The sequence below is a fragment of the Peromyscus leucopus genome, chromosome 16_21 (assembly GCF_004664715.2).
Source record: "Peromyscus leucopus breed LL Stock chromosome 16_21, UCI_PerLeu_2.1, whole genome shotgun sequence".
NCBI classification, from domain to species: Eukaryota; Metazoa; Chordata; class Mammalia; order Rodentia; family Cricetidae; genus Peromyscus; species Peromyscus leucopus.
Window position 1 is genome coordinate 48,423,342 of NC_051084.1, and position 982,500 is coordinate 49,405,841.

The 982,500-nt window shown below is 44.5% G+C and overlaps 11 protein-coding genes, 1 non-coding gene and 2 pseudogenes across 54 annotated transcripts in view; 6 read left to right on the top strand and 8 right to left on the bottom strand.

The window, feature by feature from the left end:
- Arhgef4 (Rho guanine nucleotide exchange factor 4) overlaps positions 1 to 127,362 on the bottom strand; it is a 148,041-nt gene extending 20,679 nt beyond the window's left edge. For 2 of the 4 annotated variants that reach the window (XM_037199701.1, XM_028865338.2), the window contains exons 1-4: positions 127,269 to 127,356; positions 75,419 to 78,967; positions 66,976 to 67,281; positions 53,844 to 53,970 (exon numbers count right to left, since the gene is read on the bottom strand). In XM_037199701.1, coding sequence (XP_037055596.1) covers positions 53,844 to 53,970; positions 66,976 to 67,281; positions 75,419 to 78,967; positions 127,269 to 127,307 — 4,021 coding nt within the window. In that variant the 5' untranslated portion in view covers positions 127,308 to 127,356. Of the gene's footprint in view, positions 1 to 45,117; positions 45,573 to 53,843; positions 53,971 to 66,975; positions 67,282 to 75,418; positions 78,968 to 127,268 lie in introns of those variants that run through there. The other 2 variants (XM_028865337.2, XM_028865339.2) reach the window with 2 other exon arrangements.
- Positions 127,363 to 176,073: 48,711 nt separating this feature from the next.
- Amer3 (APC membrane recruitment protein 3) lies at positions 176,074 to 187,303 on the bottom strand. Its single transcript, XM_028865347.2, is given in 3 exon segments — positions 176,074 to 177,984; positions 177,986 to 180,382; positions 187,148 to 187,303. Coding segments are annotated over 2 exon segments (2,529 nt in total). The 5' UTR covers positions 180,364 to 180,382; positions 187,148 to 187,303; the 3' UTR covers positions 176,074 to 177,833.
- A 17,803-nt stretch (positions 187,304 to 205,106) lies between these two features.
- On the bottom strand, positions 205,107 to 207,833 carry LOC114690576 (annotated as a pseudogene).
- A 5,919-nt stretch (positions 207,834 to 213,752) lies between these two features.
- Positions 213,753 to 224,862, top strand: LOC114690577 (serine protease 40-like). Of its 4 annotated transcripts, none has more exons than XM_037200002.1 (5): positions 213,753 to 214,099; positions 214,834 to 215,025; positions 218,533 to 218,677; positions 220,400 to 220,569; positions 224,353 to 224,862. In XM_037200002.1, the coding sequence occupies exons 1-5, from the start codon at positions 213,845 to 213,847 to the stop codon at positions 224,686 to 224,688; spliced, it is 1,098 nt and encodes a 365-aa protein (XP_037055897.1). In that variant the 5' UTR covers positions 213,753 to 213,844; the 3' UTR covers positions 224,689 to 224,862. The 4 variants fall into 4 exon arrangements, with proteins under 4 accessions (XP_037055897.1, XP_037055898.1, XP_028721245.1 ...); XM_037200003.1 differs by having other exon boundaries at positions 213,876 to 214,099; positions 218,403 to 218,677; XM_028865412.2 differs by having other exon boundaries at positions 214,003 to 214,228; positions 214,863 to 215,025; positions 218,403 to 218,677.
- An 8,278-nt stretch (positions 224,863 to 233,140) lies between these two features.
- LOC114690554 (cryptic protein-like) lies at positions 233,141 to 239,641 on the bottom strand. Its single transcript, XM_028865404.2, has 6 exons — positions 239,514 to 239,641; positions 239,212 to 239,261; positions 238,932 to 239,102; positions 238,228 to 238,342; positions 238,030 to 238,139; positions 233,141 to 233,439 (listed from the first exon to the last, which is right to left on the bottom strand). The coding sequence occupies exons 1-6, from the start codon at positions 239,564 to 239,566 to the stop codon at positions 233,333 to 233,335; spliced, it is 606 nt and encodes a 201-aa protein (XP_028721237.1). The 5' UTR covers positions 239,567 to 239,641; the 3' UTR covers positions 233,141 to 233,332.
- Positions 239,642 to 268,682: 29,041 nt separating this feature from the next.
- On the bottom strand, positions 268,683 to 274,369 carry LOC114690555 (serine protease 40). 4 transcript variants are annotated; one of them, XM_028865405.2, is made up of 5 exons: positions 273,654 to 274,369; positions 272,791 to 272,953; positions 271,638 to 271,912; positions 269,738 to 269,907; positions 268,683 to 269,152 (listed from the first exon to the last, which is right to left on the bottom strand). In XM_028865405.2, exons 1-5 carry the CDS (start codon positions 273,832 to 273,834, stop codon positions 268,829 to 268,831), a joined length of 1,113 nt encoding a protein of 370 aa, XP_028721238.1. In that variant the 5' UTR covers positions 273,835 to 274,369; the 3' UTR covers positions 268,683 to 268,828. The 4 variants fall into 4 exon arrangements, with proteins under 4 accessions (XP_028721238.1, XP_037055905.1, XP_037055904.1 ...); XM_037200010.1 differs by having other exon boundaries at positions 272,791 to 272,982; positions 273,654 to 273,863; XM_037200009.1 differs by lacking the exon at positions 273,654 to 274,369 and adding an exon at positions 273,485 to 273,536.
- Positions 274,370 to 280,685: 6,316 nt separating this feature from the next.
- LOC114690578 lies at positions 280,686 to 282,060 on the top strand (annotated as a pseudogene).
- A 10,725-nt stretch (positions 282,061 to 292,785) lies between these two features.
- Positions 292,786 to 313,402, bottom strand: Ptpn18 (protein tyrosine phosphatase non-receptor type 18). 3 transcript variants are annotated; one of them, XR_005090086.1, is made up of 16 exons: positions 313,238 to 313,402; positions 310,042 to 310,150; positions 309,691 to 309,767; positions 309,508 to 309,603; positions 309,375 to 309,413; positions 300,594 to 300,662; positions 299,171 to 299,233; positions 298,753 to 298,895; positions 297,960 to 298,026; positions 297,800 to 297,877; positions 297,616 to 297,705; positions 297,320 to 297,408; positions 296,515 to 296,726; positions 296,053 to 296,127; positions 295,601 to 295,849; positions 292,786 to 293,521 (listed from the first exon to the last, which is right to left on the bottom strand). XR_005090086.1 is itself a non-coding variant. In XM_028865349.2 (15 exons), exons 1-15 carry the CDS (start codon positions 313,328 to 313,330, stop codon positions 295,782 to 295,784), a joined length of 1,368 nt encoding a protein of 455 aa, XP_028721182.1. In that variant the 5' UTR covers positions 313,331 to 313,402; the 3' UTR covers positions 292,786 to 295,781. The 3 variants fall into 3 exon arrangements, 2 of the variants coding, with proteins under 2 accessions (XP_028721182.1, XP_037055551.1); XM_028865349.2 differs by having other exon boundaries at positions 292,786 to 295,849; XM_037199656.1 differs by lacking the exons at positions 292,786 to 293,521; positions 295,601 to 295,849 and having other exon boundaries at positions 297,333 to 297,408; positions 313,238 to 313,373.
- A 12,188-nt stretch (positions 313,403 to 325,590) lies between these two features.
- Imp4 (IMP U3 small nucleolar ribonucleoprotein 4) lies at positions 325,591 to 330,618 on the bottom strand. Its single transcript, XM_028865352.2, has 9 exons — positions 330,514 to 330,618; positions 330,260 to 330,368; positions 328,172 to 328,255; positions 327,573 to 327,682; positions 327,365 to 327,497; positions 327,137 to 327,291; positions 326,957 to 327,051; positions 326,795 to 326,868; positions 325,591 to 326,702 (listed from the first exon to the last, which is right to left on the bottom strand). Exons 1-9 carry the CDS (start codon positions 330,514 to 330,516, stop codon positions 326,590 to 326,592), a joined length of 876 nt encoding a protein of 291 aa, XP_028721185.1. The 5' UTR covers positions 330,517 to 330,618; the 3' UTR covers positions 325,591 to 326,589.
- A 395-nt stretch (positions 330,619 to 331,013) lies between these two features.
- Ccdc115 (coiled-coil domain containing 115) lies at positions 331,014 to 334,702 on the top strand. Its single transcript, XM_028865353.2, has 5 exons — positions 331,014 to 331,219; positions 331,304 to 331,407; positions 331,490 to 331,572; positions 332,322 to 332,453; positions 334,066 to 334,702. The coding sequence occupies exons 1-5, from the start codon at positions 331,109 to 331,111 to the stop codon at positions 334,176 to 334,178; spliced, it is 543 nt and encodes a 180-aa protein (XP_028721186.1). The 5' UTR covers positions 331,014 to 331,108; the 3' UTR covers positions 334,179 to 334,702.
- Positions 334,703 to 336,298: 1,596 nt separating this feature from the next.
- Positions 336,299 to 336,370, top strand: Trnae-uuc. The gene has a single exon. It is a non-coding gene; the product is annotated as a tRNA-Glu (tRNA).
- A 99,434-nt stretch (positions 336,371 to 435,804) lies between these two features.
- On the bottom strand, positions 435,805 to 872,017 carry Dst (dystonin). 25 transcript variants are annotated; one of them, XM_028865354.2, is made up of 104 exons: positions 871,751 to 872,017; positions 871,132 to 871,166; positions 805,131 to 805,334; positions 762,901 to 763,108; positions 676,383 to 676,444; positions 645,389 to 645,478; positions 644,740 to 644,838; positions 643,225 to 643,302; positions 641,870 to 641,962; positions 622,504 to 622,670; positions 604,969 to 605,081; positions 604,765 to 604,871; positions 602,607 to 602,726; positions 600,258 to 600,353; positions 600,039 to 600,166; positions 596,176 to 596,269; positions 595,736 to 595,890; positions 593,592 to 594,054; positions 593,380 to 593,508; positions 593,158 to 593,235; positions 592,896 to 593,057; positions 592,699 to 592,803; positions 591,108 to 591,203; positions 590,059 to 590,184; positions 589,308 to 589,460; positions 588,970 to 589,124; positions 588,684 to 588,810; positions 587,313 to 587,496; positions 586,232 to 586,389; positions 585,817 to 585,995; positions 585,258 to 585,396; positions 583,097 to 583,290; positions 581,302 to 581,464; positions 580,555 to 580,638; positions 579,775 to 579,882; positions 578,425 to 578,523; positions 568,438 to 568,566; positions 566,333 to 566,421; positions 565,423 to 565,555; positions 558,976 to 564,387; positions 558,693 to 558,842; positions 558,014 to 558,229; positions 557,692 to 557,841; positions 556,487 to 556,720; positions 555,050 to 555,202; positions 553,216 to 553,449; positions 552,514 to 552,780; positions 549,475 to 550,020; positions 548,183 to 548,359; positions 540,635 to 540,758; positions 537,621 to 537,829; positions 536,729 to 537,046; positions 536,150 to 536,316; positions 534,444 to 534,600; positions 533,508 to 533,634; positions 530,994 to 531,056; positions 529,111 to 529,352; positions 527,588 to 527,717; positions 523,646 to 523,845; positions 521,704 to 522,199; positions 518,193 to 519,664; positions 503,810 to 503,971; positions 502,250 to 502,420; positions 498,540 to 498,706; positions 496,562 to 496,721; positions 496,044 to 496,370; positions 495,255 to 495,339; positions 493,950 to 494,191; positions 493,030 to 493,236; positions 489,370 to 489,489; positions 489,110 to 489,217; positions 487,619 to 487,837; positions 483,661 to 483,864; positions 481,852 to 482,083; positions 480,585 to 480,811; positions 479,447 to 479,569; positions 479,217 to 479,318; positions 477,091 to 477,192; positions 475,470 to 475,643; positions 474,932 to 475,087; positions 472,907 to 473,104; positions 472,432 to 472,560; positions 469,911 to 470,081; positions 469,150 to 469,305; positions 468,611 to 468,817; positions 466,095 to 466,214; positions 462,399 to 462,568; positions 459,146 to 459,305; positions 457,490 to 457,684; positions 456,879 to 457,007; positions 455,104 to 455,247; positions 454,201 to 454,389; positions 452,668 to 452,797; positions 451,177 to 451,340; positions 450,217 to 450,379; positions 449,493 to 449,647; positions 449,273 to 449,347; positions 448,016 to 448,033; positions 444,776 to 444,893; positions 443,159 to 443,230; positions 441,967 to 442,169; positions 441,405 to 441,515; positions 437,879 to 438,002; positions 435,805 to 437,095 (listed from the first exon to the last, which is right to left on the bottom strand). In XM_028865354.2, exons 1-104 carry the CDS (start codon positions 871,929 to 871,931, stop codon positions 436,833 to 436,835), a joined length of 23,379 nt encoding a protein of 7,792 aa, XP_028721187.1. In that variant the 5' UTR covers positions 871,932 to 872,017; the 3' UTR covers positions 435,805 to 436,832. The 25 variants fall into 25 exon arrangements, with proteins under 25 accessions (XP_028721187.1, XP_037055744.1, XP_028721188.1 ...); XM_037199849.1 differs by lacking the exon at positions 448,016 to 448,033; XM_028865355.2 differs by lacking the exon at positions 443,159 to 443,230.
- Positions 872,018 to 872,497: 480 nt separating this feature from the next.
- Bend6 (BEN domain containing 6) lies at positions 872,498 to 939,506 on the top strand. 2 transcript variants are annotated; one of them, XM_028865377.2, is made up of 7 exons: positions 872,498 to 872,703; positions 899,692 to 899,902; positions 908,529 to 908,706; positions 926,451 to 926,671; positions 927,922 to 928,114; positions 928,945 to 929,064; positions 938,520 to 939,506. In XM_028865377.2, the coding sequence occupies exons 2-7, from the start codon at positions 899,783 to 899,785 to the stop codon at positions 938,531 to 938,533; spliced, it is 846 nt and encodes a 281-aa protein (XP_028721210.1). In that variant the 5' UTR covers positions 872,498 to 872,703; positions 899,692 to 899,782; the 3' UTR covers positions 938,534 to 939,506. The 2 variants fall into 2 exon arrangements, with proteins under 2 accessions (XP_028721210.1, XP_028721211.1); XM_028865378.2 differs by having other exon boundaries at positions 928,945 to 929,036.
- A 40,822-nt stretch (positions 939,507 to 980,328) lies between these two features.
- The window catches only part of Znf451 (zinc finger protein 451), a 64,342-nt gene continuing 62,170 nt past the window's right edge, over positions 980,329 to 982,500 (top strand). For 4 of the 7 annotated variants that reach the window (XM_028865380.2, XM_028865382.2, XM_028865379.2 and 1 more), the window contains exons 1-2: positions 980,329 to 980,597; positions 981,151 to 981,234. In XM_028865380.2, the coding sequence (XP_028721213.1) occupies positions 980,577 to 980,597; positions 981,151 to 981,234 (105 nt within the window). In that variant the 5' untranslated portion in view covers positions 980,329 to 980,576. The remainder of the gene's footprint in view (positions 980,598 to 981,150; positions 981,235 to 982,500) is intronic. The other 3 variants (XM_037199882.1, XM_028865381.2, XM_037199883.1) reach the window with 1 other exon arrangement.

Here is a 982,500-nt window from a genome sequence, read left to right on the forward strand (position 1 = left end):
GACAAGGAGACGCCAGGGTTGGCTGGGACACATCATCCAAGAACTCTCTGAGCTCAATTAAAAGCCGTTTACCAATGTGTATAAAGGGCCGTAGAAGACCGAAGAAAAACGGTTACTCTTTGGGAGCCCCTGACATGGCTTATCCAGTTAAGGTCCTCACTACCAGTCCTGACCACCCAAGTTCAGTCCCTGGGATCTATATGGTAGAAGGGAGAACAAACTCCTATAAGTTATCCTCTGACCTCTACATGTATGCCATGGGCCATGCATGCACACGTACACACACACACACACACACACACACACACACACACACACACACACTGTGATTTTTTGAGGCAAAAATCTACCTATTTCTTGTTTATTTTTGAGATTATAATTTAATTATAACATTTCTCCCTTCCCTCCCTTTTCCTCTCTCCAAACCCTCCCATCTACCCCTCCCAGCTTGCCTTCAAATTCATGGACTCTTTTTTTCCCCACTAATTGTTATTACATGCATATATATTTATGTATACATAAATGTATATATGTTTACATCCATACTAAATATAACCCATTGGGTCCACATAATGTTACTCGAATGTATGTTTTCAGGGCTGACTGTTGGGCCCTGGACAACCAATTGGTGTGCTTTTCCCTGGGAAAGATCACCTCTCTCACTCACAGCTTTCCTCGGTTGCCTGTAGTTCCTTGTGTAGGGCTGAGGTCTCCTGGGCTTTTACCTGTCCAGTTTGGCATGTCTAGTGGTTCCATCCTTGTTCAGCTCACGTCTGGGCAGTCATGTGAGACTTTATGGGTGTGGACTTAAGGTCGCTTCTATCATTACTAGAAGACAACCTCACAGCCAACTCCCTGATCCTCTGGCTCTTACAGTCTGTCCGCCTCTCTTCTGCAATGTTTCCTCAGCCTTAGGTGCAGGAGTGTTTTGTAGATGTATTCCTTGGGACTGGGCTCCACAACTCTGCATTTTGATTGGCTGTGATTTTACAGGCTGATTTGTGTGGTAGTTTGAATGTCATTGGCCCCCATAAGCTCACAGGAAGCGGCACTATTGGGACATGTGGCTTTGTTGGAGTAGGTATGGCCTTGCTGGAAGAAGTGTGTCACTGTGGGGGTGGGCTTTGAGGTCTCATATATATACTCAAGCCATGCCCAGTGCCCCAATTTGCTTCCTGTTGCCTTTGGATCAAGATGTAAGCAAGAACTCTCAGCTCCTCCAGCATCATATCTGTCTGCATGCTGCCTTGCTTCCCATCATGACAATAATGAACTAAACCTCTGAACTCTAAGTGAGCCATCCCAATTAAATGTTTTCCTTTATAGGAGTTGCTGTGGTCATGGTGTCTCTTCACAGCAATAGAAGCCCTAACTAAGACAATTTGTATGCTGCCCTTTTGTTGAATTTGGTTAAGAGCTCTTTATTAGTTCCTAGCATTCATGTTGAGTAGCTCCCAATGACCTGTAACTCCAGCATGCAGAGAATTTCATACCCTCTTCTGGCCTCCATGGGCACTGCACTCAGGTGCACGTACCACCTCCCATAGTTAAAAATAAATAGACCTTAAAAGAAAGGATACTCAATGTCACTAACCATTAGAGAAATGCAAGTCAAATTACAGTGATCTCTCCCACATCACATCTGTAGGGGGTTGTTATAAAAGCAATAACAATAACAAAAGATGGAAGAAAACTGAGGAGGATGTGGAGTAGCTGGACCCTTTCAATGTTTTTAAAAATTATACATAGCTGCTGGGGAGACAACTCTGTTGGTAGAGTTCTTTCTGTACAGGCATGAGGACCTGAGTTTGATCCTCAGGAACCATGTAAAATAAAGAAAGCCAGGTATAATAAATATAATAAAGAAAGAAAGGTACATTCTTATAATCCCACTACTTGGGAGGCAGAGGCGAGTAGATACCTGACTAATTGGTATGCTTCAGGCTCAGACAGAGAGACTCTGTCTCAAAAATAAAATGGAGTGATTGAGGAAGACACTTGACATCCACCTCTGGCCTCATAAGCACATGTGTATGCCAACACAAACACATATACCACATACATGCACACAACACATAAAGTTCACATATAATCTGTGGTGATATTTTGTGTACCCTAGTAAATTTACATGAGGATCAGAGGACAGAACCAGCCACTAGATTAGACATAGAGGCCAGACAATAGTGACACACACCCTTAATCCTATCACTCAGGAGGCAGAGATCTGTCTAGATCTCTGTGAGTTCAAGGCCACACTGAAATCAGAGCCAGGCAGTGGTGGCACACACTTTTAATCCCATTACCGGGAAGCACACACGCCTTAAATCCCAGGAAGTGATGCCTGGGCAGAGAAAGGTATATAAGGCGTGAGGAAACAGGAACTCACTCTCTTTAGACTGAGGATTTTGTAGAGTTAAGAACCTGTGGCTGGCTTGCTCTGTTTCTCTGATCTTTCAGCTTTCACCCCAATATCTGGCTCTGTGTTTTTTTTTTTTTTTAATTATAAGACCATTTAAGATTCTTGTTACAATAATCTCATGTATACCCTCTGTCATGGTTGGTTTCAAATGTCAACTTGCCACGATTGAGAACCACCTGAGCGAGGAGCCTCAGTAGCAGAGTTATCTTAACTGATGTGGGAAGACCCACGTCAAGTGTGGGAGGAGGCGTTGGTAACAGCCCAGATAAAAGGGGGCCTGGCAGAAGATGATTCACTTTTTGCTCCACTGGCCTTGCCTGTGGCAGATGAGTTAATTACCCTGTGGCTGCTGCTGATTCCTTCACAGATCTCAGAAACCAGCTTTTCCTGGGCCTCTCCAGGAACCCTCCAGGTTATCGGTGCCAGATTGGAAGTGTGGAGGCACGCAGGCTCCTGAGCTGAGAAACTACCGCACTCTCGACCTCTCGGAAGCGAGACAGCTGTGTTGCTAAATTGACTGCATTGCATAAGCCAATTTAATAAATTCTTTACAGTCATTCTATCGGTTCCATTTCTCTAGAAAACCCTGACTAACACAGCACCATGACATCAGAGATGTTGATGGACACTGGTATACCAGTATCTGTGACACCATTATTCCAGATAGCCCAAAAAGGGAAACAACTCAGCTCCACACTGCAGAGGACTGGGCGTGGGCAATGAGCACACAGGGCAGTACTGTGCAGCCTGGAGAAAAAATGAACCTTGAAAACGCCATGCTAAGTGGGTTCATTGGCACACGCACAAGAACCCATACTGGATGACTGCACTTAAAGACAGGCAAACCTGTTTATTTATTTTTATTAAAAAAATATTTTTATAGCCTGACCGCTGTTTCCCCTCCCTCCTCTCCTCACAGTCCCTCTCTCCCCTCCCCTCTGCCCCCCCATCTACCCCTCCTTTGTTTCTCTCCAAAAAAGGCAGACCTCCCATGGATATGAACCAAATATGACGTATCAAGTCGCAGTAAGACGAGGCACCTCCCCTTGTATTAAGGCTGGGCAAGGCAACCAAGTGTGAGGAAAAGGGTCCCAAAAAAACAGGCTAAAGAGTGAGAGATAGCCCCTGCTCTCACTGAGTCCCACACAAAGACCAAGCTACACACTATAACATATATGCAGAGGGCCTAGGTCAGTCCCATGAAGGCTCCCTGGTTGTCGGTTCAGTCTCTGTGGGCCCCCATGAGCTCAGGTTAGTTGATCCTGTGAGTTTTCTTGTGGTGTCTTTGACCCTTCTGGCTCCTACAATCCTTCCTCCCCATCTTCCTCAGGATTCCCTGAGATCTGGACAGGCAAACTCTTAACAGCAGAAAATAAATAAGAGTCCACCAGGAAGTATGGGACGGGAGAACAGAGAACTATTGCTCAGTAGCCACCAAGCTTTATGTGTATGTGCATTTTCTGTGTGTGGACATGTGCGTATTTGAGTGCTGGTGTCCTCAGAGAGCAGAAGCATCACATCTTCCAGAGCTGGAGTTACAGGTGGTTGTGAGCTCCTTGATGGGAACTGAACTCAGGTCCTCTGCAAAAACAGCAAGCACTCTTAACTCCCGAGGCATCTCTGGGGCTCCAAGTTCATGTCTGAAGACATGAGAAAGTTTTTGGAAATATGTAATGGTGATGGTGCTGCAATATTGTGACAATAATTTGTCATGCAGAACAGAACTTAAAATGGTTAAACGCCCCACTTGCCTTAACCACCCTGTCCATGACCTCCCTTCCTGATGCCGCTGTCTGCTTGGTGCCATGTGTGAAGAGCCTGGGAATCGAGTTCCAATCTTGTAACACGAGGCTGTAAGGCCCCAACTACTTCATAAAGTAATTTCAAGGACTGGGGTGATGACTTAGTTGGTAGAGTACCCGTTGCCCAAACATGAGGGTCTAAGTCTGATTCCCAGCACCCACATAAAAAGTCGGGCACAATGGCACACACCTGTAATCCCAGGGCTGGGGAGGTGGCGACAGGTGGATCCCTAGGGTTTGCTGGTCAGCCAGCATTGATTAGGTGATAAGCTCCAGGTCAGGGAGAGAGCCTGTTTCAAAAAACCATGGCTGGAGAGACTGGCCAGTGGTTAAGGGTACATATCGCTCTCACAGAAGACCCAAGTTTGGTTCCCAGCACCCATGTCAAGAAGCAACAATTGCCTGCAATTCCAGAAGATTCTAATGCCTCTGGCTCTGTGGGAAACTGCACTCATATACATATAATACCCCACCTCCCGGACTAAAAATAAAAAAAAAATTAAAATAAAAAAAATGCATGTGGGGGCTGGGCAGTGGTGGCACATACCTTTACTCCCAGTACTTAGGAGGCAGAACCAGGTGGATCTCTGTGAGTTCGAGGCCAGCCTGGGCTACAGAGCAAGATCCAAAACTACACAGAGAAACCCTGTCTCAAAAAAAAAAATGCATTTGGAAAGCTCCCAAGGAACAACACCCAAAGTTGTCCTCTGGTCTTCACATGTGTGTGCACACACATACAGGAGTACCTATGTACACATGTACATGGTTACATGAAACACACACACACACACACACACACACACACACACACACGGAGCCAGTGGGAAACACCATACTCCTGTAGTAAATGTAGCAAGATTTTGGGCACCTGGGAATTTTAGGTTTGGCAAATTCGGAGTGCCAAGGACGAGAACAGTTATCTCTGTGGTGCAAAGTCTGGGTCGTGGCTATGATTTTTTCGCTGAACAGAAAGCGCTGACCTCGGCACAGTATTCTAGAGCCCATGCCTGTGCGGTACAGGGAAGTCCTGAGCTTACCTAATTACAAGCTCCAGCCAACAATACAGTGCTCTGTGAGGACGCGCCAGGCCATGAGATCGCTTGATGAACATTTCCATTATTTATACACCATGCTCGGCAGTGCCACAAAGCATGTCCCAGTTATTTTGATGACAGATTTTTATGAATGAGTGTGTGTGCGTGCATGCGTTCGTGAGTACGTGCGTGCATGTGCGGGTGTGTGCAAGTAGGCCTGAAATGACCTTGGGTGTCATTTCAGGAATCTAGCCATCTCCTTTGAGACAGTCTCTCAATGGCCTGAAGCTCACTAAGTATCCTAGGCTAGCTGGCCAGCAAGCCCCAGGGATCTCTGCCTCCCCAGTGCTGGGATTACAGATGTGTGCCGCCACACTTAGCTTGTTAATGTGCGTGCTGGGGTTTGAACTTGGGTCCTTGTGTCTGCTATCTCCCCTGCTTCTGTTTGATTTTTCCTGATGTCCACAGGACACTTGGATCATGTGACCCCTCCACTGAGTACCCACAGTCACACACACACACACACACACACACACACACACACACACACACACAGCCTGCATCTCCCCCTTCTTTCATGCCTTTTTAAAATTTTGTTTTGTTTTGAGACAAAACTGACTGTTCTGGAACTCACTCTGTAGACCAGGTTGACCTTGAACTCACAGAGATCTGTGTGTCTCTGCCTCCCAAGTGCTGGGATTAAAGGCGTGTGCCACCACAGCCTGGTATGTCCTCTTTTTGTTAAGATTCCAACGTAAAACTTGTCTCCCTGGGTCTGGTTGACTTCGTTTAACACAATGCTCTGCAGTTCTACTTACTTTTCTATAAATGACACGATTTCGTTCTTCTTCTTCTTTTTTTTTTTTTTTTTTTTTTTTGGTTTTTCGAGACAGGGTTTCTCTATGTAGCTTTTGCACCTTTCCTTGGTAGCCCAGGCTGGCCTCGAACTCACAGAGATCCACCTGCCTCTGCCTCCCAAGTGCTGGGATTAAAGGCGTGCGCCACCACTGCCCGGCCAACGATTTCGTTCTTCTTAATGGCTGGGTCTCTCTAAATAAGCCAGGCTGTCCTTGAACTTTCAACTGCTGCTCCCTGAGTCTCCTGAGTGCCAGGAACTCAGGGGCTAGGATTCTGGCCCCCTCTTGACCCCTCAGGCAGAAAGTCACAAAAGCAAAAACTTCCTAACTGTTGTCATCTCCTTCTCCTTCTCTTTCTTCTCCTTCTCCTCCTTCTCCTTCTTTTTTTGGTTTTTCAAGATGGGGTTTCTCTGTTTAGTCCTTGCTGCCCTGGAACTCGCTCTGTAGACCAGGCTGGCCTTGAACTCAGAGTTCTGCCTGCCTCCTAAGTGCTGGGATCAAAGGCATGTGCCACCACAGCCTGGCCAACAGTCCCCTTCTATTCTCTTTCCTTTCTTTTCCTTCCTTCCTTCCTTCCTCCCTTTTCCTCCCTCTCTTCCTCCTTTTCTCACTTCCCCTCTTGCTGCTTTAGATACCAGCCCTTCCCCCTACCCCTTCTGCTCTCCTACATAAGAGAGAAACGTGCAAGATTTGCCTTTATCCTTTAGAGTGGCTTATTTCCCTTACCACAATGACCTCAAGTTCTGGAAGTTACCCTTGACTCCCGTCACATTCTCACAGTTCACATCCATACCAACGAGCAAATCTTCCAGCCCTCCCCTTTTCTAAAATCCAGAACCTAACTATGTCTTATCCTCCCTCTGCCAGCCTCTGGAGCAGGTCATGTCATTGTCTTCAGTGTATCGGAGAGCCTTCCAGCCGGCGTCCCCACCGAGCTGCTGTCCCACTCTACAAACAGCCTGAATGTCTGTCATACACAGCTGGACCATGCAATCTGAAAGCTCCATTTATCTAAGAGTGTAAGTCTTTCTCATGACACCCCACGAGGGTTGCCAATGTGGCCTCCTTGCCCTCTGCACCTGTTCATCCCACTTCGGCTCCACAAGCTCCCGACCAAGCTGAGTTCGTCAGTGTCGATGGAAGTCCGAGCAGCCACTATTGTGGCTAGTGTATGCGTTAGGGATGGAGATTCGAGTGCCTGCTTAGCAGGCAGGCATCCCTGGGTTCAGCTTCCAGCATAGCGTTAACTGGGTATAGTGGTACAGGGCGACAACTCCTGCACTCAGGAAATGGAGGCAGGAAGCTCAGACGTCCAAGGTCATCCTTAGTTCTTCAGAGTTCAAGGCCAGCGTATGCTATACGAAACACTGTTTCAAAACAGTAACAACAGAGCCAATGTTCTCCCAGGGGCGGCACTGAGGGATGTGTTCGTGGTCCTGATTCAGGGAATACAAGCCCTCGGATACATGCAGAAACATGCAGGATTCACACAAACTGCATCTTGCTCATCCACTCCCCTCCCTTTCCTTATTGACTCTGACGCTGTCTCTTCAATGGGTGCATCCTTCAAGATGAATGAAGCAATTTGCTCAGGGCCGTTTTTGTCTCCTTGTCAAAATAGTTCTCATCACTCTCCCGCGCATGGCGATGAACAGTGAGGAGACTCAGACCAATTCTCCTGCCCAAACTGAGTTTGGTTGGGGTGCAGGGCTAGTGAACTCCAGGGTGAGAAAGTACCAGGACTATTAGTTCCACTCTTAGGGGAAAAAAAAAATCAAGAAACAGGTTCCTCTGCCATCCAATTTTTGTTTGTCCTCATTTTAAAAAAGAAAAGAAAGAAAGAAACAATTGAAGCTGTAAAGGCTTCCCTGGGCCGTGGAGGAAAGGGCAGGAGACTGATACACACCTGGGTCCAACACACACAAACCTCTACTCTCCGAGTCTTTTGTCTCTGGTGTGACTGTGTGCGTGTGTGGCATGTGCACATCTTCATGCATGTGTGCACATGCATGTGGCGACCAGAGGACAGTGTTGGGTGTCTTCCTCAATCACTCTCTACCTCAGTTTTGAAACCAACAACACACGATTCTCTTGTCTCTGACTCCACAGTATTGGGATTATAGGCACACACTGCCAGGCTTGACTTTTATGTGGGTTCTGGGAATTGAATTAAGGTCCTTTATCATTTCAATAATGAGTAAATAAATAAATAAATATCATTTCAATAATAAATAAATAAACAAATAAATAAATAGATTTTTTTAAAAAGAATAACATAACAGAATCCAGACACTTTATAGTCTGTCATTCAGTGACTAAGACATAGTCCCGTAGTGGCCATATGAACAAACAGGAAAAGATGGTGGGTAAGAGGGATGTACTTCAGTCATTCAGAAACAGCAGGGCTGAGCACAGTGATACGCACATGTAACACAGCACTGAAGAAGCTGAGGCCAGCCCAGGCTACATCGTGAAATAACGCTCTGTCTCAACGAAGCAAAAACAAGTGTCTAGGGAGATGGCTCACTAGTAAAATGCCTGCTGTTCAAGAATAAAGACCTGAGTTTGGGTCCCCAGCACCCATGTGCAAATCTAGGAATGGCAGAGCATGTCTGTAATTCCAGTACTGGGGAGGTAGAAACACCTGGATGCCTGGACCCCCCCCCCCCTGCAAGACTCACCACACCCACCAGCCAGCTCTGGGGTTGGCTGATAGATCCTGCCTCAGTGACATGCATGGTTCCTGACATCAACTTTGGGTTTCCACATGCATGTGTGCACAGACCCACATATATCCATGTATACCCCCATACATGCAAATGTGCATATCCACACATGCACAACACACATACATGAAAATGGAAAAAGAGAGGTAGAGAGCAATGCCCAATGTTGATCTCAGGCCTTCATGCACACATATACACGTGTGCACCCATACATACCAACATATACATACATGAATACCATACACAAACTGCTACACATAGACACACACATGGGCACCACCCTACACATACACACACAACAAAACACAGCAGTGCTCAAATACATTAAAAACAAAACAAAACAAAACAAAACCCCACAGCCTTCCAGAACACAAAGGAAGAAGAAATAGCAAGGAAACTGATGCTGTAACCAAGTAGCAAATGAAAATCCCAGAGCTGGAAAACACAGCTTCCGTGACGAAAACACTCACTGCACAGGCGTGACAGCAGACTATTAACAGGGGAAGGAAGCCAGAGGTGGACCTGGCCCTGAGGGTGTTCGGCAACTCTGTGGGATAAAGATCCCTTCCTCCCACTACGCTGATGAAGATGCCCCTTCCAATCATTGGAATTTGGGGGTTTAAAAGGGTGCATTCAGTCAAAACTGCTTGTTCATGGTTCTTGGACAAACTCGCGGATCACCACTGCCCACAGCCGGTTCTGTTCCCCCTCATGAAGCCCATTAAATGCACGGATGTCTGCTTCTGAGAGACTGGTGTGAAAGCCATCAGTGGATGGACATACAACTGTGCCCGGCATCGCATGTCAGGCTGAGCCGTCACATGGGGCTTCCTCCTCAATGTTTCCGCATCTTAGCACTGGTCTAGCTGCTGTCGCAGACTAGCCCAGTCGAGGCAGACTGCTGCCCAGTCAGAGGCTAGCCTAGTCTTGACACCAGAGTCTGCATAGTCGGCGTCGGCATGAGCTCAGAGGCGGATGGGTCATGTTCTTTCTCCCCAGCCGGTCAGTCTAGCAGAATGATGGCTAGACTGCTTTACCCTCCTGCCCTACAGCAATTCAGTCTAACGCCGAGTCTCATCCATGAGCGCGCACTGAGTGTCCTGGCCAGGACTCTGCTTAGAGCTGCAGAAACAGTGGGAGGTGGCTGGGGAGATGGTTCACTCAGCAAAGCGGCTGCTGTGTGAGCATGAGGAGCTGAATGTGGACCCTCAGCACCCATCTAAAAGCTAGGGTGCACGCCTGCAACCCCAGTGCTGGAGAAATTCTTACCGGTCAGCTAATCCTGCTAAATGCCGGGCCCCTGGTTCAGTGAAAGACATCATCTCAAAAATCAGTACAAAATAAATCACAAATGATGGCTCCCAGACTGGAAAGCAAGGAGAAGCCAGCATCTAAACAGAGATCATGATGCACCAGGCATTCCCTGTGTGTCATTTGCTAGAGTGCCGAGGCTCAGAATACTCACATATGACAGCATGACCTTGACCTTAAGGCACACAGTGCTATGCCTGACAGTCCTTGGTTGCCTGGTCTCCCCATCATCTGCAGCTGATGCTCGAGGCAGAACTGAATGTTCACCATTAAGGGTATGCTCACCAGCCCCAGTCACTAGAACCACGATACCATAGTGATGCTGCAGGCTGGCCGAACGAAGGGATATTGGCTTGCTGCACCTTGGGTCCCCTGGCCCCTCTACTAATGTCTTGCATGGAGTTGGGGTATGAAAATATCTACTTTGCAGAGGCAGTCATGAGAAGCCCTGTTTGTTTATTCATTAAGAGTTCTCCAGAGCTGGGGCTGGTGGTGCACACCTGTTCTCTCCGCCCGCCGGGGGCTAAAGCAGAAGGATCGTGAATTTGAGGCCCAGCCTGGGCTACACAGGAAGAACATGCTGACAAAATAAACAAACAAAAAGGAAATCGCCAAGACACCCCAGATCGAAAGGCTGGGATGGCCATTCTAAGGACACACTAACCCGCAATGCTGACAGTCAGGCGATGTTGAAGGGCTCACTCCGTGTGTCCCACAGCAAAGGCCGACATCATGAAGAACTCCCAGGGCTTCAGTGACGCATTGCAGGGGTAAGGAGACATGGATGAGCTGGGCCCAGAGCTTTACATGCAGAACAATGCCTCAAAGTTTTCCTTTTTTTTTTTTTAAACATACTTTAAGCATGCAAGTTTTTAAACAATGAAGCCTTCTGTAAGTTTCCTATGTACCTTGTCCACTACTGAATTCCAGCCATCCGGCAGAGGCCCTGACAGACAGCAGACACCAAACCGAATTAACAGAAACTAAACACTCGGAGACACATAGGAAGGACGACACTCCCATGTAGCCGTCACAGAGACTAAAGCAGTAAGTACCCAGTGAACTCTTTTAGAACCATAAAACAAACAAAGCCTCCAATCTCCGAGCATTTGAAAGCTACCATCAAGCTCTCAGTGGCCCAATTGGTTCAATACTGCATCCCAGTCTACAATAAGGCATACCATTAAGGGAATCTTTTGAAAAACAGGCTTAAAGTGGAATGTTTTCCAAGTTGATCATTTGCCTTTGTGCCAGTCCATTTTTTTCTGATGGTTTATATATCCTAAGGTTTAAACCATTTCCCTTGAGAGCTAACTGTAATTTCAGTTTCTAATTCGCTTCTAAATATGAAAAAAAGAACAACAAAAAAACCCTACCCAAAATGAATCGATGCCCTAAAATGTGTATAAAATAGAGAAGTTACCATAAGAGAAAAATGTAAGCAAATCAAAAAATGAAAATGGTACTAAAAAAAAAAGTCTCCTTAGGGTCTGGGGAGAGGGTTCTGTGAGTGGCCTGAGCTTGACCCCCATGTAAAGCCCGGGCAGGGTAGCACACATCTACAATCCCAGCATCCCTTTGGTAAGATTGGGAGGTGGAGAAGGGAACGTGTGGGCCAGCTAGCCTGGTGAATGCAGTGGCCAATAACAAGAGGCCTTGTTTTAAACAAGGTAGAAGGTGAGGACTGATACCCAAGGTTGTTCTCTGACCTCCACACACATAGGCACACATGCATGCATACAAGGAGGTGGGGAGGGGAGGGAGAGAGACATTAAAAAAAGAAAGAAAGAAAGAAAGGAAGGAAGGAAGGAAGGAAGGAAGGAAGGAAGGAAGAAAGAAAGAAAGAAAGAAAGAAAGAAAGAAAGAAAGAAAGAAAGAAAGAAAGAAAGAAAGAAAGAAAGAGAAAAAGAAAAAGAAGCTCCCAGCACTTTTGGCTCAGATGATTTTGTGTGGGAGGCTAGCAGTCTTTTAAAGGATAGTTCCAAACAGACAGTATTTGAAATTTCAAAACCATCTACACAACAACAGAATTCTTATAATTTAACCAGCACCAACCGGCAGCAATCTAGGTGTTAAGTGCTGGACCGAAGGGCAAAATAGGGTGGGGTGCCCACGGCGAGCAGGACTGGACTGTGCCTGGCAACACAAGCAGAAATGTGAAGTACAGCAGATCTCTGCCCGTGATAACGGCAGCCTATAATTTAAAACTCCACTCCTGGAGGCTTGACACAGTGGAACACGCCCTTCATCTCAACACCTGTGGAGGCTTGCAGATCTTCGTAGCTCACAGCCAGCCTGATGACCTATATAGCAAGTTCCGAATCAGGCAGGGTTACATAGTGAGACCCTGTCTACAAAACAAATAATCTGCTCATGAAGAACAGGAAGAAAAAGCTGACATGAAATATGTGTGTGAAGGGCTGGGGATGTAGCTCAGTTGGTGGGAGGTATGAAGCCCTGGGTTCCAACCCTAGCACTTTGTGAACTGGGCTCAGTGGCATACTTCCTGCAATCCTAGTGGTCAGAGGTGGTGGCAAGAGTATCTGAAGTTTGAGATTATCCTTAGCTAAATGGCCAGCCTGAGGCCAGCCCGGAACACAAGAGACTTTTTGTCTCAAAATATACATCCATGTATTTGAAGTCATGAGGAAGCCATAGAGATTCAAAGAAATTCAGAAGACATAGTCAGGCATGGAAGCCAAGTGTCCATGGTCATCATGATATAATTTTATGAAAACCTCTCTTGACACCAAAAGACTGAGCTGCTGGGCTTCACAGCCACGTTAGCAACACACCTTCAGATCACTTAAGACTATGTACCTAACCTGCTACCCCTACTGATTAAGCTTCATCTGCCCTTAGGAGAACAACGTAAGGCCTTGGGTTTCCCATGCAATCACTTTTATAGCCCGAGTCAATGCACAGCTTTAATCTTAGGTTATGTACTTTTCCATGTCCCTGACCCAGAGCGGCATGTGTGTATGTGTGCTGTGGTACTCATTTGCTGAAGGCAGCCAACAGGTTGGAACCAATCTTACACCATAAATATCCACCATAAATGTTGGAAACAGCACACGGGTATCGCTTGTATCAGCTGTTTGCATACTGCTTGCTTTTCTGAGCGCCTCAGGGTCTGCTGATGTCAGTCACATGACTTCTTCTCTTGTAAAGCTCTGTTCATGACTTTAGCAAAGCATCCCTCATCCTTTCCCCATGCCACGCTTTCTGTGTTAGTCAATAAATACGGAGCAACGCCCTTTGATAGGGACAGACATGGGGACAGTCATCAGCATTCAGGCAGGCATGGACAAACACAACTGACAGGCGGCAGATCGGCCAGTAACCCCAACCTACAGATAGAAGGGACTGGGAGAGAACCAGAGAGATCAAAATTGGGCTCACTCTTGGTCAAATTGCTCCAAGAGGAAAAGCTTTGTTTTCATCCCTTAATGTGTCATCAATGCACTTTGGTGTTCTCTGAGGTACTCTTGGAATATGATAATCAATGCACACGGCTGCCCCTCCCCGGGGACAGAGAATTCACATGGCTGCCCCTTCCTGGGGACAGAGAGTGCGGATTCCTTATTAAAAACCAGAGGTGAGGCTGAGGGACTGAACAGACTTGTAACAACTTAAGAAGGATGTTGGAGAGAAAGGAGCTTGATTCAAGAGTGACCTCCCCACCCAACCACCCAGGGACAAGCATAGAGCACCTTGCTTTGTGTTAGGACCGAATGGAGATCAGTGGGGAGTTTGGTTAATGAAGGACCTGCTTAGCTCTGGGTCCTGGGACACAGAACTAAAGGAACCCTAACCACCAGTTACTTCACAAAAGCAACTATGAACCCTCTCCAGAGAAGGAAACTAATATCCAGAGCCATAAATTACTTTCATAAAGTATTTTGCAAACACTTTGCTCATCCTTTAATACAGAATGAACAGGTGCACATGGAGGAAAGGCACCATGATGAAAAGGACAACTCCAGTATCTACAGGTCCAACCGAGTCCAGGCAACAGAAAGAAGAGGTCCTGGCCATAACAATGGGTTTCATTTAAGTAGATAATATAGTCTGAGCACCTTCCCTCTATAATCTCCATGAACACTTTGCTCTCTCCCTCTCCATCTTCCATTCATCATCATCTGTTTCCATCGACGGATTTTTCTTCTACATTCATGTCATGTATACATACCTGGTTTTATATATCTATATGAAATCTAGGATCCATAAGTGAGAGAAAATGCATGATATTTGTTTTCCCAAGTCTCCCTTAATTTGTTTAATCTGATGGTCTTTGGTTGTATCCATTTTCTTGCAAACAACATAACTTTATAGCTTCTTTATAGCTCAATAAAATTCATGACATAAAACATACCTTTTTTACCCATCCCTCTGTTAAAGGATGACTGTGTTTATAAAACTAGCACAATAAAAATGGATGTGCAAGTAGCTTCTTGGTACATTGACTTTGAATCCCTTCAAAACATACCCAGGGGTGGGATATCTAGGTTGTATGTATAAACAAGAATTCCTGGAAAGAAGCTGTGTCTGAAAAGGCTGATTAGAATTTCAGTGATGTGGAGAGGTTGGAATGTTGCAGGTCCAGAGCCTAATTGCAATTTATCTTGGGCCATCATTAGCCCACTAAATAGCCGCTCTTTGCTTACCTCTGCATCTAACCCAACACCTTGTGAAAAACAAAAACCTATGGAATGTATTAACTAAATAAAACTCTAGTTTCCACCAATCAAAGGGCTAAGAGTGCTATCAGACTGTATCCACGGCCTATAGCAGAGCTCTCCCCTTCTTGCTATAACCCACCTCTCCAATGTGCCCGCCAATGTATTTGAACAGGAACATGCTTTATGACTTTCTTTGTTCTATTACTACAAAAAGCTCATGAAATTACTACCTCATTGGAAAGTGGTATTTGGGGAGACCTAACAATCTATTCCCAGGCCATGTTCATTCATATTTGTTTCCAGAATAAACTGTATCTTTGAAGCAAGAGCTATTTCATTCATTCACATATAGTAGGTCTTATTTTTAGTTTTCTGAGGAACCTCCATATTGATTTCCATAGAGAACTAGTTGATACTTCTACCAGCTACAGTGAATGGCCACTCCCCATCACAAGTACTTGTTATTACCTATTTTCTGAATGATTCCATTCTGATTGGGATAAGTGGGAATCTCAATGTGATGGGGTCTTGCTTTTGTTTTTGCCTTCAAACAGTATTTTCTTTATGTTCTATCTATTTATGTTCCCTTTTGTGGAATACTATTTTAAGATGTGCTATATTTGTTGATGCTGTGGAACATTTGTTTAATGATGCAAAGATGTGTTGTATTCTTTTATGTTGCATTTGTTTAACTCCGTGAAACTGTGTTACTTTGCCTGTCTAAACACCTGATGACCTAATAAAGAGCCGAATGGTCAATAGTGAGGCAGGAGAAAGGATAGGTGGTTCTGGCAGGCAGAGAGAATAAATAGAAGAAGAGATTGAAGAAGACGGATCTAAGAATAAGGAGAGGAGAACTCTAGGGGCCAGCCACCTAGCCAGCCACCCAGCCACCCAGCCACCCAGCCACCCAGCCACCCACCATGGAGTAGGACTGACAGTAAAATTACAGAAGTAAGAAAAGGAAAGAGCCCAGAGGCAAAAGGTAGATGGGATAATTTAAGTTAGGAAAGCTGGCTAGAAACAAGCCAAGCTAAGGCTGGACATTTATAAGAAAGAATAAGACTCTGTGTGTGATTTATTTGGGAGCTGGGTGGTGGGCCCCCCAAAGAGTCAAGAGTAAAAAACAAACAGCTACATTTCACTTATGGCTAATGATTCTAGCTTCAAGAGATGAAAGGCAAAACGGATATTTTCGGTAGAGAGGTGAAGCCAAATGGAACAAATGGAAGCTTTGGAGCAGAAGAAATGTCAGTAACCAGAGGGGGCAAGATGGTCCAGTAGCTAAGGCCACTGACAGCAGAAATCCACACAGGGAAAAAAAAACCACTCCCAGCAGTTGTCCTCTGACCTCTGCATGTGTGCTGTGGCATGTATGTGTCCCCACATAAGCACACAAAATAAATACATGTAATTTTCAAAAATTCAGTAATTCGAATCAATAACTCAATGAATGTGATTTTTAAAATACAGGCTCTCACTCTGTAGCCCGGGCTAGCCTCACACTTGCAGGAATCCTCCCCCTCAGCATCCTGATTATTGGGATTACAGGTATGAAAAAGCATGCTCAGTGGTCAGCGGATGTGTTTAACCATAGCGTGGATGGTTTAAAAGAGAGAGAGAGAGAGGTCCAACTGGAGTGTTCAGCCTGAAACAGAGATAGAGAAAAGGATGTCAAGTGCGGAAGAGGGAGGAGCTGCAGCCTCTCTGGTTCACTCAGAAGGTGTGGTATTCGTTAAAGTGTCAACGGGACACACTTAGAATCTCCTGGGAAGGGAATCACCATGAGGTATTATCTTCATTGGGTTGGCTTGTGGGCATGTCTGAGGAGGACTGCTTAAGTTAATTGATATGGGAGGACCCAGCCCACTGTGGGCAGCACCATTCCCTAGGCAGGGAGTCCTGACCTGTCTAAGAGAGGAAAAATCAAGCAAGCAAGTGAGCATGTGTGTATTCATTTCTCTGTCTTGACTCAGAGGAAATGCGACCAACTATTTTGAAGTTCCTGCCCTGACTTGCCCCCAATGCTGGACTGTAAACTGAAAATGTAAGTTAAAAATATTCCTCATCTCCTTACTTGCTTTTTTGTCACAATATTTTATCACAGAAACAGTGAAACTAGAGTAGAAAGTCTATATGAATTCAAGCCCCAAAAGAAAGAGAGGAGGGGACCATGTTGGCAGTGGTGGCTGGAAACTTCCCAATGCCAGGAACAGATACCATGCCTTTAATTGGGGAATCCATAGAACTTTACAATGGTTAAATTAAAACCCACAAGTGAGGGCTGGAGAAACAGCTCAGAGGTTAAGAGCACTGGCTGCTCTTCCAGAGGACCTGAGTTCAATTCCCAGCAACCACATGGTGGTTCACAACCATCTGTAATGAGATCTGGTGCCCTCTTGTGGCGTGTAGGCATACATGCTGGCCGAACATTGCATGTGTAATAAATAAATACATCTTAAAAAAAAAAAATCCCACAGGTGAACACATGATTGATACTAAAGAAAAACAGGAAGAAAAACAGGAAAGAGAATATACTACAAAGAGTCTGAAGAGACAATTTGACTTCCAAAGTGCAAAAACTGAAACAGCAGCTGTTTTTTTTTTTTTTTTTTTTTTTTTTTTTTTTTTTTTTTTTTTTTTTTTTTTTTTTTTTAAACAGGAACAATAGAAACTGTACGACAAAGCAACAATATTGCTACAAACTGGCTCCTGAATGTTCCACAAATGCCCAGAGTTAAAGGCGAGGTTCTCAGCCTGTGGTGCTACTAGGATCTGGGACCCAATTGGAGATGTTAGGTAACTGGGGGCATGCCCTTGAAGGGGACACTGGAGCTCTGGCTTCTCTCTCCCTTTCTGGCATATATGTTCCCACCATGATGTGTCTTGCCATAGGTCCAACTAACCAGAGGGCAAGTGTAAGCTTAACCAGACCTCTCCCCCTTTCAGGTGTTCACCTCAGTTCATATGTCACTGTGACAGAAAGCTGACCAACACACGGTTGGTGAATGTCAACAGGCAGACTGAGGAAATGAAGGGATTTAAGTAAAAACCACTTTCAGGCAGTCTGGGAGAACTTGGCATCAGCAGATCTGCCACAGAGAAAACACTAGACCTGGTTATTCTGACTGACCGTCAAGGATCACAGATGGGAAAGGCAAGCTGGAGGAAGGAATAAAGACAAGGAAAATACACATCTCTGGGGGAATATAAAGATACATGGACTCTACAAAGCAATAATGTTTTGTTGAATTAAAATAGACAAGAGAGGGTCTGGGGAGACGGCTCCATGCTGAGGAGCACTGGCTGCTCTTCCGGAGGAGGAGGACTCAGGTTTGTTCCCAGCACACACACAGTGGCTCACGACTGGTTTGTAACTCCAGTTCTAGGGGATCCAATGCCCTCCTCTGGCTTCCTCAGGTACCAGGCACACAGAGGTGCACAGATGTACGTGCAGGCAAAACACCTATACATATAAAAAAAATACACAGAGAAAAAATATACACGAACAATTGGAATATATAACATCTATGGTCTGTAAGTTGGAGGAGAGAGTGGATGCATCATCTAGGAAGATAATAAAAGCATTTACTTATATTAGACTTATTTGAAATAGTGCAGACTCTATGATGTAATCTCAGTAAAAAAAAAAAAAAAAACTCAAAATAAAGTAGAATTTTTGGAAGTAGGGATGGTTCCCAAGGCCTCGCATACACTAAGTATATGGTCTACCACTGAGCTGTTCCATTGCCCGAAAAAGAAAATATTCTGAATGATAGTTTTAAAACCTTAAGAATGAAAGTGTGTAGGCTTTAGATTTTGTTAGAGAGGAGAAAGAACAACAGCATTTTAATTTTAGCTGTGCTTATTTGAGTAAAGAATTCTTAATACTCTATTGTTCCATTATCTTCTAGATTCCACTCATCTGGCTAATTAGTAGGTTTCAGTGTCACCGCCCCATTGTGTCTCCCCCTCTGCTTTCCCCTCTGTCTGCTCCTACAGTCTCGTGAGTGGGCACTGTGGCTGGTGCGGAGAAGATCTGCATCTTCCAGCAATTTGGGAAAAGACACAGACATCCATTTTTTTTCAGCGTTGCCTCTTTGTACAGTCCCATCTCCAATATCAACTAGACTGTGAATGTTTTTCACTTTTCCTGGGTTATCATGAAACAGGATATGATTCTTAGGTTAATTCCTATTTTATAGTCTGAGTAGATGTAAGTTGGACCCCAAATCAAGGCAAGGCATGGCCTTGATTTCTTTCTTTCTTTCTTTCTTTCTTTCTTTCTTTCTTTCTTTCTTTCTTTCTTTCTTTCTTTCTTTCTTTCTTTTTTTTTTTTTTCGAGACAGGGTTTCTCTGTGTAGCTTTGGAGCTTTTCCTGGAACTCACTCTGTAGCCCAGGCTGGCCTCGAACTCACAGAGATCCTCCTGGCTCTGCCTCCTGAGTGCTGGAATTAAAGGCGTGTGCCACCACCGCCGCCGCTGCCGCCGCCGCCGCCGCCACCACCACCACCAGGGTGGACCCTGATTTCTAACCCTCAGCAGGACAGCAGAGTCTCTGTGGGTTGAGTGGAATTGAGTACCCTTTCTGCACCCCCAGCACAACTTTTAGAGGATTCTAGTCTTGAGTAAAAGCTTCAGTTCAACCTTGAGGTCCCAAACAGAAGACAAAACTCCAGCTGCTGCTTCCCAAGCCAAAGACTCCTCTCCTCCCCATCTATGAGTTTTACATCTCTGAAGCCAACCATCTATGGATGAAATATATTTGGGGGAGAAAGAAGAGAAAAGCTTCTATCTGTACTGAACAAAACACACAGCCTATTATTATTGCCATTGGTTGCCCCCCAGAGGTGGAAGGTGAGTTCCTATTGCTGAAGACACCATGCTCTTCAGAAATAGGGCCCAGAGACTCCTGAGCTGGAACTGACCTGAATGTGTCCTCGCTAAGGACTAGCTTTCGTGGTATCAGAATGCAACATGTGAGTTTCCAAAGGAGGGAGGCAACCAACAGTTCTATGTACTATGATGCCTGTGGACCACATCAATGACCAGCAGGCCAGACAGCCCTAAGGGTGCAGCAGCAGCATGCAGACCTTGGTGGTACCCAACAGCTCTCTAATTGGACTTAAGACCTGCTTGCCGGGCAGTGGTGGTGCACTCCTTTAATCCCAGCACTGGGAGGCAGAGCCGGGCGGATCTCTGTGAGTTTGAGGCCAGCCTGGGCTACCAAGTGAGTTCCAGGAAAGGCACAAAGCTACACAGAGAAACCCTGTCTTGAAAAACCAAAAAAAAAAAGACCTGCTCAACAAGAGAGACCATACCTGGTACTGAAAGCCTAACTAACTACTCCGTGCTAAATTGTGGTTATTGGAGGAGAATCTACAACCACTAATTTGCTGAACCAGCATAATCCCTAACAACAATCTATAAATATTTGTCCTTCTATTCCCAGATAAGCGAAGTCTTCAACCCTCATCAAGGAAAGTTCTCTTTGCAACAGATGGAGACCACCACAGAAAACCACAACTGATCAAAATTCAAGGTTGTGGAGTCCAATCCTAGTGGATACATAAAGGAAACATTCCTGTACCTAGGGCTCAAGGAACATTATGGAAGAGGGGTTGAAAAGGTTTTGGTTGGTTGGTTGGTTGGTTGGTTGGTTGGTTTTTCAAGACAGGGTTTCTCTGTATAGCTTTGGAGCCTCTCCTGTAACTCACTCTGTAGCCCAGGCTGGCCTTGAACTCACAGAGATCAGCCTGACTCTGCCTCCCGAGTACTGGGATTAAAGGCATGCGCCACCACCGCCCAGCCAAGTTGGAAAGATTTTAAGGGCCAGAGAATTACAGAGTTTCCTGTGAGACTGCGTCTCCTAGTAAAGTCAGACACACCCAGAAGCTCTTACTGACATGACTGTCTAAACATGAGTTGAACATGGACAAAAACAATAGACATGCCAACGTGGAAGGGGGAAAGCCCAGGAGGCCTCAACCCTACACAAAGAACGACAGGCAACTAAGGAATGCTGATAGCAGGAGAAACAGTCTTTGCTGTGCATTTAGCAGCATATGAGAGTGCCAGTGTGTATGTGTGTGTGTGTGGGGGGGCTTTAAGTCCTCTCAGGTCACTGTCCTATAAAATTGAAGAAGATAATTTCATTAATGCCAAGAGACAAAACACAGTTGAACTGCAGATCGTGGGTAGCATGCACCCCAAGAAGCTAACAAAAATGATTTAAATCTCCACTTTAACAAATAAATCAGAGGATCTTGCTCTGTGGAGTGTCAGATTGGACAACACCTCCTCTGCCCTAACCACTACCCCCTATGATGTGAAGCTTCTCTGACCAAGGCTAAGAGCAGCACAAGTCTCTGAATAGAGACATCTAGAAGGGAGTTTGACTACATGACCATTTAGGAAAATAACACCAATAGGTTCTCCATATGCTGCTCCAACCTTGGGTTTGACCATATTTCAGTACCGTGAATATTTTCTTTAAAAAAAAACCTTTATAAACATTGTATTTTTTTATTTATGGGGAGGTAGTAAGTATGGGTGTGTATATGTCACAGCATGAGTGTGGAGGTCAGAGGGCAGCACACAGGGATCTGTTATCTTCTTCCACCCTGTGGGCCCCCAGGGATCAAACTCGGGTCATCAGACTTCACAGCAAGCTGAGCCCCCTCGTTCCTCTCCCCTCCTCCTTGTCTCATCCTCTAGAGTGCTGGATTACAGGTTTGTGCAACGCGCCCTCCTGTTCTTCTTGCCCACACCCAAAATACCTCTCTTTATAAACATGCTACAGGTATCTTTAAACAGTTTAGAAGAAATGCTTTCTCCTCGGCCACAGACTTAAGGGAAAGGGAGAGAACAGCGATAAGTATAAAGTACTCTACATTTTGGATATGGTCCATTTTCATTAGAGAGAAAAAAAAACAGGTAATAAAACAAACTGCTACAAGGCTTTGTGCAAAGCCTTCACTTCAGTTCCTTGTTCGGGGGGATGTGGATTCAAAGGGTTTAAGGTGAAAGTATTGATTGGCCATGATAACCAGGTGACAAGACCCTAGTGCTGAAGACACCACAGACTTTGGCTGCAGGACATAGGGGAACTGACCTTAAACTAGCCAGGAAACTTCCTCCCTGCTGGCTAGCTTTCACGCTGCTGGGAGGTGCTATTCAGGCTGCTGGGGAAGAAAAGACATCTGTTGTCTTACCCAGTGATGGATCCTGGATGCTACACTAGAGACCTAAGAGGTGAGATGTGCTCACCTGTGTAATGGTGGTACGACCGTTTACGGTGGTAACCAACTGCTCTCTTGGTTGGATCTGAGGCTTCCTCCACAGGAGGGAACTCAGACCTGCAATTGAAAACATGGTCAGAAACCTAAGGAGGAGAAGTCACAGGCCGAAAGGGGGGAACCTACTGATGTTATTTTCCTAAATGGTCATGTAGTCCAACTGCTGTCTGGATATTTATGTCTCTATCCCTAGATTTGGGCTGCTGTCAACCTTGGTCAGAGAAGCATTCTCCTATAGTGGGTGGTTCATGAAGAGGGGGTACTGTTCAGAGTGCTGAGAAAAAGCAATGGTATCAACCTTCCCCCACAAGGCCTAGGAAAAATTAAGGGGACAGAAAGAATATGAGAGCCGGAGGACAGGGAGGAGGCCTGTTAAATGCTGTTCTACAGACATGGCAGGGCTGCTCTACTCAAACTCACAGCGGACGTGGTGCTCTGCCTATGACCTGTACAAGGTCAAGCCAACGGAAAATTCCAGCACAGAGAGGGGAGGGTCTCCTGAGTTCCCTCATAACTGAAGAGCTACTGGCTACTGAAGGTTGCTAGGGGACAAAAGTCACTCCTGGTAGCTTCCTGGTAGGCTGCCTACGTCCCCTTGGACGATCCCGCATCCATGCACATCTGGACAGCACAAATGGGACACAATGGGTTATAACAACACAAAAAGAAGGGGACATGACGTTGCAGGGGGCACCCACTCCAAATGGAGTTGGAGGGAGGGAATAGGGGAATGGATATGATCATGAGACATTGTGTACGTGTGTGCAATTCCCAAAGAATATTTTCTTTCACTAAAGATATAACCCTTACAATCAAAACACAAAGAATCTGAAATGCCCCTATCTTGATTCATCTGAGCTGTATGCATAGGGCACCAAATACACACACAAAAATCTTCCCAACACTACCAAACCCTTAAAGCTCTCAAGAAACCCCCATACTCTACAGCCTGGCCTCAGTAAATCAGGGCAGCAGGTGAGCTCATTGATGGGGCCTAACAAACTGTCTGAGGACCCCACAAGGCCTGCAGAGAGCTTCCAGAGAAAGTGGGACTGCTCTGGACCAGCTAACTGCAGGGGATGGCTCCCCACCCAGCTAACCCCAAAGAAGGCCTTTTCCTTTGCTTCTCTGACTCTTCAGTGTCCTCAGAGGGTTTCTAAGGGAGCATGTATGGTGCCCACACCAGTGCTGTGTGGTGTGGGGACAAAGTGTGTCTATCACTGCTAAGCTACAGAGACAAACCCTGGCCCACTGCAGGACACAGGCATCACACCACTATAACTCCCGAACTCTCTTTAAGAGAACAGGGCGGAAAACAGGGAAGGCAATACAGGAGGCTCACACCCATGCATTCATCCAGGGGCAGCTTTGCCTCAGAGCACTGCCTGCAGAGCCTCCTCAGGGTGATCAACAGTGGGGGGCTCTGCAGGGAAAACTCGGGGGTCCCGGGTGCTTACTGGCACTCAGAGTCCCTCGTCCACGGCAAACAGATCTGCCTCATCTTTCTCTCGGAAATCCTTCCACACACTCCATGAAATTATTATCTGCCGCCTATATGCCAGGCATGAAATTGGATGCATTACACATATAATCATGAGCTCCCCCCCCAACACCCCCCCTCCCCCTGGCGCTCTCGCTTGCCCAGTATCATGCTATAATGTCGATTTCACAGATGAGAGGTCTGAGTGCAGAAATCAGGCCACTTGTCGAATTGTCACAGTAAGAGGTATGGCTGGGATCCAAGGCCAGTGTCCGTGTAGCTCCCAAGTCCAACATCTTCCCTATATTGCTCCCTGAGCAAGCATGTTGGCTACAGCAAGGTCGGTGTCTACAATGAGTTACTTTGAGACTACAAGCAAAGCTCTGCTACCAGTCACCTAACAGAGCCTACGGCGGTACCACGGCAGGTATAACAAACGAAAGAGAAGTGGGAAGGAAGGGAGAGAAGAGACGGCTCAGTGGTCGAGGGAGCCAGCCGCAGAGGCAGGAGGACTTGAGTTCGCATCCCAGCGCCCATATGAAATTTTGGACACGGTTTCTCCTGTGCCGGTAATGCCCGTGCTGTGGGAGGTGGAGACCGGAGGATTGCTGGGACTTGCTGGATGCCAGTCAGGTTCAGTGAGAGACTCTGTCTCAAGGGAACCTGGCGGAAAGTAATAGAACATGACACCAGACATCCTCCTCTGACCTCTGCCAGCGTGGGTGCAGTCATGAATACACATACACGCACAAGTGCATACACACACACACACACACACACACACACACACACGCACGCACGCACGCACGCACACACACACACACATACACACACCACTACCGCCACTATCACCACCACCACCAGCAGCAGCAGCAGCAGCAGTTACAATATCAAATAGAAAATTCAGAGAGCTCACTGGGCTGGGAGAGACGTGATGGCACATTTAAGGATGCTGAGTTCCTAGCTGCTATTCAGGAAAGACCTAGCTACCTCCAGCTTTACCTCCCCAGCCTCCATGCACGTCCCGAGGTTCTCCTGATGATAGACAGAGACAGAGAGAGAGATGTCCTAGAGCCAGCTGGACTATAAAAGTGGCAGCAAGGGAGGTCCTGGGTGTGTGTGTGGGGGGGGGACTGGAGATATTTTCTCTGACCCTCACGTCTCATCTCTGTGAAATCCCATTTTCCAGGGTGGGACTGGAGATAGCTGCGGTACGGAATGAATGAATGAAGCAGAGGCCCTGATGAAATGACGGCCCTGGAGGTGAGCGTCACTCTAAGCTCTGCCCCGAGGTCACCATAACAACCCTTTGCTGCCTCCTGTGCACATAATAGCTGTGCTCCCACCCCCATGAGGCTCACACTCCTCCCAGCCAACTGCCAGCCCGTGCTGTTCAGTACAGTGCCTCTCCTATTTCAAGGCTTCAGCACTGTGTCTGGGCTTCGCTGTCTACAGTCTGTCTTCTCCCCTTCCCCATGTGAGGAGTGTTTGAAGATGAAGCAAGCTGTGCAGCAGATGCCTCTGGGAGAGGAGTCTGGCTGGCTCACAAGGGGTTTCAGAAGACCACACACAGTGAGGCACCAAGGTCCTCCCCTGGGCTCTGGAGTTGGAAGGAGACAGCCTGGCTAGGTAGATAAGACTTCCACAGCTGGCCCTGTGCACTGCGAGCTTCCCCAGGTAATCTGAGTGACTGTTTTCCAGAGAAGGTGGAGACGTGGACAGAGAGAAATCAAGAAACACACACACACTCACACCTATGCACAGATCTAACATATTCATGTGACATAAACATCACATACATTGCACATACATGTATGCCATAGATACATACCACCCATTCACATCACATATGCATGCCCATTACCTACACATGTACACACTACATGTGCATGCACATACTATACACATGTACATGTATACATTACACATGCATACAGCACATACATCACATCTACCACCTACCCACAGCACACGCATCAGACACATTTGCATACTATACATTTTGCATTGCACACACATATACCACACATGCATACACACACACCAATTATACCACACAGCTATATCACACCAACCTATGCACACCACACACATTACTTATTACATACACATGCATACATACTACACATACCTCCTCAGACCACATATACACATACAACCACTAAAACTTTCTGGCTTTCTGTGGCAGGCAGCTCTTCTGTTTTCTTACATCATTGTTCCCTTGCTGTGGACTTCTCCCCTCCTGACTACTGTACCTCCCATTTTACCTTCAGTGTGTTTTACCTTCAGTGCATCAGGCTCTTGGGCCCAGAGGGAGCTGTGTGTTTCTTTTGCTGAGCCTTTCTGGAAGGAGGATGCCTCCACGCTTCCTCCCCGCTCACAGGGAGTCATTTGCTGGCGGATTTTCATGCATCATTAGGAAGCCTGTCAGAGTCTATCACCTGCCTGCATAACTGCTCCTTCCCCTGGGCTGAGAGCCACAAGGAGGCATGGGAACATGAAGGGAGCTAGCCCAGCATTTCCCCATGTGTGCCCCAGCGTTCTGAGACACATGCACCCTCACCCAGGATGTCTGTGAGCAGATGAATCTTCAGAGCCTTCCAATGCACGTAAGAATATTACAGGAGCCAAGCCACTTAACTTACATTCTCAAACGTATTGACTCGTGGATCCCTTTCCCCACTCAACACCTCTGCTAAGATTAATTCATCTATTAATCGTAGGCTCCCGGGACCCTGCGGTGAAAGGCATGGTCTGCAGGGGATATTGCTGGCAAGCAGTGAAACCTTTAGGAGAAATGGCCTTGTGGGAGGCCCTTGGATGATGGGTTCTTTAAAAAAGACTGTGTGATTCCCTCCTCCGACTTCCTGCCTGGCGACCTCAGCTCTTCTACTTGAGCATTCCCATCATGGTGTGGCCCTACTGTTTGCTGCTCTCACCAGTAACCAAACGGGGTTAACCAGTGTTGGACCCTGAACCACCCACACATGGCTCAGCAAGCCCTTTCTCTCTGTAAAGCCTGCTGCCTCGGCCATTTTGATACACTAGGGCAAGGCTTGGCACCACGCTCCTTGAAGATTCGTGCTTTGAGTTACACACCCTCGTTCCGCCTCCAAACTCTGCCTAACTCCCTAAGCACTCATTTCATTAGGTTCCCTCAGACAGTAATGTTCCAAGGCAGACAGGACAAAACACATAGAGATCGGGCAGAGTCACAGTCAAATCTCGGCGACTGGACCAACAAGCTCTGGTGAAGTGACGCCATAGACGAGTCCCTTCCTCCCCATGTGACAGTCCCATAAACAGAATCAGAGCTGCAGGGGGGATGGAGACACAGAGTCATTCTAGGTACCTCTGTCCCCTCCCACTCTACGTGGCTCAGTGGTGCAGTAGTGTCCTCAGTGTGGAGTGCTAGGGGCAGTGTTCTAGGGAGAGGCCCAGGGCCAGCCTGGGAAGCCAAGATCCCTAGAGCAATTACCTGCAGGGTAATCAATGCTTTTGAATGACCCAGGCATTTCTTTCTTTTTCTTTTTTTAAGGCGGGGTTTTCACTTTGTGACTCATGCTGGTCTGGAACTTGCTATGTTCAGATTACAGTGGAGTACCACTGTACTCACACGCCCACCTCTCATCCAGGTCTTTTTTTTTTTTTTTTAAGCAGGGTTGGTAAGAACATAGGTTAGTAGACGCAGAAATGACTGTCATGAAGTCAATGACTGTCATATACTCTACACCCCTCAAACAGGAGACAAGGGATGCTGCCAAGGGCCACATGAGAAAGCACCCAGTGAGCCAGAAGACCAGTGTGGGATAATGCAAAGAAGAACCATCCTTGGAAAGGTGAGGTTGGGTAGGGTAGGCCCGTTCATATGGTCTAGTCTGATCATGTCAGTGGGCTGTGAGCCATAAGGGCTCTCTAGAAGTCTGAAATTTCACTGTAGAGTCCTTGGGGGCAGAAAGACAGGCTCAGCACAAGTAGAGTCCACCAAGGGAGTGGGTTGGGGCGCAGGTTGTAAGCTGGTTGATTTGCATGGAGTTATGTGCTGCGGTGGATACTTGCTGTCTCTAAGAATTAGCCCCCTCTAGCAAGGCTTGACGTTGTTAGAGTGCCATGAAACACACAACATTCAAAACAGATGAGCAGAGTCAGCTCTTCCCGATGACCCGGGGAGAAGAGGGTGAGGGCTTGGGATTTGGCTCAGTTGGTGGGTTGACTGTTTAGCATACACGAAACCTTGGATTTGATCCCCAGTGCTCCATAAGACTAGGTGTGGCAGTACCCACCTCTGACACCAGCACTCAGGAGGTAGGCGTAGGAGAATACAAGTTCAAGGTCATCCTGGGCTATCTAGTAAGGTTGAGGGCAGCCTTTAAGAGACAGGAAAGGAAGGTAGAGAAGAGGAAAAGGAAAAAGGGGGAGGGGAAAGGGAAGAAGAAGGAGAAGAAAAAAGAGGGGAAAAGGAGAGAAGAGGAAGAAGAGGCAAAGGAGGAGGAAGAGGGATGATTAAGTCAATCTCCAGGGACAATCACATCGCACACTGTCAACACAACCAAGCAAAGCTCAGCACTCTCCTCCCCCAGCTTGCTGGTCCTGACTACATGTCTCAGTGAGCGTCTCCACCCCTCAGGCTTCCAAGTCAAATCCCAGGAGCTATGGATGTCTCTACACTCTCTTTGAGGCTCCTTGGGCCCCTTTGGGGAGGGCTGGATGCTGTGAAGCTGTGGTGGCCAGGCTTCACTAGGATCCACTTCCCGTCTTGGTCTGCATCTGATGGGGACGGAGAAAGATGGGACCCATAGGCTCACATATTTGAATGCTTGTTTTCCAGTTGGTGAACTGGAAGGATTAGGACGTGTGGTGGCCTTGTTGGAGGAGGTGTGTCACGAGGGGGTGGGTTTGAGGTCTGAAAAGCCCACAACAGGCCCAGTCTGGCTTGCTATCTGTCTCCCATCTACAGATCAGGATGTAAATAAACTCTCAGCTACTGTTCCAGTGCCATGCCTGCCTGCCTGGCTCCCTACTCCCCGTCAAGTTGATCTTGGACCAACCCTCTGAAACTGTAAGCAAGCCTCCGGGATTAAATGTTTTCTTACATAAGTTGCCTTGGTGTCTCTTCACAGCTAATAAAACAGTAAGGAAGACAGAGTCAACTCTGGAGGGCCATTCTCCCACCGTGGCACCCTGGGGAGCTGGCCTTAGGCTGCGGCTAAGCTTCTCCCTTTGTGCTGTGGGATTCCTTCTCTCTGGCTCACAGACAGAGCTTTAACACACCCTCCACTCTGGTTCTGTCTGGTCTGTTCCCTGGGAAACCTCAACCCATCACTGATCGGCCGACACCACCACCTGGCAATGCCAACACATTGTTGAAGTCTCTCTCTTGCTTCCCTCCCACACCATGCTTGGTATATAACCAGGACACTGTCCTACAGTGACTGGCCAAGGCTCAGACCTGGCCGGCTGGGCTCTTACACAGCTCTGCACTCCTGGCAGAGGTGCCACCTGCAGGGGCCTCTCTGCCTGGGGCTTTGGCGTGGTGGTCCTTCTTCCTCAGGTATCTCTAAAAGATCACATCCAGAAGATGGAGAGAGCCTTGAATGCCAGCACCCCCTCCAGTCCCCTGTGCTTTGGTGCCTGCATCCCCTCCCCTGGTCCCATAAAATGGCGGGAAGCCTTTGTTCAGAGCACCCTCAGCAGGGAGAACATGCCCCACTCCCTACAGATATATCTGACCTTTGCCTGGCGCTGTTCTGTCCTATAGGGACAAAGGAACAGTGGAAAAACTTTAGCACTTCTGTCTTCTGCCTGCACTGTTGTCACGAGGGGTTTGAGGTTAGACCATTACCAGTCACATACTCTATGGGAAGGTCTTAGAGCAGACCACAAGGACTACAGTGCCTACAGTTGCAGTGAGGGGGTTGAGGCTAGACCATTACCAGTCACATACTCTACAGGAATGTCTTAGTCAGAGCAGACCACAAGGACTACAGTGCCTACAATTGCAGTGAGGGGTTTGAGGCTAGACCATTACCAGTTGTGATGGTTAACACTGACTGTCAGCATGATAAGACCTAGAATTACCTAAAGCATGCCTCTGAGGGATTATCTTGATTAGGCTAATTGAGGAGGGACACCCTACCTTAAATGTGGGCAGTGGCATTCTTTGGGTTGGGGCCCTGGAATGAATACAAAGGACAAAGCTATCTGAACTTTGGTATTCATCGCTCTCTCCCTCCCAAATGCAGGTGTCATGTGACTAGCTTCCTCCTCAAACTCCCATACCACGACTTCCACGCCAGGCTGCACTGTACCCTGGAACTGTGGACCAATAAGCCCTTTCTTCTGTCCATGGTTTCTTTTGCCAAGGTGTGTCTTCACAGCAACAGAAAAGTAACCCAGACACCGGACACGCCGCAAGAGAAGGCCTCAGTCACAGTGCACACTGCAGGTATCATAGTGGTCTTGTGAAATCGTCATGGAGCTGAAATCTCTCTTTGCCCAGGGACACTGCCGTAGCCACTGTGATAAGAGCCAGAGAGAGCTCAATGCGTCACTTGAAGTTTGCGGTGACCCACTTTGATGCTCAGTTGATAGACTCTATCAATGGATCACAGACTACACCGTGCTGGATAACGCTGATAAAGCATGCCGCTGCTTCCTTCCGTACTTCCTTGTATGTGTTTCCGTGTTACTCTAGAGTGGTTTCCTTCTGCTCATGAGCAGTGTTGACCTCAGAGCAGCATGTGGTGTGGAGATGATGCTTTTCCCCTGCTGTACTAGGCACTGGACACTCAGCAAGCATCCTCCTCCTCAGCCACAGCCCTCTATTTGCTTTTTATTTTGAGTCAAGGTCTCCCTAAAGGGCCCAGGCTGGCCTCCCACTCACTGTGTAGTCCACGCAGACGTCAGTGTTCTCTCGGCCTCTATTTCCTGAATAACTAGAATTACAGGCCTGCAGCACCAACCCTGGCATTACCACGACTCTTAATTGTGGTGTTTCTTTTTGCTTGATCGAAATATTCATTTTGATTTTTCAAAAAATTTGTTTAAAAAATTCCCATACAATACAACTTGATCATATTCTTCCCCTCCTCCAATTCCTTCTAACCAAAAAACATAATGTTTATTCTCCCTCCCTCCCTCCCTCCCTCCCCCTCTCTCCCCCGCCACACCAAACAGGAAAACAACAAAAAATCAAAACAGGCAAACTAAAAAAAAAAAAACATGTAAGACAAAACAAACAAACAAAGCAAAACACACACACACACACACACACACACACACACACACACACACAAACAATCCCACAGAATCTGTTTTGTGTTGACCAACTGCCCCTGGGCATGGTACTGGCCCTGGAGTGTGGGTGACATGCACAGTGACATTCCACTGGAGAAAATTGATTTTCCATTTCCCAGCAGGTATCACAAAAGGTTTATTTTGATTTTTAAACTTATGCAGATCTCTATATATAAGCATGTTCTCAATGATGCCTGCAGGGGCCAGATGAGAGCATGGAATCCTCCAGAGCTGAAGTTGTAGGAGGTTGCAAACCAACCAGTGTGGGTGCTGGCAACCATTTTGTAACAGCAACAGTGTTTTTAAATGCTGAGCCATCTCTCCAGCCTCTCTAATCTTGGGTTATTCTGTTCACCATAGTGCTAGAAGCAACAGACTATACTATACATGTGATCAACCACACCACATATAGACACATACAGACATACAGTACAGCCTAGATTTTTTTATGTATGTGCAGAGGGTGAACATGTATGTGCATGTATTTGCAGGCATGTGTGCAAACGCATGTGTGTATTGGCCAGTCTTAGGCATCACTCCTCAGGAGTATGAGTTGCACACCTTGTCTTTTTAGACAGGGTCTTTCATGGTCTTGGAGCTCGCCAATTAGGCTAGGGTGGCTGGCCAGCAAAACCCAGAGATCCTTTGCCTCTGCCTCCCCAACACTGGGATGATAAGCACATGGCACCACTCCAGCATTTTTACATGAGATGAAAGGTTTTAAATCAACTGTCTATATCCACATACTGGGATGTAGTGGGTAGCCATTCCAGCTTTGATCTGGAAGTTCCAACCCCCATTGAGGCTTTGGTAACTGTCATGCCTACAAGGCAGGGCCAAGGGAGGACCATGAAGACCCGAGATGCGCCAGCTCTCTTGGTTCCTGGACCCTGGACACTGGAGGTAGACTGAGTTCTCCAGAGAACACCACCGGACTGCATCACACCTTTCCCAGACCCTGTAAACTATCCCTTCACTTGTAAGTTACCCACAAAATAAACCTCCCTTTTAACTATGTGGAGTGGCCTTAATAATTTCACCAACACTGGGAAAACAGAGAAGTACCAAACAAACCCAAAGAATGAGGAATACAGAAAGCAATAAAGGTTAAAAAAAAAAAAAAAAAAAGAGGTCAGTAAAACTAGAGCTGGGAAGGACGCTCGGTGGGTAAGGTGCTTGCTGTACAAAATGGGAGCCTAAATTCCGATTCCTAGCACCCACATACAAAGTCAGGCATGGCAACATGGACCTGCGACCCCAGCAGCGGGAAGAGAAGATGGTGGTTCTCAGGGGTTCACTGGTCAGCCAGCCCAGCTGAATCAATAAGGTCTGGGTTCAGTGAGAAACTGTCTCAATAAGATAGTACGAAATAAAAGAAATACCTGATATCAGCCTCAGGCCTCCATATGTGCCTGCATAAACATGCATACTCAAGCACATCTTCATGCAAAACCCCCCACAAAAGACATTCGTGAAATTAAAAGCAGAAAACCAACAGAGGGAAAAGTTGGCTTTTATATGGAAACTTACTACTGTAGTAGTTTCTTAAAACACACACACACACACACACACACACACACACACACACACACACACACACTACCTATATAAGTCTCCCTATAAGGAGGGGAAATACCCCTAAAGTAGATACCACATGCTAGCAAATAAAAGCCTCAGTACCAGGATTGGGTTACATAATTTTGTAGCTGTTGGTCATATGTTTGAATGCTCAGTTACCAGAAGTAGCATTATGTGAAAGGACTAGAAGGATTAGGAGGTGTGGCCTTGTTGGAGGAAGTGTGGCCTTGTTGGAGGAAGTGTGTCGCTGGGGGTGAGCTTTGAGGACATGCCATACCCAGGTTCTCTCTCTCTCTCTCTCTCTCTCTCTCTCTCTCTCTCTCTCTCTCTCTCTCTCTCTCTCTCTCCAGATCAGGATAAAGCTCTGAACTACTTCTCCAGGACTATACCTGCCATGCCTGCCACCCGGCTCCCCACCGGGATGACAATGGACCACGCTTCTGAAACTATAAGTAAGCCTCAATTAAATGCTTTCCTGTATAAGAGTTGCTGTGGTCATGGTGTCTCTTCACAGCTACAGAACAGGGACTAAGACAGGTCCCGTCCATAGACTCCCAAACACCATAAGGCTATTGCCATTACTCTTAGTTATCTTCCAGACCTTGACAATAAGACCCTAAGGCTGAAGACACCACAGATGACTTGACTCATAAACATGGCAAAATCAAGTGGGTACTAACCTGGAAGGTTCTGCCCTAGGGACTAGCTTTCATGGTGCTGGGAGGTGCAATCATGCCACTGGAGGACACAAGTAATCATCAGTCTCACCCAACTGTGAGCACTATGAGCTAGAACAATGACCAGCTTGGCTAGAGATACCCATGGGTGCAATAATGACGTGGATGTTATGTGAGTAACAACGCTTTCTGATTGGATTTAAGGCTCACTCCGTGAGATGAAAGCCATACCTGGCACCATTAAGAGGGTCACAAGCTCATGGCTAGACAGGTCAGAGACCCCAGGGGAGAATCTACTACTATTAATGTGACAAATGCACATAGTATTAAAATGACTCCTAATGACTTACTGCTCTACCCATAGACCAGCACATTTCTCAACCCTCATCAGAGAAGCTTCTTGCATCTGGCAACTAACACACAGACCCACATCTGGTCAATGTGTAGAGATTAATAGACTCTGGAATGTTCAGCCCTAAACAGGACATCTATACTACATCTCTCCTCCCAAGAGCAGAGACTCTTTGCAGAAAAGAGGGTACAAAGATCTGAAGAGCCAGAGGTGGTAGAATTCAAGGAAAGAGTGTTTTCTGGACATACCAGGGAACTGCACATAAAAATGCACAGTGATTGTGAGCATGCACCAGACCTGCTTAAGCTCAAGGCAGGAAAAAAAAATCCCAATATGGAGGGCAGATGGAAACACAATCCCTTCACTGATTGACATCTGACAGCAGATGGGAGAGGGAAAAGTAAGTTTTCTTTAATGGTATGACCCCTTGCAGACTGACCATATTCCCAGGAATGGTGAAAACTGCCTGTCATGAAAGCACTTGGGAGGCAGAGGCAGGAGGGTGCAAGCTCAGTGTGGCTACAGGAGGTCCTGCCACAAACACACACCTTTAGACTCCTGTCTACAGCCCTCAGGTAATGTCCTCTTGGCTCCTGGCTGCGCCCATCCTGTCCTGTGTTCCGGACTCAGATCCTGAGGCCTTCCAAGCACATGGCTGTTGGACTTCTTTTGGATTTGTGTCCTGAACGGCTGGTGATCTCTATGAACAGAACAGTTGTTCACAGACATGTTCTTACCAAGTGAAAGATGCAGAGAATCCAGAGTTTGAGTTGTTTCCATTTGTCTGTCTAGAGTGCAAATCAATGAACAGTCTTGTGCCTACCAGGAAAGTCTATCCAGGCAGGCGAGCATTCTGTGTTCACAGAGGGGCTGCGGTTGAGACTACATTGAAGCTACACACTTTCTGTGACTGTTGTTTACATGTCTGCAATTCAGCAAGGCCTCTTCCTCCCAGTGAACAGTGGTGGAGCAACTTCCTCATTCCAGGTAGTATCCCCAAATTTGATATAAAACCCATCACAGGCACACTGTTCCAAGTGGTGTGCAGATAAACAAGTACTTGGGCAAAATGAATATTCTTAAAATTACCAGGAGTTAAGGATATTGATCTTCAAATGACTAAGCAGGGAAAACAAAACAAAACAGAGAAAGTGTGCAAGAAATAACTTGAAAAATTTAATCACTTTGTGGTCACACAGTTTACTTAAAATGTTGATGAAAAGACTAGTTTAATTGTCAGTTTAACAAATACTGCTGTATCTTGTAATTTTTGTGTGTATGTATATAGTATATATGTGTGTGTATGTGTTTGTGTGTACATGCGGAGGCCAGAGGTTGATGGTGGGTCTCTTCTGCTACTGCAGTCCGCTCTTCTTTTCCAGACAGGGCCTCTCACTGAATCTGTTCACCAAACAGCTAGACTGTCTGGCCAGCAAGCTTTAGGGATTGTGTTGGCTAGTTTTATGTCAACCCGACACAAGCTAGGGTCATCAGAGAGGAGGGAATCTCAACTGAGAAAATGCCTCCATAAGATCTGACTGTAGGCAAACTTGTAGGGCATTTTCTTAATTAGTGATTGATATGGGAGGGTCCAGCCCATTGTGAGTACTGCTATTCCTGGACTTGTGGACCTGGGTTCTATAAGAAAAGCAGGTTGAACAAACAATGGGGAGCAAGCCGGTAAGCAGCACCCTCCATGGCTTCTGCATCAGTTCCTGCCTCCAGTTTTGAGTTCCTGTCCTGACTTTATGATGAACAGTAATGTGGAAGTGTAAGCCAATGAAAGCCTTCCTTCCCCAACTTGCTTTGGTCATGGTGTTTCATAGTAGCAGTAGAAACCCTAAGACAGGGATCCACCTCTCTCTCCCTGCTCCCAGTGTTAGGGTTACAGGTATGTGCCACTATGCTTGTCTTTTATGGGGATGCTAGGGATTTGAACTCAGGTCCTCAAGCTTGTGCAGCCACCTCTCCAGCTCCTCATCTCTGGTTTACTAGTGATGAACATATTTATAGATTTTTTATTCTACGTGCATATGTCCTTCTTCAAGTTATACGGGCTTTCTCATGGAATAAGCTAGAATTCATGCTTATGATTATAAAATGAATATTTATGTTTAATCAAACTGAATCATCATCCTGGCAAACCTTCCACGGTGAGGTAGAAAGGCAACTTGGAAGATAATTTCCGCAATTTTCAGGTAAATTAAAACTCTGTGCTAACTAATGAATACAGAACAGATGCCAAGGTCATTTCAAAGATAAAATCCCGAGCTGCTAATTACTAACCATATTTTTTCCCACACTCTTTCCACTGTCCGAATGTTGCAGGCAGGCTGTGTGTTCAGTCAGTTAACGAATGTCTTTACCTTTTTTTACTTTGAGATGTACTGGGACAGCTGCAGAAACATGAAAGTTGTATAGTTCTCTCCAGAGAATTATTTATTATGCTCATACCTGCCCACAGCTCAATGAGTATTTATTTATCATTCATTTATTTAGGCAGGATGTCACTAATGCCCAGGCTGGCCTTGAACTTGCCACTGTCTTCTTGCTTCAGCATTAAGTGCTGGGGTTGCAGGTATGTAAATCACTGCCAGCCCAGTGAGTTGGTAAGTAATGTTTTGAAAAAAAATTATACTTAGTATTTATTTAGCATTAAATTTAGTATTAATATTTAATATTTAGTATTAAATGCTATATTGGTTTCAAATGAAAGAATTTGACTTTTGCTCTGTTAAAAGTAGAATTTCTCTGTCCCTAATACGCAGTGGTAAATTGCTGTTACTTTCTGTTTAATAATCTCGGACACCAAAAATTCAGAATCATCTCTTGGCTCTATGTTGATCTTGTTATGCTCTTTATAATTAAAACAAACAAACAAATAAGCAAAAATAACCCTAGAAGTTCCTGGCTTAGGAAAGAGTCGAGATCCTTTACAACAACCACATTTATTTAAAATATTTTATTGTCAAGTTGGTTAAATAGGTAAACAAGGTGATGACTGGGTGAGCAAGTGTGGTTGCTGCCTAGGTACGAAGATCTGAGTTTGAATCCCTAGCACGCACATAAAAAGCTGTGCATGAGCCTATCTTAGTGGTACTCTGGGTACAGAGACAGGAGGACCAATGAGTTTTGTTGGCTGCCAGCCTAGCTCTTGGTTCGGTGAGAGACCCTGTCTCAAGGGAATACAGCAGGGAGCCATAGAGTAGGACATGCAACATCTTCCTCTGACTCCTGCATGTGCAGAGGTACACATATTGCCATACACAATCACACACACACACACACACACACACACACACACACACACACACACACGGCAGTTGAGCATTCTTTGTCACTCCTGACCCTATCTCAATCTGTGTTCAAACTTGACAACTTATTCTTTCACCCTGTAAAGGAAACTAATACTGAAATTTGTGTGAGGTGCCACTCTTGATGGATGGCCTGGGAAGAGATGCTTAGCTTTTCCTAGGATGAAGCTGGATGGGTAAAGTGATCAATATTTCAGGAACTATACAATCTAGTATGTTTCCTGGACACATGGGGGTGTCCTGGCTGTCCATGAGATAGGATGTCACTTGCCAGAGTCCTGGTGCTGCTGTGGGTGGCATCAAATAAAGGAACGGGGTCATCAACCATCATGTCACTCACTTGCAAAATACTGTCTGGGTCTCAGCTTGGCCTCTTTAAACTTGAGTCTAGCTTTTTTACCACTCAGTGGTTTACCATAGTGAGTTCCCGTCACTTCCCTAGAGATTTCGAGGGCACACAGTTGTTCAGCCTCATTCCATCCTCACGAAATCTACAGCTGCCCTTCACATCGTGTTAGTGTGTCCTGACCACATGTGTCCTTGCATATTCATGACATAGCATGGTTTAACTTTCTTCAGAACTTTCCATTTGAAATCCACCATTGTATTTGTTGTTTTTCTGTTGCTGTGATAAAATACTCTTTAAAAAGTAGGTAGGGGGCTGGAGAGATGGCTCAGAGGTTAAGAGCACTGCTTGGTCTTCCAAAGGTCCTGAGTTCAATTCCCAGCAACCACATGGTGGCTCACAACCATCTGTAATGAGATCTGGTGCCCTCTTCTGGCCTGCAGGGACACGTGCAGACAGAACACTGTATACATAATAAATAAATGAATGAATGAATGAATGAATAAACCTTTTAAAAAAAAGTAGGTAGGGAAGAAAGGGTTTGTTCTGGCTTACGGTTCCAGAGAGGGCTCATCACAACCACACCCAGGGAAAGCATGGCAGCAAGAGTGGGAAGCTGGCTGATCACACACACAGAAGTCAGGGGGAAGGAACAGGGAGCAGGGCAAGGTTATACAACCTCAAAGCTCATCCACCAGTGATGTACTTCCTCCAGTAAGGTTTCGCATCCTATAGGTTCCAGAACCTTCCCAAGAAGGTTTGGAGATCAAGAGCTCAAACCCAGCCGGGCGGTGGTGGCGCACGCCTTTAATCCCAGCACTTGGGAGGCAGAGCCAGGTGGATCTTTGTGAGTTCGAGGACAGCCTGGGCTACAGAGTGAGATCCAGGAAAGGTGCAAAGCTACACAGAGAAACCCTGTCTTGAAAAACCAAAAAAAAAAAAAAAAAAAAAAAAAAGAGTTCAAACCCATGAACCAGTGAGGGACTCTTCTTTCTCAGATGGCTACAATGACTAACAAGTTCATTACAGCCACTGACATCCTTCATGCCTCATTCATAAAACAGCTGCCTTGCTCTCGTCTCATTCTGAGGCTTCAGTTGTCAGCTTGGACGTTGATCCTTCCACAAGAAGATGGGCTCAGAGCTACGTGAAAAGGATCCTGCCAGGGGTTTTCAGGTGCAGGCTTCTAACTAAGCTAGGAATTGGAGAATTCTAGCGGAAAATTGATGGCTGCAAGCAGGATGGGGCTGAGTAAGAATTAAAGAAGACCAAATGACGGGGTTGAAGAGACGGCTCAGTGCGTAAGAGCATTTGCTGTGTAAGCATGGGGATCTGAGTTCAGTTCCCTAGCACTCACATAAACAAACAAACAAACAAATATACAACAACAACAACAACAAAAACCCAGGCATGGCGCCATGTGGGGGCAGTATCAAGGGGACCATGGGGCTGGCTTGGCCCTCCTAGCTTGAGATTCAGTAAGAGACCCTGTCTCAAAGGAGTGAGAAAGAGAACAGTAGTCCTCTGGCCGGGCATGTGCGCCTGCACACACATGCTCACATATGCACTCCACCTCTATGCACACGCACAAGGAAAACCAAGGAGCTGAGAAAGGATGACCCTGGTTTTTATTTAGAATACTCTTGACATTTCAACGCAGTATTTCTGAATGCACAAAGAGCTCATTTTAAAAATGAATTATCTTTAACTCACCAACAGCCATTCAGACCTTGCTTTTGTAAACGGAAACCAGCATTTGTCTACATGATACGTTTTCTCTCTTCTTTACCACCCCCAAGCCAGAATTTGGGAATTCTTCTTGACTCTCCTGAGTTTTGTGAAAACATAATTATAGGTTCAGTAAGAAATCTGTCTTCCCTCGTGAGTCCTCACATCTCCTCAAGGGTCTGTATATAGTGAAAGGTAGCTGGGGGAAGGATGGATGTTTTCTTCAGTGCTGTGCACAGCTCACCAGCCCTCTTGTAAGCAGCCTTAAAACCATCAGATCTCACACACACATACACACACACACACACACACACACACACACACACACACACATACACAAACACACACAGAAAGGCAGAGAGACACACACAGAGACACAGACAGACAGACAGACACACACACACACACACAAATTGTCATGAAAATAGAAAGAAGGCTAATTAGAAAGAAGGGGATAATGGAAGTCGGGAGTGAATAAAAGAGAGTAGGTAATGGGAAGAATACGACTGAAGACATTGTCCATGTGTATAAAAATATCATAGGCCGGGCGTTGGTGGCGCATGCCTTTAATCCCAGCACTTGGGAGGCAGAGCCAGGCGGATCTCTGTGAGTTCGAGGCCAGCCTGGGCTACCAAGTGAGCTCCAGGAAAGGCGCAAAGCTACACAGAGAAACCCTGTCTTGAAAAACCAATATATATATCATAATGAAATCCATTGTGATGTATGCTTGATAAACACCAATGTTTAAAAACAGTCATGTTCTCCTTGTTAAGAGGACATCTACGGAAGACACTGAATACACAACCCAAGCTGAAACAGCGTGTTTGAGAACGGTGCTCTGTTAAGTAAAAGCACTCGGGTGGGTGTAAGCCACTCTAGCAGCCGTTCCCAGCCTCACAGGTTCCCAGCTTCACAGACTAGAAAAGAAAAGCCACGCTTCCTAGCAGGCTGGGAGAGCTTAGTGTATTTTGGAAACACCAAGAAATGAAGAATCTTGGCCTTGAGATGGCTCAGCTGATAAAGCTGTCTACCACCAAACCCAAACACCCGAGTTTGATCCTTGGGGTCCACATGGTAGACGAGAGAAAGACCCCTGCGAGTTGTTCTCTGACCTCCACACGCATACCATGGCAAGCGCATGCAGAGGTGCACACACAAAATAAATAAATAGATGTAATCTTTTTAAATGAAGTGTAAATACTCAGAATGTTGATCTCAAAGCAAGAACAAATGGAATTTACAAAGATGTATAGGTGCTGCAGTTGGTGTCTGGAGGGAAGTTCTTGGCTTGGCTTCCTACCTGTAAACGGGAAGATTCCATATTGTCAGGATTTCAGTTTTTCCTAAACTACTTCACAGGCTAAGTGGAAATACCCATGGAAAGATTAAAAAAGGTACAGAATAGCTGAAATAATATGGAACAAGAACAAACTGAAGAACCATACTCCTACAGGGCTTTTTTAGTTATTTTTTTCTGTTGCTGTGACAAAATGCTATGAATAAAGACAACTTAAGGAAGAGTTTATTTTGACTTACGGTTCTGGAAGGATCAACACCCACAATGGCTGGGAAGGCATGGCAGCAGAAAGCTGAGAGATCACATCTCAACCGTACACAGGAATCAGAGAGAGTAAGCAGGGAGACAAGGCTATACAACACCCTCAAAGCCCACCCCAGTGACATACTTCCTTCTTCAAAGCTCCACATCCTGAACATTCCTCGACCAATCCAAACACCACCACCAGCTGAGCAAGTGTTCCAATACATGAGCCTCTGGAGGACACTTTTCACTCAAAACACAATAGGTACAAAAGGAATCAGTGTAGAAACGATCTCTTCCTTCCTGCTGTGGTCTCTATGTAGCCCAGGCCGCCCTCCAATTCTCAATCCTACAGTCTCAACCTCCAGTGTGCTACCATACAGATGTATGCTGCCACACCCAGCTGAGAACAAGAAGTGGTTCTACCATCTCCAGTGTCTACGGTGTACCCTGAGCAGGTATTAACACCACCATTGATGTGTCAGCAAGCAAGGGCCTGGTAAACATCCACCTGCGCCAGGCATGCAGCTGGAGTTTGCAGAAGAACATGGAAGAAGCGTGAGTTCCCTCTGCAGAGGAAATCACACAACGCAGGCCGGGTCTCAAAGCCCACGAGGTGAGTCGGTCAATCTGCCCAGCCCTGGCGGAGAAGGATGTTCATCAGATGACCTATCCAGAGCAGGGATGAAAAAGCCACAGCCAAGTGACAATGAGGTGACAGCTGAGAGCTCCGGAAGCTGCCGGGATGGGGGTGGGGATAGGGGCGGAGAGGAGGGGGCAAAAAGGGGCAGTGGGAATTCCACCCTGGAATCCACATTCCTTTCTCAGATGCTTCTCATGGGGTCTCCACAGGACGACTGGGGACGTCTCAGTGGAAAATGTCTACACTCGGCACTTAAACTTTGGGAAATAAGAAGGTCCTAAAATTCCTACGTGTTTTCATCAGTAATGCCATCTGCACTCACTAGTCAGGTGCAAATCCAGGCTCCAGTATTATTCTTACGAGTCTTTCTGGGAACTGCCAAAACCAATTAGCAATAATATAATTGTGCGCGGTGGGTGTTTTTTCTCTTTGAGACAGAGCCTTATGTAACCCAGGTCTGCCTCAAACTTACCAGACTTGGAGTGCTGGGGATCAAACCCAGGCCTTAGTGCATGTTAGGTAAACACTCTACCCACCGAGCTACATCCCAGTCCCTGTGATTAATCTGAGGATCTGCTAAGAAATTCCTTCCTGGCAATTGTCTTTCAATTATCAGGCACAGACTTCGTCACAGAGCCGTACAACCAATCAGAAAACAGCAGGCAATGAGTAACAGCTCTGTGGGAGTGTCCAGCACAAATGGACACCTCTACTCTCAGTCACGGGGCTTCACAGAGTTTAGTGGGAAAGGCTTATGGAGCCTTGAACGTGAAACGTCCCTCGAAGCCTCGTATTTTGGACACTCAGTGGCGTATAGAGCTACTCTGGATTGTATGGAGCCTTTTGGGAGGTGGAAAGGGGCCAGAGGAAGAAGTTCACTGGGGGCGGGGTATGGGAGGGGGCTGGGAAGGTTATATCCGGCCACTGTTTGCAGCCTGCTGGCTTGCTTCCTGGCCAGCTGTGATGTGAGGAGGCTTTGCACACACTTCACGGCCATGTCCTCCTACCGGGACATCCATCTGCCATCACGAACCCAAATAAACCTTTAGGTTGCGTCTACCCACGATGTTATCACAGAGACACAGGAAGTGACTGACATAGCATCGGGCGTTTGTTGCCACAATCTTAAAATCATTTATAATTCATTCCTTATTCTCTCTGCCCTTGATTCTATAGAAAACCAGTGACCAAATGAACACCATACTGAAGGAACCAGGTCAGGTCAATGTTTACTGTAGTAGGGGGGACAAAGTGAGTTCATCTGCTTAGTTAGAGAGAGCACCACCAACCAGGTCTTGCTCAAGCTAAACTGTGATGTTGCCCCGCCCCCAAGAAAAAACCCAAAGGGGAGGAGTCATGAACCTCTTCCCGAGGAACGAGGAATGGTAGGTAGCTAGTGATTGATGGAGGAAGCAAGACATTTTTTTTTTCAGTACTGTAGTCACTAGTAAGGGGCCCATAACCCTGTACCCATGATCCTGTGATTCGGTGAGCAATCCTAATCAAAGTCATTGGTTCATTGCACACACACACACACACACACACACACACACACACACACACACACACTGGTTAAATCCCCCCATCTTTTTGCCTGTCTCTTCCATCCTGATATTGATTTTCTCCTCCCCACTTGAGACATAAACACAGACAGTGATTTCAAATTCTGTTTTGTTGTAACTGCTGAATTCATAACCGTGGAGAATGTGTGAGCTGCCAAAAAACACAATTCCAATGTGCCTACTAAGCCTGCTCCACACCCAATGGAGACCCATCACATCACATCAATCCGGTCTCTTAACAGTTCAGACAGCCAGTCACTGCCGTTCACTGATCCTGTGCAGGGCTTGAAACATGCTAATTCCTCTTTCCTTCTCCCGTCAAGTGCTGCTCCCTAGCAATCTTCCTCCAACCAGATCTCTTCATCTAAAATGAGCATCTATAGCGCATTACTGAAGGGCATGTTTTCTCAGTTCTTCCCAAGGATGGCACATAGGTAGTCACACTGTAGGCGGGAAGAGAATTAATTCACTGAGTTCTGGGGCTGTCTCTGCGATCGGGGGAAGTTCTGCCTAGGAATCTAGATGAGCAACTGTGATGCTTGTTGTCAACATTTCGCACAGATCCAAAGCATCCAGAGAAGGACCTTCTCATTTTAGCTCCCATTCCAGGTCGGGTGAGGCTTGATCACCACAGCAAGGAATAGGGAGTGGGGGATGGAAGTGGAGCAGGAAGGATGTGAAAGTGACTAGAAACGCCTTCCCCGGAACCTCTGGATGCTGCCTACATATGCTGTCTTGTCTACATACCTAGCAACACCTTCCCAGATACCCCAGTGGTCCTGTGTCATGTGGGGGATCTGGCATTTGCTTCTGGGTCTCAAACAACCCTGAAGCATAATGTGGCTTTCTACTCTGCTGTCACATGTTGCTGGACAGCTCAGAACTGCCCCACCACCACCACTAGAAGCAGCCCTGTGTCATGGTTTACCTTGGACCCCACTCCTGGCCTTCAGGTCGATGTCACCACTGTCTCTGAGACTCATCACCCTGCCCTAGTGTTCCAGACTGGACTTGAGAGCCCTCGGATATCAGGATGCCTAACGCATCCTGCCACCTCTGCCACCCCGTTCTGTCTGACTGGGATACATATGCCTGAGACAGAAAGACAAGGGAAGGGGCTCAGGGCAGCCCGAGTCACTGGGTCATCAGAAAAAGAGTCTGGGCTGGTTCTGCAGTTCTAGAAACCAGAGGAAACATTCCCGTCCAACTTCAAAAGAGGAGATATGCTTTGGGGTAAAGACAGCAGAAAGGGCTGTTTGCCAAATTGTTTAAAATCTCTTTTAGGTTATTATCTACCTTGGTACTCTCAAAATAGGTTCTATTTAAGCTCCAGAGGACAGAGAGTTTCTGAGGAAGTCATCAAGGCATAGGAGGCCATCACAGTAGAAAGTGTGAAACCTGTAGCCGAACACACCAACAGTTGGGATATCAGACTTTTCTGAACGACATGTGTCTGTTTTGGGAGAGCACAGATGGGAGTCGTGGAGTCCTAAAAACAAAGGTCTGTACATCTTTCCTTCCCTTTTCCAAGTCTACTAGCTACAGAACGAGGATCATGTCCCTCCCTCACGGTCTTACCACTCTGCTCCGGCAATTTTTATTCCACTCCTTCCCAACACCGTCCTTGCTATGTCCTGGAGGTGGGGGTGGGGGTCGGGGGGAAAGGGGGGCCCCCGCTGCCCGCACTGTCCCTTTGCTCCCATCTGGCTTCAATGCACACTTCAGTCTCATCCCTACACCTGGGTGGGGCCAGCAGTGTTCTCAGGCTGAGTGCTACCGGACAAGGAATAACGGGCACACCACCTCCCTGATTTCCCAACAGCCACTGTCTTCCTTCACAGCACCACTCACTGCGGAGTGTGCAAACGCTGAAATAAAAAGAAACCGACCCAACAATTAACCAAAGACAGATGACCACCATCCACGAAGTCGCTCTGGACTTTCTCACTCCTTACTGAGGTCCAAACTCTTCCTCCCTGTTAGTACCCAGAATTCTGCCCTCCAGGTACATCGGGCGCACTAGGGGGCACACAGGAAAGGGAGACGCTAGAGAATCCCAACAGGAGAAACTTCACTCTTGTTTCAGAGCGCCCAAGATGCACCTGGCTGGGCGACTCCATCTGAGATTGGGACCTACACTCTCCCCAGCAGGTGGCTGCCCACACGGACAGGGGGCAAGGGGCTGCAGTCAGTCAGACACTTGCCGTTCAAGCTGGGGTCTAGACGAACCAACTTCCAGTCTCACCTTAAGCACCCCTGTCGGCAGCTGCAGCAGGGACGGGACAAACAAGGAGTCCCCTGCTGGAAGCTGGTCAGAGAAGGGACAGGTGGTCGGGCAGCCATAAGCAAAAGGCTGCAGAAGGGTAAAAGCCATGGGGAAGTGGGGGTCAGGAGATGGGAGGGGAAGCTGAGAAGGGCGAGGGGAGGCTGCGGCGAGGCCGGAGGGTGCGGGAGAGCAGGCGGCGCCCTTACCCGCCGAGGCCGAGCGCAGGCTCTCCAGGCTCCGGGAGCGCGACGGGGCGCCGCGCATGCCCGCAGCGCGGCCGCCGCACACCACGCCGCTGCTGTCCGAGTCGGAACCGGGGGAGAGCCCCGTGCTGCTGCTGTTGCTGCTGCTGCTGCTGCTGGTGCCCAGGTCGCCACTGGTAGGACCGCTCGACTCGCTAGGGCAGCGCGGCGCCCCAGGGCAGGCGGGCCCGAGCTCCAGCCACAGGCCGGCGGGGTCCGGGGCAGCATCCCCGCCGCTGCACGGCCGTGGCTCCGGGCCACCCGACATCGCGGGGCTCCGCCGAGCAGGCTCCAGGGCCGGCCCCGGTGCGGGCGCAGGACCCGTGTGGGCGCTGCCGGGCGGCCACCCCGCAGGGCGCAGAGCGCGTGGGCCCCGCTGTGCGGGTCGCCGGCCGGCCGGGCGGGCGGCGCGCTCTCGCCCGCGCGCACGCAGACCTGGGGCGCGGACGCGGGCCCCGGGCCGCCCTGGGTCCTCACCGCGGCCGCCAGCACCGGCGCGCGGGCGTCGGGGAGGAGGCGGCGCCCTGCTGCTTTGCGGGCGAGCGCGAGGGCGGCTAGCTCCGCAAAAGCTAGCACGCTATCTGTGAGGTGCAGTCAAGGGGCCCCCCGCAGCCCTAGATGACACCTGGGGCCCCACAGCTGCGCACGCTGGCCTGGGGACGCGCTCGCTGGGCGCGCCCTCGTGCACAGGTGAGCGGGGACCGCGGCCCCACTCCGGACAGCAGGGGTGACATGAATGGGCCCTTTAAAATAGTGTTACAATTCGTGCCAAACAGTTTGACATCGCGGGAGCACGGTGGCATTTTCTCAGACACTCTGGGGCCTTGCGTGCGTTCTTGGAGTATGCCTGGAGGATGAGAAGCCTTCACAGCAATAACTAATTACAAAATCAGAGGCAAGATGGTGGGAACCACGTTGGTCTCATCTGGAGGCTGAGAAGTGTGAGGGCAAGTCCTGAGAGAGGTTGATCATAGCTATTGACTCTCTCATCTCTTTCTCTCCTCCCTGTCCTCTCAGCAACATTCTACGTTCTTGGGAACTAGATCTACTCCAAAGTTCTACAGGCATTTCAGATGAGGACACAAGCAGGTTCTTGTCCTTGCATCGGAGGCCGTATTTCTTGCGGCCACCTCCGTCCCTAATTGGCATGTGCTCTCTGCTCCACACCACCAGGAACCTTGTATGTTCACAGATCCCAGTCGCAATGCCCTGGACACTCAGGGGTGGCAACCTTTGGGGGTTCTAAGTTACTTACCAGCTCTGAACGATTCTGGTGTTCAACTTCACTTCATGGACATTGGAAAGTGTCTTATCCATGTCTCTGGTCTATTTGACTAGTTTGGGGGATGTGGGGAGAGCTTGTGCACTCCCTGGTCCCTTTATACCCAGCTCTCATACCTCAGACCCTGCCTCCATCCGTTCTTGACCTTGGGAAGAGTAGCTTCTTGCTTCCCCAGTTCAGCCTGTCTGCACGGAGAATCGCCATCTGTGTTCTCCTAGGCTGTCCTCGGAAGAAATCGACAAGAAGGGCCCTCTGCTGTCCTGTCAGCATGAGTCACCCTCCCTCCACGTTGCCATCTGTGCACAAGGCTTGCGGTTCTACCTCTAAGGTGGAGGCTGGTTGTTTCTCCATTACTCTACTGTGTGTGGACTTCAGCTACAGGCTAACCCACAGAGCTGCCAGAGGGAGCCTGAGAATATAAACCACATCAGGTCATTCACCTGCACCAGTTTCTTCCAAGGCTTTTTTTTTTCTTCACGCCCCAGATGACCCCCTAAGACCTACATGCTATGGCTGCACTGATTTCTGTACTACCCCCACCCCATCACCCCTGTCCTTGACTCTCTCCGCTCCAGCCACAGTGGCTACCTTGCTTGTTCTCTTTGCCTCTGGGCTTTTGCACATACTGGAGTTGAGTTGCTCTTCTCTCTGCCGTCTATGGTATTGGTTCCTCCTCACCTTCCACATCTTGGTGCATATCCTTCTTCAGCTAGATGACAATAAACTTGCTCCCACTGGATAGCCATCTCCTGTTTATCCCTTTTCTGACACAGGGACATGACACCTTGCCCAGTAGTATGCCCAGAGCACTGGCCACAGGCTCCATGTTCCATGAGCAGCTGTGGAGGGATGGATGGGACCTGGAGCTGGGCAAAAGGCCAGCTAGGTAGGAGAAGGGGGGGTGTCTTTACTCTTTCAGGCCAAGACTTTGAGGAGACTAGAGTATATTCTTTGAGTGTATGGTGCCAAGGATGCATGTCAGGCGGCAGAAGCTTGAGTGGTCTAGCTTATATAAGCTAGCAAACACCACATTCCCTACAGGGAGTCCAGTTCCATTTTAGATCTCCCTGAGACCTTAGTGGATTTCAGGTGGCCAGTCTCAGTATGGGGTGCCTTTGAAAGTCTAGGAAGTCTCCAGTCCTTTCCTGCTTCATGTCCACTGGGGTCCTCCTCCACATGCTTGTGCCTCGATGATGCTCTGCCTCCCACCCGGAATCCGAGCAGCCAAGGATTGAAATCTCTGAAACTGTAAGTAAAAATAAGCCCCACCCCCTTCGGTTGCCATGTCAGGTCATTACTGAAAGTCTGACGAGCCCTTTGACATCTGTCAGTCTTATAGGCTTCATTCCCGATAATGTTAAGGTGGATGGGAAAGTCCCTTGCCATTGCATAGTAGGTCTACAAATTTTTCAATGATACATGTGGATAGTGTGTTCGTGCATGCGACTACATTCATGTGTATGTTTATCTGTCTGAATTAACAGTGACATCAGCATGCATCAGAAAGCCCAACACAGAGGGGCCGGTATGGCTTGATGAGGTGAAAGATGGAAACAGACAAGGTCAGAACCTGTCTGAGCCTATAGGTCCATTTCTGTCCGGTCTCTCTCACAGCTAACCCAGTGTGTCGGTTTCCGCTGGTCAGAAAGAAGCAATCTGGATTTCAGTCTGGGCTGACTCTTCCTGGCCTTGACCTTGGGCAGATCACTTCACTTTCTGGATAGCAAACAGATGTGTTTTCTAGCAAGTTCTGTGGGATAGCTGTGGGACTAACTGGGATGATCTGTGATAGTTTATGATGGTTGTCAGCTTGGCAGGGTTAAAATCGTCATGGAAACCAGACTCTGGACGTGCCCATGAGGGTTTTGTAGATTGGGTTAATAGAGGTGGGAAGACCCCGTCTAAATGTTGATGACACCATCCCATGAGCTAGAGTCCCAGACTGAATAAAAAGGAGAACACAGCCTGAGCACCAGCCACCGTGGCTCTCAGTTTCCTGACTGTGAATGCAATATGACCAGCTGCCTCACACCTGCTGCCATGCCTTCCCCGCCATGATGGACTGTGCCCTTGAACCGTGATCTAAACAAGCTCTTCCTTAAGCTGTTCATCACCAGGCATTTGCCACAGAAATAAAAAAGTAACCGATCTTAAATGTGCAACACCTGAAATATTGTCTGGCATTTAATAAACATATATTAGGCACGCTCCAAGGAATCTCCACAATATTACCCAGTAAGTACTATCATCACCCACGTGTTACAATTAAACTTAAATGAAATGGTGAATAAGCAAAGGTCATGTTCCCAGGGAGCAGTGGAATTGACCCAAGACTTCCCACCCTTACTTGGACCATTGTAACTATTATTTCCATTCTTTTCCCCTTGGAGGATTCCCAGACCCTGGAGTATCAGCACCGCCACCACAGGCAAGTGTTAGTGTGCATCTGATGTGGGCAGCACAAAGCACAGCCGCTGGAGTGATGACCAAAATGTTAAGATATGGATTTAGACAAGATGTGACGAGCATTGCCATCCCATTCATTTCCTCTGAGAACCTCAGGTTGTAAAAAATAGGAGACTGGAGCCAAGTTCAGGGCAGCAAGCAAGAGTAAGTTCTATGACTCTAGTATAAAAGTTATTATAAACACCTATATAGCCTCTGGAGTGGTGGTCGGGGAAATAAAAATAAAGAAAACAAATTCAAGACTATCAGTTGACAATTCAGTAAGGAAGGTGCAGTCTGTGGTACCTGAACCCAAACTACTCCTTCCTTGCTGTTTGTAACTCAGTGAGGCTTAGCATTTGGTGGTGGGCCTGCCTCAGCCCACAGCAAAGGTTCCTCTAGAAGCAGGATGTCAGCATTTCCCAGGCTCTTGCAGCTGCCCATGGCTGAGTCCAGAGAGAGTGAGTAAGTAGTGGGATTTCTTCTTTGGCCCATAGAGAATACATAGCAGGGCTAGTTAGTTCCATGCCAGGAAAAGCAAGCTCCGAGGATTTCAGCTACTGCTGCTCCCCTATCCCCTGGCTCTGAGCGTATCACTTAGAGAAGCTTGCTGCTGTGTCTGTTCCTGTATCTAGAGCCCTGGCTCCAAGATGTTTCTGCCTTGGGGGGAAAAGCTGGCTATTTAACAGCACCATGCGCCTTCCCAAAGGGACTGATTGCATTTGTAACAGAGCAGGGGGAAGTTTAAGTCTAACGGTGCCTTCAAGAACAGTAGAGGTTTTGTGGAGGGGTCTGGGAGTTCAAGGATGCAATGAGATGGACTAAACTAACTCCACTAGAGAGAACTGGATCAAGACAGCTAGAATGGTCTGCCTGGAGTCAAACACCAAATCCTGACCCGAGAACACATTCTTTCAAACAAACTAGAGTTTGATTGGATGATTTAAATAGTATTTGTCTTCCAGGAATGATACTGGAAATAATAGAGCAACCAGCTGCCACTTAGCAGAGTTTAGTAATTTGGTAGAGTCTGAGAAGAGAGTGGAGACAGCCCCAGCCAAGCCACTGTCATCTGGTAACTGCGGGCACATGAGAGCTGTACCTCCTGAGCCTATCAGAGGCTTTGTGCTGTGGGAAGGGAGAGAAAGGTCCCTAAAACAATCCCTAGTTATTAAGCAAGGAAATGACAATATCAGGTCTAGTCGGAGAGCAGTGCTCAGCGTTGGAACAACACACTGCTTTAAATGTCCCGTTTCCAACCAAAAAAGGAAACATGTGAAGAACAGGAAAGTACGACCCTAGTGAGGAAAAAGCATCCAGACTACTGACACTTCATGTGAGAGTGGCCACATATCATGTGTCAGGAAACCAAAAACCAAAAACCAACAACAACAACAGCAAAAACCATGCAGCCATTGTAAATCTGTCCACAGAACCAAAGGAAACCATAATTAACAGAAGATGATGTCATGTCACACTGATGCTCAAACAGAAATTGTGTTAACAGGACCAAATGGAAGCTCTGGAGGTAAGCACAAAAGCAGCAATAAATTCACAAGGAGGCTCAACAGGAAGTCTGACCAGCAAGAAAGTTCCACTGGCTGTTGAGAAGAATGTGCATACTGCAGATGTTGGAGGGAATATGCTGCGGTGACTTTTAAATCATTTGATCTGTGGTGCAGACTAATTCTGAAGGCTCTTAGCTGATTTTTTTTTTTTTTTTTTGGTCTGGATGGTCCAATGTTTGATGAGAGGTGGGTATTGATTACCTATGGGGATTATATCTGGATCTATTTTGTTTATTTGTGTGCAATGGCATTTATTTCATGAAATTGGCTGTAACAATGTTGTGCTGTATAATGTGTGTGTGTGTGTGTGTGTGTGTGTACGTACTTGTTATATCAGGGGATGGAGAGATGGCTCAGCAGTTAAGAGCACTAGCTGCTCTTTCAAAGGACCTGGGTTCAATTCTCAGCACCCACATGCATCTCACAGCTGTCTGTTACTTCAGTTCCAGGGGAGCTGACACCTTCACACCAATGCATGTAAAATAAAGTTAAATAAATTATAAAGAAATTGTTCTATCATTGTGATAGATTGACCCCTTTTGATGTATGTAATAGTGATCTGTGATTCTTCTAACTACTTTTAGTTTGCCGCCTGCATGTCAGATATAAGTACAGATACTCCTACTCATTTTTTTTTTTTTTTTGTATTGCTACTGGCCAAGAATCCAGTGGTGGAGAAGGATGAGCAAATGGCAGAGTTTCACCTACTCAGGCCAAGGAGGTGGTAGTCAAAAAAGTGCTTACTATGGAAGCTAGAGGACCTGAGTTCAATCTCCAGCACATATAAAAAGCTGGGGGTCATGGCATGTGTTTAAAGTCTCAAAATGAGGAAGGCAGTGATAGGTAGACCCCTGGGGCTTACTGGCCAGCCAGCCTTACTTAAGGGGTGATTTCTAGTTCCCAGTGAGAGATGCAGTCTCTAGATACAAGGTGAACAGCAGACAAGAAATGATAGTCAAGGTTGACCTCCACATATACGTGCTTTTGTACCCACATCCATGTGTATAAGTCTGTGTGTATGTGTGTGTGTGCGCACACACACATACCACGAAGCTTTTGGAGAGAGAACTGTGAGAAAGAAATAGCCTTTCTCTTCGGATAATTCAATTTCAAAGCTGGCCCTAACATTTGAACTCATCACCTTCTTATACACTGAAAGCTTCATAATCGGCAGGTATTTCAGAGCATTGTTTGAATTCCTTGGCAGATAAATTTGTGCAGAATAAAAATAATTAATGTTGTTGTGACATGGGTCCCTACCTTGAGCACACGCCAAAATAATAATTGTGGAGGTTGGAGAAATGGCTCAGTGGTTAAGAACACTGAATGATCTTAGTCTCAGGATCCAACACCCTCTTCTGGCCTCCAGGAGCACCGGGCACACACGCAGTGCACAGACATACACACAGGCAACACAGCCATACACATCACAAACCAATGAACTAAACAATAATTGTCATAATGAAGATGATAACAACGGTGATGCTGGAGCTGGCTATACTCTGTTGGGCGAGAACTTATGCTTCATATCTCTCTCTCTCTCTCTCTCTCTCAGTTCACAAAGGAATGATGCTTCAGCCACCTTGTCTCACAGTTAATGTGGGAGACTCTTGGGTCTCAGGATTTAGCTTAGCTAAGCTTTCTTTTTCTTCCCTCAATTATTGCTGCTCCATTTCTTGCTTTTCTGCCTTCCAAACCACACACTGTTTAACTCCTTTTACATCTTTTTTCCTCCTCAGTCCTGGTGGGAGAATTTCTGTTTCATCTCCTTTTCCTTTTTCTCCTAGTCTTACCTGTGTTCTCTGCCCTCACAGGACTTGTAATTCATGGTCTAGTCTCTAACTTTCATACATACTTTCCAGGGCCCTCCTGGAGCTTAAGGATCGCCTCTTGCTCGTGGTTTTTCAGCTAATTTTCAAACTCATCTGCTCTTTTGATGGACAGGTTTACTTTTCATTGGCTTAGGGCTCACCAAGTAGGCTAGGCTGGCCGGCCAGTGAGCCCCGCTGTCTCTGCCTCTCCGATGTGAGGATTACAAGTGTGTACAACCACAACAGGCTTTTCACTTGGGCCTCAAACGCAGGTCTGCACTTAAGTACTTTACTCAACTGATCCATCTCCATAGCCCCTCCCACAGTTTCTAAGTAAGTCCCTAACTTTACAGAGGGATCATGAGAGAAAAGGGGCTTTTCCTTAGAAGGCAGATAGCAGATACTTTTTTTTGTGACTTCGTTTGTTGTGAGTTGACGATCACAGCCTCCACTTCACAATGCAGTCTCAGCAGACCCCTTTGCTGACAGAAAGCCCAAAGCTTGCCAGGGACCAGTACCCGGCATGCACACATTGGGTTGTGAGCTCAAGGCCTAGGCCTGCTCGACAGCTGTCTCCTCAGCCAGCTGTGGGCTCCTGTGGGCAAATGCTACTTATAGGGTAGACCACCCCTCACTCTCAGTGGCCTTGACTAGTGGCCTGGGTGCCCCCCACCCCCGCCACACCTGGCAAGAGGGAGTGTGCTGTTTTTCAAGTGTTTTTGTTTTGTTTTGCTTTTTAACTCTGCTTAGAACTTTGCCCTGATTGATCCATCTTACAGACCTGCCTCCCTGGAAGCCAGCTGGATATTTCTGATTGCATATAGATAACTTGCACCTGCTTAGGACTACAGACTTTAGAGTCTGTCCGTCTGTCAAGAGCCTGGGAGCATCTCTTAGCACCCAGCCCCTGCCTGCAGATATGGTTAAGGAAGATGGCACTTGTGCTGAAAAAGGTTGGGCTTGGCTCACTTGGGGCCCTCTGCCCTTTTTTATGATTCAGCCCTTTTGTGGATGAATATATGATGTGATGCTCTTCACTGTAGTTTTGGGAAAGGAGCCAAGAGGCTGCTGATGTAAAACTCATGGAAGGGAGGCCCCGCTGGCTAGATTTGAGACAGCACACTGCATGGGTGTTTTCTCTATAAATGTTTACTGCAGACTACTCACCAACCACATGGCATGGAACTCCCCCCCCCTTCCTCTGAGACCTGTAAGAAGGGACCCTTGCTCTGCCACATAGGTCTCTCCCCATAGCCCCCACCATGGTGTTTTTTCCCCCTGATGTTAATTACTCTTCTAATACATATCTTTACCCCAAAGAACAACTCTGTGTTCCTCTTGAAGCCAAACCTAAGACCTTTCAGAGCCAGGCCTGGGGACTCAATCATAGCATCTGCACAATGCTGACCATGCCCCTTCTTTGGGTACCAGGTAGTCCTTGATAGTTGAAGGGATGAGATAACCGTCCATCCCTCTCAACCTTAGAGCTGCTTCTCCTGACAAATAGACACAGCTCTCACAACACTCACCCATGTCCTTGACAGCACACCCAGGGATATGACAGAAGAAAAGCATAAAGCTCACCAGTATCAGGCACGGGCTCTGGCCAGCCTGTGTAGTCCAGTCCCACTGGGGCACTCTGGGAGAGCAGGTGGCTTCTTCTAGGGAGGTGCAGAGACTCTGGAGAGGTGACGATTGTCTTCCTCCAGCACTGGGGTAGGAGGCAAGAGGCAGAAGGCAAATGAAGAGACAGACCACAGGCTAGTATCGCCAATTCCTAACTTTTTTAGCTGCCTTGACTCTTTCCAGTGAGCAGGGTCCACAGCCAAAATGCACAGTACTGTAGGAGGTACAGTTTATACCAAATCCGTGGGGGAGGTAACTTCTAGAGTCTGAGGTGCGTGAGAACAGATCTGCAATGCCTGGTGGGACAATTGCCTTCAACTATGTGGAGGCAGGTTTGTAGAGGAGGCTTCAGATACCTACAAGCTGGCCAGCCAGCCAGCCTTATATTTCTTCCCAAACAAAACTGATGATTTTACTAAAAGCATGTTCTTTGGGGTTGGGGGGGGATGTTTAATAAAATGCAGTTCATAGGGCTTGGCAAGATGGCTCAGTGGGTGTCTCAGTGGTACCGCAGGCACTTGTAGACTTGGTCTGACGTAGCAAACACCCAGTCAAGGCCAGCGAAAACATGTGGTCTGAACTTAACTGGGTCAGTTTCCAGAACAAGAGCAGAGTCCCCTAGCATAAATGCTTGTGATATCAACCGCCAGCTTGACAGGTCTAGAACCACCTTGGAGACAAATCTCTGGGCATATCTGTGAAGGATTTCTAGATTGGGTTCATTGGGATGGGAAGAACCCCCCTAAATGCAGCCATCTTATAGGTTGGGGCTCCATTCTGAGTAAAAAGGAGGAAGCAAGCTGAGCATTGATTTCTCTCTGCTTCTTCGCTGTGGGCATAAGATGACCTTAATCTCCCATTGCCGTGCCTCCCCCTCCATAGTGGATTTCTTTCCAACTTCAAGTGGAAACAAATCCTTCCCCTTTCAGTTGCTTTTATCAGACATTTAGTCACAGCAGTCCTAGAGGAGAGTGAAAAACCTGATGCGAGAAACTGCCAAGAAATAATCGCTAACACCATGAAAGTCACTGTGGTAGTTCCTCAGAAAGCTGGGAATAGATCTACTTCAAGATCCAGATATACACTCTTGAGCATAAACCAGATATACCACTCTTGAGCTTACACCCAAAGGACTCTACATCCTACTGCAGAGGTACTGGTCATCCATGTTCATTGTTGCTCTATTCAGAACACGCAGAAGGGGAAACAGCCTAGATGTCTGTCAGTGGATGAATAGATAATGAAAATATAGTACATTTACACAATGGAATATTACTCAACTGTTTAAAAAAATACATGAGGTTCTCAGATAAACAGATGGAACTAGAAAAAAGAATCATCTTGAGTGAGGTAACCCAGACTTCAAAAGATAAATATGTTTGGGCTTTTTATTTTTTAACATCACTGGCTCTTTGTATATTATGGTTTCCAATTTTGAGTTTTGGGGTGGTGTGTGTGTGTGTGTGTGTGTGTGTGTGTGTGTATTTCTTATGCTTTCTTAGTTTTTGTTTGTTTGTTAGTTTGTTCCTTTTATCCTTGTTTGTTTGTCTTTTATATTTACATGTTCTCTTAGGAGAGAGAGAGAGAAAGAAGGAATGGAGTTGGGGAGGAGCTGGGAGGAGATGAGGGAGAGGAAACTGTGATCAGAATATATTGTAAAATAACTCCATTTTCAATAAAAGTAGAATAAGAACGATGTATGGTAAACACACACACACACACACACACACACACACACACACACACACACACACAAAGAAATAATGACTAAAACCTTCCCAGATGATATAAAAGACATTGACATATCAACACAGGGCTCAGGAAAGTTCAGCTAAGAAATACCAGTCTGTCAGTTCCAAGGGGCACTGAAAGCAAGCAAACAGCTTCGGAGACTTATTGGTTTATGATTTAATTGGGCGTGTGTGTGTGTGTGTGTGTGTGTGTGTGTGTGTGTGTGTGTGAGAGAGAGAGAGAGAGAGAGAGAGAGAGAGAGAGAGAGAGAGAGAGAGAGAGAGAGAACAAACTTATATGCATGCAGATGTCTGAGTAATCCAGAAGAGGACATTGGATGACGTAGAACTGGAGTCACAGACAGTTGTAAGCTGCCTTATATGGGTGCTGGGAACCAAACCTAGGGCCTCTGCAAGAGCAGCCAGTGCTCTTAACCACTGAGCCATCTCTCCAGTCCCTAAATAAGCAACTTTGAAAACTAAAGACAAAGACCTTTGAAAGCATTTAGAGGCTGACCAGCACAAAGCAATAACCAGCCCAGTGATGATGAAGTCTTCCTGGAGGGCAGGCTAACTGCCTTTATAAATGAGTCTTGGGGGACATTTCTCTAGGCTCCACTTCCTCTCTTGCTTGGAATGGGCTCCAAGAGGACATTTCATCTCCAATATCAGCGATATTCATTCCCTTCATCTCTAGACTCACAGCTCCTGAACTGCTTTCTAGACTCATCTATTTGTGTGAACCAGAAGTGCCTTGGAGCCGGTGAATGCAAAACTGAATTTTCAATTCTAATCCCAGTCCACATCCCAGGTACAAATTGTTGTTGTCCCTTCAAAATTCATCTGCTCAGGTCTGGTGCCACTGTGCTGGTGTAGGGAGCGAGCAGAGCTGCTGAGAGATAACCAGGTCAGCAGAGTGGAGTCATCTTGGATGAATCTGGATCCCTATGAGAAGAGGCTCAGAGAGCTAGCTGTACAATAATACAGTGAGAATTCAGCTACCCGCAGCCCACAAGAGGACCCTCATAGCAGTCCAGCTATGCTGGTGGGCAGAAGAAGCTTGCTCTCTGCAGGGAGGGAGGGGACAAGCCTCTGGTGAAACTGTGGGCTGCTCACAAATGTTGCAGTGAGAAGAGAGGAAGAGCTGAAATGCCCAAGTCTAGAACGCTGAGGAAGGTGCATGTGAGCTGTAGCTGGGTGTGAGGTAACCAACCAAGATGAACCGAGAAGAGGAAGGATGAGGTTTGGAGCCAGTGACGTCGGGCCAGCTGCCCCCACTGAAGCCCTTGAGGAACACATGTAAGGCACCACTGTCCTTTCTTTTTTCCTGTCCACCAGCAAAATGTTTATTGTCTTTTTGATATACCCATTAATGAGGGAAAAAAACTATTCTTGAGGCAAGATCTCTCATTGCAGCCCTGACTGTCTTGGAACATTCAGAGATCCACCTGCTGGTATTGAAGGTATGTGCCCCTATGCCTGGATTGAAAAACAAAACAAAACAATTCTTTATATATCATGTAACTGGTGATTTCAGGGGAGGGGCATGAGATGCTCATGTGAGGTCATGCAGGGCCACAGTCACTTCCAACAGTGGAGTCCAAGCCAGCATAGCAGACTGGGTAGAAGCCAGGGCCAGACCACACCCTGGCTTACAGGGGTCTTAATAATATGGAGTTAATGAAGTGCATCTGGGTTTTGTATGACTCAAGTTTGCTAAGAAGCAAGTGTCAAAAACAGAATGGAGCGTGGTTCTTCATTTTCTTAGTCTTGAAGAGTGAGACTAACAGTTGGATTTTCTTTTCATTATGTGTGTTTGTGTGTGTTATTAACTGGATTGAACCTAGGACCTACTGCATGCTAGGCAAATTCTCTACCACTGAGCTATAACCATGTCCTTCTTTTTACTTATTTTGAGGCAGAGTTTCACTAAGTTGCCAAGGCTGGCCTTGAACTTACTCTGAAGCCCAGGCTGACCTTGATATATATCAACCCTTCTGCCTTAGCTCTCTGATTCACTTGGATTACAAACCAGATTGGTTTCCCTGTTCTCCCTGTTCCTTCCTAAAATGCAGACTCATAAGGATCAGTCTTGAAGACACAAACTGACCAATAGAGAAGACAGCTCAGACAAAGGGAACAAGTACAGAATCCAAGATCAAAGAGGAAGACAATGTACAGAATTATATGTCCGTTCAAATATATACTAACATGACTTATCTATGTAAGACATGGCTGAGACACTGAAGAAACCATGCAACAATGTTTAGCATTACTCCCCCCCCCCATGCACTTTAGATTAAGGATGACAATATGAGGAAATGGAAAGAAGAAATTATAAAATTTTAAACAATTACAAATGAAATTCAAGGATTGGTGGGGGGGGGCAGGGAGAACAGGGATCCTGCTCTCTCTCTCTTCCTTCCCCACTAATCTTTTCCCATCCAGTCATCTGCACGGCAGCCTAGAACTGAGTGCATGGTCAGGAGATGGGTACATTGACATGGCCCTTCCCCTGACATGAGCATCAGTAAACCTGCCAGTCATGCTAACCACATTGGGATCTGTGCGGTGAAAGGGCGAGAGAGACCGCAGCAGCATCTAGCTTTCTTGTGCGGTCCTCACCCTGGCTCTCCCTGCCATTAACTAAAAGGTGGCAGTCAATAAGATCCAGGACAAACTGTGGATAGCTAGATTAACGATTCGGGCCACCAAAACCACCTTGTCTCGCATTTGTTCGTCGGTCGGCCCTGGAAAGATGGAGTTCTCCCTCTGCCTCCCCTAAGCCTTCTTCCCAGCCTCCACCGCGGCGAGGTCATCTGCCAAGAGCCTGCTGCCGAGGCTGTGCAGTCCCTAAGCCCCTGAGACCTTTTCTCCTTGCTCCCTAACAATATGCCTAGCATCTCATTAAATCCAAAGCAGCCTCCATATGGGCATGACCCAACCTGCTTCCTCAAGCCCATCCACTCTGACGCCAGAGCAGCTTTGCGGCAGCCAGGACCGAACTGGAGGCCCAGGAAAGAGGGTGGCGTCAAAAAACCTCCATGCTATCTTCTTCAGCCCCACCCCCATTCTAGGAAGACTAACACACACACACACACACACACACACACACACACACACACACACACACACACACGAGATTCTGTTGCCTGAATGTATGATCCTCAAATCCCAGACTTTCTCCTTGTATTACATATGTTCCTAGTTTTACAGAGTGGAGGCTTGGCCATGGGCCTTCCTCATTTTTGGTTTTATGATGAACAGCATGGTTAGATATAACCATGGTTAGGTATAGGATTTTTGAGTCAGAATTAGCTTATGCACATTTGAATCTGTTTTAGAATCTGTTTTAGAGAAGCTAAATGACCCTACCAAGGCTATACATCCATACTGCTAAGACTGAGTGGAATTAGAGCCCAAATATTTTGACTTCGAAACCAGTGCTCTTTCCACTAACCTATAATACTTTCAAAAGCAACACACTGGAAGAGAGACAGTATCCATTATTCGTGAATAATGTTCATCAAACTTTATAACCCTTGATAACCAGGACAAACTTTTAGAGGTAGCTGGCAAAGAAGGCAATGGAGACACTGTAGGCAAGCAAATCCCTTTCCTTTCTGAAAAATCCTTTTTTACTACCTCTCCCCATGATACAGCACAGAGCCCTAAGGGGCAATACCCTTAGGTACACAGAGAGTGTGTCTCTCTCCTTCTGTCTTTCCCAACATGTCATCTCAGCCGTGGGACACTGAGACTGCCACACTGCTCCAAGACTCAAGACTGTCCAAGGAATTTATCCGCCAAAAGCAGGGCTCACATCTTACGTGTCTCACCATGGAAAAAGTCACAGCATTACCGGGTCCTGATCTTTTCTATTTCTGGGTCCCTACCTGGGTTCCAGTGAGGGTGTACAAGTTTCAGTGTAACCAAAGAAATGACCTCAGAGAGCCTGTCCAGCTGGCAAGCTGAGCTCTGACAGGTAGGTGCCTATTTCCTTGCCTAAAATATATAAAAATCCAGACTGGGAGGGAGAAGGGGCTCACGGTACCCCGCAAGCTTGCCAGTGGTAAGGGGGGGCTTTCTATGGTGCAGAGCCTGTGGGGTGGGGGTGTGCCACCAGTCCCCAGGTTCTTGTCCTGTACTTGGCAGTTGCTGCTCCTCCATGGCCTTGGCCATGTTGTCTCCTGAGTCAAAGCACATTCCCCCTTTCTGGAGTTTCTTCATGAGGGCATTGGAGCCTCCAGACTTTTGTCCGAGGCTTGGCTCTCTGGCCTTTTAGCTCTGCCTCCTCAGCTCTCTCAGGGAGAATGCCTTCTTTTTCCCGTGAGGCCTGTTTCTCCTTGCCAATCTCCTCTGCAGGGTTCTCTTGTTATTTCTAGGGCACGGTAGGACCAGGACTATGGAGTCAGCTGAGAAGGGGAGGGGGAGAGGATGTGGGGACAGTCTTAGTGGCTGCTCCCACTCCTGTCACTGTGGTGGCCCAGTCCCCCATTGTCTTTCCTTCCTCGTATCTTTGCTTCTAATGAAGCCAATTTCAATAGACCAAGATATCTTCACACAAGATTCCTCCACCTAGGAGACCATTCCAGACCACCCCAGAGACAAGGAGCTAAATAGGATGTAACCAAGAACAGCTTCTTTTGGTGGCCACCAAGAACAAAGAGCGCTTAGTACAATTAACAGCAGACACCTGCAAGGTCAGAGGGGGGTAACTCCAGCCAAGAGACGGACAGCTAGCAGACAGTCAAGGCCAACAGCAAATGAAGTCATAGTCGGAGATGGGCAGGCTTGGGTACCAAGCAGCCCTAACTGGGTGGATAGTTGAGAAACATGGTCAGGATCGTCCCCCTGGTTGGTGGGAGATGCGTCGAGTGTGGGGGCCCTCTGTTGGCATGGCCCACAAGGATGAACCAATCTCAAAGTTTCTACTATGGCCCTATAAAAGCTCCCAGGCACAGAAGCTCAATGGTTGTGTCCATCTCCCTTTCTCAGGAGTTCCTCTCACTTTCCCTTAAGTTCTCACCTTCATTCAGTTCTCACTTTCTGTGATTGTCCTTAATAAAGCCCGCTTCCGCTTAGCGTCAGTCTCCATTGGTGTGGGACAGTGAACTTGAAGCCTCTGTCTCAGGTCAACCTTTGATAACTTGAGTATTCAGCATCCTAGGTCCTTAGGTTATGCACAATGGTGCTGTGAAAGGACCCATCACACTAAAAGACCTGGTATCACTGGCACTCTGCTTCTGCATTTCTAGCCTCCAGAGGTAACTGTCTATGGTGGTTGGAATGAGAATGCCCCGCCCCCCACAGAGGTTCATATATCTGCATGCTTAGTCCCCAGGTGAACTGTTTGGAAGATGGCCTCGTTGGAACAGGTGTGTCCTTGGAGGAGGTGTATCACTGGGAGTGGGCTTTGAGCTTTCAAAAGCCTATTCCAGGCCTATAGTGCATGTCTGTCTGTCTGTCTGTCTGTCTCTCTCTCTCTGCTGCCTGTGGATTAGGATGAAAACCCCTTAGCTACTGTGTTTCCAGTGTCATGCCCATCTGCTTCCTGCCATGATGATCATGAACTAACCCTCTGAAACTGTAAGCAAGTCCCCAATTAAATGCTTTGTAAATGAGAGTTGCCATGGTCATGGTGTCCCTTCCCAGCAGGAGAATAGTAACTAAGATACTGTCTGTTGTTGGGAAGCCACACATTCTATGGTGCCATTGTGAAGCAGCCCAAAGCCTGCGACACCAGGCCCTGTCTACCTTATCTCAGAAAGTGACATCATGATTCCTCTGCTCAGCTGAGAGTCCAGCTGGTAGCCAAGGACTCATTAGATTCTTTCTACCACTCCAATGGCCAGTCATGGTCAAGTCCTAAAGGCTAATTAACAAATACCAGACGAAGATCGTTTAAATACATCTGTGCATTTAAGATGAGAGAGGCTGTATCACATGGTGGTTAAAATGTGGACCGAAGCCAGACTTCCTTGGTCTGAATCCTGCCAGCAGTGTCTCTTGTTATTAATGTTGAATAGTCATTTCCTTCACTGAAGCATTCCTGCACAGAGCAACTTAGAAGATTCAGGAATATGAAGGAAAAGTTCTCATTAGTTATGAGACCATTACTGCAACATGAGTCTGTTCCTTCTTTTTCCTCTTCTGTGTTTATCTGCTTGCCTCTGTGTGTGTATGTGTGTGTGTGTGTGTGTGTGTGTGTGTGTGTATAGATGTGCATGCGCTCATTTGCACAGGTGCACATACATATGTGTGTGGAAGCCAGAGGTTGATGTTAGCTGTGTTGCTCTGTCACTCTGAACTTAACTTGTTGAGGTGACGCTGCTTTGCTGATCCTGGAGCTCACAGATTGGCTCCACTGGCTGGCTGGAAAGCTCTTCGGATTTATCCGTCTCCACCTCCTCAGCTCTACAGTTACAGACATGTGTGGCCACACCTGGCTTTTTATGTGGGTGCTGGGGATATGAATGTGGGGATCATTATGATTGCTTGGCAAGCACTTCCCCCACTGAACTATCTCCTCAGCCCCATGGGAAGAGTTATTTTAAAACGAAGTTAATAAGTGAGCTACAACTGAATGTAATAGGTTTCTGTCCACCTGTAGGGTGACCCTGACTTAGGATGTTCCACTTTATAATTGTATGAGAGGGATGCATCCATTTAGTGGAAACAGCCTGTGAATTGAATCTGGATCTTTCAGTGGGCTGGTGGTAGGCAGCACGACGTTCTCTGGTGGTCACAGGAGAACAGATATGCCTGAATTCCCTGTCACTGCCTTGAGTACAATAGACTGGAGGGGGGGGGCGCTTAGTTGCCATTTTAGAGGTGTGATGGGCTATATCATGATGATCTCATCTAAGTCAAGAGCCACGTTCATTCCCAAAGTCCCTGACATCTTCCTGGAGGCTCTGGTGTCCATCTGAGTTATTATGTCCTAGCTGTGGGCTATAAGGTCAAACACTGGATCGGTGAGGGCTGAGCTGTTGCTGTGAGGGGGAGGGAACAAGGACCCAGCGGGTTTCTGGTTGTACTCTGGGCCCTGTGAACACCACGCACTCACTCTCCTGTGAGCCACAGCATCTCTGTCCCAGGAGCACTTTTGTAGTTAAGATGCTATTTGTCTTACCTGCGTTCATTGTTAGCATCCTTCTAAAACAAACCGACATCATCAGCACTGAAGATTCCACTTGCCACATAACTGTTGTCCCGTATAATTCTTACTGGTTTTTAGCTACCATTTTTTCCCCATCTATATCCTCAGTTTTACTTATCCTTTCAGTCACATAATGAAATGGAAGCCTTAAAATAAACACACACACACACATCACCTTGGGAATCTGAGAATCATGTATTTGGTTTCTTTTCTCACATGTATTTTGGTTTGCACTTTCTTCTAAAACAAATTTTAAAGTGATGCTGGAGAGATGCTCAGTGGTTAAGTGCACATAATGCTCTTGCCGAGGACCTGAGTTCAGTTCCCAACACCCATATCGGGTAGTTCACAAACACCTGTACCTCCAACTCTATGGACCTGAAACCCATTTCTGGATTCCAAGGGTACCTGCAAATACACACACACACACACACACACACACACACACACACACACACACACACACACCACATACAAACATAATTTTAAAAGAATAATAAAAATATTTTGAAATATTTTAAAGTATTTACCTGAAAGTTTTCCTTGCACATATCTGTGTGATGTAAAGTGGCATCAGGGCTTTGTTTTCCAGTGCTGAAGGTGGAACCCTTGCACATGCAAGGTGAACACTCCACCACCCAGCTTCTTCCCCAGGCCTGTGTTTCCTGCCGGGGTCTCACTATCAGCTCAGCCTGGCCTCAGACATCTGACACCCTGCTCAGCCTTCTGAGCGCTGGATTGCAGGTATGAGGCGCCATGCCCAGGCTGATGTTAGGTTTTGAACAGAATGTAAGATGATTAAATTCAGCTAATTGGCCCATCTAGCACCTCGAATATTTGACATTTTTATGGGAAGAATATTGAGGTTTATTTTATTTTTTTAGTGACACTAGACTTTCTGGCACCGGGGGCTGGCAAGGTGAAGGCACCTGCTGCCAGACCAGTGAGAGCTGACTCCTGCAAGTCGTCTTTGGACCTCCACATACACAGCTTGGCACATGCCTGCATGCCCTAAAGAAATATATGTAAAAATTTTAAAGCAACGTATGACACCCAATTATTCACTGTGCTGAGCAGGAGATATAAAAATCAAATTTATTCTTCCTATATAACAGGATGTGTCCCTTGGATTATCCCCTCTCCAGTCCTCGCAGCCCCTTCCTCGCTGGTGACCATCATTCTGTTTTGGGCCTCTATGATTTCAGCTGCCTTGGCATAGACGTATATGTGAGAACACGTGGTATTTGTCTTTAGTGTTGGACTGACTTCACATCTCATATGGTTCTCCAGTGCAGTCCTTGATGCAACTGACATAAGTCGCTTCCTTTTCAGAGGAACAATATTCCATCGTGTGAACGGGCCACCTTTTCTGTATCTGTTCATGTGTTGAAGGACATTGAATTTCCGATTTGTCTACTGTGACTGCTGCTGCAGTGAACAGTGGTCTGCAAATGTCGGCTGAACAATCTGATTTCAAGTCTTCAGGTAAATACTAAGAAGTGGGGGTTTGACTCAGGCTTTGACATAGTTCTATTTTTAGTTTTTTTGTTTGTTTGTTTGTTTTTGTTTTTTTTTTTTTTTGAGGAACTTCCATCCAGTGTTTCATGGTGGCTGCCTAGTACAAATTTTTACCAACAACATTCTCGCCAGCACCTGTTATCTTTCGGCAACAAAACAAAACAGAAAACAAGTTGCAGTGAGGAGAACCTGAGACCATGCAGCCACTAGTGAGAGTGGGAAGGTAACAGTGCGGCCAAAGTGTCTGTCAGTCAGGCAGTCTACCTGAAAGGTAATCACAGAATTCCTATCCAGCCCAGGAATTCTACTGCTAAGAACAGAAAAACGTGTATTCAAACAAGAGCTTGTATACCGTTCCTGGAAATAATATTAATAGTAGCCAAAAATTGGAACCAGTCCAAATGTCTATCAATGAATGAATAAACAAACGTCTACACATAATAAAATAGTCAGCATAGAAAGGAATGAAATCCTGATAGGCACTAAGACTTGGAAACACCTTGAAATCATTGCATTAATGAAAGATGCCAGACATTCACATATCATACAATTCCATTTCTATGAAATGCCAGGATGGACAGATCCATAGAAATGTGAAGTAGATTCGTGCCTCTCAGGGCTCAGGAGAGGACAGTGGGCACTGACTGCTCAATAAGTATGGGGTTTCCTTTATGATAATGAAAATATCTTGGGAAAAGATCCTATATTTTTGGGAAAACGGATGGATCCAGAAACATAGTGAGGTAACTCAGACAGACAACCCTGTATGTCTCTCTCATCTTGTGGACCTTAGCTGTTAATTTATGTATGTGTTTGTTTATGTGGAAATGAGTATGGGCAGAGGCTGGGGAAACTAGAAAGGGGCCATGAGAGGGGGAAGTGGATGTTAAGGGAAGGAGGATGGAGGGTAGCGGAGCAAGCCGGATATGAAAAGGGAAGGGGGAAAGCTGGGTAGTGGTGGCTCACTCCTTTAATCCCAGCACTCTGGAGGCAGAGGCAGACTGATCTCTGTGAGTTCAAGGCCAGCCTGGTCTACAGAGTGAGTTCCAGGACAGCCAGGGCTACACAGAGAGACCCTGTCTCGAAAAACCAAAACAAGACAAAATGAGAAAAAAAAAAGAAAAGAAAAGAAAAGAAAATGGAAGTGGGAATTCTAAGGCAAAAGGGCACGGCAGTGGGGAGGGAGGTTCGGGAGAGTGGAGAAGGGGTGACCCGAAACAAAGTGTGCTTGAGAATGGCATGATGGAACCTATTGCTTTGTGTGTTAATTCAGAAACCAATTCTTTTAAAAAGCAAACAATAAGCCTTGTGTTTAGACAGAGAAATACTTGCAAAAACACTGTGAGTGGACTAAGCCAGACTTCAGGGATGTGTGCTTCACAGATACATGACAACAATCTTATTGTTTTATCAAGGGAAAGAAAAAAAATCAGCAATATTGACAATCGAGAAGGTATGTTGTAAAAGACTGTGAAGTCCCTTTTTTTAAAAAAAATTGTCGCATTTGATTTATTTGTCCTGTGTGGGGAGTTCTGAGGACTGGCAGGAAGCAGTTCTTCCTTGTACAATGTAGGCCCTAGGAAGTGAGCTCAGGCCATCATCAGGCTGGGTGGCAAGGGCTCTCACCTGCTGAGCCATCTTGCTGGCCCACGTGACGTCATTTTTAACAGGCTGTCAGTTGTGTGTGAGTATGTATGGGATCAAACGCTGACCACTGGACAGGGACAACTCACAGAGGAGGAATATGGAGCAGTGTTTTGGGAACTCTGGAGCAGCTCCTGCTGGGCGGCGTCTTTTTCCACCACTACAGCTCAGTCTAGAATGTCCTCAAGTGCCTGTGTGTTCAAAAGCTTGGTGGTCCTCAGCTTGGAGAGCGTGGAACCCTTCAAGAGTCAGAAGCCAGAAGGCTTCATGAGGGATACCTACAAAAGGGAATACGGGGCCCCAACCTTGTTTTCTACCTCTTCCCAGCTGCCACGAGTTCACAGGGTTTCCTCTGCCGTGCACTCCCACTGTGATATACTGAGCTACCACAAACCGGAAGCAACAGGGACTGAGACCTCTGCGGAAATGGCAAAATAAAACTTACTTTTTTCGGTGTGCATATTTGTGTGTAGGCATGTATGCATGTGTACATGTTCGTGTGAGTGCACGTGGTGTGTGTGTGTGTGTGCGCGCGCGTGCACAGGGGTACATGTGTGTGTGTACATGTGTCTAGGGGGCCAGAGGACAACCTAGAGTGTCATTGCCCAGACATTTGTCCATCTTGTTTTTTGTGACTGGGTCTCTCACTGGCCAATGTGGCTGTGTTTCCTGGTGGTCAGTGAGCTCCCAGGAATCCACCTGTCTCTGCTTCCATGCAGCTGGATTACAAACATGTCACCAAGCCTGTTTTAGTTTTTTTTTTTTTTAAATGTGAGTTTTGGGAGTTGAACTCAGGTCCTCAAGCGCTTTACTGACTGGGTTATCTCCCCAGCCCCAACCCTCGTGTCTTCATCTATTGATTTCCTTATCTCAAGCATTTATGACAGTAATGGGAAGCCAGCTAACACACAGGTTCACACTGGTCAGCGTCTGTGACTCAGGGGACCACGGGTGACAAGTGTCAGTGCGGGACAGGGTCAGGAAATGGCAGGCACCCGGGTCATGTCAGGAGATGCCCGGCCTGTGGCTGGCTTACCTGAACTTGGTCCGAGTGTGCTGTCCCCGTACACGTCTTTCTCCTGAGCTGCAGCTGCTTCTCCAGCATGCTCCTCTGCGTCTTTTCTATCCAGAGGTCATCCAAGCTGAAGGGAGAGTGCCGAGGGGCCCTCGTGAGCTGTGAGGGGACCTCTCTGGGGACTTGCTCTGTGGAGTTGGAGGGTAGGGTCCATGTCACTACTTCAGTGGCAGACACCAGCCGCTGAGTAGGCTCTGTAGAAGAAGTTTCCTGATCACAGGAACAACTGGACTTCTTGTCTGGAGATTTTTCCTGGGCGATGTAGCTCTGGAGAACAGAGACCATGTTGTCAGAGATCACAGCAAGGGTCCGTCAACTGGGGATGCTGTTCTTCCCCCAGAACCTTTCAGATATAATGCGTTGTTTTGACTTATTTTCAAAGTAAAGGTTATGATGAGATACTTCATTCACAGTCATTTTGAAAAGTATTAAGATTAGACACAAAAATAAATCTTGTTACTGTTTTAATGTCTACTTGCAAGACCATTTCAAACAAGAAAGGCTTCTGATTTGATCAAAGATACTTGTTAAAGTACCTAACGGACTTGGCATGCCCATTAGAAATAACTTGTGTGTGTGCCCACACACATGGGCATGTGAATGTGGAAGTCAGAGGTCAACTTCAGGGGTCACTCCCTAGAAGTGGTCACCTCGTTTTCTGATACAGGGCCATCACTGGAACCTGGAGCTCACTGATTAATCTGGGCTGACTGGCCAGCAAGTCCACTTCCCTGGTGTTGAGATTACACATGCATGCCATCATACCTAGCTTTTGTGTGTGTGGGTTCTGGGGACTGAATTCAAGTCCTCATGTTTGTGACAAGAGCACTTTCTCAACTGAGTCATCTCTGTGTCCCGGAGCTCTGGCTCAAGCTGACCACATTCCAGGCACAGTTCTCACCTCCCAGCCTCCTCTCACAGGCTCAGTTCGGGGCTGGCATTTAGGCATCACAGCCTCAAAAGAGAACCCGTCCGCAACAGAGGAATAGTTGGAATTTGTGTTCACATCTCCACCATCTGTTCTTTGAAATCAACCCATGACCACTGGGAGAAGCAACTATTTTATTCTCATGTTCATAAAAATGAACCATTAAAAGAAAAACTCAATCAAAAACTCCCTGTAATCGGAGTTACTCTACACAGGGGTTTATACTTCTCCCAGAAGCCATAGACTGCCAAATACAAAGCCATGTATCAGACAAGGGCTGCCTCCCCTCAAGTTGTTAGAGGTGTCCAGAGACCTCCAAACAATGTAGGCTATCACCATGGCTCTTTGTTGCCCTCTTGATGTTGAGACCCTGTTGCTGAAGATACCACACAGACTGGTCACAGTATACGTGGAGAAGTCAAGTTGGTACTGACCAGAGGCTCCCTTCCTGCTGGCTAGAAGGCACTACGCAGGCTGCTGGGGAGAAGAGTCATCAGCAGTCTTACCTGTGACCTATCCTAAGGACCAGTGTGGCAAAATATGCCCATGGGTCCAACGGGGGCACACATGTTATGGGGGCAACCAACTGGTTTCTGATTAGACTTGAGATCTGCAGTACAGGAGGAAATACGTGACTGGTACTGCAAATATGGCCAAGAACCCATGGCTGAGGCGTTCTCTGGCCACTTACTATTGTTACTTCACTAAATGGACATAGAATCACACACTGCCCTCTAAATTCACATCTCTCTACCCGTCAATGAGTGCAGCCCCCCCCAGACTTTATCATATGTTTCTTTGTGTAGTGGCTGGAGGTTAATGCAGAAATACAGCTAGTCAGAGCACAGAGAGTGTCAGAAGAATGTTCAGTTACAGATGGGACATCTATATCACCCTCCAAGGGCCATGGACCATCACAGGAGAGGGAGCAGAGGTTGGGGAGGTCTAGAGCCAAACCATATCTTCTGTACAGGACAGGGCCACCGCTCTCATGAACTCACAACAGCTGTGGTTGCCCGCACAGGACCTGCACAGCATCAAGCCGATCAACGCTCCGGTACAGAGCAGGAAGGGGTTGTGAGCCCCAAGCCTGGCTGAGGGCCTATGGACAACAGATGATTTCTAAGGGGGAGAGAGTCCGTTTCCTTCAAGGGTGTGGCCCCTGACAGATTGATCACACTCCCGTGGATGGACCCACACCGGAGAGTATCTGAGCAGCACAAAAGGGATTCTTTGGATTATTAAAAGAAAAGAAGAAGATGAAGTTGGGAGGGGTCTGGAGGTGGGGGGAGAGGAGGATCTGGGGTGAGTTAAACTAAGGAGGGGATGAATATGAGGAAAATACCCTGTATCAAATTTTCAATGAATTAATGAAATATATCTTGAATTACATGGAAATTAAAGGGAAAAAAACTTCATCTGTGGGCCTGGAGAGATACTTAAGAACACTTACTGCTCTTGCAGAGGCCAAATTTGGTTGCCTGGGTGACTCTCACACCTGCCTTTAACTTCAGCTCTAGAGGGCCCAGCAATCTCTTATAGACTCACATATGCATACCACACACGTATACACATAATTTAAAACCATCCAGTTAACTGCTTCAACTCCAGTTTCTGCTGGATGTTGGGAACACTGGGTTTGATGATGTCATCTCTTTTCTTTGCTATTTATTCCTTTACTTGGAAGCCTCACCCAAGGGGATGGGGGGGGGGTTGCTATACTCTGCCCAGGACTCTTGAAGGGGAGCTCCAGCTGGCTGCCTTAAGGAGTTTCCTCAGTTGGTTTCAGCTGGATGTTTTAAGTTCCTGACTTGATGCTGTTTCTTTTCTGCTGATATTTGTAAAAAAAAAATCTGGGCAAATAGAGCAGAGAGCCCTTCTCCAGAGATATTGAGTTATGTTTGATCCTGAAGCAAAAGTTATTATACTGATAGAGCTCTCATTGTACATGAAGGAATTCTTTCAGGCATTTAGAACAGAAGCAAGGGTGACTGAAGGGATTTCAATGAGGCAAAGTTTCTCTGCCTCACATCACTTGGTGAAATGCCTATACTAGGATACCAGTAGACTGGCAAAATGTATGTATACAACGTGATGCCTGGAGCTGTCCTTTAAAAATCAAATATACTACATATATGTAAAATCGAACTTTGCAAAGTATTCAGGTGGCCCAGAGACCTTCAGAAGAGACCAGAGGAGTGATACACAGAAAAAGTAAAGTGGAGACATAAGCTATAGTCCATGAATATTTTAATTTGTGTGTGGTGTGTGCATCCATGGTACATGTACACATGTGTAAGTGTGTGGACCTCCTCTAACAAGGCCACCACACCTGCTCATTCTTCTCAAACACTTCCACTCCCTGGTGACTGAGCATTCAAATAGATGGGCCTATGGGGCCATTCTTATTCAAACCATCGTAGATATACATGCAAAAACCCTTTAAATACTAGCTAAGGTAATTTAACAGTGTATTGAGAATCATATGCCACAGTTAAATGGGATGTATCCAGTACTCAAAGGGAAGGTCAGTATTTAAAAAATCAGAATGGTACACATTTTAATAGGTCAAAGAAAAATCACATGAATATATCGATAGAGGAGAACTAACGAAAAACAATACCTACTCAGGTTTGAAAAGAAAACTATTAATGAGCTAGGAAAAGAGGGGTGGTCCTTAACCATGATGAAGGATATCAACAAAATCCTACTGCAAACATGGCTGGTCTTGAAAAACTGGCTGCTTTTCTGCTCTGACTAGGGACAAACCCTCTTGCTCCAACCACTGTGCTTAACACAGTATTGACCCTTCTAGCCATGGACATAAATAAGAAAAAGAAATAAAAAGGAAATCTGTCTCTTTTGTAGATGACATGCGGTACAAGCTGAACACACATATCTGTTACCTTTCTCTATATCAGCAATTAATATGCATAATCGAAAATTTAAGATACAATGCCAATCACATTTCAGTACAAATAAAATATCACTATAAATCACTTCAAACTTATGAAACACATATAAATAAATCAAACTAAACTCTAAATTGAAACTAAATTGAAAACTATAAGACACTGAAATATCAGAAAAGATCTGAATATGTAGAGACACTGTTTTATCAATTAGAAAATTCAGCATAGTAAAGACTCTGTTATGTCCCAATTCACACACTGCTTAATTCCATTCCTACCAAAGTCTGAGCAAAGCCATTTGCAGATGAAGTTAAGATTTTCTAAACTTTATATGGAAATGCAAAGGAACTAGAATAAAATAATTTTGAGGAAGAGAAAGTGTGAGCAACCAATTTACTAGGTTTTAAGACATTATTCAATGACAGTCACTAGGATACTGTGGAATTGGGGACATGATGGACACAGATCAAAGCAACAGAATAAAAACATATGAGTGTAGCCTCATAAGTACTATTCAAGACCTGTAGCTAATGTTGTAAGCAATTCAGTGTTGGAGCAACTGACTACCCACAGGCAGAGAAATGAACTTCTTCCTGAATTTCAAACCTTAACAAAATTTTCTCAAAATACAGAAATCAGTATGGAGGTTCCTCAAGAAAACAAAAATAGCCCTATCCTACCATATGACCAGAAGGATTCCAAGCCAACATGTCACAGAGACACCTGTGCCTCAATGTTTATTAAAACACTGTTCACCAAAGCTAAATCAGGGACCAAACTGTCCATCAACAGAGGAATGGATAAAGAAAATGTGGTTTGCATGCACAATGGAATTAAATCAAGACAGACAACAGTTTTGTGTTTTCTCTCCTCTGTGGGTCTAGATTTTGTACAGGTTTATAAAATCACATATGAACAGATGACATGAAGGTAGAAGGGAAACTGTTTAGGGGACAGAGGGGGCTAATGGGGGGGGACAAGGGAGAGGGGGGTAGCTGGGCATGGACGGTGCCATGTGCTCATGGTACATTACGTACTTGCATAAAGATTGTGTATGTAACCCAGTACAATAAAATACAAGACTAAAAATTAATAATAAACTTCAATGTGAGAACAGAAGAATGCATGGGAAAAATCATTTGGGAGTCTCAGGGGTGGTTAAGAATCCTAAGACATTATACTAAGAGCATGACCTAGTTTACATGATTGCACCAAAACTAAAGCTGGACTGCCTCAAAATTAAAAGATTTTAGCTGGTTTTTCCCCCACTGGCTTGCTTTTTTTTAAAAAAAAAATATATATATATATATATATGTGTGTGTGTGTGTGTGTGTGTGTGTGTGTGTGTTTAACTGAAATAAAATTAAGTTACTTTCCCCCTTCCTTGAAAAGGTCTGTTTGTAAGAGATTCTATTAGGAAAACAACATGACCAATTGCAGAGAGAGAGAAAGTTGGAAATCACATATAAGACTTGAATCAAATATCAGCATTTCAGAAACTCAACTGTCTAAACGACAACAACGTAACTAGAAAATGGGCAAAACACATGCGGAGATATTTCTCTCAAGAAGGTAGATGTAGCTGGATGTGGTGGTGTAACCCTTTAATCCCAGCACTCGGGAGGCAGAGTCAGGCAGATCTCTGAGTTTGAGGACAGCTTGGTCTACAGAGCGAGATCCAGAGCAGCTAGAACTATACAGAGAAACTCTGTTTCCAAAAATTAAAAAGACAAACAAACAACAACAACAATCAAAACGAAGGTAGATGTATGGTAAATAAGAGAGAGAGAAAAAAAAGTTCAGCAGCCTAGCCCTGGTGACAGGCACATGAAGATCAAAATGAAGCCCCCCTGCATGGTGATTACAGTGGCATGGTGATTAAAATGGCATGGTGATTGGTTTCACACAGCGACAAGAGCAAGGACAGCAGCATTTTTCGTTCATTGGTGGTGATGTTGGGAGATGTCACAGCCCCTCTGTCAGGTCACATAGGCAGGAAACATGACTCTCTGAAAACATACCTTCCAGGCAGCAAAGCCCCAACCCCAGAAGGCCACAGGCAGGGCAAAATGACACACATCTCCACGCCAGGCCCGGAGGCAGGCAGACCACTGTCGTGTAGAGTAAGTCACACACTGACTAATTCCGTCATTTCTCCTCCAGATGTCCCTGATCTAGAAAATGTCACTGGAACCCTCCAAACACCCAACTCAGTCGGGAACCACAAAACATACTGTCCTTTACTCTGATTTGATGGTCGCCTGTCCCTGAACCTACTTCCTATAGCACAATGACCCCTCCCTCCTCCCTCACAAGGGACCGTCTAAGAACAGGCTTCGCTCTCCCTGGAGGGAGGGGCCGAAGCTTTACCTCAGTCCCTCTGTCCATCTGCATGGTCATAACAAACCTCTTGTCCACAGGAGGATCAGACCCTAAGCCTCTCTCAAGCCTTGTTGCTATCCTCAAAAACCTGACACCCAACAGCTCAGCAATTCTTTTCTTCTTTTCAACTGTTTGTGGTGTACATGCATGTATGTATGCATATATGCATGCATGTTCGTGTGTAGATGCACATATATGTGGGGATACATGTGAAGGGCTGAACTGATGTTGGGAGTCACCCTTGGTCACTCTCGAATCACCTTATTCGTGTTCTTTTTCTTAGTGTGGGTCTCTCATTTAAACCCAGAGCGTGTGGATTCAGCTAGTCTTACAATCGGGTTTGCTCCCGAGGTCCCCTGTCTCTGCCTTCTTCCAAGGCTGGAATTTCAAGTAGGCCACCACACCTGTTTGGCCTGTCCATGGTTTCTGGTGATTCAAACTCCAGTCTTTATGCTTACACTTGACCGGTCGGCCATCTCCCTGGAAGTTTCTTAAAATCTAAATACGTGCTTGTCCTGTGACCTGACAAGCACACCACTGAGCTTTCAACCTGAAAATGAAAATACGTGTCCCCCAGAGTGCTGTGCATAAATGCTGGCAGGACGTTTACTTGTGATGTCCCAAATCTGAAAGCAGCCCAAATGTCTTTTAGTGGATGAATAGTTAAGGATAAAATGTTACTTAGCCATAAAAAGGGATTATTGGTAAATGCAACAAATTAGGCAGATTTCAAAGGACTTGTGCTGAGTATGAGAAACCAGTCTCCAAAAGTAACATTTTTGAAATTTAACCATAGACTAGTGCTTGAAAGGAGCTCAGCCAGGGTCACAAGGATATGAATATAAAGGAGTTTAACCCAAGGCAAGGAATTGTGTGTCTTGCTTATGATAGTCCTTACATGGCTCTATCCATGGTGTAGAACAGAAACTGTGGAAAAATAGATTGAACACCCCTCATATGAAACCAAACATCCCAAAAGTTACAAAACCTGAAAGATTTGAATCCTGATACTATGTCTCAAATGGCAAATTCTGTATCTGACCTCAGGAAGTCACAACACAAAGGAGCACAAACAAATGAATGACCTCCAGGTTGTGTGAGTCGGCCATGACACCACCGAGTTCTGTGCTTTTCATTTTATTGTATTTAAGTGTGTTTATACACGCCCATGCAGGTGCCCTTGGAGGGCAGCCGAGGGCTTTGGATCCCCCCAAAGTTATAGGTGGTTGTGAACCTCCTGAGGGTTCTGGGAACTGAACACCAGTCCTATGTCGGAGCAGCAAGTGTTCTTAAGCACTGAGACCTCTCACTGGCCCAGCCTTGAATTTCAGCTTGGGTGTCATCCTCAAGCTGTCTCCTTTATGTAGAAGGCAATATTCTAAAACCACGAAGGTAACTGAACTTTGACATACTTTTTGTGTCCTTACTGTTGACTTTTCAACCTTATTTGTGTGGTGTGGTGTTGTTCTGTTGTTGGACACCACCTTCCAGATTCTGTGTTCTTCCTTGTGCTTTGTTTTCCCTGAAGCTTTATAATGCCGTATTATACTTGGTATTTGAGATTAGTGAATTACGTTTCCTAACTCTGTCTTTTAGTACTTGAATATTTTTTTTTCAGTTTTACTGTAAATCTAATACAAGTGTGTCAATATACCAGATCTAAAGGGCGGAGGAGAAGGTTCAGTGGCTTGAGGTGCTTGCAGCCACGCCTGACCACCTGAATTCAATCCCTGAACACTGGGGAGGGGGAGAGCTGATTGTCCTTCGATCTGAAGCATGTTACACACACACACACACATACACAAGACATACACACAGACACAGAGACACACAGAGAGACACATACACAGATACATAGACACACAGACACACACAGTCATACATAGGCATACACACAGACACAGACACACACATACAAAACATACACACAGACACAGACATAGAGACACACACAGAGACACATACACAGATACATAGACACACAGACACACACAGTCATACATAGGCATACACACACAGACACACACACATACACAGACACACACAGGGACATACACAGACACAAACACACACTAAATAAATAAATACATTTTAAAACCATGACAACACTAACCCCAGGGATCACCCCTCCACTTGCCTAAAGAGGTAAAGAAAGAGTTGCTCTCACCAACAGCTCACTTACCTCACTCCCAGGAAGGTCCCTAAGGAAGGGCGCTGTGCCCAGGCCGTGGTGACACTGGCATGTGTTTGTGCTGTCTTCCTTCTGGTCGTTCTGGTTTAGAGTTTGTAGAGAGAGTAAGAGGCTTGCCCTGGCCTTGCCCTTGGGCCGTTCGGAGACCTCTGAACATCGGTTGGCGTCCCTGTAGCTTCTGAGCGAGACCATGGAGACGGCGCTGGTCCTGCCCCCAAGGCAGAGATCTACCCTCTGAGCCCCAGGCATGGGGCTGGTGGGCTTGGGGCTCGTGGGTCTACAAGGCATGCCTTGGTGTTCACAGGCCAAGTGGCAGGCGGAGCTGCAGGGGAGTGTACAACCGATGCCAATGGGCTGGGCTCCAGGGCTGGTGGGGGAAGGCAGCCAGGACGGCTCTGGGAAGATCCCCGAAGACAGGCACCGGCTGCTTTCCTGGGTAGCAGTGGGTTTAATGGTCGGTTCGCTTTTCCTCCTGCGTTCCGGAGAAGCCAGACAGCAGGAGGGCGGAGTTGCAGGAGACTGTAGGGGTGTCCAGGACTCCACACACACATGGCTGTCGGTGCCAACTGTCCACTCTTCACAGTGGCCTCTGGTTGCCGGTGGGGGAGAGCAGAGGGGTTCGGGAAAGTCCGGTCCCGGAACCCCACTCACTAACGAGGGCCTTTTGGAGCCTTCCACATCTTTGATTCTCAGAAACGTGCGCCAAGAGCCCTGGCCTCGCCTGCGCTTCTCTTTCTCGCCTTTGCCAGAGCCGGCGTTCGTTTTCTCTATAACTTTGGCCTCAAAAAAGTTGGTAAAGGTCTTATGGGCTAAGGCCAGCCTTGCCCTGATCTTGCTCTCCGTTGTTTTCAGTCTCTTGAGGTTGCAACTTTCCGGGGAAGGTCCTTCGCCACCGAGGCTCCCTGATCTCCCCACTCGAGTCTCTTGGTGTGTACCAACAGAACGGGCCTCCGGAGGCATGCTCTGGTGCACGTGGTGCAGAGGCAGCTCCACCTGGCGGGCTGCGAACCATGGACTCTGGGGCACACCTTCCTCAGGACTGGGGCAAGCTGGGTTCAGGCCCTCTGAGGTCAAGACCGGGCTGCAGGGTGTGTCCCCTCCGGGGCTCTCCTCAGACCAAGACCTGTCCGTCCTTAAAGGGGTCATCTGGACAAAGGCAGGGTGCTGCTCTGAGTCCTGTGCACCCTGCTGAAGCCGGCCGCAGGGTCCCTGGAACGGCCTCATTGTGACTTGGGCCGAAGTCAAGACTCCTGAATGGGGGACCTCTGCCTCACCGGCCCATGCACCGGAGACTTCTGCGTCCTCCGCAAACTCCCCTTGTTTGAGTTCTGGGCTGGGCGACTCCTGGTTCCCCTCGGGGTGGATGCCCAAGCCCGAGTGTACACACTCAGACCCCAGGCTCGAGGTTTCCCCGAGCAGCTTCTCCTCCAGCGTCTCCTCTGAGCTCAGCGTGTCATCTGAGGCAGCCCTAGAGACCAGAGCTCTCACAAGCTCTATGCCTCCTCCGGTCAGCAGCTGAGGAGCCCCATCACCCGGCCCTGCTGCGGGGCATCCTGGCAGTTCACACTCACCCCCGCACATTGGCATTTCTGAGGCCCTGGGAGACTCACAAGCTGTGGTGCCGGCGCCTTGTGGAGAGTCGCGTCTTTCCTCTGGGAAATCACAGGACTGTGATTTTTGACCACAGCGGGCCTTCCTCGTAGAGGTCTGCTTGTGTTCCTGCTTTACTGCTATCATAATGAGTTTGCAGCTGTGCTTAGAGGTGCCATGGACTTTGGGCACCTGCTGCTGGCCAGAAGTGAAAGGCTCCTTGCCATCCCCGGTTCCCTGTGCACACTCATTCCCAGGGCTGCAGTAAGATATTTCCACAGTTGGGAAATCCAAAAGACTCTGCAAGGCATTTCCCCTGCACGGGAGGTCTAGAACCACTGCGCCGGCTGCTTCTGGAGGATCAATTACACTTGGTCTCGGAGTGGTCTTTGGGGCATAGGCACTATCCCTCGCTTCCGAGGAACCCACTTCGTTCCACATAGGCATCTCACTGTGGCTGCCGCCGTGTGGGAAGGGGGAGGCCCTATCTGGCGGCTTTCTCTCCTCATTGAGAACGCGCTTTGATGAGCAGGTCTTGGTCTGGTTTCCTGTCTTGGCAAGGATGTTTTGCAGGCACCTTTGTTTACTGATAGCATCATCAGGCTGGACACCTTCGGGCTCCTCAAGTCTGCTTTCTGGGCCGTGCCCTGGCTTGCTTTCAGCGGGTCCAGGCACTTCCTCTTGGCTGCCAAGCTTCAGCAATTCTGAAATAAGGTGGGAAGGGTCTGGGCATGACCTAGAAGCCTGTTCTACCTGGTTTTCCAGTGGGAGACCTACACAGGGTGTGTCTGGAGATGTCCTTTTAATGCTACAATCACTCGGCTTGTGCTCTTCCCGCAAAGGAGGGACCCTGCTTGGAGAAGTGGAAAGGAAATAAGACCGCTGGGTGGGCTCAGGGGAAAGAGGGTTAGGAATGATTGGGTGGTCTGGTTCTACTTCTGTCCCTTCCTCCCTCAAGTAGGACCCAAATGTCACACATTTCCGCTTCAAAGGCTCCTTAAGGCAGCCCAAAGGAAATGCTGCTATAGAATGAGCCCTAACCAGGCTCTTCACACGCTGGCAAAGGTGTCTTTGAGGTGTCCTGCCATTGGCACCAAGATTTTCTGGGACGCTATGATGACATTTGATGTCTACAAGGCAAGGTGTGCCCAGTCGTGGCTGGCAGGCTACATTCAAGCAGGAATGAACCCAAAGTAAGTCTGTGCCCACTGTGGGCCTGGGGCCAGGCCCCCTCTTTGTCCTGTTCCACAGAGGGAAGTCATTGTCCCGTGGGCCTATGTGAGGTAGCTCTGCTGCGCCAGCCCTGCAGTGGATGTGTGGCCAGCTCTGACCTAGTTCACAGTGTTGGAGCAAGCAGGGCCAGACCACAGGGACATCCAGATAGCCCCCAGACCTGGCCTTTTGCAGCTGGGGACTGCTGCCGCTGCTGGTGGCCCTCTGGGAGAAGGACTCGGCCGCTGGCACAGACTTCCGCACCAAGCTGGTCACACAGTCACAGAGACTCTCTTCATGCTGTTTTTCAGCAGCGGCGGCAGCCGCCGACATGTGCAGTTTGCTTTGGTGAGACTCTTCCTTCAAGCCTGAGAGTAAATCCAGCTCTTCCTCTATATGGAGCCCTTCAACACAAGCTAAATGCTGCTCTTGAGGAAATCTCGCTGCTGAGCCACCAGGGCATCCCCAGCCTGCTTCTCTATCTGCAGAGGGGCCACATGGAGAGGAGCAGACTCCATCCGTGAGGTCACCAGGCAGGGACTCTACCTCAGAAGCGCTTTCAAAGGGGTCTGTTTTTGTGTCTGATCGACTTTCACTCTTGTGGGATAGTGTCTCAAAATCCTCAGGGTCTATTTCCTGGTGCCATTCCTGGTCCTCTGGGTCTGCAGGGGGCGGGTGGAGTTGGTGATCCTCTTCACTCCCACCTTCAACTGGAGGAGGCGCATCTGACTCTGCAGTCTAGAAGGACAAGAAGAGAAGAATCAGAGAAAAGCCCCCAGGACTTTGGCACACACATTTACACCATCATGCATGCCTAGGAGGAAATATCCTTCATCCTCTCCCACATAGCCCCAGGAAGGAAGGGAAGTGGGACCTTGTGTTAACACAGAAAAGAAGCATGAAGGGCTGAGGAGAGGTCTCGGTGAGCAGAGCTTCCCATGCAAGCCTGGCAACCCCTAGTCTGGATCTCTGGGACTGATAGAAAAGCCAGGTGCAGTAGCTCAAACCTGTCATCCCAGCATGCCTATGACAAGGTAGGAGGCAGAGGCAGGGGAATAGCTAGAAGCTCAAAGTCTAGCTAGCTTGGTGTAGGCAACAATTAATAAGAGAGACCTGATCTCAAACAACGTGGAAATTGAGAACTGACACCCAAAGTTGTCCTCCAACTTCTTCATGCGTACTGTGGTACACACATACCCTGGCCCCAAACACGAACACACAAATACACAAACATGAACAATCACTGTGCATTAACACTGTACGTTAGTGCGCGCGCGCACGCGCACACACACACACACACACACACTAACATACAAATACAAACATGAACATGCACATTTAACACACACACATATAAATCTCTCTCACATATACACTAATGCGTACACACACTCACGTTCACACATACACACAAACATGCACATAGGAATACATAAACATATATACATCACACACATATACACACACTAATGCATACACACACCTATATGCACACGCACACACAAAGATGAGAGAAGAAAAAGTAAACAAGGAATGAGGCCAGACCTGAACTAGGGGGAGAAAATGTCGCACAAGTTAAAACAAAGCCATCAAAAGGCAGCGCAGGCCGTGAGAGCATTCGCAGCTGAAGTAAGCAAGAGCATGCTGTATGAGTCACGGCGAGAAGCACCCTTCCGTGTGGGGTATCCAGCAAGAAGAAACAGAATACTACATGTCTAGCCTTGGTTCTGTTGGTTCTTGTGTAGCCCGGTGGCTTATAGTAAATGCTCTTACATTTAGAATTGTTTCTTAGGTTCGCATAGCTAGAGGGGGAAAAAGAAAACAAAAGAAGCCTTGAGAATGACTGAGACTACAGACATGGGATGTTGTGTATGCTCAAGGCAGCTTTGAGAACAAGAAAGAGAACTTGGCAGAAGCGGCAGAACCACAACCTCCCCCCTCCCCCGCCGTGTCTCTGTCTCTCTGTCTCTCTCTGTCTCTCTCTGTCTCTCTGTCTCTCTCTCTCTCTCTCTCATTCATGTGTTTGTGTGTGTGTGTGTGTGTGTGCTACATCTGGGATCCACAGGTAGGTGTCATTGCTTGGCTTTTTGTTTAAGGCAGGGTCTCTCACTGGCCTAGAACTTCACCCGGGGAACGTCCATGGATCTGCTTGTCTCTGCTCACTACACTTGGCTGTGTGTGTGTGTGTGTGTGTGTGTGTGTGTGTGTGTGTTTCTGGAGAATCAAACTCAGGCCCTGATGTTTACAAAGGAAGCACTTTGCTGACTAAACCATCTTCCCGGCCCTCTAGTTACACCCCCACCCTCCCTTTAAAGACAAGGTCTCATTATATAGCCTTGGCTGGTTTGGAACTTCCTATGTAGATAAGGCTAGCCTCAAACACAGAGATCCCCCTGCCTCTACCTCCAGTGAGTGCTGAGACTAAAGACATGTGCCACCATGCCCAGCCTATACACTTCTTAATCCACTTTCTAAGCCATGAAATCCTGTGCATCCATTTATAGGGTACAGATATGAGTTGTGAAAAAGGAATCTGCCTACAATGATCTATTTCCCCCTAAAAATCCCTGTTCCTTCCCAGCCAATATTCTCCCCTTCCCAGTCCTTCCGAGGGCCAGGGATCTGATTTCTGTGAGTCTTGATTAATCTGCCCTGGAGTTTGACATGGACGGATTCTGTGATATATCTTTTGGGGCCTGGCTTCTTTCCCTCAGGGGGGCAGCCTGTATCAAGTGTATCCAACCCGCAGCCTGTAGGCTGCACATGGCCCACAGTAGCGACAAATGCAGCCTAACACAGAACTGTAGAATTACCTAAAACACGAGATTTGTGTATGTGATTTTTTGAAAATGTAACTGGACTCCATCGTTCTCAAGCATAACTTTTGTAAATGGCATCATGGGGGGATGTCAGAGTACATGCAGTAGCCTCAAGGGGTGAGGGTACACTGGACTCGGCACTCAGCCATCCAAGTTTCCGTCATGTCCCCAGGCCATGAGTGGCACAGGCACTCATTCCTGAATCTAGTCGGGACTCCTCAAATTCTGCACTCTTCCCAAGCATGGTTTTCCCCAGGACGTGTGTGTGTGTGTGTGTGTGTGTGTGTGTGTGTGCCTGTGCACCTGCATGTGGAGGTCAGAGGTCATCCTCAGATGCCTTTCCTCCAGCACCTTCTACCCTTTTTGACAAAAGCTGTCTCCCTGGCCTTGGCCTCACTGATTCAGCTAGTGTGGCTGTCCAGCAGATGCCTGTTTCTGCCTTGCCACTGTTGGGATTTTGACTACAGGCACCATGCCCAATTCTTTATGGGCATTGGATTTGATCTCGGGCCATCAACAGCACTTCGCCAGTGAAGGTATCTCCCAGCCCCTGAAGATAGATTTTTTAAGATAATTCCACCTGGGGCTGAGGAGACGGCCATGGAGACCCAAGTCTGGGTCCCCGGCACTCACATAAAAGAGACTCAGGGATAGACCTCATCTCAAGGGAGTAGGGCACAGACTAATAGAATAGGACACTAGACATCCCCATCTGGCCTACACACACACACACAAACACACACACACACACACACACACACACACGTAAAATAAATACATCCATCTGTTGCAATTTATACACTTTTCTATAAATATGTATAAACCACTTCGTAGTTCTCAACATAAGTTAATTAATAGCAAAATTATAGAAATAAAAATCACAAAATAAAAACTATTGACTCTCATATGAAATCTAGGCTATGACCTAGGAATGATTGTAAGTCAATTTTAGAGGCAAGAAATATTCTTTTGACTGTGAGGCTCAGAATGTTCTAGATGGGGGAGAGGATCAGATTCAGATGGTCTTTAAAAGGCAGGCTCTCCACTTTCTCTTGGGCAGTGTACTGCCTCAGACACTAAGGCCAGAGTTTGCCTTTTCTCCTTTCATGAATGCTGAGCTCTCGTGAGTATTTGCAGAGCTGAGCTGAGAACATGATTTCATGGAGGTAAGAGTGGTTGTTGGGGGACAGCGGGGACGGGGACTCCAGCCCTCCCCCTCCCCCACCTCAGCTTCTTCACAGGGCCTCTCTCCGGATGGCACCGGAGACACACCTCCCTTCACCCGACATGAATCCCACCACATCTCTCCTCATCTCAACTCAAACTACAGTGACTTTTTTAATCTCCACACTTCCTCATCTACCACTTCCTCTTTTTAAAAAAAAAAAAAAAAAAAACGTAGTATTTTCAGATACACTATTCCCTCTAAACGGCAATTTCAGCTGTATGTACAGGTGATGTGTACTGGTGCTTGGGATTGAAACTCACGACCTCTTGCTCGAGCGGCAAGAACTCTTACCCACAGAGTCTTCTCCCCACCCCTGCAATCCAGTAGCTGCAATGTAAAGTATTTCAATGAATTCAACAACTGTAATTTTTTTCCTAATTCCCATTATGATGTCCTATGTGACCCAAGATTTATTAGAAGAAAATTTTAGTAGTCTTTTTTGGTTTCTGGTTTTTATTTAATACACTGTGGTCTGAGATGTTACCTGTATGATACAAATATTCTGAAATGAGCTGAAACCGGTTCTACCGCATGGTGCCAGGCCTAATGTCTTAAAGGCCCAGAGGGTTTTGAGGAGAATGACTTGTGTAGAAGTTCACTGCAGCGCTTGCTAAACGCTCATTAGGGGAAGCCTGTTGGCTGCATGTAAATCCCCGGTGACTTGACTAGTTTTCCTCTGCTATGAAGAATGCTGAGTGAGGATCTGTCCATTTCCTCTTTCAACCCTGTCATCATTGATGTGCATACTGCAGCCTTACCTCAGTCAGTAGGGACCAGCTCAGCACAGTCACATCTTCCTGGGACCTTATTCTTTAGTGCACTTTCTTGTCCTAATAGTGGCTTTTCCTTTAAAGGCTGCCTTCCCATACCGTAGTTGGCTTTCTACTTCCCTTAAGTGTGTTTTTTTTTTCATAACCACATACAGCTAGGTTTCCAAAATTCAACTTTTCAGTCACTTTTTAAAATTACTTATTTTTTTTTTATTTTTATGTACGAGTACTCTGTCTGCATATATGCCTGCGCCACAGACAGCGTCAGATCCCATTAGAGATGTTTGTAAGCCACCATGTAGATGCTGGGAATTGAACTCAGGACCTCTGGAAGAGCAGCCCGTGCTGTTAACCACTGAGCCATCCCTCCAGACCCCATTTAATCACTTCTACGCAGAGTTTAGCCATGAGGACTTATGGTGATGACTGACATGTCTGGATCATGGTCTCCATCCTGTTCCTGCTCTCTGAACCCCATCTTTGTCTGTCCTAGGAACACAGAGTGGATGCTCAACAATGATGGGATAAAAGGTTGAGTTTTAAGGGATACCGTCCTTCATCTCAGGTCTGGGTGCTTTGCAGCCATCTTGTTCTCAATGGTTCCAGAATCACAAGTTCCTGCTCCTGCAGACATTGAGTTGCTTTCTGGTCCCTCACTACAGGGTCAGCTTGCTGGAGCTAATGACCTTCATATCGCCAAGTTGAAGGCCTTTAGGTCTTTTTGCTGTCTCTTCCTCTTGCTTGTGTGTGTTGTATTTGGTGTATGTGTTTATGGATGTGTGTGCATGTGTGAGGGTATGCATGCACCTCTATGTGTAAAGGCCAGGCGCTGACACAGGTGTCTTTCTTTTTTCAAGTTTCCACTTCTGTTTTGTTATTGTTGTTGCTGTTATTGTTGCTTTGGGGGTTTGGGGGTTTTTGTTTTGTTTTGTTTTGTTTTGAGACAGGGTCTCCCTATGTAGTCCTGGCTGTCCTGGAACTCACCATGTAGACCAGACCGCCCTCAAACTCAGAGAGATCCTCCTGCCTCTGCCTCCACCCTCATTTTTGAGATGAGATCTCTCACTGAACCTGGAACTCATAGATTCGGTAGCTGGTCGGTGAGCTACAGAGACCCCACTGCTCTGCCTCCCCGCACTGGAACTGTAGGCAAGGGCCTCCACACTCAGCTTTTGATGTGGGAGCTAGGGATTTGAACTCAGGTCCTGCTGCTGGCACCGCAAACACTTTACAGACGGAGCCGTCCTCTCAGCCCTCCTTCCTCATTTAAACTATGGAGACATAACTGGTATAAGGAAACCACACAGATTGCAAGTTTTAACCCTCACTTGGGAAGCTCCAGCTGATTAGTGCTGGTTGTTAATCGTTCCCTTTAGTCCCTCTGTGGCCCTCCCTGAACGCCCCGGCTACCACCCCCAGATGTTCTTTGTATGAATTCTGCCACCACAGGTCACTTTGTTGTATAGAAATGTTGTCTTGCAGCCTGCATTTGAGGGTGGGAGATGGGCTGGTCTTTCCTACTCAGCACAGTTATCTTGAAATGCATCTGTGTTGTGACACAGCTCAGTATACTGTCCCTTTTATCGCCAATTCATTGACTCCCCCCACTGTGTGTGTGTGTGTGTGTGTGTGTGTGTGTGTGTGTGTGTGGTCTCACGTGTATGTATATGCATATGCATGTAAGTGCATGCACAGGAGGACTAAGGTTGATGTCTGGTGTCTTCATCCAACACCCTTTGCCTTAGATGGAGGCAGGGTCTCTCAGTTGAACCCAGAGCTCATTGATTCTGCTGTTCCGGCTCGTCAGCTTGCTCTAGCAATCTATTTCCACCTCTCGCTCTCTGGGACTACAGGTGGCCAGCATGCCTGCCCAACATCTGCTTGGGTTCTGGGGATCCAGAGTCTAATCTTCCTGGTTGTGGGTGCTGCTTTCCCCACCGACCCACCTCACTGGTCTCTCTAGGTCACTTCTGTGTTTGTCAGACGAATAAAGTGCCAACCTGAGATCACCAAGATTTCTCCCTTCATTCTTTCGAGGCTATTTTAGGCAAACGAATGCCCCCTCTGTCAGAAGACAGTTTCATCTTAGTTCCTGAAACCTGCGATCTTACCTTTCATGGCAAAGAGGGCTTTGCAGAAATGACTAAAGGACCCGGAGGAGGAGGAAGCTAACCTGCGACGTCTCTGTGGGTCCTTATGAGGGAAAGCAGGCAGGAGTCCGGGGAGGTGTGGCGACGGGAACAGAAGCCTGGGTGTTCAGGGAAGGGCCGTGAGCCAGAGAACATGGGTGGGAACATTCCTAACAGCCGATGTTTCACCCCAGAGCAACCAGAAGGGAACAGCCCTGCCTACACAGTACTCAGAGAGACACTTGTTGGACTGTCTGACCTGCAGAACGGAATGACAATGAACTTAAGTTGTCTGAGGCAACTACGTTTGTGGAAACTTGCTACTATCACAATAGGACATTGACAGGTAGACCGGCCATGGTCTTGCCTTTATCTGTTCTCCCTTGGTCTGTCCCTCTCCCTGCCCCCACTGTGTGTGTGTGTGTGTGTGTGTGTGTGTGTGTGTGTGTGTGTGAAGATCTAGCTATGTAGCCTAGGCCACCCTTGAACTCTTGACCGTCCTGTCTTGGCGTTCCAAGTCTTCTGCCTCAGCCTGCCCCAGCGAACTCTGTCTCTGCCTCGCACAGTGACGGAGTTACCGGTGTGTGCAGTCACGCCTGGCTTTTTAGATGGGTGCCGGCATCTGAACTAAAGGCCTCATGTTTGCACAGGAAGTACTTTTTTTCCCCATTGAGCCTCTCACAGTTCTAAAAGTGTGATCTTCTTGAAGAGATTAAACACAACAGAACAGAAGAGATTCCTGTAGAGGGAAAGACCGACAGGGTGAAATTCACAGTGTTTGCTCTGTAGAGCGTAGTGTGGGGCAGATGAAAGGACAAACTGAAGACTGGGTGACATGTGTACACATGTCTGTATGACCAAGTTCTAGGGTTAACAATATATAAAGAATACCTAGAACTCAATAACAAACATAAGTGATTCGGTTTCCATTTTACGACACGTGATGCATAAGTGGGAATAAGCACATGAAAAGATAGTCGGCTTTGTTTGCCAAAGAGAAATCGAATTAAAACCTCACCTCCACTCATCTGCCGGAAGGGCCAAAATAAAAAAATAAATAAATAAAACGGACAACATCAAAGTGGGTGGGAAGGACTGGGCTGCCCACACACCTCTGGGGGCAGCTGTGGGGGTACTTCTCCCTCCTCCTCTCTGTCTCTCTTCCCACACCTCCAATGACAGCCGCAGACCTTGGGGCTCATGTGCAAGCTGAACAGGCTGGAGGAATGTAGTCCAGCTCCTGAGAACCAGGAGGCAAACATGTCAGCCTGTACGCTTTGACTTAAAAGAAGGAGGCCATGGGGACTTAGCTCACGGTACTTCCTATGCAAGCAAGAGGACCAGAGTTCAATCCCCAGAACCCATGGAAGAAAGCTGGGCATGATGGCAAACTACTTGTAATCCCAGTCCTGGGGAAGCAGGGCCAGGAGGATCTCTGGGCCCCCTGGCCAGTTTGCCTAGCCTTCTTGACAAGGTCTTGGCTAATTCTAGGCCTGTCTCAAAAAAAAAAAAAGAGATTGGTGGCTCCTGAAAAATACCACCCAAGGTTGACCCCTGACCTCCACTGGCACCTACATGCACAGTGCAGCAGTAAACAACCAAGAAACCCTGCACTGAACAAGGTGGGAAGGGCAGGACCAAGGCCTCCACTGTTGTAGCGTGTGTGTGTCACACACACACACACACACACTCACACACACTCACTCATGACAGTAGCCAATAGAAGGCCCTGGTGCTGCTGAAGACCCACCCCCTCTGACTCACTTCATTTCTTCTTCCAGGGATGGTCTGATGTCACCCCATTCACAGCATGAGGTGGCTCATAGGAGCACTCAGTCACCACAGCAAAAGCCATGAGTCAGGAGTCTAGGGACCCTAAGGCAGGGCCAGCAAGTTAAAATGCATACACCTCCTCACATGTCTTCTCTTAATTTCCCCACTTTTAAGGAATTTAAAGTATAAAGAGTTTGCAACGGGAAGTGCAAATTCTGTCAATTCTGTACATTTTCATCGGATATAGATGGCTGTTTCTTTCAGCAATTGGAGAACACTTGTTTTTGCTCTTGCCTCTGGAGTCTTAGAAAAGCAATCTGCTATCATGTTTTTGAGGGATATTCGATTATGAGGGAGCTTTGTTAGGAATAAGAAGGAGCTTAGCTGGAAGGGTATATAATATAAAAATATATATTTTATATATATGATTTAGATATATAATTTTGAAAGAATAAATACATTCAAATTAATAGATAAAAAGAAACAACAAAAACCAAACATTATTTAAAATGATCTTACTTGGAATGCTGCTGTTTTTGCTGTCTTTAGTTTGTGACACTCAGTCATAGTCCATCACATTCCAGTCTGCTCTTTCTCCGTATTTCTGCTCTTACTCTGTCTTGGCACAGAATTCTTCTTGTTTCTCCTATTTGGGGTTCAATTAACTACTCTAATCTATAGCTGTATAACTTTTGTTAAACTTAAGACATTTTCAGCCATCACTGTTTGAATATTTTTGAGCTCTTCATTCCAGCTCTCCTTGGAGACTGAGGACACGTGAGACCCCTGCTGTGATTCCCGTGCACACCGCTAATGCCCTTACGAGCTCGTCCATTTAGTTCAGGCTGGACAGATTGTATGGATCTTCCCTCACAATCACTCAGCCCATACCTTCCCCACACTACCTCTGAAGTCATCAGCAAGGGTTTTGTTCTATCCTGTATTTTAAAGTTTTCAACACATTTTTATTAGAAAAAGAGAATATCACCTCTGCTACCATTTTTTGCTAGGGACAGAGAGTAGATTGGGTACATCCTTCTGGAGGTATGTATCCTTTGCACACATGGATTTATTGTCTATTTTTTTTTTTTAAAAAGACACAGTCGGAACACTCCATTCTCCTTGCTTTCATCTTTTAACAGTTCACAGGGACATTTCCATAGCCACACGGCCAGTGCTGCCTGGTCCTGTGGAGGGCCGCTAGGATTCCCCTGACGGCGACAGCATCATGTTCATGCCAACTTTTCAAAAAGAACCCTTAAGTTGTTTGCAATCTTTCATTATTACAAAGAAGGACACGTGGAGAATACATTTCTGTAGAGAGAATTCTCCAGCCAGATGAGAAGTGTAAACTTTTCGAGCGGCAAAGTAATTAAAATATACAAAAAGTGCACAAAAGTAACATTGTAGTGCACACAGCATTAACCATCTCAATAAAGATAATCACATTTAGTAAGAAAAAAGGAAGAGAAAGTAATAAAGAATGAAATAAATAAAAAAGAATTTCTGTTTTTCTATTCCTTGTATTTTCTGTATTTTCTTAGTTTCAAGAAAATCCGTAAGTGCATGTGGATACATTTCCCAATGGCTTTTTTTTTTCTTTATGGTTCTGCAATTGAATTCAGGGCTTTGCCCACGCTAAGCAAGCATTCTGTCCCACTGAGCCATGCTCCCCGCTCTCATGACACGTTTTAGCTGGTCTCGCATTCATCTAGGTGGGGTATGTATTCCAGGGCATTTGGCATTTGGGGTACTCTATGATATCATAGACAGTGGATCTTTTTTTTTTTTTTTTTTTTTTTCTGGAGCTGAGGACCGAACCCAGGGCCTTGTGCTTGCTAGGCAAGCGCTCTACCACTGGGTTAAATCGCCAACCCCTAGACAGTGGATTTTAATTAATCTGATTTTTAGCAGGCGCTCCCCAGTTGAAGTGTACTACCAGAGCCTATTGGTTTCTACGTTCAACTTCTGGGTGGGTCCTAAGGACACAGCCCAAGAAAAAATGGAGCCCTGATTCATTCTGCCATTTTGCCTGGAAGTGAAGCTGATGCAGGGAGAGGTGGAGTTGCGGGCCCCATCTTGGCCTTGAAGATCACAGACAAGAGGCAAGAAGAGTGCCGGCCGGTCCCTTCTCCATTCTTGACTACTCCCTGATTGTGAATGAGGCAAGAAGGAGGGTGCAGGGCACAGTAGTGAATCACAGTGGGTGTTAACGCCACATACCATCTCCTCTCATTAAGCCTACTGTAGTCGGCTGAGGGCAAGGCTCTGGTTCCTCTGTCCCTGCTGACGCTCCCTGTGCAAAGAAGTCAGAGTCCACTAGCTTCCACCCAACTGAGCAGGGGGTAAGACCCTGACACTCCCACAGGGGAATGCCCTTAGAGAAGCACACGGGGCACTGCCTGCTTCCTGGGAGAAGATAGAATGTCAGCTAGGTTTTTGGTCCTGCTGACATTCAGATTCTGGGGCTCGCTGGCCAGTCAGTCACTTTAGCTAATCACATTGCACCTGCAGCCAGGAAGCTTTGAGAGATGTTGGTGCGCAGCTCTCTTTCTCCTTTTTATTCAGCCAGAGATCCCAGCATCTGGGATGGTGCCATCCACAGTTAGGGTGGGTCTTCCCACGTCAGTGAATTTCATCTAGAAACCACCTCACAAACATGCTCACAGGCTTGTCTCTTTAATAATTCTGGACCCTGCTGGGCAGTGGTGACACACACCTTTAATCCCAGCACTGGGAGGCAGAGGCAGGTGGATCTCTGTGAGTTCAAGGCCAGCCTGGGCTACAGAGCGAGATCCAGGATAGGCACCAAAACTACACAGAGAAACCCTGTCCTGAAAAACCAAAAATAATAATAATAATTCTGGACCCTGACAAGTTGACAATCGATATTAACCATCACACTCCATGAACATAATTTATTACTTGACCAAAAAAAAAAAAAAAGACTTTGTAGATATCATTAAGGAAATGATTCTGCTGGCCTTAAGATGAAGAAAACACCTTGGATGACAGGAGTGGCCAGTTGTAGCCACTGTGAGCCCAGCTGGCTCTCTTGCTACAGCATATCACAGTGCTCCAGGAAGAATAAAACCCTACTCTACTCTCAAACAGCAGAAGTATGGAATTCACCACAGCACCATTTTTGCACACAGCCTCTTCCACCTGAGCCAGCAAAGGTGGTTAGAGCGTTGCCACAGTTGGAATCTCTAGCTTCTGTCACATTGGACTGCCTTTGAGCATGTGATCAGCTTGGCCCCACCCAACAAATCCAGAGTGAGCTTTATCTTAAGGCCAGGTGATTAGTAACTTCAATTACACCCGCAAGATGCTCTTATCTAGTATATCATACTCCTGGGCATGATATTGGGAGGTAATGAGATTCCTGTGTATCATGGCAGGCAGCCACGATGCTGATGTTGACTTCACATCCAAGGAGCAGACAAAGAGAAATACTAGCAGGCAGTTTTAATAGCATGGTTAAGTGTCTGCCAGTGAGGCTGGTTCTTAAAACCATCTTGGAGATGGAGAGGACACCTCTAGGTATATCTGTGAGGGCATTTTGAGTAAGAATCAAATGAAGCAGTAGACTGGACAGATCTAGAATAACCTAGGGATAAGTCTTTGGGCACACTAGGTGGGAGTTTCTAGATTAAGTTAATTGAAGTAGGAAGACCTGCCTTCGCTGTGAGCAAGGCTACTCCAGAGGCTGGAGACTTGGACTGTATAAAATGGAGAAATGAACTGAGCGTCAGAAACACTCTCCTTCTGCTTCCTGACTACAGATGCAATGTGGCCTGCTGTCTCCTGCTCCCGTGCCTTCCCCTTCCGTGATGGGCTGTACCCCAACTCTGAATCAACAGAAGCCCTTCCTCATGCTGCTTTTGTTTGTCTAACGTGTTTCCTCCTTACAGGACACTGTTTATTAGGAGTTCTGTAGTACTTGCAGGGAAGAATGTGCATCCTGGGGTTGGTAGACGTTTCATGCTTCTGGGTCTTATTTTGCTCTAGCCTCCTTAGGTGTTTGGTTTCCCCCACATGCTTCAGGTTTGGGCTCTGAGAAGCTTGCGGTCCGTGCTCTCTCTCCACCACTGTCCACACCCACCGCCTCTCTGTGCCCCCGTGAGATCTGTAAAGCGGAGGTGGTACCCATCAGTTGCTCCGCGGGGTAACAGAGTGAATGACTAGCATGGAGCCTGGTGCTGAAGGAGTTCAATTGAAGTTAGCGCTTAAAATTTCTCAACAAAACCCCTTTCTCTCCCTCTGGTTTGCCATGCATTGATCATTCTAGTTGAAGTCAGCGCTTTTGACTGACTTTTGATTTCGTCCCACCAGTGAGAAAAATAACCCATACACGGCATCATACCAGAAGGCCAAAGTTCTGCCCTGAACGTCTCTGCCGCCTTCACATCTACTGATGGCGTCAGAACTGCTCCTGGGCAGTGATAACCAAGATGCCGCTAGGTAAGAGTCAATACACAGTGCTGAGCAGCTCTGGTACTGTCGTAAGGCAGTGCAGTCCTTCCCAGGGCCACTCACTCCTTAGTCCTGAAAAGGGTGCAGCTTCAGTCTATAGTGTCTCTTCTGCCTGTCACCTTCCTGTCCTGCCCACTCCCTCATTCTCATGGAGACCAAGGGGCCTGACGCACGATGTTTGATGTGATATCCAACCAGGACACTTAACACTGTTCCCTGACTCTTCTCCTTGACTACCAGCTCAATAGCTGAATCCGTGCCGTCCCCCATGCGGCCCTCCCAGCCTAGAGCCATGCTCATGTGCCCCTTCTTTTAGAATATGTCTGAACAAGTAGTCACTGTCTTGTGTTGGGTCTGAGCTCCATGCCAGGCCCCGAGGCACTAGGGGCATAAGCCAGATACAGGGTCAAATCACATCTTCACTCTCAGCTTTCTGACCTTTGAAAGGACATGGCCCTTCATCTCAATCCCAAACCTCAAGGTCCCCATGACCCAAAGTAAAGGTTTGGAATGATGAGTGTAAACACATCAGAAAGATCCCAGTACACTACCTATATCTACCACCACGCCTGTAACAGACTTCAGAAGACCTATCCTATTCCTGGCTTAGCTGAGGATTCAAACTGAAGATTGTAACAATACCATCTCTAAGCCCGTGGACCAGGGAGAAAGTATGAATAAAACAAACAACTACTCTACAAACGACAGAATATTTGCTTTTCTGATTTGTAGCATCTTTAAATATTAATTACAGCCTACGCAGATGTAAGCCTATTTTCGTCCTGCCCTTGTATACATCTTCAAGCGTGTGTGCCAGACAGCACAGAGGAGCACTGGGTGTTTACCCCTGAAACGCAAACACAGCTGCAGGAAGCCTTGTGTTCACTGTCTCATCCGGTCTCCCCCTGGCTCTATGTGCTATCTTCATCTTTAGTCCTTAAATAGCAGCCATATCGTATCTCAGAAGAATTTAGACTCTTGTGGTGGTTTGAATGAGAATGGCCCCAGAGGCTCATAGATGGAATGCATGGTCACTGGGGAGTGGCACTATTTGAAAGGATTAGGAGGTGTGGCCTTGTTGGAGGAGATACATCACTGGGGGTGGGCTTTGAGGTTTCAAAAAGCCCATTCCAGGCCCAGAGTTTCTCTGTTCCTGCAGTTTGTGGACCAAGATGTAGGACTCTCAGGTCCTTCTCCAGCACCATGTCTGCCTGCATGCTACCATGTTTCCCCGATACGCTAATGGACTAGACCTCTGAACTGTAAGCCAGCCCCAATTAAATGCTTTCTTTTATAAGAGGCTTTGTTTGTTTGTTTGTTTGTTTAATAAAAAAGTCATGCTATCTCTTCACAGCAATAGAACACTGAGTAAGACAACGCTAATGTTTAGAAAGTCACCAGCCAGCGGTGTGCCTGTGGTAAATGTGTAGCTCACCTGAGCCTTCCTATAAACTGAGAGGAGAAAATTCTACGTACAGTTGTAAGTAAAATGAGCTAGTACTGGAAGCCAGGTATGTTGGCACACGCCTTTAATCCCAGCACTTGGGAGGGAAAGGAAGGTGGATTCCTCTGTGTTCCAGGCCAGCCTGGTCTGTAGAGCAAGTTCCAATACAGCCAGCCAGGATTACACAGAGAAACCCTGTCTCAAAAAACAAACAAACAAAAACAAATTGATGAACTACTAGATGTAAGACAGCCTGCAAGTGGTGTACACTCAGCAGCTCTTAGAGCTTTGCCCCTTTTCTTTCTTTCTTTTTAGACATTTTAAAACTTCATTTTTTTATGAATGAATACGTGAGTGAATGGGGATGGGGGTGAGTGTGTGAGAGCGCTATCTAATGGAAGCCAGAGGACGAGTTGCCAGGGTCAGTTCTCTCATTCCAGCCATGTGGGTTCTGGGGGCTCGAACTCGGGTCGCCAGCCCTGGTGGCAAGTTGCCTTCCCCTGCCGAGCCATCTCATCATCCTCCTCTCTTCTCTTTAGACTAGCACTGTGATGAAGCTTGGGACAAGCTAGGCAATGGAACGCAAGTCCGTGTCTCTGCCTTCAGCTCAGGGGCCGTCATGCTCCAGCACAAACACCCCAGCTCCACACCTGAGGCCTCTCCTCTGTTCACAGAGAAGTGTTCCCTTCGGTCGGTCAGAGAGCGACGAAAACTATTTTATTCCAAATGAATCTGGTCGCACAAGTCAAACACCTTTAGACCTCTAGACAAGCAGCGGACGGACAATTCACGAGTTAAATCCAGCCTGACACCTTTTGTGTGAATCTAGTTGCATCGGACACACTGGCGCACATGCTTTTTGTACGTTACAGCTGCTCTGGCCACTTTTCAAACTAAACTGCCACCCCTATCCCACTCCCCACGATTTCTGTGTTGAAGCCCTAACTCCAAATGCGCTTGTATTTGGAGGTAGGGCCTTCAACAAAATAATAAAGGTTATCCTCATCAGGTGGGGCCCCAATCTGATAGGCTTGGTGTCCCTATAAGAAAAGAAAGGCCAAGGATGTTTGTGCACAGGCTAAAGGCTGTGCAAGGATACAGCGGAAGGCGTTATCTCTACATCAGAAAGAAAACTGTCACCAGAAATGGTCCCTGAATAGCATCCCAACCCCAGACCTCTTGTGTGTCTGGGCTGACCCGTCACTTCTTTACTGACTGAGACAGACTACAGAGGCAGGGCTGGAGCGCTATGAAGACATCCCGTAGTCAGCAAAGCCTACGAGGTTTCTTATCTAGCCCGTCGCAGAGCAAGCTTGCCAATCCTCGATTTCAAAGTTTGTCGTTAGGAGCTGGGGAGACGCCTTGGTGGGCCAAGTGCTTACTGTGCAAGCGTGAGAACCTGAGTTCACATCCCTGGCACCAAATGGCACGATGGCACGTACGTGTAGCCCCAGCACTCAGAGGTAAAGACAGAGGGATCCATGGGGTTCACTGGCCAGTCAGGCTAGCCAGTTGTTAAGTTCGAGGTTCAGCGAGAGACCCTGTCTCAAAAACTACGGTGGAGAGCAAGCGGAGAAGATACTAGCATCCGAGTATGACCTTCTTATGTGCATGAACTCAAACTCACACACATAAAGTTCATAGTTAAATTTCAATATACACTCAGAAAACAGTAATCAGGTGTGTTTCTTTCCATTATATTATAGCTTTCCATCAGTTCATTCCTTTGTGTGTGTTTGTATGCCAGCTCTGTAACCAGAATACCAAGTCACAGCCATCAAATATGTGCTGAGTATTGCCCTTGGCATGTAGTAATGGGGACACGTTAGAAGCAGTCCCTGTGTCCAAAGAGCCCATGGGAAGTCACCAAGGCTTCTGTGAAACCCCATTATTCTGTGTACTGGGGCCCAGAGGGGCTCTGAACAGCACAGTTCATCTCTCTGTAGAAGCCTAGTGTCTTGGTTTCCTGTCCAGTTGCTATGACTAGCCCAACAAAAGCAACTTAGGGAAGAGAATTTATTTGGCTCCTGGTCCACGTTACAGTCCATCGTTGCAGGGAAGTCAAAGCGGCCAGGATTTGAAACATCTGGTCCCACTCTCAGTCAGGAGCAGAGAGAAGATGGATGCATGCATGCTTATGCTGAGATCGCTCAGATCCCTTCCTCCTTTTTATACAGGATTCAAACCCAGGGGACAGCACTGCCCACTTGAGTCTGTGTTTTCCCTCCTCCGTGAATGCAGTCAAGACAATCCCCTACAGATGTGTCCACAGGCCACAGCCTCATCCTCACTGAGACTCCAGATGATTCTATACTGTGTCAAGTCCCAAGTTAAAATCAATCGTCACACCCAGCAAGGACTGAGTCCAAAGCTGTAGCTCCAAGATGGTAGAAAAGGGAGGGCAGTCTAAAGGCACATATGTGGTCCTATCCCAGCAGTACAATGGTACACCATGATCCTGGGGGTTTAGACACACTGAAAGTGCCTGAAATAAAAATGAGTATGCTTATGATGCTTGAAGAGACAAAGAGTGGGCTTACAGAGCCACAGGGAATGGGAAGGTAGCAACTGACCCCCAGAAACTAAAAATGTTAGAAATGAAGGGTACAATAAAAAGCTTAGAAATGCAACACAGGGATTCTCCGAGTAGTTTTGGAGCCTGTCCTGGGTCTCGCTCTATCAACCAGGCTGGCCTCGAACTCACAGAGATCCGCCTGGCTCTACCTTTCAAGTGCTGGGAGTAAAGGCTTGCGCCACCGCCACCACCACCACCACCATCCAGCGTAATACACGGCTTGAAAAACAAATTCACTGAATCAAGATAGGCTGAAAGAAACTTACAAGTTCTCGTGGACAGAGGAAAGTGATGGAAATGGTGGAAGAGAGGGTAAGAGAGAAAAAATGGGAGAAGCTGGAGTCAGCTCAGGCGGGAGTTCCAACGGAGAGGGAGAGAAGACGGCAGGACCCACCCTTGGAAGGAAGGGCTGAGGGCTGAGAATTTCAGACAGCTGGGAAAGCACACCCATTCGTACGTTTACAAAGCCCGACGAGTCTCAAGCTGAATCAGTAAGGAAGGAAATCTATTTCTAGATAAACAGAGGCAGGAGAGAAAGGCGGAGTACATGTGGGAGACCTGAGAAGAGAAAAGGAACCCCCTCACTCTGGAATCGGGTCGGAACCGCTTGCCAGCAGCCAAGCGAGAACGCTGCCAACACAGTCAGTAACCACTTCCAGCCGTTCTCACGTCCCAAGCTGCAAACCTACGATTTTCGAGGAATCTCATCAGAAATCCCATGAAACAATATGTGCCTGGTGGCTTCTGGCTTTGTCTTATCGGATTATAAATCCATGTAAAACAACTTCAGCGCTGCCTCATGTATCTATCAAAGCCAGAGCGGGTGGACGGGGGTTGGGGGTGGGCAGGGAGACGATGACATAGAGGGAAGAAGGATTCTTGCTTTTTGAGACTTTTGTTTGAGAAGCCACAGTCACACTTTGAGGTGCGCCTGACTTTCTTATGCGCCCCTTTCTCTCTCTTAACGCCCCTGCTTAAGCATTTACTAGTGTGCTAAAATAGGGCTGCAGAGACAGCTCAGGGGTTAAGAATGCATACCGCTCTTCTGCCTCCTGTTTGGTCCCCAGTATCCCCACATTGGGTGGCTCACACAAGCCTATAACTCTAGCTCTTTGGAATCTGCAGGCATCTGCACATACATGGCATGCACACACACACACACAATTTAAAACAATACACATATTAAAACATATTTAATAAAAATCTCCAACATATAAACCTGCTAGTCCTAATTTATTTGTGGAGAGTAATAGTTAAGGCTACAGATCCTGGATTGGTCTGAGTCCAGGTCTTTAAAACTCTAGGGTAGTAGTTCTCAACCTGTGAGTTGTGACCCCCGGGGGATGGAACGACCCTTTCACAGGGGTCACATATCAAATATACTGCATATCAGATATTTACATAACAGTAACAAACATAACAGTAGCAAAATTACAGTTATGAAATAACAACAGAAATAATTTTATGTTGGGGGGGGTCACTGCAACACAAGGAACTGTATTAAAGGGTTGAAGCATTAGGAAGGTTGAGAACCATGGCTCTAGGAGAATCTTCAGCCTACCGACGGAGCAGACTGGAGCTGTGTCTCTATCTCCTTGTTGCTGACAAAACCAGAGCAAATACGAAAAAATCTCAAAGGAGTAGGTGGTCAGGGCTGAAGTAGATGGCTCAGGGATGAAGAACACTCCCTGCTTTTCTAGAAACCTGAGTTCAGTTCCAGCATCCACACCTGGCAGCTCACAATAGTCTTTAACTACAGAAACCCGATGGGCACCTGAACTCATGTGCACATACTCACATGCAAACACACACACCTACACACCATTTTAAAATAACTAACAATAAGTCTCTAAAAATGTTTTAAGGGGGGGGGGCTTCAAGGCATCACGGGGCAGAGTAGGAGGAAGAGTACTTGAAAAGAATTGGCTCAAAGCAGCAGCAGCAGCAGCAAGAAAAGAGGTAAACGTCCACGATGCTGAAAGAAAATAGCTACCAAACAAGATGATGCTTGTTGTAGCTTCACTGAAAAAACAAAGTCCCCTATAGCTCATGTATGAATAATTGGTCCCTAGTCAGTGGAACCTTCTTCCTGTTTGGGGAGGTTATGAAATCTGTAGGAGGCGGAGCTTTGTCGAAGAAAGTATACCACTTCCTGAATTAACTCTTTCTCTCTCTTCCTCCCTCCCACTCTCACTTTCTCCCTCCCTCCCTCTTCTTCCCTCCCTCCTTCCCTCCTTTCCCCCTCTACACTTCCTGTGTGTGGATAAACATAATCTCACTGTTTCCTGTTTCTGTTACCATACCTTCCCTGCCGTTATGGACTCCGTTGCTTTGGAGCCTTAAGTAAAAATAACTCTTCTTTAAGCTGCTTTTAATCATGGTATTTTATGACAGCAACAGAAAAGTAACTAATACATAAATTGGTACCAGGAGTGGGGTTTTGTTTTTGTTGTTATTTTTGTTTTTTGCTGTTAAGAACCTGACTATGCCAGGTGGTGATGGCACACATCTTCAATTCCAGCACTCAGGAGGCAGAGGCAGGCAGATCTCTGTGAGTTCAAGGCCAGCCTGGTCTACAGAGTGAGATCCAGGACAGGCACCAAAACTACACGGAGAAACCCTGTCTCAAAAAACAACAACAACAAAACAGACACACAAAAACAACTCGACTATGTTTTTTGTTTGTTTTTCATTTTGTTTTTTGCAATGTGGAAGACTGTGGGACTTTGAACTAAAAAACAAAAGTCTGTTGAATGCTGTAAGCAGAGCTTAATGGGTCATTCATTACACTAGCTGCCTGGAAGACAGCAGTACTGAGAGTAACATGGATGGTGAAGGCCTGGCTTGTGAGGTTTCAGAGGGGACCAAGAACTCTATTAGCAACCGGGGTAGAAGCCATTTGTGTGATACGTTGGCAAATAATTTGGGTGTATTCTGTCTGCTGTGGGATGGTCTGTATGTCAAATCTGTTGCTCTGATTGGTCAATAAATAAAACACTGATTGGACAGTGGCCAGGCAGGAAGAAGTATAGGCGGGACAAGGAGAAGAATTCTGGGAAGTGGAAGGCTGAGTCAGAGTCACTGCCAGCCACCACCAAGACCAGCACCATGTGAAGACACCGGTAAGCCACAAGCCATGTGGCAAGGTATAGATTTATGGAAATGGATTAATTTAAGCTATAAGAACAGTTAGCAAGAAGCCTGCCACGGCCATACAGTTTGTAAGCAATATAAGTCTCTGTGTTTACTTGGTTGGGTCTGAGTGGCGGTGGGACTGGTGGGTGACAGAGATTTGTCCTGACTGTGGGCAAGGCAGGAAAACTCTAGCTACATCTGTCCATGTCTTGATAATTTATATAGGGCAAGACTATCTTTAATTACAGAAAGAAAAATAGCTTCCAAACAAGAATGATGTATTTACAGTGAAATTACCTTTCAATAATAATTATTAAAAAATGAACAAGCCGGGTGGTGGTGGCGCACGCCTTTAATCCCAGCACCTGGGAGGCAGAGGCAGGCTGATCTCTGTGAGTTCGAGGCCAGCCTGGTCTAGTTTGAGGCTAGCCTAGTCTACAGAGTGAGTTCCAGGATAGGCTCCAAAGCTACACAAAGAAACCCTGTCTTGAAAAAAAAAATCAAACAAAACAAAATCACTGATGAAATTCAAACGTAGTAGATTTTTTTACCAAAGGATACATGTCATAGGAAGACAGTCGCCACGGATGAGAGATAATGAAGGAAGAACCAGCAAACCAGAGACTGAATCAGTACAAGTGAGCATGTCATAGAGTATATGGTGCAAACTATATATATACACATAGTTATATAGTATAGTATATAGTGCTAACCATATATATTTAGTTATATAGTTATATAGTTATATAGTATAGTATATAGTGCTAACCGTATATATTTAGTTATATAGTTGTATAGTATATAGTATAGTATATAGTGCTAACCGTATATGTTTAGTTATATAGTTATATAGTATATAGTATAGTATATAGTGCTAACCATATATGTTTAGTTATATAGTTATATAGTATAGTATATAGTGCTAACCATATATGTTTAGTTATATAGTTATATAGTATATAGTATAGTATATAGTGCTAACCATATATGTTTAGTTATATAGTTATATAGTATATAGTATAGTATATAGTGCTAACCATATATGTTTAGTTATATAGTTATATAGTATATAGTATAGTATATAGTGCTAACCATATATGTTTAGTTATATAGTTATATAGTATATAGTATAGTATATAGTGCTAACCATATATGCTTAGTTATATAGTTATATAGTATATAGTATAGTATATAGTGCTAACCATATATGTTTAGTTATATAGTTATATAGTATATAGTATAGTATATAGTGCTAACCCATGGAAGTATTGAAACCTTGGTGGCGGAGAAGATGAGTCCGTGTAGAGGAGCAATGCTGTGCAAGCACAGGAACCTGAGTTGAACGCCAATCACCCCCGTGAAAAGCTGCCTGTGGCATGTGCCTACTGGAAACCCCAGTGCTTTGGGGGGTGGGGGCAGAGAATCACGGGGCTTGCAGATGGCCCGACTAACTCCAACTTCGGTGGAAGATTCTTTCTCAAGGGGATAAAGCAGAGAACGGTAGATCACAACAGTGTTGTTCTCTGGCCCTTGTGCAATCACATAAGCATATGTATGCACACACGCACTGTACACATACACCACATATCACACCATACCTACCTACATACATACATACATACATACATACATACATACATACATACTTACATACATACATACTTACATACATACATACATACATACTTACATACATACATACATACATACATACATACATACTTACTTACTTACTTACTTACATGCACACACACCAAAAAAGAAAAGAAAAAGAAAACATAGTTGTAAAATATAACACAAAATCACAGAAGTCAGCAGAGATGTGGAGTGAGTGAGATGATGACTCCCTTCATAATTTGATAAGAAAAACATACACATTGCAAGTAGTTGAACTCTTCCAGTATGGAGGAAGGCTCCTTAAAGCTGAGAAAGTTCTAAGTTAAAACATTCTCTCCAGGGAAAATGGGATAGGCTCACGGGACTCAGGCAGTCAATCACTTAATTCTCAAAAAGATGCCCAAACTAGCAAGATACCCTGGGTCCTCACCCCTGGGATAGAAGCAGTAAACAACTGCCAGGAAGTGAGACTCCCAGGAGAGCTGAGCTGCCTGGAAGAGCTTCCTCGACCAACCGGCCTAGCTGCCTGCAAGTTCTTCTGGAAGCCCTCAGGTTGCAGCCTTTGTGAGCCATCACCTGTGGGGGGCGGGCTTTTCATCGATGGGAGCTGAATCTGAGTCTTCCCTGCCTCTGTAAGTAACCCTTTACTTATAAACTCTTTGGTTCATCACCTTGGATCTTAGTGTAATCACTGCTTTGGCCTGTGCTTGGTTTCCTATCTGGGGTGAGTAGACACGTGTGTGTCTTGTCTCTCTGGAAAAAGTCTCACTCAACACAAATTGGGGCCAAACACTAAAGGAATAGTGGAACTAATCTCTAACTTCTAAACAACAACAGAAAAATATTCAATGATTGCAAAATTCATAAGACTGACATTATGTGGACTATGTTCTCTGATCCAATCTAATCAATCAATAAAAGGGACCACCCGTTTGTGTGGGGGTGGTGTCGGTGTGCATGTGTGTGAAGATTTCTAGAGGCCAGAGGTTGACATTTAGGGATTTCTGGAGGTTAGATGTTGACATTGGGTGTCTTCCCCTGAGTTGGTCTGTAGATCAGCAGAATATTGGCCAGAATTCTGGCAGGCTTTGAATTTGTAGAAATTTTAAGGAGATTCTAAAGTTTATATGGAAATATAAATGTCTTAGACTAGCTAAATCAATACTGAAAAGAAAGCATACATTTAGGGTACCACTCTGCCTGGCTTGGGGTTTTCCAGAAGAACTATAGTGTTCAAAGGAGCATGATTTGGTGTGGAGACATTAAATGGAGCAGTGGGGCCAAATAATGGCCCAAAATTAAGCAGTGTAGATTTACAAATTGTTGGCACCAAAGGAATTCATTAGGGAAAAGTGTAGTCTTTCAATTGATGGTAGAAGAGATACTACACATATACTTTTAAAAAGTTTATCAACTGACTTAACCACTAACAGAATTAAGCCAATATTGAAATCTTTGGAGCATTTGGGAGGCTGAGGTAGGAGGAATTCGAAGGCAATCTGGACTACATATCAGAACTCTGTTTCAAAATCCCAATAGCTCAGTGTGAGCGTGCTTGCCTGGCATGGGCCAATCCCTGGGTTCAACTCCTGGAACCACAAAACAAATACTGAAAATACCATTTTCTGCCAAGGAAACTTCTAGCTATTTTTGTTGTTGTTGTTATTTTGTTTTGTTTTACCAGCCATTCAAGAGATAAATAACCAGAGCCTTATGAAGTTACTGAACTTAAAGCTCATGGATTCAGCTAGCATGAATGGCCAATGAGTTTCATGGATCCGTCTCTCTCTGTACTCCCTCCTCCTCCCCCCAACACACCTGGGTGACAGGTACATGCTGCCACATCTAGACTTTAAAGGATGCTGGGGAACTGAACTCATGTCTTCGTGCTTGTATGGCAGGCACGTTATGAACTGAGCCATCTAGCCATCTCCCCGGTCCCTGTCTGTGTCATTATTCCTCAAAGAGTTTAAGTTGATAATAAAATGGTCACATTCCCACACGCTAGCTGATTGAAACCCTCCAAATAGCATCCTTTAAGGAAGTTCTCATTGGCCATGTAAGAAAGAAAAGACAAGGAAATTCAGAGAATTATCTGATCCCCAATGGACAGAGCAAGCTATGGCCAAGCCACTGGCTAGGACCACGGGGAGGGCCATCACACCAGAAGCACTGGATAGCTACCAGCTCTCAGCTGTGTGCTAACCTGTGCCCATTAGGGTTCCTTGCTTCCCCCCACCAACTTGAGGAGAAAACCAGAGGACAGGCTGCTCACACTGCCACCTTAAGGCCAGTCTGCAGAAAACAAGAGAGAAGAGAATGAGACCTGAACAGAATGCAGTGATTTGAACCTCTGGCTTGCAGATCTCAGGGAGGCAGGGAACTTGCTGGCCCCCGAAGAGTAACCCACTTGCTGATTCGTAAAAGGAGAGCAAGGAGAATGAATCTGTGATTCTGGGCGAGAGGTGCCGGGAAGACCAGGACAGAGGCAGACAGCAACATCAGCATCCTCCATGAAGTTGGAGTATATATTCCAAAGCAGCTTCCTCTAGACTTTCACCTCATGGGGCAAGTGCCTAGAACAGCTTATCACCACCAGAGGGCGCCAGAGCTCTCACAACAGCTGTCATTTATTGGGGAAAACAAAACAAAACAAAGCAAAACAAAACAAAAAAACCTTGCTGAAGGCTACCCTGGAGAACTCTGGCTGTGGGGAGTCCAAGGCAATGTCACCCTGTAGCCAACACACCACCAAATGCCCTACCTTCGCCCTAGCTGCGATACAGCTGGTTTCTGTTGTCTGCTCATGTGGGGCTCACTTTTTCTGATCCCAAGACGTGGACTGGAATATTGAAGACTAACTGAAATCACATTCATGTCCCAGTTAGCTCCACCCTCTGAGGCTAAGGAGAAAGTGGCCAGTGCCAATCTCTCTCTCTTTCTTCATGAAATGGGAGCAATGGTAATGGCGGTCTATGTTGTACCCACAGCAGCTCACTGAGAGACCCACAGTACCTGCCTCTGACATATAGGAAGATGAGGCTCAGAGATCTCCCACCTTATTCTCTGTGTGTAGTGTATCCATCACTCTCCGCCTCACTCCTTTCAGACAGGGTCTCTCACAGAACCTGGATGTTGCTGGTTTTCTAGTGAAGCTGGCTGGCTAGCAACTCCCAGGGATCCTTTCGCGCTTTGCACGCTGCCACTAACACTGGAGTTGCAGACACATAAGGCCACACCCAGCTTTTCCACCAGTCTGGGGACCTGAACTCAGGACCTCATGCTTGCTCATGAAAGCTCTTCTCTACTCACTGAACCAATCTCCCCAGACCCGTTTTATCTTTTGAAAACCAGTTTCTTACTGACCTTGAAGCTTGCTGATTTGTCTGGACTGGTCGATCAGCATACCCCACTTATCCTCCAGTCTCCCCTTCTCCGGCCCTGGGATTACAGACACGCACCACCATGCCTGGCCTCTAAGTCTGACTTTTTTCTTTTTAAATTAATGTGGGAGCTAGGAATCAAGCTCACCTCCTCAGCTTGGTTTGGCAACCGCAGTTCACCAACTGAGACATGGAGATGTTTTAATAACCAGCAGAGAACGGGCTAATTCTCTTTACTGACAACGTGAACTGACGGAAACAGGCACCCACTGGTCCTTCCGAAGCAGAGCCCACTGCCTGCTCTGACTAGCCTTCCCTGCCGATACAAACCAGTGTCACATTGTTGCAGTTGATGGTTTGCATCAAAGCTGATGCCCAGGACAGGCTGGGACTCTCCCAGGGGCTAACACAGCTGGCAGGACTAACAAGGTCTGATCTGAAATCACAGCTGAGCGGCTCCCATTGCTGGGCTGTTCTTCTTTGAAGGTCTAGTGAGCAAGGGAAGATGAATGAGCCTCCTAGCCAGAAACAAGGTCGCTCTGTTTCCTTTGCTCCAGTAGCAGATGCGAGAAAGTGATTTTTCATTCATGGGGCTCTGGGGGTCTTTTCCCAGGGTCTGGGAGAGCGGGGCTCAGTTTGCTGGGACACTGGCGTGAGTGAGTTCCTCAAGTCGGGGTTTAGAGAATAGGACACACGAACAGATATCTGTCAGGAGCCTCTGGAAAACGCCACAAAGTTAAGTAGATTTTTTTTTTTCTCTACGGACTTACTGAAGCTTTTATTCATGAAGGAGGTTTTTGTTTTGTTTTGTTTCCTCTGGATATAAGACACTGAGGTTTAGAAAAGTCTCCTGTAGGCTGGGAGATAACTTAGTGTGGGGATGAAACATTTGTATGAAGATTTGAGTTTGTCCTCAAGTCCACATGAGAGGAAAAAAAAAAAAAAAGCTGGGTAGCAGTAACTGTTACAACGGTACGTACCTATAATCCCAGCACCAAGGAGGCAGGAAAAGCAAATGCCTGAGACTCACTAGCCAGCCTGTCTAGCACACTTGGTGAGCTCTGTACCACCAAGAGACTCAGTCTCAAAAAATAAAGTAGAAGGTATCTGAAGAACAACAGCCGAGGTTAACCTCTGACCTCCACATTCACACACACACACACACACACACACACACACACACACACATCCATACACAATTTTTATCTGAGATAACCAACAAGGCCACAGAGCCTCTTCTTGGTCCCCATTTCCGAACAGCATCCTGGAGCTGGGGTCTGGGACATGTTCCTCTTCATCTGAGTGGTCTCCATCCCTGCCATGATCATTTCGTCTTATCCACTTTGACGTGCCCCTCCTTCCTTCTGAAGTGCCTGCCGCTTCTTGTCCACTCAGCTCTTCCTTGAGACCCTGCTCCTCTCTCAGGTGCGAAGTCTCAGCCCATCAAAGAGGAAGAACTGTGTTTACCTCCTATGAGCTGGGGAGGAAACACCACGCCAGAGGGGGAGAAGCACCAATAATTCTGGAAGGAACCGTGTGGCAAGCCTCCTTACACATAGCAGCAGAGGACGACGCTTCTTCTCAGAGGCATAGAGACTTTCACATGCCCTCAAATTCCTCTTCAGTTGAACGTTCCCAGAAAGGTAAATAATAGCTTCCCAGCTGCTGCCAGGCAACCTGAAGGCCGAATGGTTCCCGTCTGCCAGATTAGGTTGCTAAGGGGGAACCTCCTTCAGGCTTTCTGTGGACGCTCATTGAGACTGCCAAGAAGCAGTGCCAGCCCCAACTGGAGCCTCTGATCCCTGAGGTTGATGAGCGAAAGAAAGCACACACGAAACATTCTGTACCCTTTCTCTCGAGGCTTTGAATCAGTAAGACGTGGTCCTTTCCAGCCTAAGACGGACTATGAATACAGCGCCTGAGCACCCTCCTCGGCCAGGGACAATGCATTCCCTGGAGCTTGCCCACCCACCTAACTTCCTTCCCTTCTCCCACTTTGCTTGGATGTAAAAGCCGTCGTTGGGGCTGGGGACATAGTTCCGTTGGTGCTTGCCTCATATGGGAAGTCTGAGGACTCCAGTTTGATGCCCAGAAGACACGGGCACACCCACGCAAAGCCAGGTGTGGTGGGACACATTTTGTAATCCCTGCGCTGGGCAGTCTGAAACAGGCAGGCGGATCCCTGGGGCTTGCTGGGCAGTCAGCCTGGTCTACTTGGTAAGTGAAAAGGCCTGCTTCAAAAAACAAATTCAACAGTGCCTGAGGAAAGCCACTCTTTATCGGCCCCCGGCCTGTATACATATGTGCACACATCTGTACGTTTGTGCCTGCATTCCCTCTCCTAGAACACACACACACACACACACACACACACCACCACCACCACCACCACCACCACCACCACCACCATCATCATCACCATCATCATCATCATCATCATCATCATCATCATCATCGTTCTCTGCTAACTTCCAGGCACTTGTAAATTCTAGACACAGCTCTAAATGGCCACTCCATCTCCACTGATTAGTTATTCTAGTAAACTTGGTACAACCTAGAGTCACCTTGGGAAAAGGATGACAAATAGAATTACCTCCATCAGATTGGCCTGTGGCTATGTCCATGGAGCACTTAAATCCATCAGTGATTGCTAATGGATTTAAGAGGCCCCAGCCCACTATGAACATCATCAGTCGGTAGGGGGGTCCAGGCTGTGTAACACAATCAGCTGAGCACAAGCCAGAAGGAACAAGTCAGGAAGCAGCTTTCCCTCCATGGTTCCCCCTCCGCTCCTGCTTGAGTTCCTGCCCTGACGTCCCTCAGTGACAGACTGCGGTGTGGAACTGGATGCCAAGTAAACCATTTCCTCCCCAAATTACTTTTCATATTATCGCAGTAATAAAAACAAAAATGAAAAACTTCCACATGTCAGGCAGGACTGAACAGCCAACACCCATCGCCTCCCCGGAGTAGGGACCAACTGCCTACGAGGATTCCTTGCTTATCTCGTGATGTTTCCTCATCTGATCAAAACAGGCACCATCCACCCAGCCAGTGGAGGCAGAACTCAAGCCTTTCTTGTCCATCCACATGCTGACTGCCACCCGGCCCCCAGTGCTTTTCCACTGGAACCTAGATCTTCCTACAGCTTCCCCACTCTACAGACCTCCAGCCTTACCCACTAGCCTTCCTTGTTACCAGACAGACCTTCTTAAGCCCCAAACCTGGCAGTTTCCCTAATATATCCTCATCCAATTGATACCTGTAAACTGCTTGCTTGAGATAACCTGCTTCATGACTTCCTAGTTATGGTTTTTATTGCTATGATGAAACACCATGACCAAAAGCATGCTGAGGAGGAAAGGGTTTATTGGGCTTACATTTCCACATCATAGTCCATCACTGAAGGAAGTCAGGACAGGAACTCAAACAGGGCCAGAACCTGGAGGCAGGAGCTGATGCAGAGGCCGTGGAGGGGAGCTGCTTACTGGGTTTCCCTTCATGGCTTGCTCAACCTGCTTTCTTATAGAACCCAGGACACCAACCAGGGATGGCACCATCCACAATGAACTGGGCCCTCTCCCCATCACTCACTAATTAAAAAAATACCCTGCAGCCAGATCTTATGGGGGCATTTTCTTAACCTAGGACACCTCCTTTCAGGTGACGCTACCTTGTGTCAAGTTGACATAAAACTAGCCAGCACAATGACCCTCCAGGATGACCACATCTGAGACCCAGAGCCAGAGTTACCTTTCATGAGAATAGGGATTTGGGACTGCGGTTCCTGAAATGGAAGATGAGCCTGGATATCTACAAAAACCCCTAGAGGACAGATGAAGGGTCCTTGGAGGCTGATGAAGGGGTAGAAGTGGGAAGACATGGTAGGATGTAAGAAGCAGAGAGTGAGGATGTGGTCAGCCATACACGGAAGCCCATCAGTGGTCAGTAGAAAAATGAATGTGGCAGGAAGTGGATTCTCCCTCAGAGCCCCATAGATGTCTGGACTTTAAACTTAAGACTTCAGATTTTTATCCTTCAGAGTTCTAAGAGAATACACTTGTTTTCCACGGCATTGCCAAATCTGTAGTAATGTGCTCTAGCAACCCCAGGAGAGTAATTTATTCTACATAGAATCTGCAATGAAATTCACACACAACAGAATGCATGTGTCTGACTCCTGCTGGCCCATATCACCTCTATGCTCTGTTGTATATAATGCCCCAAATGCATAAAGTCCTTTGATTCTGTTCCCTAGAGATGCAGACTTTGTCATATCTATAATACCCTTCCTTCTTTAATATCCAGTTAAGAGACAGCAAAGTTCTAGTTCTCTGGGAACCCTGGCTTGCTTCCTCTTACCTGCCACCACTGCCAATATCTAATGCCCAGCGTACATGACTGTTGTATAACAATTTTCTCTGAGTTGTAACATTCCATCCTGAAGAGAAAATCATGAAGACTCCAGAAGTTTGGGACTGGAGATAAGGTTCAGTGCATTTGCTAGTTTTCCAAAGGACTGGAGTTTGGTTCCTAGCTCCAACACTGGGTGACTCACAACCATCTGTAATTCTAGTTTCAGGTTTCAGGGGATTGGTACCCTTTTCTGGCCTCCACACACATGGCACACATACTCGTGCGCGCGCACACACATACAATTTCTTTAATGACTCAGGAATTTCTAAAGGGAGGTTCATTAAGATTTAAGACATAAACAACTCACAAGTCTTAGGAAGTCCCTGAAACTGACCAGATGCACAAGGCCTCTTTCTCCCCAAGGTTCTGAAATAATAAGAGAAGAGACTCTGCAAACTGGAGAGCTGCCTGCAAGTCATGCAGAAAGCTCCAAGCTTGCAGCCTTCATGACTCACCTCCCATGTTGGGTTGGGTTTTCAGTGACACAGCTGCCTTTGAGTCATCCCTGCTTCTGTAAGTAACACTCACACTCCTGAAAGTAACCCCAATAAGTTCGCTGGGTCATCAAGTTGGACTATAGTGGTATCATTAATTTGGCCTGTCATTAGTGCCCTATCTAGAATGAATAGATTTTTGTTTACATCTCCCCAGAAATAGTCACACAACAGTGACCACCTGCTGTCTCCAGTTACTCTGATTGTATTTTTTTTTATCAGAGCCTTCTGTATTGAGATGTACCTGGGACATAAGTGATTTGTGTGTGTGTGTGTGTGTGTGTGTGTGTGTGTGTGTGTGTGTGTACATATGTACATGTCGTAATTTTTAGATAAGATCATGGGAGCTCTGTCTTAATCAGTGGTTTGATGAGCTGATGAGTTAAATATCTTAATAAATGATTGAGAGATAGTAGAAACTGTACAAAGTGGAGCCTGGTTGGAGGAAGTAGGTCACAGGGGTGTGTCTTTGAAGGGCGCATCTTGCCTGGATCCTGCCTGTCTTCACTCTACTTCCGGAGAGCTATGACACAGGCAGCTCTGCTTCACCAACCTCGTCATGAAGAGCTGAAATCATGAGCTAAAGTGAACCCCTCACCCTTTTCACTCTCCCAGGCACTTGGTCACAGCTACAGAAAAGGAGTAAACAATGTACAAAATCACTAGCATGGCAGCTAATGTTGGTTGTCAACTTGACCACAGATGGAATCAAGCCCAAAGAGCTGCTTCACACCTATGAGGGGTTATTCCTGGTTGGATCATTTGAGGTGGGAAGGTCTACTCAGATCATTTGAGGTCAGAGGACCCACCTTAAATCTGGGCTACCCTTCTGGGGGCAGCCCAATGAGAGGACACGGAAGAAGGAAGCTTTTGTTTTTAGCCTGCTTGTTCTTAATCTCACAGGCAAGTTCATCTCTCCTGCTGCTGGGCATTACTTTTCTGGCATTAGAACCTACTTCTTTGGGATACCAATGAATACTGAAGACCAGCTGAGGCATCCAGCCTGGTGGATTAAACAATTATTGGGTTCCTGGCCTTTCCAGCAGGAGACAACCATTGTTGGACTAGCTGGACCACAGACTGTAAGCCATTCTAGTAAATCCCTTTTAAGATAGATAGATAGATAGATAGATAGATAGATAGATAGATAGATAGACAGACATATAGGTAGATAGATTTATTGTATCAGTTCTGTTTCTCTAGAGACACCCAACCAATACACCTGGCATCTGCAAGGGTCTAGGTTCAATCTTCAACACAGAAAAAAAAATCCTCATGGAAGCTCTGTCTCCAGGTGGAGATGGAGTAAGCACACCCCACTCTGCCTCTCTGCTGAATGTGGCTATGAAGCTGAATGCTCTTCAAAGTAAATAGCTAGAGGAGGCAGAGGACTGACCCTATAACACAGAGAAAGAATAGGTGAATCTGGTTCTCATTCCTGTGATTCCTTATGTCTCAATAGAGGTCACAACTGAAATTAGAAAATATTTAGAAACAAATGGATACAAGAATAAAACACATGAAAAAGAGCCAGAGCCAATGAGATGGCTCAGTAAAGGTACTTGTCACCAAGGCTGACAAACTGAATTTGTTACCAGGGATCACATGGTAGAGAATCAACGCCCAAAAGTTGTCTTATGACCTCCATACTCACTGTGGCATGTTTTTGCCAACACACATATGCACACACATACAGCAAAACAAATATTTATAAAAACAAGGAGCCATACCACTGATATCATAGATACAAAAAGAATAATAAAGGTGCATTATGAATATGTCTGTACCCATAACTTTAATTACTTAGATGAAGTCCTATTTAAATGGGCACAAAGATAACATATCTGTATCAACCCATGCAGAGAAAAATGTCATATATAAATGAGCATTACAAAACATCACCACGCCCAGATAGTTTCACCAATGAAGTCTAGCAAACATTTAAGAAACAAATGATACCAGTTCTTTACAGTCTCTTGTAGATAACAGAAGTAGAGGAAACACTACCTAACATCCTATGAGGTCAGCATTACAAAGTCAGAAAAGATGTCATCATAGCAAAAATCCAGAGACCATTATCTTCCCTGTACACAGATGCAAAAGTCCTCAATAAAAATTAGCAAATTGCCGGGTGGTGGTGGTGGTGGTGGTGGCGGCGGCGGCGGCGGCGGCGGCGGCGGCGGCGGCGGCGGCGGCGGCAGCAGCAGCAGCAGCAGCAGCAGCAGCAGCAGCGGCGCACGCCTTTAATCCCAGCACTTGGGAGGCAGAGCCAGGCGGATCTCTGTGAGTTCGAGGCCAGCCTGGGCTACCAAGTGAGTCCCAGGAAAGGCGCAAAGCTACACAGAGAAACCCTGTCTCGAAAAACCAAAAAAGAAAAAAAAAAAATTTAGCAAATTAAATCCACTAATGTATAATAGGAATTATACACCATAACTGAGTGGGATCTATGTCAGCTATATAAAGCTATCTCAATATCTAAAACTCAACTAATGTAGCCCATCATATCAATAGGCTGGAGAAGAGCAACAAGATGATCATGTCAGTGGACAGAGAGAGGGAGCATTTGACAAAATTTAACATCATTTCAAGTGAAAACTCTCAACAATCAGAACATAGGCATTTCCCTTAAACTTGATGAAAAACAAACAAACAAATAACAACAACAAAACACCTATGGGCAACCTACAGATAACATCACACTTGAGAAATTAGAAGCTTTGCTCCTAAGAGTAGAGTGCCAACCATTAATAAATGGGACCTCTCAAAACTGAGAAGCTTTTGCAGGGCAAAAGACACAGTCAATAAGACAAAAAGACAGCCAACAGATTGGGAAAAGATCTTCACCAACCCCACATCTGACAGAGGATTGATCTCCACAATATATAAAGAACTCAAGAAACTAAACATCAAAGCACTGAACAGTCCAATTAAAAAATGGGCTAAAGAGCTAAACAGAGAATTCACAAAACAAGAACTACAAATGGCTGAAAGACATTTAAAGAAATGCTCAGCATCCTTAATCATCAGAGAAATGCAAATCAAAACGACTCTGAGATACCACCTTACACCTGTTAGAATGGCTAAGATCAAAAACACCAATGACAACCAATGTTGGAGAGGATGTGGAGCAAAGGGAACACTCCTCCACTGTTGGTGGGAATGCAAACTTGTACAACCACTGTGGAAATCAGAATGGCGGTTTCTCAGAAAATTAGGAATCGAACTACCTCAAGACCCAGCCATACCACTCTTGGGCATATACCCAAAGAATGCTGATACATACCATAAAGATACATGCTCAGCTATGTTCATAGCAGCACTATTTGTAATAGCCAGAACCTGGAAACAACCTAGATGCCCATCAACGGAAGAATGGATGAAAAAAATGTGGTACATATACACAATGGAGTACTACTCAGCAGAGAAAAACAATGAAAGCATGAAATTTGCAGGCAAATGGATGGAACTAGAAAAAATCATCCTGAGTGAGGTAACCCAAACCCAGAAAGACAGTTATGGTATGTACTCACTCATTGGTGGATTCTAGATATAAAATGAACAATCAGACCACAACCCATAGAACCATAAAGGCTATATATATATAGCATGGAGGTCCCTAGGAAGACTGTGGCATATAATAAATTTCAGTTTTACTCAATTATTGAAAAAAAAAAATAGCCAAATGAATGGAAACACATGAACTATGAACCAAAGGCTGAGGGGCTCCCAGCTGGATCAGGCCCTCTGAATAGGTGAGACAGTTGATTGGCTTGATCAGTTTGGGAGGCATCTAGGCAGTGGGACCAAGTCCTGTGCTCATTGCATGAATTGGCTGTTTGAAACCTGGAGCTTATGCAGGGACACTTGGCTCAGTCTGGGAGGAAGGGACTGGACCTCCCTGGACTGAGTCTACCAAGTTGATCACAGTCCTCGGGGGAGGACTTGTCCTGGAGGAGGTGGGAATGGAGGGTGGGCTGGGGGTAAGGGGAGGGCGTGGGAGGGGGGAGAATAGGGGAACCCATGGCTGATATGTAGAACTGAATGGTATTGTAAAATAAAAAATATATATCAAAAAAAAAAAAAAAAAAAAGAGTAGAGTGCCTGGTCATGTCAACAGTGGCTACTTCTCCCCTTCCTATTCAATACCACATTGGATCTTCCAGCTAATGCAACAAGGCAAAGAAAGGAAATAAAAACTCATAGAAATGGAAAAGCATGAAATTAAACTTTTTTTCACAGTTGTCATGATGGTTTGCACAGAAAATTCCAAAAATACTAGACAAAGTTCCTAACAAGCTAGTTTGCAAGTTAATGAGATACATGGCCAACAAAACTAAAATCAAAATAAAACAAAAAACCTATGTATTGTAATAGCAATATATAACCAGAAATGGACACATAAACAACATTCGTGATGGCTACCAGAAGCGTACATGGACAAATAGTGCCACAGTCCCGGTCACCCTTCCAGGTTCTCCTTGTGTTCCCAGAGCAACAGCTCCACCCATGGCCGTTGGTTACACCTCCCCATTCCTTCTGCTTCCTTCATGGATTCCTTTCCCAGTGACAGCTTTTACCTGGGGGGTAAGGGGCGGTCAAAGCAAGATCCAGATGACAATAATAACTCCAGCATCGTAGTTTTAACAGGGCTCCTTAGTTGAGTTCTGCTGGATGTTGTAAACATCGATTTGATGATTTTCTATGTATCTGCTGCTTCTGTCTATTACTCGACACCAAAACCCAGGTCATGGTAAACAACTCTATGCACTGTATAAGTTATAATGACTTTTCATGTTTTATAATAAGGTTTGCCTGTAAACTTACAAACCCTCACAGTTTAACAGTATATACGCAGGCAATATTAATCCATTACATTCTCCTATGAATATATTGGATTAAGCTTTCTTTTATTAAGGTGGCTTTGAACAGCACTACTTTCTAAGCCAAACAACTGCCATCTTCATAAGACCAGCTGTGTCTGCTTATAAAAGATCATCATGGCTGGTTTTATTGGTTGCTGATGTTCCTTTATAGAAGGAGGGGTCAGGAGGGTCATCAGAGCCTCACCTGAGTACCCAGTCATCCTTGCAGCCAGCTGCCCTCCATGCTGTCTGTCTTAATTGCATGTAGCCTCACAGTGTGGGAGGAGCCAGAGTCTACAGGCTGTAGAAGGGGCTCCACCCACACAACTATGAGGAAGCCATCAACAATAATGGGTGAAGACATTCCAGTAAAGCTGCTTTTGAGGCACCCATACCTCTGTCAGTAACTCCCCTGTGAATAAGCCCAATAACTTGCTGGGTCCTCAGGGTGAACTTGGGTGGAATCAGATTTTGTTTTATCATTGGGACCTTATGCTTACTCACCCACCCACCCACCCACCCCAGAAAAGATGGTAAATTTGTTAACTGTTCTCACATCTCACAGAATTAAAAAAAAAAAAAAAAAAACAAAACAAAAAAACAGTAAGTGGAAGGAAATGTAAGTAGGATGTAATAATGGAAATTCGTTTATTGTTTTTTCTGAGACAGGCTCTCACTATGTAGCCCTGGCTGTCCTGGAATGCACTATGTAGACAAGGCTGGTCTTGAACTCATAGAGGTCCACCTGCTTCTGCCTTCCAAGTGCTGGGATTAAAGACATATGCCACCACACCTGGCTAAGAATGAAAAAGTTTTTAGTAAAAAGGGAGAAAAATTAAGATGGGTGGAATGAAAAAGAAAGCTGAATCATTTAAGCAAGTTACAAAGGTCTGAGCAAGCCCCACAAAGAATGAGAGTTTATGTATATGAAGTTAAAATTTCTAAGGTCAAAGTGCAATTCATCAATATCAAACTTTTGCTTAAGTCAGTGGAATTACTATTCTGCTCTTCCTAACAATTATGAGGATTGGCTTAAAGAATCAAAATTTATATTTAATCAAAATTTTTAAAAAAGTGTTTGAGATTTTTTCCATAAACTTATCTAACTATTATATACCAATTAAAAGTACCAGAAGCTGATCTTCTGCATCTTATATAACTGTACACAGCCAGAGGAGTCAAAAAACCAGGACAATGGTTTGCCTCTTGCCCACTGTAGTGGTTTGAATGAAAATGGCCTCCATAGGCCCATAGGAAGTGACACTATTTGGAGGTGTGGCCTTGTTGGAGTAGGTGTGGCCTTGTTGGAGGAAGTGTGTCACTAGGGGGTGGGCTTTGAGGTCTCAGATGTTCAAGTCAGGCCCAGTGTCATGCTCACTTCCTGCTCTCCACCGATCCGGATGTAAAACTCTCAGCTCCTTCTCAAGCACCATGTCTGCCAGCATGTCCCCCCCATGCTTCCCACTGTGACAACAACAGACTCAACCTCTGAACTGTGAGCCAGACTCAATAAATGCTTTCCTTTATAAGAGTTGTGGCGGTCATGGTGTGTCTTCACAGCAATAGAACAGTGACTAAGACAGGGTCTTTTAGATAAACCCAGTGGAGGGGTACGCTGACTGCCACATCTGACACCCCCTTTCAGCTGAGAGAAGACACAATGGTAGTTAGGGTTACCTCTTAGGGGTGGGGATGATGAAACAGGAGTTTAAAATCAGCTAGATGGTCTAGGGTGAAAAGATCCCCAAAGAAGAGCAGCCAGTTTGTCTCTTGACTGAAAGCCAGGAATGTTGGTAGGTCTCCTTGGCAGGATCATCCTTGCCAGACATCGGAGATGTCGACAGTGTTTTGTGGGCTCTGAACTCTGATATGGCTTCTAAGTGACTCTAAGGTTACCCTTAAAGAGGGGACGTATTATGGTAATAAGGATAGCAGTGAAGGCCTATTAAGAGAAAACTCCTGCTCAATAGAACAGAATCTCTGGCCTGGTAGAGGTCTAACATTCCAGGTAGGGTAGGTCAGTTGTCTGGCCAAGGGACACCCCTCACCCCACCAGGAAGGCAGGATCACCTTAAGCCATGCTAAAGAGATAGCTAGATTAATTCATTCTTCAGGTTAGGGGCTTTCCCAGGGACTCCCTGAAATGACTGTCACCAAAGAATCTTGTCACTTACTGTTACCAGAGACTTCAGGAAGTCAGGATATGCTAGCCGAGTTCGAAAGGGTGTTCGACCATAAGTGGAACCATTTTTGTGTAACCTGAAAACCATTGCGTGTTACTTGGAATAATGTAATGCTTGCAAGATAAGGAGCCAGCAACAAGGCAGTTCCAATAGGAACCAAGCCTACGGCAGGCTCTGATATGTTAACGAACCAACCCTGCCATAACTCAGTACATTAAAGAATCATCCCTGAGCTTCAAGCCCAGATAGCACAAAAAAAAAAAAAAAAAAAAAAAAAAAAGCTAATGCCCATTGGAACAATGCAAACAAAACAAAACAAAACAAAAAACTCTGGAACTTTGGAGGCGGCTCCAGGGTGGCACTGCTGTGCTCCTGAGACACTGTGTCTCAAGTCTCTGTGCCGATCCTCAGAAGCAAGGGGACTGACCACTGTCTGACTCTAGCTCCTATGACCTTCCGGTTTCTGGCACCCTCGCGGAGTTCACACATGCCCGTCTGTTAGGGTTAGCCACTGGCTAAAGTTCAAGGGTCTTCTGGAGCTTCCAACAGTGCCATCTTCCTGGCCTGCCACAGCTGATGGACCTCCCTGCAGCCAGACTCAAAGCAGTTCAAACTCCAAAGTGTTCTCACAGGACAGGGATAGGATTCCCTAGTATAGACTGTGGCATTTCCTGCCAACTTTTCTGGCTTGGTGAAGCATCTGGTTACATGAGACTACCGTAATCTTTATAATAGCCCAGTATTGAGAGGAATGGTCGAGTGACTATAAATATGGGTGACCAAGCATATTCAAAAGGCAAATCTCTTGTGGCCATCATAATTGCCAACCCCCTTATAGTCTACTGACCACACTAGTCACAAGAGGGGGAAATGAAAATTGCTTGCAGGGTTATTTTCTCTTTTGTGTTCCTTTGTGGGTCGATGGGAATATTTTTTTTTTCTATCACTACTAAAAGAAGAAGGAACAAGAATTTAGTTGGTGTGAGTCCACCATATTAGAAGTGCCCATGGCTACTTAAGGTCTCAGGCAGTTTCTCTTGGGAAATAAAAAATCAGACACTCATAGGCAGACTCTCTAGGCAGGGTTTCTGCCATTTTCTTTTTCAGCAACTGGGAGGAAGGGGGAGAGGAAGGAAGGGAGGGATGGGGACAAAGAGAGAGCCCTACAGGTGAGCATTGCCTGAATGATCGCTAAATTCGGTATCAGGAGCAGTAACCGCTGACACACCTCTCCAGCCCCATTCACCTTGTTTTGAAACAGGGCCTCACCCCTTCACCTGGAGCTTGCTGATTTGGCTAGGTGGGCTGGCCAATGAGCCTCAAGGATCCGCCTGTCTCTGCCTCCCTTGTAACTGTGTGTATAAGCACTCTCCATTATACCTGGTGGGGTGGTTGGGGAGGGGGGAGTTTCTGAGCATTTAATTCAGATCCTCACACTCATGTGGCAAGCATTTTACCCTCTGAGCTATCTTTCCAGCCCTTGACACTCACTTTTTAAGCGTTATAACTTATTGAACTATAATTCACATGTTGAACAAACTGCCCATTTCCGGGCACTAACTGGTTTAAATAAGTTGACAGGCTTGTACAGGCATGACCTTAGCCTGCTTTGGAATACTTCCACCGCCGCTCTGTACTAACGCCCAGACCTAGCAACTGCTAGTCTGCCTTTGCGTCCGTCTGTTCTGGAAAGTTCCTACAAAAGGAACTACGCATGTCGTTACTGGCTCCGGTCAGTAGCACTGGGTTATTTTTGAGTCTCCTCGGTGTTGATACGTCTGTCAACTCGTTCCGTTGCTAAAGAGGATTCCATTGTATGGAGGTGCCACAGTCTGCTTATCTTCCTCACTGCTCAAAGATACACGGGGACTCGCGAGACGGCTCTGTGGTTAAGAGCACGTGCTGTGTACACATGAGGACCCGAGTTCAAATCTCCACCCCCCGATAAAAGCCCGGCACAGCTGCAGAGAGCCCCGCAATCCCAGTGCCGTGGCAGGCAGAAACAGGAAGATCGCTGGACCTTTCTGGCTGATAGCCTGGCTCCAGGCTCAGTGAGAGAGCTTGTGTGAAGGGATTAAGACAGAATGACGGACGCCTGACCTGAACACACACACACATATACCACATACAGGTCAAAATGCACACAAAAGGCACTTGAGCTCTTCACAGTTTGGGACTCCCCTTGCTGAAGTAACTAAGTATCCAGGAACAGGTCCCTGTGGACATATGATTTCCTTTCTCTTGGCTAAAATGGAATGGAATAGATCTGCTTGGTCGAGGGGTAACTTTGTATTTAGCTGGTGAACTGTTTTCCAAAGTGCACGAACCATCTTACAAAACCCACCAGGAATGTGCAAGGCTCCCAACTTCTCTACAAGGTACCAACAACTGCTGGTGTCTCCATTACAGCCATGACAGAGGACATGGAGGGGCATCTCACCATAATTCTTGTTTACATTTCCCAGTAACATATGACCGTGAAGGAATATCTTTGTTTATTAGTCACGTGTATGATGTCACTGCAGAAGTGTCTTCTTAAATCTCTGCCTACTTTTAAATGGAGCTGTGTTGTTTATATTCTAGATGCAAGTCCCTGTCAGATATAGTAACTGAAAAGATTTTTCTCCCACTTAGTGGATTGTCTTTTAAGTCATTTTATAGTGTTTTGTGTAATGTGTACTTTTTAAATTCAAGTCAAGTCCACATCAACTTCATTTTTATTTTCGTCATTTCTGCTTTTGTGTCATATCTAAAAGCCATTGTGCCACCCAAGTCACAAACATTTAATGTTTTGTTCTCTGACGCCGGGCTTTATTAAGTTTATTTTAGCTATTTAGTGTCACTGAAACTACATGTAAATTTTAGAAATTTTTTTTTCTACCTTAGACAAAATCTATTGGGATTGAAGACATTGTATTGAATCCCTGCAGCACTCTTGGAAGTGTGGACATCAGTCCTGGAGCACTGAAACGGGTCAGTGGAGCACCCTAGGCAGTGATGATGTCAGTCTGTAGAGCACCCTAGACAGTGATGTGTCAGTCTGTGGAGCACCCTAGACAGTGGAGCACTCTAGACAGTGCCAACGTCAGTCTGTGGAGCACTCTAGACAGTGATGATGTCAGTCTGTGGAGCACCCTAGACAGTGATGTGTCAGTCTGTGGAGCACCCTAGACAGTGGTGACATCAGTTTTTTGAGCCAGGCAGTCCTGAAGTCAGTTGGTAGAGCACTCTAAGTGGTACTAAGGTGAGTTTGTGGAGTACTCTAAACAGTGATGTCAGTCTATGGCGCATTCTCAGCAACCCTGACATCTCAACAATATTAAGTGTCTTCATTTACAAACAAAATGCCTTCCCATTTATTTGTGACTTGGTAAATTTCTTTTAGCAAAGTTTAATTATTTTCGGCGTATAAGTCTTTGAAACTACCCCCAGCTTATGTGGTGTGAGATACAATAATTATATATAATATATAATATTATATAATAATATAATGTGGTATTCCTTAACAGTGGATCCAAAGGAAGGGTACACTCATGTGCTGCGCCCTGCCACCATGTCCCAGCATCTAGAAGGTAGCTCTCCTAGGACAGTGAAGGACAAGAGCAGATGTGCCTGCTCCTGGAAGCTTGTTACCCACATGTCCGGCCCATATGTACCTCGCCCAGGTGACAAACTGAAGCGCAGACCTGGTTAGCAGACACAGAAGTTTCTCTCCTAGTCCTTATGAAACTCAGGTTCAAGACCAGCCTTGGTATGTGGTACATGATTGACAGCTGGGGAAAAAGTCCTGAAGCCAGTATGACACCGTGAAGCAGGCAGTGCATTCCAGAGAGAAGGCCGAGGCCAGGCTGGGCGGTGCAACGTGCCTCATGAGCATCCACCTCATGGCAGCAGGGGGGACTGGCACTCCTTATTCAGCCCTGCTCTGGGCTCCGCCTGCAATGCTGAATTTTCCATCCCCACTGCAAACTACTGTGGGAGGATTCTCAAGGTGGGCCTTGGGATAGGTGCAGGACGCTCCAAGGGACTTTTGTGGTGCTGTGCCAACCTGTATCAGTGGGAAAGGCTAGGCAGGGCTAAGGGCCTCTTGAACTAAAGAATGGACTACATATGGCACTGATGCCTCAACATGGCTGTGGTGACCCAAGCTGGCAGCCCTGACCTGGAAGCATTAGGCTGCTGACACAGGACAACTCTTTCCAGGAACCTAAGTCGCTTCTCGGGTTGTCCTGGGCAGGCCCAGAACCTCCAGAGGCAGCAGCCTGCTTTAAGCCTAGGAGGCCTTTATGGCATTGCCCTGGCTTCTGAGAATTTCCCCTCTCCAGCTCTACCTGTTTGTATCCAGCTGCTGCCGAGGTCTCGGCTCACAGAAGGCATGGCCTTAAACCTTGGTGCCCATCAGCTGTGACTCAAGTCGCAACATAATCCACACCTGACCTGTACAACCCAGCGCACCCCAAAACACACAGCTCAGTTCACCTTCGAGTTATCGCTTCCACAGCTTAATTCCTGCCCAGCTCCTCTAGGGGTCAAGCCCAGCCCTGTTCTATGCAGAGGATATCCTTAAGAAACTCTCAAAAGAATACAAATTGTATTTGTATTCTAGAAGGACTGGTTTGTCTCATTATAAAAATGTCGTTGGTGATTGGATTGATAATGGACCATGTGCTTAGCACCTGCCCTGCACCCTTCAGACACTCCTTAAGTGGCACAGTTGTGGTGGCCTATCCAGGTGTGTCCAAGCTGCAGCCTGCAGGCTACGTGTGGCCCGGCACATGTGAGGATGGTAATGTCCTATCAATCTCAGTGTCAAAGGCTAGACAACCCTGCATATGGAAATAGAAGCTTAAAGAAGTTAAGGGTCTTGTCTAAGCTATCCCGTCACGGTGTTGGGGTTTGGACAGGGGCTCTTGGCCTCACATTCTCAGCATACACACATTAACTCCTGAGTCTCAGAGACCCGGAAGACTCCTACCAAACCACACAAAGACCCTGAGCACATCTCTTGGCTGTCGTTTCCAGTGGTGGGGACCGAACCTAGGGCCTAGTGTAAGCGAGGTAATAGCTCTACCTGCACCACCGCCCCTGCGTTCCCTGCTGGTACTGACCTGGAATCTTGGAGACAGTCACCTGCTCAGGCTTACAGAAGAGCAGATGATGGTAGCAATCTGAGGGTCATAGTCCCCAGGCAACGTCACCCAGCTTACTTGTGTGACACCCAAAAGGTGTCAAGCTCTGATCTGTTGCTTTTTAATCCAGTCAGGAGGACCCCAGCTAACCCCACTTCACTCTTTTGGCCCAGAGACAGCCACAGCCTCCTCCAGGGTTGACAGCGTCCCCACAGTACCCCCACAGGGTGAACGTGATCTGTCTAGAAAAACCAGAAGAAGACGCCCTTGGCCCTGCTCTACAGGAAGTGCCAGCTGAGAACACAATCGCAACCACAGCACTTCCTAGGTGCTCATCTCCCTCAGCCTGGAAAGACCCAGCTGTTTGAGAACAATGCTGTGCAATTTACTAACCAAACCAGAGCTGGCAGGGAGCTCCAACCTAACAACTGCTTGTGGGCACACAATGCCAATTAACCAGCTACAGAGGCAGGCTCTGCTTCTCAGGTCACAACCATCCCAGCCCCTAGGCCACCAGAGCAGGAAGAAGTCATCCCATTTCCTGGCTAAGAGCACCCTTCCTTCTCTAGGTACAACTCAAGAGCACAGGTCAGTGGCCTACATCTCCCAAGCCCTCGGCTAGTTCATATCCATCTTCCCCTGCCCACCATCCTGTAGGCACCCAGCAGGGGGTATCCTCCAGCTGAGTGCCGCAGGGAAGTCTTATGTACTGGTAGACTACAGGCAGAGACTGGAGTGCATCCACCTGCATAGGGACAGAAGTCTCTTTCTCTATCTCTGATTATCCATGCTCCATACAGGCACACAGGCCAGGGCTCTCACTGAAAGCCTGGACATCCAGGGCTCTCGCTGAAAGCCTGCTCTGTGGGAAAGGAATTAACACCAACTCTTGTTCCACCACTCTGTGAGACTCTTTCCCCTCCTGGTCTCAGCCCCTGTCTACAGAGTGAGGCCCCAGTTACAAGAGTTTTAAAGACAGGGTGCATGCCCGTGTTGTGATGAGGCGTGGATGTGTTCCCTGTGAGGGCTGCCTACCCCATTCCATAATCTACCACCATCCCACATACACACGAAACTGTATTTGGTGGCCCCGCATGGTGAGAGTCTTGTGTCCTTGCCACAAAGATGTATTGGGTCAAGTTGACGGTGTCTCGTGGAGACTTCCTCTAAACTGAAATTTCCTCAGAACTGAAGCAGGAGAGAGGCTCCTCAGACTCCAGAAGGAAGAGAAACTTGGAAGCTCAAAAGGTGCCAGGATCCATCCAGCAGGCCCCACCAGAGGTTACAAAAGCAGTAAGTAACTGAGGGGGTGGGGACACTGCCCGGCTGGTCAGGTTGTCCCTAGCTGTTCAGGGAGCTGCAGGGATGCAGCTTTCACGAGTTGCCACCCACACTGGTGTGGGCTTTTCAGGGATGGCTTTCAGTCACTCGCGTGTCTGGAAGCAACATCTCGCTGGTACTCCTTCCTGTAAACAAGCCCAGTAAACTCACTAGTTCGCTGAGCTAGACCTGGGTGGGGTCGTTTCTCTGGCCTCTCCTATCTGGGGTGAATAGATGTTCTTTGAACTCTCCCATTGTTAAGATTGGAGTGTGAGGATCCATTTGCGGCTCCGGCCATACCTTGCTGACGCTCTTGCCCTCCCACACATGCCTACAGGCTCCCTCTGAGTCCTCAGCTAACTGACTTCTAGTCTCCCACCTGGGGAAGTGAGTTGACATTAAAGTGGGTATGGGGGGGCACATAACCTGTTCCCCACCCACATTCCCTGCCTCCTGCCTGGAAATGAGAGAGATGGCTTGAGGCTCATCCTATGGAATCTCCCCCATGCCCAAAAAGGTGTAAGAAGAGACCCCTCCCCCACCTCTGTCAAGTGGGCTCTGATGTCCTCCTCAATTAAATCCTCTTACCTCCACACACACACACTAATAAAGATAACTAAAAACAAAACAAAACAAAACCCAAAAACTACATCTGGGTCTGGACCCCCAGTACCTACATAGAAAGCCAAGCGCAGTACTGTGCTTTTAACTCCAGTACCGCTGAGGAGACAGCGGAGTCAGGAGGACCACACCCAATGCAGTGCTATCAGTGAGCTCCGGGTTCAAGGAGAGACCATGTCCCCAAAAGTAAAATGGAAAGCAACCAAAGAAGTTACCAGAAGTCTATTTCTGGCCTACACACACACACACACACACACACACACACACACACACACACACACGAGAAAAATGTAAAACAAAATCCAAACTAGTCTTGGATACCGTCTCAGTGACTAGAATGTGTGGTACACAGCAAGTGATCAACATATATTTGTTGCGAGCTGGGTAGTGGTAGTGCACGCCTTTAGTCCCAGCACTTGGGAGGTGGAGGCAGGCAGATCTCTGTGAGTTTGAGGCCATCCTGGTCTACAGAGTGAGTTCCAGGACAGCCAGAGAAACCCTGTCTCGAAAAAAAAATACAAATTAAAAAATATATGTGTTTATTGAGTAAACTCCACTACCCTTATGCAAGTTCCTGACCTGACTCAGAAGACTCAAAGCTCCTTCCTGGGGAGTGATGGGTGGGGTGTGGGGGGAGGAGCTGTGTTGTAGTTTGGAACGGGACTGTCCACTGAAGTCCCATTTTCAAAAGGACTGTCCTCCGACTGTTGCTAGAGGGAGGTGACAGAGCAGTTAAGAGATGTGGTTTAGAGAAAGGCTTTAGGGCATCCTCCTTCAGCCCCACCTATGATGCGCTGCATGGCTGCCCCACACACGCTGTTTCACCACAGCCCCAAAGCAACAGGATGAACCAATCACTCACGGAAAGCCCATACCCTCTGTCTTTAGAAGCTGATTATCTCAAGTATCTTGTTTCCATGACGGAAAGTTGGCTTGCACGTATGTACCTGAGTTAGTATCATAGGCACAACGTAAATCTTCCAAATGTCTATACAGAGAACTTATAGACCTTTTGGGGAGCATTTAACATTGGTTCGGAGCTAATTCCTGGCGACTCAGGGTGTCACCGAGTTCCAGCATCAGGAAGAAGGGCTCAACGGATGCAGAGGCAGACAGGCACAAAACAGAATCACATCCCAAGTCCACCTCCTAGGGACCATTGAAGTCCTGAGCCTGCCCTGTGGTGACTTCCCTGTCCTGTGTTGAGTTGACAAAGGCATGATCAGCAGCTGACAGGAACTCCGTCCTGCTCCCTGACCCTTGGTGGCTAACCGAAAGCCTCAAAGCCTCAGGAGCCTCTCCAGTCCCAAACAGTGACTCACTGCCAGTCCCTCAAACCTAGCGACGAAAGTCACCATCTAGCTGTCCCTGCTCCCTTCCCATGTAGCCTGCCTGCTGGGTTTGTGCAGCAGCCGTGACGAACGAACGCTGTAGGGGGCTGGCGAGATGGCTGATGACCTGAGTTCAATCCCTAGACCCCACGTAAAGGTGGATGAAGAGAAGTGATTCCACAAAGTTGTCCTCTGACTGGGCACATGCACCATGCCATGCACGTGCCCCGCCATTATATGTACATATATACAATAATTAAGAAGCCAGTGGGCTGACCTATGGGAATTCACTCATCCCCATGTGGCCTCCATACTGGAACACGTGTGCTTTTACAATCTCTGGCACTCATACAAAGTAATTTTTTTGATGGCGTCCTCTTGCATGTACCTGTGTGTACACACCTGGATACAGACATGCCTGGGAGACACAATCATATGTGTGTGTGTCCTATTGTTTATGTGTGCATAGGAGCATGCCAAGGTGCATGTATGTGAACAAGCATGCCAGTATGCATATACCATGTGTGTACATGTCCCTAGGAGCATGCTGGTATGCATGTGTGTGCATAAGCAACAGTCAACAGATATCTACTTATGGCCTACATACATGCACACACAATATCTGCATGTGTGTAAGTATGCCAGTGTGCATGCATATGTGCATATACAAGAATGCTAATGTGCATGTGTATTGTACACCTGAGCACATTGGTGTGTATGTGTGTGTGTATGTGTATATGCTATGTGTTTATATACAGGTATACACAGGACCATGCCTGTATATATATATACACATGTGTGCATAAGCTTGCTGGTGGGCATGCACATGCATGTGCAACATGAGCATGCCAGTGTGTGTGCCCTATGTACAAACATGTATACACAAGCATATTGATATCTGTGTGCCTATGTGTGCACGTGTGAACACAAGCATGCCAGTGTGTGTTCCCGTGTATGCACACAGGTGCACAACATGCCGGTGTGCATACATGTGTTTGGGAATCAATAGAAACAGATCACACTCCCAGGACGGGGGCCACACAAACCTTCGCCACCTTGCCCACTAACTCTGTGCCACCCCTCAGCTGAGACATTTGTGTCCTCAAGAGCCTCTTGATGGTCTACAACATTGCATTGTCAGGCCTTGGGTGACAGTGAGTGGCAAGCCACCCTAAATGTTTGGCCGTTGTATTAGACATAGGACACATTTAATGAAAACAGAGGGATCTACCACTTCAGTGGATAGCTGGGACACCCACTTGTCTGTAACACTCTAGAGTACTCCCGTGAAAGGGACATGCATGACTGTGGCCTGCATGGACGGGGCTCCGGCCTCTTGAGACAGCACACATCCCTCCTGGTACCACCAAAGGTTGTGTGCCGTGGGGGCCCACAGCAAGCGTGAGCCCTCTGTCTGGTCCACTTGAACTCAACCGTGTCTTGCATGCTCATAGCTCGGATGAGTGCGCCCCCCCCCCCCAGAGTCTGAAGACAGCCCAGCAGAAGCCTCATCTACCTGGGCTTTGGGCATCTGAGGCACTGTTCCTCCTGGGACCCAGAGATTAGCTGGGTGTGGCTCTGTTAACAATCCAACTGAGGTTGACGATCAGGTACCAGCCACTGGAGTCAGGGGCGCCCATCACCTCCCACCTGACCAGTGTCCGTGGAAGTAAAATTGTGATCGGCATTCACAGGTGGTGCTGTAAACTGAATCTGCACAGCTAGAAGTGGGTGTGGTGGCCTCCAGCTCCTCACAGAGGAGTGCCTCCAAGGCACGGTGACTCTGCCTTTAGTATGCGCAGAGTGGGGTAAGAGGGTCTGGGGACAGGAACAGTGAGTAAGAGGGGAATATGAGGACATCCTGTCCCCAGTTCCCAGGCTTGGTTAGCAAACAGGCAAGCTGTCCCTGAGCTGACAGCAGCCTTCCCATAGGCTACATTCTGCCTGTTCCATGAGCTGAGGCAAGCAAGGCCTGGAGACTGCCTCGCTGGCTTGCCACCGAGGCCACCTGTTGCTTACTATTGCCTACAGTCATAGGTGAGGAAGAACCGAGGTCCCCGGGCTCACAAAGACACCACCCACGTGTTGCATAAGATCAGTCACCTGAAAGGAGCAAAATGAATCACCCACACTTCTCCAAACTGGAAAACAAAACCCAAAGTGGTTAAATGGGTATTCCAAGATCATATAGCTTGGGATTCTGTGGCAGGGTCATCATTCCAAGCATCTGGACCCCCAAAGCCAAAGTCTGGACAGCAGCCCAGCACACTCTCCCTGCCTCACCTCAGTGTGCAACCCTGGAAAGCACCCTTCCTCACCCCCTCACACCCCTACACCCTCCCACACCCACACCCCCACCCCCGGCTTCTTGAGAGTGTTGTAGCCACCTTGGTAGTTACAGGTAAGCAGGCTGCCCTTCCAGAAGACAGAGGCAAAGGCTGAGGTCAGGGTTCCTTCCAGCAGGTCTGAGCCTGGGTCACTTGTCAGAGGTCTCTAGGCTAGGGGACTCTGCCTCACTCTTGCTTATGGACTCCCAGAAGGCAGCCACAGAGCTGTGACAGCTCCTCCCAACATCACCTGTCAGCCTAACCCTGGGCTTCCTCCTGCCGGCCTCCCGCTGACGCTTCCGGATTCTTGAAGCCTTGGTCCTGAAGTCAGGGCACATCCCCACCTCCCACACTGCTCACCTGGAGAGGTGGAGCTTGGCAACCTGCAGCCAGCTACCCCTCTGCCGGTGCCCTGCAGGCGGCTGCCCACCCCGAGGTCCCTGTGTAGTCAAGAAAGGTGGTAGCATCCCAGTACAGTGGGGTCTCCATGATCTGAGAAGCTCCTCCAAGTTCCCATTCTCTACAGTGTCTTAGGCACTTGCTCACGCTGGTGCCCCAACCCAGATTCTCCATCTGATACATTCAGCCCAGGTAATAACAATAGCAACCACTTCCTGAGTAGCTCCAGGCCAACACCAGCCAAGGCTGCGAGGAACCCAGGAGCGCTGGGGGCCCTTGCCAGTCTCACCAACCACCCACCCCCCCCCGTCAAGACGGTCTTCTCTGAGCCCCTCTTCCCCTATGTGCCTCCCCGCATCCGCCGCCCCACCCCCACCCCCGCAGTTCCCGCTGTCACCAGGGCCACACTCCCGCAGGCCACTGCCTCCGGATCCAGAACTTCAAGAAGTTGTGAGTGCCGCACTGATCGTACTTGGGTACCTCGCAGCCACACGGATAGACAAGCCCGGGCGCAGCAGTGTGCGCCGCTGCCCGCCCCCATCCCCGACCCCTACTATAGGCTGCAAGCAAGCCCGGCTTTGGGTCCCCGGGACGATGATGTCTCTCACCTTGAAGAAGCTGCGAAGGAAATGCACCACGCCGAGCATGGTGCAGCGCAACGGCCACCCGCTGCTCCTGACCGCTCCGACAGCCAAGCTCCAGACCCCACCCCGCGCCCCGCCCCATGGTCCGCCCTGGACCGCCGAGGCGGCGCCTCTGCAACCCGGCCACTCCGGGCACGTGCAAGTCCGCAGGGACTTGTCCAAACACTGGTCCTGCCCGCCCCCAGCCCTCGGCAGGAACCACACACACACACACACACACACACACACACACGAGATCCTTGGACGTGGCGGGCAGGGTTCTTGAGCCCACTAGGAATAATGAACTTAACCTAAGTAAGAAATGGGCAAGGGAATCCGCCGCGGTGCATCTGCGACACACTGGCTCGCGTCTCCGCCCTTTGGTCCCCTAGGCCTGTCTGGCACGCAGTGCTGTGACTGACTAGTGCCTGGCCCAGGTCCTACTGGAAACGGCCGCCTCCCTTTCTCCCTTAGAGCTTAGTCAAGCTTTGAGAACTTTCAGAGATGTTAGCGCAGCATTTTAGCAGGGGAGGAGACAGGCTGGGCAGCTGTCTGTACCCACGCAGATTGCAAGGGGGCAGTTGAGAACTCGAATCCCTGTGACCTAACTCTTGAAGCTGAGCTCACTTTTGGCTCCCCCTTCTCTACCTTTTCAGGTATGCTCTGACAGGTGGAAGTGTGGAGGGAAGGTGATGGGTGTCCTGGAAGATGGTGACGATGGTGTGGAGAGAATGAAGCAGGTGAGGGCTTCCAAGGCCACAGAGGGTCTCTAGGGCCACGTTCTTGACGAGTTATAACCTTTTTAGCTCCTTTCGTGTATTCAGGCACAAGCACACATACCACAGGAGAATGTTCCGGGTCTTCACTATGGCTCCTCGCCTTTCCCTGCCTTTCCCCCTTGAGACCGGGTCTCTCTCGGAATCTGGAGCTAGTTTTTCTACTCGAAGGGCTGGCTATGAAGTCCTGGTAACTCAATCCTATGTCTGCCAGCGTCCTTGACCCAGGAAAGGAGTTCTGGCTAGATGTGGCCACACCCGGCTTTTTATGTGGGAACTGGTATTCAAATTCAAATCCTCACGCTTGTACAGCAAGTGCTCTTAAGGACCAGGCCATCTCCCTGGCCTCTAGTACAAAAAGAAAAGGTTAAATGCACTAGTAGCAAGGGCAACCTGAGTTATATTTATCTTTATATAAATGCAGCTGTAACACACTCAAACCTTCACACACACAGTAGTTGTAAGACAGAATAGAGTGTTGTAGTTTTCTGCAGGAAAATACAAAGCCAAGAGTTTATGTGCATGGTACTGCACTGGATGGGATCACATATTGTTAATAAGTTGCTAATGACACCCTCTGCCCCATGCCACCGAAACCACACATGAAAACCTAGTCCTGGGATCAGGACCCGGGCCAAGCACTTCATGGCTGAGGGACAGATAGACCCTGTGCTGGAAGTATTCCATGGAAGATGAGCATCCCTCCACACTGGCTTTGGGCACCCCTGCCCAAGCCTGCATCCCTCATTCAAGTCCTAGCCCCACCCACCACCCTGATTATTAGCATATCACCATGGTGCTAGGTAGAGTGTTGTGCGTTTTTCCCTCTGCTTCTCTACTTCTCAGGTCCCAGGGCAGCCCAGACCAGACTGAGACAAATGCTTAGAACTCGGTGGGGTCAGTTACCTCAGGAAGGCACCTGGAGAGTATATGGACAGGCTGCATCCATCACCTGCCATGCTATCCAGCTTGCTAGAAGCAGATCCCGGAGTCACACAACAGTGGGAGAAAAGAGCTGGTATTCAGAACTGGACTCTTGCCTGGGTGGGCTCTGTGTATTCAGTCTTAGACACTGGCCCTGAACCTGTGTTCCTCACATGGGAGAGGAATACTGCTTGGAAAGGAAGTGACTCACTATTGCAACTTTCTTTTCTTTTCTTTTCTTTTCTTTTCTTTTCTTTTCTTTTCTTTTCTTTTTCTTCCCCCCCCCCCCATGGGTTTTGTAGCTTTGCGCCTTTCCTGGAACTCACTTTGGAGACCAGGCTGGCCTCGAACTCACAAAGATCCACCTGCCTCTGCCTCCCGAGTGCTGGGATCAAAGGTGTGCGGCACCACCGCCCAGTTGATGCAACTCTCTATAGGGGGTCTGTTTCTATTCAGCTCAGATAGAGACAACCAGGGACCAAAGGAAGCATTCCATGCAAGTCCATCGTGGTGAACCATTGAGTTTATTGGGGTACTTAGAGTGAGGTAAGGGTTTACTTTCAGGGGTTTGGGTGATTCAGGTAGCTACATCCCTGAAAAACCTACCCCTGCATGGGTGAGCACTCTGGACCCCCGAGGAACTGGCTTGAAAGTCTCCTCTCCCCCAGCAGTGGCTTGCGCTTGAGTTCAGCCCCCCCGGGAGGAACCTCTTGTGAGTGTCATGGCCTCCAGGTTCTCTGTAGGACTGAATGCTTCAATCTGGAGGAGGTGGCTGAGCACCACCCACTAAGCCTCCCAGGTGCTGACCATGAATTCTGGCTTCTTGGAAGGCTGAGTGCTAAGCTTTCCCAGAAAAGGGTGGGATGGTGGGATCCACAGCAAGTGTCCACACCTGGCCACTTGTTCTGCTCTTGTCTGACTAGCGGACTGGCCCTGGACCACATAACCACCTGGAGGGCATATCAGGAGTCAGCCTCCAATGCCATCCAAAGTTTGTAAACAGTTGGTCTGGGGTGAAGCCTGATAACTTGCATATTAATAAGCTGCTGGGGACACCCTCCTGTGTGTTAACGAGTTGTGAGTGACACCCTCTGCTCTCACATCTCTGAAGCCACACATGGAAACCGGGTCCTGGGAGCAGGAGCTGGGCCAGCCACCATGGCTGGGGAGCAAGCAGACCCTATGCAGGAGAATTGCCATCCTAACGGTTTCCGCCACCAGGTCCTTTCTGTGTCTCAAGGACCCTCGCTGTGACCTCGCTTCTCAGCAGTCTTGAAGGAGGTGGCATCCAATGCTCAAGAGAAAGTTAGTCAGAGATAGCCTTATGTGCGACTCCTCCTTGTGGGGAACAGGATTTCAGGAGAACTTGATTTGCATGGTGATCTCTTCTTGCATTTTTGGCATTTAAAAAAAATTAAAATAAAAAGTAGGCTTGTTTCTGATGCAAGGTTTTAGGTTATCTGAGTGCCCCCCACACCTTTAAATACACACCAACATCATATCTGTTTTGTGTGCTACCACTAAACACAGTTCATAGGAAAGCAGGGGGGCGGGGTGCATAGCTGGACAAGAAGCATCACAACAGATGCTAAGAAACAGAAAAGATAGAAACCGACAGGCAGGCTCATGCCCTGTACTCCCTGTGCCCAGATTTCCTGGGCACACATAGATGAGCCTATGCCACCAGCCTAGAAACTTCCCTTGATTGACATGGCAGGAAAGACGTGTTTGGAAGACTATGGACTTGATCACAAATCCATAGGAAGGCTGCTGACTCAGAGCAGGCAGGAAGTGGAGGAGCAGCTGCCCTAGTGGTAGCCAGAACTCTGGCTGAGAAACTGCTGAGGAGGCTGAGGCTGGAGCTGAGGCTGAGGTTGTGCTCCTGGACTCTGGGCTCCCTCCCACAACCTCTGCCAGCAAAACCCGGGCCCCTTGGCCCTTGATAAATTCTTAGGTTATAAAGTACAGGACTGCCTTCATCCCTCATAGGCACTGCGGGCAGCCTGGAAGGGAGGACGTGACTTTCAGCTTCCCTGGTCAGAGGCCAGCCTGCCTGAGCTCCTGTTACGAGTGGGAGACACATCATGGACATTTGGGAATTGAGTTTTTAAAAAGGGCTGCCCCGCCAGGCGGTAGTGGCCCAAGCCTTTAATCCCAGCACTCGGGAGGCAGAGCCAGGCGGATCTCTGTGAGTTCGAGGCCAGCCTGGTCTACAGAGCGAGATCCAGGACAGCCACCAAAACTACACTGAGAAATCCTGTCTTGGAAGTAAAAGAGGCTGCCCCACAGTGGGGTGAGAGCTCCAAGAACACAGAGCACAGTGGGATATTGGAGAAATTATTTTGGCCACTCCACGTAGTTAAAAGGATATTTATTTAATGGCGTAACTCACAAATTAAGTAAAAGGTAGGTCGCAGGGTCTGGGGAAGGTGTATCGCAGTCCAGCGGTGTTCTCCAGAGCTCTGCACAGTCCACCTCCACTGTTCAGGGTCCCGGCACAGAGAGAGCGCTGGCCCATCCAGCTCTCAGGTCTCCAGGCGCCTCCTCTGGCCCCGCCTCATAGGTGTGACAGTTGCCAGAGTCTCAATGGAGGTTGGAACTTCCAGATCCAAGCTGGAATGGCTACCCACTACAGTGGGATGGGATGGTTGGCAGGGGTGAGGAGCAGGGGAGGTGCCAGGTGGCGGAGCAGAGCAGGGCCAAGCCCTGGAGTGGAAGGCCTTCAGGAAGCTGCACAGAGTCTTAGAAGGAAGAACTCCAGGAGGAGGAAGACTGGAGGCTGCGAGTGTCCGTGGGGCCCTGCTGCAGACACTGGGCTGGCTGGACCTGGAGAGCAGCAGGGTCAGGAGGAATGGAGACCTCTCTGAAAGTAATGGCCACTGGAGAACCTGTCACCTCTGGCACCTGCTAACACCTGATGAGCACGCAGATGCTGAAGAGAACACTGCTGGGGAGAATTTGAAGGCAGAGAGAGTGGTAGGCAGAAGAGCCCAGGCCGGGAGGGATACCCCAGAGATCAGCAGAGTGGACACTGGAAACCATCCGCCTGCCAGCATTTAGCCGTCCCTGTTTCTTCTTCAAGTCATAGACCCGCATCATTTGTGATACGTTCAGACCACCTGGAAAATGCATCAGTTAAAGAGGTACTTCCTGTACACCCATTACATGCCTGTCAGCTTGGGGTTAGGGGACCGATCTGGTTTGTTTGATGTGGCGGTTAATGATGGTTGTCAACTTGATGGGATCGATAAACCCCTAGGAGACAAGCTTGGGGCCGGGGGGGGGGGGTCATGTTGTGAGGGCATTTCTAAACTAGGCTAATTGAAGTGGGAAGACCTCATCCTGAAAGAAGGCAGTACCTGCCCACGGGCTGGGGTCCTGGACTGACCACAAAGGCCAAACCAAACTGAGCGTTAACATAAACGTTCATCTCTCTCTGCTCCCTGACAGTGAATGTGATGTGACCAGGACCTTACGTTCCTTCTGCCCTGCCTTCCCCACTATGATGGATTGTATCCCCTGATGAACTTTTCTTCCTTTATATTGCTTTTGTTGGGTATTTTGTTGCATTAATGGAAAAAGCAACCAATAGGCCCATCCTCGGTGGACTCTTGCCAATGAATCATCAGACAGAATAGTAGGAACTAGATCAAGGATGTTCAGGTAAAAAGTGCAGCCATAGGGAAGGGGAGAGGTGATTTATATTGTCAGAGAAGATCTTTCTGAGCTCTGGACATGGAGAAGGGGGCGGGGGAGTGTCCAGGGGTAGAGGGTCCTGACAGAGGCGGAGCTAGAGAGGGTCAAGTGCAAAGGCCCCAGTGGCCATGGCAACCTGGGGGGCAGGCAAGAAGAAGCCCTACTAGATGCACCTCAAGGAGCACAGATGAAAGCTGGAGATGGGAAGATGGGGTGGAATATGGGGAAGGCAGAGACAGGGAACCCTGAGATGGAGAGGAAGAACTTGGATTATCACGGGGCCGTGGGAAGTTGATGGCCTGAGCACGGAAGATGCAAACTCTTGAGACACATTAGCGTCTCAGAAGAGAGGGGCAGGGAGGCCTGAGGGTGAGGTGCAAGTTGGAGGTAACTCAACAGGAAGTGCTGGCAAGTTGGATGTTAGGCTTTGGGAAGAACAAGAGCTGATCTGGGGCCTGATCAAGCGGAATGTTGTTAAAACAGTTACATGGGAAGAGCCCCCGGGAAGGCAGTCATTGCATGGATGTGAGGGGCTAGCGTTTGGTCCTGAGTCTGCATCAAACATGAGGGGACCTGAGTGCCTCCGAGCAGAGTCGGCACGAGGGATGCTCGGGGGTGAAGGAGAAGAGGATGGAGGCTCAGCCTTAGGCCCCTGGAGTCTTGGCCTGGCTGACACTGGGCTTGCAAATGGTCTTGTCCTCCTCTCTGAAGGTGCTCACTGCTGCAGACATTTCTCTCTGTTTCCTCCTCCTGAAATGTCTTTTCACACCACTAGCCAAATATGTGCATTGTTATAGGCACGGATCGCCTACTGGAATGTCCAGGTTCTTTTGTCCTGAAACAAAGAACTGGACTAGGAACTTTTGAATATTGGCAGAAATTTAGAGTGCTTACTAAGGAAGAGGAAGTCTTTGCCAAGAATGGAAATGGACCGGAGAGCTGGGATGGGCCAAGGCTCAGAAGCTCTGCCCCCTCATCCATGACATAGCATCTGCCTTTTCCTGTATTTGGAGATCCTGGGCTTTTCTCACATGTGATCTGTTTTTGCTACATATATCCTACAGAGAGAGACAGACACAGAGACAGAGAGTTCTGTCATGGGATTTTTTATATCTTAACCTTGATGATCTCTTTCCCTGTACTCTCCTTTCCTGCCACTTGATGGCTCGTTCTGCTCAGCATCTAGCCTTGCACCTAACCGCCCACCCTCTCAGACACAGCTGGACCTGCTCTTAGACAGGAGCCCCTCTTCTTTGCTCTATGCAGTACTGATTTCAGTTTTCTGGCAGGACTTGGGGTGCCTGGGTACAGGATGTGTCCAACCTGAGTTAGAGATGAACGCAATCCAGGGCAACCCTGAGTCTGTCAGCTGGATTGGGATACAAGTAGAAGGTGGAATCAATCCCCAAGCCTCAGAGCCAAGCTAATGCTCAATTTAATTTCACTCCTGAAATTATAATCCTTTCTTTGGGTATGGCAGCACACAGCATTAATTCCAGCCCTTGGGAGGGAGAGGCAGGTAGATCTCTGTGAGTGTGAGGCCAGCCTGGTCTACATGTGATTTCCAAGCCATCCAGGGCTATATATTGAGACACACACCTCCTCTGAAAGCAAGCAAACCTGTCTCTGTATTTGCACGTATGTACACACACATGCATTGGGAGGTCTGAGGTTGACATCAGAGATCTTCCTCGGTCACTGTCTACCTTGTCTGAGACAGTCTCTTACTAGATCTAAGACTGATTGACGAAACTGGTCTGGCTTGCCCACAAGCCCCTGAGATCTTCCTCTCTCTGTCTCCCCAGGCTGGGATTTCAGGCACAGGCTGCCAAGCCCAGCTTTTTGCATGGGTGCTGGGGATTTGAACACAGGTCCTCACATTCTACAGCAAGCATTTTATTGACTGAGTCATCTGCTCAGCTATACCAACCCTGTCTCTAATAAGGCCTGAGCCTCGCCACCTATCAAGGCATCAGAAATTCCGGGGTCCTCAGAAAAGCCTGCTAAGGTGGAGCGGAAGGTGGTGAAGGCTGTGTTGGGATGAGGGGGAAGAAGCACATTTATTCTGCGGTGACTCTTTCCAAAGATGGTTGTTGTGGTTTTTTACCCTTTACTCTTCGTTCTTTGAAGGGCCCGCCACCCAGCTCCCAAATAAATCACACACAGAGACTTGGTCTTACTTATGAATGCCCGGCCTTAGCTTGGCTTGTTTCTAGCCAGCTTTTCTTAAATTGTCCCATCTACCTTTGGCCTCTGGCTTTAACCTTTCTCTTCCTTCTGTAATTCTTACTTTCACTCTTACTCTGTGGCTGGCTGGGTGACTGGCCCCTGGCACCTTCCTCTCCTTCTTCTTGCTCCTCCTCTCTTGCCAGATTTCTCCTTCAATTTATTTTCTCTGCCTGCCAGACCCACCTGTCCTTCCTCCTGCCTTGCTATTGGCCCTTCAGCTCTTTATTGGACCAATCAGGTGTTTTAGACAGGCAAAGTCTAACAGCTTCACAGAGTTCACAAATGCAACACATTTTCGTATCACTAAACAAATGTTCCACAGCCTAAACAAATGTAACTCATCTTAAGATAATATTCTACAACAGATGGCGGCTTTGCAGGCCCCTTAATTGGATGCATTATGACTGGGGGCATGCCAGCAGCTCTTCAGGATCTCAATGCCCCTCACATCAATCAGAACCTGAGTCCTCCACCACCACCTGCTGATATTATTATGAGGTTCAGAGTGTCAGCCAGCTGGCCTCTCTGAGAAGAAACAAGAGGCCAAGGCTCCAGTCATGTGGTGAGTCATGCTCTCAGTCAGGCCTCTGGTTCACCCTGTGTCCAAGCCCCCTGAAGGACCAAGGAGGCTATCACAGAGGAGGCAACCCACCCCAACACAGATGCATGCAGCATGCATAGCAGTGCAAGGCACACACCCCTCACCTGCACATTCCTATGATACCTGAGGGCCATACACACTCAGCCTAAACTAATGGCATTTCTGATGTACCTGGTCGATGGTATATGTACCAGAACCTACTTGCCTCCCATTCTGGAGATAACTACTCCCTGCTGTGGGGGGATATGTTTCAAACAGGCTTTGTGTGTGTGTGTGTGTGTGTGTGTGTCTATACCTATGCGTATGGAGGCCAGAGGACATGTGGGAGATACCAGCTGTGGTCCTGGGCTGTATAAGAAAGCAAGATGGGCAAGAAGCCATGGAGAGCATATATCATTCCTTCATGGTCTCCACTACAATTCCCGCTTCCAGGTTCCTACCCCAACTCCCTTTAGTGATGGACACTACTCCATTTAGGACACATTTAGGACAATTACCTGCAAGTGTAAGCTGAAATAAACCATTTCTTCCAAGTTGCTTTTGTTCATGATGTTTATCAAACTTAAATAGAAATTAGTACCAGAGACTATTACAGACCTGACAATGTTTTTTGTTTGTTTTGTTTTTTGATTGTGGACGGAGTTCGGAACTTTGGGCTGGAAAAGGCCAATGAGTTTTGAGAGCTTAATGAGCTATTATGTGGTCTTGGAAGATGCTGAGAGAGGTATAGATGATGGAGGCCTGGTTATGAAGTTTCCAAGGGCAGCAAAAGCCTTTGCTTTTGTTTCTGTGGTAATTTGGGGTTAAGCATCTGTGGAAATGAAACCTTTGCTTTACTAGGACGGTAGATGCTGGTTATCTGGGGCTGAGAAATCAGTTGTGATTAATAAGAGATCAGCATCATTGAGCCAAAATATTCTGGGAAGTATTTCCTCAGGGTCAGCACACGGAAGCTGTAGTCTAGAGGGGGTCCGGTCTGCATCTCAGGCTGGAAGCTGAACTTGGCAATAGGTAGGGATTTCCCACACGGTCCTGCTTTTAGTGACACAGAGGGGTCATGGGGAGCAGCCTTTCCCTGTCAGAGGCCGGGAAAGGCCATTGATGAAAGTTGGAGTTGCCAGGACAGAGGGGTGACCACCAAGAACAATGATAGGTGTGGAATAGAGCTGGCTTGAGCCTACAAGACAGTCTGCACGTGTTGTGGATGGCAGAGCTGGAGAGGTAGAGCTGTGTAAGCTCTTGGGGGCCTAGTTGATCATGAGTGAGTCCCAGGTGTCAGATACTGAGCTACAAGATTTGGAGCTACACTTTTGGACTTCTCTTTTGCCAACCTTAAGTATGGTTGTTTTCATGCCCTGGTCCTGGAGGAAGAAGGTATTTAAGTTAATTTTGGTTTCACAGGGACTTTGAGTTAAAATACTTTGGATTTCTTTAAAGAGAGTTTGAAATTTTAAAGTGTTTGAATTTTTAAAAGACTATGGGACTTTCAAAGTTATGCTATGCTTTATATTGTGATGTTAACATGAGATCTTGGGGATAAACAAGAAAGAAAAGGTTATGGTTTTTGTATTTTGACACATTTTTGTATGTGTCAAATTGACAAGGGATCGGTTGTGCTGATTGGTGTTTTAAACTTGAGACAACCTAGAGTCTTCTGGGAAGAGGAAACCTCAGTTGAAGAATTTTATCTACCAGATAGACCTGGAAAGGCCACATTTCAGAGAGCAGAATCTATGACTCTCTCCCAGGCACCTGACTCCATGATAGAGCTGCAGGCTCAGAGTCCTTAAGTAGAAGGACGTGTCATTTCCCACATAGACACAATCACTGGTCCCAAGGGAAAGCTGGGCCTAGGCCATAGCTGGGACGAAGTCACATTTCCTCAATGGCCAGAGCTACATGGCCCAGGCTATGACTGTGGCCCTCTAGGTCATGGCTACAGGAGTAAGGATGAGGTTTGGTGTCACAGGCCCTAAAAAGTGGAATATTTAGCAACAACATGACCGGTTCAGTATGTTAGCAAGGAGCCGTCTCCTAACTCAACCCCTCAGCCTGAGAGAATCTCAAGCCTGCCTCTGTGTGGCTTTCATTCAGGGCAAAGAACGACACCTGCCCGTTCTCACCAGGACAGCAGATTGTATGTCACAAAGGGAAAGAAAAGAAAAGGAAAGGAGAAAGGGAAGGAAGAGCCAGCAGGCTTTATTTGGAAACAACGGGGACCTTATTTCCATCTTTGCTGTTGAAGACCCTCACCTGGGAGCAAGGGAATATCCCAGAGAACCTTATACCTCTGCTGCCACCACAGTGGTCCTGCCCACAACCGCCCCCCCCCCCCCGAAAATTCCCAGAGAATTAAAATCATGGAAGGGGGAGCTATTAGAGAGCCTGAGCAGATTGCAGGTGAGCTAGAGCTGATGAAAGATGTTCCTGGGGGTGGGGGTAGGGTCAGGCTTGGGATGTCATGTCCCCTGCAGTTTCTGTTTATTGGGAGAGGTTGAAATGGAGAGAGAGATGGGGTCTGCTGGAGCCTGGATGTGCAAGAGTCTCCTCCCTCATCTCACCTCTTCCAGCTACAAGGCAGCCTGGAATGACTTTTCTGTGGCCTTGCAATGCCACACCCCGCCTCCACACTTCCACTCTAGTCTCCTGGAACAAGGACTACTACTTGGCATTTTTTTTTTTAGAAGTTTTTATTTGTAGTTTTAACCATGTATATGTGGGCATGTCTCTTTTGTGGATATGTACTTATGAACGCAGATACCCACGGGGGCCGAAGGTCTCAGGTTCTGTGGAGCTGAAGTTACAGGTTCTCGTAAGTCACCTGAGGTGGGTGCTGGAAATTGAACTTATTGCTCTCTCTCTGAGAGAGCAGTGCACATTCTTAACTGCTGTCTTGGAGCCATCTCCCCAACCACCTGCTGAACATTCGTGTCATAGTCAGGCACCTTGTTTTTCAGTGGAAAGTATTGCTTTAGCATAGATAAAAAACATATCCAAGAGTGGGCTGCATTTGAGCTGGGGGCCTGAGGGACTCTGAGTCAAGCCCTAACTAGACTGTTTTAATGGTGGGTCTGAGGTGGCCACACTGAATACTGCCTGGGGGGCATGGCGTCTGAGGTCCCTTGGCACTGACTGTGTGGCTGGAGGCAAGATTCTGACCCTTTTGTGACTCCATGGCACCTGTCTCCTGGCCTGTTATGATCCAACCAGGAGAAGACATGAGGGTGTCCATGCGGCGGGGGGTAAACAGTTCTGCTGGATGAAGCCCCACCCCCAGGGTCTGGCCTGGAAGAAACCACGGCAGCTGGGTTGACACCTTAAGTGCTGGGCTTTTCCTGTACCACAGTTTTGTATGCTTGACATTCATTGTTCCAAGAAAAGAAGGAGGGTCCAGAAGAAAAGCAGATGAGCCCCCTGGCTGGGCTGGGACTCTCTACACAGCCCTCCTCTGCCGACTCTTTTCCACCCAGAACTGCCCAGCTGAGCCCAGTAACTCCCAGACAAGAGAGGCCATCATGGAATACTTCTGTTAAGCCCCACACCAAAGGAGTGTCATGATTAATGTTGACTATCAGCTTAAGAGGATCTAAAAAATCGTGGATGAGACATGCTTCTGGGCATATCTGAGGGATCATCTAGATCAAGTTCGTTGTTTGGGGAAGATTCACCTTGAATGCGAGCTGCACCACTCTGTGGGCTGGGGTCCTGAACTGCCTAAAAGTGAGAGAGTAGGCTGTGCATCGGCTCCCATCATCCCCTGCTTCCTGACTGTGGATGTGCTATGACCAGCTGCTTCAAGCTCCAGTTGCTATGACTTCTTCACCATGGTGGACTGTATCCACAGACTGTGACCCTGAATAGACCCTCCCCTCTCTTAAGTTGTTCTTATCAGGTTTTCTGTTGCAGCTATGAGAAAAAGAACCAATCCAGGGAGCTTCCTCGGTTCTAATGTCGAAGTGAGACTTAATGTGTCAACATGTGAGGCAGTTGGGAGCCATGACTGGCACCCACAGCCTGTCACATCATGTCTCCTGTGCTTCCATGCTCTATCATAGGTTACCACCACACAGTGGCGTGATATTCCAGGAGGAGCAATGTGCTCATCTGCTACCAAGCACCCAGCAGGCTTGAAGCATGAGCTGGGGACTCATGGGGACTGACTCTGGGAGCCCCGAAGGACTAGAGAGAGAAATGCTGGTGCAGATGGTGGGCAGGGACAAAGTGTTGGCTGCTAAGGATTTGCCAGGGGAGCAGACATGGTAGAGCCATGCTGGTGCTAGCAGGGATACTGCAGGAAGCAGAGTATGTTGGACTTCAGTCTCAGAAGGGAAGCCAGAGCAGGGGCTTAGGGTCACTGGGCAAGGCTCCAGGCAGCCTGGGAGCCAGGGGGCTGGGCTGATACAAAAGAGACCGCCCAAGCTGGAAGGCGCCAGTCTCCAGGGTGACACTGGTCTCAAAGAGAGGACAGAATGGGCTTTTGTGTGCAGTAGATGGGGTTGGGGGGGAGGTTGTCCCAGGAGAGAGACGGTTAGAGGAAGGAATGAAAGGGGCCATAAAACATGGCGGAGATGCCCACTTTGTAAGCTTGCTAGGCAACAAATGGCTTTGATTTTAGGCAACCTAGACAAGGAGAGACTGCATGCTCTGAATAGGGACCTGACTGGAGCGGGGTGGGGGGGGGATGGGGAGGTGGGAGGGAGACAGGGGAGTGGGCAGAAGGGGGATTCTGGAACCTGAGAAGGTGTGTCCAGTTCAGTGTGGAGAGGTCCTTGCCTTGTCTGTCCAGTGGAGCATGACTGAAGTTCATTGGAGCCAAATGGCTTGGTTCTCACAGCAGGGTCTTGTCCCTTCTCCCCAAAGGCCAAGAGCACAGCAGATGTCAGATGGAAGAATGAGTGTTGTCTCCTGAGCCTCAGTTATACCACTGCAAGTGGCCATCCCCAGGCTGAGTACTCTATTCCCAGTGGACATAGACCTGGCCATGGAGCAAGTGCCAGTTGCTCAGTCCTATGCCTGTACCTGGCCGCAGGCATGTGCCCATGCTTCAGGGTTGGGCCCAGAGGAGTTCAAGGACCTTCTGATGGGTTGAAAGGATGAGTGTGGTCCTCTTGTGAGGAAGGATGCTGTTGCCAGGGGTGTTAGTCTAGGTTAACACCAACATAAGACCACCTGTCTGAAAGGGAGGACACAGGAGGCTGTGGGAAGTCTGGGGACCTATGAATATCTCCATGATGTCACAGTCAGTCTCAGAATAGGTCAACTACGTGCCCAGTCAGCCTTTGTGGAATAGGGATCCCCTACCCATGTCTCCCTTCTAAGAGAGTTTACAGATTTCTAGGAAGTCCAGGGGCTGAGTACTTCCCTGCCAACAGCAGCCCCTCTCCTGGAGAAGAGGCCTTGGCGGGAGATGGGATGGAAGCCCTTGCAAGATTCTCTCCGCCATGTCTGCTGCTGTGCTTACCACACCCCCAGCATGAGGTGGCCCCAGTCACCCTATTTGAAACAATCCAATCCTGAGGCCCACACAGCTAGCAAGATGGAAGTTGGGCCCCTGTGCCTGGGAGCCAGGCCAAGGCTGCTCTTAGCAACAGGGTGTTCAGGGAAAACTGTGCTCACAATTCAGGGCATGTGCGGCTGTTTGCCATGGAGACTGTGTGCCTGTGTGAGGAGCCTGTACAAAAGAACAGTGTGTGTGTGTGTGTGTGTGTGTGTGTGTGTGTGTGTGTGTGTGTATGAATCACTTCTGCTCACACACAAGATAGAAGCACTTATACAGAACAAAGAGCTGAATGGAGACAAATCACTAATCAGCCACTACTGGCAGTGGGAAACCAGGAAAAGACCTAGGGGTTCCTGCACAGTGTGCATTTGTAGTTGTAAGAATCAATGACTTTGCACAAAGAAATGTTCAGTGTTCAAAGTGGGAAATGATGGAGCAGATGTTTGCGCATCAGCAAGAATGTCTTGTTTTGCAATGAAGAAATGGGTGTGCTGTGGCTGCCTAGGATGTCTTGGCCTCGGGCATGTGTTCAGGTCCGCGTATCATTCTCTCAAGGTGCTGGCTGCAGGGTCTGCAGAGACAGGACATGCAAGCACTGGCTAGCCCCAGGAACCACCTGACGGCCATCTTCCCAGGGCCCAGAGGAGTGTGGCCTGTTGTAAACTAGGCACAGACTGGGCGAATAAGCCAATGAGTACAGACTGGGCGCATAAGCCAATGGGCACAGACTGGAAGCATAAGCCAATGGGCACAGACTGGGCACATAAGCCAATGGGCACAGACTGGACACATAAGCCAATCAGTGGTCCATTTTATAGATGAGGAAAAGACGCTCAGATGTCACACCCTTCAACCCATGAATGACAGGGTCAGGACTTGATCGATTTGAAAAAGAGGATCCAGCTGTGTCTTGAATCTACTGAACCTGTGGGCGGGTCCTTTGGAGAGAAACTTAGAGAGGCCTTGTCAGGCTTGGGAGGACTCAACTAAGACTGAACAGCTAGAGGAATTACCCAGGGTTCCTCAGTTCCTTTGGCCCCCAGCCTTTAAAAGTCAATCTTGTAGGGTTCAAGAGAACAGAAAGACCCAGCCAGGGTTTGTGTTCAACACTAAGTCCTTGGAGAAAGACCAGCCTGGAGTGGGCTTCTCTTCTATGGCCAATGCCTCAAAACATGCCCCCACCCTCACCCCCGAGCCTGGGCCATGGAATAAACGTGTGAATGAGGCCATGAAAAACAGAACCTCTGGGCTTGATTGTCCTGGGGACCCAACTTGGCCACTCTCCCCAAGAACTGTATCCTAATGCTTGGTGCCAAAGAATATTGCTTGATCTGAGTCCAGAGAGCCAGACTAAGGCAGAGCCAAGACTTTTAGCACAGCCAACATGACCCCCAATGGCTATACTTGATGCCAGAGATGGAGAAGAGGGAGAGCTAGCCCAGCTTTGGCAGTTTCCAGGCAGAGACATCAACACTAGCTCAGTGGCGGGGGAGGGGGCAGAACCAAGGAAAATTCTGCGAGGTTCTCTATCCACACATATCCAGAAGAGCAGTGACAGCAACAGACCCCTACCCAGCAGGAGCGCTTTTCAGCCCCTGCACAGGGAGACTGAACAGCCAGCTCAGACCAAGGTGGATTAAGTGGGGTAGCCTCCTGTCCTTCGACACCAGACCCCAACTCCTAACCAGATAGGACAGCCTGTACTATCAGCCTACCATAGACCTGCTCCAAGCTGGCTGCCAACCAGTTCCTATTAGGGTGTCAGCAGCTGGTCCAGGACAGCAACAGTTCTTGCCCTGTGGGCAACTACAGTTGATATGTTTCTGGGCACAGGGTCCAGGGGACCTTATTCCAACAGCCTCCCTTCCCTTTCACCCCACCCCCGAATCCCATCCTTATGCCCCTCCACTTCTCTTTCTTCCCCAGCACCTTCCTGCTTCTAATCCTAGACACTGAACCCCTTCCTCAGTCCCTCCCCGAACTCAGTGAACGCTGCCGATTTCCCATTGAGATTGTATCTGTCACGAGACTAGTGACTTCATTAATTGCATTAACTGGCCAGTTTCACATTCGCAGTTTCTTTCTTTCTTTTTTTTTTTTTTAATCCCCCCTCTCTGAGTAAGTGTGTGCGTGCGTGCGCGCAGACTAGAAATTGATGTAAAATGTCTTTCCCAGTCGCTCTTTGCCTTATATTTTTTTTCCTGCTTTATTTTTTGAGATGCTGAACCTGGAGCTCACCAATTCAGTTAGACTGGCCAGCAACAAAAGCAGTAAGGCTCCTTCCTTTTTTTCTCTGCCTCCTCAGCACTCGAGTTACTAGTTGTTTGCTGGTCAGTGTGTGTGCGTGTGCATGTGCGTGCGCGTGCGCGTGCGTGCGTGCGTGCGTGCGTGTGTGTGTGTGTGTGTGTGTGTGTGTGTGTGTGTGTGTGTGTAACTGTAGCCATTCTCCTGGGTGTGAAGCAGTAGCCTATTTCAAAACTTCTCAGTTTCTAAGTGACGAATACCATTGAACATCTTTTCGTGTGCTTCACATATTCTTAGACCTTCTTAGGAGACATGTCTGTCTTCTTTTCTTGCTGTTTAGTTTTTTATCTCTTTGCTTGCTTTTGGATGGGACTGTTTAGCTTTCTTGTAGAGTTGTGAGAATTTATGAAGCGTGTGTGCTGAAGGTGTAGCGCGTAGCAGACCCCTGGTTTGCAAGTGGCCTCTCCCGTCCCGTGGGTTGCTTTTCGCTATATTGGGTGGCTACTTGGAGACATGAACATTTTAGTGTTGATGAAGTCCAGCTTATCCAACATTTCATTTGTTGTCTGTGCTTTTGGGGTCATAGCTGAGAAATGACCATTACACCAAATATCATGTAATTTCCACTGTACTTCTTTCTAGACATAAGTTAAGTGCTTTACATTTAGGTAATTAATTCATTTTTATGTCCTTCTTCCTGTTTCCCTGTCCTTAGTATACTCCCCCACGTGTGTCCCCTGGATTTCTACTTACGTAAAAGGCACATCTCCAGGAGTTCCCTGGGGGTGTGGTGCATCTCCTCACGGGTCATACTTTGCACCCCACCTCTACAGACCTGCTGGACTTGAGCCCTTTCATTCTAGAAACTAAGAGGGTGGTGGGTGTGTCTGTTTCTCTCTTCAGCGCTGTGATAAAACACTCCAAGAGAAGAGAATTAAGAGGAAGCCTTTCTCTTGGCTCGCACAGAGAGTGTAGAGTACCAAGGCAGGGAAATCACGGTAGCATGAACGTGAGGCAGCTGGTCACATTACATCCACAGCCGAGAAGGCGGAGCAGTGAACCTTCTGGCTCCACTAGCTTGCTCCTTTTAATCATTCCCTTCTTTCATGGAGTTGCTCCGCTTGCAGTTAAATTGGATCTTTCTACCTCTATAATCATCATCCATGGACTCCCTCACAGGTGCACCCAGAGGCTGGCCTTATCTCAGTCATCCCTCAAGATGTGCCCAGAGGCTGGCCTTATTTCAACGGTCCCTCCCAGGTATACCCCTAGGTGTCTCTCCCAAGCGATTCTAAGTGCTACCAAGTCGACAACCAATATTAACCATTACATGGGGCATGGGTCTTGAGGAAAAATCAGTGTTGCTTGCATAGCAACTGCCTTGGGGAAGGCTATACCTTTTTCTTGAGGCAGCTGACTCCCTCCGATGGCATGAGGTAACAACTTCTGCCTCTGGAGAGGTCTCAGCCAGTGCCCACTCCTGTTCAAACCTCCTCTTGTGGGTGTTTCATGGAAGGGCAAGCAGAGCCATGTTTGAATCTTGAAGGTAGGTAGAATCCCAGTCTATCTCTCTCTCTCTCTCTACCAACAGATCTAAGAGGAGGAACCACAGGCATGGCAGTCAGCCAAGGTGTAGCCATATCCAGAGACACCCACGTCTACTTGCCCAGGCTCCCAGCCAGTGGAGGCTTGCCACCTGCACTGGTGGAGGCACCTCACACCAAATCAAGCAAGGGTGAGTAGAGAGAGGGTGCCTGTGAGCTGTCCCATACAAGCCTGAGGCCATGCCGTGGGGTTTCCTTGGAGCTCAAGTCATCTAAGCTAGTCGGCCATCCAGTGAGTTCTTGGTGTACATCTGTCTCTGCCCCAACTCCCCAGTATTGGGATTATAGACATCTGGTATTGTGCCTGGTTTTTGTGTGGGTGCTGAGGACCCAAATTCCAGTCCTCCTAATTGCCTACCAGATTCCACCTCCAGTCCCCAGTCAATCTATTTTCTGTATGTTGAGAAAGAACTGATCCCCCTTGTCTTCATTACTAAGTAATGGAGATTTAGCTCACGTTTTTCTTCTAAGGGTTTTGTGATTTTTAGCTTGAATGTGTGTCATTAATCTAGAGTTTTTTTTTTTACATGACATGAGGCAAAGGATTCAAATGTATTCATTTTGATGTGGAGCTCCAGCTATCTCCAGGTGAATTGTTGAAGAAACTGTTTTTTCCCATTGAATGTACATGTTCCTCTTATTAAAAACCCATTGGCCATAGTCATAAGAGTTTCATCTAGACTCTCAGTTTATTTCACTGGTCTGTATGTCTCTCTCCTATTGAGTTTAAGGACTGATTTCTTTTTTGTAATTTTACTAGGGATTGTACTGACTACAAAGACCATGTAGGGTAGTGTGGCTCCTAGACACTAAGTCTTCCAACCTATGATAGTGAATTATTTCCACCTGTTAGATACTCTCAAGCTTCCATAACAGTGTTTTGTAGTTTATAATATCTATGTATTCTACCTTCCTAGAAGCGAGAGGGCACCATCTGGGTGGTCCTTGTATGGCTCTGGCATTCTTGCACATTGAAAACTGTGATGAAAGCTAGAAATAAACCAAACCAAAGACAGTGCAAGCGAGATCTGCTTAGCCTCAACCGTCACCTTGACACAGCCTAAACCCTTTGAGGGAGTCTTGACTGAGGGTTTGACTCAATCAGATTGGCTTGTGGGCATGCTTAGGAGGCATTTTCTTGGTTGCTGATGGATGCTGAAGTGCCCAGTTCACTGTGTACATCTCTAGACAGGGTCCTAGGTATGTAAGCAGTTAGGAAGCAAGCCGGTAAGCGGCATTCCTCCGTGGTTTCTGCTTCCGTTCCTGCTTGAGTTCCTGCCCTGACTTGGAAGTATAAACCAAATCAATTATTTCCTTCCCTGAGTTGCTTTTGATCAGAATATTTACCACAGCGACAAAGAGCAAACTAGGACAGAAACTGCTACCAGCAGTGGGGTCGTTGCTGTGACAGACATGACCACGTTGGGATATTTTTATTTTATTTTAAGATTGTGAATGTGTTTGGAACTTTGAGCTGGAAAGGATGTTGAGTGCTCAGAGTTTCCTTGGGTGTTCTAGTGGGAGTGTGGAAGATGAGAATGATGAGAGAAGGCAGAGAATGGAAGCTTGGCTTATGGCATTTCAGAGGAGAGCAAGTACTCTGTCAGGGTCATTCATGTGAGATATTTAAATTCAAAGTCCGGCATGATGGTGCACACCTTTAATTCCAACAGTCAGGAGGCAAAGGGAGGTAGATGTCTGTGAGTTTGAAGCTAGCCTGGTCTACATAACAAGTTCCAAGCCAGCCAGGGTTACAGAGTGAGATCCTGCCACAAAATAAATAAGTAAATAAGAAACTTTAAAAAATCTGTGGTATCTGGCCAGCTGGGGCTAGAAAACCAGCTGTGTTAACAAGAGACAAGTACCACTGAAGTAAATCTTGGCTTTGCTGGGACGATGGATGTTAGTTATCTGGGAGAAAAAAAAAAAACCTAAAAAACAGCAGCAGCAACAACAACAAAAAAAAAAAAAACAAACAAACAAAAAAAAAGGGTCAGCACACAGAAACTGTGGTCCAAAAGGGGCCAAGGCTACATTTTAAGCTGGAAGCCTAACTTGGCAAAGTCTAAGTCTCTTGTGTCGTTTGAAAGAAAATGGTCCCCAAAGGGAGTGGCACTATTGGGAGGTACAGATTTGTTGGAGGAAGTGTGTCACTGTGGGGGTGGGCTTTGAGGTCTTTTTCTCAAGCTTCACTCAGTGTGACAGTCAGTCGACTTCCTGCTGCCTTCTGGTGAAGATGTAGCCTGCACCACATCTGCCTATATTCCGCCATGCTCCCCATCATGATGATAATGGACTGACCCTCTGAAACTGTAAGCCACCACCTCAGTTAAATGCTTTCTTTGTAAGAGTTGCCCTGGTCATGGTGTCTCTTCACAGCAATAGGAAGCCCTAGCCAAGACATCTCTCATGTGGTTTTGAAGGCATGAAGGGATCATGAGAACAGCCGAGGGTTGGCACTATGTGGCAGGGTGGGTGTCCATGAAGAGAAGCTGGGATAGACCACTGGTAAAGGCAAAGTCTTAGTTGTACTGGATACCCCAGATGTTGGGGATACCAGACCCCTAAGGAAGCCTGCCAAGGACAGCAGCAGATGCAGAGGACCCATCTGAGACTCCGAGACAGGCTGAGTGTGCTGTGGATAGCCGTGCATGAGAGTGGAACTGCGCAAGTCTTCTGGAGCCCAGAAGATCAGGACTGAACTTCAGATTGTTCCAGCTATTTGCATGGCTGGACTTGCGGTTTTGCTTAAGTATGGTTGTAACTATGCACTGGTTAAGTATGGTTGTAACTGTGTACTGGTTAAGTATGGTTGTAACTATGCACTGGTTAAGTATGGTTGTAACTGTGCACTGGTTAAGTATGGTTGTAACTGTGCACTGGTTAGCTATGGTTGTAACTAAGCACTGGTTAAGTATGGTTGTAACTGTGCACTGGTTAAGTATGGTTGTAACTGTGCACTGGTTAAGTATGGTTGTAACTGTGCACTGGTTAAGTATGGTTGTAACTGTGCACTGGTTCTCTCCTCTTGGAGCATTTAATTGCTTTTGAATTTATGACAACTTGTAGTTAAGAAACTTTAGATATTGGGGCTAGAATGATGACTCAGTGATAAGAGCACTGCTTTCTTTCCCAGAGGACCGGAGTTCAATTCCCAGCACCCACATGATGGCTTACAGCCACCTCTAACTCCAATTTGAGGGAATCGTATGCTTTATTCTGGTCTCTGGGGCACCAGGCATGCACACAGTGCACAGACATGCTTATGGGCAAAACACCCACACACAGACACAAAAATAGTAATGAAATAATTAAAAATAAATTAATTAATTAAGACACTGGATATTTTAAAGAGACTTCAGAGTTTGAAAGTGTTTGAATTTTAAAAAAAAACATTATGGGATCTTTTCTTAAGCATTATTCTTTACTGGTTCTTTGGAAATTTCACATCATAAACCCCACTCACCTCCTAGTCCCTCCATATCTGCCCCTCACTCCTGCAGTATGCCCCCCCCAATTAATTAAAAACAAAACAAACAAAAACCCTGCCTCACCCCTCCATCTCTCCAACACCTCTTCATTCATCCTCGTGGCATCGGGAGCTGTGATGTGTCATGCAGTGGACCCTTTTGTCCAGTCAGCCCTTCCTGCAAATGTTCATTGCGATGAGTCATTGGTCTGGTTCAGGGTCTCTGGTTTCTGGTACACCATCATCACTGGGCCCTCATCAAACTCTTCTCAGATATCTGTTGTTGCCCCAGTCATAGAGATATTTTAGTTATCATTCTACAGGACCAGTCCCCTCGCACACTCCAGCAGGTCATAGGTGGGGTAGATATTAGGGTGGGCCAACCCAAGGCCCAGGATGTGGGTCTGGGTGGTAGCTGAACTGGTCTGTCCAGGCCATTGGGACCACCCCCTCAGGTGAGGGGCAGAGCCAGATCTCCTAGGCCCCTACCATCGGGGCCAGCACTCCCATGCCTGTGGTAAGGGGTGGGGCCATCTCTGTTTCAGTGTCCATCGAGGGGCAGGGTCAGCTATCCTGGGGCCAGTGAGGGACAGGGCTGGCTCAGCATGGCCCTAGGGTTTCAATATGCATGGTTCCTATGACCCTCTGTGGTAACTCAAGAGGTGCTGCTGCTGTTGGGCCACAGACCCAGACATGGCCCATTGCAGCAGCCCAGCCCAGCCCCATGTGGCTGTGCAGGCCACTCAGATTAGCCTGGTCCCCATGGCAGCAAGGCCCTCAGACACCAACATATCCACAGGTGGGAGCCAAGACCCCTGGCATCCGCAAGGCCTTCGATGATATCATGAACCACAGACATCAAGGCAGACCCTAGCTGCAGTAGGGCCACAGACTGAGACATGGCCTTCAGTTGCATCCCTGACCCAGACACTACCATGGCACCTTAGGGCAATGCAGGTCACTCAAATCTGTATGGCCATGGCTGCAGGATGACTTTCAGATCCCTACCTGGTCTCAGGTGACGGCCCAGACCCCGGGTATTTACATGTCCTTCAGTGGTATCAAGAGTTACAGACATCAACACAGACCATAGTTGAGGTAGGGCCAAGACATGGCCCCTCGCCACAGCCTGGACTCAGATGACATCAGTTGACCCATGGCCCTGGGTGGCAGTACAGGCCATCCAGATTAGCATGGCGCCAGTGGAAGCATGGCCCTCGGAGACCAACATGGACTCAGGTGTTTGACCAGAACCTGGTCATCCGGATGGCCCTTAGTGGTTACTGAAGCCATGGACATCAACACAGACCCTGGCTGCTGCAGGGCCATGGACCCAGACATGGCCCCCGGCAGCAGCTCAGGCCTGGACATCACCCCGGTCTTGGGTGGCAAGCAGGCTGTCAACATCAGCCCATTTCCCCCAGCTCTCGATTCTTCGAAACTGCCTCTAGACACAGCACATGAACCTTTCTGCCTCTCTTCCTCTCCCATTTCACCACCATATACTTGCTCATTATATTGGCACCCAACTGCCTGGTGCTACAAGGTGCCGGGCAGGCATGTGGATGATTCAGGCAGGCTGGATGGAGAGGACCCAGGCTGCCTGTGGGTGTCTTTTGCCCACCTGAGCCGCATGGCATCAGGGGGCCTGTGGATGCTTCAGGCAGCCCCACATTATGGGACTTTTAAGGTTAACAATGTTTTGTATTGTGATAATAACATGAAATCTTGGGGATAAATGATAAAGAGAAGGTTATACTTTAATAGTGATGTGTTTATGTGTCAAAGTGACAAGGGATCGACTGTTTTGGCTAGTTTCGTAATCTGAGCACTTGGGAGGTGGAGGCCAGAAGATGAGGAGCTCAAGGTCATCCTGAAGTCCATCGGGAGGGAGTTTGAGGGCATCCTCGTCTACAGGAGACCTGTTGAGTGACACTATCCCTAGGAATCAATGAACAAGGCCTACTCACCCAAGACAAATCATTGAAAACAGAACCAAGTAATGATACCACTAAAGTCCAATTTGGTGAATCAGTGAATTTATTGGGGGTCACTTAGAGGATTATGGGTAAAGCGTGACTGATAAGAAGTGACTCAAAGGCAGCTGCGTCACCAAAGGCCACCCAGCATGGCTGACATCTCACAAAGCTGGAAGTCTGGAGCTCAGTGCACATCTTGCAGATACTTGCACATGCCAGAGAGGCTCCTTTTCTCAGCTGTCTTTACTGCTTTTATAACCTTGGGGAGGGAAAGGACCTCCCGAACATAGAGTTGTTCTTGAGCCTCATTTTAGAACTTCCTGGGTCTAATGAGCTTCCCTCCAGGGTGGAATGCTTCAATTCAAGGGAAATTGCTGTGAGGGAGATTCTGTATCAGTAATAAATAAGTTTTAAAAGATATTATTCGGTATACTAATTGTGGTTTAGATGTGAATGGTCCCCATAGGCTCACATGACATGTTTGAATGCTTGGTCCCTGGTTGGTGGAACTGTTTCAGAAGGATTAGGAGGTGTGGCACTGGGGGTGGGGGCTGGGAGGTTTCAAGTCTTGCTCTCTCTCTCTCTCTCTCTCTCTTTCTCTCTCTCTGCCTGCAGATGAGGATTTAAGCTTGAAGCCCCATGCCTCCCTGCCATGATGCTCATGGACTAACCATCTGAAACCGTAAGCAAGCCTCTGATTAAATGCTTTCTCTTATAACAGTTGCCTTGGTCATGGTGTCTCTTCACAGCAATAGAACAGTAACTAAGACACACCCTAAACAAATTAATTTTAAAAAAATAATAAAAAGGAAGTAGCGTTTAAATATAAAGATAATAGCACGTCTCATTGTCAGGTCAACGCTGCGAAGGAGCCAGCGGTCCTGGGACTTTGTACTGTTTCCAGGCCCTTGAAGGTAAGCTCAGTTGCAGGCCATGGGCAGAGTGACAGGGAAGAATCCACGTTGTCTGTCATGGTGGCCCCTACAGAACGTGGGGTGAGGGCTAGGGAGGAGACATCTTTGGGAACGTACAGGACTCCCCGGCTACACTTTCCCTCAGTTGTACCCACATCCTCTGGCTGACCACTGACTTCTCCTCAGCATCTTGCCTTGCTGTGTCCATGCCTCCCCTCCCCCAACCCCAGCCAGGCTACCTCCTGGGCAAGGCTCTCTTAGGGAGATTCATACCTTGGGGGCCAGTGCCAGTTAGTGTTTGAAATCCATCAGCTCTCATTGTCTACTTCTCTACACACAAGGTCTCCTCTCACCGTAATACCAGCTTCGGGCCCTTCTGCTCCATGGCTTTCCCAAGGAAGCTTGTCTCCATCCTCATCCACCCTCAGGTCCAGGCATTATCTTTCTGTCTTGGGTGTGTGTGTGTGTGTGTGTGTGTGTGTGTGTGTGTGTGTGTGTTACTACTCTGCTCGCCCACACAGGGATAGGCCTGAAAGTTCAGGAGCTGGGTGGTATTGCAACATGGAGCTGGGTCTGGATAGCCTGCGGGATGGAGGGGAGGGCTCTAGAGATGGGTGAGGGTGAGCGCCCTCTTGTCTCTGACTAAACATGGTTCCAGAGGAAGACGCTCAACACTTCCAGAACGGGGAAGCGGTGCCATGGTGCCAGCGGTGGTGCCAGTGTTTTGGGCTCTGACAAGCCCTTTGGGGGGACATTGGCAGTGTAGAGTTGTCTGCCGGTTCACAGTGGGGTAGCCTTGTCAACATCAAGGTGTTCCTTCCATAATCTCTGTCATTCTATGGTGAGGTCACGGTGTCTGCCCGTTGAACAATTAAGGCAGCGCTTGTGTGTGTGTGTGTGTGTGTGTGTGTGTGTGTGTATACACATATTGGGGGGGGAGGGTCTCACGTAGCCCAGGCTAGCCTCAAACTCCCTAGGTAGTCGATGATGACTTTGCATCTCTGATCCGGCTGCCTTCACCTTCTGCCTCCTTGGCTTGTAGGCCTGTACCACCACACCCAGCTCTATGAGGAGCGGGATGGAGACCCGACCTAAGGCTTCCCCGCAGACTAGGCAAGCATCCTGCCAACCGATCTTTGTGAGATGGAGCTTTTTTTTTTTTTTTTTTTTTTTTTCCAACTTTTAAATCTGACAGGCACTTAACAATGTGATTAGCTGATCTGTGTGAATGATCTTGTCCTGGAGTGACACCCTGACCGAAGGACTCCTCGATTGCACAAACTCCCCCAACCTGACCCCGTGAATCAGTTCCTGTGCCTGGGTCCTAGAACGGCAGAGTCTAGGTTGTGGCTCTCTCCCAATAGGCACTCTCCTAGAAGATGTTGCAAGCTTTCCTCCTCCACGCCACAAAACGGGAGAACATGTAAGTTCATGTTCTCTGCTGTAAACTCATCCGAGTTAGGGCCCAAGGGACGTGGGCCTGGGGATGAATCAGCGCCCACAGAGAGCTGCATCATCGGCCTCCACCCCGTGGCATTTGCATAGTCACCTTCATTTCCACTGGGCCACAGCTCCCTCGTGCGGTCCTCCGTGGAATAGCAAGCGCTTGATGCCTTTTCCTGGGCTGTCTTCAGAGTCAGACTGCGCTTGGGCATCTGTGACTGGGGAGCTCTACACACCAACTCACAGTCAGCGCTTGGTGTTTACTAAGCCCAAGGGAGCGGGCCACTTTGTCCAACAAATAAAGATGTATGGCTTTGGCCTCTGCAGCTCTTCAGACCTCAACAGCCAACTGCGTTGCCCTGTGGCCCTGCCAGGGGAACTGATAGCCCTGCTGATTCGTATAGTGGCCTGGCCCAGGTCCTCCCGGCCCCTGGAAGGATATGTCCCAGTCCTTGCTGACATAAAACAGGCAAGGAGAGAGACCTTTTCTTTGATGATTCAGGTGCCACCTGAATCCTGATGGCGCCGTGAGCCATTTGCTCAATGAGTTTTGGGAGGCTGAGGCGTTGAAAATGGAGAACTGCGCAGTCTCCCCAGCCAGGTGAAATAAAGAAGGTAAGAAGAGCAAAGGCTGGGATGTGTCTGTTACTGGGTTCCAGAGATTGCGCACTCGCTGCCATGGCTGACCGAGGTTGCTAGAAACGACCCAGAGTCTGCAGTTTTGACATTCACTGATGAGAACCATCATGACACTCCTGAGCACTCGTCTTCATGCTGGCGGGTCCCAGAGGGTTTCTGCAAAAAGAAATGGCCCACCCTGCTCTGAACAGAAGGCAGAGTGGCAGTTCCCAGGCATGGACCTCACAGGATAGGGAGTGCAGGGCTCGCCTGCGGAACATGAAGGTCTGACTCCGAAATCTGGGGCTAGGCAGGCCCACTACTTAGCCTTCCCCCAAATCATTGATGGAGTTGGGACAGGCGGCTCCCTAGCCACCAGCCATGACTGACAAGCCTGGTGCCAGGTTCAGGATAATCTAGTCCTGGAGAGGCAGCCTCAACAATTCTCACTTGACAGGAGAAATAGCCTTTCGGAGTGGGCTGTGTGTCACTTAAAGTCTTAAATGAAGTTTTCTAAGAAGCCAGATGTGGGGGCCTGGAAAGATGGCTCACTCTGACATGCTTGCCACACAAGCATGGGGACCCAGTGTGATCCCAGTGTGCCTTACAGTGGCAATTCTGGGGAGGCAGAGGCAGGGGGACCCTGGGGGCTGCTGGCCAGTCAGCCTGCTCTAACTGGTAAAGTCCAAGTTCAGTGCGTGTGTGTGTGTGTGTGTGTGTGTGTGTGTGTGTGTGTGTGTGTCAAACAGCAAGGTGGATAGTGGATGAGGGAGACACCTAGTGTTGACATCTGGCCTACACACACACATACACACACACACACACACACATACACACACACACACACACACTTTCTCTCTCCCCCTCTTCTCTCTCTCTCTCTCTCTCTCTCTCTCTCTCTCTCTCTCTCTCACACACACACACACACACACACACACACAGAGGCTCTCTCTCACATACACACAGATCTCTCTTTCACACATACACATACACACACTTTCTCTCTCCCCCTCTTCTCTCTCTCTCTCTCTCTCTCTCTCTCTCACACACACACACACACACACACACACACACACACACACACGCACGCACATGCACGCACATGCACGCACAGGCTTATACTCACAGTAAACATAAGGAAGCTGAACTGGAACACCAGAATGAAACCCACGGCCTGGCACATGGAGCTTGTTCTAGGTTCAAATACTCACTCTCTTAAGAGAAAATGATGTGATATACAGAGAAATGGAAACACAAATGTATTTAGTTTTGGCTGAAACTGGGAAGAGAGAGAACTATGAACCTGTCTCTCTCTTTTTCTCAGCAGTATTGCAACTTAGGGAATAAAAACACACGTAGAGACAGGATAATCCTCCTTCTGGTACCCGAGCATGGGATTTCCTGGAGAAATCCTATTTCAAGGGACATGGTAAGAAGAGGCCCTAAGGAGGGTCAGCCTGGTTCCTGGGGCCCTGAGAGGGCTCATCAGAACATGAACTTTTCTGTGGGCAACCATACACACCTGAGGTAAAGCCTATGATTTGGGGGTAGGCAGTCGAGTGAACCTGCAGCAGGACACTAGGAACCTGAGCTGAAACATCAAGATTAATACAGAAAAGAGAAGCCAGCCTGCAAAAGACTGGAAGCCTTCCTCACCCGGGCTTCTTAGAACAGAAGTTGGATGAAAAAGCCTTCAAAATACAAGCAGGGAATAGAGGAGAGGACTGTGGGTGATCTTTACCCGTACGGCAGCATGCATTTCTGCTCTGTCCTCAGCTCGAGTCCATACTCATTCTTGGGAGCACCCTTCCTTTCTTAATAAGCTATCTCTGTCTCTATTTCTAATGGTGTTCTCCAAGAAACTTATTAATGAGACTAAGACCCAAGAAGGAAAACCCCAGTTTCCCTGGTGACAATCCTAGGTCCCCAGCCAACAGACCACCCAATTAAAATGCACATACCCCTTAGAAATTGAAAGATTTACTTTGCCCTGGTATATTTAAATAAGAATCACGCTGATCTTGGCAGCTTTGACAGCACTTTGCCTTCCTGCTAACCGTGTTTTTGTTATGACTGCTTTCATTATCAAAGCCCCAGTGTTTTACTTAAACCAAATCTTCATGCTTTAGATCTCATTAACGATTCAGTTAATCTCATTGATGATTCAGTTCAAGACTCCTGTAACAGTTCCTATGTGCCAAGCACAGTTCTAACCCATTTAGAAAGGACAGTTTGTGGAGTATGGAGGTGGGGCAGAGATTGAGGCAGTGCCTCAGTTAAATTTTCTATTCCTGTGATAAAACACCATGACTCGGGGGGGGGGGAGGGGGTTTAATTCTGCCTACAACTCTCAGGTCGCACTCCATCACTGAGGGATGTCAGGGCAGGAAGTCAAGGCAGAATATGAAGCAGACTCCTTCTGGCTAGCCCAGGTTACCCTCGGCCACCTGCCCACAGGCCAATCTCATGGAGGCATTTTCTCACCCGAGGTCGCCTCTTCCCAAATGACTCCAGCTTATGTCAGGTTACCCTAAAACCAACCAACACAGGACAAAAAGATTTAACTCATCCAAACTGCATGGCCAATAAGTGACATGCTTAGGATTCAAGTTCCAGAGTTTTTAAATATGTTTTTAAATATGATGCTTCACCTCTCAGCTTTTTTTTTTTTTAAAGTCACAGGAATAACTCTCTCCCCCTTTTTATGTACTAGGGGGAGAAAGGCCTGTGGAGGGAGCGGTATTTCAAGAAGAGGGGGAGGGGTGGAAAACTCTTTACAAATGTGCATTGCAAGAACGGATAGTAAATACTAGAAAGTGTAGCTAGAGTTTTCCTGCCTGGCCCACAGTCAGGACAAATCTCTGTCACCCACCAGTCCCACAGCCGCTCAGACCCAACCAAGTAAACATAGAGATTTATATTGCTTACAAACTGTGTGACCATGGCAGGCTTCTTGCTAACTGTTCTTATAGCTTAAATTAATCCATTTCCATAAACCTATACCTTGCCATGTGGCTGGTGGCTTACCGGTGTCTTCACATGCTGATGGTCATGGCGGTGGCTGGCAGTGACTCCCTCTGCCTTCCTGTTTTCTCAATTCTCCTCTCTGTTAGTCCCACCTATACTTCTTGCCTAGCCACTGGCCAATCAGTGTTTTATTTATTGACCAATCAGAGCAATTTGACATACAGACCATCCCACAGCAAGAAATCTATTCAGGGCCGGTCCCAAACTCAAATGTGAGAAAGAGGCTGCACTTTTCCACAAGCAAGGATAACTGACAATGCTAACAGAGACTCTGGTACAGCTCGGAGACAATGGTGGCCACTTGAGGCTCGGGCTAGTGATCGATGAAGATTTTACAGAAAACCTCAGTTATGGAGAATAGCAAATGGAACTTGCAACCTAAGACACTGTAGCTTATGAGCCCCTGGTCCCAACCGCATGAGTCTCTAAGGTGTCCCATATTATAGCTCTCTGGGCTGGGAAAGACCCTAAATAAAACTCACGTCTCCAACAGGAAGCTGACAGCACTGAACTGGTCTTTTAGTCCCTCTCTGGTTGTTATGTCAGGAACGTCATGGGAGTTTTGCCATAAAATCTCTGGAGTTCTGATTTTTCACAAGCCTGGACTGCCATTTCTACCCTGCTCTCTAATGGTTCTGAGTATATTGACTTGGGACATGTGGTAGTTTGAATGTAATTGGCCCCCATAATGTCATAGAGAGTGGCATTATTAGGAGGTGTGGCTTTGTTGGAGTGGGTGTGGCCTTGTTGGAGGAAGTGTGTCACTGTGGGGGTGGACTGTAAGGTTTCCTATGCTCAGAATACCACCCAGTGTCTCAGTAGACTTCCTGTTGCCTGAAAGATGTAGGACTCTCAGCTACTCCTCCAGCACCATGTCTGCCTGCACACCACCATTCTCCCTGCCATGATAACAATGGATTGAACCTCTGAAACTGTAAGTGAGCCACTCCAATAAAATGTTTTCCTTATAAGAGTTGCCATGGTCATGGTGTATCTTCACAACAATAAAATCCCTAAGACAGAAGTTGGTAAAAGGGACTGGGTTACTGCTGTGATGGGCCTGGCTGTTTTTGTTTAGAGTAATATGGACTTTGGGACTGTGCATTACAAAAGCAGTTGAATGTTTTAAGTTAAGCTTAATGGTCTATACTAGTAGGAGCATGGAAGACTGATAATGATTTGAAATGTCAGGAGCTGGCTCAAGAGGTTTCAGAGAATTTTAGTATGTTGCCTAGAAATCATTCTTGTGATATTTTGGTAAAGGACGTGGCTATCTTTTGCCCTTGGCCAAAGAGTCTGTCTGAGGCTAAAGTGACTTTTGGATTAATTCCATTGACAGAAGAAATCTCAAAACAGTCTAGTATAGACTCTGTCATGTGGGTATTAGTGGTAACTCTAATGAAGATTTATAATGAAAAGGAGCAACCCAAACAGAGCAAATTACAAAAAAAGTAAATTTTGAAAAGAAAAAGAGCACCAGAAAGTGGAATAAAGCTAAATTCTGTGTTCAAGTAGATAAATGGATTAAGAAATGGAATAATGGGAGTGGTGACCTCAGGGCAAGATCCCACCCAGCTAATTTTCCAACTTGTGAAAAGAACTAAAGAAAAGCTTAGAGCCAGGTGTGGTGGGGCACACCTTTAATCCCAGCACTGGAAAGGCAGAGGCTGGCAGATCTCTGAGTTTGAGTCCAGCCTGATCCACAGAGCAAGTTTCAAGACAGCCAAGCTTAGGCAGTGAAAGACAGAAAGCTGGTGAAGATGTAATTGAAGGAGAAGGCCATATTCCAGCCAGAGCAAGCAATAGAACTTGGCAGCTTCAGCCACATGGTCCTGGATTTGGAGTTAAGGATAGAAGAAAGGAGTTATGGAATAAAGCCACTGAGGCCAGGCATGTCTCAGGGGTGTCCCTGAATGGAGGCCTAGTAGAGAGGCCATTGCTTGAAACTGTGAAGTTGAAACCTGGATTGCCTTGGAGAACCCAAGATGTCGGAGCTGCCAGAATCGTGGGATACCTGCTGAGGAGAACTGCTCACAGGGAATGGAACCAGCCCAAGAGAAAGAAGTGTGTTGCAGTCAACAAAGCTGAATGGAATTGGAGATCTGAAGAGTGTTTTGACATCAGACATGGACATGCACAGTTTGGAGTTTACTCAGCTAGTTTTTGGTCTTGCCTTGGTCCAGTATTTCCTCACTATGCTCCCTTCCCTGCATTTTGGAATGGTAATGTATATCCTGTGCCATTATATGTTGGAAATATGTGATCTGCTTTTTTATTTTGATTTTTACAGATGATTACAGTGAAGAGATTGCATGAATCTCAGACGAGACTTTGAACTTTGGACTTTAAAACATTGTTAAGACTGTGATAGACTATGGGGACTTTTGAAGTTGAACTAAATACATTTTTGCATTGTGATATTGTTACAAGCTTATGGAGGCCAGGTAGTGGAACATGGTTGTTTAAATGTAATTGGCCCAATAATCTCATAGGGAGGGGCACTATTAGGAGATATGGCTTTGTTGGAGTGGTTATGACCTTTTTGGAGGAAGTGTGTCATTATGAGGGCAGGTTCTGAGGTTTCTTATGTTCAGATACCACCCAATGCCTCAGTCGACTTCCTGTTGCCTGCAAGATGTAGGACTCTGAGCTACAGTACCATGCCTGCCTGCATGCTGCCATGCTCCTCATCATGGTGATAATGGGCTGAACCTCTGAATTATAAGTGAGTCACTCCACTAAAATATTTTCCTTATAAGAGTTGCCATGGTCCTGGTGTCTCTTCACAGCAATAGAAACCTTAACTAAGACAGGACAATTTTGTTAGAAAAGAATTTAAAAATGATTCTATATTGCTGTCTTGTTTCTTCTGAAATACCACCTTCCGTTTACTTGCTCAAACTGGAATCTGGTTCAACACTGAGATGATGATGATAATAATAATAATAATAATAAAATCAAGTTGCTTTCCACAAATAAGAGTCACAATAATTTAGCTACAGAAGATCAGTCTTTCTTAGAGTTAGAACCAGTCACTCAATGTGAGTTTACAGTAATGGAATAAAAGTAGTCAGAGGAAAAACTAGAATTAAGAGATAATTCTTCCAAATACTCCAAATACCATATAAAATACTCCCTAGCGTACAAATAGCTATCAACCCGGGAGGAAAGACACAGTCAGCCTGGCTTCTGGTTAAAGAGTGGGAGCGTCTATCCCGAGGGGCTGGGTTCTTTAGGAGCCTTCTCCATCATTTCCTACTTCTACTTCCTTAGGCCATTCTGTCCTCCTTTCTATTTTGACTTTAGGTATTTTTCTATTATATGTCAGACCCAGAGGGCAGAGAAAGGGGGAAAAAAACATACCTAGATCATAATGGGTAGGAATATTGATACAGCACACTGTCTCAATTAGGGTTTTTATTGCTGTGAAGAGACACCATGACCACGGCAACTCTTATAAAGGAAGACATTTAATTGGAGCTTGCTTACAGTTTCGGAGGCTTAGTCCATTATCATCATGGCAAGAAGCATGGCAGCATGCTGGCAGACATGGTGCTGGAGAAGGTGCTGAGAGTGTTAACATCTTGATCCACAGGCAGCCGAAGGAGAAACTGTGTGTCCCAGTGGGTATAGCTTGAGCATAGAACTCAAAGCCCAACCCTACAGTGACACATTTCCTCCAACAAGGCCACATCTGCTCCTAACAAAGCCACACCTCCTAATAGTGCCACTCCCTACCTATGGGCCAAGTGTTCACATACATGAGTCTGTGGGGGTCATTCCTATTCTAACCATCACACCCCAGGACTTCTTCCTTGATGAGGTAACCAGCCTTTTCTTCTTCTGGAAGATTGCTCTGCCCACTCTGCTTCATCTCTCACATCCCAGGGATGAGCCTTCTCAGTACTGGGGGACACAAAATAACACTGATTTTTGCATGCGCGCACACACACACACAATGGTTCTTGTCTAATGAGGAGATTATCAACTGAAGTTCCTGTGGTAGGAGGAAACATATGTATATTGAAGACTCTCTCTTGATGACTGATTGATTAAAGTTTTGTTAATCTGGTGTGTGGTTGATCAGGGGACAAACTACCTTGAGCTATCATGTATCATCCCTTTCATAGCCATCAACTGAGCATCTCTGAGTCTGACTTATTGTCATTGTGACTATGAGGCAAAACCTTCAGTGTGTAGTCTTAGCAGACCATTAGCTTCCACCAACCCAGAGCTAAGATGCCATCAGATAGCATCTGAGGTTAATAATGGAGATTTCCTGCTTGACTGAAACCCGTCTGCCTGGTGTTCCCATCGACATATTTGGAAAATGCCTGGCTCGTGACTTTTTTGTTTGGTAACTTTAAAAAAGTTCAGAAAACCACTTCTGAGTTAGAGCATGTTATTTGGGACAAGCTGCCATGTGTAACTGTCCTCTGAGACAAGCGGCTGTCATCTTGGGGAGTTTAGCTGTGCCCTCCCTCAGCTGGTCTGCACCCCTTCCCAGCAGCTCAGCTGGTTTCTGCTCCTCTTCCAGGCAGGTCTGGTCTCAGACTCTTTTTTGCAACTTGGCTTATCTGGGAGTCACTCTCAGCCGTCTTATTATTTACTCTTGGGAAAGAGGGGCCTCGTGAGTCTGGTCAATTTCAGGGACTTCCTGCAGCTGTTTTGAGTTGTTTACCTTCTGGCTTGAGGACCTTCCCTGCAGGATGGAATGGTTCCGTGTGGGAGGAAACTGTTACATAACAGGCAGCATTTCCCGTTTCCTAAGCTAGTGGGGGACAAATAGATCTCACTGTTAAAAGTCTTATATTTTTGGTTGTGAGCCTAGCCTTTAACGGCTGAGCCATCTCTCCAGCCCTGGTGGCGCACGCCTTTAATCCCAGCACTTGGGAGGCAGAGGCAGGCGGATCTCTGTGAGTTCGAGGCCAGCCTGGACTACCAAGTGAGCTCCAGGAAAGGCGCAAAGCTACACAGAGAAACCCTGTCTCGAAAAAAACAAAAAAACAAAAAAAAAAACAAAAACAAAAAAAAAAGTCTTTATAAGCTGGGATATCTTTTGGGTAGTACTGAATAGACTTCATTTGTAACCCCATAGGGTGTGAGAGTCAGTCAGCTCTTCCAATGCTGTGTGAGTTTAAGGAAATGTTCAGGCACCTCAACTTCAAGAAGTCAGGAAGGAGATGTCTTTGCTGAAATTGGGGGGGAGGGGGGCCACTGCCCATTTCTGCTCTTCTGCTCTGCCCTGACTTCACCTTGCCATTCTTATCCACCTGTGCACTGCCTCCAAGCAGCCCTCCTTGTGCCTAAATTCAAAGCTCTTGTGCTTACCCTTCAGGAGTCTTCCTGGGACCTCCTGTGTGTTAGATCCATGCCAGGTACTGCTCATGTCGCACCCACCTGCAGCTATCTCCCTGCCCTCATGGCTGACTTCGTAATTCTCTCTGCTACAGGGAAATGACAGGCACCCCACCGAGAGCCTGTCTGTGAGTCTACAATCTTTTTTCTCTTAAAAGAGTCTAACAGGCATCCTAGGTACCCAGACTAGAAAACTGACAAGCACCCTCATATGACTCTGTGATCCTCATTTTCCTCAGTGGAAGTTTACCAAGCTCCCCTCAACACCCGGACCCCAAGCAATCAGAGGCTTCAGGTAGCACATCCCATATGATGGATATAAACTAGGTAAAGGGCCAAATATTTCCCCTTCCCCTGCTGATATGGATGGCGTGGGACCTTCCTCAACTCTCTGAAACCCCTAAGAAACCTGTTTCGAGGGCCTGATTCTCTTCAGAACCCCCACTGGGCATGATATCAAGAAGTCTTTTAATAAATCTAATACCCCTGCCATGCTGCCCACCCATGGTGTTGGGGATTCTTCTACAATCTCTGACCCAAAAGGACAATCCTCTCAAACTCCTCCCCTCGAGGAGAACTTGGCCCTTCTGGAATCTCTGGACTCTCCTCCGGAGTTCCTTTCCTCTCTGCTTATCATTCTGTTTGGGGACAAAGGAGGAGAATGTCTTCCATGGCCAGCGCCTCCTTAAATCAAGAACTATCTACAACTCATTTGCTGTGATGTTAGCTCCAGCATAGCACTGGGCCAGACAAGGCCGCTGTGTGAACTTTTCCTGGGAGGTGTAAACATCTACTCCCCAGACAGGGCTCAGGGACAGGCAAAATACAATTCCACCGCAGTCCAACTTGGGGAACCAGTGAGTGTATTGGGCTTACGTTACCGGATCGTAGGTGACTCCATAGCAGCTCTTCCATTAGAACGGTTTGCCCCAGCGTGGATGATGAGGTCTCCACAGCTGCACAGATGGAATCTCCACTTCCACAGGCCATATACTCTTAGTACTGCCCAATGAGGAAGACCCCCATCCAGCAAGGGCTCCCTCCAGGACCCCGGATGAGGCACAACACCCAAACACCTGTTTTCACAGAGCGATCCTTTATTAAGTGGGGAAGAAAAGTTAAAGTGGCTGTTTTCTGACTCAGGGAGAAAAAACAGCAACAAATGACCTTGCAGGTGTAATTTTAAGAGGAGAAAAATGGGAGGTCTGTGTTAGCATGGGCTGGGATGTGGCGGTGTGTTTGATTGGCTGTGTTAATTAGGTGAGCCAAAGCTGGATTTTGAGTCCTAACTGGACCTTGATAGCTGGACCTTGGTAGTCAGCCTCAGGAGGAGGAGGTGGCTAAATAAGGGACTAGACCTTGGTGGCTAGCTTCAGGAATGTAATCTAACTGCTTTAGCAAAGCAGAGGGAATTGGGGGAAAGGGCAGGGCCTACCAGAGCCATGCTGGCCATGCTCAGGCTGGCCAGAGTCCCTTTTGATGTATGGCATATCCATATAATGGAATATTATGCAACCCTACAAAAGAATGAAACATTGATCAGTGCAACATCCATGAATCCTGAAAGCTCAAGCTGCCTGAAGTGAAATGCTCATAAAGGGCCATTGGCTGTGAAATTCCATTGACATAAAATGTCCAAAATAAGCAAATCCACAGGGACACAAAAATCGAGTGGTGACTGCCAAGAGCTGGGGTAAAGGGATGGGATTTCTTTTTAGGTGAAAATGTTCTAAAATTGGGTAGATCATCACATAGAAATGGGTCTGTGAAGGTGAATATGATTACCCAGCTTTGAACATTATACAGCATGTGTACCCATGTCAACATCACATGGCACCCCAGAAATATGTGCAATTTTCTATGCTAATTAAGAAAATAAACTTAGGGGCATGGAGAGATGACTTGCAGTTAAGAGCACTTGCTGCTCTTGTAGAGGACCTAAGTTTGGCCCCCAGCACCCACATCGGGCAGCTCACGGGCACCTGCAGTGAGCCAGAGACCCTCTTCTGGCCTCCATGAGCACCTGCCCAACTCGGAGTAGGGTAGAAAGCCTTGTTCACTCCGGAAGGATAAGTTTTATGATATGCAAATTCTCAGGGAAGCAGGGTCAAGTAAAACCAGTTCAGAGCCACAGCCTCAGAGGCTGTGGGGCAGGGCAGGTATTCCAGGAGGCCCGCCAGCAGATCTCTCCCAGAGTCTACAATCCTTCAGGCTGGCCAAGGTCAGTGGTCACATGTCAGGCCAGGAGACACCTGGGTGGTGAACCCTCCTCACCACCAAGGCTTGCCTGCTGCATTCTGTGACGGATGAGAAGTTCAAGTGGCCGAAATTATTCATTCACTGCCAACTCCCTGCCTAGGGGCTTCCTCAAGAAGAACCCTCGGTTTGATTAGTGGTCTCAGCAGAGAGGTGGCCATGTCTCCATTTTCTGGAGCTGCAGCCTCGTCCAGCATGCACTGTGTTTCCTGCATGGGGAAACAAGGGCTCACATAGTGGGTCATGCTTCAGTGCTCATGGGAAACTCTTCTTTCTCCTTGGCTGCTCAAGGCACTGATCTCAGGTGGCAAGCAGAGGCTGCACCACCCTCTTCAGTCGGAAGTTAGCTGATGAGTTTCTTGGCTGAAGGAGCATCAGGGGGCTGGGACATTTCTCTGACCTGGGCTCCCAAACCTGTGTGAGATAGAGACCAGCATAGCTCCCTTACAGGGATGCCTTTAAGGGAGAGTCAGTTCCTGCTCAGCACTAGACACAGGGAAGGCATCCAATACAAGAAGGGGCCATAGTATTCCTACCAGGTATAGGGAGTGGAGGAAGCCCTGAGTGAGTGAAGTCCTGAATAAATGAACATTTTGACATGGGCACAGCCATGTCCAGGATGCCCAAGTCCTCAGATTCATGGGTCAACTGGCAAAGCTGTCACCCATAATGCTCAGGCTCAAGAGACATTTAGAAGCTTTTCTTCGTGTTTGGGAAGGATTGGTCAGAGTGTACAAACAACGGCAGGTTCTTCCTCCCAGATGTTTACAGCCCACGGAGACCTCCTATCAAGACCAGCTAACCCCTCCCCTGAGCTGTACCTAATAAACGGGCTGCATCAAAATCCCACCTGATCCCAGCTTCACAGACACTGCATCTGTCCTTTCTTCATGTCTTCACTGTCCCTAGCCAGGGTTCCAGGACCCAAGCCACATGGGTCACAGCAACCACAGTTTTCATAGGACAGTATCTTAAATTCTTGCCATCCTCTAATTCAAAGGTTCATCATCTTCTCAGCTCTCATACCAAACTCACTGTGTGGGGAAGATCAGAACGTTGGCCCTGCTTAAGGCTTCAGGAATAGTTAGGTTCAGCAAACTACGTGGTTTTGTTTCTTAATGTGATGTACCTGTCCAGCATCCACAGGTGCTCTCTTTTCCTCCCCTGGTACCAACCCTTTCCATTCTGTAATGGTTTCTACGGCAACGAATATCGCTAGCCATTCTTTATTAATCAGATGTGCCACGCTCAGGTAGGTCAAGGTATTCTATAGAGCAGGGCAGGAAACTATGATATGAATTATTTCCTACATCTTCCCTGTCACCCTAATGCTGAGTCGTCCCCATTATTCAGCTCTCATCCTCTATCAAGCAGAAAATGGCAGGAGTTAGAGGTGTCCACTTAGAGAAGCTTGGGGCATCCATGTGTGGTGATATTTTTATCTGTGTCCCCCAATAACGTTTATCTGAGGATCAGAGGGGAAAGCCAGCCACTATAGGAAACATAGAAGTCAGGCAATGGTAGCACACGCCTTTAATCCTGTCATTTGGGAGGCAGGGATCTGTCTGTATCTTTGTGAGTTCAAGGCCACACTGGGAACAGAGCCAAGCATGGTGGCACATGCCTTAAATTCCGACACTAGTTAACCATAAAGGTCTGGAGGTCTGTACAGACAAACAGGAAATGACAGAGCTGGGCAGGAAGAAGAAGTGATGTAGCTGAACAGAGAGAGCAAATGAGATAGCCAAACAGAAAGGCATACAGCCATGGGTATACAGGAAGTAGGTCTCTTTGGAAGCTGAAGGTCAGTAAGGTGAGGTTGGCTTGTGGATTTTCCTATTCCTCTGATCTCTCAGGTTTTAACCCCAATATCTGGCTCCAGGTTTTTTATTTAATAAGACCTTTTAAGATCTGTGTTACATCCATAAAACAAAGAAGTCACTTCCCACATTAGTAAAGAGAGAAAAGGATGTATGAGAAAAATGCCATAAATTATCTCTGGGTATTTTACCAGATTCCTCTAGTTATGCTTCTCATGAGTGTATTCAGAACATTCAGCTTTTATTTCTCTATTACTATTCATTTATCATCTGCCCATCCATCAATCTACTTACACATCTATCCAGCCAGCCATCTACTTATACATCTATTCATCTATTCATCTCTTCATCCACCAGTTCATCTGTCCACCCACCTGTCCATCATCTACCCATTCATTCACATATCCATCCATCCATCCATCCATCCATCCCATCCATCCATCCATCCATCCATCCATCCATCTATCCATCCATCCATCCTTCCATCTACCTACCTATCAAGACATCCAACATCCATGTTCTGTGTACCATTTCAGCTTGGTCCTGTTTGTGGGTAGTTGAGGGGCACTTTACAGTGTGGATATGTGCATGTGACAATATATAACAATCTTGTGTAGCGTGATGTGACGAGCTATGAACAGCTAAAAACAAAGTGCCATTGGCACTGAAGCTGGAGTTGGGATTGACGTAGGGAACCAGAAAAGTTTAGGACAGGACATGTAGTGTAAATGGGAAGAGACAGGCCCACATGAGGGGTGGGTTGAGGGAGGATAGTGTTCAAGAGAAAGCAAGTTGAGCTAGGGGCCACAGCAGAATGAGCTTCTCTCAGAGGCCATCGCTGGACATTTCTCTTAGCCAGGCAGAGTATTGGCAGCTTGTCTAGCTGTATCTTCGTCATCCTATTTAGCATACAGGGTTTTGATTTTACCTCTGTGTCAGGATCAGCCAGCTTTTTCTGTGAAGTGCCAGAGAGTAAATATTTTCATTTTTCCAGGCCATACGGCCTCTTTTTGCAAGTGGCTGTTATAACAAGAAAGAATTCATACATATTCTCAATGAACGGCTGCATCTGTATTCTGATCAAGATTTATTGTAGGGCACCAAATTCCAAGTTTTCTAACTTCACATGTCATGAAATAATCTGTTTTATTTTTTTCAACCAGTTTTTAAAAAAATACAAAAACCACATGAAGCTTGTTAATCACACCAAAGAGGCTCTCAAGGAGGACTCTGCTAAATCAAGTGCCCATCAGTTCATCTGGGTTCCTCTGCTAATGCCTGCCTGGGAGGCTCAGGTGAAGCTGACTCCTGACTCAGGTATCCTGGGGCAGCTGGCTCAGACCTGAGCATTCAGATCAGCTGAGGCTGGCTAGAGCTTGACTCAGTGGCCCCAGAACAATGAACAACAGGCTTGAAATGTTTTGTTGGAGGCAAAAAGTCTTGTCAGAGACTTCACCCAAGGGTCTAAGGCACAGCATGAGAAAGTCTCGAAGCAGAGGTGCTGAGAAGGGAGGAGAGTGGAGAGAGAGAGAGAGAGAGAGAGAGAGAGAGAGAGAGAGAGAGAGAGAGGAGAGAAACAGACAGAAAGACAGAGAGAGAACAAGAATACTGGTGGAGCAGAGAGCTTGTCAGGACGCAATGCCTTGGACTGTGGGAGCTAGAATGCCTTGTGAGACTGTTCCCAGAGTTCTTAGGGTCAGGGCCTGTGCTTTGGCTGCCCTAACAAGCCAATTAAATAAGCAATAAGAGTAGAAAACAGGACAGGAGTGCATTGAATATGACCACACTGGTAAGAGACAAAAAGATGTACAGTGACACACACCCCCGCCCCCCATCGTCAGGAGTTCTAGGTCTAGGTTTTAGTAGAGAGCAAGAGGTAGCTAAGCAGTCCTGGTCAAAGTGTGGTCCCGCCCACTACTGATCCATTGCTTTCTGGGCTTCAGTCTTTGCTGCAGAGTTGCCTGTCTATCAAGTTGTCAGATCTTTGTCAAATCTCTTTCCCAGAGGACAAGTTCCTCCTCTGGCTGTCACTGGGCTTCAGCCTTCTCCTTCTGCCATCATGGAATTCCTGGTCAAGGGATTCCAATGTCTTGGTGTTCATTGTTTAAATAGTCAAATAGCCAAAGGGAGGGCACAAGGGTCCCTTTAGAATATCCTCATTCCTGTCAGGATGGTTATAAAACAGGCCACGGGAGCAGACTATAAATGAAGGCATTGAGTCCAGGTGGAGACACTCAGAACATGACGGAGCCTGTGGGTTAGCCTTGCATCAGAGGCCTTGAATGCCATTGTGAAATATTCAAGTTCTTGATATGAAGAAGCAACGTGGTGAAGTAGAAGTTTAAAGAGGGGTTACTATCGACAGGGTTCGGACATTCAGGTGATATGCTTGTTTGGTGGCTGGGGATGTGATCCAGATCATGTGGTGCCGCCCAGAGCTATCCAAGGAAGATGGGAAGATGAGCTCCTTTGGTATGTGTGTGGACAGGGGTCAGTGTCAGATGTATGATTTGGCTGAGCTTCAGGGACCCTCCCATCTCTTCCCTCCAGTGTTGGGATTACAAGGATACTCCTAGGCCTGACTTTTCCTCATGAGTTCTGGGGCATTGAACTCAGGTCCTCGTATTTACACAGCAGATTTGCGCTTCGCTGACCAGGACATAACCCCAGCTCTGAGTTCCTTTTTACAAGGGAAAAGCATTAAGTAACTCAGATAAATTATACTCAACTCGCTCATTTGTCGTGCCCTTAAGGTGGGGCCACTGTGAGTCTGGCCAGGAGATGACAGCTATGTGGGACATGGCCACTGGTTTCACCTTGCATTCTTTGAAGACTAGGGGAGAGACCGGGCATGTTCCTGTCCTGCAAGATTCTGTATTCCTTTGCCTTTTCCACAACTCCCTGATTAGCCTGGTGTTCTTGTATTCCTCTACGGTTGACAGTCATGTGCCTGAACCTCATGGTGTCTGTAGCTGGACTTGCCTGCTGTGTGTTAGTCTCTCATAGCTTATAGGCCATGTCTGCTCTTCCCTGGCTGCTCACTGCAGGCTCCACATTAGGACCCAGTTTGATGGAACTTCTCTCAGCCTGCTTGGTAGTGAGCTGTCTCAGCCTGTAATCAGTGTGGTGGGTTGGTTGGGAAGATCCAACCAACTGGTTGGGTGTTCTTGTGGGAGCCTGTGGGTGCCCACAAAGATTCCAACTTGTGGTTTGACTCAAGGTCAGAGAGTTGGAGTTTATGTTGCTCTCCAAGGCTGCATGATAGGATGCAAAGGCATGGTTACCAGGTGTCTTATACTTCAAGGCCTAATCGCAAGATGCTTTGCTGTGGGGCATAAAGGTGTTTTGAAGGGTCTACACTTGGTTGTATGTTGTGCTTTGATCTTGAAAGGGGGCGTTCTTTTGCCTTTCCCCTTGCTCGAGTTAGAAATAAACTCAAGGCTGCTGGGTATTGACTCAGGGCCCTCCCCAGGCTATCCTGTGTCTCTATCATTTTTTTCTTTATCTACTTCTATATTTCCTATCTAGCATTTCCCAATTCCTCACTCCCCCCCTTCAAGGGACCCTTTGATAGGTTGGGGCTGAACTCCAACACTGGTCCCCTGGCCCCTGGCATATTCTACAGTGAACAAGGGAGTTGATTGGCATGGCAGTTGTTACTGAATTTACATTGATGTCCCTTGGCCTGGAGCTCACATTCTTCAGACCTGACCGAGGGAAATACATGTGTCAGAACACAGTACCAACTCGCTCCAAATTAGCACCCCTGCTTGTCTTTGGATGTTGAGTTGGCTCACCCTCAGCCTATGATCAGCCTCCTAACTATCACCCCAGCATTCTTGCCATAATTCCTTTCTTCTGGATAGAAACAGTGTAAATGTTCCTGGGCCTTAGGAAAAATGCTTCCCTTTTTCTTCCTGCCTCCTTCTTGAACTAATAATAATTTTGTGGTTTTAGATTCTCATTCTAACAATGAGAACCTCCATCTCACTCGTTATTTTTCACATCTAAGCGGCATAGATGCCTCTGTTTTCTTCCTTCTGCAAAGATGTGACTGGCTAAGGAGGCATACAAAGGAACATACACATGAGCAAGGGTCTGTGAGGGCAGCAACCAGAGGGCCATCTGCAAGCCAAGGGAAGAGGCCTCAGGGGAACCCAACCTACTGATACTTGACCTTGGACTCCAGCTCTCAGAACAGAAGACCCGTAAATTCCTGTTGTTGAAGGTGCCCAGTCTGGGGTATTTTGATGCTACAACCTGTGAGAATACAACTACCCAGAATTTGTCCAAGAAGCACATGGAAACCATGAGAAATGAATATTTCTTCTAGAAAGCATGGGTAATTAGGCAAATGTATAAATAAATAAATAAACAAACAAACAAACTCCCAGGACTGGGAAGATGGTCAGTTAGTAAAGTGTTTGTTGGGCAAACATGAAAATATGAGTTAAGACCCAAATTCAAACAAACAAACAAAGTAAACCAGAAAGCTGAGTGTGGCAGCTTGAGTCTGTGATTCCAGCACTTGGGAGCCAGAGACAGATCTCATGCTTGCTGGTCACCCAGTCTTGCTGAATTGGTGAACTCCAGACCCAGTGAGAGACCCTACACCAAAAGATTATAATGGTTGACAAAAGCACCTGACAACTTCTGGCCTCCAGGGGGGGAGGGGGGAAAACAACCACAGGTGTCCTCCTTGGGAATACTCTATTTTCTTTGAGACAGAGTCTTTCATTGGCCCAGAGATCACCAACCAGTGAGCCCCAGAGATCTGTCTCTCTCTGCCTCTTCTGCAGTGGGATTATAACCACATACCATGCCTGGAAGTTTTACATGGGTTCTGGAGACTGAACCCAGGACCTTGTGCTTGTAAGTCAAGAGCTCTACAAACTGAGCCATCCTCTCGGCCCCTCATATCCCCTCCCATCTTCCTTTGCCCCTGGGCTCTCCAAGCTTTCATCAGCTGTCTCCAGTGGACACTTGAGGGTGGAACCTACTTTCTTCTACCCTCCCTCTGCAGAGGCTGGTTGTTCCTCTGTGTCTGGGGGTCTTTGAGCTCAGGAAGGGACTTTACTTGTCTGCGTCCTTTCTTCTGGGCCCTAAAGCTCAGGGTAACTACTGGGCTCACACCCTCTGGAATCTGTTCACGGAAGAGTTTCTAGGTCACTCTTAAAGGAGCTGTGATATACAGTCTTTGATATGAAAAGGCCCCCTGGGACTTTAACTTTGGCACAGTGGCTGTGCCTTAATATACAGCTATTTCAGCCAGCAACCGTGACTCCCGCAGTTACCAGCCTGCTTCTTTGGCAGTGTCCCAGTCACTCAGGCCACAGCCTGGCAGGAATTCTCTTTCCATAGGCACTGGCTCTGCCTCTGCCACTAAAGGTAGTTTTAACTAAATCTCTAGCATTCTGTTTATAAATAAAACTTGAGATTCAAAGGCTGGGTGGGGTGATATGCTAGCTCAGAGAGGTTGGGTGGCACCTTCTCTCCTTGCTGGCATCCCCCAAAGAGAATGTCCTTCCACTCCGACAAACACACACACACACACACAAAAGGCCTCCTCACCACTCCAAATCCCTCCCTACTTCTTCTGGTGTGTCTGTCTCTTCCAGAAGCCCACTGATGCTCTATGATTACTTTCTGTTAAGCAGTTGCTAACTCAGCCTCTTAACCCAAGGTTAATTTTATTTAATTAACACAAATGCAAACTCGGGGTTTATAGTGTGATCAAATATCTCCCAACAACATCCTAGTCCAGAAAGCCAAGAACATGGCAGATAGCTAAGGTGAGTCACAGATGTGCTAGGATATATCCCAGCAACAAAAGCATTCCAAGGCCCCCAACAGGCTGGGATGACCCCACAAACATAGGGGACTAGTGCCTTTGAGGCCAACTGGATGACTAAATGCTGAGTAAAGGGTTATTCCTCCCTTCTTTACACAGTTCTCTTTTATAGAACAACTGTAAAAAGGCACACATATTAGGCAGGGTCCTTTAGAGGCACATAACCCATCAAATGTATGTCTATTGTGGTGGTTTGAATAGGAATTGACCCCCTTCAAAGGCTCATCTATTTGAATTCTTAGTCGTCAGGAGCAGAACTGTTTGAAAGGATTAGAAGGATTAGAAGATGTGGCTTTGTTGGAGGGTATGTGTCACTGGGAGTGGGCTTTGAGGTTTCAAAAGCCCATGCCATTCATGTCCAATCTCTCTCTCTCTCTCTCTCTCTCTCTCTCTCTCTCTCTCTCTCCCTGTAGATCAGGCGGTAGAACTCTCAGCTACTTCTCCAGCACCATGTCTGTCTGCATTCCACCAAGCTCCCCACTGTAACGACAATGGATTAACCTCTGAAACTGTAAGCAAGCCCCCAACTAAATGCTTTATTTTATAAGAGTTGCTTTGGTCATGGTGCTTCTTCACAGCAATAGAAGAGTGACTAAGACACTATTATAAAAGGAGATTTATTAGATTGATTTACACAATGCAAGCTGGGTAGTTCAGTGATGGCCGTCTGAATGCTCAGAAGACTGAGAACCTCAGTACACGAAGCTGGAGGCCTCAGCAGCTCCAGACAGTCAGTGAAGGCCCAGAAGGTTCTTGTAGAGTGTCTGGTCTTTGGTCCATGTTGAAAAGCTGAAGAAGCTCAATACAGTGGAGGATGGTAGCCACAGTGACAACAGAGAGAAGTACCCAGCAAGATGCAAGGCAGGAAAACAGATGGCACTGCTTTTGCCTGGACCTTTCTGTATTTGCACCACCAGAAGGTGCCACCCACTCAGAGGGAAGAATGTCTCCCTTCTGTTAATCCTCCAGGTGAGTCTCTTAGGTCATTGCAGGTCTTGTCAAGTTGACAAGTTGGCCATTGCAGCAGACACAGCCTACCGATTCACTGATGTTCTGGTATTTGTAGGGAGTATCTTCCTGTGACCTTTACAATGTCCGTACATTTTAAGTGAGCTTATTCCAGACAGCAGGTAGAAGAGTTTTTTTAAAATATTTTTATCTTGTCTTATGAGGGCTTTATTTAGTCTGGTGTTCCTATTTAAAGTAACTGAGCATTGTTGGAATAAATTTTATTTTATTACCATTTTATTAGTTCACATATGAATTTTGTTCAGGGTTTTTAAAAAGCTTTCTCCTCTCTCCTGTTTTCTTTGATTTTAAGTACTTTACATGATTCTATTTTTATTTCTATTTCATCGCATCACTATAACCCCTTTAATAATGCTGATGGTTGTCTTCCTCCTTTTTCTTCTTCTTCTTCTTCTTCTTCTTCTTCTTCTTCTTCTTCTTCTTCTTCTTCTTCTTCTTCTTCTTCTTCTTCTTCTTCTTCTTCTTTTGAGACAGGGTCATTCTGTATAGCCCTGGCTATTCTGTAACTCAATTTGTAGACCAGGCTAGCCTAGTCTCAAACTCAAAGATCTGCCTGCCTCTGTCCCTCTGCCTCCGCCCCTGTGCCCCTCTACCTCTGCCCTCTCTCCCTCTGCCCCTCTGCCCCTCTGCCCCTCTTCCCCTCTGCCCCTCTGACCTCTGCCTCTTGAGTGCTGGAATTTAAGGCATGAGCCACCATGCCCTACTAAAATGCACTTCCAACTTGTCAATACCCTGCCCCTAGCAACCAACTATTCATTTTACAGGACCCATAAAAATCATCCTTCGATGTAACCTGGGGCTCTTTAACAATCTCATTACAGCCCACTGCTCCCTTAGAATGCAATTACCTTGTTCTTTTATTTGAATAAAACCCCTTTGCTACTTTGCCATCGGTGTGCACCTTTTCAATTCTTTGAAAGAAGACATCAAGAACCTGAGGTACAACTGGTCCAGCCAATGGCCACTAATAACACAGGTGTCAACAGCAGGACCTCAAGACAACCAGGCAGGGTCCAGGAAGCCTGTGTACTGCTTATTTTAAAATAATTAAAGTATGTTATAATTTAAAAATACGTTTTGGGGTTAACAAGATGCTTGAGAGGGTAAAAGAGCTTGCTACACAAGCCTGGCTACCTGAGTTCGATTCCTAAAACCCACATGAAAGATGGGAGGAGAAGGCCAATTCCATAAAGTTGTCTTCTGACCTCACACTGCAGAGGCATAAAGGGGTGTCTTAGTCACTGTTGTGGCAGTGAGGAGACACCACGACCAAAGCCACTCTTATAAAAGAAAGCATCTAACTGGAGGCTTGTTTACAGTTTCAGGGGTTTAGTCCATTATCATCATGGCAGGGAACCTGGCAGCCTACATGGCACTGGAGAAGGAGCCGAGAGCTTACATCCTGATCTGCTGGCTGAGAGGGAGGGAGGGAGGGAGGGAGGGAGGGAGAGAGAGAGAGAGAGAGAGAGAGAGAGAGAGAGAGAGAGAGAGAGACTCTGGCCTTGCCATGAGCTTTTGAAACATCAAAGCCCATCCTGAGATCCTTCACCCTTTTCTTCTTTCAGGCTACAACATTTCCTCCAATAAGGCCGCACCTCTTAATCCTTCTAATCCTTTCAAATAGTGCCACTCCCTGGTGACTAAGCATTCCAAAATTACATATAAATATATATATATATATATATATATATATATATATATATATATATATATATATATATGCCTACGGAGGGCGGGGGGGGGGGGAGAAATACCACAAGGAGGAGGGATAGAAATTTGCTTGTTACTGTTTTCCCATTTGTGACTTCCAACTTTTTACCCTGTGCATTAATTTTTTCCTTTTTAAGATTTTATTCTTAGTTTCCGTTAGGTGAATGCAGGTGTCTGTGTATGGGTATGTGCACCTGAATGCAGGTGCCTGAGGAGGCAGATGCCACAGGCTTCGGATCCTCTGGCATTGGAGTTACAAGTGGCTGTGAGGCACCCGATGCGGGTGCTGGGAGCCAAAGTCAAGTCTTTCACAAGAGCGATATGTGCTGTTAACAGTTGAGCCACCTCTGCAGCCTCTCGTGCATTTATCTCTTTCCCATGAAATAAAACAAGAAAATCGGAAAGCAGGAGGGTGAGAAGAGCTCCCTGTAGGTGCCCTCTCCTTGTCCTGCCCTCAGGCCTTCTCTTGCTAAGATCTCTCAGACCCCTTCCATACCCTGCACCAACTCACTCCGCCCTCTCCTCTCCCCTAGGCCTGACTCACCCTGCCCCTTCCCCATACCTCTGTCTGCATTCGCCCTCACAAAGCTGTATAAAATCCACAGCCATGCATGAACGAGATGGACAGGAATGGCCAGAGAGAGGCTGCAAAAACTTGAAGACCTGAGTTTGAATCCCTACCACCCGCATAAAAATCTGAGTGTAGCCACATGCTCCTGTATGAGCCATGGCAAGCAGAGACAGGAGGACCATTGTTGTCAGCCTAGCACCAGGTTCTGTGAGAGACCCTGTCTAATAGGAACAAGTGGAGAGTGAGAGAACAGGACAATCAGTGTCTGCCCTGAGTCTGTCCCCGGCTTTCACATGCGCACACATGGGCACATACACCTGCACACACAGCCATACATAAAAGAAAAACAAGAATGAACAGAAAGTTCAGAAGAGGAGGAGGTGGCAACGGATTTCTTCCACTTCCAGAACTTGGTTAACACCTTAGCTGGCCCTAACATCCCCTCCCAGTGGGTCACCCTAAAATCCACGGAGCCTGGCTATGGTGGCACTAATATGGTGCCCAAGAGAGGTCATCCTGAGGTTTAGGTGTGGAGAAAGATGGTCCAGAGAGAACTCACATTGCCCTCCTCCATTCTTCCTGACCCTGGATCCACTACAGACCCTGAAGGGAATCCTCAGGGGTGCTGGGATTGTGTAGAGTGCTCCCTACCCAGGGACAGAACCACAGCCCTGGTTTCCCACGGTTCTGTTGCTGCACTAATGCAGACCACCCTGGGTCTGGGACCACGTTTTTGCAATGTGTAGTGCTCTGAGTCGGGATGGTTTGACTCCATCACTTCAAACTGATGCTTCACAAGCCGTGGTAAACGAGCACTGTCCTCTGCTTTGGGAAGAGCTCTGGTTCTCAAGCAGACTCCGTGTGTGTGTGTGTGTGTGTGTGTGTGTGTGTGTGTGTGTGTGTGCGCGCGCGCGCACAGACACTGAGTTTCAGGTATGCACCGATCACCACTCTCTGTTCCTTTGCCCAGGGTTGGGATTACAGGCCCACACGGCCGTGTGAATGCGGGGGGTCTGGTTTCCAGTCCTCACACTTGTGTGGCAGGCACTTTATCCATGAGCCACCTCACTAGCCCCAGGTTCCTGTTATACCTCAAGACTGTTTCTCTCTAAATATGAGACTGAGAGTCACCGAGAAAGCAGAAAACAACACGCAACACCTGGAGACTACATTCTTTTTCCAAAAAAGCATTTACTGAGCACTTTCTCTGTCGGGTACAGTACAGAGCCCCGGGGCTGTGACTGGGATAGGGTGACCTCCTTACTGAGCTCTCGGCCTGCTTACAGAAGACATGTGGTTGGCACCCCAGGGTGCCCAAGCCATCTGTGGCCTGAAAGAAGAAAGGGGTGAAGACTCTGGGAGTGTCAGCTGAGGGAAACCAGTGGAATGTTCCAGAACCTACTGCATAGCAGAGCTTTTGTGGTAGGGTTTGGAGGGGATCTGCACACACTGCGTGCACATGTCTAAAGGAAGGTCACACAGCTGTGCCCAGTCCCCAGGTCTGAAGATGAGCATAAGATTTACCTCAGACTGCTGCAGGGGTCATGTAGGATGTTCTTCTATTTGTCACGTCTTCACAGCCAGGCTCAGGGATGTCCTGATGGAGTCTGGTCACAGGAGGAGAAGATGTGGGCTTCCCAGGTGAATGGCCCTGTGCTTCTCTGTGTCTGGGTTCACACAGTCACAACCTCGATGCCAGTTTTAACCTATGGTGTGCGGCCCTCACCTCACACGCGGCAGCCTTAGAGAGCTGTTGATGCCAATGGCCACGAGAGCCTTTCTAGCCTAAATGCTGCCTCAGGCACTCAGGCACTGAACGTGTACTACCCATGGGACCACAGTGTTTGCCTGGACCTCCTGACCGTCTCTATAGAAGCTGTATCTGAAGTGTGACCTCTCCAGCAGCCTATCTACCATAGAATCCCAGTAACAGATATTACAGCTCCCTGTCCTCCTCATCCTTTGGCTGCCACTGATTGTTTTGGCTGAGGTAGAATCAGATCCTTGACAGTGAGGATGGGCCCTCTGTGCCTGCCCTCATGCTGGTTCAGAAGAGATGCCGATCCTTCCCGGGGACACCAGCCACCAGGCCCTTTCATGATTCTGAATGCTTGGGTGTTGTTCATGTGTTGCTTTCAAGTTAGGAGTGGTGAGCACAGCTCCATTCGGAAGGTTTCCTGGAGAAGAGATGGTAGGTAATACTGACAGGGTGAGAGGGACAGAAGCCAAGACCTTTGCAACTCCAAGGCAGAACAGCAGAGGTGGGAAGGAGAGTGGGCGTGTTCCCACCCAAGGCCTCAGAGAACGAGTTGAAAGAAGTCATTGCTTGCACAGAATGACCTATGGCAGAACTTGGTGGTTCTGGCCAGCCCCGACAAAGCTGCGCACATGCGCCATGCTGTCTGGCTTCCGGCCTGTGGCTGAGGCAGGGCTGGTCCTTGTGATTCCTAAAGAGAAGCACTGTGACAACGCAGTGTCCTGCAGACTCCGGTCCTGTCCTGGGTAAAGAGTAGGTTTGGATGAGGCCAGTGGGTCTTTGCGAAGTCAACCCCCATGGGGTTCTCTGCTTCTTGAGCTATTGGCCCTCATCCTTTTCGTAGACCTCAAGCAGAGAGATTGGCTACCCCAGTCTTCATTTACAACATGAACTGCTTTCTGGCCATCAACCTCTTTGCTCTGTGGCATGAGGGGCAGCTAAGCACATACGGCTTCCAGCAGCCCTGGGCTCAGACAAGGATTCCTTCATCTCATGCCCTCTCCCTCCCCCACGTGCCTGAGCCCTGTTGTCTCTACCCCACACACAATCCTCACATTGGGTAAATGAAGATGGAGATCCTGGTCCTCGGTTCTCCTGAATGAGGTCATGCAGATGCAGCTCCTGCAGAAATACAAGCCTGTCCTGTGGGTGAGCTTGCAAGCCCCCACTTTTAGTTATCCACAAAGAAGTCTGTGTCGAGCCAGAAGGCCATGGCAACTACGTGAAGGAGCGACTTGCCACTGTGTGCTGTCCAAAGAAAGCCCCAGGATTTCTGGGCAATAGCCACAGAAGCTGTACTGGGCAGCAGGGGCCCAGAGGGGCTCAGGACCCCACTGAGCCTCTATCTGGAGCCCTGGGGCTGAGCTGCTGGGGCTGATTGTCCACCGAGGCACAGACCTGGGTACCTAGCCTGGAAGGTTCCAACTTGAGCTGGCTCAGGTCTAGGAAAAGGTCATGACATCTCTGGTCCTGTGGGTTGGCCGGGGAGGAGAGGCCACAGACAGCTGCTCCATCAGGAGCATTGCTGCTTGTCGCTTTCTTTTGCACAGTGTTGGGACCCCAAGCCTGAGGCTTCCAGAAGAGCCCATTGCCCCTATCCTGTCTGGGAGAACGGCTGTCTGGATAGATTTGCAGGGCTGCCACGTGGGCCACGCAGCCTACAAGCATGGACCCTGGATCAAGAGTACTTCCCCCATGCCCTGGTCTTAAGGGGTCTTGAGCGTGCCTCTGGCTCGCAGGAGTCCCCAGTTCCTTCCGAGAGCTAGCACAGGTGGCGGGGTTTAGAGCTTTGCTTTTCCTGGAAATGCCTGTTGTCATGGTAGCTGCAGAGGAGGACCGGCCTTCCAAGAGGTCTTGTGTTCCTTCCTCTAGAGAGCCATTCTTAGATGGGACACTAACACCCCTTGCAGGTTCCCCTTGGACCTCACGCTCTCTTATAAGCAAGTCTTTGGTTCCTAGGTGTGCCCAGGGCTCCTCTCTGCTGGGTGGCAAGCATGTCGTGGCCTTGCCCACATCTAAGGCCTGGTCTTCCCTGCCCTCTAGGCTGTCTGTTGGTCCCCTGAGGGCTCTATGGGGGTCAGGTGGGGCAACAGGCTCCCTAAGGACCAGGGCAGGGGTAGGGGCAGGGGCAGAAGCAGGCGCAGGGGCAGGGGCGGGTGGCATCCTGCGCAACCAGTTGACAATGCCCATGGTGATGGCAAGTTCTGTGTCACAGAGCTTCAGCAGGCATTCCTTGCCCTTCCAGGTGCTCTGCAGGAAGCCCTGGCTGAGTAAGTCAGGGCCGGGCGCTGGGGCCAGGTTCTCCTCAGCTCCCACATGGAAGCTGCACATAGACAGCGGGGTCCCCAGGGCAGGCCCTGAAAGACTCTCAGACACACACAGGTCATCATCCAGGATTGGGCCAACAGGGGCCTCGCTGGGGTCATAGAAGAGTTCGTAGAGGGCATCCCCACTGTAGCTGTCCCTGGGGAAAGTGGCTGCAGATGTCCCAGGGCTCACAGCTTCCTTTTTCTCCTCCTCAAGGCCCGGCGAGAAGGAGTCATAGTAGCCTTCGTCACTGGTGGACACAGATTCTGGCTGTTCACTTTTGGGGGTACCTGTGTCTATGGAGCTGGCTTTGGAGCCACTGGGGGGACCCCTGCAAGGCAATAGGGGCAGTTCAGCTAGCCCAGATGCATCTAACCTGAGCGGGTCTGTGTCTGTCCCCTGGGGACTCCTCAGCCTTGGGCCCAGCAGGGCGCGCTGTTGCTGCTTCACGGAGCGATTCACATTGTCCCAGAACTTGGTGAAGTCTGACGCTTCGTTCTGGGCAGGAGATGCCAGTTGTTCCATACTCCCCTGGGAGGGACCACAGGGAGTTTTGCCGTCCAGAGCTTGGGGCGAATGGGCTGGGCTCCCCGGACCTTCTTTCATCTCCACGGATGGCACCGAGCTCCCGTCTGCAAAGATCTCCCCACAACCGGTAAGCGAATCGAAGCTTTTGAGGGAGGCCACGTCCTCACACAGGGCGCTGCAGAGGTCAAAGGGCGAGTCAGGCAGAAACTCACTGTCAGACAGGTCCTGGCATAGGCTGTCCAGCCCCAGCCCCTCCCCCATGGAGAGGAAGGGTTTGCCTTGCTGCGCTGCAGCACCCAAAGGGGCCCCAGGGGACGACAGGCTCTTCCCCTTGGCTGATAGTGAGGCCAAGTTCTCAGTTTTGCTCCTGCGGATGTGAAACAGGTTCCGAAAGCACTTCTTGGACCTCTTCAGGGAAATCCTTTTTCTTGGGATGCTCTTAGCCACCGCTGGCACGAAGGGCATCTGGGGCACAAAGTGGCGATAGTCAATCATCCGCTGACCCCCAGGGGTCTCTGGGAAGCTCACGCTGCCCACCATCTGCCCCGTGGCGGCGGCTGCCTTCGCCGCCCCCGGCACGCTCTCGTGAGTCTTGCTCTTCCGCACCAACTTGAAGGTGGTTCCGCAGAGGGGCCCGGGACCCCCTTCAGGATCAGACTGGATCTCTTTGTTGGGGCACTGGCCACACCCTTGAACACGGGGACTAGTCTGGGAACTCTTCTCTCCATAGGGTCTCGGCTGCTCTCCTAGTGAGAGCGACCAAGGACCTGAGTCCTCCTTGGCTGGTGCGGGGGCTGGTGGGTCTATGAGTTTCTCGTGGGAAATCTGCACGCTAGATTTGATGAAGGTCTTGCCTCTCCTCAGCTCCATGGTGCCGGTGTTCTTGCCACTGTGGAGGAAAACAGAGGGCATTTAGTGTCCGTGATGATCACCCCTCTGGCGTCAGTGTGACCGGCTTCAGAATCATCATGAAAACACTTCTTTTGGTGTGTCCCTGAGAGATGTTTTTAGAGTAGGTGAATTGAGATGGAAAAACACACCCTGAATTTGGAGAACAACAGGCTGAGGCCCCAGACTAAATGGAAAAAAGGAGACAGACTGAGGAGTAGCCGTAGACTCTTTTGGCTTCTTGATTGTGGCTACCACGTGACCAGCAGCTGCCTCTTGCTTCCCCACCATGATGGATTGTATGTATCCCTTCAAACTGTGAGCCAAAGCAGCCCCACCCTTAAGAAGCTTTGGGCAGGTATATTGATACTGCAACAAGAAAAGTAACTATTACAGTAGCCAAATGTGTAAAGTCAGTGGGCTCTGAAAGGCCTGCTCACCCATGCTCACACAGCTCACCCGTGCTCACACAGCTCCTCACCCGTGCTCACACAGCTCACCCGTGCTCACACAGCTCACCGGTGCTCACACAGCTCACCGGTGCTCACACGCTCACCCGTGCTCACACAGCTTGCTGGAGTCTGGTGCTTTAGCCCTGCTGGGTTCTCCATGGAAAGGGAAAGAGGAAAGGGAGCTGAGACAACACCACCCTGCCATACAGCTCTGCTTAAGTCCCAGATCTGTTAAGTCCCATGCCTAAAGGAACATGGTAAGAACCAAAATGAGAGGTGACTGGGGTCTGGACATGGCCCAATCCCTGCATTTTCAAGTTGCCCAAGCACTCTCTAAGCTCACAGGTCAAGTCAGATTCCCATCTCCAGGCTCAGTCATTCAACAATACCACCTCTATCTGTTAGGTAGCTATTTCTTCTCAACTGAAATACTCTCTCCTGGGGAGTCCGGAGCTCCTTAAGCCATAGGAAGTAAACAAAACAAAACCCACAACATCCTGAAATTTACAAGATACACACACACACACACACACACACACACACACACACACACACACACACCTCTGGGTTATATAAGTCATCTCTGACCCGCTGAACTGCCTGCAAGTTGTGCGAGCCGAGTTGAAGCCACTGCAACTCCTGAAAGCGACCCCTTCCCTACACTGTCGTCAGCCACTCCAATGAACTCACTGGTTCACTAAGTGAGACTGCAGCGGAACAGTTTATTTGGTCTGTCTCTGGTGCTCTAACTGGTGAACAGACGTTTGTCGGGATCTCCCTAAGAAAAGCCACACAACACCCTTACCCCATCCTCAGGAGGAATGTATCAGCCTTCTGAGTGCATGAAGGACTCCATGAAGTAGGCTGCCTCCCAGGCCTGAGGCAGCCGATCATCCGTGGGAGGACCAGGCATCTGCTGGGGAAGCTAAGACTCAATCCGTACAGAGACCCTCAAGCGAGAGGCAGCCAAGAATTTCACAGGGTTTGCCAAGTGTGAGCCGGGTGAAGAGAGAGCCTCGTGGCAGCAAGATATGACACATGTCACAGAGTACCCCGAGCCAAGAGAGCAGGCGGCTGACACTGACAGATACTGCCTGGAGTCCATCTAGGGATGGTGTCTGATGACCAAGCTAAGTTCATTAGGAAAGATGCTAGAGTTGGCATTGGGAGTGGCGAATGTGCTCGTGACTCGGTTGTTCTATCAAAGCTGGGCCTCATTCCAGGTTCCCTGAAGCGGTATTTGGGTCTTCTGGTGAGTGGGTGGAAGCAGGGACATTAAGAAGGCTGGTGAAGATGGCCTCATAGAATCAACGAGGAGAGGCGAATGGCAAGAGGCTGACCAAAGGGGCTGAGAGTGGAGTAAGGGGAAGGCTGTTCTGTAAGTGAAGTTAGAGGGTCTTCCAAAGGAAGAAACACCGGGATTCAGCAGACACATCGGAAAGGGGCAAGAAGAGAATCCTGACACTGGAGGCCAAGGGGCCTGCACCAGGAACTGGCTTGAGGGAGAAGAATCTGGTTTAGAACATGCTGCTGCTCTTAGGGTAAATGTGTAGAGTCAGAGAACCCCAGCAAGGAATGGCAAGGCCAGAGCATGGCTGGAGGACATTCTGAGCTCTTTCCCTAACCCCAGCAGGAAGTCTCTCTGCCTGTCCCATCTTTCTTTGGCAGTAGCCTGAAGGTCAGCCTCTGTCAGTCTGGCTAGAGATAGCGAAGCTGAACCCCTTCACTCCCTGGGGTTGCTCTGTGGTCATCCCCTGCATTTGTTCACTCCAGTCCCAGCCCCACAGGGGGCGGGTGCTGCAGCAGTTCAAAGCCCACGGATGTGCAGCCCTGGAAACTGCCCCTAGAGATGCCTGCCAGTAGACTCCAGATCGCAGCATGGCAGCCGTCAGCTGACAGTCAGGGCTGGCCCGAGTCCCTGAAGTGCTCCTGCATGCAGCTCTGAGTGGTCAGGAGGGCCTGCCTCAGCTCTGCCGGCAAAGTCACAGAGACTCGTGGGCACACTGAGCTCTTACCACCTGCTCACACCTGTGGGTAGCACTTCCGCCCCTCCAAGTGACATCTGGGACATTTGGCTGGGGAACAAGAAGACAAGTAGTCTGTGCGCTCAGAAGAGCCACAAAACCTAGGCTTGGCCCTCCTCCTCCCATTTGGCTACTCTAGTCACAGAACACCAGCTCGTGGGCACAGTGCCTCAGGTGCCATGTTGGCTTTTCAGCCTACAGGGAGATGGCATGGCACAGTGCCTCGGGCATCTTGGTATCTGTTCAGCTTGCTGTGAGATGGCATGGCTCAGTGCCTCAGGTACCGTGGTGGCTTTTCAGCCTACTGGGAGATGGATAGGCTCCGTGCCTCGGGCACCATGGTGGCTGTTCAGCTTGCTGGGTGATGGCAAGTACCCAAGCCTTTCCTACCCCAAACCTGCAGATTTCTACTCAAAACATTCCACCCCACACATTCCTTTATGGGTCCGTTGGGCTCTGATGCACATGGCAGAGTATTTATTATGCAAGGACTGGTACTTGTACATTGGTAACACCCACCTGCCCAAGCAGAAAGCTTGGCCCGTAAGCTTGTAAGGGACAAAGTACTGTGGTCATCACTTTACAGAGTATGAATACAGGAACTGAAGAAATGGCTTAGAGGTTAAGAGCACTCGCTGCTCCCTCAGAGGACCAGAGTTTGGTTCCCAGCATCCACACTAGAGAGTTCACAATTGCTTATAACTCTCAGCTTAGGGGCAGGGGGAGGGGAATATGACTCCCTTCCGGCCTCTTCTGGTACCTGCACTCACGTGCATGTGCACACACACACACACACACACACACACACACACACACACACATTAAAAATAAAAGAAATATTTTTCAAAATTCAGCTTCAGATAAGCCAATAAATGGACCCATCAGTGGTAAGGCTGGGACTTGAACCTGTGAACCAATGACTCAAGGTCTCTACCTCCCTCCACTTCATCCCCCATCACTCAGTAGCCCAGGCTGGTGTCATGCTCCTGCCTCAGCCTCTGGAGTGCTGAGATTACAGGTTGTACACTACCACATCCCACTAAAACCATCTTTTGTGAGAAACCTTAAAATAGATTCATAAATGGGTTCTCATGAGGAATTTCTGAAAATACAATGAAGGTGAAATCCACGGGTTCCAAGGATAACTCGTCCAAATTTAGAAAAATGATAATTGAAAGCAGTGTAATTTTAATGGATATATTCGTTATGAGATATCTAGTTTACTCCTGCTTTCCAGCATTTGGGGGGAGGGCTATTTTAGTTACTGTATCCCTGGAAATAGTCCCATCGGGCCATAATAAAGATTATTTCCCTGTATGTAAAAGTTTGCCCCTGGAAGAACTAAACTGTTTGGACAGAGATCTCTTTCAGAAAATCTGCTGGTTTCCAGCTCCCAGAGCGGCCAGCTGAGCTAAAATCAGGAAAAGACGGACCGTTCATTCCATTCTGAACGTAAAGAGTGTGATGATTCTGTACGATAATACAAAGGATTGGACTCCGCTACAGTGATACGGACGAGACTGCTCTGGGTTTAACTGCACTCCACATGCGGTACGAACAAGTGAGAAAGTTCATAACCGTCCGCTGGAGACGTCAGCGCTGGGCAGCGACCTGTCACTTCAGGCACTTTGCACATTAAAATGTTTAATCCAGCTTGTCTCTTTGGAAATGTGGGCGGAAGGCCTGGTGCCTGACGGGAGCTGTCGCCTTCCACACGGCCTTCAGGAGCAGAGTGGGGTTTGCTCCGATGGCCAGATGCTATGCCAGCACTGCCTGAGGGCAGAGGCTGACCGTGTGTAGGTTCTCAGTCGGAAAAATGCACACTCAGTTTGGTAAGCCTGTGGCTAACGGCCTGTCATGGGAAATTCATGACAGGTCCTTTCCCAACACATGCCATATCACTGTCTCTCTTCCCCAGGGTTTTCTCTCTCATGGTCTGTGGAATTCAGCCACCACTGATTTTTTTTTTTTTAGTCTAGTGCTTGATACTGCTCCAGAACAAGGTTTAAAGTTTTTTTTAAAAAGCCCAGCACTGCAGCAGACAGCGGTATACACTATTGCATCTCTCTCTCTCTCTCTCTCTCTCTCTCTCTCTCTCTCTCTCTGTGTGTGTGTGTGTGTGTGTGTGTGTGTGTGTGTGTGTGTGTGTGTGGTTTGAGGAGTGATATTTTCGTGGGCATGGGAATCAGAAGTCAACTTCAGATGTCGTTCCTCAGGTACCATCCTCTTTGCTTTTGAAACAGTCTCTCACTGGGACCTAGAGCTTGCCAAGCAAGTGAGGCTGACTCCCCACAGTGAGCCCCAAAGATCCACCTGTCTCCCTAAGTGCTGGAATTTGAAGTACATGCCATCATGACTAGTTTTTTTGGTTTTTTTTTTATTATTATTATTATTTAATGTGATTCCTGGGCATTGAACTCAGGTCCTCACACTTGCATAGAATTTTTAACAAAACTTGGATCACTCATTTGTGCGAGTATGTGTGCATGCACTAAAGTACCAAGATGCATGTGTAGAGGTCAGAGGGCAACCTGCAGCAATCTGTTCTCTCCTTCCACTGTGTGGGTCCCTGGAATAGGACTCAGGTCACCAGGCTCAGCAGCAAGTGCTTTTACCCCAGAGGCCCTCCCAGCAAGTCTTTTGCTGACTAACTTTCCTCCTCAACCTCCATGAAAAGTCTGTAAGGCTCAGATCTTCAACTCTAGTTGACAGTTAAACATGAGATTACTTATTTAAATGAAGTGTTTTAAATATTTGAAGCACTCTGACCCTGCATTTCACTTGATGAAACATCATGCATCTCAGTTTCCTAAAGAGGACGCTGGTCTGGAGATTTTAATTCTACAGATGCAATTTATCCTAATAATTTTCTAAGACAGCCTCCCCCCCCCAAAGCACTAAAGCTAAGCCTCTCATCTAAGATGAACCTTCAACCTCGGTGAGATCAGAAACCATGCAGTGTATTTATTTAATCGGTTCTGTTCCAGGGATGTGCTGTTTAAATGGAAACCTAGAAGACAGCAGAAGACATTCCGTCAAAAAAATACAGGAAGCATATTCCAGCCCCGTGGACACACCCTGCAAAAGGCCCCCAGGACAAGGGAGAGAGAGACGTGTCTACAAGTGGATGCAGTCATCAGGGTAGCGGGAATGGGTCCAAGCCAGGAGACCATATCTGACCTAGGTCCCAGGAAGGGCCTATGAGGAGCTACAGGTGAAAACAGAAAATCGGGAGAGAGGCCAAGAGGAGGATGGATGTGAGACTGCCCCAGGGGCAGCAGAAAGGCGATCACAGAGATGTTTATCTCTGCTTCTGATGTTCAGCACACCAGGGCGAGACTTTACTACAAAATGAACGCTTTATGAAGTGACCCCTCTAGTCTTTTTCCATTTAATGACTGATTTTAGATCAGCTACCTAGGATTTTCTTTTCCCCTTGGAAGGTAATCCTGTGCCTTTCTTTCTCTCCGTGTGTGTGTGTGTGTGTGTGTGTGTGTGTGTGTGTGTGTGTGGTGTGTGTGTGTGTGTGTGTGTGTGTGTGTGTGTGTGTGTAAATGATCTTACAGAGCAAAATTAAAAAGAAAGCAAACCCCCAAGGCACCACATAGCCGGGAGTTTTGGTATTTGAAATGCCTCTCCCGTGTCTGCCCCGCCCCCACCCCCACCCCACATCCCCACAAGTCACATCAGGCAGTGAACTATGCAGAGGTGTTTAAGGAAGAGCAGGTCCAGGTGAGGTGTCTTGCCCAGCGACTTCCCTGGGGTTGGGATTTGGGTAGCGGAGGCTAGGGGGCAGTGGTTTGTCTCTGTGGCAGTATGCCTTGTTGCTGGCGTGGTGAAGGCCCAAGTGTGATGGAAAAGCCCTGGTGTTCTGCGGTGGGGGTGGGGTCGGTAATAAAGCAGAAATAGAATCTGCGGCGAGAGCCACCCACGAGTCCACACTGGGGAGACAATGGGCCCTTTGGGTGGAGGTCCTGGCCCACCTCCTCCGAGGGAGCCCCGGCCAAGTGGACAGATGGACCACTGTAATCTCACTCCTTCTTCCCCAGACCCCTCGTCCGGCGCGGTGACAGGGTTTCTCCCGTCACCTAAACCAGTCCCCACACTCAGCCCCCCAGGCCCCGCGCATCCTCGCTGGGCGCCGCGGAGTGGAGGGAGTGCCCATCTCGGCCCCTTCACTCAACCGCCCATCGCAGGGAGCGTTCAAACATTCCCGGGGTCCCCCCAGCTCCCGATGAGGACCGGCGAGGCAGGGGACCTCCGCAGCCTCTCGGGGCCTCGGCCACTTACCGCTGGGGCTGGGGAGTGTCGCAGGGCGCGGCCGCGCCCGAGTCAGGCAGCGAGTGCGCGCCGGAGCCTCGCGTCAGCACCACGGCCAGCTCCAGGCTCCGCGCCGCCGTGGGGGGCGGGCCTCCGGGCACCCGCGCGCAGTACCAGCCCCGCTGCTCTGCACTGCTCGGAAGGGAGGGAGGGAAGGAGGGAGGGCGGGGACGGGAGGACGCTGGCGACCTGCGGAGGAGTGCGAGGGGACTCAGCCGCCGCCGCCACCCAGAATCGCTCGGCTTGCTGGCTTTGTTCTTTGGTTCTTTCTCTCTCTAGCTTTCTCCCTCTACCCACTCAGCCGCTCCCATAATGCTGTGTGTATAGGGTTTGCATCCCTCAAGCCCTGTGGTCCCCAGTCCGGGGGGTCCTAGATCCCCGGAGACTACAGGTGTGGGTGCCCCGCTCCCCTGTATCCCGGAGGTCCAGGGCCGGCTCACTCCTGCTCTCTCCAAAAGGCGATGTCACAGGCAGCCTCTCTAGCAGTCCTATTCAAGATTCAGGATTCTGAGGCTTGGAAAGAAGGGGCAGGCCAGTGCGGGAAGGCAAAGAATCTTCCTTATGTACCCTTCTTGGAGCTGATTACATTATGACCAAGGGGGCGGGGGAGAGGCGTTTCCCTTCCATGCACTTACTGCTGGTGCTGTCCCCTGGCGCAGCCTTGAAGAGGAAGCATAAGCGATGTGGGGAGCCTCTTCCGCAGAGCTGAGAACAAGGGTCCGAAGGCTGGGTTCAGTGTCCAGGGCTAGGCTGGCCAGCAAAGATAAAGGGTGGAGTAAACTGCGCTATGATTTAGGTGGTTTTGTCCCCCTCCTCAGTGGAGCCAAGAGTGGGCAGCTCAGTGCTAGTGTGTGTGTGAAAGGCTGATCTCAACAGGGGGCTAGCCCAAGGGTGAGTAAGCACAGGCAGAAAGAGCAGTCGCAGAGGAGACAGTTAGGTTTGGGCTGAGGACCAGGGAAAAGAGGGCCTGGTGACTGACAAGGGCCACGCCTTTCCTTGAACCAGCAGGCTCCCTCTCTGTCCTACATATGAAAAGCCCCAGCAAGCAAGGTATGCCAACCCTTGGGTCTGCAGTGCTTTGGTAGGTCACAGCCAGTTGAAACTGCTCTATAATTAGTCAACAGAGTCCAGAGGGACTCCCTGACAAGATTTGACAGCCAGAACGACCCTCCACTTCTAGATGAGCTGCACAGTTGAATCTTCTTTCTACCCAGTGACTAACTTAGCTACACACACCTCCCTTATGTGTGTGGTGTATGTGTGTCTTCGTGTGGATGGGTGGATGCACATGGACATGAACTGCATATGCCCATGGAGGCCAAAGACTGAGTGTCTTCCTCAAGGACTCTACATTGTTATTATTTCGGGACAGGGTCTTTCACTGAACCCCTGGACAAGAGCTCATGCATTTAGTTGGACTGGATGGTCAATGAGCACCAAGGTTCGTCCCATTGCCCACCACCACCCCCAGCCATGGTTACAGACCTGCACTGTGGCACCTGGATTTTATGTGGGTGCCGGAGATTCAAGCTCAGATCCCCATGGATGTGTGCCAGGCACTTAAGTGGCTGAGCTGTCTCCCACACCTTCTGCTCTATTTGAACTGTGACTGTATCTGTGTTCTCTCTTTTCTTTTCTGACACTGGTTCCCTGGTGACTTGACTGTCCTCAGGGACAGTTTTCTGGCCATTCTTCTTTCAGATTTCCCACACCGTGAGACCAGAAGTCTATAGCACTGGTGGGGTCAGCTGCATGGGTGGAGTTAGAGTCCAGGTCTGCAACCAGTTCCACTTGATAAGATTTTGAATTTTTATTGACAGTTAAGTGAAGAACCAGCCCGCCTCCATCTTAGGCTTAAAAGCCATCTTATCGTAAAGGCAAACTAGGTTCATTCCTGTTTATAATTAAACCTTTGTTTCTCAAAGATTGGGCCATACCCCGCCTGTAATCTTAACTACAAGTAGGTCTGTACTGCCTGTTCCAGGAAACAGCAGCCATGTCTTGGTTACAAAATGCTGTTTATAATGATCTTGCAACCCTATCTTTGTTTAAAAAAATTTTATGACCACCTGTGACTACCTTCTTATGACTACCTGTTGTTATGATTACCTTGTTATGCCCACCTTGCAACCATGTCTTTATTTCAGAAAGGACTAAATTGTTATGCCTATGTTCTGCTCCTGTAATCCCACCTGTTTTGCCCAGCAAATCCCCCATTCAGAAACTCCCTACCTCTGAGTTATAAAAAGCTTTGTCTTCCTCATATCCAATACTGACCTCTTGAACCCCACCTTAGGGGAGGCAGCCCTTGCACATGAATAAAAAAAAGCATGCTTTAATTAATTTGGCCATGATGATTCAGATCAGTGGATATTCTCCTCCCATCTTTGGGTTTAACATAAGTATGTGTGTATTTATTCCTAGGTAACATGCTTTGATATCATTAAATATTATAAATAAATTGACATTACACACTAAAATATTTCAGTATTTATTTTAAAATAGTATTCTTATACTAACAATATTCCTAGAGGCATCTGCTATCAAAATCCACACAGTCGGGGCTGGAGAGATGGCTCAGAGGTTAAGAGCACTGCTTGTTCTTCCAAAGGTCCTGAGTTCAATTCCCAGCAACCACATGGTGGCTCACAACCATCTGTAGTGAGATCTGGTGCCCTCTTCTAGACTGCAGGGGTGTGTGCAGTATACATAATAAATAAATAAATCTTAAAAAAAAAAATCCACACAGTCAAAGGGGGAAAAATATAAATAAATTAGCAATAGTATATTGATACAATGGAATAAATTTTGCTGAGTGTTATTTTTTTAATCTATACACGCAGACATAAACATGAGAAAAAGCTAACAATTGGAATGTCAACTAATAGTGGGAACTTTGTTTTCAATGTTTTCTCAGGTTCATTATTAAACAGAATAACAATGTCTTCTTTCCACAATTTTCACAAACTTCAAATTCACAGGCACAAGGTCTACACATCATGTGGTGAGGATCCTTCTCTGTCCTTTTTTAACATAATTTTTTATTGATTCTTTAGGAATTTCCCATCATGCACCCCAATCCCACTCATTTCCCAGTCCCTCCATGTCTGCCCTCCACCCTGTAGCCTCTCCCTAAAAGAGAAAATAAAAATAAGTAATAAAAAGTAAAACATTTTGGGGGGCTGGAGAGATAGCTCAGAGGTTAAGAGCACTGACTGCTCTTCCAGAGGTCCTGAGTTCAATTCCCAGCAACCACATGGTGGCTCACAACCATCTGTAATGAGATCTGGCACCCTCTCCTGTGTACATAATAAATAAATAAATCTTTAAAAAAAAAAAAAGTAAAACATTTTGTTCCTTCTTCTTTTCCGCCTCTCCATCATAAATTCTTTTTGTCCTACTGGCTTTGGGAGCTACAGTGTAGCACACAGTACACCCTTTTGCCCAAACAACTTCGCTTGCAGATGCTCATTGCAGAGTTGTTGGTTTGGATCAAGGGCTCTGGCTTCCAGTACACCATCAATACGGGACCCTCACCAAAACTTCTCCCGGGAAACCTGCTGTTGCCCCAAGTCATGGAGATCCTGCAGCTATGGTTCCACAGGACCAGTCTCTCCATGTGCTCCAGCAGGTCATAGATGAGGTAGATGTTGGGGTGGGCCAATTCAAAGTCCTGGATGTCGGCCTGAGTGGTAGCTGAGTCTGTCATTCTAGGCTTCCACGGGGATCAACTCTTTCAAGCAAGGGTCAGGACAGCTCTTCTGTGCCCAGACCATTGGGGCCAGCTCTCCTGAGCACATGGTGAGGGGTGGGACCAGCTCTCCCATTGGGGTGGTCGGCCAGGGGGTAGCAGTTCTCCCAGAGCTACTACCCCCTGGAACACCATTGGGGCCAGTTCTCCTGGGAGAGGGGGAAGCTTTCCCGCTGAGGTGGCTGGTTCTTCTGTGCCCAGGCCACTAGGGCTAGCTCTCCCTGGCCCCCGATGATAACACAGGCCATGGACATCATCCCAGACCCCAGCTGCAGTAGTCCCATGGACCCAGATATGGTTCTGGGCTGCAGCTCAGGCTGGACATCAGCATGACCTCAGGTGGCAGCATAGGCCACCCATATCAGCCTGGTCCTCACCACTGTTGTGTCTTCAGTTCTGTCTCTCTCCACAGTACAGGAACCACTCCACCTCACCTTCTCTCCATTTCTCCACCATATACCTGCTCATCATAGTGGCACGTGCCTGCCCCGACCACAGGGCCCTGGGTGGGCCTGAGACTGTCTTCCCCCTTCTCTGTCTCTTATGAATATATGTGCCACACTGTTTAAGCTTTGACAGTGGTTTGTATTTGCTGTATTTATACACCACTCAAGAATTCCTTTTTAAATTACTTCTTAAATTTTAATTATAATATAATTACATCACTTCTCCCTTCCCTCTTCTCCCCCCAACCCCTCCCATATGCCCTTTCCCACTCAAATTAATGATCTCTTTTTCTTTATTATTCTTACACACATAAATATATAAGTACAACCTGCTCAAACTATATATATGTGTGTGTGTATATATACATACATATACATACATACATGCATACAAACATACATATATATATTTGGGTTTTAGAGACAGAGTTTCTCTGTGTAGCTTTTGGAGCCTGTCCTGGAATTCACTCTGTAGACCAGACTGGCCTCAAATTCACAGAGATCCCCCTGCCTCTGCCTCCTGAGTGCTAGGATTAAAGGCATGAGCTACTACTGCCTGGCTAGACTGTTTATTATTGCTTGTGTATCTATGATTTCAGAGCTGGCCATTTGGTATTGGATAACTGATTAGAAAGCTCATCCCTGGGAAAAATGAAGTCTCCCTCTCTCAGTAGTCACTAGTTTTCTGTAGTTCATCACTTAGGGGTAGGGCCCTGTGAGATTTTTCCCTCGTGTTAGCATATCAGTTGGTATTTTCATTGTTCTTGCTTAAGCAGCCCCACTTAAGTTATCATGGGCATAGCTTTCCTATCATTTCTAGTAGACCATCTTATAGAAGATTTCCTGGCCCTCTTGACTGTTAAAATCTATCTGCTCCCTGCTCTTTGATTTTCCCTGAGCCATGGGCACAAAGATTTGTATTGTAGGTGTATTCCTTGGGATTAGCCCCTCACCATCAGTCAATCTATGCATTTTGGCTAGTTGTAGTTTTCTGTAATGGTCTCTGTTTTCTGCAAAGAGAAGCTTCTTTGATATGAAGTGAGAGCCACACTTATCCATAGGTATAAGGGTACATTTTAAAATGCAATTAGGAATGTTGTGGATCTAGTAAAATGATGGTGATAGGTTCTCCTTTAAGATCCATGACTTCACTGGTCTTGAGTAGTCGATTATGTTTCCAGTACCAGGCCTGATTCCCCTCCTGTTGAGAGGGCCTTAGGTACAATTAGTCAGCTGCTGGTTTCCCCCAAGATATGAGAGCCACTGCTGCACCTTGAGGGATGTCTTGCCATGCTGGTCATAACTGTTGTTGTTGGGAATCACAGCGAGGTAGTATTATTGATTGCCCCCCTCCCTTGGTAGTTTGCACAGGAGGCGTTCAGGTGAGATGTCAAACTTTCTGAGTCCTATGTTGAAGTATGTGGTGTCTTCCACAACAGGGACTTACTGTCAACCTCTGGGAGGGAACCAACGGCAGCAGCAATAGCCGATGTTGTTTTATGAGTCTCCCATGTCTGGTTCTGGGTTTTGTTTGATAGTCTGTGGTTCTTGTGGGAAGCATTGTCAGCCCAAGTGAGATAACTTCATTTAATACACACACACACACACACACACACACACACACACACACACACACACACATTTGTGTAATTTAATTGGCTGGTTTTGCTAAACATCTTGCTCTGGAGATTTCCCTCACTTCAGCCTCTATGCTGGAATTACAGTTAACAACCCCAGCACTAACGTGGGTTCTTTATATATTTTAGACTTTAATATTCAAACATTACAATCAAGTGGATTGTGTCTTTCAAGGAACAGAAGTTGATTTTAGTGAATCTCAAGTTATCTCTTTTATTATTTGTTACCTTCCTTCTGGTGTTACATCAGAGAAACCATTGCAATCCAACCCCATGAACATTTCCTCCCATTTTCTTTTAAGAGTTTTTATGGTGCCGTTTCTTAGTTTTAGGGCACTTGTGCATTCTGAGTTGATTTGTATTGTGTAAGGCAAACAGACTGGTTCTTGCTTGCATGAGGAAATTGAGTTTTCCTACCACCATGTTTCAACAGAATGTGTTGTCCTTTCCCTATTGAGTGGACATGACCTCCTGGTGAAAAATCATTTGACTATATATAGAAGGGTTTATTTCTGGGCTGCTTATTCTATTTTATTGGTCTGTGTATCTGTCATTTTGCAGATACTATATTGGGTTGATTACTTTATCTTTGCCCCAGTCTACTTTGGCAAGCATGCAAATATTTTTATTTTAAAACTTCATGTCTTGGCTCTAAGGCTTAGCTATATTTTTTATCAGCTTTGTTGGCTTTCTTATTTTTAGCACCCTGATTAATAATCATACCATTGTAACACTGAGAATAAAACTCAGAGGTAGAATACTTACCTAGGAAATTGGGTTATATCAGGGTTAGTTACAGGAGTATAGGAGAAGGCTTACTTAACAGGAGTAGAAATGGCTCAAAGACAGATGCATCACCCAAATCCCGCCCCAGCATGAAACAACTCATGAAACCTGGAAACATGGCACACACTGCAAAGCTTTCAGACAGCTCAATGGGTTGGAAAGTGTCCTTTCCAGGCAGATTAGCTGGTCTCTGTCTATTCTAGACAGCTTGGCTGGTCTTTGCTTTTTCTAGAGAGCTTGTCTGATGGCCTGTTGCAGGTGGCTTGTCTGATCTGAGTTTCTTTCAGGCAGCTCAGCTAGTCTTAGAGTGTCTCAAAGCAGTCCTTACTGCTTATATGTGCTTGGGGAAGGAGGAGCCTAGGATCTGATAAGTTTCTGGGACTTCCTGAAGCCTTTTGAATTGTTTACTGCCTTCAGTTCAGGAGCCCCCTTGTAGGATAGAACCTTTCACCTCCCTTCAGAACATTCTTTGTCTTAATGAGTTTCCCTCGAAGGTTGAAGGTATTGTTGGGAAGGAAACAACTACACAATAGTGGGGGAATTGGATGACTTTTTTTTCTAAATTTTCATGAATCAATATGACTATTACAAAATTCTATGTATTCAGTTGTATACACACAAATATATACGACATACGTCAGTGTCTAATCTGAACATTTTTATACATAGATTTAAAACTGGATTGATGTGTCTAAGTGTATCTCTACCCATTATAATATGTTTCCTATTTGCCACATTTCTGATTCCTGACTCGCCTTTGCTTTCCATTGAATTCATATTTTTTCCTACTGCCCATTTTCCCTAACAGACATTGATTCTGTTTGACATTAATGAAATTTTGGCCTTACTTAAACAAAACCCTTCAAATAAAGAGGAGAAAGAACTGAGCAATGAGAACTTAAAATCTTTTTTTAAAGGAGGCTGAAGAAGACACTGGATGATAGAAAGACTGCCCATGTTCATGGACTGGTAGAATTATAATGGACATCCTACCAAAAGCAATTTACATAGATCTGATGCCCTCTCAATCAAACTCTTTATGACATTTTTCACAGAAATAGGGGGGAAAGTCTTAAAACTCATATGGCAGCACAAAAGATATTCAAAACAGTTCTGAACAAAAGGAACAATGCTGGAGGGCTTACCATACCGGATCTCAAGTTATAATGCAAAGCCAGAGGAATGAAGACAGCATGGTGCTGGCATGAAAACAGACATATAGATCAATGAAACAGAATAGACAATCCAGTCTTGTGTATACACAATCACAGCCACCTATTACATCACAAAGAAAATGCATGCTGGAAGAAAGACAGCATCTTCAAAAGTGATTGGAAAACTAGATGTCCACAAGCTGAAGGATGAAATTAGACCCTTATCTCTCATTCTGCACAGAAGAAGTCAACTCCAAATGGATCAAAGGCATCAATGTGAAACCTACAATTCTGAAATTTCTAGGAAAAAAAGTATTGGGAGTGCTATACAGGATACAGAGACAGGAAAGAGCTTTCTGAAAAGGACTCCACTCAGTCAGGAATTAATGCTGACAGTTGACAAGCGAGATCTCATCAAACTAAAAACTTATGTACAACAAAGCAAACACTCAAAGAGGAAGACCACAGAGTGGGAGAGAATCTTAGCCAACCACTTCTAAATTCTTGTTCTTGTACCCAAGATAAGTGCAGATCTCACCCCTCATCAAGGAAGCTTCTTTTTACAACAGACAGATAACATTACAGAGAACCAGAATTGGCTAAAGTACAGAGACTAAGGAACTATGGAGTACACATCCCCAAATGGGACATCTATAATACGACCCCTACACTCAAGGTTCAGGAAATACCATGAAAGATTCTAAAGAACCAGAGGGCCAGGACAACTGCTGTGAGTTAGGGTCTTCTGGACATAACAAGGATGTTACACCCATCAACTCTCAAAAATATGGCTGACTATACAAGACCTGCATAAAATCATACCAGTCTTTATCCCAGCATGGAAGGGGAAAGGCTCACAAGGCCGGACTCCAAGTTGGAGAGATGCAGGTATTCAATAGTTACTGAAGGAGAAAGAATCTGTTTTCTTTGGGGATGTGCCCCCTGGTAGGTTGCCCATGCACAGTGGTCATCCTTATGCCCATGTACATATAGGCAACATAACTGACATAGTAGGGTGTGTGTGTGTGTGTGTGTGTGTGTGTGTGTGTGATAATTATAGAAGAGAACATGAATTTGAGATGGGTGTATGGGGGAAAATGAGTTGGAGGGGGAGAGAGTATTGGGTGTGATAAAAACATATTGCAGGCTGGAGAGATGGCTTCTCTTCCAAAGGACCCAGGTTTGATTCCCAGCACCCACATGGCAGCCCACAAATGTCTGTAATTCCACTTCCAGGAGATTCAACACCCTCACACAGACAAATGTGCACATAAAATAAAAAATATATATTGTACTCATGTATGAAATTCTCAAGAAAAACAAAAAAATTAAAATAAAATTTTTGGCTTTAGAACATTTTATTTGCATTGTTCTGTTTAAGGAAATATTCCAGTTTTGTAAAACAGTATAACTTTTAGGATGCATAAAAACTGGAATTACCCTCCTCTTTTGTTCTAGTTAGGTTTCTTTTGCTGTGATAAATCCCATGACCCAAAACAACTTGGGAAGGAAAAGGCTTATTTCAATTTATAGATGTAGTCTATCACTGAGGGAAGTTGGGCCAGGAACTCAAGACAGGAACCTGGAGGCAGGAACTGAAGCAGAGGCCATGGATGAATACTGCTTACTGGCTTGTTCTTATGTCTTGCTTACCTTGATTTTTTTATATATTCAAGGACCACCCAAATGCACATGTGCACACACCCATGTAAACATACAAGTACATTACAAACACATCACCACCACCACACACCAAGAAGAAAAAAAGAAAAGAAAGAGCCGGGCGGTGGTGGCACACACCTTTAATCCCAGCACTTGGGAGGCAGAGACAGGTGAATCTCTGTGAGTTCGAATCCAGCCTAATCTACAAAGTGAGATCCAGGACAGGCTCCAAAGCTACACAGAGAAACCCTGTCTCAGAAGAAAAAGAAAGAAAGAAAGAAAGAAAGAAAGAAAGAAAGAAAGAAAGAAAGAAAGAAAGAAGGAAGGAAGGAAGGAAGGAAGGAAGGAAGGAAGGAAAGAAAGAAAGAAAAAATTAAAGAGAGAAAGAGAGAGAGAAAGAAAGAAAGAAAGAAGAGAGAGAGAGAAAGAAAGGAAGGAAAGAAAGAAAGGAAGGAAGGAAAGAAAAGAAAGAGAAAAAATATAATGAGTTTTCATGGGCATTAACTTCCTGCCATTCCTTTCCTAATTCCTTCAATGCTGTTGCATCTTAGTTACTTTTCTATCACCATGGCAAAACACTATATCAAAGCAACTTATAAAAGAAAGCATTTAATTTGAGACTCACAGTTCCACATGATTAGTCTATGACCATCACAGAGGGGAGTGTAGCAGCAGGCATCATGATGCTGGAGCAGTAACTGAGAGCTTACATCTAATCCACAGGCATGAGGCAGAAAGAAAGAAAGAACTAACTCAGAATGGCATGGACTTTTGAAACCCCCAAACCCCCTCCCCCCACTGTACCACACATCCTCCAACAAGGCCACACCACCTAATCCTTCCCAAACAGTTCCACCAACTAGGGACCAAGTACTCAAATATATGAGCCTATAGAGGCCATTCTTATTCAAACTGCCACGTGTTGCTACCTGTGATTTTTAGTTGCATCTTATTTGCTCTCAAATGTATTTGGTGTAACATCATCATGATTGTGTGTGTGTGTGTGTGTGTGTGTGTGTGTGTGTGTGTGTGTCTAGCTCAAGAGGTTCCAGAGGAGAAGAGTATTATCAGCTGGCCTACAGACTGTTCTTGTGGTATTTCAACAAAAATATAGCTGCCTTGTCCTAAAAATCTGCCAGAGGCTAAACTGAAGAATCTTGGATTAACGTCATTGGCAAAGGATATTTCAAGACAGCCTGGTATTGACTGTGCCGTGTGGTTATTAGTGTCACTCTTATGAAGATCTACAATGAAGGGGAGCAAGAAGGGCAAAGAGGAATACAAAATGCACAGTTTGAGGAGAAAAAGAGCACCAGGAAATGTAATATTGGAATCTAATCCTATAACTCAAGAAGATAAAAAGTTTAAGAAATTTCTGACTCAAAATGGAATAAAAGGAGTGGTTCCCTCAGAGCAAGATCTCACCCAGCTAAGCTTGCAACTTGTAAAAGGGCAAAGCAGCAAAGGAAGCCATCAACAGTAGGTAGCTTATGCAAATGTAATTCAAGGAGGGGACCAAGTTTCAGCCCTAGCAAGCAGAGAAACCTGGACACTTTGGCCATGTAGTTCAGGATTTAGAGTCAATAAGGACACAGGAAAATGGCTGTGGGATCTTCCTCCATGGTTAAGGAAAGCCACTGAGGCCAGGAGTGTGGCAGAGAAGTCCCTGTATGACATCCTGGAGAGGCCATGGTTTGAAGCTGTGAAGTTGAAGCCTGGATTGCATTGGAGACCCGAAGATGTTGAAGAGGGTAGATCCATGGGTTACCTGATAGGGGAGCTACAGACAGGGTGTGGAGGCAGCCCAAGAGAGGGAAGTGTGTTATCATCAGCAAAGCTGTGTTTTCCTCACTATGCCCCCTGTCCTCCCTTTTGGAGTGGTAATTTGCATATTCTGTGCCATTGTGTGTTGGTAGTACATGATGCGCTTTTTTATTTTGTTTTACATGGAATTACAGTTAAGAGATTGCCTTGAGTTTCAAAAGAGACCTGGACTTTAGACTTTGAAACAGTATTCAGACTGTGAAAGGCAAAAGACTTTGGAAATTGGACTAAATGCATTTTATGGAAATTCTATGGAAACCAAGGAGTTGAATGTGATGGTTTGTATGATAATGTCCCCAATAAGCTCATATATTTGAATGCTTGGTTCCCAGTTAATGGAACTGTTTGAAATCGATTAGAAGGTGTGGCCTTGTTGGAGTAGATTGGAAGAAGTGTGTCATTGGGGGATTGGCTTTGAGGTTCCAAAAGCCCATGCCAGACCCAGTCTCTCTCTATCTCTGTCTCTCTGTCTCTGCCTGCTACCGACAGATCAGGATGTAAAGCTTTCAGCTACTGCTCCAGCACCATGGCTACCTGCTTCACACCATGATGATCATGAACTAACCCTCTAAAACTATAACTAAGACCCTCCTGGGTATGAGGTTTGTGGCCTTCAAATAGTTGTAGAATATTCTCAGGCTTCATCTCTGCAGAAGTTGCCTCCCCTCCTTTTCTATATTTTAATATATATTCTGTATTTTCCTTCTGAAGTCTCTGTTACAACTCCTCATTCACTCCTTGGTGACTCTTCACGTATCTCAAAATGCTTTTTGTTTTAAGTTAATATATTTGGGGGAAGGGTGCTGGTGAGGTAATTCAGTGGTTAAGAGCACATGTTGCTCTTGCAAAGGACCCACATTCAGTTCCCAGCACCCACCTGAGGACTAACAACTGTCTCTAACTCCAGCTCAAAGAGATCCAATGCCCTCTCCTGGCCTCTGTAGGCACTACATGCACATAGTACACAAATACACAGGCAAATACCCATGCTCATAAAATAAAATAAATAAGTCTTTTTAAAAAATCTTTTTGAACTGAGTTACATATAATCTTTCATTTCCTTACTCTTTTTGTGATCTTTTCTATGTTTTTGCTGAAATTTAAACATTAGTTATTGCATGATTCATTTCTAGAAGTTTTGTTTACTTGTCTTTATAGTCAGCAACTTTTTTTAAAAAATAAAATTATCTCTCTTTGTATCACTGGGGCTGGAAACTAGGGCCTTATGTGTGCTAGGAGAGTGTTGTACCACTGGGCTGCAGCCTCAGCCTTGTCTTTTTGGTTATTCATGTTTCTAAGCCTCAAACAAAACCAAAAATTTTTGATGTTAAACTTTTTGCTGTGTGTCTGCTTTGAAGTCTTGGTCTGCTTCTGCTGTCCACTTTTTTTTCCTGGCTTTCCATTGCTTCATAATACTTTGTGGTCAGTTTTGGGCTATAAATAAATAAATAAATAAATAAATAAATAAATAAATAAATAAATAGCTGCCTGAGGAAGCATCAGAATTGATTTCTTGCAGGTTTTCCAGGGCCTCTGCCAAGCTAGGATGGGGTGTGTGTGTGTGTGTGTGTCTGTGTGTGTGTGTGTGTGTGTGTGTCTGTGTGTGTATGTATACACACATGTGTGTGCATTACATGTGTTTATGTGCATGAGTGAATGTCTGTGCACTTATTTTTTTTTTTTTAGACAGGGGCCCTCATTTAACCTGGGGCTCATCAGGTTGTCTTAGCTAGCCAATGAGCTCTAGGGATCTGCTTTTCTACACACACACACACACACACACACACCCTTTTGGAGTTACAGAATGCACCACCTGTGCTGGCCAGTCTTATGTCAAGCTGACACAGTGAGAGTCATCCAAGAGAAGGGAGCCTCAACTGAGAAAATGCCCGTAAGATCCAGCTGTAAGGCCTTTTCTTAATTAGTGATTGATGGGAGAGGACCCATCCCATTGTGGATGGTGCCATGCCTGGGCTGGTGGTCTTCTGTTCCATGAGAAATCAGGCTGAGCCAGGCAGTGATGGTGAACATTTTTAATCCCAGCACTCAGGAAGCAGAGGCAGGTGGATCTCTGTGAGTTCGAAGCTAGCCTGGTCTACAAAGTGAGTTCCAGGACAGGCTCCAAAGGCACACAGAGAAACCCTCCCTTGGAAAACAAAACAAAAAGAATGCTTTACTTGGTGGATTTTGTTTTGTTTATTTGTTTGTTTGTTTTCCCTAAATTTATTTTCCTTTCTATTTGAATGCCAAGTTTCTCTTGTGGTGTTTTTTGGTGTTTTGTTTGTTCGGGATTGTTTTTTTTTTTTTTTTTTTTTTTTTTTTCTGAAAGCTCCTCACAGATGTTAGGGTGATCCTGCCTTGGTTGATTCTTCTTATAAGATCTCTTCCTTAACTCGTGAGTTCTAGTCTGTTTTATTTTCTTTTCACTTATAGGGATTGAACCCAGAGCTTCACATACCTAGGCAACTCCACCATCAAGCCACACCCTCACCTTCCATCATGGATCCTGTATCTTTTGTTCTTTTTATAGCAGAAATTTCAGCCTCCTAATGCTCCTACCAAGTCTGTTTTCTACTTCCTCTGAAGTATTTGTTTCATTCTCTCTATTCCACTTTGAACGCTTCTTAAATACTGCATGGTTGTCAAGCTTTAGTTTTATTTTCAGTTTTGGCACTAGCCTGGAGAGTACACTTAGGTGGGTCAAGTCTGTGGAAACAGATAATTGTTGCTTTGTGTTCTCTGACCCCCTCTGGATTCAGCCCCTCAGAGAGAATGCTAGAAGCTTTCTTTTTATTTTAATTAATTTATGTATATGAGTGTTGCCTACATGAGTTTATATGCACCATGTGTGTGAAAGTTCCAGCAAAGGCCAGAAGAGGGTGTCTGACCTCCCAGAAGTGATTGTGAACCACCTGATACAGGTGTTAGGAGTGGCACTCCAGTCCTCTGCAAGAGCAGGAGGCCAAGCACGCTTAACCACTGAGCCATTGCTCCGCCCTGACTCCTGTTAATGTCTTATCTCTCTCCCTGAGCTTGTTCGGGCTCACCATCCATCAGTTTCCCTCTGGGGCTCTGGTGACAAGGTACAGTCCTGGAGATTATCAAGAAAGACTAAGGAGTTCTCTCAGGCTCCAGGTCCCAGGCAACCTAAGAAGCAAACTAAGAAGGCAAATTTTCTCCCTCTTTGTGATGACAGTGGAAAGAAAGCTCTCCTTTCCATGGAGAGGGCATGGCCCCCAGTCAGTAAGCCAAGCCTCTGCGCTGCTCTAACAAAGTAGCAGACGAGGGAACATCTAGGTTGTTCTGCCTTTGAGGTTGTTTGACACAGCCTGGGTACCTATCAGTCAGCCTAGGATTTTGTCCACTGCACGCTTACAACCATGCCCCTTCAGGAAGGCAGAGAGCAGTTGGATGCCACCAGCTTAGCCCCAGCTTTTCAGGGTAACTGTCACGTGACTGCTGAACAAAGCCTTTGACTTGTCCACAGGCCGTGCCTACAGGCTAACTCTAACCTGGTACAGCCAAACAGTGACTGCAGCTTTAAGTCATTCACTGATACCACTCAGCAATCTGACCTGCCCCTGTACCTGGCCCATGCCAGGTACCCAGTTCTTGAATGACCCGCTGGATGCCCCACCTCCTGAGCATCAGTGATGAGTGCCCCAGCTTATATTTCCTGAATGGCAGCTGTCACTAAGAGAAGTTCCAGGGTGGCCAACGCAAAAGGAGAAAAGGGACAGCCAGAAAAAAACAGAGCTGGTAAAAGATTCAAGGAGCCACACGAGAGACCCTGCAGGTCTTGGTTGTCATAAGAGTTCCAAGAGCTATCAAGTTCTCAGGACCAAGGGTCTCTGTGACACTAGCCTATTTCTAAGGGCAGAGGGTCCCAGTATTGAGGACTACATAGATACTATAATGTAACACTAGGAGGCACCACTTGCTGATGATGATGATGATGATGATGATGATGATGATGACGATGATACATGTCCACCTACTGTGGCCACTCATGGCTGCCAAATTCTGAGAAAACAGAAAACCACTGAGACCAGCATTAAAGATCTTACCTTCTTCTCTTCTAACCAGGTAGAGCAATAGAATCTTCAGCCAGTGAATGGTGCCAATGGGAAACATTAATCTATTGCTAGCTAGTCACAAGCATAGGCAAACCAACATGGGTGGTCTTGAGGACATAGACCCCCAGCCTGTGGATCTAATTTTGCTACCAGTTAGGATATGAGAACAGAATTACGTTAGAGAACGCCCTGCCGGTGTGTGAGGAAAACGCTCACGCCTGTTAGAACATGGTCTCACAGTACAGTGGAAAATGTAGAGCTTGTTCTTTTCTCTCCAGGCTGCAAACAGAACAACTGTTCCAGCTGAGGGGGGGGATGCACTGTTGCCAAGGTGACACAGAGACACGTGACAGGAATCAAGACCAGAAGATCAATACGGTAGGAACAACCTAACTGCAGCTTCAAGGATGTTTAACCTTGAGAGAGAGCGTTCTGAACATAAGGAGACACAGCTACCAGGATCCATGTGCAGTGAGCCGCTGACATAAGCCCTTGCCTACCCAGTATCACTGCCATGCAGGGTTCCACCTGGAAGCATGCTCTCACCGGAGTCTGAACTGACTTGTGTGGATTTTCTATGGGCTAGAGATATCTCTGCTACTATTTCACTTTTGTTTAAATTTTATATAAATATGGCCTTGAGGTCAGAGACAGGTGGCTTTTACATTTGTCAGATAGCCTATGTAGACTTGTGTGTGCCTATTTTGCCTACTTGTGGGTCTGCCTGGGCTGCCTCAGTGGTTGAGGAGGATACTACTCACTGGACATTTACAGAGTCTTTTCTTGCTGAGGCTCTGTTCACTGCAGCATCAGGACCAGGCTTGAGGGTCAGAGATTGGGAAGCTGGTGATGGCTAGATGGCTGAGTCCATTCCAACAGTATCCATTCACTCAGCTGATCCTTTGGACAGCTTTCAGCCAGGGCTGTCAGGTCAGCAAGGATGATCTAGAGAAGGGCTCTTGGTCTCTTGCCATAAATGCAATGTCACTTAGGCTTGTCACCTAATCAGGGGACAGGAACGAGACAAGGAAGGAAATCTGCACACCTGGATGCAGGCACACACAGCCAGGGTGAAGTTAGGAGACAATGCATCAGCTCCTGTGTGCCATTGACTTAGTTATTTTATTTATTATTTTATTGCTGTGAAGAGACACCATGACCACGGCAAATGTTTAAAGGAAATCATTAGCCAGGGTGGCTCGACTACAATTCAGAGGTTCAGTCCATTATCATGGTGGGACATGGTGGCAGTCAGGTGGTGCTGGGGAAGAGCTGAGAGTCCTACACCTGGCAGGTAACAGGAAATGAGCTAAGGGTCACACTGAGCAAGGATTGAGCAAAGAGACCTCAAAGCCCACCCCCACAGTGACACACTTCCCCCAACAAGGCCACACCTACTCCAGCAAGGCCACACCTGCCCTATAGTACCACTTCCTGTGAACTTATGGGGGTCACTTACATTCAAACTACCACGGTCATGTACTTTATCCATGTCGTCTCATCCTGAGGAACCCTAATGAAGATGAGGAAATTTAAAGTACATTTGTGGCTGATTAAGTTTCTCCCGGCCACCCAGGAAATCAGTGGCCTAGCGTGGATGGGTCTCACCCCAAATCTTGTGTTGATTTTTTTGTCTTCACTGCATTGTCTTCTTGCTTCTGCCTCTAGAAGGGTTTGGAACCATTAATAATAATAATAATAATAATAATAATAATAATAATAATACATTAGCATAACAGCATAATATATTAATAATATCTATACTCCCATCACCATCTCAGTGAACACATCTTCATCATTATTAGCCTGTGTCATAATCATCATCATCATCATCCCGATCCCATCTCCATCATCAACATCTTCTTCCTCCTCACCACATCAGCAGCAGTTACTGCAATTAACACCATCACTGCAAACACTATCAACATCACATTGTCAGTTTGCTGCTCCCTTTTTTTCTTAAATCTTGATAAGATTTAAGCAAATCCTGATAAGCCTAAAATTTTCTTCACTTATTTCAATAGTTTAAAAATCAAACTAAACACAGTATTCTCTTAAACACCTGAAGCTTCAACCCAAAAGCACAGCAGCAAAAACCTCACAGGATGCCGACGCCCATTCACAGGACTGAGGGAATCCTTCGGGTGGGGATCTGTGTTCCTCCCAGATACCATACCTGTGGTCACTCCTGGTGTCAAAGGCTTAGGGTACACGATCCAGGGAGGTTGTCGTCAATGTCCTTTTCCCGAGTTCAGAAGTTCCTTCCATCAGAATGGAAAAAAAAAAAAAAAAAAAAAAAAAAAGCAAAACAGCTAAACTTGGATCCTTTCACAGTGTTCCAGCCCCATGTGGGGGAAACATCTATAAATAATAGTTGTGGGGCCAAGTCATGGTGGCACACACCTATAATCCCAGCACTCAGGAGGCAGAGGCAAGTGAATCTCTGAGTTCGAGGCCAGCCTGGGCTACAGAGAGAAACCCTGTCTTAAAAAAAAAAAAAAGAAAAAAAGAAAAAAAAAAGTCATGAAAAAAAAAAAAAAAAAAACCTGGTTCAACAAAAGCATGTATTCTTCATACAGATCTTTAGGGCACTGTATCTCCAATGTGGGGGAAAAGCAACCTGGTGGGTTTACCTAAAAAATTACATCGCCCACGGTGCCTCTAAAGCACCCGCACACACAGCTCACCAGCCTCGGGCTCCAGCTCTTAAAGCCTCCACATTCATTTGCTTTAGCAACAAGCTCCCTTGCTTGATGGTGTGCTGAGTAAGCCTTTTCAGTCTCTTTCCACAGTAAGATACCACCAAGTCCAGAAGACCTATGGCACCCTCCATGGCAGACCTCTTGTGTCTGTGTAGAGGTCCTTAAAAAAAAAAAGGCGGGGTGCATGGGGTAAGGACACTGGTCTATTCTACCATTTCCTTCACGTCTTCATTTCAATAGGAAAGTGCTCACACCTGGGTTCAAAGCAGTTTACAGCTATGAATATATTTCCCGTCTACTCAAAACTCCAGATCAGCAGGTTCTGGACTATCAAGTTCTTTCTTTGGTGACTCTGTAACTGTTAAAAGTCTTCGCGCTCTTCAGACAGAAGGCACCTCGCGACAGCAGAGCGAGCAGAACAGGAAAAGCATCATCAGTCGCAGGGGAAGCGGGTCAAGTGGGGAGAATCGCTGACCGTCTCTGGCGTTGGCCGCACATGTACACATGCAGGCACTGGGTTTTGGCAGCAGGTGTGTGGGTGGAGCGGCAGGCTGACAGTCCTTTCTTTCCCACCAAGATACGTGCTGGGCTCAGCAGGTTATTTTTATTACCAGTTCCCAGCCGCCTGTATGTATTAGCTCCCCAGGCAGAGAGCAAGCTATAATTAGAGTTAGTGCTAGGGTATGTCATCGCTATAAATAATATGGTCCACATGCATTCGGGGTAGAGTTGCTACTCTCTCTGGGGTCAGCCAAGTTGCCGTAGTCTCTCAAGCCTATCTGCTCATTTCCACTGGAGCCATATACCTCACCAGTCCAGAACAGCCATGAGTGATGTATGACCATAGGCAATGCCAACCATCCTCTTAGTATGTAGCTGGTTTGGAACTTATAGCTGATATGCTGTAGATCCTGATCCCACGTGGCCACGGTAGTCATAGCCCCAAGCAAGCACTTCTCCATCAGCTGCTAGAGCCGTCCAACAATGTGAGGCACAAGCTAATTCAGTGACCTGTTTGATCAAGACCTTGGTACAGACTCGGACGGAAGCAATGCCTTCGTTGGTGGTGCCCTTCTCCAGCTAGCTGTAGCCATTATGGCCACTTCATTCTTGGGTCTTAGGAGAAGTGGGGGCCACTTCCATAACTAAGCCTTTTGATCTTGTTTTTACACAGGGTTTCTTGAGAACCAGTGTACTCTGGTTATCCCCAGTTCCTAGACAGTTACTGCAGTCCAGTCCAAACACGAAGACCTCATCACTGTCGGTGACATAGATCACCTCACTGGCTGAGTTGCCACGGACACATGCTTTCCTAATAGATGCAGTTTCCTGGGGCACCGACTACTTTCCTACAATCACCTTGACTCTGGTTTCAGGCAGTTCCTACAAATAAGCTGACATCTGCGTTCATTAAATGAACCTCTCACTTTCCCCAGTGTCCAATCCTTCCTTAACCTTCAAACCCAGGTCTTTTCTCTCTGTTTCTAAGGGGAACCCAGACACAAGAGGTGGACTCTAGCCCCCACGGATGGTGGCAGAGCAGAGGCCTGCCTTGTATGATGCTTCTGCACTAAATAAAGCACTTCTTTCTCATTTTTGTAATCAAAATTTCTGGAATTTGTAGATGAAATATTCATGAAAGGCCTACATGTTAAAGGCATAGCCCCACATCTATGAGGTCTACTGGGGGGGAAGTTAGGTCACTGGTGATGTCCCCTGGAAAGAGGCGGGGACACATCCTTCTCCTCTCTTTTTCTTTGCTTCCTAGCTAGCACAGAGTAAGCACACCTGTCAGCAGTGCAGGGTGCAGCCCAGCGACACTGCTTCCCACTGCTGCATGACTGCTTCCCACTGCTGCATGACTGCTTCCCACTGCTGCATGACTGCTTCCCACTGCTGCATGACTGCTTCACACTGCTGCATGACTGCTTCACACTTCTGCATGACTGCTTCACACTGCTGCATGACTGCTTCCTGAGGCTGCACAACTGCTTCACACTGCTGCATGACTGCTTCCCACTGCTGCATGACTGCTTCCCACTGCTGCATGACTGCTTCCCACTGCTGCATGACTGCTTCACACTGCTGCATGACTGCTTCCCACTGTTGCATGACTGCTTCCCACTGCTGCATGACTGCTTCACACTGCTGCATGACTGCTTCCACTGCTGCATGACTGCTTCACACTGCTGCATGACTGCTTCACACTGCTGCATGACTGCTTCCCACTGCTGCATGACTGCTTCCCACTGTTGCATGACTGCTTCCCACTGCTGCATGACTGCTTCCCACTGTTGCATGACTGCTTCCCACTGCTGCATGACTGCTCCCCACTGCCACATGACTGCTTCCAACTGTTGCATGACTGCTTCCCACTGCTGCATGACTGCTTCACACTTCTGCATGACTGCTTCCCACTGCTGCATGACTGCTTCCCACTGCTGCATGGCTGCCTCACTCTGATGCATGGCTGCCTCACTCTGATGCATGGCTGCCTCACTCTGATGCATGGCTGCCTCACTCTGCTGCATGCCGCAGTCTGAGTAGTTCAGAGGCCTCTGCTCAGATAAAGCTGGGTCCTTGACTTCCTTGCAGAGTGGAGTCTCAGGGTAAGCCATTCTGAAGCAGAAATGGAGTTTACTGAAGGGAATGTTAACATAGGTTTAAGTTGGGAGAAGTTAATGGAGAGACAACACGTCATGTCTTTACAATAGTCACAGGGTATGGGTGGGTTGAGGCCATTATCTAAGAGCTGATGATGACTTTCGGTGAGATGAAAGGGTGTCTCCTAGTTACTCAGACAGGACTATGGTTGATAAGGTAAACCCTAGATGAGGATGGGAGAGGTTAGGATATCTTCATTGTAAACCAAAGGTAATAATCCTGTTTGCAAGATTCCCAGAAAATATTCAAGAAAGGAGCAAGGCCCTAACCCAGGTTATATATGTGCGGGCTGCAAGCCTGACTCATTCCTATTTTAAGATTTTATTTGAAAATGTTTCTGTATTTGAAAAGTATTGTCTATGCCATCAACATTTATAGACAATGTTAATTGTGATAATATTCTTGATTTTCTACTGGCCAGAGGCTTCACCCAGACTCTAGAGCAAGGGACTCCTCCCCCTCCTTACGTCTCCATAAATTCCCCCCTTTTTAGAGCCTGCTTCCTACCCACATGATACACTCTGCCCCACCAGCCCCACACAACAGGGCCAAGTGACCACGGAATGAGATTCCTTAAACTATGAGTCAAAAGAGACCTTCGCTTTAGTAAGTCAATTAAGTATCATGTCACAGTGGTAGAAAGCTGAGTACCAGGGGCTGGAAAGATGGTTCAGCAGTCAAGAGCACTGGCTGCTCTTCCAGAGGACATGGGTTCAATTCCCGGCAACTACATGGTGGCTCACCACCATCTGCAGTGAGATCTGGTGCCCTATGCTGACCTGCAGACAAACATGCAGGCAGAACACTGTATACATAATGAAACATTTTTTTAATCTTAAAAAAAGGAAAAGAAAGAAAGTTGAGTACCACACAGAACGTCTTCTATGCACAAGGCCCAGGATCCCCATTTTGTCTTGGTCCATTTCCATTCCTTACGTGGTGGATGACCCTTGTTACCTTGGGCCATTTCTCTCTCTTTAATCCATCTGCTCAGTTACATCTTGGCTCAAGTAACTGTTCTTCCAAAATGTCCCTTGACCCTCAAGACCCCGGTTCCCGGGCTGGAGAGATGGCTCAGTGTTTAAGAGCACTGGCTGCTCTTTCAGAGGTCCTGAGTTCAATTCCCAGCAACCACATGGTGGCTCACAACCATCCATAATGAGATCTGGTGCCCTCTTCTGGCCTGCAGGCATATATGCAGGCAGAACACTGTATACATAATAAATAAGTAAATCTTTAAAAAAATCTAAAAAAAAAAAAAAAAAAAAAAAAAAGACCCCGTTCCCTTCTTCAGAGTAGTAGACTGTCCTTCATTCCTTTTATAACATCAACCCAGCATTCATCTCAATGCCTTCTTGTACGGTTCATTCCTAGCTTTGCTGACAGGACCTGCTCAGTGAAGGCAGAGTTGACTCTGTCCTGCTCTACAGTACATCCCAAGTGCCTGACACAGAGAGGTCAGTGTCAGAGTGGAGCTTAAGACGGCTTGTTCTCAAGGCCAGTGCGTGAAAACAGGAGCCAAAGATGAGCAGCAAGGGCTGGGGAGATGGCCCAATGGTGGAGAGCACTGGCTACTCTCAGAAAACCCGGGTTCAACTCCCAGCACCCACATGACAGCTCACCACGGTCTGTAACTCCAGTTCTAGGGGATCCGAGGTACCCGCTTCTTTGGACCTTGATGGACACCAGGAACACACATACATATATTCAGGCAACACATCCAAACACCTCAATAATAAATAAATGTGTTAAAAAAAATGGGAAGAAAATTCTAAGGGAAAGGTTGTATTTTTGGAGCAGAGTTTGAGAAAGGCCTGACATTGGGGCTGGAGGGCTGGCTCGGAGGTTAAGAGAGCTTCTGCTCTTGCAGAGAACCCGAGTTCAGTTTCCAGCACCCATGTTGGTAGTTATCTGTAACTTCAGTTCCAGGGGATCCCATACTTTCTTCTGGTCTCTGTAGTCACTGGCACGCTCTCCTGTACACACCCACATATATGCACATAGTTAAAAACAAATAAAATCTTTTTTATTATTTATTTAAAAAGAAAGGCCCAATGATGCCCATGAATCACATTGGCTCTGGCAGGCAGGATGGAGGCAAAGGTGACCTAACTTCCAAGCAACAAGATCAAATTTAGTGCTCAAAAGCATGGACCAGGTGCCTAAAGGGCTGCTGGGCTGGAGGAGGCCTGGAAGCAGAAGTTGTGTGGTTCTGTTGGTCCAGATGCAGGGAGAAAGGCTGCTCTCAAAGCCACAGGGCGAGCTCCTTCGGAATATGAGAGACACAATATTGTGCATTGCCTGAACTGGTCTGGAAACTGGTCAGACCTTCGCTGCCTGGGTGCCTTTAAATCACCAGGTTTTCTGGGTATGTTAAAGAAAGTTAGAATGTTAACTTCATCTGCTGACTAAAACTTAAGGTTAATATTTACTGCTAAAGACAAGTTAATTCTGGCAGCTCACAAATCCCATCACAACCTTCTCTCACTCCCCCATCTCCTACTCACTTATTCACCTCTGGATCCTCCATACGCTGAGCTCTGCTTCATTGAAAGCACCCTAGGATTTCATGTAGGTTCCTAAGCAACTCTAGCTATTCTATCTTCAAATCCCACCAGCATGGTATATGTGGCTAGTGTCAAGACAAGGAGGCAGGTCTCCTCTGTGACAAACCCACACCTGCATCTCACTGTCTTGCTGATGATCTTTATTTTAACCTTTGTGATTAAAATTAAAAGTCTAGATTAAAATTTCTTTTCATAAACTCCAACTTGGCTTCAGACTGACTTATGCTGAAATTCTTTTTTTTGCAGCAAAGTCAAGAATCCAATTTCTAAAGATTAAAGTCCTCCAAAGATTAAGAGGATTCCTCTGCATCTGAGTAGTAGCATGGAGCATGTCTCTATCCCTTCTGAAAGTAAAAAAAAAAAAAAAAAAAAAAAAAAAAAGAGGGAGAGAGAGAGACATCAGGTATGAAAGAGAGATGCAAAAAGTTACAGGTATGAGTGAATATCTTCAATTAAAAAAAGTAAAGGAAAAACACATTGCTTTTGGATAAGAAGAGATTTTAGATTATAAATTAGTTTTGTCATAAAAGTAAAAGAAAGTTCTAAAATGAAAACAGACAAATGAGGACAAAACCAGAAAATTAAAGTATGTCATAAGATTTGTGAAAGATATAACTTACAGGTGATACATATATGATTAAGTTTTCTATAATTAAAAATGATTTGACACTCCTTAGGTCAAAGTTAAATACACTGATAAAAGACTAACACATAGTGTTCTGCTTACAACAATAAGGTCTTAACAACAAAACCCCAATGGCTTAGGGAAGGAGGATTTTGCTTTATATGTACCTAGTGGAACATTTCAAACCCGACTGCTACATATCTAAATGCCTCTGTCTTAGTTAGCATTACTATTTCTGTGATGAAACACCATGACCAAAAGCAACTTGGAGAGGAAAGGGTTTATTTCACTCACAGCTCCATATAACAGTTCATTCTGAAAAGCAGTGAGAGCAGGAACTCAATCAGGGCAAGAATCTGGGGGCCAGAGCTGATGCAGAGGCCATGGAGGAGTGCTGCTTACTGGCTTGCTCTCCATGGCTTGCTCAGCCCACTTTCTTATAGAACCCAGGACCACCAGCTCAAGGTTGGCACCACCTCCAGCAGTCTGGGCCTTCCCATACCAATCATTAATAAAGAAAATGCCTCACAGACTTGCCTCCAGACCAATATTATGGAGGCATGTTTTTCAAATCAGAGTCCATCTTCCCAAATGACTCTAGCAAGTATCAAGTTGACATAAAACTAGCCAGTACAGCCTCCAACTTGAAAACGCGCGCGCGCACGCGCGCGCGCACACACACACACACACACACGAAAAATAAAAACACAGTCTCGTCAGCAGGAATTTTTTATTAGAAAGACTGATTCCTACTTGGAACATTTCTGCTAAATTATACAGTAATCGCAGAACTCACTTTAAGGACCACACATGATCTTCAATCCTTTAAGTTGGTGTTAAATGAGTAATTGGCACTAAAAAGAACGTATTCTCAAAGATGGCTAGAGACTTTGCCTTTCTTGGCCCAAGGCACTCACATTGACTCCCCTAAATTCCTAAATTAAGACCTGTCCTTTTGGGAAAGCATCAGCTCCCTCCTTATATGGTCATCAGCAGCTGATAAAAATGAACAAAAGACCACATTGCCATCTCTGACAAAGGGAGGCACAATTACAAGGGACTTAGTTGTTATTTTAAAAGTAATAACTAAACCCCAAGAGTTGGCTGCAGAGCTTTTCAGAGTGAGCCCCTGGGAGATGAAGACTTGAACAAATGAGAACTGAATACAGGGGATTCTGCCAGTAACTGAAGACTCCACCTGTGAGACCGCCTTCCGCGCGGGCGGATGGGACCCAGAGCAGTGCTTCCAACCACCTTCTGTGCTACATGCTTCAGGACATGAACTTCGGTTCGTATTTCTCACCTCCAATGTGTGCCAGCATCTGCTGAATGCACTTCTATGTGGATTAAAAAAAAAAAAAAGTTGAGTGATATGTCCCTTCAACAACAGCAAGAACTGAGTACCCCAGGTGCTAAACTCAAAAGCCCTAACGTCATGTCTACGAATGCTCACCCTTTTATAACACGCTCCTTAAACCCCCTTGGATATCTTAAACATGGTCTAAGATGGGCTTTTCCCTGGCATGTTTTCCTGAGTGATGGGAACTGCAGACGAGAAGGGTTAATGACATGTAATGATGACCGTTTGCTTATCTATACCTCCTGCCTGGCCTGAACCAAGTCTTCATGTTTTAAAGATGCAAAATTTTCAGTACCCTCCTAAAGTAATTCTCTCATTAGTCATCGTAATTTGGATTCTCAAGTCCTATTTTTAAATAAACAAACAAACAAAAAAGCTATTTCAAATCTTTCAAAAGGAACTTGATTCTAGAGTGCTTCTATTTGGATCCAAATGCCTAGAGCCAAAAACAATAGAACATTCTCATACTAAGAAGAAAGGGAAAATATTACCTGGGACCAACTGGTTGGATTAATATGCTGCTATTGACATAGAAAATGTTAATTTGGGGGAAGGGGGAAACTAAAAATGACTATCATCCAATTTCTTCTGTAATTCGAATTTCCATGTTCTTCCTCTGATGCTAATAGTAAAGTAATAAGATAGATGAGATTATCACAAACAGGGCTTACAAAACTTTAGATATTGGGACTGGGGTGATAATTCAGTTGGTGAAGTACTTACTTACCCTGCAAGTGTGAAGACCTGGGTTCAACTCCCAGAGACTAGAAAATTAAAAAAAGAAAAAGCAGGGCTTGGTGGCATGCTTTATTATCCCAGCAGCCATGGAGGCAGAGACAGGTGGACCCCTGGGATTCGCTGGTCAGTCTGCCTAGCCTTCTTGGCAAGTTAACAGGCCCAATTTTATCTGAGAAGCTGTTGGCAGTTGATGATTGCTGTGGAAAAGAAAGTCACTTTTCTTTAGGAGTGTGGCCACTGGTAACTTCCCCATGTCCCAGTAGACAACCCTGCATCCACGGGCCATACTCATCCGATAAATAAACGAGTGAGGAGAATATAAAGTTGGGAATTCCCTGGAGGGAACTGAGGGTGTGTATGAAGGGTGAATATGACCAAGATCATTGTGTAAATGTATGAAAATTTCAAAGACTCGGTAATTTTTTTGTTTGTTTGTTTTTGTTTTTTGTAGAGCTGTGGTTAAGAGGGCTCGCTGCTCTTCCAGGGGACTCAAGTTTGGTTCCCAAACATCCACACTGGGCAAATCACAACTGCCTGTAACTCTGCTTCAGGAGATCTAATGCCCTCTTCTGACTCTCTGTGCTTTGGACTGGTGAGATAGTGACCTGCGGTCTGGGTGATGAGACGGTGCATATCCTAACAGAACAGACACGGGGAAATTCTGGGATGCGGTGAATGCTTTTCACCTCCAGGGGGAGCCAGAGAAGAGAGCCGAGGACAAAACTTGCTCCAGTGCTGACGCCCTCCCGTGGACCTAGGTTTTTCAGCTCACTTGCTCTGCTCCGCGAGGTGGGGTGGACAAGAGATGTCCCCCAGAGGCAGTTTGCCGGCGTCAGCGGTTGTCAGCACGTGCTTTCGGACCTGTCTGGGACCCAGGGGCAGGCTGGCCAGATGCGATGCAGAGCGCCAGGGCCCAGCCACCGGGCCTGGGTGGGTATGGAGCCTGCCTGCTGGCTGCTCTGCTCTGGCTCAGCCTCCTACCCCAGCATGCCCAGGCCATTAGCGCTACAAATATAACGACCACCCAGGCCACGGAGACTACTCCATCCCTATCTCAGAGTAAGGAGGCAGGGGCAAGAGTGACCCCCAAAGTAGGAGGCAGGTTTCCGGTGGGTTGTGTCCCCTCCCCTCTCCTTGGAATGTAGGCAGTTGGGAGGACCTGCAGACCTTTACATTGAAAGGGAGGAGCTTGAGACTGGGGGCCTTATACCTGATGGCCCTCTCCTCTGCTGGCTCTTACCCATTGATCTCAATTCAGGGTCAAGGTTGTCTTGCGGCTGGCTGTACCACGGTCTTCATTGGGTTGAGGTGGGAAGGCTTACCCACTCAAAATGACCTGGGGCCTGAAAAATAACGGCTTCTGCCAGCCTTAGTTTCTCCCTTAGCTCCTGCCTCTTTAGAGCTGGGCTCCTTAAGTTAATGAGGACTGAGGAGAGCCTGGCAGCCCCCTCCTCCTTGCCTGCACGTCTGTTCTCTGGGCCTTGCTGAGAGGAAGCGTTGGGCTAATCCAACCCCTCTCCCTGCCCTTTGTCGCATGAGCCACGCCGCCCCACTCTTGACCTTGGCTATGCCCACCTGAAAAGGGAGAGGAGACGCCATGGCGTCCCCCTGGGACCTGCTGATGCTGACTTTTGGCGTACCAAGCACATGCATCCTGAATGCAGGTGCCTCGCGGCTGGGATTGTCTCCACAGTATGTGGCAAGACCAGTTTCCAAGGGAAGATCTTTGGCGGTCAGATGGCAAAACCTGGGCGGTGGCCATGGCAGGCCAGTCTGCGCTTACATGGCAGGCATATCTGTGGAGCAGTCCTCATCGACAAAAACTGGGTAGCCGGCGCTGCCCACTGCTTCCAAAGGTGGGTATGTGTTCCCTCCCTGGGGCCCTTCTGCTGGGAGGGGGTGCAGGAGGGCGTCACTAGGAGGGAAGGAGAGAAGGAAGGATGCATATCAGCCATTTCCTTCTAGACCGTGTTCTGGGCTAGCTGGCTGCCAGCAGGAGTCCTCTGTGCTGTTGCCCGGCCCCTGGGTGTCGCCCTCCACCCGGACTGCCAAAGAGACTGCCAGAGAGACAAAGGTCTCATATCTTGTCTCTCGCCCTGGGGATGTCCTCTCCCCCTCTCCGAGACCCAACTAACTAGTGTGGTTGTCACAGTGATATGCACACCCAGCTGTAATCCCAGCTAACTTAAAATGACTTCCCCTCGGGCGTAATTAAATTAGTGCTGGAGAATAGTTCTGAAGTGGTCACCTCCAATCCTTTCTTTTCTCTTTCATGAATGCTAGGGATCAAAACTTTGTTTCCTTCGAGTATACTTCGGTATCTGACACCTGCTTACCTCTAGACAGTCTCTGCAGATGGCAGCAGACCTGGCTTCTCCGGGAAACCGTGGGCACTGTGTCCTGACCTAGCTAGACAGAGCACAGGCTCAGTGCTTAGAGAAAGTGACAGTCCCAGGATCCTATTCCCAAGACTGGATACAGTCGGGACCTCTGTGGACAAGCATCTGGCATCCTCTGGCCAGGGCTCTCTGCAGGCTTTATCCGGGGCATGTTTATTGGAAGTTCATTTGGGTTCAGGCCACTCTTACACTGGAGCATAGTTCTCCCGAGGCATCCTGGTACCGTGGGGGCGGGGTGGGGGGTGTTTCTATCTCTCCTGTAATGGGGGATGTCACTCTTCCTAGAGTACATGATCTATGTACTAGTAAAGTCAAGCAGATGTATCTGGGCTAACTGTGTGCCCAAAGGAAGTGAGGAGGACAAATTACTGCATATGGGATCCATTTACATATACAGCACCCATGTGTGCCAGACCCAATGTGGAGGGTCATGTGGAGGATGTGCGAGGCCCACCTACCAGGAAAATGAGGCCAAGGCCACTTCCCAAGGTTGTAAATCATGAAGGTATGTCAAGGAAATGCCATGAGTCATATAGCTAAAGGTGCCTTTAAGGAAGGAGATTCAGGAATGTGGAGTGGACATGAATGAGAGCCATATTAGTGGACATGTGGACTAGAATATAATTTGTGTTCCAGAAATAGTAAGCTTTCACTTATTATTCTATTTCCTCCACAAATACTTCTTGAGTGCCCTTGGTCAGATAGGAATGCAATATTGAGAGAAGACAGTGTGTGAGGATTGGGGTATAGGTCATGCCAGACAGTGGGGGGGGGCAGTCTTTGAGAAGGTCTGTAGCTAGAATTTTCCTGCCTTGTCCACAGTCAGGACAAATCTTTGTCACCCGCCAGTCCCACAGCTGCTCAGACCCAACCAAGTAAACACAGAGACTTATATTGCATACAAACTGTATGACCGTGGCAGGCTTCTTGCTAACTGTTCTTATAGCTTAAATTAATCCATTTCCATAAATCTATACCTTGCCACATGGCTCGTGGCTTACCGGCATCTTCACATGCTGCTTGTCATGGCAGCGGCTGGCAGTGACTCCTTCCACCTTCCTGTTCTTTCTTTTCTCCTCTCTATTAGTCCCGCCTATACTTCCTGCCTGGCCAATGGCCAGTGTTTTATTTATTGACCAATCAGAGCAATTTAACATACAGACCGTCCCACAGCAGTTCCCCTTTTCTTTCTTTCTTTCTTTTTTTTTTTTAAGAGGAAGGTTTTAACTTTTACACATCTCCAAAGCTAGCTTGGTATATTTGGGAATTTGGACGTAGCTTCTCTTACTACTTCCTGCTGGAGTGGGGTGCTGTATCTTATGGGGACACAAAGAAAATTTTAGGATTATGCAGTAGTCCGTGAGGCTGTATCGTCTGAGCCAGTTGCCTTGAAACGGTTCTGGATGTTGGACCATCTGGGCCTTGGTGTCATCGGAGACATTTCAGGCGGTCTTGGCTGGTCAAACCTGATGTATCTTAATCTGGAACAAATCCATAGCCTCTGGCTTTCTGTGGAAACAAAAGCAGAGCCTCCTTTACAAAGAAACATATTCTTACATCTAAATTTTGAAGTCAAGGTACCTTTAAAATATACATTTTGGCATAACTCAATAGCTTTTGCAATCAAATGTTTTTCTTCAGTTATGAATATCAAAGAGAACATAATCCAGATTCTCTGTGTGGTAGCCATCTTTACGTAGCTTATTTTTTATATTACCTTGAACCTATTGCTTTAAACTGCAGCATTCTAAGACTGAAACGGCGCTGGCGCTGTGGCTGCTGGCTCTGCCCACTTCAGCTTCCCAACATGGTGTTGGTACATTTTCCTCCAGCTCTGGGAGCCATCAACTCTCAGAAATAGTGGGTCTATGCTTCTATCAAAGCAGCGTGTAGACCAGAAACCTCTTTTTGTTTTGTACTAACAAAGGCTAAATCCACCATGCAGCTTAATGTGCCACTTGCAGAGGCCTCATTCCCACCAAACTGCAGGTCAAGCACACTCACCAGAAACCCTCCATAGTAGCTCAAACACGCAAGCTGCCACTAACTTGAGAGAAACAACTAGGAACTGTTTTTAGCTCCGTTTTAGAATCTTTTTTCTCAGGTTTTAGGTGGAAACTCTTGCCAACACGTTGGGCACCATTTGTAGCTAGAGTTTTCCTGCTTTGCCCATAGTCCGGACAAATCTTTGTCACCCGCCAGTCCCACAGCTGCTCAGACCCAACCAAGTAAACACAGAGACTTATATTGCTTACAAACTGTATGGCCGTGGCAGGCTTCTTGCTAACTGTTCTTATAGCTTAAATTAATCCATTTCCATAAATCTATACCTTGTCACGTGGCTCATGGCTTACTGGCATCTTGTCATGGCGGTGGCTGGCAGTGACTCCTTCTGCCTTCCTGTTCTTTCTTTTCTCCTCTCTGTTAGTCCTGCCTATACTTCCCACCTAGCTACTGGCCAATCAGTGTTTTATTTATTGACCAATCAGAGTAATTTGACATACAGACCATCCCACAGCAAAGGTCATATAGTTAAAAGACAGATCCCGGCAGGGCTCAGTGAGTCTTTGCTCCTCCAAGATGAAGGGGTGCAGTCTGATGTACCTCTGATGGTTCTACCCAGTCATAACATTTACAGCCCCATGGATTCTGAGGTGCCAGAAGCCTTCAAAAGATCTGTATTCTTAAGCCCATGTGTGGTCATCCTGGCCCTCAAGAGGGGGAAAAAAAACAGTATAAGGAAAGGAGGCAGTGCTTGACATGAGGAAGAGACAAGGTCTGGCTGCCTCAGGAGTGGGAGGAGCGGACACTTACAGATCCTCCCCTTGCAATAGGTCTCACAACCCAAGAGACTACAACATCAGGCTAGGGTACACCAAGCTGAGCAGTCCCACCACGTACAGCAGGGAGTTGTCAGTGTACAAGCTCATCGTTCACAAAGACTACGACAAATTCTACCGCCAGGGAAGCGACATCGTCCTGATGCAGCTGGAATCGCCGGTGGAGTTCAGTTCCCACATCCTCCCAGCTTGTGTCCCAGACAAAAACACAACAATCCCCAGTCACAAGGCCTGCTGGGCAAGCGGCTGGGGGCATCTCAGAGAGGATGGTGAGTACACAGAACAGGTAAGAGCAGGGAGGGGCAGGAGACTGTGGAGGCCTTTTTCCTGGGGTTGTGAACCTCAGTTTCTGGTTCAAAAGCCGATCTCCAACTTCCAGATCAGAAGTGTGGGCTCTTTGACTCCAGAGCCCCGGGTGTGGCTGACCCTCCACACCGCAAGGCTCTCACCAAACGGTGGTTGCTCTGCCCGGGCCAGGAAAGACACCGGGTGTCCTTCAGAAGATGAGAGAGACCAGGCATGGGGCAGGATGGGGTGTTTACCTGGGGAACACTCACCTCTGTGAACCTCACTGCCCAACCCTCAAGGCAGGGGAAGACTGCCTGTTCTACCAGCTCGTACAACCTGTCTACATGTCGTTCCGATCCATGAATCTGTGGATCCAGTCACCTGTGCACTAAAAGCCTTAGTGTTGGGGAGTGACATTCTCCTTGTCCTTGTTCCCTAAACAATACGGTATTGTGACTATGTGTATCCCATTTGCCCCGTGTCAGAGAGTGTCATCTAGAGATGATTTCAAGTGTGAGGGAAGATATGCACAGGTTCTCTGCATCCACTATGCAGCAGGAATTCAGTGTCTTCAGAGTTTCGTATCCTGGGCCACAGAAGAGCCTGTTGATGACAATAAGGGATGACTGTAGATGCTTAGACTGAGAGTACAGGGATCCTTGGCAAGGATTTTACACTGGACTGAATGCTTTTGACTTAAGACAGTATAATGGCAAGTGAAATAGAGTGAATATAAATTTGACGTGAAACTTAGGGTCCCAATCTGGCAGAGCAGCCCCGAGGAGGCTTGCAGGCAGATGTTTCTCTGAGGTCAGGGCTAGGGTCCCATCCCTGCTCCTAGGCTCTAAGTGTCAGGCTCACCAGCATTAGAGGGGATGGTCCTTCACTATCTAAGCCCAAGTCAGGGCGATAGGGTCTCCAGGTCCGGCCAGGGGATGAGAGTGGGAACAGAGAGGGAAGGTGTGGGCTGGGGCAGCGCTCAGAGCAGAGAACCTGGCCTCCCTAAGAGCTGGACCTTCACCATCTTCTGTCATGCCCTCTCCTGACCATGGCTGCTGGGCCTGGGGGCAGGCTTGGGTCTGCTACTCGCAGGCAGCTCTGGCCACCCTTGAGGGATGTGCACAGTGGCCCCTGCCTGAAGTGCTGCTGTCACTCGGCTCCCATGAGGTGACCCCAGGCCAGATCTGTGAGAGGACCTGGAAACGGAACTCATGTCTCCAGGTCCAGTTGCTCCTTGGGATTGGCCAGTCTTCTTGTCACGCTCTTAAAGGTTCCTGGCCCATGTCCTATGTCGCTGCTGCATGTGGGCTCCAGTGTCCCCGTGTCCAGCTTGGGCCCCACAGAGCAGCCAGAGCTGTTTGCAAGCTGAGCTCCCCTTCCTCGGCTTCTGCGTCCTCAGGGTGCAGTCTCAGCCCCCCAGCCTGGTGAGGAGGCTCTGCCTGGGGCCCCCACACTGCGACCTTTGCAGTCACCCCGATTTCCAGCCTGCTGTGTCTCCCACAGCCCTCTGCTTGCCCTTGAATGCCATTTCCCCTGGTCACTGCATGCCTGTGGTGACCCCTTCCCCGCCACTGTGGCCTAGAGTGGCTCCTCCCCCACCCCCCACCCTCCCCACCCCTCACCCCTGCCAGCAATCATCCTGGAAGGGAGCTGGCGTCTTTTCTCTGCTCACTCTCCCATCTGACCCCCCCTCCCTCCCACAGTGCGCCAGCCTTTACCTGACGACCTCCATGAAGTACAGCTTATCCTCATGGACAACGAACAGTGTAAATCGTTTTTCCCAGCACCATCCCCTGGCTCCACCAGAAGCTACTACATATATGACGATATGGTGTGTGCGGCTGACTATGGTATGACAAAGTCCATCTGTGCAGTAAGTGGAGCCTGCCCAGATGCTCGCCTGTGGCTGGAGTTTTCCTGCCTTGCCCAAAGTCAGGACAAATCTTTGTCACCCACCAGTCCCACAGCCGCTCAGACCCAACCAAGTAAACACAGAGACTTATATTGCATACAAACTGTATGGCCGTGGCAGGCTTCTTGCTAACTGTTCTTATAGCTTAAATTAATCCATTTCCATAAATCTATACCTTGCCACGTGGCTCGTGGCTTACCAGCGTCTTCACATGCTGCTGGTCATGGCGATGACTGGCAGTGTCTCTCCGCCTCAGCCTTCGGCTTCCCAGAATTCTCCTCTCTCCTTGTCCCACCTACTTCCTGCCTGGCCCCTGGCCAATCAGTGTTTTATTTATTGACCAATCAGAGCAATTTGACATACAGAACATCCCACAGCACTCGCCCTTATACCCTTATCTTGTTTCAACCCCTTCCTTCTGCGTATTCTCTGGGCCTTGTCTCACCCATCTGGTTGTGTCTTTCAAACACATCATTTGAAGAACAGCCCACTAGGAAATGGGCAACACCTGCACTGCCTTTGAGATTTTTAGAAATTAACTCAATGGGCCCATGAGAGGGCCAAGTGCATAGAGGTGCTTGCCACCAAACCTAATGGCTGAAATTTGCCCACATACCTACTTGGTAGAAAGGGAGAACCAACTCCTGCAAGCAGCCCTCTGAGTTCCATACCTGTGTCTTGAGTGTGGTATACGTGCTCACAGACACACACACACACACACACACACACGCACGCACGCACGCACGCACGCACGCACGCACGCACGCGCACGCGTGCACACACACGTACATACACAGATGCAAAATGAATGAATAACATTTAATTAAAATAAGAAATTGTTGCTCTGATGTAAACAGCACCCAAAGTGTCTTCCTCAAGCTCTTGCCTTTCCCTCACTCCCAGAACTGTCCGACCATGGCTTTGGAAGCCAAGACTATGGCTTCCTGTTGAGACTCTACCTGAACATGCTTCTGCCTGACTGCTTTTTAGTCCACAAATGCTATCCAGCCATGCCACTATATGGATACACTACCCTCTTCCTTATCTGTTCTCACCCTGGTGGCACTTGGCAGTTTCTATGAGAGGTCTTTGCAATGGCTTTGTCCTGAACATGTTTTAGGGGTCATCATGCTAGTAGTAGAATCATCTTGCCATGAGATACACATGTGTTCTTGTCTTACACATACTCCAGGCAGCTCTCCAATATGGTTGTCCTGATTTGTGTTCCCAACATGGAAAGTTCAGGTTACTCCACATTGTACCAGTTTTTTGGGTTATTTCATTTTAACCATTAGGTATAATCTTTTCTGGAACTCACTCTGTAGACCAGGCTGGCCTTGAACTGTGAGTTCCAGGACAGCCAGGGCTACACCGAGAAACCCTGTCTGGAAAAACAAAACAACAACAACAACAAAAAGAAAAAAGAAAAAAGAAGGGAAGGAAGGAAGAAAGAAGGAAAGAAAAGATTATACTCTCAAGACCGTGAGGTTGTTTTGGCACCAATGGTCATGTGTCTTCCACAACGATTCACAGGAACTCTTATATTTGGGACATGAGCTCATCACTAGTTGTGTGCAGTCTGTATTGTTTACATTTAATAATGGGGGGGGGACTGAACCCAGAAAGGAAGTGGGCACCTAGAAGTGTCTCCTATGGCCTCTGCTTGTCCTGGTGTCTGTCTGCCTTTCTCTTCCCTGATGGGCTGTCCTCTTGGCTCAGAAGCATATGACTTTGCATCTTATGTATACTTACCCTGCTCCTCAAGAATGCCCGATAATTCTCAACACCTCCTTCCCAGCCATGCTCACCCTGCAGTGTGAGCATGCGCCCTTAATGCCCCCAACCCTCAGCTAGCCTAGTCCATCACGTGCTCCTCCTCACCTGTTCCTTTGTTCTTTTGTTCCCTTATCTCCTCTTTCTGACACTAGTGCTCACAATCTATCTTCCTGTTCTTGCCTTGAATTTTTGTTGTTGCTGCTGGTTTTGTTTGTTTCAAATCTATTTATCTATTCACCTGTTATCTGTCTGTCTGTCTGCCTGTCCATTCATCTATCTGTCTGTCTGTCTAATGTATCGATCTATCATCTGCTTGTTTGTCTAGAAATGACCTTACTATGTAGCTCAGGTTGGTCTTGAACTTGGAATCCTTGTGCCTCTGCCTCTGGAGTACCAGGATTGCATGCATATAGTACCCAGCTTGCTTTGCATTTAAAAATAATCAAGTAATTTAGTCTACACCCCTCCCCCCCCCGGTGTGTGTATGTGTGTTTGTGAGTGCGTGAGTGCACGCACACCCAGGAGGTCAGGGGGCAACTTAAGGGCAACGTAGTTGTTTCTCTCCACAATGCGGTTTCTGGAGATTGAACTATCTCACTTGCTTTGCATTTACAATAGAAAAAAAGGGTCAATCCTGTGTGCTGAGTGGTTCCACCCACTGACCGCCTCCCTGTTTACTGTAACCTGCCCAGACCAGGCCTGCAGCCCTGTCTCAGAAGCTCCAGAACTTTCACCAGGGCCCCTTGCTTCCCTGCTGAGCAGCTATGTCTCTGCCCACAGCTTGCCACAGTCAAGCCTCAATAATTCCATCCAGTCTTGATGCAGAGAAGTCCTCTTATGACTTGGCCATCCCCTCATCCCCTTGGGGGTTCTTCTGTCACCTGGCAACTCATTATCCCTATGGAGGTTCTTCAGGTGTGTGCCCACAATCCTGAGCATTCTGTGAACAAAGACGGTTCTGACATGTGTTTCAACACAAGGTTGTTGGGGACTGTGTTATTTTGCCTCCTGCCTTTTGGTCTGAGATAGGAGTGTTTCTACCCATGATCCCAGGGACCTTCCCATCTCGAGGCCCTGCTGTGCTTGGAGTCCCCACCTCTCTTCTGGAGCCTAAGAACTCTTCATGGTTCTATCCCGGCTGGGCTCCCGCGACAGCTCCGCACATCCTACAGCTTGGCATCTTCTAAAGGGGCTCAGCCAAGGAACTGAAGAATCACTGGTCATGTTAGTAAACAAAACACAAAGGTCCATGTGGGATGCTGTGCTGGGACAAGGGATTCAACCAAAGATCACAGGCCATGCCTCCAGGGCAATGAGTCAGTCACCAACTGTCTTCATTGGGGTTTCTATTGCTGGGAAGAGACACCGTGACCACAGCAACTCTTACAAAGGAAAACATTTCACTGGAGTGGCTTGCTTACAGTTCAGAGGTTCAGTCCATTATCATCATGGTGGGACATGGCAACATGCAGGCAGACATGGGGAGAAATAGCTGAGGGTCCTGCATCTTACAGGCAACAAGTGGACTGTTTCAGTGAGTGGCATTTTGAGCATATATGAGACCTCAAAGCCCGCCTCCCCAGTGACACACTTCCTCCAACAAGGTCACACCTTCTAATAGTGCCACTCCCTCTAGGAGCCATTTTCTTTCAAACCACCACCCTGACCATTTGGGACTTCAAAGACATCTCCCACATAGACAGCAGGGCAGAGAGCAGATGCTCAGCTCCTAGACTCTCCACCAAATGGTATTCAGGGTCTCCTTGGTAGCTTTGAGGAATAGGGCCCCATGAAGATACTGACCCAAGAGGCCTCCTGTGCTTAGATTTTTTAAAAATTGCTCCGATGGTCCTGATGGGCACCATTCAGACAGCAGAGACACCTGGTGTCGGTTATATTCACTCCATCCTGGTCAGTGTGTGTCCCTTCTGGTATCAGACCTGCCCTCTGTGTCCTCTCTCTTCTCAGGGAGATTCCGGGGGCCCCCTCGTCTGTTTACTGGATGGCTCCTGGTACTTGGTGGGGCTGACCAGCTGGAGCGCATCATGTGAGACCCCGATCGCCAGCCCCAGTGTCTTCGCCAGGGTCTCCTACTTTGACAACTGGATTAAAGAACACAAGAAAGCATCGCCAGATCCAGGGCCACAGGGGCCCTACAGGCCCCCTCCGCATCAAAGACCCCCTCCCTACAGGCCAAGACCCCCTGGGGATGGGACTCCCTGGAACAGTGACAAAGACCAAGGCACTATCATCTGCATGGCCCTGCTGTCTTCTCAGGTCCTCCTCCTCCTCCAGCTGGTTTAGTTCAGGAACATGTCATGGACCCACAGGGCCTTCGACAACCAGCATTTCTGAGAGCTCCTCACTGTGTGTTGTTTTTCATGCCTCCATCTGGGGCTCCCCTGTCCAACTGAGGCCACACTTGCCCTAAGTCAGACAAAATACAAAAAGGAAAATAAACAAAAAGAAAAAACTAAAGAGAGACTTCTGACTTTTCCTGCCCCCCCCCCCCCCCCAGTACCACTCCTCATATCCTGCAGGGTTTCCAGCTGCTCAGTGCCAGTTGAGGCAGCCAGGGAGCTGGCCTACCGATGTAGGAGCCGACTCTCTCCCAGCTGGCTTCCAGAGACTACAGTCCACCCCTGCCCCCTTCTGTTCTTTCAGAAGAATGAGCCACTGGATTGGGCCAAGCCCTCACCAAGTAGCTGCAGCAGCTTGTGTTCCTGGAGCAAGCCCCAGCTGAGGCCTGAGGGGCGTCTTGCAAGCCCAAGATCACAGCGGTGCTTCTAGAGAGTTCAACAGCAAGCTGGGAAGGTCCCCGAGGTCTGACATCTCAATAGCAATCCTCAAAGCTCTTCTGCAAGGGTCAGCGACCACTCTAATGTTACACCTCCATCCTCCAAGCCCCACCCCCTTGTCTGATAAGCCCAGCCCACAGTCCTCATGGGCTTGCTTCAGCCTGCATTGGCTGAGGCTGGGCAGACCTGAGTGACTCTGTCGCACTGAGCTGCCCCACAGACCCATCTGTGCCACCACATCCTATTCAGTCTGCATGGGAGCTCACTAGGGCTCCACCCTTCAACATCAACTGTAGATAAGGGAGCCCCTGGCTCTTTGCAGACCCAAGACACCCTGGGAGAAATGCAGGTGCTTTGAGCAATCCTCTCCAAGCCTGTTTGAATATCCCAGGCCCTTCCCAGCAGGTGGGAACAAAGTGACCCTTAGATACATGATCAGCATGCTGTGCCCAGTTCAAAGCCCTCTGCTGCTAATGTCGAGATTCCCAGTGTGCATCCTGCCCCTCCTTCCCTCTCTGCAGGTCCTCCTCTGTCCTTCCCTCCCTTCCTCCTTTCTTTTCTTCCTGTGTCTAGAATTCCCATTCTGGCTCTATACTAAGTTTCCACCACTGTGACAAAATGCCTGAGGAAATCCATGTAAAAAGCGGCCAGGTTGTTATTCTGGCTCATGGTTTCAAGAGTTTAAGCCCTTGGGGTTGTGTTTTGCAGTGACTGGAGGGCCTCAGAATGCCAGAAAATCACAGCACACAGCAGACCTCACGAAAGATTTATTGGGGGTGGGGCGGTGCATATGGAAAAGGCTGCCTCTGAGCAGGGACTGGAAAAGACAGAGCAGGCCACGAGGACAAGTGCGGACTTTAGAAGGGGCGTGGCGCATTCACGTAGGGAAAATACGTGACCGTGACCGGAGACAGGGGAGACATTTTGCATTGGCTGCTAGTGATGATGGAACTGCTAGGGCAGAGTCATTGAAGGTGGGGTGGGGGATGGGGAACCACCTGGTTCTGGAATGTGGGTAGTTCTCACTTTACCAATGTTCCTCCCTCCTGTTAATTATAAAAGGCAAAGAAATAGGAGGGGTGGCTGCTGAGGCAGGAATGGGGGTGCTGTGCTCTTCAGACTGCTTCCTGCTGTCTGGGGGGAGTCAACATCTTTGGGGCACTGCTGATCCTCACTGTCAGGACATATTGGGTAGTCAGTCCTAAGGCTCCAGCTCTGCGCCTAGGGGTCGATAGGCCTGTAACAACAACTGATTAAAGGGTTGTTTGTTTGTGTTTTTTTTTTTTAATTTGTCATTGAAGAAACGTAGAGAAGAAATTGATAAAGCAGCGTGCAATTAGTAAAAGCAGGAAAAAGAGAAGGAGGAGCATCATCAGGAAGGGCAGTATCCAATTCCATATGGGGTTCTCAAAGGCCCAGGGGCTGGAGGCATGGCGATGTTCCTTACATTTGGGGAGGGCTGTTTGGAGTTGTTGGGTTTTGTTTTTTACTGTATCGAACTAACGGACATAAAGGCAGCATTATGGTGTTGGTGGCTCACTCCTTTGATCCCAGCACTTGGGAGGCAGAGGCAGGTGAATCTCTGTGAATACAAGGCCAGCCTGGTCTACAGAGTGAGATCCAGGACAGCCAGAGTTACACAGAGAGACCCTTCTCAGAGGAAGAGGCAAAGGGGCAAAGGGGTCTCTTTTCAGCTCTAAGGAGATCTAGTCCCCTTTGGTTTTGGAGTACCACCACTGCCAAGGAACCAATTCGTCCTTGAACAGTGAGTATGGTTTGACCCACCATTGGAGGTCCTGGATGCACTGGGAAGAAAACTGGTGATACCTAATCAGAGAGGTAGTCAGTTCCACTGGTGATGCCCACAGTTTATTCCTGCAATGGCCAGAGCAGCAGGATTTGAACTACCCTTTTATTATGCGGGGCAGCTATTGAGTCCACAAAACTGTCCATCACCTTTCAGTTTGGGAAACCGTGCAAACTCCTGACTATTTGGCAGGTAGGCAAGGATAGACTTGAGTGAAAGGTATTTGTACCCCACTATTAGGTTTCTCCGCCGATGCAATAAGCCAGATCAAGCCAAATTAAAAGTAAAAGACCAGGTTAATTGGACAAAGCACTCCCGGATGACTTTTCCAGCCCCAGAGATGAGGCCAGGGAAGGGGACAGGAAAATTCACATGGCCGTTCTGAAGGAGAGGGCTTAAATACCCTGTAGGCACAGTCTTGAGCGGCTAGGAGCTTCTGGAGAGGAGCCTGGAACTTTGTCAGTTTTTCTGAGAGGGCAGAGTTTGGAGAGAGAGAGAGAAGTGGGGCGGAGCTGAAGGTTCTAGCCGAACAGTGAGTACTGTAGAGAATCAACGCATTATGGATGCTAAGGCATTGGGGCTGAGGGCAGATTAGAGCTGGTTGTCCAGACAGGTTGGCACCACCGGGAGGGAATGAGTGAGAGAAACACCCCCTGAAAATGCAACTGAGTGGTGGGGGCTGGCAGGGTTGGTAAGCTGCTGCTCTGACTGTGGTGGCATAGTGTATCACAGGCAGATCAAGAGGGCCGTGAGGCTTGCTCACTGCATGGTGGCTGAGGAGCAGGGGGAAAGAGGAAGGAGCTGGGATCCTGGGGCTCCCAAGATCTCCTTCAAGAGTTATCCTCAGAGTGGCCCAACCTTCTCCTACTAGACCCCCATCTCCTACAGGTTCCATGACCCCTCAACAGAGCCACAAGCTAGGACCAAGCCTTTAGCAGCCTATTGTTTTTTTCTGGAACATTCCAGACACAACCCCTGGCCTTGGCCTTACGACATCAGAATTTTCTTTTTGGAAGTGAGAAGAGAGCATTTCCTTCCTTGTGGTAAACATGGTTATAGGTTCCACAGTGGAGTGCTGGGCCCTAAAGTGGGGAGCAGCGTTGCTCAAGTCAGATCCAGAGCATCTGTCATCCACCACCCCCACTATTGCTTTCCTTCAGTCCATGATGGCCTTGTCTGGGCTGGACTGGGGTACTCTCACATGAGGACTTCCACTTCGTCAACAGGAATGTTCCTGTGTAAATCATGGAATTTTCCATTCCCAGTGTGCACTGAAGCACGTGTCGATGTTGAAGAACCATCTACTTGACTTTGGCCGATTAGAACATCACAAGTGTGGAGACGGAATGTTGCAGATCAAGACCTAAAGTTACTTTCAACCTCTGTATCAGACCTAGTGCCCTCACGACCTCTAAATAAAACTTGAGCTGGACACGGGTGGCTCAAGCCCTTAATCCCAGCATGTGAGAAGCAGAGATAGGTAGATCTCTGTGAGTTTGAAGCCAGCCTGGTCTACAGAGTGAGTCAGGACAGGCAGGGCTGTTACACAGACAGACTCTGTCTTGAAAAAACTAAAATGAAAAACAAACAAAAATCTCGAAATATGTCCCAAGGACTGGCAGACCCCCTACTCTCTATCAATTCTAGCACTAAGAATGCTATAACAGGGGCTGGAGAGATGGCTCAGTGGTTAAGGGCCCTGGCTGCTCTTCCAGAGGTCCTGAGTTCAATTCCCAGCAACCACATGGTGGCTCACAACCATCTGTAATAAGGTCTGCTGCCTTCTTCTGGTGTGCAGGCATACATGCAGGCAGAAACTGTATACATAATAAATAAATCTTTAAAAAAAATGAAGTGGGAGAAAGAGCACAATTTATTTAAAAAAGAATGCTATAATATCTAAGGCACACAGAAAGCTTCCACATCCTTTAGTCCACTTACCTCATGACCCCAAAACATAACTGCTAAATGTATTGATTTGACTGTCTTTTGTTCTGTGCCTAGAAGGTTTCATTCTACTTCCTCCAGGATGGAACATGTCATTCAGAATGACATGAAGATGCCACAGGCAGAGCCTGAAGATGACTGAGAATGGAGAGTACATACTTCAGAGTGAAGCATTAAGTTTTCAGAGTCCAGGCCTGTGATCCAAGTCGCAGCACCAAAAATGTGTTACTGGGCTAGAATCTCCCCTTAGTTCATGTTTTAGTTCAGCCAAGGCATGGGGTGGTTTAAGCAGGACTTTACTTAGCAAAACAAAGCATAGAACACTCTGGAAAGTGTGGAGGGTCTGACCTAAGAAGATTAGCCAGCCCACTGGGTTACGCATTATAATGTTTTAAGTTTTTAATGAATGCTTATGAAGTAGAAGACAATTGCATTGGGATAATGTAATCATCTTTTCTGTCCCAAATCATGGTGGATCCGAATTTTTTCTTGAAAAGCCCACAGGGTAGGTGTCTTGGTTACTTTTCAATTGCTGTGAGAAAACATCATGACCTTCTCTCTTCACGTTGTCTCTGAACACCTGGTGTAGCATGAACTGGGGAAATACTTCTTATTCTCAAATTCTCCAAGCACCACAGAAGCAGGGGGCTGATGTCTAACATCAGGGGCCTGAGGTTCTGTGTTCTCTTCAGAGCTGAGTTTTTAGAGGTTTCCCAGTTAAGCAGTAGATCATCGACAGGTCGATGGATCGGTGAACAGATGGATAGATGGGTGGACGGGACTTTGGTTTTCTTTCTTAAAATCAAAGCAGTGAGGGTGCAGCTAGCTCAGTGGTTGAGTGCTTACTTATGGGCGAGGCTCTGGGTTCTCCCCCAACTCTGAGAACACACACACATACACACACACACACACACACACACACACACACACACACACACACACACACACAATGAGAAAAGGATAGTGCCTGTGGATGTGAGGGGGGAATCTACTAGAGAGATCCACACTTCTGTTTCTTAATTTTCTACTTCAAGGTAAGAGCTTTAAACCTAATTGTTCACACCAATAAGGAGTGACTTTCTGCCACCCTTGTAGCCACTCTGCCTGATATAAAACTTGCTTAGCTCAGTTTCTGAATGAAGCTATTAAAAATGAGACAGCAATGCCGGGCGGTGGTGGCGCACGCCTTTAATCCCAGCACTCGGGAGGCAGAGCCAGGCGGATCTCTGTGAGTTCGAGGCCAGCCTGGTCTACCAAGTGAGCTCCAGGAAAGGCGCAAAGCTACACAGAGAAACCCTGTCTCGAAAAACAAAAAAAACAAAAAACAAAAAACAAAACAAAAAAAAAAAATGAGACAGCAAAAGAGAGGGGGGGGGGAGCATGTCTTTTCCCCTAGTATACTTTCAGCTGGTATAAATGCATAGAAATCTTGTCAACATGAATTTTACACACGGTAGGAAGGTATTCATAATGGTTCTTAAGATAAGTTTGCAGTTGTCCCTTATTTATTTCTGTGATTGTTCTAATTACTTTCTGCTGCTGTAATAAACATCATGGCCAAAACCATTTGGGGAGGAAAGGGTTTATTTGGCTTATATGTCCCAGTCATAGTCCATCACTGAGGGAAGTCAAGACAGTAACTCCAGAATGGGCAGAAGCAGGAACCTAGGACAAAGATGCTCTTTGGCTTATTGTCTCTGTCTTGTGTACAGCCAGCTTTCTTATATAGCCCAGGCCCACCTGCACCACCACCAGTGAAATGGATGCTCTTACATCAATTAGCAATCAAGAAAATAGCTCACAAACATGCCATAGGTCAACCTGATGGACACAGTAACTCAGCTGAGGTTCTCTCTTCCCAGGTGTGTCAAGTTGACAATGAAAATAAACCATCACAAGCCCACTCATCAGCTTGACATATAAACATGTCACTGTTAAATCATAACCTTTCCTTTCTTGTTTGTCCCCAAGATCTCATGTTAACACAGTAATATAAAATACAGCACAACCTTAAAAGTCCCACGGTCTTTTAAAAATGTCAATGCTTTAATAGTCTAGTCTCTCTCTCTCTCTCTCTCTCTCTCTCTCTCTCTCTCTCTCAGTTCCATTTTTTTAAAAACTCTATTTTTTATTTTGTGTTCATTGGTGTTTTGCCTGCATGTATGTGTGAGGATGCCAGATCCCCTGGAATTACAGACAGTTGTGAGCTGCCATGTTGGTACTGGGAATTGAATCCTGGTCCTCTGGAAGAGCAGTCAGTGCTCTTAACTGCTGAGCCATCTCTCTAGTCCCAGTCTAGGCTTTCTTTATAATATCTAGAGACACAAGGCATGGTGCATGCATTTCATCCCAGCACTTAGGAGGCAGAGGCAGATCTTTGTGAATTCAATGTCATTCTGGGCTACAAAGGAAGTTCCAGGCCAGCGATGACTACACAGTAAGACCCTGTATTAAAAAAATTTTTTTTAATATCTAAAGCCTCTTAACTGTGGGCTCCTGTAAAAATCAAAAACAAGTTAAATGCTTGACAAGGGACAGGGCTTCATGTCCACACCTCCTCCTCCATGCTGGGATTGTGTCTGACTTGAGCTTCTGTGGGACTCATGCATGCTGTCAGTCTCAGTGAATATATATATATATATATATATATATATATATATATATATATATATATTCCTTTTAGATTCACATATATACAGTCTATATATATACACATATATACAGTCTGTCCTAAAAATGCTGTTTCCTAGAGGTCATCTCCCCATATCTGGCTCTTACAATCTTTCTGCCATCTCTTCCACATGGATCCCTGAGCCTTCAAGGGAGGACTGTGATATAGACATCCATTCAGGATTGAGCATTATTCTCTGTACATTGTCTAGTGGTGGATCTCTGTGTTGATTAGCATTAGCTACAAGAAGAAGCTGTTCTGGTGAAGGTCGAGGTGTACACTAATCTATGAGTATAGCAGTAGGTCATTATGAGTTGTTTTATTATAGTTTTATGGCTATGGTCCTTCAGTAGAATAATAGTAGCAGGTTTCCCCTTAGGGCTTATGACCCTATCTAGTCTCAGGTTCTTGACCTTATTTACAGTGTCAGATCTATGAGTATATCAGTAGGTCATTATGAGTTGTTTTATTATAGTTTTATGGCTGCAGTCATTTAGCAGAATAATAGTAGCAGGTTCTGCCTTAGGGCTTATGATCTATCTAGTCTCAGATTCTTGACACTATTGACAGTGTCAGATATAGGTTCCATCTCATGGAGTGGCTCGTAAACCCAATTTAAGAAAAGAGGTTGGTTACTTCCGTGACATTTTGGCCACATTTGCACCAGAGGAGAGTATTTCTTGCTAGGCGGGTCATTATTGTTGTTTGAGGGTTCCTAGCGGGGTGAGATTGATAGCTTTTCTCCTCCAGTAGCATGTGCAGCACCTTCTAGCCTGTGAGCACTAGCCAGTAGCAGTGAAGCTTCCAGGTGAGTGCCAGCTCGATGTCTCCATGTTCTATGACATAAGAATGGAGCGTCTTCAGCAGTAGGGCCTTACCATCGAGTTGTGGATGGTAACCAATGGCATTGCCAATAGCCTGTAATGTTTGGGGATGTTTTTATGGGATCCCACTGACGAACAACTCAAAAGATGTAACCTGTTCCTGGTACTGGGGGTCTTATTTGTTATCATATAATATCTAGCTGGGGTATCCCCCTCGATAACATGTTAACTCCATTTAAATGCCTCCTTTTTACATATGCACATATCTTAGGGAGATGCTGTGAACCCCCTAAGGATGGTATGATTACTGTTAATGAGAAGGAGGCAGGTGCCAGGATGTTTCCCCTAGTCCCTCTGTCTTCCTTTCAATACCCACACAGCATGTTTCAGTTGGCTGGTTTTTGCAAAACCCAGAACAGTGTTCAGGACGCACCGTCCCTCTCCCATGGGCTCAGAGGTCAGTGGAGAGACTGACAGTGAACACTGGGTGACAGGGAGCCTCAGCAGTGAGGCATACAGAGAAGGGTCCCGGCTGTTCAGAGTGGCTCTTACCTGGGAGGGACCACTTGTTTGGGGGTCTCATTCAATCCTTTTCAGTGCATATTCAGAAACCTTCAGAAGGGGATTCTGGGTTGAACATGCTGGGCTCCTGAATTGAGGTTTGCCTCCATTGGAGACCTTGAAAAGAGGTTCAACAAGCAAGGAGGGCTCGCTGTTGAACATGTTTATTGCACAGCACAAGGATCCATCACATTTCAGAGATTCTGTTATTTATAACATACAACATTCAACAACAACAACGCCCACTGCCCAGCTTTCCTGCTGGGATGCTGTGGTGCCATGTGCAATCAAGGGTGACTCCTCGGGGCCCCAGGAGAGTCTGTCATTGCACGTAGGAGCCTCAGCCTTCGCCAGCCACGCCATGAAGGAAGAGACAGAGCAGCAGAAGACTCAGAGCACTGCTTGCACTTGACCCTCTGGTCCCTGAAGAGAGGAAGCCTCTCAGGTCTGAAAAAGAACACAGAGAATCCATAAAGCGCAGAGCTGCAGGCTTGGCTAAAGGAGCATAGGGGTGCCCGCACCCATTCTCACTGAAGTCCTCCTCTGCCGGCCTCTGAGCCTGGCCCACCGTGTGTGTGTGTGTGTGTGTGTGTGTGTGTGTGTGTGTGTGTGTGTGTACCCATTCTCACTAAAGTCCTCCTCTGCCAGGCTCTGAGCCTGGCCCACCGTGTGTATGTGTGTGTGTATGGACTGGAGAGATGGCTCAGAGGTTAAGAGCACTGACTGTTCTTCCAGAGGTCCTGAGTTCAATTCCCAGCAACCACATGGTGGCTCACAACCATCTGTAATGAGATCTGGTGCCCTCTTCTGACCTTCAGGGACACATGCAGGCAGAATACTGTATACATAATAAATCTTTTATATATATATATATATATATATATATATATATATATATATATATATAGTCACAATATTCAACCCTTGGTTAGCCTGGAACTCACTATTTAGAGCAGGCTGGCTTCTGGCTCAAAGAACTTCCTGCCTCGGCCTCCTGAATGCTGGGACACAAGGTGTGTACCACCAAGTCCAGCCATCTTCATTCTTCTGGACTGAATGACAGAGCTCTTGCCTAGCATGTGTTCAAAACAAACAGGTGAAAGACTTGTTTTTCCTGCATTTTTGCGGAACACTGAAAGCTGAAGGGAAATGCCACCGTCGTTTTCACAAGCGAACAACCAGTCCTTTCTGTAGCCTAACTCATTTAGCTCATGAGCGGGAGAGGGAAGCCTGTGAGAGTATCGTACATGATTCAACCAGGGCAAATAGAACTGATGTAAAGCAGTTTGCAGCCACCTGTGACACAGATGGCCCAAACTCTCTGTCCGGATTAGTTCTTTGTGTCTTTGTCTATGTGCGGGCATGTGTTCACGTGCATATACAAGGTATCTGCCTGCTTGTGGAGGCCAGAAGTCAACCTTGGTTGTTCTTCAGGCACCTTCCAGATTTTTGTTTTCTTGAGACAATGTCTCTCACTTGGACCTGGGGCTCGAAGATTAGGGTAAGCTGGTTAGCCAGAGAACCCCAAGGATTGCTTTATCAAAAAAAAAAAAAAATCCTAAAAACAAACAAAAATCCACACAAATGAACAAAAAGTGTTGATATTGGGGGGTGGGGTGGTACACATCTTTAATCCTAGCTCTTAGGATGCAGAGGCAGGTGGGTTCCAGGACAACCAGAGAGATACAGTGATACCCTGCATGTCTCAAATAAGAAGGAAGATGGAGAGGGAGGGCCAGGAAAGGAGGAGGAGCAGGAGGAGGAGGAAGAGGATAGCAATTGATGAAGATTCCTGACGTAGATCTTGGCCATACACAGGTAAATGCACATGGCTTCAGGTAAAGACAGGGTCACCTTCTCTGAGAGAATGAAGGCCACAGGGGAAGATTCAGGCCCCTTAGGCAGTTGGATCTCCACACACAAACTACAAGTTCAAATACACAGGTTTGGCAGGCTCCATGAAATAAACAACCTGGGGTCCCAAACTGGACCTGTGACCACTGTGGTGTGCTTCCGAAGGAGATTCCTTGATATTAGAAAGAAAAAATTAGAACACCACTGTACATTTAGATAAAAACTTTAAGTGTTTTATTAATATTTTATGCTTATTGAAAATCTACATTTCTTATTCTGTGAACCCCCACCATTCTATGTGACACCATGGGAGAAAAAAATTCCCGTTACTAGTGGATGATTTATTACTGGCACCTGAGATCTTATTATACATTTATCAAACGGTCTTCTAGATTTTTTGGACATGCCTTGACCATTACTTTTAGCATATATGAAAAAGAAAGAAAAGAAACCAAGTTTGACCACTGGTTACCTGTCAATGTGCCTTTATTGCTGAACAGACAACAGGATCGAGATTTTGTTTTTGTTTTTAATTCTTGGAGGTTTTAGAGACTTCTGTGATGAGGAAAACATGCCTCACTGTGAGAACCAGACTCTGATGGAAGCCCCTTGGAGTCAGTTATACTTATCCATTTATTTGTTGGCTTGTTTGGTTTTGTTTTGTTTTTATTGTTGCCAGACGCACTGTTTAAAGGAAAAGCCGAGGGCTAGAAAGTGCTCCATGGTTAGGGGTGCTCCCTGCTCCAGCAGAGGACCAGAGTTCAGTTCCCAGCACCCACGTCTGGTAGCTGACAACAGCCTGTAGCTCTAGTTCCTCAAGCCCTCTTCCAGCCTTCATGGACACCTGCACACATACATGGCATGCGCACACAGACACATATGTACACATAAATAATAAATGAATGTAAACAGAAAACTGAAATTGTAGCAGCTTGGTCTGGGTCCATCTCATGTTCAGATTACCATACCAGCAGTCCCCCACACACACCCGCCAATACACACATACCCATGTTTGATGCTAGAGATTAAATCCAGGGTCTAAAACATTCTAAATACATATGCTATCACTGTGCTACACAATAGCCAGTTGATTACTTCTCCTTGTGTCTCTGGAGATGGAACTCAGGGCCCGGCATATGCCAGTCAAGGGCTCTGATGAGGAGTCCCACCTCCAGCCCTTCATTAGTGTGGGTGCTCATGAGCATCTATTCTTTCTTGATGGCTGCTCTAACCGGTAGGGCTTCACTAGCTCCAACCTGAGCTAGATGGAAGCTTTTTATTCTTTCGCTTAGAGGACCCAGTCAGAGCAAGGAAGCTCCTAGAGATCTTTAGCCTGAGGGCTGCTGGGGGAAAGACATAACTTTGTAGGATGGTATCTATTTGTGATCCTTCCCATCCATAGATAGCATATCAAAGTATTATAATTATCTCAAAAGTGGTTTTTCATGTTGACTTCAAAACCATCATGACACCTCATGAAGAGATCTTAGAAAAAAAAATGTTTCTTATGTTTCTTTGGGGTTGAATTTCAAACACGGCCACTTTTCAACACTCTAAAGAATGCTATCATACATGATGACATTCTTTTCATATTGACAACTGTTCTTACAGGAAAAGGCACGTGCGTGTGACTCAATGGTCTATTAGCCACCAGGGGGAGTTTTCATCCCTAAATTTATTTTCCTCAAACAGAGAGGCCATGGATTATGATACCTACTTCATAAACTGGTGGAATCCAGTGAGATACGTGGCCGGAGCACACTGACTAAGAATACAGTCAGCACAACCACAGGAGTGGCCCTCCTTAAACCCCATGACCACCGGTCAGCTAGAGAGCTTGAACAAGGTATTCTCTGTTTCTGTCATCGACCATTTGCATTGGGCCCTGAAGCAGGATCAGTGGGTCAAAGGCAGTCACCCTGGAGGAGGATCTTGCTACTTTGTCCAACTTTTGATGAATGGAAGCATTTTCAGAAGCCCTTGTAGCTGACCTTGGCAAGATAGACAGGAGTCTCAGCCCTGAGTGTTTCCAAGGATGTGAAATAGTAATTGAATATCCTGACACTCAGATGCTGACCTTGCATGGGAGATTACTAAAGACCCCAGAGAGTCCCTTCCCCCTATTCCCAGGCAAGAACTGCTGGTAAGAATTGACCTCACCTGTGAGACCACCAGATTACCTTGTAAATTTACCCTGATTCCCAAAATTTGTGTCCTCCAACCTCTGGGACTCAGGAGTAGCAGCTGGTGAATCAAGAGATGCAAACCCAAAAATTGAGATTGTTTGGGAGAGAAAGGGCTTTGGGGATGCTCAGTGAGCAGAGGGAAGGCATTGAGTAAGTGGTTGGCTGAGCCTGGAGACACCCCTGGTGCTCCACAGGAAGGGGCAAGGGGACTCAGGAGCTAAGCAATCCCTGACTGTCCTCCTCTACCAATGGCCTAACCCAATGCCATGGCCAGAGGGTGGGGCCAGGCAGTGCAGGTGAGGACCTTCCTCTGCTCTGGCACTGCCCTTCCTGGATTGCCTGAGGGAGGAGAAAGGGACCAACGGGTCAGTGCCACATCCACTAGAGGAGGTCAGGACTGCCCGGAGAAGGGCAGAAAAATGGCTCAGGGGTTTCATTTCATGCAGTGTTCCTTGGACACAGTGGACATCCAAACCACCCAGGAGTGACAGAGGTGGAGGAGGGGGGGCACGGGGCTGAAGAGTGAACCTTTGCTGACTTGTCTGCCATGGGGAATACAAGCCAGCTCCTGTTAAAAGAAGGAAGGCTGTGTGGTACAGGACATGAGGTGGCAGTGTGCCACCCCCTCCCTTCCTGCTCAGTGAAGTCCCCATTGTGACCTGCGGAGCTAGCTGGGCTCCCAGGTTAACTCTGCTCTGCATCGTGCGGCTCCTGGAACCCCAACACTCTGAGATACTGCTCGCAAATCACCGTAGACCCAGCAATCCCCACAAGGAAAGTGGAAATGACGATAAATTTCACTGCAGATTCACAATGATTAGAACTCTGTTGAGCGACACGGATCTAATTTGCTCTCATTTCTGACTCCTGGAACAAGCAGGTGACCTATGGACTGGTGTGCCATCCACTACCAACAAAGACACAAAAGTACAGGTGTGTGAGGTCGACTGTGTGTGTGTGTGTGTGTGTGTGTGTGTGTGTTGGGGTGTGCTCTTACCACAGTGGCCGAACGCTTGCCGTGGGAGGCAGTACAGGGCTGAGAAGATGCACCTGCAGAGGCGGCAGCTGTGGAGGGTCCAAGCTCCATGCTCCAGGGCGCCACAATCTCTGCAGAGGCCGGGACAGGTCAACGTGGTGTCAGTGTACCCCTCTCCCCCAGGCCGGTCCCCGCCCAGCCCACTTATGCTCCACCCACCTGCGCCTCTGGTCGTGCTCGCAGTAGCGGCCGGTGAAGTGCGCCGGGCACACGCAGAAGCTGCCCAGAACGCAGGTGCCTCCGTTGTGGCAGCAGCGGGATCCAGGGACCACACCTGCAGGATGACCTGGGTCAGCAGCCGTAGTGGCCTCTGGAGCTCCCCTAGTCCCCTCCCGCAGAGGGCAGGGCGCCACAGCCTGGGAGGGGACCGTGCCTGCTGAGTGTGTTTGCTCGGTAAACCTCACTCTTTAGCTGAAGGCTGAAAAACAAGCTCGCAGGAATGTGGGCGGGGTCCGGGACAGCCCTTGACACCCACACTCCAAGTTGCTGCTTTTCACTCTCCCTTCCACAGCTAAAGTTGGCCTGTGACTTTGTGGACAGTGATTAACCACAGGCCTCCCAGGCAGGACCACCCATGGGTGTGATGACGCTAGCGCCACCTGGAGCCCCTGGGCATGCTGGAGTGGCCCGAACGCTAGGGAGGAGCCTGTTGCCTTAGCGACAGAGGAAAGCCGCTCGTTTTGCCAATGAAACCGTGAAACTTCAGAGTAAACGCATCACTAAAGCTTCCTTTTTATCGCTCTTAAAACTTGAAGGTGAAAAGATGCTCCCTGCGGTGTCCCCCTTCCCCCCATGGTTTATCCCATTTGCTATTCTCGGGACTCAGGACCCACTGCACAGGATGGCACAGAATTAAGACTTACTCTCTCCCAAAGTCCTGGAGTCCGGAGGGGACTCCCGTGGGCGCCACCCCTCCTGGCCGCCGCCGTTCTCTCTGCTGGAATTACTCAGAGTGCCGTCCCGTGTCGCCCATGGAAGCTTTGGAGACAGGGTAGGGCTGACTTCTCTGGCGCTGTCTGGTTCTCTCTGATAGGCTTTGAAGAACAACAAAGTAAGAGACTAATAAAGAGGAGGACACGGGGATTTTGTGACTTAGGACTGAAACTCAGAAGAAGAAGAAGAAGAAAAAAAAAAGTTACTTACTGTTCCCCTGATCGATGAGCAGTAACACTACAGTCGTCAAGAACAGAGGCCTGGGATATTTAAAGGAAATTGTTGAAGTTTCAAGCAAGCATACAGTCGGTATAAGCACAATTCACACATCAGTCAGGCTATAAACTATATAGAACACTTATAACTTAACAAAAAACCACAAGCGTTGTAATCACTGTAGCACTTGTAGATTTTGAAGATACAATTAGTCAGAAAGGTTTTGAGATGAAAAATGCCTGAGAATGTTAACCCCCTAGCCTGCTTTCTAGTACCTGGGTAAATTCTGTCCTTACCTGGCTTGGTGCCTTTTGCAACCAACACCTAGGGTTGGTGAGTCCCCTCTCATCTGTGCTTGGGAATCAATAGCCACAGGAGTTGAAACTCAACGTCCTAGCCCTGGAGGAGTCCTTCCTCCAGGCCTTAGAGTCGCTATAGCAGGTCACAGGATGCACAAGCTTGCCAGACAGGGATGTCCCTGCCCTCTGCCTAGACCAGAAGACGGCAGGGCTGGAGGAAGATCTGTGAGGCCAGATGCTGAAGCCCTCAGTCCAGGGCTGCTATGCTATCCAGGCTTGAAGGGCTGTCCCTTAGAGAGTCCTGCTGCAGAGGGGGTGGGGTCGGGGTGAGGGGGGGGGGGGGGGGGGGGCCAGCCTACCTGCCTCCCCAGTGCCATTTACAGCTATGACAACAGCAGGGTGGCCAGCCCCTGGTGGAAACCATGGGGGACCCAGACAACAGGCCTCCTTAACCTCACTAGAAAACAAACAAGAAAGTGAAAAGGTTGAAATCCCAACACGAACCCAAGAGCTTTCCAGGAGATAGGACACGGAGACTATTGGACGGTCCCTGTACTGGGAGATTTGGAAGAGCTCAGCTGGAGAGGAGAGCTGGTCAGTGGGACACAGCAGCTGAGGAGTGCTCCCATGTGTCCTGTAAACTGAACAGGAAGGCAAAGGGGGCTCTGCAGGCTCTGCCTCCTGGGGGGCTTATTTGCTTGCACACAGGGAGCCTCCTCTGCCCTCTGCTGTACACAGCACTCTCTGGGGGAGACAGTGTTCTTCCCTGATGTCACAGGTGAGGAAGCTGAACCTTGAGTGGTTAAGCGCTTGGACAAGTAGATCATTGAGAAAAAGAACCTGCAGACGTTATGATGAGCCCACATCATCTGTGGCTGTGCATGTCTGTGCATGGTCCCTTTACCTGAGCAGAGATGCTGCAGGCTGCAGCCTGAATCACCAGAGTGGATGACCTGAGACTGCTGCTCCTCAGGTTTTCTATCTGCTAAGATAGGACCTGAGCCCTATCCTTATCATAAAAGAGGACACTTTGCAATAGACGTGGTAAATTCTTCTGTGACTTTAAGGTGGAAACTCATTCTTAAAAATGTTGTTTCCTCCACAGTTGCAATAGCGCTCGACACTGACTTCACTCATTTTTTCCTTTCAATGTGAGCTTCATCAAAGAGGCTGTTAACCCAGGAAGGAATTGGTGAGCCTCCTCAGCCTGTGACCTCCCAGTGCAGGGCTCTGTGAGCTTCCAGGAGCAGACAGAGACTGGCAAACACAGTGAGCAAAACCCACAGAGAGCATGGGACTTCAGGGAGACACAAAAATTCACTTTTAAATGCGATGTTTATTACTGGTAAAGAACACAGTTCAAATGCATGTACAAAACATGGACATTTTATTGTTTCACACCAATACAAACTTCTACATAATCCATACACTAAGGAAGTGAGGGTATTTCTTTGCAAGAAATGTAAAGAAAATTTAAAAATGGTTCCTTGTGCTGAGTTCTGAATCCCAGCACTCAAGAGCAATAGGCAGGCAGATCTCTGAGTTTAAAGCTAGCCTGGTCTACAGAGTGAGTTCCAGGACAGCCAGGGCTGCACAAAGAATCCCCATCTCAAAAAACAAACAAACAAACAAACAAATAAAATTGTTCATTGTACAGAGTGCCATGGGGACTTCCTGATAATACTCAAGGTTTAAGGAGCCATCTCAAATCCAGTCTCTCCTCCATACGAATTCTTTTACTAAAAGTTTTATAAATACATTTCAATGCATACATGAGAGCTGGGGAACTGATCCAGTAAATTCAGACTCACTATGGAAGTGTGAGCCTGGCCAATCCTATTGCCTCCTGGGCTCAGTTTTCATGGAGTTACAAACAGCAGTTCCCAGACACTGTGGCACCCACAGGTCTGTCCTCCTGTTGTTTACCTGTGGCTGCTTGCTTGCTAGGCAGGAACTGTACCACCTGAGCCAATGTCCAGCTGCTCAGAGGAGGTGTGGAAGATCCACACTTTATTGATGGAAACCACATGAAGGAAGGAAATGCCTCACCTGGCAGACAGGAGTGAGAGACAAGGAGCAGCATGGGAGGCCCCACCTCCTGTGTGTGCTTGGGGTCCAGGGCCTGAGCAGCATCAGAGGGGAGGCCCTGGGTGACAGAACTGCTGATAAACTTTCTCACTCTCCTGTCACTTGCTCTGCAGCAGGCCTTTGTGGTCCAGGCTCAGCCATTTACTCCCCTTCAAAGGAGTTTGGCATGTCACCTCAGACAGAGCTGCTGAATGTCTGCCACCAAGGAGAGCCAGCAGGCAGAATGGCCTGGCAATGGCTGACTGGGAGAAGGGACTTGTCTCTTGCTATCAGTTGTAAAGAGATAAGGCTGGAGCCACCAATCCCGCCTCCTGGGGGGCATTCTAACTCACACAGTGTGTGGGAACTGGGACCTCCCTGGCCCAGGACAGGATGGCTTGCTGTCCCCAGCCCTCTTCTCAGCCCTATCTCTGAGGAAATGACCTGATACAGAGGAGGTGTGAAGGATTCTCTGAGCTTGGGGTCAGAGGGCACGAAAAAAACTTGGAATAAATATAACCAAGGAACTGAAAGACTTATACAATGGAAACTTCAAAGACATTGAAAACAAGAAATTGAAAAAAACACCATAAGATGGAACGATATCCCACGCTCATGGATTGGTAGGATTAATGCTATAAAAATGGCCATCCTACCAAAAGCTGTCTACAGATTCAACACAATCTCTCTCAAACTCCCAATGCAATTCCTCACAGAATTGAAAAAAACAATTCATATAGAAATGCAGAAGACCCTGGATAGTTGAAACAATCCTGAACAATCAAAACACAATAGAGTAATCACTATCTCTGATGTCAAAATATAACTACAAGGCTATAGTAAAACAAAACAAAACAAAACAAAAAAAAACAAAAAAAAACCATGGTACTGGCATAAAAACAGACACACTGACCAGTGAAATAGAATTGAGGACCCAGATACAAGCCCACATCCCTATAGGAACCTCATTTTTTTTTTACAAAGAGATTAATAATAATAATAACCGCATTGGAGAAAACACTGCTTCTTTAGCTTCTTTAACAAGCCATGATGGATGACTGACTATCCAGATGTGGAGAGCTACATGTAAAAGAATGGAATTTGATCCTCAACTCTCACCTTGCCAAAACTGAACCCCAGATGGATCAAGGACCTCTGCATAAGACCTGATACCCTGAATCTGATAGAGGATAAGTAGGAAGTAAGTTTCAACTCATGGACCCAAGGAAGGACTTTTTGAAGAGAGCTCTGGTAGCACAGGCATTAAGACCAACAACAGGCTAATGAGACCTCATGAAACTAAAAAGCTTCTTATAGCAAAGAGCACCATTGTTCAAGTGAAGAGGCAGTCCCAGCCTCCAGAATGGAGGAAAGTCTTTACGTGCTATACAGCTGACAAAGCGTTTGTGTCTAGACTATGCAAAGAACTCAGGAAAATAAACATCCAGAAAACATACCACCCAGTTAAAAATTGGAGTGTGGAACTAAACAGGAAGTTCTTAAGACGAAACAAAAATGGCTAAGCAATCTTTAAAAAAAAAAAAAGTTCACTACCCTTAGCCATCATTCAAATTCAAATTCAAACTACTTGGAGATTTCAGCCTCTCACAATCAGAGTGGCTAAAATCAATAAATCAAATGACAAAAAATGCTGGCGTGGATGTGGGGAAAAGAGAACCTGACTCGCTGTTGTCAGAAGAGTGAATTGGGAAAACCACTACAGAAATCAGCGTGGCAGTTCCTCAGAAAGCTGGGATTGGATCTATCATGTGATGCAACTATATCAGTCCTGGGCATGTTCTCAAAGGACTTTAAATCCTACTACAGAAATACTTGGTCATCCATATCCATGTTCTGCTCCAGTCACAACATACAAGAAATAAAAACGGCTTAGATACTCATCATTGGATGACCGGGTTATGAAAAAAATGTGCTTCATTCACACAAGGAAATGTTATTCCACTGCGAATAAAAATGAAATCATGAAATTCACGGGTACACAGAAGGAAATCAAAATAATCATTTGGAGTGAGGTAAAACTCAGAACCCAGAAAGGCAAATGCCGCATGTTCTCTCGCATATGTGGATCTAAATTTAAATAGTTAGATGTTGTATGTTTAAAATTAAAGTACTCAGAGAAGGCAGGTTTCAAGGGGAAATCAAATGTAGGAGGTAGAAAGAGGTCAGAGAAATGATAGGACAGGGAGGAGTGGAGGAGTCAGGGAGGGGAGGGAATGTGGGAACAAATACCACTAAAAACTTTTGAAAATTCCATATGGAGATCTACTACTATAGAAGCTCCTAAAATGTACACACACACACACACACACACACACACACACACACACACACACACACACACACACACACACGGGGTTTCAGTGAAGTTACACACTCGAAAAGATTACAGGCCGTTTCCACAGTTCTTGGTCACTCTCTAGACCTTGATCAGGGATCATCATGGAAGGGAGGATGGAAATTCTAAGAGCCAAAGGTTGTAGACATCTGTAGCCACAGGGAGCTCATGAAGTCCCACGCCTACCTGAGGGGCTTGATTGAGCTTCTGGAGAGCAAGAGTTAGTTTTCTTCCATGACTGGGTCTCTGAGGGGCTGTGCTCCAGCAGATAGTTTGACACCCATGCACATGCAGGCAGCCCTAAATGGATTCAGTGGGCATTTAAAAACGTTTTTTGAGAGTGCACACGAAGTTGGGATGGAAAAGCGGTGTGAGGTGGGAAGGAATCAGAGAGAGGGGATGAGGCATGGGTTTTACTAAAACACATTATATGCATCTATGAATATTAAATGATGTTTTAAAAAATATTTTCAAATATACTTGCATGCAAATACATGCATTTGTTTTCTTTTTTCAAATGTATCTTTTATTTTTAATTTGTGTGTGTGTGTGTGTGTGTGTATGTGTGTGCACACTAACATTTGGGTATATATACATGAGTGCAGGGGCCCATGGAGACCAGAAGCATCAGATCCCCTGGAGCTGGGATTACAGATGGCTGTAAGCCTCTTTTTTTTCTTTTTTTTCTTTTTTTTTTTTTTTTTGGTTTTTCGAGACAGGGTTTCTCTGGTTAGCTTTGCGCCTTTCCTGGAACTCGCTTTGTAGACTAGGCTGGCCTCGAACTCACAGAGATCCGCCTGCCTCTGCCTCCCAAGTGCTGGGATTAAAGGCGTGTGCCACCACTGCCCGGCTCGGCTGTAAGCCTCTTGATGTGAGCCTGGGAATAAAATTTGAGTCCTCTGGAAGAGTGTCAAGTGCTCATGACTCCTAAACCACCTCTCAATCTCCCTTCATTCTTTTTTTCTTAAAGAGGAATTAGTTATTTTAAATTATGTGTATATGTGGGGCACTGCACACATGTGATGCACAGACATTCATGTAAGCAAAACATCCATACACGTAAAAAAGAAAAGAAAAAAATCACACGTATATGCGTGTGCACAAACATGCAGGTGCCAGTGAAGGTCAGAAGAGGGTTCAGGTCCCCTGGAGCTGGAGTTACAAGTGATTGTGAGCAACACCATGTGGGTGCTGGGAACTGTATTCCAGTCCTCTGCAAAAACAGAAAGCACTCAGGCTGGAGAGATGGCTCAGCGGCTAAGAGCGCTGGCCGTTCTTTCAGAGGACACAGGTGTAATTCCCAGCACCCACATGGCAGCTCACACTGTTTGTAACTCCAGTTCCAGGGAATCTGACAGCCTCATGCAGACATTCTTGCAAGCAAAACATCAATGCACATACAATAAAATTAAATAAATTTAAAAAAATAAAACAGCAAGCATGCCTCACCACCAGACCATCTCTCCAACCACATTTGTTTTCTTTTGCTTTTAATTTTTTTAATGACTTATTTTCATTTTATGTGCATTGGTGCTTTGCCTGTGTATATGTCTGTGTGAGGGTGTTACATGCCTTGGAACTGGAATTAGAGACAAGTGTGAGCTGCCATGTGGGTGCTGCAAATTGAACCTAGGTCTTCTGGAAAAACAACCAGTGCTCTTAGCTGCTCAGCCATCTCCTCAGTCCCACATTTATTTTCCTAACGTCTGCCAAAGCAGACTAACACTAGATGGAATCTCAATGTAGTCTTAATTTGCATTAAGAACGTTGAATGCATTCATACATTAACCGCCATCTGTGAATCAACTTTTGAGAACTGTTGGCTCATTCATTGAGTCCATTTGGATTGTTTGATTTCTTCTTACAAGTATTTTGAGTTCTTTATATATGGTAGACATTAATCCTCTGTCAGATATGAGCCGGCAAAGATGTTCTCCCATGTTACAGGCGCTATTTCTGCTTGCGTATTTCCTTCCCTGTCTGCAAACTTTTTTTTTTTTACAATTATTTCAGAACATCCTATTTGTAAATTGTTGGCATTATTTCCTGGGCAACTTAGAAAGCCCTCTCCTATGCTGGTTTGTTTGTTTTTTTTTTTTTTTGTTTGTTTGTTTGTTTGGTTTGGGTTTTTGGTTTGTTTTGTTTGTTTTGTTTTTTTGTTTTTTCTGGTTTTTCAAGACAGGGTTTCTCTGTGTAGCTTTTGGTGCCTGTTCTGGATCTCACTGTGTAGAGTAGGCTGGCCTCAAACTCACAGAGATCCGCTTGCCTCTGCCTCCCCCGAGTGCTGGGATTAAAGGCATGTACCACCACTGCCCAGCCCTATGCTGGTATTTTAAGTGCTGGTTCTTTCCCCTACTGTTTCTCAGTTCCAGGGTTTGAACTGATCCATTTGGATTTGATTTTTGCACAGGATGACAGACAGAGATCTGGTCTCAGTCTTCTGCCTATAGCTGTCCAATTTTCCCAGATTTGTTAGAGAGGATGTCTTTCTAGTGATCTCTATTTTTTTTATGTCTCTATCATAAATCAGGTGGCCTTAGCTATATTACTCTCTGAGTCTTTTGTTATTCTGTTGATGTAGATGTTTTTTTTGTGTGTCAATAGCTTATTGTCCTTGTTACTGTATCTCTGTAATATAAGTTGAAATCCATTATGCTGCTACCTCCAGCTTTGGTTTTGGTTTGTTTTTTTCTCCAGACTTCTTTGGCTATCTGGGATCTTTTGTGCTTCAGTAAGAATTTCAAGATTGTTTTTCTATTTCTGTGAAGAATGACATTGAGTTTTGATAGTGATTATATTGACCCTATTGATTGATTTTGGTAGTCCATCCATTTTCAAGATGTTAATGCTTCCAATCTATGAGCCTAAGAAGTCTTTCCATATTCTAGGGTTTTGTTCCATTTCATTCTTCATTCCCTTATTTAGTTTTATTCAAACACACTTTATGGTTTTTAGGCAACTGTGAATGAGAACGTTTCCCTAATTTCTTTCTCAGCTCTCTGTTATTGGTAAACAGACAGCTATTTACATTTATGTTAATATAAGATATTAATATAAAATAGTTACAGTTGCTATGAAAGTATGTTAGTAGTTTAATTTCATGTACTGCCTCTTTGCTGACAGTGTTGATCCATGCTAAGAGTTTTCTGGTGAAGTCTTTAGTGAACAATATCATCCTCAATTTAGGTCTCTGACTTCTTTTCTTATATGTGTCCCTTTTACATTCTTCTCTTGACACAGTGCTCCAGCAAAGACTTAAGTGCTGTACAGAATAGGAGCAGAGAGAGCAGATGCTCTGATCTTACTGTGACTTTGGTGAAAAATTCTCCATTTACTACAATGTTAGGTATAGGCTTGTCATATGTACCTTTTGCTGGTTGAGATATGTTCCTTCTATTCCTAGTTTCTTCTCATCATTTGTTATAAGTCAATGTTAGACATTGTCACAATCCCATGACCTACTTCCTCAGAAGAGGCTCCACCCTACAGATTCTATAACCTTCCCAAATGGTGCCACCATCCGTCAAGCACAGAAGTCCATGGGAGGGGGGGAATTTTATTCCAAACCACAAGGGGTTCTTCCTTAACTAATTGAGCTAATTTGAATTACTGAAATTTGTTTGACAAGAAATCTAGGTTGTAATTTGTATAACAATTAAGTTAATAAGTGTAGCATCTTAGTGTCCCTGAAGGAGAATTCTAGGTGACTCATCTTATAAACTTATAATTTGTACAAGAATGCACTTTGAGTCACTGTAATTGTTCTTCTGTGTTACTTTATGTCTAAAAAAGCAGAGGGCAAGAGTTAATCAGTCTGGAAGTCCTAAAGCTAACTGAGGAGCCAATTGGCAGGCATATCATTTTTTTTTAACTTACTGGATGCTAAAATTGCTGAACAAAGACAGCTAGAGCAAGTACCATTAAGGGTACTGTTAAAACCTAATAGAGCAGATGCTTTCTAAAATACACACATATACAAAAGTGACCTAAATGAAATCACCAAATAATGGGGAGACAGGGCCCCATGGGCCATCTATTGTCACCATATGAAGCTCCCAATACCAGGACCGGGTTACATCTAATTGAGTTATTAGCCCAAGGGTTCCATGGGAATCCCCAAAGAATCCAGGCTGTTGCCAAGACTATAGGCTGCTCTCCACAAACTGATGGCAAAGCCCCATTGCTGAAGGCAGCACCTACACAACTCATTGAACATGGAGAAGGCACTCAGCATACTTCCAAGAGAGAAACACCAACCCAGACACAAACCCTTTGATCCACACTGGCGCCCTACCTACTAGACATGCTGGTGCAGCAGCAGCACAAAGCTTGTGGGGGTAACCAACTGTGTTAGCCACTGTTCTATGGCTGTGAAGAGACACCACGACCTTGTAAGGCAACTCTTACAAGAGAAAGTAGTTAATTAGGGGCTTGCTTACCGTTTCAGAGGTTTAGTCCTTAATCATCACGGCAGAAAGTACTGCGGCAGGCAGGCAGGCAGGTGCTGGAGCAGTGGCTGAGAGCTCCATCCTGATCCATAGGCAGAGAGACTCTGGGCCTGGCATGGGCTTTTGAAACCTCAAAGGCCACCTCAGTGATTCACTTCCTCCATTAAAGTCATACCTTCTAACCCTCTAATCCTTTCCAACAGTTCCATTCCCTGGCAGCTAAGAATTCAAAAACACCAGCCTATCGGTGCCATTATTATTCAAGCCACCACACCAACCAATATTTGATCTGACTCCAAGCCTGCCACTGCTTAGATGACCTAGAACCATGAGACTGGGGAAGCATGCAAGCATGCACAGGGACTACATGGCTGTGCACCAGATGGGGGCCTGAAGCTGAAGTGAGAAGTGGACACACAACTCATCCCTAACCCAGAAGCAATTTCCAACTGATAACCACCGGCAAATGAAAATTTAGTCTCCTCCAAAGAAGTCTCACTGGGGAAACAAGCTGCTCTTCGGGGTAGGCTGCACGCCCAGCAGCAGACGCCAACAGAAAATGAGCTCGGCGGCATCTTTGGAGGTTCCTTGCTTCATCATGTTGTCAGGGCTGAGCAAGGCACTGATCTATGAGTATAGAAGAGTGTCATTAGGAATCATTTTACTGGTTTTTTAATAGTAGTATTTGGTATTTTATTTTAATTTTATTTTTCATTTTTAATACACATATATGTATAAAAATTTGTAGAAATATACATATAAGATATATATGTGTATATATATTCTATCCTTTTGCCCTACAGGTCCTTTGTGTATATATTCTAGTTTAGTGGGTTTTTTATTTTATTTTTTATTTATTTATTTATTTATTTATTTATTTATTTATTTATTTTTGGTTTTTTTCGAGACAGGGTTTCTTTGTGTAGCTTTGCGCCTTTCCTGGAACTCTCTTGGTAGACCAGGCTGGCCTCGAACTCACAGAGATCCGCCTGCCTCTGCTTCCCGAGTGCTGGGATTAAAGGCGTGCACCACCACTGCCCAGCTTCAAAGTGGGTTTTTTTTTTTTTGTTTTTTGTTTTGTTTTTTCAAGACAGGGTTTCTCTGTGTAGCTTTGTGCCTTTCCTGGGACTCACTTGGTAGTCCAGGCTGGCCTCGAACTCACAGAGATCCACCTGGCTCTGCCTCCCGAGTACTGGGATTAAAGGCGTGTGCCACAACTGCCCGGGTTCAAAGTGGGTTTTTTAAAATATTTATTTTATTATGCATGCAGTTTTCTGCCTGCAGGCCAGAAGAGGGCACCAGATCTCATTACAGATGGTTGTGACCCACCATGTGATTGCTGGGAATTGAAATCAGGACCTCCGGAAGAGCAGCCAGTGTTCTTAACCTCTGAGCCTTCTTTCCAGTCCCTAGTTTAGTGTTTTTATAGGCTTCCTGAGTGTGTATAGGAGTGGGTCTCAGTGTCTATATCTGTTTCTCGTGCCTTTTCTTAGATTCTTTTTGTTCTATTTTGTCCTTTCCAATGTGTTAGTTTTTGTTTTTATCTTATTTCATTTTACTATTATCCCTTAGAAGCCTGTTTGTTTTCTAATGAGAGACAGAAGGGGGCGGGGGTATGGATCCAGATGGGAGGGGAGCTGGGAAGGAACTGGAAGTAGAGGGAATGGACTCTATAATCAGGATATTTATGTAAAACAAAAGTCTGTTTTCAATAAAAGGGGGAAAATTACTGTTCAAGGTATGCTCAAACCCAATCTGAAACTTGTTTGTATGTATTTCTATATTTCTTTTCTGGTTTGGATTTTTTTTTTTTTTTTTTTTTTTTTGAGACAGGGTTTTCCTATGTAATAACCTTGGCTATTGGGGAACTCACTTTGTAGACTAGGTTGGCCTCTAACTCATAGAGATCCACCTGCCTCTGCTCTGCCTTGAGTGCTGGGATTAAAGGCGTGTACCACCAAGTCCAGCTAAAGATGTATTTATTTTTAAGTACAAGTGCTCTGTCTGCATGTACACCTGCATGCCAGAAGCAGGCATCAGGTCTCATTCTAGATTGGTTGTGAGCCACACATTGGTTATGTGCTGGGAATTAAATTCAGGACCTCTGGAAGATCAGCCTGTGCTTTTAACTGCTGAGCCATGTCTTCAGCCTGGTTGTATGTAATTCTATGAATGGGGGTATTTCGAGCTGTGGTCTCTGGTTTAGTTCTATGAATGGGAATGTTTGGAGCTGTGGTCTCTGGTTTTATTTCTTTTTCTTCTCCTTTTTACCACTGCCTCTTGAAAAGGCAGTTATTCCAGGACTTCACCTTAGCCAGGCCAAGTTGAAATACAGGCATTCAAGAGTTAATTGTAGAATTTGGTACTGGTAATACAAGGACTTTATGTCAGTCAGATTTAACAAAAATGTAAATATTGAAATACAAGGTTTGTGTTTCCTAGTAGAATAGTTTGGATATAGTGCTTCTAACTATTAATTTAAAACTTTGTTTCAAAAATTAATTTTGCTGTGGACTCACAAGAGAGATTATAAATTTATTTGCAATCAAGATTTGAAAACAAATAATCGCCGGGTGGTGGTGGCGCACGCCTTTAATCCCAGCACTTGGGAGGCAGAGCCAGGCGGATCTCTGTGAGTTCGAGGCCAGCCTGGTCTACAGAGTGAGCTCCAGGAAAGGCGCAAAGCTACACAGAGAAACCCTGTCTCGAAAAACCAAAAAAAAAAAAAAAAAAAAAAAAAAGAAAACAAATAATCTTGCCAGGCAGTGGTTGTGAATGCCATTAATCCCAGCACTTGGGAGGCAGAAGCAGGTGTATCTCTGAGTTCAAGGCCAGCCTGGTTTACAGAGCAAGTTCTAGGACAACCAGGGGTACACAGAGAAACCATGTCTCAAAAAACAAAAACAAACAAACAACTTCAAAACAAACAAAACAAAAAACCCAGATAATCTTAATTTACCATGTAGTCAGAACTTAACTGTTCAATCAGTTATATAGTGTTTAAAAGTCTGATCAATCTATATTGATCCCAACCTTAAGTATCTGAAACTTTATAAGCCCATTAAAATGGTCGGAGTCTGCTAAATTATGATTTATAAAGCAGTAAAATGTTTTAAATACAATAAGAAGACATATCCGATTCTCAAACAAAATACTTTAGAAAGAATAGCATTTCACATACTCTACTAAAAGTATATTGTTTACATAAAACAGTATTTATTTGGCCATAAGCCAAGTTTTGCTAAATTATAAAATTTATATTGTATACATAGATTTGAAAAAAGATTTTCTTCTAAAACAGGGGCCAGTAAGATGGTTCTCCAGGAAAAGTCACTTGCTACCAAGATTGGTGCCCTGCATCTAATCTCTAAAGTTCACGTGCTGGAAGGAGGGAATCTACCATCCCACAAGGTGACCTCTGACCTTCACACATGACACTCCCATAAAACAAACAAACAGTTTCCAAAATGTTAAATATGGCCAAGGGTAGTGGCTCAAGTCTTTTGTTTGTTTTTTGTTTTTGTTTTTGTTGTTTCCCTGTCTGTACTGGAACTCACTCTGTAGACCAGGCTGGCCTCAAACTCAGAGATCCACTTGTGTCTGCCTTGTGAGTACTGGGATTAAAGGTGTGTACAACCACCAAAGCAGCTCGTGCCCTTAATCCCAGCATTCAGAGGCAACAGCTGGCAGACCTCTATAAATTTTAGGCCAGCTTGGTTCCCATGACAAGTTTCAGGTAAGCCAGGACTACATAGTGAGTAGTCTCAAAATAAACAAATAGACTAACAGACAAATCAATAACTATTCTTTTCCAAATAATCAAGGGTAACCAAAAATAAAGAGGAAATAAAAATGTTTTGTGTTAATCAAAACACCTCTAACTAATGTACATCAAAATCCTTTTATTACATTATTGCTGTGGGTTTCTTTTCCAAGAATAGACATATATGCAATTGATAAACATGAGATTTTTATCAAGGCTGCAATGGACATAAAATAATGTGTAATAAAGATCTTTTTGTTCAATTCCTTTTCTGTAATGGAACTAGAAGAGAGCAAACAGCGACATCCAGGAATTGAGCAAGCTCACTCGGCATGTGATAAAGTGGGGGACCTAGGTCATCAAATCTTCCTCAGAAGAGACCTAACTAACATTTGATTTTAAAGGATGATTAAACTTAGGTTTTGTTAAACACTCAGAAAAATATATAACTGCTTTTTTTTTGCAAGGCAGATATAACATGCAAGCCTGAGACTGGGCAGAGCCCAGCACTGTGGCCACACTGCCAACTCTGACAGCAGGAAGCTCAATCCGGACTCTCATTAGGCACCTGCTGAAGTGCACATCTGCCTCATGTCCTGGAAAGAATACGCAGGTGATAGAGAACAAAGCCCACGGTCAGATCCTAGGAGGGTTTCCTGAACCAGGCCATGCCATGACTAGAGTCCACTTCAAAATCTGCAGTGAGTTTCATAGCCTGTGGCCTTCTGTGGCTGTTTGGTATGGTGGCTTCCCTCCAGAGAGCAACTACTTTTTCTTGGGGGACTTTGTAGAGACCATCTGCCTGCTGTTAACCTGTATAAGAGCAATTACCGCCTGAGAATTTCCTTCTGCATCATGAGAATCGTGAGGAATGGGCCAGCATCAACCATTATCTACATAGTGGATGGATCGGTTGTATTGATGGCATGCTGTCTTGAGTCTCAGCGCTCCCTCAAGCCTGCACATTCCCGGGAACGCGGAATGTTGCTATCTTTTTCTTTTTTAATGAATCAGCAATGGCATACACTCCTTCCTGTACGTGCAGTCACTACAAGCGGGGTCCTGGCACTTCAACTGTATTTCAGGGCACTGGCAGGACAGGTTGCTGGTGTGAGGGTTGCGTGGCTTCAGGGATGGCAGCCAGGCCCTGGGACAACCCATCTGGTCTCTTGAATAAAGGTCAAAGCTGGATTCTAAAATAAGTAAATCAACCTCACAAATGTAAGAGATAAATGATAAAATAAGAAGAACTGGTCTAAATGTAGAGAAGCTTTTTTTTTTTTTAAATGCTTTGTTCCATCTGAAAGGCATTTTGTCACAGTTGAGTTGGGCTAAATTTGTTCTTGGAATGATAAAGGTGCTACTCGACATTAACAATTGATCTAATGTAACAATGTAAGAGATAACAATCCTGTTGTAAATAATGCTCTGAGATTGTTAAAGGAGCTCACTCTTCCCCAGTGAGAAATTCAGAAGTAGAGATAAAAGGGCAGACTCTCACTGGCACTACTGAAGCCTACTGCAGCTGCCAAGGAGGTCCACTGTGACAGGTACACGGTAGCTTCCACAAGGCAGGCAGCATTGTCTGTGTGATTAGTGTGGTCTTTTCATCCCCACCCCAAGGGAGACTTTCTCCAGAGCTGAGCAAATTTTACCAAAATTGAGATCTCAGGTTTCTAGTTGAAACAGTTTTATCTTTAGTAAGCAGAATTTACTGCCTATACTCTTTTCCAGGAAAAGAGGAAGGGACAAGCAGGCACACACAAGCAGAAGTCAGCAAGGTAGTTTTAGCTCTGTGGTCTCAAATTGGAGTGGAGTTCCTTACTCTGTGTTCTTCTTCCTGTATCTCCCTAAGTAAGTGCTTGTTAGTAAATTCATCTTATTCCTATTTTGATTATTAAAAAACATGTCGGTAATTTCTTCTCATTATCAAGAGACTTTAATATCTAAATCAGCATGCATGTACATTATAAAATTGTCAAGATAAAACAAGCATTGTTCACCAAAAAAAAAGGACAATGTTAAATTTAGAGTCTCTGTGCTTGTTGAACTCATTAGACTCAATATTTATGTTTGTAATAGAAAGTCGTGGGCTCAGCCAGTAAAGGCACCTTCTACCAAGCCTGAGAACCTGAGTTCAACCCCTAGAACCTACATGATGGAAGGAGAGAACTCCACAAGTGGCCACAAACACACACACACACACACACACACACACACACACACACACACACAACTATTGTTTGACACTACTCCTGGGGTAACATGAACAAATGTCTACTCACCCCAGATGTGGAATTGACCACACACCAAAATAAGGCTATCGCCAGTGTCCAACCTAGTGAACCAATAAGTGGACTGGTGTCACTTAAAGAAGTCCAGGTGAGAGGTCACTTACAGGAACAGAAATGATCACAAACTAGCTGCCACTGCCCAAAGCCCACTCCAGCATGGGTACAACTTGCAGGCAGCTGAACAGCTTGGAGAGTATCTTTTTCAAGCAGCTCAGTTGGTTTCAGAGTGTTTCCCAGCAGTCCTTGGGGAGGAAGGAGCTTAATGAATCTGCTCAGTTTCGGGGACTCCTGAGGCTTCTGAGTGGCTTATTTTCTGGGAGTCTTCTTTCTTTAGAACAGCCTGAGTTTCAGTGAGCTTCCTTCCAAGATGGAATTTTTTTTTTTTTATCTCAGAGGAAAGTGCTGAACAATAATAAATAAATAAATAAACAAATAAATAAATAAAATTTAAACAAGAATGCTTTCATTTTGATTTGTTTTTTTAAATGGTCTTACCATGCAGATCTGTCTAGCCTAAAATTCACCAGGTAAATAAGGCTGGCCTTGAACTCACGAGTGATTCTCCTACTTCTGCTTCCTGAGTGCAGTGTGTACCACCACACCTGGAAAAAATGTTCTGATGGTGTAAGCAATATAATGTTACATAAATAAGTCTCTGACATATTTAACATGATAAAAATGACATTAGAAATTGTGCTTGTTTTGTAGTTTTCAGTTATTTTTAATAAATATGCAATGTCTATAAATGACAACTATCATCTGTCTGAAATATAAATACAATTTATTTTTTTAGGTCCTTCAGTTTTTTTTTTATGTTTTATAAAATCTTTATTGACAAATAATTCACAGTTCACATGGTATACAATTTGCCTGTTTTCACAATTTGATAGATTTTAGTTAAGCATCTTCATAGGCCCATGACACCACTCCCTATTTAGAACATAGCTGTCTTCAATTTCATACACACATAAATGTATGGTGATTACATTCCACCTTATTTTTTAAAATGAACATAATGTTTGCAGTTGTAACCATTTTTAAGTTCACAATTCAGTGGCATGAATTAAATTCAAGATATTAATTACACTCATGATATTCATTAGTTATACTCATGATATTAATTACATCTGTGGTATTCATTGATTACAATATTCATTCAATAACTATATTTATGACATTCATTAAATACATTAATTGTAAATACAATTTATATGAAGCTTGTAAAAATAAATCTTTTAAGAAAATATATGTAAATAGGTTGACCATAATCAAAATGTCATTTTTGAGAGTTCCCTTAATGCTTTATAATCAAAGCAATTGGACTTGCTAAGAATGTTGATCTATTGGTAGTAAAATTTGAGAAGGTATTACTTTAGAAAACAGGGTTTCAGTTTTTATTAAAAAAATAATTTATGGCCAGATGTGGGGGCGCATGCCTTTAATCCCAGCACTCAGGAAATAGAAGCAGGTGGATCTCTGATGGGTCAAGGCCAGTCTGGTCATAAAGAGATCTATAGCAGCCAGGGCTACACAGAGAAACCCTGTCTCAAAAACCCAAAACAGCAACAAAAGAAATCATTTATGATTTCTGCTGATTTTATATGTTTTTTTTTTAACAGGATTGGTGCTCATTTAAATTTTTGTTTAGGTTAAAATGTGTTAATAGCCACAAGACTATTAATATTTGTAAAATAAAAAGTTTCCAAATAAAAAAGTGAGCCTGTGAGTTGGCTCAGTAGGTAAAAGTTCTTGCTTCCAAGCCCAATGACCTGAGTTCAATTCCCAGGAAACCATATGGTGGAAGGAGAGAACTGATTCCCACCAGTTGTCTCTGACTTTACATGTGCACTGTGCCATGCATATATGCCAGCATGAACACGTGTGTGGTGATATTGTATTTGTGCTGAAATGTGGTAATATTTTATTTGTATGTTAGTAAATAAAGTTAGCCTGGAGATCAGAGGTAACAGCAAGCCATTAACACAAAAGTCAGGCAGTGGTAGCACACGCCCTAAATCCTGATCACATGGCAGGCAGGGTCTCTGTATGTTCAAGGACACACTAGGGAACAGCCAAACGTGATGACACATGCCTTTAATCCCAGCACTAACCACAGGGACCTGGAGGTCTGTATGGACAGGCAATGACAAGGAAGTGAGGTAGCTGGGCTAAGAGCCAATGAGAGGGCAGAACAGTAAGGCAATAAAGGCATGGGTAGACAGGAAGTAACTCACCTTTTGGCAGCTGTAGGGCTGGAGAGGTAAGGTTGGTGGCTCTCACTATTTCCCTGATCTCGAAGGCTTTCACCCCTATATTTGGCTCTGTGTTTCTTATTTAATAAGACCATTTAGAAATTTGTCTACACACAGGCACACAAACCTGAATGCACTCAAACTAAATGCACACTACATTTTACAAAGCAAAATATAAATTTAAGGAATTTTTATAAGGTCAAAATTTAATACAACAATGTATGACTAGAATGTAATTCTCTTGTTGAAAACAAAAAGGCTTTCTTACAAATATCATTCTGCTCTTAGTAACATGTATGAAAAGGAATTCCCTTAGAAGACAAGCATTGTTGTTTTATTAAGATAATTGTGAATATTTTCTGCTAGTATTTTTAGGCTTTTGACTACCTAGAAACCAGTTCTCAAAGTGGAAAAAAATTAAGAAAGAAAGAAAGAAAGGAGGGAGGGAGGGAGGGAGGGAGGGAGGGAGGGAGGGAGGGAAGGAAGGAAGGAAGGAAGGAAGGAAGGAAGGAAGGAAGGAAGGAAGGAAGGAAGGAAGGAAGTCTATAGAGATGGCCCCAGAAGATGGCAGAGCCATGTGATACCTGCCAAGCAGACCTGCATACAGGGAGCAGAAGCATCCCAAGTTCATCCCAAGCTGGCTGTTGAAGGGGTGGTCGATTCTTCCTCTTCAGCTTCAGAGAATCACTGAGAGCAGGAAGTGTGTGACAGGAGAGTCCCTGCATGGAGGCCCTGAAAGGCCATTAAACTGTGACAGTAAAGCTTGGGTACATTAGACACACCAAGAGCACCGGCTGCTCTTCAGAGGACCTGCCTGTTCTCCATTCCAGCACCCACAGGGCAGCTCACAATAGTTTGTGATGTCATGGGATGTCTGCTAAAGGAAAGCTACACACACAGAGTGGAACCAGCCCAAGCGAAAGATGTATGTTGCAGGCAGCAAAGCTTTAGCCCTGGGTGGCCTGGAACTCGATGTGTAGATCAGGCTAGCTTCGAACTCAGAGACAGTTGTCTGTCTCTGCCTCCCAAGTATTGAGATTAAAGGTGTAGGCTATGACGGAACTATAGTGCGAGCCTGTCTCACAGAGATCGGCTTGCCTCTGCTGGGATTAAAAGCATGCGCCATCACTGCCTGGCAACAAACTTTTTTAAAAAATTATTTTTCAATCAAAATATGATACTACTATGTTACATCTGTGTTAAAGCAGCAACCAGCTATCTCTATGTTATTCAAACTTCAACCATAAGTGTAAAAATTTTAAATGTTACAAGTCCAAAGCCAACCTTGTCTTGGACTATCTTAGCCTTTTTGATATCTAGTCCTATTGCTTTCCTGTGTGTGTAACAAAATTTTGGGCTCCAAAGCTAAAAAGCTATTTAAAGGAATTAACTTTAAAAAGAAAAAAAAATGTTTTGAGTCTAGATAGCCCTGGCCGATCTAGAATGCTTTATGTAAATCAGGCTGACACCAGACTCACAGAGATCCATTGCCTCCTGAGTGCTGGGATTAAAGCGTGCTCCGCCACACCTGCCTTTAAAAGGAAATCTCGACAACCCTATTCAAACATATATTTCTGGCAGGAGGTGGAAAAAAGGTCATGCCTTTTAAGTTAGGCATGGAAGAGAAATAGACAGTTGATTAAGAATGAAAAGTCAGCCAGGCTGTGGTGGCACACGTCTTTAATCCCAGCACTTGGGAGGCAGAGCCAGGCAGATCTCTGTGAGTTTGAGGTCAGCCTGGTCTACAGAGGGAGATCCAGGACAGGCACCAAAACTACATAGAGAAATCCTGTCTCAAGAGGGAGGAGGAGGAGGAGGAGGAGGAGGAGGAGGAGGAGGAGGAGGAGGAGGAGGAGAAGAAGAAGAAGAAGAAGAAGAAGAAGAAGAAGAAGAAGAAGAAGAAGAAGAAGAAGAAGAAGAAGAAAAGGCACCCAAAGAATGGAAGCTGGCTAGTGGACAGAGGAAAGAGCCATCCCCCAAAAGCACTTGGCCATACAGCACAAAGCCTTTGACAGAACACTCCCTCTCCTTCTCCTCTGCTCACATTCTTCTGGCTGGTTGGCCCCGCTCTGCATCTCAGATGACGCCCCAAGAGAGAAAGGCTTCCAATCTCCCTCAGGACCTGATATATAGTCCTGTCACACACACACACACACACACACACACACACACACACACACAGTGATATGTTCTTCAGTAGCGAAAAGCTGTGGCATTCTGATGCGCACTACAACATGCACGAAACGAACAGCATTCTGCAGCCTGAAGTGAGCCAAGCACAAAAGGACAGACATGGGCAGAAGACTGGGTCACACGTGAGGCCCTGGGCTCATGCTAAATGTCACAAAAAGAACCCAAAGGGCAAACACAGTATGCCAGATAGACAGAAAGTAGCTCAGGAAAGCACCCAGGAGTTTGGATAAGCCACATTTTTCTGCCCTCTGACCCCAAGGAACTCTAAGCCACACTCAGAGAATCCTTCACACCTCCTCTGTATCAGGTCATTTCCTCAGAGATAGTGCTGAGAAGAGGGCTGGGGACAGCAAGCCATCCTGTCCTGGGCCAGGGAGGTCCCAGTTCCCACACACTGTGTGAGTTAGAATGCCCCCCAGGAGGCGGGATTGGTGGCTCCAGCCTTATCTCTTTACAACTGATAGCAAGAGACAAGTCCCTTCTCCCAGTCAGCCATTGCCAGGCCATTCTGCCTGCTGGCTCTCCTTGGTGGCAGACATTCAGCAGCTCTGTCTGAGGTGACATGCCAAACTCCTTTGAAGGGGAGTAAATGGCTCAGCCTGGACCACAAAGGCCTGCTGCAGAGCAAGTGACAGGAGAGTGAGAAAGTTTATCAGCAGTTCTGTCACCCAGGGCCTCCCCTCTGATGCTGCTCAGGTCCCTGGACCCCAAGCACACACAGGAGGTGGGGCCTCCCGTGCTGCTCCTTGTCTCTCACTCCTGTCTGCCAGGTGAGGCATTTCCTTCCTTCATGTAGTTTCCATCAATAAAGTGTGGCTCTTCCACACCTCCTCTGAGCAGCTGGACATTGGCTCAGGTGGTACAGTTCCTGCCCAGCAAGCAAGCAGCCACAGGTAAACAACAGGAGGACAGACCTGTGGGTGCCACAGTGTCTGGGAACTGCTGTTTGTAACTCCATGAAAACTGAGCCCAGGAGGCAATAGGATTGGCCAGGCCCACACTTCCATAGTGAGTCTGAATTCACTGGATCAGTTCCCCAGCTCTCATGTATGCATTGAAATGTATTTATAAAACTTTCAGTAAGAGAAATCGTGTGGAGGAGAGATTGGATTTGAGATGGCTCCTTAAACCCTGAGTATTATCAGGAAGTCCCCATGGCACTCTGTACAATGAACGATTTTGTTTGTGTTTGTTTGTTTGTTTGTTTGTTTGTTTTTTGAGATAGGGATTCTCTGTGCAGCCCTGGCTGTCCTGGAACTCACTCTGTAAACCAGGCTAGCTTTAAACTCAGAGATCCACCTGCCTCTGCCTTCTGAGTGCTGGGATTCAGAACTCAGCACAAGGAACTATTTTCAAATTTTCTTTACATTTCTTGCAAAGATATACACTTACTTGTTTAATGTATGGGTGGTTTTCTTCATGTAGAAGTTTGTATTGGTTTGAAACAATAAAATGTCCATGTTTTGTACAAGCAATTGAACTGTGTTCTTTACCAGTAATAAACATTACATTTAAAAGAAAATTTTTGTGTCTCCCTGAAGTCCTGAGACCCCATCCTCTATGTGGGTTTTGCCCACTGTGTTTGCCAGTCCCTGCCTGCTCCTGGAAGCTCACAGAGCCCTTCACTGGGAGGTCACAGGCTGAGGAGACTCACCAATTCCTTCCTGGGTAACAGCCTCTTTGATGAAGCTCACATTTAAAGGAAAAATGAGTGAAGTCAGTGTCGAATATTATTGCAACTGTGGAGGAAACAACATTTTTAAGAATGAGTTTCCACATTAAAGTCACAGAAGAATTTACCACGTCTATTGCAAAGTGTCCTCTTTTATGATAAGGATAGGGCTCAGGTCCTATCTTAGCAGATAGAAAACCTGAGGAGCAGCAGTCCCAGGTCATCCACTCTGGTGATTCAGGCTGCAGCCTGCAGCATCTCTGCTCAGGCAAAGGGACCATGCACAGACATGCACAGCCACAGATGATGTGGGCTCATCATAACGTCTGCATGTTCTTTTTCTCAATGATCTACTTGTCCAAGGGCTTAACCACTCAAGGTTCAGCTTCCTCACCTGTAACATCAGGGAAGAACACTGTCTCTCCCAGAGAGTGCTGTGTACAGCAGAGGGCAGAGGAGGGAGGCTCCCTGTGTGCAAGCTAATAAGCCCCCCAGGAGGCAGAGCCTACAGAGCCCCCCTTTGCCTTCCTGTTCAGCCTACAGGACACATGGGAGCACTCCTCAGCTGCTGTGTCCCACTGACCAGCTCTCCTCTCCAGCTGAGCCCTTCCAAATCTCCCAGTACAGGGACTGTCCAATAGTCTAGGCATCCTGTCTCCTGGAAAGCTCTTGGGTTCCTGTTGGGATTTCAACCTTTTCACTTTCTTGTTTGTTTTCTAGTGAGGTTAAGGAGGCCTGTTGTCTGGGTTTCCACCAGGGATTGGCCACCCTGCTGTTGTCATAGCTGTAAATGGCACTGGGGAGGTAGGCAGCCTGGCTCCACCCCCCAACCCCCCACCCCCAAACAGCTTCAGCCACTACTAGGACTAGCCAGTAGTGGTCCCCAAGAAAGAAGCATAAATACTCATGAGCCCTTATAAGTAATGAAAGGCTGGAGGTGGAACTCATCACTAGAGCCTGTGACTAGCAAATGCCAGGCCCTGAGCTCCATCGCCAGAAAAACAGGAAAAAATCCAGTGCAGCTCTGTAGGACAGTGATAGCATATGTATTAAGAATGTTCTAGTCCCTGGGTTTAATCTCTAGCAACAAACATGAAAAAAGAAAAAAAAAAAAGTGCTGCTGTGAGAATCTGAGTCTGAGATGGACCCAGGCCAAGCTGCTACAATTTCATTTTTCTCTTCACAATTATTTATTTCTTATTTTTGTACACATGTGTGTCTGTGTGCACATGCCATTTATGCAGGTGTCCACGAGAGGGCTTGAGGAACTAGAGCTACAGGCGGTTGTCAGCCACCAGACGTGGGTGCTGGGAACTGAACTCTGGTCCTCTGCTGGAGCAGCGAGCACTCCTAACCATGGAGCACTTTCTAGCCCTCAGTTTTTCCTTTAAACAGTGCGTCTGGCAACAATAAACAAATAAACAAATAAAACCAAACCAGCCAACAAATCAATGAATAAATACCTGTGGGTAGACCTAGAGGTACCTGTGTCTAAGTGGCTCTGACCTTGTGTGTGTAACCAGTGTCCAACTATCCCCGGACATGCACTGTGGGAGGTTTTGTCTTGGTGGGCACGCCTCTTAGGGCAGAAGAGGAAGCCATTGGAATCCTAGGGGTTTCCCCCACAGGCTGCAGATTGGAGATTTCAGGAACACTGAATCTGTCCTTCACATTGAAAGGTGATGTTGTCCCCTCCACCATGCTCTCCAAACCCCTCAACAGTAGTAGTAGTTGCTGTTAATTTTAATTAATAATAATAATAATTTCAGCCTGTTGCCTCTTCAGCAGTAGAGACAAGTAGCAAGTGGTCAAACTGGGTTTCATTTGTTCCTTTCTCTTACACACATGCATAAGAGTAATGGGTTAGACAAAGGTCTCTGGTGGTGCCCAAAATTCTAGCTGTCAGGAATCTTCCTCAATCATTCTTCTACCTTCTTTATTTTTAATTTTTTAAATTAAAAAAAAAATTATGTACACGGGTAGTTTGCTTACATTCACGTTTGTGCACAATATGTGTCCCCATGGAGATCAGAAGTGGGCGTTAGAAGTTACAGACTGTTTTGAGTCCCCAGGTGGGTGCCAAGACTCCAACCCTGATCCTCTGGAAGAACAGCCAGTGCTCCTAACTGTTGAGCCATCTCTCTAGCTCATTCCACCTGATTCTTCAGGACAGAGACTCTTAATCAAACCCAGAGCTATCCAATACAAGTCATACTAAGCCAGCTTGCTCCAGGATCCTGTTTTTACCTTCTGAGCTAAAATTATAGATGAGTTGCCGTGGAATGTCTTTCTGTATGCTGTGAATGTGTGTGGCTCCCATTGGATAATAAATAAAGCTGTTTTGGCCTATGGCAAGAAAGCTTACACTCAGGCGGGAAATCCAAGCAGAGACACAGAGAGAAGGGCGGAGAGCAAGAGACACCAGCCGCCATCCAAGGAGCAACAAGATGTCAGCAGATGGGTAATGCCATGGCCATGTGGCAACATATAGATTTATAGAAATGTGTTAATTTAAGATGGAAGAGCTAGCTAACAAGAAGCTGAAGCCCTAGGTCATACAGTTTGTAATTAATATAAGCCTCTGAGTGATTTTTTTTTTAATTTATTTTATTTTCCTTTGTAGTACTGGGTATTGAACCTAGGGTGTTACAGGTGCTAGCCAAGACCTTTACTACTGAGTTACAACCCAACTTACTTTTTTTTTTTTTTAAGATTTATTTATTTATTATGTATACAGTATGTATGGCTGCAGGCCAGAAGAGGGCACCAGATCTCATTACAGATGGTTGTGAGCCACCATGTGGTTGCTGGGAATTGAACTCAGGACCTCTGGAAGAGCAGTCAGTACTCTTAACCTCTGAGCCATCTCTCCAGCCCCCATCTGAGTGATTATTTTATAAGCAGCTATAGGACCTCGGGTGGGAGAGATTCATCCAGACTGCTGGGCAAGGCAGGGCTGAAGAAATTTCCGTCTATGATGGGCAGTTAACAAGTCCATCTGGTATCTATGTGGATGCTGACAGTCCAAAACTCTAGTCCTCTTACTTGCATGGCTAGTGCTTTTAATCTCTGGTCTGTCATTTTATACACACACACACACACACATACACACAAACACACTCATCCAAGTCTGCTGGATATATACTTAATGGGTTAAAAAAAAAACTTTATTCATTTTTATTTTATGTGCATTGGTGTTTTGCCTACATATATATGTAAGGATGCCAGATCCCCTGGAAGTGGATTTACAGACAGTTATGAGATGCCATGTAGGTGCTGGGAATTGAACCCCAGTCCTCTGGAAGAGCAGTCAGTGCTTTTAACCTTGGAGCTATCTCTCCAGCCCCTTTCATGGGTTTAAGCATCCATCAATTTCTCTTGAGCCTCCCTTGGTTCAGGTGTAAGGACCGTAGTTGGGGTTCTGGCATGCTAGAACATACCACTTTCCCTAAGGAGCCAATATCGAGGCAGCACTCAGGCCTGGAGGGAGCCTTGCCTTAGCCCCAAATGGAGTTAGCCTCTGAGCCAGTTCCTTCCGCTGCAGCCTCCCTTTGAACGGAAGTGGGGTGTCCCTGACAAACTGCCGCCTCATCCTCACCCTCCACTGTTCTGTGATCACAGCAGGGAGCAGTCAGGGCTGGGTGGAAGTGGCTAGGCTGTCCCGAGTGATCCTGGCCACTGGAAGAAGCCAGCAGAAGAAGCTCCCTATGGCTGGGCCCCACCTCAGCTTCCTGCGCCACTAACCAGCATCCAGCTGTGGAGCTGACGTGAGAAGACGTGGGGTGGGCGGGCGTCATGCCTGTGGGTCTTGCTTTTTCACATAATTCGCCACTGGGGACGTTAGCCAAGTTCCTTCCTTGTTGGAACTTGAGTTCCTCACCACTCAAGACATTGCCCGTTAGCTGCTCTAGGCTGGGGTTCCAGACATGGGCAGAGCCAGCTTTGGGGACACAGGACTCAGATGAATGAGGCCTGCAGTCGAGGACCACCTGGCGTAGGGAGGAAAACAAGAAGATTGACTCCTGCAACCCAGTCCTGGTGACGATGGGCTGAACAGGCCAACCAATGAGTTCAAGCCTCATGGCCAACGATTCTGAAACTCAGAGTCATTTTGCACCACTCCCCCTCCCGCCCCGAACTCTGTCCAAGTCTGTTCTCCATCCCCAATTCAATCCCGGGCCTGGAGGGCAGAAACTGCAGGGGTTCAGCCAGCCAGCACCTCTTGGCCCCAGCCTAGTCTAGCTGACCACCTATCAAAAGAACAGTGTAGACAGTGCCTGAGGAAGGACATCCAAGGCGACCTCTGTAAGGACTACTCTGAGGAAAAGGTGTTTTGTTTTTTCTCCTTTAAATCCCTTTATTTGCTCACACACAACAGTCACAGCCACTCACAGCTGCAGAGTCACTGAGGACTTTCCCTTGTTCCTACAGCTGTCCTCCTGCAGCTGCAAGTCCCAGAAACCCAGGTGTGTCCGACGACCCGCAGAGAAAGAACTGTTGTTGGTTTTGAATTTAGAGCGCGCCCACCGCTGCACCGCCGGGTGCGCTGCACCGCCCCTGCACCGGCTGCCATTGGGTCTTCAGAGGACCCTGGCCCAGGGCACGGACGCTGTGCCACCCTCTCCAGTGCCGCTCAAGTGATCGTGCCGGGGGGGGGGGGGGGGGGGCAGTATCACTACAATTCCCAACACATCAGCCCAAGAAAAGCCACACCTCTTAGTACAGCTTCGTCTCTGGGAGACTCTCCATTTGCTCTCTCTCTCTCTCTCTCTCTCTCTCTCTCTCTCTCTCTCTCTCTTAGTTGGGGTTCCTGTTGCTGTGAAGACACCATGACCTCGGCACCTCTTATAAAGGAAATCATTTAATTTGGGGAGGCTCACAGTCCATTATCATGGCGGGAGTCATGGCGGCTGCAGGCAGATGTGGTGCTGGAGCAGCTGAGAGTCCTACATCTTTCAGGTAACAAGAAGTCAACTGAGACACGGGGTGGCAAGAAATACCCCCAAAGCCCACGCCACAGTGATGCGCTTCCTCCAACAAGGCCACAGCTCCTAATAGTGCCACTCCCTAAGAGACTATGGGAGCCAATGACATTCAAACCACCACACTCTCCATATTCAGTAAGCATGAACTGAAGAGCCGAAAACTCTGTCTTCATGGGGCTAACCTGCGAGCGTTTCCTCATTTAACATTGGGGAATATTGTGATGGTTAAAGAAACTCCGTTTTATGCTAGGCATCCATCTTGGTACCCACTAGCTGATTCTCTGACTCCAGTCCCTAGAAGATAAGTTCCCCATAACCCCAACTCAGGGAGTCCCACCAAACAATGTACAGCCACAATTATCTACTTATGATATGACTGCTTTATTTTTTCTTCTGTAACTTGTTCATGCAGATACCCACAGATCACTGTGAGTAAGTAGCCTTAACTGCTTAACTTGGCAGAACAGAACGGTTTTTGCTTGCTTACACAGATATTGAAGGTCTTCTTGTGGTTTTCCCCTTTAAAAATCCTTCTCCATAACCCTCCTTCAAAGCAATATCACATTTGGCTCAGAGATTGTTTCGCTAGCAGCTAATCAATAAACCTTTTAATTATAATTGGATGGAGCCTGTGGCCTTCTCCCAGGGGTCACAAACTCCATAACAATTCCACTAGCTGAGCTATTTTTAATACAGCCAGACCTTAATTTCCCCTGTACAATCTCATCTATTAACCCCAGATGAATTAGCAGTCCCCACAGAGTCTTCCTGCTTTCTCCTAAATCTTAGTTTACCGGGGACAAGGGTTCATACACCCCTCTAAGAGTGACTGGGCCTCCATGTTAAGGGTTAGGATAAGTCAGATGGTAAAACTGAAGTCTAATCCCCCACTGCCTGAGTCAGCCAATAGAGCTGATCAGTGGTGTACTTGGGTGACTGAAGGTCATCTGCCTGACCTGTAGGTTCATGGGGCCCCGTAGGGTAGCCCCTACTGTTTGACCCAGTCAGAGAAGACCAGGACTCCATGAACTCTCCACACTCTGTTCACCCCCCTCACCTCAATCTCTCCCTTTCTCTTTCTCTCTCTCTCTCTCTCTCTCTCTCTCTCTCTCTCTCTCTCTCTCTCTCTCTGTTCTCTGCAATTGCTTCTTCCCCAGGCCTGGTTCTTTTGTCCCCCCTCTCCTATTAATAAAGCTCTGATACTGGGTTTTGTCGTGGCTCGTGCCTCATGACCTTTCCACACGGTGCTGCCTATTATTTTTAAAACAACAGCAGGTCCACCTCTGGTTTTCCAGAAAAATGACCCCGAATCAAGCTTTTCGGGAGCTTAAGAATGTCAAACCCACAGTTCACATTTCTCATCAGGTCCAGTCAGGAGCAAGCATACATCCTGACGTATTCCTGCCTGTGAACCTCCCACCCACACGTGATCAAGCACATCCAGTGTAGATGGGTCAAACAAACTTGTTTAGGGGAGTGAAAACATGTGACTTGTTATCTCCCATAAACAACAGCCTCCAGCATTTCAGGAACTATCTGTCCTTGGGCAAGGGGCTTGCAGATGGGAGGCATTTTTGTTTCATGGATCTCTAAGGCATAGTGATTAAAACTTAAAACATAACTTTGGCTCTCACGCTGCCTGTGGTATACTACAGTCAGAGTGACAAGCCAACACACCAAGGGCTGAAACTTTAGAAACCATGAGCCAGAATAACAACCTGGCCGCTTTTTACATGGATTTCCTCGGGCATTTTGTCACAGTGGTGGAAACTTAGTAATAGAGCCAGAATGGGAATTCTAGACACAGGAAGAAAAGAAAGGAGGAAGGGAGGGAAGGATAGAGGAGGACCTGCAGAGAGGGAGGGAGGGGCAGGATGCACACTGGGAATCTTGACATTAGCAGCAGAGGGCTTTGAACAGCATGCTGATCATGTATCTAAGGATCACTTTGTTCCCACCTGCTGGGAAGGGCCTGGGATATTCAAACAGGCTTGGAGAGGATTGCTCAAAGCACCTGCATTTCTCCCAGGGCATCATGGGTCTGCAAAGAGCCAGGGGCTCCCTCATCTACAGTTGATGTTGAAGGGTGGAGTCTGTGGTGTGGAGCCCTAGTGAGCTCCCATGCAGACTGAATAGGATGTGGTGGCACAGATGGGTCTGTGGAGCAGCTCAGTGCTACAGAGTCACTCAGGTCTGCCCAGCCTCAGCCAATGCAGGCTGAAGCAAGCCCATGAGGACTGTGGGCTGGGCTTATCAGACAAGGGGGTGGGGTTTGGAGGATGGAGGTGTAATATTGGGGTGGTCGCTGACCCTTGCAGAAGAGCTTTGAGGATTGCTGTTGAGATGTCAGATCTCATGTTATTCATTAAGTGGCACTGTTTACCATGTGAGAAAAGCCTTGAGGTACAACAAAACCCACTATAAGAGTTTACTAGGGGAACAGAAGGGATGCACATAGGCCTACGGGAATGATCGTGCAGGAAGAGGGAGAAGGGATAGATGGAACCTGCTTTTGTAGGTTCCCCCTGCACATGCGCATATGGGCTCACATAGCTACGCCATGCATGCACATAGATTACGGGATCACGCTGCACACAAATTACGTGGTCATGCAACGCATGGATTATGTAGGACGTAAGGCCCTGGGATGGCTAAACCTCTTGCGTGGCTACTGGACAGTGCATGTGCGGTCATGTAGCTGGGGGAGTGGCTAGGAATTCTAACAGTTGACCCTTGCAGAAGAGCTTTGAGGGTTGCTGTTGAGATGTCAGACCTCGGGGACCTTCCCAGCTCGCTGTCAAACTCTCTAGAAGCACCGCTGTGACCTTGGGCTTGCAAGACCCCCCTCAGGCCTCAGCTGGGGCTTGCTCCAGGAACACAAGCGGCTGCAGCTACATGGTGAGGGCTTGGCCCAATCCAAAAGAACACACAGCCTTAGGGGGCGGGGGTGGACTGTAGTCTCTGGAAGCCAGCTGGGAGAGAGTCGGCTCCTACATCGGTAGGCCAGCTCCCTGGCTGTCTCAACTGCTGTGCCAGCCCAGGGAGGAAGTAGCCTTCTGATACTGAAGAACGGGAAGCCTGATGGGACTTAGCGGGTGGAGTGTGCTGATGGGACACAAGAAAAGGGATCCAGAAGTTTCTTCAGTTGTTTTATTCTGTCAGGCCTGGAGCAGGGATAGCCTCAGATAGACAGGTGAGTCCACAGATGGAAGCATTTGGAGTGGTGCTCAGTGAAAATGCTCACAGACCATGATAGCTGGCATGGATGGTTCTGTGGGCCCATCACAGAATCCGGAACCAAATCGATTGCAGGAGGAGGATTTGAGAAGACAGCGCGGTTACGCAGATCCTGGGTTTGATGGTAGTGCCTGTGCCAAAACTCCTCCAGCCTATCAGCGTGGGGGCTTTCTCCTCCGGGGGTGCCGAGAAGGGGTCGGGGTCAGGTGTTTCTTGCTTTTTCTTCTTGATCCAGTCGGAAAAGTGGGAGACTTTGGTGAAAATGTTGGGGCTGGAAACTGACTCTAGACATGCTGCGGTCCAGCTGGCCAGCCCTATCACATACCAGGAACCATTCAGTAAGCAGACAAGGGGACCCCCAGAATCTCCCTGAGGAGAGAGAAGACAGAGCCAGTAGGTCCAGGAAAGAAGGAACACACATTGCCCAGGGTAAGGACTTGCTGGGGACCAGAGATCTCTATAGCTATCTTGACTGGTGCCCTTTGGGTCCACGGAAGCATGTTTTTGTTGTTGTTGTTGTTTTGTTATTTATTTATTTATGTATTCATTCATTCATTTGGTTTTTTCGAGACAGGGTTTCTTTGTGTAGCTTGGCCTCAAACTCACAGAGATCTGCCTGACTCTGCCTCCCGAGGGCTGGGATTAAAGGCGTGTGCCACCGCCAACTCAGCTGTTTTGTTTTTTAATTAAAACACAGGACACCTCTCCTACATCAGTATCCTCAGGGCAGGGTCATAGAATTCTACTCAATCAAGCTGCAAAGGGATCTTGTACGGTACCTACCTGGGGCAACCGTAGACTTCTAGTGTGTGGATGGACAACTGAACATCTGCTGTCTGTCCCGCCACCCGCATGGGGGGGGGGGGAGCCACTAAGGACACACGGGGTGGCCTGCTGCCCAGGGCTAGGGAGAGGCCTGGGCTCCACAGCAGTGTGTGAGCCACCCTCGCTTACTCGGCAGATGTACTTTCCACTCGCGAAGTCCACCGCACATATCATATCGTCTTTTATAGCTTTATACTGGAAGGTGTTGACTTCTGGGGTCTGGAAAAAGGCTTCACACCGCTTGTCATCCATCAGGAAGACCTCTCCATCCTGCAGAGGGAAAGGTGCCGCCAGGAACTCTGTGGGAGGGAACTCTGTGCATCAGTTGTGAGAGGCAGCTGACTGGAAGACACCAGCTTCCTTCCAGGATGATTGCTGGCAGGGGTGAGGGGTGGGGAGGGTGGAGGGTGGGGGAGGAGCCACTCTAGGCCCCAGTGGCGGGGAAGGGGTCACCACAGGCATGCAGTGACCAGGGGAAAGGGCATTCAAGGGCAAGCAGAGGGCTGTGGGAGACACAGCAGGCTGGAAATCGGGGGTGACTGCAAAGGTCGCAGCGTGGGGGCCCCAGGCAGAGCCTCCCCACCAGGCTGGGGGGCTGAGACTGCACCCCGAGGACGCAGAAGCCAAGGAAGGGGAGCTCAGCTTGCAAACAGCTCTGGCTGCTCTGTGGAGCCCAAGCTGGACACGGGGGACACTGGAGCCCCCATGCAGCAGCGACATAGGACATGGGCCAGGAACCTTTAAGAGCGTGACAAGAAGACTGGCCAATCCCAAGAAGCAACTGGACCTGGAGACATGAGTTCCATTTCCAGGTCCTCTCACAGATCTGGCCTGGGGTCACCTCTTGGGAGCCGAGTGACAGCAGCACTTCAGGCAGGGGTCACTGTGCACATCCCTCAAGGGTGGCCAGAGCTGCCTGCGAGTAGCAGACCCAAGCCTGCCCCCAAGCCCAGCAACCATGGTCAGGAGAGGGCATGACAGAAGATGGTGAAGGTCCAGCTCTTAGGGAGGCCAGGTTCTCTGCTCTGAGCGCTGCCCCAGCCCACACCTTCCCTCTCTGTTCCCACTCTCACCCCCCTGACCGGACCTGGAGACCCTATCGCCCTGACTTGGGCTTAGATAGTGAAGGACCATCCCCTCTAATGCTGGTGAGCCTGACACTTAGAGCCTAGGAGCAGGGATGGGTCCCTAGCCCTGACCTCAGAGAAACATCTGCCTGCAAGCCTCCTCAGGGCTGCTCTGCCAGATTGGGACCCTAAGTTTCACGTCAAATTTATATTCACTTTATTTCACTTGCCATTATACTGTCTTAAGTCAAAAGCATTCAGTCCAGCGTAAAATCCTTGCCAAGGATCTCTGCACTCTCAATCTAAGCATCTACAGTCGTCCCTTATTGTCATCAGCAGGCTCTTCTGTGGCCCAGGATACGAAACTCTGAAGACACTGAATTCCTGCTGCATAGTGGATGCAGAGAACCTGTGCATATCTTCCCTCACACTTGAAATCATCTCTAGATGACACTCTCTGACACGGGGCAAATGGGATACACATAGTCACAATACCATATTGTTTAGGGAACAAGGACAAGGAGAATGTCACTCCCCAACACTAAGGCTTTTGGTCCACAGGTGACTGGATCCACGGGTTCATGGATCGGAACGACATGTAGACAGGTTGTACAAGCTGGTAGAACAGGCAGTCTTCCCCTGCCTTGAGGTTTGGCCAGTGAGGTTCACAGAGGTGAGTGTTCCCCAGGTAAACACCCCAACCTGCCCCATGCCTGGTCTCTCTCATCTTCTGAAGGACACCCCGTGTCTTTCCTGGCCCGGGCAGAGCAACCACCGTTTGGTGAGAGCCTTGCGGTGTGGAGGGTCAGCCACACCCGGGGCTCTGGAGTCAAACAGCCCACACTTCTGATCTGGAAGGCGGAGCTCCGCTTTTGAACCAGAAACTGAGGTTCACAACCCCAGGAAAAAGGCCTCCACAGTCTCCTGCCCCTCCCCGCTCTTCACCTGTTCTGTGTACTCACCATCCTCTCTGATCATCCCCCAGCCACTTATCCAGCAGGACCTATCAAGGGGCACCTTCGTGGTGTTCTCTGGGACGCAGGCTGGCAAGATGTGGGAGCTGTACGTCACAGGCTTGTGCAGCTGAATCAGGATGATGTCGTTCCCCTGATTGTGGACCTTGTTAAAGTTCTCGTGCAAGATGAGCCTATTCACTGTCATCTGTCGGCTGTACTCGGTGGGACTGCCCAGCTGGTGGTACCCTAGCAGGACCCGGTAGTCAGATGGCTTGCGGGACCTAGGAGAGGGCAGCATCTCTGAGTGCCAGGTGGGCACTGTCAGCTTGATTGCCACCCGCCCTGCAGGCAGCCATACCACGTGTCCCATCATTTCAGTGCTCCCCTCCTAATACTAGGATGGTCCTTCTCTTGAAGGGCAGGATGACCTCCAACAGCCTGAGGACTTTGGTCCTTTGAAGGCTTCCAGTCACTTCTCCAGCATACCCTAGTGTCCAAGGAGCTGTGGATTTTATTCTCATCATTATATATATATATATATATATGATTTGAGGTACATTCAACTGCTCTGCTTCATCTTGAAGGAAAAAAGACTGCTCCCTTCCAGCCCTGACCAGATCCCTCTTAGGGCTGCATGAGAATTGTTTGGGGTTTTTCTGTTTTGTTTGGTTTGGTTTGGTTTGGTTTTTTGAGACAAGGTTTCTCTGTGTAGCTTTGCACCTTTCCTGGATCTCACTCTGTAGACCAGGCTGGCCTCGAACTCACAGAGATCCACCTGCCTCTGCCTCCCGAGTGCTGGGATTAAAGGCGTGTGCCACCACCGCCCGGTGAGAATTGTTTTTATTTTTATTTTATTTTATTTTATTTTATTTTATTTTATTTTATTAGCTTCTAGGAATACATAAAAGGAAAAAAATAGGTTTCCTAACTTTGGGCCTCTCCTGTTGTCCCTTTATTTGAGGATTGGCAGTCCCGGTGGATGGCGACACCCAGGGGCAGGGCAACAGCACAGAGGACTCCTGCTGGCAGCCAGCTAGCCCAGAACACGGTCTAGAAGGAAATGGCTGATATGCATCCTTCCTTCTCTCCTTCCCTCCTAGTGACGCCCTCCTGCACCCCTTCCCAGCAGAAGGGCCCCCGGGAGGGAACACACACCCACCTTTGGAAGCAGTGGGCAGCGCCGGCTACCCAGTTTTTGTCGATGAGGACTGCTCCACAGATATGACTGCCACGAAAGAGCAGACTGGCCTGCCATGGCCACCGCCCAGGTTTTGCCATCTGACCGCCAAAGATCTTCCCTTGGAAACTGGTCTTGCCACATACTGTGGAGACAATCCCAGCCGCGAGGCACCTGCATTCAGGATGCATGTGCTTGGTAGGCCTAATGTCACCATCAGCAGGCCCCAGGAGATGCAATGGCCTCTCCTCTCCCATTTCAGGTGGGCAAAGCGAAGGTCAAGAGTGGGGTAGCCCATGAGCCTCCTGGATGGCAGGGGCGGGGCGGGGCGGGACAGGGGTGCAGTGTCAGGCTGAGAGCCTCTCAAGCAAGGCCTGCGGAACAGAGAGAGGTGCAGGCAAAGGGGAGGGGGCCGCCAGGCTCTCCTCAGACCTTATTAACTTGAGGAGCACAGCTCTGAAAAGCGAGAAACTGAGGCTGACTGAGGCCATTATTGTTCAGGGCCATGGTCTTTCGGATGGGTGTGGCCTCCCATCTCAACCCAATGAAGAGCATGGTATAGCCCTCAGCCAGCCTAGTTAGTGCATGACCTGGACCCTGAACTGAGGGAGGGGGTCTGGAGATCAATGAGAATTAGTCAGCAGAAGATAAGGGTATATCCTGTATTGATCCCCACCTTCAAAGCTTCACGCTCAGTGTAAAAGCCTGCAGACCCCACATCTACCCCCCTACTCCTCCAACCACCCCACCCCCCCCACCCCCCCCCCCCCGCCAACTGCCTATGTTCCAAGGGAAAGGGAGGGGACATGCCCATCTGAGACCTGCCTCCTCTTTCGAGCATTTACCTTCCGCCTGGTCTGGGGGGCCTTTTGGTGTGGGCGGGACGTCCAGTGTGCCTGGGGCTCCTGGCGTGGGCGTGTAGTCCTGGGCATGCAGTGGCAAGAGACTGGAACAGAGTAGGAGAGCGGCCAGCAGGCAGGCTCCTCTCCTGCCCTGGCCCGATGGCTGGGCCCTGGTACCCGGCATCTTGCCGGCCTGCCCCTGGGTCCCAGACAGGTCCGAAAGCACGTGCTCACAACCGCTGACGCCAGCAAACTGCCTCTGGGGGACATCTCTCGTCCACCCCACCTCGCGGAGCTGAGCAAGTGAGCTGAAAACCTAGGTCCACGGGAGGCCGTCATCACTGGAGCAAGTGTTGGCTCTTCTCTGGCTCCCCCTGGAGGGCAAAAGCATTCACCGCATCCCAGAATTGCTCAGTTTCGTTCTGTTACCCTATGCACTGAAAACAGTCTCACCACCCAGACTAGCACGTCGCCATCTCATCAAAGTTCACACGGTTATCGGCTCCCTCCTCTGATGGTAACCAGCCATTACTGCCCTTGAGCACAGTTCTAGAAACTAAACGTTCCCAACGTGCCTGCTTGGACTAGTACTGGTAAGTTATGTTCATATGTGAAAGGTAGGTAGGGTAATGAGGAAAATACAGGGAAGGTTCTGGTTTAGAGTAGGTTTTATGCCCTATTGGGCAAACCCATTGGCGATCAGGGCCTGAGGAAGGCATTCCCTGGGACTCACAGCTCTGCCCTTGGGATTCTTAACTAGTTTTCCTTTTTAACTTGTTATTGTGTGTCTGGTCTGGTTTGGTTTGGTATGTTTGTTTAAATCAGAAAGCAGCACACATTTGCTTGTGGGCACTTCTATAAGCTCCCTGCCATGACAATCAAGGCAGGTTGGGACAGGATGTGTTTTCTCTGTGCTCCCCACTGCTTGCAGGGGGAGTTTTCTGTCGCCATAGCTGTCTGAAGCACTTCATGGTCATTGGGTGTGTTTCTTGAGGCTTTGCTTCATCAGACAAAGCAGCCGCCACGTATAAAACATTTCCTCCTCGGCCTTGGCCACCTGAAGAGGCAAGAGGGGGCCAAATGCTCTGAGGCATACCCCACGCCTTGGACTCTGATGGAGACCTGCCTGTGAGGAGCACTCACTCTCTTGAAATGTGTAGCTAGAGTTTTCCTGCCTTGCCCACAGTCAGGACAAATCTTTGTCACCCGCCAGTCCCACAGCCGCTTAGACCCAACCAAGTAAACACAGAGACTGATATTGCATACAAACTGTATGGCCGTGGCAGGCTTCTTGCTAACTGTTCTTATAGCTTAAATTAATCCATTTCCACAAATCTATACCCTGCCACGCGGCTCGTGGCTTACCGGCATCTTTTCATGCTGTTTGTCAGGGTGGCGGCTGGCAGTGACTCCTTCTGCCTTCCTGTTCTTTCTTTTCTCCTCTCTGTTAGTCCCACCTATACTTCCTGCCTAGCCACGGCCAATCAGGTTTCATTTATTGACCAATCAGAGCAACTTGACAAACAGACCATCCCCCAGCACATCCAAGTGCAGACCATCTCAGACACCTGCACTCAGGCTTGTGGTCCTGATCATCCTCTATGCGGACCTGCTGGGTAAAGCCACGAGGAACCTGAGAACGGGCTCCCACAGGACATACAGAACATCCCACAGCAGAAATGTTTCTAGAAGAGGCACTGAGAAACTACTTTTACCAGAAAGCATTCTGTAGCTCCACCTAGTAACTGAGCTCTCGCTACACAAAGAATGAGAAGTAGTTTATTCCGAAGCAAGCATCCCTTACTATGGTCTAGGGACCCAGACTCAAGTTTCCCTAAATGACATGTCCCATGGTAAAAGACGTTGCATGAACTTACCTCACGGTCACAAAACAAAAACTAATACACCAATGTGTTTACTAAATATAGAGGGAAGAATATTGGGTAGTCATTGTAAACTGAAGTTCCTAGGAAAAGCCACTTCAGTGTTAGAGTCTACAAAGCTGATTGTGTTGTTTTTTGTTTGGTTGGTTATTTTGTTTTGTTTCATTTGTTTTGGGTTTTGTTTTGCTAACTTGACACAAACTAGACTCATGTAGGAAGGGGGAAACTCAGTTGAGAAAAAAAATGCCTCTGTTCCATTGGTCTGCAGCATGCTTGTGTGGGGTTTTCTTGACTGTTGATTGGTATGGCTGGGCTCAGCCTACTGGGAGCAGTGCCACTCCTGGGCAGGTTGTTCTGGGAAGTACTAACCATGACCCTGGAAGCAAGCCAGCAAGCAGCATTCCTCTATGGTTCCTGCCTCTCTGCTCCTGCTGAATTCAGTTCCTGCCCTGGATTTCTTCAGGGATGGACCATGATCAGGACACATAAGCCAAATAAACCCCCAAGTTGCTTTTGGTCATGGTTTTTATCACAGCAATGGAGTACCAGACTACTATATTGACTGATAGATTCGAACTTCCAGAATGATTTCTCTAGTAGTCACAAGGATGTTAGGTCAGACACAGGGGTGGCAAATCAGTGACTATTAAGAGGGCTAAAGATAGCCCAAAATGGTGCTCTCAAATTCAACAATTTAAAGTATGCACTGCTCTTTCAGAGGACCAGTGTTGTATTCCCAATACCCACACGGGGCAGCTCACAATCTATAACTTTAGCTCCAGGGAATCTGACACCCTCTTCTGGTCTCTGCAAGCAACTACACTCACATGTACATAACCTCACGCAGATAGACACACATGCATACACATAATTAAAAGTACATCATGATTTTTAAAGATTTTATTTTATGTGTATGAGTATTCTACCTGCATGTATGCCTTTATGACAGAAGAGGGTATCAGAACTCACTATAGATGGTTGTGAGCCACCATATGGTTGCTGGGAATTGAACTCAGGACCTCCAGAAGAGCATCCAGTGCTCTTAACCACCAAGCCATTTCTCTAGCCCAAGTAAATCATAATTTAAAGAGAAAAATACCTTGGTTTATTAATTTTTTCTCTACAACTCTAAAAGCTTTCATGAAATTGTTACCACAATTGAATGTAGTATTTGAAGTAACCTGAATAAATCCATGTTCTTGAGCCATAGTGACTCACATTTGGTTCCAGGATAAATTCGTGTGTGTGTGTGTGTGTGTGTGTGTGTGTGTGTGTGTGTTCTGCTATGTAGTGTCATTCTTGTAACAGGAATGAGTCCTGGTCAGCAGGAAATTCAACCAGGTGCTCAGGTGGAAAAGGAGAAACTCTTTATTAGAAAGATGAGATGGCCCAGTTGAGTCCTATGCTCCAGAAAAGACCAGACCCGGGTTATAAATTCATACAGCATATAGGTATTAGTGCTTACTGTAACAGCTTCAGCACTGTTAGATTCAAACCGTGGTCCTCACAGTCCTCTACAGGTGGTCCTAATACCTCATGGCCACTGAAGGGAAATCCCATTGCATTTAGGCATGTTTGTAGACGTGAGATTAATGATGATTCTGTAAATAACTTCATTTACAGAAGCAAGCAAGAAAGTAGAAGCAGAACTGAGCATTCCTTGTCCTTGACTATGTTCAATTTAGACTTTTAAAATGTAAGACAGCAGTTTGATTATGGCAGGTATGTATTAAAGGTAATAAATATGTAATGTATGTAATGTATGATAGCATCCTTGGTTTTTGGGCTAATGGAAATGAATGGCCTGCCAAGATAACACCTTCAAAAGATTTTTCCTAACCATCAGGACATTTGTTCACATATAGAAGAGCTCCAGGGATCCTACCCCTGCCTCCCCGAGGCTGGGATTACAAGCTTGTGTTATCACCCCTGGCTTCTTAAGTGGGCAGTGGGGATTGGAACTCAGACTCTCGTGCCTTTGCAGGAAGCAATTTTTCAGCTGAGCTATTTTCCTAGTGTAAGCAACAGGAAAAAAAATTAGTCTTTTCCATCAAATACTGTAAAAACCTTTGTTTATGAGAGGAATTCAAATTGTGCTATCACCCTCACTTTGCAAAACAAGTATGGCAATGCTTTAATCCCCTCCCTCCAATAAACTTTCATTTACACAAAATTCCCCTCGATCCCCACTGCCCAGGGTGGGCACCACCCCCAGTGGCCTGGGCCCTCCCATCACGAAATCATTCATCACGAAAATACCCTGCAGAGTTGCATCCAGGCAATCTGATGGAGGCATTTTCTCAGTTGAATTGCCTTTTTCCAGATATGTCTAACCTGTGTCAAGTCGACAAAAACCAAAAGCAAAAAAACAGCCAGGACACCATCCCGGTGCTGGGGTCCTGGACTAAATAAAGGAAAGTAATCTGAGCGGCACTGACTCGGTGTAAACCAGCTGTCTCCAATCACCATGCCTTCCCTGCCTGCCGCCCTTCCTTTGCCATCACCATTGAGAGATTCCCTCACACCGGAAGCGGGAATAAGGTGTTGTTCCCTCAGGTGTTTCTTGTCCAGTGTTTGGTCACAGCAAACTGAGAAGTAACTAATACACAGATAAGCCTCAGGCATCTCACTCCACGGTCTTCCTAAACCTGTCACAGCAGGTTGCCTTGGAAACCAAGAGTCTCCCACAAGCGCTGCTCCGGTCAGGTCATCGGAACTTGGGTTCTGTCTCTCGACCTCACCGCAACCCCGTGAAGTTGGCAGATCTATGAAGTCCATGTTTTCCAGATGAAAAATAAATTGAGCCCTAGGGAGAGACGGTGTGTAGCCAACAGGATTGTGGGGCGTTTGCCCACCAACCCCACACTTCCCCAGAGTCTTCTTGAGTGTGAGCAGCAGGAAATATTAGATAGGATTCATATGGCGGAGATAAACAGCTAGAAAATAAAGAATATCCTTGAGAGGGCCTGGAACCTATTCCAACGGGCCTCAACTGTCTCTGCCCCAGGGTTTTTATAGAGACGCCAAGGGGTGGAGCAAAAGACCTCCTCCCCCAGCACAGCCAAGTGCAGACCATCTCAGACACCTGCACTCAGGTGCGTGGTCCTGATCATCCTCTATGCGGACCTGCTGGGTAAAGCCACGAGGAACCCGAAAACGGGCTCCCACGCAGGATGCTCAGGAATGCGGCGGGGCTGGAGGCATGCTGCTGGTTGCAACTTTGCCACCGCTACCCAAGGGAAGCTGCAAATGAAAACAGGCTGTGAGGCGCACGCGTTTCACTGAGTTCTGAAAGTTCAGTAAACTCAAGTTTACTGAACCAAGTAAAACACACAGCTAATAAGTCTATTGATCACATGGCTAAATAACCATGCTCTCAATATGCCGGTTTATAGATGGGACATTATTGAAAACTGGTCTCATATCTGTGGTACTTTGTAATGTGGGTGCTGGGGGAAAAAATCTGAAACAGTGGGTGCAACTCTTTTTCTAGCGGTCAGTGCTCTTCTGAGGCTGCCTCTCATCCCTACATGGCACCGTCTCAGTCCAGAGGATTAGAACATTTCTGTCTACTGAGAGGTTTGGGGTTCTAGGCCTTCCATTATGGCTTCCTCCACCCACTAAACTGCGTAATTCTAAGAAATGTGCTTAATAGGGCCGAGATCAAATTTCCTTACCTGCACACTGAAGGAAGGACATATCCACACTACAGACCCGCTTCAAGAACCATCGTGTGGAAGGCACCTGGAGCAGAGGTGGGTACTGAACTTGCCCTGAAGGTAAGTTGGCTAGCCTACTGGCCTGGCACCACCTGCTGGCCTGGCACCTCCTGCGCTGAGCTAGAGCAGACAACTCACTGATGCCCCCAACCGGGAAGTCAAGAAAGGATGCGTTTTGCGGAGAGATGGCCGCAGCCACTGGGTGATGAAATCAATGGAAGAGGGAAGGAAATAGTTAGCATCTTCCAGCTGGGCGAAGAATTGTCCTGACTTCTTGGTGGCTGAGATCCAGCGACGTCCGGGAATTGGTACGAAACATACATTATTTAAGGGGCTATGAGAGGAGCAATTTACACACTGATAAAGGACCCCCAAGTAAGTGATGAGCAAGCGCAAGGCTTCAGTGTTGCCAGGAAGGCGGCTGGGGGTTCTGCACTGCGTCCCTGAAGGAAGCACTAGCCCGGAACAGGCGGGTTTGGGGTAGAGCCGAGACAAGGTTGCCTGAAGGACCTGTAGGAAAGCAGGCTGCGGGAACCGCCCCTTCCCTCGGCCCCGCCCCTCACACCTGCCTGTCTTCTTGTCCAAGACGTTAGACAACCTCCTTCTTAGTCCCACAAGCTCCCAGCTGTCCACTCCGCCATCCAACCACTCAACCTGGAGACAGAAGCTGCGAAAGCTTCCCAGGTTGGGGCCGATAAACTACACTTTCTCCTTTCGAGCTGCAGGTCAGAGCTTTCCTGCAGATGCTCCAAATGTGTCGAGGTCTTGGTTGATCAGAACACAACACAGCCTGCTGCAGTTTGCGCTAACTTGAGACTGAAACTGAGGATGTCTTTATTAGGAGACTGAGAATGTCTCCATTCGACTGTTAGACACGGAGGAAGCCCCTTAGCACCCAGACGGTTAGCTAATTAGTTCTCGTATATTTCTAATTTATTTCTAAATAAGTATTAGTTCTCATATATTTCTAAATCCATTTAGTAAGATGGCCTGGGAGCTAAGTTCAGTCGGGTAGAAGTTCTGGTGAGCTATTGGTGCAGTCGTGTGACTGGCTGGGCTTGAAATTTTAAAACAGAAAAGATTTTGAAACATTTCACCATCTAGAAATGATAACTGAAAAAATTAACACACTTAACCTGATTTAACATCATGCAATATACACAGGTATTGAAACCTAGCATTGGTCGGGCGGGAAACCCTGTCTCGAAAAACTAAAAAAAAAAAAAAGAAAGAAAGAAAAGAAGGAAGGAAGGAAGGAAGGAAGAAAGGAAGGAAGAAAGAAAGAAAGGAAGGAAGGAAGGAAGGAAGGAAGGAGGGAGGGAGGGAGGGAAGGAAGGAAGGAAGGAAGGAAGGAAGGAAGGAAGAAAGAAAGAAAGGGAAAGAAAAAAAGAAAGAAAGAAACCTAGCATTAATATATATAATTTTATGTTTATATGTGTCTATTAAAGGAAAGAATTTTGAAGCGCAGTCGTGGGGCGGGCTGCAAGCGGAATCTCAGGGATCCTCATCCCTGCCACATCCCCCTGCCTGTCGCCACGGCGGCTTACAAGCTAGTGCTGAGAGCCTGGAACCTTGAGAACCGCTTCAGCAGCTGGTACGACTCCGACCTGAGCCCAGCGGGTCACTAGGAGCACAGCATACAGGTGTTGGGGGATGCTGGCTATGAATTTAACATCTGCTTCACCTCCGTGCAGAAGAGAGCCATCCGGACCCTCTGGACAGTCCTGGATGCCATTCAGGTGTGGCTGCCAGTAGTCAGGACTTGGCACTGCAATGAGCAACACTATGGGGGTCTGACTGGTCTCGTTAAAGCAAAAACTGCTGCTAAGCATGATAAGGCTTCGGATAAAGATCTGGAGGCAATCTCATAATGTTCCCCCCCCCCACCTCCCGCCTCCAGTGGAGCCCGATCTTCAGCAAGGATCGCAGGCATGCAGACCTTACTGAGGACAGCTGCCCTCCTGTGAGAGCCTGAAGGACACTACTGCCAGAGCACTGCCCTTCTGGAATGAAGAAATTGTCCCCCAGATCAAGGAGAAGAGTCCTGATGGCGGCCCATGGCAACAGCCTCCGGGGCATCATTAAGCATCTGGAGGGTCTCTCAGAAGAGGCCATCATGGAGCTGGACCTGCCAGCTGGCATCCCCATTGTCTATGAGTTGGACAAGAACTTGAAGCTCGGTCGAACCCATGCGGTTCCTGGGAGATGAAGAAATGGTGCGGAAAGCCATGGAAGCTGTGGCTGCTCAGGGCAAGGCCAAGAAGTGAAGGCCAGCAGGCCGACTCCTTCCCCAGTACCCTCCTCCCCGCCTGTTTATGTCTCCGGCACCTTCCCCAGCACCTGTCACGCTGACATCTTTAGGATCTTAAGTTTAAGTTGTAGCTGCAGACGGGGACCCGTGGCTCTCGTTTTCACTTTAGAATTTTATGCCCTGCACCCACTCCGTTCATAGAATCTAGTCGGAATAACACCTCTGGGTGCAGGTTCTTGGTCCACATCTGGACAGCGCCTCTTACTAGGAGAGTTGAGAGGTAGTAATTACACTTTTTCTTAGTGCTTTGTTGACTAAGGGTCTGTTTAAGGAAACCGTCAAGGAGGAACCATGCTGGGGTGTGACCAGTAAGAAGCTGCAGCCTAATTTTGTCCCTGGAGCCTGTCCTGCACCCTTCCAGGGGAGGGTGAAAGTGCGTGGTGATTTAAAAGACACCACCTTCCTCTGACTCTAAAGGAGCTGCTGGCCCCAGAAGGTTGAGATCAATCCTGTCCAATCTATGTGTTACATTTACTTTTACAAAAAAAAAAAAAAAAAAAAAAAGGTACATATATATTTATCAGCACATATATATTTATCAGCCCATAAAAGCCCCTCTGAGGTTTCTAGTGGTGACTGAAACAGTCCCATGTGGTCACCAGAAAATAAGCCATTCCTCCCATCAAATGGGATAAACTCCTTGTCCGCAAGGGGCAGGAGTGCCTCTTGCTGTGTTCTAGGATTCCTCTGCCTTGTCTTGTAGAGGTGAAGTACCCCTTGATCATGTCCAGGTTTCTGTCTTTCACTGTCTGAATCATGTTCCGGTTGCTTGACCCTATCATGTGGGTGCAGAACTGGTTTGGTGCGTAACTACTAAATCTCTTTCCAGATCAGTATAATAAAAGAGTGATGTGCAATTTAAAAAAAAAAAAAAAAAGAATTTAAGCAAAGAAAACATTATTTTTGAGTCAAGAAAATCAAATCATCGACCACAGTTTCTCTTCTCACACCCATGACTGCTGTGACAAATTTGATCTCAAGTCTTCCTGAACTCTTGGGATGTCAGTGTTTCTCACCCTGTGTCCCTCCCAAGAGGTGATGCTGTGAGCAGCTCCATGGAGACAGGATCTCTCCTCACATCACATGTGCCTTCAGAGGCCAGAAGAGGGCATCACATCCCCTGGAACTGGAGCTAGAGATGGTTGTAAACCACCATGCAGACTTGAGTCCTCTACAGAAACAGCAAATGCTCTTAACATCTGAGCCGCCTCCCCCATCCCCAGGTGGGACTTTTAAGAAGTTATTCATGGGATTATGCATTCATTGACTCATTGGGTTCTCTCAAGAATGGATAACTGAAGAAGCCAGTTTGACTCTGTCTGGTCTTTCTTTTGTGTCCCATTCACCATACCATGCCTTACCTCACCTCAAGGCTCTGCAGAGACCCCACAAGCAGAAAAGGCCTTACCTGGACCTTGGCCCTTTTCTGCCTCTGAAAACTAAATGACCCAAATAAACCTTTATTCTCAAGACATTACCAGTGGGGTATTTGTTGGATTTCTGAGGTTGCTTAAAGAGACAGGGGGCAGAAAGATGAGTCTGCTTATTTCAAACAGTGAGAGGGAGACACAGCATGAAAGGGGTGTCTGCTAAAGGGGAAGGGGATGCTTGGGGTTAATATAAGAGCTTCAGGAAATGGGAAATTAAACTCAACTGGGGTGGGTGGAGTGCTAAGTGAAAGCCTGGGGTTTCTCCTTCCTGGAGTTGTTTGTCAAGATAAGGGCTCTTTTATCTTTAGAAACTGCCTTGCCAACTCCCCCCCCCCCCCCCCCCCCCCCCCCCCCCCCCCCCCCCCGCCCATCATGATGCAGGTGTTAGTGGGAGTCTGAGTTAGGCAATGGCAGTGAAGGGGGAGGAGCTAGAGAAGGGGGAGGAGCCAGAGTTTCTACGTAGGGCCTCGGTCACGATCGGACAGGGGTGGCTCAAGGTTTATTCTAACGATATTCAGTTACAGTAACAGAAAACAGACCGAGAGAATCAACACAGATATCACAAAGTTGTGCAGCTGTGGCTGAGGCTGGGGAAGCGGCGGGTGTGAGGGGACCTTTGAAGCTTGATGTGCAGCCCAGGGGACAGTGTATTTCCAGGGGAAGAGTCCCAGCTTTTCTCCTCTTGCAGGGACGCCCCCCGCCCATCTCCTGATGGCTTTGCTGATTACCGTTAGCGGTGTCTCCCGCTGTTCCGTCTCACGCCCATCATTGTTTTCGATTTTCCATACTCCCTTCCAGGAACGGGTCATTTTCATGAGGCTCTTAGCATATTTTTTTCTTCAGCCGTTGTTATTAGGGAGCTGCTTTGCCTGTGGCTTGCTGCATTCAGAAGCGGTCCACATAGTGCGCAGCCTCAAAACAGTTTCACTTTCAACACTGTTTCCATTTTTTTTTAAATGAAAATTATTGGGTACATAGCTGTCCCGTTCTGTTGAAGACTCAGTTCTGTTCAGAGAGTAAATTCTTGTAAGTGGGACAGTGGATCAAAGCAAGCAGACATTCACCTTGCCAGTTGCCCACCGTGTCCAAGACGCTCCCTACCTGTAAAGATGATAGTGACCTTTGTTCTTAATATGCAAAAAAGATGAAAACCCCAATGGAGAAATAACAAGAGATATGAATGTCATCATCAACATTGAAACCTGCTCAATTTCACTTAGAATTAGAGGCTTGGAAACCCCAGCAAATAAAGAAGCCAGCATAAAATCACAAGTTTGCCCCACGCCTCACAGAAAGTCAAGGGTGGAGAAACAGCCCCTTCTGGTACTCTTTGAAGTGGGATTGTCAAGAGTTAGGGGAGGGTAACATAGAAACTGATGTCATAGTTTAAACTGTTTGTGCTTGTTATGTGTTTTGGGAGTGATATTCACTGGGAGAATACTTGCTTATTATGTGGAAGACCCTGGGTTAAATCCCCAGCTTTGAAAAAGTTACATGCAGCCAAATCTCAGCACTTCAAAAGCAGAGGCAAACCCGGGTCTACAGTTCCAGGATAGCCCAGGCGACACAGAGAAACTCCGTCTCAGGGGGAAAAAAAATTACATGCCTTTATTTTGTTTCTGCACTCAAAAATCTTTCTATACAGCCTAGACAGATTGGCTTCAAACTCTAGATCCTCCTGCCTCAGCATCCTGAGGGTTCAATTACACCACCACACCCTGTGGGTTCAAGCCTCTAAGTTTTCTTTTACATGTGTGTATTTATGGTGTGTGCTCATGTGAGTAGGTCCAGGGGTGGATGCCAAGGGTTGGCATCCAATGTCTTTTTACGCTCCACCTCATTCACTGAGGCAGGGTTCCTTGGTGGAACCCAGATCTCACTGCTATGGCTAGTCCGTCTAGCCGGCTTGCTCTAGGGCTCCCCCATCTCCACCTTCCAAGTGCTGGAATTACACGTGTGCCGCCACAGGCCCTCAGCTTTCACATGGGTTCTGGAGATCCAGACCTCAGATGGCATGGTCGCTGAGGGCGGCGACCAGCCAGGAGGGGCAGCGCCGCGGCATAACTAACACTCAGTCCTCACGATTGTACCGGAAGTGCTTTCACCAAGGAGTCGTCGCCTCAGCCCTGAACATGCCTCGACCAGGCATTCCACACCCACGGCTTCATTTCCCGGATTTCTTTATGAAAATAAGATAAAGGAACGACTGTGTTGAACTGTAGGGAAGAGGTGCAACGCGTCCACTTGTGTTTAAATGATAAGGGGAGACATCAATGGCTCTTCATTTTCTGTCATAGGATTTGAAATTTGGACTCAAATGTTGTCTTATATTTTAAACATCAAAGAAGAGGAGAGAGCCAAGCAGTTGGTGATGGTGCCCACCTTTAATCCCAGCACTGGTGGAGGGAGAGGCAGGTGGATCTCTGTGAGTTCAAGGCCAGCCTTTTCTACAGAGCAAGTTCTAGAACAGCCAGGGCTACACAGAGAAACCCTGCCTCAAAAAAAAATCAGAGAAGAGAGAGAGAGAGAGAGAGAGAGAGAGAGAGAGAGAGAGAGAGAGAGAGAGAGAGAGAGAGAGAAATATGAAAAACAATTATTAAAACGTTTTTCAAGAGCACAAAGAAAAAGTCACATGACAAGTCATGACAAAAGGACCATAGTGGTTTGTGTCTTATGAAACTTTGCTGGTGGTCATGTTTGTTCTCTCTGGGACAGTCTGGGCAAATTATCAGAAAATCAAAACGGTTCCTCTCATTGAATTGTCACCAAGCTGCTCCTTACTGTGCCAGGATCTGGGTGAAAAGGGCAAAATCATAACATTTAGGAAGAAAAATAATTGAAGCCCAAAGAACTTAAGCAAGGACACAAGGCGCCAAGTAAAGGGAGCTATGGCAGGGCCAGGGTCACGCCGCACTAGGCTCCTTCACCTCTGCTGCCTGCTTCGGGAGGCAGGCCTGCGTGTCCACCTCAGCAGCAATCCTGCATCTGCCACGGATCTGACTGTCGTCACAAGAGCTCAGATTCAAGCCCATAGGAGTGTGTGGACGCTGTGTGTTCCAAGCCACATGACTGACATCCCAGATCAGTGCCTACCAAGCCTGGCTGACCTCCACAACATCATCCAGCAACATTTTCACCATTTTGGAAGGTTCTGGACTCATGTCCACCACAGCTTCCAAAAGCCACCTGTGCTTACCCCACACCCAGAGTGTGCAACTAAGAGGGTTTTTTTTTTTCAATTTTATTTCATTTTAATTAATACAGATACCCACATGACCACAGCAGCTCCTGTATTAGAAAGTGGCTCTGTAGATGCTGGACATAAAGAAGACCATTAGCCTATGATAGGGATGCTCTGACATCTCTGACAGATGCTATAATGAATGATTGTGTAGCAAACCACCTGATGGAGAACTGTGTGTGCAACACAACACAAGGAACACATTTTGTCATGGAGGCACACAATGGTAAGCCCCAGCAATTGGAGACAGAGGCGGGAGCCTTGAAAGTTCAAGAGCAGCCTGCCTGGGCTGCAAAGCAAAACCTTGACTCAGAAAACCGAAGGTGTCTGTTAAATAAAAAGCAGAACCTACAGTGTTTGCAGCTGTCTCAGGAAGGGCATGGGCAGTACCTAGGCCTGTGTGAAGTTGCACTGAGAAACAACCCTAGAACATTTTTATGACTGCGTAGTCAAGCCTATCAGAAGCAGACCATTTATCTGCTCCTTCCAAGTGTATTAAACAACACACACACACACACACACACACACACACACACACACACAATTTTTAAAACTTTCCACTAACCTAAATACCATGTCCTGAAGTCCTTATTAGAACTAAAATTATCTATCCATCTAATACTCAAGAGTTCAGTTGCTCAATAGAACAATGAGATGGTTGGGAAATTGCATGTGTTAATAAAATTATTACTAGAGGGGAAATGTGACATATTTGATGTTGGGAAAGTTTGGGGTTGAAGAGGATAGAAGAATGAAGGAGCATTGTCCTCTTCTAACAAATGAAAAAGTCGTCATAAAATTATACTCATTACCCTTCAAAGAGAGACCCCAGGGAGTAAATCTAAACTTCCTTCTAATAAACTTTCAATTAGAATCGTTTTGAAAATATAAAATTCTGAAAACATCAAAATGTATCCTTTCTGTGAAAAGAGATGAATATAATTGAATAGCAACCTTGTGTGTGGACAGTAAGGCATAGGGAGGTGCTGGCCTCAAGCTAGTGACTCTCAAAGTCCCTTTGCAAATTCGGTGTCAACCATTCTGGGCAACTCAACTCAATGGTGCTGTTGTCCAGGAAATGGAGATAAACTGAGAATGTGGGTAGGCTAGTTGCAAACACCTTCAAACTCTTGAGCTCCACCTTCCCTTGCAAGCTCAGAGTGACTCCACACAGCCTCATGTAGAGCACCTCCTGCACGCAGGCACCCCGCACATCATCTCCCTAAACTCCATGCTGCTCTGTGAAGTGGGCACGATGGGTGATGAGAGAGAAACTGAGGCCCAGGATTGGACAGTCTAGTGTTTTGCCAAAAGTCACATTTCAAAGGGGTCATGGTCCATAGGAAGTCATCTTTCTGAATGTACAGAGTCCTTCCTGCTGTGGCTCCCTGATGGCAGCAGAACAGGAACTGCTCATTGTGGCATCAGGACAAGGCTCAGACTGGACAGCTGGCAGTGAGCCGGTGACGGAGACAACTCCAGCAGCGTCCACTCACATGGCTGCTCCCTTGGACAGCTTTCTACCAGGGCTATCAGATCAACAAGGATAACCTGGAGCAGGGCTCTAGATCTCTTGCCAGAAATACAGTGTCAACCAGACTTAGCCCTGGTTCAGGAATGAAGCAAGGAGGAAAATCTCAGCCTCTGGGTCCTCACTGCTGCTCCTCTGGACGCATGCACACACAGCAGGGGTGAAGCTCGGGAGACAATGCAACAGCTCATGTGTGTTATGTGTTTCGTCCAAATGCTGCTTCCCTTTCTTCCCCCAGCACCCACTACTTTGCTTTCCTATTACCTCACTACTTCCTGCCTCCCTTAAGATCACCCCCTCATGATCACCTTTTTGGTTTCATGACCTACAAACATACATACATACATACACACACACACACACATGTCATTTTAAATGTAGGCTCCACATATGAGATACACGTTATTGTCTTTCTGAGTCTGGCTTCATTTCAGTAACATAGTAAGTTCCAGTCACAATCACACCCTGCAAATGTCATACCTTCATCTTTCCCTATGATGGAATTGAATTCCATTGTGCGTGGGAGCCACATTTTTAAAACACATTCATCTGTTGATGGACAGCTCAACTGCTCTAGTTCCTGGCTATTGTACACAGTATGGCTACAAACCTGGATGCTCAAGTGTCCATAGCATGTTGACTAAGAGTCCTTCCAGTGTGTACCCAAGAGTGGTATAGCTGGGTCATTTGGTAGTTCTATTTCCAACTTGTTGAGTTGCCTCACACTAATTTCCATAGTGGCCATACAAGTTTACATTCCCACCCACAGTGGACAAAGAGTTCCTTTTTTCCCATATCCTCATGGCCACTGATCATTTGTTTTCTTGATGCTGGACATTCTGGCTGAGAAAAAATAAGTTCTCAACGCGGTTTTAATTTGCATTTCCTTAATAGCTAAAGATGTTGGACACCTTGTCAAGTATTATCTTGGCTATTTGTGTTTCTTTTTATTTTGTTTAAATTAGAGCATGATCTGCATCACTACATGAAAAATGCAGAGCCTCCCATGGACATATGTTCATAGAGGTAAATATTATCAATACATGTATTTCTTAAAGTGTTGTCTGGTAAGGTGGCTGAGCAGGTAAAGGTAATTGCTTCAAAGCCTACAACCTTAGTCTAGTCCCCAGGACCTACATAATGGAATGGGAGAACCAACTCCCACAAAGATGGTAGATAGATAGATAGATAGATAGATAGATAGATAGATAGATAGATAGACAGATAGAGAGAGATAGATAGACAGATGGACAGACAGACAGAGACAGGCAGACAGACAGACAGATAGATAGATAGACAGATAAAGAGAGCTCATACCACTGGAGTAACTCAGAAATTCCCCAAGTTGAATATTAAGGCTGACAGATTCATGAATATCCTAATGCAACTTTTTCTTTTTCAAGACAGGGTTTCTCTGTGTAGCCCTGACTGTCCTGGAACTCACTCTGTAGACCAGCCTGGCCTCAAACTCAAGAGATCCTCCTGCCTCTGTCTCCCAAATGCTGGGATTAAAGGCGTGTCTACTACTGGCCCTACTCCTAATGCAATTTCTAAGGAAAGAAGAATAAACATGTATTTGAATGAAATGATACAAATATTTTTATAATGGTACCCGGTACATCACTGGTTCTTCCATAAAAAGTATCTTCCTTTGTCTGTGAGTCAACTTGAATGAGTAACAATTTGGTAAAGAGCACTGCTGTAAACAGAGTTGAAACATTTAATCTTCTCTAGCTACATTTCCCTCCAGAACGTAGAAAGGCTTACGAGGTATTCTTAATTCCATTATGATTTACATAAGTTCCACGAGATTCCTTTCTCATTTTTAGAAGACATCATGGGAAACTGGATTATGGTGTTCAGACTTCGGCTGAAAATTCTCAGCTGAGAATGATGTTGTGATAGTTAATACTGATTATCAATACGACAATGTCCAGAATTATCTAGGAGACGGGCCATGGGCTGGGGCATCCCTACAAGGGATTATCTAGACTAAGGTAGCCTCTGCCTGCCTCTGTGATGGAGGTTAGTCAAGGTGAGAAGCCCCACCAGTGGGCAGCACCATCCCAGAGCCTGGCATCCTGAACTGAATAAAAAGGAGACAGGATGCTGAGCACTAGCATCCATTGCTCCCTGTTTGCTGACCGATGATGCAACACGACCAGATGCTGCAAGCCCCTGCTGCCCGGACATCCCTGCCACGGTGGACTGTACACTCACACTGTTAGCCAAAGAAACCTCTTTCTCTCTTAAGTTGTCTTTGCCGGGGTATTTTATCAAAGCAACAGAAAAGTAACTAATATGTGTTTATAGAATCAAGCTCTGAACAGAGTTGAGGGTCCATAGTGAACTTTGCACAGCCCTTGTGGTAAAAACCATCCTTGAACCTGGTGTACCACATTGCAGGCCTCAGGATGAGAATGGGCGATCACCTCTTGCTCAGCCCAGGAGCCCCTGACAATCTCAAGGGAAGAGGAAAACGGAAGTCCAGTAGGCAGTGTAGTACTGAAGGTGAGCTCTTGTCCTTATGAGAAGGGCAAAGGGACAAACGAGGTAGGGAACAGGGTTTGGAAGAAATAGTTTCCCTGACAGGAACCGCTGGACCAGTGTGTGTCAATCACTGTTTTCTAAAGACAGAAGACTGGAGCAATGGTGCAAGAGAAACCCCTGGCAGAAATCACCTTTGCTCCATTATCACAGGGACCCCCCACGCTTGCTGGAGATGAGAGATGAGATGCAAACAGATGCTGCCCTGCCCTACTCTGCATGAGATGACAAGGTGCACCTCTTGCTGAGGGATGGAAGTAAGCAGGTGGCACCTGTATTCAGAGAGTCTCCCTGAGTTTACCCCCAACACTTTCACGGGGCCTCCCTTTGCTCTGTATAAACATTGCATTTGAATCTCTTGGCTAATGCCACTAGTGGAAAGTGTATAACAACTTGGCTTTCCAACCGACATATCCTTAGAAATCTAATGAGATTCCTCAAAGAAAAGCTCCAGCGATGCCATCAAGTACTGCTTGATGAAAACATATAAATAATCAAAGCAAATGTAATGTGTCAGACAAATGTCCTAAGCAGGGACCACACAGGGGTATACTGGAAAATCTGATGTTTCAACAGAAAAGCACAGCCTATTCGACGGTCCCTTCCCAGACCTGTCTGTGGTCTTGGTTCTGTTTTCTGCCTCTCTGTAAACCAATTATTTTCTGCCTTGCATATTTTCAATCCTTGCCGAAGTCTCAACCCCTCTGCTTTCTCCTGATATTTGCTTATAAATCTCCAATTGAGTTTCTGCTTTTTCTCACACTTTCTTGACTTGGGGTCACTGAGGATTGGAGACTAAAACCCATCTTTTCAGGTTCCCATCAGAACTCTGAAGGAAGTGTCCCTCCTTGGCTCCAAGAAATAGTCAGGGCTTGGCTGGTGACACCCATATCATCAGCCTAAGACCTACCATTGCCAACCAAGAAATGCACTGATGAAGATCTTCTGCCATCTTCCTTCACCACCCAGAGATGCTCTGAGGGGTCTCCATCTGGAAGCTATCCTCACTAGCTATCATGTTGTCTCAGATTTGGATTCCACCATTAACTTGACTTTCACTTTGATTTTCATAAAAATTCTCCTCCCTAGATACCTGACTAGTCACGAAGCCAACAAATACCCTCTTCTACCAGGTCTCAAAAAGTGGATTAATAGTTGCTTAATGAAGGAGGAGGAGAGGAAGGAGGAGGAGGAAAGAAAGGAGGAGGAGAGAAAAGAGGAGGAGGAGGAGGAGGAGGAGAAGGAGAAGCAGAGATTATAAACTGAAGATAACCAGGTGTGGTATCGTACACCTTTACTCCCAGCACTCAGGAGGCAGAGGCAGGCAGATCTCTGAGTTCAAGGCCAGCCAGATCTACAAAGAGAGTTCCAGGACAGCCAGGGCTACACAGAGAAACTCTGTCTGGTAAACCAACCAAACAAACAAACAAAAGAACCTCAAGATATGTATGGGCTAAAGAATGAGTTCAAGGCCAGATTGGGCAAGTTTACAGAGACTATTTCTCGAGATAAAAAGTAAAAAGTGAGTCAGACATGATTATAGGTATAAATAATCTCAGAATTTGGGAGATGGAGGCAGGAGAATTGTGAGTTGAAGGCCAGTCTTGGCTATAGAGCGATTTCAAGGTCAATCCAAGCTACATGTTTCAAAACACTAACTAACTTAATTGTCTTAGTTAGGGTTTCTATTTCCATGAAGAGACACCGTGACCACAGCAACTCTTATAAAGGAAAACATTTAATTGAGGTGGCAGCTAAGTTTCAGAGGTTTAGTCCATTACCATCATGGTGGGACATGGCAGCTTGCAGGCAAACATGGCTACTGGAGAGGTAGCTGAGAGTTCTCCATCTTGTTCAGGCAACAGAAAGTGATCTGAGACACTGGGCGTTATCTTGAGCATATATAAGACCTCAAAGCCTGCCCCCACAATGACACACTTCCTCCAACAAGACCGTACCCCCTAATAGTGCCACTCCCTTTGGGGGCCATTTTCTTTCAAACCACCACACTAACCAAATAACTAGGGGCTGGAGAGATAACTCAGTGAGTGAAAGCACTGATTGCTCTTCTACAGGACGTGGATTTGGATCCCAGCACCCAATCGGAAGCTAACAACCATCTGTAACTCCAGTTCTAGGGGATCTGATGCTCTCTTCAGGTTTCTGCAGATGGTGCAGACATACAAGCAGGCAAAACACCCATACATACAGTTGTTTCAATTTTAAAAATAAATAGTTAAAAGATGGCTGGGGATATAACTCTGGTAAAGCAACAGGCTACCATGCATGTTGCCTAAGGTTTAATCTCTAGTGTAACAAAACAAACACAAAGCAAAAACAACAACAACAACAACAACACCCCCATTTCTTTGGAACAAGATCAAAGAATGCCTAAGACTTTCTTCTGGACCAGATTTTACTTCCTGTCTCAGTGACTTTTCTAATATTGTGACAAAACACCAGACTGAAGCAATTTAAGGAAGGAAGGTTTTATTTGGGGTCACAGTTCGGGGTATAGTCCCTGACAGTGAGGAAGTCAAGGCAGGAGCATGGCAGCTGGTCCCATTACATCTGCAGTCAGGAAGCAGCGATGAATTCCAGTGCTCAGCTTGCTTTCTTCTTATTACTCAGTCCAGGACCCCAACCCATGGCATGGTGCTATCCACACCGAGGGTGGGTCCTCCCACTTTTATTAACCCAATTTATAGACTCTCTTACAAAGGTGTGTGTTTCCTAGGCAATTCTAGATTCTGTCAAGTTGACATTCAATATAACTATCATTCAGGGTTCAAAGCAACAAGCCTAGCAGGCTGGCATTTTATCCTGAGCAAAAGGGGGATAAGAAGAAGCTTAGGAAGGTGGCTGCAGAGTCCAGTTGGGAGAGAGCAGCAGTCTGACTCAGGGTAGATTTCCAAGGTAGAACAGACGGGACCCGCCAATACCCGGGAGTCTTCCTATTCAGCTGATCCTACAGACATGCTCTCTTGCTCAACACAGTCACTTTCTTTCTACTCAGACCGGGCAGCTAGGATCTGCACAGTGTTCGCTGAGCTCGGAACTGACCCTGTCAACCTCAGACTATCCTGTCTTCTGGCCTCCAGGAGAGAACTTTGGTTGGTTTCTCTTCCGTCAGGATGAACTGTTCTTCCTCTTCCTGCAACAGTTCCCTGTTTCCAGGAATTTACTGCTGTCCTTGCTGGTCTCTGGGACTGAGGAAGTCAACAATAGTTCTGCCTTTGAGATTAACCTACATGCCAAATGACACCCTATCACCCCTCTGCCCTTTATTTCTTCACTTCAGGGTGGTCATTCCCAGCCCGTGCTCTGAAAATGGCACCCTGACCCTTCTCTGCTCCAAGATCCCTCTCAGCATGATCAGCCCCAACTTTCCTTAGAGTTTAGATTCAGCTGAGGTGTTGAAGGTTCCCAAGGTTTCCCTGTCATCCCTGCTTCCTGTTGGCAGAGCTGCTCATGGCATAAAGATCTCCCAGCACTTGCCAGTAGACACTGTGACCAAATAAGACATGTTTCATACTCTTTTTTTTTTTTAACCTGCCCTTCATTGAATTCTCACAATAATCATTTTAGTGATGTGGGCCTAGCTAAGCAGATTTCTAGTAGGAGCCTTCATCAAATTCAAGACAGCTTTTCCAAGAGCCTGAAGAAGGTACTATGTCAGAAGGCACAGCCAGAGTGACTTATTTGCGGACATCATGGTAGGGGGTGGGGGAGGGTCAGGGTTAGAGCATTATGCATATGTTTATTCATGGCTTTCCGTCTCAGAGAATCTGCTCATCTGCATCTCAAGAAAGAAGGTTTGAAGTTCTGTCTTTCTGGATGGTGCACTATTTATCTGACTGGGTGATGCATTTCTGTGACCAGCCAGAGATCTTTCTAGCTCATTGAGAGTTTACATGAGGGTCTAGCTATAGGTGTCTCTAGCTGGAGGTCTGTATGTCAACCCAGGCAGGCATCTGTCTGAGGGCTTTGTCAAGGCAGGACTCTGTCTGGGGTGCACTTTCCAGAGAAGACCTCTATCTCATTAGTCCTCCAGCTCGTGACTGGTCTGCCACTCTGGGGTTTTGTTTGTTTGTCTTATTAGGTCAGAGGTCTATGTAGCTGACTACAGGTGTGTCTGCCAATGGCCGCCTGGGTATATCTGTCTATTCTACTCAAGGCTGACTGTCTAGCTACACTCCGAACAATGATGTTCAGTATGTTGGACAGGTCTTCTGCCTCCCCAGGGTCCGTCTAGACAGAGTCTAATTTGTTGGGCCTCCACCTGTATTGCTGGAGATATATATATACTCATTTGGGAGGTTTGTTGGCTCATCTAGAAGATCATCATGTCTGACTAGTTGGGGGTCCACTTGGCAGTCTGGCTAGCTTTATGTCTATCTATCTAGCTTGGAATTTGGCTGGCAAATTTTGACATGGGATCTAGCTCTACCTGAAGGTAGTTATTCACCCGAAGGTCCACCTATGGGTTTCTACCTAGATGAAGGCTGGTAGTTCATCAATCTGCTAGCTGGGGTTCTGCCTGAGAATACACTAGGTCAGCCTAGCTGTGCATGGTCTAGATACATCCCACTATCCAGACCATGCATGCCCAGCTAGGGATGTAGACCTGCTCCAAAAGGAGCGACATCAATGTGTCCACCCAAATAGGAGCTCTATGTAGGAGAAGCTCCATCTGTCTGGATAGTTGGGAGCTTAGCCATTCTGTCTGCGGCTGGAAGGTCAGTCGGTCTTCCCAGTATAACTGGGATGTCTGTGTACTGTTCATCTGGAAATTGTTTATGACTGGAGTTCTGTCTAGCTAGGAGTCCATCTGGCTGTCTAGCTGGCAGAGTGAGGGTCTGACTTTGGGGGACTGGTGATCACTGGCTGGGGCTGGTCTTAAAGGCTATTGGTTGATCCATTTCTCTCCGGCTGAGGTCCATCTGTTTTGCCATAGACAACCCCTCTGAATTGAAGGTGTGGGTGTTTAGGGATCTGGCTCTATGTCCAGATTTGGTGAGCCATATCTTTGCCTATCTGAAATCTCCTCCCCCCCCCCCATCTCTCTGTCTCTGTCTCTGTCTTTCTCTCTCTCTCATCTGCCTGTCTGGGGTCAGGTCTAGCTGGCTCTAGCTAGACTTGACTTGGATCTATCTGAACAGCAAGAGGTCCAGCTACCCATCCCCAGCTACCCCATCTACCTCATTCCCCTGTGGTCACTGAGGATACACCTCTCATTCTGTGGAGAGGGGAGCTGCCACGCCCACTTCGGGTGATCTCGCACTTACCTCTCCAAGTCTCCGGGTCTGATTGCTATAATCACTGGGCCAAAGCCCTTATTTTTTCCTCCCTGAGAAACTTTTATTTTGATGCAGAACCACAAGTCCCATTCCCAACACAGTGCACAGCAGCATGTCGGCTGCAGAAGTCCAGCCACTACTGAGAGACAGGCCGTAACTGGCGCAGCACTCACACCCGTGTCCACTCCGCTGGAGGATCCCGTGGCCCTTTGGGCTTTCCAATGCGCAAGTTGAAGCCTGAGAGAAGAAGGGCGCCATGCAGAAGCTGAGGCGTGAACAGGTAACCTCTCCCAGACCACCACCACCACCATCACCCCCTCCCCGCAGGCGCGCCCCTAGGTCCTGGTATTGAAGGACCTAGCCAGAGTCCCGCGCCCCAGTCCAAACTCCCAAACTCCTGGAGCTCTCCAAAGCTGCACCCTAGGTTCGAACTGACTTACCTAGACCACCAGTCTGCGCTCCATTTGTTACTTCTTCATAGGCATCAGGCCCGGGAGGGTTCTGATCCGCAGGAACTGCAGGCGGGAGAACCCCTACGGGTCAGCTCGTGCAGCCTTCTCGAGTCCCAGGGACTCCACCTAGAGCGCAGCTACAGACTTCCCTTCCCGAGGTAGCCGGTTGGAGGCGGAGCCATGGGCGTGGCCAAGTCCGGAGGTCTGTCTTTGGGGCCCGACTTAAACAACCCAACCTCTCAACCGAGATCTGACCTGGGGTTCATTTTGGGGCTTGCACCCCGACCGTCAGGATCCCAGGGACGTGGCTAGACTGGATCGGGAGCTGACCTCCGCGTGGCCGCTTAGACCCCACCCCATCCCACCCCGAGCCTTAGTAGGGTGGGGAACACGCAAACAGGTGCGCGCAGGTCGCCTTCGGCTCCGCGTCCCGGGCGGGCCCCGACTCACCATGGCCCAGTGGCGTCGTCCCCCTGTCGTCCTCGGTGTGTGTCACCAGCCGCTGGGAACGCGGAGCCACGTGGCTGTAGAGCGTGGTGTCCGCGCTGCTGGGCACCCGCGTCCCCGGCCCTGTGCCCGCGGGGGCGCCACGCTTCTGCACCACAGCGTAGGTGTACGTGTCGGCCATGGGGAGGGTCGGGGGCCCGGGCACCGAGATGCTCCTGCAGCGAGCAGCAAGCAGAGGAAGTGAAAGCGCCGAGTACAGGGAGAGCAGGGGAGGGAGCAAGCTCACCCCAGGGTGCGGGCTTCCTTCCTGCCTGCTTGCCCCAGTCCCCAGCGCAGGAAAGGAGGGAAGGGGCGGGCCACCCGAGGGCTGAAACCGGGGTTCCGCGTCCCTAGTACCCCTACAGCAGGAGGGACAGGAGGGACAGATTGGCAAGTGGAACTAATGAAGACCCATGTAAGGCCAGACTTGGTCGTGTGTGTCTGTAACCCCAGAACTCCTACGTGAGCTGGGAGACAGACAGGTGAATCTCCCAAAAGCCTGATGTACACAGCGAGACTAGATTGTCTCAAAACATGTGGAAGGTGAGGACCCATACCCAAGGTTGTCCTCTGACCTCCCAGTAATGTACACACACACACACACACACACACACACACACACACACACACACACACACACGAGGCGGGGTGGAGAGAGTCTAAAAACGTATTTGCCTAGTTAATTACCATCTGGAAGAGCAAGGGGAAGGCTAACCCACAAGGTTAGCTGTCCAGGGGAAGAGTGAGCTGTGAGTGGCTCAGCCAGTACCTGAGAACCCCACCTGGTGGGCGGGATGAGGCAGGCAAGGCTGGGGAGGTCCTGAGGGACAAGGCATCCTTGCAGACTGGGGCACAGTTCTGCGGGGAAAGCAGGCGGGGGAGGGTCGTGAGGCCGTGCCCCTTATGCTGGTCACTGTGGGTGCTGAGGTAAGGGGACAGCCTGAGGAAGGGGTCCCGAGGAGGCAAAGGAGCCTTTCACAGTGAGTCAGTTGCTGTTCCCGGGAGGAGCATAAGAGTGTCGATGGCTGACAAAAAAAAAAAAGAGTCGAATTGGGGGTTCTGTACCTCCTTGAGGTTCTGATGGTGGGGGCTGGTGTTCTGGAGAGTACGGGAGAAGAGCTGGGCCACTGTGTGGTACAGGAACCTGTACTGCTCCTGTCGGGGCGAGTGGTCATTGAGACGGGAAAATGGTGAAATACAGCCGTCTCCCCGTGTCCCGGGGAAATGGGAAGACAGGCCGAGCACACACCTCCGTCTGCACTGCGGCGGGCCGCTGTTTCCGCATCTCAAGGACCACGTCGAAGAGGCTGAAATTGGGTGGGATTGTCTGGGACAGAGAAGGGGGAGTGTGAACAGGCCCTGGTGGGCAGGCGTGGGACACACTGCCCACGGAGAAGACGGCGCCATACCTGGGTCAGCAGCAACTGCCTCACGTAATCCACAGCACACAGGACACCGGTTCGACCGCAACCAGCACTGACAAGCAAGAATCAGAGCAGGCTCCATCATGGCGTGCTCACAATGACCTCTTCCCTGTTATTCCGTTCTTGCCCTCCTCCCCTTCCCAAAGGTCTTTCTGTGTTGCCCAGGCTGGCCCCGACCTCTTGATCCTCTGACCTCAGCTTCCTAAGGGATGAAACGTCAGACCAGCCCAATATCTGTGTACAGATGTCACAAGCCCTCTTCTACACGGAGAATTCGGAGCTGAGCTGAGGGAGATCCCCTGCAGTATCTCTTACATTGCAGGATCCCTAGATTATACTTTCAAATAAAGCCTTACTAAACTGGGCACTCACAGATTGGCTTGACTGGCTGGTTAGCAAGCCCCATGGGTCCACTTGCCTACCCCTCCCCCAAACCTGGGGTTACAGGGGCAAGCCACCATCCTGGCTTTTCCTGGGTGCTAGAGATCTGAACTCAAGTTCATGTACAGCAAGTACCTTGCCCACTGAGCTATTTCTTCCAAAACCTTTTTTTATTTGCTTAGACTTTCGAAGTACCAGTTAGTTATATGCTTACTCCCCAGTCGGCAGTCTGTGCTCAACAAATGCCAACGATTCCAGCTCTCTGTGTCATGAACATACGGCCAGAAGTTTCTCAAAAGAGGCAACTGGAAAGGGAGGCTGGTTCCCAGCCATAACCTCTCTCCCTGGTTTTTCTGTCTCACCCTCACCAGATCCCCATAAAGCCTGTTCCCTAAACCTGCAGTGGACACAGAGGGGTCCAGGGCCAGCTCCTCGGAGGCGATGGGCCTCCTCCACCATGGTGAGAATGTGATCGGGATTGCTGGGAACCCCGTGGTCTGGCCAAGACATATACTGTAGCTGGTGCACAGAGCGGGATTCCTGAGACAGGGAAGCAGAGAATAGAAAAGCATACATTTATTGAGCACCGACTACAGTTCTAAGCATACCCCATTTAAATCCACCAGATAAGGCTCAGTGGAAGAGCATGCCCAAGTCTGGGGGCTCCATCCCCGGCACCGCGAGGAAACACAAGCCCACTGCATCATAACTGAGGGGGATGGAAACTGATCACTGTCCCGAGTGTCCCATTTTACAGAGGTGGAAACAGCTCCTCCCACGCAAGGGTCCCTTCACCTTTTGTACATTCTCAGTACCTTCTGGAATGCAACCTGGAGGGTCCTGAGAACGACGTCTGCATTCACTGGTGTCTCCTTTGTCTGGGCATGTGAGAAGAGGAAAGAGAAAACAAAAGAGAAACAGAGATCTTCAAGATCTTCGGTGACACATTTCATATTTCTAGAAAGCAAAGGGTTGAGTTTTGTTTTTGTTTTTGAGACAGGTCTTGCTAAAGAGCCCAGGCTGGCCTCAAACATGAGATCCTCCTGCCTCGGCTTCTCATGTGCTGGGAGGACTGGTGTGTACTACCATGCCTGATGGAAGCAAAGCATGTTGATAAAAATCAAATACTAAAGACATTTTTAAGATCCTTTGGCCTGAAGTGCTGTTCTTACATTCCTGGGATCACAGACTTACTTCCCATGTAGTTGAGGACAATCGAGCTTGCTGGGCATGTCTCACAGTTCAGACTTTGCTGGACTAGCTTACATAGTATGTCCTTGTCACAGTTCCCAATCCTTAGTGTACTTATATTTTCTTGCTTCCTTGGACATTCTCATTACAATAGTATTTTACTTCAGAAGAATACCTTTAAATGGTTTCACAGTCAGCTAGGCAGTGGTGGCCCACACCTTTAATCCCAGCTCTCAGGAGGAAGAGGCAGGTGGATTTCTGTGAATCTGAGGCCAGCCTGGTTTACAGAGCTAATTTCAGGATGGCCAAGACTACATAGAGAAACTCTGTCTCAAAAAAAAAAAAAAAAAAAAAAAAAAAAAAAAAACGTTTTCACAGCCAATGATGATAAAGTCATATATTCTTAATTCAAATGAATTCCTGTACTGATAATATTTTTAGATTTTCCTTTGGTCCAAACTTCTCCCAAAGCTTTCAAGGAAACTTTTGTCAGAACAGGGAAAGAGGAATGACTATACAAACCAAATTAATCCCTTTACAGTGAACACAGAGAGTTCTATTGTTCTGAAATACAATGGTCCACTGCATCTGTTAATGGCTAACTATCCATAGTTATTTCCTCCAGTGCTCTGGACGTGGTAAATAAATATGAATTGCAGAAACCTGAAGAGGTACAATTTGGTTACAGAGGTAACAGTAATCATAATCAAAAGTACTAGGGCCTGGGAAGAACACTTACATAGCATGTGTGTGAAGCCCTTGATTCTCTTTCCAGCAAAACACACACACACACACACACACACACACACACAAATGATAATAATAATAATAATAAAAGTGAAAATAAATTTTAAAAACTTTTAATTGTGTTCTGACGGTTTGCATGACAACCCCAAAGAATTCTGAGTTTTCCATAGTGTAAGGGAGCTGTGAGAAAATGCCTCATCCTTCCAGGGCTTCTGCTTCGACGACACATCTTCCTTGAGTTCTCCCACACTACCCGAGGCCTGCAGAAGCCACCTTGTTCCCATCCCTGCCCCAGCTTACCAGGGTGATGCAGAAGGGCCCGGTCTGCAGTGGCTCCTGATCCTGGGCCCAGTACCGTTCACACTTCTTCTGCAGAGGGAGGGAGGAAAGGCAAGAGTGAATGGGGGAGGTCACTTCCAGAGTGCCAGGACACCCAAGTGCGACACGTGGAAGGGCCAGCAGCTGTGGCTGGAATGGAGGCCAGCTGCAGAGAACGACATTAAACACATGCACACTCCACAGAGGCAAGCTTTTTTATTTTGTTTATTTATTTATTCATTCATTCATTCATTTATTTTGAGACAGGGTTTCTCTGTGTAGCCCTGGCTGTCCTGGAACTCTCTTTGTAGATCGGGCTGGCCTCGAACTCATAGAGATTCACCTGCCTCTGAAGGGCAAGCTTTTGATTATGCTGGGGGGAGGCAGTTCAGGACATCCTCCTACTGCCCGGAGTTAGAGCTCAGTGCATGACCCACGGCATCTCGTCACAGACACGTGCACTGCAGGGCGTGGTCACTAAGTGGACCACCTGGCCTGCTGCCTCGACATGTCACCGAGCTGTAGGAACTAAGGAACCCCATGATTCCAACACGCTAAAGAAGCACAGGTCACGGCCCAAAGAGGGCAACACAGAATTCTCAGGGAAGAGAGAGCTGTGCAAACAGAAACCAGGGAAACAGAAAGGGCCGGACGATAAAATATCCAAAGGAGACTTGGCCACCTTCCTAGAAAAGTAAACCACTTGACACACTCTTTAATGAAAGTCAACACAATCTAACCCTGAACTATGGACACTTAAACCATCCACCCAATAAAAATGTCCCTGACATACAAAGGTGTAATAACACATGACTTGTTCCCAGGGGAATAAATAATCAGGGGATAGAAAAAGATCCAGAAGAGACAGAGGAAGAGGCAAAGACCTCAAAATAGCAATATAAATAGTCAAAATGGAAACACGAATGTAACAGAGGATGATGTATAAGATGCAAAACCAGTCCTAAATGGAATTCCTAAATACTTGAAATTCACTCATAGCAGGTTAAACCCCCAAAGAAAGAAAAGCCATGAGCATGAAGATACTGCAGCAGAAACAAAGCAAAGAGAGAAGACAGGAAAACAGGAGAATCGGACCTTTGTGGGACACACCAAGTGGTACCTGGAGCCCAGAAGAGGAGAGATGGAGAAAACAGAAAAACGCTTTTAATTAAAATTTCTTTTAATTTATCATCTTATGTGTATGGGTGTTTTACCTACATGTATGTCTGGACACTAGGTGCATGCCTGGTGCCTGAGGCCAGAAAGGGCATTGGAACTGGAGTTACAAATTATTGTGAGCCCACATGTCACTTCTGGGGATTGAACTTGGGTCCTCTGGAAGGACAGCCAGTGTTCTTAACCACTGAGCCATCTCTCTAGTCCCAGAGAGAAGGGAAATCATACTGGAAGAAATAAAAGCTGCAAGTTCCCCAAAGCTGATGAAACTAGAAATTAATAAAGCCAGTAATCTGTATTGAGGGGGAAATACATAAGAAGACAATGTTGAAGCACACCACAACCCACCTGATCAAAAAAGGAAAAACAATAATAATAATAAAAAGAAAAATCTTAAAAGCAAAACACAATTTCTTTCAGAAACTCTGTAAGCCAGAAGGCAGTCGTATGATATCCTGAGAATACTGGAATTAAAAAAAAAAAAAAAAAAACCTTGGTCTAGACAACTGGAGTTATTCCCCAGGTCCCACATGGCCAAAGGAGAGAAGTGACTCTTGGGCAGTTATTCTCTGACTCATACCCCCCAGCCCCAAATAAATTAATAAAATAGAAACCTTGTCACACAAAACTAGGCAAATTTATTGCAAGCAAATCTGTAAGGAGACGCATCTCATATGAATGGAACAGGACACCAAAAGGAAGCTTGAATCTACAGAACACAGTAAGGAACAAAGACAAAAACAGGTTACATTAAAACAGTTCTCTAGCTGGGCTGCAGGAGCACATGCCTTTGATCCCAGCACTCAGGAGGCAGAGCCAGGCGGATCTGTAAGTTCGAGGCCAGCCTGGTCTACAGAGCGAGATCCAGGACAGGCACCAAAGCTACACAGAGAAACCCTGTCTAGAAAAACCAAAATAATAATAATAATAATAATAATAATAATCTAGTTACATTTATTGAACAAATAAGGCAGAATTAATACCAACCCTTCACACATCCTTGAAAAAAAAAAAAACCTGAAGTCGCATGAACATGACTCAGCACACTAAAGTCAATTAATGTCCTACCCAAACTAGAGAACACAAGAAAAACAAAGTATCCACCAATGTCTCATGAACTTAGAGCACAAATTCTCAAGAAAATACTAGCCAAGTATTATATGCCATGACCGAGCAGGATTAATCCTAAAAATACAAGGTGTTTTGACAATGAAAATCCATCAGTGTCAGAGCTGGGGAGAAAGTGTGGATACCTGAGTTTGGATCCCAGGAGCCCATGAAATGCTGCACACAGCTGAGTATGTTTATAATTCTAGCACTCTTTCAGGACAGGAGGCAATGTCTCTGAAAGCCTGCAGGTTAGTACCAAAACAAGAGACCCTGTTTCCAACAAGGTGGGGGCCAAAGTACAATACCAGAGGTTGTTCTGTGACCCTCACACTCATGCTATGGCGTGAGTGCACATGGATGGACACACACACACACACACACACACACACACACACACACACACACACGCGAGAGAGAGAGAGAGAGAGAGAGAGAGAGAGAGAGAGAGAGAGAGAGAATTAAAAACAACCCATTGGTATCAGGTATCGTATTAATAGATGATATCATATTAATAGATAATAACAAAGCAAAAATCCAGGGTCATGCAAATAGATGGAGGGGGGAAAAAAACTTGACAAACCAACATAGCTTCACCATAAAAACATGAAGAGAATTAGGAGTAGAAAGGAACTCCTCAACAATGCCCAGAGCATCTACGAACTCCACAGAGATGCCCGGTGGTGAAATTTAGAAGCCCCGGATGGAGACAGAAGCCTGTCAGTTCCACCCCCACCCCAGCCTGCGGCGACACAACTGGGAAAAAGAGAGAATCTGAGTGTGGAGAGGGAGGAAAGGAGATGAGGAAGTGACGGAGCAGGGCAGGGAGGGTGAGGGGGATGTCAGCGCACAGCCTGGGAAGGAAGAAACGAAGCTTTGATTGTTATATATGAGATGACTGGTTCCTATGGAGGAACTCCTAAAGAATTCGTACCACACACACCAGGTGACTAAGCTCAGCTAGGTTGCTGGGAAAGATCGATGTAGGAGTATCAGTTTTGTACCATTACTCAGTATAAACTGTTCGGAGTGCACAAATTAAAACAATCCTGTAACATCAAGTATAAAATATATGCCATAAATTTTCAAAACTGTAGTTTTTGTTTTGTTTTTCGTTTTTGAGACAGGGTCTCAACTATGTAGTCTTGGGTGACCTGGAACTCACTGTGTTGATCAGGCTGGCCTAGGACTCACAGAGATTCACCTGCCTCTGCCTCCCAAGGGATTAAAGGCATGCGCCACCGATGCCTGGCAAGTACAAGTACCATCTTTTTCACTGACCCCTACAAGGCATTTGCTGAAAGAAAAGGTCAATGCAGGTAAGTGGAAAGGCGTCTATGTAAAGATGGCGGCACAGTCCAAACACACAGCCATGGTGCAGTCCCTGTGAAAACCCAGCAGTTGAAAGTATTTTATTATTACGTGCATGTCTGATGGGGCAAGGCATGAGTGCTAAGGCACACATGTGGAGCTCAGAGGACAACTTTGTGGAGTCAGTCTCTCCTTCTACTTTTACATGGGTTCTGGGGATCAAACTCAGGTCGTCAGGCTTTGTGACAAGGGTTTTACCACTGAACTGTCTCTCTAGCCCCCGGCAGATTTTTGATGTTACTGAAAAGGCAATCTCAAGATGAAAAGAGAAGTGTAGGTGTGGAGGGCTATGGAAGAGCAGCTCTGGTGTTGAGAGTTTACTGGGACAGACGGGACTCAGCACACCGTCGTCCTCATGGGCACGACTCGGTCCAGTGAAAAGACACAGAATGAATTCAGCACAGGGAACAGGGATGTGGCTCAAAGCTGCTCACCTAGGGCGGTTCCCAGGATGAGCTTCATTACCCCAGCAACAAGCTGTGGCAGAAATGGTGACATGTCAACCCAGTGAAGCTTGACAGGGGGTCGGTTCCCTGGGAATTTTACTGGGGACTTGTCAATAGCATAGATATGCTAGGCGTCGTGAGCCATCCTTACACAAAAGCCTCAGAATTCATCCAAGAGCCAGGTTCATAGGAAGGCCTTTCTAAACATGAGCACTATGCTGGCCTTGTTCACTGTTTTGCACAAGGTCCATAACCAAAGCCATCTTCTAGAACAGACAAATTCAGTGATAGGGAGATAGTTCAGACAGGAAAGTGCCATTAGGATCCCTGGGCTCACTGGCCAACCAGTCTAGCCAAAGCAGGGAGCTCCAGATTCAGTGAGAGATGCTGCCTCAAAATAAGGCAGAGAACAATAGAGGAATATACCTGAGGTCATCTCTGGCCTCCACACACATGTCCATACATATGCACACGTACCCTCCCATCCCCATGCATGCACATATACCACACAGCACACCCACACAAACACACAGAGATAGGACAAATCAGAGGACCCACTTCCTTACTGGAAGCTTACAGGGCTATGGATGTAGTCCAGGAGTAGAGAGAGGACTTGCTTATTAAGGAAAAGACTCTGGGGTTTGATGCCCAGCACCGGAAAAAAAAAAATCTCAAAACTTGCTACAACAGTACAGTAATCACAACCTTGTTTTGCTAACACAAAGACAGACTAATTTATCAATGGAAGAATTTGAGAGCTCAGAAGTAAGCCCTTATAATCACTTTATTTTTCAATAAAGATGCTGTGGGATTAATGGAAAAGAAATGGTCTTCACCAATAACATAGGAATAACTGAATACATATGAACGAACTTTGGATTCCTTTCTTATCCTGTATACAGAAAAATTAATTCAAAAGAATAAGAAATCTAAATGTCATATAGAAAGCTATGAAACACTTAGAAAACACAAAAGTAGATCTTTATGCCTTCGACAGTGACTTCCTAGATGTGAAAGGAAAAAGACTAGCAGAATGATAGATGAGAACCCAAACATGTAAAGCATATCTGTGCCTCAAGGGTCACCATTGGGAAAGGAAATGACAATCCACAGGACGGGAGACACACTGTCAATCACATGCTGAGAAGCACTTGTATCCAGAACTTCTTCAACTTAGTAATAAAGACAATAGCCTGGTTTTAAAATGGGACCTGAATAGATGTCTGTCCAGAGAAGACACACAAATGGAGAAATAAACATGAAAAACAAAACCCAAATGAGTGGTTTTCTCTTTTAAAGATTTATTTTTGCCAAGTGGTGGTGGCACACGCCTTCAGTTCCAGCACTAAGGAAGCAGGGGCAGGTGGATTTCTGAGTTCAAGGCCAGCCTGGTCTAAAAAGTGAGTTCCAGGACAGTTAGGGCTACACAGAGAAACCCTGTCTCCAAAAAAAAAAAAAAAAAAAATTATTTTTATTATTTTTAATTGGGGAGGTCATGTGCATGTAAATAGGGGTACCTTCAGAGGCCAGGATTGTCCGGTGCCCTGGAGCTGGAGTTATAAGTAGCTGTGAGCCACTTGGTGTTGGTGCTAAGAGCCAAATTCAGGTCCTCTGCGACAGCAGAATGCACTGGTAAGCACTGAGCCATCTCTCTCTCCCGGGAAATGGTTTTCTTAATGAGTGGGAAGTACAACATAACCATTGAGCTGGGGAGATGGTTCGTGGGAAAGAGCAGTTGCTGAACAAGAATGAGGATCTGACTTCAAACCCCTAGCCCCCGCATGGAAGGACAGGGCCGCACCTGTAACCGCAGCACTGTAGGGGCGGAGGCAGGAGGATCGCTGGGACTTTGCTAGCAGCCTAGCTCCAGGCTAAGTGGAAGACCCTGTCTCTAGGGAAAAGGGCAGAAAGTTGATAAAGCAGGATAGCTGACATCCTCCTCTGGCCTCTGTATGTGTGTGCAAGAGCACACCACACCACACCACACACACATGCACACCCAAACACACATATGTGTGCACACACATGTACAAGCATACGCACGCACACAAAATAGCAAGTATTGGTGAACATAGGCATAAACTGAAACCCCCAGCTGGTGGAATCATTAAAGGTATAGCCACTGTGGAAAACAAACAAACAAACAAACAGCAATTCTACTGCAGATTTATATTCAAAGAACTGAAAAACAAAATAGGGGTGCTAGAGAGATAGCTCAGCAGTTACAGGTGCTTGCTGAACAGCCACAAGCGCTGGAGTTCCGATCCCTGCACCCACATAACAGGCCAGGCGCCCTCTGCATACCTGCAGCCCCAGCTCAGAGGTGGGCAGGGACAGGAAGATCTCTCTGGTGTTTGGTGACTTCCAGGCTAGCTGAGGAAATCCAAGCACAGAGTTCAGGGAGAGATTCTGCCTCAAAAGGAGTAAGAGAGCCAGGCAGAGTGTCGCAAGCCTTTAAACCTAGCAGTGTAGCAGGAGCAAGGGGCAGGGATAGGTGAACTCTGTGAGTTCAAGACCAGCCTTGTCTACACGTTGAGTTCCAGGCCAGCCAGGGTGACATGAGATGTGAGATGTATGCACACAGGTACACACATCTATAACCACATGTGTGTGTACACTGACACACAGACACAAGTACACACACTGACACACACACACACACACACACACACACACACACACACACACACAGTAAAACAAAAGCCTAAATCAAGCAGATAACTGTTTACCAGTGTATGCAAGCAGGGTTATCCATAGTAGTCTAAAAGGTAGAAGCAGCCCAAAAGTCTATCCGCACATGAATGGGTGAAGGAAATATGACACAAAGCAGTCTGAAAAAAAATGAAATTCTGATACATGTGACAACATGGACACACCTTGAAAACACCAAGTGAAATAAACCAGAAACAGAAGGACACTTACGTTATAATCCCGTTTACATGATGTAAGTAAAACAGGCAATTCATGGAGACAGAACACAAGTGGCCAGGACCAGGGACCTTATGCCTTTTAGTGTGTGTGTGTGTGTGTGTGTGTGTGTGTGTGTGTGTGTGTGCTAAATGTGTTCGGGTGTCCAAGGAAGCCAGAAGAGGGCATCAGATCGCTCCGGGGCTAGAGATACAGGCAGTTGTAAGCAGAGTTCAGGTCCTCTGTAAGAGCAACAAGAGCTCTTAACCTCCAAACATCTTTTCAGACCTTTAAACGGCAATTTTTATGTTTACATATATTTTTTATATGTCTTAAAAGACCCAATTAAAGACTCCTTCACATTCCCAACAATGGTTACACACACACAGAGAAGCAGGGAACAGGCAAGATGGCTCATCAGGCCTAGGCACTTGTCATCGCCAGACTGATGACCTGGGTTCAATCCCAGGAACCCACATGGTGGAAAGAGAACCAGGCCCCAGAGTTGTCTCTAACCCCCACCCCCACTGCTCAGTAGGCACGTGCACATGCCCCCACACACAAGAAGTGCAATGTTTTAAAAAAAGAGAACAACAAGTATTGGTGAAAATGTAACAAAACTGGAGTTGTCCTGCATATGGCTAGAAATGTAACCTGATGCAGCTACTATGGAAAACAGTTTGTCACTTCCTTAAAATAGAGTTAAAAATAGAGTTCCTCCATGACCCAGCAATTCCACCCGATATATACTCGAGAAACGAAAGTTCATGTCCACTCAAAGGCTTGCATATGAATGCTCAAAGCAGTGTGATTCACTGAAACCGAAATATGGAATCAACCCAGCATCTACAAACTGCTTAGAGGAATGAAATGTCGAAACATCCAGTGGGGTGCTATTCAGCAACAAAAAGGAGTGAGCTATGAAGAGGTTACCAAAAACACAGAGAGAAGAAGCCAGTCACAAAAGACACATCTGCACAATTCCATTTTCCGTGAAACACACAGAGTAGGCAAATCTGCAGTCACCAAAAGCAGACCAGGGGTTGTCTGTGACTCTAAACATAAGGTGTGACTGCTAATGGGGTGATGAGAATGTCGGTGGTCCCTAAGTTGCCCAGGCTGGCCTCAAAAGTTTTCATCCTCTCACTTTGGCCTCCCAGGTCCCAGAAGTACAGGAGGGAGCAGCTACGCCTGGCTGAACAGGTGAAGTGCATTCCAGTAAAAAGGCATTCAGAGGCAGAAACAATAGCTTGTGGAGTACAATCACACGATTGTGATGTGTAGTTCCCATTTAGAATTACCCGGTGTGCTGAGGTGGGTAAGAACTGTTGAGGGAGATGAGAAACGGAAAAACACAGGAAGGAGTCACAGGTGCTGGGGAGTAGGAAGCCATGTGAAGGTCCAGGTAACAGAATGAGCAATTGGAAAGTCTAAGGCAGAGGATGGCCATGGCACAGGCCCTCTCTGGCTCATCTGAGGAATGGCCAAGACCAGCATAGGTCGAGGGGAGTGTGAAAAACAGCGAGGGCTACAGAAAGACCAGAGTGGAAACTCTACAGCGCAAGTCCTTGGCCACGTCGTGGGCTGGCAGAAAGCCCGGGCTGCCGGCACTGAGGGGACAACCCCAGGATCCAAACGAAAAGATCAAGGAAAACTAGGGACTGGTGGCTTTTGCAGAGCGACAATGGAGTCAGCCAAGGACTGGGCTCAGGGTCCTAGGGATGAGAAGGAGAAATGTGAGGCTGAGGATACATACCCGTCCATTCTCTGTCTCTTGACAGGCCATCAGGATCACCTAGACGAGGGGGCAAGGGAGAGGGAGGCCATTGGTAAGGAGAAACAGGAAAGAGGGAGACTCAGAACCACGCCCTCTGTCCCTCAAAGCTGACCTTGACCCCAAACTCCCAAACCAGGCGCCAGAAGTCCAACAGAGTGTGAGGCAGGGGTCCTTGTGTCGCGATGTAGGCCTGGCTTCCATCTGTGCCCTGGGAAAGGCCCGTTCATTAACAAGATTCTGAAGCCCACCCTCCCCACCCCCCGAGAGGCACCTCTTCCCTGGTCACTAGCCTGACCCGGATGAAGTTGGCATTGATGTAATCTCCGTGTCCCTCCTCCTGGAGCAGGGAAAGGATAACGCGCGTCTCATCATCTGCCAGTGGGTGAGACATGTGGAGAGGTGTGTGCCAAGTATCTGACAGCTTCCCGGGCGAAAGCAAGCAGGGTAACAGAACGCCAGTGTGTTCTGCCCCTTGTGGCTTCGGAGAGTAATGCAGCTGCCTCAAGTATGGGAAGTAGAATGCTTTGGGGGAGCTCTTGCCAGCCCCCCCCCCCCGCCCCGCAGTGGGTAGCCGCTGCCACCCGGGCACTACCACCTAGCATTTGTGCAAGTGGAGCCGACTCCCTAAAGACACCCACTGACTTACATGGCACCACGTCTTTGTAGCGGTTCTTCTTCGCGTTCCCAAGCCCACTGCCGACCTGAGTGGAGCACACACCTCCAGTCTTCCAGGCCAGTGAGCGGGCCTTAATATCCTGGAAGAAGGCACCACGAGCCAAAGGCAGAGAAGAGGCAAGAGAGAAGAGGAAAGACGCCAGGTCAGAGTGTTGGGACGCTGAACCATCCCAAGAGTTCACCAAACCAGGACAGACTAGTGCAGACCCATCAACATAAGGATCTGTGTAACAATATCCAGCAACAGCAAGTGAAAAACACGCTCAGTGCTAGGTGACTCAGTCATCCTAAGCGGAAACTACCCACTGTTCCCGTTGTGCAGACGAAAGCTGGTGTAGGAAGTGGTGGAGCAACTCGCCAAAGGTCCCACAAGGAGACTGACCTCTCAGACCTGCACACTCAACCCCTATTATACTGGACTATAATAATACAATACGCATTGTCCAGACCCAAAAGATTGCTCGGTGGGTAAAAGCACCTGGTGTTCAGGCCTGAAGATTTGCACTTCATCCCCAGATCCCACACCATAATAAGGAGCGAGAAGCAATACCGGAACGTTGTTCTCTGATCCCTACATAGGTGCTGTGGCATGCCCAAGACTCCCACCCCCACACAAATGAAACCGAGGCGAGGGAGGTGGCTCAGTGAGTAGAGGTACTTGCCACCAAGCCTGATGAGCTGAGTTTGATCACCAGGATTCATAAGGAAGAGGGAGAGAATCAACTCTCATAGTTGTGCACACACACACACACACACACACACACACACACAATTTTTTTAAAAAGTTCAAAATCATCCTTGGCTACATATTAAGTTCAAGACCTGCCTGAGCTACATGAGATACTGTGTCAAAAAAATTTAAAATGGGCGTTGGAAAGATGGCTAAGTGGTTGAGTGCTTTCTGCTCTTGCAGAGGACACAGTTGGTTCCTAGCACCAGCACCGGCCAGCTCACAATGGCCTGCAATTCCAGCTTCAGGGGATCCAACACCCTCTTCTGGTCTCCAAGAATCCCTGTGAGTGTGTGTGTGTGTGTGTGTGTGTGTGTGTGTAACACACACACACCAAACAGAATTTTTAAATAAATGCTTTGTACAAGATACAACATGACAATACACCATATATATATGAGTTATAACATACAACATATAAGAAGATGCTATAGGTACTTTATAACTGGTACATTATTATAATTAGTGAAGAATATTACTCTAATTATCAGGTGTTCATAACTGCAATGATAATAAACACCTATCAAGGTGCCATTGTGTTCGGGCCACCAGTCCAAGGTGCTTGACTTATGTTGATTAGGTTATTCCAGCCCCTAGAGACACCTTCCTATAGTGGTGTCACTGTTGGAATTTCAATCAGAGGTAGCATCTTCTAATATGTTGTATGTTATAACTCATATATATATGGTGTATTGTCATGTTGTATCTTGTACAAAGCACACACACACACACACACACACACACACACACTCACAGGGATTCTTGGAGACCAGAGGTAGGAAAATCAAAGCCCTGGAATGAGGGAGTGAGGGAGGGAAGGAGTTAGGGAGGGAGGGAGTTAATGAGGGAGTTAGGGAGGGAGGGAGGGAGGGCAAGATTCTGCATGGAGCTCTCAGAACTGCTCTCTTCATCAGCCTGAAGGATACACCACATACGTATTTATGCCCATTTTCATGTTTATAAACTATATATTTTAGGCCAGGTGGTGGTGGTACACACTTTTAATCCCAGTACTCAGGAGGCAGAGGCAGGAGGATCTCTATAAGTTTGAGGTCAGCCTGGTACACAGATAAACTTTGTCTCAAAAAAATATGCATATAACACTTATACATTTTTAGTTATAGTATTTTACATGTATAAATTATTAGATTTATATTTAATTTACACATGTTTGTTCTGTATATTTACTTACAAACTTAATAAATTTGGTTTTTATTAATGTTTGTTGTACAGATTGTGGTATTGTCATTAGTTTTTCATTTGGTTATTTTTTTGTCTTTTTTTTGACACAGGGTCTTTCAACATAGCCCTGGCTGTCCTGGAGCTCTGTGTAAACCAGTCTGGCCACAAACTTACAGAGATCTGCCTGCCCCTGCCTCCTGAGTACCGGGATTAAAGGTGTGGGCCACCACAGTGTTGTATTGTTAGTGGGTTACATAATGGTCTTTGTGTAAACTACCTTTTCCTTTCTTGGAGACAATCTCACTCTGTATTTCAGAGTGTCCTCAAATTGTGGAACTCAGGCTGGCCTTGAACTCACGGTCATCCTCCTGTTTTAGGCTACCAACTGCTGGAATTACAGGCATGTGCCACCATGCCAGGCTGTAAGCGGCCATTTAATACCTGTTTTGATATATCTATAATACATATTTCTAAGTTTGATAGAGCGTGTTTACATATTTGGATCGTGTCACTATGTTTAAAATACTTCATTACGTGTTATATGCCATGCCTGCTGAGTGCTGTTCCCCTCTCACAAGTATGACTGACACTACCTGATGTAACATCTAGAAGTTTTGTAAGCCATGTTAAAGGCACCTATCCAGTGAGTATCCAACATGTGCTAGGAAGTGTTTCTACCAAAACCACCTAATTTCTCAGACCAACTTGGGTTTTAACATTCACATTTTCAAAACAGTTGAAATTGAGGTCGGACCTCCCAGGACCGCAGTTCTGGAAGGCCCTGGGCATAGACTGAAACTGGAAACTCCGGAGCTCAAAGGCTAAACTACAAAGCTTCCCTGTTCCTCTTTCTGCGGCCCCAAGCCACTTCCTCCCAGGGATTACAAGGTGACCTAGGAGTGGCCCGGGTCGGGAACTGGAGTCCAGCGCAGGTGTGCCGCCTCCTTCCCTAGCGGCAGCCACCGCCCTGCGAGGGAGAAGGGCCGCTCCGGGAGAGCGACACGGACGCCTGAGTGTGTCCCGCTCCTCCCAGAGAGCCGTGTACTTCACCCTCTGGGCACCTGCGGGCAGAGTGAGAAAAGCTGAGAGAAAGTGTGGGAGCGCGACAGAGGTGCTGGGAATGAAAACCAGAGAGTCGGAGGCGGCAGGAGACGCCCCGGGAACGGAGAGAAACAGGCAGAGCTTTCACACTGCACAGGTGGGCAGCGGTGGGCGCAGCCTGGCTGCGAAGCTCGATCGCTGGAATGTCACTCACGCTGAACTCGCGGGCAAGGATTGCTCCCTCCCGGCGGTCCCGGGCCTCCAGCTGCTCCAGGAAGCTCCGCACCAGATCCAGGTGGCGACTCATGCTGCGACCCGCCTGCGAGGTCTCTGCACGCCGCGCTCCGACCCCCGAGAGTTTAGACAACTGCGGGGCGGGGCCTCCGTCCCAGCAGCCAATGAAGGCCGGTAGTGGCTGGCAGGCCACGCCCCTCGGCCAATTGCATTAGGAGCTCACTCTGCTTCGCCCCGCCCACAGGCGCGGGCCGCAGCCGCTGTAGCACGTCCTGTGGCTGTGCGACTCGCAATTCCTCGAAGTAGGACGTCCTGTAGACGGTCTGCCGCTGTGAGACCCGCATTGTCCCGATGTAGGATGTCCTGTAGACGTCCTGCTGCTGTGGGACCCGCACTTCCCCGCTGGCGCCTCAGGTGCTTCGGCTGCAGTGCAGCAGCGGTGGAGTCCTCACGGAACGCTCGGACCCGCTTGAACTAGTCCCTTTCCCGGTGGACGGCTGCGATCTCAATGTCGCAGGCCAGGTTCCTGAGGCTGCACTGGAATCGAAAGGAGTAGCGAGGCCACCCAGCCTGCAGCACGCGGACGTCCACAGCTGCGCCACCGCTGAATATGAGGCAAGTCGGGGAAGGCAGGCTTCGGAGAGAAATACTGTCCTGCCACTGTGCTTTGGGAAAAGGGCCATTCCTGAGGGTCTTTCTCTTTCTGGAACCTGTTGGAAAAGCGGGGACACCAGGATCTTAGTCCTAACATGAGGCTTTTAATCCGCACCTCTCTTCAAGGAAGAGAATTAAGGTACTGGAAATGAATTCACGGGAAAACGGGTCTCAACACTCAACACGGGAGACAACACCCTCTCAACTCCATCCCGTATTCAGGAGTTTGATAAACAACCGCCACTAAAAGCTCTTGGGATCCTGGAGACTAAAGACTAGAAAAGGGGCCACACTAAGGTTGTAGCTGAATTGGTAGAGTGCCTATCTAGTATGATGGAAGCGCGGGGTTTCATTTCCAGCACCCTGTAAGTCCCCAAATTCAAAAGGTGGAGGCAAGAGACTCAGAAATTCAAGGTCACCCTCGCTTACATTGTGAGTTCAAAGATAGCTTGTGATACATGAAACCCTGTATCAAAGTTAAAAAAAAAAAAAAGGAATGTATTTTTCTTTTAATGATGGGGGACTGGTGAGATGGTCCCGTGGGTAAAGACACCTGTCACCATGCATGATGACCCGAATTTGATACCTAATACCCGCATGGTGGCCTGAGAAAACTGACTCCAGAGACTTGTCCCTTGACAACTACACAGGTTCTTTAGTGAGGGTTCATCCTCCCGCCCCGACACAGAATACAATAAAAGGGGTGGGGGAGCTGCCAGAACACAGGCTTCCGGTAGATGGCCTAGTACCACCTGTAGGGTAACCAAAGAATTCCAAGGGTTGCCAGCCCTCCACTGGGGGAAGGCTCAGAGGACATCAGCTTGGGGTTAGGTGTGGAAGGGTAGGACTGAGGGCAGGAAGTGCTTTGAGTCACTGAAAGATCAGTGGGGTCATTGGCGATAGGCTATCAACTTAGCGGTCATCACAGCGTTTAAGTGAAAGAATGGATAGCATCTTGAAAAGCCTGACAAGAACGGGTTTGGGCTTTATTCTTGATCTCTGTCCTATGTGCACTTCACTTTGCCAGCACAAAAAAAAAAAAAAAAAAAAAAGATACTGGGGGGGCCGGGGGGGGGGGGGCGTGACACTATCTACAAAACATTTTCAATGAATGGGAGAAGGGGCAGTAAGATGGCCCAGCAGGTAACGGTCTTGCTGCCAAGCCTGTCAATGAGTTCCTTCCCTGGGACACGCATGGTGGGAGGAGAAAACCACTTCCATGAGTTGTCCTCTGACCTCCACATGCACAGCCTTGTGCATAAACACACAAATAAATGTAATTTAAAAAAAAAAAAAACCTTAGAGGGGTTGGAGCCATGGCTCAGCACTTAAGAGCACTGACTGCTCTTCCAGAGGACCTGGGTTTGGCCCACCATCCACCTGGTGGCTCCCAACCATCAGAAACTCCAGTTCTTGGGGATCCAATGCCCCCTTCTGGCCTCCACAAGCACCAGGCATTCACAAGGCACAGATATACAGGCAAATTAAACACTCTTATACATAAAATGAATTTCTTTTTTAGAGACAGAGTTTCTCCGTGGAGCCCTGGCTGTCCTGGTCCTGGCTGACCAGGCTGGCCTTGAACTCACAGAGGTCTGCTTCCTCTGCCCCCCTGAATGCTAGGATTAAAGGTGTGTGCCACCACTGCCTGGCCAAATAACTTTTTTAAATGTTTTAGAAACTGCATTGACACCAATCCTTGGATTTCGTTACAATTTTTAAAATTTGTGGTTTGCAGACTCTAGTCTGCTGGACCTAACTTAAATATTGGAGATGAGAGTAAAAAACCAAACTGGTTGAAGTACTGAGGCTAAGTGACTATTGAGTGTTCAGCCCTGAAAGAGACATCTGTACAACCCTCTCCACTGCAGGGTGGGGTGGGGGCAGAAAGAATACAAGAGCCAGAAGATGAGGGGTGCCATGAAACACTGTCTTCTGGATATGACGTAGCAGTTGTATCCATGAGTCCATAACTCCGGGCCCATCAAAGTGCCATCATGGATGAGAGGAGCACAGGAGACCTCAGCCCTCCCTGAGAAGGAAGCTATAGGCAGTTAATAGTTGGGGGGGGGGGTCATATTCCTCAGTGGCACAGCCATTGATAAGTCAAGTCTCCCTCACTCAAGTAAATGACCTCTCCTACCCATGCCTGTTCAGGCAACCCCAGTTCACTGCAGTGGGGGACACACACACCAAAGACAAGAAAGTAGGAGGGGGACTTGCAAAGAAGGGGGTTCATAGGAAGAGGAAGGGATCATAGAGGACAGTAAGAGGGTCAGAGTACATTACATACGTATGCAACTGTGGAGGGATAAATTGTTTTAAGCCTTAAAAAGCAGGGATCTAGACTCTTTATTGTGAGTTACTGGGGAGTCACTGTTCATACTTGTGTGTTCTAAGGGGGTCAGCAGGGGTGACTGAGGATGGACAGTAGCTGTGGGTTCATTGGAGGTCAGTGAATGTTACTAACAGTGATTGGGAAGTTGGTGTCATTTGGGGCAGGGTGAAGGTTGATGAATCAACTGAGGAGCCACAGAGACTTGGAATATTGGTTCCCAAGGAAGCAGAAAGTGGTCAGTAAATGCCTGTGGGTTTGCTGATGCCTGGTGGATGGACTTGGGTTGCTGGCAACTCAGGGAGGCAGGACATAGGTCTTTGGACTTGGTGAAAATAGGAGGAGTCATAGAAGCTGAGTCTCCGAGATGATTAATGGCAGTCATTCCAAGCCAGGCGCTTCCAGAACAAACGGAGGGGTGTCACTAAAGGATCGTGAAAAGTCTATGGAGAAGCAGTAGATATCACTGGTGGGCAGCAGTCACTGGATACTCTTGGTACCCAGGAGCAGCGGCAGCACTGAGTCAATAGGTCAGCTACAGTAATAAGCAGGGGACAGGAAAGCTGGCCAGTGCCTGGTGAGTCTCTGCTTTGGTGGCTGGAGATCTGTCCAAGCAGGAGATGAGAAGCCAACTGGGAGGTCCAGAAGGAGGTATCTTCTCTGGAGAAAAGGAGTATTTTTCTTATAGGCTCGTTTGGCTAATAAGTAGGTCTGACCACCTGAATGCTGACTAGGAGGGTGAGGTGGGTCTCCACTGGGGTAATTCACTTGGTGGAGATGTTTTGTCCTCTGCTTGGCTGGGATTAACCTTAGTCAGCAAAGAAGGGGTGGTTCTATTTCTCCAGGACCACTGATCTGTCTAGATATCTATCTTCTCATCTGTCCAAAACTCTGTCTGGCTGTCCAGACGGGAGTCTGTTCTCTAGGGATTCTGTCTGTCTTGGTGGTTAATCTTGATTATCAACTTGGCACACCTGAGAAGAGGGAACCTTGGTTGAAGAACTGCCTCCATCCCATCAGATTGGCTTGTAGATATGAATGTGGGTGTATTTTTTTAATTGCTAATTGATGTGGGGTCTGGGCCATTGTGGGTGGTGCTACCCCGGGCAGATAGGTGGTCCCGGGTGGTATAAGAAAGCTGGCAGAAAAAGAATATTATTTGAAGAAAGCTGACTGTGCACAAGCAGAAGGAAGCAAGCCAGTAAGGCAGCATTCCTCAGAGGGCTCTGCTTCAGTCCTGCCTCCAGGGTCTGCCTTGAGTTCCTTATTCGGCTTTTCTCAGTGACAGACTGTGACCTGTAAGTCAAAACCTCTTTCTTCTTCCCTTGGATAGGGTTTCTATTACGTGATCATCATGACCACAAGCAAGTAGGGAAGGAAAGGATTTATTTCACCTACGCTTCCAAATCACTTTATCATCAAATGAAGTCAAAGCAGGAACTCAAGGCAGGAACCCAGTAGGCAGGAACTGAGCCAGAGACCACGGAGTGTTCCTACTGATTTGCTCAACTGCTTCCTTAATGCACTCAGGGCCAGCAGTCCAGGGATGGTACTAGTAGCCCATAGTGAACTTCGGTCCCCCCACATCAACCATCAGTCAAGAACACAGACCACAGGCAAATCTGGTGGAAGCACTTTATCAGTTGAGGTTTCCTTTTCCCAAGGTGCCTTGGGTTTGTGTCAGGCTGATCTAAAACTAGCCAGCACACTCCCCAAGTTGCTTTTGGTCACAACGCTGAAACTGCTTTTGGTAACTGCTACTGAAAACAAACTAGATCAGAAATTGGTACTGGGAGTGAGTTTTTGCTGTGCTGAATCCGACAATGTTGATTTGGGGGAAGACTGTGGAGGACTTTGGATATTTGGACTGGAAAAGCCAATTGAGTATTAGTGAACTGTTCTATAGGAGATGATGGAGACTGGCTCACAATGTTTCTGAGGGAAGCTTGAGACTCTTTCTCAGTTCCATTTGTGTGGTATATTTGAATTCAGAATCTGGAAGTGAAACCTTCTTTTTTCTACTGGGACAATGGACACTGAAAAGGCAGCGGCAATTAGTCAGAGGCCAGCATCATTGAGGTGAAATCTGGAAATTATATCTTATGGGTCAGTGTACAGAAGCTGTGGTCTGGGCTGGTGCATCTCAAGCTGGTAGCTGAGCTTGGTAATCTGTAAAAGCCTCCCACAGGGAATTGGTTTGTAGGCACGAAGGGGTCATCAAGAGCAGCAAAGACTTGGCACTGTGGCAGGGTGCCAGTCTCTCTACAGAGAAGCTATTGGTAAAGGTGTAGGACTGAAGGGGTCATGGAGAGAAGCTGAAGCTTGGCACCATGTGAAAGGGTCAGAGTCCCTGAGGAGGCTGAGAAGCCTTTGGTGAAGGCACAGTCTTCTTAGCTACAGTGGAGACTCAAGCATATTGGAGACTGGGATATCAGCCAAGGACAGTTAACAGAGAGGAGCCAGCCCGAGCGTATTAGACAAGCTTGGTGTGCTGCAGATAGCAGAGGCAGAGAAGTGGGACTGTGTCTTACTGTTCAATTGCTGTGAAGAGCCACCATGGCTGAGGCAGCTTATAAAAGAAAGCATTTAATTCAGGGGTTGCTTACGGTTTCAGGGAGTGAGTCCATGACCATCATGATGGCGGGGAGCATGGCAGCAGGCAGACAGGCATGGTACTGGAGCAGTAGCTGAGAGCTTACACAGCCTCAAGCAGCAAACAGAGAAGGCAAGACTGGGTCTGGTATGGGCTTTTGAAACCTCAAAGCCCACCTGGTGACACCTCCTCCAACAAGGCCACACCTCCTAATACTTCTTAAGCAGCCACCAACAGGGGATCAAAAGAGCCCTTGGGAGCTATTCTCATTCAAACCACCACAGGCTGCCCATCCTTTGGAGCTCAGAAGATTGTGAATGAGTATGAATGAGTACCAGATGTCAAACATTGAGCTGCAAAATTCGAGCAATACTGCTGGACTTGGGTTTTGCTTCGATCTGATTATAACTTTCCCCCGGTTCTTCCCTTGTGGAATAAGCAAGTATTAACATATACTTTCCATTATAATTGACAGTAACTTGTAAGCCAAATAAACCCTCTCCTCCTCAAACTGTTTTTGGTTATGGTGCTTGTCACAGCAACCAAAAGCAAACTGAAGCAGAAATCCGTCAAGGTAAAACCAGCCTGACTGGTTGCTGGTGAAGAGGGCAGGAATGTTTAACTCTGACTGAATCTGAGGCTCTATAGAGATAGCACTCGGGTCCTTGCTCCACAGGCCACTTGAGACTCGAGAGCTGAGGACTGGGTGTAGACGGTGCTATGAGGGGCCCAGCCTGAGCTGTTGTTTCAAAGGGGAAAAGAAACCACAGTGGAAAACCTGGGAGGCAGTGCTGCGGGGAGATTCTTGGACGCTGATAGCCCAAATATACAATTATTCTCTAGCATTCTTTTCCACTAGACCAAAAAATTCAGCCAACACCCTCCCCCACACATACACTTCACTGCTTTCACTGTTTAAAAACGCTCAGGCTTCGCAAGCTGTCCCCCTGGCCACCTACAAGCTTGGCATCTGGCAAACAGAATGCACATTCATCTGCAAGCAGGAGTTTGAGCCCAGCAGTGCCCAGGGGCTCAGGGCTTTTGCAGAGCTCCTTTGGGGCTCCCCAATCTCCTCAGAGGTTTCAGTATTCTGAGTTAATGATTCCTCCCTTGGAACAAGACCAGCATCCCGAGGCTACAGGTCCGCAGCCTAAGGAGAAAGCCATTCTGCACTGCAGCGCTCTCTGGAGGCTGAAGAGTGATTGTACAACTGTGACCGTGACCCGATCTAGACGTACCTGGGAGGCAAGCCTTCAGGCACACCTGTGAGAGATTCCTTAGCCTCTAGACCAGTGATTCTCAACCTGTAGGTCGCGACCCCACCCCCACCCCTGGCAAACTCATCTCCAACAATATATACACTACAATTCCAAACAGTAGCAAAATTACAGCTATATATAAATATAAAGTAGCAATGAAGATAATTTTATGGTTGGGTGACTGCAACATAATAAAAGGATCACAGCATTAGGAAAGTTGAGAAAGTACTGCTCTAGACAAGCCGGTGAGGCATTATATAAGCCGAGGCTAGAACCACCCTAAAAGTAGCAGCATTCCCCAGGCTTAAATCCTGCACTGAGTAACAAAGAAGCCAGCTGATAGCAGTGTTCACCACTCTGTGCTTCCTATGTTACTTAGGCTCTTGCTGCCATAACTTCCCTGACTTGAGGGACTGAGAGCCAAAATTCATCTTTCCTTCCGTAAGCGACTGGACTGCTCAGGGTGTTTTGACAGACACCGCGACTGGGCAGTGGGGCTGCTGCTGTGCTGCCGGACCGTGGGTTTGTAGACCCACGGGAATCTGTTTGGAGGAATGAGAGGCCTTTAGAACGTTGGGCTGGAAAAGCCCCTGAGAACTGCCAGCAGAGCTTGAAGGGCTCGAACTCGTGTGATCGTCTAAGAATCTGGCTTCATTCTGCCCATGTCCTGAGAACTGGAGTGAAACTGAATTTAAAGTGAACGGACACAGACAGGAGGGTAGTCAGGCTGGTGACGAGGATGCTGTTAAAGCAGTCAGCACCTCTAAGGAGAAGCGTCTGTCAATGCACTGGGATTACAAGAATGGGGTCCTGAGGGCAAAATCCCATCTACCAAAGGCTCCAACCTGTGAAAGAGCAAACGTTCGTTTGTAACCTGAACTGACACTGGAGAGGGTTCCCTGTTCCTCGGAAGGAACTACTCAGTCAAGTGTTCCCCGGAGTGAGCACCAAAGTTCATACAGCTGTAGTTCAAGGACACCAGGCTACATCTTATCTTAGCAGAGGAACTCAGCAGCACCATCTATGTGGGTCCTGGATCTTCAGCCATGAAGGATGCAGGACTGACGGGTTCAAAGAGTCATATTCCATGGTTTCAAAGAGCAGACAAAGCCAGGCCATGTATGGCAGGGTAGCAGTCCCTGCAGGTTTGGAATGAGAGGCCACCAAATGAGGCTGTGAAGGCAATGCCTAAATTGTAATGGAGACTCCAGGATACTGGAGATACCAGGACCATGAGATTAGCTTTGAAAATGACATCTTCCCAGTGGTGGTGCACACCCTTAATGCCAGTACTCAGGAGGTAGAGGCAGGTGGATCTCTGTGAGTTCAAGGCTAGCCTGGTCTGAAGAGGGAGATCCTGGATAGCCAGGGCTACACAAAGAAACCCTGTCTTGAAAAAGCAAACAAACAGGCTAAAATGACATCCTTTTTTTTTTTTCCTTTGGTTTTTCGAGACAGGGTTTCTCTGTGTAGCTTTGCGCCTTTCCTGGAACTCACTTGGTAGCCCAGGCTGGCCTCGAACTCACAAAGATCCACCTGGCTCTGCCTCCCGAGTGCTGGGATTAAAGGCGTGCACCACCACTGCCCGGCGACATCCTTTTTTTTTTTTCTTCCGGTTTTGAGACAAGGTTTCTCTGTATAGTCATGGCTGCTCTGGAATTCCCCCTGCTCCCGAGTGCTAAGATTAAAGGCATGCATCACCATTGCCCTCAAAAGTTTTTATTATATTTTTATTTATTTTGTGCGTAGCGCACATGTGGAGGTCAGAGAACAACTTGTAGGTTTGGGTTCTCTCCTTCCTTTATGTGGGCTTGGGGACTGACCTCAGGTTGACAGAGTTGGCGGTAAGTACTTTTACCTGCTTAGCTATTTTGCTGGCCCCAAAAATGACATCCTTAAAATCCACATACTAATCTTTCCCCTGGACTCTCACCTTTCCAAGGCAGGCCTGGGCACCTGCCTGACATTCCCTTGGAGGAAATAAACTCAGACAAGTGCTCACACATGTTCCTGGTAGCACCAGCAGCTCTTAATGATGGAGCCCAGACAATAATCAATAGGATGACCAAAGCCCACAGTGATGAATGTCACCAAATTTTGATCAGGATTGCTTAGCTAAGCATACTTTTGGTCCTCTAAACCTAAACCTCCTATCAGGACCCAAAGATGGACCTGGGGTGGAGGGTCACAGGACCTCTTGGTTGTTTTTCCCTGTGTAGCTACATTGAATTTCCTTTCCATACTTTTCACTATAACTTATTTAACTGGCCTATTGAGGACATGTGGCACAACAGATTGTTAGGTCTGCCAGAGCCCAGGTTCTAATCCCATCAGCTCTGTAACAGTGAATGTGAGGTTTCTCTTTAGGGGGACAGAAGTAACTAAAGTCATGGTGGTGATGGCCGCACAGCTCTGTGACTATCATTTTAAATACCACAGGGTTCCAGCTCACCATGAGTGGTTAGATAGTACACCCATGCCTCTGTGCAGCTCCAGTTCATTTTTAGCACTAACTCTGGTTCCCCAATAGTGGTCAGAGCACACACAGATCCTCACCATTACCCCACTAAGTCAGGGAGTCATCAAACAGAACGTGGCCACACCGTCTCCACCCAGCTCTTCCTCTCTACAACTCTTCCTGACTTACAGGATACCCAAGGTCAACTGTGCAGACCACCTCAGTCTCTGGTTGTTTGCACCTTTTATATATTTATTTAATTTCCCCCTGTATCTTATCTTTACCTTTTTCTCTCCCAAAGAACACAGGCTGCCCTGGGTCAGTCTCTTGTAACTCAACCTCTCGAGAGATGAGACTGGTTATTATTTGAATATACGTCTTTGAGATTTCCTTTCAGCTTATTCTTATAACCCCAACTCCCACATCTCACCTCCTATTTCAACCATTCCTTCTTCCACATAAGCCCCTCCCCCACTTTACAGTGACCCATGAGTCATTACCAATCTCACTGTGGTCTTTTGTCCTTTTCTCCCCACTTATAACCACAGTAACTAATACACTAACTAGCACACACAGTGCAATTGGTGGCCCTTCAGGCCCCCTAACAAGTTGTATTTAAGGAATGCTTGTTTTGTAGTCAACTGACACTCTGTTTTCACGGTGGGTTCACTGCTAGACAGTGCCCTGAACAACAGTCTAAAATAAGAAAATGTCACCTCAACCTACTGGTCTTTCCTGAACTCTGAAAACATTCCCACTAAAAGCAGAAAGGCAACCTGAATTTAAATTTTAAAAATTTAATAGCTGTGTGGTGATGGAGCATACTTTTGATACCAGCACTTAGGAGGCAGAGGTAAGCAGATCTCTGTGAGTTTGAGGCCAGCCTGGTCTACATAGTGAGTTCCAGGACAGCCAGGGCTACACAGAGAAACCCTGTCTCTAAATAAATGAAAATATTAACAACAAAAAATACTAACAAACAAGGATGGGTATGTCCCAACACAAAACCCACCAGGAATGTGAAAGACTAAAATAACTTGTCTCCTCCAAAAATGACCAATCCCACAGTTGTGGCCCCCAATGAAAATGATTCACACGAAATTTCAGATACATAATTCAAAAGAACAATAATAAATGTGATCCAACAACTCAGAAAGGACATGGATATACTTACTCGAAGAGAATAAAAACAGCTGAATGGAATAAGGAGGTCAATTCAGGCTGTGAAAATAGAATTTGATAGAAACATTGAAGAAAACTGAACTGAGATGAAGATGGAAAGGAAAAATGCAGTAGGTCAAATGAAGCTCAGTGGGAACCTTCATAAATACAAAGGCTCATGTATAGGATGGAATTCCAGGGCTTCAAAACAAGGTAGAAGAACTTCATCACCCAGTCTAGGTCAATGATAAATTTAAAAGAACATGTGGCCAGGTGGTGGTGGCACACACTCCCGGCACTCCAGAGGCAGAGGCAGGCGGATCTCTGTGAGTTCAAGGCCAGCCTGGGCTACAGAGTGAGTTCCAGGACAGGCTCCAAAGCCACACAGAGAAATTCTGTTTTTTTTTTTTTTTTGGGGGGGGGGGAGCATGTGAATGGAACATGCAAGATCTTTGGGACAGCACGAAAAGGCAAAATTTATAGACATACAAGGATAGGAATTTCATGCCAAATGAACAGCAAATATAATTATAGAAAAATTTTCCCAATTCTAGACAAAGAGGTGCCCAAAGAGATACAAGAGGTCCACAGAACACCAACTGGGCAGGACCAGAAAAGAAACTCTGCATGTCATATCATAACTAAAAAACTAAACACACAGGACAAAGAGTATGGAGAAAGCTGCAAGAAAGAACAAATTCATATATAAAAGCAGACTCAGTAAGAACACTACATGCTGCCAGGTGGTAGTGTCAGCCCACACCTTTAATCCAAGCATTCAGGAGGAAAAGGTAGGTAGATCTCTGAGCTCTAAGCCAGCCTGGTCTACAGAGCAAGTTCCAAGACAGCCAGGGCTACACAGAGAAACCCTGTCTTGAAAAAAAAAAAGTACACTAGATATTCTTTCAAAAAGACGGAGGTACAATTTCCAGCATCCATATGGTGGCTCAAAATTAACTCTAGACCCAGGGGATCCTACACCCTCTTCTGACCTCCTTAGGCAACAGGCATGCAAGTAGTACACAGGCATATATGCAGGCAAAATACTATTACACATAAAATAAAACTTAAAGTTTAAAAAAAAAAAAGACACCCTAATTCTTAGAATCTGTAACTATGAGTCCATTTGAAAGAAGGGTCTCTACAGATATAATTAAGTTCAGAATGGTATAAATAAGATCATCCCAGATCGTGGGCTGTAAACACTGACAAAGGTCCTTCTAAGACAAACATTGAACTTTGGTAGACAGAAAAAGTGTGGCAGACAAAGGCTGGCACTGAAGTGCTATAGTCAACAATAAGGAATGCCAAGGGCTGCTGGCAACCATCACAAGCCAAAGTGCTGTGGGATGTCCTGTATGTCAAATGTGTTGCTCTGATTGGGTAATAAATAAAACTGATTGGCCAGTAGCCAGGCAGGAAGTATAGGTGGGACTAACAGAGAGGAGAATTGAGAGAACAGGAAGGCAGAGAGATACTGCCAGCCACCGCCATGACAAGGAAGATGTAAGGTACCGGTAAGCCATGAGCCATGTGCAAAGTATAGATTAATACAAATGGGTTAATTTAAGATATAAGAACAGTTAACAAGAAGCCTGAGTCATTAGGCCAAACAGTTTAAATAATATAAGCATCTGTGTGTTTATTTTATAAGTGGGCTGTCGGACTGCCAGGGCTTGGCGGGACCGGAGAGAAAACTCTTTAGCTACACCAAAGAGCAAACAGATCCCCATCCCCAACACACTCAGCCTCAGGAGGGAGTGAACACCCTGACCTTGTGCCATGACCTCTAAAACTAACAAATTTCTGTTAAATTACCTGGTCCACAGTAATTCCTTATGGCAGTTTTAAGAAATAAACACAGGACATCACATTTTACTTGTTTTAAAAAATTTCAAGAACACACACATAGGTTTATTCTTCAAGACTGGAGCAAGCCATGGCAGGATTCCAGAGGCCTTGCAGAGGGAACTGGATTCATGAGTTGTAATGGTGGTCTCATCCCAGGCTTTTCAGAACACTGGCCTCCGTGGGTCCTATGTCTCCCTTTCAAATATTCTTACTGGACCCTGAGGCCTTTACCTATGTCATCCAGATGGCTTCTGTTCAGTTTTCATTCTATGCAGACATCTGCCTTATCCTATGTCTTGACAGGCTTCCTCAGAGGCCTCCTAACTGCATGATGATCTCATCACCAATTCTCTCTGTAAACTCTAGGGCATTTGCTGGGCCTTGACAACCACTCTACATAAACCCAGGAACGTGGGTACAGAGAGTTGGGAGAGGCTGGGGCAGAGTTAGAATCTTGAGGTACCTCCCTGTGTGCTGTTGGGCAGGCCCATCTACAAGAGTTAGAGGAACAGTAGACAGGCTGTTGGCATCACCACGTCTTCTGTGAAAAGGAAGGATGCACCTGCTTGGTAGAGGGACCCCGTTGAACTGACAAGTTAGGCTGGCACTCAAGTGGGGTCAGCTTGCTGCTGGTGAAGAAGACTTATCCTAACACCAAAGTAAGTGTTCACAGGGCCCAGCTCCTGAGGAGACAACCATTCACTTCCCAGTGGGGAATTGGGGAATCTGCAGCACCATCCCCAGCCTGAGAGGGACTGTTTCTACTCCACATAAACCTAGGCCTGAGGACACTCCACTCCTTAGGTCTTCAGACCACAGACACTCCAGGGGCTTCATCTTTCAGGTCTGGCCTGACAGAGCGTAGGCCCACTCTGACCAGTTAGAGGCAGCTGGGTAGCATGATGACAGAGGGTTTATTGAGATCCTCCAGTCCCCACTTGGGATTAGTCAATCTGTCTGTGACAAGGCCCTGCCCCAAGAGTCCAAGTCTGCAGCCCACTGGCCAGTAGCAGCTCACAGCTCACTCAGCGCTCAGGAAGACCCTCTTGCGGGCAGTGTTGGTATAGGGGTGCCAACGCCACTCTACGTCTGCTGTGGCCTCCTGCTCCAGTGTGCCCAGGCGAATCATGTACACTAGGGTCAGGGGAAAGAGACGTCATCCCATGCACAACCAAGCCCCTCCTCTAGCCCCCCGCCCCCAGCATAAACTAAAGGCCCAAACTCACACTTCAGCTCAAATCGAGGCCCAACCTCAGTCAACTCCACATTGCGGTGGTCTGTCTTCTTGTAGACATGGTGCCTGGGGAGAAAGGAAGCAGAGACAGGAATGTGGGTCAGCCAAAAGGCCACAAAGGTCATGATGCCCCCAATTCAGCCCAGAGACCCACCGGAATGAAATGTAGTCATCCTGGTTTGCAAAGGTGATGACCCGATGGCTGTCGTCCTTCGGCACAGGAAACAGGTAACGGAGGATATCAGACACCTGGGGCAGAGGAAAGGCGAATCACAAGTGGCTGGCCTGATCCTTACTGCCCTTGGCCCGCCCCCGCACAGGTTCCCATACTTACCCGCTTGCCCAACCGTGAGGTAAAGCCATGGGTGATGAGGTGAGGCTTGGCCTCTGACATGGTGCCCAGGTCAGGGATGTCATGCCGCATAACCACATTGCACAGTGTGAAGTAAGCCGTAGGACCGAAGGGCAGATGGCTGACAATGAGCCCCACTGTAGGTGACAGGCTGTCAGACACTCTGCCATGAGAACAGCCCGAGCTCCCTTTCCCTCTGGCAGGCCTTACCAGGTGTGCCTCGATGCTCATGGACAACCAACAGATCGGTGACCCCATTGGCTTTGCAAGCTCGCACCAGCGCACCAACCTCATGCCGACCTCGGTTCATGCGCTGGGCACCTGGGAACACCAGCTTCAGTTCCTGCCCATGGACCAATGTCAAATTAGAATTGAGGCCACTGGTCCTGGGCATTCCCTCTTCCCCACCCCCTGGTACCTTTGCGAACATCTTCAGGCGAGAACTGGGGTCTCGGGAAGTAGTGATCATGATTTTAGGATCTTCAACACCAGCCCATCGATATTCATCATCTACGTGGCTGGTCACACCTGTTAGAAGAACAAGAGACAAGAAAAATGCTGAGTCTGCTCAAGAACTTTCACTGATGGAAACACACCTCTGGTGGCCAGGGCAGCTACATTGGTTACCAAGCACAACTGAGCAATAACATAGTCTATGGTCCCAAAACTCTGAACTGGTAAAACAAGAGGTGAGAAGACTCCTTCTCCTCACAATAAACATCTATCATATCTGTGATTCCTTTGCTGCTTATTAAATAATGCAGTGAATGAGACCTCTGGGTACCCGTGCCAAGGACAGTGCTCTGCTCAGCAGGCAATCCAGTGAGGGAGAGTCAGCAAAGAGTAAAAGCCTTCACTTGGGGAGAGCCCCTGTGGAGCTGGGGATGGGTACAGAAACAGCGCGTCTTGACAATTCTGTCAGGTGGGAAACTGCCCAGTGTGGCAGAAGAGGACGAGAAGCCCAGTGAGCGGAGAAGCTGGTTCAGTATGGAAGAGGGCAGCACGGCACAGTTTTACCTTCACCGCCAGCATCGTCAAACTCCAGGGACCCCTGTAAGGCTAGAGCCTCCCGGCGTAGCTCAGTGGGAATCAGCTGGTTTTCTGCAAGGAAAAGACGGGGCAGAGTGAGGCACAGCAGGGTCCCATCAATTTATAGAATACTGTGTGGTTTACTAGTCTGCACAAATTTGATGGAAAAGCATTGTGCTTCTTTCTTAACGAGTCAGTACAGAAATACAGGAGAAAGAGAAGTAATAAACCAGCCACTTTACTCATTTCATAAATAAGCACTGCTTTAGCTTCTAACTTGACATTATAGGATGTGACACAACACCCAGTTACCAACTTCTTTTCACCTCACTGTCAACTTATGGCACCTGGGGAGCTCATTTTCTAAAACACTTTATCATTTTCAATATGGATCATTTTTATAACCAGACAAAAACTTAATGAAGTTTTGGTAACTCAATGGTGGGCAGTTTGCTTACAAGTCTAAGATCCTGGTGCTATGAAATACCACAAAAACAAAAGTTGCCTTTTTTGAAAGAAACAGACTGCTCCTTACATAGGAAGGCAGACCAGTGACCCCGAGAAGTCTTCACACAAGGACATTAAACCGGGTGTGGTGGCCCACGCCTTTGATCCCAGGGCTTCGGAGGCAGAGGCAGATGGATCTCAATGAGTTTGAGGCTAGTCTGGTCTACACAGTGAGCTCCAAGTCAGCCAAGGCTACAAAGTAAGACCCTGCCTCTAAAACAATAATAGCAAAACAATATAAAAAAGAACATTGCCAGACTTGATGCACAGAACACTTCAAGGTGAGTGGCCTCAGCTGGTTGTGGGTCAGAGATTTCTTCTGTGGGCTAAAGTGGGGTAGCCAGGGGCTAAGCTGTGGTGTGTCCACTCTGGAAAATAAAACACATTTGAGCAGGCCATCCACAGGCCCACTTCTGCTCTCCAGCATGTGGGGGTAGAGGGCAGGGTCCCTGCAGCAGCACTCTTTCTAGTACCAATTGAAAATAAGCTCCTATCTGCCCAGGAATAGGATTCTCCCCAGGGGTACTCACAAGGAATGTCTAGCCATACCTTTTGGATCTTAGAAACAATACTGAGTGCCCCCACCCAAACAAATAAAGCAGCCAAACACATATACTAATATAACAAAAATGGTTCCTTTTAACGCAATATTTAATACAGTGATCATTATAAATGTTAATATATCAATTATTTTTTTCTTTTTGTGTATGTGTGTGCCTGCCTAAGTTTACACATGTGAGGATGGCTGCTGCCAGAGGACACTAGATCCCCTGGAGCTGGGGTTATAGGCAGTTGTGAGCCATTCCATGTGGGTACTAGGAAATGAATTTGGGTCCTCTGTAAGAGCAGTAAGTGCTCTTAACCCTCGAGTCATCTTTACAGTCACCTCCATTTTTTTAAGTTATGAAGATGGGTCACAGACCCTTAACATTATGATTATACAGCCCAAGCTGATCTGGAACTCATGCAGCCAGAGCAAGCCTTGAACTCCTGATCTGCTTGCCTCCAACACCCCAGTTTGGGATTAGAGGCATAGGCTACCAGGCCTAGTTTAGTCAGGCTGGAGGCACAATCCAAAGCCCCTCTCAAGTTAGGCAAGCAGTCTAACAAAAGGTGCGATCCTAGCTCTAACATTATGCTTCTTAACACATATATACTTTACAGTCATAAATCTTAGGAACTGCAAAATGAGAATTTAGTCAGAGGTACCAGAGGTGATGTGTTATCAGATAGGCACAAAGCTCCTTGGAAACAGAACCAACAAAATAGGGGTAAATATGACATTTCCAATTAAGTTTTGTGATACAGAAACTTCATTTAATGAGACAAATGGAAGTGTGGACAAAAGAAAGGCCAAGTTTTAAACTTCTGTAAGCAACACTAACAATCAACCTGTAAACATACAGGGCTGCGGCACCAATAGCCACACCACCATATCTATCTGGTGGGACCGACCATTCAGAAACCAGTGAGAGGTCCTACCTAACAGGCAAAGAGGGGAACGACGTTCGGCCACACTAATACGCGACGTTCAAACGCGTTTGCACCACCAGACTAGAGAGGCATTACCTTCCAGAGCACGCTTGACTCGCTCCTTCTTCTCCTGAACCGATCTCTGCGCATCCTCCCGGGCCTTGCGGTACAGGTACTCGCGGCGCAGGCGAGCCTCCCGGCGGAGCTGGGGGGGACAGACCGGGTCGCTATCTACTTCCGACCACCGAGGACCACAACCCAGCAACCCAGCCCTCCATTAGTCCCCCGTTCCCTCGCCCCCTCGTCCCCACGCGCCCCGTCCAGCCAAAACGCGAACTCAAACACCCTACCATGCTGAACGCCGCTCCCACACGCGTCTGGGATCTTCAGGCAACTCCGGCACCACGCAGCGCTCACTTCCGCCCTCAACCAAGATGGCCTCGGGAGGCGTCGCCACTCGACCCGACTGCCGTCCAGAGGGCCCCATGTTAAGATGGCGGAGGGCGTCGCCAGGCTATTGGTCAGGCCGGCCGCCAACCAAGTTCCCGGATGCGGAAGGTCACGTGGTCTAAGACAGCCCCAATGAATGAGTCGGCCCGCGGCTTCACTAGCCCGTGAGCTGTTCAAACCGCCGGCGCGCGAAGACTGGAAGCGGACAACGAGATGCATGGCTTTCTGGAGTCAAGGCCCGACTGTTCATAACCATCCGCTTCAGGAAATGCCCCACTTCGGGCGCTAGGGCCGGCGTCCTGGTGCCAGGCGTGCCCTGGCCGTTGATCCGGGGGACCCGGATGTCGTAGCTTCTGACTTCCGGGCCAGGACTGGGAACGCCCCCTCAAGGCGGGTCTCGGGCTCCGATTGGCTGGCACGCACATGCGCTAGCGGTGGGTAGGCGGCTTGGGAGGCGGTGGCTTAGCTCCTCCGCGTCCCGGGAGCGGTTGGGCTATGGCGGTCCCAGCCCTGCGAGAGGAGTTGGACTCGGTGTACCTGCAGCTGCTCAACGACCTGGAGGAACTGGAGGCGAAGCGGGCGGCGTTGAACGCCCGGGTGGAAGAGGTGGGGCCACGGGACTTGGAGGGAGGGACAGAGGGCGGGGCCCGGGGAGGGACACCGAGTCTGAAGTCTCTCCTGCCTCCCCAGGGATGGTTCTCGCTTGCCAAGGCTCGCTATGCCATGGGCGCCAAGTCCGTGGGGCCCCTGCAGTATGCCTCGTGTATGGAGCCTCAGATCTGCGTGCGCGCCAGGTGAGGCGCCCTCCAGGTAGACTGGGGTGGGCAGGACGTAGGCCTGCGTGTCCAGAGAGATCCATCTTCCTTTCTCCTACAGCGAGGCCCAGGATGGACCCCAGACCTTCAGGGTGATCAAAGCTGATGCCCAGACCCCCGAGGAAGTGGGACCCAGCGAGGCATGTGAGTTCTCTTTCCCCGTGTCAGCTCTTAATGCTAAAGGCAAAACTCACCGAACACTCAGGATTACTTTTATTTGGGATCTGGTTAATGGAGCGCGTCTCAGCTGGAGACAATTGGAATGTCTTAGGACGGCTCTTTCTTATACTTTGATAGGAAGTTATAGGCGGGCCGTTTTATAGTGAGATAGGTTTTGCAATCAAAGGAAGTCTCATCAGCTGAACGGAAAATGTGCATCTCTGTAAGTGTTCCTTGGAAATAAACCTCTAATCCTAGTTAATCATTCCTGAGACAAAGAATGGGGAATTTCAGGGTCTTCCAGAACATTTAGGGAAAGGGGGCAAGGTCAGTCTGTGATCTTGTTACCGGCAAACAGAATCATCCCTTCTCGAAGTCAGTAGACACACAGTCACCTGGATTACAAAAGGAAAGGTAGTACTATTTCTAGACACAAAAAGGTTGGGGGAGATTTCTTTTTCTTTTTGTCTTTTTTCTTTTTTGGTTTTTCAAGACAAGGTTTCCCTGTGTAACAACCCTAGCTGTCCAGGTACTTATTCTGTAGACCAGGCTGGCCTTGAACTCACAGAGATCCACCTCCCTCTGCCTCCTGAGTGCTTGGATTAAAGGCGTGCGCCACCACGGGTTGTTGGGGGAAATTTCTAACCTTCATTGTTTTCCAGAACTGTGAACTTAGATTAATAAACTCACTGTGGTCATGAAGACTGTATGGCCTTTAACCTTTCTTTCTCCAGCTCTGCGCAGGCGCAAGGGCCCTACCAAGACCCAAGTGTCAGGGACCTCCGTGGTCCCTCAAGATCCCTTGAACTGGTTTGGAATCTTGGTTCCTCACAGTCTTCGGCAGGCCCAGGCCAGCTTCCGGGATGGTGAGTGGACCCTGTTGGCTTTGTAGCCATGTACTGAATTCTAGCCCTTTATCTACAGGGAGCACTTGCTAACACCATGTGAGGACTCTGCAGGTTTTCACTGTAGCAAACTGTGTTGCATGTCTGCTGGGGGGGTTCCCCAAAAGCATTCACTGGCTGCCCTTAGCATCCTGGGTTCGTGTTTGTTAACTGCTAAGGCATATAATAGCAGCAGGGAGAAAGTGGAGTGTTTATTCTGTGTAGGAGAAAGACCGTGTATACATAGATAGGCAACAAATAGACTTTTATTGTAGTTCCAGGCTCTGAAAGTCATGAAAAAAGTAACATGGGAGGGGGTGGGCTGGGGAGCTGGGTCATGAAGATGGGACAGGAAAGGCCTCTCCGAGGAGACAAAGAGCTTTGTGAGTGATCTGGAGGAACTTAGCTAGAATCTGTTCTAGCTAAGGAGACCAACTAGGCTCTGGCTGGTCTAGTTACTAGGGCAGAAGCCCTGGGTAGGGGGGAATGTGGCCTGGGGAAAAAGCAGAGGAGGCCAGAGGGCTGGAGTGGAGTCAGCAGAGCGGGATACCAGGAGCTGGGGCCAGGGAGCCAGGCTCTGGTGAGGTTCCGTGGGTGGATCCAGAATCAGGGTGAATCAGTAGGACGAACAGAGTAACAAGAATCCTTGGGATGCCGAGTGGGGACAGACTGGAGAGCAGAGAGCAGGCAGGTACCAGGATTGGCCAGCCGTGGGATGTAGGTAGAGGCATTGGAATGGAGGTAACAGGGGGAACTTGCACACGTTTTGAGAATGGAAGCCCCAGTGTTTGCTGACAGCTTAATTGCAGGAGTGAAGGAAAGAGAGGAGTCCTCTCCGAACTCTGGGAGGATAGAGCTGTTCCTCCTGTGGGGGTGGGCAGCCTACCAGGCAGCAGCCGAGAGAAAGCTGAGTGGCAATTGTGTGCTGGTTCTGGTGGTTCGGCACCGGCGTCTGTACTGGAGAGAGATTTGGAATGCCAGGATGGAGTGCTGGCGTTGACTTTCCCAAGTTGTCGACAACGATGCACAGAGAAATTGAGTTGAGGGCCAGGGGATACCCAAGAAGAGACTGCAGGCCAGGACCCACAGACTGGGGTCTCCTAGAATCTAAGAATTTTGAGGAAGCGTTCCCTGGAGGACTGGGGACATGAGTCTTCAGTTCTGCTGCCCTGAGGGTAGAGACAGGACGGCCTGGCCTGCTGGGTGAGGTAGAGGGATAGAGAGCAGAGGTGGGTGTAGCCTAGTGGTGGGTTGAGAGAGTGGGTCACGCTCAGGTGCAAAGAAAGTGGGGGGGGGGGGGCAGCTCAGAACAGTGAGGGTTTGCAGGACCGAGGAAATGAGACCATGAGGTTCGTGTGATCGATCTGTGAGGTGCTCATTCCTGGCAAGCACGGTGAATGGGGGGGGAGGGGTTTGAGGAGATGATGGTTTAGCGCAGATGAGGTGCTAAGGAGGTGAGGGTATGGACCGATCTCATAGCTGGAACACTTAGACTATTGTAGAGGCCAGAGAGGGCTGATGCTCCTGTGGTCCTGAGGTGGGGGTGGCTAGGTCCCTGTGTCATACCATGGTGACATTCTTCTTTTCTCCCCAGGCCTTCAGCTGGCTGCAGATATAGCCAACCTCCAGACTCGAATCAACTGGGGTCGGGGTCAGGTCCGGGGCCTCCAGAAAAAACTGAAGGAGTTGGACCCTGGACCCGCCTGATCTGAATCTACTGTCAAAGGCATTAAGCATAGCCGTCTTGGGTGTCGCTGCCTTACTCAGGCCATCTTTCATAATAGCCCCATCTCAGCTACTGCCCCTCCTAGAAATGCCCTTTGTCTGTATTGTTTCCAGCCTTGTGAATTAGGAAGTTAAGTTAGGAAGTTTGATGAGGCAAGCTGTGCAGTGTTGAAAGCAGCTTGGATGAAACCTCTTGTAGGTGCACGTTCTCATAGGGCCTCCCTCCTTGTGGACAAGTCCGTGAACAAAGGAGGAACCTCGGCAGAGCCAGCATGCATGGTGCAGGGAAGAAAAGGAATCTGCAGACCTAGGCCAGATCAGGACAGTTCCAGTCAGTAAAAATACCTCTGCCTGGGCATGTGGTCCATGCTTATAGTCCCAGCAACTCTAGAGGCCGAGGCAGGAGGATCACTTAAGCCCTGGAGTTAGAGACCCTTTAAAATTATGTAAGACCACACACACACACACACACACACACACACACACACTCTCACACACACACACTCTCACACTCACACATACACACACACATACACACACACTCTCACACTCACACACACACACTCACTCACTCACTCACTCACTCACTCACTCACTCACACACACTCCAGAGCAGACTGTCAGGTAGGAGGGGGTATTCTATTATAAAAGGAAAAAAAAACACTTTGACATTCTCTCAAGGACCTTGGAAGGACCTCCCACTTTTGTTTATAGAAGGATAGTCCAGCCTCTTTGCTTCCCGAACTTGTATTCTTGTGTCTGGGAACTGTGTCCTGCTGCAGTTTTCTGCTGAGCTAACTTGAGCAGTGTCTGGAGACTTGTGTTTGAGGAGGGATGTAACCATTTATTTATAGGGTGTAAATACTTCTTCCTGATTTAATTTTCCTTATATTGGTTTTTCTACTTCTTAATTGTAAAAATACGTAACACTGTACAGAAAAATTAAATAAAGTGAAAGCTAGGGTAACTGTCCCCAAGCTCTTTCATTTCTTAAATCAATTTTATTTGTGTGTATGGGTGTTTTGCCAGCGTGTGTGCCTGTGCACCATGTGGTTGCCTCACGCCCTCAGGCCAGAAGAGGGCAATGGATCTCCTGGAACTTGAGTTACAGATGGCTGTGAGCTGCCTTATGGGTGCTGGGAAATCCTGAGTCCTCTTGAAGAACAGCCAGAGAGTGCTCTTAACTACAAAGCCATCACTCCAGACTCTCTTAAATCAATCATAGTTTATATAATTTTTGGATCTGGGATTGTATTAATGTGATAATAAAGGAATCGTAATTTACTGTGGTTTCAGCTGGGTTGTTCAGTGAATCGTGTGCCCAACTTTTCTATCAAAGTTCATGCTGTAAATTTTTCTGGCTGAGTATCTGAAAATTATTTAAAGGTTGTTACCAGCTTTTTATGATAAAGAGCAAAAAGACTAACAGCAAATTACAAGCCTGTGTGAGATGGGTAGTACCCGCTCCCCTTCCAGATTCTCTGGGGCCTGTATGCTTGGGGTTATTGCAACTAAAGAGAAAAATGGTCTTCTGCCCTTCGTTTTGTTTTTAATTTGAGAAGGGCAGTGTGTAAACCAGGAGGGGTGTGACCTACAAGAACTGAGCAGTTTTTGCCTTCCGAGTTAAAAGCATTAAAGACATCCACCATCACGCCAGTCGGCTGAGTTAACAAAGCGACATCTCTGCATGCAGAGAGGACAGAACTCAGTTGTGATGGCCGTAAATTCTTCCTGCGGGAGGACCTCTCGTGGAATGCTGATCACGCCAGTGTCCACAGGATTGAGTCTAGGTCGAGCCCACAAAGGCATTTACCGCGGGCCTGGGCTTGGGTTGTGCCGGGCTCTGGTAAGCGCGACACTACTGCCATAGGGTGAAAACAGTGCTCAGCAAACTGCTGTTGACTGCTGACTTCCGCCCCATTTCCATTCACAGCGAGCTTCCCTCCTTCCGGCCACCAGACTGGGGCAGCCGCGGGATCCCCAGGAAGTGAAGATGCTGAAAAATCGAAGGGGTGGAGTTTGGGCGAAGGGGTGGAGTTTAGGCAAACGTCCCTGCTGACGTAGATGACATAGTAGACAAAACAGAGACACCTGCCGTCAGCTCCCATATGGTCTAGCGGTTAGGATTCCTGGTTTTCACCCAGGCGGCCCGGGTTCGACTCCCGGTATGGGAACAATATGACATTTTGTTTTGTCTCTTAACACTCCGCCCCGAAGTAGCGGAGTCGACTCTAGTTAGCTGAGTCCAGAAGGCTCAGGAGAAACTATGTGCTCCGTGAGTCTGCGAATTGACCTCAGCCTTCATCACAGCACTAACTGCTTATATCAGCTATTCACATCTGCTATTATCATTCCAGATGCGAAACTACAGATACTGGTTAAAAGAAATATTTAATTTTTTCAAAATAACATTGTGGGTTGTGAATACGGAGGTTCCTTCTGCCGGCCCCTTCCCGGATTTCCTGGCCTTGAGTAGAAGGAAAATACGGGTTAGAAAGAGTAAAGCCGAGATCTGGGGACTGAGGGGAAAGCAGGGAGGGGAGGGGAGCAGACGCGGCATCCTCCAGCAAGAATTGCTCACTGCGCGGGGCTGTGAGCAGCAACTAACTGCAAGCCAGCGTCTTCCTGGATGAGTTTTGTCTGTCTTATCCGTCTGTCGGCCAGTGTTCCTGCTTTCTCACCTGAGTGTGCTGGGCTTGATTCCTCCCTCCAGACGTCTCCGTCTGAGATGGTTCCCTGGATGTGTCCTAGCCCGGCCTCTAACTCACCGTCCTTTTGTCTTGCTTCCTGATTACAGCTGGGCACCACAGCACTGGGCTCATGTGACCACCACTGGGTCTACACACGCAGGGAGGGCCAGACCTACCAACACCCGGTCAGAGGACGACTCCCCCAAGTTCCTACCCATTTTCCTTTGTTAATCCGGGAAGGTTTAATGCGGGGTTGAGGTGATCTGCTCCCGGGCATTGGAGATGGAGCTCGCGCTCTCTGTCTGCACTTCTATGTGTGAGTTTGCCTCTTTCCACTGCGCCCGCCTGGACGGTCCCTGTGCCCTGCGCCCTCTTGGGCTCCTCTTCTTTTCTTAACAATCGACCCCCAAGATGGTACCCACTCGTTGCCCTTCAAGCCATATAGCGTGACTTTGCTACCGTCCCATCAAAGTTCGAGACTACTTTGATACTTGTTCGAACTGCGTGCTTGGCATCTCCTCCCTCTCGCCTGGCCTTGCCTTGCCTTTTGGAAGCAGCTTCGGCTCCCTCCAAACCGTCCCACCCAAACCCCCGTCCCCACCTCCCTCCGGGGAGCCTGTGGCTCAAGCTGTCTTGTGCTAGCCTCTCTGGGTCACCTGACTTTCCTATGCACCTCTCAAGTGTCCTTTCACGCGCCTCCTCTCTTCCCGTGCTTGGAATATAGACTGTTTTTCTGACACTGACTCTGTCCTTCAGGACCTGTAGGCAGCTTCTACTCCCATCTACTCTTAGTCTGGCCTGAAGCCTGTGGGTAGATAAAACTCTGGAGCCGCCTGTCTGCCTTTAGCGGCTCTAGAGCCTAAAGCGTCTGAGTTCCGGATTGGTAGTGTGTCTCCATCAGAGTTCCTGGCCCATCCGATCCTTGCTATCCCATCTCTTTGTGTCCCGTCCCCCCCCCCCGTCCCCCTCCCCGTCTTCCCTGTCAGGTCAAGTTCAAAGGCATGTATAGGTTTCAGCACTCCAGGCCCTTTGTGAACACACAAGGCTGCCTGTACTGTGTGTACTTGGCTGTCCCAGTCATCAGGCCTCCCAAGAGCCCCGTCAAGCAGGTGAGCTTGTCTCTCAGCTACTCTATCTAGCCAGTTTGCTCTGGGGATCTCCTGTGTCACCTCTCAAATGCTGACTTAGGTAGGATGCCATGTCTAGCTAGCGGTTGTGTGGGTGCTGGGGACCCACACTCTGCTCCTAGTGCGGAATTAATATCACTTCTGCTATCATCTCCCCGGCCCTCCCCTCACAGTGATTCATTTTTTAAAAAAATTATTCTCTCTCTCTCTCTCTCTCTCTCTCTCTCTCTCTCTCTCTCTCTCTCTCTCTCTCTCTCTCTCTCTCTGTGCTTGCCATGTACATGCAGGTGCCCTCAGAGGCCAGATCCCGGAACAGGAGTTCCAGGCAGTTGTCATCCGCCTGAGGAGGGTACTAGGAAGCGAATGCAGGTCCTCTGGAAGAGCAGTACACGCTCCTAACCACTGAGCCATCCCTCGCGCCCTGCATAGCGATTTTTACTGCACTATTTACTGGGTGTAAAAGGCTTGTTCGTCCGGGCGGTGGTGGCGCACGCCTTTAATCCCAGCACTCGGGAGGCAGAGCTAGGCAGATCTCTGTGAGTTCGAGGCCAGCCTGGGCTACCAAGTGAGTTCCAGGAAAGGCGCAAAGCTACACAGAGAAACCCTGTCTCGGAAAAAAAAAAAAAAAGGCTTGTTCGGAGCCACAATAGAGTTGTGTTTTCTTGTCACATCCATTGAAGTTATTTACTGTAGAGTACCCTTATTTCCAAATTGAACACATTCTCGTTCTTTTAAAAAATCATGTATTTATTTCCTTATTTATTTATTCATTCTTTCAAAAATGTCATACATGTATAAAACATATCTCAATCATACCTGTCCCCTGCTCCCGCTACTGCCCTCAGGGTCTTCCCCAACGCATCTCCCTCCCAACTTTTTGTTTTGTTATATGCATACAGAAATTAGTCCATTTCTTTTAGATTTTCCAGTTTAGTGGAATATAGATGTTTATACACTTATGATTTTCTGAGCTTCATTGACATGTATTGCAATATTTCCCTTTTCATTTCTAATTTTGTTGATTTGAGTCTTCCTCTTTCTTTTTGGTTATTTTGGCAAAGAACTGTCCATTTTATTGATTATTTGTGTTTTGTGGTTTGTTGTTTCATTTCTACTTCATTAATGTCTGCCCTGAATTATTTTTCCTCATCTACTACTTTTAAGTCTGGATACATATAAGACCTTTGACAATTAAACCACAATTAAATAAATGATTTAAACAGATCTATAACAATGTATTTGAAGCAACAATTTTTTAAATGCCACCTTAAAAAAAAAAATGGACCAGAGAGATTCACTGGCCTTCAAAGAAGAATCAAATTATTCTATAAAACAGAAAAGGAAGGAGTTCTTCCAGTCTTCTGTATGAAGCCAGTATTTCCCTGATACCAAAACCAAATAAGGAAAAATATGAATAAAATTGTGTGTCAGTTTTCCTGATGAATATAGATATAAAGTCTCAAAAAAAAAAAAAACCACTTGGAAACCTAATTCAAATAACATCAAAAAGATTATTCATCATGATCCAATTGACTTCATTGCAAACATGCCAGGATGATTCACCGTACTTAGATCAATAAGTGTAATTCATATATAGATAGATAGATAGATAGATAGATAGATGATAGATAGATAGATAGATAGTCAAAGACAGGAATCACATGATCATTTCAGTAGACACAGAAAAGGCCCTTTACAAAATTCAACATTCCTTCATGATGAAAATCCTGGGGAGCCTGTGCCTGTGACTCAGTTGGGTGATGAGGTCAGTTGCTAACTCTTAAACATACAATAAAGCCCTTTAGCTGTTTTTAGCCAGATAAGGTGACTCATACCTTTAATCCCAGCACTGGGGAGACAGAGGCAAGTAGATTTCTATGAGTTCAGGCCATCCTGGTTTCCTTTTTTTTTTTTTTTTTTTTTTTGGCAGGGGGTGAGATTGTGCGTTGAGGGGAGAGACAAAAAACATTTCAATTAATTCTACTTTTCTTTTCTTTTTTTCTTCCTTCCTTCCTTCCTCCCTTTCTTTCTTTCTTTTATTTTGGTTTTTCAAGACAGGTTATCTGTAGCTCTGGCTGTCCAGGAACTAGATCCATAGACCAGGCTGGCCTCGAACTCAGAGATCTGCCTGCCTTGCCTCCCAAGTGCTGAGATTAAAGGCATGGGCCAAATTCTGAATATTTAAATTTTGGTTTTAAGTTAAATAGCAGGTTTAATAGATGTGGACTCAGGTGGCTGAGTCCTGAAAAACAGGAGATCACAACCTTATTAAAAAAAAAAAAAAAAGTCTGCCAGGCATGGTGGCACATGTCTTTAATCCTAGCACTTGGGGGGATCTCTGTGAGTTCCTGGATAGCCAGGGCTACAAAGAAAAACCCTGTCTCCAAAACAAACAAACAAACAAACAAACAACAACAAAAATCCATTCTTCACATAGAAAAACAATTAAAATTTATTTGGAAGAACAAAGGACCAAGAATATCCAAAACAACCCCAAACAAAAAGAATACTGCAGGAGGTGTCATGCCTGATTTCAAACTATACCACTGAGCCATAGTCACAAAAACAGTATGGCGCTGGCCCAGAAATAGATGGAATAGAATTGAGGACCCAATAATTCTACATATAATTTTACAGTCACTTGATTTTTGACAAAGATGCTAAAAATACACAATGGAGAAAAGACAACATCCTTAGCAAATGGTTAAGGGGTGGGAAAAGTGAAATTCAACACGTAGAAGAATGAGACTAGATCTTTATCTCTCACGCTGCTCAAAACTCAACTCTAAATGGATCAAGGACCTCAAACATAAGGCTTGATAATATGAAGCCATGTAGGAAAGTAAAGAACACACTTTGACGTATTGATAGGTACAGATTTTCTGATAGTACTCCAGCAGCCCAGGAAATAAAACCTAACAATCAACAAATGGGACCCAGGAGACTAAAACACTTCTGTACAATAAAGGAAACTGTCAGGCGAGTGAAGAGGAAGCCCACAGCATTGGAGAAATGTTTTGTGAGGTATTCATCTGACAGAGATTTAGTGTTATAAGATTTAAAAAAAAAACAAACAGACAGACAGACAAACAAACAAAAAAACTAAACATCAAGGAAACAAACCATGTAATTAAAAATGAGTGACTGTGTGGATGAGGGAAGGGTCCCCAAGGCTCCATCCTCATGGAGGAGCTATTGGCTGTTGAGGGAGGGCGAGTCACTCTCCCTTGGGACATGGCCAATGGTAGGTCACCCGTGCCCATGCCCTGGTCAATGGATCCGTACCTGTGTGGATATGGGAAGCATTAGCTGCTCTCGGGGGGTTGTTAATTACAATGGAGAAAAGAAAGAGGACATGAAGACAGAGACAGACAGACTAGGGGTACTCTGGGGACTTAGGGAATTAGTGGTACAGTCATGACAAAACAAGACAGTAAGACATGGGAATGGGAAGAGGACTTGGGCGGGGAGGAAGGAGTTTCATGGGGGCCAGAAGGAGACCATAGAGGGTGGAGGGGCGAGTGTGACCACCATGCTTGGCTACAGTTAAGTTTTTTTTACTTACATTTATAATGTGCTGTGCGTGAAGGTTCACAGGCCACAGTGTGTGTGTGTGTGTGTGTGTGTGTGTGTGTGTGTGTGTGTGTAAGTCAGAGGACGATTTGCAGGAGTCAGTCAGCTCTGTCTTTCATATGGGTCTCAGAGATACTCTTTAATCATTAATTCATTTCTAAAATATAACATTTGGTCTAAAGGTTATTGCAGAGCACATCAATTACTTTCTATCAAAATTACTCTATGGGAGAATTTGCATAATATTCTGCCAAAATGACTTCAAGTATATGGATAAATACTCACCCAGTAGCCTTATTAAGAATGTTTAAAGTTAGCCCTCTGTATGGTACAGTTCCCCAATACTCCCGTCAAACTCTGGAAGTCCAGAGCTGGATTTGGTTCTGTATGAAGCTCCTACTGTGGGTCTCCCTTTAAAATGAACCTCTAGGCCGTGTGTCTGTGGTTGAGAAGGTACGCCACTAGAGGGCAGCAAAGCCCCACAACACTTTTCCCCAGCTCCGCTCACTAAAATCATAGGTAGTGTCCTGGGTAGTGTCATCACACAGCACAGTGATGTCATTTAAGGCCCCAGACACAAAGCATTTGTTGCTGGCTATTCTGAAGGAGATATCTGTGAGCACATCCCAGATCCCTACTTAAGAACAGTGTTCTCAAAAATAAAAAAAAAAAAAAAAAAAAGAACAGTGTTCTCACTTGTGAGTCATGTTTAGGATTAATATATTAACAGAGAATGGTAGATAAAAAGATTTTTTATTTCAACCAAGAAGCCTGTTAAATTAACATCATTTTTTTTTTTTTTTGCAAGATTGATATTTTGTTACTGGAGGCCAGGAAGCTGCCTCTGAAATCCTAATGAAAGGAAGTGGACGATACTCCTTGGTTTGATTTATGATCTCTTCCAGTGTGAATTTGTTACAAAGTGAGGAAGAGATGACGTGCCCAAAACATCACTAAGGGATCGTTTTATTTGCATAGCAAATAATGGAATATAGGAGAGAATGTATGCGGACCGCACAAAAGATGGGCAGCGGACTGGTGTTCTGCAGCTCTGATTCTTTTTCATGGGATTTTAAACACATTTTCCTAGAACTGAAAGTCCTTATAAATATAATGAGAATACATAAAGCAGGAGCTAATAAAAGTGCCAACAGGAGGATAGAGGAATTTGTTATGTTTATCACATAATACTTTGACCACACACACATTAAAAAAAAAAAAAAAAAAAAAAAAAACAAACCCTCAGAACTTGAAAAAGCTTGCTGACAAGTATCACAGCAGCTGTTTTGATTTGAGACTGGTGTGGTGGTGGGGACCAGTTTGAAGGTTACCATAGTGGCCATCAGGACTGGACCATCAAACAGAAGCCATGCCATAGATCCCGAGGGCGCATCATACTGAGACTACTGCCACCTGCTGCCAAACATGAGCAAGCCTTTTATTAAATGCAAACAAAACCTATACATCAACAGAATTTGCAAAGCCAAGAATTCATATCGATGATATGGCAGCAAGCATTCCCAAAAGTTAAAATAACAGGAAGTGGGAGAAGACAATAATAGCACCAGGAAACATCCTGGCAAAAAGTTGGCAGCATGAACTTAGAGGTTCAAATAACAACGGTGTAAGGCTAAAGACAGCAGATGCCACAGTACCTTTTAATAATAATAATAATAATAATAATAATAATAATAATAATAATAATTCTATTAGCACCTGATGGAATTGTTTTTCAAGACAGGGTTTCTCTGTGTAGTCCTTACTCTTCTGGAACTCGCTTTGTAAACCAGACTGGCTTCGAACTCACAGAGACAGATCCTCCTGCCCAGTGCTGGGGATTAAAGGTGTGTGCCAACTTCAGATGGAATTCTTGAGTCAGCAACAGCTCCCGTCCTCTCTCTCTCTCTCTCTCTCTCTCTCCCTCTCTCTCTCTCTCTCTCTCTCTCTCTCTCTCTCTCTCTCTCTCTCTCTCTCACACACACACACACACACACACACACACACACACACACACACACATTGGGTTTCTCTGTGTAGTTTTGGTGCCTGTCCTGGATCTCGCTCTGTAGACCAGGCTGGCCTCAAACTCACAGAGATCTGCCTGGCTCTGCCTCCCGAGTGCTGGGATTAAAGGCGTGCGCCACCACTGCCTACCTCTTGTTTATATTTTTAATATTCTTTTCCTTTGTTGTTCTGGGCATTAGACTCTGGGCCCTGCACATGCTAGACAAGTGCTCTATTACTGAGCTACATTCCTGGATTTAAGAATTGGATTTAAGCCTGGCAGTGGTGCCACACACCTTAAATCCCAGCACTCGGGAGGCAGAAGCAGGTGGATCTCTGTGAGTTCGAGGCCAGTCTGGTCTACAGAGTTCTAGGACAGCCAGAGCTACACAGAGAAACCCTGTCTTGAAGAAGAAAAAAAAAAATAGATTTAAATACGAACCAGGTAAAGGGCACAAGACAGGAAGTAAGAGGCCTCTGGTTTCAATTACTTGATTTTCATATGATAGGAGGGGCAATTCAGCTCTGTTGACTGTAAATTTTCTCTAGGGTAGAATAAGAGGGTGAAAGTTAACTGTGTCCTTCCAACTTAGCCTGTCTGTGGCTATCTCCTGAGTTCCAGCTCATGCCCATATCAGAAATGAATAACCAGGCCACACAACTATTTGCTTTATGTTGTTTTACTTGGGAGACAGTCTCAGGATTGCTGGTCTCAATATCTTGGTCCTATTCTCTTTGACTCTCATGTGCGGGGATCATGGATGCATGTCACTGTACTCAACTTTTATGTTTAACATGATCAATGTCACTTGAAACAACCCTAAATTTGGGACGACACAAAATGCTCACGGACAAGGATTTTTTTCTCATTATGATGATCTGATCAACGACTCTCCATTTGAAGTTATGTAAATAATCCAGTAGCATGCGTATGCGTGTGTGCGTGTGTGCGTGCGTGCGTGCGTGCGTGCGTGTGTGTGTGTGTGTGTGTGTGTGTGTGTGTGTACACGTGTGCATGTGTACTAGGTTGCTATAAGGAGGAAGAAATTCAAAGTACAGTGCTCACACTTTCCTTTTAAGAAATAATGGCCTCAAAATGTTAACAATATTAAACCCTGATGGGTAGTATGTAAGGGAAGAATGAGAGACTTGCCTGGCCCATGCCTGTGTTCCTCAGCAAGGGCTACCTATATAGCAAGACTCAGTTTCCTCAAAACAAACAAAAATCTAGAAGAGTCAATAAAAATTCAAAAGCCACTTCAGTTGTCTTTGATTTGTGGGGAGACTGGTGTGCACGGGTGTGTTTGTGCTTTTCTATGGCACGCAAGGCGCAAAGACAGCCGGTATTTTTTAAAGATTGAAAAGTCCCATTTCTACAGTGAATAAAACTTCCTGGAAGGAGCTGCACTTTGCATTGCGCTTTCTGCAAGACTGGTTAACTGAAGAGACTGTCAGTGATCGTGAAGAGTGTGGATCTTGCAAGTGCAGAGCTAAGCTGCCTTGGAGACAGCTTTAGCCCCGTTACAGACATTCATTGCCCTTTTCTGTACCGCATCCAACATCTTTGTGGACATTAGGCAAGGCCTTTGGAACATACAGAGCACTAGTTTCTAACCAACCGAAGGGCTAAGAATGCTCAGGTCACATCTGAGGCTGTAACAGGTTTCCCTGCTTGCTCTAACCCACCTATCTAAGGTTTCCACCAATGTAGGTGAAAAGTGCCTTGAATCATGATTTTCTTTAATCTGTTACCATAAAAACTTCACCGTCCCTGGGAGAGGCTAATTCTACCTCTTCTGGCAGTCGTTATTTGCCTGTAACTCTTTGTGGTGGGAGGGGGTGGTGAGACCCCATGAGCTCTCCCCCTTCTGACTTAGTATGTCTTTTGATACCATCATTGTTCAGGTCTTGTTTAGGCAGCCATATTGTTGAGGTATCCTGGATACAATTTCCCTGTCATTTCTAGGAGACACAATCTCACAGCAGATTTCCTCATCCTCTGGCTCTTACAATCTTCCTGCTCCCTCTTCCCAGATGTTCTTTGAAACTTGGGTGCAGGAGTTGTGTTAAAGATGTATCCACTGGGGCTGGACTCCCCACAACCACCTGGTCTCTGCATTAGGATGTGGTTTTCTGTGATGATCTCTGTTTGCTGTAGAGAGGCTTCTTTGATGCAGGGTTGAGACCTACACTTATCTGTGGGTATAAGGATAAGTTTAAAGTGGCCGTAGTATGTTCTCTTCTAAGACCCATGATCTCAGTAGCCCTGCCTGGGTAGTTGGCTAGGTTTCTAGTATCAGGCATGAATTTCCCTCTTATTGGGTGAGCCTTAGGTCTAATTAGATAGCTGTTGGTTACTGCCAAGATATGAGTGTCATTATTGCACTTTTAGGGATATCCTGTCATACTAATCATTCCAGGGATGAGACCCCTAATTGGTTATTTAATACAAAATGGTCAGCCCTGAAAATCATATACACACAAGCCACACTAAATGGACTCAGTAGGTTGTATTTATATATTTGCGCACTGGCACACACGTACATATATATATATAAAAGAGGCCATCCTGTTGTCCTTTGACTTAATTGTTGCTGCCTTTTAAGCCACGGCTGTCCGAATGAGCAACTGCACCTCTGCTGCTACTATGAGAGCCAGCCTGAGAGAATTCTGTTCCCTCAGGCTCCGACTCTTTCCAAGCTGTGAAGGAAACTTAACTAAATCTCTGTCCCTTTAAAGAACCAAGATTCAGAGGTTAAGGTGGAATTCTGCTCCTCAGAGAGGCTGAATAGTAAGTAGCTCGCTTCCTCTCCTTCCTGGCATCCTCCAAAAGGCCCTCAATTTCCTCCTCCTTGACCCTCCTTTTAAAAACCCTTCTCTACCTTGCTCCTCCCTACCATTTCCTGTCATCTAGTTGCTGACTCAGCCTCCTGACCACAGGTGAATTTTATTTAATCAAACACATCTTTGCATCATTTGTGAGACCAAAATGAGCCATCTTAGAAATAAGACCAAAATGCTTTCACCCTAAAATTAATGCCTAAGATTTCTCCTTTTGAGAACAGGCCAGAAGTTACTGAGACCAGTCAGTTCAGATTCCAGAAACCAGGAAGTGTAAAAATACAGAGTCACAAGGTAGTCAGGAGGTAATGGCTGCCTGACTATGGAATGTCCTCTCCCTGGCCCCCTAGGCAACTGCTTGACCATAGAATGTCCCAACCCTAGTTTCCATAGTGACTGTGTAATCACCAGATGCCCCCATCTGAGGGCAGCCAATGAAAAATGGTGGTGGGCAACTACTTCCTTAGAAGGAAAACTGAATTGTGATTTCTGGAATTCCTAGAAGCGAGCCAATCAGAATTCTACCCGTACTAGCACCCCTAAATGATGTAACCTTGTGACTTTTCCCTTTAAAAACTGAGCTTGCAGACAGGTGGGTGCTTCCTCCAGCCTCCACTGCGTTGGATGCATTGGACGAAGTCCCTGCCTAGGCTTGTATTGCTTTTGGATATCCAGAATTAAACCTTGCTTTTGCATTCCGGCATGCTCGTCTTTGGTGGTCTCTCTGGGGGTCACAATCTGGGCACAACATTTGGGGGCTCGTCCGGGATCCCCAGAGACCCCCCGCCGGGACACCTAAGAGCTCCGGAGGTTCATCTGCACCGATCGGTAAGAGCGCTCAATTTTCTTGTCTTTGCTTTCCTTTTACTTTCATTTTCTTATCCGAAGCCGGCGACTGAATCTGACAGGCTCACCTTGGCGGACGCGCCTGTAAGGTGACCTGGAGGAGTTGGAAGACGTTCCAACCCCTCATCAGGACGCGGGGGTCCTCATAGGTCCCCCCGTCATAGGACGCCCGAGAGGGGTCCGTCTGTTAGGATGCCCGTGAGGGGTCCGTCTGTTTGGATCCGTCTGGGGATCGGGAGATGCCCATGAGGGGTCCGTCTGTTTGGATCCATCTGGGGATCGGGAGATTGTCCCTGTCCCATCTGTAGGTCTTTGGCATTATCGAGGCTCCCTCTCCGGACTCTCGTCTGCCTGGACCATCTGTAGGGCCCTTGTTCTTCCTTTTTGTCTGCCTATCTTGTTTGTCAGTGTTATTTGTTATACCTTCATAAATGTATAAATGTGTGAGAACTGTGGCCACATGTGTGAGTGTTTTATGCCTGAGCTTGTGTTTGCATTGGGACTTGTGGGCCGGATTGCCAGCGGAAGGGATGGAGACCCCTTCGGTGGTTGAACTGGCACAGACTAACCTAACATTGCTTCCTTACTCTCTCTGACCAGAGCACAGGCAGCAGGCAGCAGAAAGCTTGCTGTGAGTCCAGCAGGCAGCGGCTGCACAGCTGCTACTTCGGGGACCCAGGGCGCCGCTGAGAGGGCTAGGTGGCCCGTGAGCATCACGGGGCCTAGATGCAGCGGGTTCAGGGCCCCAGCTCGCTCAAAAAGCTGTGGAGCAGAGGCTTGGTTGCGTGAGAACTAGGCATGGCTTTGTGCTAGAGTGGGCTGTGAGCACTGTGGGGCCCAGATATGGCCGGCAGGTTCTGGCTGGGCTCCTGTGTGGACATGGGGCAGAGCTGGCGGGAGCCAGCAGGAGCCTCAAGGAGCTTAGTGTGGGGGCTGGTGGAGACCTAACTGCCCCTCCAGGGTCACAGCTGAGGAGTGACCTACAGGTCTGTGGGCCCAGCCAGGGCGTGGAGTCACTTTCAGTCTGCCGTTCTCGTGTACTTGAGGGTCTGAGGTTAACAACAATCTTTTGTCTCCATGGTGCATGCCTTCCCCGTTCTCTTCCATGCTGTTGGGTGGGGCTCCCAAGACCTGCCCTGAGGCTAAAACCTGATCAAGGTCTGGCTCCAAGAATGGAATGTCACCAACAGTTTCTCGTCTGTGGTACAATGCGGATGCAAATTGAGAGTTATTCTTGTTATGGTATATGCATGTATTTCTGTTCTTGTTTAAAATATTGTAACTTTACAATATATTCTAGAGTACTGAGGGAAATCACAAGAAAGACTTTGGTAAGAGTTTCTGTTTTAAAGGAAAAGAAAAAGCAGAATTTGTCTGGAGTAAATGTCTGAGGGATCAAAGGAACGGACTGAGGGTACATGGAAGGTCGTAGAAGGTCAGAGGGGAAGTGATGTAAACTGTTTGTTATGGTTTCTTATACCTGCAAATACTGAATTTGAAAGTTAATTCTTGTTGGTTTTCATCTTAAAATGGCTAATGATTCTGCAAACTGCTTATGTGTGTATGTATACAGGCATGTGACTTGAAAATGTAAGCAAGCTTTAACTGTATGTATGTATGTGTGTAACTTGGATCCAACTGTGTGTATGTGTACAAGTAATTATTGTTTAGAAAAACGAGCTTTAAACAGCAACCACGTGGCTCTCTCCATCTTGGCTGGTGACCTCATGGGCAGCCATGTGGCTGGTAGCCATCTTTTACTAAGGTTATAAAGATCTACTCGGGTTAACACCTAATACTTATGTCTTTACCAAGTGTTCAACAGCAAGTTTCTAGAGAGTTTAAATAGATGGCAACATATGTTTATTTGATTAATATTAAAGCTGCACATCAATGCTTTTATACACAGGAATATACCTTGCTCTGGCAGCCAAACTTTGCAACATAAAGGAATCATAGGAAACAGCTGAGGTTTGCAAATGTATGGCAGGACTAGAGTTCCAAAAAGAGTCTAGTTGCAGTGGTGGAAGACATTTGAGAGATCTCAGTCTTTTAAGAACAGTTTTTATAGTTAAAAACCAATGGCTTAAAAAATGTTTCTTCTTACCCAAGGTACTTTCAGGCTTAAGAATGTTGTATAATGATATTTTGTTTTGGTTTCCTCACTGAACCTGTATTTGATGCTAGAAGAGCTTCAACTTAAAAGCATTGTTTTTAGGCTCTTTATTATAGACTGTTAGAGAACATAAATAGTCAGTCATAAGTAATCAAGTTTTTTAATTGTAGTCAGGGTAAGTAAGTACTGATGTAAGTTTACTCATTTACTCAGTCTCTTGCATATGTTTTTAGGGTTGAGCTTGAAACAAGTAATTAGAAACAAAGTTTGTCTATTCAGATATACCTGGACAGCCCTCATACTTCAGAGATCTGAAGAATATGGCATTTAAATGTTGATCTAAAAGCTTACTATATCAGACAGGCTTCCAGATCCTAGCAGTGACCCAAGGTCTCCAAAGAAGATTATGTATGAGGCACCACAATGTCTCTGCCTGAAATATGACAACGCTGACCACAGGGCAAGATGCCCCAGTACAACGCCTGCCGCCAGGACCCAGCCCAGACTGTGGACAAGCAGTAGGACACTGGAATTGATTGCACCCTTTTGCCTGATCAAGGTCAGTCTTCCATGTCCCTATTCCACAGGAAAAATACTCTGCCTTATGGACCTGATGGCGGAAGAAGATTGATGCTGTTCTGATTGGTGCCTCCAACGCTATGAAGACCTGGGTAGGGATTGGTCCCTGTAATTTATAGGATTGGAAGCTTCTTGGTCTGCACTCAGATATAGTTTATCCTTCTCAGATTTCTGATAGTACTGATGGCTGGGCTAGCTCTAACTTTGTCAGCATGGCAGCATCAACCAGATCCTCATGCAAGGCCATAGCTAGCTTGTTAGCTCACTTTTAGGAAAATATTCTAAGATATAAAAGTTTAAGTAAGTCATAAAGGTTCAGATATGAGTCCAAAATGAGATAAGTTTCAGATTACTCTTCTGGTCTATGGTTCAGAGCTTAACATTTAGGAGTCCTGATGAGCTGGTAGAGCAATGACTACTTACTGTTCAGTCACAAGCTCAATATTTTGGATTTGTTTTAGATGTCATATTTAAATGTAACTTGTTGGGACTCAAAGGTATGAGTCCAATTCTGCTGTTTTATAAGATACCCATTATCTGCTTTGTCTACAATATGGATTTCAGTACAGATTGGTAATACTAATGTATCTAAAACTTCTATGTCATTTTGTAAGTAGGCCTCAAAGGATCAAAAGAGCCATAAAAACCTAGACCCACTTCACAGAGGTCAAAAGGACCCCAGATAAGTATTCCTAAAGATGGTATTTTTCCTCTCTCCTGGTCTTGGGACTACTGCTTTTCCCATTACTAAGGGTATGGACCTAAGGGTTCCAAATAAGTTCATAAATTTTAATTTCTGTTCCTAGTTTAAATTTGTCTCAACAGATTTCTACTCAGCTGGCAGTCACCTCCAGGTTTCAGTCGCTGACTCCACTGCTCCAGATGACTGTGAGCTCCAGACTTGCTAAAAGCTGACGTGGACCAGCCCAGCTAACATGGTTCTTCCCTGTCTGTCCCTATGGGGTCAGGCAGCTACATGCTTCTGACAAATGCCCCCTTGCCCAGTCTTTGACTAGCTTTTCAGCCTTTTGGGGCCCCCTGACATCGGCGCCCCAATGCCAGCTCGAAGCAGTTCCAGAAGAGAATACATCACCCATATTCCCTGTTCAGGAAAGGCTGAAATGCTGAGTCAAAATGAAACTCCCTGGCATAGAGACAAGATGGCTAACTATACATGGCCATTATTAGAGAGGGATACTTAGGAACTAACTGTCCAAAACCCATGATTGGGTTCCATTAGGCACATGAGAAGGGGGAAATGTGAGACCAAAATGAGCCATCTTAGAAATAAGACCAAAATGCTTTCACCCTAAAATTAATGCCTAAGATTTCTCCTTTTGAGAACAGGCCAGAAGTTACTGAGACCAGTCAGTTCAGATTCCAGAAACCAGGAAGTGTAAAAATACAGAGTCACAAGGTAGTCAGGAGGTAATGGCTGCCGGACTATGGAATGTCCTCTCCCTGGCCCCCTAGGCAACTGCTTGACCATAGAATGTCCCAACCCTAGTTTCCATAGTGACTGTGTAATCACCAGATGCCCCATCTGAGGGCAGCCAATGAAAAATGGTGGTGGGCAACTACTTCCTTAGAAGGAAAACTGAATTGTGATTTCTGGAATTCCTAGAAGCGAGCCAATCAGAATTCTACCCGTACTAGCACCCCTAAATGATGTAACCTTGTGACTTTTCCCTTTAAAAACTGAGCTTGCAGACAGGTGGGTGCTTCCTCCAGCCTCCACTGCGTTGGATGCATTGGACGAAGTCCCTGCCTAGGCTTGTATTGCTTTTGGATATCCAGAATTAAACCTTGCTTTTGCATTCCGGCATGCTCGTCTTTGGTGGTCTCTCTGGGGGTCACAATCTGGGCACAACAATTAAACAAATGTTCTTGAGCATAAACAAAAGTAACATATCTTAAAATAATATTCTACAACATTTCCCCTTTTTTGCCTAAACAAAAAAAATGAAGTTTTAACTTTAACATGAGGCTGTACACAGTAAGAACAATTATCAAGTAAAGATTACATTCACAATGTAATGATTCCAGTTCATTACTGTCTGGCAAATGAAAAGAAAACACTCCATTATCTATGCTATCTTAATGAATCTAAAGTTTTGTACCTAATTTACTCTCTCTCATAACTAAAGAAAACTGTAACTATAACTATCTAGTCTCCACCAAAGACTCTAGAAGGATAATATTGAGTAAACAAAAAGTTACATTGCAAACAACTTCCAAAACTCCAGCAATGACAGAGAAATTTGACTGTCTGGACACTGTCCATTTGAAAGAGATTGAGGGGGAAGAGAATGGGTGGTGTTGGAGGGAGGTCAGGGAATAGTCAGGGAATGGGGAAATGATGTAATATCATTTTAATTAAAAATATTATCCCATCTCATAAAAAAATAAAACCAAACTTCATCAAACTGTTACCACAATGAAACATGGGATTTGGGTAACCTACATCTGCATCCCTGGGCTGTAGTCACTCATATTTGGCTCCAGCATCAACTCTCCTATCCCTTCTGAGGTGAGAACTGTATTTTTACACTGAGATTACTGAAAACAGCAAGGAAGCGTACTCCATTTCACCCAAGAGTACTGAGCATTGTTTCCTAACAGATGTAACCTTTGCCTTTGTCTCACTGGCTGTTTGTCCTCCCACCAAGAGTCCACCTTCCTGGTCCCTAAGCGGATATGAATCAGGTCTCCAGGTCAATAAAATACAATGGGCACTTACTCCTGGAGCTCTGATCCGGCCTGTTTCTAAGACCCATCCACCACCTCTGAAGTCCCTAATGAACTAACAGATGGCAAATTCAGCCAAGCCAGAGAGGGCCCAATAGTATAATTAGTTAATACATATTGAAAAATGAAAATGACATGTATTTGTACATAAATGAAAAAAATGAAACATTTTCATTTACTTTATTATTTTTATTTTTGCTGTTTGAAAGAGAGCCTCACTCTGTTACCAAGGCTAGCCCTGAACTCAAAACCGTCTTCTTGTTTCAACCTCCAGAAGGTTGAGATTACAGAGATGAAATTACAATTCTCAACTCTCATTTATACCAGTAGCCATGTCACGGCGGGGGGGGGGGGGGGGGGAGAGCAGGTGATGATTGAAGTTCAGGGTGCTGGCCCACCAGGAGGCAACTCCCCAGTGGATCATTCTGGGGATAGGCAAGGCTCTGGAGACCACAGACCCTGGAATGTCTTTTGCTTCTGCTGTGCCTTTGAACGTTTGCTGTGGCTGTCTCTCTCTGACATCTGGAATGGCTGAATTGGGTGTTGGGAAATTCCCCACTGCCTGTAAGGTAATGTGTTTATCTCATGGAAACTTCCTGTTCTACTGGGCATTTTTACCTGTGAATCATTATGGAGATGATTTCCTTCCTAAGCTGTACGGTCTAATTGATAATAATAACATTAGCTTATACAGAGCTTTGATGAATAAAAGTATACACAAGGATATGTTTCACAGCCTAGGACCTCTGGGTTCCACCTAAGGAGCTGCTTTAGATCACAGCTCAGGTTAATGATTAAGGAGAACAATTGAATTCCCTGGAAGCCAGGCTGGCCCTAATTATCTTAAGGCTAAAAAGAAAACAGCTGAAGATCTCGGTGTGCATCATTTGGCTGAAACAAAGCCTTGTAATAACTTCAGGTTAGAACAGATGCTTTGACAATAGCTTTAAGATGAAAAAAAAAAACCACAGAAAATAATCTAATATCCACAAGGACACATAGCTGAGGTTAAAAATACAAAGCCACCCAACTGTTAAGGTTGATTGACGATCAAAGGTGATGATTAACTCCTTATACCCACCCATCCCTGCCCTCAATCTTCTGACATAAGAGGCTATTGATAAAGGGGTATACACCCTTAAGATCTAAAGTACAGCTGACTATGAATATCTTTTATGTACAAGAGTTTAGGTTTGTGATTCCTTTAGGATTCCTTGTAAGATTAACTTTCTAGATAGACAGTAGAATGGTTGATTCTTTCTTTGTAGCCATAGTATTGGGCCTGCAAGCAAGGGAGTTGGCTGTGAAAAGATGTTCTCTGTCTGCTCATGCTCTGTTGATCTTCAATAAGTTACTTAGATGTAAATGTATATGGGATATTGGGATGACTTTGTTTTTAATCACCTGGGGAGATGAAAACCATGTTACCTGCACTCTGTGGGAATTTAGCAAAATCACTGTATGGGATAGAGATTAAAATGAACAGATGCTTTTTTAGAAGTACCTTGACCTTGAAGATTCCTTGTGGAAAACAATGATGGTTTTGCTGAGGGAGCCTTGCGGCCATCCCATGACTTTGGCCACAAGACACTTGAGGCACACCTGGGGCTTTTGTATTATTGTGCATTGCACACAATGATGAATGAAGGACTAGAGTCATGGAGGCATATGATGCTCCCCTTCAGTAAGACATGTAAATTACGGTTAGGGACCTTGGTATGAGGAAATACTTTATGTAACAATCTATAAATATGCTTTTGTATGGCTTCCCCCCAAAGAAGCCAGTCAAACCCAAGCCAGCCAAGTCCAGCCCAGTCAGTCCATCAGAAGAAGCTGATGAATAAAGAAGGAAACCTTCAAAAGAATGTGAGTGTCTTTTTCCTAACTCCCTCAAGATAGAAAAGTAACAGTTGGGCCAAAGCTGTGGATTCCCTTTGAGGCCTGAGCTGCCTAGAGGCTGGTTCCATTAGACAGCTATACATTTAGTATTTCCTCTTTGCTTGTTTTGTCTTTGAGTTTTTTGAGACAGAGTTTCTCTCTGTAACAGCCCTGGCTGTCCTGGAACTCTCTTTATAGACCAGGCTGGCCTCGAACTCACAGGGATACTCCTGCTTCTGCCTCCCAAGTGTGCCAACATTATCTGGCTATTTAATATTTCTTAAATGTATAACAAGAATAGTAGTCATGTTTGAAGGCTATTCCTCAAAGGGTTAATCATGACTATTTTCTCTATGTGGTAGAATTATAAAGTGTGCTTATTTTCGCTTATCCCTCTTCTAAATTTTCTACGATAACTTTGCTCTCTCTTATAATTTTAAATTAAATGTGTTAATTTGTGAATTTAGCCACCCAATACATTAGGATCCTTCATTTGTAAATGCACTACTATAGCTAAAAGACTGAGCGAGAGCAGGGCATGGTGGCACACGCCTTTAATCCCAGCACTTGGGAGGCAGAGGCAGGTAGATCTCTGTGAGTTCGAGGCCAGCCTGTCTGCAGAGTGAGTTCCAGGACAGCCAGGGTTGTTACACAGTCAAACCCTGTCTCAGGGAAAACAAACAAACAGAAAAGATGGAATGAGTTACACTACTTTGACTTTATCATATTTGTTTAATATATTTTTCTAGATTTATTCAAGTAATATAGTACTCCAATGTTTAGTGGAACCATTGTCCCCACATCATGTCATCTGGGATTTGTGCAGCTTCTCCAGACCTCTTTCAGCTGAGACACCTTTCTCTGCTTTCCATATGGGACACAGCCTTCCCAATGGGACACAGCCTTCCCATTCCTGCGGAGTTTTATGCTCAACTTGCAGGGATCAGGCCTCCTCACATCCATCACCCGATTCCCTCAGACACCCCTCCTCCCAGTGAAGCAGCTCAATATCTTAGCCTGCTTTGTGAGTCCCTGGTTATCTGTAAGGTTGAGCAAATACCTCAGGTCAGAGCACATTCGCAGGCTTTGTGATTGTCCCACAAGACAGAGTACTGAAAAACAGCCTTCCCCGACATGGTCCCTATTGTCCTCAGGACTGAGTACAGTTAGATCTTTCTCCCAACTTCTGGGAAAGTTCTCTGCCCAGAATCCTGCACAATGAAGAGAGAGAGAGAGAGAGAGAGAGAGAGAGGACTTAAAGGTTGTTAACTTGTGTGTGTCATTGGCGTGAGAAAAATGAAAGCTTGACCTCTCTTATATACATTATATACAGCCTTATATAAACACGGGTGTAGCTAGAGTTTTCCTGCCTGGCCCACAGTCAGGACAAATCTTTGTCACCCGCCAGTCCCACAGTCGCTCAGACCCAACCAAGTAAACACAGAGACTTATATTGCTTACAAACTGTATGGCCATGGCAGGCTTCTTGCTAACTGTTCTTATAGCTTAAATTAATCCATTTCCATAAATCTATACCTTGCCACGTGACTTGTGGCTTACCGGCATCTTCACATGCTGCTTATGATGGCGGTGGCTGGCAGTGACTCCTGCCTTCCTGTTCTTTCTTTTCTCCTCTCTGTTAGTCCCGCCTATACTTCCTGCCTAGCCACTGGCCAATCAGTGTTTTATTTATTGACCAATCAGAGCAACACATTTGCCATATAGAACATCCCACAGCACTTTCCCCCCCTTTTTTTTCAAAAAGGAAGGTTTTAACCTTAACATAAAATTACATAAAATTTGGGAATTTGGGTGTAGCTTCTCTTACTACTTCCTGCTGGAGGGGGGCGCTGTATCTTATGGGAACACAAAGAAAATTTTAAAATTATGGAATAGTCTATGAGGCTGTATTCTCTGAGCCAGTTATCTTCAAACCATTCTGGATGTTGGATCATCTGGGTCATGGTGTCATCGGAGACCTTTCAGGGGGTCTTGGATGGTCAAACCTGATGTATCTTAATCTGGAACAAATCCATAGCCTCTGGCTTTCTGTGGAAACAAAAGCAGAGTCTCCTTTCCAAAGCAACACATTCTTACATCCAAATTTTGAAGTCAAGGTGTCTTTAAAATATACATATTGGTTTAACTCAACATCTTTTACGATCAAATGTTTTTCTGCAGTTAAAAATCCCAAAGACAACACAATCCAGATTCTCTGTGTAATATTCATCTTTATGTGGCTTATTTATTATATTAATTTTATTGTCTCTTTAAAGACTTTATTTTTTAAAACTATGTATTTGTTTATATAACTGTATATATCACCTTTTTTTGTCTCTTTCAAGCCTACATATATTTTACACACATTGTAAACTATACATCTGAATCTGTCTTATTGTAAATCTATTGCTTTAAACTAAAGCATTTGTAAGACTGAAATGGTGCTATGGCTGCTGGCTCCGCCCACCTCACCTCAGCTTCCCAACATGGCAGTGGTATGTTTTCCGCCAGCTCTGGGAGCTGTCGTGGGTCTATGCTTTTATCCAAGCAGTGTGTAGCCCAGAAACCTCTTTTTTTTGTTTTGTACTAGCAAAGGCTAAATCGACCATGCAGCTTAATGTGCCACTTGCAGAGGCCTCATTCCCGCCATACTGCAGGTCCAGCATGCACGCCAGGAACCCACAAGTAGCTCAAACCGGCAAGCTGCCGCTCATTTGAGAGAGACAATTAGGAAGCTGTTTTTAGCTCCGTTTTAGAATCTTTTTTCAGGTTTTAGGTGGAAACTTTTGCCAACTCATTGGGCGCCATTTGTAGCTAGAGTTTTCCTGCTTGGTCCACAGTCAGGACAAATCTGTCACCCGCCAGTCCTACAGCCGCTCAGACCCAACCAAGTAAACACAGAGACTTATATTGCTTACAAACTGTATGGCCGTGGCAGACTTCTTGCTAACTGTTCTTATAGCTTAAATTAATCCATTTCCATAAATCTATACCTTGCCACGTGGTTCGTGGTTTACCAGCGTCTTCACATGCATCTTCACATGGCATGGCGGCAGCTGGCAGTGACTCCTTCTGCCTTCCTGTTCTTTCTTTTCTCCTCTCTGTTAGTCCTGCCTATACTTCCTGCCTGGCCACTGGCCAATCAGTGTTTTATTTATTGACCAGTCAGAGCAATTTGACATACAGAACATCCCACAGCACACGGGTCCTACTGTTACCAGGGAAGCTGGGGTCCCCTTTTGGGTTCTTAGTGTCATTAATAAAGAACTCTATAATTACTTCAGAATAGGCTCAAGGACAATTTTATTCATGTTTGAGAGAATACACTAGGCCAAGCAAGTTGAAATCCCAGCAGCTGCCCAAGGGAAGGCATTTCTGAATAAGAATGGCCCCTATAGGTGCTCAGGTTTCAAAGCTTGGTCACCAGAGAAAGGAATTATTACATGTGTCCTCTTTGGAGATGTAGACTTGCTGGAGGAAGTGTGTCACTGGGGGCGGGATTTGGGCTTTCAGAAACCCAAACCAGGCCCAGTGGATCTCTCTCTCTTCCTGCTGCCTGTGGATGTAGAACTCTCGGCTCCTTCTCCAGCACCGTGTCTGCCTGTACGCCACCATGCTTCCCGCCATGCTGATAATGAACTAAACCTCTGAAACTGTAGGCTAGCCCCAATGAAATGTTTTCCTTTATAAGAGTTGCCTTGGTCATGGTGTCTCTTCACAGCACTAGAACAGGGACTAAGACACCAGTTTTTTTTTTGCTGATGTGGAAACTGGGATTACTAAGCTTAAACCATTCAGCAAAGGTCACACCACTAGGAAACAGGGGATGACTCTTAAATCCAGGTTTTTTGGGGTTTTTTGTTTATTTGTTTGTTTTTGTTTTTTAAACTCAGGCAGGCGATGTCAGCTCCAAAGGAAATTCCAGTTCCCCAAACTCCAAAGGGTAGTGCATATCCAGAGATATATATCCATACATCCAGAAATGACAGTCTTGGCCCCATTCAAGCTGGACTATAGCAAGGTATCTGGTTAGATAAAAGCCAGAATGCTGCAGGAATTTGTGAGTAAGCTTTTCCATCTGCCAAAAGGAATCATTTCCCTTGCCTCTGGCAGAAGGGACTTATGACTTTCCATTGATATAGACCTGTGGTTGCATGCCAGAGTCCAGGCGGACTTCCAGGCTGCCTCAGGCCCTACTCAGTTACGTGTTATATGTTTCAAAGCACCCACACTTGCCTCCCTGTCCTCTCTCACCCCCTGCCTCCACCTCAAACTCCCAGACCCACTGAAGTCATGGGCTTCCCTCCCAGCAGCTACTCATCCTCCTTAAGACCTGGTATTCTCTCTCTACTAGTCTTTCTCTCGCTGTTTATTGCTATTCCAAGTGTTCTCTCTTCTCTGCTTTGCTAGCCCTGGCCATGGCCCGCCTGTTCCTCTTCCAGTCTGCTCCAGACTCTTCCAGATGCCTCTAGCTTCTCTCTCTCTCTCTCTCTCTCTCTCTCTCTCTCTCTCTAATGGAGCAGCCATTTTGGTAGTTTCTTTACTGTTTCCCCTCTCAGGCAAGTGACTCTAACTTGTACCGTAGTTTGCTGTGGGAGCCGTTTTGATGTCTATTACTTTGTGGCACTACCACACTGAATGTCCGAATGTCTCAGGAGGTGTGCTGTCAGATGGGAATATGTGGAATTCCTAGGAGGAGCCAACCAGGCCTGTGAGCTAGACCTTTGAAACACGTCTTGGACTCCCTTAGGACATTTTGGGGTGGGGCAATGTTTTATGGGACAGATCAATCCTAATGTGTTTCCGGAAGCTTAGAAGGCCTGATTCTTGCTTACTTAATGTCCAATTAAGACAATCCAACATGCTCTCTCATAAATGTCTCCCGCCCACCCTGCAACAATCACTTCAGGACCCTGAGAACCTCTGACTTGAACAAAAAAATGCCTGTGCTGCTAATAGGTGACAACTCCGAGGGACAATGAGATCAATTGGAAGGTAATTATTGGGGCACGGACTGACTCAGAGGTTGAAGCGGGCAGCAGATCTGAGGATTGATGCAATCAGCAGCAGTAAACAGGTCGGGTGCACAAGCTAAATGCATTATGAACATAATGAATGTGGTATGCTTATGCTAGAATGGAAAACCAAATATCTACATCTTTGAAGGAGTATGTTGCTCTCCCCGGTGTCTCTTGAGCTAGCAATGGGGAGCAATTTAGTTGTCCAGACCCTCATTAATGCTCAATTCTTTCTAATTGGTAGAGGCAGCCATCCAGACGGCACTAATGGGTCCTGGCAGACGAAGCCCTGTCGGGTGCTGTGAATGGGAGCTCCTAGGCAGCAACGTTGCAGCAAAGGCTGCCTGAGGATTCAGCGCCACAATGGCTCCTTCACCTCCATGGAAACGCACAGCTTCTGTTACCACGCACAATGACCTGCCACAGATAGCATCTTCAAGGGCCATTTTTCTCCTGGAGGTTGTTAGCAGATAAACGAGGGTTTTCTATTGGACTAGAAAGAGGACTGTGTGCTGGACCCTTTGGGGAGACCCCTCCCGTAAATCCTACTTATCTGCATCCTTAGACAGCCATCTGCAGAACACAGACCCTGGTGAGCTCTGTGCCCATCACAAGTCCTGGCTGGGTCTCACAGCGGAGCTTGGTATCCGTGTCTTCTCCAGGCTGCCTCCAGGCTGCAGTTTGCTTTTCTCTAAGTAAGAACTGTAACATAGCAAGAGCAGTTCAGATTCTACCCAGTCTGTTAGACGTGATCTAAAGAGCCCAGCAAGAAGATATCTAGACCCTGAAGCGATCTTTTCTCTTATTCAAAAGACATAGTCTCTTTTTTATAGCTATTACTGGAGACCTTTGCAGGCTTATAAAGGGGGATTAGAGAAGCTTCTAGAAAGTGTTCTGATCTCTGTTTTTGTTCCCGAGGCTCCATAGGAACCTCATAGAGATGTGTCAAGTCCTTTCTCCAGCAGAGGACACTGAGATGCTTGTGGCTTCTCCAGAACTGTGCTTCATGGTTCTCAAAGTGTCTAAGATCAAGGCAGCTGCCTCCTGTGACTGCCAAACCATCAGACATAAACTGACCAGAAGAAAAGCAACTACAGCCCCCGACCAACCTCTCCCTAGTCTTCTTCAGTCTCGGTCTTCAAGAGCTCTTCAAAGTGCTCTTAACTACTGGGCCATCTTCCAGTCCCCTTTTACATCATCTGAATCATCACCGATGAACCAGCCTGTCTCCATCTTGGGCTTGAAAGCCATCTTACAATAAAGACAAACTAGGTTCATTCCTGTTTATGATTAAATCTCTGTTTCTCAAAGATCGGGCTATGCCCCACCTGTAACCTTAACTACAAATAGTTCTGCTCTGACTGTTCCAGGAAATGGCAACCATGTCTTTGCTTCATAAAGTTGCTATGGCTACCTTGCAACCATGCTTTTGTTTCAGGAGGTCATTATGACTGTTTTCCAACCCTCCCTTTGTTTCAAAAGGTTATCATGACCTCCTGTTGTTATGATCACCTTGTGTTCTGCTTCTGTGACCCCACCTAGCTGACCACCAAATCCAGTTTGGAAACCCCCGTCCCTGAGTTATAAAAGCCCTTATCTTGCTGACCTCTTGAACCCTGCCTTAGGGGGATGCAGCCTGTTGCTTTAATTAATTGTTTTCTTTAATTAATTTGGCATTATTTGGGTTGGTGGTCCCTCTCCTTCCATCTGTGGGATTAACAGTCACTTCTTCTAACCCCATTTTCATTTTTCAGTAGTTTCCTCTCGTAGAGTAGAAAGCCAGAAAGAAGAATGTGAATGCTCTCGGGATGAATTCTCATCCCCAGCAAGAGAAAAAAACAAAAACAAACAAAACCCTAAATTCAACAACAGCAAACTTTATTGGCATCTATTGAAAACTGAACATCACAATTAGCTACACATACCCTTTGAATTAGATTGTTAAGTGTAGAACTTCAGAGGGAGGACTAATACACCAAGCATGCACACACACACACACACACACACACACACACACACACACACACACGTGTTGGTGAGCTTGTTGCATTCCTCTTCTGAGCCTACCTTTGATGGGAGGGAAGGGACAGAAAGGAGTCGATAGGAAAAACTCAGCAGGAGGGAGGGTGGAAACGCAAAAGACCAGACGGTGAGATAATCTGACTCAGCGCACAAACCCTTGGATTGCCAAGGCAGAGCCTGTGTGGTGTCCGCATTCCTCCGGTGACTCCCAACCCTGTCAGCGGCAGAGACCATGGGACCCACGGACAGTTGACTGTTAGCTTTGATTGGCCAAATCCTACATCAGGAAAATCTGACCCGTGTCTGGCTGACTTCATGTCAGTTCTCAGAATCTGAGAACAAGGAATGAGATTACAGAAACATCCCAGTGTACAACCAAGTGCAGGCAAGCAGACAGAGGAAGATGTCATACGAAGTCATCTTTCTCTTTTCTTGGGGAACCCACCCCGCCTCCCGTGTCAGAAAGGAAACAAAGGGAGAATTCTCTACTCTTGAGCTGGTGGCAGTAGCCATTCCGTTGATGGCATTTGTTCAGAGCTCAAGGCTCACACCTCTTAAAAGGACAGAGGTAGGTTTTTTTCTCTCCCCAGATAGTGGTTTCCACCATTCTGTGAGCGGAAAATTGTTTCATGGTAAGAAAAGAGTGAAGCACTTCCAACAACATTGGAAGCAAGGGCTTCTAAGCTGGATTCAGTCCCAGTCGACCCGTGTGCATGCTCAGAGGACAGGAAAACGGTGAAAGAATGAGATTTAAGTGTTTGTGTTGTTCTTTGTGATCGTCAAAACGCACGTGTATGAACGTTACCTTTATCTGTTTAACAAAGAAATACAATCTTTTGTTTTGTTTTGTTTTTGAGACAGGGTTCCTGCGTAGCCCTTGTCCTGGAACTCAGTCTATAGACCAGGCTGGCCTCAAACTCATTGAGGCCTCTGCCTCCTCTGCCTCTGCTGGGATTAAAGTCCCAGCTAGAGACATACATTTTTTTTTTTTTTAATTAAGCATGTATTGGCTCCCCGCACTGTAGCATGAATCTTAAAAGGTCTTATTAATAAAAACAAACCCAGAGTCAGGTATTGGGGTGAACGCTGAAAGATCAGAGAGACAGAACAGGCCACAGCTAACCTCATCTTGCCCATTCCTCAGCCGATCCAAACTGGAAGCCTCTGAGTCCTCATCCGGAATGAATCTCAGCTGAACTGCTGCTAAAAGCCTAAAGCTTAACCAGGCTCTAGTTTCTGATCCTGATGCCTTTATATACCTTTCTGCTTCCTGCCATCACTTCCTGGGATTAAAGGTGTGTGTCACCATGCCTGGCTATTTCCAGTGTGGCTTTGAACTCACTGAGCTCCAGACGGATCTCTGCCTCTAGAATGCTAGGATTAAAGGTGTTTGTGCCACCATGTTCTGGCCTCTATGTCTATCTAGCAGCTGTTCTGTTCTCTGACCCCAGGTAAGTTTATTAAGGTGCACAATATATTGGGGAACACAATATCACCACAATACACCATATACACACTTTTTTATTTTTATTTTAAGACAGAGTCTCATTATGTAGCCCTGAAACTCTGTATGTAGACCAGGCTGGCCTCAAATTCATAGAAATCTACCTGCCTCTGCTTTCCAAGCCCTAGGATTAAAGTCATGTACCACCATGGTTGGCATATTTTTTTTTTCTCTTTTTGAGACCAAGTTGGGGGTCTCCTACTTCCAGGCTAGTCTTGAGCTCCCTCCTCACTTCATCCTGCTCTCTCAGCTACCAAGTCTAAGGCACAGGCGTGCACCATTACATTACATCCCTTTCTTAATTGCTAGTAGAACTTCCGTTTGCTTTGCAGGCTTACACCTTCCCCATGTGGCTCCAAATGTGAGCCCTGATTAGTTGAAGTATACCACAGTTATTTTATTATCTTAGTCATGGATTAGTTTAGGACTCAATGTCCAGATCAGGCCAATGAGGCCTGAGAGGAGGTCTATGGGTGTTCTTGCTTCCTCTCAAATGGGAGAGATTGTCAGGTCCAAAGCAAACTCCAATTCCCCAAACTCCAAAAGGCAGTCCAAATATCCAGAAATGAGCTCAACCTGGACTGTAGGAGGATTTCTGGAAGTCACATAAAAGCCAGCATTCCTCAGGAACTTGGGAAGCTGGTTCTTGTCTACCAAAAGAAGTCATTGTTCTTATCGCCAGCAAAAGGAACATAGGACTCCCGATTGGCATCCTAGCCCTTCTCACTTCCTCCTCTACCCTAAAACCCCTCCAGCTCATAGGATTCCTTTGCTATAGCTACCCACCCTTCGTATGGCCCAGCTGTTCTCATTATCCACTGCTCTGGCTCTCACTGTTCTCTCATCTCTAGTCCTTACTATTCTCCTCTTTCTTACAGATGTCCCTGGCCATGTCCAGTCTTCTGGCCACGTTCCATTTGCTTCTTTCTCTCTCTGTTCTGGACCCTTCCAGATGCCTTTGGCTGTTCTCTCTCTCATATCCACAATTAAACCTTCCCATACCATGGAGCGCTCATGTCAGCAGTTTATACAGAGATAAAGACATTTCCATCATCTGCCTTATAATATTGTGTCTTCCAAGGAATCTTGGAGACAGTGACAATAGAGGACTATGACCAGTCTTTTCCAAGACTCTGAGAGTACAACCATGAGGAGCTTACTGATCTGGCCAACGAATTAATATGCTATGGGTCACTTCTGAGCCATACGATAAACAACAAAGACAGAAAATATCCATAGTTCACTATGACTTAGAAGTGAGGTTTACTGTGGTGGTATTGTGTTCCCCAAAATATTGTGTACCTTCATAAACTTATCTGGGATCAGAGAACAGAAAAGCCACTAGTTAGGCAGTGATAGCACACGCCTTTAATCCTAGCATTCCAGAGGCAGAAATCCCTCTGGATCTCTGTGAGTTCAAGGCAACATTGGAAACAGCCAGGCATGGTGACTCACGCCTTTAATCCCAGAAAGCGAGCCTTTAATCCTAGGGAGTGATGGTAGAAAGCAGAAAGGTATATAAGGCATGAGGACCAGAAACTAGAAGCATTTGGCTGGTTAAGCATTTGGCTGGTTAAGCTTTCTGGCTTCTAGCAGCACAGTTCAGCTGAGAGTGATTTGGATATGAAGACACAGAGGCTTCCAGTCTGAGGAAACAAGACCAGCTGAGAAGTTGGCCAGGTGAGGTAGCTGTGGCTTGTTCTGTCTCTCTGATCATCCAGCATTTCACCCCAATACTTGGCTCCGGGTTTGATTTTATCAATAAGAACTTTTAAGATTCCTGCTACAGTTTACTTAAGGGTTTATTATAAATGCCTACAGATATGTAAGGTATCATTGTTTTCATTAAATAACTATGCAGTGAAATCAAACATTTCTAATTTATGTTGGTCTCAACACTTTAATTGGCAATTGCTCAATAGTCTCTCCTTTGGTTCAGAGAGAGAAATAGAAAGGCGGTATTTGTATTTTATAAATGATTCTAAAATTTAAGATAAACTATTCTAGAAGAAACATCCTTGTGAATCATCCCTTAATTTGTTGATTTATAGTGTATGATTCATGGACCAGACAAAAATTTAAACTTAAATATCTGCATATATTTGCACATCCAAATTGGATGTAGAGAGGTGAAGGATGAAAATGGTGTGTTTTTAAAAGTTTTTTTAATGGATGATGAAATATGTAGACCCATTCACTGCTGGAGGAAAAAAATTAAAGTGCTAACTGGTTAGACTTACCTATACCTACAAGGAAATTGGTTAAGACATGGGTTCTGGATATGCAGGGCAATAAACACTTTGTTATTTGGTTAAATTTCCAACTGGTATGAATAAAAACCAAGTCTCCTACCCCCCCCCACCCCTGCAAAAAATATATATATACATTTTCTTTTGCTGATTCCACTAAAATTCGTTTAGACTTCCATTGTTTCAGAATTATCTATCTTCAGCTGCCAGGGAAAGTTGTTTATATTTCTTGGGGGCTAAGCTTCAAGGTCACTTCCTGCCATTAATTGCCTGTTAGCAAGTGTTTGGAGGCATTTCCTGTTCCCATTCTCAGCCGTGCTGACCAGGAGATTCTGGATAGTTGCTGGTGCTTAATTCTCCAGAATGGTTTTCATCTGTGACTGTTTTGGTAGCGATGGGTCACTGTTGCTTCCCCAGAACAAATCCAGTGTGCTTTCTGATGACACTGTCTGTAGAGTGGTTGAGAGTATTTTCTTCCGTCTTGGGAAACAAGCTAGTCTCAGGAAGAACTGCCCAGTTATCTGTATCTGTAAGTACTAGGTCTGAATCCAGTGTGCCTACCACAGCAGGATATAAGAAACAAGTGCGGTGCCCTCTTCATTAGTGAAAGCCAAAGATACTTTGATTCAACTAAACAATACTTAATCCTTGGTGGTTTTATAAAGAAGAAATGTATTAAAATAATGATTATTTTCAATTTCTGGATAGATTTGTTAGGATCAAAAAATGATAATTGAAAATTTTTCAGCAAACATGAATTATGGAAAGCTTAAAATGTCAATTGTGGATGATACATCTGAGAAAAAGAATTTTTTCTAATTCCTACTTTGATATTGTTCAAGAATAGAAACAATTCCATTTTTTCAATAAATGCTTAGAGTATCTTAAGAGGTCACAAACTACTATAAGCTATTGTGTTTTATTTCATCATAGCTGACGTTTGTTTGTTTTGTTTTTTTAAAGTTTTATTTATTATGTATGCAGCAGTCTGTCTACATGCATGCCTGCAGGCCAGAAGAGGGCACCAGATCTCATTACAGATGATTGTGAACCACCATGTGGTTGCTGGGAATTGAACTCAGGAACCCCTGGAAGAACAGCTAGTGCTCTTAACCTCTGAGCCATCTCTCCAGCCCCCTGTTTTTTGGTAATCCCCCTGGCTGTCCTGCAACTGTCTCTGTAGACCAGCTGACCTTGAACTCGGAGATCCACCTGCCTCTCTGCCTCCTGAGTGCTGGGATTAAAGATGTATGCCAGCACCTGGAATCATTTCTGATTTCTTAAAAACATTGTTAATCTATTTCCATAGTATATCACTTGAAGATTTCTATTAGGAAAACTATAAATGTAAATATTTTTAAAGCCATTTAAAAGAAGGGAGATAAACGGGATGCTTCTGAGAGGAAAATTCTCCAGACAATATTTGATCAAATGAATCTTAAATTAATCAGAAAAACTTAACTAGGACAAACAGCCAAGCAAATTCTGAAATGATAATGAAGAGAATAGATTTACCCTACCAGATTACTACAGTAAGGTATAATGTTATCTTAGTTCAAACAATCTGATGATGGGGGAAGAGAAGGTAAAACAATTTAAAACATAAGCAAGTTATGTTTTCATACATTCAGAAGTAGTCAAAAGCCATCACACAGACAAAGAAACCAAGCCATAGTAGAGTGCTAAATCTAACGCAGTGTCCAAGGATAAATAGGAAGAAAACAAGAGGAATAAGTGTCTGAGCTGGGGCCTGTGGTAGTTTGAATGTAATTGGCCCCATAATCTCATAGGTAGTGGCACTATTAGGAGGTGTGGCCTTGTTGGAGGAAGTGTGTCACTGTGAGGGTGGGCTTTGAGGTCTCCTATGCTCAGGACACTGCCCAGTGTCTCAGTTGACTTCCTGCTGCCTTCTGGTCAAGATGTAGCCAGCACCACATCTGCTTGCACACTGCCATGCTCCTCTTCATGATGATAATGGACTGAACCTCTGAAACTGTAAGCAAGCTACCCCAATTAAATGTTTTCTTTATAAGAGTTGCTGTGGTCATGATGTCTCTTCACAGCAACAAAAACCCTAACTAAGACAGAATCCAGAGACATCTCTGGGCACAAAAGCTTATAACAATATCAAGAAAAAAACCAATGTATGTAGTTACATATGATTACAAATTTTTCTATTAAAAAAATCCTAGGCTGGGAATATAGCCCAGTTGGTAGAGTACTTTCTTAGAGTGCACAAAGTCCTGGGTTCAATCCCCCAATACCTTGTACACCAGGTATGATAGAGGGCGTCTATAATCCCAGGACTTGGGAGGTGGAGGCAATAGAATCAGAGGTTCAAAGTCATCCTAGGCTATATACCAAGTTCTAGGCCAGCCTGTACTTCATCAGTGCCTGTCAAACAAAATAAAATAATAGAGATCCTCAACCAAACGTAAAGACAAACAATCCTAAAGCCTTTCCCAAGATATAATAGAGAGTTGATATGGTTATAACATAGAGATGGCCTTTTAGATTTGAAGTCACTAAACACTACCCATCCCCACCAGAGGGTCCCCCCACCAGGTGGTTTGCCGAGGATGTAAAAAGATGCACAACTTTCATGACATCCAAACAAACACAAATTAACCACTATGTACATTTACACAAGCATACAACTGTTAAATGTAATCACATAAGCCACTAACACCTGTGCCACTGGAGTTACAGGCAAGGGAAACATTGGGATGTATTTTTAATTGCAAGAGTACATTGCAAAGCAGTTTACAATGTTTATTGTTTAGAAATAAGCATCTTATGTGTAAAAAGTTAGGAAACTTAAAGACTTACAAGAATTATCTTCATGTAGTGACATAGTAGGTCATTTTAAGGGTTTAAAATTTTTTTAATTGTGTATGAGTGTTTTGCTTGCACAGGTCTGTGTACCTTCTGCATATCTGGTGCCCACAGAGGCCAGGAGAGGGCGCTGGATCCTCTGGATCTGGAGTTACAGGAAAATGTAGGAGGCCTCATGGGTCCTGGAAATTGAACCTGAGTTCTCTGAAAGAGTAGTCAGTGCTCTTAACTGATAAGCCATTCCTCTGGCGTTGTAAAGCTTGTATTTGTCTCTTACTTTATTCATTAGACAACAGAAACAGAGTCAGGCTCTGTGGTACAGGCCTATAAGCCCAGGTACTTCAGAGGCTGAGAAAGGCTGATTTTGAATCCAAGTCCTGCCTGAGCGACTGAGCAAGTCCAAGGCCAGCTGTAGAGGCTCAGTGAGGCTATTTTGAAAAAGAAAACAGAAATGCTGAAGACATAGTTCAAAGGGTAGAGCACTCACTTAACATTCGCAAGATCCTAGGCTTAATTCTTTGGCCAAATAAGCAAATAACTAAGTAAATAAATATGAATAAAAGCAAGTCCCCAATCAACACTGTATGTGCAGCCTGCTTTCTGACTTGCCTGCCTGTGTTCACCCTTCCAGTAGTGGTCACTTGAGGACACTCAGCCTCCTGGTTTACATAGTTCAGGCTGCCATTTGAAAACTACCTCTGTTTTTCCAGCTTTCTCAAATGATTCACATGCTCTAGGCTTTGCATCCTTCTCTGAGCATATATAGTAAAAACTAATCAGAGCTTTTCTGTGAAATGCAAGAATTATCTAATACATGAAAACTAAGCCATAAAAAAATTGACACACCAGCTAAATATAAGTGGTGCTAGCTAGCATCCAGTTTAAAATAACTTTGGTCCTCAGTGGAGGCCACTCCGCATGATTGACATGGAATTTACCCAACGGCTAGCACTAGTCCTGCATTTTTCAAATCCTTCTGCTTTTTCAAAATAGGTCGTTGAGTTGAGCTTTATGTGCTTATATGGCAAAGCTCCCCTGTTTACTGTCACAAGACCGAAGCATAAAATCTAGTTAAGGGTTCTTGCCAAAACATGAATCAGTTGCAGCATAATATTCTGAACTCTGTTCTTTCTTTCCATTCCCTAATATTTCTTCCATCGCAACCCAAACAATTACTCATAATTAAACTGAGTAGAGGGAATGGGCCCTGGCAAGAAATGTGCTTGGCAAGGACCCAAAGCCTCTTCATTGTCTTCCACACAGAACAATTACATCAGTTCCTTCCACCGTCAGAGGGAGAAAAATGGATTTTACAGAGCAAGAGTTGAAAATAAGGGGAAGGAAACAACTTATTTACATATTCCTAATCAAGCTAATGCATAATCTGTTTATGGGAAGAGGAAAGGCCTTGGAGAATTGAATGGTTATTCTAAAACCTGCTTTCACTTCCTATACCACAAGCTCATCAGCACTGACCCACCAGCCTCTTGTGTCTTCAGGCTCAGGCGGAAATCCCATTGGTAAGTGTAATAAAACCCAGAGTCCAGAGGCTTCAGGAGAAATGAGACGCCATCCACATTGTTTGAAAAGTTAGAGTGCTAGTCACTCAGTAGCGCCTCTCCAAATCCTAATGAAGGTGAAAACCTAGAGTCTAAATTTGTAATCTTGTAAGCTGTCTTAGTTAGGGTTTCTATTGCTGTGATGAAACACCATGACCAAAAAGCAAGTTGAGGAGAAAAGGGTTTATTTGCCTCACACTTCAACATTGCTGTTCATTACTGAAGGAAGTCAGGACAGGAACTCAAATAGGCAGGCTCCATGAGGAGTGCTGCTTCCTGGCTTGCTCTCTATGGCTTTCTCAGCCTGCTTTCTGACAGAACCCGGGACCAGCAGCCCGGGGAACGCACCACCCTCAATAGGCTGGGCCCTCCCCCATTGATCACTAAGAAAATGCCCTGTATCTGGATCTCACCGAGGCATTTCCTTAACTGAAGCTCCTTCCTCTCTGATGACTCTAGCTGTGTCAAAATGACACCCCAAACCAGCCAGTACATGAGTCGCTCAGACTCAGTTCATCTGAAGACCAGCGATCACAGTGCAGTTGGTTCTTGCACCCTAGGAACATGATGACCAACAGTGTGTTACTAGTTCACGGGCATTCCAGGTGACTCAGTGTCCAGCCACCTTGGGGGCTACCAGGCAAGCAAAGGCCAACCTCTAAACTAGATTCTTCCATTCACTGGCTGCCCCTGGAACTTACTAGTGTCCCCTAGGACAGGGGAGTATGGGTTAAGGGATCATTTTCCCAACCCAAGAAGTACCAGAGACTTCCAGACTACATTTCTCAATGACATCAACTGAGAGAATCATTGTCTCCAGGAAGTCTGCAGCCATCCTTGAGAAACAAGCTTTGGACTCTAAGAAGAAATTAGACTTCTCATTCATCCCTTGCTCAGGCTCCCTGAATCTCATTTATTTTCCTGGATGAAAACCCTAAAGGCTGAAGTTCCCTGGGCCATCATAGAGTAGGAGGCTGGTGGGCAGGAGCATCTAGCTCCTAATCCACAGAGCTGGATGACTCTAAGAAATGGGGAGGACAGAGGTGTCTGGGTGGAGGGGGACAAGCCACAAGTTACTCTGAATTTTTAAAATGAGGGGACAGTTCCAAAATGTTCATTTCTGAAAATAATAAATTACCAAGATCCACCCTAGAGCAGAAAACTAATCATGGGTTAATCTGACCCCACGTACCAACTCCTTAAATCACATGCTGACCTGTGGTTTTTGGTACCAAGGTCACACATTTTAGAGACAAAGTGGCTACCTTGCCATTGCAGTTGGCATGGAGGATGTCCTGTGTATGCTCTGTGTCTGCTGACGGTGATGTTCTTTGAAATGCAGACCAAATGGCCAACAGTGCAGAGAATCTGGGGATCTACACAGGCCAAGGCAGAAGCTGCTGACCAGCAAGGCTGGGGGATGGGCACAGTAGATTCCCCTCCTCCCACCGGCATGTCTATGTACCAATGCATCAAGAGTATTCAGGAGGCACTGGCAGAGGAAACTTTGGAAAAATTCCCCAAGCAAGTAGCAAGAAGGTCTCCACAGGAGTAATACAGCTCCAAACAAGGCAGGACTCTCTTGTTGACAAGTGACAGGCAGTCAGTTCAAAGGAGAGTGTGGACCGTGGGCCAAAAATACCATATCAGCTTATATAAACAGGCTAGGGTTCAAAGACCAAGGCCAGGGACATGCTGATTCAGAGGTACTATAATGTGATTTGGGCTACATTTCGGCTTTTCTCTTTCTGTGCAGGCTTGCTTCTGTAGGCCAGTTCTCTCAGACACCAAGGCATTGGCTGTTGTAAGGGTTGGGGCCATTGTTTTGTTCTGTGGCATCTGGAACTCCTCTCTGCACTCAGGAAAAGTGTCACCTCCGAAGTTTCTGGAACACATGCCCTCCCAGGATAGAAGCTGCACATCAGCTGCCTGAGATATCAAGCAGACTCAGAACTGACATAAGAGCAGACGCTCTGACCTTGCCTTGGTGAGCTCACATTCCTGGGGCGGCCGTGGCAGCTACCCTAGGGACTCCATATGCTGCTCAATACCCTTTTAATTTGTTTCCTTTCTCGTGAAATGCAAGCAGCTGCCTAGATTCACACAGCTCCCATTCAGCAACACCATTCAACCAGAGGCTTCCTTCCACTAATGAGCCTGCCAATCCAGAATCCGGGCAAGGATGGTTTGGGTTTGGGTTTCCTTCCTTTTGTTGTTGTTGTTGTTTGTTTGTTTTGAGAGTGGGGTCTTGCTCTGTTGCCTCTGCTGGCATTGAATTCAAAACTCTCTTATCTAAGCCTTTCAGTTCACAGGAATTATGGTCCTATGCTCCTCACCTGCTTCAGCCAGGGACTCTTGTTGATGTTCTGAGGGTACCTGGGTGCCGAGCACACGCCCCCTTCCACTCCCGATTTGTCATTCTAGGAAGAAGCCTCTCTTTTCAGTCCAACCTGTGTGAAATGTCCCTTTCTGTGACTAAAGATAGTGGAGCTCACAAAAGACAGTGTCAGAGACCCTCTTATGGAACTAAAGGGGCGCAGCATCCCAAAATAAGGAGAGGTCTATATGACAACCACTTTCATTTCTTATAAAAAAATTTCCCTGGTTTGTCACTCATTCCTTTAAAACCCATAAACACTAAACTACAAAGGCTTGAAAGAATAAGTCTTAACATCCAGTCACAAACAAAACACGAGATCTTAAAGTAAGAAAACAGTGACATGTGGTGAATAGAAGGGGTCTCACTGTGGAAGTAAAAGAAAAAAGATAATGTTTTCTTGTCTCTAAACTTTGGAAAGTTCATAGAAAAAATTTCCAGTAATAGTCAAATATTATTAAACCATTGCTTCCAGGCAAAAATCTCTATTCTACCCTTTCTTCCAATGAGTGTCCCGTTTCCAGGCCTAGACTTGGTAAGATGCTTCTAAATCCTATTGGAAGATGAATCTTCTGCTGGAAATTTGCCAAGAACTCAGTTTTTACTGAGGGAAATGAACTATCACCTACTTTGTCATTGCTTTGTCCCAGGAATCAGGAAGCCCAAAAAATGCCCCATAGTCCTTCAGGATGCCAAAAATTTGGGGACCTACAAGCTTAACCAGAAGCAGAAGGACAGTTGGAAAGGGAGATGAAGACAGCTCCAAAGGGAAGGAGACAGGAAGAACACTAGGGTCAAGAGATGGAACGTTCGTGGACTTATGTCAAGGACAGCAAACCTCAGCTGTATGCTTGGTGGAGGAAATCTTTCATGATGTGTCAGCGTTCCCTAAAGGAACAGAACTTATAGAATGAAACTATCTATCTATCTATCTATCTATCTATCTATCTATCTATCTATCTATCTATCTTATTTGTTGTTGTTTTGGGATATTTGATTGCACTATGAAACCCAAGACTGTTAATAAAATCAACCCTGGATTAGGGTGGAGTCAGCAACTAGTTGACAGGAATAGCCCTAGAGAGTATGGAGGAGCCAGGGAGATGGATAGAGACACACAGGAAGGAGTAGGAAGGGACTTGAACTTTTTTTTTTTCAGTCTGTTTGGTTTGAGATGGCTGGAGAGACGCTCTCTTGCTGGGTGACCAGCTAAAAAGGAAGGTCAGCTGGTTGCTTCTTGGCCTCTCTGAGCTAGCAGGTTTTCACCTCAACCTCTGACTCCCAAGTCTTTTTTGGTAAATAGAACAATAGAGACTTAGTTAAAAAACTACATTTGGTGGCAATGGCAGAACCAGGACCAGCAGGACCTGAAATCTTGTCAGGCCATGGCCTGAGCAGTGGGGTGCTAACTTCGGGGCCACAGATGGTAGTTAAGCTGACAGGTGTAGTCACTAAACTGACAAAAATAAAACCCAGATGATAGATAGATAGATAGATAGATAGATAGATAGATAGATAGATAGATAGATAGATGATAGATAAAGAGGATTTATTAGAATGTCTTACAGGCTGTGGTCCAGCTAATCCAACAATGGCTGTCTACCAATGGAAGGTTCAAGAATCCAGTAGTTGTCCAGTTGTTCAGTTGTTGAGTCTGGATGTCTCAGCTGGTCTGCAGCTTACACTGGAATCCCAAGGAAGTAGTCTCCAATGCCAGTGACGGAATGGCATTAAGCGAGAGTGAGAGCAAGCAGGCAGAGAGAGAGCAAACTCTCTTCTTCCATGCCCTTTATAGAAAAGTGTGTCCTAGACTGAAGCTGTATCTTCCCACCTCAAAGACCTGGATTAGAAGTGGTTCTTCCTATTTCAGATGATTTAATTAAGAAAAAAAAAATCCCCCACAGGTGTGCTCAGCTGCTTGGGTTTTAGTTTTAATTCCAGATGTTGTCAAGTTGACAACCAAGAATTGCCATCGAACATGGAGAGTTTCCACTTGGTCTTCCAGGCCTGCTCGCCATCCTTCCAGAGCCAGCTCTCCAACAGCATGACAGCATCAATCAGCATCCTGTCTTCTTGATTCCAGTGGAGTTCAGCCAAGCAAAGAAAGCGGTGGGAGCTGAAAGGGTGGGAGGGAACTGAGTCTGAGACTTCTCTTCCTTGCTTCCCTCCCAGCCAGATGATGGCTGCTGTCAGACAGGCTTCTCTCTCCAGACACATTCTCTAGGCTCTCTGCTCCCCTAGCAGCAATTGTTTCTGTTGCTTTCTGGTTTCTAAACCCCATCCACACTTTATAATTAGTCCCTCCACACCACAGTGGAGGTTTAAAATTTTATTTATTTAAATTAATGTATACGAATGCTTTGCCTGCATGTACATAGGAGTACCATTTACATTTGTCGGATCTGGAACTGGAGTTACGGATGGCTGTACCATGTGGGGAAGCCAGGTCCTCTGTCAAAGCAACAAGTGCTCCTGACTGCTGAGCCATCTCTCCAGCCCATACACTGTGGCTTTCATATTTCTTATTCACATCATGTGAGCATGCCATCAAGTTCCTGCTGGGACCATGATACATGCTAAATCATAATATTCTCTGAATACTGTCCTAAACGATCACATGTGACTTGGGGTAGACACAGAAAGGAACAGATGGCGAATTCAAAGGCATGAAGAAAGACAGTAGAATGGAAGTGAGGACAGACATGCATTTCTCTCTGCTCAGATGTGCCCCATGCTGTACCCACATGAAGATGTTAAGTATATGCTTAGGAAGGAAGGTTCATCTTTAGAGATGGAGGGCTCCAATCACTCACTAAGAGTCACAAAAATCACTCTAGCACTGAATGCAGAAAAAGAATTGCAAGCATGAGGCTAACCTGTGCTACATAGGGAAACCTTAACTTACTCCCAAACTCCTGCTGCACCACCACCACCATCAAAAGAAAAAGGGAAGAGAGAAAGAAAGAGCAAATATACTTCCTGGTTGTGGGTATGAACCCAAGAACAGGTCTTTGAAGATAAAGATTGAAATGTAGCCATTTGCGACAACATTTGAGGAGACAGTTACAGTCTTCACCAGAGCAGTTTCCAATGAGTGGGACTGTGGACACCAAGTCATTGGGAATTCCACAGTGAAGAAAAAGAAGGTATTGAAGCAAGTGAGGAGGTGTGCAGCCAGTCATGTAGTGGAGAAAAGACCAAGGAAGACATGGAGGTAACCAGAGAAATGAGAGTCGAAAAGGGATTTTTTTCTTTTTAGTTTTTAAAAGACAAGGCCTCATGTCATCCAGGCTAGCTTTGAACTCCTGATTTTCCTGCCTTCACTTTCCAAGTGCTAGGATTGCAGGAGTTTTCCATCAAGGGAGGATCTTTAGATGAGAAAAATGTGAGAGACCTTGCACTTGGGGGGGGGGTGTAATTCTTTAGCGAGGGATAGTTTCTAGCAAAGAGGCAAGAAGACTCCCAGCAGGTTGGAGTTGGGTATTCAGGATCTCTTCCTTGATCTGTAATGGGAACAGTGAGGCTACATGAACATGTGGATGAGATAGTGATCGAGTTAAGACATTTTACCACCTCGAATTTCTGAAAGAGTTAAGAAGCAGGAACTTTTATGAGGGGTTGAAAGAGGGTATGAGTCATGAGTTTCAACAGGGACAGAGGAAAAAAGGTACAAGTGTGTGGAAGTACTCTGCAACTGGTCTAACAGGATGAAGATTCAAGGCTTGTGTAATGGAATCAGGCACAAAAGTGTGTGGTCCCCACCAGCCAGATAAAGACTTCAATAACTAAGCTACAGATGAACATAAATAACCAGACTAGGGCAAGATAATGCACACTTTCTGCCAGCCTTCTCCTGTGTCCTGAAGTGTGTATTTATGAAAGTTAAAAAACATCAGCCGAGAGAAGGAGGTGGTGGGGGAAAACGCAATGGTGTCAAGTATACAGATGTGATGATGTGATATTTTGTGAACGTTGACTAACATAAAATAAACTGGAAATCCCAAAAGTGTGAAACTTTGTATGTCATTTAAATTGTAAACATATGCACAGTAGCAGCATACTGCACACACACACACACACACACACACACACACACACACACACACACACATTTAATTACTGAAGACTGAACCCAGGGTCTCACACAAGCTCTCTACCACTAAGCTATATCCCTACACTGGGCATGATTCTGTTGATGCTATACTGGAGAACAAGGCCAGGGCCTTGGGCATGCCAGACATGTGCTCTGTCATTCAGCTATGCCCCCAACCCTACATACTTAAAAAAATTCAACATCTTTTCAATATATTTTAATGAGATTTTACAATGTTATATGTTCTATGGTCTCGCTACACCTTTCCCCCTGTAAAACAGAGAGTTATTGATTTAGGCATGGTAGTCCATACATGTAATTTTAGTCTATGGGAGGATGAAGGCTGGAGAATTATGTGTTTTGAGTTCAGTCTGCTCTAAAACATCAAGTGTAAGACCTACCTGGTCTACATAACAAGACTTTGTCTAAAAAAAAAAAAAAAACAGTTGAACAAAGCAGATAAACATTTAGGCTGTTTTCCTGGACTTTTGCCTGTTTGATGATGCTATGGTAAGAAGTATTGTCCACTTTACATGGCTGGGCAGAGGCCGACAGCTAAGACACCTGTACTCGGATTGGTTGGGCATAAAGTTCATTTGATTATTATTAACACCATACCATTTTCCTTCCCATCTCTGCAATAAAATGTTTTAAAAACTTTACCTTTGCTTTGCTTTGGTGGTTTTCAAATGTCATTGCAGTAATTTTTAGTTTAAATGCGTTGTTCTTAGGAGAAAGATTAAACATCTCCTCTTATAATTAGGAGGTACTTTTCCCTGTTTTGAAATCTCTCCATTATTTGCATTTCTATTTTTCTATTGGCCCTTTCTACTGCTTTTACAAATTATATGCAACCAATACTCATTATGTGTAACTTCTATTTTTTTTTTTTTTTAAAAATCCACCAACTTTTTAAAGAGTTGTCTAACAGGATCTCATGAAAATAAAAGGCTTCTGTTGTGGAGGAAACAAAGGTTTCCTAGTGAGATCTGAGCTGGCTTTACCCAACAGGGCTGCATTAGAGGATTGTTTGACCATGAGTGTGGTTACCAGGTGATTTTGGAAAGGGTCTACACTTGGCTGTGGGAGATCTTTTGCTCCATCCCTTGGCGTTCCTATAAAAGGCTTTAGAAGAGACCGAAGGGGCCGGTGGATTAAAATCCAGGCCCTCCCTAGCTATCCTATGTTTCTAACTCTCTCTCTATATATATTTCTATCTACAAATTTCTCACTTCTCCCTACTCAAGAGTACCCTGGGTCATAAGAGTGATGGCTGGTCCGCCACACACAACCAAAAATATAAGAACTCAAAAAGCATATATTAAGAAAATAAATAAGCCGATTAAAAAGTGGGCCATGAACTGAGAGTTCTCAAAAGAAGAAACATAAATGGCTGGTAGATGCTTAACTGTCCAACATCCTTAGCCATCAGGGAAATGCAGACTGAAATTTTTTTGAGATTTCATTTTATCCCATTTGTGATGGCCATCATCAAGCACACAAATGTTAATAAGTGGATATGTAAAAAGGGAACCCTTACAGACTGATGGTGGGGGTGTAAAATAGTACAGCCAGTGTGGCAATCAGTCTGGAAGTTTCTCAGAAAAACTAGAAATAGAACTACTAAATGGCTCAGCGGTGTCACTTATAGGCATATATTCAAAAAACTGTTGTCCTGTTACAGAGATATTTGCATAGCTATGTTCACTGTTGCTCTATTCACAAAACTAGGAAATGGAATCAGCCCAGGTGCACATCAGCTGATGAATGGATAATGGAAGTGTGGTACATTTACACAATGTAATTTTATTCAGCTAAGGAAAGTGAAAGTCGTGTGAAGATGAGTGGAACAGGAAAACACTATACTGAGCAAGGCAACTCAGCTTCATTAAGACAACCACCACATATGTCTTCCCAAATGTGTCATAGCTTCAAACTTATAACTTTGCTTCTTTGACTTGGAATATCTGCAGAGACCTGAGAGTAAGGCAGGAGCCGTGGCAGACTGGAGAAGAGGCTGGAAGGGAAGTAGCGATAACAGAACACGTGAGTGTCAAGATTTCAACAGGGATAGGGTGCCTTGACTCACATGGTTTAGGGACCTAAAAAGGGCAACAGGGAACTTAAAAATGACAGACACACGTGCAGAAAAGCTAGGATCCGGCTGACCACGCCCTCTAATGGAGACACACTACCAGCAGCCTGGAAACTCCGTGTGTTTATTTTATACACATGAGTTAAAGGGGTGGGTTTACTGTCGACAGCTGACCAGGAAGGCAGGGTTAGCTAATCTGGGTCGGAGAAGTCTCAGGCTGTACACACCGGGGAGAGGGAAGCTGCAGTGGACACTTTTTGCACATGGACCAGGGATGGTTTTGATGTTTCTCTGAGCCTGACTCAGGGAAGGCTTTGCCATCCTCACAGTCTGAGGTATTGGGGTTCCTGACATGGCTGTGCTCATGCCAATAATACACATTGACTCAGGACTTCATCTGCTCCCCACATAGATGTGGAGAACCCGGGAGAAGACAGGGTGAGGCAAGGGTTAGTCCAAACTAGGGATGTATGAAGAAGCTGCTGTGCCTACTACTTAGGAAGATAATTTAAAAAGCATAATTTAAAAGCATTCAAACAGAAGGACCAGGCGTGGGTGGATAACACTGATCCCAGAGGACATGGGTTCTTATAGGACAGTCCCAGTGTCAGTTATGACAGTAGGAGTTGCTGGCCAGAATGGCCTCAGAGATCCCCAAAACAATGCAGTCTATTCACATTCCTCTCATTGCCTACCAGAACTGGATGGTAAAACCATAGTGCTGAATATGCACACACCTTGGTTTCGGAACACAGAAAACACACAGAACTGAGCTGGAGGCTTCCTCGTACTGACCAGCCTTCACAGTTCTGGAAGTGGCCAGGTATGCAGCTGGCGAAGAAACGTCAGCGACGATCTCTCCTAGATTTCAGTCTAGCGTGCTACAAAACTAGTTTTCCAGGCAGAGATGCCTACTGGCACAATAGTGTCATGACTGTGACGGAGGTAATCAACTTATTTCTGATTAGATCAGAGGTCCACTCCACAGGAGGGTTTTATGCCCTGTACTGTGTATTTGGTAAAAGGTCCATGGCCGTAGACCTTTACCAAAGGCTGTGTGGGTGAATCTACAAGTGTTTATATCCTAGAGCGGTGCTGCTTTGATCAAAGAAACTTCTTTTTGCAACAAACAGCGGTTAATGCAGTTAGTCAAGGCTGGTCCAGGTGCTGAGATCAACTGACTGCTGGGGGACGGAGACTTTGTGAGGATGAAGGAGGAAGGCGGGGGTTGGGCAGTGAGATTACTCAGTGTACAAAGGCACCTGTGGTATAGCCTGGTGGGTTATATCTCAAGGACCAACATGGTAGAAGGAGAAAATCAGCCCTGGAAGTGCACACACACACACACACACACACACACACACACACACACACACACACACAAAGAAGTACTGTCTTTAAGGCAAAACAAAAACAGAGTGTGGGAGATAAGCACAGTCAGAATGTAATTATATACATGCATAAAACTGGCAAAGAATAAATTAATAAAATGATTTGTCTTCAAATCAACTCTCAAGGGCTCCCACCATTCAAATACTTGCACACAGCAACAACTGTTAGTTACTCCCATAGACACATCCCTAGCTGAGGTAGATAAGGCATACTCCACCTTTTTGTCTCAGTTCTGTAAACAGCTATCCTTTTCACAGTCTGTTTAGTGGCAAATTTCCCATAATTTTGTTCTTCCTTTTAAAAATATTTATTTATTGATTTAACTTTTTGAGACAGGGTTTCTCTGTGTAGCCCTGGCTGTCCTGGAACTTACCTCATAGACCAGGTTGGCCTTGAACTCAAGAGATCCATCTGCCTCTGTCTCCCGAGTGTTGGGATTAAAGGTGTGTGCCACCACCATCAGCTATTTTGGTACTTTTTTATTTTTATTTTTTTGGTTTTTCAAGACAGGGTTTCTCTGTGTAGCTTTGCGCCTTTCCTGGAACTCACTCTGTAGCCCAGGCTGGCCTTGAACTCACAGAGATCTGCCTGCCTCTGCCTCCCCGAGTGCTGGGATTAAAGGCATGTGCCACCACCATCAGCTATTTTGGTACTTTTTTAATTGGTCATTTCATTGTCGAATAGCTGATAAGCTATTTGGGGGCTGACATGTTATTTAGTATTCCTAGAAACAGAAAGATTACAGTGAGCCTTATTGGGGAAAACTAAAATCTGCCTTAGTTTGGCTTTGTTCAGGCGTGAGTTTTAGTGCTTTTGGACACCAGTAGGTTAAACAAGATGTCTCTAAACATAAACACACAAACACAGTGGTATGGACTGATTGGCTAACAAAGATGTTATGAACAAGGGGGTCACAAGAAACTAATCAGGTATGTCCCCTAAGCACAATAGTTCACAGTGATTTTACTGATCGTAAGAGTTGCAATTATTTTCCATTGGCCATTGAATTTTAGTATAAACACACACATAAACATACACACACACCTGTATACAACCCCACACACCTCTCTCCCATACACCTCTCCACACATACCCCCTCCATATCTCCATATACATGTACCCACATAACCATAAAACTGACCATAATTTATAAGGTCAGTTTTATGGTTATGTTTACTTATAGCATATGTTCATGTTCATGTAGCTTAATTAAAAAGGGATCGGGTATAAAATTAAAAGTTAGCTAAGATGAAGGACAGGAATAAACACCTGGCTCCGGATCCGGGCAATACCAGCCATCTGGTCTGTGCCTTCTGCCCCAGCAGAAACAAGCTCACATGTCATCTACTCAGATAGAAGCCACCTGGTAGGGAAGAAAGGCAAGGTCATATGACTGCTACTCCAAGGAGAAACAATTAGACTGCCAGGGGTACCGTTTCACTTTATTGTTGAAATATTTATTGGAGGATAGTGCACGCCCCTAGCCTGAGTTACAAAGATACGCTTGGAACCTTTTACTGTTTATTCTACAAAGTCTGCAGTGGGATTATTGTTATATTGTTGGTGTCACATAAGCTATCTGAGTCACTTTGGGCCATCACAACAAAACTCACCTTCATCAGGCTTGGCTAGGATCATATCCAGATGAATGAGAATCTTTAAGTGAAATGAGAGGTACTCTGGCAACTCTTAGGTGAAATAATCCATAGCTGTATTTTTAAAAGGAGCTGAAAGTGGCGATCTAAACCGGAAGTCAGGCTTGGACATCTCAGGTTGTCAAATCTCAGGTATCTGGCTTTTAAACCCTGATAGCAACAGCTCTACACAACGGCACCAGACAAAGGCTTCTTCTGGTCACAGTCCTCAGTGCCAGTTTTGTGAGGACTTCAGCAATAGATAGGAATCTGTGACCTACATGCAAATTGTTCCTGATGACACCGACAGTGCACTGTGATCGGTACCACTAGGGAAAGCATCCAATCTGAGAAGCACTAGATTGACCACTGCGGGGGGGGGGGGGGGGAGCAGTAAGCGGTTCCCACCATCAGGGCTGCGGAGTCATATTGTGTGTGGTGTGTACAGTAATGCCTTTGAGTAACTGGGCACGTGTGAGCTCAAGTGCCCTGGAACTGCATCGGAGATGCACAAGTCTTCCTATTTATTTTATGTGTATGAATGTTTTGGCTGCATATATGTAGGCACACCGGTGTCCAAGGAAGGAAGAAGAAGGTATTGGGTCTTCTGGAGTAACAGATGGTTGTGAGCCACCATGTGAATGCTGGGACTCGAACCTGGGTCTTCTGCAGGTGCAACAAGAGCTCTAAGCCACTGAACCATCTCTTTAGCCCCCAAAGTCTTCTTGTTTTTACTGCTGGTTACTACAGACACTTGTCCTTATCTGAAACAAGAGTTCTGTATTACCTCTACAGTCCAATAATTATATTTGAAATGTCAGATGGATATCTATTGTTTTAAAGTGTATTGATAAAGCAATGCTTATAGGTGGAGGTGAGTAGAGAAAAGAATTCTCTGCTCTTGTCTCCTTGTCTCTCTGTCTAATATGGATTAGATGATGATTCTTCTCTCCCAATTTTACATACTATTCTTTGTCTCAAAGCAGCAACAAAATGTCTGAAAAAGAAAGAAAGGAAGGAAGAAAATTAAGGAAGGAAGGGTTTATGTTGGCTTACAGTGAAATGACCGTCTTGTTCTGATCTTATCCTGACTCTGTTTTGTCTGCTCAGGTACTTTTCTGCCTCTATCTCCCAAACAGTCAACACATTCAGGACTTCCCACAACTCTGACCATGCCCAGATGTACCACTGAAATATCTGCTGAGTGTACAGCCCAAACAAATGCTACCAGGTCCCCTGGCCTATACCTGATAGTGATGTCGTTTTGGTTCTTGCCTTTACAAATGCTGTACTCCTGATCTTGGTGTCAAGCCGTCAGTCACCAGCTAATAAAAGACTCTAAGTTGGCTTTCTACGCACAGCGGTCTGTAACCTTCTCACCTGGACTATGACAGGAATGTAGTCCATGGTGGCAGGGGAGGTATGGTGGCAGGGGACAGCTAGTCATGCTATGTCCAGAGTCAGGAAGCAAAGACAGATGAATGCTTGCTTTTCTCCTCTTTATCCAGGCCAGGACTCCATTCCATGGAATGTTCTACCCACATTTAGGGTGGGTCTTCCCATTTTACTCAACCTAATTTAGATATACCCACAGATCTGTTTCCAGGGTGACTCTAAATTCCATCAAGTTGATAAGCAAGATTAACCATCCCAAACTCTAGAACACTAATCCCCAACATGACTGTGTTTAGAGACAGGGATTTTAGGAGACAGTTAAAGTAAAATAATAGAGGTGTCTTCGTTACTTTTCTAGTGCTGGGACAAGACACCAAGGCAACTCACAAAAGGAAGCATTTAGAGTATTTAACAGTTTCAGAGAGTGAGCATATGACTCTTGTGGCGATAGGCAGGCAGGCAGGCATGATGCTGAAGCAGTAGCTGAGAGCTCATCCGATCTACAGGAGAGAGAGAGAGAGAGAGAAAGAGGGAGAGAGAGAGGGGGAGAAAGAGAGAGAGAAGGAGGGAGGGAGGAGGGGAAGGAGGGGGAAAAATCTCATTGACTAAACTCCTTTTTCTGCTTTCCACTTTTAGTTTGGCTCTTTTAATTGGTTTATTGAGAATGGGCAGCCAGACCCTACTTGGCACCATTTGTGACCCTCAAGCTTGGTAACATAAGTAAGGGCCCTTTCCCTTCTTGGTGTTGGTGTTCATCCTTACTGGACTTCTCTTTCCCACCATCCTCTGCCACAATGTTGCTCTGGCAACAAGATGCCACCTTAGAATACCCATCTTAGGTAAGCGCGCTCACTTTCCCCATCCGCTCACACCCCTCTTACATTCCCTCACTGTCAAGTCCCACTCTTTCCCCTAGAGTGCAATGCTTTTATCCATTTATTAATGCTCAACCTCCATTCATACGTTCAACAGTGTGTGACATACAAACTCAGTCTTTCTTTTAAAAGGAAACTAAGTCCAACAGTCCAACTCCTTGTCTCTTTCCCTCCGAAGCACCTTGTTAGCACAGCTGCGCCAGAATCCAGGAAACAAAGCGGGCCACGAAAACCGGAAGAAACACACTTATTTGGCCAGTTCCTCCTTGTAAGGGCCGAGGACCTTTTTCAGTGGTGCTCTTGGTGAAGGGTTAAAGAACTAAAAACTACAGATGGGCTGAGAAACTGGACTTGACTGATAACACTCATGGCTGCTGGATTGCAAGAAGCTTGTAATGAGATCAACACCCCGACCTCCACTGATGTTTACGTTGAGCCTTCAGGGAGCTGACCTGCAGATGGACTCTCCCACCCTGAAAGTTCTCTTTTCTGCTTTATAAAGACCCAAGTCCCTGGCTTCCTGGTGCAGTCTCCATTGCAGCAGAGAGGATGCTGCCCTTCATAGTTCTGAATAAAGGACAACCTGCTCCTAAGGAGGTCAGTTTCCTCTTTCAATTACACATCACCTCAATCAATCCCAATCTAACACTTGACATCTCATTAGCCAAGTACATTGCATTTCCTTTAAAAAGGCATCTCTGCTGCATTAGGAATCAGCATCTAAGAGAAAACGGCCATTTGCCTCCACTTCCCTTCTCTTGGTTTTGCTAATAGCCCGGGTCCTCATGTAGATCTGGAGGGCACGTCATATTTAAAAAAAAAAAAAAAAAAGTTCTAGTCCACAAACAACAGGTGCTGGACAGAAATAGATGATCCATTACAAGGCAATTTCCTCTCTGAATCGTATTTGGCAGCTGGGGAGAGCGCATCCGCGGCAGCGGTTTACAGCCTTGAAGGCTACTGAGGAGGCTACCCCCTTACGCTTGACTTGTACTCCCCCTTCCGTTTCCCCGGTAACACCAGAGAGGCAAACACCAGCGTTCCTATTACTTCAAGTTACCAGATGACGAGGAGGACATATCTGGGCTTTGTTGACATCCATTCAAAGAAGCTATTTCCTTCCAGTCCAAAGGACAGAATCTAAGCCTCACCTCTGGTCCTTGCAGGGATATGCCATGCTAAGCCACCCCAGGCATTACAAACTGTTGTCTCCTCCCTTAAAGAGACAATCCAGCTGGGCCTGTCAATCACCTGGTCAGGTCCAGCCCCCGGAAAGCCGGTTCACCTGTAGACATACTAAGGGCTGATAGCCGTCAATGAGACAATGTGCTGGTTCTTCCCAGGAAGGCAGACACTCAAGCTTTCATCATGCAGCACTGTAGAGCCTGCTGGCCTTTCTGAGTTATTCAGAAAAGTCGAACTTTTCTTTTCCTTCTTTCTGGCTCTTTCAGACACTGGCCCCAAATCCCAAGCACGTTTCCCCTCACTCTGGGCTTTCTTTCTCTTCCGGTGAAGCCCCCTCCTGTAACTGCTTGCCAGTCTCCATTACACAAGGCGTGATGCACTCTCTGCCTCTTCAACACCTCCTCCAGGCAGATGCCCATCTTAAGAGCTTGCTGGCTCTGTTCTCTCTTTCTTAAACTCTAATAAAATTTTCCTTGGGCTTTCTTTGGAGTTTGCCTTACATTTTTGTTTTGTTTTGTTTTGTTTTGTTTTTGTTAAATTAATGAGACTAAGATTCCAGAACACCTTTCATTTTCCTGGTAACACTGCTCTAGAAACCACTTTGTTAATCTTACTGGATGAGAATAAGACCACTACTAATTTTTAAGCCAAATTTAAAGCAAGCTTTATTAAATACTGGCCAGGCCCATACCTGGGATTCTCAGAGAATGGCCATCAATTACTTTCGTCAGGTGCTCCTGAAGGCGAAACCCACAGGACTCCGTACTTCCCACCTCCATCCAATCGGGGGCAAGCATCCATCTGGATGTACTTCCTGCCTACATACCTCCCACCTACGTGTGCTCAAGTACATCCGGTGCAGTTGGGTCAACCAACCTTGTTTATAGAAGTGAAAACGTGGATTGTTATCTCACATGAACAACAGCCCCCGACATTCCAGGAAGGTCCTTGGGCCAGTGGAGCTCACGGGTTAGAAGCATTTTGGTTTTGTAGATCTTTCAAGCACTGTAATTAAAACTTAAAACATAACTTTAGCTCTCACAATTTCAACTCTCTGGACTAAATTTTTTCCATTTGTTCTTTCAATAAACAGTTAAAGCAGTATTCCATGCAGGCATCTTGGGGGGAAATATGGCATCCGTTGGGAGGCCTCAAAGATGGGCCTTGACCTCAAGGAACACAGAATCAGTACACACAAGGAAGAGAAGAAAGCAAAGGAATTTAAAAAACAGTTATATTTGTGGGATTATAAAAAAGGGAGTGGGCAAATCCCATCCCAGTCCTTACCTAGAAAATAAAAGGCGTGGGTCACTGCTACAGAATGTTCCAGAGCCAACATTAATTTTTAATAGTGGCCTCTAACAGAAATGAGAGACATTTATCAGACAGAATTTCCTCGGGCGCCTTGCACTTATTAGCTGCTGATAAAAATGAACCCCTCTCACTCCCAGCACAGCTGAGACAGGGAAAATGAACGCGAAAAGAATTATTTAAAAATTCATTGTTAACTCATTTAAGTAATTATTTCTGACCAAGGTAGCCTCTAAATATTGTCATTCAGCTTTGCATTTCACAAAGACCAGTGCCACAATTTGACACAGTGACTAAGGTTATTACCCTGCCAAAATATGAATAGCACTTCTAACGGGAATTAGTTTGAAAGTTGGTGCAATGGAATTTTGTATAGAGCATAACTCCTGCCTATGAAAGACCAAAGTTACATTAGAATTAAAAGATTTTAACAATATGTAGTTTTCTCCATTCTTACAGAAAAAAAAATGTAAAGTTGACTTCCTCCAAAATTCACTTTTGACCTGACCAAATTAGAACTCCAACTGTTTCAGCAAGAGCATTTCTTCCAAGTTATAAGTGCATCAATAGAAGCTGCTTACTATACAATTCTTTAAAATTCAGGGTTGAATTTAATTCATAGAATAAATTTTGGTGGTATATAAAGTCAACAAGTAAGAACTCCATTTACTTATTAAAAGTAAAAGTGACCAGAGACAGGTGGATCTCTGTGAGGTTGAGAACAGCTTCATCTACATAGCAAGTTGTAAGGCCTGCCTAGGCTACACGTAAGACACTGTCACAGTTAAAACAACAGAGTGGTATCACCAGAAGGGGGAGGTAGAGGCAGGAGGGGTGTCACTTAAGGCCATCCTTGGGCTACATGGCAAGAACCTACAAGCAGTAACAAGGACAAGGAGACAAACAGGGCTGGTATGCAGCCAAGGAGCTCGGCACAGAAGTGCTTGAGAACCATGCACAAGGTCCTGGGTTTAATCCTTAGTGCTGGGGAGTGTGGGGAAGCTCAGTTTGTTATCTGTGTTACCGCTAAATAAATATAAGTTGTGACTCCCTGAGACTTCCAGTGAAGCGAGAGAGGCTAGAGAATTTATTCCATCACCAGAACCATTGATTTAGTCAATCCTGTGTGCATAATGAAACCTAACCACTAGACTTCAGAGAGGTTCCAAATGAGTGGGCACATCCTTGATTTGGAAGAATGCACACTGGCCCCTTGGGGACAGGCGTTTCTGTGCCCCAAACCTCTCTAGTCCTTGCCCTGTGTACCTCTCTCTTTTGACAGTCCACTTGAATCTCTTATTTTAAGATGTACCTGGTCAGGAACATGTTGGCTATGGTTATGCATACTCATGTTGGGGCCTTAGACCTTGTTCCACTGAGCTGCATGTCTGTTTTTTGAGTTAGTACCATATTGTTTTTTTTGTTGTTGTTGTTGTTATTGTTGTTTGTTTGTTTGTTTGTTTAGTCACTACGGCTCTATAATATGTCTTGAAATTTGGAATGGTAATCCCTCCAGCAATTTTTTTCTTTTTGATAAGGAGTGTTTTGGCTACCCAGGAACTTTTATGATTCCAGATGGATTTTATGATTTTGTGTGTGTGTGTGTGTGTGTGTGTTTCTGTGAAGAAAGAGATGGGGGATTTGATTGGGATTGCATTGAACTTATAAATAGCTTTTGGTAACATGGTCGTTTTCACAATATTAATTCTATCAATCCATGAGCATGGGATGTCTTTCCGTTTTCTAGTGTCTTTATCTCTTTCTTAAGAGGTTCAAAGTTCTCATTTTAGAGGTCTTCACTTCCTTGGTTAGGTTTATTCCTAGATACTTTGTTTTCTTTGAGGCTGTTAAAAATGGGAGCATGTCCATGGTCACTTTATCTGGATTTGTATTGACGGTGTGTAGAAAAGCTATTGGTGTTGGAATATTTCTGGAACAAGTCCTCTAACATTATTGATAATGGAAGAGAGATGTTACCGGTGGACCAAAATGAGGGTAGTTCCTGAAAGACTTCAGTTTGGGGTCCAGTTTGCCTTCTCATTTTATATTCTAAATCACAAGATGAGGTGTGCAAGCAAGAGGGATTTTACAAAAGTGTAAGTGACAGCCAATGCGTTGTTAAGGGCAATGACCCATTATTTTAGCTAATTCTCTGGGTCATTTTGTTCCAGATAGCAAGTCATGCTTGGCAAATAGGCAGTCAATCACTGCTTTAAGTAAATCACTAAATAAATCAACAAATCAGTATCTAATAGTTGGTCTTTTCTACCTTATTCTATTTATTGTTTTTGCAAGTTGATTCAGTATCCTGCCACATTGCTGAAATTGTTTATGATTTCTAGAAGCTTTATGGTAGAATTTTTGGAATCTCTTACATATAGTATAACATCTACAAATAATGATTGAGTCTTTTTCCATTTATATCCCTTTAATTTCCTCCTCTTGCATTTGCTCCAATTAGTGATTTGAAAAGAAGTGGGTATAGTGGAAAGCCTCGTGTTATTCCTGGTTTCAGTGGGATTGCTTCAAGTTTGTCTCCATTTAGGATGATGTTGGCTGTTAGCTTTTATTGTGTTGAGGTATGTACCATCTAGTCTTCCATTCTCTAGGACTTTTATCATGAAGGCATGTTGAATTTTGTCAAAGGCCTTTTGCGTCTATTGAGATGCTCACATGATTTTTGTTTTTAAGTCCAATTACACAATTTGTTATATTTATGACTTTTATGTGTTGAACTATCCTTGCATTTCAGGATAAAGCCAACTTGATTATGGTAGATAATCTGTTTTGTGTATTTGGTTTACAAGTGTTTTAATAAGAATTTTTAGATCTGTGTTCATCAGAGATATTGACGTGTAGTTTTCTTTTTCTTTTTGTTGGGTCTTTACTGGTTTTGGTATTAGAGTATACTAGCTTCATAGAAGGAATTGGAAAGAAGCGTTCCTGTTTTACTCTTTTGAATAGTTTAAGACAGGATGACTGTAGATCTTTGAAAGTTTGGTAGAATTATGGGCCTGGACTTCTTTTAGTTGGAAAGTTTTTTATTATTGTTTCAATCAATATGGGTCTGTTTATGTTGTTTATCTCTTGTTTAATTTTTTTTGGGGGGGGAGTTTGGCTGAATTGAGATTGTTAATTCCTTTTAGATTTTCCAACCTAATGGAGTATAGGTTTTTAATATATTCCCTTATAATATTCTGAATTCCTTTGGTGTCTATTATAATGTTTCTCTGTTCACCTCTGATTCTGTTCATTTGGGCCCTCTCTTCCTTTCTTTTGGTTAACTGGGTCAAAGGTCTGTCAATCTTTTTGATCTTCTCAAAGAACCAACTCTTAGATTTGTTAACTCTTTGTATTGTTTTCTTTCATTCTATTTCATTAATTTCTGTTCTGATTTTTATTATTTCTTGCCAGCTAGTGAGTTTGAGTTTTGTTTGTTCTTATTTTTCCAAATTGAGTTGCATCATTAAGTGATTTGCTTGTGCTCTTCCTGGTTTTTGTTTTCTAATGCAGGCACTTAGAACTATAAATTTCCCTCACAGAATTGCTTTTAATGTGTTTTGTTATGTTGTGTTTTCATTTTCACTTAGTTTCAGGAAATTTGGCTTCCTTATTGATTTCTTCCTTGGTCTCTTCATCATTCAGCAATGGAGTTGTTTAATCTCCATGAGTTTCTGTGTTTACTACAGATTTATTTGCAGTCAATTTTAAGCCTATTGCCTTATAGTCTCCTCTGCCTCCTGAGTGCTGAGATCAAAGGTCAACATTCTTATTTTTATCTTATTTCATTTTTCATGATACTAGAGATTAAATCCAGTGTGTCTTATACATCTTGGGCAAACATTCTATCATTTAACCCAAAACCCTTTTGTTTTAAATAAACGAGAAATTCTAAAATTTAAATCTAGATTTGCCCAGAAATTTGTCCCCACTCTGAAGGACTAGCCCTCTAGTCTCTGGGATTTTACCTAAGTAATTTCTGAGTAGAAAAATCACCTTGGAGTTATCTAAAAGATCCAATTCTCCTCTAAACCAATGGTAAGCATGCAATCGCTGTTTAACTTGTAAATGAGGAAGCCATCCCGAGGATAATGCTGGTTCAGAGGAAGACGGGAGGGACTGGCATCCAAGGCAATGGAAGAAAGCCCTGGGATCAAAATCGGAAGCGTTTATGGAGGTGAATAATGTCCCCTGACGCAATAAAGCTTAACAAGTGTGATGACCTATTTTTAGAAATTGTTTATACTCTCCCATCCAAATGTTACTTGAAATGTAACTTGTCTGCTACAAGTTAGCACCACGTGTCATAGGATCTGGCTCTAGATCAATAACTAGAAACCAAACATGGATACATTCATAAAGAACTAGATGGCCCTTGGGTAGGGCTTCCAGATGCTGCTCCATCAAGACAGGCGGCCACCATTTTTTCTTATTTCTGAGTTTCAGGTAATTTTCCTTAATGGGCATCAAGTGTTTAGCTCGGGTCCTGCTCCATAACAAGGCTCAGAAGGTGGCGGCCCCTTGTTTGTTATTTCTATACTGGCAACTCTGGCGTTGACGCATGCGAACTGGAGGGTTTCTGTCAGTGCGTTCTTTTTTTAGCTCTATATTTGTAAAGTGAGGATGATGGAGATTTCAACCTTATAAGGCTATCAGGAGGCTTACGTGGGATTCCATACACGCTAAGCACTTAGAGTCTGGCGCATGGCGATCACTAAGTTAGTTAAATCGATGCTGCCGTGCTCAGGGCATTTGATGGCACACTGCTGCTGACATTTTTACAATATAAGGAAATAAAAGGGGGAGAAATCTTTGTTGCAATAGCAACAGGGTGGCAGAGACAGTCAGCAAGCTCAAGGACATTTGGCAGCTTGGATTCAAGCTATTTATAGCTAGGCTGGGAAACGAGTCCGCTGTTCCCAAAACATTGAGATGGATGTATTCCAGGCTTCTGATCCCAAAGATAAACTGCACACTCTTAACTGGTTTGGGTCTGCTGTGGTCCTGTGCATGGGCAGTGGTAAATATGTAAATCACCTTCCTAAGGGACTGCAAGAGGAGCCTGATATTTCTAGATCAAATCTAACCAGTTGTGCTCATGATGGCATTCCCCTGGGCAGGAACACGTTAATTCTTTTTGCTACAATCAGTTTTCCCAACTTGTTGGACTGTCTTCATTGATACAGATATATAAAGCAAATGTTACCAACCAATCAGTCTGCATAATCAAAGCACAATTGCTTTTTATAATCTCACCTTGCATTATGCAGAATGAACACATGCAATGTATGCAGAGAACACTGATAATCTTCTGGCATTCATGAACAAGGGACCACATTTTATGTTGGCATAAATAAGACATTTGATATGTATATGTGCATATGTATGTGTGTACTGGCTGGTTGTGTGTGTCAACTTGACACAAGCCAGACTCATCAGGGAGGAAGGAGTCTCAGTTGAGGAAACGCCTCCATGAGATTCAACCATAAGGCATTTTCTCAATTGGTGATCAAGCGGGGAGGGCCCAGTCCATGGTGGGTGGTGCCATCCCTGGGCTGGTGGCCCTGAGTTCTATAAGAAAGCAGGTGGATGCAAGCCAGGGCAAATAAGCCAGTAAGCAACTATCCTCCATGGCCTCTGCATCAGCTCCTGCCTCCAGGATCCTGCCCTGTTTGAGTTCCAGTCCTGACTTTCTGTAATGATGAACAGCAATGTTGAAATGTAAACCAAATAAACCCTCTCCTCCCCAGTTGGCTTTTTGGTCATGGTGTTTCATTGCAGCAATAGAAACCCTGACTAAGACAGTGTGTACATGTATATGTATCTTTTTGTGATGTAGATGAAAAAAAAACCATGATTATAAATACCCAGATATATCCCAGTTTTTCCAAAAATACAACTAATGTTAATGAAAATAAACTGAATTAATAACAATTTTGGAGGGTTAAATTACATGAGGCCATGGTTCTGTCCTCCCCAAGTTCTATTTCCTAAGCTGAGAATGCAGCAGGCATGAAACCAGACAGCACACAGTCACAGAAGGTGCAAACATATGTGTATTTCAGGAGCAAGATGCAGTGTATGTATCACCATGGAAACAGACGATCAGAGTTAAGTTTTTATAACCTTTCTCAGAAGTGATTCATCCTTCCCATATTCACCTACTCAGCTATATGCACACTTATTTCTCCTGTAATTATAGACACAGTGAATGTATCACAGTTGCAGATAATCCATACATCACAGGGATAACCCACATCCCCATGGTTCTACAACCTCTAAGTAATTCTGCCAACATATTTTTGTTTTATGCATTTATAACAGCATCATGTATAAACAACAAAGAGAGAGATTATATATATTATATACATGGTTTGTGAGCTGCCTACGTGGTAAGAATTTTGTAAAGATTTGTTCTAGCTACCTAAGTCTGCATAAGAAATCACCTTAAAACTTGACAGCTTTAAAAACATCGATTTTATCCCCCAAATCTGCAATTTGAGCAGTTCTTGATGGTGACAGCTTACATTCGGTTCACTCAGCATCATGTAGAGCATGAAAGACTTGCCTCAACATTTTCCCAGCTCCCTTGCCACATGTCCAGTGTCTAGGCTAGGGCACTGAACAAGTGTGATCCTGCATTCTCTTTTGCTTTCTACATAGTTTTTCTTCCTGGTGCCTCCAGCAACGAAGCTCCGAGAGAGCCACACTCTTATGTGACAGTTTATATGTCACAATCCCAAGGATTGTATTGTGACAGAGAAAGAAAAGAGAGGAAGAAAAGGCTGTCTCGTGTGTGTGTGTGTGTGTGTGTGTGTGTGTGTGTGTGTGTGTGTGTGTGTGTGTGTGTGTCCTACTCTTGGAATTATACCGCAAGCCTCACTCCCACAATGCTATGTGTTAGAAACAAGCCACAGAGCACAGCCTGCAGCAGGGGATGGGAAACCAGAAGCGACCTTGTGGGGACAGCACCAAAGAGGTTCTACTACTGAGCTGCATCTCCAGCAACTCCCATATGATTGTTATTGAAATATATTTATTACCTAAAATGAATACTGTTGCTATCAATAAACATTTGTTGGCCAAATAAAGTTAGGAAGTAATGAATGTTTTCTCATGTCAGTAAAGATTTTACAACACACATTTCAAGACTTGAATTATTGATACATCATAATTTATTTGATCAGTTTCATTATTAGATACATGAATTATTTATTTTGTTGTGCAGATAAGCTCTGTGACTAACATTTTGAAACAGAATCTGTTCTTTAAAAGACATATATTTTTTAAAGTAGATTCACAAACAAAATTTTAGGGTTGGGCTGGGGTTGGAGCATAGTGTTAGATTGCTTGCTTAGCATGCAGGAGATATTGGCTTAATCCCCAGTACTGACAAGAAAACAATTCGGGGTGAATGGGCACATAGTTTTAAGGTTTCTGAGTAGCTAATGCAAAGATGCCCTAGATTTATGGCCAAAGCATTTACTGATTAGCCTGACAAGCCAAGATATAAATACAGAGTAGAATGTCAATAACATTCTGGCAGCTGATACATAGAGACAGATGTACATTATACTGTATTACATAATAAAATATTCTTATAGTTGATGGCCCCCCTGTTCAGTAAGAGAAGAAAAATCATAGAAGTAGAAATGAAATTCATTCAAAAATGGAAAGCCACAGAATTATCTATTTTTTTCTTTTTTAACAATAGGCCACCAAATTGACTCATCACTTCCCAAGATGTGAGAAAACAGCAATTATTAACAAACCCCAAAATATCCTTAAGATAAAGCCAGACTGGAGGCCCAGCAGAATTCTGCTGCCAAGACTTGAGAGAACCTTCTCTCATGGTTTCTGCAAAGACACTGTGGAAGCCAATGGAGGACACTTGACTAGCTCTTAACCGACCACCTCTGTCTCTTCAGTAATATTTAGGTTGGCCACAGAACCCTAGGGTCAGAACTAAATGCCAATGCGCCTTAAGGTGATTAGAACAATTCTTGGCACATACATGCTCTCTGCATGCTAGCTATGGCATCAGAGGATAGACAGCAAAGCATTATTAGTTCAGAAACAGGTCTGAGTCATCTGCCCAAATTCAGATTCTGATCCACCACAGCCTAATCATTGAATGGCCTCTATTATGAACCTCAAACATGCCATACCAGCTAAAAATAGAGATTCTATCGGTCATGAAACATTAGCTGATGATTATCAAGCATTCCATGGAAAATGTAGGTTACTCCAGGGCCGCTCTGCAACAGATCTCCGCTGTAAGCAGATAGCATCACAACAAATCCTGATACAGTGAAATCAGTCAGGAAGAAGACCCACTGCGGAGCTCAGGTATAGAACTCTCTGATAGCACATCAGAAAAGACCCAGAGGTCAAAAGTTGAAAGAATTGACATGCATCCAGCCAGAAAGTGAAACCTATACCAAAATTATTCATGAATGTCACCATTTTTTAAGTCACCAAACCCACAATGCTAACCATTGGATGAACTCTATTATGAACCCCAAGCATGGCCATACTTGCTAAAATAGAGATCCTTTCACTGTTTCTCAGTGTGCTGTTCTCAGTGTTCAGTGGGGGAACTAAACTCTCCATTGCTTTCTTGCTGAAACCTCAGCTCACAACAGTTTCTGAGTGATGTTAATTTTGTTAGTTTTGGCATATTCCTTATTACAAAAAGAGATATAGAGGGACTATATCTTGGAAATACTTGTAATTACTAAATATATTATGATAGACTACCTCTATTTATATTCTTGTAAATCATAATGAATATTGTTATACATATTAAACAAACACAATTAAATATTTAGAATGTATTAAAATATTGACTCTACAGCAATAGAATCATATCATGATGTGTGTATATACACACACACATATATATATAGTCATTCTAACCACATGGTTTTAATTCCTCATCTAAGAAGTCATGAACATTTTCAATTTATACTTTTTTGGAATATGATTCCAATCTGATAGCCAAGGCAAAAGCTACAGAAAATATGGTTAAAAACAATTTAGAAACACAGAGCCAATGTCAGACAAAATGTTCGTTCTGATGGCATTTCCTATCAGATGTACTTTCTCACTCTAGTATAAATTAATTTTTTTCTCTATTAGCTGCTTTGCTGTAGGTATTTCTTTTTAAATGGTGCATCATAATCTTTAGTACAATGGAATGATTATCAAGTTCATCTAATTTTAATATTTTCCATCTGCTTCTATTCTTTGGAACAAATCCCTTTCTACTGATCTGTTTGTGACATGTTTAAAAGCATGGCCTCGTCGTCAGATGTGTAAATATTTGTGCTGGAATTAAAAACTTTGCATCTCAATCCCAGAATTCTTGGACTCTGCTTTCAGTTAAAGTTCACGGTCACCCTTGTTGACCCTGTTGGAGAGGCATCACATATAACCAAATCCGCACGACAGCCACGTCACAGGTACTTTTAGTTACTTGAATTCTAAAATTATCCCTTTGTCCCACATCTGGGGAAATCATGTGATAGTCATCTTTTTCTTAGCCTTTCAAATGCCCTGTGAGTTGTTAGCGTGACATAGAAATCACCCTCAATGGCTCTGAAGAGAATTTTATCAAACATTTTTACTTCTGGCGGCAGGCTTTCTTGTCATATTCAAATGCGGAAAGTACAAATCTATACTATTATTCAGCTTTACTTACTTCTAGAAGCACAAGGATGTTTGTTTATACATAAAAAAGAAGAGGAGGAATGATTTCTTTAGAATTCTTTTTTCCCTCTGTCTCTCATGGAGAGAGAGAGAGAGAGAGAGAGAGAGAGAGAGAGAGAGAGAGAGAGAGAGAGAGAGAATTTTACTTTATGTATGATCTCTGTGGTCATAATTGCAGCATAAACTAGTTTAAACAAGAGAAAATTTATTTAAAAATTTGTACCCAGAACATACAAGAGAGAGTTCTTTGAGTCATTGATAAACTCAGCGTCTCCATCACTAAATACACCAAGACTCAATCTTCCTGCTCTTCCCCTATTTCCTTTCATTCTCAAGCATTTGCCTGCAAAGGGTCATCACTGCCTTTGGCCTCAGAGCTGACAGTGAGACAGACCATTCTTCCTGCAGATGATCCATGAAAGCTCTGGGCTGCACTGTACTTGACTTAGATCAATTGCACATCCTGAAACAACCTCTGTTGTTCATTGCTCAGGGCAAGCCATGTGTAACCCCTGGATTCAGGAGTTGGGTCAGGCCTGCCCAAAACATTTAGAAAGATAATAGAGGTAGAACAGTAGTTCCTGGTGTATGTATACAACCTATTATTAAAACATGGTAGATGGTTTGGAGCAGGTACAGAACATGGATGTCCACTATACTTGCTTGATGGTTTGGAGAATCAAATATCCCCAAATACAGCTCTGACTCTGCCCTTCCCGCTCAGTTGCTATGCTTAAATAAACAAGGTAATTCAATTAGCAAGTCAGATTAGTGGCAATCACCTGGACCTTGGCCCTGTGTTGAAATCTGAGGACTCCCGGTTTGTCCTTTTGAAGAGTTCTGTTGTAATTCTGCACACACAGCACCTGTGAGCCAGTTAACTGTAGTCATCAGAATCGATGGAAGAGGAAGAGTAAAGTCCTACCACTGGAGTGACATATTACTCATATCTCAGAAATTTACCATAAGGGCAGGCACTCTTTTTTTTTCTTCTTTAATCACAAGTTCATTGCTCAAAGAGTCATAGAAAAGATGGTATAAAAAAAATAGGGAAGCTGGAAAGCAAATGTACAAGACTCACGAAATCACCAGATAAGCATGGGGGGGTGGTCCTAGAGGCAAGGTGGGGGGGTGAGGGTGGGGGACAAAATAAAGCAGAAAGGCCTTCAAATTTAGCAGAATCAAGTGCAGGTCATAAAATTCACTGTCTGTGTGTGCAAAGGTGTAGGGCCATCTGCTGGGGCATGGGTGGCCTCTCAGGGTCAGCATTCCTAAATAAAACCTTCTCCCTACCTCAGCAGCCATCACTTTCTAATAGCTCCTCAGATAGGGGCGGGACTTCATGAACCCCTCCCTCATTCAGGCTGTGCTTTTGGCTGGCTTGATCTCCTGCAGGTCCTGTGCGCATGGTCACAGCTTTCTGGGAGTTCCTATGCACAGCAGTGCCATCATGTCCAGCAAGTACTGTTTTCCACAGACGCCCACTCTGGCTCGTTCAGTGTTCTTGTCCCATCTTCTGGGATGGTCCCCAAACTTTGAGTGGAAGGGATATGATAGAGCTGTCCTGTTTAGAGATAGCACCCACAGTCTCTCATTCTTTGCATGTTGACCAGTTGTAAGTCTCTGATTTAATAACATCTGCTGCAAAAAAAGAAGCTTCTCTGATTAGGGTTGAGAATTCCACTAATCTATACATATAAGGATAAGACCTTAGGAGGCAGTTTTTTATTATGCCCATTTAACAGAGTAACAGTATTAGGTTTCCCCTGGGGGGGCCTTTGACCTCGGAAGTCACAGGTATTTGGTACAGTTGGTGGTATCGGGCATGAGTTCTGTCTTTTTAGAGTGGGCTTTAAATCTAATCAGGAAGTGACTGGTTATTCCCATAACACTTAGGTCACTATTCTACCAGTGGGTGTATCTCACCAGTCATTATTCTAGCTCACGGGGTTTACAGATGAATAAGACGGTTGATGACTTTTCTCTCCCCGTGGAATACAGAGACCCTTCCAACACCATCAAAGCTAGCCAGTAGGGATGAAGCTTCGAGGTCAGTACCAGCTTGATTACTCCATGTCCTCTGTCTCAAGTTGTGGTATCTCTATCAATAGGAGCTTGCCATCAAGTTCTGGAGGGTAACCAAGGGCAATGATAGTGAAAACATCTCAGGTAAATGGATGGAGCTGGAAATAGTCATTCTGAGTCAGGTAGCACAGACTCAGACAAACGCCACATACCGTCTCACACATTGATGCTAACTTTGAATATTTAGATAAATGTATTTAAATTGGGAATATCTATAGAGGTCATATAGAAACCAGTAAGGAGCCACTGGAGGGATTTCATGATGTAGAGGACAGAGCACATAACAGAACTGGAGGGGTTAAATGGGATGGAGGGCAGGGCGGAGGAGTGAGTATGGAGAGGGATGACAAACAATGAAGACCTTTGGAAAAGCCATTTGGAAACACACTACTGTAGAAGCGTCCTAAAATATATGCATACACACGTATAAGAAGGAGTGTAAATGGAGTTACCCTGTAACTGAAGGGCCATGTCTTTCTCAGTCATTAGATGCTATTAAATAACAGGCTAGGTGTGGGTCACCTTCTTCACAGTTGTTGGTCAGTGGGTGTCTTAGTCACTTAGTTCATTGCTGTGAAGAGACACCATGACCAAAACAACTCCTATAAAAGAAAGCACTTAATTGGGGTCTTGCTTATAGTTCCAGAGGGTGAGTCTGCTATCATGAAGCAGGGAGGCACAGACAGGCCTGGTGCTGGAGTTGTAGCTGAGAGCTACAACCTGACCCACCAGCAGCAAGTAGAGAAAGAAAGAGACACTGGATCCAGAGTGTGCTTTTGAAAACCTCAAAGCCCACCCCTAGTGACACATTCCTCCAACAAGGCCACACCTCCTTCAACAAGGCCACACCCACTCCAACAAGACCACCCTCCTTATCCTTCTTTGACAGTTTTCATCAACCAGGACTAAGCATGCAGTTATATGGGGGCGTCAATCTCATTGAAACCATGACAGTAGGGTACCATTGGTCCCCTCCACATTACAGACTATTGCCATAGCTCTTGGTTACATTCCAGTTGTGAGTGTATGTTTATTTTTTATGAGATTTGTGGAGAAATATCCACCCACTTGGACATTGCTAGTAGCCCAGGAGCAAAAATTTGCTTTTATCTTTAGATGTGTTAAAATTCTAGACTGTACCTCTAGCATTATCACTAGCATGGTTTTTGTTGGTGTTGTGAGTTTTGTATGTCCACTTTCTTTCTATGCAATGGTGAATATTGATTTTCATTGAGCCTTCAGCAAATATTGTTCATACCAAATTCCTTTGAGGTCAGTACCTCTAACTAACTAATTATTGATTAGGACTTTGGATTTGTATAAAGGACAGATTTATTTTTAACTGATGATACTTCCGTGCAGGGAATGTCTCCCTCCTGATACAGAAAGGCTAGCTGAGGTGAGGCCAAGGATCACCACACTGTTACTTAGCATGAAGTCCTGCTTAAAGTCTTCCATCCCTTGTTTCTGCTGTGTATGCTTGACAGGGCACTTACCGGTTTGCTATTGCCAGTCAATGCAGAGAATTAACTAAAGTATTTCCTTGTTTGCCAGATAAAATAGGGAGAAATGATAGAATGATATATTGGCCACACTTCAATAGCTTTTAATAAAAACCAGTGGCCACTAAAGAGAATAAGTTTAAGAAGTTCTCTTTATTATGTCATCAAATAATTTTAAAATCCCAATTGCAGCAAACTTATTTGCTGTATTTATCTTACGTTCTTCCATAAAGTGATTATTCCTAGAAAATTAATTTTGATTAAACTGTATTACAGAGAAAAATAAAAACATACTATTAACATAATTTGCTGAATTCTAAATATGTTTTTTTCCCCCACAGTGCTAGGAATCTATCTCAGGATCTTGCCAGGCATGTGGTGCTCCACTGAGCTATGCTTTCGGCCCATATGAGAGTCTGATGCACAAAACCAGAGACCAAATAAAAGCATATTGACTAAATTTGAAAGATATGTTTTCTTTACGGACAGTTTTAAGTCTTTTTTGTTTGTTTGTTTGTTTGTTTTTGTTTTTTCGAGACAGGGTTTCTCTGTGTAGCTTTGCGCCTTTCCTGGAACTCACTTGGTAGCCCAGGTTGGCCTCGAACTCACAGAGATCTGCCTGGCTCTGCCTCCCGAGTGCTGGGATTAAAGGCGTGCGCCACCACCGCCCGGCCAGTTTTAAGTCTTAATGGGCCTGTTCCAAACCCATTTTAGAGATCAGCCATAGACCTAGAGAGATGGCTTAGCAGGTAGGAGCATTCGATGCTCTTGCAAAGCCCCTGGGTTTGATCCACAACATACACATGGCAGCTCATAACCATCTATAACTGCAGTATCCGGTACCCTCTCTCGCTTCCATGGTCACCAGGCATACTTGTGATACACACACACACACACACACACACACACACACACACACACACAGGCAAAACACTCACTGTCTTAGAGTTTCTATTGCTGTGGAGAAACATCATGACCATGACAACTCTTATAAAGAAAAACATTTAATTGAGTGGTTCAGAGGTTCAGTTCATTATCATTTGCTGCAGGCTGCAGGAATATATCATAAGAACTCAGCTGGTTATGGCAAAGTCACTACCTGGAGGGATCAGAGAATTCCTCCAGAGGAAGCCAAATTCCAAGGAGCTTTTGGTGTTACTTGGCTTGTTATATATCAGCTGTATTCTGTTATGAAAATCATGTGTGCCTTCATAGTTTTTCCAATTGACTTTTCCCTAAGAAGGGCTAACAGTGTGGACTGATCACTCTCTGGACATACACATTCCAGGTATTTGGAGAACAGCCTCAGGAAAGGATTCCTCTGGAATCAGATATCTTCCTTAGTTACTTTCAAGGACTAACAGTGATAACAGTCCACATGCAAGTCTCCTGACTTAAGGAAATCCCACAAGGAGGCACCTAGGCTGCCTAGGTCAGGTGGACATTAAATAATAGCTTTACACAATTTAGTTCGGACCCTCCTTTCTTACCTTCCTCCTTTCCCAAACTTTCTAGATCTCCCTTTAACTGTCACCAGAGGTATCTAGCTATACACTAGGGGCTGAACACACCTTACCCTACCCTGCAGCTAAATGGCAGATAGCTTGGACAAATAAGAGCCACAGGAAAAAAGAAGACAGTTTTATTTTCTCCCATTGACCTAGCAACTTATAGATTCTTAACATTTTCTACTAATCACATTTAAGACTATAGTTGAGCACATAAGATCCCTCTTCTTAGATATTACCCGAATCTAGACTAATGAGGATAACTCATATCCCCATTGGTCACTTCCCTTTGGGTTTGCAAATGATAATTAATGCTTATTGCCTCTCTATGTGATCTTATCACCCCTCTGTTTGACCCTGGAAGCCTGGCTTTGTACTGCTAAGGGAATACTGCTTGTAAGGGTATATATACCGGGACTTCCAGGGCACGAGGTAGGGAGAAGAGAAAAGAGAATGGAAGAACTAGATGGGTAAGAAATTGAGAGGAACAAACTGAGATGAGGAAGAACTAGATTGAAGGGCTAGAAGAGAGTATTAGAGGAACAAGTTGGAAGATGAGGAAGAGTCAGATGGGGAAGTCCTAGCTGGGTAAGAACAAGGGGAAAAGGACCGAGATGAGGCAGAATCAAGATGAGAGAATTAAGATAGAACTTAAGAGGGAGCAGTAGATAAAACAGAGAGAAATCAAGCAAGAAAGGAGCTAGGCACAGAATAGAACCAAAGCTGTGTATATAAGATGTTATGCCAGAGGAATTAAAGCAAGTGGACTATAGCGCTCGGTGTGCTGAGATTCTATTTCCCTAAAATAGTCCTTGCCGTTAGTAGTTCTCTCTCCTGAGCCCCTGGGATGTATAATGTTAAGGCTGGTCCCGCTAATATTATACAAGAATCATGGACATGGCAGTGTGCAGGCGGACATGATGCTGGAGAAGCAGCTGAGAGTCCTACATCTGGATCCCCAGGCAACAGGAAGTGTTCTGTCTCACTGGGCATGGCTTGAACATATATGAGACCTCAAAGCCTGCCTCCACAGTGACACACTTCCTGCAACAAGGCCACACCTCCTAACAGTGCCACTCTCTTTGGGGGCCATTTTCTTTCAAACCACCACAATATATACATACATACATTCAGACAAAACACTCACAATAAAATAAAAATAAATACATCTTAAAATTCAGCTGCAGCAGTAGACAGTTTGCCTGAAGATGAAGTCTTTGAGTTGCCAGATTTGATTTGCCAAGCGCTTTGCCAAATGGAGCTCTAAGGCCTGCCAGGTCTTCCCAACTGTTCCCTCATCAGACAGCTTTCTGATAGAATGTCATGCATTACCATTCCTTTCTGTTGGAGTAATGCACGTTCCTCCATGTGCCAAGAATAAAATGTATTTTAAATCAATGTCAGCTGAAGTCAACACGTGCAAAAACAAAAGCCATCCCTTTTCACTTATAGTATACAGAATGTGGGTTTACACTCGTGTCTCTTGTTCAAGATATCTCACTACAGAATATCAATGTGGCATTGACGTTCAGAGTGCTTGCTCTTCAGACATGCTCAAGTGAGTCTTCAGAAATTCATACACTAAATGGAGAACGGGAGCAGTTTGTTTATGTCTACTTTGACTTTTCATCAGTAGGATGAAAACAGTGAGATGTTTCTTGTGTATTGAAAAAAAATTCATTTAGTAGAAGTCAACATCGAACAAAAACCATTTATGGGGATGGAAAACATACATTTTTTTTTTTTTTTTTTTTTTTTTTTTTTGGTTTTTCGAGACAGGGTTTCTCTGTGTAGCTTTGCGCCTTTACTGGAGCTCACTTGGTAGCCCAGGCTGGCCTCGAACTCACAGCGATCCACCTGGCTCTGCCTCCCGAGTGCTGGGATTAAAGGCGTGCGCCACCAACGCCCGGCTGAAAACATACATTTTAAAATCAAGTTTTGTTTTGTTGCTCAGATTTAGAAATACAAATCTGTTTGCAATGTTGTATTTTATATATCATTTTATCAAGAGATAATAATCTCTATTTGTAAAAATATATTTCAGAAACATTTGTTCTACATAATAATTTTATCTCCACCAAGTTAACTTCTATTGGTAAAACACAATTAGTGGGATATTTTAAAAACTTCAAAAGCTCGGCATTTCAAAAACCATTTCAAAGTGCCAATTCTAAAGAACCTAAACTGTTAACAGCTGTTGTTAATCCCACTGGTCACTAAAGATTGCTACCATAACTTTGAGCCAAATTTGAAGCAAGCTTTAATTAAATACTGGCCAGGATGATAGACTCTGGCCAGATCTGTTCCGGGATTCCCAGAAAATGGCCACAAGCTACTCTGGCTAGGTGCTTATAAAGGCAAACCCACAAGGTCACATACTTCTGGCTTACGAGTTATCAAGCACATCAAGTGCAATTGGGTCAACCAAACTTGTTTAGGGAAGTGAAAACATGTGACCTGTTATCTTTTGGAACAACAGCCTCCAGTATCTTGGAAAGTACCTGTCCTTGGGCAAGTGTTGGTTTTAGCGGCACTCTTACCCTGCGAGGAAAAGTCACGGAACACAACAAAACCCACTAACGAGAGTTTTATTAAGGAAAGGAGAAAGGGACAGATGTGTTCAGGCCTGCTGAAAGGAGGGGGAGGGGACATGGGATCCACATTTTAAGGACCACCCAGGGAATGCGCACATGGGCCCGCGTGGCTACTCCACACATGCGCATAGATCATGTGGTCATGCCACATGCAATTTATGTGACCATGCAGTGCATGGGTTAAGTAGGACTTAGGACCCGGAAATGACTAGGTGGAAATGACTAAGTGTCTCCTGCTGGGGCATCAATAGGGGCATGGCTGGAATTCCTATCAGCGAGGGGCTCACAGGGTAGAGGCATTTTTGTTTTATGGATCTCTTAGGCATGGTATTTAAAACTTAAAACGTAACTTTGGCTCTCACACTGTGAGTGTAAGAATAATGTGTGCATGTGCAGTGTGCGTGCGTGTGTGCGTGTGCATGTGTGTGTGTGTGTGCATGTGTGTGCATGTGTGTGTGTGTGTGTGTGTGTGTGCACGTGCGTGTGTGTTACTTGGGACTGGATCACAAGCCTTTATGAACTAGCTAAGCTCTCTATCATTGAACTATACTCAAGAGCCCGTGACATTTTAAAATGTCCATTCCCCAAATGTTTATCACCCACAAGGCCTTGGATGCGAAGTTATCAGAGACTAAGTTCTAACAAAACAAAGGAACTGGTCAACAGAGGAAGACAGAAATCATCAAGCTTCATCTATCCAGAAGAGGACTAAAAGGAGCCCACAGAGGCCAATGAAAGCAAATCAGAGTCACAAGGTGCCTCCAGGAGTGACTCCCCAAGAAATAACAGGTGACATCTACGAGATGATTTAAATATCTGGAGGAACATTTGGGACAAATTAGAAAAGCTTATCCCTGAAAGCTATCTTAGGACGCTTTCTAGAACACACACACACACACACACACCCCAGATGCTAGCTACAGTAGAGACAAAGATTTAAAAAGAAAACATCATTGCATACGGTGTTACGGAGCTATGAGTAAAGTTTACACGGGCTGACCACATACTATCATGCAAATATATCAGAGGAATAGGAGAGCGAAAGTTGTGTGAGTGTAGAGAAACCCATGCATAAGTATCTGCAACACCTGAGGCCTCTTTGGGAGATGGTTAAGGGTGTTACATTTGCATCTTCTGTAAGTGGGAAGTGACCAGAACACTAATGCTGCAAAACCCAACTTGTTATTAAGAGATACACAGATAAAGCCAAATCAGTCTGGCAAGAAAGGCGCAGGTGAGTCACTGCCTACGTGAAGCAGAAAGGGAGCCAGGGTGCATGCTACACCTTCACAGTAAGCAATAATAACAAATAGGGAAACACTTGACTATGAAAACATAGAATCTTAGTTATAAATACAAGCACTGCTTTGAAAAAGAAAAATGTGAGAAAAATATTTTCAGGATATACTCAACCTTAATTGCTATTTAATTTTTCAGTTCTACACAGGAGAGAGAAATCTTATAACAGAAACTGAAAATGTCTTGACCATGTGATGTTAAAAGTGAAAATGAAGCTGGGCGGTGGTGGCGCACGCCTTTAATCCCAGCACTCGGGAGGCAGAGCCAGGCGGATCTCTGTGAGTTCGAGGCCAGCCTGGGCTACCAAGTGAGCTCCAGGAAAGGCGCAAAGCTATGCAGAGAAACCCTGTCTCGAAAAACCAAAAAAAAAAAAAAAAAAAAAAAAAGTGAAAATGAACCTGTACAGCAAATCAGTGATGTTTTCAGAACCAGACACCAACTAAAGCCTGTCTACCAAGAAAAGTGAAGTTGAAATTTCATAATTATTCTTCTCCAAACCCATGCACAGAGCCTTCTCACACTAAAACATAGAAGGCCTTGCTTTGAAGAGAATAATAAACATGCAGACGTAATGTCAAAGCCTGGAAATGGGCTAAATGAAAATGCTTTCTTCATTCATCTGATTGAGGGTCATAACATTGGCTCAGACCGCATCTTTCCTTACAAGTCTGTGGTCCCAGGCAGCTTTCAAGTAAAGCCAGCCTCTGAGATGATTTCCTGTGCTGGCTGGGTCATAGGACCAATCGGAGGCTGATGTTGCTCTCCTGCGTGGAGCAGATTTCTTTATCTCAAAAGTGAAAGGCATCATTGGAGAGTGGGCTGTGTAGTGTCTCATCCAACAGCCGTGCTTCCTTTAGTTAGAAAATAAAGGCTCCCACTTCTATCTCCTGGATGCAATTTACCCATAAAAGATTAAAGAAACCCAAACCAGATTCTTTTCACATTAAAAACGATGAAAGATGCGAGGAATTTGGCATATGAATGTTTGCAGTTAGCATCTGAAAGCCTTCAGAACACGGTGAAGACGGATCAGAATTGGCTAGGAAAGCTTATTTTCCTTCCAGATTTGAGTCATTTGTAGGTGTCCGTTTTGGCACTTTTGAGACTCCGTAGAAGACATGCAAAGCAGGAAACCATATTAAGAAGTAATAGTCAAGCTAAGGACTGGCTGGGTGTGGCCCAGAACTAGTGATCTCTCACAGTGGAATCGAACTTCACCCAATGGCTCCCTTCAGTATCTGTAACTCACATGCTCCCTGTGCCAGACTTAAAGACTGCCAAGGGACATTAGTTACACAGCGCAAATGTGACTGTTTCGTGCTGGCAAGTCTCCTGACCCAAAAGAAAGAAATTAGTAAGATTTTGCCAGATGCGGAAGGAAAAAAATTGCTTCTTCTTGAGCTGTTTTGTAACGTGGCTGAGTTCCTTTTGTTTAGGAGGAGAGGGTGGAATTATAAAAGACTACCTCAGAAAGTACTAATTTTCCATATTTGGACTTATTCAACTGAATTTCACCAAAGCCTTTACAGTACCTTCACTCCGGGAACAAAAACCAAAGCCAAAAAACAACAAAACAAAACAAAAACAAAAACAAATTTGTTGACAGGAATATTAAAAATTATTTTAGGTTAAGAAGACTCCATTTCGATGTTTTCCCACACTTAACAAAGTTCAAAGTCTCAAAAATAAAAGTTAGGATAAATGTATATGCCAGCCACACACACATACTGAAAGTATGGGGACGTAATCATCCACCCAACTGCGATGGTAAGACCCAATTACCAAAGACCACACACATGGAATACCGCATACAGATAAATCAAGCCCCGACTAAGATGGGAACATCCGCCCTGCAGGCTGATGGACTAGAAAAGGCGCCAATGGTCTTACCCGGCTGTGGACCCTGAGTACTGTGGTACTCGGGTTACTTCTAGGCAAGATGCTCCCGCTGGTGGACTAGTGATACGATTGTTTCCGGGGTAACCAAACACATCCTTATGGGATTTCCTGCTCCTCCCATGAGGCCTGCTTCATGGGAGGAAATACCTACCTGGTACTGCAAACCTGGGTAAAAGCCCATGGGTAGGATGTCACAGGCCCTACAGAGTAACTTTCCTGCTGATATTAAGCTAAATAGATATGTAGCCTAACTGCCTTCTAAATGTTTTGTGTGTACCTGTAGACCAGTGCTATTAAAATCTGCTCTTTTTGCAGTGGGCAATAGTTAACACAGAGACCCATCACTAGTCAAAAAATACTAAGAATGGATGACTATTGAGTGCTCAGCCCTGATCAGGACATCTATATTGCCCCCTCCAAGATCCAGGGAACATGATGGGAAATGCGGAAAGCAATATTTAAGAGGTGAAGAATGGAGAGCGTCCTACAATACACTTCCCTCTAGATATGATATAGCTCCCATGCTCATGGATACACAGCAGCTATTGCTACATGAACAAGATCTGCATAAAAAATGAGACATTCAAGTGGGAGGGGCATTCACTGGGAAGCAGAAAAGGCCCTATAGTGGGAGGGGGAAGAGATGGCAACAGAATGAATGTATTTATGGTACATTGCATGCATGAATGAAGTTGCCAATAATTAAATTTAAGAAACCATTTAAAAGAAATCCAAAAGTATAGGGATATAGTACGAGAGGTCAGATTTTCCCCCACATTAGAGGTGTTTACCCTAATAGCAACTCAGAGGAGAGGGCCTGAAGCTAATTCTTATAACTTGCCATCACTAAAATCTTCAGACGTTTAGCTTATGACCAGGCTGTTTCTTTCTTTGGCCTAACTTTTCAGGAGATTTCACCTTAACTACAAGCCAGGCTCATCTAGATAGCCATTTTAAAATTATCAGCCATCTTTTAAATAATCTACCTTCATACCCAGAACAGGATAGTTAATAAGGCTCACCGAGAGCAGGTATAAATAGTGGGGATGGAGATGGAACACACAGGTTAATTCACTTTTTTTTTCTTTAACCGAAACAAGGGTTTGCTTTGTGGTGCTGTGTAGTTGAGAATGGCCTCAATCTCATAGCCCTCTTTCCTCTGCCTCCCAGCTGCTGGAGTTACAGATGTGTGTACCACTTCCTCCCAGGTGAGCTCTTCTCCTCTTCTCTCACTGATCTCACTGCTGTCTCCTGAGAACCAAAAGCTTCCGTATGTGCCTGTGTCCTGGATGCTAACTATGAAATGGATCAGTTGCAGCCCAGCGTGAGTTACAATTCCCTCCCAGATAGCACGCCCCCAAATAAAGCCCATTTCCGTCCTGTAATGTCTGTGTTTTATTTCCTCTATACTCCAGATGTTTGGGAGACTACCACTTTCTGCCCTTTGGGTCCATACTCACCCACTTGGAACAAGCTAAGAACCTAGTTTGGCATTTTTACCGTTCAAAAGTCTCCCCTTCAGGGTCACAGAGGAAGTTTTGGGTCACCTGCTTTGAAGCCGTTGTTCTGGTCATCACAATATTTATCTTGATAATTTACTTCCTCCAGAAGCTACAGGGGTCACCAAGCCACCATGGCCATCCTATCCCACTTGCTATTCACTGGTTTAGGCATTCTCTTCTGATACCATCCAGACCACTCTCCCCTGATGGACCTGATGTCTACTCCAACATAAAGGAGCATCATTCTTTAGCACCAGAGAAGACCCGTACTTTCTTTGAAGACATGCTCATGCACAAAAGTAACTTCTGCAACTTTTCATTCATTCCAGCCTAAGGAGAAAGCCATGCTCAAAGTGTGGCAGGGCAAGGGGATCAGAGAAGAATCAAAAGAGAGCCCAACTCATCCTCCCGTGGGTGTCTTGCTGTGTAAATAGTGACTCTCTTATGCAGACCAGCATAGCACAGGTTTTCTGCATCTCTCAGCAAATGACAACCCAACATTTTCAGACAGTATCCTCAGGAGCCTCACCTGAAAGATGCTTTTCTTTGGTCAGCTTGTTTCTTTGCTAGCATTTTCCACAGTCCTACCCAAGGGTTCTCACAAGCAGCAAAATAAGCCGGAGGGAGAAAGACACACAGGACAGACAGAGCCAGATATTCTAAATAGACTCTCAAGATCTGCTTTGAAAAGTTATTAGGAACTACACTATAGAAATCACTTATGGAATAGAATAGTGCCTTCATATGGTGAGCTTGTGAATGATAACTATTTGATCAATTCTTTCCATTCATGGTAGGGATTTAAAGTTTAAAAAAGTGAAATTTCATAAAATATGCAAAAATTTTTCTAAAGAAACATGGATGAAGTTGGCAGATATAAACTGAAAATAAAGGTCAATACTAAATCATAAGATAGAGTTCTCCCTAACTATGGGATTTCTGGCTTGCTCAGGAGAGTTTACTTCTTAGTTGTTAATTTTTGTGTTTATGTTTATATGTATGTGGCTGCATGCATGTCACAGTGCATGCATAAAAGTCAGAGGACAACTTGTTGGAATTAATATTCTTCTAATACATGTGTCCTGGGGATTGAACTTGGGTTCTCAGGCTTGGCAGCAAGTGTCTTCTTCACCCATGAGCCATCTCTTTGGACCAGGAGAGTTTTTTTTCTAAGTAAACCATTTTCTAAAATCACAAATGAAGAATGCTAATAAACTTACTGCCAGTTACATTGTCCATGTTAAGGTCTATAATTCAGACTCCTTTAAGGGAGTCACTGAACACTGTAGGAAAAAAAAAAATGAAAGAATGCCAGATATCTGGACTTATATTGATAGGTAAGTTTTAAAAATGAGATAAACATGTACAGGCACCCACAGTTGGGAGTGCCGGGCTTCTGTGGACTTTGTTCATGGCTAACATCGCATAACACACAAAGTTAGGGACAAGGGACAGTGATCCCGCAAACTGCCCGTGTCTTCATGCACATCTGGGTGGATACCATCCCGCTTTCTTTCAAAACGGCGAAATTGGCTCCTCATCTGGGACTGATAGAAACTCAAAGACTGAGCCTAATGTGGTAAGGAACTGCTAGAGGATTAGCACAGTCTCTGAGGGAAGAGTAATTATGCTGAATTACAGACACATCTGCCACACACTCACTAAACTATCAGAGAGGCCAGATTTTCCTCACGTTCTACTTCTTGGATGTTTTTCAACTTTCAAAAAGGCTACAGTGCTCTAGTTAATGCTGACGAGCATTTTCCTTAAATACACTTAAAACAAAGCTTAGAAGAACGGAAATTGTTTCCTGGAGACTCCTCTTCTCTTCCTCCAGCCAGTTATCTAGCAGGAAATAAAGGTAACATTTATTCTCTGTAATATTGGAGGATTTATTAAGGCAACTCCACGTAGTTAAAAACAAAATGCAATGGGACACAGGTAAAGTCACGGAACATGTGGCGATACATAGATTAATAGTTGTGGGCTAATTTAAGATATAGGGCTAGCTAGCAAAAAGCTTGAGCCATGGCCGTGCAGTTATAATTAACATAAGCCTCTGTGTGTTTACTCGGGGGATGAGAGTGGGAGAGATTTGTCCCAACCACCGGCAGGCCTGGGACACAGGAAACCTTCTGACTACACCGTAGCATTTATTGCTACTTCCCAGAATTCTCTATGGGCATTCATCTGACAAATACCAGGCATTAATACATTTGCATAAATTCATCTGATAAAGAACAATAGACTTGGCAAGCTTCTTTCAGCTCTAGTCTGTAAAGATAAGAGGAGGTGACTTTGTGTCTGCCACCTCACTCATTCAATGGGATTTGATGTCCAGTGTGTGCCAATCATGGCTTTAAACTGTGAGAAGGGAAGTGGAGAGATGGCTTGCTGGTGGAGAGCACCAGCTGCTCTTCCAGAGGACCTGAGTTGGATTCCCAGTGCCCACACAGCAGCTCAAAACCACTGGTAACTCCAGTTCTAGGGGATCTGATGCTTCCTTCGGGGCCCTAAGGTCACCAGGCACGCAAGTGGTACACTGAATAATAAGCCCAGCTTTATGGTGGGGTGATACTTTATTTGTACTGAAATGTGATTTTATTCGTATGTTAATAAAGTTGCCTGGGGGTCAGAGCTATTAGCAAGCCATAGCAGAAGTCTGGCAGCGGTAGCACACGCCCTTAATCCTGATCACATGACAGGCAGATCTCTGTGTGTTCAAGGATACCACCAGCATGGAGACACACACCTTTAATCTCAATACCAAACATAGAAGACCTGGAGGTCTGTATAGATGGGCAGTGACGAGGAGGTCATGTGGTTGGGTTTGCAACCAATGAGAAGGCAGAACAGAAAGTCTATAAAAAGACAGATACACAGGAAGTAGCGCACTTGCTGAGGGAAAGGACAGCAGCGGCAGTGAAGGGTAAGCTCAGCTCTCAGCTACTGCTCTGACCTCTTGGGCTTTTAACTCTGCAATTGGCTCTGTGTTTCTGATTTAATAAGACCGTTCATCTACACAACTTAAAAAATTGAAAATAAACCATAAGAAGGCAGCAGTACAAAAAAGATAAAATCACTGTCCTCATGGTGCTCTCTTTCTCCAGAACACAATAGAATTTTCTTACAAAATTTCCATCCAGATATAGAGCCATTGATACCTAATAGCTTTGGGTTTTTTTTGTTTGTTTGTTTGGTTTTTTTCCCCTGCATCAATGTAGAAAGACATTTAAGGAAATAAAGTATGGCAAGAGTCCAAAATTATGATTTCATTTTTTTTTTCAGTTGAGAAAAGTTACTGTTTCAAGTATGGGGAAATTTTATCAGCTTACCATTCAGCAAATCAACCACGCCAGGCTCCTCTTCAGGATGACTCAAGGAAGAGAGTGGACTCCCTTAGCTACGAAGTGAGGGCATCAAAGTGTTCCTCATAGTCAGGCATGGCCCACAGTACTCATGACATGCATAAAGTACCACATGTGATCTCATCAACATGCTCACACCAACTCCCAAGAATCCAGAGCAACAGAGAGTGAGAGTGTTGTAAAACTGCTTTGCAGGTGGCGTGGCATAAGGCGTGGCATGGTGGAAAGTTATGCCACGCAGACTCCACATCCATGTGGAAAGTTTTACTATTAAAGGGGGAGGGGAGAGAGAGAAAAAGAGGGAAAAAAGTGGAAGTGCACACAACCTCAAGGAAGGAGAGAGAGAGGAAGGAAGAGAGAGAAGGGGGAGGTTTTTTCTTTTTTCTTAAAGGGGACTTTATGTCACCTTAGGTGATCAGGACGCTGGGCAGGTCCCCAAGGGGCGGGTCTGAAAGCTGACATTCCCTAACAGAAAGTGCACAAAGAAGAGAGTAGAGAGATGAAAGGCTTGAGTCCAGAAGCACAGATTCTGGTCTCCATGGCTGCAGAGACAGTATCTCTCCGCCTCCCTGACCCCCATTGCATCTTGCTGGTCTTAAGGACCACAACAAACATCCCAGTTTCAAGAAATAACCAGAAGAACATTTTTTTTTTACCTCTTCAGTGGACTTCTGAAACACTATACCTGAGAAGCCCCGCACCTGGCACAGCGGGGAGAACGGGAGGACATGGAGGCTGGGGATGATGCTGTGTGCTTTGCCTGGGGCTTCCAACTGTTCCTCATGGACCAGAGCCTGCAGAGATGATGGAGATAGGACCGTGACCAGAAAAGCTCAGAGACACACAACTCAGGGTGGTCCTGCCTTCCTCTGTGAGCATAGTTTGTTGAAACCTGTATGTGGAAGCGGGCACAACAGAGGCAGAGAGAATAAACAAGCAGGAAATGAGGCTCTCCTTTGGGAGAAAAGATTGTTTCTATCCAGGTCAGCTCAGCAACTTGGAGAGCTACTTGAGTCCTATAGTCGTTTCTCCTATTTCTCCATAAGACAAAACTTTTTTAAAAAATTAATTAAAATATAACATCACTTCTGCATCATCTCTCCCAATGCATATAAACACATCAACATACAAATACAGCCTGCTGAGTCTTTGCAGTGTTATCTGCCTGGGTATGTTTCTAGGGATGACCGCTCCGTATTGGATCCCCAGTCAGGAGGCTCATCCCTGGAGGAGACTAATTTTCCCTCTCTCAGTAGTTGTTAATTGCTCACAGCTCTGCATCTAGTGATGGGGAGAACTGTGAGATTTCCCCCATCTGCACTGGGATGTCAACTGTTGCTGGGATTATCCAGGTCTTCTTTAGGCAGCCATGTTTGTTGAGATTTTATGGGTGTGGCTTCCCTGTCAATGACAATCTCACAGCAGACTTCCTGGTCCTCTGGCTCCTTTACCAAAATTGTTCTTTGGTTTCCTTCTCTTAGATTTTCTTTAGTTACTAACTCATTTACAGTTAGCATTCCCAACACCCACCTAGACGCTTCTGGAGTTCCATGGCTGCACATGCGCTGTGAGCAAACTGTCTGGTCACCCCAGGGTCGTAAGTCCCACATAATCTATGTGCATTTATGACATGGCTACATAAGCCCCTATAAGCTTCCCTTGAGGTCACCTTTAACCGTGGACTCCACCTGTTTCCTCCCCTCTTTCTGCCACATTTCCTTCAGCAGGCCTTCCCATTCTCCCTTCTTTCCTATCCCCCTAATAAACTCTTAAAGTGGGTTTCATTGTATTGTTATGCCCAGATCAGGGGTACCCCCAAAAGACCACCACAGAGACCGAATCCTGTATGTAAAAGCAAAGAGCCTTTGATTTTCAAGCTCAGAACTTGGGCTCCGTCCCACCCAGCAGTGAGTGCAGAGAGCCCAGAGCCCAGGCAGGGTGTTTTTTGTTTTTTTTTTTTTTTGTTTTTTTTTTTTTTAATGATGGCAAAGGTTGGGGTGAGGGGATTTTTAGGGTTCAGGTCCCTGATTGGCTAACATTTGTCTAGGGGTACAAGGAATGTTTGGAATGTCAGGTATTTCCTCTTAGATGCAGGCACCACTGAGTGAAGTCAGCTATGGCTTTTTTGGGGTCCAGGTGTTGCCTGCCAGAAGCTGTGTCTGGGCCTCTAAGCCTGTCATGGCAGCTGTATGGTCAAGCTGTTTTGGTTCCCAACCCTCCCCCACCTCCAAGTATCTCGTGGTCCATTCTCACGGCCGGTAAATAACATTTACCAGATCACACGGTCAACAATTAGAGTTTTCACGTTTTCTTACTGACCCTGGTAGACATATGATGAAGCTCCTTTGTATGCTTTTTAATTTAAAGGTAACTTCTTTGAGGCTCAGCAACAGGGATGCGTCAAAGGCAGACCATGGTCGGGCTTGCAGCAGTCCTGCACACTATTACCCCTGCCCCTTCCAAAAATCCTTCCTGAGAGAATACTTTTCCGTGTTTATAGCTGGCTCCAGTTCTGCTAATAGAAATGACCATCTGCTGAGCAGGACTCACTGCTGCCCGGGACCACCCTAATCCTTGATGCTAAAGGCAGTCTTAGCGGCACAATTTGGCTGTCCGGGCTGATGAATGTAAACTGTGTCCAAGTTCTGTCTTGGTGTATGATCTGGCCGTTGTCTGTTGGTCTGCAGTCCTCACACTGGAGGGACCTGGCAGCCATCTTTCTCCTCCTCAGAGAACTCCAGCTCTGGCTCTAGCCTCCTACTTCTTGCCTGTAGGCTTTCTTCAATTTCCCCAAGAGCTGGAATGCTAGATAAGATCTTGCTGTGTGCCAAGTAGCTCTGACCTGCAGTGTGCATCAGGGACCCAACTACAGCCACAGCCTTTCTGGTTTTAGAAAGGAATCCCGTGAGGAAGCCAAGAAGACTCATCTGGTGTCAGGTGGGCGGGACCAGCTTATCAGTATAAAAAGCTAATGACAAATGAAGAATTACAAAACCCTCTTAGTCATGGCTTAGCATCCATCAAGGGATGAGAGCATGCCAAACCTCAGGGGGAATCAGTTGCCCATGTCCACAGTCAGTCATACACCCACGTACACATGAGTAACACTAATTGGACTCAGGAGTATATGTGAAATCACAAGTTTTAGAAGGGGATGTAGGGAGACATGGGTGGAGTTTAAGGAGTGAGGGAGGAATATGATGAAAATAGATTGTACGTATGTATAAAATCCTAAATAAATAAATAAATAGGTTCATTGCCCTCCCCAGAGTAAAGTGGAGGGGGTGGGCACCAGATAGTCCTAATGGACACGATTTCACAGACAAAGCATTTGCGTATCATTTTAAGTCCTGGTTGCTGAGCATTTCAGAGGCGAAGGAAGGCAGGCCTCACATGGACTTCGCTCTTATAGAACGGATTCTTTCACCCCTTTCCAGAAAATTCTCTCTCATACGCAGTTCTTCATTGAGGCATCACCTGGTCCTGGAGAGTCGATTTCCTCGGTACACTTGGGATTATGACTACTGTATATTTCTGTACCCACAGGAGCTGTTCAGAAATTAAATCACAAAGGGGATTTCATGGTGTTCAAAAGAAAAGTCAGATGCTGATTACGGGAAGCCTTGGCAACAGCGTCCTCTCTCTGCAACATTCCTGTGCAGACATTTGCGTTGCTGTGGTTTGTTTGCCTCTTTGAATTTTCCATGTGCTAATGACAAGCACTTAGAAAGCAATCACTGGATAGGCATCACAAAGGCCATGCTCTGCTACCACCTCCATCATAAAACCATGGAGTGAGAGGCACAAGTGAAATCCCTCCATTATAGGTCACAAGTCACCAGAGAGTATTTCATAATATAGTCACTGCCTGTCCATCAGCTGTGCATTTTCTAGTTAATACAGAGGTGATGGTGGAAAGATTATTATGGATAACCCCTTCTGGAGCTAACGAACATTAGTAAGAAAGATGCAGTACTGGAATGACTAATCTGACCCAGGACCCGTCTTCCTTAGCTCACTTATATCAATTTATTCAGACTGATGTTAACTCTCAAAAACAGCCAGGTAACAGCAAGTGGACCCGAGAGGGTTCCCACCGTCACCCTAAATACTGAAGGTTGATCGTCCTTCCTCCTGCAGACAGCAGTTAATCCTGAGAGAAGCCCCGGACTCCCGACAGTTCAGTCCTTACATCAGATGGGATGCAGGCAGGCAGCTTCTTTCCCGTAAATGAGATGCTATCTCACCACACCTGTTATTCTAGTCCTGGAGAGGAAGGAGCCTTGAACACCACTCAACCCAGCTGTCCTTTCTTCTTTCCTTCCAAGTCATACAGATGTGGCCGAGCTCTGGCCCCATGACCCACTCCTGGGGTGTGGGGGGTTCCACTGTCTCTCTGAGTCTTTGTTCCACTTCTACCGATGGGCAGCAGGACTGTGTAATATTTTGTGCTGAAGGCCATAACTGAAAAGTAAAAAAAAAAAAAAAAAAAGCTCTTACTGTTAGGATTCTGGTGTCCCTCCAGCATGCGCAGTAACTAAGGGGTATTACATCATCAGCGTGCTGCGTCACGCAATTAGCGCATGCGTGGTGTAGCTCTGTAAGCCCACCTGCGCATGTACATGGGAGCATGGGAATCCTTAAAGAGCTGGACACAGACTCCTCCTCTCTCTTCTCTGCTCTCTCCTCCCCCACTATCTCTCTTAATCTCTCTCTCTCTCTCTCTCTCTCTCTCTCTCTCTCTCTCTCTCTCTCTCTCTCCCTCCCTCTCTCTCTCTCTGCACGTGCTGCTTCCCCAGGCCTGGTCCTTTTTGTCCACCCCACCCCCCAATAAAGCTCTGATACTGGGTTTTGTCGTGTCTCATGACCTTTTCTGCCCAGTAACCAGCACTGCTTGTTATTTTTAAAACAACAGCTACTGTGAGCTTTCTATAATAAAGCTCTGGCCTATGAATTGTCTATAAAACACCATAAAAGCAACTCCTTTTAGACCATACCAAGAGCAGTTTCCAGGTTACTTGGAGTTTTTTAGCGTTGTCCCCGAGTTTGAAGGGCACTGGAAGAGCAAAGGTAAAAATCAAAAATCAACATTAACCACAACCTTGTACCACAGAGCCATCTCTGGCCCAGACTTCAGTGTTCACCAAACAAGACTGCCCTCGTTTGTGTGGAGAGAGCTAAGTCTACAGAGTGGGTTCTCCTAAATGGAACCTCCACATTTGACCAGCTCCTGCGAGGCGCTCCATTCTCTGCCCTGCTGGCTGCCTCCTTGTTGTGTGCTCAATACATCTGCCTTTTCCTATTCTGAAGAAAAAACCAACACTCTAATTATAAAAGCCTGTTTTCCTTTGTGAGTCTATCTACCAGCCCATGGGGGGCGCTTGGGTTTTTGAGAGGGTGGTACTTGGCTAATAATCCTTTAGGGCTGTGTGAGGCGATGCGTGTGCCTCTCCCCTCCCCCAAAGTGAGCTTCCAGGGAACAGCAGATCTGTAAGGCAACCTTGGCAAAAGCAGGGGAGGGACTGGATGCCAAGTTCAAGGGGTCAAGAGCTGTGTGGCACACACTACCCCATTGCGATCTATTTGTGGAAGGCATAATTTGGATCCTGTTAAAGGACAATCATACTCTAAGGAGCTGCAAAAGACAAATAGAGTAAACACAGGAGGAAAACTTCACCCAAAGAGAACGGACTTGAAAGAAGATGGGTGAGAGCCAAAAGGCAGCTCGATGTCGTCAGAATGCTTGACACAGTAGACAAGTCACACAGCTTTCTCGAGTGGCAAATCCCTGAAGAACAGGACCCTGCTCACACTACCCGTTTACTACCCAGTGAGACACAAACGTATCCAGGAAGAGCTAAAACTGTGTCTGGAGATGAACTAGGCAAGTCAGTAAAGATAATCCATCACTTTCTGGAGTAGATACCCAGAGCTAAAAATAAGAAAGATGGTACAGCACAAGCCAGACGCTTTACTGGACGGTGGCTCCAGATGAGTAGGAAAACGACACTGTTAACTTTCTATTTATAGGACTCCAAAAATGTTTAACTGAACCTTTTCCTTAATGTTTGCAGGGATTAGCCAGACAAATGGCTAATGCATTGAGACCTTATGTTTTTGTGCCTTCCGGAGAGGAAAAAAAAAAATCAACGTACCCAACCATGAAATTGCATCTGTTTTCTGGAAGTATCCAACACAGAACAAAACCATGCTGACTTGGGCTCTTCTCAAAATCACCAACACAGGGCCAAAGCTAAAAGTCTTAACACCTCACTTAATGAGATGCACCACAGTTCCCTATGGAACGAGGTCACCCTCACTGCAACACCCTGGCACATTCCAGCTTTCTTCCATGTAGATGCGTGTGTCTCAAGGTCCTCGGTCATAAGATATGAATCCTAGCATAACAGAAGTGCTAGCGTGCTCTCAGCTGTGTGTACCCATAACAAAACAGCAGTCGGAGCAATCCCGAGAAACACTTTGAAGACCTGCTTGCTTTCAAAGGGGTTTGAAGAAATATCATGCCTCTACGGAGACTAAAGCTCAGTCGACCTTTCCTCTTTCCTTGTCCCTCACACTCTCAGGTAGGAAAGTCGATGGAAGGAGGATGGATCAGTTCCCAGCCACTGATTGTACAAAACTCAAAGACTGGAAGAGGCGACAGCAAATGAGATTCCTGAAAGATGAAATAAATCTACTCGACGAAGAGCTGAGCTGGGGTAGATACGGAGAACAAAAGGAGGGTCTGTAGCAGCTGGGCTGCGAGGGGCCGAACTGGGAAACAGATCATCACAACCTCCAGAGTCCATAGCAACAGCTTCCATAGCAACAACTGGTCCCAGAAGGTATTATGGAGATGACTTATGATGATGTGTGATAATGGGAGGAGCAGGAAATAGGAACATTGGGCTAATTGAAGGCAAAGCCTCTGCTTATGTATTTGCAAAGCCTCATGTAAGGAATGGGATATCTGTGTCCCAGAAGTTGTCCTGGATACTGTGGGAGGCAAGCTGACAGATACCCACAGGAATTCTCTCCAGTACAGTAAGAAAATGAAACACAAGAACTCTGCAAGAGTCCGGGTCACACAGGAATTATGACTGCTGTACAAGCTGAGCTCTAGAATCTGTGAAAACTTCACTTGTTTAGGGGCTGGGTGTCTCAGCCGTTAAGAGCACTTCCCGCTCATCCACAGGACTCAGATTAGAGCCCTGGCATCCATAGGGTGGCTCACAACTTTCTTTAACTCCAGACCCGGGGATTTCAAAGCATTCCGACCTCCAAGGGCACTGGGCATGCATGTGGTTGACAGACATGTAGGCAAAACACCCATATGCATAAAAAAACAAACAAACAAATAATAAAAAATGTTCTCATTCCTTGAAGGAAAATTTCACCAACTTAGCTGGGAACACTTAATTCTCGAAGTAACACACTTGAGACTGAGTCACCTAGAGCCTCCCATCATGCATCACAACAGTGCTTTGCGTTAGTAGCTTCATAGGCATAGGCAGTAGTGTTAACATCTTTGCTTTATTGCATTCTAATGCTCTCATTCCTTGGTTATATAAAATTTGTGTGTCCCTTTTCTTTAAAAAAAAAAACCCAAAGAGGTAGGGCTGCCGAGGTGACTCTATTGGCTAAGAGCGTTGGTTGCTCTTCCAGAGGACCTGGGTTCCATTCCCAGCCCCTACACGGTGCTCAACAACTGTCTGGGGGATCTGACATCCTCTTCCGGTCTTCGTGGGCAGGGTGGGCATGTGGCATACAAACATACATTCGGGCAAATACTCATACACATGAAATAAAAATAAATAAAGTCTTCAAAACAAAAACCAAAAGAGAGCCAGATATAGCGGACCATGCCTGCAGTTAGAGCTCTTCTAGAAGTTGAGGCGGGAAAATTATTTGAGCCCGGGAGATCAACACTAACTTTAGCTAAAGAGTGAGAGACAAGGGGATGGGAGTGGAGGTAGGGGGTGGGTGCTTATCTGCATTAAAAAATCAGTCAGACCAACTTTTACATCTAGAATATTCTTAAACACCGTGTCTTATATTTTCTTCTTGTTTTTATGTGGAGAAACAGGGTGGTTAGAGCCAACAGATGCTCTATGGTATTTGTGGAAATCAACATTCCTGCCTCGTAAACCAGATTTCTCTAGGATGAGAATCTGAAGTAATTCTAGAATTTCACTCTTGTTTTTCACAGTAATTTTAAATAGCTTTACTCCAATTAGGGGTACATGTAATATTATTGATATTGATGGTACATTTGGAGGAAACGTTTCTTTAAACAAATTATTTAATTCTAAAATGGAAGAAAGGCAGGAAGGGAGGGGAAGGAGAGAGGAAGAAAGCTTAGTTTCCTCTGACTTCCTCTTAGTTTCCTCGTTTCCTCTGGTCTTAGCTCCAGCGGCTGACTTGGTTCTTGTGTCCCAAAAGAAAATAATTCAGGTAGGACACAGTAGCAGCCAGTCAGCCCAGAGTCTAATTAGAACAAGTGAGGAAGCCAGAACACATTCTAGAAAAAGAATGGGCTGAGCCAAGCATCACTGCCCAGACCCTGGCGGGCCAGGGGCCTTGCTCTTCTCTTCTGCTGCGCCCCCTCCCTCTGCTCTGTCCGTGCGGGCGCTTCCAAGAGAACAGCCTGCTTCCCTCAGAAGCCATTTCATCCAGCCTGTTGTAAGTAAATGTGTGGGATGCAGGACCACGTGTGGGGGTTTAAGCACCCCTAAAGCAGCAAAGCTCACTAGGGGAAAGGGTAGGCGTCTCTGCTCATGCTCAGGCTCCCCTAGAGGGGGAGTCTTGATGTTACTTGAATCTCATCCAGCTTGTGCTGTGGCCTGCACAGCTCAGTCATCTACCTAACCCGGGTGGTGGTGGTGGGTGGTGGGGGTGGGGGTGGGAGGGACGGGGGAGGGACAGGGGGCCAAGGGGAGGGAGGGACAGGATGTATAGAAAAGGGGGATCAGGTGGGCTGTGTGCTTTGATGAAGAGGCACCAGTAACAGCCTGGGAGATCAGTGTGTTTATTATATACCACCGAGCAAGGAGGAAGACATCGGCATGTAGACCAGTCTTTGCCACTCCCGTGGGTCTGAAGCATTGTGGTCCTTGACATGGCCATGTTCACGTCAACAACATACATTCACTCACTCAGGACTTTCTCCATGTCCCATGAGCTAGAATGGACTATCATGACCCATCGTCCCTTACATTTATTTTGGGGACTCTGAGCTGGCCCATCTAGAGCTGATCACTTCCATCATCATGTTCTTGAACTGTCATACCCATTGGTCTTTAGGTCCTCTTCTTAGGGTCTGCTGGCTAACAACAGTTGGTTGTGCATATAGCTCGGTGGTACAGCACTTGCCTAGCGTGGGTTCGAGCCCAAATACTGAAAGGAAAATGCACAGCTAGCCGGTGAGAGGAGCTTATGGGTGTCTGCCATTTACACAGAGAGTTGTCATCCAGGTATGTGGTGTCTGAGGATTTGGAACTATTCTGGTTTTCTTCCTGTTCTGAACTGGAGACTAATAAGCAGGATTCCCATCTCCATTGGTCATTATCTGGAGACATCTTGGTGTCACAGTTGGTAGTACCGACGTTAGGAGGTTCCAATGAGGTAATGCAAAGAATAGTCCCACGTCATCTGAGGAAAAACACCAGAAGCCTTGAAGCAAAATTAGCTCTGAATCAAAACAATCAAATAAAAGAAGTTCCTACTGAGAGGGGTGCCTTTCAGACTCCTTGGGGAGAGAGCCTGCGTAAAATTGAGAAAAGCTAATTAGGCCTCGGGGGTGATAAGGAAACCAAGCCCACACAGGACAAGAAAATCGAGTTTAGATATTCCTCGAGTCTGCAGTACATTTGCCAAGTTGATCTAATTATTGGGAGTTCTGTGGATTCTGTCCTGTTGCTGGCCTGCTGGAAGGAGGAAAACTCAATTTCCGTCCACCCCAGAAATTTGGTAAGGACAACCATCTACTGAGCTGTCCTTGTCTACTCAAAAACCTAGGCTGCAGAACGAGAAAATGCATCGTCTGAGATAAAACAAGGCCTCTAAACCCTAGGGAGTCAGAATGTCTGCTCATTAATACCTACCACATCATCCAGGCTAAAGGTGAGCCATTGACCACACATTCTTTGTGTGTGTGTGTGTGTGTGTGTGTGTGTGTGTGTGTGTGTGTGTGTGTATAAAGGTGAGGGTAGCTATCTGGAGAATTCCAAGTCATGCTAGGTTCAATACAAAGTGAATAGGTATTCTGATGTTTTAGGATACTGACTTTTTATTTGAATATGTGCATATATGTGTGTGCATGTACATACACATGTGAGGAAGTCAGATATCAATGTTGAGTGTTTTCCTCCATCACTCTCCATTTTTTTTAAACAGGATCTCTACTGAACCTGGAGCCCATGAGTTCAGAAACGCCAGCCAACCAGCAAACCTCAAGGGCCTGCCTGCCTCTGCCTCCCCAGTACTAAGATTTCAAGCACTTACAACAGCACTCGGCATTTCACATGGGTGTTGGGGATTCGAACTCAGGTCCTCACGCTTGTCCAGTGGGCTCTTTACTGACTGAGATGTTTACTAATCCCTGAGAGAGAAGTGTTTCAAAATTATTATCAGGGGTTGTGGGTTGCCTGGTTCTTTTGTTTTGGTTTCATATAGTTTAAGGATATACCCATTAGATATACACACACATTCAGAATTATGGTTTTAAAAATTTTTTAAATTAGTATACAGAGTAAAGTTTCCATATGGAGTTTCCGTGTTTTAGGGGTTGATTCTCCCCGCTATCCCATATCTTTGTTTCTCTGATCCCTCCACCCAGAATTCCCTTTTCTACCTTCGTATAGTGTGTATTCTTTTACCTTCCCACCCACTCATTCCCCTCTGCTCACTTAAAATCTCTTTCCCCTCGTGAGCCTCTTTTTAGTTCCCTGTCTCAAACTGCATGCCTCTCTTATTTTTATTTGTGACTATAAAATAGAAGCTAGGATCCACACGTGCTAGAGAACACACACCACGTGTCTTTCTGAGCCTGAGTCACTACACTTTCCAGTTCTGTCCATTTTCTTGCTAATTTTATTTTTCTTTACAGATGAATAAAATTCCATTTAGCATATATAGATCACAATTTCATGATCCTTCATCTGCTGGTGGGCATCTAGGCGGGACCCATTTCCTGATATTCAGAACAGAGCGGCATAAACACAGATGTGCACGTATCTCTGGGGTAGAGTATAGCATCCTTTGGTCATATGCCAAGAAGTCACACAGCTGGGTCACACGCTAGTTCTACATTTAGTTTTGAGAACCCTCCATGCTGATCTCTGCATAGTGACCGTACCAACCCATATTCTCATCAACAGTGGTATACATACCTCTTTCCCCACATTCTTGCCAGATTTTGTTATCCTTTGTTTTCATGATAGCTATTCTCACCTTTTGCTGTTCATGGTCTTTTGAGTTTCAATATATGAATTTTGGGATTGTTTTTCTAGTTCTGTAAGCAATGTCATTTGACTTTTGGTGGAGATTTAATTGAATCTGTAGATTACCTTTGGTGATATAGCCTTTTTCACAATATTAACTCTGCTAATCTTGGAGCATAGAAACTCTTCCTATCTTATCGTACCGTCTTCACTTTCACTTTTCAGCATCTTAAAATTTTCATTGTGAAGGTCTTTCCACTCCTCGGTTAGGTTTAGTCTTGGATCTTTTGTTTTATACATTTGAAACTATTGTGAACGGGATACTTTTCCTATTTTTTTTTCTAGGCAAGTTCATTACCCTGTTCAGAAAAGCAATATATATATTTATGCATATCAACTTTGTATCTTGCACCTTGGCTGAAAGTCCTTATCAGATATAAATGTTTTCTAGTAAAGTCTGTAGGGTCTTGTAAGTATAAAATAATGCCATTTCTGTTTGTATCCCTTTTATATCTTTCTCATGTCTTATTGTCCTACATAAGACTTTGAGCAGTATATTTAATAGGAGTAGAAAGAGGATCTGACCTGAGGCTCACAGGCACAGGTGGTTCCACAGCTCCTAGTCGAAGTTACAGACCCACATAGGAGGCCTGAGATGACCTGGGTAATGGCTGCCAATGATAACTATTTGAAAAAAATCCACAGAAAAGGATCTTAAAGTATAATTGGAGCTATATCAAAACAAACGAACAAAAAGCAGACATCAAAACGTGAAAGCATCCCAAAGGTAAACAAAAAGAACTGAATAAAATGAAAAAAAAAGTCAACCTATGATTTTAAAATTGAATTCAATAGAGAATTGCCGAGGAAAAACCAAATTGAATTGATGCTGTACATGAAACACTTAATATGCCAAATCAAAAGCTCAGTGGAAAGACTTGTCAACAGAGTAGATTATGTGGAAAACTGTATCAGATTTGGATAACAAGGTAGAAGAATTGGATCATTCATTAAAGGTCAGTGAGAAAATTTAAAACTATGTTAATGGAATATGGGAGTGTTCTGGGATACCTTGGAAAGACCAAATCTTCAAGTTATGGGCATAGAAGGAGAAGAATAGCATGCTAAGAACATAGAAAATACTTTCAATAAAATCATAGAAAAAACAATCCAAAATCTAGAGAAAGAGATGCCAGGTAGGTACAAAATGCCTATAGAACATCAACTAGACCGTACATGAAAAGAAACTCCCCAAGACATATTATAGTTAAAACACTGAGAATAATCTTCCCCAGGTTGTGTTGGTCATGGTGTTTCATCCCAGCAACAGAAACCCTGAGACTAGAGACAAAAGGAGGGTATTGAACGCTGAAAGACAGAAAGGGTGAGTCAAGTACGAAGACTAGCACCTGATTATTCAACAGAACACGTAAAGACGGAAGGTTCCGAGAAGATCTATCCCAAGCTCTGCAACCTAGACTATCGCTTAGAACTGAAGGAAAAATAAAGACTTTCTGTGACGAAAATAGACTGAAGGAATTTATGACCACTGAGCCAGCTCTCTAGAGGATATTGGAAGGAATATGTCGGCCTGAAGAGAAGGATAAATACACTAAAGATGTTCTAGTGTTAAGTAAATCATACCAAAACAAATAATCAAGGGAAGTCTGAGAGTACATTACAAATTCAGCAAAATAACAGAAATCCATACACATTTTTCAATAACAACTCTGAATATTGATGGCCTCAATTAAAAAAAAAAAAAAAGGATATGAGAACTAGAAGACTGAATTAGAAAACAAGATCTATGTTTTGACTGCTCCAAGAAGCCCACCTCACCACCAAAGATAGATACCACCTTCAGGTAAAAGGATGGAAAAGGCTACTTCAAGCAAGTGGAACTAAGAAACAAGCACAGACAGCTGTTCTAATGTCTGGACAAAAAAAAAATAGACTTCACCCCCAAAATAAAAGAGATTCTTATCAAGGGAACAATTCTTCAAGAGGACATTCAAATTCTGAACGTATCTGCACCAAATAGCAGGGCATCAAAGTTTATACAGGAATTACTGCCAGATACAGCCGGCGAGTCTACCTAATCCTTGGCTTTCCTTTGCAGGGAGACTTAATTATTGCTTCAATTTCACTGTTTGTTTCACATCTAAGTTGTTTGCATATCCTAGCTTTAATTTTGGTAGATCATATCATATTCATTTAGACATTTCCTTCAGGCTTTCTAGATTTTTGTACATGTTCAAAGCATCCTCTAACGTCTTCTAGATTTCATCATGATCTATTGTAACTCCTTTTGTATTATTAATTTCATTAACTTTTGCTGGCTAGCTTCTGCCTCAGTCTTTATTTTTATCTTGCCATGTGCAGCATTTGAGTTTGTCTTCTTGTCTTTCTGAAGTCTGGAAGTGCATCATTAAGTTATTTATTTGAGATGTCTTATTTTTTAATTATTATTAAATTAAATTCATTATTATTATTATTTATTATTATTATTAGTGTGTGTGTGTGTGTTCATGCACGTGCACGTGTGTGCATGCATCATGAGTGCCACAGCACATATGTAGACACAAGAGGACAAAGATGTGGATTTGGTCTTCTCTGTCCCCTGTTGTGTGGCTCCTGAAAGCTGAGCTCTGGTCTGGAGACTGAGCATCAGGCTTGTACAGCAAGCTTTTAGCTGCTGAGCCTTCAGGCTGTTCCCTCTCTGGGTTTTGTTTGTCTGACTGTTGTTTGAAATTAGAGCTCTTACAGCTACGATCTTTCCTCTTAGCAGAGCTTTGGCTGTTCCCCAGAGCTTCTGGTCAGTTATTGTTTTCATTTGATTACAGGCATTTTTAAATCTCCTGCCTGACTTCTTCAATGATGCACTGTTCACTTAAAAATAACTGTTTGTTTTCCAAGGGTTTGTCTAATTTCTGTGGTTATTCTTGTCGTTGATTTCTGGCTTTATTCTACTGTGGTCTGATGGGATGCAAGGAATTATTTTGATATTTTTGTATTCACAAAAGCCTACTTTTTGGTCTTTAATATGACCAATTTTAGGAAAGGTTCTATGAGCTGCTGGAGAACACACATTCCCTGTATGTCAGGTGGAATATTCTGTTGATATCTATGAAGTCCAGTTGATATCTGGTATAATTCAGCCTTGCAGTTTCTTTGTGGAATTTTAATTCAGACTAGAAATGAGAACGTGGTTTTGAAGTCGTCTCCCACTATTTCCGTACCAGGATGTACGCAGCCTTTTGTGCCTTTTAGCATTTGTTCTATGAAGTCAGGAGTGCCAAGACTGAGTGCATAATCATTTGCAGTAGTTATATATTATTGATTAATTGTTCTATTTCTTAATATGTGGTATCCCTCTTTATTTTGTCCGACTAGCTTTGGTTTGAGATCTACCTTATCAGATAAGTAATATCTAGTCCAGCCTGCTTATGGATTCCATTTGCTTAGCAGGTTGATTTCTAACCTTTGAGTCAGTGCTTGTCACTTGTGTGAATTTGTGGGAGACAATAAGTAGTTCAGTCTTTTGAAAAAAATATATCCAATCAATTAGTTAATTGGCTAAGGATAATTTCATTTAAGGCTATTAGTGAGAGGTATTTTCTTTTACTGATGTTTTTGTTAGTTGGTTTATTAGTATTTCTTTTTTTCTTCCTCCATTGCTAGTATTAGAAGTTTACTGTGTTGGACATGATTAATCCTTCCCAGATCTCTTCCGTTTATTTCTCCCTGTGGAATGTAGTCTTTCCTGTGTTCTCATGGGTGAACGCTCCAAATTCTTCCTCTGTGTACAATGTTCTCGAAAGCACGTTCCATGATGCTTAGCCTGGTTGTCATGACTTACCTTACTGTTTTCTTGTCCTGAAATGTTTTTATTTCTCCAACTCGGAGACAGCTTTGCTGGGTATAGAACTCTTAGTGCACAGGCATTTACTTTCAGGGCTGAGACACCCTCCCCTCTCCCTGCTGGAATATTGACTGGCCCATCTTGTGCAGGTCTTGCGTAGGCAATTACAAAGTGCTGTGAGCTGGTGAGTGCAGCAGCGCTGTCAGCTCCAGAAGACACGGTTTTTGCAGCTCTCTTTCCCAATATTTGGCTCTTAGGCCCTTTCTGTCCTCTTTTATACGATGATCCCTAAGCCTTGAGGTGGGGTGGGGTTGACTATTCCGTGGTCACTTATTCTCTATACTTTGAACAATTGTGAGTCTCTATAGTAGCCATCGTCCACAGCATAAAGAGGCTTCTTCAGTAAGGGGTGAGAGATGCACTAATTTATGGGTATGAGGATAAGTACTTATAGGGTGGTTTGATACTGTCTCAGTAGCTAAATAATAGCAGTAAAATTTCCCCTGGGACCTACGACTTGCCCTGCCACGGGTCCTTGGCCAGGTTTGTAGTACCAGGCATGAATTCCCTCTTGTGCAGTGACTCTTAAGTCCAACTGAAAAGCTGTTAGTTGCCCTCATGGTGTTCATGCCACCAAAACACAAGTGGACATATGTTGCCGGGCTGGTCATTGGTCAACTCCTAAGGTTCACATCAGGGTAAGACTGTTGATGAGTTTTCTCTATGAGCAGCCTACCAAGCACTTTCTGGGCCCATAAAGCTAGCCAACAAGGAGGGAGCATCTAGGTCAGAACCAGCTTGGTTTTTCCATGTTCTGTGAGGGAAGTGTGAGGTGTTTTCAGCGATGTGGATTTACCCTCACATTCTGTTGGCTGATCAGCAGCAATGGCACTAACTAGCCTGTGTTGTTTGGGGAGTCTCTGGGACCCGTGTGACTGACCAATAACCTGAAGGAGGTATTCGACACCTGTACTGGACTTTTTGTTTGATGAGCTTGGCTTCTGGAAGGGCCATTGTCCCTCCATGTAAGGTAACGCCAATCAAACTCAGATAGATAGACATTTGGATGTTATAAAATAGTAGGTTTCCGTATGTGGATTCTCCAAGCATTTTTTTCCTTTTTAAAAAATTATTATTATTATTTACATTATTTACATATTATATTATTATTAATATGTGGTGTTTGTCCAGGTCTGGGCTATCTTAGTGTGTTTTTTCCCCAGTTAATCCATTTATGTGCAAATTTCATTTTTCCTTACAGCTGAATAAATTTCCACCATGTATGCGCAGCCCCTTTTCATTGTCCATTCATTTTTTGGATGGACATCTTGGTTGTTTCCTGGTGGAATAGAGTTTCTGGTAAACAGAGCAACAAGCAGCATAGTAAGCAAGTATCTCTGGAGTAAGAGACAGAGTCCTCGGGGTGCGTTCCCAGTATTGACAGGACTGGGTCTTGTGGTAGATCTTCACAGAGCTCACAAAAAAAGGTGTTATTCTTAAACGTTCAACTCCTTAGTAGTGAGGGGAATGTAAATTAACACTGCTTTGAGATTTCATTTTTACCTCTGTCAGAAGGACTATGATTAAGCAAACAAATTTAAAACCAAGGCTGTCAAGAACGTGAGGAAAGAGGAACACTTGTTCACTGCTGGTGGGACTGCAAACTGGTGTGGACGCTATCTCTGAACATCAGTGTGTTGTCTCTCTTTTGGTTAGTTTCACTGAGGGTCTGTCAAGCTTGTTTATCTTCCAGAGAACCAACTCTTCCTTCCATTGTGGTCTTTGTTTGTCTGTGTGTTTCCATTGCATTGATTTCTGCCCTGATTTGGTCCCTTCTCCCTCCCTCCTCCTCCCTCCCTCCCCCTTCCCTCCCTTCTAGTGCTTTTTGGGCTTGTCTTGATCTTATTGTAACAAACTCCTAATTTTAATTAATTAATTTTTTGTGTGCTTTCTGATGTGTGTGTGTGTGTGTGTGTGTGTGTGTGTAGGTAGGCATTTAGAGCCATACATTTCCCTCAGAGGACTGTTTTCTTTATATCTCAGAGTATATTATATTCTCATTTTCATTTAATTCCAAGTTTTTAAAGTTTCCTTCTTAGTTTCTTCAATGGCCTGTTTGTCATTCAGTAGTTTGTTGTTTAATCTCCATATTTTTTTGGTGTTAATTTCAAGCTTTATTCTATTGTCATCAGATACCGTACAGGGTGTTATTTCCAATTTCCTATATTTATTTGTTGATACTTGCTTTGTGTCCTACTAGGTGATCAATTTTGGAGAAAGTTCCATGGTGTGGAGCGCACGGCCAGTGATCTGTACAGTGTTCATCAATCACGATGTTCACAGATTTATCTTCTAAATATGCTGTTTATTCACACAAACATTTCTTATAATATATCACATGAATACAAACGTTAAACATCTCATCAAGTGGGAACAGTTACAGGAGGATCTCTGTGAGTTTGAGGCCAGCCTGGTCTACAGATCAAGTTCCAGGATAACCAGGGCTGTACAGAGTGACCCTATCTCAAAACAAAAACAAAACAAACAAACAAAAAATGCAAGGGAACAGTTATTTGGACAGAAAACGCTGCCGTAGGTTCCACTTCAGAATCTTCTCCAGCGAGAGTGCTTTAAAAGCTTTACGTGCTCAACCCACGTACAGAGTGACGTCCTTCAGCTGTGGCAGGCCCATAGAACGGCACCAGCAGATGTCCAGGAGGTCCTTGGGTATGGTGGCCAGCTGCTAGTGCTGACAGGTGGGCATGTGTGAGCTCAGTAATCATGCTGAGGCTCGGGCCACACACAGAGGCCAGTCTCAAAGTCCTCTTGCCAATGTATATCAACAAGTCCCAGCAAGTCTCACGCTATGGAAGAGAGTCTGACTTGAAACCCGATGCAGCAAAACTGTTGTGACTTGTCATTTGTCAGCATGGCTGTTTCTTATGGTTTTCATGTGACAGGTCATTAATGCCACGTGCTAAAAGCCATCCATTGAAGAGTTTTCACAGAGCCAGGGAATACAGCTCAGTGGGAGAGTATGCATTCTTTGTAATGTAGGAGGCCCAGAGGATTCCTGCAACACCAGTTGTATCCAATATCTGACCAGAGATCTGGCATGCCTTCTCCCTCAACGTGCTGAATGAGAAGACAACATGGTTTCCAGCACAGAGGTGCTAAAAGAATGCAGATTCCGGTTAGTCCTAATCGAGTGGGTTCGGGCAGAGGAGTCAGAATCTTCCATATGACTCCAAGACTCTTTTGGCTTTTTTTTTTTTAAGGATCAATAAAAAGTGACAAGCAGCTCAGTATGGATAGGTGGTATTTCTAACCTATGAGAAACTCCATCTCAGCGGTTGTTTGTAGATTACCATCCAATCACAGGCAGGCTGTTTCACAGCTGCTGTGAACCCTCCTTGCAGAATGGCCTCAGCATTTATAAAAACCCTTCGGATGCACTTTGAAGTGCACAGAACAGCACCTCCTCATGAAGTGTTTTGTACGCTTCAGATTTCTAGAGAGCACAGTGAAGCGTTTCTCGGAAGAGGAAAGGAAGCCGAGTGGTGCAGCTGGAAACCAGCCAGAATGCCCACAGGAGCAGCAGAGGCCACAGGAGAGCTCAGCTTTGTAGAGAAATACTTGGCTTTGGTGGATACTATGTAAATGCTATTTAGGATTAGACTGAATCATGGTTCTGGGGTTCGGGGGAGCTATCCGATGCCAAACCCCAGCAATCTTGGCTTACGATTAGCCACCTCTTATCTGAGACACAGAACTTAAGTCTCTCAAGATCAAGGATGGCCTTAGTCTGTTTTCTGTCAGCTAGAAAGTGATTCTCCAATTATAACTGTCAGTGCCAGACGTATAGCTGTAAGGATTATGTCCTAATTACGTCACCAGCCTGCGACGGAGTCCCAGCCTAAAAAGCGGGCATGTCCTCTCTATGCTCTCTTTACACACTCTCTCCATCCGTATTCTCTCCCCTCTGTGCACTCTTTCTCTTCCTTCCTTCCTTCCTTCCTTCCTTCCTTCCTTCCTTCCTTCCTTCCTTCCTTTCCTTTTCTTTCTCTTCCTTCCTCCCTTTCCTTTTTTCTTTTTCTTTCTCCCTCTCTCTCTCTTTCTCTCTCCCTCTCCCTTTCTCTCCCAATAAAGCTCTAGAAAGGTACCCATGGTTCGTGATTCTTCCGTCACCCATACATCCAGCACTCTCCTCCGTTGGCAGAGGCAGTCTTTTGTGACCCCCCAATCTCTCCCCCCTCTCCCTTGTTCCCTTCTGCTTCTCCCTCTTCCTCTGTCTCCTGTCTTTGTCTCTTATTCCCTGCCCTTTGTCCCTCCGGGACCAGTAAATCTCCTTTGTGCTGAGAACTTGGTTTTGGGGCATTTTGTGCCAATAACAGTCCCTTCACTTCCTGTCTTGTGTGTTGGCTCTTCCCTGTGCACCCTGGAGAAAATTCTGTCTTGTCCAGATACTTCAATTGGAATGGTGGTCTCTTTCTTTTCGAACCCCCAAGAGAGTGCCACAGTAGTAAAACAAGATTCCTGTGAGGTTACAGATGACTTTGCTCAGCACAGAAAGGAAAATCTGTTGGGTCTGCCTTGCCTTGGGCAAACAATTCCAGGAAAGACACTACAGAGACATGAGGGCTGGGCTATGGCTGCAACGATTCCCTTATTCCCAAGCCCCTCACCCTGCCTTTAGAAAGGGTCACAGCCAGCTTTTTCCCTGGCAGACCCCTCACGTTCGCATGGAAGAGAGGCCGTCCCTTGTGTGTGCTAATAAACACAGTCCAGTCTATTTAAGGTCAGACCCCAGTCACCTTCCTTCCTGTTGTGTGAAACTTTTCCTGGGGAGTGTTGAACTCCTAGCCACTCTGCGCACAGTGCAATCACGTAATCTATGCACATGCATGGCGTAGCTACGTAAATCCATATGTGCGGAGGCGGGGAACCTATAAAAGTGGGTTCCACCTATTTCTTTTCTCTCTTCCTGCACGATCATTCCATAGGCCTATGCACACCTTTTCTATTCCCTTCCCTTAATAAACTCTTATAGTGGGTTTTATTGTGCCTCGTGTCTTCTCTCATATGGTAAACAGCGCTGCTTAATAAATAACAGGGAGATGCAACACAAATGTCTACTCACCACAACAGACCAAAGTATGGACAATACCAAAGTTCAACTTGGTGAACCATGAGTTTTATTGGTGTTACTTACAGGTATATGGGTGAATGGTTACTTAACAGGAGCAGAAATGATTCAAAGACAGATGCATCACCAAAGCCCACCTCAGCATGGGTGACAGTTCACAAAAGATGGGAACCTAAAGCACACTGCACAGCCTGCATCCATCTCAACAGGTTGGAGCGGTCTTTCCCAGTGACTCAGTTGGTCTAAACCTCTCCCAGGGGCTGGTTCCTGCTTCTTGCAGGCAGCTGGTCTGGTCTCAGTCTTTGCAGCTTGGCTCACTCTTCTGAGAGGAACTTTCAGCCTTTATTACTTACTCTACAAAGGGGCCCAGTGAATCTGCCTGACTTCAGGGACTTCCTGAAGCTAGGAAGTTGTTTAAGTTGTTTACTTTCTTGCTTAAGGAGCTTCCGTGAAAGAATGTTTCAGTCTTGGAGGAAGCCACAAATACAACACCTCCTGCATGTCTTCACCCTCGTTATATGACACTAGATTTGAGAAAAATCCAAACTGGAACATTGAAACATGGGTGGACACCAACGCTGCTAAGATAAGTGTCACCTTAATGAGACTGGATTAGAGAGCTGATAAAAATGACAGAACTGAAAAAAAAATCTTAGAAGAAATTCACATACAAATTGTTAGGTAGCTGGGCAGACATTAGCAGGCCTGGAGACTGTTGGGGTTGGACCCCTATTTCCACCTGTTTCCCTGGTAGCACTGAACTGAGAGGGATCAGTTTTACCCTTAGTTAAGATTTAAAATACCACACGCAAAGGTTATCAGGGCTCCATTAAGGCCTATAAAAGGAAAGAGATTTCCTGCTATACAGAAAAATGGGCCGGGTGGTGGTGGCGCAAGCCTTTAATCCCAGCACTCGGGAGGCAGAGGCAGGCGGATCTCTGTGAGTTCGAGGCCAGCCTGGGCTACCAAGTGAGTTCCAGGAAAGGCGCAAAGCTACACAGAGAAACCCTGTCTCGGAAAAACAACAACAACAACAACAACAACAACAACAACAACAAAAAAACAGAAAAATGGAATGAGTTCTACCCCTGGCCCTGGGGAGGGGGATATGATATTCTAAGTTGCCCCAAATATAGTCTTCTTCCCCTTTAAGATCCAATTGGGCTTGTCAATCACTTGGTCAGGAGACCACCCCTCAGGAAAGCAAAAATACCAAAAGAAATGCTAAGGCGTTGGAGGGAATAATAATCTGAATGAGACAATGTACTTATTTTTTTTGTTTTTCGAGACAGGGTTTCTCCGTGTAGTTATGGTTCCTGTCCTAGAGCTCGCTCTGAGATCCACCTAGCTCTGCCTCCTGAGTGCTGGGATTAAAGGCGTGTGCCCCCCCACCCCCCACCCGCGACAATGTACTTATACATACCAGGAGAAGCATAACTTCCCGCCCCCACCTCTTTGGGGCAGTTATCTGTTGATCCTCACCAAGTCTCCTCACTTTCCTGACTCAGAAAGTGTCACGTGTCCCCTCCCTGGCCCTTTGTCAGAGTCCCTGTTCTATTGCTGTGGAGAGACACCAAGGCAACTCTTACAAAAGGAAGCATTTCGTCGGGGACGTGCTTACAGAGGTTTAGTCCATTATCATCGGGGTGGGGAGCATGGTAGCACACACAGCTTTGGAGCAGTAGCTGAGAGAGCCATATCCCCATCTGATCCGCCGTTGGAGGGAGGGAGACACTGGGCTTGGCATGGGCTTTTGAAACCTCAAAGCCCCCCCCCCCCAGTTCCTCCAATCCTTTCAATAGTGCCACTCCCCGTGACTAAATATTCACATCTATGAGCCTACTCTTACTCAAATTACCACACTTCTCTATTTTTTTAATAGTTGCCAAAATCCTAAGCATGCTTGTCTTCACACTCTGGGCATCTGCACTTCCTCTGAGGTACTACTTCGTGAAGGGTTAAAAAAGGGCAGTGCAAGAAAACTCTGGCCCTGAGACCAGAGCCAAAGAAACACACCCTGCCCCTAACCAACTCAGGAACTGAAATTCAACCCAATCACTGAGCATGAAAACCAACCAATCCCAGAGCATGAAACCAACCGATCGCTGAGCATGAAAGCTACCCATCTGTGCACTTGTTCCAAGCTCAGGAATTGAGATCCTACTAATCCCCCACCCTGAGAATCTCCACCTTGGAAAGCTCCGCCCCTAAGAAATCCTATGTAAGCCCTGTACCTGCTCAGTTTGGGGCCGCACCTTTTCTACCCTGGCAGAGGCCGCCACTCTTCTAGGTTCCTCCCTTCCAATAAATCTCGAGTGAGGTTTGCTGCAACGGCTTTCTTTTGCTAGAGGGGAGTGGAGCAGAGATGGAACAACTTTCACCAGAACAGAGCAGAGCTGTAACGGCTCTTGATGGAGCAGAGATACAACAGCAACACTTTGGGGAAGCTTTCCCTTGCTGGAGCCAAGTGTCACATTCCTAGAAAGCACCAGAAGCCGGGCTCTGTATTTTGAGGGAAAAGGGAAAATGAAAAAGTAGGGAGAACAAAGAGAAGAGAAGGGCTGTGTGCAGGTGTGTGTGTGTGTGTGCAGGTGTGTGTGTGTGTGTGTGTGTGCGCGTGTGTAGGGGGTATTCTGTGCTCAGGACCAGAGTGCTCAGTACTCAGGTGGAGAAAGGAAACTCCCAATGGATTGAAGAGGTAGGATGCTTAAGCCTTCTCTCGACTACCTTAAGCCACCCATCTTCTTCAAAAAGCTTATTTTACCAGTTAAGAAGACCCTAGCTTTTTAAATTGTTGTTACTTTATGAGTGTTTGCCTGCATGTATCACGCATGTGTGATGCCCGACAAGGCCTGAGGAAGGCACTGGATCCCCTAGAACTAGAGTGACAGATGGTTGTGAGCTGCCATGTGGGTGCTGGGAACCAAACCCAGGTCCTCTGCAAAAGCAACGAATGCTTTTAACTGCTGAGCCATCTCTCCAGCCCCAAGACTCCTTACCTCTTTAACAGGGGTAGTTTTCGACAGATGAAAACAAAATCATTCCTTTAAGTTTGTCTTTAAAATAAAGACCCAATTTGTATAAAACACTGAAGGAATAGCCATTTCAGCTTCCTTTTTAGATGTGTGTAATCAAATGCACGAGCTCCCATATCGTCTCATGGTCAGAATTATCTTATCCACGCCTCGACAAGAGGGCAGAGGCACTGTAGACAAGGGACCAACTCTCACCAATGATACAGCAAGCATGAAAAAAAAAAAAAAAAAAGCCTCTCTCCACGTACCTGAACAGCAACACATTACCCTTTCCTGAACTGTGTTCAGCTAGAGAGGGTGTTGTGATCCATCATGCCCAAAGGAGCCACCTGCCATCCCTCTGATTATATATCCTCCTGCTGTTTTCTTACTTAGGAAAACTGTGTAATTTGATTTAAAACAAACGAAAAGCTCACACAGATGGTAGAAAAATATCATAATACTATTGGTGAGTCATCTTGTTGGATGGCTCACTTCTGTCCATGCTTTTTAGTGATTCATCATGATTCCATGAGGCCAGGACCACCGCAGACTAAGTATCCTTAACATTAGTGGGCTTATAACTAGAATATATTAAAATACTTATAGAACAGGTGGTTTGAACTCATTCTAACCTCCTTTTACATCTCCAAACCTTCCCTGTCACACTACTGGTATATCCTTTAAAACAAACAGAAAAGCTCACTTTAAATAATCAAGTATTCCATATATTCAAGTGAATATGTTTTATTAAATGCATACTAATATCTTTCTCTAGTATGTGAGTATACATAATAAATTAAAATGCATATTTATTAAATATAAGTCGATATAATACCAGAACATGATTATTCCAGATGAGAAATCAAAATAAACCCACTTTTAAAGTATCTTTTGGTCACTCCAAATGGATACTGTTCATAAAAAAATACACCAGTTTTCCCTGGGGAAAAAAATTAATTCCATAGCAATGAAGTTAAGGGACATGTTTTATTTCATAGCTTTCTTTCTTTCTTTTTTTTTTCTTTTTTGCAAGCGAAATTGCTGTTACAAAATGAGTTCAATGATACAGGGCTGCTGTCCACCCAAGCAAAGCAAATCTCACGTTTATACGAATGCACTTGGCATCACATTCTTACAGTGTAGGTGGCTGATACCCAGGGCGCGTCTGGCTGCGTCTAAAGCAACGGATCAAGGATGCTGAGAGGTGCTTGCACACCCTGGTACCCGCGGCTGCTTGGAGCAATCTCCTGTGAGTCTCTGTTGGTTCCTGCTTGAAGAACTGGGTGTTGATGTGTTTTTCCTTTTACTTTCCTTCTCATTTACAGTTAAAGCATCTCAAAAAAAAAAAAAATTTCCCTGCTAAGTCTGTCAGATGCTCAGAATTTTCATAGGGACGAGTGTCATGAGGTAACCCTTAATGTCAGCTGTGTAGCGCTGTGGCTGTCAGCGAGGATGTAGACTTACCTGGAGGACAGTAACGGACTTCAGTGTGTGGTCTACACGTGACAGTGCAGGAACACTAGTTCATGTTAAATCCTTTCTTCCTTATCACATATGATGTGACTTTTACCCCCAGAAAATCTGACCAAAAAGTGATACAGATCAAATAAAAAGACAAATACACAAATAAGGCCATCTGTAGAATTTAAAACTCGCCTCCTGCAATATTTCACAGTAATCTCTACATCGTATTTTACATCATTCACTTAAATAATAAATGCTCAGGGAAGGAAGGGCTGGCTGGAGCCCAATTGCACTATCTCTTTGAAGACTTGTCTAATTTGCTGGCAGGTGACTTCCTCTGGGGCGTGGGGATTTTTGAAGGCTTGGCTGTGGATGGCCGAGAACCTGCTCGGGGCACAGGTCTGTGCGGCTGTGGGACAGTCTCCACGTCTGAGCACACAGACTGGATTTCGGAAATGTCAAAGTCTGACGCGTCACTGCCTCGGCGGCTGCTGGCCCTGCTGCCGGCTTTGCTTCCGGCTCTGCTTCCGGGGCGGCTGGGAGTCTTCCTGGACTCTGAGGGGAGAAGAGAGAGAGAGAGAGGAGTCACCTGTGTTACCTGAGTCACCTCCAAACGAGTCTAGAAAACTGAGCCGCCACGGCTAATCTCAACGTGCTTCTCTTGCACTCAGTAGTCACATAAGAATACTTTGGTCTTGCGGCTTTTCATGATCACACAAGGGTAGGCAGCCTCATCCTAGTGTAGACATTACATATCAACACCTAGATAGACATTCCAAAGGAAGTCTGGACTTACTCCATTTAAAACTTAAGACACTTCCATTATAGACAGACACCAAGAACACCCCTGCTGCTGGAGGTGATGCCCTCGAAAGCCTGGGGCCCACAGGCTCTCAGGTATAAGTCTTGCCTGAGGGGAAGTGTCTTAAATAATGTGAGAAGGGTCCCTCATACTGAGCTCAGAGGTTGGCATTGCTGGAGTGTCCCTAAATTCATGATTCTTTGAAGGGATTACTGATGGAAGGCCCAGTTACCGGAACAGTTTCCCCAGTAACCCGGATCAGCTCCACGTGCTCCCTGAGTGACAAAGGAGGTTCCCAGAGTGAAGGGCGCCATGCTGGCGTCTGTTTATGCCCCAACCTTCTCTGGTACTTTCCAAAAGAGACGGCTTAGACACTTGTTCCTAGGATTCATTTATCTCCTGTCTTTGTTGGAGGATTAGGGCTTCGATTCATTTCAAAAGAATACAGCCTTGTCACGACATTTCTTTTCAAATCAGGAAGAGAGGGAACTTTAGTCCTGAGGTCACCGTTAAAGAAAGAAATGGCCCGCACTCACCAGCGAGCTGCGTTCGGACTCGGGCAGCTGCGGCCGTGATCAAGGCTCTGTCCTCCCCGGAGTGGAAACCTTTCCCTGACAGATACCCCGGAAGTCGCAGCTTGCTTCCCTGGATTGGAGTTCCCTGTGTGTGACCAGTGCAGAGAACACGTTAGACTTTGCCCGCGTTTCGTGATGTTCCACACTGACAGACTTTACTCGGGGCGGGACATCTAGACACGTCCTCTGGAGGGGGTAGACAGGCCTCAGCTAAAGCAGGGCGTGTGGCTCTCTCTCGCTCCCCCCCTCCAGGCTGTTATTATTACTCACATAAAGGAAACCTTCTAAAGAAATGGCTCCACGATGAAAGAGAAAACACAGGACCCCCAGTCCCCCACAGAACACAAAAGCCATGGGCAGGCAAACAAGACAGATTAGGCTGTGGGAATGTTAGTGTCTCAGACTGTCAGTGTTACAGTGTTAGACCGCCGTCCCCAGGATGGGGAGTGTGCAGAGGGGAACAAACCCTGAGTGAATGAACGTTCCTCTGTCCTTAGGAAAAGGAGGCAGACGTAAACACAGAGACAGAATGGGGAGATGAGAAAAAAATACCTGACGATATGACAGCTTGGAAAAAGCTTAAAACTTTCCACAGCCTGTGCTCACTTCCCGGCCTATCCCTTTTCTTCCTTTCTGCTCTTTATTCTTTGTGGTACTGGCTCAACCATACCAAATTTATAGGCAATACTTTTGGGATACTTGCTTAAAACTCTTAACAGTCACTTAAGGAAAATGTAAGGGGCAATTTTCCTGAAGTTAAAAATAAAAAGTATGGGATTTCATATTTGTCAATGAGCATGTACCCAAGGAGCCATAGAGAAAACAAATCCATAAAAATGAGGACTATATATTTTTTTAAACAATCTTCCCATTAGAGTCTAAAATTCTTAGTGAAGCATATGCACAACTTTTGGTATTGATGTTATCACTCAACATTACATTTACTGATGTTAGTATTTGATTCCTAACTTTTATCTACCTATGTGTTCTATACTCATAGCTGAGTGCAGGTAATTTATTTATTTTTTTTATTTTTTTATTTATTTTTTTTTTCGAGACAGGGTTTCTCTGTGTAGCTTTGCGCCTTTCCTGGAGCTCACTTGGTAGCCCAGGCTGGCCTCGAACTCACAGAGATCCGCCTGGCTCTGCCTCCCGAGTGCTGGGATTAAAGGCGTGCACCACCACCGCTCGGCTTTTTCTTTCTTATTTTTTTATTTATTTCTGCTTTTAAATAGGCATGTAGCCCACGTTATCTCAAACTTATTGTGTAGCCATGGCTGGTCTGTAACTGATTGTCCTTTTTGTCATAGTCCGAGTGCTGGAATGACACCCACACTGAGCTCCAGCAAAGCCCCTTTGTTGTTGCTGTTGTTTTGTTTATTTTTGAGACAGGGTTTCTCTGTGCAGCACAGGCTGTCCTGGAACTCGCTCTGTAGACCAGGCTGGTCTCGAACTCATAGAGATCGGCCTGCCTCTGCCTCCTGAGTGCTGGGATCATAAAGGCGTGTGCCACCACTGCCTGGCTCCAGCATATCACTTATATATGCTTTATATAAGTAAACACTTTTGAGCTGCTTTTATATACATTAGCCACAGTTAAGCCCCACCATCATCTCACCACTCAAGATTTGACAATGTGGATCTAGTGAAATTCCTCATTTAAGAAGAATCTCAACTGTCCACAGGGATCAACCACTGATTATGAGTGAAGCTATCACCCAGGGTTACAGAAGACAGAGTCTTGTGAATGACAGGAGCACCTTCATTACACTCCGGCTGTCTGGACTTCAACACACTGCTCTACGGAGGCACACTGCTCTTTCCTTCCTTTTTTTTTTTTAATTTTGTGAGGTTATCCCTTAAAATGAAGTAGACTATTGCGTCAATCCAACTGACATACTTAAGACTTACATACAGGCGTGGGCATGCACATGTGAGTCTGTGTGTGTGGAGGCCACAGGTAGATGTTGGGCATCTTCCCCTAATGCCTTCCACTTTTGAGACGGGGGTTTCTTAGCGATTCCCTAGCTCGTTTCCGCCCCCCCCCCCAAGGACCTTGCTTTTAGATGGGTCCTGGGGATCTGAACTCAGGTCTCTTGTGTGCAGAACAAGTGCTTTAACAGCTGAGCCCTTTCTTTCCCCAGCCCCTACTTTAATTGGGGCAGTCGCTACTTTTATAAAAATGTGAACATAGAAACTTAGTCCCAAGTATTTAAAACAAACCACTGATCTGTCCCTGGAGGTCCATTCGGAGTTTCCCAGGTTTTACATAATAGATTCCAACAACTAACAGACCTTTCTAGATGCACTCTATCTGTGGTGCTAGTATTTCCCACTTTGAGGGGACAAGTGGGACTCGGGAATGAAGAGGAAACAAGGACTGTTTAAAGGGAGCCGGTGTTTGTCTCAATTCTTCCACTTGGCTACTCAGGGACTGACCCTGAGAACAGAAGACAGGAACTTTCCTCTGCCCACCTACTGTCTAATGGGAGGGACCCAGTAACAGGGTCGGGAAAACCATTAAGGGCTCTAGAAGGTATGGTATTTCTTTCAGACAACGGCTTGAAAGCCTTAAGTTGGCTTTCAAGTTAGACTTAACCACTGAGCCAAGAATATCTTTTTATTTCCAAGAAAAGATGTTTAGGGACCCCTCCTCCATTGTTGTGGTTTTAATGAAGTATGTGAAATGGTGTCTTCATTGATCAATTCACACAAGTTTCTTTAACAAATAGATGGTTGCTTTTTAATTGAATGTGGACAATCTGAGATGTGAGTTAATCTTGGCAAATGTTGTCTTAAATATTCTAGATATCTTCTTCTTACACCAGGTCATTTTGAGAAGTTACAGAATGCTCAAATAATATTCGCTACTAAAATGTAGTATAGACACCTTTTGAAAACAACAGCTAGCCCCCTACATTCCTACACTCATCCCGATGCCTGCATTGAGAACTGAGTCATGCCTGGCCAGCAAGGACGAGCAGAAGTGAATGCCACAGATGTCCAGAGGGACCGTCCACGGTGAACACTTACTAAAATTCTTTAAGTAAGTTTCTTAAAGTAAGTTTCACAGTCTCATCTAAGGGACTAGGCTAAGCTTCTTGCTCAAATTAACTCTATTAGCCAAAGCATTCAAGTAAAACTTTCATAGGCCTGGATATACGCTTTGTGTTTTATTCTTCCAAGAGATACACGTAGAATTAAGTATGAGCGGGAACAAAAGCCACAGCTTTTGTTACACAGCCTGATGGTGTGAACGTGCCAAGCTGCCGCTGTCTTTTCTGATAACACCTTACTCCCAGGTCCCCCGAGGGTCTTTTCTGATAACCCCTGACTCCCAGGTCCCCTGAGGACCGTTTTCTAGAAGGTGACAGGAAGATGGAGGATTATCAAGAGTCCATAGCTGAGGTCGTGGGGAAGCAGTGTTAGTAGGTGCAGTGTCAGTCACGGAAGGCTGTTAAGACTGGAGTCTGGGGCCTTACGGTACCTCTGCAGACGACACGGGACAGTCTGAGCACTCGGCTGCTTTACAAGGAGTTGACAGTTTGCTGTTTGTCAACCACGGTTTACCGTAATTGCGTGTTAAAGGGTGGAGAATCTGCGTGGAACAATGGCAAATCAAAGGTGAAGGACAGCAGATAAAAAACAAACCCACGGGGAAAGAGGGGTTCACAGCGGAGTCACGTTACACAGGCAATGAGGATAAGAACGGACAGAGCTGACGACAAGTCAGACATAGCAAATAAAAAAAAAAGGAGAGAATGAAGCTTTTAAACAGAAAGTTCCATCTGAAAGATGACACCTGAGGCCCTAGACAGGCAACCCTGTAGTACAGACAACTGCTTCATGGGGCACTGGGCAAAGCATCATCATCATCATCATCATCATCATCATCATCATCATAATAATAATAATAATAAAAAAAGCATGGCGAGGAGAGATAGAAATGGATGTGGCTGGTCCTACAGATTCCAGAGCGGTAAAGCACCTGACAGTATGCTGCAGTATGAGTGCCTTGGGAGCAGAGAGGGCCTGGCCCAGAGTCCTACCTTGGGTGTGCTGGCGGCAACAGGCACCTGTGGGGAGGCTGCCTGGCCAGCGTGGCTGGACATGGAAGTGGATCTGTTGGGTGAAGCCCCTCGGGATGAAGGTCGTGATCGGCGGCCTCGTGGCCGGAAGGCAGCCATGCCCTGACTGGCACCCTCTGCTAGGATGAACTTCTCACGGAGCTCCATGTTGGTCCTTCCTTTAGCTGGATCACACACGTCCACAAAACGCACAAAAAAAAAAAAAAAAAAAAAAAAAAAAAAAAAAAAAAAAAAAAAAAAAAAAAAAAGAAGAAGAAAACACTCAGTCTGCGTGGGGGGTCAGGGGGCATGGGGGGTGGGGGCACCCGACACCAGAGAGCACGCTGAGAATTTCGAGGACATCTTTTTGCCATGCCAACTCCAACTCAGCATAACAAGAAGTCAAATGCATTCCTTCACAATGCATTCCTCTCGGATACAGGGCAGCATGGAGATGGGCAGGGGTGTGCTTTCTCTACCACTAGACACCAGCAAGAATAGCCAGTGTGCGACAAAGTCGGCATGAAAATGGAAAGCTCATGCTCCTGTTAATCCACCAGCTACTGATGCCCACGCACTCGGTCACCCTCACACCACACCGAGGAGACAAGTCAGGAAGGCAGGGGCTGTGTCTTTTGCATGTATTGCTGAGGTCCGGAGAATGCCAGTATTTAACACTGGGATTAAACAATTACACAAAATCGGAGATGGCTTGTTAGTCATGAAGATAACATAAAAACTTCCAGAATTTTCACTGAAGTGAGGAGACTAGTAGTTTAATTTTAGGCCTTAAAAAAAAAAAAAAAAAAAAAAAAACACACAAAAACCCAAACTGTTTTACTGACATGCAGAACAAACACCAGACCCAGGAATCCACGAGGCAATCAGTGATGGAGCACTCATACAAACACATATGCACATGGAGAACGCTCCACAGGGACCCGATGGGCAACGTGTTAGCATGTGCTTGATCACTTGTATAACACTTGCATTTGCAACATACTAGGAGTGTGTCGCATTTTCAGAATTTAAGATTAGAAGCCCCAGCTCGCTGGATGTAAGTTAAGCCATACACGTGAATGAAGCATATTATAGTAAAACAAATCATGAAAGCAAGAATGTAAAGGTAGGAAAGAGAAAAGGAAGAGGGGAGAGCCAAAGAGGGGTTGCCAACCTATAGTAGGCTGAGTAGTAGTAATTGAAGAGTTTGATTCCGAACGTAACATTTTACTCCCATGATGATGAACTAGAAAAAATGACACAGGATACCAATCACATTAAAGAATACTGTTAGCAGAGAAAACAAAGTACAGCAGTCGGATACGCAAAGAGTGCTCAGATCCAGCCTTTAGCACACATTTAGGACAGAAGCTGCATCAGGAGAAGAAGCCCTGCAAGGTCCGACTCCACCGGGAGGAAGCAGCTGCAAAGCTTGGCCAGTCGCGCTAGCTTGTCCTCTGCGATCCACTGAATGGTGTGCATCTGCATCGTCGTTTCCCGGTTACAGCTGCGTTTACCTTCGGCTGCATTCTTTTCAGAGTACAGCCGTGCACCGCAAACAGACAGTCTGCTTAACAGCAGGCTTTAAGGGAGCTGGGAAATTCCTATCACCTGTTTGATGTGGTAGCCATCTCAAGGGCATGGTCTTTGTGGCGAGAACAAGCCGACTGCAATGCCAGTCAGAGAAAACCGTGACACGGTTACAGATAGGACACAGCGCTCCAACAGTGCTAACAGTGTCTGTCCCTGTTTGCGCGTTTACCGTATCATGTTTACTATTAGAGCACGTTTCTTCTACCCGTAAGAAGTTTCTGCAGAACAGCACGCTGTGCCAGACCAGCGGCAGCCCGCCCTATGCATCTTATAATGGCTGCATTTCTTGGCTGCATAATTTTACCCTGTGCTCGATTTAGACTCACCTTGCTTTCTTCATCATGGCTTTTGGAGCAACAGGTAATATACCAAACACACACACACACACACACACACACACACACACACACCTCAGATACTCTTGGTGTGTAGGACATTATTAATACACACACACACACACACAGAGAGTAAAAAATAATAGTGCAATCTTAAAAAGAGAAAATAGGACTATTAGAAGCTGAGTTAAAACTTCTGGGCTTGTAGAGGTGAAGAAAGCTACAATATAATATTTACATTTCCAACATTCTGTCATTCACCTTCAGAGTGTTCGCTTTTGTTGTTATGCACTGCTTTCCCCTTCTCTCCCCTCATTTCATAAAAACCTGACTTTTAAACGTTTACTCTCCATTAGTTTCAGACTTTATCATGTGAATTTTCTTTCAACGACAGACAGAAGTCTGCCTTGGTGAGTGGAAATGTTCATTTTGAAAATTGTAGACAGGAGGGTCATACACAGAAATTCTAGACTAGATTTCCTACCTACCTGTCTCAAATTCATTCCATTAGTGGAAAGAAGAAGAAGAAGAGGAGGAGGAGGAGGGGGAGGAGGAGGAAGGGGAAGGGGAGGGGGAAGAAGAAGAAGAAGAAGAAGAAGAAGAAGAAGAAGAAGAAGAAGAAGAAGAAGGAGGAGGAGGAGGAGGGGGAAGGGGAAGGGGAGGGGGAAAGGGAAGGGGAGGAAGAAGAAGAAGAAGGAAAAGGAGGAGGAGGAGAAGGAGAAGAAGGAACGAACATGTTTTATAGGCCCATGTGAAACATCAGCTGTGGGATTCTAGCTGGGCCCAGTATGCCTTCAGTGCGGGCACACTCGGCACTACTGTGCGTTCACGGTGCTGACACCTTGACAAAAGCATCTCCTTACCCCTGCATGGATCATTTTTCACTAAGAACTCATCCAGAGCCATCCATCCACCTCCAACACGAACCATCACCGTACTTCGCAGGATCCGCACGAGTCGCAGCTGCTGGGAGTCTCCAAACTAGGCAGTGAAGAGAGAGAGGACCTCTGATTGTCAGTACCGACTCTGAGTGGGAGGGTGATGAGCAGCTTGCGGTGGCGTGAGCAACCAACGTAACTTAGTTCACAGTGATTCATTAGTGAGCTCTCAAAAGGGGTGTGTAATGATCTACATTAGACTGCCGCATGCCGATTTAGCTCAAAGGAAGCAGTTGGGAAAAAAAAAAAAGATCACAAAGGTTAATCGAGTATAATGTTGAAGCTTTGTTCTAAAGTTACAAATTATTTTTCTTTCTTATAATAGGAACAACACTCGAAAGGCAGGAACTGAAAAGATCCCTAGACATTAAGCACAGCCATGAACATAAGCACAGGTCCACTTGCCCGGGACTTACACAAAATAAGGTGTAAGGACTTCATCAAACTGATTTGGGAAAACTGCCTCTGAAGATAAAACGACTTTCCTGTGAGACCTGTGAGGAAACCTTAAGCTCCTCCGTTTTCCCTAGGACTTAACGACTAACGGACGTTCCACACTAAAATTTCTGGATCCCTAATGGTCTGGCAAACCATTGGCTAGAGGTTGGATTAACATGCCACTTTATATATGACTGCAGCCTTAAAACAGGTACTGGCATACTACTAAGACACAGCTCTCAAATCTACAAGGGCTTTCCTCAGAGCGGTTGGTACTGGGGGTGCTCCCTCAGTGACTCGCCAATCATTTGGATGTGCGCGGAGTCTGCAAGTCTTGAACCAACACGAGGCCACAGGTAGTTCTGGTCATACACAGGCTTACTTGTTTTGAAAGTAAGAAATCATTCTGTACCTGGAAATCATTTCTAAGAGGCTCACATCCAACTGTGAAAACCACCACCCTGAGTCCTGAGCTTATCAACTCAGTGAGCGCCACAGAGAACGAGCTGGCAGTTCGTGAGATGCCAACGGCTTCCTAGCAGAACTGCCCGGGACCGTTCCCTGCGCCTACTACGGTACGTAGAAACACCCTGCTACTTCTCTATGATCTTTAACGCTGGATTTGGGGGGTGAGAACCCTAACAAAAAGTCAGCCAGACTCCATTCAGAAACCTAAGCTCAGACGGGCACAGAAGCGCACCAACAGGAACTCAGTCCTTCACAATCACATCTCTGGTCAGAACTCTTCCTAAATTTGATTTCTAAACACTGAAACTTACACATTCCTGTGGGTGAGCTGCCTCTGAAACGTGAATTTGAAAATTAAAACCTGTCTTTGTATCGTTAGAGACAAAATCTGGTGCTGCGATTGGTAAGCAAGGGAAAAGAGGGGGTGAAGAAAATTACTCTTAAGGAACCAGATAATGGGCTCAGGCGAAGTTTGTTCAAGACCAGGCTCAAAATCAGACCCAAGGAAACAACTAAACATGCTTCATCAAATGGTATTTTGGTTCTATTAAATATGGTGACTTTGGTTGTTACTTTAACAAGGTATTCTCCAGCCAACTAACAGTGTCTCTAGAATTCCTCTAATTTTCTCAAGGCTAAACCATGAGACAAGAAAAACAGACCCACATTGCTTTGTATTTTCAGCACATAAAATCTTTGAAGGTAAGAATTTCTCTTATTTTCTCCAAAAATAAAAGATATTACCCTACTTGTTGACTCAGAATATACCAAGCATGAAAAAGTAACATTTTATCTGTTATAACAAATAGGTATGTTACTCTGATTTTTATCCTTGCATATTGTGCTTATGTATTAAATTATCACACTCTTTCCATATATAAAAATATGTATATTATATAGATATTTAAAACTAGTATATAACAATTAAAGCATTTCTTGGGAAAATTCTATTCAAAGTAATGGTGTCATTTTACTCTACACTTTTTTTTTTGGTTTTCCCTTTTCTTTTGTTTTTTGAGACAGGGTTTCTCTGGGTAGCTTTGGAGCCTGTCCTGGAACTTGTTCTGTAGACCAGGGTGGCCTTGAACTCACAGAGATCTGCCTGCCTCTGCCTCCCAAGTGCTGGGATTAAAGGCGTGCGCCACCACCACCTGGCTTACTCCAAACTTTTGATTGAAATTTGCAACTTAAGATCTAGTGTGGCCAGAGAGGGAAGCAGCAAGCACAGGCCGACCTGGGGCTGCACCAGGGCCTCTGTGTATATTTTATAGCTTTCAGTTTAGTATTTTTATGGGACTCCTAAGTGTGTGGATGAGTGGGTCTCTGATTCCTGTACATTCTCTTGGGGCTCTTTTCCTCCTGTTGGGTTGCCATGCCCAACTCTGATATGATAGTTTTTTTTACTTTATCTTATTATATTTTATTTTGTCATATTTGGCTGTTTTCTCTTAGAAGCCTGTTGTTCTTTTCTGGTGAGAGATAGAAAGGGAGTGGATCTGGAGGGGGAGGTGGAGAGGAACTGGGAGGGGAAAGTGTAATCAGGATATACTGTATGAGAACAGAACCTATTCTCAATAAAAGGGGGGAAAAGACGTCATGTGACGTCCGATGGGGCAGTGGTCCCTACCTAACATAGTCTGTCCCTGACAGAAGAGTGCAGTCAAAAACATCTTCATCGTGCGTCCATTAAAAATGTAATTTCTCCTGTGCGTAGTTTTAAAATCCCAATCATGCTACAGCACTACTAAGCAGTCCATGTTAACTGGGATGCCAACGTAAACATTTGGCTACGGGAGCACCAGACATGACCTGGCACGCACCGGGACACTAGTAACTCGGGACAAGTTGGCTACGGCGAGCACGCATTATCACTTATGGCTACTTTGTCGCCTTCCCGGGGCCACTCTTTGATGCCGCTGCCGGCCGTATGGAGAATCAAGTTTGTGTTCCAGTGACCACTTGCACAGTCCTCTGTTAATGGTATTGGGAAAAATGGGCCTTGAACCTTGTGTGCGCAACACTGGCGCCAGCTCATCAGCTGCAGGTCATTATCTGGTCTGCTTAAGAGTAATCTCTTCATTTGAGACACAAAGCAATACAGGAGCCCCGGGCCAAGACTGCGCTGACAGGTACAGCACACCAACCAACACTGTAGTAGCTAGCAAGACAGCATGGAAGGACCAGCCATGGCAAGCTTGAATGGCTATGAATTCAAGATTCAAAAACTCATTGGGAACTCGAGATTCCACTGGTTTATACCTGATTTCCCAGGAAGAACTGATAAAAAAAAATGAAAAATGGAAGAAAGACACAATTAGTTCAACAGGAAACGTTCTATATGGCTCAAACACACACACACACACACACACACACACACACACACACACACACACACACATACACTCACTCACTCACACACAGTCTCTCTCTCACACCAACTCACCTTCAGTACACACATACAGACACACACACCCTGGACTTCTGGATACAGTATCTAGTTTAGAGATGTGCAGGTACCCTTTTGTTCTGATTTCAAACCAAACTTTTGTTGTTGTTGTTGTTTTTACAAGTTTATTGGAAAAATCTTATAATTTCGAATCGAAGTTAAAAGTTTCAACAGCTGGATGGACATGTTTTACAAATGAAAGTTCACTGTGTATGTGAGTACCATGCTGTCTGTGTTAGGGAAACTCAGCACAGTTTCCTCCTAGCTGCTAATTAAAAGATGTTTCAAAGAAGAGAAAACCAAACCAAACCAAACCAAAGACAGAATGATAAAATCACATGGTTCTGTTTTGAAAGTGAGCCAAGTTCATTTAGATTTTGAATAGAAGCAAAAAAAAAAAAAAAAAAAAAAAAAAAGCTACATAAATGGAAAAATGCTGCATCCTTTTCATATTTATAAAACATGTCTGTATTTTTAATTTCTAGACAAAAAGAAAATGTTAACTTCATGATTTTGGTTTGGAGTACCTATTATTTAGAAGCTTGACACTTAATCTAATCATCATGAAATAAGAAGTAATGTGGAACAGCCTGAATATATGACTTGAGTATTTACTTTTAGTCATTTTTCTCCTTAGAAGTGATGTGTGTGTGGGTGAGGTCACTCAGATGGTAAGGGCTCTGCCATCGAGCCTGAGGACCCCAGTCAGTCCCTAGAATGCATGCAGCGGAAGAGCTCTGTCTCCCACAAGATGTCCTCTGACCTCTACGCATGTTGTGGCATGTGCACACACACACACACACACACACACACAGACAAATGTAAAAAAAGACTAAAGGTTATGTGCATGTCATAGATGTTAAAAATACGGCCTGCTATTCAAGTGCAAGCTATCTACATAACATACACAGTCTGTAAATTTGGAATTTAATATCATTGAAAATGAGAAAAACTGTGGAGTTTCATACACTGTGACATTCTGAGACGATGTGAAAACAATGTCGGTCTAATGGATGCACACTTCAACGTCTACTCTCGCGGGAGCTGAAGCAGTCGCCTGGCACACTCACCCTGTATTTGTTGTCGCCGATTTGTTCGACTTGGAATCGCTTTGCACATTTACACTTAGCTACTTGCCTCGTGACCTGTCCAAAGCAAAGGTGAAATAGTCCCTTTAATCTGAGCACGTCGTAGTGAGACCCTCAGAACGGCTGAACTGGTTGTACGGGTCACACCCACCCCCTGCAGCCCACCCGAGGACCGCTCCCACAGAGGGCAGACGAGGCGTACCTCATCTTCAATTTTGTCGGCGTCTGTGATGGGCTTGTACGCATCTTTGTTTGGATGCAGAGCTGCCACAAACTCATAGTAGTCGATGTATCCGTCACCATCTCTGTCAAAGATGTCTGCCACAGCACTCATCTCCAGGCGACTAGTAGGGAACTCTGAAATGGACCAAACCATGCTGGTAAGGGAGTTTGTTAATTACACATGAAGACATATTTTGACTGTGAGTTTTATTCTTAATGGGGCTCGTCGGGGTGATGGAACAGCTAAAAAAAAAAAAAAGCCGCCCCATTTGCAGTATAATAAAAACACAATACAAATTCATCTTCGAGAAGGATGAGGGCTGCATGACGCAGTGGTCAGCGGCACTTGCTGCTTTTGTACAATTGCCAAACAAGCTAACAGGGCACTCATGTTCAATGAATGTAAACATCAGAATTATGAGCTAAAATGATAAAGAATTCAGTATTTGTTGATCTGCTACTGTATACCAGGTAATACACAAAAAAACGTTTAGAATCAAATATTGCTAATTTACTTATACTAATAACACAGCTTGAGGAGAGTGGAAGAACATTCTTGTGGCCATACAAAACTGTGACCTCCTAGCCAACCTAGAAGGCAAGGCTTTCTTAGCGACAGGCGTTCATTAGCATCACTAATCAACTGTGGTTCTTTTCTGCACAAACAAATTCCTCTAGCTGTGGTCATCTGTCTTGGGACTTACTTGAGGAAAGGATTCCATCAATAAATTCCTGCCGCGTGATCTTTCCATCCTGGTCCTTATCGATTCTCCTGAAGAAGTCCATCACTCGAGATTTCTTATGATTCATCCACCTCATGTATTTTTTACGCCAGATATCAAAATCGAAGTTAGCAAATTCCCTCAGCTAAAAAAAAGCAAATGTTTTTTTTTTTTTTTTGCTGAGTCAGTGCTGTGCTCCAACTATCTTAAAACTTTCGTCTGTACTCTTATTATAATTTTATACATGTACACAATGAAATACCACAGTATCAACTCCACATTCTCCCTTTCAACTCTCATAGGCCCCCTAACACGCCCTCTCCCAACTTCATTTCTTTCTTTCTTTCTTTTTTTTAAATAATATCCACTCAATCTGCTCAGTGATGCCTATGTCTGCACAGGTGTGAACATCAACTTCTATTTTCTATGAGCAAATAAAGCCACTGATGATGATCTAATTCCAGGTGATACATCTCTCTCGAGTTTCAAAGAAAGCCATGGTCTTACAAATGGCTTTTTATTGCATTTATTCTCTACGTCACCGATTTTTCTTTGCAAACACAATCTCTACACTGAAGACTGCTCATGCCACCTGTCATAGAAATGTGTGCCCAGAGCGCTGGTTAAGGTGCAGGCCTCGGCTGTCCTCCTGCCCTTTCACAACATAAAAAATAAAAACCTTCCACCACAGGGTACATGTTACCCCATTAGAAAGCCCTTCTTGGGGTTGGAGAGATGGCTCAGCAGTTAAGAGCACTGGTTGTGTTTTCAGAGGTCCTGAGTTCAATTCCCAGAACCTACAGGGTGGCTCATCATCATCTACAACTGTACTCTCAAGGAATCAGATGACCTCTTCTGATGTGCAGACAGATGTACATGCAGACGAGGCATCCATATACATAAAATAATCAATCATGGAGATGAAGGCACACTTTTCCTGACCTCCTCCAGCCGGTCCAAGGCGTCGTTGAGCTTCCTCCTCCTCTCCAGAGCCAGGAGCCACACCTGCTGCCACTTGCTCACCAGCAGGTTCACCCTGGGATTCTTCGTTTCGATCTGTGTCTGCGGTCCAGATGGATACAAGCCTGAGGCTGGGAAGCGTTTCCCTGTGAAAACAGACTCCAGTCAGGATGGCTCAGCGTCCAGTGTGCTGAGGACTCCAGTCCCAGCCAAGACTGACTTTAACTACCGTGTACTGCACAGAAAATCCCAACCTAGTTATTTTTACCCATTAAGGTTCACATTCCAATCTTACGCAATGTAGAAATGTGTCTTGATGGGGTCCCTCAGATATTGAGAATTCAGTAAATCTAATGTTTAAAACACTGTCATACTTAAATTCATGTCATTTCAATGATGAGGTGGCACAGTGAGATGCATGCTAGGGTAGGTGTCAGAAAAGGCACCCGCCCTTCTTAGAGAACAAGGCTGAGAAGTGGCCGTCCCCGGAATCAGAGTCAGATGCTTCACAAATGAGATGCCAAGAAGACATGTGGGTCCCCCACTTCTCCTAGACCCGTTCTCCACTGAGTGTGTGTGGTTCCTCTCCTATGAACACACCCACGCTTACTGAGTCGACTTTCTCCTTTCTGGCTGTTTTTAAGTCTCCACAGCAATGCTCACAACCACATTTCCCCCATCTAACTAAATGGCAAAATAGGGCCTAGAAAAATTACTGGGCTAAGATCATATTGCATCCAGTCTCAAATACACGAGGGTAACTACATGCTTGAAAGTCTGCAGTTGCTCCACATGCACCAGCTCACTCGGTCCAAAGAGGTTACAAAGCATCCCCATTTTGCAGATGAGGAAATCCTATTGAACACGAGGTTAATCGTTCAATATGAAGCCTCCCAGCTGGTTGCTGGTGGGGATAGCAAGGAGCCCCAAGTATTCCAGCTACACAGTCACCTGGTCTCCAGCTCCGCTCCCACTTAAAAACTAAGACACCATTCAAAAAGACACAAAGTGTTCAACGTAGACTGTGCTCTGTAACATTCTCGGAGATAACTGCTACCGTTTTGAATGCTGTTTTGTGGGCTAGGACTGGCTGTCAATCAGCAGCCCCAGGAGAAGGAAAGGTGGGATTCCATTCTTCACCCAGACCATGGTCAGTTTAGACTGCTCAGCTTTAATGCTATTTATATAACAGGAGGAAAGTGAACTAAGGATTTACATTCTTATAACTTTCCCCAATTTCTTCTCAAGTCTGCAAGGTATACTTTAAACAAAGTTAAGGAGAGACACCAGAGTACACCATTTATTTCACTTAAAAAATTAGCTAAATACTTAAAGTCCGCATTTTCTTTATGAAACCCTTTTAAGGTTAAGTGACTCCTGAGGAGTCACCACTTTCTCTCGGATTTCAAATGATAATTCAAAAGGAAAAGGAACTGGTTTGTCCAGCCATCTCTAAGGGATTGCCCCGCTTACTTCCGGCCCGTCCCTTGTCCAAGACTGGGATGTGAGATTGCAGAGCGGAAGGGTCAGCTGCTCTCCTCTTGTAGGTCTTGGTAACTTTGTCGACGTCCGGCTGTTTTCTGGTCATTTCTTCCATGAAGGTCTGAAAGGAAAAAATGACATCAATTAAATCAAGGCACAGATCATATCAGCATTATTAGCAAGGAACACAGGATGACAGGACCGTGCTGCCATTTTTAAAGACTCATCACCATAAATGCCTAGAATAGTGAGTGCTTTTACTGATTTCCAAAGGATGCAAAAAACGTCCACCTGACCAAATTAAAAAAAAAAAGCCAACTCCAATGAAAAACAAAACTGCCACTTTTCAGTTTGAAAACAAGGTATGCAAGCGGTCACAACTATCTGCACCAACTCGGTTTGAACTTCCAAGCTCTTCCTCCAGGGATTTTGGTGAGCACCTTCCTGCTGTGGGACATTCCACCCACACAGTTTCAACACTGCAATGACTTTGCACACCGTGGCAGAAGGGACTTTAAAAGGGGCTGAGGTAATGAAGTTAACGCTGACTGCAGTCACATTGAAAAGGCTCACTACACTCTCCTGCCTTCCCTCTGTGTCTCCCTGGCTTGTTATTACTGACTGGTCCCTACATGTGGGGTATGCAGCAAAGGCTGAGGACAGGCAGAGGCTGCTGGGAAAAGTGATGGGGGAAAGGTGAGGTAGACAGGTAAAGACGAGGCAACATGCTCCTGAAATAGTTATCATGTTGGAAGACGGGCCACTGTGACGTCTCTGCCCACAGGGAACATTCACTGAGATATTTTTGGACCACGTAACATTTTTAAATTTTATTTTTAGTTATGTGGATGTGTGTGTTGCTGCTTGTCAATATGCACAGCACCTGTGTGTAATGTCTGCAGTGGCCAGAGAGGGTACTGGAGTTTCTGAAACTGAATTTATAGGTGGTAGTTTGCTGTCCTGTGTTGTTCTAGGAACTGACGTTAGGCCCTCTCCGAGTGCTCTTCACCTCTGAGCCATTTCTCCAGCTCCAATAATTAAGCAAACTATGAATCAGAACTCATAAAAATGCCAGCATTTCAGAGTTTAAAATGAGTCAGGTAGATGGGGTAAATAGTCACCCTGAGGAAGAAAATGCATGCCCTTTTATGTAGGCTGCATCTGGCATATTCGTGACTGGTCATCTGAGGAAGCAGAGGAAATGAAAATATGAAACAATAAAGCAATTATCAGGCAGAGTTACAGGGATGGATGAGGATGCCCAAAGAGGGAGCGGAGTTAAAATACGGGAGCTGAGGATAAAATGGAGGAGAGGGCTGAACTGACAGTTCAGTGGTGGCTCAGGAGCCACAGGAGGCAGAGGAGTACTTCACAAGAGCAAAGGAGAGGTCCAGAGGTCCTGGGAAGAGACGCGCTGCAGGCTGGGGGACACTCGGGAGCAGAGGCGGCAGCAGCAGCAGCAGCAGCAGCGTCCTGGAAGACACCCGAGGTGACAGCCGATGGGTAAAGATCAGGTTTCTTTACCTGGTGTTCCGCAATGAGGGTTTTCACTTCTTCAATTTCCTGTGGGAGGACTTCCTTATCTTTCTCACTGAGGGTAGTTTCTGCCCACTGCAACCACTCCAGCAAAGTTTCCAACAATTCCTGCTTAGCAATGAGCCCGGCCAGGGCCCCCGCCAACCTCTGCTGATGCTGCTTCGCCCAGGCCAGCACCTGTTGGCAGAAGCACATGGTTCACTGAAGTCCTTCCAACTCGGGGAGACAGGTTCACTAACATAAACACATAAGCTACGTCAATTTTAAATGTGAATCAGGATCATGCTGGGCTAGACCTATGAAGTTTTCTTCCACTCTAGACCCGGCGAGTGGACCACGGTCTAGCTCGAGGAAGCACCGGGACTCCTTTTAAGGGTGTTTGTCACCACCAGGACACTAGTGATGTAGACAGCATCTGGGGTTACCCCTGCTTATTCTGTGCGCTTTGTCAAGTTTAACTAGTCCTTCTCTAAAGGACCAAGGGTGCTCATTCCAGGCAGCATTCAGAACACAGTAGAATCTAAAGCGCTAAGATCTTAAACAGGAATTCTATCCCCGCTGTGTTCCTCAATTCACTCACTCCACAAGCACACACGGCCCCGAAACACTCCTCGGTGTGGCATCAGTCAGCAGACACGATGAAGAGGTGGGACAAAAGCCTATGGTGAACCAAGCACCTGCCTTTTAGGGTGGCAGGGCCCAGCTGCAGACGCCGGAGCGTTTGTAACCGAAGGCACCTTCAGGGGCTGGTGTGCAGTGGGCAGGCGACAGGGCGCTTTCCTGTGAAGGCCTCTCTTCCACAGCTGTGGTGCACCTCCACTGTGGAAGTTTCCCACTTCCCTGCCCCAACTCACAGCCGCCGCTACCAGAGACGACGGGAGACACACTGACCTCTTCAAACCGGGCCTGGATGATTGTTATCCAGTGCTTAATGGTGGTGATGGAGTCAGGGTGGCAGATGGCCAGAAGAGCGTCACCCATGTCAGTGGCCTTATTCAGTTCCGTTCTTTTCTCTTCCAGTTTCTTCATGAACTCCTGCAGCAGAACAGACACTTCCATTAGCGGCCGGTACTTGCTGGGCACAAGGTGTCGGTGACATTCATTGACTGTCAGGGTTACAAACATGAGTAAGAGTTTCAATCTGGGTGAGGGATTTGATGCTGGCTGGCTGTCAGCCCACAGTGATATACACTAGATTTCTAAATACTGAGCTCAATCTAAAGTTCACCGTAAGCCTGCCACCCTTTTCCTACTCTTTTTTTTTGGTTTTTTGAGACAAGGTTTCTCTGTGTAGCTTTGCACCTTTCCTGGAGCTCACTTGGTAGCCCAGGCTGGCCTCGAACTCACAGAGATCCACCTGGCTCTGCCTCCCGAGTGCTGGGATTAAAGGCGTGTGCCACCACCGCCCGGCCCCTTTTCCTACTCTTACAGTCTGGCCTCACATGGAAACAGGGGACAATGCATTACACCCCTCCAGGTAATGCCACGCAGGCCTGCATCATTCTCAACAGTAAGGCAATGTTTCCTTGCTGTAGCCAGCTAACCGCTCCCCGAGGAAGGGCAGTCATCACAGTACGAATCGGATGATGTGATGATACATGCTAGGCTAGAATGATGCACTTCCAACATGACCTCGGAAGGCAAGGTTATTAGGTGGTGTTGAAGAAAATCTTCCAAGTTAATCGGAAGTGCAGACATCAATACTGCACAGGGTGTGAGCAGTGCAGATTCCTGACCGTCCCTGACAGTCCTGACACTCAAAGGTTAGAACCCGTCTGTTATGTGGATCACTCTTGGGAGGTTCGGCCAAGTTCCAAGCACAGCTGCAGAAACTAGCTCAGCTGGGCTTGATAACTCGATGGCTACAGTTTTGCCTGGTTAGTTGTTTAACACTATGGAATTAATGCTTTGAGTTTATAATTTAAATGCAGGTGAGTTCTTATAAACATTTTTATAAGGCTCTTGATTAAAAATGAGAAGTGGGCCCGGAGAGAGTACTCAGTGAGCAGAGTGGGGGCTTCAAGCCTGAAGCCCTGAGTTCAGGCCCCAGAATCCACACGACAGAAGTTAAGAACAGACTCTTTCAAATTGTCTTCTGACCTCCGTAAGCACAGGGTGGTCCATGCAACACGCGAGATATAAATCAAGTCAATAAATAAAATAAATTAAACCACCAACATGGAAGATGCTTAAGAATAATATTCTAAGGCTTTAAGTGAGTTGCTTATTTTGGACTATAAATGCCAAAATTATTAATGTACAATTCTAGTGGGATGCTTTGTAAATGCCAAGCTGTTCATTAAGGAAGCTTCATTCTTGAAATACACATAGAAGTGTGACAAAATGGACTAACTCTGGTCAGAATCCAAATGATCCTCTGGAAAAATCAATGTGCAGCCTAGAGAGAAAACAGAGTGCCTAATTCTACAATGACCCCTTTCTTTAAAAAGGGAATGGAAAAAGCCAGCTACCTACCTAGTTGTGTAGGTCTATGGACAGGTGCGTAAGCTGGGATGATAGGGACACGTTCTCAAATGGACCAGATGGTCAATTTCTTCTCAGGAAGGAAAAAAATTCCTGCACTTGCTATGTGCAGTCATAGACTTCTTCTCTTTATCTCCTTCATTTTCTCATGTTGTTTTACTCACCAACTGGAAATTACTCACTTTATGCTGATCAATGAGAGTCCGGAGAGCATCCTCATCATCCGGGAGAGCACCGTGGAAACGCAGCGTTTGCTCTGCTTCCGCCAGCCACTCCAGGAGGGCGTGGACCACAGAGTGAAATTCCTCTGCCTAACAGTTAACACACACACACACACACACAAAGCAAGATATCCCATATACCTGTTAGTAACATTTACAGAACTGTAAACATGCCCCCTTCCATGACAAAAGTCTTAATTACGCACATTACTCCCGTTAAGAAAATAGTGACAAATGTCACCGTATTTTACAAATATCAGGGGAGATGTGATACACCAAGAAGGCCTACAGGAAGACTAGCTCACCATCTCTGAAGCTTAGCATTAGTTGAGTGGCAGCTAGTCAGGCTTCCAAGCTGAGACATCACTCAAACAGGACTAAGCAGAGATTAGCAGATACCCCTGCTAAGTACTTTAAGTTTTTAAAGTAGGAAGCAGGAAGAAGGGTCCAGACTTCCTTGATGACCAATCGGGAAGAGGATGAGGATGGGACCCCTGGTCTACCAGAGCTGTCCTTGATGAAGTTCCTGGATTTCACTGACTACACCTAGCTATCATTTATGTGGACTTTACCTGTCGCAGGGCTGCTTCTAACCGCGTCTGCTTTGATATAGAAAGTGCACACACAGTCTCCCAGCGGGTGCTTAATTCCTGCATCTGGACCTTGACCCAGGAGGAGTCATCCCGGCTGCCTTCTATGAGCTCTCTGGCTGATCGCTTCAGTGCCTGCACGCTGCTGGTCCTCTTCCCCAACTCCTTTTGGAAGACCTAAGGAAACCACATTAACTTTGACCAAAGTTCACTTTTAATTACAGAACCCAAATGGCAATGCACTGTTGTAAGATACGTATGTATATAAAACACCACATATACAGGCCTATAGCCTCCAGATGTATATGACCACATTTTTGGCAGACTCTTCACAAGGTAAGAAGTAACTCATGGCTCCTCTTTGAGGACTTAACACTGTCTCAGATAGATGTTTTTATAAGCAGTAACATTCTCATAAGGGAACAGGATTTTTTTAAATGGCATATATCAGATGTAAATAATGGCAATCTGCCTTCTCAATTTCAATTACACACACACACACACACACACACACACACACACACACACAGCAGCAGCATCAGCAGCAATTCCTTTTTTTTCTGAGTCATATAGTGGAGGATCCCAAGTCCTCTCAGGTCATCAGTGTGGCTGCCACAGCATGCATGCCAGCTACCTACTGTTCTGAGAGACAAGTGACAGAGACAGAGGACATATTACTGGGTCCAGAGAGAATAATGAATCCAACAGTCATGTGGTCCTTTCTTCTATTAACTAGCCTTTTCCCTATAGCACCTTAAGCATCAACCCATGCTTTCACAGTTTAGGGGACTAAATTATGACCTGTTGCCTCAGTGGGAAGGCTTTGGGGGCTCCTACCTCCTACTAGGGATAGTTAAAAGTGACATGCCATTAATAAAGCATGGCTTCTTTGTGCCACTCTATGACGTGAAGTTGAGCCCAGGACTCTTCATTCTTTAACCTAAGTGTCTGTATATAAAACCAGATATTCAGATAACCAGTTTTCTATCTACAATGAAATTGTTTTATTTAAAAAAAAAGAAAATCATCCCCAGAGGGAGCTTATCCAAAGCAATCCAAGCAGATTGTGGTGAACAGTGACAGGCTTCGGTCTGACAGTGTTCAAAGGTATGCAGCTTCAGACAGACATACACACGATCAATACACACAGAAGGCAAATATCTACATATTCACTCGGGACAGGACTCTCCAATAGTTTCAAAGTGGACTTTCCAAGGTCCTTTACAGAGTAAATTTATTTAAAATAAATAAATCCCCCTTGGGAGTGTCCCAGATCTGCACACCTAGGCGATGACTTCCTTACAAGTCACTAAATGAATGGTTTTGAATTTTATCACATAATTGTTTGAATGAAGATCTAAAAAGGGCCATGAAATGAAATTACATTTCAAGTCTAAGGAGACATAGATCAGGTAATTAAAAGAAAAGCATTTCATTGATTAAGTGACTGCCTCCACCTCCATCACTTTTAAAGAAGGCTTCCTGATCTGCTCAATCCACACATTTCAGTAGGAAGAGAGTGATGTAGTAAGACACTCTCCCAGTCTGAAAAGGCTGCTATAACTGCTTGTAGTCTTTTCAATACTGTGAATAAATAACTAAACAACAGAATAAAAAGAAAGCTCTGGATTGCAATACCTTGTGATTATCAATCAGGTTCATCACTAAATCAATGTCTCCATGGACAGGCTGGTCTTCTGCCAGCTGGGGCTCAACTCGATACAGCCAATCAATGAGGGCCTGCAGGGCATCTGTGAATTGTCCAGAAAATAATAGGGCCTCCTCCAATTTGTTTTGTCTGGGGAAAAAAAGGAGATAAATTAGCTTTCTGAAGTTCCGCAATGATGGTGGGGGGTCCTGAAGCAGAAGAGTGAGTGGTCTTCACTGTTTCCTCTGCTCTCCTTAGAAAATACTTTTCTCTTTTATTCCTTTAATAATGATATATTAAATCATTATTAAAATGATTTAATAATAATATTCCTTTAATAAATACATGCCTGGCATCTATTCCAGGAAAATTCCCTTAATCCCATCACTGTAAATCACTGATCCTTCTAGAGTCTAAATTAACACATGCATTTTAAAAAGTTTTATTTAAAAGGATTTGTTGATTTACTTGTATGTGTGGAGCCGCCTAGAACAGGACCTTCTATTTCATCTCGATACAGGCTGAAAATCTATAATCCACACTCCAAAATTAAAAATGTCCCAAATCTGAAAATTTTCATCACCAGCACGATACCACAGAATCCCATACAATAAAACTCTACACCATATATGCTTTTACTAAAAACTGAAAAAATTGGCTTTCTAATTTTAGTCCTGTGGCCTTGGGATCCTGTGAGGAAGAAACATGGTGGAAGATCAGCCTCGGAGATCATGACAAGAATGAGTGACTCCATACTGTGAGTCAAACCCAGGACTGCTACCTCCCAAAACACATCATCAAGAGAAAGCCACTAAGGAGGCTGTCACACACCACCATAAAAGACACCCATCCCAACAGACGAACAATTCTCAACAGAGAAATACAAGAAAAATTAGTTGGCAGCCTCAGTAACAGATTAGATCAGGCAGAAGGAAAAAATAACAGAGCCCGAAGACATGTCTTCTGAATTGTTAGTGTCCAACAGAAAGAACGAAAGAGAAGTAGAAAACCGTGGAGAGAAAATGCAAGAGCTCTGGGATACCCTGGAAAAATGAAGTGTTCCAGTCATGGCATAGCTGAGGAAGAACAGCTACAGGCCCGGGACACAGAAAACCACTTCAGTAGAACGACAGCAGAAAACGTCCCACACCTTGGGACATGGACATCCAGGTACAAGAAGCATTTAGAACCTCAAACACACATGACCACAGAAGTACGTCACTGTGACATACTACATTTAAGTTGTTACAAGGACAAAGAAAGAATATCACAATCTTCGAGAGAGAAATCTCTAGTCACACGTAAAGATAAATACAGTAGCCTAACAACAGAATTGTCAGAAGGACTCCAAATGCCAAGAGGGCATGACATGGTTTATTTTGGGTCCTGAGAGAAAATAACCCACCAACCAAGACTGTTGTACCCAGCAGGTTTGTCCTTCACAGTCAAAGGAGACGTCAGGACCTTCTGTGGTAAGGGAACTCACCACTGCTAGACCAGAAGCACACCAGATGCTTAAGGGAATCCGGTACCCAGAAACAGAAAGAATTTGGTAAACACCGTCACTGAGAACATGAATAAATCCCGCTAGGAGAAGACACGTGCCAATGAGGAAGAAAGTAATACCTGTATACAGTAACACGTACAAGGGAAAGAGGAAGAAATAAGCAAACGACATTCAAAGCTACTAGGAGAAAACCAGAATGAGATGTAAGTTTATGTGCCAAGTGTTGGAACAGCACCTGATTTTCTAAAAACCAAACACGACTAGACATAAAAAGGAGATTTAGGCCCCACTGCAACAACAGGTGACTTTAACACCAAGAACAGCTTTGCATAACAGGAGAAAACATCTCCAAATCACACAACAGCACAAACGACTTCATGTATCCCAGGAAACCTAAGCAAAACCACACTGGAGCCAAAGCAAGCCATCAAGATAAAACACTTCAGGATGCTGGCACAGGTGGACTTCCGAGATAAGACTTCAGAAGCAGAGAAAACAAGAACAGACACCTGGTATTACATCCGAGGTTCTGCCCAGCAAAGCAGACAGTCTTCACCCCCTCACCTACAGAGCGAAACAGTATGTACTGGTTTGAATGAGAATGGAGCTCACAGGCTCTTATCTCTGAATGCTTGGTCCCTAGCTGGTGGAACTGTTTGGGAAGGATTAGGAGGTGTGGCCTTGTTAGACCTGTGGCCTGGCTGGAGGTGACGTGTCACTGGCAGTGGGCTTCGAGGCTTTAACAGATATTCCCGGTGTACCGCTCTCTGCCTCCTGCTTGTGGTCTGAGATGTGAGCTCTCAGGGTTCCTGATGCCACGCTTTTGCCCCACCATCATGTACCCCATTCCTCTGAAATTGAAAGCCTAATTAAATGCTTTCTTTTATTAAAAATACAAAAAAATAAAAAAAAATCACCCCAGGTTATATATGAAACATATGATTTCAAATTTAGACTAGATTCTCAAGATATTTTATGGTATATATTCAAATATTCCAAAATCTGAAGGAAAAAAAAAAAAAACACTGAAATCTGAGTATTTCTGATCTCAAGCCTTTTGGATAAAAATACTCAACTTCTCTGACAAAAGTAACTAGAACTAACGGCCAATGAAGAGTCTGAAACGCAGGGTGTTCGAACTTTTATACTACTATTGTACGTTCTTAAACAGACCTCACAAAAGTCATTGGGACAAAGGAAGGTTGGACGTCTGAGGGAATGCTGGGTCAGATCAGCGCTGCCTTGCATGTCACCTTACGGAGCCCGTTTTATGATATCCAAAAGCAAGTTCTTACAGGGAATGAGAAAGAGAAATGATAAGGCTCTCACTTATATTCTAATATAACTATTCTATGAGTTATATGGAAATTAAAGGAGCAAACACAGTCGATCTGGGAGTCAGGCACGGGGGTACTTGTCTGCAATCCTGGCACTTGAGAAGCTGAGAAAGGAGGAACAGTGTAAGTTCAAGGCTAGCCTGGGCTACACAGTGAATTAAGAGGCCACTAGAATGCAGTGTGGGGCTGTCTGTAAGCAAGCAAGTAGACCTAGTTAAAAATAAATAATAGCCGGCCAGCCTCTTCAGTACAGGTGCTGTGTGAGTGGGTATTTAGGAAAAACAGACATTCCTCACCCAAAGGACTCTGAGGTCCACAGACTACCTCTGCAAACCCCCTACTGTGCATCTGAGGCAGGCAGGTCTACAAAGTCACCAGCTGCCTGAAGGAACAGCCTACCTTTCCACAGACTTTCCACATATGGTGTCCCATTTGTCCCTGAGTTCACTCAGCATGTTGTCCAGCTTCAGGTTGTCATCAGCCAGTGAGGTTTTCTCCTTCAGGGAACGTCCAGTTCGATTGGTGGTATCATAGACAGAATGTTTACCTCCGAGTGATTTCTGAAACTCCTACATATTTAACAAGAAAAGAGTAAGTTTCTGCTTGGAACTATTTGTTTACCAGTAGGTAAAAAGTGTTAAGAACAGGATCTTCTTTAAGTCTGGGCATTTGGTCATTTGTTCCCAGCATCATGACCAGTCATGAATCTCCACATTAACTGTCATTCACTGCAAAGAGAAGCTTCTTTGCTCAAGGCTGAGGGCACTGCTAGCCTTTGGGTATAAATACAAATATTAAGGAAGCACTGTGACATGTCCATTTAATGAAACAAATGTAGTATGTTCATCTTTTATGTCTATGACCTCTGAGCCATGGGTCTTTGACCAGTTCCCTACTAAGAGACCTCATATCAACTCTCAACTCCGCTGGTTACTCCCATACCAGTCATACCACTATGAAGATAAGAGTATAACCAAAATGTAGTGTAGAAATGTTTGAAATAACCAAAGCACAAATCACTTTCGTTTAAAGAGGCATCTCTAACAAATGGAGGCCTGGCAATGGAAGACATCAGCAGGCAATCAAGCCTGATAACAACATTGTTTTGTGCAGGAATATCCCAGGACAGAACAGAATCTTAAGCCTGACAACCCAGGGCTTGTTCTTTCTCTTAGAAGCTCAGGAACCCTAAGAGTATCTGTTATTATCGAGAAAATTTCAAAGCAAAACAAATCCTTTATCTTTTTGTTTGTGGAGATGGAGATTTCTAAAACCAGGACCTTGTGCAAGGTAGTTGACCATGGAGTTACTACATCCTCAGCCCAAATATTTTTGGAGATATAAACCATAAGCTCTGCAATAACTGTGATAAAATGGAATTGCCAATCAATGACTAAAAGGTTTCAGAGAGAAAAACGTGGCCACCTATGCATGAGTCCAGCCTGGACAGGGCGATCAGATAATGTAAACCTAGTATAGGTTTATGTTGTTGTCAGGCATCCTTGTTACCTAATGTGGATAGTCACAATGAGAATACAGGTAATTTTGTCTGTGAGCTAGGAAGTCAGAACTGCCGTTCTAGGGTCTGATGGTTAGACCATTTGGAAAACCTTTACCTGTTCTCTCCAGCTGTAAAAAGTCTTATCTCCATCTTGAAAGAGTGTTAGATTACTTTTCCAGGATCAAATAGCTATCATGCTGTGGTCATTTGAATGTAATTGGCCCCATAATCTCATAGGGAGTGGCACTATTAGGAGGTGTGACTTTGTTGGAGGAAGTGTGCCATTGTGGGGGTGGGCTGTGAGGTTTCTTATGCTAAGGATACTGCTCAGTGTCTCAGTTGGCTTCCTGATGCTTGCAAGATGTATGATTCTCAGCTACTTCTGCAGCACCACATCTGCCTGAACGCCATGCTCTCTGCCGTGATGATAACAGACTGAACCTCTGAAACCATAATTATATGTTTTCTTTATAAGAGTTGCTGTGGTCATGGTGTCTCTTCACAGCAATAGAAACCCTAACTATGACATGTACTAATGTAACATCTATTTGGTACCACTCTTTATCTGTTAGTTATGGCTTTCATGTGTGTATGTATGTATGTGTGTGTGTATGTATGTATGTATGTATGTGAGGAAATGAATTATATTCTTTCCACACAACTCAATAGTACTTATAGAACCAGGACTGTGTTTGCGGGTCTCTCAGTGCCATTTCCTAGCTAGCAGGTATTTGTAAGTATTTACAAAAAAGAGTAGAAAAATGAGACCACTGCTGCTGAAGGTGCACTCTCAGGAATAAAAAGAGAGAAAGGTCCACTTCGTGCAGACTTTCTAAGCTCATGGGACAGCAAGGTGACACCAGCAGAGTGACTTTCAATGCTGGCAGCACACTGGAACCACACCGGATTGTGAAGAGCTAGGTAATAGGTGCCACCACCCCCTATAGCAGGGGTCCTGAACCTTCCTGATGCTGTGACCCTTTAATACGGTTCTTCATGTTGAGGTGACCCCCAACCATCACTAAATACAGCAGTAGTATTTCACTGCTACTTCAAAATTGTAATTTTGTTACCGTTATCAATCATAATGTAAATATCTGTTATGCAGGATGTCATGTGACCCAAAAGTTGAGAACTGCATCAAATCTGAAGGTTATAACTACCCAGTTCATTTTTATTGCATTTTAAAAGCTACTCTTTAAATGTTTTCAGACAACCAAATTATTTATTTAGTCTAGTAACAGGCGGTCAACGCATCAGGAAAAATTTAAGAAAGAACACAATTATAGTATCCCACTATTTTTACAATTTGCTACCAGTGAAGACTGTGTTTCCGTGTTATTCTGAACAGAATGCTTGTGTTTAGAATCAAGGCGTTGACATGGATGGCCTCCACACAGCAGACACATACTAAACAATTTATTCGAGTACAGACAGACTAGAGCTTTCGAATGACAGAAGACCTCCAATGCTGGTTAGGAAGGTTTTTCTTTAAAATTGTTTTTATGGACTGTCTTAAGATACGTCTTGGAGAAACGGTAGACAGTGATAATAAATAACGTTGGGTAAAATGGAGACTCTAATATTCTCTGCATATTCTTTTTTTCTGGGTTTCTCTAGCTTTAAAATGCAATGCCACTTTTAAATTCAAGTAAGGCATTTTATTTTGAGCAGAAGACTAATTTTTCCATCACAGGAGTATGTACGATGCTGGCCGCTGTGGCAGCTCACAGGAAGAAGCCATCAGCAAAATGAGCCAATCATAAAGCCTCGTCTGCCAGAGGGCACGTGTTTCCTCCTCATCCCCTGATCACGACTCTCTCAGTCGCGATTCACAGAACACATGTGAAGTCGATGTCTAGATTTTTTGAGGAAGATAAATCTTAAACTATCCTACAATTTTCTAGTCTTTTAAAATGACCGTGTTCTTCTAAGCAGTAATTTACATGTAGAGGTCTGAAATTGTAACACTATTCACAGTAATGAGGCTCAGCTGCTCACCCCACACCTTCACCCGCATGGCCAGTGGCCACTTCATAGCACATAGGCACAGACACAAAGGAGCCGAGCAGAGGAGGTAGAAACACTCTTTGAATGACTCCCGGAAGGAGTACAAAAGGAAAATATTTTTTGAAACACTGTTTCTACTTTCTTCTATCTCATAAAGAAGCTGGTAAGTCTTTGAAAGAAGGAATGGAGTTTTACACACACACACACACACACGCACACGCACACGCACACGCACACGCACGCGCACGCACGCACGCACACGCGTGCGCACACACACGCACGCACACACGCATGCATTCTTGGATACTGTCAACTTTTCCACACACCTCTGCACCTGACTCTGTACACCTTAAACTCCAGATTTTTCTCCGAGGTGGGACTGTTGCTTTAAAGAACGGTAAGTTAAGAGGGCCACCACAGAAAGCTGAAATGGCGGTGCTCAAGTGGTTCTGAACCATAATGTCAATCTTCTTTTTTTTTGGGGGGGGGGGCGGTCTCTTGTGATGAATACACACACGGACAAGGAAGAATTAATGGTGGTCTTGAAATGCACACCGAGTGTGCTTTTTAAACAAGAAACTCACCTTGTGCTGTGCCAGCTGTGTTTTTATTTTGTCTGGATCATTGGCGATTTCCAGTTCAGAATCCAAACATTTTTCTGACTCGTCCAGCCACTCCATTAGTTTACTCCAAGCTTCGTGGAACTGGTAAAGAGACCCACGTTTACTCAGAAAGTGGTGAAGTACACAAGGGTTGAAATTTAGTGTATTATACGACAGAACCGATCACCAATGGATATACTAGAAATCATCAATTCAGACTTTCCCCTGAAGGCACTGGGTAATGTGTCATTAGCCAACTGCACAGTGGCCTGCTCCACTGGACACGTGACTGTGGCCTGCGGTCATGCGGCTGTAATTCAGTCAGCACACCAGCTTACTGAGTCCAGGAAAGAGCCAGACAGTTAAGGAGCTCTGGGGACCCCACCACCATACTGCCTCCTTTCGCTCAACAGTTAACATAAACTCTCAGGAAATATCTGTCTTGATTTTTGTTTCTCTGTCTCTTTACATATCTTGAGATTTTTCTGTGCTAAACTCCTATGTTAAGAAAAAGAAAGAAAAGAAAAAAGTCCAACACTTGTGAATTATTCTTTAAATGTGGCAAGAACAAAAAAGGCCATCTCCCTTCACTCCGGGGGCGCAGACTAACAAACCACCCCTGCTCTCAGTGCTGACCCACCCATGTGGACAGATACGTACGCACAGCCACTGCCACGCTAGCATTCTACCGATGTTTAATTCTGTTTGCCAACCAGGCGCTCGAAAATGTCCTGGGTCAGCACATGTCTGATCCCAGCCGGTTTATCTTCTGTTTATCTTTCAGAAGAGCAATCAGATACAAATTCTGGATGCCAGTTACGGAACTGGTCACACGGCATTTCTTATAATAAATTTAAATAAAGAGCTACATAACGAAAGCTAAAGAAATAAGCATCACATCCCCATACACCCAAACCCACTGATAATGAAGTAACAAAAGCTGTACAACCTACAACAAAGATGTGTGAATTAATGCCACCTCCCATAGCCTTCTAATTAATTTAACTACTCTAACTCAGAGCGGCACGAGTCACATGGACTCACAGGCTGCAAGAGTACACTAGAGAGCACACATCACAGACTCGGCCTCCCTGCCCAGCACATCCCTCACATAGCGCCAATCAATTTAAATGTGAAGGGAAAAAAAAAAAGAGCCAGGACAAACTCATGATAGTCAGAGAGCTACAACCAGTACATGAGTCAAAACTCGGAAGAGGAGAGGCATGACAGGAACAGCCTCATGGGATGACAGGTAGTTTGGCTCTCAAACAGGTGTGCAAACAGCTGCTGAGTGGTGTAAATACACGGGCCTGGATGCTCACTCAACCTCCAAGGTGATGCCCAAGCCCCAGAAATAGGTCAAAGGCTACCCATTCGCACTGGAAGCAGGAAAACAGAAAGCTGGTCAACAAGAGGAGACCCTAACATTGGTTAGAGGGAGAAATGGCAAGCGGCGACTAGCATCCGGCAAGGCTTCGTAAATTAGCCGTTCATAACTCCAGAAATACCTTCGGAGAGGAATATGTCGGGTTCAGAACTAACATTGTCTGGCAGAACCATTAGAGACTGATTCTATTTCAGAGACCAAACTTCTCACTCAGGAAGGGCTTAAGACATTTCTAAAGCCTTTAAATTCATACTGCTAGCTTTAAACACCAAAGGCCAGAATCCTGTAAACACCCTTCGGCATCACCAGTGATCCCAGCTCTCCAAACAACACACTCCAACATTACCAATGCCGGACAACAGGAGCCGGATGAGGCAAAGGTAGAAACCACAAAATTCAGCCTCAGTATTACATCGCTTCTAGGAAAAAAAATTAATTAAAAAATTCTCTGCCAAATAAGGTGGCTACATCCCCACTGGACAGAAAGATGTGTAATTTTCCTCTTGTCTGTGGTTAGTTCGGATGAATGTTAGTTAATGACAGGTTAAGAGAGAATGGAAAGCTCTCGGTGAGGTTTGTGAGAGTCCCTAAATTAAACTAAAAGCAGCCCCCAGAGATTCAGATAATTAACTTCAAGTGGGATGGAGCTATACCAAAATCTTTGGGAAGAGAGGGACGTCAACAAGAGTGTGTCCCTCAGGAGGCACTGGGGAGGCCGTAGGTCTGGTCCTCAGCTCTGATGTGACGGAAGCTTGGCTTCTAGAGTCTGCAATAGAAGAGGGTCTGGTGCCCCTGTCTGAGTAGGAGACTAGGGGTTGAAAGGAAAGGGAAAAAAATAAACATACTGCAAAACAAAAAGCAGTAAGTTCTTAATGGGCCTTGATGATCATCTATGAAGTTGAGCTACTGATAGCTTCTCAAGATGAGTCCCCATGGCCCAATGTGGCTGCCAGGACAAAAAGGTGATGTCGTTGAGAGTCCAAAGGCAGGCCCATTTGGACTCGAACACCACAGCTTCTCAATGTTACAGTAAAAGCCCCGCGATAGCACATTTTTCACAGCTTCAGCTCCCTGACTGCCAAGGTCAGAGAAAGTCACCCAAGGTCACTACCTGCTTGGCCCTCTTCCTTGCGTCGTCCAAGGACCTTCCTCTCTCCACTAACCGCTGGACCACCTTCTCCCACCGACTCTGCACGCTGATGAGCAGGTTCTTGATGAGTACCACATCCTGTTTCTGACTGAAGTACTTCAGGTGGGTCCCAGTTTTGTCTAGCTCTATTATCTGCTCACGGTGAGAATTCACCTCATTGGCGAAGACCTTTCCCCACACAAAAAAAGGAACATAATTAGAAACAAGGGGAAGCGGATTGACTTTGAAAGTGTACGCCTGTCACGATGCTTGCGGTAAAGGACAAAAAGAAGTTCTCAGGTGGGGAGGGTGAGGGGTGAACCCAGGAGGAACGCCCCCCCCCCCCCCCGCAAGCGCATAGGAATGTGATCAAATATGCTGCGTATCTGTATGAAATTCTCAAGGAATAAAAAAAAAATACATCAAAAAAGAAAGTTTTCCAATTACTAAATGGATGCTTCTGACAGGAAGGCAGACTGGTCTCTGGATGTCAGGCGCTTCCCATCTGAGTTCCCACGTACCTTGTGCTCATCGATTTGAAACAAGATTGTGTCCAAGATAAGACTTGGCCGAGAAGCCACATTCAGGGTTTGTTCGGCCTGGGTAAGCCAGTTGATGAAGTCCTGGAGGGAATTGTGGAAGTCCATCGCTAGGTGGAGGGCCTCTTCCAATTTAGTCTGTAAAGGAAGATGGTTTAGTATTTGGTGCTCATCGTGGTTTGCTGTGTTTCAGTTTAATCAAATGGCATTCCTGGTGGGGGTCGCTGCCCTGTGAGGACATGGCATATGTTCCATCAGTGATGGCTACAATCTATTAGCCAACTGTTTTTTGCTGCATTAAGGAAAATTCCTGAGATTCCCTAGATTATTTTTCTATTGTTTGAAAGAATGATAAAATGCATACAATTCTCATCCGTTTTACGTGAGAGATTATAAAACCTAAGCACAATCCTATCATTCTCTCTCGTTTAATTTGTGATTAGAATACAATTATTTGTAACCTAGAACTTGAGTGGTTCATATTTTAAAAACTGCCAGCGTACAAACCGAGTAACACCTGACCTGCAATAAATCTTTATTTGTGCTGTATCTCTGTTCTCTGGGGTAAGAATACTTGTTCTCTGGGGTAAGAATACTATGTTTAACTTCATGGAACACCGAGTGTATACCAAAAATATGGACACAAATCATGAAAATGCCACTTGTGGTAGCTCAGAATAAAACCCAACCCAAGAGCTAGCGACAGGCTAACTCTGCTCTGTTGTACCCCTCCAGGCACATACTCTCTTCTCGTTGAGTTTGCTCTTCACCGATTCCCATTTCTCTTTCAAGTTGTTTATGTCTTGGTCAATGTTCGTCTCTGCAGATTTGGGGCATCTTGCGAGCATCTGCTGCCCTTTCTGCATCAAACTCTTGTACGTTTCTTCTTTGATGTCAAAGGCAGTGCAGACTTCCTAAAATGAGATGCCCCCATGTCACATGACTTGCCAAAGAACAAAATCTAACAGTTACATATATATATATATATATTTTCATTTGTCAAGAAAAGATTTACTTGTAATGCGCGTGAGTGTTTTATCTGCCTGTCTGCACAAACGTCACGTGCATGGCTGCTGCCCATGGAGGTCAGAAGAGGTCGAGTGAGGGTGTCAGGTCCCCCTGGGACCTGGAGTTACAGATGGTTATGAACTGTCATGTAGGTGCTTGGAAATGGACCCGGACCCTCAATAAGACCAATGAGTGCTCTTCACCACTGAGCCGCAGTCCTCAGAGTTTTTTTTTTTTTTAAAAGGTCCATTCATTCTATGCCTCTTATCACATGTTTACCTTTCTGCTTACAGAGCAACCCTGACAGACAGTTGCACTCTACTCAATACTGAAATAGCACGTATGCTTATAGCCACACCCTGTCTCCTGAGAAATCTATCACTGCATGCTGCATGCTAAGGCCTCAAGCAATGGCTGACATGCTGTCAAGAGGGGTCTCGCTGCACACTAACAAGTGAGATCCGCGGTACTGCGCCAGCAATTACGTTTCTCTGAGTATTTCCTCCTCTGGAAACGGAGGGAAACTTCTGTGTCCTTTTTGCCATGATAAAATAACTGAAAAAAAGTTACTGGTACAGTCTAATCCTGTACTCGGGAAACATGTAATGGACAGAAAAAAAAAAAAAGAATCAGTACAGAAAGATGCACACGTTGATATAAAGATTCCCAGATTACTGGAGCCACATCTGAGATACCATTTTCATTTATAAATTCTTAAAGTTGCCGATTAGAATGCTGTGTATATCCTCTATGGTGAATACAGGAAAGTATTGCTAAATTCAAAGTATAACACCAATGAAGCAATAGTTAGAATTCGTTAAAAATTAAAGAACTCAATTTTTAGCGAATTGAATTATAACGTGGGTTGAATCACAGTTCTGATAGAAAGTTATACACTCCACATTTTACTGATATTTTCAGCTTAGTAATTTTTTAAAAATCGAGCCAAGTTTTATAAAATTAACCATTTGAAGTAGACTATTTAGTGATCTGAGTGTAGTCACAATGCTCACTAACTACATTTTCATATTCCTTCGTCCCTGAACACATCGCCAGTTTCACTTTTACAGGAGCATCACATCCTGAAGCAGCCCCAGGATGTGGCTACTCCACATTTTCTCATCTTCACTGCTAGCACAACCAGAAGGAAAGAAAACTACTGCCACGGCATTGCAGCTTTAGCACTTGCCAGGAAAGATTGGTTTATTTATTCATTTACTTGGTTTTTCGAGACAGAATTTCTCTGTTGTAGACCAGGCTGACTGGCCTTGAACTCATAGATATCCTCCTGCCTCTTCCTCCCTAAGTGCTGGAATTAAAAGCGTGCGCCACCATGCCCAGCTTAATTTTTAAATTTACGTGTACACGTGTGGGTGCATGTGCACCACGTGTGAGCAGGTGGCTGAGGAGGCCAGAAGGTGTTATCTGAAACCCCGGAACTAGGGCTACAGGTGGTTGTGAGTGGTCATGCAGGTGCTGAGACATGAACCCTGGTCCCCTGAGAGAACAATAAACAGTCTTTACTACTGGCTTATCTTTCTAGGCCCTCTTCAGACTGTAGTCAAGGGAATCATACAGGGTTATACAGAGTTCACTTTGTGTATCCCACCCGAACTAAGTATTTTATACACAGTTGTTTTCTGAAAGTTCCTAAGATGAGCTCTCTGCTTCCAAGTTCTTGTATGTTTTTTTTAAGTGTAACACTCTGAAGATAGAATTAATTATTAATTAGTTAATAAGTTATGAACTGTATGAAAGCTCTGTAAGCATTTCCAGGGAAGCAAAGAACTACTTGAGTTCGCTGAGCTATTAAAAGTCACTCATGGTTTCACAAAGATGAGCAATCTTAGGTTACGAATCAGTAGGCAAGACAGCTTTGTCATCTAGTAAATGGGTCTCGCCCAGTCACAAGGGGCAAAACCAAACCATAGGGTCACAGGCATATGCCAAGTCTAGTCTGATCATTTTAGAGATGTTTCTTCATACTGCTTATAATGTGGTGTGTGTGTGTGTGTGTGTGTGTGTGTGTGTAAGAGAGAGAGACAGATAGACAGACATATAGACAGAAAGTGAGTGTGTGTTACTCAAAACTGCTAGACTTTTTTAAATCTTTTTTTTTTTTTACTGCTAAATGGTGCTATCTCTGGCATTTACACACAGCGATTTCTGCCACAAAACCTAATCTTTCAACCATATCTTCTTCCGTTACTTTTCACGCATTACCAGGGCGAGAGCTGTAGAAAATACTGTACATACCATATGTGCGTTAAGCTGCTCCTTGGCTGTTTCTGGCAAACCTCCCAGGGGTTTGGATGCCAAGAGATGGCGCTCTGTGTCAGTCAGCCACTGTTGCAAATCCTCGATCTCACCATGGAACCCTTTGGCCTGCAGTGATTGGGAGTTTTAAGTTTGTGTCACAAGAACTATCACTATCACAAGGTCAAGATGGCCCCAGCCGGCTAAGCCTCTCTCTGCATGGAGTAAGAAAGCCAGGTACCAGGACCAGAGGCTCACCACCTGAGCACTCCATCAAGAGAGCTCAGGACGTAAGAGTATTATGATAAGAACTGGAGCGCTATCTTCTCATCGGCTCTATTCTTTATCCCACTTAGTTTTACTCCTCTCTTTAAAGTATCAGCATGAAACCCCCATCTGTGAATTAGCGAAGCAAATCCACATGACTTTGGACTTGAGCACCAGAACGAGCCTAAGGCTCAGTCTCTTCATTCACCTGGCGCAAGGCACTATCCAGCTGCTGCTTCCTTCGATCGGTTTTTTCCAAAATATCCTGCCAGCGTTGATTTAAAATTTTGAGCTTGTACTGGAGGTTGCTGGCTTCTTCTCCCGCACTCGACGCAATGAGGTCATTTCCTGCTTTGTTGACCGCTTCCACGGTGGACTGGTGGGCTAACACGTCGTTTTGGAGCACCTGAAAATGTTAACAGGATCGTTAGCTGGAAACACAGTAACGGCACTTACAATGCTTGCTTTCCTTTTTCTTTTTAGGGTGTGGGGTGGGGTGGGGTGGGGTGGGGAGAGGGTCTCGCGTATCCCAAGCAAACCTTAAACTCAACACATAGCAAAGGATGACTTCAGACTTCTAATCCTTTTTCCACCTCCTAAGTGTGGGAATACAGGCGTGGAATACCACATCTAGTTTGAGGCACCGCTGAGGGATCAAACCTACTCTTCATGCATACTAGGTAAAAGCCCTACAAACTGAACTACACCTCTAGTCCATCGGACTTGCTTTATTTTCTGGTTGTGAAACAGCCTGAAACAAAAACCTCATAACAAAGTTTCAATAGCAAGTTTTAAAGTGACAGACTTCCTTTCCTTCAATTTTGGGGCTTCCTAGATAAACAGACCTTTAGTTAGATACACCAGCAGCCCCAAAGAGACTGTACAAATGCTATGTGATACTCTCACTAGAATGGCCTTATAATTGATGTACTACATACTTTTGTAGTGATTATAATTAGATGATTAAAACATTTTCATTGATTCAAGTCCATTTTAATTTAATTTTAATGTTTTAAGAGATATTTTTACTCCAATATATTCATTTTCCAAATATAAAATTATCACATACTTTAGACATATATTTCATAGTAACTGTTTTGAAAGAAGAAATATATTCCTTTATTCTCTCATTGAAGGGATGCTAGGACTACTAATTTGAAAGGAGTCCTTTCCCTTATGCTAGTTAAGAGGTCAGTAGAGCCCTACCCTACCACTCACTGATGTATGCTTGGCAGTAATAAAGAAAAGAATGTCATCTCTTATCCTATGCAAGACATCATGCATCTGGAGGGGAGTCCAGACCCGGGAGGCTTTCCAGATAAGGGAGACAGCCCCTGGAATACTGCCTTTCTGACTATTCAATCTGTTTCTGAGGTATCCGATGAGTCAGTGTTTTCCAAAGGCACAAGCCCAACTGAGTGAGGAGTCACATTCTAGAAAGCACGCACTTTGACATGGTAACATCAGGAAACACTTCCTCAGGGCCTGAGAGTTCAACACTGCCAGGGTCGACATTTACAGGACAATTGTACAAGATTCCTTCCTCTAACGCTCAGAGGCAGGGGGAGACCCCAGGCAGAGGGTAGAAAGTTTCTTTTAGCGTTGGTTTGGGCAATCCCTAGTCACTACATATTGATCTTTCAAAAATGAAGGGCAAAAAGGCCTAAGAGCTATGTCTAACTAGTCAGATGAACGGAGTTCAAAGGTTCCTACAGATCTCTCGATTAAATAACTGGATTGGGTGTCTTATTTCCTACCTCTATTACACACAGTTCTGATCACTGATGTAGGCAACTTTTAAGACAACTGCCAGATTTCCTACGACGTAAAAGCTTCTATACACTCACACCATGAGAACAAACATACTGTGTTTTTATGAAGAGTCATTCTGGCAGGCCACTGTTGGTCAGGGACCAGAGGCATTAAAAGCCATGATAGAACAACAGCATTTTCAGCCTGGAATTTTTTAGGCCATTCCTAACCTTGAAAAATACGGGGAAGTTAACTCAATGACAGGTATAATGAGGGACTTAAATCTTTGCTGTTTGCCACGCAGCCCTATTAAAACATAGCCTTGCTACATTTGATAACTCTTGCCCCACACAGTGAGGAAATATTTTTATTGTACTCTCTTAGGCAGCACATGTCAAGCAATTTAATGCCAAATAATCTCTTAAAATTGTAAACTTGAAAAACTCAAACATAACAAAAACAGGCGGTTAACAGTACGTACATGATGCTTGGCAAGTTCAATTTCAATGGCCTTCGGGTCTCCTCCAACAGGTTTCTGTTCACTCAGCAAGCCCTTTGTGTGCGCCATCCACGCCAGGAGCTCGTCCAGGGCGTGCTGGAACTGACCCAGCGCCAAGAGAGCACCCTCCAGCTTGTGCTGCCAAGGAGCAGAGAAGAAGAAAGTCCACTTAGACTCTGCCGTCATGAATGGTGTGCCCTTACAAAACAAGGGCACATCACCAGCTGTTGAATGCTGTCCAAGTCCATGCTCACGGCTCATGAATCCAGTCCTGTCAGTCAACAACTCTAGTTTGAGATATCACACACACACAGACACACAGACACACACACACACAGACACACACACACACAGACACACACACTTGTGGTTAAATATGGTGCAAACAATTTTAATAAGAAAATTTAGATGCCTCTAAAGGTTATTGATAGTAACTGCTAATTTCACTTTTAGTGGTTGTTTTATATTACCATCTGAGAGTGTCCGTGTGTAATGTCTGGACACAAGTCTTGGCCTTTACCTGTCTGCTGACGATTCTTTCATCCAGGCTATCCCATATCAATTTCAGCTCCATCAACGGGTCTTGAACAGTGTGCTTGTCAACCTCTTCTGTTACTTTCTTCAGCAAAAGTTCTGCTTGATGGTTCAGCCTTTCCATTTCTATCTGCTGTTGATAAGCCTCTGACTTAAATTGCTATTAAAAAAAAAGGAACATTTGAAAAAAAAATCAGCAACTTTAAACCAAAATATTCTAAATTTCACGTTTCTTACAGAAAGCAAAGGAGGTAGGAGTTTCTCTCCTTTATTTAATGTTTTATAAAGTTATCATTTTGGTGTTTCATTTTTATTCTGTACAATAAACTTTAATAAATCCCATGGAGAAACTTCTTATAATATTTTATATGATTTTATATTAATGTATATGAAATATGACTAAGAAATTTAGTAATTCCTGTTCTCAAAAAAGCACACACTATGCATTCCCTCATAACTTTTATGTTTTTACAGCTGTTTTATATCATTAATAATTATTTCTATGTCTCACTGTTGATGCAAACTGATTATTATTACCACAAGCAAGAAGGGCTCTTGCTGTGTAGCTCTGGTTGGCCCTTTATCACTATTTTGCTTAGGCTTGCCTCAAACCCATGGCAATCTTCTCGACTCAGCCTCACAAGTATGGGGGACTACACACCCGAGCCATCACAAGTGACTTTAGAAGAACACCCTTTTCCCTGGTCTTTCCTGTATGACTCACAAGCACTTCATGACCTTTGTTTTGCCAACCAAACATTTTCTCAACAATAGAAAATATTTATTTGAATCTCTGATGTTAACTAATGGTTAATATTAGAGTAATATATCAATATTACAATGGACTACTGGATAATAAAGCACATGATAAAAGCCTCAATAGTGCCAGGTGGCGATGCTGCACGCTTTTAATCCCAGCACTTGGGAGGCAGAGGCAGGCGGATCTCTGTGAGTTCGAGACCAGCCTAGACAGCCAGGGCTGCTTCACAGAGAAACCCTGTCTGGAAAAAAACAAAAAAGTCTCAATAGCACAATCCAAATTTGGCCCTCCCCTCTACATACACATACCCTTTTAAGATATGGGGATATCTGAAGGGCTGTACATCAAATCCTAGGCATAGTTGCTTTTAAGTATATAGCTTTTGGAGTGAGTTACAAATCCTGTTCCCCACCCCCTTTTTTGCTCATTTGTCATTCTATAAAGAATAGGATTAATGAAAATAAAACAATCTCTCATTTTTAAAAATAAACACTTCTGTAGATATCATTCTGAAACAGTTGTAGGGCCTGTGAAATACCTCAGTGGGGGAAGAAGCTATTTGCTACCAAGTCTGACGACCTGAGCTTGATCCTCAGGACCCACGTGGTGGGAGGAGAAGGTCGACGACCACAAGCTATTCTCTGCCCTCCTTACATGTGTGGCACACTTGCGTGCAAACACACACAAACACATAAATAAATACATGGCATAGAAATAAATAGTACAATTTTGAAGCCAATATATAATGTTTTAATTATGTAAACTAAACAAACCTAAGTGAGAAATTTGGTGAATCGGTAACTTAAAAATTTGGCAGGCCTATACCAACGAGGAGACCCACACATACCTTCAGCTCTTCAATCTGCTGCTTGACGGTCTCAAGATCCGTTCCAATTGGAGTCATTGAGGCTAACTTATTGCCTGCGATATCAACCCAGTCAAATATTGCCTGAAAGATACATTTCCCCTGTGTTATAACAGTAGCTCCGAAATGGCCATGGGTCTGGTGTTATGGGGAAAGGCAATAACTAGAAGAAATTATAAAAGGCGCCTACTTTATAAAACTAAGATAGTTCACCTGAATAAAAGCTTTAATAATATAAGCCAGCTCTTCAAATGCCAAGTAAATGTCACCTCCAATTCTGTACCAAAGCTAGCCGAAGAATCCTATTCTTAAACTATCAAGCACTTTCAGAGAAAAGTTCATTTGAAAAAGTTTATATATTCAATCACAGAAGTGAAAATTCCCATTTGCTTATATAAAAAGATCAGGAGAGGATCCAAATGTATCAACTTATTCAAATAACCAAGAAGGTCACTGCGGGTCACCTAACCTTTCTATACTACTCAGGTTAACATTAAAATTCTGCACACACATGTGATTAAGATTATCATTACCATGAACTGCAACAGATTTCAGAGTCCACTAGTTTCTATATTCTTTCTAGGTTTCTACACATTTTACAAAGGCCGAGCACACATTTTTTTTTTAAAGATAACGAACTGAATTAAAGGTATAACCAAATTATTTTACATTTTAATGAAGATGATGGAAGAAGAGAAACCTTATAAACTATCGGGTAATATTTAAATGACCATTAACCAACCCTAATTACTTAAGCAGCAACTTGGGAAGAAAATGCATCTCATCTTTTAATCAAGCCTTGACCCTTATATAGTACCTAGCACCATATTATAGCTACAGCCATTTAGTAACCCAAGTTGCCATTTATAACCAACAGGACCTATGATGGACCTTATGTCTCTTGCTGTTGGTAAGGAGTATGTGTCAAATCATGGTGTCTTGCCTATGGCTCTCAAGTGACCTCACATAGTAGCAGTACCATCTCTAGCCATGGAAGACAATGCCACCCAGAAGAATTACATTCTGATGCAGCCTTACACACAAAGATGGGAGCCCCAAGTGGCTATCATTGGCCATTGGTTATTTAAGCAAAAAATCGTTACTTTGCTTGGGGTGGGGTGTGTGAACAAGTATATATACACATGTATAGGAGTTATAATAAGGTGTTTTTTATCATGAAAAATTTCATGCATTTCCAAAGTTTAAAACCCTTTCTGCTGAGATAAAGCCTGGCTGGTGACATTTATTTTTACAAATATAAGATGAAATGGCATAATGAATAAGGAAAAAATGTTCTCATATGAGCTTCAAAAAATAATATTCACTTAAGTGTTATGGAAATACTTAAGAGAGGTTTTTCCATGCGGTAAGGAGTCTGGGAGATTAAACTCCTGCCAACCTGTTAGGAAATAGGACAAGGAGGGAGGAAGGGAAGAAATTTCCCTGAGCTGGCCTCAAGAGAACCCTAATATTAAAAGAACAGTTTCTATCTGGCTAATGAACTGAATGAGAACCTTGAAGAGACATGAGAAACAACTATTTTAACAATCACATATACGGAAAAAAGAAAGCACCTTGATACACCCAGTTATGAGCCAATAAAATAAAAATCTATTTTAGTACACAGAGAAAACACTGGCTTCATGTCAGGTCTCTTAATTCTGACTTCAGTTAAACTTGGTGGTATTTTTAGCCCGTGTTTATTTCTTTCATTTTATTTCACTTTAGAAGAGAACTCAGACTCTGTTCCATGTTACCTCACTGCCCGGTGCTCAACTGTTTTTGAAAAATACTGTGTGGGAATATTTACTTTCGCTTAAAGAAAAAAAAAATTAGACTACTTCTTTTCAAAGTAAATTCCACTGATGTGTGCACAAATCCATGTTTACATGTACTTATAAATCCGTATGTCCGATAGGTAAGAAATATCTTCTAAAAAGGTTGAGTCAAACTAGCTGTGGCAATAACAGGATTTGTAAAAAACAGATTTGTCTGCAACTGCACACACAGTCACAGGATTGGGCTGGCTGGTCCCAAAGCATCAATGTACATCAATAAGTAAGATTCCTGTTTCCAGCTAAAATGAGAGGACGTGGCAACCACCTTACCTGCAATCCATCTTGGTACTGAACGGCAGCCTGCATGGCCTCTTCCAGTTTGTCAACCCGGTCTTTCCAAGCTTTATTTAGAGAATCCCAGGCTGAATTTAACTACAAAACAAAGGGTCCAATCCTTTGAGTGTCAAATTTGTAATTTAAACTATTTGTGACACACAAATGTTAGTTGCTAAGTCTTGAGAAAGGCATTCTTATGAAAGTGGAAAACAAGTCATCGGTACCTCATCTATGCTTTTCTTGACAATGGGCTTATCAGGGTCCCCACAGGCAGCGATCAGCTCAGAGCCCAGTGTGGTGACCAGGTCTAGCTCCTCTTGCAGGCCATCAAATTCCTCTCTTATTGCCTAGAATTCAAAACAGAGCCTCAGAACACCATGTAAAACCAAACCAAATCCAAGAAAAGATGTCACACAGAGCTGGCACAGGGATTCCTAGGTGAAATTAGCATCATTTCATTTTCTCTCATTTCTCAAGTTCTTATAGTCATCTTCTCAACAAGAAAACAAAAGAAATACTTTAGAGAAAATAATATCCTCTAATGCCAAATCTTTACTAATAAAGACAAACTACCAGAGCAATTTAAAAAATACCCCAAATACGATAAAGCACGGAAAGACATTTTGTTTTTCACTGCTAGTTTGCCTGTATGTTCTCAAAACAGACACCAGTAAAACATGAGCACAAAGATTTTATGCAAAGTAATGTATCTGCTGGGAAGCTGAGGATAAGCGAGCTCTGGAGTTCCTTGTATGTCATCACCTTAGCCATCACCTGCCAACTGCTGGGATAGCACAAAAGCGATGAAGTGGCCTACCTTGCTTTTCACTGTCACGGTTAAACACACCCACTCAGCAGTGAATATTTAATAAACACGGACAAAGCCCTAAACCAGACACTGGACATGGAAATGTCAGCCTAGCCTTCTCCAGGGACCCACAGCCCAGCAGGTAGTTGAGGTAAACAGACAAGACAGTAAGTGTATGGGGTGGGTAACAATCGAACCAAACCCTGAAGTGCATCACAGCGGTGGTGGCAGAGATGACATGCTGAGGTAAGGAGGAAGACTGTAAGGCACCGTGGACACTCAGAAGAGCACAAAGGAGGAGGAGGAGGAGCAGAACGGTGCACCTATGGCCACACGGGGACCATCTGGGGTGTACAAAGCCGCACACCTGCCCTGCCAAGTCAGGGTCAAGCATGAGCAGTGTGGGTGCAGAGAAGAGATCTCCGGAACAACCTCCAGGTGGGATCTGCATGCCCATTACATTCTGGTACTCACGGCGCATCCCACGTTCAGAACCGAATACCAATCTCAACGGCATAATTTTTCAGTCACACACAGAGTCGGTGCTATCTTACCTCCGCTGCTTCCTGCTGCTGTTTAACTACTGAGGGGTCAATCCCAGGGTCTTCCAGGTCCCGGATGAAATCTTGAGTGTCTTTTGTGGTAACCACCAATGACATGTGGTCACACCAGAATTTCTCTGCCAGTTCCATAACATCCAGCAATCTGGCCTCCCTTTCTTCTACCATCATGTGTATGTTTTCCCAAATGAAAACCATTTGGTCCAGCTTGTCCTGCACGGCTACACAGCAAAACCATGTCAGCGAAGGTGCCGGTTATCGCCTTTTCAGCGAAAGCAAAACTGGAGCTCATACAGCGAGCAGTTACTTGATTTGCTAAATACCCAGAACCAGGGACCCGGTTTTCACCGACTGCAGTCTATGCGTTACCACTGGGCCAACACCTATCACAAATCATGCAAAATCTAGGGGCCTGCTCCGGCTGAACCAAGACTTTTCCTTACCAACGTCGATGCTTAAGGCTACATGGGCTCAAGAAGACCCAAGTTTTCCGAGTCTTAAGTTCATGAAGCTGGCCTTAGTCCCAAAGGCAGTAAGTGGTTAACCTAAGACATATTTTCTTATGCTCTCCAAGGATGAAACTGCTTGTTCAGTCTCAGGAATAGGACAAGGATGTGTACTTCTGACTTGTCTCTGGAATACTCTTATTTCTGCTATGTACACGCCCTTCCTTTGACTCATAGAGCACAGCTCTAACCTGAGTGGCTCTGGCTACCATTCCGGTGGTTATGGAATAGAGCAGGCATGCTAGAGAGGACACTAAACCTGTATCCCCAGCTTTGGCTGATTAGCATTAACTTTGCTCTGAGAGCCCAAGAGGCTCAGAGGACAGACACATGGTCTCCAGAGAACCACGTTTTGTCTTCAGCCAAGGGACCTCACAAACTGAGGAAGCCATCAAAGGACTTGTGTACAGGGGCACATGGCCGTGCAAGCTCTTCGGAAACCTGGCAGTTTGCTCCACAGTCACGTGCACAGCAAACAGCGTACAAATCTAGAGCTATTTTAAAAGTCTTGTTGAGGCCGGGTGAGGTGGCGTGCCCTCAATCCCAGCACTTGGGAGCTAGAGGCAGATGGGTTTCTGTCAGTTTGAGGCCAGTCTGGCCTACATAGAGAGCTCCAGGCCAGCCAGTGCTACATAGGGAGAGACCCTACGTCAAAAAAAAAAAAAAAAAAAAAAATCAAACCAACCAACCAACCAACCAACCAACCAACCAAATAAGGGAACGCTGAATTTCTGCCATTGCTCCAGAATGAGTACCTTTGGCAGAGATGTCTTTCTCGGTGCCCTCAGACCGGGCAATCATCTCCTCCCCCCTCTGCCTCAGCGTCTCATACAGTGGCTGCAGCTTCTCCATGTCCACAGACACACTCTTATTTTCACCAATCTGTTCCTTGATCTTTTCAACCTCCGCGGAGATGGACGGCGGCTGCCTCAGACGCTCCATGATGCGCTCCAGGCTCTCGAGGATCTGGTTGATCTTGTCATGAAACTATGAAAACAAAACAAAACAAAACAAAACAAAAAAACAATGGGGTCATTGTAACGTCGCCTGTAAAATTTCCCTCAGTTAAGGACTAAGGACCCTTTGCCAACATTTTCATGCAAAGTTACATCCAGCTGGGGTATGAAGCCTAAGGTCATGACCTCTGTGCACTTCTGTGACATGAAGAGAATACCGAGTTTCCCATCTATAATTGAATGTATTCATTAAGTATCGCTCCTTGGCAGCAATATGAATTTTAACCTGTTGCCTAATTTTACATTTCAACTTCTTTTTTTGGGGGGGGGTGGTGGTGGTGGTGGTGGTAAGTTGCACATTTTTGCTGTCAAAACTGATCATTCATTTAAAATGATCATTTTGAAATCCTCAAACATTATACAAGTGCATGCAAAATTCATAGGTGGTTTTGGTGAGATTCAAGGGATTCCTTGAGTTATATATTTCTTGAATTAAAAAAAAAAACCGTAAAATTAAACAAAATAAAAATATGCCCAAGGTTGTATCCAAAGTTTGTATCTAATTCATGGTCAAAATACAATTAGAGATAGGAAATAATTTTAATTTTATATTTATGAAAGCATCATCCACAAGGTCATAAAACCATGTTTACTGTTACTTTCTCTACGAGCCTCAAAGTTGGGCGAGGCAACACTGTCCCAGGAAGTTTGACCTGTCAACTGACACACCCTAGAGTCAATCTGAGAAGGAAGCCTCACTTGAGGGACTTCCCAGAGCAGACTGGCCTGTGGCCATGTCTATGGAGGACGGGCTTCATTGGTAATTGATGGAGGAGGGCCCAGTCCATCGTGAGTGGCACCGTTCCCGAGCAGATGGTGCAGGGCTGCGGGAAAGCCAGCTAAGCAGGGCCTCTGAGGAGGCCGCCACGCTGTGTTCCTCCCTGGGTTCTGTTTCGAGTCCCACTCAGCTCCTGCCCTGCCATCCCACCATGAGGACTGTGACCCGGAAGTGGAAGATGAAACAAAGCCACTTCTCCCCTGTGCTGCTTCTGACCAGAGTGGTTTCCCGTAGCAACAGCAGGGGCAGGCACGAGAACATACACTCAGGGTTACAGAAAACGCCACTCCAATGCCAGGATCTAATGACAAAAACCAAAACCCGACAGGTATTCAAAGAGTCAGTTTCTTAAAAAGTGGTTATTTACAAAAACTGTTGCCTACTTAATATTCTTATCTTTATTTATCTGGCTTATTGCTCAGGACCTCCTCTAAATGCCTTCTTGGAAATATTCTACCATTAACGACTGAAATACTTTCTTTTCTCTCCCTAGTGTCAAAGACTGTGTTCCACTTATGATGGACATGGGAGCAAGCATCTGACCATTGCTGCAGGTAGGTTTCCTACTCGCTGAAATTTCCTTTTTATTGTACCCTGGAGCAGGCAGAGAAACCCAAGAGTTGACTGCAAGCCAACACTACTTCTGAGAGAAAAGACACTATACTCAGAGACAGTATAGTCCATACATCACTGAAGATGAAATTCATCAGAGGATCCAATGCTTTGTGTGCCTGGCTGTGCGGAAGAAATTAATTTTTTTCCTGGGTTACCTGAGTTGACTGGGAAATGGCTTCATCTAGTACCACGGCTCGTTTTTTGACATCTTCTTTAATTTGGCTGTAAAGGGTGTCGGCTGCCACATACTTTTCTTGGATATAGACGCCTTCCTTTGGGCTCAATTCCAGTAACTGCGGCCCAGTCTTGTTCATCTTATCTATGTGAGGCTTGTGCTCGGCTATCAGTTCTCGCAGTTGCTATAATAAACCAAACAGCTTCTCAGTATCTCAGAGTCACACCTCCATGTTACAACCCATCCCACCTCCAATGCATGCAGCTGACAAGAAATGCTAAACAATGCCCTCCCTGCTGCAAGGCACGTATCCCTGTCTCTGCAAGGAGGAGAAAGTCCAACACAGGACGGGACAACTGTCCAGTCACGTGCCTTTTGGGACACAGAGGAAATGGCACTAAAGGAAACGGTGACTGTGCATGCCACAGCAAGAGTTGCCCATTTTCTTTTCTTTTTTGTTTGTTTGTTTTTTTTTTGAGACAGGGTTTCTCTGTGTAGTTTTGGTGCCTCTCCTGGATCTCACTCTGTAGACCAGGCTGGCCTCGAACTCACAGAGATCTGCCTGCCTCTGCCTCCCCAGTGCTGGGATTAAAGGCGTGCGCCACTGCTGCCCGGCGAGCTGTCCATTTTCACGAGAGCATCATCAGCTGCAGCAGAGGAGTCTGAGCTCCTTGGCCCAGCCATAGCTTAGGGTGCTACTTTCCGCATATTCGTAATACATACAGAAATGACTGGGGGAGAGGACGTCTAGACTAGGAAGACTCTCAGTGGGGAAGAAAGACACAATACCAGGATTTAAAAAAACTTAAGAGAGGTATGACAGTGACCTAAGCCCACAGGCACTCCATTCACACACATGTGAACCAGTATCGGATGCTCATATATGTTACATTATGACATATGTATATAGAACTTATTCCATATATACATGACCTACAGACACTAAATGTATCAATTCATTTCCATTAGTTAATTTATTACATTTATTTATGTGTAGTTACAGGTAAGGTGGTGAGCTGCCATGTGGGTGCTGAGAACGTAAACCAGATCTCTCTAGGAGCAGCAAGTGCTCTTAACGGCCAAGCCATCTCTCCAGGCCCCTGTTTGTTACTGTAAACTGTAAACGTTTCAAAGGTAATGGATTTATCAAACACACAATAGATGTTGAGCATTATTATAAGGCATAGTTAAAGAAAATGTGTATCCTAAGAAATGTCGCTGAATTGAGAGAGACCTGCTGTTTACACTGTCGAGCAGAGCTGAATTCAAGTGGAGTCACTCCTGTCAATCGGCTGAGGTACTGGGAGCCAAGACAAAGCTGGGACCTCTGAGGAGCAGTGCTTCCTGGGGCCACTCCAGAACCATTCCCACGGGAACCCTTTCTTTAAGAGTCTCTCAGGCCAGCCTCTAAGTGGAGGGCTTGCACTTGGCCCTCATCGGCAGGCCCTTGTCCTTACCCAGTGTATCCCCAATCTGTTTGCACTACAGCCTCCAGTAGGAGCTTCTGAGAGGGCTGACACTCAGGAAAGGCAGTCGAGAGACAATTTACAGGTGTTTTGCTGCTTTAAAGTTGTTCTGAAAGCCTACTGAAAACATTTCTACACACAAAGTCAATTATAAAAGTGGCATGTCTAAGCTAACATGTTGCATGAGAGAGCATGGACAAGCCACAGTGGCAATCTACCTCATGCGTGTTCTGGTCTAGATCTTACTTTCATTCTATATTCCTTGTGCTGAATCACAGACTAGAGGTGGTAATGGCTCCATCAGCCAAAATGAAATCACATGGTAAAAAGAGCTGACGAAGTTACACGTATGTTCTACTTTTGTATTGCAGACGGCAATGCTTGAAAAATAACTCTAAACTCAATAGCCAAGACCCTCAAGGGAAATGCAAGGGCCTGGCTGAAGTTTCTTGAACTGCCTGGCCAGCTTGTCTGGCAGTGCTGCTGAGGTGACTTAACCTGGGGGCAGTGTGATGAGCCTTTTATATGGCATCCTGTGACAGGCCAGAGAACATTTATTAGGTGTCTACTTGGACGTGTGTGTGTGTGTGTGTGTGTGTGTGTGTGTGTGTGTGTGTGAACAAACAGCCTTTGCCTGGATGTGGTGTTACACACTTGTAATTCCAGCAGTCAGGAGGCTGAGACAGGAGGATGGTGAGTCTGAGGCCAGTCTGGATTACATAGGGAGAACTTCTCTCAGGGGTGAGGGGTGGGGAGTGTGGAAACCACATGCCTTTGCCTCACATGTGGCCAAATAATTCTTGAGGTCATTATGCTGGAGAAATCTCATATGACTTAAAGGCCTACAACACTTGATCACACAGCCTCTGGAGGCTATTATCATTTCCAGACAGGTCTTCTCCCTAACCGGCAGATCTGGACTTAGAAAAGAAATGCTTTTGGAGGGCTGCAAAAAACTATTTAGTCTGAACAGTTTGGAGACATATAAGGCTATAAGAACTTTGTCTTTCCCTTGATATGTGTAATCATATGTTTGTTTTACAAGTTCAGAGATTATGCAAAAGAGAAAATCAATTCTATTTTTAAGATTTTAGCTAATGAACCATTTCTTACCACTAGGTGTTATTCTAAAAGCAGTTGTTTCAAATCACTTATGATAGAGACCTTTATGGTCCATTTTACACTAAGAGTCATTCATTGAACAACGACCAGGATTCTGAGACAACACACCTTTATAGTGGAATTGAATTCAATTCGACACCATTTGTAAGTCTTTTGCTAGTTGAATGGTTTAGATGAAACTCTGTAAAAATTCAGTGTGGCCATAAACTGTTCTTCTAAGCTCTCATGGGAATAAGTGCTTCAGCTAGACAGCCTTCCATGCCCATGTGCTAAGGAGGTAAAGGAACAAGATCAACGGGCAGGAGCCGGGGAAGCGACTCTGTGGATAAGAGCATTTGCTGCTATTGTGAGGACCTGGTTTTGATTCTCAGCACCCACATGGCAGCTCATTAGCTGTTTAGAACTCCAGATCCAGAGGATACAATACACTCTCCTGGCCTCGGGGCGCCGTACACACGTGGTGCAGGCAACAGACCCAAATATACAGAATAAAAGTAAGTAAATCTCTAAAAGAGTACTAAGTTCATCATATCTTCTACAAGATGTTGTAGCACGTCCTGGGTTGATTCCCACCCTCTCCTGATCAGTCTCTGACTTCATCATGGACAGATCATGGACAACCGGGTTCTCAAGCCCGCAAACATGAAGAACTCCAGATCTTCTCCAGAGACTCGAACCCTCTCTCAACCAAACTCTTGTAAATGTCAAGTGATATCAACAGTTAAGTGACGGCTAGAGGAGCGGTTTCATAATGCCAGAGTTCCACTTCCACTTCATATGATTAGGTCACCTCGGCACTCTTACATAGTGGAGGTAGTGACGGCCCTAGCATGGACTCGATGGCCATGTCTCCTAGCCACCAGCATATGTTGATACCTCAGCCGGTTTCTGTCTCATAGCTTTTGTGACACTGCCGTTTCGACAGATGCATGCTCGTGTACATTTCCTCCAAATTCAATGGCTGTGTATGTATGATGGTTCTTCTGTACACCTCTACTCTACTTTTCAATGTTTTAGATGGCTCTGGTCACTACACATAAAGCATAGAATGTCTTCAACATACGTACACAGAACATCAACATACATAACTGAAAGCATCTCAAAAGCTCATGCCACTAACATTTTAAAATGGTATTATTTTTCCTTCCCAGACAGGCTGTAGTATGTACGCACTACCATATGAAAGTTGTGATGTATGCAGTGTGTGGCAGCTCACCAGCTGTGAGGGAGTGCAGACATTTATTATTATTATTATTATTAAAACGCCCCGATTCTGTACGTGTCTAACAGCTCTTTACACACACCATCAACACCACTACCCTGGTTAGTGGCTCTCTCTCCAGCTCTCACCCGGTGCTCTTCCTGCTGCCGTCTCAGAGTTTCATATTCCAGGGCCGGGGCAGGCAGCTGGGCGATGATTCTTTGTGTTTCTGTCAGCCACGGCCAGAGTTCCTCGTACGTCTCCCAGAACTGGCTAACGAGGGACTGTGCCCGCTCCAGCTGCAGGTGCCTCTCTGAGTTTATCTGGCAGATGGCATCATAGTTCTTCAGTATCTTATCCAGTTTTTTCTAGACAAAGAGATGAGGAAGGGTGTTTGCCGGGCTGGACGTTGTAGTTCAGGATGCTTTGACTAGTTCTGAACGTGTGTGGCACAGAGTAGGGGACACAACAAATGTACACGAGATAAATAAATAAAAGGAACCTGTTCACATTAACTGTTTCTGTGCACACACCCATGTTAAATTAAAGAGGACACTCGAATCGTTACACAAGTATCACTGAATTCTGCAGACACAAGAAGCAGAATTCTCCAGTACTCTTATACTGTTCCCAGGGTTAGAAAGTAAGTTTCATACAAGTCTACCAGCATTGGCATTATTACCTGGGGGGAAAAGGAAGATTATCTTTTACAAATGAAATCATAAGAACAAAAATCAATTAAAAATAGAATCAATCACATGCATGGGAATCAACGTAGGCCACCGTGCTACACACTAGTGTTGTGAGGTATAGTTATCCCAGAGTGCAATGTGAACTCACAATACAGTAAGAGGAGGAGAAAGGATAACAGCCTGATAAACTACAAGTCAGAACGGAAATTATTTCATGGTGATCTGCATTTTCTATTTCTGAATTCTTAAAAAAATAATTCTTAGTTATAGACTAATAACCTGCCCTTGTACAAATGAAAAAGAGAAAATATCATTATACTATACAGTCTGTAATTTTATCTGTGATCTACCTGAAAAGGAATGTATTTTATGTAAAATGTAATTTAAGGCATGGATGTCTGTCTATCGTTATTTGGGGTCACACACTTACCTGGAGGTACTAACACTCAGCCATTTCTTTAAGGTACTCAAATGTCTATTAAAGTTGAGCTAACAACTCCTACCTGTGGAAGGTTTTCTACCAATCTGGAGAACTATTAAAACTACATATACCCACTGCTTCCTTAGCCATTAGATCACTGTTCCTATTGCCTTGGAGTAACTTTAGACAGAATGAAGATCTATGTGTTTTGGATTTTATTTCAGCTTAAAAGTTGCGAATGTTCCCGAAGTGTACGGCCCAAAGCTGACATATCCCCTAAGCATCATAACAGTAATACAGCTAATACTGATTAGATTGATTGAATGCTCTGTGTGTGTCTGTGTCAGTTAATCAAGGAAACTTTTAACAGCTCAGATGCATTAACACAGACTGTCCCGGTTTAAATGTAAGGATTCTGTCACTTAAACAGCAGCTGCAGATACAGAGAAGGTGACCTTCCGGAATTCAGTGCTCAGTAGATGCTATTCATGTGAGGCTCACTGCCTAGCACACGGACAAGGTGGTACCTTCATTGACTGCTTTTCCTCTTCGCTGGATGTGGTCATGATTTTATGTCCAGATTTAACAAGTTCATCAACAATATCCTTGTGTCTCAAAATATCCATGGTGAATGCCTGTGATTTACCAAACAAAGACAAAACACAAAGCTGAAAATAGCAAGTTACCCTGACAGGATCTTGGGAAGCAAAACCATGTGAGTGTATTTTCTAGACTCGGAGCCTGGCGATGCATAACTTGGACAGCAACTGAAAATGTATTTCCTCACCTTTTGAACCTGCAGCTGAGCAGAGGTCTGGTCTTGCTCAAGCCTGATGTCACCCAGAGACATTAACTTCTTCTCTATTTCAGTAATCCAGGATAACTCAGCCTCTGCTGCTTGCTCAAACTAAACAAAAGATAATAATTAGGTCAGCAAGTTCCTGTGGCTGGTGCCAGAAGAATTACCTATTTACGTTGCTTCTAAATACTCCCTTTCCTAATTGGAGACTCTCGGTTTCTCGTTTCATAGCATGCTAAAATAAATCACGAGTGACTGAGTGAGAGAGCGAAGAACTCTGTCCACAAGCCCTTATGCCCTGCAGTGTGGTAACAGAGCATGGAGGCAAGGAGAGCTGGCTCTGTGGCTTCTGCTCGGGCGTCTCAGTATCCAAACATAACTCTTTTAAAAGCTGACAATACCATACCATTTTAAGTTACTTTTTCCTGTGACTTCAATTCTCAGATGGGTAGGTAGCACTGTGCCATCAAAGTCCCTGGCTCCTGATAAAAGAATGAAAGTTTCCCATTTCTTTATTGTATGTGCACACATACATACATACATACATACTATATATATGTATATATAAATGCATGTAAATAGCTATATCTGTGTATGAAGAATATACTCAAACCATTCATGTAAACATCTCATTTAATGCTGGACTTTAAACATGTACAAGATGTACAACATTCAGAAATGTTTCAGTTTATTTTCCTCGCCGTAACATTAAATCATAGGCATGGCAGAAAATTTTAAAGCATAGAAAAATAAACAGAAGAAAATTAAAATCCAGAGTTCATATTGTTGAAGTGGCTGGGAAAGTCAGACTTGTAAAATACCATATGGACACTTCCACATTCGGCTTCTCTCATTTATTAGGAATATTCCCCACATTTTGTTTTTGACCTTTGTGTTCTCAGTGTCTTGCATCAGATAAACTCTTAGTGCTGTTCTGAACTGAGCAGGGATCAAAAGGTGGAGGAGTGATACCATCACCCCCACAGAGAGATGAGAAGCACAAGAGCCTCAGCTGGAGGAATGGACGGGATGGACACCTCCTCAGCTGGAGGAGTGGACGGGACGGACACCTCCTCAGCTGGAGGAATGGACGGGATGGACACCTCCTCAGCTGGAGGAATGGACGGGACGGACACCTCCTCAGCTGGAGGAGTGGACGGGACGGACACCTCCTCAGCTGGAGGAATGGACGGGATGGACACCTCCTCAGCTGGAGGAATGGACGGGACGGACACCTCCTCAGCTGGAGGAATGGACGGGACGGACACCTCCTCAGCTGGAGGAATGGATGGGATGGACACTTCAGCTGGTGGAATCCAGCCCTGCCTGAGTGTCCCACTTTCCAAAGTGGGAGCAGAAGAGGACAATTAGGTAAGAAAAGAGAAGGGTGGGGCTGAAAAGTAAGTCAGAAAATAATTCTACCTTAAAGAGTCTACAGTGTCACAATGTAAACACACGGGAAAATGGAACAGATCAACTTTCCTCATCCCAAGGCAAGTAGAACCCAGCATGACATACAGAGTGCTCCTGCAACATGAGGAGGGAGACAGAGCACCTTGGACCTTGGGCCCCGGGGATCAACACCCCAAGGGTGGTATTTCTTTGCGTCTCACCTACCCAAGATGAAGTACAGAACAAGAAGCTCCCACACACCAATGGATACAGACGCAGCCCCGGAGAGTCCTGTTCTCCCTAGCCAGAGGACACAGGAAGGGGAGGGCAGCCTAGCAAGGCAGAAAACAGACAATACTCCCTCCACGTCAATTGTACACCACGGAGCGAAATAGCAGCCCCCGTCACTCATGCCAAGAGGAGCAGCATGAGGAGCCGAGGATTTCGCCCTCGAGTCTGCGACACTGTTCCTAATATCCCCTTCAGGATGAGGTTAAGCAGGAGCCCAAGCTCTATCCCCAGGGACTCAAAACTAAGTTCCCTCCTACAGTGTAAAGGGAGGAAGGTACTGTGGAGTCTGGAGTCACTCTGTCGGGTAGTGATGAGGCACTCTCCTTTGCTCCACTCTGGTGGCGTCATGACAGACCAAGTGAAGAGACAGAGTTCTGCTCGTCACCATCATGGCCTCCCTCACGGTGCAGAGTGGGAAATGACCAGTCCCACACGACAAAAATGAGTCATGTGCCCTAGAGCCCGAGGGAACCTGAGCTTTCACCTCCCCTGGCCACACTCCTGGTGGCTTCTGCCACACTGAAAACGGGTACAGACAGATGAAATCAGAGCTTAAATCCATATAAAAACTAGAAAGATTCATCTGCTCCTGCCTCCGGAGTGCTGGGATTAAGGGTGTAGGCCACCATGCCTAGTCAATATTGTTTTCTTTAAGGATGGATATGTTAATAGTTTAGGTTTAGGAACAGTGACATTAACCTGATTAAGCTTCAATGCATGCTAACCAATATGAACTCAACTTGTAATTCAGCCTGTATCTGCTTCATATCATTCAACTAACTGAACACAGTCAACTGCTCAAGAAAACAGTGCACCCAAAGGACAGAATATTTGTCTTTTTACTCAGAGAAGGCTTTGGTGCCGGCCCGGAGATGTTCGGATAAATTTTAATGAAAAAAAAAAAAAAAAAAGTCAGTATTTTAAAATAGCTGAATAAACTTCACAAATAAATATGCCCACATTCCTACAACAATGCGGCATACAAATGCCTGAGAACTGTAAACTAGGCAGGCAAACACATTCCTCAGGCATGAATGCCCCTCACAGAAACTTCCTAGGCAGGGCCTTGCTATAGCGGTCTGCCGTCAGCCTTTGTGATCCTCGACTATTAAAGTAAGGGCAGAGCATGGAGCTTCAGAACCTACAAATTACAGTTACACAATGCTAGAAAACCAGCTTTGGAGACTCTCACCCACAGTCTGTCTGTGCTTCCTGCTTCTGCCTGGTGTGACTGAAGAGGTTAGCCACCCATCTCCCGCTTGAGGTATCCTACAAAATCATATAGCCCCATACGAAGTTTGTCATCCAAACCTGATGACTTAATGTAAATAGCCACAGAGATTTCAACAGAGGCTTAACTATGCACAATCAACGTCTAAGCCCGCTTCACGGCCCACCATTTCCCACAGGGCTGTGGCTAACAGCAGAATTCTCTAAAACTTGGGAGTAGAAACTGTGTAAGCCACAGGCAGGTCAGAAATTATCATTTTTTCCCTTTTAGTCATCTTTGGAAGAAAATTCTACGTCACCAAGAACTCTTTCCTTTCAAAATACAAAGATTTTTTCTTGCTGTAGCAGCATGCCAGCGCACAGTTAATACGGACCTACATACTAATTCAAACTATTAACTTACAGATACATCAGGTTAAGTCTAGGCACTACGCTAGTATGAGCCACATGCACATATATAGATACAAAGCATTCGGTTTGGAAAGCAGGGCTTGCCTGTGTGTGGCAGAGTGCTGTCTATGACGTAATGGGGGCAGATGGTTACTGGCAATATGCAGATTAGCAGTGCCCTGGTGCTCAGACGTAGCCCAGCAAAATTATATTAAAATCCCTGAGTTCATTTCTGAAGCACAGCGGTCAGAATGGAAACGCAGCACTAGACATGCTTATTCAGGCAAAGACCCTGGGCAGTTGGAGAACGTCTGTGGCCCAGAAAACAAGGTACTGGGGTCCTACCTGCTGAGACCGCAGAATGGCAGCATCGATCTCTTCCACTTTCTGAGTGATGGTGTCGCTCACCAATCGGTAGCGCTCGTTGTCCTCAGCTACCATTTTCTCGAGTCCTTCTCTCGCCCTCCAGGGTACCAGTTCCAACAAAGCGCCGCTCACTTCGTTAAGAGAATCCAGTAAGGCTTTGTTGCTCTTAACTTCTTTCTTCAGTTCCTTGAAAACATACGCACATACCGGTAAACGTCTGGGCAGGCTCTCCTCTGTTCTTGGGGGTCCTCTGCTGGCTGACAAAGCTGTACTTGGCCTGGCTAGATCCAACTGAGCTAAATAAACCTCCATGATGTGCAGCTATTTTGCAAAAATGAAAGTGTTTCCAGAGAAGTTTAGAGAACAGCTCATTTGTCAACATGGCAAGATTGTATCTTTGAAATGGAAAATAAATATTTACAGTTTGGAAAAACAAGCCCAAACAAATTATTATGTAAGTGATCAGGTAACAAAAATAAAACAAGAAAGCTGTTGCTTGCAGTGAGGACGTGCTGGTGTCCACCATTGCAGCCTCAGAGTCCCTTCCACCCCTGTGGGATCTGAAAAGAATGCTTGGAGAGGCAGTGCATTTTTGTGATGTTGCCAGAAAACCCACCCGGGCTACCCATCTCTGATAGAAATGCTTTTCCAACCAAATTACAAATCTCTGAAACAATGACCATCTTCTCTTTCTGTTTTTCCTTCTTTATCATTCTATCTTGGGCAGGACACTCTATTTCCAGTCACATGAGTGTGACAGCAAACTCCACACTCCATCTGAACAGTCACCTCACTGCCTGTTTCCACCAGGGCCCACCCACCAAGACAACGATAACTGGAATCCTCACACATCCTCCCCTCAGGGGTAGCCGATGTGTTTGAGATGCACAGAGGCGTACTTTCTGTCTCTCTTGGACTTGGCTTGAGGCTTCTCCTTTCAAGGCCTGCGTCTCGTAGGAGAGCAACTCCACCTCCACCCTGTCCAGCCAGCTGCACAGCTCCTGGTGCGTGGACTGCAGCTGTCTGGCGAGCTGCAGAGCATGTTCCAGAGTCTTGGCTACATCGGCACTCAGTTTGGTGATGTCTTTGTACCTTGCTTTAATGGCTTCCAACTTATCCTGAATTATTAAAACTTCATCACCTAAAATTTCAAAAGATACAGGATTTCTTACAGACAGAAGGATATGAGGCGAGGGCAGAGGGTTTCTTCGGGCACTACTGATGATATGCTTTGGGGGAAAGAGGAGACATTTTCCTAAAGATGATCTGACCCAAAAGATGTCCTTACTTCCTCCCCAGGATGTCTAGCCATGGTATTATCGCTAAAAACAGAAATGTAAATGGCTACAGAAACCGGTTAGGTGCAGTGTTTTATTTACCTTACAAAGCTTTCTGTCTTCAAAGAGTGAGGGCTAAACTTGCCTGCACTCAGGTCACCGAGAGCGTGGCCTGTGAGTGGGGTTACGTCAGGCAGGATATTTAACCTTCCTGTACTTGCTCATCATTACTCACTTTCACACTCCCGGGGATCTTTATCTGCCTCTACTTCCTTTTCAGACAGACATAAATTACGCCCTAAGCCTCAGACTTCCAATTCAAAGTTCTAGATACTTTATCGCATGTCCTTAGCCACAATGAATGATAATTGCCCCGCGCACACACATATTGCGGAAATAGATAAGGACTTCCCTACAGCCAAGAGAATTGCTAAGCTAACTTATTAGTTCTCTGAGTTGCTCAAAAGCCTCTCACAGAGGTATTAAGCCAAGCATCTGTTTTCTTGGTGGCTCAAGCTCGGAAGAAATTAAACCTGTGGACTACGCGAACAAGCATCACTGCCATGCATTCTACCCTAAAGCAAAGCAAACTGTCTAAGCTCGTGTCTTCTCCAGTCTTCCAACAGTGGAGGATTAATATGGCTGGAGTACAGGCGTCTCCGACCGGCTCCTATGCCAAGTACTTTATGCTATGAGTAATACACACAGCGTCCACCAAGAACACAGTGAGATCATGAGAAAAAAAGTGAGATCACATTTAAAGTCTCGACTGACCTTGAAAACATTCTGCAGGATGAAGTCTTAGAGCTGCCTCAAAAAGTAGAAGATGTTTTGTCTTCTCCCCCACCCCCCCACCCCTGTCCTTCAAATACCCCAGAAGCACTGTAGGATGCCGTCTGTGGACAACCCGAGCCAGAGGCATCTCACCTGTGGTTTGCTTGAGCAGCTCTAAACCATTCAGCAGTGCCTGATCGACATTCTGTTTCCTGAGGAGGATGTCTTCTTGTAGAGCCTAAAACACAGGCACCACTTACATGGAAGCAGGGGAAAACCAATTTAAATCAGCAGTAGCACTCATTAGCCTCAGAGAACTTTCACTGGGCTCTATGGGCAGATCTACAGAAACACCGGCCACCGGCCACTTTTTTCTTTTCTTTTTTTTTTTTTTTTGGTTTATCGAGACAGGGTTTCTCTGTGTAGCTTTGCACCTTTCCTGGAACTCACTTGGTAGCCCAGGCTGGCCTCGAACTCACGGAGATCTGCCTGGCTCTGCCTCCCGAGTGCTGGCATTAAAGGTGTGCATCACCACGGCCGGGCAACACCGGCCACTTTTAAATGTCCATTTACCATCCCCCTCCCCCCCCTCCACCCACCCGTGTTCCACACCCCGGGCTCATCTACTATGATTTGCGGTACTCCCCTTTTAGAAGACACCCAGGGCCTTATAAAAATTGCCTTTGTGGGGTTACTGAGGTACTGGTTCATTATGGGCCCTTGAATACAACAGTAATCACATTGACTAAGCAGTGAAAATGTCGGCTAAATGGATGAATTCAATGACGTGTCATTAAAAGCACCCTGCATACACAAGAACGAGTCTATCGTGAGGATAGTGAGTCATAATGGACATAAAATAACACACAACTAATAAAAATGAATAACAACAACTGAAACTGAAAAAAAAAAAAAAAAGATAAACGAAATAAATGAAGGTACCCGGAGTTCGGACTGCTGTTTCCATAGCGCTTCAGCGCTGTGATCCTGGACTGAGAGCTTGCTCAGTTTGCCATGCACCTCGTTCAGCCAGTTCATCAGCTCCACTTCATCTTCCCCAAAAATCTTAGCGTTACACAGGGCCTGCTGGAGGAGCTCGGACCTGCTGTGGCTCTTCTCCTGAACCTCAAAGTACCACACTTGAGAGAAGTCTAGTTTACTCTGCACCATATCTTTATCCTCCCTGGAGCTCAAAATCTTTAAGGACTGGCCAATGCTAATAGCCTGGTGCAAATGTTTATTGTGATTGATGATGTCATCTTCTAAAGCCTAAACAAAGTTCAAAAAGGGAAAACAAAACAGAACAGAAAGGAATGGACAAATGAAAACGTAAACAGAACCAAAAGGATGATTTTAAAATGGATTTAGTGTTGCAATTATGCTTAAAATAACAAACACATGACATATAAGCCATGGAATAAATGAAAAGCCGAGCCCCACTGACACGTGACGCGCCTTACTTTGTGCTGTGCGATCTGCTCCTCGAGCTTCGGGGCCTGGGTTCCGATGGGCTCAGAGTTGGCCAGTCTCTTCTCGATGGCCGTGAGCCACTCATTCAGCGGTTCCAAGGTCTCGTGGAACTCCTGAGCTACCACTGAGATACCTTCCAACTGGCGGTTCCTGGACATTCGCAGAGACAGAGGTCAGTTGGGGAGGCAGAACATGTGAAATCGTCAAGGAATGTTTTCAGTCATGCCCCTCCAGTCTATTCTAAACGTGGCTTTAAAGAAATCAACTGAGACTAAGCTTTAAAACACAGATTTTTCAAGGACATGTTAAAAGAGCTCTAAATAGCTGGGTGGTGGTGACGCATACCTTTAATCCCAGCACTTGGAGGCAGAGAGAGGCGGATCTCTGTGAGTTCGAGGCCAGCCTGGTCTAAAGAGTGAGATCCAGGACAGGCACCAAAACTACATGGAGAAACCCTGTCTCAAAACACAAACAAACAAACAAAAACAAACAACAACAAAAATAGCTCTAAATAAGTAAGACTAAATAAGATATTGAGTACCTGACCATGGTAAAGGGTGAAAGCCACCTTCCCTGAGAATATGGATGTCAACTGTAACAATTTTTAAAGGCAGCAGCAACAATAACAATGACAAGAAGTGCTACTGGAGACACACTGTATGCTCGGTCTTGCTATCAGCACTCTGGATATGAACTTCAAGAGAAGCGGCAGCCAATGAAGTTGTTCACGGCAAGACGGTCAGAAGTGGATTTTAAAACTTGAAGAATTGTGACTGCTATTAGAAAAACACAACATCGAGTGTGTTTGTCAGACTACTTTGTGGCTTAAATGTCAAAAATAGGCGAGTTCCCCGGATTCATTCGCCAGGTGAAGTCCTTTCTGGAGCACACGGACGGCCGCAGTGGGGCATCCAAGTACCCACTGTGCTCCTGCCGCTGTTTTCCTCGTGGGCCAAGCTGCCAGTCCTCTGCTGAGATCTGGCTTCTGCCCTATCTTCCTAGCATGTTGACTTTTTCAGGAATAATATTATCCGGGAAATGAACTTCCTATGAAGCTGAGAGGAATTACAGAAATTGGCAGCGGGGACAATTTCCATGTCCTTTTTTTTTTTTTGAGACAGGATCTCATTATATAGTCTCGGACGGCTTGCTATGTAGATCCAGGTGGCCTCTAACTCACAGATACTCACCTGCCTCTGCCTTCAGAGTGTTGGGATTAAAGGTGAGTGTGCCACCATACCAGCTCCATGTCATTGTATCACCAGTTGTGAGCATACAACATTTAAAAATCTCCCCCCTTTATTCTGGCTCTGAAGAAGTAGGAATTGATGCAGTTATTTTACTGTGAACCCGATCGCTCACTCTGAGTGACTACTCTTTCATGTCACTATTCCTCGTCAGTTTCAAGCACAGTAGCACCACTGCACGCAGGAGAGGCTGCACTGGTTGCCGTTCTGTAGTAAGAGCCCGGGAGAGCCACATTCCAGCTCTACTGTCCTCACGGAGGGAGAGCATCACCTTGTGCTTCCTTCTTAACTACCTCCTCCCTGAAAACCAGGCCATCACTTCCCTGTCTCCAAACTTCCTCCTATTGCCTGCGTCCACCATGCCATGCATTTTTCCTTTAAAGTATCACACCCGCCATCATTTTTCAATGGCCTTGGGTCTATTAGTCTGTACTCTGCGGGGGCAGAGGTGATCGAGCTCACCCTCATGACCCACCATGCGCCTGTGCCTGACTCATGGTAGGTAGAGAACGGCTGGCTGTGTAGTACACAGATGAATGCATTCCTCTCAAGGGAAAGGCTTTAAGAATGAGCAGGGATGTAGCTGGTGGCCACACGACATGAGGAGACGTGCACCACAACCCTTGTAGACATGACGAATACACAAATGTAGAGACGGGGGACTTGAAGGAAACCCTGCCCCGCGAGCAGCGCTGCCGCCTCCCGGGGAACACAGCGGTACCTCGCTTCAGCCCTGCTGAGCAGAGCCTCCCACCGGCTGTCCAGGAGGCTCAGCTGCCGGCACAGCTTCACTCTGTCTGCAGGTTCGGCCGAAGCAGCGATTTTCTCTCCTTCACGTTTGATCACCTCCACCGTGGACTTCCGGTCTTCCAGTAGTCTTTGCAGAAGCTTCACACAAAAACATGCAGCATTTTAAGAGGCAAAGAATGTTTAAATAAATAGAAAGTGTTTACATCTTATATATATTATGCACTTTTGCTAAGATATATATACATATATATATATATATTGTATGGATCTACATGAAAAAAATATGATTATTAGGGTTTTAAAAATAATCCATTTGGGGCCAGTGAGATGGTTCGGCTGGTCAAGGTGGCTTGCCACTGAGTCTGATGACCTGAGTTTGATCCCGGGGACCCACATGGTGGAAGGGAAGAACCAACTCCTATAAGTTGTCCTCTGACCTCCATCCACATGTACGCTGTGACACACGCAGACCATATAAATAAATAAATGTCATAAAAAAAACTTCAAAAAGGAAAGAGAAAAGCATTTGGTTGAATGATTAGCTACTGCAATGCCAGGCACTGAGGTGTGGCTTTCACAATAGACAGCTCTCACAGATAAGGCCACTGTAATCTTTACAGAGGATAAGCACACAGGCTAAGCAGAATGAGCCACGGGAAAAGTAAAACATCCTCCTTACTTTCATAACACAGGAATGCCCTAAGCATCCAACAGTTATCAACTCTGCCAAAATAAAAGAGTTCCATAAATCACGAGTGTTTTCAAAACGCCTTCCAACATGGAACAATGCATTACAGGCAGGCAGGTTACCATCAGGTCAAGTCCACAAGTCAGAGGCTGCATGGGAGGCTTCTGGCCTTCCACGGGGCAGAAGCAGCATTTCAAACCCCTCATGAGGATGAAAACTTAAGCAGAGCTCTCAGACACCCCAAAAGAAGGGAGTGTGGGGTGTACTGGGAATTTGAGAGCAGCCAAAAAGATTAAGATTTCAAGACTTAGCTGTTAACAGGAAATTCAGTTTAAATCTAACTGAAGGCCAGATTCAGGGTCACCTTGCCCTAACTAATCAAAACAAATCATCCCTGAGCAACAGTGTGTATAAGCACTGTGCTCCAGCAACGAGGTGCAGGAGCTCCACCAGACGGGCCTCTGCTTCCTTACTCTGATCCTGAGAGATAGTTAAGGAATAAGAATTCAACAGCTACCCGGAAGTAACATGATAGAAGAACACTCTGAGATTCAGACCACCAAGCAGGGCATTAAAGGGAATGCATGCTTTCAAAGGAGGATCACAGATGCTCTTGACACGGTTCAGGACATGGCGTAAACAATAATGAAGTAGCAAGCTTAGGTAGCCAGGAGAACTAATTGGATACTTAAAAAAAAAAATTACATTTACCGTGTGTTGTATGTTGTATGTTGTGTGTGTGTGTGTGTGTGTGTGTGTGTGTGTGTGTATGTGCGCGCGCATGTGTGCACTTGTAGAGGCAAGGGGACAACCAACTTGGGGGAGTCAGTTCTCTACTGCCTCCGTGTGGATTTTGAGGACTTTCGGTTTTCTGGCTCATTGGCAAGCCCTTTATTGGTAGCCCAAGTTGGTTACTTTTGGTGAACCGAAACAGCAAAACCTTTGGCAATTAAAAAGACAAAGTCAATAGATGGATTTTATTGACTAAGCATCATTAACTAACCCTGGGAGAATAACTTAAATTAGTTACCAGTAGCAGTTATATAATTAAAAACCAGACAGATACAATGGGTTTCCAGTATGTTTCCTTAATCCTCCTTTTCTGTTGTCAGTAAGGAGCCTGAACCAGCGTCTCACGTATCCCAGGCAACTGCACTATGATTACGTCATATCCCCAAGCCGCTTGTTCATGTTTAATTTCCAGACAGGTTCTCACTGAGCTGCTCACTAGGCTGTATTCCTGCAGGCCGAGAACCTGTGACCCTCCTACCTCTACCTGCCAAGCAGCAGGCTACCTGCCTGAGCCATAAGGCCTGGCTTTATTTCTCATAGAACTTTCTAATTGGTTAAAGTTTTCAGAGAGTTTTCAAAGAGCTGATACAGAATATAGAATTAAAGGAAACAGTACATTGTTAAAAATCCGGGGCCAAGATAAAGGCTTTAAAAAAGTTTAATCTAGCAAACAGTGTATGTATCTACAGGTTACAATTGAATGTTTTAGTATATGTGTACACTGTAGAATGATTTAATAAAACTAATTAACAAAGCTAGTACTTCCTCTGCTTACAATTTGTGTATATGTTGAGAATATTTAAAATCTTATTTTGAAATATACAATAGCCCAGTGGTAAGGCACTTTCCTAGCATGGCTTAAGTCCTAGGTTCAATTCCAAGTAACTCGTGGACACACACACACACACACACACACACACACGCACGCACGCACACGCCCGCGCGCGCACACACACACACGCGCGTGCACAGAGAATATGCATTATATTATTATTATTATTATTTATGCCTGCTAACTAAATTAAACCAGGGCTAGAAAGATAAATTAAAACTTGGTTAAAGGGGTTTTGGGGAGATGGCTCAGCAGGTACACGTGCTTGTTCTCCAAGTGTGAGGACCTGAGTTTGAATCCCCAGGACACACATAAAAAGCCAGACAGGACTGTATACGCCTGCAATCCGAACATTCCCCAGTGGGTGGGTGGGGACAGACAGACAAAGAACCCCGGGCCAGCCAGTCAGCCAGCCAGCCAGGCTGAAGTGCAAGACTCTGGTTCAGTGAGAGACCCTGCGTAGAGGAAACACGGTGAGGTAGATGAAAGGGAGACACCTGATGTCCTGTGCTAGCCCTCCATTCATGTACTCACTTGCACACCTCACACATAGTTTTGATTGAAATTTTTATATGTAACGATTAATTGAATTTCAAATAATCTACTCCCCATTTAAAAAGTTATACAGGAGAAACCTTACTAAATACACCACTAAATACACATGCCTTTTCTTGTGTGTCATTTCAAACATAGCTGCTACATCACTGGAAACGTCATTAAATGCTTCACGTCTGACCACTGCACCATGACGAACCCAGTACTGTACATGTTGTCTCGGGCAGCTCGCTGTCCATCAGCATCAGAACATGCGGCAGCACAATTCCCAAGCATGTGTGACCCGAGGATTAGCATCCTAAGTGCTACTGCTAGTATTTATTCTACAAAAGGACAACTCGTATGGATAAATCTTATGTATCAGAGAGCAACGATATTTCTGTCCAAATGCCACCTGGTCAGTGAAGGGTTTCTTGGCTGTGGCTCCCAGCATCCCTCTACTTCAGGGCTTCCTGCCCTGACCCCTGGCTCTGTCACTTCCAGATTCCCACCTCCTCATCCCTGCTTTGAAGTCCCTCTAAGTGACATACTGACTTTGTGTACTGGCTTTTCAGAGCCTTTCCTCCCCCGCCCCCCCAGACTTTATGTTCAACAAGGCACTCTTGCAGTTTTCATTCAGGGCTGCATTTCCTGCAGCTCAAACAATGCCTTGACCAGAGTAGGCGGCAACCAGTAGGTGCTGGTTGAGCAGCTGACAATATCCAAAGAAACAAGAAACCGTTGCTATGACCTCTGTTTAGCATAAATAAGGAGGTACACTTATTGTCATTTTAAAGATTTCATACGAAACCACATGAAAACATCACTAATTTACCTTTTGCTCTTGTATCTGGGCCTTCACCACTTTGAACTCAGCGGATGGAGGCTTCTGATTGGCCACAAGTTCCTCGGTGTCTGCCATCCAGCTGAGCAGGGACTCCAGGGCGTCCTGGAACCTCCCACAGTGGAGTAGGGCCTCCTGCAGCTGGGCTGCTCTCCGAGCCACCTGCAAAGTTCCAGTTGTTTCAACTTATTTACCTGTTTCATCAAAAAAACGAAGGAAGGAAGGAAGGGAGGGAGGGAGGGAGGGAGGGAGGGAGGAAGGAAGGAAGGAAGGGAGGAAGGAATCTGCACACTAGACCCTACTTCTCACAATTATTTCCTAACTTGGCCACATACATTCCCCTTCCCTCCCTTTCCACACGTGTATGTGTGTGTGTGTGCAAGGCCAGAGACGGGCTTTGTGTGTCTTCTATTACTTTCCACCTTAATTTGTGAGACAGTGTCTCACCAAACCAACAGCTTGCCATTTAGACAGGATCCGTCAGGATTCCACCTGTCTCCATCCCCCAGGGCTGGGGCTACAGGTCAGCGTCACCTGTTTTTAGGTGGGTGCTGAGGTTAAACTCAGGCAGGTACTTTACCCACCATCTCCCAGCCCTTTTCTTGGTTGTGTGCCTGTGTGTGCCTGTGTGCGCACACATGTGTCCTATGGTGCTTTCCCCTCTGTTCACAACAAGTTGCCATTCTTGGACTTTGCCACTGTCGCCACAGTAAGCAGAGCACGACAACACAGTGGCAGCCAGGTCTATGATGATGGTAACGGAGCTACGGACACTCCCTAGGGAGGTCTGGAGATCCTACTTGGGGTCCCTCCTACTATGCCACCCCCAGCTGCAAGTGATCTTGGGTGATGCTAAACTATATAGAAGTGAAAGGTTAATGCCATCCATGATGGGGTGGGTCTTCATGGTGACTTAGCTATTCAGCGGTGTGTGTGTGTGAGTGTGTGTGTGTGTGTGTGTGTGTGTGTGTGTGTGTGTGTGTGTTACTCATGCTCTAGTAAGTAACCCCTCACTTATACCCTGTTGTTTTTTTTTTTTAAAAAAAATCAAACTCAAACTCATTGATCTCAAAAAGGTGGACTTCAGTGGAATCCCACTTCAGTCAGTTGTTATTGCCTATCTGGGTGAATGGATGTTCACATGCGTCACTCCAAGAGAAGTTAACACAAGAGGGAGCCTGCATCCCTACAAGTCTGTGAGTCACAGGGGCAAAGGAGCTACCCTGCCAAGAGAGACAAAGGAGCTACCACGGTATGAGAGGCTTGAATGCTCTTTCAACACAGGGCCATCCACCATGGCTGCCTACAGTCACACCTGCTGGGTCTGCAGCCAGGTCTCTGCAGCTGAAGTTGAGATAATGGCAGGGAAAGTCCTGTCTCGACCTATGAACTTCTGTCATTCACGCTCCCTGTCTGCTGCTATTCAGTGTACGGCAACATGAAAAGGGGAAGCGTGCTTGGGCACGTGCAGCTACTAGTACAAATACAACTACTAGTCCCCAGAGATGACCGTGGGCAATCACGGAGGGGTTCAAGGGACCGGGCAATTACCTTCTTATTGAGAGTTTTCCACCGCGCGTTGACATCATCCAGGTCACGCTCCAAACCCTGAGTGCAGGTGTTTGCAGCTGCGCTCTGAATGAGGCCTTGACCTAACCAGTTCACATCTTGCTGCTTCACCTGCAAGGGTTCAATTTCTTCTTTCTGGAACACCTGCAGGTTGGGAGAACCATACTGTAAGAATTATATTATCCAACAACCACCAAATGTATAAAGACCATGTTCCTACTCATTACTTAGTAGAAGCTAGCAAGTGTCACTCAAGTGAAGGGAACCACTGTTACCGAGACATGGTTTACTATTACTTTGTGAGTATGAAATACAAATTTGTGGCACCTAACAATATATCTTACATACATTTCATAAGGTCACTTACAAAACCAAGATAAGTATAATGGAATTTCCTATCAGCACAATTTAACTCTATGAAAAAAAATAGATTAAAAAAAAATGCTAAGGAGCAAAGGATAAGATGCCCCTTTGGAGTCAAGGGATCCTCATGGGGCAACTGAAGCTTGACTCAAGTTACAAGGGGAGACTCACTGGCAAGACAGCAAAGTAGGTCAAGAGGCCAAGGGCATGCCGACCCAAAGGGCCCAAATACAAGAGCAGCGAGTGGAGAAGGCAGAGGCATGTGGACACAGGGCACACGGGGGTTCCACAACTACCACAGGGGAACGCCCAAGGTGACTTGGTAAGACCCATAGGCACAGGGTGTTTCATGGCTGCCAGTGGCAGAGAGGAGGCAAACCTAGAACCTGACCCGAAGAGAAAGGGTAGGGCTAGAGCCTCTGGCCTTGAATCTCAGTTGCCCAGAGGAAAATTACACCTCACGCCTACTATGACATAGTCCTCTCCTGAACACTCTAAACATCTCCACTGAAAGAAGGGGTACTTGAATTTTAATCATAAAATACGAAAGGAAAACTCAGTTCGCCAGATAATTTCAGGTGCACAAGCTCTGGTACAGAAACAAGGATAATGTGAAAAACCAGGATGACACGTCTCTTCCCAGCATGGCCAGTCCGTATGTAATGGCTTCCAATGGGAACAGCCTGGAAGAACCCACAGTCAAAGAATTTGAAAGAACGGTTAAACTACGTTCAAACAACTCAGAGAGGATATGATGTACCCCAAAAGTACAAAAACAAAGATCCGAATGAAGAAAAAGAGGATTTCCAAAATATGGTAACAGAATCTAACAGAGACATAGAATTGCTGCAGAAAACTCAAATTGAAATGACGCTAGGAAAAAACAAACAAATCAATAAACCAAATTAAGACATCTTAGTGGGAAGCCTTGCCCACAGAATGGAACGTGTAGAAGACAGAGTAGGAGTTCCTGAGGACAAGGTGGAGGAATTAATCATTCAATAGAAGTCAACGACTGAACAGGAGAAAGCCTTGGGATACCATGAAAAGACCAAGTCTTCTAATGACAGTAGAGACCAAGGAGAAGAGCTCTACACCAAAGGCACAGGAAAGATTGTCAAGACAGGCATGACGGAAATGACGCCCCCCCCCCCACACCCACGGCCCCTCATCCCTGGATCTGGACCCCCACACTGGCGATGGTTCTCTCTGTTCGATACTACCCATCAACCTGCTGTCACCAGTTTCCTAGCACTCTCTCCCCGCTGTCCATCCTATCCAACATACGGTCGACCCCCCAGCTGCTTGTGGCTTATAAAAGATGTTCTATATTAGATTAAAATACAAATTCACAGAAACAGCAGATTGATGGGTAGTATCGAACAATGACGGTAACACACCATTTTTTTAAACAGGTAATATTAATATTTATAGTGCCGGGTTTGGAGACTGCTATGAGGAAAAAATCAATTATTTTTAACTCACTGATGAAAATTTTACACAGATATTAAGGAAGAATAAGGTTTGGGATTCTGAGTCATTACACTGAAGGACGCCAAAAAAGTCATTAATGGCTGGATAAACAGAACATATGGAAACATAAGAAAGGCAGATACATTAAAAGAGCACTTCAGGAGAAAATTATAGATAAAGTGTGAAAAATGACTGTGAAGGATGTTGGGGCCAAGGAGACAATTCCCCAGCCCTGGCCCAGTGCTGAGCACACAGGATAATTCTGTGTTAACTGTAAGAGCGAATGCATGGGCAACAGCAAACAAACGAGCCATTGATTCCTCTGAACGTCCCCGTCCCCGGTAACAAAAAGTTCAAGCTGCTTTTTCCACTGGAAATGCAGAGAGACACTTCTGTGCTGGCGAAGGAGTTCTATGTCAATTAGCAGCTCTAAGAAACACATACTGCAGACAGCAGCAGATCCCCAATCAGTGCGGAGAAAACGTCACTGTCCCAGTCTCCTAAGCCTCAAAAAAGGTGTGACTCGCTAAGTATGTCAACAGAAAGCTGCAACAGGGCACTGCGATTCTGTTTCTTTTCTACGGAACATTCTAAGTTACTTAGCACTTCCAGAAGCTAAGTAAGGGGATGTTCAACAATCGACAAAAAAATACTCACAGGGTCAAGAAAACGCCTGCACTCCTGAATGTTATAAAATGTTTCAGGGGAAAACTTTTACTTCTCTCTGTTTTCAGGACAAAAAAAAACCTTACTGATATAATGTTCTAGTAAACCGTCTGCAACCCTGATCTTGGTTAAATCAAGGGTTTGTGATCAGAGCAGGTCTACATGAGTCTGTGATCATTCTCCAATATTCTTGAAGATGACCGCACCAACAGCCGAGTTAGGGGGAAAAGCCAACGTCACACATCAGCTATGAAATCCTTTACAGGGAAAAGGTCCTTTGCTAAACCTTTAAATGAGCAGAGCAGGTGCTGTAGGCTCAAGGAAAGGTGTGGACACTGGGGCACGGAACACGCAGTGCTTCTGGTATGTTTAGTTTCCTTATCTCCGAGTGCTAACAAATACCCATAAAGACCTGCCCCTCCCACCCCCACACCTCCCCCTCCCCTCTCATAGCACACAAACACAGAGAGCCCTAAAATAAAATGAAGTTAACTCCGAGGCCAAGTTTACCAGAAGAGCTTAGGGGAAGCACCAAAATAGCCACCTTGAATCTGAGTGGGAAGACAAAAATTACAGGCTTGATGGACAAGCTCCACTTATTACAAGGCTGCACCCTTTACTATCTTACCTCATCTGCAGTCCTGAAGAGCGAGGGTCTGCGAGGCCTGCACAACCACACCAGCTCCTCTCCCCTCCCACCCAGGGCCCCTGGAAGCTGGTGGGTGGGGTGCTCTGCAGACCACAACAATGTACTACTGTGTCTGTACCTTACGACAGCCTGTTGCTGCTTAATAGCCTCAAAACAACTGCCCTTAAACGGCACTATTTGAACCCGCAATGTGTGCAGAAAATGGAACATTAACCTACATTAACAGTGGGGGAATTCTGAATGGACTGCAACAGCCACTGTCTGTATCCCCACAGCCACCCCCCTCCCCCAACATCTGGGAATGATCATTCCCCAACGATCCCTAATTAATTTGTTACACCGATGGATTTATCAGTTGCTGGCATCTGGCAGGGTGCTAATCAAAGCCCTCAAATGAGTGACCGAATTTGATCATTACCACAATCATTCTTGACCAGTCTGAAACAGAACCACAGGCAGCTGCCGCTGTGGTTTTCCAATTCCGTTAATTACCTGGGCCAACTGGAGGCCATTGCAGACCGGGTCCAATGTTCCTGCCTGGACCCCCGTTTTTCTGGGCCCTGTTTTCTTTTTTACTGGTGTGAGTTGGCGGGAGCCTTTCTTCTGGGTCACCCCCATCTCCTGGGCAGAAAAGGGGGCCTCTACGCCACCCTTGGACGCCATGTTGCATTCGGCTGAATCATACTGGGTCAACAGTATCACATTTTCTAGCAAACCTGTGTTACCCAAGTCTACATGCCGCTCTGCTAGGTCTGTGGGAGAGAGTTCTAAACTCTGAAGGGGTTCCTTCCTACATTCCCTACTGTGTGCCGTGATTTGGGACTCCCCTTGTCTGAAAGCTGTCTCCTCTTCTTCAGAGTGGGAAGTCCACTCGTGTTCTCCACCTCGAGGCAGGACTAATGCCTTGCACTTTGTATTCTCTCTCAACTGGCTCTGCACACAACCATCTTCACCATGGAGTGCCCTTGGACCATTCACACATTTGTTCCCCTGGGGTGAAGAAACATCCTGCAGAATCACCTGGACATTGTCATTGGGGTGGGGACTTCGACATGAAAGCAGGGGGATCTTCTGCTCACTGATGGAGTTAGCAGAAAAAAGTGGCCTATATTGCTCTGATATGTGAATATCTTCAGCAGAAGACAGGCTTCTAATCTGTGGCTGGTCTCCACTTAAAGTGCCCTGTTTTTCTTCTTTCTCTGTGGGGGGACTACACAAACCGGAGTCATCTTCCTCTGAAGTCTGAGAATTAGTGCCCCATCTGCACTTGCTGGCCTTGGTAACAGCATCTAACTCGTCAGTAGGTTCAACAAAAGGACTTTCACTTTTGTTTGCATGATCCATAAAATTGGCTGGAACAAACATCCGCCATGACCTCCTGTGCTCTCTCTTTTCTGCTTGAGACTTGGGTTTGGGCGGACCGGTGTTTCGAATGACGTCACTATTGAGTTTGAGGGCATCAAAGATCGCCTTTTCATCTAGTTTGTTAGCTTCCCGACCTCTCAGCTCGAATATACTGGAAGAGGAAAGGGCACCATTGGAGCACAAAGAACTACCATCCAGTGTCCGGTGACTGTAGGGCAAAGTCCGCTCTGTAAAATGCCTGGATGACAGGCTCCCTTTGGAACCTGAGTCGATCTGTTCGTTCAGTCTAACTGTGTCATAGATCGACCGCTGTGGGACGTAACAGTCCTCAATGTTCAGGTCCTCTTCCTCCTCACCCTTCCCGACACATGGAGGGTTCTGGCGTAAACAGTCTGGTCTGCTGAGTGGCTTCCCCATTTTCCAGAGAGTCAAAACAAATATTGCAGCTTCTGACACCCGAAGGAAGAAATACAGTAAAACGTTTTCCGAGAAGGTCTACTTGTGAATAGAGCTGGGGTGCGTCCAGCATAGAGGCATAAATAACAAGGCATAATGACTGAGGTGTTCACGGTCCTCACCAGTGCATCCCTGTAAAACCTGCTTCTAAGAAGTAAAGTGCAACAAGATCCCGAGTTTCGCTCCCGCCACCTCCTGCAACTCTATCAGCGCTCCCTTCACGCACTCCCAAGCCCATAAAAACAAGCACACAGCTAATGGTGGCTTAAACACTCAGAACATTCCACTCTGAGTCCATTTCTCCTTTCAGGCTAATTTTGAGTGAGGTTTCCAGATTAAAGTTTCCAAACCAGCAAGCATTTTAACAGGCTGAACGTTAACTTCGGCAGAACTCTGGTTGACTGTAATCCACTTAAAAGATGGCTTGCAAAACTCCATGTCCTTTACAGACAAACTTCAGAAACACAGACAAACACAAGAGCCATGTATTGTTCAGATCGGAAGGCACAGAACGGATTCTCGGAGAAAAATAAGTTAAGTTTGATGTTGTAAAAAAGTTAAATTTTTCTTTTAAATGGGAGGGGGAGCCATATATAAATAAACTCGACCCAACAGGCAGTCTTTCTTCCCATATTAAGCTTCTTTGAGGTTATCCAGAATTACCCAAAAGAAAAAAGGTCAGGGCAGTAAAACCCAGCAACCATTAAACCGTCAAAAAGCATGTCCAAAGCTTCTCTTTAAAATTTTTTTCCCCGGGATTCTTATCTGGTCTTCCCGAAGAAGGCTTCTTCCACCTGAGGCGGCTGCAGCTCGAGCACCGGGCTTCCTCCCAGGCAGAGGCAGTTCGTAGGCAGCCGAAGCCCCAGCCGGGGCTGCCCTCTGCCGGGGCAGGCTGCGGCCGCTCCCGCCGGGGCTCGGGCAGCGTCAGGGCAGCGGGGCCTCGCAGCACACCCAGCCCCGGCGGCATCGATCTGATCCGGTCCAGGGCGCGAGTCCCAGGCGGCCGCTCCGCTCCGCTCCGCTCCCCGCTACGCCCTCCCGTGACTTAACTTCGCAGTCATCCTGCCCACTCGGCTTCTTCCCCAGCCCAGAGCGGTTTCAGGGGGAGGAATCTCCAGGCCTAGAGGCTTGCAAAGCAACAGCTTGGTGACATCAGCAGGGAGCCAGCCGGCCGGGTTCTGCAGCTGGGAGAGGGCAGCCCGGGTTCAGATATCCCAAAACCCCTCCCGGCTTCAAATCCCGGAGGGACCCGAAGGGCAGCGGCGGCAGAACCTGACACCGGCGGCGGCGGCGGCTCAGGGACAGTCATTCCCACCGCGGGCTCACGGCTAAATGAAAGCTGGGGGGTGGGCTGGGGAGCGGAGTGGGTGGGGGCGGCCAGGTCCCTGTCCTTCAGCTGAAACCGCTCTCCTGCGGTGACGAATCAGTTACTGAAGCAGGACCAACAGTACCACTTTGAAGTCGCGTGTTTTTTATCATTCCTCTTTAAAGCCCAAGTTCAAAACTGACTGTTCTCCACAGTAATGGACCCCTGAGGGCACCTCGCCCCAGCACTGTTGACATGAATATTTGTAGTTACTAATATCCACACACAAACCTCTTGAGATTAACGCAAGGCCCAGGCAAACAGGGAGCCTAGAAACTGACTGGCTATTTAATAAAATCAGATTTTTATCTGTTCAACAAATGTTCTTACAAAAATACTGTTCAGCAAGCCAAACCTTAGCCTTTTTGGCAGAAATGACAAGAATTATTTAATAAACTCTATCCATTCTTGTATGAAATAAGCCACGCTGCCAGAAAACTACCTAGCTACAAAGGCAGGCAGACTCTTAAAAAAAAAAAAAAACGAAAAACAAAAAACAAACTCATAAAATAATCATTCACAAACAAAACAGTGCTGACTCCCAAATGAAGAAAGCAGTTGTGGTATATCTCTGGGATTTTTACAAAAATGATGGGTGGGGGGTAACTTCTGTACCTTAGGTATCCCAAAAATATTTCATAAGCCTAAGTTGAATTGAAATATCTTCACAACTAGAACTCACACCTAACAATTACTAGATGCAGCTCAGGATGTGGTTATCATTTTAAGGTGAAAAGCACATTTATGCAGACATTCATACAGAAAAATCAGGTCTAAGATGCCCATCGACACCCCGACATTGATGCCATGGTCCGGAACTGAAAGGTTTCAACGAGCACATGATTCTGTGGTGTCCAAGCACAGAGAAAGGAAAAACGTATCTACAGCTACCATGCTGGAGCACCACACTGACTCCAAGGCTGGGAGCGAGTAGAAATCAAGAGCCTTGTTCTCAAACTCCTACCACCTTAGAAGCATAGAATGCTATCTACCCAAAGAAGCAGGGATCATTTCCATGAAATCCGGGACAGAACCTTTCTCCACACTGTAAGGTCCCTATCAACTTTTCATAAAGAACGGCCCTCACTCAGCCCACCTTGGGCTGAGTCATTAGCACAGTGTTAACCCATCCTTGTGAAAGGCTGAGCGAGACATATAAACTTGCCTTTGAGACAGGCAGTGCATTGTAAGAACTTCATAGATAATTCATCGCTAAATTCAAGCATTCAAAGCAAGCGCTGGGGAAATGACGTCATATCATCACGGCCCGTCCCCATCTTAAAGCGTAATGGGAAATAAAGACAATACAATGGGCACAGCACAGTCTGGGAGCAGGAAGCACCTCGGGAAAATGTGCACCAGCAGATTATGTGTGAGCGTGAATTCTTATCACCTTAGTGATTTCAGCTTATTGTATTCTGGTTCCAGTTAATTACTGTATTATTTGCAGTATTTTGAGATGTCTAGCAATAATTCACATGTATGTGTTACCTGAGATCACATGGAAAGCTACATCTAGACTAACATAAAGGTCAAACACTGGCTCGTCTTTCACCTTCTATTTGTTTTTATGTAGCTACTTCAAAAGTGTTTGTCCCCACCGCTGATGAGATCAGGACATGTTACGCTGTCCTACATACCAATCATGAATCGTTAGGGCACTCACATTTTCATGAGAGAAAAACACACTGGGTAAGAGGGCTTTTCTAAACAGTCAACACCGATAGCTCACACACAAAATCACAGTGCCGCTTTCAAGATGGAACTTGGCCACGTTATGTCTCGAGACGACCCCGCTGGATCCCCTGCTGTCCACTCGGACACGTCTACCATCAGCGCTAACTGAACCATAAGCCAAACAGCACCCTGCTGTCCCTTCATACTTCTCAAGTGAAATCCTTTTAAAGGCAAGTCTTGCAAGTGATCTTATTACCAAGTGCCACAAATCACTTTAAGGGAAGTCATTAAAGGCTAATTTTATAAACTTAAAACATGGAAATTTTAGACCTGAGAGACTGGAGACATTATGTTTACTACACCACGAAGCGGAAAATATGTAAATACACACTATATTATCTAGAAAACCTGACCAAATTCTCTCTTGGCCCAACAGTTCCTGAAATCTGGTTAAGAACCCACATGAGGAATAGGAGTTTTGGGCTACAGTTCTGAAACAGGCACGGAGAGCAACAGTTTCGTATTGTTCTTTCTGAAGTAGACAAGCCACTGGCTGAAGAAAGCTGTGAGTACCCTCCAGTCCCTAAACTCAAAACCACCACACAAATGACGGCAGTGCCTGAGCACAGTCCTCCAAGTACGCAGCAGCCGTTTATTCCTTGGAAGCTAATTCACGGTCAACAGGAAGCAGCACAGAGGAGTACAGAGGAGGACGTTGCAAAGTGCTGTTTGGTGTCTGATTTGATGCAAACTGTCCACAGCCTCTTTAACAAACGCTCATCATCCTTCCCATAACAACTGCAGCATTGGCAGCACACATCTGTCCCACCTTCAGTGAGGTTCCTAGGTGCTTAAAAATATTCTGCACAGAAGACAGTGATCTATACATAAATCTTACTAATTGAAATAAATACGCGAAATATCTAAAAGCTCACGTTTTCAAAGGCCGTCAAGCAAGCAAAACCAGCACACACATTAATAACCTTATTCAACTTCCTTCAGAGAGCAAGAGCCACGCAAAATCTGAAAACACTTTCCCTATCAAAATGGGGATAAGAGAAACAATGTAATCTTGCCCTTCAGACGATTACAGGTGTGTGTGTGTGTGTGTGTGTGTGTGTGTGTGTGTGTGTGAGAGAGAGAGAGAGAGAGAGAGAGAGAGAGAGAGAGAGAGAGAGAGAGAGAGAGAGAGAAAGAGAGAGAGAGAGAGAGTCGGTCCAGACATTTTCAGCTGACACGCTAGGTTCTCTTCTGCTCATTTGCATACCATCTATTAATATTTACTCAGTGATTAGAAGGCTGGAACTGAGGTCAGGAGTACAGGGCTAACCTAGCATGAGACACCGTACCCAGCCACATGATAACAATTTTTAAAAAGTTTGCCCATAAAAATTTCTTATCAAGAAGCAGATATATAATAATTCCATATTAAAAAAGCAAAAGCATATTTTCTTGTCTCTTGTTCACTTGGATACACACACTCAGACTTAAGCAACTTCCCACTTTAAATACTTATGGAGTTCTCCTTTTATTTAAGGAAGGACTACAGTGACTGTAGTGGGTAGTTTTTATGATCACTCTAAAGTTAGAAGAGATATTTCACTTAAAAACAAAAACAGCAAAATGAAAACTAAATCCTGTTCTGGAAAACCCTGGCTGAAACTGTCTTGAAAAGAAGCTGCTTTTTTCCTTCATCTTTAATGAATTGACAGAAGAGAGCCATGTGCACAATCACGGCACCATTGGCAAACCTAGGAGGAGGCCCCTCCCTGCCAAGCTCCTTAAACAAAATTACGGTGTGTGTGTGTGTGTGTGTGTGTGTGTGTGTGTGTGTTCCTAAATATATAAATACAACCTGTAAAATGTTACTTATACATGTGTTTTCTGAGCGGTGCATGGGGAAGAGATGTGATTCAGCATACATGTAGAGGTCAGAGGTTATCCCATGAGAGTTGGTTCTTCCCTTCACCATGTGAACTTGGGACACCAGGCCTTGGTGGCAAAGGCCTTTCCCAGAGCAGCTCTCTTGCCAGCCCTCAAGCTCCCTTTGACGGTCTGTCCTGTGCTGTGTGTTCCTTACGTGATGGAGGGAAGAGGGCAGCCATGTGTTAGGCCCACTTAGGGTGGATCAGAACACGGAGTTTGGCAAGACTTCATCAGCTCAGACGTGAAAGCGTGATCTCTGCACGGGGGTTAGGGGCTTCGGTCTTGCCCACCAGAAGTGGTGTTCTTTCACCCTAAAATCATAAAGGCTACTTTGATGTGGCTAATGAGTATGATCTTCCTGTAAGCCCGTTCGTCTAGGTAGCTCCCATTGTGAAAATGTTTTCAGCTTTGTAAATACTGACGGAAGGCACACAGCCTGCTGGCCGACAGTCTGTAATAGAAACCAGTCCACCAAGACATGTCCCTTACCCCAAACCTCTCCTAAACCAGAGTTATCTAGTTCCCCTTGTTCTCAACAAAAAGGGGTAGAGTATCCATCTCTGATCTCTACTAACAATGTGAATACAACTATTAAAACACACTTTCTGGACATTTTAATTTTACCTTTAAAAATAATGGTGACATCACAGTAGTTGTATGGGGGCCATTGAACCAGTATTTTAAGAAATCTGTGTGCAGACTTCCTGGTGTCTCTAGTGCCATGATATTTTGCATTTTATTTATCCAATATTCAAATACTGCCTGGGTTAGATAATGCCTACACCTGGACCAGACTAAAGTTATTATAGCATAATTGCATGTTCTGGTCTATGTCTCTGATTTCAACTTGACTTAAAAATTCTCTGTTCTATGAAATGTTATTTCCATTTTGAAAATAGAATTGCCAGTTCATATCCACTTGTACCAAGGACACTTGTGTGGAAAAAATAAATTACAAAGGATGCAGCAAGAGCAGCCATAATGAACAGGAAGCAGGGTCTAAGTGTTTTTTTGTTTTATATCATTTTGCCATGGACTAGAGAGAGGTAGGGGTCCAGAGTTGGCTAAGGTGGGACACTATATATTAATTGTTCAGTGTCTTTGATCTTCACTGAAATCAATGTGAAATCAACAGTTCATGTGGTGATACTGACTGTGATGATGAGAGGATCTGACTGCTGATGACATCACAGGGACCACTGTACATACTGTAGCCAGTTACGTAACTGTTTCATTAAACAAAAATGGGAATGCTGGGCGGGGGTGGCACACGCCTTTAATACCAGCACTCAGGAGGCAGAGGCAGGCGGATCTCTGTGAGCTGGAGGCCAGCCTGGTCTATATAGCGAACTCCAGGCCAGCCAGGATGACAGTGAGACCTTGTCTCAAACAGATAAGTAAATAAATTACACACACACACACACACACACACACACACACACACACACACACACACACAAATGTGTGCATCTATATTACCTAACATAGGTTTCATTTGAAAATGATCCCGAGTTAGGGCTCTGCAAGCAGGACTGAGAAGAAGCAAGGTAGCTTTTTTTCCTCCTTCTGGGAGACAGAACTGAACTGCAGGAGCAGAGAAGCACGGGAGGAAAACGATACATCGAATTCCCAACAGTGGAAAAAGGACCTCACTCTTCAGACTTTAGTCCAATGACTAGGCAAACAAAAGGCCCAAGAAATCAAATAGGTAGTTTACAAATTGGCACTAACTAAAGAGGCATCAGTCTTTTGTCAATTTTTTTTGGAATCTTCTTTTGATTGATAGTGGATTGGAATGTTTGATTTAGAATAACAAGTTTTAAGTCATTATAGTTGAGTTGATATTTTTACCATAAATAACTTTTGCCTTTTTAAAAACAAAGTCAAAATTAACAGCAATTCTTCAGCTCTACTTGGGGGGAGTGGACAGGGAGCTCTGTACTTCAGTCTACATTACATGAGGTGAATGTCTGGGCTCCCCACTGGAAAGTCATGTGGTAATTAATGACCACTAAGTTTCCGTCCTGCTCTCAAGCAGTGCACTGTGTGCTGAGAAAAACCATCACAGGATTTTATCCGTGACATCAGGGTGAAGAAGGAAAGCCGCTTGGTGGATTAATGTCAAACTGGATTATATTTGAAAGTTCATAATGAAAATAGGCCCTGCCCCTCAGTGCTTTTCTGTTTCATTCTTGGACATTATAATGACTGGCTTTTCACGCAATGTAAATTATTCCACTGAATTGGTTTTTAAATTTTCAAGAAATATATTGAAAATAATTCCACAAACGACTAAGACCCAACAGAAGCTAAATTAAGATCTGCATTAGAAGCAGGGTCCTTTGCCGCTTTAATAGAGACAGAGACAAGCACTAAGGGGACACGCTGTCTGGATCCGCCTCACCCCCAGCACACTCCCTGGGATGCTCATTATCCCAGCCCTCGCAGCGTGGACACCACACCAGCTTCACACACACTCAGTTCACACTGTTCTTAAGTGGGGGTTCCTGATGTTTTGGACCAAAATGAACAGTAACAGTGGCTTGTTACTCAGGCTCATAACTTAGGCTACAACAAAGTCAATATGAAAATTTTGCAGAGGAAAATCAGGCCTAAAACACAAAGAATATAGCTGACATATGGCATTGTATGACTTTTACCAAAATACCCAGGCTGTGATATTATCACCTGTGTGACTCTGTTCAAATCACCAACATCCATTGGCCTATATAATTTTTAGGGATGAACAGCATCTACTTTGCATGGCTGATACTACAATGTATTTGACACAGACCAAAGCTAAGGTACACACCTGCTACTTGCTGTCAATTATTACTTTTTTAGGGTACACACAAACAAATGACATGTATGTTTGTGTCTCCTCAGTTCTTAGAATTACAGATTTTTAAATCCCAAGTGGACTGCGCTCCCAAAGCATGCAATAAACTGTGGAATAGTCCTTTAATACTGTGTGAATATATGCCACTGTGATTGGTTTAATAAAGAAGCTGACTGGCCAAGAGCTGAACAGAATAAGGTTAGGTGGGAGAGCCACACTGAGAATGCTGGGGGGGAGAAGGGCAGAGTCAGAGAGTTGCCAGCAGATGCACAGAAGTAAAATGTGCATGCTGTACTGAGAAAAGGTATCAAGCCACATGACAAAGCATAGATAAGAAATATGGGTTAACATAAATGTAAGAGTTAGCTAGTAACAAGCCCAAGCTATTGGCCGAGCATTTGTAATTAATATGAGCCTCACTGTGTTTATTTGGGAGCTGCTAGTGGGACAAAAACGTCTGCCAACAATAAACAGCAAGTAGTGGTTATAGATATTCAAAGTTATTTTCAGAGTTCACTCACTTAAGCCCCATTACTAAAGACAAGCAAAGGAAACAGTTTATCAGATGTAACAACAACAACAGAGTTTGGAAGTCCACTTAATTTCTATTCTTTCCATGGGAAACAACTGAACTTGAGCATTGAACACGAGGTCTCTCATATGTTCTACATTGAGAGCCCAGCCTATAGTTTTACATATCTTGGTTCTGTCTGGTCTTCCTTTATCATAGGATAATGGTGCAAAATCCCTGTACTAGTCTTTGACAGAAAGTAAAACACATCTCATAAACAGAACAAGACCCATGACAACTTCAAAAGGTTTGTGGCACACAAACAGTACATGCTTGATAGTTTGTTAAGGATACTTGACATCCCTGTTTCCAGAAATGAACCTATCTTTATACCATGCTTCTGCTTTCACTGGCATAAATGGACCCAAGTCCAAAGACACTGAAACAGCCAGTGTTTTAATGTAGTATTCCATTTATTAAGTATCATTGAGGTTATCACGTGGCAGATATGACTTTGTCCAATCAAAAACAATTTACTTCTAATCACATCAGGCATGAGCCTAAGATCTGTATAAAACTAGGATTACAACATGAAATACCATACTGCCTTTAAAAAATATAAACTCCTACAAGAAAAAAAAGTTTGAAGAAATTAAATTAAGGGGGATGAGAAGACTCATTTAAAAGAGAAAGAATGGGAAAAGACTGTAATTTATCACTAGAGACAATTCTGGGAGACAAACATCTGAAGTCTAATTCAAAACGCAGCTCTGGTCACTACACATGTCAGCTATAAATGGCATCAGAAATGACTCCACTGAGGTCAGGTCAAGCTTGCCTGGAACTTCTTCAAGTTCTCTTTGACTTAGTGATACCGTCTAGGCCTTGGGACCGTCCTGCAATATCTGATCATAATCATATATACTCATCCAGGCTTCTATACTATATGCCAGTCATTCTAGAAGGTTAAAATAACAACAACAACAAACCCAGAAAATTGCCTTTCCATACTAATTAGAAGCTTCTTTTAATAATAAAAACATTCAGGGGAAAAAAAAATGTAAACTTCCCTACCTTAAACATGTCAAGCTGCTGGTTAATTGTCTCTGTTTCCGTCCCCACGGGACCTTGTGACTCTTCGTGTTCTTCGGCCTTCCGGAGCAGAGTGGAGAACTCTTCCAGTCTGCGGTAGAACTCTTCAAGCCGTTCAGTGGCACCTTCCACCTGCTCTTCTCTGGCTTTTGCTCGGTCTAGCAACTTGTTGCACTGTTTGCTCAAGGCTTCTAAGTCCCTTTTGATTCCAACGAGGTCAGGAGAGGTTTCTTCTGTGGCTAGCATCATCTTGCAGGTTTTGTTGGCATTGCTGTTGTTTGCCATGAGGGCTTCCAGTTTCTTCAGGAAGGTCTGTATGGCTGCCTTTTGCTTTTTCAGTGTTTCTCTCTCTCTCGCCACTGGAGCCATGCTATCCAGCTCATCGTCAAACTCTGTAAACTGAGAAAACATCTCTCGGATGGTATTCTGGAAGTGGCCAATACCCTGCAGCTTGGTTTCCAGGAAAGAACACTTCTCGTCCACTTGTTGGCTTAGTCTTTCATGCTCTTCAGCTAATGTTTCTGCTTGCAACAGAATGTCAGTGGTTCCCTTTGAGGCTGCAGCTTCTATCACGAGGTCCTGGGCGAGCCTTTTTGCCAAGTCTACCTGATGCTTCAGGGTCTGGAGTGACTTCTGCTGAGTCTGGAGCATGGTCAGGTGCTTGTTACTGTAGGCCTGGGGCCCTAGGGAGTGGTGGACATCCAGCTGTTCTTTTGCACACAGGAGCTGCCTTTTGGCTTCTTTGGAGACTTCCTGGAAGTCTTTAAACTTCTGGGCCATGTTCTCCAGGGAGACTTTCTTACTCTGAAGCTGTTCCGTGACCCTGTCTACCTTCTGGATCAATGCCTTATTCTCATCTGTAACCACCTCTTTATCTACCTCACAGACACTGAGTAGGCTATTGACTGTGTTGTTGAGTAGCTCCACCATACCAAAGTGGTGGTCCATTTCCTTCTGCAGAGACTTTAACTCGGCGATGGAGTTCTCTGTCTCAGCAGGATCCAGGCAGAACTTGACTTTGTCCAGACTCTGATGACATTTGTCTACCCACGGCTGCAGAGTTTCCACCTGCTCTCTGTACTTGAGGGCTTTTTCCAGTGAGTCTTTCAGTTTGTCCTCCCTCTCGCTCACCTGTTTTCTAAATCGGTCCCAGTTGGTTTTAATCGTGTTAAGCTGTAACTGTAAGGCTGCTTTCTCCGCCCCCTGTGTTTTTAATAACAGGTTTTCACCTTCCGCAATGGTTTTTTCGTAAATGTTAGACTGCTCAGTAAAAGTTTTGCTGAAGTCTTTCTGAGCTTTAAGTAATGACTCCAAGACATCAAATTTGGCTGATATTGGGGGAGAGTTTCTTTGTTCTTCCTTCTTTGTGTCAAGCCAAGCCTGAAAATCCTTAGACATTTGCTGAAATTGGTGAGAGCTTGCACAGGCTGATTGAAGGTGCTGAACATGATTCTCTGAAAGGGAAACCGCAAATGTATTATTTTACATGACGTTCTTAACATTATCTCTAAAAAGTCAACGAAAATCTCCAAGTGATGGTATGCAATTATCCTAAAGCAGACTTTAGCACTGACTCTGGGAACTGTAAGTGAACTTGAGCTACTGATAGAGGGGAAAAGGAGAGACAAATACAGTATGAGGCCACTAGGGCAAGAAGGCAGCTATTAGGTGAAAACAAAAGCCACGGGAATAGTAAAAATGAAGGTACAAAGTGTGGACATGGCATACCAGGCCTGTTCTCAGAATGCCTTCTCCATGTCAGCGTGAGACAGATCGACAATGGTACAGTTCTGGATGTCTTAATCATTCACTTCTTCTTTTTTTTTTTTAATTTTATTTAAAATACCTTTTCCCCATAAATATATTTGGATTATATTTCCCCCTTTCCTAACTCCTTCCAGATCATCCCCACCTCTCTACCCACACAACTTCAAGCTCTTCTTACTCTCTCTAAAATAACAACAACAATAATAAACAAACCAGGAAAAAAGAAAATCAGTAAGACAAACACCCCCCCCCCTACACACACACACATCCATTGACTGTTTTTTGTAGACAACTACATCCAGGCATGGGCCCTGCCCTGGAATGTGGTTGATTTACCCAGTAATACTCCGTGGTAGAAAACGCATCAGTTGCAAACAGCTTCTTGGTGAGGGGAGGACTGTGTGTACACATTCCCTTCTCAGCACTGGGCTTTTGTCTGGTTTCAACCTATGCAGGTCTTGTGTGTGCTATCAATAAACTGTTTCATATCAAATACAACTTTCCCCCATTTCTCTGACTTTTCCACATTCTTGGTTATTAAACTCTTTGCCAGGTACTTCAGTTCTGAGATTGAGCCAGAACACCAAGACATGCAGATTCTATCTACTATCCTATGCTGTCTGTGTGTAAAAGAAGTCTGAAATGGTTGCTATAATCAATAACAAAACTGAACCAATTAAAAGACAAGTCAGATCCCATTAGAGGCAAGGCCTAGAAACTAGTGGACTTCTGGAACAGAACAAACCAGTGAATCTTGTCCTTTGGCAGGACCCTTCATGAACTCTACTCTGTCTAATAAGTGGCCATAAGTCTGTCACAGAATTATTGCTACAGGTGAGTGAGGAAAAGAGAAACCCACACATTTCTCTAGAAAAGCTTTCTGTGACAGCATCATACAAATTAATAATAAATGAGCTAAAGACATAAAGCGTTGTATGATATCTTGTTTGTGTTCTGACAAATAAAGCTTGCTTGGAGATCAGAGGGCAGAGCCAGCTACTAGTTAACTATAGAGGCAAGGCAGTGGTGACACACACCTTTAATCCCAGCACTTGGGAGGAAGCAGGAAGATCAGGAGTTCAAGGCCATTCTGGGCTACATAAGATTGAACCAGTCTAAAAGAGAAACAGAGTAGGGCGGTGGTGGTAATCCCAGCACTAGGGAGGTGGAGATAGGAATAAAAGGCAGGTGGACAGGATATGGCTGCCCATTCATTCTGAGGATTCGTAGAGACAGAAAGAATCTCCATTCCGTCTGAGATTTCAAAGAGGTAAGAAGTATCTGGCTGCTCTACTTCTCTGATCTTTCACCTTTTACACTAATATCTGACTCTGGGTTTTTTATTGTTAAGACTAAATTAGGATCGTGCTTCAACAAAGCTTTTCAAATAACTATTCATCTACTTTTCCGATGAAGTAAGATAATATAACACAGTAGAAGTGTCTACGTATTTAAAAGATCAACTTGGAACACCCAGAGTTAGAGCATTTGCTGTGTGTGGACTGTGTGCAGAACATCTCTCTGATGTGTGCGGATGCTGTGTGTGTGTGTGGACTGTGTGCAGAACATCTCTGATGTGTGCGGAACTTCCGTGGAACTCTTTGTGTACCTGTACCCAGGGGAGCCGGGTCCATTCCCAGTCATGAATTATCACCAAGAGCTCGGAACAGCAATTCAAGGTACCAATTTCTGACCAGGAAACAGGTATATACAAAGAGGGACAAACCTGTTTTTTGTTCAATATCCTTAAACGATTTCATGACGCCTTCCAGTTGCCTACTCAGCTCTGCTTTCAAGTAGCTTTCTTTGACCAGCGCTGACAGGTCCTCACAGAGTGCCTGGGCTGCCCTGAGCTGTGGGGTTTGCTGCTCTATTTCCTGCTTCAGTTTCTGGGCCGCCTCCAGCTGCTGGTTCACAGCATCAGGCAGTGTGCCCACAGTGAGGCTGCTGCTGAGCCTGTCATCCAGCTCACTCAGGGTAGTGGAAAGACTTCTCAGGAGGCCCTGGTACTGGGTGCTTTTGACGATAGCCTGGTCAATCCAGTCACACCTGTCCCTCAGTTGTCCCGTCAGGTTGTCCCACTTCTGGGTCACAGCTACCAGTTGCTCGTTCACAATCCCGTGTAAAGAAGGGTCTTCCCCGGGTCTGCTCAGGATGCCCCGGCCGGCTGCTCTGAGCTGTTCATATTGAGGTTTCCGAGTGTCGAATTCTTGAAGCAGAATCTAGGTTAACCGTAGAAAACAAACAAAGGGTTGTATAATTAGTTAGAGAAAACATAAATTTAAGCATCCAAACACATAGAAATGGGCCTAACTTCTCTAGTTTGTTTTGAATTTTGTTTAATGTTTTTGAGGACAGTGTGATTATCCGAAACCAATTTAAAGAGCCACGGTACTTCACAGTTAACAACTTGTTAAAATAAAGGTAAAAAGAATGACATAAACGTAGCATCAGCAAATGAACAGATAAATGCTCATTCACACTTTCCAGATACCCAGGAGACATCGCTACTGGGTTCACATTACCAACGTCATGTTTATCTTGCCTGAATCATCTTTTCTTTTTTGCTAGCTTAATACTTCCTAGCATTCTACATTGAAGAAAATGCAGTGTTAACCGCTTATTATGTTCAAATGCTCTTGGCTAATGAAAGTTTTTTTTTTTAATAGTGGACTTACTGACATTTACAATCTTTATCATTAAAGCTTTAGAGATAAAATTTTATTGCTCAGAATGCAGAGGCTCATCGTGACTGTCATTAGAAATGACCCCCCAAATGCCTTCCTTGGGGTGTACTTAATCTTTTATTATTTTATATTTTTAATCTATGTTTATATTTATTTACTCTTTTCAGACCGCTAAGATGACAAGCAAATATTTCTCCAGATACTTTCTTTTTATCTTTTTGTTTTCTTTATATTATGAACAGTTATGAACTAGAACACATAACTCTAACCCCCTGAGACCTGGGGACACATCTGGCTTAAAGGCGCTCCTCCTCCTCCTCCCTGCTCTGAGGCCACCCCTCCCCCTCCCTTCTCTGAGGCCACCGCTCCTCCTCCTCCTCCCCCTCCCCGTTCTGAGACCACCGCCCCCCTGCTCTGAGGTCACCCTCCTCCTCCTCTTTGCTCTGAGACCACCACTCACACCCATGAAAACACAACAGGAAACACAGCAGACCTTGTGCTCTTCTGACTTAAATGTTATGTTTTTTTTCCCTTGTGGGCTTATCTGTGAATGACTAAAACTCTTAGGTCCTGAGGTTCCCTCTGTCCCCTCAGTCTCTGTCCTTGTCCCCACTTTGCTCTGTCTCCTGCTCAGGACCTCTTACTGCATGAGCTTTCAAGTTTCCGCCAAAATGAATGCAGCCTCAAAGGATAATTTTATGAACGATACAAAACATCTATCAGCATCGCCATCACTCAGGCAATCACGTTCACCCTTCGGAGACCCCTGATGTTTAGTGGGTCTGCAACAACAATATGACCAAACAGTAGGCGGAGGGTTTGCGCACATGCTGGCTCAGGGGAAATACTGTGGCTGTCCCCCTGCTGTCTATGCCCCACAGCAGGGAGATACACACTGGCTGCACTGACGTGTTTACACTGAAAACATTTGCCTTGCTAAGTCAAGGGGCTGCGCCCCAGCTGTTCCCAGATCACACTCACCTGCACCTGCTGCCTCTGTGTGTTCAACATATTCGGGTCGATGGATAAGGGTCCAAGAACACTGACCATCAGCTCTTTCTCCACAAGCCACTGCTTTAACTGGGCCTCTGTGGTCTGGAACTGGGTTAGATTATTGGAGGATTCTTCCAGCTTTTGCTGCCTGTCAACTGTTAACTGGTTGAGCTCTTGCCACTTGGTATCTGAAAGAATAAGGATGACAGTGGCATTTGGTTTTTGTACATTTAATGTCACCACTGGAAAACTGTAATCATGCGATTCAAAATGATATGTAACAGATGTCATTCCTTTTCCCCCTCTGTGGTATTAGGATTTAGACCCAGGGCCGTAATATTAGGCAAGTACATTCCCAGGAAACTACATCTCCAGTCCTCGTCCACATCTTGTAAGTTTCCTGCACATTAGTTCTAAGTGTGTGAGACCACACAGGTATTCCGTATTAGATCCTGAGCCTGCCATTCTAGGAAGCTGGTCACTGTGAGATGAAGTCTGGAGACCTCGGCCATAACCACCTGCAGTGGTTCTGACTTGAGACAAGGACTGACAGCCCCTGCTGGGATCACACAGACCTCAACAGGTTGGGCTGGAGGGAGTGTGGGGGAGCAAGCCATAGTGCGCCAAACTCTAACAGTCAAAACATCTCCTTTCTACAGGGGCTCTTTGTCTGAAGGCCCGATTCCCCTTCATGTTGTCCACAGCAGCTCTCAGAATAATGCCTGTAATGCCTGTAATGCTCTCTCATCTCAAGGTCCTGCCATGTCATGTGGGTTCTTCCCATCTGTTGTGATGATGTTCAATTCCCTCCAATGCTCTCCCCCACATCAAGGCCTGATCGTGGTCTCCATGGTCCCGAGGCTCTCTTTCCTAATAATGTTCACTCTAAATGATAACAGGTCCCAGCTTCCTTCTCCACAAACCAACCACACCTACTGTTTTAGTCTTTGTTATAACATTATGTATCTAGTGATTGTGTATTAAGTCCAGTATAAGTAAAACAACTTGAACTTATTTTAGAAGGCAAAAATATTAAAATTCCTCAAAACAATCAGGTTCTTGTGATCTCTCATTCTTTCCAAAAGTCCTATACAATCAATAAAGAGAGAGAGAGAGAGAGAGAGAGAGAGAGAGAGAGAGAATGAATGAATCTCAAGTTCTCTTATTACTGAGCCACACCACAACCCCAAATCTTTAAAAAAAAAAGTCCTCAAGTATTTCTAGGCAAATGGCTTCCAGACTTGCATATTTACCCTCAAGTATTCTAGTAAATTCACTCAGTATCAACCAACTGCTACAAAGGTACAGTACGAGATCTCAGCAGTTCTGTGAAGGCCAGTCTAACCTCATGACTGTGGCATGACACTGACTTCTAAGAAGTTCACACTTGAGGACAGGACAATGAACTGGCAAAGAAACACAGAAAAAAAACAAAAAAAAAAACAAAAAAAACCAAAAACCCTCATCATGATTTTGGGTTGTACTGCATTCATAGCCATCACAGGGACCATTAATTATGTCCCTCTAAAAACTGATGCTTGTTCCTGTTCTTGTATTTCTTTCAAAGGCCATCCTCTCTTCCTTTTCACTGAGATGCAGTAATTCATAATGATTTTTAAAAACATCTTATTTTTAATTATGTGTGTGTGTGCGTGTTATGTGCAAGTGCAGGTGCCCTCAGAGGCCAGAAGTGCTGGATCCTCTAGAATTGGAGTTACAGGTGGTTGGAGCTGCCTGATGTGGTGTTAAGAACTCTGAACTCAGGTCCTCTGCAAGGGCAGTCTGTACTCGTAACCCCTAATGCTCCACAGTGACTTCTGATGCCCTCTGACCTCTCCTGCTATGCCATCACGGCCTCAAGCCCCGTGGATACGCTCAGTGCTGTATTCTGCCATGGTCCACACCTTACTTTTCCTAGACCCCAGTGCTTCCCAAACTCAGTTGCTGCAGAACCACCTGGAGGGACTGTTAACCCACAGGGGCCTGGTGCAGTAGGTCCCAAGTGCAAGTGCAGAGGTGTATGGGGATATGCAAAGAGCACACTCCGAAACTACAGACAGAGCTTAGCACTCACGTAACACATATCCCTGCTATTCTCATATAATTTCCCTCGAAAACTACTATTTTTTAAACATATCACTTCCCTACTCAAATCCTTCAATCAATAACTTTTCATCATTTAGGTGAAAAAATCTGAAGACATTTGTCCAAAATTCAGGGCCTGTCACACACAACTTGACCCTGGAACACTCATCTTGTGTTTATATGGACATGAATCCTCTGATCTAGCCCTTGTAATCTGAATGTTCTCACCAAAGCAGCTCATGCTCACATAAGCCATACCTGGGCATTTCCTTGCAACATCTCCTGTCCATCATTTCCAGTCCCACAGGCTCTTACCCTCAGCCAGGGAGCCTTCTTGCTCTCCTAGTTTCTACAGAGCATACCTCTTGAGGTAAAGCATTAGTTATCAGAGCACCAAGTCAAGCACTTAAACCCATCTATCACTCCATAAACAATAACTACGTGGTGTTATCAGTTTATTTCAGGTGTTGTTGTTGTTTTTAATGTGTTTGTGTGGGTACACATGACACATATGTATACGTGTGTGGAAGTTGAGGACAACCATCGCTTCCGTTCCTGGAGCTGTGACCTTTGTTTGCTTTGGGTTTTTCTCTATGAGACAGGGTCTCTCACTGGCCTGGTCCTTGCCCAGTAGAGTAGGCTGTCTGGGTAGTCCCAAGGATCTGTGTGTTTCTGCCTCCTCAGCACCGGGATTACAAGCTTGTGCTACCACTCTGGTGCTCTGACATGGGTTCTGGGCACTGAACTGTCCTCAAGCTCATGTGTCAGCAAGTACTTTACTGACCGAGCTGTTTCCACTAGCCCCAAGAGATTCTTTTTGGTGGTTGGCACAATATACTAAAGGACAAACTTGAATAGGACACAGTAGGTGACTTTTACTTAATGGCACCCCTCTGTATGGCAAGTTATAATCCAATACAATCTGACTAGAGACTGTTAGCAAAAGCAGACAGGGTGGACAATCACCACAAGCATCAGGAGGCATGTTAGGAAACGCACACTCCTCACTCCCACCTCTACTCTGAAATGCCTGGCAACACCCTGCTCCTGAAGTCAATTGGGTATCCAAAGACGGCCACCGACTTGGGAGGAACTCTAACGCAGAGGGAGTCTTGAGAGCCGGATCCTGTCTACCTCTGCACATGAAGAACACTTTGTTTCTGAGCTTGTGACGCCTGACACTGAAGAGAAGAAGGTCTGAAATCAACCTAGCGGGATGACGGCAAGTCAAGTCACCCCTAGGATCCACGGCACACAGGCATACACTGTGGCTCCAAAGAGACAGACCTTAACTTGAGGAAACCTCTGAACAACAGAATCAAGTGAGAAAAGTTTCCTTCTTAGTCTTCTCAGCTCACACAAACTGAAGAGTTCTTTGAAGGGAAGTCTGTTCCTACCAACAGTTTATACAAAGACAGGCTGGGAGGGTCACACAGTGTCCCTTCAACACCGGCTCGAGAGAAAGAAGAGCTACGAGACAGGGCTGGAGGAGGCCTCACAGAGGGCCTCACGGAGGAGAAGGGAGCCTGCCTTTTCCAGGTGAATGAAGGAAAGAAAACCTAACAAGGGATACCAACCATGAGCACAAAGCCAATATAAAGAAAATAAGCATTGGTGAAAACACTACTCAGTGCCTAGCATTTTATTATCAACCATCCGACCCACCTTTTCATAAAAACAACCGAATGCCGGTTCTCAGAACAATGGACTTGGAAGTCACAGTTTTAAATATTCAAAAAACAGACGTGGAAACATTTAAAGATAATCCAAGAGCAAAGGAGATGACTGGATGTGTTCTGCAAAGCACTCAGACATCTGTGGGCTGCGGCACAAGGACACACTCACCCATCTCGGTCAGCGTCTGTTTCCAGGTGGGGACCTCGGGGGCCTCCGAGTTCTCCTTCAGCAGCTCTGTCAACGTGTCTTTCAGCTCTTGTACCTTGTTTACATTCTGCTTCAGTTCTGCCTCAAATGACTGACAAGAAGGATAAAAAAAACCATCATTCACCGCAAAAAACTATGACATCAAAGACAGAGAGCACAGTGATGATATAACATTTCCTCCCCTCTGGGAAGACCCAGAGAGGAAAAAATCCTAAGTTAAATGCTGGGGTGGGTGGGTGAGGACCTGGATTATGCAGCTGACAATTCTCGTTATCTCTTTGCCCATCTTCAACTGTGAGGTCCAGGAAACCCTCAGAGGAACACTCTGACTGTGGAGGCAATGGCCGACTCTGTTCCTGAAGGGAATTTTCTACTTTCGAACTGCCATGGAGAAACGCAGGCTGTTACAGCGAGACTGTAACTCCAGGCAAATCAGCCTTGGTCAAGGCCTCCAGAATTGGGAGGCCCTGGGAATAAGCACATGGTGGAAGTCAAACACAGGTTGATGATTTGCATTCATTTTTGCCATCACAGTGCTACCATGGGAAACTACTTTCCCAATTTTGACAACTACAGAAATACCGTCCATCAAAGAAGAGGATGGCATTAGCTAACCCCTTTTATAATAGACAAAAAAGGCCCTTAATATCCCTTATTAAGGGCTATTTAGTTAATAGCCCTTAACTAAATCCCCAAAAGTTAACTAGTTGATATCCCAGACTGAGGTGGATTTAACAATGGCAAAGTTACTTTTTATACTGTTCGGTCCTTTTTATAATGTCAGAGGGCAGGAAAAGTGACCATCAATGGCCCCGCTCTACAGAAAGACAGATGTTAAAATCTCAAGTCCTCTGTTGAAGGGTCTAGATAGAAAACAGAACAGAGCTCATGACCACCAGGGCTACTTCTGAATTTCAGTCCATTCTCTCTGATGTCTTCCTTCTGTGTGCCTAGTGTAAGCACTACAGCTCGGAAGGGAAGGTGTCCTGGCAGTCGGAAGCCAGTGCTACTCTCCAGGAAGCTGAGCAGAGCTGTAACATTTCTCGGGAGCAGCAGAGCGGGGCAGAGCTGTGACAACTTCCTAGGGGAACCCTCCCCTGCTGGAGCAGTTACTACCCTTGCATTAGGGAAACCTTTCCCAGAGCAAGGACGGTTAACACTTTGATGGGGAAACTGTCCCCCACTGGAACAGAGCTGCAACACTTGTGTTGGAATACCTTTGCCTTTTGAGGCAAGGGTAATCCTTGGCTGTCTTAGGATTTCTTTAGGATTTCATTTCCAAGGTGGAGGTTTTTTAGGATGGGGATTGGTAGGATTTTAATTCCTGAGCTTGGGACGAGCTCAGAGATTGGTTGGATTTCTTGCTCAGGGACTGACTGGTTTTTCAATTCCTGAATTTGTTCGGGGCAAGGCGTGTTTCTTTGGCTCTGGTCTTAGGCCAGAGAATTCTTTCACTGGCCCTTTTCACCCTACACCCAGCCCACCTTATTCTGCTCAACTTGTATCTTCACAGATTCGGTGTCTGTAGGTGTTGGTGTCTGGTGCCATTTGTTTGCAGTTTTGTTCATTTTCTGTAACCACTGCATCATCGCGCTTGATTCTTCCTGGGCCTTTTGCAACTTGGAGAGTTTCGTGTTCAGTTCAGCTATTTTATCCTTGAGTAAGAGGCCAAGGTCTTCATAACTGTGGCTTATGTCAGTCATGTCCTTTTTAATAGATGTTAAACCTAGGAGTGGGAAGGAAAGTGTACCAATGCATGTTGAGGGCTTTGGAGAAGTTATAGAATTAAATTTATACTACATAGTATGTCCTTCTACTTTGTCACTATTAAGCTACAATAAACCACAGACTCTTTTAGGAACAAAGATCAGGTCATACTGCTAATTAATGATAAATGACTCAGAATAATAGTAACACTGAATAATAGTAAAATGTAAGAGTTAGCGTAATAGAATTGTAAGCTTAAAGATTACAATATAGTTCTTCGGCACCAAACAATAGATTGATGCTGCAGGCCACAGGAATATATCATAAGAACTCAGCTGGTTATGGCAAAGTCACTACCTGGAGGGATCAGGGAATTCCTCCAGAGGAAGCCAAATTCCAAGGAGTTTTTGGTGTTACTTGGCTTGTTATATATCAGCTGTATTCTGTTATGAAAATCATGTGTGCCTTCATAGTTTTTCCAATTGACTTTCCCTTAAGAAGGACTAACAGTGTGGACTGATCACTCTCTGGACATACACATTCCAGGTATTTGGAGAACAGCCACAGGAAAGGCTTTCTCTGGAATCAGATTATCTCCCTTAACCACTTTCAAGGACTACAGGAAACACCACCCAGGTGGGCGCCCAACTTGGAGGACTAACAATGATAACAGCCCACATGCAAGTCTCCTGACTTAAATTCCACAAGGAGACACCGTCCAGGGGGCACCCAACTTCCAAGGACTAACAATGATAACAGCCCACATGCAAGTCTCCTGACTTACGGTAAATTCCACAAGGAGACACCGCCTAGGAGAGGTGGACGTTAAGTAATAGCTTTACACAATTTAGCTCGGACCCTCCCTTTATATACTGGGACTTCCAGGGCACAGGAGAGAAAAGAAAAGAGAATGGAAGAACTAGATGGGTAAGAACTTGAGAGGAACGAACTGAGATGGAGAAGAACTAGATTGAAGGGCTAAAAGAGAGGACTAGAGGAACGAGATGGACGATGAGGAAAAGCCAGACGGGGAAGAACAAGATGAGGAAGAGCCAGATGAGGGAGAAGGAGATGGGAGAGGAGCTGATAGGGGAAAGAACTAGATAGATGAGAACCTAGAAGGGACAGAACTAGATGAAGGAATTAAGATAGAACCTAGAGGGGACAGTAGATAAATATAGAGAAATCAGGCAAGAAAGGAGCTAGACATGAGAGCAGAATAGAAGCTGTGTAGAGAGAGAGAGAACTATCACAGAATAATAAAGTGTATGAACTAAGGAGTTTCGTGTACATAGATTCATTTCTTTTCATCAAAGATTAATTATCAGCTGGTTGTAGATTCTTCCCGGACCCTGGGAGGGGACTATCGAGGGGCTGGACCCCTTTAGTCCCCAATAGATTGATAGATCAAATGCTATTCCAAGTAGATATCTATATTAAATTAACAAGAGGGAAGTAAAATTGAGTACCAGAGTGAAACAATAAAGCTTTATTAATCTCAGGTGGACAGTGTTTACAGGATATTGTACCAATATATCCATGGAGACTGTGTCTACTCTAATTCAAGTTTAAGATTTCAATATAACTACTTCCCTCTAAAAGGAGTTCCTCAAAAGCAGCAAATTCCATTAATCATGGACCAGATAAGGTTACTATTCACCTTTATTTGCCAAGAAATCCTGAGTATTTGTGTCTGTTCCTTCACCATTTAGCATTACTCCTCCTGCAAAAAACAAACAAACAATGAGGTAACCTTAGTCTGCCTTAGTGTTTCTGCCCGCTAACTGTAGAAGGCATTACACAAACCGTCATGGAGTGGTCATTTATGAATGCCATCGTTTATTCTTAGTGACCGGTGTCTTACTTTCTTCTGCTTATCTGTTAATCAAAGTTAATTCCTAAATGTTGTAGCTAAGTTGTTTTATGCTAAAGTCATTTTAATGATTAAGCTACTGAAGTTTAGAAGGTCCCAGCACGTATATACTAAATAAACTAAAGTAACCGAGAAGAGACTGTCTGCTTTACCCGATGACTGAAAACTGTCTGTTTACACGATGTTATTAGAGGCTTAATGAAGGCACGGTGATTTAAAGAGACAAGAAGGAAACTTCTGAAAGTTAAGCTGAAACAAGCTAAATCCACATATGTTGAAACAGAGGACACAGTGGTGGTAGTGCTGGGCCTGGGATAGGACTCCTGAATTTAAATGTCAGCTCCACTAGTTCTTAGCTGTGTGCCTAGATGAACTAATAAATAAAGCTGATGGGTACCAAGGTAGCTAACCTGTAAGAGCACTATGGGGACCACAGATAGCTAACCAATTGCCTATCAAACAGAAACTCCTTAGTGGGTCATAATAGCTATTTGTCTTTTATTATCATATCCATCTGGTATTGGCATGTTTCCATAACCACACAGTTAATGAAATCCAACTTTCTCACGCTAGAATCCACTGGCTGTCTATCACAGCAGAGATATACCCATATAAGCACAATCAACAGAAACATTTAAACATCTGAATGTTGCTCTCTCTCTCTCTCTCTCTCTCTCTCTCTCTCTCTCTCTCTCTCTCTCTCCCTCTCTCTCTCTCTCTCTCTCTCTCTCCCTCTATCTCTCTCTCTCTCTCTCTCTCTCTCTCTCTCTCTCTCTCTCTCTCTCTCTCTCTCACACACACACACACACACACACACACACGGCATTTTACATGGAAGTGAAAGCATCCGAGAGTCTCCAAACTAATTCTTAAACGTCAAGCAAAGAAAACCAAGCAGAGTACAGATTTTTATTATAAATAAGAAGACCGGAGGAACTAAGATAAATTAAAGACAACAGAACTCCTCTTCTTAAGGAAAAGCAACTTGGCATCTCAGGAAATCTGACTGGGGTGGGGAAGGAGAGATCACTGCAGCATATAGAGTGGGCGTCCCCTGCAAAGGGATTAATAGAGTGGGATAAATGGCTGGTGGAGAAAAGTGCAGCTGGAACATGGTGTCACTCACAATAGGGACAGCTGGAGGCCTGGTCAGACCAGATAAACCAGAGGACACTCAGAAACCCACAACGGAGACATGAGATCAGCCTTCTGTCTAGTCTCCAACTTAAAAGAAAACACAACCAACAAAGGAACAAAACACACCTCAGTAAAGCATGCTTTACCTAAACACTATATTCGTATTAAATCAGCTTGGGAATCGCCATTTGTATACAACTCCCTTCTCTGGCCCAGGAGGGTGGGGTCAGCCAGGGCTCAGGCTGAAATGCGCATGTGCAGGTGAACAGGCTGCAGAACCCACGGCATTGGGAGCAATGTGCAGACAAGCAGACAGGAAGAGAGTGAGAGAGAACACACACACACTTCTTTTTCAGGAAGCCAAATTCATGTCTTTACTACCTAGTATAACGAGACTAGAAACAGCACGGAGAGAACGTCCATGTCTCCATGTAATGACAGTAAAAGGCAAACAGACTGGAACCCGGCCGGCCCCCTTCCTCAGTATCACCTTCTTATCCTTACATGCCAGTGTGGTTACGTTCTAGATGGAGTAGTTAATAAAAGCCAAGCATGGGATTTAAACTGGATTAGAACAGGTATTTTTCCATGACGGATTTGTGTGTGTGTGTGTGTGTGTGTGTGTGTGTGTGTGTGTGTGTGTGTGTGTATACGTGCTCCTACGTTTGTACGTGCACATGTGCAGGTGTACATGAACGTGTCTGCTCCCACACACTGAGGCCCACAGCAGATGTTGGGCATCTTCCACAACTGCTTTCCCCTTTATTTTCTGAGGCAGGGTCACTCATCAAAGCCAGAGGTCAAGGGTTCAGTGAGTCCAGCTGGTCAGCTTCCTAAGTGCCTGGACGACAGGCAGGCCACCACAGTGCCCACTCATGTATAAAACACAGGGGTGTGTGTGTGTGTGTGTGTGTGTGTGTGTGTGTGTGCGCGCGCGCGCGCTGGGGACTTGGACTCCCATCCTCATGCCTGCTCACAGTCGATCCACTGAGCCATCTCCCCATCTCTCCGTGATGAATTTCAATGTGCTTTTAAAAATCATTTGTCTTACCTCTTTGACTTTGTATTGCTGAGGCGCCTTTTTATTTTAATGAATTAAAAATAGACAGAATCGACAGGAGAGCTCTGATTCTTACCGACTGGTCACGGAAACGAAGCGCATACCTGATCTGACGGCTGTGATGGCCTTGGCAGGGGTGGTCACTGCGCTTATCAGGTTACATAGTGAGACCCCACTGTTGGTGGCTCTCTGAATCTCGGGTGCTTTCAAACTCCACTTTTCTTGTAGTTTCTTTAAACACAAAACCACATTATCCTTCAGTCTTCTGAGGATCTTCAAAGTTGTACATTATAACCGAACTTCTTAAGCATATTTCAAAGCAACAATGACTGTGGGCCCAGGTGACTGTTAACACTGTTGGCGGAGAACGGGGCAATGCCCATTCTGTGTTCTGCCCCCAGCCACAGTGAAAGCCAGGCTGTGTCCTGGTGCTACGGGAATGTTCCAGAGTAACTGTCAACTGTAAGTCTGTAGGGCTGTATCAGGTGCAGGCACATCATTAGGTATGTAACAGGACAATAAAAATAAACACGGGCATACAAAATTCCAACTCACACTGAGTGTTAACTACCAAAATTTCAGTGAAGTTGTAAAGACAGTGATTTCACTCTAAGGAAATCTGACAGAATTAGCCATAACTTTTATGACTTATGGCAGACAATAAACTCCATATATACTAGTTATACAAGAGATTCAAAGAACTTGTCTTCCAACCCTGGTTACCAAGCACATGAAGAAAAGGGCTCTCTCTTACTGCGTGGAGGGAAGGGATAATAAAAAATGGAACTTAAGTTGTGATTTGATGAAGAAGGAAACTTCAATATTTAGGGGGGCCAATGGCTCAGTAACACATCTTTTTTATAAATCAAATTAACAAAGAGATTATGTCCTTCCTTGAAAAGATCAGCTAATCCCATTACTGATTTCCACCGATCCTACAGGGCATTTCTGTGACGAGCCCACATGACTTTAGACTAAAGGGTTCGATGCTCATTACTAACACAGGCAAGCAGAGGTTAGTAGCAGGTCTAATGAGCCACCTTGGTTTCTTCCAGAGATTTCCCCAAGGCCTCTGCACCCAAGGAAGGCTTCACGACGGGAACCTGCTTTGCTGTTTCGTTTATCCAGGACTTCAGTGACTGAGCAAGGTCTCGGAAAGCACTCAGCTGCTCCTGACAAGAACTTAGAGCTTCTTTTCTAATGAACAAAGGCAAACCAGAAGTTAAACTGCAAAACCAGATGCTCCGAAAGGCCAATTATTAACCAATGGTCATCATTCCCAAACTGGGCTCAACTTTAACAACCAGCTTTGGTGCACAGAGCAACTCTTCAGTACCAGGCTGAAGTTTGCCCGTGTGGAAAATGCAATCAGCTGAGTAACTACTTGTTGATTCTTTAAGCAAAGCTCATAGACAAAGAGAGGAAACAGTAAAAAAAAAAAAACCTGTAACCCGTACATAACAATACTCTATAATGCTACATAAATTCTAGGAGCTTTGATTGATCCATTTTATACAATGTTTAATGTCAGCCAGCAAAGACCCAGAAAAACAAAACAAAACAAAACCCAAACAAACATGTATACGCTACTGACCTGAGGAGAACATAGGTCACGTTAGTGAGTAGATGACTTAACCTAGCACTTTGGACTGATGGCATTTCTACCTCTCCAGAGAGATGTAACCCAGTGACTGGGGAGTTTTAACAGGTGCTCCTCCACCCCAGCGCACAGGTAGCTCCATTGTGAACTCTATGGACCTTTCTATATGCCACACACATGACTTAAGAGCACCGTTACACTTGACATGTGGATGACTTACGTGCACATATGACTCCAGATGCTGGAGATAAAGATGTATTACAGCTGGACTAATTATGGGTGACTATATGGTTTTAATGTTTTTATGGACTAGATATTACTTGAATTTAATATTGGAATATTTAACCTAGGTTATGTAAGAAAGCCAAGAATATTTCTTCTGTGAGAGGTTCAGAAACAGAACCCAGAAGTTTTAGGTAGAGAATTCTGAGGAAATAAAACTAGATAAAAGAGAAATGATCATTCTAAAACATCTTTTTGGGGCTCTTCCATATAAACATCATAAAAATAGGATGTGTGTTCTAAACTTGAGATAGGAAATGGGAAGATGTGCCCCCAGGACTCATTCCCACATAGACTCACAGGTCAAACTGGGCCCACTGCCCTGTTCTTTATGGATGTGTGCCTCATCCACTCATGAGAGCAGTGAGCTGTTATATTAAAAGGGCTACTAAGAACCGTACTGAAATATGCATAGCTTCTGAACTGAGTCCCCAAAGCAAGAACCATTGCTTTTCAAGGTTATTTCTGTCTTTGCAAATAGAAAGGCAATATTTGCCAAAGAAACCATAGGCCTTGGTGAGCTTAATCATTTCAGTAATAGTCCACCAGCACCACTGTGCTTACACAATGCTTCTCACTTTTACACAAGCAATGTTCAGTTTCCCACCTCAATATTTCAACAAATAGTAACTTGATGTTTTTGTTGTTGTGTTTTGCTTCTTAAGACAGGGTCTTACTACAGCCCAGATTAGGGCCTCAAACTATAGTCCTGCTTCAGCCTCCTAAGTATATTTAAGGCACAAATACATCAGCAAAGACTCCACATTTTGGAAATCACCTCAGTCCTATACTTACATAAATAAAAGCATTTAGCTATTGAGTACCACCAAGTGGAATAAAATACATTCCGAATGAGGTGCTTACTTTTCTTGGATAGTATCCTCCAGTTCTTTGAATTTCTTTGACAAATTATTTGTTTTTTCAAACACCAGAGCTTTGTCCCCTGGTAAGCCATGGCTGGATATCTCTTTCAGGAGGCTGTGCAAAGCTTCGAGATCTTTCTTGTGTTCTAAGAATTTAGTAGTGGATTCCTGCAAAGCATTGAGATCAGTCAATATGAATGTTGCTAGATCTCAGAATCACATTCCAGCAGAAGTGTGTGTAAGAGCAGAATACCTCCAGCTGGGGTTGCATGGAGTACATCTAGTCTGAGCACTCCAGAGACTGATTATTAATGACCAGGTAGGATGCAGTGAATGTTTCACTTTAAAATGCACGTATTTTTGCTTCTCTATGGTTTGGGCATGCACAATGATACTGTAACGGCTATGATATGTGTGGTAAATGTTTTATTTCTATTCAAAAGAAAAATGCTTCAAGGAGAAACCAGTATGAATCAGTTAGAATGATGACTGGTAGGTAGACTGTTGCTGCTAAATGTATGCATGAGCTTGTCTTAACCGGTCTACATGCTTGGCATTGTGGCTAACGAGGAATACACACCTGCATATGCTGAGACAGCTCCGGAACATCTTTCCCTGGCATGTCCACCTCAGTGAGTGCCTGGCTCTGGGTCTCCAGAAACACTTGCAGCTTTTCTGAGAGTTTTTCAAACTGCTCTACTTTGGCCTTCAGCTCCACCATCTTGGCAAGCTTTTCTTTATGTTTCTGACTTGCTTCGGAAAACCGAGCAGACAGGTCCTTCATCTTCGCTTGCAGTGAGGAGGCAGTGGATGGGTCTGTCGTCTCCACAAATGTCTTCACTTTTTCATTCATGGCATTCAGGCTGCTCTGACGACCTGCAATATCCTGTTCCAACATCTGAAACACAGCCATCATTGTATGTATTTTGTAACAATGTCTACAAATAATGCCACAGAGTTTTGAAAACAATTCTTCACAGCAACGTAAGCTTGAACAACCTGTGACTAAAGGCTAACAGTTGGAAATGAGCGACGTGTTTGATTTTTCCCTTGAGGAAGCCAATTCCAAAGCTCTTTAAGGGAGTGTGGAGAACAGCTGGCTGGCTACTTGAAGAAGGCAGGGGGTTGTTGCTACCCAGCAACCCCTGGGATCTAATGCAGCCTGGGGATTAGCCATGCTCTTAATTTTTAAAAGGCTTGGCAAGAACAAGATTGATCTGATGAACCCCATGAGCAGCTGGCTGAAGTAAAGATAAATGAGATAAGATACAGTGTAGGTTTAAAAAGAGCACAAATCCCTTTCTCAGTGACATCACAAAATCATTTCCACATTCGTTTGTACAAGCGCTGCTTGCTACTTGGTTGTATTCAGAAGCATCTCTTCTCTGTCTTTAAGCCTACCTGTTCCTGAAGGCAAATAACTTGCTTTTTAACTGCAAGTGGCATTCCTTCCTTTAAAAAATGGCACTCACAATGTTTTTACTGATGAGATCCTGAAGAGCTGTGGAGTTCAAGGGCACTTGACCTTGCGTGACCAGTGAGCTCTCCACACTTCCCATCCAGTCCAGCATCTCATCCAAGCCGTCCTGCACACTCAGAGAGCGGGTCAGTGTTATCTGAAGCTTCTCATTCCGTTCATTCACAGACTTGGACAGATCGTCGTATCTCCCAACAATGTCATCTGCTCCACACAGAGAGGGGACCAGTAAGCACCAAGTTCTGTTTACCCTTTCCTTTTCAAACGCACTCCAAGGTTAACATTAGGTTTTCATACAAGAAAGTTTAAATGATGCGTTTCTAATGAATAATCAGATCATGTATAACTTTTTATGAAGACACAGACAGTGAAAAGTGAAACAGTGAAGAAGAGTAATTCAGATGCCTATCATGTGCAGTGAGTGTCTCAGAGAGATAGAAGCATGGTCTAAACAGTGGGTCATGCAATCGCTCTCATGTCTGACTGGTATGCCAATACGTATTGATAACTATTTGGGGGTGGTGAATGACAATCCCAGACAACTACTCTCAAGAGACAATATTCTGCCACACACATACTCATGTTCAGCTTTTGTCATAGAGAGAGGCTTCAAATGCACAGAAGACTCAAATGCAGTAAGAAAACAGGATAACAGAGTAAATCCACTTAAAGTTATGACCGTGCTTCTAACAGATAAGCAACAGAATTCACCTACAAGTTTAATAACAGACGAAAGGCAAAAATGAGTTTAGCAGAACAACTTATCTCCCATGATATACTCTTTATTTTCCATTCTAAAGATTTAAGGTGAAAAGAAAGAAAAAAAGAAAAATGCCACCTTCTTGCCTAGTTTTCTCTTGAATACAAAATTCTCTATTTTGACATTTGACATTCTATACCGTGGGCCAGCGACAGGTTCAAAGAACAGCGTTACTAAATTTCTAGTTCTCTCTCTGGAACACAACTTGTTTTTTAATCATGATTTTAAGAACTCATTTGTTACACAAAGACTCAAAAAAGTATTTCAGTTCTTTCTGAACTGAACATAGGACTAGAAGCTGTGGCCTAAACAGCTTCATAAGCTTGTGTTTGGCCTAGGGCTCAGGATTCAATAGCAAAACAATTTCTTTTAAGTTGTTGTAATGCTACAGTATGAGAAAATAGCTTGACAAATTCTCACTGAATTGGAAAGTTTGCATGGCTGAGACAATCGGGGCCCTGTTGCTAAAATACAATGAGGCTGAAGAGAAGGCTTAATGGAGAGAAGGACTGCGTTTACTGTGTTACAAGCCGAGGAGTCAAGTGCCACATTCCGGTGCGACCCCTCTCTAGAAGTCCCCAGAGGCGCTGCTTTAAATCCCAGCTGTGACTGGCGGTGGAGCCGTTCCTCAGGGGGCAGTGCTTAGACATCAGCATGATGAGTGACACGGTGGGACCGGCGACCTGTTCAGCTATGACACCTAACTTCCCATGCCAAATCAATGAGCTGCTTTCAAAGCTGTAATACACTGTGGGTGCGACTGTTTGCTATGGACTGCATGTCTGTGACCCTTGACCCCTGTACTCCCCCCACCCCCACCCACCTTTTATTTTAGGTCTAAGGCTTAAAATGGTGGAATCTGGAGAGGACTTTGGAATTCCGAGTGCATGCATGTGTATGGTTTGATCAGTTTCCTACATACAATTTTAATCTTTTGTAATTTCCTAAGCAATAAAAGTACTAGAAAAATCTTTGTTGTGGTATTTTTCCTTTGGCCCCAGTTCCTCACACAGAGTTTTAAAAGTGTTTAGCAAATCCTTTATGAGTTCAAGGCTAGCCTGGGATACACAGCAAGCTTTTGTTTTGTTTTTTAATCAACAAACAACCCAATATATATATATTTTTAAAAAAGCTATTGTTTTTCTTAGAAATTAAAAAAAAAGATCGTATGGAAATTGTTTTTGTATCATAAATTGTTTCACACATTCCTAGAAAATGGTGCCATGATCTGAAGCATTGAAGGAATACATGAAATAACGGGCATCTAACATTAGGGAAAGCCCGGCATGGCAGCTCATGCCTGGAGTTTGGCCTTCAGGAGGATAACACGAGAGGACTGTCTTGAGGTCAAGACCAGCCTGGGCTACACAGTGATTCTCAAGCCTACCTGGGCTATAGAGCAAGATTTTGTTTCCAAAAGACAAACAAAACAAACAAAAAACAAATATTAAAAAAAAAAAACATGGAAAACATCAAAAATGCCTCTTCCAATGACAGAGCCACAGTGAAGGCAGTGTTTCTGCTTCACACCTCCTGGCTCAGGTTCCTATGGTGATGGTCGCTAACATGGGTTTACAAGATGGTCTATCAGAACAGAAGAACAAAATCTTAGAACAGCACTTCTCAACTTGTGGGTCGCAATCCCCTGGGGGGGTGTCGAATGACCCTTTCACAGGGGCCACCTAAGACCACTGGAAAACAGGTATTTACATTATTATTCATAACAGTAGCAAATTTACAGTTTCGAAGTAGCAACGAAAATAATTTTATGGTTGTGTTCACCACATGAGGAACTGCATTAAAGGGTCACAGCGTTAGGAAGACTGAGAATCACTGCCTTAGGATCTCCATTCATACTTTCTTCCTATGCTTTGAATTTTTGTAGTTTTGTGTTTTATAATCAGATATGATAATGTAATAGAATGCACATGTAATTCATAAATACATGTGCCTTGAAATGACTTATCGATCAAAGTACATGATCAAGAACACTTGCATGTCTCTAAGAATAGAGAAGAGTTCACTTTGTATGGAGTGGCTTTCTCCCCACAGAAAACTTTACACAGATTTTAATTGAGCTCTGTTTGGAAGAAACATGAATAGTCACCTGGAAGATTTTTTTTTTTCTGTTCACACATGCAGAGATCACAAATCATACAACATACATCCGTGAACACTTTTTCTCCTTATCTATAAAATCCCTCCATTTCAAAGGTACCCGTGAGACAGGAAACGAGCTAAGACCTTACCCAGTGTCTTCTGGATGTCATTCTTGGCGGGAAGTAAGGAGCCCTTGGCATCCAAGAGCACTTCTGCCGTTTTTTTCAGCTTCTCCACAGCCACCTGCTGACTTGATATCTGTCCTTGCAAAGCCTGTGGGATTAAGTCCGTGTCAATTAGATTCAGCAGGACTACCAGATTCCCAGTAAGAAAAACAGATAAATTAACTAGGCTAGAATAAACTACACAACATACAAACTTTCATCATTGAACTTCTTCTGGACTTCTGAGAAGAAAGTGTTGAGAGAGAGTGAGAGAGTGAGAGAGAGTGAGAGAGAGTGAGAGAGAGAGAGAGAGAGAGAGAGAGAGAGAGAGAGAGAGAGAGAGAGAGAGCGCAGCAACCAACCGATCCAGACGGCGAGCTCTGACACACGTGTGTAGGCTCTTAACAGTCTTCCTACTCGCGACTTGAACCCATTACTGTTTTCCCCGAATTTCCACTTTGATGTTTTGTATAACACCCCCACCTCCAAATCCCAAACCCCAATACAGCAACAAAACTAAAAACCAGAGAAGCCCCAGGACTATTTCTGACTCTAGGTCCTTGGCTTCGTATTGTGTCATCTGTATAAATCAATAAGTGACTGAGCATCTAAAAATTCAAAAAGCTCTGCTACACTCTATAGAAAAAAAAAATAGATGCAAAGCTTACAAGAAGGGCTACATCCTGAAGGCCAGAGATGCTAGTGGAAGGTGAGCTAGAGGAGGAGCAGCAGGGACGTGAGTGAGGACCATGGTTTGCAGTGATGATGCTGGGCCCTGAATAAACTGTAGAAATGGAAAAGCAGAATCCTCCACAGAGCGGACAGAAAGCACAGAGACGGGGGTGGGGGGTGGGGGGTATGATAATGAATGAATAAATATGGCTGCAAAGGTCCCGAATGTTAGGCTTGACATTCTGTCTGTTAGCAATGGGGAATTACTGAAGGCAGGCTTTGAAGAACGTGCTAAGGGCATGCATACAGCAATACAGGGGGGAAAAATAGTGAGAAAGAAATGAAAAGCCTAGTTGGGAGTAACTTAAGTCAGAACAAGGCAGCCAGGACTTTAGCAAGGTCTGAGGCCACTTCCTCTACTCAGACTGTCTGGACCACCAAGTCCAGTACGGTACAGGGATGAGAAGAGTCAAGAGGACTTGTTCACATTATCTAAAGCCATAATACCTAATACAGTATGACCTACTACACGTGAATTTTACACTAGAATCAAATAAAGTGAACAAATTAATTCCTCAGCTGTATCAGCCACGGTTCTTCAGTGACTAAGGCTATGCTGCTGGGCAGAGCCAGGACAGAAAGGCTAGTCATCACAGAGGGCAAGGCACAAAGGGTGCAAGAAGACAAAAGGAAAGAAACAGGCTGGGTTCTATTGAGCTCAGGTAACTACCAGAATGGATCAACTCAGGTGCGATCAGACTTCAGAGTGCAGAAGACTTGGTTTTGGCGTGCATGCTCTTAGAACAGTGCACAGGAAGGAACCGGCAAGCTGGCGACGGACGGGACTATACAAACGGAGCTTTGCAGAAAGAACCGCAACCGTAGGAGGAAACGGCTCCTGCCGACAGAGCAGCAGCATCAGAGAAGGAAAAAGCATGGAAGAGGTTGACACTGCGACGGGGAAGGGAGAGAGAAATAACGTGATCACGGAGGTAAAAACAGCCCGGAAGAATTCTGTACCCAGAGCTGAAAGAGGGGAGACCAGACATGAGTTAAGTGTGATAGGTGACTCACGCGGATAGCGTAAACTAACAAGCCCTGGGGGGGTGGGGGAGGCTCCTACAGATCTCGGGGTGAACAGGTGCAGCTCCACACTGGGAGTGGGGAAAAAAAAGAGGGGGTTGGAGGCTGCAATTCCTAGCACCCCCGATATTTCTGCCCATGTAGACTTGTCCCAGCCTCACAGGCTTGACAATGATTTCAAGCTCACAGAGGTACCACAGCTCTCCTTATAACGCTGCTTATCCGTCCATATCTGAGACTCACATGTCTGGGCTGGGGAGAGGATTCAATGGAGAAGGTGCTTGCTGCAAGCATGACGGCGGCGCTCAGATCCCCAGGACCCACCTTGAGGCTGGGTTGGTATGGTGGTGACCCTTCTGTAATCCTAGCACTTGCAGAGCCAAGACTGGGTCCTCAGGGCAAACTGGCTATGCCGTCTAACTGAATACGTCAGCCCGTAACCAGACCTCAGAAAGGCAGACAGCAATCCAGGGAGACACCTGACATCAACCGCCGGCATCCAGGTGCACATAAAAGAAAGAACACCTGCACTCACGTATGCTGTGGAATATTTAGCTATGAAAAGATGTTACATGAGTTTGTGCTGTGGAATATGACTTTAACTGTGTAAGGGTGTGTTACATCTGTTTCTGCCGCATTTGTTTAACGATGTGAGGATGTGTTACACTTGCTTATGCTGCGTTTGTGTAAGTATGAAAAGATAATGTTGCTATTTCACCTTGCCTGCCTAAGGTACCTGACTGGTCTAATAAAAAGCTGAATGGCCAATAGCTAGGCAGGAGAGGGACAGGTGAGGCGGGCAGAGAGAATAAATAGGAGAATGAGAGGAAGAAGAAGAGAGAGGCAGGGGGTGGGGGGGGGGGGCGGGAGGGGAACATGGCACACTCAGGGACAGAAGTCTGGCAGCTGCCAGCAAGCCATGGAGACAACAGGAAAGAAAGATATACAGAAAGAATGAAGGTTAAAAGCTCTGAGGCAAAACATAGATAAAGAGAAACAGGTTAATTTAAGTTAAAAGAGCTAGCCAGAAATGAGCCCAAGCTAGGCCGAGCATTCATAACTAATAAGAATTCTCCGTGTCATGATTTGGGAGCTGGTTGGAGGCCCAAAGAAAAAGCCTGGTACAATGTAAACACACACACACACACACACACACACACACACACACACACACACACACACACGCAAAACACCATATCCTAAACACTGAAGAATGCAACCCTGGCCATGGGTCACAGTTTTAAATGCTCTTTGAATGTTTCAGCTGAGTGGAAATAGTGACCTTAAAACTCAAAACAGCAAAATCTGAGATCTCATTCTCCACACCGGTGCTTCCTCTCGGGCTTACATCTGAGTCCCTGAGTCCTAAGCCTGAGGCTCCTCATAGATCCGGTATGCTCCCGATTCTTCTCCACATGTCAAAATAACCAACGACCCTGCCACTTTCCCCTCTTAAAGCTTTTACTTTTTCAAATCAAACTCTGCTCTGTATTTCAGAGCACATGGTATTCTGAAAAAAGATTCCCACCTGAGAGCCTGGCTTCCAACAGCTTGTCAAACACGCCCACTCACCTGTTTTACCTAGAACACATGCATGACTGTAGACCCTTGCTTCTGTTGAAACCAAGAGCTAAGACTGCACCATGCCATAGAGGGGCCAATGAAATCTCTATTCTAGGTCTCACGGCTCTTCTCTTTCTATCGCAGCGACAGCCAACAGCACACCTACTCCTTGCTGTTTGCTGAACCCAGTGCCTTCCTATCTCTACATACCAACCTTCACATGCTGCCTTCAGGCTAGCTCCTACTTAGCCTGTACGTCTACCTGGGAAGTCTCTACCATTCTCCTCATCTAGCCGTGTGAAGAATTACCCTTGGGTGTCTATAAATAAATACCCTGTGGATAGTGTTCATCCACCTGTCTCCTTTATCAGTTTCTCTTCTTGCCCACTAGGGGTCCATCCTAATCAGCCTTCTATTTTTCATGGCTTGCTCAGTGTTTGAACATACAGTTGGCCTTGATGAAAGTTTCTGCAATGAATAAGCAAGTGACTAATAAGTGAGGATGTCAGGAGAAACAGCAGAATGGAGCCCTTTCCATGTCAGCTTTACTTGTTATTGTTACTGAAAACAAATGCCTAAAGTTGATGGCAAGTATTTCCTTGACTGTGATAAGCAACCGTGATGCTGCACAGGAAGCACAGGTGTAGACCGGAAGGCCCAGTGGCTAGCACGAGATCCATGACCTGAACGGCATCCTACAGATGCTCCCACACATGGCTGCATCAGAGTGGATCAGTTAGTTACAGAAACCTGAAGGAATCCTCCAGGATGTGAACTCTGCCCACAGACTGAGAAGTCCAGGACAGCATATGTACATCCCTTATGTACAAGGGATGAAATAACGTTTAGGGTACCCCACACCTATTTTTTCTTCCTTTAAATCATGAGTTTCCTGAGGACAGAGTTACAATAGGCCCTGGCTGAATATATGTAAAAGTTAGACTAAGCCTATAAAATACCTTGTATCACATATGTCTCTGACTGTTATGACCCAGGAATGGATTATGAAATAAGTATTTTCCTCTTCTCCTTAAGGAACTCTATGCTTTGCTCTCTATAATTATACCCAAGAGAGTTACAGTTATAATGACATCATTATCATTGAATGATAGTGATAATCTATCATTGAGGCAAATACATAAACTGTTCAAAAGTAGCCTTTTGAAAATATATTATCTTGAGTAGACTTATATGAAACTGAAGTGGGAAGGAAGTATGGTTCCAAGATTGCGACCCTGGGTCTTCTTAGCTGCACCAGGAAAGGGTAGTCTCTATGGCGATGGGCTCTTATTCAGTGCATTGAAGTTTCCTGACTTTGCACCATCCGGAAAACCACCACAAGCCTCAGAGGTCCACACCATCTGACTATGGCCTCAGAGGTCCACACCATCTGACTATGGCCTCAGAGGTCCACACCATCTGACTATGGCCTCAGAGGTCCACACCATCTGACTATGGCCTCAGAGGTCCACACCATCTGACTATGGCCTCAGAGGTTCACACCATCAGACGGTGAGATTCAGAGCTGGCTCCAGGCTGGGTGCACACACCCTTCTTCCGTATCTCTCATGAGGCGGAAGTCTTGTGTAACCTGTGATTCCCTGTGGAGTCCTTATGGCTCACTGACACCAGATGGTCAGCAGCACAGCTGGTGAATATTTGAACAATTCATGCTAACAATCGGCCACGGGACACAAATATCCTAAATGTACTAATTAGAAATTCATTTATGACAACAAAATACAACTGCAAGGTAAAAAGTTAATGTAGAAAATGCCGAGTTATATGTTTATATTATTAAAATAAAAGAATTTGAGATAGGGTCTTATCCTATAGCTCAAGCTTGCCTGGAGCTCACTACACAGCAGGCTGGTCTCAAATTCCCACCAATCCTCCTGCTTCTGCCTCCCCGGTTCTAGGACTGCAGGTGGGTGCTGCCACTTCCAGCTTAATAACTGTTAAACAATTTAATAAAAGGAAAGGAATGAAGACTACCTAATCACCACAGAAGTTTAACCTTATTGCGTACAGAGATCATCTCATACCCAGGGACTAATCTGAGATTTACTCTTTCGTTACACTATGGCTTAGCTTCAGTTCATTCCCTAGGCTGTCTCTGCCTTTGCATCCCTGGATTCTGCTGCAGCACCTACCACGTAAGCTTTGCTGGGCCAAAACCCATCTGTCCCTGTATCAGTTTAATTAAAAGCTACAGGGTTCTTTCAAGTTTCCTTCCCCTCTATTTTTGCTCTAGTTCCTAAAAATTTACCTATATAGGATAATTTACACAGAGCAAACTTGACATGTTTTATTTTCCTGTAATTAAAATACTTCCCTTCCTAATTAAATGTAAGTCAATCTTAATAATTATTTTAAACTCCTGGCATTTCTTAGCAAAATCATGGCCCTAAATGTCACAGTATCTCCTCTGATATCACCATAGTCTGTCTCTGAATGCCTAACCAAGAGGAACTAAACACTTAATAAGACAGGAAGAGAATAAAGAAAACAAAAGGAAACAAATTAATAACAGAGCCAAAAGTGCACACGGGAAGGCAGGCAGTGGAATGGAGCTGGGGACGCTGGCCTAGCCCTGGTGCCCACTACAGTGGTGGCCAGCAAAGCTCCAGCTCCGGGAGACTGTGCCTACCCCGCTCTGCACTTCCAGACTTCTTCCCTCTCCCTGTCCTTGGCTGCTGACCCCGAGAGAGCCTTTGTGGTAAACTAACGACACCTGTACTGTCTTGGCAGGGATGAAGATGTTCTAGAGACGTCTGTGGCTCTCCTTTCAGTTCTGAGACCATTCCCACAATGGGCCCCCAAACATGGGAATCTCCCCAGGAATCTCATGCTGGGAGAAGGAGGAGGCTAGGGTCAAGAGGCAAGCCCAAGAGTGAGCTTGTTTCCTAGAAAGAGATCTTACACAGTTCCCACAGCTTTGTCGGACCACCTGAGACTGAAGCTGAGACAAGGACGGGCCAACAATGGGAGACCGCACCCTGACCGCACGGCTTAGCTGCGAGCATCTATCTCTTGCCTTCCGTTAAACTTGAAAGCTCAGATCAAGACCCCGAAGACAGGTCTCTCTGCTTCCCTTCACAACGCAGCCACACTGAACACATCTCTACTTTCACTGTCACTTGGTTCTATGACTGGCCTACTGAGGGTGGTCGCCAAGCCTAGCTTTTTAAGGCCGCCAGGGCTCTGGCTCTGACCCTAGCAACACCAGTGAGTAGCCCCACCTGCTAAAAGAAGCCATTTCTAGAGCAATAAAACTTTCAAACTCCCATTTTTATTTTATTATACCTAGCAAGAATGAAGAATTTTAAAAATTATCTATCCTTGCTTTTAAAAAGTGTTTAAATATGCTTTGTATTAAAAAAGCTAGAGACTAACTTGCCAGCTGTCAGACCGAGAGTTGGTAATCACACACTTAGGATGATGTCAAACCTGCATTTCTGAGAGGGCAGGAAGATGTTCTGTAATGAGGCATTAATAACACCTGAAGTCTGCATCTCTCTCCACCTTGAGGGAACATACCAGGCTCTCCAACACTGACTCTGAGACACTGAACTCCACAGTAACATTCTTCTACATTGTCCACTCTTGAACAAACACTCATTGTGCATCTGGGCCAGGTAACCCTCTAGATCAGTGTTTCTTGACCTCCCTAATACTGTGACCTTTTAATACAGTGTCTCATGTTGCGGTGACCCCCAATTATTTCATTACTACTTCAAGACTATAATTTAGCTACTGCTATGAATCATAATGTAAATATATGATCTGCAGATGGTTTTAGGAGACCCTGTGAAAAGGCTGTTCGACCTCCATGGAGGTCGTGACCCACAGGTTGAGAACTACTGGTCTAGACACTGGGAACACAGCCCTGAACAACATAGACACGAACACCCACCTTCACAGAGCTGAATTCTAATGGAAAGGGGAGAAAAATTAAGAAATACAATAGTAAATAAGAGGCCCGGGCCTTGAGGGCAGGAGGTGGGTGCAGTCAATGCAGGCAATAACAGCAACGTCAGACCAGTTCAGAACAGTGGACAAACGGTATGGGTCTGGTTGGAACCCCCCTGGTGGATAGAATGCTTTCCACATGTTTTGTGGGCCCCAAGTAAAACTACCACACAGGTGCAGAGAATGGAAGGCCTTCAATGGGACTACTGAGGGGCAGTTTCCCCCCCACCCCCCTTTCCTTACCTTGGTCTCTTCTAACTGCCTCTGCAGGTTTTTGGGGTCCACAGCAATGGGCTCCAGCAGATGTTTGCTCGCTTTGGCCTCGCAGGCCTGCAGCCCGGAAAGAAGCCCACATGAAGCGTCTTCGTAGTGTTGGTATTTATCCACCAGATCTTTCAGGTTATTCCCGAGAACATTGCACTAAAAAAGCCAAAGAAGAGATGGGGAAAGAGACTGAAACCTGTTGTTTTATTACACGTCACATAATCTCAAGATGTGGAAGCTGTGAAACTCAGGGAAAGAATAGACTTCAACCGAAGTTGAGTTTTTTTCCTTTGTGTGGAGAAGTCAAAAGGGAACCACAGAAATGAGATGTTTCTAGACTTTTAATTATTAAAAAGCATACTGGTGGCTGCTCTTAAACGAGAATGAATCACCGGTCGAGGCAGACTTACCGGGGTCTATCTCCTGGGCTTTCAGACAATATATAGAGAGAAATTCAATGAAAATAGTTTTACGGTGCCTTATAAATCATTTCTACATGTTGCACAAGATTAACACAATGAAATCAAATAACTTACATTAAAAGGAAGCAAAATCCAAGCCTCAAAGCTACCTTTCAAATCATTTATACAGGTGGGCTAAATCTGAGCAGCTTATGTAGCAAGCAGGGAAATAGGTTCTTGTGTCCCCTCCTCTCTATTTTGAGACAGGCTGACCCAAATTCACTCCCCTTCCTTAGCATTCCCTGCAGGAGGAGCTGGAGAAGTTTGACGCTGACTGTAGTGAGTTTGAGCATTGCATGCACTACCACTCCTGGCTTACAGTCTTTGTTTTTAATAAGACTCTCTATTTTCCAGAGTAATACACGAAACGACACAGAATGTTCATCATTAATAAACATTAGTTATTAATAATGAGCACATACCGATCAGATACGTCTGTATGACAAACAGTTCTGTAATATATGGGAAGGGGATTATCTAGCCTACACGAAAACTTCAGTTGGCAAGACTAGAGGGCTAGCCCCTCTTTCAGCTTAGCTCATGTACTCCCTCTGGTGGTCACATTTGGCACTGCGTAATTAGAGGACCAAAAACTTCTGGTAAACCTCTCTCAAAATTAAGTAACTTGAAGTTGCTCATCTTTAAGAGACATTTTCCAGAAGTAAAGGAGATGAATAAAACTACTACTTTCCCCCGTGTCGGTATAGATATATATATCTTCTACACCCAAAGCAAAGGTGAAGAGGGAAGACTGAAAAATACATCACAGACTGACCTCTACTCAAAAAAACGAAAGGAAAATAAAATTACCTTGGAGTAGAGAGACCGGAAGCGCTGTGTAGCCTGGTCGAGTTTGGTCTGAACCTCTCTGTGGGTTGCGGAAGTGTCCACGTTGTCCCTGTCGTTCCTGTGGCCGTCTCTCTTGCTGCAAGACTTGGCGGCTTCTAACACCCTGTTTCCGGAAATGGTGATGTACCTCAAGTCACCTTTGTGTGAGATGACGTCTTCGGAGAAACTCTTCTGCCTGGTCAGCTTGTCCGTTAGCCCGCTGAGGTCGTCGGCACCCGCCTCCAGGTTCTCCAGCTCTTGTTCCGACTGCTGGAGCCAATGCTCGAACTCGCTACAGTCAGCGTCAAACTTCTCCAGCTCCTCCTGCAGGGAATGCGTCAGCTTCACCTTCTTCTCGGACTGGGCCAGCGCAGTCTCATAATGCGCTTTCAGCTCCTGCATGTCTGCCTGCAGCTTCTCCCTTTCTTCGGGTGACAGGTAGTGGCCCTGTTTCTCAAGCAGTACCTGCGCAGACTGCGTGGCTAAGATGACCGCCTGGTGCTGAGCCATGATCTTTTCGTGCTGGGCCTGTGTGGAGAAGACAAGTGAATGGCAGCTTTAGAGCTGTTGGGAACACTGTGACCTTAAGGGTGACCCAGCTTCCAAAACCCAACTCACTTCTCAACGCGCTTTTCAAGCCACCATATATATAATCCTCTTACCGGTCAATTTAAAGACGTTAGAGAAGTCGAGCAAGAGCTAAAGGAGCAGACGTGAGGGAGAAGGCATTGGTGACATCTGGTTCTTACAGTGAACACGGAGGCGGTGACCTCGGTGCGTCACAGATTTGCTTTAAGGACCATCTCAGCTCACATACAGAGAATCCCTCCAGAACCTGGCCCAAGCTAGGAGTTCAAGGCCACTCCGAGGCAGCAAGGCAGACAGAGCTCCCGGGAAATGCTGCTGCCAAGAGGTCAAAGGTACACAGAGCCACCTGCGGCCTCTATTTCCAGGGAGCAGGTTGGCCTTAAGGCACCTTAAGTTCCTTCCTCTCCATCTACAAGAAGTTTCTTCAAATATTCTACCCAAATATGGCAAATAAAGGTTAATAAACCTTTTGAGCAATTTTCTCAGTTTCATGGCGAACACGGGCCTGATCTGGTTTACACCGCAGGACTCTTTCAGCTACACCTGGTCTCTGCTTGCTCCCACCTCTACCCCCACCCAGCTGGGTAGGTATCTTGGTCAATTTTTTTTCTCCTTGTGTTTTTGCCAGGTGGCAGTTCCTTCAACAGACACCCACACAGCTGCCTCCATCCCCTTTAAATATCTGCATAAATTCCATCGAGATGGTTTTGTTGGTTACAACATGGTTAACTACTTGATTTACACACTAAAAAAGGAACCACACCACACTACATTACTCTTGACCGGCTTACTAAGATTTCTCTCTCAGCACTTACTACCTTCCACCAAACACCTAACTTAGTTACTGGGTGCCATGCTGTCCTCTCCCCTCGGTAGGCGAGCGCCCCAGGCAGAAAGAGAATAATAACAGCAGTCAAGGTCTTAGAATCATGGAGAGGCCACGCCCCGCTCACAAGCTGTTCTCAGCCAGGCAGCAGAGTGCAGGCCTGTCCACACCTGCACCCTCACTATCTGCAGCAGTGCCCAACACCTTGTGTGCCGCTGGTGAATATTTTTGTTCAAACAATTTTCTTCCACAAACTGGGTCCTTGGCATTTGAATCATCTTCCAGTGTTTCTCTCCAGCAGGGCTTTGCATCTGACAGGATGGACACTCAGAATACCTTACGTCATCAGATCAGTATCCCTCCTCGTCTATAAGGAATCTCAGGCCGAGGGGAGGAGAGGGGCTTGGCTGACCCGGGGCCCGGCACCGCTGCAGAGGGCGGACATGGCTAACTTGGACCCTCTGGCTGCATCCCTACTCAGACAACAGATTGCTTCTTAAGGATTCTCAACCTCAGAAGTAAAGATAGCAGAAGGAAAATGCCATGCTGTGGTCTAAAGCAATGGCTGGTTTAGGTGACTTCTTCATATTAAAGTATGCTCACTGATAATTCTTACTACTTTGGTTAACTTACTACCTTTTCATGGCTTTTTTTGTCATAACTCATAAAACCAGGGACAGTGATGTCCTATTTCCAAGCTTTTTGAGAGTGTCATCAGTGAGTACCCCACTCTTTGGGCATAAGTTACATCTTCTAGAAAATCTCACTGAGAGTACCCCATTGGATTCTAGAAGAGTCAGTCGACCTGCAAAAGCCTCTCAAACCCTGTCATCCAGCACTGGATTCCAGGCACCGAGACAAAACCATCAACTCTGGGACACTTTTAAAAGAAATAACGGCTACTCCCTTCAATCCTGCAGGATTGAAGGCTGCCACTGCGCCATGCACCGGGCTTTCATTCTCCACAATGGCCCGCACTGCCTCAGAGGCTCAGGGTAGAATGGATGCTCCTCAGGCTGCACGGCAGGCCAGTGTGCATGGCAAGCCAGTCTGCAAGCATGCAGCAGAGAGATCCACCCATCAACCAAAACCATGGCTGAGGTTAAAGCCAATCTCTAGCTCTCCTACATATGCAACAGGGGCAAGCTGCTTTAGGTATGTAAGTTGCCACTGTCTTATAAAATGGAAATTTAAAACCTCAAAGAGTGGCCAAGAAGACGAAATGAAGTGCCTGGCCACTGGAGAGGTCCACTGCCAGATTCATTTTTTAAAATTTATTCATGTATGTCTGATATGGATGACCTTGGAGGACAGCTGTTGCTACAGGCAGTTGTTAATTACCTGATGTGGGTGCCGGGAACTGAACTTGAACTCCCGGCAAGAGTAGCAAGCTTTCTTAACCACTGAGCCAACTCTCCAGCCCTCTCTTATTTCTTAAACAGGCTTCACCTATGCCCAGAAGCTGTGATTTCCTCCTGAGAACGTCCACAGTAATTTATATTTGACATACAAGGAGCCTGGGGTAGGGAAAGTCTTTCCTCTCTGTGGTTGTATCAAGCTGACTACTGACCTTGACTAAGGTCAGTATCACTCTCTAAACCGCACACCTTGACTCTCTGGTACTGCTGGTTCAGATTCTCCTCCGTGGTCCCGGCGAGCTCCTCAGCATCTGTCTCCAGCAGGTTGCCATTGACTTCGTCCTCCTCACCAGCTACTGACTTGCCATCACCGTCATGAGAATGGGTTCCATTCTGCTCCATCATCTGCGTGTGCTTCCCGCCTGCCCCCTCCGAGTCCTTCTCCACATTCGACAACCAGTCCATAAGGTTTTCTATTTTGGTTTTGCTCTCTTCCAGCTGCCTCACAGCTGCGACCTGGGTAGGGAAGGTTCATAAATATTATAGACACAGCCTAGGCTTAACACATTTAAAAAGTACTTAGGCAATCCTGAATTATAAAAACTAACACATATTAGAAACATATGGGAATTAAACCCTAAAGCAACAAGCAGTTACTCTGGGTCTATACTGCCTTCAAACATATTATTTTGAATTTTTAACAATAATTGACAGCACTTCTTACATCCAAAGTCTCTCAGTCTGCTTCTACTTAGGAAAGATTAAGCAAAGCCAATTCTTCCAATCTTCGTTTGTATTTGGCAACTATGTGCCCACAGTCCCAGCATTTTCGCTCTCCGAGCTAATCACGGCTCACTACCACCTGATACACGTAACAAAAAGCGAGCAGCTACCACGCTGTGTTAGCCATCTCCTGCAAGGCAACCGTGTACCATGCGCTTGGACAGGTACCTTTTCAGCCTCCTCCTTGATGGCTGACGTCACCGCTTTATCCAGCTCCTTTTTCGACTGTTCTGCCTTTACATTCAGCTGCTCGCACTTCATCTTTGCCTCGCTCAGTTTCTGCTCGATCAAAGCTTTATCTTCGCGGGACAGCTCGTCGCCACTCTCTTTTAAAAAGATTTCCGTGTTCCTCACAAGGTCCGCCAGTGCCTGTGTACTGCCTTGCATCTCTCTCTGCAATTCCTTAAAACACACATACACACGAGGAGAAAGGATTCTAGTAGATCATTTCAATTCCTGCAGAACTGTAATTCTAAGAGAGTTATTGTAGGCAGAGACTAGCAAATGCTGCTGAAAAAGCATACAGAGTATGGGAGTGTGAGGTGGCTTGACTGCACTTTAATTTTCATATAATTTGAAATCTCAATATTAAGAATGTATGAGTTTTTCATGCTTAAGAAAAGACCATTTGTGAAACATTGAAAATATTGAGGCACTGAGCACACGAGCCGTACAAATTTGTATGAGCTTTATATAAGCCCTTTTGCAACATAAATTTGGGATGATATTTAGTCTATTTCTAAACACCAGTACATACTTTTTGAGACTGGGTCTCACTATGTGGCCCAGGCAGGCCAAGAAAGTGATGCTCTTCCTCCGCCTCCCCAGTGTTATGCTTACAGCCATACACTACCCTCACACCAAACTGAACACTGATTTTAATACATACCTATTCACTCAAGAAAGAAAAGAAAATAAATAGTTCCATCAGTGAACTGAGACACTTTCTTTTTCTAACACCAGGTTATATATAATGTAGTGGGTTGTGGTTTGTTTTTATTTTTTTTTTAAGGCAGGGTTTCTCTGTGTAGCCCTGGCTGTCCTGGATCTCACTCTGTAGACCAGGCTGGCCTCGAACTCAGAGATCCCCCTGCCTCTGCCTCCGGAGCGCTGAGATTAGAGGCGTGCGCCACCACCATTTGGCATGATGTAATGTTTGCAACCTAGCTCTGGCCGTTAGGGCACTCGAGGGAGCTCTCCCCTCGGGAGTTACAGCTTTCCTTTGCCTGGGAAGTGGAAATTTCCCTCTGTGATCTTTTCTCTTAAAAACAAAGGAATCCTGTTTTTACGCATTTTTATTCTTTAAAATACACCAGTGCGTTTTAAAAACACCTTTGTCCATACTCTGCCTTGAGGCTCCTCCAGGTTTTGAGTGTTTGACTTGCATGAGCGCCTGTATATAACATTAACCGTGGGAGTGACTTGACTCATGGTTCCTCGGCTTTAATAAGAATGTGGCAAGAGAAGTATACTCAGTTCTTACTGAAGGAAACTGAGACCCAGAGGCACGACTAACACTGAATTTGAGTCAAAAGCTACACAGAATGAGGCTCTCTCTCCCGACACCAAAATACAGATTTTTCTTATCTGGCATTTTTGTTATTTTATCCCTTTCCCTTCTAAAATAAAAAAAGAATGAATTATAGGAAAAGACAAGAGGAAAAGGAAGAGAAAGTACTGAGTACTGAGAAAGAACTCAGACTGAAGGCTATTTCTCCTGATTTGCAAGTGAGTCAGCTGGACATAAAGGGCTCACATTGTCAAGTATCATTTACGCCCCCCCCCCTCCCATGAAGTATGTCACCAAAGAAGTCTAGACAATGAGGTGGCCTGCTTTAAGTGTGAGTCTAGCTTTCAGTATGAAGTTTAAAGCTCTTTTTCAGGGCCTCTGGGAATGCCTTGCTTCTGATACACCTGATCTGTTTTCAGCAAGCCCAGGGGCCTTCCAGACACTGTAACCAGACCTAATAGGGACACACAGCTGCTGCTCCCACAGGTCTACCTCTTGCTTAGTCTGGTACTTCTTTAACTCCACCGTGCCATCTCCAATCACAAAGGCTTCTTGTTGACTGATGAGGCGGTTTTCGGTTTGGGTGAGGAGATCACACAGTCCTTGGAGTTTCTCTTTGTACTCTTGCTGACGCTCTGCCACAACCTAAGATGGAGAAAACCCAAAACACCTTCAAGGGGTGACCTTCACCTCGCTTCTGACCAAGCCTCTTATCAGAAATCACTTTCCAAACACGCTCCATTAAGCTTTTTTAAGTATGCTGTAAACACGATAGCATTGGAGTGCCAACCGAGCAAGGACAGACAGAGAGTACAGTATGAGCATGTCCCATACACACGGAAAGAGCCTGTTTGGGTGAGGCTGCTCAACAGAATACTGGCCATGCATATGTGTAAGAGATGGAACTTCTGATCGACAGGAAGAAACATCCCATGTTCTTAAGTTCTTGAACCCTGCGACCCACAGAATTAATTCTGCAAAAGGACACCAAAAGAGAAGTTAGTTGTGATTGGTCAGTAAACATATGGATATGTATATACAGGTTATCATGCTACACACAATGCCCGGATGCTTCAAGAAAAACAGGAACGTCGCATGCATTACTTTGACTCTGTCCTTACGTTCTTTGCTCATTACAGCCACTGCACGTACTGAATCCATGAAATCTGAACGATTAGTAAGTCAAAACTTGTACTTTTATTTTCCTCTCCCCCAGACACACTTATCTGGCCCACAGCGACGGTAAACACAGCTCGTGTTTACTGAAAGCACAGCGCCGGTCAGGCACAGGGCTGCTTCATATGAGTCATTTTATCAGTGCTCATAATATTACCAGGTAAGCACTACTATTTCTAATTTACCAGCGAGCAAAGTGAGGGTAAGTCACTTCCCTGAGCCACACAAAGCAGATAAAGTAGAGCATTTAGGATTCAAATTTAGGCAATTCAGCTCTAGACGAGTACTCCAAAGCACAAGCTCCAACTCTGTGCCTCCCTCCTTCTTCCAGGGGAAAATCGTGCTCTGAACTCCAGAGCTAAACCATTATCAGTTACTCCTGCACATGTCTGCATGCGTTCTAGTTCCCATTTTCGGGGAGAGAATTCAGACTCTCGCCTAACAAATCACTGCTAGAGAACGATGAAAAAGATCAACGGCATGGCAGCATCAACATGAAAACCACGCTGTGTTCTGCTGCAAGAAATCTGATCTGCACCCATTCAGGCCGCCCAGAGCCCCTCCCTAGACCCACTGCAGAAGTCACCCTCCACACCCACTCAGGCCTGCCCAGAGTACTTCCCTAGACCCACTGCAGAAGTCACCCTCCACACCCACTCAGGTCCGCCCAGAGCCCCTCCCTAGCAGGCCACTATTTCTGGTTTCACACTGAACAAGGCAAACAGTGAGCCCAGCTCCACAAGACAGGCAGACCTTCTGATGACCGAGCTCCTGCTCTAGGTGTAGGTGAGTCTCTAACTGGTCTGCCTCCGTGGTTGCCAGCTCCTGCACATCAAGAAAACACTTCTGGGTTGTATTTAAGAGTCTCAGCAGCTGTCTGCTTTGGTTGGGAGACAGATCTTGAGCATGGTCGGAGATGAAGGACTGTATGTCAAAGGCCGCCGTTTCCAGCTGCGCTTTGGTGTGTGTAAGGTCTCTTAGCACATCCTGTGAAGAAAGCCGTACAAGTTGCGGTGTCGAAGCATTAGTGATACAGATGTGCGTTATCCCCCAACTTAACACGGAATCTAGGATTTAAACTCAAATCTGCATGCTCGCGCAGAAAGTGTGGCAAGCCATTTATACACTAAGCCACTGCTCCATCCCAATAATAAAGCATTTAAATATGACAGTAGTTAACACATATACAGATAAGTAACCCCAAGAACGGTCTGTCTTTGGTATATCCTATTTAAAATGTAACTGACACCAGGCGGTGGTGGCACACGCCTTTAATCCTAGCACTCGGGAGGCAGAGCCAGGCGGATCTCTGTAAGTTCGAGGCCAGCCTGGTCTACAAGGCGAGTTCCAGGAAAGGCGCAAAGCTACACAGAGAAACCCTGCCTTGAAAAAAAAAAAAATGTAACTGACAAAAAACAAAAACAAAAAACAAAAAATGAAGATCCCACACAGGTTCATTCATCACAGTGAAAGGCACATTAACATCACAAAGTAACTGCTCACGTTTCCATTAGCCTTTCAATTGTGATCACACACAACAAGACCACAAACAACACAAAATGTGAATTCGACACACGACAATTTTAGTTTTCTGATTCTGAGACAAGGAGCCTAACTGTGTTCATGGGATTGTTGTTCAAATTAAGAGCATGTAAAAAAAAAAATTTCACACCAAAATTATCTAAGTATGACTTATGCTCCCATACTTTTGACTAATTTATGGCTATCTTGTGCTTACATCATTCATTTATAAAAAAGACAAGCACACAAATGTCACTTTGTCAGTGGTACGGTGTATGGGATAGCTTCCAGAGTTAGGGCAGTTATGAAAGGTATCTCTTCAGGCCAAAGACAGGCTTGAAGTCCCTAGTAGTCTCAGGAAGGTTGTATTTGTCCTGAACACGTCTTACCCTAAATCTACAGGTCTTATACCTTGTCATATGGACTTTGATACTTGCCTTAAGAAACTTCACACTTTCTTTTACAAGTTCAGTATCTTGGATGTTCACAGTTTGAATATCCTTCACAGATTTGCTTTTCTCTGATACCCAATCTGAATATGACGTAAGTTTATGCAGGAAGTCTTCATAAACTTCTGTGAGTTTAGACTAGAAAACAAAATTACATGTTCATTTCTGTTTGTCCCCCAAATTTCGAAGTCCTACAATGATTCTGTTTGAAGAGTTGAGAACTGTAAAAATGATAATACTTAAAAAACCCACAAATTTTTAAATAATTAATCACATTTTATTCAAAATTCACCCTTTTATAAAAGCCTACCATTTCAGAGTCGATGGCAAGCATGAGCCGTTTCTTTCTTTCTGAGGATGCACTGCTGAGGGATGAGAAGGCACTCTGTAAACCTTCGTGGCTTTTGCTCAGTTCCTCTCGATGTCTTCTGGGAAGGTCACTAGGAAAAGACTTTAAGAACTCTTCTGCCAACTTTAGATCTTTTCTCAAAAACACAGCAATTGGAGCAAACCCCAACTCAAATGTCTGCAAAGAAATATATTCCACATCTATTTACCGCTCAGCAAAAGGCAGAAACCCAAACACAGAACATAAGGGCAAAGCATTCCACATTTCGCAAATTGTGCATGACATGGTACCATCCACGAACCACCCAATACGGCAGCTGGGGTCTGAATGTCTCCCAAGGCTGGTGCTCTGGACCTTGGCTTGGTGCTACAGGGGAGGATTAGAAACTTTAAGAAGTGGACTTAAGAGGAGAACTTCAGATCTCAGGGCTTGGGGGACTCTCAAAGGGGACAGGGGCACTATGGACTCCCTCTCTTCTGCCTTTCAGTATGAGGTGATGAACTGCCTTGCCACAAAACTAAAGGTAACAGGACCAAGGGGTCGTAGGTCAGAGCCTCTAAAACTACGACCCCATACAGACCTCTTGCTTAACTTGATTACTGATGGAAAGCTGACAGGCACGTCAGTAGATTAAACTTACCTCTAACTGCTTAAGCTGATTCTTCAAGGCTTCTAGACTGTTATCCTCAGACGGCTGACTTTCTAACGGGGGTTTCATGTCTCCAAGCAAAGCCAAATACTCATGCATTTTCTCAGAATGCTGTAAACACTGCTGCAACTCACTGGAACACTGAAAACAGATTTGGACACAGTAATTAATAGCCTTTATGAAAAAATATTAAAGGAAACAAAAATGCATGGGATTATCCCCACGTGTTTGATGCTGGAATTGTCATGGGAAAAAAACGACTATGTCAACTCACTTTTTCCACCGAGTTGTCACCAGAGGCCATTTCTTTTGCTGCAGAAACACGTTCCGAATGACCCGGAGGCTCACTGCACAGCTCTTCAAGCTTCTTGTCTCCTGCCAAGGCTGCTGTGTGCACAGTAGAGAGCTCTGCCCCTGTTTCTCCCACAGTTTGGGGGTTCGGAGAATGGCGAGTTCCTTCTTTGCTTTTCAGACCACCACAGATGTACGGTTTTTCCTCCACCACCTCAGAAGCAGCCCATGGTTTTTGATTCGAGGCTTCAGCCTGTTCTCTTTCAGCGGAAGAGTCATCCGAAAGCAGCTTGTACAAAGCATTTTTAAGTTGTGGTGGAAATAATTCAGATGCAATGCCTCTTTGCTCTGGATCCCACTCCATTTGAGTTAACACTTTCATCAACTCAGATGTGCCTGGGGTTTCTTGGGTCTGTTGTTTTTGCTTCAGTATATCAAGAAGACTTGCAATGCAGAGAGGATCCCCTCCACTCTCTGCCTTCGGTTCTGATGAGTTATTCATGGGGGAAACGCCAAGACTGGGCACATTAGATACTTCATCCGGCAACTGAGGCAAGACAACTGTTTTAATGAAGCTCTGAATTGAAATTTTGGTGCCTGTGCCAGCTGAGGGGTCTCCCCCCTCTTGGAGATTGGTATGACCTTCTTCTAACATGCTTTTCAAGATGGCCTCCCCACCATTCCCAAATGCCAGAGACAACTCGGGAACATGAACCGCTCTCTCTTGGAGTCTTGGAGCTAAGGCTAGTTCTGTGTGTGGCTCTTTCTCAGTGCTTTCTTTCTCCCTGCTGCTTCCTAATGGTGAGCAGCCCCCCTCCAAAGTGTTGTTACTGGAGGCGCTGTTCACTCCATTCAGATGGAGCTCAGACCGCTCAGAACTGGTATTTTCTCCACAGTCCTCCACACTTTTAAGAGGCAGGGGTGACAGTGTGGTGTCCTTATTTTCTGGAGTGAACTGAAGGCTTCCTGTTTTTCCTTCTGAGATACTTTCTTTGGTACAAGTATCACTTTGCTGGATCTTGGCACCTGGAGGCCAGTCTTCTTGGGGAAGGACTGACGTTTCCTCTGCATTACTTACTGTCCATAAATCATCCTCCATGAGAGGAGAAACTATTGAGGCAGAGCTTGGGATGTTTTTGTTTGGTTCTGGTATATCCACTTTTATATGTTTGTCAGAGTTTTCTAAGGAAGTAAACGGATCACTCTCTGTCTCCAGTCCTTCTGTGAAGGAATCTCCTTCCACGTGGCTCTTTCCCTCAGGGGATGTGACATCTGAAGTAAAGTAGGCACGAGTCACTTCAGAAGCTGAGGTGTCAAATATTTCTGCCAGAGCCTCAGACGGAACAGGACTTTCACTGACATTTTTGAGTTCACCTCCAAGAGTCACCGTCGCTGCTTCCAGGCCCCCTCTGTGAGTGAGTTGCTCGGTGTTCGTCAGTGGATGGGGAGCCTGGCTCTCGACCATACTGAGGCTCTCTGGTGCACTTTCATTTGGAAAGGGGTCGAGACACCTTTCTTCTTCTCCTGAGCCTTCTAACGACCCTTCCCCTTTACCCGAGCCCACTTCCCGAATGGATGTCTCGTCCACCAGCTGGTCGCTTTTGCCGTCTCTACCTTTAACCAGACCTCTTCCACTTTCCTGCTGATCCTTGTCACTTACGCTGGATGACAACTGGCTTTCCCCAGAAGGTCCTCCTAGTAACTCAGTTTCAGAACAAATGATTTCCTCCAAAGATGGACTGATTTTGGGTGATACATTCTCAAGATACTCGCCTTCAGCCTTTAGAATATTTGTAGATTCCGGCCCTTGAACCAACTTGACTTTTGTGCTCATCACATCACTTTCTAATTCGGAAATCAAACTGGCATCGTTAGATAAAATACTTTCAAAGCCAAAGACTTTTTCCGAGGCCTGGTCTTTAGCATCAGTCAGCGACACATCTTGAGTTGCCACGTGACCAGCCGGGCTGACTTTGCTCTCCTCATCAGCTTCCGTCGTAAGTTCTGGACGGCTGCTTCTTTCAGTGCCTTGACTTTGCTTCCCAGTTGATTCTGGCTGCAAAGCCCTGGCACGGTGCTGCTTTTCTAAAGGACTGTCATGGTGCATTTCATCCAGGAGAAGCATGGGACTGGTACGTCGGTTTTCACCTCCATGCTCCTTTCCAGGGGTGGTGGCACACAAACGGGTATCTCCAACGTGGTACATGGGCTTCCCGTTCTCATCCTCCACTCCTTGTCCCCCTCCTCCTCCATCACTGCTGTGGTCCCCACTGGGAGTGTCTTCGTCGTCGTCATCCTCATCTGTGTCACTCACGTCACACACAGAGTGCCTGGAACTTTCTCTACTTGGTGTGGAACCTACCCGATCATCATCAGACTGGCTTTCTTGGCTAGTGCCACACTCCTCTCCTTTCCTTCTCCAACCCTCATCAGGTGTTACAGAAGCTCCTGAGCTCTCTTTCCTTCCTGTGATTTCACCGTCAGTCAATGAGTCAGAATCCTTCTGGTCAAGGGCACACGGGCTTTCCCTTTTGGATGTAGGTTCTATTAACTGTTCATTCACCTTGTCTGAGGCCACTGAATTTAACTGTTTCTGGTCAACTAAATGTAATCCAGCGTTCTCTGTACCTACAAGAAATTCCTGAGAACAGTGTGCTCTGTTCTTCACACTTAAGCTATCAATGATTCCTCCTTGGGGAAACAAAGGACTTTTCTTCTCTTCTGAAACATCATACAGAGTATCAACAGGAGGAGGGGTCCCATCATTTTCCTCCTGCAACATGTCATAGTCCTCAGGCTGCAAACCATCACGGTCATCACCTTGAAGAACTAGAGAATCGTGGTCATCATCTTCAAACAAGGGGGTATCATAAAAATAATCATCACTCTCAGTGTCTGTCCCTGAGTCACTCTGCTGATCAGCCAGCAGTGATGTCTCATAGTCACCAGCATCAATGGCTCCTTTATGTGACAATGTGCCACAAACAGAGGTGTCGGTATTGTGTGAACCATCCCCAGGGATCATGGTACAGGAGTATTTGTCCACCTCAGACCCACTTTTCTCATTTTCATCTATTTGTTGAGTATTTTCACTCTCACCTGAAACATCTGACAGGTATTCATCACTGTGATATTGTACTTGAGGATCGCTACACCCAATATCTAAAGATTTCTGTCCACAGTGCTCTCCCTGGAAGCTGATGTTAATAGCTGCGATCCCCAGAAATTGGTCTTGGAATTTTTCTCTTGTACTTTTATCAGCTGACACACTTTGGTCACTGAACGACAATGGAGAAGCTTCACATATATATCCCGTGTTCTGTGGGGTTTGTGATTCACTCAGACTGCCCTGACTGTGCCTCAACTCATCATGACTTAACAGGGCACTCAGCTGGGGGGAGTAGTCAAAGACAGACGGGTCCTTCTGCATACTCTCCTCATTCTCTCGTTCATTCCGATGACCAAGTCTACCAGTTTTTGATGTCAAAAAATTACCTGCAAAGTCTTGAGTGCTTTTAGAATGATTACATTCATCTGGATGTGCCTTTGTTTCAAGCTCACATTGGTCCTTACTGTCTTTCAGTATGTCATCAGAATCATGTCTGAGCATGCTCCCCCCTGCATATTCAGGCTGTGTTGAGTATGATGGAGGTTTGGGGACACACCCGCTAGACGGACTGCTGGCTTTATGAACAATTGCTGTTGTATTTGTTAGGTTTTCTGCCCAATACAATTCACTACTGTTGTCATTGTTTCCCGTTCTACAGAACTCTTTATTTATGGCACACTCGCTGTTTTCAAGAGCCTCTTTATGTTCCGGTTGTCTGTAAGGACATTTAGCAGAACCAGCTGCTGACGTTGAACACTCATCCTTTTCTTTCCTTGAGGCACAATTAGGAGAGGCACCAGGGATGCTTAGGACAGAGAGACTTTCTTTTACGGCTGTGTCGGCTCCAAGTTCTGCACCGCAGCTTTCCAGCAGCATGCTCACAGCCTCGTCCAAGTCTCCATCATAGAGCAAAAGCCTCTGGCCCGTGTTTGCATCCATGTAGCTGTTCACCATTAAATAAGAGAGGAATAACTTTTTAGTTTGTTCTGAGCTCTGGGTTGTCACTGACTCTTCACCATCAGAACCATCCTCTTCTTGCCTGTAGTCATGAACTGTAGATGGCTGGAATTTACAAAAAGAGAGCCATCTTTTGGCATTTTTACAAGCTTCTAAATCTCCCAAATCTGGCATTTTGTCTGGCAGGGTTATATTTTTTAAAATGGATGCTGTGTTATTATCTATAATCCCCAGCTGCTTAGCAACATCCAAATCAATGACCTGAGAACTTTCTGGGATATAGAGAGCAGCGATTTTCTGTCTCCCGTTCAGAATTTTGTAGGCTAATTCGTTTGTGATCAACTCTTGCTGTAAGGAAGAAGATGTGGGAAATATTTCACCGGAGTGGGGCCAAATGAGTCCAACATAGCCCCGCTGAGCCTCCAGAACCAGGAGCGCACTGCTGGACGTTATCAGGTCACACTGCACTGCTTCGTCCACCGTTAAGCGCTTAGCAGGGTTGGAGCGCAGGATCCCACCGGTCTGAAGCTGATAGGTGAGGATACTGCTTGCAGTGTCCCTGTCAATCATTCCCTCTGCCACGGCTTCTTCCACAGTCATTCTCTGCCCAGAGTTGCAATCGATCAGACCACCAGACAGAAGCTGTGCACCTAACAACCTAAACATGGTTTCACGGTCTATGAGCCCTTCGTGAGCGGCTCTTAGGACGCTGACGTTTCTTCCGCATTTCAGTGTTATTCGGCCCGCTTCCTGTGGTCTCACGGGTAAAAGCCAAATCCCGGTATTTTCCTGCAAAATGCTTCTTTGGACCATGTCAGTTAAAGATACCTTCTCGGAAGTGCATGGGTCAATAAGATCTTTGCATGTGTTTTGCCTTTCAAGGACTTTAGAAAACAATGCTGAAGAAATCAAATTTTGCTGGAAAGCCTTTTGTAGGGTCAGGGGTTCACCTGTGGCTGGAGCCACCAGAGCCCCTGCAGAAAGCAGTATCTCAAGAACGCGGATGGCCATGGATTCTGTTATCATGCCTTGAGCCAGACAGTCCAGCACGGGAATCGCAGTTGGCGAAGTAGTGGAAATGATCTGCTTTACTTCATTTAGCTCTTTCAGTTGGCACAGAATTTGTTCATCAATGAGGCCATGGCTTTCAGCATCTTGGAGGTCAAAACACTTTCTTGATTCTGGTGAAATCAAACCAGAAATCACCAGCTGTGCCTCAAGCAACTTGATTCCTGTCTCATAGTCAAGAAGGCCTCTTAAAACCGCCTGGAAGATGGAAAGGACCTCTCCAGTTGACTGAATGATGGTGCCCGCGATCACTTTATCCAGCTGGAAGGAAAATGCAGAAAGCTCGGGTCAGTCTGGAACCCAAGGCCGTTTCCTACCACTTAGGTGGTTTTGTTTTATAATAATAAACTTGATCATAAAAAAGTCCTCTACTTACCAGGGCAGCTTGTGAATGTTAGGCAGCTCAAATGCACAAGTGACCTATGTCAGTGATCTAGTCAACAGCACAGGATGTGATAAAGCTTTGAAAACGACATGCATCTGTGAATTGAAAACTCAATATCTGTGTATACTAACGAGGTTAGTGAGGACATGGAGTAGGTGTCGACAGAGAGAAAACAGAACACATATCTAGAAGGCAAATCATGCTTTCTGCATCCGAGTGAGATTAGAGTCTAGTGACATGAAAGAGCATCAAACTCCATGCTACCGATGTTTACAGCATACAGATTTTCCCGAGGATAGTAAAAAAAAAAACTAAGGAGCCAGAAACCTTGTTACATACCCCCAAAACATGACAAATTATGTCAAAGTATTCCTAGGAGTCATGGAATTAAAAATAACAAACACTTTTAAAATATCGGGCATTGTGTTGGGCACATTACTATGAGCCAGAAAATTTTTAAATGATTTCTGCTATTTTTTTTTTTTTTAAAGATGTGAGTATTCTCACTTTAAGATGTAGCCTCCCATCACTCAAATAATTTTCGTGGGTATCTCTGACAATCAAAAAACTCCATAGCATATCAACTGTAGATGTAGAGATGGCCCATGCACGGGCTCTTTTCTAACCATATTTTATAATAAAATACCTAACATAATAGTAAAAGAATGGCTTTGAAAAAGAAGAGTTAGAAAATGAACGAGTCCTCTTACACCATGCAAGGCAGAGATTAAGAAGGCAGAGAATGATGATCAGCATATGTGAGATTGTACTTTATAAACACAGAGGCCTCCAAACTCTCCACCTCTCTCCATGTATTTCCCACCTATAAACCTTGAGGTACATTACCATACATTTTCAGCCATGCACAGACCAGACTCTTGAATGGACCTCACATCAGTGAGCAACGTTACCTTCTCCTCTGCCTTCGTATCTCCGGAGGGTTGCGGTTCCTGCTGTTTCAGGGATTCACTGAATAATAAATTATAACCTTCTTGAAGAGCTTTCACTTGTTTCTCCAATTCCTTTCTTTCTTCATCTGTCAGTCTACAACAGGCATAAAGTATCCAGGGATAGTGTTAGCCTTCACGTGTAAAAGTTTGTAACCTGTCTCCATGTCTCTGCTTCACAGTCTTCAAATAGAGTGTGACTATTTCTCAGGTCTTGAAATGATTATGTATTGAAGTCAGGGGCCTATATAAAATACCCAAGATTCTTTCCTTTGACTAAGAAAGAGACTAAAGAGTTAAACTAGTAAGTCAGTGCCCTCCCAGATAAAAACAAACAACAACAAGACCAGAATAACCACTCCAAGTTGATCAGAGAAAGATTCTTCAAGGAATAACACAAAATCATTTCAGGGTAACCATGAAGAGGACACGCCAATAGGATTTAAGATGGGGGATGATGCCTTCTTTGTTCAAATCACTGGTTGAGATATATAACTTGTGAAAAACAGGACTAGAAAACACAGACACATCCATTATGTATGCATGTGTGTGCGCGCACATACACAGAACACATTTAAGAAGTTCCCCCAAAGAATTAAAACCTGACTTCGAGCCTGCCCTGCCACTCACTGGCTCCTCATCTTCAACCTGTCTGAGCCAGTTTACTTGTCAGTAACAGATGAGGATGAGCACACTGTAGAACAGTGAAGACTGGGGGTGGCGGGTCGCTAAGTTCATGATCTATTGAGTAAAGTGTGGTTTGTTAGTGTTCCACTGTTAGGATGTCAGGTAAGACACGCTGCCTTTTGTCTGCTGGATGGATTTCAGGACGTGACCCTACACCCAACGAAAAGGCCAGTGAAAGCCAACATACTTGTCTCCATGTTTAGCCAAAAAAAGCTGTGTGGCTTGAAGAGCTTCAGAGAACTGATCCTTTTTGGTTGATATTTCTTTACTGGAAATCTGTAAGGTAAGAAGGCACATTCAAACTCTCCCCCAACAAAATGAGTATTAACTAATAATTAAAAATGTATGATTTTAATCAAGACAAAAGTGACACTTGTATTTTCCGGTGACACACATAGCCTATCAGCTGTGAGCAGTGTACAGGCCTAAGAGGTCAGCTCTCCCCAGCAGACACAAGTGCAGAGTCCTCTAGGTGTCATGGTGCTATCATCTCAATGCAACACCACATAGTTCCTGCATCTGTCCTGGCTCACTAACACCCTTGTATGTCACCGTTCTCAAAAGGACACTGTGACTGTGGGACACTACTTCCAAAGAGGATCTTCCTTTCATAAGCTCCTTTTATTATCGTGAAAGTAGGCCTGTAGATCAAGAGATAACTGCCCCAGGCTAGCACACTCCATCCCAAGTCATCTGGGGCAACCAGAGTGGAAAACCCATTGATGGAGGAAAAAGGGAGTTCCCCCAAGACTTTTCCTTAACCCCTTCCATTTGATCAAAGCTTCCATTCTTGTAAATGAACAGGAATGGGAAATACTGGGCCAATGAAAAGATGCCAAGTATACTCCTTAGTCCATTGACATCTATTCTGCATGGCTGTAGGTAATCATGAAGGTAAATGGAATCTTTGAGCACTCACTCATTATGTCTATCAAACCACTTTCTCCTTTAAAAGAGAAAGAGCAAGTGTTCTGGTAGAATTCCAGGTTAAGGCCACAATCTTATTTAAAAGTGTCTGTGTATACTACATCTAAATCTTACTAACGTTTTAGAGAATGTGTAACTATAATGTGAAGACACCAGGTGTTCTTCCATTTGAATGACACACACCATGCAAGACCATGAGCTAACCGACTCCATTTTTAAAGAATAATATTTTAAGTATAAACTTCTCAAGAGAAACCCCAAATCAGATCTATTTGGCCTTATATCAAAAGCAAGATTAGACAAGAGTTGATGCCTTTCCTGACCACTCCCCCCACGCCCCCCCACCCCCCCATCCCCGGTGTCAGGGTCAATCAAGTACTAAGGCGAAGCTAGAAGAGACACTCAACACTGAGACTGAGTGACAGCTCTAAAAACTACAATGTCAGGCAAGGGTAGGAGCTGGCCTCCTGTGGCAAAAGTATTCCTTATGCAAAAGCTTCTCTTGGTGTCAATGTCCAGGCATGATGGCACATGCCTTTAATCCCAGCACTCAGGAGGCAGAGTCAGGTGAATCTGTGAGTTCGAGGTCAATCTGGTCTACATAGCGAGATCCAGGACACCAAAACTACACAGAGAAACCCTGTCTCAAAAAAAAAAAAAAAAAAAGAAAAAAAAAAAGAAAAGAAAAAGAAACTAAGGAGTTCAAGGCCAGCTGTGCTGCACAGCAAGGGTGAGACTAGCCTCGACTTTGTCTCCCCAAAACAAGACCAACCCAACAAGATAGAATCTAGAAGGAATTCCCACCACCAATAACAGCACTAATAGAATTTATAGCTTAATGTCAATGTCCTGAGCTTCAAGTGGTACACTGTGGGGCAAAAATACCTCCCTTATGCAGTCTCCCAACTAACACTAAGCAACTATTTGCTTGTGAAACAGAAAAGATTCATAATGAAAGAACTACTAAACACTCAACAACGTTCACATCCTAGATGGTATTCTCCATGTCTTTCTGATATGGGTGGCATGGAGGTCTGGTAACTTCATTGATCACCAATCCTAGTCATTCTAATGGGGGAGTGGATGTATAGAAGATGTGATGGGGGAGGGGATCTACGTAAGTCCTATAACCTATTGGCTTGCTGAGAGTGGGGCCAATGCAAATGGTTCTGGCTGTGGAACAGGATACCCTTTTCCAGCACATTCTAACTATGACTCTTTGGGCAAACTGACTAACGACCCAACCTCTTGGATCTTCATTGTAAAAGCCTGTAACCCAGGGGGGAATTAAAGTACTGATTTGTGCTTTGTAGACTGTATGATTCAGTAAATTCCACCCATCAGCATTAGGACCTCTGTGAATACCTGTTGCTTAGAGAAGAGAGGCTTCCCAGCTTTCTCCCCATCTCTCATTGTCTTGCTGATATTTGATACCCATTTCTGCAGTTCTTTAGCTTTGTCAACATGCTGTTTCTTCTCTTCTTCCAAAGACTTCTGACGGGTACAAGTGGTTAAAAAAGAGAAGGTACATTCTAGTAAATGACTGATGACCGAGCTTCTCAACTAACCTATCCTTTCTGCTGAACATCAGAATGCAAAAAAAGTTTTCCCATCATGCACATGGGTTACGGAGATCTTTTATTCATTCACTTAACTATGTCCACCATGTCACAGCACAGATGTCTAGGGTAGCTAGGGAAGCTTTGACAATCTTTATTCACTGCTCTGACCACCCAGCTGCTTCATGAGTAGGACAAATAAGCAAATTCAACTTTATTCATGAGACTGAGAGATTGGGGAATTGCTGCCTTTACATTAGCATTACAATCATGAACGCCTCCACAGAAAGCTCTCAGACAATAGGAAGCAAAAGGAGAGAGAAGGAGGACACAGACACACAGATGATCCCCCTCCTCCAATACACAATGGGCTTGTTAGATTTTAATTCCAAAGTCTCAACTAAAACAAGAGATTACAACAGACACTTTAATATGTAAAGAACATCACAGCCTACAGGAAGCAAATCTCCAGCCTCATGGATCTGGAGCACATCTGCCTGTTCTCTTCAATCCCGCGGTGCTCTGTGAGGTACTCTTTCAAGATGCACATTGTTCCACGTCATTAACATGCTGAATCTATTCAGTGAAAGAACTCTGAAGAAGGACTGAAGAAATTGAGTCTGTGAATGTGTGGATGGTCACCATGCTTATACCATTTTCTAGATAAAACCCATTTATTTAAGTGAGATAAGATTTCTTTTTTAAATGTAACTATTTTAGGGGGCAGCCAATCTTGTGTTATTTTCAATTCAAGAATGGCCGTGTTTTCTGAGCAGGGAGCTATTTCTAGCCTACAAGAAATTCTCAGTGCTTCGAGTTTGGGACACAGTTCCTAGACTGCACATTTAGCAGACACCATCTGCTCTGAACAGATGGCCGGGAAGCAGTCGGCATTGCCTCTGCATGGAGTTACTTAAACGCCCTACTGGGAAGAATAGTAGAGGCTGGAAATCCCTGTCATCAAGGGTTCAGAAACTTCTAACAGCTTAAGTCCTGTGTGGAAATCAAAATCAGCTTTCTCTAAGGCTTCTTTATACGTCAACTTTCTTTTAGTCTGAGGACATATTATATTCCTGATGTATGATTTTTGATCCTTGAGTCTGGTAGCGATGAGGACATCGATGATCCCTACCTGAAGGGCCTCTTCTATAGACAGCCTCGAGCGAACCTGCGGCTCTATCAGGCCGCCTGTCAAGTACTGGAATTCCAGGCATCGGATTCCCATCTCTTTACTTATGATATTTGCATTCACAGCTTCCACCACGGACATCGTTTTGTTAGTGACAGGATGGCCGATGCCCGTGATTACTAATTCACACTGGCGCAGCTGCTGGGCAAAGCCCTCATCAACTAGGCCTCTATGCAAAGCCTCCGCTACCCTGTATTTCTTGCCAGTCAGAGGATCAATTATCCCCCCTGTACTGACTTGGGCTTCCAGGCATCTGAGGGCAGTAATCCTATCAACCAAATTTCTCCGGGAGGCTTTCAGTAAGGAGATCCGTTCCCCACTAGCAGTCAGCCAGTAGCCTGCAATGGGACTATGCAAATCCTTCTTAGGAACTAGCTTGCTCAGCAGAGAGTCGGCCAGTTCTGTTAGCGTGGTAAGGCCTTCCTGATACTTTTGGACCAAGGCTTTGTCTAGTGTTCCCTGCTCTACAGCCTCACTAATATTGAACTGCAAACCAGTTTTGATATCAGTCAGCATGTGAGAAGGATGTCCATAGGAGTCAAAAAATGTGGCTTCCTTCCATTGGTACTGCTGCCCTGAAAGTTCAAGGTAAATACTTTTGTCGATCAGGTTTCTCTGGAAAGCCTCATATGCGGTCAGCTCTGCTCCTGCTTTCGTATCCACCACAGAAATTTTATGAGTTTTCTCTATGTTGAGGTTGGATATGTCCCTTTCCCCAAAGGGCAGGAGAAAGCACTGGCAATCTACATCAAACACACACATCTGCAGCAATTCCGCATAATAGAGAGCCTGCTTGTTGTTGGGGTTAGGAAAAACTCTGGTGTTGCTGGACGGCTCGTGCAGAAACTGTAAGATGGCATTGTTCAGCAAGCCCTGCTGCACAGCAGTTTCTGGAGGGACTCGGATGCCTCTCACAGGGTCAATGACGCCCCCACTGGCAATCTGCGCTTCCAAGATATGTTTCCCTTTCTTCCTATCAAGCATTCTATTTTCCATCGCCTGGAACACTGACAGCGTCTTAGAGGAATGTGGATATCCCAAAACAGCCTTCTCTGCCTCCAGGAGCCTATTCCTGAATTCAGGATCAACAATGCCTTGACGAACTGCATCTTCAACACAGTAAGTCTGACCAGAAATGGGGTCGATTATAAAACCTGTTGCAGCCTGAGCTTCTAAAAAGGCTAGAGCCATCATTTTGTCTATTATGATTTTCTGGGCTGCGGAAGCAAATGATATTTTTTCTTTGGAAGACTCTAGATAAAGTCCTGCAATGGAGGTGGCTTTGGTCAAAAACTTGCTGAGACTTTTCTGAACTTCGTCAACAGTCTTCAGACCGAGTCGCAGCTGTTCGACTGTTCTCAGGTCCAGAAGCTTCGCTTCAGCCAGCTGCCTACCAGACACAGTGTGCCTGAGCCCTTGGAACTGGAACTCATCCTCCCTAACTGAACATGCTTGGTTAAGGTCAAAGCTCTGGGAAGTCTCTGGCTCTACGCTTTTCTTAAGGAAATCTCCCTTGAGTCCACCAGATGTTCTGGACCCTTCCAGCATCCATCCACCAGCACTGGAACTCAGCTTCTTCTCCTGTGTTAAGGTTGTGACTTCTGTATGCATACCACATTGTTTGTTCTTAGCTATCTGCAATAGGAATGTTTAAGATGTTTAAAGTTGCCTAAAGAACATGATGACATTTTATCAAATATTCTCGGCCCAAACATAATCCCTTGAATTATAAGTGAGTGAAGAATGGCAAACCAAGGGTAGAGGAGAATATTTTGAGAGACTCAAGTTTTAGCAATTAAATACAGTAAAGTAGTGAATAAAATGAAACCTGGCCACAGAATACGCTAGAAGTTGAAAATAATATTTGGTTCTTCTAGTTCCCTCCCCCCCAAAGTGCTAAGACTCTGACCCAGGGCCTTGCACATGCTAGGGAATTCTTCTACCACTGAACTGCATGCAACACAGCCATTCTTTAGATTTTTTAAAAAATATAATCACCATTAAAATATATACTCCTATAGATATATCAGCTTACTCACCACATTTATGGACAATCTCAAGCATTCATAAATCAGTGGTCATTTATAGTAAAATACAGCCAAACTGATGGAAAATTAGAGTATTATTTTCCTCTCAGGACGGCTATACTATATAGCTTGGCATTCAAAACTGTTAAAAATGTAGCCTTGGAGAAAAAAAAAGAAATAAAAGAAGCCTGGCCTGATGTAGCTAAGAAGGTCGCAGAACAAGGTATACCTCCAAGGGTGTCAACAGCTTCACCAGTTCCATTTCGAGCTTGTCATCCTGATACCTGACAGGCGGTCTGGAAGTCCTTGTCAAGGCTTGGTCTCTCATCTTCTCCAGCTCAGTCAGTCTCGGAATCGGGTTTTTCTCATCAAACGTTATCTGCAATTCAGTGCTTGTCTGCGAAAAGTACTCCGAGTAGCATGGTTGGCTGCTCTCCGTGTCCAGGAGCGTCCCTGGCTGTCGGAACTTGACTTCCTTTGGGATTTGTTCAGCAACCCTATGCTGCCATTTTTCTTCTGCCTGAGGTTGTGGTTCCGGAGTCCATCTCGACAGGGGACACCTGGCCTTGAGGTTCAGGTGTCCAGAGTTCCCAGAGCAAGTCTCTGTGGGGCGGTGGCACTCTCTCCCTGCCGTATCAAAACCTGATGTGGAGGTATGATCTCTGGCTGTACTCTTTTCTTGAATTTCACACTGGAGCAAAGCTAACTGGTGCTCATGCTCCTTTATCTGCTGATCCATCCTCTGCTTGAGGCTTTCGACCTCCCGTCTCTGGGCGACCAGCTCCTCCTCGAGCTTCCGGCATTTCTGATAATGATTGGCTTCCACGTGCTGCCCCTGTTGCATCTTCTCGCGGTAGCACTGCAGCTGCCGCTCGAGCTCTCTGATGTTTGTCTCCCACTGCTTCGCGTTCTCCTGGGCGCGGCAGTTTTCCCTCTGAAGGGACACGAAGTCATGCTTAATGCCGGAGATGTCATTTTCAGTGATGACCTTGGACTCCATCAACTTTTCCATCTTCTTCCGAAACTCGTCCGCTGAGCGCTTGAACTTGTCCGACTCCTCCTGGAGCAGGACCATCTTCCTGTGGGTCATCTGCTCCTCGATGGTCTTCAAGTGCAGCTCATCCTGCACCCTCTTCAGCCTGTCGTTCAGCTCTTGCACCTGAGCTCGCTGCAGCTGGGCTTTCTGCTCCTCCCGACGCTTCTCCTCCTTGGAAGCACTCAGCTCAGCACTCAGGTTCCTCACCTCCTTCTCCGTATTCTGGATGATGATGTTCTGTTGGTCACATTTCTGCTTAAATTCGCTCACCAAATTCTGGCTCTGGGCTAGGTCATCCTCTAGGCTTTTAATCTTCCTGTGGAAGTCCTGCTCTGTCTTGGTCTGTTTGTGCAAGTGTTCGTTGGTGTTCCGTAACTGATCTTTAAAACCGTCGGCCTGAACCTGCAGCACTTCGCATCTTTGCTGGATCGCTTGTTTCTCTCGGACGATGTTCTTGGACTCGGCCTGAATTCTCTGCATCATTAGTTTGGTTTCATTATTCTGCCTCGTGAGCTCGTCCACCCTCTGTTTGAGCATTTCTGCACACTCGTTGCTTTTCTCCAGTTCTTCATTGAGCTTTCGGATTTTATCGTTATTTTCTTTCTCCGCTTTAATATTCTGAAGCAACTGTGCATGGCTCTTCTCAAACTCTTCTTTCAGATGATCCGATTTTCTCTGGCACAGCTGTCTCCTTTCCTCCGAGAGTTCCTTCTCATTCTGTGAAGAATGAACTTGGGAATTTAAGTGCTGAATGTTCCTCTCAGCTAGAGCGTGTGCCCTGGTGATCCTGTCGACTTCTCTCTGGAGTTTTCCTTTCTCATGATGGAGAGATTCCAGTTCTAACTGGTAGTTGTGCTTTATCTTCTTGAGATCGTTAGCTTCCTGCCTGACCTCTTCAGCCTTGTCTGTCGTTTGGTTCAGCTGCCTGCCAAGTTCTCTGAGCTGTTGGGAGTAGCGTTCCTGGACCTGATCCTTCCTTTCCAGCTCCCCCTTGAGGCACTTGAGTGTGTTATTCGTCTCATCCAGCTTGTCTTTGAGCAGCCGCGCCTTTTCCTCAGAGGAAGCCTTTTCAAGCTGGACCGCACTGAGTTCGTACTTGAGCTCCCGCATCTCTTTCTCGGCCTTCCTGTTGGCCACAGTCAGCTCGTCCACCTGCTGCTTAAGTTCCTCCTCCTTCTGTCTGTCCTGCTCCTTCGGGGGGCCCGCCACAGTCCTACAGGCTGGCAGCCCATTTTCTCTACACGAATACTGAATTTCGGTTATTTTTCTCCTTGCTTCCAATTCGATCTTTTGCTTCTCCTTCAGCTGCTTCTCGGCCACCTGTTTCTGGAACGCCAGGTCCCTCTCCATCTGCTGCACCAGCTTCAAGAGTTCCTCCTCGTGGTCTCGCTTTCGCCGGAGTTCCTCCACTAACGCCTGTTTCTGCTGTTCCAGATCGCTGAGGCTCGAGTCCTTCCTCCTCAGATGATCTTCGAGGGTTCTCCTCGTGAAGGTGTGTTCCTCCAGCTGACTCCGGAAGTTGCGGAGGTTCTCCTCCACCGCGGCTCGCCGGGCCTCGGCCTCGGAGGTGAGCAGCCTTACCCGCTCCAGCTCCCGCTCGGCGGCTTCCTTCTCCCTCACAATGGTCTCCAGCTCCCGGCGGTACTGCTTGGCCTCGCCCTCCGCCCTGAGCTTCTGCAGAGCGATGTCCTCCACGTTCCTCTGTTGCTTCCTCAGTTCATTTTCCGCAGCCTCCTTAACTTTTGGAAGCTCTTCCTCCACCCGAGATTTTTGCTTCTTTAGCTCAGCTACCATTGTTTCCAACTCACTGATCTTGCCTGTAAGTTTGCTATTTTCAACCATGGTTGCTTTCTGACGCTGCAGCAGATCTGAATACGCCCCGTGCTCAGAATTCTCCTTAGACCTTTTCATCTACAAGAAACATTTAAAGTATCAAAGCCGTTCTACTGAAACAGATTCTGGATCCTCTGAAGCAGTGCTCATGTACTCACGAGACCAAGGGAACTCACGTGCAGAACAAGTAGTAGCCACCAGCCCCAGCACCAGTTTCTTCAGAGCGGAAACCGTAGAAAGCCGGCAGGGAGAAGACAGGTCACCTAAAGGGTGTGCGTCCCAAAGAATCCCTTTTGCCCCTCAGGAGTAATTTCATATAGAAATTAGCCGGGCGTGGTGGCGCACGCCTTTAATCCCAGCACTCGGGAGGCAGAGCCAGGTGGATCTCTGTGAGTTCGAGGCCAGCCTGGGCTACCAAGTGAGCTCCAGGAAAGGCGCAAAGCTACACAGAGAAACCCTGTCTCGAAAAACCAAAAAAAAAAAAAAAAAAAAAAAAAAAAAAAAAAAAAAAAAAAAAAAAAGAAATTAGCTGGCTTGCTGTTGTGAGGCAAGAAGAGACTACCGAACATGAAGCGGGGCCCTGAACTTTTATAGATGTAAAAATTAAGCTTTGGTCATGATATCCACTCTGCTCTCACAATTCAGTCACGTCAGCTTAGAACAAAACCACCACGTAGGAACAAAGAACACAGATTTAGTTTGCAATATCAAGCCCAGTGGAAATTAAACATGGTACTCACAGTGCCATGTTTAGGATTAAAGAAACAGAATTCCAGAACAGAGAGCCGGATTCAGAAGTAACAGTTTTAACAGGGGAAAGGAGAATTACATGCATCTTGACATTTCCAAGTCACTGTTTCCGATGGCGAGTGTGACAATGACAATGATGGGGATTGCTAATGTAAAGGCAGCTCCCGTCCCTTCCCTGGCCTTAGAGGAGGTGATACTGACGCACTCCCAGACTTCACTGCTGCTGGCACTGGCATGCCTCAGCTGAAATCCATTTTGTCGAGTACCTTCAGATACCCCAATACAAATGTTTTGAAGGTATATCCACCTTATCAAATAAAAATAAGAAAACCTTTCAGCAGGGGGGAGGCCTGAGAAACTTAATATTAAACTGAAACTCTACATGCTTGGACTGGCTTCCAGACAAGCCTAGTTCTCTTAGTTAACACTGCGGTGGTAGCTTTGTATCCACTCAGAGTAACTGCAGTAAGAATTCAGTAGGAATACAGAAATCATTCTGTAGAAATCATCTGTTTTCGCGGGGATATATGGGAGTTTCAAGAATGTAATTCACAACAAAGCTTTTCCTTCCTCTACTTTCCTGATCTTTGATCATTTGGGGCTTAACAAGCTCAGCTTCCTCCATTAACGCACCCATGGTTGTTAGCACAACTCCCTGGGTAAGAAAGCCTCATCACAACTGGTATGCTTCTTTGAATTACGTGTCCAAGTCAACTCTCTGTCGCACTGCAACGTTCTGTCTGTCTCAAGTCCTCTCAGGGCACAGCCCTGCACCCCTGAGACCTCAGTACTCAGACAGGAGGACATGGAGTTCCAGGCCATTCTGGGCTACCCAGAGAGCCACTGTCTCAAAAACAAAAATGCGAATTTTAATTTTTAATAATTCTTTCTAAGAACCAGTTTCTTACCAAATCTTACTTTGAAACATAGCTTAGCTTTGGCCAAGGTATTTGAGCCTTTTCCTCTTGGTCAGATTCTGCTTACCTCAGCAAAAAATAAAATTAAAGGTAAAATTTAATGATGAGTCTTCAATATCTTAGTCATTGTGGTGGTTTATTAATAATTCTATGTTATCTGGTTGGCTAGGATTTTTTTCACACATGCTTAAAATTACTTGAAATAGTTTAGGTCAATTACTGATTTTTCATCTTGTAGACAACAAACTTACTCATAAAAAACCATTCCTTCAAAGGGTCTCTTTATGCAGTGAGATCAATTTCTAGAGCTGGGTCTTTGCATTGGCTACAGAATTCCTTCTTGTATCAAATATAGAGCTAAGCCAATGTCCTAAATTCCTTTGACATATTTGGTTACTTCTGAAATTTACACAGATCTTTGCTTATATGCTGACTATGAAAAATTCTGCTCTCAGGGCAGTTTATTCTGTGGCTCTTCAAGAAGTTTTCAGAAGTACTATTCTCTGGGGTCTAAAACTCCATATCTTTTAAAGGACAGTTCATTAATATTAATAAACAGAAGGGTATTAAATTTTATTATAAATTATAGTCTTTGTGTGTCTTCAAAACTATATTGTTTGTATTTTCAACTCTCTATAACTCTTCAGTGCTTCAGTAACAATTAGTACTGAAGTCTTTGAAAATCTTTGTTTCTGTCATCTTCCATCTTATTGCAGGAATTGAGCTGAGTGGCCCACATATGTACAATTCGATATATACCATGAGAATAGAAAAGGACTTAAATGATTTTATGTTTAACGACTGCATGTAAGATTTAAAAGACATGTACACTATTTAAAATGGAATAACATCTTTCAAAATGTAGTGAAAATAAGAAAGTTCTTTCACACATAAGTGCATTATATTTACTAAAGGAGCTACAAGCACTCTGGGCTCCTTGGAAGCATAAGGGAGGTGGTTATAAATCTTTAAGTATATACATTAGTGGGTTAGTGCAGAAAAAAGTTGACTCCCAACAGACTAAAATAGTTTATAGGAGAGTCCCAATTTCAGAAGCTAAGAAAGTAAGCACCATCTCCCAGGCACTGGTGACCTTTTGTTCTTTCAATACATAAGTAACACTCGATCAGGTAGCGACACCTGCAGAATTTCAACAGTCCAATTACGATGGCCAGGCCCCAAATTTAACTATTTACACATTTTAGCATTCTTTAAACTATTTTTGTCTGTTCTGGGACGAGGAAAAGAAAGGCCATCCAAAGAATTGAGCACAGTATAATCCCTTCTAGATCACAATCAATGGGCTTTCAGGTTATATACTTTTACAGATAATTTCTTATTCTTCCTATTACTCAACACAATTTTAAATTCCGGATCAAAGCTGCAGGAGTCCTTCAAATCGGAACCATATTTACCCCTTCCAATCACGTATAATTTTTGGGCAAAAACGCAAAGGGTAAAACTCCACCAATTCTTAAAAAGTCCATTCTTTTATGTAAGTATCTACTACTGTTTTTCTTTTTAATTAATTGTAATAATCTTAATTCTTAAAGATGCACATTAGTTCAAATGCATAACACACACGTTCACATACTGCATATCTACAGACTGAGCAGCAGGTGCCATTGAAGGAAATAATTTCTCAGCCGTGAGGAAGATGAACAAAATTCTGCCCAAATGCCAAAATCTTCCAGTTGAAACGGAACCATTTATGACTCTAACTCTATCATGTTAGGGTTCTAAAGGACCTGCTTTTGAGGTTTTGGGGATCAAACCTAGAACTAAAGCATGGTTAAGCAAATACTCTAGTCTACCCGAAGTAAAAATTTAAAAATGCTTTTCTGTTTTGGAGAATCTAAAAAATAAACAAACAAATAAATGTCCAAGGCTTTCCCTCTTTCCCAGTTTAAGCTTCTAATTAACTACTGAGTATTAACTATTGACCATTTTAGAATGAAGCCCATTTTTGCCTTCCCCAAACATTACAGTTACTGCTCCAATCTAGTTCCTGTTTCCTTGGAAGTCCACTGTTGATGGTTACCTCCTCCTCTTCCAGCCTTTTCAGTGAATCACCAGCAAATTTAATATACTGTGTCATGAGAGTGACCAGGGCAGTGTATCGAGTCCGCAGGTCCATGAACTGCAAGGCAGAAACGATATGAACGTTATCTCTGTTCCTAATGAGTTGAGTGAACTCTGAGTGATGCCCACACTTCCAACTGGACTTTGAAGAACAAAGCACACACTTATCCAACAGTGAGTGGCACTATTTCAGGAGTAATGAACTTGTGAGTGGCATTTCAGGAGTAATGAGCTTGTGAGCGGCATTTCAGGAGTAATGAATGAGCTTGCTACTCTCTTGTATACCACATTAAGCCATAACTTGTAAGTTTAATCATGAAGTACATTTTTTTTCTGCATTAATAAATCATCTTTAGCTGGGCAGTGGTAGCATACACCTTTAATCCCAGCACTCAGGAGGTAGACGCAGGCAGCTCTCTCTGAATTTGAAGCCAGCCTCGTCTATGGAATGAGTTCCAGGACAGTCAGGACACAGAAACCCTTTCTCTACCCCAACCTCCCTGGCAAAAATTTAAACAAACAAACAAACAAGCAAAAAACTTTATTTTAAAAGGTTTTTTGTTGTTGCTTATTTTTTTTTTCAAGATAGGGTTTCTCTGTGTAATAGCCCATAGAGATCCACCTGCCTCTGCCTCCTGAGTGCTGGGATTAAAGGCCTGCGCCACCACCACCCTGTAAGAGTTTTTTAAGAGACTTAATAAAATGCAGTGTCATAGGACTTTCTGTTGTAGAATATCTGTTTACACTGTGTGAAGATGTGTCACTATGATAGGTTTAATAAAGAGCTGAATGGCCAATAACTAGGCAGGAGAGACTAAGTGGGACTTCCAGGCAGAGAGAGGAACTCAGGATGAATCTAGGCACGGGAGAGACTCCAGTGAGACAATGAAGAGCTGGACATATGGTAGAGAGGAGAGGTAACTGAGCCACGTGATAGAATGTACATTAATAGAAACAGGTTAATTTAAGTTATAAAAGCTAGTTGGGAAAAAGCCTAAGCTAAGGCCAAGCTTTCATAATTAATAATAAGTCTCTGTATCATTATTTGGGGATTGGCAGTCCAAAAAGTCTAACAAGAAAGTCCAACTACAACTTTCTGTAAGGGATGGTTTAAAAAAAAAAAAAAAGTACTAGAAGTGAATAGTGATGAATGTACAAAATTGTGATATACTATAATTCCATTAAATCACTTAAAAATAATTAAGACAGCCAATTTTATATAAGGTATGTTTTACTGTGATAAAAGTAAAACTGTTTTTAAAATGTTTCTCTCTTTTCTGCCTGACCGCTGCTCTTCTCTATTTGTTACCTCTTGAATAATGAGGTCTGCTGAGCTCTGTATCCGCCGGCGTTTCACTGGAGACTTCTGCTGTGAATCCACCATGGCCCTGTAGGTCATTGTTTGCAATTCATAGTCCTGCATCCAAGAGTCAATATGAGAAAATTAATGAAAGCAAAGCCTGAAGGCTTCATTCCACAGTGACTGGCCCCAGAGAACTGGAACATAGTTCACTGAATTAAGTTTAAATAAAGACATAAATGATGAAAACTACATCTTTAAAATCTATTTGGTCCTAGAAATTCTTGTAAGGTGGTGACATCAACAGAGACATGTACAATGCTCAGCAAAGACCCCATCTGTCTTTAGAAGCCACAAAAGCATGTACTTCAGAGTACTCCTGGTAGAGGCAGTCCCCACTTCTTCCACACCGACAACAGAGCTGTGGAGCTGGGAAGCTAAGACTGTCAATAGTAGCCTCTAAAACTATGACAGCATCTCTCAAGTACAAGTTAAATGTTCCCTCAATTTAAAAGGAAAAAAAAAATAAGCAAGTTTCAGTGCTAGGGTCTAGGGTGTGCATACATTTTCATGCATTCATGGAGACAGTGAAAATGAGCCAGTCAGGGCTGTCCCAGGACTCATTTCTTAAAGAATTATTAGCTAAGTATAAAAAGGCCTGAATGAGGTTTGAAAAAAGATCTACATGCTCTTTTAACACAGGATGAATGATTTGAATTGCTTTAAAAATATGCTACAGCACCATATACCTAAATACTAAATTTGCCTCAAGTAAGTGACTTTACTCACCTTTACCACGGCTGAGTACTGCTCGGAATATTTCTGACATTCATCCATTTTGCTCTGTTTCACCTCTATTTCTGACACCAGCATCTGTAAACACAGTTTAGAGGAAAAGAGATGGGAATTCTACACCATTCCCCCTCATGCTCAGGAACTGGAAGATGTCCCTGTCACTCCACGCTGTATGCTTCAGACCTCACATGTGCCTTGATGTACGGATAAATAGCACACTTCCAGAATAAGACTCCTAGCGGTTAGCCTCGTGAGGCTGTCACAGCAGAAATGAGAATCATGCAGAGCAGATGCGGTGTCCTTCATTACACCCACCCCAGATGAAAACAGGGTTAGATGTTACTGGCTCCTAATGATGAAACAAAAACCTTCAAACACTCAATTTTCCATCAGGTGTGACTGGGCTTTTGTCTACTACCTCTGGCCACTTTTATTAATTCAGTAAGCATAAAACTATGTTGTTAGAACAGTGTCAAGAAAATTAGACCCAGCCTATGAAACCAGGAAGATGAGGTATGTGAAAACTACCCCAACACACTGTTCATTTTCTATGCCTTCAAAAGTGACTTCCAGGAAATAACAATAAACGAAGGCAGGTTTGGGGTAGAGAATCCTCATACACATTGTTATTCCCTATGGTCTTCCAAGTAATTGCCCTTTCTTCCAACAGAAGAGAGGAAGATAAGGCTCATGGCCAACCAAATGCAGACAGAACCTCAGTACAAGGATTTCTTGGTATACCTTCTGTTGATTCAGCTGTAAGGCCAGGGCTTTGCTGTTTTCTGGCTGGTTTTCCTGCATCTTTCGCTGGGTAGTTTCTATTTGCTGGATCCAATCATCCAGAGGGTGATAGGAATCTCTGTAGTACTTCAGTGATTTCCCAATTCCTTCTAAGTCCCGAAGCCTGCAAGAACAACCGACAGTCAGACTCCAGCAGGGGGGGTGAAGAAGGGTCTGGGAAGAGGAAACCACAAGGTGAGACCCAAGAGCCACTAAGCACAACAGGGTAGATGGGCGGCAGCAGCCTGAGACAGATTCCTGGGGCACCCCAGACAGCTCCGGGAGCTGTGAAGTTCACTGGTGCTGCTGCCCTACTATAGCACTAAGATTAAAGCTGAAAAAGAAGGAAATTAGCCATCATTATAACCAGTCAACATGTCCTGAACAGCTGAGGCTTGCCTCAAATCATAGTTCACCTTTGGAAGAAGAATGCTATTCAATGGATGGTTGGTTCAATATGGTCTCAGAGAGTGTCTTCCAGGAACTAAAATTAAACACCCATTTCTATGATTTTTAAAGTCACCACATTAAACAAATTCATTGTGTATCTCCCAGAGAAAAAATACATATGACTATAACTTCATTTCTTGAATCGTACTATGTCATAAAAGCATTTAATTTGTATTAATATAAACATAAAATGAGTAAGAACGGCCATTATTTATTTCTTTTAAGATAAAACCTAAATCAATTCCATTTTCTTCTGGGTTTTAATTCTCATTGAACAAATGATTCCAGTTGTCTTACAATGTCATAGAAAATGAGTAACAGGTCACTTCAAGTCCTTCACTTCTCTTAGGTCCAGCAGAAATTGCTATGCAGAGCCCAAGAAACAAGCTTATGATTTGTTTTGCTAATTCATGGTTATTTGAACACTGTAAGTTCATAATAACTTTTAGAACATATTATTGTCTTTTAAAAAGACAGATTATACAAACGTGAGGTATTGGTAGTTTGAATGTAACTGGCCTCCATAAGCTCAGGGAGTGGCACTGTTGGGAGGTGTGGCCTTGTTGGAGAAAGTGTGCCACTGTGGGGGTGAGTTTTGAGATCTCCTTAGCCCAAGCTATGCTCAGTGTGGTACACAGTTTACATCCTGTTGCCTGTGAATCAAGATGTAGAGCTCCTTCTCCAGCACCATGCCTGCCTGCATGCCACCATGTTTCCCACCTTGATGATAATGGACTTAACTTCTGAAACTATAAACCACTCCAATTAAATGTTTTCCTTTATGAGAGTTGTCATGGTGTCTCTTCACAGCAATCGAAACCCTAAGACACCAAGATACATCAACATTTTTAATTATACATAGTTGAAAATGTTATTTTTCTGGAGCTGGAGAGGTGGCTCAGCATTAAGAGCACTGGCTGCTCTTACAGATGATTTAGGTTTGATTCCCAGAACCCAAATGGAGGTTCACAACTGTCTGTACCTCCAGTTCCAGTGATCCAATGCCCTCCTCTGGTCTCTTCAGGCACCAGGTATGCATGTGGAACACAGGCATACATACATGCAGGCAAAACTCCCATACACATAAAATAAAAACAGAACTTAAAGAAAGAGAAAAGAAAATGTTTCTTTCAAGTTAAATGTGTTGTTAAAGTGCATATGTAAGAAAGAAATGTAATTAGGAAACAGTTCTGCAATTATCATATTAGCTATGGAATGTCAGTTAAAGCCTGTTAAATTTAGACTTTGCCCTCTGTACACAAAGGGGATCCAACCCCCACAGCCACTGAACAGAAAGGGGACCCACCTGTTGTCAATCTGCACATGGACATTCTGCCACCTTTCAACCAGCTGGTCTGCCTTTTCTTTGTGCCAGTCAAAGTCAAGGTCCCGCTCTTTGTGTGCCTTAAACATCTCGTCACTGATGGCTTTTGCTTTCTGCAACTCGTCCTCCAATGCATGGAACACCCCTCTCTTTTCATCTACTTCTGATCGCCATTGCTAAAATACATGCGTCGGTGAGCATCACAAAATGTATCCACAAGTCATAGAGTAAACACATAATTTACCTAACGTTACAATTGATTCATAACTATGTGATGTACAACCAGAGAAAGAAAAACCTATGATATTGAAAATGTATCAGGTATAATCTTATACAATGACAATTATCTAACTGTGCTTTGATCTCTGAAAAAATAACATGTTACTGTTAGAGACACTTATGTCACTTAATGGGGAAAAGGGAGAAGGGGGAGGGGTAACATTTCATAGAGATGTGTCAACACACACAAAAATCAAGCATGCTTAATTCATATTTCTCAATTAAAGATTACAAAAACCTAAAAGAAGTCTATAAAATCCAGCCTAGTAGAATTTATGTGTCAACAAAATTTATGTGCCAAAAAGAGTATTTCATAAGCAATACTATGCCACAATAAGGAAAGTCTTTTTTTATTGTTTTTAAATGCTTCCAATTCCATTGTTTAAAAATTAATGCAAGCTTAAAATGACTGAAATAGCTTCAGTGTTTTTGTAACAGCTTTGCTAAATGCTTTACATACAGAAATATAGATAAAGGGGCCCGTGAGATGTCTCATTGCTTCAGGGTGCTTGCTGACATGCTTTATGAGATGAGTTTGATCCCCAGAACCACAAGGTGGAAAGCGAGAACTGATTCCTGCAAAGTCTCTTCTAACTTCCACAATCATGCATCATGGCATTTGAGCGAGACACACACACACACACACACACACACACTGTAAATTTTTAAAAATAAAAAATAGAGAGTACAGTAGTAAATATTTTTTTCTTTCTCAAAATAACTTCTGAGGCTGGAGAGATGACCAAGTGTTTCAGACCACGGGCTGCTCTTCCAGAAGACCCAGGTTCCACTTCCAGCACCCACATGGTGGTTTACAACCATCTGTAGTTACAGTTCTAGGGGATCCCATGCCCCCCTCTGGCCTCCATGAGATTTGGCTCATAGACATACAAGCAGGCAAAACACTCAAATACATAAAATAAAAATTTAAAAATATTAATAAAATATTCCTTTACTTCTTTGATGTCTTAGAATAACTGCCCCTTTTAAGCAAGTCAATCGGCTACAAGCGATTTAATTTTTAGTACCAACTCATCTTGCTGCCAATACAAAGCCACTCAGAAAAGCTACTGACAGAGGTTCAGATCTCAAACAAGAACACCCCTGGGGTGGTCTGAATAAGAATGGCCCCTAAAGGTTCAAGTATTTTCAATGCGTGGTCCACAGCTGGTAAAACTGTTTGGGAAGGCTTAGGGGGCGTGGCCTTGGAGGAGGTGTGTCACTGGGGGTGGGCTTTGAGGGTTCAAAAGGCCAAGCCTGCTCGCTCGCGCCCCCCCCCCCTCTCTCTGCCTTGGGCTTGTGGATTAGATGTAACTTCTCAGCTACTGCTCCAGCGCCATGCATGCCTGACTGTTTGCTACCACGTTCCTCACCATGATGATTATGGACTCTACTCTCTACAATTGTTTTTTTTTTTTTTTTTTTTTTTTTTTTGGTTTTTCAAGACAGGGTTTCTCTGTGTAGCTTTGCGCCTTTCCTGGAGCTCACTTGGTAGCCCAGGCTGGCCTCGAACTCACAGAGATCCGCCTGGCTCTGCCTCCCGAGTGCTGGGATTAAAGGCGTGCGCCACCAACGCCCGGCAACTCTCTACAATTGTAAGCAAGCCCCCAAATGAATGCTTTATTTTATAAATTGCTTTGGCCATGCTGTCTCTTCACAGCAACAGAACAGTGACTTATGATAAAATGACTGATATACTTACTTACAGGAAGTTGTAGAATTAGGAATAGGAAATGGAGATGGCACATTCAGAAACATATTCTACATCAGATGCTTAGTGTTGGGTGTTTGGAACTTGGGCTCTGTGCTAGAGAAGTATTTAGAACCATGACCTAGAAAGCATGTCCAGAAGTGAGACTCTTACCTTTAAAGTACTCATTAGATTCTCAATATTATTCTTGTCAGCTATTACTGCTTCTTCTTCACACAGTTTGGTTTCATAGAGTTTGACGAGGGCTTCTGCCTCTTGAGTGTTTTTTAATACCAAATTAACTGTTTTCAACCTTTAAAAGAGAAATAAATATTAGACCATGCTGTTTAATGCTTGTCCTTTTTTCTTTCTGGCATACTGTAGTCTTAAAGCATCATTATGACTCATGGCATGGGAACACTGGCTGGTCTCCTGTAAGTCTGGCATTCAGTTGACTCTCTTCCTAATAGACACCACCCTATGCCCCACCCCCAGGTAGTATTTACAGATTCTAACAGAAGACGGTTCCTCGGTCACACTACCCATGAGAGGAAAACCAGGAAGGCTACCGACAGTGAGCTACAGAACAGAAATGTGGGGGACAGTAATCTGCAAGGTAACTAACTCCCCCTTGACATGAGAAACATCATCAGTCCAGTTTCTGATGATAAAACACACTGTTCATAAAAACCAGTCAGAGTGACGGTGGCATGCAGATGTCATGTTAACATACTTCTCTATGTAGGTGGAAGACATGGAGTAGACCTGGGTCATGCTCTGAATGACCACATTGAGTTCTGACCGCAGAGTGGGGACAGATGGGGAGTCTGCCGCTTGACTGAAGAATTCTTCACACTTGTTAGTGATCGCTCCCAAATCATCTTTAAGCCGTTCCAGCTCTTTCTTTAGTTTCTAGTCAAGAGAACAAATGGAGATTACAGGTTATCACCCCCAAGCAGGTATGTTTCTAACAGCTGCTTAAAAATAGATTTTAAGTCATGGCCAACGTAACATAAGCATCCATATAACTTTTTTTTACTGAATAAACAGAAGCATGACATTCCAGCTTTAGAATCAGTAATGTCTTTATTGTTCATTCCCTTGACCTAAACCTCCAACTAGGGTTTTCTAACACGTGTAACTCTTACCTCCTGTTCCGTGATTCTGAACATGCTTTCGTGTAAGTCGTCTCTTTCCAGGGGAGTCCGTATCTGCCGAATTAAGCGGTCTTCACAGCTCTCCAACCGAAGCCGGATGTTCCTCACTTCCGAGATGTAAAGATTATACACTGACTCCTCTTGCTCCTCTGTGAAAGCAAACATGTTCAGCAAGAGGCCTCTCCTCCCTAGGGAGCTCTTGTGTAAGGTTCAATACACCAGCTTTATTCTTCCTGAGGCAAACCACTCTTACCACTGTTCCTATTAGCAGAAATCCTAAAGATACAACCTTAAAACAGAAATCTTAAAATGGGAATTTTAAAACTTAAAAATTACTAATCAAATTTCCAAAAGGCCATTTAAAGTACCAAATTATGATGCAAATATCCCAAAGAAGCAATATATTATTCTGTTTTATATTCACAAAAATATGAATTATATGCTGTCAATTAAGCATTAAACTGAACAAAAATCCAAAAGTAAAAAGCAGGTAAAGAAAGTGTTACTGTTTTAAGATTTTAAAAGACTAGTACTAATAAAGTCATTTGCTTTTAAATAGTATTAAGAGTTCAGACTAAGATTTATAATGAATAAAAGTTAACTAAATAAAGTATTTATTTACTAACTAACTAAAGTATTTAACTACTGTGTAAAACTAAACTGAGAAACTAATCAAATCTTTTATGAGCCTTAAGGACCTTCATTCTGAGTGTTGCCCTGAAAAGCAGGACAAACACTAAAACTCAGATGAGATAAGAACTCCTCATCTGTTTCACTGCTTGGCTGGCACCTTTAGTTACTTCATCATTTAGAAATTAATGATCTCTTCTAGCATCTTCTTACCTCAAAAGCTTTGTTTGTTGGTGGTGGTGCTGGGGACTGGACTCAGGGCTTCACACATGCCTGCTCCTGAGTTATATGCCCCGCACACACAAATTTCTATAGTGCTCAGTAATCTTGCTTACATATCACAGCCCAGTGATGCACTATACCTAAGACTGAGATTTCCAAAGAGTAGAAAAAAGCCTTGATGAAACTCCTGCAGGGAAAATAAACAGGCACCCCTTTTTACCTCTTTCTGCAGACTTGAGAAGCTCTTGATAATACTTCCTACAAACATTCACCTCCTTTTCTAGCTGAGATACATCCGAGCCTGAAAATATTTGGGATTCCTGGCTATCCTCCAGAAAATCTTCCAAACGGGATTGGAGATTACTCAGAACCTGCTGGTGTTCGCCAGGCAACATTGTCTTGATCTGCAAGAACAAAGATCCTTTGATTAATGACGCAGTGCCCAGGGTTACATCTGAATGGGTTGGATCACAATTGATATCATGGTATACTTCAGTTTATTCACAGGTAGAGGAAACATCTGAAATTAATATTCTATTTATTTCAGGTTTGCACCCTATAGCAGAGAAATGGAACCAACCTAATTTTCCATCAGTAGATGAATGGATAATGAAATTAAGTAAATATATAAAATGTAATAAAAAATTGTACAAAATGGGAAGACATATAATATTAAGGGAAGTCATCCAATCTCAGAAAGATAAAAGTTCTCCCTCATGTGTGGGGCCTATCCTATAATACATATGTAGATAAGAAAACAATGTGCACGTGTGTACAGTATACCATGTAGAAAGTCGAATAAGAAAGGGTAAATACCACAGATGAGTGAGGACTGAATGCAGGCAAAGGACACTGGAGTCAGGAAAGAAGACATAAAGCTGCTTGGTTCTCTGTTTCAACTCTGTCATGGTTTCTTGGGTTTTGTGATGGGTAAGTGAATACAGAATAAGTTTGATGGTAAAGAGTGAAATTCATTGTGAAGTTCCACAGCTTCAGAATGGCTATTCTAACCATACAGAAGTTCCTTGAGATGTATAGACTTTGGGTGTGCTAATTTGGGAGTATGACTTTTTTCATTTGCAAGTTCTTTACAATAAAGTTTTAATTAAAAGACAAGTAAAAACATTGATAAAATTCAATAAATGAAATTAAAATATACCCACTCTGTCTGTCTGAACACCTAATTCTAATTATTATTTTTTCTTCCTCCTCCTTTTTTGTTTTTTTTTCCAAGGCAGGGTTTCTCTGTGTAGCTCTGGCTGTAGACCAGGCTGGCCTCAAACTCTCAGAGATCCACCTGCCTCTGCCTCCTTGAGTGCTGGGATTAAAGGCGTGTGCTACCACTATCCAGTTATTTCTGATTTCTTACCTTCAGTAAGCACCAAGCAGAGAGAGCATGAGCTCCAGATTTCTCTCACCTGTAGAGTGTGCCTCATCTACGACAGACCCTAACAAGAACTCACTGACTGCCTGAATGTCAGCATCTGCTGGGCCCCATGCTTTTCCAGAGCAGATGCCAACTTGACACCACACATGACAAGGCACCCCTCATTTGTAGATACACTGGGTTAATGTGCACACTTGTACTCACCGAAGCCACGTTACTGGCTCGAATTCTGTCAATCTCATTCACTAGATAATGCCAGGAGACTACACTCTTCATGTTTATGTGAGATTCATGCCAAAGAGTGAGGACATTCTGATACTGCTGCTCAATTCTGAAAGACAGCAGGAAAAAAAACATTCTAAGCCTTTTTACTCCTTCTGAAAACATGCTGCCCCCGATGGACCAGCTCTAGAATTTTCCAGTCCTGTGGGTATCTGACAAAGTACTGATTGCTTCTTTAACCTTCATAAAGATCCCAAACTATACAAACCTGTTTGCAAAGTCAACTGCTTCTTTGTTTGGCGGGGGAACAGTAAAACACACAGATGGGACCATAGCCTCGTTCCCAGTAGGACTGATGACCTTCCACTTGGCGCGATGAGAATTGTTTGCCAGAACACATTCATCATCTTTGTAAATGGTTATCTGGTTTCAAATGAAAGAGACAAAAAACTGAGGTCACCAGTCACTCATCTTCTGTAAACAATCTTGGGAATTATTGTTTTTAGGAGGCAGAGAAAAGCCTTATAACTAGGAAGCATTATGACCTCCTTTTTTAAAATACGTGGATTAATGGCAGAATCTGGCCTGCTTTAAGAAGGACCATACCTCAATCTGTCTGTAGTCACAGATGGCTTTGATGGGAATGGAGGTTTTGAGTGGATTGTCAGGACTCCTGGGCTTCAGCTGTACTATTGTCTTTGCTCTCCCCATGAGGCCGGCCACCGAGCTCCGGTACTGCAGAAGCTCTTCCTTTTCCTCCTAGTCAGGAAACACAGCAGGCTTTTAAAACGAATGATTCAAACTCTCCTCCATTCCACAGGGATTTACACAAATGAAACTTCGTCACCAAAGCATGCCCTGACCACTGGGCTACACTCTCTACATCGAGGCACCCTGTCGTGAATCCCTCAAATTTGTCTGGTCAAAATCCTCATTTTGCCTGGTTACTTCTTTTTGTCTTTGGCATTATTATTATCCAACATTCTCCATACATTTTGTTCATTGACATATTACTGTGCAGCTGCCCTTTCACATCTAGGCACCACAAGGGAGAGCAATTCCTGCCTGTTTTGTTCATGGTTATAATCTCCAGAACTGAAAACAGGCCTGGGCCGACACAGAAGGTGTCCACCAAGGATCTCCTTGTGGGGTTACTGACTACACACATCACTGCTAAAGCAGTTTTAACAACACCATATAAAGTACACTACTATTTTCAAAAACTAAACCAAGTAAAGGCTTAATTGAATGAGCTACTAGTGTTGATGAACTATAAATCTACACATACAGACATATAATAAATCACTAATCTACCCCATTACATATAGGACACAATCTACAGTTTCCACATCAGTACCATGGACTCCTGAACGAGGTCTTCCAGTTTGTGAATGCTGCTGGATCGGTCACAGCTGTACTTGCGCTGAATGGCATCCTTCAGATTCCTTAGGTAATCAGTGGCTTCTTTGGCATCATTGAAAAACTAAGGAAAGATAAAACTTGACAGCTGAATTACGCTGAATGCCAGGAAAGCAGACAGTGGTTCAATCTGGGTGCTCAGGCCCTCTGTGTGTCCCTGACTAGGGGGAACAGAATTAAAGCACAAAGGAACTTAATGCAACATCCTTTGTGGAATTGAAAATAATCTTTGAACTTGAATGGCTACAGATGAATATTAATTATCCGAACTGTACATGTATATTATACTTTGGCTCTGTATTATTTTGATTGGATGTTTGTTTTACTTTAGGGCTCAACCAATCTTTTAAGTAGGTGTGGAACTGCAAAGAATACATTAAAATTTCTAAAGAATAAAATGAAGTCATTATTTGGTTGACTATAATAACTTCCCTTAATGTAAGGAAAATTTTTAGAATTATTTTTACAATATTTAAAGGTCTTATAAAAGACTCGTTCTGTATGGGCGTGAGTGTGTGCGTGCGTGAGTGTGTGCGTGTGTGCGTGCGTGCGTGCGTGTGTGCGTGCATGTGTGTGTGTGTGTGTGTAAATCAGGTGTCAACAACTGGGAGCTTTCTTCACTTCTCTCTCCCCTATTTTTTGAGATAAGGTCTCTCACTGAACCTAGGGCTCTCTCATTTGGCTAGACTGGCTGGCCAGGGAGCCCCAGGGATCCTCCTGTCTCTACCTGCCCTCAGCACTGGGCAGCTCACTTTTTTTTTAAGTGTGGTTTCTCGGGGTTGAACTCTGGGCAAACAATGTGCCAGCTGACCCGTCTTCCAGCCCCAGGATCTCTTCCTTAACAGCTAACCTTTCCCCTCTAAGACAGGAAACCAGCCCGGATGTCCTGTAAGGAAAGTTGACGCCCCCATGTGTTAGGCGCTTGCTTCGCGATAGTGAGATTTCTGCACCTCAGCCCAGAGGGCGGCTGCAGTCCAACTCACACACCTCAAAATAGGCAGTGTTCTCCTTGATGTGCTGCTCCACACACTGGCAGAGCTGCAAGATCCAGCTCCACTGGGTCTGCATCGCTGCTCTGTATGCCTGACGGGAGAGAAGACACACGCTGAAAGCCAGGGCAGAGAACTCAGGTACATACAGAGCGCTAGTCTGCCTCGACAGCCGAGCATGCACCTTGCATGCAGAACATCTGTGGTGTGATGCCCTGCACAGCAACTACTGATGCATTTATTTATTTATTTTTAGTTTTTTTTTTTTTTTTTTTAAGACAGGATGTCACTTAGCACAGGCTATCCTCAAGCTTGTGGCAATCCCCTTGCCTCAGCTTCTCATTACAGGCTGGAATTATAGGCGGGAGCCATCATGCCCAGCTCAGGGTGGATGACTTCAAATGACAAACAGATGGAAACAATTCCTAATGGACTCAACAGTGAAAACCGGGGTAGATTTTCTTATATGAGAGCCTTCCTTATGTGATGAGTCTTAAAATTTGTACACAATTTTAAAATCAGTCCAGATGAATTTTCTCAAATTTCTAATTTCTTGATTTTTTTTCTTAGAATGAGGAAAAATTATGGCCATTTTATATGAAAAATTTACAGCTGAAATAAATGCAAGCTACTCCCTTTTCTTACTCTTTGCTCACTAACCCTGACACCTGATTTTGAAAATACTAAGTATGCTTTTCTCTATGGCATCCCCAAACTCCCCATTTCTGGGTTTTTATATTACAGAGCCATACCAGGTATGTGTTAACACAGACACACAGAAGCTATACCAGGTGTGTGTTAACACAGACACACAGAAAGCCATACCAGGTGTGTGTTAACACAGACACACAGAAGCCACACCAGGTGTGTGTTAACACAGACACACAGATCTGTAGTTTCCTTCTGTGTTTTGATGAGGGAGACTTAGGGAGGGTAGAGAAGGCAGCATACACTCTCACATCAGTGCAACTATGGGGTTTAATACTATTATAATAACAGAAATTTAGACACTCAGCTATTTGAATGTTTATTATTAAATACAAGCATATCTTTCGTGAAGTTAACTGTAGAAAGCACACCTAGATCCTCATGAATTATAAAACTCAGTTTTATAGAAGGTGCAAACCCCTGCCTCCCAGGAGAGGGAGCTCCGTGTCCATGGTGTGTTCAGCCTGTCCTTTCTTCCTCCTGGAATGACCCCAGGGCTTCTGAGTTGTGCTCAGGCAGGCTTTTCTGCAGATGTGCAGTTGGCCCTGGGAATCTAGCAACATGCGATATTATTTGCTTCCTCAAGCTAAGCTACATTTCTGTCTGTTACACACGGCAAGTACACACTCTACCATGGAACACCCTTTCAACCTCATCGGATGCATTTACTCAAAGCAGCTTCACGGGCCCTAGAAAAAAAAGCTGCTACCTTGATCCTAAGGGACGATGAAGAGAAGCAGCAGCAGGATTCACTGGGAAAGTTATCTCTGAGCCAGACTCTAGTATAAACACTTAGTAGTTGGATTTTTTTTTTTAACGCGTGAAAGAGGTTTAAGTTGACAGACATGTGAGAACTCAGTCTAGACCTCTGAATTTCTTACCTCTATAGTCAAGCGGGCTGGGTGATTTTCTAGAAGCAGCTGCTCTGCGATCTCCTGGACGGCTTTAATACTTTCCTCCTTCTGCTCGAGTTCTCTCATGAGCTCCTAGTGAGGAAGCATCAAGAAGTGTGTCAGAACAGCTTGCGGGCGGTGAGCTCCAGGTCCAGCTCTGGCTCCCGAGCGCGAGGCCGACTCACCGCATGGTACCCTTTCTTTCGAGCCACGCCGGTGTTTCTCTCGCTCCAGTCATAAGCAACTTCTTCCTCTTCCTTTTCATTCAGCCAGATAAGTTCATTAGTTGCCCGTGTTACAAAATTATGGAGCGTATCAAGGTGCCGCTCCTGGTTTCTGGATGTATTCTGTTTAAGAAAAAACATTGTTAAGCATCAGATGGTCATGTAAACAGGCATGATGGAAAGAGAGAGTTTAAAGAAAACAAATTAAAAAAAAAAAACTTACCAACAGTTTTGCGTATTGACTCTCTAATCTGTGCAACTTATCTGTGTAAGTTAACTTAAGAGGCGCCGTCATCTGAATCTAAAATAAGGTAGGAAAACATGGATGTTAGGAATCTTAAGTTCTGACTAATACTTAATATATTAATCATCGAGTTATAAGGTTTTTATGTAAAAAGGAAATAATACCCAACTACAATAAAATATTTTTAAAAATTTCACAGACCTCACTAAGTTTAGCTTCCTTAAGGCTAGTTTCAAATTCTTCAATGGCTCGGTGAACATTTTTATGGTTTTCTAAATGGCTTTCAACACTTGGCAAGTCTGAGCCCCATTCAGTGCGGTCCAGCTGCACCTTCAAGAGCAAAATACCAGTTTAAAAAAAAAAAAGGAGAAGTTGTCACAAGAGTAAGACTAGGAAACTGCAATAAACCTTACCTGCATCTCATCAACCCAGTTCAAGAGATCCTGAACGAATTTCATATTGACTTCCTCTTCTGTCAAATTCTGATCCAGCAAAGACGACTTCAGCAGGGGCTTTCTGATCTGCATTAGCTTCAGAGTCTGTAATGAATTTGGCTCTACTCCTAAACTGAAATTTGGAGCTACCACTGACGGGAGGCCAGGCGTGTAAGCCGGAGTAACGGATGGAGTCAGACGGGAAGTCATCCCTGATGACAAGCCAGAAGTCACACTGGAAGAGGTCAAGGAAGGTGTTAAACTCTGGGTTAGCCCTGAGTTCAGACTGGGATGTAAGGTCTGTGCAAATCCTGAGTTTAAACTTTGACTGATTCCTGATATCATGAGTTTCGTCTGCTCTGTGGTCAGCATGCGTCCTTTGCTGTACACTGAGGAACACTCGTTCCTTAAGGCCATAATTTCGTCGCGCAGCTTTGCAACCCTGCAGAAACATGGAGAGGGATAAGGCATGACTGAAGAGGCAATGTACACTGCTGGCTGTAGCTGATGCACCAAGACTGGCTGTGCAGTGGAACCAGTCATGTACCACTACCACCAGCCTCTACCGGTGAGGGAGCCCAAGCACACATACAGGAGTTCTGCTTTCCACTGTTGCTCTGCAAACCTACACTGCTCGAGAAATACCTATTTGGTTTTAAAAACATCACTAAAACCATCTTGGTAAAATTTTGCCTGATGTTTTGTTTTCACTGAATATCAGACTATAAAAACTCTCCACATTATTAGTCTTTATAACCATCATTTACAGGGAACATAATTATGTACCATAAGGTGATGGTTCTATTATTTGATATTAAGGATAATAAAATTTCTTACAAAATACTCCTGGCGTGAACATAAAGTTGTCCAATTGTATTTACTTATTATCCACATAGAGAAGAGCTCCTAACTCCTAGAAGTGAAATGATTGGCTCAAACATGATGAACAAAGTTTGTTTTCTTATGTTCATATATATAGAGAGACTACAGCTTGCCAAGTTCTATTCTCTCTGCCCCCTCAAACTTCTCAGAAATGTTTTCGTATTTGTTGTTCACTTTTTCCTCCTTGAGACAGAGTATGGCTATGTAGCTCTTGCCGGGTTGTGTATTTGTGATTCTTTTACCTAAGCCTTTGGAGAGCTCAGAATCCATATAGGTGCCACCATACACAGCTTTACCATTTTTTTAAAAATTAAAAAAAAAACATATTTTATTATTAAGAAAAAATTTATCATTCATTTTACACATCAATTAAAGATCCCCCTCTCCCCTTCTCACGTCCCCCCCCCCCAAAGAAGGCAAGGCCTCCCATGGGGAGGCACATTTAGTAGAGGCAAGTCCAAACCCTTCCCCCTGCCTCAAGGCTGCATGAGGTGTCCCATCATAGGTAGTGGGTTCCACAAAGCCTGCTCATGCACCAGAGATGGATTCTGATCCTACCACCAGGGGGCCCCTCCAAAAATTACTTATTTTATTTTTATGTGCACTGGTGTTTTGCCTATGTGTATGTCTGTGTAAGGGTGTCAGGTACCCTGGAACTGGAGTTACAGACAGTGGTGAGTCACCATGTAGGTGCTGGGAATTGAACTTGGGTACTCTAGAAGAGCAGTCAGTGCTCTTAACAGCTGAACCATCTCTCTGGCCTCCATGCCTTTACTATTTTATACTCATATATTTTTCTAATATTTGGTTCTGACCATGTTTACAACAGAATAAACACAAGACTAACTGAAGATGAGAACTTTTCTTACACTTTTCCCTTTTCTAATGTTGCAAATTATTATTATTATTATTATTATTATTATTATTATTATTGTGGTATTGGTCTGAGGATCAAATCGAGGGCCTTAACTATGCTTAGTTAAATATTCACTCTGCCTCTGGGTCACATCCAAAGATCTACATAAATATTTTACATACTTGGAAAATATAGACATTTAAAATATTCATTTTAATGACTCCAGTATTTACTATGACAGTAAATATTATATTTATTGCAGATATTGATTCTACTTATTTTTGTCAAAATATTACAACTCACAAATAAAACTTGATTTCCTACTATACATTCCCATCATGCTCTCAGGAAACAGTTCCTGAGAGGAAACAAGGAGCAATCTTACCTCTGCACCAGCTGGTCTGCCTGGTAATATTTCCCATCGATCAGAATCTGTACATCAATCACATGCTGGCGTAAAAGGTTCTCACATTCAAGTATGTACCCGGCAATTTCTGCTTCGTTCTGAAACTGCACTCCTGATTCTAATCTTTTGGAATCCTATATTTAAAAGAACTAAGCATTAATTCTGTAAAGACAAATGTCAAGACTAGCTTTAAACTCCAAAATATTAGAAGAGAAGCTTATTTGGTCTTTATTTATTTTAATTCAAATATATGTTTTTCTTTCACTCACTACCTCCCAAGAGAAAAAAAGTATCAATCATAATCTTTCAGAGCTTCTGCAGGGAGTACCAGGAATCGATCAAATGATACAGAAGGTTCCGGTTTACCCAGGCACACACCACCCCTCTACAGCAAGCCCTGGCTCCTGAAACCAACTTACAGACTGGAGAGCATTTCGGGCTAGGATCAGTTTGTCTTCACAGATGACACTGTCCCTCTGAACTCGGACAGCAATCTGTTGCAGCATATCCAACCTAAAAGAGACAAAAGGGGGGGAAAAAAAAGTCCTTCTTTTTGAAGTCAAAGAGTTCACCAGTCGTGAAAAAACGACCCTGCCACCAAGGAAGAAAAGACCGACCGAGTCACACCGCCGACTCCATACCTGTGACCATCAAAGGACTCATTGCCGAAGCTAATGCAGGAGTTGATCAATGTGGGGCCACAATGAACAGACAGAAGATTGTCGTTCGAATCGAGACTAGTCCGAGTGCTGGTCGTGTTAGTAAACACAGAGTCACTGCTACGATAACTGTAGCTACTGCTCTGCATGGTCAGCCCTGGAATGGGGTCCTAGGACCATGAAAGTAGGGCTGGAGAAAGCTCCACTTCTACCCGGTGAGAAGTGGCCTCAGAGGAGAGACACGGCTTTCATGGATCCTTAAATATGCTTCAACATGCATATGCAATACACTGCAAATACTATCCTGATAGCTATTCAGAAGAATCACGCCTGAAGCCATTCATTTGCTTGCTGAGGTTTGCCTTTTGTAACCTGCATTAAAGCCTTGCAAGTAGAGACAGATCAGGATGATTGGGCGTCACTGGAAAAGATACGCCAAATATTTTCACTGAGAGTCATCCAGCTGCAACCACCTAAAAAACAACTCCAGCACCAGGAACCCAGGAACCATCACCAGCGAAGGCAATTCTATCAATACCAACCACCAACCAAGAGGACACAAAGATTACATTATAGCCGGACTTCTGCAAAGAGATGCTGTGTGCTGGATAACACAAGGCAAAATGCTGGAACCATCACGAACACACAAGCAAGCAGAGTTAATGAGAAACAAATCGATTTCCATCTGACTACCATGTCATTTGTTCATCATATTAAATTAACTGGAAAAACATTCAGTTACTTTTCTCTGTATGATGGACTCCCTCAGTAATCTTACTTCTAAACTACTACAGTTCAAATTTGAAAAGACAAAGAATCCAAGTAGAATATTGGCTCAATAACTGCAAATGTGTCTAGACTTGCTCCCCCTTCACACACACTAGTGGAGGGTCTAATTCTTTCCTGTCTGTCTTCTCCACACTCCAAGCCACATAGCTACCATAATTTATAACACATAGCCAGGGCCAAAAAAATCTGTGTCAAGAAAAATAGAACAATTAAAAACAGGGACAGCTGTACCTTACACTTACTATACAGTTGTTACGTACCAGAGAATTAAACATTTTTACACATATAACCTCACCTCATATTCATAACCACTAAATGTGGTAGGCATTGTTACATCCGGATACAATGAGAAAATAGGCCTAGATATTTAAGAACTCTTCTAAGATCATGTGACTTCCAAGCTGAAATAACAAACCTCATCTAGAACGGACAGGCTCCTGAATCTTGAACTCTCAACTGCTCCTTTCAGCATACTGTTGTGGTTGGATGTATTCGTGTTGGAAGCATGATCCCTGGTGTGAAGTGCTTAAGAGCGATTAGATCATAAAGGCTCAACCCTCATGAATAAATTAATGCCATTATCTCAGGAGTGGCTTGGTTACTATAGTACCAGCGGGTAGACGGCCATGCTGCATCAGTGAGCGCCTGCTCTCTCCCGCGCCTGTCTGCTTCCCTAGCCGCCTGTCTGCTTCCCTAGCCACCACGGAGCTCCACTCACCTCCCCTGCAAGGCCTTTCCTCCACCTACCAGGGGAAGGAAGGCCCTCACCGGGTGCCAGCACCGGCATTTCTCAACTTCTACAACTCTGAGCCCCCATTTCCTCATCTCTTTTTCTTTCCTCAAGCACAAGACAGTCTTTATATAGTCTAGGCTTTCCATGCCCCTGATGTAGCTTCCCAAGTGCCGGCTGACAGTAGACATGTACCACTGCACAACCCTCGATAATAACTTCTTTATGTTATCCAGTCTGCAGCATTCTGTTGCAGCAGTACAAGATGATTAAGACTCGTTAAAATTCAGCTACTGATGTAGTGACTAAAATTCTTTATATTTTCTCTATATTTTTAATTCAAATGACTCGTTTAACACCCCATTTTAATCATTAGGAAGAGCTGCAGCCCATGCATTTAAAGCTCATTTTGATTCTTACGCTCTGTTTATATAGACATGGTAACTTTATGCTTTAACAAGAGTGTAACTAGTAATAAAGGGCTGGCAAGCTGAACTTGCCTTTGTATCTTAAGTTCATGATTCTGTGTCAACTCTGAAGTCAGTGTGGGAGACCATAAGAACACGACTATGCTGGGCGTCCTCTGTTATGTGCCTGGCACTGTGCGAAAACACTGGTAAGGGACACAAAATAACAGCTTGTCTCCACGTTATTAGAGCTACTATCTAAGAAACAGGAGGCTTGAACGAAACATGAATAAATACGAAATTACCACCAAGGCAAGCATTCTTGAAAAAGACTTTATATAAATTATTAGTCATAAAAGAAGGCAGGTAACCCAGCCTGGGACACTGCTGGAAGGAAGAGGGAGGCTGAAATCTGAGAAGGATTAGGAGTAAAGAGAAACAGGGATGTGAAATGGATTCCCTGCCAAAAGAGCAGACTACACAAAACCCCTGTGAATAGAGGCTGGAACACAGCCCAGGTGAGCTCCTAAGAGACAGCCAGAGCACCGACCGCCTGACCGGTCACACGTGCCTTCAGCTGTGAGGAGGGACACAGAGCACAAGTCTTACACACTGCAGTAGGGCTGCAAAATAACGACCATATGAAAATAAATCCATATAACATGGCGGGGCATGCAGCCCAATGGTAGTGTACTTGCCTAGTAAGTTCCAAGGCCTGGCTTAGAACCCCAGCACTTGGGTGGGTGGGTGGTTCCTGAAGACTGAGCAGTGGGGTACAGTTGGAGCAACAGAATAATAAGCAGTCAGTGATATTTTCACAGACTAAATACACAGCAGAATGGGAACCCAGACTGACATTCACTGCCTGTTTCAACTGTTGTTGCTACTTGAGGCAGGGTCTTGGGTAGCACAGGCTGGCCTCTTACTCACAACATAGCCAAGGGGGAATAATCCTGAACTTCTAACTCTTCTGCCTCCACTTCCCAAATGCTGGAATTACAGGCATGTGCCACTGCACCCAGTTTTATATGATGCTAGGGATGGAACCCAAGGCTCTGTGGATGCTAGGCAAAGGCTCTACTAACTGAACTACACGTTCAGCCTCCATTGCCTTTTCAATGAAAGTACTTCCGCTACCTCTAGAGAAGGAGGCTATATTAAAAACTTTAGTAAGAAACAAAACAGTTAATTTCTAACTTACGAGCTTCCTAACTTGGGTCCTGGTAACAAGGTTATTTTAAGAAAGACTTCTGGGTGCTTTTTTGTTTTAAATAAACACGTTATTAGATGAGACTCCACACAGCCATCCAACCTACCAGGTCCTCTATGTAGTTAATAATTTACTCTTTAAGAGTTCTTGCTACCAATGCTAGACAAGGAAATGGAGGGGCAAAAACACTAAGAGACTTATCCAGGGCCATACAAACAAGTAAATGGAAAAATGCAATCTGTGCGAGTCTTAGGTCTCTGTGAAGACCATGTCTCCTAAAACACAGTGGGCAGTTCCTGAGGAAAGACCAAGGTTGAACTCTGACCTCTACATCCACACAAGCACCCAGGAAGACACGAACACATCACAGAAAGAACAAAGGAACCAACAAAACAAAACCAACCAACAAACCAAACCAAAAACCAAGTTCTAGGAGGAGAATGGAGAGCGCCTGGCCGCGAGCACTGCGACGGGACAGCTTCCCTACCTCTCGACCTCGGGTCGGAGCGCCTTCTCCCGCTCCAGCATGGCGATGATGAGCTTGCCCCACTCTTTCTCAATGTCGTTTGGATGATAACCTTGAAGGAGCTTGATGCGTCCAAACTCTATCCAGATCTTAAGGAAACAAAATAATTCATAAACAGTCAAGACTTGAAAGCAATTCAGAAATTATGCTTCAAAGTACCACAAAATAATTTTGGCTTACCTCTAATAATTTATATAGTCGTTTAATTTTTGATTTCTCTGTCTCCTTTGGTGGGATTTCTTTTTCTTTGAACTGTAAATACTGATTATAAAGTGCCTGTAATGAAAAAGAAAATAAATCACGGCCCACCTTCGAAGCCTGCTCTCATCCTCTCACAGGAAAGGCCATTTCCTGTGCCATGAGCACTCAGTAGAATTCTTTTATGGATGCAACGATCCAGCTGCCAGGCAGCTAGCTGTGTGCTGGGTTGCATAGGACTAGATGAGGGTTGAACTGCTGATGTGAGCCCTGATTCAACATGTGCCACACAGGAATCTGAACAATAAATGATGACCAATGCCCAGCACTCAAACACAAAAGCACGTCCTTGAGAGGCTCAGCTTCCCAAACACCACACACTGGTTTTCAGTTTCTAGAAAACAGTTCGAAGAAATTTGCACAAAGGAAGGAAAAGACTTGCTCCCTTGCATTCCATGGTTCTATTCTGGAACCCCATAGCAGCTAGGTAGGACTAACATGTGCCCTCACCATACCACTGTCAAGTTCAACAGCTTTTTTTCTTTTTAACTAACAAAGGAAAGCAAAGGAAAGTGGATGTTATTAGTTGATATTACTATTACACACACACTCCAATCATGTAATGATTATCTCATTTGTGAACCTCTTAAAATGTTATAATATTCATTTTACAAGACCTTTCTAAAAATTGCATAAATAAAACACTTTCACATTTAACAGCTGTATACTAATCAAATTAAGCTTATTTATGCTACATTAAAATAGATAGCACATTTCTATAAGATTCTAAAACGGTCTGTGAACTTGTAGAAATATTTGCTAATTCCTAAGGATATGTTTTCTCTCCTACATTACCTACTAGCAAGTAACCTGTGTGAATACTCAGACGCCGACAACTTTTAAAGAGCTGCAGAAGTCAGACATCAGCACAATTAGACAATGGTCAAACCAAACCAAACAAACAACCCCACCCCAGGAATTCATTTAGAAGTAACTGTATTTGTACATGAAATCCAAACACTGTATTGAACCAAAAGCAAAATCTTGTTGGTTGCTATCGGTCACTAGTCACCAAAAGTCACCATGTGCAAAACACTGTGACACTATGTTGCAATAGAAGGGGCCAGTCTTTGGTGCCCTAGAATAGTTCATATCCACATAGGGAGGCATCTTACAATAAGACCCTATAAAAAGCTCCTTTCCGGGGGGAAAAAAAAAAATCAGCCAGGTGACGGTGGTGCATGCCTTTAAACCCAGCACTCGGGAGGCAGAGCCAGGCAGATCTCTGTGAGTTCAAGGGCAGCCTGGTCCACAGAGCAAGATCCAGGACAGGCACCAAAATTACACAGAGAAACCCTGTCTCAAAGAACAAAGACAAAAACAAAAACAAAAACAAACAAACAAATCAACAAATACTAAGTAACTTTGTGCCAAGGACAAACACCCTGCGGTAATGAGAAACAGAGCCGTGCCACAGATGTTCTGAACAGATGTGTGAGAACAACAAAGAACTTTCATGGGGCCTATGCTGTGTTATTACAGCTTTTGTGATTCCAGTCTGAGAGCTGAAACAAAGCTTATTAAGCCAAAGAAGTAAGGCTACTCTGTATTAATATTTATATTACTGATATTCATATTAGTGGTTTATTAATAATAAACTGCTTTTGCTATTTCAAATACAAATGTACAAAATGAGACAGGTTATTCTTTGAAAAGCTGTGTATTCATAATGACCTTATTTTGCTGTGATATCTCCATCTCAATGACCTTACCTAACATTAAAGTATTAGCAAAGGTTTGCTAAACCTTGGCCATGAACACTAGGCTACGAGCATTGATTTCAATTCACTTGCACTGCAGTTGGATCCGTATTTTGAAATTCATAACATACAGGATGTGCCTTGTACTCTACAAAAGAAGTCCTCGGGGCAGTTTCTCGCCTGACTTAAGCAGAGGCATGTTTCTGATCACTGCTCTGTGTGTGAGCGTCCCACTGATCTTCCTGTTCCAGTATCCGGTGGACTCTTAGCACTTCCCACTCATTATGTAAGACTTGGCAATGTTAGCTTCAGAAGCTCTCAATTTATACCTTTACTTCTCAACAAATTAAAGCTCGGGGAATGTAACTTCATAAAGATGCTGTTGCTATAACTGTCTTAATATTTACCTCGACTTTCTCTTTATATAAGGAAATAGACAATAAAAACTTTGTCTACTAAAATACATGGCTTGCCAATGTCAATTTATCCTGAACGCTAAGATAATGGGATTAACCTAGCATTAGTTTAAAGTTTTTGAATCAACCCTACTGAACTTCTATGATATACCAACCTTTAGTTCTACAGGATTGTTAGGAAATGTTCTCTCAGACATTGTGACCACGTGGTGTCTAATCCACTGGATGAGGTAGTTCACCATATTCTGGTATTCGATCCACTTGACTTCAACATCCTAAGTAATGAAACAGAGGGAAAAGTTTGTGTCATTCATAACGACACTCATCTGCAACACAATGTGTCAGGCACATTCCTGTGAGTCCAGATGACCTGAAGCTTGACAGAGAGAATCAGGTAAATGTTTTCTTAGTTTCCACTCAGCTACAATTCTTTCCATACACACAACATTAAAAACAGGCTATTAACATATGGCCACTAACCCTGGCCCAGTGAGTGTTGATTATGGTCCCATAACAGTGGTTGTCTGAAGCACTGCATCGAAGAAGCTTCTGAGGCTTCAAAAAATGCTGTGATCTGGGAGGTTTTCCAGGGCTCAACTTAAGGGGAGCAACAGCTTGCATATGGCAGGCTAGTCATCTCTGCTGACCACTGTGCATCTAATTTTCCTAATATCTGACAATCAACAAAGTCACAGGGGATTTAGGGACCAGACAGGGAAAGGTTGGATATGATGGGATTTTCAAGTACTCATTAAACAAACTCTTGTAAAATGAAGGAATCAGAAGGCTGACAAATGCTGTGTAATTAATCTTCTGAAGATTGCTTGTTAAGTGGCAGGATTACACTCACTGTTACAATAAAAAGAAAAACTTTCAAAGCATAGTATCTATAGTCTGGAGTCATTGTCTTACTAGGGATCAGAGAGAATCATTGTACGAACAGTTAAGCGCCATGGTGGGCAGTGCCTAATTAAGTGTTCCAGTGACTGAAATGGGCAGCATAGTCTAAAAAACAGAGGGAAGGATACACACGTGCCTTGCAATGGGCACCAGAGACTTCCTGGGAAGAAAGGTGGGCCCTGAGCAGTACTGCAATGAACAGTGAGCAATAATATGGTAGGAGCAGGCTGCAGAGAGCCGGGAAAAGATAGGAATCCCCAAGAATGCAGGACACTGACAGGAATGGTCTACCTATAAGTAATTGATCAATACTACAAAACTGTAGATGGGATTGTCAATAGTGATCACTAACATGCAGTTCTGACTACCAAAACATCTGAATGAATTCAACCATTCAACCTGCAAACCCTAAGACTAAAGACGCCGCAGCCTACAGAAATTAATTTGGCACGTGCAGAGTTAACGCAGAGATGGAAAAGCATAAGCTATTATCAAGCCCAGTTCTACACGGAGAAAGAGGTGGTGAAACCAGGGTGACTGTGGCAAGAAGGAAGAAGGAAGGAGGAAGGAGCCAGACGAACCATTCTGCAACAGCAGCCAGGGGAAGGGAAATGGAAGCGCACTGCCAGGACATCCAAAAGGTTAAGATCTTTTTGTGAAAGGCGAGGGGAAGAGAACAAAACTAGATCTAGAAATAATTCCATAGTGCAGTGGCATAAGCCATCGGAAAAGGGAGCACAAAGCTTCCAAGTAATGCAAATATATCTGTGTCTATCATCTATCTGTGAGAAAGAAGGGAGCGGCCTGAGGTAAAGGGGCACACCCCTCTAACAAACAGCTTCCTGTTCACTTCTAGACATAGCGTTTGTTCAGCACAGCGGGGTTCAATTCCACAAGCCTCTGAGAAAAGGTGATTCTAGGGCGGTCACAATAGCCAAACTGTGTGTGGGAAACCTAGCTCTGGCCACCTGGTCAAACACAGAGACCTTCATCTAGACAAGTCAGAAAACAACTATCTAGTCAACTGACTTCACAGGGTCACCAGAATCAACTTTAACTTGCGTTCCACAGTGAGATGGCCTAGCTACACAGAAGGACAGGAGAGCCAGCGGTTGTAAAAGGGCAGCAAGTTAAAAGGGAAAATATTTACATTCCGGTCACTCATTACTTTCATTCACAGATGTGCCGCGGCTCCCAAGTAGTTTCTTTTATTTGTGACACAGGACAACTTTTTTAGTGACACTTCAGTTTCAATGGTGGGAAGATGCTGTGAGGTGTACGTACAATCAGAAAAATGGCACATTAGCTCAGACATTTAAATCTCTTTTTAAAGCCCTGCACTAACGAGCAAGCAGTTCAATTGCTGGTCACCTACAACCCAACAGCTTTAAGTGCGGGACAACCAATACTCACGTTTGCACCAATGCCTTCACCGCCTTCGGGGACTTTGGGAAATGCATCATACAGGGAGGACACATAGGTTATTACTGACTTCTCATCAGGCGAAGAGACATCCACATCTACAAGCAGCAAGAGACGAATTATTTCACAATGCTAACATGACTTCTGGTGAGATGTGCATGGCAGCACAGGTTAAGAGTCAAGAAAACAACTCACCTTCGGGGTCCAGAAGTCTTATAACACCGATTTTTTCAGCTACATAAAAAGCATGCTCTAAATTTGCAAGGTTGCTTTGAACAGCAACAGTATTCATGTCTATCAGGTCCGGCCTAGGAAAGAGTGCACTGTGTTAAGTTTCGTCCATGCCAATTCAACAGGACAGGTGCATGTATTAGCCACCTAAGTAACACATTTACAAATACTAGTACAATAGCGATATTAAAACCGAGGCCTCCTTCAAACACTGGCGTTGCTTGTCTCAGAGGCTTGTATGGGCCAAAAGAAACAAGAAAAATATAAAAAGCGAGCCTGTGTAGCTAGCTCCCCAGAGTCTATAAATGCCCTATAACGGCATCTTAGGACTCTACCTGTCCTACTCAACTGACTGAGGCTCTTCTCTTCCTGTGTCATCCTTCTAAACCAGCCGGCATCCTCTCAGGTTCTCCCCACATGCCAACGTTCTGCCTTAGTTAAATGGCAAGCCGGCCGCACCCTCGCTCAGGATGTCCTATGTGGTGGTGTTGGGTACAAACCTTTCTCCTTCCAAGTGGAGTTGGCCCACCTCCTCTACAGGACACTCGCTAACCTTCCCAACCCATCCTGTCTGAGCGCCTTGTGCTCCTAGGCTGTACTCTAAGTAGCAATAGGGTATTTCAGACTTCTTTACCCTAGCAATCTATAGTTGGTTTTTCTTTTCTTTTCTTGCTTTGTGTGCGCACGCACACGTGCACACGTGTTTGTGTGAACATCTTGTTTTTCTCAATGGTTAACGCCAAGATATCAAGGACCAAGTCCTAATAAACTTCCAGAGTTTATCCTCCTACTGAAACAAACATCCACTAGTAAATGTCTACAGGCATGTGAGTGAGTAGATTGGTTAGTTACTAATTTGACTCGCAAAATTTCATTCACCTGTGCACTTATAACCTTCCTCATAGTCAGTCTTTCTTCTACACACACACACACACACACACACACACACACACACACACACACACACACACACACACAGACACAGACATACATGTACACATGCATGCACACACACACACAAAGACATACATGCACACACACACACACACACACACACACACACACACACACGCACATGCTCACACAACTTCATCCCTTTTTAATTTGTAAGACATGCTGCCTATACTAGAGGGATACTCTGAAGCTAGTTCTATCTACAGGAGGAAAAAATTCTTGAATATTCTTTGTTTTAAGAATGGTGGAACATTCCCCATTCCACCCTCCCCACTCCCTGCAGCACCCACCCCCCACTCCCTGCAGCACCCACCCCCCACTCCCTGCAGCACCCACCCCCCTCCACTCCCTGCAGCACCCACCCCTCCACTCCCTGCAGCACCAACCCCTCACTCTGCAGAATCCATGCCCTCAGATCTCTTCAGAACTTTCCTATTACTTTACAGAGGAAGCCTTTCTATAATCCCACAGGCTCTCAGGGACACACACAAACAGTGTGCTCCAGGTAATGTGGGAGGAATGTGTAGTAAGTTACTGGAACACTGTTTAGCTGCCATTTGCACAAGAACTCAAGTACATCACCTGTGTTCAGAAGAAAGGCAAACACAAATGTGTTACACACACACACACACACACACACACACACACACACACACACACACACCCTGGCCAGAAGAATCTATGCATACTTTTATTAGGGCTTGGAAGAGAGTGTTCATGAACTGGAAATGTAGCTCCACTTCCTATCTGTTCACATTCCAGAACATCCTCACCAACTTCTCACTGGCGTCCACATCTACCAGTGTGATCACCACAATTTACCACTGACAGCAGTCCAGGTAAGGGGCAGCCCTCTACAAATAATACTTTTTTAAAAAATTCACAGACCCATGACATCTACTGATGTCAAGAATACTGAACAGGTATGTACAAAAGTCTAGACCAAGTATCTAAAGTTCTCCCAATAAAAACATTGTTTTGCTTCCAAAAATTTAAATTTCCTGGAGAAATAAAAAACCAGACTCTGAGTCTGCCAATCCCTGAACAAGAAACAGCATGCTATTATGAGAACCCTGCCATTAGCAAAGAGCGTAAACACTGAGTAATCCCAAAGGGAATGAATAAAGTCATTGAAGAATGAAGTTTTTTGACCAAGAGAATAAAACACAAAACTTCCTTAGGAATGATGTCATTTCAGAACAGAAACAGCTGCACAGTACAGTGAGTCTGAACAAGCCCCCTCTTCTTTCTTGAACTTAACACTTCACCACAGCAGTAAGTACAGTGCTTGGTCCCTACCAAAAGTGTGGAGTGGACAAAGTAAATTAGGTAAGCAAAAATAGAAAAAGGAGAACACCAGAAACCACTGGGAAAAACAAAGACCTTAGGAGTCTTCAAAATTATACTGCTACCCTGCTTCGTTGGCCCTTTCTAGTCTTTCAGAGGCCTTCTTCCTCTGCCCGGAGCACCCAGAGGCCTGTGCTGGGTTCTATCCACCTCCTCCTCTCTTGATAATCCCATTGGGATAACACAGTCCTTAAAAATGTCATCTGTATGGGGCTGGGGAGATGCCTCAGTGGGAAAAAACAATTGTTTTGCAAGCCAGTGTTTTTGTTCAAATCCCCAACACCCAAATAAAAGCTGGGCACAACTTTGTGTGTCTGTAACCTCAGCATTGGGTGGCAGAGAGAGATGGATCCCAAGAGCTTGGCTGGCCAATGGTGAGCTTTAGCTCAGCTCAGCAGAGACCCTGTCTCAAGGCAATAAGGCAGACTCCAACAGAAGATCCCCAAGATCCTGCTCTGGCTGCTACATGCGGCTCAAGGGCACACACCTGTATACCACACACATCATGAATACACACACACATAGACACACAGATACACACACACAGACACAGACAGACAGACAGACAGACAGACACACACACACACACACACACACACACACACACACACACACACACGCACACGCGCGCCATACACACAAAGAAATTTAAATGCTTTCCACTTATTGGCGATTCTTAGTCCCACTGTAAAGCTAACATCTCACTTTTGCAGATTGTTAGCAGGAATTTCATTTTCAATCTGGTTTAAGTACGAAACAGCATCAGACCACACTGCAGGCACATGAAGGCTCTATGTCCCTACATTCCACTGTAAGGTGCTGAGCACTAACTATTATAATTCCCCTATTTTATAGATGATTTTCCTAATCATATAAAGCAATCCTGGCAAAAATATATGCTAGATTTCTTTTCTATAGGAAAGTGTTTTTTATGGGCAAGCTCTCAGTTGTTTTTATTACTTTACGATAATTTAATTTTTCCAAATGACTCAATCACCATAGACAATATTTTTTTAGCACCATACTCCATCTTTTCTTTTAGAAATGATTGCAATCAAAGTGAAGATTTGAGAAAACTACATAAATTTTAAATTGAAAATATAAGATAAAAAAGGACATAAAGTCAAGTTGAAAGTGTGACCAGAAAGTACAGACCTGCCAGATGTGGTGGTACACAACTTAAATTCTAGCACTCGGGAGGCAAAGATGGGAAGATCTCTTGTAATGAAGCCAGCCCGGTCTACATACAGAGTTCTAGGCCAACCAGGGCTACAGTGAGACCCTGTCTCAAAAACAAGGGCAAACTACTACACATGCTTAACAGCCCTAATATACTGTGAAAATATAAAGTAAAAACGTATGTAAAAGAGAGCACTGGTTAGTGAGTTAGTTTGTTTTCTTGATAAAAGCGAGAGTCATCAGGGAACAGGCAATGTTAACTGAGGAACTGCCTCCATCGGGTTGGCCTATGAGTAAGACTGTGGGAACATTTTCTTGATCAATGATTAATATGGGAGGATGGAGCCTCCTATGGGTGGTGCCATCCCCGTCAGGTGGTCCTGGGTGGTATAAGAAGTTGAGCAGAGCGGGCCATGAGGGCAAGCCAGAAAGCAGCAAGCTTCCCTGGCCTCTGCATGAATTCATTCCCTGATGTCTTTCAATGCTGGCCTGAAAACTATAAGAAGAAATAAATCCTCTCCTCCCCAAGTAGCTTTTGGCCATAGTGTTTAATCCCAGTAACAGAAATAAATGGAGAAATAGCTATTGCCATAAGTTTAAGTGTTTGAGTAAAATTAATATTTAAGAATCTGTATAGTACCTATTTTTAAAAAGCACCCACTTTAGACAAAAATGTTTACAATTACACACATATGTACACATATACACACATGAGACTTATGTACATGTAGGAACATATATGGGCATTACATAATTTCAAAATATCTCTAGTAATAGCCAAAGCTTTCTGAACACTAAAATTCCACAAGAGATTTTACTTGGGGCAAGGGAACAACCTCAATATTATTTTCCAGACTCCAGACACTTCGTCAGTATATTACCTCATATGAGAATTAGGTAGGATGCCATGAAGAAATTTCCAATGCAGGGCTTTCTACTTATATAGCAATTTCCTCTGAAGCTCAGGAAGCAAACAACATAGAAGTCTCAGGAATTCCTGAAACAGACCAAATCCTCTGCTCTCCTCCTTCCCCGAGGTTTCACAAACAGAAAGAGTAACTACAGGGACAGAGCAGCTGAGGAGCCTGGAAGGATGCAGACCAGCCAACCTGCTTAAAGGCACTCTGCAACCTGTTGACCTGTTTGTATGCCCTGCAGTGAGCTGCAGACTTCAGCTTTCATAAGCTCTCACCATGCTGGGTTTGGTCTTCTGTGATGCAGCTGTCTTTGAGTCATTCCCGACTCACCCATACTCTTGTTGGTAGTTCCGGGGTGTGTGTGTGTGTGTGTGTGTGTGTGTGTGTGAGAGAGAGAGAGAGAGAGAGAGAGAGGGAGGGAGGGAGGGAGGGAGGGAGGGAGGGAGGGAGGGAGGGAGGGAGGGAGGGAGGGAGGGAGGGAGAGATCTCCCCAGGATAGAAAGTCTCTCACAGAACGCTACTCAATCTGGATTAGGGTTCTAACTATTCTGTCAGTGAGAAGCATTGGTATAACATCCTTTATGTGATAAGGTTTTAGCCTAAGGTGGCCTTCTAGTCTATTCTCTGTGCAGTCAGACTATGATCGTCCTTTGCAGCTATCCTAAGAGGCAGGAACCATCACGTCCAGCTTTATGTGGTGCTGAGGATACCTCTTCCAGCATAGATTCTCACTGTGCGATTCTTACCCGAGGTCCGAGAACTAAGCATGTTAGCATTGTGCATCTCTAGTAAGTTTAATTTCCTTTTGAAGTTACAATCTTTCCTAAAACTTATGTCTTATTTTGCTCCTTTAAAATAAAATCACTTTATTCCCATTAACTCAGAAATAAAAACAGCAGATAGTTGTTTTAAGGAAGCCCCTCAAATATTTCTTTTAATTAGCACAGAACCTCACAGTAGAAATGAAAACAGACTGGCGGTGGTGGCTCACGCCTTTAATCCCAGCACTCAGGAGGCAGAGGCAGGTGGATCTCTGTGAGTTCGAGGCCAGCCTGGTCTACAGAGCGAGATCCAGGACAGGCACCAAAACTACACAGAGAAACCCTGTCTCAAAAAACCAAAAAAAAAAAAAATAAAATAAAATAAAAAATGCAAACATAAAGTACACACAAATACTAACATTTCCTTTTGCTTTCTCTCCTCAGTACAACACAGAGACTGTTTTTTAATCTTTTCCAGTGTTTATTTTTATTAAGTCAGAAGTGAACATGCAGACTATTGGAGAGGTATGTGGATGGGTCTAACTCTAAAGTTATTGGTCTAAAGTACATAGTAAAGTTGGAATTAAAAAAAAAACAGTTAAAACGGTGGTTTGAAATGATATGATCATCTGAAAAGACAGTAGGGAACAATTTCCTCTATCAACTTAAAGTAGCTACTAGCTGCTGGGGGAAGATCCTTTACTGGGTCACAGGCAGTCACAATGACGGTTCCTTTAATTGTCAACTTGACACAAGCTAGAATGACCTGGGTAGAGTCCCAGTGCAGACTGTCCAGATCAGGGTGGCCTGCAGGCATGGGGGGAGCGTGTTGTCTTGATGGCCTTAACCGAAGGGGCAGGAGCCAGCTTTAGAATGTCCCGAAACTTGAGTGACGTTCAAACTAAAGCCAATGGAACTGCTTTACTGGCAGGTCAGGGAGCGTGCAGGATGTGGGGGCGTTTAGGCTGAACTGAGAAAGCAGCCGTGAGAGCTCAGAGGGTCTGGAGAAACCCTCTGTGTGGAGCATGGACAACAGGAGGGATACCCTGGGCAAAACCCTATTGGAGGCTCCACTTGGTGAGATATCAACTCCCTTAAAGGAAGAAATCCTCAAGGGTTCCCTGCTCCTGGGAGGGCTCAGCACACAAACTGATACGACCGTGGTCTAAGGGGGCCAGGCAACATCTCAGGCCGACATCAGTATTCAGCAATCTCAGAAGCACAGTCCACCTGGTACTGACTTTAAAGGCACAAAGGACACAAGACTGAGGATGGCGGTAGAGAGAAGCCAAGGCCTGGAGCTGTTGGGCATCCCTGAGGAGAGTCCCTGAGGGACTGTGACATGAAGCTATGGAGCAAAGCTTCTGGTGGGACGGAGACTCCAGGACATTGCAGATGCCAGGGCTGTGGGGTTCTGCCACGGAGAAGTACAGGTGTTTTGGAATGGGCCGCTGTACATGCTGCAGGTGGGCAGGGGCGGAGGGACACAGTCACCCAAACCCTCTGGAGCCCCGCTGACTGACTACATGACGAGCCCCAGCAGCCTACAAGGCAGCTGCAGGCAGGACCTGGCATTTGCGCGTCCAGATTTTACTCTTGTGTTGATCTGATTGCTCCTATGTCCCTGTCCTTCACTTCTGGAATACGAGTGTTTACTCTGGGCCATGACATTTTGGAAGTATGTATCTTGTTTTTGATAATAGGAGCTCACAGTTATGAGACTCTGAACTTTCAAAGTGTTGAAATTTTAAAGACTTCAGGGACTTTTAAAGGTGGACTACATTTTACAAAAAACAAACCAACCAACCTGAGATTTGGGGTATTGAGGGTGAAAGGTTATAGCTTAAAGTGATGTTTTATGTGCCAAGTTGACAAGGGGTGGAGTTGCGATACTTTTATTTGTCACCTAGACATAACTGAATCACCCGGGAAGAGAGTCTCCATGCAGGGTTGGCCCGTGGGCGTGTCTGTGGGCAACTGTCTTTATGGCCTTCACTGGTGTGGAAAGACCCAGCTGGAAGGAACATGGTCCCATTCCCTGAGTTTGGATCCTGGCTTGTACCGGAGTGAAGAGCAAGCTGAGCAGCCAGCGCGTCTGCATGTATTCTCTCCGCTCTCGACCACAGATGCGATGTGACTGGCTACCTCAGGGGCCCGTCACTGTGGCTTCCCTGAAATGCTGGACTCTATATAATCTAGACGTGTAGGCAAAATCAACCCTTTCTCCACCGATGCTTCTGTCAGGGTGTTTTATCACTGCAACAGAAACAAGCCGGTCGTACAAGAGGCAGTGTGTGTGTGTGTGTGTGTGTGTGTGTGTGTGTGTGTGTGTAGTGGTGATGGTCACATAACAATGTACTTAATGCCACTCTCACTTAAAAGTGGGTAAGATGGGGCATTTTATGAGTCTCTTATCACAGGTTAGTCTTTTACTCATTGAAAGACAGTTTTAATATAATCAAGAGAGAAGGCCATGTTAAGGTAAAACAATGACTACAACAAACCACACAGAGCTTCGATGCTGGCGTCCTCTGACCTCCCCCTGATTCGTTCTCTGCTTCCTCAGGACCCAAATGCTGCACGACTCTACTAGTGCAACTGGAAATCAGGAGCCACACAAGCTTGGACAAAATCATCTAGAACTCCAGTTACACCTATGGAGCACTGGGAAATGTGGTGGCTGTGGCAGGTGGGGGATTCCCACCTGCCGCTGGGACAAGGCTCAAGAACAACCCATGTGTGTTTCCCAAGGTCTTAGGATGATTTGGGAGAAAGCAGTTGTAAAACCAAGCATGAAGGACAACGTACACAGGCTAAAATGTACCTATTGTCACAGAACAGGGCCATGGAAATGCAACCAGAGAAGAGGTAACTCGATGCTTCTGGTATTCGAATACATAACTCTTCCCAACAAACAAAGCAGCAAGTCTACTCCTTCACACACACGGCACTCAACGTGATCTACCACCTTCCAGGCGACAAGATGCTGAGAACAGTCACGGGGTATGTGGAGAACTAGCGGACATCAGGAGGTCCTCATCCGGCAGTGAGAACACAGGAGAAACCCCGTCTGTAACTCTGGTGGGGGGAAACATGAGCGCAGGCGGCCCAGGGAGGGCAGGAGCAGCAGCTGGGGAGCACGGTGAGCAGCGGCTGGGGAGCACGGTGAGCAGCGGCTGGGGAGCGCGCTGAGCAGCAGCAAGGCTGGCACCAGCAGGGGGCCAAACTGAGGCCGGCTCCCAGGAACTTCCTACTGGACTGCAAACTTTCTTCCCTAGGAACTACAGAAAGCCACTGAAGTGCATTCACTAGGATTATAAGAGATTAAACGATCAGATCTGAGAAATTAAAGTGGTTCAGATGTCCTCACAGAATTTAGGCTGCAGGGGAATAGCAGCAATGGAGAGAGGAAGCGGGACCAGAAGAAGACCCTCCCCACAGTCCTGTGTTCCGTAATGCAGCCTGCAGAAACCAAAGCTGTAAATATGGCTGAGACACAAGGGGAAGGGAGAGGGCTGGACCCACAACGGTCAAACACTTCAATACAGCAGCTAAGAGGGAAGAAAAGAACGCTCAAGAGGCCAACGATGACAAGGAAGACCAGGCCTGCAACTGCACAGATTCAGCCACGTGGAAGTCACCAAGGCCCTGCACGTGTTTGAGTGGATTATGAAATCGGAACCAGAGTAAGCACAGTGGAGAAGTATCAACTGAAAAAAAAATTAAGACAGACAGCTCTTCCAAAAAGACTAGTCATGAATGAAAAAAGTACCCCCCCCTCGCCCCGTGCTGGTGTGTGCACACGCTGACACACACAAACCATGGGGTTGGGGCAGAATATTTCTATAGATTCTTTAATTAGCAGAAACTACCATCGTGCTTAAAATCCACTGAGAAAGCCCTACTGGAGGGAAAAGTGGGACACCCAGGAGAACGGAGGTGAGAGGAGCCACAGCAGGGGCTCTGGTCAGGCGGAGGAGGGGTCTGCACTGCACAGGAGCAGAAGAGATGAAGGCAGATGCATGGAGGTGGGTGTGTATCAGAGAGAGAAGAAAATCTTTATTCTCGCGGGTGTCCACGTCCCTGGACGCAGACACCAGCTCATAAGTTAAGGGGTAAGGAGGAGAGGGGACAAAGGAAGGAAGAAGCACACACTACGGACAGGGGACCAATAGCCAGACATGCCAGCCTGATCCCGCTCAGGCCCCACCCTGATGTGTGACATTCCGCGGTGTGCATCACAGCTTAGGGACAGGCACAGACAAGGCGGACGGCTGAGCTCATGCAGGAGCAGGCTTTGCTGGGAAAAAAAAAAGACACAGGCTCAGCAGGCTGCAAAGAGCCCTCAAGGGATTCATTCCATGGAGTTTAAATATAAGGACAAAGAAAACCCCACTCCAATTACCCAGAGTCCGGTCCTAACACAAACTCTGCTCGAGAACAGAGGCCCCACACAAAGACACGTGCAGCAGCGCTATGTTACACAACATCATCCTTTCAACAGATCACACAGTAAGAACACACATTCCCTATGCCTCCCTCGCTCCTCCCGGGACGGCACAGCAGTAACCATAACAAATTCCTGAAGATGACTGTTTGGATCAAATCATGTTCAGACTTCACATTCTCTAACTGTTCTTATTGGTGCAAACAAGCATCTCACCTCCCCCTCTCCCTCCCCACCCCCAAAGGCCTGAGAAGCTATTTCTTCCCCTCCCCTGTCCCCCAGCAAATAAATATGGGCTTGCAGAAGAACCCCACAGAGTTATGTAACAAGGGTGGAGGCATCCCTTTAGGCTCATATTTGGGCACACGTATTATTGAGAATCAAAGCCAAGAACCCCTAGGTAGCAACAGGATTATGAAGATAATTTTCTCTTATTCTTAAAACTAGGTGGCTTGGAATTTATTTCAAATATTCTTCCTTTTCTCCCCTACAAAGTACCACTCCGTTAACAAGGCGGAGAACAAAGATCAGAGGCACTGTAATTTAGTGCAAGCTTTCTTGGTGCTCCAAGATTAAAATCTAACAATTGTAATAATTAAAAGGCAATTAAAGAATTAGGACTTTCAACTTACAAACAATAACTCACTCCACACTGTCTCCTAAACCTGAGTAAGTCCAGAGAAAATTTCTGGCTTTAACCCAGAGGGGCCACCTTCTAGTTCCTGCATGTTCATCCTGAGAGAACTGCTAAAATCTTAATCTGTGAACGATAAAAACAAAAAACAAACAAACAAACAAAAAAAACCCAAACCTCCCCCACATAGGGAGGTGAGAATCAACTTTATTTCACTGTGCTAAAATGAACAACTTCAATTACTTCATATAGTACAACAAGATGAGAATATGAACCTATAAACAAGACAATATCAAAGAAGTTCTGAAAGAAACAAATTGGCCTAGGGAAGAATAGACATGCCAGGCCCTGGCTCCTCTGGTGTAAGAGGATGAGGAAGGGAAAAAGATGAAGAAAGGAGTTCAGAGGCAGTGGGAGGTTTGAATCAGCATCCATCTGTGGCTCCAGTCAGTGCTCGATTGTTACAGGCTCCACAGCAGCTCACAAGGAGAAGGGGGACCAATGCTGTCACAGGCTGCCTAAGTCACAGTCGGCACACTTGTATTGTATTGTGACAGCCTCCACTGCTGGTATTCTAGTGCGCGCGCGTGTGTGTGTGTGTGTGTGTGTGTGTGTGTGTGTGTGTGTGTGTGTGTACACATGTGAAAGCGAAGAGGACTGTGGGAGTCTTCCTCTACCCCATTCTACCTTCTTCTCTAAGACAGGGGCTGTTAGTAAGCTGGAAGCTCACCATTTCAGCTAGGCTGGATCCAGGATTCTCCCAGGACCGACCTGTCTCCATCACCTCCTGCCAGGGTTATTGGCACATGTAGCCATGCCTCACTTTTATGTGGGTGCTGGGGACTTGAACTCAGGTCATCTTGCTTTCACAGCAAGCACCTCTGCCCACCAAGCCACCTCCCCAGCCACCTCCCCAGCTTTTGAAATGATCCCTCTACTCTGAAATCTGTTTACCTCACTTTCCTTCTCTCGACCCATAATACACCTGCGTTTTGATGAACACCTTGAACATCAAACACAGAAAAACGTGCCTACGATTTCAGCTTCGGGGTGTCTTTAAGAAACCAATATAATAAAGAATTTAGTGAATAAAGGGGTAAAGTGGAGAACAGGAGAAAAGGTAGTTAGACCTAGCAGAATGCAACTGAAAAATTGGGAAATGTTTCTTTCTCAGAAGCCTCATGAAGGGAAATGATGCAGACCTAGGTCCTTATTCTACACAGATCCACACATTTCCCCAAAACACAAATTAAATGCAACGCGTTGATGGCAAAATCAAAAGGGTCCATTAATGATGCATTTTAAATACAATCCATTCCGTTCCCAGAACAGAACCCTGTGGGGCACCTTAAAGGAGATCACAGACAGAAGACGAGGGGACAATGTCAGGTGTGTCTACTGCAGACTGCCAAGGCTTGTCAGGCTTCTATGCGGGCAGCTGCACGAGCCATCCTCTTGCGACGGCAATGAAACACCTCAGTGTTCTGCCTCAAGAATGGAAGCCAGAGAACTAAGGTGGCAGCTTACTTCACGTCCCCGAGGATCTGTTTTCCTTCTAGTCCAAGGCTCATCACTGGGCCTTTCTGTGAATTCATCTGGGCAAGAGGGCCAGGAACACAGAAACGAAGTACAACAGGCTGGAATTTCCTCTGATACTTACTTGACAAACTATACCCCCCAAATTACGTGTAAAAATAGATGCAATAAAAATGGCAACCAGATTTATGTCACTAGCCATATTCCTTATTTGGACACGAATGAATTCCCTTCCAGGCAGTGCACACTGGCCCTTTAAGGGCTTTAAATGTGTTAACAGCAATGACCAGTTTCTTCTCGGAGCATAGCCATTCCGAGTTCATTTGTATACAATTCGGGTGGCTTTACAAAACGAAATACTTTGGTTGCTGTTGTTTCAGCATTAGTAACCACCCATGTCTATGGCCACAGGAACCAGAGCCTGTAATACCCAGGTGTGTGCACATGTGGATACACACCCTCCTGTATCAGGACTCTGCAGCCCGAGGACAACGGGAAGGAACTACCCAGTCAGTACCAGCCCACCTTCCTCTGAGAACATTCAAACCCCGAAGGGCCTCCTCCCAGTATTACACCAACCCAATCCAGTTCAGCTTCTAAGTGGGGACAGAATCCAAGTCTGAGAGTGACTCACCAGCCTGCAGGTCATATGATTAACAAGATGACTCTGACCACAGACTTCTGGGAGAACTTACCCAATTAAAACATTGTTAAACTTTTATTATGATGAAGCACAGTGGTCCCAATAAATTTTAATTGAAAATGCAAATTATGAGCAAAATAATTAATACTAAATTATGTCCCCCTTAATAAGAAAATAGTTTCAACTATTGCCTAAAGTTCCCAATCTTAATTGGCTAATATATTTAAAACATGCCCATGGAAAGAATGCAGAGACTTAACAGGAGACTGAAATAAATGAGTGGATGAATTAAAAACAAGAGCAGGACAGGCAGAAACTAGTAAGCGGAAATAAGCTCTCCCAGAAATGCGCCCCTACACCTAGCTTTCTAGTCCCGATATCCTGAACTTCTCTCTATTGCCCTGAAATGTCTCAGGGCCATGCGGCACTCTTCCATGCTCGCTCCGGATCTACAGGTTTACATTCATTCTCATGCCTAGGCGGCTACGTTTTCACACCATGAGGCCAGTGCGGCCATGTGGATCCCGGCTTTCAGGAATTCTAGGGAACTATCCACGTGGAGAGACTGACTGAAGGTAGCTCAGGAGCAGAACTTCAAGCACACAGTCAGAGCTTTATCTCCCTTGGACAGAGCCAGGCGAGCAAGGTCAGCAGGGTACTCTGCAGCCTCCACCCTAACTCTCATCCTGTTAGAGAACACTCCCAGGATGCCCTGGCTAGAGGCTCCTCCCCGGTCTACCTCAGCCCCTCTTGCTAGTAAGCTTACTCATCAAATGTTTCTGTGACACTCTTTTGTCTAAACTCATCAAACCCAGTCAGTCTTCCCTGATACTCTTGTGAGTGACAAAGTTCTGAGCTTATTAATGGGGAGGCATGCTTCAAATACTGTCGATCAAGGAGCGTTCCAGTTATCTGAACGGAACAAACAAAACAAGCAGGCAGGTGGCACTTTCATTATTTCAACTCTTTCCCCTGAGAACTGAATATAACAAACAGAAGTTCCTAGAAGGAACTGGGAACAGCAGCAAATTCCAACAAGATTTAATTGGGGGAAATTAATTGAACCGTAATTCATTTAAACAAAACCCAAGAGCTGTTCTTTATAATCTCCCTACCTTTTCATTGTTATTACCTGGACTATAATCCAGGCTCTTTATCTCTTCCAGATAACATGACTGACATATTAACGTTATAGAATTGTGATTTTGCTCTTACTTAAGTATTTTAATATGCTTTAATTTTTAATTTAATCACTTTTAACATGTTACATGGTTTTCATTGTTACCCAATCCTAAATTAAGCAACCAGCATTGTCCGTCAGTAATTTATAAGAGGAAACAAAACCCTGGGTTGGCAGTTACACATGCACATTTTCAGCTCCCAAATTCACCAAGAATTCCCACGGATCTTTGCTAACTGTCATTAGTCTTTAGGGACGCAGGACTGCATTGTGCGGGTCAACACTTCCATCTCTTAAAATCGTTAGCAGACAGAAATTATGTCAGTCATGACAAAATCCAGAACAGTCACATTCATTATTTCTTCAAAGGCTTATGATGTTGAGGATATTAATCAGCATCTGAAGATTTTTATTATTGATAAAAACGAAGGCACAGTCTATTTCATGAGACTTTGTTTATTTGTTTGTTTTCTTTGTTTTGTGTAGCCCTGGCTGTCCTGGAACTTGATCTGTAGACCAGGCTAGCCTTAAACTCAGAGATCCACCTGCCTCTGCTTCCTGAGTGCTGGGATTAAACATGGGTGCCACCATGGCCCAGCTGAATTTTTTTTAAAACTAACATATTTATTTTTGTTATAATACAGATTTCTGCAAGAGCAGAAACATCTACCTACATGGTTAACATTCTGTGTGTGTTTGGTGAGTGCTTATCTTCTAACACTAAGTCTTTCTTACCTCCATGGATAATCTGAATTTACATAATCTATGTTAAAATTCCTCTTCATTTAATTTCACATAATAGTTCTTTGGAGATAAAAATTAGAAAACTGAACTATGTAAAAACCATACTGAACTGTTAATAGCATACTGTTTACTTAGGTTAGCAAACCTGTTTGTTTTCAAATAGTCTAGGTACAAAACTAATCAAAATTATGGTAGGCTATCCAAAACAATTTACTTGACCAATGGCTTTTCATAAGGTAGCTCTTATTAATCCAAAACTTTGAATACTTGTGTGATGTGTGTGTATATGTGTGAACAACAGAACCTAGCCACCGCAGCCATCTACCCCAGCCACTCAGCCATCTACCCCAGCCACTCAGCCATCTACCCCAGCCAACACAGCCATCTACCCCAGCCACTCACTCATCTACCCCAGCCACTCAGCCATCTACCCCAGCTACTGCAGCCATCACTTTCTCTAAAGGTCCTCTAAAGGTACCCATTTGTTTAGAAAACAGGCCCATGTGCCAGCTCAGCTAAGTTTTATTACTGAAGCAAAATGAAATCCAATAAATAGTAAAGCTTCTTATCTAAATAAATACAAGAGACGAAACCATACTAAACAGAGGTTTCCACAGAAAACTTCACTACATTAAAATTGTATGGGAATAGATAAGTAAAACCAACTATAAATGAAACACTGCTCCTAAATTATCATGACTGTTAATATCTAAAACCCCACTTATATTGATACTCTACTGGTTTGTGGCTTTGTCTATTTGGTCTTTGGAGTAAATGAAGGTTTTAAGAAGTAAGAAATGTGTGCAAGTCAAGCCTATCTGCTTAATTCTTACACACACTGGAAGAAAAGCACCCAACTGCTTTATTAAGAAAGGCCCAAAAGCTTTACAACACCTTACAGACTGAAGGCTTCTTTTGGCAAGAGAAATCAAGTACAGGACACAGAACACTGTAACGTAACTTCAGCATCAGAAACCCTGCGTGCACTCAGAGCTGGAATTCAATTTTACCAGAAATTCTAGAGAAGGAAACAGCTACAATTCCAACTTCTGGGCTGGAGAGGGACGGCTCAGTAGCTCTGAGCAGGTGCTACTCTTCCAGAGGATCTATACCCATACAGTGGTTTGCAACCCTGTTCTGACCTCTGAGGGCACCATGCTAGTGGTGTACACACACACACACACACACACACACACACACACACACACACACACACACACACACACACACGTAAAACACCTATACACATAAGTTTTTTTTTAAAGATCCCATTTCTCACCAAAAGCAATGACAGTGGATTTAATTTCTCTTGAAAACTGTAGGATCTCTGATGTACAGTGACTTACTTAAGTACTTGGGAAAAAATACACAGATGTATGCCAATTTGCTCATATAATCCTTAATGAGTACTGAAGAGAGCAAAGAGGGAAACAGAGAGAGGGGAAGAGAAAGGGAAAAGAAGAGACAGAGAAAGAGGAAGAGAGAGAGAAAGGAAGAGAGAGAGAGATAAAGACAGAGGAAGAGAGAGGGGGAAGAGAGAAGAAGAGAGAGAGAGAAAGAGGAAGAGAGAGAAAGGGAAAGGGGAGCGAGAGCGAGAGCGCGAGAGAGCGAGAGAGCGAGAGAGCGAGAGAGCGCGAGAGCGAGAGAGAGAGAGAGAGAGAGCGAGAGCGCGCGCGAGAGAGAGAGAGAGAGAGAGAGAGAGAGAGAGAGAGAGCGAGAGAGAGAGAGAGAGAGAGAGAGAGAGAGAGAGAGAGCGCACACTTATTTATCCACCATCTATCCATCTAGCTACCTATTTATTTATAGACAAGGTCTTGCTATGGAACCTAGGCTGGTTTCAAATTTGTGAGCCTCCTGTCTTAGCTTCCTGAGTGCTGCCATTACAAGTACGGGCTACCATGACCAACACAGATATCAATAATTTTAAAGCAGATGATTTTAGAAAAGCTAGCCTCTAAAAATGTTTTTACATGCCTAAAAGGTTTCTGAGAAAGAGCTCCATAGTCTTCCAGTGTTCAGTCCCTGGGACAGGCAGGGTAATAGTGGACATGTCTGGGTTACTGTGCTCAGTATCTGCACTGGGCTCTGAACAAGGGCAGGTAAGTTGACCCAGGTTTTCTTCTTAATTCAGCAACCTCCACTGACCTCTATCTAAAAGTTGTCCCATAAAGGAAGGAGGCTATCAGACTATTTAAAAATAGGGGCTGATGAGTGTGGATACATGAAGAGTTCATTACCAGTTTTGTATAGTTTTTATTATAGTCAATACCTTTTTCAGCTTAATAAGTTTATAGCTTACACTTAATCTATTTGTGAATATATTTGGTTCTTCAATATGACACAATCTTCATAAAATCAAGGCAAATAACTGAGGTTAAACCCATAGTTTTCAATAAACATTTTCTGTGGATTTAATTTCTAGTGAGAGAGCAAAAGTAAAAGCACAGACCCAAGAGCCAGCCTGCCAGGTTTGAATCCCAAGTCCACCGCCTGCTGGTCTTGTGACTAGGCAAATATTTACCCAGTGTCTAGGCTTTGTGTGTAACTAGGGATGACAAGAGGGAATGTTGTGAGAATTAAACTAACCATTGCTTAGAACAAGGATAGACAGTGTTAACTCAAATGTTAACAGGAAGACTTAATTTTCATAGGAAAACTGCTCACCAAGCCCAGATCAGCTGTCCAGTCACTCTTTATTTTGGACCTGGCAAACCCCTGGGTTGTTAAGTCTGTGAACTACAGACCTTTGCCTCTCTACTCACCATTTCCCTATAGATAAACTCTAGATCACTGACAGACAGATTGTAGGCATCAGAGCTTAATGCCTGCGAGGTTGTAGAAAATAAATCCAGACATAATACAGCTCTGTCGCCCTGTCACCTTCTGTCTACTGTTATCTTCCTGTGTGTGTGCCTGCCTGCCTGCCTGCCTCCCCATGTGTGTGTCTGAGTGTGTGTGTGTGAGTGTGTGTATTACAGTTTAGAGTACTAACTCGGGACTGGGCCTGCGCTATCTTTCATTTTATCTGGAATTTTTCTCTACACTGCACATGGACTTCATGTTGTGCTTCTTCCATAGTAACATGTTACTTAACGTGTTAGAAATGAAAGGATGCCCGTATTTACATGAAGGGAAAGCACACACACATACTCCATACCTGTATTTATGGATGATGGCGTTGAACAGTTTCCCATCTCTCCAGCAGGTAGTGAAATTTTCACACCGTACCCCGGCATAACCTTCTGTTGCCTGCTGTGTCCACAGCAGCAACCTCTCTTTCGCAGACATGTCCTCGGACTCTCCAGTTACATGGATGTCAGATATCTAAATATAACAGAAGCATTGAACCATTAGGAAGGAAGCAAGCTGAGAGAGCACAAGTCTACTATGTGCCAAGTAGTTACATCCGATTTTCCATAATCCCTGTAACTCTTCTTTTTATACTAAATATATTTCTCCTGTTTTATAGAGGAAAATTGAATTTCAAACAGGCTTTCAGATTGACTTGTCTGTATCCAACTTAAGAGCATCTAACATATTTTTTTTAATGTAAAACACACTAATTTTACAATCTTAAAAAGATAAACAACAATAAAACCCTGACAGGCAAAGGGATCCAGACCACTCCAAATTTAGGCAGCACAATGAATTGGTATTGTACAAGAAACAAGTAAAACAGAATTCACAGAAGTCTTCATGGAACAGCACGCTGACACACAAAATACATAAAATACTGTTTGGGCTTTTATTCTTCTTGTACTTGTAATAAATTATTGACCTTCTGTTTAATGCATTTGCTTTAGTAAGCTTTCTCTGTTTAGCAGAAGTCAGACAACTACACACGTGCTGTTACTGTACCCGGAGAGTTAGAGTTCTCATCTCAAATCAACAACTTGCTTTTTACCCACTCTTCTATATAGTTGTTCCTGGAAACAGTAACTTTTGAGTGGTTCATTTTAGTCAACACAGAATATTTTACAAGCATGATTTATATAAGATGAAACTTATATATATATGTGTGTGTGTGTGTGTATGTGTGTGTGTGTGTGTGTGTGTGTGTGTGTGTGTTTGTACTGTTTAAATTTATTTAGTGGGGACACCACAAACTAGGTGGTCCATGTGACACAACACGCTGTGGTGACCCTCATGCTCACCCCACTGACACTGCCTTGCAGATCTGTTTGCATGCCAGGAGTGGCAGTGCGAACCTGCTTGTGTATTATACCAAAACTCAGCAACATTAAAAAGTCTACATTCTTTGCTAATGAGGCCTCTTAAAGCAACTTAAGTGCATTTTTTTTCCAGATGAAAACAGATGAGAAGTAAAAGCTATAAATTACTCTATGCAGAATTTGATCCAACAAGTATTCCATGTCAAGAATAAGAGAACAGGGGCTGGAGAGATGGCTCAGCGGTTAAGAGCACTGGCTGTTCTTCCAAGGGTCCTGAGTTCAATTCCCAGCAACCACATGGTGGCTCACAACCATCTATAATGAGATCTGGTTCCCTCTTCTGGCCTGCAGGCATACACGCAGGCAGAACATTATATACACAATAAATAAATAAATCTTTAAAAAAAAAAAAAAAAGAATAAGAGAACAGTGCCCTCTCTCATTTTTAACTATATTTTGTAACATTTTTGGCTAACAGTCTATAAATGTTTTATGACTTCCTGTTCAGTTTTAGTAGAATTTTCATGTGTATTTTATTTGTTTGTACAGTTCTGAGAACTCCTTCCATTGAATGACAGAAAAGAACATGGATCTCCATGGTGTGCACTGTCCCAAGAGCAACTCTTCCATCTGGATCCTTCTTGGCCTGATGCTAACTATAAAGGGTGCAAAGTGACTTCACCAGGGTCTCCTCAGTAGTTCCACAGCTGGGATGAACATTAATATATAACTGTTTCCTCCATCAGCAATGTTTGAAACCAAGAAATGATGAAGAGTAAGCAAGCCAGGACCTGGAAGAGATCTGCAAATAAGGAGGTGTGTGTGTGTGTGTGTGTGTGTGTGTGTGTGTGTGTGTGTGTGTGTAAGTATAAGGAGAGAGGGGGAGGTCACAAATTGTTGTGGGATATTTGTACACCGTGTGAAAATGTTGCCGTTATTAGTATAATAAAAAGTTGAACAGCCAATAGTTAGAGAGGAAGTCTAGGTGGGATTTCTGGGGAGAGAAAGGAAGAGGAGGAGAAATCTAGGCACGCAGGAGAAGCCAGGAGACATGGAGAGGAAACAGGAGGTGCAAGATGGAAGAGAGGTAATGCCATGTGACAGAACATAGATTAATATAAATGGGTTAATTTAAGTTATAAGAGCTAGTTAGGAACAAGCCTAAGCTATAGGCCGAGCTTTCATAATTAACAAAAAGTCTCTGTGTCATTATTTGGGCGATGGCTGGTGGGACTGAAAAAGACTCGTCACAACAACCTCCCCACCCCCCTGCAACAGAGACAAAGGCGCAGACCACAGCAATGAGATCTGCTTCTGGTCTGAGAGCCATCTTCTTTATTTATAAAATGAGGAGGTAGGAGGCTGTTGAGAAGGTTTAAGGCCTCTTTCTACCTAAAATCTCCCTAAGACACTATAAACACAACAAAGAACTCAGAGGTCAAATACAGAGTCAAACAACTGAAATAGGAGAACGGGACAGTGCCAGACTCAAACAGGAAGTCCCTTGTTCTTCCAAGTGACCACAAGAGCCGGGACATGGCCACGCCAAAGACCTGAAGCAGAAAGGCTGAGCACAAACCCTCTTCCCAGGCTGGCAGATGCTACCATATCTGCTGGTGCAGATGGAAGGCAGGGCTCACTCCCTCTTCACCTAGGGTCCTACAGAGGCAGTCAGTGCTCGGTGGAGCTCCAAGCTGAGCAAGTCAGAAACACTGGCCTTAAAATGTCTTGGATTTGGAAGAGAAGCACTGTCTCCATTTTAATCATCTTTCCTAGGAATCTGTGAAGATCTCCACAGCCTGGGAAAGAATTATGTGCATGGACATATCACATAACATACAGAAGACTTTTGTTTTTATTTTTCCATGTGGAAAACAACTACTGCTCTTTTCTACTTAACTACTTCCAAGCATGTTGAGACATAGTTCTGTTAGATGACTAAGTGACACTGCCCACACAAATTTGCTTCTTCATGATTACGAACTCAAATCATGTAGCTGCTTAAGTATGTTCCCTCCCTGGTAACATTATGAGAGTTATTACACTGCGTACGAGAATTCCAAATTAGCATGGTGTGATCATATCGTGCACACAGGAAATACACAGTCAGTGTCGGCTGGATATTTTATTCAGCATTAACATGGCTTATTAACATTTGGCACACAGGAAATACACCTTGAATATATTTTATTTGTCATGTTATTCCTTTTTACAAAGAAAGGGAGAAGCAAAAACCTGCACTTCATATTTTTTCCCAGTTCTTGATGTATAGAGGATTATTTCTGCTGTCTCTAGCTGATTCCAGAATATTCTGGGTCAGTCTGGTTACAAGAATAGTTGTCCATTAACTAGGAAAGACAGCACACTTCAGTGATGAGGTGCCAGTGTAACAGGTGGGAGTGCTGGTCTACCTGAGAGGTGCTGAGCATGAGTTCACAGATCCGCGACAGTTACAGAGGAAAACAAGGTCTGGTTATTAAATCACTTCCAACACATGAACTCCAGATTGCCACTCACACACATACTAGTTCAGACTATCACACACATACACACTATTTTTTTAAACTTTGATTAAAAACATGCACATTTAATTATGTCATGAGCCACGGTTTCCATCGAAGACTAGCACACCGGCTTATTTCCTGCTCCTCTGGCCACTGGCAGTGAACTGATCCCCCAGTTGCTGAGCATTTCCACCTGTGCTGTGTGTTCGCCTCACTTCTCCTACTCTGCCTCCCACAGCTCCAGACTTACCAGAAATCACATCCCATGAGAAACAACATCCGTTAAGGACCTTGCATCACTCCTCACTTTCGAGTTTCAGGTCTCCCCCACTGAAATAACTCAGCTTCAGCAAAGTCCACTAGGCCTGCAAGTATGTTTTCCTAACCAATGCCTATGGGTACAAAGACCTCAGCTTTTCACATTATAGGACACTTCTCAAAAATGACGTACACGCAACTGTTGTACACTTGAGCATGTCCACAAGCCCAACCCTCGGCTCCACCTACTACAGAAAACTCACAGTCCTTTCTTTTCGCTCAAATTCAGCATCCTTGGTATCAGCTTGAAACAAGTCATGCCTGCCTATCTCAGAAAATAATTTCTGGCGTACACTCTCCCACTGAGCTCCACCCCCACCCTGGGATGCTACCGCCCTTAACCACTGCGATGCACATCCCAACATTTAAAGTTCAGTGTGCGTGACACTGAATTTCTCTTGCCCCTCCATGTACTCCTGTGTGCATTCTTACCGCAGAGAAGGGCCTCATCATCTGCCCAGTCGCCCCACATCAAAAACTCTGCCATCCATGCTGCATCTCCAACCTCTACACCCTCGTGCATGGATTCTCCCCCACCTCTAATCCTGACCCTACGGAACTCTCACACCATGAGCAATGAACAAGAACTGCAACGTCTCTTCAGCTCAGTACCACAGAGCCATGCACTCCCAGTTCTCACACGGGGAAATGAGTGAGGAAGGTCCTTGTGCTCACAGATAAAAGCACCAGAGGAACCAATGATGCTAAACACACAGGGCTGTCCCTTCAAAGGGAGGGAGTGTGTGACCTGTTCCCTGCTCCAGTCTCACTTCCGATGTGAAACACTGTTCAGGTGGCCTTCCGGTGATCTTGGCCAGAGCAAAACTTCCACCATCTTCCAGAATGGAATATCCCTGTTGATGGAAATCTGAGGGTACGAGGTGTCAGGTCTTCATACGTTGCTCAAAAATGTCTTATTCACCAGTAACACCAGGCCTTAACACAAGGAAATGTTCCTTAACTTTTCAACTCAGCAAATTCTCTGAGCTGTTATCGCTTTTCTGCTTCAACTGTGAAAGTTCAGACGTTAATCACAGATTCTACTCAAATTCATTATCACTATAAGATCTAATTAGTTCCACTCACACACCAAATTTTAACCCATTAAGTATATTCCTATTGAAACATCTTGTGGTTAATTTGAATGTCACTGGTCCCCATAAGCTCATAGGGAGTGGCACAACTGGGGTGTGTGGCCTTGTTGAAGTAGGTGTGGCCTTGTTGAAGTAGGTGTGGCCTTGTTGAAGGAAGTATCTCACTGTGGGGCCAGGCTCTGAGGTCTCTTATGCTTAAACTTCGCTCAGTGTCACAGTCCATTTCCTGTTGCCTTCTGATCAAGATGTAGCCAGCACCATGTCTGCCTGCTCCCTGCCTGTTCCATGATGATAATGGATTAAACCTCTGAAACTGTAAGCCACCACCTCCATGAAATGTGTTCCTTTATAAGAGTTGCCATGCTCATGGCGTCTCTTCACAGCAATAGAAACCCTAACCAAGATACATCCCAACCACTGTGTGCACTTTGCTGTTCACACATGGATGATCAGGACAAATCCCAACATCACAGAATGAACGGGGAAGTGCTACCTGCTCCTCACGGAGTGAACCTATCCCAGGGCAGAGTCGTGGCCCAGCAGAGTGGGCAGGAGCAACTGCCATCCCCACCACACTACATGTACCCCTTCTCCAGGACACACGATCCGAAGTTGGAAAGAAGATCTTCAGGAGATCTCCATCAAATACAAACGCTTTCTGGAGCCCCAACAAATGCTGGGTTATGAAGACCACACCACACCCAGTTACTAAAATGCCCACAGATTAGTTAACAGCCGTCCAACTACACTGAGGCTTTGCCCTCCCTGCGTGAGCGCTGCAGCTTATCCTCTTTGTTTTTTGTTTTGTGGGGCGGGGTCTCACTGTGTAGACCAGACTTGTCTTGAACTCACAGAGATCTTCCCGTCTTTGTCTCCAAACTGCTGTGGTCAGAGATGTGCGCCACCATGCCTGGCTTAGTGTACTCTTTCTTCTACATCCACAGTTAGCCTCTGCTGAACTTTCTGGAATCGAGTGATGCCCCTGATTTCTCTGCGGATGAAACCGCACGAACGCATCTGGCTATCGCACCACCCCCTCCTTCTCTCCAGGTTTGTGAGTGACGTCTACCTTTAGAACGTTCTCTCCCCATCTGCCTACCACAGACCCAGCAGGTACTCAGTAGATGACTACTGAGTGAGAAGGCATGGATGGAGAGGGTGGAGACCAGGTGTGCATCAGAAACACTGCGTGCTGCCCTTCCGACCTCTGCAAGCCTTGCCATTGTAGGAAACTGGGTGAGTGTAGTCAGCACTGCTTTCCAGGAGAAGCAGACAGACTGACCACTGCCCTGCAGGGAACAGTACCAAGCAGAACTTCACCTTCACCATTGAACTTCTTTAAAAACAAACCAAACCAAAACAAAACAGTCCCAAACTTGACAGGACATAACTTGGAAATGAAAGAAACCCCACTAACATATCTGGGTTCTCGGATTTCATGGACAGTTGATTGCTCAATGGCCCATTTGCTGGGAAATGAGTAACAACAGTGTCAGTGTGCAGTCAACGGGATCTGGAAGTGAGAAAGGGCTCTGAGCAGAGCCAACACCAGCAGACAACTGGGAAAGAGGGACACTCTATTTTTACAGATGCTGTCACCATCATGGCATGCACACAGCACAACTGATTCCAAAACTCCCAACACTCCCTGAAAATTTATTCACATTCATTTAACTTGGCTGTGGTATGGGAGAGTGAGCTCCAGACCACATGCATGTTATACAAGCATTCTGACACAGAGGTCTATCCTAGCCTCAGATATACACATTGAAAACATATGTGCATTTAATATTCCACACAAAAAAATCCCAGTTTTTATTTTTAATATTTAAAAATAATTATGTCATTTCAAAAGGTTTATCAAATTGATAATTACTAATGTGTACAAAAAGTAGAAAAGCCAACCTAAGCTATTTCTTGTAGGTGAGGCTATAAATAAAAAGATCAAGGAATCACAGAATTCGAACTGACAGAGCAAAGACACTTGGGGAAATGCCATCCCTTTAGTGGCCCCCAACAAACTGAAAGTAAAAGAAGACACTGTGCCCAGGGTCTAACATCTTGCTTACATCTAGGTTCCCTAAACTCTAGCTCAGGGTTTCTGAGAGTGAAATTCCTCCCTCATGTTTAGAAAAACAGATTATCACTGTAACAGATGAATTTGTTTTCCTCAGCAGCCACAGTGCATGCCACTAACTCAACTGCTTTAACTAGCTTCACCTTCCAGTATCGACAGATACCAGGCCCCTGTTGGGGAAATGACTGCTTCACAGCCACCAGCCTATAGGGCCATCCCTTTGCTCCACCTCAACATCCACTGCAAACCTCTCCTTCAGGGGAGAGTGTCCGCTTCAACAGGGACGGTGGGGCTAATACACAGAAAATCACTGAGGTACCAACACACATTGGCTCTCTCCCATAAATAGGAGACAGAGGGCTCATTTGAAAAAACAGCATCCAGTAAACTGGGTGTGGTGATATGTGATGACTCAGGAGGCTGAGGCAGGAAGATCACTTGAGTCCAGAAAGCCAAGGCCAACTTGGAAAACATTCCAAGAGATTTCATCTTAAATAAGTTGTTCCAAAAGACAAATGAACACGTTGTTACCCTCCCTCACTGGCAGTCTTCCTCCCCACACACCTGCCTCTGGGGTTGTTTTCTTTCTCTCATAGCCTAGGGACTTCATGCCTTTGAAGGGAGTCCTACCAAGTTGTAAATAAACAAAGGCAACCTCAAGAACCACTTTCTCCCAGGAGATTTCTATTTGAGTAAGTTGCAGCTTAGGCTAACTCTGGGGTTTGAAGGTGAAAACCCACTGATCTATGAAGAAAGAAGTGAGAAGATGGGAAATGAGGAGGAGGGGAGGACACAGCATCCTTCCTCTGTTATGTAAAGCGCTTCACAACTACAGGACAGCAGGAAATGTCTTCTGGAAACTCAGAGCTCTTTGCTTCACAGGATGGTTAGAAGCCCCCACCCCCCAACCCCCATCCACAGGAAAAGACAACAAACGGGTAAAGGTCATGACACACTTTGCATCCAGTCTACTTCTCCTACTTCACCTCATTAAATACAAGGTCGCACACCCATTTTAGAGATGTGGATAATAAAACCCTTAAGTTTTCTGACTGAAGGTCTCTTGTGTGTTCTTTATTCTACCACACCTGCAGGAATTCTACAATTTCCTAAGAGTTTTAGCCAACGATGAACCATCTCATTCTGCTAATACAGGGCCTCACATCTGAGCCAGATGGCGAGGTGGGAGCGACAGCTAGTTAGAGCATCACCTACACAGAACACAAAGTCCTTAACCCCTTAGACGGTTTTTACTGACTAGTCGCGTGTCATTTCGACATGAGCTAGAGCTATCTGGGAAAAGGACGGCCAGTTGAGAAAATGCTCCTGACTGTCCCGTGGGCAAGGTTGTGGGGGCATTTTCTTGATTGAAAATGGATGCGGGAGAGCTGAGCTCACTGTGGGTGGTGCAGTCCCTGGACTGCTCGTCCTATAAGAAATCAGGATAAGAAAGCCAGTAAGCAGTGTTCCTCCGGGCTTCTGCTTCCACGTTCCTGACCTGACTTCCCTGATGATGAACTGTGAGGCAGATGTGTTAAATCAAATAGACCCTTTCCTCTCCAGGCTGCTCACCGTCATCATGTTTTACCACAGAAACAGAAGAAACCCCAAGACAGGGTTAGATGGGAAAATGCTATCAAACAAAAATTACATTTCTTAGCATGCTGTATCAGAATAAAACATTCCATGTGAGAATTTAGGCAGTATTAAGAAGGGAAGCCACCGCCGGAGGAGAATGAGCACAGGACGGTTCTTCTAACCCAGGAAGTTCTTCACCCAGGTACGAACCACCTGTTTCTCACCTAGGCCACAGCTGCAGAGGCGGGCAGCATGCCGCCTGTCTCACCCTTCCCACCCAGTGGGTTCCTTCTCTGGACATCAGTTTCCTTCCGTATAAATGCGGAAACAGCAGCACCTCACAGAGGCCTCAGGACACGAGGTGCTCCAGGGTAAACTGAGGTCAGAGTACAAGGGGAAGTGGCACTTAAACTCCGATTTACACCACTGCCGTTGGGCAGAATCTGATCCCACACTGAATCGTCAACACATGCACATAGTCTCGAGTTAAGATGTTGCTTCTAAAGACATTTCTTTCAGAAAGAATTTGACTATTTTGGCAGAAATAAATGTAATCAACACATTTTTAGTGGCTGCTTCCAAGTTAAAAAAAAAAAGTGTTAGAATGCTCTACAAACTATTTTAAGTGAAAATGTTGCTCACACATCATGAAACTGTAACAATTACAAACCGCCTACATGAAAGAAAAGACCGAATGAAAGACACAAGTGATTTAAACATTGGCCAAAAAAAAAAAAAAAAAAAAAAAAAAAAAAAAAAAAAAAAAAAAAACAGGCTAAGGTCGTAAGTCAAAAAAGAAAACCTGCGAAGAATAAAGTGCGAAAGCTAAACTGAAAACCACTTCAGGCAATTCCCTCATTTTTGCTCAAACATAACAACTACCCATTTCTCTGGTAGAAGAAAGAGAGGATTTCAGGCTTTTATAGGTTCTCCATCGAGTTTAAAAACTGGAACACTGCAAAGCTGATCGGGGTCCAAATTCTATTACATTTTCATTAATTAGATAACTATAGTCAGTCAAAAATCAATAAACACACTATCATTAAAAAGAGATAAAATGGTTCGGAAAGAAACAAATTACTCAGCTATAGAACAGATGACCTTTAGCTTCGGGATGCAGAGTTACCCTATCACAGGCCAGAAGATAGACACTCTGAGTTCCTAACAGTCCTATGAATTCTAAAGAAACAAATTACTCAGCTATAGAACAGATGACCTTTAGCTTCGGGATACAGAGTTACTCTATCACAGGCCAGAAGACAGACACTCTGAGTTCCTAACAGTCCTATGAATTCTGAAGCATAAAGAAAAATAACAAATGCCCTTCAGTGTGACTGATGCTACCGTGTCCCTCTCACACTCTGGGGTGGCTCCAAATTGTTTTTAAAGCACGAAACATAAAAGTCAATGTGCTAATAGACTCTCTCTTCATTTATCTGGAGACCACTAGTGTCTCTACAACGGCCACTTCTCACTTTTCATCCTTCCTTCAATGATGACTCACTAAAGTCTGTCCCACTGACTGGCAATCCGTCAGTGACAGAAAGGCACACGGAAGTATTACTTTCATTAGTTAGTACATCTGGCTTGTGGGAAGGAGGTTCAACCCCACCGCCATCCAGAAGCCTGCGTTTCGAGGACTTAGGCTAATACCCTGGTCCCCATTTGTGGCATACAATGGGCTGTAACATGCTGAAAGAGTGTTCTACTCAACTCAGTGTCTTTTTTTTTTTTTTTTTTTTTTTTTTTGGTTTTTTCGAGACAGGGTTTCTCTGTGTAGCTTTGCGCCTTTCCTGGAACTCACTTGGTAGCCCAGGCTGGCCTCGAACTCACAAAGATCCGCCTGCTTCTGCCTCCCGAGTGCTGGGATTAAAGGCGTGCGCCACCACCGCCCGGCAGTGTCTTTTTTTAATCCAACATACAATACATAGTAACTGTTGGATAAAGGAAGGAAGTGGGGGGAAAATCATTGAAAATCAATGTGTACATTTACACACGAGAATTCACAGACATGTAAAACTGGAAAAGGCGTGGGCAGGAAAAGGAGGCATGTATCAGGCAAACAGCTCAGCTTGGACAACTTCAGGTCAAAGTGAAATTCTCATATGTGCTAGTCAAGTGAGTTGAGCAACCCTCCTGAGCCTCACCATAACCACCTCACAGGTGTCCTCTGAAAATGAGTGTTGTGGGGGAAGTGCCTAGCATATGGCAGGACCCAAAGAATGACATTATGATTAATAGAACCATGATCTGCTCCAATAGCGTCTGAAAGAATATGAAATTACAGAACTGATAATGCCTAAGTCATAATATTTTCATTCTGATGACTGTAAGAACTCAGACCTTCACACACACACACACACACACACACACACACACACACACACACACACACCTTGATTTGCTGCTCTGACCACTAGAATCTACTGTAGAGTACAGCTATCCTCATTTATTATATGAGAATCACTGAAAATGACATACAGGCATCAATATTTTCAAAATCTTCCCAGATTCCTCTAACATATGATTAGGTTAGGGAATCCAAGGTCCATAAATAGAAAAGTCAACTTTCTTATTGGCATCCACCTAACAAGACTGGGAGGAAGTGGGATTTGTGAAATTGAAGAAAGAAGAATGTTGTGGGAAGGGCTAAGGGGTGAAGGTAGAGGCCATGCCACAGGCTACAGACACGAGTGTGCACAGCAGGTACCGTGCCACGGGCTGCAGGACACATGAGTGTGCCCAGCAGGTACCGTGCCATGGGATACAGACACATGAGTGTGCACAGCAGAGTCCCTCAAAAAGCAGACACAGAGACAACCTGTCCACAAGGACTACCTACGCGTTCCTTCTTGTATTCATCATCCCCACCCTTCATAGACGATCTTATTTGCGTCAGCCCTTGCTCTCGTCTCTTGGAGCAGTTTTCTTCAGTCGTTTTGCTTTAAATTAAAGAACTGTGGTCTCACTATGCTGCCCAGCATAAAGGACAGTGGCTACTCATGGACACGACATGAGTTCTGATCAGCTCCATTTCTGTACTGGGCTGGCTTATTGCTCCCTATGCCACGCAGTCCACATCCGCATTTGGGCATGGTGGACTATTTCCTGGAATTCCTGAGCTCAAGCAGAGCTCCTGTCCCAGCCAAGTAAGCACTTAGGGCTATAGACTGGCAACCATGCCCAGGCAGAACTTCTCTGACAATGAGATGTAACAGATACCATGCTACTGTCTAAATCAGCTAGTTATAATAACTGTATTATCTTAGAACACATTGAGTGATAGAACTACTAATGAGCTTTCTTTTCTTCATTCTGTATGAGAACCACCTATTTTCACTATTTCATATCATTGCTGGGGGGTGATACAAAGCCACAGCATGTCCTAAAGCATTTTCCAATTTAGCAGCATCATACAAATCTGTTACCCACCCACCTCCTTTCAAATCCACCCTCTTGTCCCAATACATGTGTGTATGCTTATGAGACATACTCATCAGGCATGTATGGAAGGGGAGCCCTTAGGCTGGACTGCCTCTTAGCATATTACTGCAAGGATTTAAAGGAGAGGTAGGCTGGTCATCTGCACAGAGTATGACCAATGTCACAAGACCAAGGGAGTTCAAATCAGGTTAAGAGGAGCTCCAAGAATTGTACCATATTCTACTTCAAAGCTACTTCAAAAGCCCTCAAGGCCAACCCTGCATACAACAGGAGTAAGGAGACAAACACCAAGAATGACTTGAGGCAGATAAACAACGGTTATGTGACTAACAAGCTATTTCTAAGGGGAAAAAAAATACTAGTAAAGGGGTTGGGGCCTGTCACCTACATCTAATTATCCATGAAAAGTGGAGTCCACTGTGACACAGAGTTCGAGAGATCGTTCTAATCAAACACATTTAAGCAAACTGAGGCGGGAAAACACCTGTAACGATACAGGAAGAAGGACCCCAGACCACAGCCGAGCTGCTGGCTCTCTTTCTGTATCACAAACTAAGCTGCTCGGATAAAAACCTAGCTGCCTCCTTCTCCTCTGATCCACAAGACACTACACTTAGTTACACACCGCCGTAGCACAAGCACTCAACAAACCTAAGCGGCAGGCTGATGACTTACTTCCACATGTATTTTCCAACAAAACTTTTAAAAAACGCATTTGATGTAACAGATCACAATATACTTGGCATGAAGATAACAAAAAAGGCTTATGTACACTTAAAGAAATAGGTTTTAATGGTTTTCAATGACGAAAAGAACCAATAACAAAACACATAGAGCTTACTTGAAGCCAAATTATGGGGGAAATAAATCTAAGACACTAAACCAAGCTAAATTCCTAAGCACAGGGTGGCTGATTTGCTTTCTTCTGCACTGGCCTTTATGCCAGATCTACACAGATAATGCCACAACTGGATGCTTTCTTTATAAATGCAACCGCTGCAAAATATAAACAGACCTTCATGAAGCAAACATTGCTTGGCAAGGTCTGTGGTGAACATAAACAGGAACTCAGCCACCAAGGTCAACGATGACTATGCACACCAACCCTAGTACAACTCCTTTCTGCCACTGTGCCCGGATCTAAACCAATGACACAATGACCCGCGCGTGAAGTCAGGCATCACGAATACCACTTGCATTTGGATGTTTTGGGGTAAAAGATAAAGTTAGGAAAAATTTACAGAAAAAAAAAAAAATCAACCCTGCATCAGTAGCACGGAGAAGACATTTAGGTAATGAACTTCCCAGGGAAATAAGTCACACTGATTCAATTACATTTGAAAGACAAGTAATTTGTCCAAAGCTAAATATCAATGTTAGGGGAAAAGATGTCAGCTTCCTGGAAACCTGGGTCATTCATATCCCAGTCCCAATGACATGCTGCCCTAACAATTTCTGACGTCCAAACAGGGCCATGAAATTTGGGTAAGTTGGTGTTGGGGATTGAGCTGAAAGGTAGAACACTTGCCTAGCAAGCGCAAAGCTCTGGGCTCGGTCCTCAGCTGGGGGTGGGGGGGAGCGGCGGGAGGATTTGGGTAAGTTAATCTGTGCCTCCACCTTCAACACACAGAATAACTCAAAGCAATTATGTCAATGTTTTGTGCATGAAAACTGATAAAAGAACTGGAATTTGGCCTCTTGGACTATGGAACAGAAAGTCAGAATGCGCAGAGTACTGTTCTGTGTCCCATATTGTCCTACTTATTACTTATAAACAAGTCTTTATATTTTAATTGACATACAGTAATTGAATGTATTTGGGAACTATAGTGTATGTGTGTGTATGTGTATGCATAACTATCAATGATTCGATAGGCATATTTGGACAATCTATTATCTCAAATACTTGTCATTTTGTGTGTGTGTGTGTGTGTGTTCGGAACATCAAAACCCTTTATGCTATCTACATCGAGATACTCAGCTGTCCTAAACTGTTTTCTAATTTAACTTTTACCTGCCACAAAGCTAAGTTTCTGCAGGCTATTCCAAAAGAAAAATCAAGAGCCATGAATTGGAGAAATTAAAGCGAAGTATTCTGTTAAACCAGGGCTTTCCCAAGTTATGGGACAACAAAACGTTTATGTTACTGAAGTTAAAAGTGAGGAGAAGAATAAGTGACGTAGCTAACACACCAGATAAAGCTTCCGTGTTGACATGCGAAAACTCTTAACTTGCACACAAGCTGGTGTGGAGATGGCACTTTAGAGAGACACACTACAACACTGAGTCCTGCGTGAAGGGGGAGCATTCGTCACTCTCGTCTCACTTACCTCACCTCCCTCATTCCCAGGTGCGTCCTTGGAAACGGAGGGCACACTGGCCCGGGGGAAATGCTGCCTCCTTTCTATACACTGAGGACGGTGTGTTTCATGAGAGCGAACTCTCTCAGTCCTGTGGTACTCTTGGATACTGCTATAACTCTTTGATAGGTTTTCCACAAGCCCATTGTTTCCGGGTGATTTCTCCGGGACACAGAGAACGGAACTTAAGCTGGCTGCCTTCTGGAAAGTAGAAACATGGTCTTTTCTCTGGAATGCTCTCTGTTTTGTGTTGACATCATCTACATGTCTCTGCCTCTCTGTGCAATATGGAGGGCTTTCTTCTTCTGAAATCGTCTTGTCCGGAGCGCTGACTTGTCCTTCTGAGTCGTTGTGCTGGGCAGAGGAAACTGTCACTCGGCAGGAGCCACCGTCCACAGCACTAGGCGGAGGTTTCTGTTCCCTGGGGTCCGCGGCCACCGTCCTCCCTGGCTGCACACTGGCCTCCGGCGTGGGGCTTGTGACGGGGTCTTCTGGCACCAGTTCTCTGGATGACACAGCAGGCTGCCCCCTGGCTGGCTGACCGCCATCCTTCTTGCCTCCTCTTCCACTGCTGTGCCCCACAGGATCAGTGTCACCTACAGCTTTCTGGAACCGTTTTCTTCTGAAATATTTTCTTCCGGGAGAGGATTTCTCAGGGCTCAAGGGAGTTTTGGCAGGATCAAAATACTGTTCTTCTTTCTCAGCCCGAACACAGCCACAGACATTCCCCATTTGATCCACAGGCACTCACGGCTCCACAAACTCACTCATTTCAAAATCCGGGGCTTCCAGGGCCGGCTCCAAGTCCCGAGTGAGATTCCACTCTGACCCGTAATCCCTAGCAGACTGAGTGACCATCCTCTTCAGCCTGAAGCCATGTTGCTTATGAGAAAACCACTTGCAAGAAATGCCGTGGCACCCTGCCAGCTGGTCTCTGTGTCTTATTAGGCACTGTGGCTTATTCCTGGCCACCAGTCCTCCCAGACAAACATGACTGCTCCCGGTCAAATCAGACACCAGTGAGCTTCCAAGGCAAACCCCGAGACTCACTCCAGAGACCACGGCCCACAGATGAACACAGCGCCTTCCGAAATGCACACACACTATCACCACTTGCATTAACCTCTGAGGCTGAGCAAACAGAAAGTAAACACAGCCAGAGACTTATTGGTCAAGTGTCCTTCAAGCTCCGTCCCAAAGTGCCTTTCAAACTCGAGTTCCAAAAAACCTCTCCTGTGTGACTCCCCCTACCCCTAAAACTCACCAACTAATTTTAGGGCTTACACACAAAGCTTAAGAGTCTATGTTAAAACTAACTCAGAAGAAAAAATGGAATAAAACGAGGATTCAACAATTGGTTGAAGGGAGGACAAAACACTGAATGCCAAAAATACTTTAATCCTCTCTAAAGTCAGTCCTTTAACGCGGCTGGAAACAGTTTCAAATAATAACTCTCTAAGGTATCTGCTCATTGACACTGTCACATGAGCAGATAAATACATGGAGTGATTTAAAGGTGGAACCCTTAGCCAAGGGAAGTGCCCGCACACTGGACACATACATTAGGGCAGTTAAACTTTATGCTCTGTAATTGCTCTTGGGTTACATATTAAACAGCTTTAGTAGGGTCCCGGTGGAAACTGAAGGAATCGGTGGAGACTGAGACTTTGAGCTGTGCATATTTCTGACACTGAGTCATCGACATGGTGCAGAGGAAATCAGTGACTGACACACAGGCCAAAGTCACTTGGAAAGTGGATGACTCCACCAATCAAAGCTGGAACTTATTGTATTTCTCAGAGGAGGACTAGCCACTGAAATTGTCAAGTTCACACAGATGTTGCAGATGTCTGTCAGTAACACAGCTGTATTGCAAGGGTTTTCTTAATTATTTAAAAGGGAAATTAAACATTATCCAGTGACAGTCTTGGGTTGGTTTGTCCTTCGGTTTCCAATGTCTTCAACGGCAATGGAACAGCATTTAAATGTAGGATGGCTGCTATTTGTACTGACAGGGTGGAGAAGCAACCCGTGATTGGCACTCCCTCCACCCTTCCTCCGGCCCTGCCAAACTAAACAACTGTCCATGGTTAGGTCACATGTTCCAAAAATGGCTCAGCTTTTGCATCTGCCTGGTAACTGGTACCTCTCACTGTCTTCTTCTCTAATACCCTGCCAGGCCTGGAACAGCCTCTCAACTTCTCTTCCTACACTTCAGCTTGTATTTTTATTGCCAATGGACGCATCCCCCTTGATTACATTTAACTTAAAACAATACTTTAACAGATAGCACAACACACCTCATCATGATCTAGCATACAGTGCTTTAGGACATGAGACTGTCGGGAATATAATTCCTGCCTTCCGAATGCCAGACTGAAAAACAGGCTCAATTTGTAATGCTCAACAGCAGCATTTTTAAAAACAGACCACTGGTTCTTCTGAAAATCTTGCCTTATTTATGCAGCGAGTAGAGGAAATAAGAGGCTATGCCACCCTGGGCGAGGGTGCTCACCACTCTTCTCTCTGGGCACAGCCAGGGGTGTTCAAATCTTCGATTAGCACAGCACTAAGAAAAGCTTTATTTCATTTACATTTCACCCACAAAACCATATTCAAACCCTTGATCCTCCTGCCTCTAATCCCTGATGCTGAGATACAAGCAGGTACCACAATGGCTGCCTTGACATGTGATTCTTCTTAAATGACCCCTTGCCTTACGTGCCCGCACATACAGAATCTATACATGCTGCTTCTAATTCCTGCTTGCCCACATTCCCGTCTGTTATTTTCTTGTTTCTGCTGCAGGCAGCTGGGGAATGTTTTCCCCACAGTCTCTGGTGGCACTTCAGACTGTCAACTATCCTTTTCTCCTCTTGTTCCCTTCCATGGTTTCACCAGTTCATTTCCTGTTGCTTCACACGTCTCTCTGAATAGTCATTCCTGTTCCGTTTCCTCAGCAAGACCCGCTCCCGCCCGTCATCAGGGGCTCTCCACACAGGGGACCCTTTCTCTCTAACCGTCAACAACCACTTTCGTGTCGATAAATCCCTGTACCTTGACTTCCCAGGTCTGCTTCTGCTCAGCGGACTGGCACACAGGCTAGCTCACTTACCCTTCAAACCCATGCAGAAGGTCAACCATTTTCCCCCTACTGCCAACCCTAGATCTCACAATTTGTTTTCTGATGTCTTAAAGAGTTTAACCTGAGCCCTCATCTCCATTTCCTATACCCTGTGGCCAAATGTCTTTCTTCCTTTTTCAAAATGTCACCTCTTGGATATACGTTTCACCGCCACCTGGCCGATATCCCTCCCTCTGAAATCACTTCTGTATCTTGGGTTTTCTCCCTCACTATGACCACCTAGTGCATTCCCATCTATTTTACAGAGAATCAGAGATTTAAAACATCATCACATTCTCTTTCTTAGAGGGGGTGCACATGTTAGCGTGCACCTGGAGATCGGGGACCACTGACGTGAGTCAGTTCTCTCCTTCCACCACGTGGGCTCCAGGAATCAACGTCAAGCCTTCGGGTCTGTCAACAAGAGCCTTCACTCACTGTGCCATCCCGCTAACCTATCAGGTGTGATTTATTAGAACATTTCTTCCCTCAAGCCCAGTCAGGGTGGCCATGACAAGAAAGAGTACAAGAAGCCAAGAATGCAGTTCTGTTTCCCTCCTGTGAAGTCCTCTGGACTGCCCCCACGGTGACCACTAGTGTGCTATTCGACTTCAGACACAGCCTGCCTGATGAAGTAGCTGGTCCCCTCCATCAGGGCCACAGACTTGTCCACCTGGGTCCTCGCAGTTTCAACCCTAATTTTAAAAGTCCTGGACCTAATGCACTGAGCTCTAGGAGATAACAGCCAAGGCACTCTCCATGAAAATAATTCTTGGATCACTTCTACTTTATATAATTCTGGTAACACGGTCTGGCTTGTGTCCCACATGCAAAGCTTTGTCTTGGTTTAGTGCTGAGGACTCTTAGTTCTTTTCAGGGTGGGGTCTTCTGGTAATGACGACCCTTAGTGCTCTGGAGTCTTGGCTTGCACTGAGTTATTTCCTGGGTTGCCCTGACTTCACAACCCAGGTGACTGGACATCATTAGCTGTCCTAGAGGCAAGCTGGTTAACATTGTCTCCACTTGCCCGGCTGCCTCGATTCCCTACTGCTGGGACAGTTCAGCTGCCTAGAAGGCCCTGGGGCTTCCTTCCTAGAAGGATTCTTCCTCTCTAGAACTTTTCATATGGCTCAGATCCATTCCCAAAGGAGCTCCTTTATTTTCCATTATTACTTTAATAATTTTACCCCCTCCCCCTTCAAGATTTAATTTAAAATCCTACTTCCTTTCTAAAGCTAGGAAGGCCTTTATTTTCTTTCTTTAAGATCCTTGAAGCACAGTATTACCAAGGGTTGACAAAAATTTTGTGAGATGAGCAGCTAACAAACTAAGGCAAGTTACAAAGGTGAGTCACCGTGAATCCAAGTACAGATTTCTTTCAAAATGTATCACTGTCCTCAGATCTACATAAGGCATGGCTGCCATGTGATACTTTTCTTCTAATCTGGCTTTCGGGAATACTTCTACTGCCATCTAGCGTCTACTAGAGGAAATTTGAATTTATTTACAATATGGATAAAATTATTTTAAGTAAGGATTTGAGTCATAAAATCTTCACATAGCTAAAATAAGAAATACTGCCCAAAGAGCAAAAGAAATAAGTGTTCATTTAGGAAAAAGAGATCTCTATCTCTCAAATCTAAGATTACAAGAGAAGACCTTTAAAGGCAAATACAGAAGCTCCTAGAGACCAGGAAACAAGACGCCAGGCTCACAGTGTTACTAGGAAGAATAACTGAAGTGCTGTTATGAAATTTGCTTTCCACTCAGAGGACATAAAACACCTTCCCGAGAACCCCCTGAGAACCAGCCGCAAGGCAGAGAAACAGCGACGGAGACAAGCTGGACTTACCTGAAAGTGCAAAATTATTGTCCATATTAATCCCAAAGTCAGCTTAGGATTTCCATCTGTTATGTCATCGTTTCTAATATTCACTAACTTCACCTGTTTTATAGATGAAGAAGAGAGAAACAGTTTATTATACACTCGGCAGGAGCTCTCTTTACCTACAAAGGAAGTGCTAAACCATGCAAAGCGTGCAAAGATCACCGAATACTGTTCACCCTCCCCTTCGGTGGTCTAGAAAACAAGCTTCAGTCTAAACTGGGTATTGCTGTGGTTTTCTAGAACAAGTGCCCACTTGTCAAAAATGCAATTCAAACAATGGGGCCTGGGTAAAACTTTGTGATCTTAAAATCAGGGGGCACTTTCTTTGGAAATGAGCTTGTTTCACCCTTACCATCAAGCAGAAAAAGACCCGAGCCATCAACAACTTCAACAGCTTGTACGTCTACGACAGAGGACTTTTAAAAACTACTTTCTAGAGTAAGTATTTAAATCGCTGAGCGTCTAGAAGCTGAGCAAACATCAAAGAGCAGTACCACACTCAGGACCGAAGCTTATCAACTGCTCAACCGGACATTCAGGTACATACATGTAATGAGCTCAACACTGGCTTCTTATACAAAGAGCTAAATACCAAGACATGCCATCATGTTGAACAGTGTTTCCTTATTTGATAGAGAATGATGAAGCAAGGGAGATACTTTTCTACCTCTGTCCCTTCTGTCATGTGGGAATACAGGCCGCCCTTGCCAGTGCCAAGTGTTATTGTCTTGACCTTCAATAGCCAGCCTCTAGAGAGTCTAGAACCACAAGGGATGAATCCTGTTCTTTATGAATTACACAGCTACTCTATGATGGAAGCACAAAGAAGGCCGAGCCGGTTCTCTACTTACAACGAATAGAAGATTGCTGTACCACTAGTAAGTAGAAACACCACTAGCACTGTTTCTAGAAGTAGGGTGTAAACGATGAAAATATTCTAACATATGCAGTGCAAAAAGTCAAGTGTTGCCTCACCCCTGCCTGGAACTGTCGCATTCACAGGCATTCTTGACATCCTGTTGCTACTCAAATGTCCCTAACCACCTAGGCAGAAGCATTCTAATGCCATCAGGGAGAATCGGTCCTTCTTATTCAAGGGGAAATAAAGCATGCCTCACTCTTCTGAGCTTACACTCAATACTAACTTCCTTTCCTTAGAAACAGATGTTCGAAAACACCATTAAACATCTGCCTCAGCAATGGGCAAGATGATTACCATAGTTCAGGCCCAATTAAACCTTTGCATTCCCTGACATAGTCTTATGCAGATTTATTTGATCTCTTATGTTCACAAGGCTAGAGTCTAGAAAACATCATACCTGGCGTCTTTTCAAATAATCCAGTGCAATCTGTACATTCTGCAGTCTGTGAAAGCGCATCCGACCCTTCTCTCTGGGCTAAGGATAGAAAATTGAAGGCGTAAAAATACTACAGTTTACAATACCTCTGACCATGCTAATTTAAATATTTTATCCATTCATCTTAACATTTCTAAACTATTTTTTGGTAGACTCATCCTTTTTTTTAAAAAAAAAAAAGAAGTTTTTGACTCTTCTCTATCATCTTGGTCTGAATTTCAAGACTGAGGGACTTTTTTAAAATATATTTTAAGCATATGCTTTATTCTAAATGCTTCATTTAAATAAAAGGAAAACCACAGACCAAGGAGACCTTCTGTGTTCACTAACAGTACAATCCTGGCCAACTGGGGCTTAGCTATAAAAATAATAAGTAATAACTCTCCATTTTACCTTCTTAATACACACTATCAACAAGACAGTTTTTCTAATTGTATTTATGGATTTATGAAAATGAGGTAAAACAGCATGCAAATTAGTATTAAAAAATGAAAAACAAAAACCACCAAGGAGAAAGACAAAAGGTTTGTTTAGCTGTGACTGAGGAGAGGAAAAAGCAACTTACACTATGCAATACTTTTCCTCTGTATTTATTTCAGCTTTTACACAAAGGTGGACTTAATATCAGGCAGAAAAGACCTGTACTTTTGTGTTCACTGGATGTGATGCACTTGTTTTCCTAGTCCCAGAAAAAGTGTCAAATCATAGTGTTTTGTTTTGTTTTTTTTTAGTGCCATTTTCCTTAGGAAATGGTATACATTATCAGAGGGAAAAAAGGAACAGAGCTGGAAAACCCTTAAGGAACATACAAAGAATGGGGCTGAAATTTATCACATGAAATAGTCTAACAGCAAGAAGAAGAAGCCAACGTCCGCCTTCACTTCCAAAATATAGGCCATTGACATTCAAGGTCTTGACAAAAAACAGCAGACCATATACAGGAAAAATAATTTTGGCATCAGGGTAGAAATGATGCTGAAAATTCACAAATTTGATACTATAGAAGCACAATTTCCAAGGAAATCAGGGTGGGATGCAGATGACCAGAGCAGCTCTACTGTCTCTGTGAAGGTAGCTGGCCCATGTCAGCTAAGTGTCGGTTAGACGGCCCCATGATTATATGGGCTACAAGACTTAAAATCTTGCCCCTCTGCATCCCACGAACAGGTAAGATTTAAGGAAACTGATAAAAGTCTCCCTATGCTACCCCCCCCCAAAGTTATCATGTTTGAAATATCAATTCCAGAAGGAAATGAATGTGCATAAAAATTAGTATGCTAGTTATCAGGATTCTAAATTTATAAACAGTGTTTAAAAAAAACAAACAAACCCTAACATCTAAATAAGTCAGTCATTTCAGCTCTGAAGATAACTTTAAAGAGGACAAAATATTCCCTTTGTCCAGTTTCTTCACACACGCCCGCCCTGCTCTAGGGTTGGGTCCCTGGCGGGTTAGTGAGTTACGGGGACACCTACCCCCTTGTCCTCATCCTCCACCTCCTCATGCTGCGCACACTCGCATGCTGCTGTTGCACTCACCAACCGTAAGGTCTTCAAAAAGTCTCGCTCCCTTGGCTAGTGAATATAACAGACAGAAGACAGGACAGCGGGGAGACAGACAGACCGGGAATGAAAAGAAGAGCATGAGCAGAACGGAATGAGGGAGAACGGATAACCGAGAAAGGGAGCAAGGGTCACACAGGAGAGAGACGACACCTGGGTTACCCCCTTCTCAGAACGTGAAGTCGGGTTCCTTGCTATGTACGAGGCTTTCCAGGTGTGCTTGTGTTGTGCATCTGACTTCTTTTAAAGCAAAAATAAAAATAATAATAATAAAAAAAAACAACCCAGAGGTATTTAAAAGAAAAAGAAGAAGCACAAAGACCAATGGTATGTTAATTATCGAACCTATCACAAAAGCAAAGACATCTCCAGGTCCACATTCACATCACGTGAAGATGGGATGCTGCAGCCTCTGGCCAGACCTCTTTCCTTCTGGCTGAAGTTCATAATTTGAAGAAGAAAAAAATGCTACAAAAACCTAACATCTATGCTGCAAACGCCCTGGTCACGTGTATACAGAATTGCAGGCTCAGCAAAATAAATTAGAAAGCCTCTAACTTACCAAGGTGTCTCCAGAAAGGACCTCCAGAAGGGAGATCAAATTGTGCCCGTCCCTCAAGTCTTCATAGAGATCATTCACATGTTTCCGAACCTACAGAGGAAAACAGCACTTTAGTCCTGGAGCTCAGAACCAGCCTTCCCATTCCTAACCAAGCAGGGCCATTCACAGAACCATGCTTCATGTGGTGTTCACCAGTGCATCTATTTTTCATTTTTATTCCCTCATTACTTAATTTAAATGAAAATTTAATTTAAATGTAAAACCTAAAAAAAAAAAACTAATAGAGTAACAATTCATAAAGATGACCAGAACTACTAACTTTTCAACACCTCAACAGACTAAATATCATCATGAACTACTTACTATATGGGCTTACCAGTTTTAAATGAAAATTGTATCCTAACTTTATTCATGATCCCTGACACACTGGTACTGCCTTAACAGACTTGTGTTTTTTACCTCCACTTGCTCTTTATACTAACACAGTGGTTCTCACCCTTCCTAAGGCTGCGACCCTTTAATACATTTCCTCATGTTGTGATTGACCCCTGGCCATAAAATTATTTTCCTTCCTACTTCATAACTGTAATTTTGCTACTGTTATGAGCTGTAATGTAAATATGTGACACGCAGGATATCTGATCTGTGACCCTGCAGGTTGAGAACTGCGGGCCCAACACGTAACCAGTCAAGGGGCACTGTGTAAAAACCGTAAGCTGGAGAACCGTATACAGAACTCTGTGTGCTGTGTCTACAGCCTTCTCTCAGCCTCTACTTTAAATAACAAAGAAAGAAAGAAAGAAAGAAAGAAAGAAAGAAAGGAAGAAAGAAAGAAAGAAAGAAAGAAAGAAAGAAAGAAAGAAAGAAAGAAAGAAAGAAAGAAAGAAAGAAAGAAAGAAAGAAAGAAAGAAAGAAAGAAAGAAAAGGAGGCCTCTATGCAAATCGTTTTCACAATGTAAATTTTGTGGCAGAGAATCTAAATAACTCGAGCATGAACTTGGCATTGAGCCTGTAATGGCTTCCTCTATTCCCCAACCTGCCCGGAGCCTGTGACTTTAGGACTAAAGGAGGTGGCAAAGGATCCAGGAACACCCTGGCCGGCTCTCCATCTTTACAAACTGGAGCTATAGTTTGATCTCCTAATTCCCATGGAATAGCACCGGTATTGCAGATCACACCACATAAAAGGAAGTATTAAAATATCTTCTCCTGTACAGAAAAATGTGACTTGAAGATAGATAATTTTAGGTAATATTTATTTATAAAATCTGTAATTATCCAAAGCAGTTATAAAAGTGTTACTGTTCTGTTAACATAATGACCTCAAGATATCTTTGACAATCCCCTCAGGGTCTTAACTGTAATTCAGAAATGAACCCTTATTTAAGGGCCTTTTCAGGAACATACATGGCACATACATGATGTACACACATCACCCTATATGACACACACACACACACACACACACACACACACACACACACACACACACACCAAGGACTTTTGTGGGAACATACATGACATACACAGGCACATCTCTTAATGAAATGAAAGCAGTATATTATTTTCTATTTGCACATTAGAGCCCTATAAAGGTTCTCAGTCTCCTTCCAACGTAGACTTGGACTTGTAAGGCCTACTTGGTGCTCGGCCTGCCCACTGTGCATCTAAACCTGGGCATTTTCACTGTATCTCCGGTGTAGCCAGGAAGCAGCCTCACTATAAAGAGCCTGACCAGGGCTATGCAGAGAGCAGAGTTACACAGTAACATCATATAACTACTGATGCTCAGCCAGTTGCTTCAACTCTCAAAATAAATGAACTTGTTGTGCAAATCTGACATCCTCCGCCCACAGGACAGTGGTAAACACGCATATCCTCGGGACAGAACTCCCAAGGGCAGTAACACAATGCAGAGGGTCCTGAATCCTGCCAGACTCGGGTCCTCCTACATTCCATTTCCTGTCCTTCTCCTCCAGGACAGTTTAAGCCGGGGTGTGATTTTGACACTTCTCTCATAGAAAGGCAATTTCACAACTTGCCTTGCTAATAGTCTGCACCAAGCCCTCCTCACCAGAAAACTTCTCAGAATTAAATGTCTTACTATTGTATTTATGCTACAATAAAAAAATTGAACATACTTCAAAAGGAAAATATTGTATCACATAAAACCAAATTAGGAAAAGAAGAAACTAAGTCTGAAGGAAAAGAAAAATTTAGAACTTGCATTTTAATTTTGCTTCTCACTCTGACCCCATTGCCAAAGCAGATAGGGCCACTTTAAGATAAGCAGAGAACTAAACAGTTAAGACTAAACAGAAGGCTTGACTGTTTTATTTCGTCCAAAACCTGAGTCATAGACATTTGGCCTGGTAACTTCACAGACAGCTGCTGTAACTGCCAATACTCTTCTGCTTTCCACTTAAAATTAAATGGAGTTTCTCCTTTCTTTGGATAGTTTTCCCTATGAGGCAAAAATCTGTCTGAATAAGTAAGAGTCAAGGAAATGATGAGCAACATAAGAGCACTGAGAGGCCTGAGGACAAGTCATCCAACCCGAGTTATATAACTAAGGGAAGCACCTTCTCTGCATTCCACGCCATCTTCCCAGAATTCCCCAGGGCTGGCTCGCTCTCGCGCTCGCTCTCTCTCTCTCTCTCTCTCTCTCTCTCTCTCTCTCTCTCTCTCTTCTTTCTTTTTCTTTTTCTTTTTTGTTATTGTTGTTTTTTGAGACAGGGTTTCATTGTGTACTCCTGGCTGTCCTAGAACTCACTCTGTAGACCAAGCTGGCCTTGAACTCAGAGATCTTCCTGCCTCTGCCTCCCAAGCACTGGGATTAAAGGCATGTGCGACCATGCTCACCCGGCTTCCAGTCTTTCTAAAATGTGTGTACTGCTTGGAATCTATTATGTACCCACAGGGGTCAGTCACGCTAATCTCGTTCTAAAAAGACTAACCTAAGGAAGGAGATAGATAAGTAGACAAGAAAACAGTAAAAGGGAGAAAAACTCAAGGGGCTGGAGGTGATCTAGGAATGAACAGAGGTAAACATGCCAGACCTGTGTTAGCCACACAGGGATTCGCCAATAAAAAGGCACAAATGGAAAAACCACAAGGCCAGTACTCAAGAGCTCCAAGTTGTTCAACTTCTACATAAATTAAAACTCAAGCCCAACTCTGGAGAGAAGGCTCTTCATATACCTGCTTCTTCTCTATTCAAAACGGGCTTTCTCAGAAGTTTGGCATCGTATTAATTCTTGTTAACAAAAAACTCCACAAGAATTTTGAATCTCATACTTGTGATTCAAACACTTTTGTGGCTAGGAGAAACACGCAAGAGAAGCGGTGAAAGGAGCTAAGATTTGGGATGGAGACATGGCTCAGAGGTTAAGAACACTGGCTGCTCTTCCAGAGGTCCTGAGTTCAATTCCCAGCAATCACATGGTGGCCCACAACCATCTGTAATGAGATCTGGTGGCCTCTTCTGGCGTGCAGGCAGAACACTGTATACTTAATAAATAAATCTTTTTTTAAAAAGGGGAGGGAGAGCTAATATTTACTGTTACTTGTGGTCTCGAGGCTATAGTTCATCACAGCAGGGAGGGTGTAGCAAAACTAAGCACATGACATCATGAAAGCCAGGCAGCATTGGGAGAGCACCTATGAAGGCGGGGAAGCCATGGATGGGCTCCAGCCTTTTGGAATGGGTTGCCCACAATCAGAGCTGGTCTTCCCTCTTTTGTCTCTGGAATTGCCCTTACGGATACACACAGACTAATACGGTAGGTATATCTCAATCTAATCACCAGGTCAAGATGAACCATCATAGCATATGTGCAGCTGCAGTTCGGCTCACTAGGTATGCACTGGACATTCACCACTGGCTAAGACACCCTGAAGATGGAGAGAAGCACCCAAGAGAGGGCTGTCTCCTGGAGTCTACAGTCTGAGATGACACAGTAAAGAAACTGCAGCTCAAATGTACAGACTCGCATTACATGGAGCCCCATCCTGTCCTGGCTCTAAGACCTCTTAGCAAAGAAGATAGAGTTTGTCAGGTCCAGAAGAGAGAGGGGAAGGACAGGTCAAAGACGTTCAAAACCGTGTAGTAGGTACCGAGGAAAAGGAGGCAGCTGCCCACTCAGAGAAATGTGAGGTGGAAGTTAAGGCAGGAAGGGGACCACGAGACATAGCAGCTTCATACTTTACACATTAAGAAGCTCTGAAGGCCATTAAGCAAATTAGGGAGCCAGAAAGCCTGGTCCATACATGTAAGGGACACTGAGCTGAGGACAATTAGGGTGCAGCAGAATCATGAACAATCTCTGCCTTCCTTATTTGAAACTTAAAAGCAGGTCACAGAGTTATAAGACAGAAAGCATCTCCTAATTCAACCAGAGAGAAGAGCACCGGCCACTGAAGACTCTTGCACCTTACTGAGGATGGTAAACACAAGTCGCTACAAGAACACGCTTTAATAACTAGCCTCTGCCTGTCACTTATGTGCTGTTCCTGAGGTGCCACCCTTGAGACCCGGGGATTTATGTCCATCTTGTCACTTTAAAAATCGACCCTTCTCTGCTGAATATGCTCGACAAGCTGGAACCCAAGCTCCCTCACTCCCCACCCCATGTGTACATGAAATATGTCAATAATTTTATTTCTTTCTAATCTTTCGTTACAATGGTTGGTTCCAACTAAGACCCACTGAGAGTTATTCTTCCCTACACCATTTCTCATAAGTTTCCTGTAAACCGTCATCTTCAGTGAAGTCAGATCACAAAAGCCAAAGGCCAGATCATTCAGCCCTGACAAGGGCTCTTGGGAAACAGCAAACCAGAAAGGACGTTGAGTCAGTGAGCCCTGGATACAGCGTACACAGCCCAGAAGCGATGATCACCAGATAAAGGGCCCAGTCTTCCCTTAAAGGACACAGGATCCTCAAACACAATCGGCCATCTTTCAAAGGGCATAAACGATAAAAGAAGGCTTGTCCCGAGAACTCTTCGCTGCCTTGTACTAACTAGTGAAAAGGAGGGGCCGGCTGGCTTTAGTGAAAACTATCAATTAAAACGCTTCGATTCCTTTTTTAGCTTGCACAAATGCATGAAAAATGGGCCAGCCAGTCCTCCCAGGCCAGCTCCTTTAAAACCCTTTTCCAAAAGAAGTTTAAATATTAATATTGCTCTATGAATTATGGATCCTTTTAAAATACACAGGAGGGCTTAAAAATATTCTCAGGAAGCTGTCTGAGTTGTTGGGTGAATTACAAATTTTAGTGTTATTTCTTTAAGAATTGTGAAAGAATAAAATCAACCTCCCGATTTTCCCTGTTATTATGAATTCTAAGTTGGTATATTTAGTTATTTTGAGGAAATACCCATTTGATGTCATGCAAATTAATGCCGGCAACGAGACAATGGGAACAGCATAGTTACACCATAGTGAACTCAAGTAGTTCTTTGAGGGGAAAGGTTTCTTTTTCCAACTTTCAAGAGCAGTATCAACTAAACAAACAGAAGTCTTCTCCCTTCTCACCACCAGGTGGAACTGTGGTAGTTAAAAGCATTAACAGCATTGACAAACGCTAAGATTCAGGGGCTTTTAGTCAGTGTTTACAGTAATCATGTACATGTCAGGAATATCTCTCAATAATTTAACTGTAGTCTTAGAAAACTTAAAATAAGATATTTCTCTTTTTTTCTTTTAATCAAGTAACTCTTCTGAACCAGGATGGGATTTTTTTTCGGTAATTATGTAAAGTTTTGACTTTGGTTTTTGTTTGGATTGGGTAGTTCTTCCTTTTCCTCTAGCTTTTTCTTTTCATATATAGGAAAGCTGACAAAAATCGACTTTGCATGAGTTTTCCCTTAGGTCTACATATCTTTTACATAGCTATGTGGACCTTGGTGATGAGAAATTTTAACTGAAAGAGAAAAATCAATTCAGAAACCAACATGCTCTGCAGGCTAGCATCTTTCCTGGTCCCTGTCCGCCTTCTCTGGAGCGGACACATATTATGGATATGTTGTGAATGTGCTACACACTTCAGTGTGAAACACATGAGCACTGCTTCACAGAGACAGGAAGGGGGTGGGAAGAGGGGTGCGGGGTAATCGTCAATCAACATGATTATGCCATCTTCACAGAAAAGAAGTAGAGGGCATTTTAGGAAAGACGGTCCAGCATTCTGTGCTGAAGACTGACGCCCCACCATATTGGGCAGGAGGCTAGGTTCTCAGCTTGTAACTGTTTCTTCAGGTATCTTCCTAGCTCAGTCCCCCTACAGATGTTTCTGTCAAGTGCTTCTGTCCAATCACCATGGTGAGCACTACTGTGTCAAACTCAGTTTTAGATGACCACTTAAGGGATCGATGAGGAATCAATTACTGGCATGTTCTGTAACGTCTTTCACATTCCTCCCAAGTTCTTACCATATGGACCCTAAAAAGAAAAGGTTGAAGAAAGGGGAGCCATGATCACTTCACACTCTTAATAAAGAAACACTAGGCTACTCAGCAAAATGGAATTTTGCTATAGAAGAAATCCTGTGGGCACAGGAACATGACAAGACAAATGAGGACAACCTAGGAGAACGCTGTAAGAAGAGCTAACGTGCTCCATCTGTGTCCTAGAAAACGACGCTAGAAGGTACGCGGGGTGGCACATGCCTACAGAGCAAGAGCAGCCTGAGCCCCACTGTGAGAAATTTTCCAGATGAGGAAGAGGAGGGGGAGGGGAGAATCACGGCAGTGTCACAGCCCTGTCATTGAACACCAACTTTTCAAACAGATCCCCCTGCAGTTTCAGATATTCGCTCTTACTGAAATTTTTTTAATTTTATTTTATTTTACAATACAATTCAGTTCTAAAATTTTTTTCTGAAACAGAATCAAGTTTTACAGTAAAAAATCACATAAAAGCGAAAGAATTTAAATTGCTTTTACTTAAAATATACTCATGACCAAAATTCGAAACTGGTTAATAAAACATGAATCTCTTCAATAAATTCCCATATTACTCGGTAGTAATAATACATCAACTTTATGAATCGGGTCCAAATTAATTACTAGAAATTAGAGGTGAGCTTAGGCAAGTCCACTCAGTTCTTCTCTGGTGAAATGGGCAGCTTTGCCTCTCCATACAAGGTCGCTTCACCAGCCTGCCTTTGCCCTTCACAACTACTTATCAGAGAGTCAAGGAAATCCGGCTGGCACCAAGGTAGGGCAATGCAGAGGAGAAAACCCAGCAGCGCAGGGCACGACAGGATTCCAGAATAAAGGAACCCAGTCCGAAGATTCCCGGCAGCTGCCGAGTGGGCCCGAAAAAGAGCAAGCTTGAAAAACACGGGTCATAATCACTTTATGTTCCTAATACGCTACTCCACACACAAAACAGATATAAACCAATTTTGTGATCGCGGTACAGGAGAGGATCATGGAGAAGCAAACAGTAAGGATTCTAACTAAGAGCAGTGCCCGCCCATCACAGAGCTGAGTTTGGTAACTGTCTGAATACTGCTTAGTCGAGTCACCTCTAGGAGCTTTGTCAAAGGAGCTACAGGATGTGGATGTCTACCTGCCACACAGGAATTCAACAGTGAAGTGGATCCTTATCCCATGTAACAATCTTTCTGGTGTTATACGACATCCAAGGGAGAAATCTTACCACATATCGCACACTTGGAGATTAATAAAGGCTAATAATCTCTTTACTATAGCTCATGCCCAGCTCTGGCTAATGCCCAAAGAGGAGTTGGGCAGAATAAAAGATTTCAGAAACTTACATACACCTTAGGCTTAGGCATTCCACATACACTGCCATTCTTATGTCTCTCTCAGGGCTCAGGCCCAGTTCTCACTTTGAACAATTTAAACACAGACGGGAGTCTGCAAGTCTGGCCACTTGGGCAAACGGGATTTACAGAGTCTAGATACTGCCAGAATGATTTCTTACGTGTTGCTCTTTTTTTGAACAGTTGTTACCTCGGTTCATCTTGCCCGTGGCAGAATTAATGATTTTCCTTGTAAGAGCACAGGGGACTAAATGACAGACCAGGCAGGACTCAATGTCCGTGTGACCTTGAGCTGCCCTTAGAGGCTGGTCCTTTGGGAATAGTCCTAATGGCTGGTTGTAGGTGAGGACTGTCTCCTTTTGTTACGGGAACTGAGCCTAACTGGAGGTCAATCTTCGTGAATAAACAGAAACTTTCTCAGCCACTCTAAACTTAGGGTACAGGAGTTTCTTTCCTACAGTTTCTAACAAGCCTGATCATGAGCCCAATTACCTTCTAGTCATATGTAGGCAGTGCTCCTTGAGCTAAATTCTACTGTGGATAACAATATTTTCTAGGCAAGTTTATCGGCAAATCCTTTACAGTACCTGTTTTACTATTTCCGGTTTCTGCTGCATCGCTCATACTACTTAGGTCCTGACCTGGAGAATGGCAGATCTAAGTGAAGGGGAAGCCTCATACACTGCTAGTGGGAGCACACACCAGGGCAGCCATGATGGAAATCAGCATAGAGACAACTCAAGAGATGAACAATAGAGCAACCATATGACCCAGCTACACCACTCCAGGGCATTTGCCCACAGGACTCCACATCCTACCACAGATATACTTGCACATCAATATTCATTGCTCTTCTAACAACAGTAACAGGGGAATGGAATTCACCTAGATGTCCATCATCAGATGAGTGGATAAGGAAAATGTGGTGCATGTAAATTTTATTTAGCCAGAAATAATAATAGAATTTGCAGGAAAATGAGTGGATGGGAAAAATAGTAAGTGATGTAACGGAAACTCAGAAAGACAAAAAGACATGTTCTTTCTCATATGTAGATCATAGCCTGTAGAAGGTGTGTGTGTGTATAAATGTGGGTAAGGCCTAAAACACTAAAAAAAGAGCCAAAGAAGGTAAAAATAAGTGCTAAGGAAGAATAGGCAAAGGGATACATGACATGAAAGAGGAAAAGAGACTGGGGGTTATATAAGGGAGAAGGAGAAAATCCATAAAAACACAATTTCATTAAAAATGCCACAATGATATCAAATATCGTGTGTGCTAATTTCAAAAATGAAAAAAGCTGATCTACTGTAGCACAGTTGTTTATGGTGTAGAGTAAGCTATACTTTCAAGGCACCCCACAACAAACCCAACTTTTCCTGAGCCCGCAGACGTGAGTTTCATGTACAGCCTAGATGATGTGGAATGGGGATGCTCTGCTGGTCTTCCTGCACACGGAGCCACTAGCTGGGATGGCTGCGTAGTGAGTCCAGGCTCAGGAGGAAGCTTGCCCTCACAGAAAAGGCAGGTGCTGGGTAGACAGGGCCGAAGAATGGCACCTCTGGCCACTGCAGGGGACACTTCCCCAAGAGGTGACTTCATCTCTCTCTTTCTTTCCCTTTTCAAGTCTAAAGCGTAGAAAGACTAGAGCCCCCTGAGCACCATCACTGATGACCTCCAGGCCTTCTTAGCATTGACGCTTCCTGGTGTTTATATTTGAACTGAACTTATGCCCATTCCTCCGGTCCTTACAAAGAAGCAGCTAGGAACAATTGGATACATCTTCTATTAAACTTATTAAGTACCCAGGACTACGATCAGGACAGCTGGTGCAGGGAGATGGACATGAGAACTATTTTTAAGGAATGTCCAGATAACAAGATCCCGTGGCTTCTGCCACACCCAGCTCCACTGTTTCAGTGACCTCTTCTGGCTGTCAATTTTCTTTCCACAATGAAGCCAGCAACCCAGAAACTCAGTTCCATGATTTATATTTTCTAAAGCCGTATCTGAGGAACTGATGTTTGGAATTATATGTAAATGTATGTTTTTTTAAAAATTCCTTTTTCAAAATAGTGGATGTGGATGTGCGGCGTGCTTGTGTGAAAGCACGATTTTATTAAATGAATTAGTCTCCATGGCAGACATATCCTTTCTGTAGCAGAATCAAAACTTTCAAAGATGTCGTGAACATCTTTGACCTCTTCACAGGTGACATCCCAGCTATAACAGCTTTCCAGACTCCAGTGGGCTCAACAGAACCCATAGGTCACAAGTGCTTGCCAACTAAGTCTTCCAGTTGTGCAGAGCTGAGTCAGAAAGGATATGCCTTTGGTCCTATAATGAGGCTTCAATCTTAATTCCTCCCCTGCCCTTGTTGAGTGTGCCCTCCCACCCCCAATTTTCACAGGAGCAAGTGTCCCCAAGGGTGGACTTGAAGTAAGTAACACTTAGCAAATCAGAGGCCACACTTCCACAAGTGAACCATGCAACACGACCATGGGCACACTCTAAGACCCTTAGCCCCATGTGGACAGTAGAACTTCATTTCCAATCCTGAAGGCTAGGACCATTAGAGAAGAGAAATGGCCTTACTGAATAGCTAAGCTGCCGCTCTCCTATGAGTAGACTCGGGCATTCCTTTCTTCACCATGCATTCTGTTCCCACTTCTCCTCTGGCTCTCCAAATTGTGTCTTCATTCAAGTTCTGTGCTATCATACTCCTTGGTTCTGGATGTTTATCATCATTCTCCTTTAGAACAGTTTTATGTTCACACTACACATTAATGCGAACACCTTAAAAGAACAAGATCCTAATTCCTAACATAGGATCTTTCAGAAACACAAAGAAGACTAGTTGAACATCAGTCACTGGCACTTTGCAATTAACCTTGGCTGTGCTCTCAGCTGTGAACCTTGGGTGCCTGCTCAACCGACACAAAAGAAGAGAAACTCAAGAAACAGATGCAAAACCTATCAAGCCTCTTCCATGATACAGAGGCCTGGTGTTTGCTCCCAGAACCCATCATGGCATCCAGAGTGGATCTGTATAAATGCTGCTGAGTCACTGACTTCACAGAGAAAAGTGTCCATGTTTCCCTCTGCATTTTCTATTACCTATCTACACTATTTTAACAAATGATGAGCAAAGAGGTGTTTAGAAAGGGTCTGGAGACAGACCTCAGCAGTAAAGTTAACAGAATAGAGTTTGACAGTAATCTTTAAAAATATATTATATATGCAATATGACATATTTTTAATAATATGGTTTTCTGATAAAATAGAAGCAATTTAGCAGAGGGGATTCTTTTCAGCAATGATGCTTAGACAAGACTCAGTGAGTAACCACATGCAAAAGGATTCATTTGAAGCTTTTCCTCAGAACGAACCATGCACTAAGCTACAGTCGCTAAAATTACATAATTACTAGATTAAATTACAGCAGTGCATTTGGTTCAGGGAAGGCTATTTATTTATTTATGATAAGGTCTTGCTATTATACAGCCCAGAATGGCTTCATACTCTTGATCCTCTTGTCTCAGCATCCCAACTGCTGGGATCACCAGCAGCGATCACCATGGCCAGCTAGAAAACTGCTTATATATGCCAAGAAAAGCACAGATGGCAAAGAAAAGCCATCGGAAGTGTGCCTACCTCCAGTCACAGGCAAATACATGAACAAGCATTTTGTCAGAGAACAGAGACAAATGGATAAGAAGCACATGAAAAGATGTTTAACATCATTAGTCCTTAGAGAAATAGAAATCAAGATCACATGGAGACAGCAACTCACACACACACACACACACACACACACACACACACACACACACACACACCAGAAGGACAGTGAAAATGAGATTGCAGAGTAATTAAACCCTCTCACACTGCTCACGGAAATTCGAAATGCTACAGCCACTCTGGGAAAACAGTTCCGCAGCTCCTTAGCTGCTAAATTAGATTTACAATATGACCCGGCAATCACACTCCTAGGACTGAAAACATATCATTCACAGGATGAGATACACATTTATGTTCACAGTGGCATATTAGTGCCAGAAAGAGGAACCCCAAATGTCTGGCCACTATTAATAGGTAAACTATGCCACATATACAGGTTGGATTACTACTCACAAACAAAAGGGAACGGAGAATTATTACACGCTGACCCTCAAAAACTGTTACTTGAGAAAAGCCAAATACAAACGCCATTATTTTACGTATTGGCCAGTTTTATGTCAATTTGACACAAGCTAGAGTCTTCAGAGAGAAGGGAGCCTCAAATGAAAGAAAAAAGGGGGGGGGGGCTCCATAAGACCTGGCTTTATAAGCAAGCCTGTAGGTCATTTTCTTAATTAGTGATTGCTGAAGGAGGAGGACTCAGCCCACTGTAGATAGTTCATCTCTGGGCTGGTGGTCCTGGGTTCTATAAGAAAAGTGAGTTCCAGGACAGACTCCAAAGCTACAGAGAAAACCTGTCTGGAAAAATAAAAAATAAAAAAGGCAGGCTGAACAAGTCATGAGGAGCAAGCCAGTAAGCAGCATCCCTCTGCATCAGTCCCTGCCTCCAGGTTCCTGCCCTGCATGAGTTCCTGTCCTGACTTCCTTTGATGATGAAGAGTGATGTGGAAGTGTAAGACAGATAAATGCTTTCCTCCCCAAGTTGCTTTGGTCATGATGTTTCATCACAACAATAGTAACCCTAATTAAGACATTCTATTTAGTCAAAATGTAGAAAGGCAAATCTAAAAAGAAAGAGTTCAGTGATTGCCTGGAGCTCAAGCCAGGCATCCCAGGTGGGTCAGGGCAAATAGATGTAGGGTTTATTTTCCAGGTGACAGAAATATTTTAAATTGGACCATGGTGGTGGCTATACAATTGTGAACCTATAAAAACAAAACAAAACAAAAAAACCCACCTGTCAAATCACATGAGTTCAAACAAGTAAATTTCATGAATGTAAATTATATCTTATGAAAACTATGTTTGTGTATTAAAAAGTATGCGAGCAATGCATTCACATGGATATTCATATAGACATGTGTATGTATACATATCAATATATGTATACATATGAATATGAGTGTGTGTGTGTGTGTGTGTGTGTGTGTGTGTGTGTGTGTGTATCAGAATCCAAGAGCAGTAACAGCAGTACCTAGGTTCATAAAGCACATGGACCCAAAAGGAACTACATTTTAAAAAACACATGATTTGGGCCAGGCATGGTAGTGCAAGCCTTTAATCATAGCACTTGGAAGACAGTGGCAGGTGGATCTCTGTGAGTTTAAGGCCAGCCTGGTCTACAAAGTGAGTTCCAGGACAGCTGGCTAATATACAGAGAAACCCTGTCTCGAATCCCCCTCCCACCAAAAACAGAAGAAAAAAAAAAAAACATGGTTTGGTTTACTGAAAAGGGTGCCATGTTTACACATTAGTACTTAAAAGATCATAATATTGATTAAAAATACAAAAGCTGTGTCAATCACTATAAACCTTCAATCTAGACCTAAGAGGGGTCTATGGCTCAGAGTGAAAGTAAATGGACAAGCTGTGTCTACAAGGTACCAAGGTCTAATTTAAGTAAAGGGGGAAATGTCTGCTAAGGATTGTTCCACAGACTCCAAACTGGATGCTTGCTGAAATCTTAGTTTGGAACCACTTTTCACTGATTCTACACAGGTAACCATGCATTCTAGCTTGCTTCTCGATGGCTATGATAAAAACACCGACCCAAAGCACCCTGAGGAGGAAAGGGTATTTCATCTTACACTTCTAAGTGACAGTCCAGCACAGACACACACCAAGACAGGGACTGAAGCAAGACCACGAGGAACACTGCTCACTGGCTTGTTCTTTGTGGCTTGCTCACTTTTCTTTCTTTGAGAATTTTATACACTAGTACTGTACCTCTCTCCCCACCTCCAATTCCTCCCATGTCCACTCCTCCCTCTCAAATTCATGGCTTGCTTTTCTACACACACACACACACACACACACACACACACACACACACACACACAGAGATACAACCAGCTGAATCCGTTCAGTGTTGTACATACATCTATATGTCATGGGGCTTGGCCCTGAGGGGGACTGATTTTTCCCTTTCTTAGCTGCCAGTAATTCCCTGTAGCTCTTCCTCTGGTGGGGCTTGTGATCTCTCTCCATTCACTTTGGCAAGTCAACTGGTGTCATTATTCGGGTTTTGTTTAGGAGACTATGTCGTTAAGATTTCATTAGTGCAGCTTTCCTGTCTCACAGCAGACATCGGGTCCACTGGCTCTCACAATCCTTCTGCCCATTCTGTTTCCAGAGCCTAAGGTATAAGGGTTGTGTTGTAGATTATCAACTGGGGTTGGGCACCCCATGGTCAGTTGTTCTCTTCATCTTGACCAGTTGTGGATTTCTGTAAAAGACTGCTTGCTGTGAAAAGCAGCTTTTTTGATGAAGGGGGAGAGCTACACTTATCTGAATATCAGAATGCAATTGAGAATTATAATATCATTCATAACTGTTTCTCCCCAGGTTCAAACATTCCATCCTTCAGGGAAACTTTGTAACCAGAAAGATAAATAATTCAAGATAGCATCAGGAAGTCCCTGAAATTGACCGGATTCACTAGGCCCCTCCCTGCCAGAGTAAGCAGTAACCACTGAGTGTCCCCCAGATGAAAAGAAGCTGAGCTGCAAAGAAGACTCTCAGAGGAGAAAAACATGCAAAGAAGACTACAAGACCAGCTTCCTAGAAGCAGCAGAAACCAGCCGAGCTGCCTGGAAGAGGTTTAGACCAACTGAGTCACTTGTAAAGGACACTCTCCAACTTGCTGAACTGACTGCAAGCTGTGCAGCGCTGTGCTGCCCGCAGGCTGTGCAGTGTGCTCCAGATTCCCAGCTTTGTGAGCTGTCACTCATGCTGGGGTGGGCTTTGGTGATGCAGCTGTCTTTGAGGCATTTCTGCTCCTGTAAGTGACCCCTCACCCATATTCCTGTAAGGAACCCCAATAAAATTCACTGGCTCACCATTGGACTTTGGTAGTTTCTGTACTTTGGTCTGTCGTGGGCTCCCTATCTGGGGTGAGAAGACATGTGTTTACCACTAACTTATTCTGTCACACAACAAATGATTTAGTGGTAACTAGTAGGTTCTCCTCTGGGGTCCATGACCTTGCCCATGGGTAGCTAGCTTGCTTCAGAGTACCAGGCATGAAGTCCTCATATTGAGCAGGCCTTAAATGTAATTAGATGGCTGTTGGTTAGCCCTGAGATCTAAGTGTCACCATCATACCTTTGAGGATATCTTGTCATGCAGGTCACTGTAGTGGTTCACGGGCATCACAGCTGGGTAGGACTAGTGAATGCTTTACTCCCTAGGCAAACTGCATAGCACCGTCTGATATATAACCGCAACAGTATATCCTGTTTTGAGAGTCTCTTGACTAACAACTCAAAGGAAGAGAAGTTTCCTATTGGGTCGTTACATGGTCTGTGGTCCTTGGTGAGAGCATTATCACCCAACACGGCTTAATGTCATTGAAGCTATATGTATATAGTTTATAAAACTATGTGTACATATAAAACAGATATATACATATACACTTATTTATTATTTTAAGTAAACATAAATAGTATGTTTTCTGAAAATCTTCAGTGTTATTTACCCTCCTTTCTCCCCTCCCTAGTTAAAGTCCCCACCCTGTGTTTCCCATTTCCCCATGTTCTATCATCCCCCTCTCTAGACCCTATACATATGACCCCACTCACACATACCACCACCACTCTAGCTTGGTTTTCTTTACAACCCCAAACCACCTGCCTAGTAGTGGAACCACCCAGTGAGCTGGGCCCTGCAACAGCAATCTTAATCAAGAAAACGCTCAACAGACCGGGCCACAAGCCAATCTCAAGGAAGCAGTTCCTCAGATGACTCGAGTCTGTGTCAGGTGACAAGCACTAACCAGCAGACCATACCTTGTCTCAAAGGGGATGACACAGAAATACAATTTTACCTAAGCAGCACACCAATGTACTGAACTGGCATGTGTGAGGAGAACTCTGGGAAGTAAACCAAAGGGGAAGGACTGTTCAGAAAAGCAGCCACAGTAGAACTCCACACTCTCGTAGGAAGGAAAAGTCTCCTTTACGAAGGAATTCTGGAAACACAGAACGTGATCCCTTCCTCACTACAGAGGCAAATGTACACCAAACCTTGTCCCAAATCTAATACAAAACCCTATCCTGAGACACAGAGAGAGAGGCCAGGCATGTAGTTAGTCCAGTACAGAGCTTGCCTGGCATGCACAAGGTCCTAGGTTCAATACCCAGGACTACAAAAAAGAGAAAAAGAAAAAGACAAAAGTCGGGAAACTCACTTTATGAAAAGTCAGATTGGAAGTGTTTGAGGGGTTGAGGATAATACAGTATGACAATACATAATGAGTACTGCGCTGGAGTTTCATTTTATTCATCAACACTATACTTCAGGTTTTATAAATTTTTCTCATGCATCATGAAATACTCTTCATTTTGTTTTCAATTGTTTGAAAATCTAAAAACTATTCATTATTCAAGACCCACATCAGAAAAGAGGCTGTGGCAGGCTTTACTCCACAGCCCACAGCATGCTGACCTCTCTCCAAACAGCCTTGGGTTGAAACAAGAGATAGCAATAGACAGATAGATGGGAATCATTATCAGCGCTTACCTCCATCAAAGCAGATGAGCTTTCCCATTGTTTCCTAGCACCATGGGAAAGGCAGAGTGAAAAAGACCAAGTTTCCACAAAATAACAAAAAGAACAAAATTTTGTTCTTTCCGTGTGTGCACACAGACACATACGTACGTACGTATGTATGTATGTATGTATATAAACATACATATTCTTTTTAGAGTGAATGAAGAATAGTTAAGTCTTAAGCACTGTCTAAAGCATGGCAAAAAACTGCCTAGTGTGAAAAGTCAACAGCTCCACATGGGTGGAGGTAGGAGGATGAAGGTCAGAGAGGAGGATGAAGGTCAGAGATAACATAGGATTAGCTGGGATCACTATTCTGATAACTTCCCTGGTGCTCTGACCACACGGCTGACTTTCCTCCAACCTTAACTTCAAGTGAACACGAAGACCAATGGAAAAAATCTCATAAAAATGATATAAAATGTTTTATCACATGTAGAGATTCTGTCTCAAAGCAAGCAGACTGGAAAAAAAACAACAAAATAAACATTCGTAGTTGTGTCAGGAAACACCAAAAAATAGATGTCCAGGTTAAACTGTGGGGCAGAGAGGGGTGCATTTCCAATGCGGAGAAATGACAAATGTCATGAAGAAACAGTCACTTTGATCACAGCATGTGTGGACATGCCCTGAAATGTCACACTGTGCCCCTACGTACACATACTTACTATGTGTCAATTAAAAAGATCACATGTAAGTGAGACAAGGGAGACAGAACTGTTTGATTGACAAGGGGCAGGGGACGGCGTCTTCAAATACTAAAGAGCTTGCTCTTTAAAGAGTAGACAGAGGTCTACTACCATCAACGGGGTCTGGGGTCTGCCCGGGAGAGGGAGGAGAAGGCAGAAAAGGCAGATTGCAAACAGTGACAGAAGTAGCTCAGTGACAGTTCAGGTGTGAACTACAGTAATGAACCACAGAAAGGGGCGGCGGCACAGCATGGCCGCAGTGGCTGTCAGAATAGCCAACTGCAATTCCAGACTCGATTCCTTTGCAAGCCGTCACTGTGAAGCTCTCCCAGAGCCTTTCCCAGAAGGATGCTCACAGCTCCCGTCAGACAACAAGCAAAGCAGGCTTGAGAAACACTGGGTTCTCCAGTTTGTCTTCCCGAAGGATTCGTCAGTCTTTCACACGCTAAGATGTAGCACAAGTCTTTCAACTGGAAAATGTTTCTCTCCAAATTCCTCTTCTGCAGATGGACACTTTTTTATCTCCTCCCCCTTCCCTCCCCCACCTGGCTCGCCCAGTGCTGGTTTCACTGGGAAGGTGATTTGGGAAGGGCTGCTCATGGGTGTGTGTGCACTTGCACTGGAGTGCTTGGTTGATTTGCCAACTCCAGGAGGAAAAAAAAAAAGTCAACAAAGTAGTCATCGGAAAGTTTAAAAAAAAAAATTGAAGACAGAGAAGATTGAAATTCAATGCAATTACCTAGAAGAAACAGTAAATCATTATATACAATGCTCATTAAAACAAAAACGTGAGCAGAGCTTGAGTTTATATAAAATACAGATGTTTTGGAAACAAAAGCAAACCGTGATAAACTAATACAAATTATTAATACTCGTTAACTCAGACAACAGAGCAATGACGATCATTTCTACCTTTAGAGCACACAGTAACACCTATTGATATTTAAATCTAACATTATTTAAGAATTCAGGAGGCTGTGTGTGATGTTTTCAGAGATCTAACACACCAAATTGGCAGTGGGGAGACTCAATTTTTTTTAACCGGCCAGTGGAAACCCTAACTCATGTAGGAAATCCTAACTACATCACATCGCCACAGTCTCTGCTCAGGCAGGAGGCCAACGCGGCCTGCATGCTGTGGCTCTTCCAGGCTGTTACTCTGAGAAGTCTGAGGCTAAGCTCAGCCTTGACACCATGGCTCACAGCATCTCACTGCAAACTGTCGTGGTCATGTGATGGGTAAGCAGTGTTACCACAGGCCTTGTCCAGACTATGAAAGACACTTTTCTAATTTAGAACCCACCATTTAACTGGTATGATTTACTGTAGTATCATTATAAAACCACCATAGCTGGACATTATGAGCCAGCTCCTAGTTCAATATCTAAGCAATGGTACTCAAACCCATTTAAAAAAAATGTTAAGACCATAGCTGCCATTGCTATGGAAAATAGGAAAGTGTAAAGCTTTTGGGAAAATGAGTTTAAAGATCTACAGTTAAAGGGAATAAACCAGCTTATTTTACGTGAGTATACATAAAAACCTTACTATGTATCAGACATTGGGTTTAAAACTTTACTTGCATTATTTTATTTGATATCTTTTTATAACTATAATAAGAAGAAATGGTTTTTAATCTTTGCTTTACAGATAAGATGGATATCTACAAAAGGTCCAAGATCATACCACAAGAGAGCAGTCTAGAGCAGTGGTTCTCAATCTTTCTGATGCTTTGACCCTTTAATACAGTCCCTCGTGTTGTGGTGACCCCCAACCAAAAAAATTATTTCATTGCTACTTTATAACTGTAACTTTGCTACTGTTATGGATTGTAATGTAACTATCTGATATGCAGGATGGTCTTAGGTGACCCCTGTGGAAGAGTCATTCAACCCCCAAAGGGGTCGACACCCATAGTTTGAGAACCACTACTCCAGAAACTGTCCTCATAACTACTACACTGTACCACCTTTGCTGGGTTCTGGGGCATAGTGAGAAGAGATGCTACACAGAAGTAGACACCAGCTCATGAAACAGACTACTGGGGTCCATCCAGCTGGCTGGCTATGTCCAGGCTCCTTCTAACCCACAGGTGCCTTTTTTCTTGCAATGTCTGAAGTTCCACCAGAGATATGCTTTCCAAGAGGATAGCTAGAGTGCTCCATAGAGACTATGACGGATGGATTAGGTTCCCCTCACTGTTTACTATCAAGTCTAAAACCATACTTGAATTCAATATGAACTCTCTGAAAGAAAGGCTCAGGAGGAGAGATAGATCCATGCAGGCAAAACACCTGCCCTGGACCTCTTCCAAGACAACAATGTTGAGAAATGAACCAAGAAGTGCAGTGAAGCATTTGAAACCTGAACCTATTTAGAGATGAAGGGATGGGACCTGTATTAATTAGAATTTTCTAGTGTAACAAAATAGATGTAATAGAAATATTTATTACAAAGGGAATTTATCAAGTTGGCTCATATAATGTGTCATGTCCAACATGGCTGTGTGCACTCTGGCTGTCTGCACACTACAGTAAGAACCTAGTAGCCCCTCAGTCCAAAGCTGGATACCTAATCATTGCTGTTGTGGGATATTTGTACACTTGTGAAGGTGTATTGCTGTGACTGGTGTAATAAGAAGCTGAACAGCCAATAGTTAGGCAGGAGGTATAGTTGGGATTTCCAGGAAAAGAAAGGAAGAGGAGGAGGAATCTAGGCGTGTGGAAGATGCCAATGAGACATGGCGGGAGCCGGACATACAGAATGAAAGGCTAAAAAGTCACATGATAAAATGGAGATTAATAAAAAGCAGGTTAATTTGAGTTATAAGAGCTAATGGGACAAGCCTAAGCTAAGGCTGAGCTTTTATAATTAATAAGAAGTTTCCATGTCATTATTTGAGTTGGTGGCCCAAAGAAAAATTCTATTATACATTCCCAGTCTGGCAACTGAGGCTAGAGCAGCATGGTCACCTAAGACTATCAGAAAATACGGATGTTATGTTACAATTCATAACAGTAGCAAAATTACAGTTATGAAGAAACAGCAAAAATGTTATGGTTGGGGGTCACCACACCATGAGGAACTGTATTAAAGGGTCTCCACATTAGGAAGGTTGAGGACCCCTGAGCTAGAGGGTTCTTAGAGAGCCAGAGCTCTTCAGTCCATGTGTAAGTTAGGGAAGACAGGTTCCATGTCAAGAGAGGATGGCGACAGCGGAGGCAGAACAGGACAGATACACTCACCCAAAAAGACTGAATTCAGGAAGCCGAAGGAAGGCCTCCTTCCCCCTCAGACCTCATTCTATCTGGGCCAAAGGCTGAATGAAGGTCTCTTCCATGGTGAACATACATACACGCAGGCAAAATACTCACCTGCACAAAATACAGTAGATAAATCTGGGAGATTAAAATAAAGAGAATCTGAGCACTGAGGTGAAGGAGGGTGCAGTCTCTCCCTTCTGTTACTCCTTCTAAGAAATACCCTCACAACAGGGGCTGGAGAGACGGCTCCACAGTTAAGAGCACATATTGTTCGTGTAGTGGGCCTGAGTTTGGTTCCCAGCACCCATGTTGGATGGCTTTCAATCATCTGTAAATGCAGCTCTAGAGGAGGGGCCACCTTCTTCTGGCTTCTGTGAGCATCCCCTGCACATGTGTGCATGCACACCACACACACACACACACACTAAAATAAGTATTTTTTTAAAGTAACATCCTTACACAGCCATCTAGTGATGTGTCTTAAACTGATCCCAGTACCATCAAGTTGACAGCCCAGATTAACCATTACTGAACCCCCTTTTCTTCTCTAGTCGGTGGGTTCTTGCTCCTAGGGATTAAGCGCTTAACATTTGTAAAACATAATATGCATCAAGTAAGGTCAAGTGGGCTATCCTGTAAACAAACCAGTATTAATTTTACTCACTGAAAGAAATGAAAACTGGGGCCTCTAAAAATGACTTAAAAAAGTTTCCATTCATATATTTAAGACTATATATTCAGGAGCAAAACCTCTACTGAATTTTACCATCATATTAAAAGTTCCTCCTTAAGCTGCAAACAAGAATGTCCAAACAAGTGTGCTTTAAAAGTACTCTTCAGCCAACTATCCGTCAGCAGCTGCAACCTCTCTGACCTCTAGCCATGCTCGACTTTGTCATGTCTTCCTCCATCAACTCTTCTTGTGCTACTCTCTGAGGTCTCCTGAAGTCTGCAGTACAGCAAACCCTGACTGGAAAGAGCCTGGAAACATGTGCGCATTTGACTGTATGGAAAGGAATATCCCAGTCTTTGAAAGAAACCCGGCTCCATCTGCAGTAGGATAGCAGAGAGAGAATCTGCCAGATTTATCTATGCAGCAGCAGAGAATTTCCAAATAAGAAGAATTTAGTCTTGCAAATATTTTTCTAAATTCAGAACTAGTGAAAAAAAGCAACACTCATTAGTAAATGTAGACAAAGCAAGTCACCACATGTGTAAAGGAGTGAAGCTGGAGACCCTGGAAAGTTCATGGAAGCGGTCAGACCTCCAGCCTGGCCCTGCTGCCTTGACCTCCTTCGCTCCAGTACTTGGTTTCTTTTCGATTTCTCACCTAGGTTTATTCATTTTTATGCATTTGAGTGTTTTGCCTGCATGTATGTATGCGCACCATGTGTGTGCAGTGCCCACAGAATTCAGAAGCCGGCATTGGGTGTCCTGGAATTGGAGGTAAGGATGGTTGCTAAGTCACCACCATGTGGGTGCTGGGAACTGAACCCGGGTCCTGTGCAAGAGCAACTACTGCTCTTCACTACTGAGCCGACTCTTCAGCCCAAGGGTGCTCAGTCTCTAAGCTATTACGATTTGGACATAAAATACCCCGAAGTCCGTGTGCTAAAGTCGGGAGGACTGCTCAGAGTGGACAGCTCTCCAAGAAACAGGCCCCTGCCTCTGAAGGGTTATCTCGTCCCCGCTCCATTTCCTCCTGTGTTCTGCCCCTCTTCTCCTCCACGATTGTCAGGAAGGAAGGAAGGAAGGAAGCAGCTTTTCTCCCCCATGCCCTCCCATCACAATGCTTCTGCTTTGCCACAAGCCTAAATGCAACGGATAAAGACGATCATAGGCTGAAATCTCTAAAACCATGGGTTCCTTTACGTTGATTTTCTTGGGAATTTTGTTCTAGCAACAAAAATGTGACTAGAGTGAAATGAGCCTTTTCGACTTTAAAAGAAGGAACTCATCATGAGTTAGTCTCCTGGTAGACCCTGGGCTCACTCCCAGCAAACCAACCCCCCATAATTCCGTGTTGTAACAGTTCTACTTCATAAACTGGATATAAGGAGGATTAATTTGGTTTCTCCTTCATTCATTAAGCAAGACATTCTTCAGTGTGGGGGAAGGGTCACAGCAGTGTATCTGGCAGCACACTAAGTGTTGGGGATGCATGCACTGTGAAATGAGACAGCAGTACCCCATGCTCATGCAGTTCAGAGTCCAGCATTAATAACACGCCAAGTCCTCCTCAGTTCACCAACTACAGAGTGCTCAGACTTCTGGTGGAGAGGGCTGAAGAACAAGCTTTGGGACCGGTAACACCATTGATCACCGTCTATTTTTTCTCGTCTTTGAAAATGTCTTGGTCCTTACCTGTCTCTAGCCAGGAGACTGACCTTCAGGAATGCTGCCTGGCTTCTTTGCATACCTTTATCTATAGCTCTAGATTCTCGTAAAGTATACTGATTAAAGAAGAATGCAAACACAAGTCACGGCCTCACAGACAAGCTCTTCGGAGTCGGAAGAACCTGCTATATCCCAGCTGGGACACATCCCAGCTCTGTCGTGTCAGATAACTAACTAACTGTCTCCTCCCACGAGCCTCAGTTTCCCCGTGGTACAACGAAGACTGAGTGACATGTCTGCTGCATGCTAACCGCCGCAGCACCTGGCACTCAGCAAGGAGAAAGAGCAGTGGTAATAATGACAATCATGAAACTGAAGAAAAGGAAAATTAAAATCGACAAACATGAACCAAAATTATCTGACTACATCCTGGAATAAAATGTTGATGCTCTTAGTTTAAAACAGTAGTCTACAAATATTATACTCATTTAAAAGTCCTTAAATCACCCTAATAGACAGAAAGAAAAGGCAATCTTCATGTCACAAGATGATTTTACATTCAGAATGTATTTTATAATTCACACATTTTCCATACTATAAACCTCTAACAGGATTCAGAACAGAGACAGGTCCCGGGGCTTTCTGCCAGTAGGCAGCTTTTCTTTGCACAGGCCCAGCTCAGTGGGCTCCCATCCAAAGGCGAGCCTGAGCACCACAGGGCGTCCATACCCTGATACATACTTTTAGCCTACTCTGTTCCCCTCACAGAGCTTCGGTCTGTGACACTGGAGCCACAGGAACACGTAAGACTGGCATGCAGACACAGATACTGATCAAGCCCTGGGTCTCCTCTTTGTCCGAAGAGGCCCTTACTGAAACCTATATTCTATAATACACTTAGACATGTTTTATGTCTACACAAAGGCTATTAACCTTTTTCTGGTTAAACCACGTTAAAGGGAAGTGACTAAGCACAGTCTCAGTGCTGGACTGGATCCTGCCCTGAGAGAAAAAGCTACAAAGGACCAACCAGCAATTCACATAGTTGATTACCATGTGGCTACAAAGACAAATTCCCATATTCTTTCAAGTGTTTAGAGGTAAACAGCCAGGATGTATATAACTTTTCTTCCAATGATTCACATTATTGCTTTTTAAAGAATACACACTGGAGCTAAAGAGGTGGCTGAGTGGCTAAGAATACCCAAGTTCAGCTCCCAGAATCCACACAGAGGCTCACAGCCATTTGTAACTACAGTTCTAGGAGATGTGATGCCCTCTTCAGGCGTTTTATGGCATTGCGTGCAAGTGTTACATATGCATACATGCAGACATTCATACACATAAATAAATAAAATGTTTAAAAATATGCTCAAAACACAGGAGTCAATAGCAGACAAAATAATGTGACATTAACAAAAGTTTGGGTTGCGTAGAGTGTACCAGTGTTACTTGCATGTATGTAAGTATATGTACATCTAAAGGGCAAACAGGTTGCCCAGACTCCATTCATCCTTCTCTTTTTATCTTTGGTCACTCAACTCCAAATTTATCCTGAAGTATTTAGCATGGTAGGAAGAACAAAAGACTCAAGTTACAATTTTCACTTTCTCTCCAGCCCTTTGGACACCTCTTAGCCTTATGTTTTCACCATCCTGTGGATTACTTGGGAAATTATAGGGTCTCTATGTGTATGAGTTTACCATCTGCAATACAAGGGTAAGGGCAATCACAGTGTGTCCACAATTACTGTCGTGAGAATGAAATACAGTAAGACATGAAAATAACTGGCCCTAGCATGTGGCCTCAACCAACGTTAGGTAAACTATGACTAACATTGATAATAATGTGGTAAAGCAACACATAGACAGCTGTATACCTCTACACCTGGGGAAATCAATAAAATATAGCTATTATTTCTAATATATATTAGCTATTATTTCTAATATAGCTATTATTTCTAATCACTATATTTTCTAAATCAAAGTATTTATGAATATGCCAGATGTGTCCATGTATGCAGCTTCTCAATACCTTTCATAATGAAGACTCTTGACGGGATAGTATGACGAAAAGTAAGAGAGGAAAACACTCACCACTGCTCTCTGGCCCTTGCAAACACGTGAACAAGCATGCACACCCACACGCTCACATGGCCATTTGCATACTGATCCATTTATCCACGGCAGGTTCTAAAAGCACCGCCCCAGCCCGGCAGCTGCAGCATTTGGTCAGCAATGGACATTCAGCAACTTGCTAGAAATACTATTTTTCAGGCCTCATCCCAGGACTAGTGATTCATCTATTTTAACTGCCTGGTCAGTGAGTCTGGGGCAGTTGGCATTTAGGAACAAAGGGTGTTGAAGAAAATCTCATCAGTAGATTTTAAGAATCGAAATAGTGTAGTTGCTGTATTTTCACTGGCCCTTTATAAAGTCAGTGATTAAAAAAATCTCTGTCCTAACTGAAATGTTCAAGAACATGATCAAACAGTTTCTGTCTGTCCGTTGCCTGTCTGTCTGTCTGTCTCTAGGTAACTCTCTCTCTCTCTCTCTCTCTCTCTCTCTCTCTCTCTCTCTCTCTCTCTCTCTCTCTCTCTCTCTCTCTCTCAGCTTAGGGGTTTAGATGGCCTTCCTTCCACCAGACAATACACAAAGAGTAGACAGATTGCTTCCGTGGAGCCACAAAATCACTGACTTCTCTGTGGCAGAGGACATTCTTGTGTGAGTGAATTCAGCTCTGCAGAGACATGACAGAAGGGAGGTGAAAATGTGCAGTCACTCCCCTGTGTCCCACGCAGCAGCCCAGCACATACAAACACACACAGTGTGGTCCATCCCTGGAACCCAGGGGCTCTTCTCCAAATAAACCAGTCAGTTAGGTATCAATCAATGAAAATTTGGAAAAAAGGCATTCCAACAAGCATCTTTTGCACAGTACGGTTTAACTGTGGATCCCGAGGAACAACTTTCCCGTGTAACTGGCAGGGCCATGGACCCTAGAGAGAGCACATCGCATGGAGCACGGGAGACAAGTCTTCTGAGAACTGTTGCCCCTTAAAGCAATCCTCCAAGACACATCTGCTCTCTCCTGGCTCAGGTCCTACTTCTGGGGCCAGGTCCACATGTAAAGAGAGCGATGTGACCTCTGAGACAGCTCCATTGGGAACAAACGGCTTCCTTCTTTCCATAGGCAGAACTAAACTGTATGGTGCTTGAATCTTTGGTGCTGTTTCTCAGATTATTGTCCTATGAGCTTCTAGATAGCAACACAGCAAACGAACTTGCATGTGACCAGTAATTACATGTAGTTAGTTATATGCGACTTCCAGGTTACAAAAACACAGAGTACCCTAGACAGGGTGGTCACAGACAAAAGGCTGTAAATGAATTCTTAAAAGAATGCCAGCAATTTTGCATTTTAAAACAATCCTCCAGGTAATGTAGCTAAATAAAACCACAGTACTTTCAGGAACGACCATTTTACTCATGTTACAAAGCTGAAGTTTAAATTATGCTAAAAACACAGATAACTACTCCCAAGGTAAACAATTGCAGTAGACAGGAATGTGCTGACCAGATTTTGTTCCTTTAAGTGTTTGAAAGAATGATGAATCAGAATAGTCAGTGAGCATCACACATGGTCATTCACACAGTGAAGCATGAGACCTCTAAAATTCAAGTGTATTTGGACAGACACTGCTCCCCAGCAAGTAAGCTTCACCTCATCTGTCCATTTACTTTAAACAAGAATCATTTTAGTTTGAGTAAATGTAAAAAATAAGCCTAAGAAAAACGGTGATGGTCTGAATAAGAATGGACCCCATAGGCTCATATGTTTGAAAGCCTAGTCACCAGGAAGATGAACTCTTTGAAAGGATGGGAAGGATTAGGAGGCGTGGCCCTATTGGAGGAAGTATAACACTGGGAGTGGGCTTGGAGGATTCAAAATCCCATGCCAGATCCAGTCTCTCCCCACCTCTCTGTCTGTCTGTCTGTCTCTATCTTTTTCTCTCTGTTTGTGGATCAGGATGTAGCTCTCAGCCACTTCTTCAGCACCATGCCTGGCTACCAACCACATTCTCTATCATCATAATAGACTCTGACTCTGAAACTGTAAGCATGCCCCTATAAGAAAATGCTTTATGAGTCGCCTTGGTCATGGTGTCTCTTCACAGCAGTAGACTAAGACAATTACTTATGGTGATATTTTAATTGTACTGAAATGTGATTTTATTTGTATGTTAATAAATAAAGTTGCCTAGGGGTCAGAGCTAATAGCAAGCCATAGCAGAAACTAGGCAGTGGTGGTGCACACCATTAATCCCAGCTCTTAGGAGGCAGAGCTAGGCAGATCTCTGTGTGTTCAAAAATACAGCCAGCATGGAGACACACGCCTTTAATCTCAATACCAACCATAGAAGACCTGGAGGTCTGTACAGACAGGCAGTGACAAGGAGGTCATTGGTTGTAAACCAATGAGAAGGCAGAATAGAAAGTCTATAAAAAAGACAAACAGACAGGAAGTAGCTCTCATGCTGAAGAGGACAACAGCAGCAGTGAAGGGTAAGGTTTTAGCTCTGACCTCTTGAACTTCCATCTCTGCATTGGCTCTGTGTTTCTTATTTAACAATACCGTTCATCTACAATTACTTTCTTCAGAAAACATTTTAAATCCTCATCAAACATCATAAGGAAAAGAAGTCTCACACATGGATGCAATAGTAACAGGCATTATCAAGTAAAGCTCCATGACGCTTACTTTCGCAGTATCACACGCTTCTGAAGACTGACCGTGCAAGATAATTTCTATCATCTCATTTTTAATATTTGCCCTTTTCCTTATCCCTTAAATAACATGATTTGATTTTTATAAAATCTTCTCCAAAGTATACTTTTCATTAATTTAAGAGGGCTGAAAAAAGCAAGAACAATACAGGGCCTCCCAGCCCCCACTCCAGTCCTACCCTGAGATTATCCAACATGTACAGTGAAGAAAGAAGAAAGTCAGCAGAGGACTAGTCCCCCAATATCAACATGGTTTTCTAACCAAAACCATACACTTGCTTTATAGCTCCTCCTAACTAAATTATGATGGCACAGCCACTTCAAGCAGCACTCAGCCCAATGACAGGAACAGGTTCACCACCCAGCACAGCGCTCCTCTCATCCAACCTTAGGTGAAATCCAGACAAGGTGGTAGAGACAAACTGCCTCTACTTAGCGGGCCCGAATGTTTGTGGTTATTTCTTTTTCTTCACTTCAGGATAATGATGTGACCTTTAGAGAGAAATAAAAGTGTATGTGTGGGTGGGTGGGTGGGTGTGTGGGTGGGGGCTTGTCTTGAGGTTGGAGTTTGACATCCGCAGCCTCAGTTCATAGTTCTCAGGACTCTAAGAACAGCCCAGCGTGGGCTGCTCAAAACCCAGTTGGTGGTGAGAGTCAGCCAAGGCCACATTCCAGCTTCCCACCTCCCCAGTGTGACTCTACATTAAACAGGAGATCATGTCAATTTAAGTTTGTTTTCTTTGTGAGCTTGAGCTGGAGCCCAAGGTCTCAACAAGCACTCAACCATTGAACTCTACCCACCCACGAGTTAATTTAAAATCCTGACCTCGGGGTTGGGGATTTAGCTCGGTGGTAGAGCACTTGCCTAGCAAGCGCAAGGCCCTGGGTTCAATCCTCAGATCAAAAAAAAAAAAAAAAAAATCCTGACCTCTAACGGATTCCACTAAATAAACTAGCCTGCTCTTACAGCATGAAGCAGCTGAACAGGCATCAATCTACCAGCTATGTAAATTACTTACTTTACATGATGCAAAATACTTATTTTGTCAAGTGTTACTATATATAGCACAATTCAGTCTTAAATCTTTGAGATTTTTTCATTTTATATACAAGAAAGTCAAATATTCTAGCCAAAGTTAAATGTTCTAGGAGGTAGCCCTGGTGATCTATCAAATTCTAAAGGTTATGTATGTGAAATCAGGAGACTAAGCCACGTCACAGGGCTCTCTGCAGGAGTGAATGATTTAATACATACAATGTTTACACAGAGGATACGTGTTCTAGCCACACACAATGATGGGGCTTAAGAATGAGTCCACAAAGTACTTCACTAATATTTGGATACTTTTAGCAAAATGTTCTTATACATCATCATCTAGCTTATGATGAGTGCTCATCTGTATGATGAGTAGCCCCAGTGCAGCAGGCCTGGCACACATGAGCTCCCCAGAATGACCTGTCTAGTGCCAGGCTTTGGTCCCCTGGATAGTCATATGTTTGTACTTCTCTCCGACATTGGTGTGACTTGATTATCAACATGGAACATCTCCTATAGCTCTCTGTGTTCCAGAAGATCTGGGGAAACCTTCTATGCCCTACACCCTTATCCATCCCCAGATCACCACACCTTTGGAGAGCCGCTTCCATGGCAACCGCTCTGCGATGGAAACTGGTAGCTTGGATGAGAATGGCACCCATAGACTCATATGTTTGAATGCTTGGTTCCCAGTTGGTGGAACTATTTGGGAAGGATTAGGAGATGTGGCCTTGTTGGAGCAGGTGTGTCACTGAAGCAGGCTTTAAGGTTTCAAAAGACTCCCAGAATCAATCAATGAATCAATAAATATCTCTCTCTCTCTCTCTCTCTCTCTCTCTCTCTCTCTCTCTCTCTCTCTCTCTCTCTCTCTCTCTCTCTCTGCCTCATGGCTGTCTCAGGATGTAAGCTTTCAGCTACTACTCCAGCACCATGCCTGCCTGCCTGCTCCCAGGCTCCCTGCTATGATGGTCATGGACCTAAGCCTCTGAAACCCTAAGCTCCAACGTAAAGGCTTTCTTTTACAAGTTGCCTTGGTCATGGGGTCTTGTCACAGCCAACAAAAAAAGTAACTAAGACAGAAATCCTCTTGGAGCTTAAGCTCGAAAGTTCCATACTCCACACCTGACTGACTGCAGCCCATCCCCGCCCTGTCCTAAGGAAAAGATTCCACACAAACTTAGTGCCTGGTACACACAGGATGAGCCGAAACCTTGGCAGATGGCAGATAAAGCTCCTGGTCTCTTTCACCAGCCTGTGATGCATTTCCTCACAAAAGTATCATAAAGCAGGTCTCCACCTCTACCTCTTGTCAACACAGCAGGTTCCCTACCAAGATGACTCCCAACTAGAGAGCGAGTGACTTGCTCGCTCTGAAAACGATCATCAGACACAGGGTGCTGCTGGGTAATGGGAGAGGAGGCAGTGACTAGCAAATCTCTCAGATAATTCAGATATGTCACTGAAATTAAAATTCCTTTTAAAAAAAAGCAAACAAACAACAACAGCAGGGTTCCAATATGCAGCCCTAGCTGGCCTGGAACTCACAACATACAAGAAGATGCCTTGGAATTTATAGAGATCTGCCTGCCTCTGTCAGCACACACAAATTCACGAGTACTGGGCTCAAAGGTGAGCACCACCGCGTCTAGCTAAAATGACTTTTTATACTGTTGTTGCCTCTGTTACCCTGTATGATAGTTTAAATGGTAAAACTCTTCCCACCCAGAAGAGTTTCCTATTGACATTCCAGAGGTCCTTAGAAAAATAGGGGAGAAAGTGACCAACAGTTAATTCTGAAAGCACATGGGCTTCGGCGGAACTCAACAACTCTGTAAATAATAAGGAAAATCCTGTGTGCTTTTCTAGAGTGTCTATCAGAGTCTCATGGTGACACATAGCTCACAAATAATCTTAATCTAAGTATCACAGCTACTTCTCAGAGCAATAAAGATACAATGTCGAGGCACAAAGAAAATGATTCCCAACTTCTCTTCACAATCCAATTTCCTTCTCACCTGACCCCCTACTATCCAAAAGAGTCTGATTCCAGAACTGGAGTCCTGAAAGAGACAATTTGTTCCAGAATGCAGCATTCCCAATCCAAATAAGTGATATGAAAGATTCCTTGAACTGCTAATTTTTTTTTTGCACCTAAAAATAAGAGGTTTTACTAATGTCACGAAATACGCTGTCACTGGGGATATGTACCTTCCCACCTCCACCATCATCACCTACAAGTCACAGCCCAGACAGCACAAGTGCCTCAGATGCCAGGTGCCGTGGGCACACGTTAGCAGTGTGTGACACCCACAACTCTGCCCAGTGCAAATCAGCTCCGGGCTGTGAGCGAGTAACTCACCTTCATGAGGTGCTGATTTATCCATTTCGTGAAGGTTTTCTTTTGAACTTTGTCCCGCTCATCTGGAAGATAAAAAAGAAAACATAAAGTAAGGTTGGTATGACCCATGCACAGGAAACTTCAAGTCTTAGAGATAAACAAAAATAGGGTATTCAAAGGATATCCTCCTGTGCTCACGCTACCCCAAGGTGCTGGTACCTTTCAAATGGAAGCCAAGGCCTCGCGCCAGCACCAGCACAGACAACGCGCTTGGGAGAGGGGGTCCTGCAGGGCAAAGTGAACGATGGACAAATCACGAACTGTGGAGGCCCTGCACGGCAGAGCGGCTCCCACCTCACAGGATCTGCTGTGCTCTCTCAGCCCCCAGCAGCAAGAGAACAGCAGACATGACGTTCAGATCATCCCGTCCAACTAGCAGCCGGGGACCCTAATAGTAAGCCCTCTAGAAAACTGTTTTTAAATGCCTTTTTAAAAACCTGGGGCTTGGCGTGTGGCTCAGTGGAGCAAGACCCTGGATTTAAACTTGAGCACTGTAAAAAGAAAGTTCAAGGTTCAAGAAAAGGAAGCTTCCATATTATGTTACAAAATGAAAACTTAAGGAATTCCTGTAGCGCTCCTCTAAACTGTATTGATTTACCTAATCTTCACATAACAATAGGAACTCCTACAATATCATTAAATTCAATGTACTATGTGTTTCATGTTAAACTCTTGTTCTCTTGGGTATGAATGGTGACCAAAATGGGATGTCTAGTTTTCTAAATTAAGCAAATACCAAGCATACAGGTTAAGAAGCATGAACAGGAAGAACCTAGGTCCTAAAACTGGACTGGCTGACTTCTTACACAAATGGTCTACCCGGAAAGGTAGTTTAACAAACCACTTTACTTAGAGACTATAACCGTCCCCAGGGGCTGACCCTAAGTGCTGCACAGTTGATGGGCAGGCTCAGAAGCACCACTGGAGACCGAGGTGATGCTAAAACCTCCAGGAACTATGATCCACAATGAAACGCACGGGAGAGGTGAAAGACCAAAGCTCACCTGGTGATGTGTACCACCTGGATTCTGCGGCCATCCTCTAATGACAGCAGCCCAAATCTTGTCTTAAGTCATGGTAAACCTAGATGCGCCTTGCAGTACCCAGGAGACCCTCACCTAGAAAGGCCCTGCAGCAGCTTTCTTCAAGATAGTAACTACCCTGCAGTCAGCGAAGAACTTAAGCCTGGGAAGAACGGGCAATTTTACCCCCTTATGCATTATTTCAAAAGGGAATCATTTTAAAAGGGAGTATGCCGGATTACACCATCTAATTTTCCAATTACAAGTCTCATGGTGATTTTCCTCGTTTTAGTCAGAGATGCTTAACACTGAGATTTATATTTAGGGCACTGTTGCCATGACAACAAAGAGGAGGGCCATCATTCCTATGTATTAGCCAGATCTGTCGGTTTTATGCACTGCCCAGTTAGTACTCTAAATCAAGTTTTATAGCATTCCTCTAGTTAAAATTATCTTATTTACAATCAGCCTTAAATGAAAACATACATTTATGCTCAAATTATGAAGTAGAAAGTAGTTGAAAATATATAAAAATACCTGAATACAAATAATAATAATAGAATTTAAGAAAAAAAATCACACAAAGAGCAGTTATTACAGCTCACCCTGTTCACATTTCCCAGGAAAGAGCAATCAAAGTTAAAAGTACTTAGTGCCGCACACAGCAAATGTCAGTGCTACATAAAGACTTCTCCTATGTGAAACTATACGAAGCAAAGTCCTCCTAGGCAAGCGAAAAGGTGGTCCAGAGTCTACCCAGATGCCTCAAGGCACTCCACCGTCACCAGCTCTGCCCTGCAAGCCAAAGCTGGTAGCACAACTTTCCTTTCCAGGTTCCAGAATATGCGAGAGGCGTGGTGGGGCGACTGTACTAACCCATACAGCACATCAGTCCCACCAGCTGGGCGCTCCAGTCCTGACCACTTTTCATAAGCTGCCCCATCATTCTGGGGGAATCGGTGCAGACGGGTCCTGGACACTCTCGTCCCAAGTGTGATGTGTCAGGGCGCTGCTAACTTTCTCCGCAGAAAGGAACGCTCTGACTAGACACTCCTCCTTGCAGCGGAAACTAGTCAACACCCCCTTTTAAACAAACATTAGCAAGCCAGAGGTCTGTGCAACTGTGACTGCAAACAGGCTAAATTGCCTGCTTCTCTCCCGAAGGGAGCCATCAGAAGTCTCTTTAAAGACAGAGTCCTTGGTCTTCTCCCCCCCCCGCCCCACCCCTCTTTACTCTCTCAGAGGGGACAGTGAGGCAACTAAGAGGTTGTTCGGTTTTGCAACAGAAGCAACTGAATACTGCTTTCTAACCTGGCAAGCAGGATTCCCTTAGAGTCAAAAGCAACACCCAGCTGGCACACCTCACCCTTGCTACACACATGAGATTTGGAAAGCTCGCCTGTACAGGCCAGACATACTCTTCAGGGAGAAGTGTCACCATCAAGAATTTCTGTATGTATTCACTTGAATTTCAAAGCAAGTCTCGGAGTGGGGAGATACTGTAAACTTTAAAGCTGCAGAACCAATGCACACCTAGGATTACCAGTCTGAGGCCAACCAGTGGGATAGAACAGAGGAGGAAGGAAGGGAGCAGAAAGGAGGGAGAAAGGGAGAGAGGGAGGGCGGGAGGAGGGAGGAAGGAGAGAAGAAAAGAAGGGAGAGAAAAGGAGAGGCCTGAGGGAGATCTTAAGTTTGATCCTAAAGCTTACTTTTTTCTTGGTCAAACAACAGAAGCCCTAACCTTACAACTCAAGAAGACATGGAATTCTGTTTCTCAGAACCTCACTTCTAAGCATGAATAAATAATGTCAAGAAGTGAGAAGCCTTGTTCTGAACACACGAGAGACCATCAGCACCTCCATGCTTATGTGAAACATCAAAACGACTTTCCCAAACAGAAGCTATACAAACAGTAACTCCAAAATAAGTAAAAATGATCACTCATACTTATTTTCAACAATAGGGAACAGCGAATCTGGTCATGAAAAGATACTCCAATATTGCTAGACTACTCCTGCTGGGATGTTCTGAACATCCTCAGATGCTATCTAACTCCATCCTCACCAGACTGCACAGGATAAATGGTGATGGCTGCCACTGAGAGTTCAAAGCGCATGCCCGGAACACAGCACTTTACTGTGTCTTTCCTTTTCCAAAAGGAAAAGAGACCTTCTTCCTGGACAAAAGGCGTGTGGAGATAGAGGTCATTTCCCTAGACAAATGGCATGTGGATACAGGTCAGAGGATCCTTCCAATAAAGATATGGGTACATAGTCAAGTACTCTGCTACTCAAAAATGAATATAATGATCATTTTCTTTTCTTTTTTTAAATTTTGTTTTCTTTGAAATGGAGGGTCTCAAGTAGCCCAGGCTGGCCTTGAACTACTCATCCTCTTGCCTCCTTGTCTGGACTGCTTGGGTTACCAGTGTGTGCCAACACACCAGGCCAAAATAAATAGAGAGACATACAGATAAATAAGCAAACTTTATGCTGTCATAAATTTATGAGAATGATTAACAGCAAATGCAGAGAAATGGGTAATGCTTACCCTACTATCATATAGATAGGTAGATTATAGCATTTAGCAGGGTAATTTGGTAGTTTGTATCATATATTTAAATGAATATACTTTCTGAATCAACAATTCTACCTGCAGGAACTGGTAATGAAATGCTTGTGTATAGTGTGTGACTGCCTCACAAGGATGTTCACTGTGGCCTAACATTTGAAACCATTTTAATGAATAGGAGACTAGATAAATGAGTCATAATTCACTCATGCTTTGAAACTTCAGTTTTAAAAACTGGCACATACTGACATGAAAAAAGATTTCCAAGACAGAGACAAAATGAAAACTAATCAATGTTGAGATGCACGTATCTACAGAAGGCATGTAATAAAGTTATCAGAAGATGTGGAAGGTGCAAAGAGGGTGCTGGTATGCTGACACTCATGTCTCATTCCAAGTATCTCTGCAGTCAGTGACGATTTTATAAGAAAGACACTTCTGCATCATCACTGATACTAACTGGGAGGAAAGGGTGGGAAGCTCCTTTACTCACTCATGTATTGAACAGCCTAGCAGACTGCATAGAAGACACAGGAAAAAGACCAAGACCAGGCCCCAGTGCCCTGTTCAGGTTTAAAGGCGGGTCGGCATGAGGAGAGGGCTGGAGAGGGAGGAGAAGAAGGCTTGCATAGAGCAGCAGACAGCAGGAGTAGCTGACAAGAGAAAGGCTGACCGTCAGGGGTACAAAGCTGCAGAAGGCCTCTGCAGAGAGAGTCTGGAACTGAGAACATGTGCAGACATTACCCTGCTTGGAGGGTTTCCTTGTTTGAAGTGTGGTTACCACATACTAAAATACAGTATGGTTGCACAGGCCTTTGTGAGGAATCCAGAAACAGGACATAGAATGTGCTGTGTAAGCTGAGAGGCTGAACAGAAGCCTAAAGCTCTCTCGACAAATGCTTTTGTGTTTGCCTCTCCCGGACTGATGATCAGAACACATGCTTTCCTGTCGGCGCAGTTCTGGCCCCACGGTACTAGAAGCCGGAACAGAGGTATTAGGCTCTGTTATGAAGAGGGATTTACCAGTTCATATCTGTTCTTATGATTGACCAAAACATTAATACAAAACTCCAGGAATCTGCTCTTTAATCTACCTTCTCCTACTAGGGCAGACTATAAACATACGAGCACAAAGGGACTTCTAATTATTGTTACATTGCTCCACTTAAAGATCACACAAGATCTCTTTGCCATCCCAGCCCATGTTAAGGACAGAGCATGTTTACGACTCTTTATCTGTGTTATACTAACATTGGCTCACACAGTTTGCTCTAAAATTCAAATGACGTAAGAGACTGCAGGGTAAAACCCAGGAACTCACACACAACATGAACACCAGGACTCCAGTACACCTCGGCAGGACAGCGCTCGCCGACCAGGCTCCGGGCACCACAAAGTGCCATGCTCTGCAGAATTTCACATTGCCACCAGTAAGCCTACGACTATACTTACCAATCTTCATTGTACCAATTAAAAAACCAAAACCTAACTTTCCAAGAACTAAGTCTGGCCAGAGGTTTCTGTCAGTGAGAAAGCAGGGGAGCTGGGGGATTCCACGAGTCTCCACTGCCGTTCCCACTGTTCAGGAACAAGGCAACGCCCACGCGTGTAACGTGGAGAAACCAGGATGGACAGGGAAGTGCTTTAATTCTTCACTACACCAATTCCAGAGAAGATGAAAAAAAAAAAACCTTCTGCCTGTGAAGGAATCCATCTTTCACCAAGCTGAATACGGAAAGCGGGAAATGATCCCGAGTGATTCTTCACTCAGCTCCAGACGGGAGTGCAAGTCAGAGAGAAACTGAGAGCTCTTGGTTCTAGTGCAGCTGAAGCCTGCACAGCCATACTCTCCCCTGACTCCCCTGAGGATACTTTGTCTTTCCTGGTACTAACGGGTATCATGAATTTGTCAAAAAAGCCAAAAGAGTAAGTCCTAATATGCTTCAGTTCGTGGTCTACCACTCACTCATCTAATAGATTTTCATTTTTCATAAGGCACACTGACATGGGATTCCTAACAAATCCTTTCACACTGGTGTGGCCTCTTGTCACCAGGTTGTGACAAAGTTCTCAAGGCAGCGGAGGTTACAGCCATGAGTCATACGTATAGCACTTTTCACTCCAATAAACACAAAGGCAGCCACAGAGTGAGTCATCAGCAAGGATGCAAGGGTGGGAACACCAAAGACATCTATCTGAACCACTGGAAAAAGTGATGGGCCTGGGCTTGCTTCCTAAGGAAAGCCTCCCACCCCACATTTCTTATGTAAATGCAGTTTGTAGCTGGCGCAGACAACTGCCTACTTGCAGAATCACCAGGCATGCCCCTGTGCCACAGAAGTCACACCCCAGCTCACCTGACAACCCTATCCCAGAGCCCTGTCCCAGCATTACCTCCATTACTGCGCTCACCCATGAGCACTGATGGGAAAAGGCGCACAGACTAGTTAGAGGGATGCCAGGTGCCAGGGGACATCTTTCTGGGGCGCACTTCCTCTTGGGAAAAGAGATCTTCTATGTCCATCCTGAGACTCATTCTCCCAACCAACTCTGACCCAAAGTATGAGATGAAAACAGAGCTCTGATCAGTCACAGGACTTCCCTGTACATTCACCCTCTAGAGAGTTTAAGCTAAAGTCAACTGTCTACACAGCTAATGCTTTAAAGCAGTAGTTCTCAACCTATGGGTCGCATCCCCTTTGAGGACTGAACGACCCTTTCACAGGGGTCACATATGAGATATCCTGTATATCAGATATTTACATTACAATCCATAACACTAGCAAAATTACAGTTATGAAGTAGCAATGTAAATAATTTTATGGTTGGGGGGTCACCACAACATGAGGAATTGCATTAAAAGGTTGCAGCATTAGGAAGGCTGAAAACCACTGTTCTAGAGAATGCTGACCTTGTCTACTTGCAGTTTTAAAATTCATCTAATTTTATGTCTGACATCTAATGATTGAAAACCTCAATGAAAATCTCCAAAACCATATAAGCTCAGTCTGTGTTTTCATATAAAAACCTTTGTAAGTTAATAATGGCTCAGACTGCAAATCCTATGGAAACTTAGATTTATATATACATAAAAGGATTAAACAGTTTTATGGATGTATGGGCTTAGATGTTTGTGTGGGTGTGGGCATATGTGTATGCACATGTATGTGTGCAATCATGTGGAGGTCAGAGGTCAATGTTAGTTCATTTCTTTGGTTGCTTTCCACCTTATTTTTCTGATACAGGGTCTCTCACTGAACCAGGAACTCATCAATTCTGCCAGAATGGCTAACCAACAAGCCTCGGGGGTCTTCCTGTCTCTGCCTCCCCAACACTGGAGTTTTATACACACGTGCTGACTTGGCCAGGTTTTTAATTTGCGTATTGGGGAGGTACTTTACTGATGGTACCCTCTCTCCAACCCCTCATCATTGTTCTTTGAAACAAGCCCATCTTTTTAAGACGGCAGCATGCCACTGATTCATCAAGACATACACTGAGAACTAACTAAGCCAAGTGCTAAGCACTGGCCATGCAGAGAATAAATCACACATCTTGCTCAGTCCAACAGAGATCTAGAAGCCATAATTTGCATGACAAGACTTGAAAAATGGGCGCTACAGCCTAAGAGATGGCTTGGCATGCAGTGAAATTCCCTCCTCATGCGATCTGACGGGCTGGAACGCGCGCATCTAACCCAGGCCATGACAACGTCAGAAGCATCTATGAGGGCTTCAGCTAACTCAAAGTAGTCTACTGATCACATGAAAATAGATCAACAGGACCTCCAGCAACTCATTTCCATTACGTTTACCAAATTCCTCTAACAGAAACACACACACACACACACACACACACACACACACACACACACACACACACACACAGGACAACTATGAAAATGAGAAAGCAAGAACAGCACAGGTACCAGGTACGCACACTCACAAGCCAGACACTCGTCACAACTGCCACTGACGGGAAAGACGGAAGTCTGGTTGCCCAGCTACGGTAACAGAAGAGCAGCTGCAAGAAGCATGGCAACCAGCTGCGCCAGGGCACTCTGTTCACATGACCTAAGTCACCCAACCCCACTGCTGAGGACACGGCCAGTCCAACAGGATGCCTGCCCACCTCAGCACGAGGAACGAGAAAGGAATGATGAAGGAATTCAATATGAGAACCGTGCAACCTGTCTGTAAATGCTGACCTTTTAAAAAGGGTAGACGAAACACCCTGACCTCATGGTGATGGAGGGTTTCTATCCGACACGGGACAACTTCCTACACCATCTTAATTTCTGTAGATGTGGCCCGTGAAACCGACTCTTCTAAAAGTCTCCTTCATTTGCCGTTTGCACCTCCTACTAGGGTCACCTGATCTGAACACGGACCATGCTTCTTCCCACATGATGTGACCTGTGAACAACCACTGGCCACACACACACACACACACACACACACACACACACACACACACACACAATAACACACACACATACACACACACAACACACACACACATACATATACACACACACACACACATACACACACTGAAATCCGAAATGGCGTAAGTACAATACCAAAAGATACATTCCCCCCAAAGGTCCAAAAGCCATGACTACCCAAATAAAAAAGACCATTTGCTAGATTTTAATTCAAACAAATTCAAATTTTAATTTAAAAGATGCACTGAGCCATGAATATTTGAGTGTGATCAAAGAAATGATTTCATACTTCTAAGATAAATTTCCTAAATATAAAGATTACGCCTAGAACTAGCTATGGAAGAAGTATTTAAATTAAAACTTATGTTCTTTATTTCATAAACTTTGAATAATTTCAGCTACTTGCAAGTTACTTAGAGGAGAAATGCTTTTCAGAACCAGAAAAAGATAAGATAGAAAATAAGACTAAAGTCAAAACAGTTGGGAGAAAAAATCCTTTCTATTTTATTAGAGTATAGTAGTACCATGCAATGCTGTTCTTCCCTATTCTTAAATACGTTCCAGAGCTACAGAGAAGCACTAAGCATATAAAAGTGCTTTAGAGCCACCACATGGCCTTTCAGGCCTGAGAGAGGTGCCAGGTGGGGCTCTCCTGAAGGCTGTGGAAGGGGACCCGGAGAAGACGAACAAGACAATCCTGAGTACCAGGACAGCCTGAGGGGCACACGGGAGGAGCTGTACACCGAAGGGGAGGGAACAGCAGGATCGCACACAAATGGAATGAGCATGGCAGGAAATGGGAAGCCAGCATCAGCAAATCACAGGACATCCCATAATCACCCAGCTTTCTGATCATGTGGACTTTTGACCTGTAAAGATGAGGAAGATGAGGGACTTGAAATTGAGAACAATTTATTCATCAGCTAGCGGGTGAACACAGGTCTATGATCATCCATCTTTTTCTTGCTAAACAATACCAGCAGGAAATTGCAGAGATACAAAGCTCAAAAAGATAAACACTTTGGCTCACCTTAAAGTACACATAATGATATTCTGAACTGTGTTTACGTATTGCCTTTGGCTTTCAGTATAACTACATGAAAAGGAAATTATAGAAATGTCACAGAAGAGTGGTGGTGCACGCCTTTAATCCCAGCACTCAGAAAACAGAGCCAGGCAGATCTCTGTGAGTTCGAGGCCAGCCTGGTCTACAGAGCGAGTTCCAGGACAGGCTCCAAAACTACACAGAGAAAGCCCGTCTTGGGGGGGGGGGGGGACCAAAAGAGAAAGAGAAAAAAGAAAAAAGAAAGAAATGTTGCCAGGTGGTGGTGGCGCACCCCTTTAATCCCAGCACTTGAGAGGCAGGCGGATCTTTGTGAGTTCGAGGCCAGCCTGGTCTACAGAGCGAGATCCAGGAAAGGCACAAAGCTAAACAGAGAAACCCTGTCTCAAAAAAATCAAAAAAAAAAAAAAAAGAAAGAAAGAAAGAAAAAAAGAAAAGAAAAAAGAAATGTCACAGAAGATGGTTTAATTATTTATGATTTCAAAACAGAATTATTCAGCAAGACTGTGCAGCTGTGCTGTGGGAGAATTTCCCAAAGTGTTTTTCACTCCTGCCTCCCCTCACTGCCTCTGAGGGCCCTGAAGAACCTCTCCTCTAGGTCTAAAAAGACAGCCTGTCCTGTTGTGACAGAAGAGCCATGGTGCTTGCAGAGAGCAGCAAAGGATCTGAAGAAAGAAGATAAAGGCGTTGGCCCCCAGCACGCTGCGTGAATGGCAGGCGAGAGCGCTTGACTCTGCTTCCTATTTGGTACCCCAGGCAAGTGGTCAGGTGCCTGGTTCTGCCTGGTACAGACTGAAACACAGAATTCCCTATGAGTCTGTCTGAGGCATCTGCCAGATGGGTCTTCATAGCCGGAAATGGGTTCTGGAGCAAGCACAGGCCACCGAGGAGGTTACCTGGTTCAAGTGCAAAGGAGCCTCCAAGTCAGACTAAGGTAAATTGACTCAGAATGGGCCTGTAGCGGTTAATTTTCTTATTGCTGTGACTACACACTGGACAAGAGACAGCTCAGGAGAAGGGTTCATTCCAACTCATCTATTTCAGGAGTAGTCCATCATGATGGGTTGGCAGGGGTGGTTCTCCCCTGTGGAGTCAGGAAGGTGAGGTAGCCCCCTACTCTCACAAAGATGGACCAGGAAGCAGGGCTGGACTGTAAATGTGAAGGCCAAGCCCAGCAACCCACTTTCTCCAACTAGGCCTGAATTCCAAAGGTTCCACTATCTTGCAAAACAGTGCCACCAGCTGGGGACCGAGTATGTGAATGCTCACACAAGGAAAATCGAATATCCAAACTATACCGCTCCAAGTTTACTGGGTGCTGTCTTGAGAACCAGTGGACCAGGAAGAAATGAGGCAGAACTCAGCCAAGGGCAGTGAAAGGCAGAACGGGATGAAGACCACGGGAGGTTCAGCAAGTACCTCGACTTTAATCAGAAAGGCACAGCCACAGAAGCCACATTCCTCCCCCCCCCGCCCCCAGGTGCCTGGAGAAAGAAGGAGAGCAGGCCAGTAGGAGGAACCACGCATGTCCAGCCCAGAGACATAGAACAACCACGAAGACCTCAATTCACCTCATAGGCTGCCGTACCATTTCAGTATGTTTTCTCTATTATGCCAACCAGAGGCTGCGACTCCTCTAGAAAAACCAAAGGAAACATTCCTGCACATTTCTAAGGTCATCAGTGAAACCTTTCAGTGCAGGGCAGAAAAGCTGGTGGTAGTACACAAAGAAGAGTCTCATACCTTTTATCGAGAGACTCAAGTTCTACAAGAATTGGCATGACACGGAACAAACCATGCATCACAGCAAACCCCAGCTCCTCCGGGAAGGCAACATTTGCCACGGGCCAGCTCAGCTGTAAAGTGAGAAATAAAAATACTTCTGGGATCCAACCTGTGTGTACTTTTAGAAAAGCAGATCCCCCATCAGGCAACGGCAGCAGATGGCCCTACTATGCATGTACCAGAAAAGGAACTGCTACTGCCCGGGAGAGAGGTTGAGCGCTGAAGTGAGACACTGGATACCTGTCCATAGCAGTGGGTCTCTGCCAGCAAACAGCAAGTGTTTCTTACAACCCCAGGAGCTTATAATAATTACGAAGGTGGAGCTTATGTTAACATACGTAGAAATTACTTTCTTAAACCTACATGTAATTTCTGGGGTTTGTTGTTGTTGTTTTTGCTTAAGGTGCAACATGTAATGTAGCAGAGGTTGGAAAAAACAAACAAACAAACAAAAGACAAAACTGAACTCTCTTCAAAGCAACAGTGCGGCACCGCTGGCTGTGCACTTGCCAGTCCTCGGGACAGAAATGCTCACTCTCATGGGACACGGGCGAAAATAAAAAGCACACTTCGGCCATGCTGTCAGGGAGGTATGGCCAAATGACAACACTCGAGCAAAGGAAATCCAAGGAGAAGCACTGTGTGGCAGCTTCTAGAACCCTTCCTTCTCCTGCTTTCCTCCCTCCTCTTTTCTACTGGCCAGGAGGCAGGCCTGAGAGATGGAGTCATCCTAGGCCACAGGCGGCAGCTGAGAGCAAGCTGTAAGGAGCCTAGGTTACTCCTGATGGGGCATCTATCTAGGCTGGCTTTGCAGTGCCTTCTGCTGGGATTTCCTATCTTTTAAGATGCATTGTGTGTGTGTGTGTGTGTGTGTGTGTGTGTGTGTGTGTGTGTGTGTGCGTGTGCGTGTGCGTGTGCGTGTGCGTGCGTGCGTGCGCGTGCGCGTGTGTGTGCGTGTGTATGCGCGCACACAAGAGGGTACTGGATCCCCTGGAACTGGGAGTTATGGGCGGTCGTGAGCCACCTGACGTAGGCACTAGGAACTAAACTCTGGTCCCTCACAAGAGCAGCAAACATTCTTAACCTCTGAGCCATCTCTTCAATCCCTGAACTTTATGTGAAGGAAAATATAGGTGAACGTTCCCTTTAAGCCATTATGATTTGGTTTTACATTTCACACTAGTATTTTCATTAGACAACTGTAATCCTACCCCGAATATGATGTTTTCCAGCAAGTCTGCCTCTGAAAGCTTGGGAGAAACGCAGACACCATTTACAAATCAAAGATAAGTAACTCGCTATTCTCAAGCCAGCACAGGAACAGAAAGCACACACTTTACCCATGCATATCAATTTCCCTCTCTCAAGGAAACAAATTCTCTAAATCAACTAAAGGAATGTTAGCAGGCTCATACACATGTTTCTCAGCCTTCCTTGAGCAGACATGCTCTGCCTGAGTTCTGACTCCCATGATGTGAACAAAAGTGATAGTATGATTTCAGAGAACCGTATTCACAGGGAAGGACAGTTCCTAGCCTGTACTCTCACCCAGGAGGGCTGGCATGCAGTACATCCAAGAACCATGTGGGGGCAAAGCAGTATGAGGGGGGCTTGGGTTCCTCCAGTTACTACTGCTGTGTAACAAAACACCCCAGAACTTAACTGTATAAAGCAACCATATTGTTACGAATATAAATCCTGTATATCAGAAATTCAAAGTAAGGCACAGTGAGGACAGCTTATCCTGTGCTGTCAGGGCCTCTCTGGTATGGCTCAGCAGCGAGAGCTAAAACCCTCTGCAGGCATTATGACTCACATGTCGAGTAGTTGACACTCACTATCAACAGGGACACTGGGGGCAACAGAGCCCTCACAGTGTCTGTGTGGCATGACTTCCCTAGACAATGAATGGCAGCCTCAGGGACCTCAGCCACAGGTCCCAACCACAGGAGCTTCCGGACCTTTCCTGACCTAAGCCTGGAAAACACAGAATGCCACTGATCCTCTATTCCACTAGATAGAATGACAGGAATACATGATCAAATTCAAGGGGAAGGGACAGCAAAGACACTCCACGCATTTAAAAAGCACAGGCCTCTGTCTCAGTGTGAGCACTGTGTCCCCGTGATGAGAGCATGGACTGCATGCGCCCCTAAACTCCCTTCTCTGGACTGCTCCATGAATGGAACTACCGCTGTGATCTTTTAAACCACCCTTATTGTGGGTCTCTGTAGAAAATTTAAGTATCTATATAACTCCAGTATTTAAAAACAAATCATCAAACAAAACTAGCAAACATATTCATCCCAAGAAATTAATTTTATAATAAAAATGACTCTGTGGTCACAATTTATTTTAATATGTCAGCTGCTGGCATATTTCTTCCATTCAAAATATTAACGAGTATCAGAAATGCCTAATGTAATTAGGCATTTGCATGCCAGAGATTTCCCCTCCCTGGCTTAGTACATCAAAGAGATTTCTGAGCGGAAACAATAAATGTGCTGACATGGCCAAAAAACCGTAGTACAAAAATTAACGTTCCAGATGTGCTGTGTGCATCTAAGTGAATATGCCTAGAGCCACCCATGTCACAGCAACGTCCCCCACAGACAAAGTGCCTGAAGTTCTAAAGTGAAGAAGCTAACAAGCTCACAGCACAGTTCCTGTCTCATCACTCACAGTACACTGGACATATCATCCTTTCTGGTTTTTAAACTAACACACAGTGCGGTTTCTACTACCTCACACTCTGTCACAGTTAAAACAAGGAGGATCCTTAGTTCCTTCAGGCAGTAGAAATCAGTTTGAGGGCACACGAAACTAACAGGAGATTGTAAAAGATTGTATTAAGCATCTCCAAATACGTCCAAAACCTGAAATCTATGAAGTAACACGCACAATTCAGGAAAATAAGGGCTTTGGAAACAAAGAATATCAAAATTCAAGTTCTAGAAATAACCAGCTCCATAAGCCAGGGAAAATTACCCTTCCTCAATGAGAGTCCACCGTGGAACCAAGAGCCAATAACCACCACAAGGATTAAATACAACACCTGAGCCCAAGCAGATGTGGCACACACTGAAAACCACTCGACCACTCAGTGGGCTTGTGGGCCACCCAATCTCTCTGCAGATCTCTGCACACATCACAAACCCCCAGTTCCACTTCCCAGAGGCTGTGCACGACTGTGGTGGAATTTGAACAAAGAGACGACAGGGTGTGTTTATTTAATGAGAAGAGGCACGGGTCCCCTGTTATTAGACCATCCTACAAGCACTGATGGTGGGGGAAGCATCCTCAAGAGAAAGAGCTTTCTCTTTCCTGTCTTCCAAACCACAGTCGGGGCCTGGCACTGTGCAATACAGTTTGATCCGCAGGCTGGCATGGAGCACAGTGACGGCCACAGTGTGGTGACTGGAATCAAAAAGGTCCTCCGCACAGGCTTGTATTTGGACACTCGGCACCCAGTTGGTAGCGCTGTTTGGGAAAGTTACAGAACTTTAAGAAGCAGAGCCCTGTTGGAGGAAGTAAGTCACTGGGAACAGATTGAGAGTATACAGCTTTGCTCCACTTCCTGTTCCCCCTCTCTGCTCCTCCTGTGTACATGGGGGGAAAAGTGATGAGCCAGCTTCTTGCTCCTGCTGACATGTTGTGTCTCCCCGCCACCAGGGACTCTATCCCTCTGGAACTGCAGGCCAAAGTGAACCCCTTCTTCCTTGGGTTGCTTTAGGTCAAGGAATTTGACCACCGCAGCAGGGGAACTAGGCCAGGTGGCCAGGCGGCCAGGTACCGACAGCACTGTTTCCCAGGTGACTGCACCTGCACAGAGCAGGGAGAGCGCAGGTTGGGACTGTGGTCACCACAGCCCCCCTCCACCCCCAGAAGGAAGGGCTGACCTGCAGGACCGCATAGTTAGCAGCTTAGGAAAGGTCTTAACATCACTCTTTTAGGGAGTTTCTTATTCTGGAAGAGCTCAGCAATCATCAATTCATAATCTTCTATTTCTAGCTCTCTTCATTTTTCCCTGCTGTAAATTGTTTGGAAGTCAATCACAGACAGCTCAATGTGTCACAGCAAAAACTGCTTAACATCATGGGGAAAGTGTCTCATCTCCACCCAGTAACCTATTCCACTTGTGGTTTTTGTTTGCCTCTGCATTCCAATGAGGTCAAATGCCTCTAAGTCAACTTCTAAGTCTCTTTCAGACTACAGGCTCCCTTCCCTCCCTCCTCTTCACTGACTCTCGTTGCCCTCTATTTGCTGAAGTCATTGGATCATTTGTCCAGTGGTTTCCCAGTCTGAATTCTGTGACGACAGACCACAAACTGTATGTGCTATAAAACGGAACTTAGGTGAACAATATGACTCAGGCACACCAAATAAGGTTTTCCTTTTTTCTTCTCTAAGTTTTAGATTTTTAACATTCACATACTACTTCTATGTATAGTATCAATATAGTTTTTGAGATACAGTTATGCTGTAGATTTCAGGCTAGTCTCGGAGTCTGATCTTCCTTCCTCCGGCTCCCGAGTGCTGGGACTGCAGGGGTGTGTCAGCATGCCCAGCTAAATCTCATTCATCCTCACGCTCTCTCCCTCCATCTCCATTAGCAATCATGGCCTAGATAGCGTTAAATGTTATAAAACAGTAGGTCCTTTGTTTATCACTCTTTCTTTGCTTAACCCTAGACTATTCTGTAAGGAGAACATCGCATCTTTTCCCTCCGCAGAGCAGGTTCAGGCCTCACAGGTAAATGTCTGATCCTTCCCAGTTTAGAAAATGATGAGTTGTTTCCTGAAATCCTCCAGACTAGAGAACAAGAGACAGCGGGGAGAGAAAATGACAACAGTGGGGGACGCCTGAGACCCCCAGATTTCTAGACTGACAGCCGTGTTTCGAGTTGAAGAAAACACAGGAGAGGAAATAAACAGTATGCTTAATTTTTAATACATCAAGATTAAATAGGAGGATGTAGTAGTCTAATTTTCTTTTTTATATTTCTGCTTCTTGGTTCTGGTATAATTCCTTTGGCTTGTAACTTAAATCTTTGATAAAAACAGACGCTGTTAAAAAAAAAAAAAAAAAAAAAAACTTGAGGAGACTTGGAGAAAAACAATTTTTTCCCTTTTAAGAAAGAACATGTATTGTCCACATTAGAGAGAACTCCACAGCATCAATAAGAGCATGACCTAATATAGTAAGCAAAAAGAATTCTTTACAGAACCAAAATAATCTTATTTAAAAATAAATAAATAAATAAAAGCACAGAAGCACAAATACATAGCTGCATATGTCTGAAGAGCACAGAGAAAGGTTGGGATGCCGAGTAACAAACTGCTAAAGCTGATAGGAAAGGAAGAGGTAGATGCAGAGGAAAAGAACCAGCATCAGTTCTCTGTCCCAGGGTATCTGTGCTGCACCCTAAGCTGCACCCTAAGTTGACTGATGGCCGGAAACTGACAGCTCCTTTACCTAAGTGAAACATTCCCAAGGTCCAGTGAAGATTCGGATTCCTCTGTTCCTGCCCAGAGACATGAAGACACGGCAGAGCAGCAATGAGGAGGCAGAGGAAGGTCACATGACAGAGCAAAAATGAACACGAAAAAGAAGGTCGCCAAGTCCTTGTCGGGCACTTCTGAGGGAATAATTACCAGGAAGTGAGAAGACTACAAAATCATGCCCTTAGCCATGAGCAAAGCAGGCTGGGACTATTGATTAGTTAATGCCTTTAACTCTCTCCCTACAAGCCACGGAAGGAATAACAAGCTTGGACTTTTCATTCTGTGCACAGTAGCCACGAAAGGAATAACTGATTTATTTTAGGAAGGCATCAGGATATTTCATTACCAAAAAAGTATGCACCACAGTTCTGGAATTCTTCTGCTCATTTATATTGTTATACCCTTAAATTACTAAGTGATTTTGGTAACTTATTTCTATTTTTAAGGATAGAGCATTTCATGACTATCTAACTGGCTCAGCCAGAAAGCTATAATCACTGGTTTTGAGCTACTAAAGGAGAGTGTTACAGAGACAAGGCAATGCCAAACCATGGGTAATACAGGCTGATGAGGCCACACAGGGCCCGCCACCCTCCTGGCTCAGCATCTGTGAGAGGAAGAAAAATGAGGAAAGACTACAGCAGCTCATCAGACCTTCAGTTATGACAGTGTGGATATAAAGGAAACTTTACTATCAGAAAAAAAAAGGTGAATATTAATTCTGAGCCTTCCAACATGAATATTTTCAATGAAAGTGTACTAATAAACAATTCAAGTGTAAACACAGCCTGTAAAAACAAAATTCAGATTTAATCGTATAATGCTTATTAACAAATCTATTGAGTGAGAGTGCAAACAGTACAAGGTGTCAGCCCCTTCCTAAAGAAAACACAGGCATGATTAATGAAATAAGGATGACGTCCCAGGAGTGATGTGTCAGGAGCTGTCCACTAAGTCCCGCCCTCTCTGTGTCCCTGTTCTTTCCATCATAGCAAGAGTCTAAGTGAAGGACCAGCCTTCCTAGAAGCCACAATGATTCCTTTTGGGTCCCAGGAGCCAAGCTACCTGTGGATTTCCACAGAAAATAAAGGCTAAGAGACTGGATATAAAGAAGCCAGGCACACAAAGGTCACATATTACATGATTCCATTTATATCGATGTCTAGAACAGGCAAATCTCTCCGAACAGAATATAGCTCAGTGTTGGGAAGAACTAACAAAGGGTGTAGGGTCTCTAAAATGCACTGTAGGAGCGGTGTATAGTTCTGTGTCATCTGAACAGCTCTGTAAAGTTATAAGGGTATCACTTATTAAGTTATAAAGGTATATCACTTATTAAGGCATTGTTATAGACTAGAAACTGTGCTGCATACTTTTCATGCACCAAGTCACTGAATCCTCCAGTAACAACATGGAAGGGTATTATAATTGAATCTCTCTTCTGTGGATGAGGAAACTAAAGCACAAACATTTAATAAAATTAGTCAGGCATAGTGGCTCATGCCTGTAACCCTAGCAATCATGAAGCTAAAAGAAGAGGCAGCCTGTGAGTTTGGGGCCTGAACCTTGGGACTACAAAGTGAAATCCTGTCTGAAAAACCAACCCACCAACCAAATAAACCAACAGAAAAATCCATAAAATTTAATACAATACACACAAGTGGTGTGCTCCTAAAATATGTCCATAACTTGGTACATCTACCTTCAAAGAGGATTTATTCTAATCTCCAGGAGTGTGGGGGCTGTGACCATGAAACAGGGCTGGTGTGACACCCTGAAATAACATCACAAAAAGCAGTGTGGTTTCCTCTCGCTCTCAGGGCCATTCATTCTGAAAGAAGCCAATCACAGAGTCTTGAAAACACTTAAAACAGTACTCAGGAAGGCTCAAAGAAAAGGGTCCCTGCCGTGGTCCATTCATGAGTCAGACTGGAAGCAGATCCCCTAACCACAGTCAGTCTTCAGATGACTGCAGACCTGGGTGACATCTTGGTGTCAATCTCACTCAACTTGCTCCCAAACTAGTGTGTGTGTGTGTGTGTGTGTGTGTGTGTGTATAAACATAGATAATAAACAGATGATAGATGATTGATAGAAGACAGGTACATCAATAGATACTCTAGTGCTATAACTTTATGAAAATATTTCAAACTCCAAGAGACTGGAATTTAGGTAGACCTCACAGCAAAGTTAATAATATGCTGAGAGATCACTTAAGGCTTTACCTCCTAACATGTACTTTTAAGTTTAACCTGCCTTTAAGAGAACAATGCAAACAGCCTTCCTTGCCTTGGATTTCCTATGCAATCAGCATTTACAAGCTAAGCTAACGCAAAATCTTATGTGCTCCCGATCTGGAGTAATGCATATATGTGTTGGGAATATCCACCAAAAGCCGCCAAAAGGTAGAAAACAACCTTACACGACAAAAACATTCCCCATCAGTGTTGAAAACAACATATGGCTATAGCTTGGTAAGGAATGTCTGCTGCGCTGTTTGCTTTTTCTGAGTGCTGCAGAGTCAGTCACGGTCGGCACAATGCCTTTCCTTGTAAAACTCTGCTCAAGATTTCTGTAAAGCATTCCTCATTCCCTTCCCATGCCATACTTTCTGTGCTGTTCAATAAAAACAGAGCACAGCCTTTTGTCAGAGACAGAATACACAGACATGAGACAGCATTCAGACAGGCACAGGCACACACAACACACAGACTACAGACAGTCCAGTAAACACAAGCTACAGACAGACGAAGATACAGGGAGAGAAGTGCAGAATTTGTTTTCGCTCCTTAATGCATTAATCAATGCAAGATGATTAAAGTTTATCATTGACAAAAAAGATGGCAGACAGTGCGGCTCATGCCTGTCACTCTACCTGTGTGAGAAGCTATGGTAGGCCCTCAGTTCTGGTGAACAGTAAAATCAGCTGTCCAACTTCTGGAAGACCAGAAGCCTGGAGTTCCTTCTGACAACCGAGGATTAACCAATCTTCACGGGCTGACCGCTCAAGTCAAAACCGTACGTCACAATCACTTTTTAATAATCACACAGACACCAATTGGTCAGTTTGGACTTTACTTTTGGTCAAATCCTCTGTGTTCCCTGCTTGCCTTCCCTGGGCCCAGAGAAGAATGAAGCAGAGGTGAGTTTCAGGCAGAGGTGAGTTTCAGGGGTAGCTCACCCAGATCCCAAGATCTCTGTTGTGGAATATTTCTTTACACTGTGTGAAGATGTATCACTGTGATTGGTTTAATAAAGAGCTGAATGGCCAATAGCTAGGCAGGAGAGAATAGGTGGGATTTCCGGGGAGAGAGAGAACTCTGGGAAGAAGAGAGGCAGGGAGACCCCTGGGGAGGCGGAACAAGTTGGACATACAGAAATGGAGAAGAGGTAAAAAGGCTTTGTGGTAGAACATAGATTAATAGAAGCAGGTAAAGTTATAAGGGCTAGTTGGGGACAAGCCTAATCTACGGCCAAGCTTTCATAATTAATAAATCTCCATGTCATTACTTGTGAGCTGACGGTCTAAAGGAAAGTCTGACTACAGATCCCCGCAGGTGTTGCCCCCTGGCCCCTGGACACAGCTGCTCCAGCTGTGGGTGCTGCAGCCCTGGACACTGTATGCACATCTGCCTCCTCTTCTTATGAACTCCTTTAAAACTCCTTTGTTCTCCCACTCCTCTACCCTCTCCCTAATTTTGTTTCGTTCCCAGCAGCGTTCTGCTACACAAGTCCCCTTCCCTCACCTCTGTCTCACTATATACTTTCTCTCTGAGGTTTCGGCTTTTTTAATGTGAGGCCTTTCATTGTCCGATGAGTTCTGCTGAATTCACCCAATATAATAACAAGGATATATTTTAACAGCTACTGTGTATGGAACCATGAACAACACAGTAACGTCTAAGATGGAAGTTTCTAGAGTTTACCTTCGGAATTTGCTGTTCATAGTCACATCTTCCCATTACATATTCTAAACTATTCACATAAAGGAATGCAGGCTCTCTCTTTCCACACAATAATCAACATGTCTGCTCTGTCTGCCTCAACCCATCCCATCATATCCTACTTTTTCTCTACCATCAATTAATGGGGGAGGAGGGAGAGAATGAGTATCTGAATGAACTCGGAGAGGGGAAACACTCAGTTTCTCTGAACAAAGTACCATTTACCTCAAGGAATGGCAGTCCAGCCTCATAAGGCACTTAAGTGACTTAGCACCTACATTTTCTACTCCTGAACAATGTGTTTAAGATGTAGTGCCTGGATACCTAAGGCTCAGAAACATTTTTGTGACCTGGCTAGCAAGAGCTCCCGCTAATAAAATGGTACACTATAAACAGATTAATATATAACTCAGCATAGCAGTAATTATAGCCTAGTCATTACTACAGAATAAGAAGTACCCAGGATAAAAGAAAAGAAGTATGTGTTCCTGAGCACCCTTCTTTTATAGGCAAAACCTTCTGTAGACAGACAGACACAAAGACACAGACACACAGACACACACACACCCTGAGGACAGGTTGTCTCTCCACCGGGAGATGCTTAGATGCTTTCCACCTCCAGGGGCCTCTGAGAGCTTCACTACCCAGTGTTCCTATGCTCCCAAGTGGCTGAAGGGAAAACTGCAAGTCACCACCCAGTCCTGTAGGATCACCTCCTTCCAGAGGCCCTCTGGACAAACCACTTTAACACAGACATCACTCATTAGGTTTTCTGGCAGGTAGCCTTTGGTTCCTCCACCTCCTTTAGTGACTTTCAATAGTCTGGTCCTTGTGGTTCCTCCACCTCCTTTAGTGACTTTCAATAGTCTGGTCCTTGTGGTTCCCCTAAGACAGTTTGACTTCTCTAATACACGTTATATTGGTATACTGTCGTGTGCTGTTTAAGTTTATTAAAAGTGAACCTGGGAGTGAGAAAGCCCTCCTCCTGTTTCCTCCAAAATTCCTGTCATAGGCTGGTCCCCTAACTCTGTAACTACAAAGAAAAACTGCTAAGGATATTTAAAAACCAGATCCTTAAAAACAGCTAAAATGTAAACTGTTCCCAACTGAGGTTGCTATTGTTTATCCTATGATGTAACAATGTTGCAGGAGGATGGACCAGGAAGAGGGACGTTCAGCCAGGAGCTCATCAGTCCGGAACTCCAGCTGACTGCAGCTCCCCGGGTCAGACTATGAGCGGATGACTGCAAAAGCCTGGTATGAGGCTACCTTTCTGCTGCTGTCTGTTCTGTTACTGGGAAGTCTCACTGGAGAGGATGCCCTGAGTTCATTCCAGAGCTCCAGATAACAGCCGCAGTGAGGCTTCCCAGGATATTTCTTGCTGGATGTTTGGAGTCTCTGATTTGGCAGTGTTTTGCTGTCTGTTACTCCCTGATTATTCTTTTACTTACTTAATAAACTCTCTCATTCAAAACCATAACTATTGTAGACCATTCTCTAGACTACACAAAACAACTTATGTTCCCATGGCAACAGCTGCCTAAGATCCCAGGCTGCAGGTCAATTTCTCTGCAAGAGTCCAGCAAGCAGACTACCCTCAAAACAATTCAACAGCAATTACCCTTTTTTATTTTTTATCCTTGCATTCCTAGCATTGAGCATGCTACCTAGCAAAGAGGAGATATGCAGAAGTTTATGAGAGAAGAGGAAAGGAGTAGAAAAGGAAAAACACTGGGGAGAAGGGTATTAAAAGGAGGCCTGGAAAGAAGCAAAAGACACTAAATTCATAATCAGAACACTGGCATGTAACTACCAGCCACTTGCTAGCTACATTAGCAGAGAACTCCAGCAGTCCCAATTTCCCATCTGTAACACAAAAGCTTCAGACTTGTAAACATTTCACTGTCCAATGAACATCTGTCACGCTTGTAAAAGGCTCTGTGCTGGCTAGACTTCTGACAACTTGACACAAAACAGAGTCATCTGAGAGCAATTAAGAAAATACATCCCGGGCTGGAGATGTGGCTCAGAGGTTAAGAGCACTGACTGCTCTTCCAAAGGTCCTGAGTTCAATTCCCAGCAACCACATGGTGGCTCACAACCATCTGTAATGAGATCTGGTGCCCTCTTCTGGCCTGCAGAGATACATGCAGACAGAACACTGTATGCTTAATAAATAAATCTTAAAAAAAAAAAAAAGAAAAGAAAAGAAAAAGAAAAAACATCCCTAAGATCTGGAGGCATGCAAATCAGTAGGGCATTTTCTTCTTGATTAACGGAGAGGGCCCAGTCTATTGTGGGTGATGCCATTCCTGGGCTAGAGGTCCTGGGTTCTATACGAAAGCAGACTGAGCAAGGCATGGGGAGCAAGCCAGTCAGCAGCACTCCGCCATGGCCTCTGCATCAGCTCCTGCCTCCAGGTTCCTGCCCTGCTTGAGTTCCTGTTCTGACTGTGGTATGGAAGTGTAAGCCAAGTAAATGTTTTCTTCTCCAACTTGTCTTTGAGTCATGGTGTTTCATCACAGCAACAAAACGCTAAGTGAGACAGTACCTTTCCCCGACTGTGGTGGTCTGAATGAGAATGGCTCCCATAGGCTCACAGATTTGGATGGTGGTTGGTCCGGTCTTCTGCCTCCAGGTTCCAGCCCTGTTTGAGTTCTTGCTCTAGCTCCCCTCAACAATGGACTAAGATGTGGAAGCAAAATAAACTCTTTCCTCCCTGTAGTTGGTTGTTTTTTACTCTTGCAATTTTGGGGGGGCCGCCACCCAGCTCCCAAATAAATACACATGGAGGTTTATTCTTTCTTATGAATGCTTAAGCTTGGCTTGTTGCTAGCCAGCTTTTCTTAAGTTATCCCATCTACCTTTTACCTCTGCGATTTTTCCTTTTCTTACTCTTATATCTTATTTTCTTTTCTTTTCTTTCTTTTTTTTTTCTTTTTCTTTTTTTTGGTTTTTCGAGACAGGGTTTCTCTGTGTAGCTTTGCGCCTTTCCTGGATCCCGCTTTGTAGATCAGGCTGGCCTTGAACTCACAGAGATCAGTCTGCCTCTGCCTCCTGGGTGCTGGGATTAAAGGTGTGCACCACCGCCGCCCGGCCTCTTAGATCTTATTTTCACTCTTACTCCATGGCTGGCTGGGTGGCTAGCCCCTAGCATCCTCCTGTCCTTTTCTTGCTCCTTGATCCCTCTTCCCAGATTTCTCTTATTTATTCTCTATGCCTGCCAGCCCCACCTACCCTTTCTCTGCCCAGGTATTGGCCTTTCAGCTCTTTACTAGACCATCAGGTGTTTTAGACAGGCAAAGTAACACAGCTTCACAGAGTTAAACAAATGCAACATAAAAGAATGCAACACGAGTTGGAGAGATGGCTCAGAGGTTAAAAGCACTGGCTGCTCTTCCAGAGGTCCTGAGTTCAATTTCCTGCAACCACATGGTACCTCACAACCATCTGTAATGAGATCTGGTGCCCTCTTCTGGTGTGGTGTGCAGGCATACATGCAGGCAGAACACTGTGTACATAATTAATAAATCGTTTTTTTTTTTTAAAAAAAAAAAAAAAAGAATGCAACACATCTTTGCATCATTAAAACAAATGTTCCAGCACATAAACAAATGTAACACATCTAAAAATAATATTCCACAACCCTTCCCCCCCCCCAGCTTGTTTTTGGTCACAGTATTTCACTACAGCAATAGAAACCCTAAGACTAATATGAAACCCTAAGGCCCTATATCAAATGCTGTTTTCAATGAGATTTTCAAATGAGAAGCTTCCGCCTCCTTTACTGTTTGGCAGTTTCATTCACCATTCCTTTTATTGCCTAGAATTCCTGGACTCAGAAACTCCTCCTGCCTCAGCCTCCTGCGTAGCCTGGACTGCAGACTTGAGCCACCACTAATTCCAGGCTTCGGGGTGTGTTTAGGGTTCGTTACACGTGGACTTTAAAGGGTAGTGAGTAGAACTTGCCAGCGCTTTCTTCAAAGCACATTGGAGAAGACAGAAAAGTCACTGCAGGAGGAAGTCCACTCTGAACTCTACCTTCAACAGAAAGAAGGAGTTCTACACATTTTGTAGACACAACTCAGGAAACAGGCACAAAGGGCATCACCAAGGTGCAACCATGTATCACGTGAGGCCGTGAGCCACGTACATGCCAGGGTAGCTATGAACATATTTAGATGTCAAAAGGCTGAACACCCCTGTTAGAGAAAAGCACAATACACAGATTAGGTGTACAAACATTTCAGTCTGAATCCTGAGGCAGATGAAATGAAAGCCAGGCATAAGCCAGACTCTGGCTCCTGCCTGTCATGTATCCCCAGTCTGCTAAAGTTTGTCCTTCATCATGCATAGATAGACTCTCTCTGTGATTGCTGCAGTACCTTCATCAGCCCGGATTCTGCAGGAAAACTCCAATTCCCATAACCTACAAGCGCAAACATACATTTTAAGAACCTGGTAAGGGCTGATGCTGGGATGTGGCTTGGTGGGAGGGAGTGTGCTCAGGCAAGACACCAACTCCATCCACCATTACTACACTGTCCAGAGTCAGTGTTTTGTTTTGTTTCTCCTGTTTTGACTTGGTTGGTTTCCTTAAGCTATTCATCAATAACAGAGTGAGGAAATCTATTAATACCACCACATTTAACTTGTCAATAAATCAATCTATTTTCCAAAGCATCACCTTGGCTTGGTTTAAATTATGACTCCATCTTATAAGGTCTTAGGTTTTAAGATGAAGTAAAGTATAAAAGCTTAGCACCCAGCATAGCACCCTTCCACACTATTAACCCTCTAACAGTCACCAACACTTTCATTTCACTATTTCATTTATCATTTGGGGGACTTGGGTTGGGGGCTGAAACAAGGTCTCATTATACCGCCCAGGGTTGGCCTCAACTCACAGAAACTCCCTGGTCTCAGCCTCTCAGTGCTAGTATAAAATAGCGCACACTGCAAGACTCCAGAGACACGGTCCTCTGGAAGACACAAAACCACAAAGGAAGCAGCAAAGAGCAGCCAGTGCTTGCCAAGAGGAAGACGGAAGGACAACTGGGTTCCTTGTCTGGAAGAACCTCGGGTATTAGTGAAACTCTTCTAATCTGTCCTGTAATGGGGGAGGGGGGAGGGAGAGCAGTGCGCCCGCCAAGATCTGGAAAACAGTGCAACACCCTAATATAAACCATGCATTCCCATTAATAACGACGTAAGAGTATCAGTCCTTACTTCAAAACAATGTTCTGTATCTACTAAAAATGCTAATAATAGAAACAACAGCAAAGAAGAAACACAAAGGGACCTTTTTTTTTTTTAACTTTCTGCCCAATTTTTCTATAAACTTAAAACTGCATAGAAAGCATGCTAATCACAAAAAACTTTCCTACCCTCGCAAAGCTTGTATCATCACTATGTCTTAGCTAGGGTTTCTATTGCTGTGAAGAGACACTGTGACCACGGCAACTCTTATAAAGAGTTCATTTAACTGGGGTGTCTGGCTCACAGTTTCAGAGGTTCAGTCCATTGTCATCAGGATGGCTTAGTGATACAATGACTGCCACTGAAATGAAGCCGCCCCTCCCCTAGGGACGCCTTGGGTCAGAGTGTTCTATCACAGCAGCTAGAGGAAAGTAAACAGCAGGTAAGCTGGGAATCAGCTTCCCTTACCCCAAAGGGAAGATCCTAACTCTGCTCCTTTCAAACCACTTAACAAGTTAGAAGTCAAGAGCAGAAGAGTTCCCATTTTATTCAATGCAAAAACTATTATAAAAATACCTCTTTGGGTCAAGCTAAACACAACCTAAGGGCTAACCATATCCCAGAGTAATGCAACTGCTAAAAAGCAAATCGTTCAATTAGTAGGAGGAATGTTTGTTTGTTTGTATGTTTGTTTGGTGACAGGGTTTGTCTGTTTTCCCTGGAACTCCCTCTGTAGACCGGGCTGGCCTCAAACTCAGAGATCCTCTGCCCCCTGAATGCTGGGGGTAGGAGGACTCTCAACCATAATTCCTATCTGAAAACACGCAACCTGCACATTACCTGAAGACACCAGGAATCACTTTAAAAGTTCACAAGCTCCTTAAAGTGGGGAGGAGGGAGGCTGACCTAGTAAAGCTGCGCCTCGCACTGCAACTGTCTGCAAGGGGCAGGTGCTCCAGGGGCATCGGAGAGAAGCGGCATCATTCGAGGGGACATCCTAGCTCCTGTGTTGAACGCAGACTATTACAATCATGCTGTAAAGCTCTTGCTTCTAACATGACTGAACGTACATAAATCACCGGCAAGTAAGTGTAAAGTTCTGGGTCAAAATACACAGGCTTACACAATTCCATGAGAAGGCCGCATCAAAGCACTGGTGTCGTCGAGTATTAATATCCCAGAAAGAAAAACAAATGCCCAGCAGCATTATTAATAAAATGCACCCCGAAAGGGCCACAGCGACAGCAGGAGGGAGGAGAAGCACCCTCCACGAGGACTCAGGCTATTCCAGGCATCAGGGCTGAGTACGGCAAGAACGCTGGCACGTCAAAAGCTCGACTTTGGAAAATACGTATATTTTTAGCCCATTTTTGGGCAGACTTCTGTTATGTAAGTGCTTCATCATCCGGTAAAGTCCAATGTCAAGTTCATATGTAAAATTACATAATAGGGGCTGGAAATCTGGCTCAGCAGCTAAGAGCACATATTGCTCTTGCACAAGGCTGGAGTTCAGTTCCTAGCAACCATGTCACCAGCTTACAACTGTCTATAACTCCAGGGCGAGTGAACGCCTCTGACCTCTGAGGTTGCTTGACCTCAGGTGTACATACGCACATGCACACACACACACACACACACACACACACACACACACACACACACTCTCTCTCTCTCTCTCTCTCTCTCTCTCTGAGGTTACTTGACCTCGGGTGCATACAAACACACACACACACACACACACACACACACACACACACACACACAGTAGCTGAAAGTTTTCCAATGTCCTGCCGGGTCTACATCTGCTCAGACCCAAGTGAACACACAGAGGCTTATATTAATTAAAACTTCTCAGCCATTACTCAGGCTAACTACTAATTAGCTCTTACACTTAAACTCAGCCCATTTTTGTTCATCTATATGTTGCCACATGTTCCGTAGCTTTAACTGTGTGTCATTACATGCTGCTCCCTGGACAGCAGACTGGCGTCTCCTGACTCAGCCTTCCTCTTGCCAGAATTCTCCTTGTCTGCTTATCCCACCTATACTTCCTGCCTGTTACACACCAAGCAATCTGATATACAAGGTATATCAGGGTGTCGACATGGGGATTTGTACCCCATGTGGTTAACTTGTCAATCACATCACTCAGTCTGGTCACAGATGAACTCATAACTTATCTCCATTCAGAGCTGATGCTGCACCGTCAGTGACGGCTTCATTCGGGGATGTACCCGACACACAAGAAGAAAGGAAAGAAGTTCCTACAGGGACCAGTGTGGAGCTTGGGAGCAAGGATGTGTGGTCCCAGACCTCCCAGCACTGATGCCTGGAGCAGCAGCAAGCTACTGTGAGAGGAACGCTCTGACTGCGACTCCTCCAGAATCAGGTCGCTGCGGGGTGGGGTGGGCCTCTAGGGAGATGGCAGTTGTCTACACAGTAAATTCCCTTCCTCTAAAAGGTTTCTGCTTAATCAGTCAGAAAGGATCTCTCTTCGGCATGACAAGAGACGCAGTTTCAGAAGGCAAATTAAACAGGAATTCACAAGCCAAACTTCATTATCCTCTAGCCAGCATCCATCCATCCAACTCTAAGGAATCTGACAGCACAAGAGAACAGACTTCAAGATTCTGTCCCAGTAGAATTGCCAGGCAATTTTTTATCCCAAAGGGAAGGGAAGAGTTGATGAGCACACCACACTGAGCACCCACAATTCCACTTTAAATGTGAGTGCACAGTCAAGAAGGGACACTGAGCAAAGCCACTAATGTGAAGAGCTAAGGCAAATAACAGAATTTTCACTAAAAAGTCATTTAAAGAAAACAGAGCTGAGAAGGCATATAAAACTCAGTAAAAATAAAATTAGACCACGCCCTCATAAAAATAAGAACAAGATGCATATAGTGCTGTGTATGGGGCTCAATGCGGGGCACTGGCCTAGCCTGCACAGGCCTGGGTTCCATCAGCACAGCAAAGCACAAGATGCATAAGACAGAACCGAGCTAGGCAGGGTAGCACATATATGCCCACAATGCCAGCAACTAGAGCACAAAAATTAATCCTTGGAATAAAAAAAATAGGAAAGTCAGTGAAAGGATTCAGAAGATTAAAAATCACTCAGAAAACAAACAAAAAAGGTTTAAAATGCAGACAAGAAAAGATGGAGAAGAAAAGTAGAAACTTTTAAATTTAAGGTCATGAATTCCTAGGCTACAATGGATTGAGGGCTTACATTAGGGGTGAAAAAGGCCCACATCACAGTGCACCACCCTGAAATTTCAGCACACTTCAGACAAAGACCTTCAGACAGTGTATTTCGACTCTGATTACATGTTGAGATTATCCAAGGAGCTCTTCAGAAATATCTCTACCTGAGTTCCATTTCAAACCAATTACTTCAAAATCTCTCATACCAGAATGTGATCAATATCATCTCAGATGATATTAAGGTGAAGCCTGGGTTGAAAAATCACAAGAGTAACAAAATTCTAAGAAAAGGGGGGGGGGTGAGAGGAGAAGCACTGACTTTGAGATTTCTTAATGGCAACACTGAGAATCCAGAAGAGAATTGATTCAACATTCTAAAAATAATCTTGTCTAATCAAAATGTTTATGAATTCTTTTCTTTCTTTCTTTCTTTCTTTTTTTTTTTTTTTTTTGGTTTTTCGAGACAGGGTTTCTCTGGGTAGCTTTGTGCCTTTCCTGGAACTCACTTTGGAGACCAGGCTGGCCTCAAACTCACAGAGATTCGCCTGACTGGGATTAAAGGCATGCGCCGCCGCCGCCGCCACCGCCCGGCTTATGAATTAATTCTAAGGAATGTTATTTTTCCAGAACTCTGATAGCTCATGTGATCTCTCTTCCAGGAATCTTTCTCCAGGGTGCCGCATTAGAAGGCAGTTTACCAAAACACGGCTACAAACCAAGAACATGGCACCAATGAATAGGGGTCTAGCATGCAAGAGGTGAAGAGGATGGTACCCTCACAGCAAGTCACCTGTCCCAGGAATGGAGAACAGCCACTCAGCAGCCCAGCTCCAGACCCCCAAATGTAAGCACTTGATCTATCTGGGTGCTCCTAGACAATGTTCACAACCTCACTACAGTTGCAGTCGTGTACAAGAGACTCAGCAAAGAAGCAATGAGATACTGACTCCAGAGAAGGCACAAAGTTGCAAGAAGAGAAGACACTATGTTACAATCACGTCTAGACTGTGAAGAGCATTTGACAAATGGCAACAATGTAACACAGGATACAGCTGCAGACCCATGAATGACACAACCACCGTGTGAAGACAGAAGGCGGGGACAATGTGTGACAAGGGATACAGCTGCAGACACATGACTGACACAACTACAGTGTGAAGACAGAAGGCGGGAAATATGACGAGGACTGAAAGGGAGCTGCACACACATCTTCTAGAGGAGGCAGGCGGACAATCATAAAACAGACTGTTTAGAATTGGCTCCAAAAATGGCTGTAGTGATGACTTTACCACCAAACGCCACAGGCCAAAGTCTGTAGCGAGTAGAGAGGCTGGAGCTAGGGTGAGGACCAGTGACGACTGCTGCTGCTTCCACTTCTTAAACTATTCGTGTGAAGACCTTGACGAAAATTCCAACTACACCACCACCAAAACCAAAACAGTGTAATAACGTAAGAGTATTAAGACAGATTTTTTTTTTAAAGAATAAGTTAAGTGGGGTAAATCCTCCTCTTTTAAAATTACAGTGCAGCTGTTTTAGAGAGATCAAAGTGACCACCATCCACATGGCCCACAGGAATAGGGTAAGAGATGGGAAAAGGGGAAAGTTGCTCATTTTTACTAAAAAACCTTCACTGTCACCTAATTGTATAGAGATAGTATAAAGTTTCAAATTTCCAAAATTCTAAAAATTCAAAGATTGTGTGTAACTTGATATTTTTACTAATACTTTTACTTCATTCTATTAATACAATTCTAGTTTATCCTTTAAAATGACATGGAGTACTGACTGCCCAATTTATCCATTATGATACTGACTTGGTATTAATTTCTAAAGTTTCTCTGATTAAAAGCATGGGGGAGGGAGGCGGCAGGATAGCTCAGGCAGGCAAGGTACTCATCCCCAAGCCTTCACGCCTGAGTGAGAATCCCAGAACACATGTGGTGGCAGGAAAGAGCCAACTCCTGTATACTATCCCCTGACCTCCACAAGTGGACGCTGGCATGCATGCATGCATGGCCCCGCCCACAGCCACAAACATACAAAATAAATAAATTAATGTAAAAAAAGAAATTGTTAAAGTACTCTTGGGACTGGAGAGGTGGTTCAGTAGCTAAGAGCACTTGATGCACATTACTGAGGACTCAGATACCAATACCCACTTAACAAGCAGGGTACAGCACCCTCTTCTGCCCCCCCCCCACATACACACCCGTTTTTGCTCATGTGAATGCACACAAAGGAATAACATAAATATATTTTAAATACCTTTTTCTATTTCTACAATGAGACAATTTTTCTTCTGCCTTCAAACTTTTTGCCTTATTTTCCTCTAAAGAACGCTACCCTTACACGTGTATAAAATTAAACTGCAGACTTAATCTGGATTTGACCAGTTTCTCCACTAGCATCCTAGTTCTGAATGTAGCACATTGACACTGTCACATTCCTGCAGTCTCACAGACTGTTCCGTTCACACGCAGAAGATGCTTAAAGCAGTGTCAGCTGCAGAAACTTAAGCAAAACATTTTTTTAAAAATTACTAGTGCATATTAATTTCGCAGAGAAGTTCACTGTGGCGTTTTCACATGGGCAGTCATTGTGTTCCCGTGGCATATGCTGTCTTCTGGCCTCCCTGGCTTTCCCCTCAAGTCTATTCCCACCGATGATAAACATCCTGCTACTTTCAGGTTGAGCCTTTTTCTGTTCTTTTTCTTGTTTCCACAGAGGATAAAAACAAAGCCAGGCACTTCACCTGCTCTGCCCAGTGATGATAACAGTGGAGGTTCCTTGTCCGGGAATGAGGCAGGTTGAGGGCGAGACGGGGTCTATCCCTTTGCCTTCCTTGTGGAGTGTGTGCGCTTTCATTTGTATAATGAACTAGCTAATCCACGATCAGAAATGTCTTCTCTTACAAGACACAGGAAGAGAATTAGAACTCTCACTCAACCTAGGAAGATGCAATTTTCTCTTTGTAATTACAGAAAAAATGCCAGTTCTTCACGTGGTCATACACAACCTGCACATAAGAATGCTTGAAAAACTCTTGCAGAAAATTCTAAGTTCACAGAGGCAAAGACACAAAGTTTACCATATGCTCTGACCTTATTGATGATTAGGGGAAACTCAGCCTGGTTTCTAACTACCTAACACTTCCATTTCCACTTATTTATTTTCCATTTATCTATTCAATTTATAATTTTAGGAAAAGATTTAAAGACAGTGTTGTAAGCAGACTGAATGGAATTAGTTCATAGTACAATGTTACATATTTAAAGAATAGGAGCATATCATCATTAAAATTATATTTTCAGACCTTTGCCAACAACGAGCAAACATTCTCTTGTCTTTACAGATTTATGGACCACTTTCCTTCAAACCTTTGAGGGAACGATTTCAGCCAATCTTTTAAACTTGGAGGCAACAGGAACCTCTTAGCAAATACCACCTTAACAAAACGCAGATGGAGAATTTACCATACATTTTTATATGCACTTCTCTGCTACTAATTTTTTTTAAACAAATTTATAACATCAGATAGACAGGATTCAACTACTAAGAATTTTATTAAACACTGATGCTTAGTGCTAGCTACCCTCTTTAAGAGGGCCTCAAGACAAAGACATCTTTTAAACAAAACATGAGCTCATGGGAACATACCGATTCATCTTACATAGCACAGTGCCCTACTTTTTAATAGTAAGACCTTTCCCTTGCTCTACACACATAACACCCATTGATGTCCATGGGAGCCTGATGTCCATGTGGCCTCTTGTAAAGGGAAAAATTTATGTCTGCTGCTGAATGCTGCTTGCACCTGGCTGCCAGCCAACCCAATATAAACATCGGCATTCATCAAGTGTTGGATAATTCCTTGTCTTCCATGAATTCCAGACTTTTGAAAAGGTCAAAATTCAATTTGAGAAAAGAGAAATCGTTATACTTAAGAAGGCACAGAAGACACAGAGCATTTCATACAGTGAAGTGCGGTATAATACTGGAAAATATTCTAGCGTAGTTGATGTGGAAGTCTATGGACTAAGAGTTGCCATTTAGGGTTGTTTTTATACACTTAATCCTGAACTACACATCGTCCCACTGCGGTCTCAAAAACTCCTCCAAAGAAGCACTATTTATTCTTTACAGGTGGGGAAAGTGAAACCACACTGTAAAACACTTCTCTCAAGTCAGATGGAAGGAAGCCTCCTATTAAACTGAGAACAGGGCAGCAAGGGTGACCGGGAACAGCCGTCCTTGGGAAATCACCTTCTAAACTCAATGGTAGTGATACCATTATTAAAATACACCTCCCGTCTTCCTAAGACGTCAGGGGAATGCAAACTATAACAAAGAATTGTAGGGAAGTCTCTGAACAATCTGAATGTCTTTTATAAAGACAAAAATTGTCACCATCTTTTGATATAATGACCAAACTTTCCCAGAACCATTTCCCTCCCTGTCAGAAGCTGAGCTCCTCCCCCTAAGAACCTGTGAACTGCTGCCATGTCCACCCTGGCCTGCTCCTCTGCCCAGGGCTGTAACCTCATTTCTCCGATTCTCCCAAAGTCCTCAATACCAGCCTCTACACTTTAGCTAGGTTATTTCCCACATGCATTGGAGTAGGCATCTTCTGGAGTTAATGGTTTTCACTGATGAAATGGAGATACAGGTTCTGTGTATCTACACATCAAAGCATTCCAAGCCCCCAACCACAGTCATATTTCACAGCTGGATTTTTACTTAGATGCCATATCCTTGGTGGTCAGATCATCTGCGATCCTTCCATCAGAAAAACATAGACAACTGATGATTCTGAACACCAAATCATTGCCGTGACTTTGAAATAGAGTTCTGGAGGAAAAGGTGAAATTAAACAAGATTTTAAAAATTTAAAAAAAAAAAGGTAGGTAAGGCCACAGTTAATCAGATGAGGATAAATGATCTGATACAATTGAAATTTCTCATTGACACACTAAGAGAAGGAATATTATATTTCTTTCTCTTAAAAACTCTCCATTTCCCAGAACTTTTAAGTATTTATTTATTTATTTTCCTTTGAGTCTTTTGAGACAAATTCTCATTCTGTAGTCCAGGCAGACCAGCAACTCATTATGTAGCCCAGGATGGCCTCAAATAATGGCATCCCTCTTGCCTCAGCTTCCAGAGTGCTGGAATTACAGGCTTGAGCCACCACACCTCACTAATTTTTTAGTCTCTTTAGACGATTAAATTTTGATGAGGCAAAATTCATCTAAATTTCCATTGCAATGATACATTTCTTTAGGACTGCATGATAAAACAGACAGTGTTCTCTGATGGTCACACCAACCTACCTCCATTAAACACACTTTCACAGCAGACAGGGACATAATCTACTAAAATCAAACTCAGCCCTGCCCAGGTCCTATCAGAGTACGCCTTTCATCCCAGAGACAGCCATTACCAGTGACTCCTTAGAAAAGAGTATGTTTGCCATTCCACACAAACGCTTCAGAAAAAACAACAGAATGAATGCAGGTGTAGGGGCTCATGCCTGCAATCTCCACCCTCTAGAGGCTAAAACGGGAAGATCTCGAGTTAAAGGTTGTCTGAGCAACAGTGAGCTTCCAGCCAGTGAAGGTGGGCTACAGACCGAGAGACTGTTTCAGAAACAAGAAAATAAATTAAGAACCAAAGTTAAAAAGTTCTATTGCTAGCCAGGCAGTGGGGGCGCACACCTTTAATACCAGCACTCAGGAGGCGGAGGCAGGCGGATCTCTGTGAGTCAAGCCAGCCTGGTTTACAGAGCGAGATCCAGGACAGCCAGAGATAGAGAGAAACTCTGTCTCGAAAAACCAAAGTTTTATTGATGCACTTTTGCATGTAAAAACCAAATTTTGTTTCTACCCTACTGCCCCACATTGCCTTTAAACTTTTCTTTGTTAAATGTTTTATGCAACAGCATTATATTTTACACTGTTACTTTTTCCCCAAGCTCTTGGGTTCCAAATGTGTCTGATCCGCTAGTCTGATGGTCTTTGGTAAACTGCAAGGCTTTAGGCCAAACACTACAAGCTGACACTGAGCAACTGAGTTTTAGTTCACTGAACAAAAGCAGAAACCGCATGGACCATTTTAAATTCTCATTTTTTTTAAAGCAAACTTCCTTTGTGGCATATTCCACATTTTTAATGTTATGATTTTAAAGTATTAAGTACATAATTGATTAAATTAAGTAAATATCTAATAAATACATACTTATTATTGAGTATTTGAGTCACTGACATACTCAATTACTTTTCCAGATTTGAAACAAGTTCCAAACAAGTGATGGAGTTCCTGTGTTAACTTGCCCATAATTCATAAATAATGTACATTATACAGTTTCTAAGGAAACCGAATCACCTGGGACTAAAGAAATAAACCAGGAGGCCAAGAGTCTTGATTTCCTGTTTAGCTTTGCAAATTGAATACCTTCCTCCTGACTCGGATCATTTATATAGAAAGATGTTAAACACAGGGTCTCTGGAATTCAGATTCATTATTTTACAGTAACATTCCCATGTTTGAGGGTGAGTTTCTATGTCTGAAATGGAGCCTCACTGTGTGCCTATGGAACATGGAGGCTGGTCTCCAGCTCACACTGATCCTCATGCTCTGCCTCCTCAATGCTAGGACTATAGGAACAGGCCATGCAGTGTTAGACAGGGCTGAGGATGGCAAGGGCCTCTGGCAAGCTAGGCAAACACTGGACCACTGAGCTGCATCTCTCTCCTCTCCCTGGTTTGTTGTCGGGCTTTTGGGGGTTTGTTTTGGTTTGTTTGTTTTTGTTTTGTTTTGTTTTAGACAGGATTTTTCTGTGTAGTCCTGGCTATCCTGAACTCCCTCTGTAGATCTGGCCTTGAACTCAGAGATCTGCATACAGGATTAAAGGCATACAGTTCTATTCCCTGCTTTTCTATGTTATCTTACAAAGCAAAACTCGGTGGACATGAGGGGTACTTTGAAATTTTTATCACCGCAGAGTCACAATACTCTCTCTGGGCTACAATAGTTTTACCACCTCTTAAGGAAAAGCATCTCCATTTTAAACACACACACACACACACACACACACACACACACACACACACACGCCACACACATCACACATTCTAACTAACCATAATGATCAAAGGATGCAACAAGTGTGAGAGCAAAACAGGAAAAATATACCTTGCAGATTAAGAGTTCTGTTTGCAGTTAAGAATAAGTTCCAGTTTGTTTGACCCATCTGCACTGAATGTGCTTGATCACATGTGGGCAGGAGGTATGCGGGCAGGAAATATGTCAGATTGTACTCTTGCCCTTGGCTGGATGTAGGTGGGGGGTATATAGGCAGGAAATAAGTCAGGATATATGCTTGCCCCTGATTGGACCTAATGGGAAATATGGTGGCCTTGTGAGGTTGCCTTTTTAAGGCTCTGCAAGGCATGACTCATAGCCATTTTCTGAGAACCCAGAGATGGACCTGGTTAGTATTTAATTAAAGTGTGCTTCAAATATGGCTTTAAACTGTGGTAGTGGTCATATTCTCGACCGGTTGGATTAACACTACTTTAAACTACCCATTGGCTAAATGATTTGTACAAAGAAGGGTTATAGGCTGTCACTCTTCAAAGAACCAGATTAAGTAAGCTGCTCACATTTACTGAGTACTATTCTAGGGTATCATTCCCAGGTCAGATATAAGGATGGGACCATGTTGTGCTCAGGGCTAACTGAGTAGGAAGCAACATATCTGTTCTAAACCCAAAACTGAATAAAATGTAATGGCTGGTGATTCAGAAAAGAGAATAATTTTAGAGTCAAATGCATAATACTCCTGAAGCCAAACCACAGCTATAGAAAAGTACAGCCGCCCTGAAGACCAGGAGACCCAAATCCTTCCATAGTAGCCATTTGGTATTTCCTTGCAGATTCCAAGAGGGACAGTCTGACCACCAAAACGGGGCCACTAGAGAGGGCAAATATAGGCTGTGATTTCAGAACTCTGGACTTTCTGAATTCCTAAGACTGGGGACAACAACTGAAGCACAAGCAGATTCAGGCAATACCAAATTCTTTTCACATCTCATCTTTACAGAACTTTAAAACAAAAACATCACTCAGTTTAAAAACCAGGTCCTGTGGAAGCATTTAAAGCACACGGTCCTAGTCAACCTGTTCGTCCAACCAACAAACTCCCAAAAATGTGTGACTGTAAGGCAGCCTCAAACTCCAAAGTTGCACTCATCAAACAAATAGAAAAGACACCAGACCTGCAAAACAGCTCTCAGGACATCTTGCATGCAGGAGGAGGCAAGATTGGACACCCAGAGAACAGACTGAACAGGAAGGGGAGCAGCGGCTCCCCAAACCATGCTATTAGTGCAAAGTCTGCTTCAAGGAACAGCACAGCTGGAAGTCGTTCCTATGGAGGAGAGCAAAAGGCACAGACGGCAAGAGCTGGGTGGTACTCAACCAGGCTGGCCAGAAAGGGGGCCTGTGCAGCTGTTGCAACCCGTGTGGCTGGCCAGACAGGAATATGTACTTGGCAGAAGCAGAAGCAGGCTTCAGCAGGGCTGAAGATGATAATGAAGGCCATGGCAAGGATGGTGACTCCTACTGGGCACTGTATTTTTTTCCAGACACAGTACAGGGTCTTTACATACAGTATTTCACAACCCTCACACACAACCAATGAGCTATAATCCCTATTTGATGGATTAGAAAACTGCAACTCACAGACTTGAAATTAACATGCCCACGATCACTCAGAAAGTAAGAAGCAAAGTCATAATATGAACCCAGATCAGAGTCCAAGGCTGTGTTCTATTGATCACTGCAATACCATACCCACAAAGGTTATGATGAGGAATTAAAGGAGACCTAAATAAGTAACAGGCTCCTAGACCAGAAGACTCAGTCGTAAACATGTGGCTTCTCCCCAAATGATCTATGGCCTGACTACAGTCACCACCAAAACAACATCAAAAGCCTGTACAAACCAATAAGATTGACTTTAAAATGTGCATAGAAAAATTTAAAACTAGAACTGTCACACGTAGTTTTGAAGTCAGAGAACGTAGTAGGGCTCACGTTCTCTGACTTCAATGCTCGAAGCTATAATCATCCAAATGGTAATAATATAAAACTAGCTACATAGGTCAAGGGAACAAAACAGAATCCTGACGGGCCAGCCTGTGACCAGCAGATTCTTAACAAAGGTACCAAGGTAATTCGATGGGGGAAAGACAAGTCTTTTCAGTCCCAACTACTAGACTTTCATCTGTAACTAACATAGGAACCTAGCATCACAGACAAAAACTAAGGCAAGATGGCTGACAGTCCTGAAATAAAAACCTCTAGAAGAAAACAGAGGTAAACATCTTCTTTATAACCAAGTTAGGCAAAAACTCTGAGATATGCACCACAATAGAAAGAAGAAACTGGCAAACTAACCGGACATCACCAAAATGAAACACATCTCTCTAACTCCTACTACCATGCACAAAATGGCTTCTTGGACAGGCTTTAAGGTGTAGCAGGACCGTCCAGTCTATTTTTCAGCTAGTGCATTCTTCTCAGTGTGTGTGATAAATCAACATTATGGCTAACACATCAGTCACCTCAGAAATTGTTTGCTTAGTAAGGGTCAGTCTTCCTAAGGGAGGTATGCTAAAATGACTCAGCTTCTTGGCCCATGAAGCAAACCAGCAGAGCCTAGGCCACTAGGACTTTATCTGAAGGATGGCACTGCAACTCTTGGGCCACCTGTACAAATCCCAGCAAAGTCTCATACCTATTCAAATTTATTTAGGAAACCAGTACCATACTAAAATAAATTTAAAAATTCAACTGTGGCTTCATATTGATTTATTTTCAAATATACATATCATTTGGGGGACTCCATAGGAACAGTATTTGCTTTACTACATACTTCAGTATAAAACTTGTAAACAAAACTGAACCATTCAGAAGCATGGTTTGAAATGAACTAATGATGAAAAAAATCAAAACATTGTTTTTAAATCTCATGAACAAAAAAAATTCAAGGAGGAAAATAATGATGTGCATTTAACTAATTGTTTATCATTTCATAAATTTAAATGAAAAATACATATTATATATTTTTAGGTTTCATCAACTTCCTTTTCAATGAAGAAAACGGATATGGCTACTGATAACAAACAGGAAATGTATTAATTGCTATTCAAATTAAATTTGGATGCCCATAATCAGTGATACTATTCTATAATTTATTTTCTCTCAAAAAAAGCTTCAGTTGAGAGTTTCAAGCCAATGAGCTACTAATACTTCTACAATTAGCAGACAGAGCACAGTCTAATAATAGCACTGGACAGCACTCTCCACCACCTGCTGGTTGCCAGTGTTCATTAGTCATTGATGAGGATTTCCGTAATTTCTGAATACTGGTGAGCTAGCAGCTCCGTCACAGAAGGCTTAACATGATGATGGATGCAGACTGTCTGATGTGGGTCCTGTGGTATTGCACAGCTGTCCCAACCACCCACAGCCCTGCCCCTGCTCCAGGGTTTCCTGTGATGTTCAGTCACTCAGCATCTGATGCTGAAGCAAGAGCTGAAAGGCAAGCCTGTGAAAGGACACCCCCCATCTCCCACCCTGTCCTGCTGCTGGGGGCTGGAGGGTGGCTCCCCACCTGCTTTTAATCCACAATCTTTTGCCCTGGGATTTGTTTCTGTGTTCTCCCCCAAGGCTCCACATACTGCCCCACCCCAAATTCCTTCTTTCTCCAACCCCAATTCAGCCTCATCAGTCACAAATATTTAAGGAATGGAGTGGCCATCAGGGAGCAAATCTTGGCTGCCCCTCCCAGCATGGAGCTTCTAGATCTAGGGCTCATAATTTCTTTTTCTGTCAGAGTGTGGGTGCTGCCCAGAGTCTGAAAAGAAATAGTCAATGGCATTAAAGGATCCCAGGCCACAAGCCAGCTATGTGGGTGGTGGCATACGTTAAATGTTTTAAATGAATATTGCAATATCAGAAGTGTTATAATTAGTGTGCAGTAAAACATGACAAACCTCAGACACTGGAGCCTTCAATCTGCCATCCCTTATAACTTAGTTCAAAGAAAGAAGTGTAATTAAAATACTTTAAAGTTGGTTGCTGGATGTCACCAAAAAATTAAAAACCCCATCTTCCACATAAAAATATGATAAGCATAAATCACAGTAAATGCTTCCACTAATAAACTGCAGTCAGATATTTAAGAAAGCCAATTAATTGTCTCCTAAATTGAACTAAAAAAGAAAAAGACTGATGTGTTTTAAGTTTTGAATCATATGTATAATTTTTTTAAAATCTTTCTTCTTCATTTTAAATATAAAATACTCCAGTTTTGACATACCAATGATTAGAAATGAGCTGCTTCTTGTTGTTGTTTGTTTTTGAGACAGGTTTCACTGTGTAGCTTTGACTATCTTGGAACTAAGTCTGTAGACCAGGCTGGCCTTGAACTCACAAAGATCTGTCTGCTTCTGCTTCCTGAGTGCTGGGATTAAAGGCGTGCATGGCTGCCACCTGGCTTTTTTTTAATAGAGCATTTTAACTTATTAATAATGACTTCACTTCCTTGAGCTTCTGCTATGCAGTGGCACTTGTGTTAGGATATAGCAAATACAAGAACAACCTGTACTTTCAGTAAATAGCCAAACAGCACATTTTAGGTGCGATATTATATTTAGGCATAACATGACACCAGCCCGCCAGATACTGTGACACTTTGTTAATAATACACCAAGATTCTAATGTCACTTATTCATAACTCATCTAGTCAGAAAACACCCTAGTTATAAGGGGTTTCTTATTCAATCGTAGGTAAAAAGGTCTTTTATTTTGTTTTTTGTTTTGCATATACTAATTCTGTTTTAACTTTGACTTTATTGCTACAACTTTGCTACTTGAAGCTAGAGCTTCATAATTTGATCAGCTGTCACAGTTTGAACAAAAAGTGTCCCCCACCGCTCAAGTGTTGGAATGTCTGCCCCCCCACCCCCACCCCCCCCACCCCCGTTGGTGGTCCTGTTTTGTCAGGCTATGGGGAGGTACACTTGCTGGAAGAAGTATGTCACCAGGGCCTGAGGGCTCACAGCCCGTCCCACTTCTAACTCCTTGTTCTGCTTCCTACTTACTGTTGAAGATTTTGTGATCTCTCAGCTTCACATTCCAGCCACCTGCTGCCAGCCATGCCTCCCAGACCACTATGAACTCACCTTCTGGAACCAGAAACCAAAACAAATACTTCTATAGGATCCCTAGCCTGTGATGTCTGTCATAGCAAGAGAAAAGTCACTAATACATCAGATAGCAAGTTGCTGTAAATTGCTTGTTCAGAAGTACTCACCAAGCCACTCTGAATGCAGAGTCAGGATCAGAAACACTTGACTGACCGACGGCTTTTTATTCCCTAAATGAACTTGGAACATGCTATGGATGGCACAGTGTATTCTCAATGGACAGCAATACAGGGTGATTTTGTCACACAGACTAGCTTCCATTTAGTTAAGTATTTCTGGCTGTCTCAACTGAGATACATGTGTTTACATACGGAGCTGCACTTGAGCCTTCTTTGGGAGCAGCCTTAGGTCTGCAGTGCACCAGACAGTTGTCTCTGTTTCCCACGCTGCAGAGATGCTCTGTACCAACATGCTTCTCGACCCAGCTTACAATGTCTTCCTCCTCCTTTTGAAGCACCATGTCCTGCATAAACATGATATTCCAGGCAGTTCCTTGCCTCCTTATATACTCTCTGCAGCCACCCCAATAAGTGATCTCTGACACCAACCACGGCAATATTATTCCTCTGAACATAAAAATAGGTAGTGCCGCTTCTGACTCGAGTCTGCAGCGATTTGTCCAATTCAGTCTCTTCCTGGATTTGTTTAAGGGACCCTGCTTTACTTCTAGTTGCGTACTGAGAACTCTTTTGCTTACTGAGCTCATGAATAAATTCTCCAACAGGGGCACTGTACTCTTTAATTACTTTGACCACTGACCCTACTACTAATATGGTAGAGAAGGTATCTGGGATAATCACATGTCTTCCTTTAGATAGACAATACATGATAGTCCCAGTTCCAGGGGCACAGGGTCCTATTGTGTTAGTTTTAGAATATAAGAGAACTAAAGAATTCCTCAGGAATCAGCGCAAGCTGTACTTTTCCCCCTCTTCAGGAAGAGTGGTAGAGGGGTATGACAAGGCTGGTCAGAGCTCCCTACTGTCTGTAATACCCGGGGTCCCAGGATAGCTGTGACTATACTCTTCAGACTTGGGCCACTGTGTCAGCCACAGGAAGCACCATCCAGAAGAACATGATCAGTGAAGATCCAGGTACTGCTGCTGGCATCCTTGTGCATGAGTCTGTATCTCTTTATCTTCTGATAACCATGGAGCTGGAGAATGGCTCAGCTGTAAGGGGCATTTGCTGCTTTTCCAGAACCCACAGTGAATGACGCCTGATATAGCCTGTAACTCCAGCTCTCAAGGAGGCAACGCCCTCTCTGGCCTCTGTGGGTACCTGCGCTCATATGCCCATACTAACGCATGCACTCACACTGTTAAAAAATAAACCCTTCCTTTAAAAAAGAAACTGATCATTTTTATTCCCCCCGCTCCCCGTAAAATGTGTGAACATTTTATATATAATGTTAAGGCGATGATGAACAACAGAAGTAAACAACCTTACGCTATTTGCCATCGTTATCGACGTCTCCCCATCCCTTCACAAAAATAAATAACGAGCTGATAAATAATGCCCAGTGTGGTACTGAAGGGAAAGTGCAGCCTCGGGCTAGCTCTGGATACTCAGGCTGCATGTGCATTGCTCCTACAACACCATGTCTTCACTCAACAGGGGAAGTTAGTGTGGCGGACATGCACCGTGACAGGGCTGCACATCACTCACTGATGGAACACCGGCCTGGAATGTTCAAGGAGCTGAATTCTGGCCCCAGGACTGCAAAATTAATAAAGTGAGTAACTCAATATCTTTAGCCAATACAATTATATTGAGACTCCAGCTCACACATCAGAACGGTCATCATCAAGAAAGAAGGGGCCAGAGAGGCAGGTGGCTCAGTGGCTAAGAGCACGCCCATCAGGGACCCAAGTTTGGTTCTCAACACACACATAGGGAGGCTCTCGAATGCCTGTCACTCCAGTTCCAGGGGGTCCACTACCCTCTTTTGGACTCTACATGCATGACCACAGAGAGGCTGGAATGCTGTAGGTCCAGCACCGAATTATAATTTATCCTGGGCTATCTTTTGAAATTTTAATAGCCATTCCTTGCCCACCTCTGTGTCTAACCTAACATCTTTGTGACTAAGAGGTAAAAACCTTTCAGAATGCATCAACAGCTGACCACTAGCTTCCGCCCACTGGAAGCCTAAGAATGCGGTAAGGCAGCCTCTAGGACCTTTCACAGCAGCTCCTCCACTTTAACCTGGCTCACCCGATGTCACGACCAGGGGACTCAAAATTCGCTTTGGTTGATGAATTTCTCTGTTCTGTTACTATAAGAACATCAGGAAGCTAACACCTCTGAAGTTGAAAGATGGAATTTGAGGGTAATCTGAATCTTGGTTCCTTGGTCATGGTCACTCACACCGGGTTCTAGAATAAACTCTCTCTTAACCCGTTTGGCATAAGAATTGTGTTTCTGTACCAAAGGGACATGGAAGAGGGGAGGGGAGAGAACATGTATAAGAAAGAGAAACAGGGGCCGAATGTGATCCAAGTACGGATGCATAGGGTGACAAGGAAGCCCCTCAGGCTGGAAGACCTCTCACACAGAACCCTGCCCAGCGGAAGCCCAACTGCCCCTGCTGAGGACATGTGACCAGGCATGGCAGACCAGGAGGTGGAGGCAAGTGTTTCCCAGTCCCTGGTGTGTGGCAAGATCTCATCTCAACACGAGGGAGGACCCCAGAGAAAAACCAGAGCCTCCCCCTGGGCAACCAGAATTGCATGCTGCATTTATCCAGATCTCTCTTTTTCTGAAGGAAAATAGAGGACACATCTTCCCCACAGAAACAAAACCATGCAGGGCACTTGCTTTCTAACAGCACTGGCTAATGAAATATGCTGTTAGGAGGTCCAGAAAGTTAAGTTTAAAACTATGGAACAAATACAGCTATACACCGGATATTATTCATCACTTACAATTAAGAAAATCAAGAAAAAAGAAAATAATGAAAAAGAAAAAGAAAGCTTAAGAAAAAAAAAAGAAAAAATGTAGAGATAACAAAAACTTTTTACATGAACTACTTACTGTTGCTTTTCTGTCTACGTGGAGGAAATACACTCCTGACCTGTCAAAAGCCTTCACTCTAGCAAGCCAAGACCTGGCCATATGTTTTAGACACCTTGATTTAATTTGGCTTTCCTTGTTTGCTTAAAAGTGAAATTAGTCTCAAATATTGTTAAGAACATATGTGAAACCATTTTGTGTAACTTGAAAACCATTTTCTGTGACTGAGAATAATGCAGGGCCTGCCTCAAGGCAGGAGGCCCCAGAGGCAAGCTCTGGTAGTTGATGAATCAGCCACAAGGCAACTCAGATGAGTCAAGTCCAGGCCTTGACATAATACTAAACTAACCTTAAGGTGGCACTGACAGGTTAGTGAACCAGCCCTGAGCTGTGAGCTCCATTACCAAAGCTACCTCCGCATGAAATGATACAAACATCCGAACTTTGGAATGAGTCTAGTGCCATGCTCCTGAGATGCAGCACCTGGAGCCTCTGTGCTCATATCCATCCGGAGGACTTTGAGACTGGCCTCTGTGTGGCCCTGGCTTCGGCAGCCTTCAACGTCCACTATTACCCTATTACCTAAACCACACAAAGATTCAACAGCGAGAGAGAGAAAATTATAGACCAATACCTCTTATGAACATGGTCATAAAATTCCTCAATATAATACTTGCAACCTAAAGTCAATAACACATCAAAAAGATCATCCACCATGATCACGTTGGCTTCATACCAGAGATGCATGGAGGGTACAACATATACAAATCAATAAACCCAATACATCACATAAACAGACTGCAAGACAAAGACCACATGATCATCTCATTAGATGCAGAAAAGGTCTTTGACAAAATCTAGCACCCCTTCATGATAAAAATCCTGGAGAAGACTAGAGAAACAAGGGACATGCCTCAATATAAGAAAGGAAGTTCACAGCAAGCCCACAGACAACAGAAACAGGAAGAAATTCAAAACATTTCCCCTTGAATAGGGAACAAGACAAGGATGTCTACTCTCTCCATACCTAGTCAATATAGTACTTTACGTCTTAGCTGGAACAGTAAGACAACTGAAGATTGAGAGGATATAAAGAGGAAAGGAGGAAGTCAAAGTATCTTTATTTGCAAATGATATGATTTTATATATCAAACACCAACAGGAAACTTCCACAGCAGATAAACACTTTCACCAAAAGTAGCAGGGATACAAAATTAACAGGCAAAAACTAGTAGCCTTCCTGTTTGGCTGGAAACTCCATCTGGAAACTCCTCCTCAGCCCCACTCCTTGTTCTCCAAACACTGCCCCCTCAGAAAGACTGCCAAAAGTCCAGGCTCCTCCCCTGAAGCTCAAGACCCCACCTACAGGGTACTTAAGCTCCTATGTAAGCTCCGGTCCCTAGATCTGCCAAGTGATTTCTCTCCAGCTCCTTTTCCCGGGAGTGCTTTGCTCAGGTTAAACCTGGTCCTTTACTTTTTAATTCAGCTTGATCTGGCTTACTGCATGGGCAGGGAAACCTATGACCAGATAGCTAAAATACCCATCACCTCCTATGTACAAATGATAACCAGTCTGAGAAAGAACAGGAAAAAAGTGTCTCAAAACAAATAAAATATCTTGGGATAACACTAATCAAGCGAGTAAAAGATTAGTATAATAAAAATTTTAAGAAATTGAAAAGGACACCAGAAGAAAAGACCTCCCATGATCATGGATCAGTAGGATTAATATTGTGAAAATGGCTATCCTACCAAAAGATTCAATGCAATCATGTTGAATTCCAAAACAATTCTTCACAGAAATTTAAAAAAAAAATCAACCTCATATGGAAATACAAAACAACAATAAGTAAACATAAAAAAAAACACAAGATAGTTAAAACAATTTCAAGTTGTACTACAGACATAATAAAACAGCGTGGTATTGGTGTTAAGATACGTTGATCAATGGAATTGAATTGAAGTCCAGACATAAGTCCATACAAATATAGATGCCTGATTTTTGACAAAGTGGTAAAAAAATACACACTGGAGAAAAGACAGCATCTTCAGCAAATGGTGTTGGTCACATTGGATGGCTATATGTGGAACAATGCCAAATAGATCCATATTTATCACCCTGCACAAAACTAAACTCCAATGAATCAAAAACCTCAACAAGATACCCTGAATCTGAAAGAAGAAAAAGTAAGGAATAGATTTACGCCCATTAGCATGGTAAAGAACTTTCTGAACAGGACATGGTAGCACAGGCACTAAGACCAACAATTAATAAATAGGGCCTAACGAAGCTGAAAAGCTACTTACGTCAAAGGAAATCATCATTCAGGCAAAGCAGCAGTCTACAGAATGGCAAAAAGTCTTTACCAATTATGCATCTGATAAAAGGTTAGTACTAAAGTACAGAAAGATGGACATTGCACGCCTTTGATCCCAGCACTCGGGAGGGAGAGACAAGCAAATCTCTGTGAGTTTGAGGCCAGCCTGGTCTACAGAGTGAGTTCCAGGACAGCCAGGGCTACATAGTAAAACCCTGTCTCAAAAAACAAAAACCAAAAAAAGTGGACATTAAGAAAACAATCCAATTTAAAATAATGGGGTACAGAACTAAGCAGAGAGTTCCCAAAAGATAGAACACAAACGGCTGAGAAACACTTAAATGTTCAACATCCTTAGTTTTCAGGGAAATTCAAATTAAAACCTCTTTGAGATTACATCTTAGAACAGCCAAGATCAGCAAACCAAACAAGAGTTCATACCAGCAAGGATGTGGGGAAGGGAGAATACTCATTCAGTACCGGTGGGAGTGCAAACTTGTACCATCACTATGGAAATCAGTGTGGTGGTTCCCCAGGAAGATGGGAATAGATCTGCCTCAAGATCCAGCCATCCCACTCTAGGACACATAAATAAACACCCTACTGCAGAGACACTTGAGCATCCATGTTCATGGCTGCTCTACTCATAATAGCCAGAAACTGGAAACAGCCTAGATGTCTATCATCTGATGAATGGATAAGGAAAAGTTGGTATAGAATATTGCTCAACAGTTATGAACAGTGAAATTCACAGGTGAATGAATGGAGCTTTAAAAAAAAAAAAAAATCATCCTGAGTGAGGTAATCCAGACCCCAAAAGACAAATACTGTATATTTTCTCTTACATGTGGATATTAGCTTTCAAGCCTTAGATGTATGTACTATAATCTGAATTAACCACAGAGGTTATATACAGGACTATATAAGGGACTAGGGAAGAGGTGAACACAAGGAAAAGGAAATAGAACATCTTGTTATAAAGAGACAAAGGGGCGCTGGGCGGTGGTGGCGCACGCCTTTAATCCCAGCACTCGGGAGGCAGAGCCAGGCGGATCTCTGTGAGTTCGAGGCCAGCCTGGGCTACCAAGTGAGTTCCAGGAAAGGCGCAAAGCTACACAGAGAAACCCTGTCTTGAAAAACCAAAAAAAAAAAAAAAAAAGAGAGAGAGAGAGACAAAGGGGAAACTAGGAGGATTAAATAAGGAGGAATGAGAGAGAAGGGTAAAGAAGGAAATATGGGAGAGACAACCAACACTAAAAGCATTTGGAAAACCATATAGAAACCTACTACTGTAAACACTCCCTAAAATATATACATATATGAAAGGAATTTAAATGGAGTCACCAAATCATAGGGGAGACAAAGCCCCAAACAGACATTTTCTGCCCCCAAGTAAAACATCCAGTGCCAGATATGGGTAACATCTTGTTGAGATGGAAATCCGGAAACAGTAGAGGCTTTTGCTAGGCTACTGGTTACTCTCTACAACCTGAGGGATAAGGCCTTACTGATGAAGACATTAACTTAAATTTGTCATCAAACAAAGAGAAGTCAAGCCAGGACCTAAGTAGAAGCTTCATTCCTGTGGTGGTATTGTGTTCCCCAAAATATTGTGTACCCTAATAAACTTATCTGGGGTCAGAAAACAGAAAAGCCACTAAGTACTTAGGATAGGCAGTGGTAGCACACACCTTTAATTCCAGAGGCAGAAATCCATCTGTTCAAGGGTACAGCCAAGCATGGTGACTCACGCCTTTAATTCCAGGGAGTGATGGTAGAAAGCAGAAAGGTATATAAGGCGTGAGGACCAGAAACTACAAGCATTTGGCCTGGTTAAGCATTTGGCTGGTTAAGCTTTCAGGCTTACGAGCAGCAGTTCAGCTGAGATTCATTCCGGATAAGGACACAGAAGCTTCCAGTCTGAGGAAACAAGACCAGCTGAGAAGTTGGCCAGGTGAGGTTAGCTGTGGCTTGTTCTGTCTCTCTGATCTTCCAGTATTCACCCCAATAACTGGCCTTAAGTTTGATTTTACTAATAAGAACTTTTAAGATTCCTGCTACACACTCCTACTGACCAGTGCTCATGATACTGGAAGGTACTTTGCTTCCAGTATCGCTCAGCTACAATCCCTGTGACCTTCAACAGTAACCGGCCTGCAAGACACACTGGTGCAGTAGTAACACAAATATTACTGGAGTAACCAACCACTTTCTGGTTGAATTTAAGGCCCACTCCGTGAGATGGAATCCATACCTAACACTGCTAAAGTAACCAAGAACCTGAGACTAGATAGGTCATGACCTTGGAAAAAACTAATACTATCACGCTGCTAAGGGAACACAAGACGGAATGACTCTTACTGACATGGCTATATTCACAGATCAGTGCCTCACTCAGCCCTCATCAGGGACGCTTTCAGCAGTAGACGGGAACTAACATAGAGACTCACAAGGAGACAATGTACAAAGAGTGAGAGCACTCAGTCCTACGTGGGATGTCTTCCTCACAGCCCACCCCTCAAGGCTCAGAGATCTATGAGGAAGAAAAGGATGAATGATTTTTAGAGTCAGAGGTGAAGGATGACTCCAAGTAAACAGTGTGTTCCAACACAGCAGTACTGATGCACATAGGAACTCACAGAGACGCGTCAGAACATACATGCCAGTCTGGGTTCCCACACTGAGAAGAAGAACTAGCCATGGACTCCCACACCTAACCAAGAAACTATCTGCAACTGATACTCACTGGCAAAGGAAATGCAGTTTTCTCCAATAGAGTCTTGCTGGGTATATTCACCGCATCTCAAAGCAGGACTCACACCCAGGAGTTGTTGGCCAACATAAAACAAATTCAATGACATTTTTATAGGTATTTTGCTTTGGGCATTTTTGTCTTTTACTTGTTTATTTTGACTTTCATTTTTGGGTGCTTTTTTCTTTGTGTTTCTTGTTTTTGTTGTCTGGGTTGTTTTAAGAGAGAGAGAACCTAAATTTGAGTGGATAGGGAGCTAGTGAGGATCTAAGAAGTGGAGGAGGAGGAGAACATGATGAAAATATTATATTAAAAAATCTTACTTTTTTTTTTGGGGGGGAGGGTGTTTCAAGACAGTTTCTCTGTGTAGCCCTGGCTGTCCTGGAACTCAGTCTGTAGATGAGGCTGACCTTGAACTCACAGAGACCCACCTGCCTCTGCCTCCCAAGTGCTGGGATTAAAGGTATGCACCACCACTGTCAGGCATTAGGGGGGAAAAAAAACTTCCCATAAAAAAGTTTTTTGAAAATAAAACCCCATAGTATAGCTTAAAAAAAAAGTAAGAATGCAATGAGATCCCAACACACAGAAAAAAAGTCACATATTGATTGTGATTCATTAATGACTATTTTACAAACAACCATATGTTCACACAAGGAAGGAACACTCCTATGTGGCTCTATTTTAAAGTGCAAAACTCATGTGTCTGAAAACTAAGCAAAAAAAACTTCACTTTGTTAAATGTTATTTTTATCATTACAGAGTATTTCTGTATGAAATATGATGCTATGCCTCACTAAATAAACACGAAGCAAAACAAAGCTGATCAAAATCCTTCCCCAGATGGGAAGAGTCAGAGAATGTCAGAATGCTTCTATTTGGAGAGGTCACTGCACTGAAAATTAGCAGAGACCATCCTGCTAACAAAAATAGTGCCTGCCACTACCAGTCCTTCCCAGCAGAACGAGGCCTGCAGAGCTAGGACAGACCCAAGAAAACCCTTAAGTGACACAGATCTCTGCCCCTGCTCACCAAGCAGAGCAGCGGTCTCCCCCAGCACATACATCCAAGGGATCTTTACAGTCTAGTTCACCACACAGCAGAGTCATCAAAAGAAAATCCTGCAATCTGGCTTCCCTTCTCTCAAGAGTTTCCCCAGGACTTGAAAGCGTTGCAAAGGTAACGAGATAGTAGAGTGCCTTGACTGACTTGAAGGGACTGTGGCATGTGTCCTCTGTGCCACCACTTCCTCATCTGTAAAATGAAAATGGGGACAGCTACCATGAGGTTATTGTTCAGATTTACGGAGCATGCACAAAGCATTTAAAACAATACTTACAAGCAGTCAGTTCTATAGAATGTTAGGCAAAAAGGAATGGTAGAGTGAACAGAAGGCAGATCAGTGTTCAGAGGCCTGTGATGGCGCATGATACACAGGTCTGGCTCTTACATTACTGGTGGTGACCCATCACACGTGCAAATGGAAATGTAAACTAAGTGTCGATGCCCATTCTGTTCTCCTAAAAAGGACAACTTTCATTTACATGCCTGCGTTGGTCAGATTCATTAAGCACTGTGCTTATCCTGCAGTGCCTGCTGCCTCTTTCCAAGGAGTAGGACCAATTCAGGCAATTCTGAAACCACAGCAGAAGCGCTCCGGTTTTAGAAGTGGGTGAAAGGTCTGTCTGTGTGCATGCCCTTTAAAGATGATCCCCATGAAGAGAATGGACGATACCTCTGAGGCCAAAACCCCAGCACTCCGCCTGAACCCCCACCCCACCCAGCCAGGATTCGGAGCCTGACACCAGCAGAGCAAATGAGGTAACAGTGAAACAGCTGACTTTAGAAGCAGATTATAAAATACCATGAACATCTGATTTCCTACCTTATCATTCAAAGATGACTCAAACGGTATCAATATATAGAATGAAAAGCAGTATAAGACATGAAATTTGTATTCACTTATCAACAAGTGCTTGCTGGCATCTAAATAAAGGAATGTTGAAGACACAACAATTACTTCATACAATAATAATAGTAAGTATAATGAAGTTTATGGTTTCACGTCCTGAATGAAAAAACTAAGAAAAAATAATTTACTTCATTGTTCTTTCCTCAGCTTACCAGGAAGATTCAGGACTGTGACAGAATGTTTGTACAGCCTGAATTCTAATCAAAGGGACTGCCTGACTCCCTGATACCATAATCCTTTCTCCCTTAAACTGATGGATGTGGCAGGAGCTTACCCAGAACACAGGGAGGCAATGAGAAATCTATGCATGTGTGTGCACATGGGACTCTGTCATGACCCCTACACACAGACCACCCCACAGGAGAGTCTCCATGAAGGGAGGCAATGAGAAACCTATGCATGTGTGTGCACATGGGACTCTGTGATGACCCCCACACAGACCACCCCACAGGAGAGTCTCCATGAAGGGAGACAATGAGAAATCTATGCATGTGTGTGCACATGGGACTCTGTCATGACCCCCACACAGACCACCCCACAGGAGAGTCTCCATAAAGGGAGACAATGAGAAATCTATGCATGTGTGTGCACATGGGACTCTGTCATGACCCCCACACAGACCACCCCACAGGAGTGTCTTTGTGTAAGGGAGGCAACAGGGCTCAACTTCGAAGGGGAAGTAAGGAAGGGCACATGAGGTAATGTCCTGTAGTGCTTGGGGCTCAGTCTTTGTGTGTGAACCCTCTAAGCCAGGGTTGGCGCAAAGAAATGCTGCTTCCTGGCGGAAAGCCTCCGTGTCCCATGCCGCTATGTGAGTCTCTCTCAACACTGTCAGCTGACTGGTCCCACTTTTATGTCCCCACTTAACGGATTCAATTAAAAAATACGAGGTGAATACAATCACAGGAAGTGAGCTGTTAAAAAACTGAGGAACCATGAACCTACAGAAATTGCTCAGGAAAAGCACACACACACACACACACACACACACACACACACACACGCACGCACGCACGCACGCACGCACGCACGCGCACACACACACTGTAAAACTACACTAATGCAATAGTCCTTCAGAGAATAGTGATACCTGTGTTTCCACAGCTCCCCTAATGTGCCTCACTGTACACTGGGGTGTTTGTGGTCACGTCATGTGGATCCAAGAGTCAGCAGGGCACCTGTACACAGCCACACATCTACATCCCTAACACATTACAAGACTGTCTCAGAAGTCCATTAAAAAGCCTTATCTACAGACAAGGCAAGAAGGAACCCCTGTCATGTGTATGGGTGAGAGAGGGTCTGGCAGTTAGCAGGCAGGCCTTGCATTCCCAGCTGGAATAGTCTATGTCTCCTTTAACTTACAATTCCAGATGTTCATAAACTTATTCTAAGTAGGAGAAAGCTCCTGTAACAATAAACTTTTGTTTTGTTTTTGCGCTTACATGCTTTTCGGGGTCTTCTGACCACATGTAAGTGTGGCTTGTTGGAAATAATGTTCATATTTAATTTTTAAAATTCTCTCGCACCAAAAATCTCATCCTCGGACTGTTCTGAAAACCAGTACTCAGGTGACCTGAGAAGCCCTGTGCCTCTGAGTGTGTCAGACTCCTGCCCTGCAGAAAGTCCATGTGAGGAAGTGCGGTTTAATTCCACACTTTCGCCAGCTAGGACAAAGGATCGAAGAGATGGATTCCTAAACGAAGGGCACAAAAAGAAGCTAAAACTACTTGGTAAAAACCATAGCAAAGACTATCAAGTTTTCACTGAAGATGGCGTCCCTTTGGGAGCTTTCCTTTGAAGGAACAAGAGCATCAATGGTCCTAAGACAACTCCACAATGGAAATCATCTCAGAAAACAGGACCAACTGTTCCATGAGAACCTAAGAAAGCCCCCAGCCCCAAAATTTAATCTCACCTTCTTACCTGAGGAAGACAAAACAATGTTCTTTCCATCTGTGTGAGACAGCCATTTATGACCTCCCATGGAATACTGTGGGGGAAATACTTGGTTTTTTCCATAGCCTTAGTGTTTTCTTACAAAGCTGCATTGAAAATCTCTAAGCATTATTTCTTTGAATATTTTCTCCCTTTCTTTATTCATAATAGCAAAATAGAGATCTGTCAAACTTGTCCTATTTTGTTAAGTCGATGTTTACAGACTGAAGGAAACCATGGTGATTTCTCTAAAGGGCTCTAATAATACCTCTGGTCTCCATGAGAAGCCAGCTGTGCTAAGTGGTGCTTCACCAGAAATCACTATGACACTCTGTGGCAGGTAAAATAAGTTTTCCTAAGACCTCCAAACCTTAAATCCAGAAGACTTACAAACATGTGATCTTCAAATGGGTTACTACACATGGCAAAAAGGTCCTTGCAAATGCAATTAAAGCTACAGATCTCTCAATGGGGAGATGCCTGGAGGATCCTGGTGGGCCCGAAGTAATCTCAAGGGTCCTCATAAGAGGAAAGGAAGAAGGTACCATGAGCAAAGATCTGACAAAGGGGCAGAGATAGAAGATGTGACCATGAGCCAAGCAATGAGTCATTTCTAGAAACTAGAAAGCCAACCTGTAACTGCAGAAGGAACAGTGTGCATATGGCCCATTCTGGACTCTTGCCTCTAAACCATAAGATAACGAGTCTGGGTTGTTCCAGGCACCAGGGAGATGGTAAGTGGCAGCCACAGCAGTAGGAAGCCAATACCATTTCCTTCCAGAGAAACCTGCTGATTTGAAAAGAACTACTGCTTTTATGTAAAGAATAGAAGGAAGAAACTAAAATTTCAGTAGGTAAAACACTGCATTTTCATCTTTCAGGAGACAGTTCCATAGAAGAATATTGTAGCCTGGCTTTTCCTTGGGCAGCCAGCTCACAAAAAATAACATGGAGACTTATTATTAACTCTGAAAGCTCGGCCGATAGCTTATGTTTGTTTCTGACTAGCTCTTATAACTTAAGTTATTAATTGACTTCCTGCCTTGTGGTTTATTACCTCATCTCCGCAGTGCCCATCCTGCTTTCTCTGCGTCTCCTGGCATCTCTGCCGTCTTCTTCCCAGCATCCTCTCTGCCCTGAAAATCCTGCCTAGCTACTGGCTGTTTAGCTTTTTACTAAACCAATCACAGTAACACATCTTCACGTGGGGTAAAGGAATATTCCACAACTGAACAGAGGACTTGAAACAGCAACACACTTCCTCTGTCTAGGATCAAACACCCGTGGTAATTCCATCTTCATGGCTCCCATGGTTTGAAAAGTGTGCCATCTCTCAAATTAAATGCATTCAGAAGGTGACAACTAATTCTCCCGGATTAATTTAAAACATACTGCACTGTCAATCAGACATGCTGACCCTCCTCCAACTCAGAATTCACTAATGCAATTTCAGCCCAAACCAGAAAAATTTGATATTCTGGCTAACTTTCTTTGGGATGCTTTTACACAGAAAGGAGTCCTTATCCTAGAGGTTTGAAACACTCATATATATAAAACTACTGACAGCAATGTGACTGTGTCTTAACAAACGGCTAGTTCTGTAGGTTCACTACCAACTCCCCCAAACTCTTCTCAAATTGCTCAATAAGAACACATATACACACAGTACTGGACCTGAGGCTGGTCAGCATCTAATCAATGACTGCTACCTTCTCTCCTTCCCTCTTCAGAAGGAAATACGACAGTGGTCTTAACTATCCATACCAAGAGGTGACGAGTCTATTAACATGACTGACATACCATTGTCAGAACAAGTGGAATGTCTCAGAACAGGAAACACAGTTCAGTTGGGTTTGTTTCTTCTCCAGGTGTGGGAGGCATGGTGGTCCTGCGCTCACCAATGAGCACTAGGGGAACCAGAAATGTTAAACACACAGGATTGTCCCTTCACAGGGAAAGATATGCACCCAAAGGCTGGGAATGGATATGGTTAGTAGCCTGGCAACCTTTGCTCTATCTGTATGGCTGAGACCACACCAGATCCTCTCCCAGACCCTTATAGTGAGCTTGTCAATCTACAGAAATTATCTCTATGGAAGGTGCCACATATAGGCAATCTATAGAAGCCAAGTTTATGGAAGATGTCACATTTACTTTACAAAGAATTCCAATGTAGTCACACCTTAAGCTTTATTGTGCACACAGGCTTGAGATAATTTATCACCAGGCAAGTTTTCATCAAATTGTGCTGTGCTTAAATATGCCTAAAATAAATTACTCAGGCTCCCAAAGTTTGAACCTACACTAGCTACTGAACCGAACTATCTTCTTGCCTCCTGAGGACCTTTACTCTGCTGGCTGTGGTAGTCGCAGAGATCCCTGCATCCAGGTAATTCACAAGATGCGTCAAAAGCACACGTAAGTTCCAAAGGGGCTGAAACAACATCTGCAGGGTAGAGGAGGAGATGGCAAGCCGGGCAAGCCACAGAGAAGTACCAGACTCTAGGAGACACTGCTATTCAAGGAGAGGGTAGTGAACAGCTCAGGGCACTAGACTGCCACTGCTTGTGACTTAAAAGCTCTCGATCATACACAGAAATTCTCATAGCTCTCTTAGTTTCCTGTTTACAAATACCAATTTTACTTAGTGTGTGGTGATATTATGTTCCCCAAAATATTGTGTACCCTAATAAACTTATCTGAGGTCAGAGGACAGAACAGCCACTAGATAAGGAGGCCAGAAAATGGTGGCACACACACCTTTAATCCTATCACTTAGGAGACAGAGATCCATCCGGATCTCTGTGAGTTTAAAGTCACACTGGAAACAGCCAGGCATGGTGACTCACACCTTTAATCCCAGAAAGTGAGCCTTTAATCCCAGGAAGTGATCCCAGAAAGCAGAAAGGTATATAAGGCGTGAGGACCAGGAACTAGAGCTTGGTAAGCATTCAGGCTTTTGAAAAGCAGTTCAGCTGAGATTTATTTGGATGAGGACTCAGTGGCTTCCAGTCTGAGGAAACAGGATCAGCTGAAGAATTGGCGAGGTGGGTGGCTGTGGCTTGTTCTGCTTCTCTGATCTTCCAACAATCACCCCAATACCTGGCTCCTGGGTTTGATTTTATTAATAAGAATTTTTAAGATTTGTGCTACATTAGTGAACTGTATAAAACAACATATACTGATACTTAGTAAGTAAGGAAGCAATTAGACCCCTTCATTCTTGCTTGAACTTAGGATTGTTTTAATAAAATATCTCTAACAATGTAAGTTTAAAAAAAAAAAGCAAAACTTTTTTTATAACTCAATTCTTTAAAAGCTATATTAGCCTTTAATCCTAGCACTCAGGAGGCAGAAGCAGGAGGATCTCTGTGAGTTTGAGGCCAGCCTGGTCTACAGAGTGAGTTCCAAAATAGCCAAGGCTACACAGAGAAATCCTGACTCAAAAACGGAATGAATGAATGAATGAATGAATGAATGAATGAATGAATGTTCCATTACAAAATAGACTAAAAAAGAGGACAAGAACTCTTCACACAATTCTCACTAAGTGTGGACTAAGCTGTGGGCACTGAAGTCGTGTTGGGGACCTCTGCTTGCTGGGTGCCGGGCCTTCTGTGAGGGTTGGGTCAATGTCTGAACGAACAAAATGAACACTGTCCTTGTCTTCGGTGCTCACAGGCCATTGTTAGTTCTTCTCTATGAACTGCCTATTGAAGTCCGCGGTCTGTTGTTCACCAAAGACAGAACACTATTCTTGCAGATGTATGTAAACACTTCCTATACTGAGGACACTAACAAACATTCTATTACGTTAAAACTGAAACAAGTCGCAAAATAATTCTAAAAAATGAGTAGTTTGCCTCAGTTTGTCATAGCTACTACTGTTTCATACTCCATACACTTGAAAAGCAGGGTGGCTAGGTGATTAAGAAGAGCACAGAGTCGCCAGGCAGTGGTGGCACACACCTTTAGTCCCAGCACTTGGGAGGCAGAGGCAGGTGGATCTCTGTGAGTTCAAGGCCAACCTGGTCTACAAAGTGAGTTCCAGGACAGCTAGAACTGTTACACAGAGAAACTGTCTTGAAAAAAAAAAAAAAAAAAAAAAAAAGCACAGGATCAAGCCAGGCATAACATTAGACACTAAAACCTTAGCGCCTAGGAGGCTGAAACAGGAGGATGGCATGTTTGGGACCAGACTAAGCTAAGAAGTGGGTTTCAGGAAGCCTAGGCTAAACAGTAAAACTATATATCAAACCCAAACATTTAAAGCTTACTGGCCCTAGAGAGCCTTGTTTTGGATCTCAGCTCTCAATTCTCAACTATGACCTTGGGCAAGTATTTAAATGCTGATGTAACTCAATTTATCAAGTGCAAAGTGGGAATAAGGATATTTTAAGGATGGAGGAAGACATAATCTATAAACAGCGCTTAAACTATGTTTAGCAGGTAGTGTATGTCCAATAAGCATATGTATTTGCAGCGCAATGCTAGAGCCAGCTTCTAAAAACTCCAGAGGCTCGCCAAACTACCAGGACCATGTCAGCCCCTTGTTAAACACAGACATCATTCAAAACCAAACAACACAGACTTATACTTAATGAGCTACATTAGAAACGATGATACAAGTGCAAACCCACCGACTAACTGTTTTACTGCCTGTCGGGTGGCATCTATCTGTCCTATCTGTATGCTACAACACTGCATGGCAGCAGCCTACTCTTAGTTGGTGGTTAAACTGAGCTGTCTGAAATTGGCCACAGTAAAAGTATTTACACAATAAAAATGAGCAAATGCCATACATCGAGATGACTTTCCATGAAGAGGTGGCTATCAATATTCACCAGCACAACACTGCCTATCAAAGTGAACATTATAATAAATACTCTATTGTTTTTTTTTTAATTTCTCTCTTTTTCACAAAGGGAAAGTTGGTAGAGGTGAGGGCAAACCCAGATGTTATATTGACTGACAACTAGAAGTTTCATTTTTTCCTGTGTTAGTTTTGTCTTGTTTTAAGACAGTTGGCATAGTCCAGCCAGACTCTGGCTCCTTCTTTCTGCCTTGGACTTCCGACTACTAGGATTACAGGCCTACACCCCCATGCCCAGCTAATCTCAGATTTTATTTCAAAGCCATGTCCCTAAAGGACCACAGAACTTTGGCAATAGCTGCACCAGACAATGGCTTTGCCTATTTTTTAATCGCCAAGGTCTGAGACATTGGGTATTCCTTATAAACAAGGCCAATCAGCCAGGGATCAATATGAAGGCCACCTTAATAAATAAAAGATCAGTGCTAAACTGTCATTAGATATAGTCCACATATCTCTCCAAATTGTTTGGACCTTCTGACATTTTTTTAAGAGTCCTGTTTTCTTTTTTTTTTTCTTTTAAAAAATGATTTTATTCATTTTACATACCAACTACAGATCCCCCTCTCATCCCTTCCTCCCGCTTCCTCCACCCCCACAATCCCCCCCAACCCATCCCTCATCCCCTCCTCCAAAAGGATAAGTTCTTCCATGGGGGGACATTGAGGCAGGATCAAGCCCCTCCCCTCTGCATCAAGGGTGAGCAAGGTATCTGACCATAGGTAATGGAATCCAGAAAGCCAGCTGGTACACCACCTTCTGACCTTTCTTAACCCACATCAGTATCAAACAGGCCTGTAGTTACTCCAGCTGAAACACAAGATTAACTTTCAATATTGGTCAAGCAGCCAGCTGCCTTCCATTGGCTTGCTGCATGTCCTGTCAGGACCTAATACAATGCATGAATGTGTTCAAAGTGACCAGCTAAATGAATGCTTCAGTTCACAACACAAGTGTGGCACGACAGCGTTTCTAGACTCAGAATGAAGCCTGAAAGGAAAGAGCCGACTGGACCTTCCAGACTTATTGTATTTATTCAGAACCATGAAGATAAGATAGTACAACCATGTGTCTGGGTGCTTCAGGGATGCAAGGACTGAGGGCCGCATAACTAAGTACAAAAGCATCACCCTAGAGATGAAAACACGTGGGCTACAGTTACAACTCTGGTGCCAACAAGTTCCATGAGCTTAACTTTCTGACCCAAGAATGCAGGCGCTAAAACACGTGACCCCAGCACTGGCTCTGCTGCGATCTGAACAAATGTACTACCACCACAGTCAGAACTACTGCTCTGCCTGCCCTACTGTGACGACAGAGCTTTATTAAACTGACCCAAGTTTAATGATCACACAAATAGAAATATTAAAATCAGTCACATTTCCTAACCTAATGCTAAGGTGAACGCACACACCCCTTACCGCGTCCTTGCCAATATCAGTTCAGAGCATCCACTAAGCTGAAAGAACAGCTAGAGAAATTATATATTGAGGGCTTTAAGATCAAACCAACATTTCTATAGCCCACCTATTAATAAAAGAATGTCTGGTAGGTGTGTGGTGGCGCACACCTTTAATCTCAGCACCAGGGAGGCAGAGGCAGGTGGATCTCTGAATTCGAGGCCAGTCTGGTCTATGTAGTGAGTTCTGAGACAGCCAGGGCTATACGCAGAGACTCTTTCTCAAATAACAAACAAACAACAACAAAGTAAAGAAAATCTACGATTTTATGTGTGTATGAGCCTGTTGACTTTTTAAGAGCCTTTTTTTAGAAAGAAAGAATGCTTCTTCTATCATGGGTAAGACAGGGTAGCAGGTACTAGATTGACTGTTCTTTAAACAGCTATGAATGCAGGCAGTATACATGGAGCCATAAACTTTGGACAGTGGACAACAGAAAGCACAGATGATCTCTTAGAAAAAGGAAACGGGCAAGCTTGCCCTGCTATTACCCCAGCTGACTCTCTGGGGAAACTGAAACTCTGGGGAGTTTCCAGACTCCAGTAGACAGGAAATATGGGGTAAGGACACAGCGGGGGACGGCAGTCTCCCTCAGGTGAGCAAGACAGTTCATCTGAATGTGCCAGACAGAAAACCAAACCAACTGCACAAGAGCCAGCGTCACAGACTTGGGAGGAGCTGTGTCTTCCACACGGGAAGATGTGCACAAACCTGCAGGCAGTGAGAGAACCACCTCGCCGCCACAGGCAAGGGCCCTACAGGGAAAGGGGAAAGCTCAGAGCAGCAGCAATTTCCCACACCCTCTTATCCTTAACATGGAAGAAAGAGAGTATGAAACTTGAGCTTCTAGGCTGCTGTGTCTGTGCTGCCCCGAGCACCACAACTCCAGACCTCCCCATGTTTAAAGGAGCCCGAGTATCTGGCAACTGCTTGACAATGCTAAAGGACCTCCACACAACGCTGCTGGGTATCAGGATTCTCTGCATTACCAACAAATGCGTAAAATGTGTGAGCCAGCTTCTCCGTGACCTTGGCTGCTGTCTAAGGGTACACGCCCACTCTGTGGTTCTGGCATTCTGTTATTTCTATTTAAATCGAATCTGTCTTTTGCTGATTTCACTTCTCATCCACTGTGGCAGTGGTTCATTTTGCTTATTTTCCTATATGATAAAATTATGTAAAACAAAGTGGCAAAAAAAAACTTATATGCAAAATGTATGCACCAAGGGAAGTAATCTGTAGACTTCTTACAAGTTCAAGAAGCTGCTGCGTATCTGAACTTGGCAGTTTTACAGCTGACAGTTGAGTTACTGCACTTAAACTTAAAGCAAACTGCGTTAAGAAACCTTCATTAGAAGAGATTCACTCACTCGGCTTTTTAAAAATATATATTGGACATTTATAATAGACCAAGGACTAAGGTAGTAGTGGACACATTTAAGTGATTTACATATTTCACATGGTTTCTCCAACTTCAAGAGTATCCCATCCTCTATTTCATAACACAACTTTTAAGTGGAGAAGGAGCTTTCCCCTCTCCCTTCTGTATTTCTACATCATCTCTTAAATCAGGTACCTTCCCTACAACTCTGTATTTCTACGTCATCTCTATTCCAAAGGAACAACACAGATCTTCTAAAATTCTTTCATTCCTTCTCGTGAGAGCAAAGCTTTAGTAAGCTAGATATGGGTACAGACACACTGGCCTCACAAAGGGTCACAGAAAGTTACTCCTGGAGTTTTATTTTCGTTTTTTTTCCACTCTGCATGTTCAGCCCAGTTACTGTCCCACTATTTAATTTGCAGCAAACCTCATGAGAGCTAAGGAAAAACAACATCAACTCTGTCCATCTCTGTGGCTTTTGTGGTGCTCCAAAAATGACTTAGATAATTTTTAAATATATAAATGAAAAATAAAGTTAAATAAGCAAAATAACCAAGCGTTTTAAGAATGGAGTATCTTAGAAACGACATGACATGTTGTCTGCTTCATGCTCAAGTCAGCATCATCTCAGCATCCTAGGTGACCTCAAAAAGAGCCAGGGAGCAAGTCACCAAATCAGACCCTGACCATAACAGTCGAGGCCACTGACGACCCCCTCAGCTGTAAACAAGCACACAAGCCAGAGGGTGGCAAATTGTTATGAAGGTGCCAGGTGGTCTCTTAAGTCAATGTCACTTAGCACCATACCCTGCTTACAAACTGTACCTCTCAGAGTCGCACGAAAGAGGGTGGGAGATGCCTCAGTGGCTCAAGGGCTTGCTTTGCAAGCACGAGAACCTGGGTTCGGACCCCCCCACCCCCACCCCCCCGCACCCAACTATTAACAGTGCTTAGCTCGGGGATGAGAGTACTTTTTAATCTCTGTATTTGACATTTTAAAAAATATATCTATTACTTATGGAATAAATATAAATACCTCTGCAAATCAAGTAGGAAGTTTAAAAGAATTATTATTTATGTACACATGGCTAGCCATCAGCAGATTCCTTCATGTGATTCTTGTGTGTACAATTAATGTGTGTGTATGGAGGCTGGTGTTGGGTGTCTTCCTCAGCCTCTTATTTTTTTGAGGCAGGGCCTCTCACTGAACCCAGAGCTCATGGGCAAGGAGTTCTAGAGTCTGCCTCTTTTCACTCCCTCAGGCCTGGAGTGACAGACATGTGCTGCTGTACCTAGCTATAAGAGCTTAGTAACACTTAAAAAAAATACTGTTTCCATTTTTTCCCCTCAAATTCTGTGAAGTTTTCCCCCTAAAACTTCCCACTGTCAAAAACTTGCCAGTTGCCTCTAACCCACCAACGGACTCTGCAGTGGAAATTCACTAGAAACTGCAAATAACCCTTAGAAGTTCACTTTCAGGGGCTGGAGAGATGGTCAGTGGTCATGAGCACTTCCTGCTCTTTCTGAGGACCCAAGTTCAGTTCCCAGCACCCAACTGCCTGGAACTCCAGATTTCCACTTCATTTTTCAAGATGGGTTTTCTCACTGAACCCAGAGCTCATGGGGTTCCCATTCCTCTGGACACTGTGGGTACTGCATGCATGTGCACAAACCCAAACACAGACGTACATATGTACGTAATTAAAAATAAAATGGAGCCATCATGAACCTTTGAAGGTCTTTCTCCCAACTACCGCCCCGGAAACAGCAGGAGATGAGCTCCACACCCCTTCTGCGCTTGCTTTTCCTCTTCGTGCTCCACCCTACCTGCACACACACCTGCACACACACACACACACACACACACACACACACACGCACACGCACACGCACGCGCACGCGCACACACACACACACCAGGCACGTCTGAAGTGAGCACCAATCCAAACCATCACACCCTTCCCTGCTCTCTGCAGTGTTAGAGTTCAGGCGAGGGATTATCATATTCCTTTCCAACATCCTCCTCAGTCCAGTCCTGAGCCAGAAGGGAGGCATTCAGGTTACAGCAGGTCCTCAGAAGGCAAGCTATGGGGAGGAATGACATAATGGGAGTGGCCAGTGCCCTGGACACGCCTCCTGAAGCCTAGCTCTCAGTTGGAATGGGAACAGCCACCCCCATCAGAGAACTACAGACAAACTGCCACTGGGTCGTGAAAAGTGGGAGCATTTTTAATTGCAAGTCATAATTTCTATTTATATTGAAATACAATCTATGCTTAGGGCTCCAAAACACTGATAAGCCTGCTGCTTGCAACTTGTCACCCATGGTGCCTTAACCACATCAGCATCACATGGACGCTGAGCCTCAGTGCTGCTCTCACGGAAAGGGAGGGGAGGGGAGGGTGGAAAGAAAGGATGGAGAGAGGAAAAGATGGGAGAGGGGAGAGGCTGGGAGAGAGGAAGGAACAGGAGGGAAGGGTGTGGTGGTATTGTGTTCCCCAAAATATTATGCACCCTAATAAACTTATCTGGGGTCAGAGACAGAACAGCCACTAGATGCAAAGGCTAGAAAATGGTGGCACTCACACCTTTAATCCTAGCATTCCAGAGGCAGAAATCCATGAGTTCAAGAATACAGCCAAGCATGGTAACTCACGCCTTTAATCCCAGAAATCAAGCCTTTAATCCCAGGGAGTGATGGCAGATAACAGAAAGGTATATAAGGCGTGAAAACCAGGAACTAGAAGCATTTGGCTGGTTAAGCTTTTAGGTTTTGAGCTGCACAGTTCAGCTGAGAGCCATTTGGATATGAGGACTGAGAAGCTTCCAGTCTGAGGCAACAAGATCAGCTGAGAAGCTGGCCAGGTGAAGTAGCTGTGGCTTGTTCTGTCTCTCTGATCTTCCAGTTCACCCCAATACCTGGCTCAGGTTTGATTTTATTAATAAGAACTTTTAAGATTCCTGCTACAGAAGGGGAAGGGAGAGAGGATATGAAACGAAGTAGATTCTAGAAGAGAAAAGGCTGAGTTGAAGATCTGGAAATAAGGAGACCTCAGCTTAGACTTTGTTTTTTCCTTTAGTAAAATTTCCAGGTCTTACCGTGTTCTCAAATGTAAAATAGTAGGGCTAAATATCACGCACACAAAACACCACATTTAGATAACATTAATGCATACAATGAGAGTTGGGGAAATTTTTAATGTGACTTTTCTCCCAAAGTTCTACTTCAGTGTTACAGATAAATCTAGTCCCCCAAAGTACTCCTTGATTCACTAACGTCCACTACCTTGAAGACGAAGGAAAATAATGAAAAAACCTTTTAACACCCCAGAAAAACTTTTTTTTTCTTTCTTTTTTTTTTTTTTTTTTTTTTTTTTTGGTTTTTCAAGACAGGGTTTCTTTGTGTAGTTTTGGTCCCTGTCCTGGATCTCACTCTGTAGACCAGGCTGGCCTCGAACTCACAGAGAGCCTGTCTCTACCTCCTGAGTGTTGGGATTAAAGGCTTGTACCACAACCACCCAGCTCCAGAAAACATTTTAAAGGTCTCCTTCCTCCTCTCTCTGCACCCTCTGTTCTCTCTCTCCCTTCCTCCCCCATTGTGTGTGTGCGTGTGTGCGTGCGTGTGCGCACGCGCCTGCGTGTGTGAATATGTACATTATGTGTGCCTGGTGCCCGGAGACCCCCGGGAACTGTAAATGGTGGTTCATCCTGGAATCCCAGCATTGCAGGAGGCTGAGACAAGAAGATCACTGAAATTTCAATGCCAGCCTGGGCTACATGAGAGCCTGTCTCAAAAACAAAACAAACAAGCTGGGTTTCAGAAGAAATCAATTTTAATTTCTGATGGAATATTTAAAAACCAAGGCTGGAGACTTGGCTCAGCAGTTAAGAGCGCTGGCTGCTCTTTGCCTGAGAGCCAGGTTTGTTCAGCACACACGACGGCTTACACCATCCATAACTCCAGTTCCAGGGGATCCAATGCCCTCTGCTGGCCACCACAGGCACAATGCACACACACGGTGCACATACATATATGTACACGCAGACCAAACACACATATACAATTAATCTAAAATATTTTTAAATATTAGAAATCATGAAGCTATATATGGAAACCTATTACTTTATACATTTCATATATATGTATTATTCATATAAAAACATTAAATTGACCGGGCAGTGGTGGCACATGCCTTTTATCCCAGCACTCGGGAGGCAGTGGCAGGCAGATCTTTGTGAGTTCAAGGCCAGCCTGGTCTACAGAGCAAGTTCCAGGAAAGGCACAAAGCTACACAGAGAAACCCTGTCTTGGGAAGAAAAAAAAAAAAAATTTAATTGGATACTCCCTACACAAAGCTTTGCTCCAAAGCTGTGAGTTGACAAATAAAATGCCCAGCTGGGTGTGGGATATTTCTACTTGGTTGTTGGTCAGAGAGGTCCCAGAGACCCCTCCCCATCTCTCAAAACATTACAAGCTATTGCCACTGCCCTTGGACGCCCACTGGAACTTGATAAATAAGATCCTACTGTTGAACATACCACATAGATCACAGAACACAAATCAAGTTGGTATTGTACAGGAAGCTTACACTGTGCTACCCGGCTCTCATGGTACCTATAATGCTAAGCAGATCATCCACACTCTTACACAGTGGTAAACCCTGCCAGCTACAAAGACTGGCATGGCTCTATATGCCCATGGGTGCAATACTGGTAAAACTATTAGGGGGTAAGCAACAGCTTTCTGACCAGATTTAAGGCCCACTCCATGGGAGGAAGTGCACGTCTAGCATTGTAAAACTGGCCAAGACCATGGCTGGGGAGCTCACAGGCCCCAGGGGGTGGACTTGCTACTATTATTTTTCTAAATGGACATAGTATCAAACTGCCCTCTTAATTTATATCTCTATATTCACAGGGACTACAGCCTGTGGAGGGCTTCATCGAGAAGTGTCTTTGTACAGTGGACGATGGTTAAGAGAGAAACTCAAAAACTAGCCCCCCCCAAAAAAAAAAAAAAAAAAAACTAGCCCAAGTGAAGAGAGTATTTGTGGAGTACTCGGTCATAAATTGGCAGAAGTGGGCAAAAAGACTCTAAGAAACAGGCTCTAGGAGAGCCAGAATGAAACAGTGACTTCTGGGTACGACAGGAACATTGCACTACGAAGTCACAGCAGCTGTGGTTGGCTGCACCAGTCACCATTCCGGCGAGGAGTGGGTAGTTTCCAGAGTTCCAATCCCTAGCAGAGTGGCTACTGACAGTTGGTGGCTGCTAAGGAAGCGAGTCACTTTCTGGAAGATTGACCAAGCTCCGGTGCAGCACAAATCGGACACAGTGAATTACTTTTTTAAAAAAGGATCAGGCTGGGCGGTGGTGGCGCACACCTTTAATCCCAGCACTCGGGAGGCAGAGCCAGGTGGATCTCTGTGAGTTTGAGGCCAGCCTGGGCTACCAAGTGAGTTCCAGGAAAGGCGCAAAGCTACACAGAGAAACCCTGTCTCGAAAAAACAAAAAACAAAAAACAAAAAAAAAAAAAAAAAAAGGAGCATGAAGTTAGGGCGGGGAAGAATCCAAAATACATTGTGTACAAGTATGAAATAAAAATATTACATTAAAAACAAGAAGATAATATACATTTCCAAATGAAAAATGAGGAAGGCATCATAAATAACAAATGCAAAAGTTATCTCTAAAATTGATACCAAAGATCACTAAACAGGTCATACTGAAAGATCCAAGAAATGAGTAAATTCTAAAATAATTAAGGCATATATACATTAAGTATACATTAAGAGCCTTAGCAATCTTTCATTGGAATTTGTAAGCCACCCAAGACTAATTAGTTTGTAGATAAGAAATAAAAAGTCAGATCTCCTCTTTATTAGCCACAGCATTTTTTTTTTTTTTTTTTTTTTTTTTTTTTTTTTTTTTTTTTTAGAATTCAAAGGCGTCAAAATTTCTAAACTGAACATATAACTCAAGACTCCACTCAAGGGCTGGAGAGATGGCTCAATGGTTGAGAGAAGCCAGTTTCAGTTCTTGGTACCCACACCAGATGGTTCACAACTGTCTGTAACCCAGTTCCTGGGCTTCCACAGGCACCAGGCACACAAATGGCACACAGACGCACATGTAGGTACACACACATACACATACAAAATAAAAACAGTCTATTCTGAAAAGACTCAATCACAGAAGCTGGAAAGATGGCTCAGTGGTTAAGAGCACTGACTGCTTTTCCGGAGGACCTGGGTTCAATTCCCAGCACCCACAAGATGGCTCACCATTGCCTATAACTCTAGTTCCAGAGGACATGACACCCTCTTTGGGCCTCTGAGAGGACCAGGTGCACACATGGTACACAGACATACACGAGACAAAACACCCATAAACTCTGAATCAATCAATAAATAATCTTTTTTTATTTAATCAATCCTGAACTAGGCAGTATTTTATTTAAAAAAAAAAAAAATCAGTGGTTAAATGGCTTACATAATCCACATGACTACTTTCTCTCTTGACAAAGTTTTGTTTCTGAAGCATGTAATTAGATGAAAAGATGATAGACAGTATCATAATATTAAGCAAGACCATCAGGACAGAAAACCATTTCTTAAACATTCATGGTACTGTTTATTAACACTACATAATGAAATGCATGCACCAGTTGTTAAACATGTTTTGCATTAATATCTTACAGCAGTATGTGAAGCTCCAAGATGCACTAAGGGGACAAACAGGTCAGAGAACTTCATATACAGTGGCCCACGTTGTTAATGTTACATATAAAAGGCAAAAGTGTAAACGGCACACTGTCAGAAAGTTAATTTGCATATTCATAACAGAACTTCAGAACGCCTGTTACTCCCCTTTGTGTGTACACCCTTGTTTTCTAAAAGGTTACAAGTATGGGCTACAGGTTTCTCCCCACATTCCCCAAAGTCCTCAGATAGTTCCTCCTTTAGCTTCGAGGATGACAGAAATGACACCTTTCGTCAATGGGATCAGGTTCTGTCTAAATATGAAGGTCTACCACTTGAAGGGCTGCCTCAATGAACAATAGAAAGAGGACATAATGAAGTCTTCCCTTGAGTAATTAGATCCTCAGCAGTCAGCAAAAATTTTCACCTAAGCATATAGATTCCAGTAGCCAAAATCGCATTAAACAAAGAGTAAGCCATACTTCTTTCTTAAACATGGGCCCCTAGCAACAACTCCAGAACATTCCAATGCCATGTGTTCAAATGGAAGCTATCCACCCTACACGTTATTTACAGTCTACACTGGTAACAGAATTAACAACTTTGAGTGTAGATAATGATGGGCCACGATTACTTACAGGAAGAAAATGACCATGCAGCCAGAACCCTCCCTAGTCCCCAGCTAGCCACTAGTCAGTACACATGACAGGAACCCAAGTCCCTTGGCTCTGAAACTTTGGCCCTTGCACCAAGGCGCTCCTGTCAGGGTTAGGAGGCACCGTATATACAGTGGCATAGCAGTAAGTACAGAATATGCTACGGTTACTGTGCCCACTAATGCAGACAGACAAGGCCAAGTTAAAAATGCCTCATGCCATCTCTACCATCTCTACCTGTTTGCTGCACCGCGACCAACAGCTACTTCTCATGACTAAAGCCTCCGATCTGTTCACGGATCTGTGGCATAACAGCATCCTTTAAAATGGAGCGTCTTCAGCTCAATACTGACTGACAAGCAAAATTTTCCTGCTTTCATAAAAATATTGACAAAAACACCAGGACATTATTTCCCTACAATGGAGGAGTGAAGTGTAGCATCATTCTGTCCAAATTAAATGAGGAAAAACGTCTGTGCCTCCAACAGCCCCGCACACAGGCAACACAAAGCCTCTCCTGCCCACTGAAATTCTGCCTTCCTTCAAAGGTCAGCTCCACTATGGAACCCCAAGATTCTCAGGTCCCACCCCATATGGACCTGGCCCCTTTCTCACCAAACTCAGCTCTAGTGAAGAGGCTCCTGACCTGTGATCCCCTTCTGTGGACTCCCCTTCCTTGGCACAGCCTTTAAGCTTAGGAACGTAAGTATCAGAATTATTTGCAGGCTCCAGTTTGGTGAGCAGCTCTTGTCCCTGTTCCAAGTGTTTTGTTTCTTCCCAGGCTTTCTACAGAAATATCAAGTATAAAATAAAATGCACTAGAGAAGGGGTTCTATTATATGCTAATTTGTTCACATGAAGCATATAATCAATTAACTCCTGACTAGAATTAGGAGAAAAGTTGGAAGCAATGTTCACTGGCTGTTTTCAGAGGAAGACTAATTATAAAAGTCACTACATTTATCACATCATTTTAATTCTGCTGAAGCACAGATTTAAATTTATATGCAGTTTTCTAAATTAAAAGGGATTGGTATTTAAGTATGCGTGTATTTCTCCATGAAACAGTTACATTATCTTGGTTCTTGTAACTTTGTTTCTTCTTTTGAGACAGGATCTCATCACCATGTAGCCCAGGCTAGACTCAAACTCAGGATCCTTCTGCTTCAGCCTCTGGAATACTGGGATTATACAGGCATGGGAAGGGGGGATCACATCCCAGACAATTTAGATTCTTCCAATCCTGCTTTACACCCACCAAAAACATACAAAGGAAAAGTATAAAGGTCACAAATTATCAGGACAGCACCCAAATAACACTGTAAAATGCATTCATAACGGTAAACACTCAAAGATCAAACAGCATGCAAAATCAAACCCTGGGGCCAGCAGGACGGCTCAGCAGGGAAGGGTTATCTGCTGCCAAGTCCGAGAACCTGAGTTCAATCCAGAGCCCACAGGACGGAAGGAGAGAACCAACTCCTACACGTTGTCCTTTGACCTTTAGAGTACTCGTGCAGCGGCCCACACGCCCACACAAAGTAATATAAGTAAGTAATGAACACACAAATGAGTGGAATAAAATCTAGCCTTCACTCGAGCTTCTCCTGCACGACTTTCAATATCCTCACCTGTCATATGTCACCACAAAGATCACAGACGAATACCCAGCTACTGCTTTGATTGTTCATCCTTTTCCCAGCAGTCCCAACACTGATAAATACTTAAGGACCAAGGTTCTACTCAAATTGGAAAACTATCGTAATTGTTCTCTATCTCAATTCAGATCTTTAAAAAAAAAAAATCAAACATGATCATTACTGAAAAGCATTATCAACTGTAAGGGGCAACAGCATAAAACTCTGGGTTCTTAGGACTCTTCGTACATTTGTGTATACATATGTACACACACATATTCAGGCTACTATCTAGTAACGACAATGAAAACATTCCCAAAAAATTAAAGCAAGCTCTCTTCTATACAACTCTACTTCTGATTACATCTTAAAAGCCGGAATTGGGCATCCCAAGAGGTGAACATTCGTGTTTCATAGGACATGGACGGCTAATTTCAGTCTGCCCTTAAAATAGAACAGTTCAACTAATATTAGACTCAAGTGGGACATGGCATCAGAGCTGCCAACTGACTGGATGTCTGAAGCGCTCGCTGCAGCCGCACACGCAGACACCAGAGCAAACTGTCAGAGTGCCGAGCACTGAGCCCACACGCGCTCTCTGAAGTAGGCACAATGCACAGTGTCCTTAGCAGAGACATAACACACAGTGCACAAAACACTGTGACCACACGGAAAAGAAACAGACGGCCCTTCACTCACGTTAAAAACACCTCCCATAAAACAGTCATTCCAAACCATCGGAGGGGGGCTGGGGAGACGGCTCTGCGGGCAGGAGTGTTTGATGTGCAAGTACGAGGACCTGAGTTCAAATCCAAGCACCCACACAAAACACCGTGTGTGGCTTGTAATCGCAGTGTTGTGGGCAGCAGAGACAGGGGACCACTGAAGTTCACTGGCTGCCAGTCTATTTCCAGATCAGCGAGACTCTGTCTCAAGGGAACAAGGAAGAAAGGACACAGGAGAACACACAACACCCTCCCGACCTTCACATGGAGGTGTGTCCACCTGCACGCACACACGCACACACACACACACACACACACACACACACACACACACACACCCCTCACATATACACAGAGAGGTGGGGTAAGTAAAAACACTTTTTTTAAAAAAAGACCTGGAAAAGAGATTAGGATGCAAGGGCCACTGATCACTGCAAAGCACTGGTTCCCAGAACAGATGGGAAGATCTCTTAAAACACAGTAAGAAAATAAAAACAACCTAAGAAGAACTTGAGATACTGCGGGCGGGGTCAAGGTGCAGCTAGGTGATACAGAGTTTACCGGGCACAGTAAGCCCCTGGGTCTGGTCTGATTGCCTGTACCAGAGTCCCACCCAAAGAAAAGAGGGAAAAGATGTAAACAGACACGTCTTCAAAGGAGATGTAGAAGCAGCCAGGAGATACATGGAAAGATGTTCAAGGTCATCTGTTAATGGAATTGCAAATTAAAACCAACAATGAACAGAGCTCGAATAAGAAGGCGCAGTGGCACCATGGAGGTTTGACTATAATCCTGTTGAAGCTTCGTTCCCAGCGCAAAGGTGTGGTGCGGGGAGGTGCAGCCCCTGCAGGTGAGGAGGCCACGGGGCCACTGCCCTCACTGGTGGACGAAGTAGGTGGGGCCACTGCCCTGACCTTCTTGAACAGTTCCTCCCTTCCCACTGCTCTGCCATGATCTGAGAGAGCATGGAGCCCTCCCCACAGACAGATCAGATGCGGCTGCCTGAACTTGGGCTAGAACAGTGAACCCAAACAGACCTCTCTTTCTAATAACTTCTCCAGCCTTTTGCTACAGCAACAGAGAATCGACTAAGACAAACATCGGACGCGGAGGTGGGCCTGCAATGGCAGGTCCATTCACGGCTGGTGGAAACAGAAAAAGGCACAGCCATTTTAGAAGAAAGCTTAGCTGTTTCTTACAAACCCCAACCGATACCTTAAGATCCACCAAGATCCATCATTCCTCTACCTAAGTGACTGAACATTTAAGCCATCCATACAGATGTTAATGGAAGCTTTTGTATGTTTTGTTTTGCTTTGTTTTGTTTCCGAGACAGGGTTCCTGGAACTCACTCTGTAGACCAGGCTGTCCTCGAACTCAGAGATCCACCTGACTCTGCCTCCCTAGTGCTAGAATTAAAAGAGTGCGGCCCCACCACCAGGCTGCAGAAGCTGTTTTTCAAAGTTCAGAAAAACAAAAATGGAAAGCAAGCAAGATGCCCTCCATTGGGTGAATAGATTTAAATGATGGGGCATTAAACAAGGGGCTATCACTCAGCAATAAAAAGAGATGGTACATTAGACCATGAAAAGGCGTGTGCCAGGCCTGGTAACCCACACCTGTAGTCTCAGTGCTCGAAAGAAGAGTGAGTCTGAGGGCCAGCCTGGGCTACATGCTGAGCTCTTTTATCTGAAAACAAAACCAATCAACCAACCAAATAAACAGACAGAAGATATGGGACATCACACAGTGAAAGATGCTCGTACGAACAGGATGTACACCATATGATTCTAGCTATATCGAATTCTTAAAAAGGCAAAAATAAAGAAAGCAGAAAGATCAATGTTGTCAGGGCCTCGCAAGATTCTTTTTTAAGCAGTAAACCTAGTCTGCATTGTTCTGTAATGGCAGACATATCACATATTTGTCAAAACCTGCAGAACAAAAACTACAACTATGGATCACAGTTATAACACATGTAATCATACATGTCAACCAAGCAAACTCTGGAGGAGAGGGCAGCATGTGCAAAGGTGTATTTTCCGCTCAACTTTTCCTTAAACCAAAATCTGCTCTAAAAGCTAGTCTAGTGATTTTTTTTTTAAGTCACCGGCCCAGGACTAGCCAAAGACTTGAGCTCTTGGTTACATGCCACCCACCACTCTGCGGTCAGAATAGTTCACTCTTTTATCTTCCCTGCTGGGTTAATAAGGTGGGATAAGTAAACTACAAAGGACTATTTAGGCCCCAAACCAAGAACACATATAGTCACCCTGGCCTGAACAGCACAGAAAACCGGAACACTGAATACATAAGAACGTGTTTTTAATTCTCTGACACAATAGGAGCTTTGTACAGGATATTTAATACTGGGATCCACTGAGAATATTTTCTCCCACTAGGAAAAAGAAAATCGAGACTTTGTCAACTCTCTTGGACAATTCTATCCAGGAAACATTTCAGGCATGTATCAAAGCGGCCACATGTAGCGTTGGCATTTACCAAAACTTAGTATTTTCCGGTGTTGCTTCAATCTGAGCATACACCAGACACACATTAAAGGTTGTATTAAAATTTTCTCATTTTCATACATAACTAATTAGAGTTTATAAGCTGAAATAAAACAGCTCAAGTTCTAAAATCTATCTAGCATTTTAATTGAAGTAACTTCTACATATTTTAAACTACTGTCATTTCATGCCATGTAACAACACCTCAGAAGTTCTAGCTTCACTCAAAATCAGGTCCTCAATAAAATAATTCCATAAAAACAATCTTGTAACACTTCTTGTCAAGGTAATGACGCTCAAAATGCAGAGGTCACGTCAAATGTACTCTTGATAATCAAGTGCCAATGCTCTCACGGGAATGCCCTCTCGGGGGAACTGACTGCACTGAGCCTCTGGTTTTTCTGTCTGTGAAATGGCAATGGCTGTAAAGTGAGCTGTGGGAATCAGAAATCCAGAGACTCCGAGTTTAGAAATCATCATTTTAGAGTGCCCTCTCAACCTTTCTCCCCTCCCTCTTTGTCATCCAACCCTCCACCTTGCTGTCACTCACCTGGCATGTGGCTGCTGAGGATCATTAGGGTCCTACTCTCTATCTACAAAACTGAAGGAAATACATGGTCCTTGGTCCAGCATCCAAACCCCTCTTCAATCTGATCCACACAAGCCTCCCGTCAATCAAAACCCTTCTCGGTGGACTCCAGAGTCATGTCCATGGCTACCCCTCGTTCCTCCCTGCTGATGGTACCTTGCCCAAGAGGAGCATCTCATCCGACCTTAAATATAAAGCTTTCCCTGAAACACGCTCTTCTGGGTTGAGGTGATGGATGGCTCTATGAGATAAAGTACTTGCCTTGTATCCTCGTTAGCTTCTCTGTGGCTGTGATAAAACACCAACCAAAACCAACTTGGGGAGGGAAGGCTTTGTCTGGCTTAAGGGTTTCAGTCCATCATTGGGGAAAACCAGGGCAGGAAATCAAGCAGGAACTGGGAGACAGGAATTGAAGCAGGGACCACAGAGGAGCACTGCTTCCTGGCACATGTTCAGCTACCTTTCTTATACAACCTGGGACCACCTCCCAGAGTGGGCTGGGCCCTCCTCCATCAATCAATAAAATACCCCACAGACATGTCTACAGGCCCATCTAACAGAGGCAATTCCTCAAGTGAGGTTCCCTCTTCTCAGGTGTATTGATGACTTTGTGTCAAGTTGACCAAAACTAACCAGCATGTCACTCAAGCATGAGGACCCAGCACCACATGAAAAGCCAGGTCCAAGAGCATGCCTCCTAATCCCTGTGCTGGTGAGGGCAGACACAGGTAGATTCCTCGAGCTTACTAGCCAGCCAGTAGCCTAGCTGAATACAAGAGACTACAAGGTGGATAGCACCATAGGACGACCCCGCCCACAACAAGCACGCACAGAAACACAGATGCTACACATCAAAATAACAACAACAACACTCAGGAGAGTAGGGGGACGAGGGCCATTTGTTCAGTCACCTGAAGCAATGCTGGACCTCAACAAAAGTCTGATCCTCATCTTTGGAAGCCGGGAAAACATAATCACAGGATCACTAAGAGCTAAGAAGTGGACACAGAAGTCTGTCCTGTGTTTGTCCTCCCAGTCCTTACAGGGAGAAGCGTTCATGTGTGTCACAGAGGTGCCTGGGTTCTTTCTAGTTCGTAAGAAATCATAAGCACTCTAAGAGACAAATTGTGTCTTTTGCAGGGCTTTCACGGGGTAGAAAGCTAGGGACTGTGCTGCACGCTCTCCCTTTTCAGACTCAGCTTTGGAACTAAAGCAAGTGAACGGACAGCCGAGACACTCCATCTGTGTGCGGCCTCCATGACTTCAGATGTTTTCATAATCTCCAATTTCATGAAGAGGCTTTGGTCCAACACTTGAGCTCCTCAAACAGCCCAGCTACTGGGACCCGTCAGACCCAAAGGCAGAAATACAAAGGCTTCATTGCCTCACTGTAAAACAATGAGGCAATAAACTGTCCTCATCACTTCTCCTCATTGTCACTGCCCACATAAAACTGGTGGGCCAGAAATTAAGCATGGCCAAACTGCCCAAACGTAAACAAAGAACCTAAAAGGTCTTAAAAGCATGAAGCTTTCTTTTTACAGTACCTGGCTATAAATGTTGAGATGACCGTTAAGTCAGAACAAAAGAAACAAAACCAGCCAGTGTGATGGTAGAAGTTCAACGTTCAATTTATTAATAATATCTAATAGGTCCTTACATTCCTGAGCTGATCCACACTTCTCATGTCGTAAAGCAACAGACAAGTTCTCTGACCAATTCAAATACGCTTTCATCCATGTGATAACATTTTCATTTCATCTTAAAAATCCTCAGAGTTCCACGACGCTCTCATATATTCCCACCAACGTTGCTGACGTCTGATGTACTGTGTCACGGTTGTTAACACGCAGCCAAACATACAGTGTCCAATAGCACAGACATTTTACCCTGTGTACTAGACACAGCCGGGTGTAAAAGCCAGTTGCCAACTGTACAACTATAACTTCGATTCTGTTCATGGCACTAGAGGAATTCGGCCAAAACAACAATAACAAACACCTACGCTTCCTTACTTGCAGATAGGGGTGGCTGGAAGATGAAACTGAGACAAGAGGGCTGGAAGAGGAGTGACCATATTGTAACTATTAAAGGAACACATCATAGACTCTAAGTGGCCAAGCAGCAAGAGACAAGTCTGTATCCCTTCAGGCAAATGGAGATACTCTAGCCCTGATCAGCCTGCCTTGAAACTCTTGGTACCTAAAGAGAGAACACTCAACAAATGAAGCCCTTTTTTTTTTTTTTCTCTGTGTAGCTTTGCGCCTTTCCTGGAACTCACTTGGTAGCCCAGGCTGGCCTCAAACTCACAGAGATCCGCCTGCCTCTGCCTCCCGAGTGCTGGGATTAAAGGCGTGCGCCACCACCGCCCGGCCTAAACCCATTTTTTTTTTTTTAACAAAACACAGACTAACACCAACTAACTCAATGTTACAGTGTCAAGGTGTAGCATAAAATTCACTTATTACATAACTGTATGCCACAAACTCAGCATGAACACAGGAAATCTGAAATCAAGGTTTGCAGAATCCTGAAGCCATTTGAAATCTACTACGCAAGATCATCACAAAATGTGCTATACACAGCGGAGAACTTCCCAGTGCATTCGCCCTAACATCCCACTTTACTGGAGTACCAGAACTGGTCTCCAGAAAAGAGAGCATATATCTACCAGCAAGATCATCACAAAATGTGCTGTACACAGCGGAGAACTTCCCAGTGCATTCGCCCTAACATCCCACTTTACTGGAGTACCAGAACTGGTCTCTAGAAAAGAGAGCATATATCTACCAATCACGTGTCTCTGTACGATGTCAAACTAAACTGAAATCAACAACTACTGTACTCTCGCTTCCTTCTGTCAGGATGAAAACAGTAATTGTACAAATACCTATGAAGACAGAAAACTTCACCTGTGGTCCAAATTAGAAAAGGTTTTCTTAGCAACACTGTAGGTAAGAACCAAACTGTTCACCAGTTCTCACTGAGAATGGTGTTCCTGCTGCAATTGTGTGGGGACAACAAATAAGTTCCAGATCACTGGAAGAATCAGCGTCATGTTAGACCAAGAAACTTGAACAGTTTCAAATTAATTCTCAACTAGACTGGCAAGATGTCTCAGCTGACGCAGACAAGACAAGCCTGGAAACCTGAGTTTGATCTCCAGAACCCTCACAAAAAGCCATCTCTGAGGGGAGGTGGAGGATGGGAAAGAGAATGAAAAAAATAAACTGTATGAGCTGGGCAGTGGTGGCAAATGCCTTTAATCCCAGCACTCAGGAGGCAGAGGCAGGAGGATCTCTGAATTCAAGGCGAGTCTGGTCTACAGAGGTAGTTCCAGGTCAGTGAGGGATACAGAGAGAAATCCTGTGTCAAAATAAATAAATAAATAAAATAAAAAATTACATTGTAATTAAAGTCTTTAAGAATAAGTAAAAATAGCCGGGCAGTGGTGGTGCATGCCTTTAATCCCAGCACTCGGGAGGCAGAGTCAGGAGGATCTCTGTGAGTTCGAGGCCAGCCTGGGCTACCAAGTGAGTTCCAGGAAAGGCACAAAACTACACAGAGAAACCCTGTCTCGAAAAAAAAAAAAAAAAAAAAAAAAAAAAAGAATAAGTAAAAATATAAGTAAGTAAAAAACTAGATGCCATACCACAGATCTGTGATCCAGTGCTCCTTTTGGGAGATGGTAGGCAGAGACAAAGAATGCCCAGAAACTCAGCTGGCCAGCTCCTGGAGCAGGCTGCACAGCACACTGCCTGCGTTTGCCTCAACGGGGTGGAAGAAAGAACTGACTCCTCCCCAAAGTTGTCTTCTGACCCTCACACATCCAGACATGACAGACACAAACACACATCACATGCATACTCACATACATACATACATACACACATCACACACATAATTAAGTAAAAAATACATGGAATAAAGTATAATGATTCCATTAACATTTTCACACTTACCATCATATAAAAGTATCTGTGTCGGGAAAACACGATCAACGACAACTGAACAGCAAGCAGCACTTCACAGATTAATGTGACAGCTAGCTAAGTATTTATTTATAACATTAATTTCCCTATACTTGAGAAGATGAGATCACTCATCTACCTTTTATACTAAGCTACTAAAAATCGTTCGTATCATACAGGGAATATACTGGATAATTTACTATAGACAGAAAGGTGCTGACAATGGGCAATTTCAAATATATCTAATATATTTGAATATTAAATATTAAAGAATTACGCTTTTTTTAAAAAAAAAGATGGCTTTATTCACTCTGATTTGTTACCAAATGAAATAACCCAATTTTAAATTCAGGAATATTTTAACCCGGAATGTTTTGGGCACGAATCTATTTCACAAATAACCAGATGAGAATATGATCCAGAGAACACGGCACCCTTCTTTGCAGCAAATAAATCCTGGTGTTATTCTAGTTCAGTAAACAGTTGCCTATTTTTACTCTGGCTTCAAGGACCAAGGCCATCCACAAGAATAGAGCACACCCCGAGAACGAGGAGCTTGCTCACCACCACCCCTGTCTCGGGTGGGCCGGTGCGAAGTCCTTCCAAGGCTGCAGGAGGACTACAGCAAACACAGCTCTCGACCTCCAAACCCTTCTGATTCCTAACGTTAGAGACAACTGCAACTCTATACTCTGACACCAGGCTCCTTCTGAATTTGCTCCAGTTGACGCCACCGCTTACACCACTCAACAGCTGGGCATACGCTTGGCAGCCCCGTCACTCTGCGGAGGAGAGCAAACGCACTCTGGAACCCGGGGCTTCGACAGAAATAAAAGTCAAAACAACCTCCCTTCAAACTAGAACATAAAGTGTGTTGAACAATGCATTATTTCAGAAAACTGAACTTGGAAAGTTTTGCAAACTGGCACTCCCTATTCAAAGCAGACAATTCTTTTCTGATTAGGTCAGCCCCCATAGCCAGCCATTGGGATAAGTGTTGTAGTGAAGTCATCGTATTGGTCACTGATGGGAAATCAGAACTGGCTTCCAAACACATCAGGAAACAATGGGTTCTCCAGGTCTCCAGCTTTTCATAGAATACACGGGCCCACAAGCTTCTTTTCCTCTCCAGGACTAAATGAAATTCAGAACATCTGTACAGCCAAATGCAATCTGATGACCTAAGCATTTCAAAACCACAAAGAATGAGGGAAATACCCCCCCCCCTTGATTTTTGTCTGTGAAATCTTGGGCAAAATGTCTTAAATTTATGTTTGAGTGCATTACTGGCAGTACTATTAATATCAAAATGAAGTAATGAGAGATGTACAGTGGTTACATATATTCAATTTTCTGTTATTTACTAGGACAAATAAGACAAGCTTTTAAACAGGTCTGCTTCCTCAGGACTGGCCAAAATCAGCATCCAGTTATTTCTTTTTCAGTCATTTGAAATTACCCACTAATCACTGATGTTGAACTTGATTGGACAAAAAATACATATATTAAAAGCTATATTTTCTTTCCTAAGTATAAGACATATACATTGTAGCCCTTCTTGATTTTTTTTTCTGAAATTATACAGCTTACAGGTCTATACTGCAGTATTTCTCGTTTTTAACTTTCTAAAAACAATTGATCAAGAACATCATTTTAAATGGGAACACAGAAGCAAACTTCAGCACATTACATACACAAGCAAATGCCCACCCAGATAGGAATTAGCTTAAAATATCAGTACACTTGCTCAGAGTGGTATTATTCACAATAGAGCTTTGGCACAAAGGAATTCCAGTTGTGTTTACAAAATGATATTCAGAATCTAAGAATCCCAGTTACAGAACACATTCTAGAAAGGGATAAAACATAATTGCAGGAAGACTCTGAGCTACAGGGAGCTTGAAAATTCTGTTAGTTTTAGATTATATTAGTAACAGAAAACTATACGCATTTTATTTAATTTGCAGAAACTGAGTTACTAACCCCAAGACAAATATTCAAGACTTGGGTCCATCATATGAAACACCACTATTCACTATTACTATTTACACACATCTGTGAGCCATCACCACACATATGTGAATGTGAAGCGTCTGTGAAGTCACAATAACATCGGTCTAAGCACACTTAAAAATGTATTTCTGGAGACATAAAGACTTAACATGGGAAAGTATAATTCCCATTTTAGCTTTCATGTTTAACTTTAAAATCAAAGTAATCGTAACACTTAGATATCCACGATAATCAAGTTAGCACAAAATTTCCCGGACTTAAACGATCAGTAGAAAAGCATCTCAAAATAGACTTCTTTATATTTAAATATACAGCCAACTCTCTGATTAAAGTCTTCCTTTTATCATAATATGAAATAATTTTGGACTGCATCAGTTAGAATATAATGACAAGTGATAACTTCTTCAAATAACTACAATTTTTCGAGAAAAAAAAATGATGTGGTGGTGGTGTGTTCAATACAAGAACCTTTATAGGTTGGCCAAGCCTATCTATGCCAGGCTTGGAAACCTCACAGAGAAGTAAATGGTATCCACCCTCCCAGGAAGAATTATGGCTATGCTTGGCGCTTAAGAGCTTCTACAAAGGGAAAGAAAACGCAAAGTGCTTCTTGGAAACAGACCTCCCCCGCCCTCCATTCCACCGCCTACCCTTAGGGCGTCTCCGAACCCTCTCCCACCCAGCTCTGCTCTGGGGGTAAAGGATTTCATCCAGAGCATCCGGCGGTCCCCAGAGCTGGCTCCGGCTGCTGTTTACCTGTACCCACGCGGGGGGTGGCTCTGATTTGGGAAAGGTAAAACGGTTCCCATGGGCCCTGCCCCGCCACGCAGCCCATCACAGGGACCTCGTACCTTTGTACCTCTCCAGGACGTCCTCGTAGGCCTGGAGGTACTCTTGCTCCTCCACGTACAGGTAGGCGGCGGGGGACAGGTACCCGGCCATGCCGGGGTCTGGGGGACTGGCCGCGCCCGTGGGCCCGCGACCCGGGAGGAGGCGTCAGCAAACCCAGGCTGGAGGGACAGCGCGGCGGCAGGCCCGGGGCAGCGTCCCCAGGGAAGGCTTCGGGTGGCCGCGGGCGGCGGCGCGGGGCAGGCAGCCTCCTGACCCTGCGCCCCGGGCCGCGGCGCTGCGGAGGACGGCGCTGCCCCGCCGGGATGCGCCGCGCTTCTGCGGCATCTCCGGGCTGCGCCGCAGACGCCCGCCCGGGAGGAGGAGGAGCAGCCGCGCCGGGCTCCGGCACCGCCCTCCGGCCCGCCCACCGCCCGCCGCCGCCGGTCCCAGCGCGGTTTCTATTTGGGACCCACAACAGGTGCGGGGGAAACAAAGCCCCGGGTCTCGGCCCTACTGAAGGGGCTAGAGACTCTCCCCGAGGAAGGGGCATCGTCGACCATGTTGGAAGTACTTTCCCCAGACCATCTTAGGGCAGCAGAGGACCAGCTCACTGTAACGGGGCACGGAGGGGACGACCCGTGTGCCATGAGAACGCAGGGACCTGGCAGCCTCCCTAGGTGGCAGGGTGCATCAGGGCCTGAGAGCGCCGCCAGGGTCAGAGCTGCTGTAGAGCAGCCGGCGGCCCCTCCCTTCTGCCCCCCAGAGCCTGCTGGTGCATCTGCCGCTGCTCTAGGAGGGACTGTCCATTCACCACAGCCCAGATGACGGTCACCTCCTCCTTCCTCCTATTATTCATTGCACATAGTACCCATATCCATTGAGTAAAATGGATATGGTTCTCTTAAATTTTGTTCGTCACATGCTAAAATAAGTAACTTTCAAGGACCCCGAGATGAACCAACTGGTACTCCGGCTTGTAAATGGATGTTTTTCAAAACACTGACTGGAGTCCAGCGGCTGTGGATGGAATCTTGGATCCTCGCTGTGAGTCACCGGCAAGTAACTGATTCTCTTCATGGGCAAAAAGGGGAGATGGTAACTAAATGAAGTTCTGAGTATAAATGGGTTTTTTAGTGTTAGCTACCACTATTTCCACGCCTAGAAATCCCACTCATTAACAACCATCTGGATAGATGACATTTGCCTCTAAATCTTCCATCCCCTATTTCCTCCTTCTGTGTCTACTGGCCTCTCCCCGATTGACTCTTCCTTTCTTTGTTGATGTTTAATGTTGTGGAATTGGAACCATTTTCTGTCAACTCTGTATGAGGAAGAAATATGCTTGAAACGTGATCTCTGTTAGAATCAGGGCAGGTAACTCCTCCTCGGCAATTGACCTGCTTTTATTTCTCCAAAATAAAGCAAGACTTCATCTCTCTTCTCTAGCGTGATCACTGGTCTACGGTCTGAGTTTGATCCCTGCATATAAATAAAACTCAATGTGCCATTCATGTGGACGTTAGTTTACGTAGCAACCTTGGGACAACTTCTTGAAATGAAGAGTTAGCAACGAGTTCCCATTTACACACCTCATTCATACAGACTGGGCCTCTCTGAATACACAGAAAGGCCACTGAGAGGGGAAAAGTCTGAGTCTTCATCAGCAATTGACACCCAGTAGCATCCAGTTTTATGAATACAGTCAGCACATATTTTAATGTTTTTTAAACTGTCTGTTTAAAGAGCCAGTCAGAACGAACAAAAGTAGCATCTGGGGTTCAGCCTTTGCCCCAAGCATTCTGGAAATGGTAACAGTGGGTGGGTGTGCTAGTAGTAACAGTATAATCCACAGGGCAGTAACAAAAGCATAGTGACAAAGAGCCCGGCCTTGGAGTCATGACTGCCTTCTCCTAACTGATGGCCTCGGGATGCTTCTACTCACTGAGAAATCACAGTTCCTATTAGATGGGGTGCTTGCAGGCCTCATGAGATGTATTTGTACCTGCTTAGAAGACACCTCACTATGCACATAGCTACCACCTACTCTATAGAGTAGTTTCCATGTTGCAAAACGTTTTATGTTCTCTGTTTCTACTTTACATGTCTCTCCCTATCCTATTCATCACCACAGTCATGACCCTTCAATTAAGAAACAGGAACTAAGAAAAGTTCTGTAGTTGTCCAACTAAAACACAGCTCGAGGTGGGCATGGTTATATACATCTATAATCCTAGCATTGGAGAGATGGAGGCAAGAGGATCAGGATTCATGGTCAGCCTAGGCACACTGACAGAAAACTTGTGCTGACTGAGAGCCTGTCTCATAAAACAGCAACGACAAACTTGGAGACAAGGGCAGAGGAGGAATTAAATCCAAACTTTCCTACATTCAGAATCTGATCCCCCAATCCAGTGGTTCTCAACCTTCCCAATGCTGTGACCCGTTAATACAGTTCCTTATGTTGTGGAGACCCCAGCCATAAAATTATTTCATTGCTACTTCATAACTGTAATTTTGCTACTATTATGAATCATAATGTAAATATCTGATGTGCAGGATATCTGATATGCTACCCCAAGAGAACCACATGTTGAGAACCACTGCTCCAATGAGCCAATCCTAACTGTAAAAATTCTCCTTTTTGGAGCTGGAGAGATGGCTCAGAGGTTAAGAGCACTGGCTGCTCTTCCAGAGGTCCTGAATTCAATTCCCAGCAACCACATGATGGCTCACAACCATCTGTAATGATATCTGGTGCCCTCTTCTGGCGGGCAGGCAGAACACTGATAAATAAATCAAAAAATTCTCATTTTATAACATTATCACTGAAGAACCAAGTATGTTTACAGGTAATTTCAAGATGGAAAACCTAATTGACAATACCCCACAGCTAAGGACAGCAGATCTGTACTAGTCACATATAAAATGCATTTATATAGTAAGTGTTACAAAGCCCCCCTCTACCTATTACTCAATCTCACTGTGATCCTGGGAAAGAGAAAGTGAATTCCTGTAACTGCAGATTTTAATATAATAAAACTATAGTAAATATTGTTTTTCAGTACTGTGCATCAAACCAGGGCCTTGGGCAACCAAGGCAGATGCTCCACCACTGAGCTCTCTGTAGGCAGAGATTAATAAAGTGTCAGAAACATGTCACCATCCCCGCTGACTTCCTAGCACACAAACCTGATTACATCACAGCGCTGCTTCCAAACCTTTCTGAGATTCTCCACTGTGCACGGAGGGAGCAGCCCCAGGGGCTCAGGCCAGCACCAATGTACTTTCTACCACTCCTTGCGATCCCTATGCTCAGCTAGCTGCACTTTTACACAAGTCCCCAATCTTTGTCCATGAAGTCCCATCCCTTTGAAGTGGCCTCCCCTGTCACCCTAATTCTATCAAGCTCTTTTGATCTCGGATCAAGTGGTGCTTCCTCTCAACACCCTTCCAGGAGCCTCCCACATCTCCCTTCTCCCCAAGGTTAATTAGACTCCTCCGGGTTCTTTTAATATTAGGTGCGTCCAGCCATGAGGGCTAATCTCTGCAAGCATGTTGTTACTGTCTGGCAACCCACTTATTTGTCACATTCACTAAGACTGTTTAAAGGCACAACTGTGCTCCATTCTGCACTTTCCTGCAGAAGCTCAACGACTGTGTTAACTACAGAATTAAGCTATCCTGCCGCCTGCGTGGCTTTCTGACTCAGGGGACATTTCACAAACAGCTCTACCTTTTTAATGGCCTTAAAACATACGGTGAACTCTTACCTCTTTTACTACTAAAATGAGCACCGCAGACTTCTCCCTGTTCCTGAACTGCACTTGAGTTTCAAGAAGAGTGTAAAATGTGTTGTACAATTAGAAGTGGACGTCTTAGTGACACGCTTTCCAACTCTCCCTACCACCTGGTTCCCTTGGATAGACTACACCCTCATTGCCATGGGTACACGGTGGCCAGTCTGATACATAATATACCTGAATCTCCTCATTTAGACACACAAGCGAGTAAAGAGACATTGTGGACGGGCCTCCAACTCTGCCCTCCATGTGGGATTGTCATTTATGGTTTGTATAGCAAATGTAGTTTTATCAATATTTTAAAAAGCGGTCATGTGCCTCTACACTTCCATACCGTTTGTTGTTCGCTTTGTTTTATTCTATGTTTGAAGAGTTTGTATGATTTTAGAAGCAGACGCTTCGACGCCTCAGGAACCCACCTCAGACTCAGTGGGCATTTCACAACGAACAGCACTGGCCTCTGCCCTCAGGTCTGCAGCACTACTGTCCCCAGCCCCTCCATGTCTTCTCCACCCTCAGTGCCCGCTGGTGGGTAAGTGACACAGGCCTGGTAATATGTTCTGCAGTATATGCAATCACATCACCACGGACAAACACCTACCTGCCTCTATCTATCTCATAAGCTCCTTCCGCCCGACACAAACGAAACATCCACCTCCTGCAAAAACTACATGGTGTCGGGTGTGGTGGTGCATGGCTTTAATCCCAGCATTCAAGAGGCAGAAGCTTGCAGATCTCCAAGAGTTTGATGCCAGCCTGATGGACATCCAGAGTCCCAGGCTAGCCAGGGCTATACAGTTATCAAAACAAACCAACAAAAACAAACGCACAAAAAACAAAACACCAACAGAACTGCACAGAACAGGCATCCTGCTCTGGTACCCTGGGCTTGCCACAGGCCCCGAGAGCTTGCACACACCTTCCCTTCACCTCTGTCCTTTGGGTCTGCCAGTGTCCCTCCCCTCCCTTGAGGGTCAGAGCTGCAGGGGGCTCTCCACAGGACAGAGGCGGGCCTGATGACTAAACCCTTCCAGACAGGAGGGCAGGAGAGCCCAGGCCCAAACCACCTCTCTCTCGCTTGGCTTCCAGCTGCCATCCTCCCCCATCCTCTTCCCCTTCCTGCCCCACCCCTCCTCCTCAAAGGCTGGGTGACACCAGCCAGCATCTCACAGCAGAAGCCAAAAGAAGCTCAGGGCTGTTGCCCCAGAAACCCTGACTACAGAGTGACTGGCCAGGCTGTTTGTTTTTCTTATAATCAAAAAATTCCCACTGGGGGTACCCTATGGAGGCTCTAGGCTGCCGGGGCGGCTGAAATCAAAGCCCCAGTTTTGCATTACCTGGGAAGGAAAAGCAGAAGAAACTATGAGCGCACAGCCCCCAACTCCTGCCTAGTTACAACTGGGGACGGGGAGAGAGAAGCAGGCCTGAACATCTGGCCTTTGGCCTTTGGCCTTTGTAAGTGAATCTCCAGAGACATACCCAGTCCATCCAGCCCTATTACCATTTCCAAGAAAAAAAAAAAAAAAAACTGTTAAAGGAATGCAGAACTATCCACCCGGAAGCCACTCTCCTGCCCGAGGACCCGTACATAAGCACAAGCCCCATGGGAACTACAGGGCCTGAAAGCTGCTTTCCTGGGTGTTCTCAGTTTTCAGCTATGTAAAACAAGCTATCCCTCTCGTTCGGCTTGTATGGCCAATGCAAGGGAACACCCCACAACACAGGGCAGAAACACTGGCACCTCCCCATGCATTCATTAATCCGGAGTACATGATGGCCCCCTCACAAACACTAAGGACACAAAGCCCCTATGGCCACATGATGCTCACAGAAAAGCTACATAAAAAAAAAAAAAAAAGACATCCAAATTGTTGGGTTGTGCCCAGCATCCTAGGTACCAGAAACCATGAGACTTGAGTTAGACCTGCGTAGCTCTGTGCCCTTGGGCAGGAAAAAAGAAAACCAAGGCTGGCCTCCCACAGCCTCTAGCAAAATACTCCAGAAAGTCAACGGTATTAGCACTCTCAGGTTGCCTTGATGGTTAGTGTGCATCAACAGCAAACTTGAACACAGATACCTGTAAATATCTGCTTGCTTTAAGAATCTATCGATTCATCCAACCAGAAAGCACAGCCAAACAGCTTAGTCACCAGCGCAGGCAGGCAAGGCGCTCCGTGAAGTAAACATGGTCAGTTCCTCCCCCACCTGAGACAAATTTCTACCCAGTGCATCAGCTTGCAGATACAGCGCCAGGGAACAGATGGGGGAATTTCTGTCACCCCCGATCGCCACTCCATCCCCTCCCCCACTTACCTGCTATCCGAAGCACAGCCCTCTCAGCCGGGTCCAGCACCGAGCCCCCTTGAATCTTTCTTTTGGACCTCTCATGTTTAGGCAAATTCCAGGGTAAGGTGTCTCCAGGAGCTGGAGATGCTGAGCCAGATTTCTGGCTGAAATCATCCTCATCAGAGAAATCCGCAGAGGAGGACATGGAGCAGCGGTAGGACGCGTTCCCGGAGCTCTGAGGAGGATGACACAGGAAAAGCATTAGCGACAGAATGCTCACAGACGATCCTCGCTCACAAACGATCATCAATTACGCAGGAAAAGCATTAGCGACAGAATGCTCACAGACGATCCTCGCTCACAAACGATCATCAATTACGATAACTCGGCCCCCTCCCCGCCACCAAACTGCTCTGCCCCCCAGAGAACACACACGCAAATAAAAACAAGACGGACTCCGGGGCTCACCATATTCTCTTGGCCAAGTCGGCTCCAATAGAAACAATAAGCAAGCAGTCCCAATGCATGAAGACCAGAAGGAAGAAGTGTGTGGCCTGCGCTCCAGCCACCAGCTCAACAAATGACTGGCCCAACCAACAATGAAGCCAGAATCAACAGCCTTCCTGTGACAAATCTACAGTATCTGGCTCCCCCACCAGGACGGGAGAAACATTTTCCATTACTAGCCTTCTGGTTAATTCATTACGGCAACTAACTTTAAGTTTCAAAAACAAAGCACAAATGCAGGATGTTGGGTCCCACCTCCTTTCCGCTTCAAGCCGCTGCCGGGGCTCAGGAACCTCCTTTTAACCAGTTTTTGAGCCCCGGGTCCTCTTTATTTAATTTGCTGCATGAGACTGAAGCAGGTTCCCAGAAAAGGGCGAGGAGGGAGGGAGGGAGGGCTGATTCTGAGAAGAGCCTTTTCTTAAGACTGGGAGAACACAAAAGCCTGTTTTCAAAAGCCGAAGGCAACGCCAATAAACAAACATCTGAACTCAGTTTAGAGTTCTTGAGATAATTTAGACTTCCAGCAGGGAACAACTGCCAATAATGTAAATGAGAAGGGCACAGGGCAGTGACAGGAAGCCCAGCTCTTCTCAGCCGCAGCCATCACAGAGTAAGATGAGAAACACAGACTTTTACCAAAAACACTTTGCCTAAAGGCTATCCCTCCCGGATTCAGCAGGAGCTTGGTACCCACAGGCTCGGGATTTTTTTTTTTTTTTTTCTCCATAAAAAGGCCCATGGTGTTATTCCTTTTTTATTAGATTGTGTCTGAGACAGCCTGCAGCTCAGGGAGAAAAGATGCCGAATATCTGTGCTGTGGACTAGATTAAAAAGTCTAAAAAGTACTGAAGGGGCAAGTGTTCATTTGCCTCTTTGCTGAGGCTCAAGGTGAAGATGCCAGACGCGCATAACTTGAATTCCTAGAGATGCAAGTTGTAGCCATGGATTCCCAAGCAGCAAGCGGCCGGCGGAAATCAGCTGGGTGTAGCAGGCTCCAAGTTGAGGCAAAAACACTAGCAACTGCGCACCAATGGGCTGTGGAAGCAACATCCAGAGCACCCACCCACACACGGCTTGTGAAACAGACGATAACCGAATCAGGACCACTGACCTGACCGCCTTCCATTCAAACCACAGCTGTTGGTGGCCAAAGCTACTATTGTAAATGTTCGTACAGCCCTACAAAACGAGACATGCTAGGATTTATTTAGTTTATGTTCACTTTCCTAGTAATAGGCAGGCAGTACGCAGACCTGAAGAAAGTAAATAAATAAAGCTGAATTTCTGTATTTTAAGCTACCGCCCATGGAAAGAGCTGTGTGTGGACTTTGGCAGTTACCAACCCAATTTATTTCCCCAAGCTTCTCTGAAAATTCAGCTTGAGTTAGATATCTGAGGTTTGTTGTTGGTGGAGTCGAAAGGGAAGGGTGACACTCTTAAGGACTTTGCAGGGATACTGGGGTTCTTTGGTGGCCCTGTGTTCCTCAAAAAGGCTTCCTACTTTCTTAAGGTCATCCTTTATCTCTGAGATTCTACGTCCACACTATCTAGTGAGACCAGTAATTGGTTAATCTCTACTGAGGTAGAAGGGATAACTGCTCCTTTCCAAAAACCACGGGTTATTGATTTTTGCAGAGTAAATTTTTTTAATGGTCAGAGTCTCAGCTGACTGAACAACAAAATGTGATTTATGCCATGACACCAACACTATTAATCACCTACAGCCAGATGGGAACAGTTAGTACCCTGGACCCAAGGGTGTTGACTGGCACAGCCTCTAATCAGCTCATGTCCTTGATAACTAGATGAGAGAGAACAGTGAGAAAAGAATAACCAGGACCAAGTTTACTATAGGGACACGTGGACCACACACATTTATGTCCGACATGTTTATAAGCAGTAGTGTCCCTTCCTGTCTACAGGGTTCAAGACTTTTGACAGTTAGAGCATTATACTTTTTTCCAAACACACACACACACACACACACACACACACACACACAATCACTTTTAGAACTGGAGGTGCACTCTACAAAATTAAAGCCCATCTGAAAGCTGAAAATTGAGACTATATTTAAATGATGCTACTTCAAAGTGGAGAGCTCATATAAATTTTTCTATTCCTTATTGATCTGCAATGACTTGCCAAATCATGTCACTACCTCGGGGCTGGAGAAATAGTATGAGAACGAACATTACTGCGTTTTACTTGTTTGGAGGAAAGTAAACAGTTCTCTGACCCAAACCTTTGATGGGGGCTTCAAACAGTAGGACAAAGGAAAAAGGCTCCTAGGCGCAGCAAAAGCCCCAGGTTCCTATTTCTTATTCTACTGGTTGCCTAAAGATTGACTCCTATCAGAATACAAATATCCATGTGCATCCAAAGAGGATTAATTAAATACTCTGTATCTACCCGATGGGTTACTCTGCAGCAAGGAACCAAAAACGTTCATCTACATTTAACAAAGAGGAAATAATTCATATATAATGAAACCTTGAAAAATCCATACACATATGTGTACCCACTTGTGTGTATAAAGACTGATGATATAGTATTATTAAACAGTGGTTATCTCTGGGCAATGAGAAAGCATCATGTTTCATTTGTTTCTTACAATTTTTAAATTCAAACAAAAAAAATCACCAAAAGGAAATGTCCAGAGAAAATATCAGATATGGAAACTCTTACTTTGGGGCTCATGAGCACCACTAAAATGTAAGCGGAGCCCACTGAAGCCTCCTCCCAGGGCAAAGCAAACAAACACTGACACTGAACCGCATTAGCAAATGTATAGGATTCTCTGGCCCCCTGACCCCGGGGTTAGGACTCCAATTCACAGCCCCCTCTGTCATCACCATTTGCTGATAACATGCGGACTAGGAAGGAAGTAGTTCACCAGAAAGGGAAAGGGTGACTTGGGCTGTGAAGACAAGGCTGACATTTTGTCTCCCCCTCCCCCATAAATGGGTGGGCACTACCTCTGTGCTCATGTAGAGTCACTATAACCAAAATAAATAAAAACACCAGGCTGTGATAAACAACCCTGAGCTGTGTCTTCTACAACCTGGGAAACTAAACCAATTTTAACAATCAAATTAGATCACTAAATGATTCGCTCTAACTTTCCTGATAGCCAGTTCATTTACGTGGTACAAAAACAACCCAACTCTTCTAATGCCGGGATAATTACATAATGTGACATTTTAAAATGAACAATAACTTTTTAATTGAAGTCCCAGGACAGTGGTACTGCCTAACTGGATGCGGCCCAGCCTGCACAGCCTGGTCTGTGAAAAACTGCCAGGAAATTGTCTTGGCACTGGGTACCCTCCAAAGGCAATGGGCTATACAGCAAGAATTACCTCAAAAGACAAAGGTATGAAAATACAGACATCAAAGACTAGTTTATATTTAAGTATCTACAAGTAGACTTTTTGTAGGAAGAACATTTTAAATAATTTACCAAAAAGAAAAGCAAACACATCTCTGAAAAAAGCCCCACAAGAGAAACAAATCGTAACCACAAACTGAAATACAGAGACACTTCTGCAACTAGACAATACTTAATCTTGCATTTTACGGTGATGTTTGTTTTTGTCAGTCAGTTAAAAATCTATCTTACCTATCTATAGGCTCCTTCCTTGAAGGAATCTGAGAGCTGCCGGAAGTACAGAGGGATAAAATAGCAGACTTACAAGTAAGTATCTGTCCTTACAAATTCAGCTTCAAATGTATCTTCTGGGAATACTACAGCAACACTCATACAGAAAGTCAATTACAAGGGAATCATGGACTCTGACTGGACCACCAAACTCAAACTGTAGCACGGCACAACTCTGGGAGAATGCTACCCAGGATTGCCAAGGGCTGGCAAAGGTTGGCGTAAGTGGGTGTCCTGGGGTCAGTCTGGCAGGCTTTTAGGCTTTTTGTTTATTTGTTTGTTTTTCTTTTTTCTTTCTTTTTTTTTTTTTTTATGTTTTCCGAGACAGGGTTTCTTCTCTCCGTGTAGTTTTGGTGCCTGTCCTGGATCTTGCTTTTTAGACCAGGCTGGCCTCGAACTCACAGACATCCACCTGGCTCTGCCTCCTGAGTGCTGGGATTAAAGGCGTGTGCTACCACCGCCCGGATAGCCTGGCAGTTTTCAAAGGCAAATTAATTGCAAATATTTAACACTAAGGAGACTTTATATGAAAATTCAGGTGTGGAACACATGAGCTTTTCATTCTGACACAGTCTTCATCTGGCCCTTTTCCTTTCTTTAATGATACATTGGTATGAGAAGTCTGTCATTAATTCATTGTATTCAGAGAATAAAGGAAAGATAAAGGATGGAAGGAAGGAGGCACGATGCTAAGCAGCAGAATGGGAGGGAAAGTGGTTTGGTTTGTTTTGTTGTTTGTTTGTTTTTCGTTTGTTTGTTTTTTCTGAGACAGGGTTTCTCTGTTGTTTTGGTGCCTCTCCTGGATCTCGCTCTGTAGCCCAGGCTGGCCTCGAACTCACAGAGATCCCCCTGGCTCTGCCTCCCAAGTGCTGGGATTAAAGGCGTGTGCCACCACCGCCCAGCTCCAACTGTTTTTTTTTTTTTTTTTTTAAAGATTTATTTATTTATTATGTATACAGTGTTCTGCATGCATGTGTCCTTGCAGGCCTGAAGAGGGCACCAGATCTCATTACAGGCGGTTGTGAGCCACCATGTGGTTGCTGGGAATTGAACTCAGGACCTCCGGAAGAGCAGTTAGTGCTTTTAACCACTGAGCCATCTCTCCAGCTCCAACTGTTTTTAATAAAACAGAAACTATAGAGGATGAACAGAAAAAGACAAAAAGGAGGCAGCTATCAAATATTTCAGTTAAATGGGTATCCAATAAACACCAGGTGACATCAACTTTCTCTAAGTGCTGAGTTAATCTCCTCCATTACAGTAAGTATCTTTAATTCCCAGGAAATGTTAGAGAACTGTATGAGACTACGGATGCTGGCTCATGCTTCCCAGGAATCTCCCTGGACACCGACTGGCTTCCTGCTGGTTTGAATTCACCTGCATTTACCCACCTACTCAATGTCACGAGAGAGACTTTGATTCTAAGTACTACTTCATAACCGGGATGTGGGTACGGTTCCTGTTAGAAAGGAGATAAGGGCTCTGGTCACATCTTGTGTACACCCTGAGGCATAAAAGCAGCCCCTTGGCAGAGACCACAGCCCATCTGCCATCTACGCTGTCTCGCAGAAATCTGAAGTTGCATATATTAGGGCAGGGTGAATGCTGGCTAATACCCGTGTGACCTTGAGAAAATTGCCTGGCTCCCGTGGGCTTTCATTGTTTCATCTGGGAAACAGGAAACACCGCAGTGCTAGTGTGCACAGTTGTAATGGCGGCAGAAGAAAGGGCGTTCTTTACATCTTAGCTGTTAGGTGATGTTACCTACTCCTGCTTCCTTGATCCAAGAGCGGTAGACTGACAGCGGGAACCAGGATGACTGTATGACTGTTGCAGTCTCTCAAGAGACAAAGTCCATCAAATTCCCTATTCTGTCCTTTCCAGACTTAGCAGTTAAAACGTTCTGCTGTTTGGGGATACCCTTGTGTCTTTCCAACATACTCCTTTTTTTTTTTTTTTAATTCACTGTTTCCACTACTAGAGATAACAGTAAAAGACTAAATGTACCAGCATAACAGCATTTTTAAAACTGTAGATGCTTAATTGTTCCCTACTGACATGTAAGGAAGGTTGTGTCTTTATGGGTCCTTATGCTTCCATTTTCATTACCTGTTTTCCTTAATGAAATTGCAGAAAATTGCTTTTGCTAGCAGCTTTCACAAACTGATGCTCTCACTTGCAGCAGTTATTAAGTCAAGAATCACTTCTTCATGGAAACACACGCACAACTTTTGCTATTGCACTGAAACAATGCCTGAAACGTCGGGACTCAGGAACCTCACTTCCCATTCAGAAGGAAAAGCTGCCACGTGTGCATTAAGAAGACAATTCTGCCACTTTAAACAACGCTTGACTGGAACCTAGTAACTAACCATGGCTGGGCACAAGGAGACGCACTGCCTCTGAGCTAGTGTGGTGGAAAACTCAACCTAGCAGGGGTGCTGAACTCTAGGCCAATCCAACCACACATCACCACCACCAAGCCCACCAGGACGTTCATGTTAAGTGCATTCTAAATCCCTTCACCAGCATTTAGTTTCTCCCTAAGATGCGCCAGTCAGATCAACTCAGAGATCCAGCCAGATCAACTATGGCTGGCTCAAAGCCTCTGCATCCAGAAGGGCTGCCTCGTTTCTCCACATCTTCGCAATAGATCTTTCTCTCATAAAGTAACATGGGCTCCTCCCTCCCTAGCTCTCCCTATAGAAAGTATAGGACAGGGCAGGGAGCAAAATCAGCCTGCAAGAGAACACCTGTTTTTTAATGTTTACTAACCTTGACCTGTTAAGACTAAAACTGTACACAGAGGTGCAGGTCTCTAGACGAAAACAGGTTCCCCAGCCCCCTAAAAACCATAAAGGTACCCTTAGGCTAGGGGGAGCATCTGTGGGGCCTCAATTGAGAACTTCTAAAGTCCTAGAAACAGATCCAAAGAGGAAGGGCTATTGAGTGGAACAGAGTCAAATTTTCAAAGGCTACAGGGATCAGATCATAACCCAGAAGCAGTCTAAAGGTTCTACGGAGGAGGTCACGGGGAATGGAGCCCAGGAGTCAGGCACAACCCGAAGCCACAAATGTCTGCTCCCATTCCTTTATACTTTGGCATACACCTGATGGGACATTACAACCCTCCACAGTGAAGTGGAAGAAGTGGGGGCCATTTTGAAAGCCATAGAGTTCTAGAAGTTAGAACTTGAGTTGAAACAAAACCAAAAATGAATAATATATCTCACACCACAGTGTCTCATTGTCTAGACCGTAGCTGCTCCTCATGCACATTAGAACCCCGGTTCTTGCAGCGTGGCTTTAGCAGGTGGGACCCATGTCCACTGGGATTCAAGGAGGAACACTTTCCAACCAGAGCTAAAAATGCCTCTTTTTCTCCCCCCACCCTGCACTATTTTCTTATTTTTTAAGGTTACTTTGGGGCCTGCAAGATGGCTTAGCAGGTAAAAGCAGTTGCTGTGCAAGCTGGATGACCTGAGTTTGATTCTCAGAACCTATGGGAAGGGGGACCAACGCCCCGAAAGCTGTTCTCTGACCTCTACATGCGCACCATGGCAAGAGCACTCATGCATGAATAGTAGTAGCAGTGGTAGTAGTCATTTTTAAGGTTATCTGGAATTATTCTAAAGCCAGGGAAAAAGAGAATGCATTTGTGTGCTGCTCACTACCACCTGCTTGTTACCAGGTAGTAAGATAATTACAGAAGGGTAACGAATAGACCCGTTGGGCAATAAATACTGAAAGCTTGAACTATATCCCCGAGATTAGCGATGGAGGGGAACGATGGAACGGAGAAATATTTAGATAACAGAAAAAGGAAAACTGAGTGGAAGGCTGGCTGAGCTGTGGCTGACAGGGTAGTAAAGGAAGGAATTTCACTATGGCCAGTGAGAACATTGGAAATTAAGCAGAAATGCGTAAGTACGGGAGCCAGAGAAGAGAGAAGAGCAGGTGGGTCCCAAGCAATCCACACAAGGAGCAGTCTGGAGGCTGGAACTGTGAAGGCACATGGTCATTCTAACTGCCTTAAGACGAGGTTAGGAAGACGGCGACCTCCAAGGGACAGTGACAGGCCCATGGCGAGCTGTGGCTTACAGAGGCCGGAACAGTCAGCAGCGTGCCGGACCTGGACAGGTCACAGCACGCAGTGACAGTCCCACTGAACCACTCAGTCCTCTGTCCTCTCCTCACGTAGACAGAGAACGAAGTGCATGGACCTTGTGTGCACTGCCACCTTTCTCACGAGAGCTGTATCGCCGACCGTGACAGGTGTGTCACGTTAATATTAGTCTTGCAGCAGCTTCGGAGCCATGATATTATTATGCTTAAAAACACAAAACAACAATACCGTATTTCTTCTGACCCTTTACTGATTCCTTTGTGCTCATAGAGCGGATTCCCTCGTTCATCCACAGCACCCACAGCCCAGCCCTGCTCACTTACAGCCCTCTGCTCCAGCTCGGAGCCGCCTGGCTCTCCTTGCTTGTTCCTACCATGCATGGATGAGCTGTGTGAATTCCAATCCCCAGACCTTCCTCCCCTGCCCGGCAGCCCTCCTGACCCTGAAATATTGCCTGTTTTGTTTTTAATCCTCCTTTTCTCATCAAGGGCTTTCCAGCTGGTGTAAGGCTCCCTCTAACAATAATATAAGCAAAGAATGTGTCAAAACACATCAGGACTGGTGAGCTCACAGAGCGTGTGGCCCAGGTTGAAGCAAGACAGGGTCCCAGTGCTGAGAACTCAGAAGCTACCCGCCACTGTCACCTCCTCGCAGAGGAAAAGTTAGTTTTCTCCAATGGAGCCTCACTGGGTATACAAACCAAGCTGGAGATGCCCAACACGAAAGGAACTCAATGGTACTTTCATCTCATATTATTTTATATATATCACTTTGCTTTGGGCATTTTTCGTTGCTGTTTTGCTTGTATATTATGGGTTTTTGAGTTTATGGTTTTTATGGGTTTTCTTTATGTGTGTGTTACTGTGCTTTTTCTTTGTTGTTTTGTTTTTACTCTGGTTTGTTTAGAGAGAGAGAAAGAAAGCCTGAGAGTTGGATGGGTGGAGAAGTGAAGAGATTCTAGGAGGAGTTGGGGGAGGGAAAACTGTGATCAGAATGTATTGTATGGGAAATTATTTCTTCTCTTCTCCTCTTCTTTTTTATTCTTTTTTTCCCCCTGAGACAGGGTTTCTCTGTAACTGCCCTGGCTGTCCTGGAACTCACTTTGTAGACCAGGCTGGTCTCAAACTCAAAGATCCACCTGCCTCTACCTCCCAAGTGCTAGGATTAAAGGTATACACCACCACCACCTGGCCATATTAAAAAAAAATTATTTTCAATTAAAAAAAGAATGTGTCAAAATGTATGGCAACATCAAAAAAAAGAGTGATGCATTTTATCTGAAAAACAAACACTGTACAGAATGAAAGAAAAGCTGAACTGGCCCTGTGTGTCCATAAAGAAAAATGTGTGATGTGGTTAGGCCACAGTACCCAGTTTTGGGTAAAACATCAGTGTAGATATTGTTCTCCTATCATTTAGACCAGCAGACATCAATCAGAAGGAGGTCTTGTGAGCACACACTCAGGTTTCCGGACGTTTCCGGAGGGCTGCGACACAGATGCCCTACTTGAGTTTTCAGTGTGATGCAGAGGTTGGGCTCACGACTGTTAGGCCAGCTCTCTCCTGAGTTTCCAGGCTGCCAGCCTGCCCTACAAATTTCAGCGCTGCCGTTCCCACAGTCTCTTCAGCTAACTTCTTTTTTAAAGATTTATTTATTTATTATGTATACAGTATTCTGCCTGCATGTGTCCCTGCAGGCCAGAAGAGGGCACCAGATCTCATTACAAGTGGTTGTGAGCCACCATGTGGTTGTGGGAATTGAACTCAGGACCTCTGGAAGAGCATTCGGTGCTCTTAACCACTGAGCCATCTCCCTAGCCCCAGCTAACTTCTTAAATAAGTTAAGTCTGTGGATCCACTTGTGTGTTTGCGTATGTGTATGCACAGACATGTGTGTTCCATAACCAATGTGTCTAACTGGCTCATCTCTGATGAGCTGAACTTGGACAACTGGCTTCCCCATGATGCTGCCAGGTGTTTACGAATCCCCTCAACTACATTTTAGAGACGCACAAACACTTGCTCTGGTTCCTGTTTTTCAATTGTAAACAGTCTGCAGGAGCATCTACCTGCCTGAGTTAAGAAGCCACAGTGCTTCATCTCCTAACTAACTCCCACAAGGGAAGAGTTTGACCTCTCCCCACAAGCTCGCACTCTGAATGTGGACAACCACAATCTTCACTGGATATTAGACATTATCCAAGTGATAACAATGAGCCTCTAATAAAGCACAACACTAAATATGTTTCTCGGCACTTCATTTGAAGATTAAAAAGGTAATATGAAACCCGTCATATCACATTGCACAGTATGCCCTTTATTCCAGCAATAACAATTCATTCTATATATATAAAGCTTTTTATTTCTAATCAAACATTAAGAAATATGAGTCATTCGTATTTGAGGTCATCAGACTATATCCTGGAAAAATATCTTGATAGAAAGAAAAGGAACCGAGGCTTGTTGGAGAAAAGGAAGAAAATGTTGCCTACTTCATATTTTTCCCTAGAGTTATTTTCACCAACACAGAGACAGAATTTATAATGACAAGTAAGTCCTTTCCTAAGAGAAACCCAGGCTGGCTCACGTCAGAAACTAGAGAAGACAATGTTCTTCTGCAGCCTGGAGCACCAACTTTGAATCTGTGGGTGAACATGCCCGCTTCTGCCCTCCAGTTCCCAGCACTCCAGGTCATCTCACCTGCCCCTCCAGTTCTCCGGAGGGAGCAGGGTCCTGATGTCATCTGACAGTCGGAAGATCTGCCACCACACACTGGTGCCACCACGTCTGAACTGCTCCATTAGAGTGCCTCTTTCCATGCTCCCCTGCCAGTGACGGGCTTGTAAAATGCACACACTGAGAAGAGGGATAAATAAAGTGTGGATATGCATCTTAAGTAATTAGTAACTTGTCAGCAACTTCCTCCAAAGAGGAGGTGTGAACCATCTGAAAGGGATTAGAGGGAGAAAGGGCAAGAGAAGTACAATTTCTCACCATTTTATAAAGCCTTTGTCTTCTCATCAAGTAAGCGGGCCACGGTTAAAATTCTCCCTGCCAGAATGGAAGCCGCAGAAAGAATTCTGGGAAGTGTTAAGGTGTGACAGGAAGAAGAAAGGCTTTAATGTGGGGTGTTTACAGGGTTTCACTCCCAATTCTGTCTCACTCTAGCTATGTGACTCTGGTATACATAACTCACAAAAATGTTTGTGAACCTTGAATTACTCATCTAAAAATGAGAATAAATGTCTCCCGTCAGAGCAGTGATGCAGATCAGATTAATATATGCAAGCGTTAAGACCAAACCTAGCATACAATGGAACACTTTAAGTGACACCTGTCATCTTGAAAAGCTGTGCCAAAGCTGCCGGTTTCATAGAGCGCTCCTACACTCTCAGCCGTGGACCCCAAACCACTTCCTAAGCCACTGGAGCCGTTAGTCCTGTTAAGTGGCACACAGGGACAATCGGCCCACTGAAACTAATAGGAGGGGCACCCATAAAGTACACAGTGGACATTCAGCAAGTAAGAGCCACATTCCTCTTCTTCCAACTCATGTCTAAACTCCAACTGGTCTCTCCTCACTTCTTTCCTGGTCCCCACAGTCATTCTCACAGAAGCTAGACTGAATCTTTAAAACATAATTAAAACGACAGACAGCCCTGGCTGGCCAGAAGCCACCCGAACCCCGCCCAGGATACGCAGCCCAGGGTGGGCGGGCGCCACTGCAAAGAATAAATAAGCCATGGAGAGAGAGGTGAAATATACAAAACTGGAGCGGAGCATGCGCTAGGGACAGAGGTGGAACTGGAGATGTGCTGGCAGTGTCAGGAGAGAGAGAGAGCTGAGGTCCACATGCTGCTGGGGCCCAGCAGGGTCGATGAGATGGTGTTCAACAGCCTGGGGCTTATGCAGACGCAGACTCAGCCCCCTAACCTGCTGCCCAGCTGCGGGATCCCCCTGACTCTGGGCAACTCTGGAGGCCGGAGATGAGGAAAGGTTCACTTTCTGGATTGGACCTCCTAGAAGGACCACCGAAGACCATGATACCACCGGAGGCCATGTAGGTGTCAATGGTCCATGCTGCTGCCCCAGGACGTACGTACGCAGTCTGGCACCACTACCCAATGCCTTGGTGATGTCCTCAGGTTTTCTACCTCGGTTAGCCAGGCTGATGTGAGTGGCATGTGTAACCATCTGAGACCACGTTGAGGCTCATGGCCCGTGCAAGCGCTGAGGGTCATGAGTGGGGTCAGTGGCCCTGATATGGCCAAGGGCCATGTTGACGTCTGCTGCCCGTGTTACCATAAAAACCCATGTGGATGCCCACAGTCGGGGCTGCCGCCTGAATCTATGTTAATATCCTCGGGTGGGAAGATGTGGCCCCGCCCCTCTCGGGAGAGCTAGCCCCGCCCCGCTCTGACTACCTCTGGCTCTCCTCAGCTGATGGCTTCTGGTGCAGAAGATGGTTGGCTGAGAAAGACTCATCCTCCCTTAGGGGGCTGGCCACTAGGAATCTGCCCATGTTCCAGTGAGTATATGGGCAACACAAAATGAACTTTTTTGGGGGGGAGGGGGGAGCCACAAGGGAGGAGGGACGGACATGGGAAGACTGGGAGGTGAGAGGGCGCATGATCTCAGATCCCAAAATAATCAATTAAAAAACTATTTTAAAAAACCCAGTTAAAACGAATTCATAATCATGCATATGCTAAGGTTGAATGCGGCCCGAGTGTGGCAGAGCTATGTGAGCTTCCTGGCCCAGACTCACCACTGACTGGCAAAGCGACTCTGAAGCTTTGGACAGGCTACTTAGGCTTTTCGAATGTTGGTTTTCTAATGCAGAAAGCAATCTACCTGTTAAGATTAGACAAGCCAATCCTGTTACTGCCTAAACCCAGTGCCAAACTCACTGTATTTACTAAACGCCAGCTGCTATTATTATCACGGGCAGCCAACGGAAACGCCGCTGACACGAGGCGATGATCACATCTCTTTCCCAGTCTCATTTCTAGACTCCTCTGGAGCTTCAGGGCGCGAATCAAGTTTCCACAAAGTCTTTACATTTAAAAAGAGGAAACAGTGGTGGTCGCTGGTTATAAAAAGCGGTGCTCTCCCTTCAGAACAGGCTGCTTCTCACTTCCTTGGTATCCAGACCCACCTCCGTGTCTCAGACTTCCTTTCCTTCACTCTGCTCAACAGAAAAGTCTGCCTGAGTCACAGGGATTGCCCGCACATTAGAAATGAATTTCAGAGAACTGTGTTGCCTGCTCAGTGCTCCTATAAAGGCCGAAGATTATTAATTTTCTAATATAAAATGTCTGAGTTTTATAAACTAATTTTGACTCCGTCAAGGTCATTTCTTTTTAGAAAGCATATAAATAGAATACATATACTTTAATTTACAGATATAAGAAAACGAGGTGTGTTTGGCTAAACACAGTCTGAGGACGGGAAAACAGCGTGCGCAGAAGCAAGTGTGTTCAGCCAGCAGGTCGTGTCACCCTGTGTGGCACCACTGTTCATGGCCCTTCAGACTGTTCCCTCACAGTGACAACCAAGAAACCAGTGCTGTTCTTAAGGCTCTGTAACTACTCACAAAGCCTTTCTTTACCTTGAAAGGCCTTTTGACGTCCAGATTTCATATCAGTAGTATTTCCTCTTCCAAATAATAGTCTATTCATATACTGATTCTGAGTTAAGTTTAAATGCTAATAAATTAAAGATAAAAATAGAGCTATGTACTGAATAGTACCCATACAAAGGGGACAGCAAATATCCTCTTAATCCCAGCCCTGAAAAAAAAAGCAAATAATTTAATTATTTTTATTTATATGGTGATACTACTTTTTACAAAGTTGTTCACTGCCAAAAGCAAATAAAAATGAATGAATAAAATAAAGGTAAAATAATTTGGTGACCACACCTACTACTTCTTCATTATCTCATAAAATACCACATGAACATTTTCTTTATTTAAGGTGGTTTTATGTTCAACCCAGACCATAAAACACTGTGATTGGAAGGCTGATCAGCTTCATTTATGGATTGCATATGCTGGAAGTTGGGACTTGAAAACCAGCAGCTACAGACCTTCCCCGTCCCCTGGGCAGGCACGCACACCACTCTACATGGGCAACAGAGGGGCTGTGCCATCTGTTTTAATACGAGGGGATGAGGAGCAGCTGGCCAAAGGGACTGCACAGCCCACACGGAAATAAAACCACACTGGGACCCAAAGCAACATCTTGGCAGATGGGAGCTAGCATACTTTGACACGATGCCTTTTTTTTATTATTATTAACTAGAGTAGTTCTAGGAATGGAAGCCAGAATTTGGGGGGTACCACGGCTTGACCTGAGCTACCCATTTGGGAAATGTCCTTAGCCATACAAATACAAAACGACGATATTTCAGATATATTAGACTTAACATCCTAAGAGGTCCTCCTAACCTATTGCGTAATAACTAAAAATGGTGGATAAAATAACAGTAATATGTTTTTTAAATGCAGAGCAGCAAGAAGGTATAGAATCCATAGGCTAGATAGAGAAACGCAAGAGCACAGAAATGTCATGGTCACCCCTGGCTTCCTCTGAGCCTAAAGCTTCGCTTGACATCCAAGCACCTGCTTGGTGAACGGAAGACCAGGCCAAAATGGTCTAATTTTAAAAGCCTGGACAAAGCCAGGGAAAACATGAGCCAGAGGAACAAAGCAAGAACATCCCAGTGTACTGAGGACACTTGTCTGCCTCCACTTTGAAGCCAGATAGAGCAGGAAACAAAAACTTCATAGCCTCAGGCTGGTCCTCACATGCCCTCCATGGCCCGCATTCATGCCCCCTCATCATGAAAAGCTCTAAAGTTAAGAGTTTATTTTTAGACTCCTCTTGACTAATTGAGGTCTGGCAAAATGTACCCTCTTCGGAGAAATGTACCTTCAGTCTGAACCTCAGAAAATTACCACAGATGAAACACAATCAAACATAAGCTCCTAACAGAGTCACCAAAGACACAGTGGTACAAGCGCCCTGGTGTGTGAAACCAGAGTCACAGGCACAAACACCCATAAAAGCCTCATGTAAATAAGTACCAGATATATAACACAAATTATCCAATAATATAAGTAAAAGCCAGTGAAAGGAGAATAAAGAACTTATACAAATCAGTAAGGAAAACAGGAACAACCATCTAGAGAGAAAACGAGATGGAGAGGCATCTGTGGAGGTAACACAGGGCTAATGGCAGAGCAATACACAATGTACGTGGGAAATGTTCCATATGTCTATGTAAAGTACGAGAACTCTCTGTGCTAGGTTAAGAAAATGAATATAGAAGACTGGAGTTTTTCAGGAATAAACAGAGATGCAGTGTAATCTGTGGAAACAAAAATGTGTATGCAGGAGCATGCTTCAGACGACAGTCAACCAGAATAGGAAGACAGGCCACTGGAAAGAAGGAGGCCAGGTGGGTAGATGTGGCTTACTGACAAGATCCTGGCTTTTGTTTTAAGTAGGGGGTAGGGGGTAGGGGGAGGGATGGTTCAGTGATTAAGAGCACTGGCTGCTCTTCCAGAGAACCAGGGTTCAATTCCCAGTACCTACAAGGCAACTCAAAACTATCTGTAACTGCACTCTTCCAACACCCTCTTCTAGCCCCTATGGGCACTGCATACACATGGTGCTCAGACATGCATGCAAAATACCCATCAACATAAAAATAAATAATAAAATTAAGAAATAATAAAATAAAGGAGAAGACATATCACGTAAAAATAAATGAATGAATGGAGGGTTAGGAGCTGGAGAGACAATTCAGTGGTTAAAAGTGCTTGCTGCTCTCACACAGGATCACAGTTCAATTCCCAGCACCCACATCAGGTGGCTTGGAAGCATGTCTAACTCCAGCTTCATGAGATCTGACACCCCCTTCGGGACTTCATGGGCATCCTCACACATGTACACATAACCACATGTGCACATACCCATACATGGACAAACACACACACACACACACACACACACACACACACACACACACACACACATACTCACACACTTTCACAGAAACAAAATAAAATAAATGGAGGCTTAAAGGTGTTCTGACACCCTCTTCAGGACTTCTTGGGCATCTTCACACATGTACACATACGCACACATGACACACACACACTTTCACAGAAACAAATAAAATAAAATAAATGAGGACTTAAGGGTGTTTATCGCCTGGATCATCAGATGGTAGACAAAGAAGTAGATTTATGAGAGCAGGTAATGCATGAACCTTAAGCCCATCATAATCTCTTTCTTCAACCCGCTTACTCTCTACCCTGCCCCCTGAAAATTGCCAACCACAACTACATTCATAGCTCCGAAGTCCTTGTCAAGGACATTCCTCAACTAGGTGTCTATACTTCCAGATACCAGAAGGATGAGGCAGGAAGATCACGTGTGCCTATGAATAAGAGGTTACCCTGGATGATACAGATATAAAGGCAGTGCATCTACCTCAACCCCTATATATCTCAAAATGTGATATTTTAGCAGTCTCAAAGATACAATAAAATCAGGTCTCAAATCACCAAAAGTAAACACCAAAATTAATACCCTTGAGAGGGGAGATTCCCTGAGAATCGCTGATCCCTCCAGAACCACCTAAGCAGGTGTACGTTAACCTTTACTGGTACCATCTTCAACTCCACACAAATACACTCCTCGTAACAACTGCAGGCTGAGGACCTATCTGCAGCCCACACCAGAGATGCTTTAAGATGCTCACAGAGCCCTGAGCATCTGAAATCTGTAAGATTCCCTCATGTCACAGAAGACATGTGATGAGACATACGCGGTACCTTTTCCCATTAAGTGTGTAAGAGGGCTTTTATTAGCTTAATTTTAAATCTTAAAATTATTTTTGTATAGTTTTACACTTTGCTAATGTACAATTAAATAAAAATTCAACTGCAACTTCTCACTTGGAATGATATACATTGTAGTCATTTGATTATAGGTCATTTTAAAAGTTTAAACTCCAAACTTCTTTTGAAACAATACTAGCTTAGGTCCTAGTCACCCCTAGAGGCCATTGGGGAAGTCATGGACTCTAGTACAAGCCAGGGTGTCTAAGGAGACACAGCACCTGGCTAGAAGCGTATCTGCGAAGGAAGGATCCAGGGCTGCCTTAGCAGTCCTCAGGATCCATCCCTGAACTTGCTGGGATGTTCAGAGAGACAGGCCCATCAGCACAGCACAGGTCCAGCTAACTTGAACTCTCTTCACAACCATACCAACCTGCTGCTCCGTTCCCCTCCTCCTCTGCTGCGCTCTCTGCCTCTCTCATCTCCCTGTCAACAAGCTTGACTTCCTTGCAGGAAACATCATCTTGACTGCGTGTCTTACGTTAATCGTTCCACACACACCGACACTTGCTCTCCAAACCTTGACATCTCTCCCACAGACTGAACCTCCTAGTGTACATCCCAGGAAATGGATGCCCATTGCTGTTCCCTTCTTCCCCTGAATGGTTACTGCCCTGACCACACAGCAACTGGCCGGGATGTTAGCCTCTGACTCACTGCTTTTTCTCTATTTTGAAGGCTGTCACCCAGTGCATCTGTTTTCATCTTCCATCAGCCACTCCAGGCTTCACTCCTGATGATGACATCACCAGGATCTGAAAAATTCCAAAACTGTTCTGCCAGTCCAAGAGTGTGACCACCAGTGTGATCTCTGGCTCTCCAGTTCTCTCCTCTGCAAGCTAATCCTGGCCTCCACTCCTTTGTCCCTTGGCAGATCCACTACTACCGTTAAGATTTCCTGTCCTTATCCTCCTCCACCCTCAGGCTGCATTACTTCAGCCATTCTCTTGACATCAATACCCAGCAGAAGCTATCAAGTCCACCCTCCATCTGGTACCAGCTGAGACATTCACCTTAACTCTTAATCCTAGACTGCTGGAATCTGCATTAGAAGCATCATCAACCAGTCAGCTTGACCCTCAACAAGTGCACACACACCACGTCTCTGTCAGATGTCTCTGCGAATCCTGTGTCCTCTTTAGCTTGTGGACTATGTTCCTTAGAACCTTTCTGAGCAAACTTTAGAAAATGTGTGTGTGTGTGTGTGTGTGTGTGTGTGTGTCAGTTCTCTCCCAAACACAAAAGAATATACTTTCTTTCTTTTTTTTTTGGTTTTTCGAGACAGGGTTTCTCTGTGTAGCTTTGCGCCTTTCCTGGATCTCGCTCTGTAGACCAGGCTGGCCTCGAACTCACAAAGATCCACCTGCCTCTGCCTCCCGAAAGAATATACTTTCTTCTCTGCACCTCATGGAACTTTCTCCAAAATTGACCACATACATGGACATAAAGCAAGTCTCAACAGATTCAAGAAAACTGAAATAACCCACTGCATCCTATCAGGCCACCATGGACTGAATGGGGATTTCAACAATAACTGAAACAACAGAAAGCTTGCAAACTTGTGGAAATGGAACAACTCTCTACTAAATGAAAAATGGGTCAAGGCAGAAATAAAGAAAGAAATTAAAGACTTTCTAGAATTCAATGAATCCAGCATCAACTTATGGGACACAAGGAAAGTGGTGCTAAGAGGAAAGTCATAGCACTAAATGCCTACATAAAAAAATTTGGAGAGATCTCATACTAGCAACTTAACAGCACACGTGAAAGCTCTAGAACAAAAAGAAGCAAGTGCACTCAAAAGGAGTACACTGCAAGAAATGATCAAACCGAGGACTGAAATTAATAAAATAGAAACAAAGACAATAATAAAAAGAATCAATGAAACAAAGAGTTGGTTCTTTGAGAAAATCAACAAGAAAGACCAATACTTATCCAAACTAAGTAAAAGACACACAGAAAGAGAGCAACCAAAGTAACAAAATCAAAAATAAAAGAGGAGACATAACAACAGACACCGAGGAAATCCAGAGAATCATAAGGACATACCTTAGAAACCAGTGCTCCACCAAATTGTAAGATCTAAAAGATATGGATAATTTTCTCAATAGGTACCACTTACCAAAGTTAAATCAAGATCAGATAAACAATTTAAATAAACCTATTAAAAAAAAAAAAAAAAAAAAAAAAAGCCCAGGGCCAGATGAGATGATTTTGGTGCAGAATTTTATCAGACTTTCAAAGAAGAGCTAATACCAATATTCCTCAACTCCTCAAATTATTCCACTAAATAAAAACAGGAGAAACATTCATTTTACTTACTTACTTATTTATTTATTTATAGATTCATTCATTTTATAAAGTAATAGTTATCCTGATACCCAAACCACATAAAGACACAACAAAGAGAGAGAATTACAGACCAATTTCCCTTATGAATTTCCCTTATAGATAGATGCAAGCCGCTGGAAAATGTATGGAATCCAGCTACTATATCAAAAGCTACTTCTTGGAAAGGTCAAGGAACTTTCCGAAGGTCAAGCTATGCCTTAGGAAGTCTTGGTGATATTTTAGCTTTTGTATATACATTAGCTGGTTCCTACAGTGATTTTCTTGTATGCTATGTGTGCTTCCAAGAACTCCTAAGAGTGTATTTATCAAAAATACCTATCAAGCATCCAAGGCCAAATGATCTCCTGAACTAAGGTAGCACCCTTATAGAAACAATCATTGTCTCCTAGGTCAGGTGATAGCTTTATTTCTTGTGCAATTTAAGCTAAGACCCTCCTTTCTTATACAGCCTTACTAACATTATAGACCCCTAACATTTTTACCTAACCACTTCTAGGAATGTAGATTGAGCACATAAATTCCCTTTCTGATATACTAACTTATCATTAGTTCTCAGCTGACTTCCTCCTTTACCACTCTCCTTTTGGGTTGTAAAAGAAAGCCTGATGGTCACTGCCTGAGGAAAATTCTTATTTGCCTCTATGACCCTGTAAGAATTCAAGCCTGGTGACCTTGCTCAGCCAGAGGATTGATATTGCTTCAGTTTATAACTGAATACTTGAGAGATGAGAGAACTAAGTATAACGATACTGAGAAGAGAGAACTTGAGGACGAGATGGAAGATGAGGAAGAGCCAGATGGGGAAGTACTAGATGGGTAAGAACGAGATGAAAAGAACCTAGATGAGGCAGAATTAAGATGAGAGAATTAAGACAGAACTTAGAGGGATCAGCAGATAAAGGTAGAGAGAAATCAGGCAAGAAAGGAGCTAGGCATGAGAACAGAACTGAAACTGTGCAGATAGGATTTTATCCCAGAGGAATAAAGTAGACAGACAAAAAACTTGGTGTACTTAGATTCATTTCCCAAAAATAATTCTCACCATTTATAGTTTCTCTTCTGGGCCTCTGGGAAGAATATTATTAAGACTGGTTCTATAATAATTATTCGAGAATAGATCCAAAAAATACTCAATAAAATACTTGTAAACCGAATCCAAGAACACATCAAAATTCATCCACATGACCAAGTAGGCTTCATCCTAGAGATGCAGGGATAGTTCAATACAAGAAATTCAGTAAATGTAATCCACCATATAAACAAACTAAAAGAAAAACGGCACATTAGCATCTCATTAGATGCAAAAAAGGCCTTTGACAAAACCCAACATCCTTTCATGATAAAAGTCCTGGAGAGATATGGGATACAAGACATACCTCAACCTAATAAAGGCAACTTACAGCAAGCCTATAGCCAACATCAAAATAAATGGAGAGAAACTCAGGCAATTCTACTAAAATCAGGAACAAGATAAGGCTGTCTTCTCTCTCACTATCTATTCAATATACTATTTGAAGTTTTAGCTAGAGCAATAAGACAACTGAAGGAGATCAAGGGAAAAGTAAGAAGTCCAAGTATTGCCGGGTGGTGGTGGCGCACACCTTTAATCTCACCACTTGGGAGGCAGAGCCAAGTGGATCTCTGTGAGTTCGAGGCCTGGGCTGTAGATCGAGATCCAGGACAGGCACCAAAACTACACAGAGAAATCCGGTCTCGGAAAAAAAAGAAGTCCAAGTATTGTTATTTACAGATGATATGACAGTAAAAATAAGTGACCCTAAAAAATAATACCACCAGGGAACTCCTACAGCTGATAAATGTTCTCAGCAAAATGGCTGAATACAAGTTTAACTCAAAAAAATCAGTAGCCCTCCTATATACAAATGACAAACAGACTAAGAAAGAAACAAGGAAATCAACACCTTTCAAAAATAGTCTCAAATAATAAAAAATATCTTGTTATAACTCTAACCAAGCAAATGAAAAACTTGTCTGATAAAAACTTGAAGACACTGAAGAAAGAAGCTGAACAAGATATCAAAAGATGGAAATATCTCTCATGCTCATGGATCAGTAGGATCAACAGTAAAAATAGACATCCTACAAAAAGCAATCTACAGATTCAATGCAATCCCTGTCAAATTTCCAACAAAATTCTTTACAGACCTTCAAAGAACAATTCTCAACTTAATATGGGGGAAAAAAAAACAGGACAGCTCAAACAATTCTAAACAATAAAAAACTGCTGGAGGGGTGTCACCTTCCCTGATTTCAAGTTGTACTGCAGAGCTATAGTAATAAAAATTGCATGGTATTGGCATTAAAACAGGCATGCTGATCACTGGAATCAAACTGAAGACCTAGACAAAATCCACACACATATGGACTCCTGAGTTTTGATAAGAAGCCAGAAATACACACTGGAAAAAAGAAAGCATCTTCAACAAATGGTGCTGGTCAAACTGGATGGCTGCTTGTAGAAGAATGCAAACAGATCCATATTTATTGCTATGCACAAAACTCAAGTCAAAATGTATCAAAGGCCTCAACATAAAACCAGATACACTGAACCTGGTCGAAGAGAAAGTGGGGAATATTCTTGAATGCACTGGCCAGGAGTCAACATTCTTAACAGAACACCAACAGTGCAGGCACTAAGATCAACAATTAATAAATGGGACCTCATGAAACTAAAAAGCTTCTGTAAGGCAAAAGATACCATCAATAGCACAAAACAGCAGCCCATAGAATGGGCAATGCACTTCACCAACACCACATCTGATAGAGGACTAAGATCCAAAATATGTAAAGAATTCAAGAAACTAAGTATCAAAAAACCAAATAATCCAGTTGAAAAAATGGGGTATAGATCTAAACAGAGAATTCTCAACAGAGGAATCTCAAATAGCTGAGCAAAGCTTGAGAAATGTTCAACATCCTTAGCCATCAGGGAAATGCAAAACAAAACTTACTTTGAGATTCCATCTTATACTTATCAGAATGACTAAGATAAAAAATACAAGTGACAGGTCATTCTGATGAGGATGTGGAACCAAGGGGAACACTCTTCCATTGCTGGTGGGAGTGTAAACTTGTACAGCCACTATAGATATCAATATGGTGGTTCCTCAGAAAGTTAGGAATCTATTTACCTCAAAATCCTGGGTATATATCCAAAGGACACTCCATCCTACCACAAGGGCACTTGCTCAACTATGTTCATTGTGGCTTTATTCATAATTGCCAGAAACTGGAAATGTCCTAGATATCCCTAAACCAAAGAATGTATAAAGAAAATGTGGTATGTTTATACAATGGAATATTACTTAGCTGTTAAAAACAATGACATCATGAAATTTGGCAGCAAATGGATGCAACTAAAAAACAAAAACAAAAAAAAACCATCCTGCCTGGCGGTGGTGGCGCACACCTTTAATCCCAGCACTTGGGAGGCAGAGCCAGGCAGATCTCTGTTGAGTTTGAGGCCAGCCTGGTCTACAGAGCCAGGACAGGCACCAGAACTACACAGAGAAACCCTGTCTTGGAAAAAACAAAAAAACAAAAAAATAAAAATAAAAATAAAATAATAATAGTAATAAAAACCATCCTGAGAAAGGTAACCCAGACCAATAAAGACAAATATGGTATGTACTCACTTATAAGTGGATATTAGCTCTTAAGTCAATGGTAACCAAGCTATAATCCATAAACCCACAGAGGTTAGGTAAAGAGGGCTCTATGGCAGCCCTTTCACAGGGGTTGCCCAAGACCACCGGAAAACACAGATATTTACATTATGATTCATAACAGTAGCAAAATTACAATTATGAAGTAGCAACAAAAGTTTATGGTTGGGGTCACCACAACATAAGAAACTGTATTAAAGGGTCACAGCATTAGGAAGATTGAGAACCACTGCTCTAGGGGACATGCATAGATCTCCAAGGGAAGGGGAAATGAAATAGATTTGGGGGGTAGACTGAAGGCAGGTGGGGACAGAACAGGAGGGATCGGGTGTGGGGGATGCGATGGAAGTAGAGAGTGTGGGGAAAGATAGCTGAAATTGGACAGTGTTTGGGGTCAGTGTGGAAACCTAACACAGTAGAAACTTCCTGGAATCTAGCAGGGTGATGCCAGTGAGAACTCCCAGTAATGAAGAATAAGGAATGTGAAACGGTCATCTCTTGTAGCCAGACAAGGTTCCCAGTGGCAGGACTGGGCTGCATTTTGTAGAGCTGTTGGCCAAGGTGTCTCTTAGAGATCTCCAAACAACTCAGGCTAGTGCTAGGTCATAGGGCCACTCTCAGCAAACTGACAGCAGGGCCTCCCTTGCTAAGGACAACATCCATACAGCTCATTGAACATGGAGGGGTACAGCTGGTACCTGAATGGACCTTTGCCCCTATGTTCTAATCTCTTTGATCCAGGAAGGTACTCTCTCTGCAGGCTATCAAAAGAGAAGCAAGGACACCAACCCAGCCACAAAACCTTTGACCTACAATCTGTCCTGCCTGCAAGGTGTGCTGGGCTAATGGTAGCACAGAACTTGTGGGAGTGGCCAACAATGTCTGATTTAACTTGAGGCCCAATCCACAAGAAAAGAACCCATACCCTACACTGCTTGGATAGCTAGGAACCTTGAGACTGGCCAGCCCAGAGACCTATAGTAGAACCAAACAAGACTGGTCTAAAACAAGCAAACAAACAAACAAACAATGAAATGTTTCCTAATGATATTCTGCTATACTCATAGATAGCTGCCTTGTCCAGTCACAATCAGAGAGGCTTTCTCCAGCAGCAGATGAGAGCGAATGCAGAGACCCACAGCCAGACATTATGCAGAGACAGAATCTAAACTGAAGGTCTCCACTGGATCTTTCCCAGTGGAACTCAGGGAATCCCATGGAAGAATGAGAGGAAATATCATAGGTGTCAGAGGGGATGGAGAACACCAGAACATGGCTGACTAAATCAACTAATCAGGGAGCACATGGCCTCACAGAGACAGAAGCGGCAAGCATGGGGCCTGCAGGGTTCTGCACCAGATCCTCTGTGTATATGTTGCTAGCTTAGTGTTTTTGTGGAATTCCTAACCCTGGGAGCGGTGTGTCGCTGACTCTTTTGCCTGCTCTTGGGACCCTTTTCCTCCTGCTGGGTTGCCTTGTCCAGCCTCGGTGTGAGGTGAGGGCTTTTGCCTTGTCTTATTGTATTTTATTTTGTCATGTTTGGTTGTTGTCTCTTGGAGGTCTGCTCTTTTCCTGAAAGGAGATGAAGGGTGAGTGGACTGGGGGACAGGGGGTGGGCGTGGGGCAGTTAGGAGAAGTAGAGGGAGGAGAAACTGTGGTCGGGTTTTTTAAAAAAAGAATAACTGGATATTGTCCTAGAACTACAACTGGTTGGCACTTGCCTCACTGAAGAGACCACTGCAGGTGGTGCTGAATTCATGAGTCAAGTCGCACAGGAAAGAGCTGTGCATAGGCCTGTGGCAGAGAGGAAATGTTTCTCCCCATAGTGTGTGGAAGCACTGTGCTAAGCCCTCTGTGAAGACCAGGTTAAGTGAGTGTGGCACCAGTGGGAGAGCAAGCACATCACCTGCACAGGAGGAATGCAAAGCCAGAAGCCACATCAGTCACTGCTCTGGAAACAGCTACTGATGAATCAGGCGTTTCCTCCTGGAATCGGGGTTGCGCTTACTCTGGCTTGAACCAATGGAGAGGCCACGGGGTACCTCATGAAGGGTCAAGCCTGTCTCCTCCAGAGTCTAGAAGCTGCAGGACTAGACTCTGATTCTCATCCTCGGAACCCAAAGGTAAAGCCTGCCTGGAACTGACATGCCCTTCCACGGTGGGCAAAGGACCTGCTTCAGGGAACCCCAATTTGAATCCTGAAGAACACAAGCCAGGGCACCTTCCCACAGGAAGGAACCAACACACTGGTAAAATACCAATGCCAGGTCCCCACCATCACCATATGAGCTGTGTAAAACTAGGCCCTTGTCACTCAGTGACCCTCTCTCCTTACACCTGACAAGGACTAGCCAAAAACAATGTCTGGAGTGCACAGGAAGAAACAGGAATGTCCTCTGCACTTGAGCCTGAATCCAGCTCCAGGGAGAGGAAATGTTGATTCTGAATATGGAGCCACAGCGACACAGAACACCAGGCTGGGAGTGCATCATTATACCAGGCTAAAGTCTTAAGACTTGAAAGTAATTGTAAGAGTGTCCATATCTAAGAATACCAGTAAGAAACCTGCCTTGAGATCAGAGTGAGTTAAATGACAACTGATGAGAAAGAATACAACTGACTTCTCCTTGTTCCCCAAAGCAAAACTACCGGTCATACGAGAGAGGGTGATCCTCTGACAGTTTTCATCACATACACACATTCAACCATGTTCACCCCATTTCTGAAGGAACTTGTCTTATAATTCTAAGTAAAGTGCACTCTAGTCTATAGAGTTCCCAGGATAATAAAGACTATATTTTCTATATGCTTTTTACTTAAACCAATGTTTTGTGATTTCATAATGCCATATATGATTCACTGACGAATTAAATTTCCTAGTTTATGAAAACCCACAAATACATTAGTCTACACTGTAACAGGAGTTATGACCATATTCCTATAGCAGAGGAAGGTAAGTCATAGATTCCCCAAAGTACTGGGCTTTTGAGATCTGAGATTGGAGTCACAATCACTTCAGGTGGTGTTGCCCCGGAATGCACACTCAGCCACAGCTAAGAGTGTCCACCACAGTGCTCAGGTTTGCTAAAAGGTTTGGCTTGGCTCACTGGTCCTAACCGTTGAATAAAACAATCACTGTACCATATGTGAACACAATTTAATTTCCAATGCCATGGTAATTGCATAGCATTCAAAAGAATACCAGGAAAGGTTGGGCGGTGGTGGCGCACACCTTTAATCCCAGCACTTGGGAGGCAGAACCAGGTGGATCTCTGTGAGTTCAAGGCCAGCCTGGGCTACCAAGTGAGTTCCAGGTAAGGTGCAAAGCTAAACAGAGAAACCCTGTCTCGAAAAACCAAAAAAAAAAGAATACCAAGAAAGATATTTGGAGCCTATAAAATACAACTGACCTTGGCAATCTGTACCCACAGTTGAGTTTCTAATTTTCCTTCCCACTCACCATCACACTGACTTCTCACCTTACAACTTTCCCTTACTCCATAAAAGCTCGGCAGTAACTATTCAGAAAATAGATAAGAGACTCATGATTAAATATTTATTACAATCCCACAAGTCCTTGGGGCTAAAGTTTAGAAAACAAAGCAGTCTCTCTCCTGTAAGATGAAAGTCGGAAGGAAAGAAAGAAGTACGATGAAAAAATGAGTATGGACAAAACAACTTCAATGTGTTTTTAAAACAGCCATGCTGCTACGTTTTCAACTCACTTGGCTCTGTAATTGGCCCAAAAGACTGGAAAACATCAATAAATGGTGCACTTACTCAATGCCTAGCAATGCAAATACTATCCTACTCAAAGTTTCATACACCTAAAGAACCGAAAGGGCAAATAAATAGCCCCCCAAGACTGTAGAGCAACAGTAAGTAACTTCCAGAGCTGGCAGAGGATGCCGGGCACCCAACTGACTACTCATCTTTACATTGCACTTCCTACCTTGCAGACCCATTTTTGTTTTGTGTTTTTTGTTTTTGGTTTTTCGAGACAGGGTTTCTCTGTGTAGTTTTGATGCCTGTCCTAGATCTCGTTCTGTAGACCAGGCTGTCCTTGAACTCACTGAGATTCGAGGGATTGAATCCCGAGCGCTGGGATTAAAGGCATGCACCACCACCGCCCACAGCAGACCCATTTTTAAAAGAAATCCAGGTGTGGGTTGTTTTTATTTGTTTGCCTGTTTTAGATATTTTGAGACAGTGCTCACTATGTAGCCCAGGCTGGCCTGAAACTCATAATGCTCCTGACTCAGCCTCCCAAATGCTAGGATTACAGATTTGCACCTCCAAGACCCAGGCCTACATATTTTTTTTTTAAAATAGGATTCAAAATTCTACTGTTCAATCATACGCAAGAATTTACTCCTAAGGAAGAACAATGTGATGCCTCAACAATCACGTAGATAACCCACGTGGCTTCTCCGTGGGAGGACCACTGCTTCTCTAACTGGTCCCCAGGGGAAGAAATCAAACCTGACTCTAATCAGACCGGATTAAATGGGTGGTGGATTTTCATGTTGCGGAAGAAGAAAAGGGTCCCACGAGAAGGAGGGTGAGGGAAAAAGATGGCAGAATCCCAACTGATGTTTCAACACCTTTTCCACGAAGCTGAAAGAAGCAGAGAACTCCACTTCGAGGCGTGGATCCAGGGGGAATTTTTGACTTTGGAGCACCTACGACAAAAGTTGATGCTCCATAATTTTAACTTCTTTGGGATATGGAATGAGGACAAAAAGCTGAAAATGATATGTCACAACAACTGTCACCACAGCACAAGGGAAATGGGTAACCAAAAATGGACTCATTTTCAACACTTAGGCTGCCCTTTTTAAAATGATCTTTTTTTTTACCAGGCAATGGTGGCACACGCTTTTAATCCCAGCACTCTGGGGGCAGGGGCAGGCAGATCTCTGAGCTGGAGACCAGCCTGGTCTACAGAGTGAGTTCCAGGAGAAAAACAACAATAACAAAAAAACAAATCATTTTTATTACAGCATGGTGGAACACGTTTAGTCCCAGCACTGGGGAAGCAGAGGCAGCAGATCTCTGTGAGTTTGAGGCTATTCCGGTCTACATAGAAAGTTCCAGTTCAGCCAGGGATATACATAGTAAGGTTATGTGGCTGCCAAGTCATGAAAATTATAAAAGCCCATGGCCTGCAAGCAGCTCACTGTTTCTTAAGGACCAACACACAAGTATTTTGTTTTAGAGAGGGTAAACGCATCTGGAAAAGCACCTTAAAAAAATTGTGTGTGTGTGTGTGTGTGTGTGTGTGTGTGTGTGTGTGTGTGTAAAACACTCAACTATTCATGCCATTTCTAATAAAGATAAATAATACAAATAAAATTCTCAGACAAGCATTGGGATTTTAATTAAGCTTTAAATAGAGCTTTAAAAAGAAGTGTGTGACTCATTCTCCAGCCAATTGATCAGCAAAGGACACGTAGAAATACGAGCAGTGAAATGGAAGGAAATAATCCACCCTGTGAAATGGTCTCCTGAATAGAGCCGCATAATGGACGCAATGCCAATATTCAAGATAGGCTCGGATTGATTAGGCAACTCAATAGCTTGCATTTTAGGCGTCATTAAATTTTCATGTGTTCTGTGGGCAGAGGGAAATATAATCTGCAAAGATAAAGTAGTATGGGAATACAATAATTCTACTTACTAGGGAAAAAAATTGTTCAAACAGGTACCATCTGCCTTTTCACTAGGTTTTCTGAAAGTATACCACGCACTGTCTTCCAAGTTTGTTGGTTTTAATAGTACTTTTTAATTTTGTAGTGGTAAATATGCCAAGAATAAAAATTCTTTTGGGGGAAGAATTCATGTTTAGATATTAAAATAGAAATACCATGCTTACACAACTCCTTGTTTATTTACATTATTCAAATTTTAAAAAATACACACATTCTATATGCCATTTGCTAATATGTTGTTTAGGCTTTTCCTAAGGAAAAAGTTAAATAAGCAAAGAGCTCTTGGTTTGAAGAAAGTAAAACTCTTCAATGTCAAAGGACAGCAGTGATAATAATGTTCCCTCTGTTTTCTAAAACCTCATAATAAGAATCTGAAATCTAGAAGGTTCTTCAGAGAGTCAGGCTTACTTTAAGAAAAACAAAACCTTGCTGAAACAAGGAGTACATGGTATAAACTACAAATAAAGGGGCTGTGAGTGCTTGTTGTGGTTTTATTCCAGTTTACTTATGTCCTGAGACTGCCTGGCCTAGAACTGACTTTGTAGTCCGGGCCAGATGTCATCTCTCAGAAATCCGACCTGCTTCAACTCCTCATGCTGGGATTACAGGTGTGAGCCACCACATCCAGCTTGAAATTTTCTATGTGAAAAGGTTTAAGACATTAGAAACCAAAAAACTTTTGTTTGAAACCAGATACAGATTGTTTCAAAGACCATCATAGGGGTGTTATTTCATTAGTAGATATTTTAGTAAACATCTCTAAAACAGTTTTTGTTTTCTCCAAAATCTCAATACTATGGTTAGCAAAACATATTAATTCAAAAGTAAAAACGTCTGTATCTCCCTAGATTTCTCAAGAAGTCCTTTGTGACAAGGGTGTGTTCGTCCACATACTGCATGCATGGTACCTATGGTTCACAGATCTTGGAGTCTCTTTCTCTGCAGGTTAATCATTTATTGGTTGAAGGGATTAGGGGTTTTGTCGTAAAACTTTCTGCAGTATGATTTTGTCAACTATATTTTCAACTGTAGCAAATAACAAATGCTTCTGTCCCTGGATTTCACGTATTGAAACTACTGGTTTATATCAGGTATGCTGAGACCTCACCATAGTATTCTTTTTGTTCTGAATTGTCTTGGATATTCTTGGCCTTTTGTATTTACACATACATTTTCTTTTTCTTTCTTTTTTTTTTTTTTTTCCCCCGGAGCTGAGGACCGAACCCAGGGCCTTGTGCTTGCTAGGCAAATGCTCTACCACTGAGCTAAATCCCCAACCCTGGTTTTTTTGTTTTGTTTTGTTTTGTTTTTTTCCTATGTCTGTGAGGCAACCCTGGAATTTTTTATTAGGATTGCATTAAATTTTAGATTGCTTGGTGGGATGGTAATTTCTACAATATTATTTCTTCCAAGCCATGAGTATGAAAAAAGAATCTCTGCATCTACTTATGTCTTCCTAGTTTCTTCCTTCAGTGTCTTAAAGTTTTTTTTATCATAAAAGCCTTTCATTTACTTTTTTCAAGGGTGTATTTACTTATTTTGATGTGTATGAGTGTTTTGCCTGCATATTTATATGTGCACCATGTACACACAGTGCTAGAAGAAGGCATGTGGGTGCTGGGAATCAAGCCTGGGTCCTTTGAAAAAGCAACAAGTACTCTTAACCACTAGGCTATCTCTCTAGCCCCTTTCATTTCTTTGACTAGGTGTTGGTCATTGAAGCTCTAGAGGACCCCAAAACAGTACTGATCTTGCCATTTCTCTTGTTTGCCCACTTCAGTTAGATTATGAGCATTCATTACAAGACACCATGGGTGCATGAAAAAGAGAAATTAGGAGGATCCTGAGCATAAGCTTCTCCCTACTAGCTAGCTTTCATAGTACCAGAAGGTACCATACACGCTGCTGGACAAGAAAAGGCATTGACAATCCTACCCAGCTGTGAACTATAACCACCAACCTATCAGGCAAGATGGGCTCGCTGGTGTAACAGTGCCATGGCTGTTACTACTCTCTGGATTTAAGGCCTGTTCCACAAGAGGAATTCCTGCCTAGTACTGTAAACCCAGTCAAAAATGTACAGCAGAGGACATCTTAGGGTGAAATTTCCACAGTTGTTTTGCGAAAATGATGTGGCACCAATCTGCCTTCTAGATACTTATATTTACCCTCAGACAAATGCTGCATGAGGCCTTAATTAGAGAAGCTTCTCTTCACGTTGAATGGCAGTGAACGCAGAAGAGGTATGGTTGCTCAAGATGCTGAGAACAGTGGTGGTCAAGGGCCTCAGCAACTCAGAGTACATCACAGAAGAAGGGGCAGACATAGCATAAGGGCTGGAAGAGAGGGAGAAGGGCTGTAAAATGATGACATCCAGCAGAGTCAATGCAATCCTGATCTCACAGCAGCTGCACTTGCAGCTGCCTGCAAGGGACCTGCCCAAGACTCGACCTGTCAACAGTCAATCACAGTGAAGGAGTATTCCCTACTGAACACTGGCCACTGATGGACTCTGGAAGAGGGGCAGTTATCCTCTTCAGTTGTCTACCTATTGATGAGGCTAGCCGGCTCCAATCGATAGTGCCTAGCATTTCAACTGAAAACAAAAACAAAATATAACACAGCTAGCTACTTGTTCAACTAATTCTAAATCTCATGCCTGGCAGAACAGAAGTTAGGCTCTCTCTTCTCCATATGAATGCTCGGATTCCTAAGGAACAGCAGCCAGCTTGATTTCAGGAGCTTCTGGAGGGTGAGCTACAGAAATAAAAACTATAGTAAGTTTCTCCTTTTCAAAAGAGTAAAAAGGGGGCTGAGAAGATGGCTCAATTCCTAACACACCTACTGTGCAAGCATGAGACCTAAGTCTGGATCCCCAGCATCCATATAAAAGCTGAGTACAGCCATGAAAGTCCATAACCTCGTTGCTGAGAGAGGTGGACACAGAAAGATCTCCATCTCCAGGACTCATTAGCTAGCCCATCTAGGACAATCAGTGAGCCCCAGGCTCAGGGGGAAGTCCTGGCTGAAAAAAGAGCAGATGAGGAAACAGTCAAGGAAAGCGCTCTGTATCAACCTGTAGCCTCCACATGCATGTGCACACGCCCACACACATGCGTGCACAGACACACGTGCTCACACTCACAGAGATTTTATGGGATATCAGATTGTGAGCATGTTAGAGAATTATTCATTGTCTCCAAATGTTCAGTGCACATTTTTTTTAAACAAAGTAATTCTGTGTTCAAGTTGTTATTTCTAATTCAAGCTTTGAATTATAAGGATTCTTAAATTTTTTCTGATTTTGTATCAAATTTCCTTTCCCCTGAAAAACCTCATTCCTTATATCTCGTTACCTATTTTCTAAATAAAATCTTACAATTTTTTTTTGCTGTAAGAATACAACATGATCATGAAATAATATAATCTTTTGAACTGATATTCAAATTTAATTGTTGCATTAATATTTTATGCCATAATGCTTTAACTCATACATAAATGGCACCATAACACTTAAAACTTCAACTAAAAGTTTACTATAAGTAGATTCTCTTGCTTTATTGGTAATAATGACATGTCAACTATCATTTCACTCATATAATTTTATACCATGTCTTTTCATATGTGATTGTTTGAATAAGAATGGTCCCCATGGGCTCATACATTTGAATACTTAGTGTTGAGTTGGTGGAACTGTTTAGGAAGGATTAAAAGGCATGGCCTTGTTGGAGATGTATCCCTGGGGTGGAATTTGGGGTTTCAAAAGCCCATTGCATCCCCATTTAGCTCTTTCTACCTAGTACTTGTAGATCAAGGTGTGTGCTCTTGGCTATGACTCCACTGACTTGCCTGCCTGCAGCCACACTCTCCTACATCATGGCCATCCTCTAAAACTGTAAACCTAACAAACTCTTCCTTTTAGAAATTGCCCTGGTCATCGTGTCTTCTCACAGCAATAGAAAAGTAACTGAGACATCATCTGCTATTCAGTCAGCCATGCCCACACTGGATGAAGAAGGAAGTGTCCTCCAGTAGCAGTGGCCTATGACTTAGCATTTGCTTCCTGGAATGACTGCCTGTACAGTCTATGCCTTTTGTGCTTGAGAACAGTTTCATTTTAAAATAAGCTAAGTGTGCATCATCATGTTCTTACTATTTGCGATCTTTATTCAACAAATGTCCTGACTCCTCTGTTATAGTTGTCCTAATTAAATGTAATTTTCTTAAATTCCAGTAAAATACACACAACAGAATTTAGCTTCTAAGAATAGAATTCAGAAGTGCTCAGTATATTCATATTTTTGTGCAAACAATCTCCAGAACTCTTTCTCCCTTTCAAAACTAAAACCTCACCCATTAAACAACTCCCATTACCCATCTACACACCTTGTGTCTTTTGTAACTCAGCATTATAGCCTCAAAGTATGCTCATACTGCAGCATGCCTCAGAATTCCTGTGCCCTTTAAGACTGGTGTGTGTGTGTGTGTACGATTATGATATTGGAGTCATCCATGAATCCATCAATGGACACAGAAGTTGTATTATTTCTAGTTACCATAAATGACACAGCTACAGGAATGAACATACACTACCTCTTTATAACCTTTCAATTCAGTGAGGTGTAATCTAGAAGGGGATTACCTTTTCTTCTCTTTTTTAAGAACTGTCAGTTTTCCAAAGCTACTGTACCACTTGACTTTCCCAACAACAGTGCACAGGGATTTAAACTTAATTTTAAGATCAGATTAACCTAGGTACCTGATCCTCACCCATCTTGGTGATGCAGAGCTGCACAAGTGGACGGATCAGTGCTGGTAATGTGAGTCTCGCTCGGTGCCACCCCCAGCACCGGGGATGACTGCATAAGTTACTATGTGATATGTGAGTGTGATGATGTGTGGAGTCTGAGGCGTGCCCCTCACATCCTTCAGCAGAGTGGACTTACTAATTCTAGAGTGTCAGCCCACAGTAGCCCTGAGGGGCCAGCAAAGATTATGCAGGCCGTGATCTGGATCTCAAAGATATATAGGTAGGTACTTCTCAAGAATGAGTCACATTAGAAGATGACTAATTGCCCTACCCCCATCCATCTACACTCTTCTCCCCTAAATCGCTCAGTCCCAATTTCCCAAGTCTTATCTGAGGGAGAACTCCTCAAAACACATCACAAGGATGGGAGATGTCTGCCTCTATCTGGCAATATGACCTCTGGCCACTCCCTACTCAGTTTTATGAAGTCAGTAAATAATGTAGTCTACCCAACGTACAGGGTGACTTCAGGCTAAATAAGATAATGAATATGAATAGATTTCGAAAACAGCAATTGCTACTTAACTACCAAGAGCTACTGCCAAGAAATAATTTTCCTGAAACACTACTGTCATTTCCAGAACTGACCTCTGCTCTTCCAGGGCTCATGCTAAATTCTGTTTGGATATGTTCAATATCCATACTTCGATGTTCTTGAACCACATTATCACCCCAGAACTGGAAAGGGGTAATACTGAAAGAAGTCAGCCCTTTAGAGTGGCTTAGAGGTGTTGAAGTAGGTAATATATGAAAAGTTAAGAAATAGACATGAGAAAAAAGGTCCAGAGATATAAAACCGAATGCAGAAAGGATGATGCCTTGTTGTGAAGTACGGACACCTTACACTAACTATAGCTCTAAGAGGCTAGGTACTAAGAGGCCTCTGTGCCTCAAGTCCTGGAAAAGAGAATTTGGAAGTAGGTGCGGACAAATCCCAGGACCTCTCACATTCTCGAGCTCTGTAGCTTTTGAATCATGAGAACCAAGAACAACACAGAGGGGCTAAACTTCATCCACTTTACTGTAATACAAGAAATTATCTTAATCTTTAAGAACCCAGTATGATCAAATCTCAGGTAAAGATGGCTATTAAGCCTTTAACAGCAAGATAAAAGAGAATCTGTGGCTATCATCATTTTAAAAAAAAAGGGGGGGGGGAGAGCTTGAGACTCCTCTTCCCAGAGCAGTTTGCCAGTCATTCTGCCTGGAGGTAAAATGATGAACCAGGTCAGCTCTGAAGGGGCCTTTCTTTTTAGCCTTTTGATCACAAAAACTGAAGTGTACATTGTTTGATCACAGCTGTCCACAAAAACGGAACTGTACATGACAGGGTGTTCAAAGTTTATTTTGCTTAGCACTTACGGAATATTTTTTAAGGTAATAGGCGGCCCTGAACACAAGGAAAACAAACAAACAAAGGACAGGAAGCCTTGCCATGGTCAAAATGTTCCAAGAAGTAGCATTTCCAAGCTATGACTCTGGTCTCTAAGTGAAGCCCATGAACCCCTTTACCAAGCACATTTGGGTTTCGTGAATAGTTTGGGAGACTAAAGAATGTATTTGTTTGCACTGTTGATGGAGTAGAACTTGCTTGTCCTGCATGCTGTACAGCAATTATTTACAGACTTTTGATAGCCTTTTCAGATAAGTGAAATCTCTTAGAAATATCTATTAATTACAAACCTGAAAAGTCTAGCATAGTAATGAGCGACAAAAACTTGGTAAACTGATTGGGCATCATTTAATGAGATTATTTTTAGGCTCGGTGGCTAAGAGCACTTGCTGACAGAATCAAGGTTCAGTTCCCAGCACTCACTGTAACTCCAGTTCCAGATGATCTGAAGCACTCTTCTGGCCTGTGCAGGCACTGTACTCAGAGTCCACAGACAAACATACAAGTGAAATGCCCAACGCATAAAATAATTAATAAATAATAAATAAATCTTTAAAATGAAAATTCTTGTTAGGCCCTTACCAAAAGAAATTTTGATTTCTCCCAATAAATGCATTCCTTAGAAATGCAAAAAGGCATCCGGGTGGTAGTGGCGCACACCTTTAATCCCAGCACTCAGGAGGCAGAGGCAGGTGGATCTTTGTGAGTTTGAGGCCAGCCTGGTATATAAAGTGAGTTGCAGCACAGCCAAAGCTATTACACAGAGAAACCCTGCCTTGAAAAACAAAACAAACAAGAGAGAGAGAAATGCAGAGGCCAAGTAAGCAGAACCCTGTACTTGCTGATTAATTACCAAAGTATGGACTGAACAGTCAAGCCTCCACTGAAGCGGAAGTGTCCTGAGGTTATGCAAATAAAGCTGCCCAGTCCTGTATATTTGAAAAGGAAAGGGAAAGGGAAGTCCACTTAATATAAGCAGGAAAAGAACAGAGAGACGACACCCAGCCACATTTCTAAAACAATATAATAAAGATCAAGGACCTGTGCTTGGTCGGCAAGCCTGACCAAGACGTGCTAAAATCTTACGAAAGTTTGAGACTATGCAATGTTCCAAAGCACCCTGTAGCCGACAACCACCCAAGGCGCAGTGCAGTCAAACAGGAGGAAAACATCCTGAGGCGTCACAGCAAGCCACAGAAAAGAGGAGAAGGCAAGGACAGGTTCACAGCGGACACAGAAGGAGGCAAGGAGTAATCAATGTGCCCGGAAATCCTCTCCTGCCACGTGGTCTCTACCTGAATGGCCTTTCTTGATCTAATACGATATTCTGAAATCAAAGTCAAGAGCCCTGGATCCATCCCTGCTTAAGCTATTTCTGTTTCCAGAGTCGGGGGGGGGGGGGGGGAATTAGAGGTTTTCCGGGAATCACACTCCTGTTACAAGAACAGAGTAAACCAAATCTTTTTTTTCCCCCCCGGGAGGAAGGTATAAGATCTCACTATGTAGCTCTAGCTGTCCTGGAACTCATTATATAGACCAGACTGGCCTCAAACTCATAGAGATCCCCCTGCCTCTGCCTCCCAAGTGCTGGGATTAAAGGCCACCACACCCGGCTAAGAGCAAAGCAAACCGAACCATAAAAAGCATTAATTGCAATTCCAGGGTCAAGGTGCCAGACAGAACTGATTCATGATGTTTCTTCTGTCACATGTTCAGGTTCTACTTACAGCGGAAGAAGATAGAATGGATACAGAAAGGAGAGTGAGGTACAGGAACCAGCAATTACCTTGTTTGCGTCTGATCTGGAAAGCTGGCCGCCTGTCACTTCCTGGAGCTCCTCAGTGTGACTGGCTGAACTCTACTTCTTACATGGATCTCTCCACGTAAGCTAAGTGAAAGTTCACTGTGTACAGAGAAGCCTTTGAAACAAACTGAAAACGTATTCGGAAGCAGCTTTCGGCCAAGCTTAATTCAGTTTAACAACTCTCTTCCCAAACTCCCACATCAGACACTCAAACTTTAGCTTGTCCTTCTTTCTCAGCGTTCACTTCCTGGGTCACCTAATCCAGGTCATGCATCTGATTGCATCTTTGTACAAATGTTTCCCAGATCCAGACTCACATCTTCTAAGACAGACATTCATTAGGGGATCCTGCAGTCATTGCAAACTTAACATTTTCTCTTCCCCTTGGGCCTAAGCCTGCCTGTTTCTTCTCTGTATTAACCAACCTCTGAATCAAAATGTTCACACTCAATAAAGCAGTTTCTGGCTTGTGGTAGGAGCTCAGAAGTAAGAAAAAAAAGGGGAGCTCCTAGCTGATGTTCCTGCCAGGTGGGGGAAGCAAGCTACGGCTTAGAGGATGAAGCAGGAACATCAGCAGCTAGGTGCAGAGAGGTCTAATTCTAAGCCAGAAATGGAGGCACTCCTGTTGCAATACTGAAAAAGAACTAGACTCTGCGGAATAGATTTATTTTTTTTTTTTAATTCCAGACCCTTTATGTCCCTGTGACTGAGAGCTGTCATATCTCTCAAAACCCATTTCCTGGGTTCCCTGTCACCGGAAGAGCGGGCCAATAAGATGCACAGCAAAAATGAGGTTTAGGGCTTAGTAATTGCTTTTAGCATCATTTAACAAAAGGTTTTGGCTGATCAATTGTCTCTCTGTCTGTCTGTCTGTCTGTCATTTAACAATAGGTTTTGGCTGATGCAATTGTCTGTGTTTCTGTCTGTCTGTCATTTAACAATAGGTTTTGGCTGATCAATTGTCTCTCTGTCTGTCTGTCTGTCTGTCATTTAACAATAGGTTTTGGCTGATGCCATTGTCTCTCTGTCTGTTGTCTGTCATTTAACAATAGGTTTTAGATGATGCAATTGTCTGTCTGTCCGTCCGTCCATCCGTCCATCCATCCATCCATCCATCCATCTTAGAGGCAGGGTTTTTCTGTGTAGCCCTGGCTGTCCTGGAACTCAACTCTGTAAACCAGGCTAGCTTCGAACTCACCGAGATCCACTTGCCTCTGCCTCCCGAGTGCTGGGATTAAAGGCGTGCACCACTACCGCCCGGCTGACTGATGTAACTGTTTAAAATCCAAAGATTTCGTGTATAAGCATCGGTCATTGTGCCATAGAAACACTGAAACCTGCTGTGGTTAAAATATTCAGGGGAGTTGATCAGAAATGTGGACATGCAGAATTTCTCATTTTTTTCCCTTCAACACTCTCAAGTCCAGAGGACCTGGGTTTAAATGTCAGCCCTACTTTCTACCAGGTGCATAAGCTTGGCAAGCTTCTTTCTCTGGAAACTGAGCACTTGCCCAGGGACTGCTGGGAAAATTAAGTGAGAAGAAAAGCAGGGAAGAGCTCGGGGAACACAACCAGGAACCAGGAGGCAAACATGGAAGGATCCAGGTCTCCCTCGGCATTACAACAATGAAACCCGCTATGATTTGAATCTGGAACGTCCTCTACAGAATCCTATGTTGCAAGTGCAGTGCCTTGCCTGTGGCTCTGTCTGAAGGCTGTGAAGTGTAGGAGGCAGGGCCTGGCTGGAGGAGGTGGTTCACTGGGGGACTAGCCTTTGAAGGTGCTGCCTGCCCTGGCTCCAGCCCGCACTCTCCTTCCTGCCTGAGCTGTGTGAACATGCTCCCACCGTCAACGACTGGGCTGCTCTGCTATGCCTCTCCCAGCAATGGAGCACAGGCTTCTGAAACCAGGACACAAAATACAGCCTTCCCCTCGTTTCTATTGGATACGTGGTTCACAGCAACGAAAAAGTGACTCATGCAGTGCTTAAGGACTCTAGCATTTAGAAATCAAAAGGTGTTTTGTGCTGTCAAAAATATTAAAGCACAAGAAAGGAGCTAGATCTAGTTGTCTTTCCTGCTCCAGCGTGGTTCAAGATCTCTAAATATGGCAGTGACAGACCCTAAGATAGACAATAAATCTCAAGACACATCTATGGAGAGAAAATCAGGATAAACTGGCTGTCTACTCAGCTTTAGAGACATCTAATTTCCCAAAGGAGTGGAGTAAGAAGTCCATGTATTATTAATTAAGTTTCTATTAGTGATCCCCATTATACAGCTTATAGGCACACTTAAGTATAAATTATGAATTCAGAATAAGCCAGTCTGTTACTGCAGTCAAAGGCCACGAAGGGCAAATGCATTCCACATGACAGGTCATCAGGAAGTCAGTCCTACTACAAGCTGGCAGAAATGGCACAGTCATGGCTTCCTTGCCTCCTCCTTGCATGCTGGAGATCAAACCCGTAGCCATGTGCAAGTCAGGCAAGCACCTGACCACTGAGCTATACAGCCTCAGTCACCGTCACATTTTCCGGTTCTTCTTTGAAGTCACTTTGCCCGTCTTTCTCATTCATAGGTCTTATTAAAACTACTACTAGAAAGGCCTGGAGTGCTTCACCTAAAAAGCCACCCAGATAATCCTGGCTCACTAGGCAATCTCATCTGATGGGATCTCACTGCGTAATCAACCTGATGCAATCTCATCCCACCTCCAAGCCACAGCTAGACTGTTTGGGCAGCGACATGTGGCAGCACCGGCTTTCTCCAAGCGTAGAAGTGAGAAGAACAGGTTTGGGCCCGCGGTGAAGAGGGTGGCTGTAGCAGGTACTGCTGACTGCAGCTAACCAAACCCATTAGAGGACACGAACCATTCAGTCTACAGATGACATGAACACGGGGAAATGTTAGCAGCGGCCAGCCTGCTTCAGAAGTTTGCACAGAAACCATATGAAACCAGGAGCCAACAGTCTCCTCACTGCCCCCAGACAATGTCTGGTCTCCTAGACAACTTATTAGAGATGTAATCAGATGGGGGAGGATGCATCACCAGGCTGTGGGTAGCCTCCGCTATTCACTCACCTCCCCCTCCTCCAGTCTCCCTCCCTTCCAGCTGCTCCTGCAGAAAAGAGCCCAGTGAAGGCCATCCTCAGGTTTCCTATATTCACAGCAATGTCAGAGTTGAGGCCTAACACCTAGACTTCTGTGGTAGTCACTGGTCTGCCCCAGCCTACTGCCCACACTGCCCATTTTCAATCTTCCTAAAATCATTATACTCACCTGGCTTTCTCTGTGAAGTAAATCGAGTTTAAACCAGTGGTTGTCTGGAACTGGTGTGGCCCCAGTTAACCTCTCCAGTTTCCTTTTGTACGTGTTTCTTTTATGAAAATCCCCACACATTCAAATAGTTCTCTGTACTCCTCTGTCTCTTCTCGATAAACACATCATCCCCCGCCTAACAATCCTTCTGTATGCTGTAATCACCAATAACACATCCCTATCATTAAGCAATGCGCTTCAGTGCTTCTGTTGCAAATGATTCATTAGAAACAGGACCCTTCTGCCAGCCTCATCACTAAGCCGACTTCCACATGTGCCTGCCACCCAGTGACCCCTATGGAATGGCATCTGTGTTTCTATGGTTTGCAGAGGCATTATCAAGTCAAATCTTGACGGTTCCCTTAGGTTGTCAGCACAGGAAATGGTAATAACAGGCTCAACATAACGTAAGGATGAACCACGAGAATGTACCTTTTAATCCTAAAACAATACAAATTTATTGCAGTTAAGAAATATTTTTACTTTTCAAATAGCATTTCCCATGGCTCAAATCCTTAATTATCACAGTGTTGGTCAGGAAAAAATCCATGTGTCAGAACCCACCAAGACAAAACCATCAGAGCACCTAGAACAATGTGCTGAGAAAATGAGGAGGAGATCAGCCTCCAGCTGAGCCCCAGCACTCCAGGGGAGGCAGTGCTGATGTCCACAGACATACAGGACACTTGGTTAATGTCTTAGTTACTTTTATAAATTTATATAGTGACAAAATATCATGACCAAGGAAACTTATAAAAGAAAACATCTAATTTGGGGCTCACAGTTCCAGAGGGTTAGAGTGTGTGATCACTGCAGGGAGCATGGCAGCAGGCAGGCAGCAGGCAGGAACTACACTGAAGTGGTAGCTGAGAGCTCACATCCTGAGACAACCACCACCAGGCACAGAGACAGCTAAACGGGAATGGCTTAGGCTTCTGAAACCTCGAAGCCCATACCCAGTGACGCACCTCTTACAACAAGGCCACACCCCCCAGTCCTTCCCAAACAGTTCCATCCACTGGGGAACCAAGCATTCAAATATATGAGCCTATGGGGGTCATTCTCATTCAAACCACTACAGTTAGGGAGAACAGAGTGCCTGCCTTCCTACAGCTGAAAGGCCACAGTTAGAAGGTCTTCCAGAGTTACCCTGAGCTGGCTTTACAGGCAAACTGAACCTTCTTCCCAGCCCTAGAGACTCCTGGAAGGGGATCAGCTACCTCCACAGAGTCCAGCTCCACCTCCCCTTCAGTGCTTCTCCTGTCCTCATGATCCAGGCTCTACCATTGCTCTGATGTCATTAACACACCTCAGCCTGCTAACTCTGGAGCCCCCATCCTCACTCTAGACCACAGCTTCAAGGGCACCGGGAATCCCCTAGGTTTTAGATCAGGTCTGTGTGACACTGACCTGTTCTTGCCTCTGGCAAGGCTCTCTCCAACACCTTCTCAGAAACCCTATCCCTTCCTTCATGTGAACACACAGTCACTCCATGGGGGTAACAACAGACTAGCCTAATTATTTGAGAGAGTGACTTCGCCATTTGCATGTGTATTTAACACTCTTACAGAAGACTGCTGTGGGATAGTCTATATGTCAAATTGCTCTGATTGGTCAATAAATAAAACACTGATTGGCCAGTGGCCAGGCAGGAAGTATAGGTGGGACTAACAGAGAGGAGAACTGAGAGAACAGGAAGGTGGAAGGAGTCACTGCCAGCCGCTGCCATGACAAGCAGCATGTGAAGCTATGAGCCACGTGGCAAGGTACAGATTTATGGAAATGGATTAATTTAAGATATAAGAACAGTTAGCAAGAAGCCTGCCACGGCCATATAGTTTGTATGCAATATAAGTCTCTGTGTTTACTTTGGTTGGGTCTGAGCAGCTGTGGGACTGGCAGGTGACAAAGATTTGTCCTGACTATGGGCAAGGCAGGAAAACTCTAGCTACTGAAGATAGCTCTCTACTTACAGGCCTCCTGGTGGAAGCACCTTGAACGGACTGATAAAATTCTGGCTGCACTCGGCTGTTTTTCTTGATTCTTCGCTTCTTCACGGATGACTCCTGTTCACTCTGGTGGTGAGCCTCCACCACGGGCTTCACTTCTTCTAGCCGGGCAGCTGCAGCTGCGGCAGCAACTCGTCTCCTGATGTGCCGAGGGCTTGCTCGGAATCCCTGTGGCAGGAAACAAACACACATGAATTTAGATTTTCACCAAATGTGTATAAATATTTTCTGCAATTAGTTAAACTAGGTGCTCTCAAGTCCCCCTGGTCACTGAGATCATTTACATCTGTGAATACATTTACACTGCGAATACATACTACTCTCATTGGTTAATAAAGAACTGACCGACCTATAGCTGCGCAGGAAGATCTTAGGCAAGCCAAACTGAGAATGCTGGGAAGGAGAAGGGTGGAGTCTGAAGTTGCCAGCAGATGTAGGGAGAAGGAAGATGAGCATGTCATACTGAGAAAAGGCACCAAGCCACTTGGCAGAGTGTAGATAAGAAATATGGGTTAATTTAAATGTAAGAGTTAGCTAGTAACAAGCCTGAGCTATTGGCCAAGCATTTACAACTAATATTCAGCTTCTGAGTGGTTTTTTGGGAGTGATGTTGGGACAGAAAAACTCGACCTACAACATTCTCAACTAAGTGTAAGAGGTTCAACATGCATGTAAAATTTATCCACAGGGCTCAGGGCACATCTACCTTAGAAAATGGTCTTAAGATCCAGTAAATTGCAAAATGACCAATGGGGACCCTGCTCTGCTTCTATATTGTTCAGATGAGTTATGAATACACCTGATTAAACATGGATCAGAAAATGGTGTAGGAAATAGAATGCCAGGCCAGGTAGACAGTTAGTTTTAAATGACACAATCTCAAATCACCTGGGAAGAGAGTCTCTGTGAAGAACAATCTAGAGCACATTGGACTATGGGCATGTATGTGAGGAATTGTCTTGACTACATTAACTCAGGTGGGAAGACTTGCCCATTGTGAGCAGCACTATTCCCTATGTCTGGATCCTGGAGTATATAGTATAGAAAAGAGACTGAGCACAAGTAACCATGTATGTATTCATTTTCTCTCTACTCCTGACTGTGAATATAATTAGATGTTTCAAGTTCACGCAATGATATTCTAACAACCATGGACTGTAAACCTGGAATTGTAAGCCAAATAAACCTTTCCTTCCTTAAAGTTACTTTTGTTGATGTACTTAACTTACTACATCAACAGAAATGATGGGAAAAGAACCCCTCTGCACTCTTGAGAGCAGACTCTCTTTGGAGAGAAAGTAGGAATGCAAAGCATCATTACAGCACACACAGGGAAGAGCCAGACTAAAGCAGAGGTCGGGTCGTGAAAGGGACATGAGCTTGGGAGTGATAGGTCTAGGTCCAAATGCCGACTTGCTATCTAAAGCCACACAATTTATTAAACATTTCTGACCTCAGCTGTCCTAATCCAGAAATGTCTACATTCTGTTCACCAGACTTTTAGGTTCTAAATAAAAGGTATATGCAAAATTCTAAGTAGCATATCTAGAAAGATGCAGTGCTTGATAAAACGGTCAGGTGTGTTCTTTCTCTCTTTAAGTAAGGAAAATATAACTCTTCGGACAAGGACACAAGTTCAAATAAGCCACATCACGAAAACAGTTTTGGAAGGTATCAAAGATGGCCTCAGTCCTCTTGTAGCAGAAAACAACAAAAGAATGTTACAAAAGTCATTTACACTGAGTTCACACACACACACACACACACACACACACACACACACACACACAGGCAAAAGTGGGCAGGCAGTTCAGTGCCCTTGGTGGTGGCGGACCTCAGGGAAGGAAGTGAATGGAGCCGAGAGCACTCTATATTTGGCTTAGTTTAGTGGGTGGCAGGCAGTTGAAGACTAAATAGTACTTATGTCCCAGGCAAGGCAAAGAACCGAGGAATGAATGAATAAGTAAAATGGCAGGTACATGCATGAAATATTTCCAAGCAACGCAGATACTCTTTGATGATGTGCCGGCCAGCAGAGTCAAGTATGGATGGAAATTAAAGGGGTAAGCAACAGATGTTCCAAGGGGAGCCTGTGTTTGTGATTTGTCTGAATTCTAGAAGAGACAGAAAAGACTTGAGACTGCAGTGAGGGAATACTGAATGGGGATTAACGACACCAACGAAAAGAAGCAAGTTTTAAAGGTCTGATTGTGTATGTGCAGAGTTCAGGAAGACTGGTGTGTGCAGGGGACTTCCCACTGAAGAACCTGGAGATGGGTCGGCATTTGATTGTGGAGAACTTGTGCACAAACTGGAGGATGTGAAGAAGAGGAGGGTAAGGGAGGACTCACAAAGTCACTCCAAGGTCAACAGAAATGAACAAGGAGGAAATGCAAACAGATTTTCAAAACTGGCATCACAGTCAGGACCAGCTCTTCTCACATCAGCCTGCTCCCACCCCGCCCTGTGTGAGAGCTCAGCTGGCCCTCTTCAACTCAAAATAGTCCCGGAAGATCTCTGCAGCCCCCATACAACCCAGGAGGTATTACAGCAGCTGCTGGGGAAGAGATTAGGGACAGGGTTGGGGTCACCTGCAAACCAAGTAGAAAGCAGAGGCTGGGTCACTCAAAAGAACCGGCTATCAGGCAACCATGCACATGCCAGACTCCAAGCACACTCCCTTCTTCCTCTGAATTAGACTCACTGAGGATAGTTTCTATAGTTTGCAGACTAAGGAAACACAGCTTATTCTAACCACTAGGTGGCATTAACTATCACTGCTAGCTCCTGCAATAATGGAGTGAATCAAATGTTTTATTTGATTAAATTGGGAATTCTCTTCTTAAGAGTAATAAGCAGCTGTCTTTTGCTCGGTTCTCATTATTACTAATGTTCCTCAGTGTTACAAATTGTAGAAACACTTAGGAGGCGAACATTGCTTAAAACTCTCTTAAAGTCACACACACACACACACACACACACACACACTATTAGAGCATAATTCCGCAGCCCTTCTGGAGAACAAGAATCCATGCACTCCACCTCCCTCTATCCAATCTACAACAACCAAGACTGCTCAAGAAGACACTCGATGGAAAATTTGGATCTTTATTTGGGTTTTGGTTGTTTAAAATGTATTTGTGTGTGTGTGTGTGTGTGTGTGTGTGTGTGTGTGTGTGTGTGTGCGCACGCGCCATAGTGCACCTCTAGAGATCAGAGAACAACTGCAGAAGCTGGCCCTCCTTCCACCACATGGGTGCAGGACTGAACTCCGGTTGTCAGGTTTGGCCGCAAACACCTTCATCTCCTGAGCCACCTTGTCAGCTCACAGAATTGCTTTTGATACCCAAAGTAGAAATCAACTAAAGCAGTCTTTTCCTAAGCTTTCATCCAACCTGAACAGTTTTCTTTTTTAAATTGATCTTAACTCTGCCATGCAGATCTCTGTAAATTGTATTCTGTCTAAACATAATTGTATTATTTTAGAATCAAATTTTCTAAGCATTAGAGTATGGCACTCAGATTCTACATCCAGACTATCTGGGTCCATTACACAGCTTCCGTTATTCCCTACTCGTGTGCTCTTGGCTAGTCACTTAACTATTTCCCTACCTGTAAGACGAGCATTCAAATTAATTACTCCACCGGCTTGCAGAGGCAATAATGATTTCACCTATGCAAAGCATTTAGAAGAGTGCTTGGCACACAACAGGACGGAAGTGTTGGCTATGATTACTACATATTACTCGTATAAATAAAATATATTCTTGAATACAGCCAGATGTGGCAGGAAAATGAGTGACGCTGCCAGTGTGTCTTCTTGAAAACACGAGAGGTGCTGATCCCTGGGTGGGGGCTCTTGGCTCGGTGAATCTAACCGCTGTGCTCAACTGCTAGTCCTATTACTCAGCAGGTGACACTGCCTACTGTTTTTCCGTGTTGCAATGTTTGCATCTGCCAAGAGTATGTGATACAACTCGTAGAGATTCATGGTTGTGTTTTAGGAGGAAGTCCACATAGAGCACTTAGAGGAGGACGTATCACATAAACAGTAATTACTTAGCATCATTATCACTATATCGCTTACTTTCTGGCTCTTGCACCAGCAAATTTCATGCAGGTTCAGAGCTGTGATGGACAACACTATAACCACGAAACCATCACCCGGTAGTCAGCTTTATTTCCCTGAGTCACTGAGCATTTCACAGTCCTTGGTTTATGATACACGCTGTCCTACTCACGATAAAACATGAGCCGTGACCTAACAGAAGGAAGTTTTATTTTAAGACAGCAGGGGGTGCTAGAAGCTCTTTTTTGGTGTTGGAATTAGAGGGATAGAGTCCTTTTCTCTCTGTTCATTTGACCTTGTCTAGGTACCACTGGGAGAGATGGAAGAGTCCCAAGAGGCCGGTTAGTACTTTCACGCACTAACATTCATCAAGGAATCCTTAAACCGCCTGTTACTGCTGAGTTAAAATGAACTAAAAGAACAGCTTGGGCCTTAACCTGGCCACACAGCTAAAGGATGAACTGGCGATAATACAGTTAGCTGTCCCCTCCTGACCTCAAACTAACAAAAGGCACAGCTAAAGGATGACAATAAGTACCATGAGCTGTGCATCTCTACCACAAGGCTAACAAAATCAGAAGTGTGAATGGTCAAATCAGACTCCACAGTGTGTGTGTGTGTGTGTGTGTGTGTGTGTGTGTGTGTGTGTGTGCGCGCGCGCAAACACTTGCACTTTCTGTTTTGTTTTAGGAGGGAGCAAGAACATGGAGTTGCATGGGTAGGGAGGTGAGGGAGGAGTTGTTGGGGGAGGCGAAGGAATATGATCAAAATGTATTGTATGAAACATAAACAAAACAAAACAAAAAACTATACGCTGGGTGGTGATGCACACCTTTAATCCCAGCACTCAGGAGGCAGAGGTGGGTTGACTGCTGTGAGTTTGAGGCCAGCCTAGTCTACAGAGCGAGTTTCAGGATAGTTAGGGCAATACAGAGAAACCCTGTCTTAAAACAAAACAAACAAAAAAACTACAATTGGCTCTCTCCTACCTCAAATACTCATGCTGAGTTTGTGGTCACAGAACATCCTCTCACTGGACAGTACAGGAAGGACAGTAATAGAATGCAGTTTGCTAATCCTCAGTTGGCCTGAGGAGGCAGAGTGCAATTTACACACGTTGATCAAGTCATCCTGGGCAGACTTAATAAAGCCACGGGAAGGTGCTGCGTCTGTGTCTCTCTGGTCTGCCCATCCCCCTTCCCTCACTGACCTACTCTTTCCCTGAACCCCAGTTTTGCATCTTTCACCTTTGTATTCACGCTTGGTTTTTTGCGGGAGGCTCCCTATCCTTAGGAGGCTCCACTCAAGCATGGAGACTATTTCCTGTTCCCTGGTAAGGACACCTGTGTTGGGTGTTTTTGTCAATTTGATACATGCCTAGACATACGGGAGAAAAGGGAATCTCATTTGAGGAACTGCCTCCATCACACCGGTCTATGGGTATGTCTGAGGGGGGATTTTCCTGACTGCTAAATGATGCAGGAGGGCACATCCCTGGGCAGGTAGTCATGGGCTATATAAGAAAGCAAGCTGAGCAACCTGGGAAAGCAGCGTCCCTCTGTCCCTTTGCCTCTGTTCTTGCCTAGAGCCCCTGCCCTGGCTTCTCTTGATGATAGACTATAACTATAAGCCCACTTTCCCCAAGCTGTTTTGGTCTGTGTTTTGTGGAAGCAAACTAGAACACTACCATATTCCCTTTGAATAGGTGGGGGGCATTTAGAAGTCTCTGCTCTCTATGCGGACTTCCGCTATTTTTAAGGCCATTCTAATTTATTCGCACGTTCTGGGTAACAACTTCTCAAGACACAGTCTTCAGTTGTGTGTGTGTGTGTGTGTGAGTGAGTGAGTTCTGGGGAAAAGACTGAACATGAGATGACCTCTCTCAGACTTTAACTAAGTGCACAACAGAGTACTGTTAAATGTAGGTAGGTACACTGTTGGACAGAAGGTCTCTACTCTATGACTACCTTCTCTGGGCTCTGTTACCACTGTTTCAGTCTCTGAATCTGGATTTCAATCTTTCAGGAACTTCATGATCTTTCTGTGACTACATTACTACTGTTAGCATAATATCCCCAACATCCATCCATGTTGGATACACCATATGGATTTCTTCTCTTTAACATGATAATAGTCCACTGTATCTATGTGCCATATTTTTTTTATCCATTCTTAGGGTGATTGACATTAGGTTATTTCTATATCGTATCCATTTTAAGAGATGTGTATAGAATATGGGAATGCAGATATCTCAAGATCTTCATTCAGTTCTCTTGAATAAATAACTGGAAGTAGGATCATGGAGTTATCTGATGATTCTATTTTCATTGTTTGAGAATCACTTGTTCCATAGTTTGCCATAGTTACTCTATTACTTTGCACACCTCAAAACAATACAGGGCTGTGATTTGCCTACATCCTTGACAACATCTTTTAAAACACAGATAATTATTATTACTGTATGTACACATATATTTGTGCATGTGAATTTAGTGCCTGTGGAAACCAGGAGAAGACATAATAACCCCTGGAATAGGAGTTATAGGTGATTGTGAGCCACCTGACTCGGTGCTGGGAACCTATCTAGGTCCTCTGGAAGAGCAGTAGAGGATCTTAACCCACAAGTCATCCCTCCAGCTCCTGAAAACGTGTTGTTCTTATGAAAGTCACTTAACTGTGATGTCTTGATGATTGGTGTGTCTCAATACAGAATTACACTAAGGTGCTTCACAGTACCTACAGCTGGCCTATTCATAATTTGATATAGCTCCCAGGCTGGCTCATGGCTACCCTCAATGAATTAAGGTCCCTGTGTGTGGCCTTGGAATATTAAACGGGCACATAAAGACTGAAAACAAGTTAAGAAGAACTCAGTAGCTCCCGTATCTAAAGACCTTATGAGGCTGCCTAGTTTTTGTCTGATTTAAGCAGTGAGACTTGACTATGAATTCTACCACATATTTGTAATTGCTTTTGGTTCAAGTCAGGTCTGTCATCTGTAAACAAAAACCTTCAGTATAGATCTGGGGGAGATTGTCTTTATTAGGTTAACTGAGGTAGGAAGACCCGCCCCCTCAAAGTGGCGCCAACTCCGGGCAGGGGATTCTGGGTTGTGTAAGTGTGGAGAGAACAAGCTGAGTGCTAGCATGCATGCATTCATTCATTGCTCTCTGCTCTTCAGTGTGGACATCATGTGACTTACTGCTTCAAGCTCCAGCCGCCTCGACTTCCCCACAGTGATGAACTGTAACCTGGAACCCTCCCTTTCTTAAACTGTTTCTGTAAGGGTATTTTATTACAACAACAGGAAACAAAACTAAGACATGCATCAGAGATGGAGAAATACTGGGGCCTGGGAGTCTGTGTTTTTAACAAGCTGCCAGGGGATTCCAATCCTGTAGGTCTGCAGAGCAAGCTTAGCGTAGCAATACAAGACTGACAGAGGCTGTGTGCCCCCCCCCCCCCCCGCCATAGGCTGAGGACATCGGCACAGAGATGGTAAGATAAAAGAACAAAAACAACAGCAATGGCTGGTCCGGGCCAGGCGGGTTCTGCCCGTGGCCGCTCAAGCTCAAGACTCCAGTGTGGCTGTGCATTTAGAGTTGCATGAAACATGCTCCTGTGCCCCCAGAACCCAGCTTCGCTCTTAGAGTTCTATCAAATCACTCATGCATAAGACCCCGAAATACAGTATGTATCTGATTCTGCACCCCAAGACCACCTGAGACAAAAAGCATAGACTACACAGTTTAAGATGTAAAAATTAAAATTCTACAAGGAGATGTTTGAGTTTGGAATTACTTGAGATATTGCATCTTCTTCTCTAGAGACACAAAGTGCTTTAAAATTATAAATATAAGGTGAGCTGTGGCAGGGACCACAGGGTGTACTCACAAAGCGACCCCATTTCCCTCCTGGCTGACCTTTCTAGTCCACATGAGGGTTTAGTTTACTCCCAGAATCTTGTGCAAATTTTGTAATGTTTCTAGTTATTGTCCCGTAACTAAAAGTTCTCTATTTCTATTTACAAAAATAGCCAGGTGGTGGTGGTGGTGGTGGTGGTGGTGGTGGTGGTGGTGGTGGTGGCAGCGGTGGCGGCGGCACACGCCTTTAGTCCCAGCACTTGGGAGGCAGAGGCAGGGGGATTTCTGTGAATTCGAGGCCAGCCTGGTCTACAGAGCGAGATCCAGGACAGGCACCAAAACTACACAGAGAAACCTTGTCTTGAAAAACCAAAATAAATAAATAAATAAATAAATAAATAAATAAATAAATAGTATTGTTACAATGAGGTCACATCACGCTTCAGGTTTCCAAAAGATCCATAATAAATACTCATACATCTTTTGCCCCAACAAATTCTAAATCAGACTGTTTGAAATACAACCATTTCTCCTCAGACTACTTTTAATAACTGATCTGCCAGTCTGTGCCTTCTGGAATCATCACACATGATCTGGGACCAGCTTTGACACAGGTTTCATGGATGAAGGCAAGTTTTCTCAGCGGTCTCTCTAAAGTTGCTCTCATTACAGTTAAGAGGCTTAGGGTGGGGCTCAGTGCAATATAAGAAAATTTCCTAATCTCTGTGACCTACCCAACACCATAGCTACTAATCATGTGTGGCTATTTTTATTTATTTATGCTTTTGGTTTCTTTTCTTTTCTTTTTTGTTTTTGGTTTTTCGAGGCAGGGTTTCTCTGTGTAGCTTTGCGCCTTTCCTGGGACTCACTTGGTAGCCCAGGCTGGCCTCGAACTCACAGAGATCCACCTGGCTCTGCCTCCCGAGTGCTAGGATTAAAGGCATGCGCCACCACCGCCCGGCCGCTTTTGGTTTCTTAAGACAGGGTTTCTCGGTGTAATTGTCTTGGCTGTCCTAGAACTTGCTTTGTAGACTAGGCTGGCCTCGAACTCAGAGAGATTCCCCCTACCTCTGCCTCCCAAGTGCTGGGATTAAAGGCGTGCACCGCCGCCACCGCCACCACCACCGCCGCCGCCGCCGAGCTGTGTAACTATTTTTATTTAAAATTTCTTTTTCTTTTTTAATTTTTTTCAGAATGTTATGAATAAGTACTGTATTTACATCATTTCCAGTTCTCCTTCCCCTTCCTCCAATTCTTGCTGTGCCCCCTTCTCAAATCCATGACCTCGCCTTCAATTATTGTTACATATACATACACACACACACACACACACACACACACACACACACACGTATACATGTATAAACACAATCCACTGAGTCCATTTAGTGTTCATCACATGTGTATTTGTTTATGGCTGACCACTTTGGATTACATAAACTATCTGGGGCTCTTCCCTGGAGAAGACTGATTCTGTCTTAGGAAGCAATGGCCACCTGTACTCTTCATCTAAGGGTGGAACCATGTGAATTCTATTGCTATCTGTTGTAATGTCTCTCTGTTTATTTCTAATTCTATTAATACGGGCAATCACTTTCTTTGTTTTAGTTAGCTGGGCCAAGGGTTGGTCAATCTTGCTTACCACCTCAAAGGACCAGTTTTTAGTTTCACTGATTCTCTGAATTGTTTTCTTCGTTTCTATTCTAATAATTTCTGCTCTATTTTTCATGTCTTGCCATCTACCAGATTTGGTTTTATTTTGTCCTTGTTTTTTCAAATTCTTGAGTTGCATCGTTAAGTCATTTATCTGTGCTCTTTTAATGTAAGCACTTAAGAGTTGTAAGTTTTCCTCTGAGGGCTGCTTTTGGTGTGTCCCAAAGGTTTTGCAAGGTTTTGTGGTGTTGTATATTTCTCTTTTGTTTAATTCCAGGAATTTAAATTTTTCTTTCTTGCTTTCTTCTTTGTATTATTTAGTATCTGTGAGTTCACATAGTTACTAGAGATTCTTCTACCGTTAATTTTAAGTTTTATTGCATTGTGGTCAGACAGGACACAGAGTTATTTCAATTGTTCTGAATTTGTTAAGATTTGTCTTGTGTTCTAATAGGTGGTCTATTTTACAGAAATGTCCATGGGCTGCTGAGAAGAGCCCACGTTGTTTAGGTGGAATATTTTATAGATATCTATTAAGTTTATTTAATGTAGTTTGGTGTTTTCCTGTTTAGTTTTTGTTCGGGTGACCTGTCTTGGAGAAATTGGGCACTGAAATCACTCACTGTTATTGAATTAGAGTTAATATGTGTCTTTAACTGTTATTGAATTGGAGTTAATATGTGTCTTTATGGAATTAGGTGTGTCAGAATCTGATGCATGTTTATGATTATAATATCTTCTTAGTTAATTGTTCCCTTAATTAAAATGATGTGCCCTTCTTTAGTTCTTCTGCTTTATTTTAGTTTGCTGTCTATCTTGTCAGATATTCAGATAATGAGACCTACTGGCTCCCTGGTTCCATTTTCATGGAATACTTATTTTCCATTTCACTTTAAGGTCACTCCTGTCTTTGAAGGTAAGATGGATTTCTTTTACACAGCAGGAAGGTATATTTTGTTTCTTAATCCATTAGGCTAACTTGCATCTTTAAATTAGGAAGTTGAAGTCATTAATATTTAAAGTTATTGGGAAGTGTGTGTTTATTGGTGTTACTTTGTTGGTTTCCTTTGAAAGGTCGTTTGGTTCTTGTTAAACTGTTTTACTGTTTGTGTTTTTAGTGCTATGCTGTGTTTCAGTAAGCTTTGTTTTCTTTCTCTGACCACCTGAAAATGCCAATTCCTCTCTTCATTCAAAAGTATTGCTTCTGGTACTCTCTGCAGGGCAGGTTTGATGGACATGAGTTCTTTTAATTTGTTTATATATCATGGAAAGGTTTGCTTTCTCTTTCAACTATGGAGGATAGCTTTGCCGGGCACAGTAGTCTAGATTGGCATCCATTGCTCCAGGTTCTTCTGGCTTTTAAAGTTTCCATTGATAAATTGGCTGTTATTCTAATAAGTTTCCTTTTATACTAAACTTGTGGTTTTTCACTTTCAGCTTTCAACACCCTCTTTGTTCTGTACAGTTAGTGTTCTTACAGTAATATACCATGGAGAGTTCTTTTTCTGGTCCGGTATGTTTGGCGTTCTGTGTGTTTCATGTATCTTCATGGGTAGTTTTTCCTGAATTGGGGGAAGTTTTCTTCTAGGATCTTGTTGAAAATCAAGTCTACTTCTGTGACCTGAGATTCTTCTCCTTCATCTATGCTTATAATTAGAAGACTTGGTCTTTCTATGGTCTCCCATAATCCTATAGGCTCCGTGTGTGTGTGTGTGTGTGTGTGTGTGTGTGTGTGTGTGAGAGAGAGAGAGAGAGAGAGAGAGAGAGAGAGAGAGAGAGAGAGAGAGAATGTTTTCTCTCCATATTCTTTGTTTGAATGGTCTAATTCCTCTACTTTATCTTCAAGTTCTGATACCCAGCTTCTCCTTGATCCTTTCTAGATGTAAGGCTTTGACATTAGCTACTTTTCTGTTGTTGTGATGACACCATGTCCAGAGCAACTTATAAAAGGAAAAGTTTATTGGAGCTTATGGTCCTAGAGGGGTCTGAGTCCATGATGGTGGAAAGAGGACTTAGCAATAAGATGTTCCTGGTGGCAGAAACAGGAAGCTGATACCTCACATCTTGAATCACAAGTGTGAATCAGAGAGTACCAACTAGAAGTGGTGTGGAATTGTTTTGTACATTACTGAGACATTTTTGCAATCCCCTTAAGTTCATTGAGCTGTTTGTTTGGTTTTTTGGGTTTTTTTTTTTTTTGGTTTTTTGTTTGTTTGGGTTTTTTTTTTTTTTTTTTGATTTTTTTTGTCTTCTTTAAACTCCCTTGATGAAGTTTATTATTGTTTTCTTAAATTCTGTGCCCTGAGGTTCATAGGTAATTCTCATCCAAGAACCTTTGAATAGGATTAGTGGGTTGGGGCGGCATACTATCATAGCTTTTCATATTGTTTGTGCTTTTATGACATGGTCTGGATATCGTAACTTCTTTCCTTGGTTGTGTGTCTGATACAGGATTCTAGACTACCTCAGGCTGGGTCAATGAAGATTCTGTGTGACCAGAGCTAGGTTTAAGAAGTTTGAAGAGGGTACAGGTAGCCTTCATTTTGGGGGAACAGGTGGCCTTGTTTCTGGGGGGAACCTGCTAGGGAATGTTGGTGCTTAAGGAAAGCTATTGCTTAAATTGTGCATCCATAGCTAAGCCTGAGAATGCAAGATCGTGTGTGTGTGTGTGTGTGTGTGTGTGTGTGTGTGTGTGTGTGTGTGTGTGTGTGTGTACGTACATAGCTTGGTGGACTCACCCAGAAGCTAGGCCTAGGGATATCATTTAAATTTTAATTAATGTACATTTAACTTCACATTCATCAGGCTTCTTCCATCTGTGATTCTTTAGGTCCTTGATGTCCTCTCCACCTTGCTGATTTATGAAAAAGAGCTAGGATTATGGGTGGATGGTTTGGGGGAACTATAAATGATATACATAATTTCTCACATTTACCCAATTGCACAGCCATCACCTATACTTGCAAGAAAAGAAAAAGAGAAGAAAAAAAAAAGAAACAATAACAAGGCCTCATATCATGAAGGATATAACATAGATGTTATACAAAAGCAGAGGACTACTGGACTCTGGGACAAGTCCCATGTGGGAAACCAGCTCCCCTCCCCAGCAATGTGAGCCTTCTGACAACTCTTAGGGCCTCAGATAAAATCAAGACAAAATAAACTGCACTTGCACAACTTACTACACAGCCAAAAGTAATCTGAGTTTACTTCTCTAACATTTCTCTAGTACTGTTCAGCTTTGAATTACACCCAATTCTCTCTCCATATACAGTAACAGGGCAACATCTAGCTCTCAAGCATCTCCAAAGGTCCAACACTGTGCATGAATTATCTCACTCATTACCTAAGACATGAATGCTCTTTTGATGCCCATTTTTACAGGGATGGAAATACTCAGGATTTTGCTCAACACTTAAAAAACTATCTAATTCAGTACTGAAGCTCAGGCAATCTAACCAACAGGCTGTGGTTCTCCAGCTACGTGTCTTTTTTTTTTTTTTTTCAGAGACAGGGTTTCTCTGTGTAGTTTTGTTTCCTGTCCTGAATCTCGCTCTGTAGACCATGCTGGCCTCAAACTAACTGGCTCTGCCGCCTGAGTGCTGGAATTAAAGGCGTGAGCCACCACCGCCCGATACGTCTGTCTTATAACACGTTGAAAATGTTCATTGGAATGCAGCCATGTCTACCTGTCTGTATATTATTTATGGGTTCTGTGCTTAAAAGCAATGGAGATGATATGGCCTGTAAAGTCAGAAATGCCTGCTCTCTGGCCCTGGACCGTGGGGGACATGCTGCTAATCCCTGCTCTCCAGCATCTTGAAGGGCCTTGAGCACTTCTACCATAAACTGAAAAGTAGTTCTGCCTCGGTGTTTTGATTTGCTAATCTGCATTCCAGTCTGTGAAATATAAGGTCAGTGAAACTTCCCTCTGGCAGCCATGCCTGCTCCATCTGTTTGTAGTTGCTTAGGCAGATTAAACAGCATCTGTTAGGATGTTTTTCCAAACACATAGATGGTACTACCAAAAATGCATTTGCATTAGTTTTCTAAAAATGATTACACTTGATCCCTGGTGAATTATTATACTTAGATTATAATACTGAGGAAAAAAAAGTTTGCTCAAATTAATCAAGATGACTGCATTTCACAGGTTTTAATCACTGACCTTTCCTACCTTGGCTTTTTTGGTTAGGTCAAAACTCATTAGCCACTGAAAGACAGGGAATTTTTCTGGATAGAACGTCTCCAGCATGGCTTACTGTGCTATTTTTAAGCTTAAATTCATCAATTCCATGTTTCATTTTTTGTTTTTAAATTAAAATGAGCCAAAAAAGAGAGAGAGAAAGTAAGTATTTTGGCCTTTAAAGACTCTTGAATATGGCACTAATATTGCATTGCTACTGAAGTTAAAAGCAGGGTAGGAAGTGCATGACACGTAAACTAGACAGGAGTAGCTCTCTGGATGTTGTGAGACTCCACCCAGATTCCCACCCCTACTCTACCGAGAAATTCCTTCAGCCCACTAGCTAGCTGCTGCTGATATCACACCCTTTCTCCGGCCTTCACCCCGCCCAGGCCGGACCAGTCAATGGAGGTGGAGATGGCTTGCTTCCATCAGGACAACTCCTGATATCTTCTATGAGATAAATGGGTGTTCTTGCAAATGAACCATAACTCAACTTCCCTCTCACTCTCTTAAGAGTACTGCTCCTCAGAGACACTCTCCAGTAAATCTGCATGAAGCTTCCATCTCAAATCACAGTCTGTGTTCTCCAGAATCTGCCTGAGACATATGAAATCCAAGTTCCTTAGGAACCTTATTTAATAGTCAAAGACACAAATAATCAGCTTCTTCAAGGACAGCAAATCCATTAATACAAAGAATAAGAACACCCCCAGTGCCAGGCAGTGGTGGCACACGCCTTTAATCCCAGCACTCAGGAGGCAGAGGCAGGCGGAATACTTAGTTTGAAGCCAGCCTTCTCTACAGAGTGAATTCCAAGACAACGATGGCTACACAGAGAAACCCTGTCTCGAAAAACCAAAAGAAAAGAACAAGCTGAATGTGATAGTGCACACCTGTAATCGTAGTACTTGGGAGTCTGGACCAGGAGGCTTGTGAGTTCAAGGCTATCCAGGGCTACATTTAGGAAGACCCTATTTCAAGAAAAATGAAAGAAAGAGAATAACTGTACAACACTGGCCAAAATATACATCTCAAGTAGGTCCCAATATGCTGCAGACACAGTAGCCATATGGAATAGCAAAGTGGGTCACAGATGAGAATTCTAGAAGCATGCTAAGACGCCATGCAAAGCCGAGGACAGTGAGGAGGGAAGATTGCCTGCAGACTGGGAGCAGAGTCAGTACAATCTGCTCTGGCAGCAGCGAGGTCTCACAGCCTCGGGCCCAGACAGTCATGCGCAATGACAGGCTCTATAAATAGCCCTGCCACAAGCAAATCACAACCCAGCCTTTGTAATTACAGATGAATATGAGTGCAATCTGTCTGCACGAGGCCCTCTTCAGATTTAAACACTCCCTGACAATAATCCCTAGTCTACAAATAAAAAGTCACAATCGTAAAATGTGTACATAAAAAAAAAATCCTTTCCAAGACAGGAAACCAGGAAAAATGAATGAAATAAGCATATCTTATGCAAGGTTTACAACTTCCCAACTCTAGACTCCAAGGAGACAAAAGCAGTGTTTCTATGGTGAGCTGTGACTATATATGACAGATGATACTTAGAAAAGGACACGTAGACCAGGCAGTCACAAGAGAGCAGGCAGTGAGAGAGGCATTATGGGAAATAAAAAGGATCACGGGAGAAGCCAGGAAGGAAGACAGCAGAGAGGCAGGGCAGGGAACAAAGACAAAGAGCAGGAGGGGGCTTGGGAAATTTAAGTCATGGTCAAGTCCTAAGTGCCTCTTGAGTGTCTCAGTGGCAATCCCTATAGCTTTTCCAATGGTCACGATAAATTCAGAGTTTTTAAGACACACACAAAAAATAAGTTGACAAGGCAATGCATAAGAAACAACCCAAAATAGAGGAGAGGACATGGGTTAAGAGATAGAGATCAAAGAAAAGACTTAAACAGAGATAAAAACTGAACTGCTAACATATACAGGGCAGGGGTGGTGTGTGTGTGTGTGTGTGTGTGTGTGTGTGTGTGTGTGTGTGTGTGTGTGTGTGTGTGTGTGTATAAACAATCTCACAACTACAGCTTTATCAATAGCACCCTCCAAAATCCGTTCTCAAGGAACAGCTCCATCTAGAGGTCCACCTATTTGTGTTCTCAAGTACTGTTTCTGTAAGAGGTTCCTGCGAGGCAGATGCAGCCACAAGGCGGTAGATGGGACCGCAGAAGCCCACGCGGCAAACAGACGAGGGTGAGAGGATGCAACAAAGTAAGTCTGCACATGCCAAGGGCCCCTGGGTCTGCACAGCCACCTGGGGCAGCTCTACATCAAATACATACCAGGACCTGGGCAGTAATATGAGATAAAAGTCCCAAGACCCCAGAGTGCCCTTCCGCAGCATCCTGCTCCTCGGTGCTCTGCAACCCGCCCCAGATCTAGCAACTAAAAACAATCACTCCGTATGTCAATAACTTCTGGTTGTTAAACATTTTATACGTCAATATCTCTACCAATGGCATGAAGTCAATGCTACTGAAGAGGTGCTGGAGGCTCCACGTAGGACTTCAAATCCCAAAGCTAACCAACGGTAGTAATGTAAGATGTAAAGCAAGGCAGCAGGAACCAGGCGTAGATGTTTGCCAAGACTCCCTCCTTGTCAAGCCCCAGCCTGGCTGCCTATACAGGAAGACTAAGAAGGAACCGGGGAGCAGAGGTCCCCTCCTACACGGCGGTGGTCAGAAGTGCCTCCAAACAGCCGGAGCCTCCACCCCTGGGCACAGAACAGGAAGGACTGATGCTCCTGACCACATGATGGGAGTGAGCTTTGGCCCCTGCTGAGATGACGTGTACCTTTGGTCCGTGTTCAAGACTTAAATGCTTTTCTGGCTGTACATTCTCTTTCAAAAATCTGCTTACTCTGGAAGTGTTCTTACCAGAAAGCAGCAGGGCAAAAAAAAAAAAAAAAAGTTCCATGACCTCAAAGCCTCAGATAATGTATGCTAAGTAAAGAAAAGGAACAGAGCCCAGGATCCCAGGGGTCAGAGGTCAGTGAGGTTAGTGCAAAACGCTGTGCAGGCAGTTTGTGGTCGCAGCATCTTTCGGTGTCTAATTCTCCCTGCGCTGTTCCTGTCCCATCCTCACCCCTGCGGAGCCGCAAAGGCGTCAGCATAGGCTGCATCAGGGTCACCTTGCACGACTCCTACCCTGGGAGGATGCCAATCAATCTGGAGCAGCGGCTAAAGCTTTGATGAGGTGGGCTACGGTCCTTTTCCTCTCCCAGCTACTGGGGCAAGAACTACGGACTTTCCCATCCCCGTCCCTGGATTCTGGCTGACCTCCCCAGTAGGAGAACCTGAGTGGAGTTTCTGTAGCATTTATCGGCCTGACTTACACAAAATTCACTCCTGGCCATGAGGACTCTCCCTGCACCCCCACTGCTGGGTCCTGTTTCTCCTACCTATGGTGAAATGTTCAGAAAATACTGATCACAAACATAAGTACTCCTATAACTGTATTTTTTTTTAACTGGAAATATGTCTGAATGCCTCTGCTCTGCCTTTCTAGAAACATCCTTCCAGATCAATCACTAGAGTTAATACAGCTCATACTCATCTTCCTGTATTTACAGAGACTTAGCAAGAATTCAGATAGTATTTCAAATGCACATTTTTCTACCATATGATTGTTCCATACTTTATTCTATTACTAACTAAAAACTGACATATTTTAGGTTTTCTAATTTAATTTTTTTTAATTTATTTATTATGTATACAATGTTCTGCCTGCGTGTACATCTGCAGGCCAAAAGAGGGCACCAGATTTCATTATTGATGGTTATGAGAAACCATGTGGTTACTGGGAATTGAACTCAGGACCTCAGGAAGAACAGCCAGTGCTCTTAACCTCTGAGCCATCTCTCCAGCCCCTAATTTAATTTTTAAAGAGTAATTGTATGAAGTACAAGAAGCATGATATATATGTATGTGTGTTTACCTATGCTAGTTTTCTCTCTCTCTCTCTCTCTCTCTCTCTCTCTCTCTCTCTCAACTTGGCCCAGGCTTGAGTTACTGGGGAAGAGGGAACCTCAACTGAGAAAACTGAAAATGCCTCCATCAGATTGGCCTGTAGACAATCCTTAGGGGCATTTTCTTGGTTAATGATTGATGTGGGAGGGCCCAGCCCATATGGACAGTCCTGGGAGGTAAAGGAAAGGTAGCTGACCATGAACCTGATGAGCAATCCAGTCAGCATCATTCCTTCAGCTCCTGCCTCCCAGTTAAGCCAAATAAACCCTTTCCTGCCCAGGTTGCTTTTGATCATGGTCTTTATCACAAAAATAGAAAGCAAACCAGGACATCACCTAAATCTTTTTTATTTAGAAGTAGAGTTACCATACCATTAAAAGTTCGCTGTTAAGATGGTTCAAAAGGACCCACAAGGTGAAATTGACTCCCACACATTTGTCCTCTGGCCTCCATAAAATGTGCTGTGACATGCAATGCACTCTCACAAAAATATACATATGCACACTAAATAAATAAATGTAATGAAAAAAAATAAAATAAAAATTACATTGCAAATTACATTGTGAAAACTACCATTATGAAAGCCCATTTTAATTCCATCTCATCAACACTGAATAGTGTGAATCTTTATCTGTTGCCATTCCTGGAAGCAAAACACCACTCTTCCCTGGCGACTGTTTATCGGTAAATGCAGAGAGTCTCTCATACTTATGTAAACCATTTTGTTTTAATTATCCACTCATAACCTCTTTGCTACATTTGCTACATAATCTCATTTTTCTACAGTTTATACATAGCCCTTATTTACTTTCTAGAAGACTTGTATGTCTTGAATAAAAGTATCTGCCACATATATAGCAACTTTTCCGGCAACCTATCCTTTCAGTCTCCTATACAGGAAGTTAGAATTCTTCGGTGCAAGCTACCACTCTTTCCCTTTATGGCTCCCAAATATTTTTTCCTAGAATATTTCTTTTAACTCAGTGGTTTCCAGTGATCTCCCATATCTTCTTCCACTCCTCTTTTAAGACATAAACGCCACTTGACATCTTGAGGTAGCAAGGTGGAGAATTCTCCTTTACTTGTGGGGTGAAGGAGGGGATGGCATGATGGTTGATCGTGATTGTCAGCCTCATCAGATTTAAAATCACCATGGAAACAAACAACTGGGCACGTCTGAATTTCTAGAACAGGCTGAGGTGGGAAGAGGCCTCTGCAGTCCTGAACTGACTAAAAAGGGAAGTTCCCTGAGCAGCAGCAGCAGCCTTCACCTCCCTCTGCTTCCTGTCTGGGGGTGTGAAGTGTGACCAGCTACCTCATGCCCCTGTTTTCACACCTTCCTGTCTTGATGACTGGAACCTCAAACTGAGAGCCAGCGCCAACCCTTTCCTAAGCTGCTCTGTCAGGAATGTTACTGCAGCAACAAGAAAAGCCACAGACACAGACGGCCACTCTCTTTGGTGCCTCTAGGCCAGTCTGCCTTGGCCCGAGTCCCCCAGAATGTTCCCTCCCTTCAGCTGTTTTGCCCAGGCGCTTTGGTCACAGTGATGAAAAATGTATGCATGCATATATGCATGTATGTGTGTATGCATGTATATATGTATGTATGTGTGTATGCATGTATATATGTATGTATGCATGCATGTATGTATGTATGTACATACACACAGAACCCAGTTCATATGAAACAAAGAGGATTCTATCTTGCTGACATGATTTATGTTTTTTTAAAGCTCCAATCATCGTGCACTCACAGTTCACACTCTACTCCACACAGGCTCCATGGGACAGAGAGGAAGACACTCACGCTGCTGAGCACAGGTAAGAAAGAATGACCCTTCTCTATCATAACAGTGTATTTTATCCGAAATACCTATCAAGCATCCAAGGCCAAACAATCTCCTGAACTAAGGTAAATTAAGCTCAGACCCTCCTTTCCTATACAGCCTTAGTGGTATTTATACTAACATAGACTCCTGACATTTACCTAACCACCTCTAGGAATGTAGTTTGAGCACATAAATTCCCTTTTTCTGATATATTAACCGATTTTAGCTCATAGTTGACCTCCTCCTTTACCACTACCCTTTTGGGTAGTAAAAGAAAGCCTGATGGTCACTGCCTGAGAAGAACTCTTATCTGCCTTTATTACCCTGTAAGAATTCAAGCCTGGTGACCTTGCTTTAGCTAGAGCACTGCTATTGCATGGATATATATATGTATGTATGTATATATCAGAGACTAAGGGAGGATTTTAACTGGAGAACTAGAAGAATGAGATGGAAGATGAGGAAGAGCCAGATGGGGAAGAACGAGATGAGAAAGACCAAGATGGGGCAGAACTAAGATGAGAGAATTAAGATAAAACTTAGAGGGGACAGCAGATAATTCAGGCAAGAAAGGAGCTAGGTATGAATGAGAACAGAACTGAAGCTGTGTAGACAGGATTTTATCCCAGAGGAATAAAGTAGATGAACTAAGAGCTCAGTGTACTTAGATTCTTTTTCTGAAAATAATTCGTGCCGTTTGTAGCTTCTCTTCTGGGCCCTTGGGAAGAAGATTATTAAGGGAGGTCCTTAATAATAGTAAAGACTTACTAAAAGGGATAAACATTTCTAGGGTAAGGTTATAAAATCAGCAAACTTACATTGTCATCATTCATATTTCTCAAGTTGGGAGTGGTGTGAAACTCATAAAAGTAATTTTAACTATTCATGGGTCTCAAGTGTATAAAATCATACACGTGTATACAAAACTTTTAAATTACCCCTACCTACATAATACAGCATAACAAACCCACAATGATTTATCAAGAAGAGAAAGAAAACACATAAGTTATCTATCTAGAGCCAGGTGTAGTGGGGCACACCTTTAATCCCAGCACTTGGGAGGCAGAGGCAGGTGGGTCTCCGAGTCCAAGGACAACCTGGTATACATAGTGAGTTCCAGGGCATCTAGGGCTACACAGAGAGACCCTGTCTCAAAAAACAAACAAAAATACCTATCTAGAGACAAGATAGCGAATGCACACGTGAATTAAGATATGTTATAGGTGGGTAACATTCTTGGAGCAGTAAGAATGGACTGTAAGGATCACAAGGATTCAAATAATGCTCATAGCAGGAATGGCTTGGGGATTCTGAATTCATTCTTCGTCATCCACAGACGGCCAGTTAAATTTTTTTCCACAGCTGAAGATGGGGAAACATTCAAGCAAAACATAATCACAGGTGCTGCGGGTAGGGTTCATAATTTGCAGGTAGGAGCTTGAAAAACAGTCCTTATCTAAAACCTCCTATTTAATCCTCTGGTTTCAGACCATCTGCCCTCAAGCCAGCAGCTCTAATTTTAGCATCCTTTGTGAATCCCTTTGATTCCCTTACTTCTGCTCTCCTCATTTCCCAGAGGATGAAGGATAAGCACACACTCCCCAATACAAAAGCTGAATTATTATGAATCTACTAGAGTATTTCAGACTTCCGCGGCTTTGGAGATGGTGCGTCTGAGTTATTCTGAGATGCATCTTTTATGAGGCACATTTAGACAACGTGGTGCCAGAAAAGAATCTACAACGTGAACATAAATCAAATGTAAATTCAACTACTCTGAGCGAACCATCACGCTTATTTTTCACACAAGATTTTCAAACCTTCCCTCGGGATGTGGGGTGCTGCTAAGACCCCTTGGAAGATTATTTATCCATTCTGTATTCAGCTTTGTTATTCTATATTTTTTTGTTTTCTGTTGGGGGGAGGGGTTGGTTGCTGGCCTGGAACTTGTGGTGATCCTCCAGCCTCAGCCCCTCAGGTACTAAAATTACAAGTGTGAGCCACCACACCCACTTTCTGGTGCTCCGTGTTCCCGTGGGTTTCACGTATTCAGTAAGTCTGATGTTGTTCTTGAAATCATGTGGCGCTGTGGGCAAGCACCGGAAACAGGACAGAACAAAAGAGAACTCAGACTCTGGAGTAACCAGACAAGTAAGGGACCCAGACCTGTAGCAAATGGTGCAATAAGGATAACACGGAGGAAGTCAGCTCAGGACACAACCCAGAGACGCCCAGGAGGTGACAGCTTTATTGGAGGAAAGGGAAACCACCATAGGAGGGAAGCCAAGGTCACTGCTTAAAAACCCAGTGAGGAATCAACAAGGTCAAAGACAAAGAAAGAGCTGCTGGGCCAGGTGAAGAGGCCGTTTCAAGGTAAGCACTGAAAATCCGTCACAAGGCAGAGAAAGCAGAATAATGAGGCGGCGCTGGCCTTTCTCCACACTCTAAAAAGAACTACACAGAGACCCTGGGTTTCCCCCCAAGGGCTTTAGGTACAAAGCTCTAAGGCCTGCACTGGAGTACTCGCTAGGCTTCAGCTCAGGCTAGCTCAGTGTACCTGGAGCTCCCCAAAGGCAAGACAGAGAGGGAACAAAGCACGAAGACCCTACGATAGTAAAACAGCGCTGGGGGGTGGCGCTGGTTACCAGCGAAACAGTCACGGGCCAAGGCCACGACTACCAAAGTTAGAAGGAGCTTTATTAGAAAGAAGCCAGGCCTGGAGAGAAAGGAGATGGCGGGAGCAGAGGGAGAGGGGTGGGGGTCCTCCTCCGGCTTTTGAAGGCGGGGATTGTGTGACCGCTCGGCTGTACTAGTCGCCAACGCCCCTTAATGACGTAAGATGCCAGACCCCAAGCTGTGCATGTGCCAGAGTGAGAGCAGGATCCTAACACCCAAGACCCAAGATTCTTCCAGGATTGTATTCAGGACTCTGATAAGAAAATGAAATACTTCTCTTTAAAAAAGGCTTATTTGCCGGGCGGTGGTGGCGCACGCCTTTAATCCCAGCACTCGGGAGGCAGAGCCAGGCGGATCTCTGCAAGTTCAAGGCCAGCCTGGGCTACCAAGTGAGTCCCAGGAAAGGCGCAAAGCTACACAGAGAAACCCTGTCTCGAAAAACCAAAAAAAAAAAAAAAAAAAAGGCTTATTTATGTTATTTTTACTTAAGTGTATGCATGTGTGTTAGTGAACGCCACATATGTATGTATAGGGTGTAAGTGAATGCCATGTGTGTGATGATACCCAGAGGAGAGAATTGTATGTCAAATCCCTTGGAGCTAGAGTTAAAGATGGTTATGAATCACCCAACATAGATGCCAGGACTGATCGTGGGTCCTCTGTAAGAGCTCTTAGCCACTGAGTCACCTCTCCAACCCCTGAGTGAAACATTTCTATGGAGTCATATCTCAAAAATGGTACTGGTTAGTCAGTAAGCAACCTCAGTAGAGACAGGCAGCAGAACAAGGAAAAGAGGAGCAGGCATGGGGGGTTAACTGGAGACATAGGGTAATAATCACAGTTAGGAGGGCACACTGCTTGCTGCTTGGTTTAAACAGCACCTACAGCCACAAAGGCCACTTTCAATCAACCTTGTTCTCCAGACTAGAGGAGCATTTCATGTGTTCATCACTTCTGATTCACATCATGAAACGGATTCCCCCATTACCAAACCCACTAGCTAGGGTCTCTCAGAGGAATGCTATGAAGCCCTTGAAAACAGAACCAACAAACCAGTAAGTACTGCACCAAAGAGCTTAAACAATAAACAAGTGAAACAGATTTCATAAAGAAAATATTACAGCACAAAAAACCCTCAATGATTACCCCAAAAGAGAAAACTTCCCCTAGTGTCAAGCACAGAAAATGATGCAAAGATCTACTTGAAATATCAGCAGATGTAACTGGTGTGGGGACAGACACCTGTAACCCGAGCACTGAGGAGACAAGGCAGGAGGGTTGCTGTAAGTGTAAGGGCTAGCCTAGGCTACAAAGCGGCCACTAGGCCAGCCAAGGGTTCATATCAAAACCCTGTCTCAAAAAAACAAAAATCAAACAAGAATGTGTGTGAGTGTGTGTGTGTGTGTGTGTGTGTGTGTGTGTGTGTGTGTGTACCAGCAAATATAATCAGCCGCCTACAAAAACCGTACAACATCAGCAGGAAGATTTGTTACAGGAAGCCAAGAGAACCTTCTGTTATAAAGGAAGCACCAGGAACATTGCTAGGAAAGTCAGGAACAACAAAAGGCAGCCGACACTACCCTTCTCTGTCGACCGGGTAAGCCAAGAACGAGCACTGGAAACCGCCACAAACAGTAGGTACAGGAAGTGAGGCAGAAGAGTAGAGGATTAGGGGAACGAGACTGACCTCCACACACAGGAATCCCACACAGAAGGTGTCATAGACTCACCTTGACTCATCAGCAAGAAGGTACTAGAAATAATCACTACAGGACATGGAAGAACCACATGAAAAGGCTTCCACAGAAGACAAGCAGAACAATTAGGAAAGCAATTTCATCTCACAAGAAATCTACACTAATAAACATTCGAGTTCCTCTAACAGAATTCACATTTAACACAGTCAGGAAAAACACTGTTGGTTTTTTTTTTTTTTTTTTTTTTCCTTTCCATTAGAAACACAATTGGAATATTGGTTATTGTTATCAGAAAAAAAAATAGCCACACTAAAGAATAATCTTGCTGGGCGGTGGTGGCGCACGCCTTTAATCCCAGCACTCAGGAGGCAGAGCCAGGTAGATCTCTGTGAGTTCGAGGCCAGCCTGGGCTACCAAGTGAGTCCCAGGAAAAGGCGCAAAGCTACACAGAGAAACCCTGTCTCGAAAAACCAAAAAAAAAAAAAAAGAAGAAGAAGAAAAAGAATCTTAACAGAAGAGAACTATGGCCTCAATGACAAAAACACCCCATTATGAAGGGTCACAAAACAACATTTACTCAACTGAAAAAACAAATCCTGGATCTTATGATTCTATTTCTGGGAGCTGATCTCAGACACGGTGTTTGCACACATGTGTGACTAAGACAACACATTACTGCAAGGCTTGTGATAATAAAAATTAGGAAATCGTAATACATTAAGAAGCAGTATTTAGTGCATGCACTCACGCAATGCTATGAAGTTGGGTAAGTAGAAAGTTGCCCAAGTGAGTAAGACAAGGGGCAGGAGCATATAGAGTAAAGAAGGAAAGAAAATGGGATATTTTTATTTCCTCACGTGAGGAGACATGCATGACAGGATCTGTAGAAACTAAGAAGAGCGATGACTTCAGCAATCTCGTGTTCTAAAACAGGGAATAAGAAAGTGACAAAGAGTTCCCACGGTGGGTGTTCACGTTAACTTTTTAATCAACAGAATGCTTTTTGCCTTTTCAAAAAAAAAAATGTAATGTAATCAATAATAGAAGACGCTACCAACCACACCTTTAATTCCTTGAGGGAAGAGCCACCAGCACACAGTAAAGTGTTTCCACTCTCATTTTCCACTCCACAATTCCATTACTAAAACCTTGTGTACAAATAAAGTAGAAATCAAGTTGGAAGATTAAAGAATTGAGGTAATAGAACTGACATCAGAACCAAGAGAAAACACAACAAAACATCAGCAAACCAAACTTACCCTTCAGTTTTTCAAAACAAGTATAGAAAATTCTCAGGGAAATGCAAGCTTATAAATATCAACCTACTGTTGATAACTTACAAGCTTACCACACATCACTGTAAGCAAGTGGAGTGGTGCCCTGAACATTATTTAACTTGGCTCTACTCCATCTGCATGTCTGACAGATAGGTCTATGTCAATCAGGTATGCAAGGCATGCCTTCAGAACAAAGGTCCAGGGTGAGTGCACCACGTCTCTGGAGAGGCAAGGTCCAGTAGTGAGAACTGGCCACCAGGGCCATATCACAGTAACTGCCCAAGCTGGACCACACAGGCTTTGGTGCTTAAGATTCTCGTAGAACCCTACAGGGGAGGAAGGTTTGTGGGGCAGCTGCCCTCAGCTCAAAGGCCTTAGAGCCCCCTCACAGTGCCCAGGCTACCCCCTAGTTTATCAGGGCCCTTGACCTGGAATCAAATTTGCACCAGAGCTCTCTGCTCCCTGCCAACTGCTGGGGGGGGGGGGCACAAGAACGCCAGAGCAACACCTTGATGAAAACCCAGGTACATTTTCTCTACACAAAAATGTTGATACCAACAACAGAAAATGTGCAAAAATCTCATGAGAACCTGGCTTTCAGTGCCCAGAAACTAAAGTATAGGATGTCTCCCCTAGTGCATGCAGTTTGAGGGTAACAGTTTCAGAGTGTTTTGCATGTCCTTTGCTTCTGGCTTTCTCTCCTACCTAATAAAAATAGATTCCAAGTAAGCTTAACTTCAGTGAGCATCCACTTGAGACTAAGAATTTCTCCTTTTGGCTCACCCAATTTTTTAATATATTTATCTCAGGTGAGCTGCTATATCAGACTTATTTTCCTCATCACTAACATTAGCAGTCATTTCTCTAATATTCATTCAATTATATGAGATATAATGAAGCAATAAAATTTTCAAGTTATTGTAAAAACACTGCTGAACATGAAACCATGCTGCTAAAAGCTGGCTAGAGACACATAGCTCTCTAAATAGTCCTTTGTCAAGCCTGAACAACATAACCCAAAATCTTGGCATAAAAGCTGATTTAAGATGGCATTAATATACCATGTGGAAGAACAATTTCAGGATCAAAAACTCAAAAACCAAAGTCTCAAATACTTCCTACTGTTTCCCTGTTATAGGTTTGTGGCCTGCCCCCAAACTGGTTTGGAGCGTTCATTCCCCAGTAACAGTCATCCCTTGAGGGACTCACTTCTCAAAGCCACTGGCACCCCTTAGGTACCAAAAGCCTAGATGCCTAGATGCCCGTGTTCTCGTTCTCTCTCTCTCTCTCTCTCTCTCTCTCTCTCTCTCTCTCTCTCTCTCTCTCTCTCATATACTCTGAATCATCCTTCACTTACTTTCAATGACTGAACAGTATACAGTGTGAACACTGTATGCATACCTGTGCTGTACTATTTAGGGATCAATGACAAGGGGAAAGGGTCCACATATGTTCATATAGACCCAAGTTTTTTTTTTTTTTGTGGATTTGGAACCACTTGTTGCACAAATCCTAAATGGTCTTATAATAAAAACCTGGAGCCAGATATTGAGGTAAATGCTGAAAGATCAGAGGAAACAAGCCACAGCCACTTCTCACCTCACTAACTCCACCAATCCTCAGGCTGAATGCCTCTGAGTCCTCAGCTGAAAACCTCTAGTTCTCCTCACTGGGGTTAAATGTGTGTGCCACCACTGCCTGGTGGTTCTGTTTCTCTCCTAGACTGGATCAGTCTCATGTAGCCCAGTATGGCTTTGAGTTCAAAGACATCCAGATGGATCTCTGCTTCCCAAGTGCTAGGATTAAAGGTGTGTGCCACCACTGCCTGACCTCTATGTCTAATCTAGCGGCTGACTCTGTCCTCTGATGGTCAGGCAAGCTTTATTTCTTAGATTACAAATATCACCACAACCACTGATACCAAGGGCCACCTAAAGACAGGATAGCACCATTTCTGTTTGGAAAGAGCCTTTTGAATCTGGAGTTGAGGGTAGGATTTGGAAGAAGAAAGAGTGTTTTAGGAACTCAGGAGCACTTAGGGATAAGGAAAGCCTACATAAGGGCTGAGTGCTGGGGATGTTTTTCCGTATGCTGTGAATGTGTTGCTCTGATTGATTGATATATAAAACGCTGATTGGCCAGTAGCCAGGCAGGAAGTATAGTATAGGTGGGACAAGCAGGGAAGAGAATTCTGGGAGGTGGAAGGCTGAGTCAGGAGATGCTGCCAGCAGCCACCACCATGAGAAGTAAGATGTAAAGTACCAGTAAGCCACAAGCCATGTGGCAACTTATAGATTAACAGAAATGGGTTAATTTAAGATATAAGAACTAGGTAACAAGAAGCCTGCCACGGCCATACAGTTTATAAGTAATATAAGTCTCTGCGTGTTTACTTGGGTCTGAGTGGCTGTGGGCCCCAGTGGGACTAAAGTTGTCTCCAGCTACAGCTGAGGAAGGTGTTTGGTGAAGTATAAGAGCAGGTGTGTGAAGGGAAACCTGCCCACTTGAGCATGTGGCTCTGGCAGGCCTCACCCTTCTTCTCATTCCCTCTCCCTCGCTAAAGACCATTAGATTACATTCCTAAAGCTAGCCCAGAGTCTATTCCCTTATTTGGCCACTTCCTCCTCCTGAGGCTGATGACCAAATTCACCTAATTAACATGCCCAATTAAAATTAAACACCTCATCCTAATATGGGGTTTCCCCCTTTACCTTTATAAACCTCCATTTGCCCATGTGCCACGGCTGTCTCCTCTCTATCCAGAGGCTGTCCTTTGTCCTGCTGGGACAAATATCCCTGCCTCTTTCCCTTGTCCCATTCCCCTTCTTCCTCATCCCCTATCTCCTTTACCACTGTTCCCAGCCCATTCTAATACAGGCCTCCCCTTTTCTCTTCTTTTTTTTTTTTTTTTTTTTTTTGGTTTTTTGAGACAGGGTTTCTCTGCGTAGCTTTGCGTCTTTCCTGGAGCTCACTTGGTAGCCCAGGCTGGCCTCAAACTCACAGAGATCCACCTGGCTCTGCCTCACGAGTGCTGGGATTAAAGGCATGTGCCACCACCGCCCCCCTTTTCTCTTCTTAAGAACAAGACCCACAAGGTCATTTGCTGCTGTTTCCCCCCCCCCCCCGAGTCAGAAAGCAGCCACTTTAACTTTTCTTCCCCGCTTAATAAAGGATCTCTCTGTGAACACAGGTGTTTGAGGGTGGTCTGTGCCTCATCATGGTCTGTAAGGGAGTCCCCCACTGTGCAGGAGTCCCCTTCAGTATGAGAACAATCCAAATGGGCAACAGAAGATGAGAAAAGGACAGCAAACAGCAAAGACACATTTCAACCATGTTGTGTTTTCTCAAATGTGCCTGGTGACTCCAGTTATCTCACCCACATCATCCCATCAGTGCATTCATCCTGTGTTTGTCCTGCATCAAACATTCAGCAAACAGTTAAGTATCTCTTCCACGCCAGGTGCCACACAAGGTTTTGGAAGATAACAAAAATTATTAAGTACCTGCCTTGGGAAGACAGATACATATCTAAGTCCCCACCCCATATCCTTTGCCCTCACCCAGTCTCAGAAGACAAAAGTGTTTGTATAAGGATTACGGGTAGACTGAGAGATCAAAGTAGAAAAGAAAAAATGTTTTACTCTGATTTGGAAATATGAGCAGAAATTGGTCACACATAAAAAAAAGTGGAGTGGAGGAATTCCGGCCTAGGGGATGGCGTGAAAACAGAAGGGGACAAGGGAGGGTGAAGAACTGATCCTGCTTTGGGTCAGGGTACACGCACATTAGAGATGTGCCAAGCTCTCCTCCTGTATGAAAAGGAGGCCGTTAAATAAGAAGGGGTTCAGTCCTGGTTATTCACAGGGAGCTCTCCCAACAGCTTACTAAAGGAGGAACTGCAAGCCAGACCAAGGAGACCCAGCCACAGGTACCCCAGTAGTCAGCCCTGTGCTGTCCCTGGCTAGGAGCGTTTGTATTTGTCGCTGTTCCTTTGTATTTCATTAGCTGGTACTTGATCTCCTATGCGCTGCCCTTACCAGGTGACTGTGCATTTCTGTTCCACACAGAGGCTTTTCTGAAGCCTGAACAGAAGCACAAGTCAGATGGGATGCTAAAACAATAGGCATAAACTCAAATTCTTCTAGGCGAAAAATGAACAATAAATCTGCCCATGACTGGGGGTGGCTGACACAACACACACACACACACACACACACACACACACACACACACACACACACACTCACTCACTCACTCACTCACACTCACACACGTATGCACAACAATTCTTGTTTTTCCATTTTGGCTTTTATTTTCAATTTGGAAGGCTTAATATAATAAATTGCCTTTTGCCCAATAATATATTAAACTGCTTTAAAAATGAATTTCTAGCATGCTGGTTTGTAAATGCTTGCACTCAAGAGGGGACTAGATTACTAATTTATCAGTCATCAGTACCAGTGTGGCAGAACAGTCGATAGACGTCAGACAGACGGATAGATGGAATGAACACATACATGAACCATCGTTCTTTGAGCATCCTCCCACACTGGCCACCTCCTGCAATTGAGAGTTCCTCTGGGTTAATCCTTAGACTCATCAGCTAACATGTACATTTTAATGTTGACCTTTAAAAACCATAATGGGGTGCCTATATCACACAACCCAAAGCCAAATGGCAATATCCACTGAACAGTTTATCGTTTCTTTTAAAAATAGAGGTAACAGAGAGATATCAAATCTATCTAAAATGAACACTTTTTTGGTTTCTGAATTATGTTCATGTTCTCGCCCTATCGGTTGGCAGCCTCTCTGTGCTTCTCTAAGCTACACACACTACTTCAGCTTTAATTAAAAAGCTGGTTGCCATAGTTTCCTAGAGCAGCTCGAGGCATGCTTGAGTCTGTTATTTTCTTGAGGTTTCTAGAGAACCTGTTATCGATATAGCAGTAGCTAGCCAACACTGCCCAATTTTATTTCCCACTTACTACAGACAGACAGACAGCGAGGTGTTTAGGGGAATTTAAAGGCGTATAACAACCAGGAATATAACTTAAAATCCAGCATTTGGCTCTTCCATTTTGGCACACTGGTGATGTATCCAGCAGACGGTGGCTTAGTCAGACAGGAGGCAGGGGCAACAGCTTTGCACACACCCTGACTGCAGCGGTGGAAAACACCGACGAGCTTTTCTGTCTGATACCATGGGGAAGACATGCTGCACTTCCATATAATACGTGATGCATATTATTATGAAATAACAATCACCTGCCTCACAAGATCTGACTCAGAAATGTGAACACTAGGAAATGTTTGAAAAGGGAACACCCAGAAAGAAATTAAACAAAGGAGATTCATTCCTTTAAGGATTTCAAAACATTTTAAGTGACACCCAAAGAATCTTATTCCTCAGAATTAAGACTCCATTCCATGGAGTCCTACCTTGCTTTGGGGTGACAATTACCACCACCTCCCAGGCCCAAGGAGCAAGCTCAAATTCTGTTCTGAGTTTGCAACCTCCAAGAATGTAACACTGATCCCTACCTGTTAAGTTTAGAAAGGCAAACGCCAGTCCAGCTAGTTGTACCTCAGCTTCCTTCTCTGCTTCAAGTGCCTACAAGCATGGGCTGCACCAATGGGAGGACTAGGCTTTGGCCAAGTGATGATGAATGAGATGGTCATAAGGAAAGATGCCTGGCATAAGGAAGTACTCAGACAATGGCAGCTTGTATCGCTTCCCTGTAACTAGGCCATCTCCGGACAGGATGTAGGGCAGGACGACATCTCACCGTTCTCAGAAGTGACTGAAGCCACTCTGCTATCATTCACAGACTCTTTAATAACTAACATAAGAACACTCAGTGAGTAACTTTTCCAACTTTATTATCACACAGATCACTTGACTTCTTTGTATTCTGAATGACTCAACTCTCTCTCTCAGTCTCTCTTTTGTAGACAAGATGAAGAGATTCTAAAAAGCTTGAGATCTAGAAGGACTGTATTTCCAGGCAGCCACAGAGAGTAGACAGGGAATGTGAGATGCCATGAGCCTGTTAGATTTGAATTATTCACTAACAAATGAAAGTATGATGTATAAACAGTTTCTGCTTTGGGTCAGCTATTAGGCTAGATACCTATATTATCTCCTAACTTGATAGGTATTCACAAAGGGAAAAAGACTCTCAAAAATCATTAAGGTCCAGCCCTAATAATCTTCTTCCCAGGGGCCCAGAAGAGACGCGACTAATGGCAGGAATGATTTACAGGAAAAGAATCTAAATATGCAGAGCTCTTTTGTCCATCTGGTTTATGCCTCTACCACCATAATTCTGCCTGGTCCTCTCGGGAAACCAGTCTGTATCTCACCAAAACAGTAACACTCATATGTTTACAATAGAAGACTTGTAAGGTTCCTACCAGAACGCTCCTGATCAACCTCATTTGCAACCCAAAAGGGGAGTGAATAGAGGTGGAGTCAGATAATGGCTGGAATAAATCAGAAAAGGAAGTCATGTGCTGGAAATATATTCTTACAAGTGGTTAGGTAAAGAAGTCTATAAGTCACTAAAATAAAACTGCCTCTGTTTTCCTATGCTATGGTTTTTCTCACAGGGCAGGGGAGGAGTACTCAATAGTCAGGTAGCTTGTCACACAGCTTGAAGCACCTGGTATGAAGAAAACCTTTTTGTCCTAAGAAGTTGCTCTAAGGCTGTGAGAGGAGGGGAGATCTGAGCTTGATTTGCACAAGAAGAAAAAGCTATGCACCTAGGAGACAGGTGTGTGGCCTAGGAGACAGGCTGTGTCTCTGAAAGGATGTTTACCTTAATTCAGGGGCCTCAGGGGCCTAGCTAGTGTTCTGACCAGCTATTGCCATTTGTCCTTGGATGCTTTGTTTAGAGCTAGCCCTACCTTTGGATGCTAGCTAAAGGGGATATTTGCAGAAGGCAGATATCCAATTCAAATGTTAAAAAGGGAGCAGGGAGCCTGGAGGCAAAAAGCCTCATCTATGTGACCTTATCCAGGTACATTAAACATATATGCCCAAGGAATGGTCCATTCACATTGTTATAAGTTCTTTGGGAAATTATGGGAGCACAAGAAATTCATAGCAGGAAACAGCTGATATATTAAAAGCCAAATAACACCAAATATTCCTTGATATATGGTTTCCTCCAGAAGGATTCCTTGATCCTTCTAGGTATAGCTTTATCATATACAGCTGAATCTCTATTTCATATTCTTGTGGCCCATGGAAAAAGACATGGATTATCTCACTGATGCTCAAAGGGTGAGGAGAAATGCTGCATGTTCCAGTTGATCAAAAAAGAATGATCAACATTTAAGTGATTTACCCAAAGTAAGCTAAGACCCAACCTAAGTTAGGATCCACCTCAAATCTCACATGGTCCCATCACTGTGTGTGGAGAAGGGAGGGTGAGAAACACACCCCAAGACAGTTTCTATAGCCCCATCGAATTCCTGAATACATGCATTTTCACTACTAAAAGAAGCCTTAGGCCTCTGGGCCTAAGCACCCTCCACCTCCACCTCATACTCCCCATATGGGGCAGGAAGAAGGTCTGACTTGGGATTTCAAGCTAGAGACTAATCAGGGAGACTATGAATTTCTATGTTTCCAAATGTAATAGGTAATTAATATACAGTTACCTACAATGTCACATACCTGAAGCAGAACAGTAACTTAACCCTAAACTGACCTACCTAAAGCATTTTCTGAGACAAATTTTTACCTAGTAGAGATGTCTTTTTAATTTTTTTCCGTGTGTGTGTGTGTGTGTGTGTGTGTGTGTGTGTGTGTGCGCGCGCGCGCGTGCTGTAGAGAGTGTGTGTAAGTTAAAGATCAACTTGCAGGAGTTAGTTCTCTTCTTGCACCATGTGAGATCTGGGGATTGAACTCAGGGTGTCAGGTTGAGCAGTAAATGCCTTTACTTGCTCTGTGCCACCTCATCAGCCCCAGGTTGGAGCTTTTTAAAAGGATCCCAGGACCTGGTATAGGCAGCTGGGTCTAGTAGAACAGTACTTAGTTCACACGTATCAGGCCCTGGGTTCCATCTTCAACACCCCAAAAGAAAAGGGGACCTCTAGTCTACTTTGCATGTAGAGATCTGTCTTTCCTGGACACGGATGTAAGCAGAGTCTTTTGGAGTCTTTTCCACTGGGCTTCTTCTTTCATATAGCTTCATGGCTTGGTTTGGTTCTGTTTGGGGGGGGGGGGTGTTTGTGTGTGATATAAGTGTGCGTGTGTTATATGTGGACATGTGTGTGTAGAGGCCAAAGGCTGGCATTAAGTGTCTGCTTTGCTTGCTCTCCACTTGACTTAGGTAGAATTTTGCCCTGAACCAAGAGCTTTCCAATCTGGCTAGTTTAGGTAGCCAGTTTGCCACTGAGATAAGTGTCTCCACACCCCAAGCACTAGGATGCCAGGCAGCTGCCGGGCCTACTCTGGTCCTCACAACTAACTGGTTTTATCTACTGTGCATCTTCCCAGCCCCACTTCAGGTTTTTGGGGCTCATCCATGTTGGGCATTGCCAGTTGCTTACAGTGAAGAGTAGCTCAGCCTCTGAATGCCTCATTCTTCATTATCACCACATGGTGACTGCTAGCATTTCCCCACCACTGTGCCATCATGCCGGCCCAGATGCTGAACACCCTTCATGCACTTACTAGCTGTTCACAGACCACCAAAGGTTTGCCCATTTTAAAATTTGTTTCTCTTCTTCTTAACGAGTTTTGCGAGCTTTTAACTACTGGATACAAGTCTTTTAGTGGATACATAGTTCCCAATTATTTTCTCACCATCTGTGGTTTATCTTTTCCACTTATTTAAAGATGGGTCTTCTATCTTTTCTTTGGTCAAACTTGGGATCAAACTCATACATGCCGGACAAGCCCCATGTCCCGTCCCCCCCCCCACACACACACACTTAATGGTGTTTTTCAAGTGCAAAAGTTGAAAACTTCTAATGATTCCAATTTATCCTTTTGCTGTGAGTGTGTGATTTTTGGCGTAATAACTAAGAAATCTTGATCTTGCCCAAGACCATGAAAAATTTTTCCCTCAAAATTTTAATACGGGTTTACATTCTGTTTATGACTCATTTCAGTTTTCATTTTCCAACTTTGTGAATTATTGATATTAATTCTTTTTACATATTTGATTATAGTTCTCCCGTGAAAGCCATTTGGGGCTGGCTGGTATTTTCTTTTAGGGAGATCTGAGTTATCAGTTCATTTCCTTTACTCTCTGGATGTCTCCAGATTTCCTTCTGGAGCTGCTTTGGTGACCCATGTCTTTCTAGAAACTGTCCCTCTCTGCGGTTCAGTTTGCCGATTTAAAGACGCTCACACCGCTCGCTTTGCTCCCCCTGGTTTCTGGGAGGCTGAGAGGACTGTCAGATCCCTCTTCCGTGTGTGCATCCATCAGATTGGGTCTATCATTCTCCTGTCCTGTTACCTACTTCTGCGATGCAAACATTCTCTTCAGGGCCAAGCGGCAGCTGACAGACATAGAAAACAGTGATGAGAGTTTGTCTGTTCTCTTGGGATTAAAAAAAAAAAATCAAGTTTTGGTTTTTTCAGCTTCTTTTGGGATCTGCCTGTGGTATTACTTGAGTCTTGGGGATTATGGAGAAGAAAAAATGAAGAGTTTCTCCATCTTCCGAATCTCATAAATTACCCTTTACTTCTCCCCTCAAGACAGAATCAGGTGCTTCTCTTGGAGTTCAGTACCCACCCCCAGGAGTTAGGTTACCTTGCTGTACACTGCCTTGGGTCTGGGGATGCTGTAGATAAAAAACAGCAAGTTCATGGCCAAGGTATGGTGTTTAGGTTTCTGACTTAGTAGCTTCAATCTATCTGTTACTGTGAACGTTTTTCTTAGAATTCACTGGTGGATGTTGAGCGCATTCTGCGCTCTTTTCAACCTGTGTTCAGTGGGAGGAGCGTTTATTTTCACCTTATGATAAGCAGCCCATCTCCCTACCAATGGAGCCTATGTGTGAGATGCCACAGAGGTGCACACTGCTCCACAGAACCCACACTACTACAGATTCTTAGTTACCAGTACACAAAGTTCTCAGGAATCTCACCTCAGTGTGTTTTCCATTCAGAAAGTTCCTACAACTTCTGAAATCAATCGGACTGAGATTAAAGAATGCCTTGCAGACTGGAGAAAATGATATACAGTCTGTCATGATGACTGATGAGTTTACCCAGGGTAGCTGAACAGTCACACAAGGAAAAAAAATACAGAAACCCAACACTCAGAAGGGAAAGGTAGGAGGATCAGAAGCTCATGGTAATCCTTGGCCACACAGGCAGTTTAAGGACAGCTTGGACTGTATGACAGACTATTTCAGAAAAATAAGAATAATTAAAAAGTAGTCGACCATTAACAAGTTTCAAGTTTTAAGTAAGCTCCTGACCAACTCCAGACAGTAATTTCAAAAGCATTCAATAGGTGAACTCTTCAGTCTTGCTGTGTAACAAGCCGCTTGGAGAGGCAGCAGGTGTGTGCAAGCGTGGCAGGTGGATCTCGCCGTTGTAAGTCGTTCCAATACAGAGCAAGGAAGTCCTCCAAATGTGGTGAAATGCTCAATCTTTTTTTTTTTAAAAAAAGTTATCATATTTTATTTAGTTAATCAAGTTTAAATAAGCAAATGTTAGTCAACACTGCCACTTTTGAATGAAGTGTGTTTTACAGGATCTGCTTCCTCCCATCTCCTCCACCCCCTGCTCCCTTCTGGCTCCTGTGCATCCCTTGCCCATCTCCTTGCCCATCTCCTTACTCTTTCATGCGCTGTGTCCTTCTGCCCACCCTCTACCCTTCCTCATCCTCTCTGAGTCTCCTTTCTGGAGTTTTAGATTTTACCCACATTTACACAAGTTTATTTATGCTTTTTTTTTTTAATGATACAATCACAAATAGAAACTTAAAAATTAGGGAGGCAGAGCCAGGCGGATCTCTATGAGTTCGAGGCTAGCCTGGGCTACCAAGTGAGTTCCAGGAAAGACGCAAAGCTATACAGAGAAACCCTGTCTTGAAAAACAAAAAAACAAACAAAAAAACAAAATTGTTAAATTAAGAAACAATGATATCTAATTTCTACTTCTCTTGAGAGCTTTCAGAGAATCTCATAAAAGCCCTGGTTCACACTTCTGGGAAAACATATCAATACATGTTCTTGTTCGTGTGTGTGTGTGTGTGTGTGTGTGTGTGTGTGTGTGTGTGTGTGTGTGTATGTGTGTATCCACGGGCACACGCGCTCCTCTGTGGGCATGCAGGGTACAGACAAACCTAATTAAGAACTCTGATAGTAAAATGACACATAATTTTGTCTAGCCACATGATTCTACTTATGCCAATGTCCAGAAAAGGCAGACTCATACAGACTGAAAGCAGATTAGGAGTGCCAGGGTGAGAACAAAGGATGACTGCAAACATAAATTATCTTCCTGGAAATATGAAAAATATAAAACAGGATGCTGTACCTCAATAAAATTGGATGTGAGATGAGATAAGCATTCATTTTTATTAATTGTTAGTGTACAAAATAATGGATTTTATTACTTAATAAAAATTTTAAATTGTTGGGTCTAAAAAAAAATTCGTAGTAAGTTCCCTGTATGTAGAAAACAGAAAATTAGAAAACATTGTCTAGGAGAAAAGTAGGAAACATTTGTCAGTGATAAGCCTATATCTAAGAGGTCTCCTGAATTCAACTCTTTCTCCTTTTTGCACCCAAATTTAACCATGTATGATCCAAACTGTGTCAGCTTGCCAGCAAATGAGGGACTGCGTGGAAGAAACCCGAGTGGGTCACAAGTAGCTCAAAAACACATTAATGAGCAGCTGCTGAGATCAGCCAAGACTGACCCAGGTAAGAACAACTTCCTGGCTCGGCACTGCCCAAACCACCAGCAGACAGTTGGGAGCCGAAAGGCTAAGTTCCAGGGCCACTGTTTTAAGTGGCTCATTCCAGTCAAGCTATGTGCTAGCCTGTGAGCATGGAGATGACCGCTGGATAACACAGAGATCAGCATCCGCGCCGTGTGCTGTTGTCCAGTGCACTTCGGGTCTCCTGTGCACAGACCAGAAAAGGAATCAGTGAGGCTGGCCCAAGTCTAGTGTCTGTCACAAGTCAGAAGAACTGAACTTAGGAGAGGGTTAAGACTGAGAAAGTTTTTCTGCAAGAGCAATCTAAGGGTCCATATTGAGAAAGACGGGGAGTTTGGAACTTAACAAGGTCTACATGGTAAAGGCTTGGTACTCAGCATGGCGCTACTTGGAAGTAACGAAAACTTTGGTGTGGGGTCCTAGGACTCTTGTATCTCCCGTCCTCCCTCTCCTTTTTTATGAGCATAGGTGAGCACTTGTCCTCTGACACACACCGTTTCTAAGATGTGCAGCAAGGAAGGGCCCAAAACCACACGGCCAACTAAGGAGTTGGAGCCTCTGAAACTGTGAGCCAGAGCAAACCCTCTCTCTTTGTAAGTTGATGTAGTAGCTGTGAGCCAGAGATAATCCTCTCTCTTTGTAAGCTGATGTAGTAGCTGTGAGCCAGAGCTAACCCTCTCTTTGTAAGTTAATACAGTATCTGTGAGCCAGAGCTAACCCTCTCTTTGTAAGTTAATACAGTATCTGTGAGCCAGAGATAATCCTCTCTCTTTGTAAGCTGATGTAGTAGCTGTGAGCCAGAGCTAATCCTCTCTCTTTGTAAATTGATACAGTATCTGTGAGCCAGGGCTAATCCTCTCTTTGTAAGTTGATATAGTAGCTGTGGGCCAGAGCTAACCCTCTCTCTTTTGAAGTTGATGTAGTAGCTGTGAGCCAGAGCTAACCCTCTCTTTGTAAGTTGATGTAGTAGCTATTTTTCTTCTTCTTCTTCTTTTTTTTTTTTTTTTTTTTTTTTTTTTTTTTGGTTTTTCGAGACAGGGTTTCTCTGCATAGCTTTGCGCCTTTCCTGGAACTCACTTGGTAGCCCAGGCTGGCCTCAAACTCACAGAGATCCACCTGGCCCTGCCTCCCGAGTGCTGAGATTAAAGGCATGCGCCACCACCGCCCAGCTATTTTTCTTATTGCTAGGACAAAGTACTTGAGAAAAGTGACTTCAGGGAGGAAGGGTTTGTTCTGGCTCATTGTCCAGAGGAATGCTGACCATCATGGCAGAAAGGATGGAGGCAGGAGCATCTTGGTCCAGGGTACCAATGAGGAAACAGAAAAAATGCTAGAGTCCAGCAGGTTTCCCCTTTCTCCATTTGCTTCAGTGAGGATGGTGCTGCCACATCAGGGTTGGGTTGATCTCCCTCTTGGTCAGTCCTCTCTGGAAACACCTCTTTACCTTCACTAAAAAGGTGCCCTATGGTAATATTTTATTTGTGCTGAAATGTGATTTTATTTGTATATTAAGAAAGTTACCTGGAGATAAGAGCTTGCTCAGAGCTAAGAGCAAGCCATTTAGCAGAAGTCTGGAGGTGGTGGCACATGCCCTTAATCCAATCACATGGCAGGCAGAATCTCTGTGTGTTCAAGGACACAGCCAAGTGGTGACCCGAACCTTTAATCTCAGTATGAACCATGGAGACCTGGAGGTCTGTATAGACAGGCAGTGACAAGGAAGTCATGTGGTTGGGTTTAGAACCAATGAGAAGGCAGAACAGAAAGGCAATAAAAAGACAGGACACAGGAAGGAGGTCTCTCTATCTCAGGGTAAGTGACGGCACCAAGTGGTAAGATAAGGTGGTCTTAGCTCTTGGCTACTGCTCGATCTCTGGGCTTTTAACTCTTTATTTGGCTCTATGTTTCTTATTTAATAAGATCATTTAGAATTATATCTACAGTGCCTCTCACTCATGGCCTAGGTATTTACTACTCCAATCAAACTCACAATAAAAATTAACCATCACAGTTGGCTATCTCAAGCATTTGTTGTACTAATACAAAACAGAACAAGACATTCATTAAGAGCCCAGGATGTCTCACAGAATCAGGAGAATATGTAGTCAGAGAAAGAGGTCAAAAGTCAAGATTGGAAGAGTTGGAGCCACTCTGAATCATGAGGAAATACGAGAGAGGGAGGGATGCAGAACTATGGACAAATGCACAACTCTCTAGAGAAGTGAAACTATTGATATAAGATTAGGTAGCCCCTCCCCACTTATATCCAGGCTTTCTCTACCGCCCTTCCAAACTGGATGAGCCATTTTCATTACTCTTGCCCTTTATTTGCATTTATTTTGTTTGTACAGCTATTTCCTCCAAACTTAAACATTCCTTCCTGGAGTGAGGAGGACGTTTAGAAGACTCAGGAAATAAATAAAACTTACAAAGCTCAGAAAGTTCCTATAACTTACAGAATTTACAAGGCCCTTTCTCCCCTGTATTATATAACAGTAAACAGTTGCTGGGGACAGAAGGCTGCTGGAAGCTGCCTGCAGGTCAATTCATGAGTCATCATCTCCCTGGGATGGGCTTTAGGTGATGAAGTTGCTTTTGAGTCACCCAGGCTCCTGTGAGTATCTTGAATAAACTCCCTAAGCTAACCATGTGAAATCGTTGCTTTGGTCTGTCCTTGGTGCGCCACCTGAATAAACAGACATTTGTTACATCTCCTTAGAAAAAGTCACACAACAATTCCACAAACTTATTTTTACAGATGTTTTCAGATCTCCCAAAAATAAGAAAGAAATATGTGCTGGGCAGTGGTGGTGCATATCTTTAATCCCAGCACTCAGGAGGCAGAGGCAGGTGGCTCTCTGTGAGTTCGAAGCCAGCCTGGTCACAGAGTGAGATCCAGGACAGGCACCAAAACTACACAGAGAAACTTTGTCTCAAAAAACCAAAACCAAAACAAACAAACAAAAAAAGAAATATGTAAGTCTAATAAAAATGTAATCGGTAGAGATAGCTCAGAAAATGAAGAGCACTGGCTGCTCTTACAGAGGACACAGGTTCAGTTCCCTTTACCCACATGGTGGTTCATAACCACCCATAACTCGAAATTCAGGGGATCCAATGCACCCTTCTAACCTCCACCGGCACCAGACACAGATGTGATGCAATGCACACACACAGGAAAAACACTCTTACATGTATAATAAACAGATCTGAAAAACTTTAAAAAAGAAATGTAATAGAAACTTTCAATCACACTGTCAAAACTGCCAGTCTTATGAAAGAGTCAGAAAATGTTTTTCACACTTAGAAACTTTTTAAAGAAAAAAAGTTACAGTCATACATACATATTATATCTATATTTACTATCACATTTGCTGAGCTATAACAGTGCATAAAATGCATCTATCTAAAGTGGCAATTCTTAAAGTATGGTTCATGGACTCATGGCTACAAGATTCTTGGTGAGGGGGTAGTCTTTACAAGCGAAGAAACATGTTAATAAAAGCAAATTGCAAGGGCTGGAGAGATGGCTCAGAGGTTAAGAGCACTGACTGCTCTTCCAGAGGTCCAGAGGTCCTGAGTTCAATTCCCAGCACCCACATGGTGGCTCACAACCATCTGTAATGAGATCTGGCACCCTCTTCTGTATACATAATAAATAAATAAAATATTTTTAAAAAAAGAATGGATAGTCAAGGCCTTCCTTTAAAAAATAAAAATTAAAAAAAAAATAAAAGCAAATCACCTTAGTATTGGCATTTTTATTTTATCATTTTCAACAAGGAATTTTTAAAGAATTTCATTGCATCTAAGTTCTGAAGTCCTTGGCATGAATGAACACAGTATATTGGCTCTGTCATATCCATGGGTGCTGTAACTATAAAAGGAAAATCCCCTTCCCCTAAAACTAAGGCCCTACACTGGGCTCAAAGGTCCAGGAAGCCAGCTATTTGTACAGTTCCCAGAGGCTGCAAAAGAAGAGCAGCTGACCCTAGACACCCTGCAGCTGTACATCTGCCCACTCCCTGCAGTTCCAAAACCAGTTTAACCAGAGAAAACAGCTCATTTTCCAATGCTGCCCCTAAGAAAACCCTCTTCCCCCTTCTCTACCTTTAGCAACACCCCCCATCACACTCCACCTCCACCCACCCCACCCTGCTCAAAAGCCCTGCAACCCGAATTCTCACTCTGGCCACAGTGCCTCTGGGTTTGCACCCTGGTCACAGTTTAGCCAAATCTTCTGGCGCCCTTCTTAGGCAAAATCAAGTCGGTTCCTGCTGTTAAAGTTGCCTTAAATTTTCATTCTTTATTTCTTTCTACAAATCTAAATTCTTAGAACCACAGTCCCCCTTTCTTCTGTCATATCTGAGTGATTTCATCAGCACAGCCAAACATTATAAACTGATCTTCTCAGACAATCAACTATCTCTTCACTGCGTTTACTGTGTCTTTTCTCTCTCGTCCACATCTGCACTTCTCTCCTTTCTTCTTTTTCTCTTTGGATTTCCTTTGCTCCACACTTCAAACAATTGAGCGGTTCTAGAGTAATTTTAGCCCTTTCTTGTTTTCTAATATAAGCAAATTGAACTTGAATTTTCCCTCTAAACGTTGCTTTGGCTATACCCCACAATTTTAAGATACTGTGCTTTCATTTTTATTTAGCTCAAACATCCTCTTATCTCCTTTACAATTTCTATTTTGATGCAAGAATTACACAGAAGCATGTTATTTATTTTATAAATATTTGGCACTTTTCTAGAAATCCTGGTACTGATTTAAACTTGTTATGAACAAAAATTAATCTGCAAGATTTCAATTCCTCAAAATTACTACATGTCTTAAATGAACATGGTGACACACATCTTTAATCTCAGCAATTGGAAGGCGAATCTCTGAGTTCGAGACCAGCCAGGACTACAAATCAAGTTCTAGGATAGCCAGAGCTGTTATATTAAAAAAAAAAAATCTCAACACCCCTATCCTATCCCTAAAATTAATATATGTCTTAAGGCCCCAAATTTACTCTTTGTGAATGTGTATGTGAGTGAGATTAACTCAGCCATCTTCTACCTGGATATTCTACCAACTTCTGATAGTTTACTAACCTTTTTGATGATCGCCTATTACATGTCATCATCTATTATTTCTCCATTTTTTTTTTGTTTTGTTTTTTTAGGTTTACTCCATACTTGTAGAGGTTGTTACAGGGTATGTACACATTTAGGATTATGTCTTCCTAATAATTATCCCTTTCATCTTTATGAAACATTTCTTATCCTCTATTAATATTATCAGTCTTGATTAATCTATGTAACCTAACACTATTAGAGCCATTCTAATTTTATGTTCAACTCATGCACTTTCAATGTGTTTTTGTTTTTCTTTTCCATTTTTCTTTCATACATTGTCTCATGTAGCCTAGGCTGGTCTCCAACTTGTTATGTCATTGAGAAGGCATGTTTCCATCTCCTAGAGTTATAGGCAGGCACCATCGCACCCAACTTATGCAGTGTTAGGGGCCCATGCATGCTAGGCAAGTAGTTTACCAACTGAGCAGTATTACCAGGCCCTCCGTGTTCATTATATTTATTTATGTAGAGTGTGTGAGAGTGTGTGTGTGTGTGTGTGTGTGTTCATGTGCATTGTGTGAACATGTGTTCATATTCATATGTCACAGCTGGCATGGGGAAGGCAGAAATTGTCGTACCATTAACTACCATTAACTAAGGAGGACATTGAAAAATTATGGACAGAAAGTGAACCTTGGCAAAGAGCTTGCAGTAATTTTTTGGGAGAAATTAACAGCAAATATCCCAAAAGCAATAGAGTTGATCTTATAAAGAGAGCTGATTGGATCTTGCCTCGAATTGTACAGCAAAAACCCATATCTGGAGTTCGTACATTTTATACAGATGCCAACAAAGAAGGAAAGGCAGGTTACAAATCAGAAAATTTAAGTAAAGTGGTTCAAAGTCCGTATAATTCAGTTCAAAAATCAGAATTGTATGCTATTCTGTTGGTATTAATGGATTTTTCAGAACCTCTCAACATAGTAACTGACTCTCAGTATGCTGAAAGAGTGGTGTTACATATTGAGACTGCAGAATTTATCCCTGATGCTTCAGAATTAACTTCACTATTTATTCAATTACAAGGTACAATCAGGAAAAGGAATCATCCTTTATATATAACTCACATTCGATCCCATACTGGTCTGCCAGGCCCTCTAGCACAAGGCAATGATGAGATTGATAAATTATTGATAGGAAATGTGCTGGAGGCCTCAGAATTTCATAAAAAACATCACGTCAATAGTAAAGGCTTAAAAAAGGATTTTTCCATAACCTGGCAACAAGCCAAAGAAATAGTAAAGAAATGTCCTACTTGTTCCTTCTACAATCAAACGCCATTACCAGCAGGATGTAACCCAAAGGGTACTCAGAGAAATGAAATCTGGCAGATGGACGTGTTTCACTTTGCAGAATTTGGAAAACTGAAATATGTACACCACACCATCGATACTTATTCAGGATTTCAATGGGCAACTGCTTTGAGTTCTGAAAAAGCTGATTCTGTAATCACTCATTTGCTAGAAGTTATGGCCATCATGGGTATACCTGCACAAATCAAAACTGACAATGCTCCATCATATGTCTCTGTTAAAATGAAACAGTTTTTTGCTTATTACAATATAAAGCATATTACAGGCATACCACATAATCCTACAGGTCAAGCAGTTATAGAAAGATCAAACAGAACTCTAAAGGATATGCTAAATAAACAGAAATGGGTAACAAAAACCCCCAGAAAAAGACTGCATAATGCTCTTCTAACTTTGAATTTTCTGAATGCCAATGAGAAAGGAACAACAGCTGCAGAGAGACATTGGATAATAGAAAAAACTACAGAATTAAATCAGCCTATATACTTTAAGGATGTGCTGACCTCAGAATGGAAACCAGGGTATGTATTACATTGGGGACGAGGTTTTGCTTTTGTTTCTACAGGAGAAGATAAGCTGTGGATACCATCAAAATTGATAAAGGTTCGATTTGAACAAGAGAGACCTCTTAATTAGAGGAGGTGATAGTTCATCAACCAGCATGAACATCCAATTTAAACTAACTGGTATCAATAACACATGCCTTTTCATTTAATCAGATAATAACTTGTCCAAAGGAAACATCCCCAAAATTAGTCTTGGGGAAAGGTTTTTGTTTTTGTCTTTTAGGAGAATGAAGGTTAAGGAATTTGAAGAACACTGGACAAATGAGACAACTGAAGAAAAGGGACAAATCATCTATCCCAAGAAACAGAGTGAAACGGTGTATGGGTATATATTATCTAAAAAATTTTATGTCTTCCTAAATGTTTGTTTCTGCTTTTCTCTAAAGATTTAACACTATTGGTCTTCTAATAGTCCCAGTTCAATTAAAATTTAAAGCTGACTTTGGAGTTGGAGAATGGCTCTCTCCTTCTTTAAAATCAAGCATGTTGTTAAAAGGAAAATGCAAACTCCCTGTATCATGCCAGAATAAAAGAGCCATCTTCTGCTATGGTACAGGACAAAAGCAAAATTAATTAACGGACTATTCTATTACTAATCTCAACTCTTTGATTCTATTCTGATTCTTTAAACTTTTCTTAAAGTATAAATTTTATATCAAAATTTACAAGATTAATATATATATACATTTTAAACTTTGTTAAGATATGAATGGTCATATAGAGTACTAACTAATTTTAGAAAAAAGGCTAGCTGCATATATATGTTTTTGTGTTCGAGTCTCTTATCAGTTTTCTGCAGGAAATCACGGCCAGGCCTAACATCAACTGATGTCTCCAGGAAGAAGATGGGGCCCCACAACAACAACAATTCCACGTGGACAATAATAATATCATTAAGCTGACAAACATCATCCACAGATCAGCTTTGAACTACAAGGTGCTCAGAGCAATTTTGAGATGACTAGCTGAGATGATCCAGTCTCAAAGACTACTTGAATAAGGACTTGAGATAAACCCTGAACTTTGGCATTATACACAGACTGGATAATGAAGGATATAGTTACCTCTCCTAGAATTTGACAATTAACCTAAAATTTTTCTTTCAGGATAAAGAAAACTTCGCCCATACCCAGCAGGAAGCAATTTTAAGAATACGACGCCCACATTCCCAAAGAGGTGGTGTGGGGCGGGTGGTTTTTTGGTCTTTTTAATGGGTTTTGGTTCTGGGATAATTTTCAGTGTTTAGGGGGGTTGGTTACAAGTTATTTTCAAGGGTTAGGAAAAAGGCTAAGCAAAGGAGATTAGATTTAAGGTTCTTGTTTAAAAAAAAAAAAGAAAAGAAAGAAAGAAAGAAAAGAAAAAGACAATTACTAATTTTAAATACTTTACATTGGATTGGATTGTTTTATATTGTATACAAATTTGAAATTGATATTGTTAGAAAATGCTATATGTATATTTCTAATTGTATTCATACCATTCATTTAACAATGTAATGCAAATTTCTGATCCTTGAATGTTATTATTACCAACTATTAGGATATAAAGAAATGAAAGTTAGTAGTTAGACATTACAATAGAACTTGTAGTCAGATATGTTTTAAAATTGAGCAGAGATGTTTTAGACAGGTCATCTTCAAACCCTTCAGAGAACTACAGAATATGGCATTTAAAATGTTTTAATAACTTAGAAAATTTTTCTTTTTTGAGACATGTCGGCTCCTGGCAGTACCAATCTACTTCAGAGAAAATATGGGCATTGAAGAAACTGCATATGGAATCAACTTTCATTTTGGCAAAAGTTAGCCACTGGACAACAAAGTATCCTCGAATCAACAGGACAAAATGGACAGACAGAACACGAAACAAGGGACTACTGATTCTTGCCAAAACAAGTGTGGTTATGGCTTTATCAAAAGGCATCTTCTGAGGCCAGGACAATATGGCCCCATCCCTGAAGTGGCCTTCGCATCCGGAAAAGGTACAGTGCCCTTTTCTTCGAAGGCAGCTTAACAGGCAGAGGGCCGATGGATTCTGTTGTACAATGGAACAGCAGCTGAAAGCTCATGCCTCTCAAAAGTAGACTGGCATTTAATAGAGGGATGTGAAGAAGGGGATGCTGAGATGAAGCCATATATACACAGCCAAGAAGAATGGACAGCTGAATTTAAAAACTGTCAACAATTTCCAGAATTTAAAATCCTGAATCATGACAGGACACTAGTGGAATTCAGGTGTTTCTGGTACGTGGACTGCTCTCACCCAATGTGAGGTTGAACTGTTGACCTTGTATACATCCTACATCACAAATGAGTCTGTCAGATACGCTAAGCCTATAGGCTGAAGATGATGCCCCAACACTGCGGAGAAACCTCAGGTGACTGCCCAGGCAGCTGGCTGTTTCTGTCAACTCACAAATTTTTTGAAGTTGCTTGCATGCACTTCCTGTTTTTATTTTTGTTAGCTAATATTATTCCCTTCTTGGGTCTCTGAGGGAGTTGAAGATTAGTTAGTTATGGTTGAAGATTAGTTAGTTATAGTTGAAAATTAATTAGGATAGAAAGTACCTTAGATACATCTTGGAATTACCAAAATAGGATAGATAATGGAATTATTTTCTCTGATTTGTCAAATACCTGTTTAGGTATTTATTACTTGTATATATTGTATATAGTTATTGTACTTTTGTATATAGTTTTTCTTTTGTTAGTTTAACCTTTTGCTTTTTTTCTTTTTATTAAAATAGAAAAGGGGAAATGTGGTGGTAATCTAATTGTACTGAAATGTGATTTTGATTGTATGTTAATAAATAAAGTTGTCTGGGGGTCAGAGCTATTAGAGCCATAGCAAGAGTGTGGCGGTGGTGGCACACGCCCTTAATCCCATAGATCTCTGTGTGTTCAGGGATATAGCCAGCATTGGAGACATATGCCTTTAAGACCTAGGGGGCTGTACATTCAGACAGTGACGAGGCAGTCATGTGTTTGGGTTTACAACCAATGAGAAGGCAGACAACATACTATAAAAAAAACGAACAGACAGGAAGTAGGTCTCTTTTCGCGAAGCTGGGACAGCAGGAGGAAGGGTGAGATTTTAGCTCTGAGCTCTGACCTCTCGGCTTTCTCCTTTACATTGTTTCTGTGTTTCTTATTTAATAAGACGGTTAGTTACATCTACAGATTGGTCAATAAATAAAACACTGATTGGCCAGGAGCTAGGCAGGAAGTATAGGTGGGACTAACAGAGAGGAGAAAAGAAAGAACAGGAAGGCGGAAGGAGTCACTGCCAGCCACCAACATAATAAGCAACATGTGAAGATGCCGGTAAGCCATGAGCCACGTGGCAAGGTATAGATTTATGGAAATGGATTAATTTAAGTTATAAGAAGTTAGCAAGAAGCCTGCCATGGCCATACAGTTTGTAAGCAATATAAGTCTCTGTGTTTACTTGGTTCGATCTGAGCGGCTGCGGGACTGGCAGGTGAGAGAGATTTGTCCTGACTGTGGGCAAGGCAGGAAAACTCTAGTTACCGGGCAGGGGTGGAGTGGGGTTCGGTTTGGTTCTTGAGATGAGGCTTTACTTTGTTGCCCACATGGGTCTGTAACTCAGGAGCTCCAGCCATCCACCCACCTCAGCTGTCCAAGCAGCTGGACTGCATACATGCACTTCTATGCTCAGCTCTAGCCTCTGATTTTTTTAAAGTGTGGCCTCTCCCCTGACTTCCTCAGGTCATTGAGACATATTTTTAAATTCTACTTGGATTTACCTACTGGCTTTTCACATTCATTTCTGTTGGTTTTTCTTGGGCTGAAATCTGCATCCTTAACTTTTATTGTACTTTTTAAAATAAAATCTACCCAATCATAGAAGGAGCTCATTGAATTTGCTATTTTCTACATTAATCATTATATCCATATACATCATTAACTCTGCAAGAAGGTATTATAATCTGTGCTTTAAACAATTATTATGCATTTTAAAGATAAGAGTAATAAAGTGACATGTTAAATTTATTTTGATATTTGCCATTTCTGATGTTCTTCATTCAAATATCTCAACACACCTCTCAAAACTATTTGAACAGATTACCAAGCATAGCATTGGGCTCTCAGCTAGCATAGATGTACATAATATGCATAAAAATTGTCCCTCATCATCTCCCTTAAGATCACATGTAATATACCTTGGCATGAACATGACTATAAACAATACCTAAATCCAGGTACTAGAACTGAATGATAATATCAGCTAAAAGACAAACTGCATAAAAGACAAATCAGTTTATGATATAATATATACTTACATGGGTTTTTTGAGGTTACAGTTTAAAATAAAAGCATTACATACTAAGCTTTTCAAAATTCCTACACTATAAAAATCCCTCCAATTAAAAAAAAAAGGTCGGGGCTTTTCAGGTGGACACTGAGTAGTTCGTCACATCATATCTAGTGGCTTCAACAGATTATAAGACAACATGGCAGCCCAGAGGAAGTAGATCCTAGAGGGAGTAGATCATAATGGTGTCATGAGAAGCCATTTGAATAAGGTTACTGATAAATCTGATGACATAATTTAAAAGAGTCAGGATTAATCTCAGATTAACAATTACAGATTAATCTCAACCTAGCTATGTAGTCCAAAGCTGGCCACTACATCTTCTAGCATCTTCCTCAATTTCTTTCTTACATGGTTTGACGTTTTCCTTGTAGAGCTTCTTCTCTTCTTTGGTTAGGTACATTCTAAGGTATTTTATTTTATTTTGAAAGTACTGTGAATGGGTTTATTTTCCTAATTTCTTGCTTGGTATATTTGATATAGGTATATAGGAAAGCTACTGATCGCTGTAAATTAACTTTGTACCTGGCCAACTTGGTTGAAAGTGTTTACCAGATCTAAGAGTTTTCTGGTGGAGTCCTTAGGGTTTCCTAATGTGTAGAGTCAACAACCTCCCCCCACCCCCCCCCACCCCCCGCAATGAGGATACCATGCTTTCTCATCTGTATCTTCTTTATTTGCTTCTCTTGTCTTATTGCTCCAGCTAAGACTTCCAGTACTATACTGAGGAAGGGTGGAGAAGTGGGCTATCTCGATTGTTCCAGATTTTAGTGGAAATGCTTTGAGCTTTCTCCTACTTAATATAATGCTGACAGTGGGTTTTTCATATGTAGCCTTCATTATGAAATATGTCCCTTTCCAAGTTTCCTCCGGGGAATCCCTTCCTCATGAAGGGGTACTGGATTTTGTCAAAACCTTTTCTGTGTTTATTCAGATGTTATTTCTTTCCTTGAGTACATTCATGTAATTCATTTATTGATGTACACATACTGAACCACACTCACATCTCTAGAATAAGGTCAGTTCTCTCATGGTGCATTGTCTTTTAGATATTTTCTTGAAAACTTTTGTGTCTATATTCGACAGAAAAATTGGTCCCTGATTTTCTTTCTTGTGGTGTCTTTATTTGGTTTTGGTATTAGTATAATACTGCTTCATAAACAGTTAGGTAGCATTTCTTCCCTTTCTACTTTATGGAATCTTCTCTTCTGAGACTCATTGGTGATGTTCTTCTTTGAAGTGCTGATAAAATTTACCATAAGCTCATCTGGGCCTGTGATTTTAGTCAGAACATTTTAAATTACTGTTTTAATCTTGCTGCTTATTATAGATCTTTAAACAAATGTTTAATGGTTAGTTTTGGTAGGTCATATACATGTAAAAATGCATTCATTTCTTTAAATTGTCCAACCATTTTTACAATTTTATTGGCATCTGTGGTAATGGCTCCCTTTTCATAACCAGTTTTATTAATTTAGCTCTTCTCTTTTGTCTCAGCATTACTGTTGCTGTGATAAAATATCCTGTCAAACACCAACTTGGGAGAAGAGGCTCATTTTAGCTTACAATTCCATGTTACAGTCCATTATAGCAGGAAAATCAACTTGCTTGAGCTAAGCTCAATCAGGACCTCCTGACTAGGGAATGGTACTGCTCACAGTGGGTTGGGTCTTCCCACTTCAGTGAACTCAATTAAGATGATCCCTCTGGATAGGCCAACACAGTGTAAGTAATCTTTCATTGAGACTCTCTTCCCAGGTTAATCAAGGTTGTGCTCAGTTGATAACTAAAATTAATCACATTTGTTCTGGTTAATTCAATTAAGGGTTTGTTGAACTTATTTTCTTTTCAATGACTAACTCTTTCTTTTGCCAGTTCCTTATACTATCTTATTTATTATTTCCATTTCACTTATTTCTACAATGATTTTCATGACTTCTGCTTACTGACTTGTTATTGGAGCTTGTTCTTTTACCAGCAACCTAAGGCATACCATTAAGTTATTTATTTGGTATCTTTGTGATTTCTTGATATACACATTTAGAGCTATGAACTTCCTTCTTAGGGTTGTTTTCCTTATATTCCATAGATCTCAGTATATTGTCTTTTAATTTTCAATTCATTGCAAAAAAAAATTTAATTCCCTTCTTGGCTTCTCCTAGGACTCATTCATTATTCAATAGTGATGTCTCTAATCTCCATGTGTTTGTGTTTGCACAAAGGTTTCTCTTTCTGTTTGTTTTATTATTCCATTGCAATCGGATAGAATACAAATTGTTTTAATTTTCTTATATTTGTTGAGACTTACTTTATGTTCTTATATATGACCTATTTTAGATAAAGCTTCATGGGCTGCTGAGAAGAATATATATTCTCTAGTGTTTGGGTGGAAAGTTCCGTAGATATCTGTTAAGTCCATTTGATCAAAAGTATCATCTAATTCAGATATTTCTCTATTTACTTATCAGGGTGGCTTGTCAATTGGTAACAGTAGGTTATTGAAATTATTCATTAGTATTGTGCTGGAGGTTAATCTGCTCTTCTATGTCTGGTTTTCTAAATACCTCTTGCATCTGAGTTGGCATTTCTTTCTCTAATTCTGGGAACTTTTCTCTTAGGATTCTTTTGAAAATGTTTTCTATGCCTTTAGAGCCAGTTCTTCACATCTTTTTATACCATTACCTATAGAGTTTGTCTTTCCATAGTGTTGTGTATGTCTTGTAATTACCACTTGTACATTCTTATTATTCTGTCTTTATCCTAGACAAATTGATGAATTGTTTCAATTACTCACTTTGTCAAGCTCAAATATTCCATCTTGTCCTTGATCCATTCTTTTGGTAAGACTTTTCAGGAACTTTTTAATTTGAATTTTTTTTCTTTCATTTCCAGCATTTCAGATTGGCTTTTTTTTAGTTTACCTTTATTGATTTTTCTTTTATATTACCTTCCTTATTTCACTTAGCTGTTTGTTCATATTCTAGATCAGTAATTATTTTCTCCTTTGATTCCCGTGAATATTTGAATAATAATTATTTTGAATTCTATGTCTAGATTTATATATTACCCACTCCCATTGGATGGCATTAATATAGGATTAGTAACTTTTGGAGGAGTTTATATTACCTTGGTTTTGATCCTAATATTGCAGCACGGTGAGTGCTGGGATCCTCTGTTCAGCAAGAGCAAGCCCTGCACTCAGAACAGTTCATTGCACAGATGATAGAAGGTGGGACGCACTCACAAACATTTCCTCTACCGTACTTCCAGAGAAAGTCTCCAAGTCACAAAGACTCTTGTTTTTATCAATAACACAGTTTACTGTCACACCTTCGTCCCATATTGATATCCTCTGGAAGTAATTTTTTTTTTATGATTGATAGGTGTATTAATCCTTCAGGGCATAAGGGATCAGGCTTGACCCTACTGGACTCTTTCCATCACACCTCTCTCCTTCCTGGGCATTTCACAATGCACAGCAGAAACTGAAGACAACGGCATGCATTTTTTTTCCCAGTGAGCCAGTCCACTGCACTTTTAAATGAGAAAAATAATAGCTTTAGTAATAGTCAGAACCTTGTATAAGCCACAAAGTATGCCTAAAATCTATTCCCCCCTTCCAACGTTAATATAAAATTGATCCTTTCAAGGGCTAATTCTTCCTTATTCACTAGAATTTGAATTCTTTCATCTATTGCATTACTTTGCATTGTGTTAAAAGCAACAGAACCTGAATACTTGTATTTAATTTTGGAAGAATCTCATAGGCTTGAGCCTTAAACTCCTGGCTTACTATTTTATGTTCTGCATCTAAAGCAAACACTTGGATCCATTTTGGAGAAACATATATTCTGTTTAAAACATCAATTATTCTTCCTGACCTTCTAGCAACAGTATGTGGTGCTTCATACTGTAGCTTCTGAATTTCATTTCATCATTCCAACAATTCAGATATAACAAGTAGCTTATATATAGTCTCCAGAATTACAATTTGAAACTTTAATATATGAAATAACAAATAGCTTTCTGCTGAGTGGCTGAAGGCATCTCAAAACCATATGTATACAAACTGTATGTGGTAATCCATGTCTGCAATCCCAGCACTCTGGAGGATGAGGATGGAGGTCTTCCCATGCTCATGAATTAAGAAGAATCAGTTCTGAGAAAAGCAATCTACAGGTTCAATTCAATTCCAATCAAATTACAACTCCATTCTTTGAAGAAATGGAAAAACAACCAGATATTCATGTAGAAACACAAAAGACCTTTTCACAACCAAAGCAATCCTAAAAACCAAGAGTGCTGCTGGTGGTGTTACCATATCTGATTTCAAGTTACACTACAGAATCATCATCATAATAACAGTATGTTACTGACAAAAAAACACAAACATGTATCATTGTAATAGAAGAGCCAGATAGAAGACCATTTTTTATTAAACTGCTTTTTACACAGAGGCCCAAAATATAGTATCTTCAACAAATGGTGTTGGAAAAACTGGTTATCAACATATAGAATAGTAAAACTAAATCCTTCTCTATTACCCTTCACCTAAGGGGGGAATCTCCAAATGAGTCAAAGACCACAACATAAAAGGGGTGTGAGTCTCCAAATGTGTTAAAGACCACAACATAAAACCCGAAACTCTGAAACTGCTAGAAGAAAATGTAGGGAACACACTACAAAGATATAGACGTGACAGCTATTCTTGACTATATCTGGATTAACCCAAGCTCCTGGGTATATATATGGGGGGGGGGTGTTATTGACAGAACCATTTGAAATGGGAAGACTCACTTTAAGTCTGGGTCACACCTGGTAGCAGCCTATGCAAATAACATGGAAGAAGGAAGCTCTTGATTCTGGCCTGCTTGCTCTCACCCTCACTGGCAAGGTCATTCTGTCACTGGTATTAGGGCCTATTTAGTCCTTCCAGATTCTGACATACGCTGAAGACGAGCTGAAACAGCTAGCCTTGAGGACTGAGCAACCATTGGAATTTTTCACTTTCCATTGGGAGACAGACATTGTTGAAATAGTTGAATCATAACCTGTAAAACATAACCTATAAATCACACATACACACACACAACCAGCTGTGTTTCTCTAGAGAACCCTGACTAAAACAAGAGACGTATGTAAGGACTTTCTGACTGGAACTCCACTTGCTCAGAAAGTAAGTAATGAACAAATGGGATCTGATGAACTTAAAAGGCTTCCTTACAGCAGATGCAACTGCATTTCAAGTTAAGAGGCAGCCTACAGAATTGAGGGAGGGTAGGCTGTCTCCCACATATATCCCACAGAAGATCAATATCTAAAGACATCAAGAAACTATGCATCAAGAAAATGAACAACACAATCAGAAAGTGAGTTATGAAAGTGAACACAGGGGCCTCAAAAGAAGAAACACAAATGGCTAATAAGCATTGCAGAACGAACTCAACACCATTAGCTACCATGGAAATGCAACTTAAAACTACTTTGGTATTCCAGTTCCCCCTAGTCAGAAGGGCTATTGTCCCCAAAGCAAATGACCCTGTGGTAAGATGGCTCTGCAAGAAAAAGCTCTTGTTATGTAAACCTTGAGGGTCTGAGCTTGATCCCCATAACACATCAAAAGCCAGATGGGGCTCACATCTGTAACCTGGCATTGATACAGCAAGATGGTAGTCTGAAACAGAAGAATTGCCTGGAAGCTTGCTAGTCGCCCTGGAATACACAGAACAACAGAAGCACAAGAGACCCTGCTTCAACAAGGTGAAAAGAGACCACCATGCTGCATCATAGCCTACACAACATCTGTATGCACACACCAGAACACCAAACAAATGAGAAAAAAAAAAAAGTGCTTCCTACAAGGATGTAGGAAGAAGGAATCCTTATATATTACTGGGATGTGTCAGCCTGTGCAGTCACTAGGAAAATGAGTGTGGCAGTTCTCAAAAGCTAAAAATAGAAGCACCATGTGACCTACCTCTACCACTCCAAATCATATACCCAATGTACTGCTACTACAGAGATACCTGCCATCCATGTTCACTGTTGCCTAGTCACAATAGCCAGGAAATGCAAGCAGCCTCAATGCTCATCAACAAATGAATGGACGATGAAACTGTAGTACAGATGAAAACTGAAATAACTAAAATTTCTGGGAAATGGATGGAACTGGAAACCACTGCCTGAGAGAACCCAGGACCAGAAAGACAATATCCTCTTTCATGTGCTGACTCTAGCTTTGAATTTTAGATTTTTGTGTTTAACTTGGAGTGTCTATAGACGCCAGGAAACTACAAAGGGGCCCTGAGAGGGGAGGACAGATTTCTCCTCCTATTTATTCTCTCTGCTTTCCAGCCCTACCAGTTTCTCTCTCCTGCCTTGCTAGTGGACGTTCAGCTCTTAGACCAGTCAGGTGTTTTACACAGGCAAAGTAACACAGTTTCACAAAATTAAACAAATGCAACATAAAAGAATGCAATACATCATTGCATCATTAAACAAGTGGTCCACATCATAAATAAATGTAACACATCTTCAACTAATACTCCACAACACCAGAGGATTGGGAATACTGTGAAATGCTGTCCTCTGGCTATGACATTATCCTTGCATTTGTAAATTCAAAGCAAGTGCAATTAACTACAAATACCTGCAGAAGATGGAGCTTGGCCAGGCTGGTCACAGCAACAGACCACTCCCTGGTACCAAGTTCCTCTGAGCTTTCTTTCTTCCTTTTTCTTTCTTTCTTTCTTTCTTTCTTTCTTTCTTTCTTTCTTTCTTTCTTTCTTTCTTTCTCTCTCTCTCTCTCTCTCTCTCTCTCTCTCTCTCTCTTTCTTTCTCTCTTTCTTTCTTCCTCTCTCTCTTTCTCTCTTCCTTCCTTTTTTTTTTTTAAATTCAAAACAGGGTTTCTCTGTGTAGTCTTAGCTGGCCTGGAAGTCCTGGAACTAGAAATCCCCCTGCCTCCGCTTCCTGAGTGCTAGGATTAAAGGTGTGCTCCACTACTGCCTGGCTTTAGTTACTTTTCTATTGCTGTGATAAGACTCCACACCAGGACCAAGGCAACTTATAAAAGAAAGTGTTTAATTTGGGTTTGTATCTTGTAGCTCATGATGCTGAAGCAAAGGCATAGTCATAGGAAGAGCTCAGATCTCACACTATAATCAATAAGATGCAGAAAGAGTACATTGGAAAAGGCGTGAGTCTTTTGTAACCTCAAAGCCCAGCCCCCAGTGACACGCCTCCTCAAACAAGACCACACCTCCTAATCCCTCCCAAACATTTCCACCACCTGGGGACCAAGTGTTTAAACATATGAGCCTCCAGGGACCATTCTCATTCAAACCACAATATGTATGAAGTTGTCAAAGAATACATTTTATTAAAAATGCCAGGAACCACATTCAGGTATAATTCTGAATGGTCTTAGAGCTAGATAATTATTCTATGCTAAATAAAATCTGAGATGTGGGAAATGCTAGGGTATATTTTCAACTTACTTTTAAAAGTACCTGAAACTATATACCCTTGAATTAAACAGATGTTGACTAAGGCCCAACTGTATGCCTAAAATTTTTTAAATGGCAAACATTTGTCTCTTATCCTTTGAGAAAAAGATGGATATAGAATATTTGAAAAATTATTCCATCTATGAGAACTAAGAATTTAAGTGACTTACAGAAACCTCAAATAGTCACTCATTAACATTTAGTGAACTTCACCATGCCCTGGACACTGAGCTATGAAGTAGAATTTAGACTTTGAGATCCTTGAAGTACTGTTAGGAGAGACAATAGAAAGCTCCATCAAATGCTCACCAATAATTCTGAGGGAGATAAAACAATTTCCTTGAGAGATGACCTTGGTTTTGAGGAGTTATGAACTGTGCTTGAAGAGTGGTCAGTCTTTGTTTGTTGAATGGTTTTGTTTCTGCAGGAGTCAGAGAACAAAGGAAATGGAAAGGTTTTTTTCTCAACTGGAAGCAATATGAGCAATAACTATAACCTTAGAGAACATGGCAGGAATGTAAACTGGAAGACTAGAGCTTGAAGAAAATGGTTTCACATAGGGTTTATCTGACACTCTCCCTTGCCTGCCTCAGCGGCAGATGCTACAAAGGAATCAAAGTTCACATCCAAGCATCTTTCGCAGGAAGAGGTAGCCTGGTGAGAGTCTGGCCAGTGAAAGGCAACAGCAAGCTAACGGAAAAGGGTCAAGCAAACACCTATTTCCAGGTGTACAATGTTGGTTGGCCCCATTCCCTTCCTTCTTCCACATCTGGAACTCTGTTTCCCTAGTGCAATTCTAAGGGAAAGCAAGTTTGTCCCAAAGAACCAGCAAATACAAAGTAGAACTGAAGTAGCCCTGAAGCCACCCCTAAACTTCTTGCTAAGAATATAAACATGTTCGTTAATACTTCATTTTGTATGGGCTTTTTATTATTGACTATAACTGTCTCCAAGATGGATAAGACTGGTTTTTTTTGTTTGTTTGTTTGTTTGGTTTGGTTTTTTGACACAGGATTTCTCTGTATAGCTTTGCACCTTTCCTGGATCTCACTCTGTAGCCCAGGCTGGCCTCAAACTCACAGAGATCCACCTGCCTCTGCCTCCCGAGTGCTGGGATTAAAGGCATGCGCCACCACCACCTGGCATCAGATAAGAGTTTTAAGAATTAGTCTTTTAGAATGATCCTTATTAAATTAGTATAAGTAGATTATAGAAGGGGTGCAAAGACTTTGCCAGAGGCTTATGACAGGGCTCAAGCTAAGGAATCAGCAGTGGTGCGGGTAAGGAAGCCAGAGTCTAGAGTTAGAAACAGGATAGTGTGGAAGAGGGAGCATCTGAGCAACAGTGGGCTGGGAGTGGTGCGAGTCTCCCAAATGAAAGGAAGTGTAGATACAGGGATGGCGTAAGATATTCAGTTCCCTACAGACTTAGTGTCAACAACTTATGGGACATTCACATGAAAATAAACAAAAGGAAAGCTGATTTAGGATCTGGAGACTGGAAACGAGACAGATGAGATACCAATTTCCAAGTGACCATCCCATGAAGATAAAGTCACACAGCACACATGGATTAAAGTCCACAAAGAAAATGTGAAGAGAGAAGAGAAATGAGGTCCAGGAAATCTAAGACAGAAACTAGACTGATGGCTTCCTAAGGCTGAGAGGAAAGAGAGCCAAGAGGATAGCTAAAGGAAGCTAACTGCCCACACACATGGGTTTCCTTTTGGGGTGACGAACACTGAATGTTTAATTATGAATGACTGCTCAACCTTATGAGTTCACTGAAAACAATCACACTTTGAACAGATGAACTACATGGTGTATAAATTAGGTCTCAACAAACCAGTTTTTTAAAAAGCAAGTAGGAAGAGATTTGGTGCAAGAAAAGCTATGTGTGTGGATGGGGGAATCATTAAAGGGATTGTCCGAAAACAAGAGGAGAAGTTGTAAGAAGGTATGAGTGGCCAACAGTGTTAAATACTAGATCCACCAATTAAACCCAAAACTGAAACATCCGATTTAGGGATTTAGCAGTCCTTGGTTATCTAAGTGTGTGTGATTTCAAGAAATCAGACTATATTGAGAAGTGAGAAATAGGAGGTAATAAACAAAGGGCTGGTGTGGTTTGAGTGAAAATACCCCCCCATGGGCTCATGCATTTACATACTTAGAGCCCAGCTGGTAGACTGTTTAGGAAGGATTAGGAGGTGTGGCCTTGTTGGAGGAAGGTGTCACTGGGGGTGGGCTGTGAGGCTTCAGAAGACTCAGGCTATTCCCAGTGCACTCTTTCTGCCTCCTGTTTGCAGCTCAGATGTAAGCTCTCAGCTACTGTTCCAGCAGCATGCCTGCCTGCTGCCACGCTCCCCACCAGTAGCAGAACAGTGATAAGACACTTCCCAGAGTGAAAAGAAGAGCAAGGAACATAGGTGTGCAAATGTCTCTGTGGTGGGATGTGGAGTTCCCTTGGGTATTTGCTCAGGAATGGTGGAGCTGTGTCATATGGCTGTTCTATTTTTAATTGTTTGAGAAGCCTCCATACTGATTCTCTAGTGTCTGCCCTTGCGCTCCCAACAACAATGGAGAACGTTTCCTCTTTCCTCACACCCTTACCAGCATTTGTTATCATTTGGTTTTCTTCACAGTGGTCATTCTAACTGAGGCAGGATGGAATTTCAATGTGGTTTTAGTTTATATGATGGCTAGAGATGTTGAATACCTTTTAAAGTATCATTATCCATTGGTATTTCTTCTTTTGCAAACTGTCATGATCACTAGCACATTTACTGGGTGGCAATTTGCGGTTTGGGGAACATTTCATTTTTGCAGTTCTTTATATATTCGAGATAGTAACTCCTGGTCTGTAGTGTAGCTGACAAAGACTGTGATGCTGTTCTTGGTTGACCACGTGATCACATCTGGAATGAACTACATTCCAGAAGTAGAGGGCACACCTGTGAGATTTCCTGCTTGGTTTGAAGTGGGTAAATCAAATTCTAGTCCAGACCTTCGAAGTAGGAAGACATATGTGTTTAATCCAGATTTTGAGGCAGGAAGACACACAGTCTGTGCCACACCTTCTGCTGGAAGCCTATATAAGGTCACTGAAGAAGGAAGCTTTTGCTCTTTGCCTGCTTGCCCTCACCTTGCCAGCACATCCATTCCTTCACTGACACTGGAGTCTGCTTCTTCAGGACTCCAGCGTATACAGAAGACCAGCTGAGACACCCAGCCTTGTGGACTGAGCAACTACTAGATTCTTGGACTTTCCATTTACAGCCAGCCATTGCTGGATTAGTTGACCTGTAGCCATTCCAATAAATTCCACGTACATTATATATGTGTATATATATATACATATACATATACATATATATATACATATATATATATAGTGTGTGTGTCTGTGTGTCTGTGTCTATGTGTATATATAGAGAGAGAAAGAGAGAGATTCATTCCATAAGTTCTATAACTCTAGAGAACCCTGACTAACACAAAGACTTTGAGAGGAATCTTCAAGGGAGAAAATGAAGAGCTGAAACATAAATTTCAGGTACTTAAACAAACAAACAAAAACTATAATCAAAGGGACACAGGGGAGGGAAGTACAGGTGGGGCATATTAGAACCAAGTATATTGTTAAATACATATGAAAATAAAAATGTTCTTGGATGTGATCAATCCTGGCATTTTATGCATTCTGCATTAGAATTTGTAATGACACACCGCACACATGAGGAATACAGCTCAGTGGTAAAGCAACTGCCTATCATGTATGAGGTTCTAGGTTCAAATTCCAGCATCACCACCATCACACACACACACACACACACACACACACACACACCTTGGACAGATGGCATCTGCAGTTAGAACATAATCCAATGATACCTGATCCTTGGACCACAAAGCAAGACACTTTTCCAAATCTCAGCTTCCTAGCAAGCAAAAATGCCCAAACCCATGTTTTTTCAAGGGCTCTGAGCACAGACTACGGTTCGCAATACTTCCTGAAGGTGAGAAAGGAGTGACCAAATGGCTCTGTTATAGTTGCTTGAAAAGAAATTAAAACGTAATTTTTTTTTGCTTCTCTTATAGGCTCATGGCAGGCACCCTCCTAAATGTTCAAATCAAATAATTTTACCAAAGTTGTATGGCAACATACAAAACTCACTTTCACTGCAGTTGGCACTCACTCACCTACATTCCCAGCTCCATAGTCCTTTAAAATCCCAAGAGCCCTTTACTGTAGTCAGGCACTGAGGAATGAATGCAGGATGTGCTGCGTCTGCTCCCGCTCCTGCTGTCTACCCGCTCCTATCTCACCGTTGTACGTCAGCATAAATGTCACCACCCCTCGGAGGACACCTCCAGACACTCCACCATCTGCCATTTCAACACCACTAGTCCAATCACTCTTTTTCTGCACATATTTGTTGTGCCTTTTCCCCTCTCACCTGGCCCAATGCAGAAGGCAGAAGCCATGTTTCCCAGGATGCCTTGGCAGTGTGATGCTCTGCCCACTGTAGAGACACTGCCTGCAAGGGAACTAGGCTGCCGGTGAGACGCTAAGAGGCTGAGCCATGATCGGGGTGGCACGGCGGGGCAGTGGAAGAGCTTGTGAGTTCTGTACAGTGTTGTGAACGTCCACACACACACACTCCTTTTAGTACTCCAGCACTTACTGTCAGACTGGTCCTGTTCTACCATCTGCCGTGGGCTCGTTCTTCAGTCTAAAGGCTGGACAAATATTCGAACTTAGAATATGCTTTTGCTTAGACACATGAAAAGGTGGGAGTTACCTTATTTTAATATTTTTTGTGGGGGTTTCTGTTTGGCACTTAGCAGTCATTTTGTTATTTTATAAGGTAAGAGTTGTGTAAATGGCCGTGTTGAAATGGTAAGATCAGCCAGGCGGTGGTGGCGCACGCCTTTAATCCCAGCACTCGGGAGGCAGAGGCAGGCGGATCTCTGTGAGTTCGAGGCCAGCCTGGTCTCCAAAGCGAGTTCCAGGAAAGGCGCAAAGCTACACAAAGAAACCCTGTCTCGAAAAACCAAAAAAAAGAAAAAAAAAAGAAAAAGAAAAAAAGAAATGGTAAGATCAGTTCTGTGGACAGGGCCAATCTGTTATTTATGCATATACATTGGCTGCACATTTGCATGCCATGGTCTCCGATGCTTTCACTGCATTGATGACTCATAGTTGGGAACAGCACAGCAGTTCAGTCACTGTAACAGAAGAACCGGTAGCTGTTAGGTTCGGCAAGGATGCTGGGGTGACTTAGAATACTATGGGCAAGGCTGCACCTCAGCATCTTCGTCAGGCCTGGTGTCTAACACAGCACTTCATAAAGAAAAGATTAATGTGTTTACTGTGAAGATAATTGGGTCACACTAAATGAACATCGCATCATGTATACAGTTACTACTCATGACTGATTTAATTAGTATAAATTAATCTAGATCTAGAATGACACTAGACAAAAATGTATTTATAACAATAACCTAATTATAAAGGTTAGCTCAAGAATAAAGCATTATTTTCCCCAATCCAGAAAACTGGGTGATTCTTTTATCACAGTTTTTAAAAATATAAACTTTTTTTAAACGGCTCCATAAAATATGCTATACATATTTACATATATTTGCACCATGTGCTCTTTATACATATATATTGAAATTGGGTAATTTCTAATGAAAAATGTGAGCTTAATGAGAAACTATGTAATATGGTTATTTTGCTAATAATCCTCCAGAGTTTGGAATAGGGACATTTGGGCATCTAATGAGGCCAGAGACTTTGAGTAGACCATACAGTACATTTCATCCAGAAGACTTTGGATAAACATGGGTGAGGGGAGTAAATTAACAAATTTGTCTACCAGTTTTATAGAAAATATGCACTAAAAACGCTCAACTTAACTCTTCTCTTTCATTGAGAATTTTGGGCACATTTGTGTATGGGTTATGAGTGACATGGGTCAGCACCAAAAGGAGACGAAATGTAGTTGTGGTTCTTGTCTTACCACCCTGTCTCTTACTGTGTGATTCTGCAGGAACTGCTTAGTCTGACTCAACTCTCTTGTTGCCTTTGCCTGAAGCAGGAAGAAACGCTATTTATCAGATCCTGATGAAGGGGAAGGACCTTCTCCTTCCTTAAACAAACAAGGCGTCCCTTATTCGCCTGAGCTGATGATGAATAGGGATCATTCACCACCACTCACTCTGGGACTCTCGAAGGCATTATCATTGTCTTTATTTTGTGAAGGACAGTACGCCAAGATTCTCCTTTATAACAGGGCGGTGCCACAACTGCCCATATCACTCTCTAAAATTTCCTCCGAAACAGGACAGTCACCGCCCAACTTCCATCACAGGAACCTAGGGTGACAGTTCACCCCTGTTCACAGTCACAGCACAAAATATTGGAAGTCTTCGGGAAAGTGCACTTCGGAGATGTTAGATGGCTAGAAACCAGAAGGCACACATGGCTTCCAGACTGTCCTACATCAATGGGAAATCATTTCATGAATGGTTTACAATGAAGTCTCTCTCATACACACACACACACACACACACACACACACACACACACACACACACGAGTGCAAGTTTTAAATAAGCAAACAATACACATATTTCCACCCAACTGAACCTTTCCATTTACAGTTTCTAAAGTCAGGTAAAATTGTAGACTTTGCTAGAGGGGTTAATTTCACTTTCTCATGTGCTATTATTAAAATTTAAAGGCTTGTTAAAAAGCTCATAACTTTGCAAGTATCTGAAAAGAAAGTGCCGGGGGTGCCTACCGACCTAAAGCGCCTTAGGAACATCACATTACTGACTTCTAGTGTCTCACAAAGAGCCTGGATTGAAGAAACATGCCACTAAATACAGACGAGGAGAAAAAGGATTACAGCTCCTCAGATTGGGGAGCTGCCTTCATCTCTTTGGTGGAGCCTCAAAACCGTGTTTTCCCCTTAGGAAGTATCATTCTGACCACCTCAGACAGAACACCTCAGAATTCCCCATCCACGCTGACTCCCTCCCGGAGGCGTGAGTGGCAGAAATAATGTCCTCTGCCAGATGAAACAGCAAAATGTTTTCCAGACTTCATCAGTCCCTGTATTCTATCGCAGCTTGTTCAGGTTTCAAAGTGAGTCAGCAGATCCTACATCATCGTGTTTCTCCTTTGACCAGGGCAGAAATGCTGAAAGTGTATTATCCACTTACTGAGATTGGCCTGGGGAACAGCAAGCACTAGAAACTTAGCCCAATGTGATTAGGACTTGCCAGAAAATCAAAGCATTCGCTTTGATAATATTTTGCAGCAGCTGCAAATTAAAAAAAAAAAAAAAAAAAAAAAAAAAAAAAAACAGCAGGAATATTCATTGTGTCCACTCTCACTTATTAAAGATGCTTCAATCCAAGTAAATGCGGAGGTCTTCCTTAAGGAGAAAAATCTTGGCAGAAATAACGTTCTAAGAGGGAGAAGAAAATATATCCTGTGTTTTGCTTAAGGGGAAATGTTATGTTTGTGGTAAATATAAGACAGTGATGAAATATGACATTCTTGTGCAACAGACTATGATTTCCACATACCAAATAACATTCCTTGCTTAGTTTATCATGCATCAGTAAATTAAGCTGATATTACATTTTATTTTATTGGGGGAAAAAAGAAATTCTAACAATCTTTTTGTTACAGTGAGTACCTTAAATTTTACTACAAACACCAAGGTAATTTTTATTTTCCAAAGCTTTGGAAAAAGCCAGTTACTCAAGAGACAGGGACAGGCATATCTCTGTGAGTTCGAGACCAGCCTGATCTACATAGTGAGTCCTGGGACAGCCAGAGCTACACAGTGAGACCCTATTTCAAAAAATAAAAAAATAAAATGCTATTTTAAAAGCCTGGGAAAGGTAAATAAACACTGCTAAATTCTAAGCCACGTTCCAAGAATGCATTTTTCTCTTCTGTCCAACTCTGAGTTCTATTTGCCCACCAAGAGACTGTTCTCATTCATGCCATAAATATTTATTAAGAACCCATTCCACACGAGGCACTGGGCCAGGCAATAGCGTCACTCGAGACCTAGGCTCTGCCCTCAGGAACTCACAGGCTAACCCATAAAGCAAGCAACAAGTAAACACAAAGATTTCAAATGACACTGGCAATCTTGCAGAACAAGATAAGGCACTGGACAGCTGTTCCCAGACTTCTTGACCAACACAAGCTCAAGACGAAACTTTAGCTGAAAAACTGCAAACAAAGTTGTGGGCACATCCCACGTGTTCCCAGGGTGCTTACGCTGAACCGTCTGAGGCTAGTTCCCAGCAATGTCTCCCGACTATCCTGTATGTATACGGAACTGGTGAATCTTTTCCAAGTCGATCCGCTACGTCTTAGCGCTTGTATCCTGTCCACCATTCACCGTGTGCTGCATCTAAATGAATTATTTGACTTCATTCATCTGTTTCACAACAGACCCAGTTCATGTCGTAGTCTATAAACCTGACCTAATTTTCTAAAGACTTCATTACAGACATATCTTGATTTTTACACATTTTTTCTTTTTCTTTCTCTTCTTTTCTTCCTTAAAAAGCCAGGGTCTCACAATGTAGCGATGTAGCTCTGGCTGTCCTGGAACTCACTATGTAGAGCAGGCTGGCCACAAAACTCATGGAGATCCCCTGCTTCAGCCTCTGAGCGTTGGGATTAAACATGCATGCAACCACAACTGACAATTTCCAGTTCAATTTTACAAAATGTATGATGGCTACCCAAAACTAAATACCTCCTCTGAACTAATTATTTTTTTACATAATTTTAAAAATAAGTTTCCACATACAGCCCTGCAGGGTACTGCTGGCCCTGTTTTACAGATGGCAAAACTGTGTTTCCCGCTCCCAAGAGCTAGTCAGTACAAAGCTAAACACAAGCCTGCTGACTGTTGACAAGTTATTTTCTCACGAATCTTAACTAGTAGAGTTCTCACTTCCAGGGCACAGGCAACAGAATCACTCAGTGTGCAACATAGTAACGTTATAATGCAGTTGAGCTTAAAGAATCACAATCCAGCAAAGCATCCGCCTGGATGCAATAATGCAATAAAACCTCCGATGAACAAGGAACACAAGATGTGAAGTAACTTCAGGTAAATAACGAGGTTGTAGGAGAAGGGATATACACAATACTTTGCGAAGCTGTGTCGCCAAGCAGCCTCCACGCCTGGGTACGAGCAACTTTCCCCCAAAAAGAGAGAAAACTGTCTTACTGAAAGTGGGCATCTGGAAACTAAAGAAATCCAATGGGTCAGGCAGAGCTTGTATCTTGTCCTACCTGGAGCTGGTCCTATTGCGGTCTCACATACTGGCAGCGTCCAGTCACCTACACTAGAGGGATAGCCTAGCACAAATATCAAGTACATACTCTCTGGTGTATCTTCACCAACACCACTATCGTGTCCTCAATACCATCGTGGAAGACAGCTTTCTGAGACAGGAGGACTGTCAGCTGGAGTCTCAGCTGGAGTGCATATGGTTCAAACCGTTCTGCGATAACGTCCTAGTAGTTTCACCCTAGGGTTTATCCAAGGGCACAACCACTGACCTCTGTGAGCACCCAGGAAGTGCGTGCACCATAGATACAGGCTCTAAGCTAAACTGATGATAGCCATTCCTTGGCTAAGTTCTCTAAGGCCTGCTGCACTTTTAGGGGCTGCCCCTCCCACCTCTTGTAAAGCAAACTCCACACAAAACTACACACACACACACACAATCTGTTACAACGCTCTCTGGGCTTGACTGTGGAATTACTTCAAAGGAAGCATGCCAGTTTGAGCTTAGGGTCTGCAAGCTTCCCAGTCCGTGCCCTACTGGTTTCTGAACACGCACATGATTAATACTGGTACCCGGGAAAGAAAGCTACTTCTGACCTTGAGAGTGTGACTAAATAAATTACCTCAGAGCGAAAGTGATGAGATCTCAGAACAGCATCTGGGGAGAAAAGAGGGAAAATGAGACTTCATTAACTCCTTGTTCTCAGCCTGCAGAGTTGCTTCTCACTTAACCTGGACTCGGGAAAGCACCTTCTAGATGTCTCTCTCCAATTCGGTGGGCAGATTTGGGGCGGGGCGGAGGGAGTATTGGACCATCTGTCTCTAAGGTGATTTCTCTGCAAGAAGTTCCAGCAAAGTTGGGAGGGGAGCCCCCCAATTATCACGCCTTACTTTTTTTTTTTTTTTTTCTTTTAATCCCCAAGCTCCAGCAAAGGCTGTGTAAAGGTAAGAGTGTCTCAGCCCAGGATTCCACTACAATTACCTTCTGGGCTTTAGCAAACTGACCCTAAGAAACGGAGTCTGATCCTTCCTCCCAGGACCTCCGAATCTCCGAGTTTATCCAAACCTAGTGATCTGAGGACGGACTTGAGGGCAAAAGGCCAGGGCTCGTTAAATAAATAAATGCACGTAGCTTGAGGAGTGGGCAATGACGGGGAGTCGGGAGGGGGGGACAGGGGCGGCCGAGGAGGAGGCTTCAACCTCCCTTCTAGCCCAGAAGACACCGGCGGCGGCGTGTCTCACCTCTGCTTCTGGAACGCCCCGAAAAGACCGATTTCATCGGATGCCTCCCTTTCTGGAGCTTGCGGTGCCAGCAGCAGAAGAAAATGATGGTGGCGATGGTGCCCAGCAGAAGCAACAAGAGGAAGAGAGCACATTGGATGCTGTAGGGTCTCAGCAAAACGAGGAAAGCCGCGGCGATCATGGTGCGGGCGAGGCGGGGGGCCGTGCAGTGCGGTGCGGTGCGGGGCTGAGGCGGCAGAGCGCGCTGGACGCGGGGCGCGGGGCGCGGGGCGCAGGGCGCGGGGCGCAGGGCGGGCGCGGCGGAGACGGGCGAGCGCGGCTCAGCGCGTCAAGCCCGGCGCTCGCGGCCCCGCGCGCGGCCCAATGGCTGCACACCCCGCGCCGGCCCCGGAACGACTGCTGGAGAGCGGCGGGCAGCTCTCGCCATGACTCAGCACACGGCGCGCCGGCGGGAGCCGCGCCCCTCCCTCCGCAGGCGCCCCAGCCCGTGCGCGGCCCTCGGGCTCAGCCCCGCCCGGGACGCAGCCGGCCGAGAGCATCGTCGGATGGCCGCCTCAGGCCTCGGCGTCGCGAAGCCGTCGCACGTGGGGCGGGGCGGGGCGCGGCGGGAGAGCCGGCGGGCGGGCGGGCGGGTGGGGGGCTCGGTGGGTGACGTCACGGGCTGCGGCGGCGGCGGCGGTGGCGGCGGCCGCGGCCGCGCGCACATGGATGCGAGCCGGGCCCGAGCGGCGGGCGCGCCCTCCCGCAGGACGGCTCGGTGCGCGCGCGCGCGCGGCCCGCCAGGCCACGCGCCAGGCGGCGGTGCGCGGGACCCCCGGGCTTCGCCTCTGCGGCCTCCGTGGACCGACCGACTGCTAGGAGGCCGACGTCAGGGGGCGCCAAGGAGCCGGGGGGACCGGGGCTCCCGCCTCCCTGCGCCCGCCCGGAGGCTGGGGCTCGGAGGATGCAGCAGGGTGAGCTATTTGGTTTGGGGGCGGGGGTAGTCCTTGCGCACTGAGGCGCGAGCACCTGGAAGGGCCATCTATCTCCAAAGCAGGTCCCATCTAGCGGCGCTCGAACCGCACGCCGGGGTCTGCAGACTTGCACTGTCCCACCCCCAAACTTGGTGCTGATCCTCAGCCCAGACGGGAGCTCGTAGGTCCTCTTGATTCCCGGCGCTGGCCATAAAACCCTGCTTCGCTTAGCGTCTTTGGAGGGAGAGGTGATTTTAGATGTGAGCATCTAACCGATGAAGGAAGTTGGTGATTGATTGGCCTGTAAATACTGCGGGAGAAAATTCTTAGGCACTATTAGCCAACGGTGATCTGTCATATGTGGGCACACACTCACCCTTCTCCCCTTCGCCGTTTCCCAGACCCCTTACATTCCGTTATAATTCGGGAAGAAAAACTATATCGTGGTTGTCTGCTGGACACTTGATAGTGGTCGCTGGTCCAGTGCCAGGAAGGCAAGGCGTGAGCGCTGCGGTGTGCTCTTCTGCAGAGGGCCTCCGCCACCTGGCGAGAAAACTAAAGCTGCGGCAGCATCCTGCAGCGTGTTGCGGCCTTGGCGGGCCAGTCAGTACTCTGCCCTGCTGCCCCTCAGGCATGCTGGTTTTCCCTCTGTGGGGCTGGGTGATTTGTTTTGTCTCATTTACTCGCGTAAGAATAAAAACCAAAAGACCATGCAATTATATGCTATATGACAAATGATACATTACCACATTTGGGCCATTTCTAGTAACTAGGTTGAAGACTAAATAATTCGTAAAATTGGAATGCTTGCATTGTTTTCTAACTATATAAAACCAATTTGCACTTCTGCAAAAATGCTTAGCCATTAGCTGCTGTTAAGGTGGGTGTTATCAAGCGTGAGCATTAAAAGAAATTCACAAAGATGTCGCTTAGTCCTAAGGCCAGGCTCCTAAGTATGGAAATGCTCTTATTTGCATGCTCGTTTCCTAACACAAATACAGACTGATATGTAACTCAGTTGTTTGGGGCTGAGAATGGAAGGGACCTTGCTTTCAGACACTGAGTAAGGTGGACTCTGGAATGTCAGACTGCAGGGCGCATTGCGTGCCAAACAGGCTTCCCAGGTCCCTGACTGTCAGAAGAGCTGCCTGGAAACACTGCACCATGTGCACATAGCTGAAGGATTTCTGATACTGCAGCCCACTGCAGTAAGAAACTGCATCCCTATCCATTATGCAGGGGTTGCTGAAAAGAATCCTGAGAGCTTGCAAAGTGTGGCACACCAGGAAAGGAAGAATTCATCACACTGACTGAGCAGGGGGCATGAGAGAGTCATGTTAAACTGTATTGGAAAAGCCTTCTGCAGACAGTGGGTAGAAATAACTAATGCTATTGAGGAAGGTCATCCTCATGCTTCTCACTGACTAAAGCTTGTAAGTGAGCTGAAATGGCATAAATACCTTTGAATGGAAACAGGTCTAAGACTGTAACCACAGCAAAGTAATCATTTTGCCCCCAAATTCTGCATTTTTAACAACAAAAAGAAAGTAAACCGCAATATGGTTCTCTGAGCTTTTACTTTAGTGCAATTATTATCATCCTGAGCCTTGCTACAGCCATTTACAAGTTTCAATTGCATACAAGAACATCATTTATTTCCTTCTCAGGCAAATGCTTAAGTAGCATGCAATAGGATCTATAAATACTTCTTTTTATATGTATTCATTTCTATTCTTTGTCTGAGTAATATTAAGGAGACATAAAATAAACAAACTGAGTCATTGAAAGAATTTAGTCTGTGAGTCCATTAATTTCTGATTTGTTGCTGATTTATCATTTCCTTTCCAAGTAATAGCATGTTAGTAATTGTTTTTTTTCTATGTGTTTGTGTGGCGATGCATTCTGGAGTTCAATATATATCAAATTAGCCAATCTGTCCTTTGGTGAAATTAATTTAGTAGTATTTATGCCTTCTCTTCCTGCTGGGTTCTCATTTAAAAGAATAATTGATGTTATATAAAAGTCATAAATTTAAGATTAAAGGTAAGGGTGGAAAAAGAATGCTCATGACACAAATCTCTCATACCATGAAATGAAAAATCACAATGGGAAATGTTGTGATTTATTGTTTTCATGACAGAGAATTACCACTGTAACACCCCCATCACAGCTAAAGAAGGATCTTACTAACGTTAGAGCAGGCAAAACCAACCTATGCAAAATCCCACAGAGGAACCGGAGTCTGAGACCCTGACACTTTCCCAATAAGGAACACACTACGTGGACAGGAGTCGAGTTCCTGTATGAGAAGGGAGCTTTACTAATCTTCACTAACTAGCAGGCTGTAACAGTTAATCTTTTTGTTTGTTTCATTTTTATTTTTGTTTTTTGAGACAGGGTCTCTCTGTGTAGCTCTGGCTGTCCTGGAACTCACTCTGTAGACCAGGCTGCCCTCGAACTCATAGAGATCCGCCTGACTCTGCCTCCAGAGGGCATTGATCAAAGGCATGCACCACCACACCTGGCTTGTGATGGTTAATCTTGATGGACTAACAAGATTATACATCAAATGGAGAAATGCCTGAGAGATTATTGAAGCAGACCCCTAGATTTGTTTGTGATAACATTTTCAGGAACGATTAAGTGAGTGGGGAGACTCACCTTGAATGTGAGCAGCATCACCCCACAGGCTAGAAGGCCAGCTAGCATGAAAGAGGAATAAAGAAAAAACACAACATGGGCGTGCTTATATTCCTCTGTCTCTGTCTCTCTCTGTGTCTCTCTGTCTCTCTCTCTGTCTCTCTCTCTCTGAGTGTGTGTGTGTGTGTGCGCGCGCGCACGCGCGCGCTTTTCGGCTGCCCTAATCTGAGCTGTTCTACCTTATCACCCATGATGGACTGAAACCTTTGAAACCACAAGCTTCCAAGGCAAATTTTTGACCTTTAATTTGCTCATGTGTGTCCTTCCTCAGTTTTTCCTGGTACTAACTCTACCACAAAGTTAAGAGTAAGTTAAGTGCAGGGATTCAGGGGGCCAGGAGAAATTGATCAGTCAGTAAACTGATTACCTTGCAAGTATGAAGACCCATGTTAAAAAAACAAAAACAAAAAACCCTGGCAAGCCTGCATTGGGGAGGTGGATCCCTGGAGCCCTAGCCAGAAGTCCTATCTTATCTATGGAGTTACAGGCAACAAGTGACCCTTTCCCAAAAAAGGAAGGATTGGCACTGTGGTGCCACACCTCAGGTTGTCCCTGGGGTGTCCCCACTCATATGCACACGTGTGTTATAAACCCTACCAGAAAGTAAGTGGTTTTAATAAAGCAGAGGTATCTTGCATATGATTTCCCTAGCGTCAATAGGTGTGGCTCAGTTTCCTAATTAATAGGTCAGGAAGAAATGCTAGGAGGAAGCAGAGTGTCCAGCCCAGGCTGTGGAGAGAAAATAACGGAAGATGACTCAGATTCTGAGCCAGAGCGGAAACAATGAATTTTGAGGGAATAACAAGGTTAACGGTGTGGAAAGATCCATGTAAATATGGGTCGAGAAGTCCGAACCACAAACGGATGTGGGGAGAGTCGTCACCTAGACTGTAACTGAAATCACAGAAACGGAAGACGTGACTGAAGAGGAGAATTGGAGCTTGGGAGACGGCTCCTGTCTGTAGGCTGGGGAAGGGCAGGAGGCAGGACTGCTCAGTGGTGAGCGTCCCAGCCCCGTGGCTTGCTGGGGCAAACAGAAAGCCCTGAGGAATGGGAGGGGCAGACCTCAGGAGATACCCCAGGGGACTGAATGGGTGCGCGGTAGTAGAGGCTAAGCCACACAAGAATGGGTTCCAGAGGGAATAAGTTAAAAGGGGGCTCCCCGGAGACACCGTCCACAATCTTTGGAGAAATTTAACTGAAGGGAACAAATTAAAAGCAACAAAAGTCTTTGAGTAAAGCCGGGTGGTTCTCAACCGGTGGGTCATGACCCCTTTCCCAGGAGTCCACTAAGACCATCAGAAAACACAGATATTTACATTAAAATTCATAACAGTCAAGCCCGGCGGTGGTGGCGCACGCCTTTAATCCCAGCACTCGGGAGGCAGAGGCAGGCGGATCTCTGTGAGTTCGAGGCCAGCCTGGTCTACCAAGAGAGTTCCAGGAAAAGGCGCAAAGCTACACAAAGAAACCCTGTCTCGAAAAAAAACAAAAAACAAAAATTCAAAACAGTAGCAAAGTGACAGTTATGAAATAGCAATGAAAATAACGTTATGTTTGGGGGTCACCACAACATGAGGAACTGTTTTAAACGGTCTCAGCACTAGGAAGAACCACGGGTCTAGATGGAAGTTTCTAGAAACTTGAATGATGGACCATGGTTGTTTGTTTGTTTGTTTGTTTCCTTTTGCTGTGGTAAAAAGGAACTTTGGGGAAATGGGGTTTGTTTCAGCTTTCAGGTCAAAGTTATAGTTCATCTCACCAGAGAAGCCATGGCGGACAGAGCTTGAGGCAGTTTGTCACATTGCATCACAGTCAGAAGCAGGGAGTGTTAAGTGCAGGCTCAGCATCCTCTTTCCCTTTCACCCAGTCTCAGACCCCGCCCATGAAATGGTGAAGGCCACTTTTCACACTGCAGAGTTAACGTGCAGCCTCACTAGTTAGGATGCCTCCCTGTCCATAGTTTCCTTTCCAGCAGCTCTGACTATGACATTAGACTTGAAAATTTATTTTTAAGGAAAGATATGGGGGGTAAAAGAGGATAATGACTGGTGAATATTACCAAAATACATCATATACGTGTATGACATTGTCGTCATTAAATAAAAATTTAAAAGGTGTGGGGACTTACCTTCTACCTTTGAGGGACAACCGAGGACAATAGCAATAGGCTGTACGCTTAGGGAGTCTCCTGGACAACCCTGACCAACAACTTACTATCAATGAAGACACCCTGCACTTCAGACCCAGGGCCCTGAGCCAGAACTGACCTGCGTGCCTCCTCCCTGAAGACTAGCTTTCACAGTAACAGAAGACTCCATGCAAGCTTCCACAGGAGGAAAGCAACCGACAGTCCTATCCAGCCCAGCTATGACACCGACGAACCACAACCATGACCAACAAAGCCCCATAACCCTAAGGTGCAGTTATGGCACACATGCCTTGCCAGTAACCAACAGCTCTCCTCTGGCTGGCCTTAAAGCCCACGTAACAAGAGGGAAATCATGCTTGGTGCTGGAAACTTCTCAAGGCCAGTGAAGTCACGGATCTTGGAGAAGAATCTATAACCGGCGCTGTACGAAATCAGCAGAGTCCCTAGCTACATTCTCAATATGTGTCCTTGCACCCACCGAGAAGTGTACTCCTCACCTCTCATCCAGGAACCTTCTCTTTGCAACAGACAGAAAGCGTTGTAGAGAACCACAACCAATCAAAATGCAGTCATGGAGCCCAGTGCCAGTGGGTACATTTACAAAACACTCCCGCACCTAAGGCTCCAGGGACATTGCAGAAGAGGGGGTAGAGGGACTGTGAGAGCCAGAGGATCAGGGAGTTTGCTGTGGTCGTGTGCCACTACTCCTCCCCATTCCTAGTAATATCACAACTACACCCATCAAGTCTCAACAGCATGACTGCCTAAACATCACCTGAGTAAGGACAACAACAGACATGCCAAGTGGGTGGGGAAGGCCCTGGAGACCCTATACGAAGAACTGCAGGCAACTAAGGAATGCTGGGAGTGGGAGAGGTGCTCTTCCTCAGGGAAGAGCATACCAATTGAATATCCAACACCAAGTGGTTAGCCCTACAAACATACAAGTAACGTTACACAGACTGAGCAGATTATATATGGGAATATATATATATATATATATATATATGTGTGTGTGTGTGTGTGTATATATACAAGTATATAACAATAATTAATGAAAATACGAGGCTATGAATTTGAATGAGAGCAAGGAGGGGTATATGGAAGGGTTTGGTTGGAGGAAAGGAGAGGAGAAATGATGTAATTAAATTATAATATCAAATTGAAAAGAAGAAAAATTTTTAAAAAGATATGAGGGCCAGTAAGATAACTCAGCAGGTAAGGTGCTTGCCCATGTGCCCTGAATTCAACCCTCAGGATCAACATAAGGTAGAAGATGAGCACCTTCTCCATAGCTTTCCTCTGAACACATGTGCTACATGCCCTGTCTGCACCCACACACGTACACCTCATGAACACAAATGTGCACACACAACAATATAATAATAAAAAGATACGGGAGGCTGGAGAGATGGCTCAGCAGTTAAGAGCACAGACTGCTCTTACAAAGGACATGAATGAGTTCAGTTCCGAGTGATTTATAACTTATAACTCTAGCTCTAGCAAAGATTAGATGCCTCTGGCTTCTGAGGGCACCTGGACTCATGTTCACACAGGCACATAAATATTCACATAATAATAAAATCTTTTAAAAAAAAAAAAAGATAAGCCAGGCAGTGGTGGCACACGCCTTTAATCCTAGCACTTCAGAGGCAATGGCAAGGGCATCTCTGAGTTCAAGGCCAGCCTGATCTACAGAACTACAGAGCTAGTTGTAGGATAGCCAGGGCTACACAGAGAAACCTTGTCTTGGAAAATAAAAAGATAATAGGGGATTCTTTGGAGTGTAATAAAGACTTCTAAACTATCCAGTTGGTAATCATAAAAGAATAATGCCTTCAAATATTGCCTCCTTGAAAACAAACAAAATGAAATGCATAAGAATTACTCTGGCTAGCAGTATATTACTCATAAGTCACATTGGACAAGTCGTCTACTTGTTCTTAGGTGAAGTACTTTTCATGTGCTTATAGAGAAAGGCAAAGAAGCTACATCACTGGGAAGATATAATTGGGATAATCTAATTGGGATGATGTAACCTTGACTATCTGGTGATTTCAGTCACGAGGATCAGGAAGGCGATCATGCAGTGGCTCACATTTGATGTGAGTTTGGGAAAATGGTTGTCATTTTCAGCGATATCAAACGTCATTTTCAGCAAACATGCCCTCAAAAGGACTTTCTACACATATTATCATAATAACATCATTTAAAATAATATAGAGGCATTATTATAAGAGAAAATGTTTCTAATAGAATCGCTTCAGACTGTACTTTTAACAGCATCAAGATTGATAATAATACTGTGGAGGGAAAAAATGTGTCTGAGCTTACAGAGTTCAAAAAAATGTCCGAAGTTTGGTAACTTAAAAACCCCCAGAATCAGTATTCTACTGGAACTCATCTACACGCCAATACTCCGCAGACACTTTTGAGGAAGTAGTAGTATCCACAAGCAACCAGAACTCATTTATGTAGCTTCCACATTGCACAGAGCATTGAGTCATGCAGCAAAATACTGAAGCATTTGGCCAGATGATTTACTCACGGTTGTAGGAACTGCTGGTGGGAATTTTAAGAGCTTTTCATAAATCGAGTCATGAAGCTGTTAGAGTCATAAATCATAGAGTTCATTCTTATCCAGATGGTGTAAAACACCTCTAGCATTTCTAAGAATGTACAGTTTACAAAGACAACTTGAAAACCAAAATTCATTCCTGGGTAGTTTCAACGTGAGGTTTGTCGTATGATTTCTGGCATTCCAACGTTCTTTTTTTAGGGAGCGAGAGGGGTTGTTGGTTGGTTGTCTGGTTGGTTAGAGACAGGGTCTTGATGTGTAGCTCTAGCTGGACTGGAACTCAGTATGTAAACCAGGATGGCTTTCAACTCACAGAGATCCGCTTGCCTCTGCCTCCCAAGTGCTGGGATTAAAGTTATGTACCATCATGCCTGGCACTGTAAGATCTTCACAGTCGCAAAATAAATTCTATAAATGAATAAAATATTAATTAGTATTCATTAGTTCAATTTAATATCTTCCTGATAATAAAGCTACAGCCACGTTTAAAATGTAGTTTTATTTTTAAAACTTTAGGACTTTCACATTAATTTTAAAATTTATTTTCTACATTGAATATTTTATGCTATTGCATCAATTTGTTCATCATCTGAAAGAATAGTATCACTTAAAAGGGAAGAAATACTATATACCAAGAAAATTGCATGAGTACCTAGTGATTGTTGAAAAGCTTTTTCAATAACACATCGTTTCAGAGGTTTTTGAAACAATCCTAGTGTAAGAATATCCTAAGAATCCTTGGGATCAGAAAGAAAAGTGCATGAAAATGTCTATATAGCCCCGGACACTTGTGGAGTAGAATCGGAAAACACACAGCAAACATACTCATTTAGAATGTAGAAGAGTTTACATTTCAAAACCTACAGCCTTGGCAGCCCCAGCTCTACCATAGCTCTCCTGTAGGAGTTTGCAGCTTGGAATCTGTAGGGAGTTTCTAGGGATCTAGTTCATATGGGAAAAAAAAAAATCTCAGCTCTGCCTACTCATGATTTCCAGCCTTCCACCAAAGGCAGAATGCTGTGGCTTGTAATTTGTCCCTTCTGAAGTGCGTGTTGAAATTTGATTGCTATTATGGAGTATTGGGAGGTAAAACTCTTAAGTAGAACCTTGTGAAGGCTTATGTGAAGTTAATGTCCCTATCTTAAAAGTGGGTTATAAAAGGGCAAGTTCTGCTTCTTCCTCTTTCCCTCTCTTCTTCTGCCTTGAGATGAGGCAGCAAGAGAGTTCTAATTACGTGCTGATGCTTCTCAGACTCCAGAAGTCTGAGTGTGTGTATATGTGGTGTGTGGTGTGTGTTCATCCATATATATGTGTGTATACAAATGATAGATAGATAGATAGATAGATAGATAGATAGGTACGTAGGTAGGTAGATAGATAGATAGATAGATAGATAGATAGATAGATAGATAGATATTGGAAGTACTGGGGATTGAACTCAGGGCCTTGCCCATGCTAGGTGAGCACACTATCACTGAGTTATAGCTTCAGCACAATCCAATACAGTTCTGTTCTCTGTAAAGGACCAAACCTGTGCTTTTCTGTTACAGCATCACAGAATGCACTCCATTGACATGCTGCTGGGGCATCCTTGTAGGCGTCAGTTCTTGCTCCCTGCCATATGCCCAGACAAGAGGCTTCAGTATTTCATCAGCATAACTACATTCTGTCACAGCTTCTGTTGTGAGACTTTTTATTTCATTGTGTGGCTGTCAAACTCCAGATTTTCAGATCTAGTGTCCTGAAGCACCCTTATCTCTCAGTCTTAAAAGTTCTGTTTCCTCCAAATTCCCTTCTGCCTGTCTAAATAGTGAGGAGTGGACACAGTGTTCGTCCCTCCAGTCAGTGGAGAAGGGACAGGAATGCTCATGCATTCCACACAGAAATGGACTTTGACTCATCGTCCCTTAAGGGCCTTAAGACGGCTGACTCATGCAGGCCTAGTAGTTGCCTGCTGTTCTTTGCAGCATCCCATGGCCATCTGGCATGAGATAGTGATCTACCGTGAGAGGATACTGCAGGGCTGCGGTTCCTGTCCCAGACTTCCTGTCGACCTGCAGCCTGGTGAGCTAGTCTCGAGCTGAGGCATGGGGGAGCACGCTTGAAATCCCCCCACTCAGAGGGTGGAAGCAGGAGGCTTGCAAGTTTCAGACCAGCTTAGGCTGTGAAATGTGATGGTTAGCCGGAACTGTCAAGTTGAGTAGATCAGGAACTACCTAGGAGACACATCTCTAGGTGTGTTTGTCAAGGTCTTTCCAACGAGGTTTAACAGAGAAGAAAGGCCTGAGTACAAGACTGAATGACTAAGGAAAAGGGAAGCCTGCTTCCTGACCTCACACTCTTACGGCTGTGGCTTCTCCACCAGAGCGGACTGCCTTCACTCAAACTCAGCCAAAATAAACCCTTCCTGAAGTTGAAGTTTTCAGGGTTTCCGTCACAGCAATGAAAAAGACCAATATGAGAGGCCTGCCTAAAATAAACCTGGCTGTTAGTGCCTGGATTGTGGAGCGCCATAGCACACTGGAAGTTGCCTGGCAGAGAGGCACAGGACGGCATGCTTTAGTCTCCTTCAGTACTGAACGGCTGGCTACCTTGATACAGACACCCTGGTTATTTGTGATCATAGCTAAAATGCTTTACTTACATTTATTCCATAGACACAGCAACCATGAGTTAGGGCTACACTTACACTTATCTTCCATGAGTACCCTAGAGCTTAGAATGTAAGGTATCTGCCATGCCCCCCCCCCAAGGACCATACAGCTAGCAAGTGGAATTAAGAACTCCTTAGCCCTTCAAAAAAGTCCTTCCTGTTGTATGCTTTCATCCTCATGGCCTCCCGCCCACTGCAGCCCCTCACCCGAAGGAATTCCTACCAGGGATTGCTGGGTAGCAGCTATTCCAGTTATTTTTAGAATAAGCTCTACCCAGATTGTTGAGGACTAAACTGGCGCTTAGGCAGAGTAGCTGAGGTTTCCCAGCACACAAGGTATATGCTTCTCTTTTTATTTAGCTTGTGAGAAATTGTCCTGGTCCACCTCGAAGAAACTTTGAATCTAATAAGATTCCTGTCATTCAAATTTTATCATTTTCATTCTTAGTGTTTCAGTCTCGTGTGCCCATTCCCATCCCTTGGGTAAATATGAACTAGCACCTCCAAGTTGCTAAGCAAGTTGGGAGGAACCAGATAGATTCATTTTTGGAAAGCAGCTGCTATTTATCCTTCATTTAAAAAAAAATGTAGTGCCGATAACTTTTTTATTTACGGGAAGTTGAGCTTTCTGTCATAAACATCTTAGACACTGAGATTAATCAGGCATGTTTTTTGAGTCCCGTCCAACCTCCTCTATTTTAAAGATCCCTCCTACTCCCACATATTTAATCTAACTTTATATGGGAGGAATCAATTAATAATTAAAATATTACTGTTAATGAGTATAATAGTCATCTAACTAAGACGGCAAGCCCAACGTGGTACTGTTAGCATCTCCACTTTACAGATGGGCAGCAGGCTACAGCAGAGTGGATACTGAGAGCCAGGGCTGTGGACCCAGATGGTTTGGTGCTAGAGACGCTATTTATCACCCCGCGTGTGGCCTGCTTCACCATCTAGTGTGTCCGGATGAGGTTTAAACTGGAAGATTAACACCACTCACAGACACTTTGCTTCTACTTAGAAAAAGTTTCTACATAAGCTTTCCTGCCATTTCTTACAAGGATGGGTTTCCTAAGGTCTGGCTTCTCCACACTCGAGAATTAACAGCTCACAAACTCGTTCTCGAAAGACCATCAACGCTGACTCTCCCGCTCCTGGCAGCCTCGAACACTCCAGAACCCTGAGGTTAGGTCATATGCTTTGCCCTACTGCCCCATCTATTGTCCTTCCATGATTTTGTGTGGCTTCCTGGGATTATATACATCATTTCCTCTCCTTTGGGCTTCTATTGATCAGCCCGTCATCTCTAAGGAGAATTGCCTTAGAACAGCAAACCCCACGGAGACTTCACTGCCTCCTAACAAACAGCATAGTGTTTTCATACAACCTGCACACATCCTCACATGTACTTTAAGTCGGCTCTTGATTACTTAGATTGCATAGCCCAATATGGTTTTTACCTTGTCTTTGTGTCCTAAACAATATAGGATGATAGTCATCCTGTTGTTGGTTTGTTTTACAAATTGTATTCCTAAATAAGGAATAAAGGCAAGAAAAACATCTATCTACAAGTATGGTCAGGACGCGACCTTTCCCCGACACCTTCTATCTGTGTGATCAGTTGGATGACGCGTGGGAAACCCTGTGGATATGTGAAAGCAACTGTACCCTCGTTCTCCACTTTCAACGTTTTTCTGGTTATGGTTTTGACAAGCTGTCATAGCCTTGCCCGTGCTCCTGTGGGAAAGAGTGCTCCTTCCTGACATCCCCCTCCACTTTCACTACTCTGATGGATTTATTGATAGTAGAAGACTCTGCTCATAAATGTGTATATATGGATATATTATTCTTTTTCCTTATGAGTGTATTTCTCTTAATGACATCTACCTAGGAGGCAGGGAAATAACCTGTTAGGATGTATAATGTAGCTGATCATTTTATACAATTTTTAATTTTAATGTTGCTTCAAGGTGGCATGAATATTAGAATAAGAAGAGGAATTTATTAGTAGTGGATAAAGGGGAAAACCACTTAAGATGATTTATTAAGTAATTATCTGAAATACGTGTTTAGACCTAAAATAGGAAAGTTTAGAAAACTCAAAATTAATGGAGACATTGATAAATAGGAACCAGTTATTTCATTAATATATGCCATCAATATAGGATAGCTATTTCAAAGAAAACTAGCTTGTCCTTTCATGTTTCAATTGATTAGATAAATTAGTGTTTAAGAGTTGAATTACTTCTTGTTTTTATGTGTAAGCATTGATTCTGGTATCAAAATTACTACATTAGTGAATTTAAAAATTGATTTAAAAGTCATTAAAGTTATAGAATATACTTACTTTAAAAAAAAAAAAAAAAAACATAGTGATCAGACCTTACTCTGAACTTTGAAGATGAATAAGATGTTCCACAAAATAAAAAATAAGTGTGAAGCTGAGGACATGACTTATGAGGATGCTGAAATGGAAATTTAGTTGAATTTACTCTTCTTAGGCTGAACTCTACATCTCTGTTTTTTGGTGAATGGAGGGGGTACAGCACCTGAGTATTAGGAGGATGAGTAGTAAAAGAAGAAAAGCCAGGGATAAAATCACTACAAAAATCCGGTATTTCTTAGGCAATATTTAAGAGGCCTTGAAACCACAGGAAACTTTGCTCTGGGTCCTTCTGAGTTGCACAAACTCTCAAGTGGCTTCAGCCACAGCTGCTGACTTCTTGTTGACAACTGATAGAGAAGGATGCCATCGTGGAGCAGAAGAGGGCCTTCCATTGTGGGTAGCCTCTGGTTTCTATGCTATCCATATCTGCTGTAGAGGTCTCCTTGAATACATCAAGATGAAAGTAAACTGGTTACACTATGTAAAGAACTCAGATACAGATCTTAGTTCTCAAGCCAGGCAATGACAGAACGTGGAACCAGAAATACTACCTGTCTTACTTAGGGTTTCTGTTTCTGTGAGGAGTCACCATGACCACGGCAACTCTTATAAAAGAAAACATTTCACTGGGGCTGGCTTACAGTTCAGAAGTTTAGTCCGTTATCATCATGGAGGGAAGCAAGGCGGCATGCAGGCAGACATGGTGCTGGAGAAGAAGCTGAGAGTTCTACATCTTGATCTGCGGAAGTGAACTGTGTGCGGAACAGGAAGTGAACTGTGTGCCACACTGGGCATAGCTTCAGTGTAGGAGACCTCAAAACCTGCCCCTCCACAGTGACACACTTCTCCAAAAGGCCACACCTAACAATAGTACAACTCCCTATGGGGGCCTCTTTCTTTCAAACCACCACATTCCACTCCCTGAGCCCCATAGGTTTGTAGCCATATCATAATGCAAAAATGCATTCATCCAACTTAAAAGTCCCCATAGTCTATAACAGTCTCAAAGTTACTTACAAGTCTAAAGTTCAAAATCTCTCCTTAGATTCATGCAGTCTCTTAACTGTCATCCCCTGTAAAATCAAAATCAAAAAACAGATCACATACTTCCAACATGTAATGGCACAGGATATAAATTACCATTCCAAACATAGGGAAAGGAACATAGTAAGGAAATACTGGACCAAAGTAAAACCAAACCCCAGCTGGACAAACTCCAAACTCTCCATCTCCATGTCTGATGTAGTAGTAGTTTGAATGTAATTGGCCCCCATAAGCTCATAGGGAGTGTCACTATGGGAAGGTGTGGCCTTGTTGAAGTAGGTGTGGCCTTGTTGAAGGAAGTGTCTCACTGTGGGGCCAGGCTCTGAGGTCTCTTTTGCTTAAGCTTCACTCAGTGTCACAGACAGTTCCTGTTGCCTTCTGGTCAAGATGTAGCCAGCATATGTCTGCCTGCATGATACCATGCTCCCCACCATGATGATAATGGACTGAACCTCTGAAACTAAGCAAGACACCCGAATTAAATGTTTTCTTTTTAAGAGTTGCCTTGGTCATGGTGTCTCTTTGCAGCAATAGAAATCCTAACTAAAATGTCAAAACACTTCAGATCTCCAACTCCTTTCAGCTTTGTTGATTGCAACACACTTCTTTCTCTTAGGCGGATTCCACTCCTTGTTAGCAGCTCACTTTGGCAGGTATCTCATGGCTCTGGCATCTTCAACATCTTGGAGTCTCCAAGGCAATTCGGGCTTCACTTTCATAGCTTCACACAATGACCTGTCATGGCCTCCATTCAGGGATACCCCTACATTTCTGGCCTCAGTGGCTTTCCTTAATCTCAAAGGAAGATTCCATAATCCCTTTCTTCTTTTTCTTTCTTTTTATTTATTTATTTATTTATTTATTTATTTATTTATTTATTTATTTATTTATTTATTGTTTTCAAGACAGGGTTTCTCTGTGTAACAGTCCTAGCTGTCCTGGAACTTACTCTATAGACCTGGTTGACCTTGAACTCACTGAGATCCACCTCCCAAGTGCTGAGATTAAAGGCATGCACCATCACACCCAGATCTGAGCTTTTCTTTAATCCCATTTTACAAATTGGAAACTTAGCTGTGTGGGATCTTGCCCTGAGGTCACCACTCCCTTTATTCCATTTCTTAATCTGTTTATCTCCTTGAACACAGGACTTAACTCCATTCTACTTTCTGGTGCTCCTTTTCTCCTCAAGTTTTATATTTTGAATTTTTCCTTTCTCAGATTACTCCTTTTCATTATACATATTCGTTAAAGTTAACACTAATAACCGTATAACAGTCAATATTAGACTGTTTTGAGATTACCTTTGCCAACAGAATTAATCTAAAACTCTTCACTTTTTAGCCTCAGGCAAACTTTTCAGACAGGGGCAAAAAGTAGCCACATTCTTTACCAAAATATCGCAATACTGGTCTATAGGCCACATACTAAAATTCTCCTCCTTTGAAATGTCTTGAGCCAGGCGCCCACCTTTCAAATCACCCTCAGCACCACTGACTTCCATGTTCCTACTAAGATGACTCATTAAACCCTACTTAAATCAATCAACTGCTTTTCTTTCTTTTTTTTCTTTCCTTCTTTCTTTGTGGGTTTTTTTTTTTTTTTTTTTTTTTTTTTTTTTTTTTTTTTTTTTTTTTTTTTTTTTTTTTGGTTTTTCGAAACAGGGTTTTCCTGTGTAGCTTTGGGCCTTTCCTGGAACTCACTTTGTAGACCAGGCTGGCATCCGACTCACAGAGATCCACCCGCCTCTACCTCCCGAGTGCTGGGATTAAAGGCATGCGCCGCCGCCGCCCGGCAATCAACTGCTTTTCTAATCCGTGGTCCCAAAGTCCATATTCCTCCAAACAAAAACATGGTCTGGCCTTTCACAGCAATACCCCAGTTTCTGGTGCCAACCTCTGTCTTAGTTAGAGTCTCTATTGCTGTGAAGAAACACCATGAGCATGGCAACTCGTTTTTAAATTTGTTTGTTTTGTTTTTCGAGACAGGATTTCTCTTGGTAGCCCTGGCTGTCCTGGAACTTGCTTTGTAGATCAGGCTAGTCTCAAACTCACAGAGATCTGCCCGCCTCTGCCTCCCTAGTCCTAGGGTTCAAGGCATGCACCACCCCTGCTCAGCAACCATGGCAACTCTTATAAAGGAAAACATTTAATTGGTGCTGGCTTACAGTTCAGAAGTTTTTAGTCCATTATCTTCATGACAGGAAACATGGCAGCATTCAAGCAGACATGGTGCTGGAGAGATAGCTGAGAGTTCTACATCTTGATCCTCAGGCAACGGGAAGTGAACTGTGTGTGTCACATTGGGCATAGCTTGAGCATAGAAGACCTCAAAACTTGCTCCTCACAGTGACATACTTCCTCCAACAAGGCCACACTTCCTAATAGTGCCGCTCCCTTTGGGGGACATTTTCTTTCAAACCACCACACTATCCTTATTCAATACAGCAGTGATACTGCAGTAAACAAATAGTGTTGGCCAAGGCTCATTGTTGATAGCAGATGTCCACACATAGAGTACTGACAGCAGAAGGAATCTAATAGTTTGCAGTAAACAGACACCCAGGCAGCCAGAAGGTGAAAGATCCCTATCATGTCATACCAACCCACTAAAATTGCAAAGTTTAATATAGACAACTCTTTCAGACGTTGTCAACTAAAGACAAAGAAACATGAGGACTGTGATGTCCTACAGGGCTGGTCACCGTAGGAATGATGGCAGCTCTGGACACAAGTTACTGCAGGAGTAAGCTGGGAGAGGCTCATAGACACAGGACTACTCTGCAATGTGAAGAGACTCCATAGAACAGGGCCCTAGAGATAACTTTTCCTAATTCTCTGTCTTCCCTCCCTCTTCACTGCTCCCCGGAGCTCCCCTGGCTGAACTCACTTCTACAGAGGACAACAGAGCTAGCTAGCTCAACTGTTCTAACCTTAACAGAACAGAGAGGGTTAGGGATGGGATCCGGCAAGACAGAGGATTCCAGCCTTGGTGTCTGCGCAGGAATATAGTCGTGTGCAGCATTTGATGAGCATTCCGTGGCTCCTATCTCTGAGAGACTAGAACCACAGAGTAGTAGCACCTTAGACAAGGAGGGACTTCTGGGGTAGCAGTTACTGGCGTTGACAGCCTATTGCAAAGCTGCTGCTGAAGGACTTCAGTTTGTTTGCAGGTCAGCAGCTTAGGGCCATTGCCAGGGTCTCCTGGGGATCTCAGTTCTTTCACCCTTAAAGTATAACTATCCTTCTCATGTACTCCAGAGGATTTAACATGTTGATGCAGATTTAATGCTTATAACAGTTATATATATTCATACATACTTCCACACACACATACATAGGAAAGAACTCAGATTCTAGCTGTGGGCTTATTATTACAAGATTGGAAAGATCTGAGCGTATCATGCAAGGTAGTACAAGGAGCTAAAGTAAGTCTTTTTATAAGAAATGGTTTCATTCGGGACAAGGCATGACATCGCTGTATAATCTTTAGTGTAGCCTCAATAAAAGTGCATCTACAGACCCTAATCAGAGTGGGTTTGGGTTCTTTCCTTTCCCACCATGGAAAGCTTGAAATGATTCAAGCCTATAGACCCCCAACCATACTTAATGATTTTTAAGCTCACACATTCTCTCCAATCTAAGCTAAATAACATCATAGTTCGGCAGCATGTTGACCCATTCTGAAGCATATTGAAGGCTAATGAGATGGCTCAGTAGGTAAAGATGCTTATGGCCAAGCCTGATGACCACAGAACCAGCATGGGGACAGGAGAGACTTGACTTCCTCCCACAAGTTGTCCTCTGATACCCCCCACACACACACACACGTGTATAGGTATTTATATCATATATGTATTCATGTATATTGACCATCTTCTTATTCAAAATATAGCAGCACCTACTTGAGAATTTTAAATGTGTCTCATGCCACTTGAACATGGAGAAGCAAGCCGTGGTCCCCACAATGGACACTAGTGAAACCTCATAATCTCCCAACAGAAGCTAAGCACTGTCTGTACTTGGTTTTACTCTGGCCATGGCTGCTCTACTTGGAGCACTGGAAGAGCTCCCAGTGGAATCCTTCCTATCTCGGCTTCTCTCCCTCTAATAACAAGATAGCTTTCTCACAGTAGTAGGAAACATCCCACTTCTCCACATTCTACACTGTTAAATGTCTGGGCTAAAACTATAAATCTTTTCAGACCTCTCTAGACTAGCCATGGGCTGTGTAGAATGTCATCCCACTGTTGAAAACACTTTGGGGGTCACATAGGATGAGTACCCAGTTCATATTCTCCTGAGCATGACCAGGGAGCATGTGCATGGACCGAGCTTCAGCTTTGTGTAATGCATTGTTCATGGCTCACATTTTCCTGTAATTCACAATGCAGATTTTCTGTCACAAAGGAAGATGAGACAACTGAGTCATCTCTTGATAATCATTTAGTTTGCTTCTCTTTGGAGACTTTTGTTTCTTAGAATTTCAATTAGCTTTTGAATTCATGCATTAGTTATGTCATTGGTTTGTTAAATGTAAGCAAAACTGCATCAAAATTTCATATTTGCAACTATATTTGCTTTCATGTTACAAAACCTCCCTTTTGTCTTTTAGATAATTTTCTTAAAAGAATTTGGTTATCTCCCTTTAATCCCAGTACTTGGGAGGCAGAGGCAGGCGGATCTCTGTGAGTTCGAGGCCAGCCTGGGCTACAGAGTGAGTTCCAGGAAAGGCTTCAAAGCTATACAGAGAAACCCTGTTTCGAAAAATAAACCAAAAAAAAAAAAAAAAGAAAAAAAGGATTTGGTTATCTCTTATGCTATTGTTCTTAACTTCAGGTTATAAGACACTTGTGGATCCTTGTCCTGGTTGGTTAAAGATAAAATAAGCCCTCTACTCCTAGAGTTGCTTTTGGTCATGGTGTTTATCACAGCAACGGAAAGTAAACTTGAACAATTGTGAAATCAATTTTACTGTGTCCTTATCAATATATTTTTTAAGTAAAATACAGTGTTTAGTAAAGATAAATGCATCTCTGAGGTTTTACTTTCCTGTGTGCACACACTAGTGAGTGAGTGAGTGAGTGCATGTGTGTGACTTCTGAACTGAAATGTGTGATTTTATTCACTCCCCCACCCCCACAAAATGTATTTTTTTTCTATAACCTGCAGTGAAACGCAAATTGAAAGCCACTGGCTTATGCTATACATACAACCATATATCTTGGGTATTATGTGGCTGTGGTTTAATTTGACCAGCTAAATAATAATAAGAGATTCTCTAAGGAGTCGTTAAGTGTTGTGGGGAATAGAATAGCACTGCCATGGGAATACACGTGCCATGCATGTTCAAGGCATTTGAGCCAAAGCGAAGTTTCTAAAAGGCAAAATGGGAAGACGTGTGTAAGATAGCTTCAAACAATAATCTGTTACTACAATGCTCAAAAACAATGGTTGCACCAAAGACTAAGAAGACAGTTGTTGGGCTAATGTAGCTAGAGTTTCCCTGCCTTGCCAATAGTCAGGACAAATCTTTGTCACCTGCCAGTCCCACAGCCTCTCAGAACCAACCAAGTAAACAGAGACTTATATTGCTTACAAACTGTATGGCCATGGCAGGCTTCTTGCTAACTGTTCTTAAAGCTTAAATTAATCCATTTCCACAATCTATACCCTGCCACGCGGCTCATGGCTTACCGGCATCTTTTCATGCTGCTTGTCAGGGTGGCGGCTGGCAGTGACTCCTTCTGCCTTCCCGTTCTTTTATTTCTCCTCTCTGTTAGTCCTGCCTATACTTCCTGCTTAGCCACGGGCCAATCGGTGCTTTATTTATTGACCAATCAGAGCAACTTGACATACAGACCATCCCACAGCACAGCCAAGTGCAGACCGTCTCAGACACCTGCACTCAGGCCCGTAGTCCTAATCATCCTCTATGCGGACCTGCTGGGTAAAGCCACAAGGAACCCGAGAACGGGTTCCCACAGGACATACAGAACATCCCACAGGAGGCAAATGCCTGGGGTAGATTTCCTCCTGTGTGTGTATGTGAAGCTGTAGTGACTTAAGTCCAGGTTGTGATTTTGGTAGAGAATTTAAGAATCCTGTTTTCAAGCATCTGCCAATGGTGCTTGCCTTCACCTTAACTCCCTGGCTTTATTCCTCTATGGATGTTTTTTTAATTCAATCTCTACAATAGTGACCATAAGATAGTACAAAGACTATGTTTTTGTATGGTAGATTGTTTCTGCTTTTTGTTGTGGTAAGTGCACATTAACAGGACTGGAGAGATGGTTTAAGAGCACTGGCTACTCTTGAAGAGGACCCGGGTTTGATTCCCAGCACCCACATGGAAGTCCACAATTGTAACTCCAGTTCCAGGGGATCCAATACCCTCTTCTGAGTCATGGGGGCACCAGACATGCACGTGGTGTACAGGTTCATATGCAGACAAAATACACATACACAGAAAATGAAAAGTAAAATTAAATTAAAATGTTTAAAGTGCACGCTAACAATAGTTGCCATATTTACAATATGTAACTATAAGTCAGTAACAGTAATTACATTCATATAGTATAACCACCATCAACCCCCAGTTCCAGGATGCTTCCAACTTGCAAATTTAGCTCTTTACCCATTCAGTAGTTCCCAGACCCTCCCCCGCTCCCCAACCCCTTTCACTCAGCATTCTACTTTCTGTCTCTAAATTTGGCTGCTCGGTGTACCTCATATGAATGAAGTCATTTTGCATTTGTATTTTGGGAACTAAGTCCCATGCATTCATTATTATTACATTGCTGTGACCAAATAGGTGATGTAAACAACTTAATGGAGGTGGAATATATTTCTGCTCATGGTTTTAGAGTACTCATCCCATGGCTACTTAGCCTGTGTATTTAATCAAACAGTAATGGCCGTGAGAACAAGTGGCAGAGAAAGTACCCACCTCATGGCAGACAAGAAGTGGGGAAAGGGACAGCAAGGTGCTTAGGGATAAAACATTCTCAAGAACCAGCCCCTCCCAATGACCTACTTCCTCCGGAAATGTCCTCCCTCTTTGAATGTCCATAACATTCCCCAAAACACTACCAGGACTTTTAACACATGAGACTGTAGGAGACGGCACTCTGCATGGCTCTAGGGGACGTCCTACCTGGGATGGTGAGGGAATGAGGCAGGGGCAGACAGTAAAGAAACAACATACATACCAACACCAAGGAGCTGGGATCAGGTGGTCTAGACTCTCTGATGGGGAAACCACAGCACCCCCAAAAGCTCAGCTTATTGATTGTGTACAGTCGAGCAGGGAAGCAAGATTGTTGCAAACAGCTGAACAAGGATTAGCCTATCTAGGTAGGAGCAGTCTCTATAGGGGAGCAGTCTTTCAGGCTGTATAACACCAGGAGGAGAAAGTTATGGTAGACCTTTTTTGCACACACCATCAACATCTGCACTTAGACCCAAGGAAGGCTTTGCCATTCCCATGGCACTGAGGCATTAGGGTCCTCAACATGAACGAGCCTATGCCAACAATACACAATACTCATTCACTCCCTACAAGACAGTTTACATTTGAGTCACACCGCCATCAAGGGTCATCCATACTGTAGCATATGTTGGAAATTCTTTTCAAGACCAAATGACATGATGTATACACACACTCCTTTTGCTTGTCAATTCCTCAGTGATAAGACACCTAGGGACCTTTAGCTACTGTGAACAATGCTGCAATAAACATGGGGACACACAAATCTTTGCAAGATTCTGGTTTCACAGCAACTGTACTTTATTTATTTATTTATTTATTTATTTATTTATTTATTTATGATTTTTCAAGATAGGGTTTCTCTGTGTAGTGTTGGTGCCTGTCCTGGATCTTGCTTTGTAGACCAGGCTGTCCTCAAACTCACAGAGTTCCACCTGGCTCTTCCTCCCGAGTGCTGGGATTAAAAGCAACTGCACCATTTTATATCACCACCACAGCATGAAGTTTCCAGTTTCTTCATATTGCACCAATACTTGAATTATTAGTTTTCTTCTCAGTTGCCATCCTAGTGAGTATATGGTAGTGTACTGTGATTTTGACTTACATTTACCCTCATTATATTAATGTTTAGTGTTTTCTTCCATTTCTTTGAGGGAAGTTTTCATTTCCTCTTTAAGGGAGTTTTTCAATTCCTCTTTAAGGGTCTCTATCATCTTCTTAAAGTCATTTTTAAGATTTCTTCTGCTTCTTCTGCCTTAGTATGTTCTGGTCTTGCAGGTGTAGGATCACTAGGTTCTGATGTTGCCATATAGGTCTTTATGTTGTTGCCTGTATTTTTGCACTGGCGTCTACTCATCTCTTCCACCGCTCGGTGCAGGCAGTGCCTGTGTCTGAAGGTGCCTCTCTTGTTCTAATTGTTAGTCTTGGTCCACTAGGAGTCCTTGGTTGAATCGGTGCTGTTGGGCTCTGTTTCTCCGAGAGCAGCTTAGTCCAGTCAGTGTTAGTGGGTTCTGTCTCAGGGAGCAGTTGTTCCCAATTGGTGCAGGGTAGGCTTATGACTCCAGTGGTTGTTGGGGGCTGGGTTTGTTTTTTGTTTTTTGTTTTTTTGGTGAGGGAAAGGTAGCTACCTGGTCCCTGGGGCTCCAATGGCTGGATCCTAGGGGCTAGAGAACTGGTCTGCACATCCGGAGATGGGACCTTACCTGTTCCCCGTTGGTGTAGGGTGGACTTATGATTCTGGTGATCTGGTTCGGTGGCTGGACGGCTCCTTCTCTTGCGTTCTCAGGTCACATTTTGCTTGCTCGCCAATTCCTCAGCTGATCTTGTTTCCTCAGACTGAAGGCTGCGGGCTTCTGAAACCTCTCCCGAATGGATCTCAGCTGAACAGGTTGATCAGTAGGGCAATCTCACCAATACCTCCAAGTTGTTGGGGTTCACAGGATCGGCAGCTGGGCCCCGGGTTGGCCTCGGGCAGAATGTTCAGGTCCGTTCTTGTCACATCCCACGCGGATGGCTTGGTTATTGTTTCCAGACTTAAAGATGTTTTCAAGATTGGCCTGGACAACTCCTCACCTGATCCTCTTCCCATGAATCCTCAGACTGAAAGCCCGAGTCCTCACCCTCGAGGGTCTCAGTTGAGAGCCAACAGTGAAGAGGTTCCCCTTCCCCCACACCATCCACATCTGCTGTCATTTGAGTTTTCAATCATAGCTATTCTGACCCAAGTGAGATGAATCTCAGTGTATTTTTAACTTGTGTTTCTCTGATGGTGGACAGTATTGAATGCTTTTAAACGTGTTTATTAGCCGTTAGTATTGTTTTGAGCCTTCTTTATTCAATTACAGAGACCTTTTTTGTTTGACTGGCTTTTGTTTTGTTTTGTTTTATATGCATTGGTGTTTTGCCTGCATGTATGTCTGTCTGTATGAGGGTGTCTGATCCCCTGGAACAGCTGTTACAGACAGTTGTGAGCTGCCAGGTAAGTGCTGGGACTTGAACCCCGGTCCTCTAGAAGAGCAGCCAGTACTCTTAACCACTGGGCCATCTCTCCAGCCCTTGGCTGTTTTCTTGATATTTAGTTGTTGTTTTTTTTTTTTTTCTTTACTTGTTTAGTCTAGATATTAATTCTTTGGTATATAATTGGCAAATATTTTCTCCCATTCTGTGGACTGTTTCTTAACAAAATCAACAGTTTCCTGTGTTGTATCGAAACATTAGTTTTATGAAATGTGATTTGTCAATTGTTGGCATTTTCTTTTTCCTGGGCGACTGTGGTCCTATTTTGGAAGTGCTTGCCTACACCTGTTTCTTTGTAGTGTATCCTTACGTCTTCCTCCAGCACTCTCAGAGTTTCAGGTTTTACACTGTGATCTGTGATCCTCTTGGAGCTGATTTTTGGTCAGAGTGAGAGAAAAGTATGTAGTTTCATTCCATCCACATGCTGATAACCAGTTTTTCCAGCACCGTTTGTTGAAGATGCTGTCTTTTCCCCAGTGTGCATTTCCCCCCCTCATTCTAAAAACACAGGCTGCTTTGCTTTCATAGCCTTATATCTGGCTCCTCTTTCTATGTATGCCATTGACCTGTGTGTCTGTTTTTGTGCCAGGACCATGCTGTTTTTATTACTGTGGGTCTGTAGTGTAACTTAAAATCAAGTAGGTAACACGACGAGTATCATTCTTGTATTTCAGGATTATTTTGTACATGCATCGTCTTTGTGTTTCCATATGAATTTTTGGATTTCTGTTTTTGTGAAGAATGGAGTTGATATCTAAATGAAATTGCATTGAATCTGTAGGTTGCTTTTCATAAAGTATCCATTTTCCCAACATTGAGTCTTCTAGTCCATGAGCATGGGAAGTCTTTCCATTTTCTAGTGTCTTTCTCAATCTTTTTCTTCAGTATTTTAAAGTTTTACTTGTCTTTCACATCCTTAGTTAAGTTTATTCCAAGGCAAGATTTTTGTTGTTTGTTTTGTTGTTTTGGATTAAGAATAGGATTCCCCCCTGTCAAATTTTTTCTTTGCATGTTTGTCCTCGGCATGATTTTTTAAAAATGGGAATATTCATTTTTTAATAAATGTATTTATTTATTTATTTTACATCTCAGCTGCAGTTTCCCCTACCTCCTCTCCTCCCAGTCCCTTCCCCCAGCCCCACTCTGTTCTCCCATCCCAATCCACTCCTCTTCCCTTTCTGTTTAGGAAAGGACAGGTCTCCCATAACTTTTGTATGGTAATTTTGTTGCCTGTCACTTTGCTGAAAATGTTTATCGGCTGTAGGATTTTACGGAGGAGTCTTTAGAATCTCTGTGTATAGAATCTTATCATCTCCAAGTGAGGAGACTTTGACTTCTTCCTTTCCTGTTACAGCCCTATTATTTCCTTTTCTTCCTGCTGTAGCTGAAACCTCAAGCACCATGTCGAAACGGAGTAGACTGCTGGCCACAGGCTTGCTGTGATGGCCCTTACTCTGCTGAGATGTATTCCCTCTATGCCTGGTCTCCGTGGGGCTTTCATCATAACAGGATGTTATTAAATGCTTTTTTCTGAATCTGTTGAGATGATGAGGTGCTTTCTGTCCTTCAGTCCATTTATGTATTAAATTACACTTATTAGTATCCATCCATTGATCCCCTACCACACTAGAATGACATAGACATCATGGTGGAAGATCTTAATGATGTGTTCTTGAATTCAATTTGCAAGGATGTTATTGACAGATTTTATGCTCTACTCATCAGGAAGATTGGTTTATAATTTTGTGTGTGTGTGTGGTTTCTTTATCTTGTTTAGCTGTGAGTGTAATAATGCTGGCCACACCACGAGAATTTGGAAGCATTCTTTCCTTTTCTGTTTTATGGAGTAATTTCAAAAGCACTGGTTTCAGTTCTTTTAAAGGTCTGGTAATATTTTGTGCTGCACCTGCTTGGACCTGGGCCTTCTTTTGTCTTGAGTTTTCTTTTCATTCCTGTTCCAATCTCATTGCTTGTGATGGATCTGTTAGAATTCATTATCTCTTCTTGGTTTAACTTTGGTAGGTCATGTGAATGTTGAAATTCATCCATTTGAAGAAATTTTCCCTATTTCTAAATCCATTTTACTGGATGGATTTTATGTGAAGAAATTTTCCCTATTCCAAAATCCATTTTATTGGGCCATTGAGGAACTTCTCCTTAACCTGTTCTCAGTTAAAATTTTTATTAGCTTGTAGGTTGACATCAACATCAACATATACCAGTTTCTATCAGTGTGAAAGATACTGTGAAAGAAGGGATACATAAACTATAAGCTTTCCTTAAGGGTTTGAATGAAAGGTAAATATTTGCACCTGGGTCTGGTGGCTACACTGTAAAGCTAGCACATGGGGAGCATTAGAACACTGGACAGGTAAGGCCAGAGAAGACCCCACCATGCTGGATTAATACTGTGAAAACAGCTGTACTGCCAACATTAATCTGTAGAATCAAGACAATACCCATCAAAATGCAAACACCAAGAAACTAAACAGTAATGGGGGAAATGAAATGAACAGATACACTGATAAATACATGAAAAGAAAATATTAAATCTCACTAGCTATCAGAGAAATGGAAATTAAAGCTACAGTAAGATTCCATCTCAACCCAGTCAGAATGCCAGTCATTAAGAAACCAAGCCAGACAGCAGTGGCACCCACCTTTAATCCCAGCACTCAGGAGGCAGATCCAGGCAGATCTCTATGAGTTCAAGGCCAACCTGGTCTACAGAGCAAGATCCAGGACAGACACCAAAGCTACACAGAGAAACCCTGTCTCAAAAAAAAACAAAAACAACAACAACAAAAAAAAAAAATAACCACTCAAACCTGGAATTCTGAGTGTAGTACCTTGAACCCACAAATTATTTTGTGCTCCACATGCACACTATGGTACATGTGTCCCTTCACACACACACACACACAACATTTGAAATTGTTTTTATGAACTCAAACATTCCATTTGAACCCCAATTAAGCCAAATGCTATCTTTCTGTTGTTTTACTTTTTTGTGTATCTTGTTTTGTTTGATTTTATTTTGGAATTTTGAAAATGGATCTCACTATGTCACCCAGGCTGGCCTTGAACACAAGATCCTCTTGCCCTCATCTCTGAAGTACTAGCATTACAGGTGTGTACCCCCATCCCCAACTTTAATGTTACCTCAAAACTCCACTCTTTACATTGGTAAACATAGCTTCCAAAAAGTTGTACTCTGTGTTTATTATGAGTATTGTGAATAAAAAGATTTTGAGTAATGTACTTGCTAGTATAGTGATTTGACAAAAACAATGACTGTTTGCTCAATAGTCTACATATTTCATGAAGATTCATATGCTTCATCCCTTTCCAAAGTTTTATTATGTATAATTAAATGCTTATGAAAACAAACCAATTAAAGCAGGCACGCTGAAGATTAAGTGAGACCTAATGTGCCGCCCCAGCTAATACACAACCGAGGTTAAATATCATCGTTGCAACCTCACTGATAGAATCCCTTAGTTTCCAACAGGGGAGGGGACGTCAGAGTTTTCAGGAAGCAAAACACCTTGTAAAGCAAAACTCAGTTCTAAGCAGTTCTTACTGCTTTCTCAGGAATACTTTCATCTTTGATCCTGGTGCTGTGTACCCTTATTAATAGATTTTCCTAGATGTGCGTAATTCAGTACTCTGTGATACTGTTTGTATATATTTATAATTTTAAAAAAAAATCATTGATTCCTTATAGCTACTGGACAAGAACAACAGATGGGAATTGTTTTTATACTATTTGATTTTTTTTTTTTTCAGCCAAATCACCTCATGAGTATGTTGACGGTGATGCCAAAGCTGAAAGCCTTTTGAGTCAGGTGAAAAATGTCTACTAAATTGGCCAGTGGGTGACGCAAAGGCAGGAAGCATCCTGTGGCAGCCTGTGCAGGCGGCCCGCTGAAGCATGATGCACCCTCTGTCTTGTGCTTGTTTTTAAGGAGAAGCATTAGCTGCATGCGGAAAAGCAGCACCTACATGGAGTCTCTGCCTTGGATGGTTGCAGAAAGTCTCTGCTGACTAAGTGAGAAAATGCAGAAGAGTCTGCAGACGGATGATGTTACCGATAACCAAGTTCTTAGAAAAAGAAAGAGGAAACGGACAGAGACAGCGAACTCCGAAAATGCGAATAGTGCCGTGGATAAAGCACAGGTTGGTTTTCTGTGGCTTTGATTTAATCTCCTTATCTAGCTCAAGCACCGTCTACAATTCCTGCCCTTGCTTCTTGGTACTTTCTCCGCTTTTCTGGTAATTTGTGTTTATTCTTTATTCAGCTGAGAGAATATAGTTTCTATTCTGTTTAAGCTTGAGTTAGAAACACAGTCAACAGGCATTCTTCCTGCTTCATTTCAGCCAGGACCAGGTATGTCATTGTTGAAATTTTGTTTGCCATTCTGTACAGCAAAAGATCATCAAACGGTCTGAAAATATTTCCCCTCCCAAAGTACTTTGCGGAAATTGATGTATTTCTCCATTAAGACGTACTCTTTGCTCTTCAGTTTAGAACCTAGATCGTGGCCATCCTCACCATCCCATTCCCTTCCTACACTTTGGACAACTAACCAACATGCTCACTTTCTATTTTTATTTATGTGTCTTTATACAGTCACACATTTGTACACATTTTGTAATAGATGCAGTGTGCTGTATTCGCATGTCCTTCATGTTTTAAATATTGCACTCTGATAACTTAAATATTTTAGGAGTGAACAGTGATGTCTCCCCCATATGTGCGTCTCTGATCCACGCCCTTTGTACACAGTTCACACCCACTATTGCTTCCCTGACCTGCCTGCATTTCTTTATTTGTAATGAAGTGTGACTTCCCATACACACTGCCATGGGCTTTGCTTTTCTGCTTACCGTTACAAGATCTTCCCATGGACAGGCAGCTTTTCCTTTTACAGGCCCTGTTCCCCTGCTGTCTGAATGCACTGTCCCTGAGGTAGCCATCATCTGGGGAGTGGTTTTCAGAATTCTTCATCTCACAATGCACACTGTGCTGCAGAATACTACGTGCACATCATGTTGTGGCACATGGATATCCTTATATGAATCTTAATTCGTTTCTGATTTTTCAATAAGCACTGCATTTTCCAAAAAATATTATAAGACTTCATATTATGAGAAATATATAAATCGTAAAACGTGTTCTATAGAGAAACAAATTAACATTACCATCAGTTTATGTGGTTATCCATTTTGGGTTTTTTTCTGGGGCCAGAACAACTAAAACCCAATGATTTAGCAGAACTATCTCCCAGCAGTTGGTCCTATCGGTATGAAATACACAGGAGGATGACCTGTGGCTTGGGAATTGTGTGTTGGTTTCTATTCCTTTCACTAGACATTATATGATGGCATGGATTAAACACATGTGTGGTTAACTCCAAGTCACCAATAGTGCACTGGTGTCACACTGAGAAAAGGAATAAGGCATTTCCTCTCCGAGTCATTTAACCAAGAGCTAGTCCAGATCTGAAGTCTCTACTTCATGCTCCCTCTGTCACCTGTCTGGATGTTGTCTGAGCCTGAAGGCTCTCTTGTGAATCTGTCCCTGTGTGTCTGTCTTGGGCATCTGTCTTCTCTGTGTGTGACTGTCGGTGTCTGTGTATGTCTTCTGTGTGGCTGTGATGTGACTCTGTCCCTGACAATGGGCTCTGTCTTTATGGAACTGTAGCTGGAGTTTTCCTGTGTCCACTTGGCTCCTGCAGCCACACAGGCCCAGGTAAACACGCAGAGACTTATATTACTTATAAACTGCCTGTCCATGGCAGGCTTCTTGCTATCTAGTTTTTATATCTTAATTTAACCCATTTCTATAAATCTATACCTTGACGCATAACTCATGGCTTACCAGTATCCTTACATCTTACTTCTCATGGTGGCCGCTGGCAGCATCTCCTGACTCAGCCTTCCACCTCCTAGAATTCTCTTCCCTGCTTGTCCCACCTATACTATACTTCCTGCCTGGCTACTGACCAATCAATGTTTTATTTATCAATCAATCAGAGCCACACATTCACAGCATACAGAAAGACATCCCCAGCAATGGAAGAGCATAGAAAGCATCACAGGGATAAGAAATGGGACACTTGGGGCTGGAGAGATGGCTCAGAGGTTAAGAGCCCTGGTTGCTCTTCCAGAGGTCCTGAGTTCAATTCCCAGCAACCACATGGTGGCTCACAACCATCTGTAATGAGATCTGGTGCCCTCTTCTGGCTGTGCAGACAGAACACTGTATACATAATAAAGAAATTAAAAAAAGAAAAAAAGAAAAAGAAATGGGACACTTTACAGAAATATTTGACAGAGTTTTATAAGGGATAAGTCACTGGCTCCAACTGATCCCAACTGACTCATGTAGCATGAATCTTAGAAGGTCTTGTTAATAAAAACAAACCAGGAGCCAGGTATTGGGGTCAACGCTGGAAGATCAGAGAAGCAGAACAAGCCACAGCCACCTCACCTTGGCAATTCCTCAGCTGATCCTGTTTCGTCAGACTGGAAGCCTCTCAGTCCTCATCCAAATGAATCTCAGCTGAACTGTTGCTCAAAAGCCTAAAAGCTTAACCCACTCTAGTTCCTGGTTTTCATGCCTTATATACCTTTCTGCTTTCTGCCATTACTTCCTGGGATTAAAGGCATGTGTCACTATGCCTGCATGTTTCCAGTGTGGCTTTGAACTCACAGAGATCCAGACAGATCTCTGCCTTTCAGGTGCTAGGATTAAAGGTGTGTGTGCCACCATTTTCTGACCTCTATGTCTGTCTAGTGTCTGTTCTGCTCTCTGACCCCAGATAAGTTTATTAGGGTGCACAATAGTTTGGGGAATACAATATCACCACAGACCCAGACTACAAACAGTACTACACACGTGGTTTATCAATCAATGTCCATAAACAGAGGCTTTCAACCTTCATGGTAGATTTTAGAAAGTTGCTTCCAACCTCTGTATTGGCTGCCTTCAGCAAACGATACACATACATTACTCCAGGTCAGAGGCATGAAAGAGTACATAATGTAAGACAACAGCTATGCGTTAGCTTAGGTTGGGAAATCTAATTCCCATGTAAGCTAATCCAAGGCAAGTAAGGTTGACTGTTACATTCTTCTCTGAAAGGCAGGGTTTTTTATTTATTTTTGTTTGGTTTTGTTTTTGAAAAAGGTGGAGTAGACAGTTAGCAGTCTTTCGTCTTAAGTGACCTCAAGGTGTATTATTAACTCTGGCTGTGAGGTCCAGCAAAAGCTTTGGTCAGGTAGAATGTAAGAGATATTTTCACAATATTGCATTGCCACATAACATGGTTTTCTGAAGCTTCCCCATCCACCTAATCAACACGCCCAGGGGCAATGCACAGGCCTTTTTAATTCATACTTTCTTATCAATATCATCACTATTAATATTATCGGTATCAGCATTAATATCCGTATTTCTGATTTTCATCAGATCTCTTATTATAACCTGCTAGTGTGGGCTTGAAGATGTTCAGGGGTAAAATAAGCACACACTCTTGAGGCCAGCATGGTGCTGTCTTTGGAACTTTGCTGTCCTCAAAATCTTAATACCTTTCCAAACTACATAATTCTGTTTGTTTCCATTGCAATTCACTCCAACCAGAGATCTTATTTGGTCAAAGATCTTGGGCCTGAAAGCCCTTATTATTACATCTGTGTTCAGGCTCTTTTCTCTCCAATTGATAGCAGTTACCTAAAGGCCTTATGAAACAAAATACTTGAAGGTATCCCTTGACTCCAAAGCATCTCATTTGGGCTGGATTCCATCATTAGAGATCACACAGGAAGGCTCTTGAGAAAACAGGGTTAAATCCTACCTGCTGTTGACCTGGGGAAGTAATTGTGGAACGTTCCTCCAGTCTTGAAGATTAACCTGACATGGAAGCTTGGTGGTGCTGAAGATTCTCATAGTTGATCCATCCTCAACACACAGCTTTGTCTCTGAGTCTAACACCTAACTCCTAATGATTTCAGGAAAAAGAGATTCAGGTAGGAAGCTTTTCCTTCCTTTAAGGTTGTGGGCCAGTCATGGCCCATATTGTTTCTGGTCATATAGGAACTTAGATGTAGCCACAGTGAGTAGCATAAGAGTCTGGGAAGTGAAGTCTTCAGCTAAGAGCTGTGTGTCCCCTCCATACCTATTTCCATGAAGGAGTGAGAGAACATAGCTACTTAGACACAGTGAGCGCTCTCTTCCTCCGCCAACTTTTCTTTAGGGTTCTGGCTCCATTCTGGTGGATTTTCCCATTCAATTTTCATTGTTTTGTCTATTTTGAAATCGGTCTGTTGTAAGGAAGTTTGAAAGATAACAAATTCATCCAGTCAATTCCGCATTGTCTTCCTTCCTCCCTCCCTTCCTCTGATGATCTTGCCTGAATTACTTTCTTTCTTATGGGAACTTTCTAAAAGTTGCTAATAAGAATAAGACCAATTGCTATCCATAGAATTCTTGTCTGAACAGGCAGTTTTCAAACTACCTTTCATTTACATTTAGTCAAATGCATCGTTTTCCCCCTGAGATTTGCACTTGTAATAAGAGTACATTAGCTATGATAATTTTCATTACTATTGTATACATTGCATTCATATATATCTACACAAACTCACATATAAAAATGAAATGCATATTTATGTGTTTATGAGAACTGAATATACGTATCACAAATCATACAAAGGTTTGGTTACATTTTCCTGTGACTGATCTCATCAGGCTTTTGAGTCTCTGTTCCTGCTTGAGAAGACCAAACCAAAACTCAAATCAAACAATAAAACCTAAGCTTCTCCATTCACCATGAGACATCCCCTTTGGGCTGTTGTTAACACTGTTTTAGTCACTTCAAGATTGAAGTTTCAATCAATCCTACATTCTTCTTTCCCTCCTCCACTCCACTGTTTTCCTCGGGACAGCATTTGGGGAGGGACGTATCTCTTCTACCAAAGTTCTTAATGTCCCTGACTAGTCCCTAGGTATCCATTAGTGTTCCGCCCTTCCAGGCCCTTTGGGGATTCTGTTGGCTCCACCCCCATGCTTTGCCAGCTTGGCCCCCATGGCCACCTTCCACACTGGCACTTTGTGTAGTCTCTCGCTACGTGCTGTCTTTTATCAGTTCCCTCAAACACTTGCCTATCTCCTGACGAGGACATCAGGACCCTTTGGATTTTCCAGCTGCTTGGCATGAGCTCGGGAGAGTCTGGATGTTAGTTTTCACCCACTTGTCTAAACACTGGTTTGACTGTTTCCGTCTATGGCCCAGAGAGGCCACGTGCTGGCCTGAAGTTATGCTGGACCACGAGGCTCTTCAGAGACTGTGGAGTACACTGATAACAAGCGGGGAGGTAGTCTGTGGCCTCACTGTCCCTCCTTTACGTGGATGTTCACCTCCCACGTTCCCACTCCTGAAATTCTGCCAAAAGAACCAGTGAAGGAGGAACACAGACATTTGACTTTCATTTTCTGAAATTTTTGTTCTTTAGTCTCCAGGCTCCCGCTCCAAGCACCAGAATGCCTCATAGCATGAGCTTTCCCTGTGCCATGGCCTTTCTCTTCTCTATTCTCAGGCTGTTTGTTTGTTTGTTTGTTTGTTTGTTTGTTTTACAAGACAGGGTGTCTGTGTAACTTTGGTGCCTTTCCTGGAACTCACTTTGTAGACCAGGCTGGCCTCAAACTCACAGAAATCCACCTGCCTCTGCCTCCCAAGTGCTGGGATCACAGGCGTGCGCCTCCACCACCAGGCCTCAGGTTCATTTTTTAAAAACCTTCCTGCTGTATGCATCTGAATTTGGTGTTTATACATGGCCTTCAACACTGAAATTTCCGGTGATGTGTACAGACACACACACGCAATGGCACTTATATGTGTATTTGTATACGTATATATGTGTATACATATATATATGCATGTATACATGTGTGTGAACACACACACCAGTTTAGTAGTTTATGGTTTGGTTTTTTTTTAATCTCATCATTGTTTGAGACATTTCCAATTATTGTCTCACTTTTGACCTCAAAAGCTATTTGTAAAACTAAAAAATAAACGCGAGCTTTCTTTTGGGGTGAATCTGTACTTTCTTTTCTCTGAGACAATAAATCCAAGAATTAACTTTGTGGCAATCCCAATAGAGAAACTGTGAATGCAAAGTAGAGAGAAGTAAAGGATGGGAATGAGCTACAGGGGAAGAAAAGCCTATCACATCTTACCACAATGACAGAGATGGTAAAATGCCTACTGTACACAGCATAGTATGAGATTTATAAAGATCAAATCCCAAGTTCCCTAGAGCAGTGGTTCTCAACCTTCCTAATGCGGTGACCCTTTAATACAGCTCCTCATGTTGTGGTGAACCCCCCAACCATAAAATTATTTCTGTTGGCACTTTATAACTATAACTTTGCCACTGCTATGAATTGTAATGTAAATATCTGTGCTTTCTAATGGTCTTAGGGAATCCCCAAAGGGGTTGAGACCCACAGGTTGAGAACCCCTGGCCTAGAGTCTAAACTTGGGAAAAGAAACCTGAGGAATAGAAAAGTTCTAACATGAAGAAAGCTTCTGATACACACAGTGATAGGGTACTGCTGTTTGGACAGGGAGACTGAGGAACAAGTGCTCTCTTTTCCTATGCATGTGTTTATTTAAAGAGAAATAAACTCCAGTAAAACCACTTCCCGACCTCAGATAACCCCCAAACAATCCCTCCCCTGTCAATATTGCCTGTAATGTATTCAGTCCCCTCCTTCCCCACTGCAGGGTTTAAGTCTTGCACATGCTAAGCAACCACTCCACCAATGAACTCCGCCCCTAGCCTGCTTTTCATTAAAAAAAAAAAAAAAAAATACACCTAAAGCCGGGTCGAGGTGGCGCACACCTTTAATCCCAGCACTCGGGAGGCAGGGGCAGGCAGATTTCTGTGAGTTAGAGGCCAGCCTGGGCTACAGAGTAAGTTCCAGGAAAGACTCCAAAGCTACACAAGAGAAACCCTGTCTCAAAAACACAAAAAAAAAAAAAAAAAAAAAAAAAACCTCACGCACACACATATAAAACTGAGTCATATATAAATATCTACTTCATATTGTAGATTGCATATTAATGTATAATACAAGTTTCTAAATAATTTATCATTCCTCACTTCTGTCTTTTGAGGAGGGTTTTCACTATGTTGTTTAAGAGTGAGCTTGTTTCCTGGAGTCAAGTGATCCCCCTGCCTCAGCTTCCTAAGGAGCTTGTTTACTTCTTAACTGTCCAAATGATACATTGTACATTTACCTCTGGAACTTGCTTATTTCACTCTGCATTGTACTAACATTGATTCTCTGTGGCTCTAATTTATCCACTGTCAGTGCTGGGTAAATCTCACTGTCTTGAGTCCAGCCCAAGTGCCCTGTCCCCAGTCATGTGACTTAGCACTGTCATGCTGTGTAAATCCCTCTGTCTGAGTCCAGCCCAAGTGCCCTGTCCCCTGTCATGTGACATCACTGTCATGCTGTGTAAATCCCACTGTCAGAATCCAGCCCAAGAGCCCTGTCCCCTGTCCTGACAGGAGACACTTGGATTGTGTTCAGATTCTCACCATTATTAATCTTGCTTCTGTTGGAAGTCCTGCACGTGTTTTCCTGTATGCACACACAGGTCTGGGGACCATTCGCAAGAGCACAGGAGGTAAATTTTAAACTTCACAGGAGAGTATCACAGTGCTTTCCAAAGTGGTGGGCCAAGTTCTCTTCCTGCAGCAACATATAGAGAATCTCAGTGATTCATGTCCACTCTGTTAGGTTTGTCAGATTCCGTGGTTTTTGCCCAAATGGTAATTGATGATTTTGACCTTATCTCTGCTCACTAATGAAATGTGTATCTCTGTGACTACTGATGAGCCGTATACGTTTTCTGTTCTGTAAAATGCCTTCTTCTTATCATTTGCTCACCTTTCCATTGAGTTTGTTTTGATTAACAACACTGCAGATATGACATTATATTAAATGTAACATATAATGTAATACATATAACAAAACCACAAACATCATATTATAACCAATTTTGAATTGGTTCTTATTGTCTTTTTCTCTGTTTAGTGTGCCTATGAATAAAAGTTCTTTTTAAATATTGCAATTAGAGATTTTATATCTAAGAAATGCCCGCTCCAAGTTTTAAATACATATATTTATGTCTTTTGTATAATTTTTGCATTTTGCTTTTGATGTATAAATTCTTAATGCATGCAGGGGTTTGTATGCAACTGTGTGTGTATATATATGTATAAATATGTATGTGCATGTGTGTGAGTATGCAAGTATATGTTTACACATGTGTAAGCACCTACATGTGGGTGGATGTGTGTATGAATCTCTTTCTGTGTGTGAGTGTGTGTGTGTGTGTGTGTGTGTGTGTTAGTGCATGCATGTGTGTTTAGAACAAGGCAGGGACCCATTTCTTTACCTGTTTTTCCAAGGCTGAATGGGCCAGCAGCATTCTGGCATCCTTTGTTGAGCAGATCTCACTTCCCTGGTAAGCTGCCAACCACTCTATTATACATCCCAATTTTCAGGCTCAGGCATTTATTTCTTAACCTCTCTATCCTATTTCTTGGTATGTTGTCTTTGTCTGTCCTAGCACCAAACTGAATTATTCTGTGAGACTTCCTCGGCAAATTCAAGGTGTTATTAAAAATTCACAATAATTCCGTTTGGTGCTGGCATACAAGCATGGGGGAGCTGTTCAGGGAACTGCAAGGTGTCTTTTGTTGTTTGTGCCTTGTGTTTTAGAGAGACCCATATTCAGGAAATGCCTTCCTGCCTGGCGAGAGCTCCAGCGATGATGAAACTCCCTTAGCAGAACTGTCCAAGGAGGAACTTTGTACCAAAATCAAAAACCTGAAAGAAAAACTGACCAACATCCGGAAGGAGAACAGCCGGCTTCGGCAGTCTTTGGTCATGTTACAAGGTAAACCTTAAAGGGATTGGCCTTTCAGATAAAAGGGACAATATGTGATTGGTGTAAAATATTGGATTATTGTAGATCAATAGTTAAAAATGGAAAAGAAAATCAGTTCCTGAGAGAGCTCCAAAATTACATTTTAAGAAATCGGTCCACAGCAAAATTTAAATATGGAAGCATTAAGTCATTGCACACATAATTTAGATTGTCCTGCAATGTCCCCAGTCTTGTATTCATTTAGTAGTGTTCAGCAGCTATTTACTGAACTTAACTTAAGCTGTTTACATGCTGGGCCCCAGAGGGGGGGAAAAAACTAGTCAGGCCAAACTAACATGCCGTGGTGTCCACGGGGACTCCTTCGACTTTTCCTTCAGGAAGACCCCACAAAGGGGACTGTTGTGATCGGCTACGAGCCACTGATCTCACTGGTTCCATGGGCTGCACACGAGCTTTGGTGTTGGGAACAGTGGCTTAAGAGCATGACTACAGTCTAGAAGCAAACAGAAAAGGGTCAGTCTAAGAAAATTAAAGACAAAAAATAAACACACAAACAAACAAAAACCTGGCTTGATGCTTTTCTCTTTTCCGTAGGATCTGTTTGTGTTCCAGTTTATTTTACAATGGTGTTGTTCTTTGGGTATTTGATATATGTATGCAATGTATTATGATCATACCCACCTCCATTTCCTCCCTTCAGCTCCTTCCAGGCCCTCCCAGCATGCCCCCCTCAACTTCATATTTATTTTTCAAGAATGATACGGCTTCAGTTCACAGTTTGGCCCTCTAGGCATTTTGAACTGCTGAGTATCTGGCAGTTCTCATATCTTCAGCATCATGATGTGAAACTCCAAATATGCAGAACGTTTTTGACAGTGTGCTTCTGGGTTCAGAACTGGTACAGGTGGCACAGGAAAGGAGGTGAAGACCAGCCACCAGGAGGTGTCACGGCCATCCAGACTAGCCTGATAGCAGCTACTCTAGGACAGTAACTATGGAAATGAAGCATGTAGTTCCATAGAAGTCTTGGGGACAGACAAGATGACAGAGGCTAGAGCATGAGTGAAGTCGGAGGTTGACAAATGAGTCACTTTTGCCTAAGATATATATCAAATTTAAGAATTTCATAGCTGTAAATACAACAAGCCACATGTGAGCAGAAGTGTGTTTATTCCATTAAGTAACCATCAGCCCCTTAGTTCTTTGCTTTAAAGATTGCGATTTTTGTAATTGTTGTTTTCTTTTGGTGACGTTTTCAGAGAACAGAATTCCTGTTGTGATGTAATCTGCTCTCAAGCTTTGAATGTGCTGGAAAGCAAAGACAAAACATTAGAATAACTTGCTGGTCGAGCTCTGATTTAAGGTTATACACTTTGATTTCGGTCCCAAGTCTACTGACTAGCTATAGCACGGTGGTGTGTCCTCTTTCTCTGCCCTCTCCCCCAGTTTCAACTTCCTCATCTACAAAATGGGTCAAAATGTGTTGTTTCCTTGTTACTATGGGAATTGGATGAAACAAAGATAACTTCTATACCCAATGCCTAGCACAAGCTGGGAGATTTGGGAATGGTGACTTATTATTGCCTTCATCTGTTTTTGTTATTTGTTTGTTTGTTTATTGACTGCAGAAGCAGAAAGAGGGAGGGAGAGCAGGTGAAAGAGGGAGAGAGGAAGGGAGGGAGAGAGGAAGGAAAAAGAAAGCTATAGTAACTCGGACTATGGGAGGTCCAGCCCCTCTATAGCCCACTGCCAGGGTCCAAGAAGGATCTACAACCAGCTGATAATCTAATCTTTGACAATATTAACTGAATCTAGGTACACGAAACTCTTAGTCCGTACACTTTATTCTTCTGAGTCAGTTCTCTCTCTACACAGCTTCTTTTCTGCCCTCATGCTTAGCTCTTCTCTGTCCCTTCACTTCCTGTCTTCTCACAGCCCTAACTAAGCTCTTATGCTCTTGATCTCATCTTCATCCTCCATTCCTCTGTCTCCCATGTTTCCTTCCTTTTCTCCTCTCCTAACTTCATTCAAATCCACCTACAATCTGCAAAAACTTTTTCTTGCTCCTTTCTCGTCTGGCTGTGCCACATTTGCCCTTACCATCTACAGAAAACTCTGCCTTATTCCTCTCTCCTCCAGCCATGTGACTCTGTCTGGACCAGGAATTCTGTTCCAGTCTTTACTATACCTGGTTGTGCAAAAAAACTCTTTTGACCTGAGTCATTAGCTCTGGAATGCCACTAGGCCTGAAGGAAAGAGATGGTCAGAGCTTCATTTGCACAAGAAACAAAGCTATGCATCTACATGCCCATCTGTCTCCTAGGCTCTGTAGGGGTGTTACCTAGTTCAGATCAGCAGTAGGTCTGAGAAGCTTATACTTTTACTGGTAAGGCCTATTAGTATATGAGCGCACAAGAAATTCATAGCAGAAGACAGCTGATATATTAAAAGCTGAATAATGTCAAATATTCCCTGAATACGGCTTTCCTCTAGAAAGATTCCTTGACCTTTCTAGGTATAGCTTTATTATATACAGCTAAACCTCTATAATGTATTCTTGAGGCTTGCAACCCTATAGAGGGCTGAAGAGATAACTTAGCAGTTAAGAGCACTGACTGCTCCTCCAGAGGACCCAGGTTCAATTCTCAGTACATACATAAAGGCTCAAAGCCTTCTGTAACTCCAGTTCCAGGGGATCCAGTGCTCTTTTCTGGCCTCTGAACACCAAGCACACATACGACACAGACATACATGCAGGCAAACATTCATACACATGAAATTAAAAAATAAATAAAAATAAAACTTTTAAGTCATTTGATTCTCCACCTTCTGCCCTACTTTTCTCCTTTTATTCATGGAAAAACTCCTTAAGTTGGGTGTGGTAACACAGGCCTGTAATCCCAGCACATAGGAGGCAGAAGCAGGAGGACCAGGAGTTTCCTCAAAAAATTAAAAACAGAACTACTAATTATGACCCAGCTATTTCAGTCCTGGGTGTAGACACAAAGGACTCCATCCTACCACACAGTTGAGCCCACACCCATGTTCACTGCAATAATAAAGACACAAAAGCAATCTAGATGTGCATCAGCAGAAGACTAGACAATGAAAATGCAGTGTGTGGACATTATGGAATACTATTCACCTGTAAAGAAGAATGAAATGTGTAGGGAAGTGGATGTGCCTGGAAAATATTATGTTATGTAATGTGACCCAAACTCAGAAATGACAAAAGGAGCCCAGAGAGGGTCATATTAGGTAATGAGGAAGGGTGGGGTATAGGCCCCTCCCCCTGCCTTAGAGTGGCTATGTGAATTCAACATTCACTGCATGGAAATAGTAAGAACCATTTTGCCATCCAAAAGAATTCTCCTCTGAGGCAGTGCTTGGGAAGATTGATCCTCCTTTTTATCCCTCTGACCATTTGTGCACTAGGAGCTAGACATAATGTCATGAACACATTTGCCACAATGACCAGCAAAAAGAGAGAGAGAGAGAGAGAAAGAGAAGGGTTTTATAACCTCATACTTCTCCCTTTCTTCTATTGAAAACCATATCAAATGAGTCTATTAATAGTGTTACTTAATATGTAAATTGTATTGCTATAACTAGGATGAAATATAGGATTTTTATAAAAGGAGGAAAACAAAGGAAAGACAAAGAAGGGCGAGAGATGGAGGAGAGAGAGAAAGAAAAGCCCTTTAAAAGGTGTTCATATACATACTCTCTTCAGTTTCCCATCAGGTATTATTTATGGGCCTCATTTGAATCAAGTTCTTTTAATCCCACCAGGATTACTGTCCTCCGATCACCATTCCCCGTCATGCTCCAGTGTTGAGTGCAGCAGGTACAAGATGCCACAGCCTGAAAGGCTAAGAACACAGGAAAGTTTTTTTGATACAATTCCAGAAGCTAGAATTCCAAAATCAGGGTGCCAGCAGAGGTGCTAAGGGAGGCTTTCCAGGCCTTTCTCTAGCTTCTGGGTAGTCATGACTCAAGGCAGCCATCTGATGCCAGTCTTCCCGTAATGTTCTCATCTGTAATCATTGGGTATTAAAAAATCCATCCATGAGCTTTGATGCTCTGCAGTTAGTCAGACTTTCTGTTACTGAGAAATTCTTAAATCGAGAAACTCCATTTAAGGGAGGGAAGATTTACTTTGGCTTACGGACTTGGAGGTGTCAATTCATGTTCAGATGGCTCCATCGCTTTGGGCTCAAAGCAAGATACTACACTTCAGCAAAGAGAGCATGGTATGTCAGAGCTGCTCACCTTGTTAGCAACCAGGAAGGAGAGAGAGAAAGGAGCAGGGAACAAGACGCTTCCTTCCATAGCATGACCCAGAGATGACCTACTTCCTCCACCAAGGCCCCATCCTACTGTCCACCACCTCCCAAAAACGCCCCATGAAGCATCAAGGAATAGATCTACTGGTGACATTAGAGCCCTCATGACCCAGTCACTTTGCAAAAGGTCCAGGTCTGAACATGCTGCACTAGGGACTTTGTCTTCAATACATGATCAATGCCAATGTGGGGACACTTCGTATCCAAACCACAACACGTGCCTAGACTTTCCCAAATCCTTGTTCACCAAGACTCATTGTTATCACAAACAACTCAAGAGTCTATCCTGACCCCCTTTCTGTCTCCCTTCCTCACGTAGATTCCAGTTCTCAAGCCAAAAAGCCACAATGTCATCCTCTGTTTTCTATATTGTTTTCACTGTTTATACTCAAAACAGTTCTACAACTCGATCTCTTTTCTCACAACCACTACTGCTAATCATTAAAATTAAAAAAAAATAACTTTTATTATTTTGTGTGTAAGGGTGTTTTACCTGCATATCTATCTGTGCACTGTGTGTGCAGTGCCCAAAGAGGCCAGAATGGAGAGTCAGATCGCCTGGAACTAGAGTTACAAACAGTTGTGAGCCACCATGTGGTTGCTGGGAATCGAACCCAGGTCCTCTGGAAGATCAGCCAGTGCTCTTAACCACTGTGCCACCTCTCCACTCGGTAGTACTCCTCTTTTTCAAGCTACCATTATCTCCCACACAGAGTTTATGGCAGCCTCCTAATAATTCCATGCTGGCTCTCTTGCTCCTAGGCAGTGTATCCTTAACACAGTCGGAACAGCTCTGTTAGTTATAAACCCATTCATGTCACTCCTCAGCTTAACTAACGCTGCCTCCCACCCACTACCCCATAACCCCATCCCGACACACACACACACACACACATACACACACAAATTCCTAGTCACTCGTGGAGAAATGAAATTTCTTTCGTTTTTGAAGGACTAGGGTACTTTCCTCCCCTCAACTCTCTGGCTTCTCTCTCTCTCTCTCTCTCTCTCTCTCTCTCTCTCTCTCTCTCTCTCTCTCTCTCTCTCTCTCTCTCTTCTTGGTGTGATCCAGCCATACTGACCCACTAACTTTCCCTCTAAGAAGAAATCAAGTTTGTCTTCATCATCTTTATTCCCTCTGCTCAGAAACTTCTTCCTGGTACCTCTCGCTTGAACCTTCCTTTGCTGGAGGTCTGTACTCGAAACTCACCCTTTACTGGGCTCCTTACATCTAAATTTCAGTGTCTTTTTTTTCCAGGGATTTTTCCCCTCGTCTCCTGCCCTCTCTCTCCTTTGACAGTTATACATTCATTCAATTGATTATGTATCTAATACCATCTGCTCATATCTCCTTGCCCAGCCAGGTACACACTCACCAGAATGTAACACTTAGAAAAAAAGTAGTAAAGTTGTCTGTTGGGCGGGCTCTGGGCAGCTGGAGAGTCAGGAGCTGCCAAAGCCTCCTGCCGTATGTTTTCATGTCTGCACTCCACAGCAATGTTGTATCTCAGCACTGTGCTAAGTACCTAAGACAGTCAGTGGAAAAACTAAGGTCCCTACTGCCATGAAGCCAGTGTTTATGTGTGAACATAGTCATCTGTGTGGAAGGAGAGCAGGGGCACAATAAAAAAAAACACAATATAATAAATTATTTAATATTTTAGATAATGTTAAAACTCATTGAAAAAATAAAGTGGTAAAGAAAGATTGTGATTTAAGGGAGGGGAATATTTACAATTTTAAATAGCATGGTGATAACTGGCCTCCTTGTGAAGCTATGCCTAGGAACTAGAAAGACACCAGAAGATTCAAATCCAATGCACAGTCCTCCTACAGTGTGGATATAGAGCATCCTCAAATAGGTTTGTGGGTTGAAAGCTTCTTTTGTACCAGGTGCTGTTACTAAGAGGTGATTGGCTCAGGGGAACACTAACTTCATCAATTAATTATTCCACTGGTGAACTCATACTGAATGGGCTATGTCCCGGCTAGTTTTATATCAGCTTGACACAAGCTAGAACCATTTGGGAAGAAAAAAACTCAACTGAGCATATGACTTCACCAGATTGGCCGGTGGGCAAGCTCGTGGCGTATTTTCTTGATTGGTGATTGATGTGGAGGGCCCAGCCCATTGTGGTTGGTGCCACCAACTAGTCAAGTGGTCCTGGATGATATTAAAATTAAAAAAAAAAAAAAAACAGGCTGAGCAAGCCAGTAAGCAGCACTCCTCCTTGGTCTCTGCTCCTGTTCCTGCCTCCACATTCCTGTCCTGAGTTCTGTCCTGGCTTCTTTTTATAATAGACTTTTAAGATAAAATAAACCCTTTTCTCCCAAAGTTACCTTTGCTCATGATTTTTATTATAGCAATAGAAACCCTAGCTAAGACAGACTGTTAGTGGGTGAGGCCTGGTTGAAGAATGGAGGACACTGAGGCCGCGCTTTGAAGGCTGTATGTGAGCCCTGGTCCTTGCTGTTCCCTCTACTGCCTGGATGCCATGAAGTGAGCAGCTTTTCTTCCGCCATGCCTGTCTGTTACCATGTTTCTGCAGTGGCCTAAAACCGACAGGGCCAGCTGGCTGTGGGTGAAAATCTCTGAAACAGTGAGCTGAAAGAAATCTGTCCTCTCTTTAACCTGTTTGAGTCAGATACTTGGTCACAATGACCAAGAATTAACCAACTCAGATTCTAATAAGGGAAGGGTCTGAGAAGAGACCACATGTCATCTCACATGCAGTGAGTTTCCCAGCAACTCTTTAAAGTTAGAATCAGGCCGGGTGGTGGTAGTGCATGCCTTTAATCCCAGCACTCGGGAGGCAGAGGCAGATGGATCTCTGTGAGTTCGAGGCCAGCCTGGGCTACAGAGTGAGTTCCAAGAAAGGCACCGCAAAGCTACACAGAGAAACCCTGTCTCAAAGAAAAAAGAAAGAAAAGAAAAAGAAAGAAAATAAAGTTAGAATCAGGGCTGTTTGTCGAGGGATCCCACTAAGAAGAATAGCAGAGTATATATGCCATTGTGGAGCAGCAAATGTGTGCATGCTATGCGTGTGTGAACATTTGAAGCATCCCTATCCAATACAACCGGCAAGCATATGCCATGTGAAAGGCAGTACGCGGTATTCCATTTGTGCAGCCAGGAACCAGTCCACCTAAAACCCAACTCTTCTAACAAGGGAGATTCAGGAAAGCCTCATAAATCACACTTTTTCTCAGCACTTAAATATCTCAGAAAGCTTAAGTTAAGCATTATAATCCCCCTCCCATCTTGAAATGCAACCAAAAGTAAATGTAGAATAAACAGGAGCACAAGAATCAAGAAAACTCTAGAAAAGATCACAGATATAAATGTTGTCAATGAAACTTTAGAAGCTGAAAAGCAGATGATCAATGATGACTGACTTGAGCTGGTGAAAAGTGAAAGTTCTCAACCCAATGACTGAGGTTGTGGCCAAGGAAGCAGTGGACAGACTAAAGTAAAATAAGCCAAAATCATGCTGCCGAATTGATAAAAGCTATAGGAATTGCACTTCTGAGGAGGTAATGGCTTGAAAACCAAAGCACACTATCATTTCTAGACCACATCAGAAGAATGCGTTTTCTTTCTTTTTTCTTTTTTCTTTTTTTGGTTTTTTTCGAGACAGGGTTTCTCTGTGTAGCTTTGCGCCTTTCCTGGAACTCACTTGGTAGCCCAGGCTGGCCTCGAACTCACAGAGATCCGCCTGGCTCTGCCTCCCAAGTGCTGGGATTAAAGGCGAGGGCCACCACCTCCTGGCGCGTTTTCTTTCAAGAGAGGCTGAGCCAGAGCTGTGGACTCAGGGACATTTGGCACATCTTAGAAAAAGGAGTGTATGATTATTTGAGAAATTATTTTGGCATAGGCTGATAACATAACTCAAAGGGTTAATGTATGTGCCATAAGCCTAGTGACCTGAGTTTGATCCCCAGAACCACATGGTGGAAAGAAAGAACTGACCACTGTAAGGCTTTCCTCTGACCTTCACGTGTGCACTGTGGCACATGTATACACACATGCATGCACATGCACACACAACATAAAGTGTAAAAAAAAACTGATACATGAAAACATTCTCTCATGGGAAACAGAGGAAATAAATGTGAGGCAGCTATTAGGAGAAAAGTCCACTATGGAAAGGTTCTGTGTCCATGAAACAAAAACAGAACAGCTCTAAAAGTAAATATTCAAAGAACCAGAATTTAGAACCTCAGTAGGCTATCTGGAAGTGAAAGTTAAGAGAATATTATGGATATTAGAGCAAGAAGACAAAGAAAAAAGAAATAACCATTACTAAGCAAATACAGAATTAGTCCTGACACCCAAACAAGGGACCTTAAAAATAGAAGGAGTAGAAATTGTTTTAAAGAATCCATACAGTGTCTTTCTGGAACTGAAGGGTATGCATTTCTAGATCAAAGGACACCACCTGAAAACAAATATGTTTATATACTTGAGCTACAGATGTAGCTCAGTGATAGAGTGCTTAGCATGCACAAAGACCCAGGACCAATCCCTTATACCGTAAATGAAAACGAATACCTGTTTTCCCGTAGTAAATTGTACTCTCGATTATAAATATTGATTAGCAGTTATGAATATTAATGATTTTAAGTTTAATAACATTTACATTTAAATTTAGGCATAGTTTTAAACATTTCATGAGATTACAAACCACTCAAATCCCCATATAATGAATTAAAATAGTTGCCCAAAGCATTGTGAAATTTCAGAACAAGCATGTCCGAGGCTAAGGACAGGAATCAAAATGGCCTTAGATGACTCACCAGCAATACTGGAATTTCCCCAGGGGCCAAGCAATATCTTCAATAATCTAAGGGAAATGACTTCATTCTCTATCATGTGAAACTGTGAACCCAGTACAAGGGTAATAGAGCAATATTACATAAAATCTCCAAAATACACCCTGAGGACCTTCTACCTTGAGAGCCAAAAGTAGAATGTGCTTCCCGCAAATGAGAGAGTCATCCCAGAAAAGGGAAAAACTATGGTACCCAGACAACTGTGATCCATTGTAAGCATGGTATTTGTTAAACCAGCCATCCTGTTAGAGTATGCAGGCAGGGATGGCAGAGGAGAGTGCAGTTTTGTTTGTATGTATGAACTCTGGGTGTTTCCATGGGGGTGGGGGGAGAATTTAAAGGAGGCTACATTACATTATTACACAGATGAAATTCTCTGAATCTGAACAAAATCAGGAAATAGTTACATTTGTCAATTACAACTATGTAAAGTTGTGAAGACTAATCCATAATTAACAAGTAAATGGGTTGGTGTGAGAGCCTCCAAGAGTAACAGGAGTAGGGAGGGGAGGGGGCGGGATGCTGGATGTTAAGCCTTATCTTATTGAAAGAATAATAAATCCTTGCCAGTGAGAAAGCTCAGCGGGCAAAGGCCCTGCCGTCTGTCAGCTTGGCAATCCTGAGTTTGATCCTTGTAGCCCACACGGTAGAAGAGAACCAATTCCCACAAGTTTTCCTCTGACCTCCACACGTGCGTATACACACACACACACACTGAGAGGAAGACATTAAATATATAAAATAAGAATAAATTCCTCTTAGGAAATAGACATCCAATATTTAGAACTACCATTTTTTTTAATTATTTTCTTATATGCCAGAAATTTAGTATGTCCTTAAAAAGAGAGAAAAAGAAAAAACTAACTCCTATCGATTACAAGTAGCTCTAAGTATCGACTATTACCCTGGCATAAGTGTGTGGGATGTAAATGAAAACATATAACTGAGAAATATAACAAACTTATATAAACTGAGAGGCGTGTCACAGTCAAAGACAGGAAGAGAGATTCCAATTCATCCTGAAGAAGCTAGGAGCTTGATTCCTCAGTCAAAATGCCAATGATCATTTTGTTGTTTTTTTGTTTGTTTGTTTGTTTTTGAGCCTCCTGAATTCTGAAATTGCAGGCATGCACTACCACATCTGGCTCATTTGGTGTTGGGGGTCCAGCCCAGGGCTTCATGCATCCTAGGCAAACACTATGCCAACTGAGTGACAGCCAGATCTTACGTTTGCTTTTACTAACTGGCCAAACTATTCTTAAATCAATCTGAGGGAATAACAGCTTGCGCAAGGCTACACAGGGTAGATGGATGGCAGGACAGGTTACCACACAGTTAGAGGTGAGGGACAGTCAAGAGCTAGCCATTCAGTGGGCAGAATGCACATCCCCATAGAGCCTAATCTAGAAGGATCGGGACACAGAGCTTAGGAGGATGCGTTTGAGGGAGAGCTAATACCATGTTGGTAACCCTGGCTCCATATCAGGCTCACAGCCTGTGACCCCAGCTCCGAGGAATCTGACACTCTCTTTTATTAAGTAACCTCTCTGATTGCAGTTGTACACATTTAAAATCTTAGGACCTGAGGAGGCTAAAGAGGATTGTGAGTTTGAGGCAGTCCTGTGCAGTACACTGTGTTCAGGGCCAGCCTGGACTACCTAGCAAAATTCTGTCTAAAAATAACTAACAAAAAAAAAAAAAAAGTTGCATATGTTTCCTAATATTATTCATGTGTGGGCCTGGAAGCAAGAGCCCAATGGCAGATGTTCCTAACACCCAGATATGGTCCAGAGATATTAGCTGCCACTAAAAGACCCAGAGTTTCTCATGGAAAAGGTCAGCTCTAGGTATTATAAACACACCATGAGACTTTCTGGAGCTTCAGGGAGAAGACATGCTTGAATGTCAGAGCGGGAAGCAAGAAAGTTCAGCAGAGACAGGACAAAGGTCGCAGCTGGAGGAGCTTCCTACAGACCAAACATGGAACAGTTGGAGTGTCGCAGAAGCGTGGTAACCATAACAGACAGAAACATACCCTTGAGGCGTACGTGCAGAAGTTCACATTCGCATTCAGAACAGAAGAATACAGTGGTCACCTGGGAAAAGGTATTGCTCTGAAAGCCAACAACGTGTGTCCAAAGACGCATCCCTCCCACTACTGTGGCAAAAACGAACCTCTGAGAACCAAAGAGCGAATGAGAAGAATTGGTAGAAGAACCCGAGCTAGTAGGTGGGTAAGACACGCATCCTGGCTCAGCAGTCCCCTAAAACACAATGAATCTGAGCAGTGATCGTCAGGTGAAAACCCACCCACCTGGTAGAAACCAACTGTGCCTGAGCAAGCCTTCAGATCTACGTCAAACAGAAGGACAAAAAAATGTATTAAAGATCTTAATGGGTGCAGCCAGCAAGATCCAGACTGAGAGAAAACTTGGATGACAACTAACTCAGTCTCTCCAGCTTATAACCTGCAGGACAAAACCAGAACACGGGGAGGAAACCAGTTCAAGAGGAAGAAGAAGCAGTTTTATCACATGACCCTTACTGATCCTTACTCAGATCCACTGGAGACATAGACACAAGACAACCAGAGAAATTTGAACACTGGCTAGTTTTCAAATATATTATTTAAGAATTTACTAAATTCTTTGGGGCTGTGGCAGTAGTAGTGTGAATTGATAGTTCAATACAAAAATATGTAGATGTGTAAAGTGTTTGCCACCTCAATATGAGGGTCAGGGTGTTGATTCCCAGCACTCACAAATGACAGAAAGGTGTGGCACCTGAATGGCAGCCAGGGGGAGCAAGCTGGCTAGCTAAACTGATTGGGTCTGCAATCTCTGGGTTCAAGTGAAAGACCCTCTGTTGACATGTAAGTCAAGTGTAACTGGGAGACCAGATGTAAATTGCTGACCCTCATGTGAACATGCACACACACATGATCCTACACATGTGAGAAAAATGCACAGACTTTTATGCATACATAAAGGTTGGGAATATATAGCCTGGGGGAAAAGTTTATTTGTAAAAAAAAAAAAAATTAAATTTTACGAAGTGTGATTTACCATGTAATTGATCTTGATGATGATTTTTAAAAGCAAAGCATACAAAAGTGAACATTTTACCAAGAAAATACTAAAAAATAAAACTGTGTGTGTGTGTATGTTTTCATCATATTTATTTAATTACAGCACAAGAGGCCAAGCCCAGAGCTTTTCATGTAAGGCATGTATTGCCTCACTGAGTACTAGCTAACCCAAATCTGTTTATTTAGAAATGGGTCTTCTGTGTGGTCAGGCCAGGCTCAACTCCATCCTCAAAACTGTAGGCACATGCTTTGTGTGTGTGTGTGTGTATGTGTGTGTGTGTTTAAGGCATGAAGACAGTAGGAGATAAACCCAGAGGACAGTGTTTGCACGTGTGCTTAGCTCCTTTTGTCTCTGTGACGGAATACCTGAGAGCAAATGTCGGATCAGTTGGTGGTTTCAGAGGTCTCCAGTCACAGTCATCTGGATCTGTTGTTTCTGGGTCACAATTAGTAGAACACCATGACAGAGGGTGTGGAAGAACCAAGTTGCTTGTCTTACAGTGACAAAGAAGTACAAAGAGGGGACCAAAACAAGACACAGTCCCCAAGAACATGCCCACAGTGACCTCCTTCATCTAGGCCCCATCTCTAAACATTTCTGCTACCTCTTAATAATGCCGTAAACTTAGGAACCCTGGGATGGAGGGATGACTTAGCAGGTAAAATCTCTTACTGTTTGCTCTTTCAGAAGAGTAGTTTAGTTCACAGCACCCATATCAGTCCCTCACTGTCACCTGAACTCTAGCTCCGGGGGACTCAGCTCCCTTTTCTGGCTCCCTTATGCACCCTCAAACACGTGTTGACAGAGACTCACATAGACACACACTTATACATGAATAAAAATATTTTAGTAAATCCTTAAAAAAAAAAACTTAGGACTCCACCTGTAGATTAATACATTGACAAGATTAGAACTTTCATAATCCAGTCTCCTCTCAATGATTGGCCCACCATCCGGGGACCAAAACTTCAAGGTGTGCAAAACAGAGCCTTGAATTAAAGCAAATAAAAATGTTAAAATGCTTAATAATTTAAAGGAGTTAGTAATCATAGCTAACACAGTATGCACTAGAGCAGTGGTCCAAAACCTTCCTAATGCTTCGACCCTTTAATACAGTTCCTCATGGTGTGGTGACCCCAACTATAAAATTATTTTCATTGCTACTTTATAACTGTAAGTTTCCTACTGTTATGAATCATAATGCAAACATCTGCATTTTCTGATGGTCTTAGGTGATCTCTGTGAAAGGTTCGTTCAACCCCAAAGGCATTGTGGCCCACAGTTTGAGAACTACTACACTCAACATTCTTATAAGCATTCTCTAGAAGCCCTGTCAGTTATTAACAAACGAAAGAAAAGGAGAAAAGTTGAGCAGGCTATTTGCTTACCTGTAATCCCAATACTTGAAAGATTGAGACAAGAAAAACAGGAGTTCAAGTCCAGCCTCAGCTACATAGTAAGCATGAGGCCGGTCAGGGCTACATGAGACCCTATATCATAACAAAGTAAAGTAACAACAAAAGCATCAACATCTCAGGATCTGATGTGGGGGTCCTCCTTCCCTCTCAGCCTGTTGGCCACCAGGTCGACAGGGTAAGAGGCAGTAGCAGTGACTGAAAACTTTGTAGTGCGGCCGTGAGCACCAACGGAGACAGCTCTCTGGGAGACAGACTTCAGTGAATCAGCCCCACTTTATTCCAGAGTATAAGGAATATACAGGATTGGGGAGCCTGGGGACAAACCCTAATTTGTATTAAGTGGCACACTCCTATCACAAGTCTTTGTATGTGGCAGTAAGGTCCTATCCAAATGGCTAGAGCACTTGCCTAATTACTATGTGGGCCATCAGGGGAAGAGTGTTTGCAGGTAACTGTGACAAGGGTCACCCTTGAGATAAGCCAGGCATCCTGGGCCTGGAGACATCCTCCAGATAAGGCTGGGTAGAGAGCGGGAAGCCTTGCTGGGGAAGGAAGGTGTTTCCATACTTGGGAGCTTAGAGACAGCTTCCAGGCTCCGGTAGACTGCGACCTCTACCAGCCAGCAATGCCTTCCAACAGTCTGACACATATTTGTGAAAGAAATTCAGATAATCAAAAATCAAATGCACATATGTTTAACCTTGTAACAGTTATAGTTGAAAGTGTGCTGAAACTGTGACATTCAAGGAAAGGGGCTTCTGTGGATGACACATGTGTAAATTAGAAAAATCTTCCCGCAGAGTAGTTTAGAAATGTGATCTGAGTCTTGGAAACATCTGTACCTGGCGACCTCTGTTATGTTCTTGGCACTCTTCAGCATTGCCATAATTAGAGACACGGATGAAATCTATGTTCTGGCTTTGTCAGGGTCTTCTCATAAAGAAAAGCAGAAAGCAAGTTTATCCAAAAAGAAAAAAAAAAAGAAGAAACATTATAACATCTTAAAATGTGAGGAAACCATCACAATTATGCCTTCTAATGGCAAATAATTTATCAGTAGGTGAGCTGATTATTCATCACGGAGTATAAGCTGCAGAGTAGTGGAATACTAGTTAGCAAGAAAAAGTAACCAATTATTTATACACACGATGTGATGAATCTTAGAGTATTATGCAGAGCAAAGGCAGAAAAGATTAAATTGCAAAATGAAGGAGGGTCTATTTTTGAAGCTGCATCTGTTGAGTTCTAGAACTAACAAGGCTTATCTATGTCTAAAGAAGTGGGTACCTCTGAAGCAAGGGGTTTTCTTACAAGCTCATGAAGAACTCTCTCTGGCTCAAACTCATCCCCTTCGCTTACTTCATTTCTTCTTGTGACTTCGTAAATTAGACTTCAAAACCACTGTGTTCCAAGAAGAGTTAATGAAACAGCAAAACATTCACCTGACAGCCTGAATCGGAAAGAGAGCTGGGCCACAGTGCTGTGTGTCGGCACGACTCTAACTCTGTGAACACCAACAGAGATAAGAAAGTAGAAATGAGAAAGGTGTACGCTGAGAAACATGGACAGCCTTTGTGTTAGAGAAACCCGTAAAGATCCCTGGAGCCTCACTTCGGGTTTGGATTCTCTATTCTCTGCCTCCCAGCTTTGGTCCTTTGGGTCTTCAGGTGTGGAGCACGTGGGCCTCTGTCTCTGATGACCTCTCTCCTGCTCCGTGGCTGTTAAATTCCTGCTTCACCCGCAGCTCTCAGCTCAGTCTTGAGCTGTGTCCTCCCTGGTCTGGATTAGGTCAAATCCCTGTACTATCTGCTTTTACTGCACTCTGACGTACCTAGTAGAAGCAGTTTACAGGAGGAGAGGTTTCCTTTGATGCATAGTTTGAGAGGGTTAAGTCTGTGGGCAGCTGGTTCTGTTTCTGGGCCTCCAGTGAGTGTATTGTGTGGAGACTCTGCTGCTGTCAGAATAGACAGGAAGCAGAGAGAGCCATGCAGGAATCGGGGACCAGGTGGACTGTTCAAAGGCATGTGCTCTGGGGCCTCTTCTTCCAGCGAGACCCACCTTCTAAAGTTTCCACAACCAGCTGGGGTCCAGCCATTCAACAAAGGAACCTTCAGTGATGTTTCATAGAAAAGCCACAACATACGTTATCCCTCTTCCTGGCGCTTACACATTTTCATTTCTCTTCGGGGTCTACAGGTTAGCCTCCAGAATGGCAAATTTCCCCAAGACTTCTGACGCCAACTGTAAAGTTGATAATTTTCCCCAAATCACCCCCACCTTTGAGAATTTGATAGAGAAAACTCACAAAACTCATTCAAACCCATTATAGTCAACAGCTGTGTTTATTTTGAGGTGGGGGGTGAGGATACAAAACAGACCACAAAGAGAAAGAGGGCACGGGCTGGGCTACAAAGTTTTTGTGATGGACACTTTGCTCCACTGTGTGGCCGAGGGTAGGAAGCTCCCCAGAGCTCTGGTGCCCAAAGACTTCTTGAAGGTTGGTCTTGTGAGTATGATGGGTTGATTGGTTGCCCATGAATTTGAACACCCACTGTCTCTGTCACACTGTCTGTGTCCAGCCTCTACTTCAGACTGCTGGGTATGGCAGACTCCACTCCCAGTGACCTCATATAAGGATGACTTAACACCATCAGTTATTGTAAAGACTATAGTTCAGCAATATGCGTAATAAACTCTTAGGTGTGGTCTCAAGGGTTCACCACCGTTAGCAGACACTCCTGCCACTTTAGGAAAATCCAAGGGTTTACCTTGTTCAATACGTAATTGCTGATTAAGTGGCAGCACACAGGTAGTGTGTAATGTGCTTACAGAAGGAACAAGCAAGGAGATTCTCTTCATTAAATTTTCCTGTTGCCTTTGGGACTCTACTCTTCATACTGGGTCGCCTTGCCCAGCCTTAATACAAGGGAGGTGCCTAGTCTTGCTGTAACTTGATATGCCCTGTTTTGTTGATATCCATGGGAGTCCTGCCCTTTCCTGTACAGAAATGGAGGAGGAGTGGATTGTGGGGTAGAAACAGACGGGAGATGTGGGGTAGAACTGGGAGAGACAAGGGAGGGGAAATTGCAGCTGGGATGTAAAAATAATATAAATTTATTTTAAAATTTTTCCTGTTAACACAGCACGCATGTACTGATTTGGATACACCATCCGTTAGTTGTTTAAAGATTATAGTTCAACAATATGCATAATAAAAATGTTCCCCCAAAAGAGTTCAGGGTCTTCCCCTCTATAACAAGCAGCACCCTCAACCATTGAATGAGGCATTAAATTGGGCAGAGTTCAAAGTCTCTTCCAGCTCCAATGACAAGCTATTTGTCCTTTGGGGGAAAAAAAATAAATTATAGCATGAAACTTGGAATATATAAGTTTTCAAGGAAAAAAAAAAAAGAGTAGTTCAGTTGGTCTCCAAAACTCATCTTTAATGTATGACAACATAGATTTGAGTCACAACACTGCAAATGTATTAGTTTGTTGGAATTTGGCTCCTTGCCTAAACAATCACATTTTTAAAAAAAATCCATGGTTAATTGTATCTTGACACTTACATCGCCTAATGTGGGTCTGTAGGATGTGACTGATAACAGTATCAGTTATGTCTCTACACAAGGGCTTCAGTGCCCTCAAATCACAGTCCTAGCAGAGAAGAATCAACTTTCAAAACATTGGTTTGGGCTTCTTTTGTTTTGTTTGAGACAGAGTCTCTCTGTGTATCCCTGGCTGTCCTAGAACTCTCTGTGTAGACCAGGCTGGCCTTGAACTCAGAGATTCACCTGCCTCTGCCTCCAGAGTGCTGGGATTAATTAAAAGCATGCGCCACCACTGCCTGGCTGGAACACTGTTTTTAATTCAAAGTGATACATAGACATTGGAATATAGCCAACGTTTCAAAGCTCATTATCTAGCAGATTATTACAAGAAGTAAAATGTTCTAAAGACCTTTGCAACATACACACACACTAAAAAAAAAGAAAAAAAAAAAAAACCGTGCAAATGCCACTGCGCCTAACGTGTTTGTGAAATGCTGCTTTCTCTGGCCGTTCCAGTGTTACCACAGGCCGTCACCCAGTTTGAAGAACTGGTGGGGATGGCAGAGACCCTGCTTAAGGGCGGAGGAGTGGCGTCCACACCAGCATCTACTCTCTGGAGAGCGACCAACAACTCCTCCCCAGACTCCTTCGCTGCTCTGTGCAGTAATTCCAACTCCAGTTCCAGCTCCCCAAGTTCCCTGAAGGCTGAGGAAGAGCAGCATCCTGGTGAGAAGCAGGTTGGTTGGAATACTGCCCCCTCTGGTTCTCTGAAAACATCTGGACACACACACACAAAGGAAGAGTGAAGCCGTAGGGTATCACCGCAGTAAGTGTAGGCGGATTTGGCATCTAAAGGTCCCAACCATTGGTTCCCTATTGCCAAGAGTCCTTTTATTTTAACAGTGGGAGTTAATGTTTGTGAAATGGACACCAAATTTAGAAAATTAAAAGCAAATACTGGCAATAAACGCAGCTTTTGAACTATTAAAATCCTTGCACCTGTTATAGAAGCAGACTTGTGAATCTTTGTGTCACTGAGAGAAGTGCGGGCCTCTGCATGCCTCATGTGCACAGCCGTTCGTGTGTTCCCCGATCCTCTTGATCAAGAAGCAGAAACTAAAAATGTAAAACTTTTGTTAAAGTCAGATGTCACATACATGAATTTGTTTTTTCTTGGAGTTCTGAAGTTCGGAATCCAATACAGGGCTCACTGGTATGAGGTCAGTGTGCAAGCAGGAGCATTCTTTATGGGAGACTCTAAAAAGGAGTCTGTCTCCTGCCCCTTTGAGTCACTGTTGTAGAATCTGGTTTCTAGTGGTTGTAGAAATGAATTTCCCGTTTCTTTCCTGGCTGCAGATGGGTCATCCCCGTTTCTAAAACCCCTAATGCTTGGCTTAGGGCTCCACAACTGTCTCACTTCGTGCGGGTTTAGGGCTCCATCCACCATCTCACTTCACGTAGGCTTAGGGCTCTGTCTACCATCTCACTCAGTCAAGCCCCTCACATCTTTCCTCCTGTCCTTTTATGTGGGCGCGGGGGGCTCTTCTAACTACCTCATCGGCTCTTAGGGACTCATTGAGCCAACCTAACTGATCCAGAATAATCTCCCATCTCAAAATGCTCAGCTTTCACTGCATTTGTAAGTCTCCAGTGAGATAACGTATCCTCAGGAACCAGAGGTTAGGAGGGGGCCTCTTCTGAGAGCCATGACTCTCCCAAATGTAAGTAGGATAGGTTGATCTTAAGGCATCACGTTTCGAATACCTGAGAAAAATTTACATATATTCCAAGCAAATACCTCATAAAGGCTGACAGATGTGTCAAATACTACTGTTTCCTCTAACTGAATGTAAAATATACACTAAAAGTACAAAATACCACCTTAAAAGTGCTGATTTTTGTGGTTTGCCTTAATTAGCATTTCTGTTTCTCCAGGTATTGTCTCCTTTTCTAATCTCAGTCATCATTTCTTATTTTTTTTTTTTAGTTCAAGATTGAAAAATGGCAGATTGCCCGTTGTAATAAGAGCAAGCCTCAGAAATTTATTAATGACTTAATGCAAGTACTTTACACAAACGAATACATGGCCACACACAGTCTGACTGGAGCAAAATCCTCCACTTCAAGAGACAAAGTTGTAAAACCGGCTATGAATCAGAATGAAGTTCAAGAAATCATAGGTGATCACTTGATTGAACTGTGTTTCCACATGACTGCTTTTTTCATTAAGACGGTTATTAAATCTGGGCATGGTGGTACATCCTTGTCATCTCAGGAAAGAGATGTGGGAGGCCCAGGAGCTGGGTGTCATTCTGGCTGCATAGCAATCAGCCTAGGCTGCATGAGACCTCATCTCAAAAAGAAAAAAAAAAATGGATGTCCAACCAAAAGTAAAGTGTCTATAACTGAGAAGTTTGAATTAATAAAATTCAAAGCTTCGGGAAATAGCAACGTCACTGTTTTCAAATTTCAGTAACAATTTGTATTGTCTTCTCTTTCTTAGTTATATCCCTCGGGTATTGTTTGTTTCTAGAAAGAGATCATTTTAACCACATAGTTTTAAAATTAGTGAAGTGCCTTAAAAACAATGATCTACCTTTCCCAGTTTTTGGTTTTGCAAACATCAAAAAAAAAAAAAAAAAAATTTGGAGCACCTCTGAGCAAGCTCTTTATATAACTAAGATCACTCTTAGTTAACAAGTGATTATTTAACTAATGTTAGAAATGAATAAGAATCAATCCATGGCAGCTTGGAGCAAAAAGCATGGAGTTGATAGCAAGTAGAAGAGTTAAAGCTGAATGATGTCACAGGAAGACAAACACACATGATGTGGTTATATCTCCTCTCTGTTAGCTTTTGCTATGCTTTGAAAACCCGAGTATATCCATCTGCTTAAATATGTCATGACAATTTGGGCTGCTTTTGTAAATCTGAGCCAAATTTTGCCTCCGTTCATAAGATGCGAACTCCTCACAGAGTGCTCTTGTGTGTGGCTGTGATCTTTTGCAGGAATAACAAAGCAGGTATTTCCCAACGCAGATGATGTTTCAATTAGAAGGATGATAGGACAGAAACTGAATAACTGCACCAAGAAGCCGAATGTGAGCAAAACTCTTAACTCTCAGGATAGTAAGTAGATCCGAATGGTATGTCTTTCAAGTGTGCACGCTCTTCAACGGAACAGACTCTCTTCTGCGGCTGTCTGTGGACTGGCATTTTCCAGAAGCTTAGCTGGGGGGCACTAGTGGCCTGTGAGATGTTACTAGTGCCCCTGTGGGTATGAGGAGGACTGGTGAAGGATCTAAATTTGGGAAGCGCTGAGTTCTGTCAGAAGTGTGTCTCTTTCCCTGGCTGAACCTCTAAGATACTGGGATGGGTATTGGTAGGTATTAAAATCAGTAGTTACAGTTTAATGGTATTGGGTTTTTTTCTTTGTTTTTTTTTTTTTTTTTTTTTTTTTTTTTTTTTTTTTTTTTTTTTTTTTTTTGGTTTTTCGAGACAGGGTTTCTCTGCGTAGCTTTGCGCCTTTCCTGGAGCTAACTTGGTAGCCCAGGCTGGCCTCAAACTCACAGAGATCCACCTGGCTCTGCCTCCCAAGTGCTGGGATTAAAGGCGTGCACCACCACCGCCCGGCTTTTTGTTTTGTTTTTTAAGTAAGGCATTGTCTCATGCAAATAGGTGAAGTGTGATTTTTGGCCATTCCAGCTTTGCAGTGAATCTTTCTGCTGTAATTTGTATTTAATGTACCCCCAAAGAAAGGCCCATGAGGTAAAGGCTTTGTCTCCTGGTTAGTGCTTTGGAGAGCTGTTAGGAACTCTGGGAGTTTTGGCCGTATGGTTATTAAGGTGTGCCTTTGAAGGAGACTGAGAGATCCTCATCTCTTCCTCTTCCTTTTTTGCCCCTTCCATCCATGAGGTGATTCACCACACACTCCCCTGGTGCTGTGCCTCACCACAGGCCCAGGAGCCATGGGGCCAATCCATCATGGACTGAAATGTCCACCACTAAGAGACAAGATGGACCTTTTCTCCCCATGAATTGGTTGCCCCGATAGCTGTCATAATAACTGATAACACTCTCCACTACTTTCATGGAAAAAGTGTGAAGATAAAATACACATGCTGTACTGTTCATGTTTTCGTTGACTCATGGAGGTGTGTAGAACCAACATTATAGTAAAGGTTCATTTGACATAGAAAAGTTTCCCCCTTTTTTTATTTACATCTATTTAATGTGCATGCATACGCATGTACATGATCCCATGTGCCCACTGTGAGGAAGCTGTAAAGGTCAGGGAACAACTTTTGGGAGTTCTCTCCTGTCACTATCTGGGTTCTGGGGATTGAACCTGGACCATTTGATTTGGCAGCGAGCTCCTTTACCTCCTCACTCACCTCTCCATTCCACCCCCATTTTTCTAAACATCTATTTTCATTTCAGGAAGTTCTAAGGATCAAATCCAGGCCTTGCATATGATAGGCAAGTGCCGCACCACTGATGTAATCCACCACTTTTCTTCTGTCTTTGACTGGTTTTGCCTGTTCTTTGCCCAAATGCCGCCTTTTATACGACTCTACCTGTCTTCATTCCTTGTGACTGTATTTCACAGGAGATATGGAACTCTATATACTGTGGTAACTCCATCTCCTGCCCATGGCTACCCCCCCCATCATCCTTGAGGGTCTTGTTTCTACTGTGTTACACAATAAGGCCAGCTCTGATAACAGCAAGCTTTTTTCCCTAAAAACAGACCAAAAAACCCCACGTACATATAATAGCAGCAGTGGGGTTGTGTCTTTTAGCTCGTGCACACTAGTAGATTATCTTGAAGAGTTATAGCAAGTAAAGGTATCTGTCTCCTTTTTATTCCTTGAGTGTTTATAACTTTCACCATGTTGTGAATTTTATCTCTTTCTAACTGTGATATTATTGCATATGCGTGCCCCAGAACTTCTCATTTTGACCTCAGGTGACTTAGTGTTTTAGTTAGAGTTTTATTGCGATGAAGAGACACCATGACCATGGCAACTCTTATAAAGGAAAACATTTAATTGAGTTGGCTTACAGTTCAGAGGTTTAGTCCATTATCATCATGGGGTAGAGCATGGAGGGGGGCATGCAGGCAGACATGGTGCTGGAGAAGGAACTGAGAGTTCTACATCTTGATATGCAGGCAGCAAAAGGAGACTGCCACACTGGGCAGAGCTTGAGCATATAACACCTCAAAACCTGTCTCCACAGTGACACACCTCCTCCAACAAGGCCACACCTCCTAACAGTGCCACTCTCTATGGGCCAAGCATTCAAACACGTGAGTCTATGGGGAGCATTCCTATTCAAACCAACACACCTGGTTTCCCTGGTGTATAACAACCAAGTTTCTTCTAAATGCTACATACCCAGCTCTTGAGGTTCATCTAGTTCTCCTTTGGAGCACATTATTATACTTCAGAATTCCATAACATATTTTAATGCCCCATTCTATGCCATTTTAATACCATAAACTGCCAAGCAGAGACACAACAGATGTCCCTGACTGTAGCAGCTACCAAAGAGAATGAACATTAGACGATTTTTAGATGAGTTCTGCTTATGCTTGCTGATTAAGTCACCTTGGTCGGCATTAATGCCAATCAAACCAAAGGAGCAGGACATGGTGGTTTGTGCCTGTCGTCCAGCAAACAGGAGGCTCTTTTAGTCTAGCTGGGGCTCCATAGTGATCGACTATGCTGGGCTTTAAGGTAAGACCTTGCCTCATAACAATTGAAATTCTTGATAATTTCATGTATACATATACACATACATACATACATGCATACACGTGTGTGTCGTGTGTGTGTGTGTGTGTGTGTGTGTGTGTGTGTGTGTGTGTGTGTGTGAGTGAGATCCCAAGTTGCTTGGACTAAGAAGGAATGTGTATTTGAGTCAGAATTGGAAATCAGCACTAGAATGGGAACTTTGTTTAAAGTAGGAGAGACCCTTTATTTGAAGTCATTCAGGTTACGTCCTGAAGACTTGGCAAAAGATGCTGCTGGGAAAGAGGATCACACCAGACGTTTTTTTGGTATGCACTTGCTGAATTAGCCACAGCACCATCTACTGGAATGCCTCTGTAATTTTCTCTTCTGGGTCATGGTTTAACTCACAGGAGCCTAAATGTGATGGCATTTACTTAGGCAAACTGTAGCCCTGCCCTGCCTCACACCTCAACATCCAAAGTATTCTTCAGGAAAATGGCAGTGATGGCCATTCTTGGTAGTAAACTTGACCACATATGGAATTAACTAACACCCAAGCAGCTGGATCCACCTTTGAGGGACTTTTTTCTCAACTGAATCATTTGAGATGGGAAGACCCACCTTCTATCTGGGCCACACCTTCCAGTGGCAGCCTATGTATATAAAGGACATGGAAGAAGGAAGCTCTTTGCCTGCTTGCCCTCAGTCTCAGTGGCATGTTCATCTTTTCACTGGCATTAGAGTCTACGTTTTTGGAATTCCAATGTAGGCTAAAGACCAGCTGAGCTATCCACCGTTGTAGATGGAACAACTACTGGATTCTTGGACTTTCAGTTGGTAGACAGCCACTGTTGGACTAGCTGGACCACAACCTGTAAGCCATTCTAATAAGTGTGTGTGTGTGTGTGTGTGTGTGTGTGTGTGTGTGTGTGTGTGTGTATTCATCCATTCATTCTATCAGTTCTGTTCCTCTGGGGAACCCTAACACAGTGACTTTGCTAGCATTCTCTTCAACAGAGAAATTCGGATGTCTGTAATTCCTAGGCTATAACAGCCTGCCATTCTCTATGTGTGTCTGTGCTTGGCTCCCAGGACAGAGCTCAGGTTGTCGTTGGTTAATGTGATTTGAAAGGATAGCTACTTTCCAGCTAAGTTTCCTTTCTTTGAGAAGAAAAGCTAAATCCTGTCTTCCTTTTGAAAAATCCATTTGTTCTCATCCCATGAGTGCCCTCTAGTGGCGTACTTGAGCGTTGCTAAGAGCTCACAGATAACGACTTTATAAAGACCTTTTCCTAGTTCTCATTTGTTTCTTATGCGAGCTAGAGAAGGTTTGATTTATAAGAACTGAAGAATCCTAGGCCATCACTTCTGTACCATCTAAAGGCCTAAGAGCCTTCTCTTGAATTTCTCAAAGCTGTCTGTCTCTAACAGGATATTTCTTATGCTTATGTTATAGCAATGATGATTTCATACAGTGTTGTTTAAACAGAGGGTCGGAGGTTATTCTGTCTTCTTGCTCCCATCGGAAGATGTTTTGAAGTGTCTGGAGGTCTTTTGGCTTTCACATCTGGGTGGGACCCAGCGAGGACATCATGCAGCGAGCAGTGCCACCACACAGCCTGCAATTCATAGGAAAGCTTCTCGACCTCTGCTCTACCCAGCAAAGATCCTCCCAGGACGCCTTTAATCCCAGCACTCGGGAGGCAGAGCCAGGCGGATCTCTGTGAGTTCGAGGCCAACCTGGGCTACCAAGTGAGTTCCAGGAAAACGCGCAAAGCTACACAGAGAAACCCTGTCTCGAAAAACCAAAAAAAAAAAAAAAAAAAAAAAGATCCTCCCAGGTCAACACTGAAGCTAAGAAACCCTTCTGCACACTATCGTATCATCTGCAAATAAAGATATTTTGATTTCTTCCCTACCTATATGTGTCCCTTGGTCTCCTTCAGTTGTTTTATTGCTCTAGCTAAGGCTCCAAATACTGTATTGAAAAGGTGTGGACAAAGTGGACAGCCTTGTCTTGTTCCTGATTTTAGTAGAATGGCTTTGAGTTTCTCTCCTTTTAAGTTGATGTTTGCTATAAAAAATGCCTTATTGTGTTTAGGTCTGTCTCTTGTAGCCCTAGTTTTTCCAGGACTTTTATCATGAAGGGGTGTTGGATTTTATCAAAGGCCTTTTCTGCATCTAATGAGATGATCATATGGGTTTTTTTTTTTTCACTCTCTTTATATGGGGGATTATATTTATTGATTTTCATATGTTGAACCATCCCTGCATCTCTGGGATGAAGCCTACTTGATCTTGGTGAATGATCTTTTTTATGTGTTCCTGGATCCAGTTTGCAAGTATTTTGTTGAGAATCTGTGAGTCTGTGTTCATGAGGGAAACTGGTCTGTAATTCTTTCTTTGTTAGGTCTTTATTTAGTTTAAGTATTAGGGTATTTGTAACCTCATAAAAAGAATTGGGCAATATTCCTTCTGTTTCTCTATTGCAGACTAATTTGAGGAATACTGAGGTTAACTTTTCTTTGAAAGTCTGGTAGAATTCTGTGTAAAACCATCTGGCCCTAGACTTTTTTTGATATGGAAACTTTTAATGACTGCTTCTGTGTTCACTAGGGGTCTACTTGAATTGCTTATCTGATCCTGATTTAACTTTGGTAAGGTGGTATATTGAGAAAATTATCCATTTCTTCTAGATTTTCCTATTTGGTGGAGTATGTGTTTTTGTTTTTTTATATTTATTTATTTATTATGCATGCAGTGTTCTGCCTGCACCAGATCTCATTACAGATGGTTGTGAGCCACCATGTGGTTGCTGGGAATTGAACTCAGGACCTCTGGAAGAACAGCCAGTACTCTTAACCTTTGAGCCATCTCTCCAGCCCGGAGTGTGTGTTTTTAAAGTATGTCCTTATGATTCTCTGGATTTCCTCAGTGTCGGTTACGTTCCCTTTTTTGTTTCTAATTTTGTTAACCTGGGTCTTTCTTCACCTTTTAGTTAATTTGGATAAGGTTTTTGTCAATTTTATTGATTTTTTTTCAAAGAACCAACTCTGTTTCATTGATTCTTTGTAATTTTTTCTATTAGATTGATTTCATCACTGTTTGACTTCCCTTGCCATCTACTCCTTTTGGTGTGATTTCTTCTTCCTGTCCTAGAGTTTTCAAGTGTGCTGTTAAGTTACTAATATGGTATTTCTTCGACTTGTTTGTTTGTTTGTTTGAGACAGGGTTTCTCTGTGTAGCTTTGGAGCCTGTCCTGGAACTCACTCTGTAGTCCATGCTGGCCTCGAACTCACAGAGATCCGCCTGCCTCTGCCTCCTGAGTGCTAGGATTAAAGGCGTGGCCACCACTGTCTGGCTCTCTCCAACTTTTTCATGTAAACACTTAGTGCTTTGAATGTGCCCCTTAGGACCACCTTCATTGTGTCCTATAAGTTTGGGTATGTTGTGTTTTCATTTTCATTCAATTCAGAAAGTTTTTTTATTTTTTCCTAATTTCTGTCTTGAAATTTTTCATTCAGTAAAGAGTTATTCAGATTCCATGAGTTTGTAAGATTTCTATTTTTTTCAATTGTTGTTCAGCTTTAATCCATAGTGGTCAGCTAGGATGCAAGGCTTTTTTTCAGTTTTCTTGTATCTGTTGAGGCTTGCTTTGTGTCCAAGTATGAGGCCAATTTTGGAAAAAAGAAATCTCATGAGCTGCTGAGAAGAGGGTGTATTGTTTTGTGTTTGTGGTGAGATATTCTGTAGATATCTGGTAGGTCCATTTGGTTTGTGTCTGCTCCATCATTTTTCTGTTCAGTTCTTGTCTGGATGACCTGTGTATTGGCAAGAGAGAGAGATCAATGTCCTCATCACTGTGTGAGGGTCAGTATGTGATTTAAGCTCTAGTGGTGTTTCTTTTACACCCAACAGTGCCCTTGTGTTCAGTACAGAGATGTTAAGAATTTCAATATCCTCTTGGTGGACTTTTCCTTCTCTGTCTCTTCTGATTAGTTTTATTTTGAAGTCTATTTTGTCAGATATTGAAATGACTATACTAGCCTGCTTCTTAGGTCCATTTGCTTGGAATACCTTTTTTCCAACCTTTACCATGAGATAATGTCTATCCATGATGTTGAGGTGTGTTTCTTGGATGCCACAGAAGGATGGATCCTGTTTTCACATCCACTCTGTTAGTCTGTGTCTTTTTATTGGGGAATTGAGACCATTGATATCGAGAGATATAAACAACCAATGATTGTTGATTTGCTGTTATTTACACAGGCTGTTTTAAGGTCTTTTTCTTGTGTTTCAGCTGTGTTGGGGTATTCAGGGCCTTCTGTGGTAGGATTGCTGGCCTGTAGTGGAGACATAATGCCCTGGCTGTGATTGATTGGTTTTTGCACAGGAATCTACACATCTGGGTTTGGAACGATTGTAATTCTAGGGACTGCTATCTGGTCTTGTCTTTGCTGAGTGGCTGTTTTGTTCCTTGGTTTCTGTTGCCTCTTCTGGTTCTTAGGAGAGTTTGGTGGCTGTAGGTTGCCTGGTAGGGAATGCTTCTGAGATCCTGCTAGGTGTGGCCTCTGGGGGACCTGATTAGAATGTGTTTCTTGCCTCTTCCTATTCCCATGATGTCCTCATCTATCATGGTATCTTCCTCCCTGCCCTCCCACTCTGTCCCTGTTCCAGATTGACTTTCCCATTTCCCTATGTTCTCATCCCCCACTCCTCGCCCTCTGCCACCCCCCACACCCAGTCTGCTCATGTAGATCTCATCCACTTCTCCTTCACAGGGTCATCCATGTGTCTCTCCTAGGGTCTTTCCCTGTTAGCTAGCCTCTCTGGAGTTGTGGGTTGCAGTCTGGCCATCCCTTCACTCACACCTAGTATCCACTTATGAGTGAGTACAAACTAAGTTTGTCCTTCTGAGTCTGGATTACCTCACTCAAGATGATATTTTCTAGTTCCATCCATTTGCCTGCAAATTTCATGATATGATTGTTTTTTACTGCTGAGGAGTACTCCATTGTGTATATGTGCCACATTTTCTTTATCCATTCTTCAGTTGAAGGACATCTAGGTTGTTTCCATGTTCTGGCTATTACAAATAATGCTGATATGAACATAGTTGAGCATGTGTCCTTGTGGTAAGATTGAGCATTCCTTGAGTAATCCACAAGGATGACCCCACCTTGGTCTGCTGGCAGTGGTCCAGAGGGTACCTAGACTGGTCTACTCTGGTAACCAGTCTAGCAAATAACCTAGCTGTCATCATAGAGCCTTTGTCCAGTGACTGATGGAGGCAGATGCAGAGATCCATTGCCAGACACCAGGCTGAGCTCCAGGAATCCAATTGATAAGCGAGAGGAGGGATTCTGGAGGCGAGGGAAGACGAGATTATAATGGGAAGACGTGCAGAGATGACTGGCCACACTAGTGGAAGCCCATGAACTGTGGACTGGTGGCTGTGGAGCCCCCATGGGACTGGACTAGGCCCTCTGGATACGGAAGACGGTTGTTTGGCTTGAACTGTTTGGGAGGCACCCAGGCAGGGGGATTGGGATTTATCCCTGGTGCCTGGGCAGGCTTCTAAGAATCCAGTGCCTGTGGTGTGATGCCTTGCACAGCCTTGGTACAGTGGGAAGGGGCTTGGACCTTTGGACCTACCTAGGCTCAGTGTCCTGGGCTCTGATGACTCCCCATGGGAGACCTTGATTTGGGGGATGTAGGGATGCAGGGTGACTTGGGAGACAGGGCTGGAGGGTGGGAGGAGGGAAGGAGGGGGGACCTGTGGGTGGTATGTGAAGTGAGTAGAAATTTCTTAATAAAGAACAATGAAGCCGGGCGGTGGTGGCGCACGCCTTTAATCCCAGCACTCGGGAGGCAGAGCCAGGCGGATCTCTGTGAGTTCGAGGCCAGCCTGGGCTACCAAGTGAGTTCCAGGAAAGGCGCAAAGCTACACAGAGAAACCCTGTCTCGAAAAACCAAAAAAAAAAAAAAAAAGAACAATGAAAAAGAAAAGAAAAAGAAAAAGAAAAAAGAATGTGTTTATTGTATTGGGAGCTGACATTTAGAGATGGCAGCCTAAAGGGTCCCCAGGAGAAAAAGGAGGGTGTGCCACCAGGATCTGTTTAGTCCCCTGGGGATGGGAGCAGAGAATGAGGAGAGTGTGCTGCAGAGCTGGGAATTAGAGGGCTGGCAGGGGGTGGGGGGGTAATTGGGTTGGAGGAGGAGAGGAGAGAGAGTGAGGATCTGAAGATGGTCTGCCTGCTTCTCTGGCAGAGGCTAGCAGGTTCCCAGGGAATGCCTGAAGGATTTGGAGGGTGACACAAAGGGACAGGGTGGTGAGGGAGGCTGTAGGAGATCTGTATGATCTGCTGGAGATGGGAGCAGAGAGGAAGGAGAGGCCACAGCAGACGGTCTGCTACAGAGCTGGGCATGAGACTGAGGGATTCAATTTGGAGTGCAGTGTGTGTGTGTGGGGGGGGGGTGTTAATAGTCCAAAGATCGCCTACCTGCTTCCTTCTCTTCTGGGTTTTGAATCAGGTAAACCAGGTTTGAAAAACTGCTAACCAATAAGCAACCAATAAACATCACTGAAGCATGTTTTACAGAATTGTTGGTAAATTTTTTTACATGATTCATTGGTATAGGGGGTTCATTTTGCCTTGTTTTAAAATTTAGCTAATACAATTAATTGTCTCAAATAAAAATTAATATAAAATATTTTAACTGTTTTCTATGCTGGAATTCCTCTAAATAAACTATGAAACAATTCACAGGACTTCTCAATAACAATAGTTCTTATCTTTAACACAAATTGGCACCTCTGTGAAATTTGCTTTTTTATTACTACAGGTGTCTTAAAATAAAGCAATGTTTACGTCAAACATTGGATTTTGCTGGAGAATCGGAGACACATCAGAGACCGGCTGTCTGGTGTCTGTGGTACCCATGACTTTCCTGGCGGAGCAAAGGACTGGTTGAAGAAGCTGCATGCAGAGTCCATACTACTTACTAGTGATGCATCAAACCAGAGAATGTTTGTCAAACAAGCATGCAATATGGTTTCTTTGGAAATATGCATTTCTCACAGCCCCCAGTACTTCCCTGTACAACTAACTTTAGATAATAGAAGCTCTTATCATAGCAACAAAAACATCTACCCTCCAGATCAGTCACTGTCCTCCACAAACATGGTGCGTTATTACTATCAGTGATTCCCCGGGTCATGCTGTTTGGTTTTTTTGGATTTAGCAAGCACATGTTTGCTAAAACTACAATTGAAATAATACATGTTTACAAATGCAAAAGGAATAAAGTTAGCCTCAGCGATGATAACCGAGTCTCACCAAGTAATGATGATGTAACATTAAAGTGAAATAGGATTATGGAAAAAAAACATAAAAGTCTTTTCAATATTAAACTATCCCAACACAATCCTAAAAGGCCTCAAATCCAATTTTCATTTGTTAAAATGATGCACCGATTTTTATAATAGACTCCTAGTTTGCAAAGCAGACATTACCTCTCAGTATTCATTGTCCAAAGTGTGCTAGACACAGATGCGTAATGTTAAACAGAAATATCACCTAAAGTGCACGCAGGACATAACATCATGTTTGATCAGCTGTGATGCTACACTGCTTAATTTTAACATGTTTATTTCCACTGTGACAGAAGGAAAATGAATTGAAAAAAATAATACTGGTTTAATAATGGCACAGGAAAAAATGTCATTTTGTAAATCAACAGAAGATAAAATATTCTTCAAAGACTTTTCACTTGACGGCAGATCACCTGACTACTTTGCAATGTGAAGCTATGGGGTTTTTCTTTCCTTTTCTCTTTTCCTTCCTTCCTTCCTTCCTTCCAACCTTCCTTTCTTCCTTTCTTTCTTCCTGTTTTCTTTTGAGGCAGGATTTCTTTGTGCAGCTCTGATTGTCCTGAAACAAATTCTGTAGACCAGGCTGGCCTTGAACTCAGAGATGCACCTGCCTCTGCCTCCCAAATGCTGGGATTGAAGGTGTGCGCCACCATGCCTGGCGAAACTCTGCTTCCTAAGTGTGTAAAGCGGTGCTGAAGCTTGGAGAGGGGGATCCCTGGAGTGCAGTGTAGTGGACCCAGGGAGGACTCTGTCAAGGTTGCTTGATAACAGTACAGTTGTACAAAACAGATCTTCTCAATGAAATGAATTATGCAACATTTGCTACTTTTAATTAAATAAAACTTAACTCCATTGAAAACTAATGCACTTGCTTATTGGTTTTTTTATTATTATTATTTCATGATGTTTTATATTCAGGGCAAAACAAATTTTACTCTTTTAAGCTTTCTTAACCTTCAGAGTATGCATCGTCTGATGCTCTGAATGAAGTTGGCTCTTGCATGAGATTTTAGACCACCTCATTTATTGGCTCCATTCTCCCAGGTTCCACCACCTCTAGAGGGATAAACTAGTGGCACCCAAACAGGGACCTAAAGTTGGCTACAAGGTAACAACACTGTGGAGCCCCACAGAAGGAGGTGAGTGAGAACAATGGGGCAGAAACCAGGGAAGGCTTTGCCTTAGGTTGAGCTTAGGTTGTGTCACTTTTTAAAGAAAGAAGGAGCACAGGTGTCAAAATCACAATTATTGGATTGCTTGCAAGTTATTTATGATTACAGTCTCTGGCTTCCAGGAGAAGGAACTTTAGATGAAGAAGTATGGGACAGAGTCAGAAACTGAGTATTGAAAAGGCATATAAAAGGGGCAGGAGGGAGATCCCCATTCAATTTTGGGTCACTTGGCCATTAATCAGACTATTATCAAAAATGCTTAAGATAAAGAGGCTATTAATCATGAGGAAGAGATGATTAATTCCTTGAATGAATATAAACTGGATGATCAAACCTTCAAATTGGTAAAAAAAAAAAAAAAAAAAAAAAAAAAAAAAAAAAAGAGGCAAAAAAAAGATCTACACACACACACACACACACCCCAGTCAGGAAAATTAGGAAGTAGTCACTAACATCTATGCTGGGCAGTTCCTTCAGCTTCCTTATTGGAGCCTCCTTTAAATGTGAATCCTCCATTGCCCAGAAATGACCCTGAAGGCGTGGGGTGAGGAATTTGATCTAATCTTGAATTCCCTCCACTTCCTGGTGAGGATTTAGGAGAGCCTATGAAAATGCTAAGTTTACAACCTAGACAAGCTAGGGCAGAGCAGAAAAAAAGAACTCATTTACCAATTCCTCTCCAGTCTCATGAACTATGCTTGGTATTTCTAGTGAAATTTCAAGAATCAAAATGAAATGTTTATCAGGGATTAGACATGGATCTATTGAAAGATTTTTAAAAGACTTGTGCTTCTTATGGACCTACTGCTCCATATTGTGATGAGTATCTTTTTGGTTGGAATGATAATGCACAATGGTTGCCATATGATTTTCATATAATTTGCTAAAATGGTTCTCAGCCCTTCCCGATTTCTTCAATGGCAAATGTGGATTGCAGAATGAAGCCCCTTCAAAAGTTCAACAGCCAGGACTAAGGGTTGATCCTGGAAATATAACATATGAAATGCTGACAGGGACTGGTAGATGGGTATCAACAGATCACAATATACCTCCTGCAACCCTCCCACATGTTAGGGACATAGCTATGACTGCTTGGATGAAAATTGTTAGGGGACCTGATTTCAGGTCCAGGTATATTAAAATTATACCAAGTCCCTCTGAGCCTTATGCTCATTTCATAGGGAGACTCAAAGATGCTATAAAGAAACATGTAAAAGAGGAACAAATTCAAGAGTTATCATTAAACAGCTGGCTTTTGATAATGCCAATGAAGATTGCCAAAGAATAATCAGACCTCAGAGAGAGAAGAGAAATGTTATGGACTTTCTAAAGTCATGTAGCAATATGGACACCTACAAATAGAGGGGAAAAAACTACAAACATAGAGCTTTAGAAACCTATGCTGTTCATAGACAAATGTCAGTAAAATGTTTTAATTCCAGCTGACTGGCCACTTAAAGAAATAATATAACTTGCCCTTTCAACAAATGAGTGCTCAGACTCAATGAGTTCCTGGCATATGCCCTAAATGCAAGAAAGGAAAACATTGAGCTAAGGAATGCTGATCTAAACATGATAAGGATGGCAATACATTGCCTAGCAACAATAACAATACCAGTAAACAACAGGAAAATAGATTGCAGCCCCTCACCCTCAGACCCTGCAAAATTAGAGGGTTTAAGTCTAGCAACAATAACATTTGTACCAGCTTCAGGTTGTAATTAATCCATTCTTACCTTATAAACTGCTACTCAAGAAGTACCACAATCCTTTTTGTTTGTTTGTTTGTTTGTTTGTTTTTTTGTTTTTCGAGACAGGGTTTCTCTGTGTAGCTTTGCGCCTTTCCTGGAGCTCACTTGGTAGCCCAGGCTGGCCTCGAACTCACAGAGATCCGCCTGCTTCTGCCTCCCGAGTGCTGGGATTAAAGGCATGCGCCACCAACGCCCGGCCAGAAGTACCACAATTCTTATTCCTTGCTGTAAAGATGTTGCCATTTCAACTCTTTAAAATCCTTTTAAGTTATACACAGTATTTTAGGGACCTATACTGCCTGGAACAGTTGAACTTTTATTGGCTCACAGTAGTTTATCCATGAAAGGAATCATGGTTTGTACATGTTAGGTTCCTGGAGAAGTCCCACAAAAGACCACCATCCACGAATGCAATCAGCATGAATCTTTATTATCACGAGAAAGTTTCCATCATGCTGGGGCCAGTTATCCCACACAAAGGCAAAATGGTGAAGACCCTGAGTGGAGCTGGCAGGCTCTTTTTAAGCACAGCCCAGGGGAATTCCTAGAGCAGTTAGGTCACTTTAGATATGATTGGCTTAAGCAAGTGGCGATTGTATCATTATGTTCTAATTGGCTAGGGCTAGTTAGGGGCTGGTCAAGGCCACAGTTCTCTATTTTGAGGCAGGCCTGGACAAGTTCCAGGCTTTGTCCTTGAGCTGCTGTGGAGGTTGGCTGACCTAGTACTTGCTGACTGTAGGGGCTGGCTCAGTGGCCCAGGCTTGATGTGTCCATCTCCCTTGTCCCTGTGGTCAGGGGCGCCAGTCCTTTGTTTGTGGCTCTTTCAAAAACTGCTTGTACAGTCAGTCTCAGGAAACTGAAATTGAGGCCTGATCTCTGAGAGAAGACCAAGCAGCCTGTTATGGTGTCTGCTCAGTCCTCTCAGTACAGGACTCATTGATAAAGATTATGTAGGGGAAATTACAGTCATGATCACAATGCTCACTGATTGACAGTTTAAAGCAGGAGACAAAAATTACAGTTACTGTTATTGCCTTATCAAGTCCTTCATGGGACAATGCAGTTTGTGAGGGAGGATTTGGTAGTACAGATAAAACTGCACTTTTTTGAAGGAAAAATTATAAACCATTATTGGATTTAAAATTGAAAGGAAAAACTTTTAGAGGATTAATGGATTCTGGAGCTCATGTCCTCTAATTATAACCATAGAAGAATGGCCCTCCAAATGGCCTGTTGTGGAGGTAAATCCAACCCTTGTAGGGTTGGGGACTATGAGCTATAACAAGATTAAACAAAGTGCTACAAAATTAGAATGCATAGGTCTTTGTTCTGTATGTTTAGTGTTTTGATTATTATGTGGCAAGGGGACTTTTTTTTTCCTGGTACAATCTATTTGGTGTTCTGCAAGCTTTTTGTATCTTTATAGGCACCCCCTTCTTTAGGTTAGTGTCTTAGAGTTTGCTACTGCTGTGAAGAGACACCATGACCACAGCAACTCTTATAAAGAAAACATTTAATTGAGGGGGCTTAGTTACAGTTCAGAGGTTCCATCCATTATCATCATGTCAGGGAGCATGGCGGCATGCAGGCAGAGGTGGTGCAGGAGCTAAGATTGCTACATCTTGCAGGCAACAGGAAATCAATCCACACACTGGGCAGTATCCTGAGTATAGGAAACCTCAAAGCCCAACCCCCAAAGCGACGCACTTCCTCCAACAAAGCCACACCTCCTAATAGTGCCACTCCCTATGAAATTATGGGGGCCAATTACATTCAAGCCACCACAGTGAGGAAAAATTTCTTCTGTGATTTTGTTGAAGTTATTTTCTGAACCTTTGAGCTGGGATTCTTCTCCTACCTCTATTCCTATTATTGATACGTGTGGTCTTTTCATAGTGTCCCAGATTTCCCGGGTGATTTGTGTCAGGAATTTTTTTTGACTCAACATGTTCTTTGACCTATATATCCATTTCTTCTATCTTTTCTTCAGTGCCTGAGATTCTCTTTTTCATCTCTTGCATTCTATTGGTGAAGCTTACCTCTGTGGTTTTTGTTCAAATTCTTAAATTTTTTTGTTTCCAGAATTCCTTCAGTTTGTGTTTTCTTTTTTTTTCTTTTTTTTCTTTTTTCTTTTTTTTTTTTTTTTTTTTTTTTTTTTTTTTTTTTTTTTTTTTTTTTTTTTTTGGTTTTTCAAGAGAGACAGGGTTTCTCTGTGTAGCTTTGCGCCTTTCCTGGAACTCACTTGGTAGCCCAGGCTGGCCTCGAACTCACAGAGATCCTGGCTCTGCCTCCCGAGTGCTGGGATTAAAGGCGTGCGCCACCACCGCCCGGCAACAGTTTGTGTTTTCTTTACTACTTCTATTTCCATCTTCAGGTCTGGACCAGTTTTATTTGTTTCTTTCGTCTGTTTGTTTTTCTTGGCTTTCTTTAAGGAATTTATTCATTTTCTCCAATTGTTTGTTTATGTTTTCCTGGATTTCTTTAAGGAATTTTTTCATTTCCTCTGTAAGGACCTCTACCATCTTCATACAGTTGGTTTCAGGGTCTTTTTCTTATGCTTTCTGCTATGCTGGAATATTTAGATCTGCTGTGGTGGTAGAGCTGGGCGCTAGTGGAGACACGTTGTCTTGGCTGTTACTGATGGTGCTTTTTGCACTGGGATCTAGGCATCTGGGTTTGGGGTGGTTGTAATTCTAGGTACTGATATCTGGTCTTGTCTTAACTGTGTGTTTTGGGGGGCGGGCTGTTTTGTTCTTTGGTTTCTGTTTCCTCTCTGGATTTTCAGAGAGCGCATTGACTGTTTTACTGCTCTGCTTGTCTGGTGTGTTGTGGGGCTGGTGTAGGATATGCTTGCTGGTGTTGAAGGCTGGATGAAGGGGAGGCCAGGGGTAGGTCTGAGGGACCCACAGGAGGTGTGGACAGGGGGTAGGGAAGCTGCAGCTAGTGTTCTGTTGCAGCACGAGGCGTGACCCTGAGAATAGGGTCTGAGGTAACAGAGAGAGTGGGGAATTTCCTGAGGCAGATTACCTGGTCTTCTGGCAGGCGAGGCCTGTGTCCTCTTGTTTCTGTAATTAAAAAGAAATCTGATAAATGGAAATTGTTCATTGACCTGCAGAATGTTAATGCCACCATGTGGCCAATGGGAGCTTTACAGCCTGGTTTACTAAAGATTGGCCTTCAATAGTTTGGAATTTAAAAGATTGATTTTATACTATACATATTCATCCCAATCACTGTTCCATAAAGATCCACTGTTAGAAAAATCATCAGAATCAACAAAGTCCTACATTCTCCCAAAGCAGCCTGGTGTGATGAAAGGCAGACAGGGAGGATTCACAGGTCTCTTTCCTTGCTTATGTTGGAAGTGATGGGGTACATTTCACCTCTTATGTTCCCTCACTCAATCATAAAGAACCTCAGCTCCGCTATCAATGGACTGTAATACCTCAAGGTATGACAAACTCCCCTACTGTGTGTGTCAATGCCATGTAGGAAAGGTTTTAGAACTGTGAGACAAGCCTTCCCTCATGCTTATACTATTCATTATATGAATGACGTCCTGTTAGCCAACTCCAAAGAAGAGCTACAATCTATACATGACACAAATCAGGGTATGCTACATCAAAATGGGCTCTGTACCTGAAAAGGTACAAATATCAGACACGGTACAATATTTAGGACAACTAGTTACTAGAACAAATGTTAAACCACACACACACACACACACACACACACACACACACACACACACAATGTCCATTAAACGAGACAACTTAAAAACACTTAACATGTTTAGGGGGCCCCCAGGCAGCAGTGGGATTGGGACTTGTCCCTGGTGCATGAGCTGGCTCTTTGGAGTCCAGTGCCTCTGGTGGGACACTTTGTGCAGCCTTGGCTTGGACCTGCCTCAACTGAATGTACCAGGTTCTGCTGACTCTTCATGGGAGACCTTGCCTTGGAGGAGGTGGGAATGGGGAGTGGGTTAGGGGGGAAGGCTGGGGGGCGGGAAGAGGGAGGAGAGGGGAATCTGTAGTTGGTATGTAAAATGAATAGAATTTTTTTTTCTTTTTCTTTTTTTTTTTTTTTTTGGTTTTTCAAGAGAGACAGGGTTTCTCTGTGTAGTTTTGAGCCTTTCCTGGAACTCACTTTGTAGACCAGGCTGGCCTCGAACTCACAGAGATCCTCCTGCCTCTGCCTCCCGAGTGCTGGGATTAAAGGCATGTGCCACCACTGCCCGGCAGAAAATCTCTTAATAATAATAAAAAAGAAAAAAAAACACTTAACAAATTTCAGAAATTATTAGGGATTATTAATGGGCTCTGTCCTATTTTAGGAATACCTAAGCACTAACCAATCTATTTAAGACTCTAGAATGCGAAATGGTATTGGATAATCCTCATATATTGTTTCAAGAGGCAAAGGAAGAACTATAACTATTTGAATCCAGACTAAAAGAGGCATTTGTGTATGGTGTGGATTTTTCACTGCATTTAAACCTACTTATTTTCCCAACTAAATTGTCTCCAACAGGTGTGATAGCACAAGAGGATAAACCTTTGGAATGGATTTATTTCCACCATAAGGGCCAGAAAATACTAACTGCTTACCTTACTCTTCTTGCTCAATTAGTAAATCAGGGGAAGACCTGATGTCAACAATGATATGGATTTGATCCTTGCCATATCATATTATCCTTAACAATCAGTTTTAAAGAGCATTGCAGAACTCTTTGGATTTTAATTTTTCATTTGCAGATTACTATGGAAGGATAGAAAATCATTATCCAACTGGTAAGCTATGGGATTTTCTCATACAAACTGAATTTGTGATAATAAAAATTGTCCATCCTTCTCCCATTCCACAGGCAAATACTTATTTTATCAATAGTTCTTCTGGGGGGTTAGGAAGGATTCATGATCCGGATATTCATCAATCTACTAATACTTTTTTTTTTCCCTCAGCCGAACAAATGGAACTCGCTGTTCTATCTATTATGATTAATTCATAAGCCCCTAAGAATCATTTCAGATTCTGCTTATGTTGTAGGAGTATTTCCAGCAATAGAAACTACTTTAATTTTGTCTCTGTATCCTGATACGCTCCCATTACTACGGGAGCTACAACATCTGGCTAAAACCTGCACACATCCTTTCCTTATTTACTCATACTCATGTGCACTCTACCTCCATGGTTTTATTGCAGAAGGAAATAAGCAAGCTGATTGATGCATTAACGTGCCCTATTTTTACTTCTCCAGAACAGGATCATCAACACCTACACATTAATACTAATACACTTCATGTACAGTGCCCTGTCCCACTTAGACAAGCGAGACAATTTGTGCAGGAATGTCATATTTGTACTGTCACCGTCATGACATGACTATGAACACTATAGTCATGTAGCTGAAGTGAATCCCACGGTTAAAAATTCTAATCAATTATGGCAATTGGCTGCCACACGCTTTGCTCTTGGGCCCAGATGTTGTACCTGCACATTTGCATTAATACATATTCTAAGTGTCTGTGGGCTGTGCCCCGTCCTCAGAGAATGTGCCTCTCTGATACAACTTTTGCAGGTTAATGGGAGTGTCTACTTCTAAAAACCGAAAATAGACCAGTCTATAGTAGTTAAAAATTTAAGAATTTCTATAAAGAGTGGAATATTAATCATATTACAGGCATTCCTTATAAATCTCAAGGCCAGGAGGGCATAACTGAATGAACACATAGAACATTAAAGCAACAATTATTAAAAAAATAAAAATTAAAAAAAAAACAGAGGAGAACCAAGGGATATCCTTGCACTTTCCTTACTTATTCTTAATTTTTAAAACTTGCCTCAAGGTGATATATGTGCAAGAGCTCAAAAACATTTCTCTACAGAACATTCTGAACTGCCTTTAGATAGGCCTGTGTGGTTTAAACAGTTTGAGACTTGGAAGTCCAGTTGACTGAAGAAAGTCAGGAAGGGGCGTCCATCTGCCATTGCAGATGGATCCACTGGAACATGGGTTCCTCTTCAGCTCCTCCAGGCTCCGGCCATCGAGAACAACAGCAACAGGTGAGGAGACAGTGGAAGTCACCAGAAAGATAGCAGACCTCTAGCTAAAGGCCAAAAGGAGATGTTGACCATTTCATCAGGAATCAAGTCTGACCACCTGGGGCTAAGTTAAAGCCCCATGTACCAAGGGAGAAGTTATTCTGTGAAACACAATGAGCCATATATCACCTGGGAGTGTCTTTTTGGTGATGCTAGCTGCTTTGACCTGTGCATCTGTGGTGAGTGCCTCTGCATGTGTGTATTTATCTTATCTTCCTCATCATCCTTTGCTTCAACTTGTAGACTGGATGGATCCAGCGCCTGTTATCTTTGCTAATGACTCTGTGTTTATCACTGGACCTCAGGACCATAATAGATTTATTCCTTCTTCTGCAGAAGGGACTGTGCTTCATTTTTTTCCTTGAGATTTAAATCACTTCCAATTTGCATAGGACATCATAATATTTGTATTACTATTAAAGGTAAATATGGGCTTATGTTCTACAAGATACCAGAACTTCTAATCATATGGGTCTCTTTTCAAGCTATTCTCTAGATTTTTCTGATCAATATAATAATGTTACCCATAGCACTGGATATCGTTTGGATCCCTGTTCTTGGTGGCTTGCTTATAGGATACTCATGCATCAAATGACAATTAGATTTATCTACTACATCTCAAACCACAACCACTCTGGATATCCTGTGTTTAAAAATAAAAAAGTGGAAATGTCGGAACATGGTCCAGGAATGGAGTTGTGTGGGGAGAATTCTGAGAGTGCTTATGAGAACACTCCAAGAAAAAAAGACAAGATCCTGTCTTGTGACCTCAGTTTCTTCAAAACACAAAATGGTTCTTGGACTGTATTTTCGTGCTCCTCCCAGGGGTAGCAGACAGGAGTGAGTTGACTTCAGATTACTCATTCTTTTTTTTTTTTTTTTTTTTTTAAGATTTATTTATTTATTATGTATACAATGTTCTGCCTGCACGTATGTCTACAGGCCAAAAGAGGGCACCAGATCTCATTACAGATGGTTGTGAGCCACCATGTGGTTACTGGGAATTGAACTCAAGACCTCTGGAAGAGCAGCCACTGCTCTCACCTCTGAACCATCTCTCCAGCCCCTGATTACTCATTCTTGCTTGCTATTGTTTTTTTTTTTTTTTTTTTTTTTTTTTTTTTTTTGGTTTTTCGAGACAGGGTTTCTCTGTGTCTTGCTTGCTATTGTTATTCAATTAAATGATTAAGCTATCCACATTGCCTCTGTGGGAAAATGTGTTTTTGCCACATGTGTCTTGCCCTTGGGATTGTCTACAGCTTGAACTCATGAGAACTTTTCTCATATGACCTTTATGAACCCTCGGAGTATAAATTGCCTGATGCGCTGAATAAAGTTGGCTATTGCATGAGACTTTAGTCTACCTCATTTATTGGTCCTGTTCTCCCAGGTCTCACCACCTCTAGAGTAGTGACAGTCCATCATCCTGGGAAGTCAGGGCAAGAACTCAAGGCAGGAGCTGTTGCAGAAGCCATGGAGGAAAAGATGCTTACTATACAGCTCATCTTGCTTTTTTTTTTTTTTTTTTTTTTTTTTTTCTGATACAGGGTTTCTCTGTGCAGTTTTGCGCCTTTCCTGGAACTCACTTGGTAGACCAGGCTGGCCTCGAACTCACAGAGATCCGCCTGCCTCTGCCTCCCGAGTGTGGACTAAAGGTGTGTGCCACCACCGCCCGGCTCATCTTGCATTCTTATGCCATGCAGGATCATGAGTCCTAGAGTGACACCACCCCCAGTAGGCTGGGCCCAGCCACATCAATCATTACTTAAGAAAATGCCCTATACATTACCTATAGACCAGTTATGTGGAGGCAAGTTTTTAAAGTCCCCTCTTCCCAGATATGTCTAGGCCTGTGTCAAGTTGACACAAACCAACCAGTACAGCCTCATAATTTGTTATCCCATGACAAGTTGTCAGCACTGAAATAGTGTGCATACAAGTAAGACTGAATGGACTAAGCATATTGCACTGATATATTTAGGTACACACACATATATATATATACCATATAAATTTTTTTTAAAAAAAAAAGGGGGGGGGCTGGAGAGATGGCTCAGAGGTTAAGAGCACGGCTTGCTCTTCCAAAAGTCCTGAGTTCAATTCCCAGCAACCACATTGTGGCTCACAACCATCTGTAATGAGATCCAGTGCCCTATTCTGGCCTGCAGAGATACATGCAGACAGAACACTGTATACATAATAAATAAATAAATCTTTAAAAAAAAAGTAAGGTATGATTTTGAGAGGAAGTGGGGGTTACATAGGAGAGATTAAGGGAAGGAAATGGAAAGGGATAATATAATTGTATTTTACTTAAAATAACAATTAATTAATTATCTAAAAAAAAACTTTAAAAACCTAGAGCACTAGGACTGTAACTCAGTAGTAGAGTACTTGCCTACCGTGTCCAAGACCCTAGGTTTGATCTACAATACTATAAAATTGAAAAGTCCAAATATAGGGAGATAAGGTTAAATATATATAACCAAGGAAATCTCACATGAAAAAAAAAATGAGGGCCGGGCGGTGGTGGTGCACACCTTTAATCCCAGCACTTGGGAGGCAGAGGCAGGCAGATCTCTGTGAGTTCGAGGCCAGCCTGGGCTACCAAGTGAGTTCCAGGAAAGGCGCAAAGCTACATAGCTACATAGAGAAACCCTGTCTCAAAAAAACAAAAAAAAAAAAAAAAAAAAAAAGAAAGAAAGAAAGAAAGAAAGAAGGAAGGAAAGAAAGAAAGAAAAATGAGATAAATATTATAATATTAGAAAATTAGAAGATCAATGTGTGATAATTAATTAGAATTCTGTCTAGATACATACAAACATGTATATATCCAGAATCAAGGATATATTCCATGGTATGAAAGGTTCTGTAGGGTACTCAGCACAATGCAGGGTTTTGTTGTTGTTGTTGTTGTTGGGTTTTTTTTTTGAAGGTTTTAAAAGAATGTACAAGGTGCATTTTTATCAAATTGCACCACATCAAGGAAACGAATCTCAGGTACCGTATTCCAGGTCCCAGTTTATGCCTCAGCACTGCAAAGCAAATATAAATGAACAAATAGAATCTTAGCCTGACATGGTGGCGCATGCCTTTAATCTCAGCACTCAGGAGGCAGAGGTAGAAGTATCTCAGTGAGTTCAAGGCCAGCCTGGTCTACAAAGTGAACTCCAGGACAGCCAGGGCTGTTACACTGAGAAACCCTGTCTTGAAAAACAAAAACAAAACAAACAAAATCCTCACGAAGTATGAGGAACACTGCTTAAGTGAGTTCTGTTGCTATTAAGCAACATCTTCAGGCACATGGTGTCCACTGGCCTTGTAATAAGAAGTTTTATCATCAGTCAATGCATTACCAGCTTTCTTCCCGCTCTTTGCAGTGCGTAGCTACTACTTTCCCTTTTGTATAATATTTAAGGTCCAGCCTTAAATTTATACAAATCCAGGGGCCCAGGAGAGACGCTGCCAACAGCACGGGAATGAATCCAGTTGCTCGGAGCTCTTTAGTTCAATTCATTTATTCCTCAGTCACCAGTTCAACTCTCTCAGATCTCTCTTTAGTTCCTTAGTTCCCTTCTTGTTCCCTCAATTCTTAATTCCCTCTAATCTTCAATTCCTCAATCATTCAATCTTCAGTTCCTAGTTCCCTCAATTCTTCAATCCTTCCATTCCTTATTCCTTCAATTCTTCATTCCCTCAATTCTCTGTTCCTTCCATTCCTAGTTCTTTCCCATCTTCAATCCCTCAATCCTCCATCCTTCAGTCCCTTCCCGGCTCCAGTCCTTCCCTTGCTACTGGTCTATATCCTATCCCAAACAGTAACACCTTATGTTTTGTATACAGCACAAGATTGTAGGGGTCCCTGCTAGAGGCTTCCTGGCAACTTTATTTGCAACCCAAAAGGGAAGTGATAAGAGTGGAGTCAGTTAGTAGTTGGAATAAATCAGAAAAGGAATTTATGTGCTAGAAATATATCCTTATTGTGGTTAGGTGAAGGTATTATGAATCTATCAACTATGGACTTACAGGTGATAGGGTAGGGAAAGTCTGTAGGTTACTAAAAGTTAAAACCATCATTTTTTTTCCTCTGGGGCAGGGGTGGGGAGGGGGGTGGGAGGAGGGGGGGACACGGGACTGATAGCTAGTCAATCGTCATCACAGCTTGAAACACCTGCTGAGGGGAAACTCCCTTTGATCTAAGAGGTTCTCAGGGGAGAGAGAGAGAGAGAGAGAGAGAGAGAGAGAGAGAGAGAGAGAGAGAGAGAGAGAGAGAGAGAGGAGGCCTTGATTTGCACAAGAAACAAAGCTTGTTGGTAGGCATTTGGCCTGTGAGACTTGTGGTCTCAGAAAGGACATTTTATCTGTTGGGAGGTTTTCAAGGGACTAACAGATGGCCTGGTAGCTGTCTGTTCCTTGCTTGTCTTTTAAGACTTTGTTTGGGGTTGACTCTGTTTTAGGAAGTAGCTCAAGGAGGGTATTTGCAAATGGCAGATACCCAAAACCAATGCTAAAGAGGGGGCCTGGCGCTCAGGGCCAGAAGGTTCTGTCTACTGACTGTCCAGGTGCTTTGAAACTGAGACTCACACACACACACTTTAGGAGAATTATGAGCACAAGGAATTCATAGCAAGACACAACTCAATATTAAGCCGCATAACACCCATAGACCTTGCTGATTGGCTTTCTCACTCAACTGACCCTTGGCCTCGTCAAGGTATAGCTTATACTAGACAGCTGGACTTCTATTTCATATTCCTGTGGCTCGCCACATTTCTCCACAATTTAATAGGAATTTGTAGGATAACATTTGGGACTGTGCAAATACCCCTTCTTCATCAAACTTATTCTTCAAGATTTAGTATTCTCCAATGATTCTGGCTCTTATAAACTTCACCATTGGCTGGGTGGTGATGCTCGCTTTTAATCCCAGCACTCGGGAGGCATAGGCAGGTGGATCTCTGTGAGTTCAAGGCCAATCTGGGCTACAGAGTGAGTTCCAGGAAAGGTGCAAAGCTACACAGAGAAAAAAAAAAAAAAACACAAAACACTTCATCACTATGCGTTTAAAAATAGTAATATTCAGCTGGGCGGTGGTGGCACACACCTTTAATCCCAGCACTCCGGAGGCAGAGCCAGGCGGATCTCTGTGAGTTCGAGGCCAGCCTGGGCTACCAAGTGAGTTCCAAGAAAAGGTGCAAAGCTACACAGAGAAACCCTGTCTCGAAAAACAAAAAAAATAAATAAATAAATAAAAATAAAAATAAAAATAGTAATATTCTAACTCCAACACTCTTTCTACAGTTTCAGGGCTATTCTCTTACACTAAAGGATTTTTGCTTCTCCATTGCTTAAGAATTTATCCATTATCAATATGGATTCCTATTTTATTTAATAGCATACAATCTTAGTATTCTAATATTTTTTTTAATTTATTTATTTATTATGTATACAGTGCACATATCCCTACAGTCCAGAAGATGGCACCAGATCTCATTACGGATGGTTGTGAGCTACCATATGGTTGCTGGGAATTGAACTCAGGACCTTTGAAGGAACAAGCAGTGCTCTTAACCTCTGAGCCATCTCTCCAGCCCTCTAATATATTTTGATGCTCAGTTTGTTCGGTTTGGATGTCTGGACTCTCTTCAGCTAGCTTGTGCAAATGAATTTTTTTTTTTTTTTTTTGAGCAGTTCATTACTTTGGCAAAGTAAAGTATCCTAGGCACATCTGTGCCTTCATGTTACATTTCTTAAATCAGCTCTGTAAGGATCCTTTTTCCATTTAATGGGAAATTTTATTTAGAAACCAGTAGCTGGATGGAAAATGAACTGATTCCACTAAGCTTTTTTTTTTTTTTGGTTTTTCGAGACAGGGTTTCTCTGTGTAGCTTTGCGCCTTTCCTGGAACTCACTTGGTAGTCCAGGCTGGCCTCAAACTCACAGAAATCCACCTGGCTCTGCCTCCCGAGTGCTGGGATTAAAGGCGTGCGCCACCACCGCCCAGCTCCACTAAGCTTTTTATAAGGAATCATATTCTGAACTGTCCTGACTGCCTGCTCCCAAATAACTGACACGGAGGCTTAATATTACTTACAAATGCTCGCCTGATAGCTCAGACTTGTTACTAGCTAACTCTTACACTTAAATTAACTCATATTTTTTAATCTATGCTCCTGGATTGTTACCTCATTTTCTACATGTCCTGCTTCTTCAATGGCTGGCTGGCATCTGCCCTGACTCCGCCCTTCTTCATCCCAACACCCTCAGTTTGACTGTCCTGCCTAACTTTATCCTGCCTTGCTATAGGCCAATCAGCTTCTTTATTAACCTATGAGAGTAAAACATATTCACAGTGTACAGAAGGATTATTCCACAACAATGTACACAGTCATACCTTAAATGTGATCGTGAAGAAATAACAAATTCAAACCAAACAACACCTGATAAAATAATGGTCTATACAAATTCTTGGGAAAAAATGTCATGAATGATGAGAACAAGTTGGACTGGGGCTGTAGCTCAGTTGATAAGTGTGCTTACCTAATATTCATAAAGACCTAGGCTCAGTCCCCAGTACAGCATAAAATCATGCAACATGGTGCAAGGCTGCAACCCTAGCGCTCAGAGGGTAAAGACAGGAGGATTCGGATTTTAATGCTACCATCACCATCTAGGGCATCCGAGACCACATCGGGTACCATAAAAGCCTGCCTCAGAATCAGAAAGATAAGGTAATTTATCTCCTCTGATAAACTACCAGAGGAGAGGCAGAAGGAACTCTGGACACTTGCAAGGGCCACTTACTCAGCTGAGTTCACTCAATCCAGGGCCCTGATGAAACTACCAACCAGAAGTGTGAATTGCTCCTAGGTTAGATGATGACTCCTCACCAGATCCCTAAGGCAGCTGAAAGTTGCAGATGGTGAAAGACACCGAATCTTCTCTATCTTTCTCTTTGGTGCCCATTTAATTGATATAAATACCTCTGAGCTCAGTAGTTGAGGAATTATAATCCTGGGGAGGGTTAATGGGTGCATTGTTGGTTTTTTATTTTTTGTTTTTCATGATTCTTGTACTTCTGTATTGAAATGTGTGCATCTGTTGGTGTGGCTATCTCTTCCTGTTTTATGTGTGGATCTCCTTTTTATGACATATTTTATGACTTCCATTTGTGTTGCATGTGAGTGCAGATGCTCATCATGATCCTGATCATGCTGGATCTCCCTGACGCTGGACTTTCAAGCAGTTGTCAGCTGCTCAGCTTGGGTGCTGGTAACCAAACTTGGGTCCTCTGTGAGAAGAGCATGCACTCTAAAAGAAATAAAATGAGCCGGGCGGTGGTGGCACATGCCTTTAATCTCAGCATTTGGGAGGCAGAGCCAGGTGTATCTCTGTGAGTTCGAGGCCAGCCTGGTCTACAGAGTGAGCTCCAGGACAGGCACCAAAACTACACAGAGAAAGCCTGTCTCGAAAACAAAACAAAACAAAACAATTTAAAAAGAAAGAAAATGAATTATAGGGTGAAAGAATGAGTAAACTAAAGGAAAGACAGAAGGTAGGGAGGAAGGGAGGGAGGGAAGGGAGGGAGGGAGGGAGAGAGGGAGGGAGGGAGGGAAGACAATTAAAAAGGGTAGAGCGGCGGTGGTGGCACACGCCCTTAATCCCAGCACTTGGGAGGCAGAGCCAGGCGGATCTCTGTCAGTTCAAGGCCAGTCTGGGCTACCAAGTGAGTTCCGGGAAAGGCACAAAGCTACACAGAGAAACCCTGTCCTGAAAAAACAAAACAAAACAAAACAAAACAAAACAAAACAAAAAAAAAAAAAAAAAGGGGGTAGAGTTAGAGTTTCTACTTTCTAGGGCCTTCAGAGCCAGAGACTGCCAGTTACACACGTGAGCGGGGCCGGGGATGTTGTTATTTGACCTAGTGATGTCCATCTTTCCTATGGTTTATGCTGTTGCTGAGCCTGTGCTGTGCAAGGGGTCCAGCATCTGCCAGGACTGTATTCTCTTTTGTAGCTTTCCTTCCCTGCCTACCCAAATCCTCTGCAGCTCACACTTGGCTTTGCTGCATGGGTCCTCTCACCCTCCTGGAGAGTTCCCCAGTTGTTCTCATGTTCTAGCTTGGACCTGTGTCTCCTAAATGTATTGAGAGAATGGCAAACAACCAAACACTAAGATCTGTGTAGGACAGTGGTTCGCAACCTTCCTCATGCTGCGACCCTTTAATACAGTTCCTCGTGGTACATTAATAATAAATAAAAAAAACATTATTTTTGTTGCTACTTCATAACTGTAATTTTGCTAGTTATGAATCTTAAATGCAAATATCTGTGTTTTCTGATGGCCTTAGGCAACCCCTTTGAAAAGGTTGGTCAACTCCCAAAGAGGTCAAGGGTTGCCCCTCTCCCCCCACCTGTATTAGCTGTTGCCTTGCTGGCTGACCTTGATCAGATGTCCTCCCTATGCTAATTCCCTGCCGGTTTCCTTCCTCCTAAACAGCTTAACAGAGGTTCCTTGTTTGTGTATCCTGCATTTGGTGTAAGCAGCTAGGATGCAAGAATGTAAAACATCAGTAGCGAACTTCTGCCCTCTGGGGTTCTCCCACTGTGCTGTAAACCTGTTTTTAAGGCCTCCTCCCTCCTTCAACAAAGGGCATTCAGCATTCTACTGAGACAATGACCCGCTTTCTTGTCTTTGTTTCTAATCCTCAGCCCCTCTCTTGGACATGGTGAATGGGTGGTAGCCCAGGCACTACCGTCACCGTCGCGACCCTCAGGTTGAGAACCACTGGTGTAGGCAGAGTGTCTGTGTTTGTACTTTCAAGACTTCCTAGGCTAGAGTTACCTAGAAGAGGAAACAACTCAAGAATTACCTCCATTAGATTGGCATATGGGCATGTCTGTGGGGCATTGTCTTGATTGATTATTGATGTGAACGGGGCCCATCCTATTGAGGATGGTGCCAATCCTGGTCCAGCAATCCAAGGTTGCATGAGAAAACAGGCTGAGCAAGCCATAGGGAGTAATTCAGTAGGCAGCATTGTTGCATAGCCTCTGCATCCCTTTCTGCTTCCAGTTCTGCCTTGGGCTTCTGCCCTGACTTCCATGAGTGGTGGATTGTGACCTTGCAGTTGTAAAATGAAATAAAGACTTTCCTTACCGAGTTGCTTTTGGTTGTGGCGTTTATCACAGCCACTGAGAGCAAACTAGAGCACTTCATGATTATTGGTCCCCCTGCTGGAGGGGTGCAGCTGTTGGACACCAAGCAGTCTTGCAGAATACTTGGGACACACTGCAGGAAACAACAGATAGATGGCTCTAGAGTTTGATCCACTAACAGACCTCGGGCTCAAGGGTATCAAACTTGAGAGTTATGTTCAGATGATGAGACCTTGGCTACACAGGACAGGATGTCTTTGTCTGAGATGAGCCTCCTGCTGAATGGACTCTGGTTTGTCAGAGTCCGGGCACTCTGCCACCCCCACAATTCCGTCCCTAGCTCTCCAATTGTCCACAGGCTGTGGCAGACCACACTGAGGCTCCCTGATGAATAAAATTGTTCCTTATTCTTAGTCCCCCAGAGTAGCTCATCTTTTAAAATTAGTTTATTCTTTTATAATCTCATATATGTATGTAATGCATTCTGGTCACACTCCACCCTCTCTCACCCTCCTAACCCCGCCAACTGTCCCCCCTCAGACCAAGTCCCAGTTCCACTTCCATGTCTTTTTGTTTTTGCTTCACGGCCTGCTAGATTTAACCAGGACCACTCACATGGGCATGGATGAGAAGCTAGTCACTGGATGGCTCAGTTTTTAAACATAGATTTTCTCTCACCGTGACATATGGCCACTGAGTTGCATAGTGTGAGATGATGGAATTCTTCTCCACTGCAGTCCTACTCATTAGCTCCCCAAAACCTTCAACTCGATTGAGATCAGTTAGATTTGGGAGGGCTGTGGCTTGCCCAGAGCATAACGTCACCCAGTTCCAACTGGCGTACCTTCGGAAGCACAGCTTCTCTTTCCCCACCAGGAAGCTGTGCAGCTAAAGCTGTGTTTGACTCGCTGTAATGACTGTCTTTTTTTTCTCCTTCATTTCCGGTGGAGTCTTCTGAGCCTTTTAAGTATAGGATTGGGCTTTCTTTAAGTAGGAATTCTTCGATTTCTTCTTTCCCACTTGTATCCATTTTTAAATTTCTCGTGTCTTGGTTGCTCTAAGAAGTCATGCACTCTATGCAGTGAGAACGGATTGAGTAAACTCGCCTCATTCTTTTTATTAGAGGAAATGCTTTCCAGGTTTTCTCGTCTAGGATAATGTTAACTATACGTTTCTCGGAGATGGTTTTTTATTGTGTTAAGGTATGAGCCTTCTGTTTCTAGCTTCTTCTGAGCGATGTTGAACTTTGTCGGGGACTTTTTCTGCGTCTCTTGAGACAGTCACTTGATTTTTGTTCCTAGTTCTGTTTTAAGCTGAACTGTGATTATTAACTTCTCTGTGATCTAACATCACTGCATGCCTAGGTCAAAAACAACTCAATCGTGGTGTATTGTCTTTCTAACGTGTTGTTGGACTTTGTTTGCAAGGGTTTTTAAAACTGACTATGTGTTGGTTAATTATTTTGTGCAGACGGGAAGGAGACCTTACAGAGCAAGTGTGGAAGGCAGAGGACAGCTTTGGGGAAGTCAGTGTTCTCCTCCCACTCAGGTCAGCCTGCTCAGCAGCAATCCTGCCGCACCATTGTGTTGCTACAGGGGAAGGTGTGAAGAGATGCTCTGGGTAAAGCCTTGGCTAGAACTCATCTTAAGAACTCCATCTTGGTTAAACGACTCCATGGGGAAGTGCTTTATTTTTCTCCTTCATGTGACACTGATGTATTATTGGTGACTTGGAATTAATAACGAATGCGTTTAATCCATGCAAAAAAGAATTAGAAAGTAAAGTATAGAAAAGTAATGCTAGGGGCTAGAGGGAGCTCAGCGTTAGGTGCTGGATCAGGATCAGGTTCCAGCCCCACATGAAGCAGCTTACAGCCATCTGTAATTCCAGATGAAGGGTGCCCTCTGACCTCCAGTGATACCTGCATGCACATGGTACACACGCACACACTCCAGCATGTGGTACACATATCTACACTCAGGCACATGTGCATGCAATTAAAGTAAATATTTTAAATAGCAAGACTAAGCATATGGCTAAAAGAAACAAGACTTTCCAGATAAGAAGATTTCTCCAGGTCTCTGATATTAAAACATGTCAGGTCTACGGAGCTGGGAGGTTTTCTTTCTCTGTTTTCACTCTGTGTGTTGGTGCTGGAAGCGGACTGAACGCTGGACCCATCTAGAGTGTATTGCTAGGGTAGAACTTCTCTTCTTTGCATATGGAAACCACTTTTGACACAAAAGAGCTCTGTAGCCTGTAGGTCAGGCAGATTCCTCCTCACTCTAGATATGCTAAGATCAGGAAATGTCCAAGGCGAGAGGTGTTTCCTGAGTGTACCAGAGAGTGGGAAAAACAAACCAAGGTTCCTTCTACACTGGGTAACACTAATCATGGGAACCACTCTGCCCACTGATCTCAGTGTGCTCAGAGCCTGCCCAGCAGGACACCACCCTATGGGATTACTTTGAATAATCACAGTTTTTAGTCCTCCAGAAACAGAGAGTAGGAGGCAGCTGCGGGTCCCAAGCAATCCACGGACCAGATGGACCATGCGCTCACTGCTCACCACAGAGAAGGGCCAGCGACCCTCCACAGTGCGAGCTCTGCTAACTCAAACTTCTCAGCAAGTCTGTGTCTGACCTTGCCCTCTTCCCAGACCCGGCAGAGTCCTCAATTTCCCTAACCTGATTGTTCACTGTTTTCTGGTCCCCAAGATAACTCAGTCTCAAACAATAGGCCTTCTCTCAAAATGCTGCCTGCCTGTAGCATTCTGTGATCTGAGGAGTTACAAGTGGATTTCTTGAGAACAAACCCCCACACTGGATTCAAGTCGTTTGACAAGCAGGGTTCCTAATATGACTAGGAATTCCAGTCTGTTGTCAGCAAGGCCACCTGGCTTATCAAACCATGGCTGTTTCTGGTCCCATGTCCCAGGGGAGTAGGGACTGGAGTTGCAAGATACTGGCCAATTTTCTTCGTGACTGCTTTGATCTGGGATGATCTTCTTTCTCAGGATTCAGTTGCTCCTTTGTTATTCTGGCTCTCCTCCTTCACAGCCACACTAAAAAAAATTGTAGGCCACCATCCTCCCCAGAACTCTCACTCCCCCCGCCCCTTCATTTATGATGGTTCTCGGCTTTCTGTGACTTTTTCTGTTTTATCCAATTTGATTTGTTTGTGTACAACTGTTCATTATATATCCTCTAAAAATTATTTTGGTAAGTGTGATATAATGAGCCCTGATTCTTTCTGAGTCAGTAATTTGACTCTTCTGTCTCTTGGCCAGATTAGCTATAAAGGTTTGTCTATTTATTAATTTCAAATGTATTTATTTTATTTTATTTTATTGATAACTTCGTACTCAGGCTCCACGTCATTTCCCGAGTCTATTTAATGTTGCTTGTATGCATATGTGTACTGGGCTAACAGCATTGACCCACAATGGGCTGGGTCCTCCCACACTGATCACTATTGACAAAATGCTTTACAGCTGGATCTCATAGAGGCATTTCCTCAACTGAAGCTCCATGAAATACATGCCCCTGGGGTGTGGCTGCTCGGTACCCTTAAGACCTGGGATGCACATATGCGGCCCTTTCTACACTCCATGGTTTTGGATGCTGGGGCAGACCAGGCAGATCTCAGAAGAACAGCATGAGACTGTACCTCACCTTTCCAGGATCCTGCGACAAATTCCTCTATTCTGTCTTGTGAGTTTTCTTTCCCAAATAAATTCTTTTGCCCTTAAAGCAAACTCTGTGGATTTCTCCCATTAGGGTGGTGCCACCCCTGGGCTGGTAGTCCTGGGTTTTATAAAAAAAAAAACTAGGCTGAGCCAACCATGTGAACAAGCCAGTAAGCAGCACTCCTCCATGGCTTCTGCATCAGCTCCTGTCTCCAGGTTCATGTCCTGCTTGAGTTCCTGTCCTGACTTCCTTTTGGTGATGAACAGCAATATAGAAATGTAGCCTGAATAAACCCTTCCCTCCCCAACTTGCTTTTTGGTCTTGGTGTTTTGTTGCAGCGATAGAAACCCTAACTAAGATGCTTGCATAAACTGTGCTTTCAGCATAGCCCCCTTTCTGACTACTTCCTTATCTAACCCCCTTCCCCCACTTCTCCATGCCCTTTGACCCCTCTATTCTAGACCCTCTACTAAGTTCAGTTCATTGTAATCTTTTTCTGGCTGTCACATAAGAGTGAAAACATGTCACACTTGTTTTTCTGCACCATGATTTATAATTTCATCCATGTAAATTGCAGATGGCATGATTTCATTGTTCTTCATGGTTGAATAATGCTTCCCCTTTAATACATGCCACACTTCCTATACTCATCTGTTGGTGGCCATTTAGGATAAGTCCATAGCTGGTTGTTGTCAATAGTGCCACAGTAACCATGTACATACAAGCACCTTTACATATGATTTTGTTGTTGTTTTTTAAGTCTCTGAAGAGAAAAAAGATATTAGAAAATGAAAATGCATCTTGTGCTCATTGGTTGGTAGAATTAATATTGTGAAAATGGCCGGGTGGTGGTGGCATACACCTTTAATCCCAGCACTCGGGAGGCAAGGCAGGTGGATCTCTGTGAGTTCAAGGCCAGCCTGGTCTCCAAAAGAGTTCCAGGAAAGGCACAAAGTTACACAGAGAAACCCTGTCTTGAAAAACCAATATATATATAGTGAAAATGGCCATTCTACAGACAGAAGATCCAGAAGACACAAGGTAGATTTGACTTGAAAGCCTTCTCCCTGAGGAATAACTTCCACAGTACCGGAAGCGGCCACTCAAGCTTTCAAGGGAAGGAAACAACCAATATTCCTCCACAGTTGAAAACCTTGGAACTACAAAATGTCCATGTGGCACAATAATCCACTTAACCCAGTAACAGTGGCATTCTTATCTTGGTAGTAACCAACAGCTGTGTAACTAGACTTAAGGTCACTTCAATGTAGGGCCCTGGCCCCTGTTTTGGGTAGCTGTTGCCTTCCTTGCTGACCTTGACCTTGATGTCCTCCCTATGCTAATTCCCTGCTGGTTTCCACCCTCCTAAATGCTTAAGGGAAGTTCCCTGTTTGTGTATCCTTCATATTGGGCTTTAACAGCTTAGTTGCAAGAATGTAGACCTCTGGTATCGAACTTCTGCCCTCCAGGTTCTCCCATTGTGCTGTAAACCTGTATTTAAGGTTTCCTTGCTGAGGTGAGTGACCCGCTGTCTTTGTCTCTGTTTTTCGATCCACAGCCCCTTGCTTGCTGGGACATGGTGAATGGGTGGTGGTAGCACAGACATTTACCGCTGCACTTCAATAGCAGGGAAATAATGACTTGTACTAGAAACCTAATCAACTCCTTGGGACAAGTGAGGTTATAGATCTTAGAAGAGAACCTATTATTGCCACTTTACTAGACCAGTGTAATTCACAGCTTCATTCTAAATAATTATCCTTATACCCATAGTTAAACCCATAAGTGTAGCTCACACTCCTAATCAAGGACAGTTCTCTTTGCAACAGATAGAGACCATTAACAGGAAAAAAAAAAAAAAAGCACAACTGGTCAAAAGTGTATAGAAAAAGTGACCCTGTGTTGCCCAGTCCCAACTAAGACATCTACAACCCAACTCCTGCACTCAAGGCTAAGGGAACGTCAAAAAAGAAGGGATGGGCCGGGCGGGTGGCACACGCCTTTAATCCCAGCACTCAGGAGGCAGAGGCAGGCAGATCTTTATGAGTTCGAGGCCAGCCTGGTCTACAGAGCAAGATCCAGGAAAGGCACCAAAACTACACAGAGAAACCCTGTCTCGAAAAACCAAGAAAAAAAAAAAAAAAGAAGGGATGGAAAGTTGTAAGAGGAAACCTGTGAGATTGTTTCTGTAGACATGACAGGCAAGTGCAACTCAAGACACACCCACAATATGACTACCTAAACAAGACTGGAAAAAGCACACCACCAATAGACAAGCTAACACAGGAGGGTGGAATCTCACGGAATCCCACCCACAGAAAAAGAGCTACGTTCGATTCAGCTGAGAGTAGGATGAATAGTTTTCTTCAGGGATGAGCCCCTTCACTCATTATCCAATTCCAAGTGGTCAGCCCTGCGCTCAGGTACACACAGGTAACACTAAATGAACTGAGCAGGTTGTATTTCTATATTTAGCTCTATATAACAAAGAAAGGGACCATAATCTCAAGAGGGATCAAGGAAGAGGGGCATACAGGTGTACACAGGAGGGATTAGGGGAAGAAACGAGAAATGGCAGAGTTTAAAAAAAAATTCAATGCCGGGCGGTGGTGGCGCACACCTTTAATCCCAGCACTCGGGAGGCAGAGACAGGCGGATCTCTGTGAGTTCGAGGCCAGCCTGGGCTACCAAGTGAGTCCCAGGAAAGGCGCAAAGCTATACAGAGAAACCCTGTCTCGAAAAACCAAAAAAAAAAAAAAAAAGTGAAACCTAGTCTCATGGGGACCTCAGTACCATTTGGCTACAAGTCCCCTTCTTCATGTCTGACCTGTTTCAAATACAAATGCTCTGTCCTGTCTGTCAAAGCCGGCCTGAACAAGAAGCCTCTTGTCCAGTTTGCTGTACTGGACACACTCTCTGGTCTTCTCCTTGACACTCCTACTCAACAGCAAATACTTTACCCTCTCTCCTCGCTCTTCTTTTGAGCAGATGTCTTTTGTATCTGAAACTGTGATTACAGGGTTAGCATGTACTGATTGCTGGCTCTTTGGGTATTTTATCTTCCTTCTGCTTTTGCCTCTACTGATATGGTTTTGCCTTCAAGGTTGCTGGAAGATTTGTAGTCTTGTTCAATTCCTCCAGGAATGTTACATTCTGTAACTCCCAAAGTCATGAGAAGCCAAGAGAAAAATGTGTAAGAAGGTTTTTTGAAGAAATCCAAGCAACAATAAAATCTGCCTGGGGCTGGCAATAGACATAAGCTTGTAATTAATAATGTAATTACAATAATATAATAATCAGGTAATATTAATTTGTTATATACTAGGTTACACGTGTAATTTGGACTCAGTTTTATTTTAAATGATTTGCTAAATTTGTTATGTTACTTTGTCAGGATATTGATGAAGGAAATAAAATAAAGGGAAAGTAGCAAGTAGGAGAAAACTTAAAGTGTGAGGATATATGTTTGGTAAGAATGTTACAGTGAAAGACTTTCTAAGATAAGAACTATGTATGGCAAAATAAAGTTTTGTCCTAGGGTAAAATGATTAGATTTTTCCAAAACAGAGAAAGAAAGATGAAGGCCAACCCAGGATGCTTAAGCACATTGCAGAAAGTCCAAGTAAGTCATCAAAAGTTTGTGGAGAATGAAGTTAAAGTGATGTCCATATACACACATAACACATACATATGTATACACATGTATGTATGTATGTATGTATGTATGTGTGTATATAAATACATTTTTATTAAAATTCCTAAAGTCAAAATCAGTACACTGTTATAAAACTAGAATATAGTTCTCTGTTAAAAATAACAAGGTTTTCCATCCACAACACTGCTTCCTAGAGACCTTGAGGTATCCTGGGAGCCTGTTCTCCAGTAGGGACGCCTAAAAAGTCAGTCTGTTTGCCTTCCTGTTAGTCTCCCCACCAACCACACAACCAAGGGACCAAATGGCATCCTGTGAGCCTGACCTCAGATTGACCTTGACAGAGGAGGTAGGTCACTGGGGGTGGGCTTTAAGATTTCAAACACCCAGCCAGGCAGTGGTGGCTTACGCCTTTAATCCCAGCACTTGGGAGGCAGAGGCAGGCGGATCTCTGTGAGTTCAAGGCCAGCCTGGTCTACAGGGGGAGTTCCAGGAAAAGCGCAAAGCTACATAGAGAAACCCTGTCTTGAAAAACCAAAACAAAAAACAAAAAACAAAGCAACAACAAAAGATTTCAAACACCTACACTATTCCAGTTTGCTCTCTGGCTCTTGGTTGTTGTCTCAACGTGTGAGCTCTCAGCTAGTGCTTCAGGGCCATACCCGCCTGCCTGCTGCCATACTTGCTTTCTGCTATGAAGGTCATGGACCCATCCTCTAAAACTGGAAGGAAGCCCCCCCAATTAAATGCTTTCCTTTATAACTAAATAACATTAGTTACTTAGTATCTTCACAGCAATAGAAAAGTAACTAAGACAAACAGTAACTGTCTTAGTTAGGGTTTATATTGCTGTGGAGAGACACCATGACCGTGGCAACTCTTATAAAGGAGAGCATTTAATTGGGAGTGGCTTACAACTTCAGAGGTTTAGTACGTTATCATCATGGTGAGAAGCACAGCAGCATGCAAGCAGACATGGTGCTGGAGAAGGAGCTGAGAGTTCTACATCCAGATCCTCAGGCATCAGGAAGAGAGAGTGATACTGGGTCTGGCTTGAGCATTTGAAACCTCAAAGCCCATCCCCAGTGACACACTTCCTCTAACAAGGCCACATCTCCTAATAGTGCCACCCCCTATGAGCCTATGGGAGCCATTTTCATTCAAACCAACACATTGTAATTAATACACATTGTTCAATAATTGCTCTCAGGGTTTTTTTTGTTTTTTGTTTTTGTTTTTGTTTTTGTTTTTGTTTTTTTGAGACAGGGTTTCTCTGTGTAGCTTTGCGCCTTTCCTGGGACTCACTTGGTAGCCCAGGCTGGCCTCGAACTCACAGAGATCCGCCTGGCTCTGCCTCCCGAGTGCTGGGATTAAAGGCGTGTGCCACCACCGCCCAGCTTAATTGCTCTCAGTTTTAATGGTCTCAATTCCCCAATAAAGACATAAACACTAACATCGTGGATTAGAAAACAGGATCCATCCTTTGGTGCCTACAAGAAGTACGCTTCACCATCATAATAGACACTACCTTAGAGTAAAAGGATGGAAAAAATAAGTTAAGGAAATGGAATTAAGATACTAAGAAAATTTGGAGAATGATGAGAACACATTTTAAAACTCTATATTCTACAAAGTTGGATAATATAAAAGAAAGGAATGAATTTTTAGCCATATATGACCTTCCAAAGTTAAATAAAAATGAGTTAAATATTCTAATAAGGCCCATAACAATCAATGAGATAGAAGCTATAATTTAAAATCTTCTGGGTTAAAAAATATCCCAGGACCAGATGGATACAGAACTGAATTTTACTAGGCCTTCAAAGAAATACTAAAACTAATACTCCTCAAATTATTCCATAAAACAGAAGAGGGAGAAACAATTCTAAGTTCTTTTTGAAGCCAGTATTTCCATGATACCAAAACAAAGATCCAACAAAATAATATAAAATTATGGGTCAACCTCTGATGAACATGAATGTAAAACTTTTCAATAAAATACGTGCAAACTGAACTCAAAAGCACATCAAAAGATTATGCACTGTGATCAAGTCAGCTTTTTCCCCAGATGCATGATTGTTCAATATACATAATCCAAGAAATGTGGTCTACCACATAAATAGAATAAAAGGGACTAGAGAGATGGCCCAGTGACAAAGAGCATTGGCTACTCTTCCAGAGGACCCAGGTTCAATTCCTAGCACACACATGGCAGCTCACAATCATCTGTATCCATCTCCAAGTCCAGGTACCAGTCATGCAGGTGTTACACATACATACAGACAAAACACTCAGACACATAAAATTTTAAAAATTAATTTAAATGAGAATCAAGAATAGAAGCCACACAATCATCTCATTAGACGCAGAAGTGGCCTTTGACAAATCCAACATCTCTTAGTAATGGAGAATATAGGGGAAAGAGGGACACATATCACATAATATAATAATAATACAATCATTATAGTAAAAGCAATACACAGCATGTCCACAGGCAATATCATGCTAATTGCTGAAAAACTTAAAGTATTTCTACTAAAACAGTGAATAAAGCGTAGTCCACCCTTCTCACTCCTGTTCAATATGATGAAGTCTTACCTAAAGCAAAAAGACAAATGAAGGAGATAAAGGGGAGACAAATAAGAAAGAAAGAGGCCAAAGTGTTCTTATTTGCAGATAATATGATTCAATACATAAAAGACCCTAAAGATGCTACCTGAAAACTCCTACGGCTGATAAACACGTTTAGCAAGTAGCAGGGTTTAAAATTAACACATGAAATCAGTAGCCTTCATATATACAAACAACAAACACACCAAGAAAGAAATCAGGGAAACAATCCCATTCATAATTGCCTCAACAATTCTTGGGACAAATCTAGTTGAGGAAGCTAAAGTCTTGTGATACTTTAAGACACTGAAGAATGAAATCGATGAAGACATCAGAGTTGGAAAAACCTCCCAGGCTCATAGATTCATAGGATTAATATTGTGAACATGACCATCCCACCAAAACCAATCAATCTACAGATTTAATGAATGCACATCAGAATTCCAGTGCAGTTCTCCACACAAATTTAAAAAATTTAATCTTAAATTTCATATGAGAAACACACATCCATAAAAACCTAGGAGAGCCAAAACAATTCTGAACAATAAAAGAACTGCAGGAGATACCACCATCCCTGATTTAAAGTTATACTACAGAGATATAGGGCTAAAAACAGAATGGTACTGGCAGAAAAGAGACACATTGATCTTTTTGTCTGGACCCAGATGTACCCACTCCATCCATCTTTGATCACCTGATTTTTTTTTTTTTTTTAACATAAAGGCCAAAGTACTCACTGGAAGAAGAAGAGAAAAAACACTATCTTCAATCAATAGTGCTGGTCAAACTGGATAGCTACATGTAGAAGAATTAAACCATATCCTTACGTCACCCTGCATAAAATTCAATTATAAATGTATCAAGGGCCTCAACATAAGACCTGATACCCTGAACCTGATAGAGGAGGGAGAAGAGAATGTGATTGAACTTTACAGGCCCAGAAAAGAACTTCATAACCAAGACCTCTGTAGAGCAAGCATTAAAACCAACAGTTGATGAACAGGACCAAAGTACAGGAAAAGACTTCTGTACAACAAGGGACAGCATGGTTTTAGTAAAGATGCAGACTGCAGTATGGGAAAAAAAAAACTTTACCTGTTATATACCTGATAAAATGTTAGTATCTAGAATACATAAAGAACTCAAAAAAATTAATCAAGAAAACAAATAACCCAATTAAAAATTGGGGCAAGTAACCAAACAAAAAGTTCTCAAAAAATGAAACACAAGTATGGCCAAGAAGTTTTTTTTTTTTTTTTTTAAATGTTCCTTAGCCCAGGAATAGCAAATCAAAACCACTTTGAGATGCTATTATATTCCAGTTAGAATGGCTAAGACAACAAACAACCACAACAAACATGACAAGTGGCCAGCCCTAAGCACATATATATAGGACTGTCACCACGGACTCAGAGGGCTGGTTTTTGTTTGTTTTCTATTACTTGTGTGTGTGTAATAATAATTAAACAAAAGGTCATACATTTTAAAGAAGTATGAGGGAGAACACAGAGGGCCTTGGGGAAGTAGAGAGAGATGGAAATGAGGTAAATACAGTGTTCATATATGATATTCTCTAAGTTAAAGAAAAAAAAACAATGACAACAGATCCTTCAAGGCTGTGAGGAAAGAGAAACACTTACAGCTGGTAGGAGTGTGAACTGGTACAGCCATGGTGGAAATCAGTGTGGAGGTTTCCCCCAAAGTTAGAAATAGATCTACCACATGACCACTACACTACTCTTGAAGATATGCCAAAGTAAGACTGTATATCTTACTACAGAGATATTTGTTCATCTATGCTTTATTCACAATAACCAGGAAATGTAAACTACCTAGATGTGTGTATATCCGGTGATGATAATGCTAATGGATAATGAAAATGTTATTCCTATTCACAATGACTATTATTCAGCTGTTAAGAAAAATAAATATTAATAAAAATTTAAAAGTAGAAGGTGAATGGATAGAAATTGAACCAATCATCATGAGTGAGGTAACAAATCAGGAAAGACAAATGTCACAGGTGTGGATGCTAGCTTCGAATCATAGATGTGTGTGTTTCATATGAAAATCCTTAGCAGTCAGGAGACTAACGAGGGATGGGGGATCCTTCAAGAGAAAGAGAAAGAATATAGTGAAGTAAAGGAGGGAAGGGGGATAATGGCACAGGAAGGGTTACCATGGGGGACGACAGAGAGACAGAAGAAGGGCAGCATCTATAGAAGAGAGGATGGGGAGGGAAAATTAACTCTCAAGGCCTTTTGAAAAAGTCACAAAGAAACTTAGTATAGAGGCTTCCTAAGTTACATACATATGCATGTATAGAAAGTTTCAGTGGAATTATTCTATAACTGGGGGGTGGGTGTGGGGACGGTGGGATGACATGCTCCTACTAGATACTGCATGCTGCCAAACTAAAAGGCCAGTGCTATGATGTGGACATATTTGTGCACTGTGCGAAGGTGGATGGCTGTGATTGGTGTGATAAGAAGCTGAACTGGCCGGGAGGTGGTGGCGCACGCCTTTAATCCCAGCACTCGGGAGGCAGAGGCAGGCGGATCTCTGTGAGTTCGAGGCCAGCCTGGGCTACCAAGTGAGTTCCAGGAAAGGCGCAAAGCTACACAGAGAAACCCTGTCTCGAAAAACCGGAAAAAAAAAAAAAAAAAAAAAAAAAAAAAAAAGCTGAACTGCCAATAGCTAGGCAGGAGAGATAGGCGGGACTTCCAGGCAGGGAGAGGAAGTAAGAGAGGAATCTAGGTGTGTGGAGGAGTCGCCAATCTGATGCAGAGGAAGCAGGCCATGCAGGAGGAGAGGTAAAAGTCATGAGTTATGTGGCAGCACATAGATTAATAGAAATGGGTTAATTTACATTATAAGAGGGAGGCAGTGTTAGTTCTGACCCACCCCTTGGAAACCAGCCCCTTGGGGCTGCCCTGTGTCCTGAGGTAAAAGCCTCATTTAAGGAAAAAACCCTCCCGTCTTCCCTCTCTTCCTTTCTTTCTCTTTATTCCCATGAGGTGTGCACCCCCTTTCTCTGTCTCTCTCTCTCATTCTCCCTATCGCTCTCTTTTCCTCTTCCTCGCTCCCCTCTCTCTTCCCCCCACCAAATAAAAACTCTTCACTGAGCGCTGTCTGCATGGCATCTCTGTCTCTCACCTGCCGTGAGGCACCTTGGCTCTACCCACCAAAGCCTCCCGTGCACTGTATCATAACAGTTAGAAACAAGCCTAAGCTAAGGCTGAGCTTTCATAACTAATAAGAAGTCTCTTTGTGTCGTTATTTGAGAGCTGGCTGGTGGGACAGAGAAATCTTCCTTACAGTGCCAGGAAGAGCTTATCTCTTTTTGAGTTATTGTCCAGTAAGGTCTCATATACCTTCCCCCCCCCCAAATATTATAGAATATCACCGTTGTGCTTGGTGACCCTCCTGAACCCAATTGCTGAAGGCATCATGTACCTGAGTCGGAGAACATGAAGAAATCAAGTTGGTACTGACCTGGAAGCTTCATCCCTACTGACTAGCTTTCATAGTGCTGGAGGGTGCTGTGCATGCCAACCGGAGGAGGAAAACAATCATCGTTCTTCCTCAGTTGTGAGCCCTGTGAACTCCAGGGACAACCTGCCTGGCAAGATAAGCCGGCTGTTGCAAAAGTGGCGTGAATCTTTTTTTTTTTTTTTTTTTTTTTTTTGGTTTTTCGAGACAGGGTTTCTCTGTGTAGCTTTGCGCCTTTCCTGGAGCTCACTTGGTAGCCCAGGCTGGCCTCGAACTCACAGAGATCTGCCTGGCTCTGCCTCCCGAGTGCTGGGATTAAAGGCGTACGCCACCAACGCCCGGAGGCGTGAATCTTGTATGAGTAAGCAAACACGTTCTGGTTGGCTTTATGGAGACCAAACCACAAGAATGAACCAATACCTGACACTGTTATTAGGGCCCATAGCCTGGGCTAGATAGGTCTAGGAGAGAACCTACTTCTACTCTGAGGAATGGGCACAGGATTTAATCAACTCCTAATGTCTTATCTCTAGGTTCATAGATTGGTACATCTCTCAATCCCCCACAGAGAAGCTTTTTTTGCGATGCATGGTAATCAACAGAGACTCAACAAATGGTTCATGTGCAGAAAATGAGACTTCTGAGTGCTTAGCCCCGACATGGTACATCAGTATCACATCTCTTTCCCCAAGACTCAGAGATCATCATGGAAGATGGTGCAGAAGGATAGTAAGAGCCAAAGGAGGTGTATGACCCTAAGGAAGACACTGTGTCTTCCAGACGCAACAGGTCATTCGCACATTTGAATAGTTGTGACAGCATGCACAAGATCTGTGCAAACTCACCCAGGCAAAATCCCAGCATGGAGGTGGGTGGTGGGCAGGAAGTCATACCCTCAGCTAAGGAGCTATTGGCGATTGATAACTGCTAGGAGAGTGAGAATGATTCGGTTTTTCTTAAGTTTCCTGATAGAGTGACCACGCTCCTGTGGTTAGAACCACACCCAACAGTATCTGGGAACCCAAAGTTGGACTTGGTGGACTTAAAAAAAAAGAGTACAGGAAGTTGGGTGGACACAGAGGTGAAGGTCGAACTTGGAGGACGTGAAAATGAACAAAATACATAGTATGACATTTTCAAAGAATTAATAAAATATTATTTTTAAAACATTAGTGAGGTTCTCTTAGGATATTGGACTGCTCTTGATAAAACGTATAATAAACTGTGTTTTAAAACAATAAAATAAGCCGGGCGTTGGTGGCGCACGCCTTTAATCCCAGCACTCGGGAGGCAGAGCCAGGCGGATCTCTGTGAGTTCGAGGCCAGCCTGGGCTACCAAGTGAGCTCCAGGAAAGGCGCAAAGCTACACAGAGAAACCCTGTCTCGAAAAACCAAAAAAAAAAAAAAACAAAAAAAAAACAATAAAATATGTTTAATCAAGATAATTAGATTTTTTTAAAATTTGTCAAGCTTTTAATTGCTTGGGAAAATTATTTAGTGTTTATTTTTAAGCTTGTTAATTTGTCTAAATGTGACATAAAAGTTCAAACTTATGAGTGGTAAAATTTTAGAGTGGTAAAACTGTCCTTCTGGGTACTCATCATAGCATGGAGGCCTAAGCCACTGAGGACAGAGGGTCAAAAGGACAGGCACAATGGTGGTCCTTGCCCTCCAGTGGAAGCCCAGATCCAGAGGACAATGGGATCATTCTAAATGTGTTGTCTAACTCTTAGCTAGAGTGGCCAGGGAGACCCCAGAAGATATTCATTGAAGGGAAAATATTAGCTCATATTCTGAAAGAAGCCTTAGTCAGCAGCTCCCGGACCTATCTGTGCATATAGCATCTCTGGCAAGGAAAATAAAGGAACCAAGAAGCTCCCCATGAATTCCCAAGAGTCACCCCTACAGAGTCTTGGCTTACCTTAACAGTCAAAGGGGAGAAAATAGGTAATTTTTTAAAATAGCATCTATGGTCTTGAACATCCAACCGAAAAGGAATTACCTAGAAGTAAAATAATATTATAAAACAAAACTCCACCAAGCACTGGTCAGGGATCTCGTCCTGACCTGATTTAGCTTGGGGACCGGAGCACCCAAATGCCTACAAGATGGTCGATCAGATGACCAGCTGCCTTCACTTTAAAACGGGAAGAAGTCCTCCAATAACTGCCAAACCATGCAATTACTGTGTTCACCTGTGCAGAATAAAATTCTATTTTCCAAAAAAAGCACTCCAGGTAAGAAGCAAGAGGGCCCTGTGGGAGCACCAAATGGATCAAGAGCTGACACATTCTCTTCAGTGGGGACCCCAAGAGCCAATAATAAGTATAGAGCCTTATTTTAGATACCATCACTTGAGTCCCACCTAGCAAATCCTTTCCTAATTGAGATAACAATCTCTTCTGCAAAAATCTCCATCACCAACGGGTCTGGCATCCTCATCTCCAGGCTCAACCTATACTGCTTGTACTTTAGCCATCTTCAAAACATATCTCATAACTACTACAAGTCTCAGACTCCACAGAACTTATCCAACCCAGCCTCCCATCTTGATTCTCTCCTGCCTCATGAAGGCTTTTAGAACACAAAACAGTCCCCCACCACCCCTTTACAGTGCAGTTTATGCCTTCTTGCTGTGTTCCCTGATGAGTATAATTTCCTCTCATTCCAGGTTTTGCTGATGTTCATTTGTTTTCATAGCAACATTTGCAATCATCATTTATATGTGCATGGCCTGTTTGTCCCCTCTAATGACCATAGGAAAATTTACTTTGTCCTACATTTTCCAACCCTATTTCTTTCTTTCTTTCTTTCTTTCTTTCTTTCTTTCTTTCTTTCTTTCTTTCTTTCTTTCTTTCTTTTCTTTTCTTTTTCTTTTTCTTTTTCTTTTTCTTTCTTTTTTTTTTTTTTGGTTTTTCAAGACAGGGTTTCTCTGTGTAGCTTTGCACTTTTCCTGGAACTCACTTGGTAGCCCAGGCTAGCCTCGAACTCACAGAGATCCGCCTGCCTCTGCCTCCTGAGTGCTGGGATTAAAGGCGTGTGCCGCCGCCGCGCCGCCGCGCCGCCGCGCCGCCGCCGCCGCCGCCGCCACCACCACCGCCACCACCACCACCACCACCACCCGGCATCCTATCTCTTTCAATGAATAAGCAGGTTTATTTCTGTCAGAATAAAACAAATTCAACTTCTAATCATTAGGCAATCTAGATATTGGCTCATCTCTCTTAGGTCAGATCCTGGGACATTGAATTGGTTTTCCTGAGCTGCCTATCATGAGCTAGTCATAAAGTAGGATGTCACAGCAGGAATCTATTATCCAATGGAAGTGGTATACATGCAGGTCCTGAAGTCACAAGCAAGTTACATGAAGAAGTTGCCCAAATGCCTATGATTTCTACTCTCGTTAAAATGTTGCCAAGTATGTTCCTATAACCCCGTGGGGTGTGCCCTATGATCTTAATTGGGGAAGAGAAGACTAGGGCCTCATTTACTGATGGCTCTACACGTTATGTAGGCACCACCCAGAAGTGGACGGATACAGCATTACAACCCCTTTCTCGGACAAGAACGACCCTAAAAAATACTGGTGAAGGGAATTCTGCACAGTAGGCAGAACTTTGATCAGTATACATGGTTATACATTTTGTTTGGAAGGAGAAATGGCCAGATGTGTGATGGCTCACTGATTCACATGATACAGCCAACAGATTGGCTGGGTGGTCAGGGACTTGAAAAGAACATGATTGGAAAAGTGGTGAGAAAGTCTTCTGGGGAAGAAGTATGTGGACAGATCTCTCCATGTAAATGCTCATCAAAGGTGACTTCAGCATAAGTTCAGTAATCAAGTAGATAGGATGACCTGTTCTGTGGACAGTCAGCCTCTCTCCCCAGCCATCCCTGTCATTGCCTCATGGGCCCAGGAACAAAGTGGCCATGGTGGCAGAGATGGAGGTTATGCATGGGCTAGACAACATGGACTTCCAGTCACCAAGGCTGACCTGGTTAGCTGCTGCTGAGTGCCAGGTCTGCCAACGGCAGAGACCAACACTGAGCCCCAAATATGGCCCCATTCCCTGGAGTGACTAGCCAGCAACCCGGTGGCAGGTTGACTATGTTGGACTACTTCCTCCATGGAAAGGACAACACTTTGTCTTTACTGGAGTAAATACTTGTTCTGTTTATGGATTTGCCTTTCCTGAATGTAATATTTCTGCCCAAACCACCATCCATGGACTTACAGAATGCCTGATCCACTGACATGATATTCCACACGTTATTGCTTCTGACCAAGGAACTCACTTCACAACCAGAGTCACGATAATGAAGTCTACTAGTCTTACCATGTTCCCTACCATTCTGAAGCAGCTGGCCTGAGAGAAAGATGGAATGGTCTTTTTGTTTGTTTGTTTTTTTGAGATAGGGTTTCTCTGTGTAGCTTTGCACCTTTCACTTTGTAGACCAGGCTGGCCTCGAACACACAGAGATCTGCCTGCCTCTGCCTCCTGAGTGTTGGGGTTAAAAAGGTGTGTGCCACCACCGCCTGGTGGAATGGCCTTTTGAAGACACATTTACAGCATCAATTAGGTGGCAGCAGCCTGGAGGACTGGGGCTGGGTTCTCCAGAAGGCAGTATATGCTTTGAATCAGTGTCCAATATATGGTGCAGTTTCTCCCATAGCCAGGATCCACAGGTACAGGAATCAAGCGGTGGAAAAGGAAACAGTGTGACTCACTATCACCCCTCGTGACCTATTAGGAAAAATTTTCTTTTCTATCCTGCAACCTAAGTTCTGCCGGCCCAGAACTTTGGTCCCAGACCGGGCAGAGCTCCTGCCAGGAGACAATGAACATTCCAGTGAACTCGAAGTTCAATTGCCCTGACCACTACTTAGTTCCTGATGCCCTTAAACCAATAGGTTAAGAGAGGAAGTAACAGCCGGGCGGTGGTGGTGGCGGCGGCGGCGCACGCCTCTAATCCCAGCACCCAGGAGGCAGAGGCAGGTGGATTTCTGTGAGTTCAAGTCAAGCCTGGTCTATAGAGCGAGATCCAGGACAGGCACCAAAACTACATGTAGAAACCCTGTCTGGAAAAACAAAAATAACAACAACAAAAAAAAAAAAAAAAAAAGAAAGAAAGAAAAAGAAAAAAAGAAAAAGAAAAAGAAAAAAAGAAGAAAAAAGAAAAAGAAAGGAATGACAGTGTTAGGAAAGGAAAGGTGATTGATCCAGATTGCCATGGGGTTATTGGATTGCTTCTCCACAATGAAGGTAAGGAGGATTATGTCTGGATTACAGGAGATCCTTTAGGGTGTCTTTTTTTTTTTTTGGTTTTTGAGACAGGGTTTCTCTGTGTAGCTTTGTGCCTTTTCCTGGAGCTCACTTGGTAGCCCAGGCTGGCCTCGAACTCACAGAGATCCGCCTGCCTCTGCCTCCCAAGTGCTGGGATTAAAGGCGTGCACCACCACTGCCCGGCCCTTAGGGTGTCTCTTGATGCTACTGTGTGTCCCCTGTGATTAAAGTCAGTGGGATGCTACAACACCCTAATCCAGGCAGGGCACAGACCTGGTTTTGTTTGTTTGTTTTGTTTTGTTTTGGTTTGGTTTTACTCTTTACTCTTTGGGGGGCCTGCCACCCAGCTCCCAAATAAATACATGGAGACTTATTCTTTCTTATGAATGTCTGGTTTATTTTTAGCTAGTTTTTCTTAAATTATCCCATGTACCTTTTGCCTCTGGGCTTTTATCTTTATTCTATATACCTCTTTTTCCTTCTTACTCCATGGCTTGCTGTGTAACGAGTGGCTCACCCCTGGTGTCCTCTCTCCTCCTTTTCTCTCTCCCTCCTCTTCTCTTTTTCTCCTTCTATTTATTCCCTCTGCCTGGCAGACCCACCTACTCTCTCTCCTGCCTAGCTATTGGTCATTCAGCTCTTTATTAAGCCAGTCAGGTGTTTTAGACAGGCAAAGCAACACAGCTTTATAGAGTTGAACAAATGCAACGCATCTTTGCATCATTAAATAAATATTCCATAGCATAAACAAATGTAACATATCTTTAACTAATATTCTACAACACAGACCCACCAGGAATGAAGGTATGGGTAACTCCTCCAGGAAAAGAGCCAAGACCTGCTGAAGAGCTTGGTGAAGTTTGAGGAAATACAAAATGGGTAGTAGAGGAAGGTAGTTAGTTATAAATACCGGATAAGGTCATGAAACCAGTTGCAGAACCGAGCATTATAATTGACTTGAGTGCTTTCGTCTTGCTAAAAATCTGTTTGTGCAGATTTGTTTTTTCTCCTCAATTTCTCTCTCTCTCTCTCTCTCTCTCTCTCTCTCTCTCTCTCTCTCTCTCTCTCTCTCTCTCTCTCTCTCTCTGTTTTTCAAGACAGGGTTTCACTGTGTAGTTTTAGTTCCTGTCCTGGATCTTGCTCTATAGACCAGGCTGGCCTTGAACTCATAGAGATCCCCTTGGCTCTGCCTCCTGAGTGCTGGGATTAAAGGCATGTGCCACCACCACCCTCTCCTCAATTTCTTTATCACATAATGTAACATCAATTAAGAGAGTATCAGTGGTTATTATATTTGAGTTTTGAGATATCAAAAGAATGTCCCTCAAGAGACATTGCCATCTATTCTAAAATTTATAATGCATTTGCAGTAGTATGAGGGAAAGTTTGTTGGGCTAGCTAGACTACAGTGAGGTTTTGCAGTCAACAAATACATCTGGTATTTCAATCAAAAGGCTGCCATGCTTAACTTAACCAGCCTTAGTTACTCCACCAACATACAGAGCAAGGACACTGGACCCATAAGGAGGATCTGCATTCTTTTTCAACCTGAAAAAATTACTAAAGAAAAAGATTTCTGGGTACTTCTTCCCTTATAAGATTGTATTCTTTCCATTATGGGGGCTATATTCCTTGTGAAAAGAATGATCTTTTCTGTATCTAACTCCTAGCTAGGCAAGGAGTTAGATACAGAGTAACCAGGGAATCTGTAACTGTGTTTTAGTAGCTCTGTCTCCTGATATTCAGAATGACCCTTTAAAGTTACACTTCTCTGAAGCAGGAGTTAGGCTGTTCCCACTGTATTACAGGCTAGAAGGCCAATGCACTTTCCCAACTGCCCACACATATGACTAAGAAAGGAAGCTGTGTATCCTCAGAAGACCCTGACTTCATTTCAACACCACATACATTGTGATTTTCAGCCTATCCTGGGCTTTTCTAGATGATTGTGGGAAGAAATAATGTAGCAATCAGACTCAGTACACCATGACTTGGAAGGGAAAATGTTTTATCCTGGGACTATGCTACCCATCTCATAAATATTCATGAAAATTTCTTTAAATTTTGCAATGCAGAACCTATTAGGCTGTTATCCTTCCTCTGAGATGGCCCATTTAATTTTTCTTTGGAATGTGTGCTTTGTTGTGGTAAATAAACTTCTGCTTAACTATTGACTTTCTTTCTTTCCTTCCTCCCTCCCTTCTCCCTTCCTGTCTTCTTTCTTTCTTTTCTTCCTTCCCTCCCTTCCTCCCTTCCTTCCTTTCTCTCTAGAAAACAAGAATGGAGACCATGTAATAGAAATAATTTTCCACTCTCAGACAAGACTGACTATAGAACCACCCAAGATTTTCTTAATTTCCTAAAACAGATCCCCAAGTTTTGTCCATAATGTTTATGTTTTTCTTTTTTCCTTCATTATATCATGCTAAATAAAAACTGGCTTTGATTTAACCTTCTGTTAGGTAGCTTCCAAGCATGTTTTTATTAAACAGGGCGTCTAGAAAAAAAGTCACATTAATATTTATGTAGGTTTTCTATTATGGACATGGTTTGTTTTGAAGTTTGGGTTGGTTCTATTTATTCAATGTTTCTCTTGCACTTTCTAAAAAAATAAGTAGACAGAAACCGTAGGTAAACATTTTCAATGGAGCTAAGTCAATCTACAGTATTACTTTTGTAGAGGGCATCACAACTTAACCTTATCCTGACTTGGTTCATCTGGATGATCTGGTGTGTCTGAAGACCTACAAGATAGTCATTCACATGACCAATGTAAGTTACTTAAAAAGAGGCAAACTCCAATAGCTGCCAGACTCCAAGAAATTACTATGTTCACCTGTCCAGGATGAACCCCTTTTTTCAAAAAAGTAAGATGCAAGAGAGCCAAGCTTCAAACACTAGTCAGGTATTTTTCAATGTTTTCTATTCTAGGCAAACCCATGACATAACCTTAGGGTAAGTTATTGCAACTATAAACCAATTAAATGTTCCATTGAACTTATTTTCTTACGGTCTGGTCTACACACTTAGGTTTAGAAATATTCAATTTACATAAATATAGCTTTTGAAAAATGCATACAATGGATCTTTGGTTCTCAGTTGGTCTGTATAAGTCTCAAACTTATTAGGTAGAAAGCAAAAGAAGTTACAGAGCACTTTGTGGTAATACAGGAAACAAACTATTAATTAGGCATAGGCAGTTAGATGGTATTTTTTGTATACAAACGGACGATGTTATGTACCATAGGCATAATTTTCGTTCTTAAATTCTTTTCAAAAATCTTTTAAAAAAGATATTTAAAAAAAAAGGCTTTGTTCCAAGTCATTATTTTAAAAAAACGATTAAATACCATAGTTGTTTTGACTGATGCAAGAGTCAACTGTTACTTTTAGAAGTTCTATTTTATTTTATAGAGCCTGAGAATATCTTCAAAAGCTACATTATAATACCACTGTTCTAGGATTTCGTGACGAAGTTTAGTCGGGCTTTGGCGGCCATTACTTTGTTACTGAACCCTGGATCCCAGCTTTGCTCCTCTCTCTGGTCCTTCAGTGAGATTCAATACTTGCTGGCACTGGGAGCTACTAGACGTGAGAAAGGCGACTAGCTTAAGAGTTCATCACATCTTGGACATCACCTAAACCTATCCATCCCACACCTCCACCCAGAAAAGGAAAAGAAAGAGGAAAAAAAAGGCAACCAATTATTTCCAGTCACCATCCTTCTGTCCCCAAACAAAGACCACTGAGCTTTGCTTTCCCGGCAGTTATGGCCACTTCACTAAAGATCTGAACAGGTTAACTGACACGACCAGGTCTGTTTTCCACTGGTCCCCTTTCGCCCGCACCTCTGTGTCCCACTTTCCAAGTAATTAATCAACCAACTCAGCCTAGCCTGAAAAGAGCAGGAGAGAAAGATGAAAAGACCACTGGCAGCCCTATGGGACCTAGGCAGTAATGCTTCTTTTAGTTTACAGGAATCATGGGCCGTCTGGAGACCTGTGAACAACAAGGAGGCCACTTTGGGAGAGGACTTGCAAGAATTAACGACCTCTCAGAAACGCCATAGAATAGAAGCCCCTTGCATCGGCCACCCTCGCCAAGATGTAAAAGGAAAAAGTCCTCCATTTTTCCATCCGCCCCGCTTGATGCCAGGGCAGATCTTTCCCTGCCAGTGTCTCCCCAGTGCAAGGCAGCAGCGGGACGAGGTTTTGCGTGGACTCAAAACTCTATCAAGACCCTCGCCACCTCCTCCCCCATCTTCCCGAGCTGCAGGTGAGCGGCAGGCTCCGGGTCCTCGCCCGCTTTGCCTGCCACGCGGTCGGCGGCCTCGAGGCCGGTGGGAACTACAACTCCCAGGATCCTTCGCGGGGCGGGAGGAAGGCGGAGGGGGGGTTGGGGGGGAGGGAGCGTACAAAGCGGCGTTGGAAGCTAGCTGTAGCGAGGCCGCGCTCGGGGTCTAGCGGCTCAGCGTCCCCGCGGCCGGAGGCGTCATCTAGCGTGGGCGCTCACGCAGGGTGGGTCGCGCGGCGCAGGGCGAGAGGGAAGTCGTGGCGGCGGCGTCGGGAACAGCAGCAGCGGCGGGAGCGTGGTGCTGACAGGCCGTGGGGAGACATGGGAGACCCAGGGCCGGAGGTGAGTGGCGGCGGCCCGGGCCTTGGCTCGGCCGAGCCCGACCCCCCGAAGGGTTTGTCTTCTAGGCCGAGGGCCCCCAGCCGGGCCGCGGCCTGGGGCGATGGCCGGGCCTCGGGGCCTGGTGCACGTCTGCGTGGAGCCTTCAACAATGGCGGTCCGGGCCGCCCCCAGCCCCGGGCCGCCCTGGCTGTGGCCGCGGCGGCCCCCAGGGGTGAGAGACGAGTCGAGGCTGGCTGTCCTTGCTTGATGTACAGCCTGATCCCCCGAGGTGGAGAGAGCCTGCATCCCTGCCCCTGGAGAAGGCGGGGAGGGGAATGGTGGCAACTCGCCCGGGAGGCTAGGTCTCTCTGCAGCTCCAAGACGCCTTAGCAAAAAAAAAAAAAAAAAAAAACCGCCTCCATGCAGTTTTGTGAGCCGGGTTTGTGCGTGATCCTGCTGTTCCCCCAGGGGGCTTTTGTCTTAACTCGTCCTTTTTTGGGGGAAAAAAAAAAAGATTTCTTCCTACCAGTGTGTGTGGCCGAATAGATAAGCGTGTTTTGGCTTTTGTTTATAGATAATAGAATCTGTCCCACCAGCTGGGCCTGAGGCATCTGAGTCGACGCCGGATGAGAATGAGGATGACATTCAGTTTGTTAGTGTAAGTAGAGACTGACAGTCGCGGTTTTCTGGAGTGGAAGAGTATGGTAAGCCATTGTGTGATGAAACCTCACCGATACATTCATCGCCCAGCAGATAGTCATGAATGTCGAATAGCTGCCACACAATGGTGCACAGGACATTTACCTGAAGAGCTACCTGGATGTTTACCTGAAGGGATACAGGAACAATTACAGTAGGCATCACAAAAATGGGTGGCTTAAGGAATTGTTAGGCACGTCATGGCACCTCCCAGATCTTTCCTGAAGTCTGTACATTTTGTACTTAGGACAACATTCTGCGCTCGCTCTCTCTCTCTCTCTCTCTCTCTCTCTCTCTCTCTCTCTCTCTCTCTCTTTGGTTTTTCGAGACAGGGTTTCTCTGTGTAGCTTTGGCACCTTTCCTGGATCTATCTCACTCTGTAGACCAGGCTGGCCTCGAACTCACAGAGATCAGCCTGACTCTGCTTCCCCGGTGCTTGGGATTAAAGGGGCTGTAAAGAGCACAGCATTTTAGTGTGTGTAGTTTCTAAGATAGCCTGAGGACATCCCTAACTTCTGAGGTCATCTTGTTACATATAATTGTTGGTCACAATGAGGAGTCCTGCATCACCTGGAACATTGCTGTGTGTGTTTAGGTTTACTCCTCTGGGGACAGTTAGTTTTCCAGCATTAAGTGTGAGCAGGCAGATTCTTGGGCCCACTCCAGATCTGTTGAATCAGGAATTCAGGGTGGAGCCTAGGTATTGTTATTTTGGAATACAACTGGGGACATTTGGATCTCTCAACACTTCATAAAGTGATGATTAACAGGATTCAAACACTGTGGGTGATGGTCACCTATAGTGGTTAAGTTTGTATGTTGGCTCTTCTTCAAGTATTAGCCAGCCAGAGGACATCTCTGCTCCTTACAGCTCTCCTGAAATGCTGTAGTTGGCTACAGTTTGTTATAAAAGCTGTATAGTTCTTTATTGTTCATGCGATACGTATATGGAAGCTTTGGCTGACTATAAAATAGTGATTATTAAATTTTATCCTACCCAGCATTGAGACAATGTGGCATTCTATTGTGTATGGTGTTTTAATGGGGTCTTGTGAGGGGAATCCTCATAAAACTGTTTTCTTAGTTTTTGCATTGCACTTTGCTCTCGGTCCTTTTCATTTTGAACTTTGAGGATCTGGAGAGAGGTCTTGGGGATACTTAGTGTCTTGTTCCTTTCTTCTAGCAGACTGAAGGGTTTTAGAGAAAGCAGAATTAAGTAATTAAT

Bases quoted from the DNA above. Each gene is read 5' to 3' on its own strand.
- Ccdc115 (XM_028865353.2), top strand. From the start codon at position 331,109: ATGGCGGTCCCAGCCCTGCGAGAGGAGTTGGACTCGGTGTACCTGCAG. The intron at 331,220-331,303 runs GTGGGGCCACGG...CTGCCTCCCCAG, and splicing joins TGAACGCCCGGGTGGAAGAG to GGATGGTTCTCGCTTGCCAA. The intron at 332,454-334,065 runs GTGAGTGGACCC...TTTTCTCCCCAG, and splicing joins CCAGGCCAGCTTCCGGGATG to GCCTTCAGCTGGCTGCAGAT.
- Bend6 (XM_028865377.2), top strand. From the start codon at position 899,783: ATGCAGAAGAGTCTGCAGACGGATGATGTTACCGATAACCAAGTTCTT. The intron at 899,903-908,528 runs GTTGGTTTTCTG...CTTGTGTTTTAG, and splicing joins GTGCCGTGGATAAAGCACAG to AGAGACCCATATTCAGGAAA. The intron at 928,115-928,944 runs GTGATCACTTGA...GATCTTTTGCAG, and splicing joins TGAAGTTCAAGAAATCATAG to GAATAACAAAGCAGGTATTT.
- LOC114690555 (XM_028865405.2), bottom strand. From the start codon at position 273,834: ATGCCGGGTACCAGGGCCCAGCCATCGGGCCAGGGCAGGAGAGGAGCC. The intron at 271,913-272,790 runs GTGGGTGTGTGT...GCCCTCTCCTAG, and splicing joins GCTGCCCACTGCTTCCAAAG to GTCCCGCAAGCCATCTGACT. The intron at 269,908-271,637 runs GTGAGTACACAG...TCCCTCCCACAG, and splicing joins GGGGATGATCAGAGAGGATG to AGTTCCTGGCGGCACCTTTC.
- LOC114690577 (XM_028865412.2), top strand. From the start codon at position 214,066: ATGCAGAGCGCCAGGGCCCAGCCACCGGGCCTGGGTGGGTATGGAGCC. The intron at 215,026-218,402 runs GTGGGTATGTGT...CCCTTGCAATAG, and splicing joins GCTGCCCACTGCTTCCAAAG to GTCTCACAACCCAAGAGACT. The intron at 220,570-224,352 runs GTAAGTGGAGCC...CTCTCTTCTCAG, and splicing joins TGACAAAGTCCATCTGTGCA to GGAGATTCCGGGGGCCCCCT.
- Ptpn18 (XM_028865349.2), bottom strand. From the start codon at position 313,330: ATGAGTCGCCACCTGGATCTGGTGCGGAGCTTCCTGGAGCAGCTGGAG. The intron at 309,604-309,690 runs GTCAGGCTAGTG...GGCCTTTCCCAG, and splicing joins TCAATGCCAACTTCATCCGG to GGCACAGATGGAAGCCAGGC. The intron at 296,128-296,514 runs GTGAGTCGGGGC...TCCCGCCTGCAG, and splicing joins GACGACGCCACTGGGCCATG to TTCCTGCGGATCAGAACCCT.
- LOC114690554 (XM_028865404.2), bottom strand. From the start codon at position 239,566: ATGAGAGGGGACTCACCAACCCTAGGTGTTGGTTGCAAAAGGCACCAA. The intron at 239,103-239,211 runs GTAAGTAACTTT...TGTTCTTCAAAG, and splicing joins GCTCATCGATCAGGGGAACA to CCTATCAGAGAGAACCAGAC. The intron at 238,140-238,227 runs GTGGGTGGAGCA...CGGCCTCTGCAG, and splicing joins GAGCACGACCAGAGGCGCAG to AGATTGTGGCGCCCTGGAGC.
- Dst (XM_028865354.2), bottom strand. From the start codon at position 871,931: ATGATCGCCGCGGCTTTCCTCGTTTTGCTGAGACCCTACAGCATCCAA. The intron at 540,759-548,182 runs GTAAGGAAAGGG...TTAATCCCACAG, and splicing joins GGCAGTTAGAAGAGACCAAG to GCTTTGCAAGGACAGATATC. The intron at 489,490-493,029 runs GTAGGACCCCAG...TCTTTTGTTTAG, and splicing joins CCATTCTGCGGTCTCAGCAG to TTTGAGCAAGCAGCAGAGGC.
- Imp4 (XM_028865352.2), bottom strand. The intron at 328,256-330,259 runs GTAATGCCTCTC...TTTTCCTTGCAG, and splicing joins AGTCAAGCGTGCTCTGGAAG to AAAACCAGCTGATTCCCACT. The intron at 327,292-327,364 runs GTAAGGCCTGCC...TGTCACCTACAG, and splicing joins TGAGCATCGAGGCACACCTG to TGGGGCTCATTGTCAGCCAT.